Below are 1,153,433 nucleotides of genomic sequence, written 5' to 3'. Positions count from 1 at the left end.
ACAGATCTGGCCACATCCTTGTAAATTTCTTCTGCACTCTTTCCAGTTTAATAACATCCTTCCTATAACAAGGCGATCAAAACTGTACACAATACTCAACGTGCAGTCTCACCAATGTCCTGTATAACTGTAACATAACTTCCCAACTTCTATTCTCAATGCCCCGACTGATGAAGGTCACTTTGCCAAAAGCCTTCCTCACTGCCCTGTCGACCTGTGACTCCACATCCAGAGATCCATGCACCTGAACTCCAAGGTCCCTATCTTCCACTACACTTCTTAAGGCCTGACCATTCACCATGACACTCCTACCTCGATTTGACTTTCCAGAATGCATGACCTCACACTTATCTGTGTTAAACTGCATTTGCCATTTCTTGGCCCACTTCCCCAGCTGATCAAGGCCCAGCTCCAATTTCTGATAACCTTCCTCACTGTCCACAATGCTGCTTATTTTAGTGTTATCTGTAAACTTACTAATCATGCCTTGTACATTCTCATCCAAATCATTGATAAAGATAACAAACAGCAATGGGCCCAGCACCGACCTCTGAGACAATCCACTTGTCACAGGCCTCCAGTCCAACGAGCATCCTTCCACTATTGCCCTCTGCTTCATGCCATCAGGCCAATTTCATATCCAGTTTGCCAGATTGCCCTGGACTCCATGTGATCTAACCTTCCAGAGCAGCCTACCATGTGGAACCTGATCAAAGGCCTTACTGTAATCCCTATGGACTATGTCTACCACCCTACCCTCGTCAACCTTCCTGGTTATTTCATCAAAGAACCCTAACAAATTTGTGAGGCATGATCCGCTGTACACAAAGCCATGCTGACTGCTCCAATTCAAACACTGTCTTTCCAAATGCATATATATCTTATCCCTCAGCATCTTCTAAAGTAACTTACCCCTCACAGATGTTAGGCTTACTTGTTTATAGTTCTCAGGTTTTTTTTTGCAGCCCTTCTCAAATAATGGCACAGCATTCACTACCATCCAGGACTTCACGTGTGGCTAGCGGTGATGGAAAAAATTGCCAGGTCCCCTCAATTTCTTCTCTAGCCTCTTGCACTGTTCTTGGAGATATCTGGTCAGGACCAGGAGATTTATCCACCTTCACATGTTTTAATATATCTAACATCTCATTTACTGTGATATGAACTGCCCCCAACATATCACCACTAACTTGCCCAAGTTCCTAAGTCGTCTTGTCTTTCTCCATGGTAAACACAGAGGAGAAATATTCATTTGAGAACCTTGCATGTCCACTTAGGTCCTTGATGGGTTCTATTCTCTCTCTAGTTATTCTTTTTCCTTTAATATACTGAAAGAACCTCTTTGGATTCACCCTAATCTTCTCAGCCAAGGCTATCTTGTGCCCCCTTTTTGCCCTCCTGATTTCCTTCTTCAATAAACTCGTGTATCCCATATATACCTCCAAGGATTCCCTTGATCCCAGCTGCCTGTACCTGAGTCATACCCCCTCCTTTTTCCTGGTCAAAGCCTCAATATCTCTTGTCAACCAAGGTTCCCTATTCCTGCCAACTTAGCCCTTCACCCTCACAGGAACACACAGCTCTTGAACTCTAGCTGTCTTACTTTTAAAAGCCTCCCAATTGCTGGAGGTCCCTTTACCTACAAACAAACTACTCCAATTAAAGCTGAAAATGTGTTGCTGGAAAAGCGCAGCAGGTCAGGCAGCATCCAAGGAGCAGGAGAATCGATGTTTCGGGCATGAGCCCTTCTTCAGGAATGAGGAAAGTGTGCCAAGCAGGCTAAGATAAAAGGTACGGAGGAGGGACTTGGGGGAGGGGCGTTGGAAATGCGATAAGTGGAAGGAGCTACACTGGCACCACCCCCCCACCTTTTCCTCCGCTACATCGATGACTGTATCGGCGCTGCCTCATGCTCCCACGAGGAGGTTGAGCAGTTCATCTACTTTACCAACATCTTCCACCCCGACCTCAAATTTACCTGGACAGTCTCAGACTCCTCCCTCCCCTCCCTAGACCTCTCCATTTCTATCTCGGGCAACCGAATCAACACAGACATTTCCTATAAACCGACCGACTCCCACTGCTACCTAGACTACACCTCCTCCCACCCTGCCCCCTGTAAAAACGCCATCCCATATTCCCAATTCCTTCGTCTCCGTCGCATCTGCTACCAGGAGGACCAGTTCCAATACCGAACAACCCAGATGACCTCCTTCTTCAAAGACTGCAATTGCCCCCCAGATGTGACTGACGATGCTCTCCACCGCACCTCCTCCATTTCCCGCTCCTCCGCCCTTGAGCCCTGCCCTCCAATCGCCACCAGGACTAAACCCCACTGGTCCTCACCTACCACCCCACCAACCTCCATGTACATCATATCATCCATCGTCATTTCCACCACCTCCAAACGGACCCCACCACCAGGGATATATTTCCCTCCCCCCCCCCCCCCCCCCCAAACCATCAGTGTTCCGAAAAGACCACTCCCTCCGTGACTCCCTTGTCAGGTCCACACCCCCCACCAACTCAACCTCCACTCTCGGCACCTTCCCCTGCAACCGCAAGAAATGGAAAACTTGTGCCCACACCTCCCCCCTCACTTCCCTCCGAGGTCCCAAGGGATCCTTCCATATCCGCCACAAATTCACCTGCACCTCCACACACATCATTTACTGCATCCGCTGCACCCGATGTGGCCTCCTCTATATTGGGGAGACAGGCCACCTACTTGCAGAACTTTTCAGAGAACACCTCTGGGACACCCGGACCAACTAGCCCAACCACCCCGTGGCTCAACACTTCAACTCCCCCTCCCACTCCACCAAGGACATGCAGGTCCTTAGACTCCTCCATCGCCAGACCTTAGCAACACGATGGCTGGAAGAAGAGCACCTCATCTTCTGCCTGGGAACCCTCCAACCACAAGGGATGAACTCAGATTTCTCCAGTTTCCTCATTTCCCCTCCCCCCACCTCAGTCCCAACCCTCAAACACAGCACCACCTTCCTAACCTGCAATCTTCTTCCTGACCTCTCCGCCCCCACCCCCACTCCAGCCTAACACCCTCACCTTAACCTCCTTCCACCTATCGCATTTCCAATGCCCCTCCCCCAAGTCCCCCCTCCTACCTTTTATCTTAGCCTGCTGGACACACTTTCCTCATTCCTGAAGAAGGGCTCATGCCTGAAATGTTGATTCTCCTGCTCCTTGGATGCTGCCTGACCTGCTGCGCTTTTCCAGCAACACATTTTCAGCTCTGATCTCCAGCATCTGCAGTCCTTACTTTCTCCTACTCCAGTTAAACCCTGAAAGCTGCTATCTAATTCCATCAGAATTCGCCTTGTCCCAATTTATAACTTGAACCTGTGGACCAGATTTGTCCCTCTCCATAACTATTTTAATATTAATAGAACTATGGTCACTGGTCCCAAAGTGCTTCCCCACTGTCACCTCCGTCACCTGTCCTGTCCTATTTCCCAAGAGTAGGTCGTATTTTGCCCCTTCCAGAGTAGGACCGTCTATATACTGCTTGAGGAAACATTCCTGAATAGCACTTAACAAATTCTACCCGATCTAAGCCCTTAACACTCTGCAGTCCAGCCTATGTTAGGAAAATTAAAATCTCCTATTAAGACAATCCTAATGCTCCTGCAAGTCTCCCCAATCTCCCCCCTATTTGGGGGTGTATAGTACAACCCCAATTATGTCACCATCCCCTTTTTTATTTCTTAGCGTCAACCACAAATCTCATCTCTTCAAAAACTCAGTCAAGTTTGTAAGCCACAATTTCCCATGCACGAAGCCATGCTGACTATCCATTCTCAGTCCTTGCATTTCCAATTGCATGTAGATCTTGTCTCTCATAATAAAGTCATCGAGTTATCAAATTGTACAGAACAAAATCAGACCGTTTGGCCCAATGCGTCCGCCCTCAATTAATCCAGTTCCATTTGCCAGCATTTGTCCCAAATTGCTCTAAACTGAGAGGGTGGTGAAGGCGAGTTATATTTAAGATGCGTCTAGATGTGCATTTAAAATGCCAGGACATAGTTGGCTATGGACTAAGTACAGCTAAGTGGGGTGGGCTGAAGGACCTATGCTTTATGACTCTTAACCCTTCGTATTCACGAACCCATTCAGATGCCTTGTACACATTGTAATTGTACCAGCCTCCATCTTTTCCTCTGGCAGCTCAATCCATTTATGCACCATCCTCTTCATGAAAAAGTTGCACATTAAGTCCTATTTAAATCTTTCCCCTCTCATCTGAAATGTATACCCTTCAGTTTTGGGCTCCCCTACCCTAGAGAAAATACCTTGTCTATTCGCCCAATCCATGCCCCTCATGATTTTATAAACCTCTATAAGGTCACTCCTCAACCTCTGATGCTCCAGGGAAAATACCCCCAGCCAATCAGCCAGTCCCTGTAGCTCAAACCCTCCAACCCTGGTAACATCCTTGTAAATCTTTTCTGAACTGTTTCAAGTTTAACAACATTTTTCCTATAACAGGACGACCAGAATTGGATGCAGTATTCCAAAGTTGGCCTAACCAATATTCTGTACAGCCGCAACATGACAACCCAACACTTATACTCACCAAATCCCTTCCAACAACTTAAACCCCACTGAGGTCGACTCACTGGTCTGTAGATGCCTGGCTTTTTCTTGCAGCCTTTCTTCAATAACGGCAACACATTAGCCACCCTCTCGTTTTCCTGCACCTTACCTGTGGCTGTGGATGATGCAAATATCTTTGCTAGGGGCCCCCACACTTTCTTCCCTATCTTCCCACATTACCACAATATCCTAAGATACATATAATTAGGTCCCAGGGATTTATCTACCTTTATGTATTTTAAGAACTCCAATACCTCTTCTATAATGTGAATGCTTTGCAGGATATAAGTAATTATTTCCCTGAGTTCTCTCGCTTCCATGTCTTTCTCCACAGTAAATACAGTATTTGTTTAGGATCTCCCCCATATCCTGTGGTTCCACACATAGATAGTCTCATTGATCTTTAAGGAGTCCTTTTCTTTTCCTAGTTTCTCTTTTGCCCTTTATGTAAATGCAGAATCTCTTTGGAATCTCTTTTACCTATCTGCCAAAGCTATCTTATGTCCCCTTTCTGGCCATCCTGATTTCCCCCTTAAGTATACTCATATACCCCCATACCACTCAAGAGATTCACTTGATCCCAGCTGTCTATGCATGGCATATCCCTCCTTTTTCTTGACCAAAGTCTCATTATCTCTCGTCATCTAGTGTTACCTACTCCTACCAGCCTTGCGCTTCACACTAACAGGAACGTATTTTCCCTGAGCTCCTGTTATCTCATTTTGAAAGCCTCCCACTTGCCAGATGTCCCTTTACCTGGGAACAACCTCCCCTCGTCAACTTTTGCAAGTTCCTGCCTAATACCATCAAAATTGGCCTTGCCACAATTTAGGACTTTCACTTGTAGAACAGGCTTATCTTTTCCCCCAGCTATTTTAAAACTAATAGAATTATGGTCATTGGTCCCAAAATGCCCCCCCCCCCAAAAAAAAAACCCCAGAAACTGCTGAAAATATTCTGATTGGGCAGCATGTGCAAAACGAGAAACAGGTCACTTTCAGATCGGTGGCCTTTGTTGGACATGATCTATTTGACAGAAGTCACTAATCTGAAATGTTAATTCTGTTTTACTGTCTCCCCTCATGCTGCCAAAGCAGCTGAACATTTCCAGCATTTTGTGTTTTCATTTTAGTAACTTATAGACCTATCAATCTACCACCTATTGTGGAAAGGTTATTGGAACCTATAGGTAAGGAGGGAGTAGCTGAGCACGCAATGAAAATTTGATCTGATTACAGTAATGCAGCGTGAATTTAAAAAGAAAAGGTCATATCTAACCACTCTATTTGACATTTTTGAGGTAACAACAGAGAAAACTAGACAGTGTTACAAGAGGTGATGCATATTTGGAATGAACTGCCAAACAAATTGGTAGAGGCTGGTAACATTACAACATCTAAAAGGCCTCTGGATGGGTACATGAATAGGAAGGGTTTAGAGGGATATGGGCCAAGTGCTGGCAAATGGGACGATTAATTTAGGATATCTGGTTGGCATGGACGAGTTGCACTGAAGGGTCTCTTTCCGTGATGTGCATCTCTATGACTATATGTAGTATGTGTGGACATCCGTAGGCATTAGCGAGTTTTGAGATTTGTAGGTCAGGTTGAGGTTCTGGATGTAGGTTTGCTCACTGAGTTGGAAGGTCCATGTTCAGATGTTTTGTCACCATCTAGGTAACATCTTCAGTGAGCCTGCAGACGAAGCCAGAGGCATTCTGTCGTGATTGGAACCAGGGCCAGGTGGATCACATTGACTGAGATGCTTGATTGAGATTGTTAACCTGGGCCAAACAGGGAGCCCTGGCTGACAGATATAAACTGGAGATTCACTACTGCAGTTAGGCGGTAATAAAAAAAGAGAGAAAAAAATAAACAAGAGATTCAGAAGGGCTCCCCAGTCTTGGGATTGGCTTTGAGCTGGCTGCACATGTAAATAAAGTGTGACTAGGTGACGGGATGCTGGCCTCTCTGCAGTTATATCACATTCAGTAAAGTTCCATGTAAGTGACTAAGATAAGATTTAAAACTCATGGAATTAAAGGAAATTATTGTTGTGGATTGCAGTTTGTTTAGGTGGTGGTAGATAGGCAAGGGATGGTGGACATGCACTCAAATTGGGGGAACAAAGTAGTTGACTGGTGGTGTCCGACAATGCTTTTTGATGTGGTCAGCTATTTGCTAGATCTATCAGTGTATTTGATAACATAGCCATACATTCAAGTTTGTTGATGATACTGAAATATTGATGGGACCCTAAACCTAAAAAGAAGCAGTGATAGATCATTCAGGCAGATGGCTTCATTGTAGCAAAGTGTGAGAGCATCTATTTTGGATCAAAACAGGATTAATCCAGGTGTTTTCTCAAACTAGGAACTGCAGAGATCCAGAGAGATTTGAATTTCCAAGAACATGGATGATTACAATGCAGCAGTCGGCCATTAAAGTAACCAGATTGGTTCATGGGATGTTAGCCTGTATATATAGAGGACTAGAATAGAAATCTGACAGTGTTTTGCTATAGCGATGCAAAGTCCTGGTTAGACCACATCAACAATTCTGTGGAGGTTTTGTGGTTATATATTGGAATTGGAAAGAGATATGTTACGGATTCATCAGAATGTTACTAGGAAGCTCGGTGTATCAGGAGAAGTTCAGTAATCCAGGTCTGTATTTCATGACAGCTTGTTGGAGGTCGGGATATAGATCAGCCAAAGATCTCTGTTTTACTGCCAACTTGAAGAAACTGTGCCCATGCCTTGATGTGAAGAATGGTAGACAAGCAGGAGGTTAGAAGAACACAGGAAGCCAGGCAGCATCAGGAGGGGGAGACGTCAATGTGTTGGGATGCTGCCTGGCTTGCTGTGTTCGCCCAGCCTCCTGCTTTCCTTCCTTGGATTCGATTCGAGCATCTGCTGTCTTTTTTGTGTCTAACCTTGATATGAAGAATGGCAACTTAGGTACTAGAGAGCTAACGTCTTCTGCAGAGAAATGGAATGGGACTGCAACTGGTAGGAGAAAAAAAATTTCAATTATTTTATTTTAAAATGCAGATACCAAGTAAGCCCAGAGTGAAAAAGAGGAGCAGAAATTTCGAGAATATCAGCTCAACTGCGAGACTGAACAATACAGACTTTCTTAAACAAACAAAACCCAGTTGACGCACTCCAGCATCAAGAGATCTGTGCAGTTATCATGAACTTTGACTGGGAATGGTCCTACAGTTCTATATCAGTGTTTTCCATTTGTATTCTGGATCCTATTACTATTGAGATGAGATGGTCATGTTCCTTTATTTATTATATGTATATTTTTACTTTATATTTGCACAGTAGTGGTAAGTATTGTGTTAGTGTTTTTGTTTCCAACATCCCCAGCAAGTCTTGGTTAAACTATTGATACCCCTTTTCTTGGCACATATCAGTAAATAGCTCGCAAAATGTGAGAATATCATAACAATTCAAGCATCTTGCTTTCCCTTCATTCTAAACACTGGATTAGTGGTTACAGGTATCATTTGCAATAGTATTAAGTTATAAAGACCAGAAAAACCCCGATGTGCCATTGCTCAGTTGGTTGATCTAGCATGGGCAGCAGTTGGCCCACTATAGCTGGTGTCTGTGCCAACAAGTAAGGTAGAGGCAGGTAAAGAATAAGCTAACCTTCCGTTTCCTGCTAGTTGTTATGTAATGTATTAAAAAGTGGAAATGGCTTGAATGATGTCCTTCAACATCAAATTGCTCACTTGCCTTCACTCTTCTGGGACTAAAATGGAGTGCCCATTTGGTAAGATGGACATCACCCATTTGAACCCACACAGCATGCATGGTTTCACACCAGTGCCTGAAGCAGCAGTGATGAAAATATAGATTATTTGACCGTCCTGACTATACAAAGTAAATGATATGCCAGCTATTGATAGTCCTGAACAATTGTTCATCACCCAAGAGAGAAACTTGTAGACGCTTTTCCCAGGTTTCTGCTGTCACATTATATGACATTGCAAGGAAGTTCATGGAATGGAAGCACACCATGCATCCCAGTTGGCCTATGCTCCACAGGAACCTCCTTCCACCTTATTTTATCTCACCCTATGATCAGCCCCTTTTATTCTTCTCTCCCTTATTTAGTTATTGAGATACCCAATGCGCTATCTTAAGTGGCTGCTAACATCATCTTTAGAAACATTTGATTTCCTCCTAATTAATGCTTGATTTGAACTTGCTGCAGTGGTGACCATCTCATGGGCCAAGCTCCTATCACTCTGAGGAATTATGAAAGAAGAAATGAAAGTGTAAAATGGACACAGCTTTAATCACCATTTCCAAAAAGTGGAACTTCTAACCCCCCGTGGTCACTTGGATGTGACTGTGAAATGTTTTGAAAGCCCTGAATGCTATCCCATAGAAAGGATGATATTGCTGTGAAATTCGTTGTCTTGGAAGAGAAATGAAAACAGAACATTTCCCAACAGTTTATCAGTTAGTACCTGCCAAACAATAATGTATTGTCACTGTTGAAATAACCATTGTACTGGTGAAGGGGTTTCACTAGTTAAATCCAAACAACATTTGGTTTTATAGCTGTTTGGGGTGAAATGTGTTTTTAAAGTCTTGTGCAGACCAAATGAAATATTATTATTTCCCTTAACGTATTTCAACGTGTCTTCATTATTATCATCACTGACAATGTTGGGGACCTTTTTATTTTCTCTTCATAAATTATAAAGACATTTCTTTGAGATGAAAAGTTTGAAATGCATTGGTCAATGGTCTGTTACATTGGTTATGAGTGGCCCTCTTCCATGTCTTGTGTATGATAATCTGCTGAGGGTGTTTTCCCTTGCATTGTGAACTGTGACTGTTCATTTGCAGGAATTATGTTGTTGTGGCATTACTCTCTAATCCCTTCCACACTTACAGAAGCGATACCCGCACTCAAGCTCTTGTAATGGACTTATTTCAACTTTGTACACACCCGACTTTATACTTTTTAATATTTGTTTAAAATCATAAAAATGGAGATTTTCAGCTTCTGTTGTTTTGATTAGTTCTTGTTTAGTTCTGTATGTTTCTTTAACACTTGGTTCTGTTAACCTGCTTTTCCCTAAAAACCCTAAGCTAATCCACACCAGTCCAATTTTACCTGCTTCAAAAGATTGCATGTGTTTGACCTCCAGCCCTTTGCCAATTCAAAAGGTTTAAACATGATTATAATTTAGGCTTCTTTCTCTGTGGTTTGTTTGGTTTCCAGTTGAAGTTTGCTTCTGTAGACAGCCACCTTTCAGTCAAAACTTGATTTCATGTTTTAAATGTTTGTCACAGCATTGCTGATTTTAGGCTGCGATAACATACTCTCTGTCCCAATAGAGAACTCACCAACCATTCATATAAAAGAAAGACTAATTTTGCACTCTTACTATCCTCTAGTTCTTATACCAGTTTTTTTTTAACCCATGTTCTCCTTCTTTGCTTGTTACACACAGACACTACTCCTAACACTGTTCCTGTCCAGTGCATTTAAGATCCTGAAAGATCTTGCAGAATGCCATCTAATATCTGTTTCATACTGTTGCTATGCAGTGGTGATGAGTGGTATCTTCCACCAGCAGGATGCTGCTGTTAGTCCTAAGCAATGTTCTGCCTCTCATACAATTCAGCAGTATGGCACAGTGCCAGTGCATTGCCAGGTACATAGGCCATATGTCCCAGTGACTGGCTGTTTAATCAAGCAACGGGTTCCTTCTTTGTTCTTGACTGTACTCAATCACCCTGCATTTGCAAAACTCAAAACAAAATGACTGCTATTAAATGTGATCCCAAAGTTGGGCAGGACCTGCTGAACAGTCCTGAGTGCTTACAGGAAGGGTACAAACATCCATACAGAGGGATCAGTTCTCTTTTGAATAACCCAGTAGCACGGGGCGCTTGTAGAGCCCCAATGCTTTATTCATGGCAATGCCTCAGTCAGAATCAACCTGCCAGTCAACCATCACCTTTTGTTATCTGTTGCATCGTTTGTTATAATCGTTTGAAATTTGGCTCTCTTGCATTTGATCTAATGAGGTGAGAAGCTTCAGCAATGTAAGAACGAAGAACAATACAGCATAGGAACAGGCCCTTCGACCCTCCAAGCCTACACCAACACATTTTGCCTTTCCATATTAAAACTGTCTTCACTTACAGGATCCATATTCCCTTCCTATTCATATTTTGTCCAGGTGCTTCTTGAATGTTGCTCCTGTGTCTGTTTCCACCACTTCCTCAGGAAACACATTCCAGGCACTCGCCACCCTTTGTGTGAAAAACATGCCTCATCCATCTCTTATAAACTTATCTCCCTCACACCTTGAACCTGTGTCCCCTAGTAATTGACACCTCCACCCTGGGGAAAAACCTCATACTTTCCACCCTATCTATGCCATTCCGAATCTTATAAACTTCATTCAGGATGTCCCTGAATGTCCAGCTTTCCAGTGAAAACAAGCCTAGTCTATCCAACCTTTCTTCATCGCTAAAATCCCCCATACCAGGCAACATTCTGGTAAACTTTTTCTCTACCCTCTCCAAAGCATGCACATCCTTCTGGTACTGTGGTGACCAGAACTGTATACAATATTCCGAGTGTGACCTAACTAAAGTTCTGTAAAGCTGCAGCATTACTTGCCTATCTTTACACTCAATGTCCCTTCCAATGAAGGCAAGCATGCCATTGGTTTTCTTATTACCTCGTATACCTGCACTGCCACCTTCAGTGATCTGTGGACCTGGACATGCCCAGATCTCTTCTCATATCAATACTCCACAGGGTTCTGTCATTCAGTATTGTTCAGGGAATCAATGGTTTTAGGAAGATGCAGGAAAGTGGATCTGAGGAATACCAGATCAACCATGGTCCTGTTGAATAGTGGAGCAGGCTTGAGCTACTCCTGTTCCTGTTTCATATGGTCTTAAGGTGTCTTCTTCCTAGTCCTCTCTTTAAGTGGCATCTACTCCCATGACACATGAGCCATGTTCCTCAGTAACTTGAGTTGCCTAGTGCTTTGCCAATATAGTTATGAGGCAACACAAGAACGGTAAAGGCTTGATCCCTATTCTGTGCTGAGTGAGTAGATCTCAAGACAGTGTAAGTACAGGGACCAGTGTTCAGGAGTTCTCCCCTTCCCACCGACAGATTACTTTGATGTGTCCAGCAAATGTATATTTATTAAGCAGATTAACACAAGAAAGCATATGCCTGGATTGTGAGAAAACAAAGGAGCTACGAGCTTGATTACATTCACTGGTGTTTAAGGAGGAGACTGAGGATGGTTTTAGGGAAGGTATTCTTGAGAATATTATAGCAATCAAGTCAGGAGATGGTAAAGGCAGATGCGAAGGTTTCTGCAACAACTGGACTGTGGATGAGATGGAGATGGGCAATGTTAGAAGTCAAAACAGGGGCATATTTTATAATGGAGAGAGTGTCTTCAAGTCCCTTCAGGTTGAACTAACCATTAAGGCTGTATGCAATTTGATTTAGCTGGAGACAGTGGATTGGTAAGACTAAAGGAATCTGTGGTTAAGGTCAATGCTTTTGTGACAGTGTTGAAGATAATGGCTTTATCTCTGTTTCAGTGGAGGAAATTAAGGCTCATCTAAGACTGGATGTTGGACATGCAGCCTGACAGCACAGCGACTATTGGGGGGAGAGGGGGAGGGGGGGGGGGCATCGAGTGAGATGGTGAATGGAAGAGCTAGGCAGCTTTGTTTCTGCTTTATATGGAAGAAAAGGTTTGTTTCTGGATAGGAAAGACCAATTGTATGCTTCATCTCTTGGGAAGTGAGAGACAGGAATGGAATAGAAACCATCATAAACATAGGGGAGAAATTCAGGGCACCAGTCAACCTCAGTGCAATCACTATTAACATTTAAGGGAATATTTTTTAATCTCTCTGTCATACATACTTCTACTGCAGCACCAGATCAATGACAGCACTATTTTACAGTGACATTCTGTAACTATCAACTAATTCTAATGAGCAACTTAATCACTAAAATAGGTGAAAGAACATCAGAGTGCAAGATGGTAAATATGGATTGAGAATTTTCTAAAGAAAATTATTTGATAGTGGCAGTCACATTATTTAAGCAGGCAGCAAGGCTAGATCTCACGGAATACAGGGAGAGCTAGCCATTTGGCTGAAAGGTAGAGGTGGTAGTGGAGGGTTGCTTTTCAGACTGGAGGCCTGTGACCAAGGGTATGCCACAAAGATCGGTGCTGGGTCCACTACTTTTCATCATTTATATAAATTATTTGGATGTGAGCATAAGAGGTACAGTTAGTAAGTTTGCGTGTAATTCTGGTCTCCTTCTTATCGGAAAGATGTTGTGAAACTTGAAAGGGTTCAGAAAAGATTTACAAGGATGTTGCCAGAATTGGAGGATTTGAGCTACAGGGAGAGGCTGAACAGGCTGGGGCTGTTTTCCATGGAGCTTCGGAGGCTGAGGAGCGACCTTATAGAGGTTTACAAAATCATGAGGGGCATGGATAGGGGAAATAGGCAAAGTCTTTTCCCTGGGTTTGGGGAGTCCAGAACTAGAGGGCATAGGTTTAGGGTGAGAGGGGAAAAATATAAAAGAGACCTACGGGGCAACTTTTTCATGCAGAGGGTGGTAATGTATGGAATAAGCTGCCAGAGGAAGTGGTGGAAGTTGGTACAATTGCAACATTTAAAAGGCATTTGGATGGGTATATAAATAGGAAGGCTTTGGAGGGATATGGGCCGGGTGCTGGCAGGTGGGACTAGATTGGGTTGGGATATCTGGTCGGCATGGACAGGTTGGACCGAAGGGTCTGTTTCCGTGCTGTACATCTCTTAAGCCTGAGCAATACGTTTAAAAATTGAATAGATTATGACGGTGTAATAACATTGCAGGAATAATATAAAGATACCCACATGTATCCTGGCGATGATATAAATTCAAATGGTTGTTTCCTTGTGGCAAAGATTAAAATGAAGCTGAAAATAACAAAAAAAAGCTGTGAGACCATTTGGCAGTTTGACCTGTTGAAAGATGTAAACTTCAGAAAGGCTTCTGACAAAGCTGTCACAACAAGAAATAGAAAGCAAACAGGAAAATATAAAAGAGAGTATGCAGGATGCTACAAACCCAATATTGCAGAGATGGAAAGGAAATAATAAGAAGTGCAGCAGCTGAGATACCAGCAATGATATAAATTTAAAACAAACCAGACCTGAGAATGATGGGATTAGACAGGCTAAAGAGAAATGGTCTAATGAGATGTGTGATGAAGTATTGGAGTTGGAAATAAATCTCAGAATGAGAGATATGCACTGGAAGGTGAGTTGGCACAGTTAATAGCTGCATATAAGACAAAGCACGGTAAAATATTGTTTGAAAAAATGCAATAGCAAAAAGACAGATGGAATATATCAATGAATTGTACAATGACAGAAATATATATTGAAGTTAATTTTTTTATAAAAAGTTTCTTTTGGGAAATATGTGCCTTGTCCAATCCACACCAGCAAAGTTACCTGGATGCTGCAAGGTTGGAATTTCTGCATCGAGTTTGTTTTTTTCAATCCTGATATAATACTTCAGTCCAGCAGAGGGCAACATTGCCACACTAACGAGGTAGCTACAATTGACGCAATGTTTTCAATCCTGTCCAAAATTTGTACATGCTGTGCTTCCTGTTCCACTCTTCCATTGCTTTACCCAAATGACTAATCTGTAATTATATGTCTAGACAGTATTGGCAGGCTATTGAATTGTGGTAAATGTCCCAAGGGAGATCCTGTTCTCAGCCCACCTAGGTATGTTTCATAATATGCAGTCACCAAATGGTAATAAAATGAACCCTTTCTGGTTTGACGGTTTTGCACTCCATGATCCGGGAATGCACTGTCTATGAGTTCCAAAAGATGATATATAGTACATATACCGACACCCATTTTAGCTGTCAAACTCTGTATTAGTGTGTAAAGATGCTATCTATGGCATACAATATCCTGAGGAAGGCAGAGCCAATTTACTCTTGAATGAGACGACTTGTTACCTATGTAGTTGTAGGTAAATGTATAGCAAAAGTTCCATCAACAACTAAGAAAAAGCTAATAAATCTTTACATCTACCTAATCCAGCTGATATGCAAGCAGCATTTGGTGTGTTGTGTCTGTGACAATGAAACACTTGACCATCATGTTTGAAGCTTTAATTCATGCCTATGAGAGTCAGGCCTGCAATTGCAGATAGGGCTCTACAACCACCTTTGATAAATGGTAAAAGTGAATTGTTTCCACCTTCAGCTGCTTCATGAGTGACTATCTCTCCATCATAAAGGTCAGAAATGGGGAAATACGCCAATGATTGCACAGCGTTCAGCACCATTCACAACTCCTCAGATATTGATGCAGATGGCACTTGCATGCATCTGGATAGCTTTCAGACTGGGGTCAATAAAACGGTAAGTACTATTTATGCCAGGTAATGAACATCTCCAATGAGAGAGAATCTGACCATATCCTCTTGGCATTCAGCATCATTGCCATCGTTAAATCACCCGTAACCAACACCGAATTGCTGATTTTTGGAAGGACTGTTCAGCTCATTGCCTTCCTGCAACAGTAACCCAGCTAATTTTATTCCCTTGCCCTTTCTACACAATCCTGACAATTTTATTTTCATCAATTTATCCAATTTTCTTTTGAAAACCCTGATTGAATCTATTGTTACCAGACTGTTAAGCAGTGTATCCCACATCTCAAGCACATACTGTGTACAATGTTATCTCCTGTTGCCATTGGTCCTTTTGTCAATCACCATAAGCCCATGTCTTCTGATTCTTGATCCTTCCACCAATGAGAACAGATCATTCTGTCTACTTTGTGTAGAACCCTTATGCTTTTGAGCAGCTTAATCAAATCTCCCTTCAATCTTTTCTCAAAGAAGAACTGTCCTAACTTTGCAAATCTATACATAACTGAGGTCCCTGAACCCTTGTGACTCTTTTCTGCACCCTCTCTCAGCTCCTTGCATCCTTCCTAATGTTTTGCAGGCCATTTGACCTATCATATCTATACTGGCTCCTGAAAGAGAATCTCATTCTCCAGCCCTATCTCCATAGCTGTCTAACTTCACTTTCAAATATACATCCAGCTCCCTTTTGAAATCTCATATCGAATCTGCCTGCACCCAGGCAGCTCATTCCAAATCCTAATAACTTTGAGTAAAGAAGTTTCTTCCTATCTCACTTCGATCTCTCTTGCTGATAAACTTGAAATTGAGACGCCTAGTTCCTGATGTACAGGATAGTGAAAACAGGATATTCTCTTTGCCCTATCAATACTGTTCATAATTTTGAACACCTCAATAATGTCAGTGCTTAATTTTCTCTGCTCCAATGGGAGTCAACCCAATCTCTCTAATCTTTCCTTGGATCTAAACTCCTTCATTTCTGGTATCATTCTAGTAAATCTCCTTTGAACTCTCTCCAAGGTTTTAACATCATTCCTTAAATAAGATGCCTGGAACTGAATACAATACCCTGAATGTGGTCAGACCAATGATTTATTGACATGTTGATTGTCGACCACAATAATGTGATCTGATCAATGGCCATTTATTGGATGAATCAAAGTTTTACAAAGGTTCATCATAAATTGATTACTTTTGTACTTTGTTTGACCCAACTGCCTGTCTACTTCGTGTGGTTATGTCCACACCCAGGTGTCCTTGGGAAGGATGCATGTAGTGTCTATCCGCATGTCTGAGGCCCTTGTGACCATTAGGCACCACAGAGGCTGGAGTGCATTATCTCTGCCAGAATAACAATTTAAATTAACAGGGTTCTCTTGAGTTGGTTTATGTTGCAGTACCTCATTAAAGGACTATTACCTATTTATTTATTAATAAAGGTATTACTTACCTCTAACTTCATTATTTTAGGTGTTACTCATTCTTATTGCCAAAATGTACAAGTTAATATTTTTGTATATTAAATTTCACCTTCCATGTCTTCACTCATTCACCAGCCTATGTCCTCTTGAAGTCTATTAGTGCCTGCCAAGCTTGTGTCATTGCTAATTTTGTAACTGTGTCATGCACACTGAACATATCACAAGAGACGTGGTACCCCTTACACTTATTTTTGGGGAACCCCAATATATACCTGCCTCTAGCCTGATAAAGAACGCTTCACTGCTTAGTTTTATGTTGCTTAGCTGATTCTAATTCCATGCTGACCCTCCCATTCTTGTCCCAGTGAGTCACCCTTAACCAGTAACCTAACATGACAAGCCAGTTAAATGTTGTGTCTATCAGAGTAGGTCTGACGCTGAGAACTCTACACTGAGTAATTCACCTCCTGATTACCCAAAGGCTGTTTTCCATCTACAAGGCACAAGTCAGAAGTATGATGACATATTCTGAACATGTTGGAAGGGGTGCCAATCGAGACCATACATTTCTTCCACCAGTGGCACTCTGTGGATACAGTCTGCACCAGCGGCAACATGCACTGTAGCAATTTTCCAAGTTCTAGGGGAGATGGTTAGATTCTTTACTTGTTGGAGATAGGCAGTGGCTGATACATATATAATGAGAACCAGAACAAATCAGAATGTTGTCCAACTTTTGGTGAGTGCAGACACCAGTGCTTCAGTATCTCCACCTCTGATTTCATATTGTTGGATAGTTCAGTGACACAGTTGAAGATGTCTACACCTTCCTTGAGGAACTCTTAGAGTTTGTACAACAAAAGGCAAGTCGTTGTGTTTGAAGAGGTTCTGAAGAACTGTCATCATGAACGTGAAGCATTAACTTAGTTCTTTTCTCCACAGATGTTGCTAAACCTGCTGAGTTTCTCCAGTCTACTCTTTGTTTTAAGTAATCAGGTTTTACTGGTTATCAAAGCAGATTATTGCTAGCACCTTCCACACGTATGACCTGCACCACTGAGAAGGACAAGGCAACAGTTACATGGGAATATCACCAGCCACAAGTCCCTTCCATGCCACATGCCATTCCTTCACAGTCACTGGGCCAAAATCCAGCCTCTTGTCTTAACAGCACTCTGGGTGGACCGACCGCACGCGCCTTTAACAGTTAAAGAAGGCAGCTCAACAAGACCACCTTCTCAAGACCAATTATTGCTGACTTTACCAGCAATAAAAACACTTCTGTCTTGCAGTGGGCTGGTAGCTACAACATTGTACATGTATGTTATGAGTTAAGGAAAATGAATGGGATTCTTAATAGGAGACTGCATGTATGTTACAATCTCTCATATATTATCTACTTCAATTTCTCTGGTCTCCTTTTTGTGTAAAATCTCTGCTCAGCCTCTTGGTTTTTCTAACTAGTGTTCTGGTTATTGAATCCTTCACACTTGTGTCAATTTTAATCAATTCCTTTTCATGATTTTGGAAATATCTGTTTAACCATTTGGAATTCTCTCCTCAAAATAATTCCCTTTTTTTAACCCTTTACTCGTAACACTCCCAAAACCACCTTTGTTCATCTTCATGTATTGTTGCAATTTGTAACCAGCAGTTCTGAAATTTTAACACTACAGACTAAACTTTGAGGAAATTCATGCCTTAGTCCATGTTACAGCTTTTCTCTGGCTTGAGATCATTCTCCCTTTGGAACTCAATACCCAGCTGCAAACCAACTCTCTATACAAACCGAGGGCCAAGGGCTGAACCTTCTATCTCTTGGTGACCATAGTTGAGACTAGCTTGTGCAGCTACCAAATAAAACGTCCTGTTTAAATTTGGACATTTCTGTGTTTAGTTAATTATTCTGTAGTGCCCAGTGAATTGAAATCGCTTTAATATTGCAAGTATGAATATTTATAAAAGGTGAAGGGACAGCGGTGGGGCAAGTTGGCAATAGTGGGAAATGATTCCCATTACTTCAAGCTAAGGTGAGGAATAAAGTTTGGTTAATACTCCATCTAGTAGTCCAGTCATATAACCATTAAACATTCTCGATAATTTCCAATTTGGCAAGCCAACCCCTCAAGGATCACGTTATGTTGCAACAACCCAATATCAATTAATTTAAAAATTGATTTGCAAACAGTCAAGCACAAATCCCAGAATATAGTCAGTAATGTTCTAGGTATGATTAGATGCCCAGTGCTGCTTGTGAATTCCCCAGATACCCACTGATCAACCCTTTACCCAGGCACCGTACATCTCCAGGTTTATGATCTGTAAGATGCATTGATTCGAATGACAGATGGTTAGGTTGCATCTGTTTGATTTCTTGACAACAGAAGCCTCTGTGTAAGCTGTGACAAATCAAAGACAGGGAAATACTCCCTGCTGAGTTTAATAGAACTTGGATCAGCTCCCATTAATCAGATTCTTGAAATAAACATTCCGATTCCAGCATTGAAGTAATTCGTCAGCCTGACATTGTGAGCCGTTGCACCGAAAACTAAGAGCAAATATAATGCAGCAGAGTTGTTCTGTCCCACTGCAACTAAACAAACTCCTATCTAATGCCTTTGGACATGTACTTATCACAGGTAAAAGGTAATTAAAACATACTTTGGGGAAGGAATTGCACTAGACCCAAGAAAGTCTGAGCTGACTACCACAAGAACTAGTTACCTGGATCAGATCAGCTAAGCCTGATCATCCTCTCACTCAACGCTCACACTTTTGGCCTTGCCATTGATTTTGCTGGGCTCTCCCTGCTCTTTATGTTTACCTAACCCTGGGCGGCTGAAGTAACTGGCATTAATTCCATCCCTGCCTTGGTTTCATGCCCCAACAGCAGGGGAAGCTGGGCAGTAACTGATCTCTGGAGTTCAATTTTACATTAGGACTAGAATTACTGGCAAAATTGTATTGTTCTCATTTCATTTAATCTTCCCTAACTTTGTAAATAGAGAAGTTTGTATCAAGGCATTACCAAAGCTGAAATGAGAAGACAATAAAAACAGCTCCCTGTATGTTTACAGCACGGATATTTATATTAACGGATCCCACTGCCAGGGATTCATACTTTCTTGTATAAACGATCGAAGGCAGACAGTTAGATTCCAGCCTGTAACTCCAGGGGGATACATTGCTCTGTATATTACATCTTTCAGGAGAAATGAATCATTTTGTATACAGTAAGATGATATTTTTTTCTTTGCTCTTTGTTGAGAGGGAGACTGTTGCATTCTGTTTCATCCTCCATATGAATGAATTAATTTACAAATGTAGTCTTACTTACGGTCTGAGTCCAATTGAATTAATTTGAGGAGCTTGTGCATGATAAGCACTTAAAACATCGATGAGCAGTGAGCTTCATCTTTGTTGCCTGAGCTGAATTCATCCATCAAAACCTAAAGCAGACATGAGAACTGTTTAGATTATAAATTAGGCTATTAAAACAGAGTGAGTTCCACCTGCTAACACAAAATCTGTCTCCAAGGAAAGCTCTGAGGGACAGAGCTAAAGCGAACTGGGATTGATAACAGTGTAGTTTCATGACAAAGCTTCAGTTGGTATCACTGTTGCTCAGTCCCGCAAGGCCTCAGTAAGGGAGCAAAGCAATCATTTTCTCCTTCCGTATGTGGTTTTAAAAATTCTCAAACTTTCAGCTTGCTTCATGCACCCCAGGTGATCATGCCTGTCATAGCTTCTGTACTTAGAGGTACATAGCAGCAAGATTTTTTGTCCTCACCTTCCCACCTCCCCACCCCAGCCCCTGCCAACCACAACCAGCTGAGCACCTATACAACTAGATTCCTCCCATACCTCCACGTTTATCAGGTGTCAAGTTCACAGTCCTCTCTGGCATCGTCTCAGTCATGAGGCCATACTCAGTCAGGGCTGTTCTCACTGGTTAGTCCAGCTAGTGGGTCACAGTCATGGCCTGGCAAAGCCAGGGCCTGATGGCCAAATAGCAGAGATTGATCTTCGAATCAAAGGATCCGATGGGAATGGAGCTGATGGGGCTGAGAGGGATAGCCACACAAAAGGGCACAGAATAGGCCTCGTGACCTTCAGGCAGAGCTTGGAACTCAGTGTGGGGGAGCAGGACTGGGAACAGCATCCTGTTTTAAGGAAACCACAATGGAACAACAAGGATAAAGATCAGCTGCCGGGACACACAGTGAGTGGAGTAAGTTTGTTTATTTTTTTCCATGGGGTCAGAGTGCTTCTGAGGGTGACATCAAGCCCTTCAAGGGTATTTAAATTAATCAGCAATCCATAGCTTCAATGGTGACATGTACCAAGCATCAAATGACTCTGCACATCCAGCTCAGTGTGGTGTCCACGAAAGAATATTCGGAATCTCAGTCACAGACCACCATGACCATGTCACTGATTGTGACCAATCAATCAAACTGAGGTTTGTGAAGCAGAACTCATCACAACTCTTCCTCAATTCCAAGAGTCTTAGAGTTGCACAAGGACACGGTATTGTGGACCTGGCCTCCTGACCATGAAAAACTCTGACTATGTTGTGTTGTTGCTTGACCTGTTGGCGTTGGGTGTTGGCAGGAAGAAGTACTGTTCCGACAGCCATATTGTTGACATGTAGTTTTGGGTAACCTTTGTGATTTCTCAGAGGGCCATGTAAAGGCTTTCCATAGCTCTCCTGGGATTCTTCCACATCCTGTTGGATCATGGCCTATGTTAGAGCCTCCTTTGTGTTTAATATGACTGCTCAGGAATCCTATCACTAACAAGCTGCTCTGGTTGCAGTGCTCATTGAATCATCCTGAGTGGATTGAGCAACAGCAGATCCTTACACTGCTGTCTTTGTGTTAATGCAACAGCATCAGCCCATTGAAAAGAATTGACATCATCAATAAAGCCAGGAACTATGGATGCAGAACATGAAGAAGCCACAGCATAAAGTTCTCCAGCCACCCCACCCCACCCCCGGGAGATGTTTTAGAAAACTGAGCATGTGCCAGCCCTTCCTGTCCTTTCGTCAGGGTGAGGGAAACCCTGGGAAGGAGCAGACTGAGCACATCTTGCAGTGTTACCTGCTGCAGTAAGGTGTATGCTGGGAGGGAGCAGGTAGCCACCTGGACCACTGGTCGTCAAGGTGACAGCTGGGCTTAATGTTTAAACAATAGGCTCGTTCCAGGCATCCACTTGTGGGGAATAATCTCCCAGCCCTCAAATCTATCAAAACTTTTACAAATTCAATGTGTGCCACTTCATCTCTTATCCCTGTGATGAGGTCAGTTCTGTAGCCCGAGCAGTGGGATTTACAAACATTACTGACTTCTCCCAAGGTACAGGCTGCTGGAGACTATGTACACTTGTAGCTGAACTCATTCTCAGCAAAGGGATCCACTCAATCAATATCCAATTGAACATCACTGCCACATCTCAGACATCTCAGGTATCCCAGCAGCTGCCATGATGTCTATATTTTGGATAACTCAAGTGTCTGCCTCTTTCGAAGGGCTGAATGCCACACAGTGATGGCTACCCTCTCTAAATATGGCTGATTGCTCCTTTAAGGAACTCCCCCAGGCTGAGGTGGAATGCAGGTACAACACAACTCACCCTTCCACCAGCATGCAGTAGGGACAGAATATGCCACATACTCCTGCTGGATTAGACATACACGGGATGGGGTAGATCCTGAGGAGCTGGGAGAACAGCAACGATCTTCTGAGGAGGAAAATGAGGACGCTGAAAGGGAGAGGCATCCCTTTCACTGTGACAGAGTGGTACAGCAGAACTGCATTGATAACTGCTTTCAAGAGATATGAGATGGCTGAACACATCATTCCCCAAATGCAGACAGTTTGTTATTGCGTATACATCCCGAGGGTGGAATCAAACCTAGTTCCCTGGTGCTGTGAGGCAGCAGTGCTAATCAGTGAGCCACCGTGCCGTCATATAAGTATACAGTCATGGAGCTGTACAGCATGGAAACAGACCTTTCAGTCTAACTCGTGCACATGCTGACCAGATATCCTAACTTAGGTTAGTCCCATTTGCCAGCACTTGGCCCATATCCCTCTAAACCCTTCCTATTCACAAACCTATCCCGTTGCCTTTTAAATGCTGCAATTGTATCTACCTCCATCACTTCCTCTGGCAGCTCATTCCATACACACACCACCATCTGTGTGAACACATTGCCCCTCAGGTTCCTTTTAAATCTTGCCCCTCTCTGCTTAAACCTATGCCCCTCTAGATTTGGACTCTGCTACCCTGGGGAAAAGACCTTGCCTATTTACCCTATCCATGCTTTTCATGACTTTATAAACCTCTATAAGGACACCCCTCAGCCTCCAATGCTCCAGGGAAAACAGTCCCAGCCTATTCAGTCTCTCCCTATAGCTCAAATCTTCCAACCCTGGCAACATCCTTGCAAATCTTTTCTGAATCATTTCAATTTTCACAACATCCTTCCATTAGGAGGGAGACCAGAATTGAGGGCAGTGTTCCAAAAATGGCATAACCAATGTCCTGTACAGCCACAACATGCCTCCCAACTCCTGAGCAATAAAGGAAAGCATACTAAACGACTTCTTCACTATCCCATCTATCTGCGACTCAACCTTTAAGGAAATATGAACCTACACTCCACGGTCTCTTTGTTCAGCAACACTCTCTAGGACCTTACCATTAAGTGTATAAGTCCTGCTAAGATTTGCTTTCCCAAAATGCAGCACCTCACATTTATCTAAATTAAATTCTATCTGCCACTTCTCAGCCCATTGACCCATTTGAGTAAAATCCCGTTGTAATCTGAGGTAACCTTTTTCGCTGTCCACTACACCTCTAATTTTGGTGCCATCTGCAAACTTAATAAGCATGCCTCCTGTGTTCACATTCAAATCATTTATATAACTAACAAAAAGTAGAGGGCCCAGCACTGATCCTTGTGGCACTCCACTGGTCACAGGCCCCAGTCTGAAAAACAACCCTCCACCACCACCCTCTGTCTTCTACCTTTGAGCCAGTTCTGTATCCAAATGGCTAGTTCTCCCTGTATTGCATGAGATCTAACCTTGCTAATCAGTCTCCCATGGGGAACTTTGTCAAACGCCTTACTGAAGTCCATATAGATCATGCCCACTGCTCTGCCCTCGTCAATCTTCTTCGCTACTTCTTCAAAAAACTCAATCAAGTTCGTAACACATGATTTCCCACGCACAAAGCCACGTTGACTATGCCTTTCCAGTCCAGGTAAATCCTGTGCCCCACCATTCCCTCCAACAACTTGCCCACCATTAATGCCTGGCTCACTGATCTATAGTTCCCTGGCTTTTCCTTTCTTAAATAGTGGCACCACATTAACCAACCTCCAGTCTTCAGGCACCTCACCTGTAACCATCGATGATACAAATATCTCAGCAAGGGGCCCAGCAATCACTTCCCTTGCTTCCCACAGAGTTGTAGGGTACACCTGATCAGGTCTTGAAGATTTATCCACGTTTATGCATTTCAGGACATCCTGCATCTCCTCCTCTGTAATTTGGACATTTTTCAAGATGTTGCTATTTATTTCCCCAAGTTCTCTAGCTTCCATAGCCTTCTCCACAGTAAACACTGATGTGAAATACTCATTTAATATCTTTCCCATCTCCTGTGGTTACACACATGGGTTGACTTGTGTTGATGGTCTCGGAGATCCTGATCATTAACATTGACCCAATCTTGGTGAATCTTGGTTGACAAGTTGAGTGTCTCCACATGGGTGCTGACCACAACATCTTTTTGGATTAGACCAGGCACTGTGGGCATTCTGCGGCTCTGGCATCTTTGTTAGTGCCCAGTTGGCTGTGCAATGCTATCTGAGTAGGATCTTTGAGTTCAACAACATTGGACTAGGGCCTCTGCGGTTCAGAGGCTGGTTTGCTGGAGGTGGTGGAACAGATTAGTTGGTGTTCAGTCCAGCAGTTGTCAGCTCTGGCCATGGCACAGATGAACCAGACATCTTTACAGTCCCTCACTTGAATGATGATGCTATCTATTAGATGCCAGTGTTTGGAGGAAGGCCGTGGCTATGAGATTCTGCACTTATCCCTCTCTGGAAGAACACGGTGTTTGTTATGATGCAAGCACATTCTTGGGCACTTCTGCAGGGGGTGGACTCCATTGGAGTCTGGGTCTCCCTTCGCCTTCCTTGCCTTTCCAAAGGATTGTGTCCCTTCTAAACCTGGCAATGAAGTGACTGAGGTGAACCAACTTGTCTTCCTTGGAGATGTGGGACAGTTAAGGATAGTGGAGAATGCCTCTGATGTCTAGGGTTGATGCGTAGACACAAGTGACTATCTCTGGGCCAAGGTGAGCCATCGGGTGTTGAGCTGATCCACCCTGCAGGGGGTCAGGGGCATGGTTGAGTCATCTGGCCAACCTGTTTCTCATGACGAATCCATGGAGATAGCCTCATTCTTCTATTTGTTTTCCAGAAGAAGGTCCAACCACCACCTTGGAATTGTACAGTACAGGAGACCCTTCAGCCCATCAGACCTGTCAAAGCTGCCAAAAATATCCTACTCCCTATATTAGGCCCACTTGCCTACACTAGGGCCATAGCCTTGTTTTTGGTGTTGGCCTTTCTTCTCCCAGTCATGTGTTCCGCAGGGTGGCAATGCCAATGGTGTAGCCCTGAAGTTCCTGGGCTACAATGGCAGAGCACTGCAGCTTTGCCAGTACTTCCTGTGAGGGGATCCTGGAGGAGCAGCTGATGGGCTGAAGGATTGGTTTCTTCAGGTGGAAGGTGCCGACAGAAGAGACGGCAGGGAATGCGTTGTGCCATGGGAAGAAGTGTGGGCATGTTCCTCTACATTCAGACATGGGATTCTCACCATTCACAATGCGAAGTCTCAGGTCTCTCCCTCTAACTGAAATGAGGAGAAGATTGTGACATTTGGCATTCTCTGCCCTACACGGTTGTGGAAGCTGCATCATTGTAATGTATGAGATTAGATCAGTAGATTCTTCATCTATCCAGGGAACTAAAGGATATGGAAATGATTAGGAAGGTGAGGTTGAGTTGGAGGATCAGTCATGACCATAGTGAATGGGGAAGCAGCTGTGTGTCCGACGCTGTTACTAATTCTCATTTTCGAATGTTATATTGCCAACACGATCCTTGCCCCACAGAACGCTTCCTAGTTCCCTCTGCACTGTCTAGATATACACAATTGTCAGGATGGGGCAGATTTGAGTTTATGCCTGTGGCATTGCCATTATTTTTATTAAAGCATCTGACCCACGACACACTGGGTTCTAAAAGTTGTGAAAACTCAGAAATCAGGTACAGTGATTTGGCAATACCGTGCTGGAGTTCAAAAAGCCTACGGTAAGGGAGATCATGGAGCGACATAATCATCAGTTCTGGGGAAGGGAAGTGTTATAACCAGAAACAACGAGCAATCTTAGATTTCAGTGCAGTTACGTAGAAATAGACATCCTGTACATTCATGGGGACAGTATATTAAAGTGGTTGGAGCAGCCTCTATATGACAATGAATAATAGTTAGTTATCATTTCCGAAGATATGATACAGATAAAGATGAACAGCAGCAAAGAATCTAACCATGCATGGATTCTGCTGTTCAGCTTCCTGGCAACAGCATAGCTCAGTTTTAGAAGAGGCAAGTGTACACTTTACCTGGGTTTCAGTTAGACTGCAGCATTTTAATGTCGTCACACCACAGTCATGTGTTCCCCAGTTTGAATAGGTTAACCTCCAAGTAAAGATAACGGCACTACACTGAAAGGTCTCACAAGAGCTTTGTTAATCAGAGTTCTTCCCGAAACAGTGGAGTATCTCTCAAAAGATTGAGTGTGTTTCAGAAGGATCAAGCCATGCCTTGTAGCACAGAGAAGGCAACGCCAGAAATTCGGGTTTGACCATGAACCTCCTAATGAGGCTGATGGAGGCAGGAAGATGAAATGTGAGGAATTTTTCTTTATGTTTGCAATTCAAAATGCTATGCACCTCAGAATCAAAACCGATGGAAGTTTGAAAAGTCAATGAACAAGGTTGTTTTTCAGTCAGCTCTGAGTATGATTTGTCCAGAAACCAATAAAGACCAGATGGGATTTCTGTTTGTGCACTCTACCTCCAGGAGGACACAACAGAATTGCCCCAAATTCAGTCAAATTGACACAGGATCATATAGAGCCAATGCTTCAGAACTGAGAGCAGGACTGAACTTTAACAATTAAACTATAGAGCTTTAAAGTACCGGTAATGTTATCCAGTCAGGACTCTGCCTCTCCAGCTAAGTCTATTTCCCAGTGACTTATCCAGCTTGCTGTGGTCCATCTATCAATGTCCTAGGCTTAGTGATCATCAAGTGTCCTGGAATTCTGCACATCCATCCCATATAGATGTTTATTCCTTACAGAAATATCCAATTTCAGACATTTTCAGAATCAAATCATCACAGATCTTACCACTGTACTGCCTCTGCCATGCAGCTACCCATCCTGCTACCCCCTACCATACTGCCAGTCCCCGAACTGCCCCCACCACACTGCCAGACCCTAAATGCGCCGTACCACACTGCCAGCCCCGTACTGTCCCCCTATCATGCTGCCAGTCCCCGTACTGCCCCTAACAAACTGCCAGACCCGAAATGCACCGTACCACACTGCCAGCCCCGTACTGTCCCCCTATCATGCTGCCAGTCCCCATGCTGTCCCCTATCACACTGCCAGTCCCCATGCTGTCCCCTCTCACACTGCCAGTCCCCATACTGCTCCCATCACACTGCCAGTCCCTGTACTGTCCCCCTATCATGCTGCCAGTCCCCGTGCTGTTCCCCCATCACACTGCCAGACCCAGTACTGTCCCCTATCACACTGCCAGTCCCCATGCTGTCCCTATCACACTGCCAGCCCCGTGCTCTCCCTATCACACTGCCAGTCCCCATGCTGTCCCTATCACACTGCCAGCCCCATGCTCTCCCTATCACACTGCCAGTCCCCATGCTGTCCCTATCACACTGCCAGCCCCATGCTCTCCCTATCACACTGCCAGTCCCCATGCTGTCCCTATCACACTGCCAGCCCCATGCTCCCCCATCACACTGCCAGTCCCCATGCTGTCCATATCACACTGCCAGTCCCCACGCTGACCCAATGACACTGCCAGTCCCTGTACTGTCCCTAACACACTGCCAGTCCCCATGCTGTCCCTATCTCACTGCCAACCCTGTGCTGTCCCGATGTCCCTGCCAGTCCTCGTGCAGTCCCTATGACGCTGTCAGCCCCGTGCTGTCCTTATCACATGCCAGTCCCTGTACTGTCCCTATGACACTGCCAGTCACTGTACTGTCATTAACACACTGCCAATTCCCATGCTGTCCATATCACACTGCCAGTCCCCGCGCTGTCCCTATGACACTGCCTGTCCCCGTACTGTCCCCTATCGCACTGCCAGTCCCCATACTGCTCCCATCACACTGCCAGTCCCCATGCTGTCCATATCACACTGCCTGTCCCCGTACTGCCCCCATCACCCTGCCAGTCCCCGCGCTGTCCCTATGACACTGCCAGTCCCTGTACTGTCATTAACACACTGCCAGTCCCCATGCTGTCCATATCACACTGCCAGTCCTTGTACTGTCCCGATCACACTGCGAGTCCCCGTAATGTCCCCATCACACAGCCAGTCCGCGTGCTGTCCCAATCACACTGCCAGTCCCTGTACTGTCCTATATCATGCTGCCACTCCCCGTGCTGTCCCTGTCACACTGCCAGTCCCTGTGCTGTCCCTATCACATTGCCAATCAATATGCTGTCCCCATCACACTGCCAGACCCCGTACTGTCCCCCTATCATACTGCCAGTCCCCATACTGCCCCCATCACACTGCCAGTCCCCGCGCTGTCCCTATGACACTGCCTGTCCCCGTACTGTCCATATTACCCTCCCAGTGCCCATACTGTCCCTATCACACTGCCAGTCCCCCTGCTGTTCCTATGACGCTGTCAGCCCCATGCTGTCCTTACCACATGCCCATACTGTCCCTATCATACTGCCAGTCCCCGCGCTGTCCCTATCACACAGCCAGTCCGCACGCTGTCCCCAATCATACTGCCAGTCCCCGTACTGTCCCCTATCTCATTGCCAATCCCCGTGCTTTCCCTATAACACTGCCAGTCCCCGTAATGTCCCTATCATACTGCCAGCCCTGTGCTGTTCCTATCTCACTGCTAGACCTGTGCTGTCCCGATTTCACTGCCAGCTCCGTGTTGTTCCGATGTCACTGCCAGTCCCCATACTGTCCCTTACCACACTGCCAGCCCCGTGCTGTCCGTGTGACACTGCCAGTCCCTGTACTGTCCCCCTATCATGCTGCCAGTCCCCGTACTGTCCCCCTATCATGCTGCCAGTCCCCGTGCTGTTCCCCCCATCACACTGCCAGACCCAGTACTGTCCCCTATCACACTGCCAGTCCCCATGCTGTCCCTATCACACTGCCAGTCCCCATGCTGTCCATATCACACTGCCAGTCCCCACGCTGACCCAATGACACTGCCAGTCCCTGTACTGTCCCTAACACACTGCCAGTCCCCATGCTGTCCCTATCTCACTGCCAACCCTGTGCTGTCCCGATGTCCCTGCCAGTCCTCGTGCAGTCCCTATGACGCTGTCAGCCCCGTGCTGTCCTTATCACATGCCAGTCCCTGTACTGTCCCTATGACACTGCCAGTCACTGTACTGTCATTAACACACTGCCAATTCCCATGCTGTCCATATCACACTGCCAGTCCCCGCGCTGTCCCTATGACACTGCCTGTCCCCGTACTGTCCCCTATCGCACTGCCAGTCCCCATACTGCTCCCATCACACTGCCAGTCCCCATGCTGTCCATATCACACTGCCTGTCCCCGTACTGCCCCCATCACCCTGCCAGTCCCCGCGCTGTCCCTATAACACTGCCAGTCCCTGTACTGTCATTAACACACTGCCAGTCCCCATGCTGTCCATATCACACTGCCAGTCCCCATGCTGTCCATATCACACTGCCTGTCCTTGTACTGTCCCGATCACACTGCGAGTCCCCGTAATGTCCCATCACACAGCCAGTCCGCGTGCTGTCCCAATCATACTGCCAGTCCCAGTACTGTCCCCAATCACACTGCCAGTCCCTGTACTGTCCCCTCTCACACTGCCAGTCCCCATACTGTCCCATATCATGCTGCCACTCCCCGTGCTGTCCCTTTCACACTGCCAGTCCCTGTGCTGTCCCTATCACATTGCCAATCAATATGCTGTCCCCATCACACTGCCAGACCCCGTACTGTCCCCCTATCATACTGCCAGTCCCCGTACTGTCCCCATCACACTGCCAGCCCCGCGCTGTCCCGATGTCACTGCCAGTCCCCGTACTGTCCATATTACCCTCCCAGTGCCCATACTGTCCCTATCACATTGCCAGTCCCCCTGCTGTTCCTATCACACTGCCAGTCCCCCTGCTGTTCCTATGACGCTGTCAGCCCCATGCTGTCCTTACCACATGCCAGTACCTGTACTGTCCCTATCACACAGCCAGTCCGCACGCTGTCCCCAATCATACTGCCAGCCCCCGTACTGTCCCCTATCTCATTGCCAATCCCCGTGCTTTCCCTATAACACTGCCAGTCTCCGTAATGTTCCTATCTCACTGCCAGACCTGTGCTGTCCCGATTTCACTGCCAGCTCTGTGTTGTTCCGATGTCACTGCCAGTCCCCATACTGTCCCCTACCATACTGCCAGCCCCGTGCTGTCCGTGTGACACTGCCAGTCCCCATACTGTCCCATATCACACTGCCAGACCCGTGCTCTCCCTATCACACTGCCAGTCCCCATGCTGTCCCTATCACACTGCCTGTCTCCGTACTGCCCCATCACCCTGCCAGTCCCCGGGCTGTCCCTATGACACTGCCAGTCCCTGTACTGTCATTAACACACTGCCAGTCCCCATGCTGTCCATATCACCCTGCCAGTCCCCGAACTGTCCCGATCTCACTGCCAGTCCCCGAACTGTCCCGACCACACTGCCAGTCCCAGTACTGTCCCCTATCACACTGCCAGCCCCGTGCTGTTCCTATCTCACTGCCAGACCTGTGCTGTCCCGATTTCACTGCCAGCTCCGTGCTGTTCCGATGTCACTGCCAGTCCCCGTGCTGTCCCCCTATCATACTGCCAGACCCAGTACTGTCCCCTGTCACACTGCCAGTCCCCGTATGGTCTTTAACATATTGCCGGACCCTGTACTGTCCCGATCTCACTGCCAGTCCCCATGCTGTGCCTATCACACCGCCAGTCTCTGTGCCATCCCGAAGTCACTGCCAGCCCCGTGCTCTCCCTATCACACTGCCAGTCCCCATGCTGTCCATATCACACTGCCTGTCCCCGTACTGCCCCCATCACCCTGTCAGTCTCCGCGCTGTCCATATGACACTGCCAGTCCCTGTACTGTCATTATCACACTGCCAGACCTGTGCCATCCCGATTTCACTGCCAGTCCTCGTACTGTCCCTATCACACTCTGAGTCCCCGTAATGTCCCCATCACATTGCCAGTCCCAGTGCTGTTTCTATCTCACTGCCAGACCTGTGCTGTCCCGATTTCACTGCCAGACCCCATACTGTCCCCTATCACACTGCCAGACCCCGTGCTGTCCCGATGTCACTGCCAGTCCCCATACTGCCCCCGTCACACTGCCAGTCCCCTTAACGGCCCGTATTACACTGACATTTCCCATATTGCCCCTATCACACTGCCAATCCCCCTGCAGCCCCCTATCACACTGCCAGTCCCCGTGCTGTCCCTAACTCACTGCCAATCCCCATGCTGTCCCTCTCACACTGCCAGTCCCGGTGCGGTCCCCTATCACGCTGCTAGTCCCTGTGCTGTCCCTATGACACTGCCAGTCCCCGTTCTGTCCCCTATCACACTGTCAGTCCCCCTGCTGTCCCCATCTCATTGCCGGTCCCCGTGCTATCCATATCACACTGCCAGTCCTCTTGCTGTTCCTATCTCACTGCCAGTCCCTGTTCTGTCCCCGATCACAGTGCCAGTCCCCGTTCTATCCCCTATCACCCTGCCAGTCCCCGTTCTATCCCCTATCACCCTGCCAGTCCCCGTTCTGTCCCCTATCTCACTGCCAGTCCCCATTCTGTTCCCTATCACACTGCCAGTCCCCATGCTGTTCCTATCTCACTGCCAGTCCCAGTACTGTCCCCTATCACACTGCCCGTCCCCGTACTGTCCCTATCACATTGCCAGTCCCATGCTGCCTCTATCACACTGCCAGTGCCCGTACTGTCCCTATCACACTGTCAGTCCCCATGCTGTTCCCTATCACACTGCCAGCTCTGTGCTGTCCCTTTCACACTGCCAGTCCCCTCTACTGTCCCTATCTCACTGCCAGTCACTGTGCTGTCCTGTACCACACTGCTAACCATCCTGCTACGTCTTCTGCTCTCACTTCAAACTCACTCTCTCGGACATTCTGGTGAGATTTTCTGAACATTATGTGTGTCGCCTATTGTAAACCCCTCTCGTGGGTGGAGCGAGGAATTTGTATATACCATTTTTCCTGTAAGTTATTTAAAAAACAAGTTCTGAGTTTGTGCAGCGTATTAGATTCCCTACAGTACGGAAACAGGCCCTTCGGCCCATCAAGTCCACACCAACCTTTCGAGGAATAACCCACCCAGACCCATTCATCTACATTTACCCCGATTAATGTACCTAACACTTCGGGAAATTTTATATGGCCAATTCACCTGACCTGCACAGCTTTTGGATTATCTGGAAATGTTTCTCCTCTTGACTGGTGCTCACCCGTGAGGTTCGTGTTTGTATTCTGGGGATCACTGAGCTTCCAATAGGATGTGGGAAACTCACTGTGGACACACACTGTGGAATGACACCACCTCCTTTTCCATTGTCTGTTATAATGTAGCCTACTGCGTCAGCCTTCACTGACTGCTAATACTCCACAGCATTAGTTATATTGACACATCACATTGGAGAGAACTGAGCACATGATCTCTCCTGAAGCAGGACCGAGTAAGTGTTCACTGCCAGAAGTGCTCCCCTTTGGGTCAGTTGTTAAACCTCAGCCCTCGGTTGGATATGAAGGTCCCATGGCGGTGTTAGGAAAAGAGCAGGAATGATCTCCCCAGTGTCCTCTCCAATATTTCCACATCCCAACCACACCATGAGAGCAGTTTATCTGATCATTATCAGATTGATGCTGATGGGGCACTTTGTGGGTCCCTGTGAACTTGTTGCTGTGTTTCCTGCATTTATTTGTATTTTTCCTTGGGGTGTGAGTGTTGCTGACTGGACCAACATTTATTGCTGATCCCTAGCTGCCCTGGGGAAGATGGCGGTGAGCTGCCATCTTGAACTGCTGCAGTCCTTTTGGTGTAAGAGAACAAAGGTACAATGGGGAAGTACAGCACAGGAACAGGCCCTTCGGCCCTCCAAGGCTGTGCTGATCGACATGCCCTAACTAAACTAAAAAACAAACCCTCTGCCCTTATTCAGTCTGTATCCCTCTATTCCCTCCCTATTCATGTAACCATCCAGGTGCCTCTCCAATATTGCCAATGCCAATGTGCCTTCTTCCCCACCCCTCCCACCTCCCTTTCTGGCAGTGTGTTCCAGACTCCTACCACTCTCTGCATGAAAAATTCCCTCACACCTCTCTCTTATAACTTGTCACCTCTCACCCTGAACATGTGCTCGATTTTTATTGAAACTTCAACCCTGGGGAAAAAGCCTCTGTCTATGCCTCTAATAATTTTGCACACGTCTATCAAGTCTCTTGTCAGTCAATGAAGACAATCCTAGTTGTTTTAACCTTTCCTCAAAGCCATTGCCCTCGAGAGGAGGCAACATCCTGGTGTATCTTCTCTGCCCTCCCCAGAGCTTCTACATCCTTCTGGTGTTGTGGCGACCGAAACTGCACACAATACTCCAGCCTAACAAGGGTTTTATTTAGATGTGGTCCATGGCCCAGCCAATGAAGGCAAGGATATCATCTGCCTTCTTAATCACCTTGGCCATCTGTGTTGCCATTTTTAGAGAACTGTGGATCTGCATGGCCAGATCCATCTGTATGCTAATGTTCATAACAGCTCAACCATTTACAGTATAACTTACACATAAATTTGATCCTCCAAATGCATCACCTTGCATTTGTCTGGATTAAACTCCACCTGCCATTTCTTTACCCAAGGTCACCTATCCTGCTGTATCCTTTCACAATCAACACCATCAGCAACTTCACCAATCTTTGGGTCATCTGCAAACTTACTAAATCAGACCACCCACATTTTCTTCCAGATCATTTATGTCATGCTTCAAACAACAGAGGATCTAAGACTGATCCCTGTGGAACACCACTCGTTCCCAGTCTCCATTCTGAAAAACGGCCTTCCACCCTGCCTTCTGTGACCAAGCCAGTTTTGAATCCATCAAGCCAGCCCACCCCAAAGGCCACGTGATTTTAGATTTTGTACCAATCTGCTATGTGAGACTTTATCAAATGCCTGACTGAAGTCCATACAAACTACATCCACAGCCTGTCCCTCATCAATTATCTTTGTCATGTCTTCAAAGTATGCAGTCAGGTTGGTGAGACCCACAATGCTGTTAGGGAGGGAGTTCCAACAGTGACTACCCATTAAGAAGACTTCACTCGCTGTAAGGCAGCAGGACATCTTCAGGTCATTGAAAGATGCTGTCTAAGAACATGAGGGTCTTTGTGAAGGTGTGGAGGGGATTTATTGGATGGATTCCAGGGATGGAGAGTTTTGGCGACAAGAGGAAGCTGATGTGCTTGGAGCAAATGGAGTTCAAGAGAAATGATTTGAATATGACCAACACAGAAAATCTGCTCCCATATGCTGGTGTGAAAGATATATTTAAGATTTTGGGCAAGAGATATAAGGGGAGGTTTAAGAAAGAACTTTTAGTGCCAAGTGCAGCTCTTTGTTCAGGTGTACGGTAGAAGGAGGGGTAAACATGTTTTAAAAATGAAACTAGATGAATTCGAGTGAAATAAATTTGCAGGGATCCAGGAGAAATGGAGGAATGTAACTGATTGCATTGGTCCACAGAGAGCTGGGATAGACATGACGGACTGAATGGCCTCTTTGCATGCTGTACCTGACTCTTAAATCCAATATAAATAAATCCAAATATTAACAATACCATATATTAAATTTTGTAGTTTCTAATCAATTTTTTGAAAAATATTTCGATGAGTGACACACAGTGAGAGAATGAGTCCCTTTCCAATCTTTTTTTATTAAAAATTAATCTTAATATGCTCCTCATTTCTCAGCTCCTGTCCCACTTGGTGCTAAACTTGTGGGCATGGGCCCAAAGACCTTCATTACTAATTTAGATCCACATCATCCAAGGTTCGTCTCTTTGTGTGACCAGCCTGGATTCTGGACTTCGGAAAAGGGTGGCATTGCTGAATGTGACCCACAGAAGTATAAATCAAATTGTCGGCAGAATTACCATCAGCCGACACAAGGGGGAGTGGGGGGGGGGGGCGGTGTGGAGAGCTCTTGGTTCATTAAAACACAATGTCAATATTACAAATTGCTTTGGCGAGGCTGTCTAATGAGGTGCCAGGAGTTACAGATTGTTACAGTCTGCCTCGCAGTTATTAAAAGACTCAATTTCCATAAATGTAATGAAAAATTCTGAACAGCCTTGTTTTGAAATTGGCTGTCATTATAACAATAAGAGCTGCCTGGTAACACGCCAGACTGTATAGAAGCAGTTGGAGTTTGCTGATGGGCTGTTTAAAGCACGATTGTATCTGGTCATTGTGTCAGAGTGTGCTCGTTCCTGTATTTATTTAATGCAGATGATTTCAGTCAGAACTGATTCTGCATCTCTGGGTTCGACCCCATTTCGGTTGTGTGTCCCAATCTGATTTCGGGGCCCTGACGTGAAGAGGTGCCTTGATTGTGAAATTCTTTCTTCATGAGAAACCCTCTTTGATAGTGACATCATGGCCTGAATAATTAAGTTCGTGTCAGCGTAGAGCACAGACAATAGAATTGACTTTTATATTTCAATATGTCTCATGTACATAATGAAATCAGTTTGAGAAATCACAGTGTCCAGGAATAGTTCAGACAAATTTCTCAAACCCCAGCTTTTTATCAATCAGCCACTAGTTGGTTCCAATCTACATCGCTGGAACACATGAAAGACACTGAGCCTTTTTATATATACTTTTCATCTCTCAGTCCTCCGTCTCTTACGTTCATGGGTATGGGGGAGAGGAGTTGTCACTGATGTTAATTCTTTTTAATAAAGTGTTAAATGTTCAGCAACAAATAATCTGCATAAATATCTGGGCTTTTAAGTACTTCAAGAAGAAATGGGTTAGGTTCTTTACCCAGAGAGTAGTGAGGGCATGGAATTGCCCTGCCTGCATCAGACTCACCAACTTTAAGGGCATTCAAATGGTCATTGGATAGACACATGGATGATAATGGGATAGTGTATGTTAGATGGGCTTTTGATTGGTTTCACAGGGCAGTGCAATATTGAAAGACCTGTACTGTGCTGTAATGTTCTATGTTCTGTGTTGAATACCTGTCTGAAAACCAGCAGATTGATGTCGGATAGTTACCAGAGTAAAACTCTGTTACCGTCAAGGCTGAGGACATAAGCTTTACTTTCTGTTTTGAGTTGGGTTGCCAACTGTCCAAGACTAGCCAGGAATCTCCCAGGATTGAAAATTAACTGACATACACTGCTGTACACATCCCAGCAAGATATTCAGACAGGCAAACAGTGAAAGTGTGTTCTTTACATTTTCATTATATCCTTTAGTTTAGTAATAATAGCAAGTATCGGAGCGAGGGCAAGAGAAAGCTATTTCGTTAACTGATTAAACTGATTAAGGAAATGTCTGTCCTCTTTCTAATGAATGTGTTTGGGTGGTTGGAAGCCAAATGCATGGCACTGCCCACATAGTGTGCCATCTTGAGACAGGGAGACCCCCTTATGTCTCCTGCCGTGGCAATGTATTATCTTGAGATGGGGAGACCCTGGTGTGAGTCCCATGGACAAACCCATGGTGACAGGAGACTTACCTGGCAGACCAGCCAACTAGTATCTTAACCCTTTCAGTACCTACTGGCTGCCCCATTGAGGCCTCATCTGATTATGTTGAAACCTAGCTGCCACCTCAACCTCCACCAACTTTGCAGTTGAATGGTCCTATCCCCCATGGCCTAGCGGTAGTACACTCAGGCCTTGTGACTCCTCCCAACTTCAGCTCTATCCTGATGGGCTAAGGTGTGTGCAGTGCCATCTGACCTGGTGACTGTAAACATTCGATTAGTAAGGAGACCTGGTTGTACCAGACCAGCTCAATCAGCTCCTACAAACTACAGCAATGAGAGTTTGATGGTGAAGATCTCCGCAAGTCAACTGAACTCCTACTCTTCAGGGCATTTATCATGACTACCCCTCCAATATTGTACTGAGACCTGGGGTCTGTATCAGTAACACATAATAACAGTAGAAAAACTGTGTCAGCAATTCCTCTCCTAAATCCTCCAAATTCAATAGGAAGACCATTGTACGTTGTGAAGCCAACACAAGATACATTGGGGTAAACCTCCCAAAATATCAACTTGTCTGGAGGAGCACTGTTTCTGGAGGTGGAGGTCCCTTACAGTAAGAAATAGGGGAAGTTATAATGGTGAACAAAGAGATGACAGATCATATCCATATTTAAATCCATATTTTGGTTCTATCTACACAAAGACCACAGTGGTGAAGAAGGCACATTGGGTACTTGCCTTCATTAGCCAGGGCATAAAATATAGGAGCAAGTTAGTTAGGCCACAGGTGACATACTGCGTGCAGTTCGGGTCACCACACTATTGGAAGGATGTGGTTGCACTGGAGAAAGTTCGGAGCCGATTCACGAGGACATTGCGTGGATGAAAAGTCTGAGTTATGAGGAAAGACTGTATAGGCTGGGTTTGTTTTCCCTGGAGCAGAGGATGGTGGTGGGGGATCTGACTGAGGTATACAAAATTATGGGAGGTATAAACAATGTAGATCATGAGAATCCTTACTCCTTGGAGGTATGTCTAAGACTAGAGGACACAAATTTAAGGGGGAGAGTAAGTGTTATAGAGGACTCTGAGGAAAAATATTTTGACCCCGAAGGTGCTAGAAATATGGAATCTGCTGCTTGAGAGGGTGGTGGAGGCATGTTACATTTCGGAAGCATCTAGATGTGCACTTAACATGGCAGGCACAGTTGACTATAGATCCAGTGCAGGTTAATGGGGTTAGTGTAGTTTGCTGGTCAGTTTGGACATGATGGGCTGAAGGATCTGTTTCTATGCTGTATGACTCTACATTAATCAGTTGGAGGCATGGGCAGAAAAATAGCAGGTGGAAGTTTAAGCTGGACAAATGTGAGGTGATGCATTTTGGAGGGTCAAGTACAGGTGGAAATTATACAGTGAATGGAAGACCCCTTAGGAGTATTGATATGCAGAGGGATCTGGGTGTGCAGGTCAACAGATCACTGAAGGTGGCGGTGCAGGTAGATAACGCACTAACAAAAGCTTATGGCATGCTTGCTTTCATTGGAAGGGACATTGAATATAAGCATCGGCAGTTATTAGAACTTTAGTTAGATCATACTTGGAATATTGCATACAGTTCTGGTCACCACACTACCAGAAGGATGTGCATGCTTTGGAGAGGGTACAGAAAAGGTTTACCAGGATGTTGCCTGGTACAGCGGACTATAGCTATGAAGAAAGGTTGGATAGACTGGGTTTGTTTTCACTGAAATGCAAAACGTTGAGAGGGGACCTAATACAAGTTTAAACAATTGTGAATGGTGTAGATAGGGTGGAAAGTATATGGCTTTTTCCCATGCTGGAGGGGTCACAGGGTCAAGGAGGGAGGCGGGGGGATGTTTAAAAGCGATGTGAAAGGCACATTTTTCACACAAAGGATGGTGAGTGTTGCCAGAGGAGATGGTGGAAGCAGACACAATAGCAGCATTCAAGAAACACCTGGACAAATACATGGATAGGAAGGGAATAGAGGGATATGAATCCTGTAAGTGAAGACAGTTTTAATATGGAAAGGCAAAATGTGTTGGTATAGGCTTGGAGGGTCGAAGGCCCTGTTCCTGTGCTGTATTGTTCATTGTTTGTTCTTTGATTCTAAATCTCCAGGTTCTACTAATTTACATTCCAGTATATAAGGAAGTAACACTAGAAATAGTGAATGGATTGGTGGTTATTTTTTTCAAGATTCTATAGACTCTGGAACAGTTTCCCTGGATTGGGATGTAACCCAATATTTAAAACAGGAGATTGAGCGAAAACAGGGAGTAATGGACTAGTTAGCCTGACAGTGATAGTGGAAAAGAGGCTTGTGTCCGCTATTAAAGATTTAATAGCAAAGCATTCAGAAAGGATTGGACAGAGTCAACCAGGGTTTACGAAAGGGAAATCATGCTTGACAAATCAACTGGAATTATTTGAGGGTGTAGCTAGTAAAGTTGATCAAGGAAGCCAGTGGATAGGATTCACATAGCGTTTCAGATGGTTCTCAATAAGTCCAACACAAGAAATTAACATGTAAAATTAAAGTGCCTGGGATTGGATGTACTGTATTGGCATAGATAGAGAGCTGATTGGCTGATAGGAAACAGAAATGGATCTGTTTCCAAGTGGCAGGGAGTGATTGTTTAGGTACTACCAGGATTAGTGCTGGATTCTAGCTGCTCACAATATATATTATTAATTGAAGTGAGGGAACTAACTGTAATATCAACAGGCTTGCAAACGACAGAAAGCTGGGTGGAAGGTAAGCTGTGAGGAAGATGCAGAGATGGTTCAGTGTGATTTACACAAGTTGATTGAGTGGGCAAATGCATGGCCAATGAAATATAATGTGGATACATGTGAGGTCATCCAGTTTGGTAGGAAAAACAGGAAGGCAGATTATTCTCTGAAGGGTGATAGATTGGGAAAGGAGGAGGTGCAATGAGTCCTGGGTACCCCAGGCACAGAATGTAAATAGGCGGGCAGCAAGAGGTGAAGGAGGTGAATGGTATGTTGGCGATGAGAATCCTCCTGTAGCAAGGCAGTTTGTGTACAGGGACAGGGGTGTCTTGCTGCAGTTGTACAGGGCCTTAGTGAAAATCTGACTGGAGAATAGTGTGCCATTTCAGTCCTGTTATCTGGGGAAGGATGCTTTGCTTTCAAGGGAGTGTTATAAAGGTATGCCAGACTGATCCCTGGGATGGTAGGATTGACATATGAAGAGAAATTGGTTCCTCATCTCAATCTGAACTGGCTTAGCCAAAATCCTGAGACCATAATCATGGTTTTCAAAAGGTTTCTTTCCTTTTTTTACCCTTAGTCATAGAGTTATGCAACACGGAAACAGACCCTTTAGTCCAACCAGTCCAGGTCAAACATAATCCCAAACTAAACTAGTCTCACCTGCCTGCTCTAGCCCATATCCCTCCAAACCTTTCCAATTCATGTATATGACATTTCTACCCTGGAAGGCTCTGACGATCCACCTTGTCCATCCCTCTCATAATTTCCGATACTTCCATTGCCCTCCCACACTAGCAAAAGCAATCCAAGCTTGTCCACACAATCCTTATAGCTCCTACACTCCAATCAGAGAGTGGTAGGGGCATGGAATTCCTTATCTGCTAATGTAGTCAACTCAGCCATATTAGGGAGATTTAAACAATCCTTAGATAAGCACATGGATGATGATGGGATAGTGTAGGGGGACGAGCTGAGAATAGTTCACAGGTCAGTGCAACATTCAGGGCCGAAGGGCCTGTTCTGTGTTGTATTGTTCTATGTTGTAATCCAAGCAACATCCTGATAAACCTCTTTTGCACACTCCCCAAAGTCTCCACATCCTTCTATAGTGACCAGAACTGCACACAATACTACAAATGTGGCCTAACTCAAGTTTTATATAGTTGTAACATGACCCGCCAACATTTATACTCCATGTCCTGATCAATGAAGGCAAGCATATCAAATACCTCCTTTACCATTGTATCCACATACATTGACACTTTCAGGGCGCTGCGGACTTGCACCCCAAATTCCTGAGTCCTGTTAAAATTTTATAGATTTCTATGAGATGTGTCCTCATGCTTCTGAATTCCAGTGATTAAATTGATATTTATCGAGATGTTTGCTGAGAAAAGTCATGAGGAAATGAAACAGGAAATAAACAATGTCACTGCGGCAGTAGAAGGTGCAGTTAGATCAGAAGGCAAATTCAGGCTTTTCCCAGAGTCCGAGAACTTATGCAGTTAAGCTACATAGAAGCCCTAGGTTAAACTGGACTCTGCTGACTTGGCTGTAGGAGTGGTGCAATGCTGGCTTAGGAAAGGTAGAATTGGGTGGGGTTTCTTACCCCTGAATACTGTCCTGTCACCTCCATCACTAGCGTACCTGTGTTCATATCAGGAGGGAACTGACTTAGCTTCTATTGTGATTAATCCCGCGAATAAAATGAGCTGACAGTATTCAGAGGAGTCTTATTAAACAAAATGCGAGCAAACGAATAGGACAGAATTATTTGGTGATAGGTTTGATGAGCATTTCAGAGGTGGATGGAGAAAGAAAGCGGGGAGGGAGAGAAAGGATGGAGAGTGAAGTAAGACCACAGAGGCACGTATCCAATCAGCACGTCAACCTTTGTTTACATGTGCAGAGTTCTTGATACAGATCCAGCTCCCTCAGAGTGAATAGAAACTCTAACACTCCTATCCTTACCTGTCAGCCAGGGCTCCCTGATTGAACCAGATTAACAGCCCCAATCAGGGAGCCCCTATTCTATGCAGTCTACATGACTGACCTTGTTACAGTCACTGCAGAGAGAAATTAAGGGAGAGAACTGGAGGAAAAAGGGGTAAGCAAGAACAAGAGGAGGGAGAGAAAGGAGATGAGATGGAGAGAGGGAAGGAATGAGAGGAGAGAGGATGGGGAGAAGAGGAGAAAGAGGGGAGCAGCTAAGTGGCAAATTTTAAAATTGTAACCTTCCAATTTAAATCTAAAATATTGAGTCGAGTGGGTTCTGATTTGGTTCTATGTTTTTATTGAGATCTTTCTTTTGATTAAACTTATGTTAGGGGCAACTTTTTCACACAGAGGGTGATGCGTGTATGGAATGAGGAAGTGGTGGAGGTACAATTGCAGCATTTAAAAGGCATCTGGATGGGTATATGAATAGGAAGGGTTTAGCAGGAGATGGGCCAAATACTGGCAAATGGGACTAGAGTAATTTAGGATATCTGGTCGGCATGGACGAGTTGGATAGAAGGGTTGTTTCCATCTTGTACAGCTTTATGACTTGCAATGAAAAGCTTTCTGATGTACTAATCTCAATTAATTGACAAATATGCTTTAGGAAAAGGAACCTGCTACTCTCACTGCTTCAGATTAACTCAGTGCCATGCAATTGATATGTGATGTCCTTATTAATACAATGAATGGCAATACACCCCCTGCTTAAATCACCAACATCCTGACCAGGAACAAATACATTTTCTTTTAAACAGGGTAGATCCATTTTATGTTGGGCTCTTCATTTCCCTACTTATAGACTCGATTAGTAAATAAAAGTATGATTTGCTTCAAAACCTCATTATTGGAAAGCATCTTAATTCACACACACACACACGGAGCAATAAGTCAGGGAGGAAAAATGGAGGCAACTCAAGAAAGAGAGGCACATTAAATAGAAAAATGATTTTAAAAGTACTTTGGTAGCAAGAACTCATTCCAAAACAGGCCATGATTAATCTTTTGATTCATTCATCCATACTGAGCATGCTCAGTGTATCAGAGATATAAATGACATGGAGTCTGTGGTTCCCTGATGTGACAGTGAGAGTCACAGGACACTGCTGAAATTATTGATTGCATTCGTTTGAAAGCTTTCATAGCGATCATCAAACCTTTATTTATTCTGATCGTGATTATAATTAGACGTTGATTTCAGTTCAGTTAACAGTTTCCAATATTTGCAGTTCCTCTCCTGCTTCGGGACTATCACTCTTCCTCTGTCTAATCTCTGGAGATAGAGCAACAGCTCATTAAGTTTATGTGATCTATTTACTTCCAAACAATATAACACATCCTAAATTTACTGTTTTGTGATTTATGGCCACTTTAATGCATCCTATTTAGTTTAAATAATCAATTCCTGTTTATAGTAGTCAGGAGTCTACAATAAAGATGGTGCTAATCAGGTATCTGACTTCTGGACAAGACTGATGGATTGATTTTAGAACCAAAAGCAATTTTTTTCTCAGAGTAGAGATTTGTTTATTCTAGCCCTGGACCCATTCATCCGTCCACCCACAATCACACTCCCCCGCCCATTCCTACCATGTTCTTATACATCCTCCTTATCGAACAAGGGTCCTGAAAGCCACCAGCGTAAGGAAAAGGCTTCTCAAAGAAAGTGGAAAAAGCGATCAAAGTCATAAATAGTTTTCCAAAACTGAGGGGAGCAGAGAGGATCTGAAAGGATCTTTAAACTGAGAAAATCAAGTGAAAGTCAGTTGTGTAGTGTTTTGGATCAGCCCTGTTCCTTATATAGTGTCTCTGGATCAAAACCATAACAGGATTATGGGTTACCCCCAGCAAATGGCCTACGTTATTTCAAGAAACAAGTCAATGGGACCTTCTCAAGGATGTGTAATACATGCTGGCTGAGCCAGTGATGCAAACATCCCGTGAATGATCAATGAAAAGCTGGATAGTTCCTGTCTGGCGTAACCCTCCAATTTACTCAAACTTCTTATGCCTATGTTATGGTTATTACATGGAACAAAAGTCCACAATTTATTGCCATTCTCAATGGGATACTCATGTAAGTATGGTCCCGGGTGAGGAGAGATGAACTGGCTCCCCTTCTTAATTCTATATTTCTCTCTGTTGGTCGCAACAAGGTTAATTATAAAAAGGATACCTTCCCACAATGATAGCTTTTCCCAATCTAAATACGAGTATGTTTTAAAAGGAGCCAAATAACCAGGTTTTCCTGAGTTAAATAAAGCTTTAAACAAAGGGCAATAAAGAGTTAAAGAAAGTGCACACAAAAGAAAGTCAGTTCATTAACAATGGATGAGATTAAACTTCATATGGTTGGGAAATCAAACTAGCAAAGGTAGCTACAAGGACCTATGCATTGAATGCATTCAGGACAGTTTCCTAGAATAATATGTTGTGCATCCAACCAGTGATTGGGTGGTTTTAAATCTGGTCATTTATAATGAGGCAAGATTAATAAATGACCTGCTAGTAAAAGATCCCCTCGGAAACAGTGACCATAATGTTGTAAATATAGCATTCCATTTCAGTGTGAGAAACGTGGGTCAGAAACAATTATGCAAAACCTCAGTAAGGTTAATTACCATGGAATGAGGGCAGGGTTGGTTGGACTGGACTGGGAAAGGAGTTTAGCAGGAAGCATGATTAAGGAACATTTGCTGTCATTTAAGAAAATAGTCAATGACTCACAACGATGATATATGCCAGTGAGACAGAAGGATTCTAGAAAGACGATAAATTAACCATGTTAACCAAGGAATTCAAAGACAGTTTCAAATTGAAAGGAAATTCATGTAATGTGACAAAAAATAGTAATAAACCATAGGATTGGGAAAATTTTAAAAGCTATCAAAGATGGCCTGAAATAATCAAGGCTGAAAATAAACTATGAAGGTAAACTAGCAAATAATGTAAAAAATGGACAGAGCTTTTTTTAAGTATATAAAGAGAAAGAAAGAGGCCAAAATGAAGATTGAGAATCAAAGATTTTACTGATCAATCAGTGAGGGAATCAAAAGTTATTGAAAAAAGGCAGGGAAGTAGAATTGAAGATGATCAGATCAGCCATGATCAAATTAAATGGTGGATCAGAATTAATGGGCTGAATGGCCTACTTCTGCTGCTGTGGTCTTAGGAACCAATGGGCGGGTTTATTAGTGACTAAACATGGGAAAAGATAATAAAACATAAGAAAAACACACAGATTGGAAATATGAATTGAGTAAAAATGTACCATTTAGAAAGATATACAGATCAGTCTCTAGGTTCTATGAAGAGTAGATAGTGAAACTTTGCAGCTGTTACATTAGATGATGCTGGTAACACTGACATTGGCAGTGAAGCTGTTGATTTGAAGATTTTTGGCTCTGGTGGTAACGGGTAGGCCTTTGTTCAATTTCCTTCTAACTGCTGACTTGCACTGGTTTATCTGGCTGCCAACCCTCAGATCGAGAGGCAGTATCTCTTTATTGCAGTGTAACAGCATCTAATAGCTGTCCTCAAGCTGTGATCTTCACTGTACACTAGCACAACTGTCCACTAATACTCATAGAGTATGGTTGCTATTGGTTAACCACATGTATATTTCTGGAAGATGAGACAAGCTCATTTGCTGTTTGGAATATAATCCAGAGAAGGTATCTTTGTTCTGAGAGGGGCAGTCAGCTCCTCATTAGCTACACAGAGAGGGGATTGCAGTCCAATTTGTTTTGAATTGCAATTTTCCTTTTGAAGGGTTGCTACTTGTAGTTCATTTGGCACCCTCAGGTGAGATATTCCAGTGTTTCTCTCAGGATTAAGTGTGATGCACAGTCATGTTTGCCAGACAGCCACTGAAGTTATTTCTACTGGCATATTTTGGTTGAAATATGTAAAAAGAAATATTTGTTCTTAAAAATCCAATCTGTCTGGAAGTATGATCCATTGTCATGACACTAGCCCTGGGGTTATATTGCTGCTTCCTTGCATTTCTCTGAAAGAAACATAGGTTGTTTCCTTCCTGTAAAACCCAGAAGGGTGATTATTTTGAGCTATTGTGTTAGAAATCTGATCAAGGCAGTGTATACACAGTGGGTAGGTTATCTTCTCCTGTTTGGTACTACCCTCTGACTCTGATGATTAGAGAGATGTGGCACCTACCTGCTCCCCTATCCAAGCCCTACCTCCTTCCCTATCCTAAGCCCTACCTACTCCAATTCATTGCTGTAAATGGTGAACAGCTCAATGACATGAAACAGAAGACAATCAGCTTCAATTGCCAAGTTCAGCAGTGTGCACTTAGCTTCCTTTGTGAAGTAAAGAAGCCATAAGTGAGATACCAAAGCAAACCACTGAACTTGCTAAAGTCTGAAATTTTTTAAAAAAGCAGAAAATGCTGAAAATATTCAGCAGGTCTGGTAGCAAGAACGGGTGAGAAAGTTACTGTTTCAGGTTGATGCTATTCAGACGAAAGGCAATTGATCTTTCTCTGGTGATCTTAAAGACAATTTCCCTCCCAGTCTTATCCTCTTTAGAGAAAAGAATCCTAGCCTATCTAATCTTCCCTGATAGGTTTAATCTCCCATTTCTGACATCTTCATTTTGTAAAACACAGATCAGAACTGTACACAGTGAACTGATCATAGATTGGTGCTGGTCTAATTCTATCCCTTGAGCGATAATGCCCAGCTGCTCCTTGCTGTTCCTGAGGACCACATCAGCTCTTGCTAATACCTTTGCTGTTTAACTCTCCCTTTCCAGTACTGACTATGCTAATTTCACCAGCATACCAGCTTTCACTGCCTCCCTCTACATGCCCCTCCAAAACATCCCAGAATCTCTCTACAGGATCCATCAGATCATTCTGAATAATTGCATTTACAAAAATCTGGCTGGGGTTTAATTTAATCTTCTAGGAGAAAGTGAGGACTACAGATGCTGGAGATCTGCCCTCTAATTCTATCTTGTACCTTGTTTTATGAAGTACCTTGGGATGTTTCGTTAACTTAAAAAATGTTTTTTAAGAAATTAAATGTCCATTCCCAATTGCCCAGATGGCAATTAGGAGTCAATCACAACACTCTGGATCAAGGATCATGTAGGTCAGACTGGGTAAGGACAGTAGGTTTCCTACCCTAAAGGGACTTAGTGAAATGGATGAATTTTTAAACTGATTAGTAACAGAGTAAACAGTTTCCATGAAGGTATCTTTTAATTCCAGAGCTTTATTGCATTCACCATTTGCTGCTGCAGGATTTGAACTCCAGTTCCCAGAGTCATAGAATCCCTACAACGCAAAAAGGGGCCATTTGGCCCATCTAGTCTGCACCGACCCTCTGAAGAGCATCCCACGCAGGCTCAGCCCCCCCATTAGTTAGCACGGCTCATCCAGCTAACCTGTACACCTTTGGACTGTAGGAGGAAACCAGAGCACCTGAAGGAAACCCACGCAGACAGGGGGAGAATGTGCAAACTCCACACAGTCATTCGCCCAAGGGCAGAATCGAACCTGGCTCCCTGGTGCTGTGAGGGAGCTAACCACTGATTCACCGTGCCGCCTAAACATTACCCCGGGTCTCTACAATACTAGTTCAGTGACACTACTACTGTACCACCACATCTTCCCGTAAGAAAAAGCTTTTTAACCAATTTGTCACACACAATTCCCTTCACATAAATCCATGTTGAGCTGGGCATTTGCGAGCCACATTTATTTGAACTTGCTTGGAGGTGCTAGACTATAACGCTTCAGTTTCAGATGTTTGAGAAGTAGTATATCTAAGTACGCTCTGTATGTACAAGGAGGGTGCAGAAACCTATTTCACCTCCTCACCCTGCTGTCTTTCTGTCCTGTACCAGCTGCTGTTGCTATGCCTGGCCTCCGCTCAGTGCCACTGTGCGTAACCTCATATATGCTGCCCATGATCATACATTCCCTATCACCTGGAGGTTCCTATAAGGTACAGTAACACAGACCTTATCCTCTTCAGGTGAAATCCTCAAAGAATCTGGGAAGTAAATGTTGCCTGTGTGTTGGTAACATTGCAGAAAGATGCCTGAGTTTTGTTTTCAGTAATCCTTTTCACAACTCCAGCAGCAAATGAGCAGTGAAAGGTATCTATCTCTTTAAGAGACTTTTGGCCCCCTGTTACCACCCTTAGCCCCACCCCTAGATAGCTCATACAATTAGAGAAGTGCTCTATGATAAGCATAAGCCACTAAGATATAACACGATTTCCTAAGGGAGTGCTATCAGACAATTTAAACGGCACCCAACTATTTATTGCCTGTCCAGGGGGTGACGTCTCACACTGACTTCAACTCTTTGACCAAGATGTAGTTTGGTGTCAACTGCAGCTAAACTTGCATTTCAGCACAAGACCCATACCAGAGAATCATTAGCATCTGAACATGTTCCTGAAAATCACCTCTGCTGCTTTTTGCTCTTTGTTATAGATTTCTTCTAATTTCCCTTCACCTTCATCTTCCGCGGTTAGTTCACCGACAGAATAGCCTGACTGACATCATCCGTTCTTATCCAGAGTCCGAATACAAATCTATTCTGATCCTATCTCAATCTCCCTGTTTCCCTTTTCTCTGTTGCAATCCCATTCATCTCTAATCAATACAGATATCAATGGTCCTGTTCCTCTCCCTATCCTTTTAATCCTAATCTGTCGCTCTTACTTTTTCTGTAGCTATGTTTCAGTTACCCTGGCTGCATCTGGATCCTCATTAGAAATCATTTCCTCCGGGTAAATCATTTTGTTTTGGATACTGTGCAGATTGTTTGATGTGTTTTTAATTAATTTGCCTCCAGCCATTTAACAGTTATTTTTTATTGTCTATGTGAAAAATAGATGCCCAGCGTGTTTCTTTGTGCACTCCTGCTTCTGAATCCAAAGATTGTAAGCTCATGCCCAGGTCCATAACTTGAGGTCAAAATGGAGGCTGATAGTGTACGGTGCTGTTGTTGTTAAAGATATTATACAGAGCATCCTTTCATTGACATGATTTGGAGACCTCCACAGCCACCTGATGAAGGAGCGATGCTCCGAAAGCTAGTGCTTCCAATTAAACCTGTTGGACTAAAACCTGGTGTTGCGTGATTTTTAACTCCTTTCTTTGTGAGAGATTGCCTGACATTAATTTGAAGATGAGCAGAGAGATCTCCCAGTTTTCTGGTTGATAAATATTGCTCAACTACCATTACTAGAAGAGAATTTCTGGTTATTTTCGCATTACTATTTGTTGTTCCTCATTGAATGTGCCTATTTCCAACATTATGGCAGTGACGACACTTCAGAAACAATATTGCTTTGGCCATGAAGCTCTTTGGTGTGTCCTGAGGTCATGAAGGTGCTATGTCAAGGCAAGCCTTTCCTTTAATCAGACACCAAATTGGAACCTTCTCTCACATGATGCACTGTGAGGTTGCTGCAGATAATTGATTTTCTTACACACAGTAAGGGTCAGCATGACTGAACATTCTCTCCACAAGGATCTGTGTTGAATTATAATTAGAACCAAATGATTTGCACAGTCCACTAACCCCAGCTATTGTACCATTTGAAATGTCAGTATTGATTGGTTAAGTTTAATAAGGTAGTGCACCCACCATCCTGTAGATTGAAAGGCAGGAGCGCTGACATTAGAGTATATTTGTACAATCAATAGTAATGAAATCTCAAGGGAACCTATCTGAGAAGTGAAGCAGTTACTCAGGCTGTTTGCTGATATATCGGGGCATTTACTTTCAATCAGCTCCTTGAATTAGCATATCTTCCATTCTACTTCTCAAATTCTTGATAATGTTCCACACTCTGCTGGACCGTAATCACTTATCAACGTTCCTCGAGCATTTATTGTTAAAAGGTGAGAGACCTTGGAAAGAAAGAAAGAACTTGCACGTATTTATAGGATTTCAGGCCCTGGGGGATCCCTGACCTCCACCATCATTGAATTGTATTGACTGTTGTTAAGCAGCCAGTCTGCAGCCACCAAGGCCCAGTAAAATGCAGTGTGTCATTGACCTATTAGTATTTCACTGTTGCTTCAGGGAATAACATGTGTCAAAGCTTGAGATCATTCTTTCTCCATCCATTGAGTGAGTATTGTATTCTCACCTTTCGACTGATGTCCCTGTATTCCTGGGCTCTTAGATTAGGGTCGGGCGCAGCAACTGGTGAGTGCGTCACTGCCACCTCTCCACAGCTGGTTGGGGGAAAAATGCCCCCTGGTCACTGGCGCTCAGAGGACTGCTGGAGACTGAGCACTTGCTCAGCCCCAGGCAGGAGAAGACCCCATGGTGTCGGCACTTGGGCATTTCATCTGAGGGCAGAAGCAGTGTTGTCAGGGGCACTGGGCAAATGGCAAAGTTGCAGCTCAGCAGTAATGGTGTTGGGATCCTGCTGCCTCTGGGACCGGTGGGCACCTGGTTGGCCATTGTCATGGAGAACCAGGTCGAGCGGGCTCTGGGTCAGCCGGAGAGGCAAACAGACCTGCGCCGTGTTGCGTCAGCCGTGGGCAAGACCACAGCGGGATAAGGCAGAGGTGAAATCACACACAGAAATCTTCTTGCAGAGCATCCCGTCTCCAAGCTGCCCTGCCACCCTCAGACTGAGGAGGCCGCACCCAGCTCAGGGCAAGCTGCACTTAGAATGGCTATCTAGAACCTTTAGACACAAATATCAACCTCTTTGTCTTGTTGACCCTCAATTGGCGACATTCCCTAGCCCCACAGACTTTGCACTTCCCTAGTTCCTGGCCAACCCATCAATCAAAACCCTAATCACCCCACTTCCCACTGCCCCAGCCCCAGCCCCAGCTGCAAATGTATTGAGCAGCAATACCTGATCTAATATCTCATATTACACTGTCTCCACCCTACCCACCCATGATACTGCTACCAATAACCATTCCCTCCTGCATTCCATTTTTCCGTTCCATACTCTACCATCTCCTCCCCTGTTTGATCCATTTAATCCACCTGTTTGAATACATTATGATGCTCCCCTTCACTATAGGAGATCCCCAGCATTCTGACTCTAATCCCCTCAGCCATGTTCCTCACGTTCCATGCCCTGATAGTCCACCCCTAGACTTGAAGCAGATGGAGCCCCAAGGTAATAACTGGGGCCCATCCCCTTGAGTGAGTTAATTGGACAGCCTAGACTAATGGGTTACCAGCCATCTGTACAGCTCTCTGACTGTGCTCCCCCCACTCCTTGGACTGGTTGTAGTTGACCCTGAACTACAGAGAAACAGAACCCCCGACCAGCCCGAACAGCCAACTCAGTGTGCCCAAGCCCCGGCCTGATATCAGAGGCTGTCCTTGACTTACTGCACCAGGACCCCTGGACTGATGAGTATCTCCCTTGACTTGACTGAGATCCACTCCCCTTATACTCTGAGGTATGGCTATTTGCTTACAATGCCTGTGGTACATACATGGCTGGGAGGTGGTTAAAATGTGAAATTGATAAGTATGTAAGTTCACTCGCTGAGCTTGAAGGTTTGTTTTCAGATGTTGTGTCACCATCCTAGCAACATCATCAGTGAGAGTCTCTGGTGAAGTGCTGGTGGTATGTCCCCCCTCTGTATTTATAGATCTTGCTTTCTTAAGGTGAGTGATGTCATTTCTGGTTCTTTATTTCAAGGGACAGGAGATTGGATCTAAGTTAATGTGTTTATTGATGGAGTTCTGCTTAGAATGCCATGCCTCTAAGAATTCTCGTGTGTGTGTCTTTGTTTTGCCTGTCCTAGGATGTGTGTGTTGTCCCAGTCAAAGTAATGTATTTCTTTGTCTGTATGTATGGAAACTAGTGAGAGTGGGTCATGTCTTTTGGTGGCCAGTTGGTGTTCATGTATCCTGATGGCAAGTTTCCTGTTTGTTTGTCTGACATAGTGTTTTTTACAGTTCTTGCATGGTATTTTGTTAATGACGTAAGTTTTGCAGGTGATATCTAATGAATTCTTTTGGTTCATTAGTCGCTGTTTAAGTGTGTTGGTAGGTTTGTGAGCTACCATAATGCCAAGGGGTATGAGTAGTCTGGAAATCATTTCTGATATGTCTTTGATGTAAGGTAAAGTAGTTATAGTTTTTGTGAGATTGATGTTATATGATGCTGCACAACAAGTTCCTTGACTGCTGACAACTGTGAGAAACTGCCTGGCTTTGTGTCTATACTAAATAGCAAGGCAAGGTATACAAACTGTGTGCCTTTAAGATCTGGCTAAGTGGTGAAGGTGTAAAAAGGCAATGGGGTCATACTGTGCTGTAGGTATAAAGTGAGTGAGCACTAAAGGAGCAGACCCACATTGTAGCCTGGTCCGATCTGTGAGCAGAGTGCCTGTCCTGTGTACACAATGTCTTTGAAGTGACATTGCAATGAAAGGTGCTGGTGTGCTCCAAAGTGCAGCATTGATTTGGCACGGTGGCTCAGTGGTTAGCACGCTGCCTCACAGCACCAGGAACTTGGGTTCGATTGCACTCTTGGGCGACTATCTGTGTGGAGTTTGCACATTCTCCCCATGTTGATGTATGCTTCCTCCAGGTGCCCTAGTTTCCTCCCCTAGTCCAAAGATGTGCAGGTGAGATGGATTGGCCAGGCTAAACTGCCCACAAACTCCAGGGATGTGCAGGCTAGGAGGGTTAGCCATGGTAAAAACCCCATGAGGCATGGGAATAGGATGAGAGGTTGGTTCAGGGTGAGATGCTGTTTGGAGGGTCAGTGTAGATTTGATGGGCCAAATAGTGTCTTTCTACACTGTAGAGGCTGTATGATTTTATGAATTGCACAACCATAGTATAAGTGAGTTTGAGACATGTGCTGAGGCTGGGATGTGTATGGTGTCAATGTGCATGGATATGGTGTGCATGCAGTCACAGCCCATGGAGAGTGCCCTGAGATGTTGGTGCCAATAAACGGTTCACACCATTAAGTCACTCATCTTGAAGTGTCGACACATTACACCTCAGAGTGAGACCTCTGGGTAGGGTGTTACCATTAGCAGCAGATGATCATGTCCAGAAGGTAAATGAGAACCATCCAGCACCTACCAAATACAGATGCAGGACACAAAAGAGGACAGATAAAGATGGTAATTGATTGATGCACAGGCATGGAACCAATGCAGCTATGCACCCCACCATGGGAACATGGTCACCCACAGAGGCTCCCAAAGTGTGCTCTGAGCCCAGGCTTTATGAAGTCATGCTACCAAATGGAACAACGCTGAGGAGGAACAGAATACATTTTACACAATAAACATGAAATAACATACCCAGATGATAACAGTGTAATGGAACATCAGGACAATAAAGAATACATTAACGACATGTTTGTGGACTGAGAATAGCCAAGGGAATGTCCACACTTCCAGAAGTTTCCACCATAACAAAATCTTGAGTTGTTGTCAAACTGTGGGACTTATACACAAACTCTTAGACTGTTGGACTTGCAGATGTGAAACCTAGCTAAGCTTGCTGTTAGGCAATTTAATGTGTTTTCAGTTGCAGCACATAAGGCTATCTTTGGGTAAAAAATGATCACTATTTGAATGATGCTCCTATGCTCCTTTAAAAACTTGACCTGCACATGAACTAAATACCATGACCACAACTCACAGACTGTCTGCTGTGTGGCACTGGAGGCAGGAGCTAACCTGCTGCTGTATATATTAATTTAGCTGTAAATAACCTACTAAAGATCTTCAAGTAGTTGAAATTCACATATTGAATTCATGTTATGCTTAGGGAGCACAAATTATTTCAGAAGAAACCTTGCTTTTGCACCTTACCTGAAAAGGAGAAGGCAGATTCGCAAGATGCCTGCACTGGAGAGCATTTTTCTCCTGCTTATTTGCAAGGTCGAGGACTTACAGCTGAAGAATGTTGTAGCTAGGCTAAAGAATTAAACTCCTTCTCTGTAATACTTACAAATCCTAGGCTGTGTGCTTAACTCTAGCAACTGGGTCTGTGGAATTGACTGGAAGAGCAGAAACAATCTTTTCTCTTTCCAGCAGGTTTCTAACAAACATATTCTGACGCAGGTGAATGAAAAGATTTTCTTGAGGAACCCTTTATCTGAGGAAACTGAGTTTCTTTACTTTCTTGATGCTTATTTTTTGACTTCTGTGCCTTCTTTTCATTCTGAGTAACTCCATTTATTGAGAGATGCAGTATTGTCCCCTATATTTGTAAATTTGTTTGTTCAGTTTTCCTTCTTCAGTTAGAAACAATAGCCTAGGTACTAAACAGGCTGTACATATAGAATTATCACAGGCAGGAATTGCTCAAAATAGCCATTTTCAGTAGGAAGCAAACCAGAAAAGCCTGGGTACTAATACACTGCTTGTCATGACCTAATGATGTCCCAAATGCTTTATGAATTGTATTCACCGTTGTAGCTCATGAATGAGCTATCAATTGGGCTGGATAATTAAATAACTGAGAGAAGGAGGAGGAGGAGGAGGCTGCACAAATATTCCCATCCTCGACAATGAAGGATGAGTCCAGCACATCAGTGCACAAGGCAAGGCTGAGGCATTTGTATCCATCTTCAGCCAGAAGAGCTAAGTGAATGATCCATTACTGCCTCCTCCACATGTTCCAAGTATCACAGGTGCCAGTCTTCACCCACTTACATTCACTGCACGTAATATGAAGAAGTGGCTGAAGGTGCTGGATACTGCAAAGGCTATGGGTCTCGGCAACATGCAGGCAATAGTATTGAAGCCTAGTGTTCAGATAAGCCTTGGCCAACTGTTCGGGGGCAGTTCAAGACTGGCATCTACTCAACTAAAATGGCAAGTTACTCAGGTATGTCCTTTGCATTAAAAACAAGACAAGTCCAAGGTGGCTAGTTACTAATCTCAGTGGACTCTCCGTTAGCAACAAAATGATGGAAGGGCTCATTGACAATGCCATCAAGCAACACTTATTTAGCAATAACTTGCTCACTGATGCTCAGGTTGGATTGTGCCAGGGCCCCTCAGCTCTTGACTTTATTACATCATTGATCTACTCACAGAAAAGAAAGATCAATAGAGACTGACAGTGGTAGATATCAAGGCTGCATTTGACTGAGTGGGACATGAAGAAGCCAGAGCAATTTGAGGTCAATGGGAATGACAGGTTGGAATCATATTTGACACAAAGGAAAATGGTTGTAATGGTTGGAGACCAGCTCCAGGTGGTCCTCAGGGTACTGTCTGAGGCCCAGCCATCTTTGGCGACTTCAATGACCTTCTCTCCACCATAAGGTCAGTAATGGGGATGTTTGCCAAAGATTGCACAATGTTCAACATCATTTGCGAGTCCTCAGATAATTAACCTCCCATGTGTAACTGCAATGAGATCTGAACCGATATTCGAATTTGCACTGACTCATCTGCACTGACATTCAACCACATAAGTACCAGGCAATAACCATCTCCAATAAGAGAGAATCTAACCATCTCCCCTGTTACTGAAGGATTGAGAAGAATGGGAGAGACTGGATCTGTAATTGGAGGGACAGCTCCTCACAGCTTGTATGTCACCCAAAATCACTGCTCCTCCAACCAAAAGACCTTCCATTCAATATTTTAAATGTTTTGCCTCCACCTTTGATTTTTTGTGGGACATATTTGTGCTGTGTCAAGGGTGAATTTGCCCAGCACTCTAGTGTATTTTGCATCTGTACATGAACTTCTATTAAAGGGTTGGGAACCTAGAGAGGGGTTTCTTTCTGTTTAGTATACTTTCCGTTTCACATTAGAACAAAGGCAATGGGATACAAATGTATCTTGGTTGGTAGTCCATCAGCTACCTGCCATGTCCCATTGACTCTGATAGAGCTGACTATTAGATGGGTCAGTCAGAGTCAGTGATGTTTGTATACCCAATGACATAGTATTAAATATTAAACCAACATTGCATATAAACTTGGTTGACTGTTTAGAATGAGTTCATAGCTCTAGCAGCTTTTAGAATTCTTAAGCATTATATTATGATGTTCGATCAATTTCTTTCCAATTTAGAGATGAAGAAGTGAAAAGCAACTGGGAAGTTTGTAATGTCACCGGATTATTTGAAGTTAATAAGAATGTCGAGAAGGAGAAGGTCATTTAGCCCCTTGAGCTTCCTCTGCCATTCAATATTTACCTGATGTGGCCTTAGCTTCAATTTCCTGCCAATCTCCCATGACCATTAACTCCCTTGTCAATCAAAAGTCTCTCTAACTCTGCCTTGAATATACTCAATGGTTCAGACTTTGATACTCCTGGGGAGTACACATTACAAATGCAAACAATTATTTGAGAGAAGACATTCTCCTCATCTCCATCTTAAATGGAAGACCCTTCATTTTAAGACTGCTCCTCCTGCCCCTGCAAGACTCGGTGATCCACAAGAGGAAACATCGTTTTGGTATTTACCCTCTCACATCCCCTTACTTATTTCAATAAGCTCATTCTTCTACACTCCCAGCCTGATCTGCCCAATTCCTCCTTATAAGACAACCAGGAATCAGTCAACTGAACCTCCTCTGAACTGCTGTCAATGCAAGGATGTAGCCCCTCAAGTAAGAGAACCAAAACACAACACTCTTGGTGCCATTTTGATATCTGTAGCAAAAGGTCTCAGCTTTTTACTCCAAATTGGTGCCTATAAGCACCAAAACCATGGTAATCCCCAAGGTCAATTTTGTCACCCTTCTTTATAACCCATTGATTGATGGCTGTGTTTTGGATATCTTGCTTTATTTACCCCATTTTTGTCATTACTGACAATTTGTTGGAGTGGTATGTTAGCGGCAATATCTTTTGGATAAGACAGTAATACCCAGCTCTGTGCTCTCAAACGGCCATGAAAAGCCCCAGGATATAATTTTGAAGAAAAGCAGCAAGGTTCTTCCTGGTGTCCTTTGAAACATTTATTCTTCAATTCCTCACAAAAGCAGCCCATCTGCTCAATGTCACATTGGGAATTGTGAGAATTTGCTGTGTGTCATTCGGTTAACACTTTTTTCCACTTTTCATTAATGATTACATTTAAAGCCCACCATTAAGTGGAACACCCTGAAGTTGTGAACGATTCTATATAAATACAGCTATTCTTTCCATTTGATTGGACTTTAGATCCAGTTATTAGAATAGAATCGTTACAGTGTGAAAAGAGGCCTTTCAGCTCAACTAGTCCACACTGACCCCCTGAAGAATATCTCACCCAAACCCATTCGTCTACTTACTACTCTACATTTACCCCTAACCCACACATCCCTGGACACGATGGGCAATTTAGCATGGCCAATCCACCTAACCTGCACATCTTTGGATTGTGGGAGGAAATCAGAGGAAACCCACGCAGACACGGGGAGAACATGCAAACTCCACACAGACAGTCACCCAAGGCTGGAATCAAACCCGGGTCCCCTGGCACTGTGAGGCAGCAGTGCTAACCACTGAGCCACCGTGCCTCCCATTATATTTGTGATGATTCCTATTGTGTAACACCTATGGGATTCACAATGCACCCTTTGCCAATCCAATTCAAACAAGCTCATTCTGCTGCTCCATCAGTGACACACCAATAGGCAGCAATTTCAGTTCATTTTCATTGGAGGGACAGTTTCTCACATTGCATAGAATTTCATGGAATTCCTATAGCATGGAAACAGGCCATCAAGTCCACACCAACCTTCTGAAGAGTATCCCACTCAAACCCATCCCTCATTCCTCTACATTAACCCCTAACCTACACATCCCTGAACACAATGGGCAATTTAGCATGACCAATTCACCTAACCTGCACATCTTTGGTCTGCATGTAAATGCATTTTAATGCGGACAAGGTTGAGCTGGGCAGAATAAGGAAACCAGATACTGTTTGGATAATAAAAACCTCAATGAGATGGAAGAGCAAAGACATTCAGAGATTCAGATACTAAGATTCATATTCTTCAAGTTAGAAGAATAGAATGGAATCCTTACAGGGTAGAAACAGGCCACTTGATCCAACTAGTCCACACTGACCTTTCGAAGAGTAACCCAGCCAGACACATTCCCCTACCACACCACATTTATCCCTGACTAATGCACCTAATCTACGCGTCCCTGAACACTATGGGCAATTTAGCATGGCCAATTCACCTAATCTGCACAAGTTTGGACTGTGGGAGGAAACCGGAGAATCCCACGCAGACACGGGGAGAATGTGCAAACTCCACACAGACAGTCGCCCGAGGCTGTAATCAAACCAGGTCCCTGGTGCAGTGAGGCAGCAGTGCTAACCACTGAGCCATTGTGCCACCCTCACAGATTCTCTGTCAGCCAGGATCACTGCTCATCCAACCAAAAGACCCTTCTTTCAATATTTTAAGTTTTTGCCTCTGCCTTTGATTCTTCACGGGATATATTTGTGTGGTGTCTAACACTCTGGTGGATTTTGCCTCTGTACTGCAACATTTATTGAAGGGGTTGGCAATCGAGAGAGGCCTCCTTTCTGTCTAATAGACTTTCCATCTCACATTAGAACAAACACAATGGGGGTAGAAATAGACCTGGGCTGGCGTTCCTACAGTGGGAGATTGCAGTGATGAGGATAGATTGAAGAGGTTGGGATAGTTCTCCTTGAAGAGGAGAAGGCACAGAGGAGATTTGATGGAGGTTTTCAGAATGATGAGTGGACTGGGCAGAGTTAATGGAGAGAAACTGTTCCCCCTTGTACAAGAAGGAAGACCAAGAGGACCCAGATTTAAAGTGATGTGAAACAAAGTGAGAGAGACATGATAAAAAAACATTTTCACAGAGGGAGTAATTAGGATATGAAATGGAGCCTGGAAATGTGGTGGAAATAGGTTCGATCTAGGAATTCGAGAGGGAAGTGGATAATTATTTGCTTAGAAATGGTATGCAGGGATATGAGGAAATATTGGTATATTGGCACTAGGTAATAGAACCTTTGGATGCTGCCTGACCTGCTGTGCTTTTCCAGCAACACATTTTCAGCTCTGATCTCCAGCATCTGCAGTCCTCACTTTCTCCACTAGGTAATAAACCAGTATATGCATGATGGGCCAATGGACTCATTCTGTGGCATAATAATTCCAAGATTTCTTCGTTCAACTGTCTGTTCAATCCTTCCTATCGAGAAATTAAGAAAATATCTTGTTATTTTGCATGAGAGAGGGAGAAATGAGATTTCAGTTTAGTTTAGTCACAGTCAGACTTGTGAGTTCTTTGCAGAAGGGGAACGCTGCATTGATACGTCAGTTTGGAGCTGGATTGAACTGGCAACCCTTTGCTCCAAAGATGCATCTGAGCCATGGCTGACAACACAAAGGTTTACAATTATCTCCCCCACCTCAACCCTGGGGGCAATGCCATCATCAAAATATTTGAAAACCGAAAAGTTGACACAAGCACAGTAGCTAGACTGCTAGAGAAGGAAATCATTTTTAATAAGTCTAAAATAAAAGTAGATGTCATCAATTTTACTGGGACCTTCTATTTATTTGACAAATGAAAATTATTTATTGATCTTTATGTTTGCTGCAGCTCTGTTCAGAGTCAGAAGGTGTGGGTTCAAGTTCCAAGCAAGAACAAAAAGCTAGGTACATGCTCCAATGTAGTACTAAAGGAGGGCTGCACTGTCAGAGGGTAAGTATCGAGGTAGTGCTGCACTGTCGGAGGGTCAGTACCGAGGATGTGCCACACTGTCGGGGGGTCAGTGCTGACGGAGTGCCAAACTGTCAGAGGGTCAGTACCAAGGATGTGCCACACTGTCAGAGGGTCAGTATCGAGGTAGTGCCTCACTGTCGGAGGGTCAGTGCTGACGGAGTGCCAAACTGTGCGAGGGTCAGTACTAATGGAGTGCCGCACTGTCGGAGGGTCAGTGCTGACGGAGTGCCAAACTGTGCAAGGGTCAGTACTAACGGAGTGCCGCACTGTCAGAGGGTCAGTACCGAGGATGTGCCACACTGTTGGGGGGTCAGTGCTGACGGAGTGCCAAACTGTCGGAGGGTTGGTTGAAGGAGCACCACAATGTTGGAGGGCCAGTGCTGAGGGAGTGCCGCACTGTCAAAAAGTCAGTACCGAGGGAGTGCCGCACTTTTGGAGGGTCGCTACTGAGGGCGTGCCACACTGTTCGAGGGTCACTGCTGAGGTAGTACCACACTATCAGAGGGTCAGTACCAAGGGAGTGCCAAACTGCCAGAAGGTCCATACCGAGGAAGTGCCATACTGTCGGAGGGTTAGTACCAAGTGAGTGCCACACTGTCGACGATCAGTACTGACGGAGTTCGGCATTGTCGTTGGATCCATACCGAGGGAGTGCAGCACTGTCGGAGGGTCACCGCTGAGAGAGTGCCGCACTGTCGGAGGGTCGGTACTGAGGGAGAACTGCACCATTGGAGGGTCAGTGCTGAGGGAGTACCGCACTATCGGAGGGTCAGTACTGAGGGAGTGCTGCATTGGTGGAGGGTTGGTATTGAGGGAGCACGACAATGTCAGAGGGCCATTGCTGAGGGAGAACTGCACTGTCGAAGGGTCAGTACTGAGGGAGTGCCACACTTTCGGAGGATCGGTACTGAGGGAGTGCTACACTGTCAGAGGGCCAGTACCGAGAGAGTTCCACACTGTCAGAGGGTCAGTACTAAGGCAGTGCCATACCGCCGAGGATCAGTACTGTGGGAGCACTGTCATTGGGTCCATGCCGAGAAAATGCCACACTGTTGGAGGGGCAGCGCCGCGAGAGTGCCGCACTGTTGGAGGGTCCATACCAAGGGAGTGTCGCACTGTTGGAAGGTCAGTGCTGAGGGAGCACTGCACTGTTGGAAGGACAGTACTGAGTGAGTGCCACGTTGTTGGAGGGTCAGTGCTGAGGGAGTGCCACACTGTCAGAAGGTCAGTACTGTTGAATGGTCAGTACTGAGGGAATGCTGCACTGTTGGAGAGACAGTACTGAGGGAGTGCCGCACTGTTGGAGGGTCAGTACTGAGGGAATGCCGTAGTGTCGGAGGGTCAGTGCTGAGGGAGCGCTGTAGTTTCGGATGGTCAGTATTGAGACAGCACTGCACTGTTGGAGGATCAGTACTGAGGGAGTGCCACACTGTCAGAAGGTCAGTACTGTTGAATGGTCAGTACTGAGGGAATGCTGCACTGTTGGAGGGTCAGTACTGAGGTAGTGCCCCACTGTCAGAGGGTCAGTGCTGAGGGAGTTCGACACTGTCGTTGGATCCATACTGAGGGAGTGCAGCACTGTCGGAGGGTTGGTACTGAGGGAGTACCACAACGTCAGAGAGCCAGTGCTGAGGGAGTACTGCACTGTCGAAGGGTCATGCCAGAGTCATGCCAGGGTCCATGTCAGAAGGTCAGGGAATGCAGGGAATGCAGGGAATGCTGCATGTCAGAGTCATGCCAGGGTCCATGTCAGAAGGTCAGCGCCGAGAGAGTGCTGCACTGTTGGAGGGTCCATACCAAGAGAGTGTCGCACTGTTGGAGGGTCAGTCCTGAGGGAGCACCGCACAGTTGGAGGGACAGTACTGAGTGAGTGCCACGTTGTTGGAGGGTCAGTGCTGAGGGAGTGCCTCACTGTCAGAAGGTCAGTACTGTTGAATGGTCAGTACTGAGGGAATGCTGCACTGTTGGAGGGTCAGTACTGAGGTAGTGCCCCACTGTCAGAGGGTCAGTGCTGAGGGAGCGCTGTAGTTTTGATGTCAGTACTGAGGCAGCACTGCACTGTTGGAGGATCAGTACTGAGGGAGTTCGACACTGTCGTTGGATCCATACTGAGGGAGTGCAGCACTGTCGGAGGGTCACTGCTGAGAGAGTGCCGCACTGTTGGAGGGTCGGGACTGAGGGAGTACCACAATGTCGGAGAGCCAGTGCTGAGGGAGTACTGCACTGTCGAAGAATCAGTACTGAGGGAGTGCCGCACTTTCGGAGGGTCAGTACCGAGGGAGTGCCGCACTGTTGGAGGTCCATACTAAGGGAGTGTCGCACTGTTGGAGGGTCAGTCCCAAGGGAGCACCGCACTGTTGGAGGGACAGTACTGAGTGAGTGCCACGTTGTTGGAGGGTCAGTGCTGAGGGAGTGCCACACTACAGAAGGTCAGTACTGTTGAATGGTCAGTACTGAGGGAGTGCTGCACTGTTGGATGGTCAGACTGAGGGAATGCCGCAGTGTTGGAGAGTCAGTGCTGAGGGAGCGCTGTAGTTTCGGATGGTCAGTAGTGAGGCAGCACTGCACTGTTGGAGGGTCAGTACTGAGGGAGTGCCGCACTGTTGGAGGGACAGTACTGAGTGTGTGCCACGTTGTTGGAGGGTCAGTGCTGAGGGAGTGCCATACTGTCAGAAGGTCAGTACTGTTGAATGGTCAATGCTGAGGGAGTGCTGCACTGTTGGAGAATCAGTACTGAGGGAGCACCATAATTTCAGATGGTCAGTACTGAGGGAATGCTGCATTGTCAGAGGATCAGTACTGAGGGAGCGCTCATTGTTGGAGGGTCAGTATTGAGGGAGCATTGCACTGTTGGAGGGTCAGTACTGAGGGAGTGCTGTCCTGTTGGATGGTCAGTACTGAGGGAGTGCTGCATTGTCAGAGGATTAGTACTGAGGGAGCGCCTCACTGTTGGAGGGTCAGTACAGAGGGAGCACCATAATGTCGGATGGTCAGTACTGAGGGAATGCTGCATTGTCAGGGGATCAGTACTGAGGGAGCGCCTCACTGTTGGAGGGTCAGTACTGAGGGAGCGCTGCACTGTTGGAGGGTCAGTACTGAGGGAGTGCTGTCCTGTTGGATGGTCAGTACTGAGGGAGTGCTGCATTGTCAGAGGATCAGTACTGAGGGAGCGCCTCACTGTTGGAGGGTCAGTACTGAGGGAGCGCTGCACTGTTGGAGGGTCAGTACTGAGGGAGTGCTGTCCTGTTGGATGGTCAGTACTGAGGGAATGCTGCATTGTCAGAGGATTAGTACTGAGAGAGCGCCTCACTGTTGGAGGGTCAGTATTGAGGGAGTGCCGTCCTGTCAGATGATCAGTACTGAGGGAGTGCTGCATTGTTGAGATGTTGTTTTTCAGTTGAGGCGTCAGTCAGAAGATCTATGTTTGATGTTACATGCTACACATTTCAAGGGGAGTAGGAGTGATTTTTCGGGTGTCCCAGCCAGAATGATTGTTGTATTTCCTCAGTGACAGTAACAGTGACCACGCTGCAAAGCAGCATTGCTGTAATGCTGTTCCCAGCTGTGCAGGCCTCTGTGACCAATGCCATGACTGGCCTGGAGATACCAATGTGTTGAATAACAGAGCAGCTGTGCACGTGCGTAACTTAGAGGGAATGTAACTGCAAAGGTACCTCCCTGGCGGTCAAATATCCAGCTTTGAAATATCCAGTGGTTGTGAAAGGCACTATGTAAATGAAAGTCTTTTTCAGTTCTCCCAATAGCTGTATTATTCTAATAAATGAGACAGACTGGTTCTTTTACTGAAGTACAGGTGAGAGATGTGGGCCTGATTTGATATCTGCTGAACCGGGTCCTGTTGAATACATCAAACTGAGAAATATTCAGCTCCCACTCCACTTCTTAATTAGGAGAAAACAGTAAATAATTGACGACTTGATTTTCAGCAGAGTAACCAAACTATTACCTTCTTCTGAATAGCTACCTTTACAGATATCCTGTTCATACCTAGTGAGAGTACTGGCTTTGAGTTTGCTTTCCTTCACAGCATAAACACATTCCCCATCTTAACACTGTCACTTTTCATTGCCCCAACTCCATTACCCAGTTCATTTGGTATTCCCTCCCTCCAACTGAAGCCTTCCACTACTCACCTCTCCCCACCCCATTTCTTCAGTTGACTCTTTTCTCCTCTTTCCTCCTGACTTATTTTCTTTCAAATCTCCCCCACCTTCCCCCTGCTCCACCGCCCATCTTGTGCCTCTAGCTCATACACGTACCCATTTCCCTTCTGTCTTGCCCTCTGCCTCTCTCCCGTGCTGACTGACCTGTCAACCATTTCAGCTAAAGATTTCGGACTAACTGCTTATGGGTTTAGCTGGAGCGAAGCACAATCTGAACAATTCCTCCTTGTAACCATAGCCGAAGGCCATGTGAAGAATCTCATCTGAGAGCCAGTCAGCTAGCAATACACCGCAGGCTGAGAGGAGTTATAGACAGGGCTGCAATGGCTGCGCATGTCATGCTGATTTAAAAGTGCTCCTTTAATAACATTTCCTATGTTTGCATTTGTTGGAGCTTTCACAGCAGGCACTGTGGAACAAATAGATCTTTAAAGCCAAGATCTTTCTCCGACCCGTTTGCTCAACCATATGTTGTGTAAAAAAAAACTAACATATATATTTCTAGGATTCAATATATTTCTTCATACTTGAGTTGGAGCTTGTATTAAATGTTTTGTAAGTGCAAATGTTGAGGTGCCAAATAGACATCACTTTAATCAACAGAGATTTTGGAATCCCTGTCCACATAATCTCAAGTTCTTGTTTTATAGTTTTAAAGAAATTTATGTAGTGAATATCAAACCACAGGATGTTCCCAAAGCACTTCCAAGCGAAATATTTTTGTGAGTGCAGTGACACTCCGACATCTCACCTGAAAGACAGCATCCCCTAACAGAGGAACTTCCCTCGGGAGTCCTCTGAAGAGCGTTCCCAACAATTCAGACACATGCTATCCACAATTTCCTGAACATTCATTTAAATGACCAATAAATTGGGCGGATTGATTGATTTGTGCTCCTGCTCAAGGAGTTCCAAAGCCAGGAGACCAAATGGCCAAAATCACCCCTTTATTCCCTCTTTCCTACTTCTAATTGAATGACCAATTTGCACTTACTGTAAATCTGATGGATACTATCAATGCAGGTGTATTTTTCAATTCTACTGACAAAGGATAACTCAGGATCTTATTCCAATCATGTTGCATCACTCAAACCTCATTTGTGATTCCACTTTACAAATCAGCCTTTCTAAATTCACCAATGCGCACTCACTCACAGCCCAGATCTCAAAGTCAAGTCATTGGGTGGATTGTTGTTGAAAACTGAATTACATGGTGACATCTTCAAATCCATTTGTAATCCTCGTGCCTCTGGGCCTGACCAGAGAAGAGTCAATTCTCACTCCAGAGACATAAGCTCAAAATCCGATGTAGCACTGAGTTGAATCCAGGCAATCAGAAGTGCTGTCTTTTAGGTGAGAGATTCAACTGAGGGGCTGCCTGCTGTCTAAGGAGGACATAAAAGGTCCAAGGATGCTTTTTAAAGAGGAGCAAGGGAGACATCAGAAGTGTGTTATTCAATAAATATTCCATCAATTAACGCAGTAAAACAAAATATCTGGTTGTTATCATATTGTAGGATTGATTTCGCTGCACTTTGGATGCTGCCTGAATTGCTGTGCCCTTCCAGCACCACTAATCCAGAATCTGGTTTCCAGCATTTGCAGTCATTGTTTTTACCTTTTTATCATATTGTATGAACTTACTATGTGCAAATTGGTTCCCACACTTCCTACATTATAATAAACAGTACACTTCAAAAGTACCTTATGAGCTGTAAAGTATTTTGGGATCTCCTGTAGCGATAAGAGGTGCTCTATAAACCAAAATAAATTCATCAATGAGTTCAACGTACAGGTCTTGCCTGCCAATCTCCAAAGGCACATTCCAAATACTTAGAAGACTTCCCATATCTGGAGACACATGCGGCAGATGAAGCACATACTGATATCTGTTTGCTGTAGTTTGTTTTCCTGAAACAAATACGAACCTGACGTTAGAGCTTTGCCCTCTATATCAAGCATATCTCAGCTGCTGTCTACCATAGACACAATGGACAAAGCTCCACTTGCCAGTTGACCTATTTGGCCACATTTTGAATGCACCTTCTGCAATCAAATTCTGAAGGGTGGCCTGAACCTGGAACATCTGTCTGAGAGTTGGAGATACTAACTGCAACATCAGAAAACCTCCCCCACAATCCATAGATTAATCTAATAACCAATCCAATCCAATAAATGGAGCTATCAAATTCTAATTTCTGCATGGAGGATAGGGTCGAGTTAGATCCTTGTGGATTGACTACATTGAATATCATGAGAATGCAAAAGTTGTGTTTATTTGTAAATAAAGATGATGATCTGAGTTGGAACAAGGTATAGTTATTTTTCCTGATAATGGAAAAAGAAGTATAGGTTCTTAGCCAGGTGGAGGAGCTGAGGGATCTTGGGGTCTATGTTCATAGATCTTTGAAAGTTGCCACTCAGGTGGACAGAGCTTGTAAGAAGGCCTATGGTGTATTAGCGTTCATTAGCAGAGGGATTGAATTCAAGAGTCGTGAGGTGATGTTGCAGCTGTACAGGACCTTGGTAAGGCCATATTTGGAGTACTGTGTGCAGTTCTGGTTGCCTCATTTTAGGAAAGATGTGGAAGCTTTGGATAGAGTGCAGAGGAGATTTACCAGTACGTCGTCTGGAATGGAGAATAGGTCGTACGAGGGTAGGTTGAGAGTGTTAGGCCTTTTCTCATTAGAACGGCGAAGGATGAGGGGTGACTTGATAGAGGTTTATAAGATGTTCAGGGGAATAGATAGAGTAGACAGAGACTTTTACCCCGTACAACAGAGTGTTACAAGGGGATATAAATTTAAGGTGAAAGATGGAAGGTATAGGGGGGATGTCAGGGGTAGGTTCTTTACCCAGAGAGTGGTGGGGGCATGGAATGCACTGTCTGTGGGAGTGGCAGAGTCAGAATCATTGGTGACCTTTAAGCGGCAATTGGATAGGTACATGGATAGGTGCTTAAGCTAGGACAAATGTTCAGCACAACATTGTGGACCGAAGGGCCTGTTCTGTGCTGTATTGTTCTATGTTCTATGTTCTATTGAAATATAGACATAGATTAAGAAAACAATCTAACGATGTTCATTGCAATTGGAAATGACAGAGACTGTAGAAATAGAAAGATATGTTTGAGAAGGGAAACTGGCTGCAATGTGATCTTGGACAATAATTACCTGCGGCAAATGAAATTTCAATGCAAGAATGAACTTTAATGGAAAATAAAATTGGGGCTATGTTTGTGTTGAGGATTGCCAAATGCTGTTAAATATAACTGAGATCATACCGAACTGTGGTTTGAATTCGAACAGAATGCAGGCAATAGATTTGGAGAAATGCATTGATCACTAAAGTTGTGTTCAGAAATGTCATGTGTTCAGTCCACTGTGATAATTAGAATTTGAAATCAAAACTGGAAGAAGTCTCAAAATACAGATTTGAAACAGGAGTGAAAAGACAATTGAAATATGAATGTGGACACTAAAAGATGTTGGAACTCAGCGGTCAATTGAATAATGTGATCTGAATGCAAGAAAGTGTTTGACCTTGCCTGAGGAGTCAGTGGTAAAATGGCATTGAGCCTTGAGTCAAATGCAAAATTGCAGAGGGAGAAGTGTTGGGTTGGGAATGAGCATTGTGGCTTGAAATGAGCAGTTAAAGTTCAACTTCAAATTAATCCTAAATCATTCTTTCAGATCCATTTTGCACTCTGTTATTGATGACAAAGGCAGAGGAGAGGAGAAATGTATTGGTGAGTATGGCCAAGGGATAGAAAAACAGATTGAGTTTTAGTAAATACTGCTCAGTTCAATTGGACAAATAATATGAGGTCTCGTGTTCGCAACAGCAAGCGTTTAGAATGTTAATTTGGACCATTAAACCAATTTGCAAAGAGGTTGGGTTCAACAATATGATATGGTTAAGAAAATTAGATTTGGCATGAGATATTTCCAAGGGGAATAGACAGATTCTGGAATCTAACTGATGAGAAATCCTAAAGTTTACATCAAATTGGAAATTGATACTGTGAGCACAATAACAAAGACCTATACTGTACTAGAGAATTGATTGAAAGCTGTGGTTGATTTAAGAGCACTTTAATGTTAAATTATAGCTGCTAATTCCAATTTGAAGCAAGGACAGGAAAGTAGGTTTTATTTTGTTATGCATTCATGAGATGTGGTCAAACAGGAGTATTTATTGCACATTCCAACTATCCATGAAAGGCAGTGGAGAGCTATCATTTTGTGCCACTGTGGTAAAAGTTGTGAGAAGGGAGTTCCAGGATTTATTTAATGTGTTATGAATGGTATTGACCATTGTGTGATGACCAGCAAATGTCCTCCGTTGTGACCTTATAATGGAGGGAATGTCATTGATGTATCAATTGAAGATGGTTAGGCTCAGGTTGCTACCTTGAGGAACTTCAGCAGTATCCTGGAAGTGAGATGAGCCATTTCCAAAAGGGATCTTCATTTGTACTAGACATGATTAAACATGCTGTAAGTATGCAGCAGGGAGGCAATAGCCTCATGGTATTATCTTTAAACTATTAACCCAGAGACCTAGGCAATGTTCTGAGTACCTGGATTCAATTCCCACCACAGCAGATAGTGGAATTTGAGTTCAATTAAAATCTGGAATTTAAAGACTAATGTTGACTATAGAGGCATTGTTGCCAATTGTTGGGAAAAACCCATCTGGTTCACTAATGTCCTTTAGGGAAGGAAACTGCTGTCCTTACTTGTCTGGTCTATTGGTGACTCCAGACCCACAGCAATGTGGTTGACTCTTAACTGCCCTCTGGGCAATAAGGAACAGGCAATGAATGCTGGTCTAGCCAGTACCATCCACATTGTGAAAATGAATTTAAAAGCTATTAGACCCAGGTCAGTTTTATGGAATCAGTTCAAAATCAAACATGGGAAGCTCTTACCAGCTATCACCTTCCCTCTGCTAACCAACTGACCAATCAGTATTCTCCCTTGGTGAACACCACTTGGAAGAGCACAGGATAGCAAAGGATTCAGAGTGTACTCAGGATTGGGGACTTCAATAAAATAAAGAACTGTTGGTGCTGGAGATCTGAAGCATAAACAGAAATTGCTGGTGAAACTCAGTAGGAGAGAAAGTAAAGTCTGTGGGGAGAAAGTAAAGTCTGTTTCATTACAAAATAATCCCATCATGTTTGGCCTTTCCTAGTAGTTACAAACTCTTAGCTGGTCCCAACTTTGCAAATTTCCCTTTATGGCTTTTTCAGGTCCTCTGTCATTTTTATACGATGGATTCTTAGGGTGTACACAGAACTCTAAATGTGATCTAATCAAGATTCTATACATGACTTGCCTGCTTTTCAATTATCTCCCTTCAGAAATGAACCCCAGTTCTTGCTTGGCTCTTTTTTATGAGCTTATTAATCTTTACTGCTCCTTTTGGTAATTTATGTATCTGAATCTCTGAATGTCTTTGCTCTTCCACCTCATTGAGGTTTTTATTATCCAAACAGTATCTGGTTTCCTTATTCTGCCCAGCTCAACCTTGTCCGCATTAAAATGCATTTACCTGCAGACCAAAGATATGCAGGTTAGGTGAATTGGCCATGATAAATTACCCATAGTGTTCAGGGATGTGTAGGTTAGGTGTATTAATCAGGGGAAATGTGTGGACTTGTTGGGCCAAAAGACCTGTTTGGACACTGCAATGGTTCTATGATTCTATGCACATTCTGCAAGTTTATTAATGCCTTTTATTTTTGCTGCAGCAGTTTTCAGGATTAGAGATACCAAATTTAGCGTCATTGACAAATTTAGAAACTTAGATCTTAAATCCAGATCATTAAGTTATGTAAGTTATGAAAAATAATTGTCATAAAATGAATCACTTTGGAGTGCCACTTCCAACTTTCATCTCTTTACCCTTAGTTTCTCCTCTGTTCTGCAGCCAGTTTGTCATGCATTGTAAATCCACAGACTCTGATTTTAATTATGAATCTCCCATATTATCGGCCTTTCAAAAATTCATTGCTGTTTCCTCATTCCTGATTGCACATGCCACCGGTCATCCATGTTAGCTACTGAGCCATCTAACTCTGAACCCTCCCAGGCAAATCTTATTGGAAAAAGAAATGTGTGTCTGGTAAATCATTAGACAACATATGTTCTTACTTTCTGTGGCGTGTTGAAACCAATTTGGCACCAATTGAGTTGCTAAAATTAGGAAAAGTGATGCTTAGTTGTATTACACGTCAGACAATTGTTTTAGTTAAAGGTTTAAATACAGAGCATGATTATCCGAAAAAGGGAGTTGTTTATTTGAGCCTGTTTTAGAAATTCTGTGGTGATTGTTGGCGAGAGAAAATAGTTCAAGTGTGGCACATTCTGAATTGCCTTCACAGCACGATATTTTTCTAGTCCTGCACATTTCCGATTATCTTCATTGTATTTTTGCACCTTTATTTATTCAAACTGTAAGTCTAATCATTGGACTTTCAATGGCCTTTAAATACTCCCCTACCTTCAGGCCAAATATTTCTTTCACTATATTAAACAGAGCTAAGTCCAGTGTTGTAGTTTTTCCATTTAACTTGTAATGTTCTATTTTAGAAAAGAGCCCTCAATATATTTTAACCAGCTTCGTTGCCATTCTGCTATAAAGCCCCCTCATTATATCACAGTCCCATTATTTCTGCAAACTCCTTAGATTGTTTACCAGCCCTTCAGTCGACTTCTAACACACCGCTCATCACAGGAACCAGAATTGCTGCAGGGCCTTTGTTATTTCTCAATGCAAGCCTCAAATGGCAGAAGATCTCAGCTTTTAGTGCAGCAATTATTGGTTAGCAATGCCATTCCCTTACTTTATGTTTTTTATTCCTTCTGTATTTGTTAAAGTCGGCATGTTTCAGTCCTGAAGCTATGCTTGACTTAAAGCTTGTGGTCTGACCAAGTTAATAGGAGTGAACCGATCCCTTTCCTTGTTCCACTCCACCACTGACCATAACAGACTTTGAATTTAAGAGCAAAGTGATATTGCTAATTATACATTAGACTGTATTTAGATCAATGCCAGAAACAAGCCAACTTTGTGTTCTTTAAAGTTAAACAAATAAGGATTTAGTTCCATTGTTAAAAAAAACTTAAGTAAGGCTGCAAAAATTGTCAACAAAAAATGGAAAATGTGTCCAAATGTTTTTTTTTTAAAAATAACTTGCACATATCCCTCCAACAAAAACAGGAACTGCTGGAAAAGATCAGCAGGTCTGGCAGTGTCTGTGGAGAGAAATGATCGTTAATGCTTCAGTTCTGAGGAAGGATCACTGGACAGATGCTACCAGAACTGCTGAGCTTTTCCAGCAATTTCTGTTTTTGTTTCTGATTTACAGCATCCACAGTTCTTTCAGTTTTCATCACATGTCAATTGGTTTGATTGTCTTCAAACCAATATTCTTTTACTCTTACTCACAATGTCATGTGATCTCTCTCTCAGTGTTTTACCTCTTAGCATCTCAATCCAATCAGTTTGTTGCCCTCTTGTGTTGGGCATTACGGAATGGTTGCTTTAATCAGATACGGGAGGACTTAACCAGTAAAACCTTCCATCTCCTTCCTGAATCTATTTGCTCATGTGGCCATCCTTTGTCCTGGATGGAAGAGTTGGTCATGTACGTGTGTGAAGCAAGGAAACTGGTCCCTGTCTTTCACCATCAGATAGGGTTTCACTTTGGTATTTGATTGCTCGTCTTCCCAAACTTATTCATCTTGAGGTATCAAGTGAAAGGTGAACAGACTATATTAAATTACATTAGACTGAATTTTGCATGGAAACTGTAGCTCTATCCTCTGTTGGGAAAGTTGGGGTGAGTCCTTCTGGGAAGACACAACAGAGTATTGCATTGCTGGCCAAAGATCCTCAGACAGCACTATCCAAGCCTACAACCACTTCCACCTAGAAGGACTAGGGCAGCAGGTACTACCATCAGCAAGTTCCCCTCCAAGCCACTCATCATCCTGAAAAGGAAATATATCAGTGTTCCTTCTTTGTTACTGGGTCAAAATCCTGGAATTCCCTCCCTAATAGCATTGTGGGTCAACTCACAGCAGCTGGGCTGCAGCTGTTCAAGAAGGCAGCTCACCACCAATAGGAACATGCAATAAATGAGGCCCAGCCAGTTATACCCACATCCCACAAAATGAATAAAGAAAAGGGGTGACCTGATGCTTTGGCTGCTGCTTCCATGAGGGAGGATGAACTTCCTCCAGCTCCCGCTGGGCAGGGTTAATCTGGCAATCTTGTGGCATGGGCACTCCATTGGTAAAACAGCACTGACAACAGGAGAAACCCCGAAAGTGGCCACTAATTGGCCCAAGACCTAGTAGGATGCTGAACATATAAACACCAATACGTTGGCTAGTAAAATACTGGTGGAGTGGGTTGATTCATGAGGACACTCCCACCTCCAACGTTCCTCATGATGATAACTCCCCCTTTGCATCTAAGCACCCTCGCCAGGTCACTCCTGGAGAGAAAGTAAAAACATTTGGTCGCAGAGTCTACAGAAACATAGCAGGCCATTTGGCCCAACTGCTGTGTGCTATCATTTACCCACCATACAAGGCCACCAATTCAGCTACATTCTAGTATGTTGAAAAGGTAGAAGATGGGTTTAATCCACCATTGACTGGCCCTGGGTGCACAAGATCACAGACAGGGGAATCATTACTGGCAACTCTTAGATCTTTGGTAACTGAATATGAGAGCTCAGGGCGGCTCTGGTTGACTGACAGCGCCATGGGCTGTGCTCTGGGTCGTGAGAAGGTTTCTGTGATTAGTGTGAATGATGGAATACTGATTGTTATCTGTATCCAAATGGAATCAACAACACTGATGTTATTTGGAGAGATGTTAGAGTCTCATTGGGATCCAAATATCTTACAATGACTAGGCAATTGGTGAACCACCACTGGCCTTTTGAAAGTGCTATCCTTGGACACCACTTCCTGTATTTTGAATTCATCATATTGGTACATATTGAAGAGGGGGTTATTGAATCGTGTAAACTGACAACCTTTTGATGGATGATATCAGATGGAGCAGAAACTACTCTGTCATCACTGATAATAGAACAACAGAAGCTCTTTAATGAGTTCTATTTAAAAATGTGGTAGAGGGGGAGGTGGAGGGTAAGAATTAAATCTTAGTTTTTTACATGGTTCTCAACCTCAGCTCATATTAGAAGCTACAGTGCTCAAAGACAGAAATAGAAATTTATGTGGATTTCACTTCCCGACAGTGGAAATCAAACTCTAATCCATTGCAAATGGCTGAGCTCAGAATTGAAATATACCACAGTGGGATTCTGACTCTTGGTTTGAGGAATCATCCCAGACACAGTGAGGGAAGAATATGAACTTCCGCAAGGATGAATTAAAGCAACATGATGCTTGAAACACACAGAGCATCAGTCAACATTGTAAAAAGAAAGGTAGATTCATGTTTCGACTGTGATTGCTCATTCAAGATGATTGAGTTCCCATAAAGTGTACACTCTGAGCCTGTTAACCCATCCCTTTACAGCTGACTGATGACCTACTCTATATTTCCAAAACTTCTGTTTACCTGGTGTGGAGTAGCCAAAGGGCAAACGAGTCATAAATGTGAGTATAAACATCACTGAAGTTGCATTTGCCACTGAAGAAAGCATTTCTTGTCACACGCCTGTTTACAACTGGAAAGTGCATACACGGAGCACTGCCTGCTGGTTTCCATTGTCCATTTGCCTTTTTAATGAGTGAAAGTAGCTGAGCCCTTTTCTCAATCATTAACCGTGACTGACAGTATGGCAGGTCGCCAGCAACCGTTTTACTTTAAAAGCTCACTCTTTTTCAAAAGCTTATTTTGTTTTGGCGGGTCTTTAACAACATCCATTAGAGCCATTTGCTTGTATGAGTCTGTCTTCAGGTGATTGGCTGAAAGTGCTTCTTCCCCACAATTTGAAGGTTTACTGCTGGTCACTGTTTTTGACATCTCCTGGACTAACCGAGCTTAGAATGCTTTATGCAGAATGATTGATGGCCTTGTTAGATTCATGGACAGAGAAATGCCAGATCTGTTCATTAGATTGTTATCCTTCCACTAACAGCATCAATATTTGGGGGCTGTAAGCAATGAGGAAATTAGATCCCTTAACAATAACCATACATATGTGAGACAGATGCAGCAACTGTCAATGACAAGATAAACTAATGTTAAACATCACCCAAGGTTGGCTCATCATGTGCCTCCTTTAATCCTACTAGTTTTTGACATCAAGGGATGTCAAATGCTCTCTTGATTTCCTCATGATAGATAAATCATAGAATCCCTATAGTGTGGAAACAGGCCATTTGGCCCAACAAGTCCACACCAACTCTCGGAAGAGTAAGCACCCAGACCCCTTCGTCTACCCCATTACTCTACATTTCTCCTGCCTAATGCATCTAACTTGCACATCCCTGAACACTATGGGCAATGTAAAGTGACCAAGCATGGCTTGTGCTCATTTAGTGCCTGCTACAACTTCAGGGTGTCTCAATGCCTCTTGCAGCCAATTGACTATTTTGTTGAAATGTTGTCCCCAACACGGAGGTTGATTTGTGCGTAGCAAGAACCCACAAGCAATACCGTTGTCATTTTCTGTTCAGATGGTGCTTGAGGGATAAATATTGGATAGGACACAAGTGGGTGGGCATGATGGGGGCAGGAGGATGAGGAGTATGGGAGAGTGTACAGCAGAGAGAGGAGGAACCTTCTGTGCTCCTTTTCAAATGATAAGATCATTGCCATGCACTTGAAAGGGCAGGCATGATTGGTTTCATGAGTCATCCAGAGAACAATCCAGTTTTGCAATAATCAATATTGCATTGAGTGTTAGTCCAGATCATCTGAGCAAGTCTCTGCATTGGACTTGAACTCATGACTTTATGATTCAGACTCAAGTTAGCACTGAGCTATAGCTGTAACTTGAATTGTCCTTTCTGAGGTGCACTGGGCAGGGGATACTCAGACACCAGAAAGCCTTCACCCTGATGTGACAATCCTTTGCCTGTGGCTCTAGCCAACTGGCGAACCTGGGAGAGCATCATATCTGAGTATGTTCACCCACACCCATGTCACTGGACACCCAGCAGGATGTCGTTGTTCTTTAAAGATCCCCCCAAGTGGAACAGCATGGTGGGCGGGGATTACTTTGCTGCCTGCTCACTGAGCTGCAGTGAGTAGTTGTTATCGTGTGTTTTACTGCCTTCCCTTTCAGTACCATCCAAATTGTTCCGTTAACTCTCGCTAACCTCACTTGTCAGGTTCTGACTTTTTTTTTGCTCTTGACTTTTGTAGTGCAATTTCGTGCATTACTTCTGTGCTGGAGCACCGTGTGATAACTTGGTGTGTGAAAATAAGCTGAATCTTACAGAAAACATTTGCAGGTGGTTGGAGGCACTTTGAAGGGGGTGTTTCAGACTATGAAAGCTTCCTGGGCCATTACCGACAATCACAGAGAACAACACTATGAACAATTTCTTCAGCATTTTTCTATTCCAATGAATTGTTTAAACGTTCCATTATTATGGATGATATAGTTGTTCTTCAATAAAAACTGTTCAACTGTAGAGTCTGAAAAGTTAGCTTTGGTACTTCTGGAAGTGTTATTTTATGAGACAAAGCGCAGTCAAGACCCTCCAGGCTGTAAAAGCTAATGGTGGGCTGGGTAAGCAATTATTGCACAGAGTCATTAACCTGTTTCATTTTTTGGCTCACATTAGTATGGTTCTGTCGCTCTGAATATCTTCTGCCTTCTCATGTTCTTTGTTTTTAATAATATCCAGCCCCATGTTTTTGGAGCCCATCTGATGTGGATGGATTTCTGGACTTGGAAAATTTACGTGGTGCCCAGAAGTAACGTAGAGGCTGTACCACTTATTATTGATGGCTGCCACTGGCACCTCAGAGCTGGCATTGGTGACGGCTCCTGGATAACTTTCAGTTCTGTGCCAACCTAGCATCAGGCATATGCCCCAAAACTGCAGATCACCAGCCTGTGACTTTAACACCTGTATAAATACACCTGAAGGGGAAACCATAGCCAAGGTACATATCGCATAATGAGCACTCCTGAACATTTGCAATTGTCACCCAAGTGGACCTTAAATCCTGGCTTCAGAAGACCATGCCATCTCACTCAGTAGTTAGGGCCAGCTATGGGCAACAGAAGGTGAGGCTAGAGGGGGGTAAGTGCTTCTTGTGGGACCCAGGAGATGTGGAACAATCCTGCTCCGCAGTCCCATGAGGATTTCTTACACAAGTAACCTCCCAAAAACCGACCTCAGCTTCTTCTAGTCTTCAGCCATTCATCTCCTCCTGCGATTGGCCAGTGGGTTATACACTGTGTGAGCCTGCCCCTGACATTAAGCGTGTCTGGCAGCACTGAAGATATCACCAGGTTGTGGTCCTGTCTTGTCCTGCATATAGCTTTGATCAGGAGATCTGCTGTGGTGTCATATCAGGCCTGTCTGCTTTCTATTATCCTCATACATCCAATGTCACACACCTTCAATGTGCTGAAACATTTGCCACCCAAATACACCAAGGCTGACCCTGCCCTCTGGTACCTGTAGCAGGACATAAAACAGCACTGAAAAGTATGACCTGAAACAGGGATTGGTCTCCTCTAGATCTACTACGGATTCAGATTGGCTCAGGTCAGACCTCCAGGTGGTTTCTTCAGTATTGACTTGTGTAATGTACAAGAGGATCTTGCAGCAGATATCTCTGCCCATGAACCTCTCAGTTCCAACCTCCCAGTACAGTCTGGATCACCTGGCTACTGAGGTCACAGCACACCTCAGAGCTTATCGGCATATTTATTTAACCCTAATTCTACATTAACACCTTTTCTCCAACATTCTCACTGTGAGAGGGCATTCAGTTCAGGACACTGTGTCATTCACAGAATCGGTGTCTCTTGTGGAAGGCAAAATTTTAATGGAATTGGCTCATTTCTGGCATTAATGTACATTCTGAGATATGATGAACTTCCCTGTCCCCATACTCCACTTGATCATGGGTCAGTGTCAGGGACGATGCTGGTAACAGATTGATGACATAGAATCGATGCTTCCTGTACTGCCAACGTGCTCCTCAGCTTGGCACAATAATGCCAGGGGAAGCTGCTAGCATATATGCCCTGGGAAATGTCCTCAACACCACACAGACTGACATCTGCATGGAAGCAATGTTACTTCTTTTAAAAATGGAAAGAGAGTTTCAGTCCTTTTCGAATGCCAACAATAAAACAAGTTCCAGGTCTGGAAAACATAAATTCCAAAAGGGAGAAGTTACATATTAATATATGTCAGCAATGGTTTTACACTAACTTCCTTGGAGTTGTAAATGGATGTTTTTAAAGCGTGGTTTGTTGTTTAATTTACTTGACTAGATCCTAAAGAGGAAAGGTTAATACTTGTTTTAAATGATAAGCTACACCAATAGTGATGGAAGTAATCACATGATGGTGAGACTCTGAAGAGAGGTATAACAATATGGATTTCATTGTACAGGAGAGTTCAAGTAGGTCACACAATAGTGAGTATAGGATTACTTTGAAATAACTATAGACTCCACCCATCTCTCTGAAGTAAAGTGGAGCACCAACCTACTCCGAGACTCAGGCAGCATGGTGACATAGTGGTTAGCACTGCTGCCTTACAGTGCCAGAGACTTAAGTTTGATTCCAGCTTTGGGTGACTGTCTGTGTGGAGTTTGAACATTCTCCTTGTGTGTGTTTGGGTTCCCTCTGGGTGCTCTGGTTTCCTCCCACAGTCCAAAGATGTGCAGGTTAGATGGATTGGCCATACTAAGTTGCCTCATAGTGTCCAGGAATGTGCAGGCTGGGTGGATTAGCCATGGGAAATGCAGGGTGAGTGAGATGTTCTGCAGAGGATCGGTGCAGACTCAGTGGACAAAATGGCCTGTCCTTCTGTACTGTTATTATTGTAAGGACTCCTGACAACAACTCTCCAGGCTCATAGTGATTCTATGTTATTGTCCGAATCCCACAGGGATCATCCCACCCTACTCCCATCGTGACATCACTATAATCCTACTGGGATCCAATTGGCATCTCAAACTACGCTCCTCAACTCAGAGGGATCCCATTCTACTTTCCCAGTCCTACAGAGATTCCAACATACTCTCTCAGTCCACAGAGATTCTACCCGATTGTCTCCATCCCCTGAGGTCAGTTGAAGTAAAACAGCCTGAAATTAGTGAACACAGAGATTCGCCATCCAATTTTCCAGTGGACCAATAGGAAGCCATTATTTACACATGATATCAAGTGGATGTTTTGCGGTAATGGCCTTGAACCTATTGAAGTATTTATTGGAGTTGGAGTCGAACAATCCCAGGACACTGCCTGTTGGCAGAATTGCTCAGTGGGAGTGTTAACCTTCACAATTGCTCAAGGATTTCCAACAGGTTCTGGCAGTGTCTATGGAGAGTGAAACAAAGTCAACGTTTCAAATCTAGAGTGGCTCTTTTTTATAATGTTAATTCGCAGAACTGGCTGAGAGGTATTACTGAGATCAACAGATATGAGAGATTGCCTTTTGACTTTCGACAGTGAAAAATTAAGAGATCAAAGAAAAACACTCGAATTTCCTTCAACTGGTCAAAATCCTGTAATATGATGATTGTTTCAGAAGTCATTTTAAAGTTGGTAGGATTAGAAGGTGATTTCCCAGCTTGCAGTCATGAGGAACAGAACACTAATTGAGGTGGAACCTAACATTTAGGAGAATCCAGTGACAAGAATATTAAATCCATCCAAAAATTATGCTTCTTGGATAGACCATAAAGGATATGACAAATGGATACAAGCAGATTTAATTTATCCAATTTAAGCGTGACATTCTGAGAATGGTCTGGTTAATTAATTGATGTTAGAACTGCATACTTAATGAGCATCACCAAACAGCAGCAATTTAATCTGAGCTTTAATTCAAGTGAAATTATTCAAAGAAAATCAGAAGGTATAGATAAGAAATAAAATTGATGTTAGATGTAACGAAAATTCATATGAATTGCTTCACTTTAAACTTGGTTGAAGCTCCGATGCCTTAAATAAAAGGCATTCACTCAGTTAAGTGCCTTCCCCAAAATAGGTCTGGGTCACATCTCCCTGGTGTTTTGTTGGAGTTTATTCATTTCGAAGATGAATCACAAGGAACAGAAATGTCCTATGCTGAATCCCCAGTCTGTGCTGAAGCTGTTTTCCCTGCGTGAGCTGCATGCTTGATGATTAACTGTGGGGAGGTTCTGAGCTGAGGCCAAACCCCACACATACTGGAATGCTCGCTGATTGCCACATAATTTTCATCACTCTCAAACTGGAAGATGCTGATCTGGCTGCGATTAGACAGATCCTCACAGAACAGAACCCCCAAGGAGGGCTATAAAATGACCAAGTGAGGAAGGGTGATTTAGCTCTCCTCTTTACAAGACCCTCATGGTCACTTTCTGGGCAACAAATACTTGCATTTCTTTTTAGCACGTCGCTGTCACAATTCAATGAAACCATGCAGTTAGCTCGATCAAAATGGATGAACCAATTACAAGGTTTTCTTTAGGGAAAGAAAGAGGAATTTTACAAACTCCAGAAAAAAAAATTAAACACACGCACAATCACTGCTAATAAGCTTTTTTTTAAAAGAAGGAGTATGTCTGACATGGAGAATAAAAGCCACATTGTTTAAAAGTCCTTAGTCCTTGAGATGTTAGATCATTATCCTGAGACCACAGTTGTCTAAAGGTTAACTTGTATCTTCGACTGTAGCTGAATCTGTGGTTATCTTTAAGTTCTTGTTGAATTTTTAAAAAATTTTCTATCTTCTAGGATGATGATAGGAACCAGAGAAAGAGAGGCTTTCAGCTCTTGTTGTTATAAATAAAATTTTTCTTCTTCCTTCTTTGCTGCTCCAAACAGCAACTGAAATATGGTACATTTGTGTATTCCCAAACCTGGCTTCATTATCTCTATAAGCTGACTTAGTGACAAGTGAGACTTTTCATCTCCTAATATGTGAAATTATTAAATATGGGATTTAAAACAGAAGATGCAAATTTCACTTTTGATGCCTTTAGATGAAATGTTAATTTTATTGCAGACAGTTTCATTTAGTCACATAGATCCCCTCATGTGGATAGGTACTGATGGTGGCCATTTTAAAAAAAATCTGTATTTGCATTTTTTAAACCCTTTAGTCCTTAAAAGGTCTTGGGTATGACAATTAGATGTTGGAAGTTAGAATTTGGTGGACCATATTTACCATTATTGTAATGGAAATAGGTGTAAGATAGTTACCAACTATTCTAACAAGGTAAGGAAATTTCTAGCATATGAAGTGATTAAGGCAAATAACATAGCTGTAGTTAAGGAAGCAGGGTAGTAGTGGAGGGAGATTGGAATGGGAAGATAGGTTGGGTGGAGTAAGGAGGAGGAGACTTGTATGGACACATTCCTCAGATCCATTGAGGAAAACAGCCTTTTCCATGCAGGAAATACTATGTTATTTAGTATAATGCTATGTTGTGAATTCAAGCTTATCAAATCTGAAGCAGTGAAGAGAAGATAACGGTGGTGAAATCAAGATTTCAGCAGGCAGGCCTAAGTGAGAGAAGTCAAAAGACACACCAGTTTTGGACAGGAGCAAATGGGAATCAAGGGTTGTACAAGGTCGCACATCCACATTTGATTTGGTCAGTGTTTTCCTCACTTAAAATATGAATGCATGGGGGACATTAAAGTGTTTTGATCGGTTATCAGTGGAAAACCGCCTCCTTGATGGTTCTGTGATAACGACAGAAATATGAGTGATTGTGACTGAAATGCTTGATTAGATTAGATTAGATTCCATTCAGTGTGGAAACAGGCCCTTTGGCCCAACAAGTCTACACAGGCCCTCCAAAGAGCAACCCATTAGGAACCATTCCCCTACATTTACCCCTGACTAATGCACCTAACACTACGGGCAATTTAGCACGGATTTACAGTTACTGTTGGGGTAATATCTCGGCCCAAGTGGCAAAAGCAGTGGGATTGGAAAAGGGAAGACAAGAAAAGACACAATTAGAGGTTTTGATTGCTGTCCAGAGACCTGCTGGTTTAGAAAGTCTGATTTTGTATACTTGGTGTTGACTGGCTCAGTTGGTAACACTGGCATCTGCACGAGAGCCTGGGAATCCTGGCGACTTCATGCCTGGTCACTACTCTTCAACCTCAACCCTGAAGCCAGCCAGTTAGCCCCTTGAAAGCAATCAGGATGAAAGGGAAAGGAAAAGGTTTAGTTAACTGTGTGTTATTTTAAATGCACCGTCAGTACGAAAAGCTTTAGTGCAGAAAAATTGATGATGAGCACAAAGACAGAGACGAAAGGAGGATTTGGCCAATAAACTACCACAAATCACTGCAACTGTGGAGATATTAATATAGTTTCCTTAGAAATTCAGTTTAAATTACGTTGTGTCAATTTTTTTATGTGCCCATGAAAATAATGACTCTTTATTAGTCTCCCTTTCCCGGAATACATTTGTCAAATGCAATACCAGTGTTCCAGCCACTGCCAGAGTCTATGTAATTGATGGCTGATGCACCAGCTTTAATATCTTGTAACGCAGTTCTCTGGTCCCAGAGCAATCTTATAACCCTGTCTGTTTTAAACTGTCTTCCCCTCCCCTTCTCTCCAGCCAGCAGCTTCCTGGCTGTGAAATTGAAATCTTTTGGATGGAAATCTGAGATCAATAATAATGGTCAGTCTGCAAATGGATGTTTGTTTCATTAAAGCTCTTAACACTCTCTGGGCAAAAAAGTCATGGAACCTGCAGCTCTCTACCTACCCTCAAAACTGCTGATGTTAGGTTAATTGATAATTTCAAATTTTAGGTGATAATAGGCTGGGGCTAATTTCCCTGGAGTGTCGGAAGCTGAGGGGTGACCTTATGGAGGTTTATAAAATCATGAGGAACATGGATAGGGTGAATAGACAATGTCTTTTCCCTGGGGTGGGTGAGTCGAAACCTATAGGGCATAGGTATAGGGTGAGAAGGCAAAGCTTTAAAAGGAACCGAAGGGGCAATTTCTTCCACACAGAGGATGGTGTGTGTATGGAATGAGCTGCCAGCGGAAGTGGTGCAGGCTGGTACAATTACAATATTTAAAAGGCATCTGGATGGGTACATGAATAGGAAGGATTTAGAGGGATATGGGCCAAATGCTGGCAAATGGAACTAGCTTAATTTAGGTATCTGGTCAGCATTGACGATTGGACCGAAGGTGAAAGTGAGTGCTGCAGATGCTGGAGATTAGAGTCAAGAGTGTGGTGCTGGAAAAGCACTGCAGTCAGGCAGTATCCATAGAGCAGGAAAATTGAGGTCCTGGGCAAAAACCCTTCCTGTTTCCATTTGGTGCAGCCCTATAACTAAGATATTTGTTACGGGAAAGTATTAATGATGATGAAACAAGATGGGTAATTGGACTTAAGATAAACAACAGCTATGATCTAATTGCATGCTAGAGCTATCTTGAGTGCCCGAATGACCTATTTTAGTTCCGAGATCTGTGAGGTGGAGAAATATGTGGCTCTTTGAGGTTGATATTTATGTGTAGTGCAAATCAGGGGTTGGGTGATGGTTAATTGGATGCACCAACCAGTTTAGAATGGCAGACCCCTGCAGAGCTTATTTGTGTGGAGCTAACTGCAGTAACCCCTCTCCTTATTGGCAGCTTGATGTTTGACTGCAGTACTGGATCTAGCCCCTCACTTACAATGGGACAGGTGCAGCACCTGAAAGGGAAAGGTGCAGGACTGAAGTGAGAGCAACAGGGAAGTTGCTGTAGAAGCTACAGCAGCAAAGTAATTATCGACTCTTGACATGATCCTTGACATCAATACTAGGAAAACCAATGCAGGCCATAACATGGAATAAGGTAAACATACACTAAGAAAGAAATGCGCTCAAACTAGACAGTCAATGTGGCTTTGTCAAGGACAGCTCATGTCTGACTAATTTAATTGAGTACTTTGACAAGGCAATGCAGACAGTGGATAAGGATAATGCTGTAGATGTTGTGTATCTGGCTTTTCCAAAAGCATTTGATACAGTGCCACATGGCAGATTGGTTTACAAATTAGAAATGTTTGGGATTGATGGGTCTTTGGCATCATGGATTAGAAGTTGGCTAAAAGATAGGAAGTAGCAGGTAGGTATAGATGGGCATGTCTCAGATTGGAGATGGGTTGAAAGTAGTGTTCCCCAGGATCGGTGTTGGGACCCTTGCTTTTTCTGAACTATATAAACAAATTGGAGATAGGCGTTGAGGGCAAAATTTCTAAATTTGCAAATGATATTAAGTTTGGGAGAATAGTGTATTGGGAGGAAGACACTGAGTAACTACAAAGGAACATTGACAAGTTAGTCAAAAGGGCAGAGACCAGGCAAATGAATTTCTCTGGCAGAGAAATGTGGGGTCATGCATTTTGGTGGAAGAAACGAGGAGAGACAAAACAAGTTCAATAGTATACTTTGAAGGGGAGCACAGGAGCAAAGGAACCTTAGGGTTGGCATTTGTGATTTTCTGAAGGTGGCCAGGCAATTTGAAACAGTTGTTAAGAAGGCTTATAGGATCCTTGAGTTTATAGAGGCAGAGAGGTTAAAAGCAAGGAAGTGATGCTACACCTCGATAAATCATTGGTCAGACCACATTTGGCCCATATTGTGTTCAGTTCTGGGTACCTTCTTTAAGGAAGGATGCTAAAGCTCGGGAGATTTACTAAATTGATGATAGAAATGAGGGATTTGCGATATGAGGAAAGATTAGAGAGATTGACCTTATTCTCCTTGGAGCAGAGATGATTTTACTGAAGAGGTGATTTTATGAACAATTTTGATGGGGTAAAGAAGGCTATTCTGCTTCCACTAGTTAGTATTATAGTCACTATGGGTCACAATTTCAGGATTGTCAGCAAGCGAGCTAGGAGTGAATTGGTGAGAATTGTCTTTACTCAGAGAGTTTTTCGGATTTAAAATGTGCTGTCTGGAAAAATATTGAAGGTGGGTTCCATGGAACGATTGAAAAGAGAGCTGGATATATATTTGAATGTGATGAATTTAGAGGGTAATGGAGATAGAGAATGGGATGAGCTGGGCAAATCTTTCAGGAGCCAGTACAGGCATGACGGGTTAAATGGTCTCCTTCCTCATCTAGTCTTAACAATGTTAAATTGGAGTGGATTGGTGACAATTAGATGATTTCATTACATCGTGTGTGTCCTGAAGCTTAAAGGCTTCCACTCATAGAATCATAGAACTTTACAGTACAGAGAGAGATCGGAACATGAAAATGTAATAGGGGATGAATTGAAGATTAATCCCACTATAGGAAATCACAGAAAAAGAGGGAAAGAAAAAATTAGATTAAAAGGGGAAAACAATGAGACATAAATAAAATGTTAAAAGAATATCTTTAAAGTTAGTTTTAAGAACTTCAGTTTCCTGGATAGAACATTTGAGTGGAATCTTCCCATCTATGGAAGTGTCAGAACAAGTGGTCAGAAAGACAGATGATGGGATGTGCTGGCATTGGGTACATACCCACCCCTGTACCATACTTCAGCAATTAAGTTCTGGGTGTGAAGGTCTAGAGACAACATTCCCGACCTATCAGTAATTTAGGCCCTTAACTGATCCATTAATACCCACTCAATCCACCATGGTCCTGAGTACCCGCTTTTCCAGCTAATGGGAAAGCTAGCTGTCTTCCTGGCTGGAAACCCGCAGTGACCTGCCTGCTGCAGAGAAGGGAGCTGGGCCATTGATGGAGGGAGGGGTTTGCCACTGAAAGCCTCTCTCTGTGCCTCCCATCCTGCAATCCACCAAAAAGATATTCACCACCTCACTGGTACATACCTTCATTTGTCAGCAAGTTTTCAAGTTCAGTCTGTCTCTTCTTCGTGCTGAAAAACAGTCATACTGGACATTTTTTTTTACTCATTCACAGAATGAGGGTGTTGCTGTCTGGGACAGCATTTATTGCCCATTCCTAATTCGCCTGAAGGACAGTTAATAGTTAACCACATTGCTGTGGGTCTGGAGTCACATGTAGCCCAGACCAGATAAAGATGGCAGTTTCCTTCCCTAAAGGACATTAGTGAATCAGGTGGAAACTGAACAAATTGCTGAAGCTGTACATCAGAAACTGCTGGAAAAGCTCAGCAGGTCTGGCAGCATCTGCGGAGAGAAATCAGAGCTAATATTTCAGATCAAGTGACCCTTCCTCTAGTGAACCAGATGGGTTTTTCCCAACAATAGTTTCATCGTCATCATTAAGCTCTTAATTCCAGATTTTTAAAAAATTGAATTCGACTGCTACTATCTGCCATAGCAGGATTAAGCCCAGGTCCTCAGAACATTATCTGGGTCTCTGGATTAACAGTCCAGCAATAATATCACTAAGGCCTTAGGTCCATTGCCCAATTATCTACTTTAAAACATTAATTGTATTTCTGTCTTTCCACAGAGGCTGCCAGAACTGCTGAGTTCCCCCAACTTTCTCTGCATTTGTTTCAGATTTCTAGCATCTGCAGCATTTTTCTTACATTGAAGAAACCCTGATTATTTTAAGGTGAGAGCTTTGAGAGAGAAGAAACAGGGGTATAAAAGCACAGAGAATGAGGCTTTAGAGGTTACATGGGGATGTGAGAGGTTCATAGATCACCTGGTGGCAATGAAAACCCAGTGTGAGATGCAATATAACTGTTTGGTAATGCCATTGGAATCAAAAGAAATCTCAAAAATGCCTTGAAGCATAAAATGGTCCTGTTGTGAGGTATACTTATATCAAAGTTTCTGATCCAGACTAGGTGTAAGTAATGACTGATACCCTGTCAAAGACAACAGTGGAGCAAGCAGAGAATGAGAATCTTATTATTGTTGGAAAAATGGAGTATTATTCTACAGAAATTACCAACATTTTACCAGCACCCAAGGAAAAATTCAGAGAAAATAATGGACCTCAAAAATCTGAAAGTGAACAAAGGTCAAACAATTCAATCTGCAAGGGTGGTCAAAATATAGATCAGCAGACCAAGAATAGAAAGTGCCATGGACAAAAACACCACTTGATACTAGTGGAAGATGTATTGATGTAGACCGTCATGTGGTTATATCAAAGTGGATGTGAAATGAAACTCTACAGATCCCACGGGGCACAACATTCAGAGGAAGAACACAATGATCAGTGTAGTGGGCAGATATTTTAAAAGAGATACAAGACTACCTTTCATCATGCCAAACGGGTGCCATGCATAACCAGTGGCTCACAGAGCAATGAACATCCTCAAGATTTCCAGGAAAGTCATGGGCAAGACTAGGAATTGGTTTGTTTGATTTCAAAGGGAATCCTATTAGACTATTATTAAAGATGGTTTGATATGGGAAAACTTCATTCACAACTCTGAAAAGGATCTCTGAAATACGTGATTTCCCTGAAGAATTAATATTGCACAATGGACCTTAATTTGTGAACAAGGATTTCTGGGCATTTATGTTAGAAGCAGGCATTAAGCAGGTGACAAGTTCTCTGCTCAGTCCTCAGCTGGATAGAAAGGCAGACAGAATGCCCAAAACCTTAAAGTTTTAGAGTGTAGAATCAGTTATTTAGCAACACTATTGAATAATGAGTGTTCACAAGCAGGATTGTTCATGGAAAGGAGCATAAAACAAATATATCAGGTTCATATTGCAATCTCAGGCCGTGAGAAGGTAAAACAAATGGAGAGCTACCACAGAACAAAACAATAGAGATGACAGAACTCTTGATAAAGGGTAAAAATTGTGTCAGCCCACACCCGGAACTAATGGATAGGAAGTCAGAAGCCACAGTCATCAGAGAAATTGACCAGCGAAGACCTTGCACCACCAGAAAGACTTAAGAGACATTCAGAAGGATCTTACTCAACTCAAGAAGTCAGACTGAGTACTATTATCATAGGATGTGGCTCATACCAGTCCCATTCTGCGTAAGGCAGTGTACTGAATGGTATAACAATTCCAGAGACTGTGCAGCACCATTACTCTAGTGTTGAAATCAAACAAACTGGATTGGAACGTCCAGTCAGAATTCCTGATCACCACAACCTGTGACATTTGGACACTGGGGGATGGGGGAAGATGAATATGATGTTAATGATGCTTTAGCTCATTACCAGGACTGTGTAAATAAGTAAAAGTAAATTACTGGAATAATGTATGCCAAGGAGAATACATTAGGATAACAATATATTCAATGATGATGTGATCCTGACAGCAGTAAGGGAGATCAAGAGAAGACATTACACTTGGAGAAGCCTGTAAAAAGTGAGGTCCTAGACATTGCACGAGAGAGCTGTATTTAGTAACAACACACAGATATAACTGAAAGCATGTTACAGCACATCAGGAAGATAAAAAATGAACAGCACAAGGATAGAGTATATATAGACATCCATTGTTTCAAGATGAGGCTTCACCAGAGCTCATCATGGTATAAGAACTACTTGGTAGATTTACTATTCACCATCCTCTTTCCTGGAAGGGATCCATCGGAGTTGCTTGATCCAGTGTGAAAGAAGAATCCCACCTGGTGATCTTATGACACTCTTAAGCAAGATATAGTTTATTGCACATTAGCAACTAAGTACAACCTACTGACATTGTTGGTGAGACTATGAGGAGTCTTGAGATTGGGTTTTGCTCCTTCAAGTTTTCAAGCTGTTCTGTTGCTCAAATCCATGTGAAGTCATCACATTGGACTGTGCTTAATGCATTCCTCAGCATTATGTCTTTCAGAGAGAACACCCATGGTCAGGAATAAAAAGAAGTATCAAAATGTGCTGGTTCGTATAAGCTTAAAGCACACAACAACACATCATTCATCAGTTTCTGTGTTTGAAATGCATTATGCTGCGGTAGCTGATTAGGTACTTTGCTGAGCATCCTATACAGTTGATATTTCCCTGCAGGGAATCATCACCACAACGGGTAGGCCCCAAGTACTGCCATGATATTCATTCTGCTACCACTGAGAGACAGAATTCGAAATGTCAGTGCTGCAATCAGCAAGTGTAGTGATTGAGATCAGGGTCAAGTGGATCTCATTGACTGAGATTCTTGATTGAGGATGTTAACCTGGGCCAAACAGGGAGCCCTGGCTGACAGATATAAACTGGAGATTCAGAGGGGCTCCTCAGTCTAAGGACTGGTTCTGAGCTGGTTAGTCAAAGGCCATGTACTGTGTGCATGTAAATAAAGGGTGACTTGGTGAGGAGATACCAGCCTCAGTGCAGTTATTTCAGTAAGGCAAACATCTATGAAGATTCATTCCTTTACATTTGTAATTATTTTCTTTACACGTTTATCCCACGTAAGATTATGACACATTTTCTTCACTTGGGCAACCAAGCCAAGTTTGATTTGTTCTCGGGAAGTGAGCATTACTGTTAAAGCCAACATTGATTGCCCATCCTTAAGTATTCATGAGAAGGTTATAGCATGCTGCTGCCTCTTACTGCCATAGGCCATGTACTGTCAGTACACCCTGATGGGAGGGGGGTAACAGCAATGTCACCCAATGGCAGTGAAGGAGTAGTGAGATCATTCCAAGTCAGGGTGATGCATGGAGGGAACATGTAAGTGGTTGAGTTTTAATGTGTAACTAGCTTTGTCTTTCTAGATCAGAATTAACAATGTACAGCTCTGGAGTTGTATGGAGCTTTTTGTGTTCTGCCAGGCAGCTCCTGTCTTACTCCCACAAGGAGGTACTTTTGAAACATTGACTGAGTGGGTTTTCAGACAGTTGTGCTCCTAAAGCAGAAACAAGAAGAAAATTAATCTTGTCAATTGAATGCTTCACCAGGAACGTAATGGATTCCTGAGCATCTCCTGCCATTCACTCACATATACCACATATGGGCAGGCACATTAATCAATAAATGATTGCATGCTCTCCGGTCTTGGATCGGCTGTTTGAAAGGTCACTCTGTAATAGTACACTCTGATTGGTCACTCTGTTTGGAATCTAATTGATCACTATTAATGGATCAGAACTTCCACTGATAGTATTCCCTGGCTAGGATAATCAGAGAGAAGGGGGTTGCATAGAAATCCATAAATTTGTTGTTATGTCTTGTTTATTGTTATTATTGATATAAACATTGGGGCTTTTTAAATATGTTTTGTTTTTGACAAAATGTAAAGAAATGGTTCATCTTGTCATTAAGGTTAGAGATCCTTATTTTAGGTAATTGAAGTCATGGACGTGTGAGATGCTGTTGAAAAAAGTTTTTGTGAGCTGTTGTGCACTGTGTATATGATACAAATTGCTTCACATGTACATGTACATTACACACTAGTGGAATAGTGGAGAGAGTGAAGGTTTAATGGGACGGATGGAGATTTGAATTAGGCTGATTTTTTTCCTGGATGGTATCAAGCTATTGTGAGCTATTAGCGCTATTTTCATTTGGGTGAGTGGACAGTATTCCATCACACTCCTGACACGTGCCATATAGATGGCTTTGAGGAATCAGAGCTCAGTTACTCCCAGCATAACTCTCAGCCTCTGAAATTTTGTTGCAGCAACAGTGTTTATCTGGCTGATCCAGTTCAGTTCCTGGTCAATGGTAACTGCTAGAGGGCTATTTAGTAATGCCATTGAACATCAAGGGGCAATTTACATTCTCTTTAATTGAAAATAGTCATTGCCTGGTGCCTGAATTATTTGACCATAATTCGCCTGAATGTTGCCCAGGTCTTGCGGCATTCAATAACTGTCTGCTTCAATATCCAAGGGGCTGTGAATGGAGCTATAGCATTGTTCTTTTATCAGCAAAGATCCCCACCCTGACATTAGAAGGAAGGTTCTTGATGAAACATATTTTCTTGAGGTGTACCAGTGTTGAAGTGAATGAATGGTAATGGCATGTGTAGGCATTAACAGGATAATCATCACCTCAATAACATTGTACTTGTGTCGCCTTTGGCTCTTTTGCCAATGACTGTAAATCTGAATTGTCTGGTTACCAACTACTCTGCTAAGAGAAACAGTTTCTCCTTATTTTCTCAATCTATAACTCTCAGGAGCCAAGATCATGTAAACACGTACAATAATTTACATTGCATGAGCTCCCTGCTGAAGGTTGTCAAATTCATGCTTGAATATGTTGCGAATATGATGTTTGTTGAGGATATTATCCAGTATCTCATTCACTTTATACTCATCATGTGTCAGTCAGTTTGAGCAGGAGCACGGATTGGGTTTGAGAACTGCAGGAGTCTTATAAAAGAACGAGAAAGATTTAAAATGGATTGTGTGATTTCTGACCCCACTTAAAACAGTTGCAATAGTTTGGCAAATTAACAAGCAAAATGCTGCAGATGGTGGAAATCTGAAATAACAAGAGAATGACTGGAAATATTCAGATGTCCTGCAGCAGCTGCAGAGACAGACAAACTGAGTGCATATTTCAAATTAGTGGTCCTGCTCCATGCTTCAGATGGTGTATTAGCACTTTGAACTGCAAATCCCAACACTGGCTGACCTACCCCTGCTCCCACTCCTGCAACATCCTTGTTTTCAAAGTGTTTTGAGGCCTGGCTGCCTGGCTAATTCTGTGACTTTTCCAGCCCTAACATCCTTAGATCCCCAGCAGTCCTCCGATTCTGGCCACTTCAGCATCTTCAGTTTTAGTCATTTCACTGGCAACGTGGTGGCTCAGTGGTTAGCATTGCTGTCTCTCAGTGCCAGCATTCGATTCACTGTCGGGCCACTGTCTGTGTAGAGTTTGCACATTCTCCCCGTGTCTGTGTGGGTTTCCTCCCACAGTTCAAAGGTGGGCTAGGTGGATTAGTCATGGGAAATGCAGGGATGGGGTAAGCAAAGACATGCCAGAGAATTCCTAGAGACCTGGCACTCCAACCACAACACCATAAACAAACACATAGATCTAGATGCCATCTATCAACCCCTCAGAAAACGAACAGGAATTGACATCACCACTAACCCCAGGAACCCCATCCAGGAGAAAGATATAATAGAAAGCAGGAGACAACAGCTCGCTTCACTTGGAGGTCGCCACTGATGATGTTATCTAGCCAGGTAATGAAATGTCTGGATATCAAACCTACAGCTCAGCGAGCAAACCTACACCCTAAATGGGGTTAGGTCTTGGTGTCTCTTGAGAAGGTTTGTGTGGATTCAATGGGCTGAATGGCCTGCTTCCACACTGTAGGGATTATTTGATTTTACCAACAGTGTTCACACCTCTAATCGTCTAAGCTCTATACTCTGGAATTCCATCCCAGAACATTCCATCTCTCTACCTCTCTCGCTCTCTCTCTCTCTCTCTCTCTTCTTTAAGATACTGCATCAAACCTTCTTTCATCAGGCGTCTAGCTATGTGCTGTGATCCCTCCTAATCTGGCTCAGTGTCGAATTCTGTTTGGTGTGGCTGCTCTCGGAGTGCCTTGCAATGAAGCATTACATTAAAGCTACTCCAAGGTTTGCTGGTGCAAAGTATTTCAATATGAAAAGTGATACTTGTCAGCAGTTCAAAAGCCTTTCAGTTTTCTTTTTTCTGATTTTATTATGCATAGCTCAGCATTCTACCTACAGAAAGATGCCAAATATTTGGAAAACTAACACATTAAGAATGATAACACAATATCCACAAAACTCTCCAGTGCACTTCATCATTATACCATGGGATACGTTCCATGAGATAAATATTTCAACCTCTGTTGTAACAAATGTTGTACTTTCCAAGGTTTCAAAATATCTTTATAACTTAAGATGAAACAGAATCATCTGGAAAGAGGTTGGTGGTCATACTAAGCACCTTTACTTGGAGACAGGGCCACATAATTTGGTGTCCATCGGAGAGAAGCTCAAATCTGTCAGGATTATTGATCTGGTGGTGCTGGTGTTGGACTGGGGTGGACAAAGGCAGAAGTCACATGATGCCATGTTATAGTCCAACTGGTTTGTTTGAAATCACAAACTTTTGTTCACCTGATGAAGGGGCAGTGCTCTGATAGCTTATGATTTCAAATAAACTTGCTGGACTATAACCTGGTATTAGATTAGATTACTTACAGTGTGGAAACAGGCCCTTCGGCCCAACAAGTCCACACCGACCCGCTGAAGCGCACCCACCCAGACCCATTCCCCTACATTTACCCCTGCACCTAACACTACTACGGGCAATTTAGCGTAGCCAATTCACCTAACCTGCACATTTTTGGACTGTGGGAGGAAACTGGAGCACCCGGGGGAAACCCACGCAGACACGGGGAGAATGTGCAAACTCCACACAGTCAGTCGCCTGAGGCGGGAATTGAACTCAGGTCTCTGGCGCTGTGAGGCAGCAGTGCTAACCACTGTGCCACCGTGGTATCATGTGGCTTCTGATAGAGTCATAGAGTTGTAGAGCACAGAAACAGACCTTTCGGTCCAACTTGTCCACACCGACCAGATATTCCAATCTGTCCTAGGCCCATTGCCAGCATTTGGCTCATATCCCTCTAAACCCTTCCTATTCATGTACCCATCCAGATGCCTTTTAAATATTGTAATTGTACCAGCCTCCACCTCTTCCTCTGCCAAAATACCAAGTGACACTTTTCTTAGTCACTCACCTTGAATTATCGTAATGTCAGAAATACATGGACACACACAGACCCACAAACCTGTAGATAATTTATTTTCACTGGTTGGGGATTCTAGATTAGGGGTCATCATTTGAGGATGAGGGTCAGACCGTTCAGGGGAGATGTTAGGAAGCACTTCTGCACCCAAGATGTGATGGATGTTTGGAACTCTCTTTCACAAATGGTAGCGGTGCTGGATCAGTTGTTAATTTTAAATCTGAGATAGATACATAGTTGGTATACAAAGGTTGTTTCCTGTTAATACCTTGAAGATTTTGAACAGGTCACCCCCTTGCCTTCTAAATTCTAGAGCAACCAGGCCTATTTTGTATAATCTCTCCTCATAACTTAACCCTGAAGTCCAAGTATCATTCTTGTAAATCTACATTGTACTCCCTTCAAGAGCAATATATCCCTCCTAAGAATGAAAGGACTTAAGAGGCATTAACCACAGTATTGTGATCAAAATAAGTAAAAGAAAAAAATGGGTTAAGGGAGGGTATATGGAATTAGACCACAGAGTAGCCATGAACTCATTAAATGGTGTAACAGGCTTGAGGGGCTGAATAGCCTACTCCTGTTCATATAGCTCGAATAGAGGAGCCACTGTGATATAATAGCAGGTTACTGGTGCTATTCACTTATATTTGTCATAAATTAAGATTCAATCTTTTCCTTTGATCTTAATGTAACATCAAGATGAGATGGCAATAAATCCCATTGCCAGCAGGTTTTGGTCCATTAATAACCAACAAGACTTGTGAATTTTACATGTGGCTGTTGATTGTCTATACTGTCATGAGGTACTTGATTGGGTTTCAGATCTGTATGGAACTGATATTGTCAAAGCCACATGTTGTGTTGCCAGCTCTCCTAAAAGCTTGCTTGCCCATTTTAAAATGAAAGCTTTCAATTTTTAATATCTTCATGCCTATATTGGGTAATGTGGAAAAGCCCTACACTCCACCTTCATCCTGGGAATGTAAAGAGAGTCTTCTTTTAAACAGGGATTGGATGGGAATGTGGAACTTACAGCCTGAAGGGTGTAATAATAGTAGTTTAAAAAGCAGTTGGAGATGTACTTGAAATAGTACAAGCTACAAAGCTATGGACTAAGAGCTGGAATGTAGGATTAGACTGAGTGGTACATCAACACAGGCATGATGGATTGAATAATCTCCTTCCTTGCTGTAAATTTCAATAATTCTATTACATCAAAAAGGTCCTGGATTTGTGATGTGATTGACTTGAAGTTACCAAGACGATGCCAATGGAACTGCCAACACTGCAGGCTGCATTATGGGTCGAGAGCACAAAGCTGAATGTCACAGCTTAATGAATTACAAATCAAACGTCAAAAACCTAACTGTGTCTTTATAATTGAGCATGGATGTCTGGAGGAAAATGGAGAGCTCATACCATGCTTTAATTGGGAAGGATAGGAAAGCTGAAGCAACATTAGACAATCTTATGAACTGACCCTTGCATTGATTCGTACATGTCATTTCTAGAGGGAGGCTTGAGGGCCATCAAGGCAAAACTGAACAGACCTTAAACTCTGATACCCTCAAAAATATGCAGCTATTCATTAACATGGAAGTTGCTAAATACATTTTGAAAAAATTGGGAGAGAGACTTGATAATGGTGGGATTAATGGTTTATAGAATAAGTGACACCAGTATACACTCGATGACCCCAATGCATGAGAAAATGTATTCTCTTGTTCACAAGTTTAATCTCTGCCCCGTTGTAGTGTCTTTATTTGGAGGGGATGGGTTTGAAAATACATCAGCACATTATCCATTTGAAGAGATACAATTCCAGTTGTTTGAGAACTGGACAGCACTGGACACCAAGGGGCAATTAATTATGCAAACTAGAAAATAGCAACCATTAGTATTAAGGGGCATTACTACAAAGCAATGTTCAAATAACATCAGACTATAATTTCAACAATGCTGAAAAAAAAGCTGATGTTGATAACATTGTGAGGTATCATATTCATTAGAGTCATAGAGTCATAGCGATGTACAGCATGGAAACAGACCCTTCGGTCCAACCCGTCCATGCCCAACCAGATATCCCAACCTAATCTAGTCCCACCTGCCAGCACCTGGCCCATATCCCTCCAAACCCTTCTTATTCATATACCCATCCAAATGCCTTTAAATGTTGCAATTGTACCAGCCTCCACCACCTCCTCTGGCAACTCATTCCATACACGTACCACCCTCTGCATGAAAAAGTGGTCCCTTAGGTCTCTTTTATATCTTTCCCCTCTCACCCTAAACCTATGCCCTCTAGTTCTGGACTCCCCGACCCCAGGGAAAAGACTTTGTCTATTTACCCTACCAATGCCCCTCATAATTTGTAAACCTCTATAAGGTCACTTTTCAGCCTCCGATGCTCCAGGGACAAAAGCCCCAGCCTGTCAGCCTCTCCCTATAGCTCAAATCCTCCAAACCTGGCAACATCCTTGTAAATCTTTTCTGAACCCTTTCAAGTTTCACAACATCTTTCTAATTGGAAGGAGACCAGAATTACACACAATATTCCAACAGTGGCCTAATCAATGTCCCGTATAGTCGCAACATGACCTCCCAACTCCTGTACTCAGTACTCTGACCAATAAAGGATAGCATACTATCCTATCTACCTGTGACTCCACTTTCAAGGAGCTGTGAACCCACAGTCCAAAGTCTCCTTGTTCAGCAACACTCCCTAGGACCTTACCATTAAGTGTATAACCCTGCTAAGATTTGCTTTTCCAAAATTCAGCACCTCACATTTATCTGAATTAAACTCCATCTGCCACTTCTTAGCTCATTGGCCCATCTGGTCCAGATCCTGTTGCAATCTGAGGTAACCCTCTTTACTGTCCACTACACCTCCAAGTTTGGTGTCATGTGCAAACTTACTAACTGTACCTCTTATGCTCGCGTCCAAATCACTTATATAAATGACAAAAAGTAGAGGACCCAGCACCGAACATTGTCGCACTCCACTGGTCACAGGCCCCCAGTCTGAAAAACAACTCTCCACCACCACCCTCTGCCTTCTACCTTTGAGCCAGTTCTGTATCCAAATGGCTAGTTCCCCCTCTATTCCATGATATCTAACCTTGCTAACCAGTCTGCCTTGGGGAACCTTGTCGAATGCCTTACTGAAGTCCATATAGGTCACATCTATCGCTCTGCCCTCATCAATCTTCTTTGTTACTTCCTCAAAAAACTCAATCAAGTTTGTGAGACATTATTTCCCACGCACAAAGCCATGTTGACTATCCCTAATCTGTCCTTGCCTTTCAAATACATGTACATCCTGTCCCTCAGGATTCCCTCCAACAACTTGCCCACCACCGAGGTCAGGCTCACCGGTCTGTAGTTCCCTGGCTTGTTTTTACTGCCCTTCTTAAACAGTGGCACCACGTTTGCCAACCTTCAGTCTTCTGGCACCTCACCTGTGACTATCGATGATACAAATATCTCAGCAAGAGGCCCAGTAATCACTTCTCTAGCTTCCCACAGAGCTCTTGGGTACACCTGATCAGGTCCTGGGGATTTATCCACCTTTATGCATTTCAAGACATCCAGCACTTCCTCCTCTGTAATCTGGACATTTTGCAAGATGTCACCATCTATTTCCCTGCAGTCTCTATCTTCCATATCCTTTTCCACAGTAAATACTGATGCAAAATATTCATTTATATCTCCCCCATTTTCTGCGGCTCCACACAAAGGCTGCCTTGCTGATCTTTGAGGGGCCCTATTCTCTCCCTAGTTACCCTTTGTCATTCTGTTGGAGATTTCCATAAGTAATATTTATAAAACCTTCTGAAGTATTCCTCAAGTTTACAATGCTCAGCATGTCCTACTGTGTGTATCATCCATTCAATATCCCACACTCGAGGGAGTCTGCCAGAACATTGGTGTATAGCACACACTCTGTGGTCTGTATCCCACACCCTGTGATGTATATCACATCCTGTGATCATCGGCGGTCTCTTACAGATAAGGATGACCCTCTTCCGCTCTCCAGGTGAGTCCGTAGGAGGTTGTACAGTCTGGTATGGCTACTGCAGTCTCTGTTACACTTGGGGCAGGTGGTGATCACTGGAAGGGGTTGGGTGGGATGTTGATGTGGCAGTGTGCTCCTTACGCTGTTTTCACTTGGCTTTCATCTTTTCCTGACAGCAAGTCTCAAGGTGCTCCTCCTCCACTTTGGACCGGCTTGGACCAGTGACTCCCAGGTGTCTGTGGGAATTCTACACTTTGCCAGTGAGGCCTTGAGGGAATTCCTGAAGAACTTTCATTGTCCACCTGGGGCCTGCCTGCTGTTTCGAAGCTGGATGTAGAGCACCTGCTTGGGGAATCTTGTGTTGGTCATGTGGATGACGTGCCCAGCCCATCGCAGCCGATCAAGGTTGGGGGGTGGGGTTGGGGTGGGGATCAGTGTGTCAATGCTGAGGATGCTGGCCTGGTTGAGGATGCTGGTGTTGGTGCATCATTCTTCCCAGTGGATTTCCAGGATCTTGCACAGGCAGCGCTGATGGTACTGCTCCTCTGCCATGATCTTATAGTGTGTATGGCACTGTTACATTTCAGGCTGTAGTGACCATACAATTTTTTATAGTGTGTGTATGTTGCTTGCATCCCTACTCAGTGGATTGCAATTGGCATTATTACAATGAGAATATAACCTTTAGTAGTATAAGTTGCAGGGATTAAAATAATTTGTTTGAGGGGTCCTCTTCGGGTTTTGTTGAGAGATAATTTTTAAATTAACAGGAGCTACATTTTTCATCTTCACTAACTCCTTTATTGGATGGAAAACACAGCAGGTCTTCACTTCTGAAGAAGGGTCACTGGATCTGAAATGTTAACTCTGCTTTCTCTCCACAGATGATGTCAGACCTGCTGTGTTTTTCCAGCAATTTCTATTTGTGTGTCTGATTTCCAGCATCAGTTAGCATGAGATAGTAGGATGACAGCAGCAAACCTTTTTTTGAAACTGATGAATCTCTATTCACAAAATGCCATCACCCTATAAACAGGGTCCTTTCTGCAGACCAGCAAGGTCACAGCTCAAGGTCTATGGAGAAAGAAATTAACCAGTTGGAGTTCTTTGAGGAAGTAACATGCTCTGTGGATAAGGGGCAACCTGAGAATGTGCTATACCTGGGTTTCCAGAAGTGATTTGATAAGTAGCATGCCTGTTCCTAACATAGGCACTGCACCTTTTGAGTTGTTATAAAGCAGTGAAGCAAGAGTTAATGCAGCAAAACTGTTCACTATTAACTTATCCAATTGACAGCATTTGTTATAATGGTAATATTCATATAATTGATAGGTTCAAAAATACTCTCTCACTTTTGCAGTCCCCCTCTGCACTTTGCGAGTTGCCTGTCAATTGTTTTGTTCACTGCCAAATAACCCCTATTTTTCTGTAATTTCTATATGGAGAAATTTGAGAAGAATAATGCGCAGGGGAACAAAATTCATTTCGTGAGATAGTTGAAAGATGCTGTGATATCAGATTTAATCTTAACATCTCTTTACTTCTGTAAATAGTTTTATTTGTGAATAGATCTGTTTGTTTTCACATTTGCTGCGACTGCCTGTCTGGGGTGTACCTTCCAACAGATGCAGGTACGTTACCATTGAGGTAGAGGTCTGCCTGTGGTGGGATACTGCCTGTGAGACCTGGTGTGGCTGATAGTGATGGTCTTCTGAAGGGACAAAGAAATATCTTGCAAATCCTATGTATCATTTAGTTATAATGAACTGGCCCATTTCCCTGTTGCTCTTGATTATTTTGCAAATGAAATCTTGCTATAGTCCATAGGCAGTGCCTTTAAGGAAAGAAGTTTTGTGTTAAGGATAATTGAAGAAATCTGAATGGTAACATTGCCAGTCTGTTAAAATTATGTTTCCTGTGTGTGGGCAGTTTCCTGATGATACTTTAGAGTGAATAAGTCAGCCTGGGAATAGATGGCATTCACATAAGGACAATGAAAAATGTACGTAGTACAAAATTGGAAGTTTATTCATGTTCTCATTCCAGACTTATTCCCTCCACCAAAATATTCACAAGTACCTCCCTGTGCTTTCCCGGACATGTAAACAATAAATAAATCATTGATTCGCTTGTTGTCTTCCTTGCAACATATTCTCCAAGATTTGTTTTAAGATTGGACATCACAAATTCAGGCTTAACTTCCAAGTGTTACAGGTGTACTGCACTGTCAGTGATGTTGATCTTTCATGTTAAACCAAGTTAAGGGCAGGATGAACCACATGAATGATTTATATTTATATAGCGCCTCTGCTACAGCAAAATGTATTGTGGCGTACAACAAAATCGTCGTCGAGAAAAATGTTAACACCAAGCCACATAAGGAGGGTCCAAGGCAGATTGATCGAGGAGGCAGGTTTTAATGTGAAGCTGGGAGGGAAAGAGGTGTAGGGAAGGAATTAAAGGGCTTAGGGCCAAAAGAGGGGGAAAGAAATGTGGTCAAAGGTGGACAATTAATATCAAACATGTCCAAGAGGTATGGTTTCGAGGAAAGCAAAGATCTCAACAACAACTTGCATTTCTATGGTAACTGCAAGTCAAATATCCGAAGACACTTCACAACAGTGTTATAGAACAAAAGGTCATGGCAATTCATGTGAGGAGATATTAGACCAGCTGGCCAAGAATGTAATCAAAGAGGTTTTAAGAAGTGTTTTGAAGGAGGTAAGGGAGTCAAAGAGTTGGAGAGTTAAGGACAGGGAATTTTACAACCTTGGGCGTATGCTGCTGGATATTTTGCTCCCCTCAATCGTAAAGCAATTCTAATTGGTGATGTTGAAGAGGGCAGAATTGAGAAAGTACAGAGGGGCTGTAGGAAATTGAAGAATTAGGCAGAGGGAAGGAAGGATTTGAACACAAGGATGAGAATTATAAAATTGGTCTGCAGAACCAGAGCCAGTGTAGATCTGTGTGCATAGTGGAGGAGGGTGAGAGGATCTGATGTGATGTGTGTTAGCACAAAGGCAGGCACAACTTGGAAAACCTATAGTTTGTGGAGGAACGGATGTGCGAGGTCAACCAGGAGAGGGTCAGAATGCCACTCTCTTTATTTTCAATTTCTTGGCTCAAATTTAAAATATCCAGGTGAAAAAGAAAGGAATAAAATACAGCCTTTATGCCAAATATTTCAAATTTAAGAACAAGTTTTGCAAAGTCTGACTTTTACATGTGTTGGATTGAATCTTGGGCAATCAGATATAAGGACCTGATCACTAAACAGTGTAAAATAAAACGGAAATGTAGGTCTTGTTAAAACTCGAAGGTGGCGTTGGTTTCTGTTTTCAACATGAAGCGAGGACTCACTTCTAGGTCGGGTTACAGATTAGAATGCTGCGCTTGTTTGATTGACAGGTCAATTAAGAAGCAGTGATAGTGCAGATCCCAGTTTCTGTTAGAGAGAGGGGACTGAAGCATGCAGCATGCTAATATCACTTTGAGAAGTGTGCCTCAGATCGACATATATAACTAACCTAGTTCTAACAACTGTTTAAAAGTTTAATCATTTGTACATTACATGAAGGCTTGGAGATATTTAGATTTAATTTATTTCCCTGTGGTTTTCTTGAGAAAGTGGGATTCAATGCAGGAAATCAATTATGTGCAAGGTGTGAGCTGATCAGCAATGTAGAATAAATTTGTAGAATGACTTTGAAGTCTTGCATTAAGTGTTGCACTTTAAAACGATAAAACGGTTGCTCTAAAGTCATATTGGAAATGTGTGATAGCAAATTGTATACATGGAGATGCTTAAAATGGACAGATATATCAATATGCAGTCAGTTTCAAAGGAAGGATTTCACTACATCCATCATCATGGTACTTGTAGTAGTTTTCTGTTCAAGGTTTGTATAAAGATTTGTAGCTTGGGTGTCATAGTTATGGGTATGTTCGCCGAGCTGGGGAGTTGATTTGCAGACATTTCGTCCCCTGTCTCGATGACATCTTCAGTACTTTGGACCTCCTGTGAAATGTTGCTGTACTGTGCCTTCTGGAATTTAGTTGGTTCTGTTCCTGCTGCTTCCAGTTGGCTGTTCCGGTTGGTGGTTGTACTGGCTGGTATATTGGGTCTAAGAGTGTGTGTTTGTTGGCGGGAATCCATGGATGAGTGCCATGCTTGTGAAATCCTCTGGCTGTCCTCTGTTTGGCTTGTCTTATGATTGTTGTATTGTCCCAGTTGAATTTGTGGTCTTTGTCATCTGTGTGTATGGCTACTACGGACAGTTGGTTGTGGTATTTAGTGGTTAGTTGGTGTTCGTGGATGCGGATTGCAGGTTGTCTGCCTGTTTGTCTTATGTAGTGTTTTATGCAGTCCTTGCATGAAATCCTATAAATTATTTTGGTCTTGCACATAATGGGTATAGGATCTTTTATCCCCATGAATTGTCTGAGTGTGCCTGTTGGTTTATAGGCTGTGATGAATCCCAGTGGGCGGAGAAGTCTGGCTGTCTGTAAGGTAGCGTGGCTAATGAGTTAGGCCGTGGCATGTTCTTGTTGCGTTGTTTGTCTGTTAGGCATCTGCAGATGAAGTTGTGGGGGTTTTGGTTCTTGGCAAAGATTCTGTTGAGGTGTTCTTCCTCTTCCCTTTGTAGGTCAGGACTGTTACAGTGTGTTGTAGCCCTTTTGAACAGGGTCCTAATGCAGCTTCTCTTGGGTGTTTTTGAGTGGCTGTTGTAATTCAGGACATGGTCTGTGTGTGTGGCTTTCCTATACACTTTTGTGGTGCATTTCACCATTCTGTTTCTTTGTACCATCACATCCAGGAATGGGAGTTGATTATTAGTACGTCTGATCCTTGTGAGCATGGTGTAGATGATCCGGTGTGTGTTCTCGATTTCTGTTCTCTTCATGATAACAAAAGTGTCGTCCATGTAACTGATCCAGAGTTTGGGTTGGATTTGAGATAGGGCTGTTCCAATCATTACATCACTGCTTCTGCTATGAGCCCAGAGATGGCTGAGCCCATAGGTGTTCCTTTGATCTGTTCATATATTTGGTTGTTGAATGTGTAGTGTGTCATCAAGCACAGGTCTAGTCGTTTCAGTATGTAGTCCTTATTGATAGGTTTCCTGTCGTGTTGTCTGTTCTACCTGCCTAGTGGCCATACATGCAGAAGATCATGACCACATATTCCACTGGGACAACACAATAATCATAGAACAAGCTAAACAGAAGACAGCCAGAGAATTCCTAGAAGCATGAAACTCATCCATGGAGTCTATCAACAACACATTGATCGAGTCTCACTATACCGGCCACTATGATGAACGACTGGAACAGGAAACTGGAAGCAGCAGAAATGGAACTAAATAAATTCCAGAAGGCACAGTACAGCTGCGCTTCACAGGAGGTGCCAAAGCACTGAAGATGTCACCGACACAGGAGACGAAACGTCTGCAAATCAACTTCCCAGCTCAGTGGACATACCCACAACCACGATGATTTTCTATTCTTTCTCATATTTCTTTCACTTTCAAAAGGTGCCAATCGTCCTGGAGTCCAGTTTCAGCAGCTCTCAAAATCGGGTGTCACAGTCAGCATCACACTGACCTGAATGTAGACCTCACCTATATGCGCGCGCGCGCACACATACACACGCACGCAGTACATCTTCCAGTCTGCAACAACACAGCATGCATTTGGATTTACACTGCAAGTTGTGCCTACCTTTATTTAGCTAAAGTACAAGAACTGTCTGATATTTCTGATCTTTTACTGGAGGCACTATTATTAAACTGCACTAACTAGCAGCTGTTAACCTGGAGGATTTGGCTGCCTTTGAGATGGTTAAACATACCGCATTCTGAGGAGGCGTAACAAGGTCATTGCTGAGAGATTGTTCCCGCTGGTTGTGGAATCTAAAATGTGGAGGCAAAGTTTTAGCTTAAGGACTAGTTGTTTAGGAATGACAGGATGAGAAATTAATTCACTCCAACAGGTTGTGGCTCTTTGGAATTCTCCACCCTTGAGGGCTTTGGATGCTCCTTCATTGAATTTGGTTGGAGTGGATTGTCTTTCAGACCAAAATTCTTTCAAGGGATTAAGGATAGTGGCCAGGCAAGTAGAGATGAAACTGAAGATCAGCTATGATGATATTAAATGAGAGAGACAGGTTGGTGAGTTGAATGGTCCACTCACCCAATTTCTTGAGTTCTCATAGTGTAAACATTGGAACTTACCCTGCAGTCACTCAAGGCTGTGGTAGTGCCATGGAGATGGGAAACAGGAGTGAAATTGTGTAGAATAATTGAGGGTCTTTCCAGTCAATGGGAGAGCTGGTGAGAGACCCCCACTGTATCTTTCAGGGAAGACCCATTGAAGCGCACTCCAACAGGCAATGGTGAGGTCACCAGTGGGCCTATCCATGAAATCAAGACTCTGGGGCAGGCCAACCAAGAGTTGCTGGCCAATCAGAGGCTGACAGCTCAGCAGCAGTAGGGACCTGCTGTCAGAAGAGCATGCCTGGAATCCCAGAATCATGGAGAAACTAGGAGATGAGTAAGGGAAAGGGGGTAATTGGGGTTTTCAGGTTGGGGGTCATAGGTGTATTAACATAGGATGGCTGAGCCCATAGGAACACCTATGGGCTCAGCCATCTCTGGGCTCATAGCAGAAGCAGTGATGTAGGAACAGGAGTAGGCTATTCATCTCAATGAGTCTGCTCAACTATTCAATGATCATGGCTAATCCTCTATCTAAATACCTTATTTTTACTTCCTCACTGTTTTTATCATGTAATTTGATGTAACACTATGAGCTTGAGTTCAAGGCAGACTGGTCAAGGGGAAGGTAAAGTGAAGAAAAGTTTACAGGCTTAAACTTCAAAGCGAAACTATTCAATATTGCTAATACTGCTGTACTCAGATCATAGATAAACCAGGCTCTGATTTATAGTTAACTGAGGGAAAGACTAATCTATCTTCTTCTTCTGTTTGTGTCCATCTGCTCAAGTGAATCTTCCAGTCACCAGAGTTGCAGTCTGTTGGTGGTCTTCTACCAGACCTTTTCCAGAATGTTCTAACTCCTCCTAGTCTGTCTCAGTGAGAAGGAGCTCTGACATTATAAAGTTACAGATCCTAGTGCCCCTTCAAACATCACATGCACCATGACTTTCAGTATCTAGAAATTGATTTCTTTCCTAAACATATTAAATAATGTTGTCAGAAGTTACATGACATCAAATCATAGTCCATCAGATTTATTTGAAATCACAAGCTTTCAAAACGCTGCTCCTTCATCAGGTGAAGTGAAGAAAAGCACAGAATTGATAGGCAGAGAGATCAATGGGCAGGGAGATCAATGGGCAGAGAGATCAATGGGCAGGGAGGTCAATGGGCAGAGAGACCAATGGGCAGAGAGAGCAATGGCAGAGAGATCAATGGGCAGAGAGAACAATGGGCAGAGAGATCAATGGGCAGGGAGGTCAATGGGCAGAGAGATCAATGGGGAGAGAGATCAATGGGAAGAGAGGTCAATGGCAGAGAGATCAATGGGCAGAGAGATCAATGGGCAGGGTGATCAATGGGCAGGGAGATCAATGGCAGAGAGATCAATGGGCAGAGAGATCAATGGGTAGAGAGATTAATGGGCAGAGAGAGCAATGGCAGAGGGATCAATGGGCATAGAGATCAATGGGCAGAGAGAGCAATGGCAGAGAGATCAATGGGCAGAGAGATCAATGGGCAAAGAGATCAATGGGCAGAGAGATGAATGGTCAGAGAGAGCAATGGGCAGAGAGATCAATGGGCAGAGAGATCAATGGGCAGAGAGGTCAATAGCAGAGAGATCAATGGGCAGAGAGATCAATGGCAGAGAGATCAATGGCAGAGAGATCAATGGGCAGAGAGATGAATGAGCAGACAGATCAATGGGCAGAGAGAGCAATGGCAGAGAGATCAATGGCAGGGAGATCAATGGGCAGAGAGATCAATGGGCAGAGAGATCAATGGGCAGGGAGATCAATGGCAGAGAGATCAATGGGCAGAGAGATGAATGAGCAGACAGATCAATGGGCAGAGAGAGCAATGGCAGAGAGATCAATGGGCAGGGAGGTCAATGGGCAGAGAGATCAAAGGGCAGTGAGATCAATGGCAGAGAGATCAATGGGCAGAGAGATCAATGGGCAGTGAGATCAATGGGCAGAGAGATCAATGGGCAGAGAGAGCAATGGGCAAAGAGATCAATGGGTAGAGAGATCAATGGCAGAGGGATCAATGGGCAGAGAGAGCAATGGCAGAGAGATGAATGGGCAGAGAGATCAATGGGCAAAGAGTTCAATGGGCAGAGAGATGAATGGGCAGAGAGAGCAATGGGCAGAGGGATCAATGGTCAGAGAGATCAATGGGCAGAGAGATCAATGAGCAGAAGGATCAATGGGCAGAGAGAGCAATGGGCAGAGAGAGCAATGGGCAGAGAGATCAATGGGCAGAGAGATGAATGGGCAGAGAGAGCAATGGGCAGAGGGATCAATGGGCAGAGAGAGCAATGGGCAGACAGATCAATGGGTAGAGAGATCAATGGCAGAGGGATCAATGGGCAGAGAGAGCAATGGCAGAGAGATGAATGGGCAGAGAGATCAATGGGCAAAGAGTTCAATGGGCAGAGAGATGAATGGGCAGAGAGAGCAATGGGCAGAGGGATCAATGGTCAGAGAGATCAATGGGCAGAGAGATCAATGAGCAGAAGGATCAATGGGCAGAGAGAGCAATGGGCAGAGAGAGCAATGGGCAGAGAGATCAATGGGCAGAGAGATGAATGGGCAGAGAGAGCAATGGGCAGAGGGATCAATGGGCAGAGAGAGCAATGGGCAGACAGATCAATGGGCAGAGAGATCAATGGGCAGTGAGATCATTGGCAGAGAGACCAATGGGCAGAGAGATCAAAACATCATACAAATGGTGTGAGTGAAGTGTCAACAAGCTGAATTATAGGTCTCTGCGGGTGATCAATAATGTCAGATGGTGTGAGTAAAGTGTTAACAGCTGAACATTAAGTGAATGGGATGACTTAGAGTTATAGAGTCCTTGAGATGTACAGCATGGAAACAGGCCCTTCGGTCCAACCCGTCCATGCCGAACAGATATCCCAACCCAATCTAGTCCCACCTGCCAGCACTCAGCCCATATCCTTCCAAACCCTTCCTATTCAAGTAGCTATCCAAATGCCTTTTAAATGTTGCAATTGTACCAGCCTCCACCACTTCCTCTGACAGCTCATTCCATACACGTAGTTATAATTGAGGCAGAGAGATAATTACAAAATATTAAAAATGGTGGAACTGGAGACAAATCAGACGGCTGGAATAACACAATGGGTATAAGTGTTGCATGTCAAGAGTCTAAACCAAAGTAACAATTAATTCAAAACTGTATAGACTAAGGTGGAGAGATCAAAACAAATTATCAAGGTGATGGTGTTAAAACAGGACAGTAAGAAAGATTTTACAGTGACATACATTGAGAGCAGGTGGGACTTGAAGTGAGGCCATGTGTTTTAGAGGGTGAGAGACGCTATCACGACATGACAAGAGCACACTTCCTCCCCCACTTCGTCCCTCTCACACCCCCATTTCCAGTGTCTGTGACATTGAGGAACAGTGTAAATGGAAGAATCTGAGTGAGTATTTAAACACTTCACCTGGTTCATCTGACCAAATGGATAGGCTGCCAATGAACAGACGACAGCTCGATATATCTGTTAGAGCTGAGAGTGACTCTGAAATCTGACAGTGCAAGTTCACTCTGTGACATATGCAGGTCCTGAGGGTGCCAGTTGGTGTCAGCACCATTCTGAACTTGATCAAGTATCAAGCACTAACTTTAGTTCAAGTCTGGAGACAAAATGCAGACCGGTATCCACTTTGCAGAACACCTATATTCTGCCTGTAAAAATGACCCTGGTGTTCCCTGGCTAACCTCTCTGTCACAGGCCTGCTGCAGTGCTCCATTGAGCTCAGCACATGCTGGAAGAACAGCATCCCATTTTCCACTTGGGGACCCTGCAGCCTTCAGGACTCAATATCGAGTTCAATAATTTTACAGCCTGATCACCTCCTTCCACTCCCACATTCTAGGTCCTGTCATCACATGGGCTACTTTCAGCAACATAACCTGTTCTAACCCACGCATCGTCTCCACTATCAGCTTTTCTCCTTCCCTAGCTACCATTATCCATCCCTTTTTTCCATTGTATCTTTATTTTCATGGAATCCCTGCAGTGTGGGAACAGGCCATTTGGTCCAACAAATCCACACCAACCCTCCAAACAGTATCTCATGCAGACCCATTCTCCTACCCTATTACTCTACATTTACCCCTGACTAAAGCATCAAGCCTACACATTCCTGAGCAATATAGGCAATTTAGCATGGCCAATTCATCTAACCTGCAAATCTTTGGACTGTGGGAGGAAACCGGAGCACCCGGAGAAAACCCATGCAGATATAGGAAGAATGTGCAAACTCCCCACAGACAGTCACTTGAGGCTGGAATCAATCATGGGTCCCTGATGCTGTGAGGCAGTAGTGTTAGCCACTGAGCCACCGTGCCGCGCTATTCAGGGGGTATTCAGATATCTCATCCTTCACAATGGACTCCAGAATCTTACCCACAATCGAGGTTTTCTGGACCCTCCACCTATTTGCTCATTCCTTTCCTCCCTATCCTTGCCATCAAGATAAATACACTTTTTCCTGGATGCTATCAGTTCTGAAGAAGGGTCACTGGACTCAAAGTTAACTCTGATTTCTCCCCTTAGATGCTGCCAGACCTGATGCGTTTTTCCCGCAATTTCTCTTTATGATTTGGTTCAAGCCTTTCTTTACTGGTCGACAAGAAGTTTTCTCCTGGAGGCTGAGTGGGTCATGTAGGATTAGGACTACGCTCAGGTGAGTAAATATTTACAAGCTTTATAGGATAGAGCTACATACAAGAGATGATAAGAGCCAATGGTTGGACTATTCCAGACACAGATTCTAGTTCCAGGTGATCTGACAGCATTATGAAACAGCTTCTTTCATCCCTGTTCAGTCAGTATTCTTATAATAAAGGTCAATCTGCAATAAGGTCCAGATCCTCTGCTGTACTCCATTCACAAATCAACTAATTACCCTTCTGCAAATCTTCAGTGCCTGCCTTCTGTCCGTCATAGAGTCTGAAAGTGATATGACATGGAAACAAACCCTTCGGTCCAACTCATAGAGTCATAGAGATGTATAGCACGGAAACTGACCTTTCTGTCCAACCTGTCCATGCCAACCAGATAGCCCAACCCAATCTAGTCCTACCTGCCAGCACCCAGCCCATATCCCTCCAAACCCTTTGTATATACCCCCGCAAATGCCTTTTAAGGGTTGCAACTGTACCAACCTCCACAGCATCCTCTGGCAGCTTATTCCATACACGAAACAGTTGCCCCTTGGGTCTCTTTTATATCTTTCCCCTCTCACCCTAAACCTATGCCCTCTAGTTCTGGACTCCCCCAACCCAGGGAAAAGACTTTGTCTATTTTACCTATCCATGCCCCTCATGATTTTTGAACCTCTATAAGGTTCATCTCTCAATCTCTGATGCTCCAGGAAATACAGCCCCAGCCTGTTCAGCCTCTCCCTATAGCTCAAATCCTCCAACCCTGGCAACACCCTTGTAAATCTTTTCTGAACCCTTTCAGAATTGCAGTTGGGGAGATCACAGGTGACATTACAGAGTATCTCAGGCATCCCTGACTTTGTACAGTTCCACATTGGTATGTTTACCCACACTCTGAACTGGCAAGCAGGAGCTGGGAATGTTGGCAGGATGGCAATGTTTGGAGAAGCAACACTGTCTTCTTGAGAAGACATGTCATTTTCTTTCTTCATGGCACCACTGCCAGAGGCAGCAACTCTGCAATCCCAGCATGCTGCTGGAACTCAGATTGCGGGACTGCCGTGAGACCTTGCAAACCCCTAGGGCTGCCAGTCTTCTCCAAGTCTGAGCCTGCTTAGAAACCAGCTCAGCTCATGTGTCTTCAGTCTGATTTCCTGCTGCAGCTCCTAGACTTATGCAGCTTCTAGCTGTGCAGCATCGAAGTTGAGAAATTGCCCATCGGGTATTGCAACAAAACTTGTCCACAAGTATAGGAGCTGGCCCACGCCTCCATGCTGAAAAAGATGGTCTCCTCAAAGAGACAGACTCCTCCATTGTCTATGGCATTGACACCAAGTGTTCTGCTAGCTCTGCTAATACCCCGAGTATTGTCATGTCATGTACGACGAGCTGGCTTCTTCCGTCTGTGGCTCCATCGGATTCCTCGCCTGAGTCTTCAGTAACAGAATCCATGTCAGATATGACTCTCCGTGGAGCTGATCTGTGCACTATCCTTTCCTCCTGTCCCTGACTGCACATCAGTCAGGCCCTGTTACTCACTACATGTCTCTCTTTTCCTTGCTAAGGGATGTGTAGTGCCAGTATCTGAATTTATGGCTTTGTGTGTGACTGAGTGGTGGCATTACAATTTCTAGAGGTCTGAAGGCAGAGAGGGTTATGGTGATACATAGAGGGGAAATAGAAATGTATGTTTAGACCATCTGCAGCTTGTAAATTAAAACAGGTTATGAGATGCAGAGTAAATGGAATGAAAATAGTGGATTAGATATACAAGTCTTACCACCTTCTATCAGTGCAGCTCTATGAGCGGTAACAGTCTCAGTCCAATGTTGTTGATCATTGCAATTAGGTTGTGTCTCAGTCAATGTTTAGGTATACCTTTATGAGGCATGCTCATTATGTCATCACTGTATGATGGTGTGTGACCTCAAGGTAAAAAGGTCTCAGTTTCCACCTTATCTCAAGCCACTTGAAACATGTTGTGATGATAGAAACAGGCTACTCTTTATAATGCAAGATCTCGACGTTATAGCCCAGATCCTGATATGTCTGTGAATGTAATATTTGTAACTATTAGAGAGCAGTAATAAACATCTGTTGGATCTTTCAATACTATGTTAGCTACATCCTAGTTTCTTAGATTCTGCAGTGAGACAGAGCATTGCCACATTCAGTAAAGGTAACCTGTCAGAGGCAAAATGCCCACCAATCATCCTCTGTCATAATGATGCAATGGGGAAGCATTCCCTGCCCCCCTGTCAGTTAGCACTTGTTGTCATTGGTTGTAAGCTACCTTGTCCTGTAAGAAGGAAGAAGATAAGTGAGTGAATGCCTCTGTCTTGTGTACAGCCAAACAGCCAAAAAGCCTGATGAAGGGCTTTTGCCCGAAACGTCGAATTTCCTGTTCCTTGGATGCTGCCTGACCTGCTGCGCTTTAACCAGCAACACATTTTCAGCTACAGCCAAACAGCATAAATTTAGCATATTTACACACTATTTATATTGGAAGGAATGGGTGCTGTTAATTGTTCACCATAACTTTTCAGAGCTAATGCAATATTCATGTCTAATTACACTCCTGTCACTCCAATGTGAAATGCCAATGACATGAAGGACCTGTGATAGTGGAAGACTTCATCAAGGATACTTGTAAATCTCACGTGCTTGCAGAAAATTCGATAATCTCAAACAATGGTGTATGTAAATATAATTTGATATTTAAATGTGCATATAATTTTACTGGAATGACCCATGGGAGTAACACTTGATTAACAATATTTTTTAAATAGAATTTGATGCAAATACAGTCTATTGTACACACAATATATTAAAATCTAATTCAGCAAAAATACAATGAAATTAAATGCACAAACTGATTGGAGAAATAAGAAAATTCATTGCATCTTTAACAAAAATAAAATGCTATGGAAATTGGAAAAGAGCAGTAAAGTGCTGCTTTTTCAGAGACTGAACTATTTAAATATTACCTCAAGGAGGAGGGAAGCAAAGTGTTCTGTTTATTTTGTTTATTATTCACTGACTTTCCTCGATGTACCATGTCACAGTGTTCTGATACTGAATCTTTTAGGAATGCAAAGTGTCAGCAATCAAACACTGCACTGGAATGAGGGCTGGTACAGGTCCTGCATCAAGACGGATAACGTATGCTTAGTTAACGACAGAAAAAAACTGCAGATGCTGGAATCCAACATAAATAAGCAGGAGGTTGGAAGAGCACAGCTAACCAGGCAGCACCTTCACCTCCTGATGCTGCCTGGCTTGCGGTGTTCTTCCAGATAATATATGCTGTCAGATTGCTCTTAACAAATTCATGTTTAAAGATACTTGATTAACCACAGAGTTATTATGAAAATTGTTATTGTTTGCTTTCGATGTTGACAATAATATCAAAGTTCTCCTTCCTAATGTTGTGAAACGGATGGTCGTCAACTGATGGGTTGGCACAGTGGCTCAGTGGTTAGCACTGCTGCCTCACAGCGCCACGAACCCAGGTTCGATTCTACCCACCTGGCATTTGTCTGTGTGGAGTTTGCGCATTCTCCCCGTGTCGCCACGGGTTTCCTCTAGGTGCTCCAGTTTCCTCCCACGGCCCAAAGATGTGCACGTCAGGTGAATTGGCCATGTTAAATTGTCCGTAATGTTAGGTGCATTAGTCAGAGGGAAATGGGTCTAGATTGGTTACTCTTTGGAGGGTTGGTGTGGACTTGTGGAGCCAAAGGGCCTGTTTCCACACTGTAGGGAATCTAATCATTACTAACAGCAGAACTAATTCTAGATGAGGACTTGTACTTGCTGAGGACTGCAGTTCCTTTTACTGGAGATTGCTGATCCTCAACAAACATCTCCAGACTCAAAATTGTTCCAGTGCATATGGCTGTGAAAGCCATATTTCACATGGGATACAGTTAAAGGGTAAGTGCAGGTGAAGTCAGGTCTGGCATCACCCTGCTTTATATACATGTGGGGTTGATGGAGTTGTGCACCTAATTTGAAGCCATAAAATCCTGGCCATTGGATATGTGAGAACGTCTGCAGATGTGTGAGAGTGTTCACAAGTGTGTGTGAGTATGTATGATAGTCTGTGGTTTTGCATGTGTGTGCGAGATAGAGAGTATATGAGTGTGTATGTACTCTAATATGAGACTATGTACATCTGTGTGTGAAAGTGTGTCTGTGAGACTGGCTACGTATGTATGTGATTGTGAGTGTCTATGTGTGACTGTACGTTAGGGAGTGTGTGTCTCTCTTCAATGTGTATGAGTGTGTGCATTTGTGTGTGACAGAGGGGTGATAACATTAAGTAAGGACAAACAAGAGTTTATCTTTGATTTTTTCCCACAATAATCAATTCTCCTTTAATTTAGGGTTCCACAGGAGTGTCCAGAATGGGCAGGTATTGCAGATAGCTATATCAGGTCTAGTCTCATGGGGAGTGAATAAATTGATGTTATTGGACATGGCTATTCATCAGGGATGCTAATAGAGGACATTTCTGGAATCTACTGTATCAGCCTGCATTTCCATGTGACCCACCTCACTTTATAATAGTTGCTTAGGATATATTTAACCCTTTACTCCACATCTTCAAGTTCTTCCACAGTGCCTCTTTTAATCATTAAATTGAACCATGATCATTTGACTGTTTACCTCGACCTTCTCCCCCTGTCTGCTATAATCACCCTCTTTGTGAGGCAGTAATCTCTAGTTGGGTTCTCTGCATTTTGGGGGGGAAATGAGTGAAGCCTTCCCTACTACAGGTAATTCTTCTATTATGCATTTTTGTGCAATCCCGTGTTACAGAAAAAAATCATGCTTTAAAAACAGTGCTTAAAGTATTGGATATGCAATTGCGTTACAACCAGTTTGCACTTCAGACACAGTGTCCCCAGTTTGTCGATCATGTGACAGTGAATTCACATTAACAAAATACATGCTATAGCAGAACGACCTGTACTCTTAAAATAGGAATGATACTTCCTCCAGGTCATTGTATCAGTTCCACAGTCACTTTAGAGTTAGCATCCTCCTTCCTCTGCAGGCAAGACCATTCCTGGAACCCCTCCAAAAAAATAGGTTCTGTTTATTCTATCATTATAGTAATTATTAATAATTATCTTTGATAAAGAAATAGACTCTGCACCAAGACCTATAAGAGGTTCATGTGTTGCACTATGGTCTACAGACTGATTGGCAAACTGGAAGGAGTATATGTACAGAGTATGTCACCTGCCTGCTAATCTCTGTGAAATGTTTTCACTGACTATATGCCAAAGATTTAAGATTTGCATTTATTTTCCCATGTGTTTCTAAGCTTTTTTTCAAAAGGTCAACATCATTCTGCAATAAGAGCTTGCTTTTCCATGATTGTGTTCTATAAACGTAAATGAAGATTAATGTTCTCTCTCTGAAGAGATTCTTTTTCAAATATAAGATCATCACTCATTGATTGTAGCAGAACATTTTACTGAGCTAATTATTTACAGTGATCTTGGAGCTCGAAATATTTTCATAAACGAATGACTTTTTCAAGTCATCTCTGAGTTATGTTAATTGTGTGAGAACACAGGTGATCTCTGCACAGCATTTGTGAAAATCTCCAAGCTTTATTTTTGCTGTCTCTGAAGCTACAGTATTTTGTTAAGGTTAAAAGCTGGGCTTTTAGGTTGATAGTCTCTTTGACTCCTGCACCTGTTGTTTTAGTTTGATCAGTTAGGATTCCTTTAGATGCCCAAATTTAACTTGCTTTTAGGCACACTTTGTCTATAGTTAGGTCATAGAGTCATGGGGTCATCCAGCACGGAAACAGACTCTTCGGTCCAACCAGTCTATGCCGAACATAATCCCAAACCAAACTAGTCTCACCTGCCTGCTCCTGATCCATATCCTTCCAAACCTTTCCTTTTTATGTAATTATCTAAGTGTCTTTTAAACATTGTAACTGTACCCACATTCACCACTTCCTTGGGAAGTTCATTCCCTACATGAACCACCCTCTGTCCAAAAGAAATTGACTCTTATGTCTTTTTTCAAGCTCTCTCCTCTCATCTTGAATCTCTACCCCCTTGTCTTGAAATCCCCTTTAAGACACCTTATTAAACCCTATCTATACCCCACATGATTTTATAAACCTCTATAAGATCACCTCTCAACCTCTTATGCTCCAGTTAAAAAAGTCTCAGCCTATTCAGCCTTTCCTTATAACTCAAAACTTCCATACCTGGCAACATCTCTTTTGAACCCTCTCCAGGTTAATTTCCTTCAGGATTTCCTTGGGTTGCCACTAAGACTCCATTGCAGACTCGAGTTGCCACTTATGCAGATTAATTACTTCTGATCATTGAGTATTGGCAATTTATTTTTGCTGGATAGCTTTTTGTGAGCTGTGTGTTGTTGTTGAACTATCAGTTGGTAGGTTGCTTCTGTTGTCTGATGTATTTTTCTAGATCATGTTGCTGTGCCCTGTGCGTGATTGGTATGCTGCATTTTTTTCTTTATTCTTGCATAGGTGGCAAAACTGGCATCTATTGATTTTGAAGCCAAGTAGCTTGCAAAGTCGTTTCAGAAACCAGTTAAGAGTCAACTACACACACACACAATTTGTGGGTAAATTTGTACTTGCAGAGTTACATTGGACTTTGCTCAAAAACTGCATGAATCCATGTAAGACTCTGTTAATTCATTTTTTAGATTAGAATCAGTCTAAACATTATGGCAGAACACAGGGAGCTAACGCCTTCAACATCTTATCTGGGCTGACACCAATTGTTACAGTTAACCTGAGAATGTAACTTTTAAAAAAAGGTTTGTTATTTACATATGAAAGAAGTGAAACTATCATGGTCATTCTAACAGATGAGTGACTTAACAAACAATCAAGGTATTTTTCAATGTATAATTTCAGTTACATCACACTGTAAACTTCTGCTATAAATTCTGTGTTTTACAATTGTGTCCTCCACAATCACCTGAAGAAGGAGCAGCGCTCCGAAAGCTAGTGCAAACCTACATGAGTATCTCCACTTAATAAAGAAGAGTAATGATTGGGAAAGTGGGAAAAGTAATGATTCAAGGTGTCTGTAATTTCTCTACTGTTGTAGTAAAATGTACATTTGGCCCCTGACTCTGAGTTTAATGCTGTCTGTGCCCCAACGTTAAAGGGAAGATGGTTTGAGGATGTTTTGCCTCGACCATGCCATAACAACTGGAGGAATAGATATATTTGATACTGTATTCAATTTCTAATTAATTTTCTTGCTGTTAACCATGGTCTCCCATATCAGAATTTATCTTGTGGGTCTGTGAAATGAAGGAATTGAAATCGTCCTGTGAGCCTACTATATGCCCCTGAGAGGAATTTGGCTTTACTCTTGTGTCCTTCGATGTGTAAACACTTACAGACTGCTGTGGTCCCTTTTCATTTTATTTGCGCTGCTAACACAATTGCAGAATCTTCTCTCCCTTGGAACCCTCTGGAGGGCAGCTGTACCAAGCTCCTGGTGCTAGGGTCCCTTGTTCGTGTTGACTGTATTGTTTCCTTGCTGCTGCTGAACTTTGAGTATTTTTTTTCTTCCTCATGCCCGTAGAAGTCTCTGATTCAAAGTAACATTTTAGTCTGTGATGAACTCGATTTTTCTTTGCAGTTTGCTCAATTCTCTGAAGTGCCCTTTTCTTCTGTGTTTTGTCTGCTTTCCCTCTGTCATTCAGGGTCTAATTGGACCTTGAAGTCCATTGACTGTTTCCTGTCACTGCTGGATTCCTCTATGACTCTTTCTTCCCTATTCCTGAACTGCCTGGTCCTTTACCCAGAATATTGTACTGTAACTAGACCTATCTTCAGGGGCTCCTTGCTACTTGGCATACAATTCCATGGCTCTGGTCATCACTAGTGCCATCTAATGAGATTAGGCCTACACTCAAGTTTTATTAAACATTAGTCATAGCTAAGCGATGGTATGTGAGAAGGCCTACAGACTCTGGCTGCAGTTCTGTGTGATCCTATGTGATAGCTCACTGAGCGCATTCTCAGTTGCTATTCTTTGAATCACGATATAGTTAAGTATTTACTCCACAACTGCAATTGTCTCTGGTGCCAGTCATACTCCAGGAGAGAGGAAGGGAAAAGTGAAGGGAGGAAGTAAAGCAGAAGAGGGACGTATGCACTTCAGGAAGCAATTGATTCCAAGTGCAGGTTCATCTTCATGAAAATCAGTGATACATCTCAACGTCAACTGCATATCCATGTAGATGGATGTTTAACTACGTCAGGTTATTTAATGAACAGTCTCTGGATGTCAGGATAGTCCCAGTTGACATAACCTTTATTGTTGATGACAGAGAAGCTTTTGACTTTAAAGTATTGAAAGCAATTTTTTCCACCAGCCAAGTCTAATTTAAAATATGAAGCCCTTTTCCATTACATACTGTCTGACTTTCATTGCCTCCCACTGCATGTCAGACCAATCAATCATCCACATCCCCTAGCTCTGACTCACAGCCTTCTAGCTGCCTAATTATCTCTCCTACATTTAATGCATAATATTACAGGCAAATATGTGACAAAGGCATCATAATTTAGTGTGCAAAACAGATTCATGCTGAAGGCAGAAGTCACGGACTAATGAAAAAGTTTTAATGGAATAAATTTTTGATTAAGAGGAATGCAAGCAACTGAGCACTTGCTGTAATATTTAAATGTTAACCTTACTCACAATCATACTATTAAATTAAATTCATACATTTTTCAGCTGTCATTCCTGGTTCTGCTGCATGCCAGAATGCTTCATTGTTCTGAACATTGCATGGATTTGTGCCAGTCTGCTGAGAGTGATATTGGGCAGGAAAGATAACCAGCTTGGAGAAGCCTGTCATGAATGTCTCAGTATTATTAACCTGATTCCATGGAACACTGCGATGTGAGGTGTGTGATTTACAAATATCATTTATTTTAGAGTTTGGATTTTGAACTTGTGGCATGTGGGCTTTGCATGAGGGGTGTGAATTATTAACTTAACAGAATTTATGGAGCCATGGTTTTTTTTTTATTTGAAACCAGCATATGGGAGAGAGTTCTGGAATGTTAATGGAAATTTGTTGCATTGGGATGGGTTAATTAGCATACAGAGTAAAGCATTGAAGAGTATTCGTCTGCTTTCAGTTTGAAGAGTCAGGAGTTGATTTTCTTTTGCTGAGGGGAAGCACTCATGAGTTGGAAACGTTGTAGTTTCAGTTTGCTGAAGCCTTGATTGAAATTAAGTACATGAAGCTGTTTCTTCTGAAGAAAGGAGGCTGTTCTGAAATTGTGGAAAATAGGTTACCTCAGTGTAAAGATTATAGTTTGAAAATTCCAGACCAGAAATGTTTAGTTAGATCCCTGAAAAGATTATTTGAATCTGAGAAAGTTTAAGCTCAGTAATGTGAATATTCATGGAAGAGGCTATCAGACTCTTAGCAATTTGAATTGAAATCAATTGTTAAGTCAAATCTATAGATATGATAGAAAATGGAATTCTCTCTCTTGTGTTTGAGTACTGGAATGGAATAGTGTTGGAACAACTATAATATTGTATCATGTATCTTGATATCTTCCAAATTGTACAACATGCAATAGCTTGGTGTATTCTATTGTCTTTTGTGTAATAAACTTCTGTTTTATTGTTAAAACAAGACATGCAGCATTGTGAGCTTGTGAAAGACTGCCATATTTTAAAAAAAAAACAAGATGATTTATCAAAGCAGGTTTCAGTCTGGGAACTGAATTGTGCAGCAATAACTTTAGATGGGATCATAACAAAAATGAGATAGCAGCATGCACAACCTGAGGAAGCATTGGAACCTTGACAACTGACTTGTGCTTTTATTTCCATCACATTGCTCAGTTCAGTGACTACTGGTGCATTAAATGTGAAGGAAAATTGAATAAAATTGCAGAAATGATCTATATCATTAATAAAGTAAAGCACTACAACAGTTTTAACTTAGTCAAGCTATAGGGAACAAACTGGACTTGTTTGATCTGTTGATCTTAATGGTTGGTGGCCTAATTTATTATTGCTGGACTGTTAATCCAGAGACCAAGGTAATGTTCTGGGATCTGGGTTCAAATCCTACCACAGCAAATGGTGGAGTTTGAATTCAATAAATATCTGGAATTAAAGAGTTCAATGATGAATAATCCATTGTTGATTTTTGGAAAAAAATCCTTGTGGCTCACTAATGTCCTTCAGGGGAGGAAACTGCCTTCCTTACCTGGTCTGGCCTACATGTGACTCCAGACCCATAGCAATGTGGTTGACTCTTTACTGCCCTCTGGGCAATTAAGGATGAACAATAAATATTGGCCGAGCCAGCAGTGCCCTCATCCCATGAATGAATAAAAAAAACCCCAGAAATTACTGGAGGTAATGTAGAGACACAACATAATTATTAGTTTGAGTCCAGTGAGCTATCTTCAGAACCTCAGATTTCCAGCATCCACAGTTCTTTTGTTTTATTTTTGTCTTATTTACAGCTCATTCACTTTGACTTTCTATGTATTGATGTCAATGCAATAACATTGGATGGAGTGTGGGATTGGTGTTCCATATTTGAAAAATAGCAGGTTTGGCTCCATTAAACAGGTATTTTGTGTTTTGTCTGTGTGGACACTCATTTACAGGTTAGCATATTAATGTATGGCACACATCATCATAAATACAAAGATATTGGGGTAAAATGAGTTTCATCTTGGGTGATAGAGAAGAGAATGCTTTTATGATTCTTCTGTCATGAGGGAACATTGACAGCTTGACTAAGACCTATATCAATTATAAAATAGTAGAACCTTTCCAATGTACTTTAAAAAGACATTTTTATGATTCATTATTTTGTTCTTAAGTATTCAACCTTTAATTATATTTTGAAGATTGCAAAACTGCTTTATTGTTATATGTTTGCTGGAATTTAGGGTAGTATTAATTTCCAGGTGTTACAATGGGTTCACATTGGAAAATCATTTGGGAAGCACTGTTTGTAGCTTATTAAAACAATATGATGACAAAACATCCTCTATTTATTATACCCATTCCTCAATATGGAGGAGTAGGGGGACACTTTACATGTTTTGGAAAGGTTCAATCATTTAGAAATAAAAACAATTACCAATGTTTTTATTTGGGGGATATTTTCATTTTTCGCATTTTTCTCTTTGTTGGTACTATTGCAATAAAATGCTATTTTCTGTGGCCTGAACTTTGCAAAATGATATCTTACAAAGAATTCACATGTGGAAAGCTCCTGAAGTAATGCTTTCAAATCAGCTGTCATGCAATTCAACAGGACACCAATACAAATGAGGTCCAGGAGTAAACCAACTTTGTCTTACAACTTTTGACATGGCCAGAGTTAGTGCAAACTCTCTTGGGTTAAGGTGAAGTCATGTGGCTTGTGCTGAAAGTTCAGACTCAAGCTTGACTGTGAAATTTGAGCCAAGCAATGTACATCAGACTTTCTGCATTTGTCTGTACTGAATTTATTTAGGCTTTGTTCTGACTTAGAGTCATAGTCATAGAGATGTACAGCATAGAAACAGACCCTTCGGTCCAACTTGTCCACGCCGACCAGATATCCCAACCCAATCTAGTCCCACCTGCCAGCACCCGGCCCATATCCCTCCAAATGCTTCCTATTCATATACCCATCCAAATGCCTCTTAAATGTTGCAATTGTACCAGCCTCCACCACATCCTCTGGCAGCTCATTCCATTCACATACCACCCTCTGTGTGAAAAAGTTGCCCCTTAGGTCTCTTTTATATCTTTCCCCTCTCACCTTAAACCTATGCCCTCTAGTTCTGGATTCCCCGATCCTAGGGAAAAGATTTTCTCTATTTATCCTATCCATGCCTCTCTTGATTTTGTAAACCTCTATACGGTCACCCCTCAGCCTCTGATGCTCCAGGGAAAATAGCCCCAGCCTGTTCAGCCTCTCCCTATAGCTCAAATCCTCCAACCCTGGCAACATCCTTGTAAGTCTGTTCTGAACCCTTTTAAGTTTCACAACATCTTTCCAATAGGAAGGAGACCAGAATTGCATGCAATATTCCAACAGTGGCCTAATCAATGTCCGATACAGCCGCAACATGACCTCCCAACTCCTGTATTCAATACTCTGACCGATAAAGAAAAGCATACCAAACACCTTCTTCACTATCCTATCTACCTGCGACTCCACTTTCAAGGAGCTATGAATCTACACTCCAAGGTCTCTTTGTTCAACAACACTCCCTAGGACCTTACCATTAAGTGTATAAGTCCTTCTAAGATTTGCTTTCCCAAAGTGCAGCACCTCGCATTTATCTGAATTAAACTCCATCTGCCACTTCTCAGCCCATTGGCCCATCTGGTCCAGATCCTGTTGTAATCTGAGGTAACCCTCTTCGCTGTCCACTACACCTTCAATTTTGGTGTCATGTGCAAACTTACTAACTGTATCTCTTATGCTCGCATCCAAATCATTTATGTAAATGACAAAAAAGTAGAGGACCCAGCACCGATCCTTGTGGCACTCCACTGGTCACAGGCCTCCAGTCTGAAAAATAACCCTCCACCACCACCTTTTGTCTTCTACCTTTGAGCCAGTTCTGTATCCAAATGGCTCGTTCTCCCTTTATTCCATGAGATCTAACCTTGCTAATCAGTCTCCCATGGGGAACCTTGTCGAATGCCTCACTGACGTCCATATAGATCACATCTACTGTTCTGCCCTCATCAATCTTCTTTGTTACTTCTTCAAAGAACTCAATCAAGTTTGTGAGACATGATTTCCCACGCACGAAGCCATGTTGACTGTCCCTAATCAGTCCTTGCCTTTCCAAATACATGTACATCCTGTCCCTCAGGATTCCCTCCAACAACTTGGTCAGGCTCACCAGTATATAGTTCCCTGGCTTAACGCCCTTCTTAAACAGTGGCACCACGTTTCCCAACCTCCAGTCTTCTGGCACCTCACCAGTGACTATTGATGATACAAATATCTCAGCAAGAGACCCAACAATCACTTCTCCAGCTTCCCACAGAGTTCTAGGGTACACCTGCTCAGGTCCTGGGGATTTATCCACCTTTACGCATTTCAAGACATCCAGGATTTCCTCCTGTGTTATCTGGGCGTGCAAATAACACATCTTGACCCTTGGCAGCATTACCCCTTCCTCTTCTGTTGTTTGTCTAACTTGCAATTTGTTTCTGAATTGAACTTTTTGTATAACAGAGATGTTAACATTTAGCCTCCTTCCTTTCCAGTTCCCAAATAAGTTTTGTTGAGAATGTACAAGATGAGTTAAAGAATAGCATTTGGAATGGACATTACCGGCCTAACTTTCTCAGAGATTTTCTTTATTTTTTGAACCCTCTGTGAACCCTCTTGGAGCAGCACAGTGGCTCAGTGGTTAGCACTGCAGCCTCCCAGTGCCAAGGTCTCAGGTTCGGTTCCCACCTCAGGCAACTGTCTGTGTGGAGTTTGCACATTCTCCCTGTGTCTGAGTGGGTTTACTCCAGGTGCAACAGTTCTCTCCCACAATCCAAAGATGTACAGGTTAGGTGAATTAGTTATGCTACGTTGCCTGTAGTGTTCGATACATTAGTCAGGGGTCGAGAAATAAGGGAATGGGTCTGGGTGGGTTACTCTTCGGAGGGTCGGTGTGGACTTGCTGAATCGAAAGGCCTGTTTCCACAATGGGGGAAGACAAATTCTAAGATAAACCTTGAAATCCCTGCTTCTTTCTACATCATATTTTGCCTATACTGTTCTGAATATCTCTAAAGAACAAACTTCACTAACCATTATTGCTCTGTACTATAATAAATGGAGTCTTTTACTCAGGGGTCAGCACTAAAGTTACTCTTTAAGAATGCATAATTAGTGTCACTGATCTCCTGAAATGGAGACTTTTCATTTTACAGTAATGAGTTCTCTCATGTGTGAGAAAGCACTGGCTTTAAGAAATGTATTTTGTCCTGGTTTCTTTTATGGGAGAGATTGAACGAGAAGTGACGAGCAGTCTGAGGTAATGTAAACAGCATTTGAGGCTTTGGTTTTTTTTTAAAAGTTGGAACAACAGTAGCAGCCTGAGCGGGTGTGCTCAAGCTCTCACAGATAAAGGATTTTTACTTAGCTTTCAGTTTGAAGAAGTGGAAGCTATTTTTCCCCTCTCTCAATTACAGCTAAAGGTTGCGGGTTCTCTAGGCTGCTGACTTGCATCTGAGACAAAAAAATTGTTGTCTGAATTTGCCTTTTTGCCACAGGATATCTTATGGAACATTTCTGTAATGAAACTGTTAATAAGTATTAGTTACTATATCTATTATTCTGATAAGAGTTGTTATTCTAAGTTCCTGTTTCTTTTGTTGTATTTTAACTATAATGTTTGAAAAAATTGTGTTTTGTTTAATGTCAAATAGTTTGACCGGTCAAACTGCATGTGGAACACAGCACTTTACATCTGGCTTTAAAATTAAAAAAAACGTTAGGGTCACGTCTATCTCCTTTAAAGATTTTGAGAGGGTCTGGTCTGGTCTAAAACACATGGTACTTGAGAGTCATTGTTTACATTGGAAAACAAATTGTATTAAAATAAAAGGAAGTTTAATTAATAACACGTAACTGTCCAGAGTTTCCAAAAAGGTAGAAGAAGCTGTGTTTAGATTAGATTCCCTACAGTATGGAAACAGGCCCTTTGGCTCACCAAATCCATATCGACCTGCTGAAGAGTAACCCACCCAGACCTGTTCCCCTCCCCTTACTAATGCACCTAACACTACGGGCAATTTAGGATGACCAATTCACTTGACCTGCACATCTTTAGACTGTGGGAGGAAACCGGAGCACCCGAAGGAAACCCACGCAGACACGGGGAGAATGTGCAAACTCCACACAGTCAGTCGCCTGAGGCAGGAATTGAACCCGGGTCTCTGGCGCTGTGAGGCAGCAGTGCTAACCACTGAGCCACCCTGCCACCCCCATGTAGTGATGCTACCCCTAAACCTGTAATCCAAAGTTGCTAATATTCTGGGCATGAGGGTTTGATTCCCACCACGGAGGGTTAGGGAAATTTGAACTCAAACGATAAACATTGGCAATAAAATGAAAAGCCAGTCTAATGGCAACCATTGTTGATTGTCGTTAAGATCCCATCTGGTTCACGAATGTCCTTTTAGGGAAGTAAATCTACCATCCTTATCCAATCTGGCCCAGACCCCCATCGATGTGGTTAACTGTTAATCCCTCTGAAATGCTCAAGCAAGCCATTCAGTTCAAGTGCAGCAGAGGAGAGGCAATAAGTGTTGGCTCAGCCATTAAGTCCCACATCCCATGTGAAATAACTCCATGAAGTCTGGTATCCTATCACCAAGTTACCTTTTATTTATACATGCATAGTACACGACACTGACCCAGCTAGCTCAGAGGCAGCCCCTAGAGTGAATCCTAACCTCCTGTCAGCAAGGGCCCCCTGATTGGGGCTGCTAACCTAGTCCAATCATGGAACTCTTATTCTATGAGGTCCACCTGGCTGACCTCATTTCAGTCACTATACTATGAATGAATTAAAAATAGCTCAAATGAAAAAGACATTACAGATGGACCAACCCTTGATACCAATGGTCAAGGGATATTCTCTCTTACGCTCTGAAAGGACTCATGGAGATTGTAAAATCTCTCCCACACAGAGAATGGAAGGAGTGGAGCTTCGGGCTGAGTATGAACAAACATAACAGATACAGCACAGCTTGGATGTAATTTCCATCTGGAAAGTGGCAAAGTATTTTATTACCAGTGTGTGCTACATGAACCATTAAGAAGATGATGAAAGCTATATTCTGCTTATTCATGTGTTTTGTGCAGAATAAACCAGTTTGTTAGTTCATACTTAGCTTGTCTCACCAGAATGACTTACAGGCTGCCGTCCACCAACAGGAGATTACAGCATCTGATAAAGAAATGAGTTAGTGGAATGGCCCTCTATTCATACTATCGTTTCATAAAATATTCGGCAGTGAAAATGTGCTCCTAATTGCAGAGGTCATGAGGTCTGCATATGAGAGCGATTAATATTGCTATACCAGAAAGAAAATCGACTGTAGGCTCAAATAGAATTGTACAGCACAGAATCGGTTTACTTATTCCATTGTATTCTATTGCTCTTATAAAGGGACGACACAATTAGCACCATGCTTGTGCACCACAAGCATTCGGTCAACTCTCCTGCAAAATCAGCTTCAATGGACTGGACGCTGTGTCTAGATGGATGAAAATATTCTCCCCTGCCACGTCCTGATTTGTCACTTTTCAAATGGCTAATGTTCATGGAAGGGCAAAAGAAAATATCTCAAAGAAACTCTAATGTTCTCCTTGAAGTGCAGAAGCATTACTCTTAATGACTGGGAGGGAATTTTTACCAATTGTTCAGGACAGCAATGACTTGTCTATCAAGCTTTGTCAGGTTTTGAGTCAAAGCAGCTTGACAATGAGGCAGAGCAGTGATCCAGAAATGTTACATTGCTGTGTAGTTCGCTACATTGGCTGAACTGCTACTCATGTTGCTGTCACCATCCTCTTTCAATGGAGGAAATGACAGGACCTATTTGTTCTGGTGAGGTAGAGCCCAGTTACTTCTTGGTTGAACTAGAGTAGTTTCTTGTTGTTAACATGATATAGATTTTTGCAATGTCGCAGTTTATCACAGGTTACACCGATATCATGGACAAGGTTATAGAGACAACCAGGAAGATCTGATGTTAGATCTCATTCTTTCGAGTCCTACACTGTTCTTTCCTTATAATATTATCACAGTGAGTGATACTTACAGCACTCTCAGATCCTCTCAGGCATTTGGGTGGAATCTTACCATGCTTTGCACGATATGGGCCATGACAAGGTGAGTGGTAGAATTAGTTGAGATGGTTATCTCGATGTTGGGATCATCTCTCTGCAATTTCCCTAGTTTGCTCATGTGGCGAGTCCCACACTGATGCTTATTATGCCTATTAAACATCTTGATAACAGTCCAATTCACCATGGGAGTTCCCAAACTCGCCATTTAAACTAGCGGACAGGAAAACTTGGCATGGAAGCCTGAGCGGGATCTTGGCAGGTTCAACTTACCATAGAGTCATAGAGATGTACAGCACAGAAACAGGCCCTTCAATCCAACTCATCCATGCTGACCAGATAGCCTAAACTAATCTAATTCTATTTGCCAGCACTTGGCCCATATCCCTCTAAACTCTTCCTATTCATATACCCGTCCTGAAGCCTTTTAAATGTTGCAATTGTACCAGCCTCCACCACTTCCTCTGACAGCTCATTCCACATACACACCACCCTCTGTGTGAAAATGTTGCCCCTTAGTTCCTTTTTAAATTTTTCCCCTCTCACCCTAAACTTATGCCCCCTTGGAGAAGACCTTGTCTATTTACCCTATCCATGCCCCTCATGATTTTATAAACCTCTATAAGGTCACCCCTCAGCCTCCAATGCTCCAGGGAAAACAGCTTCAGCCTACTTAGCCTTTCCCTGTAGCTCAGATCTTCCAACTCTGGCAACATCCTTGTTTTACAAAATCCTCCCAATAGGAAGGAGACCGGATTTGCACTCACTACTCCAAAAATGGCCTAACCAATGTCCTGTACATTTGCAACATGACCTCCTAATGCCCAATGCTCTGTCCAATAAAGGAAAGCATACCAAACACCTTCTTCACTATTCTTTCTACCTGTGACTCCACTTTCAAGGAGCTATGAACCTGCACTCCAAGGTCTCTTTCTTTTGCAACACTCCCCAGGACCTTAGCAATAACTGTATAAGTCCTGCTCTGATTTTTCTTTCCAAAATGCAGTACCTCCACAACCCATTGACCCAACTAATCAAGATCTCGTTATACTCTGAGATAACATTACACCTCCAATTTTGGTGTCATCTGTGAATTTACTAACTATATCTGCTCCTATGTTCACCTCCAAATCATTTATGTAAATGACGAAAAGTAGTGGGCCCAGCACCGATCCTTGTGGCACTCCATTAATCACAGTCCTCCAGTCTGAAAAGCAACCCTCCTCCACCACCCTCTGACTTCTATCTTTAAGTCAGTTCTGTATCCAAATGGCTATTTCTCCCTGTATTCCATTAGATCTAACTTTGCTAACCAGTCTCCCATGGGGAATCTTTTCAAATGCCTTACTGAAGTCCAAATAGATCACATCCACTGCTCTGCCGTCATCAATCCTCTTTGTTACCTCTTCAGAAAACTCAATCACAGTTGTGAGACATGATTTCCCACGCATAAAACCATGTTGACTATCCCTATTCAGTCCTTGCTTTTCTAAATACATGTAAATCCTGTCCCTTAGGATTCCAACAACTTGCCCACCACTGAAGTCAGGCTCTCCGGTTTATAATTCCCTGGCTTTTCCTTTCCATCTTTCTTAAACAGTGGCACCATGTTAGCCAATTTCCAGTCTTCCGGCACCTCACCTGTGACTATTGATGATACAATTATCTCTGCAAGTGGCCTAGCAATCACTTCCCTGGCTTTCCATGGAGTTCTAGAATACATCTGATCAGGGCCCCACTTTTATGAATTTTAAGACAACTCGCACCTCGTCCTCTGTAATATGGACATTTTTCAAGATGTCGCCATCTATTTCCCATCATTCTATATCTTCCATGTCCTTTTCCACAGTAAAGACTGATATAAATCATTTGTTTAATATCTCCCCCATCTCCTGTGGTTGCACACATAGGCTGCCTTGCTGATCTTTGAGGGGCCCTATTCTTTCCCTGGTTACCCTTTTGTCCTTAATGTATTCATAGAATCCCTTTGGATTCTCCTTAATCGTATTTGCCAAAGCTATCTCATGTTCCCTTTTTGCCAACCTGATTTCCCTCTTAAGTATTTTTCTACTGCTAAGGATACTGCTAAGATTTCCCTTCAAAGGATTCACTTGATCTCTACTGTCTATACCTAACATATTCTTCCTCCTTTTTCTTAACCAAAAACTCAATTTCTCTAGTTATCCAGCATTCCCTACATGTATCAGCCTTTCTTTTCACCCTAACAGGAATATACCGTCTTTGCACTCTTATCTCATTTTTGAAGACTTCCCATTTTCCTGTGAACATCTATCCCCCAATCAGCTTTTGAAAGTTCTTGCCTAATACCGTCAAAATTGGCCTTTCTCCAATTCAGAACTTCAACTTTTAGATCTGGTCTATCCTTTTCCAACACTATTTGAAAACTAATAGAATTATAGTTGCTGGCCCCAAAGTGCTCCCCCATTGACACCTCAGTCACCTGCCCTGCCTTATTTCCCAAGAGTTGGTCAAGTTTTGCACCTTCTCTAGTAGGTACATCCACATACTGAATCAGACAATTTTCTTGTACTCACTTAACAAATTCCTCTCCATCTAAACCCTTAGCACTATTGCAGTTCCAGTCTGTGTTTGGAAAGTTAAAATCCCTATCATTACCACTCTATTATTCTTACAGAAAACTGAGATCACCTGATAAATTTGTTTCTCAGTTTCCCTCTGACTATTAGGAAGTCTATAATATATTCCCAATAAGGTGATCATCCCTTTCCTATTTCTCAGTTCCACCCAAATAACATCCCTGGATGTATTCCCAGCAATATCCTCCCTAAGTAATCCGTAATGCTATCTCTTAGCAAAAACGCTATTCCTCCTCCTCTCTTGCCCCCCTTTCTATCCTTCCTATCGCATTTGTATCCTGGAATATTAAGCTGCCAGTCCTGTCCATCCCTGAGCCACATTTCTGTAATTGCTATGATATCCCAGTCCCATGTTCCTAACCATGGCAACTCTCCCTGAACTCTCCCACATCCAACAGGAAGAGCACATCACTCTACCAAAAGCCACCTTTGCTCCTTCATAGACCCAGAAAATAACACTGTCTTATTGCTCTAAAAAAGAAATACTGCTCCAGGCTAACTGAATATTTATGGCTTATCATTTTAAAAATTTAATAAAGAGACAGATCTCAGTAATGAAGAAGAATTCCAAGTTGGACAGGAGGTACCAACATCACAGATATGCTCCAGGGGCATGTACACGCTATCCACAGATAGCATATTTGACATATGCCTTCTCTAAGAACCCTCATGGCGTTTCTCCCATCCACTTATAGGATACGTCTCTGGGCTGCACCAGCAATTATCATTGTAACATTGCTGTGAGAACACTTTGTGTCCAGGGATATGCACCCTGCTCATAGCCTGGGTCAGGCTGTCCTTTGTTTCTTCATTCATTCATGGGACATTGGTATCGCTGGCTGGGCCAGCCTTTATTGCCCATCTCTAGTTGCCCTTGAGAAGGTGGTAGCGAGCTGCTTTCTTGATCCACTGCAATCCGTGTGCTTTTCCCTCGCTGTCATGGTGTTCCTTCACTCTGGGCCTACTTGGCAGCTTGCCGCGCCTCGCCTTGCCTTTTTGTGCTTTACTTTGCTGGAACAAAGATAATTAGCTCGACTTACTACTGCCTTGATGTGTCATTTAGTGCAGGCACAAAGCCAACAAGCTTGTTAGAGTTGGAAGGAGGATGAACTTCACTCAAAGGGCCCTGGCATGGTAAGTCAAGGGCAGCTTCCCAAACCCCTCCAGGGCCTGGTCAAGGCGGTGAGAGGCAGGATTCACTGTTCCTAAAGGCAACTGAATGATATGCAGCATGCCACCAGGTTGACTCTTTCTGCCCTTTTGCCCTATTGTGGGCTGTTTTGCCCCTGCAATGAGTCACAGGCAGGTAGTAGAGAAAATGAAAGATTAGATTAGATTCCCTATAGTGTGGAAACAGGCACTTCAGCCCAACTAGTCCACATCGACCCTCCGAAGAGTAACCCACCCAGACCCATTTCCCTCTGACTAATGCACCTAGCACTATGGGCAATTTAGCATGGCCAATCACCTAACCTGCACATCTTTGTGACTGTGGGAGGAAGCCCACGCAGACATGGGGAGAATATGCAAACTCCAGACAGTCACCCAAGGCAGGAAGTAGGTAGTGCAGCTATTACTGCTTGTGTAGGTAAGAGGTTTGCCAAGTGATTGAGTAGGCTGCGCAGAGGACATGCATGGTGAGTGGGTTTTGAAGTTAGAAGAGTGAGTGGGGCAGATATTGCCGGCATTAGTGAGAGAGGCAGAGCATGGGCGTTTGTGAGAGGCCAGTACAGCAAGTAAGTGAATGAGAGATGTGGCAGAGTGGAGTGAAGAAGGTCATTGGCCCAGATGCCAACCTCTGGCATGGTCAGGTGTTGTGTTCCTGGGAGATGATGATGTCCAGCCTGTGCACCACCCGATCCAGCAGGAACTCCAGGCCACTGCCCACAAAGTGGGGGCGATTTCTCCCAGTCTGCCATGTTTCGGACAAACATCAGGACCAGATCGGGGCAGCTCCGGACCGACAATGCTTGTCTGGGTGCACAGTGGCCTTTTAAAGATAGAGCAGGCACAAGGGATGCAGTGAATTCTGCGGTCTCCAGTGAACATAGAACAAAGAAAATTACAGTACAGGAGCAGGCCATTTGGTCCTCCAAACCTGCACCAATCCAGATTTTCTATCTAAACTTGTCACCTAATTTCTAAGGATCTGTATCCCTCCGCTCCCTGCCCATTCATGTATCTACCAAGATACATCTTAGATGGCTCTATTGTGCCTGCCTCTACCACCTCCACTGGCAATGCATTCCAAACACCCACTACACTCTGCGTAAAGAGCTTTCCATGCATATCTCCCTGAAACTTTGACCTTCTCACCTTGAACTCGTGACCCCTATAATTGAGTCCCCCACTCTGGAATTTCCTGATGAAGGGCTTCTGCCTGAAACATCGATCCTCCTGCTCCTCAGATGCTGCCTGATACTCTCGGCCAGATCTGATCTGGACCTGGGCACTTGTCCACCTTAATGCCTTTTAGAATAGCCAACATTTCTTCCCTCCTTGTGATGACTTGACCTAGATTTATCAAACATCTATCCCTCACCTCAATATCCATCATGCCCCTCTCCTCGGGGAATACCGATGCAAAGTACCCATTTTCTCTGACTCCAGGCATAACTTTCCTCCTTTATCCTTGAGTGGGTCAACCTTTCTCTAGTTACCCGCTTGCTCCTTATATATGAATAAAAGGCTTTGTGGTTTTCCTTAACCCTGTTTGCTAAAGATATTTCATGACCCCTTTTAACCCTCTTAATTTCTCGTTTCAGGTTGGTCCTACATTCTCGATATTTTTCGGAAACTTCCTCTGTCATCAATCGTCTAGACCTTATGGATGCTTCCTTTTTCCTCTTAGTTAGCCCCACAATTTCACCTGTCATCCATCGTTCCCTAATCTTGCCATTTTTATCCCTCATTTTCACAGGAACGTGTCTGTCCTGCGCTCTAATCAACCTCACTTTAAACGTGTCCCACATATCAAATGTGGAATTACCTTCAAACAGCTGCTCCCAATCCACATTCCCCAGCTCCTACCGAATTTTGGTATAGTTGGACTTCCCTCCGATTTAGCACTCTTCCTTTAGGACCACTCTTGTCGTGCATGGTGAGTTTCACTGGGAATGGTCCACAGTAAGATGGGATGCAAACAGAACACAATTGTCATCACAAGAACTCAAAAAGCAATTAACACAACATGTTTGGTAATACACAACGAGAAAGCTTGCTCCACCTCACGGTGAGAGTCGCTCCATCAAACCTGAGCAGACTTGCACTTTTCCAAAATATGGTAAAATTCCACTTGTATATCAAGAAGGAAAGAGAAGGAAACAACTTTGAATCCCCCTACCTTGAGGGACATCTATCCCATGTATCCTAAGATCAGTGAATCAGATTGTTCCATTGTATAAAATCTCAAGGCAGATGCCATTTTCCAGACAAGGAATATTTAACAACAATGCCTTTTTCCCATAATCCTTTAATTACTTCCCTTTTCAAATATTTATCTAATTGTCTTTGAAACTATTGTATCTGCTTCCAATTACTTTCAACTTTCCAATTACTTTAAATATGTGCCATAGAATCATAGAATTCCGAAAATGTGGAAGCAGGCCATTTGGCCCATCGAGCATTTGCTGACTCTCTGAAGGGCATTCCACACAGACCCACCCCTTACCCTAATCCTCTAACCATTCATTTCCCATGGCTAATTCACCTAATCCATCCTCTGACCTTCCAAATTTCTGCCAGTTTCTACAGATTATTTCCATCAAATCCTGATGTAAAATGTATCAAACTGTAAGCCTACGTGCATTGAAAAAAAAAGTAAATTGGAGACATTATTTGGATCAGCTCTTAGAAAAGGGAGCCACTGTAAGCTGACTTAGGTCAAAACACTTATCAAAAGGCATTGTTATCTCAGCGCTATCTCAAACTTAAAAGGATCCCACTTAACTCCCACCATGAAAGTAGATAGTCACGAATTGGTATATTAGGATGTCATCAAAGGAACATTGCTATTGTTAATTGTATGCAGGTAATGCAATGATAGATCATGAGATTCACCAGCTTATAAGAAATTCTCTGGTATAAAATAGAATCAACACCATCAGTGCTCATCTGTGAAAACCTGGTGCTGCATTTTCTTTTCATAGAAAGCTCAAAGGGTGAAGAACACTTTTCTTGAAACTGCATCAATCATCTCTGCAGTGGAAGCAGACACCCAGTTATAGGCAGAGACTTCTGAGGTATTATAGGTGTTGTGGATTTGAGGAGCTAACAGATGGTCCATATGTAGACAAGGATGGGAGAGACTGGAAGCACTATCGTTTCTGGGCAGTAATCCAACAAAGCCACCAAATGGTCGATGCAGTTACTTTATATTTCTAACTGCGAATTGCCATATAAATAAGGGAAAATACTTCAGGAACAACAGCAAGTGAAAAATCACACAACATCAAGTTATAGTCCAACAGGTTGTTTGGGACTATAACCTGGTGCTGTGTGATTTTTAACTTGACCCAGCCCAGTCCAACACTGGCACCTCCACTTCATAACATCAGGTGAAGCAGTCCTTATGGGGTTGGCGCTGTGAATGCTATCAATTGCCACAAAGTTACAACACTGGCATCTACCCGACAATATGGAAAATTGCCCAGGTATGCCCTGTACACAAAAAAAAGGACAAATCCAACCTGATCAATTGCCACCAATCAGTCTACTCTCTATGATCAGTAAAGGTGGTGGAAGGGATCATCAACAGTGCTATCAAGCAGCACCTGCTCAGCAACAACCTGCTCAGTGATGCCCCGTGTGGGTTCTGCCAGGGCCACTGAGCTCCTGACCTCATTACAGCCTTGGTTCAAACATGGACAAAAGAGCTGAATTCCAGAGGGGAGGTAAGAGTGACAGCCCTTGACATCAAGGCTGCAGTCAACTTATTGTGGCATCAGGGAGCCCTGGTAAAAGTGGAATCAATGGGTTTTAGAGGGCAAGCTCTCCAGAGTCTCAAGAGTCATACTGGACACATAGGAAGGTGGTTGTGGTTGTTGGAGGTCAGTCGTCTTAGCTACAGACATCTCTGCAGGAGTCCCTCAGAATAGTGTCCTAAGGCCCAACCATCTTCAGCTGCTTCATTAATGACCCTCCCCCTCCATCATAAGATCAGAAGTAGGAGTGTTTGTTGGTAATTGCACAATATTCAGGACCATTCATCACTCCCCAGATATTGAAACAGTCCGTGTTCAAATGCAACAAGATCTGGACAAATCCAGACTTGGGCTGACAAGTGGCAAGTAACATTCATGCCACACAAATGCCAGGCTATGACCATCACCAGTAAGAGACAATCTAACCACCATCCCTTGATATTACCAGCACTGAATCTCCCACTGTCAACATCCTGGGAGTCAATCGGACTCACCACAGAAATGCAGTGGCTACAAGACCAGGTCAGAGACTAGGAATACCGTGGCGAGTAACTCACTTCCTGATTCCTGAAAGCCTGTCCACTATCTACAAGGCATAAGTCAGGAGTGTGAGGGAATACTCCCCACTTTGGATGATTGCAGCCCCAACAACACTCAAGAAGCTTGACACTATCCAGGACAAAACAATCTGCTTGATTGGCACTGCATCCACAAGCATCCACTCCCTCCACCATCAATGCTCAGTAGCAGCAGTGTGTACTATCGACAAGATGCACTGCAGAAATTCACCAAACATTTTCAGACTGCAACTTCCAAACCCATGACAACTTCTGTCTAGCAGGACAAGTACAGGAGATATATGGGAACATCATCACCTTCAAGTTCCCCTCCAAGCCATTCACCATACTGATTTGGAAGCATATTGGTATTCTTTCACTGTTGGTGGGTTAAAATCCTCGAATTCTGTGCCTAATGGCATTGTGGGTCAACCCACAGCAGATGGACTGCAATGGTTCAAGATGGCAGCTCACCACCACCTTCTCAAGGGCAACTACGGGCTGGCAATAAATGTTGGCCCAGCCAGTGACTCCCACATCCTACAAAATGAATAAATTTTTTTGAAAAAGGTAGTGTTGCCAAGTGCTTCTGAACAATATATCATGAGCTGCAGGTTGACCAGGAACAGAATCTGCCCAGGCATCCTCTGTGATAATGGGTCATTGTCCTAAATAAAAGGCACGGTCAAGGCCTGATTAGGAAATGAATGCAATGATGGTTTGGACAATCATTGAAGAGGAGAGGATTCGAGGATCTTTTACTTATGCATCAGTCTCTGTGAGAGTGTCAACTGAATATTTGGAATTCACTGTTTAGTAAATGTATACATAAAGAAACACAGAAAACAGAATGGCGACTAAATCACTGCTAGGCTGCTTTCAGTACATATTTCAAGGTAAATGATCAGAAGTCCCTCTCCAGTTATAGCTCAACAAGATCTATATTGACTTAATGGTGAATGGCTGGTTTCTGAGTTGCAAAACCCAGTGATTCCTGACACTCAGCCTGGATGATATTAAATGTCTTATCACATTGAAACAGACACCATTTGAATTGCACAGATGTGTTTGTAGGATTTCTCAGAACCTTGCTCCTTCACACTCTGACAGAAGTAAATGAATTGCTCACTGTTGTACAGAATGAGGTCATTTAGAAGAAAACGTTTATATCCAAAGCTGTACCAAAACAAAAGAAAATAGATAATATCTGTCAATGGGAACCAGAGAAAGCTTTCCATTTGTTGGATTCATACTTTGCACAAGAGAAGATGTTTGTGGTTGTTGGAGGCCAGTTATCTCAGTTCACACAGCCAGAGTTTCTTCAGAGTAGCGCCCAAGGTCCAAGCAAGGTTAGTTTTATCAATAACTTTGTAAGGTCAGAAGTGAGAATGTTCGCTGATGAGCACACAGTATTCTTTATCATTCACAACTCCTCTGAGAATGAAACAACGTATAAGATCTGGACAGCATTCCAGCATGAGACAGCTAGTTACAAGTAATGTTCATACTATGTGAGTGCCAATCAATGACTATTTCCCTCAAGAAAATGAAATCCCCTCCTTTTGACATTTAGTAGGATTTCTGAATTCCCTCACTACTCACATCGAGGGTTACCTTTCACCAGAAACTGAAGTGGATCAGCCTTCGAAATATGGGGCTATAAGAACAGTCAGAGCCTGGTAAATTCTGTGGTACATAACCTACCTCCTGATTTATATAGACTGTTCACCATCAACAAGGGACATATCAGGAGCGTGTTAGAATACTCTGCACTTGCCTGGATGGGATGCAGCTGCAACAACACTCAAAGCTCGATACTATCCAGGGCAAAACATACTGTTTGATTGGCATCCTATCCACCATCTTCATTATTCACTTCCTCCGCGAACAGTGCACAATTACAGCAGTAGAAGATACACAGCAGTAACTCACCAAGGCTCCTTCAAAATCATTCGAAGTTGCAGACTTTATTGTCTAGGATAAAAAGGATAGCAGGAGCACACATTCCAAACAACACACAAGCCAGACTTGATGCCGCACAGCTTTTCCGTCACCATTGTTGGTTCAAAAGCCCTGAATATCTCCCTAACAGACGCGTGGATGTATCTACACCACAGGGATTTGGGTATAGATGCCACTACGGTTCAAGAAAACAGCTCTCTGCCATCTACGTGAAGGAAATATATCATAGAATGCCTACAGTGTGGAAGCATGCCATTTGGCCCATCAAATCCACACCAATCCTCCAAAGAGCATCCAATCCAGAACCACCCTGTCCCTGTTTGCCAATGGCATTGCCAATGGATAACCCACCTTGGTTGCAGATCCCTGAACACCAAGGGCAATTTAGCCTGGCCAATCCACTTAACCTGCACATCTTTGGATTGTGGGAGGAAACCGGAGGAAACCCATGCAGACACAGGGAGAAGGTGCAAGCTCCACTCAGAACTTGCCTGAGGTTGTAATCAAACCTGGGTCCCTGGTGCTATGAGGCAGAAATGCTAACCACTGAGCCACTGTACAACATTGATGGCATTAAAACTGACTCTGCCAGTGATCTACACATCCCATACATGTTTTTTATAAAATAGATACAGTGACAGTCACTCAATAACATAGACCTGTCATGAAAACAAAGTGACGACCTTAATATCAGAGTTCAATATCATCATACCTGCAAGTAGCAGGCTCCTAATGAGTGCTGTTAACTGCTTCCCTGGAGGTAGAAGTCTTGAAGATCAGGTTTCTGCTTTGCCAGCATCAATCACCAGGTAAATCCTTAAAGGGAGCTGGGAAGAGGCAGTGACAAGAAAGGAGTCACTGAGAGGAAGGGTGCCAATGGTGAATAGGGGGAAGGTTGGTCAGAGACAGATGTTACAGCAATCAGAAAGAGTGGATGGTCTGAATACACTTACAGGTGTACGTCATCTTGTGTTGTTTCAAACACCAGGCAGGGCTTTCCTGTTTGTCAAAGTAATCTCAAATCTGATTGAGCCTCATTCATATCTGTTCCATCGTAACTCAATACATATTTGATAAAGATTTTTATTCACTCATAAGATGCGGTCATCTTTGGGAGAGAGCATTCATTACTTGTCCCTAGTTGCCCTTGCAAAGGTATTGGTGAGCTGTCTTCTTGAACTACTGCAGTACATGTTCTGTAGGTAGACACACAATACCATAGGGGATTCCAGGATTTTGACCCAGTGACAGTGAAGGAATGCTGATATATTTCCAAGTCAGGATGGTGACTGGCTTGGAGACGAACTTGCAGGTAATAGTGTTCCCATGTATCTGTTGCCTTTGTTCATCTAGATGGACGTGATCATGGGTTAGGAAGGTGTTTGTGGGAGTCAGGGAGTGAGTTACTCACTGCAGTAATCCTGGCTTCTGACCTGCTGTTATAGCCGCTATATTTATATGGTGAGTCCAATTGAGTTTCTGATTAAAGGTAACCTCCAGGTTATTGATGGTAGGGGATTCAGTGATATTAGTACTTAATGTCAAGGAACAATGGCTCAATTGTCTCTTATTGGAGATGGACATTGCCTGGTATTTGTGTAGTGTGTATGTTACTTGCATCTCAACATCTGCAGATTAATTCTCTTTGAAAAGTAATCAAAATTGTGATACAGATAAACATGAAATTGGAAATGACACAAGTAACTTTTGAAGAAATTATTAGAACTCACTTCTTGAAAAAGAATCAATGAGCCCCTTGTTAATACAGAACTATAACTTTCTCTTCTGAGACCATGTTCCTATCTTTCTATGTGTTTTCCAGACAGAGAGGGATAAATAGAAACTGGAAGAATATAAGGCCAAATCAATCTGACTGAGACAGTAAGGTGCTTGAGGATTTGCTGAGCATTGAGACTAGAATTTTCAAGTGAGCAGTGAGGCATTGCCTTGTTATGAAAGCAAGACACCTAATTTTGCAAGTCTTGCCCTTGATCCAGTCTCTGAGGGTAGGGAGGAATGTGTGGGCAGGTTGTAGCTGCACATTTGTGGGTGACGTGGTGGTCAGTGGTTAGCACTGCTGCCTCACAGCGCCAGAGACCTGGGTTTGATTCCAGAATCTATCTTTGTGGATTTGCACATCCTTCCCATGCTCTTGTGAGTTTCCTCTGGGTGCTCCAGTTTCCTCTCCCAGTCTAAAGATGTGCATTTTAGGTGGATTGGCTGTACTAAATTGCCCATAGTGCCCAGGGTTGTACAAAGCCTGAAGAAGGGCTCATGTCCGAAACGTCGATTCTCCTGCTCCTTGGATGCTGCCTGACCTGCTGCGCTTTTCCAGCAACACATTTTCAGGTCTGATCTCCAGCATCTGCAGTCCTCACTTTCTCACAGGGTTGTACGGGTCAGGTTGATTAGCCATGGAAAATGCAAGAATAGTGCAGGAAGTGGATGCTCTTCAAAGGCTTGGTGTGAACATGATTGGTCGAATAGTCTGATTCCACACTGTTGGGATTCTATGACATACAAAGGCAACTACTCATGTTATAGTGCAGCTACCTCAGGCTGATAGATTGTTGCTATTGGACACACTTTAGACTAGATCTGAGATGGTCTAAAGGTACCAGAGTTCTTTAGAGAGGTGGGGGACCCTTTTAGAGAAGTCAGGTGCCCTTTTTAGTTATGGTCTCGGAACACCATTGGGAGAATGTCAGATATCCTTTGGGAGAGGTAAGGCACCCTTCTTACTTGTTAAAGGTACACATGAATGTGCATTAAAAGTGCATAACCTCATGAGAACTGGTAAGTTCATTAAAGCTGTCAGGATGACTGCAGAGAGAACTGTCAAAACATTTAAAACTGCTGCTCTTTAAACACATGAAAAAAAATGTCTGCAATGTTTTAATAAGATTCAGAGCCCTTCCATGGGAAACAATGCCCCTGTGCACACCACACCCTTTACAGCCTCTGTGCCAACTTACTGGCATGAACTGGTATGTTTTGGCATGGAAGTGAACAAAGAGAACAAAGAAAATTTACAGCCCAGGAACAGGTCCTTCGACCTTCCAAGCCTGAGCTGTTCCAAATGTACTGTCTAAACCTGTTGGTCAATTCCTAAGCATTTTTATCCCTCTGCTCCCCACCTACTCATGCATCTGTCCAGATGCAAGTGTGTTGAGGAGAGTGTATAAAGGTGACAGATAGTGAGGAATAAGTGCCATTCTTGTTTTTATTGCTTCTCTTAATTGCTTCAAAGAGTTCTGGTGCACTGAAACCAATCAGGCTCTGTAGCATACAGCCTTCACTGTTTCCGGTGCCACCTGTCATGACTCCCATATTCAACCCCCTTCCTCAACTTGCATTCTGACCTATGATTTAGGCCAATAGAAATATTTCCAATAGCATTACGAAATTATCCATGGATACACCAATGTTCTAAGGGAACTGATGCATCATGAGCTAGTTCCAGACTCCGTCCAAAGGGAATCAGTGTCACCTCATTTCTTAAAGAGCCAGACCATATTTGGGCAATTGACTCAGCCTATCCCCCTCAGTAAAAACTCGAATACCATCACTTGCGTTCTTATTGCTTCGTGCTTTTGATTGATGAATGTTGTCCGAAAAAGAACACCCTACTTTCTGTCATTTTGACACCCTGATGATTACTCGGCACTGAGGGGCCATGCACACAATATCAAGTGCACAGATGCCAAATGAATTTTCAGTTTTTGCAATTTTTTTTTCTTGTTTATACTTTTATTGAGCACAATGGGGACTTTCAAGGCTCCCACATACCTAGTAAATTCACAAAGGCACCACTGAAGGCACAAATGCAGGGCAAACCAAACAATATCAAAATGCTTCATGTGCATCTTCTCAACATTAATCTCACTGTTTTTGCACCTCTAAATTAATTGGCTATTATCCTTTTATGCACACTGTCTGTCTTGGTATGATCCTTACAATGCTCTAGTGCAGCATTACCATCCTGTTCAGCTGTGTTCTACAGTTGCTTCTTTTCAATTAAGTCTCCCAGATTGATTTTGATTGCCAGCGGGGAACAGAAGGGAATTTCCTTGGGCTTTGCTTTCCTTGCTGCCTCTGTGGGTTTCTCCTCAGTTCATCTCTCTGAATTGGCTACAGGGGTGGAGGGTTGTGTAAGGGTCTGAAAGGGTTAATACTGAGGAATGTGTGCAGCATCACTCAATATGATGATGTCATATGGAACAGCCTTGGATCTTGGAGGAGAATGGAATACCTGAGGTTGGTGCCCCTGCCTCTTCCTTTCACTTTATTTCCGTACGTTTGTAATATGCGGTGAGGGTAGCTGTCGCAAGTGCTATGAAACCAATTACTGTCACTAATCATTGGGATAAAGTACTGACCTCAATCCTCTTCGCTATGCTGCATCTCAGGGCTGCTTCTCCATGGCAGAGGATGAGTCATACAAAGAGGAGACACTTCTCTGAACAAGATGGACTTTGTACATTATAACAAGTTACCTTGGCTAGTTAGACATGATAACAAAGATGATCAGCAGACACTGATGACACGTCTGTCTTCAGCAGGATTCAGAGTTAATCTCTTCTTTTCCGTGCCCAAGCCTGGATGGCATAATCGGATTGGGCGGAGATTAATATCATCTCCACTTTAACACTTTTAGAACCATTATGCAATTCCTTCCCTCTCTGCAGCAACCTTGTTTTTCTCCCCTAGTTAATGTTAATTTGGATGTAAAACTACTTTGATATTTACCACTACCTAATCTGTCCCAAGGCTATAACTTGGCAGATACAGGCAGTCTGGAAATTTCACAATTCTTCCAGAGTACATTGTCTGCAGGCTTGCAAGGTTTGTAGGTCTTTGACTTGTGGACTAATGACATTGATTCTGATCTTGACTCTGATTGCACTGTAAATAATTTCTCTACTGGAGGATCCTTTATCTCTCAGATGTCCTTTGCAGAGGATGTTGTTCCATCTAAATCTGATCATTGGTCCATTACTTTATTTGGAGGATCCTTAATCTCCTGAATTTCCTTTGTAGAGGATTCTTCCCTGGTTATTCAGGTAGCTGCCCCATGACATCATCTGGGAACATTCAATCTTGTGAACATTGTTCATGGAATGTCACTATCCTGGATTTCTGAGTCACGTAAATTATAATTTCTTCTCAACTTTGTAGAGAATTGGTAGGCATTGGTTTGGCTCCTATTGAGTCAATTGGAGATCATCTTCATTTTGTGCAAGTAGTATTTCATTCTCGATTTACTGATACATCTATGCTGAAATATGACTTGGAGGTGCCAATGTTAGACTGGGGTGGACAAAGTTAAAACTCACACAATATCAGGTTATAGTCCAACAGGTTTATTTGGAAGCACTAGACAGTTTCACATCCTCAGCCATGTCCCTGGAGGGTGGATGCTTATTAAATCTGTCTCCGCTGCTCACAATTCTTTTTTGGAGGATGAAGCATTGCAATGTTACTCCTAAAATCATTGTTTGACATGAAAATCAAATCTGTTATCAATTTGTTACTGTATTGCTTTGCTATCTGAATTACTTCAGTTAAAGAGTCCTTCGTTAGTTCAAATTAGTCTTACTGTTCATTCTTGTTCTCAGTATTTGCTTCTTCTGGAAAACTTTATGGATTTTTAACTGCTGATCTCTCTTCAGTGATGAGAAAACTGTTTACCAGTCCTGACAATTCTGTCTAATTGCAAATTTCACTATGATTTATAAGATTATCAATCTCTTGTCACCACACTACTGACTGAGGCCTGGATTTACACTTTGAGATGCCGATCTGTTTTTGGTGTATACTTTCCAGAACATCTTCCCTGATTGAGACTAGAATAACTTATCTTCTGTCACACTCATAAAGTAATTTCAAAGTTACATTGGCTAGTTAGACAATCAATTAAGACTATCAGAAGACACTGGTGACACATCTGTTTCCACTAGAATCTCAAGTTAGACACCTCATTTCCCCACCTAAGCCTGTATGACATCATTAGATAGTTTGGCATCAAATGTAGTCTCCAGTGTTATTCCTTTTGACACCATTACCTTATGTAAATCTCTCAACAATGAGACATTGTAAAGCACAAAACACCCTACAGGTTTAGTCTACATCCTGAGTGAAGCTAGTAAGATACCAGTTCTCCTCCACCAAGTGTTTGCTTTAATGCCTTAAAGGTGTGTTCAATCCGAACTCCTTTTCCATTGTATTTTGTTGTGCTTGGACGCAGGGCTTGGCAAGAGGTGTTCTTAGCCCCCAATTATCTTCTAGATGACTTGGAGCTTGAGCAGGGCAAAAGTGAGATCTGCACATGCTGGAAACCAGAGTTTAGATTAGAGTGGTGCTGGAAAAGCACAGCAGGTCAGGCAGCATCTGAGGAGCAGTAACATTGACGTTTCGAGCAAAAGCCCTTCATCAGCAGCCTGCCTTCCGCACAGCTTTGACTTCATGTAGCTCTGACGTTTTGAGTTGCTGAGAAATAAACAAATTGTTTGTGCCACCTGAGAACATGCATTGCTCTTTTGCAGGTATCAAAGACACTTTGAACATAAAAGGGGGGATTTTTAACCCTGCTCAGACAGACAGGCTGTAGGAATTGTCTGTAGTACTCTTCTATTGATTTCTCAACATTGGACACTCTGGAGGCAGGAAACATGTTTCTGCTGATGGGTGAGTCCCAAACCAGAGGACACAGCTTAAAAATAAGGGGTAGGCCATTTAGGACAGAGATGAGGAGAAACTTCTTCACCCAGAGAGTGGTGGCTGTGTGGAATGCTCTGCCCCAGAAGGTAGTGGAGGCCCTGTCTCTGGATTTGTTTAAGAAAGAGTTGGATAGAGCTCTCAAGGATAGTGGAATCAAGGGTTATGGAGATAAGGCAGGAACAGGATACTGATTGAGGATGAGCAGCCATGCACGTAATGAATGGTGGTGCAGGCTCGAAGGGCAGAATGGCCTACTCCTGCACCTATTGTCTATTGTCTGTTGTCTATAATCCTTTTTTCCTCTCTTCAAGTTCCTCCCTCTTGCCAAAGACTGATTGCAATGTTGCACTTACACAGCAGATGGCACAGCTTTGTAACTGTGCCCCTTTGAAGACACAGTCTCCAGAAGCAATCCCCTTCAGTTGGCAGCTAGCCATGTTAGTGTTTGTAAATATAACTGTTGGCATAATAATGGTCAGAACAGAGTGGCTTTGATATCATCTGGCATCGCTGGCAACACTTCTCTGTTTTCGTCGATCTTCCTCAATTCAATCAGGTGACATTGGGTCCATGAGAGCAATATGGTAGTTAGTATTCTCTTAATGGGACTCAGTGTGACTGCAGTTGCTTGCAGTGAGAACCTGCCTCAGCTGCAAAACCCACTTCAAGTGTGCGGTATGAGTGAGCAGAAAGTGTGGTAAATGAAGACTTGTTTCACAGATCTCCCTTTTTAATCAGTAAAGTTGCTGGAACCAATCAATATCTTGTGATGAGTTGACGGTTGAGGTACATGACATTGTCAATGCTTAGATACAAAGTTTGGACCTATTGCTGAACTGCCTGATAATGTGACACTGTTCCTAACAATACTAACCAGAGAGTAAGCTTGTTAAAAGAAGCAAGGATGATGCAGCACAATGTTGTATATAACAGAGGAACCTCGGTTATTTGGCATTCGATTATCTGAATATTGGATTATCCGGCAAGATTGCAATGTCCACACTCTCGGCTAAGCTATGTTATCCGACATTCGATTTTCTGGAATTTGATTAACCAAACGAAATACTCCACACCCGTGTCCTTCAGATAATCGAGGTTGCAAGAGCATCCTGCTAAATTAATTTCAAAAGCAATAGCTCTCCTCCACATTATCAGTTTGTTTTAACTTACTGGGAAAGTTAGGGAACAGTTTATCAACTGTTTGAATATTGGTCTTCTTGTGGAGGAGCTGCAAATGTGTTGCTGGTCAAAGCACAGCAGGCCAGGCAGCATCTCAGGAATAGAGAATTCGACGTTTCGAGCATAAGCCCTTCATCAGGAATCCTTGTGGAGGAAGTATCCTTGAGATCTCTTTGACACTTCCCAACTGGAAAGCTACTGGGTTACTTTAAGGTCAAAACAGTTTACAGTGAAACCATTTAGACAAATTATTGTATAAGCCTGCAGGATATACTTGGATATCTATAAGTACAAATCAAGGAAGATCATTCTTATGTAATGTACAGCAAATACATGGGGGTGGCATGGTTAACATTGCTGCCTCTCAGTGCCAGGGTTCAATTCCAGCCTTGGGTGACTGTCTGTGTGAAGTTTGCACTTTCTCCCTGTGTTTTTGTGGGTTTTTCTGGCGTTGTGGTTTCCTTCCACAGTCGCAAAGATGTACAGGTCAAGTGATTGAACGTGGTAAATTGCCCATAGTGTCCAGGGATGTGTAGATTAGGTGGGTTAGCTGTGGGAAATACAGGGTTACAGGGATAGGCTAGTGGGTGGAATGCTCTTCAGAGGGTCAGTGTAGACCTGATGGGCCAAACGTAGGGATCCTATGAAATCTTAGTTTGTCTATGCATGTGCAACAAGCAGTGGATAACTGTGATGAATTTCCACAGGGATCTTCCTGCTTAATATCTATAACCTAGCCAAAAGCTCAAATGGAAATGCAGGAAGATTGCAATTACTCCTTTTGAAAGATATTTTTAGTAGGCAAAATGTTGTACTTTTGCTACTCTTAACCTGGAGTTGAAGAGTGCGGTGCTGGAAAAGCACAGCTGGTCAGGCAGTATCTGAGGAACAGGACAATCGACTTTTTAGACATAAGCCCTTCGTCAGGATTCTTATCGATTCTCCTGCTCCTCGGATGCTACCTGACCTGCTGTGCTTTTCCACTCTGATCTCCAGCCTCTGCAATCCTCACTTTCTCCTACTCTTAGTTTGGAGTTAATTAATTCAAACTATTGAGAACTGTGATCATGCAAAATACAAATTACATGCTGTTATATTGAACTACTGGCTATTTTGACTTGTTTGAGCTAAAAGGACTTTGAATGACTAACAATGAAGTGTAAAGCACATTATGCAGAACTCTCCTAGATGGCACTGGGCAAACTCTGACCTACTTTCCTCATGATTATTCTGTTGGTTAAAAACCTGTCTGAAAATTGCTACAATGAGCTCCTAATCTATTACACATCTTATGTGAGTGCTGCTGACATTTCAGCACATCCAGAGTTAGAATTAGGACTGGTGTTGCCCTTTAGCAGATGGCGAAGAAATGGCCAGGATTCATGACCAAATCATGGAGAGTGTGCTTAAAAATATTACAAGGAAATGACAGGGTTCATCAGGTCAGAGAATAGTCTAAAATGTGAGAGGAAATTATACACCAAGTATTTACAGCTGGAGCTTTTGATTCACTTGCTTTTTGCCACTGATTGACAGGCATATCATTCAAGCACAGTTGCACATTATCACTGATATTTTCATGTCTCTTCTTGCAGGATAAGGGGGGTGCAAAGTAGATGGGAACAAGACAAAGATTGCTGGAGGTAATGGTGTAGAGGACATGACTGCAAGTTGGTATTGCTAAGACCATCAAGGGTGTAGAATATTACCATCCGATGGTCTTTTTCAGCTGCTTTCTTACAGTCATCTTGCAACTGATCCTGCTGATGACAACAAATGGTAAATGCTGTGACCATGGACCTCTTGCTTTCTTTTAACTGAATCCTCAAGCTCCCCTCACCCCCTCCCCCCACCACCACCGGATACCCATCTCACGACTCCTTTACCCCCCCTCCCTTACACCTATCCATCCCTTCTGATTTTCAGATATCCAGGAGCTGATCAGACACAGCTCACCCAAGAGGTGGAGAGATGCCCATCCCCTGTGCCAATGTAGCCTCACCACCCAGTATGATACTGTCGGCCAGCTGCTGATGAGCTCAGTCTGCCCATCCCCTGGAGGACTGAAGAAAGTTGAGGTCTGCACAGTGAGCTGCAACCAGGACTGGGGGATAAGACAGCTTTTGTGCTCGCTCTCCAAAGAGTGAGGATACACTTGGGTATGGCTGCAGAGGACGCAGGTGTGGACTTTGGTGGAGAGATGCTTTGGGGGAGAATGTCAGGCATTCAGATTGAGATGCTCAACTCATAGACAGGTCTCCTGTACATGTCAAGGAGCACAGAGGAGACTGGCTCCAGTGTGGCACAGGACCACCTTAAAGAGTTTGGAGCCTATTCTTTCCAGTGTGGTAGCACTTGTCATCTCGATGACAGCACTGGTGTCCCTAAGCATAAGGGAACAGTAGGTGGTATTGTCTCGGCTTTCACTGCAGTGTGGCTGGAGCCATATGTAATAGGCAAATCTTGATGAGGTGTCAGGGGTCTTCCCTGTCAGCTAGAGAGCTGGAAAGGGACCTGTGCTGCCATTTTTCAGGAAGACTGCCTGAGCCAGACAGTGACAAGGCCATGGGTGAACCTTCCCTTGGAACTACATTCCTGGGATGGAGGGCAGTAGCTGCTGCAGGAACATCCCCCACTCCCCCCGCATCCCCCATCCCCGTGGTTGTGAATCCAGAGCATGTGCACATGATGTGGTGGGAGGGTCTGGGGTGGTTGGGTGTTGTGCAGTCAGGTAAATGGGCATCTGCAAAGGTAGGAGTTTGTTATCAGTGGGCCCGCTCTCCCCAGTTTCTCAATCAGGCACTTCATGCATTAGTGTGAGGGACACTCCCAGCCCTTAGCACAAGGTGATGACTGGCCTACAGTTTGATCTGTAGTGAAAGCTCAGAGTGAGCGCTGAGAACCATGTTTGCAACATTGGACGACTGCCTGTGTAGAGTTTGCACATTCTCCCCATGTCTGCGTGGGTTTCCTCCGGGTGCTCCGGTTTCCTCCCACAGTCCAAAGATGTGCAGGTCATGTGAATTGGCCATGCTAAATTACCCCATAGTGTTAAGTGCATTAGTCAGAGGGAAATGGATCTGGGTGGGTTACTCTTCGGAGGGTCAGTGTGGATTTGTTGGGCCAAAGGGCCTGTTTCCACACTATAAGGAATCAAATCTAATTTGCATTTTCCATGCAATTATATACATTTTTGTGCTCATTCAGGATCATCTGTGGGTTTTCCAACTTTTTTAAAGCTATTATGTGAGGCAAAGTAGTAATACAGATTATTTCCATTGATATGTAGTTTGAAGGCAAAAGGTAACAATGTCTGCACCTGATACTCTACCCAACACTTCTGGGCAATGGTAAATTAGCATTGATTCCACAGGGATTTGAGGGCAGATGTATGGATGTCTTCATGCAGTTGGTGAGTACTCACTTGAAATACTGTGTACCATTTGGTTTCTTATCTAAGGAAAGGTATAATTACCATAGAGGGAGTATAATGGAGGAATTATCACAATTAGGCAGTAACAACTGACCATGATTCAGATTAATTATTAAATGCAGACTACACTGGCACAGCACAGCAGAGCTTAATTTCCAAGAAGCACTTCTTACAGAAACCAGTATCAGGATCAACAAAAGAAAATTATTAAAAGGCTGAGCTGAAATAAGGATAATGAGGCTCTCCTGGATTTCAAAACACTAAATAATACCATCTCAACTCAGTTATATTCATGGTCCACATGTGATCTCAACCTTTTCCAGTGATACACAAACTTGTTGGAAAATTATAGTTAGCTCTGTAGGAATTGAGTATGGCCACTGTGAGATTACACCCAATCTCACACCTGCCCGAACCATGTGGTAGCCCAGTATCCCAACCTGACACGTCTGTATTTTCTGTTTCACCAGAAGCTATCAAAGTAACTTTCTGTGAGGCTGGACCTTTAAATGAGTGACTGCGATGGAAAAGGGGGCATGGGTTTGTCTCGTCCTGACTGTCCTACACTTTTGGAGATTGGAAACATAACTCTGCTTTTCTGAAGGAGCCCTGATCAGTACCTCCCGACAGAGAAGCAGAACTCCTCCACTGTGCGAAAAAGGAGTGGGGTGTCAATATGAACGTGATTGCCACTCTTCAGAAAACCTGGCCCGGAATGTTTCCTCTGGATAGTAACCCTAGAACCATGGGACATAATCTCAGGATTGGGGCAAACCATTTCAGGCTGCAATGAGAAGGAATTTCTTCAGCCAGAGAATGGTAAACTGTTGGAATTCTCTATCTCCAAGAGCAGAGGATGTTCAATCAAGACAGGAACTGAACATTCCTAGGTACTAATGCCATTAAGGGCTAAGGAGATAATAGTAGAAAATGGCCCTGTGATGATTAGCCATGAACTAGAATGGTGGAGCAGAGCCAATGGGTTGAATGATCTGCTCTTTTACCTGTTTTCTTATTTACACTGCGATTGTCTGGAATTGATATTTGTTCCTATTCTTGGAACGATCCTTGGTTGTAGTGTACAATCCTCAGCAGGCAATACGGAATGGGAATGGGAGGAGCAGCTCAGAGTGTGGGTAGACAGCCTGTAGGCAGTGGCCCTATGTCCCATGCAGAAGATAGAGATACTTAAGACTCATGTTGTCCCCAGGATGTAATTCCACCTGATCTTGGCTGAAGTATCACAGAACACCCTCATTAAACTCAATCAGTTATCTTGATGGCAACAAAGGAATTCCTGCACCTCCTGCTGTACACGACAGACGGTATCCTGTACTGCAGCAACTGGAACGACGAGCTTGGCATATCCATTGGCGATAATCAGAAAATGGGCTGCACTGAACATGTCCAACAATATGGTGATCAGAGCCTCAATCCAGTTTAGAGGCAATGATAACCCCGAAAAAATAACAGGAATGCGAGAGCTCAAAATCCTCAAGGAAGTAGATGATTTTGTACAAAACGAACAAGAGGGCAATGAGGGAGAGGAAAACATCATGGCCATCTTAGCAGAGGATTTGTGCATATGGGGAGACCAAGTGCCAGCCAGAGAAAAAGTAGCAAACCAATACACTGTGTGGAGAGAATGGGAATTCGAAAAGTGGTCTACCCTGATGGGCCAGGGAGTTGGCATCTCATATTTTAAGGGCGACAAAATCTGGTCTCCTCTACATCGGGGAGACAGGACGCCAACTCACGGACCATTTCAGGGAACATCTCTGGGGCACACACACCCAACAATCTCACTGCCTTGTGGCCGAGCATTTCAAGTTACTCTCCCACTCCCTCAAGGACATGCAAGTCTGGGGCCTTCTCAACTGCCAAATTCATGCCACCGACAATAGGAGGAAGAATGCTTCATCTTCGACCTTGGGACCCTACAATCACATGGCATCAACATCGACATGCCCAGTTTCAAAATCCCCCCTCCCCCACCTCCTCCCAGATCCAACCCTCCAACTCGGCACCGCCCTCTTGACCTGTCCCATCCATCCACTTTCCTTCCCACTTGTCCGTTCCACCCTCCTCACCGACCTATCACTATTACCCCTCACTGCATCTACCTATCGCCTTCTCCACCCCCCAGGCCCACTCCCACGCCCCATTTATCTCTCAGTCTCCTGAGCCCCCACATTCCTGATGAAGTGCGTATGCTGGAAACTTCAACTCTCCTGCTCCTCGGAGCCGCCTGACCTGTTGTGCTTTTCCAGCACCACACTTTTTGACTCAATCTATACTCAGTGCCAAATAAGTTCCTTCATCCTTGCCCTTCAATCTTAGCTGCTTGCTAAAGCATGCTTCAGTGAAACAGGGTAGAATTACTTCAACATATTGAACAGGATCAGTCCCAAAGAGGCTTCAGAACCACTATTACCAAGTATAATGCAACATGTACTGTAACACTAACCAAAAAACCTTGTACACTTCCAACAGCTAATGTATATTTATATTCTAGATTATTTATTTATCTATTTATCTGTCTCACAGGAGTGAGGGTGTCAAATACTATTGTTCCTCTTCTGCATCTCGATTTAAATATAGCTTACTTGGTGAAAATCTATGCTGTGTGGTTGAGTTATTGCTGTAATGTGAAGTGAATTTGGGGAAGTGTAATCTCACAGTGACCACACTCAATTCCAAGAGAGCTACCTATAATTTTACAATAAGTGTGTGTATGTATCACTGGAAATGGCTGAGCTAACACATAGATCATAAACATAAAAAACAAAATCACTGTGGATGCTGTGAATCAGAGGCAAAAATAGAAATTGCTGGAAAACTGGTAGCATCTGTGGAAGAAAGCTGAAAATGTGTTGCTGGTTAAAGCACAGCAGGTTAGGCAGCATCCAAGGAACAGGAAATTCGACGTTTCGGGCCAGAGCCCTTCATCAGGAATGAGGAATTTTACTCGAAGATTTTAACCTACTTTGAATCAAGGATGCCTTCCTTGAAGAAGCTCTCTTCCTCTCTCTACCACTTTTTACTCTGTGGAAGAAATCAGAGTTAATGTTTCGGGTAGAGTGCCAGTGTAATTTTAATAATTAATCTAAATCTTGATAAATTGCTTACTGGATATGATGCAGATATCCCAACAGTTGGTAAGAAACAAACATATTCATGACATGAGGCCATGATACAGAATGTCCATGATCATTCTTGTCAGAAAACACAAAATATTCACAACAGGTGGCCATTTTCATACAAGCTAAACCACTCAAGATTTATTTGCAATTAAAACATTTCACAGAAGCAAAATCACAAAAAAAAATGCAACACACTTGGTCTTGTATAATACATGATTTTGGGTAGTAGATTGTGAAAGAGGGATTTTTTTTTGTAGCTTCTACGATCACACTTTCAAAGTGACACTGTCACTCACTGTGATTCCAGAGTCAAAAACGGACATCTGTGGATAAACACAGCAGGTTTGGCAACATCTGAGCAAAAAACACCAAAGTGTTATGGATGCTGGAAATCAAATAAAAGAACAGAAACTGCTACAGAAACACAGCAGGTCTAGCAGCATCCATATGGGGAGAAACAGAGCTAACATTTCACGTCTGGTAACACTTCATCAGAACTCTTCATTATAAACTCTTGCAGTTTTTTTACAAAGCTCTACAGTGAAGCTATGTTTGAACTGCTGAGTAACAAAACCCTCTTCCTTATAAAATTCTTCATCCAAAGGGTTGTGAATCTGTGGAATTCCCTGCCTAATTAAGCAGTTGAGGTCACCTCGTTGAATGTTTTTGAGACAAAGATAGATTTTTGAACAGCAAAGGAACTAAAGGTTATGGTGAGAGCGCGAGTAAGTGGAGCTAAGGCCATGAAAGAATCAGCTATGACCTTATTGAATGGTGGAGCGAGTTCGAGAGGCCAGATGGCTTACTCCTGCTCCTAGTTCTTAGGTTCTTACGTAAAATATTTTCTTTTCTAAAATTGCAATTAAGTTTTGAAGCTGGTATAACTGGGATTACATGAAAACAACAATCATGTTTTGTCCTCTAATTTGGGGTGGCACGGTGGCTCAGTGGTTAGCACTGCTGTCTCACAGCACCAGGGACCCAGGTTCCATTTCAGCCTGGACAGCTGTCTGTGTGGAGTTTGCACATTCTCCCTGTGTCTGCGTGGGTTTCCTCTGTTTTCCTCCCACAGTCCAAAAATGTGCAGGTCAGGTGAAATGGCCATTCTAAATTCCGCATCGTGTTAGGTGCATTAGTCAGAGGGAAATGGTTCTGGGTGGGTTACTCTTCAGAGGGTCAGTATGGACTTGTTGGGCCAAAGGGCCTGTTTCCACACTGTAGGGAATCTCATCTAACAATGTTAATCCCAAATAACAATTTACTGTGAGGTTTGTTGTTTTAAAGTATGCATGATAAGTGGTCAAACACTGGAACTCACCTGCAAAATACTAATATTGAGCTCAGTTGAAATGCCCAGATATTCATGGAAATTAAAATGACAAGGTTAATTTGGCAAATTCATTTGACAGTGAACTCAAATGAATAATGAACATAGGGTTTGTCATCAAACTCACAGTTGTGTGCACCGCAGGCAACTAAAGTCTTTTTTAACCACAACCTTTATTCAAGGGAAAAGATCTTAGAACAAGAGGTCTATTTTCCTGGAGACATGAAATGCACGCTCTTATATCATGCAACTCTGAATTTTCACCCAAAGAGGAAGGACAGAGTTGTGGGGGGAGGTGGTGGAGAGAGAAGAAAGTGAGCAAATGATGGGAAGAAATAAAAACTCATGGCTGTAGAAAGCAAGAGATTCAGAGAATCTTGCATAACTTTCATTCATTGTGTTTATTTTCAGTTGTCCAGTCAGAAAGGTCTGATCACTTCCCTTCCTGTTGAGTGACATGGGATTCCAGTCCAGTCACGGCTTGATTTAAATATTCTTCTTTCTTTTTTCTTTCAAATCCCTCTTTAGTTTTGTAGCCTCCTCCAACCCCACATTCCTCTGAGATATTGCCTCTCTCTAGGTAATTCCAGCCTCTTGTCTACCTTATCAGTGCTTTGATATTAGTCAATAGTTGTCTCGGCTATGGACTCTGAAGTTATACCCACCCCACACCTCTTCACATCCTCAGTACCTCTCTCTCCCACTTAACATCTCCTTCAAACCAACTTCTTTGACTCCTCCTGAATAACCTTTATGTGATTTCATGTCAAGTTTTGCGGCTTGTACACTTGGGAAGCATTTGAAGATGTTTACTACATTAAAGATACTATGTAAATGTAATTTATTGTTGTTATTATCTCTTTGGGAGAGGACTGCCCTGAATATTTAATCATTGAACTATGATTCTATAATAAGTACGCAAGAACAAAGAGACATTGAAGGAGAAAAGGACTATCTTTGTTTGAAGTTATGGAAAGAGTTAGATAGGAATAATTGTACACGAGAGAAATGGAGGTGTGGATACTGCCTGAATAATATCAGCAGAATGGAGAACGAAATGTTTGTCCTTTTAAAATGGAATGGAGGAGAACTACAAATATGAAATAGTTTGTGGAGACTGAATGTGAAAGAAGGAGTGAGAATTATATGGAGAAAGCATTAGCCAAGGATATTAAAAAACGAGAAAAGTAGTTGCCTAAGGAGTTGGCAATCTCGTTCAGTTCCTGGAGAGACAGTCCCAGGAGACAGAGCTGAGAGTCAGCCAAGGACTCATGGCTGCTGCCAGGAATAATGACTGCTTACATAGGAAACATCGGTCATCCAATCAAACTCCATGTCAAGATGGAAAAAACCTAATGTATAACCTCAGGGTAACTCAACCTTTTGCTAACTGATACTGTTAGGGCTGTTGCCTTTGAAAATGTTAGCTTTCATTTGGAGCTGAAGAGTAAAGTGTGATATATTTTATTAAAATAGTGTTCTTGTGATGTTGGTACCAATGGTAGAATAGCTGACAGGGTTCATCCACTTCTGTTCTGCAGGAATCTCCTGAGGGTGCTATGTGTTATCATGGGAACAGTTTCATTGGTTGTGGAAGTTCTCCAGCTTCCTACTTGAATGACCATGTAAAACTGTTCAGTATTTGGGGATAAATGATCTCCTTCTCGTCCCAAGACACAAGCTGCGTTAGGTTATTCTAGGAATTGAGTTTGCCTGAAAAACCCAAGATGCTTATGCACCACCAAGAGGGTCAGTAGGAATGAAACTGGTTGCTAAAAGCTGAAGCTGCACTTGTGAAACAAAACTTTGACTTGGTGACACCTCAATCTCCTGTCGTTATAGTGATTGATCAATGACACACCGATGGGCTCGCCCATCTCTGGACTCATAGCAGAAGCAGTAATGCAAAGATTAGAACAAACAGTCTTACCGCAAATTCAACCCAAACTCTGGGTCAGATATGTGGATGACACCTTTGTAATAATTAAAAACACAGAAATAGAGAACACACACCGGATCATCAACACCACACTCACAGGAATCTGATTCACTAGAGAGGAAGAAAAGGACAACCAACTCCCATTCCTAGAAGTGATGGTGCAGAGAACACCGAACGGAGAATTCACCACAAAGGTATACAGGAAAGCCACACACACAGACCAAGTCCTGAACTACGAAAGCAACCACCCCAACACACACAAAAGAAGTTGCATCAAGACACCATTCAAAAGGGCCACAACACACTGCAGTACACCAGAACTGCAAAAAGAGGAAGAAGAACATCTATACAATGTATTCGCCAAAAACGGATACCCGCGCAATTTCATCAACAGGTGCCTAAGGGAAAGACAACGGAACGTGAACATGCCACAACCCAAAGGACTAGCCACACTACCATACATCAAGAGCATTTCCGAACTGACAGCCAGACTACTGCGACCACTAGGATTCATAACAGCACATAAACCAACAGCCACTCACAGACAACAACTCACCAGGACGAAGGACCCAATACCCAGCATGAGTAAAACCAATGTAGTGTACAAAATCCCATGCAAGGACTGCACAAAACACTATATACGACAAACAGAGAGACAGCTAATGGTCCACATCCATGAACACCAACTAGCCACGAAACGACACGACCAGCTATCCTTAGTAGCCACACACTCAGATGACAAGGAACATGAGTTCGACTGGGACAACACTACTATTATAGGACAAGCCAAACAGAGAACAGTCAGGGAATTCCTAGAGGCATGGCATTCATCCACAGATTCAATCAATAAGCACATCGACCTGGACCCAATATACCGGCCACTGCAGCGGACAGCTGGAACTGACAACCAGAAGTGGCAGATACAAATTACTATAAATGCTGGAGGAAACATCACAGAAATGCTTCACAGGAGGCTCCCAAGCACTGAGGATGTCACCTAGACAGGGGACGAAACGTCTGCAACACAAATCCCCAGCTCGGCGAACAGAACCACAACAACGAGCATCCGAGCTACAAATCTTCTCACAAACTTTGAGTGATTGATAAAGAACTGAAAACCCTCGGTTATGGTCTACATGCATGACTGTTAATGTTAACACAAGGCATACTCCGAGTGGAACAGTACCCTACTGCACTTCATTAGGAGAAAATACTTAGCTTGTTCACCTCCTTCACATCATTATTGAGTATAGAAATTGGGAGTTCATTTTGCTGCTCTACATGACATTGGTTAGGCCACTCTTGGAGTACTGCATGCACTTCTGGTCTCTTTGCTATAGGAAAGACCTTGTTAAACTTGAAAAAGTTCAGAAAAGATTTACAAGGATGTTACTGTGATTGGAAGGTTTGAGCTTTATGGAAGAGCTGAATAGGCTGGGGTTATTTTCCATGGAGCATTGGAGGTTGAGGGGTGACCTTATTGAAGTTTATAAAATCATGAGGGACATGGATAGGGTGAATAGCCTAGAACTTTTTCCCAGGGTAGGGGAGTCCAAAACTAGAGGGCTTAAGTTTAAGTTGGGCTGGGAAAGATTTAAAAGGGACCTAAGGGATAACTTTTTCATGCAGAAGGTAGTATATATATGGAATGAGCTGCCAGAGGAAATGGTGGAAGTGGGTACAATTACAATTTAATAGGCACCGCTGGATACATGAATCGGAAGAGTTTGGGGGATATGAGCCAAATGCTGGCAGATGGGACTTGATTAATTTATGAAATCACGAATGAGTTGGACCGAAGGGTCTGTTTCCGTGCTGTACATCTCTATGATGCTATAATTGAAACATGAGATTTTACTTACTATCATGGATTTTACAGCCTCTGTCCCAAAGACCTCAGAACTGTTGAACTGTGAATCTGCTACTGTACCCTTTCAAGCTTAAAATTGTGATGCACAAAACGCGAGGTGCCTCTTGCAGGAACACCCAGCTTACCAAGCTACTGATAATCTCCTGAATTCGACATGGCCTGATGACAAGCACCTCATCAAAAAAATGATTTATTTCAGATCAGGCAAGCAGACTTTGATAAGTGGTCTCCATTTACTTTGCAGTCTTAAGGTCTTTGTAGAGTATATTTCCATAGGAATAATATCTTGGAAGTGACATCTTGACAACCCAACAAAACAATAGACAGCTGGAACATTCTCAGAGTATTTATTAGGGGAAATTAAAGCTGCCAACCATCTCATGAAGTGAGAAATCCTCAAAGTCATATCATTCAGAATATTACAGCGTTTAGCCTGACAACCCGTTATTATGTAGGACAAAGAGCTGGTTCTCTAACATGTTGTATGTTGGGCCAATGAACGTTTTACACATGATATTAATCATATGCATTATTATTTTGATAGACTTTAAACAATTTCAATATGAACAATTAGCAACAGAGGGTGTTGCTAATATTGGTTTGACTTTCAACAGAACTGGGTTCTGAAGAGGAGAAACTTTCAACGCGACAGCAAAGAGATGAGTTTGGCATTAGTTGAGTTACTTTTATAAAGATGGGCCAAATGGCCTCTTTGTGTACTGGAACCATTAGGTGATTTTCTACAATTATTTGGAACATGAAATGGACCAAGTGGATTGGAAGTTAGGACATATAACACCTGTATCCAGGAAAGGAGAGAGAGTGAAACCAGGAAACCACAGGCCTGATATCATTGTTAGGAAAATCCTTGATTCTATTAATAAAGCCATCTTCATAATGCACTGAAAAAATCATGTATGATTACACAGAGTCAACATGATTTTAGAAAAGTGAAACCATGCTTGACAAATGTATGAAGGCTTTTGGAAGATGTAAGTCAGAGGATAGATAAAAGGACTCTACAAATCATAGAATCCCTACATTGTAGAAGCAGGCCATTCGGCCTATCAAGTCTACACTGATCCTCCAAACAGCATCCCATCCAGACATACACTTTCCCTGTCACCTAGCATTTCCCATGGCTAATCTACCTAGTTTGCAATCTTTGGACACTATGGGTGATTTAGTTTGGCCAATTCACCTAACTGGAACATCTTTGGACTGTGGGAGGAAATTGCAGCAAAATCTACACAGACTCACGGAGAACATGCAAACTCCAAATAGGCAGTTGTTCAAGGCTAGAATCAAACCCAGGTCCCTGGTACCATGAGGCAGCAGTGCTAACCACCGAGCCACTGTGCCACATTATATTCTTGGATATCAAAATTGTTCATTCAGAGTTTGCACAAAAGGCTAACTTACTGGTTCATGGAGTTGAGTGATTGGTTCATGGACTGAAAGCATTTTCAAGTTGGCAAGCTGAAATTAACAGGCTGCTACAAGGGTCCTCAGCTAATGTAGAAAACAGAATTGTGAATAATATATCCAAAAAAGATCGGTGAGAACACAAACTGTAAGGAGAACACTAAGAGACTGCAAAGAGATACAGATGGATTACTTGCTTGGGCACCAAGGTAGCAGATGAGGTAGAATTTTGGAAAATGTGAGCTTATTTAATTTGATAGACTGGAAAAGCTGAATATTCTTAACTTGTAGACATTGATTTCAGAGAGTCTTAAAAGGAACACAAAAAGATGGTATGGAGGTAGAGAAAGAAGTTAGGATGGTATGTTGGCCTTTATTATCTATGAATTGGAGCACCAGAATAAGAAGCTTTGTTCTAATTGTATCGAGTTTAGTTGAGACCATATATGGAATTTCTGTATTCTTACTTAAGGAAGGATATATTTGCTTTGGAGGTAGAACACCAAAGGCTTCTGACATATTTGATTCCTTGAATGAAATCCTGTGTTGAGAGGCTGCATAAACTGGACCTACAATTTCTGCCTTTAGGAAGAATGAGAGTTAATATCATTGAATAAAACAAGTTTCTATATAGACTTGACAGGGTCTATACTGAGGGGTTATTTTCTGATTTGAAGATCCTTGTACAGATAGACAAAGTCTCAGGATGTGGGCCTGCCATAGTCTTAGAATAAGGGCTTGATTGTTTTGGGTAAGAGGTGGAGGCAGTTCCTCACCCAGAGGGTTATGGACACTTGATCATGGATTTTTCTTAAAGACTGTCACAATAACGCTTTGGACACTTGGAAAATGAAATGATAAGGGGACTAGTTGGAAAGTGGAGTTGAAACAGAAGATCAACCACAATCATCGTGAATAATGGTATAGGCTTGATGGGCGATAGTCATGGAGCTGTAGAGCTATACAGCAGGGAAACAATTCAACTCGTCCATGCCGATCAGATAGCCTAAATCAATCTAGTCCCATTTGCCAGCACTTGCCCCATATCCCTCTCAACCCTTCCTATTCATTTGCTCATCTAGACGTCTCTTAAATGTTATAATTGTACCAACTTCCACTACTTCCTCTGGAAGCTCATTCCATCCATGCACCACCCTCTGTGTGAAAAAGTTGCCCATTAGGTCACTGTCAAATTTTTCCACTCTCACCTTTAAACTATGCCCTCTAATTTTTGACCCCCTCACCCCAGGGGAAAAACCTTGTCTATTTACCCTATCCAAGCTCCTCATGACTTTATAAACTTTTGTAAAGTCACCCCTCAGCCTCTGACACTCCAGGGAAAACAGTCCCATCTTATTCAGCCTCTCCCTAAAGCTCAAACCTTCCAACCCTGGAAACATCCTTGTAAATCTTTCCGAATCCTTTCAACTTTCACAACATTCGTCTGATAGGAGGGAGCCCAGGATTGCACACAATATTCCGAAAGTGGCCTAACCAAGATCCTATAAAGCTGCACCATGACCTCCCAACTCCTATATTCAAACCACTGACCAATAAAGGAAAGCTATCCTATCTAACTGCAACTCCACTTTCAAGGAACTATGGACCCACACTCCAAGGTCTCTTTGTTTAGCAACACTCCCTCGGACCTTACCATTAAGTGTAGAAGTCCTGCCCTGATTTGCCTTTCCAAAATGCAGCACTTCACATTTATCTAAATTAAACTCCATCTGCTACTTCTCAGCCCATTGGCCCATCTAACCAAGGTCCTGTTGTAATCTGAGGTAACCTTCTTTGTTGTCCACTACACCTCCAAACTTGGTGGCATCTGCAGACTCACTAATCATACATCCAAATTCACATTCAAATCAATTATATAAATTTATATAAATGACAAAAAGCTGTGGACCTAGCATTGATCCTTATGGCACACTGCTGGTCACAGGCCTTCGGTCTGAAAAGCAACCCTCCACCACACCCACTGTCTCCTACCTTCAAGCCAGTTCTGCATCCAAATGGTTAGTTCTCCCTGTATTCCATGTGACCTGATAAAGAGCTTATGCTTGAAACATCAACGCTCCTGCTCCTCAGATGCTGCCTGACCGGCTGTGCTTTTCCAGTACCACAGCTTTTGACTTCCATCTGATCTAACCTTGCCAACCAGTTTACCATGAGGAACTTATTGAATGCCTTACTGTCCATATAGACAATGTCCTCTGCTCTGCCCTCATCAATCCTCTTTGTTATTTCTTCAAAACACAGGTCTACCCCTGCTCTTATATTTTTAGAATGTTATGCCCTTACAAATTTGGAATGGGGTTGGCCATGGAGAGGAGATATTTTTGCCTGACATTATTTGTCTCTGTCTCATATATGTTGAACTGGCTGGTTGGCCTCATTATTGTACTACACCAGTGATGTGGACACAATTATAATAAGCTTGTTCCAACTCTATCCAAACCATATATCACTGAAGTTTGAATCAATCATCATCTCAGACTCCCTCATCACCAGTAGGTGAACTCTCTAGGTCATGATAACATCATTAATTCTGTCTCTGACTGATTTACATTAATCCCTTACTCTATGCTTACCAGGTAAGACCTATAACTCTCTGGTCCCAGTTTGAGAGAGGCCTGAAGGGAACGCATCTCTGGGAATAGAACTAGTGTGCATGTACTGTATCATGGACACAGCCTCTCTCAAACAAGGAGCACAGAATACTGAATATACCTCAGGCATGCAGGTTCTTGTCATAAATATGTTTGTCCTAGCTTTCAAAATCAAGCAGGTGGACCTATCCACAGAATTGTGGACTGTTGTACAACCCACACAAAGGTATCCTTCATCAAAGAAACGATCCATAAAAATCCACTTGAATTCTTATTCAATGTCTCCCAAACACACACCATCTTGCTTTGATGCTCAGTAAAATGACAATCACCGTTGCAATTATTACTGGGTCAATGCTTGATTAATTCATCCAACATTTTTCTGCCGATTTCTCTAGTCCTTAACATGAGGAAAGTGCTGGGAAAATTCTGAACTGTTAAACTGGTTCACCTCCTAGATTGTGGCTCTTAAGATCGTGGAACAGAAAAACTGAGGGTTCCCAAAGAGTGAACTAAACAGAGGACTCGTCCAAGACTGGTGAATTTTTAATTTTATTCCTTTATTTTTCTAGTTTATATTAAGAAGGACTTAAATGTTAGCTATTACCTTCTTTCTTTATTTTTCTACTTATTATTTGAAGGTAATGCTTAACTTTTTAAAACTTCCTTTATTTTACTACTTTGAAGTACCTTTTGTACCTAAGATGGTGCTGTGTGTGATGACGTTAAACACTTTTCACTGTACTCCTGTACTTGAGGACGAGACAATAAAATCTAAATCTAAATCTAAAATCTTTTTACAGCAACATAATAAGTTGTTGGTGCAGTTCAATTATAATACAGAGTGTCACCACAATGAATGTTTGTCCTGACAGTGCATAAAACAAGTATGTTATCCTCACCACCATCTTAAGCATCCCATATCCTGGATGAACCTCGAGCCAAGGATCCCCAAGGCTGTCTCCCTGTTCCATATGAAGGAATTATCATTCAGTGCGTATAGTCTTCATATCTCAGCATTTTGTTCCAGGCAGTCTATTTCTGAAAAGAATAGATCATGAGGCATAACTTGAGATGAAATATGACAAACAGTATCCAAGGCTACACTGCAATTTATTAGAGACAAGGAAGAGTAGAATCTATATTCCTTGAAGTGTGTAGTTCGGGAAAAGCTGCTTGTGCAACAATTTTGAGTGCTCTTCCAACCATTTGTAATATTTCAGCAGCAACCTTTAACCGGTAATCAAGTATTGGTTGCAACTGGGCTATCAAGGCTGTCACATAACATTTTTAGATAAACACTATCAATGTCAGCTCATTTGCTGTCATCCTCATGTATAACACTGTTGGATAACTTAGAATCATACCAACTTCAGAAATATAAAGTAATTCAGAATCATGAACAGTTCTAAAGAAGTGATTTTTATTGATTATTTAGTCAGTTTTCTTACTATCAGCATATCCTTCCAAGCATGGTAAATTGTTGGCACTGCATCAAATTGCAAGTTTCCCTCCCTAACTGTATGTAGCCTTTACCAATTTCATTCTGCCAGCTACAATGATTTGTCTGAGCAATGGCTTTTGTTTTCTCTAACTCCCACCATCAGGCACTCAAACTGCTGAAGTCTGTAAATAGACTGAGAAATATTGTTGTATTTAGATGTCTTTGAAGTGAGGACAATAGAACTAAGCTGCATTATGGCAGATCTCTTCAAAAACCTGTGCAGTTGTAACATCTCTCAGAGAACTTGTCAGTCTTTGTGGAAATGATGGGCCAAATGGCCTTCTGTAAATTTGTTAATTTTTCGAGAAGATCTTCCCCCTTGGTGCTGGTGCTTGCAGTATACTTGGTGAATTGAACAGGAATGATTATACAGTTCTAAATCAGCCCACATAATTTACTATCCAATTTCAACAGGAGGCTAGAAAATGCTGCAGGGACTGTGGTCTTTCATGGCTGATGTGCGTTCCTTCATGCTTAGTGCCCAAGCACTAAGGAGAAGAATTTGTCTCCGTATCTCAGGGAGTAAATACATGCCTTTGCAAATGAACAATTGAAGGAAAAACATATGAACTCTTATTTGATCAGTTGTGCTAAAAGGCAAATTATATGAGTTAGGGGGTTTAGAGCTGCTGTGAATTAACGTCCCATTAAGCATGAACTGATGTAACATCAGAAAGCCAATATTCGTGTAATTGTCTGGTGCTCCCTCGCAGGCCCAAGCAATCTGACACTAATGGCTGATGACAACTTGGGTGGCTGGAAGCAAACTGTCCTTTTCAGCTTGTGTGTGAGATGTCACTTTGATAGCTTTGTCTCTGGGACTCCTGGTCTGACAGCAAAAGGGAGGTTTTAGATTACAACTACAAATGGCTTCCTTCAGCAACATTAATGTCCTTGTGAGACCTGGGGAGTGTAGTCTGTCCTTTCTAACACAGGGATTAACTACAATAATAATCCACACTCCATTGCTCTGTTAGTGAAAGAGCATCACATTAAGAAAATTCCTGGCGATGTTACTTCTACACATATATTGTTTGCAACAGTGATGCAATAAAATGTTGAATTACGTGTGAGTGTTTGTGTGTGTGTGTGTGTGTGCGCGCGCGCACCTGTGTGTATATGTGTGTCTGTGCATGTGATAGAGTCATAGAGTCATAGAGATATACAGCATGGAAACAGACCCTTCAGTCCAACCCATCCATGCCGACCAGAAATCCCAACCCAATCTAGTCCCACCTGCCAGCATCCAGCCCACATCCCTCCAAACCCTTCCTATTCATATACCCATCCAGATGCCTTTAAAATGTTGCAATTGTACTAGCCACCACCACTTCCTCTGGCAGCTCATTCCATACACGTTTATTATTTGAATTTTTGCCCATGGGGGTATGTTATCTATCCATGTGCTATAAGTTTCTTCTTGCCTTACCTTTCTGGTCAGTACTTTAATCAGACTGCTCGCTTAGACTGCGACATCCAATGACTTCCAAGTTGAATGAGAAGCAGCACAGTCATGTTATGGGGTTGTTAAGGTGCAAATATTTCCTGTGTTTTTCTTAGTACTTTGTGTTTAAAATATCAGCAGACAGTTCTCTGAAAAGATTTTATGGATTTCTCTTTGATCAGTTGAGGATAAATTCTGCGGGATGACTGCAGTATACATTGACCATGTAACTCCTAGAATTGTACATTGCGGAGATGATTTTATGGAGTTATTTCTTTCTGGAATGGATTTTGAAAATGGAATTGAATGAATACTTTGGAAAGGAGACATTTGAGGGGCTATGGGTTAAGGCTTGGGGAATGGGACTGATTGAACAGCATTTTCCGTAAAGACAGCAAGGGTGCGCTGGACCAAATGGCCTCCTTTTATGCAGTAAGATTGCATGGAGATTTTCTGCCATTCTGTTACTCCCAGTGGGAATTGGATGAACGAAGCCTAGGAACTCAGATAATGAGCATTTTCACAATGTTGCCCTTGCACAGATACTGAACTATGATTTCAGTATACTCATAAAATTCATCCTGTGTTATCCACTATTGCATTATTCATTCCTGTTATTCACACTCTTTTTAACTGCGCACATGTCTAACAGGATGTCTGCATTCCTAATGTGAACTTCCATACAATTCCTAGGGCCATATTCTGCTTTCAAGGCACAATATAAATGCAGGCTGTTGGTTGTTTCAGTTTCAGCAAGCCTTCTGTAGTTCTCATAAGCAGTGTTGACATGGTATGGTTCAGATCACCCGAGTAAGACACCAAACAGATTCTCAAAGAGACAGCAATGAGTAGATGTCTTCCCCAGGGATTGTTGACCATGTCTGATAAAAATAGGAATTTTTGCCTTAAAAGATGCAACGCTGGCATCAGCTATTGCTCCAGCTTGCTTTTCCCTGTGAGAATAAATCCAGATCCAATGTAAATAGCTTTCATCACTGTTGAATTGATTATCTGTATGTTGGCAGATACCCTCTAGGGAGTAAAATCATGAACCAGTTCTCTGAAAATGTGCTTACAATTGTATTCTGCATAGGACACCCTCTCCCATTGTGGTGAATATTGACCACAGATCTGAATTTGTTAGACTTTATTCAGATGTAAACCCTTCCAGACTGCGCATTAAAAAAGAAAGAGCGTGTATTTAAACAGCACCCTTCACAACCAAGTACATGTGACCAAAGCATTTTTAAAACCAGTGACACATTTTTGAAGTGTAGTCACTGTTGTAATGTAATAAAACACCAACAATGCTATTAAAGAGGTAAAATCCTGAGGCAGAGAGTTAGTTTAGATGAGGAGGAGCATCTCATTTGATGGAAAGTTGGTGCGTTTTACACAGACTGCCAGAGCTGGGCGAAGTGGGATAGGTTTGGATTCAGGACAGATTTCAAAAGGAAAGTTGCCAAATTGCAGACTAAAGAAAACGTTTCTGGTTAAAGTCAAATTTCTGGTTAGAGAACATCTCTAGTTAAAGTTGTTAAGCTGTCAGTTGGATGAGCTGATGATGGATGTTAGGCTATGAAGATATTTGAAAGAAAAACAGAAATTGCTGGAGAAACTCAACATGTCTGGCAGAATCTGTGGAGAAAATGCAAAGTTAACATTTTTGGGTCCAGTGACTCTTCACCAGAACTCCTGGACTTGTAATGTTTCCTCTGCCTTCTCTGCACAGATGCTACCAGACCTGCTGAGTTTGCCTAACAATTTCTGTTTCATTTTGAATTTCCAACATGTCCAGTTGTTGGTTTTATTTATGATAGGTGAAAGCTTTGGTGACGAAAGATAAATATCCTGGAGTTGCTTCTAAGCTAGTAGAAGGTATTTTCTAGTTTCCTTTTTTTGCATATTGTAAAACGGTGTGATTGTGGCCTAATAAACAGTGCATGCCATTGCATGATATCTCAATGAGGTGGATTTGATTAACCTAAAGCTCTCTCTGGTCCTCTATTTTGTCCATTTTATCAGTTGGAACATTCCAAAGCCTGTGAACAAACTGCTGGAATCACGCAATCATTTTACAGAATCAACACTTGCCTCTGAGTAAGAGCACTGTGAGATCAGGTCCCACTAGAGAGATTTGTTGACAAACGTTCCTTCCAGGACTTTGTCACCTGGGTTTGATTATTCCTGAGGGGAATAAAACATACCTCATTTCTGCCTATTTTACCACATTAACACGACTTCCAATGCACTGAAGTTCTTGATGGTCATATTCCCAGAGGTTTAATCACATCAAATTCAACCTTCCTACTGGTCAGTTGACACGTTGGTCTCACAGTGCATTGCCTTCCCACATCTTTGAGAGCAAATGGTTAAATAAGTTATTATCCTATCCCTAACTGTTAGTTGTGATAAATCAAAGACTCTATAAGATGCTTTTGTCATATAGAAGTATTTGATCAAGTATGGATTTGATTTATTATTTTGACTGTATGGATAGTTTGTAGTGTTACAATCTTGTGAAAGCTGCTGTGATAGAATTTCCTTCTGTTTAATTGTTCTCCTTAATAATTCTGAATTGTACATTTTTAGCTGGACATATTAATCATTCTGGACATCTCCAAAACAGATGTGAATAGAAGTAAACAACCTGTTTGCACCATCCTTTATTGTACATAAAGTTTTCTTTTGGAAATATCACTGCCAGGCTGATTCTTGCCACATGATTCAATTGATTAACTTCAGCATCAGCCCATGACATGTTTTTAGTAGGTTAGTGCATATGATTGCTGTCAAAGCCTGAGCATCACTATGCTACTCATTTAATAAGTCATAACAAAAATTGCAAGACACTTTATAAAAATGAGTCTGAGTGGGGCACACATTTTATGCCTAACTCCCCATATGTTACCTACTTCAGTGATATTGTGCACATAATGTGATGTAACCAACTGCGCACATTCATTAGATCACTTGAGTGGAACTCGTTGACATAGAAGGTCCTTCTGAAACATGCTCACCTTCAGAACTCCTAAATAGAAGGCTAGCCACCTGTGACAGAAGAACTCAGAAAGACAGGTCTCTCCTGCTGTATGAGGCAGTGGTTCTGAAGGATTTGATGTCTGTGCTATGCATGTTGTATAGGTGGCAACAGGGACTTCGACTGCAGCTTTCAGGGAAGCAGTTCCCTAGTGTCCTAGTAATTGTTCCTGACCAACTGTAGTGTATTACTATCATGCAATGAAACGTATTATTATCTCAGAACAGTGTCTCTCATATACACACACTCTACAGTGGTGCATCTTCTAACATCAATCACTAAATAGGCCCAAATCAAAGCAAAAATAAAGGAGGCTCAGTGTTATAAATCACATCAACCACCCCTTACCCAGTGCCTCATACTGGTAGAAGTGGGCAAGATATCAGCTGTGTTCAGCTGGGAAATAACAGAACTCCATTACTCTGCCTTCTTGTGAAATAATTCAGTGTACAGTATTTCCATTTTTCAATGCAGCTTTTCATCTCTTTCGATGTGAATAGGATTGGAAATTATACACCAAACTAGCTGGGAGCAGTGGTCCTGCATCTGCACGTGGAACTCAGAAATGGATGCAACAGGAATTCCCAAAACAATAAAATCCATTATAAGGAAACCAACAGAAACAGACCTGAATCAGAGTCTCAACCATCAATCTTTATCCTTAGTTAATAAACATTGACTGTGATGTAATGGGCCTGATTGAACTGTAATTCCTGCAGGTGGCAGTACACTACAAGTGATCACTTCTTTGAATAACATGGCCATCTAATTAACCTCCATGGTAACAACTAAGTATTCCATATTTCTGTCACTTTGCTGTCATTGCCTGTGGTTTCTCTTGTACCTCCTTCAGTGACTTTATCACTATCCCGATTTTTCTTTTGTTATTTGTAGAAATCAGAAATATCTATTTTTATATTTCTTGAGGATTTAATGTTGTAACACCGTACCTACTGTATGCTTTTCTCTTATATTTCAATTACCTCTTTATCCATTCATGATGTTTCAGTTTTGGCAAGTGCATTTTTCATTTCAAATTATATAGAATATGTAGCATCAGTCCATTTTTGTGCTTCACTTAAGTTGCCCTTGTTTTTAGCAGACTGTATTTCTTTTCAACTCTCCTGATCATCCTTTTTAAATATTTCCCACAGCACTTCAAAATTTTTTACCCATCGAGTGGTTTGGATCCGGAGTGCACCGTCTCAGAGTGCAGGGGGAGATAAATCCCAAATCGTGGCTTGCAAAAGGCTATACACTGAAAGTGCTAAAAAAAAACAGATAGCAATTGTAGGGCTGCTGGGAAAGAATGGGAATGGTTACAGTGAACCGACATGGATCTGGTGGGCTGAATAGCCTTCTGTGCTATAACCATTCTGGGATTCAATGTCCTTATGTTCTAGCCCTTGCTGAGGTTTGACAGTCTGTGCAGCTGGTCACTTGCTCAGTCCTGCACTACATTGCTGTTGTACTTTACCCTCGCTCCCTTGCTCTCTCTTTAAGTGTCACTATTGCTGGTTGTAGCTGTGGTTACTCTCAGGAGAATTTGAAGTCTGGTGAAACCAGTGAGTACAGGATTTCTGGCTCCATAATGACATTCCCAGTCCTCTACATGATATTAGACTAAGGGTCCTTGTCTTGTTGATAAGTCTATAACACTGTAACATGTTATTCCTGATCAGGTTGATGGGTCAAACTCAGTAATTAGCATTGTCTGGCTGACTTTGTCAATTGGCTACTTCTCTTCCCCGAAGCTGGGTTTGCTCTGGTGTTCCAGGCATTCCAGACCTGTCCTTCAAATATTCCTTCTTTGCTTACCTCAATAGTGTTTTGTTCCCTTACTCATCTATCTCTGTCTTAAAAATATTCAAAGGACCGGTTCCAACTCCAACTGGAGTTCCAAAGACTCATGATCCTCTAAGTGAAAAGAATTACCTCATTTCTGTCTTAATTGTGTGATCACTTATTTCCAAATGGCAGAGATGATGGTATCATGGAAGTCACTTGCATAGGATTGAATCACATTAAATGTCAAATGGTGAAATTTGAATTAATCCAGAAAAGAAAAGAAATTCATTTACATAAATGATTTGGATGTGAGCATAAGAGGTACAGTTAGTAAGTTTGCAGATGACACCAAAACTGGAGGTGTAGTGGACAGTGAAGATGGTTACCTCAGATTACAACAGGATCTGGACCAGATGGCAGATGGAGTTTAATTCAGATAAATGTGAGGTGCTGCATTTTGGGAAAACAAATCTTAGCAGGGCTTATACACTTAATGGTAAGGTACTAGGGAGTGTTGCTGAACAAAGAGATCTTGGAGAGCAGGTTCATAGCTCCATGAAAGTGGAGGCGCAGGTAGATAGGATAGTGAAGAAGGCATTTGGTATGTTTTCTTTTATTGGTCAGAGTACTGAGTACAGGAGTTGGGAGGTCATGTTGCAGCTGTACAGGACATTGGTTAGGCCACTGTTGGAATATTACATGCAATTCTGTTCTCCTTCCTATTGGAAAGATGTTGTGAAACTTGAAAGGGTTCAGAAAAGATTTACAAGGATGTTGCCAGGGTTGGAGGATTGATCTATAAGGAGGGGCTAATCAGGCTGAGGCTGTTTTCCCTGGAGCATCAGAGGTTGAGGGGTGACCTTATAGAGGTTTACAAAATTATGAGGGACATGGATAAGATAAATAGACAAAATCTTTTCCCTGGGGTTGGGAGTCCAGAACTAGAGGGCATAGGTTTAGGGTGAGAGGGGAAAGATATAAAAGAGATCTAAGGGACAACCTTTTCACACAGAGGGTGGTACGTGTATGGAATGAGCTGTCGGAGGAAGAGGTGGAGGCTAGTACTATTGCAAAATTTAAGAGGAATTTGGATGGGTATATGAATAGGAAGGGTTTGGAGAGATTTAGGCCAGGTGCTGGCAGGCGGGACTAGATTGGGTTGGGATATCTGATTGGGCATGGACGGGTTGGACTGAAGGGTCTGTTTCCATGCTGTACATCTCTGTGACTCTATGACCTGGAATTATTAAGTTGGTTTAATGCTGACCATATACAGTCCTTTATCTGAAACCCTCGAGTCCTGCTGATTTTTGGAATTCAGACATTTTTGGATTTTGGAATAAGTAACAGTTTAATGTGAAATTTTTTTTAAAAACTTACCAAAACAGTAGACTTACCTGTGAATATTATGGTTCCTGAGACAGAATCGATGCCTGCCAGTGCTGGGCCAGACCCAACCATGTCACATCTGAGTGATGCGGGTCGAGTGGGGTGTGGAGTTGGCTTAACTGTTTGCATGCCAAACAACCTTGTTAATGAGAAAAAACCTTCATGAAAGAAACTTCGAATTTGAGCTTTTTGGATTTCGGGATTTTGGATAAAGAATTGTCTAACTATAAATCACTGTCAATTGTCATTAAAAAAAGTCACTGATTGAATAGTGTCCTTTAGGGAATGAAGTCTGTCTTTATCTGATCTGTCCTAATTAATAAAATGTAAATACTTATTCAAAGATTTTGTTACGTTTCAACAGCAATGCTGAATGAACAAGACTGTTAAATAAAGGAATACATCAGTAAAGACAATATTAAACTTTACAGTAAATTGAAAGCAAGCTGCGTTTGGATTACAGAAGGCAAGTTTATAGATCATCAGATTAAACAATATTGTAATTATACAAATTTAGGTTTCCTGCTAGTCTTGTTTTCTGCATTTCCAATTATAATGGTTTATTTGTCTGGGTTTAACAATAACCCCATGCAGTTACTTTAATGTAAAACAAATACATCTTGTTATGAAAGGTAATTCTCTTCTGTTGATTCCTAGCTGTGGTTCACCTCACCGCAGACTACTGACCAGCTCTTAAACTAGCATAGGAGAGCAGCACTGTACCCCAATACAGCCACTAGTGCTTGATACCCAAGCATCAATGCATAATACAAAAAAAATGCCAGACTTCTGAAACAAATAGAGAAATTGTTGGAAAATCTCAGCAGCAGATCTGCGCCGAGAAATCAGAGTTAATGTTTTGGGTCCAGTGACCCTTCCTCAGAACACAACATGGTATCAGCGGTGGGTACAGGTGGCTAATACCACAGCATCATTTGCTCACAGCTTTGTGTAGGAGACATGTCAGGCCAATGGAAAGCTCAGACATTGGCTGAAAATAATGCCAGTGATTTTAATCAGACCAATCAGAAATCTCAGGCCTGACCCTGGATTTCCAACAATCACAAACTATTTTTATGTTCTTTTCCAGAGATACATTTAATCACAACAGGTATGTTATATCAGGTTTGTGGCGTGACAGCTTAAATTTGTAAAACAATTCAGCCTGTGACTATCATATGAATGACAGACACAAAACACAAAATTAATTAATTGTCAATTTAATCATTGCAAAAAAAGACATGTCAAGTCAAAACATTTTGTCTTGCACCCATCAGGACTGGGACCCAGGAAACAAAACTCTAAAAAGGAGCATGCAATGTATGCAGCATAAGAAGGCAGTATTGATTTGTTGTACTATTGTTGCCATGGAGATACAAAAGGAACCGACAATCTCCCATGACCCTTTCCTCAGTGAAAGAAGATACAATTTATAACAGCCCTGCAGCAGCTCCATGTCAGCCATTTTCCAACCTTTTCTCATGCTGTATAAATTGATATTCCCTTTCAAAGTTTGGCTTTCTAGAGCTGCACTCTCGATGGGTGCAAGATGAAAAGATTTGACTTGGAGTCTCTTTATGGAAATGGTTAAGTTCTAACTCCTGAGCAATTTATCATCAGTTTATTATAATATATGAATGATGCCATTTTAATAAATAAGATTTTGCTCCAACTAATCCAATAAGCCTCTTGAAAGCAATAACTGCATAAAATATATCTCTTTCAGATTAATACAAGAAGGGTACAGTGCAATCACTGAGGAGATGTAAACACAGCAATCTCTAAATAATCCGGGGAGAGTTTGATCACTTTGGAGGGGTATGAGGGGGTTTGAACATTCTGCACATGTACTCTTCACAATGCGGCAACAACAAGGCATGTTGGCAAGAAAGCTTTGACAACGATGCATATTTTAAGGCAAAAGGCTTGGTTAAAGAGCTAGATTTTAAAGAGTGCTTTAAAAGATGAAAGTGAGTCAAGAGCCTTAAAACAGCAGGAAGAGAGAGAGAGAATCATAAAGCAGATGAGAAGGAGGTGAAATCAAGTTTGCTGTAAAATCCTGTTGATTGTAGGAGGGATGACTGAAGATGTTAAAGTGTTTGACAGTTCAGAAGATGAAGGAGTCCGCTCGGGGTACAGTGTGGACTTGGGGACGTGAAAGAGGGTGTAGCTTGAGACTTCAAATTTCCAAATATCTGGAGCGGAGCAGGTGACTTTAACAATAATTAAATAGTGATTCAAGCAGGTTTGTGACAGAGAGTGAGACAGGCTGCTGGTGAGTTGTGCAAACATTCACGAAGACTCTGTGCCTGGAAAACAGCTGTGACAAAGCCAACGGCTGACTCCCACCAATGAAGAATATGATGTGCACTTATTCTTCCACAGCATGTTGTGTCATGTAATGTAGAGGAAAGTGGGATTAGAATGCATGATGTTTGATAACCGGCATTGATAGAATGTGTTGAAGGGGCCTCTTTCTGTGCTGAAAAAAACTGAGAATATATGGAATTGTTCACCATTGGTCAATAATAAAATGACGCCAAATCTTAGAAAGCTACCTCGTTACTGAAAATTTCCCCTGGTATATGTGAAAGGTGTAGACTGAGGGATCAAATCCCTCCCTGAACCAGAAAGTTTGAAGTGTTGGTTTTCTCGGAGTTGTAGAGAGTAGCACATGACAGTAAGGGACAGGAGAGAGTAGCAGGCCTCAGTGTGGGGAACTGGTGAGCTGCAGAGGGCAGCACTGAGCAGCAGTGGAGAGCAGAAGGCAACATGGGACGGGACTAAGACTGCATTACAGAGGAGAAGAGAAAGGGAGAGTAATCTGCTTAACCTTAGCATTGGGCATGGGCTGCGTGCACCAGAGCACTATGGAGAAACAGCCCTGGAGCAGAACACAGGCAGCGAGCCCTGGGCGAAGATAGGGCTGTGGCACAAAGTCCTGGAATTTACCTTGGGACAGCTGAGTGCCGGTACGGAGCGGTATGGGAATTGGAGCAGAGCAGGGACACCTGTTGGACTGGGATCTGGCGTGGCCCTGCGCTGAGCTGCTGTACTGTAATATCTATCTGAAACTTCCTCCCTTACTGTAATGTCCACCCTTGAATGATGTCCTATTTTTAAACTTAATTTTCAACTCTGTAAAGTAATGCAACTACTTTTTCTCATCTGCTGCTTTGAAGAATTGTACCTAGATACTTGCGCCTAGGATGTCGCCATGAGAAGGCAGGCATTATAAAAGCTTTTCACTGTACACTGCACTGGAGTACATATGACAATAAAAAATTTATTCTAATCTACTGAAAATGTTCTGAGAGACAGGATAATTCACAATTAACCAAATCACTATGGATGTATTGAACAAATGCTGTCTGGCTGACAGTTGGAAGTTGAGGATGTAACAACAAGAGTGGATGAGTCATGTTTATTGTAGTAGATATGAATTTTAGGAAGGTTATGATCAGGTTCTACATAACGGTGTGCATTTGCCTTCCACAGAGTGTTGTATCTGCTATCGCAGTGCCCATGTAATCTCTGTAACATAAGAAACTGGACTGGCATTCCACTGCATTAAAGAACACAGTAGTCATTTAATATAACTCACCTGTTATGTACAAACACAAAAATATCCAGGTTTATCTTAAATGACTAAGTTACAAAGAGGTAAAGTGTCATACTTCAATTGATCCAAGGTAAAATGGAGCATGAGACCTTTATAACTTCAGGTCACGCACTCCAATACAGTGATGATATGATATAATCTGTACACTGACACACTGACAGTGAGACAGACCAAAAACAAACGCCTGTGGATCTAACTGGGGACACAGCAAGTTGGATCCAAGATTGACTCCGTGGCGGGAAACAGAAAATTTTATGAATGTTACACTGTTTCCAGGAGAGTTTTGCAGGACTCCGTACTAGATTGACATATATCTCAAACAGCAAGCAATGAGTTAGACTTAAATGCAGGAAATGTGTTCAACAACATTACAGATGATATAAAACAGATTCTCCCCTCTGGTTGGTAGTAAGCAAGAAAGCTGAAAGATTACAGGAAGATATCAATGGACTGGTCGTGTGGCAGAAAAATGAGAAATGGAGTTCAATGTGGAGAAGTGGGAGGTTATGCATTTTGAGAAGGCCAACAAAATCAGAGAATGGAGAGATGCAGAGGATCAGGATACAGTGTATATCCATAAAACACAGAAAGTAGCAGGGCAGATAGGTAAGGTGGTTGAGAAGGCCTAAGAATCCTTCCTTTCATTAGCCGAGGTATAGAATAGGTACATTATAATAGTACACCATGAAGCAGGATTTAGGTGACAACCAACATACTGTATGCAGTACAGGGTGCCACATTACAAACAGGATGTGATTTCAAATGAGAGACTGCAGAGGTGCTTTTGGGGATGTTGTCCTACAGGAAAAATGTAACTGAGGGAAGACTGTGACGTTGGTATTGTTTGGAACAGTGAATGCTGAGGGCTGTTGATTTAATTGAGGCTTAGAGAATGATGAGCATTTAGATGGAGTGGTTAGAAAAGACACATTTCCTTTAGCAGAGAGGCCAAACACTGGGGGACTGAAATAACTGCACAGAAGCTGGTATCCTGTCACCAAGTCACCCTTCATTTTCTTGTACACAGTACACTGGCTATGGCCAGTCAGCTCAGAGTCAATCACCTCAGCTGAGGAGATTCTCATCTCCTGGTTATTTTTATTTTCCTTTTTTTAAAATTAAACTGTACAAAAACACAAACAGTCAACAGTGAACAATAAACAGCAATTTACAGGGGAAAAGGGAGGCAAGGCCAAATCCAAACCCCACTGTACAACCAATTCACAGGAAAATGTGGGTTAACCTCAAATCCCACCTTAAAGTACCGAAATAATAAAATAGACGTAATCTCCTGGTAAAATAATTTTTCTTTTCTTCTTAGTAGTGCTTATTTCTGCCCAGCACCCATGTCATGCGTGTGTAGGTTTAGGACACAGTGAAGAAACATCAAGTGCAGAAATTTTTACTCATATTCCAGCTGAGTGGCCAAGTGACAAGCATTACCCATCTCTTTAGGGGCAATGCTTACGTGATCAAAAAGGTGAGGGGGAGTCACTGGGTTTATTTTTGTGGAACCCCCACACTACTGGCAAAAAGCGGAAGTGCTTATTTCTCCCCAGCACCCATGTTGTATGTGTGTGTAGGTGTGGGACACAATGAAGAAAAAAATGAGCGCAGAAAGCTTTATTCACATTCCACCACCAAGAAGAAAAAAAAACATCCAAGTGATAAAGAGGTGCCCTTCTCTTTAGGGGCAATGGCTACGAGAATGAAAAGGTGAGAGGGATTCTCCTGGTTATATTAGTCAGCCAAGGCTTTCTTGATCGATTGGTGTGACTGACCTGGGACAATGACCTCATAGTCAATGACGTCAACCCAGTTCCAATCACTCCAGGGAAACAGAGCAAAGGGCAGCTGAGAGAAAAGATTTTCATCTGGTTTTGGAATTCAGAGTCGGAAAGATTGGAAAAAGCAGAAATCTTCATCCCCTTGAGAAAGCACTTGGCGATTCACTTGGAATAAAGTAAAGTACTATAGACCAAGAGTTTGGAAGTGGGATCACTGAGCCCTTTCCCAGCTGGCAGACATTTGATGGTTGAAAAGCCTGTTTCTCCACCAAATTGAAGACTGTCGTGACAGGAATGCAAGTTTGTTCACCTCACTATCGAAACCCTTCTCACTATTACCATATCATTCTTTCCCCTGCACAGATAAACTCCCCATGGTGCTGTGGAGTAAGCTCTGACTCTGCTTCCAGCAAGAACAATCACTTGCTCCAGTATTCAGAATTAAACATGAGATCCCAGAATAAAAGGTAGTGTTGCACTGTGTCAAATTGGTTTGGGTGTGCATCAATGCAGAAGGGGAAATATAACTCCGACATCCGGCAAGCACATTCCAAATCCCATCCATTTCATGTCCTTCCCCATTCCAGAAAACGGCTGCATCCAGGAAGCCCTGTCACATTAAAGTTGATGCGCTTTCTTGCACTCTGCGTAGTGGTGCCAGCTCCAAGCACCAAGCACACATGCAGTCAACCATAATCTGAAAATAGAGGTCTTCCTGTCGGCTTCAGTGAACGCTGACAGATTCACTATCGGTCTGCAGCTACCAGCAACAGATTTTCTTTGTCAGGGTCGAATGCCATGAGCACGGTTTGTGTTACAATGTATCACCAGCTTGAGAGTTCAGTATGAATCCATCTTAAATCTATAAACTTTGAGGTGACTGTGTCAGACTTGTTTGGTAACATTGCTCATTTCTGAGTAAGAACACTGTGTGGCTTAGCTTTTATTTTGGAAACTTAAACATATCTTCCCAGTTGAAAAACCACTGCGGTGCTGAGGAAGTCCTCCACGTTCAGAGATGACATTTTAAAACCACATGGAGATGTAAGATTCCACAACACAACTGGAGGAACTGCAGTGTTTATTCCTGCGTACTGCACAATTCTTATTTCTCATACAATGTCAAAAAGAAATGATCTCGTCATTTATTCAATCACGGATTGTGACAACTTGCTGTGAATAGTTTTACTGCTACATTATCACAGCACAATAGTCATCACACTTTGTAAGTGTTTGTTCTGTGATAAAGTACATTCAGTCATAAAGTCACACAGTACGGAAACAGGTCTTTTGTCTAACCAGTCCGTGCTGACCCATAATCCCAAATTTAACTAGCTCCACCTGTATGCTCCTAGCCCATATCCCCCCATCCTTTCCTATTCATGTACACATCCAAATGCCTTTTAAACATTGTAATTGTACCAACATCTACCACTTCCTCAAGTTTATTCTGCATATGAGCCACCCTCCTGTAAAAGGATTTGCACATCATGTTTCTTTTTAATCTTTCTACTCTCACCTTAAAAATGTGCCTCTAGTCTATGGAAAAGACACCCACCACTAACTCTATTGATACTCCTCATTATTTTATAAACTTCTATAACATCAAACTCTGTGAAAAGGTGCTATATAAATGTAAGTCTTTTTGAGCCTTTCTTCTGCCTGTAGGTCCAGTATGGTTTGAAGTCAGGTATTTGATACAAGTGGCCATGTTCTGTTTGAAGGTAAGTCAATTCAAGGAGGATTCATAGCACATCAGTTTACTGGAATCAAACTACTTTATTTGCTAATCCTGTGCACATTTTTCAGCAGTGTGTTTATGATGCTGATAATGAGAGGCATTCAAATCATTAGCATCTCTGAATATCCAATCTGAGCACAGAAACTTAAGTGCATCTGGGTTGTATATGTCACAAGGAAATAGCCAACAATGCCTCTTTACAGCTTAAAATGGGAGGCTAGGTTTCCAGTTACCCTTGGGAATAAAACTGGCGCTATTAAAACAAAGCTGGCACTGAATTAACCACTCTGCTGTAGAACTGCCTGGTTCTCGCACTCATTAAAATACTGCAGAAACAACACACAAGATGTTCATATGAAAATAAGGGCAATTGTAATTTCCATATTATAGTTATAAATGCCTCTCTTGTTCCATTAGTTGGGTGGAAATCATTGTTGGTTACTTGATATTATGTACTTATAGCAAATTATTCTCTGCACCACTTCAATCAGCTTTGGCCAGTTCATCATAAACAAGTTTGTGCCATTATTAAGAGTGCAGAGAGTAGAATTTTATGTGAACACATTTAGCATTTCTACAGTTGCAATGCTGCTGATCATTTCTGTCCCATAATAATGACCCATTCACAAAGGAGGAGGTAGCTGAGTGAGGTACAGCACTTCATCCTTTCTGCTTCTGTTCTATTTTCGTCACAGACTAATATCCATATTCTGCCATGAATTTCTTTTAATGTTGAATGTTTAACAACATGATAGTGACCAAATAATGGGCAGAAACTTAGAGTGACTTGAATGATGTGGGTTACTGTGAGAAATGTGGCAGAATCACAACAGAATCCAGTGAGGCCTAACACATTCCTGAAGAAGAGCTCATGCCCGAAATGTCAATTCTCCTGCTCTTTGGTTGCTGCCTGACCTGTTGCACTTTTCCAGCAACACATTTTCAGGCCTAACACAATACCAGGATCAATTCTCGTTTTGAGAGGTCCTGGGCACCAAGGTGAGATTCTGCCACTTCAACACATTATTGTGTTCTGTGGCCAACATCGGTCTCAGGCTTGTTGCCATGCTCCAGCGAAGCTCAGTACAAGCTGGAAGAACAACATCTGATTTTCCACTTGGGAACCCTACATCCTTCTGAACTCAACCTCAAGTTCAATACTTTTAGGGCCTGAATACCTCCTCCCATGTCCTTACCCAAATACCCCCGCACTCCAAACCTTGATATCACATGGGGTACCACAAAAAACACTGTCAGCTACAAATGGTCCCCATTAGCAGCTATTCAGTCTCACAGGCTGACCTTTAGTCACTCCTTTGTCCACCTAACTCTCTCTCTCTCTCTCTCTCTCTCTCTGGGCTCCATCTGCACCTATCATTTATTCTTTCCCCTCCCCCACCTCTTCTCTAACATATATTCCAACGTTAAAAATCACACAGCATCAGTTTATAGTCCAGCAGATTTATTTGAAATCACTAGCTTTCGAAGCACTGCTTCTTCAGGTGGTTGTGGAGCAGAATCATAAGACACAGAATTTACAGCAACAGGATTGCAGTGACATGGAATGTAATATTAGTCTTTCATCTTTTAGAATTACCATATTACTTTCAGTTCCTGCATATGTAAATCCCAGAACTTTTTAAAGATTCTCAAGATAGCATTTAACAATAGGTATAATCTCAACCCAGATAATGCATGGAAGGTGTGAAGTCAGTCTGAGTCCCAATGGTAGGTCAGACTGATTCTATTTCTAAAGGAGTTACAAAATGCTCCGATGAAGGGTTTATGGACTCCCCTGCTCCTCAGATGCTGTCTGACCTGCTGTGCTTTTCCAGCACTACACTCTTGACTCTGAGTTCCAGCATCTGCAGTCCTCATTTTCTCCTAGTTACAAAATCTTACATGGATTTATGCAATTTTTGAGAGAGAACTTGTGTATGAGAGAGACACTGCAAGACATGTCAGAGGGTCGACACAGATACCACTATTACATGTCATAGAGATGTACAGCATGGAAACAGACCCTTTGTCCATGCCGAGCACATATCCCAACCCAATCTAGTCCCACCTGCCAACACCCGGCCCATATCCCTCCAAACCCTTCCTATTCACATACCAATCCAAATGCCTTTTAAATGTTGCAATTGTACCAGTCTCCACCACTTCCTCTGGCAGCTCATTCCATACATGTACCACCCTCTGCGTGAAAACGTTGCCCCTTAGGTATCTTTTATACCTTTCCCCTCTCACCCCAAACCTATGCCTTCTAGTTCTGGACTCCCCGACCACAGGGAAAAGACTTTATCAATTTACCCTATCCATGCCTATCATAATATTGTAAACCTCTAAGGTCACCCCTCAGTGTCTGACGCTGCAGGGAAAACAGCCCCAGCCTGTTCAGCCTCTCCCTGTAGCTCAGATCCTCCAACCCTGGCAACATCCTTGTAAATGTTTTCTGAACCCTTTCAAGCTTCACAACATATTTCCAATAGGAAGGAGACCAGGATTGCACACAATATTCCAACAGTAGCCTAACCAATGTCCTGTACAGCTGCAAAATGACCTCTCAACTCCTGTTCTCAATACTCTGACCAATAAAGGGAAAGCCTACCAAATGCCTTCTTCATTATCCTATCTACCTGCAACTCCACTTTCAAGGAGCAATGAACCTCCACTCCAAGGTTTCTTTGTTCACCAACACTCCCTAGGATCTTACCATGAAGTGTATAAGTCCTGCTAAGATTTGCTTTCCCAAAATTCAGCACCTTGCATTTATCTGAATTAAACTCCATCTGCCACTTCTCAGCCCATTGGCTCATCTGGTCAAGATCCTGTTGTAATCTGAGGTAACCCTCTTCGCTGTCCACTACACCTCCAATTTTGGTGTCATCTGCAAACTTACTAACTGTACCTCTTATGCTTGCATCCAAATCATTTATGTAATTGACAAAAATTAGAGGACCCAGCACTGATCCTTGTGGCACTCCACTGGTTACAGGCCTCCAGTCTGAAAGACAACCCTCCACCACCACCCTCTGTCTTGTACCTTTGAGCCAGTTCCGTATCCAAATGGCTAGTTCTCCCTGTATTCCATGAGATCTAAACTTGCTAATCAGTCTCCCATGGGGAACCTTGTCGAACACCTTACTGAAGTCCACATAGATCACATCTACTACTCTGCCCTCAATTTTCTTTGTTACTTCCTCAAAGAACTCAATCAAGTTCGAGAGACATGATTTCCCATGCACAAAGCCACGTTGAATATCAGTCCTTGCCTTTCTAAATGCATGTACATCCTGTCCCTCAGGGTTCACTCCAACAACTTGCCCACCACTGAGGTCAGGCTCACAGGTCTATAGTTCCCTGGCTTGTCTTCACCACCCTTCTTAAACTGTGGCACCACATTTCCCAACCTCCAGTCTTCTGCCACCTCACCTGTGACTATCAATGATACAAATATCTCAGCAAGAGGCCCAGCAATCACTTCTCTAGCTTCCCACAGAGTTCTCGGGTACACCTGATCAAGTCCTGGGGATTTATCCACCTTTATGCGTTTCAAGACATCTAACACTTCCTGGACATTTTGCAAGATGTCACCATCTATAGGGACACCACCTACCATATATGCAGAAGGTATTCATGTGACTTGGTCAACATTGTCTGTCTATCTCATACGCAGCAGGCCAGGATGCCCTGAGACATGCTATTTTGGGGTGAATGAGCAGAGGCTGCAGCAACAATGAATGGACACCACACAACAGTCACCAGACAGGAGTGTTCCCTCCCAGTTGAGGAACACTTCAGTGGTCAGGGACTTGCGATCTCAGACCTTTGGGTGACCATCCTTCAAAGGAGGACTTCGTGACAAGCAACAATGCAGAGTGCCAAGCAGAGCTGATAGCCAAGTTTGGTACCCATGTGGATGGCCTCAACAGGGACCTAGGGTTCACGTCACACGATAGATGACACCACACACACACACTCATGCAAATCCTCTCTCCTTCACAATCTCTTTCTCATATGCACACACACCCCACACTCAGCCACACATGCACCCTCTCACAAACCTATACCCTATTATGCTCACACACACCCACATGCACACACTCACTCGGTCTCCCCTGCACACACACACACACACACACACACACACGTTTGTGGGTGAATTTGTACTTGCAGAATTACATTTATTTTGCACAAAAACTGCATAAATCTAAGTAAGATTCGGTCACTTCTACTTTAGAAATGGAATCAGTCTGACCTAACATTGTTACACAGACAGACTTTAACTTCACACCTTCACTACATTATCTGAACTGAGATGACACCCATTGTTAAAAGTTATCTTGAGAATGTAACTTTAAAAAAAGTTCTGGGATTTACTAATGAAGGAACTGAAAGTAACATGGTCATTCTAAAAGATGAAAGACTTGAGCTAAATTTGTTTAATATTACATTCTATGTCACTGCAATCCTGTTGTTATAAGTTCTGTGTCTGATGATTCTGCTCCACAACCACCTGATGAAGGAGCAGTGCTTCGAAAGCTAGTTCCAAATAAACCTGTTGGACTATAACAAGGTGTTGCGTGATTTTTAACTTTGTCCATCCCAGTCCAATCCCGGGACCTCCAGATCATACACTGCAACCTTTTCCTCACAATCAGTTTTGAAGCAAGTTCACTGGATCTGAAATGTTAACTCTGCTTTCTCCCCACAGATGCTGCTAGAACTGTGGAGTTTCTCCAGCAATTTTGGCTTTTGTTTGTGAGATGAGAGTCTCACTAGGCAGTGGCAACTTGCCTATTAAGAGGGATTATTGATCTGTTAACTGCAGATCTCGCTTCTTTAATATGTAGCTTTCTATAGGACCACCCAACATAAGCAAACTTGATGTTGAGGTACATGACGTGGAAGTTAGATTGAGTAGCTAGCCATCTCAGCTCACCCTAAAGAAGCTCTGTGTTGGACACCAGGCACCAACATTTCAGGGCAGGCTCTGTGTAGCTCATGTCCTCAGACTGGTGACAGATATATACCAGCCTCCAAGAACCCTCATGGTCCAGCTTCAACCACTTACAGCATACCACTGTACTCTGATTGTTGCTGCAGGGACACCATGTGCTCAGGGGGACACACCCAGCTCATGGATTGGACCAGGAGAAAGTGAGGACTGCAGATGCTGGAGATCAGAGTAGAGAGTGTGATGCTGGAGGACTGCACCAGGCTGGTCTTCAGACTCTTTGTTCACCGTCATAATGAGCACTCCCTTTAAGAACCTGAATGTTCACAGCATTGCTGCCTCACCTTGCCTTTTTGCAATCTTGCCTCTCAGCCATTCACACCAGGCCATTTAGCGCTGATACAAAGGCAGGAAGTTTGTCATGGTTGTCAGAAGAATGCAGAGATAGCCTCCAGTCTAGGCATAGCAAGTCAAAAGTAACCTCTGATAGTCCACAAAGTGTGGGGGAAGAAGGTGCAGGCAATAGCGAGAGTGGTAGAGGCAGAGCTTTGGTGGGAGCTGGGTGAAATAGCAGAGACAGAGCGTGAGAGTGAGGCATCAGAGAGAAGATGGTGCTATTTACACTGGCGGAATGGAGAAGGTCATTGACATTCTCCCAATGCTGGTGTGCAATCCTGCAGACTGCATTGACTTGTGTGGCAAACTCAGCCCAGGCTGGGACTGTAGCCTCCATTGCTGGGCCTGGGGGAAGAAGACATCCCACATCTGCATCACCTGTGTCCAGCACAACAGGTACCCATATCCTCTGGCTGACATACCTGGGGAAACTGTCAGGGATTGTGCAGGGCAGCTCGGGGACAACAGGGCTGACATCAAGGATGCCGGTCATTTCAGAGATATCCTGGCAGGGTAGGTTGATCTGGGTACGATGAATGATAGAAATCACATGAGGGGTGCCATAGGGCAGGGAAGGTAATTAATAGTGTGCACTTGATAACGTACAGCCAGAAAACTCACTTGGCCCCTTGGAGTGAAATCCTCTGTGACATTTACCAAAACTGACACAGACAAAAATCGTAAGATTCAAACCTAATCTGTTTGTGCAAAATGAATTGAGCAATGGATATTGGCTTAAACACTCAATAACTTGCCCGTTTTTCATCAGCATAATTCCACTGGATCTTTTCACACCCACCTGAAGAGGCAGATGGAACATTAGTTTAACATCTCAGCTGAAAGATGGCACTTCCAACAGTGTGGGGCTCCCTCAGTGCTGCACTGGAGCGCTAACGCTAAAGACCTAGAGTGGAACTCGAACCTAGAACTGGTTTGGAGGCAAAAGTGCTGCCAATTGAACTGTAGCTGACATTGGAGTGTACTAAAAATCTTAACATCCAGAAATTATGTAACTTGCAGAATTCTGTGAAGTTTGGAGGAAAACTCATTTGAAGCGTTTTTAAACCGTTACCGATTTTCAGCTTTAAAATTCTCAAGGAACTGAAGCAATAAACCTCACGCACTTTGCATAAAATGTTATCTGCAAATTGTTTTGGAAAGTCAAAAAAAAAAGAGACTCATTCAGAATGAAGATGCCAACTTGAAATTGATTTCACATCAACTTCAGCGTGACAGTAATTCAAGATTCACCTCTGCTCTGATCAATCTCCTTCAACTCATGAGCAATATTTGAGTGAACTGATATTGATATCAGCTGTGAACGAACCTTACTGGCCATTCATTACATGTCCACTCACATACGCACCTTCCATAGGCTTTAGAACACCCTAACCCTAACTCACAGCTCTGGAGGATGTCTGGGAGCCATGTAACCAATACAAGTGGGTCTCCCCTTAACAGGTACAGTTAAGAGATCTTGCTGAGACACTTAGAGGCTAAACCAGGAAGTGTAAGTTGGAATATTTAATTTAACACCAAATCATGTAAGCGGGAAGGAAATTACTGGGAGGAAAGAATTGAGCAATAGAGAAAGATGAGAAAGAGGAAAATAAAGCCATAAAGACTTACAGTATATCCAACAAAATAAAAATCAGATAAATACGTTTCCATACTTTAACAAGAAATTATTCAGTGGCAGAAAATTTCGTGGAGATTAAGTGCAATTAAAATGTAACTCAGAATTTAATACCCAAAAGTCCTGGCTTTTCTGAGCCATTTAGTGGGGTAAGTTCCATAATGTTAATGATCCTCATGTTTTTTAATATTGAAACTTCCAACAAGGTTTTGCTATTGTGAAGCTTCTGAAGGAGAAGGGAACTCAGGCTAGCAAACTACCCCAGTGTGGCTGCCAGAATTGCTGTGTAACTTACTCTTGAATAATGGTAAGCTCTGTTAGCCTCACTGTTATACCGGCTGTAAACTCCAGGCTATCCCTACCTAATCCCTACAGTATGGAAGCAGGCCATCTGGCCCATCGATTCCACATTGACCTTCTGAAGAGCATCCCACCCAGACCGGCCTCCCTAACTTGCATTTCCCATGGCTAATCCACTTAGCCTGCACATCTTTGGATGGTGGGTGGAGACCAGAGCACTCATAGGAAATCCACGGAGACACGGGAATTGCAAATTCTTCAGACAGTCACCTGAGGGTGGAATCAAACCCAGGTCTGTTACTGTGAAACGGCAGGTGCTAACTACTGAGCCACTGTGCCATCCCACTCTATGGAGGTTTCCAGAATAGTCAGACCACCAAGACCCTTTTATGGTGTTATGAACCAGGTCAGAGCCCCTCAATATATTTCAAGAAGGTAGCCTAGACCCTAATTGTTTTGAGCAGAGGTAGAAAGGCTATTCCAGGAGTGATGTGGCTGGCCCAAGCACTCAGTTTTAAACAAAACAGAGATTAATACACAAAAAAAATTCATAATATTATAATTATTTGAAAACCTAATCGAGGCAAAAGTGAGGACTACAGATACTGGAGATTACAGTCAAGATTGGAGTGGCTCTGGAAAAGCACAGCAGATCAGGCAACATCCGAAGAGCAGGAAAATCGATGTTTTGGGCTGGAGCCCTTCATCAGGAATGAGACTGGAAACCTCAGGGGTGGAGAGATAAATGGGATGGGGTGGGTGGGGGAGAAGGTAGTTGAGAGTGTAATAGGTGGATGGAGGAATGGGTAAAGGTGATAGGTCAGAAAGCAGGGTGGAGTGGATAGTTGGGAAGGACGATTGATTGATGGTGTTGAGCTGGCATTTTGGAACTGGGGTAAGGGGGGGGAAGAGGAGGAGGAGGGGAAATGAGGAAACTGGTAAAGTTTACATTGATGCCATGGGGTTCTGAGGAGGAAGATGAGGTGTTCTTTCTCCAAGCATCAGGTGGTGAGGGAGCAGCGATGGAGGAGGCCCAGGACTTGTATGTCCTCGGCAGAGTGGGAGAGAGTTGAGATGTTCGACCACGGGGTGGTGGGGTTGATTGGTGCGGGTGTCCCGGCAATGTTCCCTGAAATGCTCTGCGAGGAGGTTAAAAAAATATGGAATGCTTCATGAATTTGTGTCTCATTCTTGTGCAGGGGCCATGCTACTCTTCTCTGTATCGTTCCAATTTTAGTATATGTGCTGCCGAAGCAAGCACCTTCTTGCAGAGCGCTTTAGGGAACTTCTCCGGGACACCTGCACCAATCAACCTCACCGCCCCATGGCCGAACATTTCAACTCCCCCTCCCACTCTGCCAATCCTGGGCCTCCTCCACCACCCGAAGCCTGGAGGAAGAACGCCTCATCTTCCACCTCGGAACACTTCAACCCCATGGCATCAATGTCGACTTCACCCGTTTCCTCATTTCCCCTTCCCCCACCTCACCCCAGTTCCAAACTTCCAGTTCAGCACCATCCTCATGACCTGTCCTACCTACCAATCTTCCTTCCCAACGATCCACTCCACCCTCCTGTCTGACCTATCACCTTTACCCCTTCCTCCATCCACTTATTGTACTCTCAGCTACCTTCTCCCCAGTCCCGCCCCCTCCCATTTATCTCTCCACCCCCGTGGCTTTCAGCCTCATTCCTGATAAAGGGCTCCTGCCCAAAACATCAAAAACCCTATCACAACTTAAATGATGCTGTTCCAAATTCCTGCAGCAGTCCCCATAACAACCCCTTGGCAAAAAAAGTTAAAATCAGACATAGGTTCTTACAGGAGAGAGAAGAGAGAGAGCAGAGAGATATAACAGTGAACCTCCCTCCAGTGAAGCTGTTTCTTTGGGTTCCCCAGCAGCTCCTGAACAGCCAGAAACCTGCCAGAACTGGCCACTCCCTTTTCATTGTACAAGTGTTTGTTTTTAAACTTCAAAGCTACTTTAAGCAGATAAACCCAGATATCTCAGAACCCATGACTTTATGACCACTCTGAAAACAAATCAAAGACAACAAAACCTTGTAAAGGAGCAGCATTGGCACAATGTTGAGAGTGCAGTATATTTAACCCAGAACCTAGCTTTCAGTAATCATAGAGCTATGCAGCACAGAAGGAAGCTCCATGTACCATCACATCCTGTCAGATCAGTCTAATTTGTAACCTTACCCAGCTTTCCTCATTACACTCTGCAGCCAATATCTGTGGGTGAATTACTTATTCACTGTGGGATGGGTTGAACCTGGCTAGGTCAGCATTTATTGCCTTCCCGAGAGGACAGGTAAGAGTTAATTACATTGCTACATTGGAGTCACATGTAGTCCAGACCAGGTAAGACTAGCAGATTTGTTTCCCTAAAGGATATTAGTGAATCAGATGGGTTTTTCCAACAATTGTCAATGATTATTATTAGGCTCTTAATTCTACATTTTATCAGATTGATTTCAAATTCCAATCACCTGTTCTGGCAGGATTTGAGCCCAAGTCCCCCCAGAACATCTCTTGGGTCTCTAGATTAACAGTCCAACAATCATGCCACTAGCTTCCCTCCTTTACTCACCGTTTCTGTGAATTAGCTTATCAGTTTACCCGAAACATGAATGATTGAGTGAATATAAATCATTATATGTCCTGGCATATTCTCACAGGAAAGGAGAGATTGCAAATGATTATAATCATTGCTTTTGGGATTCTAAATGGCTGATGCCATTCTAAAATAGCAGATGGGGAGATCATCAGAAGAATGCATTATGTTCACTCATAACACTGATAATTTCCTGGCTTTCAAATGAAAATCCTTGCCTTCTTTTCTTATTAAGACTAGTTGAACTCTTGGGAACTTTATTTAATCAGGCATAGTTCTAATTGCACTTGGCTCTGTGATTATATATCCACTTTAAAAAGTGTCCATGTAAGACCAGAGCTTTACAGAGGAATTCAAGCATCTGTCAAATCTTTTATGTTTTCACAGCCTCCTTCCTTTCAGTCACAGAACTTAATATTGATGACATCACCAGGGGAATTCTGAGCTGCTGCAGTTTGTTGACAGACATAAACCTTTAAGGAATTAAATCACTTCAGACAAAGGATTGGAAAGATTTGGAATGCTTGACTCTGAAGGCAAGAGAAAAGGAATCAATTAGATGTTTAAAAGGAAAATACATTGTTACTGGGGATGTAAGTGTATTAAGGGATATAGAACTATTTTAGTATTGGAATTCTATAGAACCACTGGACCTTACAAAATGGAAGCCTAGATTTGCTCCTCTTAATGGGTGAATCCTGTTGCTAGCTTTCCATTAATTTAGAGGGTTCTGGCTTCATGATAAAGCAAATGGAAAATGTTTGCTTCAATTAGAAAGGAAAATGTATTGCAAGTTGTTTAAAAGTTTATTCCTAGTTAAACAGGAATTGTTTTCAATTCAAATTATTTCATCATTTTCCATGTTTCTGTTTAACGGATACTGTAAGAACATAGAAGCTGACAACCAGATCGACTGAGGCAATGACAGTTTTGGTTTACAGCAAGGAATTACAGAACTTTTGGGAAAGATTGACAGGTGTTAGGAATTGGTGTCTAAGTTCCGAGATGATGTAATGTATACACTTGCATTTAATCCAAAATTGTAGAGCCTGAGCACACTGCCTACACTGCAGAGCTAACTCACAGAAATATACAGCCACATATTAACCATGTAAGCAAATTGCCTTTGAATAGGTTAAATGAGTCCCTTATTTCTGGTCTCCCTGCTATAGGGAAGTTTTTTATTAGATTAGATTAGTTACAGTGTGGAAACAGGCCCTTCCGCCTAACAAGTCCACGCCGAAGCGCAACCCACCCAGACCCATTCTTCTACGTTTACCCCTAACACTAAGGACAATTTTTAGCTTGGCCAATTCAACTAAACTGCACATTTTTAGACTGTGGGAGGAAACTAGAGCACCTAGAGGAAGCGTGAGCAGACACAGGGAGAATGTGCAAATTCCACACAGTCAGTCGCCTATGTTGTTAAATGTTAAAGGATAAGGAAATATTTACAAGGAGGGTTGGAGCTGTAGGGAGAGGCTGAATAGGCTGGGGCTGTTTTCCCTGGAGCATCTGAGATTGAGGGGTGACCTTATAGAATTTTATAAAATCATGAGGGACATGAATAGGGTAAATAGACAAGAGCTATTTCCCAGGTAGGGGAGTCCAGAACTAGAAGCATAGATTTAAGGTGAGAGGGGAAAGATTTAAAAGGACCATAGGGGCAACTCTTTCATGAAGACAATGGTGCGTGTGTGGAAAGAGTTGCTAAATGAAGTGGTTGAGGCTGGTACAATTATAACATTTAAAAGGCATCTGGGTGGGTATATGAATAGGAAGGGTTCAGAGGGATATAGGACAAATACTGGCAATTGAGACTAGATTAGGTTGGGATATCTGGTCGGCATGGACGAGTTGGACTGAAGGGTCTAATTCTGTGCTGTACACCAAAATGACAAAGCAGCACTTCCTTATTGACCTGGATTATCTGCTCCACTCACTGGAATGGAAATACTAAGGCTGAGACAAGGCTTAAAGCTATCGTGATTGGATAGCATACAGATGTAAAACTTTCACCTGCAGTGCCTATACTGCTCTTTTCTTTTACATAATAGATAATATTTTATACTTTTAGTACTGTTCCATTTGTCAACTGTTTGTTCAGTTGCACCACTGAAATCTCCTGAAAAATTGTCTGTTTTCCCAACTGCTCTCCCATAGTTAATATCATTTGCACATTTAACAAGCTGAGAATGGGATTCTAAGTTGTGCTTGCAGATAAGATACACAAAAAGATATTAGCAGTTGTTATTACACTAGTACAATCATCGAGAGGGTGCAGGAACAGAAAGACCTGACTGTAGACATGCACAAATCATTGATTAAGGCAGCCTGTTTTAAGAGATGTTAATCATTTATACAGTATCCTAGGCTTTATTAATAGGGGGATAGTAGAAAGTGAGGACTGCAGATGCTGGAGATCCGAGTTGAGACTGTGGTACTGGAAAAACACAATAGGTCAGGCAGCATCCGAGGAGCAGGAGAATTTACATTTCAGACATCAGCCCTTCATTATAATAGGGGGATATGCTGTAAACCAGGAGATAGTGAGCACTGCAGAAGCTGGAGAAGTCAGAGTCAATAAAGCACAGCAGGTCAGGCAACATCTGAGGAGCAAGCGAGTCAACATTTTGGGAAGGACCCTTCATCAGGACTGGGGAGGGCAAAGTGGGTTGAGAGATAAATAGAGGAAGGGTGTTGGGGCTGGGGGAAAGGTAGGTGGGATGGCGATAGTTGGGTGAAGGTAGGAGGTGATTGTGATAAGTTGGTGGGGTGTGTGGTGTGGATAGGTGGGAAGGAAGATCGACAGGTAGGTCAGGACAAGAGGGCAGAGCCGGGTTGGAAGGTTGGGGCTGAGATGGGGTGGAGGGAGGAGAAATTTGAGAATTGGTGAAATCAATGTTGAGGCTGTGTGGCTGTAAGATGAGGTGTTCCTGCTTCAGTTTGCAGGGGGCCTTGTTTAGGCAGTGGCAGAGGCCCAGAAAGGACATGTCCTCAGGGGAGTTGAAATGGATGGCCACAGGAAGGTGGGGTTGGTTGGTCTGTACTGACCAGGGATTTTCCCTTGAACCACTCTGTGAGGGAGCACTCAGTCTCTTCAATGAGGAGGAGACCACATCGAGAGCAATGGATGCAGCAAATCAGGTTTGAGTGGATGCAAGTAAACCTCTGCTGGATGTGGAGTAATCGTTGGGGCCTTGGATGGAGGTGAGGGGATAGGTGTGGGCACAGGCTTTGCACCCCTTACAGCAGTAGGAGAAGATGCCAGGTGTGGAGAGGGGGTTGGTGGGGAGCATGAAGACTGAAGCAAAGCAGTTATTCGGTTCCTCAGACATTTCCTTGTTCCCACAGCTATCTCTCCAGTGCCCGAAGACCATTTGCCTCTGTTTTGCCTTTTATATGTCTAAAGAAACTATTAAAGTCTTCCTTTATATTATTGCACCCAGCACTATGGGCAATTTAGCATGGCCAATTCACCTGACCTGCACATCTTTGGATTGTGGGAGGAAACTGGAGCACCCTGACGAAGCCCACGCAGACACGGGGAGAATGTGCAAACAACACACAGACAGTCACCTGAGGCTGGAATCAAACCTGCGACCCTGGTGCTGTGAGACAACGGTGCTGTGAGACAACAGTGCTGACAACTGAGCCACAGTGCTGCCCAGTTAATTCCACGCATGAACCACTCTGTGTGTAAAAAACAAACAGTAGCCCCTCATATCCTTTTTAAATCTTCCTGCTCTCACCTTAAAAACATGCCGCCTAGTTTTGAATTCTCCCACCCTACCTTGTCACCTAAAGTGACCCTTATCAGTCACTTTATTAATGGCCTTCATGATTTTATAAACCTTAATAAGATCTTATGCTCCAGTTAAAAAGGTGACAGCCTATCCAGTCTACTTTTATAGCTCAAACCTTCCATTCATGGCAACATTCTGGCACGGGGGATGGGGTTGATTTATTAGTAAGAAATGAAATTAAATCTATAGCATGAAACAAAGTTGGGTCAGATGGCGTTAGAATCTGTGTGGATAGAATTGAGAAACCGCAAAGGTAAAAAAAATTGTTGGATATATGTACAGGCCTCCAAACAGTAGTCAGGAGCTCAGGTGCATGATACACCAGGAGTTGGAAAAGCTGTGTAGGAAAGGCAAAGTTACAGTGATCATGGAGGATTTCAATATGTAGGTGGACTGGGAAAATCAGGCTGGTAGTGGTTCGTAAGAAATGAAAAGTGAATGACAATAGAGTGGTAGAATTCAAAACTATGCGGCCTGTTTTTAAGGTGAGAGGAGAAAGAGTTAAAAAGGACATGAGGGGCTACTGTTTGTTTTTTGCACAGTGTGGTTCGCGTGTGGAATTAACTGCCATAGGAAGTGGTGGATACAGGGACAGTTACAATGTTTAAATACATTTGTTCAGTTACAGAGCAAATTAGAAAACCCAAATTAAAGGAGGAGGTAAGAGTGCAGAATTCAGGAGAAGTTATGAAAATCTCCAGCACAGACACAAATATTCTGGTAAATCTTCTCTGAGCCCTCTTCAGTTTAATAATATTCTTCTTATGGTAAGCTCACCCCAACTGCACCCAGTACTCCAGAAGTGGCCTCACCAACATCCTGTACAACCTTAACTGACATCCTAAGTCCTGTCTTCATTTTTAAGTCAAACTAACCAATACACTTGTATCTACTGCTATCGTGCAACACATTACATTTGTTCAGACAAATGCCTCTTCTGGGTTAGGACTTAGTAGCTATTCATCTTCTATGGCTCTTAGCCAAATAGCTATATCAGCTCGTATGGATAAGAGAATTGATAGCTGCAATCTACTCCACTCGTCTGCTGATAGTGGTGAAAGAAGCATCCAGTGGCTCACCCACCCATGGCTAATTGAGGCCTTAAGGGGACAGCTCAAAGACTGATCCAGCTGCCTGTCATTACTTTAGTTATGAGCAAGGAGCCTTGCTGTCTAGCTTTACTTGTGAAAGAAGTTACTTAGCAAGCTGCTATGAAGCTGTAGGTGTCTATGGGACTGTGTAACATGCGTGGTTATCTTGCATTGTATTGTGACATTGGGCCTGAACACTTTTGAGAGGATGTCATGGCCCACCATTAACAATGGTTGCTTAGAACTACATAAATTGCCTCAGAATCTTTCCATAGTTGGTCACTCTGTCTTGCTGGAATGTCAATGTTTCTGTTGCTAAACTCAATCACCATCTCACACTCAGAACTGAAACAATATTCAAAAGTTGGAACGGGAAGAAATCTCACATATCAGGCAGTTTAATAGGAAAGTAACAGTGACAGAATGAGCTCTTAAAGTAAGTGGATAGCAGTGCTTTACCGGAATAAGATTTGTGAAGATTTGCACTAAAACACTTTACTGAGTGGTGGTTTATTTGTCAGCTTTGATGTTTCATCTACGTCAAGAGAAGAATAGAAACAGAATGGACAGGAGACAAGAGACAGAATCCAAGTTGGACAATTTTTGAGAAAAAATTGGAAATGAAATAAAATAATAACGTTGCCAGTTTTAAAAGGAAATAGAATCAAATCAGTCACTCTTTAAAAGGAGCACTGGTCTACAGGTTACTTAATATTCTAAGATGAAACAGATTCATTTATATTCCTTTTCCAATTACTTTGGCAAGAGCAGTAACCTGTTTAAGACAAATGGACTAATGTCAATTGTTATAAAGACCTGCTTATATCAAACATTGATTTTTAATCAGTTGGCTGGAAATAGAAATTGGACTTTTTAAGAAAACAGATATTTTAAAAACAGACTAAAGTGATTTTTGAGCTAAAGTAAAATGATCGATGCTAATTATACCACCCATATATCCCACAGATGGATTACTGAATTCATTACAATGGAAAATCCTGGGATTGCTATCAGTTCTCTTCCTGTCTGACCAGAGATATCTACTGAAGTCAATGTGGGGAAAGCAAACTATTTGAAAGACTGGTGTAGAAAAACAGGAGGCTGGAAGAAAACAGCAAGTCAGGCAGCATCAGGAGGTGGAGATGGCAATGTTCAGGGTATAAACTTTCTTCAGGTCTCAAGATTGCATTTTACAACAAACCTTTGGCTTTAGAGTTTCCTTAAGATATCTCTCAGAATTAATTCAATCAAGCTACAATTGCAATATGCTGTTATTGTTGAATTACTGGCTGAAGGAGAGGTGAGTTATGTTCCAGTCAAGCTTCTGTGTTTTTCAAACATCCGCAGCATGGTAAAAGAGGGAATTTCTGCACAACTTCCTGTCTCTCCATCTTTCTTCAGCTAAACCTAACCCTTGTTTTGTAATATGACCATGATTCCACTCATCAGTGGATGGAGATTTTAAAGAAAGAGTCCCGATCTATATCTGGGACTCTGGAGGAACAAGCAACTCAGTTGTCTATATTATTTTACAGTGGAAATATCGAGACCATTGAATTCAGCCAGCCCAATTCACCAAACAATGAAGTGTATACACTCTTACTGACTTACTAACATGGAGTTGCCAGTGTCGGACTGGAGTGTACAAGGTCAGAAATCACATGACACCAGGTTATAGTCCAACAGGTTGAACAAGCTTTCAAAACGCTGCTCCTTCATCAGGTGAAATGAAGAAAAGCACAGAATTAATGGGCAGAGAGATCAATGGGCAGAGAGATCAATGGGCAGAGAGGGCAATGGGCAGAGAGGGCAATGGGCAGAGAGGGCAATAGGCAGAGAGATCAAAGTATCACACAAATGGTGTGAGTGCAGTGTTGACAGGCTGAATAATAGGTCTCTGCAGGTGATCAAAAGTGTCAGACAGTGTGACTAAGGTGTCAACAGCTGAACAGTAAGTGAAGGGGAAGACCTATAATCCAATTAATTGAGGCTGTGAGATAATTACAAAAAATTAAAAATAAGGTGGTGCTGGAAAAGCTGGAATAATATGATAGGTATAAGCATGCCCAGGGTCTAACCAAAGTAACAAATATTCCATAACTATACCAATTAATACGGATCATGACAAGTTATCAAGTTAACAAGTTTCCACACTGTAGGGATTCTATGATTCTATGATTCCTTACTGTTCTGTTTTAACAACATCACCTTGATGCACCTAACCTACACACCCCTGAACACTCTCCACAGAAGCTGCTAGACCTGCAGAGCTTTTCCAGCAATTTTTGTTGCTGTTTTTGTTTCTTCCTGTTTTTTTTCAAAATGGTCTGTGACTCTGATTAGAATATCTGGGGTAGCATCATTCTTTGGGTGAAAGGATTTCATGTGTTAAGTTAATTGGCATGAACACCTATTGAGCTAGCTAGAAGTGGGATTAAGTACAATTGAATTAATCTGATTAATCCTTACTTCCCAACTAAAACATTTTTTAACGAATGAAAATCGGCGGAATTCATCTTCTGTGATTTCTGTATCCAGATTTTTAAAAATATGGCATCAGGCAATTGTTGTTTAGCAGAATCCCATGAAGTGAAATTCAGCACAAGACTCAAGGAATTCAATACCAAACCATCACTGAAGAGTGTCACTACCATCATCAGTCAGAAACAAAAACCTGCTGTCAAAATGCCGAGCTGGTTAACCGTGTGTTGGACAGTTGTTTGCAGAGGGAATTGAAAGTTCAAATGCTGACAGATAACGTATTACTAGACCAGAACTGTTAAACTGGATGGTATGGTGGCTCAGCATTAGGGCTGCTGCCTCACAATGCCAGGGACCCAGGTTCAATGTGTGGAGTTTGCACGTTATCTTTGTAGGTTTCTTCTGGGTACTCTCCTTTCCTCCTACATTCTAAGGACATGCAATTTAGGGTGGATTGGCCATGCTATAGCGTCCAGGGATGTGCAGGTGAGGTGAATTAGCCATGGGAAATGCAGGGATAGGGTGGGATGCTGTTTGGAGAGTCAGTGTGGATTTAATGGCCTGAAAGGCCTGCTTCCACACTGTAAAGAAAATCCACAAAATTGTCCTCTGCACACGTGGTAAGTGCAGAATGAGTCTAAACTGTATTGAATGAAGATTTGTTTTTCTCTTCCAGTCAATCTAATCGAACACAGTTAGCATTATCCTTTCAACTTCAGTTGCAAGCCCAAACGACAACGCCATTTTTAAAGTACTGGTAAACAGTTCATTTATCTTCCTGTTGATGAAGGGGTTAGTCACTATGGTTTCCACTCACTCGTAAGCTGGTATGTCATCCATTCATCAATTACAATAAACACAAAACAATCTATAAGCAAGTCTAACTGAGCTGATTTCTCACTTTTTCTGTCCCAGTCGGTAGTGATGTTTCAGGAACATGGAAATTTCTGGATGAAGACCAACCAGATTTAGACTTTAGGCTGTATGAAGGCTCTGAGTATTTATACTTTAACATTCACCTTGAGAAATCCTTTCTTTCTAAATTAACCATTCTTTACAAGTTCGGCATGACTAAATCTAATGTCTTTTTCCACCATGGAATACTAATCTCTATTGCAGCAGCTCACAAACTCTTAAGATCAAATAAGTCGACTCATAAACTTTTCATGATATGTTATTTGCCTGAAGTAAGACGTAAGTGCATGGTGGCTTAGTGGTTAGTACTGATGCCTCACAGTGCCAGGGGCCTAGGTTCGATTCCTGCGTTGGGTGACTGCCTGTGTGGAGTTTGCACATTCTCCCAGTGTCTGTGTGGATTTCCTCCGGGTGCTGCGGTTTCCTCCCACAATCCAAAGATGTGCAGGTTAGGTGAATTGGCCATGCTAAATTGCCCACAGTGTTAAGTGCATTAGTGAGGGTAAATATAGGCTAGGGGAATGGGTCTGGGTGGGTTACTCTTCGGAGAGTTGGTGTGGGCTTGTTGGTCCGAAGGGCCTGTTTCCATACTTTAGAGAATCTAATCTAAACTTTAGGGTACACTTAGAGATTTGTGTTCAAGTTTGGTCACCATTCCATTACAAACACATAGACATGATGGGGAATAAGGACAGAAAATGCTGAAAGCACTCAGCAGGTCAGGGAGCATTTGTGAAATACTATTCCCAGTTCTATGGAACTTTGGGCTGGATTTCCGCGGAGGCATGGAAATTCAGCAGATCTTTAAAAAGATGGCGTGGGAACCTGATCTGGAATCCCACCCCTTTTCTGACAGAAACCATGTAGCGTTGCAGAGGGAGGTCAGGGTGTGGCTCCTACAGGAGGAAACTCAAAACGCACCCACTATCATTCGAACACAGGGTGAATTCAAACAAGGAGAGAGTGAGGACCATAGATGCTGGCGATCAGAGTATAAAAGTGTGGCGCTGGAAAAACACAGCTGGTCAGGCAGCATCTGAGGAGCAGGAGGGTTGACGTTAAGTTTTTCATCAGGGATGTTTGAACTCAAACAAGCCCAATTTTCACTGTAGCAAAGACATTATACTACTGTGTGGGTATCATGAATTCATGAAGAAGATATAAATGCAGGTAAAGGGCCAAAAAGGTATGTAGAATTGGTAACCTGTCAGGATATTTAAGTACCTCACCCTTTAAAATAAAAAAAAACAAATCTATGGAAAATGGAAAATATCCATTTTATTAGTACCAGTTGCTGTTTGCTGAGATTATCCCAGACACTATTTTTATACAATTATTAATGGTTTCTAGCTTTCCAAAATTAGCATTTATCCCAGCATGCATAATTTCATAGTTTGATTGACATTTCAAAGATGTTATTAAAGAATTAGCCATCTTTGGTGTGGGATTATGAATACAAGTCAGTTTGTTTTGATAAGGATTCAATACTTGAGCAGCACTTCTGACTGGCTTTCCAAGAATAGAAGTATTTACTGATTATAGTGAAAGCTGTAATAGATATTTAGGTCCTTGTTATATTTCATTGCAAATGGAGGATGTCAGGGTAAAGGATGGTGGACAGGGAAGCATGAGTTGGAAACAGGTTGGAATGGAGACTATAAGAGGGCATGGAGGTGGCTGAGGGTTTGAGACAGGAATTAGGTGACCTGAAGTACCTGAGGGCTCATCAGAATGTTGGGTGGGAACTATGAGTTGGCATGGAAAGGGCATGAATAGTGGGCAGCAGGTTGCTGAGGGAGGCGAGGACAAGAGAGTGTAGTGTTTAGCTAACACTTCCAGTGCAAGATGGCAGCTCCTATCCTGGAGTTGTTCTGGGCTGACAGCTTTTCTTTTTCTTTTTCTTTCTTTTACCCCTCTCTTTCCTTTTATTTTTACTTTTCATCTTGTCCTGAGCTTGGATAGCATCAGTGGTGGCAAGGGCCCAGGGTGCAGACCTCAGGTGGGCCTACCATGGACCTCGAGCCGGGCCCAGGCCGTGGACGTTGAGTGGGCCCAGTGCAGAGGAGAGTGAGCTCCTACATACTTTTCTGGAACCACCACGGGACCTGGAATTGACGGCTTCTACATCGGTAGAGGTAGGCCCAGCAGCAAAGGATGCCGCCTGAGCGTTGGTGACTTTTTCGTTGGTTGGTTCCAGCAGTGCCAGTGCTAAAGTGATGGTGGAATGACATCATGGCAGCATCTATAAGGTGGGCCCAGTGGTGAGAGAAGTGACTCTGACGTTGGTTTGGTGGTGAGGCAGTGCAGAGGAGTATTGGCCCAGCGGCATAGATGGCACCTGAGGATCAGCGAGTTCAGTGTTGGTTGGGTTCGGTGTGGATGGCAGCAAAGCTGTGGCTAGGGATGGTGAATCAGGTGTTGATAATGGTGATGAGCTGGCTCAGGTCTGCTCAACTCTCTTCACTATTTCTATACAGGTCGTTCTGTTATAACGTGTGTTTCATAAACACAAATTCGCTGTAACGCGATTGACAAATTGGGGACGCTGCTTCTAAAGCTTTGAAACAAATTCTGAAAATGTGCGTTGGCTGTAATGTGATTACATCGCTAACACTTTAAGCGTTGTTTCTAAAATCCGATTTTTCTATAACATGGGGTTGTACAAAGAACACATCACGTTATAGAAGAATTACCTGTACTTTTAAATAATGGTACAGTTCGGTGGTGACAAATGAAAACTTTTCACTTATTGTATTCTTATCGTAAAGTACAAATGACAGTAAAATCACAATCAAACATCAACTGGGCCAGAGATGAGGTGCGCCTTGTAAACAGGGGAAAGGGAGGACTGCAGATGCTGGAGATCAGAGTCGAAGAGTGTGTTGCTGGAAAAGCACAGCCGGGCAGGGAGCATCTGAGAAGCAGGAAAATTGACATTTCAAGAACAAGACTTTCATCATGGCCTTGTAAATAGCCCACCTTGGTACATGAGAGTCTCTGCACCCACCTCTCATCTGCAACAAGCAGACTTGTTTCCATCCTGTATCTGTCCCACTAACACAACAATCCCAGAATGTGGAGCGACGCTTTACAAAGTGGGTGTGCCAATGCTGGAAGCTTCCTCACTCGAGTGATTTCCCACAGGAACAAAAACCCAGCCCATTAATTCAGTTTCTCTCTGCTTAGATGCTGCCTGACCTGCTAAATATTTTAATCTCTGCTTTCCAACATTCATGGTCTTCACATATAGTGGGGGTATGTTTAGAAAAGCAGCAAACCCATTGCAAGTTGAGAGCAAATGAGTCATGAGCAACAGTTATGGAAGTTTTAGCTCTGCAGCCTCGTGAGAAGAAAGCTCCTGTTGTGAATCCCAGGCTGTGCTGAGCTGCCAAAACTTAGACTCAGGTAGCAAAAGTAAAAGATTCCTGTCAAATGTTTTCAGAATCGGTACTTTTGTAAAAAGCAGGGGTGAGTGCTGCTTCTGAAAGATAATCTGGAATATGGCCATCTGTCTTTGTAAACCTCCGGTGAATCTTCATCATGTTTGGATTTGAGGAAGAAATTGTCAAGAAGACTTTAAAGATGTTGCTCCTCAGTTGTGTTCTTTGGATAGTATTTCTATTCTAGGAGAAAGTGAGGACTGCAAATGCTGGAGATCAGAGCTGAAAATGTGTTGCTGGAAAAACGCAGCAGGTCAGGCAGCATCCAAGGAGCAGGAAAGTCGACGTTTCGGGCACGAGCCCTTCTTCAGGAAGGTTCATGCCCGAAACATCGACTCTCCTGCTCCTTGGATGTTGCCTGATCTGCCATGCTTTTCCAGCAACACATTTTCAGCTCTAGTATTTATATTCTGTCAAGTATTTAATTTTGCTTCAGCTGTTGGTCTCGTTGTTTTTTCCATGTCAAAATGATCAGGATTCCAGTCCTAATCCAGGACTCAGTAACACAGTGGTGCAGTGCTGTACAGAGAGAGAGCTGCACTGTGGAAGGTGTTGATAAACATCAGATGAGATGTTAAACCAAGGTCCTCAGGTGCACATAAATAGGCACTAGTTTGAAAAAGAGCATTACATATCACTGGTGTCCATCAACCATTATTGGTAAAATAAAACTGACTATCTGGTCATTATATGGAGTCCGTGTAGGGGAACTTGCTGTATGGAAATTGGCTGCCGAATCTTCCATATGGCAAGCATGTTGTCATCACTAAATGGTGCTATATAAATTCATGTATTTCTCTTTGGCTCAGTTTTTTTACTCACCAGTCCTAGTAACTCTATACGTGATTGAGCGAGCAGAATCCTGGGAGCTGGTAAAAAGATAGACTGAATTGAGCAAGCAGCCAACATTCCTGTGTCTGATGGCAAGTTGAAGATGTTTGTAATGAAGTTCTCAGACACTTAAGGGCAATAGAGCTCTGTGACATCAAGCACCAGAAATCCATTTTGCATCCACTTGCATATCACACTGCTCATTAACAGGCCAGCTCACCAGAATTCAGGTCCTTTTCACAATTAACATCTTTCTGAGTGAGCAATATGTGCCTTCTGAACAGGCTGTATGCAGTGTGAGGTACTGCTCTTTCTGGACTTTGAATTGCTTTGTCTTCCTTGGTCAGAGTTTATCTATGATAGTCGAACTTGCATGGGACATGGAGAATGGCTGAGGGAGGGTGATGGGAGTGAAATGGGTATGGGACAAGGAGGCTGTCTGAGAATAGAAGTCTGTGGGGAGAAGGATAAAAGGCTGGCCCGGAAAGTGGGAGAGCCAGAATGTTCAGCCACAGACACTGGGACTGAGTGATGCTTCACAGGCAATATGGCTGTAGGTCCTTTGACCCTGGAAGTTAATAGTGAGGGTGTGAACTCCCAGCTTGCTCCATCATGGGACTCACCATGTTTGTCAACATCATCATCATCACTGGCAGTCCCTCACAGATGAGGATAACTCTCTTCCACTCTCGGGGTGAGTCTGTAGGTGGCTGTACAGGCCGATTGGCTATTGCAGGCTCTCTTATACTTGGGACAGGTGATGGTCATAGGAAGGGGTAGGTGGGGCATTGGTCTGGCAACGCGCTCCTTATGCTGTTTTCATCTGGCTTCCATTTTCTTCTAACAGCAAGTCTCGAGGTGCTCAATCCCTTCCTGGATGCTCCTTCTCCTCCACTTTGGGCCAGTGACTCTCAGATGCCCGTGGGACTGCTGCACTTTGCCAGTGAGGCATTGTGGGTATCCCTAAAGCACTTCCTCTGTCCACCTGGGGCCTGCCTGCTGTTTCAGAGCTGGGAGTAGAGCACCTGCTTGGGGAGTCTCATGTTGGTCATGTGGATGACGTGTCCAATGCAGCTGATCGAGGTGGGGTCAGTGTCTCGATGCTGGGTATGCTGGTGTTGGTGCATCTTTCTTCCCAGCAGATTTGCAGGATCTTGCACAGGCAGCGCCGATGGTACTGCTCTAGCACTTTGAGATGTCTGCTGTAGGCAGTCCAGGTCTTTGTAAACTGTGATCTTACTGATGAATCCAATGTTGTCCTTGAACACCTTTTTTCCTCAGGTGACCAAAGGCTGCACTAGCACACCGGAGACGGTGCTGGATCCCTTCATCAATAGTTACTTTGGCCATCAGAACAATCCCGGGGTATTAGAAGTGGTCAATAATCCTCTCAGACCTCCCTGTGGACACTGAAGATGGGGCTTCTCTCCACATTGCTGGGTCAGGTTGCTGAAGGACCTTCATTTTGATCTAATGAGCTGACAACTGTGCAGTCACATGACCCACCCCCTGGAAGGGAGTGTTTCCCAAATCCACCTGCTGCCGGTCTGGAAATGAAATATCAAATTTTGCACGATCATGCACCTATGAAAAGCTTCAAGAGACTTTATTACATTAAAAATGTTACATAAATGCTAGAAGGTTTTGTTGGACAAAATAACATTTCCAACACTGCAGCTGAGATGTTCGCCCCTAACAGATCTCATTGTCTATGTTGAAATATATTGTTTATTGTATTGTACACAAATGCAGCAGCCAAATTTGCACATGGGATGGTTCCATAAATAGTAATACTATAGTTCATGATGTTCCTCAATTTAATTTCCTCATCCTCGTGTTTTGATCTTTGACCTCTATGAACGCCACGGAGATCTCTGCATCCCTTCAGCTCCAAATACGGAATATTCTGGATTTTCCTCAACCTATTGTTGGTGACATGCCTTCAGCTCTGGAGTCGCCTCCCTAAACATCGCCATCTCTGAACTTTCCTTTAAGACACTCCTCAAAACCTCTTTGACTGAGCCTTTAGCCATCTGGCTGGTTGTTAGCTTTGGATTTCCTCCAATTATTCTTTGGTCTGATTTCACTCCCATGCAGTTCTTTAGAACACAAAGGAATGCAAGCTGTTGTTGAATTGCTAGTTATTGGTGTGGGGTATAAAAAAAGAGGACGGCTTTGCTGTGAGCCTTACATTGTGCTGAGTTCTCTGATTGCAGTCTCAGTCTCCTCAGCAACAAGAGTAAACAATCAGTGTTCCTGATCATTGATCACTTGAGGGTGAATGCACAATGTGGATTTGTGTTGAGGGCACGATTAAGCTTCATCATCTATTGCTGAATCGCTCTTGGGTCACAAGTGACCATAGATCTGAAGATCTGTATGAGTCGAGCTAAGTAAAGATTAACAAGGAGGAATATCAACAAAGACTCTTGGCAGAATTTATATCTGACTGTGGGTATTATTCATATTGCCATGATTTTACGGCAGGTGGCCTGTCCTGTCATGGTACAGCTAATCATAAATATTGAATAAACGCTCTTTATTAATGTTTATTCCTCTCACGGTTGTAACTTATTTGATATGGCAGGAAGGAGAGACGGGTGTTAATATCAGGACTTGGCATGATTCTACTAAAGTTTTCCTTTTCCAAGCAATGTAGATCATTTGGATCACTGAGCCCAAAGCTGGATATGTTCCCCTTGGGGTCCATTTAAAGTATAGTCCCAGACTATTTATCTACAAGAGATTAACAGAATTACTTGTGCAATCAGCATGTGCAATCTTTTGACTGGATGATGAAGCTAACAGTAGACTGATCATGGGTAATTCACACCAATCCCAGGATAAGTCCAAATAACAATGGTTTGAGTGCTCCCTTCCTTTCATGCTTATTTATTTGACACAGGTATCAATCTGGCAGATTTACTCTGAGTTAGAATGATCTTCCACATAAGGAGAACAGAGAATGCTGGAAAACTGGGCAGTCTCAGGACCCAGAAACTGAGTTAATCTATCTGGTTAATTGCCTTTTGTCAGAACTGGAAAAAGATAGGACTGCGACATCTTTAAAGCAAATACAGATGCTGGGAAATGGGGCTGGAAAAAAGACAGAACAAAAAGAAAGGGCACATCTTTGCAAATGACCTACTTGTTTCGCACACAACTACATTCACCAACCCTATGCCAAAAGTGCCCAACATTCACACACTTGCCTCACACACTTAGTATTTGTTTGAGTCTCACAGCTGTATTTCCCTGCTCGCACACTATGCCAGTGACTCAACTTTAACTTGGCCACAGCACCAAAGATGTTGTGCCGTGCACATTGCCACATTTGTCTCTCTCTAGTAGGCCAAGGTAGATTGTGAATTGGAAGCAGCACAACTCTAACTGATGGGGATAGACAAGGAGGACAGAGATGATCATTCTCAGTGTGATCATGGCTGAGGCAATGACCTTCAGCAAGGAATGGGCAAGGTGGTCCTTCCCACAGCTAAATACATGTTAATAGGATCAATGTCAGCTGGCATTTAAATTGAACTTGTGATCTAAAATTTCTGAATCATTGTTGAGTGCAGAATACTGTAAAGAGCTTAATGAAAGCTACTTTTACTAGAGTTTGCATTGAACTTCATTGTGGCATTGGAGTGTCAGACGCTGAGGACTGAGTGGGAGCGGGAAGGTTGATTAAAATGATGGGCCATTGGAAACTCAGGGACATGTTTCTGAACTGAATGGAAGCTTCATATGAATCAGTCACTGATCTGCATCTAGCTCCCCAGTGCAGAGACCACAATGTGAGCAGTGCATACAATACATTCAGTTGAAAAGCATCATCTGAATGGAAAGAATGTTTCACTAGCTGATCAGTGAGAAGACAGGACCAGGCTGTCCTGGAGGAAGGATCCCTGTGAAATTGTGGAAAGGGAAGTGGGTGAGGACAGTGTTCAGTTGGTGCCTTTATAATGCAGATGGTGAAAGTTACACAGGCTGATCTGTTGAAGGTCCAGACTGGTACGGGGTGGTTGGTGAGGATTTGGGGATCTGGGATAGGGTCATGGTGGTAGGTGCAGAAAGAACGTGATTGGAGATGAAACATTCACAGCCAAGGGTCGTACTGGTCAAAGTGTGGGGAATTCCTTGATTGAGGAGAAAGGACAATGCATTGGAAGTATTGCTGTGGAAGATGGTATCGTCATGAGTCATTGCTAGCTGTGACATAGTCTGAAGAACTGAAAATGCTCCCAGTGTGATTTTTCAAGAACATTTTCTTATTTGACACGATGTAAGTTAGATTAAATGGTGATATATCTCAAGGTTATTTACCTACCATGCACAAACCCACTTGTGTCACAGCAACGCCATTCCCTTTAAGTGAAGTGAAGCTTCTATAGTACTGTATATGTGGAAGGTCCAGTGAATATACGCGAAGCAATCAGCAGAACACCCTTTGCAGCATGTGTGTGACTACCTCTGACTCCCAGTTTTAAGGATTCTTGCCTTCATTCTGGGACCAAATCTTATTGATTTGAGGTCCGTGCAGCAATTCTAAGGCACAAACTAGCTCAATGGTTCCAGCTGGTTCACCAAAAAGAACAGGCGAGATATTACTCTGCTTCTGAGAAGGATGCATTACAGTGCGTTTGTGTCACAATGGTAGTGTCCCTACCTCTAAGCCAGCAGACCCAGCCTGCTCCAGAGGTGTGTAATAGCATCTTTGAACAGATTCATTGGAAAGTGCCTACATATCTCAATATAGATAGTCAGCTTGGCCAGTCTATTACAGGAAAGCCACAAATGCATGAACCATCTTCATTGTTCAGCTGTTCTTCTGTCAGGTAATGTTAACAGGCATAGCTCACCCTATGCCTTGCCGGCTGGGAAAAACCATTTTGAAAATAGTTGGAAATGTAGCTTATCAATTTAAAGAAAATGGTACTAATTCAGAAACATGTGATAATCAAATTTATAAAAAGTAATCCCTGAAATAGACTAAAAAGCTTCTAGTTTGGGTTCCACGCCATCTCCCCCTGCACTGCAAAGGACAAATTGTTGCTGTCCACAGTAATGTTACAGGAGTTATTAAGAAGGGTACGCATTTATGTCATCAACTTGTGAGAAACCTCCAAAGGATTTCATGTGAAATAAGTTGCACTGATGAGGATACCTTCAACAATGAATTTCCAAATTTTTCTGGGAGACAGCATATCAAAGGATTTCATACGTAGCCTAAATGAAAAGTGGGAGGAATATGCTTGGGGTTCAGACTCCCTTCTGGTTAACAGTTCACACTAATGCAAGGACTCAGCAATGGGAAAACTAAGGTTGATCAGTTAGCCCTTCAACCCAGCCACAGTTTCACCAGCCCACCCTCTGTTATACCTCAGTAAGATGATCTGTTTTGAATTTAACATATTTAAAAATCAATTCACTTGTTTCTGCTGTGTAGGCCAAGAAAACAATTCTCCTTCCTGACTCCATCTGAAATTGGGCAAGATATGAAGTCAAACGATGCTTTTGTGTCCAACCAGGATTTACCCACTTGGTAGCCAACTGGAGCATCACTCCTCTCCCACCCACGGCTGATCCCCCTTCACCTATCCATTGCTTTGTCCCTGTCCCATTTACATCCCCCCCCCCACTGTTTCATACCCCTCCCCAATCTGGTTCATAACCCTCCCCTCCCACTCTATCATACCCCTCCCCAATCTAGTTCATACCCATCCTTCTCCCACTGTTTCATACCCCTCCCCAATAACTATTTCATATCCCTCCCCCCCCACTGTTTCATATCCCTCCCCTCCCACTGTTTCATACCCCTTTCCAATCACTGTTTCATACCCCTTCCCTTCCCACTGTTTCATACCCCTTCCCAATCACTGTTTCATACCCCTCCCCTTCCCACTATTTTATACCTCTTGCAAATCATTGTTTCATACCCCTCCCCCCCCACTGTCTCTTATCCCTCCCCAGTCACTGTTTCTTACCCCTCCCCAACCATTGTTTCATACCCCTCCCCAATCGCTGTTTCATACCTCTCCCCTTCCCACTGTTTCATACCCCTCCCCTTCCCACTGTTTCATACCACTCCCTCTCCCACTATTTCATACTCCTCCCCTCCCACAGTTTCATACCCCTCCCCAATCACTGTTTCATACCGCTGCACCTCCCACTGTTTCCTATCCGCCGGTCCTGAAGAAAAAGCAGTAAAACTGGTGAATGACACATTCTGCTTCAACTCATTTTATCTACTTCACAATGGAGCTCCGGTATGGTCAGGACAATCATTTTCAAGTATTACATTTTCTGTTTCGCTGATTTTATCCTCTTGTAGGTACTGGCTACAACTGCTCACTCCTCCCCCATCCACTGTGGGTCTGGGAGCCTCTGTGGACAGAGGAACAGTGTTAATGTGTTGAGTCACATAACCCTTCTTCAGAACAGTTTGGAGAATCGAGTGCATCTCCTGCATCCACGGACTGCTCTGCTGGAACTGGTCAGCTGAGGGTGAGCAGCATTAGATGGGGCCCCTTGTGGTGCCACTAGGCCATTCATTTGTTGGCTGCCAACTGCAGCAGATGAGCACCATTTCTCTCCATAGTGATGGCATTCACTTTGGGTACTGTTACCAACGCAATCTGGGCTAAATCTGTTCCCAAATATATGTGTGTGCGTATGTATGTGTCAGTGTGTATGTGCATGTGCATGTTTGAGTGTGTGTGTATGCATCAGAATCTGTGAATGTCTGTGCATATTTACTTCTTCAGATTTTGAAGAAGAGTCAATAGTCTCAAAACATTAACTCTGCTTCCTCTCCCCAGATGCTGCCAGACCTGTTGATTTTCTCCAGCAATTTCTGTTTTCATTTCAGATCTTCAGCACCTGCTACTCTTCATTTTGTTATTAAAGCTGGTTGACTTCCCTTCATTAAAATTTAACTGAGGGTATGTTTTCCTTAACTGCCACATTAATACTTGCATGCGCCTTGCTCATGTCACTAAAAAAAGACAAAGCAATGATCAAAACCAAAAAAACCTGAAACAACTTTGGCCTCAGATGAATGTGTTCACTAAGAGTAACACACACACGTTCTTCAACTCTGCAGGCACTGCATAAAAATAAACTGTTTGAAAAAAAAAGTTAAGGAAAGTGTGAGGAACTTCATCAATGAGCTGGTAAGTACAGTGAGAATATCATATCACCTCAGATTTACGCTTTCTACTGCAAAGACTCCTTTGATGGTTCTTGGCACTGTTCCAGTTGGACAATATGCTTCTGGCGTAAGGAGCCATTCTGCTTCAGTACAGAAACCTACAAGTGGCTTGAAAAGACCAGAAAAAGTAGGACATATTTAAACAGAGTTGAATGCATAATAAATTATAATTAGCCATGCAAATTAAATTATACTATTTAAACCATTCCCCGGGCTGTAATTATTCTAGTGCTTTAGTACTGGCTGCAACAATCTACTTTTAAATTCTAATGTGTTGATCTTTCTATTTAGAAACAAGGATTTGTAAAGCTACAAAGGATCTCTGTGGGGGAAGGGAACATAAAGATATGGCACACAATCCCATTAATTATGTGATGGCTGTATGCAAATTGCATGCCTCACAGCATTCAGATTAAAGGGACTGGAAATTTGGAGAGTTTCTGAATTGCGTGTGACATTATTACTATCGGTGCAGTGATTGCACCTCTCACGTTCCAAATACTGTTCGGTTGTTTTAGAAGAATGTTTGAAAAGGTCTCACCCCTCCTCAGTTATGTTGTTGATGCTTTTAAAAAGGGGTGGAGAAATAAAAACACATAAACATGGAATAAAGGATGCAAACCACCAAATGTACCAACCTCACTGTCTCTACATCGAAGGATGCAAAGGAGGTGACAGATGTTAAGCAGTCTCGTCTGCTGAAGAGCTCCACTCTGCCGCACTGTATGCTCCTCACAACAAGTGATTTTCACCCCTGATGTGAGGGAGCAGATGGCAGGAAATTTCCACACCTCTGCTTTGGAGAAACCCCTCTCATTTATTGTCTGCTGGGCTGGTAATATAGTCAGGATGTCTACCCCAGAAGCGATGCAGCTTGGACTGGGGTGAGCCGTATGTGATTGGTGCAATTCGGAAGGAGAGTTCCTAGTAAGGTGGGGAGCGGGTGGAGATGCTGCTGATCCTGGGATGAGAAATCAAACAAGGGTCCAGTGAGTACCTGAGGATTAGTGGGAGGCATGGTGGCATAGTGGTCAGCACTGCTGCCTCACTGCGCCAGAGACCTGGGTTCAATTCCCGCCTCAGGCAACTCTCTGTGTGGAGTTTGCACACTCTGGTTTCCTCCCAAAATCCAAACATGTGCAGGTTAGGTGAATTGACCATGTTAAATTGCTCGTAGTGTTAGGTAAAGGGGTAAATGTAGAGGAATGGGTTTGGGTGGGTTGCACTTCAGTGGGTTGGTGTGGACTTGCTGGGCTGAAGGGCCTGTTTCCACTCTGTAAGTAACCTAATCAAAAAAAAAATTAATAATTACCCAACTGGTTGCTGAAACAGGAAGAGGTTCTCCATTATGGGCCATCCACAAGAAACCGTGGACAGTACTGTTGCTTATTCACCTTGCAATGAAGAAGTTAAGGTTAGAAAAGCTTCACAAATTAAAGTCATGGAGATACCATATCAGCAGCTCTCAAAATTCTTATCTTGCCTCCAGTATTGGGATTCCTCCAATGCGAGTGTTGGACTTTACCAATGCACCCTTTCACCTGCCCTCGTCCTGTCGCCCTCTCAGGGGCTGGCCGTGTTGTTGAGCCTTGTCTGTAACCCTTACAGCGTTAAGCTGTGGTGGCAGAGCATAGGACTCTGAGGGAGTAGATCAGCAGGAGTATTTGCATTCAGGAACACACCCTGGAGCTGCAGGGGCACATACCAGATCACTCTGCATTTATCCAGCCCTGCCCATATCTGCTATACATCAAAATCAGGCGGCACCCAGCCCGAGAATCTGGGTTGTGTGTATCGCTGGTACACACTGAGTGTGAGACCGCTCAAAGCTCTAGTGGGCTGTGTTTTCTTTTACTTGTTTACATGAGGCTATGGATAATTACAAACATGGAGGAGGCAGCCATGGAGGTAGTGAGGTTAGCTGCTTGACTGGTTGTTTGGGATTGAGGAAGCCCCTATTCAGGCACTAACAGGCGGGTTGAGGCACTTTAGAACATCGTGGTTATTGTGGAAGTGATCCCTTTTGTTCTCAAAGCAGAGGGGATAGAGTCACAGATGATATACAGCACAGAAACAAATCCTTGCGTCCAACTCATCCTTGCTGACCAGATATCCCAAATTATTCTAGATCCATTTACCAGCACTTGGCCCATATTCATCTAAACCCTTCCTATTCATTTACCCATCCAGATGCCTTTTAAATGTTGTAATTGTACCAGCATCCACCACTTCCTCTGTCAGCTCGTTCCATGCACGCATCACCTTCTGTGTGAAAAAGTTGTCTCTTAGATCTCTTTTAAATCATTCCCCTCTCCCTCTAAATCTATACCTTCTATGTCCCCTACCCTGTACAAAAGATCTTGTCTATTTACCCTATCCATATCCCTCATGATTTTATAGACTTCTATAAGGTCATCCCTCAGCCTCTGACACTCCAGGGAAAACAGCGTCAGCCGATTCAACTTCACCCAATAGCTTAAACCCTCCAAATGTGGCAAAATACTTTTTAATCTTTTCTGAACCCTTTCAAGTTTAACAAGGTCTTTCCTGTGGCGGAAAGACCAGAATTGAATTGAATTGGAATGAAAGGGAGGATGATAACTAGGTTGCATGATAAAGCATAGAACCCAGAAGCGGGAGCAGGCCATTCGGCCCTTTGAGCCTGCTACACCATTCAGAATGATCATGTCTGATCCTCTACCTCAGTGTCATCTTCCCACTTTCTCTGCATACCTCTTGATACCTGTAACATCTAAAAAATTATCCATCTCGAATATACTCAGTGATCCAGCCTCTACAACTTTCTGTGACAGAAAATAGGCTAACTACCCTTTGAGTGAAAAGAAAATTTCCCCATCTCTGTCCTAAACAGTCAACCCCATTTCCTAAGACTGTAGATTCCCTAGCCAGGGGAAACATCCACCCTCCATGTAGTGTCTCCAACCCTGTTAGAATTTAATGTGTTTCAATCCAATCTCTTCTCATTCTTTTAAACTTTAATGAATACAGGTCCAGTAAAACCAATCCCTCTGATGTTCCCAAGAGCACTCAAATTGTGTGCAAGGCAACTGAGTGTATCTGAGTGTGCTCACAAAACATAAAAGGTTAAATTGCAGTGTCTATTTGTGTTTCACACAGGTCTCAGTGACACTTAGTCATGCCCAGGTACCTCATCCCTCAGGTATCAGTAGAAGAAAGAAATGTTTGAGGAGACAGTGCCACATCTGATATTGCCTTTGGTATTGCATCTCAGAGAGGCGTGAAAGTCCATTGCACGGGATGAAGGCCTGGAAGGAATGTTTGAGTCAGAGGGAGCTGTAAGGAGAGTCCCTTGGAGGACAGCCAAGATGATGCTCCAGTGAGCATGGAGTCATCTGATGGGGCACAGTTCTTAGAGCATCTGCTAGAGTTCCCTGAAGGAACGCTAGCTCATGAACGGCACGTGGAGAAGTCTGTGGTGGTGATGACCTCTACCTTGCTTCAGGGTCTTTACTGCATCAGCTCCAACATGAGGGAATGGTCTATTTAATGGAGAGGCACATGCAATATCAACCAGAATGGATGCAAGAGTAGGGTGACACCCTCCATGGGCTCTCTCAGTCTGAGTCTGAGCATGCTTTCCTTGGTTGGGGTGATCACATGGTAGAGTGATTGACGATAATGGAGACTGACACCAGTAGGCAGGAGCCCCTCACCCATCTGAAGGCCAATGTAGGGTGGTGGAGGTTTGTGAGAACAGTCAAGTTACTGAGAGCTTCTGAGCAGCCTAATTTTCTTGGAATTCCCCATCCCCAGTGCCAGGACACCTGCCTGTTCTATTTGTCTCAGTGATATTGGTTGGCTCTTTAGGAATGCAGAGGCTGCAACCTGCAATTAGTCCCCAACAGTTCCCTACGGGTAAAGTCTGGCTGCCTTGCTCCTCAATACCAAATTGATCATTGGTAAGTGTCGAGAGAGTAGTGCTGGAAAAGCACAGCAGGTCAGGCAGCATCCGAGGGGCAGGAGAATCAACGTTTCAGGCATAAGCCTTTCATCAGGAAATATGATGAAATTCTAATGTCCGAAACGTCGATTCTCCTGCTCCTCGGATGCTGCCTGACCTGCTGTGCTTTTCCAGCAGTAAACTCTTGATTCTGATCTCCAGCATCTGCAGTCCTCACTTTCTCCTTCCTGATCAATGAGAAGCTCATATTCCCCTCATCTGAGACAACCTGGTTGTATTTTATAGTTATGTTTGCAAGTGTGGCAGCTGCACTCTCTTGATGACCGATGGGTTCACTGTGGTTTCAGTTCATATCATTTTGTTGAAGGTGAGCTTTAAAATCAGACCTGCCTCCAGCCTCCTCAATTCTGCCTTTAGTTCAGTTAGGCAGGCAATCACCCAAAGAGTTACCGCTTTAAATATTACATTGAGGCTTTGAGTTTAAATGTGGACTGCTGGGCTTCCTGAGCTTCGGATTATTTGACACATTAACACCCAGGTAAGGCCTGTTGGATCTGGTGGCCAGTGCCCTTGAACCTACTCCCTGGATCTAACGTTCCTGGCTGAGTAATCTTTCTGATCACGAAGTCATCCTTAGCTTCACCTCAGGATTCTGATCTCCCTACCAAGTCTTTGATTCCCATCATTCCAAGCCACCAGCATTCAGCCTCCAGCCTCCAGCCTGAGCTCTCAGGGTTCCAATAATTCCCCAAATCTCAGTTAAAACAACACAATGTTTGGGGCAGTCTTGCCTTCTGGATTCATTGTGTTCCACTAATACCACTTTCCACTGGTTTGGTCAGGTTATGTTTCTGTCAATGTTTCATAATCAACTCCAGAGTTTTTGCCTTCAACGCAATAGACCCTTTTTATGTAAAGGACCTCTGACAATATCCTAAAGATGCCTTACAGACAATGTGAATCTGTGCACCTTGGCTGAGGGCAATGGTTTATTGTGAAGTAATGCCGTGGAATTGCCTTTTCAATATTGTTTACAATCTCAGTTCTCTTTTTGAGACTTAGGCTGTGCAGCTCAAGATTCTTCACTCCTATCCCTTCCTCTGATAGATAGACCTTGTGTCTTTTCCCTACTCCACCTCCAAGATTTCAAAGTCTCCTTTGTGCCTAGAACATAGTAATACTGATCAGTACATAGTACTATTCTAGCATGTCATCCCTGGTGTATACTTCGCTTAGCTTTTTGATGGTGGGGTCTGATTGTAGGTGGTGGAAATATCGGAGGACGATGTACTAGATTCAGAGGTTGGTTGTCCTTATCATTGTTGGGGAGATGGAGTTTGAGGGCAGAAGTGCGGGAAATAGAGGTGATACGGTTGAGTGCATCCTTTATTACCGAGGAGGGGAAACTACAGTCCCTAAAGTAGGAGGCTATTTGGGATGTCCTGGAATAGAACACATCATTCTGGGAACAGATGAGGCGGAAGAGTTGTGAGAATGAAATAGTACTTTTATAGGAGATGGAGTGAGAGGAGGCTCGGTCGAGGTAGGTGGGGGAGTCAATGGGTGTGAAATGGCTGTCAATGCTGAGTCAGTTTCTGGAGGTGGAGACAGATAGGTCCAGGAAGGGAAGGGAGGTATTGGAAATGGTCCAGGTAAATTTGAGAGCAGTGAAAGGTGTTGGCAAAGTTAATGAAGTGCTCAAGGTCCTCATGGGAGCATGAGGCAGCGTTGATGCAGTCATCAATATAACAGAGAAAGAATTGAGGTGTGGTGTGGTATGGTTGTGGAAGAGAGGTTGTTCCATGAATCCTTCAAAAGAACAGGCATACCTAGGGCCCGTAAGGATGCCCATGGCCACCCCTTTGGTTTGTAGGAAGGGGGGAGGAATCAAATGAAACTCTATACTCCTTACCAACTTCTCCACCACATCTAGTGCCTTACCCTGCAACATCAAGAGGTGAAACACCTGCTCCAACATATGTCCCCTCACCTCCATCCAAGGCCCCAGTCAATCCTTTCAGATCTGGCAGAGATTCAACTGCACTTCATCTAACCTGACATATTGTATCTGTTGCTTCTGATGTGATCTCCTCTATATTGGGGAGGCCAAACGTGTACTCGGAGACTGGTTCACAGAGCATCTGCACTCTGCACGCAATAATCAATCCGATTTCCAGTTGCCATCCATTTTAATTCCCCCCCCAACTCCCCCAGTGACATGTCTATCCTTGGCATCCTCCACTGTCAGAGTGAGGCCAAACCTCCCATGTCTAACCCTCCCATTCTTCTTCACCTTCCTGACCTGTCCATCTTCCAACTCACATATGCGCCCCACCCTTCCCATTGACCAATCACAATAACCCCACCTGCATCCACCTATCACTATCCCACCTATCCTTCCCCAGCCCCATCCCCCCATTTATTCCAAAGCTCCCTCCCCCTCCCCAGCTGTGATCAAGGGTTTCGGCCTGAAATGTTGATTTTCCCGCTCCTTGGATGCTATCTGACCTGCTGTGCTCTTCCAGCTCCACATCTACTGGCTCAATTTGTCTTGTTAATTGCATCAACATTGTGACTTCTCACATTAGATATTCAGAGGTAGGAAACCTAGGGACAGGTTAGGCTCGGAAAAAAGATGTTAAACTCTGGAGAGAAAAAAAGACACTTGAATACCTACTTCAGATAAGCTGAGGTGTAATGTAAATTTGGAGGACAATGTTTATCACAAAAGCTCAAGAACTATTGGTTAAAAGCCAAAGTCAATAAGTCTGGTGAGAGATAGTGAAAATCCATTCATACAATGTATATATGACTTTGTTAAACAATCTTTTTACATCTGCACGTCGAAACAGGAGCAAGTTTCACCTCCTCCGCCATTTTTGAATCCCCACCCAGGTTCCTCTAGCAGGACCTCACTGAACTTGAATCAGAATTATTCATGGGCACCCCACACTTCTTTCTAATATTGTTGGAGTTGCAACAGAAAATGTTTAGTGTGCATAGTAGGCAGGTTTGCAAAGGGTTGTACTACAGTAAAAAAGGAAAATAATTCTCCATTGCTGGGAGGGTCACTAACCAACGGAGCCAACTTTAAGATGATGAGCAAAAGATGGACAAAGATGAAGAGACATTATTTTACACAAGAGTGTTACACTCAAGGATACATCGCTTGAAAGAGTAATAAAAAAACATTAGTAATTATAAAAAGAGATTGGATATGTACATGTAAAGGAAAAAAAAGACAGGACTATGGAGAAAGTGCAGGCGAGTGGAACAAATTGTATGATTCTTTCAGAGTACATGAACAGGTTTAATGGGCTGAAAGGTGCTCTATTATGCTGTCTGAGTCTTGCACACCTATCTGTATTGTTTCATCTGCCATTGGTCTGCCACTTGAATTCCTCTTGTTTGTCCTTGTCAACATTTTCAGATTAAATTGGCTTTCTGCAAACCTGCACGCTCCTTTCTCATCATGCTTCCCAGGTTATATTGTCAGCATATTGGGAATTGCAAATTATTCTCAATGGAAACATATTAACATTGATTTTAAACTTTCTATTAACTGCACGTTACAAATAAACAAAAATCAATAACAGCCGTGATTTGCATTCCTTGCACTGCTGCAAGTTTGAAGGCAATATTTTATTCAATAGACCAATTGTTTGGGGCAATTAGACATGTAAGCAAAGACAATAGAGATAGATGGGATGTGGCATCTCAGCAGTAAATTATTTCAGAGTCATTGAAAGTATCTAGTTCAAAGGGTAGATGCAGTAAATACAAGTGCAGAGCTGTTCACATTCACTGTACAAATACAAAGGGACTGGAGGAATATTAACATAAACAGACTCTAGATAGAAATTCATAGACGATGAGAGGTGAGAATGATCTTTGAAATTATAATCATTGCCGATACAATTAATTAATTAGTTAAATGAACAATTTCATTATTATTGTAGCAAATTAATTAATTCATTAAATGCAATCCCTATAGATAGAGTAATAGAGTCATAGAGATGAATTGCTTTGGAACAGACCCTTCAGTCCAACTCATCTGCTATCCCAATCTAATCTCAACCCATTTTCCAGCACTTGGCCCATATCCCTCTAAACCCTTCCTATTCAAATACCTATCCAGATGCCTTTTAAATGTTGTAATTGGATCAGGTACCACCATTTCCTCTGGTAGCTCATTCCATACACGCACCACCCTCTGTGTGAAAAGTTGCCTTTTAGATCCCTTTTAAATTTTTCCCCTCTCACCCTAAACCTATGGCCTCTCGTTCTGGACTCCCCCACCTCAGGGAGAAGACCGTGTCTATTTACCCTATCCATGCCCTTCATGATTTTATAAACTTCAAAAGGTCAACCCTCGTCTCTGACACTCCAGGGAAAACAGCCCCAGCCTATTCAGCCTTTCCCTATAGCTCAAATCCTCCAACTCTGGCAACATCCTTGTAAATCTTTTCTCAACCCTTTCAAGTTTCACAACATTCTTCCTATAGGAGGGAGACCAGGATTACACACAGTATTCCAAAAGTGGCCTAACCAGTATCCTGTACAGCAGCATCATGTCTCCCAACATGTGTACAGGCACAGCTATTTATAGAAAGACTATGTGTGGCAAGTAAGTATCAGGAAAACTCATCCCATTGTTGGACCAGGACTACCCCCTCTCTATTTTAGGTACCATCAGCTCTCTCATTAACTGAAAACAACAAATGTTGGAATCACAGTGAGTCAGACAGCATCCATGGAGAGAGCAAGCTAAGAGTTTAAAAGTCTTGTTGACTCTGTCATTAAAATGGCTTGTTGTGATCTTCAGTATCAGGATCTTCATTATCAGAGATGTGGCCTCACCTTTAGATATCAATTTACTCATCACCAAAGCAGTCTGGCACATCTTCAGAATTTTGTCTCTCCACTAACACAATGGTAGATTCCTCGGAGTGACGGTCACCAACAATTTGTGGGCGGCACGGTGGCACAGTGGTTAGCACTGCTGCCTCACAGCGCCTGAGACCCGGGTTCAATTCCCGACTCGGGCGACTGACTGTCTGGAGTTTGCACGTTCTCCCTGTGTCTGCGTGGGTTTCCTCCGGGTGCTCTGGTTTCCTCCCACAGTCCAAAGATGTGCGGGTCAGGTGAATCGGCCATGCTAAATTGCCCATAGTGTTAGGTAAGGGGTAAATGTAGGGGTATGGGTTGGTTGCGCTTTGGCGGGTCGGTGTGGACTTGTTGGGCCGAAGGGCCTGTTTCCACACTGTAAATCTAATCTAATCTAATCTAATTTGTCCTAGTCCACCCATGTTGGTGTGATGGTCAATACCACTTCTACTTCCTCAGGAGTCAAAGAAAATTCGGCACATCCATAAAGACTCTTACCAATTTTTATAGGCGCGCCATTGAAAGCTTTTTATCCAGAGGCACCATGGCAACTATTCTCCCAGGACCTTGGAAAGGCAGCCAACATCATTAACATCCCCTCCCATTTTGGTTATAATCTCTTCCAACCTCTTCTGTTGGGCAGAAAATACAAAAGCTTAAACATACAGACCAATAGGATGCAACAACAGCTTCTTCCCTGCTGTTATTAGACTTCTTAACGGATCTCTCAAACTTTAATTTTAGTGTTGATCTCACTCTTTGTGCACCTTCTCTGCAGCTGAAATATTGTATTCCTGGCTCTGGTCTATTGCCCGAATGCACCTTGTATGGTATGGTCTGCCTGTACTGCACACAAAATAAAACTTTTTACTGTAACTAGGTACACGTGTCAATAATAAATCAAGTCAAATCATGGCATTGTCTAAAAGGTACTATTCAGAAACCGATTTTTTTTGATTGATTGATATGATGTGATTGATGTTAGCAAGAGCAGCAGTTATTATCCATCCAAATTGCCCTTGTAATGATGGTTGTGAACTTGCTTCATAAGCCACTCTGGTCCACGTGCTGTTGGTATTCTGTTAGGAAGGGAGTTCCTGGATTTTGATTTATTGGCTGTGAAGTAAGGGCGATATTGTCCTTATTAGGATGGTGTGTGACATAGAGAGGAATTTACATTCAGGTCAAATAGTTTGTGCTGACAACTTTTATATCATCGCAGTTTTTCAACAACCTTTCTTATTTTTGTTCCTCACTTGTACTTGTCTAGTTTTTTCTCGTAGGTGCCGAAGCCGATATGTTTAGAAAGATGAAACAGAAAACGCAAGTCTATGCCAGCAGGATAATACAAGTGACAGCCAGGCTGAACATAGAAAGTTCAGAGAAGTGAAAGAAGAAAATAAAAAATTCATTCACAGGCAAGGTCAGCATTTGTTATTCAAACATAAATGCTGAGAGGGCAGTTCAGAGTCAGCCACAGAGTGATTGGTCTGGAGTCACATGTAGGCCAGACCAGGTAAAGACAACAGATTTCTTCCCCTAAAGGACATCAGTAAACCAAATTGGGTTTTCTTAATAGTCAACAATAGTTTCATCATTAGACTCTTAATTCCAAATTTTTATTGAATTCCAATTCCAACAGCCACCATATATAGGATTTGAACCTGGGTCTCCAGAACATTGCCCTGGTCTCTGGATTATTAGTTCAGTAACAAGATCATGAGACTACCAAATCTCCAAAGACAAGCTGAAAAACAGAGAAGGGAATGATAGTTAACAAAAATATCTTCTTTAATCATTCAGAAGACCTGGATATAAGTCCCATTCACAACAAACATAGAGTCATAGAGTCATAGAGATATACAGCACAGAAACAGACCCTGCGGTCCAACTCATCCTTGCCAACCGGATATCTTAACCTAATCTAGTCCCATTTGCCAGCACTTGGCTCACATCCCTCTAAACCCTTCCTATTCATATACCTATCCAGATGCCTGTTAAATGCTGTAATTGTACCGGCCTTCACCACTTCCTCAGGCAGCTCATTCCATACACGTACCACCCTCTGTGTGAAAAAAATGCCCCTTTGGTCCCTTTTATATTTTTTCCTAAACCTATGTCCTCTAGTTCTGGACACCCCCACCCAAGGGAAAAGATCTTGTCTATTCACCTTATCCAGCCCCTAATGATTTTATAAACCTCTATAAGGTCACCCTTCAGCCTGCAACACTCCAGGAAAAGCAGCCCTAGCCTATTCAGCCTCCTCCTATAGCTTAAGTCCACCAACCCTGGGAACATCCTTGTAAATCTTTTCTAATCCTTTTCAAGTTTCACAACACCCTTCCAATAGGAAGGAGACCAGAATTGCATGCAATATTCCAATAGTGGCCTAACCAATATCCTGTACAGCCGCAACATGACCTCCCAACTCCTATACTCAATACTCTGACCAATAAAGGAAAGCATACCAAACACTTTCTTCACTAAACTATCTACCTGCGATTTCACTTTCAAGGCGCTATGAACCTGCACTCCAAGGTCTCTTTGTTCAGCAACACTCCTCAGAGGCATTCCATTAAGTGTATAAGTCCTGCTAAGATTTACTTTTCCAAAATTTGGCACCTCATATTTATCTAAATTAAACTTTATCTGCCACTCCTCAGCCCATTTGATCAAGATCCCATTGTACTCTGAGGTAACCTTCTTCGCTGTCCATTATACCTTCAAAGTTGGTGTCATCTGAAAACTTACTAACTATACCTCCTATGAGCACATCCAAATCATTTATATAAATGGTGAAAAGTAATGGACCTTGTGGCACTCCACTGGTCACAGGCCTCCAGTCTGAAAAGCAACCCTCCACCACCACCCTGCTCTGTCTTCTACCTTTGAACCAGTTCTATATCCAAATAGCTAATTCTCCTTTTTTTCCATGAGATCTAACCTTGGTAACCAGTCTGCCATGAGGAACCTTGTTGAATGCTTTACTGAAGTCCATATAGATCATGTCCACAACTCTGCCCTCATCAATCCTCTTTGTTACTTCTTCAAAAAACTCAATCAAGTTTGTGAGACTTGATTTCCCATACGCAAAACCATGTTGACCATCCCTAATCAGTCCTTGCCTTTCCAAATACATGTAAGTCCTGTCTCTCAGGAGTCCTTCCAACAACTTGCCCACCACCAACGTCAGGCTCACTGGTCTATAGTTCCCTGGTTTTCCTTTCCATCTTTACATTAGCCAACCTCCTGTCTTCCAGCATCACACCTTTGACTATCAATGATACAACTATCTCAGCAAGGGGCCCAGCAATCACTTCCCTAGCTTCCCACAGAGTTCTAGAGTTCACCTGATCAGGTTCACCTGATTTATCCACTTTTATGCAGTTCAAGACATCAAGCACCTCCTCTTCTGTAACTTGCACATTTTTCAAGATGTCACCAACTATTTCCCCACATTCCATATTTTCCATGTCCTTCTCCACAGTAAACACTGATGCAAAATATGTATCATAACATGTCCATACAGGTTGATTAGAAATATCCATAAATAGCAATGTGGCCATTCAATGGGTGAGACCAATTCAGGATAAAAAAGAGGATTTACATATGGATGTTGTGGAGATGGATGAAATGTTAAATGAGTAAACAGCATTTACTTTTACCAAAGAAGATGATACCATTGAAACCTTAGTGAGTGAAAAAGTAGCTGAGATACTGGATGGGCTGAGACATTAGAAAGGCTTATTGTGTGTAAAGTTGTAAAATCAGAGGATTGAATGGAATACGTCCGAGGATGCTTAAGGAAGTAAGAGTGGAAATTACAGAGGCCATTATCTTCCAGTCTACCTTAGATATGGGTGTGGTGACCAAGAGCTAGCAAATTGCAATTGCTATGCCTTTATTTAAAAGATGGTGTAAAGTTAAAACCAGGAACTACAGGCCACTTTAATCCTGAGAGTGAGAAAGCAATTACACCTGAACCTGGGCCACATTAATGATCACATGCAAAGGTCGTAGGGTCTTTGGCTCATCAAGTTCGCACCAGTCAAAACCAGCCACTGAGCTATTTTTATCCCAACAAGATTAATTAAGGGAAAGCAACACACATTTATTAAGGGCAAATCAGATTTTAAAAAGTTGATTGAGTCTTTGGATGATGTAATGGGAAGAATTGTTGTGAGTATTGCAGTTCGTATCGTATACATTAACTTGGAAAAGGGATTTAATTGGTTTACCAGCAAAGTCAAAGCCCATGGAGTAAAAGGCACTGTGATAGCATGGAAATAGAGTAGGTGGACTGACAGGGGAGACTGTCATGGTGAACAGTTGTTCTTTCCAGTCTGCGAGAGGCTATATGATGGCATTGTGTGGGAGTCCATACTAGGATCGCTGCCTGTCTCAGTGCACAGATGGTAGACTTATATCCACGCGTCTCTGAAGGGAATTGCAAGAAAAGTTAAAAGCTGTCACCAGGGCAGAGGGCAACATTTTATAGGAATACTCTTGAACTGGGCAGTCACGGATACAGAGTGACTATTGATTTTATTTTTATTCGTTCTTGGAATGTGGAAGTAATTGGCTAGGCCAGTATTTATTGCTCATTCCTAATTACCCAGAGTGCAGCTAAGAGTCAATTATATTTTGTGGGTCTGGAGTCACATGTAGGTCAGACTAGTAAAAGATGGCAGACTTCCTTTCGTTAAGGGCATTAGTGAACCAGATGGATTTTTATGACAATTGACAATAGTTACATGGTCTGCAATAGACTAGCTGTTATTAAATTCAAATTCCAATATCTGTCGTGGTGGGATTTGGTTACGCATCCCCTGAATGTTAGCCTGGGTGGTCTGGATTACTACCCATTACCACTGCCTTCCATTAAATCTTGAAATATTTGGAGGATATTGGTGCTGCACTACCTCTCCTTTGCATTTTAGTTGCTCAAAACCTTCCTGTCATCAAACCACCCATATTGATGTACCAGATGGATCTGAAGGCCATTCTGTTAGAGGGGTAGATGCAAATGATCTTCACTAACACCAGTGCCACATCTTGCTGCAATATGTTGGATTGGTCTTGGATACTTTATTATATATATGATGTTAAATTTTGCCAAAATCATCACCAACTGTCTCAGATTTTCCAGTATAGATCTGAGTGTTTGTCTAACATACATCTTTTTAAAACCAGATTCCTTAGATTGTAAGTTAGAGTTTGACTTCAGCTGTCCACTCTCGGATTCCAGTTTAATCTGTGACTCCAATGGCATTAAATGAAAGATATCATAAATAGGTTGACACCGATAGGCTTAGGGAGAGCAGCTGGTAACTTTGGCCATGAAATTCCTTGCTCAGGAAAGCGGCTTGTGGGATCATGGAGGTGGCGCAAGTGTCTTTCAGCCTGAAATAAACAAACTTTGACTACAGTGAAAACCAGGAGTTTTTCAATGAAATTCTACCATTCATTTTTTCAATCCAGCTTGACTCCCAGGTTGTCTGCTTTCCCCAGCAATTCAACCGGCCTTTAGGCAGCAGCAGGTTTATGAATAAAATCTTCAGGAAAATATTAATTACTAATAAGATAACTGATAAAATTGCAGCCTATGTGCTACAGTGCATCATAACTCAATTCCAGAACTTTGGGACGTGAATGCTTGTTCACCCCACCCCTTCTCGCCTGCAGTGCATGGTGATACTAATAGTTTGTGTGTCTCCGCATCTAATTTCCATCCTTTATGTTTCCCCAGGCCTTCAAAAGGTTGGTTTGTTTATCTGCCTTGTGTTTGGATCCATGTTACATTGACTTTACACAGCCCCAAAGTGTTCGAAACTCACACAAATCATTCCTTAAACAAGATTCTGCCACTTTGCTGAGCCAAACAGCTTTCTTTCTTGGGAGGTTAATGGTAAATGTCACAGCCACACTAATGCAGAACAGTTGTGTATCTCAGCAACCATCTCACAGCAACTCTATTATCTTAACAGACCACAAAATCTGGAGGAGTGATACCAACAATAAGGTATGTATTTAACAGATTGAGTCCAATCTTTGGACTTTGATAATTTATTGTGGTCCAGTATAGAAACTATTCGTTTGGAATATGCAGCAATAAATTCGATCTAATGTTCAAACTGTTGGAAATTTATAGCAATGAAATGAGTCTCAACATTGAGACTGCTGATAATTTTCCATTCAGTTACGCTGTAGTTTTGATGATCAGTTAAGCTTTAACAGTTTTACGGCTATGAGAATAATATAGCACATCCATAAATGTTTATTGCTGGTAAACCGGTACGCTATTTCACTTAATTAGGAGGGAATAGTAGATTCCACTAATAGCATGATGATATTTTAACCTTTATTGTGCCAACAGATCTCAGAATTGATAAAGGCCATGTTTAACTATAATAATGTCCACATGGGGAATATATTGTCGGGGGAAATATATCAAGCCTATGGGTATCTCATTTGGCGTCAACTTGGTTCTTCGAGATAATTTCCGATCTCCACTTACTGAGACATTTTGATATTGTTCACAGCTCTGTACCTTCTTACTCGGAGACAAGTGTATTATTACTAAGCTGATGATTGACTGTGTTGCAAGATAGTGAGTAGAACAAATTATTTTCACCAGGTTGACCAACTAATGGTTATAATTAATGTTGATGAATGTCATTTCTGGATACCTTGGCTGCACTTGTTGGTCTGGAGGCAGCAGGACCTGAATCGTTCATTACACACACGAAACACCTTCTGTGTGAAGAATTTGCCCCTCAGATCTTTGTAAAATCTCTCTTCTCTCACCTTAAAAATATGTCCCTGGTCTTGAAGTCCTCCATCCTAGGGAAAAGTCACCTTTCACATTGGATGGGTGCAGATGTTTATGGTGGAGAAACCATGCCAGATGTTGCTAAGTTGATACCTTAATGATGACCCCTGCCACCCATCTCTGTCTTTTGAGATGGTGCTCAGTGCCTTAGTAGTATTATTAGCTTATTAGTAAGATTTCCAAGCAACATCAATTTTTTAGATTGGAAGAGCTTAATGGAGCAGGATGATTAGAAGAGATAGAAAGATCCTTAGTGCAATCTGTTGTATTCATAGACTCATAGAGTCATAGAGATGTACAGCATGAAAACAGACCCTTCGGTCCAACCCGTCCATGCCAACCAAATATCCCAACCCAATCTAGTCCCACCTGCCAGCACCCAGCCCATATCCCTCAAAACCCTTCCTATTCATATACCCATTGAAATTCCTCTTAACTGTTGCAATTGTACCAGCCTCCACCACTTCCTCTGGCAGCTCATTCCATACACGTACCACCCTCTGTGTGAAAAAGTTGCCCCTTAGGTCTCTTTTATATCTTTCCCCTCCCACCCTAAACCTATGCCCTCTAGTTCTGGACTCCCCGACCCCAGGGAAAAGACTTTGCCTATTTACCCTATCCATGCCCCTCATAATTTTGTAAACCTCTATAAGGTCACTCTTCAGCCTCTGAAGCTCCTGGGAAAACAGCCCCAGCCTGTTCAGCCTCTCCCTATAGCTCAAATCCTCCAACATCCTTGTAAATCTTTTCTGAACCCTTTCAAGTTTCACAACATCTTTCCAATAGGAAGGAGACCAGGATTGCATGCAATATTCCAACAGGGCCTAACCAATGCCCTGTACAGCCACAACATGATCTCCCAACTCTTGTACTCAATACTCTGACCAATAAAGGAAAGCATACCAAATGCCTTCTTCACTATCCTTTCTACCTGACACTCTACTTTCATGGAGCTATGAAACTGTATTCCAAGGTCTCTTTGTTCAGCAACACTCTCTAGTACCTTACCATTAAGTGTATAAGCCCTGCTAAGATTTGCTTTCCCAAAATGCAGTACCTCGCAGTTATCTGAATTAAACTCCATCTGCCACTTCTCAGCCCCTTGGCCCATCTGGTCCAGAACCTGTTGTAATCTGAGGTAACCCTCTTCGCTGCCCACTACACCTCCAATTTTGATGTCATCTGCGAACTTACTAACATGTTATTGTTCTAGTGACACATTTATATATTTTAACAGTGCTTTGATTTATTGGCAATATGTACAGATTTTAGAAATCAAGGGTAAAATTAGTCGAAGATTTGAGAGTGAATAATTCATGTAGCTGCCACTGTGCCGTTAGTAGAGAGATTAAATATTGAAGGCAGTGGATGGGATGCTGATCAAGAAAGCTGCTTTTTCCAAAATAGCATTGAGCTCCTTGGGAGCATTCTATCATTTGCTTGAGCTGTGCCTTACTTTGGGGAGTTGAATGAGTTACCTCAGAATTCCTTAAACATGCTTTTGTAACCACAATCAATACACGAGTTGGTCTATTTAAATGTCTCATCAATGACATTTTTTTTGCAGTGGTAAAATTGTTTGAATGACAAGGGGGAATGTTTTGTGATGATACTATGGTATTATGAAATGTATTTTAACTTTTTTTTTAATGAAGGAAATTTGAGACAGAGATACCAAGTCGTCTGTTTAAAGCCAGTAATGTAAACAATTTGTGAGGTCTTGGGTGTTTTTTAAGTTGAAACAATAGAAGCAGCATGAATGGGTGGAGTGCGGCACCCCCAGAATTAGGGTTTTAGTTTAGCTTTCACTTTGGTGTTTTTGGAAGCTGGTTATGGAAGCTACTACATCTCTCTCTGTTTGTGACAACTAAAAAGCTTGGATTCTCTCTGCCAGAATCGCATGTGAAGCAAACTATTTTACTGGATTTGTCTTCATTAATAGGGGGTTTATGTGATGTTATTATATTCGAACAATTGCTGTTTAGTCATTAAGTAATCTAATATTCTGTTAAATTTTCCAATAGAGTTAATGTTATACCAATTCTTCATTCATTTGTTTGTATTTTAACTGTTGGGTTAAGAATAAAATGTGTTTTGCTTAAATCCAAGTTGTGTAATCAATCAAATTACATCTGGAACATAGCTCTTTATACCTGCCTTTAAATAAGATAAAAATTAGGGTCTAGCTTATCTCCTTGGTGGATTTAAGGGGGGTTTGGTCTGATCCACAACAGATGAGATGCTCTCCACGTTGGAGACGGCTATCGCCTATTGTGTAAATGCCAAGTGCCACTTACTAGCTTGAGCGATGTTCAGGCTCTGCTGCATTTGGGCACAGATGACCTCAGTAGCTGAGGAGTCACATATGGTGCTGGGCAATCTTTGTCTACACTTCTGATGAAGGGAAGACCATTGATGAAGCAGCGGAAGATGAATGAGCCGATCCCTGAGGTACTCTTGAAGCAATGTCGTGGGATAGAGATGATTGGCTTCCAACAACCACAACCACCTTGCATAATCCATTAATGACAACACCACTGAGGAGGCTTCCTTCGAATTCCCATTGACATCTGGAAAGTGTGACCAGAAAAGGAATGCTAGCTCAGGCTGTTGCTGCTCTGCATAATAATGAGCTGGAAACATCATGTAATTGGATTGTATTCTGAAATTGTTTTGCAGTGTTTAAAATGTTAAGTCAATTTGACAACTGCAAGAAGAAATGTGACACAAGCTGATATTGATCGATGGTATCCATGTTTGTCATCTTTCAAAACTGGGAACATTAACTTGTTCCGCTAGCTATGCGTTTTTATGCTTTCAAATCTATTATCTGAATGTTTAATTTACCAAAGAACAGCATTTATATTGAGTAGGTATCTAAAGATTCTGGTACTATCTAGTGATGCACAGATGTCACCATGGGATATGAAATTTACTGGAAGTTTGAGATTTCATTGTGTGTGTGAATACCTATACATTACATGTCTGAGAGATGGATATCATCAATATCCATCAGGATAACAATGTCTTAACAGCTTGTATGGAACAATCTCATTCATCTAATGTTGAAAGGGAAAGGTAAATGTGGATATGGGGTTTGGGAAGCTGTGTGCCATTGAATTATGCCATTGTGATCATTTCATTGTTATTAATGTTCAGACCATTTGAAAGTGAGATCTTATTTTGCTAATCATTCTCATTTAATTATGGAATGTGCTGGCTTGTGACTTAATTAACAAACCTTTGAAGTACATCCTGAGAACCGTAACATTACTTTGGCTTTAGTCCTGTTGCACTTTAGATAAAAAGACGAGCAAATCTTGAGCATCCAGTGGAGATGCTGATTGGTTCATGTGTTGATAGTAATGGCTTGGTTTGAAGAGCGTAAGAGGACGATATAACCATGGTTGCCGAACTATTGCATCTCTCATAGATTCCCTACAGCGTGGAAACAGGCCATTTGACCCAGCAAATCCACACCAACTGTGGAAGGGCATTCCACCCAGACTCACCCCCTAACCTAACCCTGTAATCTTCCATTTCTCATGGCTATTCCACATAGCCTGCACATCCCTGAACTCTATGGACAAATTAGCATGGCCAATCCAGCTAACCTGCACATTTTTGGACTGTGGGCGAAACCGGAGCACCCAGAGGAAATTCACACAAACTCAGAAAGAGTGTCTGAACTTCACACAAGATAGTTGCCTGAGGGTAGATTTGGACCCAAGTCCCTGACGCTGTGAGGCAGCAGTGCTCATATTGAGCCACCATGCTGCCCTTTGTTGTCTCCATGCTATTATTCTGATATTACATTTATATATCTTTGATATCCTGGATATTGTTGCAGAATGCTTTGAATAGAGATCAAAGCTGGAAGCAGTGCAAGAGCTGGAAGTGAACCAACATAGTTCCAATAGAAAATCTGAAATTAAGAGTCCAATGGTGACTATCAATCCATTGTCAACCGTCAGAAAAACCCATCTGGTTCTCTAATATCCTTCAGGGATGGAAACTGCCATCCTTTTCTGGTCTGGCCTATAAGTGACTCCAGATCCACAACAATGTGATTGCCTCTTGATTGCAATTAGAGATGGGTAGTAAATGCTGGCCTAGCCAATGACGTCCTCATCCTGTGAATAAAGTTTAAAAATCTCATGCAGGATTACATAGCTTAATGTTTCTGAGTTCTTTCATGATGAGCTCAACCTGTAGCCATGTTCACATCCTATAATTGTGTAGTATGATGTCACATTAAAGACTAGATCATACAGGGGTATGAGCTCGGGCTATAACCTACTAGTTGAAACCCCAAGTCATTTCTTTGAAGGAAGGTTAACAGAATTGGTGTGTCTGTGGTCTGCCTTCCCTGCCACCAAAGACTCTTGGGGCACAGCTCCCATATAAAACCGCCAACCTAATGGATGCCTGCAGCTATAATAAATGGCAGCACCAACTGCTACTGGTATTGTGTACACACGCACACACTCACACTCACACACCTCCAAACACACTGTACATACGCCCAAATGTACAAACGTCTGCATGTACGCGCGCGCACACACACACATGCACACATACACATATCCCCACGTAGACTCGCACACACACCCACACATATGCGCGCACGTGTGCACACACTTCTCACGCATACACATGAGCATAAATACACGCACAGACAGGAGCACACACATGCGCATGCACACAAGTGCATGCACACAAACGTGTGCACGTGCACACATGCGTGCACACGCACAGGCATGCACGCGTATACACTTGTGCACATACACATGCACGCACACATACACATGCACACACACATGTGCACATACACAGTGCACCTACACAAGCGCACGTGCATATGCACACACACGCACGTGCACACACATTCACATGCACCATGTTGCATCAGGCTACAGGTGAGTGATTGAGGGAAGAGGGTCTCAGGGTGGGTATCACAGGAAAGAGGGGGGCTTGGTGGCACAGGTTGGGATGGGGCAGTGAGATTGCCGTGAGCAGGATCCCATCTCCAGGTTTCAGACTCCTGAACAGGAACTAGGTGCCTTTCAGTGAGGGAGTTCCCTTCTCACCTCCCCCTCACCTCTTTGAAACCTTAAAGCAGCCACATGCAGATTTGTTTTGCATGATCCCGACATGATGAGCCCCCTCCTGATTCCTGGATTAAAGCCAACAGCAAAGGGACGAGGCCTTTGAATGGTTATTAATTGACCAGTTGTGGCACTTACATGGCAATGGGTGAAATAACTTCACAGATTCCTGTATCCCATCCCCAAGCCTCCCTTTATTGGAAAGTCCTTGACACTGGTCCAGTTCTTGCACACCCTGCGCTCAGTCGGAACAAGATGTCTGATGCTCTTTGTCACGCCCTGATTGGACAAGATTAACAGTCTCAATCAGGGAATTCATCTTCTATGAGGCCCACCTGGCTGACCTCATTACAATCACTCCAATGAGAATGGATATCCAACTGTGAGCATTTCCAACGTATTAGGGGTGGAAGGTGAGATGGGACACCCTCACTGCACACTTCACTACCAGGAAAGGGAAAAAAATTCCAACTCTAATGTTTAAAGTTGCACATTTGAAATCGAAACATGAATGGCTGGCCTTCTATATTCTGACACTGAACAAACCGGGCATTCAGTCCTGTAACCCTGTTCCAAAGATAACCAGCTGCCTCCCCAAAATCTGCTGTTGGTTTCTTCAAACCAGTTTGACATCTTATCTCTTGGGTTGTCAGCTTCTTTCAGCTCTGTTTTCACATTTTTAAGCCACAATGTTTGTACATAATTCATATCAGGAAATACATTATATATTAATAAAGAAGAAAACAATAACAAAAACAAGAACTGAATATGGTAATACCTCACTCTCCTTGGGTCTCAGCTCCTTCTACCTTCAAACCTATACTCATACAAAGAGATCACTAGTCCCCACTGTCCATTTCCATTCCTGCTATTCCTCCAAGGTTCCAAAAATTTTGCTTTATACTATTGATGTTTGTCTTTCGTGTGCTTTCCTATCCAGCCCACACTGCTTGATGGTCTCACAAACTATTTCTGAAGGTGGAGTTTGCCTCACTCATCTCAGCAGCCATCACACAGCATCGTCCTTCTAGCCCAGAAACTAGGAATGCCACTAACAGTGAGCAATACAATATTAATAAGAGCCCTGTCTTTGGACTATTTGCAATTCATAGTCATAAAATTGGCTCGATGTGTGAATTGTTGGCAATTTACAGCAATAAAATGGACTTCAAATTTATACTGTTGATATTTTAATGATAAAATGGATCTGAAATTTGTACTGATGGTAATTTGTAGCAGTAAAATGCATCATGATGCTTAGATTGTTGATAATTTTCAGTTACACTGTGGTTTTGGCAATCAGACATGCTTTAACAGTTTTATTTCCTTAAGAATAGTATATTGTTTCATAGAATAAGCACATCCTTAAATGTGTATTGCCAGTGAACTGAAATACTAATTCACTTAATTATGAGGGAATCAATGCCTTTAGCATTATTGAACTGTCTTCTAATGTTTAAACCATTGCATTGCCAGCAGATCTAAAGAATTGACTGCCATGAGGATTATGGTGAACTGTTACATGTGTCACAAGAGGATTGTACATCAGGGTAGGAGGTGACAGAAAGGTATCTCACTGGATGTCAACCCAGTGGAGACCAAACTCAAATTTCAGCTCAATAGAATTGGCTAGAATAGGCATAATCTCCTTTCTGCCCTGGAAGGATGGGGTTTCACTGAATCGGTAGTTCAGTTCCATGTATAACATAATGAGAAAATAAATGATTTATGCTTGAAAAACTTGTCACTCCAAGAAACAATATTAAGAACAAACACGGAATTCTGGAGAAACCTAGCACCCAGTCTGCCAGCACCCGTGGAGAGAGAAACAGAGTTATTGTCTTGAATCTGGCATGTCTTGACTTTGAAGACTCAAAATACTAACTCTGTTTCTCTCCCCACAGATGCTTCCAGACATGGTGAATTTCTCCAGCAATTTTGGTTTCAGATTTCCAGCATCTGCAGTATTTTGCTTTGATAATAAGATTAAAAATCCTGGCAAAATTTAGTTGTTATTTTAAATCGCACATAAATTATGATGTGTTAACTCATATTGTGCTTTCACATAAATCCTGAGCAAGTTGTATCTCTAAAGCGTCCAGCCACATCACAAGGCCTCACCTCTGGTGTGGGCTTCTCTATTTGTTGTCCTGAGACAGTGGGAGGCCATTACTGCATAAAAGCAACCTAATACGAGTGCAATATTGCCAAAGTGTTATCTAATAGTCACAGTGCATTGAACATAAAATGCTGCAAACGTGTAACGTGGTGAATTTTCACCACAGTTAACATATGAAACAGCGAACAGACAATGTAATGAATAGCGGTGGAAATGAGACTGGAATGAATCTCGCTTTCCGAAGTGGTGAGAATGAAGTTGGATCAGAGAGCTGTCATAAAACCGGTGATGTATCAGCAGATTGAATGCAGCTTCTAGCCCCCACCCCCCACTCTGTACGCGGTCAACACTGGGTGAAATGTGAATATTTTGAAGATGTGATTGAGGAACAAAATGACAACAGGATTGACAGGTTGCCAAATTCAGGAGAAGCCTGGGCACACATGAGACTTGACCCTTGACCGCATCCTTCAGTTATTCAGCCCACCCTCTATATGATTTGACAGCACATTCACATAGTCTATTATTGCTTAACTTAAGATGTTTGTTGACACCGTGACCTATTCCATTGTATTTCATTTGGGTAGGCATGTGCATTATGTAGAGCAGTGTGAGTGGGAAACCTGGTAATTCTTCTTGACATAAGTCTGTGATAATGTGGAATAACAAACAAAATGCTTCAAAGTAATAAAAAGCCAAAAGAACTGTGATTGCTGTAAATCAGCAACAGAAACAGAGGTTGCTGGAAAAACTCAGTAGGTTTGGCAGCATCTGTGGAGAAAAATCAAAGTTACTGTTTCGGGTCTGGTGACCCTTCCTCAGAACTGTTAAGCCAAAACTTTAACTTTGATTTCCCTTCACAGATGCTGCCAGACTTATTGAGTCATAGAGATGTACAGCATGGAAACAGACCCTTCGTTTCAACCAGTCCACGCTGTCTAGACATCCCAACCCAATCTAGTCCTACCTGCCAGCATCTGGCCCATATCCCTCCAAATCCTTCCTATTCATATACCCATCCAAATGCCTCTTAAATGTTGCAATTAGATTAGATTAGATTAGATTAGATTACTTACAGTGTGGAAACAGGCCCTTTGGCCCAACAAGTCCACACCGACCCGCCAAAGCGTAACCCACCCATACCCCTACATTTACCCCCTACCTAACACTACGGACAATTTAGCATGGCCAATTCACCTAACCGACACATCTTTGGAATGTGGGAGGAAACCGGAGCACCTGGAGGAAACCCACGCAGACACGGGGAGAACGTGCAAACTCCACACAGTCAGTCGCCTGACTGAATTGAACTTGGGTCTCTGGCGCTGTGAGGCAGCGGTGCTAACCACTGTGCCACCGTGCCACCCACCAATTGTACCAGCCTCCACCACTTCCTCTGACAGCTCATTCCATACACGTACCACCCTCTGAAGTAGAGGAAACAGCACCGATCCTTGTGGCACTCCACTGTTCACAGGCCTCCAGTCTGAAAAACAACCCTCCACCACCACCCTCTGTCTTCTACCTTTGAGCCAGTTCTGTATCCAAAGAGCTAGTTCTTCCTGTATTCCATGAGATCTGAGCTTGCTAATCAGTATCCCATGGGGAACCTTATCGAACGCCTTACTGAAGTCCATATAGATCACATATACTGCTCTGCCTTCATCAATCCTCTTTGTTACTTTTCCAGCAACGTTTGCTTTTGCTTCAAAGTAATAGTCAGAAAGGTGGCGTCTGTTTTGCTGTGGGAGCTAGGGTGGGGGGGATGCTGTAACTGTTAGGGTGGGAGTTACACCCATGCAATTACAGTGACTATGATTAATTTATTCTGTTGTCAACTTTATACCCAGACAATTGTAATAAGGTAAGTACAATAGGTGTTTTAGATTTGGCAAAAGTCAAATGCTCATGAAACAATGATTGCTATTGTGTAGGCATCCTCGCCTTGGGTCTGTGAGAGATCCTATGACAATTGCAATCTCCTTTACTTCCTCTTTGAGTCACAAATGCAGCTGTCACTTAGTTCTGTTGCTCCCAACACTGAAGAATTTGAAGAAAGTTTATGAACATCTATAATTATTATCTGTTCTTCAGCTTATCCTCCTACTTCTCTATCTGCCTTTCAGTTGCTCCTGAAATGCAGTCCATTTTAATGAGCTTTGGCTCACAGGTGGCTTGTGTCAAACTTTGTTTGGTGAAACTTTTTTGAGGTGCTTTGTGATGTTAAAAATCCATTTATTGTTGTTGATGTAGAGTGCATCTGGATATTGTTTATCTGTTTGATTTGTACTTTCTTTGTGAGGTTTGACAGCAATGGCCAAACAAATGTGTATTTCTATCGGCAAATTTTGGATCAAGTGTGATTTGGTTAGCTGTGGCAGGGTACTACTCAGGAACAGTGACAGAGAAGGTTCAGGTTTGACAATTTGGTGATTATTTGTCAATCTGTGGGCTCCAGTGACATGGAAGGTATCCTGTTAGCAATGTGCCAATGTAATGGAACCGAGTCAGATTTATGACCCCAGAAAATTAGAAACTGTAGCTGTTTTCCTTTTAGGCCCCAACGTGCATGGCAAGTCAGAGGTCTTGTTGAAGCAATGATAATGAGGGAAGCATCTTCAGCTGGCTGATTGACTGACACTGTTTTGTTACTAACTGATATAATTATTCTCTTTTGAGAGATGTTATTACCCACTTCTGGAGCAAGTAGGAGTTGAGCCCGACCCTCCTGGTGTAGAGGTTGGGACATCAACACTGCACCATAAAAACCCTAGTCACTGGGTGTATGGCAATGTCAGCAATGTAACAACAAAAAAAATCAGCAGATTTACACAAGTTGTGCAAGTGTAGATGAAACTATTTAAGATATGCACTGCAAACAAGTAGGTGTGTTTGTGCATGTGTAGGGACACGCATGTGTGTTCTTGTGAGTTTGTGAGTCAATGTGTGTGTTTCTGCAAATCGGCACGTGTGTGGCTACATGAACGAGTGTGTATGTACATGCATGTGTGTGTGGGGTGGGGGGTGGGGAGCAGGGAGCTGTGTGTCTGTAAGTATGTGTGTCTCAGTAAGTCTGTGTGTATGTATGCATGTCTAAGTGAGTGTGTAAATATGTTTGTCTTTTTCTCTATTTGTGTTTGTCTGTGCGTGTGTGTCTCTCTCTGAATATGTGTGTCTGTGTCGGTATGTGTGTCTGTCTCTGTTTCTATGTGTTGTTACGACCACCTCCCCCCTTAAGAAAAAATGAACCACCATAATGTAAAGATAGCTTCATTTTTTTCTCTACTTTTTAAACACATTACCCTAACATACAGATAACTTTAATATAAGTCCACTTTAACTTCTTCCCATATACCCGTATATATACAACATTTAACATCAGTTAAAGCTACGATAAAGCATCTGCGACCATATTATTAAGAACTGCAACATGTACGATTTTTATATTAAAAGTCTGTAATATAAGACACCAATGAAATAGTCTCATATTCTTGTCTTTAAAGTGTTGTAAGAATGTAAGCGGATTGTAATCCGTGTACAAAATTGTCTCTGGTATTTTGTTCGTGTCGTATGTATTAAAATGTTGTAAAGCCAGTACCAAACTCGATAGTTCTATTTTGATCGTGGAGTATTTCATTTGGAGGATGTTGATCTTCTTCGAAAAGTAACCAACTGACAGTTCAATCTCACCCTCATCTTCCTGTAGGAGTACAGCTCCAATTCCAATGTCACTAGCATCGATGGCGATTTTGAAAGGTTTTGAAAAATTTGGAGCAGCTAAAACTGGTTTGGTGGTTACTATTGATTTCAAATGGTCGATTATCTCCTGGCATGGTTCTGTCTACCAAAACTTTGTGTTCTTCTTCAGCAAATTGGTTGACAGTGTCACTACATTGCTGAAGTTTGGAACAGACTTCCAATAGAATCCGCTCAATCCTAAGAATCGAAGCACCTCTTTCTTCGAGGTTGATCATGGAAATTCTTCGATGGTCTTCGTCTTTGTGTTCCGTAGGGTCAACTGTCCACGACCAATGTATGTCTCAAGAACATCACCTCTGCTTTCGCAAATTCTGTTTTATTTAAGTTTATCACCAGTTTTTGCTTCTCGTAGTCATTCAGAGAGCTCTGCCAACTGTACCATGTGATCTTTCCAGGACTTATTAAAGATCACTACATCGTCCAAATAGACTGCACAGTTTGTTAACTCAGCCACAACTATACTCATGAGTCTTTGAAATGTGGCGAGTGCATTCTTCATTCCAAAGGGCATCACTTTAAACTGCTATAACCCATTTGGGATTACAAACATGGAAATTACTTTCACCGACTCTGATGTAACTGGCTTGTCCAACTTTCTCAATACAGTCCTCCAATCTAGAAATTAGATATATGTCCGATTTTGTAACGGCGTTGACCTTCCAATAATCCATGCAGAATCATTGAGTCCCGTCTGGTTTGGAAATAAGACGATAGGTGAACTCTGGTCGCTCTGGCTTGGTTTGATGATGTTCTCGTCGAGCATGCCCTCCACCTCCTTCTGGACCTCTCTGGCTTTGAAAGGATTAAGCCGATAGGGGTGTTGTTTTATTGGAGCAGTATTCCCTGCATCTACTTTATGTGTAATAGCATTAGTTCATCCCATCTGATTCTTACATATGTCCTTACACTGCAGAAACAAATCTTTCAGCTGTGTTCTATGCTCCTGAGACAGATAGCTGACTAACCTATCCCACTCCTCAAAGACTTCTTCATTTTTTAATCTAATTTAAGGCACCTCAAAATCCATATCATCTGGATTTGATTCCTCACTCTGCGGGGCAGTAACTAACACCCATTTCTCCAGTTCTTTCTCTCTATATAATAAGATTTCAACATGTTCATATGACATACTCAATACTTTTTTTTCTACCTGGCATCTTTACTAAACAGTTGCCTGACTCAACTTTATCTCAATTTGATAGGGACCACTAAACCTGGCTTTGAAGGGATCTCCTATCACTGGTAACAGTACTAACACTTCACCCCCTCTGGAAAACATCCAAGTCTCAGATCTTTTATCTGCCACCTGTTACATTCCATATTGTGCCCTCTTTACTTGCTGCTTAGCTAACTCACCTACTCAATTTAGTCTCTCCCTCACCTCTGATACATAATTCTAAGTGTGAGATCTCCGAATTTGGTCCTGTCACTTTTTCTTTAATTAATTTCAAAAAGCCTCTCCCTTCATGACTGAATATTAACACAAATGGAGTAAACTGAGTAGATTCAATTGGGACATCTCGAAGGGCAAACATGATGAATGGGATATCTTTATCCCAATCATTCAGGTAATCCTGACAGTCTGCTCTCAACATGGTTGTCAAGGTCTGATGACACCTTTCTAAAGTCCCTGGGATTCAGGATGATATGCACTAGATTTAAAGTGCTATATACCTAAGCTATCCATAACCTCTTTAAACAGCCTAGCAGTAAAATTTGGCAGTTGGTCTGACTGAATCTCTCTGGGTAGCCCATACCGTGTGAAGAAACTCCTCTGCTACCCTTTTTGCTTTGATACTCCGTAATGGAATTGTCTCCGGAAATCTGGTAGACACATCCATTATAGTTAACAAATACTGGTTCCCACTTTTAGCTTCGGGAGACCTACACAATTAATTATAACCCGCATGAAAGTTTCTTCAAATGTAGGAATTGGCGACAAAGATGCTGGTTTTATTACCGCCTGTGGTTACCCACCATTTGGCATGTATGACGTGTATGGCAAAAGTTAACCACATCGTTGTGCATTCCAGACCAATAAAAATGTTTTTGTACCTTTGCCTGAGTCTTTTGAATCCCTGGGTGGCCTCCTACAGCTAGTTCAAGTGCTACCCGTAATACCTCATGTCTGTATGCTACCAGCAACACAATCTGGTGCACTTCAGCCTACATCTTCTCTGCACTAACCTGCTGTGATCTCCATTTCTGCCTTAGGATTCTATCTTTCAGATAATAACCCTCCGGAATATTCTCTGCCTCCTTTTCAGAGTATGCATCCACATATAGATCTTTTATCTTCTTGTCTTGCTGTTGCAAGTTCCTTAGCCTTTCAGGAGTAAACACTTCTGTCTGACCCTCTGCCTGTTCAGGTTTTTCCTTCCCATTACTTCAAACAGAGTATCTGCTAACTAAACCTCAACTCCATCATCTTTCTCTTTACTTTTCACTTCATGCTGTGACGTACGATAGTGGAATCTGGATACTACACAGTCTGGGAAAATACCAGGATATGTCGGTTTTAACTCCTCAGTTTCTTGGTCTTCCTTGGGCTTCTCCACAACAAGGGGTGTCACTCCCATCTTGGATCCTGCCAAATCATTCCCAAGAGCAAACTGAGATGATACTCTGTCAATCACTCCCACTATAACCTCCCCAGTCCTGAGTTGGCACTCCAGCTTTGATTTTACATTGGGAAATGCTAAGTTTCTGTCCATCTATCCTACAAATTACCACACTCTCGGGTAACAGATCAGAAAGCCTGCATATTCACTCATTGCTTACTATCAGTGACTGGTTAGATTCTGTATCTCTCAAAATTATAACTTCTTGTCCTTCTCCACTATTCTTTCTGAGTAAACTTTACCCACAGAGGAGAATTCTTTGGAGAGATCAGGTACTAACTCCATACCCAGCCCCTACCTAGGCTGTGCACTCTCCTGCAGCTCCTCAGCTCTTCTTGAGGTCTCCTTTACTACCCTCACTAGCTTAGCTTCTTTTACCACATTTTTTCCCACAGTGCCTTTCTTTAATGACCAGCACTGTGACTTTATGTGTCCCACCTTCTGGCAGTGAAAACACCTTTTCCCAGTGCCCTTCTGAAATCATCGGCACTGTGACTTTATGTGTCCCAGTCCATTACAGTGAAAACACCTGAGGCCTTTCACCTCCTGTCCACCTTCTCGGGCCTCTTTTTTGTTCTGTGGAAAATTCTTACCAGTGCTCTCTACTCTTTGTTTTGTAGCTTAGGATCTCCCTTTCTCCCATTCTCTATCCTTCACAGGACAGAATTCTGACCAGAAGCTTGTCTTAGGCACCAACATGTACTCATCGGCTAATTCTGCTGTCCTTCTCACTTCCTGAACTTTCTGTTCTTCCACATGAATTCTTACCATCTCTGGAAGTGAGTTTTTAAACTCTTCCAGCTGAATAACCTCTCTTAGAGCCTCAAATATCCTATCTATTTTCAAAGCATGCACCCATCGATCAAAATGGCTATGTTTAACTCTTTCGAACTCAACTTAAGTCTATATGCTTCTGGCACTAATTCATAAGCACTTAAAATAGCCTGTTTAACCTCTTGACAACACAGCAAATATCTCACTAGCTCTGCCTAGCAGTTTAGTCTGAACAATATTACCCATAAATCCTCGGACCACTCCATCTGCCTAGACAATTGTTCAAATGAAATAAAGAAGCTTCAACATCTTTCTCATCAAAATGTGGCAGAGTTTTGACATATTTATATATATCATTATCTTTTCTTTTAATCTCCATCCTGTTAATTTGACTTTGCTGACTAGTTGCAACTTCTCAAGTTCAAATTGTGTCTTTTTTTGTCTCTCCCTTTCTTCTCTCTTTCTCTTCCTCTGTCCCTTTCTTCTCTCTCTTTGTTCAGCTAAGAACCTTCTCTCTCTCTTTTTCCGCACTCTCTCTTCTCTCTCTTTTTCTCTTTCTTTTCTCTCTCTTTCCCTGTCTCTCTCCCTCTCTCTTTCCTCTCTCTCTCTTTGTTTATTTCCTAACTCCATTTTCTTCAACTGTAATTTAAGTTTTTCTACCTCGATTACACTTGTCTGTTTCTTTCCCACACCTAGATGTTTGAGTAACCTCCTTACAATTTCAGCTTTACTTTTGTCCTTGGTAAAATCTAAATCTAATTTCTTTGCTAATTATAAAAGTATGGCCTTGTCCTTTCCGTCTAAACTGCCTTGGCAAATTTGAGAATCATCTTCAAATCCCAAAACCTCGTTAGCAATTTTATGAGCCATTTCTCTCACTTTTAATTTAATCAGCCACAAATCACTGAAAGTAAACAAATTGTCTCACCTATGTTTTATTTAAAGATGTAGAATACTAACTTGCAAGTATTTAAATCTGCTGGGGGTTGGATACCTGCCTCATCAGCCTGGACCAGGAGAAAACCTTTGACAGGACATCACACAGGTATATGAGAGATGTTCTCTTCAAAATGGGCTCTGGGGAGGGAATCTGCAATGGGATCAGACTGCTCTACACCAACATTGTCAGTGCAGTCTCAATCAATGGATGGGGATCAGATAGCTTCCCAATCAGATCTGGAGTCAGGCAGGGCTGCCCTCTCTCTCCTGCCTTGTTTGTGTGCTGTATAGAGCCATTTGCCGAGTCCATCAGGAAGGATGCGAGCCTGAGAGGGGTGACTATTCCTGGCAGCGGGGGCCTGCAGGTTAAGGCCTCCCTGTACATGGATGACATAGCTGTTTTCTGCTCAAATCCACTGTCTGTGCACAGACTCATGTGGATATGTGACCAGCTTGAACAGGCCTCGGGGGCCAAGGAAAACTGAGGCATGAGTGAGGCTATGCTCTTAGGGAACTGGGCTGGGCAATCCTCTATCTCCTTCAATGTCAGGACTGACCACCTGAAGGTGCTGGGTGTTTGGTTCGGATGGGCTAGGGCAAGCGCCAAGTCTTGGGAGGAGCGGGTTAGTAAAGTGAGGCAGAAACTGGGCAGATGGGAGCAACGATCGTTCTCCATCACGTAAAAACCTGGTCATCAGATGTGAGGCACTGTCAGTGTTGTCATATGTGGCACAGGCCTGGTGTATTCCCAGAACCTTGCCGCCACAGTAACCCAGGCCATCTTCCACTTCATGTGGAGATCAAACATGGACTGGGTCCGAAGGGGTATGATGTATAAAGATCTGGGCAACGGGGGGAAATACACCCTCTATGTCACCCTCACCCTGATGGCCACCTTTGTGTGTGGCTGCATCAAGTTGTGCGTGGATCCCTGGTACATAAGCACCAAGTGTCACTACGTACTGAGGTTCTACCTGTCCCTGGTGTTGCGGAGGATTGGCCTGGCCTCGCTGCCACTGAACGCTCCGAGTAGTTGGACTGTTCCGTACCACCTGTCCTTCATGGAGAAGTTTATGAAGAAAAACACCTTTGACCACAAGTCCATCAGGAAGTGGTCAGCACGTAGTGTCCTTGAGACCCTTTGGAAAAGGAGAGGGCGGATCCTATTGATGGTTCCCTGGGCAGACTGTCAAAGTCAAAAATGTGTTGCTGAAGAAGGGCTCATGCCCGAAGCATCGATGCTCCTGCTCCTTGGATGCTGCCTGAACTGCTGCGCTTTTCCAGTAACACATTTTCAGCTCTGATCTCCAGCATCTGCAGTCCTCACTTTCTCCACGAAGACTGTCAAAGTCACTTGGCAGAATGCGTCATTGCCAGAACTTTCCAACAAGCACCAAGACATGGCTTGGCTGGTGGTGAGAAGAGTCTGCCTGTGAGATCCTTTATGCACACCCAGACTCTCTCCCGCACTGCACACTGCCCTCAAAGCGGCTGCGGGGGGGAACGAGACTGTCACACACCTCCTTCTGGAATGTGCCTATGCAAAGGAAGTCTGGAGAGGAATACAGTGGTGTTTATTGAGGTTCATCCTGAGCAGCGCCGTGACGCAGGACTCCGTGCTCTACGGCCTGTTCCCCGGGATGCACACTGAGACGAACATCAACTGTGCCTGGAGGATCATCAACTCGGTCAAAGACGCTCTTTGGTCTGTCCGAAACCTGTTGATCTTCCAGCTGAAGGAATTGACCCCGACTGAGTGTTGCAGACTGGCACATTCCAAGGTCCAGGACTATGTGCTGAGGGAACCTCTGAAGCTTGGAGCAGCTGCCGTCAAGACGCGGCGGGGAAAGACCACCATGTAAGGTCTGCCTGCCAAAAAAGAACAGGGAGCCCACCCAGTAATCGGGCTCCGCTGACGTCTCAGCTAAACACCTGGATGGTCAATGTACAGACTTGTAAATAACAAATGACTCAGTCTGATGTCTGTATGTAAAGCATGCAATGTATACAAATGAATGGTATCACCAATTGTACAAATATTAAATTTTTTTTAATGAATAAAGTATGCTTTTGAAATAAAAAAGAATTGCTGTCACAGTGTTTGCTGACTCTAAGACTATCTGGATACTCTTAGCATCCTGGTCTTGCCTTGTCGTTTTGCAATCCGGCTGTATTGCATTGCCATTTAGCACACAAAGACAGGAAGCCTGTCATGGTTGTCAGCGATCCTCAGTCAAGTCTAGTGGGTTAACCTTTGCTCAGAGGTCCCAGGACAGTAAGTAAATGGCAGCCTCTTTCACCAGTTCAGGGGCTTGAGTACAGTCAGTCACCCATTTGGGATGGGCAAAGTTAGGATGCTCTCCATACAAAGGATGAGGAGATGAATGTCTACCATCTGACAATTCCTTCTGCCCCATTGGGGTGGGCTGCTTGTCTCCTAAAATGAGAGAGAGGGAGCTATCTGGGAAATGACCTGAATGAGTGAATAGGCAGCACACAGGGAATGCAGGGTTCCTGGTGTTGTGGTCAGGTTGTGGATGATGGTGAATCAGGGAAGATATCGCAGGCATCATTGAGAGTGGTAGAGAGCGGGACTTGATGGTAGTTGGGTACAGTAAGAGATACAGGGTGTATGAGGCATCAAAGAGAAGATGGGGACATGCTGGTGGGATGGAGAAGGTCTTATACTCTTGTGCTCTTTGTTTTTCTTTCTGGAATGCTGAATTCTGGGATACCCCCAACAATGTGAGTTGTCCTGGGAATGACGTGTGGCAAGATAGGAAAGGAATCAGACAAGAGAGATGCCATGGGGTGGGATAGGTAGTTAATGAGATGAGTTTGGTAACATGCAGCTAGAAAATACCCCAGACCTTGTGGGAAAACAATCAAAAAATTCAATACAACTGCCACGTTAGCCAAAAAAACACCATAAGAGTCAGGCCATGGTGAGTGGCCCAGGAACAGCAATTCCTAGTACCTACAACTGTTCCTGACATTCAGCATTACTTCAGATGCATCCATTGCTATGCAGCTAATTTCAATACCCACAGTTAGTCCCAGCACCCACTGATATTCTCAATTCATCCACTCTGGTCCTGGCTTTCTCAGGCCTTCAGTCAGACTGCTACTCTTCTACCTATCCTTCCTCTCAAGACTTATTTCAGAATATTTTGTTAATATGAAGGGAGATTCAACAAAGTGTTGAGATCTTTAGTTGAAATTTCTACTTCAGGTAAGATAGTTTGGTTATGTCCCAGTTCTGAATGAAACATTAAAAAAACTCCCTTCGCAGTTTCATCATTTCCTGATGTGAGTGTGAACACTTTGTTCTTTTGTTGCCTATGCTTAGCGATCATAACCATTTATGGGAGACTTGTCTGGGCAGTTTAAGGGATAATATTTTTCTCTATTGATCCAGTAATGAATCCACGGAGGTTTGTAAAATGGTGAAAGTGATGGGGACATGATCCAGCTTTTCTTCTGTTACCACTTTACTGGAAAATGTTAGTGGGGGGCACAGTGGCTCAGTGGTTAGCACTGCTGTCTCACAGCATGAGGGACCTGTTTGATTCCAGCCTCAGGTGACTGCCTGTGTGGGATTTGCACTTTCTCTGTATTGGGTTTCTGTTGAGTGTTCTGGCTTTCCCCCACAGTCCAAAGGTGTGCAGATTAGGCGGATTGTTTAATTGCCCTGTAGTGCCCAGGGATGGGTGAGATGCTTTTTGAGGGTCATGCCAGACTTGATGGGCTGAATGGCCTCTTTCTGCACTGATTCTATGGAAATGTTTGTGAAAACCAGCTTGTCCAGTTGTTGCTGTGGGTCATTCAGCCAAGAGTTCTGCAGTGCTGTGAATAATTTCTCTGAAAGGTAACACCTCTGATAGGCCAGCATTCCCTCGGTAATGCTCTGGAGGCCCAGCCTGGACTTTATGCTGGAATGTCTGGAGTGTGATGGAAACCTGCAACCCATCTGACATATTTGGGGTGGTTGCAAATAACGGCAACACCATGACTAACACAGCAACAGCTTGCACCTAATAGCTGCCTGTACAGGTGATTATCTGTAGGTTTAAAATAACTTCTGCTGAGGTTCAGCTAATTGCTGTGGACAAGAAGTACAATGTTCACTGTTGTACCCAAAGCTACAGGAACACAAAAATCCAAATGTTAAAATAATATTCTATAGTTCAAGAGAATGCAATCAATAACTGACAAATAGTAACTTAATGAGGCAGAAACTCTTTGGAAAGAGCTTTATCATGAATATTTATAATGAAATTGTGTTGGAGCTGGCCGGTGCACACAACATCCTCGGGCTGGTATTGTATGAAAATGTGTTATGAATTGAGAGACCTTTAAAAATGTGATTGCTTTGAGAAGGGATTCAAGGGTGATCAATGATGTAGGGATTAGTAAAATGTGCATAACCAGCAAGAAGCACAAGTATATCCATCATCAGCTTTTTCTCAACTCGCCTGGGTCAGCTAACCGATGTCCTGTGGCATCGTTCATGGGGAGTCTGGCTCTGGAACATGACTGCGATGTTTTGCTATTCCTTTAAGGCCACTATTCAAGTATTCTGAAGGAGTGAAGCAACCAACTGTGATCCACATAAATTACCAAGACAAATTATAGGGTAATATTGCTGAATATACATTTCTGGCTGAGGAAAAAAATCCAGTGTGATTATCTATCACTCTTTTTACAGTGGCAACTTTGGAATATTGTCCTTCCAAAAGACTTCCTCATGTTCGAAGTTCAGTTGAAACCCACACATTTAAAATAAGCTGAATATTGTGCTTCGTGAAGAAACACATATCTGATAGGCATTGCTGGTAAGATTCATGTTTCAAATTCAATAATTCATGGGGTGCGAGTTTTGTTGCTCATCCTTAATTGTCCCGAAGAAAGTTGTAGTGAGCTGCCTTTGGTGTCCTGGTGCAATTCATGTGGAGTAGATCGGGCTGCTGGGGAGGACGTTCCAGTAACAGTAAAGGAGCAGTAAGTCGGGATGATGAAGGGAAACTTGCATCTGCTGCTCTTTGCCTTCTGTGGCAGAGGTTGTAAGTTTGGAAAATTGCTGCAGTTCAGAAGAACTTCATTGGCTATAAAGCGCTTTTTTTATTTTGTTCTTCTGGGACTTCAGCAAGTTTTAAAGACGACTGCGAAAGATCCTATCTTCAATAGTCACATCCTGCCAGCCTGAGATAACTTGGGTTGGTAGAAATTCATCAAACACACTGAGCAGATTGTGGCAAGGTGCCTTGTTCAAAACTAGATTCAATGTCCATTCAGCATCAGCTTGTGTCTAAACAACATTGGCTAAGGAATCTCTCTGGAAGACTGCTCTTCCATCTATGCATCTTTATATTCCTTTTATCTTACTAGAAAGGCTTTGCTTTATGCCATACTTTTGGGAAATAGTTTTGCTTTTTATGCTGCATGTATTGCACATATTTTCCAGCCATGCATTTGTTGCAGTCTTACAATCCATGGCCTGTTGTTGACCAGTTAGATCTGAAGTGACATCTCAACTCCACTTATATTCCTTACAACATTGTTGGTGTTGCTGTTGTCAATGGCTTGCTGTATAAATATCGAATTCCTTTGGTGTTTCTAGATTCCGTTAGTGATTTATTTTTGACATGATCATTTGTTATACTGTGCCGACTATAATTCTGTCTTTAATGAAGTTGTCGATGGGGGACGTATACACATAGGTACCTGCTGTTTTTTTGCAGGTCTCTTACATATTGATCAAAGTTTGTTCTATGTGTTTGAATCCAGCTATTATATATGTCTTTCATACATATTACTCTGAAATGTGAAAGATAAATCAGTTTCTGTTTATGCTCCCCTGTGTGATATGTGAATGTATTATAAACCTTTCTATCACTTTCTCACTTGTCAGAAACATTAAAGCACTGGCTTGAATCAGTTGGATTATTTTGTCCTATAAATTAGAATTCAACAGCAGAAACTTGTATTTGAGCTGAAGTATTTACTCTACTTTCTGTTCTTTATGACATCTGCTTTCAGTCTTGGTGACCTTGAAACTTCCATTCCTATCCCAGATTTCAGCCCTGGCATAGCTTGTCACTTCAGAGTCAGGAGGTTGTAGGTTCATGTCTCTCTCTCTCTCTCTCTCTCTCTCTCTCTGTCTCGAGAGAGAGAGAGCTGAGCCCCAGTTCAGTCTGATATATCAGTGTGGTACCAAATTAAATATTCAATTGTTATCCATGCTTTGAATACTTTGACCAGTTAATGCATTTAAAACATTTTACCCAAGTTGTCTTGGCCATGAGGTTGATAAAGGGACACAGAATTCAGTTTGGAGCTCAACTCAATTTTATTAGCAAAATATTCTTTATTAAAAAGCACCACTTATAAAATTCCCACAATATTTATTCTCTAGCTCTACCTATCTGAGAAAGCACATTGCTCGCAATGATCCCCATGTTTGAGATGGGCCAATGGAATGCTATGTAGGGCTGGTTCACTTCTCTAAAGATGGGTCTTGCAGATCAGGGCAGATCTTCTCTCTCTCCCCCTCTCTTCAAATGGTTAGAGCTCTGCTACTGAGCTTGTTTGAAAATTGGCTGAGTCTTCACTGACACTTCACTGAGGGTGTGGGGTCCAGGGTGTGTGTTCTTATTCCCCCACCCCCACCTCACCCCTGACCTTCAGAATGTTCTGCGGCCTTTGGCGAATAGGGTCATGAGTGGTGTTCAAATCATCCAATGGAAGTGCGCCAATACCCTTCATTGTTGCCATGATGGGAGATGTAAAGTGCACACACTCAGGCAGTCAAGATGCCAGAATGTCTGATTGATACTTCTTTAAAACACAACCCTCAAGCTGTGGGCAACCGGTTCCTCTTAAACCTTTGTAACTTCTTTGACCTTGGTTTCCACTGTTCCCTGGAGCCAATGTTGTAGCTGTATAATTTAGTTTTATCAATTTTCAGTCAGGCTCAATTTCTCTGGCTGTGATTCAGTTTAGAACTGTCTAATTTTAGACCCATGGTCGCTTGACTATAAAACAAGCACCCTGCTTGGGTGGATGTAAAAGATTCTAGCATTGTTTTGAAGAGTTGAGCCAATATTTATCTCTGTGTTCCCTGTCTATGCCATGATGTTTAGATTGATTCTAATCTAAAAAGTGAGATAACAGAGTTTTACATAAATTCATACAGTTTTTGAGTTCAGAGTTCTACATGAATGTGTGCAGTTTTTGAGCAAAGTGCAATGTAACTCTGCAAGTACAAATTCACCCCACAAAATATATGTCTGCATGTGGGTCTTTGTCTGTGTGTGTGTGTCTGTCTGGGGTGGGGGTTGTGAGTGTGAGAATGTGTGTGTGTGTGTGTGTGTGTGTGTGTGTGTGTGTGTGTGTAGTGAGTGCAGAGTGTCTTATGTCTATGAGGGGGTGCATGTGTGAGTGTGGGAGTGTTTGTGTGTCTATAAGGGTGTGTGGGTGTGTGTGGGCACGCGTTGTGTGTACCTGTGTCTGTGTGTATGTGAGAGTGTGTGTGAGTGTGTGTGTAGGAATATCTGTGTGTGTGTGTAGTGCAATGGTGATCACCTGTAATGTCACATGAACCCAAGGTCCCGGTTGAGGCCCTCCCTATGGGTACCGAACTTAACTATCAGCCTCTGCACGGCCACTTTCATTCATGTAGAACTCTGAGCTCAAAAACTGCATGAATTTATGAAAAACTCTGTTATCTCACTTTTTAGATGAGAATCAATCTAAACATCATGGCATAGACAGAGAACACAGGGGGCTAACACCTTCAACATATTGTCTAGCTATCACCATTGTTAACAGCTAACCCGAGAATGCAATTTTAAAAAAACGGTTTTGTGATTTACACATGAAAGAAGTGAAACTATCGCTGTATTCTAACAGATGAAAGGCTTAACAGACAATCAATTTTTCAATGTATAATTTCAGTTACATCACACTGTAAATTTTTGCTATAAATTCTGTGTGTTAGGATTGAGCCCTCCACTATCACCTGATGAAGGAGCGTCGCTCCGAAAGCTAGTGTGCTTCCAATTAAACCTGTTGGACTATAACCTGGTGTTGTGTGATTTTAGACTTGCTGACATTTCTTTAGCATATCCTGTGTTTGCTGAAAATTAGATACTTGCCTCTGTTTCTGGGCCACCAGCACAACTGTATTTTTGGTCAATTTGAAATGGGACCAGGAATTCCAGGTCTTGTTCAGGATGCAGGGCTGGACCACTCTCTCCTGCTTGTCTTGATTTCAAAGCCCACTCCCAAGACAGCCACTTGCCTGAAGTAAAGCAAGCAAGTGAAGGCAGACAAAACTGCACTTCTGGGGAATTCTCTGAGTATGGCCTCAGTACAGTCAGGAGTTACTTTTGGGGCAAAGTGACGTTCCACCTCTACAGATCCTATCCCTACACCAATCCTCTGTCATGAAAGCATCTTGTTGTATCCATGTTTTATTCAGAGCAAACCAGCAACCTATGACACACAATTTAGGGCACTCTCAGTTCCAAGTGTTGCTACATGGCAATGTTCAGTTCTAAGCTGAAAATGTGTTGCTGGAAAAGTGCAGCAGGTCAGGCAGCATCCAAGGAACAGGAAATTCGACGTTTCGGGCATAAGCCCTTCTTCAGGAATGAGGAAAGTGTGTCCAGCAGGCTAAGATAAAAGGTAGGGAGGAGGGACTTGGGGGAGGGGCGTTGGAGATGCGATAGGTGGAAGGAGGTCAAGGTGAGGGTGATAGGCCAGAGTGGGGTGGGGGCGGAGAGGTCAGGAAGAAGATTGCAGGTTAGGAAGGCGGTGCTGAGTTCGAGGGATTCGGCTGAGACAAGGTGGGGAGAGGGGAAATGAGGAAACTGGAGAAATCTGAGTTCATCCCTTGAGGTTGGAGGGTTCCCAGGCGGAAGATGAGGCGCTCTTCCTCCAACCATCAGTTCTACCCAGTAACAAGGGAAGGAGCAGTTGCAAGGTTTTGAATAGTCATTGAAATGCAGTTCAAAGGGACAGAAAGAGATTGAAGGAAGTATGTGAATGTGGTGGTCAGAAACCATGTTAGAACTGCTGAGTTTTCACTGTCCTGCAGCGAAGGCAATGGAACGACATGAGTTCTGAGCTGTTGGAGTGCCCAGGTAACTCCTAGACCAGTTGACAAGCCCTGTGTCACAGGGCGAAGGAAAACCCAGGAGAAAAAGGTGTAATCTTCACATTGGAGTGAGTTATTTGAGCTGCATTACTGAAAAGGCAACTGAGGTTCACCAACAAAGCATTTGGGGTACCAGTGAAAAATCAAGAGCAGATAGTTACTTCTTTGCTGCTACAATCCAAGTCAAATTCTAAGCATTATTAGGCAGCCCAAGGTTGCAGTCAGGGCTTAGGAAAAGCCCTGGAAGTTGTGATGACTCACAAGAAGCTGACTGTCACTAATAGGACAGTAAAGCAAAAAGCAGGAGTGGCAAACCCACAGGCAGTGTCTGCTGGCTGCAGCTCAGCAGGTTGGTTATTCAGGAAAAAGACAGGGACACATCTTGTTTACTGAAACTGGCTGTCTGGGAAAAGCTGAAGTTGTGCTTGTCAATAAATCTCAGAGTGCAGGTTTCAGAGTCAAAAATGAATATAGACCCAGAATTGGAGTGTGATCAATTAGAATAGGATCAGTCATTGAGGCGGTCCATGCTGGAATGGCTCTTGAGAGGGAGGCTTTTAGGAGCACATCAGGAGATGTAAATACAGTATATGGGTTTTAATGAGATTTGGCGACCCACTGTGTCATCTATGTTTGGGGGAATTGCTGAGACACCCATTTGGTTTTATTTGCAATGGGATATATGCTGTGGCGAGTTTAGTTGCATTGTATTACTCATGTTTTCCAAATATCGATTTGTGTTGTTAGAATAAGTTGGATGTGTATCATAGATTGTATTACTGTTCTAACTTGTATAGCAAGGTCTTGTTTGCTCAAAACAGTGGAATCCTGTGTTTTTAAACACTTAATAAATCTTAAACACTCATGTTCTTTAGATTCTTTAGATTACTTTAGATTACTTACAGTGTGGAAACAGGCCCTTCAGCCCAACAAGTCCACACCGACTTGCTAAAGCGCAACCCACCCAGACCCATTCCCCTACATTTACCCCATCACCTAACACTACGGGCAATTTAGCGTAGCCAATTCACCTGACCTGCACATTTTTGGACTGTGGGAGGAAACCGGAGGAAACCCATGCAGACACCGGGAGAATGTGCAAACTCCACACAGTCAGTTGCCTGAGGCGGGAATTGAACCCGGGTCTCTGGCGCTGTGAGGCAGCAGTGCTAACCACAGCTTTAAAAAAGCAGTGCTTTATATCTACTTTAAAAAAAATGCTACTGACCCTTAATGAGATCATAACATAAGTTGATGATCTCATCCTGGATCATAACATCCTGTAAACTCAGGGCAGGTTGCAACCCAGTGTTGATGCAATGCCCCCCTGCCCTTCCTACATCTTTGGTGAAGCTCTCATTTTTATTCAAGCTGTTGTGATACATTTCTAGGGTGGGGGGGATATGAGACTTCCTGGTGAAGCTCTATGTCAGAAAATGCTGTTGGTTTGTGGCCATTCTGTTCAACATCAATCAGAGCCTCTAACCAGTAGATGGCCCCATACAGCTTCAACATTATCTTCCAGTTTCTGGTATATCAAACTGTTTAATTTGCATTTTTGCATCTTGCATTCAATCTGTTGAATGACTTGGTTTAATGGTTGATGGGATGTATATATAACTAAATGTTATATTACTGCTTGGCTGGTTAAATGTTTGTAATTTCCCAACATTAAATGCTCAAATAACCATAACAGCAATGTGGCAATTCCAATGCTTGTTTCAATTTGTGGTCTCTTTTTCTCTCCTTTAGTTTCTTATCATATTACTTGTGTTTTTGCTTCCAGATAGATAGAGGAGCCACAGGAATATAAAAAGCTGCGTGGGTCATTTATTGTTAATAAGCCTGATATACATCGTGCGTACAGGAGCAAAATAGCACCTCTTATTTTGTTTCTCTGCACCCACAGCTCTAGGGTCATGTGAGACATCATTTTCTCCAGTTGTTCACCATTTCAGTGCTACCTCAATCCCTCCTGAAGCTGAGGTACTCAGTTAGGTCCCAGACTAACTGAATAGACCTGTGTAGCTGGGAAAGGCCCAGGAGAAAGAGGTGCAATCTTCACTAGGATTTAGCTGCCGTACTGAAAAGAAAACTGAAGAACACTGACTGTGTAATTGGGGAACCAGTGAAAAATCAAGAGCTGTTGTTTGAAAGCGCTGAAGAGTGTGCAGTGAGGATTTACCAGAATGTTGCCTGGGCTGGAGTGTTTCAGTTATGAAGAGAGATTGGACAGACTGGGGTTATTTTCCTTGTACCAGAGGCAATTGAGAGGGGACTTGATTGAAATGTATCAAATTATGAGGGGTATAGATAGGGCAGACAGGAAAATAAAGCACTTTCCCCTTGATGGGGTGATCAGTGATCAGGAATATAGATTTAAGGTAAGGAGTAGGAAGTTTAAAGGAGATGTGAGAAAAACCTTTTTTACCCAGAAGAGGGTGAGAATTTGGAATTCACTGCCTGTGAGAGTGGTGGAGGCAGAAATGCTCAAAACATTTAAGTAAGTATTTAGATGTGCACTTATGATGTTAAGGCATACAAGGCTATAGACTCAGCTGGAACAGTTTGGTGCTTTTGACCAGGATGGATTTGATGAGCTGTAGATCTCTATAACTTACGGTTGCTTAAAATGATCCCACGACATTTCTGTTCAAGTTCACCTCCCTTCATTTTAACTGCCTTCGCACTGACCTTGAGTTTTCATCTGGTCTGCTTTGGTACCCAAGGCATAGCCCTCTGCACTGGTACCCAAGGCTTTGCTCTCATGGGCGTTCTGATTTTAGGGCTTTCGAGGGGAAAAGTAAAGACTTATTGACATTCTTTCTACATTGTTACATATTTGCTGAGTTGTGACAGTAAAATGTCAAATGGGAAGACTGTGTCACTAAAGGAGTGTCCCTGTGTCAATAACATCCTGGATGGATATGTAGGACTTTCATTTTTTGTTGATTTCTGGCTAGCTTCTGTTAGAATGAATTTGAAGCATTATTTTGACTTTGATCTTTTAATGAGCAATTTACTGTTTTATTTTTATGTAATAACTCTTATCTCTGGGAACTGAGGCACTGGAAACACTTCCAGTGAATTTTTCAGATGTAATTCTACGCCTACCTGAATTAGGTGTTACACATGGCTAATACTTAGATATATTGATCCACAAATCTTCCACATGATGAGACGCCGTTCTTTAAGTTGGGAACAATTCTGTATCCAGTGGAATTTGATCACAGCACATTTGGTCACAGGAGTCTATAAGCTGAATACTCTCGTGTGCACTTATAGATGTGCAGAGGTGGTCATGCCAAACCTGACTGTGTTCAGTGCAGCTCTGCCGTACAATTACCTGCATCCAGTTTGACTGCTCCTTATTCATAGCTGGGCACTGATGCAAGAATTCAAATTTAATTCTGAATCTTGAAGACATCTGAGGTACAGTTATACACGAACAATGGAGAATAAATCCACGATTGTCTGGTCCAGCTGAGGTGTTTGTGTGGAATGCAAACCAACTCAATATCTGATCCAGCCATCTGGCATTTCCAGTTCCCCCCCACCCCCCATTTCCTTACTGTGAACCCCTCACCCTCTGAGTCCCATTTCCCCTGATCTCATTCTCAGCATTGCTCAGGTTCCTCCTGGGTGCAAGGCCTTAGTTTGTGGAGCCACTGTCTCCCTGTGGCAGTGCTGATTGTAGAGAGCTACAACTTTGGATTATCTGCAGGTAGCCATTTAGCCTCTGGGGTCCTTCTTCCTCAGGGAATGCCGCTGTTGGCCTGTCAATTGCCTGAGTGAAACAATCTCATAGAATCATAGAATCCCTACAAGTGTGGAAGCAGGCCGTTCAGCCTTCATGTCTACACTGACCATTCCAGAGCATTCCACTCAGAACTACCCCCTTAACCCATCCCTATAACCCTGCATTTCTCATGGCTAACCCACCTAGCCTGCATACCCCTGGACTCGATGAGTAATTCAGCATGTCCAATCCACCTATCTGCATATCCTTGGACTGTAGGAGGAAACTGTAGCACCTGGAGGAAACCCACACAGACGCAGGGAGAACATGCAAAGTCCACACAGATAGTCACTCAGGTCCCCAGTGCTGTGAGGCACCAGTGCTAAACACTGAGCCAGCGTGCTGGCCCAGAAAGAGCCGACAGTTAGTGAGGTTAACCTGAGGGTAACACAGCTCAGGTGAAAGGCAAGGTTGAGAAGACAGCACATTCAGGGTAAACTCAGCTAGAACAGGAATTGAATGCATACTATTGGCATCAAGCTGCATTGCAAACTAGCCTTCCAGCCAACTGAGTTAACCAACCTCCTTAGGTAAACTATTTCATACATTGAGTCATCTCTGATGTGTCAGTTCTTTGTTTGCCTTATAAAGTTTTGTTGATCATATCGTTATGTCCTCTACATCCCACTATCTCCCCGACGTCCTTCATATCCTCCTTCTTCCCAGTCGAGGTCCTGTATATCCTATTCTTCCTCACTTTGCATCTTCTATGGCTCAATCTTCTTCAGTGTGTCTCCTCCATATAGTACTTCTCTTCATTATGTATTTTCTGTTGTGCTCACATCGAGAAAAATGATTACCATATTCTGTGTCTGATTCTGTCATATATTTCTATTGTAATGATTTTCATGTGTTCTGTACAAAGTTCAAAAATAAAACTTGTGAAGATCAAAAAAAATTAAGATTAAATAAATATGGTAATTATATCCTGCTCATAAGATCAGAGAACATGAATATAAATTTGACAAGCTTCAAGTGAAACTGGAGATTAGAAAACTTTCCTTCCCCGCAGAGCTGTGAATCTGTGGATTGGATTCACATCAAAAGCATTAATTCTGTGTTGATTAACTCCTGTGTAAAGGTTAAGAAAAGGATTTGGGATTATAAGAATAAGTATTTGTGTATTCTTTGGAAGAATATGAATCCAGATATGCTGCCATGATCACAGAGTAATTTGTAGAATTCGACTGAACAAGGTTGAATTCCTGTAGGTTGTACCACATGCTGGCTCTTATATTTTCTGGTCACTTTCTGTAACATCTTAAATGCAACAGTTAGGATGGCACAATCAGCCTCAGTGGGTCTGGGATGAGAAAGGAAGATGATAAGCACTGTTGTGTATAGGCAGCTGAGAATACAATAACCTTCTCACTACAGTATTAAAGAATATAGGACAGGGGGAAATTGGGATTAGCACACTTTTACTGGTAGTTATATGACTCAATGGACCAAAGGGCCTTTGCTACACTGCATGAATCTGTGAATAGTGCCATAGTCAGAAAGAGCAAATCGATTTTGCTCAAATTGGCAATCAGCAATTGCACTTCAACGGGGACTAGAATGAGGGATCTTCTGATGCAGTGCTAGTGTCCCTACCTCTGGGCTAGGAGATCTGGGTACAAGTCGTGCCTACTCCAGGTTCATGTACTAATATCTCTATACAGATGGATTAGCAAAATATCTACAGACAAGGATGAGGTAGTCCATTTCATTTGGAAGAATTAAGACTCCACATAATCCCTGGAAAATAAGACCAAAATGTTGCCCCCTGAAAATGGAAGTCCCTCTGGATGGGATAGAAGTATGAGGTAATCCTGTTTTGTCCAGATGCAGGACCCAGGGACACACCTTCCCGGTGCCAGCTGATGAAGTGGCTGCCTCAGGGCCACTGGCCTCATTAAGGTAAACAGACCACCCCCAGGGCAGCCAGAGAGCCAGCTACTTACCAGCCAGTCTCTACACTGGAAACATTTTTCAGTGAATGTATAGAACAGTCACTCGGACCAATACACTGAAAGGCAACTGCATCCATGTGGTTAACCCATGCTCATCAGAAAGGAGAAGAGAAAGAAATGTAATGAGAGAGTACAGAAACTAAGCAGTATTGTAAAAATGACAGACATCAAAAAAAAGGTAGTAGAATAAAATACTTTCTATACAAATGCATACATGCTGTTACAACAGTTAATGCCATGTACATTTTACCCAGAGACAGGATAATTGCTGTGTTGCATTACTATATCATTAATTACATTATGAATTTTTGACAGCTAACATGTCAAAGGCAAGCTGTGTGCCATCTGGGCAAATTCTGCTAATCGGTTTCTTTCATTTTGATTACTATATCTGAAGCAACGACTGCAGGTTTGCTGTGATGAGATTTATCTTGTGCCTCCATCAGCTTAGAAAAAAAGAACACGTATCATTTATAAAGCACCTTCTCCTGTTTCTTGGAGATCATGTTTTACAGAATGTATTAATTGGAGCAAAGGATTGTGGTCCGACTGGAAAATGTGGCTGCCATTTTACGTATGGTAGAGGGGTGAGTGATCAAATAATAATATTGATTGTGCTGACTGAGTGAAAGATTATTTTTAGGATTCACATCAAATTCCTGCTTTACCTCTAAGGGATACATTTGATCAACTAAAATAAGCATTGCAGGCCTCATTTTACTACCTTTATAATTATTTGAATAACTGAACCTCTGAAAATGAAGGACTGGAGTGAGCCATAACCTTCCAATTCAGACACTGCCATAAGACGATCATCCATTTGTAGGTGTGTGCATGGCTTCAGTCACTTGATATTTCTTAAGTTCTTTTCGTCAGGTGGTTGATTTAGTTCAATTGGCGGGACAGCTGGTTTGCAATGTAAATTGATACCAACAGTATGCGTTCAATTCCTGCATTGCCTGAGGATGCCATTAGGGACCCCCTCCCTGCTTCTCATTGTCTTTCCTTGCCTGAGGTGTGGTGACCCTCAGGCTAAATCACCACTGGTGTTCTCTCATGAGTGAGCAGCCCAATGGTCTGGTGAGACTTTACCTTGCTTATAGTTCTTTTTATCCCTTGCCTCACAGATATACCTGTAATGAAGCCACTTTACATTGAGCAGCTGCAGCACAGAGGTATGCCACTCAATACTGTCACCCATTCTAACATAATATACAGGTATGCCACTCAGTACTATCACTCATTCTACATAATTCCTCAAACTACATTTGCTGCTTTGTGCCCATCAGCCAGTTTCTCAGCAATTCCTTGATTTAAATGCATCTGCACAACATTGTGGTTCATTAAATAATCTTCCATTAAGAACTTTATCAAAGATTTGTACTATCAAAGGCTCCTCAGAGTGTATTTGGGCAGTTATTTCACAGGTATGTCAAAGGGTGCATTAAACAGGATCATTCGGTGGCTCTCACAGCACCAGAGACCTGGGTTCGATTCCAGTCTCGTGTGACTGTGCGGGGTTTGCACATTCTCTGCGTGCCTGCGTGAGTTTCTTTCAGGTCGTCTGGTTTCCTCCAACAGTCCAAGGATGTACAGGTTAGGTGGATTGGCCATGGGAGATGCTAGGTTATGGGGATAGGGTAGGGGTTGGATCTGGGTGAGATGCTCTTCAGAGGGTCAGTTTGGAGTCGATGGTTCGAATGGCCTGCTTCCATACCACAGGGATTCTATGAGTCTCTTCCTATTTCTTGCTGACTACTGTTAGCTAGGGTGTTGATATGTAGACAATCTTGAAATTTGCTAATGGGAGTAAGACTAATGGTTTATAGTTAGTTTTGCTGTTTTGTTACCCATTTTGAATAGGGGAACTGTTTTACCCTTCTACTCTAGTCTTTCATCAGTGACCACAGACTTCTTTATAATAAGCAACAATGACTTACAAAATGCCTCCCTGGTACAAGGGGAATGCAATTTGAATAATTGAAGCAGTCAATGTCCAAATGCGACATGATGTGGAAAATATCTTGGCTTGGACTGACAAGTAACAAGTAACATCTATCCTGGGCAAATATAATGAAATTCCTTGTAGTAAGTAAGATCAAAGTTCCAGATAAACTAATTGGACACAAAAAAAAATCCCTGAGCTGTTATTTTATTCACTCACAGGATTTAGGGATAGGTGGCAAGGCCCATTTTGTGTAGGTAGACCCATAACAACATTAGAGACATGGTTCAAGGAGTTTAACACAGTGACTCTGAAGGAACAGCAATTTATTTACAAGACTAGATGGTGTGTGACATGGAGCTTACTTTGCAGATGTTACTATGTGTCTGCAGCCCCTGCTCTTCGAGATGATAATGGCTGTGGGTTTGAAAGGTGCCGTCTGCACAACCTTGCTGAATTTCTGCCATACCAGGCAATGACCATCTTCAATAAGAGAGAATTAACCATTACTTCTGAACATTCAATAGTATTCTCACCATTCAATAGGATGGGAAGGGAAACTGCAAGGGATGGGAACAATTGAAATGTGGTAGTTGTTCAAGGAACAGCTTCTGTGTGTCTGTGATAAGTATGTACCTGTCAAGAAAGGAGGAGATGGTCAAGCAAGGGAGCTGTGGTTTAATAAAGATGTTGAATCTCCTGTCAAGAGGAAGAAGGAGACTTACATAAAGCTGAGAAGTGAAGGCTCAGTTAGGGTGCTTGAGCATTACACGTTAGCCAGGAAGGATCTTAAGAGAGAGCTAAGAAGAGCCGGGGGGGACATGAGAAGTCTTTGGCAGATAGGATCAAGGAAAACCTTAAAGCTTTTGATCAGGTATGTCAGGGATAAAAGAATGACTAGGGTAAGATTAGGGCCTGTCAAAGCCAGTAGTGGGAAGTTGTACATGGAAGCCTAAGAGATAAGAGAAGGGCTAAATGAATATTTTTCATCAGTATTCACACGGGAAAAAGGCAATGTTATCAAGAAGAATACTGAAGTACAGGTTATTCGAATAGATGGGATTGAGGTTCATAAGAAGGAGGTGCCAGCAATTCTGCAATGTGTGAAAATAGATAAGTCCCCTGGGTCGGATGGGATTTATCCTAGGATTTTCTGGGAAGCTAGGGAGGAGATTGCAGAGCCGTTGACTTTGATCTTTATGTCACAATTGTGTACAGGAGTAGGTCCAGAAGATTGGAGGATAGCAAATGTTATCCCTTTGTTCAAGAAGAAGAGTATAGACAACTCTAGTAATTATAGACCTTCGGTTGTAGACAAAGTTTTGGAAAGGATTATAAGTGAAAGGATTTATAATCATCTAGAAAGGAATAAGTTGGTTAGGGACAGTCAACATGGTTTTGTGAAGGGTAGGTCATGTCTCACAAACCTGACTGAGTTCGTTGAGAAGGTGAACAAGCAGGTGGATGAAGGTAAAGCGCTTGCAGGCCACACAGAAAGCCTGCTGACAGCACCCATGCCTTTCCTTGCCACAATGTGTCATGTATTTTAGCGCACTACACCCAGAGCCAATGACTATCAGTGCTGCAATACTGATGTGCCTTTTGCACAGACACACAGTCTGGCTGTTGTTGAGTAAGAATCTGACCAGGAGTTGGGAGGCGCGAGGTGGATGCCTTGATTAGCAGCAGATTAATCTAGCACACACAGCATGTGCCAGCTGCCTGTATGGCTAACATGCTACGTGTGTATTCAATCAAATGACCACGTCAGTAACTGGATGGGGGCCATTCCTCAGTTCTTACAAAGAGAGTTGCTGTTGGGCAGAGTGTTCCAAAACAGCCAGTCAGGGGCACAGTCTGCACCCGTCCAAGGGCTTGACTATGGTCAGTCAACAGCTTGCGATGTCCCCTGTCAAAGGAACTGTGCAACTGCTGGCAACAATCAATCCTATAGATTCATCATGAGAAGTCAAGGAAATGAGTTATTGTCAGTCAGGGAGCTGCAAACAAGGTATTCTGGAGTCTGCTTAGCTGGCACTACAATTGGTGACCATGGACATTTCAGTGAAGAAATAAGAAATATCCAAATGGATATGGATAGCTTAAGTGAATGGGCCAAAGATTTACAGATGAAGTTCAATGAAGATTATCTATTATCTATTAATGAAGATTAATGAAAGTGATCTATTCTGGTTGGAGAAATGGAAAGGCAAATTATTATTGAAATGGAGAGAATCTTCAAAGTGATCAATGCAGAAAAACATGGGTTTCCTCATGCATGAATTGCAGAAAGCCAGTTTGTACAGCAGATAAGAGAGAAGGCAAACAGAATTTTGCCATTTATTGGTCAAGGGATAGAGTATAAAAGCTGGAAAGTGTTGCTGCAGCTGTCCAAAGCATTAGTAAGACTTTAAATGGAGGAGGGATGCAGTTGTATTGGAGGCAGTTCAGAGGAGGGTCACTAGATTGATTCCAGAGATGTGGGGGGGGGGGGCTTGTCTTATGAAGATAGATTGAGCAGTTTAGGCCTATAGTCTCATGTTTAAAGTGGGAGAAGTTGTAATTGAGTTATATAAGATGCTAAAGGGGGTATGACAAAGTAATCATAGGGAAGATTCTTCCATATATGGGCCATAGATTTAGGATAAGGGATAGCAGATTGAAAGCAGAGATGACGAGAAATTACTTCTTTCAGAGGGTGGTGATTCTGTGTAGTTCACTACCCAGAGTGTGGTGAATGCTGGGATATTGAGTAAATTTAAGAAGAAGATAGACAGATTTTAAATTAGTAACGGGTTATAGGGCTATGGAGAGTGGGCAGCAAAGTAGAGTCAGCCATGCTCAGATTAAATGGCGGAGCAGGCCTGAGGGGCTGAATTGCTTATTCCTGCTCCCAGTTTTTATACGAGTTGTATCGTGGAGCTACTTGTTGAAGACGGTCAGAGATCTGGGGTGAAAGCAGTTCTCAGTGTATCTGTGTAGCAACCAGGGCATCTCTGTCAAAAGGTTTGTGTGAGTGAGGAGAGGGCAATATGGCTCCTTCACCAAGTCGATGACAAGGGCCATGGTGGAGCAGACGGTAGGTGTGGTTCCGCTGCTTGGGGTGGTCAGTGGGATTGGGATCTGGGGTTTGGGAGTGAGTCTGGACATTTAGGGGTGGTGTGGGTTGGTTGGCCTTCAATGTAGTCCAGACAGAGATGCCCTGTCACCCCAGTAGCTGCATTCTGCACAACTAGAGCAGGCAACAAGCCAGTGTGATAGATTCTGAGAGATACAGGGGAATGGAAACAGTCATTCAAGTAAAGGATGAGGACATTGAGCTGAAGGAAGTTCTCCTTTTGCAGAGCTCAGCTGTGTGAGGAACTACAAAGCCGGCAGGACCTGACTGACACCCGCTTCCTGTCGATGAGAGCAGGATACAGAGAGACATCATGGACAGCCAAGGTCATTTAGTTTGTATTGTGAGCATGAACTGCTGCCTATATTCATTTTCTTCACTTTCCTTTCTGTTATCTGTAACTAAATGCTCATGCTTGTACTTGTCCAATAATTTGCCTGTATGTGGTGTTCCCTTACTGAACAGTGACCAGGTATAGGTGACCACTGGGCATTGGGGAAGGAGTATCTGGCACTCAGTGAGGGCCTCAGGACAGGTAACATGTGCGACATGGTAATTAAACAGTGCCTGGGGTGAGAGAATGAGGTTGACGTGCCAGAGAGTGTCAGCCATGCTAGCTTTGTGCCACAGCTTTGTGAGTGCTGTGCCATTAAGCTGTCAGTAAGGGGAAGTGCTTCTCCATGCACAGCAGACTCTCAAAGATGGCATGGGCCCAAGGGCGTTTTGATAGATACCTGCTGGGTGATGAGTTGTTCTGGGAACAGCGTGTGGTACAATGGAATAGAATCGGATGAGTGGAACGCCATAGGATGGGTGGTTGATGAGTTGAGTTTGGTAAGATATGGCAAAAAGAAATCTGCCTGGGCCTCACAGTGAAACGCCTTCCAAAATTGTGACAGATTTTGCAGTCAGCTATGGACTTAGCCCATGTTTCTCTAGGCACACATGATCAGCGATGGCCAAGATCATTACAGTATTTCATTTGTTTTCCCCTGGCTCGTCCCAGGAATCAGCAGGAAATATTTATCAAATCTCACAAGTTGTTACCTACAGGTGCCAAGTGATGGATACCATATTGACCAGGACTGGAAATCATGAGACAGATGAAGCCAGTTAGACTGAGAGAGCCTTCAGATTTGGTCAAATTCTTCTCAATCCAGGGAGTCATTGATTACACTGAGTTAAAAAAAAACACACTGTCAATCATGACACTGACACCTCTGGGCTCGTCTGGATCTGTCTGCCTCTTCCACTGCCATCCAGTCTGACAGATAAAATTCAGTCCCATGTTTCAGTTTGAGTGTAATATTTTCAAAGGCACTTCTGTTAACATTCCTAACAGCCTGCCACTTTACACACAAAAGGCTGAAATACTGAAGCACTTAACAATGAAATGGCAACATTCTGGTACAGTAGGGAATAGACAGCTATGGGCTTGATGCCAGGGCAGAAGGAGAATGAAGATTTTTGTTTTCATCACATAAATAGAACTGCAATACCTCTGTTGCAATAAGCTCCACAATGTGAAGTGATCCACATTTGATTCTCACTGTCTTCCTTGCATACTCTTTCCTGCATGAGTGACATATCAGACATGCTTGAGCTACCTCCAGCTATACCTTCTTTGTAAGAACTGCAGGTTTCCTTTTCCCATTGTCAGGAAAGAGGATCTCGCCCTTGCTGCACCCAGCAATACATCCACCAATGTCACAGTATACCTGGGGCCAGCTTCCCACCTCCTTCCTTCTGTCATTGAGCATGAACTTCTTCCAATGCTGAGAAAAAAAATCAAAGCCCCTTGACCATTACATCCGTGGGCTGGCATTGTGGGTCAACCTACAGCAGGTGGACTTCAGCCTTCAAGAAGGCAGCTCACCACCACCTTCTCAAAGGCTATTAGGGACAGGCAATAAATGCTGGCCCAGCCAGCAACACTCACATCTTGCAAATGAATTGAAATAACATTCGATTCCTATTGTTTAAAATACAGGAACAGTTGGTATGGTTAATAAAAAATAGATATAATATATATGCTAAAAATACAAATGATTGAGTAAATAATTTATGTAGTTAATGAACACACATTATGTTTGGCAGGACAACTGACAGGTCATGGGTGCAGCATGGATGCCATTGTAGTTCAAGGCAAACATGTCTACGGTAAGTGCTCACAGCTCAAACATCATTGGCTAATGGTTTATGAGATGGAAGCCAAACTGCACATCAACACATCAAGTGTGGGATAAGTTGCCCTGGATGTTATGTGGTCACATGCCTTAGGACAGGGCCTTCTGATTTGGTCTGGGAAAGGAGGCTGTGACTGCAAGTGAGGCAGATGATGGGATTCAAAAGGCAGGAGCCTTCGACTTTGCAATTATCCAACAATTTGACTTCATTTCTACCATTTTGTATAAGAGTTAGGGCTGCTGAGTGAATGAGATAACTGACCGTGGCATCGAGGTACAGGAAGTCAGTCAACTCATGAGAGCAGAAAAGAGTGTAGTGATAGGAGGGCTATTAGAATGATAGCTCATTTGTTCTATGCAGCTAAGAATGGGAGTCCAGAGAATATGTTCCTCCCTGGTCTAAAGTCTGGGACATCTACTTATAGCTGGACAGGAACTTGGAGCAGGAACAGGGAATATCCGGTTGTTGTGGTCCATGTAGGTACCAATAACATAAGCAGGACAAGAAACCAACTCCTGCTTAAATAGCATGAGGACCTAGGTACTAAGTTGTAGAGCAGAACATGAATAATGCTATATACTAATTGCTGATGGAACATAAATTTAATGAAATGAATGCATGACCAAAAGAGAGACAAACGGGTCTAGTTCATGCGGCAGTGGCATCACCAGTCTACCCCGAGCTGTGCTGATGCTAGTGTTCTAGGGGACTAGGAAAATAGAGAATGCTTTAAACTGAACAATGTGGGTGAGGGATCAAGCTTGGGCAGATGTAACAAACCAAGGGGTAGAGCCAAAGATGAAGTGCAAAATAATCATGTGGGAAATGAGGGTCAGAGAATGACAAACAGATTAATCTCAGAATGCACAAACAGATAAGGCTGGATGAAACAAAGACAACAAAAAATATAAAATTAATAACTTTAAATCTGAATCTACACAGCAAAAATGAATCATAAATCAATTGATAGTGTACACTGAAGTAAATAAATATAATCTGATAGCAGTTATAGAGGTACACTCGCTTGATGACAAGGATCGATTGACAGTATCTGATGTTCAAGAAGAATAAGAAGTTCAGTAAAGGTGGGAGGAAAGCAATGTTAATCAAATTGCATTGGTGCAATACTTAGAGATGACCTTGGTTCAGAAGGTCATGGGATAAAATCAGAAGGATGGAGGTGAGGGATAGTAGTTGAAAGACTAGGGAATGGCTGATAGACTCAATGTCAAATACCTTCAGAAAATCCAATTATGATATATTTATTTGCTCAATTTTATCCACAAAACATGTTACTTCTTCAAAGAACTCCAATAAATTGGTTCACTAAACCGTGCTGATTTTTCCTGATTACCTTGATTTTTTGAAATGTCAGGCTATAATCACTTCAATGATCAATTAATAAGACAAATGGAATGCTATCCTTTATCATAAGAGGAATTGAACGTAAATGTAATGATGTTATGCTACAGGGCATTGGTGAGACCACATTTTGAATAGTATGTAACTGTTTAGTTCTCTTATTTAAGGAGGATGCCAATGAGATTGATACCTGAATGAGCAGGTTGTCTTATAAGGGTAAATTGGACAAGGTGGGCTTATTTCCACTGGAGTTCAAAAGAGCAAGTGGTGACTTAATTGAAGTGTATAAGATCCTGAATGGAAAGTTGGCATTGAGAGGATTTTTCCTGTTGTGGGTTAGTCCAAAAGTGAGGAGACACTGTTCAAATTTAGAGGTTGCCTTTTTAGGGCAGAAATGAGAACTTCTTCCTCTTCGCTCTGAGATTTATGCAACTTTGGAAGTCTCTGTGTCTTAAGGTGAAGGCAGGGTTATCAAGTACTTTTACAGTGGAAACAGAGATATTCTTTTCAGCAAAGGAATCACAGATTGTCAGCACAAATTGTGGAATTTTAAACACAATCAGAACAGCAAGGATTGTAGTGGATGGTGGGATAGGCTTCAGGGGCTGAATGGCCTCCTTCTTTCTCGAACTTGTAGGTTTAAGTCCATCCCATGATGCATGTTAAAAGCAAAATACTGAGGTTGATGGAAGCCAGGACTCAATACTAAAAAGTCGGCTCTGGCTGCATCAATGGAGCAAAAGTAACCGTTTCTGGTGACCTTTCACCAGACTGAGAAAAGTTAGAAAGGTAATGGTACTTGATTGTTTCTTTTGCATTTATTGTTTTTGTGTCAGATTTCCAGCATCCACAGTATTTTGACATTTTTTTACAGTATTTAATTCACTGCCACCTCTCTGCCAGCTAAGAGGATAGCTTCCAGCAATGATCCCTCTCAAGAGGGTCTGCTCTATTCCTTGAAAGGAATTCATTTGGTCTCTTTGACCTTCTCCACCTTCGCTGTTTTCTCCTTCCCTCCTCACTGCTGCTTCTTTTGGTTTTATGCCATGAAATCCTTTGTCATTTTTCCCTCCCCTCCCCTCCCATCACAAATATTGCCTTTTGTTCATTATTTTAATATAGCTCCCTCCACTATCACCTACCCAAAACCTATTCCCATCTCTGACCTCTCCCACTTTGCTGTTGGGTCACAAACTGAAATGTAAACTCTGTTTCTCTCCTTTTCAGAAGCTCCGAGCCCACGGTGGTATGGTTTTGTCACCCATTACCATTCCGTTTCCCCACTTTGTTCAACTTTAATCAATAATACAAGGGTCAATTATTTATCTGAAAAAGTCAGGCTTAATGTATCCATTATTTCCAGATATCGTTCCTTCATGCTTCTTAGATGCAGGAATTCCTGCAGTATTGATTAAACTTGAACAAAGTGGGAAAACGGAATGGTAATGGGTGACAAAACCATATCACAGTGGGCTCAGAGCTTCTGGAAGGAGAGAAACAGAGTTTACATTTCAGTTTGTGACCCAACAGCAAACTGGGAGAGGTCAGAGATGGTAATAGGTTTAGGGTAGGTGATAGCAGAGGGAGCTATATTAAAATAATGAACAAAAGGAAATATTTGTGATGGGGGCGGGGGAAAGGGAAAATGTTTATTCATTCCTCATCTGTCGGAGATTTCTCGTGTTTACTGAGCCCTGCAAAATGACCGTCAGGACTGCACCCTGGTGAGTAGAAAGATGCTTGGTGAGAAGAGAGGACCGTTTCACAAACTATCTGAAAAACAAGTCTTGTATTCTGAGTTGACAAACCTTCCTTTCTCTCCCACACAGGAAAATAATGATTACTCTAAGTAATGCATGAAACTAATGATGTTTCCTTCAGTCAGTGTCCTATAAATCACACTTTGGTTACTATGCTTCATCTGTTAGCACAAACCTATTACTGAAGCAAAAACCTTGATAAATAATACATGGCTTAAGATTTCTCAATGACATTGTATAATAATATTATAAATATTTATTTGGGCTTGGGAATAAATACCTCTTCGTGCGGAAAGAGCAGACATGATGAAAATCTATTGTAATCTGACCAATATTTACCGTCTCTCTGGCAATGATTTGATAAATGTCGATTAGTTGAGCAAGACCATAATGGAAGATTGTTAGAATTAGCCAAGACCATGCAAATAGTCTGGAATATTTATTTCCTGCTGATTGAAAATGCTCCATTTTCTATTCAGATTTATGCAAATAGGTTGTCATTCTTTTGGCAATGACCCACTTGGAGATTGAATTGGAAGCGAGAAGCAAGAATTTCAAATTGACAAATTCTGGGTTGTGCTGAGTTGGCACATTTCTGCAGCAAGATTGCTGCAATTGGTCTCAGTGTCCCCAGACTATACAAAAAGTACATCTCTGATCATTCTGATCAAGTTGAGAGTTGAATTAAGGCCTCACTGCTGAGCTTAATCTCATTTCATTGTGATGTATGTGCTTTTCAGTTTTCTCAAAACCTAAAGAAATAAAAAAGATACATACAAATCAGGAATTCATTTGGTGCAGTGCTAACATCCCTACCTGTGAGGCAGGTTCAAGTCTTATCAGCTCCAAAGATGTGCTATAATATCTTTGAATAGGTTGATTTAAAAAAAAATGTACGCACATTTCTATGTGAATACATTGAATAAGCATAAAGTATTGTTCAGCTTATATAGGATATGTTCTGATGTGAAAAGCTTGCTCTTTCAAGTCATTAAAGGGTATCAATTTGTTTTAATCAATCTATTCAGTTGGGTTAGGAGGAGGTGGGACCTTCAGGATTAAAGTTGGGCTTATCACTGCTGTGCCACATATATCTGCAAAAGACAGTAATCTGTCCAGAAACAAAAACAGAAAATGCTCCAGGAACTCAGTAGGTCTGGCAGCATCTGTGGAGAGAAAGCAGATTTAATGTTTTGAGTCCAGTGCCCCTCATTTCTTCAGCAATTTCTGTTTCTGTTTCAGGTCTTCAACATCAGCAGTTCTTTAATTTATATTTGTCTGTCCAGGTTCAGCTGGATTGCCCTTAGCAGCGGGCTAGCTACATTGACATCGCCGTGGCTGCAGTGGTAGGATTAAAAAATGATGTCTTCAGACCAGACCATTAAGAACTAATTGCTAATGTTAATTGGACGTGAATATAAACAATTGAAATAAAGTTGTAAAGTACTGGAAAGCAAGCCCAATGTGAAACCAGCCTGTTTTGACTGCTAGGTAATCATGTGGTATGAACTTAGTGAGAACTGTCTTGAACGGCCATCACACGGGGCCACCTGGATTACTTTTGACACATCACATTCAACCCATAAATGTTCATCTTCACAATTTGTCACATGTTGGGAGTCATCATTAAAGGCTCATAATATACGGTGAGGAGGGGTCACTGCAGATTGTGAAAAGGGAAACTCAATTAATTCCTCCTGAGAGGAAAATGTTGTTCCAGGGAAGAGACTTAATGATCAGTTTAGATTGGGTTTTATCAGGAATAGCAGTGTTGGCCTTCCTCGTGCCTCAGAGATTGGCAGAGCTATTAGTCAGAACATTTTTCTGAACTGGTCACCTTTCATTCTCTTCTAAGAGCACTTTATTGCAAGATTGGTTGTGAAGTTATGTTACGTACTGGATGCAGGCCAAGGTAGGTGGACCTGTTAAATCTTTAAATGTGTAAATACAGACTAGGGATTAACTCTGGGACCTGCCTGTTTTCAGAATGTTATACCCGCTCAGTAGCTGATCCAAAGGACCATGTGTGACTTGAGATCATAGCAATGCGATTGAGTCTGAACTGCCCTCTGAAATGACTCAGGAAAAAGGCAGCTTGCCAGCTCCACTTCAAAGGCAATTAGGGACAGACAATAAATAAAGGCCTTGCCAGCAACATTCAAATCCCAAAACTGTGTTCCTTGCTATTTATCAGCTATGCTGAAATCAGAACACACTGAGAAAGTTTGTCCAAATCAGTCCACATTTAGTTTCAGAGTTCATTGAAATGGGGAAACTTGGAAAACAATTGGCGATCAATGAATATGTTGCACTCTCCTACGTTCAGCTTGTCCCACACAACAACCCTGTCTTGTTCATCACAACATATTGACTAATCTCCAACCTCATCCCAGACCGTGTGATCTCCAGGGAGAGGCGAAAAACCAGGGTTAAAAACCCAGGGCCTGTATGGGGAAAAATTGTGTCCCAGTTGGATAGTGTCCAGCCTTGTGTTTAGGTTGTTGGAATGATAAACTAAAGATTCCCTCACGGAAAAGTAGGGTTATCTTTAAACCCAACCAACATGGCCTTCTCTGGTGTGAGGTCAGGGAAGGGTTAACCGGAGCCACCATCTGCTGTAACATTCCATAGTATCCTGGAGATCAGGCAACTTGGAACAACAGGATCTTTGAGCAAAAGAACCAAAGAGAGTGCAGCCTCTGCCTGAACCCAGAATTCCTCCAGCAGATTGGGGATAGTCGATTGATCTGGTAACCAGCACCCCCATGTCCTGAAGAGATTCAGGATGATCTCAGTGTGGACAATCCACTCATAAAGGTGAACTACAGAGCATGGGGATGAGTTATGTGTTCACCCATCACCAAATCTGGCAGCAAGAATGCCACACCCACCATCCATTAAGTATCAATGGAAAGCAGCGTGTTACCTTGGCATAAAGACCTAGGAGGGGTGTCCCCATCATGGTTGCTGATATCCTGGACTGTCATCCTGGACTGTCATAGCACCTGTCTGCAAACACATTGTCTTACCCTGCAACCGAGTCTGAAAGCGGACAATGTCCTATCACACCATTCACATTCTGAAACTGTCCAAAAGCCAAGTGAACACGACCAAGAGCCTATTCAACCTGAATGTGAACTTCCTTCTCACTCCACCCCTTACTCAAAGCAGCTGCTGAAGATCTGCAGGGAAACACTATCTCCCAAGACCCCACCAGATGCAGTAGGACAGAAGAGAGCAAGCTGTGGATTCAATCCAGGCAGAGGGTTAGTCACCCAGAAGGCTTAAGTGGAGAAATCTCAGCATCAGTTAATCCTTTTAGAGAACTATTCCTCACTCATAGTCCCAATGGGATAGGACCATCTTCACGGCCAGAATGGCCATGAATAGGTAGCTCCTCTGAGAATCAAACCAAGCCACATTGTAAGAAATGTGGAGATTAAAACTGCTAATTATAGAGAGAATCCACTCTGTCCCTATTCTCCAAGCCCCAAGCATCCAGGTTCATCCATTTCCAGAGGGAAATACGAGAAATAGCTTAGGCACCCAACTCTGGAGTGACCGATATAGGGAGGAACATTTCTTGGGGAGTTGAGCAGGGTTTCAAAGGTGAATTGCTGTGACCTCCCTTCAGTCCGGGCTTTAATTTGGAACGTCAGGCTTGCTCGATATGAAGGAGACTGCAATCCGGATCCAGTCAGAGAGAGGCTGCTCGAGGTGTAAGGATTGGTGGGTTTAGGGGTGGGCCGGGCGATTTGGACTAGATTAGAAAGGGGGCAGTGTCCACATCTTAGTGACAATTCAGAATTGCCTGAGGGACCTGCTACAGCAGCTCCTCCACTTGCTCGTTTAAACACCACAGCACCAAGGAGTGTCTGCAGAACTTGAAGAATCCCCAAGCTGTGTGTCCAAGTAAGCTGGCAAGATACGCTGCACCGAATTATATAACCTGTTCCTACATCGAGGGCATGGACAACGCTCCCAGCTGGCAGAATGACAGCCAACTGCAAGCTGTGAAATGGAGTGGGCATAGGAACCATGGATACTATCAACTTGGCCAATTCCCAAACTTACCTGTAAGTTGGGAAGAGGAATCCAGTACAGTGATCGATGCTTATGGCCTCTGTAAGACTCAATCCTCCAAGGAAAGGAATATCTGGTAGCCAACCTTTCAGACTCTAGATCACCCTCCCTCAGAATTTGGATGCCCTGTAGTAATTGGGAGCTATTGACTCAAGGTGATTCCATAGTGGTGAGGAGGCAGACACTGATCTGGGTAATGTTAATGGAGAGCTGTGACTGCACTCACCAAATTCAAAACCCCTCTCAATATGGGTGAGCCTGAGTGGGCTCGGGACCCAAGGGTGATGACCCCAAATCTGCTTGAGCCAATAAGAGACACATGTCCTGGGGCTGGGTTGGTATCACCAGAGGGCACCATAGGTCTCTGTGGTGAAGAACTACCAACACTTGGGGAAACCAGCCCAATGCCAGCACCAGTCAGCTCAAACACCTCCGCACCAGCTGATGCCAGGGAAGACACTTCCTCCAGTTTTGAGTCATAGAGAGGTACAGCACAGAAACAGACCCTTCAGTCCAACTTGTCCATGCCAACCAGATATCCTCACCTAATCTAGTCCCATTTGCAGTATTTGGCCAATATCACTCTAAACCCTTCCTATTCATATACCCATCCAAATGCCTTTTAAATGTAATTGTACCAGCCTCCACCACTTCCTCTGACAGCTCATTCCGTACACACATCACCCTCTGCAGAAGAAAGTTGTCCCTTAGGTCCCTTTTGTATATTCACCCTAAACCTATGCCCTCTAGTTCTGGACTCCCCCACCTCTGGGAAAAGACTTTGTCTATCTACCTTATCCATGCCCCTCATAATTTTATAAATCTTCATAAGGTCACCCCTCAGCCTCCAACGCTTCAGGGAAAACAGCTCTCAGTACAAGACACTACTGGGGTTTCACCCAATGGTGTGGAGAGGGATGGTACAGACTGGTTGGCGATTGGCCTTCTTAACCAGTCGGTCCCAACAATCCCATCAAGACAATAACCAGAGATTTCCCCCTTGAGACCTTTCTGTTCAGTTCCAAGGTCAAGTCCCAGCTGATATTGGTCAGGGCTGACTGCATGGACTGGGTCCCAACCAGTGCCAGAGCAGTTAGTCCTGAGCAATATCCAACCAAGTTTAGGGTTGGAGCATTGTTTGTGCTTCAGGTCGTGCAGAGACATGAGGACATGCTGGGAAGTGCTGGTATGTAGGCTAAGATCAGGGCAAGGGTATGGGAGCAAATATCAAAATAGATGCTTCAAACACATGTCAAAGTCAAGGAGGAGCTAGTAGCAATAATCAGGTCAATGGAAAAGGAAGAGAAATAGTCCAAAAGGAAGAGATGGTTTAACACCATCTCAAGTAATTGGACATTTGTCACGGTGGAGTGTTAGCAGGTTTGATACTGACCATTGATAAAGATGACAAATTCAAAGGAGTTGAGCTAACCCTGAGAAATGGATGGGACATCGAGGATGGAATGAGGAGAATTTCAGCATCACTATGCTCTCCTTTGTGGAATAAAGGCTGACATTGAGTTGGTTTTGGTTGGGATGAGCTGTCTCTTGTGTGTTATCTGCTTGTCCTGTGTGATCTCATTACTCACAATTTGATTCTGTAGATAGCTCGGTAAAAAGTGACCTCCTGCTCCTGACACCAACTAGGCCCATCTCCAACAGGAGGAGAAAGAACAGCAAAGAATCATAGGAATATAACGGGTACTTCATGAGGAATATTGTAGCTCCTGAGTACTGTTAAACCAGTGTAATGGCCCTACACTTTTGAGGAAAAAATTCTACTTACTTTGTAATGATCCTTTTAAGAAGCAGCTGAAGAATCTGGCTTCCAGGTATGTATCATAGTAATGTATCCAGTTTGACTGAGAGATGAATACAATGGGAAATGATCAACAAGAGGCTAATTAGATGAGATTGCAAGGCATCTTACTGACATGTGGATATTCCTGGAATAAAACCTGTTTCCCAGTGGACCTGGAGGACACATAATTGACCTCAGGTGGGCCAATCTCATATATCCTCTCTTCCTGATTATCTGTCACTCCCTGACGTGGTCTGCTCTGTCCTCCAGCAAGCAGGCAAAGCAGAGATCTGAGAGTACTAGAAGTGGCTTGTTAGAAAGGGAGAGAGGGAAAGAAATTTGTGTAGGATGTCAATGAGGTATGAATGTAAACCATGGTGCCTGTTGAGCAGTGACTGACATGAGTTGCCTTGAGAGAGAGAGAAAGAGAGAGAGAGGGATGGACAGAGAGAAGAATGAGTGGAGTTGCATGGTGCATTATTCTGAGGAGAGTTGCACAGGACGTGCTGGGAAAGTCTGGGTGTGGAGCTTAGCCACTGGGGGTGTTTGGCCATTCTCTCCTCAGGCACTAAATCCTTTGAGGAACTGTTTCCAATCTGGAGGAACCATACACCTCCTGCTGGTGCCCTTAGTCACTTTCATCGACATCTGCTCAGTTCCTCCCATCGCCTGGGAGAGCTCGCTCAATACAATCCCTCAGGTCCAGCAGCAGAAACTCTGTAAAAAGATGAAGATGAAGCAGTCCTTCCAAAATGTCTTCCATTCCTGTGAGTTTTAAGATGTCTCAGTGCTGGTGTTGGACTGGAATGGATAAGGTCAGAAGTCACACAAAACCAGGCTATAGTCCAACAGGTTTATTAGAAATCACAAGCCTTACAGCACTGCCCCCTCATCAGGTATGGTGTGTAGCTAGGCACCACACTCTGACTTTCCCAGCACTTCACATGACAAAAGAGCAGCTTTTGAAAGCTTATAATTTCAAATAAACCTGTTGGACTATAACCTGGCGTCGCATGACTTCTGACTATGGTTTCAAAATTCCCAGTTGTGTTGAGCAATTGTAACCCAGGATCTCTTTAATGACAAATGCTTTGAGGGACCTGACATATTACTCATCACTGAGTCAAAAAGAACCCAGAGACGGGATGCTGCTGCTATCAGTCATTAAAGAGCCATGGGAAAGTCCACACAAACAGCCAACATGCTCCTGACTTATTACAGGTTCCATTGCTTTTGCTGAGATTTTCACTTGAACATCCTATCCGTTATCTCCTAAAGTGACACAAGGTGGGATTTTGTCAAATAACACTGCTGCAAAGTGCCTTGGCCATGATTACTACAGTAAAGGCAGTGTGTACATGCAAGTTGTTGTTATAGGAACATGCTTGGAAAGTGAGACCAATCCTGAGCTCTTCACAGATTAGACTCTGGTCGCACTGAGTTTGGTGTCATAGGTGCTGTTTGTTTGAGAGTTCACTTTACTTTTCATTTGCTGAAGCAAATATTGCCATCTTAAGGGTTAATTCATTGCTCCCATTGCTGAGATGTTTATGGGAAACAGGGAGTGAGCATTCTGGGAAAACTAGAAATGCAGGGAAATTGGGACCCCTTTTACACTTTACAGCAGTCCCACGTTTTCCAACCATTTCCCGGTGACAGCCAGCTTGTGTAGGTGGTTACTTTACTGAAAGGCTACAGCTGAGAAGCTGTGACGACCAGGGGAGGTAAAGGCCATTGAGACTGGGGTGGGGGATAATCAGAATGTTTGTGGGTGCTGGGGGAAGAGAAGAGATCAGACACCAGGTAGATGGGGAAGTTTGGAAAAACTGGAGAGAAGAGCTGATCATGTTGGGACGATTAGATTGAGGGAGAGTCAGATAGTCGAAGGGGGATTAACACTCTGACTGTCAAAGTTTTGATGGTGGGTGGACAGGGTAAGTTGGTTAGTTTGGTGGGATGGAGACAAAACAGTCCCATTCCTCCTGCCTCATAAACCATTCTGCTGGATACTTGTTGGCTTGATTAAACTGTTCTTACCTCATTTCAACTGTCAGGTTTCACCAGTCCCTAGGGAACGTGACTGGCTGCATCTAATTACATAGAAACTAGAGACTTCCAGCATCATTATCTATTTTAAATTGCAAACTCACCTTTGCAGAGCAGGTTTAATGTCCTGCCCACAAGGTGCCTGTTAGACTCTAGAAAGCCAGTTAATGAAGATTAATTTTGCAGCCAATGTTTATTCAGTCATCCATTAATTCACAGACATGAAAAAATACAAACACTTCTTAACTCAATCACACCACAGTTTCACGAATTATCACTTTATAATCTGTGTTTTAATCAATCTCTTTGGAAATGTTATGATAGTAGGTTGGATTTGAACTGGAGCATGTATCTTTGAGAAAGGGGCACTCCCTTTCTACCACAACACCCTAATTTTTAAGGTTGGTATCATGAAGTGGCCATCTGAGGATGTGGATGTAGGTTTGCTCGCTGAGCTGGAAGGTTCGTTTTCAGATGTTTCATCACCATAATAGATAACATCATCAGTGAGCCTCTGGTGAAGCATTGGTGGTATGGCCTGCTTTTTATTTACGTGTTTAGGTTTCCTTGGGTTGGAGATGCCATTTCCTGTGGTGATGTCATTTCCTGTTCTTTTTCTCAGAGGGTGGTAAATGGGATCCAAGACTGTGTGTTGTTGATAGAGTTCTGGTTGGAGTGCCATGCTTCTAGGAATTCCTCCACATGTCTCTGTTTGGCTTGTCCTCAGATTGTATGACAAGGCCTGCTATAGTGGTTATTTTCATGAACCTGTTCAAACATGCTATGGCACATGTCCGGAGCAGTTGGGAATTGAACTCTAACCCAGGGAAAGGACGCTACCACTTGTGCCAGGACACCCTTGGTACTTTTTTAATGGGCACCAGATATTTCCTCATCAATCTATTCAGAGATGCTATTGCACACCACTGGAGCAGGTAGGACTTGAACCTAGGCCTCCTGGTCCATGTATAGGGATGGTACCATTGCACCACAAAAGTACTGATCCTTTTTGTTAATGGGCTCAAATGAATCCCTAATTAATGTCCTTTACCTACATATAATTAAACACAGTTGATATATAATAAACACCAATTCCATTAAAACAAGAATTGTTTGAGGGCTGATGTGATTAGGTGACTGCAGTTTGAACCTCATCTTTCAAAACACCACTCTCACCCTTGTTCTAGGGAGGTAAAATTTCCATCTTCATGTCGAACAGGTTGTGACAAAAAATTGGGCTAGAGAACGGGTTGTTACGGCCGTAGCTGTAGATTGTGATCCACACACCCTTTAAGCATGGTTTCCTAAGAGAAGCATAGGGATGAGTAAATTTACAATATGCCCCTTCTCACCACCCACTGTTGTGAAAGGGCCAGGCCCTCATCTACTGCACCAATACTACAGCACCATTGACTAATGCACCTCACATAGTCTCCTACTTACTCAAGTACTGCTGCTGCTGGACCTGTTTTTCTCCCAAATCTGCTCATCACACTTTCCCCATTCTGTCACTATTGAACTAAATGGAAGCACCTCTCAAAGACTTGCCGAATTGGACTGAGTGGTGAGATGGTTCCAGTTAGCAAATGAAAATTTACTGGGCAGATGGACCTCTGGATTTGTACTCCACATAGGCCAACCCATGATATGTTCACCTTTAAAATTTCACTGAGTGCTCAGAGACTTTGACATCAATGAAGTTCAAGTTCTTGATACCTTCAGATCGTAAAGAACAATAAATCCCTTGGACAGATGAATTATCCTCAAGGTACTTAAAGAGATAAAAGGTGAAGATTTATGAAGCACTTAAGAATCATTTTGAGGGAGTTGATGATTACAGCAGTGGCTATAACACAGTAAAAACAGCCAAAGATAGACAAAAAGGGTTACCAAGGTTATTTCTGCAATTATAGAACCATTAACCTGACTGCAATAATTAAATAAGTAATTGTATGAATATTCAGAAATAACTTAAAAAGCATTTGTAAGAAAATAAATGACAGGCACCATGGTTTGAGGAAGGTTAGGTGCTTTTTGCTCCAAAATTATGGAATATATTTGTGGTAATGAGAGAAGTATTTCATTTGGTGTAGTTTGAGTTCCAAAATGCTGTATGAGAAACTGCTTTACAAATGTAATTCTAATAGACATCAAGGGAAAGATATGAAAATGCTTTGATAGTTGACAGGAAGACTACAGTGTGAGTTAAATTTGAATAATTAAGTCCTGAGTTGCATCCTTCTTAATATCCTCTTGTCTCTGAACTCTGACATCCAGTACTGATCTAAAATTGACATTTGAGTGCAAAGCAGTTTATATTGTAGATTCTATTAACCTTGAAAAGGCAGATGTGACATCAGAGCAGGCAGACACAGAGGGTTTAATGGAATTTACACCTTGAGTTAATCCATGGTAAAACGTAGGAGAAAGTGAGGACTGCAGATACTGGAGATCAGAGTCGAGAGCGTGATGCTGGAAAAGCGCAGCAGGTCAGGCAGCATCTGAGGAGAAAGAGAATCGATGTTTCAGGCATAAGCCCTTCATCAAGAATCAACCAAGGAATCTGATGAAGGGCTTATGCCTGAAATGTTGATTCTCCTGGTCCTCGGATGCTGCCTGACCTTCTGTGCTTTTCCAGCACCACTCTCCCATGATAAAACATGTTCAATTCATGCGTTTATTCATCCTATGCTTTGATTGCTAATTACTTGCATTGTTAAAACACCCAATCCAAACAATTCTCAAGTATCAGGGATGCTTGTCTGAGCAAGATCCCTGAAGACTGTTGTGTAGCTTAAAGCATCTGCCTATTTACAATCGCAACTATAAAACTAAAGAAATGGGGATGTTTGCAAATAGTTAACTTCAAATACAAAACTGAAGTAGGAACAATTAGAGAGAAGAAAGATAGTCTTTTGGAAAATAGATGCACAGTGCTGAGGAAAGGAGGGCCTTCATTTCAGTGTTTATCTTGAAATATGGACAATGCTGTCATTCTCATAATTAGTTGGCAAATCTTCATCTTGAAGGCACGGAGCTCTTTACAAGAGAGATCTGCTGAATGCAGACTAATGTTCCCCTAGCTGCTGCAAAAGGGCCATTTAGGAATCTTTGTCTGTTAAGCTTGTCCAATCATGTCACTTTCAATTTCCACGAAGAAGGGAAGAGTGAGGATTGGCACTGCTCTCATACAATTACCCAAATTACCCATTTTCAGGAGACAGACAATGTTTATTAACAATGCATGCATGATGATAAAGTTAAAAATCACACACAGCACCAGGATATAGTCCTACAGGTTTATTTGGAAGCACTAGCTTTCGCAGCACCACTCCTTCATCAGGAGGCTTCGGAGCAGGATCATAAGACTCAGAATCCACAGCAAAAGATTACAGTGAAGCAACTGAAAAGACATATTGAACAAACCTAAATTGGTGTTAAGCCTTTCATCTTTTAGAATGTGTTGAAGGTTTTGGTTCATTAATATGTAAATCCCAGAACTTCCCAGTCACATTCTCGAAATAACTTAAAGTTTTCTAAAAAAAGGTGACATCTCAGCTCAGACAATGCATTAAAGGTGTGACATTAGAATCTATCTGTATCTCGATCTTGAGTCAGACTGGTTCTATTTCCAAAGTTGGAATTTATAAAGTATTACATGGATTGACTGCCTGCAGATTCAGCGCTCTTTGAGCAAAATAGAATGTATCTGCAAATATAATTCTGCAAATGCAAATTCATCTCATAAATTAATATTTGTGTGCACGTGCATGAGAGACTGTGTGTGTGTGCGTGTGTGTGCGCGCGCTTGGTGGAGTGTGTGTGTGAGTGTACCTGCTGCGTACGTACCTACTACATGATAATAAGGCAGCAGGGCTCCTTGCTCTGAGCTGCACAGGTTCCAAACTTCTGCAACACTCCTGACAATCGAGGTTCCAGTTAATCAGAATATCTCTCTTCTCTTTTTCCAGCATTATTAACTGAAGGCTGACTCTTAACTGTACTTTCAGCAGCTGAAGTGTAAAGTGTAGGATTGGTAACATCATCCGAAATCTCACAATTCTGTTTGCCTGTCGGCTGCCACATCCTTAAGAAAACCTTATAAATGGTCATTGAGAGGGTGCAATATCTGCTTGACTGGGGGTTAATTGGCTTTATCGTGTTTGTGATCTCTTCTGTTGACAAAGATCATCTGACAATGAAACGCTGCTGAATGTTGAAATTGCATCATTGAGAAAGAGCTGAGGGGTGTCAGCATCCCTCTGTGGTAACAGCATCAAGCCGTTGCTGTGCCATATTGTCAGGTTTAGGAGAAGAGTGAATCATTGGACAGGCTGCAGAGTGTACACTCACCTTTTCAAAACACTCACAATGAATGTGAAATATTGATTAAAAAAACCCATTGCTCCTTGCACTTGACTATCTGCTGTCAGAACTGTTGATACTGTGTCTGTAGTTGCTGCAAAACATTCTGCACAAAAAGACAAAATGAGAGGAATTACAATGCAGAATGCTGACAGTTTGCCAGAACAGCTGAAGATAAAGAATCGTCTGAGCTCTTAGATAAAAGTGGAACATCATTTTTATATCTCAATATCGTTGAAGGACTACCTGCAACTTTGTCTGAAATCTTGCACAGTCTCATGAGGTTCAATCTGACTAGTTGATAATTCACTGTGACTACCTTGTACAGCTGAAATTATTGGATCTCCCGTTACATCTTCATTTAATCATATGTAGTGGTCCATCATTAAGACTGTTAGTCGCATAAACTGAGATTGGAGGAATGAAGATTTCTTATCATTTGACCTGGAACAGTGCTGGAGAAATCTTGATGTACTGCATCAGTGACCAGGTACCACAGGATCTCCTTCCTGAAATGATAAAACTAGTCTTCATTGTGCCTTATTTTCCGATTCACTCCTGGATGGGTCTCTTGGTTAGGAATCTCAGAAGAAATTGACTCATCTTCATCTGGCATGACTGGAGGAGGAGAACCATGAAGCTGAGCAAACTCTTGGAAAAGCAAAGACACCTCTTTACAGATATACACCCAATCTTCTTGATATAAATCTTTGATAAGCTGGAAAAAATGGGGAAATTGCTCACAAAATGTCACTCACTCTTCCTTAGTCAAAAGCTTGAGTTCCTGGAGAAGCTGAGGTGATTCCTCACAAAATGGAATGGAGTTATGGTCTGGCTATGGAGTGTCTGATAGCCACTGTTGAAGACCTAGTAGGACATAAGCTTGTCAACTCAACAAGGATTTCCTCCGATTTTGTAAGCTGTTAATGTGCTCTTGTAAAAACACCTTTTTTGGCAAGTGTTGCTTCAAAATGATCTTGAAGTGAAAGGGTGTGGCCTCCCAGTCATTGGATCTTGGTGTTTGATGGTCAAAGGTGTTCATTGTTGATCCATTTAGAATTGTCAGGTAACACAGCAATAGCTACTCCTCAATTAAGAGAAAAGGTATAGAAATTCTTGGCTTTTAAGGTCACTGACTGAAAATCCTGGACCAGATGATTGTCATCTGCCAGAGGCCAGCAGCATTCACTTGATGAAGAAAATGTGTAACCTTAATTTATTCTTCTTTCTGGATTCAGATGTTGATATATTTAATTTATCTTTAAGAGGTGATCTTGAATTGCAGAATTGCTGATAATGACCAGATCTGCCACAATGAGAAAATTTATCTTGTCTATTTGGAAATCTTATTGTTTGAGTTTCCATATTGCATTAAAATACCAGCACTTCAAATGGCAGATTCTGCCTTTGTTCCAGTTTTTCCAGGTTTCTTGTTGAACAGAGCAGAGATCTTGGTGCCTAGCTCATTGATGAGCTTAGACTGAGCACTAAGGTTGCATCAAATCACAGCCCAGGTTTGTGTCTTGACCTGCCTAATATTCTGGACAGAGTGGTCTAACATTAAGTCGTCTTTACACTTTCAAAACAAAAATTGAGGACTGTGACTACTGTTGTATCTCAAATAAGCTCATCCTTTGACGTGTTATAATCATGCAACTTATCTATATGAATTATTAATGAACACATCTGCCAAGTTTTCCAGTCTGCAAGGGTCACTGGGTGCTCTGGACACATTCAGTCATGAGGCTCCTCTGGCAATTAAAATAAGCATTGAATGGTGCTACAACTAATTCAAATATTGCTGAGGCTGCATCAGCACCTGGCCAGATAAGGACATCATCAGTAATGGGGCCTCTGCGCACAGAGAGGTACTGACCTGGAACCGTTCCTCATTAACTTCAAGACCAGAGGCTATTCTAAAGCCATGTCTTCTACAATTCCTATCAATATGCCAACTATCTGAGTTTGGTGACTTCACTGATTCCACTAAGTTTCATATAAGCTCAGGCCAGATTTATAGAATTCTTGTAACAATGTTTATAAACAGCAGTATCAACCTGATCATAAGCTCCGTGTTCTGAGATACACCAGTTCCATCCCTCACACAGAGTCCTATCTTCTTCCTGCTGAACTCACATCAAAACTTACCTCAGAGGCTCAATGACGTATTCGTTAAACACTATCCCCACAATTGTTTTGTTTGCAGTGAGTATTGTCTGTGCAGAAATGCAGCAATGGAAACCAGCAGCAGGTAATTGTGTGCTGGAGTTCAATTCAGCCCATGTTCATTATCTATCCGTCTATTTTAAAGGATGTTAAATGAGATAGAGTGGATGCGAGACTTGTTGACCTCCCATACATTGTTTGTGAGCCGCTGCTGAAAAATTAATGCCCTTCATCAAGAGCTGGCCCCTGTAAAGTTTGTTTTCAGTCAGACACCAAGAGATCTATACCGAATAGACAGTGTGCATCAGAGGAAAAGGCTGTTCTGGTGGAGGAGTGCTCATTGGCTGTTGATTATGACTATTGCTCCTCTGTGATTCCAGCATCATCAGATAATGTTTGAAGGGAGGAGCCTTTCTCAAAAGCTACTGAACAGGTTATTTTCCTCTTTTTTACCCCTCTAGCACCTACTCCCCTCCTTATTAAGTATCAACCAGACTCACCCACATTACTTCCAGTGAGATTCTAAACGAACTGCCTGATCAGGTGGAATTTATAAATTCTTTTGAACTGAAGTCACTGTTCTTACATAAACCATAAGACATAGGAATGGAAGTAAGGCCAGTTGGCCCATCAAGTCCACTCCGCCATTCAATCATGGCTGATGGGCATTTCACCTCCACTTACCCGCATTCTCCCCGTAGCCCTTAATTCCTCGTGACATCAAGAATTTATCGATCTCTGCCTTGAAGACATTTAGCGGCCCGGCCTCCACTGCACTTTGCAGCAATGAATTCCACAGGCCCATCACTCTCTGGCTGAAGAAAGGTCTCTGCATTTCTGTTCTGAATTGACCCCCTCTAATTCTAAGGCTGTGTCCACAGGTCCTAGTCTCCTCGCCTAACAGAAACAATTTCCTAGCGTCCACCCTTTCCAAGCCATGTATTATCTTATAAGTTTCTATTAAGTCTCCCCTTAATTTTCTCAACTCCAATAAACAAATGCAACCACCTTATCATGCTCAAGAAGATGCCATAAGCAGCAGTCAGAGTAAGGAGTTAGTGTGTCCTCCTGCAACTAACTTTGAGCGGAAGATTGGCCCAATTAATAGGAGATATTTCAGCTTCTTTTCCAAAAGTGCCACAAAATCTTTCACACGTGCCTGACCAATGGGAACAGATGACTAACAGGAACTGACTGAGATCTCCATTTAAAATCTCCAGAGCCATTTTATAAGCTGCTACTGTCAGTACAGTTGGTAATGATTGTGGTTGCAGAATCAAACGTATAATATTTTGACCTTATAATGGGACACCCCTGCAAACAAATGACCTTCCAGTTAACCTGAAGGATGGAGCTGCTGATAATGCATGTTCCCTCACTGGAACATCACTTTGGTTAATGTGTCAACACCAGAGTCATGAACTAGTTCTCTTGCTGTATGTTGACCCTTCCTCTCAGTTGCAAGATGACAGCAAACCAATAATAAGTTCACCCTGAAAAGACCTATCAATTCACTTCAATGTACTGTCACAGTTTGGATATAGCTGGGAAAGGGCAGTTAATTAACTTTGTTCCTGAAGGTGAGAGAGTTCAGTTTTCTTCATCATTTGGATTTTAATTAATCTTGAAAGGTGCAAAATGTGAATGATTGCAAAACTGAATACAACCCCAACCCAGATCAGAATAGTTACTCTTGGCTGTGACATATTGAGCTTTTTGCATAGTTTGTACTCTATGTTGGCAATACTCCATGTTAGATTGTATTCTCCATCTCTGACCCTTGATGTTTAATGGGCGGATAAACATTGAGGATCAGACTAGTCAGTACCATGGTTATAATGCTTCAAAAGGACACTAAAGGTTTCCAGAAAGTGCAACAAAATATTATAAGGATGTTACCAGATCTGAGCAGATGCAACAACTGGTAAAGATTGAGATCAGATCTTGTTAGTGGCATTTAAAATAATGAAAGCATTCGTATGGAGAAAATATTTCCACTGACTGGTGACATTAGAATAGACCACATCTGATATAACTTCAATGTGCAGACTTTCCAGTCAATATCAGAAGCTTGATTGAAAATCCTGATCAGGTAAAAAAGTAGATACTTACCTTTGGAGGAGATGTTCCAACAACTTTCCTGGTCAGGAGCCTTCTCATTCAAAACGGTGTAGATTATTCCAGGAATACAGGAATGGAAAGGGAAATGGAAAGCAGGAAAACCATGCCTCTTTTGCCAGAGGGAATGTATTTTGTGATTTGAAGCTCCTATGATCACTTTGAAAGTTACTGAGAGAGGGTAAGATTGGAGCAGGGTGGCAGATGGATGGGGGAATAAGCGATCGAGTGCCAGGAGAATGACTGTATGTTGGCAAGTGGAAGAGGGAGGTTGGGTGTTAGGGTAGACACTTGGTTAGAGGTAGGATGCTAGGAGGTTGAAGGGTTAGGATGGTGGGTGAGGGCTTAGGGTGGCAGGTAGCAGGGAACATATTGAATTGTTAGGGTGGCTGGTAGCAGAGAATGGGCATGGGGTGGCACAGGTGAGTGAGTGGGTGGAATGCCAGTTGACAGAGGGGTTGGGGGTAAGGTGGCAAGTGGATGAGGATGAGAGGTGCCAGGTGGTTGAGGGGAAGTGTGTCAGGGAAGAACAGGAGTGCCTAGAGTGTGTCATGGGGTCAGGTACAGTGATAGGAGCTGTGTACTGTCAGGACAGGTCATATAGAGGAATAGGAGGCATTGGGTTAGGAGGGAAGGGGATCAAGGAGTCAAGTTGGGTGGTGGGATGTCATTTTGGACAGGGATGGTGAAGGCCTGTGATGAGATTGGTCAGGAACGGTGGAGGCCTGTGATGAGTTTGGGGTATGTCAGGTCAGTTTGGGGCAGTGTTGGTGGGTGGTGTGGTGTAGTGTTGCGTTGGGTAGATGTGTGTGTGTGTGTGTGTGTGTGTGTATGTGTGGTGGGGGTGGAAGGTGATGGGAATGTTGGTTTCAGGGGGCTTTGTCAGATCCACTGAGCATTGATGGTGAGTCAGATTGGGCTTGACCCTTGTCAAAGTTAACTTGATCAGGGCAATGTTGTCAGGTCTGTTAAAACCAGAGAGGTTGTATTGTCAGTTCTATTGGGATTGACTAGGGAATTGGGAGGTAGGGGTGGAGATGCAGGTCAATAGAGTGGTGATGGATCACATGAGTGAGGGTTGAATCTGGTGTGTTGGGCCTGATTGGGTTGGTTGGAAGGAGTATTGTATGAGATTAGTGGGAAGTTGGAGTTGGTAAGTAATGAGTTGTGGAGTTCAGTTTAATAGTTAGCTCGGAGTTAGGGCAGGTTTTTGATCTAACCTTTCATGGGTAACTATTTAAGTCAACTGTAATCCTCTGAAGTCTCTGACTCCAATTCAGAATAGGGGTCTTGATCTGGGAGTTCCAGACCTTGATAATTGCCCTCGTGAAATTTCAACAATACAGCAATTCCCATGGAGTCAGCTGCATCAGACCCTTTGCATTGTCTTGATGCACAACACGATGATCATCCTATTGGAAAATCTAATATCTCTCCACAGTTACTGCCAGACCTGCTGAGCCTATCCAATAGTTTCCATTCTTGTTTCTGAGTTACAGCATCCACAGTTCTTATGGATTTTATCCTTTTTGAAAGTCTGAACAGGGTCATAGGAATGGCAGGAGATCACTTCCTCCCAGGAGCATGATGAGTTCATGGCTGATCTGTGACCTAAATCCACCCACCTAACCCATGCCACTTAATGTCTTTGGATCACAAAGGTTCATCGATCTTAGTTTTAAAATGAACAATCGATCTAGCATTAAATATCATTTATGGAAGACAGTTTGAAGCATTTGTGTGTACAATGATTTCCAATTTCACTCCTGACAAAATTGTTCCTCTCTCTCTCTACGCGATTTGAAATCCTAATATCTTGAAAACGTGGATCAAATTGCTCGTTAAGCTTTTAAATTCCAGGGAATACAACTTTGATTTGTGTGTTCTCTCATTGTGTTTTTCTAATTCTGTCCAGACAAGACATCTTTGTGACAAACCTACAGTGTATTCACTCATGGTCAGAACTGCTCAAAATCAAGGAAGACACAAACATCAAATGAAAAATTCAAAAGCAATTTCTTCATACAGAGTGGTGAAATTGTACAACTCCCTGCCATATGGAGTTTAAAAAATATATATTGGATGTGCCCACCACTGGCTAAGCTAGGATTTATTGCCCATGCAGTCACAGTGGGGACTAATGACAAGAAATGTAGATTGCCTCTTCTTAAGGATATTGGTGAAGCAAATTGATTTTTGCAAGAATCAAGAGTGCTTGGTTGGTAAGAAACTTTCCTTATTGAATTCTACTTTGGTGGGATTCAAGCCCATATCCCCAGCACGTTAGCCTGCGGTGCTGGATTACTATCGTCGTCAAAAAGTGTGGCACTGGAAAAGCACAGCAGTTCAGGCAGTATCCGAGGAGCAGGAGGATTGATGTTTCAGGCATAATCCCTTCATCAGGAATGGGGCAGGAAAGTCAATATTTTGGGCATAAGCCTTTCATCAGATGCTGCCTGACCTGCTATGCTTTTCTAGTACTGTATCTTTCAACTCTATTCTCCAGCATCTGCAGTCCTCGCTTTCTCCTAGTACTGGATTACTAGTTCAGTGACATGACCATCACAAGAGGGAGTGGCTGGGGAGGCATGTTAAATAGATGATGGCGAAAGAAGTCAAAGGAGTCAGGGCCATATTGAAAATAAATAATTGAAGTGAGAGGTCGTTTATGTGAAGTGTGAACACCCAGTAACTGTTGGACCAAATGCCCTTGACATTCTGGACATTAAGAGCCCTTAGAAGGCTGAAGACTGTTGTAATGAGAGCAAAATGCTCTAATCAGAAAGGTAGATGGTGGCAGTTGTTGCTGCAGCTGCTCCTTGGGGCAATATCCCAGACCCTCAAACACTTTCAGTTACAACAAGAGCTGGACAGCATTCAGGCTTAGGTGGCAAATAGCAAGTGGTACCATGCAAGTACCAGACACAAACATCTCCCACAGGAGAGAAGCTAGCCATCTCCTCCTGATATCCAACAACATAACAATCTTCAACATCCTGGGTGGTCATCATTGATCAGAAACCTAAAAAGAACAGCCATACAAATATTGTGGTTATTTATGTATGGCGTGAATAACTCCGTTTCAAATTCCTTAAAGCCTTTCCAGCATTTTGAGGTATCAGGCATGATTATACTGGGAAACTATTCACTTGCTTAGATGAGTGCAACTCCAGAAACCCCCAAGAAATCCACAACAAAGAATCACGCTTGATTGGTACCATCTCTATTACCTCAAACATTCATTCTATTTGTCACCAGTGCAGTGCCAGCAATGTGTACTGTTTAGAAGATGCACTGCTGCAACTCAGCAAGGCCTCTTTGCAAGATCCCAAAACTACAATCTCTACCATCTGGAAGAACAAGGGCAAAATGTGTGTGAAAACACCACAACATCCATATTTCTCTCCAAGCCTCATATTGTCTTGATTTGGTAATATATCTCTGTTCCTATACCACTGATCTTTGGGTGGCACGATGGCTCAGTGTTAGCAGGGACAATGCCTGGGACCTGGGTTTCATGCCTTTACTGGGTGACTGTCTGTGTGCACATTTTCCCTGGGTCTGTGTGGTTTTCCTTTTGGGTGCCCTGGTTTCCTCCCTCTGTCCAAAGATGTCCAGGTTAGGTGGATTGGTCATGCTAAATTGCCCATAGTGTCCAGGGATGTGCAGGTTAGGTGGGTTAGCCATGGGAAATGTAGAGTTAAAGGGATAGGGTCTGGGCAGATGCTCTTCAGATGGTTGGTGTGGACTCAATGGGCTAAATGGCCTGCTTCCACAATGTAGGGATTCTATGAACTCTTTCCATAACATCTCTATGGGCGTCTCTAAACCACAGATGGACCGCAGTGGTTCAGGGAGCTGACTGACCACTACCTTCTCAAGAAAAGCTAAGTGTGGACAATAAATGCTGCCACGCCAGTGAGGCCCACATTCCATGTGTGTATAACAAAAAAAAATCAAATTCATTGTGACGATGATCTTGAATTTAGATTTATTTTTGAGTAGCTCTATAATGAACTGAGTTCAGATTTTGAATTCTCCACTTGTGTCCAGAGCTCATCTCCAATTTTAATATTCATTGGAATTAATTCCAAGCAATGTGCCTTTTTCCAGGAAGATAAAGAAACACCGATGATGACCTGCATTGGAATCTAGAGGGACAGTGGGATAACCTTTAGTCAGTCAGGATTTGGTGGTATAAGTTCGATGCTAACTTTTGGGTTCTAAGGGTTTGATATTTATTTTCTAATGTCCAAAGGAATAACATCAAATTATTAAAAATTTTCATTATCTTTGATTTATTTATTGTCACATGTATCAAAGTACAGTGAAAAGCTTTTTTTACGAGGTGGTCATAGTAAGCAAGGATGTACAGGACAAAAGATTTAGACGGATGCTTACAGTAATATTGCACAGGGCTTACAAGAAAGATCGATATTAGCATGATCAGCATTATTAGAGACTAGAGAGTCCATTCAACAGTCTAATAACAGCTGAGGAGGAGCTGTTCCTCAACCTGCTGATGTGTGTGTTGCTGAAATTAAATTGACAATCTCACTCATATTAGCATAAATTGGTTAATGTGACAGATGGAAAAATATCAGAGTGTGTAGGCATAATCTGCTTTTGTGGGATTGGGTCTGAGGCAAATTGTTGGAGAGGAGTTGAGGGAGTTTTGCACCCCACTAAATTGTGCCAGACATGGGAATGCATCCTGTTGTCAGGTGAAGTGGGTAAACATTCCACCCTCTGTCCTGGATGTATAAAGGTCCAAGTTTGCAGCCAACAGAGCAGGAACTGTACTCTCCATTCACTACCTTGACAGCTGCTCACAGAGTTTTCATAGCCTTTGGAGTTATCAGATAAATGGCCAACTATCTGTCTTACTGATGTGAGTATCTCAGCTGTTGTATGGTTTACTTGAGTCCTATGAAAGGGCAAAATCAGAACGACTCCACGTCTCTGGACATTCATTGACAGACTCTTGCAGAGACATTTGCTGCAAGCTTGGTAGCCCCATGAGGAATGAAAGACAAGAATTAGACCTTGCGAAGTAAAATGTCATAAGCTCGTGTTAGAAAAATGATCATATTTAAGTTGAAACCATGTCCATATGACTCACTAGTGTATGGCATGTCTTTGACTGTTTGGTTCATTGTGCCACCAGGTGATTGGCACTTCCTGGTTCTCCATCTCTGATAACCAGACAAGTCAAAACCCTACAATTCTCCAGTGGCTGCACTTAGCAATTGGAGAATCTTTGGAGAGCTACCTCCATTTCTCTCCCATGTGGCTTGTTCTGTTCTCCTACAAGGAAGAAAGGAAGAAGTGCATAAGATTGTGTGGAATGGTGCATGTTCATTGATACAAGTAGTTCTTGGATAATGTGCATTCAGTTATTCCATTCGCTTATAATGTTGCTGAGGAATTAAGGAATGGTAATTTTGAGAATTCTTATCTCTTTTCACAATAGCGCGTTTCCAGTGGTGATTGTTTCACGTGCTTTGTTTTGCACATGTGCTGATGTCAGTGCTGGTCTTCATGTTGTTCTGTGCATGCATCAATGTCAGGTGCTGACAGAGCAGCTTTCTGTGAGAGGTACTGTACAGAGAGCACCTTTCTGAGAGCCATACATTGAGGTTCCTGTGAAATGTACACTACTCCTAGACTATCCCTTATTTTGAAAAAAATGGAGGGGCATAGTGACAAGAATGTTAGCAAGAAGCATCCTGGTGATAAAACTGTGAACACAAAATGAAGGCTGTAACACTGGAAGAGAAGCTGGATATTACAAAGCATTTTGAGTGTAAGGAGAGAATATGTGATATAGGTTGCTAAACAGGGAGTCCAGCTTATGCATCATGCTGACCCTCTGTTCCTGCATTGACAATATTTTTTAATGCACTGTGTTAAATTTACTTTGGTTTCATTAATAAAAATGATTTAAACCATTCCAGCTGTGTTATACTTTATGTTAGACATTTGGGTGATTTTTGAGTTATTGTGAGTGTCATTTTTTTGCTGGTCTGCGCACTTTTCTCACCGGTCCCGTTATTTCTATTAAACAATTTTCTATTCAGTGAGGTTTAGCTGGAATACAACGTGGCATTATGTAAGAACCAACTGTACCTGAAGTATAATTGTTAAGACTGCACTTTTATTCATTCACAGGGCATCACTGACTAGGCCAGCATTTGTTGCCTGTCTCTAATTGCCCAGAGGGCAGTTTGGAATCAACCACATTGCTGTGGGTCTAGGGTCACATGTTGGACAGATCAGGTAAGGATGGCGGTTTCCTTACATTAGCGAGCCAGATGGGTTTTTTTTTTCCCCAATAACTAACAGTGGTTTCATAGTACCATCAAACTCAATTCCAGACTTGTATAAAATTGAAATTCCACCTTCTGCCTTGGTGGGATTCAAACCCAGGTCTCCAGAACTTTACTGGGAGCTCTGGATTAATAACCTAGTAGATAATACAATGAGACTGTCACTTTCCCTTCTTTGAGCTAGGCTAATGACATTGTACAGGGTGAAGTTGAGTGGGCATAGTAGCTGGTCAGATGGGGATGTGAGAAAATTGGTACAGACAGTGTGAGAAGTGAAATCTTGCAATAAACTACTTCTTCTTCAATGTGTGAGTCTCAGCTCGTTGGACCAACAAGTGGATTTCCTGTACCGCACTAGACTGAACAGGCATTGCAGATCCCTATATACCAAAATGGATAGTCCCAGCAAACCTATGGCATGGTGTGGTACAGTCTGCTGTTTAACTGCACTTTCAACATAACGTGCAGGACAGCTTAAAATACACTCACCTCCCTTCACTGGCTAAGGTCTTAAACTGCTTCCTTAAACTGAATCCAGGAACAAGACACTATGCTATAATGCTGATCTCATCTACACTTCTAGCCCTGGTTTCAGTGTCTGCTTCATTCTAGAGAACAGCATCTCTCAGTTTGTCCTCAGCAGCAGCATGTCGGGAAAGTCAGGGCATATCTCTGCTTCATTGTTAGATTTTCTCTTTGTGCTAATTATGTCTTCTTCAATTTGCACCTTTGAATTGTCCCTTTAGATATTAGAGCTCAGATTCCCTGTGCTGTTTCACATCATGCCTGCTGCCTCTGATTGATTGGGGAACCCAAAGTTAAATAATAATAAGGTGGTTTCCTTACAAGATAATGGTAGTACATTTTCCTACCTCTGGAGTTCTGGGGTTATATTGCATAAGAAAGATCAGGTGTCGAGAGAGAGAGAGAGAGAGACATAGAAAAGGATAAGAAAAAACAAGATGAATTTTATATATTTTTAGAAATTTATACTGAATAAATTCTGAAGAAATGAGATTTCACATTTATAAAATTTAATTTCAGTTTGAGAGAGATTGCTGGCAGAAATGAGGATTAATAATGCCATCAAAAACTGGATACAATCATCCTAACATTGTCTGCCTACGTAATGTGTATATTCAGTAACTTTATGCTTTCACATGTTCAGTTTATCAGTGTGTTCCCATTGTTGCACTGGTCATGAAGAAACAAAGCAACTCCCCTTACAATTTCCAGACCTCCACGTTTAACTCCACATGTGCAGACTCTGAAAGTGACAATAACATTTATAATATATAATGTATAATATACTACACAGGAGAATCTGAGTTCGAACATCTAAAGGGGCAATTCAAAGGTGCAAGTTGGAGAAGACCTAGACAATCTAACAATGAAGCAGAGATATGCCCTGACTCTCCCAAAATTCTGCTGCTGCAGGTTTCGTGGACAAACTGAGAGATGCTGTTCTCTAGAATGAAGCAGACACTGAAACCATGGCTAGAAGTGCTGCAATTAAAGTGCAGGCAAACATTTCAATTTTCAATCCAAAAAGATGATGGCCAGTACACTTCCCAGTTACTAAACTGCATCTTATATTCGTGCCAGTAGTGAGCTTATGATTTATTTTGATGTGATTTAATTAAATGTATTATCCGCGAACAAGCTAGAGAGACTTTTTTCCTAAAGACATTTAAATGAGGTCACTCTTCCAATTACACCTTTGGCACTGTACTGGCCAGTGACGTGTAAGTTTTAATCTTGCTCGATGCATGGATTATTTTAAAATGTGTTACTAATGGATTGGACACCATTTACTACTGACACAAATCATTTTATAAGGGGAAGCATTTTGTAAGATAATTACTTAATTTGGCAGAGGGAACAAAAACTGATTCTTTTTCCTTCCATTTCCCAGGCAATCACAATCATGAATCATACAAATAAAAAAGACATGCATCTATATAGGGTAGATCCCGAGGACATTTCAAAGAGTTTGACAACCTGTGAAGTACCTTTGAAGCATAATGCAGGGAACCTGATAGACAATGTTCGATTAGTGATTGATGTGACTGGAATAGATCAGGTACAAATGGATACCCCCCAACAATGGAACAGGGGCCAGAACGTATGGTTAACCCCCACCCAGTCATCTTCATGCTGCTGAAAATAACCTCCACAGTACTGTGGATGCGGGAAATCAAAAACAAAAGCAGAAATTGCAAGAGAATGCAGAATTAACATTTCAGATCCAGCGATCTTTCTTCAGACCCTTCTCTTCACAGACGCTGAGTTTTTCCAGCAACTTATGATTTTGTGTCTTCATGCTGCTTTCTCATTCTTTCTGTGTGCATCCAGCACTAACTATGTTGTTGATCGAGAGAACATGTCAACAAGGGGCTCAACATCTGTTTAATGTTGGTTACAGCAGTTTCAGAATGAATGTATAGTTGCTGGTATGTTTGAATGCCAATTATGTACAATACTGCATGACTAGGTCTTATAGTGTTGGAGTCATGATCATTTGCCTCTTAACTCTCAGCCATGTGTCCTTCCACATTATAGTTATGAGATGTGCATTAACGCAATCCAACATATGAACCCAACAATATTTCATCTTACCCTCAAGTCTTAATTTTTACATTGATATTTGCATTCACATCTTAATTTCACCTCAAATCTCCAACATCAATGTCAGGCTTCACAATTTTCCTTACTTGTGTTCTTATCAGTCTTGGAAGATGAGTAGCCTCGCAATGAACACCTTTTTCTTCACTTGGATTGCCATCGTATAGATTTACAGTATCAGTGTTTTTTTTAATATAGTAACTTCTGACCCAACATCTGGTTCTTCCAAACGTATGACTGATTATTGTTTTTGATGATAAAAATCGAATTCCTCAGATTCCTATGTAGCATTGTTTTGAAATATGCATTAAATAAAATCTCTGTTGATTATCATCACTCTGAACTATAACTCTTTATTCTCTTTCCATTAAGGTGGGTAGGTACTTGATACAGTTGTGTCATTTACAGCTATAACCTATTGTTTTCAATAGGAATAAACTCGATCTTGAAGTTTTAGCCCTGATAGTATTTTTTGGGGTAAAACAGAAAACGTTTGTTTTATTTGTTCTGGATGTGGGAATTGTTGCTCCTTCCTAATTGCCCTTGAACTGAAAAGTTGTTAGGCTACTTCAGAAGGCAGTCATTAAGAGTATGGGTCTGGCATCACATGTAGGCCTACATGTGAATTTCTATGGTTGTAGGCAGGCTGTTTCATGCCCTTACTATGCTCAGAAGATTTCATCCTTTAAACAATTGACAATGGTTGCATCATTGTTGTTCAGCTAACTTTTTAAGCCCAGATATTTAATGATTTCAAATTTTAATATGAGGTGATTCGAGGTCATGTCTATCGATCATGAACATTAGCCTGGGGTTCAGAAATATTAATCCAGTGACATTATATAAGATAATCAGTGGGTTAGATAGGGTGGACAGCCTTTTTCCTCAAATGATGAAGGTTAACACAAGGAGACATAGCTTTGAATTGAGAGGTGATAGATTTAGGACAGACAACAGAGGTAGTTTCTTTACTCAGAGCATAGTAAGGGCATGAAACAGCCTGCCTACAACCATAGTACACTTGCCAATGTTAATGGCATTTAAATGGGTATTAGACATACATATGGACAATAATGAAACGGTGTAGGTTAGATGGGCATCAGATTAATTTCACAGGTCAGTGTAACATTGAGGGCTGAAGGGCCTGTACTGCGCTGTGACATTCTATGTTCTATGACCACTTCATCACTGGCTACCCATAGGAAACCTCTCCCATCAATAGTGGATGCAAGCTGACATTGCAGTAACTTTGCTGCACAATCAGAAAATCCTTGGTTTTCGACAGTGTTTTAATGGTTTGAATTGCGCCTCATGATACCTGCATTCTGCTGTTGGTTTGGAAAAATCCTGGAGACTTGTGATTATGCACAAACTCACAGCAATCTGCTAAGTATGTAAAGCAAATGATAGATTATTATAGGAGACAGCTTGGTCAGGAGTGCCATTGTTACAAAGGGTTCCTTTACTGTAGATGAGGCATCAACTGCAATTGTTCTCAGTTGTAATGGGTCAAAATGAGGTAAGATATCAGGTAAAAGCAGCAATCTCTTATTCTTTAAAACACCTGCTCCTGATGTGCATCTGAACACCATGCTTAGGCTTTCTCTATTAGCTGTCTTAAATGCTCAGTAACGTGCTAGCTTAAGTAGGAAGTTTTGACAGTGATTAACGATATCAAAGAATCCTTGAGTTCTGGAATGGACATAAGGATTGGAAATTACTAAATGCTCTTTTTTTCTGGGTCCTCCCTTATGTCATTGCTTCTAGCAATGTGCCCTAGGAAAGGAACAGACATTCTTAAGAATTCATACATTTCATTGTCAGACCTCCTTGTAGATAGTTTAAAACTGCTTTAACCCTCAGGTCATGTTCTTCAACACATTCAGCATAGAATAAAATGCCATCTGTGAGACATAATGCTCCTTTGAAACCCTGTTGAATGTTACAACCAATCCTTTGGAAAATCTCTGCTGCTGCTGTTATACAAATGGGAAATTATTAAAACAAATTCTCACAAATAAAGTAATAATGGTTTCTTTTTCAGTAATTTTGACTTCTAATCCAAAGGAAGTTGCTAAAAGCCTCTGTTGACATCCAATTTTGTGGTTGTAGTACTTTTGGGCAGCTTCCCCAAGCTTTTGTCCCATGAGGACATTGGCTAACTTTCCTTTGCTATGCTCTTATTAAGTTTACATAAAAGTGCAGAGGTCCATTAGGTTTAGGAACTATTTTGGAGTAACACTCTATGGCCAAGTGACAAGAGAGATGACTCCCATTTCGGACTCGCATACTATCCAGGTGCATAATGGCCTGGTATGGCAACTGCTTTGCACAGGACTTAAAGTTAGTTGTGTGCACAGCCTAGATCATCAGAGACGCCGATCTTCCATCTATGGACTTCATTTACACGTCTCATTGTTGTGGAAATGCTGCCAACATCATCAAAGACTCTTCTGACCCTGGTAATGCTCTCTCACAACTGCTTCCATCTGGCAGAAGATATAGAATCTCGAACGCACGCACCAACAGGTTCAGGAACAGTTTCTTTCCCTTATTCGACTGATGAATGGACTGTCCAACTTCAAATAATGTTGATCTTGCCTCGTGCATGTCCTGTGTAAGATAATCTATATCCCTCAGTCAAAACATGTGGTGTTGGCAAAGCACAGCTGGTCAGGTAGCATCCGAGGAGTGGGAGAATCGATGATTCAAGCATAAGCTCTTCATCAGGAATGTGCTGGGAGGGGAGGGGGGGAAACACGGGGGCTGAGAGATAAATGGCAGAGGGTGTTGGCCTGGGGGGAATGTAGCTGGGAATATGATAGGTAGATGAAGTTGGGTTTGATGGAGATAGGTTAGGGTGGAGTGGAAGGAAGATGGACAGGTAGAACAGTCCAAGAGGGCAATGCCAAGTTGGAAAGTTAGATCTGGGATAAAGTGGGAGGAGGGGAAATCAACACTGATCCTGTGTGGTTGGAGGGTTCCAAGGAGGAAGATGAGGTGTTCTTCCTCTAGGCGTCGAGTGTCTAGAACTTGGTGGTAGAGGAGCCTAGGACTTGCATGTCCTTAGCAGACTGGGAAGGAAAGTTGAAGTGTTTGGCCACAGGGCAGTGGGGCTGTTTAGTGCATGTGTCTCTGAAACTTTCCACAAGCTGGCGTCCTGTCTCCTCAATATAGAGGAGACCACATTGAGAACAATGGATGCAGTAGATGACATGTGTGGGTGTGCAGGAAAATCTCTGCCAGATGTGGAAGGATCTTTTGGGGCCTTGGCTGAAGGTGAGGGGGGAGATGTGCGCACAGGTTGTACACCTCTTGCAGTGGTAAGGGAAGGTGCCGGCAGTGGAGGGTGTACCTAACAAGGGAGTTGCGGAGGGAATGGCCTCTGCAGAGCACAGATACAGGTAGGGAGGGAAATATATCTTTAGTAATGGGCTCTGACTGTAGGTGGCGGAGGATGATGTGTTGTATCTGATGGTTGGTAGGGTGGAAGGTAAGGACCGGGGGTTCTGTCCTTGTTGTGATTGTTGGGTGGGATTTAAGGGTGGAGGTGTGGGAAGTTGAGGAGATGCCCTGGAGGGCATGTGGGAAGGGAAATTGCAGTCCTTGAAGAAGGAGGCCATCTGGAATGTTCTATGATGGAGTTGGCCCTGCTGGTAGCCGATGTGGTGGAAGTGGAGGAATTGGGAATAAGGGACAGCATTTTTACAGGTGGTGGTGGTGGGGGGGGGGGTGGTGCGGCAGAGGAAGTATAGTCCAGGTAGCTGTGGGAGTCAGTGAATTTTAAGTAGATGTCCATGTTGAGTCAGTCGCCAGAAACAGAGATGGAGACTTCCAGGAAGGGGAGGGAGGTGTCCGAGATGGTCCAGGTGAACTTGAGGTCAGAGTGGAAGGTGTCATTGAAGCTAATGAACTGTTCAACCTCTTCGTGAGAGCATGAGATGGTGCTGATACAGTCATCGATTTCGCGGAGGGAAAGGTAGGGAATGGTGCCGGTGTAGCTGCGGAACATGGACTGCTTCACGTACCCGATGAAGAAGCAGGCATAGCTGGGGCCCATGCAGGTGCCCATGGCTACTCTTTTGGTCTGTGGGAAGTGGGACGATTCAAAGAAGAATTGTTGAGGGTGAGGATCATTTCAGCCAAGTGTGTCGGGGGGAACGGTACTGGTTGGGTCGACAGGAGAGGAAGAAATGGTGGGCTTAGAGGCCTTTGCCATGGTGGCTGGATGTGTATAGGGACTGGATGTCCATGGTGAAGCTGAGGCATTACGGGCCGGGGAATTGTAACTCATGGAGGATGTAGAGGGCGTGGGTGATGTCTCGAATGCATGTGGGGAAATCCTGGACCAAGGGGAAACAGGACGGTGTCAAGGTATGAGGAGATAAGTTTGGCGGGGCAGGAACAGGTGGAGACGATGAGTCGACGAGGGCAGTCAGGTTTGTGAATTTTGGGTAAAAGGCAGAACCGGGTGATGCGGGGTTCCTGGACTATGAGGTTGGAGGCTGTGGATGGGAGATCCATTGAGGTGATGAGGTTGTGAATGGTCTGGGAGATGGTGGCTTAATGATGGGAGGTGAAGTCATGGTCGAGGTGGCAGTAGGAGGAGGTGTCCGCAAGTTGGTGCCTGGCTTCAACGGTGTACTAGTTGGTGCGCCAAAATACCACTGCTCCCCTCACTTGCCTGGTCTAATGGTGTGGTTGTGGTTGGAGTGGAGGGCTGCGTGTTGTGAGGGTGAGAGGTTGGAGTGGGTGAGAGGGGTGGATAGGTTGAGGTGGTCAATGTCACGGCGGCAGTTAGAGATGAAGAGATCGAGGGTGAGTAACAGACAAGCACGGAGTGTTCAAGTGGATGGAGTATGTTGGAAGTGGGAGACGGCACCACCCATTTGATCTGTGCCACTTGTCCATCCCCCTTCCCACCTATCCACTCTGACCTATCACCATCACACCCATCTTCATCCACTATCACATTCCCAGCTATTTTTCCATCAGACCCACCAGCCATTTATCTCTCAGCCCCCTTGACTCCCCTCACATTCCTGATGAAGGGCTTATGCTCCTCGGATGCTGCCCGACTGGCTGTGCTTTTTCAGAACCTTGAGTTTTGACTCTGATCTCTGGCATCTGCAGTTCTCACTTTCTCCTAATCTGTATACCTCACCCTATCCAAATGTTTTTTCACTCTATGATCTGCCTATACTGTTCACAAATAAATCTTTTCACTGTACCTAAGTACACATGACAATAAATCAAATCAATCAACATCTCTGCCAGCCATAGTATTTTTTTTGTTCATGGGATGAGTGAGTCACTGGCAAGACAAGGATTCATTTCCCATCCCTTATTTCCCAGAAAGATTGAGAGTCGACCACATTGTTGTGGGTCTGGAATCACCCATAGGCCAGACCAGGTGAGGATGGCAGATTTCCTTCCCTGAAGGGCATGAGTGAACCAGTTGGGATTTTATCACAATGGTTTCATGGTCATTAGTAAATTCTGAATTCCAGTTTTTTTTTAGGAATTAAATTCAAACTCCAGCATTTGCCACGGTGGCATTTGAACCCAGGTGCCCATAATATTAGCTGAATTTCTGCATTAATAGTCTATTGATAATACCACAAGCCCATTGTCTCCCCCTAGTAAATTGACCAATTCGTACTGTGGTGTCTTCCTAGAAGCACTGAATTTTATAGGTTCAGCATCATTTTCCCAAAGTAATGCAATACATGGTCTTATATTGTTGCTGACCTTTAAATAATTTTGGAAAGTCCTTTCTGAAGTCACACATGGATTCTTGCTGATAAACCTCTTACTTCTTTCATTTTTTTTTAATATGGAGGGTTATAAGGCTCTTTTATTTGAAAGAGATAATTCCTGGTTCTGCCGAACATACAACGTTTCTTGTATCTGTTTTCTATTGTGCTGGAGTATTGTATGTAACTTTCGCTTGACTTATAATTTGATCTGTCTGGACTGTGCCGCTGGGTATCCAGGCAACATGTTGCTAACTATGTTTTATTGGCTGATAAAATGGTTACACTGCCCCAGTATCGAATTTAAAGATAATGAAATCTTTGTTGACATATATCTGCCTTTAATAAAACATATTTCAGGTCATAGGTTTCACAAAGGAAATGCTAGTTAAAATTCTTCAATTTCATTAATAGCCTTACGTATGAAGACATTTTCTTTAAGACATGTGAAAGTAGAGCTTTTAAGTTGGCATGTATCCCTGAAATAGACAATTCTTTAGCAGTGAAACATTCTACAATGTTTGCAGAATACTGCTCATACCTGTAGGTCTTTTTGGTTTCGTAATACTGGCAGGGTTTTATGAAGTCTTGCATTTTCTCAATGTGCACTTTGCTTTATAATGCTTTTTACATTTCTCTGTTTATGTGTCTATATGATCACTGGCAGCTTTCTTAGTCAAAAATTACCTTCACCTCTCAGTATGACCCCATACTGTTTAGGACCTCAATTTGTCTCAAAAGCTGTATCGTTTTTCTAAGGAGGTGTATTCATTAGATTGCAATAAGTCCAATCGGACTTATCAACGATATCGACCCAAATGCGATTCATATTCATTCTGCTGTTAGGTCTCCATACTCTCATTCGTCAACCAGCCTGTAAAGGTCATTAACAAAAACATCTATTAGTTCACATGCATTTTTGGTCCCCTGTGCTAAATTTGACCTTTTCTGTAATCTTATTGCTACTTAGATTGAAACAGTTCTCAATGGTTTTTAACACTTCTTCAGATTCATCAGCGGTTGTATTAATTCTCTGCCTTATGCTATGATCCCTGCTCAGGATAATACTGAACAAGACAAATTCCAAAGTGAGGTCTGGTTTCTAGGACCACAAGGTTTTTTTTCACAATTTTCTGAACACAGAGGGTCAGTTACTGATCATATTCATGAAAGGCTGCCAATGTACTTCTAACAAAAGAACATAAAGGTCTGTTACATGCAAATGAACATATTCAGAATCAGGAAATAAGTACTATATTTCAATTGCATACAGGAAGTGAAATGAAGGGTGACAAATACAGATAGAAGTAAAGAAAAAAGATAAAAGACTGTTTAAAAAGGAACAGATTTTAGTCTTTTTTTAATTCTGTGAATTCTTCTAAAGAAACTCCACATGACTGTATTATGCTGTACAAGAATTATTTGAAGTAGTCTTTTTACAAATCTTGGAAGTAACCTTTTACCTTCAATATACAAACTTATTGCTTTGCCTCATCAGGTAGTGTTCTGGAAATCATGACCTGCTAATATTTGGAGCGATCACAAAAATTAAAGATGTTATCAAACTATCCAAAACTTTTCAAATAACTGTCTTTTTAGATCCCAGTACACATTCCCTTTCTTTTCCATAATTTATCAAAATCTTCTGACTTTTTTATGATGTGCTGGAGTCTTTCTTTTTGTTACCCATCTCCTTTCCCCATGGTCTTCGATGTGTAACTTCATAGCAGCACTGAAGTTTTCTAGGTGTCACCATGATTCATGTTGTGGCTCCATCAACTGTTCTCCTCCAGGTGGCATAATTCTAGCCTCATGGATGGTGACTACAATAGGATCTGGGCATTGATGTCCATATTGCACATCTAAGGCTGCTCTATGTAACTAGATAGTCCTAGTCAGTCTGCTACATGTCTGTCTAAAGATGACTATTGTCTGACTTTTTCTACACACACTAACGTACAAAATAATGATCACAGCTCTCCAATAGAGTGCTCCTGTTCTTCTCCTGAGTCTCAACAGCATGTGACTATCAACGTCAGCATTATGTCATCATTGGTATTAATATCCTCATTTCTATTGTACTAAACACCTTTTGAAGGGCAGATGTATTATGGTTGAGAGGGGTGTTAACAGAATGGTTTGAGTTGAACCTGACTGGAAAAAGACAAAATTATGGCTGAGTGTGGGACAGTTTGAGAATCTGAAGGTATGGGGGATGTCCTATTTGCATACGTCTATCAGAACTTCCCAACTATCCCATTTTGGAGTGGTCTTACTGGAATAGAAATCAAACAGTGTCACCAAAAGCAAATGGTGGAAAGTGACTGGAAATTAATTCTAAATAAACATTCTGAATATCTAGGACAAGTTCTGGAACTAGTTATGACTTCATATGTAGCTGCCATGGAGAAAGATGAACATCCCACCTTGTTCATAACAATAGTCACACTCAGGTAAAGATTATAGACAGTTACAGTGCTGATAGGGGCCATTGCAACACTTTGGGAAATAACCCTGCTCTTCTATATTGGTAGCCACAAGGACTAGTGAAGAAGTCTGAGTGGGGCTGAAAATGTGTTGCTGGTTAAAGCACAGCAGGTTAGGCAGCATCCAATGAACAGGAAATTCGACATTTCGGGCCAGAGCCCTTCATCAGGAATGAAGGTCTGAGTGGGGCAAGTCAAAGCCTGAGCTGTTCATGAGTTGATCAACTTGTCAAATGATCTTTTGTTAGATCTCTAATTTACATATTCAGAAGGCTGTCTCGAGTGCCTATCCAGAACATCCCCTGATATCACAAAAAAAGTTAATGTTCATCATGTCACAAAAATATAGCTTTATCGTAAAACAGATGAATAACTTGAGATGTGTAGGGACAACAATATGAAGTGAAGGGTAACGTATATTGTGAATACCTATATACTTACATCATCTATCCGAGAACATTTTCTTCTTCAGCTTTCTGCCTGATGGTTCAAAAGAGTTAATGTTGAAATTACATTGCCTGACCTGATGTTGTCACACCTTTTTTGGGTGGAGGTAGTTTTACATGAGGTCCTGAACAAAACAGGCAGAACATACCTGGCTCTTAATAGTGGCAATTCTATCTAACTAACAGACTTAAGGCTGCCATATAATTGTTATGAAGTTGAAGGTGTGTCCGGTACCTTTAAGTGAGAGTGAATGCTATTCTGCATAGAGAGCTTACAAGCACCTATCATATGATTTATTAGCAGTCTCAGAATGTAGCAAAAAATTGAAAATATATAATATTTATTATGAAATGGATTACTTGAGTTTTGGTTGCTGTTTTGATAATAATTTGAATTTAACCAATCAGTTTAAATTATGCCATAGGATACTAAAACCCAATCAAATTTCAATTTATTGTTTTTTGCCAACATCAAACCAATGAGATGATCCAATGTTGGGGGTATAAAAAATACAGGCATTTGGAAAGTCAGACAGAGTAACTGCCATCGAGAGAATGTCACAAAGCTGGTCCCTTTTTTCTAAAAGCTGTTCCTTTTCTCAAGGATACTGCGTCCTTAGTTTTTTCAGAGGGGTCATAAACATCTCCCAGTGCTGATTAGACTGGTTTGGTACAGATAGGTCTTTTGAGAGATCTTTTGTTTATCTATAAACAGATGAGACTTTTGGCCAAAGTGGTCATGTTTTAGAAGTGACATGTATAATGAAAGGGGAGTGGTCAGCTCTCTAGCTGAGCAGTCCAGTCCAGAATGGGTTGGGAGTTCAACAGTGAGCTGTGTGAAAACAGGCTGTCTCTTTCTCTCTCTTTCTGCCTTTCTAACTTCAACCTGCAAGCATCTGTTCCATTTTTTACTGTGTTTTGAGAGGGTTTGCTTATTGGGACTGTTGTGTATATCAGAAGAGTATAATTAAGTCTAGTTTGGATAGACTGAGTTCTGTAGGGGTTCTTTATTCTGGTCTTTGCGTTTCATTGTGTAATTTGGTGAATAAATTTCTGTCTGTTTTAAAATCTAGTAGTCAGCCTAGCTCACTTACTCTGTGTAGTTTTCATTGTACACTTACCGAAACAAATTGCAAAGTTATGGTCTGGATTGCCTGTTCAAAGAAGTTTTGAGTGGTCTGGCCTAGTCTATAACAACAATAACTGCCATCGAGAGACACTGCCATTCAAACTACCTTTGAGATTACCTTTCTATCAAAGGTACCTTTTTCATACGAAACATCTTTACAGTAAACGACAGAAGACGATCGAGGGAGATCTTCAGCCGAAAGGAGGATGGCACCGGAGACGACAAGAGAAAGGATGCTTAGAGGTGCAAATAGTTGTTTAGTGTTCACTTTTAGAGTTAAAGAATAAATTGTGTTTTTTTTCTTTAATTAGTGGAATTTGGGAATTCTCTGTCACTCATACTTTAACAGATTACGAGGTGAGGTGAACTTTTCTGGTGTTTGGTTTAGTTAGCAGAAGGGTTCACTGCCAGGTCATAACACAATAAACAACATTTTGTTAAGACTGTATAGTGGCATGTCTTTTACCACTGATAATAAGATAGGCACTTAGACTCAGCAAAGAAAACGGAATCAGTGATAGAAAACTACTCCAGGCATAAGCCATCAATAAGTGATAACCAGAAGATAGAATATTGCTCTCTTGTTCTGAAGAAGCCAAACTTCTTGTTGGAGTGCTTTTCATGAGTGACAGAGGCTCTGTGGTGACTGACCAAGCTTCATGTGCAAGCCTAGATACATCTGTTCAGTATTTCCCTGTTAACTGTCTCATCCTGTTCCAGCTCTAAACCCTCTTCCAGCCTTACACGCTTCACAAATACTATGGTCCCTCCAATTCTGCACTCCTGCACATCCTCCACTTCCTTCACTCCAACATTGTCAACCATGCCTTCAGTTAGCTTAGGTCTAACTACTGAAATTCCTTCTCAAAATCCATCCACATTTATCTATTAAAATCTACCTCTTTGACAAAGCTTGTCATCACCTATTGTAACATCTATTTAGTTGGTTTGGTGCCATAATGCCCTGTGATTGGCCTTGGGATATTTTACTGTGTAAATAGCAATTGTCTTGGTGTAACCACCTTCAGCTGTTCCATCAATTCCCTTCCCACCATAATAAGGTCAGAAATGGGGATGTTCGCCGGTGATTGCACAATATTCAATAACACTTGCGACTCTTCAGATACTAACATAGTCCATGTCCAAATGCAGTAAGATCTGGACAATATCCAGGTTTGGGCTGATGAGTAGCAAGTAACATTTACACTATACAAAGGGCAGGCAATGACCATCCCCAACAAGAGAAAATCTGATCATTGTCACTTGACAATCAATGGCTTTATCATCACTGAATAATGCACTATCAACATTCTAGAAGGACTACCATGACCAGATATTGTTCTGGACTAGTTTGTTAAAAAAAAATCATTCATAGGATGTGGGCATCCCTGCCAAGCAGCCCCAGTGGAAAGTCAAAAATCAAACACATTTCTGTGAGTCTGGAGTCACATGTAGACCAGAGTAAGGAAGGATGGCCAGTTTCCTTCCCTCAAGATATGAGTGAACCAGGTAGGTTTTTCTGACAATTGACATCAGTTTCATGGTCATTATTAGACATTTAATTCCAGATTTTTAAAAAAATGAATCCAAATTCCACCATCTGCTATGGTCAGTATTTGATCTTGGGTACCCAGATCATTACAGGGGTCTCTGGATTGATAGCCTAGCAATAATATCCTCAAGGTCATTACCTCCCCTCATATAAATACTGTATCTAAAAGAGCAGGTCAGAGACTAGGAATCATGCAGCGAGTAACTCATCTCCTGACTCCCTAGAGCCTGTCCACCAACTACAAGGCACAAGTCAGGAGTGTAATGGACCGCTGTCCAGTTGCCTGGATGGGTGCAGCTCCAAAAACACTTAAGAAGCCTCACACCATCCGGGACAAAGTGGACTATTTGTTTGATGCTTTATCCATAAATATCTATTCCCTCCACTACTGACATTCAGTAGCAGCAACGGGTACAAGAGGCACTGCAGAAATTCACCAAGGATCCCTGTATAGTACCTTACAAAACCATGATCACTACTATCAAAATGGTACGAGCAGCAGCTACGTGGGAAAACTGACATGTGCATGTTTCCCTCTAAGCTACTCATTATCCTGGCTTGGAAATATACCACTGTTCCTTCAGTGTTGTTGGGTCGGAATCCTGGAACTGTGTCCCCCTTATGGAATTGTGAATCTTCCAAATGGACTGCAGCGGTTCAAGAAAGCAGCTCACCACCATCTTCTCAAGGGTGACCAGGGACAACAATTATTGCTGACCCAGCCAGTGATGCCCACATCCTATGAACAGGGAAAAAAAAATGGGAGTGATTGTTGTAGCAATGTAGCATGGAAATCATAGTTTGAATACCACCAGCAATCAATTTATACTTGTCCTTGTTTTATTGTGAATTTGGATTCTAGCTCTGTTTAGGCTCTCAAGTAAAGCTACATTAGTTCATAGAACTTCCTGCAAGGACTCTTTATTTTCAGCTTGACCTATACACATTATTTCTCACTGGGTTAAGGCACCTGCACCCTTCCGGATCTTTGTACTTATTCATATGACTCTGATATTATCATTATACATGCTTCCAATGTTAACCCCATTACTCTCCATGTCTTGTCATAAAATAACCACCTGGCTGTTTCCATATATACATTGGAGGCTTAAAAAAGTCTGAAATGTGATGCATGTTCTAAACCTTTTAAATAAATTGATGGATAAATCTCAGTAAAAAACAAAACTGTAAAGATTTATCTTGTGCAGTGCAATAATCAAATATCAGCAAAATAAAATTTATTGAATACAGTTTATGCTTATATGGACAAATACCTAGGTTTGTGCTGTGCATTTAGAAATATAATAATGCTTGCTGTATCAAATTTACAATTGTCCAGAATATAAATCAACAGTTCTGCAAATTCAATTGGATTGTTAAACATTCTACCTTACAAAAATTATATTAGCCACAATGGTTCCAGAATCAATAGCAAGGTCTTTAATTCATTAAGAAGAACAAAAGAAATAAATTACACTGGGATTTGTTCAGGAACAACGTGTACAGTTCTGGTCACTGCATTATAGGAAGGATGTGGAAGCATTTGAAAGGGTATAGCGGAGATTTACTAGGATGTTGCCTGGTATGAAGGCTAAGTCTTATGAGGAAAGGCTGAGGGACTTGAGGTTATTTTTGTTAGAGAGAAGATAACTTAATAGAGACATACAAGATGACCAGAGGATCAGATAGGGTTTACACTGAGAGTCTTTTTCCTCAGATGGTTTTGGCTAACATGAGGGGACATAGCTTTAAATTGAGGAGTGATAGATATAGGACAGATGTCAGAAGTAGGTTTTTTACTCAGAGAGTAGAAAGGGCGTGGATTGCCCTTCCTGCAACAGTAGTAGACTCGCCAACTTTAAGAGCATTTAAATAGTCATTCGATAAATACATGAATGAAAATGGAATAGTGTAGGTTACATGGGTTTCAGATTGGTTTCACAGGTCAGCACAACATTGAGGACCAAAGGGTCTTTTCTGTGCTGTAAATGTTCTATGCTCAATGCTTCTGTTCTGGCACATCATACCAAGCAGTTGTAGGGGTATATCCCCTCCCCAAAAGTATTTTGGATGAATGAGATAAATTTACATTGTACCCCATCAGTCTGAAGTTGTCTGGATTAGCAGATTACTTCTTGCTAACCGGGGAACCAAGAGCGGTGATATCCAATGATTTGGAGCAGCTTTGGCTTTCCGTTTAAAATGCAAATCAGATTACAAATGGATTTAAAATTCAATTTTGTGCTTGGTTTCGAAGAATGTGCTGATGCAAAAAATAACAATACAATCTCCCAACTAGTGTAAAAACCAGCCCACTTTCCTATCAGTACAGAACCAGATAGTGGTCTTGGCATATTTATCAATGGGCCACCTTCTTTGAAAACCAGGCTCAGAAATTGATTCTTGAAAAAGATTTCACATTGTTTTGCTTCCAGTTTGCAACAGATTTCAGTCTTTGTATATGTGTGTATATGAAATATTTTATTCATTTTTAAGATATGAGCAGCATTGGCAAACTTTGCATTTACTGCCCATTCCGAGTTACCCTTGACAAAGTGATAATCTGTTTTGCATCTCTCCTGATTTTTACTACCACTGAAGTTAAAAGGAAAATTAAAATGGACAAGTAATTCACTTGTTTTACAGTGTCATACAAACTCAAAATCTACCCTCCCATGTTTAATTGACATTGTTTCACAGGAGAATTCAGTAATGAAATTAGGTACCAGATGGAACCAGCTAAGGAACAAATATAAACTCCAAATCGTTATTCTTACAGTGCTTGCTGGATCTTAAACATGTTTGTGGGAAAGTTTCTGAAATGGTTCAGAGAAATCAGAATTGTCCATTTAATCCCACTTATTTACAAGAGTTTAATTATGCACCAACAAAGTCATAAATTAAGTATATTAGCATCTCCTGAAACAAATTTGTTTTATCCTAATGCCATATTCATCGTCAGAAGATCTCATTTTCAATTGTTATCCTAAATCTTATTAAACCACAATTTACATTTGAAATGCAAGTTCATTTGAAATCTGAATCCAAATCTTCAGATAATGGACTTACAAATCAAATCACAATCATCACTGGAACTGATCCACTGCAGGTCCTGGGGCACAAACATGTTCAATCTGTGGAGAAAGATCAAAGTGCTGTTTTTCCAGGTTTCCCTTATTCCAAAGGTCGGTCAGGAGATGTGATTGTGTGCCTCTGTCAGCAACTGTATTTGAGAAAGATGGAAGTTGCATTTGTCTTACATTACGTCATATCCCGAAAACGTTCACAACAAATCATTCAATTCAGAGTGTTACTGCTCCCATAAACAGTGAAAGAATGAGAGACCATGTAACTGGTTTTTGATGGCAGTGTTATGTCCAACAGGAAAACAACTTGTTTTTTTAAGAGTCGCAGCACACTTCTCTAAAACTACTTGAATAGACAGGTAAGACTCCACTTTGATGATTCATTTGAAGGTCAGCTATAAATAGGCCCATGATTTTATTTTTGCTGAAAGATCATGCTGCTCTCACAAGAGTCAAAATTGAGAAATTTCTTTCTGGAATTCATTCTTCACTAGACTTGAAGTAGTGAAAATAGGCCCTTCAGCCTAACTTGTCCATGCTGACCAGGTATCTGAAAGTTAACTAGTCCTAGTTACCTGTGTTTGGCCCATGTCCCTCTGAATCTTTCCCATCTATGTATCTGTCTAAATGTCTTTCAAATCTTGCAATTGTACTCACCTCTACCACTTCATCAGACAGCTCGTTATATGCACCATCCTCTATGGGAAAATGTTGTCCCTCAAGTTCCTTTTAAATCTTTCCCCTCTCATCTTAAACGTATGCCCTCTAGTTTTGGATTCCCCCACACAAAGGAAAAGATCTTGGCTATTCACCCTATCCATGCCCCTCATGATTTTGTAAACCTCTATAAGGCCACACCTCAGCCTCCTATGCTCCAAGGAGAAAAGTCCCAGCCTATCCAACCTCTCCTTATGGCTCAAACCCTCCAGATGTGGGAACATCCTTGGAAATCTTTTTTATACCCATCCCAGTTTAAAAACATCCTTCCTATAGCAGGGCAACTAGAATTGTACACAGTATGCCAAATGTGGCCTTACCAATGTCTTGTACAGCCTTAACTTGACATCCTAACTCCTGCACTCAATGCTCTGACTGAGGAGGCAAGTATGCCGTGTGCCTTCTTCACCACCCTGTTGACTGATGCTGCCACTTTCAAAGAACTATGTACCTGCATCCCTAAGTCCATCAGTTCAACAACATTCTCGAGAACCCTCCTATTAACTGTGCAAGTCCTGTCCTGGTTTGTCTTACCAAAATGCAATACCTTGTATTTATCTGAATTAATCTCCATCTGCCATTCCTTGGCCTGCTGGCCCAGTTGATCCCATTGTATTCTTAGATAACCTTCTTCACTGTCCACAATATCTCATATTTTGGTGTCATCTGACTTTTGAATGGACCTCTCAAATGTTAATTTTGATCTCTCTGCACTTTCTCTTCAGTGGGTAACACTGTATTCTGTACTCCGTTCTGCTACCCTAATGTTCTTTTTATGGTAAGACCTGCCTGTAATAGCACACAAAACAACACTTTTCACTATATCTCAGTATATGCGACAGCAATCAATCAATCAGTTAATTAATCCATGTCTCCACTATTCTCAGCCAAATCATTTATATAAATCATGAGGGACAGGAGACTGGCAGCAGTCCTTGTGGCACACTGCAAATCACAGGCTTCCGGTCTGAACAACAACCCTGTACCACCATCCTCTGTCTCCTACCATCAAGCTTATTTTGTATCCAATTGGCCAGCTCTCCCTGGACCCATGTGAGCTAATCTTACTAACCAGTCTACCACATGGAACCTTAAACAAAACCTTGCTAAAGTCTATGTAGACAATGTCTATCACTCTGCTTTAATCTAACTCCTTGGTCACCTCTTTAAAAAACTCAGTCAAATTTGTGAGACATGATTTCCCATGCACAAAGCCATGCTGACTACCCCTAATCAGTTCTCGCCTTTCCAAATATATGTAGATTCTGTCTCTCAGGATCCCCTCCAACAACTTACCCACAATTAATGTAAGGCTCACCAGTCTGTAATTCCCTGGCTTTCCCTTGGAACCTTACTTAAATAATGGCACAGCATTAGCCACTCTCCAGATTTCCAGTAGCTCACCTGCGGCAGTCGATGATACTAGTATCTTTGCTGGGGACCCCCACAATTTCTTTCCAGTTTCCCATGATGCACTTGATCAGGTGCCAGGATTTACTACCTTTATGCGCTTTAAGATCTCCAGTACTTCCTTTTTGGAATGTGGACTCTTTTTAAGACATCACTATTTATTTCCTTGAATTCCCTAGCTTCCATGTCTTTGTTTATGGTAAATATTGATGGGAAATATTTGTTTAGGATCTCACCCACCTGCTGTAATTCCACAGGAACTTTGTAGACTTGTGCTAGGCCTGGGCTCCTCCAACGCCAAATCTTAGCCACCCGACGACTGGAGGAAGGATACTTCATCTTCCACCACGGGACCCTTCAACCACATAGAATCAATGTCGATTTCATCCGTTTCCTCATCTCCCCTCCCCCCACCGTATCCCAGATCCAATTCTCCAAATTGGCTCCACACTCTTGAACTGTCCTGCCTGTCCATCTTTCCTCCCACCTATTGGCTCCACCCTCTGCTCTGACCCATCACCATCACCCACACCTTCAACCACCTATCACATTCCTAGCTACCTTCCCCTCAGCCCCAATCCCCTCCCATTTATCTCTCCGTCCCGTTGGGCCACCCATCCACACACACATTCCTGTTGAAGAGCTTATGCTCAAAACGTCGAGTCTCCTGCTCCTTGGATGCTGCCTGACCCGCTGTGCTTTTCTAGCACTACACTTTTTGACTAAAATATGGTGGACTCCATTTTGTCCTTCATTATCTTATCTAAGTGATTGCCCTTTCATTATGACCTTGGGGAGTGACGGCCAAATCAATCAAGTCTGATTCTAACATCCAGCTCGCCCCAACTCTGTAATTGTATAAATTCAAATAGACTGCAGATTTCAGGTTGTTCTCTTCCGACTCAGAAGACTGGTAGATTTCTGGGTTCAAGACTGTTGCTTTGATTCTATTCCTGACAAGCGACGCCTGAAGGTGTCTTTAAACTTGAGAAGCATTAAACTCTTGCATTTACTTTGCGATAGGTGTCTTTCATCCTGAAAGATGCACTTGCTCCATTAAAGCAAACCCATGTTCAATTCCTACATTGCAGATAGTAGAATTTGAATACAATAAAAATCTGTCATCAAGAGTCTAATATTGACCATGAAACCATTGGTGATTGTCAGAGAAAACAGAGTCTAATATTGACCATGAAACCATTGGTGATTGTCATCTTGTTTAATAATGTCCTTCAGCAAAGCAAATTGTCATCCTTATCTAGTGTGGTTAACATGTGACTCCAGACCCCCAGCCATGTGATTGATTCTTAACTGCCCTCTGGGCAATTAGAGACAGGCAATACATATTGGCCTAGTCAATTATGCCCACATCTTGTGAATGAATTTTTTAAAAGTGTATCAGTTAATCCCTACCATGTGGAAAGAGGCCATTTAGCCCATCAAGTCCTGCACTGACCCTCTGGAGGGCATTCCAGCCCCCCACACTGTCCCTGTAATCCCTCATTTATCATGGCTAGCCCACACATCCTTAGACACTAGAGTGCAATTTAGAATGGCTAATCCACACAGTCTGCACATCTTTGGACTGTGGGAGGGAACCCATTCAGAAACAAGGAAATGTGTAAACTCCACTCAGACAGTCACCTAAGGCTGGACTCAAACCCAGGTGGCGGGTTTTGTGAGGAAGAAGTGCTATCCACTGAGTCACTGTGCTAAGGCTTGTTTAAGGATCAGACTAGTGTAGATAATTAGTCTGCTTAGTTCCAACCTCCCGCCAATGAACAGATGACACCTCCCCCATCCCCTACCCCGCACCCTGAGCTAGCTAATTGTGTTTTGAGGTGAATTTCCCTCATACCTGTTTTTCATACAGACTGTGTTCAAACTCTGACACTGTCCAGCAAGTGATCAGCTTAATCAGTGGAAAATATCACAAGCCTGCCATCTACCATGGCTGGTTTGATTAATTAGGAGAAAGTGAGGACTGCAGATGCTGGAGATCAGAGCTGAACATGTGTTGCTGGAAAAGCGCAGCAGGTCAGGCAGCATCCAAGGAGCAGGAGAATCGACGTTTCGGGCATGAGCCCTTCTTCAGGAATGAGGAAGATGGGCCAAGCAGGCTAAGATAAAAGGTAGGGAGGAGGGACTTGGGGGAGGGGAGTTGGAAATGTGATAGGTGGAAGGAGGTTAATGTGAGGGTGATAGGCCGTAGTGGGGTGGGGGCGGAGAGGTCAGGATAAAGATTGCAGGTGAGGAAGGTAGTGCTGAGTTCGAGGGTTGGGACTGAGACAAGGTGGGGGGAAGGGAAATGAGGAAACTGGAGAAATCTGAGTTCATCCCTTGTGGTTGCAGGGTTCCTAGGCAGAAGATGAGGTGCTCTTCCTCCAGCCGTCATGTTGCTATGGTCTGGCGATGGAGGAGTCCAAGGACCTGCATGTCCTTGGTGGAGTAGGAGGGGGAGTTGAAGTGTTGAGCCACGGGGTGGTTGAGTTGGTTGGTCCAGGTGTCCCAGAGGTGTTCTCTGAAACGTTCTGCAAGTAGGTGGCCTGTCCCCCCAATATAGAGGAGACCACATCGGATGTCCCCACGCCGAACCCACCCCCCGCCCCAATTTCCGTCCCCACCACGATTCCCGCCCCCACGCTTAACTCCGCCCCCACTCCCAGCTCCAGCCCCACACCAGGTCCTAGCTCACAGCCCTGCCGTGTTTTCACCATCCCTCCAGAACTAACCCTCTCTGAGGATGAAAGATCAGTCTTTGGCAGAGGCCTCACCTTCATTCCCCTACACTCTTGGATAAATGAGTTCAATACACGGTGAGACATTAAGCATTTCTTCCGCCGCCTTCGCCTCCGCGCCTACTTCTTCAACCAGGATTCTCGCCCACCCTCTGACGACTCCTTCTCCCGCCTCCAACACACCCCATCCACCTGGATACCCCGTGTTGGCCTCTTACTTGCCCTTGGTCTTTTCATAGCCAACTGCCGCCGCGACATTAACTGCCTCAACCTCTCCACCCCTCTCACCCATGCCAACCTCTCACCCTCGGAACATGCAGCCCTCCATTCCCTCCGTTCCACTTCCTACCTCACTATCAAACCGGCAGACAAGGGAGGCGCGTTAGTAGTTTGGCGCAGCAACTTGTACACCGCTGAGGCTAAATGCCAGCTCGCAGACACCTCCTCCTACTGCCCCCTTGATCATGACCCTTCCTCCCACCACCAAACCATCATCTCCCAGACCATCCATAACCTCATCACCTCAGGGGATCTCCCATCCACCGCCTCCAACCTTGTAGTCCTACAACCCCACACCGTCCGTTTCTACCTCCTGCCCAAAATCCACAAACCTGACTGCCCCGGCCAACCCATTGTCTCAGCCTGCTCCTGCCCCAACGAACTCAACTCTGCATACCTCGACACAGTCCTGTCCCCCTTAGTCCAAGAACTCCCCACCTACGTTCGGGACACCACCCACGCCTTCCACCTCCTCCATGATTTTTGCTTCCCTGGTTCCCAAAGCCTTATCTTCACCATGGACATCCAGTCCCTGTACACCTCCATCCCCCATCACAAAGGACTCAAAGCCTTCTGCTTCTTCCTTTCCCGCTGCACCAACCAGTACCCTTCCACTGACACCCTCCTTCAACTGACTGAACTGGTCCTCTTTCTAAACAACTTCTCTTTCCAATCCTCCCACTTCCTCCAAACCAAAGGAGTAGCCATGGGCACACGCATGGGCCCCAGCTATGCCTGCCTCTTCATAGGATATGTGGAACAGTCCATCTTCCGCAGCTACACTGGCACAACCCCCCATCTTTTCCTCTGCTACATTGATGGCTGTATCAGCACTGCCTCATGCTCCCACGAGGAGGTTGAACAGTTCATCCACTTTACCAACACCTTCCACCCCGACCTCAAATTTACCTGGACAGTCTCAGACTCCTCCCTCCCCTTCCTAGACCTCTCCATTTCTATCTCGGGTGACCGAATCAACATGGACGTTTACTATAAACTGACCGACTCCCTCAGCTACCTAGACTACACCTCCTCCCACCCTGCCCCCTGTAAAAGCGCCATCCCATATTCCCAATCCCTTTGTCTCTGCCGCATCCGCTTCCAGGAGGACCAGTTCCAATACCGAATAACCCAGATGGCCTCCTTCTTCAAAGACTGCAATTTCCACCGCATCTCCTCCACTTCCCGTTCCTCCGCTCTTGAGCCCCGCCCCTCCAATCGCCAACAGGACAGATCTTCAGTAGTCCTCACCTACCACCCCACCAACCTCCATATACATTATATCATCCGTCGTCATTTCCGCCACCTCCAAATGTACCCCACCACCAGGGATATATTTCCCTCCCCTCCCCTATCAGTGTTCCGAAAAGACCACTCCCTCCGTGTCAGGTCCACACCCCCCACCAACTCAACCTCCACTCCCGGCACCTTCCCCTGCAACCACAAGAAATGCAAAACCTGTGCCCACACCTCCCCCCTTACTTCCCTCCAAGGGCCCAAAGGATCCTTCCATATCCACCACAAATTCACCTGCTTCTCCACACACATCATTTACTGCATCCTCTGCACCCTCTATATTGGGGAGACAGGCCGCCTACTTGCGGAATGTTTCAGAGAACATCTCTGGGACACCCGGACCAACCAACCCAACCACCCCATGGCTCAACACTTCAACTTCCCCTCCCATTCCACCAAGGACATGCAGGTCCTTGGACTCCTCCATCGCCAGACCATAGCAACACAACGGCTGGAGGAAGAGCACTTCATTTTCTGCCTAGGAACCCTCCAACCACAAGGGATGAACTCAGATTTCTCCAGTTTCCTCATTTCCCTTCCCCCCACCTTGTCTCAGTCCCAACCCTCGAACTCAGCACCACCCTCCTAACCTGCAATCTTCTTCCTGACCTCTCCACCCCCACCCCACTCCGGCCTATCACCCTCACATTAACCTCCTTCCATCTATCACATTTCCAACTCCCCTCCCCCAAGTCCCTCCTCCCTACCTTTTATCTTAGCCTGCTTGGCCCATCTTCCTCATTCCTGAAGAAAGGATCATGCCCGAAACGTCGATTCTCCTGCTCCTTGGATGCTGCCTGACCTGCTGCGCTTTTCCAGCAACACATTTTCAGCGCTGGTTTGATTCATTGCTCACTGGATTTGTTTGTGTGTCCTTGGAAAAAGTCTTATCGCTTGGTCTGAAGAAACTTTGGCCTCAGGTTTAGCTTGTTCAAGCTCCTCACCATGTCCATCTCATCCAATCAACCATGAGATATTTATACAGCACAATTTCATGACAATCACATATTTAGCTGATAAATAGTCCACATTAATACATCTGATTCATTATGCAAACACTTCAGCTTAGGCCCTCTAGTGGCGCAGTAGTAGTACCCTTACACCTGAGCTGAGGCCCAGGGTCAAGTCCCACTTGTTCCAGAGGTGTATTGGATCATCTTTGAAGAGGTTGACTAGCAAAATAGGTTAAATTTTTAAAAAAACTTCAGGTTTCCCAGAGGTACTGTGATAATTCAATCCATTATTGCTGAGTTACAGCACTCAATCACACATTCCTTCAGTAAAACTTCCAGTGTTTTTGCTTCTTCATTTCAAATGAAGTTCATTTTGGCGAACCCAGCAAGCTTTAGCTTAGTATCTAGATCAGAGGAACATTGGTGCACATGTCCACAGATCCTTGGAGCCAAGAGGACAGGTGGATAAGGGGCTTAAAAAGTACATGGAATACATGTCTTTATTTGTTGAGGCATTGAATCCAAGATCAGAGATGTTATGATGGAGCTGTATCGGATGTTTTAGACCACAGCTGGATTACTGTGTATAGTCCTGCTCACCACATGAAAGGAAGGATGTGATTGCACTGGAGAGGCTGTAGTGGAGATGCATCAGGATGTTGCCTGGGCTGGAGCATTTCACTAAGAAGAGAGTTTAAATAGGGAGGGGGCTGTGTTCCTTAGAGCAGAGAAGACAGAGGGGCGATCTGGTTGAAGTGTACAAAATTATGAGTGGCATTGATAGGGTAGGAGGAAGAAATATTTCCATTCAGTAGAATGATCAGCAGGCAGGAGCTCAGATTTAAGGTAAAGGGAAATAAATTTAGCAGGGACTTCTTTCACTCAGTATCCAGAACTCAGTGACTGAAAGGATGGTAAAGAGCGGAACTGTCACAACATTAAGAGGTATTTAGGTGACTGTTTGAAGTGCCGTTACATACAAGGTTGCCAGCCAAGTGCTGGACTAGAGTGGGTGGGTGCTTGATACCTGGTGCAGGTGTAGTGGGCTGAAAGATCTCAATTCTGTGCTCTAAAACCTGATGGTTTATGACTGTCAAGTGAAAGAAAACAAGCAAATCCAGTCCAACTGCTTTTAATGTGAAGTGAGCATACTGCAGTAATCAATTTGAAACAATCATCTGTCTGAGGGAATAATTAATTCGTAGGCAAGCATATAGTTTCATTAACCTCGAGGGCACTGTCTTCCATTCTCCTGCTGTGGCTTCACCTCATGTTCTTGACCCTGCTTTGCCTGGCATATTGCCTTTTCAACCTGCACTCACACATCTCTCTGTGCGCTGTGTATAATTTTCTCAGCAAGAAACTCTAAATCCTGCAGTAAGGTGGTTAATTATTTCCTAGCCCATCTCAAGCAAACTGAATGAACCGTGCTGCAAACATTCACGGCACGCACCATGAATGAGAGGCCATATATTCATAAACCTTTCTGCCACTGAAAATATTTTCAAAGTCACTCTTTCAGAATGGTGAAGCAGCTTAATTACAAGCAGCGATCTGTTAGTGTCTGACATAGAATATTTTAATTATAGTCTCTCCCATTTTCCTTACCTTCATTTGCATCTCCATCCTTCACAACATCACTGTAACATTTCCTGATATTTGCCATTAGGAAGGCATCAAGCCATTTGCTCAGCAAATCAATTCGTATGTTGATTTTTTATAACAAAGAATCCAGACCAGTGCCACTGAGAGAAAATCTTTTTTATGACAATCTGGGGCATGGAGATGACAGAGCGCTTCTGGACACAAGGGCATAGCTGAAAAATTACAGGCCCATTCCTGAGGTGAATGTTGTATATGATCTCAAAAGGCATCATCACTTCTGAACTCAAAAAGAACATACTTCTTCTGAGCCCAATAAATTTACCTCACATTTTTGGAATTAAGTTTACCAAATGCAGGTAACCTGTTTCACTTTAATTTTAAAAAGTGGAGAAACCTTTATCTGGGATCAAATCCAAGGGTTCAATTTATCTGCCTATTTAGTTCATGGAGACCCAGAGGTAAGTTAAGGATCCAACCTAATCTAGGTGACTTCAACTTGAGTGACATAATATTTAGCACATTCTGCCTCACAGCGCGAGGGACTTGGTTTCAATGCCAGCCTTGGGTGACTGTCTGTGTAGAGTTTGTACATTCACCCTGTGTCTGCATGGGTTTTCTCCAAGTGCTCCCGTTTCCTTCAGTAGTCCAAAGATGTGCAGTTTAGGAGGATTGGCCATGGGAAATGTGGGGTTACAGGGATAGGATGAGGTGTGGATCTGGGTCACATGCTCTTAGGAGGGTTAGTGCAGATTTGATGGGCTGAATGGCCTCTTTCTGCATTGTAGTGTTTCTATGATTCTGACACCTCAGTCTCAGCTTCGTTAGACTGACAAACTGCCCTCCACCCACACTCATTTACCAGTGCACTTTCGGAGACCAATATAAGATGGAGTGGACTGTTCAGAATAAGTTTGCACACTGCTCCTTGTAAGGCCTAATAGTGGAAATCATGCCAATGAGGGTGGCATTGTTCCAATCACAGTAGACCTCAATGCAGGCAAGGCTGGACAACATGGCTGGCAGAGTCAGTGCTCAGTATCACTCCTAGGCCCAGTCATAAATACTTCATATCTCCACCTTTCAATAGCACCTCACACAACATCCCCTTCTTCCATCCCCAACACTTGTGTTCATTATCCCCCTGCCACTACATCCTTGACCACGCAACCACACCACAACTGCTTTCTCTCCCATTCTGGACACATACAACTCTTCCCTTGCTCTTTTCATGCCGATCACTGCCATTCCCTTCTCTCTTGCACATCCATTAACTCATCTTAATACTTCTGCCCCACTTCATATTCTACCCACTTCCCTTTATTTTCATCATCACGACATTCCCATTTTAGCTCGATTCCTTTCCAGCTTTCTGCAGATAAAACTGATTTTCTTTTGAATAGCCACTCAGCATCACACTTCCTGTCTTTCACCCAGCAGCAATCACATAATGTACTGGAGAGGACAAGTCTGGTTGAGAACTCACCAACATCAAATCCCTCACTGAAGCAGAGATAGGAACCCCAGCGATTGTCATCAAAGCAGAACTGTGTTGACGATGGACAGGCAGTGTTTCTGCATTTGTAATTCTTCATTCATTTTAGCGAACAATGCAACAAGCCTCATCATTTCAAGACTGTTACATCAAATATCGAGGTTCCCAGTATTATCCTAACCCTTGTCTTATTTCTTTCTTTTAGATCCTTCTTTGCAGCAAATGTCCTATAAAGACTCCTCAAAGCCTGTTCATCATCTACAAGGCACAAGTCAGGAGTGTGATGGAATACTTGCTATTTATCTGGATATGTGCAGCTCCAACAGCACTTCAGAAACTTGACACTATCCAGGACAGTGTAGTTTGCTCAATTGGCGCCACATCCAAAAGTATCCACTCCCTCCACCACTGACACTTAGTAGCAACAGTGTGTACTCCCTACAAGATGCACTGAAGAAATTCACCAAAGATTCTCAGAAAGTACCTTCCAAATCTATGACCACTTCCATCTAGAAGGTCATGGGAAGCAGATACATGGGCAACACCACCACCTTGAATACCCCTCCAAGCCACTCATCATCCTGACTTGAAAATATATTGCTGTTGCTGCGTCAAAATCTTGGACTTTTCACCCTAAGGCCATTGTGGGTCAGCCCCACAGCTCATGGACTGCAGTGGTTCGAGAAGGCAGCTGATCACCCCCTTCTCAAGGGCAGCTGGGCACAGACAATAAATGCTGCCAGCCAGCAACCCACACATCCCACAAATGAATTTAAAAAGGCAGGCCAGACAAAGACAATCTTCAACCTGCCATCCCCCTGTGGTACCAGTCTGGAAACTGGCACACTGCAGTTTATGCAGGGAGGGATCTGAACCTCATGAAACACTCCAACCCAAGTAAGAAGCAGCAGGTACTTATGGAGCAACTCAGTAGAGACCTTGCCAAGGGTCCCTTCTCCCAGCTGTGCTGAAAAATACAGACACGAGACACCATCCAAGAAAATAAAACTGCTGGTTTCACAGGAACAGTTACATTACAGCTACAGAATCATGGACATATACAGCGTGGAAACAGACCCTTCGGTCCAACTCGTCCATGCCGAACAGATATCCCAACCCAATCGAATCACATTTGCTTGCACTTGGCCCATATCCTTCTAAACCTTTCCTATTCATATACCCATCCAGATGCCTTTAAATGTTGCAATTGTACCAGCCTCCAATACTGCCTCTGGTAGCTCATTCCAACACACACCACACTCTGTCTGAAAACTTTGCTCCTTAGGTCTCTTCTAAAACTTTCCCCTCTCACCCTAACCTTATCCCCTCTAGTTCTGGACTCCCCCATCCCAGGAAAAAGACCTTGTCTATTTACTCTATCCATACCCCTCATGATTTTATAAACCTCTGTAAAGTCACCCCTCAACCTCCAATTCTCTAGGGAAAATAGCCCCAGTCTATTCAGCCTCTCCCTATAGGTCACACCTCCCCACACTCTCACAGACCTCTCCCTCACACCTCCCCACACTCTCACAGACCTCTCCCTCACACCTCCCCACACTCCCACAGACCCCTCCCTTCTTCCCACAGGCCGAGGGTGATTGCCACTCTTGCCAAATGCTAAAGTGGGATGACCAATGGGAAAGGTTCAGGAAGCATTGCAATAGTGTGTGTGGCATACAGCCAGCACTGAATAACGTTAAAAATCCCACAACACCAGTTTATAATCCAACAGATTTATTTGGAAGCATTTCATCAGGTGGACAACCATGGAGCAGATCTGTTGGACCATAACCTGGTGTTGTGTGATTTTTAACTTTGTCCAGCCCAGTCCAGCACCAGCTCCTCCACATCAGCACAGAATAAGAGCACGTTAACTCCACACCACATCAGGGTCTTCCCCTTGTGTTTATCCCTGCGAAAACATTTCCGAGGTTTCGTTTGAAAGGTGGACCCTTTTGACTGCACTATTTCCCCAGTCATACCCTCGTGTGTCAGCCACTGTCCGACCTGTCAGAGGTGCTGCCCTCCAATAAGATCCCAAATGTTTGATCAGGTGGATGTCAACGATCACAAGACTCTCTACAAAGAAAGGTGTGGGAGTTCTCTCCAGTGTTCTGCAAACATCAGTAATCAATATAAATATTCATTAATAAGTTAATTAATACAAACTAACCAACATCACAGTATCAAGCTACCTGGTTATATCCCATTGCTAATTGTGGGACCTTGGTCTGCAAAATTTGCTTCTACTTTCCCAACGGTTTTGTTTTCAAAATTCTGCATTATCTCTTAAGCACTTTGGAGCATTCTGATGTTGGAAAAGGTATAGTATAATGCAAAATCTTTATCTTTATACTTGCTTTGCTGCAGCAGTTCAGGGAGAAATTAGTTAGAGAGGAGGGGTTAATAAATCTTCCTTTAAGGAAAGCACTGTAGATTGATTATCTGGGTGAGAAATGAATAGAAGGCAATTATATGTTTGGCGTTAAATGGATTATCTCATCACATTTAGCACTTTGATCTGGAGTGTGGATTAATAGCAGCTCCCAGTTCTGCATTGTTAGTATGTCACTGAGGTAGTAATTGTTTGATCAATTCTTTGATCGTTAATGCAGGATGAGGGGTTGTGAATTGAAGTATCCTGGACAGAGAGGCAGAGAAGTTCAGTGATTTGGAGGCCAATGTTCGACTGGGGTATACAAAGCTAAAAATCACATAACACCAGGTTATTTGAAAGCACTAGCTTTCAGAGCGCTGCTCCATCATCAGGTGGTTGTTAGTTCAGTGTGTGCCTTCAGGACAGGGGAAGATCCGTAAGCTTGCTACAAAGCCGTTCAATCCTGCACATCTCTTGTTCACCTTTACTTCCTTGTCTTCCCCCGCCTTCCTCATTCAGTGAACACTGCTGCTGCTGCTGTTTCTCCAGCAGTTGCCCTCTCTGATTAGTGAAGTTGTGCTATTTACAGCACTGTACCAGAATGCGAAATTCTTTTTCTGGAGCATATTACCCATCAGCTAATCGAGATAGCAGAACCTAAATCTCTTCCGTTCATGTGCGTCTTTATGTGTCTCAGAAACAACATCAAAAGCAGGGCCGGCAGGGAAAGTGTTAGTTAAAGTCTTGAAAAGAGCAGGTCATCATTTGAGTAAGATGGGCGGATCTGTTTACTGGATCCACCATTTAAATATGAGCCATGGAATCAGGTTTTGTGCCAAGTGCTGTGAATGATTTGAACTCAAGAAAAATGACAGGAGCAATTGTTGTGGTTGCTCATGGGACATCCCCGTTTGGTGTATCATGACTGAGAGAGCACTGTGTGTGTACAGCATGGATGAATCATGGTGTTAAATAGTCTCTTGTGTGGATTTGGCACACATTTTGCTGTTTTGGACTGTGCCGGTCCAATTAAAGCTCCACATTAATCATTCCTAGTTGCATGAGGGAATACCCTCACTAATGTCCCTTACAAAGCTCTTCACCCATATTTGCTGGAGTAGTTCATACCAGAGTTGAGTTCTGCTGCTGAGGCATTTGTAAACCTTTTAGATTTTCATAGGAGTGCTACATCTTGCTAAGGAGATCAGAGACGTTGGTTAAGTCTTTCAGAAGAAAGCTTGTTTCAGTAATGGGTCTACAATTACAGTCCTTCTGTGAAGCTGCTGTCACCCCCTTCTCCCCAGTTTCCAGCCCTAGAGCATTGCCAGTGTCTGCCAGGGTTACCATCCCCCTCAATGTCGATACCAGTGGAACATTGAATCCTACAGTGTGGAAACAGGCCCTTTGGCTCAACAAGTCTACACCATCCCTCTGAACAGTAACCCATACAGACCCATTCCCCTATATTTACCCCTGACTAATGTACTGAACCTAGGCATCCCTGAACACTATGGGCAATTTAGCATGACCAATTCACCTAACTTGCACATCTTTGGACTGTGGGAGGAAACCGGAGCACCCGGAGAAAACCCACACAGACACAGGTGTCATATGTGTAACACCTTCCAGTTTAACCATCACAACATCAGAGGGATTACAGGGGCCCAGTACATAAAGAGACAGGGAGAGTTCATTGGTTTTGTAACCTGCCCAAGGGTGGAAAGGGGTGAAAGGAGGATTTTAAATGGTTCAGGGTGTCTGGGACAACACACATATCTCTGCAAGACCCCCATATCAAATGGAGATGTTCTGTAAGTGTAAGGGTGATCACTTTATCCTAACCAGCTAGTGTGTAATCAGATTTGAGGTGAGTCTCTAATATCCTGATAGCAACCAGGACACCTTTATCCTGCTATAGTTATCTGTGCCCAGTTTCATTGGCTCACCATAACAAACCATCAAAGGATGACTGCTGGATGGTAAGAGATACCCACCTGTTACCAGGTACCCCTCTACGACCTGACACCCCGGGGACGGTGCAGGAATGTTGTGGAGCAACCCCACTGTGTTCTGTGAAAGTAGTCCCAGTGACGAGACCGTTTGGATGGATCCTTACCTTATTCACCCAGGCACGAGCCCAAACTCCCTGCTAGTCTGTTTCATCCTCCACAGCATTATTAACACAAGGGTGCAGGCATTGTAACCAAACACTCAGAGGTCACCATGGGAGGAGGAGGAGGAGTGGATTTGTGTCATTGATCCCAAATCCATACCCTCTGCTAAACTTACTTCAGTCACGATGTTAATTATTGAAATGACATCCAAATAACCCTGGCTGAGAGATCCAACCCTGCAGGAACTAGCTCAAACCTAAAAGACTGGCTCAGTGCAGCAGCCTTTAGACCCCAGCAGCTGTGGTGTCAATAAAAAGGGGCAAACTCAAGAATGGTGGAAATGATTGACAGGACAGGCAGCATCTATGGAAAGAAACAGGACAGGATCGAGGTGACCCTTCATTAGAACTGAAAAAAGATAGAAAAAGTTTTAAATGGGTGGACAGGGAAAGAGGCAAACAGAATAAAAGATCCTGAGAATGTGGAGATTAAATAACAAAAGCTAAAGTTATTAAAGTTTAGTAACATAGGAAACAAAAGGAATGGTAATAGATATAATGCAGAAGACATTGTTGTACCTAAATGCCATGTAAATGGTTACATAGCAACAATCTGAATGCAACTGGAAACAATGAAGAGGAAAGAAGACAAGACTAATCCATCAGATCAAAAAAAACATATCAAACACTTTGAAAGCAGAAGTCGTGATCAAAAGCCTTTGAATGTCAGATCACATTCTGAAGGCTGTACATACTAAGCTGGGAGATAAGGAGCAGAATGTTTCTGAACGACTTAAGCAACAGTGAGACAGCTGGGAAAATGCAGCAAAAATGAAAAAAAGAGATTCTCAAAGTTGAGAAAAACATTGTCATATTTTCCACATAAGGTTTTTAATGTGAGTCAGAAGCCCATGAGTGAACAGCGAGGGGCCAATTTGCATGTATTAACATATTATTAACTAACCTCGCCTCATTTATATGCAGGTTGCTATTTTTCTTGGATGTGGAAAGAAACTAAATTTGACAATTTCTATTTTGAACGGGTACCTGATATCTGTAACTCACACACATCTTTTCTGGGCATCCACCTTAGGCAACAGTCCCAAACATCTCAGGGTGAAAGTGAGGACTGCAGATGCTGGAGATCAGAGTCAAGATTAGAGTGGTGCTGGAAAAGCACAGCAGGTCAGGCAGCATCTGAGGAGAAGGAAAATCGATGTTTCGGACAAAAGCCCTTCATCAGAAATGAGGCAGGGAGCCTCTCGGGTGCAGAGATAAATGGGAAGGGGGTGGGGCTGGGAAGAAAGTAGAGAAGAGTACAATAGGTGGATGGGAGTGGGGATGAAGGTGATAGGTCGGAGAGGAAGGTGAAACAGATAGGTGGGAAGGAGATTGGCAGGTAGGACAGGTAATGAGGATGGTGCTGAGCTGGAAGGTTGGAACTGGGGTAAGATGGGGGAAGGGGAAATGAGGACACTGGTGAAGTCCACATTGATGCCCTGGGGTTGAAGTGTTCCGAGGTGGAAGATGAGGTGTTCTTCCTCCAGGCGTTGGGTGGTGAGGGAGCGGCAGTGGAGGAGGCCCAGGACCTGCATGTCGTCGGCAGAGTGGGAGCGGGAGTTGATATGTTGGGCCATGAGGCGGTGGGGTTGATTGGTGTGGGTGTCCTGGAGATGTTCCCTAAAGCGCTCTGCGAGAAGGCGTCTGGTCTCCCCAATGTGAAGGAGACCATATTGGGAGCAACGGATACAATAAATGACATTTGTGGATGTGTAGGTGAAACCTTGATGGATGTGGAAGGCTCCTTTGGGGCCTTGGATGGAGATGAGGGGGGAGGTGCGGAGCAACTAGGACAGAACCCCCCGGTCCTCACCTTCCACCCTACCAACCTCCACATAAACTGTATCATCTGCTAACATTTCCACCACCTACAAATGGACCCCACCATCAGGGATATATTTCCTTCCCCACCCCTATCCACTTTCTGCAAAGACCATTCCCTCCATGACTGCCTGGTCAGGTCCACGTCCCCAACAACTAACCCTCCCCTTCTGACACATCCCCAGGCATCCCAGGAACTCTAAAACCTGCATCCACACCTCTTCCCTCACCTCCAACCAACGCCCCAAAGGAGCCTTCCACATCCATCAACGTTTTACCTGCACATTCACCAATGTCATTTGTTGTATCCATTGCTTCCAATGCGGTCTCCTCTACACTGGGGAGACCGGACGCCCTCTTGCAGAGCACTTAGGGTACTTTGCCAGGACACCAGCACCAATCAACCACACCGCCCCCTGGCTGAACATTTCATCACCCACTCCCACTCTGCCGAGGACATGCCCCTGGGCCTCCTCCACCACCACTCCCTCACCACCTGAAGCCTGGAGGAAGAACGCCTCATCTTCCGTCTCAGAACACTTCAACCCCAGAGCATTAATGTGGACTTCACCAGTTTCCTCATCTCCCCTCGCCCCACCTTACCTCTATTCCAACCTTCCAGCTCAGCACCATCCTCATGACCTGTCCTACCTGCTAATCTTCCTTCCCACCTAACCGCTCCACCCTCCTCTCTGACCTATCACCTTCCTCCCCACCTCCATCCACTTATTGCACTCTTAGCTACTGTCTCCCCAGCCCCACCCCACTTCCCATTTATCTCTCCACCCCAGAGTCTCCCTGCCTCATTCCTGATGAAGGGCTTTTGCCCAAAACGTTGATTTTCCTGCTCCTCGGATGCTGCCTGACGTGCTGCGCTTTTCCAGCACCACTCTAATCATAGTCCAAGGTGCGGCAACTCAATCCATGAAGGCCAGCATTGGCAAAGCACCAGTCTCACCACTGCATGTTAGCACATCTGTTGCCAAATTTTAATACAGTTCAGCCTTTTGATGCCACATTTGAAGCTCCCTGATACCTCACATTGTAATGCTGCTACCATGCTGCTTTACGGGCAGAGACAGGTACCCATCAGGGCTAGCTTTCTTAGCACCACTCACTTTGCACTTATTGAAGTCTCCCCACATCCCTGCCTTGCCTTTTAGCACTGACCCTGAAAGTCAGGCAACTTGTTGTGGTTTCCAACTGACTAACCAAGGAGTGGGCATGTTGTATCAATGTCACGCCTACAACATCAGCTGGCAAATGATGTGGCAAAAACACTGCCTGAGCTTTAGCCAAATGACCATGTTTGAAAGTTAAGGGGATCAACCTTAGTCCAGTCAAGGCAAACTATGGTCAGATAAGAGGCTGGTTAATTTCACTCAAGATAGATGGTGAGGTGTCCTGAGTGAGTGGGTAGGAGGTACAGAAGGCAGGAAGGCATCATTGTTTGGTGGGGTGGGGTGGTTGAAAGCACATGACTAGATGAAAGCAGCTCCATGGTAAATTCTTAATGAGAAGAACAGCGCAGCATTGTGTGAGAAAAGTTATCAGGTTTCATGCCAGGAAATCCTCCATGAAACTCCCTGAAATTGACACTTAGCCAAAACTTGGGAAATTTAAGCCCCTGGTGTTGCTTCTCAAGCTTGTGTTGATCCTCACTGGAGCACCAGGAGGCTATGGGCAAAAAGTCAGATCACAGCAAATGACTAGGAACTGGAAGCTTGGAGTTATGCTGATGGACTGAATGGAGGTGTTACATCGCGTGTTCACTCAGCCTATACTTGATTTGCCTAATGTAGCTGAGACCTCACTGTGAACAATGAAAATGGGACAATAACTTGAAAGAAGGTCAAGTAAATTGCTTGGAAGATGTGTTTGCATTTTTTTTAGCAATTTGGGATTTAACCTATCAGGTTAGGTGATATCTTCTTTAAAGATGGAGAGACTTTCCAGAATATCTTATCTATAAATTGTTACTCTATCCATTCCTTCTATCAACTCAATTTTTCCCAATATTTTGTCAGCATCCAGCTTCTTCAGTAAAAATTAAAATAACACATTCATTAAATATTCTAGCTTAGCCTGGCATCTTGAGGTATGTATCACCCTCATTGATCATAATGTGTCCCAGCCCCCTCTTGAAACTTGTTTACCATTTCTATGGGCTCCCTTCTATGTTCAATGCCACTGTATTCACATATTCTCTTTCTGTCAGTCTTATTTTGCTCTTCTCTCACCCTATCGTATTTGACCTGGTTTTCACTCCGCCTGACTTATTATATCCTTTGTTTTTGGTTCATCGTGTTCTCTACATCTTGTCAACCAAGGCACTTTGGTTCCCTGAACTTTCGCTATTATTGGAAAGTGTCTAGCGTGCACCTGAGGGTATCATCTTAAAGATCACCCATTGTTTCATTACAGTTTTTCCTGCTGCTCTTTGGTTCCAGTTTACCCTCCCATCCCTTTGAACTTGACCCTCTTCCAATTTAGAAGCTCTATTTTAGATTGTTCCTTACACTTCCCTCACCTATCCCTTTGAATATAATGATCTGGTTCCATGTACTCCCACAGATGTCTGACCTACCTCCTCCCTCCAGCACCAAATCCAGCAGCATCTGCTTCACGGTTTGATTGGGAACATAATTTTTAAGGAAGATTTATCGAGCAAATATTTGCAGTTTGTCTCCTTTTCCTTTAATCTTCCATTATCGGAATCATAGCCCACCAGTATCATCATTATATTTTTTTTCAATGTCTGTAATTGCCCTGCAGATTTGCTCCTCCGTCTCTCTTACTAAAAGGGAGCCAAAGATCTCCTAAAGTATGACCATGTATTGTTTCTCAACTTATGCAAATAAATGCTGTCTTTGCCTCCTTATCTCCGCACTTTCCAACATTGCAATTTATTTCCTAATCAACAGTGCCACCGTGCCTTCCGCTTCTCCTTTGCTATCTTTTGCTGAACACCTTATCATGTGAAATATGAAGTGGATCCGATGAGTGACACCGGCAACAATGGGTGGAATACAAAGGAGAAAGCAGGAAAGCACGGAGCCGATCTGAGCGTCCACAACAGGGGCCCAGTCCATACAGAAAAGCGATGATTGGAAAATACGTGTGGTGGAGCCTGCGTAAGGCAGGTAAAGAAATAAACGGGTGATTTCAGATTATTTGGGAGCAGATTATTTGTCAGACACATATCTCCATTTTTTTTATATCCTAATCTTTTTTTTAAATGATCTGCTATTTTGCTGCAGCTCATTTTCTTTTCTTCCAAAATTAATAAAACCTTCTCTTCGCTAAGTATCGCATTAAACAGTCAACGAACAGCATTTGCTTCATCTCGTTGTAGGAATTTGCGTACATTCATATACTCATGCATATATCACATGCCTGACACACTTCAAAATGTATAGAAAGTCAAACAGTTAACTCTGGCTGATTTTGGAGATGTTGGGTTGAGGTGGGGAAATCCTGTGAATTCCAGCAGGTCCATCTTGTGATATAGAGACAGTCCATTAAGTATGTCTCTCCACGTTAGCAGAGCAACAATAAACGATGGTAAATTATGTGATTCACTATTCCCCTCACTGACCCTCAGGTCAGAATGTCGGTTCTGGAGATGGTGTCTTGTGTCACTGTGACCTGTTGCAATCTGTACTCTTGCGAGGGTTCCAATTGTGCACTACATGTGATTTATAAAAAAACTATAGGCTCTGATTTACGGTGAGCAACACCGCGGGAAATCCACCAGTGTTGAAATAAAACACTTGATGATTGCTGTTTACTGTCAAAAAGTTCTCATCAGAAAGGATCAAAACAGACTGAGGTCCTCTCGCAGTCAGTTCTGGATTGCTCTGTGCTAGTTTTACACAGGCTACAAATCATCATGGGATGTTCCTCTTTCATTTCAGATTTTCTTCCTGAGATATTGGCAGCCTGACTTGAATATTGTATTTTGTTTCATACCTGCAAGTGGAGCCAAGCAGTTCCACATATTTCAAAGCACACCAACGCCTGATAGCTGCTATCTGATGCATAATATTGATTTATCTTTGTACTCAATTTTTAGAGTATGAATATCACTATGATACCACTATGAATATCATCTATTGTGCAGCAAGAAATGCATTGATCCTTATGCCCTTCTCAGTTACTATCCACCCAACTTTTTAATTTAATTGTCTTTACTCGCCCTCCATCATACTGATCTCTGACCGGAGTTTACACATTTTCCCCGTGTCTGCTTGGTTTTCCTCCTGGTGCTCCGGTTTCCTCCCACAGTCCAAAGATGTGCAGGTCAGGTGAATTGGCCATGCTAAATTGTCCATAGAGTTAGGTGCATTAGTCAGGGATAAATATGGGGAATGGGTCTGGGTGGGTTACTCTTCAGAGGGTCAGTGTGGACTAGTTGGGCTGAAGGGCCTGTTTCCACACTGTAGGGAATCTAATCTAATCTAATCTAACCAATCATTCTAATAAACTCTCTTTGATTTTCATAGTTGTCAAGTCTGTTCCACAATAATTGGTTTTATCATTCACACCAAGACTCCTTTGATCAAATCTCTGTCACATTACTGTTACTAATTTGCGATTGTGTTAGCTAAGTTGGCTGAACAGCTGGTTTGCATTGCACCGTGACACCAGCAGTGTGGGTTTGATCCAAGAAGGATTTCCTTGTTAAACCTCCCCCTGCACTTCAGATGTGGTGGGCCTCAGGCTGAATTACCACCAATTGCCTCCCTAATGAGAGAACAGCACTCTGGTGACGTTATTATTCATCAAAGAAGGAATGCCATTTCTGTGTTGAGGAGAGAATCAGGCAAAACAATATTAAACAACATGAAAAACTGTATGCAGAGCTGGCAGAGGCAGTGGAATGATAATGGGGAATCTTTACAGATACATGGCCTTGGAGAGGCTGCGGCCATAAGAGATCATCAAGGTTCACAAATACCCAAGTTCACAAGTGGTTTTTTGAGAAGAATCTGATTAAGTTCAACAGGTAATCAGAAAGGCTATCATGGACATCTGATACACAGCAGGTGGCAATGCTTTAATAAGCCCAGATTGAAGGGATGGATGGTTGGATGAGAGGAGCAACTAGATCTCTACAGCTTGTGAAAACTCTCCTTGGTTCGATTACTTATAAAACTAACTGGCAGGTGAGGCTGATGCTAAGATGAATCCCTTCTCAGATTTGTCTTTTTGTCTGAAATCATTCTGCTTGACTGCCAATTTTTATACCTTTGTTTTTAGTGGCTGATGGATACCACATTTTGATCATTTATTTAACTAAATGGTACTCCATGGCAGACCTTCCTATCCTAACCCTGGGAGACCATTGCTTTGGTTATCTCTCACATGAACACTCTGGTTTTTTCTTGCAATTTGTCTAAACTGGCAGATCATTAGACATTCTCTTATCATTATGTATGAGTCTGTTTCTGCACCCCATCCTTGGTCAACTATTAAGTCTAACAGTCTATCATGACTATTCTGTTTTGTATTGGTTCTGAGGAATTCTCAGCAGAATTCCTCCTTATTGAGAGAAAGAGAAGCCCATTGCTACAAGACCATCATTTCTCACAACCCTATAACAATTATGTTTCACAGGCATGGATTCACCAGAATGATGCCGGATTAAAAGAGTTTGGTACGCATTTTTCTCAAGTTTAGAAGGTTCAAGTGACCAATGTAAGTATTTAAAGTGATTTAATAACTAGGTGGAGAGAATGGGTGACTACAAAAAAAAACTATTTGCTGTGTTTTGAGAGCTAATGGGACATAATCTAGCATGAGAGCTTAGGGATAATGCCAGGAAATAATTCTTCACACAAAGTGTAGTAGGAATCTGGAACTGTCTCCCCAGAAAGCCATTGAGGTTTGTTAGATATGGGCACTTAGAGCTATGGAAACAGATGAATAAATGAAGTTTAAAATATAGGCAGCCACAATCCAACAGAACCCTAGAAAAGGTTGAAGAGGCTGAATTGCCTATCCTGGTTACTACATTCAAAATAGAGAAGCCAACGCCTAGATCATTGAAACTTTAGAGAAAACTTAAGCATTTTGCATTGGTCACTGGGAGCATTGATCTTGGCCATTCAATTGTGTCTAATTCCTTTGCTGAAATTATCTGGAGACATGGTCCTGGTTATGCTCGTGTACTTAAGTTTAATTCTTGAAAGTGCAAAATTATAAAAGGATCCTATTTATTTTGTACTCCAATCTGGTTTTATAGTTCTGTTTGCGCTAAAGTGATTAACCATGGTCTCATGGTTAATTGGTGAATATGGAGTAGTCCCAGGACAGCATTTGAAAGTATGAGTTACTGTCACTGGGTAAACACTGGCATGTAAGGACCAGTACTCATCTTTCACTGCAGTGCACTCATCAAAGGTGATGGGTGAAATGTTACCAGGGTAAATACTCTTCACTGAACGTCAGTGTCGATAGCCCTCACTGAGTCTGGAATCTAGGAAGATGACCCCCAATGCATCCACTATTCCAAGAGACAGTTCCTTACGTATTGTGAGATTTTTATTTAATTATTAAGGTATTTATTCTCATTCTGTTTTCTGTCTGTTAACTGTCTCAATCCATGCCAGTATATTATTTCCAACCCCATCTGCTCCAACTTCGTTTACCAACCTCTTCTTAAAAGTCCTCTGAAAATCTAAATATACCACATCTAACAATTCCCCCTTATCCATTCTTTTGGTTTCATCATCAAAACCTCTGTGACGTGTTTGTCAAACATGATTTAGCTTCCATTAACCCATTTTGAGACTGTTCAATCCCACCATTAATTTATAAACATCCAGTCCTTACATCATTAATGATAGATTCAAGCATTTTTCTTCCTATTGTTCTGATGCATTTCAATGGTGTCCCATTATTTCTCCTCATTTTCTAAATGCTGGGGTTGCATATTCCAACTTCCAATCTTCCAAGACCATTCCAGAGTCTACAGAGTTCTAAATGGTGACAAGAAATGCATCTATCATCTGTACAACCACCTCTTGCAACTCTCTGGGGTGTAGATCAACAGATTCTGAGGTTTTATCTACTTTCAGTCTGAGTAGTTTCACAAGTACTTTTTTTAAAAAAACTATTAATGTCTTGCAGTGGCTTGTTTACACTAGTCCGTGGATTCCCCATTAAATCCAGAAGCATTCAGTATTTTCATAAAGACAGATCTTACACCTTACAATCTTACATTTTATTGGCTAAGTCAGAGATGCAATGGGTTTTTTGGAAGGTTCTTTGGGATGGGGCCTAGCAAGTTCTCTCACAATATTTTATCAAATGTGCCACATCGATCATCTTCGTCTCTAGGATGCCTTTCACATCTTATCTGATGCTGTTCTTAGAACGAGCTGCTGCTGAGCAGTCATCCCAGAATTCATCAGCAACACTTGCACCTACGCCATCTTTAAAAGCCTGTTGTGCACCCAGACAAGCACTGTCCTGAGCTGCCCTGCAGGATTCTTGATATTTGCCCTGACATGGCAGGTAGGAGGTTATTGCCACCCTTATGTGTGGGCAGGGGCCTGGACTTCCTGTTAGACAGAGTACTAAAGAGCACAGGAATCCTTTTCCCCCCAGGACCAGCACTGGAGGCCATGACTCCAGATGCCGCCATTCTGGTCAGAGATTGCCACCCAGTTTAAACAATCTCTGCTCTCTGGAGGAACGCCCATCATTATAGGAAGAAGGTGAATGAGCTTTCCCACTCTGCCAATATAAGTGCCTCCATCTTTTCAGCAATACCTCACTCTATCTCAGCTACTGCTTCCACCTCCCAACCAAGGCTCATGCTCTACCATCTCACTGTCTCCTGCAATGTCCTCTCTCATCTGCCATCACCCACCCCAATCCCCAACACAACCAACTCTGCATGCCGTCTGCACTGCCCACTCACTCAGGACATCTCACTGTTTACACCAGAACTAACAGCCGTGCCAACCACTTTTGTCTCCCTTAATACCCATCTCTTTTCTTTGTCTCTCTCTCTCTCATCCCAGAAGGAAAACAGCCCATGATAAGGTGTTCTGCTTGACATTCAGCTCTCACCCTTCACCTGGAAATGACTTGGAGCACCCTGTGGCTGACTGACATGATGGCATGAGTTACTCCTGACTTCAAGATGGGTCTTGTTGGATTTCTCATCTGAGCCTGCCTCACATCTCACCTTAGCCCACATTGCTCAGACTCGTATAAGGTTCCACATCAAGTATTTGTTCAGCTTATCTGCTCTTCCCTTATTCATAACATAAATTCTTTCAGACTCTGAATGAACCCACATTTGACTTTGCTAAGTTTTCCTTTCTATTTGCCTATACAAATTTGTACTCTCTAATTTAAGTTCCTTGCTTCTTTATTCTAATATTTCTCACTCAGTGTTCAAATGTGCACTTTCCTGATAAGTTATATAATTGTATTCATACTGAAAGCAATCTGACTGAATGCTTTCCTGGTTTTACCAATCACATTGTATTTCTTAAGTGTGCATTGAATAACCATGTATTGAACAAATTAATAGCAGTCTATAAGCTGATGCTAACGCTTTTGTCTTTTTGGTGAATTAAGGGGCTTTGCATATACCAGTTCTTTATGGACATCGCTGGCCTTGTATGACCTCCCTGTGGTATTGAACATGACCAGAAAACTGTGCAGAGGTCACACAGATCAGGACAGGCTGCAAACTGAATGGGTGGCTGTCTGTTGAGCTAACGTCTACATCATCCTTTCTCTACAGTATACCTTTGCCCAGACCTTATTTCTACCTCAAGTCTTCTATTAGGTGCAGTGAAATGAGATGAGCTGCTATTTCCAAATGTGAAAGTGAGTGACAATGTCCTCTCACTTTCTCTTTTTTCTTGGTCTCCCTGCATTGCCTGGGCAGATTCACCTTCATCAGTACCTGAAATGGAGAAGTATGAAGTGTTAGCTTGTGGTGAGGGAAATTTAAGTAAAATATTCATATTTCTGTAATGTAGAAGAGAGTATTAGGATGAGGGAGAAGGGGAATACAAAAAGGAAGATTAATAAATCCCTCATTTTCAACAGCTTCAGTCTCACTGCTGGACAAGCCCTTAGCAACTGCCATTCCTATAATGGTCAGCATCTTCACCTTGGGAGTTAGAAAGTGCAGGAGAAGGCCCCGGCCTGCTGGTTAATTCCTGCTGTATCTCATTATACACCACAGTCCTCTGCAGGAGAGAAAGAAGGCTTGTTAGTGGGTGGCTCAGTGGTTAGCACTGATGTCTCACAGCACCATGGATCTGGGCTCAATTCCACCCTTGGGTGACCGTCTATGTGGAGTTTGCATATTCTGCCCGTGTCTGTGTGGGTTTCCTCCGGGTGCTCGGAATTCCTCCCACAGTCTAAAGATGTGCAGATTAGGTGAATTGGCCATGTTAATTGCCCATAGTGTTCAGGAATGTGTAAACTAATTGCCTTAGCCATGGGGAATGCAGGGTTAAAGGATAGGGAGGTGGGTAGATATGGTTGGGATGCTTTTCAGAGGGTCAGTGTGGACTCAATGGGCTGAACAGCCACCTTCCACACTGTAGGGATTCTATGATTATTCAGTCTGTTTGGATGACATGTCCACCATATTTGAATAGCAAAAACTATGTACAAGCTGTGAGAGACGAGGCTTATTGTTATGCCATAAATAGGACTGTGGTGATTAAGGTTTGGTGAATTGGGCAATGAAAGGCAAGTGGGTACTGTTGGTGTTACGAAGCATTCACTGACCTTGACAACATGAGTGGGATCATTAGCCTTCTCACTGTAGTGCACCATCCTTGGGTTGGAATCCTGGCACCAATATCCTGTGTTATCTTCTGCCATTTCCTTTGGAGTATAGTCTCGAGGAACCCCCACATCCACAGACAGAAAGCATTGCTCATTCCTCCAAACTTTCCCACCAGTTTCTCCAATTGGAGATTAAAAACCATGATACAAATTCTCTCCACTGACCAGCCTTTGGAGATTTTCCCACAGACCCACTGATAGGAAGGACATTGAAGATACAGAATGTGGGGAAATAGATGATGACATCTTGAAAAATGTCCATATTACAAAGGAGGTGCTGGAGGTCTTAAAATGCATAAAGGTGGAAAAATCTCCAGGACCTGATCAGGTGTACCCGAGAACTCTGTGGTAAGCTAGGGAAGTGATTGCTGGGCCCTTTGCTGAGATATTTGTATCATCGATACTGACAGGTGAGGTGCCAGAAGACTGGAGGTGGGCTAACATGGTGTCAATGTTTAAGAAAGATGGTAAGGAAAAGCTGAGGAATTATAGACCAGTGCGCCTGACATCGGTGGTGGGCAAGTCATTGGAAGGAATCCTGAGGGATAGGATTTACATTTGGAAAGGCAAGAATGGATTAGGAATAGTCAACATGGCTTTGTGCATGGAAATCATGTCTTACAAACTTGATTGAGTTTTTTGAAAAAGTAATAAAGAGGATTGATGAGAGCAGAGTGGTGGACGTGATCTATGTGGTCTTCAGTAAGGTGTTCGACAAGGTTCCCCATGGGAGACTGATTAGCAAGGTTAGATCTCATGGAATACAGGGAGAATCTAGCCATTTGGATACAGAACTGGCTCAATGGCAGAAGACAGAGGGTGGTGGTGAGGGTTGCTATTCAGATTGGAGGCCTGTTACCAGTGGAGTGCCATAAGGATCGATGCTGGGTCCATTGCCTTTGATCATTTGTATAAATGATTTTGATGTGAACATAGGAGGTATAGTTAGTAAGTTTGCAGATGAAAATTGGAGGTGTAGTGGACAGCAAAGAAGGTTACCTCAGAGTACAACAGGATCTTGATCAGATGGACCAATGGCCGAAGAAAGACAGATGGATTTAATTCAGATAAATGTGAGGTGCTGCATTTCAGAAAGGCAAATCTTAGCAGGACTTATACACTTAATGGTAAGGTCTGAGGGAGTGTTGCTGAACAAAGAGACCTTGGAGTGCAGGTTCATAATTCCTTGAAACTGGAATCTCAAGTAGATAGGATAGTGAAGAAGGTGTTTGGTATGCTTTTCTTTATTGATCAGAGCATTGAGTACAGGAGTTGGGAGGTCATGTTGCGACTGTACAGGACATTGGTTAGGCCACTTTTGGAATATTGTGTGCAATTCTGGTCTGCTTCCAATGGGAAGGATGTTGTAAAACTTGAAAGGGTTCAGAAAAGATTGACAAGGATGTTGCCAAAGTTGGAGAGTTTGAGCGATAGAGAGAGGCTGAATATGCTGGGGCTGTTCTCCCTGGAATACTGGAGGCTAAGGGGTGACCTTGTAGAGGTTTATAAAATCATGGATAGGGTAAATAGACAAGGGTCTTTTCCCTGGGGTGGAAGAGTCCAGAGCTAGAGGGCATAGGTTTAAGGTGAGAGGGAAAGTATTTAAAAGGGACCTAAGGGGAAACTTTTTCATGCAGAGGGTGGTACGTGTATGGAATGAGCTGCCAGATGAAGTGGAGAAGATTGGTACAATTACACCGTTTGGATGGATATATGAATAGGAAGCGTTTAGAGGGATATGGGCCAAGTGCTGGAAAATGGGACTAGATTAGGTTAGGATATCTGATTGGCACAGACAACTTGGACCAAAGGGTCTGTTTCTAAATAGCACATTTCAATGACTCTATGGCAGATGCAATGCACCTCACTTTTGGCAGCTTAAGCCAATTTTAAGTACGGTGAGGCACAGGCGTTGTTGGGTCCCACACTGATATACACAGCTTGGAGAGAGAGTTGGCAGCACTGGCTGTTTGTAGCAAACATGAAAAGAAGCAAGCTGTATCAAGTGGAGTATTCAAGTCGCAGAATCCCCTTTAACAGGGCTCGGTTAATCTAACCCCTGCTATGTACCCGTTACAAAATCCTGATATGTCAGGATGGGAACACAGTGTGGCTTTGATCTTTCTGTGTATTTTTCACTTTCAAGATTGGATTTGGAATGTACTATACTGATAATTAACTTAAGCAGCGCATAAGCTGTCACAAAGAGTTCTAGCGAATGTCAGAGATTTATTTAATATTTTTCTCAATCAGAAATTCATTTCAAAAGCTGTCAAAAAGACTACAGGCAATATTAAACCCATATTCTTTGATTCCAAGTCATTGAAATACATTTTTTGAGTTTCAGTAAACAGATACACAGACAGAGCTTCAACTGTGTGAAACAAGGAAGATACAAAAAGATGTGCAATGAAAGATGTGAGAATGTGAAGGTGTTGACAAATGTGGAGGTGTAGGAAGGTGTGGAGATGTAGACAGGTGTGGAGATGTAGACAGGTGTGAAGGTGCTGAGAGATGTGGAGATGCAGGCAGATGTGAATGCTCATACAGATGTGGAGATGTACACAGATGAGAAGATGTTGACTGATATGAAGATTCTGGCAGAGTGTGCAAGTACATTTTAGAGCATTTAATACTGAAGTATAATTCTTCCTTTTTACATGGGAACATGTGTATGGGATGTAGATGATGGGAGGCATTCCTGTTCTGACCAGAACACTAGGAAGAGAAGTTAGCAAACAGAATTGCGGCCTGAAGGTGTACAAACAGAATGAGTTAAACCCACAGGGGTTCTTAATTTCCTCGTGACCTCAACACTGTTTGCAATCTCATGGCAGGTGACCTCCAGTTTTCAGGGCCAGTACATTGCTTTACTACGATGTTGAGATGAGCCACAATGCTGGCAGAGGATTGTTCATTTCAATCAAAGTCATTGTAGCCTGAAGATCTTGCCTAGGCTCTGTCTGGATTATGCCAGGGATATCTGTATCCTCAATTGATTATAATCCATTCTGGAAGTAAATAGTAAATATCAAGGCTTTTTGATAAAGCAAATATTTTCAATGTACACATTTAACATAATATGTTACAATAAAATACAGCAATTCATGCGACAAAATGAGAAATGTTGGAGCTTTTAAACAGTAATTTCAATATCTGCAGTGGTCAGCTGTCTTCCTGTATTGTCGTCCAGAAGGTGTCCCCTGTGACTATGTTCTCTCTTCACTAGGAGCAACACATGGAGCCACCAAATTAATGATCTTCAAAACAGAACTGTGAATTGGAATCACACACAGCTTCCTTCAGGCTCAGCTCGTTCCAGGAGGCTGGAACTGTCCAGGAAGCTGAGCTGCCTTGAGCACCTTTTGCAGCAACTCACAACTCCTGCTTTTCCTCATGGTGCTGATAGCATTGTCCAATAGAAAAGTCCTTGGAAAAGAAAGAATGAGTGACCATGCATCTCTCAAGCTTAGATGCCTGAATAACTGTGTCTGACAACCCAGACAAAAGGAGAGGGGCAAAGCTTAGTTTGTAACGGCAGTTATAGGTAGCAGCAGTATGGAGTAACAGGTCAGGCTGCCATGATGAATAATGAGCTGGTGAGTATGACAGAGTTAAGTGGAAAGAGAAATGGAAAGGAAACTACTGTGTGGAGTTTGCACGTTCTCCCCGTGTCTGCGTGGGTTTCCTCCGGGTGCTCTGGTTTCCTCCCACAGTCCAAAGATGTGCGGGTCAGGTGAATTGGCCATGCCAAATTGCCCGTAGTGTTAGGTAAGGGGTAAATGTAGGGGTATGGGTGGGTTGCGCTTCGGCGGGTCGGTGTAGACTTGTTGGGCCGAAGGGCCAGTTTCCACACTGTAAGTAATCTAATCTAATCTAATCTAAACATGATGCTTAGGCTGAACTGTTTAGGAATACAGGAAAAAGGGTAGGCCATTCAGCCCACTGAACTTGCCTGCCATTCAATATGATCATGGCTGAACTAAAACTACAATGAATTTTACTCACCTCACTCCCATAGGCTTGTATACCATTAATAATCAGTAATCAGAAATCTAACAGTCTCTACACACCCAAACACCGAGCTTCCTCTGCCTTCTGAGGTAAAGAATTGTAAAGGTTCACACATTGAGAAAAAGAAAATCTTCTTATCTTAGAATTAAATGGCATCCCCCTTATTTTAAATAGTGACGCCTGATTTGAGATGTCCCAACTACAGGACACACTTTCCTTGCAGCAACCCTGTCTATCCCTTTAAGGATTTTGTGGATTTCAATGAGATCACCTCACATTATTTCGAACTCCAGAGAATACAAGGCCACTTTGTCCAATCTGTCTTCCCACTTGTCCCACTCTCATCATCCTGGGACAAGTCTTCATTGCACTCCCTCTCGGCAACAATCTTTCCTAAGGAGGCCTAAACTGCAGACAGTCCCCTAGCTGAAGTCTAATAAAGCTTCAGTGCAATTGAAGCAAGCTTTCACTACTCCTTACCTCAAACGCTCATGCAATAAAAGCTAATTTTCATTAGCTTTTTGAACTTGCAAGTTAGCCTTCAATGACTTAGCAATGAAGACACCTAGATCCATTTTTATACTGACATTATTCAACCTCTTATCATTTAAGAAATTGAAATTTCTGATGTACAAGCTCTTTGCCTGGAACACAGTCAACTGGTACAACTCGCAGTTGTACCAGTCTGTAATATGATTGGAACTCCTCCATCTAGTTGTTCCTCTCCTGTTGTGTACCAGTGTATTCTGCAGGAAGAGTGGCAGTGGGCTACTATAGTCTCCATTAAAGTGTTTTCAATATATCTGTGGAAACTCAACACAATATACATGATGACAGGAAGATGTAGGGCCTGAGAGAGTGTTGGCAAACAAAGAGACCTTGGGATGCAGGCTCATAGTTCCTTGAAAATGAAGTCACAGGTAGACAGGATAGTGAAGAAGGCACTTGGTACACTTGCCTTTCTTGGTCAATACATTGAGTATTTTGTGGCTGTACACGACATTAGTTAGGCCACTTTTGGAATACTGTGTTCAGTTCTGGTCTTCCTGCTATGAGAAAGACATTGCTGAACTTGAAAGGGTTCAGAAAAGATTTACAAGGATGTTACCGGTGTTGGAGAATTTGAGCTATAGGGAGGGGCTGAATAGGCTGGGACTGTTTTCCCGAGAGCATTGGAGGCTGAGGGGTGACCTTATAGAAATTTATAAAATCATGACAAGCACAGATAGGGTGAATAGCCAAGGTCACTTTTGTAGGTTAGGCAAGTCCAAAACTAGAGGGCATAGGCTTAAATTGAGAAGGAAAAGATTTAAAAGGGACCTAAGGGGCAACTTTTTCACGCAGAGGGTGGTGTGCGTATGGAATGAGTTGCCAGAGGAAGTGGAGGCTGGTACAACTACAGCATTTAAAAGGCATTGGATGGATTATATAAATAGGAAGGGTTTGGAGGGATATGGGCCAATTGGTGGAAAATGGGGCTAGATTAATTTGGATATCCAGTCAGCATGGACGAGTTGGACCAAAGGATTTGTTTCCATGCTCTCTCCAGCTCTGTGACTCTATGACTCTAAGTAGAAACTGTGGCTCAGAGGAAGAAGAAAGAAATTGCACATTTTGAGGGTGTGAGTGGGGGTCAGCAGCAAAGAAATGAAGTAATGTGTCCTGAAGGAAAGCCATTGGAAGTGGGAAGAAAACAACTGAAGGTTGTGGGTATATTCAGAAAATGCAACAAGATGTGGAAGAGGATCACATTTTCTCAGTCCCTGTTGGATCAATGCTTTGTTTTCCTGCATATCAGTCAGGCTTTGGGGACAAAATTGGCAATTGGGAAATTTCTGGAAGGGTCATGCAGGTTAACTGATTTGTTGTGAGTTGTGGTTGCCCACTAAGTGGGAAGAAGATATCCTTGTCACCCAATTGCATCATAGAACTTCATGGCTCTGTTGGAAGTCATCCTGTTGTTCAGGATGCTACATCGTTCCCTTTAATATAGAGGTACATGATCTATCAGGGAGTGCTGCCATGTATTCAGAAGTGGAATTTTTGTGATTTTGTGACCCGACTAAAACATGAACTGAGTTGAGTCATCACATACCAGAAACTAATTTTGGATTATTTTTGGATTCAGTTTCATTGTGAAGCAATGAGCTGTCTAAAATAAATCAGTAGAGAAAAGATAACACACAGTTTATAGCACAAACCTGGGAAGCCAATGTCAGACAAGGACATTTTATATCATACATTTTACATACACAAGAAGCAATAGGCACACTAGATGAAAATTAAAACGCCACATGGAAAATTATATTTCCCAACCTTCAGTTCAGCCAAAGCTGGGACAACTAAGATCAAGATAATGATCTTGGTTGAGGATTGGACTTATGACAGTTGATCACTCTGTGGATATTTGATGGACATTTGACTTCTTGAGATGGACCTATCTATATATCTCCAAGTCTGTTCTATATAATGTCTGAGGGATGTACATTTCTTGTTAAGCATTCTCATAATGCAGCACAGAAATAGCACCTCAAGACATGCATTCAGAGAGCACCTTTCAAAGCCTCAGGCAATTCTGAACTTGTTAATGATAAATTGTCACCTCCTGAGAAAGCTGACCAGATTACAAGCCCATGTGACCTGGTTATCATGGGACAGAGGCTCGGGTCAGAAGGTGCCTGTTTCAACACAATCAGTGAAAGCATTAAACAGCAGACACTGATGAGGATAGATTCCCTGTATGATGGTTAACAGAAATACGGTCCTTTACCTCTCTTTGGCATACTAATACCTGTTTTTGTCCTTCACTGTCGGATTCTCTCTGAGAGCCTGTCAGTCTGTGCACAACAATGCCAGCTGCCTCCTCATTTATATCTAGGTGTTAAAACATGTACTTCATTTTTGACCTTGGCCTCTGTTCCATTACAACCAGGTCACATTGGCTTGAGACTAGGGCATTTCCTAAGAAGTCACATTCTCTTTTCCAAAATACTCCATTTTACCTTGAATGAAAGAAGACAGTTTAATACATAACCATCTTATAAACTTTCACATTTGTAACACAATTAAATAGTTCATAAATATATCCACTGTTATAATGTAGAAAAGGTGACAACAAACATGAACATAACAAGGTCCCACAACACAGCGAGTAAATGACGCAATAATCCACTTCCGTGACATTGATTGAGAGACGGATCATGTCCAGGACAAGAGAGAACCTAAATGTTATTCTCTGAAATAGTGCAATGGATTATTTATGTCCACTTGACTTCCACACACAGCCTCCAACACTGACCCAAGAAAGGAGTGTCTAGCTGGGTCCCTTTGCTCTCATAACAAGGCCAAGGTGTGTTCCAGTAGAGATCTAGAAACATTTTGATAGCATGAATACTGAATGTTTACTCTTGTGGGCAAATCCATAATTAGGGGGTTATCAGTATAAGATAGTCATAGGGTTGCCCAATTCATCTGTGCTGACCAGATATACTAAACTGATCTAGTCCCATTAGTCAGCGCTTGGTGCATATCCCTTTAAACCTTTCCTACTCATATACCTATCCACATGCTTTTTAAATGTCGTAATTGTACCAGCTTCCACCGTCACCTCCTTTGCAGCTCATTCAATATGCACACAACCCTCTGCATGAAAATGTTGTCCCTGAAGTCCTTTTTAAACTTTTGAATGCCCCTACCTAGGAAAAAGGCCTTGTCTATTTACCCTATTCTCACCCCTCATGATTTTATAAGCCTCTATAAGTTCACCCCTCAGCTTCCGATGCTCCAAGAAACAAAGCCTCTCCCTGTATCTCAAAACCCCCCAGTCCCAGCAACATCCTTGTAAATCTTTTCTGAACCTTTTCAAGTTTCACAACATCTTCTCTCTAGCAGGGAAACCAGAATTGAACTCATTATTCCAAAAGTGCTCTAACCAATGTCCTATATAACTGGAACATGAAATCCAAGTCCGACACTCAATGTTCTGACCAATAAAACCAAGCGTACCAAATGCTTCTTCACCACCCTGCCACTCTACTTTCAGGTAACAATACACCTGCACCCCAAATTACTTTGTTTGGTAACACTCCCAAGGTCCTACCTTAACACCTCACATTTATCTAAATTAAACTCGATCTGCGACTCCTCAGCCCCCATTGGCCCATCATCAAGGAAACCAACAGGAAATTCAGAACAAACTTTTCTCCCCAAAGAGTAGTTAAAAATGTCAAACTGACTACCCCAAGGAGTTTCTGAGCTGCATGTCAAATGCACATGATGTTTATTTTTTAGTGCTGTACTGAAATGTCAGCTTTGATCTTGTGGTTAAGATTTCATAGAGGGACTTGAACCAAACTCTAAAGGAGGGAGTGTTGCAATTGAGTCATAGTTGGCACCTCACCCAGATGCAGATAAAGGATCAATTGAATAAGGACCAGAACATTGCAACAATCAAAAAAAACTGATGTACTTGTCTCACAGTCAATATCAGTAATGACTTCAATTCCTCATTGTCTGAGAGATTTTTGAATAGCACAGGTAAGCTTATAACATTTGAAGTTATTTCGTAGACTAAGCAATTCACTCCTCACAGTCATGAATACAGCCATTAAATCCTGCATTGGCGCTTTCCACTCAATCACTGAGGGACTCGTTTATATTGTAACAAAAGGTCAATGTTAATTGAGAATTATACTCAGAGAACAATGTAATCTTTCAATTAATGTAAATGAATGGATCATGACAAAAGAATGTGATTTTATGGAATAATAATGTAGTGTCATGAAAGGAAGGAGATGTTACACATGTCAGAATAATACAAGACCTGAGCAAACACATTTGTGAATGAATAGGAGGTGAAAGTGAAACCATTCATTCTTTGTAAAATGAGAGGAATTGATTGAGCGACTTTTTAAATCAGAGAGAGTAGCAAAAGAAGCTGAAAGAAGCTTATATTTTGAAGGAAGATGAACAAAAGAATAGGGCCAAATGTCCATGTATTATCTATTTATTAGTGGAGCCATGCTTCATTTTAAGTGTATTACGCCATCAGATTTCATGAGAACTCATACATTTTATATATTTCAAAAAGTCAGAATTTTGCCCCAGAATTTTCTTTTTGCCCTCCTTAAAGGGAATAACTCTGGTCACAATTCTGGGCTGGGCTGTGTAATTCCATACAATAAATCAACAATATCTAACAGCTCCATAAGACCATAAGACATAGGAGTGAAATAAAGCCATTCGGCCCATCGAGTCCACTCCGCCATTCAATCATGGCTGATGGGCATTTCAACTCCACTTACGCATTCTCCCCGTAGCCCTTAATTCCTTGTGACATCAAGAATTTATCAATCTCTGCCTTGAAAACATTTAGCGTCCCAGCCTTCACTGTACTCTGCGGCAATGAATTCCACAGGCCCACCACTCTCTAGCTGAAGAAATGTCTCCGCATTTCTGTTCTGAATTGACACCCTCTAATTCTAAGGCTGTGTCCACGGGTCCTAGTCTCCTCGCCTAACGGAAACCATTTCCTAGCGTCCACCCTTTCCAAGCCATGTATTATCTTGTAAATTTCTATTAAATCTCCCTTTAATCTTCTAAACTCCAATGAATACAATCCCAGGATCCTCAGCCGTTCCTCGTATGTTAGACCTATCATTCCAGGGATCATCCGTGTGAATCTCCACTGGACATAGTCCAGTGCCAGTATGTACTTTCTGAGGTGTGGGGACCAAAACTGGACACAGTACTCCATATGGGGCCTAACCAGAGCTTTATAAAGTCTCAGTAGCACAACGATGCTTTTATATTCCAACCCTCTTGAGGTAAATGACAATATTGCATTCGCTTTCTTAATCACGGACTCAACCTGCATGCTTCCCTTTAGAGAATCCTCAACTTGCACTCCCAGATCCCTTTGTACTTTGGCTTTACGAATTTTCTCACCGTTTAGAAAGTAGTCTATGCTTTTATTCTTTTTTCCAAAGTGCATTTCCTGGACCACTCTCCCAAACTTTCTAGATCCTTCACCAGCCTCCCCACTTCCTCAGTACTACCTGCCTGTCCACCTAACTTCGTATCATCAGCAAACTTCGCTAGAATTCCCCCAGTCCCTTCATCCAGATCATTAATATATAATGTGAACAGCTGCGGCCCCAATACTGAACCCTGCGTGACACCGCTTGTCACCGGCTGCCATTCCGAAAAAGAACCTTTTATCCCAACTCTCTGCCTTCTGTCAGACAACCAATCCTCAGTCCATACCAGTAGCTCACCTCGAACACCATGGGCCCTCACCTTGCTCAGTAGCCTCCCGTGTGGCATCTTATCAAAGGCCTTTTGGAAGTCTAGATAGACCACATCCATTGGGTTTCCCTGGTCTAACCTACTTGTCACCTCTTCAAAGAATTCCAACAGGTTTGTCAGACACAACCTCCCCTTACTAAATCCATGTTGACTTGTTCTAATCAGACTCTGCTCTTCAAAGAATTTAGAAACCTCATCCTTAATGATGGATTCTAGAATTTTACCAACAACCGAGATTAGGCTAATTGGCCTATAATTTTCCATCTTTTGTCTTAATCCTTTCTTGAACAAGGGGGTTACAACAGCAATCTTCCAATCATCCGGGATTTTCCCTGACTCCAGTGACTTTTGAAATACCTCAACCAATGCCTCTGCTATTTCCTCAGCCACCTCTCTCAGAACTCTAGGATGTATGCCATCAGGGCCAGGAGATTTATCAATTTTAAGACCTTTTAGCTTTTCTAGCATTTTCTCTTTTGTAATGGCAACCATACTCAACTCAGCCCCCTGACTCCCTTTAATTGTTGGGATATTACTCATGTCTTCCACTGTGAAGACTGACGCAAAATACTTATAAAGTTCTCCTGCTATTTCTTTATCTCCCATGACTAGGCTTCCAGCATCAGTTTGAAGTGGCCCAATGTCTACTTTTGCCTGTCGTTTGTTTCTTATGTATTGAAAGAAACTTCTACTATCATTTCTAATATTACTGGCTAGCCTACCTTCATATTTGATCCTCTCCTTCCTTATTACACTCTTTGTTATCCTCTGTTTGTTTTTGTATCCTTCCCAATCTTCTGATTTCCCACTGCTCTTGGCCACTTTATAGGATCTCTCTTATTCTTTAATACATTTCCTGACTTCCTTTGTCAGCCATGGCTGTCTAATCCCTTTCCGGATAATCTTTCTTTTCTTGGGGATGAACCTCTGTACAGTGTCCTCAATTATACCCACAAACTCCTGCCATTTTTGCTCTACTGTCTTCCCCGCTAGGCTCTGCTTCCAGTCTATTTTTGTCAGTTCCTCTCTCATGCCCTCATAATTACCTTTATTTAACTATACCACCATTACATCCGATTTTGCCTTCTCTCTTTCAAACTGCAGACTGAACTTTACCATATTATGATCGCTGCTTCCTAAGTGTTCCCTTACTTTAAGAATTTTTATAAAGTCTGGTTCATTACATAGCGCTAGGTCCAGAATAGCCTGCTCCCTTGTGGGCTCCATGACAAGCTGTTCTAAAAAGCCATCCTGTAAGCATTCCATGAATTCCCTTTCTTTGGATCCACAGGCAACATTATTTACCCAGTCCACCTGCATATTGAAGTCTCCCATGATCACCGTGACCTTGCCTTTCGGACATGCCTTGTCTATTTCCTGGTACATGTTGCGCCCCTGGTCCTGACCACTGTTAGGAGGTCTATACACAACTCCAATTATGGTTTTTCACCCACACAGACTCCATTCTATTGATGGTAACCACAGTTACAAAGAAGGCTGAGGTTCTGTTTCATTGAATGGGTCTGGGCTATGAAATGTCCCACATGTACAGTGTGTCACCACAGTCTTGCCAGCTGCTCTCTTATTAGAGAGAAAAAACTGATGGTGATTTAACCTGAAGGCCACCAGACCTCAGACAAGGAAAGTCCTTCATGGTAACCTCAAACCAGTGATAGGAATTGAACCCACACTGTTGGTATCATACTGCCCTGTAAACCAACAATCCATCCAAATGAGCTAAACCAATTCCCAGTACAGACCTGAATAACTTGCATGGCTCAGACATTAGCACAGCCTGAGGCTTCCTTGGTCAATAGACAATAGAATAGACAATAGGTGCAGGAGTAGGCCATTCTGCCCTTCGAGCCTGCACCACCATTCATTATGATCATGACTGATCATCCTCAATCAGTATCATGTTCCTGCCTTATCCCTATAACCCTTGATTCCACTATCCTTGAGAGCTCTATTCAACTCTTTCTTAAACGAAACCAGAGACTGGGCCACCACTGCCTTCTGGGGCAGAGCATTCCACACACCCATCACTCTCTGGGTGAAGATGTTTCTCCTCATCTCTGTCCTAAATGGCCTACCCCTAATTTTTAAGCTGTGTCCTCTGGTTTGGGACTCACCCCATCAGCGGAAACATGTTTCCTGCCTCCAGAGTATCCAATCCTTTAATAATCTGATACGTCTCAATCAGATCCCCTCTCAGTCTTCTAAACTCAAGGGTATACAAGCCCAGTCGCTCCAATCTTTCAACATAAGATAGTCCTGCCATTCCAGGAATTGACCTCGTGAACATACGCTGTACTCCTTCAATAGCCAGAATGTCTTTCCTCAAATTTGGAGACCAGAACTGCACACAATATTCCAGGTGTGGTCTCACCAGGGCCTGTACAGCTGCAGAAGAACCTCTTTGCTTCTATACTCAATCCCTCTTGTTATGAAGGCCAGCATGCTATTAGCTTTCTTCACTACCTGCTGTTCCTGCATGCTTACCTTCATTGACTGGTGTACAAGAACACCCAGATCTCTTTGTACTGCCCCTTTACCGAACTTGACTCCATTTAGGTAGTAATCTGCCTTCCTGTTCTTGCCACCAAAGCGGATAACCATACATTTATCCACATTAAATTGCATCTGCCATGCATCTGTCTACTAACCTAACCTGTCCAGGTCACCCTGTAATCTCCTAACATCCTCCTCACATTTCACCATGCCACCCAGCTTTGTATCATCAGCAAATTTGCCAATGTTACTATTAATACCATCTTCTATATCATTAATATATATTGTAAAAAGCTGTGGTCCCAGCAATGAGCCCTGCGGTACCCCACTGGTCACTGCCTGCCATTCCAAAAGGGAGCCATTTATCACTACTCTTTGTTTCCTGTCAGCCACCCAATTTTCGATCCAAGTCAGTACTTTGTCCCCAATACCATGCGCCCTAATTTTGCTCACTAACCTCCTATATGGGACGATATCAAAGGCTTTCTGAAAGTCCAGGTACACTACATCCACTGGATCTCCCTTGTCCATCTTCAGAGTTACATCCTCAAAAAATTCCAGAAGATTAGTCAAGCATGATTTTCCCTTCATAAATCCATGCTGACTCTGACCTATCCTGTTATTGCTATCTAGATCTGTCGTAATTTCATCCTTTATAATTCCAGCATCTTTCCCACCACTGAGGTCAGACTAACTGGTCTATAATTTCTTGATTTCTCTCTCGCTCCTTTCTTAAAAAGTGGTACAACATTAGCCACTCTCCAATCTGCAGGAACTGATCCTGAATCTATTGAACTCTGGAAAATAATCACCAACGCATCCATGATTTCTAGAGCCACCTCCTTCAGTACCCTGGGATGTAGACCATCAGGCCCTGGGGACTTATCAACCTTCAGACCTAACAGTCTCTCCAACACCAATTCCTGGCAAATATAAATTCTCTTCAGTTCAGGTCCTTCAGCCACTGTTACCTCAGGGAGACTGCATGTGTCTTCCCCAGTGAGCGCAGATCTGAAATACCAATTCAACTCTTCTGCCATTTCTTTGATCCCCGTAATATATTCCCCTGTTTCTGTCTTCAAGGGCCAAATTTTAGTCTTAATTTTAGTCCTGGACCTCCTCATCCTGCTCATTATAATTGAGTTGGCCTTGGAGTTTGGGGAAAGGAAATTGGAAAGTGAGACTACTACTAGAGTAAGGTTAAGGTAAGTGAGCTGATGTGATGATGTTTGGGCATTTGGGGAAGGCTACGATAAATGGGTCTGTGAATTTAATTCATCATTACCCAATATAAAGTTTCATGCCGTGATATAGTTCCCCAAGCTGTGATATTATAGAATCTCTACGGTGAAGCAATAGGCCATTCAGCCCACCAAGTCTGCACTGACCCTCCAAAGGGCATCCCAAATAAGTCACTCCCCTCTACCAGCCCTATAACCATGATCCTGCATTTACTATGGATGATCCATCTAGCTTACACATCCCGGAACACTATGGATAATTTAGCATGGACAATCCACCTAACCTGGACATCTTTGGACTGTAAGAGGCAGCCGGAGCACCCTGAGTTAACCCATACAGACAGAGAGAATGTGTCAACTCCATACTGAGAGTTGCCTAGGCTGGAATCGTATCCAGGCCGCTGGTGCTGTGAGGCAGCAGCGCACTGTGCCACCCAATGGTAGTGTGCTGCAGATCTTTCCAATAAACCCCTTTCACAATATTCAGAGCTGCCACCTCAATCTTGCCATAACCAATGGAATCCCTGAATCCACAGTCTTGAGCCCAGAAAGAGCATTGCTGAGGATTCCCAATCTGAACTCCCTTTTATCCTTCTTGTCCCATTTCTTCTGTTTATCTGGCCCTGGGAGAAGAGCTCTTAATGAAACCATTTACAACTGAATTTCAAGGGACTTGGTCTGTGGACTTCCAAAGACTAGGTGGCTTCTGTAACCTTTTCATATGGATTATCTCTGAAATAACTCCACAGAGGCCAGTATCCCATCACCAAATCACCCTTTATTTCACTGATCCAGTTTCCTCAGAGCCAACTCTCAGAATGAGAAGAAGCTCTGAAAGTCCTGTTCATTATTTTTTGACCCTGAAAGTCCAACACAGCTGCGGCCTATTCTTCTCTTAATATTTCTGCTCCAAAAGAGATTGAAATAACTCCACAAAGGCTGCTACCCTGTCCGCAAGTCACTCTTTATGGAGCATTCTTGACACTGATCCGGCTCCCTCAGAGACAACTCTTGGAGTGACCAGAACCATTGACTCTCCTGTTTATGTCTGTCAGCCCGGGATCCCTGATTGGACCAGATTAACAGCCCCAGTCAGGGAACTCATATTCTATGAGGTTCATCTGGCTGACCTTGTTACAATCATGACAGCTTTGTTCCCAGCTAAACATTTATTCTAACCCATTCTCCTTGTTCGTCTTGATGAATCCCCCAGAAACTATTGGAATCACAAGGACAATGGTATTGGTAGCTATATCAGCCTCCAGTCCTGCTAAAACAGGGTACTAGCCCCCGTCAGATCCTAATTCTCTGACAACAGGAAGTAGCTGATCTTCTAGAAATTTAGTCAGCATCATAGGGAATCGCCATAAAGAGTGGAAACCCAGCTTTTCTGCTGCTTCTGATCTGAGAAAATGTTATTAATCTCCAGAAAGACAATGGTCATGGCAATCATATACCTTGCAGATGACAATAACATTTAATATGAATGCCACTTAAATTGGTTTACTCACTGGGAAATGGGTAGATTGCCCTTTCTAAATGAATCCCACTAGCAGGAAAGATTGTCAAATGTTGACTGAAAATGTTTTTAAAGTAAATGCATTTAAAGAGAGAGTCTCCCTGCAATTACACACTGATTAGAAACAAGAGAAAAGATGTCAGACAGAGTTAAAGGAAGTTGTATAATCTCTGAAATGTTAAAAATGGCTATAGGTGTCCGGTAAATGAAAGCAAGCAATTATACAGACTCTGTAATGTAATTAGAAAATGTATCTAATACAGCTTCATTTGTAGAAATGAATTGAAGAGGAATCTGAATATTGAGTTTGGTGGTGCCTTTTCAAGAAAGGTTGGGGTACTATTTCCCTGGAGATTGTTAAAATTTAATTAATAATTATGCACTTCAGTTCATTTTAGACATTTTCCCATTTCACAGTTGATTGATTTTTAATGCAAAAATAAAAAAAAGGTTAAAGTAACATTTGGTTTTTCAGTAGGTTATCCAGATTAGCAATTACTCATCAGTTAGTTCAACTGCTACAGTTCCACATCCATCCTGACGTCCCCTGGTTCACAGTCACGTTGGATTCAATTTATTGAGACACTGATAGATATGAGCTATCTGAACTGTCCCCTCTGCCTCACTCCCATTATGGGTGGGAGAAATTGGGACTGTTAATAATGAAAACAAACAGGCGAAGCCTTAACAAGCCAGCTGACATGGCTGGTTGTAGTTTTCATGTTGTATGAGTGAATGGCCTTAAGAGGCAGACACATTTAAAGCAGCCTCCTATAGTGCAATAAGGAGGAGAGATGTCAATGCTCGAATCTCTTGGGCTCTTGGGGACTGGCAAGAATGCGAGATGGAAATTTAATTTTCTGCTTTAAAGACAGTAGTCATGCAAATGCCAAGCTCAAGAGTTGCAGAAAGTCATGATAATGGATCACAGCCCTGAAGTATGATGCAATTCTTCTGAACGTTTAGTTCTAAAATGTGTCTTTTAAAAAGAGTCTGCTACAGACAAAAAAAGACTGTGGAAGCAAATCTGGTGGTGTCTGGCAAAGTCCTGTGCGGGACCCATGAAATGTCACACCTCTAGGGTATCAGAGACACTTTAAACACAGAAAGAAACATGACATGGGAAATAAAATGAGGAACTGTGGATGCTGGAGATCTGAATCTAGTCCAGTGACCACCTCGCTTTTCTCTCTACTTTCTGTTTTTGAGACGTAGCATGGGGGCTAAGTACCTTCACCCTCTCTGAACAGAAATCCATCTCTTGCAGATAGTTCTATGGATTTGGCCTTCCAGGAATACACACAAATGAGGTTAAACACTGACTGCAACCACAGTCTGTGTCTACTGGAGGAAGTATGATAATTAAGAGGGGAAATTGTACTAGTGAACTGAGTTTGAGCTATGAAGGTCACAGTTAAAAAACTACCCACTAGTCACCTCTGTATGCCAGCTGAAAGGAATCCATACTGTGAGTGTTAGAAGTCAAATAGCCAGCAAGCCAGTCAAAAGGAAACAGTGCTACCAGCTAACTACTAGCTAAAGGAAAACAAAACAAAAACATTTAAATTATTCTATAAAAGTTATTAAGTCCAAAATCAACTGTCAACTTCATGGTCCACCCAGAGAAAATGAGCAGCACATCTTTCAACTTTTATCTGTTTTTGGACTCACTCCTTGTTCACAACTTGTATGTGTGTGACATTATTATTTCAAAACTTCTGTTCACTGTTTTGTTTAAGGTTTTGTTAACAAATGAAAACCTGGTTGAGTTGGCTCCTTTTGCAATCATAAATTCATTTGGTCAGGGAGAAAGGCATTTACAGGTGCGGGTTACCAAGTTAACCTGTTGCAACCAATCAATCGGGCAGGTGACTAAGGAAGGGAAGCCAGTTCACCCCTCCCTACCTTGGAGTTAAGGATTTGGAGTATCTGTGTGGAAATATAATAATTTGGGGAATTTTGCCTGTGATCTGGTCATAGCAGGAGAAAGGACAGGTAAGGGAGCCAAGTGGAAGCTATACCTGATTTGTTATTTGTCTGATTCCCTTGAATGATGTGGGCTATGACACAAGGCAGGAAAATTGGGTGAGATCGCAAGAGAGGCCCTTCTCAATGTTGAGACCAAAGTGTTCCATTTTCCAACCAAGTGTTGGACTTTGAGGCAAGATTCTTACGAGTGAATGATCATCGACCTATTAGCACAAATTGTCACTCAATATTACCCAAACTCATGTCATCATCATGCCCCCTCCCATTCTACCACCTGTTGGATAGAAACTAAATCCCAGGAATTTGTGGAAGTTTGAGTAGGTACCTGGCAACTCCTAATCGCTTCTCGCTCTTCCTGACCTCCATTTTGGACAACAGGCACCAATATCTCAGGGCACATTCCATGGGCAATAACGATATACACTCCATGGACACCGACATGGGTGTCCAGTACTTTCCCAAATTCTTTGCCAGAATGCCTGTTGTTCTGGGGCTCTGAAGATTCTGCTCTGTATGGTAATTAACTGAGAGAGGACAGGAGTGAGGGAGTGAGAGCTCCAGTCTCAGTAGTGGGCAATCTACCATCCAGTAAGTTTGACAGGACTTACTGTCAGCAGCCTTCTGACAATATGAAATCCCGTGAACAATGGAATTGCTCAACACTGAAAGACCAGTGTCCACAGAACTCGAAATCGAGCATTGCTGTACTTGAATGTACTTGCAATGATAGTGGTGTATTTGTCTATTTAAATTCTAAACTGGAATTTCCTAAACAGCACCAAAGCTCAATTGATAAATTCATCTATCTGTGTAACATTGAGTTGTAAAGAGCAGGAATATGCCAGATTAAATTCGTATTGTAAAGAGGATCTAATTGGAGTGGTGGCAACTTAGTGCAGCCTCCATTTCTGCTAGTTTCCCTCTCTAGATTATCTTTCAATGAACACATGTTGGTGCTGTATTGATGTTGAATGAGATTAGGGTTGAGTTGGAAGCGATGCCTCCTTCAGCCCTGCCTTCTGACCTTCCTGCAACAGATGGTCACTCAGGTAAAGCCCTGTTGAGCACCCGAGCCACTTGTCAGGGTCTGACCCCACCACACTGCAGCAACCTCAGGAAAAGGGGGGAAAATTAAAGACAACTATTTTTTTAAATTGTGAATCATCAGATTCTGGAATCTTCTAGGGATTTGTTTCATATAAAAGAGTCAAGTAGATTTTTATGAACCAGTGCTGAGCTTTATGAGTATCAAGATTTCAAGTGTGGGGAATCAGGGCTGTTCCCAGAATCAGCGGATTATTGACATGAAAAGTGCTGTGGCCCTCATTCAAACGACTCCTGCTGCATGGTTGTATAGTCAGGAAAAGAAAGCATGGGTGCAGCTCTGAAAGGGTTGGTTTAGACCCCCCTGTTCAAATATATGTTGGATTACTTTATCATCAGCTGGCATAATGTGAAAATACTCCACTTCAACAGTAAACTCTCTGTCGGTAGACAGCTTCTATCACTCCAGTAATTATGAAACCACTTTGAGCGCAAACTGTGATAACTGTTTTTTTTTAATATGAATCAATTCAGGCAGCTTTTTCTCTGCATGGCTTTTTTTTTTGCGCGGCTGTTATCAGGTAATGACAGGTGATGTGTGTTCAGTATGTGAAGCCAATCCATCTGACTTCAGCCGTGACACTCATTGTAGCCTGTGCCCCTCATCTTCTGAGGTAACATTCACACTGTGCTCCAGTGGAACAATCAATTTACGTCTCAAACGGCTGTCAGAGCTGGATTTGATGTCCCTGTCATTTCTTTTGCATCACCTCGCTCAGCCTCTCCTTCACACAAGCAAACTTTATAATGAGTGGATGTGAATAAAGCACTGCAGTGATTGGGAAAAGAGACAGTCTCCACTCCTTGCTCTTTCACTTTTTCTCACTTCCCGCTCCAAGTTCCCTCTATTGCACCAAAGGGTTTGTCAAGGATGCTTTAAAAGAGAAAAGCAAGCCAGGTGGAATGGCCATGATAAATGCAATGATAAGGTGAGGAGTTGGGTCTGGGTGGGATCTTGTATGGAGGGTCAGTGCAGACTTAAAGGGCCAAATGGCCTTTGTCTGCAAATACCTCTCCCACATGCAACAACTGACTGCACCTAAGAATTCCCTGTAGGACACTACCAATGGCAGTCAGTTGCTCAGCGGCATCAAGGTAATTGTTTGCTCTTTCAGATTGCTTTGGAAGCCTGTCCTGAAGCAGCTTTCATTAGCTTGGATACAGTTCCATAGCCAGCTTCTTCCAAAGTGGACTAGATTCTCTTGTGAGTTTAGCACCTAATATTAAGCCATCCCCTCTTAATGGAGTTTCTTGATATAAGGATTTCACAGCCAGGTTCAATCCATTCTGCACACAATCCAGCAAGGATCACTACAACAAAACAAGGAACTGCGGGTGCTGGAGATCTAAAACACAAACAGAACTTGTTGGAGAAACTCAGTAGGTTAGGGAAGAAAATAGAGTTAATCTGGTGATTCTTCATCAGAACTCAGAAAGAGCAAGATGTTACCACTCGCCTAACCATGTACAAAACCGAATAGCTCTCTGCATTTCCCTTTCAGAGCACCCTGTGATGACTCAGTAATGACAAAGTATCACTGGACCTAAAATATGAACTCTGTTTTCTTCCTGCAGGTACTGTCAGACCTGCTGCATTTCCCTACAATTTTGGTCTTTGTTCTGGAAAGGATCACTATGGGAATGAAGAATAACAGGCTGGTTTGTTTTTACCTGCTTTTGCTGCAGGTAGTAAGGCCAAACACAGCAAGTTGCACAGAATTCATAAGTTGTGGAAAGAGACCATTTGGCCCATTGAGTCTGCACCAATCCTCCAAAGACCATCTCATTCAGACCCACCCCTGTACCTGATTCCTGAACCCTTTGATCCCCATAACTAATCCATTCTGGACACTACAGGCAATTTAACAAAGCCAATCCATCTAACTTGCACATTGTTGGACAAGCACCCAATAGAAACTCACATAGACGCAGGGAGAATGTGCTAACACTCATTTAAGGTTGAAATCAGGAGTCCCTGGCACTGTGAGGCAGCAGTGCTAATCACTGTGTCATCCCTGGAGCTCCAGCAAACAATCTAAATGGCATCATCATTCTGAACCTTTATGCTATATTTTGTGTTCTGTTCCTTCAGTGTCACTGGAACGCCCCCCAACAGCACTGAGTGTACCTACACTACATCGACTGCAGCACTTCAAACAGGCAGCTCACCTCTTACCACCTCTTGGGCGATTGGGGATGGGCGATAAATGCTGCTCTAATTAGTAAAGCCAATTCCATGAATTAATAATGAAAATTACTACTTCAAAGCTAGTATTAATTGCAGCAAAAGTAACTAAGTAACTATCTGGCATCCAGAACATGTAAACCTTGATCCCCTTTAGCACCAAGTGAGCTCATTGTCCTCTCGAACAACAGGTTGTTTGAAATAGAAGCTGTTCACAGGGATTGGCATAGACTATATGTTTGAAACTGATGTACAAGTTGTAGATTTACCTTTATGATCACCTATTTGAAAATAATGCTTTGCCTCTAAAGTATGCAACATAATCTCAGCTTTATATTCCTCTGTCATTAACTTAGTTGTACCAATGCATGTTCCAGTATTTAACACAAATCTTATCGCGCTGTTATATGCAACAATCACTGAGTTAAGGGCTATGCTGTCCTGATAGATGAACACCCATGTTTTATTTTAGAAGTTACAGATTCCTAGTCATATGACAAACAACATTTTAACGTTGCAAACTAGATGTTTTCAATTCAACCTGACCCAAAGTGACAGTAAGAATTCCTCCCCCTTCCCTAATAATTATGTGGCATTAAAGGGTTGTACTCTTGCAACAGTGCAGTAAGTTCTACATTATAGTGGTTATTCATCATAGGCAGGAATACCTTGTGTTAGAAGATAAATATAAAAACTTTATGGGACAAGCCCAACTCCTCCAACTGAAATTCCTCTCCCTTATTTTATGGAGCACATATTAACCTCCTAAAATAAAATGGAGAAAGGGTTTGCAGACAAATATATGAACGTACAAAATAGAGCAGGGAATTATTACTGGCCAGTACACATTACAAGATAGCTGGACTGTTCAATATAGATACTTCTCACTATCTCTCCTGCTCTTTTGGCTCTTTACTGAGCTTTCACAACCTTGTATGTGTACTTTGAAAGTCTTGGAAGTCACCATTAAGTGAGAAAAGCAGCATTATGGAAATAGTCAAACTTGCGGTTCTACCATTGATGCTTTTTTTTGCTAAGGGTAAAATTGCCATTATCCTACTCCCCATAGGGTTGATTCCTCATTAGAGATAAATGACTGATAGTGGCTTAAACTAAGAGTCATCGCACTTCAGGTGAGGGTGAGTGGAGACGTTGAGAAGGACAGACCATCATGGCAACCTCAGCTAGTGCAGAAATTGAACCCACATTGTTGGCAGCACTATATTACAAGCTGCCATCCAGCCAACTATGCTAACCAACAGCCGTCTTTTTCCAGGGTGCAATATTACAATTTCAATATATTATACAAAGTAACAGTCATGTCAAGAGTCTCGTAATAGCATTCAATTCCTTTGCTAATATCACACATTCATTCCTCAATCAAGAGAGCAGAGAGGAAGAAAATAGCAATAAATTAAATGGTGTTGTCCTGTCAAATCCCTTATTGTGACAAAACCATGTTTATGTAAATGTGTGCATTATTTTAAAAGGCAAAGACAGAATTATGTTAGATGTTTATCTTTCATCTTTGAGGTAATTCCAGAGCCTCAAGAGAATAGAGGAGAAGCCTGGTAGAGTCTGGAGTCAAGGCCCTATGTGGACTAGAGAGTAGGTGCTGACACGTACTGGGTTAGAAGGACCGTTGTTCTGAACTTTTTGTGTCTTTACTTTTCTAATTTATTTCTATGATCTGCAATGTTGAACTTCTTATATTTTTATTTTTCTAAGTTTCTTTCCCCTAAGAATTTGTACTTAAGATTCTGTAACTAGGTATCTTTGTACCTCAGATGGTGACCTAAGTGGTGCCTTGTAAACTTTTAACTATACGTTTTGTTTTAGATTAGATTACTTACAGTGTGGAAACAGGCCCTTCGGCCCAACAAGTCCACACCGACCCGCCGAAGCGCAACCCACCCATACCCCTGCATTTTACCTATTACCTAACACTATGGGCAATTTAGCATGGCCAATTCACCTGACCCGCACATCTTTGGACTGTGGGAGGAAACCAGAGCACCCGGAGGAAACCCACGCAGACACGGGGAGAACGTACAAATTCCACACAGTCAGTTGCCTGAGGTGGGCAACTGTACATGTACTCAAGCAAGTACATGCACTCAAACATGTACTTGTTTGAGTACATATGACAATAAAGCTAATTTGAATACTAATTCTAATACAATTCTTCACTGAGTTGACACCAATGAAAAATCTAAAAGGCAGCCTCTGGTCAGTGATGCAATTACAAGATTAGAATCTTTCATGGCATGACTCCACACTTTATTTAATTAGATTCCCTACAGTGTGGATACAAGTCCACACCAACCCTCCAAAGAGTAACCAACCCAGACCCATCTCCCTCTGAATGATGCACCTAACGCTATGGGCAATTTAAGCGTGGCCAATTCACCTAACCGGCACATCTTTGGACTGTGGGAGGAAACCAGAGCAAACCCGGGGAGAATGTGCAAACTCCACACAGACAGACACCCAAGGCTGGAGTAGAACCTGAGACCCTGGTGGTGTGAGGCAGCAGTGCTAACCACTGAGCCACTGTGCTGCCCTTGGTTTATGTTTGACTCTAATTCCTTGCCATTTTTCTCTATCCTTTACCTCTCAGTTCCTGTGTACCTACTTGCACTTTAAGCACATTGCAGTAAAGATCTTCTAGAACAGTTGATTCCCATTTTCACCATCATTTCTGAACTTTTTTTTGTTTCAAATTTAAACAGCCTCGCTTAAATTCTGTCATTTTGCGCGAAAGCATAATATTGTGGATGCTAGAAACTTGAAATGAAAACTGAAAATGTGGGAAGTACTCCCAAGATCAGGCAATCTGAAGAGGGTTTTTGAGAGAAGGAGAGTCAATGGATAGAATCTTCCCAATCCCTGAATGACAAGGACAATGGCGGGAAAAAATGGCAAGATTGGAAACTTGAGATTCTTGACATCAAGAGAAAACAGTACAATTGTCTACATGTGTTTTTAACAATGAGGTGAGAACCCTACAATTGAGCTGTGATAAGCCTGTCTACATTCATTTATATCCCGTTATGATCTAATCTCACCTCAATTATATGCAATTTCCCTGGCAGTGGGGGGATCAGATGCAGCAATAATTCTCAAAATGGAAATCCGAGCAGGTACCTGGTGGTTTCAGCTAGCTTTTGGTCTTATCGTCTGCTTGGTCCTGTGGGCCTCCACCTTGTGTGTAATTAATATAATAACATTTTAGGGTGCATCCCTGGGCAGCAATTATGTACATCCTCTGTCAAAGGAGTTTGGCATCAGGCATACACCAGCCTCATCACAACATCAGAGCACATCCCCAACTCATTTCTAATACATTCACTGCTTCAGTCAGTCCTGCAGTTTGGAGTGTACTGTCATCTTGCACTGCAATGCTGCTGCCAGGCCACTTTGGCATGCCCATCTCATTTGACAGACCTGGGGACATCTGAGGGTCCATAGTGTTCATTCCCCTTGTGCCTAACTTGGATGCTCACAGCACCTTAACCCTTGTCAGGCCTTGCCTTTTTGCACATTGACACCTTATTCAGGACTCGCTGCCTGACAGTAATTGTGTCTTGTCTTGCCTTTTGGTGCAGGCCCAAGGCTAGGCATCTTGTCCTGTTTGCCACAGTGATCAGTTAGGGGAATGAATCAAGGGAAATTTGTTCTTCATTCCCTATCTTCATTATGTGAATACCGCAATCTGATCATTCCAAAACTTACTTATCATCAAGGAACATAACCTAAAATTTTAGGATCTCATTTAAATTGATCCTTTTGGCATTTTAGGAACAATATTCCAACCTGGAAGAAGATACTTAAACATTTCTTTCCTAAAGCATAGCACTCAAAACTGGGTAAATGTTGCAAGTGAAGCTAACCAGTGATCTACAAAGCTGTGGTAAAATTATTGTTGTATTCAGAATCATTTGTGATGAAGTAAAACATCCCATTAACCTTTTCAACCTGTGTACTGGCTTTTAATGACTTGTATAAGGGGAACCCCTAAAACGTTTGTGTGTTTAACCTGACTAGTATATTTGTCTTTCTTGTATTCAGAATATTCTAGCTCATTCTTCATTCTGAAAGTTAGTGAAACAGCAAAATCAGAATATTGGCATCAATCTTCCCATATGCAAGGGATTAATTCAATGCCTTTTTATAAATTTCTGTTTTGTTCTGCAGTTTACCATCATTTGGTGTTGAATATCAGTTGTAAACTTGAGTCATGTATTCCCAGTAGCAGATCACTTATAAATGGAGCGAAAAGTTAAGTGTGCCTTCAGTCGGTGCCCCTGGGAGATTTCACCTCTCATTGGCTGCCAACTCTCTAACATTTAGTTTCCTATAATGAGCTTGATGCATTAGGTTCACTATTTCCAACACATTTGATAAAAATGTTTTCTTGTCAGGAGAGAGAGAATCTAGAGATTTTCATTTTAATTTATTGATTTTGTGGCTGTGATTAAATGAAAACCTCTCCCAGAGAGGAACACTCTCCATAGTATCCGTGCATTCAATGTAATCTCAAACATGGCACCGAGACCTCAACTGGTGACTGAGGTATCTGGAGCTTACAAAATAGCAAGGATTTACAGACAGGAGACTCCAAACAGATATCTGACACCCACTGCTGTCAATGGGATTTGAATGTCCTCACCCTTTGACTGCAGAAGGAAGCTATTTTGTTTTTTTTCAATTGGTGGAAAAGATTTCAGGGTGAGCTTGTACATTGTGGAGGGTAGTAAGCTACTGTGGTGGTGAGAGAGGTCCCCTGGCTTCTGCGATGGTGACGAGAGCAGGCAGCTCGAGGGTGTGGAGAGAGCAGACAGCCTGAGAGTGGAGAGAGCAGGCAGCTGGAGGGAGTGGAGAGAGCAGGCAGCCTGAGAGAGTGGAGAGAGCAGGCAGCTGGAGGAAGTGGAGAGAGCAGGCAGCCTGAGAGAGAGGAGAGAGCAGGCAGCTCGAGGGAGTGGAATGAGGTAGCCTGAGGTCTTCCAACATCTGCTGCACCATCTAGTGTGGGGGATATGGAGCAGTGCAGGGAGAGGGAGCTGATTGCAGCTGAGGAGTCCAGCGTGGAGAAAATCGAGCCCCAAGTGGGGCTGGGAGCCCACCATGATTAAGCACTGAAGAAATACTGCAATGTTGAACTTGAAACTTTATTTTTTTTTCCACTTTGTACCAATGATTTTGTACCTTGGTACCATTGCATGTAAGATGGTGCCCGGAATGGTAACTTTGTACATTTCTCCTTGTTCTCCTGTATCCCTGTACTCGAGTACACACAACCATAAAACCTAATTCCAGTTCTAATTCCCTCTGACTGGTTTCAGCCTGTCCTCTAAGTACGTCATATATTGCCTTGGAAGCTCAGCACAAACAGCAGGTGAACATTGCTGTATTCCACATTCATTTGTACGAAATCCTTTTACTAATTGCTCCTTGCCAGGAATTAACCCAAGTGTCATCTCCAGCCATTAACCTCATTGATACAGCTTGTTTTTCCCAATATAAACACACAGAGATTTATCTTCTTTTTGCTTTAATGGAGCTATGTTTGGGAGGCACTGTTCCTGTTCTGGTACATTCTCATGCTATCTACTATTTCCTGATGAAGCCATCATATAATGTCTGAAAGCTCCAGTTATTGTGTGAGTGCAACTAATGTGAAAATGCCTAAGTGCCAACGTACCAATGGCTGTCATGTCGGGTACATGTATCACGTCAGGATTGTTATTCTGAGCAAAATACCTGTGAGGATCAGTGAAGACATAATTCCAAGTGACAGCTGACAATGAAAGTGTCCTTAAAGCACATTTATTGGATAGAAATGTCAGTCTTGAAGTGGCATTTACGTGAGGTGAAATTATCGTATGATTGTTCTCCTATCTCGGCTGACGAAGCTCAGCAGATTGCTACTGCTCCCAAATAAATGGGGGCAGGTGGACCTTAGTAAACCCCTGATCCCAATCTTCCCCATCTTAAACAAATGACCACTGATCCTGAAGGAGCACTGCATGGGCACATCAGTGAAAACAATGTTGATTGTTGGCTTTCTGCATTCCTTACACAGAATTGTAACCAAATTTCCTTTATTTCCCATTGTATCAGCATATTCAATATTAGCTCAGTGCTTTTATCCCATTGACTGATTGATGCCCAGATCCACACAGTGCTGAATTTGAACCTGGAAAAGCTGCGGTGTGAGTAGGGTGTTCAAAACCATCAGTGCATTTGGAAACTAGGTCCACCGTGCACATATCCACATTTAACTCCAATAAGTTGTTCTGGGTGTCAGTCTGAGAGGAGACTTGGCAATTAACATAGGTTAGTTGCTCAATTACAGTGATACTGAAATGTGGGTCTTCAGGCTCCAGAGAAAGGCCATGAGATTCAATTTCCAGCCAATTAAGTGAGTGACTATGGACTCTATCCAACTAATTGGATCCAGTGCCAAAAGTGATAAGTGACTTCAAATGTTCCATGCTTCAAGTTCCATAATGAAAGTGCAAGGAAAGGTAGGATTACTCGCTGGTAAGAACCTAGGATTGGCATGGAAGTGAAATGTCTTCCCCATCATCAACTTCCATATTTGCATTTGTGCATATCACCAGAATCTTCCTCTGCAACTCACTCAGGTTTCCCATGGGCATGAAGATTGGAAGGACAACCTCTTCAAAGTTTGCTATGTTTATGTCATTCAATCACTCCCTGTCTTGAACGTAGGATCCATGTCTCCCTGTTACTACTGCTGCTGTTCTCCTTGGCAACTATAGCTTCCATCTGATCAGCTGGCTTTTTCCTTCCAATGTGAGGGCAGAGACTTCCAGCTGCAGACCCAGGGAGATAGCAGTGAACAGGGAACAGCTTTTGCCATCTTGAGTGAAATGCAATGTTTCCAGTTCTCTATCACAGCCCATTTCTTCACTTTCTATCTGTGCATGTGACGGATCAGATTGGCACTGTGCTCCTGCTGGTTGGGCGGAAAACTGAAGGGAATATGATAGCTCAGTGTAAAATAAACTCAACAACACACAACATGGTTTTCCACAAATTATCAGATTCCCTCTTCTCACAGCACATATTCAGATTAAAAATTGGCTCAATCTGCCTCTTACTTGACAAATTGGGCTGAATCTTGTGTTTGTCACTGCAAAGTCTAATGATATTTCTAGTCTTATTTTACGCAGCAGGTCAGGCAGCATCCCGAGGAGCAGAAGAGTTGACATTCCAAGGGCTTATGCCTGAAACATCAACTCTCTTTCTCCTCGGATGCTGCCTGACCTGCTGTGCTTTTCCAGTGCCACATTTTTTGACTCTGATCTCCAGCATCTGCAGTCCTCACTTTCTCCCAGATTGCGTTTACTACTGACCACACCCTTATGATATCCCTCATGTCCTATTCTGGACCCAGCTAACCATGCTTTATTCCCAGAATAACTTGCCTCTCAGTAGATATCATGGAATTCACAGACATCTTCTCCACTCCACCAACATAGTTCCACCATCTCTGATACCTTACATTCAGTCTGTCTGTGCTACTGGACCCACCTTCTGTTGAAGCTCATGTTCCACCAACCTCACTATTATCTTCAATATCCTGCCTCATGTACTGTGACCCATCCCAACCCCTAACAGCATGCTGTGTGCCTCTGCATCATGTACCTATTTGCTCAGGCCACCTCACTACCTGCATCAGAAGGAACTGCTGTTGCCCCTTCTTCCAGCTCCTTTAGTATCTACCTTTCCAGGAATAGGGCAGAGAGGTCATGATGGGTGGTGGGCTGTCCGAAATTCAACTCCTCATCTCTTGTAGAGTCATAGAGTCATAGGGATGTACAGCACGGAACAGACCCTTCGGTCCAACACACCCATGCTGACCAGATAACCCAACCCAGTTTAGTCCCACCTGCCAGCACCTGCCCCATATCCCTCCAAACCCTTCCTATTCATATACCCATCCAAATGCCTCTTAAATGTTGTAATTATACCAGCCTCCATCTCTTCCTCTGGCAGCTCATTCCATACATGTACCACTCTCTGTGTGAAAAGTTTCCCCTGGGTCTCTTTTATATCTTTTCCCTCTCATCCTAAACCTATGCCCTCTAGTTCTGGACTGCCCCACCCTATGGAAGATACTTTGTCTATTTATCCGATCCATGCCCCTCATAATTTTGGAAACCTCTATAAGGTCACCCCTCAGCCTCTGATGCTCCAGGGAAAACAGCCCCAGCCTGTTTAGCCTCTCCCTATAGCTCAAATCCTCCAACCCTGGCAACATCCTTGTAAATCTTTTCTGAACCCTTTCAAGTTTCACAACATCTTTCCGATAGGAAGGAGACCAGAATTGCATGCAATATTCCAACAGTGGCCTAACCAATGTCCTGTACACTGCAACATGACCTCCCAACTCCTGTACTCAATACCATGACCGATAAAAGAAAGCATACCAAACACCTTCTTCACTATCCTATCTACCTGCAACTCCACTTTCAAGGAGCTATGAACCTGCACTCCAAGGTCTCTTTGCTCAACAACACTCCCTAGGACCTTACCATTAAGTGTATAAGTCCTGCTTAGATTTGGTTTCTCAAAATGCAGCACTTCACATTTATCTGAATTAAACTCCACCTACCACTTCTCAGCCCATAGGCCCATCTGGCCAAGATCCTGTTGTAATCTGAGGTACCCTTTTTTGCTGTCCATTACACCTCCAATTTTGGTGTCATCTGCAAACTTACTAACTATACCTCTTATGCTCACATCCAAATCATTTATATAAATGCTGAAAAGTAGTTTCAGTACCGATCTTTCTGGCTGTTCAGAACATCCTTACTGTGACTGACCCAAGTGACCCAGGACTGGTATGGCAGGCTGCCCTTAAGGTTCTGTGTTGGGACCTCCCGACCAAAGGCTGTTCCTTTTGATTTGACTGAGGTCTGCGGACAACCAAGCTTCCTGCCTTTGTGCCAGCACTGAATGGTCAAGCAAGACAGAAGTAATATAATCCTAGTATATCTAGAAGCAAAGTGCAAAAAGGCAAGTCAAAGTAATGTAAGGTATGGATTCTGTGAACATCCAGGTAGGCTCACAGTGAGTCAGTGTAAAGAGAGCAAGTGAACAGCCTGGGGATGAAGCCTCACCCAGTCTATCAGCTTAATGTTTGTCTCTGAAAACAGAGTGTCATTGCAGCAGGGTTATAATGATGATTGCCTGGACAATTCAAGATGCATCCTGTAAGTGAATTGGATATGTGCCATCAGGCTTCATAGAGGCTGGTACATGTCAGATGCCAATGTCTGTGGACATGGGTTGCTTGTGGTGAGATGTTGGCACCTCGTGTCTTGCTCTGATTTCCATGTTGGGATTTCTCAATATCTAACTTGTTCGGCAAGTTTGGCCAGATAGAAAGCTGAATACTGTATAACTGAGATGTTTTACAAGGTTTTATCACCATTAATTAGCATCTTGTCAGAGTGAGCATCTTAACACACCGCTTGTGAAAACCATAAAAGTTGAATGACCGTGGGAGAGATGATGGCCTAGTGATATTTCCACTAGGCTGTTCATCTCGGGACCCAAGTTCAAATCCAACAACAGCCAAAATTAATCTGCAGTTAAGAGTCTAATGACCATGAACTGTTGTTGATTGTCAGGAAAAACTTATCTGGTTCATTAATGCCCCTCAGGGAAGGAAACTGCTGTCCTTATCTAATCTAAATGTGACTCCAGACATTTATGGTTGAGTTTTAACTAGCCCCTTGGCAGTAAGGGATGGACAGTATTTGCATCCTGAAAATGAATTTAACAAACATGCTCTTGATGGTAAGTTAAGCCTTGCTGGACTTCCCCTTCCAATTCTGCCATGCACGCCGTCTTGATACACGTCACTATATGATTCTGTTCAGTGATTAGTAATAGTTGGAGATTAACAAGTGTTGTTCACAGTGTCCATTGTGCACAGAGTGTCATGGATAATCAGAAATGTATAGTCTAGGGCTGTTTTTGAACTAGATCAAAATATCCATGAAGCAGGTGATTTTCCAATTTCTTCCCACCTCACTGCATATCAGACAATCCCTGGCTCTAATAGAGGTGTGTTGTGGGATTTTCCTACAGATTCCTGAGGTGTGGCATGGTGGCTCAGTGGTTAGCACTAGAGTCTCACTGCGCCAGGAACCTGGGTTCAATTCCAGCCTTGGGTAACTGTCTGTGTGGAGCTTGCAAGTTCTCCCTGTGTCTGCATGGGTTTTATTCCACAACCCAAAGATGTGCCCATTAGGTGAATTGGCCGTGCTAAATTGCCCATAGTGTTAGGGATATGTAGGTTGGGTGCATTAGTCAGGGCTAAATATAAGGTAGGGGGATAGGTTACTCTTCAGAGGGTCAGTGGGGACTTGTTGGGCCAAACGGCCTGTTTCCACACTCTAGGAATTCTAAGATTGCTTTTTTCAGATTCATTAATGGGGCGAGAGCATCGCTGGTTGCCCATTGCTTGTTACCCTTGGAAGGCAGTGGTGAGCTGCCTTCCTGAACAGCTGCAGTCCATGTGCTTTAGGTAGACCAATTATGCTCTTAGGGAGAGAATTCCAGGATTTTGACCCAGCAACCTGAAGGAAAAGCAATATTTTTCCAAGTTAGGGCGGCGAATAGCTTGATGGAAAACTTGCAAGTGATGACACGCCTATATATCTGCTGCACTTGTCCTTCTAGGTGATAGAGGTTGGGGCTTTGAAGGGGCTGTTTAAGGACCTTTGAAGGGTGAATTTCTGCAATACATTTTGTACATGGTCCACACTGCTATTACTGAGCATCAGTGGTAGAATGAATGAATGTTTATTAATATGGTGCCAATCAAGTTGACCTGGGCAATGTCAAGTATCTTGAGTGTTGTTGGAGGGCACTCATCCAGGCAACTGGGAATTATTCTGTCACACTCCTGACTTGTGCCTTGTAGATGGCGGATAGGTTTTGGGGGCAGGATGTGTATTAACTAGTCTCTTGCCTGTTCTTTTAGACAAAGTATTTAAATGGCTAGTCCAGTTGAATTTATATATTTTTTTTAAGGCAGATCCATTCCACTATTTGGAACAAAGGTTTTCTCTCCATTTTTGCTGTTCAAGAACAGAACCAACAATAGTAACGCTTCAATTGCTGCTTTGCTGGAGTTAACAAAAGGAAAAGTCTTGCCAGGAAGGAGGCTAAATTAAACTTTGGAGGAAACTGTTCTTGATTATTTTCTCAATTATTAAAGTTCTGAGAGCCGAGAAAAAGGTGAGTTCATCTCCAAACATTTGCAATAATTTGAGAGGCCCCATACCATAAATGTGGACTCATAAAATGTGTCCCTTTTTGTATGGTGTGTGTATATGTTATTTGGGGAAGCAGGCTCCAACTAAAAAGCTTTCATAATTCCATATCCTCCCGATGAGGTAGAAGTTACCTGTTCTCTGTTGGGCTCGACCACAAGCTTTTGCAAAACAGATCCATCTCAGGTTCTGAGGGGTAACTTTTTCACGCAGAAGATGGTGTGTGTATGGACCGAGCTGCTAGAGGGAGTGGTGGAGGTGGATACAATTACAACATTTAAGAGGCATGTGGATGGGTACACAGATAAGAAAGGTTTTGATGGATATTGGCCAAGTGCGGGCAAGTGGTCAGATTGGAATGTCTAGTCAGCACAGACAAGTTGGCCCAAAGGGGTCTGTTTCTGTGTTGTAAGACTCTGTGACTCTATTATGTGATGTGGTATCAAACTACAGATAGCCAGGAGGTTGCAGAGTATATTCACAAACTGTGCTACATTGATCTTGGCTTTGATACTTTACTTCCATTCATGAAAGGATTGAGAACAAGACGGCACAGTTTGAATCTGTGACAAAGAAAGCTAAAAAAAATTTTGCTCCTAGATCCCAGTCTATTGTTTCCTGTAGAAAGTTTACCTGCCTGCATAATAATTGAGGAAACTGAAACCTGCAGTCAAAATGTCTCCAGATCTCACTGTCAGATGTCTTGTATGGTACAGTAATTCCTTGTGTATATAGTGCTGCCAAGAGAACTTCACTTTCTTCAGTCAGAAAACCAAGTGTGTTTGCCTCAGAAACATTTGCCATGGGCATTATTATAGTTCAGTGGCTAGTACTGCTGCGTCACAGCCCCAGGAACCTGGGTTCGATTCCACCCTCAGTCGACTGTTTGTATTGTGCGTGTTCTCCCCTTGTCTGTGTGGGTTTCCTCAGGTGCTTGAGTTTCCTCCCCCAGTTCAACAATGTGCAATTTAGGTGGATTGGCCACGCTAAATTGCCCATAATGTCCAGGGATGTGCAGGCTAGGTGGATTAGCCATGGGAACTGCAGGGTTATGGGGAGGTAGGGTGGGTGGGATGCTCTTCAGAGGGTAGTTTGGACTCAATGGACCAAATGGTCTGCTCCCACACCGTAGGGATTGTATGAATAATAATAACTCAGATGAGACAACTTAATGTCTCAGGAGGAAGTATGATATTCAGGAAAGTGTGAAAGAAACTGAACATTTCTAACTCACAAACTTTGGTGCAAATAAAATGATCATTTATTTGAACAACTTAGCATAAATAAGAAACATCCAGGATCGGAGACTGCCCAGACAGCAATAAGGAATTAAAATAAATCAGAAGTGACAAATCTGATTAAGAAAACTTGGAGGCACACTAATAATTGTTTAAAGGCTATTTATTCTGTAATGCGGAAGCACTAAATAATCTGCACACCCCATGGAGGAATGAATTTCTTTTTGAACGGTTTATTGCAAATGTCACAACATGACAGTAGAATTGGACAAGATTGCGTGTGAAAGTTAATGAAATAGGAATGCTGACTAACTTCCTCTCTGACAGTCCTCTGTGTTACATTTAGTAAGTTCTGGACACATCACTGTACATTAATTGCCAATAAATTTGGTCCATTGAGTCCAACCAACCCTCTGAAGAGCATCCCACCCACTCTACCCCCCCATAACCCTACAGTTCCCATGGTTAATCCACCTAGCCTGCACATCCCTGGACATTATGGGCAATTTAGCATGGCCAATCCACCCGATACTCTCCCTGGTCAGTAGAGACCAGAAAATAAGAGGAAGCTAAGCCAATATCATTGGACAAGAATCACTGTTCAAAGTCACAGATTGATCCAATTACCTATTATTGTAAGTCTGGTTCCCAGCAAAACTCTATCTTTGGAAGCTGAATCAACACCACTGAAACATCATTGAAGCCAAAATATATTATTGTGCGTATATTTAGTATAGCAATTCTTAAGACATTGGTTTAATGACTATTTTTTTGTTTGCAAACATTAACAAAGTGATTACTTTTATTTGTTTCCAATAAAATTTCACGAATGAGACATTGAAAAAATTCCAGATTCACAATGACAGCAGTTAGATTTTTAATTTGTCTCCAGATTCAAATTTATTATGTTTTGAATATGACAAGATGGCGGCATAGTAGGATGGTCCAGCCAGAGCTCCTCTTCTTCGTCCATTCTTTTTCTTTTTGTCCTTTTTTTTCTCTTCTTGAGTGTTTTCTTCAAAGTTTTAAGTTTCAAACTTACCTTGATGGGAATGGAGGAGACAACTCCTGGACAAGAGGTCATCGTCGGGAGGGGTGTCCCAGACCAGGCCAGCACAGGGAGGGGTGTCCCAGACCAGGCCAGCACAGGGAAGGGAGTCCCAGACCAGGCCAGCACAAGGAGGGGAATCCCAGACCAGGCCAGCACGAAGAGGGGAGTCCCAGACCAGGCCAGCACAGGGAAGGGAGTCCCAGACCAGGCCAGCACAGGGAGGGGAATCCCAGACCAGGCCAGCACGAAGAGGGGAGTCCCAGATCAGGCCAGCATAGGGAGGGGAGTCCCAGACCAGGCCAGCACGAAGAGGGGAGTCTCAAACCAGGCCAGCATGGGAAAGGGAGTCCCAGACCAGGCCAGCATGGGGAGGGGAGTCCCAGACCAGGCCGACATGGGAAGGGGAGTCCCAGACCAGGCCACCATGGGGAGGGGAGTCCCAGACTAGACCGACCCGGGAAGGGGAGTCCCAGACCAGGCCACCATGGGGAGGGGAGTCCCAGACTAGACCGACATGGGAAGGGGAGTCCCAGACCAGGCCACCATGGGGAGGGGAGTCCCAGACTAGACCGACCCGGGAAGGGGAGTCCCAGACCAGGCCACCATGGGGAGGGGAGTCCCAGACTAGACCGACCCGGGAAGGGGAGTCCCAGACCAGGCCGACATGGGGATGGGATTCCCAGACCAGGCCGACCCGGGAAGGGGAGTCCCAGACCAGGCCGACCCGGGAAGGGGAGTCCCAGACCAGGCTGACATGGGGAGGGGAGTCCCAGACCAGGCCGACACGGGGAGGGGAGTCCCAGACCAGGCCAGTGTGGGGAGGGGAGTCCCAGACTGGACGCTATTGCAGAAAGACAACACTCTTTGTGGACTGGAGGTAAGGCCTCGAGTTTTGAAGCTTGACATGGTCTGGAGACTTGGTGTGGTGTGGTCTGGAGGCTCGATGATGGCATGGTCTGGTGTAAAACAAGTATAAATCAAGTTTTTTATAATTCTTATGATGGAGTTCTATTATTCTTTCAATTTTCTACCAAATACTTAAGCATCTGTACCTCGGTACCTTGTATTTAACAAGGCGCCATAAGCAGCGACATTACAAACTTTCCACTGCACTCATTCAAATGCACATAACAATAAAGCTAATTTTAAACATTTTAAAATTCTATTAGCTGGGATTCAGAGATGGTTATGATAGGAAATAATGCTGATGAGCAGTTAATCACAAGGTAAGGAGATGATGAAATTATGATAACAAGAAGACAAAGTGATGATGGGTAGATGAATTGGATAAGATAATGATTGATTGATGGGAAGACTTTGAAATTGTGATAAGATGAAAACAAAATTTCGTATTTATTGTTACCTTCAGATTTGCTATGAACACCAGTTGAAATTTGATGAGCCAGTTTGGAAATTTTAAGGAAATGGTGATGATAAGGATCAATTGGTTGAATGAAATAATGTTTTGCATTGTTTCAATGTCAGCAATCTGCTCTACCTCACTCGTTTCAAAGTGTTGACAAACTGATAATGATGAGATGATAAATGATAGATGAAGTGGAAATTGATGAGCTGAGAGTTGGGAGATAGTGAAGACGTGAGAACTTGATAACATTCTGGAATTAGGTAACAGAACAACAGGAAGATGATGAGGTGCTGAAATGATGAGGAATTGATGACAAGGTGATAGTGACAAAATGATGGGGATCTTGATCATATGGAAGAATAAAGAAAAGATAGGAGAATTAGGAAACATGAGGAGATACTGAGGTGATAATCAGGTGATAATGAGTGAAGTAAATTCTAAATTTATATTGAAATGTATTTGTCAATGACAAATTCCATCTCGAGCCAAAAAAAAGTACAACTTCTGCTTTTGTTGCAAGTTTTAATTCACTTCATCCATCTTGCACACAAGCTGTACATAAATCATCCATGTTATCTTCTGTAGATAATTCTTGGCACTTAGCATATTCTAACTTGTCAAACTCTCCATATACCTAGAAGCAAGAGTAGGTTATTCTGTCTTTCATTCAATATGAACCTTTATCACAACACCACAAATTGGTTCACATGGGATTCAGACTGAGCTTGCCAATTGGTTACAAAATTGGCAAAAGATAAACGGTGGTGGTGGAGGGCTGTTTTGCAGACTGGAGCCATGTGACCAGAGGTGTTCCACAAGGATTGGTGTTGGGTCCACTTTTGTTTATCATTTATATAAATATTTTGGATGAAAATTTAAGAGACATAGTAGGTTTGTGGGTGACAACAAAATTGGTGGTTTTGTGGCCAGTGAAGAAGGCTATCTAAGACTACAAAGAAATCTTGATCAATTGTGTCAATGGGTTGAGGAGTGGCAAATGGAGTTTAATTTGGATAAATGTGAGGTTTGGCATTTTGGAAAAGCAAACAAGGTCAGGACTTATACAGTTCATGGTAGGGCCCTGGGTGGGGCGATGGAAGAGAGAGACTTTGGCATTCTGATACATAATTCTTTGAAATTTGCATCACATGTCGACTCGGTGGTTAAAAAATAATGTTTAGCATGCTTGCCTTCATTGCTCAATTCTTTGAATATAGGAGTTGGGATCTGAAAATGTGTTGCTAGAAATGCGCAGCAGGTCCAGCAACACATTTTCAGCTCTGATCTCCAGCATCTGCAGTCCTCACTTTCTCCTGTAGGAGTTGGGATGCCATGTTGAGGTTGTACAGGACGTTGGTGAGGCTTTTTCTGGAGTACTGCTTACGGTCCTGGTCTCCTGATTTCAGAAGGGCATTATTAAATTGGAGTGGGTTCAGAAACAATTTACCAAGATGTTGCCAGGAATGGAGAGTTTGAGTTAAAAAGATGGGCTGGGACATTTTTCACTGGAGCGTGGGAGGTTGAGGGATAACCTTATTGAGGTTTATAAAATAATGAGGGGCTTTGATAAGGTGAATTGCAAGGCTCTTTTCCCTGGGGCGTGGGGGTCCAAAACTAGGGGGACATATTTTAACGCTGAAGAGAAAGATTTAAAAAGAACACGAGGGGCAATGCTTTTACACAGAGAGTGTTTCTTATATGGAATGAATTGCCAGAGGAAGTGATGGGTGCAGGTACAGCTACAATATTTAAATGACATTTTTATTGTATAAATATATGGAAATATTTGGAGGGAAATGGGCCAAATGCAGAAAAGTGGGATTAATTTGGTTTGGGAGCATGGTCAGCAAGGACTAGTTGAACTGAAGGGTCTGATTCTATGATTCTATGATTATGGCCATATTCCTGCTATCTCTTTATACCATTTGATATTTTTAATATCTAAAAATGTATCTATCTCTTCCCTGAATACACTCAGTGACTTGGTCTCGACAACTCCCTAAGGAAGTGAATTCTATAGATTAGCCAGACTGTGATTGAAGAAATGTTTTCTTATCTTAGCCCTAAATAGTTATCCCATAGCTTGAGACAGGGACCCTTGGTTCTAGACTCCCTAACCAGGGAAAACATTATCCCTGTATCTATTGTATCCAGCCCGTTAGAATTAAAATTGGGATATTCAAGAGGCCAGACCAAAGGGGTGCAGATATCATGGAAGGTAGGGGGGTTAGGAGGAGATTACAGAGATATGAACTGGGGAGACTTCATAGGGCTTTAGAAATAGGGATAAGAATTTTAAAATTAGGATGTTGTTTAACTTCAAGTTTACCTGCAATGTAAACACCCACATAACCCGCTTGGGTCAATCCAGTTCATTGAATACAGTTCCGCCTTCAACACCACTGTCCCCTCCAGACTGTTTTCAAAACTCCAAGACTTAGGTCTCAGCTCTGTCCTCTACAACTGGATCCTCAGCTTCCTGACCCATAGACCACAATCAGTGAAGATAGACAACTGCACTTCCTCCATGGTAACTATGAAGAACAACACTGAAGACTCCCAAGGATGCGTTCTCAGCCCCACTACTGTACTCCCTGTATACCCATGATTGCGTTGGCAAAATCCAAGCAAATGCCATCTACAAATTTTCTGGCAAGATCACTGTGGTAGGATGGATATCAAACAATGTTGAGTCAGAATACAGAAAGGAGATACAAGCCTTGGTGACATGGTGCAGTGATAATGATATCTCTTAATGTTGGCAAAACTAAAGAACTGATCATTGACTTCAGAGAGAAAGGAGGAGAATGTGCCTCCATCTACATCAATGGAGCGGAGGTTGATAAGATTGAGAGCATCGAGTTCCTTTGAGAGATGATAACTGACAATCTGCCCTGGACTTCCCATGTAGATGCTACAATCAAGAGGCACAACAATGCCTCGTCATCCTCAGATGGCTCAGGCAATTTGCATGGCCATAAGGACCCTCACCAGCATCTACAGAGGCATAACAGCCTGGTATGGCAATTGCTCTGGTCAGGACTGAAAGAAACTACAGAAATGGTGCATAACCCAGACCATCATGGAAGCCATCCATGGACTGCATTTACATGTTTTGTGGAAAGGCTGTCAACATCATCAAAGACCCATCCCACCCCTGTAATAATCTCCTGCAAACACATCTGTCAGACAGACGATGCAGAAGCTTGAACACATACAAGTTCAGGAACAGCTCCTTCCCAGCCATTATTAGACTGATGAATGGATTTTCTAACTTCAAATAATGTCGATCTTGTTAATGTTGATCTTGCCTAGTGCACACCCTCTGCTGTATGTCTTGCTCTGTCCAGGTTTTTTTTCACCCTATGATCTGCATTAGTTTGCTTACTATGATATGCTTGTAATGCTCACAAAGCTTCTCACTGCACTGAGGTACACATGACAATAAATCAATACAACCATCAAAAGGACCTGTTGTTGTATTTTAAGTGCAAATTCAAAAACTGTCAGTAGATTTTCAGGTCTGGCAATGTATTGTTATGGACCAACTCAATCCCTCTCAAAATATATCCATGCGATAGCCTAGATCTTAACTTTTATCTTATTTAAAGGCAAGTGTAAGGTGCTGTGTTCCAGATGTAATTTGATTGGTCTACTACTAGGTTTTAAGCAAACACACTTTATTCTTACAACACAGTTAAAATACTAAGAAAAAAATAGGCATAACTTTAACTGTATCAACATACTGAGCAAAATAATACAGAAGAACATTGATTATCTGGCATTCGATTATTCAAATTTTGGATTATCCAGCAAGATCACAAGTTCCTGTGCTTGGCTAAACTGCGTTATTCGGCATTTGATTATCCAAACATTTAATTATCTGAACAAAACATTCCCCACCCTAGTCATTTGGAGAATTGAGGTTCCTCTGTATATGTTATTTAATGACTAATCATCATCTTGTTCCAATATAGCAGCATCCCATAAACACACCCTTGGCAAAGGCAAATTCAACAGATCATATTTTCTCACATACTGTCTCTAGTAGAGGAGACAGGAGTATCAAAAAAAAACCTAGCCATGGAGAGAGAACTCAAGCTGCAGCAGAGAGAGAAAGCTGTATCTCGCAACTTCAAAACCCCAACTTCAACTGAAAGCAAAACAAAAACGTTGAATCTGCATGAGCCTGACTCTACACACTTCTGTTGCCTAAGTTAAAGAAAAAACATTCAAGGAGCTCAAAGCTTCTGAAAGCAGATATCCAGCTCCAGGTATTAATATCATCTTGCAAAAGAAACAGCATAGAATAAATCCCTCTTAGAGGCACAGTACACTCAATCTACTCAAAAGTCTGAATGCTTGGCTAAACAAAATGGGTAACTTTTGTCTGGGAAATAAAAGTGTTGCTCACAGCATAGTACATTCATAGTTCTCTGTAGTCAAGAATTCCAAAGATTTGTGATAATATCAAACTGCTCCCAATGTGCAAAAATAGTAATGCATATATATTGAAAAGTACATTGACAAGTACAGAGGAATCAACATTTTTAAAGGTGAAACCAGAATTTTATGAGTTTTGTTTCATCCTGTGTTACTGCCACATGGATCACCCTATTCAGCTGTTTCTTTCAAAATGACACTGATACAGATTCAATTGTTAAATTGAGAGGAATCACAATGATTTCTGAATACCCTCCATTTATTTGTTTTAGGATTTTAGAAGGTTAAGGAAACTGAATAGATGTTATTAAATTTAGCTTATGAGTAGGAAAATAATATTTCTTTCTTTGTAGTCTATGACAAGGGGTCATCAATTTAGAATCCTCAATAAAAGTGTTCAAAAAAGATTGGATAAAATTCTTTGGAGAGCTATTGGAGCATGGAATTTATCTTTTATATTGAAGTACCTAAGGCCATCTTTTAAAGAAATAGTGAATAAACATTCGAAGCCAAGGAAGATCCGGGATTATGAGAAGAGAGCAGTACAATAAAATTCATATTGAATTGCTGCTGCGAAAAGCTGACACAGGCACCACTTTTGTAGGAGAAATTTATTAAGGTACACAGAAGCAAGGTGTGTATCAGTCTTTGAAATTAAAATATAGACTAGAATTCTCTAATTGAAGGTGCAGTAGGCCTGAGGGTTTGAATGGCGTATGCCAAATCCTGATACATTTAACATCATCTGATACCATTGCACTTACAGATTTGAATTGTTTAATTCATAAGTTCTTGTTTACTCACAAACTTAATTACCCCCTGGTTTATTATTTATAGATTAATGCCAATTTTATTAACCTTGCATCCAAGTCATTCTTAAAAATGGGAAATAATGGACATCACAAGGATAAAATTTTGCTCTACTCAGTAGTGAAAACAATCAATGCTGGAAATCACAGCGGGTCAGGCAGCATCCATGGAGAGAGAGCAAGCTAATGTTTCAAATCTAGATTACTTTTCGTCAGAGCGCTGGTAGGGTTCTGGTGAAGAGTCATCTAGACTCAAAATGTTAGCTCGTTCTCTCTCTGTGGATGGTGCCAGACCTGCTGTGATTTCCAGCCTGTTTTGTTTTCAGTGCAGATTCTAACATCAGCAGTTATTTGCTCCTTTAGTTGGTAGTATTCCTTTCAACACTAAGTTATTGTCTCCTTTAGAACAGAGTTAAATGTTCATGTACCGCTATCCTCAGCAGTAATTCCTCCGTTTATTTTTTCAAGGTGTCATCATGAAGGCTGATAATTCTGTCACAGTTAAGAACATGTCATCTGTATCCTGCAAGCTGCATTTGAGTGCCTGATGCAGAGCTCAGCAATAAACTGATTTACACCTTCAAGCCAACAACTGCTTTTGATGGTTAATAGATTTATCGGAATGCAAGGATTTTGACCAAGGCATTCTTCCTTGTAGAAAATTAATGTGGTTGAAAATTGCGATGACTTCACAGAGGGATTCATCCTTCTTGCCTTGGGTTAGATGGCTGCAGCCTATCAGATAATGGAATGGAAATGTGCATTAAAAATTCATTGGGATTAAATTGAGTTTATCTCTTTCCCTTACTCTTTGGCCTTTTCTTGTCTAAGCACATTAAATAATACAGAACATGCTTTGTTTGTCCAATTGATGTGTGTACAAGAATTGCTCAAGTTCAGTTAGAGACTAAACTGACAATATAAAGGCCGTTTCTCTGTAAATATTTCAGAGACAATGGAAAGGAAGTAGAGAAAACCTGAAAAGGCTCAGAGCGGAGAACTGTCATTTCAGACAAATTACCCAATTTCTTGCTTTAGATATTAGCTATGATTCTTTATTTTGAAAACATAATGCTACTTTCTCTTATGAAGATCAAAATAGATGAGAGAACCCACTTACCCCATCCAGTTGGTTGCTAGCTACCTTACCAGTAGAGTAGAAGGCCATTCACCCTTCAAACTGCTATGCCATCAGATTCTGCTATGCCATCAGATCATGGTCGTCCTGAGCTCCAATCTACTGTGGTTCCATATCACATGGTAGCCTTTACCTAACAAACACTGTAGATCCCATTCTTGAGAATCATAGAATCCCTACAGTGTGGAAGCAGGCCATTTGACCCACTGAGTCTTCACCAATCCTCTGAAGAGCATCCGGACCAGAACAACCCCACTACCCTATCCTGGTAACTCCACATTTCCCATGACCAATTCACCTAGCCTGAGCATCCTTGGATACTATGGGCAACTTATCTTGGCCAATCAATCTAACTTGCACATCTCTGGATTGTGAGAGGAAACCTGAGCAGACACAGGGAGAATTGCAAACTCCACATAAACAGTCAAGCAAGGCTGGAATCGAAACTGAGTCCCTGCTGCTGAGAGGCAGCAATTGCCTAAGCATTCTCAGACCTTTGGAAGAAAGAATGTTTGATGAACCCTTGTGTGATTTCATTCTTAAGCAAAATTTAAGATTACAACCCCTCATTCTTGATTATCCCCATTAGAAGAAATTGTTTCTTTGCATCTAGTCTAATAAATCCTTTTGATCTACGTTATGATCCCACACAAGATCACCAAATTAATGTCATGATCTTATGAGGGACCAGTAACTCGTTTGTTGAAAGTAGACAAAGTTTGAAATCACAGCAACTTAATAAGAGGACAGTGCTACATAAGGGCCGTTTTAAAGAAATGACATTACCTTTGCTACGCAGAGTTAGGAAAATAAAACAATTTAATGTACTCTGTTAGGAATGGTTCACTGTTTTCTAATCCCACTTCTCCAATTATCACAGCAAATTTTGCAATTAATCAAGTTGCTTATATGGGCAATTATATTGATCTCAGATCCTGCCAGGTTCAGTATTAATAACAAGGTAAAAACAATGACTGTAGATGCTGGAAACCAGATTGTGGATTAGTGGTGCTGGAACAGCACAGCAGTTCAGGCAGCATCCAAAGTGTAGCGAAATCGACGTTTCAGGCAAAAGCCCTTCATCAGGAATAAAGGCAGTGAGCCTGAAGCATGGAGAGATAAGCTAGAGGAGGGTGGGGGTGGGGAGAAATTAGCATAGAGTACAATAGGTGAGTGGGAGAGGGGATGAAGGTGATAAGTCAGGGAGGAGAGGGTGGAGTGTATAGGTGGAAAAGGAGATAGGCAGATAGGACAAGTCCGGACAAGTCATGGGGCCAGTGCTGAGCTGGAAGTTTGGAACTAGGGTGAGATGGGGGAAGGGGAAATGAGGAAACTGTTGAAGTCCACATTGATGCCATGGGGTTGAAGTGTTCCAAGGTGGAAGGTGAGGTGTTCTTCCTCCAGGCGTCTGGTGGTGAGGGAGCGGCAGTGAAGGAGGCCCAGAAACTCTATGTACTCGGCAGAGTGGGAGGGTGAGTTGAAATGTTGGACCACGGGGCGGTGGGATTGATTGGTGCGGGTGTCCCGGAGATGTTCCCTAAAGCACTTTGCTAGGAGGCGCCCAATCTCCCCAATGTAGAGGAGACCGCATCGGGAACAACGGATACAATAAATGATATTAGTGGATGTGCAGGTAAAACTTTGATGGATGTGGAAGACTCCTTTAGGGCCTTGGATAGAGTTGAGGGAGGAGGTGTGGGCACAGGTTTTACAGTTCCTGCGGTGGCAGGGGAAAGTGCCAGGATGGGAGGGTGGGTTGTCGGGAGGCGTGGACCTGACCAGGTAGTCACGGAGGGAACAGTCTTTGCGGAAGGCGGAAAAGGGTGTGGAGGGAAATATATCTCTGGTGGTGGGGTCTTTTTGGAGGTGGTGGAAATGTCGGCGGATGATTTAGTTTATGTGAAGGTTTGTAGGATGGAAGGTGAGCACCAGGGACGTTCTGTCCTTGTTACAGTTGGAGGGGTGGGGTCTGAGGGCGGAGCTGCGGGATGTGGACGAGAAGCGTTGGAGAGTATCTTTAACCACGTGTGAAGGGAAATTGCGGTCTCTAAAGAAGGAGGCCATCTGGTGTGTTCTGTGGTGGAACTGGTCCTCCTGGGAGCAGATACGGCGGAGGCGGAGGAATTGGGAATACGGTATGGCATTTTTGCAAGAGATAGGGTGGGAAGAGGTGTAATCCAAGTAGCTGTGGGAGTCGGTGGGTTTGTAAAAAATGTCAATGTCAAGTTGGTCGTCATTAATGGAGATGGAGAGGTCCAGGAAGGGGAGGAAGGTGTCAGAGATGGTCCAGGTAAATTTAAGATCAGGGTGGAATGTGTTGGTGAAGTTGATGAATTGCTCAACCTCCTCGCGGGAGCACGAGGTGGCGTCAATGCAGTCATCAATGTAGTGGAGAAGAAATGGGGAGTGGTGCCGGTGTAATTATGAAAGATCAATTGTTCTACGTAGCCAACAAAGAGACAGGCATAGCTGGGGCCCATACGTGTGCCCATGGCTACCCCGTTGGCCTGGAGGAAGTGGGAGGATTCAAAGGAGAAATTGTTAAGGGTGAGGACCAGTTTGGCCAAACGAATGAGAGTGTCGGTGGAAGGGTACTGTTGGGGACGTCTGGAGAGGAAAAAATAGAGAGCTTGGAGACCCTGGTCATGGTGGATGGAGGTGTAGAGGTATTGGATATCCATGGTGAAGATGAGGCATTGGGGGCCGGGGAAATTGAAATCTTGGAGGAGTGGAGGGCGTGGGTGGTGTCTCGAACATATGTGGGGAATAGGACAGTGTCGAGGTAGGTAGAGATGAGTTCAGTGGGGCAGGAGCATGCTGAGACAATGGGTCGGCCAGGGTGGTCAGGCTTGTGGATCTTGGGAAGGAGGTAGAACCGGGCAATGCGGGGTTCCCGGACTATGAGGTTGGAAGCTGTGGGTGGGAGATCTCCTGAAGTGATGAGGTTCTGTATGGTCTGGGAGATGATGGTTTGGCGATAGGGGGTGGGGTCATGGTCGAGGAGGCAATAGGAAGGGATGTCCTCGAGTTGGCGTTTAGCTTCAGCGGTGTAGAGGTCAGTGCGCCAGACTACCACTGCACCCCCTTTATCCGCTGGCTTGATGGTGAGGTTGGCATTGGAGCAGAGGGATTGGAGGGCTGCGCATTGTGAGGGTGAGAGGTTGGAGTAACAACTGAGCTAGTTCTCTTTAGTCAGCAACAAATAACTGGTTTATTATCAAGAAAACTTATTCAAACAAATATGCAAAGATTATTGACAACCAGTTTGGATTATGCAAGTATATAAGAAAAACTAGCAAAAATGACCTCTACAGAGTGTTATTCATAAAGTACTTTGGCCAAGTCATAGTGAAACCAATGAAAAATGGATAAGGCATGGGTTATCGCAAATGGTGTTTTGATTCTGAACTTATCTGTATATCCACCAACTACTGGCACTAGGTGCCTTCCTGGAACCAACTGTAGTTGTCTGAATTTCTTTTGTTTGAGACAATGGTGTAAAGTCCAAGAAAATCTTCTACAGGGACTCTCCTTGAAAAATAAAGATGACTTTTGGTAGGTTTTCAGGTCACACACTTTGATACTCCTCAGACAGATTTCAAATTATGTCTCAAAAGTTAAAGAAATGCAAAAGTTTTACTCCAATCATAAACTGGGTATGTGACTTCTCTCTATGAACGTTTTCTGGATATATGACTCTACCCAAGCTACCCTTGCTTCTTGTAGGTAAGACAGAATCTTAGCATTTTTTTGGTCAAGTCTGAGTTGTGTTGAGATTTTTTTTAAGAGGGATTTCCACTGCAAAACTAGCAAGCTTTCTCACCATATTTTACTAAACCTTCCTCGTTGACTGCCTACAAAATTCCCACGGGATCCCTCTTGTCCAATTCTTGTCTAATTTTGCCCCACACTGCTTCTGAAACAACTCAATACTCATTAGATGTCCTAGAATCCTTTGGTATCCCTTGCACCTGTGTCATCCTTAAAAACCGATTATGCACCCAGCCAAACACTGTCCCTGATATTTGCCCAGTAATGGTAATTGGGGGAAGTCAATGTCCTACGATTTGGGCAGGGTCCTGCTAGATGGAGTAGTGCCAACACAGGACTTCGTCCTCCCCACAGACTACCAAGGAATGACACCAGATGATGCCAGATTGCTCCGAGGTTTCCAACCAGTTCAGTACAGTCTCCATGCTTGGAGGGATGCATGGCATTTTAGGAATAGGGTAAATGGCCTTCTGCACTCTGCCAGCACAAGTGTTACTATCTTCTCTCCAATTATTCACACTTGCTCTCTCTGTATTCTAGTACCTAGCTCTCCCTAAAGCTCATGCTCTACTGCTCTCCCTATTGGCTGTAGTGTCTTTTCTTACTCGCTGTCACCCACCCCAACCACTGGCACCACTAACACTGTGTGCCCTCTCCACTGCCTATTCACTGGCTCAGGCCAGCTGCACCAGAAGAAACAACTGTACAGCCCATTTCATCTCCCTTAATATCCATTGGTCTCTCTCTCCCATATTTCAGGGGAATGATGGGCTGCCTTACATTTGACTCCTTATCCCTTATATGGAAAACATCCAAACTCTGATCATTCCTAGTAGCCGACTGAGTGCATTCCAGCTTCTCGACTGGTATCAGAGGCTGCCCTTGACTTACTGTGCCAGGAACCTCTAAGTGAAGGTTAGCTCCATTGACTTGACTGAGTTCTGCTGACAACAATGATAAGCTTCCTGCCTTTGTGTCTGTACTAAATGGTAAGGCAAGACAAACTGGTATAGTTGGCTGATGAGACAGAGCATAATAGGCAAAGCGATGCAAGGCAGGAATGCTGTGATCATCCAGGTAGATACAGAATAGGAACAATGGCAGTGAGTGAAGAGCTCAGAGATGTAGCTTGGTCCAGTCTATGAGCTGGGTATATGATCCTGAGCTTATAATGGCCTGGCTGCAGTGTCACACTGAAAGCTGTTGTGCAGCAATGAAGTGGAGAAGTATTCTCTCAGTGGATCAGAAATACACCATTCGGGTTGTTAGATACTGGCACAATTTGGAAACCAATGACAATGGATGTGGCTGTGTGTGGCCACTGCCCATTCAGTGTGCTCTCAGATGTTGATACCCAATGTCTAAAATAGGGGTTCTTCAGAGCAAGTATTAAGCTGGTATCGTCCATGTGAATTTGTGCTGTACCTTCTCCAGGGCACTGCGGCCTTGCTGAGCATGCCTCTTGATCTATCAGTGCAGTCTATTGCCTTGTTTGCCTTATTTGCTTTCACTGTACTGTGTGCTATGTATGGTGAGGCTTGCACCTCTGCCCATACAACTCTCCAACTACCTGTTAGGTGCTCATAAGAGAGTGACTTGTGGAGACTGATATGATTTCTGATTTCTCAGCATCTATTCAGCATTGTCTGAATTCACAGAAGCTTATCACCATTCTCAGATGGGAATTTGTATCTTTTCAGTTGTTTAAAGCTCAGCTGTAACTATGAGACCTGAGGAGACTTAACTCTTGATTGTGGCAAACATGCATCTGATTCCATTGGCTTAATTGAATGAGGTGCATGTCAATAAAGAGTGAACACTCTGCATCAGGGAATTGAAATCCCCCAATTTGCACATTTCTAGATACTTGACATGGAATCATTTGCCTATGGGGATGGGTATTGCTTAAACCAGACCTGAGAGTCCATGATTCAATTAGACAATTAAAGCTGAGTTATAATTCACAAACTAGCTCAATGAACACTATGAGGTGAACTTCAATAAAACTCATTCTCAATGCACCAAGGGCACGTGCTTATCTCCTATAATGGAATTCAGGTAGGCAAGTGACCAGGTGAGCTGCCTGTGAAGGCTACAAGGACTATGGATGAGGGTTAAGAAAAGTAATCCTGGCCAACTACCAGGCCTTCCCAACACATCACTTCCTGTCTCAGCAGCACAAGCAGGTCCCAGGGCTGCCCCCATCCAGTCTCACAATAACTTGTTCATCCACTGCACATTCCAGTGCTGTCAGTAATGGCTATCAACACCAGGCATTATGTTGGCATATATCATGCCTTCTACCAACATTCTCAGAATCACTGATGTGATTCACTCAAGGGACATGGGTGTCATCTGCCAGTATTTATTGTCCGTCCCTAGCTGCCCTTGATAAGGTGGTATTGAGTTGCCTTTTTGAACTGCTGCAATCTATATGCTACAGGTAAATTCACACTGCCCTTAAGGAGGGAATTCCAGAATTTTGACCTTGTGACAGTAAACAAATAGGGATGTATTTCCAAGTCAGGATGGTGAGTGGCTTGGAAGTATCTTGCTGTTGGTGATGTTCCCAGTAATCTGCTGTCCTTTATCTTCAAGACGGAAGTGGCCGTGGGCTTGGAAGATGCTATCTCAGGATCTTGGGTGGATTTCTACAGTGTCGATGGTCCACACTGCTGCTGCTGAACATTGTTGGTGGAGGAGGTGGATGCTTGTGGATATGGTGCCAATCAAGCAGGCTGCTTTGTCTTCGACAGTATCAAGCTTTTTGAGTGTTGTTGAAATAGTACCTATCCAGGCAAGTGGGGAGTATTCCATCACACTCCTGACTTGTGCCGTGCAGATTTTGGGAAGTCAGGAGGTGAGTTAACCACTTCAGTATTCCTACCCTTAAATCTATCGTTGTAGCCATTTCATTTATATGTGGATTCCAGTTGAGTTTCTGGTCAATGGTGACCCCCAGGATATTATGACAGGGGGGTTCAGTGAAGGTAACATCATTGCAAGTCAAGGGTCGGTAATTAAATTGCCTCTTACTGGTGATGGTCATTACCTGACATTTATGTAGCATTAATGTTACTTCCCACTTTTCAGACCAAGCCTGAATTTTGTACAGCTCTTGTTGCATTTGAACATGGTCTGGCTCAGTATCTGAGGAATCACAAATAGTGCTGAACTTTGTGTTATCTCTTGTGCAATCTCTGATCTTATGATGAGGCAGCTGAAGATGATTGGATCTAGGACAACACTACCCTGAGAAACTTCTGCAGAGACCTCTTAAAGCTGAGATGACTGATCTCCAACAACTACAATCATCCTCTTATCTACCAGATATGATCAACTACTGGAAGGTTTGCCCCATGATTCACATTGAATCTGGTTTAGCTCAGGCTCCTTGATGCCACATTCAGTCGAATGCAGCCTTGATGGCAAGGGCTGTCACTCTTATCTCACCTCTGGAATTCAGCTTTTTCGTCCATGTTTGAAACAAAACTATACTAAGGTCAGGAGCTGAGCGGGCCTGGCAGAACCCAAACTGGGCATCACTGATTAGGTTATCGCTGAGCAGGTGCTGCTTGATAACACTGTTGATGATACCTTCCAACACTTTACTGATGATTGAGAGTAAACTGATAAGGCAATAATTGGCCAGGTTAGATTTGTCCTGTTTTTTACATACAGGACATACTTGGCCAGGTTTCGATATTGTTGGGTAGATTCCAGTGTTGTAACTGTACTGGAACTGCTTGGCTAGGGGTGATGGAGGTTCTGGAGCACAGGCCTTCAGTACTTTTGCTGGAATGTTGTAGACATTGCTGCATCCTGTGTCTCCAACCATTTCTTGATATCCTGTGGAGTGAATTAAATTGACTGAAGACTGGCATCTGTAATGCTGAGGACACTGGAGAAGGCCAAGATGTATTATCAATTTGGCACGTTTGGCTAAAGATTGATGCAAATGCTTCAGACTTATCTTTTGCACTCATGTGTTGAGCTTTTCCATCATTGAAGAGGGGGATATTTGTCAATTTTCCTCCTCCTCCAGTGAGTTATTTAATTGTCCACCACCATTCACAACTGGATGTGGCAACACTGCAGAGGATAGAATTGATCCGTTGGTTGTGGGATCACTTAACTCTATCACTTGCTGCTTATGCTGTTTGGTAAGCAAGTAGCCCTGATTGGTGGCATCACCAGGTTGACACTTCATTCTTTGGTATGCCTAGAGCTGCTCCTGGCAAGCCCTCCTGCACTCTCCATTGAACCATGGGTTGATCCCACGCCATGGATGGTAACAGTTGAATGGGGGATATGCCGGGCCATGAGATTATAAGTTGTGCTGAAGTACAATTCTGTTGCTGCTGATGGACCACAGCGCCTCATGGATGCCCAGTTTGAAGTCTGTCCTATTTAGCGCAGTGATAGTGCCACACAACATGTTGGAGATCATTCTCAATGTGCAGGTTCCAGGTTAGGATTTCATCTCCATAGGATCTGTATGCTCTGACCAATACTGTCACGAACAGATGAGGTCAAGAATGTTTTTCCCTCTTGTCGGTTCCCTCATGCACTTGCTGCAGATCCAGACCAGCAGCTACAACCTTGAGGGCTTGACCAGCTCCATCAGTAGTGTTGCTGCCAAGTCATTCTTGGTGGTGGATATTGAATTCCCCACACCCAGAATAAACCTTGCACCTTTGCCACCCTCAGTGCTTCCTCCAAGGGTTGTTCAAAGTGGAAGAGTACCGTTTCGTCAACCGAGGGAGGACGTTATGTGTTATCAGTAGGAGCTTTCCTTGCCAAGTTATAATGCTGAAGGAGGCCATTGAACTAATTGTGCTTGCACCAGTTTATGAAATGGGCATCATTACTTAGTGCCAATTTCCTGTTTTTTCCACGTACCCTTGCACATTATTTTCACACAAATAATTATCCAAAACCTTCTTTAATGCCTTCACAATTAAACCTACGTCCACCACACTTTCAGGCAGTGCATTCCAGATGCCAACGACTCGCTGCATGAAAAAGGTTTTCCTCACTACACCTTGGTAGAGGTGACCTTATAGATGTTTGTAAAATCATGAGAGGCTAAGGTATATTGCCAAGGTCTTTTTCCCAGGATGGGGAGTCCAAACTAGAAGGCAATGGTTTAAGATGAAAGGAGGAAGATTTAAAAGGGACCTGAAGGGCATCATTTTCACACAGAGGGTGATGCATGTATAGAATGAGCTGCCAATGGAAGTGGTAGAGACGGGTACAATTACAACATTTAAAAGACATTTGGACAGGTACATGGATAGGAAAGGTTGAGAAGGATATGGACCAAATGCAGGCAAATATGACTGGTTCAGATTAGGAAACTTAGTGAGAATGCATGAGTTGGGACTGCATGGTCTGTTTCCATGTCAAATGACTCTGTGACTCTCTGATTCTAAGATCCTACATATGAGAGGCCATACATTCTACTCAGCCAACCTCATTTACCTCAAATTAAACTTGCTACCTTGCTACCTTAATTTACCTCAAATTAAATATTACTTGCTACCTTCTCTAATTTCTGACTCTTAAACATACTTCCATTACCATAACTTTAGTGTTTTTTTCTTATACTCTGAGGTTTACTTAGCTGTTGTGCTTCTCAGTTAATCCATTAATAATAAAGCACTTTTCAAAATTACTGCTATAATATTGTTATTGTTCTTGTAACAAATGGGAACAGTTCTCCCTAACTGTGCATGAACCTTTCAAGGCAATAGAATACATATTTGTGAACTAATTTGCAGAGTTCTGGAGATAAAAGCTGGAACACGGTTTAAACTGTACGGGTCTTTCAAATAGCAGCACATGCAGATGCAATGGTGTTCGAATCGCTTCCTTCCATGGAGCATGATTCTATGACATGTCTCTAATTCTGATTCACCACATCATTGCCTACTCCAATGCAGTCTTTTCCAGGATCTTCACTGAAAATTGGTTTCGACAGATTTTTAAAACTGAAATGCAGTACTATTACATTCCTAATGTTTTTCACTTGGCCCTTCCCTAGGACTTTCAATTCTTGAATTTCTTCAAATTTTGGCTTTTATTCACTGAAATTGCACAAACGAAGAACAAACTTTTGAAGTTCTCATTATGCTGACACTTCTATTCATGTTCCTGGAATGTTACCATATTTCTCAGAGACAGGCCAAGTAATATGATGTCATACTGACATCTTTGATGCCTCACTTTAATGTCTTTGATATGCTGAGTAGGTTTGATTTAACAATTCTGAAAGCCTGTGAATACAAATGCTTTGGGATTACATACCCAATCCTTGTTTGTGTGTGTTTCGTCAATGTGTTTACTGACAGGCAACTCTCGTACAAGAGATGCCAAGTGAAAGAGGCAGACGTGTGTAAGCTGCTAATGTTTGCAATTAAGCCAGCAATATTATTTGTCTATTCCTATGTCCTTGAGAGCAATGAAAATGTAATTGTAGTGTGTGTGCAAATAGCATTGCTATAAGCAAGCTAATTTCTAGCAAGGGCAAAGAGTTCCTCGGGTGTAATTTGATTTAGCTTTTGAAAGCAAAATAGCTGGCATAGACCGTATGTCAATTTGTGAAGGTAAGCAAAATAGAGAGTAAAGAATCAACTTCATTCCCAAAACATAATGAGTAAATTTTGATCAAAAGCTAGTATAAAGAAATACTTGAATTTATATAATGAGTTTCACAACCCTCAGAGTTTTACAATCAAGGAAATATTTTTCAAGAGTAGGCATGGCACTAACGTTAGAAACATAGCAGTCAGTTTGTGTTCATCAAGGTTCCACAGTCAGCAACCAGATCATAAACAGATAACCTACTTTAGTAGATGAGGCATAAATGTTGGCCAGGACAGTTTCATAATAAATGTCTCTTGACTAATATGCAGGCAACTTTAGCTTGAGAATGTATGCACCTGACAAGAAAGATGTGCATATTATTTAAAAACCATTAAAACCATGGATGCTGGATAAAAGAAACAGAAATTGCTGGAAAAGCTCAGCAGGTCTAGCAGCATCTGCAGATGGAAATCAGAGTTAACATTTCAGGACCAGTGGCCCTTCTCCAGAATGCTGCAATATTATCTGTTGTATAATAATTACACAAATATAATAGAAATTATACCCAGCTTGGAACATCCACATTGTAAACAATTCTGACTCAGGGGTCTGGCTGATGCAATAAAAATAAAACATTTAAAGGCTTGGTATTTGAAAATTATCTTGTATTTGGTCTGAGTCTCCAGTCATCATTTCATGCTAATTTTCTCTCTATTTTTAAAAGAATGAAGTTATGGGCTGTTTTCTGTATGCCATTTGATTTTTTTGTGTGTGTGTGTGCACACAGTGAGAGACAAGGTGTACAAATCTTTATTCAATTTCCACCACCAGGAAAAGTAGGAAAACACCCAAGTGGCCTGTGACAAGCAGTGCCCTTCACATCAAAGGGCAATGCTGTGTGAACAAACAGTGAAGGGGAGGGCAAGGACTAAATTAAAATAGCGTTGGAGGGGGAAATGATGCACTCTACTCCCTGCGGCACCCACCTCTCCCTGAACAACTCCAGGGTGTTGGTGGACACCGCGTGCTCCTTCTCCAAGGACACCCTGGCCCTAACGTAACCGCGGAAGAGGGGCAGGCAGTCGGCCCTAATGACCCCCTCCACGGCCCGCTGCCTGGACCTGTTTATGGCCAGTTTGGCCAGGCCCAGGAGCAGACCCACGAGGAGGTCTTCAGACCTGCCCTTGTATGCCATTTGATAAAGAAATGTTCTTCAGTGGGATTGGTTGATTATACAAGGGTTCTCCTCATCTAACATTTTGAATCATACAGCATGGGGGGAGGCCATTCAGCCCACCGTGCCTATGGTTGGTCTCTGGTATGGCTATCACATGCCTGTACTCTTTCTCCTTAATCTTGCAAATGCTAAATTTGCAGTTTATATTCAAATCCCTTTCAAAAGTTACAATTGAATTTGTTTTCATAATCCTTTTAGACAATGCATTCTCAACTGTAACAATTTGCTGCAGGAAATTGAGACTTCTCGCCTCACCCAGGGTTCATTTTAATTTGGAACACCTCCTAGCAAGAATGATAGTTTTAGCAACGGTCTCAGGGTAGATTTCAGATGTTTAGTTGTGGAATGAAGCTACCTCTATTCTAATCCAACCCAAAACTGACAATTAAAAATTTATCATTAATCTCACGTCCCTATTTCCAAAATAAACCATTTTTTTTTGACAAAGACTGGCAATGTTATTCAATCAGAAAGCATCTTGGATGCTTTGGAACATGCTCTCTAAGAACTAAATTGAGAAATTTATATAGTGAAGGTGTTTCTTGATAATTAAAGGGTTACTGTTCAGAGATGTATCAGGTCTACAAGTGGTGTTTTGCTCGATTTGCCACTGCTAGCATCACATGTAATGTGCCACCTCTGCCAGCCTGGTGGAACAGGGTGAGGGCTGTTTGAGGTTGTTTGCAGCCACCAGTATTTCTTTATCTATAATGCCTTTAAAAGCTGTTTAATTATTGCTCGAGAGGTTAGTCTGTTGGTGAGCCTATACAGAAGAGGCCTTAGTGTTAACATGATGACAATAAGTACGTTTTACATTACTGATCAGATTATTACAAAGGACTCTTTGGAGCTGTATAGAATGTGCATGCTCCCTGCAAGGGCCAATAAAGAACTCAGTGCACACCTAAAACAACTCTGTGCAATGTTGTCAGGTTGGGTGGAGGCAATACAGTTTCAACATTAATTCTTTCAGACCATTGTCTAATATAGCAGTAAGAGTATGGTAAGAAGGTGGATAGGAGGAGAGTGCAAAATATAGATCAGGTGTGTTTGCTATGGCAATACCACCAAATGTTCCAGGTAAGTTGGAGAATGGACATCTTACTGTAATGTGGAGGGTTGTCAACTGATCATGTTTAGAAGGTAATTAAAATGTGTTTAAATGACTGAAATTTTACCATATAGTTGGTGTTTCATAAGTAGTGTATGACAGTAACTGGCCTTCAGAGCCCCAAATGCTTCAAATTAGCAGACTGAGAAGCCTTTCGTTCTAAAGAAGAATCATATTGAACTCAGAATGTTAACTCTGTTTCTCTCTCCACAGATGCTGCCAGACCCTCTGAGTTTGTCCAGCTGTTTCTGTTTTTATTTTAGGTAATCCTTCACCATTGTCTCTGTCAGCTATTCTGAAAGGCAACATGCTCAGAGGGGAGAATGGAAACCTTAGTTGACCAGCAGCTAATGGTGCCACTACTAACAAGATGGGTAGGTGGCATGTAAGAGTGGGGGATTTCTGCAAGGCACACAGAGGGGCTAAAGGACTTGATCTTAAGGGAGTACCAAGGAGTAGACTTCAGGGAAGTGGAGGACAAATGTGGTACCAGAATAGAGAAGAAACCATTTGGCAGTCAGCCGATCAGGCCAGTGTTCATGCCAGTCCCCAAGAAGAGGAGGTACAGAGCAGAGGGAGCAAGGACCTTGTGGGTTCATGGCAAGAGCAGCTAGAGGGCCAGCCTCTGGATGGGCATACCATCTTCTGGATGGATATGCCAGAAAAGTGCGCAGAGGAGAGCAGCACGTTGGTGTTCCCTATTGAAAGGAGATAGTCAGTTGGGTAAAGCTAGATGATCTGCAAATGTTCAGGAAGAAGGGTTATACTCAAAATGTTGACTTCTCCACCTCCTGATGCTGCCTGGCTTGCTGCGTTATTCCAGCCTCCTGCTTATCTACCACCATTCGATCATGGCTAATAGGTTTCTCAACCCCATTCTCCTGCTTACTCCCTGAACCCTTGATCCCCTTGACCGTCAAGAACCTATCTATCTCAGTTCTTGAATAGTGTTACAGCTTTGGTCTCCCTATTTAAGGAAGAATGTAAAGCAATAGATTCAGAAGAGGTTGACTGGACTGATATCTGGAATGTGAGGGAAGATTGACTTGTTTTTAACAGAGTTCAGAAGTGAAAATAATGACTTGATTGAAGTTCAGAAGATCCGAAATGCTCTTGACAAGGTGGACATTGAAAGGTTGTTTCCTCTCATGGGTCAATCCAGAATGAGGAGGCATTGTATTAAAGTTAGGGCGTCTCTTTAAAATGGAGATGAGGAGATCTTCTCTCTCTCTCTCTCTCTCTCTCTCTCTCTCTCTCTCTCTCTCAGAGGGTTGTGCAACTTTGAAACTTTCTGCCTCAGAAGGCGATGGAGATGATGTTATTGAATATCTTTAAGGGAAAATGCATGGATTCTTATTAGACAAGGGTATCAAAGCTATGAACAGTATTGAAGTATCAAACAGTGGAGCAGTTTGAAGGACCAAATGACTGCTTCTGCTCCTAATTTGTAGCCTAATATGTAATTGTTTGAGCCCCGTACCTGCAGTCTATTCAGTGGCCAACCATGCATGATGACATTCGGTAGGCCACATTTCACTCCTACTGTGACCAGAAAAGTCCAAGAAAAATTTGGTCCACCAGTACATGAAGATGAACCATTTTCAATATACCACCCAATGGTTCTCCCGATTGGATTTCCAACATGGACAAGTATCTGATTTTCATTTTGGACATCAGTACCAGGCCAATGACAAAATAAGCCGTCTTTCCTACCGGTAAGCCACAAAGATTGAGATGCATAAAAACTTGGAAAAATCATGTATTTCAAGTCTGAACAAAGAGAAATTCTCTGAACATTGGTACCCATCTTGGGTCAGTGATAATGGCTGGGTGAATTTTGACCACAAACCCTGTTGTTTATAAAGTTATTATCTGGCCGATGTGCCACTGCACCCAAGATGGGCAATTTCCTAACCTCTGTTGGCATATCCAAAGTGTGCTGGAATGTAAAGCTGCTGCTATTGGTGTAGTATTCTCCAAGATAAACGTCCAATTTATGGTATGACTACCTCTATCATTATGTGGTACTGGGTATGGGTTGTTTGAGGTAGTTTGGTGCCACCAATCCTCCTTTGTCTTTACTTTGTCTTTACTTAATTTGTGATAAATGACACAGTATTGTAGACTATCAATAGAATAGGCAATATTCTTAGATATGGTTTATTGCTTGATAGCAAAAGTATCTTTGGTCAGGCATAATTACCAGGGCCTTAACAAACTAGTTAAGATACATTTGCTCCCTCCAAAGGCTTAGGTAGAACTCCTTGACTCTGACTACAGACAGTGTAACGATAGTAGATTAATGGAGAAACTGTATCATGAACATTAACCCCTTCAAAACCATCCAATATACAACATATACTAAAAATGGTTTCCAGAGCCAATTGTTATTGAAGCTATGAGACAGAACTGACTTATAACAATCAGCTGCCCCATAACATGACATATAAAAGGAGCAGAAAATGTGTTGCTGGAAAAGCGCAGCAGATCAGGCAGCATCCGAGGAACAGGAAATTCGACGTTTTGGGCATAAGCCCTTCTTCCTGAAGAAGGGTTTATGCCCGAAACGTTGAATCGCCTATTCCTTGGATGCTGCCTGACCTGCTGCGCTTTTCCAGCAACACATTTTCAGCTCTGATCTCCAGCATCTGCAGACCTCACTTTCTCCATATAAAAGGAGCACAAAGCATTGCATTATAACCAAAGAACAACAACAATAATTTATAAGCTCATTTATGAAGTTGCTAGATATTTTGCTGCTATGAAGTGTCATTGCTCTACACTTGGTGATTCGTACTGTATAAGAAGCCTCTATTTGTTGTAGTTTATAGTGCACTAGTCCATCAATTTTAACAAATTGAAATTGAACTCTGTGCTCAGTACTCAATGCTGTGAAAGTGATAAGCGATTTCTGACTTCAGGCAATTCACAGGATTTTCATCATTAAGGTTCAAGTGAAGAAAGAAATAAAGAAGCAGACTACATTTACAATCTCAAAAAAGTTAAAAGAGAAGAAACCAAGACCCGTTAAAGATGTATAGTGGTGCACAACTGTAGTGACTATTGATTTCCCTTCCAAAACATCAGCACCTCAATGTCTTTTCTCTTTAAAACATCCCTTTTTGACCAAGCTCAGGTCTCTAGTCCTAAAGACTCATCAAGTCAACTCTCATGTGAAAGACCCTGAGCCATTTGATTATGTTAAGAATGCAATATAATTTGATTTTGCTTAATGTTACATTTACATATAATCTCAATGATGGTTTATAATTTATGCATGAACAAATTAGAGAAGTAAGCACGTGGCTAAGAGATTGGTGTGGGAAGGAGGGATTCTCTTTCATGGAACATTGGCATCAGTTTTGGAACTGGGGAGATCTGTACCGATAGGATGGTCTCCCTGAATCAATCTGGAACCAATGTTCTGGCAAAAGGGATAAATAGGGTGGTCACTAAGCCTTTAAACTTGTGAGGTGGGGGGAAGGGAAAAGGAAAGCAACAGGGAGAATGGAGTCAAGTGGTAAGATAAGCAGCATGTGTGCAGGATTTAAGTCCAAGGCAGACTATGAATGAAGCAAAAAGGAAGGATAATTTAGGACATGCTACGAGAGGTGATGGAAATCATGAGGATAAGAAAATTAGTATTAAGGTGCTTTACCTGAATGCTCATAGTATTTGTAACAAAGTAGATGAATTAATAGCAGAAATCATCGTGAATGATTATGATGTGGTAGGCATCACAGAGATGTGGTTGCAGGGAGTTCAGGACTGGTTGTAAAACATCCAAGGATTTACAACTTATTGAAAATACACGGGGGTGGGCAGAGTGGGTGGGGTTGCCTTGTTAGTTAAGAATGAAATTAAATCTATGGCACTGAATGTACCAGGAAATAGATGGGGCATGTCAGAAAGGCAGGGTCACAGTGATGGGGGACTTCAATATGGGGGACTGGCTGAATAATGTTGCTGGTGGATCCAAAGAAAGGGAATTCATGGAATGCCTACATGATGGCTTTTTGGCACAGTTTGTGATGGAGCCCACAATGGAGCAATCTATTCAGGACTTAGTGCTATGTAATGAGTCAGACTTTATAATAGATCTTACAGCAAGGGAACACTTAGGAGGCAGCGATCATAATATGGTAGAGTTTAGTCTGCAGTTTGAAAGAGAGAAGGCAAAATTGGATGTAATGGTGTTACAGTTAAATAAAGGTAATTACAAGGGCATGATGAAGATTGGCTGAAAGCATAGCCTAACAGGGAAGATAGTAGAGCAACAATGGCAGGAGTTTCTGGGTGTAATTGAGGACACAGTACAGAGGTTCATCCCAAAGAAAAGAAAGATTATCCGGGGTGGGTGTTGGGGGAGTGGGGGAGGGGGGGGGGCGGGATTAGACAGCCATGGTTGACAAAGGAAGTAAGGAAATGTATCATTGAAAAAGAGAGAGCCTATAAAGTGGCTAAGAGCACTGGGAAACCAGAAGATTGAGAAGACTACAAGAACAAACAGAGGAATACCAAAGAGAGAAAAAAGGAAGGAGAGGACCAAATATGAAGGTAAGCTATCCAGTAATATTAGAAATGATAGTCAAAGTTCCTTTCAATACATAAGAAACAAATGAGAGGCAAAAGTAGAAATTGGGCCACTCCAAATTGATGCAGAAAGTCTAATGATGGGAGATAAGGAAATAGCTGAAGAACTTAATAAATACTTTGTGTCAGTCTTCACAATGGAAAACATGAGTAATATCCCAACAATTAATGAGAGTCGAGGTGCAGAGTTGAGTATGGTAGCCATTTCAAAAGAGAAAGTGCTAGAAATGCTAAAAGATCTAAAAATTGAAAAATCTCCTGGCCCAGATGGGGTACATCATAGAGTTCTGAGGGAGGTGGCTGAAGAAATAGTGGAGATGTTAGTTGTAATATTTCAAAAATCACTGGAGTCAGGAAAGTCCCAGATGATTGGAAAATCACTGTTGTAACCGCCATGTTCAAGAGAAAGTCAAGACAAAAGATGGAAAATTATTGGCTGGTTAGCATTAAGGATGAGATTTCTAAATTCTTGGAAGATCAGGGTCAGATTAGAACAAGTCAACATGGATTTATGTAAGGGGAGGTCATGCCTGACAAACCTGTTAGAATTCTTTGAAGAGGTAACAAGTTGAAACCTGGTGGACGCTATCGACCTAGACCTGCAAAATATCTTTGATAAGGTGCCTCATGGGAGGTTGCTGAGTAAGGTGAGGGCCTATGGTATTTGAGGTGAGCTGCTGGCATGGATTAAGGATTGGTTGTCTGACAGAAGGCAGAGAGTTGGGATAAAAGGAATGGCAGCTAGTGACACATGGTGTCCTGCAGGGTTCAGTGTTGGGGCGCAACTGTTCACTTTATATATTAATGATCTGGATGAAGGGACTGGGGGCATTCTGGTGAAGTTCACCAATGATACGAAGTTAGGTGGACAGATAGGTAGTTCTGAGGAGGTGGCGAGGCTGCAGAAAGATTTAGACAGTTTAGGAGAGTGGTCTAAGAAATGGCTGATGAAATTCAATGTAAGCAAAGATGAGGTCTTGCACTTCAGAAAAAAGAATACAGGGACAGACTATTTTCTAAATGGTGAGAAAATTCCTAAAGCCAAAGTCCAAAGGAATTGGGAGTGCTAGTTCAGGATTCTCTAAAGGTTGACTTGCAGATTGAGTCCATGATTAAGAAAGCAATGTAATGTTGTCATTTATCTCAAGAGGATTGGAATGTAAAAGCTGCGATGTGCAACTGAGAATTTATAAAGCTGTGGTTAGGCCCCATTTGGGCCCCACACCTCAGGAAGGACATACTGGCACTGGAGCGTGTCCAGCGGAGATTCACATGGATGATTCCTAGAATGGTCGACCTAACATACAATGGATAGCTGAGGATCCTGGGATTGTATTCATTCGAGTTTAGAAGGTTGAGGGGAGATCTAATAGAAACTTACAAGATAATGCATGGCTTAGAAAGGGTGGACACTGGGAATTTGTTTCCATCAGGCGGGGATACTAGGACCCGTGGGCACAGCCTTAGAATTAGAGGGGGTCAATTTAAAATGGAAATGAGGAGACATTTCTTCAGCCAGGGAGTGATGGGACTGTGGAATTCATTGCCACAGAGCACAGTAGAGGCTGGGATGTTAAATGTCTTCAAGGCAGAGATTGATAAATTCTTAATCTCGCAAGGAATTAAGGGATGCAGGGGGAGTGCGGGTAAGTGGTGTTGAAATGCTCATCAGCCATGATTGAATGGTAGCGTGGACTTGATGGATCAAATGGCCTTACTTCCAGTCCTATGTCTTATGGTCTTATGGTCTTAACACTGAGTTCTACTCCTTTCTCTCTCTGATTGTCAATTTGAAAGCGTTTTAAGGTTCCAGTATCAGCGTGGAGTAGATCATTTAGGACTGAGATGAGCAAACATTTCTTCACTCAGAGGATAGTCAACTTGTGGAGTTTGCTTCCACAAAAGGCTGTGGAGGTCCAGTCACTGAGTATAATCAAGAAAGAGATTTATCAATTTTATTGATATTAAAGGGTTTTGGAGAAAGAGTGGGAATAAGACATTGAGCTAGACAATCTGCCATGATCATATTGAATGACAGAGCAGATTCGGATGGTGAGATGACCTACTCCTGCTTTTAGTTTCTAATAAAATTGACTGCTCATGAAAATGAACTGCTCAAATTTCTTTCAGCTTCAGGATAAACTCCAGGCCAAGTTTGGGATAAGGTCTTTAAGATTCAGTGTCTAAACTCCACAATCTATCAGAAAAAAGCTCAACTTTCTTCAAATTCCATCATAAATTGGCAGACCCCATGTGCTATTCATTGTCATCAACCGGATATTGTCCATTGCAACGGAAGAAGAGAGGAGCTGGTCTCCATGAATTGTCAAAGTCGGTGAAAGGCGCATATCAGTGAAATAATTCAGAGAGAGGTTTGCAAGAGGATGTCACCAGGGATAGTGAAATGTGTTTCTTTTTGGTTCCAGGGCAATAACCATTTTAATTACTGAGGTATGAAGAATACCTGGTCGAATATTACAATGTATGTAAAAAAAGTTACTGCATGTCGATAATGAGAGTACCACCTTTCTAACTGTGGATTTCTTCAGTTCTGGAGTTAATAGTAAAGATCGAATATTTCTGCAAAAGTGCTTTAGGTTCTTCTTTAGCATTTAAGTCTAAACTCTATTCAGAAGTTTCCACCAAATCTGAATAACAATATATTCCTTCCTGATATGGCTACTGCTTTCAAATCAGTCAAATTAATGTAAACAGAACGAGAGAGTTGTTGTGATCAGAAGGCATTCCAAACGATAAAGACCAAAGCAATTACCCACTCGCCAGTTTTCAGTTCAGCTGTAACTTTCCATTCTGTTGTTTTTTAAAAATATTGTAGGTGCTGAGATTCAGATCTTTTTAAAAAAAATAATTCCTATGGTAATTATCTCTATTTATAATCTAGATGTGACAAATTCCCTCAGTGAGGATTCTGATTTCATGTTGTTCTGCAACATAGCATTGTGCAAACAACCCATGGCTTGACTGAAATGTTCCTTTCCTCAGCAGTTCTCCAATCCTGTCCTTAAAGTCACTGAACTGCTATGAAAATAGAAAGCTCCTCTCTCTCTCTCTCTCATCCTAATTCATGAGATAGTTGTCTTATTTAATTTGTATGGTGCTGAGTTTTGAAATGAGATGTGGCACTTTTAATTAACTGACTTTCTAGATTCCCTTTAGTCAAAATTGATGTTTTTTTCAATAGGATCAGGCTGTGTAGTCGCTGTACTTTTGGGGAAGATGTTTCTCTATGCACTGTTACTGGACATTTCGCCAGACAGAGGTGTATTCAGATAAGGCAGACTGTGCTTTTTTATAATGTAAAACAGTGTCTCTTCAGATAAATTACAGGGACAAGAGGAACAGAGAAAGTTGAAAAGGAACAATCGTAGAAGGGACAAGTTGGACTGTCATGAAGACAAAGATGTAATTGTTTCAGCTACCACTGGGATAAAGTTGATGCATCAATTATAACATGTACTCAGAAGAGCGTTTCCAAATAATTGACTGTCAATTATTCTTTGTTGCCTTATTACAGCTGTGCAGTCAGCTTTATGTAAGTATCTTAGCACCACACCGAACTAGAAGCCTACATCACCCAGCTTTGTCAACATAGGATATTTGATCTCATTGGTGCCAAAGTGATAGGTTAACGTGCAAACAAGTAACACTTGGTTGACATTTAAACACTTTGAGCTGAGGCTTTAATCAATCTAAAATTGACCAAGTTAACACCTCTATTTCAAATGAATGCACAAACCATTCATTCTCTTCAATACCAGCATGGGACGGTGGCTCAGTAGTTAGTGCTGTTGCCACATAGCACCAGACACCCAGATTTGACTCCAGGCTTGGGCAACTGTCTGTGTGGAGTTTGCACACTCTCCCTGTTTCCGTGTGGGTTTCCTCCGGGTGCTCCGGTTTCCTCCTACAGTCCAAAGGTGTGCATTAATTGGATTGGCTTTGCCAAGTTTCTCATAAGTGTGCAGGCTAGGTCGATTAGCCATGGGAAAGAAAGGTTAAGGTGTGTATCTGTGCGGGATGTTCTTTAGAGGGTTGATGTGGACTTGATGGGCTGAATGATCTACTTCTACACTAGGGATTCTATGATTGAACACGATAGGTACAACAGTGATGTTTCATCAGTCTTTGGTGGCAGCTTCCACACTTGCAACCTCTACCTTCAAGAAGGACAAGAGTAGCAGACTCAGGGGAGCATCATTGCCTGCACATTCCCCTCCAAACCACACACCATCCTGACATACAGCTTACTTGCTAATCATTCATTGTTGCTGCGTCAAAAATCTGGAACTTCCTTCCAAACAGCACTATAGGTGTTCAGACACCACATGAATGCAATGGTTCAAGACAATCACTCACTACTACTTTCTCAGGTGGAAAGTAAAACGTCGCTTCAGTAAAAATTCCCAAAGTTAAAAATCACACAACACCAGGTTATAGTCTAATGGATTTATTTGGAAGCACTCATTTTTGAGGCACCCCGAAAGGAGCAGCAATCCGAAAGCTTAGTGCTTCCAAATAAAACTGTTAGACGTTAACCTGTAGTTATGTGATTTTTAACTTTGCCCACCCCAGTCCAACACCGGCACCTCCAGATCATAAAAATTCCCACATCAACTTGGATTGACACAGGGAGAGATTGGTTAAGTAGAACCTCTTTCTGAATCCATCCTGAACTGTTGTTTAGTAGACAATCAATTGGATAAATTACACAATGAGAAAGACTAAAGGGCTAATACCCATTTTGTCACCCTATTTTCAATATGGGCATTAAATTAGTCTGTTTCCAGTTTATCAGTGATGCACCATTATTGAATGACTCCCTCAAATGTATTAACTGACTTGCTGCGGCTGGTTTAAACCTCAGATTGAGGAATAGTGACAGTGGAAGAGGAATTCAATGTTCATACCTATTCTTAGATTCACTCAATCTGACAGGGCATCTGTTTTGTGCAGTTCCATGGGATTCTTGACTTGGAATGTCATTGAAATTGATAAGAATACTGAATATAATTTTACTATTTAAGCAAACTAAACGATATCACTTTGGAAAACAACTTGAGACTTTGCAATTCAAATTTCATGTTTATATCTCAAAAGTAGTTGGAGAAATGATACTTGTGCTGCCTTTATCTCTGATAGCGTCTGTCTGTAGACCTGAGGGAATGAACAGAAAAATATTCATGCAAGTTTATTTTGCTACACTGCACCGCACAGACTTTACATAATTACATCTGAGCAAGTGATGGAAAGGGAGAACATAATGCTGTTGCAAACAGATTAACTTCTGCTGATGCTCAAAATAGGTTGAAGAGTTTTTAGGGTTTGGGGGTGCTCTTCTGAGTGCTATCCCGAGGGACCACTGACTTCCCCCTCAAATTCCCCTACCCCTCCTATCTCTAACGTGGCATTCATGAAGGACCTAATAGACCAAATCTAAACATTTCAACTCTGACTTAATATCCTTGAATAGTGCTGGATGACTGAACAATTAATATACAGAAGATGCCCCAAAAGTATCCCCATCTTCAAAGGCCAGCACATCATTGAAATAAAACACGGCTGAAGCATATGCAACCATCTTCAGCCAGAAATATTGAATGGATGATCCATCTCAGCCTCCTCTTAAGGTCCCAAGGATCACAGATGTTAGTCTTCAGCCAAATTAATTCACTCTATGTAATATCAAGAAAAAGCTGAATGTATTAGATACTGAAAAGCACTGAGGCCCGACATATTCTGATAATAGAGCTGAAGACTGAGACAATTTGTGCCTCTTGCCAAAGCTACAGAGCTAAAACATTGGCATCTATCTAACAATGTGGGAAATTGCCCAGGTATGATATCTCCACAAAAATAGGACAAATCTGACCCAACCAATTATTGCTCTGTCAGTTTGCTTATAATCCTCAGGAAAGCAATAATAGGGGTTGTTAACAGTGCTATCAAGCAGCACTTGCTTGGCAATAACTTCCTCATTGATGCTCAGTTTAGGTTCTGCCAGGGCACGTTCATTCCTGACCTCATTGTGACCTTGTTCCAAACATGGACAATAAAGCTGAACTCAGAAGGTGAGGTGAGAGTGACTGCCTTTGACGCTGAGGCATCATTTGACGGGACATGGCATCAAAGAGTCCTAGCAAAACCAAGGTCAATGGAAATTAGGGTAAAAAAATGTCCAGTGTTAGGAGTTGTACTTGTACAAAAGAAGAGGTTGAAAGCATCTGAAAATCATTGCCTCAAGCCAGAAGTTCCTCAAGATAGTGTTCGAGACCCAACTACCTTCAGCTGCATTACTGACTGCCTTTCAATCATGAGCTTAGAAGTGGAAATTTTCACTGATGGTTACACAATATTCATGACAATTCAGATACTGAAGCAGTTCATGTTTACATGTAACAAGATCTGAGGGACTTTCAGGCTTGGGTTGAGAGGTGGCGAATAACATTTGTGTCACATAAATTCTAAACAATGACCATCTCAAACAAGAGAGAATCTAACCAGCTCACCATGACATTCAATGACATTACCATCACTAAACATTACACAGTCAACATTGAGAGGAGTGGTATTGACCAGAAAGTGAATTGGACCAGCTATATAAATAGTGGAAAAATGTAGCACTGGAAAAGCACAGCAGGTCAGGCAGCATCCAAGGAGCAGGACATTCGATGTTTCAGACATAAGCCCTTCATCAGGAATGCTGTGCTTTTCCAGGCCCACACTTTTTGATTCTGATCTCCAGCATCTGCAGTCCTCACTTTCTCCTAACAGGTGTATAAATATGTAACTAGTCAGAGAGTTGGAGCCCTAAGGTGAGCAACTCATTTTTCTGACCTCCCAAAGCCTGTCCATCATCCACAAGACACAAGCTAGGAGGAATACTCCAACAACACTCAAGTAGCTTGACATTATCCAGGGCAAAACAGCCCAGTTGATTGACTCCTTATTCATCACCTGAAACATTCACTCACTACAACATGGACTCACAGTGCCAACACAAAATGCATTGCATCAATTCATGAACTCCCCTTTGATAGCATCTTCCAAACCTACCACTTGGAAGGGCATGGGCAGCAGATGAATCAGAACACCTGCAGGTTCCCCTCCAAGCCACTCAGCACCTTTAAATGGAATCTGCATCTCCATTCCTTCATTGTCATTGGATCCAAATCCTACAGCTCAAGTCCTACGCCAGTGGATGTAGCCATACCATGTGGACTGCTGTGGTTCATGAAGACATCTCGCGATCACCTTCTCAAGAGCAATTAGTGATCAGCAACAATTGTTGGTCTGGCCATGACAGTATATAAAAGAATTAAAAATAAATTCTAGGATATCAAGGACAGCTATCCCTTTTAAATTATTTATAAGAGTTCATATAAAGTGGTGCAATTCATTTGGCATATTTCCCTTATCAATTCACTAGTTTATAACAGAGCTGAAAATGTGTTGCTGGAAAAGCGTAGCAGGTCAGGCAGCATCCAAGGAACAGGAGATTCGACGATTCAGGCATAAGCTGTTCTTCAGGGCTTGATTTCCTGAAGAAGGGCTTATGACCGAAACATCGAATCTCCTGTTCCTTGGATGCTGCCTGACCTCTGTGCTTTTCCAGCAACACATTTTCAGCTCTGATCTCCAGCATCTGCAGTCCTCACTTTCTCCTACTTTATAACAGAACCAATACAACAAATTAATGTGGGTTTCTAATCATAACATCACCATCCACTGTCTGTCCATCACAAGTTTAATCTTCTTAAATTTAGATTTAAAGTATTCTTTGTGGACAAGCACCAATGATGTTTTCAGTGCAATGATCCCATATCCTGGGATTAAGGGGTTACATTATGGGAAAAAGTTAGGCTGGTTGGCCCAGTAACCATTGGAGTTTAGAACAACATGAGATGCTCTTATTGAAACATATATAATCCTGAAGGGAATTGACAGGATAGATGCTAAAAGATGGTTCCCCCATAACAGATACTAGAATTAGGGGATATGGTTTAAAGATAAGAGATCTTGCGTTAAAGGAGGGGAATTTGCGAATATGTTGATAATGGGAGGGCACAGATTTAATGTAGTTGGCAAAAGAAGCAAAAGCAACGAGAATGAGTTTCATAGAGCAGATTTTTAAAAAAAAATTCATATGGAAAGGGCTCCATGTGCTAGCCCTGCATTTATTGCCTATCACTAATTGCCCAGAGGGCTGTTAAGAGTCGATCACATTGCTGTGGGTCTGAAGTCACATGTAGACCAGACCAGGAAGAATGGCGGGTTCCTTCCCTCAAGGACATTAGTGAACCAGAAGGGTTTTCCCAACAATGACAATGGATTCATGGTCACCATTGGACTGTCAATTCCAGATTTTTATTGAATTCAAATTCCACCATCTTTTGTGGCTCAATTCAAACCCAGGTCCCCAGAACATTTCCTGGGTCTTTGGATTAACAGTTCCACAATAATACCATGAGACTGTTACCTCCCCCATGATCTCAGCGTATTGTCAATCAAGGCCTTCAGTAGGAAATGGGATTGTTATTTCATAATGGATGTGGGGAGAAGCAGGTATTAGAGCTGTCCTTCAGAGAGCTATCAGAGGTAGAATGGGTAGAATGAAGAGCCGTGTGGTAATAATTTGAAAATTTGCACTTAAAGGTATGACACTTGCTCATTGAAGTATGTTTACGAAGATAACCACCCTCCCCTCCAGCCCCCTGACCACATTAAGTGTAGAACATGTCCTGTGGTCCTGGACAAGGTGACTGAATGTGACATATTATCTCGTGACTTTAAAATCCTAAAAGTAGCCATGCTATCTCAATCTCTTTTCCAGTGAGAGCGTTCCTCATTTCCATAATTGGCTTCAGATGGATTGTAGGTTCTGCTTGAACTTTGCTGGGGTTTTGGAGGTTTAACATAAATTAAGTTTTGTTTTCCAAAACTGGTTGTGATGAACTGGGATTGGATGAAGTTATTGGATTGTCAAAGCACTTAAGGCTGATGAGACTTATTATTAATACTAAAGCTCTCAACCAATGTAATTATAGTTCGATTTGACTGACGCACTGAAAGCTTGTCCCAGTTGTTAAAAAAAAGGATAGAACTTAGTTTTATTGAATTTATGCAAATTTAAATATAAAGAAAAATTCTAATTCTCTGAGGAAGTCAACCACAACAGCAGAAAAATATCAGAGAATCCAGTCAAGTAACCTCTGACTTAATCCATTCACTTCATCAAATTATTCCCTGTTCTTTAGTGTTTTCATCTTCTCTTTACTTCCTCTATTCAGAAAACGGGCTGTTCACAACTGAAGTAACTTGTTTCGTGTTAAGAATAATCTGCTAATGGTCTGCCTGTGACTTGTAGAAAATGTCTTTTAAACTTCCATCATTGAAGTAAAAATTCAGGAAACCTTTGATCTGAATATAAATTATTATGCTGATTTTACACAGAAAATGGCATGGTTATGTGTCTCTGACAGTTCTAACAATATATCTGATTTGATTTGATTTATTATAATCAAAGTTACAGTGAAAGGTTTTGTTTTGTGGGCGGTACTGGAAGATCATTACAAAGTGCATTAGGGTAACGGAACAGAAGAGGTTGGAAGAGATTATAACTGGGGTGGGAGGGGTCTTTGATTATGTTGGCTGCCTTCCTGAAGCAGTGAGAAGAATAGATGGAGTCAATAGGTAGAAGGTTGGCTTATGTGATGGATCAGGCTGTGTTCACAACTCTCTGTAGTTTCTATGGCCCTGAGCAGAGCAATTGCCATACCAAACCGAGATGCATCTGGATAGAATGCTTTCTATCGAGTATCTATTAAAATTGGTAAGAGTCTTTATGGACATGCTAAATTTCCTTAACCTCCTGAAGAAGTACAGATGTTCTTGTATTTTCTTGATTGTAGCATCAACATGGGTAGAGCAAGACAGATTATTGATGACCATCATTCCTAGGAACCTGACACTCTTGACTATCTCTACCTTAGCATTATTGATGTAGGGTGTGCCATCCACCTTGCTTCTTGAAGCCAATGACCAACTCTTCCATTTTGCTGACATTGAGGGAGGGAATGTTATCTTTATACAATGCCACCAAGCATTATATATCTCTCCTTTAATCTGTCTCATTATTTGAGATCAATTCGACAATAGGTACATGCACAGTTTGATAGTTCCTTGATCAGTTGGGAAATGAAGTGTTATAGAAAAATGCAGAAAAGTAACGTGTGGAATGTCAGATCAGCCATGATCCTGTTGAAAGATGGAGCATCTCAAATGGCCGACCCCTGTTTCTATTTCCTTTGATTGCAAGATGCAATCAGACATAAAATGAATCTGTTTAAGCTTTTGTGTCTCCCCTCCAATGGAAGAGGTTGGAAGAGATTATAACCAGGGTGGGAGGGGTCTTTGACTATGTTGGCTGCCTTCCTGAAGCAGTGAGAAGGATAGATGGAGGAAGATGTTATCACTTTGAAAATCAATACAGTATGTTTTACAATATTGGTACAGATTCTTTTACCTGAGAATTCAAATGGCCCCACTTACCCAGATCCACAAACATAGGTTCAGGTCACTAAATTACTGTGCACAGGGATACTGCTCAAACCCAGGAGCCTAACAATAAAGAATATCACCTTTCTGCTGTTTAGTTTAGATTACTCTATCTGTTATGATATTGAATTCCATAATCATTTCAAGCCAAGCTGGAAAAATCTTTATTACAATGAGAGGTTTATTATTCCATGTTCCATTAGTATGCGAGCAGATTACCCACTCATCAATAATCTGCTCAATGTACTCAGTGTCAGCTCAGGTATCCAATTAACCAGCTTACCATAGAGAGTTGACTATTCCCAACTTTTCAATACCAAAGAGATTCCAATTCCCTCCCTTTGCAAAGGAACCCATAATATGTGACATAAATGAAATATTTCTTTAAACTGTCCTACACACTTGCTTCAAACTGGCCAGTGGTTAAAAGTGTTTGATAGCTCTAAATATGTTTATCTCTCCGTCCTCTTATCTAGAAATGTCTCACTTGATGAGTTAGATTACAAAAGGCAAAATGGGGAAAGAGAATACATTCAAGAGAATACAACAACCTATCAAAATCCTGGTACATATCTGGTTAGCACGTTGCAATGGTGTTATTAATAAAAAGGGCTAACACTTTAATAATGAATATCTTTACACATCTATTCATAAGGAAGCTCAAAATTAAGGGGTATAAGTACCAATTATTAATAAATTCAACAAGGAGTTCAGGAAAATTATTTTTTACCTACTGAAGGTTTAGAACATGGAACATTTTACCACAGTCTTAGAATTCTAGTTGAGATGAACAGCAAAGCATTGTACATAAGTGCACAACTCCAAGGCATGGAAAAGTAGGCAGAGGACTACCCCTCAGCAGATTATTACTATCATTTAAATGGAAAGCTAGATAATTGTCCAGGGAGAAAAACAAAATCCAAGCATATGCTGAGAGAGGAGATATAGTAGAGTAACAATTCATGTGGGCATCAGCATTATTAGTGGCCAGTTGGACCAAATTAACAGTTCCAAGCTGCAATTTCTATACAAAATGAACCAGAGAGGAAAAGGTTTGTCAGTTTAACTGCCACTGCTGGTTTATATTGATAGCAACAGCATTTTTATTTCTAGTTTTCATCGTTAATTGTGTGATCTTACTTAGTGACCTGCTTCAAGTTCTCTCCGTTGAGACAATGTCCTGGATTTTCTTCATTTCCATGTACACAACATCTTGATTTCTGCCTTCTGATTCATTGACCTCTGGCTGGGATCATCTTCTCCTTCCAACCCTACCCTTCCTAAAGGGAGCTCCTACCTACAAACGATGAAAGCAACGATGCTATCATTTAATTTACTTCATCAGCCAAGACCAGAAGACAAGGAGGTGGAAGTGCAGTCTGCGGAAAGGACAAGCTGTGTGTAAAAGGGAAAGGAAGTGGAGCTGGCTTCTGGAAAGGCTAGTTGTGAACACACAGCCAGACTTCACTTCAGGTAGGATGGCATCCTTGCATCACCATAGCTTCACTACACTCCACTTTCCCATTCATTGTGAAATTCCATTATGTCTCTTTCTTGGCCAAAGTCTTGCAATAAAATTCATCCAACAAAATTTTATGACAACATCTCTGTCAGCAGCATAAGCCAATCACACAAAAGATTGTGATTTGAGTGATGTGCCTGCCCCAGCTGCACTAACTGGGAAGTGTGTGGAAGCCGCAGGATCTGGTGATGATGCTCATGTCATTAGAATCTGAGTTGGAATGTGTGGGTGCCATATATGGTCCTAGGTGTCAGGGTTGGGTGTCAGGTACTGAGGGCTGTGATGTGGTTGGAGCAACATGATGTGGTGTTGTGGTGTCAGCACAGACTGTCCTAGCATCCTGCTGAACACTAAGGTGGTTATCAATGTGGGCCCCATATGGGTTGCAAAAGAAATCAGTGCAGGTTGGTCACAAACCCCTTTGCTCTTTGTAAAAAGTCCAGCTTTATACATGAGAGAACAGCCATGTGGTTTTTACTTTGCAAATAAACTTTAAATAAGCCAGCATGTGATGTTGATACCTTCATTTCAACTAGTTTGACTGCTAACCTGATGACTACAGACTTGGTTGAAGTTGATGTTGGATCAATGTGGCCATCTAAATGCAAATCTGACTGGAGCAATTGAACCAGCCTTCTTTCCTCACTGGGTATGGCAGGCTCATCTTCACCTCAAAGTGCCTCCACTTCAGGCACTAAATGTGAGAAGATCATAGATTTCCTTGTTTGGAAAAATTGAAGGTAAATGCTGAATCTTTTCCATCTCCTTCAGCCCTGCTTTAATCTTTCTAAGTTCTAGACCCTATTCTCTGCAGAATCATAGAATCCGGACAGTGCAAACAGAGGCCACTTGGCCCATTGAGTTTGCACCAACTCTTCAAAGAGAATTCCACCAGATCCACTCTGTCCCATCCCCCGCAGAAACCCACACAGACACAGAGGAATATGTAAACTCCACGCAGACGGGTTAGACCCCCAACCCATGTCCCTGGTGCTGTAAGGCAGCAGTACTAACCACTGCTCCACCATTCCACCCCAGTTTTTAACCTTCATTCTGCACTAACTCCCTTCGCAGAGAGATTTATCCCCACAAACTGTAGTAATAAGATGCTTTAGGAACCCTCTGATCCAAGACAGCTGGCTTTGTTGTGCCCGAGGGAACATAGAACATAGAACAATACAACACAGTACAGGCCCTTCGGCCGAGCATTTATCTTAATCTAAGATCAACCTAATCTACACACCCTGATGAAGGACTTTTGCCCGAAACACCAATTCTCCTTCTCCTCGGATGCTGCCTGACTTGTTGTGCTTTACCAGCACTACTCTAATCTTGACTCTAATCTCCGGTCTCTGCAGTACCTACTTCCGCCTAAGCTACACACCCCTCACACCCCTCAGTCCACGTGCACATCCAGCAGTTGCTTGAATGTCCCTAATGTCTCCTCCTCTACCACCATTGCTGGCATGCAACCATCATTCTCTGCGAAAAGAACCTGCCCCTGGCATCTCCCTTATACCTTCCTCCAATCACCTTAAAAATATGACCCCTTGTGACAGCCATTTCTGCCCTGGGGAAAAGTCTCTGGCTATGTACTCTATCTATGCCTCTCATTACCTTGTATACCTCTATCAAATCACCTCTCTTCCTCGTTCTCTCCAGTGTGAAAAGCCTAGCTCACTCAACCTCTCTTCATAAGACATGCACTCCAATCGAGGCAGCATCCTGGTAAATCTCCTCTGCACTCTCTCCAAAGCATCCACATCCTTCCTATAATAAGGTGACCAGAACTGGATACAATATTCCAAGTGTGGTCTGATCAGGGTTTTATAGACCTGCAGCAAAACCTCACCGCTCTTAAAACTCAATCCCCCTGTTAAAGCCAAAACACCACACACCTTCTTAACAATCCCATCAACTTAGGTGACAATTTTGAGGGATCTATGTACATGGATGCCAAGATCCCGCTGTTCCTCTAAACTGCAAAGAATCCTGCCTTTAACCTGCATTCAAATTTGCCCTTCCAAAATGAATCAGTTTGCATTTATCCAGGTTGAACTCTTTCTGCCACTTCTCAGCCCCACTCTGCATGCTGCCAATGTTTCGTTGTTGCCTGCGATAGCCCTTGACACTATCTGCAACACCATCGAATTTTGTGTCATCGGCAAACTTACTAACCCACCCTCCCACTTCTTCATCCAAGTCATTTATAAAAACTACAAAGACAACATTGGTCACTGACTTCCAGGCAGAATGCTTTCTATCCACTACCACTCGCTGTCTTCTTTCAGCCAGCCAATTCTGTATCCAGACAGCCAAATTTCCCTGTATTCCATACCTCCTAACTTTCTGAATGAGCCTACTGTAAGGAATTTTATCAAATTCCTTACTGAAATCCATATTTACTACATCCACTGCCCGATTTTCATCAACTTGTCTCGTCATGTCCTCAAAGAACTCAATAAGGCTTGTGAGCTATGACATGCCCCTCACAAAACCGTGCTGACTATCTTTAATCAAACTATGTTTTTTCAAATATTCTTAAATCTTATCTCTCAGAATCCTTTCCAGTACCTTGCTTACCACAGATGTAAGACTGACTAGTCTGTAATTCCCAGGGATTTCCCTATTCCCTTTCTTGAACAGATGAACAACATTCATCTCTTTCCAATCATGCAAAGATCATCACCAGAGGCGCAGCAATCTCATTCCTCACTTCTTGTAGTAACCTTGGATATATCTGGTCCATAATGAGAGTTAATGGAGCTTTCTGCAGCAGTGTGTTGTATTCTCATTATAATGTGACCCTTGGTGGACTACAATATTTCATTGTGTAAAGAAGAGTTGTGAATAATAAGTGGAACGTAAAAAGGTCTGGAGTCACAGCCCAATCTGAGGGAGGGAGAGGGACTTTGAAGTTGCCTCATGTCACTAAGCCAAATAAATGTTTGTGAGATCTTTCCAGCGATTGAACCCACTGTTATAGAATTATAAGCAGAGAAGGTTGTAATTCAGCCCATCATCTCGGTGCCAGCACTTAGATTCTGGTATTTGATTCAGGACACTCTGCCACACCCTCGGTGTAGCTCTTCAAATGTTCCCCTTTAAGTGCATATCTTCTTGAAAATTACTTTCGAAAATGCTTCCAATGCTTTTTATGGTAGTTCATCTAGACTACATCAGATAGTGTTTCCTCATGTTCCGTCCAGTTTCTTTACTCGTGACTTTCAACTTACACTGTCAAGTCATTGTTTTCTGTGAGTTTCTTTTAGCAGACATCAACAAGTGTACCTACTGTGACAAAGTTAAAAATCACACAACACCAGGTCATAGTCCAACAGATTTAATTGGAAGCACACTAACTTTCGGAGCGATGCTCAAATCATGACTACTGTGGCTATACTGACTCTGTAAGTGAGATGATCAAAGAATTTCTAATCCTTTTAAGCGAAAGGTGATCTGTGAAGCTATCAATGCAATGATTCTGGTAATGTTCCTGGACCAACAAATCTGACATTCTACTTCTTGTACTGCTGTGACTTTATTTTGTACGTGAGGAGCTATGGAGATTATGAAGTGTGGCAGATCACTCTTTATGATTCTTTGCTAAACGTTTTTCACAATATCTGCCAACAGCACATTATACCACTATAATGTAAAGATGTTGGGTTTCAGGTGACTAGCTGTGAAGAGTAACGATGATAATTCTTGTACTATCTCCCTTCCCTCAATCATTGCAATGGATAATCTTGGAATGTATCTTTGAACAGCCACAGCATGGTGGCTCAGTGTTTAGCACTGCTACCTCACAGCATCAGGGACCCAGGTTGATTCCAGCTTTGGGTAACTGTCTTTGTGATTATTGCACATTCTCCCTAAGTCTGTGCGGGTCCCTTCCGGGTTTCCTTCCACAGTCCAAAGGTTAGGTGGGTTGGCCATGTTAAATTGCCCATGATGTCCGGAATGTGCAGGCGAGGTGAATTAACCATGAGAAATTCAGGGTTACAGAGATGGGGTAAGTCTGGGTGGGATGCTCTTTGCAGGGATTCTATGATCTCACTGATCTGATTATACCTGAGGGTCAGATGTAAATGTCAATATCTATGTCAGAACAGAGGTCAAAGTGTTTTACAAATTCCCCTGTCCAACAATTTTAACAAATGCGAGACAAAAATAGTGAATAATGAGCTCACATTCTGCATTTCTGACCATGCAGATTCTATTGTGTGAGTGGGCATTGCAGAACCCCTGCAATTTTTATCAGGTTAGGCTGGCTGTACAGGAGTTGTGTTGCATGAATCCTCAAAGGAGTTGTGAACCATGGCAAATCGGGAAACAAAATAATATGTCAGGCATTCAACATTTTCTTCAGAAAATAATCTCCTGACGCCATCTCTTAAAACTGGCCAGTCAAATGCAACCAATGTAAGTTCAGTTGAAGAAACCTTTAATACAGTCCAAATAAACATACAGGCATCAAAAAAATCACTTCAAGGAAAGATCATCTTGCCAATACGAAGTAAGAAAACTATCAATCAAATAAACCAAAATGACCCCTTTGCAATGATGTAAACAGCCCCCTCAAGTCTTAATGCATTTATCATCCTTAGTGTGACTGTTTGGAAAAAATGAAGCCCAATCATTTTTCCAGCCTGTTCCTGTTAATATATTCACCAATAGTATTCTCCTGAATGTTTGGCTAATCCCAAGAAAAACTAATGCATCAAACCATGAATAGACAATAAAATGAAATGGAGGATACATGCATGGGAATGGAGGGTGCATGCAGGGAATGTTATGGGTGGTAAGTGAGGGTGAGGGCTAGAAAGCTAACAAGCTTGAATAGAAACCGGGCGGCACGGTGGCACAGTGGTTAGCACTGCTGTCTCATAGAGCCAGAGACCCAAGTTCAAAACCTGCCTTGGGCAATCGTCTGTAGGGAGTTTGCACATTCTCCCTGTTCTGACCCTCAGGTATAATCAGATCAGTGAGATCATAGCATCCCACCCAGACTTAACCCATCTCTGTAAACCTGAATTTCTCATGGTTAATCCACCTTGCCAGCACATTCCTGGACACCATGGGCAATTTAACATGGCCAACCCACCTAACCTCTGGACTGTGGAAGGAAACCCGGAAGGGACCCGCACAGACATGGGGAGAATGTGCAATAATGTGCATGGGTTTCCTCCAGGTGCTCCAGTTTCCTCCCACAGTCTAAAGATATGCAGGTTAGGTGAATTGGCCATGCTAAATTGCCTGTAGTCTTAGGTGAAGGGGTAAATGTACGGGAATGGGTCTGGGTGGGTTGCTCTTCGGAGGGTCGGTGTGGAGTTGTTGGGCCAAAGAGCCTGTTTCCACACTGTAGGGAATCTAATCTACCCAGAACTGAGGAATTGTCCCAGTGCTAAGAGCCAGTTTTTCTAACCTGTCAGCCTCATCATTCACACACAATTTGTGCTGACTTATACCTGCCTTCAGAGGTGACAGGCCTGGTGCCAGCACATGCCTGACTTCCTGACTTGAATATGGAAATTCCCTTGAATAGGACAGAATATCCTGGTCAAGAACACTCCCAACTCTTGATACCCATTGATGGGTTGCAAATCTAGCCCTCAGTTTGGAGTTGATCATTTGGCAACATTGTCATTAACTTAGAAGCTCCACAATTTTTTTTCAATATACTTTACTCATAAAATAATTTGATGGTCTGTACAGTTGGTCATGCCATACGTATGTAAACATTCACATACAGAAATCAGATTTTATCATTTTTATGTACAGGTCTGTACATTTTTCAATCATACGCCCATATATTTAACTGAGGTGTCAGCAGAGCCCAAAATGACTGCATGGGCCCCCTGTTCTTCTTTAGGCAGGCAGATGTTAAACGGTGGTCTTTCTCCACCACGCCTTGGCGGCAGCTGCCCCAAGCTTCAGCGCATCTCTCAACACATAATCTTGGACCTTGGAATGTGCCAGTCTGCAACACTCAGTAGGGGTCAACTCCTTCAGCTGGAAGATCAACAGGTTGCGGACCGCCCAGAGAGCGTCCTTCACCGAGTTGATGATCCTCCAGGCACAGTTGATGTTCGTCTCAGTGTGCGTCCTGGGGAACAGGCCGTTGAGCACGGAGTTCTGTGTCACGGCACTGCTCAGGACGAACCCTCTACAAACACCACTGCATTCCTCTCCAGACTTCCTTTGCATAGACACATTCCAGAAGGAGGTGTGTGACAGTCTCGTCCTCCCTACAGCCGCTTTGAGGGCAGCGTGCGGTGCGGCTGAGAGTCCGGGCGTGCATAAAGGATCTCACAGGCAGAGCCCTTCTCACCACCAACCAAGCCATGTCTTGGTGCTTGTTGGAAAGTTCTGGCATTGAGGCATTCTGCCAAATGGCTTTGACAGTCTGTTCAGGGAACCGCTCGATAGGATCCGCCCTCTCCTTTTCCCGAAGGGTCTCAAGGACACTACGTGTTGACCACTTCCTGATGGACTTGTGGTCAAAGGTGTTTTTCTTCATAAACTTCTCCACGAAGGACAGGTGATACGGAACTGTCCAACTACTCGGAGCGTTTCGCGGCAGCGAGGCCAAGCCCATCCTTCGCAACACCAGGGACAGGTAGAACCTCAGTACGTAGTGACACTTGGTGTTTGCGTACCGGGGATCCACGCACAGCTTGATGCAGCCACACACAAAGGTGGCCATCAGGGTGAGGGTGGCATTGGGTGTATTTTTTCCCCTGTTGCCCAGACCTTGGTACAGCGAGTCCCTTCGGACCCTGTCCATCTTTGAACTCCATATAAACTGGAAGATGGCCTGGGTGACTGCAGCGGCACAGGTTCTGGGAATAGGCCAGACCTGTGCCACGTATAACAGCAATGACAGTGCCTCACACCTGATGACCAGGCTTTTTCCCGCGTTGGACAGTGACCGTAGCTTCCATCTGCCCTTTTTCTGCCTCACTTTGCTAATATGCTCCTCCCAAGACTTGGCGCATGCCCCAGCCCCCCCGAAGCAAATACCCAGCACCTTCAGGTGGTCGGTCCTGATGGTGAAGGGGATCGAGGATTGGTCGGCCCAGTTCCCGAAGAGCATGGCCTCGCTCTTGCCACGGTTTACCTTGGCCCCCGAGGCCCATTTGAACTGGTCACAAATGCACATGAGTCTGCGCACGGACAGCAGATCCGAGCAGAAAATGGCGACATCATCCATGTACAGGGAGGCCTTGACCTGCAGGTCTCTGCTGCGAGGAATAGTCACCCCTCTCAGGCTCGCATCTTTCCTGATGGACTCGGCAAATGGCTCTATGCAGCACACAAACAAGGCAGGAGAGAGAGGGCAGCCCTGCCTGACTCCAGATCTGACTGGGAAGCTATCTGATTCCCACCCATTGGTTGAGACTGCACTGACAATGTTGGTGTAGAGCAGTCTGATCCAATTGCAGATTCCCTCCCCAAAGCCCATTTTGGAGAGAACATCTCTCTTATACCTGTGTGATATCCTGTCAAAGGTTTTCTGCTGGTCCAGGCTGATCAGGCAGGTGTCCAACCCTCTGTCCTGCATGTAGGCGATCGTATCCCTGAGGAGTGCGAGACTCTCAGCAATCTTCCTGCCCAGCACAGCACAGGTTTGGTCAGGGTGAATCACCAACCCCAGAGCAGACCTGACTCGGTTGGCGATTACCTTTGACAGGATATTGTAATCTGCATTCAACAGTGTGATCGGTCTTCAATTTTTGAGTTCCTCCCTCTCCCCCTTCCCCTTGTAGATGAGGATGATGATGCCTTTCCTCATGGATTCACTCATGGTACCTGCCCGAAGCATACTGACATACACCTCCAGCAAGTCCTGGCCAATCAAGTCCCACAGAGCGGAATAGAGCTCGACTGGTAAGCCGTCGCTTCCGGGATTTTTATTCTTTCCGAAGGACTCGAGGGCCTTGGTCAGCTCTTCCAGAGATAGCGGCTGGTCCAGCCTCTCGCGTGGTCTGTCGTCTAAGACCTCCGTGATAGAGGACAGGAATGACTGGTAGGCCGCGCTGTCGGTTGGCTTCGCATCATGCAGACTGGCATAGAAGGATTTACTGATCCTCTTGACATCAGTCTGAGATGACGTTATCGAGCTGTCTTCTTCCTTCAGGCTGCTGAGCACAGAGCTCTCTTTGTGCACCTTCTGGAAGAAGAAACGTGAGCACGTCTCGTCCTGCTCCACGGAGCCGACCCTGGACCGGAAGAGGGCTCCGAGGCAAAGAGCGAGGCTTGCTGGCCCTTCACCTCCTGGAGGTCCTCCGTGACATCGACCCCCAACATCTGCAGCAGGAGCAGGTTCTGCATACTTTCCTGGAATTGGGACAGTTCTCCCCGCCTCTCTCGAGGCTCCACAATTTTTTTTTAATTTCAAAAATATACTTTATTCGTAAAATAATCATAAAATAATTTGATGGTCTGTACATTTGGTCATGCCATACATATGTCAACATTTACATACACAGATCAGAAATTATCATTGTTATATACAGGTCTGTGCATTTCTCACGCAAATGTCCATATATTTAGCTGAGGCGTCAGCAGAGCCCAAACGACTGCATGGGCCCCCTGTTCTTCTTTAGGCAGGCAGATGTTAAACGGTGGTCTTTCCCCACCGTGCCTTGGTGGCAGCTGCTCCAAGTTCAGCACGTCCATCAACACATAGTCCTGGACCTTGGAATGTGCCAGTCTGCAACACTCAGTCGGGGTCAACTCCTTCAGCTGGAAGATCAACAGGTTTTGGACCGCCCAGAGAGCGTCCTTCACCGAGTTGATGATCCTTCAGGCACAGTTGATGTTTGTCTCGGTGTGCGTCCCGGAGAACAGGCCGTAGAGCACGGAGTCCCGCGTCACGGCGCTGCTCGGGACGAACCTCGACAAACACCACTGCATTCCTCTCCAGACTTCCTCTGCAAAGGCACATTCCAGAAGGAGGTGTGTGACAGTCTCTTCCCCCCTGCAGCCGCTTCGAGGGCAGCGTGCGGTGCAGCTGAGAGTCCGGGCGTGCATAAAGGATCTCACAGGCAGAGCCCTTCTCACCACCAGCCAAGCCATGTCTTGGTGCTTGTTGGAAAGTTCTGGCGATGAGGCATTCTGCCAAATAGCAGTCTGTTCAGGGAACCGCTCGATAGGATCCGCCCTCTCCTTTTCCCGAAGGGTCTCAAGGACACTACGTGTTGACCACTTCCTGATGGACTTGTGGTCAAAGGTGTTTTTCTTCATAAACTTCTCCACGAAGGACAGGTGATACGAAACTGTCCAACTACTCGGAGCGTTCCGCGGCAGTGAGGCCAGGCCCATCCTTCGCAACACCGGGGACAGGTAGAACCTCAGTACGTAGTGACACTTGGTGTTTGCGTACCGGGGATCCACGCACAGCTTGATGCAGCCACACACAAAGGTGGCCATCAGGGTGAGGGTGGCATTGGGTGTATTTTTTCCTCTGTTGCCCAGACCTTGGTACAGCGAGTACCTTTGGACCCTGTCCATCTTTGAACTCCATATAAACTCGAAGATGACCCGGGTGACTGCAGCGGCACAGGTTCTGGCACAATTATTTCAACAACAAACGTTTGATGTGGTGAATTGGTGAGAATAATGAAAATGATCCGAAAGATTTGATTGTCTTGGCACTTCAATGTAATGTTAGCCTAGATTTTGTGGTGGATTGTGAAGGGACAGCACATGAATTAGCTTCAAGAAAAACTGTCAACGAAGATTTGATGGCTCTGGAGCATATATTTCCTCTAAATCTAATGTCACTTTAGGTTTGGCACTCTCTGAGCGGGCAGTGTGCTGTCAGACTAATCAATCAGATTAAACGATTCACCTGAATTGTAAAGCAGGAAGAACAAATATGCATGGATCATAATTGACATATATATCCTTGTGCAGAAAGTGATATATAAGTAGGGACATACACATGGAATTAAGGAAAAAAGCTTTCAATCAAGGCAATCTTCAAATATATGAAATATAATATTTACTCTTTTCAAAAAATCAATTTTAAAATATGCTTCTGATGAAATGCTAAATTTTAAAATTAGCTTTTGAGGGAATGCGAGATTTTACAGTAGTAATTGTGATTTCATTCATCTCCAAAATAACAGTTATTCCTAACAGAAGAATGATGAACATTTTCATTTCTTTTCACAAAGAATGGGGAATAGCTGTATTTCACATCAATCAGTGATTCTGTATTGATTCTATCTGGAAGGACTGCATCAGTGTATCCTGTAGAGGAGCAGGAGCTAAGCCCAATTAGCCCTGACGTCATTGTAAAAGTTGAAAGTTTTATGAAAGAATGCAAAATTCCCTAATTACCTGTCTTTTAGATCCAGGTTGAGAAAAAAAAGCACAGACCAAAGTTCTGCACTCAATAAGATATACTATTAATTACAAATGAATCATCTTCAGTTACATGTAAACAGTTATAAACCATCAGTATATAACTCTATTAGTGAAAACACTAATCCACTTATCAAGTTCCCTTACACACAGACACACAGACAGGCACACACGAATGCACAGACACACACACAGCCACACACACACACAGACACGCACACACACACACACACACACACACACACACACAGACAGACAGACACACACACACAAAACAAAAAACGTGAATATTATGGATGGAGGTAAAACTGCCAAAGCACTTCAATGGTCTCTGTTCACAGGATCTGCTGAGGTAGTTCTTCTACAGATCAGAATGCTGCTGCTTGGTCTTCCTTCCCTGAGAGTACACTGATTTGCAGGAGGCGCAGGCTGATGGATTGAGATTTTTGAAAAGTCTCCGACTTATTAATTAAACATTATGGCATGCAGCAATCGCTGGAGAACATATACATTGGTTTTCTTCAGGCTTAAAGTAACTCTTCCTACAGAGAACAGAGAGAGCTCCACAGCTCTGAAGACTTCACACTATCTTATTTATAACCTCAAGTTGTTCAGCTACCTGAGAACTAGAATTATTTATTGGTAGGCAAGAGGCCTTTTTCATCAATAACCGGTCACTAGCCAACAGACCAATTAGCTACTTGTTGCTGAAGAATCTCCAATTGTTTCCATCTCTCAGCTCCTGCTCATTTCCAAAGGACATTTCAGCTACTGCTTGAAGAAGCAGCTGTGTAAACATTGCTTACAATAAGTACTGGGTTACTTGCTTTCTAAACATGCAGTAATTGTTTTGTTTTGAAACAGCTCCTTTTCCACTTCAGGCCACAAATGAAAATACAGAGAAGTCAAATATGTTGCTTTTACATTATATATCACTGCAAGATGTTGCAGTCTCCACTTACAGCTAACTTTAAGAACCAATCAGTATCTCTTATTGGAGTAAATAAAGTGATGGTTTAGCTGTGGAGTAAGGAATGGATTTGTAGCTCATAGTGAATTAAGTATCAAAGCTCCCTGAAATAATTGGACAGAGGCTGATATCCCATCACTAAGTCACTCTTTATTTGTATGTGCACCCTACATGGACTCTGACCAGCTAACTCAAAGTCAATCGCTAGAGTGAAGAGAATCTCTGAATCTCCTGTTTATATTTGCCAGCCAGGACACCCTGATTAACAGCCCCAATCAAGGATCTTATAACCGATGATACCTTTCATTCCAATCACTGCAGTCTATGAGCTGTAAGCTGTGATATTAGGAAAACAAATTGAGTTGACGCTGGAGAGGTCATAGATGCCATGCATGAAGTATCTTCATCACCAAATTTGAACCAGAGGACTGATGTTCTCATCCATATCTTATGTGTAAGTCGGAAGCTGATGGTTAAATCTGAAACTTTATCCAGGATGTGTTCTTCAGTTCTAAGATTGATTTATTTGTAAATGAGGATCACTGAGCTAGCCTCAAAGAGAAGGGCAGTTTAATAATTTCACCATCCTGTCAATGGTGCATTGAAGATATTGTAAAGAATAGTTTCATTGGGGATAATTACTTATCTTCAATGGAATGACAATGCAGTAAATGATCTACTACCAGAGTGTTAGAGTGCAAATTACCCACTTGTCTTATGTTTGTAGCATTGCTAGCAGAGCATTAGCGTGTGTTTAGTGGATGATATAAGGCTACTGTATTTCCCTGATGATCCAGTATCCTTGTTTGCCATTTGGACACTGGATTAATCATAATGAATATAATGGTCAGTACAACAAAGATTTATAGAATCACAGAGCTGCTTTATTGTAGAAAGAGGCCATTCAGCCAACATCAACACTCCAAGGACCCATCCTTCTACCCTACCCCTATAACCCTGCATTTCCCATGGTTAAGCCACCTAGCTTACACAGCCCTGGATAATATGGATAACTTAGCATGGCCACTCCACCTAACCTGCACATTCTTGGACTATGGGAGGAAACCCTCACGGACACAATGAGAATGTGGGTGGAATCAAATCTGGGTCCTTAGAGCTGTGCGGTAGTAGTGATAACCATTGAAGCCACCGTGTCGCCCATGAATTGCCCCAGTGAATCATTAATGCATTGACTGGAAAAGGTGATCTTTTGAAAATATACTTAGTAACTTAGGGGATCGGGAGCATTCCTTTTTAATGACAGATCTCAGTTAGAGGTAATAAAAGTCAAATGTAGCACTGCAACAATTGCATTGGATCAAGGTTGACACCTAGCATTGTCTCCATCTTTAGAATTTTGCTTTTCATTGGATAATTTCTTGAACTATTTAGTTTATTAAGACCCATTAATTGATAGGATCTTTGTGTAATGTACATTTTCACATCTAACTTTAAATTCACTTCATAAGTTACATTGGGGCAGAGCGAGGGAAATGAAGAAGAAGACTTATGAATTCTGCCACTTGCATTACAAGCACATTTTTATTAAAGATTTTTATGATATTAGACACTATTCAAAATAAATATTACTCAAAAAGGCATAACATTTTGCAACACATGCAATCACATTTATCCTAAACTGCAAAGACTCCATGAAAGGTCATGTATAAACATTAATATGTCTTTTATAGCTTTAGCATTTAGCTAGGCAGAAATTTGATTTGAATGTGAATTATTTTTATCCATCTTATTTCATTCACTATTTGATCTTAAAGTCTAGCATGACAGCCATGTACAAGATCAGTTAATGTATGAAATTGAGATTAGATTGAATTAGTCACAGCATTTAACACATTGTTAATTTATATGACTGATCAATGATGGGTAAGGTTAAATACACTGACCATGCAGGTGGGCAGGAGATGGTAAAATGGAGAAGTCAAAATAGGTTCTCTTCTCCTGTCTTTCTTTTAGAAGTTACAAGATCTGCTGTTACTGAATTGAAGATTGCTGCAGCCACCAAAACTCGATATCATTGTCAAGAGCCAAAAAGGGACTGATCTTACTTTCCCTTGGGATTTGGACTGTTGATTCATTTATCAACAGTTGTTACCCTCAACTTTCCTGAAAAACTGTTTGTCTTACCTGTCTTGTCCATTCTATTTATGACTGAGCATTGTGTGTTTGGATTTAAAGGGAGAAGTGTTTAAATTTGCTTAAAAGTAATAAATAATCCATTTTGTCATATGTTAGAGGATATGTTTGCTATCCTAAATAAACGAGTTTGATTTTTATTCATTGATGAAGCCTGGTGTGAGTTTCTTCTTTTTAAATATTTTGATTTGCTTTGATTTATTATTGTCATATTTAACAAAATACAGAGAAAAGTATTGTTTTGCGTGCTAACCAGACAAATCATACCTTACATCAGTATATCAGGGTAATAGAACAGAATGCAGAATATGATGTTACAGCTACAGAGAAGGTGCAGAGAAAGATCAACTCTAATGCATGACAGATCCGTTCAATAATTTGGTAACAGTGGTAAAAAAGCTATTTCATAAATCTGTTGGTGTGTGTTTTCAAACTTTTGTATCTTTTGCCTGATGAAAGAGGGTGGACAGGAATATAACCAGGTAAAAACAATGACTGCAGATGCTGGAAACCAGATTTTGGATTAGTGGTGCTGGAAGAGCACAGCAGTTCAGGCAGCATCCGAGGAGCAGCAAAATTGACGTTTCGGGCAAAAGCCCTTCATCAGGAATAAAGGAATGACCAGCATAGGAGGGATCTTTGATTATATTGGCTGTTTTCCTGATACAGCGGGAAATGTAGATGGAGTCAATTTAACGAAGATTGGTTCTTGTGATGGACTGGACTGCTCTCTGGACTCTCTGTAATTTCTTCCAGTCTTGGGCAGAACGGTTGCCGTAACAAGTTGCAATGCTTCTGAATAGGATGCTTTCTTTGATGCATCTATAAAAATTGCTAAGAGATATAGTGGACATGTCAAATTTCCTTAGCCTTCTAAGGAAGTGGATGTGTTGGTGTGCTTTCTTGACTTTAGCATTAACGTCAATGGTGATATTTACTCCTATGATCCTGTCAATTAAATTGGTCATTTTTCACATTTGCGATGACTCAGGGAATAGTGATTTCCAGCACATGCTTTCCATCAGAATTTTGACATTCTCACTGAATGATCCAAGTTGCACCCACTAATTAAATACAAAGTAAATCCTCTGCTGTATCTAGGTGAAAGAGAAGACTGCAGATGCAGGAGACCAGAGGTGAAAGTATAGTGCTGGAAAGGCACAGCAGGTCAGGCAGCATCCAAGGAGCAGGAGAATCGATGTTTCGGGCATAAGCCCTTCATCAGGAAGGGCTGATTCCTGATGAAGGGCTTTTGCCTGAAACACTGATTCTCTTGATCCTTGGATGCTGCCTGACCTGCTGTACTTTTCCAGCACCACACTCTTGCCTCTGTTGTATCTGTTTGGTGAGGCAGACTGTGGCATAAAAATCCCCAGGAATCACAATCCTGGCCATTAAGACGTACTAGATGAGTTGAGGGTGTGTGTGTTTTCCCTGAGACAGTCCCTGGTGTGATTCTGTCTTGGTGGTGATGACCATCTGCTGAGCATATCAGCCAGGACCAGCTCTCCCAAGAAACTGGTGCCAGGGCAGCACGGTGGCTCAGTAGTTAGCACTGCTACCTCACCATGCCAGGGACCTGGGTTTGATCCCAGCTTCGGGTGACTGTCTGTGTCAAAATAAGAGCGGTCTTGTGAAACATTCAGCCAAAGAGATTTAACCCTCTTTTCAGTCACACAGGCCAATGTTAATATTTATGCTCCAGACAGCTCCCCCCCCCCACCCCCTCCCAGTGGACGTCTTCTAATATCTTCTGTCTGGAGCCTGTGCTCTATACTGCATATTGGGAATGCGAAGAGATATGGAGAGATAGGCAATAACTTTCTCATGTAGAATTTGTTTTGACAATTTAATGAAGAACCAAATTAAGTTGGGGAAAAGGGATAAAGAAAGAGACTTAAGGAAAATCATTAGAGCTGAAGGATATTGACAAATGAGTGAAGGGATTTTTTTTAAACCATTCATTTTGGTCTAAGCCTGGCTAAGTCCTGATACCCTGCTAACAGTTGAGGATTAGATCAAAAACTCCGAAAGCATAAAACGCTGAATGCTTCATGTTACAGGTCCAAACCAGTGAATAACATTGACATGTAATACTGTATATACACATGAACACGCACACAAAAGTGCTGGACACTCACTGGATGCAAAATAAAGGCACAAATAGATGCAAAGATATTCATACCATAGAACAAATACAGAGATATATAGCTGTAGAAATCTATACATTCATAAAGATGCACACAGCTGAGATATTGCTGTAATGTCCCTGTAGGCATTTTTATATAAAGCTAGGCACTAGACGTTATGAGAAAAGCACAAATTATTGATTGATAAAACTCCTTCAAATACTGGGAAGCAAATATTAAACCCTGACTGAAAACCTATAATGTCAACATAAAATATCCAATGTGACAGCTTGCATCTATGATGAAAAATCTAATTTAGTTTTTCAGCTCAAAAAGTGACTGCCAGTGAGCTTGTAAATCTTTTCAGTTGAAGGCTCCTGACCAAGGTAGAAATCTCTTCTCCTGGCGGAAGTGATCTTGCAGGCAGGATGTGTGTGTGTGTGTGTGTGTGTGTTCAGCATTAACTGCTATTAGTAATCCTTTTGTCTGCTTCTCTTTTGTCTGTCTGAGCAGCATTTCTGTTTATTTAATCACACTACCTCACCCCTCCCCAAACCCACGCCTGTCATCAGCATAAATTATACTGTTTCCCAGCTGCTTTTACTTCTGAGAAAGGGTCAGTGGACTCAAAATTTTGACCTGTTTTTCTCTCTGCAGATGCTACCAGACCTGCTGAGTTTCTTCAGCACCCTCTGTTTTTGCTTCACATAAATATTGCCTGTTTATCTTTGGTGGAATGTTTGGATCAAACCTCTGGGTCAGGAGTAAATATAGCAGAGTTGAGTTCAGGAATCTACACAGGTAACAATTACACTGAAACCACATCCCTTTTTGCTGCTGGTCTTGCTGCACCCCATAGTTTTGAGTTCTTAAATCCATTTTACAATGGCTGACAGAAGACAAGCACTGGAGTAAGGCACACAATGATGGAAGGGCATGGTAAGACAGTAGGTGTCGGGTAAAGTTGTACAAATGATTTGAATGTCAATATAGGAGGTATGGTTAGTAAGTTTGCAAATGACACCAAAATTGGAGGTGTAGTGGAAAGTGAAGAAGGTTATCTTGGAGTACAACTGGACATCGATCAGAAGGGTTAATGAGTAAAGTGACAGATTGAATATAAATTAGATAAATGTAAGGTGTTGCATTTTGGTAAGGACTTACACACTTCAATAGGGCCTTGGGGAGTGTTGTCAAACAGAGAACTAGGAGAGCAAGCACATAATTCCTTGAAAGTGGAGTCACAAGTAGACAGGGTAGTGAAAAAGGCATTTGGCACACTTGCCTTCATTGGTCAGTGCATTGAGTATAGGAATTGGGAGATCATGCTGTGGCTGTACAGGACACTGGTGAGGCCATCTTTAGAATACTGCGTTAAAATATGGTGTCCCTGCTGCAGGAAAGATGTTAAATGTGAAAGAATCAGAACTGATTTACAAGAATGATGCTGGGATTGGAGGGTTTGAACTGAATAGGTTGGAACTTTTTTTTCCCTGGAGCATGGGAGGCTGAGGGGTGACCTTATAGAGGTTTATAAAATCATGAAGGGCACAGATAGGATAAATAGACATGGTCTTTTCCCCACTGTTCGGGAGTCCAAAACTAGAGGGCACAAGTGTAGGGTGAGAGGGGAATGATTTACTGTAATAGGAACCTGAGGGATAAGTTTTTCTTTCAGAGGGTGGTGCATATGAAATGAACGGTCAGAGGAGGTAGTGGAGGTGGGTATAATTATAACATTTAAAAGGCACCTGGATGGGTACATGAATAGGAAAGGTTAGAGGGAAGTGGTCCAAATCCTGGCATATGGGACTAGATGAGGTAAGTTGGTGAGGGCTTAGCATAGGTCTCAGATCTGTTTCAACTTGGCAGAACAGATTAATGAGCTAAAAATCAAACTGCTACAAAAACGGTCCTAAGCCACAGTCATTCAGTCTCTAATTTTAATGCAGTTGTTTCATTCATTATCGTGACCAAAACAAATTAACTGCAGTTGGCCTGAAAAAGTTGAGCATTCCTCCCAATGTCATGTATTTTATTTTCTAAGGTGGCCATCCTTTCAGTTAATTTGTCCATATCATGCTTCTTAATGAGCTGTTTTTATCATGTTGGAATGGCAGCAGTAATGTTCAGATTCAAACTTTCACCTTCTCAGTTTGGGTCAGAGTTGATTGGAAAACTCCTCACCTGTGTTCCAATGTGAAACATTGTTAAGGCACGTCCTGCTCACAAATAAACAGGTCAAATCCAATAGCCAATGATCATCCCATTAATCTAATCTCAATCATCAGCAAAGTGATGGAAGAGATCATCAACATTGCTATCAAGTGGCACGTACTCCTCAACAAATTGCTCACAGAAGTTCAGCTTGAGTTCTGCTGAACCACTCTGCTCCAGCTCTCATTACAAACTTGTGCAAATGTGAACAAAGGAGGTGTGCTCAAAAGATTAAGTCAGGGTGACTTCCTTGATTTCAGTGCAGCATTTGGTCATATGAAGCATGTCAGAAACCCTCGCAACACTGAAGTCAATGGGAATTAGGGAGGGAAAACTAAGGAAGATATTTGAGGATGTTGGAGGTCAGTCATCCCAACCACCTGACACCTCTATAGATAATCCTCAAGTTAGTATCTTTGGCCAAATTTATTCAACTGCTCCACCAATGATCTTATCTTTATTGTGAGGTCTGAAATAGGGATGTTAACTAATTGTTACACAGCGTTCAGTAGTATTTACAACTCCTCAGGGAATGCAGTAGTCTGCGTGAACATGTCAGAAGACCTGGACAACAATCAGGTTTGGGCAGACGAGTGGCAGTAACAGATGCCAAACAATGATTATCTCCAATGAGAGAGCATCTACTGACTTCCCCTTTATAAACCATGACAGAATTTTCGTACATGAGGGTTACATTTGAGCAAAGATTTATCTGTACCAGCCTCAAAAAATACAGTGGTTACAAGCACAGGTCAAGATTGGAAATGTTGCAGCAAGTAAATCACTTCCTGACTCCCCATATCTTTCCTCACCCATCAGCCGCAGGTCAGGAGTTTGAAGAAATACTCTCCATTTTTCTGGACTAGATCAGGTAACCTCCAATGACACTCAAGATATTCAGTTCCATGCAAGACAAAACATTTCACTTCATTGGTATCCTAACTTCCATTTTCCACCCTCATACTGCTGATGCACAGTGACAACAATGTGCATCATCTACAAGATGCAATGCAGCAACTCACCAAGGCACATTCATTTCTTCCAAACTGACAATCACTATCAAGGGCAAGGAAAGTGTAAGGAGATACAATCAATTGCAAGTTCATTCTATGTTACACCATTCTGATTGGAACAATATCGCAATGTTCCTTCCAGTGGGTCCTGCATTCCTTGAAAACAGCAACTCACTGCCACCTCCTCAAGGGAATTAGGAATGGGTGACAAATACTGACCTAGCCAGTGACACCTACAGCCTGAAAATGAATAAAGAAATGAAGATTTCAGAGTTGTGAAAGCAGCATTGAAGCTGCATGAACCTGATTCCATGTGTATGGTTTAACAATACTTTATCCAAAAAAACAAAATATTTTTATGAGGAGACAACTTGCCTCTGATGAAATTTTGCCCGTACATATACTTTGCACATTAAAAATAGAATTGCTATTCAGCATCAAAAATTGAAATAACCTCATTGTGGCCGCTTTGAATGCCACTTGCTACTTCCCTGTCACCTTTTTAATTAATTCAAAGATTTTTGTGGTTAATAACCTTCTCCAACGTGTTTAATCATTGCTGCAGAACCTATTTGGCGCACCTGTCTCTCATTCCGTGTTCAAATTTTTTGAACCACTTGTCCAGGAGGTTGTGACATTTGATTGATGGAATCTTTTTCCATTATACACATATTGAGCTCCCTTGCCCTTTTCACAAGATGTTTGATTGCAGAAAATGAATTGTATTTCTCTGAAGACATGCCAGTTTCAAAGTATTGCAATTTTAGTTTAACAGATTCACAAGGCTTAGCCATAGCCTAACTGAGGGATTCAAGCTAAAGGTCTCAATGGAATTCTTAATTTTTTATTATTCTGAGTTACTTACTAAACTACCCTAAAAATTATGAATTTGAAATAGCATTGATTGTGCCAGAATGAAATGCAAAATTCTATTCTTAGCTCCTGCCGTCTATCATTTGCTTCATCCCCCTCCCTGCTTTTTGATACTTTGACTATCTCTTCCTTTTCTTTTTAACATTTGCTATGTGTAACATTCACACATTTCCTCATTGTGACCTCCCAATATTCTTGTACAGTTCTCTTGCTTCTTTCTCCTGGTGTGATCAATCTCCCTTTATTCTCCCATACAGCAAGATGGTAGTCAACATGTACTGGTTGAAAGGGAGGGTGATACATATCATTGAGGCCAGAAACCAATTGTGAATAGTAAGACAGAGATATAATAATAGTGATGAATGGAAGGAAGAAAATGACCAGTTGGAGAAAGACTCTAAAAGTCCTGGAATAAGAAGTAATGGAACTGTTGGAGGAGCTGAAACATAGTAGAACACAAATTACATATTCCTTTAAAATAAAGTTAATGAGTATAACATGATATTACACTCCTGCCCAATACGGAAGTTCTAATTTTGTAAATTTAGGTAACCAAAAATATTTAGTAATTGTTTAAATCACCTAAACAAATATAATTTTCTTTGCCAGTAAAATATGTGAGACCCAATGCTATATTATCTAAAGTAAATTAGGCCTCTTGTTGGTTCAGGGAAAGAATTGATTGGCTGGTCTGATTAGTTTCATTTGATTTTGTGCACAAATTAGAATAAACATGCATCAAGTTTACAAAAATAAAATCTTGAAAAGTGAGGTTTAAATCTATAGTCAATATCTCAACATAAAGGTACTTTTGAAAAAAATGGACACACTACCTAATGCCAGCCTGTTGATCTAGTTTTCTTCTAGTACTCCTTTCTTCCTCATATTTGACTTGCTCCAACCCTAATCTATTCCATATCATTCATTGCACTTCAAAGTTTAGAATATCCAATGTCTCTGTCTTCCTACTCCCAGTTTCCACCAAATGCAGACTTTTTAAGGGTTTTCAACTGGTTAGACTCTGGCCTTGAAGACGAGGTATTAGTTCCACAACCTGTTTGAAATATTGGCTCACAATTGCAATTTCCAATTTTTTGGGTTTTGGCTTGCAATTTATGACCTCCTACTATCTGTTCACATTAAAGTTAGAAGACACAAAGTTTGTGTGGTCACCTCATCTAGCCCAGTGGGCCTTATGCTGTTGTCTTCACCCTTCTGCCTGTTGTCTGCAAATTCTGCAGGAGGCCCAAGTATTACTGTCCACAAACAAGTTGGTGCAGCCAAACTTACCTTCTTAAGGGAAGATTACCAGTCTTAAAGGAAAGCTTCATTGAAGAAAATTGCCACAATTCAAACCACAGAAATTGGCCTCCAGAGCAAATAGAGATGATGGCTGTAGTGGTGAAGAGCTTAATGTTGGGATGGAGAAGGAGAATTGTTCTTCAGTAGCTCAGAGGTGCTCAAGGATTGAGACATTTTAAATTTTACTATCAATTAATAGCTTTTAAAAATCTTGCATCTAATAAATGTATGCCAAACCTCAAATGCTAAAAGTCTTTGATTGGTGAAATATACCTCAACTATTTCTCCTCTTAAGGAATCAAGAACAAAGGGATTAAAATTCGAGCTAGGCCAATCAAGAATGAAACAAAGAAATATTTCTTTTGTGCACAAGGAGGTAGTAATTTAGAATACCTTTCAACCAAAAGGCACTGAATACTGGGCCAAATGGAGGTTCAAGATAGAAACATCTAGACATTTTGTTGATCAAGGATATTAAAGCAATGTGGGGCATATAGAATGGAGGTACAGATCAGGAGGGATCTAATTTAATCTTGTCTCAGGCTCGAGGAACTTAACGATCTACTCCTGTCTCTGTGGGAAGACCACACCACACACTTCAAGGACTAGAAAGTTAGTGACACTAAAACAACCACAGGAAAAAAGGTGTCACCTCCTCTAAACTATTGTGACAAAAAATGTGAGCTGAATGTGTTAAATCTGTGTATGATAGATTCCATGAGGGAATGTTATTCAAATGTAAAATTGCTTTTAAATGTGTACATTTTGGAAGACTGTCTCAGACATCAACTGTTACTTCTGACCTGTTTGGAAAGCTAAGAGCGTTTTTTTGCGATAATTGTCTTTCATTTCCCATTAGATACTAAATGTCAGTCCATTTCTGTGGCATCTGCAGCTTAAAGATTGAAAAGATCTTTTAAAATCAGGCTGAATATTTCTGTCTCACTTGACTTTTCTGTCCATCAATAAGAAACCAACTTTAAATGCCGTTAACATTCTTCCTCTCCAGAGCAGTGACTAAAGTGACTGAATAAACAATCTGTTCAGAAAGGCCATGTCTAGGAGTGCTGGACGAAGAAGGAGCAGACTAGGGGAATAACTTTTACTGACTACATTTACTGACTACTGCTCTGTGGTTTACACTGTGGTACTCAAGTTTGCTTCTCATTCAAACATCATATCCAACATGGCAGATCACTGTGTGTGAGCCACAGCGAGTTTCAGTGAAAGATGCCAACTGACACAACTCATGAAAGAAAATCAACAAGACAGCCAATGTACGTCTCCAAAGGCTGACAACTTCAATAACAAGCAAGAAACTCAGAAGCATCTCTGATTGTAAACTCCAGGCACAGGGTCACTGTTTAAACTTTGTGTTGTAACATGGTATTCCAGGGTTTCTGCTCAAGTTTTGGGATCACAGTCCACTGCAGAGGTCTTCAGCCTCCAGCAAACTCCCCTTGTGCTGGGTGGAAGTGCAATCGGCAGACAGCATGTTCGTTCTGGGCAAAATTGAGGACTGCAGATGCTGGAAACCAGAGTTTGGATTAGAGTGGTGCTGGAAAAGCACAGCAGGTCAGGCAGTATCCGAGGAGCAGGGAAATTGGCGTATTGGGCAAAAGCCTTTCATCAGGAATAGAGCATGTTCGTTCTGAGCTGCCAAGGTTCCACACATGCTGACCGGCGGGATAGGCGTGCCAATACATTGACTTCCAGTTTTGAAAGTCACTACTGTACATGCACTTTGGAGGTCCACGCACCACAAATAAATGTAAGGCAGTATTGATGGAGAGCTTTCCCCTGATTCCCAGTGAGTTTCATTCTGCCTGTGTATTGAAATCACAATCAGTCAAATGCTGCTTTGATGTCAAAAATTGTTATAGTGTCATGGAATTATAGAGTCATGCAGCACAGAAACAAACACTTTGGTCTGACCAATTTATACCAACCATAATCTCAAAATAAACCAGTCCCAATCATTCTCACCTCATCATTGAATGTCTTGTCATTAAATTATTTGAGAGCTTTGACTGAGAGAGAGAGATCTATTGACCTACGACAGTGGATGAATTCCTTGCTATATAAATAGTGAGTAGGGCTCTTTGACTTCCAAATTGTAGGTGACATATTTGAAGGATAGTTCCTTCAAATGTGTCAATTCCAAGATATTCAATTCCAAGAGTTTGGAATGAAACCCTGAACAGCTTGGCTCAGAGGAGAGAATTGCTGATTGGACCAAGCCAATTCCTGATGCTACACATTGCAACAGCTATAGCCTCCTGTTCTCAACTCACACACCATCCCCATCCGGAAGCTGTACCTTACATTATTAAATTTGACTGGAAAAAAGCCTGAAAACTAAGAGAATTTTAGCTGCCAGTGGAGATTGCGTATGGACAATGACTTAAAGCCCAAACATTTGATGCCCAGTCAGGAACACATCCACTTCCAGGCTGAATCTGAGTTTGTTTGCATGCAGTAGGAAAGTCACATTGAGCTGTCCAATAAGTAATTAAAGCTATTACTTTCCCACTTTAATAAGGATTTAACCCAGATTTGTAGTTTTAACAGCCAGTGCATGAGTTTCCAGATCTGTGTGGAACTTGCCTGGGTCCACTCAGCAAAAGAGAAATGAAGAAATCTTGTTCGGTGAAACTGACAGGTTGGCAAGCCTTCCATGAGTGATAGTGAACAGATGAGGGTCTACTCACTTAAGAAGCTGATACTTAAAGCATTTCCTCTGAGTATGTGCTTTCACTGCTTAACAGCTGATTTGCAACTGGTTTGTCTGCCTTAACCTTTACTTACTTCCCTACTGCTGGCCTTTATCACAGCATCAGACCACCTTATTCAGATGTATCTTGGACCTCTGATAAGGAGCAAGAGATATAGAATCAGAAACACCAGTTTTGGCAGGACTATCACCAACATGCTTTGGTGTTTAAGGGGCTTTTAGATAAGCACATGAATATTCAAGGATTGGAGGGATATGGACCAAGGGCAGGCAGGAGGGATTAGTTTAATTTGGTGTTACTTTCGGCGTCAACATTGTGGGTCAAAGGGCCCATTCCTGTTTTGTTCTGTTCAATGTTCAATGCTTTCCCTCAGCCACATGGCCCTCCACAGGTCACAGAGATTCAGTTGAAATCCAGTGTGGAATCTGCAGACATAGAAACAACTCGCTTGATACGTGTGAGATCCTGTGTACTGGGAGGTTCAGCATTCACAGTACATCATTGCTTAAATCTACTGCCTCTTGGAACAAGATCCCCTTCCCAGTTGACTCTGCAGGCATGCATTGGTAATGGCTGGCAAGGTGGATGGCACGGGGAGCAGCCCCTTGCCTCACGTGATTTCTGAGCTCTCTTATCCTGCAGGAAGAAACAGCAGAGTTATGAATATGTGAGTTATGCTGTGTCGTGAGGACAGAAAAACAACATTTGAAGAAAATTACAGGGGGGAAATGGGTGTTAGATACACAATGATGGGGGTAAGTCTGAGGTTGGCTGAGCAGGTGGGAATATGAGGAGGTGCTTGAAGGAAAAGGGATGAATGCAAAATGGGATTTTTTTTATTGATTCAAGAGATGTGAGCATTGCTGGCTAGGATTGGCTGCCCTTGAGAAAGTGGTGGTGAGCTGCCTTCAGGAACCACTGCAGTCCATGTGACCCAATGATATTGAAGGAACAGCAAAATATTGCCAAGTCAAGATGGTGAGTGACTTAGAGGAGAGCCTGCGGACAATGTTGTTCCCATGTATCTGTTGCCTTTATCCTTTTAAATGGTTGAGAATGTGGGTTTTGATGGTACTGTCAAAGGAGCTTTGGTGAGTTGTTGCAGTACATCTTATAGATGGTACACATTGCTGCCCCAGTATGCCAGTAGTGAAAAGAATGTGTGTCTAAGAGGAAGAATTTCATGCCAGTTCAGCAGGCTGCAGTGTGCTGAGCTTCTTGAGTGTTGTTGAAACTACACCCATTCAAGAAAATGGTGAATATTCCATCCATCATCTGACTTATGCTTTGTAGATAGTGGACACATTCTGGGGAGTCAGGAGGTTAGTTACTCATTACTGAATTCCCAGACTCTGCTCTTGCAGTCACAGTATGGGTTATGTATCCTTTAATCACATGCCCAAAAGTTTAAAAGACTTAACAACGGAAGGTCTTTTTGGATGCGGACATGAATGGATCCAAACAGATCTGTAGACATGCTGAATACTGGCCATTTGGAAAAGAAAATGCTTCTGGGTCCATTTTTTTTTCCAAAGGGCCAATGGATCCAAGCAGACCTCTTAAGAATGGAGTCATCTGTTTAACATTGCATAAAATTTTAGATATTAAATTCTGAAGTGGGAGAGGAGATAATGTCGGTAAATAACTAATAATGGAATCCTTTCCTGATCAATTTATATTCTGACATAAATTGCAGTTAGGGATTGGCAGGACAGATGAATCTTTCCAACGTCTACCTATAGTGTTCAATGGTTTAGTTCATCTGCTTGATTATTTCATTTTGCTAACTGATCTACAGTCATTGTATTTGAATCCTTAAACCTGTGAATAGAATAGAGGGCTAAGTAAATGGAGAAGAAAATCCTTTAAATTTTGAGATACTTTCAAGTACTGTAAATAAAGCTCTGGTAGATTTCAGACTGGTTTCATCCCTGTTTTGCTCTGAGAAAATCAGACACCCTATGGTATATAGTAAAGCAGTGAATATTTAATACTAGCTACCCATCAGCAAAGACAACGATGCTACGTCCAGAGAAATCTGCCAAGTATGTTACCTGATAGACACAGGCTGGCCTATTCGTCATAAATCTGATGTTGATCCTTTGAAAGACCTTAAAACTTTTCAGTTTATTCTTTAGGACAATGAATTCATATGTGCAAAAAACTATGCTGGTCTTCAAACGCTTTCAAGACTTCATGATCCACACTAACATAGAACAGCACCATTTTGGCTACCACAGAGCATCCTCTTAACTTTCTTGCTCACAAAAATACATTTCCAAGAAGTCAGGTTGATCAGGAAAATGAATCATCAGTCTAATTCAGAGTTATTGGTTTGGATTCCTACCATTTTACACTCAAACAGCAGGCTAGCAGGGTTCCATAGTATCCCTAAAGTTTGGAAACAAGCCATTCAGCTTAATGAGTTCACACTGACCCTCCAAAGAGCATCCACCCAGACTCATCCCCCTAACCCTGCATTTCCCATGGCTAATGCACCTGACTGACACATCCCTGGACTCTATGGGTAAGTTAGCATGGCCAATCCACCGAACTTGCACATATTTGGACTGTGTGCAGAAACCAGAGCACCTGACAGAAACCCATGCAGACACAGGGAGAACATGCAAACTGCACACATTTACCCAAGGGTGAAATTAAACCCATGTCCCTGGCACTGTGAGGCAGCAGCACTAACCACTGAGGAAACCTGCTACCTAGCTGAAGATCCTCTGAAGAAAATTGAGGTGGTACACGTTTGTGTCAGCAGGACACAGTGTCCTGAGTTTATGTCTTTTTCACACTAATGGGGCAAAAATTGTTTCTTTAATCTTGAAAATTGCAGGGCTCTTTATGTGAATTAATTCTGAGGACATCTATTTTTGTTTTCCTAAGTATGTATTCAAAGGTTAGAATTACTCATATTTTGGCTGTTGTTGTGTTTAAGTTAGTAGTCTGTCTGAAAAATTGTAATGATGGTAGTTGTGGGAAGTACAAATGGTGGAATACATGATGCCCCTTCAAGTTCAAGATGGGTTGTTGAGTAGATTCCAGGAAGTTTCACTTTAGAGGGTCTCCTGCTCTGATGGAACTCCTTGCATACAGTACCCCAGTGCTGAGTTGGATAAATTGGTTCTGTTGTTTGCTTGCCACTTCAGTATAGCTTCCCATGTGTTGGAAGATGAATTATGTGATAGTTTCAGGCAGAAAAACCCCAGGAGTGATGACAGCAGCTCCCGGTGAATTATAATCCTGTGGATCTACTTATCACTGTGGGAGCTGGAATGGTGATTATCTGGGGCTCACTTGGTTAGTACCTCCTTATTTCAGTGTCCCAAGGGAAATTTAGGACAAGTGTCAATCTGGGTTAGAAATGTAATCAATGAAGAGTATAATATGTGCTTTCCTAAATATCAGCTCATTTTAAAAAAAGCAAGCATAATTCCAATGCAAAACCTGGGCTAAGATGGCTCAGCAATTAATGCTACTTGCTTCTGAATTAAACCACATTTCAAATTTCATCACTTGCCAATTGTACCATCAGCTGCCAATGCCCTAAACACTGGATTTCTTTTTTCTTGAGCTGCTCGGTTTCTTGACACCACTGTCTGCATTGAACTGCATCCTCCAGTATAAATGTAGTTTAGACTGCAGTTTGTTTGATGTATACCTGTGAAATGCCTTGGGATGTTTCACTGCATTAAAGTTACAATATAAATGCAAGATATTGTTTCTTCTCATCTCATATGACCTTGATTGTGGAAATGAAATTAAGCACCCAACATCTGATGACAGCAATAGTCCCATAATTAAATATATCCCTCCACATCAAATTAAAACCATGTATTATCTGAACACTATAACCAAGGAGTGTTTTTGGCCTAACCTTGGGGCACAGGTGCCAACAATAAGACGTTTGTGATTCCTTCCTGCAGTTGATGAAGCCATCTGCTCCCTTTTGATTAGATTATACCAGCACAGTCATTTTATTACTCTTTGCTCAATTAATTGCTGTCCAAACTATTCCCTCATACTGCATTGTATTTGAGTTGATAAGATTGTAAGGATGGTTGGTGTGCAAAGTGTTTAAGTACAATAAGCCCAGCTTCAAAGGTGTGACAACAAAGTTTTAATAGTGTTTTTTAAAGACTTTTTAATCACTTCTTACCTCTTTTACAATAGCAAATGTCCACGCATGCTATTGGTCTGCCAGTACAGTATATACATGAGTAACTCCTCATGTGTGAGCCTCACCATCTGTTGGTAGGGGCTATCCCAGTGAATTATGACCTTGTCTTTAGTTGGGATCTGCTTTTCACTGTGGGAATTGGAATAGCGATTATATGGGGCTCGTTTGTTAGTACCTTCGTACTTCAGTGTCCCAAGGGCAATTTAGGATTAGTGTCAATCTGTCTGGATTAGAGATGTAAACAGTGGAGAGTGCATGCTTTCCTCAATAGCTCATAAAATAAAAGGCAGCATTGTACAAGTATAACTCTAATTTGCAACAAATATTATTATCTGATCCTTAAAAACTTCGCTCAAAAATGACACTTGTTTCATTCCTTTCCCAGAGATATCATGTCCCATTGTTACCCATATCCAAACACAGTTTTTTCATTATCCTTTACATTTTTATCATTCATTAATTTGTTAGGGGCAGGAAAATAAGATTATCCCTGATCATATTGATAGATTTCAGAGAGCGATGATGAGGGATGAGTTCTAGCCATATGGATGTGAAGCCAGACACCAATGAGAGAATATTGGAGGGAATTTGAGGAAATTGGAGGAGAGGTCACTGCAGGTGATGAGATGATTACATTTGAATGCTTTGGGCAAAGAGATTTAAGGAGGAGAGTTTGAAAAAGATAGAATTGTTAGCTGCGCGACAGACAATGAAGAGAGTGAGAAAAAGACAGCACTATGTTGTTCATTCTTTCAATTATATTTTGAGTCTAACTCTGCAATCCTGGCCTGGTTGTGATTTTCTGATTTTTGTTGCTCCATGCTTTGGTCTTCATTATTCAAGATCTTAAACTCTGGAAACCTATTCCCTCAACCTGTCCATCTCATCCCTCCTTTACGATAATCCTGAAAACCTACATCTTGGACTAAACATTTGGCTACTTGTCAAATTATCTCTCTATGTAGTATCAGATTTTGTCTGTTAAAACTCCAGTGAAGTGGCTTAGGCTGCTTTACCCCATTGAAGGTATCAAATGGCTTCAATGCAAACTATAGTGATTGTGTTCGACTTTCCACTGGTTTTCTGTAAGTCCTGGAAAGGTTACTTTCTCTTTTAGACACCGAACCTTTGGTTTGCATTCCTCTTCAGAAGATTAATTTCCAAATACTCATCACAACAAAACCTTGCAATTTATGCAAAGCATAGAAGAGTTTGGAGGGTCGTCAAGCTCAGTTCTGTTTGAAGACCTGTAAAAAATAATAGCTGAGTTGTGTTAAAGGTGGATTTTCCACTTGGCAGCTGCTGACACTCTCTGACAGGTGCACCATCATTGGTCATCAACACTGTGATGGTTTCACTGCCAACTGTAGTGAGTGACTTTCCTGTCCACCCACCCTTGCCACTGGCCTGGAGTTGGGAAGCAGAGTGAACGCTGCAGTGTCTGATGGTGTACAAGATAACAGATGGATAAACTGGAACTTACACAGATGGGTTGGGCAGCTGGCAGTGAGTTTCACAGAGAATGATTGACAGGAATGAGTTGGATGCAGGACAATGGGCAGTGGCATTGAATTCACAGAAGTACATTTTAAAGAAAACAATGGGCAAAGGGATGGAAACCACATTCTGCTCATGTAGTCATACATGTTGGTTTGTACATTCTTGATGTTGAGCCTAAGATAACTTGTGTGCATGTGTAATGAAAAGGTAATGACCCCATATGCATTATCAACCCAATGTCTGTGTGTGTCTGCAGTAAGCTGGGTTATCACTGTAGAAAACAGGAGTAAAACAAAAATCGCAAAAGGGATTGATTTAGTGAAGTGGGACTTCAATCTGAAATTTTGTGCATTGGAAAGAAATGTCCTTCTCTAAGGACTATCAGAGATTATTTTAGTGGTGTCCATTGGTTTCCACAACTAATGTTTAAATTCTGTGCTAATTAATTCACTGATGTTTCAAGTATCTAACATTTACTAATCTTGGTGTTCTGGCTTAGTGCTGTTATCTCATTTGCAGGAAAACAACCTGACAGCAGCCTTTTCCAACTGTTCTGAACCATGTGTTTAAAAATTACATTCAACATTCACACCATCCATCATTGACACACAGTAGCAGCAGTGTGTGCCATCTGAAGCAATTTCTCAAGATACACTGAAGCAATTTCTCAAGTCTCCTTCAACAGCACCTTCCAAACTCTCGACCTCTATCATCAAAAAGGTCAAAGGCAGCTAATGCATGGGAACACCATCATATCACACAGCACCCCGACATGGGAACTATTTCACCATTTCTTCACTGCCACATTTTGGGGACAGTATGTTGCCCTAAACTAGCATTGGGGAACGCTAGCACTGTGAAAATTATTATAAAGATTGATCCTATTCTGCTAGGGACATTTCCTGTTACATTTCATATTTGCAAGCAAGCATGCCTCACATTCAGTGGAATAACTTAAGATGTTAGAAAAAGATCACAATGTATTTATCTTCATTCATTGTATAAAGATATGTTGAGTATTTATGTATATCTTTTGAAACTCCTCGATTTTCCCATGGGAGAATTATTCGCTGGGGGGGGATAATATCGTGTTGCACATATTGCACCCATTGAATTAACACAGGGACTGATAAATATACAGGAGCTGTGTGCTTCACAATTATGTATCAGTTTAATGCACATTGGACTGTCATTTACTGTAATTTGCTGAAATCTCTAATTTACCTTCCAAGTTAAATTATGCTAACAATTTTTATCCACCTCTCTTGATCCCCTTGGTAACAGTGATTGTCTTATTTATACCTTGCCTTTAGCTTAAAGCAGCCAACCATTAAATTAGCAAATTGCCAGATTGCACCAGACGCTGGGAGTTGCGTATAATTTTGCTAATTCTGTCCCCTGCTTGCTGTTTTACACTTATACATTCAGAGAATTACAATTGAGGAATGCACAGCGTGACATTCACAATTTAGAATAAAAAAAACAAAGCAATGAAAAGAAACATGGATGACAATTAACTTTCGGTCATAAAAATCATGGAATGACATTAAACAGAAGAAAATCCATTCAGCCCATTTTGTCTGACTTGAAATTAAAATTTTCTATTTAATAGCACTATCCAATTAATTTCTGTCTTTAACCCATAGCCTCATGGATACTTTCCCCTTTCAAGTAATTATTCAGCTCCATTTTGAATACTATAGTTAAATTGTGATGAGACATATTCAGAGAATTTGAAACGGTACTTGTGGCAAAGTTGCCAAAAGTTCCGAGCTGGTGAACCTGCATCAGTCAAACTCCATCATGCTTGTCATATAACCGTGGAAGATCATGAGCAAGTCATTATTAAACATTGCGAACACTCCATGAAAGAATGTTCAAAACTTGTAAGTGTGGCTAAACGTGAGAGAAAGTCAAAGTGAAATGGAGGCAAAGGCATGGGGTCACAAGGAGTTCACCTGAAGTGATGGATGGCTGGACTGATTGAAGGATGGTACTGCAGCATGAGAACATGGAAAACATGCTTAAAAGTGTTGATTGCATGGCAGACTGTATCGTGTATGCCTAAAGACAGCAGAAAAAAGTTATGGAGTTTTTCCAGAACTATCTCCCAATACCTTTCAATGCCTTCTCCTGTATAAAATCAAGCCATTTTAAGATGCGAACAAATTGCAAAATAGACTGTTTTCATCCAATCATACAATACTGAAGAGGCCATTCAGCCCATCGAGTCTTTAGCACCAAAATATATTATTATCTACACTGGTCCCACTTGCCCACACTAGGTCCATAGTCTTGAATAAGCAAAAGTGAGGACTGCAGGTGCTAGAGGTTAGAGTCAAGACTGTTGTGCTGGAAAAGCACAGCAGGTCAGGCAGCATCCAAAGAGCAGGAAAATCGACATTTTAAGGCATAAGCCCTTCATCAGGAAATGTCCTGATGAAGGGCTTTTACCCGAAACATTGATTTTCCTGCTTCTTGGATGCTACTTGACCTGCCGTTCTTTTCTAGCACCACACTCTTTACCATAGTCGTGAATGCTATGACATTTCAAATGTTCATCCAAGTACTTTCTAAAGATTGGCAGGTCTCTTGTCTCAACTACCCTCCCAGGAAGTACATTGCAGACCCCTACTCATTTTTCTTCAAATCCCCTCTAAACGTTATGTCTTTCAGTTTAAAATTATGCCCCCCTTGTTTTTGACCCTTCAGCTTAAGGGAACAATTGCTCTCTATTACCCCTTCCATGACCCTTGTAATCTTATACACCTCTATCAGATTGCCCTTCAACCTTCTCTGCTCCAAAGTAAATTACCTGAGCTTATGCAGCCTCTCTGTATCCCGGTCAATGTGTTGGTAAGTCTCCCTGCAACCCCTCCAGTGCAACCACATTATCTCCTAGAGTATGGTGACCAGCTCTACACACAGTACTCCAGCTGAGGCCTAAGCAAGATTTTCTACACCTCCAACATGACTTCTCTGCTCTTAGTAATGCATGCCATGACTGGTAAAGACAGGCATCCTACATGCCTTCTTAACCACTCTATTAACCTGTCTGTCCACCTTCAGGGATTTATGGACCAGCACCCAAACATGCCGTTGTAAGTCTGAACTTCCTAGTATCTTACAATTCATTTAGTACTCCCTTGTTTTGTTCCTTCTTCCAAATTACATCTCCTCACATTTATCAGGGTTAAATTCCATCTACTATTGTTCTGCATATCTGACCAATCTGTTTATATCTCCCTGTAACCTAGAACCTTTCTCCTCACTGTCAAAAAGCCGGCCAATCTCTGTGGCATCTATAAACTTACTTATCACCTCCACCACATTCTCATCTACATCAGTTATGAATATCACAAACAAATAGGGACCCAGCACTGATTGATCAGGCCTTAACTAGAGTATTTTGCACAGTTCTAGTTGGGATTGATAGCACTGGAGATTAACCAGGATGTTACCTGGTTAACTGGAGACTTCTAGTTATGAAGAAAGATTGGATAGACTGGGATTATATATCACCACACACTGAACTCCAGTCACATAGACAGCCTTCTACCATTACCTTCTGTTGTCAGTCACTGTGATTTCATTTTTGTTTTGACACATGTATGTTTGTCCTCAAATTAGGCTACATGAGGAGCTTTGCTATTTTCAAAGATCTGCTAACATGTGTTTGTGGGAGTTTCCACCCCAGTTCAACTTATTGTGATTTCACTGTACTATTGAACTCGGTTCCTCTCCTTTTCAAGAAATGCATTCCAAACACAACAACTCAGTGTAGAAAAGAAGAAGTTTGCTCGTGTGATGATGAAAAAAGAGCAATTTACATTTAAAACAGAATTCTGTGTGCCTTGAAAGGGTAATTGGAGATAGTGGTGTTCCCATAACCGAAGGCTTAAGCTTCAGTCGCCAATCACTTTAAATCACCAGCTTACATTGGAAATAGTTTCATTTTATTTATTCTGTGTAACATTCATTACTTTGAACATTTCAATTGAATTTCCTATCAATCTTTATTGCTCAAGAGAATGTCTCAAGTTTCTCCATAATATTGAAAACTCTCATCCCTGATACATTTCTCTGCCACCCTGCCCCTCACCCATCCAAGGCCTTGGCATCCTTGTTGAAATGTGGTGGCCAAAGCTGAACACCATAATTCCATGCTCATAGCCACAAGGTTGAGTGCCTCTTAATATCCTGAACCAGATAAAAGTTGCAAATGGTAGATGTGTATGTAAGCAATAGTACTTACAGAGTACTTCACACAATCTAAGAACTGTCTAAGTGAAGATACAAAGGAAAGCAATGTATATGTGTGTAACAGAGACAGTGATGATAACATTCTCTGTCCTCTCCATTGCTTGGGATCATGCTCCCAAAAACGCATCTCTGTTTGGAAACTGATTTGGGTGCACACAATGTAGTGAGTTAATGTTTGCAGCTTTTACCTCTGTGATCTGGAGTTGATTCTCCTTTGCCAATAACACAAGGTGGCTTGCTATTTGTGTTGTTATCTTTTTGAGAGTCTTCAGTAGATGGTGCTTTTCTGAGCTTGATGCAAAGGCACATTGTTGTGAGTTGGTAGACAGACTTACTCTGTGCTTGGTTGCCATTGGCCTGAAGATGACACACAGACTGTTCAGAACAAGGTTGGGTTCTGTTCCCCAATAAGATTCTTTGACAAAGTCGCATTTGTCCAGAGCATCATAAATTTCAAAAAATTCACATACATTAGGAATATAGCATATGAAGCTGTCCAGTGTGATTATGAAGGCAGCTCACACAGAGGCTGAATAAATTGTTGTCAACAATTGTTGAGCATTTGGTTTCTTCTTTTCAAGCACTGCAGCACATTAATGTGTTTATGTTTCTGTCTCTGATAACTCAGCTGCCCAGGGCAGTCTATGCTGTCTCTATCTAAATTATGCTTTCCTTCTACTTGAATGAATGTGCTGTTCTGTATGAGATTGTGATACCTGAGGCAAATTTATGATGTAAACATGACCTCAGTGCATTATGTGACTATCATCCAAGTACAAATTTTGGATCCTGTCCTATTTTGTTTATTTCATTGTTTTAAAAATAGCAGAATTATAGACACCAGGAAACGTTATGAATTATATATTAAAAGCTTCCACCATTGTCTTTCCATCAATTCATTTGACTCATAGCTAGAGAGGCAGAGTTGGTTTTGCTTCAACCTAACCTTCAAGCCACCTGCAACCGAGACTTCACAAAATGTCATGAGCAAAGTGTTTTTTATCATTTGTTCATGGGATATGGACTTCATTGGAATTTATTGCCCATCCTTACTTCTCTTTGAGAAATTGGTGGTGAGCTGCCTTCTTGAAGTACTATGCCTCTGCACTTTAGATACACTCATGGTGGTATTAGAGAAGCAGTTCCAGGAATTTGACTCAGCAACAGTGAAGGAACAGCAATCAAGCTTCAAGTCAGGAAAGTGTGTGGCCTGAATGGGTACTTGAAGCTGTTACTGTTCCCACACTCTTGCAGGTTTGAAGTGAGCTAATGCTGAATTACTGCATTGCATCTTGCTGATAGGACAAACATTGTTGCAACTGTGTTGGAATGAGTGGATGTGGATGGTGGTGAATAGGATGCCAGTCAAGTGGATTACCTTATCCTGGATAGTATCTAGTTTCCTAACTGTTGTTGGAACTTCACCCATCCAGAAAAATGGGAAATATTCCATCACTCTCCTGACTCGAGCTTTGAGATGGTGAACAGCTATCAGGGAGCCAGGAGCTGAGCTGCTCAGTTCAGAATTCCTTTTCTGCTCTTGTAGCCGCTGTATTTATGTGGTTAATCCAGCTCAGTTTCTTTCAAATGACAAACTCTAGAATGTTGATAGTGGGGGATTATAATACCATTGAATGTCTTGTTAAAGATGGTCTTTTAATAACACTTGTGTTGTGTGAATATCCACTGCTGCTTCTCAACCTAAACTTTGTTCAGGTCATGCTGCATGTGGACATTGACCATTTCAGCATCTGTGGAGTTCCAAATGTTGATGAATTTTGCGCAATCATCAATGACAACCACTGCTTCTGATCTTACAATGGAGGGAAGGTTATTGATGAAATAATTAATAGATCTAACTAGGATACTGACATGAGGAACTTTGCAGGGATGTCTAGGGACTGAGATGATTGATCTTCAACGGCTGCAACCAACTTCCTTTGTGTTCAGTATTACTCCTAGCAATGATCTCCATTAATTCTCATTTTTGCCAGGGCTCCTTGATGCTATATTTGGTTGGAGGCTGCAGTAATGCCAAAGGTAGGTATTACAAGCTCCCTGCTGGAAGTCAGCTCGATTACCTGTTTGGACCAAAATTGAAATGAACTCAAAAGCTGAGCAGCCCTGGTGAAACCAGAATTGAGCGTCACTGAGCAAGTTATTGTTGTGCAAATGCCATTAGCCAGAACTGTCAATTGGTCCTCTGGACTTGATGCATTGTATCCCAGGATTTTAAAGAATGTAGCTTCAGAGATAATGGATAGTACCCCTCTAAGAATCCTTAGCTTCTGGAGATAGTGAGGATTGCAGATGCTGTAAAGTCAGAGTCGACGAAGTGTGGAGCTGGAAGAAGCACAGAGGGTCAAGCAGCATCAGAGGAGGAGCACGGGAGTCGATATTTCAGGTTGGAACCTTTCATCAGCCCTGATGCTAGCTGACTTGCTGTGCTTCTTCCAGCTCCATACTTTCTTAATCCTTAGATTCTGAAAAAGCTGCAGAGGATTGGTAAGCTGCCAACATAATATCCTTATAAAAGAAAGAAGAAGACAAAAACAAAAGGTAAATATAGGCCAGTTAGTTTAAATGCGTCATGGGGAAAATGAGATATAATAGCAGACCGTTTTGAAATAAATAATGTAACTGCAGGATCGGCATGCCTTCATGAAAAGGAAACCATGCCTGACAAATTTATGACAGTCTTTGAGGAGGTAACAAGCTGGATATATATATTGGGGAACCAGAAAACTTGATATATTTCGTTTTCCAAAAGGTACCACACATAAGGCTGCTTAGGAAGATAAGAGCACGTCGTGTTGGAGGTAGTGTATATTAGATTAGAGTGGTGCTGGAAAAGCACAGCAGTTTAAGCAGCATCCGAGAAGCAGGAAAATTGACGTTTCGGACAACGGCCCATCATCAGGAATAGAGGCAGGAAGCCTGCAGGGTGGAGAGATAAATGAGAGGAGGGTGAGGGTGGGGAGAAAGTAGCATAGAGTACAATAGGTGAATGGGGGTGGGGATGAAGGTGATAGGTCAGGGAGGAGGGTGGGGAAAGGTAGCAAAGAGTACAATGGGTAAATGGGGGTGGGGATAAGGGTGAAAAGTCAGCTAGGAGGGTGGAGTGGATAGGTGGGAAGGAAGATAGGCAGGTAGGACAGGTCATGGGGACAGTACTGAGCTGGAAGGTTGGAGCTGGGGTGAGGTGGGGGAAGGGGAAATGAGGAAACTGGTGAAGTCCACATTGATACCCTGGGGTTGAAGTGTTCCAAGACAGAAGATGAGGCGTTCTTCCTCCAGGCGTCGGGTGGTGAGGGAGCGGCGGTGAAGAAGGCCCAGGACTTCCATGTCCTCGGCAGAGTGGGAGGGGGATTTGAAATGTTGGGCCTCAGGGTGGTGTGGTTGATTGGTGCGGGTGTCCCAGAGATGTTCCCTAAAGCGCCCAGCTAGGAAGCGTCCAGTCTCCCCAATGTAGAGGAGGCCGCATTGGGAGCAACGGATACAATAAGTGACATTGGTGGATGTGCAGGTAAAACTTTGATGGATGTGGAAGGCTCCTTTAGGGCCTTTGATGGGGGTGAGGGAGAAGGTGTGGGCGCAGGTTTTGCAATTCCTGCGGTGGCAGGGGAAGGTGCCAGGACAGGAGGGTGGGTTGTTGGGGGGGCGTGGACCTGACCAGGTAGTCACGGAGGGAACAGTTTTTGCAGAAGGCGGAAAGGGGTGGGGAGGGAAATATATCCCTGGTGATGGGGTCCGTTTGGAGGTGGCAGAAATGTCTTTGGATGATTTGGTTTATGCGGAGATTGGTAAGGTGGAAGGTAAGCACTGGGGGGTTCTGTCCTTGTTACGGTTGGAAGGGTGGGCTCTGAGGGGGGAGGGGAGGGATGTGGACGAGATGTGTTGGAGGGCATCTTTAACACCGTGGGAAGGGAAACTAACCTGGAGAGAGGATTACCTAACTATAGAAGACAGGGAGTTGATATAAATTATGCATGTTCAAGAGGGCAGTATGTAACCAATGGAATGCCACAGGGATCAGTGTTGGGGCCATTGTTATTTACAATGACTTGGATGACAGAAGCGAATTACTAAAGCCAAGTTTGCTGATGACTCAAAAGAAGTGAAATAAAGATGTGAGGATAACATGAAGAGTCTCAGAGAAATACAGACAGGTTGTGAATAGGCAAAAACTTGGCAGGTAAAATATAACATGGGCAGGAAGAATGGAGGAGCAAAATATCACTTAAATGGAGAAATTCTGCAGAACGCTACAGCACAGAGGGATTTGGGAATCTTCCTGCAAAAATCATAAAAGCTCGCAGATGAGTTCAACGGATAATGGGGAAGACAAACAGACTTTATTTCAAAGGGAATGGAATATAAACGAAGGGGGGTATTGCTAAAACTATTCAAAACACAAGACAGAACACACCTGGAATACTGTGAACAGTTTTGAGTCCCTTATCTAAGGAAAAATATCCTGGCATTGGAAGTAGCCTAGAAAAATTGGATTGATTTTCTTATGAGGTGAGGTTGAACCGGCTGGGTGTGTACTGAATGAGTCTAGAAGAATTAGATGAGACTTTCTGAAACCCTGTAAGATTCATAAGAGAATTGACAGGGTAACATTGAAAACCTGGAAGATAGGAGCAGGAGGTCATTTGACTGCCTGAGCCTGCTCTGCCATTAAATGTGATCATGGCTGATCATCCAGCTGAATACCCTAATTCCATCCTCCCTTTAGCCACAAGAGCTATATCTATGTCCTTCTTGAAAATACATCATACAACCGCTTTCTGTGATAGTGAATTCCATAAGCTCACCACTGCCTGAGAGAAGTAACTTCTCATCTACTAGAAGGCTTATACCTTCTCCTGAAATTATGATCTTGGTTCTGGATCCCTCGACCCCTACCCTTGGGAACATCCTTCCTGCATCCAACATGTCTAGTCGTGTGAGAATTTGATAAGTTAATATGATATCCCCTTTCATTCTTCTCAACGCCAGTGAATACAATCCTAACCGACTTAATCTGTCCTCAAATGTCAGTCCTGTATTTCAAGAATTAACTTGGTAAACCTTCACTGCATTCCCTCTATAACATGCTCATCCTTCCTTAGATAAGGAGACCAAAATTGCACACAACGTTCCAGACGTGGTCTTACCTTGCCTTGTATAACTTGTTCCTGTACTTGAATTCTCTGGCTATGAAGGCCTTCTTTGCTGCCTGTTACACTTGCACAGTTACTTTCAGTAACTGGTGTACAAGGACACTCAGGTCTTGTTGAACATTCGCTTTTTAAAAATTTCAATCATATACCTTTTTTAAAAAATTTTTATATATGCACTAGAGCTATTCAATTCTATACAGAAATTACATATGTAGAATGAGCAAACCCAAAACATTTCTTACTTAGTTAAGATTACTTTTACATATATTTGAGACACCAGGAGGGTCCAATAACTGAATTGATCCCATTGTACTTGGATAGAAAGACATCAGACTGTGGCCTTTCCCCACTGAGCTTTGGTAGCAGCTGTCCTAAGCTTTAGAGTAAGCCTCAACTTGGACCTTGAATGTAGCAGTCTGCAACTCTAGATTGAGGCCAATTCCTTGTTCTGGAAAACCAGACAGTTGCAGGCAGACCAAAGACCATCTTTCACCGAGTTGATGGTCCTCCAGGCATAGTCGATGTTTGTCTTGGTGTGCCTCCTGGGAACAGACCATAGAGTACGGTGTCCTGCGTCACGGAGCTGCTCAGGACAAACCTTGACAAAAAGCATTGCTTGTCTCTCCAGACTTCCTTTGCAAAGGCACATTCCAGAGGAGGTGAGTTTTTCCAGCAATTTCTGTTTTGCTCTTGCTTTTGATTCCCAGCATCCACACTTCTTTCATTTTTTTTGAAAAGAGCACTGGAGGTTGGGAGTGATATATCAGCATGGATAAAGGATTGTTTAAAACACAAGAATCAGAGTGTGGGGATAAATGGGTATTTTCAGCTTGGAAGACTGTGACTAGTAGAGTGCCAGAGGATCAATGCTGGGGTCTCAGCTATTTGCAACATACATTAGTGACTTGGACAAAGAGACAAAGCTGGACTTTTTCAGGTGTCAGAGTTGTCCCTACCTTTTTCTATTAAAGTATGGCGCTGCATTTCTAACTAAAGGTTCTAGACGTGGATCTTTGAAAAATGTGGAGAATGCTTTATAAATTTAAGGGTGCCTTGGTAGAACAGGATAGGCAAAGGAAGTCAATTACACCACCTTTCTCATGGCAGTAATTGGCATATTTTGTGATTTAAATGATCGACAGCCAACTTGACATTTGCTGTGAAAGACAACACTTATAAGGTAAGTATATAAGGTAAGTCTCATGGGCTGTTGTGATGCATTGCTAATTACCCTACCTCTGGGCAAGAGGAGCTGGTTTCATTCCCACCTGCTCCAGAGGTGTGAATATCTGAACAGCTTGGTTAAAAACGTCTGTAATGTAAGACTGTAGGCAAAAGATACATCTTCTAATCCTACTTGTTTGGGTGTGTACTATAACGTGCCTCAACAGGTTCATTTAAAATAAGTATGTAGTAATGTAGCCAAGAAGTTAAGATGATGGTTTGCTGATGCATGCTGATACAACTAGGGTTCTTATGGCATGGTGATGGTATCTCTGTCTCTGTGTTAGAAAAGATCTGTGGGAAGTGTGGTTAGTTGCCTGTGTGGTAAGTTGGGGGTCAGTTTAATGGTTAGCCAGGAATTAGACTAGGTTTTAAAACTAACTTTTCTGGGTAACTATTTACTTTGGTACAATGGAGCCCTGAACCCTCTAATTTTGGTGGATATTTTCAGAGGATTCCAGGCTCAGTTGAATTTCTTGTTGGAATCTTTAAGTTTCTAAACAATACCCTTGGAGTCTGCTTCATTGGGGAATCCCCAGGGTCCTAATGTGCAAGTTACAATCACGCTATAGAAATGGCTTGTGTCTAACTTTACTGAAGATTCAGCACATGCAAACTGAGGCAGGAACGAAGAGGCTGCAAAGAAATATGAGGAGGTTAATTGATTGGATAACAAGATGGCAGGTGGAGTGTATTGTAAGGAAATGTGAAGTTATCCACTTGAATGATAAATATGGAAAAGTAGAATGTTTTTTAAAAGGGTAAAAGTTGTAAATGTTGATGTTGAGGGAATATAATTTACTCATACAAGGAGTACAAAACGTTAACATGTAGGTATAACAAGAAATTTTAGAAAACATAAACTGGCAAGGGGATCAGAGTAAATGTTAATGAAATCTTGTTACAATTATACAAAGTTATGGTGAGACCACACTTAAAATACAATGTACAGATTTGGTCTCCGTGTTTAGAAATCACACTTGCATTGCAGACAGTATAGGAAAGGTTCATTAGATTGATGCTTGGCTTAAGAGAATTGTCCAATGATGAAAATAAACTAGGTCTTTATTCTTCTGTATTCAGAGGAATAAGAGCTGTTCTTGTTGAAATATTCAAAATCATGAAGGAGGTTAAAATGAATAGGCATTGAGGGGTTGCTTCCCCCTTCTGGGGAATTGAAAACATGAGATGCAGTCTCAGGAACGGGCCTGATCATTTAGGAGTGAAATGAAGAGAAATTTCTTCACACAAAGGGTAGCGAATCTTTGGAATTCACTATCCCAGGAGTTGTAGATGTTCCATTATTGAACACATTTAAGGTTTGGATGGACAGAAAGTTTGGTCTCAAAAAAAAAATCAAGGGATATGGGAAATGGACTTAAAAGGAGAATTCAGCCCATGATCAACAATGATTGTATTGAATGGATTATCATGTTTGATAGTTGTTTGGCTTTTTTGCCTGCAGTGGGCAGCAGGGTGGCTCGGTGGTTAGCACTACTGCCCCACAGTGCCACAGCCCCAGGTTCAATTCAAACTTTGGATGACTGTCTGTGTGGAGTTTGCACGTTCTCTCTGTGTCTATGTGGGTTCCCTCTAGGGTGCTCTGGTTTCTTCCCACACTCCAAAGATGTGCCATTTCGGTGGATTGGCCATGCTAAATTGCCTATGGTATGCAGGTTAGTTGAGTTAGCACTGGGAGATGTATGTGGTTGTAGTGAGGGGTCTGGATGGGATGCTCTTTGGAGGGTCAGTGTGGGCTTGATGGATTGAATAGCCTGCTTCCATGCTGTCGGGAATCTATGATGATATTATTTCTTATATTTTATAGAAGTAAGCAGTAAGAGATGATAATAATTAGGAGAGTAATATATTGGTGAGTAAACAACTGATGGGAAAGGCACGGAAGACGCTGTTGAAGCACAGGCATTGTCATTGTTCACTGCACTGATGTTCTTGTTTATCTTTGCTGTAAAACAAAACATACTTTCAAAAAGACAGAAGGTGTGCAATAATGCCTTTTAAATAAAAACCTTTGTGATCTTGAGACACAGTTGCAGACATCATTGGTAACGCTGATTTAGAGGTTATACAGGATTGCAAAGATAGTGCACATGCCAAGTTTTTCTTCATGTGGTGTTGCATTACCAAGTGTTCTGGTCATTGGTGACAGTGATTGAACAGCAATGTGCAGATAGTAACAGTGCTGTAGCAATGTTGACAGAAACATAATGATGTTCCATCTCTTATGACAGCTTCACAACAGAACAAGGAGGAAAATGCAGGAATTTTCTTCACATCAGGAATCTGTCCCCTCATTTCAATAGAAAAATATAGTTCTTCCTGTGGCTCCCTGATCATTGAACCTGCATCACAGCAACTTGCAGTAACAAGCATGAGTAACTTAGAGGATATATCTCATAAATATACAGCGAACGTTAGAAAAAGGCCACAGAGCTCAGTTGTTGCAAGAGGCAGAGAAGGTTGTTTGTTGCTGTTTGAGGTCACACAGGCCGCCTTGCCCTGATGGATTCTTTCAGAATCCCAAAATTTGAAAACCAATTTTGAACAAAAGGTGGAGCAGGAACATGAGCACGAGTGAGAATGGTTACATCATGCACTGGTTTGTCCACAGTGACAGAAATCAGGTATTTCCTAACACTACAGATAGTTTTGAATACAAGACTTTGAACTTAACCAACTCTCATATGTTAATTCATACACACGGTGTCTTTCCTGATTTTATATGGCTGATGTGGAGCCTCACTTACTGGCAATACATTGTTGGGTATGTTTGGGTGAAGGGATCAGTCACATTGGATACATTTAATCATTATTAGCTTTTGTTGTGACTGTTCTGAAAATAAAGGAATTTCTTCATCATGGCAGCAGTCTCCTGATAATCCCATCTAATTTCAGTCGCGGATACTGGAAACTCTATAAGCAGTGGATACATTTTAATATCCACTCCTGGGCTCAGTTTCAGAGGCAGGGGTGTGTGCGATTGGGAAGGGGTGTGTGTGATTGAGCAGGGGTCTGTGTGATTGAGCAGGCGTCTGTGTGATTGAGCAGGGGTGTGTGTGATTGAGCAGGGGTCTGTGTGTGATTGAGACGGGGTCTGTGTGTGATTGAGCAGGGGTCTGTGTGATTGGGCAGGGGTGTGTGTGATCGGGCAGGGGTGTGTGTGATTGAGCAGGGGTCTGTGTGTGATTGAGCAGGAGTCTGTGTGTGATTGGGCAGGGGTGTGTGTGATTGAGCAGGGGTGTGTGTGATTGAGCAGGGGTCTGCGTGTGATTGAGCAGGGGTCTGTGTGTGATTGAGCAGGAGTCTGTGTGTGATTGGGCAGGGGTGTGTGTGATTGAGCAGGGGTGTGTGTGATTGGGCAGGAGTCTGTGTGAAAGGGTACCTTCACATTCCTAGTTTCCTCACCTAAGTTCAAGGCGGTCAGGCATGTGGGTGTCTTTTAAACCTGGAGGCTATAACCTTTCAAAGACCTCATCCCTTGTACTACTCATATACAACCAGTATCATCTGGGAAATCCACTGAAATCCCCACTGAGTCTGTTTGTGTCCTTGAGGGAAGGTAGCGATGTGAACTGGTGGATTTCCTTGTTCTTAGGCTGTCTGTGTTCAGTCGAGAGATCAAACATTGGGAAAGGCAGCCTCATGGGAAGCCAAAGCACCGTGGCCTTGGTTTGGTCCATCATTCACTCCATCTTGGTCAGTGCCTTCTCCCTCAGAACCCTATTTTGCCCTCACTTAACCTGTGTCCAGATGATCTCTGCTCTGCTCTGCTATACCGACAATGATCCCTCTTCCCAGTGACAATGCTGTTCCTACCAAGCTGCCTGCTTTTGAATGCTTGGTAAATCTTGGGTGGAGGATATCTACACCAAACATGGCAGTGCAACAACATAATGATTTGGAGTGAACTGGGAGCCCCACTTTATACTTCCGACTGCCAATTAGGAGCCTTATTCCACCAGATTGGCAAGAGCTTTAGGTAACAGGAATGCTACCATATTCTGGAGCATGTGAGAAATGTCCTGCAGCCCCTATAAAATTCCATCTGATACCTCAAGCCAGCTATGGAATTGAAAGCTGGTGTGATTATTTCTTCTACACCATCTACAACTCACTGTTATCAGATTTATGAATGTTCTTCTCTAATGTTAATGTTGATCTCTCTTTGTACCTTCTCTGCAGCTATAACATTGTATTCTGTTCTGTTACCTTTATGTGGAGGTGCCAGGGTTGGACTGGGATGGACAAAGTCAGTAGTCATATGACACCAAGTTATAGTCCAACAGGTTTATTTGAAATCACAAGCTTTCAGAGCGCTACTCCTTTATCGGGTGGAGTGACTTCACATCTTGAAGAAGCAACACTACACAAGCTTGTGATTTCAAATAAACCTGTTGGACGATAACCTGATGTCATGTGACTTCTGACTCTGTTACCTTGATGCACACGTGCAGTATGATCTGCCAGTAAAGCACATAAAACAATATTTTTCACTGTACCTCGGTACATGTGACAGTAATAAATCAAATCGAATCACATCAAAAGGCAGAACAGGCTTAAAGGGATGAATGATCCATTCCTGCTTCCGTTTCTTGTATTCTAAAGCACTGAGTTTATCAGGCTCCAAGAGACTTGGGACCAATGGTTCCCACAGTAGTCTTCACTGGAGCTTTCTCTTTGCTGCAATTGAGCCTGCCATCGACTGGTTGCTAGAGATCGATTCTGATGAATAGTCAAAAACCTCATCATCATTGATCATATAGGGCGGCACGGTGGCACAGTGGTTAGCACTGCTGCCTCACAGCGCCAGGGACCTGGGTTCAATTCCCGCCTCAGGCGACTGACTGTGTGGAGTTTGCACATTCTCCCCGTGTCTGCGTGGGTTTCCTCCGGGTGCTCCGGTTTCCTCCCATAGTCCAAAGATGTGCGGGTCAGATGAATCGGCCATGCTAAATTGCCCGTAGTGTTAGGTAAGGGGTAAATGTAGGGGTATGGGTGGGTTGCGCTTCGGCGGGTCGGTGTGGACTTGTTGGGCCGAAGGGCCTGTTTCCACACTGTAAGTAATCTAATCTAATATATTGTATGATCAATCCTTACCACTGTATATCGTGTTGTATGAGCTATCTGATAGATGTACTGCCACTATCTTGTTTCTTAGTTGTGATCTCGAGGGCTTACATGGTCTAGTGTGGTGGAGGAAAACCATTTGCACACCTAATGAGAAGACACTCTTGTTTTTAAAGAAAGTGATGGCAGCCACACAGAGTTGATATTTATATGTTCAATATTATTACAGAAACTATGGGAAAGGACCTTCATCCAATAAGATGTTCTCCCATCCAGCCCATAATCATAGTGGGTGGTACTTAATGAACTCCTCAGCAATAATCTTTTCAGACACTACCACCATCAAACAAATCACTTTGGGGCTACGGTTACAAAATAGTCCACTACTGAGGTTTTCCTAGTGCTATGTTTTGGGATGTAGCAGACTAGTTGTTAGAGATTGATAACTACAACTAGTCAAAGCCTCCACCATCCACCGTGTATACAACTATCAGGATGACAGCAGATGAACTAGATTGACTTTCATCTGATTTCATCCACACATTTAAATGTTCACATCATTAACATTCCAACAATCTTTTTGCAAGATTTTTAAACAAAAATTGAGAGCATCTTATTATGATTTCTTACTGATTGTGCTATGTTTGGAGTTAATATTAATATTCGTGTAGGTTACTAAAAAGTAGGTGAACTAGTTAGTGTTTAGGATACCTGATCGGCTTGGAAGAGTTGGACTGAAGTTTCTGTTTCCATGCTGTACAGCTCTATGACTCTAACTAATTCTTTGATCCATTTTTACTTTTTGAAGGTTAAATTTGTGATTCATGATTGAACATTGCACCATTATCTGCAGTCTGAGGCATCTCAACACTTATGTACTTTGATCATTAACGAACACTGATTTATGTCCATTACTTGAATTTTGATTCAATCAAAATCGGCGAAAGATCACTCCGAGACCAACATCCACTTGTGTCATTGGCAGAATGCATTGATTTAGTCAGAAGAGTTAGAACATTTAATTTTCTGAAATATTCATAGCCCCAGCAAGGAAATGCACTCTGCAATGAGGGTAGGGGGAAGATAATTCAAGATTGAGAGCTCGTACTTTTAGAATTTTTATTTTTAATTAGGGGCAAGAAAGAAAACACCTCTCACACTTCTCAATGAATGTGAAATTCAGTGACTGGTGTTCTGTAATGACATCCATTTTGTGCACAGCAATATCCACAAACAGCAAATTTTTGTAGAGTATTCAGTGTTCCATTTGTACAGACTTGGCTAGCTGCCCATGGTGTTAGCTACTGTTCTAGGTCCCCCAGACCAGAATACTGCAATGTGTCAGAAGGGCTAGAAATCATGCCGTCCAATATCGAACATGGTCATGCAAACTCCATATCTACAAAGCCTTGCCAGAAGCCATCAAAATGCAGAAATCAATCAATTATTCTGTGTCAGTCTTTTCCAAGATTGACAGTGATGAATCTGTAAATAGCTGTAAAATAGTTCTATTTTAATGGAGAGCTAGCAGATGGGGATACAAGATGTGGTTTTTGAAGCAGGCATTTTGCAGTGTTGTGGGGGGAACTGAATCGTTCACAGGTATTTTAAATACAATTGGTTTCCATAAAGGTAGACAATTTCACCAGATTATTGGCTGGATGGTAATTCTCACACGGTATAAGCAGTGAGAATAATTGCCTGCTTTTCTGATTACCTCAGTAATGATACACCTCAAATAACACCAACAGCCCACACAATATAGTCAAACCTTTTAAACATCTTGAACATGCTGTGATGGAAGTATATTTTCTCTGTAAAGGTCAACGCAGATTCCAAAGTGATTGTGTGTATTTTGAACATTATTTTCCTGACCTTATTTTCTCTGAATTTCTTGAGAGTGGTCCCCAAACACGTTGAAGAACTGGCAAGACAGACACAAGTCAAGTGCAATCCATTATTGTTAAAATAAATAACCTTTTCCCTCATACCACTCTATTTATTTGTCAGTGTTCAGTGCAAAAAGCCTGCAGAGAAATTCTGATGAAGGCTTATAAAACAGAAAAAAAAATCACTGCAATTCCACACTCCATGGATAAAATTCTAACTTGTTAAATGCTTGCGGAAATTTCTCGGCTTTTTATCCAGAGTAAAATAGCAGTTCACAGGAATTTTTGTTGCACATTTCTAATTATTAAAGCTAAAACTTTGTATCTTTAAAATATTTAATTACAGGTTAGAAACTGGGAATTCAGTGGTGGGTAGCTACCTCCTGAGCAAAAAGGCACATGTCCAGAGTGTGATGGAATGCTCTCCTTTTTCCTGGAAGAAGGCAATTTCAACAACGCTCATGCATTTGACACCACCCAGGATAAAACACCTCACCTGACTGGCAATCCACTATTATGCACACTCACTCTCCCCGTCACTGACAGTCGGTGGTAATAGAGTATACTTGTGGATTTGCATTATATGTTGCAGCAAATTAACAAGCATCTTTTAATAACACCTATCAAAGATACAACTTCTAAGAAGAACAAGGTAGCAAATGCATGGGGAGCACCACCACACACAAGTTCCCCATCAGTCCAGACTTGAAACCATATCTCTGCTCCTTCACTGTTATGTGATCAAAACCCTTGAAATCTATTCCTAACACCATTGCAGATGTACCATTAGGGTGGCATGGCAGCTCAGTAGTTAGCACTGCAGCCTTATAGTGCCAGGCACCCGGATTCAATTCCAGTCTCGGGCAACTGTCTGCATGGAATTTGCACATTCTCCCCATGTCAGCATGGATTTCCTCCGAGTGCTCTGGTTTCCTCCCACAATCTAAAGATGTGCAGGTTAGGTGAATTGGTCATGGGAAATGCAGGATTACAGTGATAAAGGAGTGGGTCTGGGTGGTATGTCCTTCAGAGGGTTGCTATGGAATCTATGGGCTGAATGACCTACTTCCACTCTGTAGGGATTATATGATTATGAACAAGGACAGCTCAAGAATACACTTGGTCATTAGCTTCTCAAAGGCAATTAGGATGGGCCACAAATATAATATATCATGAGAGAAAATATAACTCAGGACCATACATGATACATGGGAAGATGGTCATTTTCCTGCAACTGCACTGACAATGCTCCACCTGACAATGTACAGCAGGACCCGGACGACATCTGGATACATAGTTACCGGTGATAAATTTCTCACCTCAGAGAAAACCTATCTGTCTTCTCCTACCTTCCATGTTATTTCACTTACCAGCTACCAGGAACATTTTTTTAAATTACTTCTGATCAGAAGTTTAATTAGTACAGCCACATTAACACAGAAACTATGAGAAGTGGGTGGATGTTAACCAATAAGTGGCTCAGCTACTAACTCTACAGAACCTCTTCACCATCTACTCGACCAAAGTCAGGAATGAGACAAAATACTTACCATTCACCTGCATGGATGCAGTTACAACATCCATGACTCTATGACTCTAAGACCAAAATCATCCACAGAGAATCAATTCGCTTCTGCCACTGGAGTCAATGAACTGAATGTGTGGTAGTCACAGCAGTTAAAGGTAATTGTGCTTTGTTATAATTGGGTGAAACAGACAGAAACTCTGCAGTGAAATACTGAAATCCAATGTTACTGTCAGTGATTGTCTGCAGGAAGTGCTGGCTCAGTCTTTGTAGATGATAACTGTACAAAAGTCTTTGTCATGGTGTTAACGTGAATTGTTATTCTAACTGTAAAGACTGCTGCGGAAGTTAAACATTATTCAATCAGCAGAAACACATTCTGTAAGAATTTTTAAAATCTCTATTACTACTGAAACATCTCTCTTGCATTAAAAAAAATTTAGAGGCAGAGTCTCTCTCCTTAAAAGGAAGTTTAATATTTTACATTGATATATATATACACACACATATATATGCTTTAAGTGTGTGCTTTACTTTTGATATTTTTTCTTTAATCCTCTGTAGATGTCCTAAGCTTTATTTTACTTTCTGCACAATGTTTTAAATGTAGTTTGTTTTTCTCTGTTTTTTACTTCCTACTTTGCCATCTATTAGAATTCTTCAACCTGATTGGGTGATCAACCTGCCTCCTATCTTTCCTGTTGTTGGGTGCCATATGTCTCCGCTGGAAAGTGCCAAATATAACATGACATTCGAAAAGAGGAAGCTTGTGGGCAGCTTTTGTCAAGGTGAGTGGCAAACACTGTTCTTTTGTCACTGAGTGCAAAATTGGATAATCATCTATAACCCGTTGAGGAAGCTGAAGGTTGCTTCCATAGTGTCTAAGTGGAGAAGAACACCACTGTTCTAAATTCATTCTAAATTCCCCTTCAGGTCACTAACCAAATTTGCTCAACAACACATCACTTTTTCTTCGCCATCATTGGATATCTCTTACATGTCATTTACATTACACATTACCAACGCAAAGACTACAGAAACTGAAGAGAAGTGCCCAGGAGAAGCTACCCATCCATCACTAATACAAAAGCAAAACACAATGGATGAACAGAAACACAAACATTTAGTCATAAGGAATAGAAGCAGGAATAGTTCATTTAGATTCCCTGAGCCTGCTCCACCATTTAATAAAATAATATATGAGCTGGCTGTGAGATCAATTCCATTTTCTTCTATCCCAATAACTATTGGTTACCTTTAGATGAAAAATCTGTAATTCAGTTTTGAATACACTCAATGACCGAGCTTCCACTGCTATTCTAAAATCAATAATCTTCTGAGAATATGAATTCATTCTCATCTCTGACTTAAATGGGAGATCCCTTATTCTGAAACTGCACTTCCTTGAGTTCATGATGGGAAACATTCTTTCAGTTTCCACATAGTCAAACCTCCTCAGAAACATACATGCTTGAATAAATCATTCTCATTCGTCCAAACACCAATGAGTATAGGCTTACCATTATAACTCTTTCCAAATGAAACAACCCCTTCACCCCAAAGCTCAAGCTACTAAACTTTATACTTCCTCAAATACAAGGACTTCTCCCCTTAAATAAGGACACCAAATCTATTTGCAGTAATCTAGATGTAGTTGCACCTACTCACTATACACTGGTAACAAGACTTTGCCAACTTTATACTAAATTTTTGCAATAAATAATGACACTTCACATGTTTTCCTAAGTACTTGCTGTAGCTGCATGCTAATTTTTTGAGATTTATGGAAATCCAAATCTCGCATACCATAGAATTCTGCAGTCTCTCTCCATTTAAATAATATTCTGCTTTTCTAATTTTCCTACTAAAATAGAAAATCTCACATTTTTCTTACATTATACTGCTTTTAACAAATTTTTGCTCATTCACTTAACCAGTTTGTATCCCTTTACAGACACTTTGTGTCCTCCTACAAATGCTTTTTCACCTACTTTTGTATTGTTACTACGTTTGACTGTAATACATTATGTTGCTTCATTAGAGTGTAAAGAGCTGAGGCCCCAGCATTGATTTCTGTAGAATGTCATAGTTGCTGTTAGCCAACCTGAAATGGCTTATTTGTCTCATGTAATAACTTTTGTGTATCAGAATGCATTGATTACATTTGGAAATCCAAATATAATGGATCTATTCATTCACCTTATCTATCTTGGTTGTTATGTGTGCAAAGAACACAAATATATTTGTCAAATCTGATAATTCTCTCTTAAATTATGTTAGCTTTTCCTGGTTGTGTTATGATTCTATAAAAGGTTTAGCTTTTATTATTCCTTAATAAAAGATGCCAACATTTTCCCAATGACAGATGTTGGACTAACTAGCTGATAATTTTCTGCCTTCTGTCATTTCCTTTGATCATAAAGTCATAGAGTTGTACAGCACAAAAACAGACCCTTCTGTCCACCTCATCCATGCCGACCAGATATCCTAAATAAATCTAGTCCCATTTGCCAGCATTTGGCCCAATTCCCTCCAAACTTTTCCTATTCGCATATCATCTAAATGACTTTTGAATATTCTAATTGTACTAGCTACCACCACTTCCTCTGGCAGCATATTCCATTCACATACCACCCTCTGTGTGAAAAAGCTTTCCCTTAGGTCTCTTTTAAATCTTTCCCCTCTCATCTTAAACCTAGGCCCTGTAGTTTTGGCCTCCTCTAGTCTGGGGAAAGGTCCTTGTCTATTTTCCCTACCCATGTTCCTCACGATTTCATGAATCTTTCTATGGTCACACCACAGCCTCTCATGCTCCAGAGAAAATAGTCCCAGCCTATTCAGCCTCTCCCTATAGCTCAAACCCTCCAACCCTGTCAACATCCTTGTAATTTTTTTCTGAATCCTTTTTTGAGTTTCACAACATCCTGCCAATAGGAGGGAGGCCAGAATTGTACGCAGTATTCCAATGTCCTGTACAGCTGCAACATCACTTCTCAACTCCTACATTCAATACACTGCCTAGTTAAGGTGAGCATACCAAACACTTTTTTCACTAACATGTCTACCTGGGATTCCATTTTCTTTTTGATAATTGCAATTTTCCAAATGACTGTGACCTTTCCAGAATCTAGAAAATGTTGAATCACTTTTGTTTGCAGTCACTACTTTTGAGACTGAGAGATGAAGTCATCAGGTTGAGAGTACTTGTTAGCCTTCAGTCCCATTGGTTTTTCTAGCTCTTTTTGTCTAGTGATATTTTGAAGTCATTCCTCAGTGTTAAACAGTATAGGTATCTGAGCTCTAATTCTAAAATGTGGACCGTAACCTGTAGCTTTCAGAATATTGGTACGCCTGGGTGAACAAGTCTGAGTCCTTCCCAACAGGAACCTGACTATCTATCCTATATGTTTGGAGCAGTGCAGGTGCGTTAATTTCACCAAAGTATGAACACATCCAAAAACAGAAATTGCTGTCAAAATTCAGCAGGTCTGGCAGCATCTGTGGCAAGAAAGGGTTAAACGTCTGGTGACACTTCACCATTCAATTGGTGCACATGCTCATAAGACAAAGGACCAATTCTGGACTCCACCTTTGATTACCAGCCTGCAATCAGATTTCATTCTGTAGCTGGTGGTAATGTCTGGTGTCATTTGCGTTTAAGTTCAGAGTGTAGTTACTGAAGGAGGAAACACTCTCCCACCTCTCAAAAAGCTAACTTCAGATGGAAAATAAATGTTAACCTTAACAATAAATCCGTGTCTCAAGAACATATTTCCTTAAAAGGCACAGTATGCTTCCTCACTTTGAATTGAACTCCAAGAAACCTTGTGGTTTCAGATTAAATATGATGAGGAGAAATCTGAATTGCACCAACCATTCTCTTCAGCTGCCGAAGATTCGAATTCAGTCTTATTCTGAGGTGCTCACCATTACCATTGTATAATTTTAAAAAAATATCGGTCCTTATTTTAAAGGACAGCGGAAGTTTTTGGCTATCAAAGATTTGCGAGATCAACTATTTTGCTCTGGTCACTGTCCAGTCATCCTCATAATAGGTTTCTCATGGGGTTTGCATTTCTGTTGTCAATTGCTGAAACAATACTGAACTCTGCAGGATATTTCTTCCAGATTTCTGTCCAACTGTACGTATATACTTGTATCCAGCAAACACACCGTTTTGCCAACAGACTTGACAAAATTTATCATTTTAATGTCTGTCCCTCTTTAGGGTTCTCACAATACCTCTTGGGTTAATTTTAAAGCCATCCATGGCATTTCAATGAGGGTTTGTGACATCCAGTCCATTATATAATTATGTTTCTGAGATATTTGCACAATTCTGCAGGAAATGTGTTTGTTAATACTGCATTAGTCCAACCTTTTCCTTTCAGATAGAAATGTCAAGAGAAATTACCTTCAATTTACAAAAGAGAAACTCAATTTTCTCAGGAGAAATGAAACGTTAAACATAGGTAATTGATGTGGAGTAGCTGTTAATCACATGGTGACCATAGCTAAAGGACAAACTAATCAACTTACTACGTTTCCATTTAGTAATTAGGAGGAAATTAGTGAGTCTTTCAGAACTTGCATTAATAATTTGTTGCAATGTAAATAAATTGTTGTTTGTGATGTACTTAGTGCTGAGGAAGTGAAAGGGCATGATTTACCAAGATATTCTTGTTGTTGTCAGATTTGGTTTGGGAACTGCTGCTTATTAATAGTAATCATTTTAAAAATGTTGTAGCATCGTGCTGAATTGTCCTGTGAACCTTGAGTTACTGGTTACTCTGAGAAAGAGCCAATAAAGGAGTGAATTTATGAAGGGCTTTCAAAATCTCAAGACATTGGAAAGCACTTCTGAAGTGCAGTCAGTGTTGTACTGTGAAATTTTAAGACATGAGAAATTGCTCACAGTGATATTTGTGAATGACAATTTACTGATATCTTGACTTCTACTGGCTATGTTTTAGTGGAGACATCTCATTGTGTATGATTTCACTGCAGTAAATCACCAAGACATTCTGCAGGATTCATTGTTTTCTCTTGCCTTTGTAGCCACATCTAATCCACCTGAACCTTCCCTTTCTGCTCACCTTGTCCATTGCCCTTCCAAACAGTCAGCTCCCACTGGTCACAGATTGTCAATGATTGCCTCCCGATTGGTGGTGTCCATGACTGCCCGCAATAAAATATAAATTATGGGTGTCCTTTTGGTGGAAAATAGACACCCAAAAGACGGTGACCCTGTGGCCACTTCACTGAACAGAAGGTCTTTGTGTATACAGTGGCCATACATCAAATAAAAGCTGTTGAGCTATTGCCGGTGTTGTGGGTTTTAGTAACGACTGAATCTTGATGGAATGAGTTGCTGACCTTGTCTTGCCAAGAGCTGCAAAGGATAAGTCTGAGATATGGTGGGGAGGTGCTGGTGTTGGATTGGGGTGTACAAAGTTAAAAATCACACAACACCAGGTTACAATCCAACAGGTTTATTTGGAGGTGCAAGCTTTCAAGTTGCTGCTCCTTTGTCAGGTAGCTAGCTGACTTCCTGATGAAGGAGCAGCGCTCCGAAAGCTAGTGCTTCCAAATCAACCTGTTGGACTATAACCTGGTGTTGTGTGATTTTTAAGTCTGAGACACTCAAGGTGGAAACTATTGAACATTTTCTCCTGCCGAGTGGATATTGTCCAGATCTGGCAACTATAGAGGATTGTGCTGAAAATGGTGAAATCATAGCTTAGCTATCTCAGTCAGGTTGCTGTTGTTCCACAGTCTCTCACTCAGCTGGGATCAGACCCTGTAGCTTTTGGAATGCATGTGCTTTTGGGATAATGTGATAGATGGCTGGTGATTGTAGAAACTTGAAATGTGAAACTATCAGGAAGCTTCGACATCACGTTATCAATACTGATAGATGAGAGAATGGCAATGACATGATTCTGATTGTCAAGCTAAACTGTTTATTGGCATGAGCAAGTCTGTCCATTTGCTGTTAAAATGGTGCTTGCTTTGGATATTGGTGCAGCATTGTCAGAGTGTAGAGCAACTCTCTGATGAGAACTTGGTGCACATTTGTCATTTGAGCAATAATGGCCAGCTTTCTGTCAATTTCGGTGTGTAAGCAGATATCATCTGTCATGACCTGAAGGTTTGTGAAAGCATGAAAGACAAGAATATTTCAAAGTGTGTCTGTGCCAGAGCACAACTCTGTTTGACCCACTGTGGATCTTAAAGGATTTCAATGCTGCTTGTCATAGCAGACCTACTCAGCATGTTGGCATTGAAGATCACATTAAAAAGTTATGGTGGGGGGTATATCTATGTTTTCTAATCAACATTATTTTGCTAAATCAATAAACCTTGTGCCGTAATTCACCAGCCTCCATCTTAGTATGTTGAGCTGTAATTTTCTCTTTTTCCAGGTTAGGTCAAATTGATCAAATGATTTATGCAGCATCAGTCTCCTCCAATTCAAAAACTTTGCTCATCAGTCTCATTGCTTGAATGCACATCTATGATTTAAAATATTATATCTAATTTGTTTTTCCTGTTATTTAAGAAGTTAAGGAACCTTTAATAGTTGCACAAAATATTTTTTATCTGGGCAAAGGATATTTGTGTTCTCAAAGGTTTGATGCACACAATATGAGGAACTCGTTTTGCCGAGAGCCGGCTACCCTGGTAACGATGCACCAACAGACGATTCAAATTGCTGAATGTCATTGCACTGCTTCGGTGTTTCTCAATCAACATTGTTTTCTCATTCTGCCCACATCATTTTCTTAGTTCTTTCATCTCCCGTAATGTCAGTTCACCCATATCTGGTCAGGAATCTTAAGTAAGTGATGCAAATTCCAGCGGGGTAGTCAGATTCCAGGATCTTTCTAAATCCAGTCTGTGGAATTGTCTGGTTCTCCTCTATGTAGGAACACACATGGTTGAAGTGTTTATTTGTTATTGATTTTACTGCTTTATTGAATCAGGTTCACCTATCTCCATCTGTCATACATCACGACACTCTATCAGTACTGAATTGATGAATTTCTCCACATGAGCTGTCTTATCTATTGCCATATCATCACTTGCCCCTTTCTGGCAATTTTCCTCTTTTTTTAAATCAACCATCATATTCCTGTTTAAGGTATTTTCTGGCCTGTGCTTCAATGACGGATCTTGCAAAAAAAAATCTGCATTCGAATCAAACTCTTGTATGACTAATCTTTATTCTTTATCCTTTGTGATTATGGGGGATAGGGGTAAAATTTGACATGATGTGGAAAATCAAAGAACAGAGCCAAGGCCAGAGAGAAAAGCATTAATAGGGGAAATGATAACAGATTGTGACAGGAAGGGATAGAGAGTGTAAGTTTAAGAGTAAGCCAACAGTTAAGACTAGAACTTACAAGGACAAAACGGAAAGTTCTGTATCCAAATATACAGAATAATTGAAATAAACCAAATGAACTAAGTGTGCAAATAGAAATGAATAAGTATGATCTGGTAGCTGTTACAGAGACATGAATGCAAAATACACAGATTTGGGCCTGGATATTGTAGAGTGCAGGACATTTAGGAATGACAAGAAACTAGGAAATGGTGGAGAAGAGGCTCGGTGATTTAATGATGTACAGTAGAGAGACGTGACCTAAGTTCAGGAAATTAAGATGTGGAAATAATTTGGATAGAAAAGAAAAATGATAAAGGAGAAAAGTCACTTGTGGAAGTGATGTCCAGGCCTCCTAGCAGAAAACATAAAGTTGGCTGGGGCATATAGGAAGAAATAATCAGTACTTTTCAGAAAGACACGGCAAAGCTCATGGGAGACTTGTTTGGAACATATAAACAAATACTGAAACAATGACAAAGCAGCTGTGGAGAGGATGTTTTCTGTTTGTGAAAATCTAGAACTAGGGGTCATCAATTTAAAATCCTTTTTTTCTCCCACAGAATAATGAATCTTTGGAATTTTCTCCTTGGAAAGGTGGTCTAAACAGAATCACTGAATACTTTAAGGCTGAGGTGGATATATGTTTGCCTAAACAAAAAATTGAAGATTATTGAGAGTAGACAGCAGTGTAGGTTGGAGGTTATATCTAAAATTCCAACTCTCTCGCTAACATCCTGCCTCTTTTGTTGGTTGAAACAATCCATCATTTGTCTTAGCATGATCTTTCATAATTTTCCTGAGTCTTAACCCTGCATTCCTTATTCTTTGGGAAATGATGTGAAATTTTCAGATTTAACTTCATTAGCATAATACAACCAACCCAGGCAACATCTTAATAAATGAATCTTGCACCTTACATCTTTGCTCCTTGCTAAAATAGACTGCTCCAAACTCTGCATAATTTCATAACTATGGCCTACAGTCTTGAACAATTACTTCTTTAATTTTGTATTTTATGGCCATGAATGCAAAGTGAAGGCTTTCTGTATTGATTTTACCTACAGGGGCAGCACAGTGGCTCAGTGGTTAGCATTGCTGCCTCACAGCACCAGGGTCTCAGGTTCCATTCCAGCCTTGGGCGACTGTCTGTCTGGAGTTTGCACATTCTCCCCGTGTCTGCATGGGTTTCCTCCGGGTGCTCCGGTTTCCTCCCACAGTCCACAGTCTGGCGAATTAGCCATGCTAAATTACCCATAGTGTTAGCTGCATTAGCCAGAGGGAAATGTGCCTGGATGGGTTGCTCTTCTGGGAGGGTCGGTGTGGACTTGTTGGGCCGAAGGGCCTGTTTCCACACTATAGGGAATCTAATGACCTGTGTATCTGCACACCTCTGATCACCATTTAAAATCTGACATTTCAGGTGCATTTAATTTTCCTGTTCGAGCCTATTCTTGGCTCAGCTTCTGATGATGGCATTTTCTCTGGCATCGAGAAGATCACTACTTCCTTTCCTTTTGTTCAAGGTCTCATGAGCTGTCTTAGCTCCTATCTGTTCCTTAACCACAAAAATATTAGATCCCTCCTATCTATATTGGTACTGTACTTCTAATGTATAATGAGTTATCATCTCTTATTGCATGCTTGTGAACAATTCTCTACATAGTTCCTCTTTACATTTGAGTCCCCACCTCCCAGCAATGTTACCAAGCACTTAATGCAGATTATGATTCTGTCTTTTTCTTTTCATACCCCAAATGACCTTGGAAGCAGCAAAGCCATGGCTTTGATACTCTTTGCTTCAAAACTGTCCAATATTTATTTGTACTCTGTCTTTCTCTCTCCTTTGCATTGGAAATGGAGACTATAAGGCAACACGACAGAAGTGTTTAAAATTATGAATCACCAGGTCAATGGTTTCCGTTGGCGGAGGGGTCAAGGCTAAAGGCACAGAAGTAAAGGATTAAAAGCATGCAATTTAGAATGGAAGTCAAGAGAAACTCGCTCAAGATTAAGTCGTGATGCTTTGGAATTCACTTTCAGAATTTAAAATTCAGGCAGAAATTATGCTATTAAAGAGTAGATTAGATAGCCCTGCTATAAGAAGGTGTTACTAAGATTTACAAGGATTTTACCGGGACTGGAAGGTTTGAGTTATAAGGAGAAGCTAGAAAGGCTGGGACTGTTTTCTCTGGAGCATAGGAGTCTGAGGCGTGACCTTACAGAGACTTATAAAATCATGAGGGACATAAAGAGGGCAAATCGCCAAGGTCTTTCCTGAGGGTTAGGGAGTCCAAAACTAGAGGTTTAAGGTGAGAGGGGAAAAATTGAAAGGGACCTGACAGACAGCTTTTTCACACAGAGGATGGTGCATTTATAGAATGAGCTGCCAGAGAAAGTGGTAAAGGTGGTACTATTACAATGTTTGAAAGACATTCAGATAGGAACATGGATAGGAAATGTTTAGAGTGATACAGACCAAACGCAGAAAAATGGTATTAATTCTGTTTCGGAAACCTGGTCAGCGTGGATGAGTTGGGCCAAAAGGCCTGTTTTCATGCTCTATGACTCTATAAAATCCATGAAAGAAAGACATTGTTAGAATGTGAGAATGGTATTTTAAAAAATAACATCACTCTACTTATGAAAAGTGGAATAAAGTGATGCTGCCACTATATTTAGCATTATCTTTGGAATGTTACCATAGCTGCACAGGAGCAACAAATGCATGGTCAGCAGGAAGTCTGTCTTGAGAAAAGGTCTGAATAAATAATATGATAATAATTATGTTTCAGTCCTCCTTTTAGTGGTGGTATAATTATATGAATTGCCAAAATTAAACCCATCATCAAATAAATATGACACAATGACACAACATTACCTGCATAATACCATGGGTGAGGGGGCATAGCCTCAAAATAATGGGGAGCAGATTTAGGACTGAGTTGAGGAGGAATGTCTTCATCTAAAAGGTTGTGAATCTGAGGAATTTCCTGCTCAGTAAAGCATTTGGGGCTACCTTGTTGAATGCTTTAAGACAAAGATAAATAGATTTTGGAACAGTAAAGGAATTAAAGGTTATGGTGAGTGGGCAGGTGATTGGGTGGGTGAGTGGAGCTGAGTCCATGAAAAGATCAACCATGGGGTGGCTCAATGGTTAGCACTGCTGCCTCACAGCACCAGAGACCTGAGTTTGACTCCAGTTTCAGGTGACTGTCTGTATGGAGTTTTCACATTCTCCCCGTGTCTGTGTGGGTTTCCTCTGGGTGCTCTGGTTGCTTCCCACAGTCCAAAAATGTGCAGGTTAGGTGAATTGGCCGTGCTAAATTGCCTATAGTTTTCAGAGATGTATAGGTTAGGTGCATTAGATAGGGGTAGGGGAATGGGTTACACTTCGGAAGGTTGGTGTGGGCTTTTTGTGGCTTATTTCCAATGGTAGGAATTCTATGATTCTATGATCTTATTGAATGGTGGAGTGATTTCAAATGGTTGAATGGCCTATTCCTGCTCCTATTTCTTATGTTCTTATGATCTAAGGACATGAGTGTGTCTTAAGTACAAATCAAAAATCTCGTATCTGTTCCAAGCTTTTGATTTCAAGCAAATGTGCTATGCTACACCTCACCTTGTCATCCACTTCCAAATCTCCATGACCAATGCTGTATAACTTCAACACTTCCCATAACAGCAGGGAGAAAGTGGAGGATTTGTTGGCAAGTGATATTGCAGCGACAACAACCTTCTCAATGAATTTTCATTTGCAGTGGTATAGAATTATTCCTTAGTTGCCGGCAAGAACCCTATTATCTCTTCTTATGTATTTTTCTATCTCCAAATTGTTGCTCATCAGGCTAGTCCAAATAACTGTAATTTTTAAAAACTAAAATGCAACTATCTTTATAGTCCAACTGCACTTTTAGTGAAGACCAATAACTTCTTGCCTTTCATTCCAAAATTTGTTGGCAGGAGTTGAAACTGTGCCTGCTGTGCAGTGTTGTAAAGGATTTGATAGTATTTAAGAATAGAATTGATCACTAGCAGCTGTGGTGGATGACATCTCTAAACTGCCTTGTCATTTAACCCGTCCTTCTGTACTTCTCATAATTGCAGATGAATAATTTATGTCTAAATGGCCCAATTGGGCTGTAGTTTTCTTTCTGTAATGAACAGAATGGAAAACTCAGAAATGATGCTTCAAGGACATAAATTTATATTATATTCTTAATTGTTGGAAGTCCGATTTTCTTTCCAATAAATTCTTTTATGGGGTTTGAATTATGCAATGTTATTCAATTCTATCTGTTCAGTGAATTGGATAAATAATTAAAGAGAATGAATATTTGCTTCAATTGGTCTTTCTAAATAATGGATTACCAACATTAATGTACAATCATTTACGAATTGGAGGAACATTTAATCCTACTTGCAATATCGGTTTTTGAATCATTGAATCACACCATGCTAAAAGGACCATTGATGTTCATAGATCTATTTGCTCAGGAATGACATGCAATAGCTACAATATTGAATGATTTATAGCAGTGCCCACCTTATGTCATTCTCTTTGAATTCTAGCTGCCTGGACAATGTTAGGCAATGCACTATTAAATAAATAAATACTTCATACCATATCTGATGTATCTATGGCTCATCATATATTGTTAAGTACAATGGCTGCATTTAATTCTTCTGCCACATAACTGAGAAGGAAAAAGATAGATTCACAAAAATAATTGGAAAGTACCTCTAAAAATAAACAAATTAACTGTGATTAGGTGGATTACTGTACAATGCTGAAGATACTTGAAGCTTGAAAATAAGTTGCTCATTTTTTTGATGTCCATTATGAAAATGATCAAACTAATAATGTGCTGAGTGTCATCCAATTTGATTGGGTGGCACAGATCAATCTGAGCTTTACAGCATTGAATTTTGTGTCCAAATGTGATTTGAACATTCCTTGAGGATTCTTAGCTCTCTCCACCCACTGGTCATATGTCCAACAACCTCTGATGTTTCATTACTGGGAAAACACAGGAGAGGTTGATCATCCAATGCAAAGTATTGATTAGTACAGTTGACTGGCAGCTAGTTTACTAGGCAGAATGATGGCAACAGTGTATATTCAACTCCTGAACTGGCTGAGGTTACCGCAAAGGTCCTAGCTTCTCAACCTTGCCCTTTGCCTGAGGAGACCCTCAAATTTGATCACCATCAGTTGTCTCTCTCTAATGAGACAGCAAGACTGTGGTGACTTCACTTTTTATCTTATGATTGTGTTGAATATAAGACAATAAACAAGAAATATTTTTCAAGCTATCAAACTCATTCCTTCTACAAATTATGGACAATCTACCAAACATGGATACGCCTATTTAAACCCAAGGAAAATCTACACTGATGTTCCCTAATCCCTCAATGTTGTAGGAAATGAAGGACCCATCCATGCCAACCTCATATCCCAATCCAATCTAGTCCCACCTGCCAGCACCTGGCCCATATCCCTCCAAACCCTTCCTATTCATAAAGTGGCCTTTTTTTTTACATAATATAGAGTTCTTATGAAATTAGCTGATACAATATTGATTTTTTTTCTCTAGCTAAAGTATTAAACAATTCCAAACAGCAACAGAACAAGTTAGAGTGTGTAGAAAGAGGCAAAGGATTGAACTAAGAATTTCAAGAGAGGGTAGTAACCATCCTGACGTCCTGGGTACCTGTCTTATATAAAATGGATAGAAGAGTTGTTAAAACCAGGTCTGAAAAAAATGGCCACCACACTTTCTAAACCCCTTCTTGGTTGCTTGTAATAAATATTGTGTTCTCTTTTTTAGCATGTAGTTATCACACTTCAACTAAAGTTCGTTAACAAAGTCAAAAATGAAGGTGTGCCAATTCCAAGGTTTTCTTGAACGTTAACAGAAATTGCTGGAGAAACTCAGCAGGTTTGCCAGCATCTGTGGGAAGTTCTGATGAAGATTCACTGTAATCTAAACATTAACTCTGCTTTCTTCCTGCAGATGCTGCCAGACCTGCTGAGTTTCTCCAGCAATTTCTGTCTTTGTGTCAGATATCCAGCATCTGCAGTCCTTTGATATATTCCAAGATTTTCCTGAGGCTCATTACCTACGAAATCTAACGCAATGACATTTTGCAATCAAGAAGGACACCATCTCATAGTAAGGATCAAGGTGCATCTCACGTCTCCTCTCTTGCTTCCTCAATGCTTTCTCACTTTGTGCTTACAGCATCCATTCAGACCTTGTCTTTTTGTGCAATCCCCCTGATCCAGAGCTTAAAGGCTAATAGTATTTTTGCCTTGTTTTGATTTTTGGTGCACTTATAAAGCTAGTCAGTTTGCCATAGTTATGAGGAGTCATTACTCAAGGGAGGACATGTTGAGTTACAGCACCATGCTACGTCTATCTAATGCCTGCATTAAGTGCCAGCTGTGTACCCGCCAAACATATTTAATGTGCTTCATCCAAAAAGCTATGTCTCAAAGGCTTAGGGAAATAGTCCTCAATCAAGTCAATGGAGACACCATTCAGCAAAGGGTCCCGGCACAGTAGTCAAGGTCAGCCTCCGATATCAGTCCAGGGAGTTGGACACGCTCAGTGGACTACTCAGGCCAGTCATGGTCAGGGAGTCCATGCCTCTACTGTCTAGGGGGTGGGTTACAAGTCACCACTGTGGGTCCAGAGCAACTAGGCTGGGCAGTTACAAGAAGACAGTTAAGGGAGCTTTACCGACACCAGTTGGAAGCTGGTTACCCATCATTTGGGTGGTATCCATTTAACTCATTCAAGGGGAAGTCACAGTCAGTCCTGGGGGGTTTGACCACTAGAAGACAAAGGGTGGCATTTGTCAGGGGTCTCTACTGCAGGAGAGAACCTGGGGAACTTCATTGTGGAGATTGGAGGGAGCAGTTTGATAGCAGAGGGCATTACATTTGAGAATTACGATTGGGACAACAGAATCTATAACAGGAGAGACAGTAAAGCATTGAGGGATAAGGGGTATGTGAGATTGGCTCATCAACAATTAGCAGTTTCCATTGGACTGGTGGGGTTGAGAGGGCTTGGGTGCAGGGCACTATTATATCTGACATGTTCGTTCGATATGCCAGAGGCTGGGGTATGGAGGTGGGGTTAAAGCAGGGAGATGAAGATTTAGATAGGTGGGTTGGATGGGAACATGGGGAAGCTCGAAATCTAGGGAGTTGACAGAGAAGGCTACCAAAAAGGGAATGTGTACAGTTGGGTGTTCGCTATGGGCAAGAGGGCAAACCTGGAACCACAGAGTCCATGCACATGCTTCACAGGAACACAGAGCTTTACAGCATGGAAAGTTGCCATTTGCCCCATTGTGTCCATGCTAGTCATGAAACATCAATCCTCTCTAATCCAATTTTCCAAAACTTGGCCTTCAAGTATTCATTTCAAACTTTTTAAATCTTATGAGGGTTCCCACCTCTAATATTACTTCAGGTAGTGTGTTCCAAACATTCTGTACCTGCTGAATGAAAAATATTTACCTTAAATTTCCTCTAAAACTCTTGGCACTTAATCTATGAATTGACTTCTGACCATTGATGTCGCCATCATTAATGTACATGACGAACAACAGCAACATTCAATTAACCACTGATGATCTATACCAGAACTCCAGCTTTAGTTCCATATCCTCAATCTTCAAATCAAACAAACACATTTCAATCTTTGAGAAAGGAATACAATCTGTTCATCCAATATGTTCTGGGAAAATGGCAGGAAAGATTCTTGGGCAGGTTGATGACTTTAGAAAGTATTACCATAACATCCAGAAAAAGAAAGATTTAGCAGCCTACCTTAACATTGTAAGTATCCCTAGTCCTAGTGGATGATATCATTACATTACCAGGCTCAGTACACAGAATGCTAGGGATTAGATAGGAATTCAAATATTTCACGCTAATAGAATTATGCTGCAGATCGCCACAAGGGAGTAGATAATTGTGCATGATATGCAGAAACCCAACAGAAGGCAAGTTGAGCCCTCAATTAGGTAAAGCTCTTGGGGCGATTTGCAAAACTAGTGCCATCAATAGGAGGAAGATTAATCACCTTTGCTTCTGTTGAAGTTGTGCTGTGTATACTGGTATGTTTGTTCGACTTACATTACACTGCAGAGTTTATAATTAATAGTAAAATTTCAGGAAGTTAATACAATCACCTTTATTGAGCCCAATGGTACACAATCAATGCCAAATTGATGAATAAGTTAAAACTCAATAACCTCTCAGTTTTGAAATTGTCAATTGACGTAACCTCTAGCTTTTAGAGGAAGCTCAACAATGTAATGTATTAAAATGTAATGGTGATTCACAGTCAGCTGTTCCTGGAGAGAGCTGAGATGCACTCTCAGTAAATTTACAGCTGCACAGCTGTGCTGGGTTGTAGTTACATGTTGGGCATGCTTACAGAGCCCCTCTCTAGCTTATCTCAAAGTTCCTCTTGGACATGAAATTCCTGTTAGATCCACAACTCCTCTGTAGCCTGTGGTTACCCGAAAGCTTCTCTTCAGGACTGAATATCTGCAGCTAAAGGTATTCATTAATCTTCAATGGCCTGGATGAAGAAACAAAGAGTTTTCAACATATCTGAAGTTCCCAAAGTCCCAACATGTTTTCTGGGTGTCCTCTTTAGTATCTCAGCTGGTGCTTCAAAGGGAACATGAGGGAAAATGTGACAATACATATTGTTAATGTACGAAGAGACTTTTTTTAATGTTAATCTATTCTGAAAACACTGAACATAAACAATTTAAATTATGCACATATATTTTGCCATAATTATATTACCTACAGGTAATGTGTAAAACATCCAGCAAGACTAGCTAATTGATCTCCTGAGTCTTGCTCCTTCCACCCACTATGTAGAACCCATCCCAGAGTAGAGAGGAGGGCAATACTTCTTAATGTAGCAAATTGTCATTATCTACAATGTACTGCTGAAAGGGTGGCAGGGGTAGATTCAATAAAACAACAAAAGGAACCTTGTGAAAAAATAGAAAGGAATCAAAATGATATGAAAATGTCAGATACTAATCAGTATATTCTTTAAAAGTGGTTCCACAGGTGTAATGTGTAGAATAGCCTTCCTCATTGTTCGGGTCTAAGAATACACTCCAACATTGCCTTGAGCTAACATCCAGCATTGCCGTTCAATGGGGAAGTTGCTCCATTCCTTTCACTTCAGCCAAACATGTCAGTACCTAGCACAGTTCAGAGACTACAGCACATTGTTACAGCAGTTATATATTTACAGAAGAACAGGCATGACACACGTCATGACCATCTGTGCTGTTCATGTAGCCTCAAAACACCTCCTTCCTTCTTTGCCTCCCACTATGTCTAAATGTTGTCCTGACGTCAGTAGCTGAGGCCATTTGTTGACTGCAGCATCCGAGTGACTGGGATGAATTTAGTGGGACATTTCTAAAGGCTTCAAGAGCCCATTGTACTGAGAGATTCCGGTGGAAGTGTCAGTCACCTTCTTGAACCGACTTGCAGCAGTTCAGGAGGTGGCTGGTAGAGGGGAGGAGGAGACACAAACCACCTCTGGAATTCCCTGAGAGTTAGCTCTGGTGTAGCCCAGCTAGTGTTCCTCCTCTCTGTGGGTATCCTGCCTCCTTAAGTTGAGGGGCCACCTGGTATGAGGTTGAGGTACCTCATCCCTCCTTCACCTTGTTACTTATGCTATCTGTCACTACAGGGTCTGAGAACAAAACTGACAGTCACATGTGTTCTGTTGGTCCTGGATATGCAAGGCAGCTACTACCCTTTCCATGGAGGCAGCTTATTTATCCACGCTGGAGCTATCACAATGAACAGAACAGGGGCAGCCTCCTCCAACTTTACTCCAGTGAGGGACCTCTGGTATTACAATTTGATGTTTCTTCTGCCTGTCTCTACAAGAGCAAATATTGTTAAAGTCAAATACAGAGGCTCTTTATTTGAATGAAGCTCAGTGGGTATTTAACTTTCAGTATTCCACTGAGTGACAGAAACTCAAATGTTGCTTCCTCCATCAGCTGTGGATGTTTATCAGCAATGTATGTACCAGATGGTGTCCCTGTGCCCATTCTGGTTACTGATGAGTGTCTCTGTGCAGTTGGAGGGTGAGGTAAACACTGAGCACTGGTGCATCCTCTGAGCTGTCAAGAGACATCAGCCTCATTGGTGGGGTTAGTCGTACAGGGGGAGGCTTCAGCACGTTGTGTTTCCTCCTCTTCTGTAAGTGCCTACTCCCTGCAGTGAAGAAATGAAGGAATTGGCTGTGATTATTCACCGACCAATTTATGTATAGACTAATGTCTGACACTGTCTAAACATGTGAGCAGACCTGACTATAAACACCCTCACTAGTTTCGTGTGAAATTCCTGTGTCCCCACCAGCTCCAGACTGATCTATAGCCTGCTGTTTAAAAAGGGCTGAGATGCATCATCTATCCCCTCAGTCTGAGCCCTCTCCCTCCTGTGGTGGGTCATCACAAGGTGCCATCATCCAAGGAGAAGGATTGATTGTATTTGCGATGGATACATGGGCAATGTGTGACCATAGGAGCAACGCGAAATCCTGAGCTCCCCGACCAATATGGGGCTGAGGCTTGTAGGTAATGATTCTGTCTGAAGTCTCTATTCAGTGGCAGAGTTAGACTGAATAATGGCCTGATATGTGTGAGCATGCAGTGAGAAGAAGGTTCCATTGATCTTTGTGGAGCACAGGAGATTGTTCACCCTCTTCCTGAACAGTTTCCGGCTTTTTTTCTGCGGCTCACTGCAACCTCAGCTTTGATCACCCAGGTCAATGGGAGGCCATAGCTGGGAAGTCTGGTCTCTCTTCTTTCTGGGACAGCCTGGAGGAGATGTTCCTGTGAAGCGTCGTTGAAATGGGACACCACCTTCTGGTTACTGTGAGCTATTTCAGGAAAGGGCTGAGTGGCCATAACAAAGGCTTCAGTGGTGCTTGCAGTCTTGCAGTGGGTCCAGCTCGCTTTCCAATTTGTTTAAATAAGGATGTTTGTCCCAAATTAGACTGAGAATGTCCTGCCCACCTGCCCCATTAGATTTGCCATTTACTTTGCAAAACAATGCATTTGCATAAATAATGAAAATCATATGACCACTGGAGAAAATCCATCCCAGTCCTGAATGGAAGAGATGCCTGGTCCCGGATTTTGATTCTATAATGGGTAGTCCTGCTTTTAGTGCTGAACCAGACACCATAATAGCATCTATTCTCAAACGCACCCAATCTCTCCAAACGCAGGTTTGCCTCCCTACTCATGGCAAATTTATTTCACTCTAATTTCTGTCGCCAAACAGGAACTTGTCAACCACAGTGCCCACTGACACATGCTCAGTTTCTCAATCTGCTGATGTTATTGTTTTGTGCACTCTCCTTACTCTCCTCCATTCCCCCCCCCGCACCCCTCCCCCACTTCTCATTCCTCACCGCCTGCTCTTGCACCCCGTGCCACATCCTGAACTCACTTCCCCTTTTACCTACCGCCATTGCTTATTTCCCCACTCTTCCTGCATTTACTGCTCATTCCTTCAGACAATGGTATTGAGCTGCTTTGTTGAACCACTGAAATCTATTTGCTGTAGGCACATCCACAATGTTGCTATGGAGGGAGTTTTGATCCAGTGACACTGAGGAACAGCCATATCGTTTCAATCAGGATGGTGAGTGACTTGGAGGGGAACGTGCAGGTGGTGGCGTTCCTGTGTATTTTCTGCTTCTGTACTTATGGGGAGTTAGTAATAGGACCTTCAATTTATTGTCACTACAGTGCAGAATGAGGCCATTGAACCCATCAAGCCTCCGAACACCATCTCACCTTATCCCTACATTTAGCACGGATAATCCCCAGCCACTATGGGCAATTTAGCATGCTCAATCCACCTAACCTGCACATCTTTGGACTGTGGGAGGAGACCCACACAGACAGTTATTCAAGGCTGGAATCGAACCCAGGCCCCTGGTGCTGTGAGGCAGCAGTGCTAACCACTGAGCCACCCTGAGACCTATATATAGGTGTATATACATAATATAAATATCAATCTTTTAATAGATTTGTTTATTGATTTTGTCTCATTGTGAAACTTCTGAGGAAAAACTGCTCATTTTGAATGAACAAATATAAAGAGAAATCAAACAAAATAAGCATCATTAAGTTAACACTGCAGCTTATAAAAAAAATCTGTGTTATAAACTCAACACTACTTTTTGTTTCCCCATCATGTGCTCACTTTCTGTGTGAAACCATGAAGGTTCGTAACTCTTCTTTAACCACATTTACTTTAATTCTCCTTAATATTCCAGCCTTTTATCATGGTATCAGTTACATAGGGATTATTCCTCCCATTAGCTTCTTAAACAATCCTCTGATTTTCTTCAAAGACCTTGCAAATGAGCAAATGCCATGGGTTTTGTGACCTCCTTCAGCACTGTACTAAGTCTGTGATTCTGTGACTGGGGAGTCTTTCAGTCCTTATCCTCTGAGAGCTAATCAAACAAAGAACGGAACATGCTGGAGATCTGAAACAAACAAAGAAAGACGTTGCTGGAGAAACTCAGCAGGTCTGGAGAAAAAAAGTTAACATAAACTTCTGAGAGTTGTTTGTTATACCAAAAGGCTGATGTGTGCGAGGGAAAGGATGATGCATTTATAACTTCAACTGTGACTTTGATGGCACTCAATGAGATGATCAAAATACACACACACACACACACACACACACACACACACACACACACACACACACACACACACACACACACACACACACACACACACAAAATACTTTGATGGGGGTCATTCTGGGACTACGTATAAATTCCAAATTGAGCTGACCTTGATTCTGTTCTGCTCTGTGATGCTGAGTTTCAGTGAACTGGTCTAATATGTGTGCTACCCTGTCATTCACACACATCAGGCACTGAACATATGATTTAGGCTGCAGCCATGGAAATCCTTTGCCCAATATTAGGGTGTAAATCTTTCAGAAATTGGTTCCTGAAATTCAATCTTGCTCTGGTTTCTCATTCTCATAGGGCAGCAAAGTTCAAACTCTCTGCTCAACTACATGCAGTTGGTCCTTCTGGTGATCTAATTAAGGAAACTGTCATAAAAGCATATCTTTTACTGATACTGATGGGAAATGTGCAAAAACATATGCCACGTGCAATGGTCAAGGCTTTCAAGGCAGGACTGGCATCCTCTCTGATTTCCACAAAAGGATTACTGTCAGAAGGAATGGTGTGAATAAAAATCTAATATAAGTTTGTGAACACACTGAGCAGAAAAAGGGCTGCTTTGTAGCAGGCTGACAATAACTGTGGTGAAGAGGGATGAACAGAGTTTTAGTCAACACCGGGAGTCAATTCCTCTTTGGAAATCTGACAGGCAAAGATGGGAGTTGTTACCTAAAAAGGCTTGGCAAACTGTTACAATGATTAGTATACTGGGGGTGGCTGATGTGGGCTGTTGATCAAACAGAATGCTTAGTCCTGATTTATAGTAACACATTGTGAAGGAAGCCTAGCTGGCAGTGACCACTGTCAGTCAGAATGCAGCTTACTTACAGAAGGCCTTTCTGGCTTGTAAGCTACAAACTGCTCCCAGTTTAAAGCATGCCGAACAGCTGCAGCTTATCTTGGCTTGGGAGCAGAGGATTGAAAAATTCACCACAGAATGTGTATAATCTTCCTGAGGGCAATTCAACACTATTAATTTCACAGAGCTCTGTCATGCTTTTGTTCTTAAAAAGAATTGAGAAATTGTTAGAGAGAAAAAAATTAATTTTTAATCCAAATGACTGCAGTGATGCAGGAAAGTGAAAGGTCCGATCGATTCAGCAGTTTAAAAATACAGTCAACTTATTCAAGGAGAGTTTATTGTCTAGTTGTCAAGTACCTTAGCCAATGAAATCAGCAAATATCTATTTTTAATAGATTTGTTTATTGATTTTGTTTCATTGTGAGGCTTGTTTTTGTGAACAAACATTTTTCTGGATTCATCCAACTGTTAATAATTTGTTTTTCTCTTCAAAACCACTGAAAACCCTTCAGAGAAAGCCTTGGCCCTTATAATCTGGAGATGGAAGAGCTACAGACTTCAAGTGACAATGTTAGTTTGTTGTAAAAGACTTTCAGATATATTCTCTCAGTCACCTTTACTTTCAGACAGTTAGCTTTATGTTCCAGATTAATTACTTGAGTTCAATTTCCACCAGCTTCCATGGTGAAATTCAAAACCATGTACCATTTGTTCTGAAAAAATGTCACTGGACCTGAAATATAAACTCAGCTTCTCTCCTCACTGAGGTACAAGGACCAAGATGGAGGCAGTATAGGACACTCCAGCCAGAGCACCTCTGAGCCACTGATTCTTTTCCTATTGCTCTTTTTAAAATCTTTTTGGCGTGTTGATTTCAAACTTCTTTTTTGTAAATATATTTATTAACAAATTTTTTAAACTTTACAAACATATAAAATTATTGAAAAAAACAATAAAAAATATCATTATAATAAAAAGAAAAAAACCACAAATACAATACAACTACTATCTACTAACTACTAACCTACCCTATAATACAAAGCAAACCCTAACACTGTGCAAAGCAACACCAAAAAAAAAGAAAAGCAAAAAAAAACCCTACAATATACAGAATAGCTATGCTTGGCGCAAAGCTCCCAACAAAGGAATGGGAGTAATGTATATATACCCTTATTAACTTGGGAGACCCCTCCAGGGCCCAGGGCTTGACAAATCTAACCTTCCTGGTTAAACAAATGCCCTAGTTAAGATAACTGCCAAATCTATACCCAAATAACTCAAGTAGGGCTGCCATGTCATATAAAAATGGTCTGTTGTGTGGTGCACCATGTTTGTAAAACAGCCCAAGGGAGTGTTCTCCATAATTAATTTCTGCCATCCCAGCAAGCCCGGCGGGTTCTCAGATACCCAATTCATCAGAATATTCTTCCTTGCGCAGTATGCAAGAATATTAAATAGTTTCTTCCCATGCCCGTCTAAAGATGGCAAATTCAATAGACCTAAGAGGAGAGATATCGGGTCTACTTTGACTTCAGTCCTCAATACCCTCCCTATCTCTCCTGCCACAGTGCTCCAATAAACACGGAGCCTGTGGCATGTCCAGAGCAATGGGTAAGAGTACCTACATTTATTTTACATTTGGGGCCCTTTTTTAAACTTCGCCAGACAGTCTGGTGCCAGTTGAGCCCTGTGCAGAACACTTAACTGCGTAGCGCATGTCAAATTACAGATTGAGATCTTTTGAGTATTCTCCCATGTTTCAGAAGAGATCCCCACTCCCAGCTCTTGCTCCCAGACCTCACATAACCACTTAATATCCTGCCAGGCCCTGCCATCCAGCAGGTGATAGAGGGCACTAACTGAAAGGGTGCTTGTGGAACGTAGCAACAACCTCTCTGTATCGGGCTTATAGGGCTTAGTGAGAAGCATAGTCTTCTTCTGGATAAAATCCCTAACCTGAAAAAAACGGAAAAGATCTCTGCTGGGTAACCCCTATTTGCAGCTCAGTTGCTCAAAAGACATCATAACCTCCCCCTCAACCAAGTCTCACAAACTAGAAACTCCTCTCGCTGCCCATAGTTTGAACCCTGACTCCATCATCCCTGGTCGGAACCCTGGTATGCCAACTATAGGCGTAAGTGGCCAGGTTTTGGATAAACAACCCTCACTCTGATGCATTGCCCTCCGTGCCTTGACTGCACCAATGACAATGGGGTTCCGGCAGTGGTCCATAACTGTCCTCATCTTATCCATGAATAACAGGTTAATAAGAGGGCACATTGCCTGGGAGGCCTCGATATCCAGCCATATTGAGTTTGGATCGTTACCTCCCAATCAAAGACAAAGGACAGCAGGGAACTCAACTGGTACCTCCTGATGTCTGGGAAATCAACTCCTCCCCCTCCATGAGGCAACTGCAATTTAATAAGTTTGATGATGGGCCACCCACAATGCCAGACAAAGGAACCAAACCACCCCATAAGCTTCCGCAGCGTTGACCCGGGAAACATTACAGGGAGCATACACATGGGATAAAGCAAACGAGGAAGAACATTCATCTTAATGAGAGATATTCGGCCCAGCCATGAAATTGGAAGAGCCTCCCATCTCTGGAGATCTCGCCTAATATTGTCGAGCAAGTGAACAAAGTTAGTCTGAAATAACAGATCAAACCTGGGGGTAATAAAAATGCCTAGGTATCAAAACCCTGCCCGTGACCACTTAAAAGGGAACTTAGGGCCACCTTCAACTTCTGGTACATCCATAAGGTTTCCCAAAGGCATAGCTTCTGATTTTGCAAAGTTAATCTTATATCCTGAAAAAGCCCCAAGTGAATTGATACATTGTATGAAATGGGTTACAGAAGTCATTGGGTAAAATAAAAACAGGAGGACATCATTTGCATACAGTGTAATCTTGTGTGGCCTTGATCCCACTTCCGGAGCAGTTATGTGGATGTTCTGACGAATGGCTTCTGCCAGCGGCTCTATCACCAACGTAAACAACAACGGTGAGAGGGGGCAGCCTTGCCGACTACCCCTACCAATCCTAAAATTGCCAGACTTCACCCCATTGGTGATGACCGCGGCCAAAGGGTGGTGTTATAAAACCTCTGCCCACCTAGCAAAGACTCCAGCCAACCCACACTGTTCTAAGACATAAAAAGATACGACCATTCCACTCGGTCAAATGCTTTTTCTGCCTCTAAGGTAATCACCAACCCCTGAATTGATCATTGCTGACAAACTTGGACCACATTCAGCAACCTTCTAATATTATTAGAGGACCCATCACCCCTTATAAAGCCTGTCTGGTCCTCTTTAATAATATGGGGCAACACCCTTTCTAATCTCAGCGCCAGGATCTTGGACAAAATCTTGAATTCTGAATTTAATAGAGAGATGGGCCTGTATGAGGATAATCCTCAGGAACCTTCCCCTTCTTCAGAATTAGGGAAATATTAGCTTCTGTCAAAGATGGTGGTAGGTGTTCTTGCATACAGGAGTGATTGTACATCTCCAACATTTGCCCTGACAGTATCCCTATAAACTCCTTATAAAACTCACCCGGAAGACCATCAGGGCCAGGTGGTTTCCCACTCTGAAGTTGCCTAGCTGCCTTCTGTATTTCCTGAACTGTCACGGGGACATTAAGGAGAGAGGCCTGTTCCGAGGTTACCCCTGGGAGGTCCAGGTTCTTAAAAAAAGTCTCCATTTTAGTCCTCTTGTCCTTGCAACCTTCAGAACAATACAATTCAGAGTAAAAGGTCTGAAATGCCTCATTAATCTTTTTAGCATCGTATGTAAGGACCCCGGCGCTGTCTCTGATTGCAGTAATGGATTGGGGAAGCACACTTTTAGCTAGTCAGGTACACTAAATACTTCCCTGGCCTATCCCCATATTCAAACAGCCTTTGTCTAGCAAAAGCAAGTTCTTTCTTTGTGTTTTGTGTCCATATTGAATTCAAGGCAGCCCGGAGGGCTGTGATCCACTGTAGCTTAGTCACCGAAGGCCGCGCAAAATGTGTCGCCTGGGCGGCTTTCCACAGCGTCTCAAGTAGACGCTGCTGTTTCCCCTCCTGTCGTTTCCGGCTAGCTGAATAGGAAATAGCTAATCCCCTAGCAAAGGCCTTAGCAGTCTCCCATAGCATGGATGGACTACTAGCTGTGCCTGAGTTGATAGTCAAGAATTCCTGAAACTCCTTCAAATGGTATTCCACAAATTTGGAATCCTTAAGGAGAAAAGGGTCCAAACGCCAGTGCCACAAACCTAGCCCTTCACGCTTGGCCTTAACCTTCAAATATACTGCCGTGTGATCAGAGATAGCTATATTCCCAATTTTACAACCCATAATCGAATCCAGAAGAGCCAAGGGAGCCAGAAAGAGGTCAATCCTAATGTGACATTTATGTGGGTTTGAAAAAAAAGTGAAGTCCATGCCGGGTGAAGACATCTCCAAATATCCACCAGCCCCGACTCCTCACATAAGTCAACCATCTGCTTTGCCTGTGAAGAGATAGTTGGGGGCCAAAAGACAATTAAAATCCCCCCCATATTAATGTGCTGTGTTCCAAAAGCACTCAACTTAGAGAAAGCACTAATCAAAAATTTGAGGGGATGAGCCGGAGGACAGTAGACATTTAAAATGCCATATTCCTCCCCATGTATCTGGGCTTTGAGTATCATAAACCATCCCTCGTCGTCTCTCACCTGCTCTAATAATGTGAACGAAAGATTTTTCTGGATAAGTACTGCCACTCCTGTACTTTTAGTAGTAAAGGATGAAAAGAATACCTGGTCATGACCCCTCTGTTGTAATTTCAGGTGTTCCGTATCATCAAGATGGGTTACCTGCAACAAAGTGATATCAACCCTTTCCCTCTTAAGGCTAGAAAGCATTTTTTGCCTTTTAACAGGTGAATGACTTCCCTTAATGTTCTAGGTGCATCATTTAATAAGACACTTAGCCATATCCCCTTTCAGAGACCCTTGAACCGCTCAGAGGGAGAACCCTGCTTACAAAGTGCTGAGTGTAAATAAGTAAAGACTCATAGAGTCGAAGAACTATATATACAAAAACTACTCTACCACAATTATAAACAACTATTACTACCAAAAAACTACAAAAAACCCAACTATAAAACCTTGAATGGAAGACTCTTCCCCCTGCACATAGGGGGCACTCACCCTACCCATCCCCTCCTTCACAGCTCCTTCAAACCTGGACTGTGCCCCAGCCTTAGGCCAGAAAAAAAAGATGATTCTTAAGTCAACAGAAAAAAGACCAAGTCAGGATGAGTACTCCACCCGTCCCTGGCTTCATGTCACCCCTACGTGTGACTAAAAGAGAAACAGAACAGACCAAAAAAAAAGGAGAGACAACAAAGAACATCCACAAACTTTCCCATCAGAAAATCCAGTTATTAAAAAAAAGAACAACCTATTCCAAGGTGTTTTCCTCGTCTTTCCAAAAAGGAAATTATAAGGGAGAAAGAAAGGAATTTTAAAAAAAGGAAGGGAAAACATGGGGAAAGATAGAAAAGAGAACAAACATTAATCATTTTTTCAGGCCAATCAGTCTATTTTTAAGCATCTACAAAGTTTTTAGTTGTATCTGCTGAGCCAAATTTATAAACTGAGTCCTCGTGGCTGAAATGGAGCACTGTGCAGTACCTCATGGAGTACTGGATGCCCAGGTTCCTCAGCCTCTTTTTAACTACATTGAAGGGCTTCCTCTTTCGAATTACAGCTGCAGAGAAATCCTAGAAAAACGTGATATTTGACCCCTTGTACAGCAGTGCCTTCAGATCTTTTCTCAGGGATCTGGAAGCTTCTATGACTTTTTGCTTGTCCTTATATGAATGAAAGTGCACTAGGACTGAGTGGGGTCGCTGCTCTAGCCTTGACCTATGCACTGTTACCCAATAAGCCCTTTCAATATGCAGCCAGCTGGATTCAATGTAAAGGCCCAAAAACTTCGGCAGCCCGTTTTCAAAGAAGCTCATTGGCTGCTCACCTTCCTAACCTTCAGGGAGCCCGACAATTCGGAGGTTTATCCTCCCACCTCGATTTTCAAGGTTGTCGATATGGTCTCGCAAGGCCTGCACATCTCGCTCCAGCACCTGGATCCGACTGGATGAGGACCCCATTGCAGCTTCCGAGGCCTTAGTTCAACCCCTCACCTCCTCCAGCCGCTCCTTGAGGCCCTGGATCGCCAGCTTGTGCTTCTGCAGCATGGATGTGATAAGTTGGACCTGGGCACAAATCTCCCCATGGATCTCCTCAATCGCAGCTGCAACTTTCAAGGTCAGTCTCTCCATCACCGCAGCCTGTCAGGTCTCCAGGGGGTTCAGGAGAGGCTGCTGCTGCTGCTGCAGTCTCTGGTGTTGTAGATGCTGCAGGGGAGTGTCCTACCTACTGCTGTTTGCTTGCTCCTTTACCCTTTGACATCCTTCTCACTCCCAAATATTAACAAATATGTGTTCTGTAAGGTTTTAAACTAATATTTCCACCACATAAGTTGGCCAGGGATGGCAAAAAACACCAGTATGGCTTGGCTGTTAGGCAGAACTGTCCACACCAGTTCCACAGAATCGCCGCCATCTTGCCGAGTCGATTTCAAACTTTTAACTTCTTAAACGTACCTGGAGGAGAATAGCAGAGGTGACTCCCAGACCGGAGGCCATTGCAGACAAGTCCCAGGCCAGGTTGGTGTGGGTGGTGAGTTCCAGGCCAGGCCGGTGTGGGAGGTGACTCCCAGACCAGGTCAGTGTAGGAGGTGAGTCTCAGGCCAGGTCGGTGTGGGAGGTGAGTCCCAGGCCAGGTCAGTGTGATAGGTGATTCCCAGACCAGGCTGGCGTGGGTGGTGACTTTCATTGTGAAGGATGGTGCAAGAAGTGAGTCCCATACCGGTTGCCAAGTGCGGGGAGGCGAGGCCCGTATAGACAGGAGGTGTGGCAATGTGTTTTGAAGACTAGCATGGTCTGGAAACTTGGCCCGGTATGGTCTGGAGGTGCGATGCTGGCATGGACTTGGGAAATAGGAGTGTAATTCAATTACTTTTCAAAAATGGTTTATTCTTAGCTGACTTGTATTTATCATTCTTTCAATTCTGTACCAAATATTTTAACATATGTACTTAGGTACCTTGTACCTAAGATGGGGCCATCAGTAAAGACATTGCAAACTTTTCACTGCACTCATTTGAGTTCACATGACAATAAAGCTCATTCCATTCAATTAAATTCAGGGCCTTGGGATCACTAGCCTAGGCTCAGTACTATGATCATCTCTCACAATGATTGTTCTCTTATCTACCATTCACCTCATTGCTGTTCACAAAACATACTGATGCATGTGACCTGTTTGCTTGCAATTCCACCTTAAAACCAAACCCGCTTTCTTTGTATCTTTCTGTACCCTGAATCAGAATGCATGTGGATAAATCATATCGCAGGACATTAAACTTGTGCAATCGTGAGTTTGTAATCATGTGGTTGCATCAAAGGTTTTTAAGAAGATTGAAGAGCTTGGTGCTTTCTTTGATTATTTATGGCCATTGTAAGCTTGGATTCATTCTAATGAGATTGGGATGATACTTAGTTAGAATTCATTTCAGAAAAATAGGTATGACATTGGAACAATTTTAATTTTAACCTTTGCGTTCTGCAACAAGAAAGTACAGGCCAATCAACTTGCGAAGGCAAGGAATTTTAGTAAGTTTTTACCAGCAGTCAGCATTTATGGATATGGCTATCCATTTTCTGAACTAAAATTAAATATAATTTAGAAATCTATTTTTCATTTATTCACCTTGCGATGAAAATGAGATATAAATGAAAATTATTGAAATACAATCTCAAATCAATCTACAAGAACTTGCAAGTTGAAGCAGAAATTGAGTGTATAGTATTTACCAATTAGTTCTGTTCTGATCACGTAGATATAATTACTATTAATTCAAAATGTGAAACTACAATTTATTGCTTTCAGTAAGACGTCCTGATAATTTCATTGAACTAACAATACTGTCTGTATTTTATTGAGATCAGTCCCTGAGCAGCCATCTCTGGATTGACGCAATGTTTTATCGTTATGGGGAACAGGGACTAGCTGCTGGAAACAGTGAAAGAAATATTTCAGAGAAGAAAACTTGGCCATAAGAGCTTGAAGCTCCAATACATTTCAGCCTTTTCCTAACACTGACTGAAGGTGAAACAAATTTATAAAACTGGCAAGTCATGGTTCTGGAAAGGGTCCAGAGGAGGTTCACAAGCATGATCGGCTTGGCACATGTGGAGTAGTTGAGGACTCTGGGTCTGTGCTCGATGGATGAGGGGTGGGGAATCTCAGTGAAACTTATAGATTACTGAGAGGCCTGGATAAAGTAAATGTGGAGAAGATACTTCCACTAGTAGGAGAGACTAGGACTTGAGGACGCAGCTTCAGAGTGAAGTGACAACCATTTAGAACTGAGTTCAGGAGGAATTTCTTCAGCTAGAGGATGGTAAATCTGTGGAACTCAATGCCTCAGAAGGCTGTGGAGGCAAGTTATTGAATGCATTTAAGGCAGAGATGGATATGTTCTTGATTAGTAAGGGGATCAAAGCTTACAGGGAGAAGGCAGGAGAATGGGATTGAGGAACACATTTGACACGATGGACTGAATGGCCTAATTCTGTTGCTTTATCTTCTGGTCTTACATGGATGCTGAATATTTAAGTATAAATATGAAAGCAGTACTGGAATCAGCAATATTATAATATTTTGGCACTCCTGACAATTCACTCTTTCTAGATTTGAAAAAAAACCATTAAAAATAAATACAGGAAAATTATTGTTTGTACATGTGCAAAAAATTGACAGTCTTTTTTTTAACAAGATCAGATATAAAGAGTGATCAGGTGCATTATTCTGAATTTATTTATGGAGCCATAAAGTCATGCAGAGCAGAAACAGACCTTTCAGTCCAACTCGCCCATGCCAACCAGGTTTCCTGATCTAAATTAGTGCCATTTACCTACATTTGGTCCATAATATTCTTCCTATAGTAGGTTTACCAGAAGTGTTGACAATACTCCAAAAGTGGCCTCACCAGCATCCATTACAGCCTTAATATGATGTCCCAACTCCTATACTCAATCATCTGAACAATGAAGGAAAGTGCGTTAAATGCCTTCTTAGCCAGCCTGTCTACCTGTGGCGCAACTTTCAAAGAACTATGCATCTGAACCCTTAAGTATCTCTGTTAGCACCACTACCAAGGGCACTGCTAATAACTGTATGAGTCCTGCCCTTGTTAGTTTTACTAAAATGCAATTACCCAAATTAAAATCCATCTGCCATTGGTCCAATAGAATATGTACTTTTCTCTTTAAAGTGATTCATCACAAGAATCCAGAGAAAAGAGAGACCCAATAATTCCTAACACGGAGTCAAAGTGAAATAGGTTTACTTTCAATAAAGTGTTTTAGGTTTTGGATATGATGTCTTGTGAAAAGTTCTATAACAACTTTACACCATCAATGGTATAGGGGCCCAATGAGAAATACCGAAAATATGAGCAAAGGGATGACAAAGCTTTGCTTGTACCTGCCTATTGACTGTAATAGAGGCCAATCCATCTCTGTCATAATGGCTCAAATAGAGCTAGTACAACAGAGTGCCACAGAATGAAGGCCCCATGATTGGTGCTAGAATAGCTGGTGTTGACTTGCATGATTCTCTGTCAAATGTCCCACACCAGCTGGCATTGAATGAGTGGAATCCTTTTTGATTTCAAATGGATCAGTGTTGACATCCAGCAGTCACAGAGCAATGTTTATGCTGTCAAAGACATCTGCACCAGGGGAAATTTGTAAGTCGAGTGAAGCAATATGCATTCTCCATCTGATTCTCTCAAGCCAGAGAGAATGAAATGAAATAGCTCTCGATGAACAAAGAGTATCAATCCTTGCCAACATTGGAGATATTGATGTATTTCTAGTTTCAACATGGTAGAAGACAGATGCCTGAAATGTCAGCCATTTTTTTCAGCTACTGGCAATGTTGCCCTGTTGAGGTCAAACCTTCACCTGTAGTAAAAGATTTCATTGAAGACATTATTACTGAAACACACGTGTCTCCAAATTGTTCCCCACTCTGCTTTAGATAGGAGAATTGGTCTCTCAGCACCTTGTGCTGATTTGACCAGCTGAGAATCCTTTTGTCCACCCTTTTTGACAGTTTGTTCTGCCATGTGGGTCTTCATTGTCTAAGAATTGATGTATTCAAAGGGACATGGCTTCCAATGCATCCAAGATCAAGACTAACTAGTTTGTACAAAACCCTTGAAGTAAGCAAAGACTCCCTTAGCACTTGGAGCACCATTCCATATTGACTTTGTGCTTTCTGCTGTTGTTTAAAATTGGTCAAAGAACTTGGAGAATCAGAAGGACACCAGAAAAATCAAGCAACAACCAACCTTTAAGATGATTCCTTAGTGCTGCTGGGAAATTGCTCTTGCATTTTAACACCCATTCAGCCACATCAGCTGATGAGAGGACATTAACTGCAGGGTTGAACTTCTCTTGTAGCATAGCACCATGTGTGAAAGTGCACCATGGCTGCGCACAACTGTTGTGGAAAGTTTGAGACATTGTAATCGACTATAAATCAATCTTCTGGCACTTAACCTCACGCACGTATGGATTCATTTGGTGTCAATTTTCATGAAATAATGTTTAAAGGACATGGCAGGTCAAACCGTTTTATCTTACCAGCTGTATCATATATCATAATATATTATACATGGCATAGTTTAAATCTTCTGTTATTTTTGAAAGCATGTCCTCCATCTTACCATAAAACGTGTCACAGAAGATCCATTAGTAATTAAATCAATAATGCAGTTCAGTGAACTGCTATATAATGGGTCAACTGCCCTGTATAGAATTTCTAAATGTGACAGTAATTGAGAATCACAAAGTGCCTTTTATATATATTTCTTTCAGTTCAATCCACTAGGACCTGGACAAAGGAATTTCAGAAGTACCTTTGCAGCTGCCAATATCTCTTCTTCCAAGTGTGCTTGTTTCTTCTTCATGGACTGTAGGTACCTGGGCAAGATCAGCATTTACTAGGAGCAAGTGGGGACTGCAGATTCTGGAGATCAGGGTCAAAAAGTGTGGTGCTGGAAAAGCACAGTCAGTCAGGCAACATCTGAGGAACAGAAGAGTCAACATTCCGAGCATAAGCTCTTCATCAGGGAAGTTCCTGATGTGCAGACATGATAGGCCGCATGGTCTCTTCCTGCACTGTAGGAATTCTATGATTCTATGAAATATGTCCTTGGATACATCGACTCTCCTACTCCTTGGATGTAGCCTCATTGGCTGTGCTTTTCCAGCATCACACTTTTTGACCAAGATCAGCATTTAGTGCTCATCCCTAATTGTTCTTGAGAAGGTGGTGTTGAGCTGTTTTTTTTTAAATGTTGCAGTTAGCGAGTTTTTGATTTTGCCCCAATGACAGTGAAGGAATGGCAATGCATTTTTCAGTCAGGATGTTGTGTAGCTGGGAGAGGAAATTACAGGTTGTGGTGTTTCATACATCAGTTTTCCTTGTTCTTCTTGCTGTTGGAGGGTTTTGAAAGTGCTGGCCAAGGAGTTTTGATGAGTTGTACAGTGCACCTTGTAGATGGGAAAAGCTGCTGCAACTGTGTGATAGAGGTAGAGAGAGTGAATGTTGAAAATAGTGGATGGGGTGCCATTGAACAGGCTGCTTTGTCTTGGATGATGATGATGATTTCTTCAACAGCAGCCATTCCAGGCAAACAGAGATAATCCATCACATTTCTGACTTATGCCTTGTGGACAATCTTTGATTTGTTAGGATGTGAGTCACTTGCTGCAGAATGTCCAGCATCTATTATAGCAAACTTGTTTATATAGCAGGTCCAATTCAGTTTATGGTGAATGGTAACTCATAGGATATTTCAGGTGGAGCATTCAGCAATGGCAATGCGATTGAATGCCAAGAGCTAGATATAATTTTCACTCTTATTGGAGATGGTCATTACCTGACACTTGAGGCTCAAATGTTATTTGCCACTTTTTAGTCCAAGTTTCAAAGTTCCCCAGGCGTTGCTGCAGTTGGCCTCTGACTGCCTCAGAATCTGAGGAGTAGTGAATTGTACTGAACATTGTGCAATCACCTGCAGACATCCTTAATTTTGACCTCAAGATGAAAGGAAGGTCATTGATGAAGCAACTGCAGATATTTGGGCCTAAACATTATGGCATGGTGTCTCAGTGATTAGAACTGCTGCCTCACAGCACCAGGCACCTGGGTTTGATACCAGCCTTGGACAGCTGTCTGTGTGGAGTTTGCATGTTCTACCCATACCTGTATGGGTTTCCTCTGGGTGCTTTGATTTCTTCCTAAAGTCCAAAGATGTGCGGGTTGGGTAGACTGACCATTCTAAATTGCCCTGTCATGTCCAAGGCTTTGCAGGTTAGGAGAGTTAAACATGGTAAAAAAAAACATAGAACATAGAACATTACAGTGCAGTACAGGCCCTTCGACCCTCAATATTGTGCCGACCTGTCATACCAATCTGAAGCCCATCCCACCTACACTATTCCATGTACATCCATATGCTTGTCCAATGACGACTTAAATGTACTTAACGTTGGCGAATCTACTACCGTTTTAGGCAAAGCATTCCATACCCTTACTACTCTCTGAGTAAAGAAACTACCTCTGACATCTGTCCTATATCTATCACCCCTCAATTTAAAGCTATGCCCCTTGTGCTCACCGTCACCATACTTGGAAAAAGGCTCTCCCTGTCCACCCTATGTAACCCTCTGATTATCTTGTATGTCTCTATTAAGTCTCAACCTTCTTCTCTCTAACGAAAACAGCCTCAAGTCCCTCAGCCTTTCCTCGTAAGATCTTCTTTCCATACCAGGCAATATCCTAGTAAATCTCCTCTGCACCTTTTCCAACACTTCCACATCCTTCTTATAATGCGGTGACCAGATCTGTACACAATACTCCAAGTGCAGCCGCGCTAGAGTTTTGTACAGCTGCAGCATAAACTCATGGTTCCAGAACTCAATCCCTCTATTAATAAAAGCTAAAACACTGTAAGCCTTCTTAACAACCCTGTCAACCTGGGTGGCAACTTTCAAGGATCTGTGTATCTGGACACCGAGATCTCTCCGCTCATCTACACTACCAAGAATCTTACCACTAACCCAGTACTTTGCATTCCAGTTACTCTAACCAAAGTGAATCACCTCACACTTGTCTGCATTAAACTCCATTTTCCACCTCTTAGCCCAGCTCTGCAGCTTATCTATGTCTCTCTATAACCTACAACATCCTTCGTCACTATCCACAACTCAACCGACCTTAGTTTCATCTGCAAATTTACTAACCCACCCTTCTATGCCCTCATCCAGGTCGTTTATAAAAATGATGAACAACAGTAGACCCAACACCGACCCTTGCAGTACACCACTAGTAACTGGACTCCAGGATGAACATTTCCCATCAACCACTACCCTCTGTCTTCTTTCAGCAAGCCAATTACTGATCCAAACTGCTATATCTCCCACAATCCCATTCCTCCGCATTTTGTACAATAGCCTACTGTGGGGAATCTTATCGATCACCTTGCTGAAATCCATATACACTACATCAACAGGTTTACTCTCATCTACCTGTTTGGTCACCTGCTCAAAGAATTCTATAAGGTTTGTGAGGCACAACTTACCCTTCACAAAACTGTGCTGACTATCCCTAATCAAATTATTCTTTTCTAGATGATTATAAATTCTATATAACCTTTTCCAACACTTTATCAACAACTGAAGTAAGGCTCACTGGTCTATAGTTACCAGGGTTGTCTCTACTCCTCTTCTTGAACAGGGGAACCACATTTGCTATCCTCCAGTCTTCTGGCACTATTCCTGTAGACAATGACAATTTAAAGATCAATGCCAAAGGCTCGGCAATCTCCTCCCTGGCTTCCCAGAGGATCCTAGGATAAATCCCATCCGGCCCAGGGGACTTATCAATTTTCACACTCTGCAGGATTTCTAATACGTCTTCCTTGTGAACCTCAATCCCACCTAGTCTAGTAGCCTGTATCTCAGTATTCTCCTCAACAACATTGTTGTTTTCTCGAGTGAATACTGTCGGAAAATATTCATTTAGTGCTTCCCCTATCTCCTCTGACTCCACACACAACTTCCCACGACTATCCTTGATTGACCCTAATCTTACTCTTGTCATTCTTTTATTCCTTAAATACCTATAGAAAGCCTTAGGGTTTACCCTGATCCTATTCGCCAACAACTTCTCATGTCTCCTCCTGGCTCTTCTGAGCTCACTCTTTAGGTCTTTCCTGGCTACCTTGTAACCCTCAAGTGCCCTTACTGAGCCTTCACATCTCATCCTAACATAAGCCTTCTTCTTCCTCTTGACCAGAGATTCCACTTCCTTCGTAAACCACAGCTCCCGTGCTCTAAGTTACCTCCCTACCTGACATACTTATCTAGGATACTCAGGAGCTTTTCCTTGAATAAGCTCCACATTTTTAATGTGCCCATCCCCTGCAGTTTGCTTTCCCATCCTATGCTTCCTAAATCTTGCCTAATCGCATCGTAATTGCCTTTTCCCCAGCTGTAACTCTTGCCCAGTGGTATACACCTATCCCTTTCTATCACTAAAGTAAACATAACAGAATTGTGATCGATATCACCAAAGTGCTCACATACTTCCAAGTCTAACACTTGGCCGGGCTCATTACCCAGTACCAAATCTAATGTGACTTTGCCCCTTGTTGGCCAGTCTACATAATGTGTCACGAAGCCCTCCTGCACACACTGGACAAATACTGACCCATCTATAGTACTCGTACTATATCCCAGTCAATATTTGGAAAGTTGAAGTCCCCCATGACAACTACCCAGTCTCTCTCACTCCTATTGAGAATCACCTTTGCTATCCTTTCCTCTACATCTCTGGAAATATTCAGACGCCTATAGAAAACTCCTAACAAGGTGACCTCTCCTTTCCTGTTTCTAACCTCAGTTGATGAGTCCCCAAATATCCTTCCTGCAACTGTAATACTGTCCTTGACCAACAATGCCACACCTCCCCCTCTTTTACCATCTTCTCTGTTATTACTGAAACATCTAAATCCTGGAGCCTGCAACAACCATTCCTGTCCCTGCTCCATCCATGTCTCTGAAATGGCCACAACATCGAAGTTCCAGGCACCAACCCATGCTGCAAGTTCACCCACCTTATTCCGGATGCTCCTGGCGTTGAAGTAGAAAACGTTGCAGGGTTACATGGATATGATGCTTTTTGGACGTTGTTGCAGATGTGATGGGCCGAATGGTCTCTTCCTGCACTGTAGAGATCTAAGATCCTATGAAATATGTCCTGGGATGGAGGTGAGATGTTTGACCTCTAATAACCACAACCACCTTCCTTTGTGCTAGGTAGGACTCCAATCTGCAGAAGAGTTTCCCTTGATTCATACTGACTCCAGTTGAGTAGGTTGATGTTAAATGTGTTTTTCCTTGCATGGGTTCCCTTACTATCTGCCCTGGCCCAGACTAGTATTAACATCCTTTAGGACTGACCAACTCAGACAGCAGAGGTGCTAATCTTGGTGATGGACACTGAAGGCTCCACCATATGTTTTATGCCCTGTCACCCTTAGCAAGATATGCAAGTGGTTTTAAACATACGGGAGTACTGATTCATCAGCAGATGGGTTGTGATAGATGTTAAAAAACAGGAGGTCACCTTACCTTTGTTTAACCTGGTATTACAAGACTTCATTCGGCCTGGAATTACTGTTGAGGACTGCCAGGTCAATTCCCTTCCTATGTTCACCATTGATGGGTCTGTTCTGTCAGTGAGACAAGATATACCAAAGGAAAGTGATGGTGGTAACTGAGACAGTTTCTATAAGGTATGATTCAATGAGAATAATTATGTCAGGCTGTTGCTTGACTGGGGAGAAGCACTGCTCTTGCAATGTTAGCAGAAGTCCCTAGACGTTATGAGCAGGATTTTACAGGGGTGACAGGACTGTGAGCGGTATCATCATTTTTAGTGCCTTGATCAATGTCAGTGGTCCATTTGATTTCACTTTGACATAACTAAGTGTTAAGTCATTTCAAAGGACAGTTAAGAGTCAGCTAGATTTGGTGTGAGTCTTGCATTGTATGTGGGCCAGGCCAGGTGAAGACAACAGATTTTTCTTTCGTAAAGGGCATTAGGGAACCAGATGTGTTTTTATGATAATTGGCTATGGTTTCATGAACACCATTAGAATAGCTTAATATAAATTGAACTCAGGTTTCACCATTTGCTTTGTGGAATGTGAAATCATGTCCCCATTGCTTTAGTCCTGTAACAATACCATATCTAATCACCTCTTCCCAAACCTCTGTTGAATCATTTGGCAATTAGTTTCCCATTTTACAAAATGATTAATGTCCTCCTGTAATTTATTGCCTTCCTTATGTGTATTGATTACCTTCCTATTGTAGGGTCATTCTCAAAGTTAAAAATTGTGTTTTTGATTCCAATATCTGAATTGTTAATATGAATTGTGAACAGTGTGATCCCAGCCCTGATTCTTATGGAACACCATTTTCCACTATCTACCAATTTCAAAACTTACCCTTTACACCCACATTCTTTCTGTCTTAAAGCCTACCAGCAATCATTCTGCTGCTTGTCCCTAATTAAAAATTCAACATGAAGCAAAAGTTTCCACTTTGAACTCCATGATTACTGTGCACTGTTTTCTCATTTCTAGATGTTCATCGATTCTCTCCTTGAGTAGAGATTCTGTTATTTTTCCCCACGCATCTTCTGTGCCCCTTCTATAATAATGATATTGGTCTTCTGATAAAGTATTAGATTTGTGTATTAGTACCTCTGCTATACCATCCCTAGATTCATATACCAATCCATCAAGATCCAGAAGTTGATCCTCTCCAAGTTTATTTCGTATTTTCAAACATGCCCTTTTATTATTTTAAGAGTGCACTTTTATTATTGTTCAACTCATAATTCAATTTCATTTCAACTTGTTCTTTCTGGCAAATCAGAAGCGAAATAGTTATTTAATATTTTGTCTTTATTGTTACCTGTGGTATTATCCTCTCTGACCTTTAATTACATCACACCCTTCATTTTTAATAAAATAAAAAATATTTTACTTCATTCATGCTCCTTGATAAATTAATTTCATAGTTCCTTCCAATTTTATTCTTCTTCTCCTGATCCCTTTGCATTGTCTCCTAGCCTACGTACCTCTGCTATACATGTACTTATTGTTTGCCTGTTTCTTAACCATAAATTGTTTCCTAAGTCTTTATTCATCCATAGACCAGCATTACTGTTCAGTTTTTTCTAGTTCTTTTCAATAGATATATTTTCCTGTACTCTCTTGAACATCATTTTAAATAGTTTTTATTGTTCATACTACATTGCTGTTTGTTAAAATTGTTTCCCATGTTATTTTTCCAAGCTTTATTCTGGGCTGTCCAAGATCAACCTTTCTACAATCTGTTAACCTTATTTTTATGTCAAACTTGTGTTTTTCTCTATCATCTTAAAATGTGTTATATAATGGTCACTTTTTCCGAATGTTTTCCTACTCATATTTGTAAGTCATTACCCACTTGTGTGTTGGAAATCAATTTAACCAATGGCAAGAAAGAAATATGAATTGTTAACAAACAACTCTGTAACTTAAACTCTATCCCTTTGTAAAACATACAGACAGATAGAAAAAGAGACAATACACAAATATGTTGGATAGGGAAGGAGAAAAAAATGTCAGAGGTGTATGCTTTGGTCACAGTTTGGATCAGTGTTGTCGGTCAGTTCCTTTTGATTCCTTTCATCTGTTTGGTATCAACATGAGGTTATGAGTACACTGATTCCCAGTCTCTCATTCACTGGTTAAGGTTTCACCATTTTAATGTCATTAAATGTGCTTTATCCTCTCTCTCTTTCAACAATGTAGTGTGCAGAGAGTGATTTATGGGGAAATGGTAAGTGGGAACAGCTCTGTTGCTTCCCCACACAGGAGAGGTTGAGGTACTTAGTCTTTGCAGACTGGATACTTTTCCTCTATTGTCTACACACAGGATAGTAGCCACTTGCCCAGGAGCCAATCAAGAAGTTGTCGCTATGCTGAGCCCACAAGCCACCTGCACTGATTTACCAGACAGATAGGTCAACCCTTTCTCATCTCACCTGGAGCTGAATTAATTGCAGCCCAGATAGGATGAGGCCTAACATGGTCATTAATTAACTGGTGGTAGGGTGGGAAGGTTCAATATGGACATTGCTGCTTCAAATTATATTTTTGAATTGGCAGGAAAGTGATGAGTTCTCTGATGTCAACCTCTCTTCCCAGTAGTTTGTCCTGCCACTGTGGATGCCTCCAACATCTGCACACAGCAGCAACTTCTGGAACCAGAAGTCAATGTGTCAGCACACCAGCTGGTGTATGCAAAATATCTGAGTGGATTATTGATACCAAACCACCCAACTATTTGCCTTTGCAACCCCTTTCCATGCTGCTTCTCAGAAGGGGAAGATTCTGCCTTAGATCATGATGATCATTTACATGGGATCTATCCCAAATTATTTTTAGTTTCAGTGAATGTATGATCTATGACCATTATCTGTACTGATCATGGGTGGCATGGTGACTCATTGGTTAGCACTGCTACCTTACAATGCCAGGGTCCTGGGTTTGATTCCTGCCTTGGGTGATTGTGTGGAGTTTGCACATTCGCTCCATGTCTGCGTGGGTTTCCTCCAGGTACTCCAGTTTTCTTCCACAATCCAAAGATGTACAGGCCAGGTGAATTGGCCATGCAGAATTTCCCATAGTGTTAGGTGCGTTAGTCATGGGTAAATAAAGAGTAGGAGAATGGGACTGGGTCGGTTACTCTTTGAAGGGTCAGGGTGGACCTCAGGTTGGGCTGAAGGGCCTGTTTCCATATTGTCAGAAATCTAATCTAAATCATTATCCTTCATTGGACAATTACCTTATATACTCATATAAAAGTTGACCCCTTATTCTTGACCAAAACTTTTTGCATTTTCCACATATCTTGTATAAACGTTGACCCAACTATATCGCATTATTAACCTCTTACAAAGGAATCTGCATTTTCCCATAAACCCACTTAATTAAAATTTGTTCATTCATACCGGAATTCTATTCATCGTTGTTTACTTATTATATTGTGTCTCCATTCATTCATTAATTCATTCATTCATAACTCTACTTAACCCACTTAGTTTACTACAGCATGTTTTGATTCATTTATTCATTCAGACTGGTACTTATCACACTTTGTTCACTATACATCCAAAAGTTAATATCGTTAAAAGTTAATCATTTTAATTGTGCCATTATATCTGAATTAAAGGGAGATATATTAGCTACATATATCTTTAATTCTTTGACAAATTTGTTGATGTTGCTGAGGTTCATGACATATGAGAGTAAATGGGAGGGAAACAGAAGAATTTGGCGGGAAAGTTCAAGATGCGTACATATTCAGAATTTAATAAATGTTTCATTTTAAGTGTGCCATTATACCAGGCCATAGCAATGTTGAACAGTGTGATTTTGCAGGACTCCAACAAATCTCTGACATGTTACATTTTCATACCCGTATGTATAAATAAAATTTCCTACCAGTAATTCATTCTTGTTTCTCTTGTGTTTATCTGGTAATTACTTTTACTGTAATTCATTGTGTTTTTCTTTTTTACCCGCGATTAGTTGAGCAATCAAATCAACTTCTGCTAATAATACAATATTTCGAACTGCAGCATGTATTTCAGCCCCTCAAAACTAGTGCCCATGTAATAGTCAACCCTATAACTTCAACTTTTAAAATCATCTAAAAAATGCAACTTTTATACATGGTATACATTGAGTTTTAAGCCTGGGTCTTTTGACCCTACAACCAATAGAACCATTTTCTTCCTAAATTATCTCCAAAAACCATAGTTTTCTTTGCTCCAGTGAGAACAATCCTAGTTATTTAGTCTCTGTTTACCGGGCGGCACATTGGCTCAATGGTTAGTAATCTTCCTCGCAGTGCCAGGAACGCAGACACAATTCCAGTCTTGTATTTTGCACATTCCCCTTGTATCTGCACGGGTTTCCCCCACACTCCAAAGATGCGCAGGTTAGGTGGATTGGCCTTGATAAATGCAGGGACAGGGTGGGGGCTGGATCCCAGTGGGATGCTCTTTGGAGGGTGCTGAGTGGCCTCTTTCTACACTGTAGGGGTTCTGTGAAAACTGAATTTTCTCACTGAGGCCTAATTTGTGCTTCAGGAAAGTCTTTTACTCTCTGAGTAGAATATTCCCAGGCTTTGAACAAATGGCTTTGGCAAGAAATGTGGGAGTATTGTGTGAGGAGTCATGTGAGGCCTTTTTCAATGTTAACAGTAACAGCTCACATTTTTCAATGGAGTCCTGCATGTGGAGAAGAGATCCTCACTAGTGATGCCTAGATACCTATAAACAGGGTTAATAGGGTTTGCTCGTGATCACCCTCACAAATACCTAATCTTGCATCTACGTCACCTTCCCTCTTTAACATTGCAGATTCCCATCCCAATTCCTGACAGATGGAAACTAAGTTCTACTAATTCCTGATGTAAAAGCAGGAGGGGGTGCTTGATAACTCCAGCTTGCTTCTCCAGGTCACCATCGAAGACCCTTTCACCAATATCTCAGGGCACACTCCAGGGCAAAGGCCACATGCACTTGTCATCCAAGGAGCTGGTATCTGATACATAGTAGCTTCACCATATCATTATGGTACATCTCTCATCCATTTTTCATATATTTCTGCTCTTTAATGATGCACATTGGAGTGTACCAGCACCTTTCATTGAAATGTAACTGCAAGGACACTGTGTGTGCAGGATTAGGCATCCAGCTCATGGATTGGACCAAGCTGCATCTCAGGGATCCTCATCTGCTCTCTTAGCGCTCCCTCATTTAATGCCTCGCGGGATGCTCACAGTATCGCGTCTTGCCTAGCCTTTTTGCACTTTGCCCCCACATCCAGAGCTTAAGGTCTATGGTGTTCCAGTCTTAACTTGCCTTTTAATGCAGGTGCAAAGCCAGGCAGCTGGTCATGATTGTCAGCAGTGATGTGTCATGGAGGTGGACATGTTGCTATTTGGCAATGCGTTATGTTGATTGCACAGCTGCACCAAGTGCCAGCAACTTACACGGCAAACACATATACATTCTTCAATTAAAGTCATGTCTCAAAGTCAAAAGGGAATAGTTCTCAGTCAATTGAAGGGAGAAACATTTCACTCAGGGGGTCCTTGCACAGTCAGTCAAGGAGAGTATGCAGTATCAGACCAGGGGCTCGGTCATGGTCATTCAGTCACTGGACAGTCACAGTACTCGCCTTGTAGTGTGTGAGGTCCAAATATCAGTACCTCACCACACATCTTGGCTCTTTCTCCACTATTGTGGGTCGTGTTCTCCTGGAATTAGAGGAAGGGAGAGATTAAGTGAGGTGAAAGTAGGCAGCAAAGTTTTTAGTGCTGATGCACTCTGTACATATATTCTACCACTACCTCCCCTCATTGTGCACTGCATTTCCAATTGAAGACTATGTTTTTATACTATTTCCTGTCTATTATATATGTAATGCGTTGATTGAAAATAATCTTCACCCTTTTGTGACATATTTTCCCCATTATAAATCCCTGTGTTCACATTAACAATGGAAACATTTCAGGGTAACTTTTCTCTTTAATTACACTCTCCTGCAAACAGTGGTGCAGTAACTCTTCAATTTCATCTGGCCAACTACTCTGTTGCTCACTCTTATTCCCTGTAATACGTTATCTGTCACACATTGGCATCCACACTTCCTTAAAACAGTGTATCATTTGGGAAAAAGTGAGCCACGTCATGGGATCCGTTAGCAAGTCAACTAACACAGAAATATGAATAAACTTGTTGAAAGACAAACAAAGCTTGATCACTTTTGAGATTACTTTGCAGCTTCCCAAAGACGCAAAGTGGCATGATGTGTTGTGCTATTTGTAATGGGTTCAAAAGTTATTTTCCTTCTTCTATATTAATAAAACAATTTAAAATAATTATTATTGTGTCTATTGTTGTGTCACAGATTGTGGATATATCTTGGGTCAGACATGCCAGAAATCAGTCCATTAAGAGGAGGGGGGAGAATGAAGGAAGGCTGATGTGTGATTCAAGGTGCTGCATTGTTTAGTCTCTCTCATAATTATAGTCATGAGTAATTTTCCTCTCCATGTACTATCAGTCGTGTTTGTTGAGTGTAACCTTGACTTTATTCTGTGATTCCTTAACTTTATAATGCTTCCTTCTCATAATTTCTCATAAACTGTAAGCTGGCAATATCTAATAAATTGACTAAACCTCTGTAAAGTGTAGACCTCAGTTTTTTCTCATCTATACTGACACTGTGATGAATATCCAAGATAATAGTTCTCTCATACTAGTTATGCAGAGTGTTACAGATAAATCTCTCTAATTCAGCAGCCTCAGTTTTCCATAATTTATTAAGGTACATGGAGTGGGATTAATTTCCTGCTCACTAGAAATGCGTCAATGAATTTTCCAAAATTAGAATTTTATAATAATCTTTCACAGCAGTAGTTCATGCTTTGGACTCGCTGATATTGTAAATACTCTTTTAAAAACTGGCAGCTCAGGACGAGTACTGAATCTCCCGCAGTTATGGAGAAAGAGGCACATACTGACACCAACAAAATATATTAATGTTCTTATGAATAGAGTATGAAAATGTCACTGAGATTGAAATGCAAACCAGCTTCTTTCCAAGTTATTAAAACAGAATGGAGAAGATTAATTATAAACATGTCTGAGAGTAGTTTTCCCACTTATCTCAATTAGCATTTCAAAATCTTGTATTGCAATTTCCTAATTAACCTGTTCAGAAATGTCATTACACACATTTCAAGCAGGTGGTACTTGAACCCAGGACTCCTGGTTCAAAGGTAGGAACATCACCGTGGTATCACAAGAGCCTCCCAAAGCTGCAAGATACATGAATTACCCATCACAGTACAAATGATAATGTAACAAAGATGGGCAGCCTGTCTTTATCAATGCAGCCTGGATAGAAGTATAATCATTAATCTAGTGGCCACAGTTTGTCACTGCGTAGAATTTTTTCCCCCTACTTGATACTTACACTGATGCATGATGTATAGATGTGGCAAGAACATTAATATTAAGCAACATAGAGACAGAATTCAACATCTGTACACTTATGAAAAGAAGGCCACCCATCAGTTGTTAAATTCTAGGTAATTGATTCCTAAAGTCATAGAGTCATAGAGATATACAGCACGGAAACAGACCCTTCGGTCCAACTTGTCCATGTCGATCACATCTAGTTCAATTTGCCAAACCTTGGCCTATATCCTCTATACCCTTCTAGTCATGTACCTATCCAGATGTGTTTTAAAGGGTGTAATTGTAACAGCCTCCACCACTTCCTCTGGCAGCTCATTCCAAACATGCACTATCCTATGAGTAAAAAAGTTGCTCCTTAGGTCCCTTTTAAATCTTTCCGCTCTCATCCAAAATGTATGCCCTCTAGTTCTGAAGTCCCCCAACCTAAGGAAAAGACCTTGCATATTTATCCTATCTATGCCTCTCATGATTTTATAAGGGGTGACCTCTATAAGGTCACCCCTCAGACTCCAACGCTCCAGGGAAACAGCCCCCGCCTGTTCAGCCTCTCCCTTTAGCTCAAACCCTTCAATGCTGGCAATGTCCTTGTAAATCTTTTCTAAACCCTTTCAAGTCTTTTCTAAACCCTTTCAAGTTTCACAATACAAATGCTACAGGAAGGATAGAGAGAGAGACAAGAGAGGAGGGGGAGTGGCGTTTTTGATAAGGGATAGCATTACATCTGTGCTGAGGGAGGATTTTCCTGAAAATACATCAAGGGAAGTTGTTTGGCTGGAACTGAGAAATAAGAAAGGGATGATCACCTTAGTGGGATTGTATTATAGACTCCCTAACAGTCAGAGGGAAATTGAGAAACAAACTTGTAAGGAGATCTCAGCTATCTGTAAGATTATGGTGGTTATGGTAGGGAATTTTAACTTTCCAAACATAGACTGGGACTGCCATCATGTTAAGGGTTTAGATGGAGAGGAATTTGTGGACGTGTGTACAACAAAATTTTCTGATTCAGTATGTGGATGTACCTACTAGAGAAGGTGCAAAACTTGACCTACTTTTGGGAAATAAGGCAGGGAAGGTGACTGAGGTGACAGTGGGGGAGCACTTTGGGGCCAGTGACCATAATTCTATTTGTTTTAAAATCGTGATGGAAAAGGATAGACCAGATCTAAAAGTTGAAGTTCTAAATTGGAGAAAGGCCAATTTTGATGGGATTAGGCAAGTACTTTTGAAAGCTGATTGGGGGCAGATATTTGCAGGTAAGGGGACGGCTGGAAAATGGGAAACCTTCAGAAATGAGATAATGAGAATCCAGAGAGAGTATATTCCTGTCAGGGTGAAAGGAAAGATTGGTAGGTATAGGGAATGCTGGATGACTAAAGAAATTTGTGGGCGGCACGGTGGCACAGTGGTTAGCACTGCTGCCTCACAGCGCCTGTAGACCCAGGTTCAATTCCCGACTCAGGCGACTGACTGTGTGGAGTTTGCACGTTCTCCCCGTGTCTGCGTGGGTTTCCTCCGGGTGCTCCGGTTTCCTCCCACAGTCCAAAGATGTGCGGGTCAGGTGAATTGGCCAAGCTAAATTGCCCGTAGTGTTAGGTAAGGGGTAAATGTAGGGGTATGGGTGGGTTGCGCTTCGGCGGGTCGGTGTGGACTTGTTGGGCCGAAGGGCCTGTTTCCACACTGTAAGTCTAATCTAAAAAAAAATCTAATCTAAATTGAGATTTTGGTTAAGAAAAAGAGCAAGCATATGTAAGGTATAGACAAGATAGATCAAGTGAATCCTTATAAGACTATAAAGGCAGTAGGAGTATACTTAAGAGGGAAATCAGGAGGGCAAAAAGGGGACATGAGATAGCTTTGGCAAATAGAATTAAGGATAATCCAAGTGGTTTTTACAAATACGTTAAGGACAAAAGGTTAACTAGGTATAAAATAGGGCCCCTCAAAGATCAGCAAGGCGGCCTTTGTGTGAAGCCACAGAAAATGGGGGAGATACTAACCGAGTATTTTGCATCAGCATTTACTGTTGAAAAGGATATGGAAGATTATAGACTGTAGAGAAATAGATGGTGACACCTTGCAAAATGTCCAAATTACAGATGAGGAAGTGTTGGATATCTTGAAAGGCATAAAGGTGGATAAATCCCCAGGACCTGATCAGGTGTACCCTAGAGCTCTGTGGGAAGCTAGGGAAGTGATTGCTGGGCCTCTTGCTGAGATAATTGTATCATCGATAATCACAGGTGGGGTGCCGGAACACTGGAGGTTGTCTAACGGAAGACTGGAGGTTGGCTAACGTGGTGCCACTGTTTAAGAAGGTTTGTAAGTACAAGCCAGGCAACTAAAGACCAGTGAGCCTGATGTTAATGGTGGGCAAGTTGTTGGAAGGAATCCTGAGGGACAGGATGTACATGTATTTGAAAAGGCAGGAACTGATTAGGGATAATCAACATGGCTTTGTGCATGGGCAATCATGTCTCACAAACTTGATTGAGTTTTTTGAAGAAGTAACAAAGAGGATTGATGAGGGCAGAGCAGTAGATATAATCTATATGGACTTCAGTAAGACGTTCGACAAGGTTCCCCATGGGAAACTGATTAGCAAGGTTAGATCTCACAGAATACAGGGAGAACTAGCTATTTGGATACAGAACTGGCTCAAAGGTAGAAGATAGAGGGTGGTGGTGGAGGGTTGTTTTTCAGACTGGAGGCCTGTGACCAGTGGAGTGCCACAAGGATCGGTGCTGCGTCCTCTATTTTTTGTCATTTACATAAATGATTTGGATGCGAGCATAAGAGGTACAGTTACTAAGTTTGCAGTTGACACCAAAATTGGAGGTATGGTGGACAATGAAGAGGGTTACCTCAGATTACAACAGGATCTTGACCAGATGGGCCAATGATCTGAGAAGTGGCAGATGGAGTTTCATTCAGATAAATGCGAGGTGCTGCATTTTGGGAAAGCAAATCTTAGCAGGACTTATACACTTAAAGGTAAGGTCCTAGGGAGTGTTGCTGAACAAAGAGGTTCATAGCTCCTTGAAAGTGGAGTCGCAGGTAGATTGGACAGTGAAAGTGGTGTTATGCTTTCCTTTATTGGTCATAGTATTGAGTACAGGAGTTGGGGGGTCATATTATGGCTGTACAGGACATTGGTTAGGCCACTGTTGGAATACTGCATGCAATTCTGGTCTCCTTCCTATTGCAAAGATGTTGTGAAACTTGAAAGGTTCAGGAAAGATTTACAAGGATGTTGCCAGGGTTGGAGGATCTGAGCTACAAGGAGAGGTTAAACAGGCTGGGGCTGTTTTCGTTGGAGTGTCGGAGGCTGAGAGGTGACCTTACAGAGGTTTATAAAATTATGAGGGACATGGATAGGGTAAATAGACAAAGTCTTTTCCCTGGGGTGGGGGAGTCCAGAACTAGAGGGTATAGGTTTTGGGGTGAGAGGGGAAGGATTTAAAAGAGTCCTAAGGGGCAACGTTTTCACACAGAGGGTGGTACGTGTATGGAACGAGCTGCCAGACAAAGTGGTGGAGGCTGGTACAATTGCAACATTTAAGAGGCATTTGGATGGGTATATGAATAGGAAGGTTTGGAGGGATATGGGCCGGGTGCTGGCAGGTGGGACAAGACTGGGATAGCTAGTCGGCATGGACTGGTTGGACCAAAGGGTCTGTTTCCATGCTGTACATTTCTATGACTCTATAACATTCTTTTTATAGGAGGGAGACCAGAACTGCACACAATATTCCAAAAATAGCCTAACCAATGTCCTGTACAGCCACAACATGACCTCCCAACTCCTGTACTCAATACTCTGACCAATAAAGAAAAGCATACCGAATGCCTTCTTCACTATCCTATCTACCTGCGACTCCACTTTCAATAAACTATGAACCTGCACTCCAAGGTCTCTTTGTTCAACACTCCCCAGGACCTTGCTATTAAGTGTATCTGTCCTGCCCTGAATTGACTTTTAAAAATACAGCACAAAACCTCACATTTGTCTAAATTAAAATCCATCTGCTACCCTTTGGTCCATCTGGTCAAGATCCTGTTATAATCTGAGGTAACCTTCTTCATTGTCCACTACACCTCCAATTTTGGTGTCATCTGCAAACTACTAACCATATCTTCTATGTTCACATCCAAACCATTTATATAAATGATGAAAAGCAATGGACCCAGCACTGATCATTGTGGCTCACCACCGGTCACAGGCCTCCAGTCTGAAAAACAACCCTCCACCACCACCCTCTGTCTTCTACCTTCAAACTAGTTCTGCATCCAAATGGCTAGTTCTCCCTGTATTCCAATGAGATCTAACTTTGCTTACCAGTCTCCCCCCCACAATGGGAATCCTTGTCGAATGCCTTACTGAAGTCCATATAGATCACATCTACTGCTCTGCCCTCATCAATCCTCTTTGTTACTTCTTCAAAAAACTCAATTAAGTTTGTGAGACATGATTTCCTATGCACAATGCCATGTTGACTATCCCAAACTAGTCCTTGCCTTTCCAAATACATGTTAACCCTGTCCCTAATCTGGGATGTTGGTCAAGGACGATATCACGGCTGTGCTCAAGGAGCACACTGTGGAGGTCTTGGGTAGTGAGGCATTATGGGTGGAGCTGAGAAATAAGAAGGGTGCAGTCACACTGTTGGGGCTGTATTACACACCCCCCAACAGTGAGCGTGAGGTAGAAGAACAAATAGGTAAACAGATTATGGAAAGATGTAGAAGCAATAGGGTAGTGGTGATGGGAGATTTTAATTTTCCCAACATTGACTGGGATACACTTAACATCTGAGGTTTGGATGGGTAGAATTTGTAAGAAGTGTCCAAGAGAGTTTTCTAGAGCAGTATGTCAATAGTCTGATGAGGGAAGGGACCATATTGGACCTGGTACTGTGGAATGAGCCAGGACAGGTAGCAAAAGTTGTGCTGGGTGATTTCTTTGGTAACAGTGACCACAATTCTGTAATTTTTAGAAAACTTGTAGATAAAGAAGAGAGTGGTCCTAAGGAAAGAGTACTAAACTGGGCCATGGCCAATTATACCAAAATTAGGCAGGAGCTGGGAAAGTGGATTGGACACAGCTATTTGAAGGGAAGTCCACATTTGAGATGTGGGAGGCTTTCAAAGATAGGTTAAAGATAGTGCAGGATAGGCATGTCCCATTGAAGGAAAAGGATAAGAAGGGCAAGATTCGTGAACCATGGACGACAGGAGAAATTGTACAACTAGCCAAGAGGAAAAAGGGAAGCGTACATAAAGTCTAGGCAGCTAAGAACAGTACAGGCCTTGGAAGAATATCGGAAGAGTAGGACAAGTCTTAAACAATGAATCAAGTGGGCAAAAAGGGGTCATGTAATAGCTTTAGCAAGCAGAATTAAGGAGAATCCCAAAGTATTTTATTCTTATATGAGAAGCAAGTGAGTAACTAGAGAGAGGATTGGTCCACTAAAGGATAACGAAGGAAGGCTGTGTGTCAAACCTGACAGAATGGGTGAGATTCTGAATGATTACTTTGCATCAGTGTTCACTGAGGAGAGGAACATGATGAATCTTGAGACTAGAGGTAGAAGTTTGATTAGTCTGGATCACGTTGGGCATAAGCAGGGAAGGTGTGTTGGGTATGCTAGAGGTTATTAAGGTGGACAAATCCCCAGGACCGGATGGGATCTATCCCAGGTTGCTGAGGGAGGTGAGAGAGGAAATAGCTGGGACCCTGACAGATATCTTTGTGGCATCCTTAAACACAGGTGAGGTGCTGGCGGACTGGAGGGTTGTTCATGTTGTCCCCCTGTACAAGAGGGGTTGTCGGGGTATTCCAGGTAACTACAGACCAGTGAGCCTGATGTCGGTGGTGGGAAAGTTGCTGGAGAAGGTATTGAAGGATAGGATCAATTGATATTTAGAAAAGAATGGGCTTATCATTGATAGACAATATGATTTTGTGCAGGGGAGATTGTGCCTTACCGACTTAATAGAGTTCTTCGAGGAAGTGACGAAGTTGATAGATGAAGGAAGGGCTGTTGATGTCATATACATGGACTTTAGTAAGGCATTTGATAAGGTTCCTCATGGTAAACTAATGGAGAAAGTGAAGTTATATGGTGTGCAGGGTGTTCTAGCTAGGTGTCTAAAGAACTGGTTGAGCAACAGGAGACAGAGAGTAGTAGCTGAAGGAAGTTTCTCGAAATGGAGAAAGGTGACCAGTGATGTTCCACAGGGGTCAGTATTGGGGCCACTATTGTCTTTAATATATATAACTGATCTGGAAGAGGGCACTGTTGGTATGATCAGCAAGTTTGCAGATGACACAAAGATTGGTGGAGTAGCAGAAAGCATAAGGGATTGTCAGAGAATACAGGAGGATATAGATAGACTGGAGAATTGGGCGGAAAAGTGGCAGATGGTTTTCAATCCAGACAAATGTGAGGTGATGCATTTCGGCAAGACTAATTCTAGAGCAAATTATACAATGAATCGAAGAGCCTTGGGAAAAGCTGATGGGCAGAGAGATCTGGGAGTTCAGGTCCATTGTACCCTGAAAGTTGCTGCACAGGTGGATAGAGTGGTCAAGAAGGTATATAGTATGCTTACCTTCATTGGACGGGGTATTGAGTATAAGAGCTGGCAAGTCATGTTAACATTGTACAAGACATCGGTTCAGCAGCATTTAGAATACTGTGTATAGTTCTGGTCGCCACATTACCAAAAGGATGTGGATGTTTTGGAGAGGATGTCGAGAAGGTTTACAAGGATGTTGCCTGGTATGGGAGGTGCTAGCTATGAAGAGAGGTTGAGTAGCTTAGGTTTATTTTCATTAGAAAAAAGGAGATTGAGGGGGGACCTGATTGAGGTTTACAAAATCATGAAGGGTATAGACAGGGTGGATAGAGACAAACTTTTTCCCAGGATGAAGGATTTAATAACAAGAGGTCATGCTTTCAAGGTGAGAGGTGGAAAGTTTAAGGGGGATATACGCAGCAAGTACTTCACACCGAGAGTGGTGGGCATTTGGAACGCGTTGCCAGCAGAGGTGGTAGAGGCAGGTACGGTAGATTCATTTAAGATATGTCTGGATAAATGCATGAGTAAGTGGGGAGTAGAGGGATACAGATGCTTAGGAATTGACCGACAGGTTTAGACAGTACATTTGGATTGGCTCAGGCTTGGAGGGCCGAAGGGCCTTTTCCTGAGCTGTAAATTTTCTTTGTACTTTGTTCTTAAATCAAGTTCAAATGGTATTTCAATGCTTTGAAGCATGTTGTTCTCTGCGTGATGATTTGTGAACTGTGTTTATCAGTGTTCATTGATCCCTTTGTGTCAGTCACTACAAATATTTGGATGTCAAAGAGGGTTGTTTGCATTTTAATATGATTATCATGTTTCACAAGCACTTTATCTCTTGGCTTTCATAGCATTGCTCAGAATTTCAATTTTTCCTCTGCCTTCCTTCGACATTATTCTGCAATTGGGAAGAAATCAAAAGGACTCTACTTCCACAACTTGTTCTCAGTTGTAGTTAAATACATTGCTTTTATCAAGGCACACATAAATCTCTCAACTTCTCCTCCAGCTCTTGGTCAATGGGATGTGACCTGTGTGAAGAGTTAAGTCTAAGTACAGTAAACTCCCTGGTATCTGTCACATGTAGGATTTGGAGGATACATGAATGAGCCATTTGCAACTGGGATGGCTCATAATGCCGTAAATGAGACTTTATCAAAAGTAGGGAGAGGAGTGATCAAACAAACAGTTCCCAGAGCAAGGAAACCTACACCAATTGTATGCTGGTTGCATGAGAATTCCAGATAATGGTGACTTTATTGTAGTTTTTAGATTTACTGACCTTATTGCTGTTGAATGGGGGCCCCTTGCCATTTCTCATTACATGAGAGGCTTTAAGATGGTGGTAAAATGCCTTTGTGCCGGCAAGGTCCCAGGCATTCTACTTTCCATTTTCCCCTTAATATTTACCCCTCCTCCAAACACATTTCCCGGCTCAATCCGAGAGGGAGCCTGGTAAAATTCAGCCAATAGTTATTGCAATTCTACTTTTTTTCTTGTAAGACAAGGTCTCCTACAACATTAGAAAAAGACAATGGCTGACAGAACCTTATCATGATTCCATCACCTCAGTGCCATTCAGCATTGGTCTGCAGGATTGTGGGCATCGCTCTGACAGAGTCTGCAGCACCTGGCATGTTGAGGCAAAGTTGCAAGGTGATAAGTTGCAACGTTTTGCACCTTCTCCAAGCACTCATCATATTCATCTCAAGAGGTGCCATGCCCATGGCCAAATCCCTCATTCTTACATTTCTTCTACTCTTAACACTTTTGCTCTACTCTTCTTTCATTCCTGAAGAAGGGCTTATGCCCGAAACGTCGATGCTCCTGCTCCTTGGATGTTGCCTGACCTGCTGCGCTTTTCCAGCAACACATTTTTCAGCTCTTCTTTCAGGTAGTCAAGAACAGCCCTCTGGTGAGGTGGTGCAATCTCAGGTGGAAGGCTGAGAGGAGAAAGTCACTGGTTCAGATATTGGAACAAAGTTAGAGGCTAGAATAGAATTAGGATCCACATGCGTTAAGATACTGGCCACACGTGGGCTGCAGAAAAGAGGTAGATATGTCAGTACAAATGTGGATTCTCTTGAGGTTCTGCTGCTATGGACTCAGAAGAGGTTTACATTGAGGCAAACTTTAGGAAAATGCTTTCACAAAACTGGGAGGTTGACCCAATAGAAGCAGAAACTGTGCATCTTCAATGCAGTCCCGAGTTTGAAACACAGTCTTTCAATGTGAAAGGAGTGGGCACCTCAATGGCAGCACTGTCAGACCTCCTATGGCAGTCTCTGAAGACCACTGTTGCAGTTTCCACTGTAGAACAAGCTAGATGGATGTTCTCTCTATCCTTTCTTTTCTTTCATCCCCAAGATGTTGAGCTGGAGGAGGTAGTGGCTTGGCTGTCAGAATTGTGATGTTTTGAAGGACACAGCATACCAGCACAAACATGGAAATCCCTGTAGACATCGACCACAAGCAATCAGTGGAATCTTTTCTTCAGAAGACTTGCTCCATGGGTGTTGCAGATGGCTCATGGCTTTCATTGAAGGCCTCGTCTTCCCAGGGTGGATAGCACAAAGGGATCACAAGCTTTCAATGAAAGGATTGTCCTTCTAACTGAGGAGATATCCTTATTATGTCTTCGAGGTGTGAAGATGATTATTATTGCTTACTGTCAGTATGAAAAAAACGCACTGTGACTGCTTCGACGATAGGGAGTATTCATCAAAATGAATCCTTGCTGTGGTGGCACATTGACAGAATAATAACTGTTGCAGTAGTAATCTCACTCACATTTTATGTAGGGGCTAAATAGCAGCTGATAGCATTGGGAAACTTGTTGTCCTAGCATTCCCATGCACACTCATCTTGGTCTTCTGTCCTCAGGAATAAGAGAATCATGTTCCAGCATCCTCTGACACTATCACCTCCCTCATGCTTTTGTTGATGGTGAACTCTGATATATTACTGAGATAGCTAGCTGCTGCTAGGAAGGAAGCAGATATAAAAGTGGAAATGCCATCCTAGTTTGAGCCTCCATGTTGTTGTGAAAAAGATTTCTTAATTTTATTATCTCCTTCATTAAACAAAGGCATTTCTAAAGCATTATTCATCCTTCTATGCAATACTCCCACAGTAATACTCCCAGAATAATCTCATGAGGTAAGGGTTTTGAAGGAGAATCCTCCTTCCACGTCATTGGAGAGATCCTCCTCTGTGCCTTTTCCTTTCCAAATCCTACTCATTTTGTTGGGTAAATAGCACTCCAGCAACTGGGTGCCAGATCATTACTTCCCTTTCCACGGTCAGCAGAAACTACCAAACTCTCAGGCCACTCACTGCAGCTCTGTACAAATCTTGAGTGCAAGCAATTTAAAATTATCCCAGCTGTGACTTTGTGGAGTCGCTGTTTATGAAAGTGCAAAACAGAGCTCACCAAGTTTCTTAAGAAGGATTACTTCAGGAGCTAAGTGAAAGTGAGGACTGCAAATGCTGGAGATTAGAGTTGAGAGTGTGGTGCTGGAAATGCACAGCAGGTCAGGCAGCATCCGAGGAGCAGGGAAATTGATGTTTCAGGCAAAGGCTCTTCATCAGGAATTCCTAATGAAGGGCTTTTGCCTGAAATGTCGATTTTCCTGCTCCTTGTATGCTGCCTGACCTGCTGTGCTTTTCCAGTACCACACTTATTTCAGGAGCTGACCAATTATTGACCAGTTTTGGGTTCCTGAAGGTGTATCATTCCGTTGATGTCAATGATGTCATGATCACATCCATTCAACCAGTAGCCACACCCATGTATGCATTCCCATTAACACACTGCTGTGAACAAAGTTTACTTCTAATCAAACCTTTCTATTGTCAGTAGAAGGACTGTGACCTTGCTAATAGAAGATGTCAAAATTAAAATTTGTTGCATTCTTTGATTGTTCAGTGTTGAATCATGTGATCATTCAAAATACAATATTTTTGAGCTACGTCACCTTGGACACAATATCTTAGATTAGATTCTCTATAGCGTGGAAACAGGCCCTTCAGCCCAACAAGTCTACACTGACCCTCTGAAGAGTAACCCACCCAGACCCATTTCCCTCTGACCAATGCACTTAACACTATGGGTAATTTAGCTTGGCCAATTCACCTAACCTGCACGTCTTTGGATTGTGGGAGGAAACCCACGCAGACACGGGGAGAATGTGCAAACTCCACACAGACAGTTGACCAAAGCTGGAATTGAACCTGGGTCCCTGGCACTGTGAGGCAGCAGTGCTAACCACTGAGCTATGATGCCGCCCCAAATATTTTACGATTTATGAATTAACTTCTAATGATGTGAATTTTCATAGGCTGTGTCCTTAAGCAATAGCTGCTTTCAGTTAAAATATACCCTGGATGGCTCTGAAAAGCAACAAATGAAAAAGGACAATGGCTCAACAGGAGGAAGAGGTTTTCAAAGTCGCTTTCAGACTCAAGATTCGCATCAAAATGGATGCATCTGTGGTGTTAGGCAAATGTCTAAATGTCTATATACTCGAGAACTGAATGTGCCCAGCACTGCCTTCTTGGGTACACCACTTCCAAACTGTCTCCAAGCTGAACATCAAATTAGCCTAATTCCCTTTACACATGGCAGGACGGTAGCAACATGGCAGACACTGCTGATTCACAGTTCTAGGGACCCAGGTTCCCACGTTGGGCGACTGTCTGCGTGGAGTTTGCACATTCTCCATGTGCCTGTATGGGTTTCCTCCCACAATCCAAAGATATGCAGATCAGGTAAACTGGCCATGCCAAATTGCCCATTATGTTAGATGCATTAGTCAGACATAAATACAGGGTAGGGGAATGGGCCTGGGGGTTACTCTTAGGCGGGTTGGTGTGGACTTGTTGGGCCGAAGGGCCAGTTTCCATCCTGTATAGAACCAAATCTGAAAAAAAATGTAAACAACAATTTATGTGGGATTGCCAATTGACTTTTATTTACTTTATTCACCTTGGGACAAGTCATGACTGTGCATTTTTAATTGATACCATTTAAGTAACTGCAGAGCAGATATTTTTGATGCAGTATTGGTGCTTGGAGTACTCAGGCCACTCATTGGTTGGGAATACTGGGACCAGGTTGGTGGGTTTGTAATTTTGGGACAAGGTTTAGGAAGAATGAGGTGGAATAGGAGCACTAACAGAGGGTCGGGATCAAGGAAATCACATCGGGAATATGGGTCATGTCCCCAGGAGATCAGATACACAGGCTGAGGAATGAAGATATTCAAGGTTTTATTGTATTTTTATGTCTCTTTTCCTGAAGACAGTGATTCCTGCTGGGCCAAGGTTTCAAGGACACTATCATGATGTATCAGTCTAATGGGTTGGAAGGCAATTCTACTACAGCAGACATTGTAGATAAGCTGAACCTGGTCCTCAAAATCTACACTGTTTTTAGTAGGCGGCTATAAGAGACAGTATATTGGAAATGAGCCATGAATGACTCTTCTCCCTCTCTATTACCCAAGCCCACTGAGATCAATTAATTCATCTCAGATACCTAATATCACTTGAGAGCAACCTGCCCTGTATGACTCAGTGCTGCAGCAAAGAGTGCGCTTAACAACTAAAGGTATTCTTACGTTGCATTTCACCCCTGTCTATGAATCATAATTATACCTTTGAGCACAACCATTTTTCTCTCTCTTCAGTTTTCTCAGTGCCAGCTGTTTGGAGGTGTAAAACATAGACTCAGTAGTGACTTGTTTGACCAGTGCCTTACTTTGCAAGGTGCCTTGCAGCTGTTTGCTGCCTGCCTTGATAGAATATCATACTGTGTAATATTTCTGTACTGCTCCTACGGGGAGACAGTCTGTTGTAGGATTCTTTGGCGAGATGGAAGAACATGTTGGATTTTAAAATACCCTTAAGCTGAATTCTAAGTATTGCACTTTTACTAGAATTATTTGTTTCCTTATATTGTTTGTTCCACATTCAGAATAGAAACAGGGTAAATGGATGATATGCAATGCAACACATTGGACACCAAGCATATGATTCCATTTCAGGGGTAGGTGGGTTGGCCACGTGGCAGGGCTTTGTTAAGCCATTGCAAGGCCAAGTTGGTGCCAGGCTCCTTTTTAAAGATGGCTGGGGATATTTCAGTAAGAGATCCACTATCCAGATGTCAGTGTGCATCTCCAAGCGAACGGTAAGTTGAATGTTTTTTTTATTCACCCGTGGGATGGGCAGTGCTAATATTTATTGTCTGTTCCTAATTGCCGTTGAGAATGTGGTTATGAGCTGTCTTCTTGAAATGCTGCAGTGCATATGCTGTCGGTAAACCCACAATTCTGTTGGGGAAGGGGAGTTCAGGATTTTGATTCAGCAACACTTGATGAACAGAGATCTATTTCCAACTAAGGATAGTGGGTGGTTTGGAGGTGGTGTTCACTTGTATCTTCTGCCCTTGTCCTTTTTGACAGAAGTGATTATAGGATTGGAAGGTGCTATCTAAGGACCTTTGGTGAATTTCTGCAATGTCATTAGGCAGCATTGTAAAACGGGCTGTGTTAATATGATTCTTTTCCTGAAGCTGAAGGCTAATCTGGCTTAACATCTCCCTAAGTACAGTTTATAACAATAGGGATCTCTCCTTACAATTTTCCTTTTCCTTTGCAAGTTATCTGTCCTTCGAGCAGATTTTCACAAGCTTTGGAAGAGTAGGACAAAAATAGGGAAGTAATTGGAATAATGGAAGTATGAACAATTTCTCAATATATCTATCAGAATGTTCTCTATGCCAAAATAGTAGCATCCAATAACATCAGTCCAACGAGCTGTTGTCCCCAACATCATACATCATATATGTCCACCTCTTCAAGAGACAATTATACCACTATTTCTGAGTTACTGACAATGTGAAGAGTATACAAATACTCTGAATATTTATAAAAACACCATGGATTGTATTTATACAGAAGTGGTGAAAGCTCAGAGTCATGATTTTTGTTCTACTTTCATTGACTTGATTAGTACTTGGGAATGTAAATTCATGCATCATCTCATGTAGTCCACCAGCCTGAATCTTATAGTGACAATTCTTGTTTTGAGCAAGTTTAGGCATTAGGCAATACCTTGAGGCATTTTATGATTATATTTGACAAGTCTCTCTTCCAATATTGCTATAGACAATTTTGATCTTTAGCAATAATCCTATTGCATGTCATGAGAGACATTTTGTCTAAATTTCCCAATGTTGTAGAAATTCTATTTTTCTCTAAATCATTTGAGTTCTCTCACTGGTTGCATGGAGTTTAATTCCACCTTTGCTCACTTTATTGAAGAACATAAAGCTGTCTGAATTAAGGTCCTTGGCACAGTATAATTCATTTGGTCTAGAGTTAATTCTCAATTCATGGGTTTCCCAATTTTTGCATCACGGTGGCACAGTGGTTAGCACTTCTGCCTCACAGCGCCTGTAGACCCGGGTTCAATTCCCGACTCAGGCGACTGACTGTGTGGAGTTTGCATGTTCTCCCCGTGTCTGCGTGGGTTTCCTCCGGGTGCTCCGGTTTCCTCCCACAGTCACAAAGATGTGCGGGTCAGGTGAATTGGCCAAGCTAAATTGCCCGTAGTGTTAGGTAAGGGGTAAATGTAGGAGTATGGGTGGGTTTCGCTTCGGCGGGTCGGTGTGAACTTGTTGGGCCGAAGGGCCTGTTTCCACACTGTAAGTCTAATCTAATCTAAAATCAGGACCAGAACAATTACTTGGAATGGTTTCATCATTGTAATCATCTCAGCTCCAGGACATAGAGTCAGACAGTCATACAACATGGATACAGACCCTTTGGTTCAATCAGTCCAAGCTGAATATAATGCAAAACTAACCTTGTCCCACCTGTCTGTTCCTGGCCATATCCCTCCAAACCTTTCCTATTCATGAACTTATCTAAATGTCTTTCAAACTTTGTAATTGTACCCACATTTACCACTTCCTCAGGACGTTCATTCCACACACAAACCATCCTCTATGTAAGACATTTGCCCCTCACATCTTTTTTAAATCTCTCTCATCTCACCTTAAAACGTGTGCCTCTAGTCTTGAAATCTCCCATCCTAGGGAAAAGGCACCTATGATTAATTCTTCCTATACCTTTCACGATTTTATAAACTTCTATTAGGTCACCTGTCAACCTTCTATGCTCCAATGAAAAATGTCACTGCAGAAGTTCATCAGGATGGTGTCCTAGGCCCAACCATCTTCAGCTGTTTCATCATTGATCTTCCCTCCATTATTAGCTCAGAGGTGGAGATGTTCACCGATGATTGCATAATGTTCAGCATCATTTGCAACTCCTCAGATATAGAAGCAGTGCACAACCAAATGAACAACATTCATGCTTAAGCCAATAAGTGGCAAGTAATATTCACACAACATAAGTGGCAAACAATAACTATTTACCACAAGAGAGTTTCAAAACATTGTCCCTTAACATACAATGGTATTACTATCTCTGACTCCCCCACTATCAACATCCTGGGGGTTACCAATGATCAGAAACTGAACTGGAGTCAGCCACAAAAATATGCTGGCTACAACAGCAGGTTAGAGGCTAAGAAACTTATGGAGTACCTCATCGCCTGTCTCCTCATTGCTTACCCCCACCACTTAATTCTCAAGTCAGGAGTGTGTTGGAATATGCTCTATTTATTTGGATGAGTGTACCTCCAACAAAACTCAAGAAGCTTACCATCCATCTGCTTGACTGACACCCCTTCACAACTTCAAAATTCACTCCCTTCACCACCAATACACATCAGCAGTAATGTGGACCATCTGCAATTTGCATAGCAATAAAGCACCAAGGCACCTTCCAAGCCTGTGAACTCTAACATCTGAAAAGACAAGGGAAACAGCTGCTGTGAGCACTATCACCTGCAAGATCCTCTCTAAGCCACAAAACCTCCTATCTTGGAGATGGATACTTTTCCTTTAGTATTGTTAGGTCATAATCCTGGAACTTCCTGCCTAACAGTGATGTGGGTGCTCCTACATGCAAAGAACTGCAATGGTTCAAGAAGGTAACTCACCACAGCTTCTCCAGGGTAATTAGGGATGGTAACAAAAGCCGGCCTAGCTAGCAACACACACATCTTATGAATGAATAAAAATAAATTTGATTGCCTGAGGTGATGACGGAGAATTATCCAAATTCTTTTCTGTTTATTTGGTCTCAAGTCTTATGTTTTCCAGACTCCTCTGTGGCTTTAGGGTAGAGTTTATTTATTGTCATGTATCCAAGTTAGGCCAAAAGAAACCAAGACTCCTATTATTAAAATTCTTGAATTTGCCCAAGAAACTTGAACTTGGTATCTAAATGCATTCAGCCTTCAGTGTACTGCAATACTACTGTCAGATCTTAGATTACTTGGTCTGTGGCGTAGATATGAGCTATAGATCAGTTAGTGCACTCAGCTTTGAATAACATGATTTTAGGTTCAAGTTCCACAGCGGGATTTGAAAGCAAACATCAAGATTGATGCTCTGATATACTGCTGATGGAGCAGTATTGTCAATTGTCAAAGAGGCTGGCTTTTGGATGAAATGCTAAACCTAGGCTGTACCTGTCCTTTGAGTTGCATGCAAAAGATAGTATGGCACGATTGTACAAGTGAGCTATCCTTCTTATCTTTAATCATTCAATCAACAACACAAAAAAAAATAGTCTATGGGAGCTTGTTGTGTGCAAAGAGCTGTTGTGGTTATGGTATTACAACAATGATGACAATTCAAACTTTGAAGTAGTTGTGGAAAATTGCTATTTATATGAATTTTTTAAACAGACATAGTTAAATATAAGTAAATCCATGAACCCACCTCAAGATATCAAAGTCACTTTGTTCTGAGGAAAGGTCACTGGACCCAGAATGTTAACTGAGTTCTCTTCATAAATGCTAGCAGACCTGCTGAGCTTTTCCAGCAATTTCTGTTTTTGTTTCACTTTGATTAGTGTCAACAAATATCAATATAATAATGAAGATGCTATCTGTCCTTTCCCAAAATGTACACCCTAGGTCTGGAATTTGATAAAAATTTGATGATTTAAGATGAACTAACAATTGAGGCCAAATTTCTAACAATATGTTATAACTGGATCTTCAAGAACTTCAAAAAAATCCATCTTCCTCGAGAATGGATGGGTCTGAGGACAGATTTATCAGGTTAGGTGTAGCTCTCATCATTGACCGTCTGCGGCCTATTTGTATTGATTTGAACTTAATCTCTGAATTGACTTTGGAGTGATCTTTGTTTATATCATGATTCATTTGTAAAATGCAGACACATACTTTCTATGTTCTCACACTTCATTTCCACAAAATGCTGTGAAACTTGAAAACGCACATGTACAATCACAGCAATTTAATTTAAAAAAAACTGAATTGACTTTGTACAAAGACAAAATGAAGTTGTCCTTTTTTTAAAAAACTAAGCATTTTTAACTTAATGCTCATTGAGAGTGGGCTTGACTTTAACACTGTGCTGTATTTGAACTGTCGTCCTTTTACTGACTGTATCTGGATTCCCTCCACTCATTCTCTGCAATACTTGACATCTTATTCATCTTGCAAAACTAAGGGAAAGCTGCCTTTCCAAATTAGTTCTTCATGACTATCAGGCTGTTAGTTGTTGGCCTTCCCCAGTGTATAGCCAGATGAAACTACTCTGAAAAGGCAACTAGATTCACAATGGTCTAGAGCATTTAGTTTGAATATTTACAATGGAGAGAGAAGACTGGAAAGTGGCTAAAGATGAGAAAAATGAAGAGATGACTACAGATTCCATTAGTGATGCTGTTGGACTCATGACTATTTTATTTGTTATAAAAGATGTTGGAATGTTTGATGTGTAAGAAACGTTTGTAAAAATATTCTGATTGGTCTCTTTACATGGATTCAATGGCAAGCTAAACAGACTTTCTTGTAAACAAGAAGTCAGAAAGGTAGGTCTTATTTGAACATTTAAAAATTGTTCCATTAGATGCTGATGGAGGAGAGTTTTTTTAAGGACAGGAGCACTACAAAATATACTGACAGAATAAATTGCTTAATCGTAAAACGTAGCTGTGTCTAAATCTCTGTATTCTCTTTAAGGCCACAAACTTTGAACTTTTCTAGACCAATTATAAATGGACTATTCTTAGGAAAATCTATTAAAAATCATAAGAAAATGATTGGCTTACTTTCTGAGAAATTGCTTCCAGCTGCTTGTAACGTTTCTGTGTTGCTTAATCTGTAAAATAATTTTTAATGGATAACATTGAATTTTGCATATGGGACTGTGAAGTGCAATGGCCTAAGTTAAAACTTCTGTATGAAGACTACTGAGCAGAAATGTTCTGGGTAACCCAATAATGTTATATCCCTTTTTAAAGAGTTAATTCCTCCTGAATAAAACACAACCAGAATCCTAGATTTGTGTTTATTATACACAGACAGTTTGGTAAGTCACAATGTAACAAGCTGATCACATACACCTAATTGGTCCTATTAACAGGATGTCACTGTGTGGAGTATTTACAGATTTGCCCATTGTATAAATAAATAATTTTATATCCTCAGACATGTATTCTCCGTATGTTTGCTTACGTTTACATATAAACAAAAGTTCTGCTTTCATTTAAAAAAATTAAACTTTTATTCATTAATAAAAGTCTAAGCAAAAATCAAAGACTGTAGTGCGTGCTTGAAGAACATGATGCATACAATTTATTTTGCACATAATATTGGATTTTGACTGTACAGATTGAAGAGCCATATTTGGATACTTTGGACAAAAAAAGATTTTTGGATAATGTTCCTTTCTCCTTCCTAATTCTTGAGGAATGCTGGGACTACTTCATTGTAATCATGGTCTTACAACTTCAAATAAAAAGATCCACTCATAATGGTTTCATATTCTATAACAACATCTTTACAAATCTTTGTGTTTTAAATTACACACATACATAATATGTATTAACAATACTTGTAAAACTGTGTGAACCAACATATCTTATGGTTGTTGGTTAAGCACTTAGTGTGTGGCAGCTGAGTGATTGGGGAAACTATAGTTAAAACTCAACCCTGCAGTTTCACTGCTGTTCCCAGAAATTACTTTTTCAAGTTGTAAATGGTCTTAATATATAAGTTAAAAGCAAACTGTAACTTATGAAAATGTTTGCATCTTAAAAGATTAGCTTTAGACATTGAATGATAAGAATATTGTAATCTATTTAAGATGTGGCAATAATACATCTCAGGATTAATTACCAATTGAACATTAATTGTTATTTGAATGCTTTATACGCAGGATAATGAATGCGAAGGATGATCACAAGCTGCTATCTAATTGAACAGTTCTAATAGTTTGTATAAAATCATAATGGATCCTGGTGGTGAATTTCATGCTTATCGTGGTAGAGAATTTTCATGCTTGTTACATTTAGAATACTGAATACAGGCAAATGATTATAGGCTGGTATTTAATTGAGTGGTTCAATTGTTTATGTATGAAGTATTACCTGAGGATGAACTATAGATTTGAATTTTATGCAAGGGATTTGGATGGGTTAGATATTGAATAACAGATACACAAATATGAGGTACAGGCTAGAATCTAATTAAGGGTTGCAGATGAACTCTATATAGAATGATTCTTCATAGAATCATATAATCATTTAGTACAGAAGAGGCCCTTTGATCCATCAAGTCTGTACCACCAAAGATATCTTACCACCTTCACTAGTCCCACTTTCCTGCACGAGGCCCATTGTCTTCAATGTTATGACACTTTAAGTGTTCATCCAAATGCTTTTTAAAGATTGTGAAGTTTCCTATCTTAACTACCTTCCCAGCACCTTCTGGGTGAAAACGCTTTTCCTCTAAACCTCCTGCCCCTCATTTTAAAATTACACCCCCTTGTTATTGACCCTTCAACAGCTCCTTCCTAGTCACTCTGTGCATGCCCCTCTTGGTTTTATACACCTCTATCCCACATGCTTACCATGTAATTGAGTAGCAACTTTGCGACCTTATGCTCTGCACAATCACAATGCCTTATTACACTAAAAGCAACCTACTAACAAAATGCATTGTTATGAAATCAAACTGAATGCTGACAAAAAGTTACTGGATATTAAATGATAGCTTGGTAGTTGTCTTTACAGATGCAACCAGATCTGCTGAATTTCACCAGTGCTTATTGATTTTCTGTCAGATTTTTAGCAGTTCTTTGCTTTTTTTCTACAGAATGATGAATGGGATTGAACTTCAGATTGGAATCTATTGGAGCTGCTTAAATATATAGGAATATAATAATATTAACATACTAACTATATTGGGCAATCCTGATAATTGCACTCAACAAACTTGTTGTGTAACTAGTAAAGGATACCAGATTGTGATTATAAACTGGAAAAATTATGAATCATAGTATGTTTAAATAATTCATGCAAACTGTGCCTCGAATTTCATGTTGAAAGGAGGTTACTAGTCTTGCCATAAAATACTCTTTAAAATTCATGGGGCTGGTTCATTCAGTTTGAGTGTTTTTTTGCAGACAGGAGCATACCCCATTGAGCAATGTCCTAAATGCTTTTAATCTGTAACAATGTATACTACTTGATTAATAATTGTAATGACTGGTGCAAGTTTGGCAGCAATTGACAACAGGGAAGAAATATATTCAACTATAATAGTGGGATATTTATGGCACAACATAATTTGTCACTCATCTTGTGTTGTAAAGTAAGATCTTGAATATTTGTAAGTAACATTATTAAGAAGACTGTTCACTGAAATGCTATGGAGTTAATTTTATAGCCTAGAAATTGGTAGAGTGTAGCAGCACATGAAATTTAGTGAGAATTATCCTGATTAATTTCTCTCTGTTGTGCTATTAACATTTCAGGTGGGGGCTAGTATATGCACTGAAAACATCTCTCCAAAACTGGCAGGTGCTTTATTACTATGTGAAAGTGGGGGTCGTGATAGCTGACAATTTCTTAATGTCCATTATGTTCAGCATTTGATTGAAAAAATATCCAGAATTATTTTGCACTAATGGCATTTAGCAAATCATGTATAGAACAAAGAACTATAGAGCTTTTTTTTTAAAGGAATCTCTGTGTCTGTTGGATCCTTATTTTTCACTGAGCACTTAGGTCTCAGAGTCTTTATGCCAATATTCTGTCTTATTTTTACCACTTACAGCATTGCTGGTATCAATCAGTTTGCCAAATTATATCAGATAACCTTAAAAAACAGGAATACCTCAGAAGGGAACCAGAGTATTCAGGCAGTGCTGTGGACCCACTCGCCAATATCGTTACATTTGCATTTGAAGACAGAAGTGAAATGCTTTGCTTTGGCAGCTGGCTGGTACATATGGAAGCTCCTAATCCCAAAGAAGGTTGAGACAAAATTCTTAATTATAGCAATGAGATATGGGAGTGTCTGATTCAGAAATACAATCACAGATTGGGCTATTTTGATTTAGTGTTTGCCATGGTGACCAGCAGCCATCATAATCTGATCACCATATCTACAAAGATACCTGCAATCACATCTGCAAACTTTGGTATTTCTCAGTTGTCAAGGCAATAGTCTCCATAGGACCAGGATCATTAAATATCAAGATGCAGATCTATGCTTTGCAGCATAGGCTTGGCATAACCCAATAACAATATGGTCAGACTTAGCCTAAAGGTTGGTGCACCTTCCACTGACAATGATACCTTAGTAAATGGCCTTATGAGGTATTATGGTATGTAAAACGCAACTCAAGAATATTTCACCTACTACATTCTGTTACCTTCTGAAATATTTTTTCAAATACTAAGAGTAAATTGATGGTCTAACAAGGCTTCAGCTTTCCATGTCTAATTTGTACCTTACACAGAAAGAGTACAATTTTCTAATATGATTGTGAAAAGTTACAAAATAGGGTTATGCAGAAGATTACTTAGCATTCTTTAAACCTTTTGGGAAGAAATTGTAAATTTTACTTTCCTCCCATTCTTTCAGTTTCTTACATTTGTCAAAAAAGGTTGGATTCCAATTTCACCAGATATCTTCTTCATTTGCACCTTAATTTTATATATTTCAGCATCCTTACAATTACATTGAAAGTTTTTTTAATATTCGTTCATGGGATGAGGGTATTGCTGGCTAGGCAGCATTTATTGCCCATCCCTAATTGTCCAGAGGGCAGTGAAGAGTCAACCACACCGCTGTGTGTCTGGAGTCACAGCAGGTGACCAGGTGAGGATGGCAGTTTCCCTCCCTAAGGGACATTAGTACAGATAGTAAACCTGACTTTGTCCTACAAACCTTTAGGGGACTCTCTTTGGCGTTAATATTTTTGTATCCTTGTTAAAAATTCATGATAAATAAACTGAATGTAAAGAATGCTGTTAATAGTATTGATAAAACTATCACTTCCAAGAGCCAATAAATAGAATTTATAAAGAACACAAACAAATTAGCATACACACAAATGCAAAGATTATTTAAAGCTTGTTTAACTGAGTGCAACTCGGCTACAGGAGTAAGCCTTTAAGCCCCTCAAATCTTTTTTTCCATTCAATTAGATCATTGCTGTTCCATGTCTTAGCTACATTTATCAATGTTTGCTCCAATTCCTTTAATGGGCAGCCCTTTTGAAAACCTACAAAATACAGTTGAAAATGTCAATTAAACTGTATCCACCCTTTTGGTGGAGAAAATTATATATTTCCACCAGTTTTTGTGTTTAAAAATAAGGTCTTGATTTTAAGTTTAGTTTTATGGTAATAAAGCGTGATGCCTCAGGCTAGAACAAGAAACCAAATGATTCACTGCAGAACTGTTTGTATGATCTGAACAGATTCCTGGTTCTAGAGTTTTGGAAACTGCACCATTTGGGGGAAAAATGGATTCAGCAAAGTAGTAAAGCACTAACTCACTGAAAGACCATATTGCTAGTTTGAAGAACAAAAAAAAGAGGAAAGGTCATTATGCATATTGTTATACGAGAAGAGCAACAGCAAAACCAAGACAGGAAGATACATGTTGATTGTATTAAACTGTATTCAGGACAGTAAGACTAGAACCTAACTTTCATGTTACCTGAACAGTTAAAGAGTTGACTCCGAACCCATCCACTGATTTGGTAACTACATAGTGTTGCTTCACTTTTGATTTTTGTTTTGGAAGTTTGTTGGAGAATTACAATTTAGCTTAAATTCTGTAAGTTATCTGGATGGATTTGGGTTTCTAATGCTGCAAGCAGATACAGTGGCTGTAGTCTATACAGGCTATGATATAGGCTAATGAAGCATTGCAAGTCATAGAATGACTGGAAAGAAGAAGGTATGAAATATTTTCAGAATTATAATGGTGTATATCAGTCATTGAATACAGTGAGGATTATGTATGGGATATATTAATTTTCTCCACAGTTGACCAGTGTAACATATCAATAGAGGTACAATGAACAATAATTAAAAGTGAAGCTTGGTTTTAGTCTTTCCATATAACAATGCACAAAATGGTTCTTTGCTTATACTTTTATTGATGTTCAAACTAGCACTGTGATGTTTAAATGATTTAATGCTGGCCATTTTGGTCAATCTACATTTCTTTGACGTGGTGCAGTTTCCAAAACTCTTCAACCAGGAATGCTTACCCTACAGATCACACAAACCATTTCTGCCACTAATGATTTGGGTTTTTGTTCTAGCCTGAGGCATTATGCTTTATTACTGTAAGTAACTGTACACACATTCTAATATATTAGATTAACAAAATAGTTTGTTTTTGGCATAATATAAATTTTTGGTAGGACTGTTTTCTGAGAAGAGGTTGAGCACATTGGATCTGCTTTCATTGGAGATTAGAAGAATAAGGGGCGACTTTATTGGAAAATAGAAGATACTTAGGAGACTTGAAAGGTTAGATGCGGGAATGTTGTTTCCCTTTGTTGCAGATTCCAGGACCAGAGACACAGTCTCAGAATATGATGTTGCCTTTTTAAGTCAGAGATGAGAAGTAATTTATTCTGTTAGATGGTACTGAATTTGTTTAATTCTTCACATAGAGGGCTGTATATTCTGGAATATTAAGTATATTCAGGGCAGAGATAGACAGATTTTTAATCAGTAAGGGAATCAAGGGTTATGGAAGAAAAGCGGGACAGTGGAGTTCAGGATTATCAGATCAGCCATGATCTCTGTAAATAATGGACCAGACTCAATGAGCTGAATGGCCTGTGCCTACTGCTACATCTTATCATCGTGTGAAAGCTTAATCCCACAACTGTATTACTTCTTTAAGACTGGGTGTGTAATGAGTTATGAGGACTCCATGCAGCAACATGCTAGAATGTGTATGTAAGTTGTCTGTAACTACAAATTAGTAATTTGTTAAGGTTTTCAAGTAAATTGAATCTACATTATGTATCTATCAATATGACAATAGTAATTATGTTTTATTGAAAGAATATGACAGCAATTAATTAATTTGATATGACAGTATACATTAAATCAATTAACTGTGTGTTCCAGTTTCCTCCCACAGTCCAAAGATGTGCAGATTAGGTGGATGGGGCACAGTGGTTCAGTGGTTAGCACAGCTGCCTCACAGCACCAGGGACCCAGGTTCAATTCTAGCCTCGAATGACTATCTGTGTGGCGTTTGAACATTCTCCCCGTGTTTGCGTGGGTTTCTTCCGGGTGCTCTGGTTTCCTCCCACACTCCATGCTAAACTGCCCATAGTGTTAGGTGCACTAGTCAGAGGGAAATGGGTCTGGGTGGATTACTCTTTGGTGGGTCAGTGTGGACTTGAGCTGAAGGGCCGTTTCCATACTGTAGTGGAATCTAATCTAAATTACCCACAGTGCTAAATCACTAGCTGGGTTAGACAGGGGAAATGCAGAGTTACAGGTGTAGAGTATGAGGTGGGTCCGGGAGGGCTGCTCTTTGAAGAGTCAGTGTGAACTTGAAGGGCTGAATGGTCTGCTTCTACACTGTAGGGATTCTATAAATATGTGCGGACTATGTTTAACCTTGGCAAATGTCTCACCATAGAGGAAAATGGGAAATTGGATTGTGAGTTTCTACCGGGTTATTTTAAAACACCTCCTGGCATTTTGTCTAGTAGCATGTACGGCTAAAAAAGTAGTACATGTCCTCTCCTCTTGAATGGAGGGGAGAAAGGTTATACTGTTGTAGGAAGGTATGAACTCAATAGAAATTTCAGCTAAGCTTTCTTTTTCACCCTAATCAACATGCATTTTCCAGAAGGGCTAAGGAATAGTGATTGAGAGCAGGAGCATTGGCTAATTTTCCCCACCGCGGGCACCCCTAATTGTAGTAACAGTAAATGTTACTCTTACTAGCCAGAAAGTAAAATGTTGCATCAAGCATACAGAAGATGTTTTTCTCTGTAGACTGGAATTGGATTCACTTCTGCACATATTAGGAATCGGTTCATGAGGAAATAAACTTTCTCTTTCAGTCTCTCATTTCTGTGAAGTTTAACCTCACTGGTTCTCTTGCCACATCCAAGTTCAGTGATCTCCTTTTCCCAAATCACACAATAAAATAATCTAAGAATGTTATGTGAACCTAGAAATTATACTTGGCTTTAAAGAACAACTGTTCAATGTCATTTGTATCAACCATTAATCCATGTGAAACATGTCGATATATGCAAGCATGAAACATTTGTTAATTAATATCAGCAATAGTAATTTCTGGATGTAGATTTCCATTTTAATTTTATTATTTTCCTTACAATTCTAAACTGCAATTCTGCTATCTCAGTTACCAGGGATGAAAATTTCCTTGTGCACTAATTGCAGAAAAATCAGAAATCAATCTTTCATAAACACACTGATGATTTTGCGAGAAATCTTTCCCCATATTCTCAACAATGATTAAGCAAACTACATATTGTGTGCCATTACACAAACTTCGAAATTTTACAATCTCAAGAACAATAAGAACTTGGCATTTGTATTTAATGTAGTGAAACTTCCAAGGTGCTTACAGAGCAGAGAGGCAGACAATTTACAAAAGTTGGTCAAAGGCACAATCAAAAAGGTAGGGTTTCTGGAAGTTTTTAAAGGCAGGGAAGGAAGTCGCAAGGTGGTAATGTATTGAGAATGAATCAGAGAGTGAGGACAAGACCCAAGTGAGGAAAGCTGTGGGTATGTGGAGATGGGTGAACACTGAGGTCCTGAGTCACAACACTGAGTCAAGAGAACACATCTGCAACATTTCAGGTTATTGTATTCTATTTGTCATATTCACAATTTCTGAGGAACAATTATCAGATCAATGATTTTGTTACAAAGCACTTCAATGCATTTTTTTGATATAACGTTGGGATGATTGTCCAAAGACTGAATTGAAATTTGGTCTGGTTTTTAAGAATCAGTGATGAAGTTGAGATGCTTGGACACTGACCTCAAATATACCTGCCCTCAAAGATCTAGTGATTATATTGGTAGGATGGCATTGCCTGACAGCAATTTAAATCTGACACAGACCATCAAAGTGATGTCTTGTCATGTAGCAACAGTTGTATCAGCAGCAGATAAGAAGTCAATTACATCAACATATTCTTGTGCACAGTGGCTGAGTGGTTAGCACTGCTGCCTCACAGCACCGGAGACCTGGGTTTGATTCCACCCTCAGGCGACTACCTGTGTGAAGTTTACATTTTCCAAGAGTCTCCATGGGTTTCCTCCAGGTGCTCCAGTTTCCTCCCACGTCCAAAATGTGCAGGTAAGGGTGGATTGGCCAAGCTAACTTGCCCATTTTGTTCAGGGATGTGCAGGTTAAGTGGATTAGCCATGGGAAATGCAGCATTACAGGGATAGGTTAGGGGTGCGGGTCTGGACAGGATGCTGTTTGGAGGGTTGGTGTAGGCCAATTGGCCTACTTCACACTGTGGGGAATCTGTGAAAATTAAAACTTTTTTCTGTCATTATGATAACGAGATTTGACTTTCCACAAATATAAAATAGCTGTTCAGGCCATGAGTGTGTTTAGAACTAATGATGAAGTTAGCACATCTTTAAAAACCCAATTACATCTCATTCAACAAGGTGTAACTTTTCCCAGGGTATTACAGAGAGACTGTGTCAGAGGAGTCTTTTTTTGGTAGGTTGTGCTTGCGCAGTCTGTATGAACAGTCCTTTGTTACAGTGTAGACTCAGTGAGAATGTGTGAAGTCCTGAATATGCTGACAGGTTAAGTGGAGTAATTCCCACAGCAAAATCCAGTCCATTGTCTTTGACTCTGACATGAGACATGTTTGATACAGGTAACTGACAAGAAGGTGTATATTAACTATTGATGATAAGGCATATAAATTGACAGAATTTTGTGAAAACCTAGAATTACTCTCATTTTTATTAAGTTATCAGAGTAAATAATCTGGATGGTAAATTGGTACTTATTATGTGGAGTATTAAATGATGGGTCAGGAATTTCTATCCATGAGGTGAACAGAAAAATTGTAAGCCAACAAGCATAGAGTCAGAAATTGCTAACTAGTAGATTTTTTGTGCAGTTTATGAAATAACAAATAAACCTATCACGAACCTGTGCAATGCTAACTGAAGATTCACATATACTTCAGACATTATGAGCACTCGTTTACATAATATGGTACACTTAGGGACATAAAGATGCAGCTAGACTTGGTGGAATGTCACAATAACTGAGAGCTTCACTTGTGTTTAATACAGACATTTACATATACTAAACCATAAGCATGAAATAAAACTATCTCACAATTGCATTTCGGGATCCAAATGGTTGCTCACATCAAATTTCAGGAGAGATAGCAATTAGTATGTGCACCTTGGAGAAATCTTACTTTGCCATTAATCCATCAAGTCTTGATTATCCCTTTACAATATATTCCCATTTTGCCCAAACTTTAGTGGATTCGTCAGGAAATTCAACTGACCTACAGCTCACAGTGGTGCTTCCAAGTCCTTTTCCAAGCTGGAAGATTTGTCCAGCACCATAAGCACACAACCCCCAGCCAGCTTGAGCCAAATTGTCCTTCAATTATTTACAATGGCTGATATCATTTGGGGCTTATTTTCTAACAGAGCCTCAGTGAATTGATACAATTCCTTGTTTACCCAAATAAACAGAAAGAATCCTTCCAGAATTCCGAACTTTTTAGACTGCATTGATTATTATTGTTTTATAGATAAAAATTACAGGTTCCCAGTTCCCGCAAATTAACAATTTTTGCATAATGTTTGAAAACAATTGATTCCTACTGTGGTTGATTAAGAAAGCTTGTGTATATGAACATTTCTGCTCCTGCGTTTCCAATAGATTGCACTGTAAGTATGTATATTAAATTAAAATGAATATATAATGCCAAGTTCGTGCTGCCACAGTTCATTGAGAGCTATATAACATTATTTGTTTTCCATAAACAGAGAAACCTATTCATCGCTTTGATTAATGACTTTTATATCAGCTTTGCTCCAATCAGCACTTACTGCAATCCGTTCCATGCACTTGCTTTAACAGCTTCCATCACTGCAATTAAAATGGAACCTAAACTTGAATGGAACAGATGTCATCAAGATACAGAACTGATCATGGACTCAACCAGTGATCACTTTCAAAATGCAATTATTAACACGTTTTTCAGACAGAACTGGGCAAGAAACTATCAGCGTGGTTCAGTGGTCAACTTACTTGATACAAGTTTATCACATCTGTTCTTTCAAATCTAGTAGCTCAAGTTTTGCTTTGCATTCTTTTAGCAATCCATCAGTGTGTATTGCATGTGATTTTCTGCAGACTATTGGAGCCTAAGTTGAAAATAAGTATTTTCATGAATGATACTGTCTCATTTTACTGTCACCTACACAAAGAAATCCCAGCAAATACTCTTTGAATAACAGTGAACAGTATGCCTCTGTGCTATACTAATCATTTCTTATGTCAATATAAGAGATTTTGCCTCCTGTAAACTGTAATTTGTTAATACCATTTGCAGTAGAGTATAATCTTTTCAAAATATTTGATCAGCTGCAAATGCATTATTTTTAATGCAGCCTTATCAGTGGCCAATTGACCACAAGCGTTATGTTATAGTGCTTTTCTGTTCCGCAAATGTCCACACATTTCAGCCTCCTACTGTGGTTCAAACAAAAACTGTACATGAGACAAATTTCTGGTAAATACAAATGCACCAAAGGAAAGTCTGTAGCAGTCTATGCAATCTCCTTTATTCTCTGAATATAGCTGTGTAGTTCTTCTGGGTCTCGGAGGCCCATATCTTGGCAGACCCACTCAATGTCTTCCTCATCGGCTATAGGGATGCAATTGTAGGCCAGGCCAAGTTCCTCTGATGGCAGTGTGGTGAAAGTGGTAAATTTGACTCTCTTACGCTTGGAGGTGGGTGAGTGCAGCGGATCCTCGCTGTGTTCCCTTACTGACCCCCCAGATGAACCATCTGCTCTGCTGTGCACTTGACTTTGTACACTTGTCTGTGAGCTGCCACTACTCTGATGGTCACTATGGCAGCAGGTTTGGATGTTTTCTAATGGGTTTCCTGGACTTTCAGGCTGGGGTGAGAGATCAGCCTGGGTACGAAGGGGTTGACCATTACCTAGGAACACCCAATGATGTGAATGGTCCATGCTTGCTTGGCCCTCTGGGGGAATACGTTTGTGCCTGTACTTGAGAACAAAAACAATGCAGTTTATTAGGAAAACCAAAATGGCAAGACAGAAGACCCCTAATAGTGCATACATTCCAATTTCCAAGTCAGTCAAACCCCTTGGTGTGGGGGCATATTCATCATCAGGATCTGCAAGATCTTTTGGCAGATCTGTAATATCAATATCAACAGGCATGCTGGACACTCTTGTGTTGTCAAAGTGCACTCCACTATCCTGCATGCCATCAATGCCCCTGCCTGATTCCACCCTTGAGTCAGTCCTCTCTTCTACAGATGATTTTACCGTTGTGCCAACCTTCTGTAGAACATTTTCCTCATGGTCACCAGTTGCAGAGGAAGTATCTGGCTTGAAGTCAAATTGCCCTTTCTCTTTTGGTTTATGTCCAAATGGGTTGCCATCAAATCGAACTCCATCAGGCGCGTAATCCTCACCAGTATTTTCTAGGTCTTCTTCTGAATTATCAGACCCAAAGTGAACCTTCACGTTGACCAATGTTACAAACAACACACTCTTGCGATTGGTCTTTTTACACAGTTCACAGATCCCCAATTCCACCTTGATAAATTCACCTGACCCTTCACCCTCTGCTATTATCAGAGACCAAACAGAATCCTGGGTTGAAGAGACTACTTTGTCATTCAGTGAGGTAACTGTCAGGTTGTAGTCCTTAGCATCATAAAGGTTCAGTGGTACAGCTGTATTGTCACTGTAGAAAATCCATGTGCTCAGGATACCTTCCTAATAAAAAAAAAGAAAAAAAAACACATCATGATTAATAATCTGAGTGAACACCACTGGAAGAAGCATTTCAGGTTTCAGATTGCACTGTGGGTTGGGAACTTCAATGTCCATCACATTAAGTAGCTTGGTATTAATGACTAAGTCAGCTGAGATTTAAAGGATATAGCTATCAGACTAAGCCTGCAGCAGGTGGTGATAGAATCACCAGAAAGAAAAAGCCTCCTTGACCTCACCCTCACCAATCTTCTTGTGGCAGCTGCATCTCTCTATGATGGTATTAGAAGGACTTAAAGGAATTAGAAGTTCTTGTGTAGACAAAGTCATATCCTAACACTGAGAATACCCAATCGTATTGTGTAGCACTACTCTTGTGCTAAATGTGATTAATTCTGAACAGATCTAGTAGTTTAAAACTGAGCATCAATGGCTCGCTGTGGGCCATTATCAAAAGCAGCTCTATATTGTACACAATCTGTAACCTTAAAACCTAGCATATACCACACATTGCCACCACTAAACAAGGGACCAATCCTTATTCAAAGAAGAAAGTAGAAAGGCGTGCCAGAGGAAACATCAAATATACCTAAAAATAGGAAGTCAACCTTGTGAAACTACAACACAAGATGATATATGTGTTTAACATCAGGAGCAGTATGCTACAGACTGAGTTCAGTAATCCTGCAACTAACAGATTAGATCAAAGTTCTGCAAGTCTGCTGCACACAGTCATGAATGGCAATGTAAATGGTGAAGAAAGCTCCATGAACAACCTTACCATCAAATATGATATAGGGACCTGTGTATGAATATAAGAATCAAGGGTGAAGTCTTTGAAAACTTCAGAGATATTTTGTTTGAGATCCATCTTAGTCTTCCCTTTCTGCTCGGATAAAAAACAGTCTTCAGCCAAACTGATTTATTCCATGTGACATCATGAAAGATCTAAGCGCACTGGAAATAGCAAAGATGTCAGGTCCTAACAACATTTCAACTCTCAGACTGAACATTTATGCTCCAGATCTAACCATGCCTCTCACCAAGCTGTTTTAGTACAGTTACAATTCTGGCACCTTAACAAGTGAACTGGAAAAATGCCCAGTGTATCCTATTCTCAAAGAGGAAGACTATTCATTTTCACCAGTTACCTCCCCATCATCAGCAAAGTGATTCAAGATGCCCTGAACAATGCTGTCAAGCAGTACATTGTCACCATTTGCCTTCTCAATGATGCACCCTCTGGATTCCACCAGAATCACTCAATTCCTGGCCTCATTATAATCTTGGTCAAAAAAGAGACAACACAGCTGAATTCCAAAGGTTAGAGACAAAAAAAAACTGCAGATGCTGGAATCCAAGGTAGACAAGCAGGAAGAACATCCTTAACTCCACTTTCCTGACTTGTCCCCATAAAACCTCGATTCTCTCACTGATTAAAAATCTCCCATCTCAGCCTTGAATAAACTTGATGACCCAGTCTTGACAGTTCTTCATGGTAAAGAATTCCACAGATTCACGACACTCTGAGAGAAGAAATTCCTCCTCATTTATTTTAAATATATTATTCTGAGGTGATGCCCTCTGGTCCTAGACGTTCCCACGAGGGCAAGAAATTGATTTTTTCAAATCCATCCTGTCATGCCTCCTAAGACTTCTGCATATTTCAAAAAGACCACCTCTTAATCTTCAAAACTCAGTGAACATTCTTTGGACTGCCTCCAATTCCAGTATTTCTTTTCTTGATAAGAGGTCAAAAACTGGTTACAATATTCCAGCTGTGTTCTGACTACTGCTTTGTATAGTTTTAGCAAAATCTTTCTATTTTTGTGCTTCATTTCCTTTGAAACAAAGGCCAATATCCCATTTGCCTTCCATATTTCCTGCTGAACTTGTATGCTAGCTTTTTCTGACTCATGGACAAAGACTCCCAAATACCTCTGTGCTGTTCGATTCTGCAAACTTTCTTCATTTAAATAATCACCAGCTCTCTACACTTTTTAGCTAAAGTGTTTAACTTCATATTTTCCAAAATTACATTGCATTTGCCAAGTTTTTGCCCACTCCCTTGATCTGTCTATAATCCTCCTTGTGTCATCCTTTGTGGGCGGCACGGTGGCACAGTGGTTAGCACTGCTGCCTCACAGCGCCTGAGACCCGGGTTCAGTTCCCGACTCAGGCGACTGACTGTGTGGAGTTTGCACGTTCTCCCTGTGTCTGCGTGGGTTTCCTCCGGGTGCTCCGGTTTCCTCCCACAGTCACAAAGATGTGTGGGTCAGGTGAATTGGCCATGCTAAATTGCCCGTAGTGTTAGGTAAGGGGTAAATGTAGGGGTATGGGTGGGTTGCGCTTCGGCGGGTCGGTGTGGACTTGTTGGGCCGAAGGGCCTGTTTCCACACTGTAAGTAATCTAATCTAATCTAATCCTCAGCACTTACCTTCCCACCCATTTTGGTGTCATCCATTCATTGAAGATTGCAAATTGTTCAGTCCCTTTCACAACATCTCAATAAGCAAGGTAAAATTCATGCCTGGACTGATAAGTGGCAAGTAACACCCAAACCCACACCCATAACTACCAGACAATGACCATATCCAACATAAGAAAATCTAAACACGTCCTCTTGATATTCAGTGGTGGCAAATCCTGTCAATATCCTAATGGGGATTATTAGTGGCCAAACATTTAACTGAACCAGTCATACAAATATGGCATCGACAATAACAGATCAGAGGCTGGGCATTCTGTTGTGAATAACTCAGCTCTTGGCTCCCTCTTTTTGTGTGTTGGAATTGATGAGTTGATCAACATTGAAGAAGTAAAACAGCATCGAGGGCAAAACTGCGTGCTTGATCAGCATGCCTTTTGCATTTTAAACATTGATTACCTCCACCACCAGCTCACAGTGTCTAATGTATCATCCACAAGGCAGAGTCATACAGCACAGAAACAGATCCTTCAGTCCTGCTCATCCATGTCAACCAAAATTCCCAAACTAATTCAGTCCTAATTGCCTGCGTTTGGCCATTCCCTCCAAACCTTTACTATTCATGTATCTGTCCAAATGTCTTTTGAAGGTACTTGCATCTATCACTTCCTCTGGCAGTTCATTCCACGTACGAACCACCCTCTCGTGTTAAAAAGTTGCTCGTCAGGTCCCTTTTAAATCTTTCTCCTCGCATAAAATAATGCCCTCTAGTTTTGAACTCCCCGACTCGAGAGAAAAGACCCTTGCGATTCACCTCATCCATGCCCCTCATGATTTTATAAACCTCTGTGAGGTCACCTCTCAACTTCCTACACTCCAGTGAAAATGTCCCAGCCTATCCAGACTCTCCTTATAATTCAAGGCCAGTACCATCTTTGTAAATCCTTTTTGTACCCTCTCCAATTTAATAATATCCTTCCTATAGCAGGGTGGTCTGAACTATACACAACACTCCGAAAGTTGCCTCATGAATGTCTTGTACAACCACAACATGAAGTCCCAACTACTATATTCAATGGTCTGAGAAATAAAGGCAAGTGTGCCAAAGGCCTTCTTCACCACGTTGTCTGCTTGTTATGCAACTTTCAAAGAATTATGTACCTGAACACCTAGATCTCTCTGTTCACATTCCCCACAGCCTTAACATTAACTGTGTAAGTACTGTTCTTGTTTGTTCTGTTAAACTGCAACACCTCACATTTATCCAAATTAAACTCCATCTGCTACTCGTCGGCCCATTGGCCCAACTGATCAATCTTCTTTGTAATCTTAGATAACCTTCTTCACTGTCCACTATACTATCGACTTTGGTGTTATCTGCAAACTTGTTAATCATAAAAACCAAAAGAACTGCAAATGTTGAAAATCAGAAGCAAAAACAGAAATTGCTGGAAAAGTTCAGCACGTCTGGCAGCATCTGTAGAGAGAAATCAGAGTTTTGGGTCAAGTGACCCTTCCTCAGAAATTACTAACCATGCTTCTGAAATTTTGATCCAAATCATTTACATAAATGACAAACAACAGTGGACCTAACATCGATCCCTGCAGAACACCACTGGGCGCAGGCCTCCAGTCCGACAAGTAACCCTCACCACCATCCTGTCTCCTATTGTCATGCCAATCTTGTATCTAATTGGCAAGCTGCACCTGAGTGCCATTGATCTAATTTTACTAACCAGTCTAACATATGGCACCATGTCAAAAGAGTTTTACTAAAGTTCATGTAGACAACGTCTACCACTTTAGCTTTATCTGTCTTTTTGGTCACATTCTCAAAAAATGTAATCACGTTTGACAGACAGAAGCCTTGTTGACTATCCCTCATCAGCCCTTGCCTCTCCAAATGCATGTAAATCCTGCTTTTCATAATCCCCTCCAACAACTTACCCACCACTGGTGTCAGACTCACTGGTCTATAGTTCCCAAACTTCTTCTTGTAGCCTTCCTTATATAAAGAAAGGCACAATGTTAGCCACCCTCCAGTCTTCCAGCATCTAACCTGTGGCTGTAGATGATACAAGTACCTCTGCTAGGGCCCCACAATTTCTTCCCTACCTTCTCAAAATATCTTGGAATACACTTGATCAGGTCCTGGAGATTTAGCCACCTTTATGTTATCCAGCACCTCCTCTGTGGACTGTTTTCAAAGACTTCAATATTTATTTCCCTGATGCATGGCAGGAACTCACCATGGCTTCTTCAACACTTCATCCACTGCTGAGAAGGACAGGGAAGCAGTCAGGGAGAACACTGCTACCTCCATATTCCTCTCCAAGTCATTCAGTATCTCGACGTGGAAAATATATCTGAGTCAAATTGCATTACTCTTCAACAGCACCATGGCAATACATTCATTATATGTTCTGCAGCAATTCCTTTGGAAAGAATTCTGAGGGATAGGATTTACGACCATTTGGCAAAGCATAGTGCGATTAAAGGCAGTCAGCATGGCTTTGTGTGGGGCAGGTCATGCCTCACAAATTTTATTGAGTTCTTTGAGGAGGTGACAAGACAGGTCAACAAAGGTCGAGCAGTAGATGTGGTGTATATGGACTTCAGCAAAGCATTTGGTAAGGTTCCCCATGGTAGGCTCATTCATAAAGTCAGGAAGTATGGGATAGAGGGAGATTTGGGTATCTGGATTCACAATTGGCTGACTGACAGAAGGTAGAGAGTGGTTGTAGATGGAAAGTATTCTGCCTGGAGGTCAGTGTTGATTGGGGTCCCACAGGGCTCTGTTTTTGGGCCTCTGCTCTTTGTACCTTTTATAAATGACTTGGATGTGGAGGTTGAGGGGTGGGTTAGTAAATTCCAGATAACACACAGGTTGGAGGTGTTGTCGATAGTATTGAGGGCTACTGCAGACTGCAACGCGACATAGACAGGATGCAGAGCTGGGCTGAGAAATGGCTGATGGAATTCACCCTGGATAAATGCGAAGTGACACATTTTGGAAGGTCAAACTCAAATGCTGATTATAGGGGATTAAAGACAGGATTCTTGGCAGTGTGGAGGTATCTGGGTGTGCAAGCACATAAATCCCTCAAAGTTGCCACCCAAGTGGATAGGGTTGTTAAGAAAGCATATGGTGTTTTGGCTTTCATTAACAGGGGGATCAAGTTTAAGAGCCTCAAGGTTTTGCTACAGCTCTACAAGTGCCTGGTGAGACCACACTTGGAATATTGTGCCCAGTTCTGGCCATCCTACTATAGGAAAGATACAGAGGTTTTGGAGAGGGTGCAAAGAAGGTTTACCAGGATGCTGCCTGGACTGGAGGGCTTGCCTTATGAAGAGAGGTTGACCAAGCTCGGACTTCTCTCTCAGGAGAGAAGGAGGAAGAGAGGAGACCTGATCGAGGTATACAAGATAATGAGTGGAACAGATAGAGTCAAAAGCCAGAGACTTTTCCCCAGGGCAGGATTGACTGGTACGAGGAGTCATAGTTTGAAGATGTTAGGAGGAAGGTATAAATGAGACATCTGAGGTAGGTTCTTTATGCAGAGTTAAGAATGCATGGAATGCGTTGCCAGCTATGGTGGTGGAAGCAGAGTCATTTGGGACATTTAAGTGACTGCTGGATATGCACATGGATAGCAGTGAGTTGAGGAGTGTGTAGGTTAAGTTATTATATTTTACATTAGGATTAAACCTTGGCACAACATTGTGGGCCAAAGGGCCTGTTCTGTGCTGTACTTCTGTCTGTTCTATGTTCCAATGTGCCTTACTCCCTCTCAAGCAATTTGGGATGAGCAAGAAATGCTCACTTTGCCAATGAAACCCATATTCTCTAAAAGAATTTTAAAAAGCCACATGACTCAATAGATTCTGACAGTAAGGGCAGAATCTTATCAGACTCTGAGTGAGGTGGGCCATGGCAAGATGAGCAGTAGACTCAGGTGAGATATTCAATGAGGCCCATCTTGACATCAGAATCGTCTTGGTGCAGGTTGTTCACTTTTCTCAAGCAGTACGCTGAGATTTTCACTAGGTAGTAGAAAGTTCCCAATTGAAGCTCATTATTGCTTTTTAAATGCCTTGTTAACACTAACATTTTGGGCATGCTCAATAGGCACTGGACACCTGCTCCCCACATATGCAGACACTGGCATTCAACATATGCTAACCTCTGTGAACCTTCCTGGCACATACACTTACAGGATGCTTCTGGATTTTCAACGATAAATCTTGGGCTACACTGGTAATTATCCCTGGAATACTGCAGCAAAGATGCTGTGTGCCCATGGAAACGCACCCAACTCATAGATTGGACCACAATGTATCATTGGCTCTTCTCTTGCTGTCATAAAGCTTACTCCCTATGTCTCAATACAATTGTCTTACCATGCCATCTGGCACAGTCACTAAGAGAGGAAGCTTGACATGATTGCCAAACTGGCCTGAATTCAGTCTAGAGAAATAGCCTTCCTACAGGGGCTCCCATCACAGTAAGTCTAGGGCAAACTGCAACCTCGGAGACTACAACGGGATGAAGAAGGAGTTGGCTAAGGTAGACTGGGAGTAAAGTCTATATGGTGGGGTGATTGTGAAACAGTGGAGGACTTTCAAAGCGATTTTACACAGCGCTCAGTAGAAGTACATACAAGTGGAAAGAAAGGTCTATAGGAAAAGGGAAATCAGCCATTGATAACTAAGGAAATAAAGAGGGAATCAAATTGAAAGCAAATACATACAGTGTCAAAAATTAGTGGGAAACTCGAGGATTGGGAAATCTTTAAAAGTCAACAGAAAGCCACGAAAAATGTCATTAACTCAGGTAAGATAGATTATGAGAGTAAACTAGCTCATTGCCAGATAGTAAAAGTTTCTGCAAATACATAAAATGAAAAACAATGGCTAAGCTAAACACTGGTCCTTTAAAGGATGAAAAGGGGGAATTAATAATAGGAAATGAAGAAATGGCTGAGGCATTGATCAGTTATTTTGTGTTGGTCTTAATAGCAGAAGACACAAATAACATGCCAATAATTAGTGACAAGGAGGTTATGGCAGGTGAGGACCTAGAAATGATCATTGTCACTAAAGAGATAGTGTTAGGTGAGCTAATGGAGCTAAAGGTACCAGGGTATGAAAAGAGATGGCAGAGGAAGTAGTAGATTTACTTGTGGTGATTTACCAAAATTCGCTGCACCCTGTGGCAGTTCCAACAGACTAGAAAACAGCCACTGTTTAAAGAAGGATGTAGACAAAAGGCAGGTAACTACAGGCCCATTAGCTTAACTTTTGTAGTGGGGAAAATGCTGTCATCAAGGAAGAAATAGCGAGACATCTGGATAGAAATTGTCCCATTGTCCCTGAGTTCATGAAAGGCAGGTCATGTTTAATCAATTTACTGGAATTCTTTGAGGACATTAAGAGCACAGTGGATAGTGGGAAACCAGAGGATGTAGTATATCTGGATTTCCAAAAGGCATTCGACATGGTGCTGCACAAAAGACTGCTGCATAAGACAAAGATGCACAGCGTTATGGATAATGTTTTATCATGGATAGGGGATTGGTTAACTAACAGAAAACAAAAGTGGGGATAAATGGGTATTTTTTTGGTTGACGATCAGTGGCTACTGGTGTGCCTCAAGGATCCGTTTTGGGACAGCAACTGTTTCCAAAAGTCTGTATAGAGATATAAATAGGTTAAGTGAATGAGTAAGCATCTGGCAGATGGAATACATGTTGGTAAACGTGAGGTCATCCATTTTGGTCAGAATAATAGCAATATGGACTATTATTTAAATGGTGAAAAATGCTGTGCAGAGGAACCTGGGTGCCCTTGTAGATGAATGACAAGAAGTTGGTTTGCAGATGTAGCAGGTAATTAAAAAGGCAAATTGTTCTTCATTTCTAGAGGATAGAGCTTAAAAACAGGGAGGGTTATGATGCAGCTGCACAGGGTTCTGGTGAGGCCACACCTGGAGTATTGTGTATGGTTTTGGTCTCCTTAGTTGAGAAAGGATGTACCAGCATTAGAGGGGGTACACAGGAGGTTCACTAGGTTGATTCCGGAGTTGAGAAGGTTGGCTTATGAGGAGAGATTGAGTAGATTGGGATAAACTCATTGGAATTTAGAACAATGAGGGGGGATCTTATAGAAACTTATAGAATTATGAAGAGAATAGATAAGATAGGAGCAGGGAGGATGTTTCCACTGGCAGTTGAAACTAGAACTATGGGGCACAGCCTCACAATAAAAGGGAGCAGATTTAGGACTGAGTTGAGGAGGAACTTCTTCATCCAGTGGGTTGTAAATCTGTGGAATTTCCTGCCCAGTGAAGCAGTTGAGACTACTTGTTAAACTTTTTAAGGCAAAGAAAGATAGATTTTTGAACAGCAAAGGAACTAAGTGTTATGGTCAGCGAGTGGGTCAGTGGAACTGAGTCCACAAAAAGATCAGCCATAATCGTATTGAATGACGGAGCAGGCTCATACGGCCAGATGGCCTACTCCTGCTCCTAGTTCTTATGTTCTTATGTACAGTATCAGTCCAGAGACAGCGTGCGCAGACAGAGTCAAGATTCTCTGCAGATAATGGGTGGGGAGACAAATGATAGGCAACACACTACCCAGCTTGACTCATTCTGCCCTATTATGGGCTGCTTTGGTACTAAGGACAGGCAGATATTGTGGAAGATAAAAGTGGGTGGGACAAATATTACTGTTGGTGCAGTTATGGAGGTTTCCCAAGGGAGTGAGCAAGCCATGCAGAACTGGTGAAGGAATGCATGGTGAGTGGTGCTGAAGGTTGAGGGGGTGAGCTTAAGTGGGTAAGATGTCGCAGACATTAAGAAAAGTGGCAACAAAGAGCCTTGGGGAGAAGTAGGTATAGAAATAGAGATAGAGGAGTGTGAGGTATCAGAGGAAAGTTGAGGGCATACTGGCTAGCAGTGTGGAGAAGGACATGAACTTCTTTCCTATAGTATTGGGCATTCTTCCAGCCAACTGAGATTGTTGTAATCTAGGTGGAAACTTTAGACATGGCCATGCTGATGAATTGTGGATCATGGTGTCCATTGCTGGATACATGCACCATCCCAAACAGCAGGAACTCAAGGGCACTGTTATCTCCCTGTCTGTCTCCAAGGCAAGTATCAGTGACCATGCAGAGCAACTCTGAACTGACAGTGTTTGTCCGGGTGCCCAACAACCTCTAAAATATGGCAGCGATGCCAGGACTGTCAGTCAATTTCAGAATCTCTGGTGAGTTGCAAGTTGCCCTGGAAATGGCATGGGATAAGACTGGGCTGCAATTGGATATGATTCTTGTTTTGAGGGCTCTATTGTCAAACAATGCAATCAATGAGCTTGGAAAGATGCAACAGGGCATGTCACCCAGCCTCATGGTGAAAATCATTCCACTAGACGTGCAGTAAGATTCAGCTCCATGTCTCCATTGCCAGTGATGTCAATATCCAGGGAATGAGTAAAAATGAAAACCCTTGCCATTTCATCTTTGGTCACCTACCTTTTCTGAATGTGGTCATTTTCATTGGAATATATTTCCACAGTTCCTTCTGTTCTCCAAAATCTTTTTTTCAACTGAATTTAAATAGTGAACCTATTCTACCCAGTAGTCAGTGTTGAGGGACCAGAAATTGGGAGTAGCCTTGCATCTAATAATGTCAAATCTGGGCTGACAGTGACCAATAGTATTTTTGTGGTACTGTGACAACTTGATTTATCCTTTTTTTGTACAAATCATTGCTTTAAGTGTTCACACATAAGAAATATATTTGGAGTCTTTTGTCCAATGGATAATTGTAAAGACTGAATTCTTGGGAACATAAAATGACATTAAATACAAGTTTAATAGAAGAAAAGTAAGGCTATTTTACAAATGAAAATGACCACAGGATCAGAATGAATGACCTAATTATTGATTTCAGTAAGTGTTTTTTTTGTATAGTAAAAAGCTTGGATTTCAGAATTTAAACTGCCTATTGTGTTTAGCAATGTAACCAATAAGAACACAAAGATTGGCTATTTAGCTCTGTGCTCTAAATTGAGCTCCCCTTGAATACATATTAAACTCTAAAAATGCTTAGAATATGATGAGGCAGAAAGTTTTCATTTCGTGAATATCGTGACCAGAAAGCTTTATGCCTGTTCTTTATTTGCATTTCCATTATAATATTAAACAGTATGAATAACTTTGCAGAATCCTGTTCTATAAGAAATGAAATAAGAGTAATCTTCAAATGCAACAGGAAAACTGAATTGAGTTAGCAAATGTTTGCCTTGATAAGAGCTGTATGCTTTCTCATTGGAAGCCTTTCTCACACTTTGAATGGAAGTGTCAGTGAAAAAAGTACATCTATTCAGCTTCTATTATTGCAGAATATTTATGAAAATCCTGATTTGTGCCACAACTTGCATTACTGAAAACATACCCTTTTCAACCTCATGACACACAATATGTTAAAAGGTTGGAATTTAACCAATTCCAATTTAAGCTTAGAGCAACATTACAATTTTCTGCAAACCAACAATCAGTTGCTTTTATCAATAGTGATGTTTTTGCTAGAAAGGAGCTGCATCCTACACATAGTGCATTATTCTTCCTGGGTTTATTCCAGCTTTTGATATGTTTGATGACACAACTCTCCATTTGTCTCCTCCATTGTCCAGCTGTGTCATCGACTATTGTCTCATTCAACTCTTACATAGCTTGCCAAAATCAGAGATTCTTCTGTAATTGTTACTCTTCCTATTCATGCATTTTCACTTTCAGAATCATCCCAGAGTTAACCCATAACACTTCCCCATTTCTTATTTCAATGTTATCCCTCAGTGAAACATCTGAAAGTACAGTATCTTGTTCCAAATATACCTGTATGATATCCAGTTAATTACTTAAGTGCCACTTCTCTCAATCTGTCTATTGTTTCCATGTTGTCAAAGTGTATAAAATCTATTCCTAAATGCACTAATTAACCATTGGAAAGCCTGAAAATTTGGCCTACATCAAACAAAAAAAATCCCAAACAATTGGTTGCTTTTCCTTCCTTGGCACCATCTCAGGCTGAACCAGAGTATTCACCCTGAATTCTACTGAACTCCTGAAAGAAGATGGCATCAATGAAAAATATGTAAGAAAAGAAGCAAGATAATTGTCAGGAAATTGAATTTGTAAATTAGTTAGGTCCTCTGAATTTGTTGTCAGTATATATAATTAGCGTGGATTTACAACAAGGTAAAAAAAGAGTCTCAGCAAATGGAAGGCATCATAAACTTATAAAGGTAGTTAGTTTGATGGGAGTGATAGTATGAACCAGCGGAATTTGCTGAAACTTGTTTGGTTTTGTACAGAAAAATTCACAAGTTGTACAAATTAATTGAAGATTTCTATTTGCATTTCTCTATTACTTTGTGGGTTTTTTTTCAAAATGAGTCATTGTGGAATGAAGAATTTGATGGCATGTGAAAGATGCATCATGTGAGACAGGAGAGGTTTGATGCCTATTCACTTTCCTATTTTTTATGTTGAAAGATCTTCTTGATGCATCAGTCCAGTAGCTAAATTAATTATGAGAGGGGTTATTTTGTTTAATATTGTTGGCCTATTACCAAAAGTTTACTTTGAAAAATTGCACACTGCAGTTCAAGGAGAAGGGTGAAAATTAGAACTTCTGCCATGCTTCCAGGATTGGTGAAATCGCTAAATAAATGAAGCTGTTGCCAAAGATGATAAGGTTGGGGATGGGGGGGCATCTGCAACATTATGGCACTAGTAAAAAGCTGAACTGTTTGAAGGTTTAAAATGATTTGAGCAACTGCCCATGAATGTCTTGGTATCATGTAGCTTTCAATTCAGTGCTTTAGGAATCGAGAACAGACATTTACAGCAGTAAGTACCTTTTCCCTGTCCCTCTCATTTCTCCTCACCCCATGATTGCATATTGTTGAAAGCCTCCCAATCATTTCTCTCTTCATGCAAATGCTTGCTAATTATCCAATTACTTTCGCTTTGCTTGTCCTCTCCCTGCACATGCTCAACTGATCCTCCAATTATTTCCCTCTTTCCCCGCAATCCCTGTTCTTTTCTTGCTTTTTCTGTCGCTATAAATATTTTGACTCAGCTGCTCATGACCTCTATTCAGTCAGTTTCAGCTGCCTTCTTCAGTTAGCAATCATTTGCAGAATCTCCTCTTTTCTTGCCAATCCTATGACAAATTCTCTTTCATCCCTCGTCCTTGTGTTTTTTTACCTTGTGTCTTTGACTTTGATACTGTGTCAGGTTTAGCTGCTTGTGGCTATCCTATCCTTCTGCAAGCAATGGCACAATACCACAATTTTCTGCTCTGCAGCCAGTTCAAAGTCAAGAAACAACTCTTGTGACCTGTGGATTGCCACAAGGATCGGTGCTGGGTCCACTACTTTTCATCATTTATATAAATGATTTGGATGTGAGCTTAAGAGATATAGTTAGTAAGTTTGCAGACGACACCAAAATTGGAGGTGTAGTGGACAGCAAAGAGGGTTACCTCAGATTACAACAGGATCTTGATCAGATAGACCAATGGGCTGAGAAGTGACAGATGGAGTTTAATTCAGATAAATGCGAGGTGCTGCATTTTGGGAAAGCAAATCTTAGTAGATCTTATACATTAGGAGAAAGTGAGGACTGCAGTTGCTGGAGATCAGAAATGAAAAATGGGTTGCTGGAAAAGCATGGAAGATTCCTGAAGAATGGCTTATGCCTGAAACGTCGATTCTCCTGTTCCTTGGATACTGCCTGATCTGCTGTGCTTTTCCAGCAATACATTTTTCAGGTCTTATACATTTAATGGTAAGGTCCTAGGGAGTGTTGCTGAATAAAGAGACCTTGGAGTGCAATTCATAGTTCCCTGGAAGTGAAGTCGCAGGTAGATAAGATAGTGAAGAAGGCATTCGGTATGCTTTTCTTTATTGGTTAGAGTAATGAGTACAGAAGTTGGAAGGTCATGTTGCGGCTGTACAGGACATTGGTTAGGCCACTTTTAGAATAGTGCGCACAATTCTGGTCTCCTTTCTATTGGAAGGATATTGTGAAACTTGAAAGGGTTTAGAAAAGCTTTATAAGGATGTTGCCAGGGTTGGAGGATCTGAGCTATAGGGAGAGGTTGAATAGGGTGGGACTATTTTCCCTGCAGCATTGGAGGCTGAGGTGTGAAGTTTACAGAGGTTTATAAAATCATGAGGGGCATGGATAAGATAAATAGACAAAATCTCTTCCCTGGGGTGGGGGAGTCTAGAACTAGAGGGCATAGGTTTAGGGTGAGAGGGGAAAGATATAAAAGAGACCTAAGGAATGTGGTAGAGGCAAGTACAACTACAACATTTAAAAGGCACCTTGATGGGTATATGACTTGGAAGGGTTTGGAGGGATATGGGCTGGGTTCTGGCAAGTGGGATTAGATTGGATTGGGATATCTGGTTGGCATGGACAAGTTGGACCAAAGGGTGTATTTCCGTGCTGTACATCTCTATGACTCTATGACTCATACTGGCTCATAACTGATGAAGGAGCAGTACTAAGAAAGCTAGTGCCAAATAAACCTATTGGACTATAACCTGGTGTTGTGTGATTTTTAACTTGGCTCATAGCTTAACATTGAGCTTGTGAAACATCTGAAGAGAGAAGAAGAAGGAAATGAAAATAACTGTCAGGATCAAGATTTGAAAGGGTGTGCACTTAGCATCACTTTGAACAACGGTGACATAACTACTTGGATAAATGTGATGACTGTGCAACCAATCTTGGTGCAACATGGGTCAGAATAAGTTCAGCAGTTCAATTTCTCCAAAGATTATAATCAAACAGAATTCTCAATAAATCATTATAAGAGGATACTTGTCAAGGGATAATAATTGCAGCATTAGTGGTTAAAGAATGAGCATCTTTATAACACAGAAGAAAATGTGATATATCGAAAAGATATACAGAATGAACTGATGCAGCTCTTATCTAACACTACCAAAGGAAAAACATGAGCATGATCATTCTCTTTGTAGACATAGCTTCAGACTCTGATAAATTGTGAGCCTGTATGTATGAAAGAATATTTCTTGTGACTTTTGCAACTAAAGGAGATAATGATGTTGATTTTGTACTCCATGTCCGTGTTAATAAAGTCTAGGATACTGTTTGCTTTACTAACTTTATTGTCTTCTCTCAATCTGTCCTGCCACCTTTATTGACTCATGTATCTGTTTTAGACATTCCTTTATCATACATCATCTGTCCATGTTCTCCCTACCAAAATGTATCACCTCACATTTCTCTGCATTGAATTTTATCTGCCACCTGTCCATCTACTCCACCAACTTGTCTATTGAAGTTCGACACTAGCCTCACAGTCTACAATGCTTCTAACAGTTGTATGCATGGTGGTTCAATGGTTAGCACTGGGTCCAAATCCAGCTTCAGGTAATGGTCTGTGTGGAGTTTGCACATTCTTCCCCATGTCTGTGTGGGTTTCCTCTGGGTGATGTGGTCTCCTCCCACAATCCAACGATATGCAGTTTAGGTGAACTGGCCATGCTAAATTGCTCATAGTGTTTACGAATATGTAGGTTAGGTGTATTGGGAATGGGTTTGGGTGGGCTACTCTTTGGAGGGTCGGTGTGGACTTACTGGGCTGAAGGGGCTGTTTCCATACTGTAGGGATTCCATGAAAAATATTTTTTGAAATTGTACCATATACACCAAGGGCTAGATCATTCATATATATATCAGACAGGGCTCTAAATGGTTTTTCTTTTTTAAGATTTATTCTTCAGATTTTATTGAGGACTACTTTTTAATTTTCAGAGGTTAGGTTTTTCATCCTCACTAACTCATTTATTAGAAGGTGTTGTTATGTAGTTACAATAAATTCTGTATTTTTTAAGAGACAACATTTTCCTTTTGGATTGTAATCTAAAAAATGGAGCATAGACACTGTTTCATGGTTGTAAAATGCAAAGATAGCTTTTTTTTCTGGCTATATAAGACTACGATACCTTTTGAACCAGTGAAGATGATGTATTTTGCATAGACGGTAGCACCAGGAGCATTTGAGTTTGGCAAAGGCCATCTAGCAACAGCCTTTGGATTGGTTAAGCAGCAGTTTGTTAAAGACTTGTGAGTACAGTGTAGGCAAGAAGAACTAGAAGCCTACAAACAGGGAATATCTCTCTTTCCCTTCTATCTACGTAATTGAAAAGACAAAAACAATCAAGAAATGACCTAGGTTCACCCATCAACTGTTGAAACAAAGATTGACTAATTGTGTCATCATTGCTAAAATCAAAAGAACTGAGAAATAGCTCTCCATCTTTGTGGTCTGGACTTACAGTCTACAGAATGATTTTTGTCTGTCTATATTTTGCCGTCCATGGATTTGTCAGCAACTCCTCCAGCCTCCATTTCTGAATAAGGGTTATAACCGAAATGTTGGACTTTGATTAGATTATCCCTACAGTGTGGAATAGGCCCTTCGGCCCAACAGGACTACACCAACCCTCCGAAGAGTAACCCACCCAAACCCCTTTTACCCTCTGACTAATACACCTAATTGACAATTTAAGCATGGCCAATTCACCTAACCTGCGCATCTTTGGGCTGTGGGAGGAAACCAGAGCACCTGGAGGAAACCCACACAGACATGAGGAGAACGTACGAACTCCACACAGACAGTCACCTGAGGTTGGAATTGAACCTGGGACCCTGGTGCTGTGAGGCAACAGTGCTAACCACTGAGCTTCCTTGCCACCCACCTCCTGATACTGCCCGGCTTGCTGTGCTGTTCCAGCTTCCAGTTTATCGACACTGGATTCCAGCATCTGCAGATTTTTTTGTCTCTAACCCATAGATTTGTGTCAAATTGCTTTGTCCCTCTTCTTTGTGATTGATGTGCATGTTTATGGATTTTAAAAGTGTTTAGTTTAAGTAACACTGGTACATTTTTTTTGCCATTTGTTACAGAGTATATTTGTTTACATTAAATAGTTATCTTCCTATTAATGCTGTAACTTGGTGTGAATTGATTTAGTCCTCATTATCAATACATCAGGAAAAATGATCATTTTAGTGTATTAATTGAACAGTTCCACTTTTGGGATGGCTTGTGGGATAGTGGTGCTATTCGCTTTCCAACTGAGCTAGAGCAATCTTTGTTGACAAATGGAGTATTTGGATTCACTGACATACTGAATTAGAATAATTGACCAATTTCCTCAATAATTATCAGTTCTTCATTAAACTGAAAACCATAACACATAAGGCAAACATTAGTTTCCTGGACACTACAGGTATTTAAATTAGTACAAACTAGCAGACATAGCTAACAGAACCTGTTTTCAAAATAGTTGACATACACTTCTACACATGAAAAGCCATTCTGTAAACACACATTCTGTAGACTGGTGATGTCATTGATACGCATTTCCACTGCATATGCACAAAGTCGGAAGATTTAACCAGATATTTACAAACTTATTTACTGCATCTCAGATCTCAATTTCAAATTTAAATTTAACAATTGAGAGTGTTCATTACAACTCAATCCACTACATTTTTTCTCATGTATTCTGAAATTAAAATGCTCTAAACCAAACATTCCATAAACATTTGAAAGGAATTCATTATTTTAATGATTTTAAGTTTTGTTAGATTTCAGTTAACTGTGCATTCTTGGCTGGTTTAAAACTTTTCTCTCTCCTTTGTAACTTACCGCTCCTCCACAGACTCTGTTGCAGTCTCCTTCTGTGCTCACACTACCTTGCAATCTTTAACTCCCTCCATACTCCCACTGTAACCTACTTCTTCATCCTCACATCGATTGCAGCCTTATTCTTTTGCCATAACCTTCTTGCAATCCTGCTTTCCCATCACAGCCCATTTAGAGCGGCCTTCCTCTGCCTATGCCTACTACCTGGAATCAGCAACCAGAACTTCCAAATTCGGCAAAAGGCTCATGTGCAATCAGAAAAAGGCCCTGCATCCCAGTCAGCGGTGGATCTTGGTGGCATCCCTGCAGTGGCCTTCAGCCTTTCCATTGTCAGGGCTTTCCCCATTCTTACCAACCCAGTTGCTCTAATTTCATGGCCCCAATTCTTGACTCTAGTCCTGCTGCTCTCTCTTGAACATATCCCATGAGTGGAGCTTTCCAGGCAATTTGGAAACTTTAGAGGCCTAAATCACACCCCTACCCTCTTGTCCACCACTGTGTATTTTGAATAATAATATTAGGAAGAGCCAAAGTCCCAGCACTGACACCAGGGATCCCCACTACAAGGCTACTACCAACACAAAAAAATCCAGTAACTATTACGCTGTTTCATGTTGGGCAGCCAATTTTGTATCTAAGTTTAACTGTCCTTTTTGCAGAGCATTGGTTACTTGGAGTTTCCATGATTTCAACTCCATCTGTTTGGAAAGTGCCTGGATAACCTTGTGGTGACACAGGTAGAGGGCTTGCAAAAAATGCAGGACCAGAGGAACATGGTCCAGCAAAGCAGTGGGAAGTGACACTGTGGTTAACAACTACCTGTGATCATTTTTAATGATTGTGAGTTGAATACCATTTTATGGTACACAGTTTTTACAGTTAATTGGTGGGGGAGGGTGGCAGACTGACCACATGCCTACTTATCCCTGGCCCCAAATGTTTCTATTGCTCTCGACCTAAATATGTGATCAAAAGTTGGAAACCTTTGGCTGAGTTGAAGGTTCATTTTCTGAGTAATCATCATGAAACATAAGTCAGTCCATTTGCAGAAGGTGGTATAAATAAAAGATTACAGGCAATCACATTTATATATGTTGTGACTGCCTTTACACAGTGCCTTTGCACTGTGTCTGGCAGAAATCCAAAAACTTTGAACATTCAGCCTTAACGTTACCTGTCCTCACAGAGAATGTTTCCATCCAATTGATTTGACACATTCAGATATTCGACTCGTGAGGAATGACACATTACAGAAGGGTTTGGAAGGATATGGGGCGGGTGCTGGCAGGTGGGACTAGATTGAGTTTGGGATATATGGTCGGCATGGATAGGTTGGACCGAAGGGTCTGTTTCCATGCTGTACATCTCTATGACTCTATGACAGTGAGTAATAGACTGAGGCTCTTTTCTCTTGAAAGGAGAAAATTGTGTGGTGACCTACAAAGTGATCTTTTAAAATTATGAACTTAGGGCTATAAATAGAAAATAGTAAGCTTAAAGATTTAAATTGGAATAGTGAGAATTAAATGTACTAAGAACTTGAGGAGAAACCTTTAAAAAGTGTTTATAATGTGAAACTCACTACCACAAGGGATGGTTCAGGCAAAGAGCACAGTTACACTTAAGAGGTAACTAAGTAAATACATTAGGAATAAAGGAATAGAAAGATGTGTTGACTACTGATATCGATCGCTGATATTGATAGGATGGGATGAGGCATGACTGGAACGTTAAAAAAAAGGCCTGTTTCTGTGTTGTATTCTATGACGTAAGTAGTGGATTTGGGAAGATGTCAATCAAAACAATAATAGTTCATGAACCTATGCAAGTTAAGTCTGCCTGACAGTGATTTGGATTAGACTCCAGAGCATTGACTTCCAGCAATTAAAAAACATTGAAAACTCAGTCACTATAAAGAACCCAAACTGCCTTTAGACTATAAATCACAGTTGGTGATAATAGGAAGGTGAATGTTTCATACTTTCAAATGATATTCTTATTAATAAAAGAAATAATCAATGTTAAATACTATAAAACACACATGAATAATATCATATGAATTTGCTAAATATTTATCTGTTCATATAACCAAGAATGGTTTTTAGCTTATTACTCATTAATGAGGGAAATATGAGCATTTTGCAAAAATTTACCTTCTGATTTCTGAGAGAACAGCCGCATATCCATAGAACAAACTTCACTAGGGGCTCAGTTACAGGTGTCTGCTCTCAATAACAGGTTGTGATAGTTGGCATGCCTGCAGCAGTCATAAGTTACATGAGGCTTTTGTACTCGTGCCAAAATTGGAAATAATTATTAAATTTCTGGAATTCTGAATAATGGATTGGAGAATGCCAGTTGGATGTGTGGCAATACCTTGTGCATTTATTATCTAGATACCATTCCAATTTGCAGCTTTCTGATCTGCAGCCAATCACCCAAGCATATGCCATTATCACAGCTTAAGTTGAAAACAAAAAAGAAATTGCGGAACATGTTTGGCTTAGACTCAAATGAAAAAGTCAGAAGAAATATTTTGGCCACCAACAATTTTCTTTTCTGTGAAAAATATACTCCAAACATTTAATTCTAAAGTGTCTATGATCTCATTACATATTAAAGTGAGAAATTTCTGCTGTACAATATTTCAGAGTTGAAGAGTGTGGTGCTGGAAAAGCACAGCCATCAGGCAGCTTCCGAGGAGCAGGAGAGTCAACGTTTTAAGCATAAGCTCTTCATCAGGAATGCAGGGGTGGCTGAAAGGGGCTGAGAGATAAATGGGAGGGGGTGGGGATTGGGGAAGGTGGTTGGGAATGCGAAGGTGGGGGTGAATGTGGTCGGTTGGAGAGGAGGGTGGAACAGAGAGATGGGAAATAAGATGGACAGGTAGGGCAGTTCAAGAGGACGGTGCTGAGTTGGAAGATTGGATCTGGTATAAGGTGGAGGTAGGGGAAATGGGGAAATTAGTGAAATCCACATTGATCCTGTGTGGTTGGAGAGGCCGAAGGCAGAAGATAAGGTTTTATTCCTCCAGGTGTCGGGGGGCTAGCGTTTGGCGGTGGAGGATGCCTAGCACTTGCATGTCTTTGGAGGAGTGGGTGGGGTAGTAAAAGTGTTTGACCACAGGGCAGTGGGGTTGTTCAGTGTGTGTGTCCCATAGATGTTCTCTGAAACGTTCCGTAAGTTGACGTCCTGTCTCCCCAAGGTAGAGGGAACTACATCGAGAGCAATGGACACAGTAAATGATGTGTGTGGAAGTATAGGTAAATCTCTGTCAGATGTGGAAGGATCCTTTGGGGTCTTGGAGGTGAGGGGGGAGGTCCGGGTGCAGGTTTTGCATGTCTTGCGTTAGCAGAGAAAGGTGCTGGGATTGGAGGGCAGGTTGATGGAGGGCATGGACCTAACAAGGGGGTTGTGGAGGAAATGGTCTCTCCTGAATGCAAATAGTGGTGGGGAGGGAAATATATCCTGGTGGTGGGGTCTCTTTGTAGTTGGCAGAAATGGTAGAGAATGATACGATGCATCCGGACTTTGGTGGTTCTCCTCCTTCCTCTACAAGGATGCCTCATTTTCCACCTTGGGACTCTCCAACCACACGGGATCAATGTGGATTTCACCAGTTTCCCCACTTCCCCTTCCTCCACCTTATCCCAAATTCAACCTTCCAACTTGGCACTGTCCTCTTGATCTGTTCTACTTGTCCATCTTCCTTCCCATCTGTTCCACCCTCCTCTCTGACCTATCTCCTTGATCTACCTATCACATTCCCAGCTACCTTCCCCCTAGCCCCATCCCCTTCCCATTTATCTCTCAGCCCCTTTGGGCTACCCCCTCATTCCTAATGAAGAGTTTATACTCAAAATGTTGATTCTCCTGCTCCTCGGATGCTGTTTGACTGGCTGTGCTTTTCCAACACCATACTCTTCGACTCTGATCTCCAGCTGCGGTCCTCACTTTCTCCTATACAATATTTCACCAGTGTACATTATACGATATAATTACATTATATGAGAAGCCAACTGATTAAGTGCTTACTGACTGGCATTTTGATGAAAGAGAATAAGGAGTTTATTTCTTACTGAGATTGACTACACATTCATTTTACAGGCTGATTAAAACTGGTGATCCCAAGACTGTGTACTGAACTGCAGCTGATTGCATTTTCAGTGGTGCACAGTGGTTAGCACTGCTGCCTCACAGTAGCTGGGGCCCAAGATTGATGAGAAAGTGAGGTCTGCAGATACTGGAGATCAGAGCTGAAAATGTGTTGCTGGAAAAGCGCAGCAGGTCAGGCAGCATCCAAGGAACAGGAAATTCGATGTTTCGGGCATAAGCCCTTCATCAGGAATGAGGGAAGTGTGTCCAGCAGGCTAAGATAAAAGGTAGGGAGGAGGGACTTGGGCGGCGGGCGATGGAGATGTGATAGGTGGAAGGAGGTCAAGGTGAGGGTGATAGGCCGGAGTGGGGTGGGGGCGGAGAGGTCAGGAAGAAGATTGCAGGTTAGGAAGGCGGTGCTGAGTTCGAGGGATTCGACTGAGACAAGGTGGGGGGAGGGGAAATGAGGAAAATGGAGAAATCTGAGTTCATCCCTTGTGGTTGGAGGGTTCCCAGGCAGAAGATGAGGCGCTCTTCCTTCAACCGTCGTGTTGCTATGGTCTGGCGATGGAGGAGTCCAAGGACCTGCATGTCCTTGATGGAGTGGGAGGGGGAGTTAAAGTGTTGAGCCATGGGGTGGTTGGGTTGGTTGGTTTGGGTGTTCCAGAGGTGTTCTCTGAAATGTTCCGCAAATAGGTGGCCTGTCTCCCCAATATAGAGGAGGCCACATCGGGTGCAGCGGATGCAATAGATGATGTGTGTGGAGGTGCAGGTGAATTTGTGGTGGATATGGAAGGATCCCTTGGAGCCTTGGAGAGAAGTAAGGGAGGAGGTGTGGGTGCAAGTTTTGCATTTCTTGCGGTTGCAGGGGAAGGTGCCGGGAGTGGAGGTTGGGTTGGTGGGGGGTGTGGACCTGACGAGGGAGTCACGGAGGTAGTCCAAGAACTCCCCACCTACGTTCGGGACACCACCCACGCCCTCCACCTCCTCCATGATTTTCGCTTCCCCGGTCCCCAACGCCTTATCTTCACGATGGACATCCAGTCCCTGTACACCTCCATCCCCCATCATGAAGGACTCAAAGCCCTCCACTTCTTCCTTTCCCACCGTACCAACCAGTACCCTTCCACTGACACCCTCCTTTGACTGACTGAACTGGTCCTCACCCTGAACAACTTCTCTTTCCAATCCTCCCACTTCCTCCAAACCAAAGGAGTTGCCATGGGCACCCGCATGGGCCCCAGCTATGCCTCTTCATAGGATATGTGGAACAGTCCATCTTCCGCAACTACACTGGCATCACCCCCCCCACCTTTTCCTTCGCTACATCGATGACTGTATCGGCGCTGCCTCGTGCTCCCACGAGGAGCTTGAACAGTTCATCCACTTTACCAACACCTTCCACCCCGACCTCAAATTCACCTGGACCGTCTCAGACTCCTCCCTCCCCTTACTAGACCTCTCCATTTCTATCTCGGGCAACCGAATCAACACAGACATCTACTATAAACCGACTGACTCCCACAGCTACCTAGACTACACCTCCTCCCACCCTGTCCCCTGTAAAAACGCCATCCCATATTCCCAATTCCTTTGTCTCCGCTGCATCTGCTCCCAGGAGGACCAGTTCCAATACCGTACAGCCCAGATGGCCTCCTTCTTCAAGGACCGCAGACTCCCCCCAGATGTGATCGACGATGCCCTGCACCGCATCTCCTCCACTTCCCGCTCCACCGCCCTTGAGCCCTGCCCCTCCAATCGCCACCAGGACAGAACCCCACTGGTTCTCACCTACCACCCCACTAACCTCCAAATACAGCGTATCATCCGCCGTCATTTCCGCCACCTCCAAACGGACCCCACCACCAGGGATATATTTCCCTTCCCTCCCCTCCCCTATCAGCGTTCTGAAAAGACCACTCCCTCTGTGACTCCCTCGTCAGGTCCACACCCCCCACTCCACTCCCGGCACTTTCCCCTGCAACCACAAGAAATGCAAAACTTGCGCCCACACCTCCTCCCTTACTTCTCTCCAAGGCCCCAAGGGATCCTTCCATATCTGCCACAAATTCACCTGCACCTCCACACACATCATCTATTACATCCGCTGCACCCGATGTGGCCTCCTCTATACTGGGGAGACAGGCCACCTACTTGTGGAACGTTTCAGAGAACACCTCTGGGACACCCAGACCAACCAACCCAACCACCCCGTGGCTCAACACTTTAACTCCCCCTCCCACTCCACCAAGGACATGCAGGTCCTCCATCGCCAGACCATGACAACACGACGGTTGGAGGAAGAGCACCTCATCTTCCGCCTGGGAACCCTCCAACCACAAGGGATGAACTCAGATTTCTCCAGTTTCCTCATTTCCCCTCCCCCCACCTTGTCTCAGTCGAATCCCTCGAACTCAGCACCGCCTTCCTAACCTGCAATATTCTTCCTGACCTCTCCGCACCCCACCCCACTCCGGCCTATCGCCCTCACCTTGACCTCCTTCCACCTATCACATCTCCATCGCTCCTCCACCAAGTCCCTCCTCCCTACCTTTTATCTTAGCCTGCTGGACACACTTTCCTCATTCCTGATGAAGGGCTTATGCCCGAAACGTCGAATTTCCTGTTCCTTGGATGCTGCCTGACCTGCTGCGCTTTTTCAGCAACACATTTTCAGCCCAAGATTGATTCCAGCCTCTGGAGACTGTGTGGAGTTTGCACATTCTCCCCACACCTGTGTGGGTTTCCTCCAGGTGCACTGGTTTCCTCCCACAATCTAAAGATATGCAGATTAGGGTGGATTGGCCATGCTAAATTGCCCATAGTGCCCAGAGATGTGCAGACTAGGTGGATCAGCCTGGGAAATGCAGGATTACAGGGATTGGGTACAATCCTTACAGGGATGGTCTTCAGAGTGTCAGTGTGGACTCGATGGGCCGAATGGTCTGCTTCCACACTATAAGGATTCTATGATTCTATGTACTTAATCCAAAGTTAACTACAATCTTCATGAAAGCATGCTCATAGCTGAGGCCTGTAGTTTTATTGGAATTTTACCCTGCACGAGCAGATGGGTTTAGGAGTGGGTCTCAGTGAGAGTTAAAAGAGGGAAACTAAGCTTGTCAGAAAGCCTTTTCGACCCACCAATGTTTGCAATTAACTGCAGCATGTTAGGTTGTCTGAGAAAAAATCCTGTCAGTAGAACAATCAATTTCAATATGCTAATCATTTACTTTGAGCATTATGAACAAGGCTTCTAAATTGTGGATCTTTGCATTTCCTGGACTTTCTAGAATTCACCAGTTAGTGGAAACAAGGCCAGAACACAGTGGTAATTGAGGGGGAGACACAGGGAATAACAGTGCTTTCTTGTATGCTTCCATGAAAGAATTTAATTACAGCAAATGTGCTAAGAGTTCTTACATCTTCAGATATTACTTAGGCAATATGGGAGGTTTATACATTTGATCTCCACATTTGAAAACTGATCTATCAACTCAGCACAGGCAGGGATCATTCTGTTTCACTTTATACTTCAGGCTAGGAGTGGAAGACAAGTGGTATCAACAGAAGCTGCAGGGGCAGGAGCATCAGGAACAGAGTTAATGGGGGCCGCATGAAGAGCATTAACAGGGACAATAGAATTAACAGGAGCAACAGGGAGAGCACTATAAAGAGCAGTGGGAAGAGTATGGATGGGACAGTAGGTGGCACATTAATGGAAGCAACAGAAAGTGCATTAATAGGAGAAGCAAGAAGAGCATTAACAGGAGCAACAGGAAGACCTTTAAAAGGAGCAGCAGGAATAACATTAAAAGGAATAGCAAGAACAGCAGGCAGAGAACTAACAGGAGCGACAGGAAAAGCATTAACAGGAACAGCAGGAAGAACAACTGATATAAGCACCAGAAAGAGGAGGAGGAATAGCATGAACAGAAGAGCAGGAAGGGAACTAAGGAGAGCAGGAAGAGCAGTAACAGAAAAAGCAGGAAGAGCAATAACAAGGGAGCTGGAGGAACACTAGCAGGAATAGCAGGAAAAAACATTACCAGGAGCAGTGATCGGTGCACTAACAGGAGCAGCAGGGAGTGCAGTAATAGGAGCAGCAAACAGAGCAGTAACAGCAGAGGGTGCAGTAACAGGAGCAGCAGAGAGAGCAGTAACAGGAGCTGCAGGGAGTGCAGTAACAGGAGCAGCAGGGAGAGCAGTAATAGAAGGAAGAGCAATAACAAGGGAGCTGGAGGAACACTAGCAGAAACAGCTGGAAAAAACATTACCAGGAGCAGTGATCGGTGCACTAACAGGAGCAGCAGTGAGTGGAGTAACAGGAGCAGCAGACAGAGCAGTAACAGGAGCAGCAGGGAGTGCAGTAACAGAAGCAGCAGGGAGAGCACTAACTGGAGTAGCAGAGAGTGCAGTAACAGAAGCAGCAGGGAGAGCAGTAACAGGAGCAGCAGGGAGAGCACTAATAGGAGCTGCAGAGAGACCAGTAGAGAGCAGTAACAGGACCTGCAAAAAGAGCAGTAACAGGAGCTGCAGGGAGAGCAGTGGCAGGAGCTGCAGAGACAGCAGTAGCAGGAGCAGCATGAACTGGTGTAGCAGAGTGCAGTAACAGAAGCAGCAGGGAGAGCAGTAACAGGAGCAGCAGAGAGAGCAGTAACTGGAGTAGGAGAGAGTGCAGTAACAGAAGCAGCAGGGAGAGCAGTAACAGGAGCAGCACGAACTGGAGTAGCAGAGTGCAGTAACAGAAGCAGCAGGGAGAGCAGTAGCAGGAGCAGCATGAACTGGTGTAGCAGAGTGCAGAACAGAAGCAGCAGGGAGAGCAGTAACAGGAGCAGCAGAGAGAGCAGTAACTGGAGTAGGAGAGAGTGCAGTAACAGAAGCAGCAGGGAGAGCAGTAACAGGAGCAGCACGAACTGGAGTAGCAGAGTGCAGTAACAGAAGCAGCAGGGAGAGCAGTAACAGAAGCAACAGAGAGAGCAGTAACAGGAGCAGCAGGGAGTGCACTAACAGGAGCAGCAGAGATAGCAGTAACAGGAGCAGCAGACAGAGAAGTAACAGGAGCAGCAGGGAGAGCAGTAACAGGAGCAGCAGGGAGTGCAGTAACAGAAGCAGCAGGGAGAGCACTAACTGGAGTAGCAGAGAGTGCAGTAACAGGAGCAGCAGGGAGAGCAGTAACAGGAGCAGCAGAGAGAGCAGTAACAGGAGCAGCAGGGGGTGCAGTAACAGGAGCAGCAGGGAGTGTAGTAACAGAAGCAGCAGAGAGAGCAGTAACAGGAGCAGCAGAGAGAGCAGTAACAGGAGCAGCAGGGGGTGCAGTAACAGGAGCAGCAGGGAGAGCAGTAACAGAAGCAACAGAGAGAGCAGTAACAGGAGCAGCAGGGAGTGCACTAACAGGAGCAGCAGAGATAGCAGTAACAGGAGCAGCAGACAGAGAAGTAACAGGAGCAGCAGAGAGAGCAGTAACAGGAGCAGCAGGGAGAGCAGTAACAGGAGCAGCAGAGAGAGCAGTAACAGGAGCAGCAGGGAGAGCAGTAACAGGAGCAGCAGAGAGAGCAGTAACAGGAGCAGCAGGGGGTGCAGTAACAGGAGCAGCAGGGAGAGCAGTAACAGGAGCAGCAGAGAGAGCAGTAACAGGAGCAGCAGGGAGAGCAGTAACAGGAGCAGCAGGGAGAGCAGTAACAGGAGCAGCAGAGAGAGCAGTAACAGGAGCAGCAGGGGGTGCAGTAACAGGAGCAGCAGGGAGTGCAGTAACAGGAGCAGCAGGGAGAGCAGTAACAGGAGCAGCAGGGAGAGCAGTAACAGGAGCAGCAGAGAGAGCAGTAACAGGAGCAGCAGAGAGAGCAGTAACAGGAGCAGCAGGGAGAGCAGTAACAGGAGCAGCAGGGAGAGCAGTAACAGGAGCAGCAGAGAGAGCAGTAACAGGAGCAGCAGAGAGAGCAGTAACAGGAGCAGCAGGGAGAGCAGTAACAGGAGCAGCAGAGAGAGCAGTAACAGAAGCAGCAGGGGGTGCAGTAACAGGAGCAGCAGGGAGAGCAGTAACAGGAGCAGCAGGGAGAGCACTAACTGGAGTAGCAGAGAGAGCCGTAACAGAGTGTGGGTGGCACAGTGGTTAGCACTGCTGCCTCACAGCGCCAGACACCCGGGTTCAATTCTCGCCTCAGGCGACTGTCTGTGTGGAGTTTGCACATTCTCCCCAGTTTCCTCCTACAGTCCAAAAATGTGCAGGTTAGGTGAATTGGTCATACTAAATTGCCTGTAGTGTTAGGTGAAGGGGTAAATGTAGGGGAATGGGTTTGGGTGGGTTGCGCATTGGTGTGGACTTGTTGGGCCGAAGGGCCTGTTTCCACACTGTAAATAATCGGTGCACTAACAGGAGCAACAGGGAGTGTAGTAACAGACATGGCAAGAAGAGCATTAGCAGGGTTCCAGGATGAACATCAATGGGGATGACAGGAAGAGCATTAAAGAGGTAGTAGGAAGGGCATAAATATTGTCACAGGAGACTGAGTTGCAGCAGTATCAGCAGAAGTAGTGAGTACAGAAATTATCTTTTCCTCAGAATAGCAACTCCACAGATGGAGGTGACATGCAGAGGTTGTACTTCATTAGTGATGATACCACAAAACAGTGTACAGGCTGAGTATCAGTTTCATAGGCATGCTGGAACACCGTGGGATCTCAGGGGACTCTGGGTCCCATGTCAGATGATGATAGACATTTGCTGCTTGATGAAACATGTCCTGCTGTCAAGTGAACCTGACAACTATTGCTGTCAAACTCACCACACCCTCAGCCCTTTCCCCTGTAGATTGTTCTAGTCGCTGCTGATGACATGTGCAGGATCCTTGCAGCACTCAAATGAATCAAACAGATGACTGTTAGCTGATTTGCCAGTTTATGCCAACTTTGCTAGTGATTATGCAAGTGAAAGTGAGTAGATGCTTAAGTCTGTGTTTCTAGCTGTCTTTCAACAGGTGCAGGACATAATTGACTGTTCGTACGATTTATGTAAGGCAGCCCCAGACAACCTACGACTATCCATGAAGTTCAAAGACTTCAACTTGCAGTTGGTGTTGCAGTGCATGATGATCATCAAGCAGATATTCACAAGATTCCTATGTTGATCTCATTTATGATTTCATCTGACACCAGACCAATCTCCCTAATTTCTTCATATCTTAAAGAAGGCTTGGTAGCTATCTGTTCAAAGATAAGGGATACCCACCTAAAACATGGTACATAGCACTGATGAGAAACCTAACCAATGAGGCCAACATGTATTACAGTAAAAGCCATTTAACAGATGTGTCACTGAACAAACTGAACAACCCAGCTACCTTCCTTCCATTGAAGAGTGAGTATCTGAGTTGGTACATGATCTGCATATGTCTTGTGAAGGAACTCTCTGGGAGTGAGTGACCTCCTCTGAGCCAACCATCCCCTGCACAAATTCATGCAGGCTGCTTGAAGACCCTGTGTGAAATTGAAACCCTTCATTAGTTCAGTTAATGTGAGAATGTTTTAATTGGTCATTTGCTCATGATCATTTTTCACTCACTGCTGACGTCAAGATAAGACTGAGTGCTTTATGCTGTGATAGTAATAGTTCATTCTATTTTGGCGTAACTGGGAGGCCTCCAACATCAGCCAGTTGTGACATGGCTCAAGGCACATTTCTAGTTCACAGCTTTTCTCTTTATTCTGTGTTCTCATCACTTTCAAAAAGGGAAAGAATAGGGCTATGAGTAAAAAGGAATATATTGATGGATAAAGACCATTTGTTGAGACAATGACATTGTGTAAAGATGAGGGAATGGCTTGACACCGCATAAAGATGAAGGTGAATATCAGTTGTGGATGTATGGATGGGCATAAGAAGTGCACAGATAGGGGATGTGTCTACCTGCAATTTAAGTTTATGTGCCACAGTTGGGTTGGCAATGATGGACATACCATGATTTAGTTGATTGAGTCACTGTATTTAATCACCTTTTCTTCCCTGATTAGTTCACTAAATTGATACTGACAGTGAATCTACAAATTTGTCACTACACCTATTGCTGACTTTGTATGGCCCTTCCAGCCGTGACTTCTTTGTTTCACTGGAGGGTTTTTCCTCTCCTTGCAGGGAACAGTAGCTCACTTTAAGCCCTTATAGCATCACATATAGACAAGCATCAACAAAATGAGGTGCAACCTTTTAATGTGCAAACTCCATTCTGCTATTTTGTTGTGTCTGCTCTCAACTCCGAATCTATCAAATTTAGTTTTTCAATGTTTCTTTTAAATAGTACTCAGATCATGCAGGCCACCATGCTGCTTGCTCAAATGAATAAGTAAATTAACCTGAAATTAATATATTTATGCAGCATCTAGCTATGTTCCCTCTAACATTTCTTGCCACTACTAATAACAGTCAGTTATTGCAATTTAAGTATAAATGTTACAGCAACTTCACGCAAAGAGCAAATGCATGGTTAAATTACTACAAACACAGAGTTTCATTCCTGAAAGTTTTAATTATTGTTGGAGATTTTAAAAGTATATAATATAAATTGGGACAAAAACAGAAGTTGCTAGAGGAACTCAGCAAGTCTGGCGGCATCTGTGGAAAGAAAGCAGAGTCAACATCACAGGTCCCGTTACCCTTCATCAGAACTCCATTCTGATGAAGGATCACTGGACCCAAAACTTTGACTCTGCTTTTTCTCCACAGATACTGTGAGATCTGCTGAGACTTTCCAACAACTTTTGCTTTTGTTTCAATTCCCAGAATTCTAAAAACGTGGCAGGTGAGACAGCGTCTGAGAGAAACAAAGTTACCATTCTGAGTTCAGTATGGAAGTTTAACTCGTAACTGTCTGCTATTAGATAGACTAACACTTGCACACTTAGACTTTAAACAGTTTTAAATGGCAAGTAGGTGTAAGTTTAGATATAAATTGGACCTTTTATTTGTCAATCTGATTTTTCCTTCTTTCTCAGTTTCTGTACCTGTATGTGATTGAACATTGAATCACACACTTTGATTAACATACATTTAATCTTTCCTCTGTTAACTTTACAATCTTTTAATCTAATTAGTTAGAAAAATATTAAATTTCATCAAGCTGTTCACTCAAGTCCCATGTTCCTATTGGCAGACAGGTATCAACTTGCACTTACACATACTTGAAATTCAAAACTGTTTAAAGTCTAAGTGTGCAAGTGTTAGTCTATCTAATAGCAGGACAGTTACGAGTTAAACATCCATACTGAACTCAGAATGGTGACTTTGTTTCTCTCAGATGCTGCCGCACCTGCCATCTTTTAGAATTCTAAAAGATGAAAGACTTAACAACAATCTAGGTTTGTTCAATATAGTATTTCAATCGCATGACACTGTAATCTTTTGCAATAGTTTCTCTGTCTGATGGTCCTACTCCACAACTATCTGATGAAGGAGCAGCGTTCCGAAGGCTAGTGCTTCCAAATAAACCTGTCGGACTATAACCTGGTGTTGTGTGATTTTTAACTACATTAATGTTGATATTGGTACTGGTGAGTCTGGCAAGAAACTGTGATTGTTGACTGGTTTAAAAATTGTTCAGTCCTTCTTTATTCAGAAATAAGGGAAAGAACACTGGTGGGATCAAGAAGAGACATTGCTGGAATATGAACTATGAAATTAATCATGATTTGGAGATGCCAGTGTTGGACTGGGGTGTACAAAGTTAAAAATCACACAACACCAGGTTATAGTCCAACAGGTTTAATTGGAAGCACACTAGCTTTTAGGAGCTCCGAAAGCTAGTGTGTTTCCAATTAAACCTGTTGGACTATAACCTGGTGTTGTGTGATTTTTAACTATGAAAATAATATCACAGAGGATAAGGAGAGTCTCATTATTTTAGGTCTTTGTTATTGATTAACACACAATACCATATTTAAAAATGAATTACATGAAAAAACATACAAACTGTTTTTGATGAAGAGGTAAGGAGCCCAGTGCTGAGGGATTGGGCAGAATTTTTCCATTTTTAGTGAAAGCTTTAGTCTATGAGATGCATTGTGCCTGGTCAGTCATGCCTCAGTGCTGCTTATTGCATGCAATCTTCTGAATCTCACATCTAGTTATGCAACAAGTTTCTTTGGTGCTCTTTTAATGAAGTTGTGCTACAGTAGAAGCAGGAGTACTTGGATTGTATGGCATTCACACCACTGGTACCATATTTAAAAGTCAGTTCCACATCACTTCAGATATTGAAAGTCAGGAACCTGTTACAACGTGGTGCTAGACCATTATGGAATGGAAGAAAGCTCATACTCCTCTTCATGGACAGGGACCTAGAATACAAGTGGACATGGCAATGGACAGGGGGGGCTGTCATTTTTTCATCTGACTCCAGCAGGAGGCAGTAGACCCAGATAGCTGGATTCAGAAAGCAGACGGGCCAGTGTGATGTCCGAGATGATATAATATACTAAAGTCACTATTTGAAGCACACAAAGGAATTTGCAAACTTTTTCTCAGTGTTGAGATTCTATTTTCTTCATTTTCTCTGTATTCTTTCAACTTTCACCTTTGCTTATGCCACACAACAGAGAACAACTTCCACTCATTATTTCGGGATCTAACCTAGCTATCTGGTCACCACACCTCAAGTATTTCATTTACTGTTAATCACTTTGGGGCATCCTGAGGTTGTGAAGGGTGCAATGTAAATATAACTTTTTGTCCCCTTTCTTAAAAAGTGAACAATTAAAATGACTCACTTTAACAAACAGTTGGGTTTCAATCTCTGACAGTTTGAATTTATTTATATATTGCTATATTTAGCTATAAAAAGCAAAAGTGCACTAAGGACTACGGTGTTATTAAGATTTGACTGCCTCATGTACAAGTATAACATTCTTCTGCCTACAATTTTAGTGGAGGCATTAACCCCTTTATGAAAAAGAAATCTACCTTAATACGGATGTTAAAGTGACAGTACTCAAGTAGCAGGAAAAGGGATTCCATGTGAACATGCAAGACGTTTGCACATTACTATGACAATGTGCAATTTCATCCTATATGTAACTGCTCAAATATTTGCAGTGTTTTCAGCATCTGTACAGACTGGTTAACATTTTGATAATCTTCATGAGTATTTCCAGTAATATATTTTATATATTTAAATAAGTTTTTTTATTGATCTATATTTTGTAAATTTGTGATGTCACACTGCACAAAAAGAATTGAAGCTGAACGGGAACAAACCTTATTAATGTCACTCGTCTCGCTGAACTCTGCTTAAAGTGAGCTACTGGCAGCAATAGGCAGAAACATTTATCGTTACAGTTTGCTGTCCTGTGTTTTCTTTGAGAATTTTTCAATTAACTCAACTGAGCTGATGTTCAATGCTACTGAAGCTTTCAATGAAACGTGTTTACTGCTTTAAAAAATATTTTGAAAGACTTAACAGCTACTGAAGAAGTACGTAATTCAGTATTTTAATCAAGTTGTCTCAAAAGATTCCGGAAACTAAATATCCACTGATCGCAGCATATTCAAGAATTTTATTTTAAACAGCTGAAGTTAGACAGTTGTTTGCAAAGAAATGTGATTGCTTAGACAGGGAGGTTTTTATTTATGTCACTCAGATAAAATTAGCATAACTTATTGAACAAATTAGAATTTTATTTAGATGCACTTTTTAACTTATACGTTGAATTTTCAGTTGCAAAAGACTATTAGCTTAATTAAGACTAATTTTAGATTGTCAATGTTAGAATGTTGTGAAAGTGACAGTTAAAGAACCACCCACTCGTCACCCCTGTAACAGGGAAATGATCAATCTATCTCTTTTAATATCTTAATGCTAGAATTCAGCTATCTAGCAACACAGTGTGAAGGAAACAGAACAACAGGACTCTCACTCAAGTGCTTCTAGCCAACCATCATTAAAAGGAAACAGAACTTTCTTTCTAAAAGCAAAAATTTCAACAAACAGCAAAGATTTCAACGAACAGCAAAGCCAAGAATCCTGAAATTGGCAGTTCAGCTATCGGTGTTTCACTATCTACTTCTTAGGATCAACCCAGAGAGGCTGATCCATATTTCTTTTAATTTTTATCTATTTTTGGTCTTGCTTCTTACTTATAATCTGTGTGTATGTGTGTTGCATTATTTATTATTCTTGTTTGTAGTAACTAATAAGTTCACTCTGTCATTAACCTAAGAAAGCTTGATTAGATTAATTCACTTCAAAGCATAAATTCATTTGGGTTGGGAGAAAGGAATCCACAAGGGATCCTTTTCAAATTAATCTTGCTGCAACCTACTGAAAGTGAGGTGAATAGCCAGTTCATCCCTCCTCCCCAGGAACCTGGTAAGTTGCGGTATCTGGCACCATCACCACTTGGGGAATCTGGCTTGGGTTCTGGTTGTAACAAATGATACAATTTCAAAGTGGATGCAGGAAGAGACTAACATAAGTGGGCACACACACAAATCTCTGAATGGGGCAAGATAAGTTGCAATAACTGTTAAAAATAACTTTCAGTACGTTGGCTTTACAATAAGAGGTATAAATTGCAAAGGCAAGGAGGTTGTACTAAGTATTTATAAATCAATGATTAGGTCCCACCTCAAATGTGTCCAGTTATGGCCACCAAATGTTCGGAAGGATGACAAAGCCAAAAAGAAAGTGCAGAGATTTAATAGAATGGTGTCAGGAAGTGAGACTTCAGACACAAAGGGAGACTAGAAAGGCTAGCATTGTTCTGCATAGGATGGTTAAAGTTCAGTGGAGATTTAATAGAGATGTCCAAAATCATGAAGAGTTAAATCATGTGAGGAGCAACTATTTTCAGTAGCAAGGAATCAGTAGCAAAAGGACACAAATTTAAGCTATTGAAAGAACCAGAGATAAGATGAGGAGAGTTATTTCCCTGTAGTGAGTTATGATCTAGAATGTACTTCCTGAAACGTTTACACTGTGAATTTGTGGAGTCTGGAATGCCCCCTACTAAGTGAAATCTGGAACCATAACTCTAATATTGAGTGAAATTGTTGAACTTGTGAATACACTACAGTTGAACAAAACCAGCTAGCACAGATTTGTAAAAGGCATGTCATGCCAGACCAGCCGTATCAAGTTTTTTTTAACAAATACCATGTGAACCAATTGTGATGAAGAATGTAAAACCTTGCAGGAATACAGTTAAGCTCACAGGGCAGACAGATGAAGGATTCAGTGCAGAAAATAGTGAAGAAATGCTTTTTGGAAGGAAGAGCAAGAAATATAGTAATAAACAGAGAAAAGCCAGCATAGATGGTTCAAATGATAAAGAAGAATAGATTGAAAGACTGAATAGTCTACTTCTGTGCCATAATATTCTGTGGGTGCAATCTTCCCAGTCACTGAACAATGTTAGCATTGACAAGAAAGTTGTGAGAATCATGTGAGATTGGTATCAAGGAGATTCGTACATCAAGAGTAAAAAGACCCATGTTTCAATTAAGTGCTGAATGGCGTAATGAAATTCTCAGTTTTGAGCATCAAGAGGCCCATTTAGAGTCATAGAGTCATAGAGATGTACAGCATGGAAACAGACACTTTGGTCCAACCCGTCCATGCTGACCAGATATCCCAATCCAATCTAGTCTCATCTGCCAGCACCCGGCCCATATCCCTCCAAACCCTTCCTATTCATATACCCATCCAAATGCCTTTTAAATGTTGCAGTTGTACCAGCTTCCACCACATCCTCTGGCAGCTTATTCCATACACGTACTACCCTCTGTGTGAAAAAGTTACCCCCGTAGGTCTCTCTTATATCTTTTCCCTCTCACCCTAAACCTATGCCTTCTAGTTCTGGTCTCCCCGACCCCAGGGAAAAGGCTTTGTCTATTTACCCTATCCATGCCCCTCATAATTTTGTAAACCTCTATAAGGTCACCCCTCAGTCTCTGAAACTCCAGGGAAAACAGCCCTAGCCCATTCAGCCTCTCCCTATAGCTCAAATCCTCCAACCTTGGCAACATCCTTGTAAATCTTTTCTGAACCATTTCAAGTTTCATAACATCTTTCCGATAGGAAGGAGACCAGAATTACACGCAATATTCCAACAGTGGCCTAACCAATGTCCTGTACAGTCGCAACATGACCTCCCAACTCCTGTACTCAATACTCTGACCAATAAAGGAAAGCATACCAAATGCCTTCTTCACTATCCTATCTCCTTGCGCCTCCACTTTCAAGGAGCTATGAACCTGCGCTCCAATTGCATTCTAATCATTATCATCTTGCCTCATTAATATACAGCTTTCCATTCTCTTAATCACTGGATAGAAACAAGACTTCTATTGATTCCAGCTCATTGTTTGCTCCTCTTGCCTTGCATTATAGGCACTAGGCACCATGATTTCAGGGCTTCTCCATGGCCAGAGACTGAATGCAGCCCCTTCAGCAGGATCTTTAGGTCTTCTTTGGCAAAGTAGGGTGCTAATTTCTTTCTGTCTCACCAAAATTGACACTTAGTTGATTTCTGGTAAAAATTCAGCTCCATGTGTCCATTTTATGATTCTGTTCTATGATTTGACTTTGCAGTGGTTCCAATCTGTCAGCACCTGGAAAAAATGGGCAGAATGTGCAGCATTCACATTCTACTAACATGTACCTAAAAGGTGTAAATATGGTCCCCTGATTTGCAGATGTGTGCAGTATCACATTAAGTTTTGAGTTGGCATATTGTGTATCCATATACAGAGTCCCTGAAAACTGCATCAGGTGGGCCTTACACATCCAGCACACAATCAAATACCCCACCTCTAGTTTCCTGCAGATCAAATCAGCAAGTAACAGGTGAAAATTGATCTCTGTTCCACCAGAAAGCGTATGGCATATAATATACACGATCTGTCTGGTGCTAACCGCAGCTGTATTTAACTCATTTATTTATATCAGATCAGCAAATTAGAGTTATTTGTTGTTCACATTTGTACTTCAGTGTATGGGAACTGCTTGCAAATTTCTGCATTTCGTTTAGAAGTTTTGAGTATAAGCCCACACAAGCACTTCTCCACATAATTAGAATATAACAACACAGCACAATCCTGAGAAAATTTTGCATTATTGGCACTGTCTTTTTCTAGTTGTGTAAAATTGAAATCTTTCCTACCTACTTCAGTGACTTAGGAAAGGTCTAATGATATAATTTGAAGAGTACAGTTCTTCCATTAGCCTAGACAATATTTTCCCACAGATAATACGACAAATACAGATTAACTGATTATTTATTGATGCTTCTTCAATTTTGAATTCTTGTGTGCATTCACCGAAGAATGATTTATTTCATATTTAGAGTTTCAGAGGTTTTGAAGGGGAGTTGGTGGTGTAGTATCAATGTCACATGAGGATTAATCCAGAGACTCAGAAGAATGTTTTGGGGACATGAGTTCAAATCCCATCACAGCAAAAGGTGAAATTTGAACATTAGTAAAAATAATGGAACAAAAGACTCACCTAATGGTGAACATGCAACCAATTGTCACAAAACCTCATTTGGTTCACAAATGCCCTCTGGGAAAAGAAATCTGCCATTCTTGCCTATTCTGGTCTACATAGGATTCTATTCTCACAACAATATGATTGACTCTTAGCAGGCTTTGGGCAATTACAGATGGGGAATAAATGCTAACTTGTCCAGTGACACATACATCACATGAATGAATCAAAAGAATTCTGAGTGATATCTTTAACTGTGTTCATGCTTCCTGTGACCATACATTATTTCTTTTATTTCAAGAGTTATTTCTGTATTTTTACTTCAAGATCAATCAAGAAAGTAAGGGAAGAATAGCACTGAAATTGATTTTTTCCATCAAACCATTTGTCAATGGACCATCATCGAGTCTGTCTAATGTATTTCATGTGAAGGCGAAGAACTATAGGCAAATTTCAAAGCTTATGAATTGTTAGTAAAAGTGTCCTTTCCCCACAAAGTGACTAAATCTATAAGTTTCCTTGCAGATAAGTTTAAAAGATCTCATGGTAATGTTTCAGCAACAGCAAAATGTCCTCTTCGATCTCCCGTATCCTAGGTCCTGGCAACAATAAAACACATGAGTTGAGCATTTGCTGTTTGAGAGATCTTACCATTTTCAATAGGCTATCACCTCTCTACGTAACAGTGAATGCATTCCCACCATAATCCACTTTGAAATATCCTGAAGATATTATAAGGCAGTATATGAAAGAAATTCTTTTATCTTATTTACTATGCCTAATTGCGTTTCCTAAATGTGATCTTCATGGTATCAGTAGTGTGTAATTGATCGCGTTTTGAGGTCTGAGTTATTCTCCATGTCTACCTTTAAAACATTCAATCTTGTTTTTAGTCAGATTTGAACTCAGATCCTTTTCAAAATGGTTGATCATTACAAGCCAGAACTATTTTTTATGCAAGTTTAGCATCAAGCACATTGTGAGTGGGATGTTTCATCTCGTTTAAAGGTAAGAATCATATAAATGTCATTGATGACAGCAGTTTTGAATCATGCCAAAGAACCAGTTTATTTAATGTAGAATGACCTTTCACTGGTTCCAGGAAGATTCCCTCTCTGATAATTCATGACACCCAGCTAACCATTTGAATAACCTTTGCTTTGTGAAAGACATGCCACAGGAGACACATACTTAATACAGTTTTAGGCCAATCTATCAAGTGAGACAATAATTTAATCTATTTATATTTGATAAGTGAGTGAGTTCAGCAGAATGACAGAATCTTGTGCAAACTTCAGAAACTCTTCGGAAAGAATTTTTCATATGATCTGAAGAGACTATTTTCTATTGTTGTTACTCTACATTGTGAATCCACAACTAGAGCTTGAACTTTTATGTTCTAGCAAAAAATTGACATTAGAATGGCAGCCTTCCAGCAAATATCATACTAAATAAAGCTCAAAGCAGCTCCTCAGTTCCTATGGCAATGCTTGAAATCTAATGGTAACTATACGCTGAGAAATTAAATCAAGCTCTCAAGCCAGGTGCAGTATACATGCCCTCACTTAATAAGGCCTTCAGCAAATTTGTCCACTTGCATCATGACACAAGATGAAACTCAGTGGCCACAAGTGAGGAGTGTCATTGGTGAAAAAACAAGAGCGGCTGGTTTAGATACTAGCTGATAGTGAAAAATGAATCTGGAAGGAGAACTGGTGGCAGCCAGCAGCAAGCTGAAGTTAGCAGGAGCACTCTTACTCTTCCCGACTCCAGAATGTGCTCTGGTGCTTTTCAAACTTGATATTTTGGTGTGAACTTCCATGAGTTAATTTGCACGTAGTCCTGATAAACCAACTTCTAGGTTTGTGTATTTCCTCAGGTGTACCTCCTCTCACCTACCCTTCCTACCCAAGCTACTTCTAAAACGCTCTTACTATTTTTTTTAATGTAGCACTTTGAAATGCTCAATCCTTTCCTCATTTTGTTTAGAATACAGGTGGTTCTCCTATAATGCCATAGTTGTGTTCTAGCAAATCCTCGCTTAATAAAAATCGCTTAATAGGAATAATGGGACCTAAGGGAAAAGTGGGGTTAGCGTTAGATCAGCAAAAGACATCACTCACAATTGCTCAAAAATCACCCAAAATCTTGATACAAAGTATAGCTTGAATGGATGTTTAAATTGTATTTATTAATGAAACAAAAGCAAATATCCCCGTGTCTGCATGGGTTTCCTCCGGGTGCTCTGGTTTCCTTCCACAGTCCAAAGATGTGCGGGCCAGGTGAATTGGCCATGCTAAATTGTCCATAGTGTTAGGTGCATTACTCAGAGAGATATGGGTCTGGGTGGGTTACTCTTTGGAGGGTCGGTGTGGACTTGTTGGGCCAAACGGCCTGTTTCCACACTGCAGGGAATCTAATCTAATCTAATCTAAACTTCACACATTACATAGAAAAAAATATTGTTAATGCAGGGATAGAAGGTCATCATCCTCACCATCTTCTGGTGCAGTTGTGGTTGTAGAAGTGGATGGCTGTGGTTGATTATCTACTGACTGTTTCTTGGGGGTTGGTTTAAAAAAGACATCCAGTTTTTGTTGCTTTGCCTTTTTTCTTCTATCTTGAAGAAGCTGTTCATAGGGTGCCAAGCGACCCTGCTGCATTCTGTGTTGCAATCGTTATCCTCTAGAGCTGCAACTGCCTTTCAATTTCCCTGAGGATACAAGACAAAAGAGAAGTGGAAAGCTCTTGTGGTGCTGCAAGCTGGACTTCATCTTTTTCATCTCCAGCTTCCATTTCCCTCTCAGTGAAGCTGTTGTAGATCAACTGGAGCGAGGTCGTCATCTTGGGAATCAAGCAGCTCTTCAACATTCTCACTTTCCACTTCTTCAAAGCCAACCTGCTTTTTAAGGGCAACACAATGCTCTTTGATTTTTGGGAGCTCGTCTGATGGATCACATCCTTTAACATCTTGAAAAAAAATTCAGGAGAAGCCACTGCCAAATTGCATGCAGGCAGACCTTACTGGCATTACCCCTGGCCTCCACAATAATGTCAATAGCATTATGGATGTTAAAGATCCTTCAAAATTGAAGAACACCGTCCTTATTGTCACCGTCAGTAGCTGCAATTAGCCTCTTGAATGTGTGTCTTAAATAATAAACTTTAAAAACTGATATTGCACCTTGGTCCATTGGTTGAATGAGAGAAGCTGTGTTTGGAGGTGGAAATAGCACTTTGAAGTATTCAGAAAGCTCACCAATGACGGCAGGATGGCTTGGCGCATTATCCAGGATGAGGAGAATCTTGAAATCCAAATTATTTTGCCTGCAATACTGTCTAAAAATATCTCCCAAAACATCAATAATAAGGTCAGAAAAAAATTTGCACCATCATCCAACCTTTTTATGCTTGACCTGAAGTAAACGTTAGTGTAGAATTAAAGTAATTATTTAAAGCTCATGGATCGGCAGAGTGGTACGCTTAAAGCTTAAGCTTCAAGTTGCCACTGGCATTGGCACCCAACAGCAGCCAGATGATCCTTTGCTATCTTAAAGCCTGGAGCATGTGCTTCATTCTTAGAAATGTAGGTTCTTGCTGGCATTTGCTTCCAGTATGAACTAGTCTCATCCAAATTGAAGATTTGATCTGAGGTGCAGCCTTCTTCGTAATTTTTTTTACTATGAGAAGAAATGCCAGCACACATCGTTTGTCTGCAGAGGCAGATCCACCAAGTAATTTTACATTGTGGAATGCATAACGGTTCTTAAAACCAGCAAATCACCCACTGCTAGCATGACACGCAGGCACATTTGCAGAATTTTGGCCATTTTTCTTTTGATCTTCATAAATGGATAAGGCTTTTTATAGGGTCAGAAAAAAAATTGCATCACCATCCAATCTTTTTTGCTTGACCTAAAGTAAATGTCCTAGAGTAGACTTAAGGTAACTTCTTGAAGGTTCATTGATTGGCAGAGTGGTACACAACCACAAGCTTTTATGGTGAGAAAGGTTGTCCCAGATCGCCTTTTTGTTTGATCTTTTATCCAAACACATGAAACCTCTCCATCTCCTCAAGTTCCTTTGGCCATGACCTCACAGATTTACTGACAGTCAGACTTGCTTCAGCAATGCACCTTGCTTTAATCTCTTCAGCGTTCCTCTAATGGTGTGTAAGGTAGCCTCCCTCAATCCTGTTAGGTGAGCTATATCACACATTCTCTCCTTACGCTCAAAACGCTTTATAACATCTAGCTTCTTTTCCAGTGTTATAGCCTTTCTTTTGCATTCACCACCTGCAATTTTATTACCAGCACGCTTCCTAACATTCTTGTCACTAAGTCCCTCCATGATTTTTTTAAAAAAAGAATAATCTAGCAGTAGTGTGCCTATCACAGGAAGCTGCATAATGTACCTCTCACAGAAAGCTGCTCTGACAGTAGCTGACACAGGAGCTTGTGCAGAACGCCATGAAGAACGGTGCAGAGACCGGTGCATGTGCAGAACAACAAGGAGACTTCGGCACGGTCCTCGGTGCATGTGCAGAATGAAATGTGTGAAACGATCACCGCTCAAATTGGGCTATGGGAAACAGAGGTAAGCATTCTTGAAAATACTGTCCCCTCGTTTCTCAGCAAAGTTATAGCCAAATCACACTGCTGAAAATGTGCATTATCCCAGAATTACCTGCAGAGAATTGTGGCTGTGAAGAGTATGCCTAGAGTCCTTAGTTAAAAGCCTATATTAACCTTTTTCCCAGATGTACCAGTAATATAGTTATCCTAAGATTGTATGTATTTAAATGCCCAGAGTATAGTGAGCAAAATTGGGGAAGGGGAAGCAGAAATTGCTGTTGGGGAATATGGCATTGTAGCATTGACAGAACTGGATAATTAATATCCTGGGTTATAAGCTTTTAGTTTATGGACATCTGCAGGACAAGCAGGGCTGTGATAGTTGGACATAGTAATTACTATTGGGTAGAGTGGGATAAAGGTAGTATATGTTCAGCATGAAAGGTGAGAAATTCCTGCAATGTGTGCAGGAAAACATTTTGGTAAAGTACATTTCCTGTTCTACCAGGGAGGCAGCTGTACTGGATTTGGTCCTACAAAATGAGGTAGACTAAATGGAGATTGTCTGACTAGGGTAGCATTTAGAAAATTGCAATCGTAATGTAAGAAGCTCAATATTAAGTTGGAAAAAGATAAAAAAAATAGTCAATGATTAAGATCCCAAACTGAAAGGGCAGATTTTCAGGGTCTAAACGTTGAACTAGAGCAAGTCAATTAGAAACACGGTTTGGATGAAAAATGGGAGAATTTCAAAAGAGGCGCAAAATAAGGTGCAAAATAAGTACATATCCATAAAAATTAAGTATAGGATATTCAAAGTTAGAATACAATGGATAACTAAGGATATTGATGAGAAAATAAGGAAGACAAAAGAGGTATACATTATACACCAGAATAATAATAGCTGTAGAAATTAGGAAGAATATCTCAAATGCAGATGAGAGGGAAGGTTGGAACATGGAAGACTAAGAGGGAGCAGGACGAAAGGATAGCAGACTGCATTAAAACAAATAATAAAATGTTCTTCCAACATATTAATAGTAAAAGATTAATAAAAGCTAGAGTGGGGCAATAAGGAACGTGCAGGGTAAACTGCTCCATGAAGCAAAAGGTATGGCAGAGCTACTAAATTAGTACTTTATTTCTGTATTTACCAAGTTAGAAAATGGTGGCAATGGCCCAGTTGAAAATGTGGGTATTGAGCACCTGAACAGTATGGTGACAGGTAAAGGAGAGAGGCTAAAAAGGCTGACAGCACTCCAAGCAGAGAAGTTGCCAAGCTTAGATATAAGGCACTGTAGGTTGGTGAGATACAAAAGGGAGCAAATTGTGGAGCTGTCGACAGAAATGATGCAAGCCTTTCTAGACACAGGATTAGTCCCTGTGGACTGGAGAATTGCAAATTTGCTGTTGTTTAAGATAGCGGCAAAGGATGGTCCATGAAATTGCAGACCTGTCAGCTTGACAAAAATAGTAGGAAAACTGATGAAGGCCATTTACGAGACAGGATAAATATACACAGAGAAAAATAAGTTAATACAAGACAGTCAACATGGCTTTGTCAATATCAGGTCATGTCTGACTAATTTAACTGAGTTCTTTGATGAGGTGACACAGGTGTCCCCATGGTAGGCTACAGAAGCATGGGATTGAGGGTGATTTAGTGGTTTGGATCGGAAATTGGCTAGCTGAAAGAAGACAGAGTGTGGTCATTGATGGGAAATATTCATCCTGGAGTTCAGTTAGTAGTGGGCTACTGCAAAGATCTTTTTTGGGTCCAGTTGTTTGTCATTTTTATAAACAACCTGGATGAGGGCAGAGAAGGATGGGTTAGTAAATTTGCAGATGACACTAAAGTCAGATAGTGATGAAGGATGTAGTTTGATAAGCTACAGAGCTGGGCTGAGAGGTGGCGAACATAGTTTAATGTGGAAAAGTGTGAGGTGATTCACTTTGGAAGAAGTAACAGGAATGCAGAATACTGAGCTAATAGTAAGGTTCTTGGTAGTGTAGATGAGCAGAGAGATCTTGGTGTCCAGGTATAAAGATCCTCGAAAGTTGCCACCTAGGTTGATTGGATTGCTAAGAAGGCATAGGGGTGTGTTAGCTTTTATTGATAGAGGGATTGAGGTTTGAAACCATGAGGTCATGTTGCAGCTGTACAAAACTCTAGTGTGGCCGCACTTGGAGTATTGCGTACAGTTCTGGTCACTGCATTATAGGAAGGATGTGGAAGCTTTGGAAAGGGCTTTGAGGAGATTTATTAGGATGTCGCCTGGTATGGAAGGAAGGTTTTATGAGGAAAGGTTGAAGGACTTGAGGCTGTTTTCATTAAAGAGAAGGTGACTTAATTGAGATATATAAGATAATCAGAGGTTTAGATCGATTGGTCAGTGAGAGCCTTTTTCCTCAGATGGAGATGGCTAGTACGAGGATACATAGTTTTAAATTGAGGGGGAATAGATATAAGGCACATGTCAGAGGTAGTTTCTTTACTCAGAGAGTGGTAGAGGTGTGGAATGCACTGCCTGTAACAGTAGTACATTTGCCACCTTTAAGGGCATTTAAATGGTCATTAATTAGACATATGGACGAGGATGGAATAGTGGAGGTTAGATGGGCTTCAGATTGGTTTCACAGGTCAGTATAACATTGACGGCTGAAGGCCCTGTACTACGCTGTAATTAGATTAGATTCGATTATGTACAGTGGGGAAACAGGTCCTTCGGCCCAACAAGTCCACACTGACCCTCTGAAGAGCAACCCACCCCGACCGATTCCCCTACACCTAACATTACGTGCAATTTAGCATGGTCAATTCACCTAACCCACACATCTTTTGGACTGTGGGAGGAAACCGGAGCACCTGAAGGAAATCCACGCAGACACAGGGAGAATATGCAAACTCCACAAAGACAGTCACCCAAAGTGGTAATTGAATCTGTGAGGCAGCAGTCTAACCACTATGCCACTGTGCTGCCCTATGTTCTGTGTTCTACAGGAAATGGATGAGGGTAGTGTCATGGATGTTGTATGGTTGGACTCTCAGAAAGCATTTGATACAGTTCCAAAAGGCAGGTTGGTTAGCAAATTTGAAATTAGAAGAGGATAATTCTAAGAGGTTCTCTAGGAGAAGTTTTAGAATGCGAATATACGATGGCTGAAAGCTATTTTGTTAATAGTAGAGGCAACAGCTAATAGAAAAATTTGAGCAAGGATGTAAGGCTGAAGCATTGAAGGAGATGCACGATCATAGTGGGAAATTATACATTGGAAACAGTGCAGTCTCTCAAACAAGGACATCTCTGTCGTATTGCACACTGAGTATCATGCCACTTGAATCTTCAGGATAATGAACCGTCTGATTAATGCTGATGGATTAACCTTCTAGGCTTCATAAATATTTACCAGAATTTAATATTGCTCCACTTACTGACTAATATCAGTAAAAGCAAATCATTCCCTGCAACATTAATGATGCATGTAAAAACAATTATTTCTAAAAACAGTGCAATAAAATCTGAATTCCCAAGATAATAAAACTATGGATTTAAAAATGTATTCACCCCAGTGTGTGTAACTATACAGAATCCCAAGTCACAAAATGTCCTTTGATTTGTGTCCCATTTAAAGTATTGTAGTGGTTCAGAGATTTTGCCTAAAGCTGTCTAATGAAAATGCCATTAAGATGCAAATCATAGATGTGGCTGAGAAAAAGAGCTCATAGCAATCATGCGCAGAAGTGGTTCCATTTTCATATGTAATTAGGATTTTGGATATCAAAGTAAAACAATGAATTAATTTTAATCCCTTCTGATCTGAAGTAATCAGTTCCAATAGAACTGATAAGAAAAGGATTCCTTAATCCTGTTGAGAAAATAGCAGCAATAGTTCAGTCTGAAGCCAACTTTAAGATCAATGTTGGACGGATGTTTTGGCATTTCTGGGATTAAGGAAAAGCTTGATGCTTAGTATGAGGATCCTCTGCCAGAACTCTATGCTGTCAAAGTTATCTGTATCTTGGTTGGACAGGTTATTTTCTTCTCCCAAGCTTCTGGGCCAATGGTGTTTGAGCCACTTTGCTGATTACTAACTTTGTCCTTGTGTTTCCTCTGCAAATTATGTTCATCTGAACTGTCATAGCAGTTCTATTTCTAGATTTCTTATGGACATATTAAATATTAAATTACAACATATGTTTTTTTAAAAATAAGAAATACAGTAAAAAGATGACTGTGGATGTAAACTCAGTGATTGTCTGCCAAAAGCCCTCATGGAGCTTGGGATATCTCACCTGAAAAGGTGCCAAAGGCACTTCAAACAGCAGCTCTTGAAAGGAAGAGATACAATTCAAAACAAACTGGACTGTGATCTCCTGTAGCTATGGAGGTAATGAGGGGTTAACAATCCTTCTCAGCAGAAGCCATCTCTTGTGGACAATGTCCCAAATTACAGGCATGTTTGAGTTTTACCCTTCTAGGAACATATTTAAAAAAGGGGTTAAGAAACAACTGCAATCCTTTGTTTGAGTATGATTGTTGGCTGATGTGCTAATTGGTCAATTGTGTTATGAAAGTCACAGATTGAGAGTGATCATTAGACATCCGTGTAATGCAGGCAAAGCAAGACTGTAATTTGATGGAAGCCAGGCAAGCCACTGAAGTCTCTGTCAAATAGGAAATCGAATAGAAAGTCTATTGGTTAAATTGCAAAACCAAGAATAATGTCAGCATCACCAGTACCATCTAACTTAACAGCCACAATTTCAACCATTTACTCCTCACAGAATTCAGAGACCGGTTCACATATCTATTTAAGAGCTATACTTTTGATCAATTCACATTTTGAATCAATGCAAGCTGTGATGTCTTATATTTTCTCAGATTTAGTAGCTAATAAACTCACCTACTCTTTAACTGAAACAAGCCTGATTAGTTTGGCTCCTTTTTAATACATAAATACATTTAGATTGGGAAATTCATCCATGAAGGAAAGGACCCATTTTAAAATTAAATTTGTTATATCCAACCGAGACAGGGCTTAAGTTAAGAAGGAGAACCAGTTCATGCTTCCTCTCCCCTGAGTATAATCATTTGATGCATCTTGTCTGGAATTGTAATGAATAGGCGACCCTCAGCTGGGGATAAGTTGTGATAGGACCCATCTTTGTGTCATTCTGTTTTTACATTTTTGCATCACATTGCTGTTCATTGTATCGCACCCAGGCTCCAGGATTACCAATATATTTTGAATTTCTAAAAAATGTTTAGTTTTGGTTTATGCAGTCTCCCTCTCTCTCTCATATTGATCAATACTGTTTAATTACATAAATAATTATTCTTTAGGACTACTTACATATTGTACCAAATATTTATTTGAAGATCTTCTGTAGATATTAATCTACGGTTATATTATTTCAGTACAAATTTTCTGATTTACTCCTGAGTGTTGGTCTTACCAAGCTTTAAAACCTTAGTTTGCGACTTACCTTCTCCCTCTTAAACATAGTATTGAATTCAATTGTATTATGAAATCTGTTACTGTCTCCTTCAAAATGCTGTTCAGTGAGGGCAATTACAAATTTCTATACAGATTTGATGGATTATTGTTAGTTCTGTAATATTGATTTCTAGAACTAAGATGAGTTAATGGAATTGAAATACAGAAAAGCTATGATCTAGCTAAATAATGAAGCAGGTTGGGTAGTGAGGTGGTGCATTGAGTGGTTTGGTGGGGGGAGGGGGGGTTGCTGTGAATAGGGTCCTTCTATTCTAATGGTTCTTTTCTGTCATAATTGACTTTTCCATATATTAGTTTTAGGACTTAATTTAATTTGCATCTGTTGATGTCTATAAGTACTCAATTTTCAACCATTGTTAATTGTCATTGAGATTGAATCACCTTTTCCAATACAATTGAGGTGGGTATTGCAGGAATCTGTATTGGAAACCAGTTATTCACAATTATCTCATGATTTAGATGAGGGAACTAAATGTAATATTTCCAAATTTGCAGATACAACAAAGCTGGATAGAAGGGTAAGTTGTGAAGAGGATGCAGAGATCTTGCAGTTTGATTTGCACAGGCTGAATGATTTGGCAAATGCAGTATAATGTGCATGTGAGGTTATCCACTTTGGTAGCTAAAATAGGAAGCCAGATTATTTTTTTAAATGGTTGTAAATTGGGAGAGAGGCGTATTCAACGAGACCTGCATGTCTTTGTGCACCAGTTACTGAAAGTAAGTGCGTGGGTACAACAGTCAGTGAAGAAGGCAAACTGTATGTTGGACCACATAGCAAGAGGATTCCAGTACAGGAAGAAGTATGCCTTGCTGCAATTATACAAGGCATTAGCAACACCAAATCTGGAATATTGTACACAGGTTTTGTCTTCGTATCTGAGAAAGGATGTTCTTGCTATAGAGGGAGCATAGGTTTACCAAAATGATACCTGGAATAGCAGGATTGAAGTATGAGGAGCGATTGAGTTGGGTAGCATTGTATTCATGGAATTTAGAAGTATGAGGGGGAATCTCAGAGGAATTTTTAAAATTCTAACAGGATTAGACAGGTTAGATGCAGGAAGGATATTCCCGATTGTGGGAAGTATAGAACCAGGGGTTATAGTTTAAGGACAAGGGTATACCTATTAGGATTGAGCTGAGGAAATATTTCTTCACCCAAAGCCAGTGGAAACCACTACCAGGAAAAGTGATTAAGACTAAAACATTATGTGTTTTAAGAAGGAGAGAGGTATAGGTCTAGTGGCTTAAGGGATCCAGGGAAAAGGGGGGAAGTGGAATTAGGGTATTGAGGTTGATGATCAGCTCTGATCATAATAAATGGCAGCGCAGACTTGAGGGGTTGAATGGCCTACTTCTGTTCTGAACTTCTATGTTTCTATTATTGGCTGTGAGAACACTTCAGAAGGCAGTTATGAAACCACCACAGTGTAGTGAGTTTGGAGTCAAATCTGGGACAGACAAGATAAGGGCAGCACATTTTCTTCTAATCAGATGTGCTACTGTACACTTCTGGAGTAAGTGGTTTAAGTAACTTGAAGCTGTCAGTTACCTGATCATCAAGTAGCATTCCAAAAGCTAGTACTTCCAAATGAACCTATTGGACTATAACCTGGTGTTGTGTGATTTTTAACTTTGTCCACATCAGTCCAACACTAGCATCTTCACTTCTTGACAAAAAAATCTCATTGATTCATACATTTCACACAGTCCAAAGATTGTATTTCCACCCGGACACTGGACTTTGAATGATAATTCGGGTTTGTGTCCCAATACTCGGGCATGGAAAGCACTCAGTAAAGGGACCATTCCTGATTGCTATGCTCTGTGAAGAATGAATGAGAAGAAGGTCACTGGTCATTTTACTGTGTTGCTCCTGAAGTACCTGGTGCAATGGTGGCTTTGTTGCTTCTGTTCTTGCCTTTAATCAAAGTTGGAAGGTGTAGCTCCATTATTTGCTTTCTTACTGTGTTGTTGCTTAGCAGCAAGGAACTGCAGTTAAAGGCAAATGCAGTTTTCATCAGCTGGACTGCTTTCCATGAAGCTGGCTATCAAGTGGCAAGTGATAACATTCTCTGAGAGAAGAAATGTTTTGAACAGCAATCTTTCACTTGGCACTAGATAGAGCTCTTCAATTATACTGCTCAATGCCTTTCTGGTCTGTCACTTTCATTGAAGCTCTTCCTGTTTGCACTTGCCTCAGTCACTGTGGGATGTTGTAGACAGATGATCTCTAATTGTACCAAGAGGGAATTCTAATGCTCAAGAAGATTGCTCACAACTACCGTCTCACTCCCCTCATTTGAATGGCATCCTTGGGGTGGCATGGGGACTCAGTGGTTAGCACTGACCTTTTAATTGAACTGAAGTCCAATCTGAACTTTTTCCATTTCATGTGAGAAAACCCAGGGAACTGAGAGAAGTCATCTCATGTTATCCTTTGAGTTTGAATTTTTAGTCCCTTTTTTTAAAAGACGATATCTCTGCAGATTTGCAACTCCCTGCAAATATTATCGTCTTTATGTGAATGTGTTTTGGGATTAAAGTAATATCATTTTGTTCCAGAATGCAGCTTAGTTGTTAGCCAGTTTTGGTGCTTGTTTGAGGAATAAGTTTTGTTTCTGATTAATTTCAATTTTATTAAAGAAACCGAGTGAAAATCTCTTTTAATCTAGATAAGGTTAATCGAGAGGCATAATTTGGCAGATTGTGTGATTGAATTAAAATGTACACAAATGGAGTAGTGGGACTTGATTACCAGCAAATGTGTCTCATAGGGTTTGAGCATACATCTCTCCATTCCTTGATTTATGCTATAATTCTTGAAGAAAGCACAGCCTGCTGGAAACTGTGAATATATCCTGCTTTGGGAGGGTGCTGAGATTCACAATGATACATGGTGGAAGGTAGGGCCAGGCCAGATAGTTGTAAAAGCTAGGGAATCATGGGCTAGACCAATATAATGATTTGTCCATGATTTGCTACAACATAAAATGATGATGGGAAAACTAAAGAGGTTGGCTGAGTAGAGTCTTGAAGTATCAAATTAAGCTAGAGCAAGTGAAGAAATCAGGCCCAGGGAATAGAATTTGAAAGACTAATATTCATGGAGTGCATATAAGTTAGAGCTTAAACCCTAGGAAGAAATGTTAAGGCTGGTATTGACCTTTGAGATAAGTGAATAATGGAGGTACAGCTTAGAACGGATTGATGGTTATATTGAATGAAAAGGTTAGCCATGGAACTAGAGGAACACAGGAAGTCTATGGTATAGTGAATGGAGGCATAAGAATGATGTTTAAACAATGGCTTTGCATGGGAGAAGGTTTGGGGACTGGATAAAGATTAGAACTAGAATGTTGGCTCACAGCTATGGAATAAGAACAGGAAAGCAATAGGCTATGGGGCTGCATTATAAGTGTGGACAGATTGGCTCTACTCGATAAAATAGTGCACAATGTGCAGACATTCAATATAAAATAGGAATGGGAATCAATTAACAAAATATTAATCTTCATTATAGTCAATTTTTATTCCAATTTTTCAATAACACATTTGCAGCGGTTTTCTTGATTTGTGTGTTCACAGGTTACAGCAACAAAATCAGTGAATTGGGAGAAAATTCGGTTTTTGTTTCATCTATGACTAAACTTCAACAAAATAAGCAACAGATTAGGAAAAAACAGACAATAACCATTTATTTTTAAACAGTTTGGACATATCACTTGAAAGAACTTGAATGACCATTCCAATTGTCTGACATTTTCACGATCACAAGATAAGGTCATGTAATTTTAACGATAAAATACTTTTATAGTGCTTGTTAATGGACTGTGTGTGACAAAACATTGATAGCAACGTGTGTTTAAAGTAGCATATCGCCACCAAAGCAAGGTTTTTAAATAGCTGACTGAAATATAAAGTAATTGATGTCAAAGTTTAATCTTGCAGTAAGTGCTCTCAATAGTGGATTGTGATCATTGTTTGTCGTATATCTATTTTGTTCATAACCTAGCTGTCAACATGAACAAATTTCTTCAGTAGAGTACAGATGCACGGCCTGCTGTGCATCTCACTTTCTTTTTATTTTTAAAATTGGGAAACTTTGTTCTTTTCTCAAATTAGGAAAGAAACCAGTATTTACCAATTAATTATTTATAGATAGTTTAGGAGTGTGTTGGCAAGCACTGATTTTGGAGGTCGTTGTTGTTAATGCTATATTATTCACCCGGTTCACCATGCACCAAATGACAGGAAATTATACTTGAAGTTTATGCTTTCACCACTTTCATTGATAAATGAAACATCCTAATGACGGAGTTCTTGTAAGCAAACAACATTCCTTATCAACTAAGACTTGTCCTTTTCATCCTCAGGACTGAATTAGCCCAGCATTATAAATTATTAATAGCCTAAAAGCAATGTTCCACTTTATGTAGTATTTTTGCTTTGGCTTTAAACATGGAATCTAACCAATCTTTATAGCAAAAAATCTACAAATAAAATTGTAATTAAACAATTTATTGAAGAGTTTGTGTGCAGAAATGCAACGCTTTTGAAAACAAGTGACAAGGGGCTATTTCACAGATTTCCCTAATGAGAAATAACCCTCAATTTGAGGAAGTGGTGCAGGAGGGCAGTTGAAGTGGCAATAACTCCATTGAAGAAGGAAATTGGTATCTCATGAAATATGTACAAGACCTTGATGGTAATTACATTCACGCCAGAGGACAGCCCTTCCAAATGAATAATTAGGATAACAACTTAGGTAAATAAGCACAAATGTTATTTAGCAAGTGCACTTCCCCAGGTCCCACGGGAATGTTCAGTCCTCTACCCATTTTCCTCTTCCTCACAAGTGTGAGATCTTTTCAACACTTTGCATTGTGGACTTCATACTGACATGCTCAAATTGATAAAGTCACTCACTACCTGAGGCGTACCATCTTTTCTTAAGGATGCCTTTCCCTTTGAAGATGAAAGCAATTTTTTCTAGATTATCATCAGAAGCCAACTTGACAAACAGACTGTGTACAATTACAAGTTAACACATGACTGCTTCGATCCAAGGGAATCAAATAATTATCATGTTTTGGAAAGCCACATGTTGACATGGAACAATAAAAACATTATTATATTAGCCATCCTCTTGAATTAGTTGACAAAGTTACAGTTTAGATAATTCACTGCATGTTTTGTATAACATGTACATAATCAAATTAGCAAAGTGATGCAGATTATTTATATTGTAGTTGACTGTGTAGATTAGTTATTTACACATAACTATAAAGGAAGTTTTCAAAATATATCTCAAAGTTGTTGTTGGCTGATACCATACCAAACAGACCAGAATTATTGTTTTCTAACAGATGATCAACTTTCTAATAAAAGCTAAATGGAAGGTATCTGATGCTAAAGCATACTTTTCAAAATCTTAGGAGTTCTATTTGATTCTGAGATGAGTTCCTGACCCATTATTGCTCCACTATCAGTATCAATTATTCCCCCTCAATGCCGTCTTCCCTTCTCTGCTTCAGCTCAGCTCAGCTCTGCTGAACTCCTCATTCATGTCTTTGTTATTTCTCAACTATTACACAACATTTCTTGCCAGCCTCCCACATCATACATTCCATAAACATGTGCATCCAAAATTCACACAATTTTGTTCTTTATGTCATAGAGTTATAGAGATGTACAGCATGGAAATAGACCCTTTAGTCCAACTAGTCCATGTCAACCAGATATCCCAGCCTAATCTAGTCCCATTTGCCAGCACTTGGCCCATATCCCTCTAAACCTTCCTATTATATAGCCATCCAGATGCCTTTTAAATGCTGTAATTGTACCAGCCTCCACCACTTCCTCTAGCAGCTCATTAAATACACACACACCACCCTCTGCATGAAAAGGTTGCCCCTTAGATCCCTTTTATATCTTTCCCCTCTCATTCTAAACCTATGCCCTCTAGTTTTGGACTCCCCCACCTCAGGAAAAAGACTTTGCATATTTATCCTATCCATCCTAACTCTCACCAAATCTTGTCCACCTCTAACCTCATAAGCTTGTTGACTTGGCCCATATTCTGGCAAGATCTGAAATTTAAACTTAACAACTTTGCTTACTATTCTATACATTGCCTCATTACTGCATGACTCTGAAACCTCCTCAGATCTACAACTCTGAGATTTCTGTAACTTCTCTAATTCTGGCCTCATGCACATCCCAATTTTCTTTGCTTGACCTTTAGAAGCTGTGCCTGCAGCTGTGAAGATTCTTAAGTTCTTGAAACCTCTCCTTAACTTCTTTGCCTTTGTATGTCTTGCTCCTTTTAAGAATCATCTTTAAACTTACCTCATTGACCAATCTTTTGGTCACCTGTCTTAATGTCTTCCTTTATGATTCAATGTTCAATTTTGTTTGATAATACCCCACATTAAGCTTGGGATATGCTTAAGGTGCTATGTAATTTCAAACTGTTTTTGTTAGTATCCCAAACTTAACAACTGATATCAAAAGAACAGCTATCAGGAATGATTTTGTAAATGAGTGCTCTTCAGCCCATGTGTCTCAGGCATGTTATACAAACATTTTAGGTTATTAATGTTGTAAAATACAGGTAAAGTAAATTGGTTCCTAGTTCAGCAATAGGTCTCTGCCCAAACCTCACCTAAAATAGGTGAGCAGGAAGTAACACTTCATGTAGTTAGTCCCTAACAATCACAACAAAGGAGGAGGCAGGACTCGTTCAGATACAGAAGGGAAGGTCATAGATAAAGATACAGTAAGTAGTCTTATCAATCTCATTCGGGTAGTCATGGTCTCAGTAGTCATCTGCCAGTCTTTTTTATTTAGTTAGAAAAGTAGTTGGGAAAAGGAGCATAATGCTGAAATTTTGGAAACACCACATTCATTGGAGCAATCAAAGATTATTTGTTCACATATCAAAGTCTGTCACTTGTTTATTATGCAGAAAAATAGATTTCAGGTGGAAAGGAAAACAGGTGGATTCAACTGTTGGAAATTAAACAGGAAATATAACTAGCAAGTTCAACATAAAACTCATATCCAGTTGAAAAATATGCTGTCCAATTATATTGCTTTCTGGACCCACATAAAGAACTGGCCAATTATTGTCTTCTGCACTTCTCATATCTGGAATTGTGATCTCATCTTTCTTTACTATGGCTCACTCCAATTCTGAATGAGAATTAGAAATGCAAGTTTGTATGCGAATCCTCATCTTTGAAACAAAGCTGTATGACAGTTAAAGTGGACTCACTTTGGTGCATTTTTGAGATGGAAAACAGAGATGCTAAATTTAGGGAGGCAAACCCCTGCACCTGAATAGCATCAAAGCTAAATCTATCCAAAACCATATTGAATTGGACATTGTAGAGGTATCCTTGGCAATTGGCAATCAGCTAGAATACTGGCCCAGATTTTCCTGTTAGCAGCAAAGCAGATGTGTTTGCCATGCCCGCAATTAAGAATAGGAGCTTGCATTGTTTGCTGGGAGCAATGAAAATTTCAATTTCTTTCAGGGGGACCGATTCATGGTTAGAAAAGAGGGATAATTTGAGACCACTAACTGGTAGATGTGGATCTGGGAAGAGACAGGGGGCTCTCAGGCTTGCTGTACTTACCATGCTTCACTGCCACCAATCCCAATGCCAATCTGTCAATTAACACTGAGTGCCCACTCACTGCAAATTAAAATCAAGGGGCCAGAATTGGAGGAAAAAATAGATTAAAAGTGCAGGATTAGGAAGGGGAAAAACAATGAGGCATTTGAAAAGAGTGTTATGAATTTTGAAGTGGAGGTTTTGCTGAACAGGGAGACACATAAGTAAGCAGGTATAAGTATGATGAGCAAATTGAGCTTAGTAAGATTTAATATTCAGGCACTCGGTCTTGGATGAGTGTACACTGTATAACGAAACTAGTGGAATAGTTAGGTGTGAAGGCAACAAAGTATGAATAAGGGGGTGGAGACAGATGCTGTTACAGAGATTGAAGCACATGAGCTTCCTGCATTTGATCAGATAAGGGTACGAAGCTCACTTCAGGGTCAAGACGATCACCATAATTGCAAGTGCTAAATTAGCCTCAGACAAGGGCAAGAATTAAGTTAATTGGTAGGGAATAGAATTGGTAGTGGGCATTGAAGCCATTGACTATATTGTCAATATTGTCAATATTTAATTGAAAGCTATTTGATCATCTGATACTTGAAGTCGGATAAACAGCATGACATGCAGTGAAGTGGTTGACAGAGCGTCTGGTGATGTCATCCCCTACAGCATCAATTTTAAAATTTATTCATAGAAATGGAGTGTTACTGGTATGAACAAAATTTATTGTCTTTATTGCCCGAGGAAAGATCTTGTGAACCAATGTTGTTCATGTTGTGTAGGAACACCCGCACTGTTGTTAGGAAAGGAGTTCTGGGAATTTGATCTCTGTCTCTAACCATAGGCTGCATAGTGATCCATGGTGTTGCATTCACCATCCTAATTGCTCTTTATGTAATTATAGGTACCACATGTCCAATATCTGAAAACTGTCTAAAAATGGTCATTTTCTCTCTGGACACTAACGAGCATTTACAACATTTATCTAATTTACCCTTTTCTGTTGTATTCATTATTCAGCAGTTGTTCTAGACTCGACTTTTCACTATCCAACTCTTTCATTGATTGAACCTTTCACTAAAAATGTGATTTAAACATAGACCAAGAATTTATTGTGGGGTTTCATGTGTTATGGAAAGGGTAATTCAAAATTCAGGAAAATCTGCATTTGGGTTAAGTTTTTTTTGGTCTGACAGGTACCTGATTTCAGACTAGGACCTGGACTTACATTCATTTGATGTGACTGTCTTAATAATAGAAATTCCCTGAACCCTCTAGGTAGGCAGGTTTGAAATGGATTGCTTTCAAAACATATTGAGAATTGTACATTGATAAGATTTAGCTTTGTTTCCTTTTGCAATATGGTTAGATTTAGTTCAGTTAATATTCACTCTATTTATCACTCAGAAAAGAAGTTGAACAAGATCCTGCTTCAGAGAGAGAGAGAAAGGTTTAAGATGACTAGATGACTAGACTCAGTCTCTGAAGATGATGTTGACCAAGATGGTTCACCTATTCACAGCAATTTTTTTTTATCCTATCAGGATTTAGCAGTCTGGAATGGACCTACCTTGTGCTGAGATTACACCTTTTATCAAGGCAATTCCCAGGAGGAGATCATCTTTTCCGAGGCTCTATTCTCCAAGGACAGGCACCTGGCACCAACGGTTGCCCAAAGAATGCCTGTAAAATCCCAGCCATGAAATCACAGTGAGCCAGACAGTGCTTCAGCCACTAATGGCCAATTTAGGATTATCAGTTGTCCTCATAATGTGGCTCACGTACCCTTGCTAGGAGCTATATATTGACATGCAAAGACCTGTCAATTGCAATATAAATTGTTGCTTCCTTTGAAATTTGATATTCTTGAGTTTGTCCTGATGAGTGCAGACAAAAAAACTTCAACAGTATGTTGCTATTTTAGCAATACTAAAGTTCCGTAGCACCAAGTGATTGAAATTACTACTAAAACAGAAATTGCTGGATAAGTTCAGCAAGTCTGGCAGCATCTGTGGAGAGAAATCAGAGTTAACATTTTAGGTCGAGTGACCTTCTCAGCAATTTCTGTTTTTGTTTCTGATTTACAGCATCTACAGTGCTGTTTAGTTTAATTATCATTTTGATTGAAATTATTGAGTTGCATAGTTAAGGGAAAACCAATGATGCAAAGTATTTGTATTTAAAAGTATATTGCAAAAGGTGCCACACAAGAAGTTATTACACAAATTAGGATTTCTAGGATTGGGGATTTTATTTTAGCCCGGATTAGACATTGGTTAACAACAGAAAACAGGAATATATGATTTATTTTGAAGTTGGCAGTCTGTAACTAGTGGAATAGTGGATCTAAGCTTGGGCTGTAGCTATTTATAATCTATATCAAGGATCTAGATAAGGGATTCAGGTGTAAGTTTGAGAAAAAGTTAGGTGGGAAAGCTGTAAGCAAGACATAAAGATGCCGCAAAAGAATTTGTAATGGTTATCTTAAAGGTTAACCTTAGTTGATGATTTATGTGGATAAATGTGAAGTTGTTCAGCTTGGCAAGAAGAATTAAAAAAATCAGAATATTTTTAAAATGTTGATAGAATAGAAAATGTTGGATGTTCATGGTACTTGTATATGAAATAATGTTTATGTGCAGGAAACAATTAACAATCGAACAGATTGTTGGGTGATACTATGAAGGAAATGGCATGCAAGAGTAAGGAGGTTTGTTATAATTATATACGGTTTATTGAGACCACACTTTGAATACTCTGTGGGTATTAGTCTCCTTATCAAGGGAAAGATGTGCCTTCCTTGGAGGAAGTGCAATCAGGTTCTCAAAACTGACTCATGGGATATGGGAATTGCCCCGAGGAGAGATCAAGTAGACATGACCTATATTCTCCAAGCAAATGTAAGGGATGTTAGAAGAATGAAAGGTGATCTCATTAACACATAAAACTCATAGACAGCTTTGATGACATGTGACCTGGCTGGGAAGGTCATAGTCTCAGAATAAGGGTTGGTAACAAACATAGAAATTGCTGGAGAAACACATCAAGCCTGGCATCATCTGTGGAGAGATAAATAGAGTTAATATTTCCTTTTCAGAGACTCTTCATGCTGGACTTGAAACATTACTTTTGTTACCAGATGCTACCAGACCAGCTGAGTTTCTCCAGCATTTTCCATGTATGTTTCAGAATTCCAACATCTACAGTATTCCCCCTTAATTATAAGGGGTCACCAACTTAGAACTAAGAGAGGAATTACTTCATGAAAAAGAGTTTGAACCTGTGGAAATCTCAACCTCAAAGATCTCTCTATTCATGGCAAAATATGTTCAAGTCAGAAATCCACAGACCTTTGGTAGTAAGGGAAACTAAAGATTTATGGCCAATGGAGCAAGCTTGAGGCATCGACTAGCCAACTCCTGCTCTGACTTCATATGTTCAAATGTAAGATTATTTGATTTGCACATGGTTAAAGATATGTGGAATCTTAATGTACCTTGGGAGCAGAGTGATAGTAAATTACAAGAAATTTGTGTCTGACTAACATTCTGTATTGCAGAAACACAAAAGGGCAAATTTTCCTCTTTGGACACTGGAGAGATGCATTATATTTAATATATTTGAAGTTTGAAGATGTTTTAATACAGTGGATGCTGAAGATTTGCAACAAAAACAAAAATTGCTCGAGATACCCAACAGAACTGGCAGTAATTGTGGAGAGAAAAGACCATTAGTGTTTGAAGTACAATAACCCTTTTAGAACTGATAGCATCTCAGAAAAAGTGATAATTATGACAAGAAAAGGGTGGAATAAAGAATGAACTGATAGGCGAGACAGAGTCCAGTTTTGAAGTTTTTTTGATATTTTCACCCTTCATCCACTTTCGTGCCCATGAACTTCAACCACAAGGCTAAAATTCCATCATACCAACCCTTACTGTGTAGTGCAGCTAAAATACAATGTATTGGCAGAGAATATAACTTGAGTAGCCAGTAAAATGAGGGTGGGAATGCATTGCAGTAACAACATTCAGTCACAATCCATACAGCATCCCCAAAAAGCGTTTTAGCATAAAGAGACATATTATGTCATGCATCGGTGTCCACTTCCTCTACAGAAAAAGAAATTACCCTTTGTGTGTCAAGGACTTTTTTACTAACAAATACTTATCTTTCCAACAATAAGTTTTAGATGGAATATCACCCTAGTACCTGTTTCAGTGTTTGAAGGCGCTGATGAGCTGTTGTCTTGGCGATGAAGGTGTGACTAGTTCCAGGATTTGATTCAAGGCTCAATGACAGACCAGAGACGAGTTCTGCTCTGAGGTCAGTGATAGTGACTTTGTCATCAGCAACAATCAGTGGCACTTCCCCAAGTACAACCTCCATAAGTGGAGAGACTACCTGAAAGAATTAAAAGAATACCAAGTATATAGTGTACATGTATTAAACATTATAGCAGAAGTCAGAGTATGGAAATTCTTCAGGATAAACATGTGCAACTACTATTTATTCAACAATAAATGACCAAGCTTGATAATAAGCCACAAAAAATAGACCTTTTTTGTAAAAATTGCAATTTCAAACCTAATCATAATCATAAGTAGCACATTTAAATGTGTACACACACTTCCAAATGCCGTTTTTGTTGCTCCACACCAACTGATGTTGAACATTATAGAGAAGTGAAGCTCAGATATATTTTTTGGAAAACTTTGAATGTTTACATTAACAATTCTACATTTTGTTAATTTGAAGTTGGCATCCTCCAAAAGCACTCCCAGTTTAGAATGGTATTCTCCACTACACTACCGTCCCATCAACACCTTTCCATCTTACTTCAATAAGGATGAAATGACATTTATAAAAGTCCATATTTTTCAATAACATCAAATATTTTGGGAAATGTGTGGGTGGAGTTCAATAAAAGTGTGGTTCCCAACAGCAGAAGTAGATGTAGGTATGACTTCCGCCAACGAGTAAGTTGCCACAATGCTCGTAATTACAATCCAAATCATAAGAGCTATAAAAGGTCTGCATCTGCAAGCATCTGGTCTCTGCAGAGATAGAACTAGAAGCCAGCTTGCAGCAACATACTTCTCCTGTGTAAAGTCATTCTGTATTTTGCTGTGATTCTGTGTGTCCGATTCATTTGACAGTTTACAGGAAGTAAACCCCAAAACTCCCCTTTTCATTGTCAAATTTATCAGTGTACCAATTAGAATATATGCTAATATTTGACACGGGGACATGTGGTAACAAGGAAGCTAAGTATCTGTTGACTCTACTCTTTCTACTTTGTCATGCAGCTAAAGGAAACTTTTAATGTCACAGAGAGGTGCAAGACCGGATGACAATTAGCCGACCTTAAAGTTCAAGCAACATATGTGCAGGAAGTCATGGATTTTACGGCTGAGCAAGGCAGCCAACCCAGTGCAGGAATTGGCTAGCCAGCAGAATGAGGATGCTTTCAACCTAGTATTAAGATATAGCACATTGGATGCACATCCACCAATATCATTTATTGTATCCGTTGCTCCCGATGCGGTCTCCTCTACATTGGGGAGATAGGACGCCTCTTTGCGGAGCGCTTTAAGGAACATCTCTGGGACACCCGCACCAATCAACCACATCGCCCTGTGGCCCAACATTTCAACTCCCCCTCCCATTCTGCCCAGGACATGGAGGTCCTGGGCCTTCTTCACCGCCGCTCCCTCACCACCCAACGCCTGGAGGAAGAACGCCTCATCTTCCGCCTCGGAACACTTCAACCCTAGGGCATCAATGTGGACTTCAACAGTTTCCTCATTTCCCTTCCCCCACCAAACTTCCAGCTCAGCACTGTCCCCATGACTTGTCCTATCTGCCTATCTTCTTTTCCACCTATCTGCTCCACCCTCCTCCCTGGCCTATCACCTTCATCCCCCACCCCCACCCCACACCTATTGTACTCTATGCTACTTTCTCCCCACCCCCACCCTACTCTCATTTATCTCTCCATTCTTCAGGCACTCTGCCTGTATTCCTGATGAAGGGCTCTTGCCCGAAATGTCTGATTTTACTGCTCCTCGGATGCTGCCTGAACTGCTGTGCTTTTCCAGCACCACTAATCCAGAATATGGCACATTGGAGACTGATATAAAACTGTCATTTCCTGGCAGACTTTGCTTCTCCTGATGTCATAATTTTGTTCCCCACTGCAGGTTTTCGCCATGTGCTGAAGGATTCAAGCCCACATGGAAAATCATATCTCCTCTTCTAATTATGATGACAAAGTACACCCAAAGGATTCACTGTTGTCTGCCTCAGCCAGAGCAGTTATATTCACATAAATCACAGATGGTACATGGATTAGTTCGGGGGCACAGGCTGGTGAACGTGTCATGAACAACTCCCAACAGCTAAGTGGGATTGTCAGCTGAGTTCCTGAAAGTGGAAGGACTGCTTGGAATCAGGCCCTGCTCAACCCTCTACTATTTTCCAAGATGACAATTTCTTGTAGCTTTTAGTATTTGCCACCTTCACCAGTAGATGGTCCTGAGTAAGGATTATTCAAGTAGTTCACTGCCACCAATTCTCCTTTGTCATGGATATATTAATTAAGAAGTTGTGGAGGATAACCTTAAGGAATCTACAGAAGATGTGTATTTTATAGATAACATGATTTCTAGCTGGATCGCAAATGTATAATATCATTTAGTCAGACATAATTACAAGGATCTTAGGGAGCTGGTCAAGGTATATCTGCTCCCTTCAAATATGGCGAGAAATCAGGCAACAATCAAAAAGATCAGATTCTTGACATAAAGAAAATTTCTCCTGTTTAAGTCTTCATGCCTTAGTTGGTGAGTTCAGAATCTCACTGTCAGTGCTTGCATTTTATTAATAGCCTGACTTACTACATTAACGTTGTACTCCAGATATACTTTTTCACAGTTGAGAAACTTGATGGAGCAAAAACTCAACCAGGAAAACAGAGCAGGTGCCTGGCGACTTGCTTCAACTCTGTCAATTGTAGGTCACAGAATGGCTGTGCTGGCCATCCAGCTTTTCTTATATGGTACTACTTCTTCTGCACAAATTGCCTCCAAGATCAATGGGCACTTTCTCCCTGCAACTTTAATCTATACAACCTAGCATTGGCAAAGCACCATCCTCACAAAATCAGCTTGCTTTGTCTTTGCCAATGCAACACGGACTTCAGAATTTCAAACATGCTGTTTTGAACTGATGAAGAGTAGTACTTGCATCTTGTGACAAGTCATTTTCCACTGAGAGCCTAGTTTATTATATATGTCGGCAGATATTGTCTGTGTCTTCATTTACTTCAAAGCGTACAAGGTAAAGGTAGGCAGCCTCTGTGTCTTAGCATGTTTGTTAGCATAGAAGGTCCTTAGAAATGACTTAAGATGCAGACAGACTGTGGTTTGCTTTTAGTATGGAGGGAGAGGCAGACAGCTTACAGTAGCAGGGAACAGTGAAGAGAGACAATGGACATATGCAATACAGCACAGTGCTACATCAACATTAGAGCTGGAGCATACTCTGGCAGTTTTTGTGGCAAACATAATGGATGTGTTTGAAGAAAATGGGGCTAAGAAAGCCAAAGTGGACAACTGTTTAGTGGCTATGGTTAGAGTTTAATTAATGAAGGGGTACTGTCACAGTCAATCATGGGCATGGTCTGATTCCAGTCCAGGTTGTTGGCCGAGACCAGTCAACTGACAGCAGTCCATGGTCATTTGGTAGGTCAGTTGGAGTGCTGTTGAGATCAGTTGAGAGGAAGTGGTTGGATCAAAATTATGGGGACTGTCCGGCCAATTAAGTTTGGGCTTGAGTAGTGGGGATGGTGGTGGCGCCTTGGTCATTCCTGTGGGCTTAGTCGCTAATTCTAAGGCGGCTTCGCAGGCTCAGTGAATGGCTCCTGGGAAACGGTTAGTTCAGTTGTCTAGATGACTAGACTGTGGTGCAAAATAAATCCAACAGTGTGGGTTCAATTGGTGTGCTGACTGTGTGTACTTCATGGAAATTTGACTCTTCACCTGATTCCAATGCTTGTGGAGTCATTACCTTCGAGCTAAGCACAACCAATTCTCTCTTGCTTTTGAAAACAAACTGCTGATGATACTTTGTGGACAATGGCTCCATTCTTTACGATGGAATTCTGGAGAAAGCGGGCAACTCAAATCTGTGATGGCCTTATTTTATGGTATTATTGAGGGAATGGCGTCACTAATAGGCAATTGAAGACAGCAGGGTGGGACTCGATAGTGGATCAGAAGAGACTGAGAGCTCTCAAAGAGGATTTCAAGAAGGTAATCGTTACTCCATGGGGAGGCTGTGGAGTCAACAACGGCACAGAGACCTCTAGAGTCATGGGATCTCTGAGTAAAGCAGGCACATTAATTACAGTATAAAGAAGTTGAATCAAAATATGTGGAAGCTGATGGTAGTGGAATTCTAAGAGTGAAGACAGACAGGGAACAGCAACATGGAAGAGACTGTGAAAAATTGGGGGGGGGGTCTTATTTGTGGGTCACAGGCAAAGCCTGCAGTTCAGTTATGTGAACCTCACATTATTGATCAGAAAATCAATTGTGTGAAAACATCAGAAAATGGCTGAGACTGTATCCAAAGTAGGTAGAGTAAGTTAATCTTTTTCCTAGGAGGCTGAAGTTTACAACATTTTTGAGACACCTCAAGAGACAATGCCACAATCATGGCTCCACTGATTAAGCAATGCTACCTCTTTGTCTTCAATTCTTACTTAATCTGGATGTCAATTATTCTGCAAAGAATGCAGATAACAAATAATGGTTTGAAGTGATTATACACACTCCTTATAAACAATAAATTTTATAAGTCTTATTGTAACAAGGAATTTTAAAGCAGAACCTCCCAGTTGGTCAGCACAATCTATAACAAGTACTTTTTCAGCAAGGAGCATATGTCTAATGAAATTAAGATATTTTAGTCATCCACTGATCATTTGGCAAGGTTAGATACCTTGGAGCTTGTAATTGAAATATGATACTGTCTCCTTGGGAAGCTTCTACACCAGTCTGTATGAGGATTTAACATTCAGCTTTATTGTTAAGGATATGAGGTTCAGGGTGTCCCTTCAATTACACTGATCTTACTTCCTCCACAGGTTACCTTCTAATGGAGATAAAATTGCAGATGCTATGTCTTCCTTTTCTTATGGCTTTGCTCCTATTGGGAATGAACTGGAGGAGACAAAAAGCCAAGACCTTCATCAAATCCAGCAAGAACACCTCAAAAGCCTATGCACAACCTCCAAAGGAAAGCAGCAGGACCAGATCCATCAAAGAGATGAGAGGAATGAAGAGAACTAGGGTTCATAGGCTTCACTGTTGCAATTCTGCAGTAGAGTAAATAAATGATGTCTTGATCCAGCATCTCAGAATAATGCCAGATGCTGGATGAGGACTTGTGATCACAAGGACTGGCTGGTAATCCTATCCATGTAGCATTCCGAGGTAAACTAACCTTAATTCTTATGTTTCTGGCTTGTTTCAGGGACTTCTGTGGCATTTCCCCACTATATACCCACAAATGCAGTCACAGTATTTGAAATTCCATTTTCATCACAGCCTACCTCTTCTTCTCCTCCCTCCACAATGACAATCAAACAGGTTGTATGTTTGCTCACTGAGCTGGTAGATTTGTTTTCATATGTTTTGTTACCATGATAGGTAATGTCCCACTTGCTATTTATGAGTCTTGGTCTGTTGTGGTAGGTGACATCATGTCCGGTTCTTTTTCTGAGAGGTTGGTAAATAGAGTACAAATCGATGTGTTTGTTAATGGAGTTCCAGTTTGAATGCCATGGACCCCTATCTTACTCAGTAGCCTCCTATGCGACACCTAGTCAAAGGCCTTCTTAAAGTCCAGGTAGATAGCATTCATCGGCTCTCCTTGGCCTAACCTGCTCATTACTTCCCCAAAGAATCCTAGCAGATTTGTCAGGCATGACCTCCCCTTGATGAAACCCTGCTGACTTTGCCCTAGTTTACCATACACTTCCAAGTATTCAGTAATCACATCCTTCATAATGGATTCTAGGATCTTATCAACGACCGAGGTTAGGGTAATCGGTATGCAATTTTCTGTCTTTGCCTTACTCCCTTTTTAAACAGGAGTGTCATGGTTCTCCCTGATTCGAGTGATTCCTGAAAGATCACCACTAATGCTTCCGCCATCTCTTCAGCTATCTCCCTTAGAACTCTGGGGTATAGTCATTCAGGTGACTTACCCACCTTCAGGCCATTTAGTTTTGCTAGAACGTTCTCCTTGGTCATGATCACCATACTCAGCTCTGTCCCCTCATTCTCTTTAAATCTTAGGACATTACTCATGTCTTCCACCATGAAGACTGACGCAAAGTAATTATTTCATTCCTCAGCCATTTCCTTGTTCCCCATTGCTATCTCTCCAGTGCCATTTTCCAGCAGCCCATTGTCCACTTTTGCTCTTTATTTACCTGAAGAAACTCCTAGTCTTCTTTTTTATTACTGACTAGTTGACCCTCATATCTCATCTTCTCCCCTCTTATGTCATTTTTGTTGGCCTCTGTTGGTCTTCATGAGTTTTCCAATCCTCTGGTTTCCCACTGCCTTTTGCCACATTATTTGCTTTCTCTTTTGCTTTTATGCTGTCCCTGACTTCTCTAGTCAGCTCTGGTTGCCTCATCCTCCCTGTTCCATGTTTCTTTTTCCTTGGAATGGATCTCTGATGTGTCTCCTGAATTGCTCCCAGAAATCCCTGATATTTTGTGGTTTAAATAGAATGATAAAATAGCTGTATGGACTTAGATTTTGAAGTCTAAGCTGTGCATTGAATATCATGATTTTCAGTCTCAAATTCTGCTTTAACACCTTTTGTGCAATATGTCTAGTCTTTCTACAGGTTGACATTAGCAATTTCAGTAGACTGAGTGGGTGAAACACTTCTAATAGTTACATTACTGCGCACATCTTCAGCATGTAACACTACAGACAGTTCTAACACCTGTTTCCTGCAATATCCTGCACTAATGGAAAATTCAGCAGATCAGCAGAGCCCTGTAGGACAGGTCAAAAATCCAATTTGTGAAACCATATATTCCATCACAAACAGAATGTGAAAAAACAAGTTCATGTTAGACATGCTTGCTCTGCAGAATTAATAGAAGAGTTTAAAACTGGTAAATAAAACTTATGCTAACACTGAAACATGATTCAAATGAATACTTGTGATTAAGTCACAAGTCATGCAGTTGGTTTTCGGATCACCTTGACAAAGGCCAATTACATGTTTAATATAATTTGATGGATTTGTTTTTTACAATCACTGGACTCCAAAATGAAAATGCAATAGTTTTGCCAAAAGTAAAATAAATCCTCCTCCATACAGTGGCTTAGTCTACTAACAGCGATGATACTAAGTAGATACACTTGATCAGAACGGCCTTGTACAACATCACAAAAATGTATTACTATCTTCAATATAGTTGATCATGAGGTTGCAGGAAGTTCTTTATTTTACTGGTATTTATTTATTAATGTATCTTCGTTTATATTTACTGGTGCAAAGCAATTTTGCTGAAAAATGACAGTATACTTAAGACATAAATGTTCTTCATTGAAGTTACCTTTTAAGAAGAATTCCTGACTCAAAGCTTAAATTTCTATTTTGAATCAATATTACTGCTTTCCTCTGCAGATTTCATACAAAATATCGGGGAAGTCCAGATGATCTGATGCTGGCTGTCTTACTCTAATATTTGGAAACCATGTGTAAATTTATTAGAAATTCACATCAGCAAACATTACATTCAATGAAATGATGGCTGTCACTCACTAAGATTAATCAGGTAACCTTTGCAGATACTTTTCATACTTTATTGTGTGCTATGCTATTATTTATACTTATCTGCTTATGAATGCTTGTGGAGGGAAATCAATATTGTCACAGAACATAGTTTGATTCTCTTGGTTTAAAGTAGTTGCTAGTTACTTATTGATCAACGTTGCAGTTAATTTGTCAATGTTACAGTGGATTTCAATAAAGAGTCAATGAGATAGCTAAAGGAGTTACTCGCATTCATATAGCACCTGTAACATCCTCATGGCAACCCAATACATTATCACAGCCAATGAAAGAACTTGAGAACTCGAGTCCATATTTTAAATCTTGATAAATGTGACAGTCATTTTGCAGGCAGAAAAGATCTCCCAAACCGGAATGAGTAAGGGTACAGGTTATTATATTCTCTGCCACTTGTTGACCCTGCATTGTACAGTTCTATATTCTACGATAAATATATTTCAAAACACATTATAAAAGCAATACTAACAGCGTGTAAAAAGGTGCTGAGATTTTACCAGAAATTGGCTAAGTGACAATTTTGGTGAGTTTCAGAGTTTCTGCCCATGTATCCAAGCAAAATTTCTCATGTTATTCCACAAAACACCCCTAATTACCAATGCACCTCAAAGGGGCCTTGGTCACCTTACGTTCCCTTTCAGCGGAGGTGAAAGCACTTGCCACTGCTGCGGTCTTGTTTATGCCAGCTGAGAATCCAGTCAAACATTATCAGCAGGACTTGCCCTTCATATAGTGCATTGTGGTAGGAAGGAAATAATGCTCAAATAATGTTGATCTTCCTAATGTTGATCTTGCTTTGTGCACCTCCTGTGGATTGTATTCTGTGTGCCTCAGCCTTTCTAAGCACCCTTTGATCTGTATGTTCCTGTTTGCTATGAACTGCGTACTGCTTGCAAAACAAAGCTTTTCACTGTACTTAGGTAAATGTGACTATAATAAATCAAATCAAAGGGAACCCAAAACAAATGCTTCTCAGGGCTCTGGCTGACTCATCATTACAAATGCAAGTGATACTTGTACTCCTATCCAAGAACCAAGCTACACAGGTTACCCATCCTTAGTATTATCCCACCTTAGAGCCCTGTCCACAGGGGTGTTACTCTTTCCACAGTGCCCAGTAAAACCAAATATCTTCTCACTGTTCAATGTGGGACTACCACATACTGCAAGGTTTTCAAATGGCTGAAAATCTCCATTTTTATTTCACAATAGGAAAAGCATATGAAAAAAAAAGATTTTATTCTCTTCTGGGAATACCCAGGTACCACTTGCCTCATGAGTATCGGATCCCTGACATATCTCTGTGGCTTTCCATCTGATCTACCATGAATTCCTGACCTGGTTACACTGCACCTGCAGGACTGATTGCTGCCTGCTCTTGAACTGTAGTGATACAGACCCACTGACCCTGACTATCCCAAGTGGCCAATTGACTGTGTCCAAGCTATGGGGTACTATTTTTGACTTATTGTGGCAGAACCCACTAACTGAATGCAAACTTGACTATTTGCTTGACTAGGGAGCACACCCTTAGGCCATCTGGGTAATGCATACACAATGTAGTTGCTGCGTACGTTACTGGCAGCATGTTGTAAATCAACATATCCAACATTTGACTGATCACTGCTGACATCTATACCAAGCTGCTTGGCTGTGTCTGTACTAAATAGCAAGACAAGGTAGAAGGTTTTAAACTGAGGGGTAAAGTATAACCCTGAGATGCACCCTGGTTGAATCCACAAATCCCTGGGTGCAAAGTTTCCTGGCAGCTACGTTCCAGTGACAGGTGTTGTGCACGCTAAAATACAACAATGAAGTGCAGAAATGTGTTGTAAGTGGAATCTGTGATGTGCCATGTGGGCACAGTGAGGCTTATTTGTATCCTATGTCAACTTCAATGATAGGGGATGTGAGCAGTCTCTGGCTATGAAGGGTACCCTGAGAGTTTGGTGACCGTTGTCCAAGATAGAAACCTGGAGGAGCAGGCAGCAATGTAGAGTCACTAAGTACCAACTTTTTTGTCGGGACTTGTCACTTTCTAGTTTCTATCCAATGAACAGAAGAATGGGAAACTGCATTATCAAAGGAAATCATTTAAAAATGAAATGCTAACATATACCAATAGGCTTCTCAATGCTCTGTCTTGCTGTTCAAAACATGGCTGGAGGATATGATTTTTATTTTCTTGATGCTGAGATTCTCATTTCTGCTTTTTTCTCAACATTTTCCTCCCCATGTGATTTGCCAATGTCCAGATCGTTCAGGGGTTGGGAAGATCTACTCATTGCTACTAAGACCATGAAGAGACTTCTAGGTTCTAATACTTCTAGGTTTTTATGGTTCTCCCTGCTGATATCATCATAACATCATCAGTTTGGATGGAGGATAATGCAGTTTCCAATATTAGCATTTTCTAAGTTAATTTTATACAAGAGTATTGGGCTTGAGCATTCCCAGGTCACGTGTTGCTGGAAAAGCGCAGCAGGTCAGGCAGCATCCAAGGAGCAGGAGAATCGACGTTTCGGGCATAAGCCCTTCTGCCCAAAATGTTGATTCTCCTGCTCCTTGGATGCTGCCTGACCTGCTGTGCTTTTCCAGCAACACAATTTTCAGCTCTGATCTCCAGCATCTGCAGTCCTCACTTTCTCCCATTCCCACGTCGTAGAAAGTACGGATGTTTAAACTGCAACCTTTAAAATCTAGGCAGGAATCCTAGAATCAGCACCTGTCATCCATTTTTCAATCCTAGCTGCCTGTATTCTGGATTCAGGCATGACAATCTGGAGCAGCATCTCCGCTGTCTGCTCGACACAATACAGCCTTCCAGCTTCAATCTTGGGTCTAATACCTTTAGATCTGATCCACTGTTCCTATTTGTCAGACAGTAGTTTCTGACAATGAAGGATTGCTGGACCTGACCCTCTGGGCATGAGGATTGGAACATTGATGCACAATTGCACAGGAGTACTGCTTGGTTACTTTAGAGTGAAATAAGAAGTCTCAAGGGGTATGTTTTAAGGAATAATTTAATTTGATTTAAGGGCTAATTTAATTCTAAAGTTTAGTCTATTTTTTAATTTAACAATTAACTAAAGTTTGATTGGGTGCAGTTTAATTGCACCTTTAAATCAGAAAGGTAAAGGCACTCACCAGAATTTAGTTAACCAGTTTCAGAAGCCTTCGAATTAGGGGCCATAAAGAGAATCCTTGTACAGTATTGTTATGTCTGCATTAGAATGTAACTTGAGTTTAGTGAAATAGAGATAAGTGAAAGAGGGAGGAGATGATCAGTCTGTTCTTTTCTCTCGTTGGTGGGTACTGCTGCTTGCTCTCATTAGAGTAAGGTGTTAGGAAGCTTAGGGGAAGAGCAGCCAGTGAGGGAGAAGATTGAGATAAAGAATAAAAAAAAGAAGCCTAAGGTGTACATGCTTACCTGAGAGAAGAGAGAGGAGGAGCATTAGAAGAGCCTCTGCTCTTGATGTTGTCTGACAGATATGAGATGGTAGCTCCCAAATTGAATGAGGAGAAGGATGATGAGCAAACTGACCACTGCTCTATCATACAGATTAGATTAGATTCCCTACAATGTGGAAACAGGCCCTTCGGTCGAACAAGACAACACCAATTCTCTGCAGAGTAACCTACCCAGACCCGTTTCCCTCTGACTAATGCATCTAACACTATGGGCAATTTAGTATGACCAATTCACCTGAAATGTACATCTTTGAACTGTGAAAACTAGAGCACCCAGAGGAAACCCACGCAGATACGGGGAGAATGTGCGAACTCCACACAGACAGTCACCCAAGGTTGGAATCGAACATGGAGCCTTGGTGCTGTGAGGCAGCAGTGCTAACCACTGAGTCATTGTGCTGCCCCAAGGATGCCATTCAAATGGGGGAATGAAAAGAAAAGTGGTAGTAGTAGGGATTCAATAATTAGGGGCACAAATAGCATCTGTTGGTCAGTAGGATTCAGTCCCACAAAGTGTGTGCCTTTACTGGTGCCAAAGTAAAGGATCCAGTTGTTGTGGTCCATGTTGGGGACAAAATATCAAAAAAGTCATATTTGGGGAACATCAGGAAGTGGAAACAAAAATCAAAAATGGCCTCATGGGTTATAATCTCTAGATTAGTACCTGATCCACATGCAGACTAGCATACAGACAAGAAAAATAGGGAAACAAATACATGACTGAAGGAGTGGTGTTAGAAAGAGAGGTTCAGTTTTGTGAGAATTGGCAAAGGAAGAAAATGTACTGTTAAATGGACTCCATCTGAACTGATCTGGGAGTAATGTCCTAGTCGAAAGGCTAAATAGAGTGACCACAAGGACTTTAAACTAGTAAATGGATGGGATGGTTTCAAGGAAGTCAATCCAGTTCCAAGATCGAGTACTAGGATAGAGAGAAAAGTAACAGTTAGGAATCCTACTTCAGATATTAAGTAGTGGTGTACTGGTGAAAGGTGAACAAAGGTGTACTGATGAAACTGGAAGACAGAAATCATAGGTGAATAAAGCATCAGTGTTGAGGGCAGGTTGTAGTGTATGGCCCAAATAAGAGTTTTATGTATGAATTATTGGAGCATAAGGAATAAATTAAATGAGCAGCAAGCACAAGTTCAAATTGGAAATTATGACACAGTAGCCATTACTGAGGCATGGCTGCAGGATGATTGGATTAGCAACTAATAAAGCAGCTTATAAAGTTTGCAGAATGGACAGGGAAAATGACAGAAGAGGTAGGGTAGCCTTACAAGTTAGAAACAAAATTACTTCCCTGATAAGGGAGGATATAACGAGAGGAAGCATTCCGAGGCAATCATATGGGTGGAACTGAGGAATAGGTGAATGATCTAAAACTGTAATAGATATTGTGTAAAGATCACCTTGTAGCAGCTCTTAAATGCTAGATTATATCAATGCAGAAATTGGGCAAGTGTGTAGTAAGGCCAGTGCTGTATTAATGGTGAACTTTGAAATTCTCAGAGATTGGGTGAGGCAGATAAGCACCTGTTAGAAAGAGTGAATCTCCGGAGTCTGCCCAGGATAGTTTCCCACATCAATATGTCCTGGATGCAAGAAAGGGATAAGCAATGTTGGATTTAGTAATGAGGAAGGAGCTGGATTTAATTAGTAACCTAATTGTACATGAATATTTACCCAATAGTGATCATAACATAAGACCATAACTTATGGAAGTGGAAACAAGGCCATTCGGCCCAACAAGTCCACTCCACCATTCAATCATTTCTGATGGGCATTTCAACGCCACTTAACCACACTCTCCCCATATCTCTTAGTTCCTTGCGAGGTTAAGAATTTATCAATCTCTGCCTTGGTGTTCAATGTAGTGTTTGAAAGTAAAAAAGCATGAATCAGCAGGTGGAGGTTTAGATTCAAGTAAGGCTGACTTTAATACAATGAAAGACTATTGTAAACTGGGAAAATCAGCTAATGGGTAAAACAACCGAACAATAGTGGAGAATGTTTAAAGAAACATTTAACACACTACAACCCGGTTTACACCTCTGAGAGGCAAAGGCTCCACTTCGCAACAAAAGAAAAGTCATGGACAATTTAGAGATAAGGGACAACATAAAACTAAAATAAAATGAAAGGGATTACTAAAAATGCAAAAAAAAGCCCTGCACAGATCCTGCTGAATGGTGAAGATACAAAGACTAGCAAAGGACCAACAAAGCAGCTTATAAGAGCTACTGAAAGGATTATGAAAAGAAACTTGCCAGACATCAAAATCAAGAAGAAACTTTATAGTTACATAAATGGAAATAATCTAGTCAAGAGCAATGGTGGCCCACTAAAGCCTGACAATGGAATATTGTCAATGCCAAGGGGGAATTGAGCAAACACAATGAATAATTTCTACTATAAATACTGAGGCAAAGTAAAGGAGGATAGTCTACTAGAAGTCCCAAGGAACTTAATAGTAGACTGGGACTATGGACTGAATAAAACCACTATAAATATAACGTTGGTCAGGGGGAATTAATGGCGTTAAAGAGTGACAAGTTGCCCAGGACGTGACTGGTTTCCATCCAGGATCGTTGAAGGAAATGGGAGCACACTGTAGATGCCCTAACTATAATTTTCCAGTCCCCTAGATACAGGAGTCATCCCTCTGGATTGGAAAATTGTACCTGACACTCTGTTTTGTAAGAAGTGTGAGAGAGGAAAACCAGGGAATTATAGACCAGTTAGTGGGAAAATATTTGCAGTCTACAGTCAAGAATGGGTAACTGAACTTCTTAAATTTTCTGTTAAGTGGGGAGCAGCAGCATTAATGACTGGTAGGTCCTGCCTAAAAAGCATTATTGAATGTCTTGAACAGGTGACTAAAGTAGTGGATGTAGTGTCTATGGATGTTGTGTATATGGACTTTCAGAAGGCATGTAATAAAGTTCCACATCAGAGACTGTGAACTAAACTAGAAGCCCATAGAATTGGGGGCAAATTACTAATGTGTTTGGAAAATTGGTTCAGTGGCAGGTGACAAAGTAGCGATAGTGGTTAGGCACGCAAATTGGCAAGGTATGACCATTGGTGTCTCATAAAGATCTGTGTTAGGGTCTGTTATATGCACTCATTATTAATGACTGAGATAATGGCATTGAGAATCATGTATCCAAATTTGCCGATGACACAAATTAGGTGGCATTGTAAGAGTGGACAAAGTCATGGCAGATGGTGTTTAATGTAAGCAAATGAGATTATCCATTTTGGACTGAAAAGGGATAGAGCAGGCTACTTTCTAGATGGTTTAAAGTTGAGAGACATGGGAAATAAGGTGCATAAATCTTTAAAATGTCATGACCTTGGAGTTCAAGTTCATAGGTCCTTGAAAGTGGAATCTCAGACAGATAGGATAATGAAGAAGGTACCTACAGTGTGGAAACAGGCTTTTCGGCCAACCAGTCCACACCAACCCTCTGAAGACCACCCAGACCCATTTCCCTCTGATTAATGCACCAAGCAGTATGGGCAATTTAGAATGGCCAATTCACCTAACCTGCACTGTGGGAGGAAACAGGAGAGCCTGAAGGAAATCCACGCAGACATGGGGAGAATGTGCAAATTCCACACACAGACAGTCACCCGAGGCTGGAATTGATACCTGGGACTCTGGTGCTGTGAGGCAGCAGTGCTAAACACTGAGCCACCGTGCCGCCCTAACCTTACCTTTACTGCTTACCTTTACTGGTCAGTGCATTGAATATAGGAGTTGGGAGGTCATGTTGCAACTGTACAAGACGTTGGTTAGGCCACTTTCGGAATATTGTGTGCCATTCTGGTCTCCTTCCTATTGGAAGGATGTTCTGAAACTTGAAAGGGTTCAGAAAAAGACTTACAAGGATGGTGACAGGGCTGGAGGGTTTGAGTTACAGGTTTGGGCTTGATAGGTTGGGGCTATTTTTCTGGAGCATTACAGGCTGAGAGGTGATGTTCTAGATGCTTATAAAATCATGAGGAGCATGGATAGGGTGAGTAGCCAAGGTCTTTTCCCCAGGGTGGGTGAGTCCAAAACTAGAGGGCATAGGTTTAAAGTGAGACGAGAAAGATTTAGAAGGGAGCTAAACTCCAACCTTTTCACACAGAGAGTGGTGTGTGTATGGAATGAGCTGCCAGACAAAGTGGTGGAGGCTGGTATGATTACAATATTTAAAAAGCATCTGGGTGGGTATATGAATATGAAGGGTTTAGAGGGATATGGGCTAACTGCTGGCAAATGAGACTAGATTTATTTAGGGTGTCTAGTTAGCATGGACAGGTTGGACCGAAGGGTCTGTTTCCATGCTGTACATCTCTATTGACTCTTAAAAAGTGCAGAAAATAATCAAGAAAGCTAATGGAATGCTCGCCTTTATATCGAGAGGATTGACGACAAGGATGCAGAAGGTATGCTGCAGACATACAAAACCTTAGTTAGATCAGATTTTGACAAATTACCTTTGGAAGCAAATACTGGCCTTGAAGAGAGTACAATGTAGGCTTATATGAATGATGCATCAAATTCATCGTTTAAATCATGAGGAGAGATGAGACAAATTAGGCCTGTTTTCTCTGGAGTTTAGAAGGTTAAGTAGCGATCTGATCAAAGTCTTCAAGGCATTAACAGGAAAATATGAGGTAAAAAGCAAACTATTTCCATGAATTGGGCATTCTAGAACTGGAGTGCATAGCCCAAGAATTAAGGCGAGGCTGTTCAGGAGAGATGTTAGGAAAAATTTTGATCTTCTCTTCACAAATGGCAGTGAATGCTGGATTAGTTGTAGATTTTAAATCTGAAAGTTCCCCCTAATACCTTAATATCTTTGCTTAAAAAAAAAATACGGGCCAAAGGCAGGTATGTAGATTTTGGGACTAATTAGCCTATTCCTGTTCCTAATTGCTCATCCACCTTTTGGAGGTCCCCTACCTTCCTTTTGTCATGTCCTATAGACCTCAGCCTCTTTGTCAAAATTTGCTATGCTTTCCATTCCTCTGTAATTCTGCTCTAACAATGTCCACCTGCTCCAAACTCAAACTTACACTATGCTTGTCTCATTTTGCTTGCAATATCATCACTTTTGTTTAATCACAACTATTTCTCCAATGTCTTCCTTTTTATTTTTATTTCCTAAGCATTATCCACCAGTTCCCTAGGCCTTGACTATCCATGGGTTGACGAAACTGTTCATGTATGATATCTTCCAGTTCCGATGAAAGGACATGAACCTTAAAAAAAAACTATCTCTACAGAGTTAAAAATCACACAACACCAGGTTATAGTCCAACAGGTTTATTTGGAAGCACTAGCTTTTGGAGCACTGCTCCTTCATCAAGTGGTTGTGAAGAATAAGATTGTGTGACACAGAATTTATAGCAAAAGTTTACAGTGATATGTAATTGAAATTATATATTGAAAAAGACCTGGATTGTTCGTTAAGTCGCTCATCTTTTAGAATGACCTTTCATACGTTCTTTCATACGTAAGTCGCAAAACTTTTTTTTAAAAGTTACATTGTCAAGTGAACTTTAACAATTGATGTCATGTCGGCCTGGTTAATGTATTGAAGGTGTGAGCTTCCCTGTGAGGCTGTCTGTGCCGCAATGGTCAGACTGATTCTAATCTAAAAAACAGATTTACAGGATCTTACATGCAGCTTTTGAGTAAAGCAAAATGTAATTTTGCAAGTACAAATTCCCCCCACAAACATATGTGTGTATGTGTGCACGTGTGTGTGTGTGTGTGTGTGTGTGTGTGGGGGGGGAAGGTTTATGCGTGTCTGTGAGCGAGTGTGTGTATGTGAGTCTAAAGGGGTATAAGTCTGAGAGGGGGTGTGTGGGAGTGTATGTGTCAGCATTTGAAAGAGGGTCTGCGTGAGTGTATGCTTCTGGAGGAGAGAGTGTGTACGTGTGTGTGTCTGTGTGTGTGCTTATAGTACAATGGGCTCACCTGTAATGTGACATGAACCCAAGGTCCCAGTCGAGGCCATCCTCACGGGTACTGAACTTGGCTATCAACCTCTTCTCGGCCACCTTTTGTTTTGCCTGTCTGAAGTCTGCCTTGGAGGACAATTACCAGAAAGTCCGAGATCGAACGTCTAGCACTGCTGAAGTGTTCTCCGACTGAGAAGGAACACTTCTGTCTGTTGATTGTTGTGTGGTATCATATACACAGACAGACAGACACACACTCAGACAGACAGACACATGGAACACACACAGACACAGTCACATAGACCCTCTCTCATACGCTCACACATACACTCCCACTCACACCCTCTCACAGACTTATACCTCTTTACACTCGCATATACACACTCTCTCACAGAACACATAAACACTATGCCCCCACACAAACACACCCACATGTACACATACACATATAAGTTTGTGAGGGGGGGCAGATTTGTACTTGCAGAATTACATTTTACATTTTCTCAAAAACTGCATGAATCTATGTAAGATTCTGTAAATCAGTTTTTTAGATTAGAATCAATCTTATCATTGTGGCACAGCCAGTCTCACAGGGAAGCTCACACCTTCAGTACATTAACCAGGCCGACATGACAACAATTGTTAAAGTTCACTTGAGAATGTAACTTTTAAAAAAAAGGTTTTGTGATTTACATATGAAAAAACTGAAACCAACATGGTCATTCTAAAAGATGAGAGACTTAACAAACAATCCAAGTCTTTTTCAACATATAATTTCAGCTACATCACACTGTAAACTTTTGCTGCAAATTCTGAGTCATACAATCTTATTCTCCTCAACCACCTGATGAAGGAGCAGCGCTCCGAAAGCAAGCGTTTCCAAATAAGCCTGTTGGACTCTCACCTGGTGTTGTGTGATTTTTAAATTTGTACACCCGAGTCCAACACTGGCGTCTCCAAATTATTCTCTCTACAGATGCTATTTAAACTATTGTTTCCAATGTTGTCTGCCAGTGTCAGAGTGACTACAGATGAGATGAGTGCCAATACACTGAGGAGTCTGCATTGTTGAAGATTTTGAACTAAGAGTCTGTGTTTTATTGTGTACTTATACTTCAGTTGGGAGGGATGTGCTAATACTGGAATATTATGGAAACATTTTTTTTCAATTGTCTGCGTTTAAGACCAGTTCCATGGGGCAGTGGGAATCCACAAGTGCCAATGCAGCACTCCCCCATGACAGGACTTCTACACCACTGTCTCTCATCAAATGCAATGTATTTGATATCGATCACTCATTGTGTTGCCCATGATGAGTTTTTTATAGAGAAATTGTGGGAAATAATTGGAGCAGAGTGAAGGGACATAATTTACACAACATCTAAAATTATATTCACTATTTTTATAGTTTAGTCCATGTTTACTAAGTTTGTCACTTTGTAATTATAGCCTATCGAGAGCAATCTGTGACAACTCAGCTGTTTCTGTACTTAACAGAGAATGCAATTATAGCATGAGATGTTTAAATAGACAGTTTCCATTATAAATGTGGACATAGAAATTTACAATGAAAAAGTGATGTGAATAGTCTATATTTTTAATATGGATATACATGCTTTATATACCAAAGAAACACAATACTTTGCAATCTTCCAAACTTAAAAAAAGTGATTATTTTTTCACTTGACTGCTTAATTATCTTTTGTCATAAAATTGATCAAAATACTTGTGCAACAGGCTGCCAACATTTTGATTTAGACGTACCAGTTACAGTAAAAATAAAGTCCTGCTTCACTTGAATTTTCAAACTGCTCTCTTTTGACAACCTTTGCTTTGTTGATTCTTTTGCCATTGGTATTTCTCAATGAGATTCACTTGGAAATGTGCACACTTCAATGAAGAAGCAGAAAACAGGGTTGATCAAATGTGTTTCAAAAACAGTTTCTTGTCACTTATTTGAAAACATATTACTAATGATGTTAATGCCTGTTTACTGCTGGATAGTGGGTATAAATAAATCTGCCTCTTTTAATCAATTTTGTTTTAGTTTAATATGTCATGGAATATAAATTTTAAAATACTCAAGCTCTGACAAAACGAGCCTTTATTGGTATGAAAATGATTTTCATAAGATAATGCCAGTGAAAGATAAGCAAACCCATGTCTGCTAAGCAAACCAATAGCCATTTTGAAAGAAAGCTGGTGCATCAACAGTTCTAAGGACAACATTAAGCCAGTCTAAATAATCACATCAATTTGAGCTAAAAGAAGCTACTTGAAGCACAGGTTATTATGGAAATGCATGATTGTGCCAACGCAAAAAACATTACAGCAGCAAGATTGTGTACTGAGTTAGCAGTGACTGATTTAACTTTTTCTTTTATGGGAAGTGGGTATCACAAGTATTTATTGCCCTTGAGAAGGTGACGATGAGCCACCATCTAGAACTGCAGCACTCTGTGCTGTAGGTACAGTTGGAGGAAGAACGCCTCATCTTCCACCTGGGAACCCTCCAACCACAAGGGATGAACTCGGATTTCTCCAGTTTCCTCATTTCCCCTCCCCCCACCTTGTCTCAGTTGGTTCCCTCAACTCAGCACCGCCCTCCTAACCTGCAATCTTCTTCCTAACCTCTCCGCCCCCACCCCACTCCGGCCTATCACCCTCACCTTGACCTCCTTCCACCTATCACATCTCCATCGCACCTCCCCCAAGTCCCTCCTTCCTACCTTTTATCTTAACCTGCCTGCCACCCTCTCCTCATTCCTGATGAAGGGCTTATGCCCGAAACGTCGAATATCCTATTCCTTGGATGCTGCCTGACCTGCTGTGCTTTAACCAGCAACGCATTTTCAACTGTGATCTCCAGCATCTGCAGACCTCATTTTTTATTCCAAGATTTTCATCCAGGCAAGTGATGGAATAACGATATTGTTTCAAATCAGGATTGTGTGTGGACTGGAAGATATTTTTCAGGTGGATGTATTTTTATGTATCAGCTGTTCTTGTCCTTCGAGGTCAAAGATGTGTTTGACGTTCTGTCGAAAGAGCCTGGGTGAATTTCTGCAGTGCATTTTGCAGATGGTACACATCTGCTGCTGTGGCAACTGTGGAGGGCCTGAATGTTGAGTGTTAATGGGTTGCCAGTCAGCAGCTGCTTTGTTCTGGAGTCCTGGAACAGATGAACCACATCTTCCTTTGTGTTAGGTTTGAGTCCAACCAGTGGAGAGTTTTGCTACTGGGTTGGTATAATTTGAATTTTAGAGTGACATAAGTATTACAGTGCAGAAAGAGACCATTCAGTCCATCGCGCTTGTATCAGCTTGTTAAATGAGAATCATTACCCAGAGCAAATTTCCTGCTTTTCTCTATACCTTTGCATATTTTTAACCAAATAATCACCCAATGCCCTCTTGAATGCCATAAATGAACTTGCCTCCATCATGCTTCATTGATGGTCTCTCTAAGTTGGCAAAAGAATCAAAATATAGATGTATAAAACAGAAAATAGCAAGTCTGGAAGCAGTTAAAAATCATGACTGAATTAGAGTTCAGGCTGTGTATAAAACAACAGATATTGAGGATTTGTAAAAACTCAGAATTTAAGCAAAGAATTAAGTGAAAGTATAAATAACTTAAATTGTTTGTCAGATTGAAACCTCTAATGCCCTATTGGATGGGGTTTAAAAAGGTAAATAGATAATGAAAAGAAATAAGGCCTTTCATAAATAAAGGTTATGACATTTAAAGAGCCTGCTAACGTGGGATGATAGCATAGTTCAAATAACAGAAATATTCAATATATATTGTGCAATAGCTTTTAAAAATTGTGACAATGAGATTGCAGCTTCACTCAGTATTACCTTTGCTGCAGATATTTTTTTTAAAGTAGTAATTCTTTTTCCACAATCAGCAGAATGCAAGATAACAGCATGTAGGACTAGACCCTGATGGTACCTAACCTGGATAATGAAAGAACAGAAAATAACTAATGTTTTCAACATTATAGGCCGAAGTTTACCAAAAATTACCTCACCATGTTCTCCAAGCTGTTTTGGAAGCCTGTTTGTGCTATTGCACCAGTGACAGACATAATTGCCACTGCTGTGACCTCCCAGGGTTCCTGGTATCATTTTGAAGTTTTGGGAAGAGTTATCCTCTTTCCTCAACCACTGGAGAAGACCAGAGCACCAGACCCCTGCCAGCTGGTCCTAAGTTGCTATCCAGGTCAATGTGGTTTGCTTGGTCTGGAGGAATGCCTGGTATTGCCACACACTAACACTGACTTTGCTACGGTATTCACTTTTATCCAAAGGCCATGATCTATCACTCTCACTGTTCCATGGAACATCTTTTGTCACTTGGCAAGGTTTATTTAGTCTCCCATTACCGCAATTGTCCTCCCTCCTCAAGATTGTACCTTGCCTGAGGCATGGTGACCTTCAGGTTAAACTCATCACCAGTTGCCTCTTTGTAATGAGACAGCAGCCCTGTGATCCTCTGGGACAATGGTGATTTTACCTTGTTTAATCTTATCTCCTAGGTCTTTCACAACTTCTTCTCTCCTTCTCTCTTGTCTTCTGCAGCCACCAGTGGAATCTGCAGTGTCTCTACTGTGAAGAGACCAAACCATCAATGCACCAGCTCCTCCTCCAAATCTGAGGAAGACGCTACAGATCCCCTCACAGGCAGCACCAGCAGGGCTGGTTCCTGAACCCTCTACCAGCTCAAATACTGACACCTCAGAGGGTACACTACAGTTGGGAGCACTCTTTTGTGCAGCATATCATTTCCACCTCTCTGCAGCTGATCAAAGGAGGAAATACTCCAGGTCTCTGGAATCCTGAAGATTCAGGATACTAGCATCTACTCACTCCCAGGCAGGAGATGACTCACTGGTTGTTGTCCATTAATAAATGCATCCAAATGCACAAGCAGACACAAGAGCTGCAGGTAGGTTTATTAGAGACAAACTGATCTGAATGGTGGACCCAGCCAGAATCACAAACAGTGCCCCCAGAAGTCCCCTCTGAATCCAGAAGTGTCTGGATCTTCTACATCAATCTTGTCTATTACCCTGTGGGATTTCAAACCAAGGAAGATGACTCTGTCTCTGGGCAGGTGTTAAGGCTAAAGATCACAGGAACTGATAAGAGGCTTTACAATGGGCTGCTACATGTGTGGAATTCTGGTCTGCTAAGAGCTAAGATTGCAGGAAATCAGTAACTGCTGTCTATACCAATCCTGAAAGTTTCAGGATTGGTCATTATCACAGAATTCCAATAAGGCAAACACTTGACACCGAGACCTGTGCATAAAGAGTCCAGAAAATCTTTCATTTACAGGAGAGTTTTGAAGATTAACACTGCAGGTGGTATCCTTTATTTGGAGGTGTGGTGAAGACATCAAGAAGAGATTCAGCTTGGTCAGTTTCAAACTCTCTCCTGGGTAATAATTTGTGGAGTTAGTTACAGAACTCAGTGTAGTGAAAGACAGTGAGATATCTCTATTGGTTAAATGCATGTGTTATTTGTTTAAGTATTTAATAAATTAATCAGGTTTTATAAAGCTCTGAGTGTCTCCACTGTATCTTTGCCTATGTATATATTTTTGTCTCTCAGATGGGTAATACAGGTCACACTCAGTATAACCGGGCCCTCTAGTTACAAAGGCCCTAGGCCACCTGACCAAGACCTCAAGGCCACTTTAAAAACTGCACTATAGGTCAGATTTCTTTCATCCTACCTGCAGACACGAGACTGCATCTAATTGTAGTGGGAAGGAAAGGAAGAAGAAAATCTTACTGAGGGTACATTGCTGGCACCAGTGACATTTCATCATAAACAAAGATGGTAGTGTGTGTAGGAAATTAGCTGCCAGGGGAGAAGATGGAGTGAGATACCATCTAGATGGTACATGAATAGAAAGGGTTTAAAGGGACATGGACCAAATACCTGGGAGTAATAGCTAACTTTTCCATTGCACCCATACCAGCATGAAACTTTTTTGTGATTATATAGGGGAGCATTGAATATTGTGAATGCTTCGAAAGTTTCCAACTTTATCTTCTATCAAACAGCATGAACCGCATAGGAACAACAAAGCTTTAGGCTGCATTTGCTTTAACATTACACAGGAGCTGCTAGTCTCATCATCCTCAAAATAGTACAGTAACTGAAAAATGATTTAATGGAACTCTGTTCACATTGAAATCTTTCCTGCATTATTGTGCTGTTCTCACTCAGCACAAAGCTGTGACTTTCATGGATACCCATGGTCTTTCCCCTGGCTTTGGTGTATGCTCTTGTTGGTTGGAGCACAGAATTCAAGGATCAAGTCACAAACTTTTGGCTTAATTGGTATTAGTACAAAGTCCTGGCCATGATCTGGATAGGAACCTACTGTGGAAGACCTGTCCTCTGGCCCTTGGCTCCAGTGGAAGATGATGTGGCATTGCATATGTACTGGGTAGCATCATAAGTGGTCTGACCTCCTCCTCCTCTTGACGGCGAGTAGTATTATGAATCATCTCTGGTCTGCACAGCAGTCCATGGATCACAACAGGGAATTTTGCATTTTTACCCCTATGACTGGAAGCTCTATAGTAGGGATTAGCTCCACAGCTAAGTGTTGAAGCTGGTCTTGCAGATGCATGTGTTACTCATCCAGTCATGTACCAGTCGTGACAGCCAATCATATCTTTTTTGCATGGATCCACTGGTGATGATTCCAGATAGCCTATGTGGCTAATATCAGAAAACAGCTGCTCAGTAATGTGAGCATTCAGCAGTTACAGAACACTCCAATAACATTTGAAACGTGTTATCAAAACACTGGGCATGTCGAAGGGATGCCTCCACATGAATTCGATTACCAACATTGAGGAAACAGGCCATTTGGCCCAACAAGTCCACACTGACCCGCCCCATTCCTCTACCCTATATTTAGCCCTGACTCATGCACCTGACACTATAGGTTATTTAGCATGGCCAATTCACCTGTCCTGTACATATTTGGATTGTGAGAGGAAACCAGAGCACCTGGCGGAAACCCACCCAGACACGGGTAGAATGTGCAAACTCCATACAGACAGTTGCCCGAGGTGGGAATCGAACTCTGATACCTGGTGTTGTGAGGCAGCAGTGCTAACACTGAGCCATTGTGCTGCCCCATGTTGTACATTGGCCTGATTTAGAGACGTGTTGCTTATGTCTTGTGGCATGTATGCAGATTGTATATCTGGTAGCATGAAGAGAAGATTTCCCTTTATCCCCTACCTTCACAGTACCAAAGAAAGTCAATAATACAATTAGAATAATGGTGTGATTATTTTATGGCGCAAGATATGAAGTGAGCAGGTGCTGTACCTTGTGTAGTTTATGGACCTTGGAAGTGGATGGGCAACCATAGCAAATCTATCCAGCTCACAAGATACTGCTTGTGCTTCATAGATACCAGTCAGATTAATTTGTTATCTTGAATGTGATGTTATGTCCTTCACCTGTACTGTGAGTGTCTGTTTAATATTATCATCCTTTGAAGTTCCTCACAATGCACCTCCCTCAGAATGAAACTCATTCTGTCAACTCCATTGCACACTTGCGGTTTAGCTGAGGATTGAAATTCATGGGATGATTCACAAAATCAGCTTCTGTTTGGTGATCCCATGAATCGTCATCCTCCCAGGCAATCCCTCCAGCTTTAAGCTTCCCCACATTCACACCGAACCCATGTATTTAGTTATTCATCTCCTTATGTTGTAACAATACTATGGCTTTTAGATGTATTTGGTCCTGTTGATTATTTTTTAAATGAAGGGCTGAGACAGAGGTACCAAGCAGTTGTGTTCAAAACCGACAAAGTAAACAGCTTGTGAGGCACTGGATTATTTTGTCTAAGTCGGAACAATAGAAGCAGCCTGAATGGGTAGGTGAAGCTCCCACAGAACCTGGATTTTAGTTTTGGTTTTTCCTGTAACAGTTGTTGTTGGGGTCTTGAAGCTGGATGTAGAAGCTGTTTTTCCTCTCCCTGTTCCAGGTAAAACCTGGGGGTTATCTCCCTGCTGCTAGAATTGCATGTGAAACAATCTCTATTTTAATGAATCTGCCTTTGCCAAGGTGCATTTACGGGATGTTACTATATTGGAACAGTTACTGTTTAATAGTTAAATAATCAATTATTCTGTTGTTACCCCAATACTTTTTGCTGTATTTTAATGATAAAGTGTGTTCCGCTTCAAACCTAGTAGTTTGACCAATCAAGTTTCATCTATAATGCAACACTTGGTACTTGGCTTTAAAATAAAAAAAAAGGTTAGTGTCTAGGCTATCTTCTTAATACATTTTGAGGGGATTTGGTTTGGTCCATAACAAACTGAGGGCTCTTGTTGAGATCAAAATCTCAAATTCTAGGTAGGGTTTAGGATTATTGGACTCAAATGTAAAAAAGTGATAAGTGTTGGTGCTCTTTTCAGGTGTTATATCTGGTTGGGTTTTAAATAAGGTGTGATTTGTATAACAATGGCTCTTTCAGCCACTAAGTTTCCTGAGGGTGGAAGGAGCCTGGAAAAATTCCTGGGTATTTTACAGGAAGCAAACAAGGCAAAGCTTTTGGAATTGGCAAAGTAGCTGGAGTTGGGGTTGCCAGTACCTGTGAGGAAATCATTGCAGCAAAAGCTCTGCATTTATGATTGCGGAAATGCCATTGGAAACATTCCTTTGCAAATGAACTAGCTTAAACCTGAAAAGGAAAGAAACAAATTGAATTACAATCAAAATCAGTGGAAAAAGAAATGTAAAGGAAGGTCCAAGCAGAAGAAAGGGAGAAAAAGAGTTTTTGAACTTTATAGGTTAGAACTGAAAACTGAAAGTCAACTAAAAATGCTGGGGATAGAGGTGAAAGGTAGGAGTATTGATGAGGGCAGTGACGGAGAGTAATCCCATCGTATCCAAAGGCCTGGTGGGGATCTGTTTAAATATGTCCAAGCATTGCCAAAGTTCAATGAGGAGGATGCAGAAGCCTTTTCTATTTCATCTGAGAAAGTGGCTAAACAAATGAAATGGCTGGTGACCATCTGGGTATTGTTGATCCAAATGAAGTTGGTGGATGTGGCCAGTGAGATACTTGCATCATTATCACTATCTGGGGTGTATGATGAAGTGAAAAATTCCATCTTAAGTGTACATGATCTCGTACCAGACACCTACAATGTATTAGGAATCTAAGAAGGGAACCTAGTTAAATGTACTTGGCATGGAGTTTGAAAGGATCAAACAAAGTAATTTTGATAGGTAGATAAAGGCATTGAAAATAGATCAAACATATAACACTCTTAGATGGTTATTTTGGAGGAGTTCAAAGATTCATTTCATTAAGTGGTGAGAACTCATGTGAAAGAGCAGAGTTCAAACAGCAAGATTAGCAGCTGAAATGACTGATGATAATGAATTAGTCCATAAATCAAAGTTTGCCTTCCGACATCAACTTCAATCAGTGACGGATAGAAATTGGGGAAAAGAGAAATCCTCAGGTGGTAAGGGTAAAGGAGATCTTATTGAAGATAATAAAGATAGTCTATCGCAGGGTAAAATAGAAACCAATGAAGGGGAAAGAGAAGTGAAAATACCTGAGCATTTTTATTGGAATAAAGTAGACCACAAAAGTTGCAGTGTTGATAGTTTAGAAGAAGCACCTGGAAGATGGATATGGGAAAAAAAGATCAACCAGTGAGTTTATTGAAGTGGTAAAGGAAAGCACAGTAGAAGCTAAAAAGCTACAAAGATTGTATAACCTGGTCAGTGGTTGGTTTAGAAAGAAGTGCCAGATCTCTTCAAAGAATTTAGTTGCACAGGTAAGGTTTACTCATACCAGGAGGAGGAGGTAAACAAATTTAGGATTTTCAGAGATAGTGGAGCAATTCAATCTTTGGTGAGAGATGAAGAGAAATTCAGAAGGAGAATTGCCAGAAAATGTGGTAATATGTGGAATTCATAGTGAGGAGAGCTAATTGTTCCATTGTATAAACGTGAGTTTGGAGAATCTGGTGAAAAGTGGTGGGAAGAGTAATAGAGAAATTCTCTGTTCCAGAAATACAGTTTCTCCTTGGTAACGATACAGCTGAATGACAGTGAGAGTGATGCTAACTGTAGTTGAAAGGCCACTGATGTGTGACAGAAAGTATATCCTGGGATTTTTGCTGACTGTGTGGCAACAAGGTTGTAAAACTACAGGTGGAAACAGCAGGAGAAATTAAAGATTAAAGATAAGGAAGTTGGAGTTTCCGATGTTTAATCAACTGGTTGAGAGAAAAAAAAAACAAGACCGGATACTTTTAGTTCTGAGAAATTAGCTCCAAAGGTTCAACAGAGGACACAACTGTAACCATTGTTTCAAAATGCATACACAGAAGAATCTGAGTGTATCCCAGAATGTTACTATCTTAAAAATGATGTGTAATTAGATTAGACTTACAGTGTGGAAACAGGCCCTTCGGCCCAACAAGTCCACACCGACCCGCCGAAGCGCAACCCACCCATACCCCTACATTTACCCCTTACCTAACACTACGGGCAATTTAGCTTAGCCAATTCACCTGACCCGCACATCTTTGGACTGGGGGAGGAAACCGGAGCACCCGGAGGAAACCCACGCAGACACGGGGAGAACGTGCAAACTCCACACAGTCAGTCGCCTGAGTCGGGAATTGAACCCGGGTCTACAGGCGCTGTGAGGCAGCAGTGCTAACCACTGTGCCACCGTGTTGCCCCGGTGTCTTGATCAGGAAGTGGAGGTCATCACATATTAAGGTGGACGGAAAATGGACAGAAGTTCATCAAGTTGTAGTGGGTTGTAGAAAGGAGGTTTAGCGGACAGCATATGAATTACCGTAGGAGGATATTTGGAAGTAAGAAAAACTTGAGCCAAAATACAAACGTTTTTATTGGCCTGGACTGCATAAGAATGTGGTTGAGTTCTGCCTGACATGTCCCATGTGTCAGGTAATTGGAGAACCTTGGCACTGAAAAATAAAAGAACCTTGTGCCCATTCCCACATTTGAGGAACCTATTTAATTGATGGCGTAGAACCCCTGCCTAAAACAAGAAGTGGGAATCAGTATTTATTGACTACAATGGATACGTCTACTAGATTTCCAGAAGCCATTCCACTACACAGTTTCATGGCTAAAAGGATTACAGAAGAGTTGCTTTTTTTTTGAACAAGATGCAGACTACCCACAAAAATACAATCAGATCAAAGATCAAACTTTACATCAAAATTATTCAAGAGAGTTATGGATAGTATAGGAATAAAACAATTCAAATCCACCACATATGTCATCTAGAAACACAGGGAGAATTAGAATGGTGGGCATCAAACTTTGAATACCATGTTGAGAGTTTATAATCAAGACTGTGGAGTAATGGGATATAAGAATTCTATTTGTACTTTTCACAATAGGGATACACTAATGAATCAACTACGTTCAGTCCATTTGAATTAGGTTTTGGGCATGTGAGGGGACTGCTGAAATTATCAGGAAAAAAAAATGTAAGTCAGAGTTCAGAGACCACCTATTTGGACTATGTCAAATTTTAGGTAAAGATTAAATAGAGTGGATGAGTTAGCTAGATTGCATTTGAAAGTAGCACAGTATGTGATAAAGCAGACAAGAAATCAAAAATTTTCAATTTTGCTAGTGGAGATAGTGTTAGTAATATTCCCAGTGGTAGGTGAACCTTTAAGGGCAAGTTTTGGTAGGCCTTATCAAATTGAAAGGAAATTGAGTGAGGTGAATTATTTAATAAGAATGCTAGATAGGAAGAAATCTGTGTGTCACTTTTGGAATACTATGTGCGATTCTGGTCTCCTTGCCATAGGAAGGATGTTGTGAAACTTGAAAAGATTAAGAAAAGATTTACAAGGATGTTGCCAGGATTGAAGGGTTTGAGCTATAGGGAGAGGCTGAATAGGCTGGTGCATCTCAGGCTGAGGGGTGATCTGACAGAGGTTTACAAAATCATGGGGGCATGGTTAGGGTAAATAGACAAAGTACTTTCCCCAGGGTGGGGGAGTCAAAAACTAGACAGCATAGGTTTAAGGTGAGAGGGAAAAGATTTAAAAGAGATCTGAGGGGCAAACTTTTTATGCAGAGGGTGGTGTGTGTATGGAATGAGTTGCCAGAGGAAGTGGGAGAGACTGGTACAATTAGAACATTTAAAAGGCATCTGGATGGGTGTGTGGATATGAAGGGTTTAGAGGGATATGGGCCCAATTCTGGCAAATGGGACTAGATTAACTTAGGATATCTGGACAACATGGATGAGTTGGACCGAAGGATCTGCTTCCGTGCTGTACATCTCTATGATTCATGGACATGCTCAAAAGGTACTTTGATAGGAAAGAAAAACAAAAGGAGAATGACTGATTACAAAGTCAAAAACTACACGGCACCAGGTTATAATTCAACAGGTTTATTTGAAATCACAAGCTTTCGGAATGACACTCCCTCATCCAGTGCAATGAGAGAAGGCACATCGACCACAGAGTTTATAGGTAGAGAGATCAAACATTATACAGTTGGTGTAAATGGAGTGAGTTCACTCTGTGTTGGTGTGCCCTTCTCTCACTACACCTGATGCTGGACGTCACTCTGAGAGCTCGTGATTTAAATAAACCTAGTGTCATGATTTTTGATTTTGTCCACCCCAGTCCAACACTGGCACCTCCACATCATTATTGGTTACAACCCAGAATGAAGAACCAAGTTCAGCTGATTCTAAATTGGATATTCCTCTAATTAAACTGGACAATGTAGAAGTTCTCAAAAACTTGGATAAATTATTGAGTTATCCTTCCAGCGGAAATGACCTGGAAGTGTTATTATGGGATGTGTGTTGCTGGAATGGTTACTATATTGGAACAGTTACTGTTTAGTAGTAAAATAATCTATTATTCTGTTAAATTATTCCAATTCTTTGTTTTGCTGTATTTTATCTAGACTGTATGAATACAGAATGTTTTGCTTCAAGACTGGTAGTTCGACCAATTGAATTGCATTTGGAACACAATGTATGGCACTTATCTTTTAAAATAAGAAAAAATTAGAGGCTATGGTGTCTTCTTAATATATTTTGAGGAGGTTTGGTTTGATCTGGACCATAACAACCTTATTCCCTGAGCTTATCATTGTCATATAAAACACAATCATATATGGGGCCCATCAAAACAAAGATGGTGAGAATTGTTAATGTCCCCCTTACAGCAGTACCACCTAAGTGAAACTATCTCTCTTGACCTGATTGAAGATTTCCACACTTAGACCTTGAAACATGGCCGTGTGTATGATTCAGATTTAATGTGTTACTGGGTAAGCAGGCACATGGTGAATATGGCATTCATGTCGTATAGTGCAGTAAGCATAATGTCCATTCCCTTATTGGATAGTTGCTGACAAACATGACAAGTTGCCTGGCTTTACCTCTGTGCTAAAAGGAGAGGAAAGACATAAATACTGCGAGCCTCTAAGCTCTGACTGGGGCAGTGTTGTGCAAAAAGGTGAGGCAAAGTAAAGTGGAAACGTTGTGAGCATCAAAGTAAGCACAAAGTGAGTGAGCACTAAGAGCTTGAGATGCACCCTGGTCCAATCCATGAAGTAGGTTCAAGTTCTGTGTGCAGCATGCCCTGGCTGCACCATTACAACAAAAAGTGTCAGTGCACTCCAAAGTACAGTAGTAAAGTGGAGAACTGTATTCCAAGTGAGTCAAAGGTGCATCATCATGATGCGGAAACAGGCCCTTTGGCCAACAAGTCCACATCAACCCTCCGAAGAGTAACCCATTCAGACCCATTCCTCCTATTTACTGCTGACTAACGCACCTAACACTATGGGCAATTTAGCGTGGCCAATTCACCTGACCTGTACATCTTTGATTTGTGAGAGGAAACCGGAGCACCTGGAGGAAACCCGCGCAGACATGGGGAGAATATGCACACTCCACACAGACAGTCGCTTGAGGTGGGAAACAAACCCAGGTCCCTGCCGCTCTAAGGCAGTCGCGCTAACCACTGAGCTACTGTTCTGCCTCACGGTGATGAAATCCTAGAGGAGTGAGCGGTGAGATGGAACTACCAGCTACCTGTGCTGACTTTCATGAAATCAATTGTTGCTTTCTAATTTCTACCTGGAGTATGGTAGAATAGGGAAAATCCAGGTCAGCATAGCAAGATTTGGTGCTAATGGTAATACAAGCAAGTAGGCCTCTCACTGCTCACAAGCAAGATTCTTGTCTCATTGTTAAATACCTGGTTGACAATTACACTTTTTCTCCTTGACTGGAGGTTGGCTAATGTGGTGCCACTGTTTAAGAAAGGTGGTAAGGACAAGCCAGGGAACTATAGACTAGTGAGCCTGACGTCGGTGGTGGACAAGTTGTTGGAGGGAATCCTGAGGGACAGATGTACATGGATTTGGAAAGGCAAGGACTGATTAGGGATAGTCAATATGGCTTTGTGCGTGAGAAATCATCTCTCACAAACTTGATTGAGTTTTTTGAAGAAGTAACAAAGAGGATTGATGAGGGAAGAGTGGTAGATGTGATCTACATGGACTCCAGTAAGGCGTTCAACAAGGTTCACCATGGGAGACTGGGAGAACTCGCCATTTGATACAGAATAGGCGCAAAGGTAGAAGACAGAAGGTGGTGGTAGAGGGTTGTTTTTTCAAATTGGAGGCCTGTGACCAGTGGAGTGCCACAAGGATCGATGCTGGGTCCACTATTTTTTGTCATTTATAGAAATGATTTAGATGTGAGCATAAGAGGTACAGTTAGTAAGTTTGCTGATGACACCAAAATTGGAGCTGTAGTGGACAGTGAAGAGGGTTATGTCAGAGTACAATGGGATCTTGATCAGGTGGGCTAATGAGAAGTGGCAGATGGAGTTAAATTTAGATAAATGTGAGGTGCTGCATTTTGGGAAAGCAAATCTTAGCAGGACTTATACACTTAATGGTAAGGTCCTAGGGACTGTTGTTGAACAAAGAGATCTTAGAGTGCAGGTGCATTACTCCTTGAAAGTGGAGTCGCAGGTAGATAGGATAATGAAGAAAGTGTTTGGTACGCTTTTTTATATCGGTTAGATTACTGAGTACAGGAGTTGGGAGGTCATGTTGCGGCTGTACAGGACATTGGTTAGGCCACTGTTGGAATATGGCGTGCAGTTCTGGTCTCTTTCCTATCAGAAAGATGTTGTGAAACTTGAAAGGGTTCAGAAAAGATTTACAAGGATGTTGCCAGAGTTGGAGGATTTGAGCTAGAGGGAGAAGTTGAATAGGCTTGGGCTGTTTTCCATGGAACGTTGGAGGCTGAGGGGTAACCTTATAGAGGTTTATAAAATCATGAGGGGCACAGGTAGGATAAATAGACAAAGTCTTTTCCCTGGGGTCGGGGGAGTGAAAACTAGAGGGCATAGGTTTAGGGTGAGAGGGGAAAGATACAAAAGAGACCTAAGGGCAACTTTTTCACTCAGAGGGTGGTTCGTGTATAGAATGAGCTGCCAAAGTTTAAAAGGCAACTGGTTGGGTATGTGAATAGGAAGGGTTTGGAGGGATATGGGCTGGGTGTTGGCAGGTGGGACTAAATTGGGTTGGGATACCTGGTCGATATGGATGAGTTGGACTGAAGGGTCTGTTTCCGTGCTGTACATCTCTAAGACTCCTTGATTTCGAGAATCTTATTTTTCCGAATTTTACATATTTTCTCAATTGACTTGGTACTGCCCACATCATTCAACAGCTGGGAAAATTTAGCCTATAGTTTCAATCTTCAAATATGCCTGTGGGTTCAAAAAGTAGCCAATACAACACCTTTGTTCAAGCAGAGGAAGAAGAATAACCTGAACAACTATAGACCCGTTCAACAAATATCAGCTGTCAAGCAAACTCCTGTCCTGAAAACATAAGTACTGTGCAATATATTGTACTTGTTTTCATTATTGATCTTAAATAACTAAAATAATTTTCTATTTTGTTCTTCATCCCATGATGCTTGGACCACGAACTACAAACAGCAGCAGAAAAATATCTATACAATGTTTTCAAGAAAACGGGTATCCAATAAACACAATCTGCCGATTTCTCTGAAACAAACCCAAGCAAGCAGACACAATGCAACCAAAAACTACAGCCACATTACATTACATCAAAGACATATCAGTAATGACTTCCAGACTACTCAGACCCCTTGGCATCATGGTAGCCCACAAATCTACCAACACAGTTAGACAGCGATTAATGAACCCAAAAGATCCATTGGATACTACCAGCAAAACTTATGTAATTTACAAATTATCATGCAAAAACCACCACAATGGACACATAAGCAGGAAACTTGCCACCAGGATACATGAACACCAACTAGCCTCCAAAAGACACGACCCATTATCACAAGTTTCCATACATACAAACAAAAAAGGACACCACTTTGACTGGGACAACACACACCTCCTAGGACAGGCGAATCAAAGACATGCACAAAACCTCTTAAAGGCATGGCATTGTAAACAGAACTCCATCAATAAACACATCAACTTAGATCCCATCTACCTTCCCTTGAAAAAAAGAACTGGAAATGCCATCACCCACCTTGCCCACATTAAGAAACCAAAACCTACATATAGAGAGGCAGGACATACCACCAGCGTTTCACCGACTCTCACTGGTGACAAAACATCTGAAAACAAACCTCCCAGCTCAGCAAGCTAACTTACATACTTAAGTCACTTAGTTTCAAGAACAATGGGTGAGAAGCAAGAAGTATCAGACTTGTTAGTAATGTCCTCATGAAGAGAATAAATAAAAGAGGATGACAAACTATACCAAGTTTCTGTTTAAAGGCTGGATTGACTTCGTCATTTAAAACAAAAATAGAAATTGCTGGATGAACTCAGCAAGTCTGGCAGTGTCTGAGAAGAGAAAATAGTTAATGTTTCGAGTCTAATTACCCTTCATCAGAACTTTAAAAATCTTCTGTTTTTCTACTTATCTACATGCGTATCTTCTAATTACAGTTCTTTATTGTATTTTGAAACATGTCAGAACAATTCAGCTTTCATACTGTGCGTATGGTGTGTTGTACTTTAAAAATATTGAGGCATAGAAAGCCAGTCATTTCCTTTTGATTTCCTGATGATTTTTCAAGAGGGGCCATAATTTAAAAGTACCTACCAACTTCAATAAATTCCTTACCAATAGAAAATACTTGAGAATTGTGGAAGCTATGACAATCAAATATATTAGAACAACATAGTTTGGACTATCACTATACTATGATATTCTCACATCATGCATTCTACAATATTAGATATATTTAAGTTTGCAGTTTTATATATGTCAAATAAGTAAATTCAGCCTCCTCTGGATGCTGCACTATTATCTTAAAAGTATCAAAGAAAATATGCAGGCACACAATTCTGAGGTTAAAAAAACTCACCTTGAACATAGTTGTTCCAGGTTCACGTCCACTCAACACATTTCCCTCCATGATCTGTGCAATTCTTGTATCTGCTACTCTCATGAAGTCACTGACTAGATCAGTGACATCCACTGACCAGTCAGGTCCTAACATAGTGATCACCTGATCAGTGCCCTCTGAGGACGTTGTGTGGAATTGTGTGAACACTCGCACCAACGCATGTTGGTACTGCAAAGTGCAGCCTCGTGTTTTGCTTCGCTCTTCCTCATCATCATCTTCACTGTCACGAGTGGGTCTGAAAAATAGAATACATGTGCATCAAAGCAAATGTTAAATTAACATTTGTATTGAAATTTGCAAAGAATCTTTACTATTATATGAAAGGCCGTTTGGCATCACACCAGCTACTCTGACTATGCAATGTTTGGCTAAGCCAAAAATAAGATATTTCAGCAGCAACAGCCAAACAACTGGGTATGCAAATAGCCAAAATGTTTTGAGACTACAGGCTTTCTCTCAAGATTTCTGCCAAAGTCCTTCTAAAGACAACTGTTGAGAGTCACATGGCTTTATACCTGCAGTGATTTGCAAATCAAAGTTCTAGCTGCTGTGGAGAAGTGCCTAGCCTTTGATCAATGCTTCTCTTCAAAGCCTGCAGAGTCCCTGGAACTCACCATCATGTAGGAATTACAAATCGTGAACTGTATTGCAACATATGATGGTGGTAACATTCCCAAACATTTATGCATATGTATGCCAGCAAATTATAGGCATTTTTCTCCCCTACCTAGTTGCTTGTCTCTAAGGGCTATCGTCCAAAACTGTCATGCAAGTGAATTGAGGAGGCACTACATCAATTTTCTCTCTCTATTTGCAAAAGCCTATTGTCCCTTCTTAGGAACTATATAATTTGTAACTTTGTGGTACAAACAGGGAGATCATATTCTACAGTTAAGGAAACTGAAATACATTTATCTGTAAATGAAAAAAAAATCAAAAAAATAAAAATTTTAAATGAAAGAGGGAGAATTTCACCTGTATGGGAAAGCATTGTGTCCAGAAAACTTACTCTTGAGTTGTGTAACGAGGAGCAACTGTGACAACAAGCACAAGGAAAAGGGGGAAAAGCTGCATTAGCTATTAGCCAGGTGTAGAAGGGTATGTGTTCAAGTTCCACTCCAGAAATTAGGGCCATCTTATACAATACGCAGTGTTACGCCTCACTAGGGTAGTATCCTGGAAATCAAGCCCTGCTATTCCCGGAGTTGCATGAAAAATTAGATTTTTATAAATTCAAAGAGTTCCCCATTTTATCTGTCTTTTAGACTCAGGTTTTCAGACACATCAACAAAGTTTCTGTAGCTAACAAGAATTCATATTTATTATAAATAAATAGATTCTAATTGCAGGGAAACAATTACGATCCATCGACATATAACTCTACTAGTTTAAACTTTAACCCTCTCATAAGCTCCTCCTACACATGCATATAGACAGGTACAGACAAACAAAAACATGGGTGTTATGGGTGGAGGAAAAGTCTGGAAAGGCAGTTCATTGGTCCCTGTCTTCAGAGTTCTCTGAGATGATCTTTTTGGCTTGCCAGGAAACTGTTCCTTCATTTTTCTTTTCCAGTTCTTTTCACTTATTTGTAGGAGGCACAGGGCAACTGGTTCAGATTTACAAAATCTCAGCTTCCAGCAACCGATGAAAGGAAATAAAACCTGACTTTCTTCAGGCTTGAGGGTTTTTTTCCTGCACAGAAAAGGAACAGTTCCTATCCCGTCAAAGATTGATGGCCTCACTCTTAAACTTACATACCTTCAAACATTTCAGCTACCTCAGAGCCAATTATTTTGTCGCTGGCAGACAGAAAAGCTCTGTCATCAAATAACTAGTAATCAGCTAATCATATCACAGCTACTTGTTACCAGCTAAAGATCACTTGTACACATGGCTTGGCTCCAGTTCATTTGTAACTAGACTTTTCCCACTGCTTGAAAAAATGGCTGTGAAAATAGTACCTACAATGAGCGTCAGGTAACTTGCTTTTAAAATCAATCATTTCCATCATCCTTGGTTTTTAAAACAGTCCTTTTCCCATTTCAATCCACAATCAAAACTGGAGAAAATTAAAAGATGTGGTCTTTAAATGAGGGAGTACTGTCATGGGGCAACGAATGTATTTTGGACGGGATGTTAAAATAAGGCTCTATCTGCTCTGTTGACAGTTGAAAATCATTTCTCTCTTTTGAGATGGGTAACATCACTGGATTTCTTCTCTTGACCTCACCTGGATGCTAAACTCTCGTCAGCCCCACATTTAATGGTGACCCACGGCTCCATTCGCTCGAGCACTTAGGCTGCCTCACCAACTTACCCTTCGATAAGATGTTAAAACGAAGCTCCATCTGCCCTGTTGGGTTACTTACATAGGAGAATAGGGGCATATTCCACAGTGTTGTAGCCAACATTTATCCCTCCAGCAACATCATAAAAACAGATTATTTGGTCATTGTCAGGTTGTTTTTTGTGGTAAATTGCTTTGCAAATTAATGTTCAAATTTTTTACATTATCACAATGATTATGCACATAAATAATAATTAACAGTAAAGCATTTTGGGAAAGTCTAAAGCTATGAAAGTTGGTTAATAATAGCAAATATCAATCTGTCAGGTTCCTGTATAAATTTTCCTCGATAGAAGACAGCCACAATTCTATGGATAAAAAAATCCTTTCCTCAAATTCCCACTAACGACCCGCTCCTTAAGACTGTGCCCATGGTTATTGAGCTCCTCTATGAAAGGGAAAAGCTTCCTCCTATCTCTCCTGTACATGCCCCTCATAATTTTGTACACCTCAAACAGATCCACCCTCAATCTTCTCTACTCTAAAGAAAACAACCTCAGCCAATCTCTTCAATAGCTGTGCTTATATAACATAATTCCTAACTTTAATACGTTCTGAAGTGTTTCACAGCTAAGTAGTTGCCTTTGAAGGGTAGTCACTTATGTTTAGGCAAAGCGCAGCAGTTTTCACATATAAAGCATAGTAGATAGCAATGAGATAAATAATTGGTTGGTCTTGTTTTTGGAACAATTCCTGATGAAGAGCTTATGCTTGAAATGTCAACTCTCCTGCTCCTCAGATGCTGCCTGAATGGCTGTGCTTTTCCAGCACCACACTCTTTGACTTCGTTGTTGGAAGTGTTGATTGAGAGATAGTTGTTGGCCAGGAAACCAGGAGAATTCAGGCCACTGTCTAAAGTAAAAATTTCTTACATTTTTAGCAATCAGTTACCATCATGACTATTTTTGTGTCCTTTTTAAAGTTATTTTTAACAAGTTTATTTGTTCCTCAGTTCTATAAGGATAAACAAAGAGCAAGAACATTACAGCTCAGAAACAAGCCCTTCCACCATCCAAGCCTGCACATATCCATATCCTCTATTTTTTAAGGATCTGCATTCCTTTGCTCCCTGGCCGTTCACGTATCTGTGTTGATACATCTTAAATGATGCTATCGTTCCCGCTCCTATCACCTCCGCTAGCAACGCTTTCCAGAGACCCTCTGCGTAAAGAACTTTCCATGTTTATCTCCCTTAAACTTTTCCCCTCTCACTTTGAACTCATGACCCCTAGTAATTGAGTCCTCCACTCTGGGAAAAAGTTTCTTGCTATCTACCCTGTCTACACCTCTCATGATTTTGTAGGCCTCAGTCAGGCTCCCCTCTCAACCGCCTTCTTTCAAATGAAAATAATCTTAATCCACTCAACCTGTCCTCATAACTAGCACTCTCCATACCAGGTAACATCCTGATGAACCTGCTCTGCACCGTCTTCAAAGCATTCACATCCTTTGGTAATGTGGTGATCAGAACTGTATGCAGTATTCTAAATGTGGCTGAAGCAAAGTCTTATACAATTGTAACATGACCTGCCCACTCTTGTATTCAATACCCTGTCTGTATGCCTTCTTGACCACTCTATTGGCCTGCGTTGCCACTTTCAGGGAACAATGGACCTGAACATTCAGATCTCTATGTACTTAATTTTCCTCGGACTTTTCCATTTACTGTATAGTTTGCTCTGGAATTTCCTTTTCCAAACTGCATCACCTCACATTTGTCTGGATTGAATACCATCTGCCATTTCTCTGCCCAATTCTCCAATCTATATTCTGCTGCATTCTCTGTCTGCTACTCCACCAATCTTAGTGTTATCTGTGAAGTTGCTAATGAGGCTACCTACACCTTCCTCTGAACCATTTATGTATATCAAAAACAACAATAGTCCCAGCACAGATCCCTGTGGGACACACTGGTCACAGGTCTGCATTTTGAGAAGCTCCCTTCCACTACTACTCTCTGTCTCCTGTTGTCCAACCAGCTCTCTATCTATCTAGCTAGAACACCCTAGACCCCATGTGACTTCACGTTCTTCATCAGCCTACCATGGAGAAACTTATCAAATGCCTTACTAAAGTCCACGTACATGACACCTGCGTCCCTTCCCTCATCAATCAACTTTGTCACCTCCTCAAAGAATTCTATTAGGTTAATAAGACATGACCTTCCCTGCACAAAACCATGCTGCCTATCACTGAGAAGCCCATTTTCTTCCAAATGGGTATATATCCTATCCCTTAGTATCTTCTCCAGTAGCTTCCTTACTACTAACATCAGGCTGACAGGTCTGTAATTACCTGGATTATTCCTGTTAGACAGATCAAAGATCTATCCATGAGGAAGGGTCATTTGACCTGAAAGTTTAAGTCTGATTTCTGTCCACAGAGGTTGCCAGACCTGCTGAACATTTACAGCAATTTCTCCATTTAATGTAGTGTTGCTCTCAGGACACTTCTGCATTGTAACAAACACCCAACACGTGGATTGGACTAGAATGCACCTCAGGGCTCCTCACTTGCTCTCTTAGTCTTCATTCATTTTGTGCTTATTTCAACACTCAGAGAATCACTGCCTTGCCTTGCTTCACCTTGTGATTTTGTGCATTGTTGCCTCATTCAGAACTTAAAAGCTCACACGAGTTGTGCACTGTATCACTGGTTTGCGCAGACACAAAGCCAGGCAGTTTGCCATATTGTTTTAGTAGTAATCCATTAAGGGGTGGACATGTTGTATTACTATTCAATGTCACACTGTAATGTTCAATGTCATATCTCCAGCATTTGCCAGGAGCTTATGTTTAAACACATGGCGCTTACATTAGCCAAATGGCCCCATCTCAAAGTCTAAGAAGTGCAATTCTCAGTGAAGTCTAGGGGGATTGACAGCAGTCAGGGAGTCCCATCATGGTCAGTCAAAGGCAGCATCCAGTCTCAATCCAGGGGTTGAACACAGTCAATGAAACGTTCATGGCAGTCAGGGTCAGGGAACTGTGTCACTGGAGTTCTTTGGAGGTGGGGGGGGGGGGGTTGTGGACGGGGGGCGGGGGTGCCCACATTCAATCCTGTAGGCAAGTAAGTCAGTCAGGGAATTGCACAGATATCTGGCTGCAGTCTGGTCATGTCATCACATAGACTCATCCATTAAAGTTGCTCAGCTGGGTGGTACATGGTCAAACCCCAAGGTCTGCACAATAAAAGTTAATGCAGGTTTTAAAGGCAACAGTTGTTTTATGGAAGTTGCGAAAGCCAATTGTTGGGGTTGGAGGCAGTATACTAGATGCAGAAGCGGCAATACTCGTAAAGGGTGGTAATTCAACACATAAGGGTGGGAGGTGTTAACGCATTGGAGGACGTGGATTATTGCAGGGGGTTAGAAGAGGGGCCAATGATGGCCACAACCACTCTGGCTTGAGCAGGGAGAGCGTGTAGCACAATGGCTACTTTGGAGTGCTAGTGTTAAGGGAGTAATATTGGAAAATTAATATGCAAATAAAGGAGTTGGGTGAGAAGTTGCGAAAACTCTATATTGATAGGGTCGAGAAGAAGTGCATGGTAGAAAGAAACATGAAGGTTCAGAGTGCCCTTGACAACCAGGCTACACACTCTGCCAAGTGCTTCCTGTGCTGTCTTCCATCCTCTTGCGATTTGCAAATGTGCAAGGGAAATGGAAAATGGAAATGGTCACACCTAGAGTGGGCAGAATAAGTAGGTTTATTTGTTTCAGCAGGTGAGTTCCATTTCAGAGTGATATAAGGCCTGTCAAGGGTCAATTTCCCAATCAGATATTTATGCAGTACAGAATGAAGACTGCTGTAATCATTGCACCTAGCTTGTGAAATATATGCAGGGTCCAACAATGTAGGATACAAATCCTGGTCACAAGCAACTTTGACTATGCCATTAATCAATACTAATAGACCATAGTCATTTCTGTAAGGCAGAAGGAATCACAAATAAACTAAAAATGTCACATACAGGCCACTATTCAGAAAAAAAACACAATCCAAGGTCTCATACGCTGCATACTGACATAGAGCTGATTTCCTCTTACCTTGAACTGTATGTTTTCGCCAACCTGCTCTTACAAACAATGACGCTGTTCTTTGGTGATGTGGAGTTGGTGGAGGTTTACGGGAAAGGGTATCAGTAATCCTCCATGCTTATAATTTCCTACAGTATTTGGGTGACAACATGACTTGTGTTATATCTATCAGAATTATATATGCTTTCACCTTTACATGGAAGATCGATGTAAAGGCCTTCATGTCCCACAGTATGGAGGTCTCTGCTAAACTGTCATTTGTGAGTGATGTGAATATTGACTGCTCACATTACTAAAGCTTGTTCAGTTTCTGAAATTCCCCATACGAGTTCATTTCAGCCACATCAGGAGTTATCTTCACTGCGGCCAATGCAATTTAAGACACAAGGAAATTGACTCGGAACAGATGCACTAGGAAGCCTCGGAGTAGTATCAACCTCCAGTAGCTTCAAGACATCCTCAACCGTAAACGTGTCAAGGCTCTTACCAATGCAGTTTGTGCTAGATCATACTACTTTGCTTCATTACTCCATGGCAAGGGCAGTATTATAGCATGAGCAGTAGGCTTTGCTAACGTAGTTGTCTTAATCCAGGTGCAGGGTGCTATAATCTTTACACATGTTATGCTGAGAGGGTCATATCATAAAGCAGCTAACTTCATCAACAGAAAAGATTTCCATTCCATCAACACACATGTCATTTGTGATAATTAATATCACATTTGACAAATCTGTGTGAGTGTAGAGCTCCAGTAAACTGGCCTATGATTTGATATGGTACTAAAGGAATGGTGGCCTGTGCACTTGATTCTTAAAGCTTCAGTTAAATGACAGTAGATCATGCACGTGATGATATTAATTACCAATATATGCACAAATGTAAACTTGTATTTATAATGAACTGTCATATGTGCCATATTTATATCCTTCGAAGCTTTTCTTTATGGCTTCCCTCTCATTGCACTGTGCACTGAGAAGGGCAGCAGCGCTTGACCTGCTGGATATCTGAGCTTTAAATATCGCACTGGGAATCCCAGGTGATCCAAGTGTGGGTGAATACTTTTAACCATTGCTGAGTGTATAATAGGTCAAGTGGGGTCCCGTGGAAGTGTGGTGCATAAATAATGAGGAGATTTGCAGAGACAAAAACAAAAATTGGTGAAGAAACTCAGCAGGTCTGGCAGCTTCTGGCAGTGGGAAGAAAGCAGTTATTGTTCGAGTCTGATGACTCTTCGTGGGTAGGAAAAAGTGATATTTATGCTGAAACTGAAGTTGAGGTGAGAAGAAAGGAAGAGACAAAGTCCAGAGAGCAAGCGAGATGTGAATGGGGTAGGTAAACAAGGAGATTATGGAAAGCAGACTAGGACAGAAGAAAAGTTTAATAAGTGATAATAAGAGCCAAGTATGAGAAAATGAGTTAGCTGTGCTGAATGTTACCTATATAAAATGATAATGGAGCTAGGCATACAGGAATGGGTGACTGTGCTAAAAGGAACTCATGTCATATGACCACGTGTGGTGTCAGTAAAAAACATGGAGAGATGGAATCAGATTCTGAAGTTATTGAACTCGGTGTTGAGTCCCAGAGGCTGCAGGGTTCCTAAGTGGAAAATGAGATGTTGTTTTTTAAGGTCACTGGAACACTGCAACAGAAATGTTGGCTAGAGAACACAGTGATATGCTGAAATGACAAGCAAATTTCAGGAATTGGGGGTGAGATAATTCACGAGAGCTAACAAAGAAAATGTTCTATGAAACACCCTGAAATAGACACTAGTAATTTTTCATTGAATTACTTTTATGAAAATATCCTTAATACCTCAGTAATAGGTAAAAATCAGATCTAAAACCATTTCCAACAATTCATGTGCACTTATCATTTACTCATTCAATGTAAATGATATTACCTTAACAGAGATATTGAATTCTCATCCTGGAAGTTTCAAAAATGTGTTGCGTACCTGCTGCCCAGCTGAATGCTCATAGTGTAGGATCATTGAAGGATGACAAGTTATACCCCTTTTACAGCATTAGCTACATTTTTCCATTAGTGAAGTGCTTAAATGTCTAAACCCTCAGTGAAATATTATGGAGAGAGGTTAAGTATGAAGATAAATAAAGGTCAGGTGGAGAAGGGTTAGAGTGGTAGGTGAGTCAGAGGGGTTAGGGTGGCATTGGGTGGTGATGTGTTAGGGTGGTGGATGGTTGAGGGATAAGCAGCTAGTTGGAAAACAGGTGTAGAGTCACAGGTGGGTGGGTAGGGGAGGATGTGTGGGTGGAAGAGTGATACTGGATCTTGAGCATTTGGTAGCGAATTAAAGTGGGGCATGTCTGATGTTAAGACTTGTGTGATGAGGTCTGGTCAGGCAGGGACGGGTTTGGGTTGGGTCAGGTTTGTTAAGGTGGATCTTAGAGAAGGAAGATGCTACATCAAGTCAATACAAGGGTTGTTGGGGTTGAATTGATAGTGATTTGGGGTTGGGTGGGTGAATCAGTGGTTTCTCAGGTTTTATAGTTATTCAAGAATTAGTACAAGTGTTAATCCTCTAACTTTTGGAGACTCTGACTCTAACACAAAGTTGAAGACCTTTTTGGTGAGTTCCAGATTCCAGGTAACTACCAGTTTGAAACTAATCCCCCTGGCTAGTTGCTGCAGAGAAGTTGCATCAGGATATCCAAAAGGTCCTATGGTGCATCTTTCAGAATACACTGTTACAAGGACCATCTTCTACTCAGTAGGTTTGAGCCACAGTTTTTTTTAGCCAGTGCATCTGAAACCATATGGGTAGTTAAAGGTCTTCAAAGTTTGGGAGAAGATTTGTAGCTCAGGTGTTCGTTGTTGTGGTTCTGTTCGCCAAGCTGGGAGTTTTTGTTGCAAACGTTTTGTCCTCTTTCTAGGTGACATCCTCAGTGCTTGGGAGCCTCCTGTGAAGCGCTTCTGTCATGTTTCAAACTCCCAGCTCGGCGAACAGAACCACCACAACAGTTAAAGGTCTGTTTTCCCAGGTTTTCAGATTTTTAGATGACGAATAAATGTCAAATCACTAACCCTGACATTGACTTGTAACTTGCCACTTAGCCTCAAAAATATGATAACTATTAATTTTAATAATAACATTTAATTAATTTTAATTAAAACATACAAAATAAATACATTATTTCTTTTTGGGATTAAATTTAGAGTTTCATTTATTTTTGTTATGATTATACTTGAGAGATGGGCTGGGGAAGCTTTTCCCACAAATGGGAGTAGTAATTTAATGGCGATATCCTGTATAATCATAGCATTTCTAAAATTAGAAAACAATTTATAGGCAAAGTTTGAGACATCAAGTGATCACTGCCATTATCAGAAGCAACTTGGGCATTGTTTGATGTCATCAGCAAATTATGCATTGTTAAAACAAATATCCTCTTCCATTGCTTAGAAATAATGAGGCCCATAAATAATCTCTCCAATCTCATCTACTCACAGAGCTAAATCCATTTATTATCATCATTTTCTTTCTCTTCAAAAGTTAGTTTTCAACCTATTCCACTCGTCTGACATTAATCAAACGACAGTTGATCTTTAAAGTCTTATATTCACAACTTTATTCAATGTCTTCTGAAAATCTAAATAAACAGTATCAACTTCATACATTGGCATCAACTAATTTAAATGATTTCTTCCTTTGCATACTACAGTACATTTACTTGATGGTAATTGCAGTTTTAAAGCACTAATAACATGCCATTTAATGTTTTCAACCTTTGACTATTTATGCTTCTAATATCAGACCACGTTACCTATACCTCTTCAAAATTTTTACTTTTTTTAATAGCATTCCAATAAATAGCAACTTACTTGAGAATTTTATACTTTATACCATCTTGTCCCTACAGCACAACATAATTCCTTGACAAAATTCCATACAAATGATTAATTGACCTTTATAAATGAAATAGATTTATCAGATAATTTAAAGCATACAAGAAAGTACTCCAAATTAAAAAAAAACTTTATCAAAACAAGACTTCATGGGCCTATGTATCAATGACTTCAAAAATTATTACAATGAAAATAGCTTTATTCCAGCTCCTGTGGTTTGCTATTACATGTATAAGAACTTCCAAAATCATTTATCAACTTCAATCTTGTGTACCATGAAATATTCTAATGAGATCCTTCACAATGTCATCTGTAGAAAATATCCATTTGTCATCAAAAATTTAAAAACATGGAACTGAATATTTAACCTATTTTGGCAAAGTGCCATTTTTGCTGAGTTTCATGAAAGGTTTCTTTCTACAATGCTTAGTGAACTTTCTTATGCTATCAACTCAAACTTGCCTCACCAACTATTTTGCTTGGCCCTATGGTGCCCCTCCCATTCTGAGCTCGCTGAAGTTTTTCACTCACCATAGCCAGGAGATAAACTCTTTTGGATGGATATCTTAGAAGAACTGGCCTTTTTAAAATGCTACTGTGCACCCAAAAAGAGCTGAAATACGGAAGCTCATGTGCATTGCTGCACATATTCCCTAGGGCATAACAGATAAAAGAAAATTGGTGATCTGATTTGCTAAACAGGGACCTTAACACCCTAATGGTTGGAGTGATGCAGAGGAGAGCTGATCCCTTCTCCCAAGACCATTAGAGAATGCCATGACACCAGACTCTGCCAGCAAGGACGACCTAAGCAGATCAATGTAGTTTCAATTGTCCAGCAGAACACCTAGCAACGCAGGGCAAAGAGTCAATGAGCTTCTTGATTCTGCCAGGCTAAGTGCTACCATCTTCCCTCTGCTATTTCACACTCACTTTTTCTCTGCTACTGCAATCAGTTCCTACCATGTTCACGATGCAACCTTTTCATTTTGGCATGCAGCATCTTACCTCACTCACTTTCACCTAAGCAACCTTCCCCATCCAGTGGACCTTGCTCTGAGTTGCCAGTCATTCATTCAGGTCACCTCACCACCTTTGCCATCAACTGGAACCAGCATTAACACATGTGCCAAGCACTTTAAGCTTATTTAATTGCTCCCTTTCTCTCATTTCAGGAGAAAATAATAAGGCCAAAAGAGCTAAGATAGGTGGTGAGGCATCCAAGATCAATTTCCTCAACCCTTATGAGAAGAGGATCCCGGCGTTCACTGGAGATGATCATGATCACTCTTGCAGAGATGCTGAAGCATTAATGTCTCACCTAACAGGTCAGAAGCCATATTCCTTACAATGGAACTCCCTTTGTAAGTGAAGTGCTTAAATGTCTAAACCCTCAGTGAAATATTATGGAGAGAGGTTAAGTATGACGATAAATAGGGGTCAGGTGGATAAGGGTCAGAGTGGTAGGTGAGTCAGAGGGGATAGGGTGGCAGTTGGGTGGTGGATGGTTGAGGGATAAGCAGCTAGTTGGAAGACAGAGGTAGAGTGACAAGTGGGTGAGTAGGGGAGGATGTGTGGGTGGAAGAGTGATACTGGATCTTGGGCATTTAATGTTGAGCTAAGGTGGGGCATGTCTGATGTTAGACTTGTGTGACGAGGTCTGGTCAGGCAGGGACGGGGTTTTGGGTTCTTCTGGAATACTGTGTGCAGTGCGGGTCGCCCAGTTTTAGGAAAGTTGCTATTAAGTCGGAGAAGGTTCAGAAGAGATCGACCAGGATGTTGCCAGGTATGGAAGGTTTGAATGAAAAAGGAAGGCTGGATAGGCTGGGACTTTTTTCACTGGACTGTAGGAGCTTGAGAGGTAACCAGATAGAAGTTTATAGAAGTATAAAATAATGAAGTGTACAGATAGAGTTAATGGTAGTTGTCTTTTCCCTATGATGATGGATTTCAAGACCAGGGGACATATTTTTAAAGGTGAGAGGAGAGATTAAAAAAAACATTAAGAACAATTTTTTTACACAGAGGGTGGTTCATGTGTGGAATGAATTTCCTGAGGAAGTGATGGATGTGGGTACAATTACAACGTTTGAAAGATATTTGGATAAGTACATGAATAGGAAAGGTTTAGAGGGCTACGGGCAAGGAAAATGCTAACTTAGGTTGGGATTATGATCGGCGTGGATTGGTTGGACCGATGGGTCTGTTTCCATGCTGTATGACACTATAACAATGATGCTATGTTCTACAAAAATTCACCAAGGCTCCTTAGACAGCATACCCTAAACACACAACCACTTCCATCCAGAAGAACCAGGGCAGGAGGTACATGGAACACCACCATCAGGAAGTTCCCTTCCAAATCACTCTCAATTCTGACTTGGAAATATAACATTGTTCTTTCAATGTGACTGGGCCAAAATCCTGGAACTTCCTCACAAATAGTGTGGTGGTATATGGACTGCAGTGGTTCAAGAAGGTAGTTCACCATCACCTTCTCAAGGGGAAGTAGGGAGGGTAATTAATGCTGTCTCAGCTAGTGATGCCCACATCCAATGAGTCAATTTAAAAAAAAGAGGCATGTCCATCGTCTCAGTAGGCAGGTGGGTGTGACTGTCACATATCTCCTCCAGTGCCTCAAAAGAAGTAGTGACAAAAAAACTGCAGATGCTGGAATCCAAAGTAGAGAGGTAAGAGGCTGGGAGAACACAGCAAACCAGGCAGCATCAGGAGGTCGGAAAGTCGATGTTTCAGGTGTAATCCTTTTTCAGGACACAAAAATATTTTGTTTCATTGTGTGGTCAAAGAGCTGGAGGGCTGAGGAGATCACGACGTTGTGGCACTGAGAAAGGGGCTCACTGAGTGCATATCTGAGGGAGGCAGAAACATTCTTCAAAGTGGGCACCCTTTGAAGAGACTTCGCAGTGGAACAAACTTGGCTAGAGACAAAAAAAATGCAAGAATCCAAAGTAGACAGGCAGGAAGCTGGAAGAACACAGCAAGTCAGATAGCATCAGGAGGTGGAGAAGTCAACATTTTGGGTATAATCCTTTTTCAGGACTCAAAGACGTCCTGAAGAAGGGTTACACCCAAAACATCGACTTCTCCACCTCCTGATGCTGCCTAGTTTGCTGTGTTCTTCCAGCCTCCTGCCTGTCTATTCTAAAGATGTAGTGACATATCCCTTAGAGGAAGCACAGGCAAGGCTGCCTCCGTGGTAATAGGGGACTCCATAGTGAGAGGAACTGAACAGGGTTTCTGTGGCAACAGGTGGGATTTAAGGATGGTGTGTTGCCTTCCTGGTGCCAGGATTAAGGACATCACAGACAGAGTGCAGGAAATCCTCAAGGGCGAAAGTGAAGAGCCAGAGGTGGTGGTACATGTCAGCACAAATGATGTCAGGAAGAAGAGGAGAAACATACTACAGCGGCACTTTGGAGAACTAGGAAGAAGGCTGAAAATCAGGACGTCCAGAGTGGTTATCTCCGGTTTGCTTCCAGTTCCTCGGGCTGTAGAGGCCAGGAACAGGGAGATAATGGACTTGAATGTGTGGCTGGGGAACTTGTGCAGGAAGCAAGGATTTAAATTCTTGGATCACTGGGGTATGTTTGGTGGTAAGCATGAATTATACAAAAGAGACGGTTTGCACCTTAATAGATTGGGGACCAGCATTCTGGCAGGCAAGTTTGCTACAGCAACACAGCTGCGTTTAAACTAAATAGCTGGCGGGGGGGAGACAAACTGGAAGTTTAAGAAGGAAATTGAAGGGAAAATTAGAACAAGGGAAGTAAAGAAAGACAACGGTATCAATGAAGCAGAAAAGTCAAAAAGGGATCATGCCGTAAGGTTGAGTGAAATAGGGGTTGATAGGAAGGGTTAGGGCAGTAACAAATTAAAAATACTATATATGAATGCACGAAGTATTAGAAATAAGATGGATGAGCTTGAGGCTCTTTGGAAATTGATAGCTACGATATTGTGGGGATAACTGAGATGTGGCTTCAAGTGGACAGGGCCTGGGAAATGAATATTCAAGGCTATACGTGCTATCGTAAGGACAGACTGACGGGCAGAGGGGGTGGGGTGGCCCTGTTGGCAAGGGATGATATTCAGTCCCTTGCGTGGGGGGATCTAGAATCAGGGGATGTAGAGTCAGTATGCATAGAGCTGAGAAGTTCTAAGAGTAGAAAGACCCTCTTGGGAGTTATCTACATGCCCCCAACAGTAGTATGGGCGTAGGGTGTAAGTTGAATAAGGAGCTGAAATTGGCCTGTCGCAAAGATGTTACTACAGTTGTTATGGGGGATTTCAACATGCAGGTAGACTGGGAGAATCATGATGGTATTGGACCTCAAGAAAGAGACTTTCTGGAGTGCCTCCGAGATGGATTCTTAGAACAGCTGGTGCTGGAGCCTAACAGGGAGAAAGCAATTCTGGATCTGGTATTGTGCAACCTTGAAGTGAAGGAGCCATTGGGAAGTAGTGACCATAATACAATAAGCTTCAATCTGCAATTTGAAAGGGAGAGGGTACAATCGGTAGTGACAATATTTCAGTTGAAGAAAGGAAATTATGGGGCTATGAGGGAACAGCTGGCCAAAGTTCAATGGTGCAATACCTCAGCAGGGATGACAGTGGAGGAACAATGGCAGATATTTCTGGGTATAATGCACAAGATGCAGGATCAATTCTTTCCAAAAAGGAAGAAAGATCCTATGAGGAGGCAGGGGTGGCAGTGGCTGACGAGGGAAGTTAAGAAACATATAAAGTCAAAAGAGGAAAAATACAACATAGCAAAGATGAGGGGGAAAATGGAGGACTGGGAAGCTTTTAAAGAACAACAGAGGATTGCAAAGAAGGAAATATGCAGAGAAAAAATGAGGTACGAAGGTAAACTGGCCAAAAATATAAAGGAGGATAGTATAAGCTTTTTTAGGCATGTGAAAGGGAAAAAAATGATTAAGACTAAAATTGGGCCCTTGAAGACAGAAACACGGGAATATATTACGTGGAACAAAGAAATTGCAGAAGAGTTGAATTGGTACTTCAGGTCTGTGTTCACTGGAGAAGACACAAGCAATCTCCCAGAGGTAACAGTGCCTGAAGGACTTGAACTGAAGGGAATTTATATTTGCCAGGAATTAGTGTTAGAGGGACTGTTAGGTCTGAAGGCTATAAGTCCCCAGGGCCTGATGGTCTACATCCCAGGGTACTGAAGGAGGTGGCTCTAGAAATCATGGATGCGTTGGTGATTATTTTCCAGAGTTCAATAGATTCAGGATCAGTTCCTGCGGATTGGAGGGTGGCTAATGTTGTACCACATTTTAAGAAAGGAGCGAGAGAGAAAGCAGGAAATTATAGACCAGTTAGTCTGACCTCAGTGGGAAAGATGCTGGAGTCAATTATAAAGGATGAAATTACGACACATCTGGATAGCAGCAACAGGATAGGTCAGAGTCAGCATGGACTTATGAAGGGGAAATCATGCTTGACTAATCTTCTGGAATTTTTTGAGGATATAACTCTGAAGATGGACAAGGGAGATCCAATGGATGTAGTGTACCTGGACTTTCAGAAAGCCTTTGATAAAGTCCCACATAGGAATTTAGTGAGCAAAATTAGGGTGCATGGTATTGGGGGCAAAGTACTGACTTGGATTGAAAATTGGTTGGCTGACAGGAAACAAGAGTAGTGATAAATGGCTCCCTTTTGGAATGGCAGGCGGTGACCAGTGGGGTACCGCAGGGATCAGTGCTGGAACCGCAGCTTTTTACAATATATATTAATGATATAGAAGATGGTATTAATAGTAACATTGGCAAATTTGCTGATGATACAAAGCTGGGTGGCATGGTGAAATGTGACGAGGATTTTAGGAGATTACAGGGTGACCTGGACAGGTTAGGTGAGTGGACAGATGCATGGCAGATGCAGTTTAATGTGGATAAATGTATGGTTATCCACTTTGGTGTCAAGAACAGGAAGGCAGATTACTACCTAAATGGAGTCAAGTTCGGTAAAGGGGCAGTACAAAGAGATCTGGGTGCTCTTGTACACCAGTCAATGAAGGCAAGCATGCAGGTACAGTAGGTAGTGAAGAAAGCCAATAGTATGCTGGCCTTCATAACAAGAGGCAAAGAGGTTCTTCTGCAGCTGTACAGGGCCCTGGTGAGACTGCATCTGGAATATTGTGTGCAGTTGTGGTCTCCAAATTTGAGGAAAGATATTCTGCCTATTGAGAGAGTGCAGCGTAGGTTCACAAGGTCAATTCCTGGAATAGCAGGACTATCTTATGTTGAAAGATTGGAGCTACTGAGCTTGTATACCCTTGAGTTTAGAAGACTGAGAGGGGATCTGATTGAGACGTATAAGATTATTAAAGGATTGGACACTCTGGAGGCAGGAAACATGTTTCCACTGATGGGTGAGTCCCGAACCAGAGGACAGAGCTTAAAAATAAGGGATAGGCCACTTAGGACAGAGATGAGGAGAAACTCGTTCATCCAGAGAATGGTGGGTGCGTGGAATGCTCTGCCCCAGAAGGCAGTGGGGGTCCAGTCTCTGGATTTGTTTAAGAAAGAGTTGGATAGAGCTCTCAAGAATAGTGGAATCAAGGGTTATGGAGATAAGATACAATAAGCTTCAATCTGCAATTTGAAAGGGAGAGGGTACAATCGGTAGTGACAATATTTCAGTTGAATAAAGGAAATTATGGAGCTATGAGGGAACAGCTGGCCAAAGTTCAATGGTGCAATACCTCAGCAGGGATGACAGTGGAGGAACAATGGCAGATATTTCTGGGTATAATGCACAAGACGCAGGATCAGTTCTTTCCAAAAAGGAAGAAAGATCCTATGAGGAGGCAGGGGTGGCAGTGGCTGACGAGGGAAGTTAAGAAACATATAAAGTCAAAAGAGGAAAAGTACAACATAGCGAAGATGAGTGGGAAAACGGAGGACTGGGAAGCTTTTAAAGAACAACAGAGGATTACAAAGAAGGAAATATGCAGAGAAAAAAATGAGGTACGAAGGTAAACTGGCCAAAAATATAAAGGAGGATGGTATAAGCTTTTTTTAGGCATGTGAAAGGGAAAAAAATGATTAAGACTAAAATTGGGCCCTTGAAGACAGAAACACGGGAATATATTACGGGTAACAAAGAAATTGCAGAAGAGTTGAATTGGTACTTCAGATCTGTGTTCACTGGAGAAGACACAAGCAATCTCCCAGAGGTAACAGTGCCTGAAGGACCTGAACTGAAGGGAATTTATATTTGCCAGGAATTAGTGTTGCAGGGACTGTTAGGTCTGAAGACTATAAGTCCCCAGGAACAGGATACTGATTGAGGATGATCAGCCATGATCATTATGAATGGTCGTGCAGGCTCGAAGGGCAGAATGGCCTACTCCTGCATCTATTGTCTATTGTCTGTACCTGCTCAGGTACTGACATCTTATTGGGTATTTTAGCTAGATTAGCTGCTGGTTAACACCACATCCATATCTCCACAGCAGGTTTGGGAAGAAATGACTAAGGTAGTTGATGACAGGTTGCAGGATTCTGGACTTCACTCTAGGCACCCTTCCTCACAAGGAAACAGGGTGATGTCAATTGGCACTTAGTCAGAGAAGGAACCATATATATGCCCCTTCAGCCTCCCAAGTCCCAGGTATATCACATGAACATGTCAGCTTTTGTGTGTTCATCACCCCTGCCGGAAGCCATTCATACCATAAATAATTACCCACTCACATGACCAAATAACCTGCCATGCTTCATTGGCTCCCCTATATTGAGTTGCCATCCTCACTGTTGCAATGTCCTCTGCATTCCAGCATCCTACCTCTACTTATTACCATTAAGTTCTTGAGCCACTGTCCCACCATACCAGCCTCTTAATAAATCTCCCTCTCCCATTGAAGTTCAGCTAACCAAATCTCCAAAATGAATGTGGCCATCCCCACAACAGCTCCAAACAATGAATGACCAGATACCTGACTAACATCGGTACAGCTCCTCAGGTGTTTACCTAAACTAGCTGCACTGGACCATAGGGCTAACCATGGCCTTCTCCTTGCACTGAAGAGGTACATGCTCCCTGACTGTGAGCACCCTAACTAGATTCCTAACCCTGCCCAAAACCCTAATCTGATATCAGAAGTTGCCCTGACTGAAGGATGCTACCAGATGTCAAAGATGACTACTCCCCTATGTCTTTGAGACATGATTGTACACTTTGCAGCACATGCAGTTGGCTTGCTTCTTATATGGCTGGCTATAGTGTAGGTATGAAATTGACTTAGCAATGTGCCAGACAGTGACATGTGCATCCCCTTGTCTGCTGACTGCTAACAACTAGGACAAGATTACTGGCTTTGTGACAGTACTAAATAGCAAAGCAATGCAGCAGTATTATGAGCATAGATGGGGTAAAGTACAAACTGCAAATGTGTTGCTGGTCAAAGCACAGCAGGTTAGGCAGCATCTCAGGAATAGAGAATTCGACGTTTCGAGCATAAGCCCTTTGAAGGGCTTATGCTCGAAACGTCGAATTCTCTATTCCTGAGATGCTGCCTAACCTGCTGTGCTTTGACCAGCAACACATTTGCAGCTGTGATCTCCAGCATCTGCAGACCTCATTTTTTACGTAAAGTACAAACTTACAAGCAGGAATATGACAGGCATCTTGGCACTAAGTAAATGGATGATTAGAAAGCAAGTGAACAACTCTGAGATACTCCCTGTGCATAATCTGTGAAATGGGCGCGTGTCCCTGTGCACAATATGTACAAAGTATCCTTGCAGCAGCACTTCAATAATGGTTGCCGATATGTTGCAAACTGTTGGACTCAAGCAGCATTATATAAGTATATTGGCAATATACTATAATGGCATGGGGAGGCTGGCACATTTTGGATTCCATTGTCTGTGGATGTCAGTTGTGTGTCGTTGCTGCCCTGAGACATTGGTACCAGGTGTTCAAGATGACAGTCCAATGATTCAAGCAATGAGTTGAAGTTGCCAGTTACCTGCTCAGATTTCTGTGTCAAGAATTCTCAAGTTCTCTTTCTATCAGTATATTCAGAGGCAGGATTTTCAGTTATGAGAGTGATAACAAACAGTAAACCCCTTTAGTAGACATCCTCAAAGATTCATTACTATAGCCCATGTCCTTCAGAATTCTATAAAATTCTGCCCTCAGAATATAGCCATTAAAAAGAAGAAACGCAAATAACTGAAACAAAAGAGGAACATCTTTTGACTGGATAAGATGTGCAGGCAGTCCCCGCTATCTGAAAGTAGAGTGCTCCCAGGAAACCTTTCGCAAGCTGAAAATGGTGTAAAGCGAAAGTGCATGATTTAAATGGGAAAAAGTATCGCTATTTTTTGTAAAAGCGGAAATCCTCTTCAGATTTGCGAAAACAGTACTAATGTAGCTCTTTTGTAAAAGTGAAATTGCATAAAGTGAACATTTGAAAAGTGGGGGTACCTGTATATATAGGCTATGGTAGTGGTTGGCATCAACGGCAAACAATAAGTGATTACGGACTGAAATATATACAACTACTATATACAGAGAGATAGTGCCATGAAAGTCAGTTTGATAGGCTTGTTGTTGGCATCGGGAATGCTCTTTGTCGACCAAATTAGCTTCTAATACTTCTATGTGCTTGGTTTGGCAGCAAATAAAGCCCCATGCCATCTTGATATGAATCTTTCACTTTGACAAGCAAGTTAAGTCCACAGCAGGTATATCGAGCAGGTTGATCACTAAGTCAATCAACATACAGACGATCTAACATTAGCGTTGCAATTTTGGAGTTCAAGGATCAAGACACCGCCTCCACTTAACCACAAAAGTGAATTGTATTAAATAGCTGGAGAAATCCCCCCACCATTTTTATCTAATGAGATCACCTACAGGTTTTTGCAATTGATTTCTTCTGGTTATTGCCATGATTCTATGAGAGCTTTCTATTGAATTTGAATTTGCAAAAGTCTGCATATGGCAAGTGCTGAAGGAATTCTTGCTAATTGCAAGGTTGCTGCACAAAAAAAGTTGTTACAAGATGAAAATACCTTAATAGCCATCTCTCTTGAAATAAACATAGACAGGACAAAGTGGTGGAAGAGGGAGGAGGAAGAAGAGAGAAAGAAGCATTATTAATAGGAGATTATACCTGTTTAGGATTATACCTGACACCTGACACCCGAATCTGACACCTGTAGCAGCCGCAACTTCAACCTCAGAACAGGGAATAGATTGCATTTTAAATGGCTGTAAGTTGATTCTGGCAGAGAACTTTACTATGTCTGGCACTTTCCAGGCTGACCTTGCAGTTTGCCACCCACAGTTCTGCAGGGAGGTCACTGAGGTACTCTATTCCAAGGAAGCTGGCTGTACTTGATTCTTCCTTCCAAACAGCAACAGGTGGAGGGATGAGGAATGGTACAGGATGCCACTAACTGTTTTACTGTGGTTCAAAGTGCCATTGACTGCATCCATATTGTTTTGCAGGTTTCACATAAACTGATCAGCACCTTAGTGATAAGGAATTCATCTTTTTCAACATCCAGCTGCTGTCCAACCATAGATAGAGAATCAGATAGATTAATGTCTGGAATCTGAGCATTGTTCTGTGACAATCTGCTGAACCAGTTGCTTTGATCCATATGATCAACAAAATAATGGCTGGTGAATACCCGACACACAGGTAAACAGCATGCACACAATGAGGACTATCTGCCACATATAATGCAATGCAGCAGACATTAGCATGCTTATTGGATAGCTCCAGAAGTGCCTTGCAATACATGACAAAGTGGGTTTCAGAAGCTGTGATAGATTACTGAATTGCAACTTTGCCATTCTTAGAGGACATCTTTTTGTCACTATCATGATGGTAAGCAGGAGGAAGAAGAGTGGTGGCAACTTAGACCATTCTTTTCTACTTGGTCCATGAAGACTTTACTTGAGTGTGATTCTGGTAACTTCAGCTCCAACTGATCATTCATTGACTTCATAACCTTCCCATTGTCAGCAATTATTGCAGCAAAATCATGGTTACAATGCAAAATAAACATTTAAAAATAAACTTAAAAATACAGATGACACAGACCATATTATATATAAATGTAAACTAATCATCCATTGAGATTCTCTTACTGCCTGTCGTTTGAATGCCTTTGTTTGTCTTACTGTGCCTGTGCATTAATGGATGCAGCATGGCCCCTGGAAGGCTCACAATTTATAATGATTAAGAATGCACATAGCATTGGAGGGCTTAGAATGCCCAGCTATGAACTACCACATCCTGCCATAGTGATATCAGTCTGGCCTTCCTTCCTGACTTGCACCATCAAGGACTCTGCAAATACTTTTGAACTCTGTAATAGTCTCAAATAGGACATCAGCTGCATGAGTTACAATGCAATTTGCAACACAGGCCATCAGACACTGCATCAAGGTTGGGTGTAAAAGTGTTTAAACAAACTAGCTCACCACTCCCATGTACACATAGTCTTCAGCTTGCAAATGAGAAGATTGCAAGGCGGTGGAAATGGAATGTGAGGAAGAGGATTGGGGTGAATATAAAATTATCCTCAATAGCTTCAGCCCTGCTGCTGTTGATGATTTCAAAATAGCTGTTCCAGTAATGGCCAGAACAGTCTAAACAAATAGGGATTAGGTAGTGCAGGCAAGCCTGACCCCGATAGGTAATGCTTTCTGACTTGTTGAATACTGCCTCATTCTGTAGGTGACAGGAAGTGTGTCAGTGAATGTTAAGCAATCTGAATAATGTTGCTAAAGCGACATAATAACTAGCAGTGTAAGAAAGCTGTGAGAGAAGGTCTGAGGCTTACAGTAGTGTTAACCATGTAAAAGTGAAGAGAAGCTTATGAATATTACACATGAATAATACAGATTACTACAAGGTGAGTTAAGGAAATGTCATTAATTGAATGATTGAGTCAGCACAAAAATGTAGGATACAGCATTTGAAGATGAATTTACCACACTTGATCATTACTGTGAAGTCATTTAACTTCTTGGGGCGTCACATTCAGGTTCTTGGGGCTTGTGGCTACATTAGATCTACATGGTTACATGCTCCCTTTGCTGTTTAACTGTATTTTTGTAGGACATCGTACCTACCACCTTTCACCAGCTACCCCCATATAGAGACAGGAAATTTATTTTCCTTGACACCTCTTTCAATTCTTGTACTGCAACTTCAGAAACATTTGGAGCCCATACACTTACATGCAGTAGCATTATTCTCTGTTTACCATGGCAGATTCACTCTTTGTATGACACGTAGCACCTACTTTGGTCATTATACACAAAGGGGAGAAGATTTGTTTTAAATAGTACATATCAGTTTTAAGCAATGCCAGCAACTATTGATTTTGTTGCCCCTGGCACTTGCATCAATCAAGAGCAATTTACAACAGTTGTATACGGAAATCATTGTAATAAACAGAAAACATGAATTTGACCTGTCAACTGCAATGGAATTAAAGGCACTGGGTTAACTATGCATTGAGATCCTCTTGCTCATTTTCAGAGGGCTAACTAATTTAGCCCTTCATACATCAATAAATAAGGAGTCCTAGCATTTTCAAAGATTTATTATTTTGTCTGCAGAGAGATTACAGCAATATTAATTGCTACAGTTCGAAAACTGATAATGTGTGAAGAAAAGGAGCCTGCCTCAGAAGTATGGGGTACTATTTATTTGACCCTGCAGCATCACTTAATTTCAATGCCAGGCAGGAGCATAAGAAGCACACCAGGCACATTCAAACATTTTACTAATCTGTGAACTATAAATGTCATTTTCAATGCATTTGTGACTAGTTTCTGTCATAGAAAGAAGGACCTGTATTTTCTCTAGCACACCATTTTATCCTTTGAAATCAATGGATTAGTTTTAAAGTGCAGTCACTTATGTAGACTGGCAAAATGTCAATTTTTACACAAAGTTCCACAAACAGAAAACGAATAGCTGACCTGTTTTTCATAATGTTAGTTGAGTGGGGCTTGTTGGCCAGGGTACTAAGATAACTCTCTAAGTAGCATCCAGGCTCCTGTACCCTGGCTTGTCCTCTTCATCCATGTTTTTTTTTCCTTTCTTCCCCTTCTTCTTATCTGTTTTCTTTTCAGTCTTCACTTCTACTTACCTTCTAAAGACAGCTCTTTTGGTGGGACGGCAACATTGGCGGGGTCTGAAGTAGCAGGATCTTCAGGATCTTGAGATTGATACATTCTTGATGTCACAAGGAATTAAGGGCTACGGGGAGAATGCGGGTAAGTGGAGTTGAAATGCCCATCAGCCATGATTGAACGGCGGAGTGGACTCGATGGGCCAAATGGCCTTACTTCCACTCCTATGTCTTATGGTCTTATGGTCTTAGGCAGCGCGGCTGGCCTGTGAAACCCATGGCAGCACTTTTGCTTCTGCATGGCATGGGCTGGTGAAGATCAGAACAGGACACTGGCTGCAGAGCGGAATGGGCTGGTGAAGCCCAGAGCAATACCCTGGCTGCAAAGTGGAATGGGCTGGTGAAGCCCACAGCAGGACTCTGGCTGTGGCATGGCATGGTCTGATGAAGCCCGGAGAGGACTATAGTGGTGGAGAAGGAAAGGTTGGACTCTGTTATCTTTCTTTATTTTTTTATTTTGAGCTAATGAAAATTTTGCCAATACATGGCAACTGTATAAACATTTCACTGAATTTTATATTGTATACATGTGACAATAAATTATTTGAGTGGGAGCAGCAGCTGAGTAAAAGTGAACCCGGGAGACTACAGCTAAGGTAAGACAGTTTGTTTTAAATTTACTTACCTGTAGTGGGCAGCGGTGTTTTTTTTTCTCTCTCTCTTCACAGAAAGAGCGGGAGCAGCAGGGGAAGTGACGGCGAGCAGAGGGGCAGCCGGGAAGGAAAACAGTGAGTATATAACTCAGGAAGGTGGCTAAACCCGAGATTCTACACCAGTAATATCTCCCACCCACCCTCCTCCTCTAACCTTCTTAACTACTCTGGTTTTTTTTTAAAAGGTAAGGATTTTTTATTTCTTTCCTAGTGACTAGTTAAAATATTTACTTCGTTTTTTTTGTGTGTATATATATTATTCCTTTTTTAGGGAAAAACTATAGCAGAGAGGTATCAGAAAGTATTCTAACTCAAACTTGTACAAAGTAACTAAGTAATTAACTAACTAAGCAGAGATGGCTGGGCAGGTGATGTGCTGTAGCTGTATGATGTGGGAGATGGCTGATCCCATTGTGAATGGCAGTGACCACATCTGCAGCAAGTGTTGGTTGCTGGAAGAACTCCGGATCAGAGTTGATGATCTGGAATCTGAGCTTCAAACACTGCGGCACATCCGGGAGCGGGAGAGTTACCTGGACGCTTTGTTTTCAGGAGGCAGTCACACCTGGGAGATTAAGTAATTCACATTCAGCTAGTGATCAGGCACAACAGAGTGTGACTGTAAGTGAGGCAGGTGGGGGGAACCTGAGTTCAAGAGTGGAGGAGCCTCAGCCCTTGACCTTGTCCAACAGGAACAAGATTCTTGCTCCCTGTTCGGATGAGGAAAAGGGCTCTGGACAGGATGCGCCAACTGACCAAGGCACCATGGTGCAGAAGGCCATTCAAGAGGGGGGAGCTAATAGACAAGTAGTGGTTATAGGGGATTCTATAATTAGGGGGACAGATAGTATCCTTTGCAAGCCGGATCAGGAGTCTCGCATGGTGTGATGCCTGCCCGGTGCCAGGGTGCGGGATATCTCCGTACGGCTTGAAAGGATATTGGAGCGGGAGGGGGAGGATCCAGTTGTTGTGGTCCACGTTGGTACTGACAACATAGGCAAGACTAGGGTGGAGGACCTGTTTGGGGATTACAAAGCACTAGGCAGGAAATTGAAGCACAGGTCCTCAAGGGTCATAATCTCCGGATTCCTGCCCGAGCCACGTGCCAATTGGCATAGGGACAAGAAAATTAGGCAAGTAAACACGTGGCTAAGGGATTGGTGTGGGAAAGAGGGATTCCACTTCATGGGGCATTGGCATCAGTTTTGGAACAGGGGGGATCTGTACCGTTGGGATGGTCTCCACCTGAACCGATCAGGTACCAATGTTCTAGCGAAGAGGATAAATAGGGTGGTCAGTAGGACTTTAAACTTCTGAGTTGGGGGGGAAGGGAAAGTGAAAGCGACAGGGAGTATGGCGTTAAATGGAAAGATAAGCAACAGGATAGCAGGTGGATTTAAACTCGAGGCAGACTGGGAATGCAGCAAAAAGGAAGGATAACTTAGGACATCTTATGACTTCCAATATCTCTAATGATAAAGTTAGCATTAAGGCACTTTACCTGAATGCTCGTAGCATTCGTAACAAAGCAGATGAACTAATGGCACAGATCATAGTGAATGATTATGATGTGGTAGGTATCACAGAGACGTGGTTACAGCGGGGTCAGGACTGGCAGTTAAACCTCCAAGGATTTTCAACTTATTGAAAAGACAAGGAGGTGGGCAGAGGGGGTGGGGTTGCCTTGTTAGTTAAGAACAAAATTAAATCAATGGTATTGAATGACATAGCGTCGGATGATGTGGAGTCTGTGTGGGTGGAATTGAGGAACCACAAAGGCAAAAAAACCATAATTGGAGTTGTGTATAGACCTCCTAACAGTAGTCAGGACCAGGGACGCAACATGTACCGGGAAATAGAGAAGGCATGTCAGAAAGGCAAAGTCACATTGATCATGGGAGACTTCAATATGCAGGTGGACTGGGTAAATAATGTTGCTAGTGGATCTAAAGAAAGGGAATTCATGGAATGCTTACAGGATGGCTTTTTGGAACAGCTTGTCATGGAGCCCACAAGGGAGCAGGCTATTCTGGACCTAGTCCTTTGCAATGAACCAGACTCTATAAAAGATCTTAAAGTAAGGGAACCCTTAGGAAGTAGCGATCATAATATGGTAGAGTTCAGTCTGGATTTTGAAAGAGAGAAGGCAAAATCGGATGTAATGGTGTTACAGTTAAATAAAGGTAATTATGAGGGCATGAGAGAGGAACTGACAAAAATAGACTGGAAGCAGAGGCTAACCGGGAAGACAGTAGAGCAAAAATGACAGGAGTTTGTGGGTATAATTGAGGACACTGTACAGAGGTTCATCCCCAAGAAAAGAAAGATTATCCGGGGAGGGATTAGACAACCATGGCTGACAAAGGACGTCAGGAAATGTATTAAAGAAAAAGAGAGATCCTATAAAGTGGCCAAGAACAGTGGGAAATCAGAAGATTGGGAAGGATACAAAAACAAACAGAGGATAACAAAGAGTGTAATAAGAAATGAGAAGATCAAATATGAAGGTAGGCTAGCCAGTAATATTAGAAATGATAGTAAAAGTTTCTTTCAGTACATAAGAAACAAACGACAGGCAAAAGTAGACATTGGGCCACTTCAAACTGATGCAGGAAGCCTAGTGGTGGGAGATAAGGAAATAGCAGGAGAACTTAACAAGTACTTTGCGTCAGTTTTCACAGTGGAAAACATGAGTAATATCCCAAAAATTAAAGGGAGTCACGGGGCTGAGTTGAGGATGGTTGCCGTTACGAAAGAGATAGTGCTAGAAAAGTTAAAAAGTCTTAAAATTGATAAATCTCCTGGCCCCGATGGGATACACCCTAGAGTTCTGAGAGAGGTGGCTGAGGAAATAGCAGAGGCATTGGTTGAGATCTTTCAAGAGTCACTGGAGTCAGGAAAGGTCCCGGATGATTGGAAGATGGCTGTTGTAACCCCCTTGTTCAAGAAAGGATCAAGACAAAAGATGGAAAATTATAGGCCAATCAGCTTAACCTCGGTTGTTGGTAAAATTCTAGAATCGATCATTAAGGATGAGGTTTCTAAATTCTTGGAAGAGCAGAGTCTGATTAGAACAAGTCAACATGGATTTAGTAAGGGGAGGTCATGCCTGACAAACCTGTTGGAATTTTTTGAAGAGGTAACAAGTAGGTTAGACCAGGGAAACCCAGTGGATGTGGTCTATCTAGACTTTCAAAAGGCCTTTGATAAGGTGCCACACGGGAGGCTGCTGAGCAAGGTGAGGGCCCATGGTGTTCGAGGTGAGCTGCTGGGATGGATTGAGGATCGGCTGTTTAATGGAAGGCAGAGAGTTGGGATAAAAGGTTCTTTTTCAGAATGGCAGCCGGTGACGAGCGGTGTCCCGCAGGTTCAATGTTGGGGCCACAGCTATTCGCATTATATATTAATGATTTGGATGAGGGGACTGGGGGCATTCTAGCGAAGTTTGCCGATGATACGAAGTTAGTAGGTAGTACTGAGGAAGTGGGGAGGCTACAGAAGGATCTAGACAGGTTGGGAGAGTGGTCCAGGAAATGGCTGATGGAATTTAACGTGAGCAAGTGCGAGGTCTTGCACTTTGGCAAAAAGAATAAAAGCATAGACTACCTTCTAAATGGTGAGAAAATTAGTAAAGCCAAAGTACAAAGGGATCTGGGAGTGCTAGTCGAGGATTCTCTAAAGGTAAACATGCAGGTTGAGTCCGTGATTAAGAAAGCGAATGCAATGTTGTCTCTTATCTCAAGAGGGTTGGAATATAAAAACAGAGATTGTAGCGGGAAATGATTTGGGAAGCACTTCTATATTGATCTTCCTTTAATATTAGACAAATTCCAAATAGACTAACAGTGTTGGATTTAATATGTCTGAGCAACTTCCTGTAATATTTGTGGTTAGGTGAATATTGCCCTTTAAGGCAGCAATGACATGGAGGCAGGAGCTATATGGGCAGTCTAAGACCAACTGTGGAGCTGACAGGAATCACAATATTCCCTTTTCAAGTTTATGGTCTGTCTACCTCATGATCTATTTAATAGCTTTAGTGAATCACAAATACTACAAGGGTGGAATTTGGCCCATGAACTGTGTGAAAACACCATTTGTTTTTGTCAGGACAAAGAACGTCACCCAGACTTCAAAATTAGTGTTGGATTGTGAAGGTAACATCGAGGGAAGTATTCTTGAGGGAACTTGGGATGCAGCAGATAGCAGAAGAGGGGAGTACTCACACTGGAGCTGACCAAAGTCGTCATAAAGAGCAGTCCCGAGGGGACTCAGGCTATGGTGATGCCAACGAAGAATGGCGTGCTAACGTAGCCACTGAGAGAGAGGCCAATGCGGGAGCATTCACTGATGGGACTCCGGCCACAAACGCTTACTAGACTTGAATTGCAGGAAGAATTCCTGCTGGCAGGAAAGCAAAGTGGCAGGCCAATTTAGAGTGATGGGACAATTTGATGAAGAGACAGAATGCTGGATGCTTTACACCAAACATTTTGATGCATATTCAAAGGCAAATAAGGTGGCTGAAGACATAATGATATCGGTTTTCTTGAGTACCATTGGGAGCAAGACCTTCACAACTCTAATAAGTCTGGTGCAATCAAAGAAATCTGTAGTGAAAACATACCAAAGACTACATGTAGTGTTGGGGAATTATTTCACACCTAAGCCCCTGCTGATTGTGGCATTTTTTTCGATGGGCACAGTACGAAGGGGAATCCATCACCTAATTCAGGGCCACTTCAAAGAGGTTAGTGGAACATTGTGAATTCAGAGTGTTCCTCCAAGATGCCTTGACTCAAAACCATCTGACGTACAGCTACAAACAAGGAGAAACCTGGATTTTAAGGCAACTTTAGAAATTGCTACCTTAATGGAGTTGGAGAGTAGTAAAGTAACACAGTTGAATGGCAATGCCTGGTTGCATATCATAGCAGAAACTCAGTGGAATGCTGTACCAATCATAGAATGCCACTGATGTGGCAAGAGTGGTCACAAGGAGTCATCATGCTGAACGCGAGAAAGCTAATGCCACAGGTATAAGCGAGTGTGCCATAGAGCCTGAAATTGCCAAGTACGACTCAAGGAAGAGAAAGGGTGTTTAAAATTCCTTCACAATTCAGAGGACCAGGTATAAGGTACATGCTACAGGCAAGGGGTCAGCTGGGGTCTGCACAAGAAACAGTCGGACCAGAATCAGCAGTTTCGGGTGAATCTAATCATTTCTGGTTTCTTCCCAAATTAGAGAGTAGGATCGTAAAGAAACAGTGGTATATCTGATTCCTGAATTAATAGAAAGGTTAAGGGCAATGCCATTGGATCTGCCAAGATTACACTGCAGGCATACATGGAACAAGTGGTGTCACTGAAGGGCTATGTACTGGTAAAAGTACAGCCAAGAGACCAGTGTGCTGAATTGCTTCTATATGTAGTGATAGGTGCCTACCCTGCTGAATACCGAAATCATTGTTAAATTGTGGCATGGTTAATAGGCTGGTGAACTCAAAAACGAGTTTGCAAAAGATTTTGGACAGGTATAAGGTTGTCTTCAAGGGAATACTGGGTGAAATGAAAGGAATATAAATTAAACTTTGGTTGAAGCAGGAGGCTCATCCACAGAGTTTGAAGGTACAACCAGTCTCGTATGCTGTCCAGACCAAAAATGGAGGTATAACTGGTATGGCTGGTGAACCTGGGAGCACTGAAGCCAGTAACAGTGAATGGCCATTACAATCATCCTAGCCTTGAAAACAGATGGTGAGGATTTGTGGTGACTTTCAACTCCCAGTCAACCCAATCCTGTGTGCAGATCAATACCCACTCCCACACATTGAGGACTTATTCAGTAGACTGTTTGGAGAAAAGAAATTCTCAAAAATGGATATGTCGCAGGCCTACTTGCAGATGGGGTTCACAATGGAATCTCAGCTGCTGATGATGACATGGCACATAGAGGACTGTTCCACAAGTGGCTGCTGTTTGGCACCATGTCAGTGTCGGCTCTTTTCCAGAGGGCCATGGACCAAATTTTGAGTGGATTGCCAGGTGTCCAGTATTATTTGGACAATATTGGGTATTGTATCCACAAAAGAGGAGTATTTGAAAAACCTAGAAGAACTCTTAAAAAGATTGGAGGAGCACGGTCTACAAGTCCAAAGGGACCTGGGCAATGTAATCAAAGGCAAGGAACTACAAAGGGATGGAGATTATCATGAAGGTTCCTAGTCCAGAGAATATGTCTCAACTGACATTGTTCTTGGGACTTGTAAATTACTATGGTAAGTTCATGTCTGATCTGACAACTGTGATGAAACCCCTGCATTGGTTGCTTGGCAAAGGGTGTCAGAGGAAATGGACGCAGAAATGAGAGGAGGCTTACCAAAAGGTGAAGCAAGCCCTAAAATATTGGAAGTGTTAACTCATTTTGTTTCAAAGTTGCCACTAAGTTAATGTATGACACCTCACCTTTTGGGCTGGTCCTGTACAACCACGTATCTTAACAAAAGGAGAGGAAAGGCCCATTGCATTCACGTTACGGTCATGAACAGATAATACCCAAGTGGAAAAGGAAGGATTGCACATCGTGTTCGGTGTTAATAAGTTCATCCATTTATTTTTTGGCAGGTACTTTGTACTGCTAACAGACCACTAAACTCCATTTTTGGTCCGTTTATGGGGATACCTGCAATGGCAGCAGCATGGCTGCAGAGATGGACACTGGCTCCGTCAGCTTATTGATATGAAATTAGCTACTGACAGTTAGAGAAGCATGGCAGTGCAATGCTCTGTCAAGATTACCAATGCTGGTAAATAAGGATATTCCCGACTGGAACCTGAAAATTATATATCTTTCCAGGAAACAAGTACCAGTATCAGCGAATCAGGACTGGAATATTACTTGAAGTGTCCTGGTCTTTAGCCTGGAGGTGGACTTAGTCCTAGAGGAAGGACTTGTCATAGAAACTGCTCAGAATTACATCTTTACCTGGGAGCTGTCTGTATCAGTTGGATGAAAGAGAGCACTGCAGATGCTGAAGATCAGAATTGAAGACTGCGGTGCTGGAAAAGCACAGCCAGTCAGGCAGCATCCGAGGAGCAGGAGAATCGATGTTTCGAGCATAAGCTCTTCATCAGGAAATCAGGATTTCTGATGAAGAGCTTATGCTTGAAACGTTGATTCTCCTGCTCCCTGGATGCTGCCTGACTGGCTGTGCTTTTTCAGTACCACAGTCTTCAACTCTCTATCTGTTCAATGTTTAACGGGGAATGAGAGTTGCTACCTCTCCCCTATTAATAGGAAAGGTGCTGGGATAAATGCACCAAAGACACCTCAGCACGTTACAAATGAAAGAAATAGAGTAGCTAATTTTGGTAGTAAATGTGGTGTCCCAAATTGAGGAGAAAACGGGATCATGTGAATACTGCGCACAAGTAAAGAAAATGCCACTATTAATGCCCCTTGATTGATGGAAGCGGCCTCAATCACCATGACAGCAGATTCATGTCATATTTTTGCAGGATCAGTAGAGGGTTAGATGTTAGTAATGTTTGTGGATGTCCACTCCAAATGGCCTAAGGTGGTGGTCATGAAGTCGGTAAGAGCAGAAGCAATGATACACTGAACAGAAGAAATATTTTCCAGGTTTGGGAACTCCGAACAAGTCATGAATGACAATTGTCTGCAGTTTGTGGTGCAAGGATTCAAGATGCACCAGGAAAATCAGGGAATGAGACATGGGAGTTCAGATCCGTATCACCCTGCAACAAGAGACACTTGCTTAAATCTTGAAGCATGGCTTAAAGGCCACATAAGAGGACAGTTCATTTGGACAGTGATCCAACAAGTTCCTCAGCATGAACAGGAAGACATCACATGCAACAACCTATTGTTCGCTGGCATCCTTAATGTGCAACCACCAGCTGAGAACCATGTTTGACTTACTGAGGCTGTAAGAGACCAGAGAGGTGGTAGAGCAAAATAAAGAGGGACAGATGACAGAAGAATGGGAAGCCTATGGTCGAGGCATTCCAAAGAATGGAGACTGTGTTGGCCCAGAATTATAAATCAGGGGAAAAATGGATCTCAGCAGTGGTGTTACCTCAAACAGGACCATTGTCATATACAGTGCAGACTAAGAATGAACTGGTCTGGAAGAGACATGTGGACCAGCTCGTCACTGCATCTCACCAACGAGGGGAATGTCCTTCAGAACACTAAGCTGTTCAGGTGCAACCAATGGTCTCAATTGAGTCATGGGTCTCCGAACCAGGGTTGGCAATACAGCAGTGGGGAAGAGACAACAGCAGTGTCACAGGGCAACAATAGCCAATCAGAGAGGGACATATCTACAGAAAACCAGGAATGATATTACACTAGAAAAGGTTTTGAGACGGTCTTTGTGGAATGACCATCCCTCGAAAGACTGATCATGTCAATGTAAACCATGGAAGGGTCATTTTGGTTTCCACGTTTCTTTATTGTACATATTTCAGACAATTTATTTATGCTTGCTATAATGCTTGTATAATTGTCATAATTGTTGGATGTGTACATAATGATAAGGAAAGCATAGAGATGGAGGGAGGGGTGTTATATACATACTTGGATGTGTTTTGCCCCTTTCAGAGAATGGGCAGGTGACTCAGAGATGGGAGTGAGAGGCAGTCTCAGACCGATTATGGAGCTGAGTGGATGCACAATACAGTGTTCCTTGTTCAAATTTACCCTCTGTCTACCTGGTGTTATATTTAATGGTGCTAGTGAATCTACTGAATCGCTTGTCCCCTACCCTGAGGATATGGTCATTTGTACATGCGAGGTGGGACAATGATACCTGCAAGGATGTATCAGCAGCTCCTACAATGATTCAACTATATCTGCACTTCTAAGGTACTGCAGTCCTATAGATTCTGCCACTCATCATTCCATTGTCCTCTTGGTCACAATACAAAAGTAAAACGCAGTCAGTATTTTTCTGAAATTTAGATCAATGTTTAGGTTGGGCTCAGAACTAATTCAAGTCAAATCTCATGAAGACGTCAACAACTAATTCTGTCATAAAAAATATTTGGGGAATAAATTCTGTCATAAAAATATATACAAAACATGAACAAATATATCCAAAATATGTACAAAACATGAAAGCAATACATGCAGCCAACATTATATTATTTTTTGTGATCTGTTTATTTTAATAATTTCCATATGCTGTATGTGTGTTGTTCAATGTGGAGGGAGCACAATGGTCTTTCAGGAAGGACATTTGGCATATTAGGTGCTCTTAAGCAACAGCTGCTCATAATTAAAATAAATGACATATTCACCAACTTAATGTATTTCCAAAAGCACTTCTGTGTGACAGCAAGGAAGATACAGGGGTGGGGAAGATGTGCTCAGTCCCTGTTAAGGGCACAGCTCTATAAATATTTCATCAATAGCTAGTGAAGCAGAGCACGGTTTGTCTCTTTGGAGGAAAGGGGCATCATCCAATCAGGATAATTGTTAAAAATGTCAGAATGGAATGTTAGAATGTGACAATACATTATCCCATGTCAATAGATTGTAAGAGTGGGTGTGGAACAAACTTTTATGCTTACATTTGCCATATGGTCTTCTAATGAATGTCATTTTAGTGCTACTTCATTGAGGGAATATACGAAGTATTGACAGCCTTTCAGTTAATTGGCATATGCATGTCTACATCACTGCAGATCACGTTTGTTGCTGGCAAAGAAATATGTGCTTCTATTGAAGTGTCAGCTTTGGCTCAGTGGTAGGGGTCTTACCTCTGAATAGGCTATTTGTACAGGGTAGAATTTAGAGTGATATGCAGCAAACACTAAGACCAGTACATCATAAGTGGCTCAGTTGTATTGGGATAAGGGGGGGGTGGGATGCTTGGGAGGAATATTAGGAAAGGAATAGTAATAGGCATTCAATAAATAGCGACATCTTGAAAAATGTCCACATTACAGAGGAAGGGGTGTGGAATGTCTTTAAACACGCAAAGGTGGATAAATCCCTGGGACCGGTTTAGGTGTACCCTAAAACTCTATGGGAAGCTAGGGAAGAGATTTCTGGGCCCTTTGCTGAGATATTTGCATCATGATAGCCACAGGTGAAGTGTTGGAACACTGGAGGTTGGCTAATGTGGTGCCACTATTTAAGAAAGGTGGTAAGAAAAAGCCAGGGAACTAAAGACTGGAAAGATAAGGACTGATTAAGGATAGTCAACATGGCTTTGTGTGTGGGAAATTGATTGAGGTTGATTGAGGATTTTGAAGAAGTAATAGGATTGATGAGGGCAGAGTGGTGGACATGATCCATATTGATTTCAGTAAGGCATTCAACAAGGTTCCTCATGGGAGACTGGTTAGCAAGGTTAGTTCATATGGAATACAGGGAGAACCAGCTATTTGGATACTGAACTGGCTCGATGGTAGAAGACAGATGGTGGTGGGGGGTTGTTTTTTAGACTGGAGGTCTTTGATCAGCGGTGTGCCATATGGATTGATGCTGGATCCATTGCTTTTTGTCAGTTACATAAATGATTTGGATGTGATCATAGGAGGTATAGTTACTAAGTTGCACATGACACCAAAATTGGAGATGTAGTGGACAGCGAAGAAGGTTACCTCAGTGCACAATGGGATCTTGATCAGATGGGCCAATGGGCCGAGGAGTGGCAGAAGAAGTTTAATTTAGATAAATGTGAGATTTTGTACTCAATTTTCAAAAGGCAAATCAGGGCAGGACTTTTACACGTAATGGTAAGGTCCTAGGGATTGTTGCTAAACAAAGAAACCTTGGAGTGCAGCTTCATGGTTCCTTGAAAGTGGAATCTCAGGTAGATAGGATAGTGCAGATGGTGTTTGGTAAGCTTTCCATTATTGGTCAGAGGACTGAATATAAAAATTGGGAGGTCATGTTGTGGCTGTACAGGACATTGGTTAGGGTACAATTGGAATGCTGCATTCAATTTTGGTCTTCCTGCTACAAGAAGGATGTTGTGAAACTTGAAAGGGTTCAGAAAAGATTTACAAGGATGTCGATGGGGTTGGACAGTTGGAGCTATAAGGAGAGGCTATTTTTCTTAGAGTCTTGGAGGCTGAGGGGTGACCTTATAGTGGTTTATAAAATCATGAGGGGCATGAATAGCCAAAGTCTTTTCCCCAGGGAGGGTGAGTCCAAAACAAAAGGGTGTAGGTTTAAGGTGAGAAGGGAAAGGTTTAAAAGGGACCTAAGGGGAAACCTTTTCAATTGGAGGGTGGAATGGAATATGGAATTTGCTGCAAGAAGAAGCAGTGGAGGCTTACAACATTTAAAAGGCACCTGGATGGGTATATGAGCAGGAAGGGTTTAGAGGGAATATGGGCCAAATGCTGGCAAATGGGACTAGATTATCTGGTCAGCATGGACAGGTTGGACCGAAGGGTTTGTTTCTGTGCTGTATATCTCTAAGACTGAATAATAGGTAGGGAAACAGAGAGGTGTTTCCATGGTTTTAATGTTGCTCAATGTGTGCTGTAAAGACTATGATGTTACCGAGAGACAAAAGAACATACTTAGCAGGTAGGGTGAACAGTTACAGGTAATGGAGTCATAGAGATGTACAGCACAGAAACAGACTCTTTGGTACCATTCATCCATACCGACCAGATATCTTAACCTAATCCTGTCCCATTTGCCAGCACCTGGCCCATATCCCTTTAAACCTTTCCTGATCATATACCCATCCAGATGTTGTAATTGTACCAGTTTCCATCACTTCCTCTGGCAGCTTACTTCATACAAGCACCACTCTCTGTATGGAAAAAGTTGCCCTTTATGTCCCTTTTAAATTTTTCCCCTTTCACCCTAAACCTATGCCCTCTAGTTCTGGACTCCCTCATCCCAGGGAAAAGACCTTGTCTATTTATCCTATCTATGCCCCTCATGATTTTATAAATCTGTATAAGGTCACCCCTCAGCCACCGATACTCCAGAGAAAAGAACCCTAACCAATTCAGTCTTTTGATATAGCTCAAATTCTCCAACCCTGGCAACATCCTTGTAAATCTTTTCTGAATCCTCTTAAGTTTTACAACACCCTTCTGATAGGAAATTGACCAGAATTGTGTGCAATATTCCAAAAGTGACCTGAACAGCAGCAACATGACCTCCCAACTCCTATACTAATTGCTCTGACCAATAATGGAAAGCATACCAAATGCCTTCTTCACTATCCTATCTATCTGCGACTCTACTTTCAGGAACTTTGAACTTGCACTTTAAGGTCACTTTGTTCAGCAACACTCCCCAGGAATTTCCATTAAATGCATAATACCTGCTAAGGTTTGCATTCCCAAAATGCAGTATCTTGAATTTATCTAAATTAAACTCCACCTGCCACTCCTCAACCCACTGGCCCATCTGATCAAGGTCCCATTGTACTCTGAGGTAACCTTCTTCGCTGTCTACTACACCTCCAATTTTGGTATCAACTACAAACTTACTAACTATACTTACTATGTTCACATCCAAATCATTTATATAAATGATGAAATGCAGTAGACCCAACACCTATCCTTTTAGTATTCCTCTGGTCACAGGCCTCCAGGCTGAACAGCAACCCTCCACCATCTCCCTCTGTCTTCTACCTTTGAGCCAGTTCTATATCCAAATGACTAATTCTCCCTGTATTCCATGAGATCTAACCTTGCTAACCAGTCTGCCATGAGGAACGTTGTTGAACACCATATAGATCATGTCTACTGCTCTGCCCTCATCAATCCTCTTTGTTACTTCTTCAAAAAAAATCAATCAGGTTCGTGAGACATGATTTCCCACTCACAAAGCCATGCTGACTATCCCCTATTAGTCCTTGCCTTTCCAAATACATATAAATCCTGTCCCTCAGGATTCCCTCTAACAACTTGCCCACTACCGACGTCAAGCTCACTGGTATATAGTTCACTGGCTTTTCCTTACTACCTTTCTTAGAGTGGCACCACGTTAGCCAACCTCCAGTCTTCTGGCACCTCACCTGTGACTATCAATGATATAAATATCTCAGCAAGGGGCCCAGCTTCCTTAGCTTCCCACAGAGTTCTCGGGTACACCAGATCAGGTCCTGGGGATTTATCCATTTTTATCGTTTCAAGACATCCAGCACCTCCTCCTGTGTAATATGGACATTTTCCAAGATATCGCCATCTATATCCCGAGTTACCTTTTTGTCCCTAATGTATTGAAAAAGCCACTTGGATTCCACTTAACCCTATTTGCCAAAGCTATCTCATGTCCCCTTTTTGCCCTCCTGATTTCCCTCTTAAGTATGCTCCTACTGTCTTACTCTTCTAAGGAATCACTCGATCTCTGCTTTCTAAACCTGACATACGCTTCCTTCTTTTTCTTAATCAAAACTGCAATTTCTCTAGTCATCTAGCATTCCCTACACATATCATCTTTTCCTTTCACCCTAACAGGAATATACTGTCTCTGGACTCTCATTATTTTATCTTTGATGGCTTCCCATTTTCCAGTCGTCCCTTTACCTGAAAACATCTACCCCTAATCAGCTTTTGAAAGTTCTTGCCTAATACTGTCAAAATTAGCCTTCCTCCAATTTAGATCTTCAACTTTTCGATCTGGTCTGTCCTTTTCCATCACTTTTTTAAAACTAATACAGTTATGGTCATTGGCCCCAAATTGCTCACCCACTGACACCTAAGTCACCTGCCCTGCCTTATTTCCCAATGTTTTACACTTTCTCTAATAGGTACATCCACATACTTGTACACACTTTCAAATCCCTCTCCATCTAAACCCTTAACATGATGGCAGTCCCAGTCTATGTGTGGAAAGTTAAAATCCTTGACCATAACCATCGTATTATTCTTACAGATAACTGAAATCTCCATACAAATTTGTTTCTCAATTTTCTGCTGATTATTAGGGGCTTTATAATACAATCCCAATAAGGTTTTTAATTTCTCAGTACTACCCAAATAATGTCCCTGGATGTATTCCCAGGACCTAAGTTCAGCAGTAGTACTACCACTTACCAAAAACACCACTCCCTGTCCTCTCTTGCCTCCCTTTCTATCCTTCCTATAGCATTTGTACCCTGGAACATTAAGCTGCCAGTCCTGTCCATCTCTGAGTCATGTCTCTTTAATTGCTATGATATCTCAGTTCCATGTCTCAGATTGGTCTCTTTCCTCACTATTTCTCTGGGTCTCACACACCCACCTTACTGGTTTAAATCCTTCAGAGCAACTTCACCAAGTCTCCCTGCCAGTATATTATTCCCCTTCCAATTCAGGTGCAATCCATCCTTCTTGACCAGGTCACTTCTACCACAGCAGTGATTCCAATGATCCAAGAATGTAAACCCTTCTTCCATACAACAGCTCCTCAGACACGCATTCATCTGCTCTACCCTCTTATTCCTACCCTGACTAGCTAGTAGCAATGGGAATAATCCAGATACTACTACCCTTAAGGACCTCCTTTTTAAATTCCTACATAACTTTCTATTTTTTTCCCTTCAGAATCTCATCCTTTTCCTTTTCTATGTTGTTACTTTCAATGTGTATAATGACCTCCAGCTGGTCGCTCTCCCCTTTGGGAACATTCCGCACCCTCTTCGAAACATCCTGGATCCTGGCACCAGGAAGGCAACACACCATTCTGATTTTTTGCTGCTGATCATAGAAACGTCTGTCTGTGCCTCTGACGAGAGAGTACCTTATCACAATCAATCAGTTGGAACCTGATGTAACCCTCATTACGGTAGAGCCAATCTCGATACCAGAGACTTGGCTGTTTGTGCTCCATTCCTTGAGTGTCCATCACCCCCTACATTTTATAAAACAGCATACTTGTTTGAGATGTGAATAGCCACAGAGGACTCCTGCACAGCCTGCTTACCCCTCCTACTTTTCCTGGAGTTAGCCCATCTACCTGACTGTATCTGCAGCTTTTCTCCCTTCCTATGACAGCCATCCATCACACGCCCTCACTCTTGTAAATTCCTCATTGCCTGTAACTAATGCTCCAAACAATTCAAGCGACATGACTGTATTCGCAACCAAAGACAGTTCCTGCAGACATAATCATCAGTAACATGCAAAATTTCCATAAGCTCCCACATCTGACAGGAAGAGCACATCATTCTACTAAAGGTCATAATGCAGTGGTAGTGTCCCTACCTATGAGCTTGGAGACCTGGGTTCAAGTCCCACTTGTTCCAGAGGTATGTAGAAACATCTCTTGAACAGATTACATAGAAAATGCCTCTAAATAAAACTGATAGAAAAAGGGTTGAAGTTCTTCAGGAGGACTTTAGAGAACGAGAGGAAAGGGATTAATAAATGAGATGTCTAAAGTAATAATCTCTAGATGTTTCCAGGTACCAAAACCACTGTGAAGATAGGAATTTTGAACATATAATTGTGTGGTTGGAGCAAGAGTATAGGGGATGCTTTAGGGAAGGTGGGACCTGTATGGGACAGACAGGTTACCCTCAACAGCTTTGGATAACAGCAATGTTCTCAGGAGTAGTTCGTTGGTACTGTGACGGCTTAAACTAACCTGAAAGGGAATTGGTCACCAATTTACTGAATTAGAAGAATTAAACAAAGTGTGAAAAGGACTGAAAGTGACAGACAGTTGTAGACCGTGGAATAATAAGGTATTAGGTGGGGTCAGACGAAGAGGGAATACAATAAAGTTCAAATGGGGTTGCAGTACAATAAATACACAAACGCTGGTCAATGAATTTGTTTGAAAACAATTATATTGGACATGATGTAGTGGCGACAATGAAGACATTGCTCAAAAAACAGTAGAACTGGAAACTAAATAATTCAGGATAAAAATTGTCAGGAAATGCAAATAATCAAAGAGAGGATGAGGAATGACAGAATATATTGGGGAGGCTACTACTGTGAGAAAAATAGAGAGAGAGACCATGTAGTGGAGTGATGAGTACAAAATCTCTTTGGTTTGAGTTACAAAACATTAGAGGTACCATTACACTACTGGGTGTATTCTATAGAATACTAAATATACAAAAAATATATAGGAGCAAAGTTTTGGAGATCATAGTATAATGACAATAGGGAATATCAATTATCCTAATATAGGTTTGGAAAGTAATCGTGTAAAGGGAAAAGATGGTTCAAGTTTTTGAAATGTGCTCAGAAGCATATTCTTGATCAGTATGTTTCTGGCTTGATGATGAAGGTGCCATTTCTGAATCTAGTTCTGGGGACGAAGTGGTCAGGTGGAGCATTTGTAGGTCAGGCACCAAACGGAAACATGATGATACAATGCTAATATTAGCTAGCATAAAAGGGCAGAGGGCAATCTAGAGTAAGAATTCTTAATTGGAGGACTGCCAATTTCATAGAATGAGAACATTACTGTCTGAGTAAACTAGAATCAAAGATTGACAGGCAAAACTGTAAGAAAGCAATGGGCTGCTTTTGAAGAGATAGTTCGACTACATTTAAGATACACTTGCACAAAGATAGTTTGGATACACATGACGTATATTTGCACTTGTAGAAAGTGTAGGGTAACTAAAGCCAGAACTCACTTAAATCATGAAAGTGATTGAGGAGTAATTTAAGGGAGAGAAAGGACCCATAAGACTGATGTCAAGTTGATAAATCCAGGCTACTTTTGAAACTTTCAAGGCAAAGTGATGGTGGGGAGAACAAAGAATATTAGAAGATACTGGCAGCTAACATAACAAGCAATCCAAACCTTCTAATAAGCATCTCCACAGTAAAACAGTAGTAACAGGAGAGATCAACTGAAGAGGGCCATTCAGCAAACAAAAGAAAGACATAGCTGGAGGCAGAGAGTTTGGCAGAGGACTGAATGAGTACTTCCAACTTCACCAATTGCCAATTAAAGAGGAGAAATTAAGGTTCTGAATAGCCTAAAAATTGATAACGGTGAAGAATTTGAAAGGCTGGCTATACTTACAATTAATAACTCACCAAGGGTGAAATTAGATGCATCAAGGTTGCTTTTGAAACTAAGAATAGAAATTGCAAAAGTACTGTCCATAAACTTCTAAACCTCCTAAGGTGCAGTGCAGACACAAAGGACTAAAGAATGACAATTGTTACATCCTCATTCAAAAAGGAGTGTTAGGATATGCTGAACAGCAAGACTCGGATAATGGCAAGAAATGTTTTAGAAGGATTAATCTGGTACAATGAAACAGTCATTTTGAGAAGTACGGATTCATTAAATTAATTCAATTGATGAATTAGAGATAGCTGTACATATTTGACCAAATTGATTCACTTTTTGGATCGGCTAATAGAAAAAGTTAATAGGAGTAATGCATTTGATGTGCTGTATCAGGAATAGTGGCAGCATGGATACAAAGTTGACTAAGTGACAGAGAAAGTGGTGGTGACAGTTGATTTTTTGAATTGGAGGAAGGTGTAAAGGAATGTTCACCTGGGTGTTGGTACTCAGGCTACAGCATTTTCTGGATATATCTTAATGACCTTGTTCTGTGTGTACAGGGCAGAAGTTTGAAGCATACAGATGTCATAAAATTTAGAAGTATTTTGAATTGCAAAAAGTATAATGATTGATTTCAAAAGCACATAAGTGGGACAGTAAAGTATGATGTATGAGAAATGCAAATTACTGCAGAATAATATAAAATTATACATTTTGGGAGGAACAATGTGGAGAGATAATATAAACAAAAAGATATAATTCTCAAAAATGGCAGGAACAAAGAGACTTGGGTTTTTAATGCATAAAATATTTAATTGGTAGGGCAGGTTGAGAAAGTGGTGCAAAAAGCATAGCAGATCCTGTGTTCTATAAACAGAGAAGCAAGAAAATCATGATGAACCTTTTAAAACGTGGTTTGGCCTCATTAGATATTTTGTCCAATTCTAGGAAACACTAAAAGCCATACAAAGGTTTCAGAGAGAATGTTGAAAAGATTCAAGAAAAATGTTTCCAGGAATAAGAAAGTTATGTCGACAAATTGTAGAAGTTAGAATTGTTCTCATTAGAGAAGGGGAAGTTGAGGAGATTTGTTAGAAGTATTCATGAGGGGTCTAGAGACAGTAGATAAAGGGAACCTGTTCCCATTGGTGGCAGAATCAAGAATCAGAAGATACAAATTTGAAATGACTAGCAAAAGGATCAAAGGTGACATGAAGGAAAGCTTTTTACATATTGAGTGGTAAAGAACTATTTGAAAGGATGGTAGAGGCAAATCAAAATGGAATGACAGCTGGGAGAGAGTCCTCCAAAACCTGTAATTAGAGAAACATCCCCAATTGGAAACCCTTGGAAAACAGGAAGCTGACAAAAACAATCTCAAAGAAAACCACAGGCAACAGTAGAAATGAGCAAAAACTGGAATAATATTAGTGACTGAGCAATGAATAATGCAACAAAATAAAGCTACACAGGTGAAAATAACATTCCGTTTTAAGAATAGTATGTTCATTATGCCTGAAGGGATTTTCAAATCAGTGCCAGTTGAGAATGAATGACTCCGGGCATTTCTGGTACTGAGTACTGAGCATGCAAAATGTTGGCAACACTTTCAATCTTTCTGAATATTTTATAAGCCTTAGTCAGGAAATACAAGACGCAAAAAAACATAAACAGGAACAGGCAATTCGGTCCCTCAAGCCTGCTCCATCATTCTAAACGATGATGGCTGATCCAATATTCCTCACATCCACTTTCCTGCTCTTTCCCCATAATCCTTGATCCCCCTACTGATTAAGAAACTATCTATCTTAGTCTTAAATATACACAAAAAGTCTGCTCCCACAGCTATCTGTGGCCAAGAATTCCTAAAACGCACAATCCTCTGAGGGAAGAAAATCCTCCTCAGTCTTAAATTGGCATCTGTTCTTTCTGAGATTCTGCCCTCTGGTTCTAGACTCTTCCGTGAGGGAAAACATCCTTTCAGCATTTGCCTATGAAAAGTACAAAGTCCCTCCGCTGGGCCCTTAACTAGCTGCAGAATTGCGTGCTTCAGAAAACAATCAGACCTATGCCCTGCTCTCTACTCTGATCCAGATGAATCAGATCTACATTTTTAAATATATACAAAGATACAAATTAGTAGACTATTCAGTTCCTCGAGCCTGCTTCACCGTTGAATAAGATCATGGCTGATACAACTGCATTCCAAATTGCACATTTGCATCCATCTCTGGTAACCTAACAACTATCCATCTACCTCTGCCTTAAAAATACCCAATCACCTTACTTCCACTGCTTTCTGACGCAGAAAGTTTAAACTCGCACACCCCTCAAGAGAAAAAAATTCCCTTCATGTCTGGTGTAAAAGGGTGACCCCCAATTTTAAAATGGGTATCCTAATTCTGACTCAACCACAAGAGAAAGCATTCATTCTGCATCCACCTTGACCAGGCAATTCAGGATCTTATAAACTTTAATTAAATCGGTATTCACTTTTCTGAATTTTGGTAACTCACAAAAGCAGGTATCAATCTAATCAACCACCTCAGAACTACGCTCAATGCACTTACATCCTACCTTAAATAAGGAAACTATCTTTTGAGACACGTTCTCACTAATACCCTGTTTAACTGAAAATGATGTTCTTACATTTATGTTCAATTTCTTTCAGAATAAAAGCTCGCATCACATTAATCTTCCTGATTGTGTGCCATACCTGCTGTTAATCTTTTGTGGGACATGCATCAGAACACCTACGTCCCTTTGCACCTCAGAATTCTGCAGTTGCTCTTCAGTTAAGTAATATACTGTGTTTTTCATTTTCCTGTCACAGCAAACAACTTCACATTTCCCACATTATGCTCTCATCCACCAGACCTTTGCCATTCACTTAACCTATCTATATTGATCTGCTTCTTTGTAATGTCATCTTCACAACATACTTTCCTACCTATTTTTCTGTCACCTGCAAATTTAGCCATCATGCCTTCAAATGCTTCATTTAAGTTATAAATTATAAAATGTTGAGGGCCTAGCAAAGAGGGCCCGACAGCACCACACTTTTCCCATCCTGTCAATCTCAAACTACATACTGACGGCTTACTGCTAACCAATCTTCTATCTATGCTCGTATGTTGTCATCAGCTCTGACTTTAATGTGGAACCCTGTCAAGTACTTTCTGGAAATCCAAATTCACTACATCAATAGGCTCCTTTTTATCCAAAACATATTTTGATCCTTTAAAGAATTCCAAAAAGTCAATTAATTAATAAGCCAGTGATCTTTTGTAAGGGTGAACCAGCCACTTAGTGCCTACTGAAAACCAATGGAAGCTTCCATAGAATGAAAATGAGAAGCAGCACAGAAGTATGATCATTACACAAATTATCTCAGCAGATCCTGTGAATAGAGACCACTGAACTGTTTTCCAGTTTTTCCCTTCCCTAAAAATCCACATTTTGTCCTGTCTATGCCTGTCTGTGTGTATTTAAGGGGGAAGTTTACACAAGGCTAGAGTTTTAGCAAGTAGAATTATATGAAGACAGCTCATAATTATTTACTTTTGACTGAGCCTATTTACCTGTTAAAAAATCATTCTTGTTAAGTATAAATACCTGGTCTGTGATTTCTGTCAACTTGAGTTGAAAAGACAGAAAAATTGAAGAAGGTCACTTCTTTTTAAAAGTCTTTAAAGTGGACATGATCTTCAGTAAGCTATCCCAGTGAGGTGTAACAGAGTATGAAAACATTCAAATTGCAACTTTTATCTAGTTGTTTTGCCTTATTCAAAGGAACCTCGATTATCCAGCATTTGATTATCCAAATATTGGATTATGCGGCAAGATTGCAAGGTCCCGATGCTTGGCTAAACAATGTTATCTGGCATTCGATTATCTGGAATTCGATAAACCGAACAAAATGCTTCCCGCCTGTGTCCTTCGGATAATTGAGGTTCCTTTGTAATTTGAACATCAATGTTGCCCCAGTATTGTTAAAACAGTGAATTTTAAACATTCTGAACTGCAAATCTGGTATTTATTTGTCACAGGAGTTCTTACTAAGGGTATATAATCAATAAGATTTTCTCTGGACAATTAAATCATTGAGAGATAACTCTGTGAATTTTACAATAAAATGAAGATTGATTCATGCTTCTCACCTTCTATCAGGGAGGATTGGCACTCTCCATCCTTTCACTTGACTTAATTTGCCATCCGACAATTCAATCTGCAGAGGAAGTTTTGGTACCCAAACTGTCAGCTCCAGTGGGGCACTCAAGTGCTCATAGTTGAAAATAATCCGGGCATTCATTGAGCCTCGAGATTCCTTGCCACTCACAAACACATAATCACAACCTTTGGAGACCTGTGGGAATATCAAAATGTTTGAATTAATTGAATTTCTCAGAACAAAGAGCTTTGGATCTTCACTAAATTACAGTCCTGAAGAATCCAAGAATCAATCATAACATAGAGAACTTAAAATCTCATAACAGTTCACAATTATGTCTGGTCAGATACAACCAATAATTTTAAAACTGATGAGGAAAACATTGATGTAAACCTCCTAAATTCTTACAAATTCTAAATGTTCGAAAGTTTTGTAGAAAGATAAAATTCGAGCAAATCACAGGTCATTCAAACAAGATATGTAACATTTAAACAAATCACACTAAACCTGTCAATACAAGTGATATGCAGCAAGGAATAGGTCATTCAGACAGAGCAGTCTACCCTAGTGAATTGGAGAATTCAAAAACTGTTAAGTCCCACCTTTATTAATTTAGAAAATTAAAATAACCTGAATAATCTAGTGTGTAAGCTTGACTAATTTCACAGTCATATAAGAAAAACAACTTTTATTAGAATGAAAGAACTGCATTTCCCAATATGTCTAACTGAACCAATAGAACATAGCTTCTGCTGTGAAATGCTCCAAATAGTAGCTTGTTTAAGGACAGAAAGAGGATGTTCATTTATAATGCACTAATAGCTATAAGACTTAAAAAGCTACAAACCATTGCAATGTTGCAATATCTATAAGAAAAGTACCTTCAGACTGTTAATGATGTGGAAAGTATAGGAATCCTAAGTCTAAGAAATATTAACATTTGTGTAAAGAGTAATCCATCCAACAATGTATCTTGCTAAAATATGAAGCACGCAAACAGTTTTATATCTAAAATGTAAAACAAACAGTCTGCACCTCTCCTTCCCATACCAACACAACCACCCAGATTTACTAGTTGTTCCATCTGATGTGCAGCAGTTTGAAACAGGTGGAAAAGCTGTGTGAGGCAGTCTCATTGAGAGGTTGAATTTACAACTGGCACTATTCTTGTATGATTGCTTAACACCCTTGTGCCAAATTCCTTTTGGTGGTACTTAATGCTGGGGAGAACCTGCTTGAAATATTTAAGTCAATTAATAATAATGTTGGATTTTGTAATTGCAGAAGAGATAATCTCAGATCTCAAAAATTAAAATCACATTGTGTAGAAGATGGGAACACGGGATCTGCTACAATGAGGGCACCAGGCCTCAATTACATAGGACAAAACCTTGTATCTTCTGAAACACTTGAAGTAACATCGTGAGAGATGTACTGGTAGTAGGATTTAAGCTTTTTATGCTGATTTGCACTTGAAACTGAAAACATGTCAAGTTTCTGTCACATGGGCTTCTGCCTGACTTAACTGTAAAATTTATAAAACAGCAGCATTTGTTGATTGAACAAATACTGGTTCAACTTAGTAGAATGTGAAAGAATTACCAAAAAAGAAAATAAAGTATAGGGAGACCTCCATATCCGCGGATCCAGTTTCCACAGTTTCAGTTCGTGCGGTTTATTGTGGCCTGAACATGTTACAGAGAACCTTCCAGAACCAAGGACGGGGGTGCCAGGAAGATAAATTTCCCATTTAAATGAATGGGTTCACTACTATCCGCAGTTTCCGGCTTCTGTGGTAAGTCTTGGAACATATACCCCGTGGGTACGGGGGGAGCGACTGTACTTCCAACTTCCATTAACCCTGAATGGAGCTATAGCGGCTGAGGGAGGTATTTAAAATTGAATGGGTCAAACAGGCTAGTAATAGAGCGATCAATAGAACAGGTTAAAATGAGTTTTAGAACATAAGATACAGGAGCAGAATTAGGCCATTCGGCCCATCAAATCTGCTCAGCCATTCGATCATGGCTGATGAGTTTCACAACCCCATTCTCTTGCCTTTTCCCATAACCTTTGATTCCCTTACATCTACAGAATATTCAATTTTTTACAATGCAGTTGAAAGGATTCAATATAGATTCATTTCTGCTCCTCACACATATAGCAATTTTATGCCCCTCCCCTGCTTCCAATCTTGTCCAAAGTGATTTCAATTTATGACTTTGCCATGCAGTAACCAATTATGCCTCTCCTTCCATCACTCTCCATGAAATTTTCAGCAGGTCTATGTTTACTAATAAAGATTACCTTCAGGTCAGAAAATCAACATAACAACACTCATAATAATAAGCATCTCAGATGCGAAAGGCACAGAATTACTGTATGTATGTTGGATGTACAAGCAAAACTTGTCAGAAAAAAAGTTAGAGCTTGTCTATTCTAGTACAAGTTTGACAACATGATGTGGCTTAATGACAGTCAAACAATCTGACATTGGAAATCATATTTTATAATTTGGGAGTCTCATTCCATTAGATTTTAAACATTGATGAATATTTAAGTATATGAAAAATTTAATAACTCTATTTTCCCTCTTTATTATTCTTATTATGGTCTTTCCTTACGTTTTTTTTGTACACATTTGACATAGAATTAATTATTCTGACACTACCTGGTTCACATTTGTGTCCTTCAATTGTTCTATCCAATCAGTTAAAGAGACACAAAATAGTTTACCTTGTTCATAAATGTGCTATTAAGGCAGTAGAATTGTTATGGTGAAACGGCATTTTAATCATAACAAATTCTAGTGTAAAATCCCATAGAAGGTCTATGAGCAAGTGTAATTGTAATGAATGGCAGGCACCATATGTTTCACTGCACGATGCAAAGCCCCTCGTTTTACAGAACAGCATATCCTCCAATTTATCATAGGGAAATGTCACATGAGATCTGATGGTTTATCCTGCATTTTATTTACTTAGATAATTTGTTGCTCAATAAAAAATTACAATATCATAAACATACAAAATGTATTTACGTAACAAATGTCACAGCAAATTTACTTTTATAAAATATCATAAATTTATTTACATTGTATTAAGTGCAATATTTTTGAAGCTTTACATATTCAAGTTGGCTTATGAGAAACCTAGTACTTTAGATTTTATGGTTTGCCATATTACCTCACTTTAATTTTTTTTATATTTTGCATTCTCTATGGAACTCTGTTGACTAGTTAACTATAAAGTTAAAATGGGCTATGTTTGTAATTTGCAATTTTTAAGCATTGTGGCTGCATCAGCAAGGTTTGTGATGTGACTCAAACATTTCTGCTGAAGATCTGTACAGCGATGTGCCCTCGGACTTTCTGTGTAAAACCATGTTGAAAGTTCCCCTGAAATCTTGAGGAATAATCATGAGGGGCATGGATAGGGTAAATAGACAAGGTCTTTTCCCCAAGGTGGGGGAGTTGAGAACTAGAGGACATAGGTTTACGGTGAGAGGGGAAAGATTTAAAAAGGGCAACTTGTTCACGAATGAGCTGCATGGAAGTGATGGAGGCTTGTACAATTACAATTACATTTAAAAGGGTATATAAATAGGAACGGTTTAAATGGATATGGGCCAAGTGCTGGAAAATGGGACTAGATTAATTTAGGATATCTAGTTGGTATGGACAAGTTGGATTGAAGGGTTTCTTTCCTTGCATCTGTATGAAGCTATGACTCCAGTACAATATTAAGGGTGCTCTGGAAGGTTGGATCACAGGAATCCTGGGGGAGCTAGCAAATTGGATACACAATTGGCTTGATGGTAGGAAGCAGAGGATAATAGTGGAGTACTTTCGGGGTTGGTGCTGAGTCCATTGCTGTTTGTTGTCTATTCCAATGATTTGGATGAGAATGTCCAAGGCATGATTGGTAAGTTTGCAGGTGACAATAAAATAGGCGATACCGTGGACAAAGAGGAGGGTTTTCAGAAATTGCAGCAGGACCTTTGATTCGTTGGCAAATGGGTTGAGAAATGGCAAATGGAGTTTAATATAGTTAAGTGTGAGGTCTTGCATCTTGTAAAGTCAAATCAAGGTAGGAGTTTCATGGTGAATGGTAGAGCCTGAAGGAGTGTAGTAGAACAGAGGGACATTGGAGTTCAAGTGCATAGTTCTCTGAAAGTGGAGGTAAACAGGGCAGTGAAGAAGGCTTTTGGCACACTGACCTTCATCAGTCAGGGCACTGAGTATAGAAGATGAGAAGTCATGTTGCAGTTGTACAGGACGTTTGCGAGGTCACACTTGTAGTATTGTGATCAGTTTTGGTCACCTTGCTATAGGAACCATGTTATTAAACTGGAAAGAGTGCTAAAGAAATTTACAAGGTTGTTACCAGGATCCAAGGGTCTGATTTACAGGGAGAGGTTGGACAAGGGAGGACCTTTTTCTTTAGAGTGTAGGAGCCTGAGTGGGGACCTTATAGAAGTGTATAAAATCATGAGAGATATGAATGGGGTGAATGCACTCAGTCTTCTTTTGGGGAATCGAGGACTAAAGGATATCAGTTTAAGGTTAGAGGGGAAAGAATAAAAGTGAACCTGAGGGGCACGTTTTTACATAGAGGATGATACGCATGTAGAATGAGCTGCCAGCAGAAGTAGTTGAGGTGGGTACACTGACAAAATTCAAAAGGCATTTGCATAAATACATGGACAGAAAAGGTATAGAAGGATATGGGAAAAGTGCAGGGAAATGGGGTTAGTGTGGACAGACATTTTGGTTGGCATGGACCAGTTCAGGCTGAAGGGCCTGTCTCTGTGCTATAGGACAGTAAGACTCTTAAGTGGTCAGTACTGTTGTCTCACACTGTCAAGGACTTGAGTTCAATTCCAGCCTCGGGTGACTGTCTGTGTGGAGTTTGCAGATTAGATTAGATTAGACTAGATTCTCTACAGTGTGGAAACAGGCCTTCGGCCCAACCGGTCCACACTGAACCTCCGAAGAGAAACACACCCAGGCCCATTTCCCTCTGACTAATGCACTGAACACCACGGGAAATTTAGCATGGCCAATTCACCTGCCTGCACATCTTTGGACTGTGGGAGGAAACCGGAGCACCCAGAGGAAACCCATGCAGACATGGGAAGAATGTGCAAACTCCACACAGACAGTTGCCCGAGTCTGCAATTGAACCTGGGACCTTGTGAGGCAGCAGTGCTAACCACTGAGCCACCGTGCCACCCTGTGTTGACATGGGTTTCCTTCAGGTGCTCTGGTTTACCCCCCACAGTCAACAGACACGCAGGTTAGGTAGATTGGCTATGCTAAATTGTCCATAGTGTCCTGAAATATGCAGGCTAGGTGGATTTGTCATGGGAAATATAGAATTACAGAGATAGGATAGGGGAGGTGGGTCTGGGTGGGATGCTCTTTGGTGGTCCGGTATGGACTCAATGGGCCAAATAGCCTGCTTCCACAATGTAGAGATTCTGATTAAGTTCAGAAAGCCCAAGGCTTGATTTTTGATCCATCCAGAATTAATTGATCTCAACAAAGGCAGAGAATAGGGCAGATACAATTAGTCTTGCATATGCTAAAGGCTCATGAGTTTCAATGAAACTACTAATTTCGATAATTTGACTATGAGGTCTTATATGCAGCTTTTACCCTAAAAGTAATTCAGTGAAAATAAATATTGAAATAGTCTTAGTTAGCTTTCCTGGAGCATTTACCTAATATGTTGGTAATGCTTTATAACCTGAAAAATTAATACCTTCAGAAGAAATGCTGTATCATTTCCCCATGACGATTATACTCGTCTCTTAGAGATCAAATCAGTTTATTAATATATATCAATGAGAGTTGGTCTGGTCCTTTCCCTGCATTAAGAAGAACATTCATATGAGATGTACTTATAGTTATAGAATTACTATTACAGAACAGTTATGGTGCAAAAGGATGCCATTCGGCACATGAAGTTTGCACTGGTTCTATTTGCTAGTTCCAATTTCCTGCCATTTTCCCATATCCAAGGACAGTTCAATCGAAATAATCATCTAATGCTCTCTTGAATGCCTCAATTAAACATGTCTCCACCAAATTTCCAAGCAGTGTATTCTATACCCAAACTACATCATCCTTGCTTCATTTGCACACCACTTTAAATCCATTCCCTCTTGTTCTTTCTTCTTGTAAATGCCGGAACAGCCTCTTTCTATCCACTCTAATCAACCCACACAGTTTTAAAAACCACTATGAAATCTCCATTTGACCATTTGCTATCTAAAGAGAACAGTGACAAGTTTTTCAATCTATCCTTATAACTGAAATTTCTCATTTCTAGAACCATTCTTGTAAAGTAGTAGGGAAATTTCATGATTGACTTTTTTTAGTTAGAATCACACAACAAAGTATATTCATTAATTAATGTAATTAAATTAATTTGTTGTGAAACTACTCATTTGTAATTGACATAGATTAGTACTTGAGGGGTGACCTTAAGAGGTTTACAAAATTATGAGGGGCATGGATAGGATACATAGACAAAGTCTTTTCCCTGGGGTCAGGGAGTCCAGAACTAGAGGGCATAGGTTTAGGGTGAGAGGGGAAAGATATAAAAGAGACCTAAGGGGCAACTATTTCATCCAGAGGGTGGTACATGTATGGAATGAGCTGCTAGAGGTTGTGGTGGAGGCTGGTACAATTGCAACATTTAAGAGGCATTTGGATGGTTATATGAATAGGAAGGATTTGGAGGGATATGGGCCAGGTGCTGACAGGTGGGACTAGATTGGGTTGGGATATCTGGTCGGCATGGATGAGTTGGACCGAAGAGTCTGTTTCCATGCTGTACATCTCTATGACTCTATGACTCTAAATATTGCGGACAGATTCAAAATATAAAATAATGTTTTGAAGATACAGATAGGTTGAAGGGCCCCTGTTAATCCCATTCCCTTTTCATGATAATGAGGTGCAGTGGACCATCTACAGCAGCAGAATCGTAATCGAACAGAATCTGCAACATTATGGCTCATCATACACCTCACACAGGCCACAGGATCAAAGGAAGGTTTAGGACAGCATGCCAGGAGCAGAACCAGGCATACTTAAAAATGAGGGGACAACCAGATGAATCTACCAAATACTGCTACTTGCATGCTAAACAGCATCAGCAGCAAATTATTGACAGAGCTAAGCAATCCCACAACCATCAGATCAGATCTAAGCTCTGCATTCCTGCAACATCCAATCATGAAGGCTGGTGGATAATTTAACAATTCATTGGAAGAGAAGGGTCCAGAAACAACCTCATCCTTAATGTGGCAGAGCCCAACACATCTGTGCAAAAAAAAAATTCGGAAGCATTCACAGCAATCTAAGCTAGACGTGCTGTGTGAATGATCCATTCCAGTCTCCTCCTGTGGTTCCTAGCATTACAGATGACAGATTTCAGCAAGTTCAGTTCATTCTACCTGATATCAAGAAATGGCTGGAGGCACCAGATACTGCAAAGGCTATGGGCCCTGACAATAAATACTCTGGCAACAGTACTGAAGACTTGTGCTCCAGAAAATGCTGCTCCCCTAAATAAATTGTTCCAATTTAATTGGTACGAAATGTGCCTTTAAGATTTGTTCTGCCATGCTTCTTTTGAAAGCAAGTTTTAAACTTGGAGCTGAGTTATGTGCTCTGAGCCCAGCAATGCCGCTAAGCTTTTTTTTTTAAAAAAGCAGGCAAAAAAAGCAGCATGAATGAGTGGGATCAAGCTCCAACAGAACCAGGGTTTAAGATTAGTTTTCAGTAGTTTTTGGGGTTTGGACGCTGTCCTACATCTTTCACAGCCTACAGTAAAGTGCTTACATTCTTTTCCTCTCTCTCTCTCTCTCTCTCTCAGAATTTTCTTTTGAGGCTCTTTCCTCCTGGACCAGAGAACTGCATGTGAGACAATCTATTTCACTGAATTTTCCTTTGCTAAAGGAGTGTTTATGGAATGTTCTACACTGAAACAATTGCTGTTTAGCAGTTAAATAATGTAATATTCTGTTAAATTTTCCAACAGAGTTGTTATTCCAATTTGTCTTTCTTATGTTTGTATTTTAACTATAATGCACAAAAAGTATTCTTTGCTTTAAGCCTAGTAGTTTGACAAATTGAATTGTAAACAGAACATAATGCCTTACATTTGCTCTTAAAAATAAGAAAAGGTTATCTTCTTAATATATGTTGACGGGGTTTGACCTGGTCCAAAACAAAACTCAACACTGGCAACTACCCAACAATGTGGAAAATTGTCCAGCTATGTCCTGTACACAAAAAACAAGATAAATCCAACCCACAACTACTGCCCCATCAGTCTATTCTCAATTATCAGTAATGTTAGGGAAGGTGGCATCAACAGTGCTATCAAATACCACCTGGCCAGCAATAGCCTGCTCACTGACATCAGTTTGGAAAACAGAGGAGAACCACCTATATAACATTTTTACGAAGAACGGATACTCAAAAAATACAGTGCACAGATTCCTCAAGAACAAACCATGACAAGCAGACCAAACACAGCCAGAAACTCTAACCACCTTACCATACATCAAATAAGTTTCAGAAATGACAGCCAGACTACTGAGACCCCTCAGAATCCTAGTAGCACACAAACCCATCAAACTCTCAAACAAAAATTAACAAACTTAAAAGACCCGGTACAATCCGTGGACAAAACCAACTTCATCTACAAAATTCCATGCAAGGACTGCCACAAACACTACGTAGGACAAACAGGAAGAAAGTTAGCCACCAGGATACACGAACACCAGCTAGCCACAAAAAGACACGACCCTCTCTCCCTTGTATCCCTATAAACGGATGAAAAAAAAGCACCATTTCGACTGGGACAACACATCTATCTTGGGACAGGCTAAGCAAAGACATGCCAGAGAATTCCTAGAGGTCTGGCACTCCAACCACAACGCCATAAACAAACACATAGATCTAGATGCCATCTATCAACCCCTCAGAAAACGAATAGGAAATGACATCACCACAAATCCCAGGAACCCCATCCAGGAGAAAGATATAAATAGAAAGCAGGAGACAACAGCTTTGCTTCACTTGGAGGTCGCCACTGATGATGTTACCGAGCCAGGTAATGAAATGTCTGGATATCAAACCTACAGCTCAGCGAGCAAACCTACACCCTAAAGTTTGGTTCCATCAAAGGATCTCAGCTCCTGTACTCATTCGAGCTTTGGTTCAAACATGTGTTATGGTCCAGGCTATAACACCACAATAAATTTCAAGAAATTAGCCCAGACCCTAACATTGCTCATTGTTTCAAGCAGGTGTAACACAGATATTCTGAGGGTTGCAGTTGGTCAAACCATTAAGTTTTAACAAAACAGAATTTACTTACAAGATTACCGAATAAAACACAAACAAAAGAGACCTGAATACTGATTAACTTAATATATCCGAAACCCAACAGAAAACCAACTTAATGATGCTGTACTTGCAACAATCCCCATAAACACCCTTGGCACAAAAGGTAAAACCAAACTCAGGGTTTTATAGGAGAGAAGCCAGACCATCCCACCCTGGCAATGTTTTTCTACAACCTCTACCATCAGGGAGAAGGTACAGAAGTCTGAACACACGCACCAGCCAGTTTCAAAACAATTTCTACCCTACTGTTGTTTTTGTTTTTGCTGCTATTTACCTATTATTCACTTATCTATGCTACTTAGCTCTGTGAGCTGCCTGTATTGCTCACAAGACAAAGCTTTTCACTGTGTCTCGATACACATGACAATAAATTCAATTTAATTCAATTCAATTCAATCAGCCTGGACCTGCTTTATTGGGGTCCAGCAGGTTTTAAAACTCTACTGCTAAAAACCAAACCAAACCAGAGAAAAGCTGAGCTGGAAGAACTGGCCACTGTCCTTTCAGTGTACAAGTATTATTTTAACTTGAAAGCCTTTGCTTGAGGCAGTATCTGTTAGCTATAAACAAATAGGCACTGAAACCCTTCATGCCAAGACTTTTAGGAATCTGTGGCTTTTACAACTTCTCTGAGAAAAAAAAAGCCAAGGACAGTATAACCTTGTTAAATAAGCAGCATCATTACATCTCTTCACTAAAAAAAATCTTCAAAATCCAAAGATGGCTTCATTTTAAAATTGCTGAGGCAGTATCTGTTAGCTATAAACAAATTGGCCCTGAACCCTTCAACTCCAGACTTTTTGAAGTCTATGGCTTTTATGACCTCTCTGGAAAAAAAAGCCAAAGGCAGCATCATCACACCTCACCCCTTAAAAAAAAAGAACCATCAAAATGTAAAGATGGCTTCATTTACAACTCCTTAATCTTAACCTGTTAGTACTCTACAACACACGTATACGTTACATTGACTATAAACATGCAAATATGCACAACTATATCCTGTTTCAGTCTGTTATACTCCTGCCACTGAATGTCTCTGTTCCTCATTCGAATCTTGACAATGCGTCAGCAGTCATGTTTTGTCGTCCTGCCACATGCACAATTCTCAAATTGAATGGCTGTAACAACAAGTTCCATCTATACAGTCTTGCACTTTTGTCCTTAAATTTCTCCACAATCTTCAATGGATTATGATCATTGTTCATGACTGTCTCAGATACGTGACTGATAACATAGAACATAGAAAAGTACAGCACAGAACAGGCCCTTTGGCCCAAGATGCTGTGCTGAGGTTGAATCCTAATGTAAAAAATAATAACTTAACCTACGCAACCCTCAATTCACTGCTCCCCACGTGCAAAAACATTGAAGTGTTGTAATGTCATTGAAGTGTTGTAATGGGAATCATTTATCACAACTCCAAGATTTCTCTGCAGGAACTCCTCAGGGTAGTATCCTCAGCTCAACCACCTTCAGCTGGTTCATCAATGACCTTCTCTCCATCATAAGTTCAGAAGTGGGGATATTGGCAGTTTATTGCACAACATTCAGCACCATTTGAAACATCTCAAATATAGAAGCCATGTTCAAATGCAACAAGATCTGACCAATATCCAGGTTTGGGCTGACAAGTGGCAAGTAACATTCGCAGAATGTTCTTTCATTATGTTCGTTAATTCATTCTGCACAAAAGCCAGGCAATGGCCATCTTTGATAAGAGACAATCTAACCACTGCCCCTGAACATTTAATTTGTTACCATCACTGACTCCTTCACTACCTACAAGATGCATTACAGAAATTCACCAAAGATCCTTAGATAGTACCAACCGAACCTGTGACCAATTCCATTGAGAAGGATAAGGGCGGTAGATAAATGGGACACCATAACATATTTGCTTCCCCCCGAAGCCAGGCACCATCCTTGATGGGTCAAAATCCCGAAATTCCCTCCCTAAGGGCATTTGACGGTCTATATATAGCACATGGACTTGTAGAAGTTCAAGAAGACAGCTCACTACCACCTTCTCAAGGGCAATGAGGGCTGGGCAATAAATACTGGCCATCCCATGAGTGCATAAAAAATAAAAACATGCAGGCTCCAAAGCTAAGTAAGAAAAATGCAAACTCACATATATTAATTGACCCATATCAGAGACAAAGAAAGCAAAAAGGGAGTCACTGAGAAAAAGATCGTAGCTGTGTACTCATTTTCAAGTAATTATATTAGAAGTGAAGTCATTATTTTTAGACAATAGGTACAGGAGTAGGCCAATCGGCCCTTTGAGTCAGCACTACCATTCATTATGACCATGGCTGATCATCACTATAAGTATCCTGTTCCTGCCTTATCCCCATAACCCTTGATTCCACTATCTCCATGGCCTCCACTGCCTTCTGGGACAGAGCATTCCATATATCCACTACTCTCTGGGTGAAGAAGTTTCTCTTCAACTCTATTTTAAATGGCCTACCCCTTATTTTTAAACTGTGTCCTCTGGTTCTGGACTCACCCATCAGCGGAAACATGCTTCCTGCCTCCAGAGTGTCCAATCAATTAATAATTTTATACGTCTCAGTCAGATCCCCTCTCATTCTTCTAAACTCAAGTATATACAAGCCTAGTCGTTTCCACCTACCAACATATGATAGTCCTGCCATTCCAGGAATTGACCTTGTGAACCTTAGCTGCACTCCCTCAATAGCTAGAATGTCCTTCCTCAAATATGGAGACCAAAGGTGCACACAATACTCCAGGTATGGTCTCACCAGGGCCCTATGCAGCTGCAGGAGGACCTCTTTGCTCCTATACTCAATTCCTCTTGTTATGAAGGCCAGCATGCCATTAGTTTTCTTCAATACCTGCTGTACCCGCATGCTTGCTTTCATTGACTGATGTACAAGAACACCTTGATCTTGTTGTACTGCTCCTTTGCCTAACTTGACTCCATCTAGATAGTGGATTCTGGATTAGTGGTGCTGGAAGAGCACAGCAATTCAGGCAGCATCCAAGGAGCAGCGAAATCGACGTTACGGGCAAAAGCCCTTGAAGGGTCGATTTTGCTGCTCCTTGGATGCTGCCTGAACTGCTGTGCTCTTCCAGCACCACTAATCCAGAATCTGGTTTCCAGCATCTGCAGCCATTGTTTTACCTCGTTGATTTTAACCCTACTGTGAATGCTCTTGCAAGGATGCCTGCCTTGAAGAAGTTTTCCTCCTCTTATTCCTGATGAAGGGCTTTTGCCTGAAATGTCGATTTCGCTGCTCCTTGGATGCTGCCTGAACTGCTGTGCTCTTCCAGCACACTAATCCAGAATTTGGTTTCCAGCATCTGCAGTCATTGTTTTTACTTCCATTTAGATAGTAATCTGCCTTCCTGTTCTTGCTACCGAAGTGGATAACCACACATTTATCCACATTAAACTGCATCTGCCATGCATCTGTCTGCTCACCTAGCCTGTCCAAGTCACCCTGTATTTTCATAACATTCACCTCACATTTCACCCTGCCACCCAGGGTGTCATCAGCAAATTTGCTAATATTACTTTTAATGTCTTCATCTATATCATTGGTGTATATTGTAAACAGTTGTGGGCCCAGCACCGAACCTTGTGGACCCCACTGGTCACTACTTGCCATTCTGAAAGGGACCCGTTTATCATTACTCTTTGCTTCCTGTCAGCCAGTCAATTTTCAATTCAAGTCGGTACTTTGCCCCCGATACCATATGCCCGAAATTTGCTCACTAATCTCCTATGTAAGACCTTATCGAAGGTTTTCTGGAAGTCCAGATACATTACATCCAATGGCCCTCCCTTGTCCATCTTCATAGTTACATGCTCAAAATATTCCAGAAGATTAGTCAAGCATTTGTGGCTAAACTTAATTTTTTTGACTAAACATATCCTTTGTATTAGAGTTCACATCGTAACCACATATTTTTAAGTTTGCAATTGGAAGATCATGTAGACTTTCATCATTCAAGACTGTGTATTGAAGAATACAACACTTCATACTCTTTTTATTTACTTTGCATAAGAATTTGTTTAGATTTGTACTAAGCGTTTTGATTGCATTAGTTTTATATAGTATAGATGCAATAAGCAACTTTTTACACTATACCTATTGGTTCTTAAAAAAATTCCAGTCATTCAAACATCATAAAGACAAAGAAACCATTACTAACTGGCTTCTAAGAAAGAATGAAAAGACAGTGATAAGTACCTGATTTTTTTTAGTCCATATAATCCCTCCAGACTGGAAACAGGGCATTCGGCCCAATGAGTCCACACAGACACACCCAAAGTGCATCCCACCAAAATCTATCCCCCTACCATATCCCTGTAACCCTGCATTTCCCATGGCTAATGCACCTAACCTACATAACACTGAACACAATGGGTAATAAGCATGGCCAATCCACATAACCTGCACATCTTTGGGCTGTGGGAGGAAACCGGAGCACTCATCAGAAACCCACGCAGACATGATGACAGCGTGCAAACTTCACATAGACAATTGCTTGGGGATGGAATCCAAACCTAGGTCCCTAGCACTGTGAGGCAGCTGTGCTAACCACTGAGCCACCGTGTTGCCCCTTAACCTGATTGAATTTGTGTTCTTACAAACCCATCTACATTTTCTGTTTCCTCATTTCCCAAACTGTGAGTGAACTCCAGGGTCAAAAACTGGTGTAGCAATGGGAGCTGCGAAACAAATACAACACAACCCAATGGCCGAAGGCTTCTCTGTCATACTCCTTCACCTCCAAACCAATCCCCATACAACCAGAGATTCAGGCAAATGCATAGGAAATCCACTACTTTTAAGTTCCACTCTGATGATGGGAACTTCATTAAGCGAGAATTTTGCCTTGAGCTTAAATGTATCAATCGTTGCATCCTGACTGCATGTACCTCCATTTTCTAAAACAAAGAGCTAACAAACTTTGCAAACTACACCCTTATCTTAGTAAAAAGTCATAAGGAGAGAATAAACAGACCATAATGAAGGGGATGGGCACATAGATAAGAACCAGTCAGGAGACAGTGGGAGGTGACATCAATCACTATCCATTACCTTTAGTAGCTAATTACAGATTGACCATGCATTCCTTTAACAAATTAGCAATAAACTTTGCCTCACCAGAATGTAAAGGTGTAAGTATAGAGTCACAAAATCATACAGCATGGAAACAAACCCTTCTGTCCAACCAGTCCATGCTGACCATGTTCCCAACCTAAACTAGTCCCACCTACCTGTGGTTGGCTCATCTCCCTCCAAACCTTTCCCATTCATAAACTTATCCAAATGTCTTTTAAATGTTATGACTGTACCTGCATTCACCATTTTCTCTGGCAGCTCATTTGACACATGAACTAATCTCTATTTAAAAAATGTTGTCCCTCATGACCTTTTTAAATCTTCCTCCTCTCACCTTAAAAATACGCCACCATGTGGCATTTTGAATCCGGCAGCACGGTGGCACAGTGGTTAGCACTGCTGCCTCACAGCGCCAGGGACCTGGGTTCAATTCCCGCCTCAGGCAACTGACTGTGTGGAGTTTGCACATTCTCCCCGTGTCTGCGTGGGTTTCCTCCGGGTGCTCCGGTTTCCTCCCACAGTCCAAAGATGTGCGGGTCAGGTGAATTGGCCATGCTAAATTGCTGTAGTGTTAGGTAAGGGGTATATGTAGGGGTATGGTTGCGCTTCGGCGGGTCGGTGTGGACTTGTTGAGCCGAAGGGCCAGTTTCCACACTGTAAGTAATCTAATCTAATCTAATCTACACTAGGGAAAAGACTCATGTCATTCACCTTATCAATGCCCCTCAATATTTCAATAAGTCACCCCTCAACTTCCTATGCTCCAGTGAAATGTGCCAGTCTTCATCCTGGCAACATCCTGGTAGATGCTTTCTGAATCCTCTCCAGTTTACTAATATTCTTCCTGTAACAGGGTGACTAGACTGCACACAGTAGTCCAGAAGAGGCCTCACCAATGCCCTGTACAACCTCAGAATGACAGCCTAATTCCTGTTTTCAAAATCAGGGCAATGAAGGCAAGCATGTTAACGTCTTCTGAACCACTATATATATCTGTGACGCAAATTTCAAAGAATTATGTACTTGAACCCTTAGGTCTCTCTGTTCTACAACACTACCCAGGGCTTGACTACTAACTGTGTAAGTCCTGCCCTTGTTTGTATTACCAAAATGCAATACCTCATATTTGTCTGAATTAAACTTCATCTACCACTCCTCTGCCCATTGACTTAATTGATCAAGATCTTTTTGCAATCTTAGACAACCTTCTTCATCAACTACTACACCACTAATCTTGGAATCATCTGCAAACTTACTAATTATTCCATGGCTTGGAAAGTATTAATAACCAGCCACTTTCTAGATCTTACTACAATCTATGCCTACAGCTGATGTCTGATTTGTTGAGTCTTTTCCAAATTTTCTACTGTCATTTCAATAAAGCCACAACAAACAACTGGGATTTAGCCATAAAACTAACAGGAATAAATTAAAGTTGAAGGCTTTCTGGGAGAATTAAACAATTAGCAAAGTGTCTCAAGGTAAATTAGCAATGGAGCAAAGAAAGTGTCGCTTGAAATCAAGGAGACATGAGAGATCACAAAAGGCATGGTGAACATGGCAAGTTTTGAAGCAGATTTTGAAAGTGGTGAGAGAACTAGAAAGCCAAAATAATTGATGAAGGAAACTTCACAGTAGAGTGGCATAATGACTAAAAGCTCTACCACAAATGATACAGGAGAACTTCCTATTGCAGCAAGGTAGATAATCAATAATATAGTATGACGTAAAGCTGAGGTTTTTGTTAAAGCAGAGTAGAGCAAGGCCAGGGATACTTTGAAGAGGACACAGACATTTTTGAACTGAATGAAGAGGAAGATTGAGGGTGTAGAGAAACTTAGAGAGGAGACTTCAATAATTGGGAACTAATTGGGTGAATGCATGCATGCCATTTAAAAGTGGGGTGGAAAAGATGAGTCAGGGTAGGTTTCTCGGGCTAGGAGGGGTTGCTGATAGTTGTAGGGCCATGAAGGAATTTCAAGACTAGGACAAGAATTTTGAGATACTGGAGGAATTGAAGGTAGCATGCATCGAATTTGGTTCTAATTTGTGTTGATTTGTGTCGCTGTGGACGTTTTGGACCAAAAATGGTCTGTTTCCAGACTATAGGGATTTAATGATTTGATCTATGATCTATGAGGAGGCCCACACTGTCAGGGCAGCCTCTGCTATTTTTTTTAAAAGGTGGGTGGCACAGTGGCTAGTACTGCTGTTTCACAGCACCAGGGATCTGGGTTTGATTCCAGCCTCGGGTGACTGTCTGTGTGAAGTTTACACATTTCTCCCCATGTCTGCGTGGGTTTCCACTGGGTGTTCTGGTTTCCTCCCACAATCCAAAGATATGCAGATTAGATGAAATGGCCATGCTAAATTGCACATAATGTTCAGGGATGTGTGGGTTAGGTACATTAGTCAAATAGAGTAATAGGGTAGGGGACTAGGTCTGGATGGGTTAGTCTTTGGAGGGTTGGTGTAGATTTGTTGGGCCAAAGTGGCCTGTTTCCACATTGTAGGGATTATATGATTTGAACTATGATTTTCTAGTTTCAACTCGGCAGAGGCTAAAGTACACAATTGCACTGAATGCCACCTTGATCACTATCTAGTGAACATATTGGAAAGTAGGTTTGAGGTCGAATGGGGACAGGAGTGATCTTGAATAGCATGTCGTCCATATTCAAAAGCCTGTCAGTACTCATTATTCTGGATCAAAGTGAAAGAGGGTCACTTGGACCAGAACTGAGTGTAGAAATAGAGTAGAAATTTATTTGTACTTTTACATGAAAAATACAGTGAAAGGTTGATAAGCTGCAATATCACAATGCTATATTAATGACAGAACCCATACGTAAAAATGAAAAAAAAAGTAAGATTAGATGCAAGATCATTACAGTTCAGTTAACGGCTCTTGGGATTGAGGAAAGCTGGAACACCCAGAACACACAGCTAGGCTGAGACTGCCATTCCTTGATGAGAACACCACGCTGGACCACTTAAATATGAGGCCAGAAGCCTCCAACGAAGAATACTGTCATGCTGGGATGAGACTGCCAATCCTGGACAAGACTGCCACAGTAGGCTATTGGAATACCTGGATGTTAAGGCAAAAGAAGACTTCCACCTGGGACGAGACCTTCTCACCGGAACAAGACTGCCATTTTGGGACATTGCTGGAAGCTACCTCATCACTGGACTAGGAGAAGCCTTTTGCTGAAGCCAGTGAAAGAAAGCAAGATGAATCTTGGTAATAACTATAATAACTCAAGCATTTTTAAAAAATTGTGTATTGGGGTGGTATTGTGGATGTGTGGAGTGATAATCATCAGTGTTTATTGAGTAGTAAAGACATCAGGAATTTAGGGAAGATAGCTGGAACAAAGACCATGGTGAAATCTAAATATTGGGTAAATATTGTACTGCATCATATATTCTGTTACTGAGCTTTGCTTCATGATTGATATAGCAACACGTGAAGAACCAGATGTATTAAAAACCTTGCAGATCGGCCCCAGCTAGTAATGTTATCACAATGCATTAACTGTGATTTATGAATAAGTGTTATGATTCTGACAGAGCAATCATATTGCTTAGTTTCCATGGGAAGCAGGTATTCTCAAGGGCCACTTTCAGCAATTCTGCTGTATATTCACTTTGGCATATGCCAACTGAGTGATCTATTCACAAACAAAGAGAAAAACATTTTAAACAAGACTGAGTTGTATTGGTGGACATAAGAAAACAAAGATTAGCATTTCATAACCACAAGGTATCTCAAAATGCTTTGCAACCAATGAAGTACTTTTGAAGTATAATCACTTTTGTAATGCAGGTAATGTAAAAAAAAACACATGGATGCTGAATGTATTACTGAATTGCCAGAGGCAGACTTTTTCACCTATTCCGGTGCTTATAAGGTTTGCTTTTCAAATGAATTATAAGTATGAAGTTAAAAAAGCTACATGAGCTGGGAACATGATAAGAGATTCATTTTGTTGTTGCATTTGCCTGTAGTAAATGTCATCTGTCATTCCAGATGAAAGAAAAAAATAACGTACTTATTGTGCATAGTACCTTTCCTGATCGCAACATGTCCTTATCCTCTACTGTCATTTCGGTACTTTTTGAATGCAGGTAGATGAACAAATATGATTCCCATTACTGTTGAGAACTGTCAGCAAGGGATAAGGCTTGTAGATTCCATCTGGGGCCCTTGGGTCCATGACTCATTAAAGCCTTAGTTCAAAGATGGACAAAAGGGTAGAATTCAAGAGATGAAGTGAGTGTGACTATCTTTGATATCAAGGCAGCATTTAAAGTATGGCTTAAAGTATTTCTAAAACAAAAGTTAATGGGAAGCAAAGGGAAATGTCTCCATTGGTTAGAGTCATCCTAGTACAAAAGGAAATACTTGTTGCTATGGTTGGAAGCTAATCATCTCAGTCCAGAACCCCATCCTGAGGAGCTCATACTGTAATGTGTTGGGGCTGAAAGTGTGTTGCTGGAAAAGCGCAGCCGGTCAGGCACCATCCAAGGAACAGGAAATTCCACATTTCGGGCATAAGCCCTTCTTCAGGAATGAGGAAAGTGTGTCCAGCAAGCTAAGATAAAAGGTAGGGAGGAGGGACTTGGGGGATGGGCGATGGAGATGCAATAGGTGGAAGGAGGTCAAGGTGAGGGTGATAGGCCGGAGTGGGGTGGGGTGGAGAGGTCAGGAAGAAGATTGCAGGTTAGGAAGGCGGTGCTGAGTTCGAGGGATTTGACTGAGACAAGGTGGGGGGAGGGGAAATGAGGAAACTGGAGAAATCTGAGTTCATCCCTTGTGGTTGGAGGGTTCCCAGGCGGAAGATGAGGCGCTCTTCCTCCAACCGTCGTGTTGTTAAGGTCTGGCGATGGTGGAGTCCAAGGACCTGCATGTCCTTGGTGGAGTGGGAGGGGGAGTTAAAGTGTTGAGCCACGGGGTGATTGGGTTGGTTGGTCCGGGTGTCCCAGAGGTGTTCTCTGAAACGTTCCGCAAGTAGGCGACCTGTCTCCCCAATATAGAGGATGCCACAACGGGTGCAGCGGATGCAATAGATGATGTGTGTGGAGGTGCAGGTGAATTTGTGGCGGAAATGGAAGGATCCCTTAGGGCCTCGGAGAGAAGGGAGGAGGTGTGGGTGCAAGTTTTGCATTTCTTGCGGTTGCAGGGGAAGGTGCCGGGAGTGGAGGTTGGGTTGGTGGGGGGTGTGGACCTGACGAGGGAGTCACGGAGGGAGTGGTCTTTTCGGAAAGCTGATAGGGGAGGGGAGGGAAATATATCTCTAGTGGTAGGGTCCGTTTGGAGGTGGCGGAAATGACGGCGGATGATACGCTGTATATGGAGGTTGGTGGGGTGGTACGTGAGAACCAGTGGGGTTCTGTCCTGGTGGTGGTTGGAGGGGCGGGGCTCAAGGGCAGAGGAGTGGGAAGTGGAGGAGATGTGGTGGAGGGCATCGTCGATCACATCTGGGGGGAATCTCCGCCCCCACCCCACTCTGGCCTATCACCCTCACCTTGACCTCCTTCCATCTATCACATCTCCGTCGCCCATCCCCAAGTCCCTCCTCCCTACCTTTTATCTTAGCCTGTTGGACACACTTTCCTCATTCCTGAAGAAGGGCTTATGCCCGAAACGTCGAATCTTCTGTTCCTTGGATGCTGCCTGACCTGCTGCGCTTTTCCAGCAACACATTTTCAGCTCTGATCTCCAGCATCTGCAGACCTCACTTTCTCCTGTAATGTGTTGGGCTCAACATCTAATTATTTACCACCCAGCATAAAGTCAGAAGTGGAAACATTTGCTGATGATTGCACAATATTTAGTACCATTTGCTACTCCTCATGTTCATATGCAACAGTCATGGTTAAGCATGTTAAGTGGCAAGTAACATTTGTCCTACACAAATATCAAGCAATGGGAGCTTCCAATAATGTACAAGTACCAGACAATGGCCATCTCCAATAAAGAGAATCTAACCATTTTTCTTTGTTATTGAACAAAATGGCAAGTAACTGACCTCCTACTCCCAAAGCTTGTCCACAAGATCCGTGTGTGATGGCATATAGTATATTTGTCTGAATTGCTACAATTCCAATAACAGTCAACAAGGTCTATGTCATCCAGAATAAACCAACTTGCTTGACTGGCATCCCATCCAGTTCTTACACATTCATTTCTTCAACAACAACTAGTAATTTCCTTCAAGACACCCCATCCCCACATGGAACTACATCACTGTTCCTTCACTGTTAATTGGATCAAAAAAAAATTGACCTTCTTTCTCACAGTGCTATGGATGAACCAATATGTGGTTCAAGTTGGTGGTTCACCTTCTCAAAACCCATTAATGATGGACAATAATGCAAACCTTGCCAATCACATTAACATTCCCTGAAGGAATGAAAAGGCACAGGTTGGAAAATTATCGGGCAGTAGCCTGCAATTTGCCATTGTGATTTCCTGACTTTTTATAAGGAATATCTGATCTCTAACCAGCTGTGTGAATTCAAATTGTTCAGAAGATGAGAAATGTCTGCTAAAATGAATAACCTAAATTTGATTGGTAATAACTATTTGCAACTTTTGAGTCAAAGTCTTACAATACCTCTTGCAGCTATGGAAAGGACCCTTGATAGAAATCATTCTTCAGAGTATTTTTCACTTTTTTAAGCAACATCACTTAAGTAGAATTTGTTGTTGAACAGTTAAATTGTGTTAGTCAAAGCAATTTTACAATCAGCAGCTGATTATTATGCAATTATGCCAATCTCTTCAAGGTATAATAAAGGAACTGCAATACAGACAAATTATACTGCTAATAAAGAGATTTATTTTACATTTTGAAATCAAATCGGCTCATGTTCCTTTGCTTGTCCTAATAGCCTGCAACTTCACTTGCTTGTCAATCAAACTGGAAGCAAGGGGCACACTGCTGATTACAGCCAGCGGGAATTAAAAATAATTAAGTAATTTTACTGGCCGAAAGCATCATTGTCCATATCAGTTGAAACAAAATTGAAAATAAGTAGCAATAAATGTGTAGCACTTTTTTTAATCTTCAGTGCTTGAATGCTACAAACACTTGTGAAGCTTTTTAGGTGGGAAAAAAGTAATGCAACTGGACAGGATCACTTTTTCCTTCAAAATCTGGAACTTCCATTTACAATTAAAGGTAAAATGTTGCAAACATTGGCAATGTAGCGAGGACTGGATTATAAATTGAAATTTGATCAAAGATCTGTGGAACTGAAATGCATTGTTTTATGTGTATACCTATAAAATAGATTTTATTTTGCACATGTTGCATATACAGTACTGTATAGAATAAATTCTCCTGTATTCCAAACATGATTTTAAGTGGCATATGGGTTCCCTAGATTCTAGGCATTGGGTTTGATTGCCACTGTGGGTTTTGATGATGGACTTGCATTGACCCGCTATCAAACCTGGGAATTAAGTATTAAATTCTAGACCTTGAATTATGATACCTTGAACTCAGGAGGCTTCTGTTGGTGTGATGAATATGGCAAACTGCTAAAGTGAGTGCTTTCAGAATATTTAATTGGAGAATCTCCCAGCTAAATTTATTCCACTTTCATCTGACCACACACTCACGCTTTCTAAATGAAATCAATAGGTAAAGATCAGAAGCAGAATATATTATAAATATTTCATTGCACAAACATATGGACAAGGAGATATATAACAGTGAAGAAGAAAGATTCCAGTAAGGGGGTAAGCCAACCATGGTTAACCAGGGAAGTTAAGGAAAGCATCGGATTTTAAAAAAAAAACATACAATGAGGCAAAGATTTGTGGTAAGTCAGAGGGATTGGGAAAATTTTAAAAACCAACACAAGACAACCAAAAAAGAAAGGAAAGAGAAAATAAATTTTGAGGGTAAACTGCAAGTAATATCAAGACTGATAGCAAGAGCTTCTTCATAAAAAAGGAAGTAAGAAACCAAAGTCACCTGAGAAAATGAGGCTGGGGAAATAAACTGGTAGGAGACAGTAATAGCATCCCAAAAATGATAAAAGAAGCAACTCACAAAAGGAAACGAGGAAATAAGCACAATGACCAGCGCTAGAGAAAAACTGCTAAATAAACAAATTGGGCTAAAGGTTAAGGGAAGTATTACAGACTTAGTGGATGCACTGGTCATATTTTTCCAGGACGCCTTAGATCTGGACACGTTCCAGAGGATTAGAAAACTGCCAACGTAACAAGGTTATTGTTAAGATAAGAAGACAAAAGCAGTTAGCAATTGGCCAGTTAGCTTAATGTATTTTGTTGGAAAATGTTAGATCTCATAAAAAGGATGTAACAGCAAAGCATATAGAAATGCACAAAATGATGAAGCAAAGTCATATGGGTTCATGAAGAGGAAATCATGCCTGACAGGTTTACTAGAGTTCTTTGAGGGATTAACAAACGATACATACAGAGGAAATGGTGGACATAACATATTTGGATTTTCAGAAGGCATTTGACAAGCTGCTACACATTAAGCTACTTAATAAGAACCAGGTATTAGAAGTACTACTTTAGCATGCATTAAGGATTGGTTAAATAATGGAAGAGAATTGGGAAAAGGGGACATTTGCAGAATGGCAACTGTGACTAGTGGAGTACCATAAGGATTAGTGCTCAGGTCACAATTATTTACAAAATATATTAATGACTTGGATGAAGTAAGTAAAAAACTATAGCCAAGTTGGCAGATGATGCAAAATTGGTGGGAAAGCATGTGGTGAGGATGACACAAAGAATCGATAGAGGTATGTGAAAAAGTTGTGAGTAAGCAAAAAGTTGGCAGATGGAATATAATTTGGGGAATTATGACGTTATGCAATTTGGCAGGAAGAACAGAGAAACTGAATATAATTACATGTAGAAAGACTTCAGAAAGCTACAGAACAGAGGGATTTGGGAGTCCTCATCAATTAATCCCATGAAGCTAACATCAAAGCTTAACAGGTAATAGGGAAGGCAAATATAATATTGGCATTTATTTTAAAGGAAATAGAGTATTAAAAATGGGAAGGTTTTGCTAAAACTATAAAAAGCACTAGTCAGGTGTCAGCTGGAATACTGTGAACAGTTTTGGGCCCCTTACCTAAGGAAAAATAAACTAGTATTGGAGATAGTCAAGAGAAGGTCACCAGGCTGACACAAGGTAAGTAGGGAATCTCTTATGAGGAGAGGTTGAGTAGATTGAGCCTGTACTCATTGGAATATAAAAGAATGAAAAGTGACCTAATGAAACATACAAGATTTTAGAGTGCTTAACTGGGTAGATGTAGAAAGGTTGTCTCCCCAGAACCAGAGGGCGTAATCACAGAGTTAAGGGTCACACAGTTAAGACAGGTGAGGATAAGCTTCTCCTCTCAGAGGATAGTGAATCCATAGAATTCTTTACCATAGAGCACAGGCTATTAGGTTTACTCAAGGCTGAGATGGATAGATTTTTAGTCAGTAAGAAAATCACGGATTATGGGAAAAGGCAGGAAAGTGGATTGTGAATTATTAAATCAGTTATAGTCTCATTGAATGGCTGAGTAGACTTGTTGTGTTGCATAGCCTACTCAGCTCCTAAGATTATAGCTGATCTGATTTTAACCTTAACTCTATAGTCCTGCTTAACCCTGACAATATTTCACCTTCTGGGTAATTAAGAATTACACCTGCCATTTGAGGAAGGGGATCCAAAGACACATAACGCTCTGAGGCAAAATATGTTTTCTCATATGTGTCTTAAACTCTAATCTTTTGTCTTACGTTATATTTGTACACTTTCCTGGAACAATGTACACATTGCACCAAACATAGAAATATGACTGACATTCCTTTTTTTAAGTTTAATCTTAGTGGAATCAAATTTCTGTGAAATATATTCTTATTCTGCTATAGGTTTAAATGACAAAATTAATATATTAATTCAGAGATTGTGTGCAGATACAACATATGGTTGGATGACAATGGAGTGAGAAATGTGACTGGAGGAGATGCCTTTGGCATCAAAAAGCACACAGATGCATGATTCAGGAAGCACAAAGCACTAGGGATACAGATTTATTTTCAAAACTGAAAACAAAATTGCAAAGACTAAATTAGCCTGCAGCTAAAATACAAACTGACACCAAAAGAATATTATTAGTCTGAAATATTGCACAAGAAAGCTCACAAGTTATTCCATCTTTTGTCCCAGAAAAATATCAATATAAAGCTCAAAAATAAACACTGCACTGGTGCCCAGATAAAATAATAAACAGTTGTTTTTGTATTATGTATTACACTAAAAATGTAAATGAGCTTTTTTTTAAAACTTATGAAGTTATACCACAATAAAATGTGGTGCCTATAAGATTATCTTGCATGGCATGCAAATAAAGGAAGGTAAGTTTCATCAGGAAGGGGTAGGTAGGCAGAGAAAACCTGTTCAATGCAGCAATAAGGCAATTAGTGTGAACAAGCTCATTGAAATCTGTTGAGAGCTAGTTTGCTGTTGCTGAGGATACAATGAGTCAGGTAAAAAACAAAAACTGAAATTGCTCTCATGATCTCAACTATGATCTCATTGAAAGGTGGGAGCAGACTCAATGCACTTCATGGCCAGTCTGCTCCTATATCTGATGGTATTGTGGGTGTGCTATTTGATTTGATTCACCAGCCTTGGTCTGTTTGCAGACAATTAACTTGGCAGTTAACTGTCATAATCTGCTGTTTGGTTTCACCGGTGAACAAGTAATAGACTCACAATAATTTTTTTCTGTACTTTTAATGTTACTTATCTCAAATAAAATGTTCTATATTTGAAAAGGAATAAAAATTCTAGGTTTCAGTCTTCATCTAAATGGTGCATTCTCCATGGGAACACCCCTACCAACTAAAGCACACTTGCCAACCAATCAGTGATTTCTTTTGAGACAAAAAGGAAAGATGTTTTCATTTTACATTTGTATTTCTTCCTAGTTTTCTTGAATGCAACATGAAAATAATGCCTTTTTTCAACAACACACTGTTTTGTTTAGATGTTTGAATTGTTCAACCATGTTCAAATGGTACATTACACAGACAGCTCTCTCAGGTGCAAAGGTCTACTTCCACTTTTTACTCTGTCATCTCTAGATCATTAAAAATGCTTCAGCACAAAACTAATTAAAAAGCAATGAAAACTCTCAAACCTATTATTTACGAATTCCTTCAACCCACTCAAGCTGTCAAGTGCAGAATAACCAACTGATTATTTTATAAATCTGTGTCACATTGTTGAAACTTTAAGTCATGCTAATATTTAGGTTGTGGGAAGGGACATCATTCAACTTCTTTTTTGCATGATAGTATCAACTGCTGAAACAATAGCAGTTATAAAATAGGGTTAGATAAGAATATAATCTGCAGTTTGGTTTCACTGTTGAACAAATAACAGAATCACGGTAATTCTTTCTCTGCATCCAAAATCATTTATCTCAAATAAAACGTTCTGTACTACTGTATATTTGAAATGGAAAGGACCCTAGATGGTTAGATTTACACCCCAATATTCCTGATGAGGCAAGAGTGGAGTGGAAATGAGCAGAACCTGGCAATGTAGGGGATCCAGCGGTCAATTGATTTTAACAGTATGGCAATATTTAAATAAAGTCTTGTGTAATCCTACCAAAGACCCAGCTATGTTGCTTAACTGACCAGTGGGCAAGAACAGGGAATCTGTGGCAAGATGCTGCAGTTAGGGCTCTATGGAAGTGGTCTCAGCATTTGAGAAGGGATGAGATATGGTCGATGATTGGTGGGGGTGCAGTGTGGTACAGGAAGTCTTTAAAAGCAATTGCAAGAAACATGAAGAAATGATTGGGGATGGATGTGGTGGTAGTGGGGTTTAGCTATTATCAGGGAATAAGGTGCTCAATGTTTTCCACAAAAAAGTCTAGAATATAACTTTTTGAATGTCCTCTGGCTCAGATTTCAGCTCTGAGCTGGTTTACATGTTGGAAAGATGGGCACTGATATACATGTGAAAACTAACACTGTGTTTGTGGATAATGTCATTAAGAGTCAGAATGTAGATGAGAATCCTTGGAGAAACCAGAGTGGATGTAAGAAATTGGCAACACTTTCAAGGACTTTAGAGAAGAAAAAAAGCTTGGAGATAGAAACATAGCTTGCAAGAATAGTGGTATCAAGCTTTGTTTTTCTGGAGAAAGGTGGCTTTGACAGCAGGTTTAAAGGAAAGAGGGATAATTTAATGGAGAGAAAAATTTATAATTTTGGCTAATATACGGATTTGGAGGAAAAGTTGGGTGATTAGCAATTTACTAGATATATAAGATTGAGGGAATAGGAAGTGGGTCTCATTGTGAAATATGAACGCAGAGAGGATGTGAAGGGACCATGGAAATAAACTAGAGAAAGATACAAGTTCAAATCTCCGGTAGGCAGGAGCATTATAGGATGTTTTACCAGGTCAACTAAAATCACCAAGGTCTGAATCCCTCAAATGCATTATCTACATTTCTTGCAGCACCGAATTAACTCTGGGTGATTCTCCTTGTCTTTCTCAAATTTCCCACAGAATTTGTTAGAACTGACGACACCATCCTACTGTAAGGTGTTTTCTATGCTGTCCAATTCAAGAACCTTTCCTTTAAAATATTTGGAAATGACAGACTGAAAATGACAGTCAGTCACAGCTGCACCAACTTAAGTATTTGCTACAATGTTCGTGCTTGGTTGCCCAAATCATAAAATGGTAAAATCCAGATGTGCCTGTCCATTATCCTGGTCTTTATAATTATTACAATAGGCTTTACTAAAGCTAGCTTGTGTATTCAAAGTGAAACTTAAATCCACACATAACTAAGAGGGCACTAACAACAAAAACATAAATATCATAAAACGTTGAAGTGTAACAGTTTCATTGCATGGTTTCAGGGTTCTTTTTAAGATTCAGCATTTGAACAGTTGCAGACTGATGTTCTTGCTAATCATAATGAAGCCATAAATGAAGAAACAGGGTGGTCAACACAATGCACAAAATAACATTCAGAATCTCAAACAGAACAACCACAAACTGCCAGACCATCTTGTATATGCAACCTAATTAAACTTCTAAATAGCAAAACAAAAGTATAAACAACTGTCTGGCACAGATTCTCGCACTGACAACATATGATTAATATTTGTCACAAAGTGCCAAGACTTAGTATTAACCTCAGATACCCGATTAAATAATATTTTTCTGACATGACTACAAATAATTTGTCTAATTCTAGAAGTAAAATTATACTGTAGCCACTGTATATCAGCCCTCTGTTATTTCTGTTTGAGTCATTCTGAATTCATTGTGCTATGACAATTGTTTTATTTGGCCAATTTAGGTGACTTATATCCTTAATATTCCTATTCATGATTTGTATTTTCTCTCCTCAGTTATAATGCTAAACAGCATCTTCTCAGCTAGATTAACTGGCACTGGAAAAACTTAGTGAGTAGCTGTGACTCTCCAGTTACAATATTCAGTGAATCTAAAAATATTAAATTTGACCTTGGTATTGATTATATGGTAAAATAAGATTCATGCATATCATGAAAACTTCATTGATCACATGATTCTGACATTAGTAAGAGTGAAGAGACCAGCCTAGAATGCACAATGTGAAGAGGCGTACTTGATACCCAATGCACAGAAATAAATAAAGAGCATGACTGTAAATAGCGACTGAAGGGAGAAATTGGCCTGAAGGATAGTATATGTGTGCACACCCACCACTCGAAACAGTGCAGACTGATATTAGCTTAAATATGGAGGCAAAATCCTGATTCCTGATGAATGACTTATGCCCAAAATGTCGAATTTCCTGTTCCTTGGATGCTGCCTGACCTGCTGCGCTTTTCCAGAAACACATTTTCAGCTCTAAATATGGAGGCAGCAAGGGAAAAAAGTCCAGAGTCAGGATCTGAAGTTTAGTGTCCAAAGGACAAACCTGAAAAAGAAAGACTCTGATGACATGACAGGACATCAGAAGACTTTGATAATGTAGCTGATTAAAAAGGAGAAGACTCTGAAGGGAGGGAACTTACCATGGAAGAATTTAAATCTTGGCCACAAACTGGCAACATTCTAGAGATTAAATGCACAGAATAGTAACCATTTGGCATAAGGAGGAAAAACCTAGATGCACACCAAGGTTAGTCACGCATGATGATCTGTAGCTGGTCTGGAGGGTGTCTTGCCATTAACTCAACATTTAATAATTTGGAAGGCCCACAATAATGCCAAAATTGAGAGTTCTGGAAGTGGCAGTTTTAGAACAGCTTTCAGTTTACACACAAATAAACAGTGCCATAAAGTAATTTTTAAAAAATGTTTTTAAATTGAAATGGGAGTTGACACGGGGCATGCTGACACGGGTCACATAGACACAAGATGGCCGCTGAGCCGTAAGTTGGTCACTTAGCACACAAGATGGAGCCATTACAGGGAAAAGTACAGTGAAGCATACACAGATACTGGTTGAAGTCAAAAGGATACCAGCACAATTGACACAGAACATAGATAATTAGTTTAAGGCAGGTGGGGGACAGAATACACATCAGAAACATCTACTGCCCGTTGAAGTGTCCGAGTCCAGCCACCATCTTCAATAGAAATGTTAACTACCTGAGACTGCTGGCATACAAGTGTTAATACCCTAGATTTACAGTAACAGAAAATGATCTTTCTTCTCAGGAAGAATGATCACAACCAAGTACTGGACTAATGGGCTTCTGCATTGCTGCTGAAAATGACAATGACGCTGTAACATTCCTCTGAAACTGACAATGAGTTTGTAATGTTTTCTGTAAACAAACCATGCTGTACAAACAAAGACTCGATATTTGGACCATTACACTATAAAATGTATAAAATATCATGATATGTGCTTGGAGGGTGAGAGGAGATTCACAGCTGACAGCAGTGCTGGCGGACTCTCTCTCCCCGGAGCTCCGGTTTCTTTATACAATCAACTCTGTTGTTGAATCCCGATTCTGACTCCGAGTGGAGATTTTCCCCGCAACAATATAGAATCCAACAGGTGATAATATTCTGGTACTACAAAGTGTGAAGCAAAAAAACAATGATATTATGCATTGATGAAAGCATTTGACATACACTTTAACCCCAACAGAAGTATTTTGAGAAACTGAGTGAGATTTAATCAGCAATCTCAGTGTTCAGAATAATCAATACAAGTTTTTGTAATAGATATATGTCTCCAGCCAGGTATTTTAGGTGTGAAGCTTTGAAAGATAAATTAAGTAGAGTCTATATTGTAGTTGGTTTGAGGGATGAAAAATTGTCAAACTTTCTTCAGTCCAAGAAATATCTAAAACTGGAACAGACAATCCAATTGGCTATGCAGGGAGAAATCAGAGTCCAAAATCAGTCAGCAATGCAAGGAAATACCTGGGATTCTGATAATACAATTGTATGGGTAGATCTCAATCTGGAATTGTCATCCTCCTGAAAGCCCAACAAAATGCCAAAAGGTGGGAATCAATGTCATCAGCCAAATTAGGATGTACAAGATAGAGTCATAAAGTTATACAGCATGGGAACAGAACCTTCCATCCAATTCGCCCATGCTGACTAGGTTTCCCAAACTAAACTAGTCCCATTTGCCTGCATTTGATGTTCTAAACCTTTTCTACTCATGCACCTATCCAAATGCCTTTTATATGTTGTAACTATACCTCCATCTCCCACTTCCTCTGGCAGTTTATTCCACATTGAACCAAGCTCTGTGTAAAAAAGTTGCCGCTTTTGAATCTTTTCCTCTTACCTTAAAGTTATGCCCTCTAGCTTTAAACTCCCTTACCCCAGGGCAAGACCTTATCTATGCTCTTCATTTTTTAAAAATCTCTGTGAGGTCACTCCTCAGCCTTCTATGCTCCAGTTAAAAATGTCCCAGCCTATCCAGCCCCTCTTTCTAACTCAAATCCTCCAATCCTGGTAATATTCTTGTAAATCTTTCAGCACCCTTTCCAATGTAATAATATCTTTCCTATGGCAGGGCAACCAGAACTGTATATGGTATTCTAAATGTGGCCTCATCATCGTGCTGTACAACCATAACATAGCATCCCAATTCCTATACTCAACATTCTGAGCAATGAACGTAAGTGTGCCAAACACCTTCTTGACCAAAACAAAAGCAGAAATTGCTGGAAAATCTCAACAGGTCTGGTAGCATCTGTGGACAGGAATCAGAATTAATGTTTTAGGTCCAGTGACCCTTCCTTAGAATCACCCTTTACCTTCTTTGCCTTTATTACACTCTGTTTATCTGTGATGTGACTTGCAAGGAACTGTCCCTGAATCTTTAGGTCTCTCTGTTTGACACACTTTCCAACTCCCTATCATTAACTGTATACGTCCTAGCCTTGTTGATCTCACCAAAATGCAAAACCTCACATTTATCTAATTTAAACTCCATCTGCTAATCCTCGGCCCATTGGCCCAGTTGATCAAAATCCCTTTTTATTCTGAGATAACCTTCTTCAGTTTCAACATTTTTGGTGTCATCCACAAAATCCAGAAAACTTACTAATCATGCTTCTGATATTCGCATCCAAATTGTTTATATCAATGACCAACAACAGTGGACCAAGCACCAATACCTTTGGAACACACTGGTCACAGACTCCAGTCTGAAAAACAAATTTCCAACACCACTCTCTTTCTCCTACTGACAAGCCAATTTTGTATCTAACTGGCAAAATGTACCTCTGAACAGAATGCTAAATGCAACATATGTCGAGTAGAGGAGATTAGTGCTATAGTGTGATTAGTTGGAACACTTTAGAAAATGCAATAAGTTAAGAGCACTTTCACCATTTCAAAAACAATAAAAATATCCTGCAACAGGAAAGTTTCCAGAGAAATAGACATCATGTATCAAGAAAAAGGTGCCAGAGCTGAAAGATACAGAGCCAAAGTAAAGTACTGATGAGGTGGAAGAGTTAAAACAGATTCTGGACCGTTAATCCTGAACGTACAAGTCTTCGAAATAACATAAGTTAACTTGACACAGGAGAAGCTTTTCCAAAACTGTTAGACAATACGGTTGAAATCTAAAAGAGTCAGACCAGCAAACATAAATACCAACATTGGGGAGGCACAGATCATCAAATGTGTTGGCAAATCATCATGAAGATCAGCCACAAAGTATAAGATCTCATTGAAACATTATATACATGGAGTAATCAGAATGTTTCATTCTTGAGCAGAAATGAATGTATTCATCTCGGCTTCTGAGGGAGTAGAAAAAGTACTTCAGAATTTAGATAAGAGAGAATTTCAAAAACAATTTCCAAAGGTTTTAAAGGTTTATGCAATATGAAGCAGTTTTATCACATTACTCTAAAAGTAAATGCTTTGCTCATCTGTGATTACACAATCAGGAAAATATCTTGATTTTTGATGAGAAAAGTATAATCTTAGCTCGACAGCATTATTGAAAGTTGGCAATATCTCCAGTGACAGACGGATACAGTGGCTCTTAGGGGTAATAACTTATTCCAAGAGAATTGGGAAACTATGACTGTGTGTCAATATCGTTCAGTTAAACATAGCAGTTAGAAGGGAAATCTATCCTAATTCACCTGCCAGTGACTGTTCAGCAAAATTGGCAACAGATTTTTTTTTGTGAAACTGAATTCTAGCAGATATCCTCAGACCAAGAGTCAAAATTATTGAATACATCATTGCATTATTCAGGTGGTATTGTTTCAACCATCTCCCATTTGGAATCTCCTTTGCACCAGAAATTTTCAAAAAGGGATGCACGGAAACCCAGAAGGGAAGCAGGGAACCATTTACCGTATGGATGATGGTTAACAAAAGAACAAATATGACCAGAAGATCAGGGACTTGCTAGAGACTCTACAGGACATAAACCTTACAATAAGCAAGGAATGCCAATTTTACAATGATGATTACACACCTAGGGCACTTTATCCAAAAAGAAGGTTTCATGCTGGATCAAAGGAAGGCAAGTGCTATCACTGAATTTCAAACACTGAAGTGAATAAACGATGTGCAGTCGTATAAAACAAAGACTATGGAACTCTGTTGCTCTGTCTATACATGCTGCTAGACCTGCTGAGTTTCGTCAGCACTTCTGTTTTGTTTCAAATAACGTGCAGTGTTTGTTAGGCATAATAAATCAAGTAGGAAAGTCTATCTCCAACTTATCCAGTCTTACTCAACTCATAAGAGAGCTTTTGAAGAAAAGGCAGCAATAGTACTGGAGCAAAGAACAGCTTTTGAAAGGATTAAAGAGAAACGGTTTTCTAATGTTGTTTGAAGACATTACAGGTGTATTCATCATAATATCTGCAGGTGCATTGCCCACAGAACTAGCTGCAGACCTTGCTCAAGTGCAAACTGGTGGAACACAAAAAAAATCCATTTTATGTCAAGAACTTTGAAAACTTAACAGAACTATTCACTATAGACAAGGAAGCATTTACAATTATATGGGAAAGAAAAGGTCTGTAGACTGCCTAATAGGACTGCATTTCCAGGTTCAACAGACTATAAGTATTTGATAACATTATCAGGATTCAAATAAACCTCAAAAGTACCTCTACACAAAGATTCAGGCGTAGGCTGATGAGGTGCAACAATGATATGGATTGAACAAAAAAACAACATCTTTTTTTCGTAAAATTAGGGTCTTATTCCACAGCTATAACCAACATTTTCCCAGCAACTGAAAGAAAATTCAGACAAATCTGGCAGCGTTGAAGTCTAACAAAACTGTTTGTGAGGGTGGTCAAACCATGGTCCAGTAGACTAAGTGCTGGAAAACTACCATGAACAACAAGAACACTTGGCAATAGTGGGAGATTTATTCACGTATGATCATAGAATTGACATAGCAAAGTTAGGTCTTACATAAATTCCACAGGAGAGAAGTAGATATTTTCAACTGTAGAGCAAAAGCACAACAATCAATGTAGTGGCCAGGCATTTTGCAAGACATACAAAGTTACATAATTTGTGCCAAACGTTTGCCATTCATGTCAAGTGCCTTCATGGTCAATGATTTCATCAACATTTTCAGAAAAGCAGGTGATGGATTTGTTCAGCTTTGGAAAGAAGGGAGATTTAGTCTTAGTTGATTATTATTCAAGATAGATTACGTGCCAAGACTTCACTCAACCATAGGAGACTCAGTGATCAGATACTGAAAAGGATCCCTGTGATACATTGTTTTTCTAAAGAATAGAATCGGGCATTGACCTCATTTTACATCTAGGATTTAAGAAAGTTAATTTTGGAGACAGGTTTCAATCAAATGGCAAGTTCTCCATTTCATCCTCTTTTGAGAACAGAAAGGTAGAAAGAGCCATCAAGATTGTGAAGCTTCTGATGCAAAAAACATCCAGACCGGGAATTAGTTCTCCTCAGTTACAGAGCAACACCACTAAATAATGGGTATTCAATGGCAGAATCATTAATGAGGAAGGAAGGTGAAATCAGACACATCAGTTTTAGTCAGAGCTTTGATCTTCTCAACCTGTGAGATTAGGACTTCAGAGAGGGGTTGTGGAGAGGTGTGACTGTGATCAAAATGGTAATAGTAATAATGATATTAAGGATTGCAAAGACTATGTAAGTACGGAGAAGCAGTCTATAGGAATAATGTAGACCAAGTAGAAAGAAGACGGAGGCACATATGTAGTATAATGAGATTTATGTAAGTCATGAAGTCATAACTGATGACATATCCATGACATCATTAAAGCAGTGAAAAAGGGTCTTAGACACCACTAGATTGTTGTATTTGACAAACTAAGACATAAGATGCAGGAAGAGAAGTATGCCATTCAGTGAGCTGTGCCATTCAATGAGATTATGATTGATCTAATAATTCTCAACTCTACATTCCTGACATTTCCTCATAACCCTTGATTCACTTACTGATTAAAAATCTGACCATCCCCGCCTAGAAATTTACAGCTCTCTGAGAACTTTGTCTCCCTCTTAAATGTGGGGCCCCTTATTCTGGGATTATGCTCTCTGGCCCTTGATGCTCCCACAAGGGCAAACAACCTCTCCACATCTACCCTGTCAATTTCCCTAAAGATCTCATATATTTCAATAAGATTACCTCTCATTCTTCTATATTGCAATAAGTACAGGTCCAATCTATTCAACCTCTCCTCAAAAGACAGTCCCTTTATAACTCGCAATAGTCTTGTGACCCCTCTCTGGACTGCCTCCAATGATAGTATGTCTTTCCTTCGGGGGTTAGAACTGTTCACAGTATTCAGTCTATGGTTTGATGAGTGCCTTGTATGGTTTTAGCACTTTTATACTCCATTTCTTTTGAAATAAAGGTCAATATTCCACTTGCTTTCCTTATTATCCAGGACACCAAAAGTGGGAGTGAAAAGTGTATAACACCACACATGCTGCCATATTAGGTATAAGTACCTAGGTATAGAATCTTAAGAACAAGGTCGAAAGAAAGAACAAAGTTAAAAGTTAAACATTGCCGTAATTATTGTCTAGTGTAAAACAAATGAATTAAGGTTATAAGTGACACATTTTTGTGTTGTCTTCAAATTTGGCTATGGTACATTCACTTTCTACCTAATACATACAAATGTAAATAAATAAGTGCTCCTATACATAGGATACTTTGATCTTTTACTATAAATTCAGTGTCCTACGATCCTGCCCCATGAGCTACCTGAGAAGGAGCAGCACTCTGAAAGCTTGTACTTTCAAATAAACTGTTGGACTATAATCTGATGTTGTGTGATTTACAACTTTTACCATCAGAATGGGAACATTTTAAACGTGAGATAAAAGGACCGTTCAGCACCAGCATGTTCTGTTAGTGTGCAGCTCAATCAATGCTGACAGCATTCGGAAACACTGGCTGTATACTGAGATTCTGGTCAAGGAAAAGGGGGCACATGTCAGGTATAAATTCCTGACATTCAGATTCCTGAAGAAGGGCTTATGCCCGAAACGTCGAATTTCCTGTTCCTTGGATGCTGCCTGACCTGCTGCGCTTTTCCAGCAATACATTTTCAGCTCTGATCTCCAGCATCTGCAGACCTCACTTTCTCCTTCAGGATGACCAATTCCACCTCAGAAAGTCGCAGATGGTCTCCTTCTTCCAAGATTGCAACTTCCTTTCCCCATGGTTGACGATGCCCTCCAACACGTCTCCTCCACCTCATGCCCTACTGCCCTTGAACCTCAGCCCTCCCAACGCAACAAGGACAGAATCCCCCTGGTCCTCACCTTCCACCCCACCGACCTCTGCATACATTACCATTTGCTTCCTAACAACCGACTGAACTTGCAAGTTTACCTTGAGAATATCCTGGACTAGAACTCCCAAGTCTCTTTGTACTTCAGACTTCTGAATTTTCTCTCCATTTAGAAAATAGTTCATGCCTCTATTCTCTCGAGCAAAATGTATGGCCTCACACTTTCTCATGTTGTACTCAACCTGGACACTTCTTTGCCCACTCTCCTAACCTGTCCAAATCCTTCTGCAGCCTCTCTATTTCCTCAATGATATCTGTCCCTCTACTTATCTTTGTATCGTCTACAAACTTAGCCCAGAATGACCTCAGTTCCTTTATCTAGATTGTTAATGTATAAAGTGAAAAGTTGTTGTTCCAACACTGAGCCATGTGGAACACCACTCTTCACCAGCTGCCATCCTGAGGACTCTTTTATCATCACTCTCTGTTTTCTGCTAGATAGCCAAGCTTCAATTCATGCTAGCACCTTGCCTCTAACACCATGGGCCCTTACCTTACTCAGGAGCCTCCTATGCGGAACCTTGTCAAAGGCCTTCTTGAAGCTCAGGTAGATAACTTCCATTGGCTCTCCTTGCTTACTCATTACTTACTCAAAGAATTCCAGCAGATTCATCAGGCATGACCTCCCCTTGATGAAACCATGCTGATTTTGCCCTATTTTACCATACATTTCCAGGTATTCAGAAATGTCATCCTTCACTATGGAATTCCAGGATCTTACTCACAACTGAGGTTAGACTAATTGGCCTGTAATTTTCCATCTTTTGCCTTACTCCCTTTTTAAATAGGGGTGTCATGTTAGCAATTTTTCAGTCCTCTGGACTGCCTCCAATGTTGGAACCCTAGGGTGTAGTCCATTTGGTCCAGGTGATTTATCCACCTTCAGGCCCTTTAGGTTTTTTTTTAGAATTATTGATATAATTCATTCATCATTATAAATTTTGTCTCATCTGCTTAATGATGTGGGAGAGTTGAGGTCTTTAGCTCAGATTTTCCATTCATTTTGTTGCAATACAATGATCCATTAACAAAAGAGCTTGAGTCCAGCGTGATTCTTCAGAACTGTGTGATAGTGAGTGCTGCAGATGCTGGAGATCAGAGTCAGGAGTGTGGTGCTGGAAAAGCACAGCAGATCAGGCAGCATCAGAGAAGCAGGAAAATCGATGTTTTGGGCAAAAGCCCTTCACAGAACAGCTCTTCAAAACTGTGCAAATTCTGCTGGGGCTAGGGCTATCATTACAAGGTTGGTGCTGCATCACTGATTTCAAAAGCTTTCACTGTCACACTTGCACACTTATCAGTTCATAATTTGATGGGCAGTCCCAAGTGGTTAGAAGCTCATTAAAGTGGTATTACGAATTCAAAGTTTTATTTCATTAAGGGATCAAAAAACGTTAAATGCAGTGGAGGTTTTCTGTAATGAATGAGTCTATCGATACCTACACAAGAACTTTATTTAATCTCAGTGTGTGTCCTGAATTCTGCCCATGGTAGATACTGAGTAAGTTGGCATTGTAGATGCACAGACAATAAAAATAAGGAATGCTGGAATGACACATCAGGTCTGGCAGCATTTATGGAGAGAGAAGTTGAGTTAATGTTTCAAGACCAATGTGATGCTTTCTCAGAACTGGGATCAGGAATAGTTGTGCATTTGCTGGATGAACACATTGTGGTTTGAGTATACATGTGCAATTGTTCCGACCACAGTGTGAAATGACTGTTGGAGATGTTAATCCTTATGACTGTATTGATTAGAGAAAAATATAGGAAAATATGGGATATGAGCGATGTGGGCCACAGCAGGATGTGAGGCACATTTAGGTGACAAGTCTAGCAAAGTCTATTTGAAATTCGGAAAAAACTAGCTCCATTTATTAAAAATCTGAAGAACTGTAAATGCTAGAAATCAAAAACAATAGCAGAAATTGCTAGAGAAGCTCAGCAGGTGTGGCCCAATCTGTGGAGAGAAATTAGAGTTAACATTTCAGATCCAGTGACCCTCCCTCAGAACTTATGGAAAGAGGAAATTTTTTTTATGCAGGAGATAGGGTGGTGAGGGGGTAAGGAGTAAACAATAGGTGGAGGTAGAGCCCAAAGAGAGAGAAGGACAATTGGACAGACAAAGGAGTGGATAACAATCAGGCTAGGATGTGAATAGCTATTAACAGGGTCTCTCAGTGGCTAACAATGGAGACAGAAAACAAGAAACTATGGGCAAATTAACCTAATACCTGCCATCAAGTAAACACTGCAATCTATTAGTAAGGAAGCAATAACAGGATTTTTTGAAAATCACAGTAGAATCAAGCAGATCCACATGAAAAGGGAAATCATATTTGACAAATTTACTGGAATTCTTTGAGGATATAAGAAGCAGAGTGAATAAAGGGGAACAAATAGATATAGTGTATTCGGATTTCGAAGAGGCATTCAATAAAATGCCTCCAAGGGACTAAATAACCTACTTCTCTTATTTCTCATGTTTATATTCTCTTAAGGAATGGAAGACGTTTGCTATCTTCACAGCCTCCATTTCATCTCTCTGTTGTACTGTAGACACAAAGTAATTCCCAAAGCTGCCTCAAAGATTTTGCAGCCTTTGTGTACCCAGATCACCCATTCCTTTGCCATCTCCATCATAATATGGCAACATCCTTCAGTAAATACAGCAAAGCTTATTTGAAAACAGTGAAACAATTGCTCAAATTTTACTTACCTGCAATCAAGCTACTGATCCTTTAAACAATATTACTTCAATTGTGCTGTTTCACACTCCATTTTTAAAGAATGCATAATGCAGGTGAAGCTCAAAGTATTGCTCTGCCATTGAATGTTTTGCTGTGTGTCTCTCCTCCTTTCAATCTCCTGTACTAATACCTCCAGTTATGATTAATCAGATCCCACCCATCTCCTTATCTGTTGTTTCATTTATTTTCCTTTGTTTCTCTTCTAGTTTTCCACAGGTAGTTTGAAGTAACTTCAGTAAAATGAGAGTAGATCTCATTTAATAGAACAGACTACCTTTCAGACTTGAAAGAAGTTCCAGCTATGCACACTTCCCGGCCACATTTCCTGCATGTAACCAGTTAACACTGCATTCTGCAATGGGTTGCACACCAAAATAGCCCCCATAGCTGAAAACAAGCCTGGCAAACTATTTTCCACTTAACACTATTCACCTTAGTTGCTTGGTAACTCATCAAAAATGATTTTTCTTTTCCAACTGCTTTTGTAAAGATATATGGAAATTATATCAGTGCAATCCTATTTTGATTTAAAATCTTGAGCCTAGAATTTATTAACATAGATAAACGAGTAACTACTAATAACAGAAAGTAATTTATCGATAGTGATTAATACCCTTAAAGGAATAAAAAAAAAGTTGTAAAGAAGAGACTGTCTCAATCTGACAATATGCTCATACAACTTGCAATATATTACATAACATTAGTGACTCTGACAACCTGTTTCTGATACATCCTTGGTAAAAGCAACGCAGACAATCTGCTGCAGTCAACTGATGTAAACTGTCAGAATAATGGATTCTTTTCGGCTGTCACACTAGGATAATGCTACAGTCCCATGTGGTCAAAAAATCACCAAATCTATCCAGCAGTAGTAGAGGATGAGTGCATCCAACATGTACCTTGTCTAGTAACTCAAAAATTGTTAATAGCATTGAAGCTGTATGTTTGTCAGGGCATGGAATAGCTGCAGCTGGACACTTCTTTTTACAGCACATAGTGAAATCTTCTTTTGTGTACAGAAAATGGAATGTGTCCAGTGAACCACCTTGTTTTAACGAACTGTTGTGAATTTCACAATGCTTGCAACAGAAGGCATCTGACTAGTTCAGAGGAGATTCCTAAATAATACTCTATCTCTTTCTTGCTGAATGCTTTACTACCCTTACTTATTTGAAACAGATCTAAGCAGAGATTCAAGGCTTGGAAATACAAAATACAGAAGCAAAATAATATGTTTGTGCTAGCTAGCTAAGCACACTGTTGGGGCTCATCTTAGATTTGTAGCCAGTCAGCACTAAACTTTGCACTGGGTTTGCACACTGAAATCTGAAAGGTGGTGAGCAGGAGCCTCAGGGATCAATGTCAGAGTGGATAGGCCTGAGGTACACGTAAAATTGGATTCTCAGCCTCAAGCTATTAAGTCAGCAAGCAGATGTACTTTGCACCTTACTGTAGAAGGGGATTTGGAAAGCAAATCATATTCTGCCATCATGTAGGCTTTTAAAGGTTTGGATGGTCAATACAGAAGAAGGCTGATCCTGAGAGATGGTAGAGGTGTCTGGGAAGGAGTGGAGCTTTAATCTTAAAGTACCTATGATTTTTCTGGAGGAATCATAGCAATAAATAGAGAGCACGGATGAGTGGGGTGGATTGGGTCATGGGCAGTTCAGAGAGGAGAGTGATTATGAGGGATGATCTAGAGTGGAATATCTGTGTTCAGGAAGGAAGGTAGTGGTGAACAGACAGAAGAATGATCAGTAGCGAGGATAGTGGTGAATGTGTCAGTGGCCTTGAATGGAGGGATGTGGTACTATTAATTTGAATGATAGCGGTGATTAGGAGTTACTGTAGAGACGGGGGTAAAGATGGCAACAGTATTTGTTTTTAAGCATTTGTTGTGGTATATGAGGAAATTAAGAAGGCAATATAATTGTGTGAGTTTACTTTAGCAATACCTCAGCAGCACAAAATGAGTGCTGTCACACCTTGCTCTTTTTGTTCAAAGAATAAGAAGCATCATAACCTCTAAGAACAGATTTACTATTCCTTCTAGCATTCTTCAAAAGGCATGGGAAGACTCGCCATTAAGATCTGCAGTTTTGCTGCAGGTTTGAGTGAAGCCTTCTTATTGAACACAATGGCCTCTCTAGTACCAACACCTAGTGGAAACATCCATCTCTCGCCCCCACCAAGGTCTCCTGACCGAATGTGGTAATCTGGACTTAATTATCTTTATTACAGGGCAGTATTGATAGTGCTGACCTGGAATAGATGTAATGCCAGGATTGTCACTGTTCCAAGAAGCTCTTCAAGGCATCATATTGTCACTTAGAGGGACAAAACCCCTAAACCAGGCAGTTAATTGCTTATTGCCATAGAATTGGGTTGGACCTCTTGTAAATGGCTGCAGTTAGACCATAAGACCATAAGACATAGGAGCAGAAATTATGTCATTCAGTCCATTGAGTCCGCTCCGCCATTCAATCATGGCTGAGAAGTTTCTCAACCCCATTCTCCTACTTTCTCCTTGTAACCCCTGATAACCAAGGACCTATCTACGTCAGTCTTAAATATACTCAATGACCTGGCTTCCACAGCCTTCTGTGGCAATGAATTCCACAGATTCACCACTCTTTGGCTAAAGAAGTTTCTCCTTATCTCCGTTCCATAAGGTCTTCCCCTTACTCTAAGGCTGTGACCTCGGCTCCTAGTCTCTCCTACCAACGGAAACATCTTCCCAATGTCTACTTTGTCCAGGTCATTCAGTATTCTGTATGCTTCAAATAGATTCCTCTCATCCTTCTAAACCCTACTGAGTATAAACCCAGAGTCTTCAAATGTTCCTCATATGTTAAGCTTTTCATTCCTGGGACCATTCTTGTAAACCTCCTCTGAATACGGTCCAAACCCAGTATATCCTTCCTTGAATATGGGGTGCAAAACTGCGCACAATACTCCAAATGCAGTCTGACCAGAGCCTTCTAGAGCCTCAGAAGTACATCCATGCTTTAATATTCATGTCCTCTCAAAAAAACTGCCATCATTGCATTTGCCTTCCTAACCAATGACTCAACCTGCAAGTTTACTTTGAGAGAATCATGGACTAGAACTCCCAAGTCTCTTTGCTCTTCAGACTTCTGTGTCATCTGCAAACTTAGCCAGAATGCCCTCACTTCCTTCATCTTGATTGTTAATGTATAAAGTGAAATGTTGTGGCCCCAGTGCTGAGCCTTGTGGAACACCACTTGTCACTTGCTGCCATCCTGAGAAGGACCCTTTTATCCCTAATCTCTGCTTTCTGCTAGACAGCCAATCTTCTATCCATGCTAGTACCTTGTCTCTAACACCATGGGCTTAATTTATCTCATTCAGTAGTGTCCCGTGCGGCACCTTGTCAAAGGACTTCTTGAAGTCCAGATTGATAACATCCATTGGTCCTCCTTGGTCTAACTGCTTGTTACTTCATCAAAGAATGTTGGAAGATTTGTCAGGCATGACCTCCCCTTGATGACTTTGCCCTAATTTACCAAACACTTCCAATTATTCAGAAGTCTCATCTTTCACAATGGATTCAAGGATCTTACCCATTGCCGAGGTTAGGCTAATCAGTCTATGAATGTCTGTCTTTTGCCTTACTACCTTTTTAAATGTTAGTGAGTTTCCAGTCCTCTGGGACCCTCCCTGATTCAAGCAATTCCAGAAAGATCACTTCTAATGCCTCCACTATCTCTTCAGCTATCAGTTGTGTTAGCCCCAGATTTTTGACCCTCCAAGGGAGCATTGCCTGCCCTGACAAAATCCATCCCATTAACCTATTTCTTTCTCCATCGATGCTGCAAGAGGTGCACAGTATTTCATGCATTTTCATTCCAAATTTCTAACATCCATTGAATTTTGCTTTTGTATAAACACCTAACACTACCTTACAATAGCTTAAATCCATTGAGATGCAATTCCTTTTTAAAACTTTACGCAACCACTAAACATTTTCTGCAGTAATTTCAACTGTTTTGAAGGCTCAGTTGGCAAAGCGTTCACTTTTTTGTGCCCTATAAATAGATAACAAATATCAATGTTACTTTATTTTGACAAGAGTGTGGAATCAATGAGTAAATGTAACTTGTACACTGTTGAAAATTGAATGTATTTGCAACATAACTGCAACATTAAGGTCACAAATTATGACTTGAACAATAGCAATGAATTGTAATATCTAGGTGCTTTCAACTGATATGACCTTTTTTTATTCAGGATGCTATCAATCCCATTCTTTAGTTATTATGTTAATCTTTATAAAACATGAGGTGTAGAATGGTACCAGACACCATGTTTGCTGACACCTCATTATATAATTGAAATACTGCTACAACATCCATTTTTTAATTGAAATAAATCTGTTAAGGCATGAATGAAACAAATCAATTCAGCTGCTAACATTGGCTAACAAGTTATTCTCTGTTCATTTTTGTCTCACGTGTGAAGTTACCTTAATAATATCTTCATTAGTTGATCTGCACTGAACGGAGGGTGACACATCTGTGATGATTCCATTCATTTCCACAGCAACGACCTTTAAAGGAATGGCCACAGTCCTTCCTGTCAGTATTGCAGTATTGATGATCTCTGTATCCTGGTAAAGAAGGAAAATAGCACACTGTTAGTCTTCGGATAGTTCATTCTTATCACAGGTTTAGCAATTTAGATTGTAAGCCAGGAAACTGTAGATGCAGCATCCAGTCTTTAGTTTACTGTACAAAGTAATTTGGATGAAAGCTGTAAATTGCAGGTCAAGTGAGGATGATTCAGCTTCAATTTTTGATTTGTTTCTTCTCTCACATGTTCGTTGATGAATGATGTGAAATAAATAACTCTTTGAATTCCTTTTACTTTATGTCAAAGTAATGGCTAGTCAATCTGCTTCTGATAACTTGAGTTGAAACTTCATCTCACTGTAGGTACTATTGGCAAATGATTTGCATTTTTAAGATATTTATGTTACCCAAACAACATTAATTTAGATGTTAATTTAGAAAATGGTAAAATAAAGAACTTAATTGCAGACACCAAGAAAGCAAATGAAAAACATGACTGCACCACAAACAATACTCACTTGAAATAACTAAATAAAAACCTCATGAACTACAGATGCTGTAAATCAAAAATCAAAACAGGAATTGCTCGAAAATCTCAACAGGGCTGCCAACATCTGTGAAGAGTAAATGTTTCGTGTCGAGTGACCATTCCTCAGAACTCTGTTCTCAGACCTGCTGAGCTTTTCAAGCAATTTCTGTTTTTGTTTCCCACTTGAAACAGGTCTGTATTACTCAAATATTCTTAAGCATAAGCTGTTTAACTGCATAATGAATGCTGACCATGTAATATCTTAAAATGAAAAGTTTGCTCTCACTTATGGTTTCAACTTATGTGTGCCTCATACTGTAGTAAACAGGAAGAGGTAGTCTCGGAGTTCATATTCTTTCTTTACCAATTATTACACCACAAACCAACATTGAACAACAATGCTGAGGCCATGAAAACACAGACAGAAGACCTAGCATGTGAATATTGTAGAACACACAGCAATCTGACAGATCTTCATATGCAATGTGAATATTTGGTAGCATTGTGTAAGTCTCACAAACCCTGACATACATTAATATAAACCTGACAAAGAAATGAAAGCATCACACTTAACATACATGACTACCTCGATAAAATACATGACGTGCTCAATGACAATTTCAAGCTCATATCTATTGGACCTGCTGCGATAGACTCATTGCCACACTTCAGGACAAATTTCAGAGGTAGTTGTTTTTGGTTTTGAGATATCTGCTAATATATATGATAGGATTTGATTTCATGGCTCACTCCATTCACACATGTGTAGGCTTCCCAAGACACAAAAAAGAATGTCCCTTTATGTCCTGCTTTATCTGTGACTATCACAACACTGAATGACTTGGCCAAATGGTTGACACAGTTGCTGTAACCAGTTTTAAATATAGCACTAATGTTACTGGAGCGAGTAACTTGTGAGCCTCGGGCTGATGTTTTAAGGACATGGGTTTGAATTCTACCACAGCAGAGATGGAAATTTGTATTCACTAAAATCTGGAACTAAAAGCTCACCTGATAGCCACAAAGTAACCATTGTCAATTGTTGTAAAAAATAATCTCATTCACTAATGTCCTTTCAGGAAGGAAACCTGATAATACTTATCTGATCTGGCCTACATGCAATTCCAGAGCCACAGGTTCACGCTTAACTACTTCTGGGCAGTAGGGAGGACAGTAAATGTTGGCCCAAGCAGAAATAAAAATTAGGAAAAAATACTTGCTCAAAGACAAACAAAACCTAAATATCAAGAGCAATATCACGTCCATGTGCTTTTTCAACATGTTAGCCTATTCACCAAAGTGCCAATCAAGGAAACCATTGACAATTACACTAGATTGCTATACCATGGTATAGCAGATGTATACCTAGATGTATTACTAGTGTCTGAATCAGTTTTCTTTGTACTGATGATCCTAGCAATACTTTTTTTTTATTTCAAAAATATACTTTATTCGTAAAATATTCATAAAATAATTTGATCCACTGTACATTAGGTAATGCCATACATATGTCAACATTTACATACACAGCTCCGAATTATCATTATTTCATACAGGTCTGTGCATTTCTCACTCATATGCCCATATATTGAGCTGAGGCGTCAGCAGAGCCCAAATGACTGCACGGGCCCCCTGATCTTCTTTAGACAGGCAGATGTTAAACGGTGGTCTTTCCCCACCGCGCCTTGGCGGCAGCTGCCCCAAGCTTCAGCGTGTCCCTCAACACGTAGTCCTGGACCTTGGAATGTGCCAGTCTGCAACACTCAGTCGGGGTCAACTCCTTCAGCTGGAAGATCAACAGGTTTCGGACCACCCAGAGAGCGTCCTTCACCGAGTTGATGATCCTCCAGGCGCAGTTGATGTTCGTCTCGGTGTGCGTCCCGGGGAACAGGCCATAGAGCATGGAGTCTCGCGTCACGGCGCTGCTCGGGACGAACCTCGACAAATACCACTGCATTCCTCTCCAGACTTCCTCTGCATAGGCACATTCCAGAAGAAGGTGCGTGACAGTCTCGTCCCACATGTAGTTGAGTTCAGTTTTAGTAATACTGTATACACCAATGTTGATAGTTTTGCCATGGGATCCCTTTGATCAAACATCTTTATGATTTACCATTACCATTACTTTGAAGGAATGATACTAACCTATTACTCTTTGCAGACTTTCAATGTGTAAATGACATATTGCAACATTTGAATCCACAGCTACATCAAAGAATTTTTTTACACAGCTGCATAAACTCCGTTGTGTATTTAAATTTACTATTGAAATGGAGCAATCAAATGAAACCCATTTCCTTGAGATGTTGTTTGAGAAGTTTGCTAATGAGTTCTCTACGACTAACAATTGCAAGGCTATGTTCACTGCTCAATATACACTTTGGGATTCCAAACAGTCCACATGGGACAAGATCAATTTCATTGACAACCATATGAAAGGTATGCAGTCTACTTAGGTTACCCTTGAAGTGGAAGTGGAAGTCTAAAATATTCAAGAAACTGGCGAACTTAGCTGTCTCATGCTGCCAATATGCTGCCAGTAAATATGCGAGTGGTATATTTCACTAACATGATGCTGCTGTCAAGTCAAAAAGAAGTTTGTCTGTCACAACAGTAGTGTGGTATATGTGTTTCAGTGGCAATATTATATACCAAGTTAGTGGGTTGTACTTCCCAGTGACTGGCAGACTATAAAAAGCAATGTATCCCATTAATTGTCCTCAGTAGGCAACCTACTGACTGTGTTTAACCAGCCCTTGCTTGCAAACCTCTCAACTCTGCATCTAGTATGATTCTGCTATTTGAAAAATTATACCAGAAACTAATTTAAGATTATCAGTCATGTTTGCAGGCTGATTCATTTGTACATACGGAAAGATACATATATTCACACACAGCACACTTTTTTGTAGGTAAAATAAATTTTTCCATACATTGCACCGTTTTTGTTATGGAGATTGAAAATCTCAGCTGCATTCTTCATGGCAATGCCATGATCAATTGGAGTCAACTTGCCTGGTCTAAGTTTAATCAGAAAACTAAGACTGACAATTAGCAGTTTTTGCCGCATCTCCTGTGAACCATTGGTCTAATAAACCAGCATCCATTTATCACGAATATGAATTTATGAAGTCTTTGTAAGTTTGACTTCTTGTTAATGAGTGGAAGATGAGAAGCATGAAGATCATGAAGTGAATGTACTAAAGCCAAACTTACAGATGACACAGAGATAGGCAGGTTTTGAGAGGGATACAAACTGTTTACATAAAGATATTGATAGGTTAATTAAGTGCGCAAAAAGTTGGCAAATGGTGTGTAACATCGGAAAATGTGAAGTTGTTCATTTTGGAAAGGAGAACACTAGAACAGAATAGTACTTAAAAGAAAAAAAGCTCCAGAAAGCTGAAACACGAAGGGAATTGTGAGTTGTGCATGAAATACACAGAAAAGCTGGCATATAGGTGCAGCTGGTAATCAGGAAGAGTAATGGAATGTTGACTCTGAGGGCTCTTAGACGCAGTGATGATGTCACTACCTCTCAGCAAGAGACCCAGGTTCAAATCCCATCTGCTCTAGAGGTGCTTAACAGCTTCTCTGAACAGTTTAATTTAAAATATCTGGAATCCTGGCCCTTATTTCAAAGGGGTTGAAGTATAAGCGAAGGGAAATCTTACTTCAACTATACATGGTGCTGGTGAGAACACATTTGGATGTTTAAGATGCCAGGGAACAGGTGCAGGGCATTGATTTGGGTTTGTGTGAACAGCCAGAGATCATGGTCCATGTTGGAATCAATGAGATCAGAAGAGAAATGAGGTCCTGTAGCAGACTTCAGAGTTGAATAGAAAATTCAGTATGACCTCAAAGGTTGTATTCTCTGGATCACTAACATTAGAATAGAAGAATACAACATACAAATGTGTGGCTCACAAGATGGTACAGGAGGGATTTTAGATTCTTGAAGGACTAAGACTGTTTGTTTCTGGGGGTGTTGGGAGCTGTACAAGTTGAATTGGTTACATTTGAATAGGAATGGAACCAATGTCCTCAATGAGGAGTTTGCTAATGCTATTGGGGTGGATTTAAACTAAACTGTCAGGGGACTGGATCCCGACAACTAGTTCAGAAGGAAAATAAACTGAGAAGTTAAACAAAAGATGAGTCTAGAAGGCAGAGGAAGGCAAGAAAAGAGAGGAGAAAGCTTTGCCATGCTAAATGAAATATATTTTAATGCAAGAAGCCTAAAGAATAAGATTGATGAGCTGAGGGAAAATATAAAGACATTAATACTTTGCCTATTTTTTTGGAGTATGGTATCATACATAGGACCGAGGTTTGGCTGAAAGCTGGACAAGACTGCCAGCTCAACCTTTCTGATCATAAGCAATTCAGACAAAATATAGAGTAAGATGGGGAGGGTAGGGGCGTCGCAATATTGATCAAGGAATGTTTAAAGCATTGAAGAGGGATGATATCTTGAAAGGATTAACAAATAGACTACATGAGTAGAAGTAAAATCTTCTAAAGGAGCAAATGTATACTGTCGATCCTCAAATACCCAGAGAGAGATTGAAAGAAATGTAAGAATAATTGGCATTAATGGAGGTGATTTTAAATACCCAAATTTTAACTAGGCTGGTTTTAGTGCGCAAGGTAGGAGAGACAAAATTCTTAAATTGCATTAGAGAACTCTGCTTTGTCCTTGACTGTTTGAAGACATCTATCAACATTTCTCTTTTTAATTAGAACAAAGACTAGAACAAAGAGCAATACAGCACATCTTCAGTGCTTTGGTGCCTCATGTGAAATACTGCTGTACTGTGTCTTCTGGAATTTATTTGGTTCTGTTCTTGTTGCTTCTGTTTGCCGGTTCCAGTCGTTCATTGTTTTGGCCGGTATATTGGGTTTAGGTCTATGTTTTTGTTGATGGAGACTGTGGATGAGCGTTATGCTTCTAGAAATTCTCTGGCTGTCCTCTGTTTAGCTTGCCCTATGATCGTTGTGTTGTTCCAGTCAACGGTTTGTGGGTGGCACAGTGGTTAGCACTGCTGCCTCACAGCACCAGAGACCCGGGTTCAATTCCCACCTCAGGCGACTGACTGTGTGGAGATTGCACATTCTCCCTGTGTCTGCGTGGGTTTCCTCCGGTGCTCCGGTTTCCTCTCACAGTCCAAAGATGTGCGGGTCAGGTGAATTGGCCATGCTAAATTGCCCGTAGCGTTAGATAAGGGGTTAATGTAGGGGTATGGGTGGGTTGCGCTTCGGCGGGTCGGTGTGGACTTGTTGGGCCGAAGGGCCTGTTTCCACATGGTAAGTAATCTAATCTAATCTAAGTAATCTAATCTAATCAAATTTGTGGTCCTTTTCATCTGTGTGTACAGGAAGTGTTCGGAAAAGCCACACATACAGACCAGATCCTGAACTACCACCCAAACACACACAAAAGATGCTACATTAGGACCCTGTTCAAAAGGCCTACAACACACTGACCTGTGAAGAAAAGAAGAAGAACACCTCTACAGAGTGTTCACCAAAAATGGATACCCCTGCAACTTCATCTGCAGATGACTAGCAGATAAACAATGCGACAAGAACATGCCAGGATCTAACACACTAGTCACACTACTTTATATAAGAAACATCTTGGAACTGACAGCCAGATTTCTCCGCCCACTGGGATTTATGACAGCCCATAAACCCACAGCCACGCACAAACAACAACTCATCAGAACAAAAGACCCTGCACCCATCATGTGCAAGACTGACGTAATTTACAAGATTCCATGCAAAAACTGCATGTAACACGATATAGGACAAACAGGCAGACAACTGGCAATCCACATCCACGAATAGCAACTAGCCACTAAATGCCATGATGAGCTGTCCCTAGTAGCCATATACACAGATGACCACAAATTCGATGAGGACAACACAACGATCATAGATAAACTAAACAGAGGGCAGCCAGAGAATTTCTAGAAGCATGGTACTCATCCACAGACTCTATCAACAAACACATAGACTGAAATCCAATATACCGGCCACTACAACGAACAACCATAAAAGGCAACCAAAATCAGCAGGAATGTAGCCAAATAAGTTCCAGAAGAGACAGTATTGCAGCGCCTCAAAGGAGGCTCCAAAACACTGAAGATGTCACCTAGACACGCGACTAAATGTCTGCAAATCAACTTCCCAGCTCGGTGAACATACCCACAACCACAGCTAATAGAATTATGGTTGCTGGTCCCAAAGTGTTGCTCCACTGATACCTCAGTCACTTGCCCTGCCTTATTTCCCAAGAGTAGATCAAGATTTGCACCTTCTCTCACTTGTACAGTCACATACTGAAACAGAAAATTTTCTTGTACACACCTAACAACTTCCTCTCCATCTGAATCCTTAACACTATGGCAGTCCCAGTCTATGTGTGGAAAGTTAAAATCCTCTACCATCACAACCCTATTATTCTTACAGATAGCTGACATCTCCTTGCAAATTTGTTTCTGAATTTCACGTTGACTTTGGGTGGGGGGGGGGTGTTTATCATACAATCCCAATAAGATGACCATTCTTTTCTTAACTCTTAGTTCCATCCAAATAACTTCCCTGGATGTATTCCCACGAATGTCCTCCCTCAGTACAGCTGTAATGTTATCCCTCATCAAAAAATCCACCCCCCTCCAACTCCTCTCTTGTTCCCCTCTTTCTATCCTTCCTGTTGCATTTGTATACTGGAACATTAAGCTGCCAAACCTGTCCTTCCCTGAGCCACATCTCTGTAATTGCTATGATATCCTAGCTCCATGTTCCTAATCATGCCCTGAATTCATTACCTTTCCTGTTAGGCCTCTTGCATCGAAATAAATACAGTTTAATTTATCAGTCCAAACTGATTCTCTGCTTTGTTCCTGCCTGCCCTGTTTATTAGTTTGTAGGCATTGCAGGAGTTATGTTGCAGTTAAGGTACCACACTATAGTAATAATATTGTATTGGAGGGTACAGAAGACATTCACCAGAATGTTGCCTGGCCTGGAGCGATTCAGCTATGTAGAGAGACTAGATAGGTTGAGAAAAAAACAGAAATTTCTGCAGAAATTTAGTAGATCTGGCAGCATTTATGGAGATAAAAAAAATAACATTTTAAGTCCAATAACCCTTATTCAGAACTGTTGTGGTTCTGTTCGCCGAGCTGGGAATTTGTGTTGCAAACGTTTTGTCCCCTGTCTAGGTGACATCCTCAGTGCCTGGGAGCCTCCTGTGAAGTGCTTCCGTGATGTTTCCTCCGGCATTTATAGTGATTTGTACCCACCGCTTCCGGTTGTCAGTTCCAGCTGTCCGCTGCAGTGGCCGGTATATTGGGTCCAGGTTGATATGCTTATTGATTGAATCTGTGGATGAGTGCCTTGCCTCTAGGAATTCCCTGGCTGATGACAAGCAACATGAGTTTGACTGGGACAACACTACTATTATAGGACAAGCCAAACAGAGAACAGCCAGAGAATTCCTAAATGCATGGCACTCATCCACAGATTCAATCAATAAGCACATCGACGTGGACCAAATATACCGGCCACTGCAGCGGACAGCTGGAACTGACAACCGGAAGCGGCAGAGACAAGTCACTATAAATGCTGGAGGAAACATCACAGAAGCGCTTCACAGGAGGCTCCCAAGCACTGAGGATGTCACCTAGACAGGGGACGAAATGTCTGCAACACAAATTTCCAGCTCGGTGAACAGGACCACAACAACGAGCACCCGAGCTACAAATCTTCTCCCAAACTTTGAACTTAATCAGACCTGTTCTGAATAATTTGGGTTTGTTTCAGATTTCCAGCATCTATACTTCTTTCTTTAGCTCTAGATAGACTGGGTTTGTTTTCCCTAGAGTAGAGAATCCTGAAGGTGAATCTGATTGAGGAATACGAAGTGTTGAGGGGTAAGGCAGGGTAGGTAGGGAGAAATGTTTCCTTCGAGTAGAGAGATTAATAACCAGGGGACACAGTTTTAAGGTAAGCAGCAGGAGTTTTGAGGAAGAACCTTTTCACCCAGAGGGCTGTGAGTATCTGGAATTCACTGTGTGAAAGGATGATTAAGGCAGGAGCCCTCAAAATACTTATTAAGTATTTAGATGCCTTAGCATACAAGGCCATGGGCCAAGTGCTGGAAATAGAATTATAATAAATAGAGAAATAGGATTCTGGGTAATCCAAGATGGAGGACAGGAAAAAATTTCTGGCTGTAACAGACTGCTTCTTTTTTGAGGTATTTTAGGTATTGGAGGTGATTTCCTCGAATTCCAGGAGCAGCAATTACTGTTTTATATGCTATTGCATTGTTTTGGAACTTTGGAGAAAAAAAAGTCAAAACAACAGCATCTTTAAAAGGAAGGGATAGACGAAGGCAGCACATGGTCAGGTCAGTGCAGGAGAGCGCGAGAGAAAGAAACCCACACTTGCTAACTGACACAGCAGTGACCTGCACAGTTACTGCCTTTGCTGTTGAATTCATGTATCGCCGGACATCGGAATGCGTCTAGGAAAGTTAACAAACAGCAGAGTTCACAACTGATCTTGGATGAGCTGCCAGAGGGTGGGCGGCACGGTGGCACAGTCGTTAGCACTGCTGTCTCACAGCGTCTGAGACCCGGGTTCAATTCCCGACTCAGGCGACTGACTGTGTGGAGTTTGCACGTTCTCCCCGTGTCTGCGTGGGTTTCCTCCGGGTGCTCCGGTTTCCTCCCACAGTCCAAAGATGTGCGGGTCAGGTGAATTGGCTATGCTAAATTGCCCGTAGTGTTAGGTAAGGGGTAAATGTAGGGGTATGGGTGGGTTGCGCTTCAGCGGGTCGGTGTGGACTTGTTGGGCCGAAGGGCCTGTTTCCACACTGTAAGTAATCTAATCTAAAAAAAATACAATTGCAACATTTAAGAGGCATCTGGGTGGGTATATAATATGAAGAGTTTGGAGGGATATGGGCTGGGTGCTGGCAGGTGGGACTAGATTGGGTTGGGATATCTGTTCTGTGTGGACAAGTTAGACCGAAGGGTCTGTTTCTGTGCTGTGCGACTCTATGACTGTCTGACTCATTCCTTTTGATAAACCATCCCAATAACCCTGCTATTTTTACATCTTTCCAAAATCTGTCTGCATATTCTCTCCTCTATCTCCTGCTGGCTGTTGGGAGGCCTGTAGTATACTACCAGCATTCAACTTTCCTATTCCTGAGTTCTACCCATATTGCCAGAAGACTATGTGGCTCCTCGAATAGTAGTTTGTATTGAATCATTTAAAAGTTAGTTAATGCAGTTACAGTCATTTCTGCTATAGCACAACAGTTGTATTCTTGTGCCATGCTGCGCTACGTAAGAATCGTGCAATACAAATAACACTCAAAGTGTTGACGATGTAAACGCACTATAGCCAACACACATTTTAAATGTTCACGCTTTAGAAACAGCGTGCCCTATTTGTCAACTGTTACAGCAAATGTGCGTTATAGCAGAACGACCTGTAGATGAAACATGCGATATAGCAGAACAACCTGTAATTCATGTGGATGGTGTGAAAACAAAAAAAAGGCTTCAAAAGCAAGTTATTTATATCTTAGTCTAACATAGGAATTGCAAACCATTGATTTTTTTTTTACTGTTCAGGCAGCTGACAGAGTTGAAACGACTATTATCAAAATAAATGCTGTGTTCCTACTACTATTCACTTGTTCTATTACTGTTTAATATATCTGCTTGACAATCTAAAATTATGACAGAACTATTGAACTGTTATTCTGCCACATTCCAATATCAAATATCATTTGAAAAGACAGCAGAGAAGCAATTAACTGAAAACTTGCTTTGTAGTTGCTGTTTAAATTTGACTTATATGCCAAAGTGAATATGAGGTGACAAACAGGAAATTGCTGAATGTTTACTGTTGAAAATAAGACTGGACAAATGTGATTTGGCCAACTACAGCATCTACTGGCAATCATTAGCAAACTGATGGAAGCATCTTCAACAGCTCTACCAAGAGGCAAATATTTAGCAATAAACTGCTCAGCCTAGTTTGGCTTCTGACAGGAATACTCAGCCTTAAGCCTTTTTATATCAATAGTCCTAGCATGGATGAAAGTGCAAAATTCTGAGGTAAAATGAGACCGACTGCCCTTGACAAAACAGCAGTATCTGACGAAGCGTGACATTGAGGAACCTCAGTAAAATTGAAGTCAGTGGAATTTGGGGTAACTCCCACTGGTTAAGATTTATATCTAGCATAACAGTAGACAATAATGGTTGTGACAGTAATCTTATCATCTCCAGGACTTTGCACACATGATCCTTCAGACATTATGCTAGGTCCAACCACAAATGTCTTTGAGAGAAGAAAATTGCCATCCTTACCCGGTCTGGCGTACATATGAGTCCAGATCCTCAGTAATGTACAGAGAACATAGAACATTGCAATGCAGTACAGGCCCTTTGGCCCTCGATGATGCACCGGCCTATGAACCAATCTGAAACCCATTTAACTTACAGTATTCAAATCTCATCCAAATGCCTATCCAATGACCATTCAAATGCCAGTAAAGTTGGCGAGTCTACAACTGTTGCAGGCAGTGTGTTCCATGCCCCTACTACTCTCTGAGTAAGGAAACCACCTCTGATATCTGCCCTATATCTATCACCCCTCAATTTGAAGCTATGCCCCCTCGTGCTAGTCATCACCATCCTAGGAAAATGGCTCTCACTGTCCACCCGATGTAACCCTCTGATTATCTTATATGTCTCAATTAACTCACCTCTCAACCTCCTTCTCTCTAATGAAAACAGCCTCAAGTGTCTCACCCTTTCCTCATAAGAGCTTCCCTTCATACCAGGCAACATCCTAGTAAATCTCCCCTGAACCCTTTCCAAAGCTTCTACATCCTTCCTATAATGCGGTGACCAGAAGTGCAGGCAATATTCCAAGTGCGGCCGCACCAGAGTTTTGTACAGCTGCAACATGACCTCATGGTTGCGAAACTTGATCCCTCTACTAATAAAAGCAAACACACTGAATGCCTTCTTAACAGCCCTATCAACCTGGGTGGCAACTTTCAAGGATCTATGTACATGGATACCGAGGTCTCTCTGCTCATCTACACTACCAACCACCTTACCATTAGCCCAGTACTCTGCATTCCCATTACTCCTTCAAAAGTGAATCACCTCACACTTTTCTGCATTAAACTCCATTTGCCCCCTCAGCCCAGCTCTGCAGCTTATCTATATCCCTCTCTGTAACCTACAACATTCTACAGCACTATTCACAACTGTATCGACCTTAGTGTTGTCTGCAAATTTACTAACCCATCCTTCTACGTCCTCATCCAGGTCATTTACAAAACTGACAATCAACAGCGGCTCAAAACACCTCCACTAGTATACCACTAGTAACTGAAGTCCAGGATGAACATTTCCCATCAAGCACCACCCTCTGCCTTTTCTCAGCTAGCCAATTTCTGATCCAAACTGCTAATTCGCCCTTAACCCCATGACTCTACATTTTGTGCAGTCGCCTACCATGGGGAACCTTATCAAATGCCTTACTGAAATCCATATACACCATATCAACTGCTTTATCCTCATCCACCTGTTTGGTCACCTTCTCAATGAACTCAATAAGGTTTGTGATGCATGACTTACTTTTTACAAAACTGTGTTGACTATCCCTAATCAACTTATTCCTCTCTAAATGGTTATAAATCCTATCTCTTATAACCTTTCCCAACACATAACCTACAACCAAAGTAAGGCTCACTGGTCTATAATTACCAAGGTTGTCTCTTCTCACCTTCTTGAACAAGGGAACAATATTTGCTGTCCTCCAGTCTTCTGGTACTATTCCCGTAGACAATGATGACATAAAGGTCAAAGCCAAAGGCTCGGCAATCTCCTCCCTGGCCTCCCAGAGAATCCGAGGATAAATCGCATCTGGCACAGGGGATTTATCTATTTTCACACTTTCCAGAATTTCTAGTACCTCCTCCTTGTGAACCTCAATCCCATCTAGTCTAATTGCCTGTTTTTCTGTACTCTGCTCGACAACATTGTCTTTTTCCAGGGTAAATACTGACAAAAAATATTAATTTAGCAATTCCCTTATCTCCTCTGACTCCACACACAACGTCCCACTCCTGCCCTTGATTGGCCCTAACCTTATCTAGTCATTCTTTTATAGAAAGCTTTCCCTGCTCCTATCTGCGAACAACGTCTCATATTCGCTCCTTGCTCGTCTTAGCTCTCTCTTTCAGTCTTTCTTGGCTACTTTGTAACTCTTAATCGCACGAACTGAGCCTTCACATCTCATCCTAACATAAGCCTTCTTCTTCTTCTTGACAAGAGATTCAACTTCCTTAGTAAACCACGGCTCCCTCACTCGACCACTTCCTCCCTGCCTAACAGGTACATACTTATCAAGGACATGCAGTAGGAGTTCCTTGAATAAGCTCCACATTTCAATTGTGCCATTCCCTTGTAGTTTCCTTGTCCATCCTACGCATCCTAAATCTTACCTAATTGCATCATAATTGCCTTTGCCCCAATTATAACTCTTGCCTTGCGGTACATACCTATCCCTTCCCATCGTTAAAGTAAACATAACTGAATTGTGGTCACTATTACTAAAGTGCTCACCTACCTCCAAATTTACCACCTAGCTGGGTTTATTACCCAGTACCAAATCCAATGTGACCTCACCCCTTGTTGGCCTGTCTACATACTGTGTCAGGAAACTCTGCTGCACACACTGGACAAAAACTGATCCATCTAAAGTACTTGAAACTATAGTATTTCCAGTCAATATTTGGAAAGTTAAGGTGCCCATAGCATCTACCCTGTTACTCTCACTCCTAGCCAGAGTCTTTTTTGCAATCCAATCCTCTACGTCTATGGAAGTGTTCGGAGGCCTATGGAAAACCCCCAACAGGGTGACATCTCCTTCACTGTTTCTAACCTCAGCCCATACTACCTCAGTAGCTGAATCCTCAATCTTTCTGCCAAAGTAATGCTGTCCTTGACTAATAATGCCACACCTCCCCCTCTTTTATCATCTTGTCTGTTCTTACTGAAACATCTAAATCTCAGAACCTGCAACAACCATTCCTGTCCTTGCTCTATCCATGTCTCTGAAATGGCCATGACATCGAAATCCCAGGTAGCAACCCATGCTGCAAGTTCACGCATCTGATTCCGGATGCTCCTGGTGTTGAAATAGACACACTTCAAACCGCTTTGCTTGCCGGTGCCCTCTTGCGACCTCAAAACCTTATTTCAGACCTCCCTTCTCTCACCATCCTCTATACTCAGGCTACAATTTAGGTTCACATCCTCCTGCTGAATTAGTTTAAACCCACCCAAAGAGCATTAGCAAATTTCCCCCAGGAATTTGGTACACCTCTGTTTTTGACTCTTAACTGCCATCAGGGCAATTAGGGATGGGCAATAAATGCTGGCTTAGCCAGTGACACATACATCCTGTGAATGAATTAGGGTGGCATTGTGGCACAGCGGTTAGCACTGCTGCCTCATAGCACTAGGGCCCCTGGTTCAATTCCAGCCTCGGGCGACTGTCTGTGTTGAGTTTGCACATGCTCTGCATGGGTTTCCTCTGGGTGCTCTGGTTTCCTCCCACAATCCAAAGATGTGCAGGTCAGGTCAACTGGCAATGTTAAATTGCCCATAGTGTTAGGTGCATTAGTCAGAGAGGGGTGGGTTGCTCTTCGGAGGGTCAGTGTGGACTTGTTTGGGCCGAAGGACCTGTTTCCACACTGTAGGGAATCTAATCTAATCAAAATCTTCATCACCTTCATCCTACCTTCAAAGACCAACAATAGAAAAGTGCATAAATAATTATGCTGTGATTCACAACTCCTCAGTTAATGAAGCAGGCTATGCCCACAGACAACCAGATTTGGGTTAACATTCTTGCCACATAAGTATTCTGCAATGTACATCCCCAACCTAAGAGAGTCTAACCACGGCCTTTGACATTCAATGGCATTACTATGATCAAATTCACCAACTTGGGTCATCATTAACCAGAAACTTAACTGGACTACATCATTACAAAAGCTACAAGAGTACATCTGAGGTTGGGTATTCTATAGTGATTCACATCCTGACTTCCTGAAAGCAATTCCACAACCTATAACTCGAAAGCCATGAGTTTTAGGGAATACTTACCACTTACATGAGTGAGAACAGCTCCAACAGCATTCAAGACAAAAAAAAGCCTGTTGATCAAAATACTAACCATCACCTTAAAAATGCACTGCCCCCAACAGCAGTTCAGTGTAGTTGAAATGAAAAGCATGTATCAATTTGTATAGCAGTAACTCATCACTGCTTCTTCTGTAGCACTTGAAAACTATCACCAAGAAGGTCAGGATTGGTGATAGAGTTGTGTTAACATACAATGAAACACCCTGTAATTAGGTCACTATTGATGAGGGACACTATCCACTATAACAAATCTTCATTGTGAATGAGATGCAGCCATTTCTGGAAGAGAATTCCCAGCAAGACATTCATTTTAACCAAAGCGAAAATTTCACCAGATTCAAGCCAATTAAGGATTGTTTGACTTTAGTACTGGTGGAAATATAGAAGACTAAGCCTCTGGTTGTATCGCTGCTTGTAGATACACTTGACCGGAGACTTATTGTCACAGTTCGTCATTCTTGTCTGTCTTGGACCATCCTCACACATATCCACTGTGTATTGAAGGCACTTCATATTCATTAATGTTTGCGCATTTGAGTTTGGAAAAATTGTGGTATGTCTAGAGACTTTTATTTCTCCAAAAAGACACATTGGAACTTACTTTTTAACAAGGCACTTCTTGGAAACCACATGGTTCCATATAATTGATGGTCTTGGATTGAATTGAATTGTTTTATGGTTGTTGTGGTGGTTGCAGACTTGGAGTTTGAGTTTGGACTTTTTTAGTTGAGGAAAGAATGCCAGAGAACAAGCTTCTCAGTTTGAGGCTCTTGTTTCTGAAAACCTTTATTGTGAAATCTGGATGAAACTTAATTGTTTCATCTGGAAGAATGATTGAAAGAACTTCTCAGTATTGTATTTCTCCTGAGCAATTGTCTGCTAAGACCCTATATATAACCATGTACACCAGAATACCAGTTTGACAGACTTCAGAACACTCTATGTCCTAACCTTTTTTGCCTTCAAGAAAAATCATGACTGACCAGAAAACATTTTTCTTCTTAAAGTGAATCTTACCAGAATCTTTTTTCCCATTACCTGAAGTTTGTGCGTATCCATGCTATGTGTTATTTAAGGACATAAGTATTTATATTTCATATTACAAGCTGTGTGGGTACTAGTCAATTCTGCATCTTCACTGAATGGGTATGTTTCATATTGAACAGATCATTTTGTATTTGTTAAAGAAACCTGACTAATGAATGCTTTGATTCTAGATATAATACAGAGAAAGTACATGATTGGTCATAATGGGATTTGGGTCAAATATTTTCATGTTATGTTGTGACCAAGGGAGTAATCTGACTAAACAGCACATGCTCCCAACTCAGGTTGTAACAGTGGTAATGCATTAGCAACTACTCTGTAATATCCAATTTGGCATAGGCTCACAAATGCTTGTTCTCATTTTTATTTCTGTTTCTTGAACTGTTTTTAGATGTTCTTTTGTTCCTTCATTCTCGCTTAGAACTGTTCCTATGTGCCTCAACTGTAAAGCATTCTTTACCTCTAATATCATATGGTTTGGTCCATTGCATGCTTCTATATTTTGAAGACTCTTGATTTGAATCATCATACAATTCACATTTGTATTCAGTCCATCTTTATTGCTACTGGAACCTTTTTAAATGTACATATTATCTGCAATTTCTTTCATTCTGTTAAGATACCGCCTTCAGATGCATAACTCTCATTTAGTGATGTATTTCCAGCTCCAATATTTCATCATACACTTCATAAACATTTCTCTTCAGCCTGTCTAAATGCATTCTTTATTTTATTTTCAATCGAATCATACTCAGATCTGTTTTTTTGTCCCTTTCCTCTATATATCATCATTGCTGGTATCTCAGCTGTCTTTTATTCTACCTTTTATTTACCCTATTTGGCAATAATGACCACTGCAGTGATTCCTCTATGTGAAATCCCTTCAAAAATAAAACAACTTTTGGATCAAAGTATTATTACTATGTTCAAAGCTGACTATTTATGTGGAATACTCATCATCAAGGATATTGAAGTTGTAAGAATGTCAGTGATTTTGGGTTTCAGCGATGCTTACAAGATTGTAAAGGTAATTAAAAACATTGCAAATGCTCAGGAGGGAGTAAAACAATTAACCATATATGGTGCACGATATTCCTGAAAGCAGTTATGACTTTTGTGTCTTTTAGTCACAAAGACAAAAGCCATCAAAGGAAGATTTTCTGAAGTTGCTCAAGATAATTTTGAGGAGATGCAGAAATCTTGTAATGAAGTTACAAGGATGTTGCCAGGGTTGGAGGATTTGAGCTATAGGGAGAGGTTGAATAGGCTAGGGCTGTTTTCCCTGGAGCGTCGGAGGCTGAGGGGTGACCATATAGAGGTTTATAAAATCATGAGGGGCATGGATTGGGTAATTAGACAAGGCCTTTTCCCTGGGGTGGATGAGTCCAGAACTAGAAGGCATAGGTTTAGGGTGAGAGGGGAAAGATATAAAAAAGACCTAAGGGATATCAGCTGGAGCATGAGTTGCTAGACTGTCTGAGTGGTAATTTGCCCTATTGAGTGCTGACAATATCCAGGACTCTTTCACGGTTGTATTAGAGTTAGGGTTAGTATTCTAAGGCTGCAAACCACCAACCATAATCATACAAACTCTGTCTGTGACCGTCTCATGTGTAGCAGTGGAAGCTGTGACCACAGTCTGTTGACATTTCATAGCATGGTTGCTTGGTAGTGCTGACAAGGAGGTACATATCCCTTTCATAGTGGAAAAAATGTGCTCCAAACTCTACGTAATGTCATGGCAACGCTGGAACCAGATTGTTCCATTCACCTCGCCATTGAGCGAAAGCCATCTGATAAGCTTAATGTCAATGCATCATGCAAATTGGTGTGCTGATTTATCAGTAAGTTCCTGTTATCTGCCCCAGTGAGATCATTACTTCAGTGTCCTGCAGCTCATCTGCAACCTTGCTCTTTAGGACATTTGTGCACAAACTGAGTCATTCCCTTGTCCTATCTGCAACCCTCTTCTGACCAGTGGGTCACCATTTGAAGACCCTGACTCAAGCCTGAAATTAGTTTCCATACTACGCGCAATGTCGGTATCCAACCAGATGGCCTTAAATGTCATATTATGTTACTGAACTTCACTTGTAAATTATCTACTTTCTCTTGTCCTTGAATTTGCTTCCTTTATAGCTCCTCACTGTCACAAGCACAAAAACGTAAAAGAAAGGAGTAAGGAGCGAGTGGTAGGTGAAAAACAGGAGATCCCTGATCACTCCATCTGCAATTTCTATTTCACTGCACTTTTCTTGATGAAGATTAAGAGTTAGTGGAGAGATTATATGAGACACCAGCTGATTATCATTCAGGATGTTTTTTTCCTATATGGAATACTATTAGCTCTGGAGCATGGTTGCCCAAGAATCAAAAGACAATTTCCTGGAGGATGCTAAAGATATGTAACTTTCCTGATGTTCTGCTGTATTTTCCTTCCATTATACATCAACCTGTTTTGCAAGAGAAAAGAAAGGAATATCATATCAATGTGTCTGAATGAAGTTTTCCACACCCGAATAGCTGAAGGTATGTGGACAGGCAGTGAGAGTTGTCTGTGTAATTCAGATACTTCAAAGGTGGATGAGAAGTTAGGGATAAGCCCAAGTTTCAGAGTGTAGTGCTGGATGTGGTGCATTTAGCTCTTTGAGACTTGGGTAGTATGGATGCTGAGGTGTCACGTACATATAGATCCACTCATCTTCACCCCTCAAATTAGGTTTCAAGTTATGGAGATGTGCATACTGAACATTTACTACCCTTGCCACATGCTTCCACTCCTTTCTCAGGATCAGTCTGGAAGCCTTCTTCACCCATGCCAGCAATATGATCTCCTCTCTGACTTCAAACTTTAGCTTTCGACTGAATGCTACTTAGTGCCCTGGAATTTGCAGTCGATACCCAGACAAGTCAGCATTGCACTGTTGCCCACCACAGTTACCGAAGAGGTGAGTAGATCAATTTCTATCTCACCCATCAATTTCCCAGTGAGCATCAGAAAGCGTGAATGAATTTTGCACTCGATATCTCAGGCCAATATTTGTAAAAAAGTAATAAGTATTCCTGCTTCTGATTTACATGGTGACTTTTCCTGAGCATGTACAGGTGTGTTTATCAGTTGAAGAGAGGAGACTAGGTCCAATCCATCTTCTGCATTTCCGCCCTCACTCCTCTCTTCCCTCCCACAACAGTGATAGGGTCCCCCTTGTCCATATCACTATCCCACTAGCATCCACATCTAGTGGATCATCAACTGCCACTTCTGCCATCTGCCAAGATGGTGCCACCAGACACATTTCCCCTCCCCTCTCTTGTTCACCTTCCACAGGGGCTGCTCCCTCCGGGACACCCTAGTCCACTCTTCCTTCACTCCCAACATCCCTCAGGAGCCTCACTCCACCTTCCTCTGCAACTGCCGAAGGTGCAACAATTTCCCTTTACCTACTCCCTCCTCAGTATCCAAGGGCCCAAACATACCTTCCAGGTGAAGCAGCACTTTACCTGCACTCTGCATTTATCTACACCCTATGTACATGTTTCTTGATCTACACTAGTCTACTGCATTTGCTGCTCACCATGTAGTCTCCTCTACATTGTGGAAACAAAGTGTACACTGAGAGATGACTTTGCAGAAAATTTATGCTCCAGTGAAGTTCAGCGCAAGTTGGAAGAACAACACCTCATTTTCTGCTTGAGGATACTGCAGCCCTCTGGACTCAATATCTAGTTCAATAATTTTAGGGCCTGAACTTCCCCATGTCACAGCCCCCCACCCCACACACCAGGCCTTGTTATCACATAGCCTGCCATTACAAATCACCTATGGTTAGCCACTAATAGTTTCTATTAATAGCCATTCACCCTCCTGGCTAGAACATTGTCAACTTCTTTGACTTTCCAGCTGTTCTTCTGTCTCTTTGGGTTCTACCCCTGCCTATGGTTTACTCCTTAACCCCTCCCCCCCCACCCTATTTTGTGTGTATAAATCAACATTTTCCTAACTATCATCAGTTCTGAGGAAGGGTCACCAGATCCGAAACATTCACTCTGATTACTCTTCACAAATGCTGCCAGACCTGCTGAGCTTTTTCAGCAACTTCTGTTTTTGTTTCTGATTTAGAGCATCCACTGTTCTTTTGGCTTTTAGAAGTTTAATTACAGGGGTGATGCCAACTCCAGAACATCAGGAAAAAATTCTACCTTCAGAAACAGAGAGAAACAGACATTGAATTTATTTTTTAGGCTCTAATCAATTTCCAAAATGAAGGCTATAATTTCAAATAGGGGATGTAAAGAACCTCAGAGAAACTTAGATAATTAACCAATTACAAATTACAAGAATATCTAATTTTAAGTCGTAAATATACTCCTGGAAACTTACAGTGGAGCTACTTAAAATTAAAGCCAGGTTCCCTATTTAAAAGTATATACTATCAGAAGATCTGTTCCCAATGCAAGTTAACAGTAATGATTTTCTCCTGCTTTATCTTTTCTAAGTTTGAAGAATGCTAAAATTGATTATTGCACCTTGTACATTTGCTTTGCTTGGTAAATCTTCCCATACATCTGATGACCTTTTTCGTGTCTCTGCTGACATTTAAGTATCTTTCCAAAAAGGGATCATTATCTTTGAAATGTTCAGAGCTCCTTGTTTTTCAATTTTAGTTACTTGCTTCATGATGTCTTTCCTCTTTATTTTCCCATGATAGAGCTCAAGCACCAGTCAGCAGCTTATTGATTAGTACTTAGAGTCATAGGGATGTACAGCATGGAGACAGACCCTTCAGTCCAACCTGTACATGCCGACCAGATATCCCAACCCAATCTAGTCCAACCTGCCAGCACCCAGCCCGTATCCCTCCAAACCCCTCCTATTCATATACCAATCCAAATGCCTTTTAAATGTTGCAATTGTACCAGCCTCCACCACTTCCTCTGGCAGCTCATTCCATACACGTACCACCCTCTGTGTGAAAAAGTTGTCCCTTTGGTCTCTTTTATATCTTTCCCCTCTCACTCTAAACCTATGCCCTCTAGCTCTGGACTCCCCCACCCCAGGGAAAAGACTTTGTCCATTTATCCTATCATGCCCCTCATAATTTTGTAAACCTCTATAAGGTCACCCCTCAGTCTTCAATGCTCTCGGGAAAACAGCCAGAGCCTGTTCAACCTCTCCCTGTAGCTCAATCCTCCAACCCTAGCAACACCATTGTAAATCTTTTCTGAACCCTTTCAAGTTTCACATCTTTCTGATAGGAAGGAGACCAGAATTGCACACAATATTCCAATAGTGGCCTAACCAATGTCCTGTACAGCTGCAACATGACCTCCAAACTCATGTACTCAATACTCTGACCAATAAAGGAAAGCATACCAAACACCTTCTTCATTATCCTATCTACCTGTAACTTCACTTTCAAGGAGCTATGAACCTGCACTCCAAGGTCTTTTTGTTCAGCAACACTCCCTTGGACCTTACCATTAAGTGTATAAGTCCTGCTAAGATTTGCTTTCCCAAAATGCAGCATCTCACAGTTATCTGAATTAAACACCATCTGCCACTCCTCAGCCCATTGGCCTTTCTGATCAAGATCCTGTTGTAATCTGAGGTAACCTTCTTTGCTGTCCACTACACCTCCAATTTTCATGTCATCTGCAAACTTACTAACTATACTGCTTATGTTTGCATCCAAATCATTTATATAAATGATGAAAAGTAGAGGACCCAGCACTGATCCTTGTGATACTCCACTGGTCACAGGCCTCCAGTCTGAGAAACAACCCTCCACCACCACCCTATGTCTTCTACCTTTGAGTCAGTTCTGTATCCACATGGCTAGTTCTCCCTGTTTCTGTGAGCTCTAACCTTGCTAACCAGTCTCCATGCAGAACCTTGACAAAAGCCTGACTGAAGTCCATATAGATCACATCTACCACTCTGCCCTCATCAATCCTCTTTGTTACTTCTTCAAAAAAAACTCAATGAAGTTTGTGAGACATGATTTCCCACGCATAAAGCCATGTTGATTATCCCTAATCATTCCTTACCTTTCCAAATACATGTACATCCTGTCTCAAGGGATATGGCTTTTTAAAGAGAGTCCTCCTGACTTACCCCTCTCTGCCTCCTTAACTGTTGGCCAGTTTATGTGGAACTGTCTCCTTATTTATGAAACACCATGTAACTCTCTCAGGTTTTCTATGGTGAGCAGAAATTTTCAATTATCTTTAGCAATTCACCACAGGATCTATGCCAACTATACTTTGTTATGAAGATGTGTGTGTGTACTGTACCTTTAAGAGAGTTAAAAGCTAGCAGAACTACCTGACAGCACCAAGTGTTGTGAATAATGTAACAATTAACACTTAGTCAAAAGCTAGATTAGCTGGGTTGCCTGGAGACAACAAAAACAAATTCAAATTTGACCAATCAGTTTAAATTATACCCCCAAAATACCAAACTTTAATCAAGTTTGAATTTAGTATATTGACAATCTTAAAAGCCAATGACACAATCCGATGACTTGGGGGTATAAGACCAGGAAAACCTTAACAGTTGAAGGAGAACTGCCAAGCCACTAGCATCTGCAGACTGCCCGGAGAATAGCACTCTTAAAGGTACCTTTATCGATCTGTGACCTGTGAAACAGAAATCCCTAAGAAGAAGAAAAGAAGATCGAGGGAGAGAAGATTTGACATCTGGCTGGATTTGAAAACTGGAGTTTTTTGTAAATCTTAATCGGGGGGTTTTATCGGACTAGTATTGTAGAAGGGGAAGGTAGAAGATAGGCTTAGTGGAAAGAGTTGTAAATAGTTGCTAGTTAACTATTCTCTGTTGTACCTTAAGAAAGAAAGTTGTTAATTTTTATTTAAATAGTTCTTGGTCTCTCTAATTTTCACAGATTACTGTACAGGATAAATCTTTTCTGTATTGCTAGTATAAATTAAGCAGGAGGGTTTACCGCTCTCGTAACAACTTAAACAAAAAGGACCTCAGCTGTAAATTGCTGATTGGTCCTTAAAATAAACTAAAACAGAGTCCACCTTGTCTAACGACATTTGCTTTTACAGGAGTGAACAAGCTGTTCCCTACACATTTCTTAGACAGCTTTCATATATGCCCCTTCCACCAGCCTAGTGATGTCAACTTCGGAGCACAAGCATGGACATACTTGCATGTACTACTTTAGTGCTACCCGACTTATTTTGCAACAATTGAATTCAAAATTACCCTCATGAAGATGTTAACTCTGCATACCTGATATCTTATTAGTCTGATTCATCAGTACCACACCCTGCTAAATGGGCCAGAGGAAGATTCAATGAATTTTACTTTGAACAGAATAGCTTAAATAAGCAAAAATTTAAATTCTAGAACATATATTTCTCAACAGATCTTTTAACTTCATAAATACTAAAATTTTATGGTCCTTGAAATGAAATCTAAAGGCTTGTCATTTGCTATAGAAGCAAACTGCATTGGTAACCTGTGGCAAATGCTGAGAATGCATTCTGGTTACATGTTTAACTCAGGAGGTTTGCAATAAGACTTATAGTTGCCAATATTATTGCTCACTAGCTTTATATCAAATTCTTTCTCTCTTCTGCTTAACAAAAGAATTAATCAATTTAATTTAAGTAGGCAAACAACACACATAAATAGAACAGTAATTTCAATTACATCTCATTATATAGCATACTTTAATTATTCTCTATACAGGTGCCATGAAGCTTCCGAAATTGAACATGTTCATATTAAGCATTAATATTAAAAAAATGTGAAATCAATGTTTCAGTCATTAAAAAAAAGTATCCCAAGTCAAATAAATGTTATTTTTTTTCAGCTAATTATTGAGCAATAATAAGTTGTTTTAAAATGATTGTGAATTAAATTGGAGATTTATATCAAAATATCCTTTTGCAATATTCAATTCCTCTGAACACAGAAAATGCTTGAGAAATTGTGCAAGTCTGGCAGCATGTGTGGAGAGACAAGATACAGATACACATACCTACTGAGTTTCTCCGACAGCATGTACAATAGTTTGCCTTTGTTACAGGACATCTGAATCTATTTTAGTTTTTTGAACAATTCTAGATTAAAATAAGTGCTTAGACATGATTTCAAATATCCAGTTAGAAATTAGCTCATTATTTGTCACATATATCCTTTTTAAAGGAAACTCAATATCAGGCTGGCTGGCCAACCATACTTTCATTATATTTGGATGTGTAGACTTCTACAGGAGAAGGATAATAATGCTGAAATGCTGGCAATAGAACATTTCAACACTTTTCATTCAATGACAGCCCCAAATCAGTTGGGAGCACTTTGGGTTCTGTAGCGTTTTGGATTCAAGTTCCATGGTAGAGACTTGAGTACATAATCCATTTTGACATGCCGAACTGCTAAACTGACAGAGGTGCTGTCTTTGAATGAAATGTTCAGTTGAGATGCTCTCAGGTGAACTTAAAGTGTCCCAAGATATAGAATCATAGAGTTATATAACCCTTCGGTCAAACTCATTCGCACTGTTCATATATCCTAAACTAATCTAGTTTCATTTCCAGCACTTGGCCAACCCATATGCCTCCAAACACCTTCCTTTTCATATACCCATCCAGATGCTTTTTAAATGTGGTATTTGTTCCCGCCTCTACCACCTCCTCTGGCAACTCGTTTCATAAACGTACCACTCTCTCCATGAAAACGTTATCTCTCAGGTCCCTTTTAAATCTTTTCCCTCTCATCTTAAACTTCTGCCCTCTAGTTTTGGAGTGAAAAAGACTTTGGCTATTCACCCTTTTCATACCTATGACTTTATAAACCTCTATGAGGACACCCTCCAACCTCCAACACGCAGGGAAAAAAGAGGTCTGCCTATTCAGCCTCTCACTATAGCTTAAACCCTTCAACCCTAACAACATCCTTGTAAATCTTTTCTGAACCCTTTCAAGTTTATCAACATCTTTCCTATCAGCAAGGAGATCAGAATTGAATTCTAAAAGTGGCCTCACCAATGTTCTGTACAGCTGCATCATGACACCCCTACTCCTATACCAAGTGCACTGATCAATGAAGGCAAGCATATCAAATGCCTACTTCATCACCCTGTCTACCTGTAACTCCACTTTCAAGGAATTATGCACCTGCACCCCTAGGTCTTTTTGTTCGGCAACACTCCCCAGGGTGCTACCAAGTCCTGCCCTGGTTTGCCTTTCCAAAATGCAACACCTCACATTTATCTAAATCTATAGTCTATCTGCCACTCCTCAGCCCATATAATTTGAAGTGCGGGTAAATTATCCTGGGACCTCCTGTCCTACATAAATGCAAGCATTCCCTTCTTTGACCTGTATCTGTGGCACCACAGCATTCCACTGGGTTTCAAGTTAAATTCCCACAAGAGCAAACTTTGCTATTTTATACAATATTATTTATCTATTATTTGGAATGTGGATAGTCACAGAGCCAGAAGACAAATTGAAATTGCTGGAGAACTCAGCCAGTCTGGCAGCATCTATGGGGATAAAGCATTGAGGAAGGGTCACTGGACTCAAAATATTAACTCTACTTTCCACAGATGCTGCCAGACCTGCTGAGTTTCTCTCACAATTTCTGTTTTGTTTCAGGTCTTCAGCATCCACATTTCTTTGTTTCATCATTGTAGCCTTGTCAGGGCTGGATTGAGTCCTTTAAGTCTGACTTCAAGTTTAAACATCAGCAGACATTCCTTGCCAATGTGGATCATTGTGTGGACTGCAAATAGCTGCAGCACAGATGATCTTACCCACTGATGCTGAATAGCTGCACAGAGGCAAAGGCCACTGTGGAAGCAGTTTAAAAAAAGGCCTACTGTGAGATCAAAGCTCAGCAGTCTGATTTGCAACAAAATAATGGTATACCATAATGTGTGGTGTTAAGGAATGGGTACTGCTAGTGGGTTGTGATAATCATTGAATAAGGATAGGTTTGAGTTGGTATAGACATTTCTAGTAGCTTTTCCATTGTGATAATAACTCACCTAATGCAAGGGAAGAAGGGGGATTTTTGGTGCTAATGAGCACACTGCTAATCAGGTGAGCGCAGTTGCTCAAAGAGGGCATGTTTTTTCGTTGCACATTGATGAATGTAAAATGGGCAGATTGTACCAGATCAGGACACAGAATCCTGCATTTGAGTTTCCGGGAGCAGAGGTGTTTTGAATTTTGGCCTGTGATCCCATGAGATACGAGTCAATTTACTGAGGTTGTTATGGATTTTAATCTGTTGTGCAGTTTTGATGAGGTGCAATCTGTATCTGAGGTTGTATCAAGGCTGGTACTTATATAAACAGGATGTGGATCATATTTCAGTCTCAGTACATCAAAGGTAATGTTTAGTTCTCTTCGCATTAACACTATGTAGGTGAATGTGCTAGAGGCTGTTCTGATTGTCCTCGGTTTTAGGTCTTGCAGTAGATGGCCAGCTTTTATCATCATTTAATGCAGTATTCAGCCCTGGGGAATTCTGAACCTACGCTCCAGCAGATGTTGGTTGTATACACATTTCCAGGGTAGGGTTGTGGGTAGGTCACTGAAGTACAAGTTGAACAGGTTTGAACTAGGACTGACTCCTGGACTAGCTAATTCAACTGTTTCTTCCAGGTGCCAATATTGTCACCCATCTGTCCCTGATACGTCAGTTCCTGAATAGCAGTTCATTGACATCCGCATTCTGTGCAGGACAATATACAAGTTTATCATTTAGGTTTATCATTTCTGCCATTTTTAGACTATTTTGAATTGAATTGCTAATGGCTTTTCTTAACTATACGTTCCCAAACAGGGATCCTGGGTAGACAAAATCTTCGATGTTGTTTAGTAGAATAATTGAATTCAAACAAATTAAGAAACATTTACATTCCAAGTATAGCTTTACTGCAAAGTGGTTTCAAGTAAACATCAACATTAACTTGGTGTGTTATAAAGCAAATTCACCTGACTGATATAAAGCAAAGTGAGATTCTTTTTTCATTAAGTCCACATCACGCCAGTGTCCAGATTGTAAATTTAGGTTCTGTGTGCAGCAGTGAACGCAAAATGGTTTCACTCTGTAGTTGTAAACAAAATGAGCTCTCAACGATCTACTAAATTATTCAATTTACATGAGGGTCTTGATTAGATATTCATTCATTTCAGTTCAAAAATATGATCATAATGTAATGACAATTACAAGAAACCAAACAGTTAATTATATAACATTAGACATTAATTTCCTTTCCAGTTAGTTATTGAGCTCCTGTTCAATTTATCTGTATTGATCACTTCAAATGTTGCTCTATTGATTTCAAAAATATTGTGATCATTTGTTTCACTCTTTGAGAGAAAAAATGTGTCCAAAATGGGATGAAAGTCAGCAGAGCATTTGATCAGTGTTGGTCATAATGAGCGAAATTTGGCATGAGGCCTCAAATAAATAGAAGTGGCCTAGTTCTAGGCTGCAAAGAGGCATCCTGATCTAACTTGTTGGTCATGGGCACGACAAATTCTTGTCAACGTAACAATGACAAGGAGAGCTAAGAGGTTTAATGACAAGGTTAAGGTTGGATCTGAAAAAAAAGTAGTGCTGGGAATTTAGAGGGAGGTTGGTTGGTGAAACACAGAAACGGAGATAGATGATCACATGCATGCAGTTTCCAAGAAAAGATCTAGAGAGATTTGAAAGTCAGAGGAAAAGGTCCAAGTGGAAGAGAATCCTTAAGAAAGATTGACTGTACTGGTTGAAGACTGTACTGGTTGTGGGCAAAGATTAGAGTCTGGAGACAAAAGGTTTAGAAGGAAAGCTCAGGATTGTGCTGAACTCAAAAATCACTGAAGTGGGTTGTTAAAGGAAAAAGGAAGCTTGGACTGATCATTAAGGGTTGGAGGGTGATATGATGGTTGGCAAACATGCAAGTGAAGGAGAAAGATGAAGTATAAGAAGCACTCAGATGGGTGTTGATATTCACTATCAGTGAATCGAGGGTTATGGAAAACAGGTAAAAAAAAAATAGAGTTGAGACCAAGATCAGAAAAACAATGAAACCAGATTATTGGCTATGAGCCAAATGTTGGAAAATGGTATTCGAATAGTTGATGCTTGCTTTGGACTGGTGCAGATACAATGGATCTTTCTTGGTGCTGTCGACCACTATGACTGTATATAGAATATTCCACCTCCTTTTTCTTATATTCCTAATTTTTTAGAAATGGCAAGAAATTAAATGCTAATACAAAGACTAAGACTATACTGTGAATACTGTGAGAACCTGAATGAGTTCCAGGTGTGTTCGCTTTTTTTTATGGAATTCACAAAACACATGGTGTTCCAGTTCTACTTAAAATACTTCTGTCACTTCTTTTTCATAATTGTATTGGTAACAATTCCGATTCTTGCTCAGAACTAGAACATTTCATCAACTTCACTTCAATTTCAGTTTGTGTCTCTGAGTAAAACATGGTTTACTGGAACTGGTTTACTTTATGTCAATGACTACACCTTCTACTGGCCTAGGAAAGCAGATGGGATAGATGTGAGCATTGAATAGGTTTAAACATTAATAAGAAATTGGTTGAGACATTTGACAAACTTGACTGTCACTCAGAAAAATTCATGTCAGTACATATACGTGTTAAATTTGGCATGCTTTTGTACTTGTGCTTGTGTTCTGCCAATTTCAGTTTGAGAAAAAGGAGCGACTTTGTGATGAACTTGACTAATTGTTAACCAATATACAAGAAAATGACAGTATTTATTTTAAGGAACTTCAGTCCGTGTAAAACACATTGGTTCATAGCCTGCTGCACTTGAGCCACATCATATTGGCACTAAGAATCCAAATGCAGTTAGTGGAGTTGTGCTGCAATATACATCTTAGTCATTATCAACATGCAGTTTCCTTGAAAGATTGGGAAAGAAGGGGTCAAAGATAGACCATGCAAAGGCGAAGAAGTTGTTACTAGGCATTGTTTGGTTGCCAGTGATTCACAACTACTGCTCATCAGTAATAAGTAACCTGATGAGTGACCAACAATTGCAACATTTAAGAGACATCTGGATAGGTATTTGAATTGGGGTTTGGAGGGATATGGGCCAGGTGCTGGCGATGGGACTAGATTGGGTTGGGGTATCTGGTTGGCATGAACGAGTTGGATCGAAGGGTCTGTTTCCGTGCTGCACATCTCTATGACTCTATGACCAGTCCAATTTGAGGAAAGCACTGCCCATTGCGGCATGAAAATGTATTGCTTTTGGAAATCAATCCATCTAATGCCTGATAACCTGATGGCAGCCTTACGATTTAGAAGTTACTAAATCAAAGGAACAGCAAATTAATCTCCATATGTATGCTGAAAGGGTCAATGATGCAGTTTATATTCTAATTGCTTGTGCACGTTGGAGTAACTTGATGAATTCAGAATTGGTTTAGTCTCAGATTTTTGCTTTTAATTCACTACCAGTACAGCTTGAGTGCTGTTATTAGTATTCCAGGAATGAAATGCTCAGAGTAGTTTAAAAGTGCGCTATAACCTTATTTCCATATATTTTACATTACAATAAGTCTTTGAATGAAAAATGTTTTGCATTTGTGATATTATAGTTTTTATTTTTAAATTGTTAAAATGCAAATTTGCTTCCTAAGCAATGAAACTTTCAATATCAAATGACGTTGGATACTAAATTAAAACTTGAGTTGATCTCGTCTTGATGACTTATTGCAAGTCTAGCTGTAAACTGACAACATCAATTTTCAACAGAATGCAGTTGAACTCTGGAGGAGTCTTGTGTAAAATTTAAATTAGATCCTAAGGACATAGCTGTTACTAGTTATGTTCCATTTTAAGAAATGAATTAGAAACTAAACAATAAATTTTACGTTTCATGAGAAGTGGGCATTATTGGAAAGGCCACCCATTTATGTACTTCCTGAATGGCTTAAGGGAAGTTGGCGTTGAACTGCTTTTTTAAACTGCTTCAGTCAGTCGTTGAAAGGTGCTCCTCAGAGGCCAGTTAATTCAGTTGGCTGGATAGCTGGTTTGTAAAGCAGAGTGACTCAACAGCACAGGTTCAATTCCTGTAATAGTTGAAGTTGCCATTAAGGTTTGACTTTGTCCCTCACCTGAGGTGTGGTGACCCTCATATCAAACTACCACCAGCTGCCTTTCTCTTATGACAGAGTAGCCAAATGGTCCTCTGGGACTATGGCAACTTTCATCAGAAGGTACTTATACTGAGTGCCCAGAGGGAGAGATGAGATCAAGATATACTGGATTTATTCTGGAATGGCCAAAATACTAGTGTTGCTCTGACATCTGACAGCAGTAGCTTCCATGACTTTTTGGCACAGACACGGATTATTCTGCACTTAAAACCCATACTGCTTTGCTGCAACAGTCATTTGAGTACTATGTTTATTATCTCATTGTCTTTTTTCATTTTTAGATGCTGTTGCTCTTTTATTTTGTCCTTTAAGATTGTAGTGATAAACTTTAAATAAAAACACATCATATTCATTGATTTTCATATCATTATAGTTGTAGAAGTGACAACTCATATTTCCATTCATAGAAAAAGATGGTACCTCACCTGTAGCCAGAGCCATCTTTTTGCAGTCCCAAAATCAAATTCATCTTTCTCATACCTAAGCAGACTGAAGCAAATGTGGGGCAAGGTTTTGTAATGGTGCTCAGCAGGGTTGTAGGGGAAAGACGGCCAGCTGAGACTCAAAAGGAGGATCCCAGTTCCTTTAAGCAACAAGATTGTGTTGTGTGCAGACATGAACTCTGAGCAGGGAGACCTCTCCAGGGAGAGAAATCAACACAAGACAGAGGAGAGAGAAAAAAATACACACTATGAGAGAAAAAGCCACTCGGGAATTTAATTCATTTTGTGTGCAAGCTTTTGAATGTAGTATGGATAGCTCAGTAGCAGGTACTGAAATGACTGCTTCCAGCTTAAAATGTTGCAACGGATGCAAAATAATTGACAAATAATGGAAGCAAAATAATTTCTTAAGTGGAATCACTGGGCCCAAAATGTTGACTCTGTTTTGTCGTCACAGATGCTCTTAGATTTACTGAGTTTTTCCAGCAATTTCTGCTTTTGTTTCTGAATTCCAGCATCCATGGTACTTTTTTTTTGTTTAGTATCTAATTCATAGCCACATCTTTTCCAGGTATTTTTAAAATTCACTCATGGGGTGCGGGCGTCTCTGGCTAGGCCACCATTTATTGCCCATCCCTAATTGAACTGAGTGCAGATGAAGAGTCAATCACATTGCTGTGGGTCTGGAGTCATATGGAGGTTAGGCCAAGTAAGGACTGCAGATTTCATTCCCTAAAGGATACTAGTGAACCAGGTGGGTGCTTCTGACAATCAACAATGATTTTATGGTCATCATTAAATCCTAAATTCCATATTTTTAAAATTAAAGCCCCAGAACAACTTCTAGTCTAGTCATAATACCATTAGGCCACTGCCTCCCCATGCTGAAGAAGTTCTGCTCTTCCTCTGACAGGATTTCCACTTCAATCTTCTTCACTAATATTACTTCACTGTCATTCCGGGTGTTTGAAGAGGTATTTATCAAAACTCATTTTCACGGCCACATCACATTCCACAGTGATGGTCTCTGGCTCACACTCATCCAATGTGGATTCCAACTCAAGTTTTATCCTTCCTACAGTTTGAATCCACCTAGGATCACAGGTATCATTGTGTTAGCTGATGTCATCTCATTCCTCTAGGATGTCCACAGCAGGAGGTGGTGGTGAGAGAAGGTAGCTGGAACATTCCTCTGGGACCTCCACAGTAGCAGGAGGAAACAATGTAGGATAGATAGGCTTCAGATTGGTTCCACAGGTCAAAGCAACATCGAGGACCAAAGGGTATGGACTACTTTGTAATGATCTATGTTATGTCTTCTAAGCTCAGCCAAAGATGGACTTATGTCCAAATGTAATCACATTTTTTCACATTAAACTTAATTTGACACCTCTCAGCCCAGGTCTGCAGCTTATCCATGCCCCTCTGTAATCTGCAACATCCTTCAGCACTATCCACAACTCCATTGACCTTAGTGTCATCTGCAAATTTACTAACCCATCCATCTATACCCTCATCTAGAGCATTTATAAAAATGACAAACAGCAGTGACCCCGAAACAGATCCTTGTGGTATACCACGAGTAACTGAATTCCAGGATGAACATTTCCCATCAACCACCACCCTGTCTTCTTTTAGCGAACCAACTTCTGATCCAAATTGCTACATCACCCTTAATCCCATGCCCCCTCCATATTTTGTGCAATAGCCTACCATGGGGAGCCTTATCATACGCTTTACTGATTTCCATATACACGACATCAACTGTTTTACCCTCATCGACCTGTTTTGTCACCATCTCAAAGAACCCAATAAGGTTTGTGAAGCATGACTTAACCTTCAAAAAACTGTGTTGACTATCCCTAATCAACTTATTCCTCTCTAAATGATTATAAATCCCATCTCTTATAACCTTTTCCAACACTTTACCCACAACTGAAGTAAGGCTCACTGATGTATAATTACCAGAGTTGTCTCTACTCCCCTTCTTGAACAGGGGGACAACATTTGCTATCCTCCAGTCTTCTAGCACTACTCCTGTACACAGTAAAGACACACAGATCAAAGCCAAAGGCTCTATAATCTCCTCCCTGGCTTCCCAGAGAATCCTAGGATAAATCCCATCCAAACCAGGGGACTAATCTATTTTCACACATTCCAGAATTGTTGGCACCTCCTCCTTGTGAACCTCAATCCCATCTAGTCCAGTAGCCTGTATCTAGGTATTCTCCTCAACAACATTGTCTTTATCCAGTGTGAATACTGACAAAAAATATTCACTTAGCGGTTCCCCTATCTCCTCAGACTCCACGCACAACTATACTGTCCCTGCTCTATCCATGTCTCTGAAATGGCTTCAAAATTGAAATTGCTGCAAGTTCACTCATTTTACTCTGAATGCTCCTGACGTTGAAGTAGACACACTTCAAACCACCTTCCTTCTTACCAATGCACTCTTGCGACCTTGAAACCTCATTTCTGACCTCATTGCACTCAACCTCCTGGACACTGGAACGACAATTTAGGTTCCATCCCATTGCTGAATTACTTTAAACCTTCCCGAAGAGCATTAGCAAATTGCTTGTTTTGCTTGAATTCCAAGTTGTGCCAAAAAATGGTTCAGTGAGAAAAGTGTTACAAGTTTTTGCTTAATTTTCCTTCCTCACTTGCATGAATACAGAATAAGAATTAGTCAGTCTGAAGAGGTAACATTTAGGATTGTTGTAAAACATTTCATTAATATGTGACTACTGTTAGATTTGAAATTTTTAAGAAAGCACAATTTTTTTAAACTACAGCTTAAAAAAATCAAATGCATGGTTCCAATAGTTTTAAACAAATTAATGGGTTAACAATTGAAGTTCGAAATTAAATTCTGAACAATTCAACATGTTACTCTTAATATAATGGTATAATTAGTGTTCAGCACTTACAAAAATCCTGAGACTAAGTCAGGACTTCTGTGGAAATTAATTTATTTTTACTTACAAGTAGTAGCTTAAAAGCTGCATTTTGAAATAAACATTTGTTTATTATGAACTCTGTGTTCATAATTCCATCTATCATAATGACTTTGCAGTGCCATGCAACAATTTTGAAAAGTATCTTTATACAATCCAGGAAGAAAAGGGCTCATTGACCAATTAAACTGTACAGTACTCACAACAATATTGAATGCTTTCAGATGAGCAGAGAAAGCATCAGTGAGATAGAAGGAGAAAATAAATGTCTCACCACAGATGTAGGCATATGGGAACAGCAACATCACCACTTTATTCTATGTCATGCATGAATGAGCCATTTTTGATGTGCTGTTGGATCATCTTCCTGTGACTGCCTCCCTAACAGCAGGGCAGATACACCTGCAGCATATGGACAGCTGCAGCTTAAGGTGGCTGCTGCCCACACCTGTCATGGGCAGTTTGGTTTGGATAGTAAATGTTGGTCTTGCCAATCACACCCACATTCCATGAATAAATGAAAGTATGGTAAACAAAAAATAGACCATGCGAAATTGGAGACACACTGTTGGATTGGACAGAAATTGATTAGCAGGAATTATTGCTAGCAAGAGCAAAAGTAAAATATTGCAATGGTTTGACTTCCTAATGATCTGTGTTGGAAAATGTGAGATTAGATGTGATTGAATAAGTTTAGCTGTATTCATAAATTAAAATTAGTCACTTAATCAATTGACTGGAGGATAGTGCCAATGGAATTGAATCCTTTAAAAGACTGAGTCTCCAGCAGTAGAGGATAGAAAGTGGAGAGTATACGTTTGGATGGAGCAAGAACTACACCTACTTTTAATGATGGTGTTAGTTGGTATTACGTTCCAAGAAAAGATTGAAAAACCTGGTAATGCTTGTACTGGCTTAGGATTGGATCCCATAAGAGTGTTGAAGATCTAAAAGTCTGCTAAATAAATTCCAAAAGGAACTAATGTAGTTATAGAATCAACAAGATATTCCTTTAAATTAAGAAGTCGGTGCAGTAAAGAGAGTTTAGATATACGTGGTTTCCTAGAATGCATAAAATGGACTGTTAAAGAAGGCAGTGAGGATACTAACTATACATGATATTGGGAAAAGCTACTTCTAGAATCATGCCATCTTTCTTTTGCATTAACTATATAGTATTTATCCTCCAACCGCCACCAGGACAGAACCCCACTGATTCTCACCTACCACCCCACCAACCTCCATATACATCGTATCATCCATCGTCATTTCCGCCATCTCCAAACGGACCCCACCACCAGGGATATATTTCCCTCCCTCCCCCTATCAGCATTCCGAAAAGACCATTCCCTCCGTGACTCCCTCGTCAGGAACACCTCTGGGACACCTGGACCAACCAACCCTACCACCCCGTGGCTCAACACTTTAACTCTCCCTCCCACTCCACCAAGGACATGCAGGTCCTTGGACTCCTCCATCGCCAGACCATAACAACACGACGGTTGGAAGAAGAGAGCCTCATCTTCCGCCTGGGAACCCTCCAACCACAAGGGATGAACTCAGATTTCTCCAGTTTCCTCATTTCCCCTCCCCCACCTTGTCTCAGTCGAATCCCTCGAACTCAGCACCGCCTTCCTAACCTGCAATCTTCTTCCTGACCTCTCCGCCCCCACCCCACTCCGGCCTATCACCCTCACCTTGACCTCCTTCCACCTATCACATCTCCATCGCCCCTCCCCCAAGTCCCTCCTCCCTACCTTTTATCTTAGCCTGCTGGACACACTTTCCTCATTCCTGATGAAGGGCTTATGCCCGAAACGTCGAATTTCCTGTTCCTTGGATGCTGCCTGACCTGCTGCGCTTTTCCAGCAACATATTTTCAGCAGTATTTATCAATACATGCTATATTGTTTAATCTAACATTATTCATTATGCAATTCACAGACTGCACATTTAAAATTTTTCCATTAATAGTTATGGTCAAGAACTGAAATAAAACTTCAAAAATTATATTCACAATAAACTTGAGTTGTAAACAAAAAAAAACTAAATCATTGGAAATTTAAATTGTTAGTCAGGGAACTAAATCAACTTAAATTGTTGTAGCTTATCAAGTTTCCCTTGTTTGTACATGTCTGTTTTTTTTATATGAAGAATTATGAGGAACAAAGCTCAGTCAAATAACTATCAAACAGATATCTATGATGATTTATCTGATGTCAGGCTGAAAATGAAAATAGGATTAATATGTATAAGTAGTTGATTCCATGCTCAACCTCATCCTTAAATGGCAAGTTGGGAGAGAATGGGTTTTTTATAAGGGCTTTGGCAGGACAGGCTTCAGAATAAAGACAGGCATTCAATGTTGCAGAGGGAACAGTGGCCTATGTCGTAGAAATAGATAGTGTTTGAAGTTCTGAGTGGACCAGGTGATCAAGATTACAAACATTCTAGTTCAGCCTGAGACAAGAGCAGAAGACGATAACTTCAGTCTTCTCAGTATTGAGCTGCAGTAAAATAAGAACTATCTAAATCAGAGTGTTGAACAAGGAGCAATGCAGTATGGAAATAATTGAAGCTGTACAAAGTGGAACATGACGTCCATACAGTATATATGAAAGCTGACATGATCTGGCCAAATTTGCTGAGGGATTGCTGGGCAGGCTGTGTGTCAGTTATGCTTAAGTTTACCACCCTCATGAATGAAGGAAATGAGGGACACTAGCTGTGGTAACAGATTTGTGAGGGATAAGGCCAATAGTTTACTTTGGCAATGCAAAAGAATGAAATAATCAGCATTTGTGGTACTTCGGACACATTGAAGGAGCTATGAAGCTGTCATCCTATCATGTCTCAGAGCCTGCTGACTTATTATTATTTCAGCATGAATATTAGATTAACATGTATTTATTTTTGAAAACATGTATGAAAGCAACTCTAAGTATCAAAGGTAATTCCAATAACCATGAACACGGAACACCGAACAGTACAGGCTCTTTGGCTTTCGATATAGTGGCGACCATTTATCCTACTCTAAGATTAAACTAATCCATGTGCACTAAGGTGTCTTACTCTGCTATCACTGCTGGCAGTGCATTCCATGCACCCACCACTCTCTGTGTAAAGAATTTATCTCTGACATCTCTTCTAAACTTTCCTCCAATCACCTTAAAATTATGCTCCCTCATGATAGCCATTTCCACCCTGGGAAAAGGTCTCATCATCGTGTATACCTCTATGAAGTAACCTCTCATTCTTTTTTGCTCCAATAAGAAAAGCACAAGCTCCCTCAAACATTCTCCATAAGACATGCCCTCCAGTCCAGGCATCATTCCGGTAAATCTCCTCTGTACACTCTCTAAAACTTCCACATTCTTCCTACAATGAGGAGACAGAACGGAACACAATATTCCAAGTCTGGTCCAACCAGGGCTCTATAGAAATGCAGCATAACCTCGCGGCTCATAAACTCAATTCCCCTGCTAATGAAAGCCAACACACCTTATGCCTGCTTAACAACCCTATCAAGTTGGTTGGCAACTTGAAGGATCTATGAATGTGGACCCCAAAATCCTGCTGTTCCTTCACACTGCTGAGAATCCTGCCTCTAACCTTGTAATCTACATTCAGTCAACCTACCAAAATGAATCACTTCAAAATTTTCCAGATGGAACTCTGTCTGCCATTCCTCAGCCCAGCTCTGAATTCTGTCAATGTCCAATTGCAGCCTACAACAGTCCTCCACACTATCCACAACTCCACCAACCTTTGTGTCATTGGCAAGCTTAATAACTGATCCTTCCACTTCTTCATCCAAATCGTTTACAAAAATCACAAAGAGGAGAGGTCCCAGAACAGATCCCTGCAGAAACTACTGGTCACTGAGCTCCAGGCTGAATACTTTCCATCAGCTCCCACCAACTTCTGTCTTCTATGGGTCAGCCAATTCTGTATCCAGACAGCCAAATTTCCCAATATTCCTTACTTTCTGAATGAGCTAACATGGGGACCCTTATCAAATGCCTGCCAAAATCCATGTACACCACATCCACGGCTCTACTTACACCAATATGTTTTCTCACATCCTCAAAGAATTCAATAAGGCTTGTGAGGCATGACCAGCCCCTCACAAAGTGATGCTGACCATCTCTAATCAAGCTATGTTTTTCCAAATAATTATCAATTCTGTCCCTCAGAATCCTCTCCAATAATTTGCCGACCACCGATGTAAGACTGACTGGTCTGTAATTCCCAGGGTTATCCCTATTCCCTTTCTTGAACAAGGGAATAACATTTACCACCCTCCAATCATCTGGGACTACTCCAGTGGGCAGTGAGGAAGCAAAGATCATCTCCAAAAGTGCAGCAATCTCTTCCCTTACTCCCTGTTGGAACCTTGGAAATGTCACATCTGACCCAGGGGACCTGTCTCTCCTTACGTTTTTCACAATTTCTATCTGCCAAGGCTTTTTCATGCCCCTTTCTAGCTCTTCTAAGTCCATTCTTCAGTTCTTTCCCGGTTACCTTGTAACCCTCTAGAGCCCTGTCTGATCCTTGCTTCCTCAATCTTTAAGGAAGCTTCCTTTTTCCTCCTAACTGGATGTTCCACATCTCTCGTAATCAAAGGTTCCTTCACCCTACTATCTCCTCCTTGCCTCAGTGGAACAAATCTATCTAGCATTCGCAGCAAGTGTTTCCTGAACAACCTCCACATTTCTATTCTCCATTTCCCTGAGAATATCTGTTCCCAATTTATGCTCCACAGTTCCTGTCTAACAGCTTTGTAACTCCCCCGCCCCAATTAAATACTTTCCCACACTGTCTGCTCCTATCCCTCTCCACGTCTACAGTAAGGATCAGGGAATTCTGATTACTATCACCGAAACGCTCTTCCGCCAAGATTTCTGACACCTGACCTGGTTCATTGCCAAGCACCAAATCCAATATGGCCTCCCCTCTAATTGGTTTATCTAGATAGCGTCAGGAATCCTTCATTGACACACCTGACAAAATCCGCTCTCTTCAAACTATTTGCACTAAGGAGGTTCCAATCCATCGTAGGGAAGTTGTAGTCCCCCATGACAACAACCCTGTGACGTTTGCACCTTTCCAAAATCTGTCTCCTAATCTGCTCCTTCGCGTCTTTGTTGCGATGGTGGGGGGTCTCTATAGATAACGCCCAATAAAGCGACTGCTCCTTCTCTGTTTCTGACTTCCACCCATATTGACTTTGGAGACAAACCCTCCTCAATGACCTCCCTCTCTGCAGCTGTGGTACAATCTCTGATTAGCAATGCCACTCCTCCAATTCCTTTACCTCCCTCCCTATACCTTTTGAAACATTCAACAACCATTCCTGCCCCTGTGATATCCAAGTCTCTGTAATGGCCACAATGTCATTGCTTCAAGTACTGATCCATGCTCTAGGTTCATCACCCTTATCCCTGATACTTCTTTCATTAAAATAGACACATTTCAACTCATCACACAAACTGCAACTTTGCTCTATTAACTGTCCATCCTTCCTCACAGAATCTCTGCACACTGTATTTGCCTGTTCACCAGTTACCCATCCTCCTATCCATAGCTCCGGTTCCCACCACTACCAAACTAGTTTCAACCTTCCCGAAGACCTCTAGCAAACCTCATGCCCCGGATATTGGTATGCCTCCAGTTCAGGTGGAACCTGTCCTTCTTGTACAGATATATGCTTATGGATATTCAAAGTACTGCACCTTATTTTTGTAATGTAATAAAAAAAAGCCTGTGGATTGAAATGAAAGAACTGTTTTGAAACCAATATCTGAAAGGGTGGCTATACTTTTTGAAAACAAGTAACTCTGTAAACAACTGTTTGAACAAGAGTAACTTGAACTTGAGCTTCAGATGATTTGGAGCCAGGGGATATATAGATACAGCTCTAGTTGGAAAAAAAAAGTAGTTGGTAGGATTATGGACTAGTGACCATTTATAGATGACAGAGACCTTTCTCCTGCTACCAATAGTGGGATTGGTTCTTAGGTAACTAAACAACTTGAAGCTGGGAATAAATCACAGACAGAGGAAAATGTTCAGTTCTACCCCATTTCAGGAGCAGTCTCTCTATTCTCAGCAGAGAATAGCAGAGAAAATCATCTTAGACCTGAAGAAAATGAGTTTATCCTTCCTGCAGCAGTTGTTGTAAGCTGTGACTTTTAACTAATAAGTCAGAGACCTTTTTTATAAGTGAACCAGGCACATTGTGTCTTTTACCAATCAGTGAAAGCACTTGGAGAAAGAGAACTGAAGTAATACTGTCAACCAGCAGAAGAGGCATAAGGATCATTTCAACAATATATGGGAATAAAGATGACTAGACTATCTTTTCAGTTTTCCCCTCTGCCCAGTATTCTGTTTTCCCTGTCTATCTATTTGTCTGTGTGCATTTAAGTGGATGTTTACAAGTGGATTTACATTTTAAGTAGTAATGTTATACTTTGAAGATTGGGGTAGCGCGGTGGCACAGTGGTTAGCACTGCTGCCTCACAGCGCCAAAGACCTGGGTTCAATTCCCACCTCGGGCAACTATCTGTGTGGAGTTTGCGCATTCTCTCCATGTCTGCTTGGGTTTCCTCCCACAGTCCAAAGATGTGTAGGTTAGGTGAATTGGCCATGCTAAATTGCCCTTAGTGTTAGGTGAAGGGGTAAATGTAGGGGAATGGATCTGGGTGGGTTGCTCTTCAGAGGGTCAGTGTGGACTTGTTGGGCCGAAGGGCCTGTTTCCACACTGTAAGTAATCTAAAAAAAACTGTGTATATCTGAGACTAATTACTTATAATAAATCGTAATTCCTGTCAGTACAGAAATCTCATCTGTGCTTCCCATCAACCTTGGTCTGAAAGTCGGATGAGGACCTTTGCATACTTATATAAAGTCTTATATCCTTTGTGATGATACCAGAAATAGTACAGCTTGATTTTCAGTGGGCTACCCCAGTGAGTTATAATAGTATCAGAAGAGTGTAGGAATAAGTTGTATGGAATATAAATTGTGTGATGCTGCTGCTCTTTTAACAAGGTTATTTTGTCCTTTTTTTCAGAGGGGTCATAAAACAGAGGTTCTGTGATGTCTTGTTTGGATGGATCTTAAGGCCAATTTGATTACAGCTAACAGATATTGTCTCAGACAAAGGGTTTTAAAAAAAAACACTTGTACAATGAAAAGGGAGTGGTCAGTTGTCCCAGCTCAGCTTTTATCTGGCCTGTTTTGGTTTAGTTTTTAGCTGTCTGGCTGTTCAGAGCTGCTGATCAGTTATTAGCTGGGAACCCAAAAGAAACAGCTCCATGGAAGGAGGTGTTCCATGATCAATCTCTCTGCTTTCTCTCTCTCTCTCTCCTGTAAGACCCTGTGTTTGATTTTTGTCTTTTTTGCTAAGGTGTGTTTATGGGGATTGTTGCAGAGATTTGGAACAGCATCATTAAATATGGAAGGTCTGTTGGATTTTCAAATAGGTTAAATTATTCTGTATTCTATTCTCTTTTGTTTGTGTTTCATTCCACATCCTGTAAATAAATTCTGCTTCATTTAAAACTGAGGGGTTTTGACCAGCTGCATCACTTCTGGAATATCCATTTTACACCTGCTCGAAACAACTAGAAAAATTAGAGTCTGGACTATCTTTTTGAAATGTCTTGAGGAGGTCTGGCTGAGTCCATAACAATTGGAAGTGCAGAACAAAACAAATGTTACAATCCCAGCTGATATTGCGGCAGGATGAATCAGAAATCTGTCTTGATAGATCATATTCTGTTTTCTTAATTTAATGTAGCAATCTTAAACTAAAACATAGCTTTAAGGGTGCAGATTTGGTTTTAACAATAAAACAGAAATTTATTATACAAAAGAAGTAAAATATAAATCATAACAAAGGAAGCTTTCTAAATATAACTCAATTTGAAGCTTAAAAAATATAAAATAAAATCCCAGCTATTCCCCTAACACCATTACTTTTACATTTCCTATATAAAAAAAGACATTTTCCTTCCCTATCAAACCTGTAGGTTCGACTTAACCTTTTATCCTCCATTCTTTTCCTGTGAGCTACAAGGCCTTTTGTTTGGAACATTCAACCTTCTGCTTTCTTGGACATTTCTAGTCTTTTGATAAGATGCAGAGTTTTAATCAAACATTCCTAGCCTGGATGTTTTTCAATCTTTAGCTTTTTGTCTGTCCAATAAAAATGTTTTAATGTTTTAGCCTATATTTTCCTAATACTTTAGTGATTGGCCATTAAAATTTTGTAAGTCACTTGTAAAATGTCATCAAGCATCTCACAATGAACTACCATTTGTTAAAATTTGAGGTTTCTACATTTCCTCATTAGCACTTTGCCTTTCAAGTAATAACTCACCAAGTATTGGTTCTGACTCAATTGCTGAATATGCTGCTTGAGCTAATTCTTTTCATTCATAATCCATTCATTGCATTTCTATGAAAGAAAATGGGTTAAACCACCTCAAACTCTACTATTTTTAAACTGTATTTTGAAAATTGTACCCAATAACTGATTTTCCAAGTCATTTCTTTTCTTGTACACAGGTCTTCTACCTGTCTAATTCTATGGCCTAGGATCTAGTCATAACACAGTTAATATGGAATCCAGCATGTTCTTCCTGCAGCATGTCAGTTTCATTTTCTTCCACTGGTTATTCCACAACCCTCAGTCAATATTTTTGAACTTGCCAGTTCATTTCCCAAAACAAAATCAATTCTCTATAGGAATTTGTTTCACTATTACTTAACTACAACTCATTGAAGCCAATCTTCACTCAAGTTATGTGTAATGGGGCAGATTCGTAACCTGCATGTATATCTCCAATTGATATTTTTTCCATCAGTAAATCTTCTAGTTGACCTAAAGTATCATCAGTCAACATGCATTTGTTCAAAACAAATCATTTTAAGCAAATTTGATATAGTTTTTTTGATGGGGTAATTGAGAGGGTTGATGAGGGCAATACAATTGATATGACCTATCAGGATTGAAGGGCTTGGTAAAATGTCACATTATAGACTCGTCAGCAAAGTTAAGATGCATGAAAATAAAATAAACTAAAGTGGCTCAGATATGGTTTAGTGAGTGGCTGAGAATAGAGAGTTGTGGCAAACGTTTTTGTCCAAAATTGAGTAAACACCACTGTGTTTTCGCCAAGATGCAAATAAATAGAAACAGACTGGTTAATATGCACTTCATCAACTCTTTTTTTCTGTAATCCATGGAACATCTGTTGCTCTTTCCATATGACTACATCTGTAAGCTTGCAGCAATTTCTTATCCTTCTTTTCTGATAATATGCTTGCTATCTACAGTTCCTAGGAGAAAGTGAGGACTGCAGATGCTGGAGGTCAGAGCTGAAAATGTGTTGCTGGAAAAGCGCAGCAGGTCAGGCAGCATCCAAGGAGCAGGAGAATCGACGTTTCGGGCATGAGCCCTTCTTCAGGAAAGCTCATTCCTGAAAAAGGGCTTATGCCCGAAACATCGATTCTCCTGCTCCTTGGATGCTGTCTGACCTGCTGCGCTATCTACAGTTCCTGTCCATATGCTGGACAACATTTACCTTTGTAATCAGAAGGCCATTCACCTATTTTAATTCATCCATTCTGAAAATATTTTTCCATTATAGTATTTTCTACCTGGTTCTTAAATGAATCCACTATTCTGGCTTCACTCAACCTTCATGAGAGTCCAGTCTCACTGCTCATTACTTTGTATAAAGGAATATTTTGTGATGTGCATTCAAAATATTATCCTGCACAATCTTGACTCTTCGGCTTTCTTGTTGAGCTGCAATGGAATTTATAAATTCATTATTCTGGTTTTTATTTTCTCAGTCCTATCAACTATTTATATATTACTGTATGATTTAGTTTTATCAGTATCTTTGATTTGCGAAATATGCCTTAATCTTACTAAATATTTCAGCTACCTTTCATGGCTATATGACATAGAACATAGAATAATACTGCGCAGAACTGGTCCTTTAACCCTCGATGTTGCGGCAACCTGTGAACTAATCTAAGCCCATCTCCCTACACTATCCCATCATCATCCATGTGTTTATCCAAGGATTGTTTAAATCTCCCTAATGTGGCTGAGTTAACTACATTGGCAGGCAGGGCATTCCACGCCCTTACCACTCTCTGAGTAAAGAACCTGCCTCTGACATCTGTCTTAAATCTATCACCCCTCAATTTATAGCTATACCCCACGTACAAGCTGACGTCATCATCTGAGGAAAACGACTTTCACTGTCTACCTATCTAATCCTCTGATCATCTTGCATGTCTCTATCAAATCCCCTCTTAGGCTTCTTCCTTCCAATGAGAACAGATCCAAGTCTCTCAGCCTTTCCTCATAAGACCTTCCCTCTAGACCAGGCAATATCCTGGTAAATCTCCTTTGCACCTTTTCCAATCCTTCCACATACTTCCTGTAATGGGGCGACCAGAACTGTACACAATATTCCAAGTGTGGCGGAACTAGCATTTTGTATAGTTGCAGCATGAATTACGGCTCCAGACTTCTGTTCCTCTCCCAACAAAGCCTAACACACTGTATGCCTTCTTAACAGCAGTATCAACTTGGGTAGCAACTTTCAGGAATCTGTGTATGTGGACTCTAAGATCCCTCTGCACATCCACACTACCAAGAATCTTTTCATTGACCCAGTATTATGCCTTCCTGTTATTCTTCCCAAAGTGAATCATCTCACATTTATCCGTATTGAACTCCATTTGCCACCTATCACTCCAATTCTCAGATTTATCCCAGTCCCCCTGTAACCTGCAAAATTCTTCCACACTGTCCACTACTCCACCGACTTTAATGTCATCTGCAAACTTACTAACCCATCCATCTGTGCCTACGTCTAAGTCATTTATAAAAATGACAAACAGCAATGGTCCTAAAATAGATCCTTGTGGCACACCACTAGTAACCGGACTCCAGGCTGAATATTTTCCATCATTCACCACTCACTGCCTTCTTACAGAAAGCCAGCTTCTCCTCCAAATTGCTAAGTCACCCTCAATCCCATGCCTCTGCATTTTCTCAAACAGCCTGCCATGTGGGAACTTATCAAAGGCTTTACTGAAGTTCATGTACACCACGTCAGTTGTCCTGCCCTCATCCACATGCTTGGTCACCTTCTCAAACAACTCAATGAGGTTGGTGAGACATTATCTGCCCTTGACGAAACCATGCTGACTATCTGCAATCAAATTGTTGTTTGCTAGATGATTATAAATCCTACCTCTCATAATCCTTTCCAAAACTTTTCCCACATCAGATGTAAGGTTTACTGGTCCATAACTACTTGGGTCATCTCTACTGCCCTTCTTGAACAAGGCCACAACATTTGCAATCCTCCAGTCCTCTGGTACTAAAGTTGTACACAATGATGACTCAAAGATCAAAGCCAAAGGCTCCAACACTTCCTTCCTAGCTTCCCAGAGAATCCTCGGACAAATCCCATTTGGTCCAGGAGACTTGTCTACTTTCATTCCTTCTAGAATTAATAACACCTCTTTCTTACTAACATCGATCCTTTCTAATCTAATATCTCATTCTTCTCCTCTACAATATTCTCCTTTTCCAGAGTGAAAACCCGATGAGAAGTATTCGTTTAGCGGGTCTCTGATTTCCTCAGGGTCCAAAACACAACTTCTCACTTCTGTCTTTGACTGGCCCTATTCCTACCCGAGTCATCCTTTTATTCCTCACATACCTATAAGAAAGCTTTAGGGTTCTCTTTTATTCTACCTGTTAAAGACTGCTCATGTCCTCTCTTTGCTATTCTTAGCTCTCTCTTTAAACCCTTCTTACCTACTCTGTAACTCTCCATTGCCTCATCTGAACTATCTTGTCTCATTGTCATATAAGCCTCCTTGTTCTGCTTAACAAGAGATGCAATTTCTGTAGTAAACCACGGTTCCCTTACCTTATTACTTCCTCCCTGCCTGACATGGACATACCATACATGTAATATCCTTAAACCAGCTCCACATATCAGTTGTCCCCATCCCTTGCATTTTGCTACCCCATTGTATGCATCCTAATCACATTATAATTGCCCTTGCCCCATTGATAACTCTTGCCCTGTGGCAGGTACTTATCCCTTTCCATCGCTAAACTAAACGTAACTCAATTATGGTCACTTTCTCCGAAGTACTCACCTACCACTAGATCAAACATCTGGCCTGGTTCATTATCAAGCACCAGATCCAGTGTGGCCTCCCCTCTTGTCGGCCTTTCGACATACTGTGTCAGGAAACTCTGCTGCACATATTGGACAAAAACTGATCTGTCTGATGTACTAGAGTTATAGCATTTCCAGTCAGAGTCATGAGTCATAGAGATGTACAGCACAGAAACAGACCCTTCGGTCCAACTTGTCCAAGCCGACTAGATATCCCAACCCAATCTAGTCCCACCTGCCAGCACCCAGCCCATGTCCCTCCAAACCCTTCCTATTCATATACCTATCCAGATGCCTTTTAAATGGTGCAATTGTACCAGCCTCCACCACTTCCTCTGGCAGCTCATTCCATATGCATACCACCCTCTGCATGAAAAACCTCCCTCTTAGGTCTCTTTTATATTTTTCCCCTCTCACCCTAAATCTATGCTCTCTAGTTCTGGACTCCCCCACCTCAGGGAAAATACTTTGTCTATTTTTCCTATCCATGCCCCTCATGATTTTCTAAACCTCTATAAACCTCCAACGCTCCACTGAAAACAGCCCTAGCGTGGTCAACCTTTTCCTGTAGCTCAAATCCTCCAACTCTGGCAACATCCTTGTAAATCTTTTCTGAACCCTTTCAAGTTTCACAACATCTATCCGAGAGGAAGGAGACCAAAATTGCACGCAATATTCCAACAGTGGCCTAACCAATGTCCTGTACAGCTGCAACATGAAATCCCAACTCCTTTACTCAATACTCTGACCAACAAAGGAAAGCATACCAGATACCTTCTTCACTATCTTATCTATCTGCGACTCCACTTTCAAGGAGCTATGAACCTGCACACCAAGGTCTCTTTGTTCAGCAATACTCCCGAGGACCAGTCAATGTTGGGCAAGTTAAAGTCCCCCATAATGATCATCCTGTTCCCTTCATTCCTACCCAGAATTGTTTTGCTGATCCTCTCTTCCACATCACTGGAACTGTGCAGCGACCTATAAAAAACTCCCAGCAGTATGACCTCTCCTCTCCTGTTTCTAATCCATACTACCTCAGTAGACGAGTCCTCATCAAAAGTTCTTTCAGCCACCATTATACTGTCCTTGACTAACAAGGACACACATCCCCCTCTCTTACCGCCTTCCCTGCTCTTAATGGAAGATCTAAACCTGGAATCTGAAAAGTCCATTCCTGACCCAGCTCTCTCCTTATCTCCAACATCAAGTCCCAGGTATCTATCCATGCTGCCAGCTCAGCTACCTTCTTTCAGATACTTCTGGCGTTGAGGTAAACACACTTCAAACCAGCTTACTGTCTGCCAGCACATTCCTGTGACTGTGAAATCCTGTCCATGCCCTCCCCACTCTCACCCTCCTGTGCACTGGAACTACACTTCAGGTTCCCATCTGTCTGTTGACATTAATGACAGTGGCTTTATATTTTCATTCATTTATGTGTATAAAAGTGCATATGCTTACATTTTATATTCTCCTAAAATGTATTTAGTCTAATTAATTGATATCCACACATTTGTTGAAGAAAGAAACAAAGCCAAAATAACACAAATGTTTCTTTTTCTAATGGGACATGGAACCTTTTTCAAAATTCAGTAAATTATGCAAACTACATTGACAAAACTAGATGTCTTCAATGTGCACTTTGACATTTTGCTATTAAGAACTGTTAAATTACTTACAGTCGCAGCAAATCAATCAGAAGCTCCAGGTCATTAAACACACAGTTGTTTATTGAGTAATACAACACTGGTGAAGCTGCAGAGATTCATGTAGATTTTAGAATTCCAGGCAGGTTGGAAGTGATTTAGTGGTGCAGAGAATCTGTTTCAGTTGTAGTCTTTGCTTACAGTTATTTGACTCTGACTGCCAAGCTCTGCTGACAGTGGCTCAAACAAGATATCAGTCAGTCGCTGATATCACAGCTGGCAGAACATTCAAACTGATTTACACTCCATTTATAGCATTACTTCAGTATAGGTTCATTTAATAATATTTTTCTCAACTGATTTCCAAGTACACTTCACCAAAAGCAATGCTTATCTTTCACAACAAATCGCTCCATTTCAGTCTGCAACAATACAATAAAGACATATTTATATCTTAGCTTACATCTTTATTCTATCCTGTGAAGGGTTGAACCACAATCTAATTTCAAGGGAATGATTTTATGGCATTTATGTTTGACTATATTAAAAATGCCACATAATACAAGCTGTTGCATTTCCATCATGATTTCATGCTTATTTTTACATATGTAACAACACATTTGTTTGTGCTGTAGATTTTGAACTTAATAACTTTGGTAGCATTTTTAACATAGCAAGATATCTCACAGTGCTTCACAGTAAGAAAATACATTAACTAACAATTAAGAGAATTGAAGAAAGTGAGATAAGGTGGTTAAAGACATGTGACAGAATCTGTGCATTAAGGGCTATGGTGAGATTTATGATAGAACTGGACGGGAAGTCCAGTGAAGTTGATCTCGAGGACAGGTACATCTTGTTCTAGTTTTTCTGTTTTTGTCAGGTGGTGTGGTGTGTCTCTTGGTAGGCAGTTGCAAGTTGCTAGTAAAAGGGTGATAATTGCTATTTAAATGCCTTATTAACCAGACAATGTGCTGCATTAATATTCAGCTTCCTGTCTTGCAAAACATGATGAACAAGAAAACATCAAGAAAACCTGACATGAAAATTGGAGCAGGTACCTGTCAAATTCAGCTCACAACTTGTTCCAAAGGATTTCTGTATTGGAGGACCAAACAACATCTCAGGGCCCAATCCAAAGGAACCAGCTGAGTGTACCGCTCCACATTGGCATCCACAACTATCATAGCACCTCTCTAGGATGCTCAGGAAGCAAAGACTTGCATAACAGGACATTCTGGGAATTAGCATTGAAAGGCTGCACCGGGGACACATTGCATGCAAGGACATGCCTTCAGCTCTAAGACTGGATTAGGCTGTATATCAGGACTGCTCACGTGTTCTCTCAGCACTTGCAGAATTACAGCAACCTTGTCTTGGCTTGCCATGCTGTTTGGGTGGATGCACAGACTGTTTCACAGGGATCCATCTGGTGGCAGGGTGGGGGAACTAGCTTGATGTATGGCACACTGAGACATCAAGCTAATACTTACAGCATATATCAACTGCCTGTACACCAAAAAGATTGAAACAAAGCACAATCAAATTACTGGAAATTGGTAGGGGCTAATCCTCAGTCCAGTTGAGAAGGACAACTGTCAAAGGATTCTGTCAGTCATGGGCACAATTCACACACAGTTCATAGGCTTGGCCATGGTCTGTTGTTTGCTGGGGATGCATGGTCATCACTTTTGCTCAATTACAGACAGTGGATAGTCATCGGATCTGCAGGGCCATCATAAACAGTAAAGGGAACCACAGAATGTTAGTCAGTGAAGTGGGGAGGATGAGGGTGGGGGGGGGCGCAGAATTCATGGCCAAAAGGAATAGTCGAGGTGCAGGATTGGAACACAGAGGCATTTGCAGAGGTGGGGACAAGAACAATGATTGAGTGGGTGATCTCCAGATGTATGGGAAACACCAACAGAGGCCATGTAGGCTTATGGGAAGGTGGGGTTAGTGGCAGTGACCATTAGCATGGCCTTTACAGCAGGAACGTAAAAGAGAAGGGTGGGCATCGTTTATGGTGTAATTCTGGGATCAGGTACAGGGAGGATAGTTTTAGGTGAAATTCAATGTGTTGGGTCTCAATGGTGGACGCAAAGGTGAAATTAGAATATTAGGGCGGTGCAAAGTTAAAGGGAAAATGGAGGCTCTGAGTAGATACCTGGTAATCAGGTGGAGCTTAGTGCTGACCATCCATCACTAGCTGCATTCCTCGCTATCACACTCTAGTCTAGATGCTACTACAGAACTGTTAAAACACCAGCTAGGGAGAGTGAAATCAATGTGTGAAAGCATGGGATCCACATTTGCGGGACACTGGGACAATGAAGGAACAAGCACATGAAGCAGTCATTTGCAAACCCCAGTTATACTTAATTTATAGTCACTTCATTGCCCATTACTCGTTTTCTCTTTCAGAGAATCTGGAACTGGGGCTATTGATTAAAAATAAGGGGTGACCCATTTCAGACAGAAATAAGGAAAAAAATATTTCTGAGAGTTTTGTATTTTTGGAATTCCTTTCCTCAATGGGTGGTGGACGCAGAATCTTTAAATATTTTTCAAGCAAATATATATTCTTGATTACCAAGGGGATGAAAGATTATGGAATGTAAGCTGAGGTTAAAATCAGATCAGATATGATCTAAATGAATGATTCAGCAGACTCAAAGCGTTGAGTGGCCTACTCTTATTTCCTGCTCACATGCTCGTTTATCATGCTTGCAGAATGAAGTAAGTTAGGGGTCAGATTCTGGTCAAAGCAATTTGTACTATGCTATTGGTCCTTGCAAATTGAACACTGGCATCTTAATGATGCTCTTATCTGCTTATAGAGACTGCACAAAATACTATATAGGACACACAGGCAGAAAATTAGCAATCCACATTCATGAACATCAACTAGCCACTAAACGCCACAATCAGCTATCCCTAGTATCTATACACACAGATGATAAGGACCACAAATGCGACTGAGACAACACAACAATAACATGACAAGCTAAGGACAACCAGAGAATTTCTAGAAGCTTGGCATTCAGCTACGAACTCCATCAATGAACACAATGACCTCGACCTAATATACCAACCACTGCAAAGGACAACAGGAACCAGCAACCGAAAGCAGTGGGAATGAAACCAAATAAATTCCAACTAACACAATACAGCAGTGCTTCACTGGAGGCTCTACAGCACTTAGGATGTCACTTAGAATGTAAGAATCTTTTTCACTCCTTGCGTTCCCATTGTAGGTCACTTCCATTGATAGTCTTACTCCCAGTTTTGGATGGCATGTTGGTTGCTGCAGCCATCTTCCTAAGACGGTGAAAACACATGTAAGATGACCACATGTAGGATGGCCTCAGTTTTGAAAAAGGGTCACTGGACCTGAAGCATTAACTCGGATTTCTCTCCACAGATGCTGCCAGAACTGCTGAGATTTTTTGGCAACTTTTGTTCCAGATTTCCAGTTCTTTTGGTTGTTTGTAGTTGGACCACATATAGCAGCCAAAACCAAGTTCAAAGTTCAATGGGAGGTCAGAGTTGCAGGGCTCCTTGAGATGTGTAGGTTCTGCAGGAGGCTGAGTGTTTTGGCTCCAATTCCATTTCCTGGGGATGAAGGAGGTGTAATGCCAATGAAGGCTCTACATGTTCTGAGATACTGATGGAACTATGCTGAATGCTAGAATGGGACTTTGGAGCTGTAGGAGTGTCAGGCCAACTTCTCCCAGTGGCTGTGAAGATGACAGCTGATTTGACATTAGCCAATTCAATTTACTATACATCATATCCAGAAAAGGCTGAAGACAATGGATACTCCAAAGCCTGTTGACCCTGACAACATTCTGATAATCAGACTTACGTTCTAGAACTAATTTTTCTATGAGTCGAACTGCTTCAGTGTAGTTACAACATACTATTGACACAGCAATGGGAGAATCTAACATCGTCAACAACCCTCTCAATCAAAGTGATGGAAGGTTTCACCGACATACTATTGTGCAGCACTTAGTAATAACCTCACTGACATTCTGTTTGGGTTCAGCCAAGCCCACTTAGCTTCAGGCATCATCACAGCCTTGATACAAACATGGACAAAAGAGGTAGACTCATATGTGGAAATAAGGGAATAAGACAGCAGTTTAACTGAATGTGGCATCAATGAACTCTAGCAACAGTACCCAAGGGGAATCAGAGAAAAATACTCTAGGAGTCATACCTAGCACAAAGGAAGATGGTTGTAGTTATAAGAGGTCAATTATCTGAGCCTCGGGGCATGTTCCTTGTCAGCTGCTTCATCAATTACCTTTCCTCCAGTATAAAGTCAGAAATGGGTAGTTCATCAATGATTACACAATGTTCAGCACTATTTGCAACTCCTCAGATACTGAAGTATAGTCCATGACCAAATGTGGGAAATGCAGGTTAATAGTAAAGGCTGGGCTGATGAATGGCAAGTAACACTTACATTCAACATGATCATTGTTGAAATTTATGCTACAAGAGGAAATCCAATCATTGTTCCTTGATATTCAATGCTATTACTATTGCTAAATCCCCTTACTATCAACATCCTGAGGGTGATCAAGAACCAGAAACTGAACTGGACAAGCTATATAAATGCTATGGTTACAAGAGCAAGTTTGGGCTTGGAAGTCTGTGGCAAAAATACATCTCCTGACTCCTCAAGGCCTCTACAATCTATAGGGCAGAAGTCAGGAGTGTGATGAAATACTCTCAGGTTACCAGGATTAGTGCAGCTCCATTAAAACCAAAGCAGTCTGCTTGTTTGACATTCTATTCAGCACCTTAAACAGTCTAATACAGACAAAATACTGCACATGCTGGATATCTGAAACAAACACAGATAATTTGGAGAAACTCAGCAAGTCTGGCAGAATCTGTGAAGGGAGAAAGACAGTTAAAATTTTACGACTGGTAAGACTTTTTCGAACTACATCAGAATATTTAGAATTTTAAACAGTCACTCAAGACAGCATCTTCCAAATTCACAATTCTAACCAGCTAGAAAGACAAGGTTTGCAGCTACTTGGGAACACCAACTCCTGCAAACAGAGTGAACTTTGGGCTATATTCTGCACATTCACCGTCACCAGGTCAAAATCGTGGAAATCACTCCTTAACAGCATTGTGTGTCTATGCATACTCCCATGGCAGCTCACCACCATATTTTCAAGGGTACTTAAGAATGAGCAATAAATGTTGACCTATCTAACTACACCCACATCTCTTGAATGAGTTTTTAAAAACTGCATAATTGATTTACTGCTGACCTTTGGCAAGCAATAGTAGCTAAGTTTTCATAACTCCATCATTGAGGCTGATGATTATACTGTCAAATAAAACTTGAGTAGGTGGGCAATTTAATGTGAAGTAAGGAATGAGCAAGGAGATACAAGAATGGGAGACAACCAAAAGACAAAAGAGGAAAGTAGACTGAAGTGTAAGCAACCTGTAGGTTATGATGTGGAGGTGGACAAAGTCAGAAGTCACACAATACCAGGTTATATTCAACAGGTGTATTTGAAATCACAAGCTTTTTGTCACTTGATGAAGAAGCAGCGCTCTGAAGGCTTGTGATTTCAACAAAACCTTTTGGACTATAACCTTGTGCCATGTGACTTCTGACTTTGTCAACCTGTCGGTTGGAAAGACTCCTAACAACAAATTGCAGCCAGAGCAGCAGATTAAATGGAATATAGGGACAAATTAACGACACTAAATGCTTATGTGATCCTGCTCAGCTGTTCACTACTTCATAATTGAATATTTAATCAATTATTCAAATAGGATTAAATATTCAGTGGATTCTCATGAACTGAGTGGCGTGCCAAGCTATTTCAGAAGGCAGTTAAGAGCCAGCTACATTCTTGACCTTTTGGAATAACATGGGCCAGACCAAATAAAGATAGCAGATTTCCATTTGTGAATCAGATGGATTTGTATGACAATTGGGAATAGTTTGGTGGTGGAATTGAATTTAAATTCCATCAGATATAAAGGTATTTGCATCCCTGTCTCCAGAGTAATAGCCTGAATTTCTAGTCCAGTAACACTACCGTGATACCTGTTTCCCCAGGCTGATTTTAGCTGCATCCTGTGAAGAAATTTAAATATGCTGTCAGCAACAATTATGTGTCCAAGTGACAAATGCAAGAGAAAATGGTAACTTTTAATGGGATTTAGAAAAATTAAGACTGCCTTTCAATGTAAATGCTATGATTCTTTAAGGTTATTGATCAGATTTCATAGAGAAGGATAAAATTCCAGTACAAAAAAAATTTAAACAAGAGTCAACTGCACTGTGTAAAAATCAAGCTTTCTTTGTGAGTAAAATGTAATAGATAGGTCAGTAGTTTGTTTTGATTAGAGAACAAAGAATTTCACACAAATACATTAAGCAAAACAAACACAGCACAGCAAAATAACCACACCAAAAGCATATGCAATGGAATATAGCAAATATACTATCTGCTGCACCATGACCCTTCCCTGACAACAGGTACATTGTTGGAGAAGTGGGATCTTCTCAGCAGCTTGCTCTGTTAACTTGGCCCAAAAGCTCTCTTTTCAAAGTATGACATCTAACTAAGGCCAAACTTCCATACTGAATTTAATTTTGATGATCACATTTATCAATGTCATGAATGAAAATAAAAGTACAAACATTGAACAAAAATTAAAATTTTACAAATTGCAATATAAATCTCCCTAATGTATCTATACAAAAGAAAACATCTGTTTTTTTTCTCTCCTAGGTTTACATCCATCATAAATGTTATGACATTAATTGCTTCAAAACATCAGCAGCATGCATCATAAATTATGCTTATCTCCTTTCTAGAATGCTTTCTTTCTCTTCTCCCAAATAACACCACCACGTATTGATTTTTTTTTAATGCAGGAAAATGAATATTTAAGAGAGAGAATGTTTTCAGATTTTGACATAGATCTTTTTCAAATATTCATTCCAACTTGCAACTATATAATATCACATTGCCAGCTTTGAAATAGCACATGATAGAGGAATTAAAGTTTCATAACTCTCCTTAAATTCTGCCAAGTATCTCTGATGCTGCATGTCTGTCTGAAAAATTGTAAAAACTCATGGAATCATTATTCAACCACATTATTATATCAGTGCAGTGAATGGTAATTGTAATTATACAGATTTAGTCACTATTCCTTTTCTTTACTATTTCAGATGCAAAGATATATTGAGGAAAAAGGTAGAGTTCAGGTAATGTTTTCTTTTCAAAGGCAAAAAGTCAGAAAGCTACTTACTAACTACACACAGCATGCATAGGTGTATACGATCAGCCAGTTGTTGGTGTGGGGGGATGCTGGCAGGTACAGTTGCCATGTAGTGAGGTGGACACGCAGCCAGCTTGGTGTAAACATTTCTCCTGGTGAGTTGGGTGCCAGACCTGTGGCTGAAATCCAATGCTGCTGAAAAGCTGCTGAAGAATGCCCTGAAGCTATGGCTGATGGAGAAATCGCACAAGTTCTTTGTGTGGCAGCATTGCAGAGACTACAGCAAAAGGGACAGCGGCTAATGGGCCTTCTTGTAGGAACTCATTTTATGGTATTTGATTCAACCTCCAAAGGAGGAGCTTATTACATTCTATATCAGGCATCAGAATCCTAAGTTAATTGGGCCATTGCTTGTTTTTTCTCAAGGTTTTTTTTACATACCTTCTGGAGAAAGCTTGGCTTGGAAGCGAAGGCTGGAGCCCAGATAGCTGTCAGTGGTGAAGCGTTGGTTAGCAGTAAAACCTAACAAGACTAGATGGCAGTCAGCAGCAAAGCTTGGTGAGCTCAGATAGCAGGAAGCAATGGCTGGCATGCCCAGCAGAAGACAGTGCAGCACATGTGAAAGTGCAGAGGAGAGCGAGTCCTCATTAGGAAAAATCAGTGTGGAGTGTCTGCAGGCCCATGGCTTAAGATGGGACTATTATGTTGAACTTTCAACTTCATTGATTTCTTCTTCTATTTTATAGTAAGAAGAGCTGCAGTATTGAATTTCATAATTTATTTCTTTATTTTTGTAGCTAAGATTGTGTACCTTTTTGCCTAAGATGGTGCCAGGAATGATGAATTGTACACTTTTCACTGTACTCCTGTACCCCTGTACTTGAGTTTACATGACAATAAAACCTAAATTTAAGAAGCAAAATCTCAGGCTGGATTTTATATCTGTTGCCTGCCCTCCCAACCATGTCCTGCCCCACCTATGTGACATGGGGATGGGATCAGATAAAGTAGGTCAAGTAGTTAACCCACCACTTTTCTGCAAGCAGCACACCCCACTATAGAATTCAGCCCCATGCCTGAATCCTGGAGATCACATTGCCTTTCAACTCCTCCAATTAAGATAGAACGGGAAGGCTCGGCCCAACCAGTTCCACCTGCCCTGACACTCATCTGCGGCGCAGAACTGGTCTTCACTCTTAATAACTTTTCCTTTCAAGCCTCCCACTTCCTACAAACCTGGAGGGTGTCTATGGGTACACGCATGGGTTTGAGCTATGCCTGCCTTTTTGAGGAATACATAGAACATTTTCTCTTCTGCAGCTACACCGGCACCCATCCCCCATCTTTTCCTCCACTATATTGATGGCTGTATCGGCTACTGCCTCATGTTACCATGAGGAGCTTGAACAGTTCATCTACTTCACCCACATCTTCCACCCTGACCTCAAATTCATTTGGACCATCTCTGACACCTCCTTCCCCTTCCTGGACCTCTCCATCTCCAGCTCTGGCAAGCAACTCAGCACCACCATCTATTTCAAACTCACCAACTCCCATAGCTACTTTGACTACACCTCCTCCCACCCTACATTCTGCAAAAATGTGATTCCACAGTCCCAATTCCTCTGCTTCTGCTGTATCTGCTCCCAGGCTGAGCATCCCAGATGGCCTCCTATTTCAAGGACTGTAATTTTCCCTCCCTTGTTATCAACAATGCCCACAACCACATTTTCTCCATTTTCCACAAACCATATCCCACTCCCCCCTCACTGGTTCTCACATTCCACCCCTCTAATCTCCAAATCAAGCGCATAATCCTCCTCCATTTCTGTTATCTGCGGTCTGACCCCATCACCATAATGATATTTCCCTCCCCACGCCTATAGGCAGGGACCGTTCCCTCCATGATTCCCTCATTAGGTCCATACTCCCCACAAACCTCTCCTCCACATCTGGCACCTTTACCTGCAGCAGGAGGAGGTGTGCAAAACCTGCCCTCATACCTCCTCTCTTCCCTCTGTCTAAGGCTCCAAAGTATCATTTCAAGTACAACAGAGATTCACCTGCATTTTGTCTAATCTGATTTATTGCATCCATTGCTCCTGATGTGGTCTCCTGTACATTGGAGAGACCAAGCACAAACTAGGGAACCACTTTCAGGGTTCTATGTTCCATACGCTCCAATCAACCTCACCTTCCCATTGCCAGCCATTTCAATTCCCCCTCCCACTCCCCCGAATGTCTATCCTGGGTCTCCTCCACCGTCAAAACAAGGCCACATGCAAACTGGAGGAAGAACACCTCATCTTCCGCCTTGGGAGCCTACAAGCATAAGGCCTCAATATAGAATTCAACCGCTTTCAAATCTCCCCACCTCCCCATCTCATTCCTAGGTCCAGCCCACCCTCTCCACCCCACCCCCTGACCTGACCTAACCTGTCCATCTTCCTTCTCACTTATCCACTCTACCCTTCCCACTGTCCAATCAGAATCACCTTCTACCTGCATCAACCTATTGCCTTCGCACCTACTTTTCCCCCAGCCCCATCTCCCTCGCTCTATTTATTTCTCAGCCCCCTTCTCCCTCCTCAGTCCTGATGAAAGGTTACAATCTGAAATTACCTGCTCCTCTGATGCTGCTTAACCTGCTGTGCTTCTTACAGCTCGACACTTTATCTACTCTGAATTCCAGCAACTACAGTCCTCACTATCTCCAAGACCAAAGGATAGCCTTTACACAAACAAGTCAACTGAAGCCCTTAAAAGAAGCTATTTGAGGTTCTTATTTCATCACTACTGACATTAAACTATAAAGATGAGAATAGACAGGGTGCCGTTTACTTAAATAGTCTGTGGTGGAAGCAGTTGGAAGACTCCAGCTACTCTAAATTTACTCCTCCCTCTCATCAAAGCCTATTTCATCGGGTCCAGTGAAACTGCCTACTTGGCTTTCATTCTAGGGCTTCATTCCTGTCAGCTTAACCTCCTGCAGGACCATCAGTGGCTTTCACTACTGGTGGAGCCAGTATTGGAGAGCTGCCAGATTCTGATTATCCATTAACTCTTGGATGCAGGAAATGCCTCTTAAAGAGGATATCAACCCAATGTCAACCAGCTCAGTGCTTCATTGGAACTCACTTGAGAGAGGGTGGTACAAAATGGCTGCTGGACTGTTGCCATGGGTGGCCCACCACAAAGATTAAGTTCTGACCAAGATCTTAGACTGCATTGTAATAATTGCAATGAGTTTCTAGCAACTCTGAGGAATTCAGAAGAAACTGGTCTGTCTAGCAGCATCTAATGTGGGCTTAGTATTCCTTGATAGAAGGGGCTTTAGCAAAGTCCAGCTAATGCTTGGGGAACTAAATTGTAAATTGTAAATAAAGTCAGTTACTTAGCAGCCAGAGATGAGGCGGCATAAACTGAAGAAAAATTTGAGAGGATCAAGTCAGACCAGCACCAGCAGTTAGAAGTGCACAATTATAGAATGTTTGAAATTGAACCAATGATTTCAGAAACGTATTAAGTGCCTCCTTCTACCACAAGCTTAATAATTAGGCTATTTACTGATTCCCTAGCATTTAACTCCATTCAAAACTCCATTGATGAAATTCTAGGCTAACACAGCCTACTTGCAGACATGGGCTTCCAAATGAGGTGGACAGATGGTATGAACAATTCATGCTGTGCAAGTCCCTGATAATGAAAACTCCCTTCATCATCAATGACACTACTGTCATTCAACTGCCCTGCCATCAATACTTTGCAAGTTATTATTGATTACTCAACTCCATTCTGCAGCAACATCGATTCAAACTCTCTCAAAGCTGTTCCCCAGTTTCACTTCATCCTTTGCCTCATCTGTCACTTCAACAAAAGATTTTTTTCTCTTTCTTTTGGACAGCAAGGCACACAAGCTCCAGCAATAATGGTGGCATGATGGCTCAGTGGTTAGCATTGCTGCCTTACAGTGCCAGGGACCTGGGTTTGATTCAGGCGCCTATCTGTGTGGAGTTTGCACATTCCCAAGGCTTGTATCTATATAATATCTATATTTTCTCAGATTCAATAGTTTTTTAAACATCATGATGGTACACCCTATCATAACACCTTGACAAACAAAAGGGAGTATCTTTCTTCAGCTGACATAAATTTACCAGACTGAAAATTCAGGCAACATAACAATCTGAAGTAAAATTGATAGCTTTAACAGTAGGACAGATTCACTAGTCTCCAGAGAAAATTGCAGCTATAGAAAATCCACAAGGGCCTTGAGAGAAGGTTATCTCCGTTTATATTTTTTTTCAACATGGTACCATTTATTGTTATCCATTATTTGTCAAGGAATTAAGTTTGCATACAAATTATTGTCTTTTTTTCTAGAATCCCTGTGCAAACAGGCTCTTTGGCCCAATAAGTCCACACTGAAGATTAAACCGCCCAGACCCATTCCCACTACTCTACATTTACCCTTGACTAATACACCGAACATAGGCATTCCGAACACTATGGGCAATTTAGCACAACCAATTCACCTTCCTTGCACATCTTTGGACTGTGGGAGGAAAACCACGCAGACATGGGGAGAATATGCAAACTCCACGTAGACAGTCGCCCGAGGCTGGAATCGATTCCGGGTCCCTGATGCTGTGAGGCAGCAGTGCTAACCACTGAGCCACCATGACACCCCAACAGTCTCTTTCATTAGTGGCTTGTCACTTGATTTAACATCTACTCTCTTCTCCATTTCCATACTGTAACAACAATCCAAAGGATAGACATTTCTTAATGAAGCTATTCAGATGTATTGTGATACACAAACCTAGGTCTTCTGGTTCAGAAGCAAGGATATTAACACCATATCACAAGAGCCTTCAGTCAAAAGTACTACATGTTGGCTTGATTGTACTTCCATCTTCTGAAGCCTATTTAAGCCTGGAAGACATTATCTGCAATTTCAATGGAAAACAATTTTCCTGAGGGGAGGTGGTGCCTAGTGGTATTATTGCTGTACTATTAAGCCAGAGACTCAGGTAATGTTCTGGGGACACAGGTTCAAATCCTGCCTCGGCAGATGGTGGAATTTCAATTCATTAGAAAAGAATCTGGAATGAAGAGTCCAATGATGATCATAATCTGTTGTCGACTGTCGGAAAAACGCAGCTAGTTCATTTAGAGTCATAGAGATGTACAGCACTGAAACAGACCCGTCGATCCAACCCATCCATTCCAACCAGATATCCCAACCCAATCTAGTCCCACCTGCCAGCGCCCGGCCCATATCCCTCCAAACCCTTCTTATTCATATACCCATCCAAATGCCTCTTAAATGGTGCAATTGTACCAGCCTCCACCAGATCCTCTGGCAACTCATTCCATACAAGCACCACCCTCTGCATGAAAACGTTGCCCCTCAGGTCTCTTTTATATCTTTCCCCTCTCACCCTAAACCTATGTCCTCTAGTTCTGGACTCCCCCACCCCAGAGAAAAGACTTTGTCCTGTTTATTCTATCCATGCCCCTCATAATTTTATAAACCTCAAAAAGGTCACTCCTCAGTCTCCGATGCTCCAGGGAAAGTAGCCCCAGCCTGTTCAGCCTCTCCCTGTAGCTCAGATCCTCCAATCCTGGCAACATCCTTGTAAATCTTTTCTGAACCCTTTCATTTTTCACAATATCATTCCGATAGGAAGGAGACCAGAATTGCACGCAATATTCCAACAGTGGCCTAACCAATGTCCTGCATAGCCACAACATGACCTCCCAACTCCTGTACTCAATACTCTGAACAATAAAGGAAAATATACCAAACGCCTTCTTCACTATCCTATCTACCTGTGACTCCACTTTCAAGGAGCTATAAACCTGCATTCCAAGGTCTCTTTGTTCAGCAACACTCCCTAGGACCTTACCATTAAGTGTATAAGTACTGCTAAGATTTGCTTATCCAAAGTGCAGCACTTCACATTTATCTGAATGAAACTCCATCTGCCACTTCTCAGCCCATTGGCCCATCTGGTCAAGATCCTGTTGTAATCTGAGGTAACCCTCTTCGGTGTCAACTACACCTCCAATTTTGGTGTCATCTGCAAACTTACTAACTGCACCTCTTATGCTCATATCCAAATCATTTATGTAAATGACAAAAAGTAGAGGGCCCAGCACCGATCCTTGTGGCACTCCACTGGTCACAGGCCTCCAGTCTGAAAAACAACCCTCCACCACCACCATCTGTCTTCTACCTTTGAGCCAGTTCTGTATCCAAATGGCTAGTTCTCCCTGTATTCCATGACATCTAACCTTGCTAATCAGTCTACCATGGGGAACCTTGTTGAATGCTTTACTGAAGTCCATATAGATCACATCTACTGCTCTTCCCTCATCAATCTTCTTTGTTACTTCTTCAAAAAACTCAATCAAGTTTGTGAGACATGATTTCCCATGCACAAAGCCATGTTGACTATGCCTAATCAGTTCTTGCCTTTCCAAATACATGTACATCCTGTCCCTCAGGATTCCCTCCAACAACTTGCCTACCACCAAGGTCAGGCTCACTGGTCAGGCTCCCTGGCTTGCCCTTACCACCCTTCTTAAACAGTGGCACCACATTTGCTAACCTCCAGTCTTCCGCTACCTCACCTGTGATTATCGATGATACAAATATCTCAGCAAGAGGCCCAGCAATCACTTCTCTAGCTTCCCACAGAGTTCTCGGGTACACCTGATCAGGTTCTAGGGATTTATCCACCTTCAACCATTTCAAGTCATCCAGCACTTCCTCCTCTGTAATCTGGACTTTTTGCAAGATGTCACCATCTATTTCCCTACAGTTCATATCTTCCATATCCTTTTCTACAGTAAATACTGATGCAATATATTCATTTGGGATCTCCCCCATTTTCTCTGGCTCCACACAAAGGCCTCCTTGCTGATCTTTGAGGGGCCCTATTCTCTCCCTAGTTACCCTTTTATCCTTCATATATTTGTAAAACCCCTTTGGATTCTCCTTAATTCTATTTGCCAAAGCTATCTCATTTCCCGGTTTTCCCTCCCAATTTCCCTCTTAAGTATACCCCTACTTTCTTTCTGCTCTTCTAAGGATTCACTTGATCTATCCTGTCTGTACCTGACATATGCCTCCTTCTTTTTCTTAACCAAACCCTCAATTTCTTTAATCATCCAGCATTCCCTTGATCTACCAGCCTTCCCTTTCACCCTGACAGGAATATACTTTCTCTGGATTCTTGTATCTCATTTCTGAAGGTTTCCCATTTTCCAGCTGTCCCTTTACCTGCGAACATCTGCCTCCAATTAGCTTTTGAAAGTTCTTGCCTAATACCGTCAAAATTGGCCTTTCTCCAATTTAGAACTTCAACTTTTAGACCTGGTCTATCCTTTTCCATCACGATTTAAAAACGAATAGAATTATGGTCGCTGGCCCCAAAGTGCTCCCCCACTGGCACCTCAGTCACCTGACTTGCTTTATTTCCCAAGAGTAGGTCAAGTTTTGCACCTTCTCTAGTAGATACATCCACATACTAAATCAGAAAACTGTCTTGTACGCACTTAAGAAATTCCTCTCCATCTAAACCTTTAACATTATGGAAAGTTAAAATCCCCTACCATAACTACCCTATTATTCTTACAGATAGCTGAGATCTCCTTACAAGTTTGTTTCTCAACTTCCCTCTGACTTTTGTGGGGGGGGGGGGGGGGGGGTGTCTATTATACAATGCCAATAAGGTGATCATCCCTTTCTTATTTCTCAGTTCCACCCAACTAACTTCGCTGGATGTATTTCTGGGAATATCCTCCCTTAGCACAGCTGTAATGCTATCCCTTATCAAAAATGCCACTTCCCCTCCTGTCTTGCCTCCCTTTCTATCCTTCCTGTAGCATTTGTATCCTGGAACATTAAGCTGCCAGTCCTGCCCATCCCTGAGCCATGTTTTTGTAATTGGTATGATATTCCAGTCCCATGTTCCTAACCATGCCCTGAGTTCATCTGCCTTCCCTGTTAGGCACCTTGCATTGAAATAAATGCAGTTTAATTTATTAGTCCTACCTTGTCCCTGCCTGCCCTGACTGTTTGTCTCACGTCTGTTCTCACTTGTACCCGTCTCAGATCGATGTCTTTCCTCACTATCTCCCTGCGTCCCACACACCCTCCCTCCACCCACCCCCCACTTTACTAGTTTAAATCCTCCCAAGCAGTTCTAGCAAATTTCCCTGCCAGTATTCTCTTCCAATTTAGGTGCAATCCGTCCTTCTTGTACAGGTCACTTCTACCCCAAAAGAGATTCCATTGATCCAAAAATGTGAATCCTTCTCCCATACACCAGCTCTTCAGCCATGCATTCATCTGCTCTATCCTCCTATTCCTGCCCTCAGTAGCTCATAGCACTGGGAGTAATCCAGATATTACTACCCTTGAGGACCTCCTTTTTAAATTTCTGCCTAACTCTCTGCAATCTCCCTTCAGAGTCTCAAAATTTTCCCTTCCAATGGTGTTGGTTCCAATGTGGACAATGACCTCCTGCTGGCCCCTCTCCCCCGTGAGAACATTCTGCACCCGCTCTGAGACATCCTTGATCCTAGCACCAGGGAAACAACACACCAATCTGCTTTTTCTCTGCTGCCCACAGAAATGTCGGACTACAGAATCCCCTAACACAATTGATCTCTTGGAAGCCGATGTACCCCTCGTTGCATTAGAGCTAGTCTCAATACCAGAAATGTGGCTGTTCGTGCTACATTCCCCTGAGAATCCATCACCCCCTACATTTTCCAAAACTGTATACCTGTTTGAAATGGGTATATCTACAAAAGACTCCTGGTCTAGCTGCCTACCTCTCTTACCCTTTCTGGAGTTAAACCATCTATGTGACTGTATCTGAGACTTTCCCTCCTTTCTATAACTGCCATCCATCACATACTGTTGCTGTTGCAAATTCCTCATCACTTCTATTTGTCTCTCCAACCGATCTGATAAGATTCGCACCCAACAGCATTTATGGCAGATATAATCCACTGTAACCCTTACACTCTGTTTAAACTCCCACATCTGGCAAGAAGTAGATATCACTGCAAAGATCATTTTTGTTCCTTCACAATCTACAGATGCAGAAAATAACACAGTCTTATTCTTCTACAGACACTGCCCCAAGTTAAATTAATAGTTATGGCTTATATTTTAAGTTTAATCAAGAGACCTATGTCCAAAAACATATAATCAAGAAAGAATCCACTGTACCCACTACTGCAGCATTTCCCTTGGACAGACTTAAAACAACAATTAACTTATCTGATTCTGAGCTGTGATCTTCGCCCAACAGTTCCTCCAAGATTATTTGTGAATTTCAGTGTTAATTTTCCCAGATGCGCTCCGACGTCCAGCAATACACGAATTCCAATAGCAAAGGCGGTAGCTATGCAGGTTTTCTCTCTCTTATGTCCTTTAGGAAGGAAACTGCCATCCTTGCCTGGTCTGGCCTACATGTGATTCTAGATCCACAGCAATGTGGTTGACTCTTAACCGCAGTCTGTGAATTTAGGGTTGGGTAATAAATGCTAGCCTAGCCAGTAAATTTCCCATGAATGCAGAAAAAAGACCCCCATCAGGTCAATCCTGACTTGGAAATTGTTAAGCCCCAATTATTTACATCAATTTCATTCATTTTAATGTGGATGACCTGTTATAAAAGGTGGATGGTAAAATAAGTAACATGTTTTAAACATGAAACAGAAATTCAACATCCTGCCAATGGCCAGTAAACAAAGCACGAGCCAACACAATGTATTCACCACAGATCCTTACAAAGTTGAAAAAAGGTAACTTCACATTTCATTAAGATCTTACTAAAAGTGACATCATCATATTCATTTCCCTCATTGTTCTTTATTTTTGGGTACATTCCATTAGTCTGTCTAATGTCAAAATCAAAAGTCTGTAGTTTTTTGGATTATCCTTGTACATTGATATGGGTTAGAATAACAGTTATATTCTAAAATAGTCACTTATTTTGTATTTATTCATACGATACGGTTGTCACTGGTTAGGCCAGCATTCATTGGTCACCCTCATTTGCCTTTGACAAGATGGAGGTAAGTCAGCATCTTGAGCTGCTGCAGGTGATGTAATTACTGTTCATGAAATCTAACCACCATCTCTTGCCAAATATGTGGTCAAAGATGCAGCTAAGATTGGCTCATCAGCCAGGTAAGGGCCCACAGAACTCATTATCAGTAACATGGAATTTCCTGATGAAAGTCAGGATGGTGTCTGGATTAGAAGGTAACTTGCAGGTGGGATGTTTCTATGCATCTGCTGTCCTTGCCCTTTGGGGCATGAGAGGTTTCTTGGCTTGATATATACTGCTGAAAGGACCTTGTTGAATTGCTTTCCAGGCCAAATATTTCACATAACATTATAGCCTGACATCTGTTTTTCCCTTCTTATATTAATACTTTCTTCAAAACAAGGAGCATTTTTCAAATATTCTGTAGTTTTGCAAACAAAAATGCATTGAGAATACACATATGCTTGATAAAATACACACTCTATAGAATCCTTGCATTTATTGGCCTTATTTATATGAGGTGGCTGGAATTCCTTAATTGTTCTGCCACAGCATCACAAGTTCTGATTCTGTCTTTTTCCAAATTATTTCATCATGCAAATGGCATGATTTCAGCTTTCCTAATAGACAGTGCTTCTTGCAATCTAAAAATCTATCTTTATTGCTCTCTTTATACAAAGTTAGCATAGCCTGCAGCAAACAATTAGCCTATTTATAAATAATGCTGTATACTGGGACTTAAATGAGATTACTATTCCCTTATCTATCAATCAGATGGAATAAAATATTAAATATTAGGCCCAACTTATACAAACTGAAACCACTAAAGGAATTTATTAACAATTAAATGATTTACAGAAGCAAATATACAGAAAGACATTAAATACATAAATATGTAATAATTTACATACAAGTTATCAACAGAATTTAATTTTCTTCCATCTCCTGCTGATAAACTCAGGAAATACTCAGCTTATCATTATAACTACAATGAGTTCCCTTTTCAGAAAGAGACTACTCAGCCAATTGGGTTATGCTGCACACAAGCCTTCTTCCATTATATATTGCTCTACCCATATGCCTTTCTGTGCCTCCCTGTATTTAGCTTACTTGCTCTTAAATGCATTAGGTTATATCAGCAACATGTTTATGTAATTTTGCACCTGATTGAACATGGGCAACTACCTGAATCAAAAAAATTCTAAGCTCTGAACTTTAAACATTAGATTTCTTTGATGTAAGGGCAGGATGGTGGCTCAGTGGTCAACATTGCTGTCTTATGGTGCCAGGGACCTTGGTTGATTCCAGCTTTTGGTGATTGTCTTTGTGGAGTTTGCACATTCTCCCTGTGGCTGCGGAGGTTTCTGCTTGGTGCTCCAGTTTCCTCCCACAGTCCAAGGATGTGCAGGTTACGTGGATTTGCCATACTAAATTACCTATAGTGTTCAGAGATGTGTAGGTTAGGTGTATTAGCCATGGGAAATGCAGGGTCACATGAAGAGGTGGGAGGATGGGAATGGGTGGGATGATCTTCAGAGGGTTGGTGTGGACTTGTTGGGTCGAATGGTCTGTTTTTACACTGTGGGGATTCTATTTAAAAAGTGTATTTCCATTGAAGAAGCAAACAAAACAATTTGACAGTCAAATCATTAGCACTTGATGGTTGATGGTCTTTTGAGGTTAAACTATAATATAACATGAAACACTTAGTTCAGGCAGATAAAAAGCAACCTTTTCAAAATAAAACTATTTAACACACAACTATTGACTAACAAAACTTCCTTTCCTTGCAACGTTACTTGTTCCACTCTTCATTCTCAACTTCAGCTTCCTAATGTGTGTTTGCCACTAGATGCCTCTTTCAATTTTGATCTTCATCTGCAGTATTTCCATTTGATCTTGGGTCCTTGGCAACTCCCACTTATCTGCATGCCTTTCAAGACTCCAATTCTCGACCCTAGTCTCTGCTCTCAATTCTGTATTCCTAGTCTCTTCTTCTGCAACCATTCCCACTTACCTACTCATAGCACAATCACTTCTGCTAAACTCTTTGCAGCCTTCCAACCCAGATCCTCAACAACACTGCAGAGGTTTGATTCCTCCTCTTGATCTCATCTCCATATCCTGGATCCTATCATGGGTGCAGCTCCAACACCATTCAAAAAACTTGATGCCACCTAGGACAAAGCAGCCCACTTGATTGGAGAAAGTGAGGACTGCAGATGCTGGAGATCAGAGCTGAAAATGTGTTGCTGGAAAAGCACAGCAGGTCAGGCAGCATCCAAGGAGCAGGAGAGTAGGTGTTTCGGGTCTTTCCTCATTCCTGAAGAAGGACTCATGCCCGAAACGTCGACTCTCCTGCTCCTTGGATGTTGCCTGACCTGCTGCGCTTTTCCAGGAACACATTTTCAGCCCACTTGATTGGCATTACATCCACAAACATTCACTCTTTCCACTACCGATGTTCAACAGCAATGTATACTATCTAGAAGATGCACTGCGAAAATTTTTCAAAGATCCTCAGATAGCACCTTTCAAACCCACGACCACTTTCATCTAGATGAACAAGGGCAGCAAATTCATGGCAGCACCACCATTTGGAAGTCCCCCTCCAAATCTCTTACCACCCTGACTTGGAAATAAACTACAATTCTTTTACTGTTGCTCAGTCAAAATCCTGGAATTCCTTCCCTAAGGGCATTGTGGTCAACCCATTGCAGCTGGATTGTAGTGGTTCAAGATAGGGATAGATAAATTTTTATTAAGCAAGGATATCAAGGAATATGGGCCCACCACCACTGTGCCAAGGGCAACTAGGGACAGGCAATAAATGCTGGCCAGCAAGTGACACCTACATCCCATGAATAGCTGAAAAAAAATTACTCAGCCTCATTTCTTGACCCTGGTCTTGGAACAATTCGAAATTAAGTGTAAAATGCTACTGTATAAATTGCTTGTTCTTCACAGTTGAAGTTAAACATAACATCAACTAGAATATGTTGAGTTATGTTTCATGTACAATGTGGTCAAAGATGACGACTCAGTCCAATTTGAGTACAAAATGATCTGTTGCACGATGGACATTTATTCAGTATTCATACAGAAAAGGTTCTGGATTTGCAGAGTTCACAATTCTTGTAGGCCAATGTGACATTATTCAGAGCAAATAGCACCTCTGAGGGTGAGTCTATGACACCTAGAGGGCTTCTGCACGAGGTCTTCCCATGTCTTGAGATGATAATGAATCATTTTCATGGGACTCGTGAAGTGCTTTTTCAGGCCTCCATGTGAATATTCCCCTTCCTTAAGAGGGAAACCAGGGAATTATAGGCCAGTTAGCTTAATAACTGTGGTAGGGAAACTGTTGGGAGTCTATAATCAAGGATAGGGTAACTGAACACCTTAAAAATTTTTAGTTATATGGGGGAATTAGCATAGATCCATGAAGGGTAAGTCATGCCTGACAAACCTCATCAAGTTTTTGAAGAGGTGACAAGGTGGTGGACTGAGTTAAATCAACAGATGTTATTCAAAGGACTTGATGAAGTCTCACACAAGAGACTGTTAGCTAAGGTGGAAGCCCACAGAATTGAGGGCAAATTACTGACATGGTTGGGAAATTGGTTGAGTGGCAGGAAACAGAGAATTGGAATAATGGGTAAGTAATCAAATTGGAAGGGTGTGATTAGTGGTACCTTGCAGGAATCTATGTTAGGGCCTCAATTATTTATAATATTCATTAACAACTTGGACAGTGGTCTAAAAAGTGCAAGTAAAAAGTGAGGTCTGCAGATGCTGGAGATCAGAGCTGAAAATGTGTTGCTGGTTAAAGCACAGCAGGTTAGGCAGCATCCAAGGAACAGGAAATTCGACGTTTTGGGCCAGAGCCCTCCTGATGAAGGGCTCTGGCCCGAAACGTCGAATTTCCTGTTCCTTGGATGCTGCCTAACCTGCTGTGCTTTAACCAGCAACACATTTTCAGCTCAGTGGTCTAAAAAGTCAATTATTCAGAGTTTTGGCATAAAATTTAGCAGCACTAATGACTGGATTGATGACAATATAAAATCAAAACAGGATATGAGGTGAATGGACAAAGCTGTGCCATTTGGATTTTAACATAAGAAAGTGTGAGGATATCCATTTCGGACTGAAAAAAGCATCGATCAGGGTATTTTTAAGAAGGTACAGTGTTAAATACAGAGAGATATCAAATGAGATTTGGGGGCTCAGGTGCATAGTTCTTTAAAAGGCCACAAACAGGTACAGAAATTAGTTGAGAAACCTAATGGAATGCTGGCATTCATATCTAAAAGGGCTGGAGTATAGGGATGCAAACATAAAGCTGCAGTTATACAAAACCCTAGTTAGACCCCACTTAGAGTACTGTGAGCAGACCTGGGCACCACACCTTAGGAAGGATGTTTTGACACTCGAGGGAGTTCAATGAAGGTTTGCAGGGATGATACTTTTACTTTTGATGAGTGTCTTTTATTTGTAACTTGCCAAAGGCTACTGTGAGCTTACTTATTCTGCTGCTGACCTAATTCTCAATGTAACTGGTCTAGAGAGAATACCGGAAAGGTAGATAAATCTATGGACTGTTGCAAATTTTGACATTGATTATAATAGTCAGCTTGACATACTGCATTTGTGGTATAGCTTGGTATGTAACTTCAAACTTTTCGGCATTAGTGATAAAAAGGATGTTATCACTTGCAGATAAGAGGCAGACAATACAATGTTGCATTTGTTATTCTAAAAATGGTGTTTCTCACCTGGCAGAGTTTGACTTCCCTCACTGCTTTCAGCAAACCAGTCTGGTGGGTCCCAAATATTTTTGAGTGGTAGAGTGCACCAAGTGTCTGGAGGCTATCTAGTCACCCTCTACACCAGGAGAGGTACATTTAAGATCATTTAGCTGGCTATCCATGTCTTCTAAGAAGCTTTGTCTCTCAGTATCCATTTTGTGTTTTGAAATGTTGAAACAATTCTTAACTCTTTTCCCCAGGTGGCATCTTTTTTGGGCTGAATATGAATGGCAAGCTTGGAGAAGCAATGAATCTCTGGGCAGTTCAACAGTCTGATTTGCAATGTCTTTGATTATTCTTACATTCTCTTCCTGCCATTTCTTCTAAATAAAAACAAGATCTTACAGATATGAATCTATGTTTCAGAGTAGAGCCCCAAGCCATTAAGTAACAGGGGTTTTTGCACAAATTAACTAATTAGCTTTGAATTCATGATTCTTTTAACAGAGGAGATCAAGAATATTTGCCTCTTGTAAAGACCACTTTTACTTTTAGAGCAGTAGAGTTCAAAAATGGACTTTAATCCAAAGGTGAGCTGAAGAAAATGTTGCAGTTTTAAAAAGAAGAGTTACTGAAAGTCATTGTGAATTGTACCTACAATGTTACCTTCTTCAAGCAGCAGGGGTGGATACTAGTCACCCCACCTCTGCAGGCGTATTCAGGGCAGTTTTGTCCAGTGATATTGCTTTGTTTTTTTTTACCAGGACCAGTTCAGGTGTACTCAACACAGTAACAACTTATTGGTTAGTTCCTGGGTGGGTGGCTACAGCTTTGTGTTTGGACAATAGTAAAAACATCAAAGAAATAAAGTGGGTGAAATTATATAAAGGCCTGTGCAACATGGCAAGATTTGTTGCAGAAGCAATGAAAAGTCCAGGAATTCAGGAACATCTCACTACATCTTTTGTGCTTTTGCCAAGTGGTGAGGTGGGTCTCTTTCTAGGTAGTAGCAAATTACCCATTCAGATACATTCTCCATAATCAACTGCCTTACTAATGCCCTATCTCACTTTATTAGTATCCAGCTTATCTTACCAAATGTGCCCAACAAGCTAGATGTTGAGAATTCTTGACATGGAAGTCAAAGCAGGTATTTGGTGACTTCAACACACTGATACCTGCAAGCTGTTTCCATATCGCTCAACATCAAATGGCATCTCAGGATACAATCCATGGACAGCAGTTGCACACACCTTTCATCAAAGAACATTAGCCAACCCATCATGACCATCAAGGCATCTCAGCAATCCACTTGTAGCTGCTTTTTAAGCTCTGCCTTGCATTGCAGGGTACTTGAGCAACTAGTACTGAGGGGATACTGCAAGGACATTTTGCATCAGGCTGAACTATGTTGTATCTCAAGGCTACCTATTTACTGTGCAAGTACTTGATCACGCAATGTTACCTGCTTGTTCACCGCACCATGCTTACCTTGCCGAGCAATACTGGGTTTGATAGTCCATTGGTACTTCAACCACAACCAAAGCTATCACTACTGTAGTATTGATGTGCTCTTGCAAAGACCACAAACAGGCTATTTGTGAGGCTTGTTAGTGGGGATCTAGGGTTGGACAGGTGGGGGAGTGGGGAGAACAAGTGGCTGTTTGGGAACAATGAGTCATCAAGCTAATGCTTACAGCTTGTTCCAAGCTATCTGCACGGCAAACACACTGCATGATTATTCAATCAAATCACATATCAGTAACTGGGTGGGGGCTAGTCCTTGGTCTAGTTGAGGGGGTGCCAAAATCTGTTATGGGCACAGTCCACACTCACTCCAGGTTTTTGGTCACAGTTAATTATCCGCTCAGGCCGATGACTGTCAGGGGATATGTCTAACTCCAGGAAGTGAGAAAACTGTGAATCGTACCAGCATTTGTAGTTATGTGAATCATATATCATCAGTCAGGGAGCTGCAAACACACTGGTCAGAGATCTGGTCAGTCAGTTCTATGGGCTGCCTATTGAATTTGGTTAGATGCCTGGGGTGATTACAATTTGTCAATTGTTCAAGAGAGTGCAAGGAAAGCCTAAAACGGCAGAGGGATCACTGCCATAAGGTTATGGAAGCCAATGATGTTTGTGGGAGGTATATGGAGGTGGTGTTTCAGAGGTATTTGTAGAGTTGGGGGTGAGTTGTAAGGGTAGTCTATGGGAGGGGAAGTTATTGGCAGTGATCACCACTATGACCTATGAAGTATAGGGGACCATGGCTGGCATTGCTGGGGCTCAGGGGACAGAGAGCATAGTCACAGGTGAAGGTTAGTGTGCAGGTTTGCACATAAGCGAGATGGGTAGTAACAGATTAATGGAGGAGAGGGAGGTAAAAGTGAATATGGAGGCTCCGGTGTGTACCTGGTGACTAAGCCAAACTGACGAAGGTGATTATAAGCTGCGTTCCCTGCAATTACTTGCTGTTTTGTAGATGCAAAATGCAACTGAAAAATAGCTGAGACATTGCTTGGGATTGGCAGAGTGAGTGTCAGTTTGATGGGCAAAAGCTTATGATCCATGTCTTCTGGATGATAGGGCATTGAAGGGGCAAATATTTAAAGCAGGTGATTTAACTATATTTCACTTAAAATCATTTTACCATCTACTTGTAATGTGTGAAGAGCGAATTTGCTGATCAAAGATGATTTGTGCCAAGAAATTTGTCCTTGCAAATTGAACATTGGCATCTCAGTTATGTGGAAGTTACCAGCAATGAATTTAAAAGGCTGTCAATACTGATCAAAGATGAATATTTACCTGTCAATACTGATAAAAGATAATTGCATACCTTCCAAGGGTACTGTAGGATGTGCAGACCATTGTCTCATAATCTTATTGGCAAGTTGAACACCAGTCTATGTTGAATGCATTTGTAAGGTGAATGATTGATATTAGTCTGGGACGAGAAGGGAGTAGAAGTGCAACAGGTACTTCCTTTTTGATGCAATGCATTGGCCACTCAGCTGGCACAGTATATTCACTATGTTGATGCCAAGATTAGAGTGGTGCTGGAAAAGCACAGCAGGCCAGGCAGCCTCCGAGGAGCAGGAAAAATAAATGTTTTGGGCAAAAGCCCTTCATCAGTAAAGTATTCCAGTGCCACCCATCTCGACTCTTGACTCTCCAGCATCTGCAGTCCTCACTTACTCCCTGGAAGCAGCAAGTCACACAGGAATTCAAAGCAGCTGTAATTTTCACAGCATTGCCTTGCACTCCTGTAGCCTTCCACCTTCTAATGTTTCTTTCAGGGTGTGACAAATGATCATTGAGTTGGGTATCCACAAATACATCAGGACAGGACTGATGCCATTTCTGCAAGATCGTATGGGTTCACTTAATTTCCCAATGACAAGGTCAATGCTGTAGCCCAGGCAGTGGGATTCAAGAACATGTCTGATGTTCAACGGGTGTATGATGTCATTGACTGCTTACACAATTAGCTATGAGAGGGCCATATCACAATGGTGGAGAATTCATCATCAGGAAGAGGTCTATTCAGTTCCTATTTCTTAGAGGTATCTGCCCACTATCCTGGCAGCTGCCATGACTCCAACATCCTGGAGCACTTTGGCATGTTTGGTGCATTTGAAAGTCCAGATGTTTTACAAGGTTGGTTATTGGGCATCAAAGACTACCCACTGTAACAAGGGCACAACACCCTGACGGATGCAGCATGCAAGTACAATGTTAACTTTTTTACTACTTGAAACAAGGTGGAGCAAATGATAAGGCAACTGAAGATATGGGTTTGCTGTTGTACCAGTCTGGGGGAGTGGTGCTCTGGACAGACTGTGCCAAATCATCCTGGTGTGCTGTGCTCTGTACATTGGACCACACAACAAGGTTAATACTGAGCAACTGGGTGTGCAGGAGCAGTCTTCCAAAGAGAACGGTAGTAAATACAGGATGAAGAAGCTCTCGTCAGCTGCATTAGATGCCATAATCCTGACACGACTTGATTTATACTGGTTTCAGTTGAAGAGAGTTGAATGCAACAGACGACTGTGTAATGCTTAATAGTCATTGGACATGGTGCCAACATTTGGTTTGCATTGTGTATGTGCAAACTACAGTCTCTATATGGTCATTTTTGATGGCTGTAAATAAAGCTTAATTTGCAAATTATCTAATTGGTTGTGTAAACATATTTTGTTGCCCTACTGGATAATGACACAATGTCGGTCTAGAGTGGGCACAGGGTCAGAGATGATGATTAGATGGGATGTAGTCACAGTCACACTGACTATATGACCTGGTGGTTTAAAATAGACAAGGGTGAGATAATTTGGTTGTATGTGTGAAGGAGTGTGGGTTATGCCAGCTATGTGCTGAGAGCATCATAACTTTTGTGACTGGTCAGACGTAATGTTACTGATGAAGGACAATGACAGACTGCCAATGCTTGTTTGGGTGCAGAGTTGCCTTTCAAAGATGGCACAGCACAAGGGATGGCACTCTTGGCAGATGTCCCCCATGGTGAGTTGTTCCAAGAATGGTGCATTTTATGATGGGAATAGAATCAAGTGTGAGGGACATAGCGGTGGTTAGGTAATTAATGAGGCGTATTGTTAAGATATGATGAGAAGTCATGCTAGGTCTCACAATAAGAATTCCTCCAAATATTTTGACACAACTTTGACAAGCCAAAAAAGGTAACATTCAGTTCAATGCTTTCTTTTTCTTCTTTGTTGCACATTCTAAAACAACTAATTATTAACAGCTCCCATATCCATCATTCTTTAAATGTGCTTTCTTTTCCATATATAAAAAAATTATAAAGAAATTTTAAAAGTTACTTATTACTCATATTCTTAGAACACATTATTCCATAATCGGATCTCAATGTTCTATGTTCTCAACAAAATACAAGACATCCTTTTTCAAGGACATCAATAATTACCTAGGTTCTTTTCTTTACAAATCAATCTGACAATTGGTGACTTACATCAATCCATTTTACTTTCAAAATATAGTTTCTTTCCAATATCCTTCAAACTAGCAAAATCAATCCTCAATCCTTTCTATTTATTCAATGAAAATTGTCCCAAAGAGAATCATCCACATCCCATTCTGTAGGCAATTATTTGTTACATTTGTCTCTTGTATAAAATTTCATTCGGAATATTAGACAAGTATTTCAGTAGTTTAGGTGCTTTTAACTATCTCTCTTTATTTTCTTGCGTTCCTAGGCAAATAGATATTTAATAGTCTTTTCCACCAAGAATCTGATGAATTCTGCCCTACCTGAATAGCCATAAGACCATAAGACATAGGAGCAGAGATTAATGAAAAAAATTGAAGAAAATTTTGGTTTGTCTGTTTGTAAACTGCTATTTCCAGGTGGCTTGATAACATCAAATTTGAGCAAATTGTGTTTGAATAATTTTGTTCAATAGGTACCTGATCATTTATAAAGTATTTAGTAATTACGCTTTCCAAATATCCACTGCTATTTTTTTCCCTGTACATTGATACCATTTCTTTGTCTTAGGCTGAAATATTAAGTTAAATGTTCCAGAATCAATATGCCAGTGTATCTGTTGACTTGTAACGTGCTAATCAATCATATCAGATGCAAAATATTCATAGGATTGCAAATGTCATTTAGACAGATATAATCATACACCTTACCATGATGAATCATGATACAGTTGAAAATGTTGAGAGTAAATAAAACATTAAATAATTTAAATTCAGAGAAATGTGCATTCAAATTCCAGCCTTGGGGAGTCCAGAAGATATGAAGTTAGTGTATTATAGTAATGTGTCACATACCAGTCTTTCAGAATATAAAAGCTGAGATGTATTTTTGAGCCTATATAAGGCTCTGGTCAGACTACATTTGGAGTAATGTGTGCAGTTTTGGGCCCAATACCATGCAGTCCATTGAGTCTCCTCCGCTATTCACTCATGGCTGTTAAGTTTCTCAACCCCATTCTCCCTCTTTCTCCCCATAACCCTTGGTCCCCTTGATACTCAAGAACCTATCTCTCGCAGTCTTAAATATACTCAATGACCTGGCCTCCACAGCCTTCTGTGGCAATGATTCTGATTGAAGAAGTTTCTCCTTATCGCCATTCCCAAAAGTCTTCCCTTTACTCATAGGGTTGTGCTCACGGGTCCTAGTCTCTCCTACCAATGGAAACATCTTCCCAACATCTACACTATCCAGGTCATTCAGTATTCTGTATGTTTCAACTTGATTCCCCCCTCATCCTTCTAAACTCCATCCAATATAAACCCAGAGTCCTCAAATGTGTCTTATATGTTAAGCTTTTCATTCCGGGGACCATTCTAGTGAACCTCCTCTGAACACGTTCCAGGGCCAGTACATCCTTCCTGAGATATTAGGCCCAAAACTGCACACATTACTCCATATAGAGCCTCAGAAGTACATTCCTGCTTTTATATTCTGAAAGACTGGCATATGACTCATTACTAAAATAGACCAACTTCATATCTTCTGGATTCCCCAAAGCTGGTATATTGATTCTGGGTCATTTAACTTAATATTTCAGCCTAAGACAAAGAAATGGTGTCAATTTACAGGGAAAAAATAGCAGTGGATATTTGGAAAACATCATTACTCAATACTTTATGAATGATCAGGTACCTATTAAACAAAATTAACCAAGCATAATTTGCTCAAATTTGATGTTAACAAGCCACCTGGAAATAGCAGTTTACAAACAGGCAAACCAAAATTTTCACTGACTTTTTGTAAAGCATTAGTGTACTGCAATAAGCACATTTGCAAAGGCCTCACTCTTTATCTTAATTTACTACATTAACTAAGCACATCTGCTTCCTGCAACCAGGGCAAGAAAAGAAAAAAAAGTCACACGGTTCACTGGTCCAAAATTCCCTTCCTCACCTGATAGACTGTGACAGTCATAAGAGCACTGTCGATCACAGGCTCACCAGTGCCATCTGTCCCCTGTAGGAACGAGTTTGTGTGATAAATGAATGCAATTACAGATACAGATCTCTGTTGTTCCATAATTTGTATCTATTAGGCAAAATCTGCATTAATTAAAGTGTACAAACTGATAAGGTAGAACATTTGTGTCTGCTGATTTTGGCAGACTGGAAAATAAACCACAGTCCAACAGTATAATTCTTTGAAGCATACTAGTGTTGAACACACTTTACTTCATAATTATTGATACTACAGAAACCATCATTTGCTCATCTCACAAAGATGGAAACTAAAAAATTGTTGTATGCATCAGCCAAAAATAAATTCATACACAAATAAATGGAAAAAAAATGAATGACATAGGAGTACATATACTGGATTGAATCTTAAATAGGAATCTGTGTAATTTGTAAAATTAAAATAATTCCATTCCAATTTCACTCCAATTCTTTCACATTCCAAAAAATTAACCAAATGGAAGGATGGAAATGGAAAAACATACAATGTACCTATTCTGAGGATTAGCCTTGGCAAATATAATGACAGAAATGCCTAAAACTATATCGTGCAAAATAAATTTGAATTATGTTTTGGGGACAAAAGTAGATTCCTCTGCATTGTTTTTGTAATTTAGCCTATAAGCACATATACCAAACTTATTCCCTCCAAAAATTCATGATGAATTTTGTGGTAGGTGGGTCCTGGCAAAAGTTGTACTTATTCAAAAAAGACTGAATGTCAACTACTTGCAGCATAATAAAGGTAAAACCTGTTAAGTGTAATCATGGTTCAGTTGGTAGCACTTTCAACTTAAAAGTCAGAATGTTGTTGGTTCAAATTAGAATTCCATGACTTGAACACAAAAATCACAGTTGACACTCTAGTCCATTACTGAGGGAGTATCACCTTTCAGCTGGGATGCCAAAGCTGAGGCACTTGTGAAATATCCAGAGGTAAGGATCTTACCTTCAGTATTCTACAATAAATACCATAAAAAGAGATTATCCAAAATTTATTAGATGGCTGTTTGTGGGAGCATATGTGAATAAACCACACATCCTTCTTTACAACAGTGTCTACAATTCAAAACCACTTCACTAGCTGTAAAAAAATTGATTGTGAAAGGTGTTACACAAATTTCTTCTTATTTGTTCATGTGATATTGTTTCACTAGGAAGACTAGAATTTATTGACCATCAGTAACTGCCTTGAGAAGGCGGTCATGAGCTGGCTTCTTAAATTGCTACAGGCCAAATGGTATAGGTACATCCACAATTCTATAAGCAAAAGAATTCCAGGATTTATGGAGAGACAATGGTGTAGTGGCAATGTCATATAGTAGTAATCCAGATCATCATGTTAATTCTCTGAAGATACAGGTTTAAACCCCACCATGGCAGCTGGGGTTTTTATTTTCAATTAATAGTTCTGGAATTAAAAGGTTGCTTAATTATGACCATGAAATCTTTATCGATTGTTCAAAAATTTCACCTGGTTCATTAATACCCTTCAGGGAAGCAACTCTGGAATACTTAATTGGTCTGGTATACATGATATCCCAGACCCACAGCAATATGGTTGACTCTTAAATGCCTTTTGAACTGGTCAAGCAGATCACTCAATTGTATCAAATCACTGTAAAATAGAAAGAAAGGAATGAAATCATAGTTAAGCATTATGTGATGTTACTATAGCTTTAGGAGGTGTATTTTGTCCTGGTGTTTTTTATGCAGACAGGCTGAGACAGAGGTGACAAGTGGTTTGTTCCCAACTGAAAAAGTAAACAACTTGTATGCCTTGGGTTTTCCTTAAAGTTGGAAGAATAGAATTAGCATGAAGGAATAGGTGTCAATCTCCCACAGAATGAGGATTTTTGTCTAATTTTCAGTAGCTTTTTCAGTTTGGGAAGCTGCTATAGACCTTTTCCTATTACAGCAAAATGCTTAATTTCTCTCTCTATGAGTTTTCTCTTCATGTTCTTTCCTCCTGGACTGTAGAATTGCTTTTGAGAGAATCTATTTTACTGAATTTGCCTTTGTCAAGGTGTGTTTATGGGAAATTAATGTACTGGAACAATTGCGTTTCAGTCGTTAAATAATATATTATTCTGTTAAGTTTTCCAATAGAGTTAAGTCATTCCAATTTTTCTTTCTTTTGATTGTACTCCAACTATTGGGTATGAACAAAGTGTGTTATGGTTCAAGCCTGATAGTTTGACCAATCAAATTACATCTGGAACACAATGCCTCACACTTACCTTTAAAAATAATGAAAAGTTGGGGGCTGGAGGTTTTTAGGAGGTTTGGTCTGGTCCATAATGATTATCAACACAATTTCAACTCATAATGATGAAACATGCAGATCATAGTGCTCCCGTGCACATGTTGCTTTTATTTTTCTAGGTGGCAGAGGTGTGGATTTGAAAGTTGCCAGTGAAACAGGTTATAGAGATGTACAGCATGGAAACAGACTCATTGGTCCAACCTGTCCATGCCAACTAGATATCCCACCCCAATCTAGTCCCACCAGCCAGCACCCCACCCATATCCCACCAAACCCTTCCTATTCACATACCCATCCAAATGCCTTTTAAATGTTGCAATTGTACCAGCCTCCACCACTTCCTCTGGCAGCTCATTCCATACACGCACCACCCTCTGCATGAAAAAATTGCCCCTCAGGTCTCTTTTATATCTTTCCCCTTTCACCCTAAACCTATGCCCTCTAGTTCTGGACCCCCCCACCCCAGGGAAAAGACTTTGTCTATTTATCCTATCTATGCCCCTCATAATTTTGTAAACCTCTGTACGGTCACCCCTCAGCCTCCAACGCTCCAGGGAAAACAGCCCCAGCATGTTCAGCCTCTCCCTGTAGCTCAGATCCTCCAACCCTGGCAACATCCTTGTAAGTCTTTTCTGAACCCTTTCAAGTTTCACAACATCTTTCCGATAAGAAAGAAACCAGAATTGAATGCAATATTCCAACAATGGCCTAACCAATGTCCTGTCCAGCCATAACATGACCTCCCAACTCCTGTACTCAATACTCTGAACAATAAAGGAAAGCATACCAAATGCCTTCTTCACTATCCTATCTACCTGCGACTCCACTTTCAAGGAGCTATAAACCTGCACTCCAAGGTCTCTTTGTTCAGCAACACTCCCTAGGACCTTACTATTAAGTGTATAAGTCCTGCTAAGATTTGCTTTCCCAAAATGCAGCACCTCGCATTTATCTGAATTAAACTCCATCTGCCACTTCTCAGCCCATTGGCCCATCTGGTCAAGATCCTGTTGTAATCTGAGGTAACCTTCTTCGCTGTCGACTACACCTCCAATTTTGGTGTCATCTGCAAACTTACTAACTGCATCTCTTATGCTCGCATCCAAATCATTTATGTAAATGACAAAAAGTAGAGGGCCCAGCACCGATCCTTGTGGCACTCCACTGGTCACAGGCCTCTAGTCTGAAAAACAACCCTCCACCACCACCATCTGTCTTCTACCTTTGAGCCAGTTCTGTATCCAAATGGCTAGTTCTCCCTGTATTCCATGACATCTAACCTTGCTAATCAGTCTCTCATGGGGAACCTTTTTGAATGCCTTAGTAAGTCCATATAGATCAATCTACTGCTCTGCCCTCATCAATCCTCTTTGTTACTTCTTCAAAAAACTCAATCAAGTTTGTAAGACATGATTTCCCACGCACAAAGCCATGTTGACTATCCCAAATCAGTCCTTGCCTTTCCAAATACATGTGCATCCTGTCCCTCAGGATTCCCTCCAACAATTTGCCCACCACAGAGTTCCAACCTTCCAGCTCAGCACTGTCCTCATGACCTGTCCTACCTGCCAATCTCCCTTCCCATCTATCCGCTCCACCCTCCTCTCTGACCTATCACCTCTGTCCCCACCCCATTCACCTATTGTACTCTTTGCTACCTTCCCCCACCCTCCTCTCTGACCTATCACCTCCATCACCACCCCCATTCACTTATTGTACTCTTTGCTACCTTCCCCCCCAGCCCCACCGCCACCCTGACTTATCTCTCCACCCTGGAGCCTCCCTGCCTCCATTCCTGATGAAAGGCTTTTGCACGAAATGTCAATTTTCCTGTTCCTTGGATTCTGCCCGACCTGCTGTGCTTTTCCAGCCCCACTCTAATCTAAGCTCCAGTGAAGAAACCCAGCTCAACTAGTCTATTTTATATCTCAAACCCTTCATTCATTACAACATCCTGGAAAATCTTTTCTGAATCGTCCTCTATTTAATAATATCCTTTCTGTAACAGGATGACCAGAACTGCACACAGTACTCCAGAAGTGGCCTTACCAACGTCCTCTACAACCTCAACATGATGTCCCAACACCTAAACTCAAAAATCTGAGCAATGAAGGCAAACCTGCTAAATGCTTTCTTAACCAACCTGTCTCCCCGTGATGCAAATTTCAAAGAATTATGTACCCAAATCCCAGGTCTCTCTGTGCTACAACTCTACCCCATGTCCAACATTAATTGTATAAGTTCTGTCCTTGTTCGTGTTACCAAAATGCAATACCTCACACTTATCCAAATTAAATTCCATCTGCCTCTCCTCAGCCCATTAACCCAATTGATCAAGATCTTTTTGTAATCTTCGATAATCTTCTTCATTATCCACTTTATCACTAATTTTGGTGTCATCTGCGAAATTACTAACCATGCTGCCGATATTCTCATCCAAATAATTTATTCAGTACCAAATCTTGTGGCACTCCAGTGGTCACAGGTCTCCAGTCCAAAAAAAAATCCTCCATCACCACGCTTTGTGTCCTACCATTTTTGGAAAGGAAATATTTGTAGAGCTATGGAGAAGAAACAGAGGATGGGATTAAATTGCTCAAAGATCTGAGAGACGCACTGAGCAAACTGGTCTCCTTCTGTGCCATTAGACCTAATGATTCTGTTTTTATTTGAAGTAAAGCTAATGGCAAAATTGTACATCTAAAAGCACTCCAGCAAAACATTTACTAAAAGACATTAAAGATAAGCCTGATTACTACCAAGATTAATAAACAGTTTCAAAACAAGACATAAAAGAAGAGTTATTTTTCAAAGGATCAAAAGGCAGCCCATTGTTACTGATTTTCCACAAAATAATGATTGCTTCTCACTGCTCAAAGGAAAATTTAAGTTTAAAACTTAGATAACATGAAACAAGGCAATCTAAAAGTCAACTGTTAAAGTTCATACAATCAGAACCACAGAATTGTTACGGTGCAGAAAGAGGCCATTCAACAAAGTGTGTTTGCACTGGCTGTTGACTTAAGACCAATTTCATCTTTTTCCATATGTTTCCATAGCACATAGTTTCTATTTAAATAATTATCTAATGGGTTCTTGAATTTGGCAATTGAACTTGCATCCGCAATTCCAGGCAGGACATTCCAGACTATACTTACTGCTTGAAAAAGATTTTTTCATCTTACATTTCCTTCATTTGAAAAATACATTTCAATTGTTTCCTTTGGTTCGTGATACTTCCACAGATGGGAACAGTTTCTCCCTAACTATGTTGTCCATACATCCAATTTTTAAAACATCCATAAGACCTAGTCTTAGTGTTCTCTTCTCCAAGAAAAACAGCCCCAATCTGTCCAATCTTTTCACAACTGAAATTTTTCAACCCTGAAACCAATTGTATAAACCTCTTCTGTACTCTTCCCAAGTGCTCACATCAGGTTGAATTTTCTGAGCCTCTGAATCATGTGAGCAACGATGAATCTGTTGGGAAGGTATGACAAGATCGGAAAAAAATAGATTCTTTACTACCACTCAAGTTTTGAATGGTGAGATGAGAATCTTGCTAGTAAGTGATGAGCATTCAATTTGTATGTATTAATATTTCATCTCATATCATTCACATGCCTTTTCCTATTCTCCAATGCAGTGGAGAGAAACCAGACTGTGACAATTCCAGATGAAATTCAGAGTAGGAACCTGGCAGTTCCAGCTCACTGCTTTCTCACCAGGCCTCCATCTTGGTTAGCAGTCCGCAAAATCTTGGTGTCTTCTTCGTTTGCAACCATCACCTCCACACTCCATCCACAGAGTTTGGCATTAGAAATGCACCAGTCTCATTACATTATTATGGCATCAGCGTGACTAACATGGAACAGTATTCACATTTCAAGGCTGCACTTCGAGCTGCATAAATGCTTTGCATTGCAATGTTGCTGCCAGGTCTCTTTGTGTGGAAGCACAGGCATTCATCTCGAGTATCTAACCAGGGTGCACTATAGGGCCCTTCACTTTCGCTTTTAGCACTCACTCACTTCACGTCATCTTCGTTGCTCATTGCATATCTGCTCATCTGTTAATGCTTTGCTGCCTCACTCAGAATTTAAAGACTCTCAGAAATCTAGTCTTGCCATGCCATTAGAAGCATTGCTGTCACAGTAATCAGTCAAGGAGATAGATATTTGTTCTATGCACCGTGTTATATTAGTATCAGTAAAGTATGTGCCATTAGATTATATGGCAAACATACAGCATGTATTCAGCCAAATGGTCATGTCTCAAGGTCTGAGGGGAGTAGTCCTTAATTAAGTCAAGGGGACTGTCATCAGTCATGGTGTATTACCACAGTCAGTCAAGGTCAGTGTCTGAACTCAGTTCTCAGGGTTATCACACAAAGAATTCGCAGCTGGAAGTCCCCTCAGAATGAAGAGGAATTATAGGAGACCCAGAAAGAATTGTTCTTCATGCTATTTCTTCCAGTTGAGTGAGGAACATTGCTACTATAGACTAAAGATGTCCTGGGACACTGTCACACACTGTGTCATCTGCTGGAACTGGATGTGCAACCTGAAGTGTGGGCCATCCTATCCCAGTTTCCATCAAGGTGTCAACTAAATTTTTAAGCAACTGACTGCTTCCAAAGATACACTCGGGACTGTGTGGGATCTCTCAATTCCCAAACTATAAACATATCAAGGCTGTTACCAATGATACTTGTGCTAGACCTCACCACTTTATCTCGTTTCTGTGTGATGAGGTCAATGCTATAGCCAACGCAGCTGGCTTCGGCCGGTAATAAACTCTACACAAGTTGTGTTGAAAGGACCATATCATAAAATGGCTAATTTTGTGAACAGAGAAGGAATCCATTCTATCAACATACAATTTTAGGATTCTGGGTAATCCAAGATGGAGGACAGGAAAAATTTCTGGCTGTAAAAGCTGCTCCTTTTTTTGAGGTATTTTAAGTGCTGGAGATGATTTCCTCGAATTCCAGGAGCAGCAATTACTGTTTTATACGCTGTTGCATTGTTTTGGAACTTTGGGAAAAAAAAGTCAAAACAACAGCAGTTTTAAAAGGGAGAAGAGCAAACAAAGGAAGCACATGATGAGGACAGTGCAGGGGGGAGAGAACCTGCACAGTTACTGCCTTTGCTGTTTTTGAATTCGTGTGTTGCTGGACATCGGAGTGCATCTGGGAAAATGAAAAACAGTGAATTTCACAACTAATCTTAGAGGAACCGGTTTGGGTGAAGTTCACAACACAGAATCAGATGACTTAATTGTTGTTTTAAGTCTGTCCAAGAGAAAGGCTGTATTAGTGAGTACAGTGGATTCTTTCTTGATTATATATTTTTGGAGATAAAGTCTCTTGATTAAACTTAAAATATAAGCCATTGCTATTGATTTAACCTGGTGCAGTGTTTTGTAGAGGAATAAGACACTGTTATTTTCTGGGTCTGTAGATTGGGAAGGAGCAAAAATGGCCTTTGCAGTGATATGTACTTCTTGTCAGATGTGGGAATTTAAACAGAGTTTAAGGGTTACTGCGGATTATATATGTTATAAATGCTGTTGGATGCGAATCTTATCAGATTGAGTGGATCGATTGGAGAGACCGATAGAAGCAATGGGGAATTTGCAACACCAATAGTATGCGATGGATGGCAGTTATAGGAAGGGGGGCAAGTCTCAGATACAGTCACATAGATGGGTTAACTCTAGTAAACGTAAGAGAGGTCGGCACCTAGGGCAGGAGTCTTTTATGGATATACCCATTTCAAACAGGTTTGCTGTTTTGGAAAATGTAGGGGGTGATGGATTCTCAGGGGAATGTAGCACAAACAACCAAGTTTCTGGTATTGAGACTAGCTCGAATGCAACGAGGGGTACGTCGGCTTCCAAGAGATCAATTGTGTTAGGGGATTCTGTAGTTCGAGATATAGACAGATGTTTCTGTGGGCAGCAGAGAAAAAGCAGAATGGTGTGTTATTTCCCCGCCAGGATCAAGGATGACTCAAAGAGGGTGCAGAATGTTCTCACGGGGGAGAGGGACCAGCAAGAGGTCATTGTCCACATTGGAACCAACGATATAGGAAGGGAAAAGGTTGAAATTCTGAAGGGAGATTACAGAGAGTTAGGTAGAAATTTAAAAAGTAGGTCTTCAAAGGTAGTAATATCTGGATTACTCCCAGTGCTACGAGCTACTGAGGACAGGAATAGGAGGATAGAGCAGATGAATGAATGGCTGAAGAGCTGATGTATGGGAGAAGGGTTCACATTTTTGGATCATTGAAATCTCTTTTGAGGTAGAAGTGACCTGTACAAGAAGGACGGATTGCACCTAAATTGGAAGGGGACTAATATACTGGCAGGGAAATTTCCTAGAACTGCTTGGGAGGATTTAAACTAGTAAGATGTGGGGGATGGAGGGGGCGGAGGACCCAGGGAGATAGTGAGGAAAGAGATCAATCTGAGACTGGTACAGTTGAGAATTGAAGTGAATCAAACAGTCAGGGCAGGCAGGGACAAGGTAGGACTAATAAATTAAACTGCATTTATTTCAATGCAAGGGGCCTAACAGGGAAGGCAGATGAACTCAGGGCATGGTTAGGAACATGGGACTGGGATGTCATAGTAATTACAGAAACATGGCTCAGGGATGGGCAGGACAGACAGTTTAATATTCCAGGATACAAATGCTACAGGAAGGATAGAAAGGGAGGCAAAAAAGGAGGGGGAGTGGCATTTTTGATAAGGGATAGCATTACAGCTGTGCTGACGGAGGATATTCCCGGAAATACACCCAGAGAAGTTATTTGGGTCGAACTGAGAAATAAGAAAGGGATGATCACCTTGTTGGCATCGTATTATAGACCCCCCCAATAGTAAGAGGGAAATTAAGAAACACACTTGTAAGGAGATTTCAGCTATCTGTAAGAATAATAGAGTAATTATGGTAGGGGATTTTAACTTTCCAAACATTGACTGGGACTGCCATAGTGTTAAAGGTTTAAATGGAAAGGAATTTCTTAAGTGTGTACAAGACAATTTTCTGATTCAGAATGTGGATGTACCTACTAGAGAGGGTGAAAAACTTGACCTACTCTTGGGAAATAAGGCAGGGCAGGTGACTGAGGTGTCAGTGGGGGAGCACTTTGGGGCCAGCGACCATAATTCTATTCGTTTTTAAATCGTGATGGAAAAGGATAGACCAGGTCTAAAAGTTGAAGTTCTAAATTGGAGAAAGGCCAATTTTGACGGTATTAGGCAAGAACTTTCAAAAGCTGATTGGAGGCAGATGTTTGCAGGTAAAGGGACGGCTGGAAAATGGGAAGCCTTCAGAAATGAGATAACAAGAATCCAGAGAAAGTATATTCCTGTTAGGGTGAAAGGGAAGGCTGGTAGGTATAGGGAATGCTGGATGACTAAAGAAATTGAGGGTTTGGTTAAGAAAAAGAAGGATGCATATGTCAGGTATAGACAGGATAGATCGAGTGAATCCTTAGAAAAATATAAAGGAATTAGGAATATACTTAAAAGGGAAATCAGGAGGGCAAAAAGGGGAAATGAGATAGCTTTGGCAAGTAGAATTAAGGAGAATCTAAAGGATTTTTACAAATATATTGAGGACAAAAGGGTAACTAGGGAGAAAATAGGGCCCCTCAAAGATCAGCAAAGCGGCTTTTGCGTGGAGCCACAGAAAATGGGGGAGCTACTAAATGAACTTTTGCATCACTATTTACTGTGGAAAAGGATATGGAAGATATAGACTGTAGGGAAATAGATGGTGACATCTTGCAAAATGCACAGATTACAGAGGAGGAAGTGCTAGATGCCCTGAAACTGTTAAAAGTGGATAAATCCCCAGGACCTGAGCAGGTGAACCCGAGAACTCTGTGGGAAGCTAGAGAAGTGATTGCTGGGCCTCTTGCTGAGATATTTGTATCATCGATAATCACAGGTGAGATGCCAGAAGACTGGAGATTGACAAACATGGTGCCACTGTTTAAGAAGGGCCGTAAAGACAAGCCAGGGAAATATAGAATGGTGAGCCTGACCTCAGTGGTGGACAAGTTGTTGGAGGGAATCCTGAGGGACAGAATGTTCATGTATTTGGAAAGGCAAGGACTGATTAGTGATAGTCAACGTGGTTTTGTGCTTGGGAAATCATGTCTCACAAACTTGATTGAGTTTTTTGAAGAAGTAACAAAGAAGATTGATGAGAGCAGAGCAGTAGATATGATCTACATGGACTTCAGTAAGGCATTCGACAAGGTTTCCCATGGGAGACTGATTAGCAAGGTTAGATGTCATGGAATAAAGGGAGAACTAGCCATTTGGATACAGAACTGGCTCAAAGGTAGAAGACAGAGGGTGTGGTAGAGGGTTGTTTTTCAGACTGGAGGCCTGTGACTAGTGGAGTGTCACAAGGATCGGTGCTGGGTCCTCTACTTTTTGTCATTTACATAAGGGATTTGGATGCAAGCATAAGAGGTACAATTAGTAAGTTTGCAGATGACACCAAAATTGGAGGTGTAGTGGACAGCGAAGAGGGTTTCCTGCTTTGTTTCAAGGGCTGGATGCCTTCCAAGGATGTTACTGGGTGACAAGGTTCTCTGTAACCATGGTTGCTAACCCTGTTATAAATCCCTGACTAACACTATGTGTAGATGCAATGCAGCCCATTCTTCCATCAGGGCCATCATAGAGTAGACGTTAGGCCTCCTGGAAATGAAGATCCAATGCTTGGATTGGTGTGGGGAGTCTTGCAGTACAGTTCAGATAGAGTGTGTTGCATAATCTTTGCATGCTTTGCCTTGCAAAACTGAACAAGAAATGTTGGGATGTGAAGAGCCAGGAGAAAGACTTCCAAGAAGGAAAATGAGGACATTGCACAGGAGGAAGACCACATTAAGCATGATGCAGTGTTGAAATGTAATGCAGAACAAACCAGACAGGACTTCATTGACATTGTATTCCAAAAGATCTGAGAAGCATGAAGGGATCATTCATTGATTGTAAATCTGTTGCTCCAAAGTTAGGAGCTCCTGTTTGTTCCCAGGAGCAAATGCAACATTCTTTTCTTATTTTTGCTATGGTTTAATAAGAATTAATGGTTTCAAGCTTTTCCAACATGTGAGGCTGCCACATTGACAAGATGTTATGCTACACAAGCATTAGCAAAAGAATACACTCCCTGAGACAGGGTCTCATATGGTATATCATGATGGATAGGTAGCTTGTGTAGCTTGGTTCTTGTTGCTGTAATTACAATAAAAATTGATCAGACAGGTGTTGATGTTAAACTGCAATATTTATTAACCTGTGAGGTTCTGTTTGTGGTGAAATGTCACCCGTGCCATCTCAGTGCTCTGAGAAGCTGTACTTTTCCTCCCACTCCCAAGTGCAAAGTGATGCACTTCAAAAGAAGAAACAAGATGAGGGAGTAATAAATGAATGGCAGGACACTAGGTAACTCAGAGGAACATAGGGAACCTTACGGTGATTATTCTCAGATCCCTGAAGTCAGCAGAGCATGTGAATTAAGAAGCATATGGGTCATTTTTATTTTCATCAGATGTGGCACAGAATGTAAGAGCAACGAGGTAATGCTGGAGTTGTACAGATTGCTGGTTAGCACACAGCTGCAGTATTGTGTGCAGTTCTAATCACCTCACTGCAGGAAGAACGTGATAGCACAAGAGGAGGTACAGAGGAGATTTATTAGGATGTTGCCTGGGATGGAGCAATTGAGCTATTAGGAGAGATTAGATAGGCTTGGACTGCTTTCTTTAGAGCAGAGAAGGCTAAGGGGTAGCATAATTGAGGTGTATAAGATTATGAGGGGTAAAGATTCCACGTGTATAGAGCAACTGGTCTAGTTTGAGGGGTCAATTATAAAAGGGCATAGTGTTGGGGGAAGGGGTAGGAGATTCGGAGGAGTTTTGAGAAAAAAAAACTTTTTCATTCAGAGTGATGTGGGAATCTGGAATGGTAGTGGAGGCTGGAAACCTTACAGCCTTTAAAAAATTGGAAAGAGCACATCATAACATTTAAGGATATGGGACAAGAGCAGGAAATTGGGATTAACATGCCTTTAGTCGTAGTTACTGTTAATGCAGATTCGATGGCCCAAAGAACTTTATCTGTGTTGTATGACTCTATGACATTCCGTGTATCATGAATGCAATTTGCAGCTGGTAACGATTGACTGGTACACATCTGGGCTTTAAATATGGTGCTGGTGGCACTAACCATGCATGGTCTTGGCAGGGGCAATATGGCGAATTTTACTAACCCTAACTTCTGCTGCTGGAGAGCACATAATAGCATAAGAAAAACACAATAGAGGTGTGATACATGTATAATGAGGAGAGTAGCTTAAAATTGCAAGAGATTACTCACTCGGGCTCGGAGAGAAATATACCATGCTATTCCCCGAAATTGACATTTAGCTGATTTTTCATAAATTTTGGTCCATCCTTCCTAAAGTGTGACCCCAAAAGTTATACTCAACTCTCCAGCTGAGAAGTTACTATTGACAATATAGTCCCTGAAATTTATGTTGCTGTATTTTCTCTTCTGCAGTCAAAATGCATACTAGTTCTCAAGGATACAGAACCACAAATGTGTTCACTCAAGTGGAAATACTGCCACTTTTTAAAAAAATTGTGTTTAGCTTGTTTATTTGATTGCACGGTACCTTTTGAATTGTTGTACTTGCAAGTGCAGTTTGTTCAAAAGGACATGTTGTGAGCCTTACAAGCTATCCAACCCTTTATTGTGGGGGTTATATGACAATGCTGTGGCTTTAAGAGGTGTAGTTTGTCCCGGTTTCTTTTAGATAGAAATTGGGGGGACAGGTGACGAGCAGTCCATGAGAAGATAAACAACTTGTGAAGCCTTTGGTGTTTTTTCAAAAGTTGGAATAATAGAAGCAGCCTGAATGGGTATGATCAAACTCGCAAAGAACCAGGATTTTTAATTAGTTTTCAGCACTTGTTGCTGGGTTCTCAGCAGCAGTAAATCTTTCCCATCTGCTACATTTTCTCAGACTTCTCTTAATGTTTTTCCTCCTGGGCTACTGGAATTGCATCAGAATCAATCTGTTTTCTGAATTTGTCTTTCATCAAGGGTGTGTTAATAGGATGTTACTATACTGGAACAGTTAATTAGTAATAGTTACTGTATCAATAATTCTGTTAGTTTTCCAATAGAGTTGTTATTTCATTTCCTTTTTAGTGGTGTATTTTAACTATAGTGGATGAATAAAGTGTGTTTTGCTTTAAATTTAGTAGTTTGAACAATCGAATTGCATTTGGAATGCAACATCTTACATTTATCTTTAAAATAAGAGAAATGTTTGGGTCTAGATTATCTTCTGAATATTTGAGGAGGCTTGGTCTGGTCCATAACAGTAATTTGTTCATTTAGTTCAACATTAGTAGCATAATAATTTGTACATATATAGTTCCTTTAACTTAATGACATGTTCAAAATCATTTCTTAGACTTGAAAATAACCAGACAAAGGAGGTGAACAAAAGTAGTAACATGATAGAGATATTTGTGAAGAAGATAAGAAATTGTAAAACAATTGAGTGATTTCTAATTGTCAAAAATAGAATGGTTAGAGTTGGATGAGAACATTAATTCCACTCTTGGGCAATTGTCTGCTTGGAATTTGCACATTCTCCCCGTCTCTGTGTGGGTTTCCTCCAGGTACTCCGGTTTCCTCCCACAGTCTAAAGATGCACAAGTTAGGTGGATTGACCATGGGAAACATAGGGTTATAGGTTTAGGGGGTGGATCTGAGTGGGATGCTCTTCGGAGGGTCAGTGTGGACTCAATGGGCCAAATGGCTTTTTTCCACATTGTAATGACTCTATGAAATTGAAGCCCAACTCAATCAATTTGGAGTTTAATGCTGGATTAATATAGGGCAACCAGCTCCAAGGCAATAAGGTGGTAAATTAAATATTATAATAAGACACACATTTAACTTGCACTTCATGTTTTGCTTTGGCTGTGTTTCTTGGGCTTCAGGAAATCAGCACAATGTAGGTGAGGACTACTGCGGAAGGAGGAGATTTTTTTCAGCACAGTTGGTTTGTCTGGAGGAGGAGAAATATTTTGACTTGGATTATCAACCAAAACCCAACTTCGCCATCAACATCTCTAGACTTTAGATTTTCCATCGAAACATTTGTTTTCTAATATATATATCTAAACCATCTCTATCAATATTGGAGCCAATATGTTGGGAATTAGTAATTGACGAAAGGATTGGAAATTAGGACATGACAAAGTCGCTTGCCTTTGCTCCCAACTCGCCCTATTTCTTGCTACATTTTGCTTTCTACTGCCTATGGAAGAAACAACAATGGTCAGGTGGTAGAATTGAGGAAAGGTTGATTGCATTTGCAGCTGACTCATGTTACTGAGTCATGCATGCCAAATTCAGACACTTTGGGTATTCTGCATTTTCTGCACCTGAGCAAGGAAAAGCAGCCCCAAGAACTTGCGCCAGAGAAAACACATATTTATACATCACTAATTAATGTGTATAATCCATATCTTATGTACATCTAATAATTCATATATAACAGTATTCATACATATAATTTCATTTTGATTTGTTTCAGAGAATACTCATGTGGATAGTCACTAAAATAACATTCATGCTGATAACTTTCCATGTAAGTAGTGAAATATGTAAATAAAGTAGCAGTACAAGTTGAGGTTGTGCTAATGGGTAAAGATCTAAAGAATTGTGAAATAAAACAGTTATTTATTAACTAATTTTCATATGATGTGTTTGTGTGGTCAGATGAACCATGACTTCCGATATTATTACAGAAATTACATTTTTCAGGAGCATGAATAAAAAATTGAAATGTGAAAGCCAAGCCTAGCTATATTCTGCAACTTGCAAACTGCAGAACTGGAACAGAGTATTCATGCAGCCAGGTCTTGGACAATCAACTTCCCATCAAAACCAGACAGGCCTGCAGTTGCCTGGCCAGGTGTAAATGGCCATGTTGTTTCAGAAAGAACTGCTGTTTACATCTCTACTGAACCTGCTCTATTAGAAGTCTGTTACGCAAATGTGATTGGCACTCAGTTCAGTAGGAGGCCTGAGGCACAGTGTGACAAGGACAGCACCAGATAGTTCAAGTTTCAAAACTATGATTTGTGACCTCTAAAATGGAAGCAGTCACCTCATTGGATCTTCCTGCCTCAGCCCAATACTAGTATTGGACACAGACCACAGAATCTTCGAGAAGGGTGCAAACTGAGGGATTAAAGAGGCAACCTGGACCCACATCTCTCTCTGTTTTTGCAACTACTTCAAAGGCATCTCAAAGAGCGCTGAGCTACATAGCACCTCCAGTTCTTTGTACTTTATGGCAAGCATCATTAGACTGACCAGATCCAGAAAACCAGCTCAGTAAATGGTCAAAGATCAGAACAAGTCCCAGACAAAAGGGGAAGCCCAAATCGATGACTGCAGATCCTGAAACATCAGTCAATCTTCAAAGACTGAAGAACAGGATCTCCTAGCCTTATTGAATGGGTATAACCTATCTTTTCAGACAAACATTTTATTACAGCAGTAAGGACCTGTGAATCGGATGTACTGAATCCTTTGACAAGCGGATCAGAAGTTGATAGCTGGTGTAGATTTGAGACTTTTCTTTCAGAAATTTAAGACTGTTTACTGTAATCTCCTGAAAAGAGTTTGAAAGAGTTTAATTGAAGTACAATGGTGGAGTCAGATAAATATTGTTCTCCTTCATAAGGTTTTCAGCAAAATTGTGTTGGACCTTCCTCTGACTCTTGTCTCCTTTGTCTATCTCTCTGTGTAACATGCCTGAGTTAGAAAGGGTCAATGCGAACTGGTCAATTTACCCACTTCTCACTTTACAGCAGTATTAAATTAGGACAAGCAAAATGATATTAGACGTTAGATTCATGATCAACAGAAAATAACAATGTACATGATCCCAATAATTCATTACTAATTGCTAAATAGAGATTGCAAGAGATATTTGAGAAGGTAAATTTCGCCAGTTTGGAATATTATGTGAAAGTAAATGGAAATATGAAGCCATTGGAAGTCAAGAAACAGAAAAAATTCCCAATATACGTTCTTTGAATGAATACTTGAAAAATAAAGGATATAGAACTACTTCTTTGCAGAATATTATCACAATATGAAGTTAAAAGAAGAGAAAATAAACAGGACAGTAATTGCAAAAACAACTTCTTAATCATTTGAAGGAGTCTCCATACTGGTGTATAATCCAATTAGAAACAGATTACTTAAGCGTGTTTGATTAATAGTGGGATGAAAATACGATACCATGTTGAAGACGACAGTTTTGAAGCATTGAGAATAAAGATGCCACATTTGTATACGGAAAATTGTCAAGATCGTAGGAATGGCCGACAACAACATTTATTTTATTCATTATCTGATTATGGAACATACATAGAAATCAATCAATATCTGCACACAATAGATATTGTTTCTTATTGTATACCCAACTCTCTGTGCTACAAATAAATCAGTTAATTGTAAATAAGCTTCTATCCCTCCACCGTAATTTACTCTGCTCGTTAATTTATACTTATATCGTTGAAGAATTAACTGGAAGTTTTGTACATTGCATTCTAACCTATGATCAAATATAGATATCAAAATAGGTAAACAACAAATACTGATGTGAAATGCGGACAATTTTGTAAGTAATGCAATTACTTTTATTCCTCTACTGGATCCAAGAGTTGTACCAAAGTATACCTAAGATCTTGCCATAAGAAGGCAGACATTGTACAAAAACCTTTCACTGTACTCTACAAAAAAGTGCGTGACAATAAAAGGATATTCTGATTCCTAGGATACCCATATTCCACCCTTGACACTTCTTTACTTAAACCTCCAATGTTGGTGAACTGTCTTGCCTGTGATTCAAATTGCATAACTTGAAAATGAAATTCAGCCGCTAACTACGCTGAATAATAACTTGTTAAAGAATTGCAATGTTAACACAGATAATTTTAGGTGTGGTAATTTAGTTTTTTTTATAGGAGACTGTTTTATTGCATTATTTTACTTTCTGTTAGTATAGAATAAGAAAAATCAAGAAAATATGCAAAATTAGAACTTTAGTTCACAACAGTGGGAAAGGATCCTAAGATGGTGGTTCGTCTCATTTACCCATGTAAAATCCAGCCTAATATCTCCATACCTATGAATGTTAACAGTCTTTTTTTTATTATACTGGTAGATAAACTACTTACACTCAAAAATGTAGAATAAACCTCTCCAATATAAAGAACACCAAGATTATATCACTGGACATTGACCAATAAATTTTCAACATTGGGCACAAACTTACCATAGAGAGTGGTACAATAGCACGGATGTCTTTTTGGATCACTGCCAATTCTGTTACCACTTTGTCCAAATCTGGAGGAGGATTTTTCCCACGGTAGTCAACATGCCATTGAATACGTCTTGTCACTGACTGGCTTGTAAAATTTTCCATCTCGAAATTCAACTGAATGATTTCGTTGGGCTGAACACTTTCACTGCTAAGAAATTAGAAGTGAATACAATCAACTTAATGTTATATTCTGAAATTAAACATGTTAAAACAGTTTTAAAAGTATGAATCCTTCAATTTATTTACATATTTTACTTCCACCTGAGCTGAGGAAACTGTACCCCTAATCCTCTTACATGCTCAAGAACCACTCAACAGTAGTGTAATTATTTTCCAGAACTACAAACTGTAGGCCTGAGTTTCATATGGACATTGTTGCCCAAACCTCCACTATCCTCAAAAAGTTAAAGGTGAGCTTATCTCCACTTTGTATAGCAGTTGGGCTTTTCATTGACACAAGGTACAATCATTGCTCCAATCCAGCCTCTGAGAGCTGCCATTCAATTATATGGCCAGGGGCTCTCTAGACCCAGTGATGCCAGAAGAAAGATTGTTCTTTGCAAGTTCTGTAAGGAAAAGCTAACACACTTAACAGAAGGGTTGAGAACCACAGAGCACTAATTTTATGTGAATGGCTAAAAGAACAAACAGCCATTGCAGGTAGTCCCTCCCATTTGGGGCCAGATTTGAAGGTGAATGAGCTTCTTGTCAGGAGCAGGCTGGTAGTACTGGGAAAGGTAAACAGAGAACCGAGTTAGGGAAAGAAGTTTGGGGTGGCACCACCATTGGATACAGGTTGCTCAAGTAATAAGTATCTGTCTACTCCTCAGCTATCTACAATGTCCCCAAGTTCATCACATAGCCTGTGCAACCTTAGTCACTGATAATGTACGAGCAGAGGTGGACAGGCCTTGGGCCTGGAACCACTGCAATGTCACCCAGTTTTATACCTCCCCCACTGTGCCTGCCTTCCATGGAAGTGGAGGTAGGCAGAAATAGTAGGGATAAATTCCATTCACCTTAATTTCCTTTTTCCTACAAGATTTTAAAGTCCAAGCTTAATATTGACTAATTAATAAAATATCCAATTCTGGGGTTCACACATTGAGAATTATGTAAAGGTTTAGAGAGGTTACAGAAAATATTTGTGAGAATGATTTCAGGAAAGGAGCACTTCTGCTCCATTAATAGATTTTAGAAGTGAGTTTCTTCTCCTGAGAGAAGGAGGAGAGGAGATTTAATAGGGATGATCAAAACCATGAGCAGCCTAGACAGAGAACTAAGGAAAAGCTAACACACTTAACAGAGGGTTGAGAACCAAAGAGCATTAATTTTATGTGAATGGCTAAAAGAACAAACAGCAAAATAAACAGAATTTAGTTTAGCCAGCAAGTGGCTGGAATCTATTATGCACTACTTTGGAATGTGATAGAGACAAATTGAATTGTGACTTAACAAAGCTACTAGGTTGAAGGAAAAGGGCCTGCCCAGGACAGAGGTAGTGAGGCTGGACAGTGGAATAGAAAGCAAGACTGGTGAAGCCAGAACCTAGGGTGGCTGGCCAGGGGAAAGGATACCGGGGCTTGGAGTTGTGGAGCAATAAGTTGCAAAGCGTAAAGAGTAGCTGCTAAGAGAAGACAGCGTCTGCATAGGGGAGTGAGGAGTTACACAGGAGACTGGAAAGTACAAAGAGGGTGAAGATGATCAAAGTAGATGGAGTTGGTACAAAGCTGAGAAAGGAACTGGGAAGCATGAGATGGAGAACTGTTAAACCTTTCAACAAAAGTGTAGTGCAAGCCATTATGATGAATATTGTCATTTGGATAACTTAATACTAATTTCATAAGAAGTTGTGTTTATGTTTATCATGTCTCAAAATGTCTCACATTTTGTGAATCAATTAGAGTGACTGTGTTAGAGACAAATGTTTAACCATTTAGCTGTGACATCACAGTACATGTATAACATGTTTATGGGGATGAGATTTTGTGTACAGGTGTGGGTCTTATTTTTTAACAAAAACTTTTGTTGGTAACTTATGCCTGTTGTATTTATGTAGTAAGTGTAGGTTTTGAATATATGGTGTGTGTTATCACCAGACCCAGAGTGAAGTTCCCCAATTATGTCATGGTTCCAAACAGGATACCCAAAACTGAAAAGGTCCCAGGTGAGGCGGGAAGTATTGCTCCTCTTCTTAGATCACCTATCCCTTGATTACTTACCAATACAGGGTAAGCTGCTTTCTGAAACAAAAGATATGGCAAAAGTACTAAATGAACATTTTGCTTCTCTCTTTATCAAATTAGAACATAGTAACAATGGCCTGGTTGAAAACATGGGTGTTGATCACTCTAACAGACAGAATTTTATGCTGTCTGATAGAATGATCAAAACAGTGCCAATATTTCATTCCATTATTTCATTCATACAATGATTCACTATGCCTGTCAATTCCAAAAATTAGCAAAACATTGCCAATTAGCTATTAAAACAGAGGGGTGGATTATATGGAAGAAATGAAGAGAAGCAATGTCTTCCAGACTTGAATGTATGCTTGAAGATAGGCAGGTAGGCAGGACTTAAAAATCTCAAAGTCGTGGGGGTTTTGGAATAGTGTTAGGAGCTAAAGGCTGCACAAAAAGGAGGTTAAGTTGCTAGCTTCATTGCAATGGATCCTATAAAGCAGGTAACTCCTCCTCCTGCCCAACAGTAGCCAATAGTAGCAAAGCTGGCTGCCTAACTTCTAACTTTGCCAGCCATAATGATTAAACAGCAGACACTGAGATTGTGAAGTTACTATTAATTAGTTGCCTGTCACCTAATATGGAGGTGAGGGAAAGGCTGTGTGCTGACTACCCAATTTAAATGTTCCCCTACCTTTCTAATTTTGAAAAAACCTCTGGTTTACACAAAGTTCCCCACAGAATTCAAGCTGATAAATCTCATCATAAATATCGTTCTACTGTTTCATTTGTTAAATCTATCTTATTATAAAGCATCAATCAATGACTTTGTAACACAAAGACCATGGATAAATCTTAACCCCATCTCCTCCATGTTTCATTTGGAGATTATACTCCTTCATTAATTCTTCATGTGTCAATATCTCAACAATAAGTACAATTATTAGATTAAAGATGAAATACACAAGTAGACATCTAAAGTAGCTGGAGCTTTAAAATAGAATGACACTAGATACAAAGTGGTATATACAAGGAAGCTCTTTATACTATCAATCTGATGGTATTTTAATGACACACACACAGAGCAATAATTGCTCTTGAAGCCAATTTGTCTCTGCATCTTCCACAGTTATAGGCTTCTTGCATTAGTGTACCGTCTTCAGGTACTGTTCTATTTTAACTTCCTGCATAAAGAAGAAACGTTTCTTACAATTTCCTGGTTTGCAATTCAGATCCTATACCAAACTAAAAAGTCAGGAAGATTTCTCAGAAAGTTCCTGATTCCAGCCCCAACAACAGGGTGACAGAATACTGTGATCCACATGATTGGTGAGTGGGAAGTGGCTAGAGGGAATTCACATTCCTTAAAATTAGTTCACTTGTGGAATAAATGGAACATGTGATAGATCCTGTGGTTTACTGAAAAATATAACCAGAAGTCATGTATGTATGTATCGTTTTAGGCACACGTTATGAGTATGGTAGCATTTTACTTTCTCAAAAGAAAATTCAGTCACATATCTAGATTGATCTTTATGCAGCCAGTTTTATAAAGGCATATTGCAAATGGTCTCACAGGTAGCAATGACTTTCCATTATTTCATTCATATGATGGTTCACTATGTCTGTCAATTCCAAATATTAGCAAAAGCCCAAACTTTGAAAAAAGAAAACAGATTGAATCATGCTAATGATTCAAAAACAAATTAGAGTAAAAGGCTACAACATATGACAGTTAGCATTTCCCCTATGGTGAAACATAGCAGGAAGAAAAATTAGGTCCAGCAAAAGGAATTTAAGGAGATAGGCAGTAAATTAAAAAGCATGTCCTCTAGAGTTGTAATCTCATGGTTATGCTCCTTGCAACGTGCTAATGAGGCCAGATATAGGAAGATAATACAGCTGAATACGTGGCTGAGGAGCTGGTGTAGGAGGGAGGGATTTGGGTATCTGGATTATTGGGATCTCTTCCAGGGTCAGGTGGGACCTGTACAAAAACGAACGGCTGCACCAGATTGGAGAGGCACCAATATCCATGCTGCGACGTTTCCTCGTGCCACTTGGGAGCTTTTAAACTAATATGGCGGGGAGGTAGAAATTAGGGTGGCAGGTCATGATGTGAGGAGAAGGTAAGAGGCTAGGAGGACAAACAAGCAAGGCCTATAAAAAAAAACACACTAAGTAAGCTGAGAACAAGAAATAATGAAAAGCTGCTGAAAGACAGGGTAGAATGTCCAGCCAAATTAGAGTTTTTTTATACAAATGCATGGAGTATAAGGAAAAAAATTAAATGAGCTGCAGGCAGAGATTCAAATTGGAAACTATGATATAGTAGCCATTGCAAAGGCCTGGTTGCAGAATGGTCAGGATTGGGAACTAAACTAAACTATCAGGTTATAAGGTTTACCAAAGCAACTAGAGAAAATGGCAGAAGGGGTGGAATAACATGACTGATAAGAAACAAACATTCTCACAGATGTAATAAGAGAAAGCATCCAGTGGAGACTTTATGGTTGGAACTAAGGAACTAAAATGAAAATATGCGTCATATGTAAACTTCCTGATAGCAGATCAGAAGTGCTAGACTGTATAAATGTTGAAATTAGGCAATTATGTAGCAAATATACTGTAGTATTAATTGAGATTTTAATCTTAACAGAGATTGGGAGGAACAGATAAGCACTTGCCAGAAAGGTTGGGAATTTCTGGAGTTCCTGCAACTATATGTCTTGGAAATGACAAGGGGACAAACAGTACTGGATCTAATAAAGAGCAATTATAGCAATTTATTAATTAGTGACCTAGTTAATCATGAGCATTTGTCAAATAGTGATCATAACATGTTTGATTTTCATGTAGCGTTTGTAAGAGACAAGCAAAGATTAGATATTAAGAATTTGACTTAAGTAAGGCAGACTGAATTGAAGTGAGGCAGAGACTGTCTGCAGTAAACTGAAAAGCTCAGATAATATGTAAAACAAGCAAGGAATAGTGGAGGGTGTTCAAAGAAACATTTAATGCTATAATGAAGCAGTTTTTATCCATGAGAAGGAAAAGTTACACCTTACCAAAAGAACACAGCCACGGACAGCTAAGGAGGTAAGCAACAGTATAAAATTAGAAGAAAGGGCTTATAAAAATCCAAAGAACAGTAGATACCAGAGAATGGGGCAAATACAAAGATCAGCAAGTGGGCGACAAGCCGCTTAAAAGACAAGTTAAAAGGATTTTGTAAGGAAACTTGCAAGGACACAGAAGTCAATGAGAAGAGATTTTATAGTTATATAAAGGCTGAGGAAAGGGATATTATCAATGACCATGAGGAAATGGAAAACATGCTGAAGGACTATTTTGCTTCATAGCAGAAAAGGAGGAAAGCTTGCTAGAAGTGGGCGGCACGGTGGCACAGTGGTTAGCACTGCTGCCTCACAGTGCCTGAGACCCGGGTTCAATTCCCGACTCAGGCGACTGACTGTGTGGAGTTTGCACATTCTCCCCGTGTCTGCGTGGGTTTCCTCCGGGTGCTCCGGTTTCCTCCCACAGTCCAAAGATGTGCGGGTCAGGTGAATTGGCCATGCTAAATTGCCTGTAGTGTTAGGTAAGGGGTAAATGTAGGGGTATGGGTGGGTTGCGCTTCGGCGGGTCGGTGTGGACTTGTTGGGCCGAAGGGCCTGTTTCCACACTGTAACTAATCTAATCTAAAAAAAAGTCCCAAAATGATCAGGGACAGGGCATAAATAAAATTAGCTTAAGTAAATCCTCAAAAATGTGGAAATCAATGGAACTGAAGAGTGACAAATCCCCAGGACCTGATAGTTTCCATCTACAGGTATTGAAGAAGATAGGAGAGCATGTTGCTGATGCCCTAACCATAATCTTTCAGGATCGGGAGCTGTACGACTGGATTGGAAATTTATTCATGTTATTCCGTTCTTTAAGAAGAATGGGAAACTAGGGAATTACAAGGCCAGTTAGCCTCTCATCCATGGTAGGGAAACTGTTGGATTCTATCATCAAGGAAAGGGTAACTTCATTTCAAAAAATTTCAGTTAATCAGGAAGAGTTGGCATAGACTCATGAAGGTTAGGTCATGCCTGACAAACCTCACAGTTATTTTGAAGAGGAGACGAAGTGGTGGACAGACGACATTGTTTGTATGGACTTCCATAAGGCTTTTGATAAAGTCCCAAAAAAGAGGATGTTAGCTAAAGTGGAAGCCCATGGAACTGAGGGCAAATTACTCTCATAGAAAGAAAACTGGTTCAGAAAACAGCGTTGTAACAATGAGTAAGTACTTAAATTGGTATGATGCGATTAGTGGTGTCATGCAGGAATCTGTGTTGGAGTTTCAATTATTCATGATATTCATTAACAATTTGAATAATGGCAGAAAAAGTTAAATATGCAAAATTGTGCAGCGTTGTAAACAGTGATGACACAGCATAAAATTATAGCAGGATATTGATAGATTGGATAAATGGACAAAGCTGTGGCAGGTGGATTTTAACATAAACAAGTGTGAGGTTATCCATTTTGGACGAGAAAAAGATAGAGCAGGCTTTTTTTTTAGAAGGCACAAAGTTAAATACAATGGATGTCCAACAAGATTTGGAGGCTCAGATGCATAGCTCTTTAAAATACCACACACAGGTGCAGAAAATGGTCAAGTAAAATAATGGAATGCTAGCCTTCAGACATCATGGCTGGAATATAAGAATGCAGATGTTGGGCTTCAGTATACAAAACCCTATTAAACCCCACTTTGAGTAGTGTGAGCGGAATTGGGCACCAAACCTTAGGACGGATGTTTTGGCCCAGAGAGAGTTCAATGTTTTTTACTGGGATGATACTTGGAATTCAGGGGTTAAGTAATGAGAAGAGATTACACAAATTCAGCCTTTGTCGTCCAGAACGTTAGTGTTAAGAGGTGAGCTAATTAAAGTTTTCAGGGTATTAACAGGGTACATATAGATAAGCCATTTCCATTGGTTAAAGATCCTAGAACCAGGGACATAGTCTAAGAATGAGGGCCATCAGGAGAGGTGTTAGAAAGCACTTCTACACACAAAGAGTAATGGAAGTTTGGAATGCTCTTTCTCAAATAGCAGTCCCTGCTAATTTAATCTTTGAATTTAAATCTGACGGAGACAACATTTTTTAATAAGTAAGGGTATCAAGTGATTGGTAGGCCACAGATCAGCCACAATCTTATTGAAGGCAGAGCATGCTCGAAGGGTTGAATGGCCAACTCCTGTTTCTGTGTTCCTATTACCATGTTGTATCTTAGGCTACAATATAATCAATATTCAATCATGGAAAAAAAGACTTTGCCCGAAGAGAAAACAGCCCATTTTATTAGCATTTCACTCACCATCTTAATATTCAGTCATAGAGACGTACAGCATAGAAACAGACCCTTTGGTCCAACTCATCCATGCTGACCAGATATCCTAACCTAATCGAGTCCCATTTGCCAGCATGTGGCACATATCCTTCTAAACCCTTCCTATTCATATATCCATCCAGATGCATTTTAAATGCTGCAATTGTACCAGCCCCCACCATTTCCATACCCGCACCACCCTCTGTGTGAAAACATTGCACCTTAGGTCCCTTATTATCTTTCCCCTTTCCCCTAAACCTAGTTCTGAACTCCCCGACTCCAGGGAAAAGTCTTTGTCTACTTATCCTATCTGTGCCCCTCTTGATTTTATAAACCTCAATAAGGTCACCCTTCAGCCTCCGGCACTCCACGGAAAACAGCCCTAGCTTATTCAACTTCTCCCTATAGCTCAAACCCTCCAACCCTGGCAACATCCTTGTAAATCTTTTCTAAACACTTTAAAGTTTCACTACATCCTTCCGATAGGAACGAGACCAGAACTGCATGCAATATTCCAAAAGTGGCCTAACCAAGGTCCTATACAGCCGCAACATGAACTCCCAACTCCTATACTCATGCTCTGACCAATAAAGGAAAGCATACCAACATCTTCTTCACTATCCTATCTACCGGCGACTCTACTTTCAAGGAACTATGAAAATGCACTCCAAGGTCTTTTTGTTCAGCAACACTCCTGAGGACGTTACCATTAAGCGTGTAAGTCCCGCTCTGATTTGCTTTTCCAAAATGCAGTACCTTGCATTTATCTAAATTAAACTCCATCTGCCACTCCTCAGCCCATTAGCTCATCTGGTCCTTCACTACCACCACACAGCACTTGCAGTGTGTACCATCCACAGTATGCAAAAGTGACCAAGATTATTTCAAGCGCAACTTCCAAATCTGTGACCTCTACCAACTAGAAGAACCAGGAAGTTTTATGGGAATACCATAAATCTGCAAGTTTCCCTGACTGAAAAAAAATCTTGTTAATTTACTGTCAGTGCATCAAAATCCCTGAACTACCCCTCCCTCACAGAATTGTTGATGTATCTATAGCATAAAAACTGTGGTGGTTAAAATGCCAATGTACCTCACATCTTATGAATGGATTTAAAAGAAGCATTATGTACGGTTCTGGTCATTGCAAGTCAGTTGTCTGAGATCCAGTCAGAAGTCACATAACACCAGGTTATAGTCCAACAGGTTTATTTGAAATCAAAAGCTGTCACAGCGCTGCTCCTTTGTCAGGTGAAAATTAACGACAAATCAACAGTCTGACCAAAACCTTTGATCCAGACCTTCAAAATATTCTGTGAACCCTCATCTTGCGTATATCTCGCATAGGTGACTTCTACTGTCTTCCAAAGATACACAAAACCATACACCCAGACATCCCCTTCTATCAGGCAACAGGATTCTGGGTGAGAACCTCTCAGGCTATGGCGTGGGCATCTTGAAATCCATTGTACAAGGGACCCCCAGCTTCTGTCATGACACTACAGACTTCCTACAGAAACTCACCACCCAGGAACATTCCTTGTCACAATGGTCGTTTCGGCACTGTACACCAGGAACTCCTGTAACAACGGCATTGTGCAACAGCCTCAATACTCAACACTGATAACTGCCCATTCCTAGATGCCATCCTACAACTCATCCTCTTCATCCTTGACCACAATGTCTTCACCTTTGACAACCAGCTGTTCATCCAGATACATGGAACAGCCATGGGGACCAACTTTTCACCCCAATATACCCAACATTTTCATGCAGAGTTCAAGCAAGATCTCTTTGCACCACAGGACCTCCAAACGACGTTTTTTATCTGACGAAGGAGTAGCGCTCCAACAGCTTTTGATTTCAAATAAACCTGTTGGACGATAATATGTTGTGTAACTTCTGACTTTGTCCACCCCAGTCCAACACCGGCACATCCACATCATGTCTTAGATCCAGATCTTCTCTGCAAGAGTTCTTAAAGGTAGTGCCATAGACCAATATTTTGACATCTTCACAGAGTCATACAGAAACAGACCCTTTGGTACAACTCTATCAAGTTGACCAGAAATCCCCATCTGACCAGTCCCATTTGCCAGCATTTGGCCCATATCCCTCTAATCTTTTGTATTTTTATACCCATCCTGCTGCCTTTAAATGTTATAAATGTACTTGCCTCCCACTTCTTCTGGCAGCTCATTTTAGACACCCACCATCCTCTGCATGCTAAAGTTACTCCTCGGGTTCTTTCTAAAATTTTTCCTTTCTCACCTTAAACTCATGCCCTCTAGCTTTGGACTCTCCCACCATAGTAAAAAGATCAATGCTATTCACCCTATCCATACCCAACCTGAATGCATAAACCTCAATAAGGTCACACCTCAGTTTCCGACTCTCCAGGGAAAAAAAGCCTCTCCCGATAACTCAAGCCCTCCAGTCCCAGGAACATCCTTGGAAATCTTTTCTGCACGTTCAACAACATCTTTGCTATAGAAGGGCGACCAGCATTGAAATGAAGTATTCCAAAAGTTGCCTAACCAATATCCTGTACACCCTCAACATGACATCCCAACTCCTATATTCAATGTTCTGACCAAAGCACACATCTTACAACTTCAGCTTCTACATCAATGACCTTACCTCCACTATAAGGTCAAAAGTGGTGATGTTCGCTGATAATTGCACAGTATTCAGCACCATTCATGATTCCTCATTTATTGAAGCAGTCTGTGCTCAAATGCAGCAAAGCCCTGGACATTGTCCAGTGTTGGGCTACAACGTGGTGAGTCACTTCAGGCAGACAAAATGCCAGGCAATGACCATCTTCGAGAAGACAGAATCTAACATTGTTCCTTGACATTCAATGTTAACTGTAATAATCATCACAAAATTCCCCGGTGCCAACATTCTTAGGGGTTACTATTGATCAGATAGTTGGCCATAAGAGCAGGTCAAATGCTAGAAACCCTGCAGCAAGTAACTCAGCTCTTGACTTCCCAAAGCTTATGCACTATCCATAGGGAACAATTCAGGAATGTGATGGAATACTCCCTATTTGCCTGGATTAGTGTAGCTCCATCAACACTCACCACGTTCACAAACATCTACTCCACCCATCACTGGTGCTCAGTAGCAGGAGTATGTGCAATCTACAAGATTCATTTCAGAAATTCAGTGAGGGTCCTTACACAGTACTTGCTAAATCACAATCACTTCCATCTAGAAGGAAAAGGGCAGCAGATACATGGGAACACTACCATCCCCTTCAAGCCACTTGTCATTCTAACTTGGAAATATATCAATGTTCTATATATCAAAGTTCTTTCAGTGGTGCTGGGTAAAAATCTGGAACTTCCTCCCAACAGGATTTGTGGGTCCACCAACAATGCATGGACTGCAGCAGTTCTAGAATGCAGGTCACCACTGACTTCTCAATGGCAATTAGGCATAGGCAAAAAATACTAGCCCAACAAGTGACACCACACATTCCATGAATGAATTAATACAATAACTTCCAGGAAGGGTAAGGTGATGACAGATCCCATATTCAAATAAATAAAGACTTGTGGAAAATTAAAATGTAAAATTCTGTCCTGCAATTCTTTGCATTGATCACTGGGAAATTCTAACCTCTGTTAACAGACTTCAGAAGATTGAGAGATGGCTTACTGAAATATGTAAGATCTTGATGGAACTGAACAAGGTGAAAACCTAAAGGTTATTTCATTTTATGGAGGAGATCAAAACTAGAGGACATCGTTTATAAACAAGAAATCTTCCTTTTAAGTTAAAAATTAGGTGATTTTATTTTCTCTCAGGATCATCAGAATGTGGAATTCTCTTCTCTAGAAGCTAGTAGAAGCTAGATCGGAAAGTATTTTCATAAGCATATCCAAGAGCCAAATGGCCTTCCCCTGTTTCTAAATCTTGTGCCCCTACATCAAAATGATTTTGGGAATCATAGCAGCATTGATGGAAGATTGGTTAACCAATAAAAATCAGAGAATACAGATCAAGTGTGGCATTTTCAAGTCACCTAACTTTAACAGTTGCAGTTTCACAAGATCACTGGTGAAGTCTCAGTAATTTACAATCTACACGTCAATAAAGTCAAGATGACTTTTAAGAAATCTTTCTCAAGTGTGGAAAAATTCAGTCTCACATGTTTCTCCAGTCAATCATCAATACCTCTACTAATAACCTTGCTTTATCATTATATGTCCAATTTACAAAACCTTTATCAGTAATTCACCAATGTGACAAAGATGGTTAATAATTTTCTGTTCCCTCACAATAAACTTCAAACTCTCTCTAATGATCTAATTCTTGTTAAGTCTTTCTTATGAGTTTATTCTTCAGTTTATTGACAGCCTTTAAAATATCATTATCTTGAGGGTTTCTGTTTCCAGTTCTGAGCAACAACGCTCTATTGTAGCCTTTATTACATTGTGTGATCTATTTGAACTACCACTTCAAATTAAATATATGCTTACTGTGACAACTACTGAGATCTCTCTCTTTTACCATTGCAACTTCTTTTTTTAGTTTTTGATAGCTTTATGTGGCAGTCACTTCTGGATGCACTTTTATATACTTCAGTTTTTTTTTAAATCTCCACATTTTCATCCATTATGCCAGCCTGTGGACTTCATTTCTCGGCATTCATTCCAAATGTCCAACCATAATTAAACTTACCAGAAGCACTGTGTTCATTTGTCACATTGCCCTATCCCTAGAAAACCTCTGGAATATCTGCCATATAAGTCCCCAGTTTAGGTAATTGGTTGTTCAATGTGATAATTCTAACATATTTCTTAATATTGCTCACATTCCACTATAACTCCATGATCTATCACATTATGTTTCTCAGGACCTTTATCAGAAAGTTTGGATGCTTGAGCTACAAGGTGCCTCACTTAAAAATAAAAATGTTCAATTTTTTGGTGCACAATATTTGTAAGAAAATCCAAAGGTGTGTTGCATAATTAACTTATGCCATCCTGACAAGCCCCGGGGGGGTTCTCATACACTCAGCACATCAGGATTTTCTTCCTCGCACAAAGAGTGAGGATGTTAAAAAGCTTTTTCCCATGTACATCGAAGGAAGGTATGTTCAGCAAGCCCAGGAGAAGAGAGACTGGGTCTATTTTAACTTTGGTCCGAAGATCCTCGCTATTATTCCTGCCACAGCGCACCAATACCCACAGTACTTGTGGCATGACCACAAAAATGAATGAGGGTACCTATGCTTAGTTTACACTTGGGACACATTGGAGATGCTCCTTTTTCAAATTTCGCAAGATGAGCTGGGGCCAAATGAACCTTCAACTGCATGACGTGTGTCCTGTTACAGATCAAGATCTTTCTCGTGTTCTCACAAATGTCCTCCCATGTCTCAGAGGAGATCTCAACTCCCAGCTCTTTCTCCCAGACCTCACATAGTTGCTCAATATCATCCGAGGAACTCTCCCCATAGGTGGTATAGAGTACTAACCGAGAGAGTGCTCTTGGCATGAAGCACCCTCTTCTCTGTATCGGATCTGTTGGGGTTGATCAAAAGCATTGTGCTTTGTTGAATAAAGTCCCTAACCTGGAAAAAACAAAAAAATCTCTGCTGGACAATCCATACTTGCAGCAGCTCATTTGATCAAAAGATATCATGATCTCACCGTCAAACAAGTCATCCAGACAAGAGACTCCCTTAGTTGCCTAAAGTTTAAATCCAGGGTCCATTATCCATGGCTGGAATTACGGCATACCAACTATAGGGGTGAGAAAAGAGGTTTTAGATAAAAAGCCCTCACTCTGTCGCATTGCTCTCCATGCTTTGACACTAATAATAATAATTGGATTCTGACAGTATTCCATAACTTTCTTCATCGTATCCATAAACAGCAGACTAGTCAGAGGACACTTTGCCTGGGAGTCCTCGATATCCAACCATATTGATGTTGAGTTCTCAGAAGCCCAGTGACTCACAAAAGACAAACGGGAGCTTATTTGGTATCTCTTAATATCTGGCAAGTCTACTCCCACCAGCTCTTGGGTTGCAATTTGGCGAGCTTAATGAAGGGGCGCCTGTGATGCCAAATAAAAGAACTAAACTAGCTGGTAAGTCTCCACAATATTTGCCTGGGAAATGTCAAAGAGAGCATTGCATGGGATATAACAAACAAGGAAGGATACCCATTTTAATAAGGGCTATTTGACCTAGCCAGAATATTGGGGAGGCCTCCAATCTTTGACGATCTTGTTTAATCTTATCAAGCAAGTGAACAAAATTAGCCTTAAATAACCGATCAAAGGAGGGAGCAACAAAAATACCTAATTAAAGAAAACCCTCTGCGACCATTCAAAAGGAAATCGTGATTTACCTCCAATGTCAGGTATTCCTTTAAGACCCCTCAGGGGCATAGCCTCCGACTTTGCAAAATTGATCTTTTATCCCAAAAAAGAGCCAAAGAAATTAATACACAGTTTGATAAGAAGAGAACATCATCTGCATATAATGTGATCTTACATACCCTTGATCCCACTTCTGGGGCAGCTATGTTAGGGTTCCTACAGATAGCCTCTGTCAGCGGCTCAATCACTAACGTAAAGAGTAGAGGTGAAAGCGGACAACCTTGCCAACTGTCTCTACCGATACTGAAATTACTCAATATTACACCATTGGTGAGAACTGCAGCCAGAGGATCACCATACGGGATCTCCACCAATCTGACAAAGACTTCACCTAGACCAAACTGTTCTAGGGTGAAAAAAAAGATATATCCACTCCACCCGATCGAATGTCTTGTCTGTGTCTAAAGAGATCACTAATCCCTGAACTGATCACTACTGATACACTTGGACCATATTAATAGGTGCAGTATTCAGTATAATGATGTTCTTGTTTTCACACAAGTTTCCAAACTCATTGCTGCCAAATCATTGTTCAGTATCAGGAGCTTTGTTGGTGTGCTCCCAAATTCACGCCTATTTCTTTTGATTTTGTCTATAATACTCTTTGCTCTTTGCTTTGAATTATGGCAGAAACAATAATTCCAGCTACCAGGATTATATTAAAAAAATCACTGAACTAATAGATTTCAATTAGGTACTCTAACATAAGTTCCAAATCTTCATCAAGATTCAACTGATGGGCTATCATCTTACAAAATAAAGTACTTCAGATCTTACATGTTGTAGGAAGTAACAATGCCAAGGCTATGCTTAAATTTCTTTCTTTAGCCTGTTCATTCAGAGTTCACTCAGTTTTTTCAATATATGGTTCAGACACCATGAACATGGGAGGATAATACTTCCTTGAAAGTTTGCACTTGCTTTCTGTGATTTTCCACAGTGGACACTTGGAATTTAGTTTTATGAATTTGAAATAAAATGTTTCTTTGTTTCCAAGACTCATGTTTTAGGAAACTTTCCTCTGCGAAAATTTTGTTTATTTTTGTAAATCTGGTGGTGAGAAGGTGGTCTTTTGAAAATCTTTACATGTTAGGATTTGATTGCCCTCCCAACAGATTAAATGAAGAAGGCGGCTTGTAAATGCAATGCTTGAAGTTTTGCACTGCCTCCCTGCTGCCCCTAACTTAACTTTTATTTTAAAATGACGTTCCAAGGCAGCAGGCAGCCATTCTTCACCCAGGTTCCCTCCTTTCCAAATCCCTCACCCCAGGTCCTATTGAGGCCCTTAACTAGTCAATTACTGACAGCTTAAGTTTTTCATTCTGCATCTGCTGCTATTGATCCACAGAAGGGGAAGTCCATGTCAGATGAATAGCTCAGTAGCGACTAATGTATGATAGTATATTTTATTATTGCTTGGAGCACTTTGAGTTTGAAGGACTGTGGTTAAAAAAAACCTTATTTCAAATATTGTGGACATACTTGGAGTAGATTCTTGAACAAGGACATTGAAAAAGCATTGTGGATAGTGGAGACCATTTTTAAACAAGGCTCCTCAGAAACTTGCAAATCTTCATATTCCGAAGCAGTTCATGGTCAAATGCAAGAAAACCTGGACATTATTCAGATTTGGGTTGACCAGTGGCAAGTAATATTCATGCCACACAAGTGCCAAGAAATGATAATTTCTGGCAAGACCGAGTTTAACCATTGACCCCACCACTATGGCGTCCATGAGGTGGTTAAAAACTCCCTCTTTGATAGTATACCATGCTCCAAGGGCAATCACTTTGGAGAGTGCATCGGTTAGGAATTTAAGAGGTGTGCTGGGGACAGTATACATTTAGAATGTCATATAGTTCACCAAGAATTAAGGCTTGAAGAACTATGAACCACCCATACTCATCTTTAATATGACCTAATAACTTAAATGAGAGATTCTTCCAAACAAGTATAGTCAAACCCTGCTCTTAGTGTTAAGGATGAAAAGAACACCCGATCAAACCCACCCTGTTGTAACTTTAGGATGTTCCATATCATCAAGGGAGGTTTCCTGCAATAGGGCAATATTAACCCTCTCCTTCCTGAGACTCGAGAGTATTCTTTTTCTCTTGACCGGCGAGTGACTCCCCTTAAGAAGACAATTAGCTGTACCCCTCTATAACAATCTTTGAAACTGAGAAGAAGAACCCTATTTACAGCATGCCGAGTATAAATAAGTAGAGATTCATAGAAATGAGAAAATATACACACCAAAACTACACTAACGAAACTTTCAAAATCTACACCGACTCAAAACCAACAATCTGAAACAAATATGAAATATAAAAAACACTTAACAGTCACTTATTCATGCCGAACAGCTTTCCCAACCTAATCTAGTCCCACTTGCCAGCACCCAGACCATATCCTTCCAAACCCTTCCTATTCATATATCCATCCAGATGCCTTTTAAATGCTGCAATTGTACCAGCCTCTACCACTTCTCCTGGCAGCTCATTCCATACATGTATCACTCTCTGTGTGAAAAAGTTGCCCCTTAGGTCACTTCTAAATCTTTTCCCTCTCACCCTAAACCTGTGCCCTCTAGTTCTAAACTTCCCGACCTCAGGGAAACGACTTTGTCGATTTATCCTATCCGTGCCCTTCATGGTTTGGTAAACCTCTATAAGGTCATCCCTCAGCCTCCGACACACAGGGAAAACAGTCCGAGTTGTTCAACCTCTCCCTACAGCTCAAATCGCCCAATCCTGGCAAAATCTTTGTAAATCTTTGCCGAACCTTTTCAAGTTTCACAACATTCTTCTGATAGGAAGGAGACCAGAACTGCTCGCAATATTCCAAAAGTGGCCTAACCAACATCCCGTACAGTCGCAACATGACCTCCCAACTCCTGTACTGAAAATGTGTTGCTGGAAAAGTGCAGAGGTCAGGCAGCATCCAAGGAGCAGTAGAATCAACGTTTCGGGCATGAGCCCTTCTTCAGGATTCCTGAAGAAGGGGTCATGCCCGAAACTTCGATTCGCCTGCTCCTTGGATGCTGCCTGACCTGCTGCGCTTTTCCAGCAATACATTTTCAGCTCTGATCTCCAGCATCTGCAGTCCTCACTTTCTCCCAACTCCTATACTCAATATTCGGACCAATAAAGGAAAGCATACCGAATGCCTTCTTCTCTATCCTATCTACCTGCGACTCCACTTTCAATGACCTGTGAACCTACACCCCAAGGTCTCTTTGTTCAGCAACATTCCCTCGGACCTTACCATTCAGTGTATAAGTGTTGCTTTGATTTGCTTTTCCACAATTAAACACCTTGCACTGATCTAAATTAAAATCTATCTGCTAATCCACAGCCCATTGGCCCACCTGATCAAGATTCCATAGTAATTGGAGGTAAGTTTTTTCGCTGTCCACTACACCTCCAATTTTGGTGTCATCTGCAAACTTACTAACTATACCTCCTATGTTCACATCCAAATCATTTATATAAATGACAAAAAGCAGTGGACCCAGCACTTATCCTTGTGGCACACCACAGGTCACAGACCTCTAGTCTAAAAACAACACTCCGCTATCACCCTGTCTTTTACCTTTCAACCAGTTCTGCATCCAACTGGCTAATTCTCCCTGTATTCCATGCAATCTATCGTTGCTAACCAGTCTCCCATGGGGGACCTTGCCAAATACCTTACTGAAGTCCATATAGATCACATCCACTGCTCTGCCCTCATCCATCCTCTTTGTTACTTCTTCAAAAAAACTCTATCAAGTTCTTGAGACATAATTTCCCCTTCACAAAGCCATATTGGTTATCCTTAATCAGTACTTGCCTTTCCAAATACATGTAAGTCCTGTCCCTCAGGGCTCTGTCCACCACAAATGTCAGGCTCACCAGTCTATAGTTCCCTGGCTTTTCCTTACCACCTTTCTTAAATAGTGGTACCACATTAGACAACCTCCAGCCTAATGGCATCCCATCTGTGACTATCGATGATACAAATATCTCAGCAAGGGGCTCAGCAATTAATTCTGTAGCTGCCCACAAAGTTCGAGGGTACACCTGACCAGGTCCTGGGGATTTATCCACCTTTATGCGTTTCAAGACATCCAGCACTGCCTCCTCTGTAATACTGATGTTTTTCAAGATGTCACCATCTATATCTGTACATTCTATATCTCCTCATCTTCTGCGGCTCCACACAAAGGCTGTCTTGCTGATCTTTGAAGGGCCCTATTCTCTCCCTAGTTACCCTTTTGTCCTTAGTGTATTTGTAAAAATCCTTTGGATTCTCCTTAATTCTATTTGCCAAAGCTATCTCATGTCCCCTTTCTCCCCTCCTGATTTCACTCTTAATTATACTCCTACTGCCTTTATACTCTTCTAAAGATTCATTCGATCTGTCCTGACATATGCTTCCTTCCTTTTCTTATCCAAATCCTCAATTTCTCTCGTCTTCCGGCATCCCCTACACTACCAGCCTTTCCTTTACCCTGACAGGAATATCCTGTCTCTAGACTCTTGTTATCTCATTTCTGAAGACTTCCCATTTTTCAGCCGTCCCTTCCTCTGCAAACAACTGCCCCCAATCAGCTTTTGAAAGTTCTTGCCCTAATCCCTAATCCCGTCAAAATTAGCCATCCTCCAATTTAGACCTTCAACTTTTAGATCCGGTCTGTCCTTTTCCATCACTATTTTAAAACTAATAAAATTATCTCGCTGGCCCCAAAGTGCTCCCTTCCTGACACCTCGGTCACCTACCCTGCCTTATTTCTCAAGAGTTGATCAAGTTTTGCACCTTCTCTAATAGGTATATCCACATACTGAATCAGAAAGTATTCTTGTACACACTTAACAAATTCCTCGCCATTAAACCCTTAACACTATGGCAGTCCCAGTCTATGTTTGGAAAGTTAAAATCCTCTACCATAACTACCTTATTATTCTTACAAATAACTGAGATCTCCTTACAAATTTGTTTTTCAATTTCCCACTGACTATTAGGAGGTCCATAAAACAATCCCAATAAGGTGATCATTTTTTTCTTATTTCTCAGTTTCATCCAAATAACTTTCCTGGGTGCATTTCTGGGAATATCCTCCCTAAGTACAGCTGTAACACTAACCTTTATCAAAAATGCCACTCCCCCATCTCTCTTGAGTCCTTTCTATCCTTCCTGTAGCACTTGTATCCTGGAACATTAAGTTTCCAGTCCTGCCCATCCCTGAGCCATGATATCCCAGTCCCTAACCATGCCCCGAGTTCATCTGCCTTCCTCATTAGATCTGTTGCAATGAAATAAATACAGTTTAATTTATCAGTCCTACCTTGTTCTCTGCTTTGTCCCTGCCTGCCCTGTCAGTTTGACTCACTTCTTTTCTCAACTATACCAGTCTCAGATTGATCTGTTTCTTCACTATCTCCCTAGGCACCCCACGACCACCTCCAAGAAATCTCCCTGCCAGTACATTAGTCCCCTTCCAATTCAGGTGCAATTCATCCTTCTTGTACAGGTGATATCTGCCCCAGAAGAGATTCTAGTGATCCGAAAATATGCACCCATCTCTCATATACCAGCTCCTCAACCACACGTTCATCAGCTCTATCTTCCTATTCATACCCTCATGAACTCGTAACACCGGGAGTAATACAGATGTTACTACTCTCGAAGACCTCCTTTTTAAATTCCTGCCGAACTTTCTATCTTTTTCCCTTCCTATGTCGTTGGTTCCAATGTGCACAATGACCTCCTGCTGGTCCCTCTCCCCTTTGAGAATGTTCTGCAGCCTCTCTGAGATATTCTTGATCCTGGCACCAGGAAGGCAACACACCATACTGACTTTTCGCTGCTGGCCACAGAAACGTCTGTCTGTGCCTCTGAATAGAGAGTCCCCTAACACAATGGATCGCTTGGAACCCGACATACCCCTCATGACATTAAAGCCTGTCTTGATACCAGAAACTTGGTTGTTCCTGCTACATTCCCTTGAGAATCCATCACCCCCGACATTTTCCAAAGCAGCATACTTGTTTGAAATGGGGATAGCCACAGAAGACTCCTGCACTACCTGCCTACCTTCCCTGGCATTACCCATCTATGTGACTGTATCTGCGGCTTTTCTCCCTTCATATAACTGTCATTCATTACACCCCCTCGCTCTTGTAAATTCCTCATTGCCTCTAACTGTTGCTCCAACTAATCCATTCTATCTGATAGAATTCTCAACCAACGTCATTTGTTGCAGATATAATGCTCAGTAACACGTAAACTATCCCTAAACTCCTACATCTGACAAGAAGAGCATATCACTGTACTAAAGACCATTGTTACATCTTGCAATCTACAGACCCAGAAAATAGCATCAGCTTAATCCTCTACAAAAAAATGCTCCAGGCTAACTTAATACTTATGACTTCAGAGACACATCTCAATAAAGCATATAATCAATAAAGAACCCACTCTAATCACTATTGTAATTTACAGCAAGGCTATATTTAATATTTTTCAATGGTCTGTTTCTGTGCTGTGACCTCTCCCAAACTGGTTCCTCCAAGATCAGTTGTGAATCTTGTTTTCCAAGATGCACTCTGATCTCCAGCGATGCAGGAAATCAATCAGCAAAGGTAGTAACTGCACAGATTCACTGTTGTTAGGTAGCAGTGTGGGTTGGTTTGTTTCTTTATCTCTCCCTCTCTCTCCTGCACTGACCATGTGTTGTCTTTGTCTGTCCTTCTCCCGTGTTAAAAGTGTTGTTGCTATGACTTCTTTCCTCCAAAGTTTGAAAACAATGCACAACATATAAAACAGCAAATATTACTCCTGGAATTCATGGAAATCACCTCCAACACCTAAAATACCTCAAAACAGGAGCAGCCTGTTACAGCCAGAATTTTTTCCTGTCCTCCATCTTGGATTATCCAGAATGCTCTCCCTTGAGGGGGCACTTACACCACTCACATACATCTCCATAGCTCCTTCTAGTTTGACCGGCACCCCAGACTCAGGCAACAGATTAATAATTAGGTATTATGAACAAAGAACTTAAAAGTGTGCACTCCACCCATCCCTAACCATACTTTGACCTCAATTAACACTGAAAAAAATCCAACAACTTTCTGTAACAAAAAAAGAGAAGTACACAAGGTAAAAAAAGGAAAGAAAAATACATTATTGTCCATGTCCTTTGGACAATCCAATCTATTTTAAAGTGTCCAGAATGTTTTTCAATTTTTCTGATGAAACAAATAACTGCACAGACCCCTCATGGTTATCCCGAGCAGTTCATGTTCAAGTGCACCAAGACCTGGATATTATTAACGTTTGAGTTGACCAATGGCAAGTAATATTCATGCCACGTAAGTGTCAAGAAACGATCACTTTTGGCAGGAGAAAATTGAACCATTGACTCTTGACATTCAATGGTACCACTCCTACTGAATTCACTACATGCAGTGGCTCCAAGAAGAAAGAAGTCCTGTAGCAAATAATTTGCCTCCTGGCTCTCCAAAATCTGTCCACCATCTACAAGGTACAAGTCAGCAGTGTTATAGTACACTCCCCACTTAACTGGATAAATGCAACAACACTCAAGAAGCTTGGCACTGTCCAGGACAAAGCAGTCCACTTGATCAGCATCACATCTGCATTCATTCCCTTCATCACTGTTGATCAATAGAAGCAATGTGTATTATCTATAAGATGTACCAAGAAACTCACCAAGGCTCCTTAGACAGCATCTTCAAAATTCATGACCACTGCCATCTGGAAGGACAACAGCAACAGATACATGAACTTTAATTTTCCTTCCAGGCCACTCAACATGTTGATTTGGAAATGTATTGCTCTTCTTTCAATGTCACTAGGTCAAAATCCTAGAATACCCTCCCTAACAGCATTGTGAATTTATCTACACCAAATGGACTGCAGCTATTCAAGAAAGCAGCTCACCATCACTTTCTCAAGGACAAGTAAGGATGGGCAATGAATCACACCCACATCCATTGAATGAACAAACAACAAGATAGTTATTTTCTGGCACTTGTGTTGTATTAATGTTAGAAGGAAGCCTACTTTGAAAACTGTCCAGCTAATCTCAAATTCCTGAAGAGTGAACCTTCTACACTATCAAACATGCCCTTCAATTCAAGGGAGTCCCTAGCTGGTGACCAACCAAAATGAGAAAGTTTATTTGGGATGGTAGTAAAAACATTGAAACATCTCACTACAAGAGGCATAATCCAGATATTGGAAAGGGTGTACATGTCTTCATACAATTAATTTGCCCAACCCTTCAAGCATCATCCACTCCATATGTGGCAGAATCTGAAGATCATGCAATGGGCTGATGAGCTATTTCAGAACCCAGCAAACCAGAGAGAAAGCAAGTTATAACTTGATCTGAGGAATGTCTGAGAAGATAAATCAACAGACATATATTAAAGCTGCGATTTTGTTAGGAAATGCATGCTTGAGATTTGTAACTCTGCAAATACATATGGAAGAGCACAAAGTTTAGCTTCAGTTCTATCTTTCATTAAATGGCTTTCTTGAATAGAACAAGATCGCAGAAGTTAGTTGTATTAAGGTTGGAAGTCAAGAAAAACAAAATCCGACAGAAACAGTTCGAGATAGAGTGAAAAGTAGCAGAAATAGAGGCTACTGTACAGTTTTGCAATAAGACTGGAAGAAAAAGTTTCATGATTTTGAAGTTTTGGTAGCTGCTAATGATCCAATAAGAGACAAATAAAGGAATTAGGTGGTTGAAGGCTGTTTGCAATTAGTTTTACGGTATCAGGTATTGAACAATCGACTTTGTACAAAGTAAAGTCATACTAAAACGATTCTTACAGATAGGACTTAAGGCTAGAGTGATGTTAATTGTTAAGGATTGGTGACATAATTGTTATAGTTGACACTTACATTGCTGGTGTATTAATCTTTTTTTTAAAAAAAGCTTTTCTTGCCATATATTTATGTGTAGGCTGACACTTTTCAGAGAAAATGTGTCTCTGAAATCCCTAAACAAGCATATGTAAAAAGAAAATTGCAGAAAAGAAACAACTGAGTCTTTGGCCTGAATGTAGTATCTTTTGGTGAGATCTTTTTTACAAACAATGCATTGTGTTCAACTAAAAGTGGATTTCATGTTGTTTTACTGGCATCAGTATCTTGAGATGCATATTCTTATGGCATGATCCTGTGGGGTTTGAAATATGAGCTATTGTTAAGAATATGTGGGTATACAATACTTTTAGGAGAGATAAAAGCTAGCAGTGACAGCACCAAGTGCTCTCAATAAAACATATTGTAACATATGGTCCAGCTAGTGGGGTAGCTGGTTGCTTGGAAATGACAAAACAGATTTGAATTAGGCCAATCAGTTTAAATCATACCCCCAAAAATACCAAATTCCAATCCAGTTTGAATTGAGTATATTGATAATCTTAAAAGCCAATTACACAATCTGATGATTTGGGGTATAAGACCAGGGAAAATTGAACAGGTGGGAGAGGAACTGCCAAGTCAACAACATCTGCACACTACCCAGAAAGTAGCTCTCTTAAAAAATATCTTAATCGATCAGTAACCCGTGAAGCAGACTTCTCAAGAAGAAGAAGACAGGAATTCTGAAAGAAAACTGAAAGCGACCTGGTCTTGAGATAAGAAGTGTTGTTTTGTAAATCTTAATTGGAAGTTTTATCAGACTAGTATTATAAATGGTAAGGTAAAAGATAAGTTAGAGGAAGGACTTGTAAATAGTTGTTAGTTAATTATTCTCTGTTATACTTTAAGAAATAAAGTTATTAATTTTTACTTTAGTTCCTGGCCGATTGAATTTTCACAGATTACTGCACAAAATAAATCGTTTCTGTGTTGCTGGTTTTAAATTAATAGGAGAGTTTACACTGTGTCATAACAGCTATTAATAAGATTAGAATAGAATTTAAAATTGATAATGCCGGTTGTATGGTTTTAAATACATTAGTTTCTATATTAAGTAGAATATGTCCACAGTAACTTAAATCAACAATTCTATTTAGAGTTTTACATTATTCCCAGTTAATCATACCATGTCATTACAGAATGATGAGGTTATATCAAAAGAAACAGAGAAATTATGAAGCTTACTTAGTCAGTGGAACTGGTTGTGCTCTCATAAAATCATGCTAGTTTTGATGTAGTGAAGTTCAGTATCACAATTAATCATCTTAAAATAGACAATATTTTAAGAACAAGTAAAATACATAATATTAAATCTGGAAAAATGAGTATTTAAGTTCCCTTGTTGTGGTTCTGTTCGCCGAGCTTGAAGTTTTTGCTGCAAACGTTTCGTTCCCTGGCTAGGGAACATCATCAGTGCTATTGGAGCCTCCTGTGAAGCGCTGCTTTGATGTTTCTTCCGGTATTTATAGTGGTTTGTTCTTGCCGCTTCCGGGTGTCAGTTTCAGCTGTAGTAGTTTGTATGTGGGGTCCAGGTCGATGTGTCTGTTGATGGATGTTCTTGCCGCTTCCGGGTGTCAGTTTCAGCTGTAGTGGTTTGTATATGGGGTCCAGGTCCATGTGTCTGTTAATGGAGTTTGTGGATGAATGCCATGCCTCTAGGAATTCCCTGGCTGTTCTCTGTCTGGCTTGTCCTATGATGGTAGTGTTTTCCCAGTCAAATTCATGTTCCTGGTTGTCTGAGTGTATGGCTACTAGGGATAGCTGGTCGTGTCGTTTTGTGGCTAGCTGATGTTCATGGATGCGGATTGTTAGCTGTCTTCCTGTTTGTCCTATATAGTGTTTTGTGCAGTCCTTGCATGGTATTTTGTAAACTACGTTAGTTTGGCTCGTGCTGGCTATTGGGTCCTTTGTTCTAGTGAGTTGTTGTCTGAGTGTGGAAGTTGGCTTGTGTGCTGTTATGAGTCCTAAGGGTCGCAGTAGTCTGGCTGTCAGTTCTGAGACGCTCCTGACGTATGGTAGTGTGGCTAGTCCTTTTGGTTGTGGCATGTCCTCGTTCCGTGGTCTATCTCTTAGGCATCTGGTGAAAGTTGCGTGGGTATCCGTTTTTGGCGAATATCTTGTATAGGTGTTCCTCTTCCTCTTTTCGCAGTTCTGGTGTACTGCAGTGTGTTGTGGCTCTTTTGAATAGTATCCTGATGCAGCTTCATTTGTGTGTGTTGGGGTGGTTACTTTCATAGTTTAGGACTTGGTCTGTGTGTGTTGGTTTCCTGTATCCCCTTGTGGTGAATTCTCCATTGGGTGTTCTCTCTACTAACACGTCTAGGAATGGGAGTTGGCTATCCTTTTCCTCTTCTCTCGTGAATCGTATTCCTGTGAGTGTGGCGTTGATGATTCGGTGTGTTTTTTCTATTTCTGTGTTTTTGATGATTACAAAGGTGTCATCGACGTATCTGATCCAGAGTTTGGGCTGGATTTGTGGTAGGGCTGTATGTTCTAACCTTTGCATAACTGCCTCTGCTATGAGTCCCGAGATTGGTGATCCCATGGGTGTTCCGTTGATTTGTTCGTATATCTGATTGTTGAATGTAAAGTGTGTGGTGAGGCACAGGTCTAGTAGTTTAAGTATGCCGTCCTTGTTGATAGGTTCGGCCTCCTGTGTTCTGTTTCTCTGGCTAGGGTTTAGTCAATTGATGTGAACAGTGCCGTCACGTCGAATGATACCATGGTTTCTTCTTTGTCTATGTGTGTATTCCTGATGATGTCCAAGAATTCCTGTGTTGATTGTATGGAGTATTTGGATCCGCTGACTAGGTGTTTCAGTTTTTGTTGTAGTTCTTTGGCCAGTTTGTATGCTGGTGTCCCTGGTAGTGATATTATGGGTCTGAGTGGGATGTCTGGTTTGTGTACTTTGGGTAGTCCGTAGAATCTGGGGGTGTTGTTGCTTTCAGGTTTCATTCTTTGCTGGACGGCTTTGGTTATCTGTCCGTTTTTTTGTAGATTCCTTAGTGTGTTGATTATTCTATTGGTGAATTGTGGTGTGGGGTCGGAATCCTTCATTTGGTAGGTGTTGGTGTCTGCGAGTAGTTGCTGTGCTTTATTGATGTAGTCTGATTTATCTAAGATGACCGTCATTCTGCCTTTATCTGCCGGTAGTATGATTATGTTCTTGTCATTTTTCAGTGCTTTCAGTGCTTTCAACAACTCACTAGAACAAAGGACCCAATGGCCAGCACGAGCCAAACTAACGTAGTTTACAAAATACCATGCAAGGACTGCACAAAACACTATATAGGACAAACAGGAAGACAGCTAACAATCCGCATCCATGAACATCAGCTAGCCACAAAACGACACGACCAGCTATCCCTAGTAGCCATACACTCAGACAACCAGGAACATGAATTTGACTGGGAAAACACTACCATCATAGGACAAGCCAGACAGAGAACAGCCAGGGAATTCCTAGAGGCATGACATTCATCCACAAATTCTATTAACAGACACATGGACCTGGACCCCATATACAAACCACTACAGCTGAAACTGACACCCGGAAGCGGCAAGAACATCCATCAACAGACACATCGACCTGGACCCCACATACAAACTACTACAGCTGAAACTGACACCCGGAAGCGGCAAGAACAAACCACTATAAATACCGGAAGAAACATCAAAGCAGCGCTTCACAGGAGGCTCCAATAGCACTGATGATGTTCCCTAGCCAGGGAACGAAACGTTTGCAGCAAAAACTTCCAGCTCGGCGAACAGAACCACAACAACGGACACCCGAGCTACAAATCTTCAACCAGACTTTAAATATTTAAGTTCCCATTTGTAGGTGATTCAAAAAACACAAAATTAGCCATTTTTAAGTGATGCTTTGTATGCTAATCTTCTTAATGGGTCGTCAAATGCAACTGGTTTCATTTCTTATTGATGAAAAATTTTTAAAAAACTGTCAAAAATATTTAAATAAGATTCAGTGCAAGCGGTGCACTGATGACTGAATAGCCATTAAAGGTTAGTTGTTTATTGATAATTGTTCATTGTGATATAATGTACACATCAAGAAGAGTGTGATTGAGATTAAGGATTGATTTTGCTTACTTGAAACAAAGGCTAGTAGAGAAAATGAGTCTGTAAAATTAAATGGGTTAATCAAAACATCACCTATTTCTTCTTTTACGAAAACGAATTGCATGAAGAAACTGTTAGGAGTTTGCATCTCAATGTAATGCTTCATACAGAAAATGGAGATTTTTAATTTAATTTGTGAGAGATTTTGGTTGTGTTTATTAACTGTAATCTTTATTTAAAGAGAAAAAAGAAATTTGTTAATTGCATTTATCTGTGTACAGGAGACAGATATTAATTGGAGAATTACTTTGAGATACTATAAGTTGAGGATGTACTGATTGAGGATGATCAGCCATGATCATAATGAATGGTGGTGCAGGCTCAAAGGGCAGAATGGCCTACTCTTGCACCTACTGTCTATTGTCTATTGTCTATAAAGTGCAATTGTGGCTGTTTGGTCAGAAGATATAGATCCAACTCTTTAGCAAAAATACAAAAATGTATAAGGATTATCTCAAATGCTGTAATTCACCAACTATCTAGAACAATCATGACCAGCTTTAGTTAAAAAGAGACAAAAACAGATTGTGATGAAGGGATTGGAAAGGATGGCGATTTTCCCTAGCTTCTGTTTTCTGTCTAAAATCCCGAGGTAGTAATTGATTTCATTTTATATTTCCCTGAAATAAAGTAATAAGATGAAGTGAATGCATTTCTGTTGTGAAATAAACATTTAACATTTGATTGCTCACCATACAAACCAGAGAAATTTTATATTGTAATTCTAGCCAGTTTAGATTAGATTAGATAAGATTAAATTACTTACAATGTTGGAAACAGGCCCTTCGGCCCATCAAGTCCACACCGACTCTCCAAAGAGCAACCCACCCAGAATCATTCCCCTACATTTACCCCTTATCAATTCTTCCATAATCTGCTGGCATTAAAAATGCCAGTAAAATCAGTTTTATTTTCACACTAGCCTTAAAATAACAATAGTCATACAGCTTGAGCTAGTGTTTTCCATTGCTTTGATCTGTAAACTGTGAATTTCCCATTTATATTAGAGTATCTGGAATCTGGAAAGCGAACAGAATTATGTCTCATAACATTGGTTTAGAAAATAAATGTTGCAAAATGATCCTGAATACTTGTTAGATGAAGAGTCACAAATCACAGAAATATTACAGCGCAGAAGGTGGTCATTCAGCCCATTGTGTCTCACTGTCGCTACAAATGAGCATAATATTTTATTGCCATTCTCCTGCCTTTTCCCCATACCTTTACACATTGTTTCTATTTAAATAATCATCCAATTTCCTCTTGAATGCCTCAATTGAACCTGCCTCAACCACAATTCCAGGCAGTGCATTGCAGATTCAAACCGCTTGATGTGTGAAGAAAGATTTTTTAACCTTAGATTTGCTTCTTTTGTAAATCAAATTAAATTTGTGCCCTGTCATTCTTGATTCTTTTATGAGCGTGCATACTTTTCCCTACTATTACTACACAGGGATAGCAAGGCAAACCAAATCAGCATCACTAGCACTGGATTCATATTGATGTTAAAACATTCAATGATCCTCAAAATTGCCCAACTGTTCTTAACCAGGCTTTATGAATAGATCTTGGAAACCAATTGACAATTTATTATTGATAATGTAACATGGATCAGAAAGACAATTTAATACCTACAATCTAAAGGCAAATCTTCTTTGAATGTAACACCCACTCACATAGTTAAGGTATAAATTAAAAAGGAAAATAAAATTTGCCCAGTTCCCTAAACATTTCAAATGATGGATATCAAGCCTTCAGGAAACCTTTCAAAAGTTAGTTGGTCATAGCTATATAGATCTATATATTTTGCTTGAATTTTCAAGTCACCAGTCAATGCAAACTGATTAGGCAGACTTCAAAAAGGTTAATTTACTTCTTAGAACTGGGATTCTTTTCTCAGAACATTCAATAACTTGATAATAAACTTCAAAGCACACAACATAACAGCAGTCCCCAGAGTTCCCAATAGTCACTCTCCTGCCAAACCTAATCACAACGTTTTTTGTTTTTTTGTAATTAACATTCTCTGTGGCTAGTTAGCACCAGTCCTAACTTCATTAACAATTCAATGTCCAACCAGCTGTCACCCTGCAGTTTAGCAACAGCTGGTTTCTCTACGCTAACTTTAGAACAGTAATTCAAATGCATTATGTTCAAGGTCAGTTCTGAACAGCAAACATCTGACTCTGTTCTCTTTAAAACAAGCTGCTGTTCAAAGTTCAACTCTTAACCTCAACTCACAGTTACAAATCAAAGACCAATGTGGCTACTGGAGGTTCTCGCACACTTGGGGCAGAAGGAGCTCATGGGAAGGGATGGCTGGGGCATTGATGTAGCAACATGCTCCTTTCACTGTTTTCACCTGACTTCTACCTTTCCCTGATCGCGAGTATCCAGGTGCTCAACACCTTCCCGAATGCTCCTCCTCCACTTTGGGTGGTCTTGGACCAGAGATTCCTTGGTTTCTGTAGGAATGCCACACTTCACTAGTGAGGCCTTGAGGATATCACTGAAGCGCTTCCTCTGTGCTCCTTGATCTCGTTTGAAATCACACAACACGAGGTTACAGTCTAACAGATTTATTTGGAAGTACTAGTTTTCAGAGCACTGCTCTCTCATCAGGTATCGAGCAGGGCAAGATTATAAGACACAGAATTTATAGCACAAGATCAGTATCATGCAACTGATACAATATATTGAACAAACCTAGATCGCTGTTAAGTCTTTCATCTTTTTAGAATGGATTGCAGGTTTCAATTCATTAATATGTAAATTCCAGAACTTCTTTCAAGTCACATTCCTGAGATAACGTAAAGTTTGATGAAAAAAAATTACATCTCAGCTCAGACAATACATTAAAGGTGTGAGGTTAGAGTCTGTCTGTATTCCAATTTTAAATCAGACTAGTTCTATTTCCAAAGTAGAAATTTATAAAATGTCACATGGATTGACTGCCTGCATTGATTGCCAGCAGATTGTGCACTTCTTGAGCAAAATAGAATGTATCTGCAAATACTATTCTCCAAATGCAAATTCACCCCATAGACTTATGTGTGTTTGCGTGCATGTGAGAGAGTAGAGAGAGATAATACAGAGAGAGAGATAGAGAGTGTGTGTGCCTGCATGCTTAGAAGATTGTGTGCATGAGTGTGACAGAGTAAAAGCCTGTGTGTGTGTGTGTGTGTGTGTGTGTGTTTGTGTGTGTGTGTTGTGTGTGTGAGAGAGAAAGAGAGTGTGGGGCTGTATGTGCGCGTGTCTGAGGGAAGGTCTGCATGAATGTGTGAGTATGTAAGGATCTGTGCGTATGTGTGCTTTTGTGTGAGTGTGTATGTGAGAGTGTATAGTGTAGTGGTGTCACCTGTATTGTGACATGAACCCTAGGTCCTGGTTGAGGCCACCCTCATAGGTATTGAGCTTGGCTATCAGACTGTGCTCAGCCACTCTGAGTTGTTGCATATACCGAAGTCTGCATTGGAAGACTTTCACCTGAAGATCCAAGGCCACATGTCTCTGATCGCTGGATTTCGACTGCCATTTCAAAGCATGAGTAGAACACCTGCTTGGGGAGTCGCATGTCAATTAAGCGGACTACGTGCCCAACCCATCATAGCTGATCAAAGGTAGTCATTGTCTTGATGCTGGCCTGGTTGAGGATGCAGGTGTTGGTGTGTCTTTCGTCTTAGTGGATTTACAGGATCTTGCAGAGGCAGTGTTGGTAGTACTGCTCCAGCATCGTGAGGTGTCTGTTGTAGACAGTTTACGTCTCAGATCCATACAGGAGGACGGGAACCACCACAGTCCTGTAAACTGTGATCTTGGTTTCAGATCTGATGTTGTCCTCGAATATCCTTTTCCTTAGATGCCCGAAGGCTGCACTAGCATATTGGAGGTGGTGCTGGACCTCTTCATCCTGTTTTCAGGATTCTATATTGACAATGTGCCACCTTACCTGGTGTAGCTTACATGTGAATCCACATTGACAAGAAGTGGCTGGCTATCTTTTGAAATGGCCTAACAAGGCACTCAGATTATGGGTATTTACACATGAGCAATGCTGATTTTGCAACATCCATATCCCACTAAGGAATAAGTAACAGTTTGAGAAGATTCATAAGGTACTTTGTGGCTGTATTGCAAGCATGAATAAAAATTAATGAGAAATTCTTTTTATCAGATCTTATCTGTTCTGAATGGCTTCTGCACATTACCTTTAAAAAGAAGACAGGTATAGAAAGCAGCATATCCTCATGGCTTTCTCCTCCAGTACCATAATGGCAAACACTGAATCAAGTGTGACATGGAACATCTAACATATCACATTATATGTAAATATTAACATGTCAGCCTGAATGAAATGTAACAATAGCTGCTCTTTAATTAACATTGCTCAGAAAGCTAACTGTGATGAAATATAGTTATGTCAGAGTTTTCTTGTAATGTTGTGACAACACAGCTCTTCAGTTAATGGTAAGAGATTTGTAGCATCCACTTTATTGTACACACTACAATATTCTGCTTGACAGTCCCTATTTATTGAGGTTTGTAATAGCTACAATCTTTCTTCTTCATTAGCACTGAAAGCATTTGCAGTGTCTCTGTGACATTAGCAGGGGTAGAATCAAAAGTTATTTTTCTGAATTGTTTCTAAGAAGATTGCAGCTTGTTTGACCATTTTAGCTTTCAGAACTTTTAAATAAAATAAAAATAAACCCATTACTTACCCTTCAGAATTCGTAATTAAAGGCAGATTATTTATATTTAGTAATCTTTTAGAATATAGACTACACCATCATACTGGTAAGTAAGCATTACTTGCTAAGAAATGTGGTCTGAGGCAGCAGAATTTACATTACCTCAATTTTCTACATGAAAATGAATTTGCGCCAATGAACCAATCTACTTCAAAACTAATTAATCCTATCCTTGCACTCAAATTTTAAATTTATATTGCCATATTCATTTTTAATATTAAATTACACATTTTGAAATCTGCATTATTATAAACTATCAAAAATATAATTGGAGAGTGAGGGAATTTGCAGGAGGAAGACATTCATAATGTGCAATTAAGAATTTGAGTCAAAGTGGAAATTCAGGGCAGAGGGGGGAAAAAGATGCTTAATTCAGGTTTACTGCATGAAATGAAGTCCTCAGAGAGAGATGAGTGAGAGAAGAAATAAGGCACAGATCACCAGGCCTCCCTGCACTGAGACCAATGGTAATCTTATATCACAAGTACAGAGAAAGCAGCTGATTAGTGAATAGGTTTGGTCAGTATTTCCAATCTTTAAGTGACAGTTGGGTATTTAGTTTGCGATTAAGTCTCACTTAGAAGGTTCACTCGCATGATCTCGCATGATGGAGGTATTGTCCTATGAACAAAGGTTAAACAGGTCAGGATTGTATTCACTGGAGTTTAGAATGAGGTGATTTCATTGAAACATATATAATTCTTCAGGGTAAACGTTGAGAGGATGTTTTCCCTCATGGGAGAGTTTTAGGGCTAGAGGGTGTAGTTTCAGAATTAAGGGTGACGATTTAAGACTAAGGCGAGGAGAAACTGAAATGAATTGAATTGAATTGAATTTATTGTCACGTGTACCGAGGCACAGTGAAAAGCTTTGTCTTGTGAGCAATACAGGCGGATCACAGAGATAAGTAGCACACGTAAGTAAATATATAGATACAGGCGAATGCTAAGAGTTTCTGAGTCCATTCAGTATTCTAACAACAGTAGGATAGAAACTGTTTTGAAACCGGCTAGTGTGTGCGTGCAAGCTTCTATACCTCATCCCCAATGGTACAGGTTGTAGAAAAACGTTGCCAGGGTGGGTTGCCTTTTCTTGACAGTGGGCCTGGTAGATGGATTCTATGGATGGTTGGTTGGCTTTGTGATTGTCCAGGCCAAGTTCTACTCTCTGTAATTGTGTCCTATCTTGATTGGTACAGTTGCCATACATCTAGACAGAATGCTCTCAATGGCACACCTATAAAAGTTGGCAAGGGTATTCACCATCATGCCAAATTTCCTCAGCTGCCTCAGGAGGAAGAGACGTTGTTGGGCCTTTGTAACCAGTGAGTCCACATGAAGAGCCCAAGAAAGCTTGTTGTGGTTGACCACTCCCAGAAACTTAACATTCAGAATCTTTGGAGTTCTTTGTGACAGAGAGCTGTTAAGGGCAGTGTCCTTATGTATATTTAAGGCTGGGATAGATAAGTCCTTGATCTGTTGGGGCAAAAAAGGGGGAAAATGCAGGGAAAAGTAGATATTAGGACTGTCAGATTAGCTTGATCCTACTGAATGGTGTAGTATACATGAGGCGCTGAATAGCTTATTCTTGTCCCTATTTCTTATAGTCCTAATGACTCTTGAATTTTCTTCTCCATTTTGTTCTGAGAACTAGCTTGTAAAGTTTTCATTGCAAGTGTAATAAATTGTTTTCGAGTATGGGATAGCAGGTCAAGGAGAGTGCAGATTCTGCAGTATATATGAAGTCTTGGACATACAATGTGCCCTAGACAACCATAGCTGCAGAAATGTAATCATCAGCACAAGCTTGAGCTCCAGGTTTTGGAACTTGAGGAGCAGATGCAGTCTCTCCTGCATGAGGCAGAGAACTACGTGGATACAGTGAGGCAGTTACACTTCAGCTTAAAAGCATAAAGGTAAAAGGACAATAGGTGACTATCAGGAAGTTAAGAAAACCAGGTAGTTAATTGCTATTCCAATTTGGAAATGTGTGAGGGCAATAATTCTTTCAGAGACTACAGCCAGAGCGAAGTCTGTGGAACTGTAGGCAACTCAGTTGTACAGGGGAAGAAGAATGGAGCAGCAAATGTTAAGGATTCCATAATAAGGGGATGAGATAGGTGTTTCTGTGGCATGAAACTCCAAGATGGTGTTCCCTCCCTAGTGCCAGGTCAAGGTGGATGCAGAACTTCCTTCTAGGGTAGTTTAGGTCAGCCAGAAGTCCATATTCGTACCAATGATGTAGGTAGGAAGAGTGATGAGGTCTTGAAGGCAGTTTTTAGGGAGTTAGGAAGGAAATTAAAAAGCAAGAACTCAAGAACAGTAATTTCAGGTTTGCTCTCAGCGCCACACGCTAATGAACATAAGAGCAGGAAGATTGATCAAGTTAATATGAGGCTGGAGAACTAGTGTAACAGGGAGGGCATCGGATTTCAGAGGAATTGGGCCCCTCTCTGGGGCAAGTGGGACTAGTACAAGCTGGATGGATTACACACAACATTCTGACAGATATCCTTGCAGCAAGATTTGCTGGTGCTGTTCGGGTGAGTTTAAGCTAGCTTGTCAGGGGGAATGGGAACCCTGAGGTAATACCTATATAAGAAGGAAGTAAAGTTGGTAATGGAAGGTTGAAATGATGTTGGGGAGACTGAAAGACATGGGAAATAGAATCTAGAACTATTCTGAAGAAGGGTCACCGGACTCAAAATGGTAACAGTGCTTTCTCTCCTCAGATATTGCCAGATCTCTGTTTCTCTATCAATTTTTGTTCTCAATCATCAACATCCAGTTCTTTGTTTTATTTTAATTAAGAATTTTTTTTGTGAGAAAAGCTTTTTTTGAATGACTACAATGATAGAATTTTACCTTACGTTTAAAAGTGATGTAGTTTGATTTGAAGGAAGGGTGTTAAATTTGAATAGAAGAATTTATGAATGCATGAGGCAGAAATTAGAGAAAACAGAACTGCAGACCTGTTAGCCTTGCATCCGTGTTAGGGAAAATGCTAGAATATTTTATAAAGGATGAGATAACTAGATACCTGGTTGATAATGATCTACTTTGGCATATTCAACATGGGCTTGCAAATGGAAAATCATGTTTGACAAACTTAACATTTTGGAAGTTTTGCAAAGTTGAAGGCATGTACTGTACCTTTAAGACAGAGTGAATGTTGTTTAGAACTGAGAGCTTACAAGCACCTGTGTGATGTGACTAGATGACAGTCTCTGAGTGTACTGGCAAATTGAAAATATGTAACATTTGGCTGTGAAATGGATACCTGAGTTGGTTGCTGTTTTGAAAACAATTTGAATGTAATCAGTTTAAATTATGCCCCAGGATACTAAAACCCAATCGAACTTGAATTTATTATTTGCCAACATCAAACCAATAAGACAATCCGATGTTAGGGATATAAAAATGCAAGCATTTTGAAGATTGTAGACAGAGGAACTGTCACCAACACTTATCCAAGAAATTAGGAAACACTCTCTATTAAAGATACCTTTTCATATGAAACATATTTGCAGTAAAAAGAAAGATGACCCAGGGAGATCTTCAGCAGGAAGTAGACAGACACCGAAGATGCCAGCAGCTGTGTGGATTTGAAATGAAGTTGATGTAATTTTAATAAGTGTTTTATTGGGACAGTATAATGTTATAGAGTTGGAGGCAGGTAATAAGCAATTAAGAGAAAGGGGAGCTTAGAGTTGTGAAGAGTTGTTGTATAATGTTCACTTTTAGAGTTAAAGAATAAACTGATACCATTTTCTTTAAATAGTAGAATTAGGGAGTTCTCTGTCACTCAGATTTTAACAGATTATGAAGGGAAGTGAGCTTTTCTGGGTGTTTAGTTTATTTAACAGAGGGGTTCACTATTGTGTCGTAACAGGAAGACATTACTAACAAAAGTGATGAGGGAGAGCTAAAAGATGTAGTACATTCAGATTTTCATTAGCTTTAGATAATTTCTTACATAGAAGGCTCATTAGACAATTTAAAGCACATGGGATAGGAGGTAATGCACAGGTAAGGATTAATAATTAACTAACAGACTGAAAATAGAGAGTAGGAATGAATGTGTTATTTTCATGTTGTCAATTTGTGGGTAATGCAGAGACTTGAGCCATGAGTCCGAACTATTAACAATATATGTCAATGATTTGGAGTTGGGAAACAGATGCAATATTTACAATTTTGCAGATGATACAAAGCAAAGTGCGAATGTGTATTGTGAGGAAAATAGCAAGTGGCTTCAGGAGGACTTGGTCAGACAGTGAATAAGCAAGAACTGGCAGATGAAATATAATGTGGAAAAATATAAGGTTATCTACTTTGGTGGGAGAAACAGATGTGCAAGTGGTAAAACGTTGGAACACGTTGATTACAAAGGCACCTGGGTACCTCTGTCGACACATCAATGAAGGCTAACATTCAAGTACCACAAGCTATTAGGAAGGCTAATGGAAACTAACCTTTATTGCAGGATGATTTAAGTCCAGGAACTCCCCCAAAACTGATTATTCATTCACATTTCTAAATATTATTAGTTATACTCAATTAATCTATTCATCACCTAATCCCTAGATCTATTATATCTCATGCATCTGTTGTGGACGAGGAGAGACACCCTCAAAACATTTGAAGAAAGTAGCCCAGACCCCAAGTGTGTTTTAAGCAGCTATAACACAGATATTCCAGGAGGGATACAGATGGTCAAACCACTTGTCTTAAACAAAACAGAATTTATTTACTAAGATTACTGTATGAAACACAAGCAAAATAGAATAGAATAGAGATTAACTTAGCCTGTCCGAAAACCCAACAGACTACCCCCGCTAATGTTCCCAATACTTGCAACAATCCCCATAAACACCCTTTGGCACAGGGTCTTACAGGAGAGATATCAGAGAGAGAGGTTCAGCATTGATCTGATTCTTTGGGTCCAGCAGCTTAACAACTTTGGGCGGCACGGTGGCACAGTGGTTAGCACTGCTGCCTCACAGCGCCTGTAGACCCGGGTTCAATTCCCGACTCAGGCGACTGACTGTGTGGAGTTTGCACGTTCTCCCCGTGTCTGCGTGGGTTTCCTCCGGGTGCTCCGGTTTCCTCCCACAGTCCAAAGATGTGCGGGTCAGGTGAATTGGCCAAGCTAAATTGCCCGTAGTGTTAGGTAAGGGGTAAATGTAGGGGTATGGGTGGGTTGCGCTTCGGCGGGTCGGTGTGGACTTGTTGGGCCGAAGGGCCTGTTTCCACACTGTAAGTCTAATAATAAAAAAAATAAACTGCCTGACTGCTTTCAGTGAATAGACAGACCGCCCAAAAACCAAATCAAACCAGAGAAAAACTGAGCTGGGAGAACTGGCTATTCCTCTTTCATTGTATAAGTGTTTTTTTAAAACTTAAAAGTCTTTTGCCTGAGGCAGTATCTTTTAGTTATAATCAAACTGGTATAAACCCTTCAAGTTTATACTTTTTGGAGTCTGTGTCTCTTAATGACCTCTCTGAAAAAGAAAACAGCTAAGGGCACCATAATGTTGTTAAAGGAGCAGCATCATTACACATCTCTCACAGCCCCTACTGGATGATAATATATTTCCACACTGACAATATATTATTTTTCAGCATCTCTTCTATCAGTGCACATAGATGTTGAGGACCTAGTGTTGGACTGAGGTGGACGAAGTTAAAAATCACACAACACCAGGTTATAGTCCAAAAGGTATATTCGGAGGTACTAGCTTTCAGAGTGCTATTCCTTCATCAGGTAGCTATGGAGCAGGATCATAAATCACAACATTTATAGCAAAAGATTATAGTGTCAGGCAATTGAAATGACGTATTGTACAAAGCTAGATTGCCATTAAGTTTTTTATCTTTTAAAATGGCTTCCAGACTTCAGTTCATTAATATGTAAATCTTAAAACTTCTTTGAAGTCACATTCACGCAATAACTTAAAAGAAAAGGTGACATCTCAGCTCAGACATTGCATTAAAGGTGTGAGGTTAGAGTATGCCTGTATCCTTATTTTGAGTCAAACTGGTTCTATTTCCAAATTAGGAATTTATAAAATATTACATGGATTGATTGTCTGCATTGATTGCCTGAAGATTGAGCATTTTTGAGCAAAATAGAATGTATCTATAAATATAATTCTGCAAATGCCAATCATCCTGTACATTTATTATGTGTATGTATGTGCATGAAAGGCAGGGAGTGTATGTGTGTGTGTATGCGAGAGAATGCCTGTATGAAAGAGGGTCTGCGTGAGTATGTGTGTGTGTGTTTGTATGTGTGCTTGTGTGTGTGCGTGCGTGTATGAGAAAGTGTATAGTGTAGTGGGGTCATCTGTAGCATGACATGAACCCAAGGTTCAGAATGTCCTAATAGGTTCCCAACTTGGCTATCATCCTCTGCTTGGCCACTCTACATTGCTGCATATCCCTAAGTCCATCTTGGAAAATGGTCACCCAAAGATCCGAGACCGAATCTCCCTGACTGCTGAAGTGTTCCCTGACTGGGAGGGAACTCCCCTGTCTGGCGATTGACATGCGGTGTCCATTCATTCGTAGTTGTAGCATGCTTGGTCTCACCAATGTAACATACCTGGGAGCATCCTTGCCTGCAGCATATGAGATCAACAATGCTGGCCGAGTCACAAGAGTGCGTGCCGCATACATAGTGTATGGTATCCCCACATGTAATAGTGATATCCATGTCAACACACTGACACGTCTTGCAGGGGTTGCCATGACAAGGTTGTACGGTGTTGTGGTCCATGTTGTCCTGAAGGCTGGGCAGTTTGATGTGAAAAATGGTCTGTTTACGGTTTGACGGTTGTTTAAAGGCAAGAAGTGGAGGCATAGGGAAGGTCTTGGCGAGATGCTCATCCTAATTGAGAATGTGTTGCAGGCTGCGAAGAACATGGCGCAGTTTCTTCACTCCAGTAAGTACTGGACAATGAAGGGTACCCTTTGATTGCATCCTGTGTCTGTCTCCTGAGAAGATCATTACAGATTCTTGCTGTGGCACCTCGCAACTGGTGATTGATGAGTTGAGCATTGTACACTGTTCTTATGGGGGCATCCTTAAGCACCTTCAAGTGTCCGTCGCATTCGTCCTCATCTGAACAGATCCTGTGTTTGCGCAGAGCTTGTCCGTAGGGATTGCTGTTTTAATATGTTTACGGTGGGAGCTAGAGCATCATGAGATTGTCCGTGGGTTTGTGGTAGAGTGAGGAACTGAGGTGCCTCTCGTTGATGGAGATGCAGGTATCCAAGAATGAAAAAGGTACTAAAGAGTAGTCCATGGAAAGTCTGATGGTGGGATGAAACTTGTTGATATCACTGTGCAGTCATATAGAAACTTGGCATCACCACCAGCAGTAGCCAAGTCCTCCCTGGCACCACAGTTGAAAACGTTATCACTACGGGGAAATCGATCCGTTAACTTATTGGACTACAGCTTTCAACGGGAAGAGATTGAAGGGGTCAATTTCTGCTCCACCACCAAAATGGACCCCATTTATTTTACGGCAGACACAGAGGAATCCATCAGATTAATGAGATTCGGGGAATTCTTCCAAGATTCGGCAGCAATCACAATGAGCCAACTGACGAACTGGAACAGAAGAATCCGTACTGGAGTGACCAAAGATGGAGTCAAGTTGGATCCTTCCGGAGGGCCATTGCCCTAGGCTGGACAGGTATGCTCAAACTGTCAGGAAATGTGTAAATGCCAGATTCATCAGGCGCACCCACAAGATATAGCAAAACGTCACCCAATCACAATGCAACACCATCCATGCTCAAAACCAATCACAATATTATCATCAAAACAGCAGATAAAGGGGGGCCATCATCGTGCAGAAAGAATGTACTACTGCAAGGAAATGTATGGACAAGTGAACAACCAGGAACACTAGAGGCAACTACCAGCCGATCCGACCAAAGATCACACCCATGAAATAAACACATGATCAAGATTTTTGATCCAGTCCTTCAGAGTTCTCTTCACATTCTCATCTCATGTACTTCTCACATTGGGGACGTCTGCTGCTTTGCAAAGATACACAAAGCCATTGCACCTGGACTTCCATCGTATCTGGCAATAGGATTTTGTATGAGAACCTCTCTGGCTATGCCGAGGGCATCTTGAATTCATTATACAGAGGAACCCCAGCTTCTGTCGCAACACTACAGATTTCTTAAAGACTAGACCAGGGACTAGTCGAACTGGGAACATTCGTCATCACAATGGTCGTTTCAACATTCTACACCAACATCCCCCACGATAACGGCATCGCTGCAACAACCTCAGGGCTCAATACCAACGACTGCCAATCTCTGAGCACCATCCTACAACTCGTGCACTTCATCCTTGATCACAACGTTTTCACCTTTGACAACCAGTTCTTCTTCTAGACACACACAACACCATGGGGACCAGATCTGCACCCCAATATGCCAATGTGTTCATGCACAAGTTCAAACAAGACTTCTTTGCTGTACAACCAGCATTATACACCAGATACATTGATTGACATTTTCTTCCTCTGGACCCATAGTGAGGAGTCACTGAAACAACTATACAATGACATCAACAAGTTTCATCCCATTATCAGACTTACGATGGACTACTTTTTACTATCCGTCTCATTCTTGGACATACACATCTCCATCTATGGTAAATATGAATACATGACGACAAAGTAATACATGTCGAGCTGTTACGTAAGTGTAAGGTCTGGGATGTGTGCTTGAGTCAGCCTTGCGTAACTGCAGCCTGTCAGGTGACAAAAAATGAAGAAAGATGACCACGGCACAACATGAGATTCTGCAGCAATCCAGAAGACAATTGTGGCAGAGTCTGATTGGTTAAGGGGATGTAATGTAGGCTTAGTGCAATTGGTTATGCTAATGTAATGGGGATAGGGTGTGGCTTTTAGAACAACATAATTTTAGAGTAGTCTCGTTGTTAGGGGGCTTTCAGAGTTGGCTTCTCTGATGGCCACAGGTTTTATTTGCAAATAAAGGCTTATCATCTTGAGGAATTCTCTGCATCTCCTGGTCATTCCTAAGAAGTGTTATCAACCACAATATGTCAAGGATGGGTACCTCAGTACCTCACTCTACTGCAAACTCATGGATTACTTCGCGATGCTGCACTTCTCTAGCTTCCACCACAAAAATATTCAAACAGCCATCCCCTATAGACAAGCCCTACATATACACAGGATCTGTTCAGATGAGGAGGGACTTGACAGACACCTCAATGTGCTCAAGGATGCCTTCATAAAAACAGGAAATGTTGCTCAACCCATCGATCGCCAGTTCTGACGTGTCACAGCGAGAAACTGTAATGACCTCTTCAGGAGACAGACATGGGATGCAACCAATATGGTACTCTTCATTATCCAGTAGTTCCTGGGAGTGAAAAAAACTACGTTATGTTCTTCACAGCCTGCAACACATTTTTGATGAGGATGAGCACCTCACCAAGACCTTCCCTATGCTTCCACTTCTTGCCTTCAAACAACCGCCAAACCTTAAACAGACCATTGTTCATAGCAAACTGTCCAGCCTTCAGGACAACATGGACCACAACACCGAATAATCCTGTCATGGCAATCTCTGCAAGATATGTCAAAATGTCGGCATGGATACTATCTTTATATGTAGGGACACTGCCCACCATGTACGCAGCAGGTACTCATGTGACTTGGCCAATGTTGTCCATTTCATACACTGCATGCAAAGATGCCCCGAGGCATAGTACATTGGCGAGACCAAGCAGATGCTATAAGAATGGATGGATGGACACTATGCAATAATCGCCAGACAGGGATGTTCCCTCCTAGTCAGGGAACACTTCAACAGAGACATTTGGCCTCAGATCTTTGTGTGACCATCCTCCAAGGTGGACTTCGGGATAGCAACAATGCTGAGTGACTGAGCAGTGGCTGATAGCCAAGTTGGGAACCCATGAGTGAGGATCTGAACCCCTGGGGGTCTCTCAGTTCCATGATTGGTCAATAAACACACCTGTGAACGACTCTTTGTCAATCACACAAGCATAGTTTATTCTTTGATACGGCTGGGGTCGGGAGACTTTGATCAGCCCAGAAGTATGAGTTCTCCGAGACCACCAAAACAATCCCACCACTTACAGAGTTTGCATAGGGCTCATATACATTGTTCATGGGCAGGCATGGAGCATAATCGCTTGGTAACATCTAATAAAATAGCATAAAACCTTCATGCATACTGTCTTAGCCTACCATGATTTCGTGTAAACAACCTGTTCTTAGAATTGTTTTTGATCTGCCTGATGGTTAAGGTTAAACTTCTGCAATTAATCAGATCTACATCAGTCTGCAGTTTCTTGATTCTGTCTGGTTCCGGTGCAGTTTAGCAATGCAGAAGCCATTTTGTGCAGCTCCTTCAGCCATTTTGTCCTACCTCCCAGATGCCTCAACTGGGATCTTGGGTTCATGTTACACGACAGGTGACCCCACTACACTATGCACTCTCTCTCACACACAAATATACAAACACTCACACACTCACGCAGACCCTCTCTCAGACACATGCTCTCTCTCAAACAATCCCCCTCCTCCCCCCAACACTCAAGCCCAAGCATAAACCCTCTCACAGGCTTATTTTCCATCACACTCAAACAAACTTTACCAAGCATGCACACACGCAAACATGTACTCTCTCACGCATACTCACCCTTATAGTCTCTCTCATCCATGCACATACAATAAGTCTATGGAATAAGTTTGCATTTGCAGAATTAGATTTGCAGATACACTCTATTTTGCTCAAGCACTGAATCTGCAGGCAGTCAATATAGGCAGTCAATCCAAGTAATATTTTATAAATTCCTAACTTGGAAATAGAACCAGTTTGACTCAAGATTGTGATACAGGCAGACTTTAACCTCACATCTTTTATGCAATATCTGAACTGACTTGTTACTTTTTCTTATAAAACCTTAAGTTATCTCAAGAATGTGACTTCAAAGAAGTTCTGGGATTTACACATTAATGAACTGAAACCTGCAAGCCATTCTAAAAGATGAGATTCAACAACAATGTAGCTTTGTTCAATATATCATTTCAGTTGCATGACACTAAATTTTTTTGCTATAAATTCTGTTTTATGATCCTGCTCCACAGTTACCCGATGAAGAAGCACCCCTCCGAAAGCTAGTACTTCCAAATCAATCTGTTGGACCTGGTTTTGTGTGGTTTTTAACACAGTGCATATACAGTCAGTGTCACACAGCACAGAAACTAACCCTTCAGTCCAACTCATCCATGCTGACCAGGTTTTCTAAACTGAACTGGTCTGGATTGCCTGCATTTGGCCCAATTCCTTCTAAACCTTTCCTGTGCATGTACCTGTCCAAATGTCTTTTACATGTTGTGATTATACCCACCTCTACCATTTCCTCTGGCAGCTCATTCATTATACAGTTATCCCTCACTTCCCTTTTAAATTTTCTCCCCTCACTGTAAACCTATGCCTTCTTGTTTTGAACTCCTCTACCCTGGGGAAAAGACTTGGCTATTCACCTTATCTATGCTCTCATATAAGGCCACATCTCAACCTCCGAAGCTCCAAGGTGAAAAGTCCCAACCTATCCAGCCTTTCCTTATAACTCAAACTTTCTAATCTTGGTAACATCCTTGTAAATCCTTTTTGCATCCATTCCATTTTAATAACATCCTTCCTATAGCAGGGCAACCACAATTGTACTCAGTACTCCAAATGTAGCCTCACCAAGTCTTCTACAGCCATAACATGACATCCCAACTCCTGTACTCAATGTTCTGAACAATGAAGGCAAGCATGCCAAACGCTTTCTTCACCATCCTGTCTAACTGTGACGCTACTTTCAACTATCTATGTATCTACAACTCTGGGATTCTCTTTTCGACAACACTCCCCAGGGCCCTCCCATTAACTGTATAAATCCGGCCCTGGTTTGTCATATCAAATTGCAACACCTCAGATACAGTCACATAGATGGGTTAACTCCAGAAAAGGTAAGAGAGACAGGCAGCTAGTGCAGGAGTTTCTGTGGCTATACCCATTTCAAACAAGTATGCTGTTTTGGAAAATGTAGGGGGTGATGGATTCTCAGGGGAACGTAGCACGAACAATCAAGTTTCTGGTATTGAGACTGGCTCTAATGTTATGATGGGGAATGTCGAGTTCCAAGAGATCAATTGTGTTAGGGAATTCTCTAGTCCGAGGTACAGACAGACCTTTCTGTGGCCAGAAGCAAAAACTCAGAATGGTGCGTTGCTTCCCTGGTGCCAGGATCAAGGATGTCTCAGAGAGGGTGCAGAATGTTCTCACGGGGGAGAGAGGCCAGCAAGAGGTCATTGCCCACATTGGAACCAATGACATAGAAAGGGGAAAGGTTGAGATTCTGAAGGGAGATTACAGAGAGTTAGGCAGGAATTTAAAAAGGTCCGTGAGAGTAGTAATATTTGGATTACTCCTGGTGCCACGAGTTAGTAGGGCAGGAATAGGACGATAGAGCAGATGAATGCATGGCTTAGGAGCTGGTGTATGGGAGAAGGATTCACATTTTTGGATCATTGGAATCTCTTTTGGGGTAGAAGTGACTTGTACAAGAAGGATGGATTACATCTAAATTGAAGGAGTACTAATATACTGGCAAGGAGATTTGCTAGGGCTACTCGGGAGGATTTAAACTAGGAAGGTGGGGGTGGGGTGGGAGCCAGGGAGATAGTGAGAAATGAGATCAATCTGAGACTGGTACAGTTGAGAACAGACGTGAGTCAAACAGTCAGGGCAGGCAGGGACAAGGTAGGACTAATAAATTAAACTGGATTTATTTCAAATTAACGGGCTTAACAGGGAAGGAAGATGAACTCAGGGCATGGTTAGAAACATGGGACTGGGATATCATAGCAATTACAGAAACATGGCTCAGGGATGGGCAGGACTGGCAGCTTAATATTCCAGGATACAAATGCTACAGGAAGGATAGAAAGGGAGGAAAGAGAGGAGGGGGATAGCATTACAGCTGTGCTGAGGGAGGATATTCCTGGAAATACATCCAGGGAAGTTATTTGGGTGGAACTGAGAAATAAAAAATATTGGGATTGTATTGTAGACCTCCTAATAGTCAGAGGGAAACTGAGAAACAAACTTGTAAGGAGATCTCAGCTATCTGTAAGAATAATAGGGAGGTTATGGTAGGGGATTTTAACTTTCCAAACATACACTGGGACTGCCATAGTGTTAAGGGTTTAGATGGAGAGGAATTTGTTAAGTGTGTACAAGAAAATTTTCTGATTCAGTATGTGGATGTACCTACTGGAAAAGATGCAAAACCTTGGGAAATAAGGCAGGGCATGTGACTGAGGGGTCAGTAGGAGGGCACTTCAGGGCCAGTGACCATAATTCCATTAGATTTAAAATAGTGATGGAAAAGGATTGACCAGATCTAAAAGTCGAAGTTCTAAATTGGAGAAAGGCCAATTTTGACGGTATTAGGCAAGAACTTTCAAAAATTAATTGGGGGCAGATGTTTGCAGGTAAAGGGGTGGCTGGAAAATGGGAATGCCTTCAGAAATGAGATAATGGGAATTCAGAGAAAGTATATTCCTGTTAGGGTGAAAGGAAAGGCTGGTAGGTACAGGGAATTCTGGATGACTAAAGAAATTGAGGATTTGGTTAAGAAAAAGAAGGAAGCATATGTAAAGTCTAGACAGGATAGGTCGAATGAATCGATGGAGAACATAAAGGCAGTAGGAGTATACTTAAGAGGGAAATCAGGAGGGCAAAAAGGGGACATGAGATTGATTTAGCAAGTAGAATTAAGGAGAATCCAAAACGTTTTTACTAATACATTAAGGACAAAAGGGTAATTAGGGTGAGAATAAGGCCCCTCAAAGATCAATAAAGCAGCCTTTGTGTGGAGCTGCAGAAAATGGGGGAGATACTAAACGAGTATTTTGCATCAGCATTTACTGTGGAAAAGGATTTGGAAGATATTGACTGTTGAGGAATAGATGGTGACATCTTGCAAAATGCCCATATTACAGAGGAGGAAGTGCTGAATGTCTTGAAACGCATAAAGGTGGATAAATCCCAGGACCTGATCAGGTGTACCCTAGAACTCTGTGGGAAGTTAGAGAAGTGATTGTTGGGCCTCTTGCTGAGATATTTGTATCATCGATAGTCACAGGTGAAGTGCCGGAAGACTGGAGGTTGGCTAACGTGGTGCCACTATTTAAAAAGGGTGGTAGGACAAGCCAGAGAACTATAGACAAGTGAGCCTGACGTCGGTGGTGGGCAAGTTGTTGGAGGGAATCCTGAGGGAAAGAATGTACACATATTTGGAAAGGCAAGGACTAATTAGGGATAGTCAACATGGCTTTGTGTGTAGGATATCATATCTCAAAAACTTGACGTTTTTGAAAAAATAACAAAGAGGATTGATGAGGGCAGAGCAGTAGATGTGGTCTATATGGACTTACTAAGGCATTCAACAAGGTTCCTCATGCAACACTGGGAAGCAAGGTTAGATCTCATGGAATAAAGGGAGAACTAGCCATTTGGATACAGAACTGGCTCAAAGGTAGAAGACAGAGGGTGGTGGTGGAGGGTTGTTTTTCAGACTGGAGGCCTGTGACAGTGGAGTGCCACAAGGATCGGTGCTGGGTCCTCTACATTTTGTCATTTACATAAATGATTTGGATGCAAGCATAAGAGGTACAGTTAGTAAGTTTGCAGATGACACCAAAATTGGAGGTGTAGTGGACAGCGAAGAGGGTTACCTCAGATTACAACAGGATCTGGACCAGATAGGCCAATGGGCTGAGAAGTGGCAGGTGGAGTTTAATTCAGATAAATGCGAGGTGCTGCATTTTGGGAAAGCAAATCTAAGCAGGACTTATACACTTAATGGTAAGGTCCTAGGGAGTGTTTCTGAACAAAGAGACCTTGGAGTGCAGGTTCATAGCTCCTTGAAAGTGGAGTTGCAGGTAGATAGGATAGTGAAGGCGGCGTTTGGTATGCTTTCTTTTTTTGGTCAGAGTAATGAATACAGGAGTTGGGAGGTCATGTTGCGGCTGTGCAGGACATTGGTTAGGCCACTGTTGGAATATTGCGTGCAATTCTGGTCTCCTTCCTATCAGAAAGATGTTGTGAAACCTGAAAGGGTTCAGAAAAGATTTACAAGGATGTTGCCAGGGTTAGAGGATTTGAGCTATCGGGAGAGGCTGAACAGGCTGGGGCTGTTTTCCTGGAGCTTCGGAGACTGAGGGATGACCTTATAGAAGTTTACAAAATTATGGGGGGCATGGATATGATAAATAGACAAAATCTTTTCCCAGGGGTTGGGGAGCCCAGAACTAGAAGGCATAGGTCTAGAGTGAGAGGAGAAAGATATAAAAGAGACCTAAGGGGCAACTCTTTCACACAGAGGGTGGTACATGTATGGAATGAGCTGCCAGAGGAAGTGGTGGAGGTTGGTACAATTGCACCATTTAAAAGGCATTTGGATAGGTATATGAATAGGAAGGGTTTGGAGGGATATGGGCCAGGTACCGGCAGGTGGGACTAGATTGGGTTGCGATATCTGGTCGGCATGGATACGTTGGACTGAAGGGTCTGTTTCCATGCTGTACATCTCTATGATTCTATGACCTCATATTTATCTACATTAAACTCCATCATCAAGATCCCATTTTACTCCTAGATAACTTTCTTCACTGTTCACTATAACACCAATTTTGGAGTCATCTGCAAATTTACTGACCATGCCTCCTATATTCTCATTCAAATTGTTTATATAAATGACAAACAACAATGGACCAGCTGTGGCACACTGCAGATCACAGGCCTCGAGTCAAAGCAACATTCTCTGTCTCCTTCTGTTAAGCCAATTTTGTATTCAGTTGGCTCGCCCTCCCTGGATCCCATGTGACCTAACCTTACTAACCAACCTAACAACAGCTACCAGCCAGAGCCCAGTGGCTTACGTTCAACAATGCCATTGAGGTAGCTGTGGTTACTGCCATAATAACAATCACTGGACTCTCAGGCTCATGGAAGACCAGAAAAAAAAGGGGATTGGGGTGTTTTCACAGGATGGGAGAAGGGAAGTAAGGTGGTTAGAAAAAAGGAAGGCAGTTGACTCTCATAATTTGCTTTCTAATGTCCAAACATTTGATCACTGATTACATTTGATCTTTCAAAATAAAACTATTTTTTCTAATTAACCAGACCAGAGATGTTGGTACACATCTATGGAGCAGATCGTACTTGAATCCATGCCATCTTGGTCCAGAGATAGAGGCATTACTCCTCTGCACTACAAGATGGTCCCTGATTACCTATGGTTGAGGGATATTCCCAACCCGCCACCTGTTACGCATGCCACATGGTGACAAGCCCAAATATAGCTGGCTTAATTCCAGAGTTGGTGGGATAAGGCCATTAAATGATCAGTAATTGGCCATTTAAGTACCTTCAATAGTTGATAAAGCAGATCAACCATGGCCCATCACTAAACTCATACTGCACCTGGATTTTTTTGGTGAGTTCTAATCTCAACAGCTTTTCGGGCTTTTCTAACCACCAACTCCACCGTCCTATCCAACTGCTCTTGGGTCTTCTCCCTGTGGAACCTACATTGAACCAGTTGCCTTCCTAGGCGTACAGCGTAGCATACCACCGGTCCTTTCCAGAGTTTGAACTGCTCTCTTTAAATGCTTTTGGAGGGACTATTAAAAATAAACTAACAAAAGCTCTATTTCTATGCTAGGCAGAACCAAATGCAACAACCCCTTGGAACTTTCTGTTTCCTGACAATTATAATATTCACAGTGTGCTGCCTGATAGAACAAATTGCACACACCAAAAAATAATTGATTCCATCATATTGCCATAGAATTCAGTGCCCATCAACTTCCATTTCTGCTCATAATAATGGCCAAAAAACTATCCTAATTGTGGGATCTGATGAAAGGATTTCAATGAATCCTCTCAGCTGTTCAGCCACACGATAACTGACAAGTTGCTGAATAAAACAAGTGTCTGCACACTTAGTGACTTAGTTACACATTAGAGACAAAAACACACAATACAAGAACATGAAATAGGAGCAGGAATGGGTTATTTGCATTCACAATTTCTTTTTTCAGAAACCGATCACAAATATATTCGACAAAGCCAGACCAGCCTCGCTAATTTGATTAGTCCAGTCATTTTATTTTCTTGTTTGGGATTTGGGTGTTGCTCATAAAGTAAGCATTTGTGGTCCATCTTCAATTGCTCTTGAACTAAGAGACTTGCTAGGTCATTTCAGAAGACAGTTAAATGTTGACTCCATTGCTGTGGATCTGCAATCACATGTAGGACACAATAAGCAAGGAGACCAGATTTACTTCTCTAAGAGACAGTAGGGAGTCCAATGTGTTTTTACGACAATCAACAATGGTTACGTGATCACCATTAGATTAGGTTTCAAGTCCAGATTTATTGAATTCAAATTTTACCATCTGTCCTGTTGAGATTTTAACTCACGTCCCCAGAGTATTAGCCTTGGCTGTAGATTACTAGTCTAGTGACATTACTATTATCTCAATGCATATCTAAAGCACTATTTTGATCAGAGTGGATTGAAACTAATTTTAAAATATTAAGAATATCAATAAGGAAGCATTATGACAGCAACTTTAAGTAGGACAAAAACATTGTCTTTGATATAATATCCATTTCTACAATGACTTATATTTATATAGTACATATAAAATAGAAAGACTCAACAAGATTTATAGTATTTAAAACATTATGTAACAGAATGACTATTAAGTCGGACACCAAGATATTAACCAGAGAAATAGATTTTAAGGATCATCTTAATACAGAAAAGTCAAGAGCAGAGCAATTTAGGGAGAAAATTTCTGTTGAATGGTGGACTCTAAAAAGGACCTGTTTATTCCAGCTCTCTGCTTCCTGTCTGCCAACCAGTTTTCTATCCAAATCAACACATTACTTCCAATACCATGAGATTTAATTATGCTTACAGATCTCTTGTGTGAGACCTTGTCAAAAGCCTTTTTGAAAGTCCAGAATCACAGTATCCACTGATTCACCTTTGTACACTCTACTGGTCACATCCCGAAAAATTTCCAAAAGATTTGTCAAGCATGATTTCCCCTTAGTGAATCCATGCTGACTAGGTCCAAAACTGTCACTGTTTTCCAATGCTTACTTCTTATATCCTTAGTAATTGACTCCAGCATTTCCCCACCACTGATGTCAAGCTAACCAGCCTATAATTCCCTGTTTTCTCACTCCCTCCTTTTTGAAAAGTGGGGTTACATTAGATACCATCCAGTCCATTGGAACTCTTCTAGAGTCTACCGAATGCTGAAAATGATCACCAATGCATCCACTATTTCTAGGACCACTTCCTTCAGTATTCTGGAATGCACAGCATTAGGTTCTGGGGACTGATCAAGTTTTAATCCCATCAATTTCTCCAATACCAAGTCCTGGCTAAAAAGGATTTTCCCTCAGTTCCTCCTTCATGCTTAACCCTCTGTCCCCTAGCAGTTCAAGAAGGTTATTGTGTCTTCCTTAGTGAAGATAGATCCAAAGTATTTGTTCAATTGGTTTGCCATATCTTTGTTGTCCATTATGAATTCAGCCGAGTCTAACTGTAAGGGTATTATATTAGTCTTCACCAGTTTTCTTTTTACTTCACATATCCATTGAAACTTGTAGAGTCAGTTGTTATGTTTTCTGCAAGCTTACTCTAGTATTCTATTTTCCCCTTCTGAGTTAAACCCGTTGTTGTCTGCTGAATTTTAAATTTCTTCCAGTTGTCAGGTTTGCAGCATTTTCTGGCCAACACAATCCCTGATTTCCCTTGTTAGCCATGGTTGAGCCACCTTCCATAAGACCATAAGACATAGGAGTAACAATTAGGCCATTCAGCCCATTGAGTCTGCCCCACTATTCAATTGTTCCTGCTTTCTCCCAGTTACCTTTGATCAATTACTTGGCCTCTACCACCTTCTATGGAAATAAATTCCATAGATTCACCACTCTCTGGCTAAAGACATGCTTCTTATCTCTGTTCTACAGGTTTTCGTTTTACTCTAAGGCTATGCCTTCAGGTCCTCATCTCTCTTGCCAATGGAAACATCTTCCTAACGTCCACTCTGTCCAGGCCATTCAATATCTGGTAAGTTTCAATCAGATCCCTCCCTCATCCCTCTAAATTCCATTGAGTATAGCCCTAGAGTCATAGAGTCATACCTCAGATGTTCAAATGTTAAGCCTTTCATTCCTGGGATCATTCTCGTGAATCTCTTCCTGAAGTATGGTGCGCAATATTGTTCACTAAATTCTAAATGTGGTCTAACCAGAGCTTTATAAAGCCTCAGAAGTACAGCTCTGCTGTTATATTCAAGTCCTCTCGAGATGAATGACAACATTGTATTTACCTTCCTAACTCCTGACTCAATCTGTAAGATTACCTTAAGAGAAACCTAGAGAAGGACTCCCAAGTTCCTTTATACTTCAAGCTTCTGAACTTTCTCCCCACTCTCTCGGTGGAGCAGGTAACGGCTGTCTGGTGGTGTTTTTTTTAAGTCGCGGTATAGTCCAGTTATTGTTTTTTTACGGCTAAAATTTAAACTTTTTTTTAAGCGCCTAGCGGACCCAGAAGCTGGTGTCGCGCTAGCTTACCTGGGATGGTTTTTTTTCCTTATAAAAACATGCAGGCGAGGAACCCGAGGCACTACAGGGGTAGAGCCTCCTGCCCGCCCTCCTCCTCTAACCTAATAATAAGACCCGTTGTGGTAAGCAGGTAAGTGCTGCATTTTGCTTGTTTGTTTCTTTAGATCTACTTTCCTTTTTAAAGTTTACCTTTTAGAGGGATGGCAGCGAAGGCAGTGCAATGTTCCTCTTGCAAGACGTATGAAGTGAGGGAAGTCATTAGCGTCCCTGCTGATTACACTTGCGGGAAGTGCACCCATCTCCAGCTCCTCCAAGACCGTGTTAGGGAACTGGAGCTGGAGTTGGATGAACTACGGATCATTCGGGAGGCAGAGGTGGTCATAGATCAGAGCTTTAGGGAAGTAGTTACTCCGAAAGTTATAGACAGATGGGTGACAGTGAGGGGGACTGGGAGGAAGCAGCCAGTGCAGGGACCCCCTGCGGTCATTCCCCTCAATAACAAGTGTACCGTTTTGGATACTTGTGGGGGGGGGGACTTACCAGGGGTAAGCAACGAAGTTCAGGCCTCTGGCACGGAACCTGTCCCCGTTGCTCAGAAGGGAAGGGCGGAGAAAGGTAGAGCGATAGTTATTGGGGACTCAATAGTGAGGGGCACAGATTGGCGGTTTTGCGGGGGCGACAGAGACTCACGTTTGGTATGTTGCCTCCCAGGTGCAAGGGTGCGTGATGTCTCTGATTGTGTTTTCCGGGTCCTTAAGGGGGAGGGGGAGCAGCCCGAGGTCGTGGTCCACGTTGGCATCAACGACATAGGTAGGAAGAGGGGTGAGGATGTTAGGCAGGCTTTCAGGGAGCTAGGTTGGAAGATCAGAGCTAGAACGAACAGAGTTGTTGTCTCTGGTTTGTTACCCGTGCCACGTGATAGAGTCGAGGAATAGGGAGAGAGAGCAGTTAAATGCGTGGCTACAGGGATGGTACAGGAGGGAGGGAATCTGGTTTCTGGACAACTGGGGTTCTTTCTGGGGAAGATGGGACCTCTATAAACAGGATGGTCTACACCTGAACCTGAGGGGCATTAGCATGCTTGGTGGGAGGTTTGCTAGTGCTCTTTGGGAGGGTTTAAACTAACTCTGCAGGGGCATGGGAACCTGGACTGTAGCTTTAGGGTACAGGACCTTGAGTGTAGCGAGGTTAGGAACAAGACATCGATCTCGAAGGAGGGTGCCTGTAAACAGAAAGGTGGCTTGAAGTGTGTATACTTCAATGCCAGAAGTATAAGAAATAAGGTAGGTGAACTTGCAGTGTGGGTTGGTACCTGGGACTTCGATGTTGTGGCCATTACAGAGACGTGGGTAGAACAGGGACAGGAATGGCTATTGCAGGTTCCAGGGTTTAAATGTTTTAGTAGGGTCAGAGGTGGGGGTAAAAGAGGGGGAGGTGTGGCATCGCTTGTCAAGGATAGTATTAGTATTACAAGGATAGTATAAAGGACGATGGAGGAAGACTCACCATCTGAGGTAGTTTGGGCTGAGGTTAGAAATAGGAAAGGTGAGGTCACCCTGTTAGGAGGTTTCTGTAGGCCTCCTAATAGTCCGAGAGACATAGAGAAAAGTATTGCAAGGATGATTCAGGAGAAGAGTGAAAGTAGTAGGGTGGTTGTTATGGGGGACTTTAACTTCCCAGATATTGACTGGGAAAGCTATAGCTCGAGTTTGTTAGATGGGTCGGTGTTTGTCCAATGTGTGCAGGAGGGTTTCCTGACACAATATGTAGACAGGCCAACAAGAGGTGAGGCCATACTGGAATTGGTTCTAGGTAATGAACCAGGGCAGGTGTTAGACTTGGAGGTAGGTGAGCACTTCGGGGACAGTGACCACAACTCGGTGACTTTTACTCTAGTGATGGAGAGGGATAAGTGTGCACTGCAGGGCAAGGGTTATAGCTGGTGGCAGGGAAATAATGATGCGGTGAGGCATGACTTAGGATGTGTGGATTAGAAAAATAAGCTTCAAGGGAAGGACACAAATGATATGTGGAGATTGTTCAAGGAGCAGCTATTGGGTGTCCTTGATAAGTATGTACCAGTCAGGCAGGGAGGAAAGGGTCTTGTGAGGGAGCCGTGGTTTAATAAGGAATTGGAATCCCTTGTAAAAGGGAAGAGGGCGGCCTATGTAAAGATGAGGTATGAAGGTTCAGTTGGGGTGATTGAGAGTTATAAGGTAGCCAGGAAGGATCTAAAGAGAGAGCTAAGAGCAGCGAGAAATGGACATGAAAAGTCCTTGGTTGGTAGGATTAGGGAAAACCCAAAGGCTTTCTATAGGAATGTCAGGAATAAAAGGATGACTAGGGTAGTATCGGTCCAGTCAAGGATAGTAGTGGGAAGTTGTGCGTGGAGGCAGAGGAGTTTGGAGAGACACTAAATCAATACTTTTCGTCAGTATTCACTCAGGAACAGGACATTGTTGCTGATGTGAATATTGAGTCACAAGTGATTAGAATGGATGACTTTGAGGTATGTAGGGTAGAGGTCTGGGGAATACTGGAAAGGGTGAAAATAGATAAGTCCCCTGGGCCTGATGGCATTTATCCTAGGATCCTCTGGGAAGCTAGGGAGTAGATAGCGGAGCCATTGGCCTTGATTTTTATGTCGTCGTTGTCTACAGGAATAGTGCCAGAAGACTGGAGGATAGCGAATGTGGTCCCCTTGTTCAAGAAGGGGAGTAGGGACAGCCCTAGTAACTATAGGCCAGTGAGTCTCACTTCTATTGTGGGCAAAGTCTTAGAGAGAATTGTAAGGGATAGGATTTATGAACATCTGGATAGGAATAATGTGATCAAGGATAGTCAGCATGGTTTTGTAAAGGATAGGTCGTACCTCACAAACCTTATTGAGTTCTTTGAGAAGGTGACCAAGGAAGTGGACGAGGGTAAAGCAGTAGATGTGGTGTATATGGATTTTAGCAAGGCATTCGATAAGGTACCCCATGGTAGGTTACTGCAAAAATTACGGAGGTATGGCATTGAGGGTGCATTAGAGATTTGGATTAGGAATTGGCTGGCTGGTAGGAGAGAGAGGGTAGTAGCTGATGGTAAAGGTTCATCTTGGAGTGCAATTACTAGTGGTGTTCCACAAGGATCTGTTTTGGGACCATTGCTGTTTGTCATTTTTATAAATGACCTGGAGGAGGGGCTTGAAGGCTGGGTGAGCAAGTTTGCGGATGATACGAAAGTCGGTGGAGTGGTGGACAGCGAAGAAGGATGTGGCAGGTTACAGCGGGATATAGATAAATTGCAGAGCTGGGCAGAAAGGTGGCAAATGGAGTTCAATGTAGCTAAGTGTGAAGTCATTCACTTTGGTAGTAGTAACAAGAAGATGGATTATTGGGCTAATGGTAGGCTACTTGGTAGTGTGGATGAGCAGAGGGATCTTGGTGTCCATGTACACAGATCTCTGAAAGTTGCCACCCAGGTAAATAGTGCTGTGAGGAAGGCATATGGCGTACTGGGCTTTATTGGTAGAGGAATTGAGTTCCGGAGTCCTGAGGTCATGTTGCAGTTGTATAAGACTCTGGTGCGGCCTTATCTGGAGTATTGTGTGCAGTTTTGGTCGCCATACTATAGGAAGGATGTGGAGGCACTGGAACGGGTGCAGAGGAGGTTTACCAGGATGTTGCCTGGCATGGTAGGAAGATCGTATCAGGAAAGGCTGAGGCACTTGGGGCTATTCTCATTGGAGAAAAGAAGGTTTAGGGAAGATTTGATAGAGGTGTACAAGATGATTAGGGGTTTAGATTGGGTTGACAGTGAGAACCTTTTTCCACGTACGGAGTCAGCTGTTACTAGGGGACACAGCTTTAAATTAAGGGGGGGTTGGTATAGGACAGATGTTAGGGGTAGATTCTTTACTCAGCGGGTTGTGAGTTCATGGAATGCCCTGCCAGTATCAGTGGTGGACTCTCCCTCTTTATGGTCATTCAAGTGGGCATTGGATAAGCATATGGAGGTTATAGGTCTAGTGTAGATTAGGTAGGCTTCGGTCGGTGCAACATCGAGGGCCGAAGGGCCTGTACTGCGCTGTATTTTTCTATTTTCTATGTTCTATTTAGAAAATAATCCATGCATCCATTCTTCCTCTCAAAATGCATGATCTCACACTTTCCCAAGTTGTATTTCATCCGCCACTTCTTTGCCCATTCTCCTAAACTAAATCTTTCTGTGGTCTCCCTGCCTCATCAATACTACTTAGGTGCCCCTCCACTAATCTTTGTATCATTTTCAAACTTAGCCAAAATGCTCTCAGTTCCTTCATCCAGATCATGAGTGTATTAAGTGAAAAGTTGTGTTCCCAAAACTGATCCAAATGGAACACCACTAAACACCAGCTTCTATCCAAAAAAGGACCCTTTTATCTCCAGTCTCTGCCTTCTGCCAGACAGATAACCTTTTATCCATGTTAGTATATTGCCTCTAAAACCAAGGGCCCTTGTCTTACTCAGAAGCCTCCTGTGCAGCACTTTATCACAGGCCTTCTGGAAGTCCATATAGATAACATCCATCGGCTCTCCTCAGTCTAACCTGCTTGTTACCTCCTCAAAGAATTCTAACAGATTTGTCAGTCATGACACCTCCCTTTGATAAAACCATGCTGACTTTGCCCAAGTATTCAGAAATCTCATCTAGCACAATGGACTTCAAAATCTAACCAACTACTGAGGTCAGGCTAATTGGCCTTTTTTTTGTCTTTTGCCTTACTTCCTTCTAAAACAGGGGATTACATTAGCAAATTTTCCATCCTCTGGACCCTCCCTAACTCCAGAGATACCTGAAAGTTCACAACTAAGGCATTCACTATCTCTTCAGCTATCTCCTTCAGAACTCTAGACTGTAGCCCATCTGGTCCAGGTGACTTGTTTCTGGATTTGCTAGTACCTTTTCCTTGGTGATGACCACCATACTCATCTCTGGCCTCAACCCTCTTTTTGAGGAGTAGGGTAAACACCAATGGATGGATGATGGATGGATCAAAGATGGGTGAGGAAAAAATACATAAGGAGACAGAGCAATTAACAGTATCAGCTAACTGAAAACCTAGGAGGGGGAGTTAAGTGATCAACAGTTTGGCCTGAATGGTATTGAGTAAATAGGAGATGCATTATGCAAACAAGATGAGATTAGACAGAGCATTACAGGATATGCGATTGCATCTGTCCAAAAAGATTAGTTCAAGTTTAGCAGCAGGGAATGTTTACTCTAACAACAAGGGGGAAAGGAAAGAGCAGAGGTAGTTGAAAGAATGGTCCCAATTTGGGGGGAAAAGGTCCATTTACTTCTCACATTCCTCTCTGTGTAATGACAGAGGATTAATTAGCAACTTTTGGGGCAAGATCCTTTAGGGAAGAGTGACCGTAATATGGTAGAATTCTTCCATAAGATGGAGAGTGACGTAGTTAAATCTGAAACTAGGGTCCTGAACTTGTAAAAAAGCCAACTTTTTGTTGAAATGACACATGCATTGGCTAGGATAAGCTGGCCAAGGATACTTAAGAGGTTGACAGTGGATTGGCAGGGGCAGACATTTAAAAAACGCATGGATGAACTTCAACAATTTTAAATTCTTGTCTCGTGCAAGAGTATAACATTCATCCCGAGGAAGAATAAACACACTAAAGGGAGAGTGAGGCAACCATAGCTGAACACGGAATTCAGGGACAGCGTTAAAGCAGAAGAGAACAAATATAATGTGGCGAAGGGCAAACACTCTCACCTCATCTCAGGAGTTTAGGTCTTTTGCTTATGTTTGAAACAAAGCTATAATGAGGTCAGGTGCCGAGTCGCCCTGGTGGAACCTAAACTGGGCATCAGTGAGCAGTTATTCCTGAACAAGTGCTTGTTGATAGCATTGTTGATGACATACTCCATCATTTTACTGGTGATTAAGAGTAGACTGTAGTGTGGATGAGGGAGGGAGAGCGTGTAATTAGCCTGAACACATTTCTTCCTGCTTTCTGTGTACAGGAAAAACTTGGTTAATTTTCCACATTGTTGGTAGATACCAATGTTGTAGGTGTAGTGGAATAGCTTGATGAAAGGTATGGAAGACTCTAGAGTGCACTTCTATTGCTGGAATGTTGACAGGGCCAATAGTCTCTTTAATGTGACATTTTGAAACCCACATTACATTTAAGAAGTATTTAGATGTCGACTTTCCATACTAATGCAATGGGACAAATGCTTGAAAATGGTTTTAAAATAGTTAGGTGACTGTTTTTGAATGGTGTGGATCCAAAGGGCCTTTTATGTGCTAAAGATCTGTATGACTCTATGACTGTAGCCATGTTCTAAAACCCCTCTGCCTGGAGAACACCATCTTATTGTCCACTCTATCATGCCCTTCAAACTCTTATATGCTTCAATGAAATCACCTCATTATTTTAAACTCCAGAGAATACAGAATATAGAAACAATTTACTCAGATTCTTACCAGAAAACCTTCCCATTCCAGGAACCAATCAATTGCACCACCTTCAAATCAGTCTTTCTTTTAAGTATAGATACATTTACTCCAGGAGTGATCTCACCAAAGCCCTTTATAACATTAGCTAGAGTTCCTTATTCTTATACTCAACCTCCTGGTAATAAATGCCAACATCTTATCACAAACCTTATTGCTTGCCATAACTACATGCTACATTTTCTTTTCACAAGCCCCCTGAACACCAATATTTACAAGTTTCACACCTTTAAAGCAAAATTCTGCTTTCTTTTCTCATGACTAATGTGAATAAACTCATTTTTCTCCACATTATACAGAATCTGAAACATTATTTTCCATCAGTTAACATGTAGCTGATTGTGACCTCTTTGAATCCTTGATAGGGTGTCACAGAAAATGTTGCTAAACAAAATAGAAGATCATGGTACCAGGATAATATGTTAGCATGGATTGGGGATTAGTTAACATTCAAAAGACAGAGTCAGGATTAATGGGTCTTTTTCAAATTGGAAAGATTTAACTGGTTGATTGCCCCAAGAATCAGCCATAGGACCTCAATTATTTACTATCCATACTAATGACTTGGAAGAATAGCCAGAGTATAATGCTCCAAATTTGTTGATGATACAAAATTAGGTAGGAATGTGTGTTGTAAAGAGGACATAAGGAAGCTGCAATTTGGTTGAGTGCGTGGGCAAAATCTTGGCAGATGGAGTTTGGTATAACTAAGTATGAGGTCATACATTTTGGTAGTATGAATGAAAAGTGAGACTGTTATATCAATTGAAGAGTGGCTCCAAAAATATGCAATACAGAGTGTATGAGTGTTCTTGTACATCAAACAAAAATGAGCACGTAGAGCTAGTAAATAATTAATAAGGCAGTTGGAATTTTGGCTTCTGTTGATAGGTTGGAGTTCAAAGATAGGGAAGCTTTGTTCGAATGTGGAGTACTATGTACAGTTTAGAACATAGAACACAGAACAATACAGCACAGTACAGGCCCTTTGGCCCTCGATGTTGCATTGATCTGTGGAATCAATCGAAAGCCTATCTATCCTACACTATTCCATTTTTCTTCATATGTTTATCCAATGACCATTTAAATGCTCTTAAAGTTGGCAAGTCTACAACTATTGCAGGTAGTGTGTTCCTCTGCTACTTCTAAGTAAAGAAACTACCTCTGACATCTGTCCTACATTTATCACCCCTTGTGCTAGCCAGCACCAAAAAGGCTCTCACTGTCCACCCTATCTGAACCTCTGACTATCTTATATGTCTCAATTAAGTCACCTCTCAACCTTCTTCTTTCTAATGAAAAACAGCCTCAAGTCCTTCTGCCTTTCCTTACAAGACCTTCACACCATACCAGGCAACATTCTAGTAAATCGCCTCTGAATCCTTTCCAAAACTTCCACATCCTTCCTAAAATACGGTGACCAGAACTACACACAATACTCCAAGTGCAGCCACACCAGAATTTTGCACAGCTGCAACATGACCTCATGGCTCCAAAACTCAAACCCTCTACCAATCAAAGCTAACACACTGTATGCCTTCTTAAAAACCTTATCAACCTGGGTGGCAACTTTCAGGCAGCTACGTATATGGACACTGAGATCTCTCTGCTCATCCACACTGCCAAGACTTTTACCATTAGCCCAGTTCTCTTTAATTCTGTTGTTCCTTCCCCAGTGAATCATCTCACACTTTCCACTTTAAACTCCATATGCCACCTCTCAGCTCTGCTCTGCAGCTTATCTATGTCCCTCTGCAACCTGCAACATGCATCAGCGCTATCCACAACTCCACCAACCTTGGTGTCATCCGCAAATTTACTAACCCATCCTCCTATGGCCTCATCTCTGTCATTTATTAAATGGACAAACAGCAGTGGCCCCAAAACAGATTCTTGCAGTACATCACTAGTAACTGAATTCCAGGATGAAACCTTCCTCATCAGCCACCACTTCTTTCAACTAGCCAATTTCTGAACCACTAAATCACCCTCAATCCCATGCCTCCTTATTTTGTGCAATAGCCCACAGTGGTGAATCTTATCACAACCCTTACTGAAATCCATTTACACCACATCAATCACTTTACCCTCATCCACCTGTTTGGTCACCTTCTAAAAGAACTCAATAAGGTTTGTTAGACATGACCTACCCTTAACAAAATCATATTGACTATCCCTAATCAACTTATTCCTTTCAAAACGATTATAAATCCTATTTCTTATAACCTTTTCCAACAGTTTACCCACGACCGAAGTAAGGCTCACTAGTCTATAATTACCAGGGTTGTCTCCCTTCCTTCTCGCACAAGGGGACAACATTTGTTATCCTCCAGTCTTCTGGTACTGTAGATAATGATGACATAAAACTCAAAGGCAAAGGCTCTGCAATCTCCTCCCTGGCTTCCCAGAGAATCCTAGGATAAATCCCATCCGGCCCAAGGGATTTATCTATTTTTACACTTTCTAGAATGCTACTACCTCCTTGTGAACCTCAAACCTGTCTAGTCTAGTAGTCTGTATCTCGACAACATTGTCTTTTTCCAGTGCAAACACCAAGAAAAGTATTCATTTAGCACTTCTCCTAACTCCTCGGACTCCATATACAACTTCCCACTACTGTCCTTGATTGGCCCAAATCTTATTCTAGTCATTCTTTTGTTCTTGATATACCTATAGAAAAATTTAGGGTTTTCCTTGGTCCTATCTACCAACGACTTTTCATGTTCCCTCCTGGTTCTTCTCAGTTCTCTCTTAAGGTCTTTCCTGGCTAGCTTATAACTTTCAAGCGCCCTAACTGAGCCTTCACTTCTCACCCTAACATAAGCCGCCTTCTTACTCTTGACAAGAGATTCAACTTCTTTCGTAAACCATGGTTCCCGCACTCAACCACTTCCTCCCTGCCAGGTACATATTTATTAAGTACACACAGTCGCTGTTCCTTGATTCAGCTCCAACTTCAATTGTGCCCATCCCTGCAGTTTCCTTCCCCATCCTATGCATCCTACATCTTGCCTGATCGCATCGTAATTGTCTTTCCCCCAGCTATAACTCGTGCCCTGCAGTATATATCTATCCTTTTCCATTGCTAAAGTAAACATAACCGAATTGTGGTCACTATTACCAATGTGCTCACCTACCTCCAAATTTAACACCTGGCCAGGTTCATTACCCAGTACCAAATCCAATGTGGCCTCGCCCCTTATTGGCCCGCCTACATACTGTGTCAGTAAGCCCTTCACACATTGGGCAAAAACTGACACATCTAAAGTACTCAAACTATTGTATTTCCAGTCAATATTTGGCAACTTAAAGACCCCATAACAACTACTCTTTTACTCTCACTCCTTTCCAGAATCATCTTTGCTATCCTGTCCTCTACACCTCTGGAACTATTCTGCGGTATGTAGAAAACTCCCAACTGGGAGATCACTCCTTTCCTGTTTCTAACCTTGCCCATACTGTCTCAGTAGACAAGTCCTCAAATGTCTTTTTCGTCACTGTAATACTGTCCTTGACTAACAATGCCACACTTCCCTCTCTTTTAACATCTTCTCTGTTCTTACTGAAACATCTAAACCCCGGAACATACAACAACCATTCCTGTCCCTGTTTCATCCATGTTTCCGAAATGGCCACAACATCGAATTCCCAGATACCAACTCATGCTTCAAGTTCACCCACCTTATTCCAGATGCTCCTGGTGTTGAATTAGACCCACTTCAATCCATCTTCCTACTTGCCGGTGAACTCTGGCGACTTTGAAACCATATTTCTGACCTCACTACTCTCAATCTCCTGGACACTGGAACTACAATTTAGGTTCCCATCCCCCTGCTGAATTAGTTTAAATCCTCCTGAAGAGCATTAGTAAATTTCCCCCCAGGATAATGGTACCGCCCTGGTTCAGGTGTAGATTTTCCTGTTTGTGGAAGTCCCACCTACCCAGAATGAGCCCTAAATCTTCAGGTATCGGAACCCTCCCTGTAGCCACATGCTCAACTCCTCTCTCTCTCTATTCCTCAGCTCACTAGCATGTGGCACAGACATCAAACTAGAGATGACAACTCTGTTTGTCTAGCTCCAAGCTTCCACCATAGCTCCCTGAATTTCTGCCTTAAATCTCTTTTCCTACCTGTGTCGTTAGTACCTATGTGGGCCACAACTTGGGGTTGCTCCTCCTCCCCCTCAAGGATCCCAAAAATACAATCTGAGACATCATAAACCCTGGCACCTGGGAGGCAACACATCTACCATAAGTCTCTCTCGTTTCCACAGAACCTCTTATCTGTCCCCCTAACTATGGAGTCGCCAATGACAAATGCTCTGCTCCTCGCTTCCTTTCTGAGCAAAAGGGACAGACTCTGTGCCAGAGACCTGTACCCCATGGCTTACCCCTGGTAAGTCAACCCCCTCAACAGTATCCAAAACGGTATACTAGTTATTGAGGGAAATGGTCACAGGAGATCCCTGCACTGTCTGCCGGTTCCCTTTCCATCCCCTGATTGTAACCCGTCTGCCTTTTTCTTGTACCTGAAAAGTGACTACCTTCGCCTCCCGAATGATCCAGCTCCTGCTGCAGTTCTTTTATGTGGTTTTCAAAGAACTGGTGTTGGGTGCTCTTTCCACAGATGAAGTCTGCAGGGACACTAGTAGTGACCCTTATCTCCTACATTCTGCAGGAGGAACATTTATCTGCCCAAACCGCCATTCGCACGATTCTGAATTCCCAAAGAGTCTAGTGAAAAATAAAGAATTAAAAAAAAACTAGTTACCTTCCTAATCCGGCACAGAGAACCTTTTCTTTTGGATAGAGGAGGAGGATAGTGGGAGACATTACCCAAGTAGTATTTCGGGTAGTGCAACGGCCTAAATATATTACTTCATTTACTTAACAGTGTCGCGTCTGCTCCTGCTTAGCATGTGCTCTGCCTATTCACGAGGTAAGTTTTTAAAGCAGTGACTTACATTCAAGGCAGCCTCTCTCCTTCTCTTCTCGTCGCTTCTGAAAAATGGAGGTAAATCGAGGTAAGTCCCTTTTAAGTGGGAAACTTACCTCCCATCAGCCTCCTGCATCTCTCTTCTTCTCTCCTTGCCGCTCCTGTAAAATGGAGGCATGTCTCTTTTAGGTGGGAAACTTACCTTCCAGAAGTCCCCGCTCCTCTCTCCCGAAAAATGGTGGCCTGACACTCGAGATAAGGCTGCTTTAGCTGGGAAACTTACCTCCCAGCAGCCCCCCGCTCCTCTCTCCTTCTATTCTCTCCGGTCCCAAAAAATTGAGTCTCCATATTTAAGAAATGATGTAGAGAGAATGGAAGCAGATTCACTAGGCTAATTCCTGGGATGAAGGGGATGGCTTCTCAAGAATGGCGAAACAAGTTAGGCCTTTATTCTTGCGAGTTTAGAAGAATGAGACCTGATCTTACTAATATATATATAGCACGCTGATGGAGCTTGACACGGTAGATGTTGAGGGAGATGTTTCCACTGGTAGGGAATCTCAAACAAGGGAATGTAGTTACAGAATAAGGGAATCATGAAACCTAAGATACAAAGACATTTCTCTGTTCCAGAATGTCTGGAAGTTTCTACTCCAGAGAGCAGTAGAGTCTGGATCAATGAAAGTATTTACAAAGGAGATTGACAGATTTTGAAGTATTGGAAAGTTGATGGCTACGAATAGCTGGCAGAAGAGAGTAATTGAGGCCTGTGGCAGGTCAGTGATGACCTTATTGAATCAATGCAGGTTTGAGGTTCTGAACGACCTACTCCTCCTTTTTCTCATGTTTCTTATGTTCACAGTATACATTCTTATCTCAGTATGTATCATTATTAATATAGAGTATAAATAGCTGAAGTCCCAGCACTGATCCTTGTGACACTTCATTCATCACAACCTACCACTTGAAAACATGCCAGATATCCCTGGTCTTTGCTTCCAGTTTGTTAATCCACACTAATATACTATTGCCAAATCTATGAAACCTTATATTGAATATTAATCTCTTATGTGGCACCTTTTTGAATAAATTTTCAATATCCATGTAGACCACCTCTTATCTACCTACAAGCTACATTCTCAAAACTGTTCAATATATTCATCAAACATGACAATTACTTTGGAAACTATACTGACATCAAGTCTGATCATACCTCAATTTTCTAAGTTCATTGTTAAGATTTATGCATAATTCTGATCAATGATGGCAAGCTAAATGGTCCATTGCTGCCTGTATTTTCACTACTTATTCTTTCTTGTGCAGTGAAGTTATATTTGTCAACTTCTAATCTACAAGGCCCATTCCAGAATCAATGAAATATTGGAAATTTGTAAGCAGAACATCAAACATACTCACTGACTTCAAAGCAGTTTGGTCAACTTTTTTGACATACTGGGTGCTTAAGCCGAAATTCAAGTTTGAATTTTTGAGTGTTACACACGGAAGATCTGAAATTATTTTAATAATTCCATCTTTGATCAATAATTTAAAAGATAGAATGATCCTATCGTTTGTGCATTTGACAGGTTTCAAGCTCATCAGAAAAGACATTTAATAAAGTATGTAACTAATTTGTTACATACCTTATTCCATGTTTAATCTTTTAAAATTTCAATTTGAAGGGTAACAGAAGCTCTTAATTCTGTACCTATTATGTTTGTGATACAAAGCAATCACTGCATTTCATTAAAAATTTAATTAACTACAATATGAAAAATATAAATAACGTTTTCTTAAAATACCTATTGCAACATCCTATGTTCCTTAATTTTATTTAGGTGTTGCTAACTGAGAATTCAAACAATTCTTTTAAGTTCTTGTTTTCAAAGTGGTTTTAAGAGATAGATTCTCAACACTGCTAGCTGTCAGCTTAGCCTGTCAACCAGTGTGTTAGCTTGATATCGATCATGGGGAAATGCTAGAATCTATTAAGAAAACTGTTCAAGAGAATCTAGTAAGAATAAAAGTAATAAGTCCAAGCACACATGGCTTACAAAAGATAGGTTTTACTTCATAAATTGTCTGAAATTGATTGAGAATTGATGAACAAGGAGATGATGGTAAGCCGAACATATCTTTATTTTTAGAAAGCATTTGATAAGGCCCCTCACTGGGCAATTATGGGGAAGTTGTGTTACAAACCAGCGAATATTAGGTTAGTTATCCATTACTGCAGTTTTAGTTGAAAAATATTACCTTCCTTTTGTGTGCTTTGCATCTAAGAAGGTGTTTCAAATATTCCAAATAAGGATGAGAAAACAGTGATAACTGAGGAACGAAAGTCTGATGAGTTTGCCAACAAGCAGAAAATCTACTTTATCAAGCTATGGCAAACTTAAAAATTAATTTCTTACTATCTCACCAGAAAATAAGAGAAGCTGTAGCCTCCTCTAACCATTTCTCTGCTTCTCTCCATCTCAATGTAGCTGTATTTCCATTTTATCTATATGTCACACATATTGTCTTATCAGACTGCTTCATTCATCGTCCTTGACTCATTCTTACTATATCTCAACTTTCTTACATAATCTGGGTTGTATTGTTGGAGGTGCTGCGTCTTGCTTAAGATTTTAAAGTAAGGACACCTTTACAGGTGCGTGCAAAAGATCCTAGTTACTATTTTGAAGTAGGCGACTGTTTTTTTGCTTGATCAACATTACCCTCTCAAATGTTGCGGCCAAAATTGATTCATCTGAATGCTGCTTGCATAATTTGGAATTCCCAAATTGGTTGTCAACATTAACTAACGAAACATCAATAAAAATGCTCCAAAGGTAATTGATTAATTGATTGTGAAATACAGCAAATCCTGATGTCCCAAAAATGTAAATGCTGGATGAACGCAAACATCAAACAACCAGGCAGAAATACAAGGCCTAAACTGATAAAGACTGGGAGTGTTCAATGTTTGGGTGCAGGACAACAAGCATCAACATGGCTTTTGAAAAATATTCTATACAAAAATATTACATTTTTTGGATATGGTGAAGTAATGGTAATTACATTCTTTCCTTTCTTATTAAAACAAATTTCAACTGATTAGTGAGATTTAACACAAATACAAACATCAGACATTTTACTATACCCCACGAGAATCACAGAAATACTCCAGATGCTTTAATTATTAGAAAAGCAAATATTCTAGATGCAGATCTGAAAAAAAGGACAAAAATACTAGAAAATCTCAGTGGATCCGGCAGGGGGATGGGGTGGGGGGGGGGGGGTAATTGAGTAAACGAGAGGTGGATGAAGGTGAGGTAGAAGGTGCTAGGTCAGAGGAGGCAGTGATGTGTGGGTCTGGAGGGTAGTACCAAGTTGGAGGCTTGGGACGGGGATAATGTGGGGGGAGGGGAAATGAGGAAGCTGTTGAAATTCACATTTATCCCATATGGTGGAGAGAAACTCAGGTAATGTTTCATGTTGTTGATCAACATTTTTCCAGTTTTATTTTGTTTTTCCTCTAAGTAATAGGTCACTTTTAGGATCATATAAGATTACATAGCATATGCGGGGCAGAAACAGATTATTCAACTTAACCAGATCGTTCTAGCATTGATGCTCCATTCGAGTCTCCTTGATGTTGCCACATCTAAATTTATTATAAAAACCTCATTATAATTATAAATCTCATCTCACTCATTTGCATATCTAGTTTTCTTTTAAATGTATCTAAACTACTAGCTTCAGTCATTCCCTGTGGTGACAGGTTCCACCTTGTTACCACTGTTTATGTAAAGAAGGGCATCACTCCATGATTGAATCTCATTAGCAGTGCTTGTTATCATGTCAAATTATTGCAAAGAGTTACTAATCTATTAATATAGTATTCATAAGATGTCTCATAAAGTTATTATCTTGGTTAATATAGTGTCATAATTTTGCAGTAATATTGTTATTCATTGTAGAATTAAGAAAATTGAACCTGGTCATTTATTTCATTCCTGTTTGTAGGACCCACTTACGCACAAATTTTATGCTGAATTTGTTACAGTTGCAAATATGTTACAGTAGTAAATATGTGCCAAATGTATTTCATTGATGTGATGTGATTTGTGAGATCTGAAGTTGTGAAAGATGGTCGATAAATCAACTTCATATTACTTATTGAAAGATATCTATATCTTAATCAATTTTCACCTTCAGTTTTGTTTACAACTGCATTTGAGTTGTAGCAAAGAGAAGTCCTCATAATGCGAATTCCTTGAGTTCAAAAATGCCCTGCAATATGGTTAATAAATAAGGATAGACCTAGCTATATCTCAGTGGTTGACAAGAACTATTTTTATCTTATATTCAATATTACTAACACAAACGATGAACGTTCTCCCATTTTAAGTTCAAGTGTTTGGAGTGAGGTTCATGAGATTGTTAAGTTCATGGATATAAGAACTTTGGGGAAATTCTGATGCCGCTATTCAAGGCTTAAGGGAAAAAAACATTAAAACTTTTCTAGCCGTCAAGATTCTGATTAGCCTTCTGTCCATATTTTCCCACCTTTTGCACCATTGCTCAGGGAAGAGAAATTACAACCAGATAGCCTCATCTGGTTACCTGGGTCGAGAGTGTGGTTTTGGAAAAGCACAGCCGGTCAGGCAACATCCAAAGAGCAGGTCAATCGACATTTCAGGCATAAGCCCTTCATCAGGTATGAAGCTTGTGGGCTGGGGCTGAGAGATAAATAGGAGGGGGTGTGGGATGGGGGGAGGTAATTGAGTAAATGATAGGTGGACGAAGGTGAGGGAGAAGGTGCTAGGTCAGAGGGGGCAGTGATGTGTGGGTCTGGAGGACAGTACCAAGTTGGAGGCTTGGGACTGGGATAATGTGGGGGGAGGGGAAATGAGGAATCAAGGTTTGTGCGAAGATTTGTAGCTCGGGTGCTCGTTGTTGTGGTTCTGTTCGCCGAGCTGGAAGTTTTTGTTGCAAACGTTTCGTCCCCTGGCTTGGCGACATCATCAGTGCTTTGGAGCCTCCTGCGAAGCGCTTCTTTGATGTTTCTTCCGGTATTTATAAATACCGGAAGAAACATCAAAGAAGCGCTTCGCAGGAGGCTCCAAAGCACTGATGATGTCGCCTAGCCAGGGGACGAAACGCTTGCAACAAAAACTTCCAGCTCGGCGAACAGAACCACAACAAAACAGGAAATGAGGAAGCTGTTGAAATTCACATTTATCCCATATGGTTGTGCAGGGTCCCAAGGCGGAATGTGAGACATTTCTCCTCCAGGCGACTGGTGGTAACGGTTTGGCGGTGGAGAAGGCCCAGGACTTGCATGTCCTTAACGGAGTGGGAGGGGGAGTTGAAGTGTTCAGCAATGAGGTAGTGGGGTTGGTGGGTGCAGGTGTCCCAGAGATGTTGTCTGAAATGATCCGCAATCTCCCTCACCTTCATTCATCTATCGCTTTGCTAGCTACCTCCCCCCAACTCCATCCCACTGCAATTGATGTCTCAGCCCCGACCCTCAAGTCTCATTCCTGATGAAGGGCGTATGTCCAACACATTGATTTTCCTGCTCCTTGGGTGCTGCCTGACCGACTGTGCTTTTCCAGCAACACACTCTCGACTCTGATCTCCAGCTTTTGCAGTCCTCATTTTCTCCTCATCTGGTTACCTATAAGGAAAATTAATTTAGTTATCCCTGATTTAGAAGAAAAGCTAATATAGAGCTCTGACATCTCCCCAAGACTGATGAAAAAGATAACTTCTACTTTGCTATTATCTGTTCTAGTTTTCACCAATGCAATTTTATGTTCCAAAATTCATCCTAGAAACTGTAGCAGTATCTAAAAAAATTACTCATCTTACTAATAAATACAAAAGGCAACAGACATTTGCAACAATTCTTGATGAGCAAGAGACATCAATGGGCACAGAACTTTTGCTCGTTGACAATACTTAGTAGAAAGCACCCAGGTAGACATCTTACACTTCTACTGGCATAAACCAATTATAAAAAAAGGTCATTTCTGATGGTAGTGATGAGCACATCTTTCTGTATTTCTACAAAGTACACAGGTTGTTATTCTGTCCAAGTTTGTTGGCTTTTCTCCTTTAAGATACCCTTTAAGATCTCTTTGACCAAGTTCTTGATCACCTGCCTAATATCTCCTTAGTTTACTCAGTATCATAATTTGGCTTAAAATGCATCCTTGAAGTAGACTGGAATTTTTTTAAAAAATCATTCATGCAATGTCAGTATCAATGGTTAAATTATGGTCCATCCCTAAATGCCCTTAAGAAGCAGTGATATACCACCTTTTTGAACAGTTGCTGAAGTGACTGAGGAATCTTGAATGGTGTTGAACATTATGCAATCATCAGCGAACATTCCCATTTCCATCCTTAGGATGGAGGGAAGGTCAATGATGAAGCAGCTGCAGATGCATGGAACTGAGACACTACCCTGAGGGATTCCTTCAGTGTTATTCTGGGGCGTAGATGATTGACTTCCACCATCTACAACTAGCTTCCTTTGTTCTAGAAAATGCTCCAACTAAATCTGAGTGTTGTATTGATTCCCATTGATTCTAGGTTTTCTTGGACTCCTTTGTGTCATAGTCATAGAGGCGTAGAGATGCACAGCACGGAAACAGACCCTTCGGACCAACTCATCTATGCCGACCAGATATCTCAACCAAATCTTGTCCCATTTACCAGCAGTGGGCCCATATCCCTCTAAACCCTTCCTATTCATATACCCATTCAGATGCTTTTTAAATGCTGCAATTGTACCAGCCTCCACCACATCCTTTGGCAGCTCATTCCATACATGCACCACCCTCTGCATGAAGAAGTTGCCCCTTAGCTCCCTTTTATATATTTAATCACATGTTGTCTTGATATCAAGGACAGTTAGACTCATGTTACCTGTGAACCGAGATTGTAATGAGGTCAAGAGCTGAGCAACACACCACTGCCTCTCCTTAATAGGCGAGAGGGATTTTATAAATATGCATGTTCATGTTGCTGCTGTCAGAGGAACATGCATTTAAATAGTAACACAGTTATCTTGATGCATTGTATTATATGTTTCTGAATATATGAGGTTATCAATAATTTTTGTGCTTGCTTGCTAATAGTTTGGTCAAAGATAATAATATGTATCCTGATGGCACCTTAATATCCCAAAACATTTCCAGTATTTGCTCTTGTGAATTACATTGCATTGATGCATTTTGTAGCTTCTATTCAGTTGCCTCAGCTGTAAACAATGTACTGGAGAAGAAGGCTCCACAAATATCCCCATGCACAAAATGATGGGAATAGCACATCAGGGCAAAAGATAAGGATTAAGCATTTGCAACAATCTTCAGCTAGAATGTAGCGTGAATGATCTGTCCTGGCCTCCTCCACAGATTCCCCTCATCACAGATATCAGTCTTCAGCTAATTCAATTCATTCTACACGATATCAAGAAATGGCTGGAGGCAGTGGATAGTGCAAGGCAATGAGCCATGACAACTTTTCAGCAATAGGAAAAAAAGATACCCGATCCAAAAGTTGCCACACCTCTAACCAAGCCATTCCAGTATAGCTAAAACATTGGCATCTACCCAACACTGTGGAAAATTACTCAGATATGTTCTATATACAAAAGGTATGCCAAATTCAAACAGGCCAATTACTGCTCCACCAGTATACTCTCGATTATCAATAAACTGTACAATCGAACAGAATTTCTTTAGCAATAACTTGCTCACTGATCCTCAGTTTGGCTTCTGCTAGATTCACTCAGTTCCTGACCTCTTTACAACCTTGGCTCAAAAATTGACGAAGACCTGAATTCATGTGGTGAGGCAAGAGTGACTTTTGACTGTGTATGACATCAAGGAAACTTAGCAAAACTGATGTCTTTGGGAATCAGGGGAGCAGTCTCTGCTTGTTAGAGTCATTCCTAAGACAAAGGAAGATTGTCATGGTTGTTAAATGTCAGTCAACTCAGCTCCAGAATATCTCTGCAGGTGTTCCTCAGGATTATGGCCTGGTCCAACCATCTTCAACTGCTTCAGCAATGATGTTCCCTCCACAATATGATCAGAAGTGGGAATATTCAGCACCATTCACAACTCTATTGATACTGAAGCAGTCCATGCACAAATACAACAAGACCTGGACAATACCCAGACTTGGGCTGACAAATGGCAAGTAACATTCATCCCATGCAAATACCAGGGAATGACCATTTCACACAAGATAAAATATGGTTGTCAGCCATTGACATTCAATAACATTATCATGGTCAAATTCTCCATTATCAGCATTCTGGGGGTTACCATTGATCAGAAACTGAATTAGACTAGACATACAAATATTGCTGTTAGAAGAGCAGATCAGAAGCTAGGAGTTCTGCAGTGAGTAATCCACCTCCTGACTCTCCAAAGTCTATACACCATCTGAAAAAATCAGGAATGTGATGAAAACTTCCCAATTTCCTGAATAATGACAGATCTAACATCACTCAAGGTTAATTTATAAGTACTACTTCTGTTCCAACTATGCAATAATCTAATGAAATACCAAACCAGTTAGAAGGTGCTGTCTGTCGTACTCAGATTTTTTGGCACTCAGACAAATAAATTACTAACCCACTTCCTGCGTTGTATTTGCATGCAGACATAATCAGTTAAATGAAAATGGTTTATCTCAAAAGAAAGTATAAGCTTCGTTCCAATTTGTCTTCTGTTTTATACTTCATATTTGAGATAGATACTGCTTTATAGAATGGTGTAAAAAAAAGAGTCATTGAAAGGTTTGTTGATTCCTATGAGATTGGAACCTTTGAGGATAAGAGGGCTGCAGTTGCACAGATCAAAAATAAGCTTAGCAACCAGAAAGCAATGATGAAGTGTCAATTTTCAGACCGGAGGGAAACAAGCAGTGGTTTTCACATGGGTTTCTTTAATGTACAACAGTGATTTGGACTGTTGGTATATTGGGCTAATGCCTGAAACAATGATTCTCCTGCTCCTCGGATGCTACCTGACCTGCTGTGCTTTTCCAGCACCACATTCTCCACTCTGATCTCCAGCATCTGCAGTTCTCACTTTCTCCTAATTTCAAAGTTTGCAAATGAGATGCAACTCAAAAATCTAGTAAACAGTAAGGTAAGGTAGTAAGATATTTTAGGAATGCATACACTGATGAAAAAGGCAGACATGTGACAGATAAAATCTAACAGAGAACTGTGAATTGATTCATGTTGATAGGAAGAAAGAGGAGGAGTAATGTAATGTTAATGTACAATTTTAAAGGCAGTGCAACATGTATATACGTAAGGTTTTGAAGTAACAGGAAGTTAAGATGACTATTAAAAATGCCACGTAGGATATAGATGTAGATGTAAATGAGGTGTTGTTCCTCTTACTGGTAGCACGGCGAGTATAAGATGTTTCTTTTAGAGTGATGTTGCAGGAAGGTGCTATGACAGAAGATCATCTGTGATTGCCCTGAAAGCTGGAAAAGACTGAAAGAGCTGAATAGCCCACAAATTCTTATTTCTTATGTTCAGCCTTCTGGTCAATGAGAAATCAAAATGTTGGGATGCAATCTACTCACAATATTCATGCTAAACAAAATCTGAGTTGAAACCATTACAGACATACTACAGATTCTGCATTCACTCACCACAAATGTTCAAATAGTATTGAAGAACTCCACTTGTTAATAAAATAATGAATATGTTAAATTACCTGGGCTCTGTGAGTCATCTTTCTAAAATTAAATAGAACAGTCTGTTGCACACAGCACCATAATCCAGAGGAGAAAATCCTCTCCACGCAAACACAGAAACTGTTGGAGAAACTCAGCAGGTCTGGCAACATCTGTGGAAAGAGACATTATATCCTTGACCTGTTACCAGCTAGGCAAACAGCACCTTATTTTCTGCTTAGGCACTTTACAGCCTCTAAAACTCAGTGCTGAATTCCACATTTTCAAAGTATGACACCTGTTCTTCATATTTCTCCATATTTCTTAATTTGTGGAAAGAGAAACAGAGTTAACATTTTGAATCCAGTATGACTCTTCCTCAGAATTTCTCTCTCCACTAATGCTGCCAGATCTGTGAGTTAGTCCAACATTTTCAGTGTTCATTTCAGATTTACAACATTCACAGTATTTTACTATTATTCTCTCCAACCAATTCATCAGCTTTGCAATCTCTTCCTTTTTCTATGTTATTGTGTGGTTGTTCTATGAATCACACTAAATTTAATTATTAACATACAGGAGTCAGCTTAAACTCAAAGCAGTGCTTTGATAAAATGTTTAAACAAAATAACTGGAACCCAATGAAAGGCACATAATTTGGATGAACATGAGATGCTTTAAATAATTGGGGAACATAGGGGATTTAATAAAAATTCCAGGGCAGCTGAAAAAGAAACAACTGATTTTGTTCATTTTTAACAATGTTTAGATTCAGCTTCAACATTTAACCAAACCCCAGAAGTTAATCTCCCACTTCAATTTATTTCTCAGATTCACACAAAACAAGATTAAAACTATGAGATTTGATGGACGTACCTTTCTGTATTCCATTATATAATCAGGATAAGTTTGAGTGGGAACTGAGGATAGCGCTCAAAGGAATTTTTGATAAGATCCCTCAAAGTAGGCTGGTCCAGAAGACTGCGTAGTCTTACCAGACCACAGGGCTGCACTCTCATTAGAGAGTGACGACTGGTGGTAATTTAACTTGAGGGCTACTTTACCTCAGGTGAGGAAATTTAAGTCATATGAGATCCACAGTGAGTTGGTATTTTAGATACAAAATTAACTTGGTCATAGAAGACAAACAGAAGTTGTAGTACAATTTTGTTTTGTGACTGGAGATCTGCAACCAGTGATGTTCCGCACGGATTAGTGCTGGAACCTCTGTTGCATGTTATTACATAAATAATTTGGATGAAAATGTAGGTAGTCTGATTAGTAAGTTTGCAGACAACATAAAAATTTGTGGAATTGTGGATAGTGAGGAAAATTGCCAAAGGATATAAGGATGTCCGTGATACATTTTTGGAGGTCGAATGTAAGAGCAAAGTATATAGTAAATGACAGGTCACTTAGGAGCACTGACATACGGAGGTTATATGTCAATTGGGTGCAAGCCCATAGCTCCCTGAAAGTGGCAACACAAGGTGATAAGGAAGGTATACAGCATGCTTGTCTTCATTGGTCAGCATACTGCGTTCAAAAGTTAGCAAGTCATATTGCAGCTTTTTAAAATTTCTGTTGGGCCACATTTCAAGTGTGTAGAGTTCTGGGTGTCACACTATAGGAAGGATGTGAAAGCTTTGGAGAGGATGCAAAAAGATTCACCAGAGCGGTAAGTGCAATAGCTATAAGGAAGGTTGGACGAAATTGGATAGTTTCTCTAGAGCGTTGAAGGCTGAGGGTCAATCTCATAGCAGTATATAAAATTATGAGAGGCGTTGAGCGGGTGGATAGTCATTTCTTTTTCCCAGAGTAGAAATGTCAAATATTAGGGGTCATATGTTTAAACTGAGAGGAGGGAAGTTTAAACATATACAAGGCATTTTTTTAAAAAGAAGGCGGTAGGTGCTGGGTCACGCTGCCAGGAAAGACGATAGCAGCAGATGCTATCACAACATTTAATAGGCATTTGGACAAACATATGACCAGGCAGGGAATAGAGAAATACGGATCTAATGGAGGCAGATAGGATTAGTTTAGAATGGCATCACAGTCAGCACGGACATGGTGGGCCGAAGGGCCTGTTCCTATGCTGCACTGTTCTACCTACTTTACACAAGCATAATGAACAGGTTTGCAGTTTAAAGAAATGATATTCCATGGGTCAACAGGATGTAACAAAGTAAGTACTTAAATGATACTTTACTTTGGAAATTGTATTACTGCAAGAGAGACAAATGCCATTACTAAAGTGAGTCTGAAAAATATTGTATTTTGTTATGGATTGACAACTTGTAAAAATTCCTTGTTTGTGTAGGAGTTGGACGAGCACATGAAGAGAATAAAATTGTAGAGCTATTGGGAAAAGAAAAGAAAAAAAAAGAATAGCCAAGTAGTTTTGAGAGAAATAACATGGATGCAAAAGACCCAAAGGCTTCCTTCCATATTGGGACAACTTAATGATTCTAAAATAGTTTATAAATCAGGATTATTTGATGATTCCAGGGCAAAAGGTACTTGGGAAAAAAGAGTTAGTTGAACAATAGCATTTTAAAAGTATAGTTCATTCATGCATAAGAAGTCGGCAGCTTGGGGAGTCAGTGGTTAGCGCTGCTGCCTTACAGTGCCAGGGACCCAGGTTCAATTCCAACCTTAGGTGACTGTCTGTGTGGAGTCTATGCACTCTCCCTGTATCTACATGGCTTTCCTCAAGTTACTTAGGTGGTTTGACCATGCTAAATTGCCCATAGTGTCCAGGAAACTGTAGGTTAGGTGGATAAGCCATGGGAAATGCAGGGTTATAGGTTAAGAGGGTGAGTCTGAGTGGTGGCTCTTCAAGGACTTGTTGGGCCGAGTGGCCTGTTTCCCCACTATAGGGATTCAATGAAAAGTGGAAATTGAAATATGTTAGATTTGATGTGTATCTCAATAGTTGGCAAATAAATGATTTGAAAGCATACTCATACGATCATAAAAGCACCTTTTGCTCTGTATGGGGGAGAACTTTTTGATCTCAAACAATAAGAGGAGTGAAGGTTGGAGAGTGAGGTTGAGAATGGTCAATTGGCAGAGCAGACTTGATGGACTGAATGACCTAAATCAACTCCTTTATCACATGGTCTTAAGGTCTTAGAAGGGTGACAAAACATGATTCAAGCTGAGTTTTCTTTCACTCAGCATTGTCTCACTGTTTCCAGAGGGATTGAAGAAATACATCTGGACTTAGTGCCATTCCCTCAGTCACTCTGGTGAGCATAAACATGGATCTGCTACTATCTGAGAAAGAAATGGCTGCGATTGGGAACATTTGCAGGAGGGTTTGAATGGGGAGGAATTTGTTAAGTATGCACAGGAAAACTTTCTTATTCAATATGCGGATGGACCTACTAGAGAAGGAGAAAAGCTTGACTATCCCTTGGGAAATAAGGCAAGGTAAGTGACTGAGGTGTCAGTGGGATACTACTTTGAGGTAAGTAGTTATAATTCTATTAGTTTTAAAATAGTTGTGGAAAAGGATAAAACTGATCAAAAAGTTCTAAACTGGAGTAAGGCCGATTTTGAAGGTATTAGACAGGAACTTTCAAACGTTGATTGAAGGAGACTATTTGCAGGTGAAGAGATGGTTGGGAAGCCTTTAAAAATGAGATAACATGAGACAGTATGTTCTTGTTAGCATGAAGGGCAAGGCTGATAAGTGTAGAGAATGCTGGATGATGAGAGAAATTGAGGCTCTGGTGAAGAAAAAGGAGACATATATCACGTATGGACAAGCTGGAATTGATGAACCCCAAGAGGCGTATAAGTGCCATAGAAGTATACTTATGAGGGAAATCAGGAGGGCAAAAAGAGGACATGAGATATCTTTGGCCAATAGCATTAAGGAGAGTTGAAAGAGATTCTGTAAGAACATTAAGGGCAAAAGAGTACGTAGGAAGAGTATAGTGTCTCTTAAAGATAATCGCTGTTGTCTATGTGTGGAACCACAGAACATGAGTGAGACATTAAACAAATATTCTGCATTAGTATTCAGTGTGGAGAAGTGCATGGAAGTGAGGAAACTTAGGGAAATAAATAGTGATGTCCTGAAAAGTGTTCATATTACAGAAGAGAGGGGCTGAAGGTCTTAAAATGAATAAAGGTAGATTAATGCCCAATAACTGATCAGATGCATCTTAGAACTTTGTGGGAAGGGAAAAAAGGGACCCTTCCTGAGATATCTGTATCAACAACCATGGGTGAGGTACCAGAAGAATGGAGGTCGGTTACTGTGGTGCCATTATTTAAGAAAGGTTGTAGGGAAAAGCCACAGAATTATAGACCAGTGAGCCTTACATCAGTGGTGGGTAAGTTGTTGGAGGAGATTCTGAGGAACAGGACTTACATGTACTTAGAAAGGCAAAGGCTGATTAGAGGTAGTCAACATGACTTTGTGTATGGGAAATCATGTTCACTAACTTGATTGAGTTTTTTTTGAAGAGGTGACAAAGACGATTGATGGAGGCAGAGCAGTAGATGTTGTCTATATGGACTTCTGCAAAGTTTTCAACATGGTTCTGAATGGATTGGTTAGCAAGGTTAGATCACATGGGATTGAGAGTGAGCTAGCCAACTGGATACAAAATTAACTTGAAGGTAGGGAACAGAGGATGGTGGGAGTGAGTTGCTTTTTGGATTAGAAGTCTGTGGCCAGCGATATGCCAGAAGGATTGGTGCTGGATCCACTGCTTTTCGTCATTTATACAAATGATTTGGATGTGAATATACACTATTAAGTTAGTAAATTGCTAAAATACATGGTGTAGTAAACAGTGCATAAGACAATCTCACAGTATGACAGGACTTGATTAGATGGGCTCATGAGCCAATGAGTGGCAGATGGAGTTTTACTTTAGATAAATGTGGGCTGTGTGTTTTGGTAAGGAAAAGCAGGACAGGAAGTATACAGTTAATGGAAGGATCCTGGGGCCTGTTGCTAAATAGAGACCTATGGGTGCAGGTGCGTAGTTCCTTGAAAGTGGAGTTACAGGTAGACAGGATGGTGAAGAAGGCATTTAGCATGCTTACCTTCATTGTTCAAATGCTTTGAGTATAGGAGTTTTATATGGATGTCATGTTTGAGCTGTACAAGACATTGGTAAAGCCATTTTTAGAATACTATATACAATTTGGTCACCCTTTTAAAGGGAGGATGTTGTTAAACATGAGATGATGCAAAAAGATTTACAAGAATGTTGCTGGTATTAACGATTTGAGTTATAGGGAGAGGCTAAATAGAGTTGGAGCATCGGAGGTTGAGGGGTGACCTTACAGACCTTTAAATTCATGAAGGATATGAATAGGGCGAATACCCACGTTCTTTTTCCTAGGATAGGGAAGTCCAAAACTAGTGGGCATAGGTAGGGAGGGGAAAGACTTAAAAAGGACATGAGGGGCAATTATTACAAAATGAGCTGCCAGAAGAGGTGGTGAAGGTGGGTACAATTACAACATTTTAAAGGCATCTGGATGAGTATTCGAATAGGAAGGGTTTAGAGGGATATGCTGGGGGTTATTGCTGGCAAATGGGACAAGGTCAGATTGGAATGTGTGGTACGTGTGAACAGGTCAGCCCGAAGGGTTTGTTTTTGCGCTTTACAATTCTATGCTGATGAAAATAAATAGACAAGCAAGAGAAAGTCTGATAGTAGTGCCAAAGATCATGAGAAAACTTTGCTAAATGACAGAGGAGTGTGCCAAAATTCTGTCTTTCATGAACTAGGTGGTGGCTGGCACGCAGAGCCAGATCCGGCAGAACAATCAGTATCTGCTAGATATGCATGGTCATCTTCTCTCACCTTTTGAGCCATGGATGCATCCATACACTGGTTATACAAGAGAGGACTGTGAGACCTTGAGCTCCCTTCAAGGGATTGTTATGAAGATGTGGGTGTACTTTACCTTTAAGAAAGTTAAAAGCTAGCAGAACTACCTGACAGCACCAAGTATCCTCAACAAGCTAAAATATAGCATGTGGTCCAGCTACTGGGGTAGCTATGTAGCTGGATGCCTGGAGACAAAAACAGATTCAAATTAGGCCAATCAATTTAAATTATACCTCCAAAAAAAACCACCTCCAATCAAGTTTGAATTTAATACATTGACAATATTAAAAGTCAATTACATAATCTGATGCTTTGGGGGCTCATTGTTGGGATTTGAACTGGTTTAGATCAGAATAGATTCCCCATAGTGTGAAAACAGACCATTTGGCTCACCTACCCTCTGAAGAGTAACCCACCCTTCTAACTAATGCAACTAACACTATGGGCAATTTAGCATGAACAATTCACCTGACCTGCACATCTGTGGACTGTGGGAGGAAACTAAAGCACCCAGAAAAAACCCAAGCAGACATGGGGAGAATGTGTAAATTGCACACAGACAGTCACCTGAGGCTGGAATTGAACGCAGGTCCCTAGTGCTGTGAGGCAGCAGTGCTAACCACTGAGCCACCTTGCCACTCCGAGACAAATTTGAATACATTTGAGGGTACGTAAAATCCCAGCAGAATTAAACATTTGCAGGTTAGTGCCCTAGATTTTTAAATAAAACATAGGTGAGACAATTTGTTTAATTTTGGTGAATTGTGACTGATTAAATCAAAAGTGAGAGAAGGGGTTCTTAAAATTCCAAAGACGTTTTTGGATTTGTGGGTGATTCAGAAATCTGCAAAGAAAATATAGAAGGAAAGGCAAAGACCACACTTAGTATTAGCAACGAAGTTAGATTTGGGTTTAACCAAGGACAAAAGTAAAGCTGAAATTGTAAGGGAGTTACTCAATTCTCTGTGTCAGAGAAACAGGCAGGTGCAGTAAAGGTGGAAAAACCTAAATTACAGTTGAGGAAAATGGAGTCAGAAGATAAACAAAGAGAGACAGAGGAAAGAGAACAGGAGAGAGAGAGAGACAGAGAGGAGGAAGAGAGAGGAAAAAAGGAGATAGAGATGGTTCTTAGTTGAGGGTGTGTTACTGGAAAAGCACAGCTTGTCAGGCAGCATCTGGGGAGCAGGAAAATTGATGTTTCGGGCCGGACCCCTTCATCCAGCCCGAAACATCGATTTTCCTGTTCCTCGAATGTTGCCTGGCCTGCTGTGCTTTTTCAGCAACACACTCTCAACTCTGATCTCCAGCATCTGCAGACCTCACTGTCTCCTAGAGAAGGTTCTTAGCTGAGCAAACAAAGAGAAAGAAAGGGAGAGACAAAGAAAGTGAGAATTTGAACTTGAGAATTTGCGACTTAGCAAAGTCAAGTTAACAGAATGGAGATTGAAAGAGAAGGTAGAGATAAGGGCGTGGAATGCCCTGCCTGCCAATGTAGTTAACTCAGCCACATTAGGGACATTTAAACAGTCCTTGGATAAGCATATGGATGATTATGACAGTGTAGGGGGGTGGGCTTAGATTAGTTCAGAGGTCGGCGCAACATCGAGGGCTGAAGGGTCTATTCTGCACTGTATTGTTCCATATTCTACATATACAAATATGTCAAAACTCTGCCACATTTTGATGAGAAAGATGTTGAAGCCTTCTTAATTTCATTTGAAAAATTGGCTAGGCAGATGAAATGGTCCGAGGCTTTATGGGTAATGCTAGTTCAGACTAAATTGGTAGGCAGAGCAAGTGAGGAATTTGCCGCACTGTCAGACGAGGTATCAAGAGATTATGAAGAGGTTAACAGGCTATTTTACGTGCTTATGAATTGGTACCAGAAGCCTATAGACAGCGGTTCAGAAACACAAAGAAGGAACCAGGTCAGACTTCATGTTGAGTTTGAAAGAATTAAACATAGTTGTTTTGATTGATTGCGTGCGTGCTTTGAAAATAGGTAGGACATTTGAGGCATTACAAAAGATTATTCTGCTGGAGGAATTTAAAAACTCGCTTCCAGAGATGGTAAGAATTCATGTGGAAGAACATACAGTTCAGCAAGTGAGGAGGGCAGCAGAATTAGCAGATAATGCATGTTGCTGCATAAGACAAGCTTCCTGTCAGAATTTCGTCCTGAGAGGGATAGAAGTTGGAAGAAGGGGACACCCTACACCATGAAACCAAGAGTAGAGAGCGCTGGTAAGAATTTGCCACAGGATAAAAAAAAAGAAGCCCAAGAGGGTGGAAAGGAGGTGAAAGGCCTCAGGTGTTTCCACTGTGGTAAAGTGAGATACGTAAAGTCACAGTGCTGGTTATTAAAGAAAGGCACTGTGGGAAAAAATGTGGTCAAAGAAGTTAAGCCAGGGGCATTAGTGAAGGTAGTAAAGGAGACACCCAAGAAGAGCTGAAGAGCCACAGGAGAGTGCACAGCCTAGACAGGGGCTGGGTATGGAGTTAGTACCTGATTTCCACAAAGAGTTTGCCTCTGTGGGGAAAGTTTACTCAGAAAGGATAGCAGGAGAAGGACAAGAAGTTATAATTTTGAGAGAAATAAGATCTAACCAGTCACGAATAAGGAATGAGTGAATATACACTCTTTCTGATCTGTTACCTGAGATTATGGTAGATAGATATGGGATAGATGAACAGAAATTTAGTATTCCCCTATGTAAAATCAGGTTGGAGTGCCAACTTAAATCTGGGGAAGTTACAATGGGAATGATTGACAGAGTGTCAGCTCCAGGAATTCAGTTTATTCTTGGGAATGATTTGGCAAGGTCCAAGGTGAGAGAGAAACCCCATGTTGTGGAGAAGCCCAAGGAAGATCAAGAAACTGAGAAATTAAAACAGAAATATCCTGGTATTTTCCCAGGCTGTGTGGGAGCCAGATTCTACTGTCGTAAGTCACAGCACAAAGCAAAAAGTAAAGAGAAAGAGGAAGGAGTTGTAAATAGTTGTTAGTTAATTATCTGCTGTTATACTTTAAGAAATAAAGTTGTTAATTTTTACTTAAATAGTTCTTGGCTTCTCAAATTTTCACAAATTATTGCATGGGATAAAACTTTTCTGTGTTTCTGGTTTAAATTAAGCAGGAGGGTTTACCCGTGTTGTAATAGGATGCATCCCCTCAAGAGGTGATGCAAGTGTGACTGTGTACTGACAGGGAAGAGGAACAACAGTCAGGCACTGAGAGATTGTCACCTCAGGATACTACAGAGGTGCTATGCTGCATTCCTCTACTAGGGAACCAAATGCCTCCAAGAAGTCAGGCTGAGGTGTACACCGATCAAAATCATTTGATGGAAGGCAGCAAAAACAACGAGCAGCTTCCTCAAACTTAGCTATTACTGCTAAAGTGGTTAACAAGTCATAGTGGTAGGAAAAGAAAGATTGAGGAACATTACAGTCATTTTGGGTGCTCAGATGCCAATCTTGTATGCAGTGTTACACTTAAAACAGCACTTAGTACAACTGTCACTCCTGCAGTTTTGTTCAGTTTTTAAGGCTTCTGACTATATTTTCTGTTTACACCCCTTGACAGGTGATGATCACTTGATACTCACATGAATATCTTGCACAGGAATGTAAAGAATGCTGCATTCACTGCTGTTCTCTGGGAAGAACACGACCTCTGGAAATTGTGAACCCTGTGATTTTGTGAGTTAACTAACATTGTTTATGTTAGCCTATAGCTCAGTGAAAGATTAATGCCCACAAATTAGATTTGAGTTACAAAATTGCAGCTCCCATGTAATCCTGCTTAACTCCATTCCGATGTTCTGAAAAGAAGACAGAACATGAAGGTATGGTGAATAGAGAGTGAATTAACTTGAAACTTATGCCAAAGGGTTTAATTCTTTAAAATTATAAAACAAGCATTTCTTTGACAGCAGGAATGACAGTTTTGAGTCGAAGAATGTGGAGATGTAAAAACACAGCTGGTCAGGCAGCATCCAAGGAGCTGGAGAATCGATGTTTAAAGAGCTTACGCTTGAAGCAAACAGTTTTGAGTGTCCATATATGTTATTGCAAAGTGATTTGCCCTCAAATCTAATTGCCAAGAGAATCCTTCAGGTGGGTCTTCTTTATTGCACTACTAGCCTGTGTACTCACTATCCTCATCATCAGCATTATCGCTCTCAAAATTATCATCACCTTCCCCTTCTTCCTTGTCTTAGGAGACAGGTCCAGTTGTTCATCTTCTAAAGTCTCAATGTAATTAAACAATGTTACGCGGGAGACAACAAACAATTACTATTCTGGTGACCCAGTTGAGTGAGTGCTCGAGTTTCCTCCAGAGGGATCTTGGCAATGGAAGCCCCTTGACTCCAGTTTGTCTGCAACCTGAATTTCAATTACAGCTTGTTTCAACAGTTGTATACGTGATTTGTCATGAATATCAGATTACTTGCTTTTCAAAACATGCAGCAATTCTTGCAAAACACCGGTTTTAAAAGCAGTTCTTTATTTCAGTCCATAATTTTAAGAAGTAGAAAAATAAAAACTTTTAAATCTATACATGAACTGCACAATTCAAAAAATCATAAATGAGACCCAGAGAGTTATAATTTTTTTGTTTTAAAATGCTTAAACACATTTTCTCTTTATATAATAAGACTTAGTTCACCATTCAATAAGCTCATGACTGGTCCGAAGAAGACCTCAACTCAACTAATCTGCTGAGTCCCATAAGCCTTGATTCCCTTGTCAAGCAAAAAACTGTCTAATTCAGTCTTATTTATATTAAACCTCCCTTAACTGCTCTCCTTGGAAGAGAATTCCAAAAACTAATGTCTGTCTGAAAGAAGACCATGCTTTCTAGGATTTAGGACTGACCTCAGCTACAATTCAGTAACTTGTATATTTGCTGCTAATATAGAAACGCAACTGAGCAGCAAATAACAATGCCTTGTTGGCTTCACTCTGAAATGTCTATATTTGAATGAAGGAGCATGAAATTTAATGGATGTGTGCCTTTTCATTGGCAAGATAAATTTCAATATGTTCTTGAAGCTGAGCAATAGATCTTTCCTCATTTATACTTAATTTAACTGAAAACTGTCACAGTCACTTAGCACCAGACCTAATTTCAACTTTAAAGACTTGGACAAAAGAGCTCAATTCCAGAGGTGAACAGAAAATGAACTGAGCCAGCCATTGAAATATTGTGGCTGCAAAAACAGGTCAGAGAGTAGGAAACCTGCAGCAAGCAGCTCATCGCTTGTCACCCCAGTGCTAATCCACCATCTAGAAGGCACAAATCAGGAGTGTGATTGAACAGTTGCCACCTACCTGAATGAAGGCAGCTCCAACAACATTCATACAGGACAAAGCTTGACTGATACCCCATCCACCCTCTTAAACCTTCATGCCCTGAACCACTATTGCACAGTGGAATTAGTATGTACCATTAACAAGATGTAGTGCAGTAACACACCAAGGTGCATCCAACAGTAACTTCCAAACCTGTAACCTCTAACAGCTGGAAAGATGACAGCAGTAGATGAATACCATAACCTGCAAGTATCCCTCTAAGCCACACACCATCGCAATTTGGAACCATATTCCTGTCCCTTCACTGTCTCTGGGTCAATATTCTGGAATTCCCTCTCTAACAGTGCTATGGGTATAACTTCACCGAAAGATTGCAGCAGTTCAAAAAAGTTACTTTCTCCAGAGTAATTAGGGATGGGCAATAAATGCTGGTAGGCCAGTAATGCCCATGTTCCCTGAGTGAATAAAATATAAACCAATAAGATTAATATTTCAAATTAATTCACATGCATTTTGCCAATAGTTCAAACATGAAAGGTTTGGAATTTTCAACATTATTACTTTTGAGTCAATTAAGTCAATAATAGGAGGCTTTGTTGAAAGCCTTTGAAGAAGACTCAAATTACTGGCACACAAAAGGCCAAATGAATAAAGGAAGGAAAGGAGAGAGAACCCTTTCAATATATGATTTGTTTATTAGAGCAGATAGGAAAATGCAACTATAAAAGCAAACAATGTTTCTGAATAAAATGGCTAGCAGAGAGGGGAAATTAAAAGAAGGAAAATAGTAAAAATGTCCATTACCCATTCTTAGGGCAGATCATTCAGAGTATGGGATGTAGATGGAGATTGGGGTAAACAGTAATGAAATGGGGGAAAGGGGCAACAATAGAATTAAGGGTATCATTGGAACAAGGTGATAGAAAGAGGAAATAATAACAGGAAAATAAAGATGTAAGAACATCAAGGTTTCAATTGGAATTACTGAGAACTATATTTTCTCACAATTGACACACAAAATGGAGCATTTATACAAATGATTTGGATATAAGCATAAGAGGTATAGTTAGTAAGTTTGAAGATGACACCAAATTGGAGATGTTGTGGACAGCGAAGATTGTTAACTTGGATTACAACGGGATCTTGATCAGATGGGCTGAGGAGTGGCAGATGTAGTTATTTTAGATAAATGCTGTATTTTGGGAAAGCAAATCTTAGCAGGACTTATACACTTAATGGTAAGGTCCTAGGGAGTGTTGCTGAATGAAGAGACCTTGGAGTGCAGGTTCTTAGCTCCTTGAAAGGAGAGTTGCAGGTAGATAGACTATTGAAGAAGGCACTTGGTATGCTTTCCTTCATTGGTCATAGTATTGATTACTGGAGTTGGGAGGTCATGTTGCGGCTGTGCAGGACATTGGTTAGGCCACTTTTGGAATACTGCATGCAATTCTGGTCTCCCTCTTAAGGGAAGGATGTTGCAAAACTTGAAAGGGTTCAGAAAAGATTTACAAGGATGTTGCCAGGGTTGGAGGATTTGAGCTATAGGGTGAGATTGAATAGGCTGGGGCTGTTTTCCCGGGAGTGTCGGAGGCTGAGGGGTGACCTTATAGAGATTTATAAAATCATGAGAGGCATGGAGAAGGTAAATAAACAAGGTATTTTCCCTGGGTTGGAAGAGTCCATAACTAGAGGGCATAGGGTTTAGGGTGAGATGGAAAAGATATAAAAGAGGGGCAACTTTTTCAAACAGAGGGTGGTGCGTGTCTGGAATGGGCTCTCAGAGGAAGTGGTGGAGGCTGGTAAAATTGTAACATTCAAAAGACATCTGGATGGGTATACAAATAGGAAGGGTTTGGAGGGAACTGGGCCGGGTGCTGCAGGTGGGACTAAATTAGGTTGGGATATCTGGTTGGCATGGACGGGTTGGACCTAAGGGTCTGTTTCTGTGCTGTACATCTCTATGACCCTAATATAACAATTAATAACTCCTTTCCTCACCTTGTGACTATTATCTCCTCCTACCTGAAAGTAATGAAAAGACAAAAGCTGAAGCACAGAGTTAAAAGCAAAGAGTTAATGAAAGGGAAACAGTCGATAAACAGGAAGAAATAGACAGGAGCACCATGCAGGAAATCTATATTTATGTGAAGGTTAATGGAAATCTGGAATCCTTTCCAAAATTTGCTGACGGTGGATCATGTGAAAATGTTAAAATCAAGATTGTTAGTTTTTGTGAGATTAAGGAATTAAGTGTTGTGGAACTAAGTTGAGTAAATGAGTGTAATGGACAGATCACACATTAACTAATTCAAAGATGAAATTGCCGAAAAGAGAGTAAATGGCTTAGTCCTGTTCTTAAGGGACAAAGAGAATAGTCAGCAAAAGAAGAAACTGGTAAGTGAGGGACCATATTTCTTCACAGGGACTCGTTTTCATTCTCAGTGAAAGAGATATGAAAACTCTGGAAAATCAACATCAACAGGATTTACAAAGAAACTCTGCAGATCTTTTGTCAAATCTACAATTTGGAACCAGGAGGTGATGTGAAAATTTATCCCCCATGGTTTAGAATGCCACAGTAAATACAATGGCCTTTTAAAAAATTGCTTACCTGCTTAAAACTCCTTGCTTCCTATTCATCTCCACTGTAGCAATGGAATGTTTTCCACCATTCATGATCTCTGATCTCAACTGCCAGGTTTCAGGATTTTTGGGCCACATGTTTTTCAGGTTCACTCCTTTTTTGGCTTTTACTCTGAAAAATGTTGAATAAAACAACAGTCAGATAATTTCAAATAAGTTATCAAATCAAAAAAGTAAAACACTTTGATGCTCTGATTGAATCAGTGCTGCCCATTCATGTTGAGAACTCAGAATAGAGAAGTGCACTGCATAAATCAATTATCTCAATGTCAGGACACATATGCAATAAAAGTGTTCAATACATACCAAAACAATACTAGTTCTGATTTAAAATAATTCTTAACTTCTATTTTTTGCACCTAAGTCATATTAGAGAATAATGTCAGGGTGGAGAACAGGACAAAATTGCAAGTATAGTGTTGGGCAACTTGATTTATGAAGTGTTTAATATCACTGTTTCTGAAATTGGACTTTGAACTGGACATGTGGGGTTTGATCTGTGTCTATGAAGGGGTTTAATAATTAAGTTGTAAGTATATCTGTAACCATGATGATTTCTTTTAAAACAAGTAGGAGAGAGATATTTTCTAGATAATAACGATATTATTTTAGGTGAGCTTTATGAGCAACAAAATAAACAAATATGCATCATGTTTCAGATAGAAGAATCCAGAGTTTTTTTAATCATGTTGGAGGAAACACCCATACTTCAAAGGTTTTAGTATGCAGAAGGGTTGGCTGAAATTACATGTATAAGGCAGTTGCTCTTGTAGAAAGCGATAGCTTAGAGTTCTTCAGAAATAGGTTACCTCAGTGTCAGGAGTTTAGTCTAAAAAGTCCAGACCAGAAGTGTTTTGTTAAAACCCTGGAAGGGTTATTTGAAGCTGAGAAAGCCTAAACTCAGTAATAAGAAAACTGAAGGAATCAGCTTCCAGATTCTCAAAACTGATAATTAAAAGAAAAGTTAAATTAAGCCATATGAACACAATAGAGACAGGACTTCTTTCTGATGTGTGTACTGTAAAGAAATGCTGTTGGGATTAATGGGATTATACATGACCATGTGTTTGAAAATCCTTAAACTTGTGTCATATGTAAATACCAAATTGTTTTCATCTTTTTTGTGTAATATACTTCAGTGTTCTTATTTTTACCAAAAATCTGTTGCATTGCATGCTTGCATTTCAAGAATTACCATCTTATTAAAACTCCTTCCAAGAAACTAAATATGATCTATCAAACCAAATTTCAGTCTTCGGATATGACCTGTTCAGCAATTTACATCAGCTAGGACAATAACAAAAGAACCAAACCCATAGCACCACAAATGGCTCGGCTATTCAAAAAGAAAAGAAGAATAATGGATGAGCAGTAATGATAGGAAATTCCACAGTTAGGATAAACAGACTAGTATTTCTGCAGCCAAAGTTTTTACTCCAGGATAGTACATTATCACCTCGGTGCCTGGATAAAGGATGTCACAGGGCAGCTGCAGGGTATTTTATTAATGGGAGGTTGATCAGCCAAAGGTTATGTCCACATTGGTACCAACAACAGTGTTAGGAAGAGGAATGTAGTCCTGTATTCCAAATTTAGTGAAGTAGTCAGAAGATTAGCAAAGAAAACCTCAGAAGTAAGAATATCCCCATTACTCCCAGTACCATATACGAGTGAGTACAGAATTAGGAAGAGAAGGTGGATGAATACTTTGCTTTTTCTATATTCACTCATGACACATGGGCATCACTGGCTGGCCAGCATTTACTGCTCATTCTTAGTTGCCTTTGAAAAGATCATGGTGAGTTGCCTTCTTGAACCCCTGCAGTCCATGTGCTGTAGGTTGACCTACAATGCTGTCATAAAGCAAATTTGAGGACTTTGACCCAGTAACAATGAAGAAACGATGATATATTTCCAAATTTAGATGGTTAGTGCCTGGGAAGGGAACTTTGTCATCCCACGTATCTGCTGCTCTGGTTCTTCTAGATGGTTCTGATCATGAGTTTGAAAAATTCTTTCTTGGATGTCTTGGTGAATTTTTGCAATGTAATGATTATCTTCAACAGAGACGAGATAAACATTATCCATTGACAATCAATGGCTTTACCATAACTGAAAATCCCACTATCAGCATCCTGGGGATTACCATTGACCATTGGATTGGATACTCTTTGGAGGGTCAGTGTGGACTCGATAGGCCTGATAACCTCTTTCTATACTAAAGGGATTCTAATATTTGTTACAATGGAGGACTCAACATATACTAGGATAATAACTTTAGAAGGTAATGTAAAGGGCAACAAGGGACAAGCATTCCTAGATTCTGTTCAGTAGAATTTTCTGCAGCAGTATGCATATAGCCCGAATAAAAAGGGTGCACTGTTAGACTTGGTTCTTGGAGCTGAGGTGGGTCAAGAAAATCAAGTGAATTTGGAGGACATTTAAGGAACAGTTCAATAAGGCATTCATGAGGTCATTGGATAATTATTTGGATAGAAATAGTATGCAAGGGCATGGGGAAAAAGCAGGAGATTGGCAATAGGTAACAATGCTCATTCAAAAGCTGATGCTGACATGATGAGACACATATCTTTGGTGCCATTACATGTCTGTGATTTTGTCATAAGTGTATCACGAGGTTCAGAATGATGGTGGAAAAGAACAATAAACAATCCAATGTGAGAATAATACACCAGGGGAAAATGACTTCAATGAGGCAAGAATGCAACTATTCTTGGAAAACCTGAGTCATATGTTGGGGAAGAAAAAAACATGGCTGAGCAATGTGTTACCTTTAAAGAAGAGATCATTCTGGTAAGGTATATCTGTCAAAAGGAAAAAGTAGGGCAAAAAATCCAGAGGTATGTGGATGAAAAGGAGAAATAAAGACAAAGAAGAAAAAGCTTATGAGAGGTTTCAGATAGAAAGTTCAATTGAGAAACAGGCTGAATATAAAAGGCTCAGAAAGAAGATGAAAAAGTAGACACATGAAGCAAAGAAAGGTTATAAAAACAGACTAGTCTAATAACATAAAATGAAATCTCAAACCTTCAAGAAGCACATAAGCAGCATAAGGATGATAAAAGGACGAATAAAACCAATTAGGGAACAAAATATGGATTCATACAAGAAATGAGGGTGCAGGGATGAGATATTAAATGAGTACTTTGCTTCTTTATTAGATGCTACCAAGCCATGGTGAAAGAAAAACAAATTGATAACTAGAAGGATACACAATTGATAAGGAGCAAGTATTGGATAGATGGTTTGTACACAAAGATGACAAGACACTGAGTCTGGATAAGATATATCCAAGGATATTGAAGGAAATATGAGTGGAAAATTTGGGGTCAACGTCAAAATCTTTCAGTATTCCTTTGACTCAGGACAGTGTCAAAGAGAATAGTAAACAGGATGCTGTTGTTCACGAAAAGGGTGTAGAGATAAGGGCCAGCAATTACATACTGGTGAGTTTAATTTCATGGTGGGGAAGCTTCCAAAGCTATAATTGTGGATAGAATTAATAGTCACATGGATACATGATTTAGAGAGTCAGCATGATTTTCTGAAAATCATGTTTTGCTAACATTCTGGAGACCTTTTTAAAGATGTAGTAGAGAGGGACAATGAGGTAATGCTAATGTTGTGGTGTACATGAACCTCCAAAATGTTTTTGATAGTGTTGACAAACGTCTGAGCAAAATTAAACCTCATGGAAGAAAAGTGGGCAGTAGCAACGTTAGCAGAGAGAAATAGTCAATTATATTTTTCAGGCTGAAGGAACATTTATAGTGGAGTTCCCCAGCTGATATTCAAAGTCTTGTTCTCTTTATAGAGCCATAGACTAATGCAGCATGGAAACAAGCCCTTTAGGCCAAACTGGTCCATACTGATCATGGTGCCTACTCAGCTAGTTCCAATTGCCCGCATTTCGTCCATATCCCTTGGAATTCCCATCCATGCATCAATCTAAATGTTTTTTAAATGTTGCTATTGCACCTGCCTCAACCACTTTCTCTGGCAGTGCATTCCAAAAACGGACCACTTGCTGTGTGAATAAGTTGCCCCTCAGGTTCTTCTTAAATCTTTCTCCTCACACGTTAAACTTATGCTCTCTAGTTTTCATCCTATCTATGTCCCTCATGATTTTATACACCTCACCCCTCCTCATTCTCCTATGCTCCAAGGAATAAAGTCCTGTCTTGGCCAACCTCTCCCTATAATTAAGGCCTACTAGTCCTGGCAACACCCTCATAAACCGTCTTTGCACTCTTTCCAGTTTAACTATGTCTTTCCTATAACAGGGTGACTAAAACTGTACACAATACTCCAAGTGCAGCCTTATCAACCACTTATACATATGTAACATAACGTTCAAACTCCTATACTCAATGCCTCAACCAATGAATGCCAATATGCTAAATGCCTTCTTCATCACCCTGTCTATCGTGGTACCGCTTTCAAAGAACTATGTACTTATACTCCAAAGTCCCTCTGTTCCACAACACTCCTCAGGACCTTACCATTTACTGTATAAGTCTTACCTTGATTTGAGTTTCCAAAGTGCAATATCATACTTATCTGTATTGAATTGCATTTACCAACCTTCAGTCCACTTCCCCATTTAATTAAGGTGGCTTTCTAATTTTTGATAACCTTCCACGCTCTGCTTCTAACCAACAAGCCAATTTTGAATCCAATTAGCTAGGTCTCTCTGTATCATATGTGACCTAATCTTTATGACTAGCCTGTCATGAGGGTCTTTGTTAAAGGCCTTACTAAAGTCCATATTGACAACATCCACTGCCCTATCTTTATCTATCCTCTTGGTTATCTCTTTGAAAAACTCCAAAAGATTTAGCAGATATGAATTCCCATGCACAATTCCTTGCTGACTATCCCTAATCAGACTTTGACTATCCAAATGTTGGTTGATCCTGTCTCTCAGTATCCTCTCCAACAACTTGCCTACCACTGATGTCTGGCTTATAGTTCCCTGGCTTGTCTTTGCTACCTTTTTTATCACATCCTCTGGCAGCTCATTCCATACATGTACCACCCTCTGTGTGAAAAAGTTGTCCCTTAGGTCCATTTTATATCTTTCCCCTCTCACCCTAAAACTTGCCCAACCTCGTTACCTAAGAGGAGGTTCTGTTATTGAGTTTTGAGAAGATTTGTAGCTCGGGTTGAGGTTCTGGATGCAAGTTTGCTCGCTGAGCTGGAAGGCTTGTTTTCAGATGTTTCATCACCATACGAGGAAACATCTTCAATGAGCCTCCGGTAGAGCACTGGTGGTATGGCCCACTTTTTATTTATGTGTTTAGATTTCCTTGGATTGGCGATCCACATGAAAGACATGACCCATTCTCATGAGTACCCTTACATACAGATGAGGAAGGATACCACTTCGACTGGGCCAACACATCCATCCAAGGACAAGCCAAACAGAGACATGCGCGAGAGTTCCTAGAAGCATGGCATTCCAACTGGAACTCTATCAACAAACACATTGATTTGAATCCCACTTACCACCCCCGAGAAAAAAAGAACAGGAAATGACAACACCAACCTAGGAAACTTCAACACATAAATAAAAAGCCGGCCATACCACCAGTGCTTCACCGGAAGCTTACTGATGATGTTACCTAGTATGGTGACAAAACGTCTAAAAATGAACCTTCCAGATTAGTGAGCAAACTTATGTCCAGGAGGTCTTGTGTTGCGCCCTCCCAAGTAGGGCCCTTTACATATTGATTTAGGAAACGTTTCTCGACATATTTGACAAATTCCACTCAGTCCGGACCTTTTACCCTCTAGGTGGCCCAGTTAATACAAGGGAAATTAAAATCTTCAACCAATACAGGCTATTCTGTTATAATATGTATTTCATTAATACAAATTCACTGTAAAGCAATTGACAATTTGTTTGAAAGGCTTCAATGTTATCTGCCATTTAAATTAATCTCAAATGATTGTCCTTCCTACCACTGTGATTGGCTTACCAGTAGTCCTAAATCATGAAGTTTCACACTCTCATGATTATATTTTCCTCAAATTCTTTGACAGTAGAGTTAGAAGAAATAGTGGAAATTACAGCAGATGATGCTACTAACTTTTGAAAGTACTCTGCTGTCTAAGACTGTTGACATAGAACATATTCATTATAATTCGCTATCTCCCTTGATCACAAAAGTAATAAGTAGTACTGTATTGAAACTTTGAACCAAGTGGGGAATAAGATTGATTCCTAAAGGTTATTAACTACCTTTCCTGAAGTCTGATTTTTATTTCAACAAGTTAGACTATGTTGTATCTCATAAGTGAACAGCAATTTGAATTACAAATGAAACAAAAAATATTTCACAGAAAAGCATGAGGTATTCTGCTCTTAGTGTGATATTATGCATTTTAGGTAACACCAGAATTGGCGATTAAACAAAAGCATTTTCACAAGTATTTGTCATTGTACACAATTATGGGAAATATACAATGCATTAGATCAATAAGACAGCAAGCACAACTTAACAACTAGTAAGGGCTACACAGAATAAACTAACTAATGCATTGCCATCTTCCAGGTTCAGTCACAGCTGGCCTGGAGGCAGGAAACAAACTTAATGACACCGGATGGTAGTAAGCTAGAACCCTGCCATCTATCCTAAAGAGGTTTTGGTGTGAAGGCCAGAGCTGAACCATCTTGAACTGTCACCAATTGAGTCCCTTGATGGTCAACTAATGACCACATAAAGGTCTCATCCTGCCCAGACTACAATTATTTCAGCTCCAGGCAGATCGAGAAAAAGGCCTCTTATCTGAATGGTAAACTGGGCCTCTCATTGACCAGGGTCACCAGGTGGGCAGGACATGCTGATCTGGAGTCTTGCAGAAAGTCCAGTGGCAGTTGAAAAGCTGCCTCAATGATATTAAAACCAACACTTGTCTCACTTTAGTAAGCTGCCACTTTCCCTCCTAGAAACAGGTTCATTTTTGGAATTAGTCTGAAAAATGGAAAATCCTGGCTATGATTTAGATGTCTATGAATGAGATGAGGCTAAAATTTCCTTGGTACTAAATGTTTGCTATTCATCAGACAGAATTTGTAAAATGCCATCTAATACTCTGGTCAATGTTCCATATGGGAGACTGGACACGTTATAATAGACTGGCAAATGAAGTACTTCAAGTCATAGAGATATACACACGGAAACAGACCCTCTGGTTCAACTCGCCCATGCTGACCAGATATCCTAAATTAATTTAGTCCCATTTGCCAGCACTTGGGCCATATTCCTCTAACCCCTTCCTATTCACATACTCATCCAGATGTCTTTTAAATGATGCATTTTACCAGCCTCTGCCACTTCCTTTGACAGCACATTCCATATATGACCACCCTTTCCGTAAAAACGTTGCCCCAAAGGTCCCTTTTAAGTCTTTCCCCTCTCACCTAAAGCTATAGCCTTTAGATTAGATTAGATTAGATTCTCTACAGTGTGGAAACTGACCCTTCAGTCCAACAAGTCCACACCACCCTTCCGAAGTGAAACCCACCCAAACCCATTCCCCTACCCTATATTTACCCTGAGTAACACGCTTAACACTGTGGGCAATTGAGTATAGCCAATTTAACTGACCTGCACATCTTTGGATTGTGGGAGGTAACTGGAGCACCCAGAGGAAACCCACGCAGACATAGGGAGAATGCGTAAGCTCCACACAGACAGGTGTGAATCAAACCCAAGATGCTGGTGCGGTGAGGCAGCAGTGTTAACCACTGAGCCACTGTGCCACCCATGTTATGGAGTCCTCAACTCAGGGGAGAAAAAAAACTTGTCTATTTATCCTACCTATGCCTCTCTTGGTTTTATAAACCTGGAGAAAGTCACCCCTCAGCCTCCGAGGTTCCAGGGAAAACAGCCCCAGCCTATTCAGCCTCTCCCGATAGGTCAAACCATCCAACCCTGGCAATATAAATCAATTCTTGAACCGTTTTTATGTTTTCCAACATCCTTACTATAGGGGGAGACCAGAATTTCACACAATCTTCCAAAAGTGACATAACCAATTCCTGTACAGCCGCAACATGATTTCCCAACTCAATGCTCTGACCAATAAAGGAAAGCATGCTAAATGCCTTCTTCATTATCCTATCCATGGTGAGACTCCACTTTCAAGGAACTATGAACCTGCACTCCAGGGTCTCTTTGTACAGCAACACTCCCGAGGACCTTACCATTAAGTGCATAAGTCCTGCCCTGATTTGCCTTTCCAAAATGCAGCACCTCATATTTATCTAAATTAAACTCTATCTGCCACTTCTCGGCCCTTTTGGCCCATCTCATCAAGATCCCATTGTACTCTGAGGTAACCTTCTTCGTTGACCACTACACCTCCAATTTTGGTGCCATCTGCAAACTTATTAACTATACCTCCTAAGTTTACATCCAAATCGTTTATATAAATGACAAAAAGCAGTGGAGCTAGCACCGATCCTTGTGGCACTCCACTGGTCACAGGCCTCCAATATGAAAAGCAATCCACTGTCACCATCCTCTGTCTTCCACCTTCAAGCCAGTGTAATGTTAAAAGATTAAATGGGGCTATCTCTCTGGACATTAATGTAATATTAAAGGCTTAAACTGCACTGTCTTTGGGTGGGGACAAAAGCCATGAAAGAATGCAGATGACTATCCATTAATAAACTTTAACTGTTTCCTTTGTTCAGAGAGAGTTTTTTGCCACGACCCCATAAGCTCTGCAAGGTGCATGTTAAAGGTTGCTCTGAAAAGCCTGTGTTGCACTGTGTTTAATAAATTTGGTTGCTTGTTCACAGAAGTGGTGTGTTGCAGTTGCATCACGTATGTAAGAACCTCAGGAAAAAATAACCTAACACCAGTTCTGTATCCAAAAGGCTAGTTCTTCTTGTATTCCAAGTGATCTAACCTTGCTAACCAGTCCACCATGAGGAACCTTGTCGAATGCCTTGTTGAAGTCTACACTGATCATGTCCACCATCCTGCTATCATCCATCCACTTTGTTACTTATTCAAAAAACTCAATCAAATTTGTGAGACATGGTTTCCCATGCACAAAGCCATATTGATGAGTCCTAATCATTCCTTGCCTATCCAAATACATGTAAATCTTGTCCCTCTGGACTACCTCCAACAACTTGCCCACCAGCAATATCAGGCTTACCGGTGTATAGTTCCCTGGCATTTCCTTACCACCTTTTTTAAATAGCGGCGCCATGTTAGCCAACCTCCAGTCTTCCAGCACCTCACCTGTGACCTGTGGGCCAAGCAATCACTTCCCTAGCGTCCTATAGAGCTCTAGGTACACCTGATCAGGAGATTTATCCATTTTTATGCCTTTTTTAGATATCCAGCATTTTCTCCTCTGTAATATGGACATTTTTCAAGATGTCACCATGTATTTCCTCACATTCCATGCCCCTCTCCAACACTGATGCAAAGTACTCATTTCGTGTCTTCCCCATCTTCTGTGGTTCCACACATAGGCTGCCTTGCTGATCTTTGAAGGGTCCTATTCTTTCCCTAGTTAACCTTTTGTTTTTAATGTATTTGTAAAAGTCCCTTTGGATTCTTCTTAACCGTATTTGCCAAAGCTATCTCATGTCCTTTTTTGCCCTCCTGATTTCCCTCTTAAGTATACTTCTATGCCTTTATTCTCTTCCAAGTATTCACTGAATCCCTGCAATTATATTATACTAAGCAGCAGTTAGAGGCAGTGAGGAACATACAGAAGCTAGGAGGTGTGATGGATGGCATTTGTGGGAAGGGAGAAAAACTGCAGATACGGTCAGGTAAATGGGTTACTGCCAGGAAAGGTAGGAGAGGGAGGCAGGTAGTACAGGATATCCCCATCTCTGGCTATCCCCATCTCAAACAAGCATGCTGCTTTGGAAAATGCAAGGGGTGATGGAGTCTTAGGAAAATGTAGCTTGAACAACTAAGAATCTCGTACTGAGACTGGCTTTATTGTAATGAGGGATACGCCAGGTTCCAAGTGACCAGTTGTGAAAGGGGATTCTCTAGTCAGAGGCACAAGACGTTTCTGCGGCCAGCAGTGAGAAATCAGAGCGGTGTGCTGCCTCCATGGTGCCAGAACCATGGATATCTCTGAGTGAGTGCAGGATCTTCTCAAAGGGGAGTGGGACCAGAAGGGGATCGTTGTATACATTGGAACTAACAACATAGGAAGGCAAAAGGCTGATATTCAGAAAGGAGAATATAGGAAGTTAGGCAGAAATTTAAAAAGGAGGTCCTCGAGGGTAGTAATATCTGGATTACTCTTGGTGTTATGAGCTAGTGAGGGTAGGAATAGGAGGATACAGCGGATGAATGCATGAATGAGGAGCTGATGCAGGGGAGAAGGGTTCACAATTTTGGATCATTGGAATCTATTCTGGGTAGATGTTACCTATACAAGAAGGATGGATTGCACCTGAATCAACAACATAGGAACGGAAAAGGTTCTGAAGAGACATTACAGAGAGTTAAGCAGGAATTTAAAAAGGAAGTCCTCGAGAATAGTAATATCTGGATTACTCCCGGCGCTACAAGCTAGTGAGGGCAGGAGTAGGAAGATAGAGCAGATGAATGCATGGCTGAGGAGCTGGTGCACGGGAGAAGGATTCACGTTTTTGGATCATTGGAAACTGTTTTGGAGAAGAAGTGACTGATATAAGAAGGATGAATTGACCTGAATTGGAAAGGGACTAATGTATTTGTGGGGATATTTCCGAGAACCACTTGGGAGGAAATGAACTAGAAAGGTTATGTGGGGGGCTGTTTGGTTTGGTGGGACCCAGGGAGATTGTGAGGAAAGAGATCAGTCTGATACTGGTACAATTGGGAAAAGGAGCAAGTCAAACAATCAGGACAGGCAGGAACAAAGCAGAGAATGAGTTAAATTAAACTGCATTTTTTTCAATGCAAAAGGCATAACAAGAAAGGCAGATGAACACAGAGCATAGTTAGGAAATGGGCCTGAGATATCATAGCGATCACAGAGACATGGCTCAGGGATGGACAGGACTGGCAGCCTAATGTTCCAGGATACAAATGCTATAGGAAGGATAGATAGGGGTCAAGAGAGGATGGGGAGTACCGCTTTGATTAGGGATTATGTTACTGCTATACTTCGGGAGGATATTCCTGGGAATACGTCCAGGGAAGGCATTTGGGAGGAACTGAGAAATAAGAAAAGGATTATTACCTCGTTGGGATTGTAATATAGACCCCCCATAGTCAGCAGGAAATTGAGAAACAAATTTGTAAAGAGATCTCAGTTATCTGTAAGAATAATAGGGTGGTTATGGTAGGGGATTTTAACTTTCCAAGCATAGACAAGGACTGCCATATTGTTAAGGGTTTAGATGGAGAGGGATTTGCACAAGAAAATTTTCTGATTCAATCTGTGGCTGTACCTACTCAAAAAAGTGCAAAACGTAATCTACTCTTGGGAAATAAAGCAGGGCAAGTGACTGAGGTGTCCGTGGGAGAGTACTTTGTGGCCAGCAACCATAATTCTACTGGTTTTAATATAGTGATGGAAAAGGATAGACAGGATCTAAATTGGAGGAAAGCCAATTTTGACAGTATTAGACAAGAACTTTCAAAACTTGATTGGGGGCAGATGTTCTTAGGTAAAGGGACTGCTGGAAAATGGAAAGCCTTCAAAAATGAGGTAACGAGAGTCCAGGGACAATATGTTCCTGTCGGGAGACAGGTAAGACTGGTAGATGTAGGGAATGCTGGATGATCAGAGAAATCAAGGTTTTGGTCAAGAAGAAGAAGGAAGCCCTTCATCAGGAGGGGGGTGATGTCAGAGGTGATGGACTCTCAGGGAAATGTAGCACGATTAGCCAAAGTATTGAGACTAAAGGGCCGATGCCTGAAATGTTGATTCTCCTGCTCCTCAGATACTGCTTGACTGGCTGTGCTTTTCCAGCACCACACTCATTGATTCAAGAACTTACTTCATTGCATACTACCCATAGGTCTTATGAACATACAAGTAAGGAGCAGGAGGCGGCCATTCAGCCCGACATGCCTGCTCTGTCATTCAAAAAGAATGTGGCTGATTTGATTATAACCAAAAATCCCTCCTGCTGTTATAATGTTTCACCCCCATGTTCAAAAATATTCAAGGACTTCACCACCTTTTCAAGAGAAGTGCTCATGAGACCCTCGGAAAAATAATTCTCACCATCTGTTTTATCTTGATTCCATTTAAACGGGTGCCCTATGAATTTTTAACAGTGAATCTAAATTCTCCCAAAGAGGGAACATATTCTCCAAACCGACCCTGTCAAAACCCCTTATAATATTTTACATTTCAAACACATCAACACTTACTCTTCTAAATTCCAGCACATAGAAGCTTAACCTGTCTACTTTTCCTCAAATGACAACCCAGAAATATAGATGTCTTTCCTGTATGTCTTTCCTGAAGTGCTTCTGTTGCATTTACATTCCTCCTCAAAAAAGTTGACCAAACATGGAATTCCAGATGTAATATCACTAGTTACCCCTATAATTGAAATATAACCTCCCAACTTTTTTATTCAATTTCTCTTATAATAAATGACAACAATGAATTAGCTTTCCTAGTTACTGCTGTGTCTGTGTTCAAACTTTTCTGCGTCATGCAGTGGGATAGCCACACATGTCTGCACCTCAGAGCTCTGCAATCTCGCACTGTTTAAATAATGCGCTTCCTTATTATTCTTCCTGTTGAAATGAACAAATTCACATTCCCACAAATTGCTCCTTTTGAAAATCTGTGCTCACTCACTTAATCTATTTGTATCACTTGCAGCGCCCTTCTGTCCTCATCACAACTTACTTTTTTTTAATCTATCCTTGTAACATTTTTTTACGTAGCTCCTAGGGGTGTTTTAGCACTGGGTCAGGAACCTCCGACTCTACCTCTGATACAACATGTAACATATAGTAGCTCATCTCTTGTGCTCAAAGCGTCTCGGAAGAAATTAATTCTCTTCTTCAGGCAGCAAAGGCATCAAGGTGGCAATGCCTGTGGTATCTTCAATGCTTGATGGACAGAAAGAACCCATGGGTTCTGGAATTGTCAGAAAAGCTGTCAAAGAGCCAGGCACGTTTTGTTCCCACAACAGTTGCGAGGTTGCAGCTTTCATATGGTCCACGTGTTTATTCAGGACCATCACACCTATCCAAACTTCATATGTCACTGGATTTCACCTGCATTGACCGTGCCCCTTACCCCTGTGAGGCCAGTCCCATGGTTTCAACACTAAACCTTGTTACCTGAAGTAAACTGTCTCTCTCACTTAGTGGAGTCTTGTGTCCGATATTGGCATTCCTGATGACTTTCCACCTCACCACCCAGGTTGGGAAGATCAGATTTTACCTGATGCAGAGTCTTCTCCCCATTAACAATTCTGCTGGAGCTATCCCTGTAGTTGCCTGAGGGGTGGTCCTACACCAAATTAGGAACTGGGATAGTTAGTATCTTGTGAACCTGTAGGCTGTTTCTTGAAGTCTGACTTCAAAGTTTGGACTTCTACTTCTGCCAGACAACTAGACAATGGATAGTATGGGGCTGTTCTAATATGATAAATACCATTTGACTTTCAGAAATATTCAAGTTCCCTGCTGGTAAAAGTTGGCCCATTATCTGTGACCAACTTTTCTAGGAGTCCATGTATGCAGATGTGTGCAGTTTTACTATCATCGTCCTCTGTTTGGTGTATAAACTCTCTGCAGATCCAGCGACTTTGAATGACTAAGAACATTGAGCCCATGAAAGGACCTGCATGGTTGATGTGTAACCAAGTCCAGGGTTTATCTGGTCATTCCCATCAATGTGTGGAAGCTGTTGGGGGTAATTTTTGCCCTTATTGGCACTCGGAGGACTGATCCACCAATGTGACTATGTCTGCATCCAATCCTGGCCATCAGACAGAACATTTTTATTCTTGAAACACCTGGGTGACCCTGGTGGAGTTCAACCAGTAACTTGTGGCAACTTTTGCTAGGGACAGGCGATCTTACACCCCGAAATAGTATGCCATCTTTCTTTGTGATCTGGTCTCTCCGAGTCCAGAAAGATTTCAATTCTGGTTGTGACAGCCCTTTGGTTTCCTCCATCACAACCAGCTCTTTCAGTTTTGCCAAGACTGGATCTTTCTGCGTCTGATGTTTTTGGCTGTGACTGGGAGTGTGTCCAGAAAATTTAAAACCATTACGGGGCTATTCCAATGGTGATACCACTAATGGTGTGTCTGCAAGTAGAAGGTGGCTCAATGCATTCACATTAGTTACTTGGCCTCCCAGATGGTGTTCCAACTTGTAATTATATGCACTTAGTATTAAAGCTCAGCACTGAATTCGGCAAGATTGCATGGACGGCACTGCCTTGTCCTGTTTAAATAGACATAGCTGGAGTTTGTAGTCTGTTATTATGACAAATGTACACCCATGAAGTTATTGGTGGAACTTCCTGACTCCAAATACGTCTGCTAAACTTTCCTTCTCTGTCTGGACATATTTACGCTTTGCATTAACCAAAATTGTGGATGCATACACTATTAGATATTCTTCTCCATTGGCCACCCATGAGATAATACTATCCTGAAGCCATATGTGGAAGGATCAGAATACCAGATCTTACTTGGGCTCACCACCTTAGAGGATGATAGCTGTTTCTTTACTTCCCAGAAAGCTGTGTATAGGCCATGTGACATTTCCAAAGTTGACCCTTTTTTCAGAGTTAATGCAAATATGTCAGAGTGGAAGCCATGTTCTGTGTGAACTTTCTATAATAATTCACCAGCTCAAGGTAAAACCTAAGCTTCAGCGCAGACATGGGAACTGGGGTATCTTTGTTAGCCCCCCCTTCATCTTCCAACAGGTGTAATATGGTATTGTCGACTCCATAGCTCAAGTAGGTTACTTGAGGAGTTGCAAACATACATTTTGCCCTTCTAAGGTGTATGTCCACCTTGAAGAAATGTCTAAGGACTATGTCTAAGCTCTCCAACTGCTCCTTACTGGTTTTCCCTATTATTAGTTTGTCATCTAGATAAATGGTGATTTTGTAAAACGTTGCCCATAATCTGCTGAAAAACTGCACAAGCTGATGTTACCACAAATGACAGTCTCGTATATTACTACAAATCCTTATGGGTATGGATTGTAGCATACTTCTGGAAATTTTCATTTAACCACAACTGCACATTGTATGGCTCATGTCTAGCTTCATGAAGGACAGCACTGTCCCACCTTTGCATATCAATCCTCTATGCAAGAGATTGGGCATTTATCCATTGCTGTTTGTTTAAAATTCCCACAAAGATAAACCATCAGGCTTCACAATTGGTATGATCTGCACTGCCCATTCTGTAAACTGGATTGCTCTGATAGCTCGGAGAAAGTGAGGACTGCAGATGCTGGAGATTAGAGCTGAAAATGCGTTGCTGGAAAAGCGCAGCAGGTCAGGCAGCATCCAACGAGACAGGAGAATCGATGTTTCGGGAGTGCCTGAAACGTCAATTCTCCTGCTCCTTGGATGCTGCCTGACCTGCTCTGATGGCTCCTTTGCTTTCCAACCTTCTGAGTTAACTGTTGCAAATCAGGTGTAGGTGGACTTTCCAGGGTGTGTACTCTCCTGGATACTGCCCAAAGAGTTCTCTTACTCAATTTCGGTCTAGGGGGACTCTTTTGCTATCTTAAATCTTAAGGAGCAATTACAATAGTTTGCCAGACTGGATCCTGAAAAACATTTTAATCTTTTGGCCAGGGCTTGGCTTCATTTTGGGGTTTTGCTCTGGGTCAACCAAGAGTGTCTGTGTTCAGGATACACCGAGTGAGAATATGCAATTGCCTTTGCTCAAGTAGTGTTCCCCAAGCTCAGTTGGACTGTCAAGGGTGTTCACTTCCATTGGAAAAACCTGTAACTCATCTGCTCTGGTTGTAATGTCTGTTGAGTTTCAGCTTCAGCTGGTAGGCCTTTTTGGATGGTTACATCACTCATACCTCTACCAAACAGTCTCTCAGCATGTCATTAAGGGTTTAACCAAAGTCACATGCCTCTGTCAGTGATCTTAATGTGGTCAAAAATCTCGATATGGATTCCCCTGGTTCTTGAATTGCCAAGTAAAACCGATAGCATTTCATAAACAGAGGGGGCTTTGGGTCATAATAGTCATGAACTAAATCCATCAACTCTTGAAAGGTTTTAGTAGCTAGTGTCTCAGGGAAAGTTAGGCTCCTAATAACCGAAAAAGCTGCAATCTACAAGCCGTCAGGAGAATTTTCCTTTTATTTTTCATCTGCCCCAATGTCATTTGCCCAGAAAAAGTAACACATACTGGGCCCATCTTCAATGGCAGGTTCAATTGTGCCAATCTTCCCAAATAATTGCATGATGTTAGAAATGCTCACCTCAACTCAAAACAACTGTTGCTACTGTGTTTCTTCAGCAGTGTACCTTTTTGTTGATGACTAAAATAGCTCCACATAAGCTGATATCCTGTCACTAAGCCAGACTTTATTTACACATGGAGAGTCCTTGACACCGATCAGCTTCCTCAAAGCCAGCTCTCCAGTGAACAGGATGTCTGACACTCCTGTTCTTTCCTGTCAGGCAAGGCACTCTGGTTGGACTAGATTAACAGCCCCAATCAGGGAACTCATGTTCGGTTAGGTCCATCTGGCTGTCCTCATTACAATCACTACAACTTCTTTATTGTGTTTTTTATATTCTGTCCAACTAGTATGAGTAAGGCGGTGGTACTGGAGAAAGTAAAGGGTTGGAGAGTTGACAAATCTATCTGACCCGATGATTTATATCGTAGAGTTGTACATAGTTGATGTATTGGTGGTCATCTTACGGCATTCTGGAATGGAGTCTGCAGATTCTAAGTCTGCAAATGTAACATCATTATTAAAGAAAGGAGGAAGGAGGAGAATATAGAATACAAATCTATTTAACTAATATCAGTAATAAGGAAAAGACTATAATATATTATGAATTCTTTAACAGCTAAATATCTAGAAAATAATTATCTTAATGAGTACAGTCAAAAATCATATTTAACAAATAGGTCAGATTTTCAGGATGCTATTAGCAGATTAGATAAGGAGGAACCACTGGACATGGTGTATTTGGACTTTCAGAAGGTCTTTACACAGGAAGTTTAGTAAACAATATTGAAACACACTGAAGTGTGAGTGATACACTGGCATGGATTGAGGATTGATTAATGGAAAGAAAACTAAGAGTATGAAGGAACCTTCCTTGGACTGCCTCCACTGCCAGGACATCTTCCACTGCCTTTGAAATAAAGTCAAATTTCCACTTGCCTTCCCTGTTACCTGCTGAATCTGGATGCTAGCATTCATGGACAAGAATCCCCAATTCCATCTGTTCTTTAGCTTATTGCTGTCTGTCTCCAATCAAATAATATTTAGCTCCTCTATGTTTTTCCTGCCAAAATGCATAACCTCACATTATATTCCATCTGCCAAGTTTTTTGCCCACTATTTAACCTGCCTCTTTGTGTCATCCTCACCACTTGCCTTTCAACTGTTTTGTAAATCATCTGGCAGCTTGGTTATAGCACATTTACTTTACTCATCCAAGTCATTAATATATATTGTGAATAACTGTGGCTCCAACACTAATACCTGCAGCACACAACTAGGTACAGGTTTCCAGCCTGAAAATACCTCTTTAATGCCAAGTCTCTAAATTATATTAGTTAGACAACCTTTCACTTTGATTAAGGTAAATAAGTAAGTATTTTGCATACCTTGCTACTGTGCAATTTTCCATGCAGCCTAGAGACCACAATGCTATGCAGGTACTTCCTATGGATATTGTTCCAGATATCCACTTCCCTTTTGGTGATAATGCATATCTATATTCTGATAATTTTATGAAAATATTTTGTGTTCAGAGGAACAGCTCCAAGCTGTAGCAAGTGTATAACTGACAAAGAAATTGATATTCCTGTAATAGTAAGGAAGCCCTCATTCCCTCACTCTTCATCCTTCCTTTCATTTACTAAATTTATCTTTGCATCAGTGAATGTCACAAATGCAAATGTGTTGCTGGTCAAAGCACAGCAGGTTAGGCAGCATCTCAGGAATAGAGAATTCGACGTTTCGAGCATAAGCCCTTCATCAGGAATAATCCTGATGAAGGGCTTATGCTCGAAACGTCGAATTCTCTATTCCTGAGATGCTGCCTAACCTGCTGTGCTTTGACCAGCAACACATTTGCAGCTGTGATCTCCAGCATCTGCAGACCTCATTTTTTACTCGAATGTCACAAATGGACAAAGAGAATTTCAGTTCATCATCTTCCTCTTCAAGGAATTGCGAAAGTTTGAGTGCTAGTTGGTTCAGTATGGAGGGCATGAGGAATCATGGATAAGGGTACAAGGTTATAGGATTGCGTGGAAGGTATTGGTTATGAGGAATTAGGAGTCTGTCTATGTCACTTAAGAAAATAAATAACAGATGAGAAACACTTCGTAAGAGATAGGATAAATGTCATGCAGCTTTAATTGAATTGAACTTTATTATCAACTGTAGCCGTAAGACAGAAATTTTCTACTGTAGACAATAAACTGTATGCAAGAAGGAAAATACAAATAATTAATCACATCACACATTCAGCCAACAATCGAATCTTGAAATCTTAAGATCTTAAAAAGATAGCCGATTCAAAAATTCCAAAAGCTTGGTAACGTATATCAATGTGATTGATATTTCACATTATAATTTTTGACAATGTAGAATATAAACAATGGATTTCTCTGATCAGCCTTCTGATTCAAACCTAATCAAATGTTGGCAAAAGAATAGAATAGGATATTAATGTAAATGCATGCTATGCAAACATGCATAAAACAATAATATGGATGAGGCGTTTAAACTTGAAAACAAAGTAAGAGCTGCTAGTTCAATTATAATCTTAACATTCAAAGTGAAGCAGGTAAGGTGACACCAGTTTTCACTGCATAAAGTCAGAGCTGCATGCGTATGCCAATGTTACAATGTCATTCTGTCAAGTGGAGCTAACATTCAATAATTGCAGGGTGACAGTAATGCAACCAAGTTGAATGAACAAATGAGCGATTTTATTGTCACATATAGGAAGTTACAGTGAAAAATGTTTCATCGCCAGAATCTGGTAACATTTCACATTACAAAAAGAAATTACTTAAATGGAGTTCACCTTCTGTTCAAATTGGGGTCTCAAACACGGTTCCAGGGATTCTGCAAAATTTCTGCGAGGTGCTCCAGGCCTCAAGGAGTCCCCACTCCGAGTACAACAAAGATAAAGCTGATGGCCCAGGAAACTCTGTTCCGCTGCCACCGCAGCCTCACTGACACTACCAAGAGTCCCTGCTCCTGGTAGCATCACAGCCAAGAATCCCCACTCCAGGCATAAGAACCACTGCAGCTGATGCCTCGCCACCGCTGCCAAGTGTCCCATCTCTGCCTACCACAGCCAGGAGTTCCTGCTCTGGGAACTGCAACTGCCAAGAGTCCAGGCTCCAGGCCTACCATAGTCAGGAGTGCCTACTCCATTACTACCATCACCAAGAGTCCAGGTTTCCGGGCTTACTGTCGCCAGGAGTCCCGACCTACACGGCCAATGCTTCAACCACTACCCTGCTGACGCCTCTCCAGTCTTGAAGATGAAGAAAGAAAAAAAAGCAAAAAGACAAAAAGGAGAGAGAGAAAATATCCTGCTGATCTAGAGTGTAGGGGTTCAGGAGTCTGAACACTAACTGCTGTGCCAGTGCTTTCATCTTGAAAAGGTTTAGCTATAGCTTATAATTCAATAGTTGAACCTTTTGATGGAAGACCCACTGTATGTTATTCACAAAATAGCCAGTTGGTAAAGAAAGAAATCAACATCAGGGTTTCATAAGTCAAATATTTCATTCATACGTCTTAGCACTTCATTGTTTGGTTATCTAAGTATCTCTCTTCTGTTTTAATTGACCTGATCAAACATGTTAGGAAACATCTCTGGGGTTAGGGACACTACCATCATGCCAGAAATCAAATTGAATCAAATAACAGGATCAACTGCTTAGAAAGCAGGCATGCTTTAATGCACCATCACCACTGTGCGTATGTCTCTCTTTGTACATGCTCAAATAGCTGTCCATGTATTGCCATTCAACTGTTTGTACCTAAATTCAACTGATTAAAATAACAGATTCCCTTCTTTCTCTTTCAGTAAAACTGAATCATTATTACAAACAAAAATTATTTCAAGCCAAATCAAAGAGAAAAAAAATTGTTTATCCAAATTCTGTGCAAAGCCACCCATTATGAGACACCTACTGGCCCATTAACGTCCTTCAGGGTCAGCCCTATGTGTGACTCCAGACCGACAGCAATGTGGTTGACTTTCAACTGCCCTCAGAAATGGTCTAGCAAGCTACTCAATTGTGCCAATTGCTGCAGTCTCACGAAAGAAATTAAACCATACTGATCACCTACCATTGACCTAGGTATTGGAATAGACAACAGCAGAATCAGCTCTGCCGAGTTTGCAAAGTTGACCTTGCTAACATCAGGGGGCTAACGCCAAAACTGGGAGAGCTGTCCCACTGAATAGTCAAGCACCAGCTGGACAAATTATATCCCAGACATCACCATCACTCGATATGTCATGTCTCACTGGCAGCAGATGCCCAGTAGAGGTGGTAGCACAATGGTATACATTCAGGATGGAACTGCATTCAGAGTGCTCAATCCTGATTCTGTACCCCATAAGGCCTCAAGGTTTCAGGTTAAACATGGGCAAGGGAACCTCCTACTGATTATCACTTACCTACTGACCATCCTCCCTTAGCTAATAAACTAGCATTCCTCTATGTTGAAGGTGACAAGGGTGAAAAATGTACTCTAGATAAGGGATGTTAACGGCCATGACCAAGTTGCTCTTTAGCTCTTGCTCTTTAGCAACACTAATTATTGTGCTGGTCAGGCCATAAAGGACATATTGCTCAATTGTGTCTGAGGCAGATGTTGAGGGAACGAACCAGAGGAAAAAACATACAATCTGCTGGATGCAGATGCATCTGGCCATGATTGAATCTGTAAGACTTACTACCGCACAGTCCTTATGGAGACAAAGTCCTCCTTTTACACTGAGAATACTCTCCTTCGTATTGTGTGGCACAATCATCGTGCCAAATAGGACAGACTTTAAACATGAAGTGCTGCAGGCTATCAACTGCAGCAGAATTGTACTCCAGTGCAATTTGCAAAATCATGGCCTGGCAAATTCCTCACTCAACCATTGTCATTAAGCTAGGGGATCAATCATAGCTCAATGGAGACAGCAAGAGGGCACCAGGCATACCTCAAAATGAAGTGTCAACCAGGTGAAGCTACCAAAAGAATTATTTGCATGTCAAAGAGCATATGCAGCGAGTGATCGACAAAGCTAACCAATCCCACAATCAATGGATCAGACCTAGCTTATGTATGCCTCATCCAGTTTGAATGGTGATGGGCAATTAAACAATGTACCAGAGGCTATGGCTCCATAAATATCCCCATTCCTCATGATGGAAGAGCCCAATATGTCAATCAAAACATTAAGCTAAAGCATTCTCAACAACCTTCAGCCAGATGTGCCAAGTGGATGAGTCAAGTGCCAAGTGCCAAGAGTCAGTCTTGGACTCTTTCATTGGTTCCCAGCATCTTCAATATCAGTTTTGGGTCAATTAGATTCATTCCACATGATATCAAGGAATGATCGGAAGCACTGAACACTGAAAAGGCCATTTCAGCAATAGTAATTATGTTCCAGAACTTGCCACTCCGCTAGCCAGGCTCTTCCAGTACAGTTACAACACTGGCATCTACCCAACATTGTGGGAATTTGCCCAGGCATGTCCTGTACACAAAAAGCAGAACAAATCCAAACCAGCCAACTACTGCCCCATCAGTTTACTCTTGGTCATCGATAAAGTGATGGAAGGTGTCATCAACAGTGTTGTTAAGCAACATCTACCCAGCAATAACCTGTTCATAGACACCCAGTTAGGGCTCCACCAGGGCACTCAGCTCCTTACCTCATTCAAGCATCGACAAAAGATGTAAATTCCAGCAGTGAGGTGTCTGACTGTCTTTGCTGCATTCAGTTGAGTGTGGCATCAAGGTGCCCTAACAAACTGGAATCAATAGGTATCAGGGGGCAAACTCTCCACTGGTTGGAGTCACACTTGGCACATAGGAAGCTGGTTGTGGTAGTTGGAAGTCAGTCATCTCAATTCCAAGATATTTCTGCAAGAGCTCATCAGGGTAGCGTCCTAAGCCCAACCATCTTCAACTGCTTCATCAATGACTTTCCCTCCATCATAATATCAAAAGTGAGGATGTTCGCCATTGATTGCACAATATTCAGCACCATTTGGGACTTCTCCAATACTGAAACAGTCCATGTTCAAATGCATCAAGACCCGCACAATATTCAGGCTTGGGTTGACAAGTGGCAAGTAACGTTTGTACCACAAAAATGACAGGCATCAACCATCTCCACTAACAGACACAATCTAATTATCATGCTTTGACATTCAAAAGTGTTATCATGACTAAATCCCCAACAATCAACATCCTGGGGGTTATCATTGACCATAAATGTAACTGAACTGACCACATAACCACAGTAACAACAAGAGCAAGTCAGAGAAACAGAGTTTTACATGGATTCATGCAGTTTTTGAGCAAAGTACAATGTAACTCTGCAAGTACAAATTCACCCCATAAGCGCATATGTGTATGTGTTCATGTGGGTTTTTGTGTACATGTGTGTGTCTGGGGTGGGGGTTGTGAGTGTCTGTTAGAGAGAGTGTATATGTGTGTGTCTGAGTGTAAAGGAGTCTAAGTCTGTGAAAGAATGCATGTGAGAGTGTGGGAGTATGTGTGTCTTAAGGGGGTGTGAGAGTGTGTGTGTGTGTGTGTGTGTGTACGCGCGCATAGGAGTGTCTATGTGTGTGCAGTGCAATGGTGGTCACCTGTAATGTGACATGAACGCAAGGTCCCGGTTGAGGCCCCTCCCTATGGGTATAGTACTTAGCTATCAGCCTCTGCTCGGCCACTTTTCGCTGCTGCCTGTCCCGAAGTCCGCCTTGGAGGAGGGTCACCCGAAGGTCCGAGGTCGAATGTCCTGGACTGCTGAAGTGTTCTCCAACTGGGAGGAAACACTCCTGTCTGTTGATTGTTGTACGGTGCTCATTCATCCATTGCCATAGCCTCTGCTCGGTTTTACCAATGTACCATGCCTCAGGGCATCCTTGCCTACAGCGTATGAGATAGACAACGTTGGCTGAGTCGCATGAATACCTGCCACGTAAATGGTGGGAGGTGTTTCCACACGTAATGGTGGTATCCATGTCCACACTCTGACACATCTTGCATACTTGAGAAAATAACCAAGAACTGTGGATGCTGGCAATGCAAACAAAAACAGAAATTGCTGGGGAAACTCAGCAGGTTTGGTGCATCTGTGGGGAGAAAGCAGAGTTGACATTTTGGGTCTAGTTCAATTTTGAATTTGGGTCACGAGACTCAAAATGTTAACTTTGCTTTGTCTCTACAAATGCTGCCAGATCTGCTGAATTTCATCATCAATTTCAGCTTTTGTTTCTAATTTACACTTGATTTGTGCCATTTTCTAAAATGGTGTAAGATATTGTGTTCTAGGTTATCTTTGTTAACTCACTCACCAGCTCCTTATATTTATTAATACGGGGTTCCTGTTCATTCATTCATCACCCTTTACGAACCCATTGTTTGCTATAACATGGTTGAATTCATTCATAAAACCACGGTTCTGTAGTACAATTTAAATTTCAACCAAGCCTTTCAAACCCATTACTGCATTTTCACCTATCAGTCCTTGCTACAAGCAGTGTTTACGTCTGAATAAGTGTAGCATACAGAACAAAACCCTCCCCGCCATCATGTCTCCACGAAACATTATACTATCAATCGGCCTTTACCAACTATCCCTTGGACTTGAATAGATTCCACAATTAATAAGTTCCTGTTAAATGTCTTTGAACTGGGTCATTATCCCTTTAAGAAATTAACTGACAAAACAACTTCCATGAAATTGCATGAATAAATAGTAAACTAACGTCACAACCCAGCTGCAGTAATCAGTTTAATATCTTTTTTTAATTAGGTACAGTACAATTTTTAACTTACTTAGAGCATATAGGCCTCGTATGTTTACTAACATTTACTAACTTAAAAGACAAAAGGACTGACACCTCTTGAATATAACACCAGACCAGACAGGCACTCTTAATCCCACCAGAAGTAGCAGTCAGCATTTAGCACATTTTAATCCATCTCCTGTCTCCCAGGACAGAAGCCCTTCGAACCTTTGTGTACTATAGAAAAGATAATATAACACAATAGTAAAGAAATTTTAATGCACATAAGAACTGTGTATAATAGTAAGAACTGCATTTCAGGATTCTATCGCCATTTCAAACTTGTGCTGTGCTACTGAATAAAAGAGGTTATTTTCACCACTCACTGATTCCAGTCGTTATTTGAACGCAACGCCATAACGGTCATGAGAATGGCTATTTCTTTTTTGATTTTATTTCTGTCTATTTCCCCTCACACAATTTTTTTTTGCAAAAATTTACTTTATTCCTAAAATATCTTTATACACATACACCATTACTGGACGATTCCTGTTTAGTCTTTGGAGGTGAAGCAAACAAACATTGGAAATTTGGCATTCGCTGCAGTTGTAAGAAAAGAAAGCGGAGGCATTTCTTACTTATACAGGACAATATTTACATAAAGATGGACCTTTATATAAATACACAGTTAGTGAAGCATTCCTGTTCAATCTTTGCAAGTGAAGCAAACAAACCCCAAAGAATTTCTTGCTTATACAGGATATTTACATACATTTGAGGCACCTACAACAGAACAGACTCCTGTTTTACTTTGGCAAAAAGACCTTAGATAGTGATCTTTCCCCATTGCACCTTGGACTTTTTTTTATTTCAAAAGTATACTTTATTCAAAAAATAATTTTGGTGGTCTATACAGTTGGTCATGTCATACATATGTAAACATTTACATACAGAGATCAGAATTTATCATTTGTATACACAGGTCCGTACGTTTATCAATCATATGTCATATATTTAGCTGAGGCATCAGTAGAGCCCAAATGACTGTGTGAGCCCCCTGTTCTTCTTAAGCAGGCAGATGTTACACGGTGGTCTTTCCCCACCGCGCCTTGGCAGCAGCTGCCCCAAGCTTCAGCACATCCCTCAACACGTAGTTCTGGACCTTGGAATGTGCTAGTCTACAACACTCAGTTGGGGTCAACTCCTTCAGCTGGAAGATCAACAGGGTTCAGACTGCCCAGAGAGCATCCTTCACCGAGTTGATGATCCTCCAGGCACAGTTGATGTTCGTCTCAGTGTGCGTCCCGAGGAACTGACCGTAGAGCACGGAGTCCCGCGTCAAGGCGCTGCTCGGGACGAACCTTGACAAACACCACTGCATTCCTCTGCAGACTTCTTCTGTATAGGCACATTCCAGAAGGAGTTGTGTGACAATCTCGTCCCCCCCCTCAGCCGCTTCGAGGGCAGCGTATGGTGCGGCTGAGAGTCCAGGCCATTTATTCTATGCTACCATGTATATATTCCTGATAGTCAGTTGAAACAAGGAACTCTCTATAACCAGAGTAATCTGAGCTGAGAATTGTTATATTCAGAGTGAAATACTACATGTATGTAGCCCCTGAGGTTACCCTATCACGAGCCAGTAGGGGCAGAATTGACTGAGAAAAATGCAGTTCCTGATATCAGGATAGGAAGTGAGCACCACTTCCACTGGGAGAGACCACACAGATAATTATAATGTAAATTTGAAGTGTTGAACCTGCAATCGTGTAGTGGGGGATTGCTCTCAGCTGCATGCCTCCTGCTGCTGCTGCTGCTGCTGCTATGAAGGTTGCAACTAGTTGTACCGTTTGCAAAATAAAACTTGAGAGGCACTGAAGGCATAACAGTGACACAGTTATACACTTAAGGACTAACTTAATGAAATAGGAACATAGATATCACATGTATTTTATTTGCAACCTAATAAAGGTTTATATAATTATGAGGGACATGGACAGAGTGAATAGCTAAGGTCTTTTTCCCAGAGTACAGGAGTCCAAAACTAAACAGCATAGGTTTAAGGTGACAGCAGTAATATTTAAAAGATACCTGAGGGGTAACTTTTTCATTGAGAGATTATGCATGTATGGAATGAGCTGCTATAAGAGGTGGTGGAAGTGGGTACAATTGCAACATTTGAAAGGCATCCAGATAGACATGTGAATAGGAAAGGTTTAGAGGGATATGGGCCAAAAGCTGGCAAATGTAACTAGATCAGTTTAGGTTATCTGGTTGACACATATGAGTTGGATCGAAGGGTCTGCTTCTATGCTGCAAAATCTACAACTCAATGACCATTGTGCATACATTGTGCACTTGTAGAGGTGTCCTTGTTTTGAGAATATATTACAATATCATGCTTCATCTTTTGTAGTTGTTCCTGAATGTAGGATGATCTCAATTCTGTAGACACCAATGTGGTATTTTATTAGAGATCTTTATTTGGAGGATGGTATTGTATGTGTGGTGTGATTTATATTCTTACAATCAAAATGCAACATCTGATCGCCTCCTTATAAATAAAATGCAAAAAGAGATTGGTCAAGGCCACTGATGATTATTAGGCATGATGTGCTACTTGCACAACACTAGTCTTTATATGGGTAATGAACAAGAGATAGTTTGTTTGACATCAGTGCTAGTGAAAATCCAGTGTCCCGAGGGAAGTCATGTCATTTTATTTCACGTGGGAGCAGTTCAGTTCTAGGGAACAAAGGGGATGAATATTGAGGTAGTTCCAGATGGAAATTAGCAGAGGACTCACAATTAGGCAAGCCAAAGGTTTGCAGGTAGGAAAATGACAGTTAAAAAGGTGCATAATGCATTGTCAAAATGCTTGTCAATGAGTTCTCCCTAGATGTACAGGCCTGGTACATCTCTCTATGGTCTTTGGATTAGTGGTGCTGGAAGAGCACAGCAGTTCAGGCAGCATCCGAAGAGCAGTAAAATCGATGTTTCGGGCAAAAGCCCTTCATCAGAAATCCAGACAGAGAGCCTGAAGGGTGGAGAGATAAGTTAGAGGAGGTTGGGGATGGGGAGAAAGTAGGATAGAGTACAATAGGTGAGTGGGGGAGGGGATGAAGGTGATAGGTTGGGGGGGGAGGGGGGAGTGGATAGGTGGAAAAGAAGATAGGCAGGTGGGACAAGTCAAGGGGACATTGCTGAGCTGGACGTTTGGAACTGAGGTGAGGTGGGGGAAGGGGAAATGAGGAAACTGTTGAAGTCCACATTGATGCCCTGGGGTTGAAGTGTTCCGAGGCGGAAGATGAGGCGTTCTTCCTCCAGGCATCTGGTGGTGAGGGAGCGGTGGTGAAGGAGGCCCAGGACCTCCATGTCCTCTGCAGAGTGGGAGGGGGAGTTGAAATGTTGGGGCACAGGGCGGTGTGATTGATTGGTGCGTGTGTCCCGGAAATGTTCCCTAAAGCACTCTGCTAGGAGGCGTCCAGTCTCCCCAATGTAGAGGAGACTGCATCGGGAGCAATGGATACAATAAATGATATTGGTGGATGTGCAGGTAAAACTTTGATGGATGTGGAAGGCTCCTATAGGGCCTTGGTTTCCAGCATCTGCAGTCATTGTTTTTACCCCCTCTATGGTCTTTGGTTAGGCCACTCTTGGAATATTGCGTGCAATTCTGGTCTCCTTCCTATCGGAAAGATGTTGTGAAACTTGAAAGGATTCAGATAAGATTTGTAAGGATGTTGCCAGGGTTGGAGGATTTGAGCTACAGGGAGAGGCTGAAAAGGCTGGGGCTGTTTTCCCTGGAGTGTCGGAGGTGGAGGGGTGACCTCATAAAGGTTCACAAAATTATGAGGGGCATGGATAGGATAAATTGACAAAGTCTTTTCCCTGGGGTCGGGGAGTTCAGAACTAGAGGGCATAGGTTTAGGGTGAGAGGAGAAAGATATAAAAGAGACCTAAGGGACAACTTTTTCATGCAGAAGGTGATACGTGTATGGAATGAGCTGCCAGAGGAAGAGGTGAAAGCTGGTACAATTGCAAAATTTAAGAGGCATTTGGATGGGTATATGAATAGGAAGGGTTTGGAGGGATGTGGGCCAGGTGCTGGCAGGTGGGACTAGGTTGGGTTGGGATATCTGGTCGGCGTGGACAGGTTGACCGAAGGGTCTGTTTCCATGCTGTACATCTCTATGACTCTATAACTGCTGCAGCATCTCTGTCCTCTGCTTCCTCGTTCTAAATGATTATTTATCATCGGGAAAATTTGCTTCTCTTCCGTATCTTCAGTTGGTGATCCTCCTATCCTCAGTGATACCACTTCCAACTACAAATGCAGCTGACTACCCAGAGACCTCGAATTATCATGTGAGTGCAGTGGATTCCAACCTGTGTCTGAAATCCAGGCTGCTGGAGCAGTTGGCTACCAGCATCTGTTAAGAACTTGTTCGATTTGTTGGCCCTTCTGAATATGGTATTAGTTAAGTCCTAATTGTTGAAGTCTAGAAAAAAGTATATATGTCAGCTAGACTCCTGAAATGAGGGTCTGGTATAGAAGTTTAGGTTTGTAGTTACCATCCGGATGACCAGCATGGGGTTCTTTCCAAAGTGACAAGGCTGCAGGCTGTGTTGTAGAAGCATGTACAAGTCAGTAGTTGCATCCTAAGAACATCTTCGTGGTCTCTATCATGGCTACACATTTTCTGTCTAATATCTGAAGTCAGTTAATACATGCTCTGAACGTATATTGACATGTTAATGTTCTTCAGCAATGAACACAGAGTGGTTGTGCTGCTGCTGACCTCCCTTTCACTTGATTGATGTTGACTAAGGCCTTAGAGTCTATGCTGTCACATAAGCAGAACCACGTCTAGTGAATCCTCTTCTCCTTTGACTGAACTTGAAAAAATGTTGCCTATCTGAGACCCATTTCAAATCCCACAGAGTGAACTGTGTGAAGACGAGATGAACAATTGTGTTGACATGGCTTTCATTCAGAAAGCAGGGTATTTTGCTTATGGAAATGCATGTCCCTCATATGGGCTACACCCCGAATCCGTACCTCAAAGTGGCCTCCTCAAACACAACTTGATCCCGGGCAAGATAGAAGTTTCCTCGCAGCACCTGATCTCCAGCAAGGTAGTAAGTTCTTAGCCGACATGTCAATAGACATACATATGAGGCTGAAGGTCTTCCATTTCCACCCTCTCTCCATTAACTTTTGACTTCTTGCATTTCTCTTCCACCCTAACATTTCCTTGCTCCTTCCTCTATCCCTTGTTAAAGACTGGGGATGGGTGTAGGAGGAGATACAGGGTGTGTTGAGGGCAGGGTAGTGATGTGGGGATAGGTGAAGACAGGTAGAAGGTTCGACCTGGATGTTCAATAGAATGAATGAATCCTGTCGGTGGCAGGGAGGAGTGGGAGGGGGATGGGCTAGGAAGGGAGTCAGAGATGGGAAGGGAGGCTATTTAAAATTGGAGAACCCAATTCACTGAATCCTCTGGGCTGTAGGCTGCCCGGGCAGAAGTTGAGGTATTGTTCCTCCAATTTAGGGTGTGGTTTATTGTGGCAATGGTGGAGGCCAAGGATGGTCATATCAGAAAGGGAGTGGGAAGGGAAACTGAAATGGGAGGTGACTGGGAGGTCCAGTCGGCCCATGCGAATCTGGCTGTAATGCTTGGCGAATTGAACTGAATTGAATTTATTGTTACGTGTACCTAGGCACAGTAAAAAGCTTTGTCTTGTGAGCAATACAGGAAGATCACAATACAGGCGAACCATTCCCTAAGTTGACGCTTGGTCTCTCTGGTATGCAGAAGACCACATCAGGAGCACCTGACACAGTAAAGTACTGTGGAAGAGAGACAAGTGAACCTCCGTCTCACCTGGAAGGATTTCTGGGGGGCCTGGATGCAGGTGAGGGGGGGGGTGTCGGCAAGTTTTGCATCTTTTCCGGATGCAGGATAGTGTATTTTCAGGGGTGTTGGTGGGGAGATTGGTGCAAACCAAGGACTGTCGAAAGGAACAGTCCTTTCGGAAGGCAGAGAGAGGTAGGGAGAAGATGTTCTTGGTGGTGGAGTCTAGTTGGAGTTGGCAGAAGTTTACGGACAATGCATTAGATACGGAGACTGGTGGGGTGGTAGGTGAGGATGAGGGGGACTCTGTCTTTATTGCGTTGGAAAGGGGTGGTTTCAAACAGTGGAATGGGGAATGGAGGTGATGCAGTGGAGAGCTTGCTGGATGACAGAGGGATGAAAAGCACGCTGGACATGTGGGATGCTCACGAGTGGAATGTCTCCTCGTCTGAGCAGATGTGGTGAAGGCAGAGGAATTCGGAGAATTGTTGTTCTTGTAGGAACTGAATGGGAGGAGTTGTAGTCCAGGTAGTTATGGGAGTCTGTGGGTTTGCTATAAACGTCCATCTGGAGACTGACACTGGAGATGGAAATGGTGAGGTCAAGAAAGGGGAGGAAAGTGTCCAAGATGGACCAAGTGAATTTGAGGGCAGAGTGGAATTTGTGGGCAAAGTTGATGAACTGCTCCAGTTCAGCCTTAATGCAGGATGCTACACCAATATAGTTATCGAGGTATGGGCAAATGAGTTGGGGCACAGTGACTGTGTAGATGCTGAGGATGGACTATTTGATATAGCCAACAAAGAGGCAGGCATAGCTAGGGCACATCCAGGTGCCCATGGTCAATCCCTTGATTTGGAAGAAATGGGATGAGTTAAAGGAAAAGTTGTTGAGGGTGAGGGAGAGTTGGAGAGGTAGGGTGCATTGGGGGGATGGATGGGTGAGGAGGGAGAGCTAATGTACTGGCTGACTGCAGGTCGGCAGTAGGATACAGAGGTGACCCTGGAAAATGTAGTCCGAGTCTTGGTTCTTCCAGACGCAACCTCTCTCCTTCCTGCAAATGTGCCAGTACCCTGTTGTGCTGAAACTTCAGAACATGAGCATTCACTCCACCCTTTTGTGAGCCCAGCCATTGTCATAATTGAAGCCTCCTGCTTTACACTATCCAACACCACCCCTTTCCATCATTAGACCATTCAACTTCCCCAATCCTGGCTCCCGTGACATTGTTATACAAAATTAAAGCTTACCTCAGATACAAAGATTGAACAATCTCATCTGACACATGCCATTGATTCTGAATCAGTGGTGCTGGAAGAGCACAGCAGTTCAGGCAGCATCCAAAGTGCAGTGAAATCGATGTTTCGGGCAAAAGTCCTTCATCAGGAATAAAGGCAGTGAACCTGAAGCATGGAGAGATAAGCTAGAGGAGGGTGGGGGTGGGGAGAAAGTACCACAGAGTACAATGGGTGAGTGGGGGAGGGGATGAAGGTGATAGGTCAGGGAGGAGAGGATGGAGTGGATAAGTGGAAAAGGAGCTAGGCATGTCGGACAAGTCTGGACAAGTCATTGGGACAGTGCTGAGCTGGAAGTTTGGAACTAGGGTGAGGTGGGGGAAGGGGAAATGAGGAAACTGTTGAAGTCCACACTGATGCCCTGGGGTTGAAGTGTTCCGAGGCAGAAGATGAGGCATTCTTCCTCCAGGCATCTGGTGGTGAGGGAGTGGCGATGAAGGAGGCCCAGGACCTCCATGTCCTCGGCAGAGTGGGACGGGGAGTTGAAATATTGGGCCACGGGGCGGTGTGGTTGATTGGTGTGGGTGTCTCGGAGATGTTCCCTAAAGCACCCAGCTAGGAGGCGCCCAGTCTCCCCAATGTAGAGGAGACCGCATCGGGAGCAACGGACACAATAAATGATTTTAGTGGATGTGCAGGTAAAACTTTGATGGATGTCGAAGGCTCCTTTAGGGCCTTGGATAGAGGTGAGGCAGGAGGTGTGGGCACAGGTTTTACAGTTCCTGCGGTGGCAGGGGAAAGTGCCAGAATGGGAGGGTGGGTTGTAGGGGAACGTGGACCTAACCAGGTAGTCATGGAGGGAACGGTCTTTGCGGAAGGCGGAAAGGGGTGGGGAGGGAAATATATCCCTGGTGGTGGGGTCTTTTTGGCGGTGGCAGAAATGTCGGCGGATGATTTGGTTTATGCGATGGCTTGTAGGGTGGAAGGTGAGCACCAGGGGCGTCCTGTCCTTGTTACGGTTGGAGGGGTGGGGTCTGAGGGCGGAGGTGCGGGATGTGGACAAGATGCGTTGGAGGGCATCTTTAACCACGTGGGAAGGGAAATTGCGGTCTCTAAAGAAGGAGGCCATCTGGTGTGTTCTATGATGGAACTGGTCCTCCTGGGAGCAGATACGGCGGAGGCGGAGGAATTGGGAATACGGGATGGAATTTTTGCAAGAGGTAGGGTGGGAAGAGTTGTAATCCAGGTAGCTGTGGGAGTCGGACCTCGTTGATTTTAACATGCCATTGATAAGCCATTGAGAATCAGAAAGTACAAATGTTCCACGCAGAATTGACTCAATCTTGAATGTCGGACTTAATTTTGTTTGCTTTTCAAATAAGGAACATTCACAGTATGCAAGTGACCAGTAAACATGATCCTGTCAGGCAGCATATTGGCTACTCTGTTGCTGACATGCCACCTACTTTATCTCCCAAATTTAAGTCAACTTCAGGAAAACAAGGTTTCAGCTCCTGGCTAATTAAGTTCCACACCTCAATTCCACACTTGCAGATGCTATTAAATTCCATTCTCAATGTCTCTAACTACTTTTTGTACAAGACCCTATGTAGGTTTGGCATTTTTTTAAAATAGCAGCTATTGTCTAACTGAAAATGTAGTAAACATAAATGTAGAAAACAGGATCCCTCTTGCCCATTGAGCTCACTTGGACTTTTTAACATGATTGTGGCTGACCCATTTATCTCAATGCCATATCCCCACATTCTCCTCATCCTCTAGTTTTGATGGGGTGAAAGGATGGCATTTTGGCTCACGTGCACCATGCGACCAACCTTTAACCTGTCTACATGTTTCACATAACATATATATCACAACAGGACAATTAAGAGTCAGCTATTTTATTATGGATCTGGAGTCACATGCCAATCAGACAGTGTAAGGATGGCGGATTTCCTTCCCTAGAGGACATTGGTGAACCAGATGATTTTTTTTATAACAATACTGTTTCAAGGCCATCATTACTGAGGTTAACTTTTAGAATACAGATATTATGAATTAATTTAAATTCCAGCTGCTGCCATGGTGAGATTTACACCAATATCCCCTGCGTCTCTGAAAAGCTAATTCAGTGACATAAATATTATAAGTATTTCACCATCTTCCTGATATTTTTTGGCTTGAAGAAGTAATCTTTCCAGAAATTGCATGTTTGTTACAATCTGTTTTTCCAGATGTGGTATTTGCAATATGGAATGTCAAACTGTACAATATTGAAGCTTTCAGTTTTGTTCACAATAAAACAATGAATAGTGGTTGAAGATGATATCAATGAATTGCAGCACACATGTTTGTAGTTTTTGGCTTATTAAGAGACAGGTTAATACTGTTTAGTAATGTATTTGGTGGTTAAGATATAAAACTTGGAGACATCATCATTTAAAAATAAACTATTCCTTACAAGAGATGACTGACTGATAGAGGCCAAACAGTTCAATCTCAGGATATCACTGCAGAAGTTCCTCAAGTTATTTTTTTCCTATTAACAGTAATTTTCTAATCAACCCATTCAAAGATGTTATTACACACCCCGGGAGCAGGTGGGACCTGAACTTGGGCCTCTAAAAGTTCCTCAGGTCAGTGTTCTACACCCAATCATCTTCAGCTGCTTCTTCAATGACCTCCCCTCCAAATTAAGGTCTAAAATAGGCATGTTCTCAGATTATTGCACTTTTAAGTACCATTTATAGCTCATCAAATACTGAAACAGTTGTATTTGCATGCAACAAAATTTGGACAATTTGCAGGGCAGGGCTGATAAGTGGATAATAACATGTACACCATACAAACACTAAACAATAAGCATCTCCAACAACAGAGGATCTAACCATCACACCTGGCGTTCAACATTACTATTGCAGAAACCCCTTCCATTGACATCCTGGGTATCAGCATTTATCAGTGAATTCCTTTAGGAAGACCCCTTGTGCAAGACACCTTTTTAACAGGGATGCAAATCATCAACACACATTCGTTGTCAGAAGATAGATCCAGTTCCAGTGGCAAAAAATGTCAACGACTGGTGATCTCCCCACTACTGCAGCCTTCATCCGTTATCACAACCATTGATATCACATTAATACTTTTGCCTGAATCATCATTGAGGATGTGTTTTAGATTAATTGTTTTAAATTATAGTTGAAGGTGATGTCAATGAATTGGAACACTTATGTTTGTAGTTTTGGCACCATTAAGGGATAAGTTCAATATATTCAGTAATGCATTTGCCAGTTAAGATGTGAAACTTGAAGACATCACAGATTTTGTTAAAGAAAACTGCTCCTCACAAGAAATGGCTGACTGGTGGAGGCCAAACATCTCAGTCCCAAGTTCCTGCCCTCTGGCATCACGAGGGGCCTTGCCAGAAGTTGAGGGCTCCTGATGGCATCGCTCCAGGGATCGATGGAACACTCAAGCCTTTCCACTGCAGTGAGGTGGCAACCCATGGAAAAAGACTGATCAGTGTACCAGCTATACAAATATTGTGACTACAAGTGCAGATCAAGGAATGTATATTCTGCAGTAAGAAATACACATCCTAACTCCTCAAAAGATATCCACAATAAACGAGACACAGTTAGGATAAAATACGTTCAACTTGCCTGTTCGAGTAAAGTTCCAATAATGCTTAATTTACAATGTTTAACATAGTACAAATCAAAGCAACTGACTTGATTGGCACTCACTACCTTAGCCATTCACTCCCTCCACCATCAATGCATAATAACAGAAGTGAACAACAATGTATTATTACAATTCACGAAGGCTCCTTCAAGCCACAAGTTCTCCATCTAGAAAAACAAGGATAGCACACATACAGTAACATCATTACTTGCAAGTCCCTTTCCAAGCCACAAATTATCCTAATTTTGAGCTGTATCACCATCCTTTGACCACACAATCAAAATTCTGAACTATCTCTGTAACAGCATTGTATGTACATCCACTCTAGATAGACATCAGTGTCTCAATAAAGCAGGTTGCTACCACTTTCTCAAAACCTGGGTTTTAAATACCAATCTTTCCAGCAATGTTCACATCCCAAGAATGAATAAATATAAACTATTTTTGAATTTAATGTCAATTATTTGAATTATTTGAATTGTCTTCAATGACCAGGCTCTAATCCACATGAATAAGTAGTATAAAATAAAATTTTGCTTGAAAGATGATGGAAAATAGTATATTTAGAATACCTAAAGTTGGTTGTGTATGTTAGATGGAAAACAATGAAGAAATCAGTAAACAATGCCGAAACCTGTTAGATTAATTATTTCTTCAATTTTACTTATTTTACAAGATGAGGCAATATGAATTTCAATGAGCATTAAAAGAGTATAGTTAAATAAACCATGACAACATCAAAACTCAAATTAGTTTCCTGCATGTGATTATCAGAGAATAATTTGGAGTAAAGTATTGAAGATTAGGAAGTCATAATTGGTTCCATTAAACTGACAGGCGAATGGCAGTTCGTTTAGTTTTTTTCTGCTTGAGTTGAAAATACTGACAATGTAAACTTTGTTCTATGACAATTTAATAGAAGGCAGCTGCACACATTTGTAGAATGTGAATGGAAAAGCAGTTTGTAAAATCAAGAAAATATTTTCTCACAGCAGGAGAGAACATACTAGCAGCTACTACAGGGCCAACGGGTCTATTATAAATGTGCTATGTTCAGTATCAGCTGAACATACGGAGCACTTCAGAAGTTTAGTTAAGAAACATTTTTACACTTAATAATAGGCATAAAAATAAACATAACTTCAGCACAGCAAATGAAATATGTCATTGGAATTCAGAAAGTATAATTCACACATTAAATTACTTTCTTTTGAATAGTTATATATGATACGAGAGTCTATTTATCTCATCACAATTCTGATTCTGAATTGCCCATATCCTTCCCCCTCCATGTCAACTGCACCATGGATTCTTATCTGCAACTTGGCACTTGCCTGATTCTGCTTCAATATCAAGCAACATTGTTGATTTTCTCGACGGTGCATGTGGAGTAGAATCACCACAACGGTCCAAACAATTGAACTGTTCCTTAATTGGAACAAGGATTTTCTCCAGAATAATTCTGCTTCTGGAAATACATTTTGTTGGATGCTAGAATTCTTTGGTTCAAAGAAGAACACTATTCAGTAAATGTAAAAGCAAACTTTAAAGAATCAGAATGCTTATACATATATTAAATTCAGTGGAAAACAATGGCAACGTATCAACAATTCTGTCAATTTATTCAATGTCACATTGCCTAAAGTGATAACAAAAGGTTCATGTGATAAACCTCCACAACTACCTGATGAAAGAGCAGCACTCTAAAAGCTAGTGCTTCCAAATAACCTGGTGTTGTGTGACTTTTAACCAAGTGATAAGAGAGAAGTCCTTTAGTGCCTTACGCAGAGTCTCAAAGAAAATTAATGAAAGCCTAAACTTTCATGCAGATTAAAGGTTCGGTATGAAACGTCTGCCACAGCAGGGACATGGGGAGATGTGTATGTGTCTGTGTGTGTGTGTGTCTGTGTCTTGAACCCAGGTCTTTCAGTCCAGGAGTTGAGACACTATCACTGCAGCATAAGAGTGCCCCTAGGTAAGTGTCTGAAACCTGAACTGCAAATTGGAAGCATATTTAACCATACGGACAATTAGGGTTCCTTTGGATATGCACCTGACATGATTGGGAAAAGTCAGTTGTCCCTTCGGAGAAGTAATGCACTTTTTGGAAGAGGTAAAATATCCCTTTGGGATTGTGTGTATGGAAAGTATATAAACTATTTGAAACTATGAAACTTGTCAAAGATAGCTGTAAAAGAATATCAAGATGTCAAAGTACTGTCAATACAGACAAAGAACTGTCAAAGCAGTCAAGGAACATCACAACTCATTGAAAATAACCATGTTCTCAAGGATTTTAGCTCTGGTTCACCATTAAATTTACAGAAAATTTGTGGAGTTTAATATAATCAGTGAATTATATTTCATTTCATTGACATAAGCCTGCAGATATCCATTAAAGAAATATTGTACAATCTAACATTATCAGTGCTCCACGATTATTCAGTTAATTTGACTGATAGCTCCAAATTGTTATATCATAAAAATGCCTGTTATGAGCTATTTTTGAGCTTTTATTTATAAAAGATTAAGTTATAAATAAAATGAACACTTTCATAGGAGATTACTTGAAGGAATTTCAATACATTTTCTTTAAATTCTTTTTTAATTATGGTACCATCATTAGATATATCATTTTATTTTACGTTAGTACTACTCTTGAGGTCTGCCCATTGTGAATACTAGGTGAATTGGCATGGATGGGTATTTGTGGGCATTTAGTTGTCACGGGGCTTTCAAAGACCATGGAAAAGCAGGAGGAAATGCTTGTATGAGGGGTATGGAAAGAGCCAAAGGGTAGTGTATTCAGCATGAGCAAACCATAGCATTTGGGCAGAGGGATACAAGTGGGCATGGAGGGCATAAGGAGTTGTAGGAGTAAATGAGGGATATAATGTGGCATATATTATCATGTTTGGGACATGGGATATGTATGGGAAGTGAGGGGTGAGGGATAGAAGGCTGTTTGTTCTATCAATTATATTCAAAAGAAGCTTCCCCACGGTGCCATTTTCAATAAAGCAGATCACTTGCCAACTCAGTGATTTTGCTCTTGTTCCAGGATCTCCAAGGCAAATTCTAAGGAAACCCCTCTATCTGAGAACAACATCCAACATTTTGATCCGTTTTTCATGGTTTTGGTTGCACAGCTGGGAAATAACCCAATTCTTTGCTCCTAGACTTCAAACTATTATCCTAGAATTACCATTCTAAAGTTGTAAAAAAAACCACATTGTCCTCATCTTCTAATCCAAAGACCTTCATTTTTAACATGTCAATTTCACCTGCCATTATTCCCCCAGACCCTAACCCCCGGTTCACTTACAGTGTTATGTGAGTGAGCACAGGGAGTGGACAAAGTGGAAGGTTTGAGATGAGTACAAACCCTCATTTTCATGTTCACTCCTATAAAAACCAAATGATGTAGGGGTATTATTAATCTGTAAGATTCCGTTCATTCGATAATTAATTCCTTTCAATAGCACTTACGAAATCTGCTCCAGTGACACTTTGTGTTACTCCATGTTCCCAACATGCTTTGTGCAATTTTTTTCTAAGCTGTCTTATTTTCTCTATGAAATCAACTTAAATGCATATCCTCTATTATCATCTTGTTGACAAATGGAAAAAGTCTGAGCAATATTACCTCTTCAGAACCAGAATCTATAAGATCGTTATTATACTCATCCTCAACTTTTTCAGATCTGCTGAAGATCTAATATCTCCAGTTTCTTCATAACTGTTACTCTTCATCCAAAATAACATTCCAGTGGATTTATGCTGCAAGACTACTTTTATAACCTTGCTATAAAGGATGCTTATTTACACTTAATGCTGGCCAGTCAGTGATGCCCATGTCCCACAAGTGAATAAGTTGATTCTATAGCTGCAGCATCACTAGATCTTGTATAAATTTAACACTACTTCTATTCTTTTGTGTACATGTTGCTGCAAAAATGAAGATTTGGCTCCTCTTTAATGATCTTTTCTTCATTCATTAATTGGGCATTACTGGTTAGGATAATATTTATTGCTCTTACTGACCAGAAGGTAGTTAAGTGTCAATCATATTGCTGTGGGTCTGGAAGCACAAATAAACCGGACCAGATAAGGATGACAGATTTCTTTCCAGAAAGCACATTATTAAATTATTTGGAGTCTTCATGACAATGGATAGCAGTTACAATTGGCCATTAGGCTAGCTTTTTCTAATTCAATTAAAATTTTCTACCATTGGTGGGATTTGAACTCATGACATGAGAACATGAGTCTGGGGAACTGGATTCCTAATAGTTATATCACCATTACAGCACTGCCTGCCCCACTACTATCTATTACAATTACCACTGTCGGCCATATGTTTGCACATTAATGTTCCTATGTGAACTAATAAGATTGCTTTGTATAGTTCATTTACATTATTTACTTAAATCCTACACAATGGCTTTGATCAAATTATCTCAATCTTGCACGAGATACTCAGGCAAATTTCTGGTGGGACATTTCCCTCTTGGTTCATTGTAAGTTTAGTAGAAAAACTATAGAAAATCCAGAAAGATGAAGCAGTAGATAATATCAGTGCAAATTCATTTCTATTATTTCTCTGGTAAACTGTGTCTTTTTTTTGTCCCAAGACAAAAGTTATCTGATATTTTCCTCAACAAACAAAATATTTTAATTAACATTTAATAGTGATCTTATTATTCCTTTAACTGCATCTACACAATGACTGAACTCTAGTATTTTTCTGTGGAGATGTTTAAAAAAGCAAACGAGATTGACATTCTTGGTGAAATTTTGAAGGTTTTCTTCTGGAGTCTTGGGATTGTACCAAGCACAGTTTTATTGTTGTGCAAGATATCAGGGGTAATCTATAACTGATCCTCCTAGTTTTCATATTTTAGTTCAATGGTGAGCACAGAAATGGAATATTCTGATAACATTTCTAATTTACATACAATGCTCAGGGTTGTAAGGAAAAGGCTGGATATTGGCAGTAAGTTAAAACGCTTTGAGAGTCAGTACAAATGCAATAGGTTGAATAGTCATCTACTGCACCATAACAATTCTCTGATTTTGTGCCAATGGCATGTAGTAAATATCCGTCAATGAGTGAGTTGATAAGTGATTTGTAGTTTCATGGATCTGGATAATAGAAGTGGTTTTCCAAAAAGTTATCTTCTTTGTAAAGGCAAAATACACTCAGAAATGAGTGTAAACTTCATCTAAGATCCACTTAGATTCTGTAACTTAAGCAAATTTAATTGAATCAAAAGTTGCAAATTACTTCAGTCTGTTGCATGACCTACAAGCAGCTGCTTTGAAATTACCTGCCTGTTTAAGGTTTATTCATTGTAAACTTATTTGATGTTCAGATTTTCCACAAAACAATGAAGAGAATCAAAGAGCTCAATCTCCCAAAATATAGGAAAAACCATAGTCGAATGGAATAAACAGAGACTTTGATCTGCTTTCATAAATTTAAAGCAAGAAGCTCCTGATGATAACCAGGTAAAATCATGAAATATAATCCAAAAACACAAGTAAAAACCTCAATTTGAGAAAATTGAAACAGAACTTGGCTGATTCAGTAACTACAAATTCTGACATGCTAATTTCTTCCAGCTCCGTGATCACAGTCCTTATAAAATAACATGCTTGCATCTAGATTATTGACTTGTCTATTTTAGTTCTGAAACACTGTGTCTAATACACTGAGCAGTTTCTGTCAAATCTATTTAAACTGTTTTTTTCCTGAGATTTCCACCTAGATAGATCTGTCTTCATCTACCTTCTTGTTCTTTTTTTCTATCATCTTTGCTTGTTGTTTTGTCACATTACATTGAAATTAATGTAATAAGGTACCTCTGAGATATCACAGAGAAGAACCTCAGCCCAATAAAGAATTATTGCAATCTTTCATTGTTATCAGTAAACTGAACAGACAAAGCTTCAATTTTATGTTAAAAGCAAATTACAGCGGATGCTGGAATCTGAAACCAAAAGAGAAAATGCTGGAAAATCTCAGCAGGTCTGGCAGCATCTGTAAGGAGAGAAAAGAACTGACGTTTCGAGTCTAACTGATCCTTTGTTGCAGATATTAAGGAACGCAAACTTCAACTTCTCATCCACACCCCTGCCCCACCCTCTACCTTCCAACAGTCCCAATCCCTCGAACCCCATCTCTTCCAGCCCCAGCCCTTGCTGTGTGTTCACCATACCGTCTGACCTTCCCCTTCCTGAGGCTGAGCGTGCTGTTCTCAGCAAAGGACTCAGCTTTGTACTCTTACGTCCCCACCTCAATGAATTCCAGGCTCGACATGATGCTGACCTCTTCTTCCGTCACCTTCGCACTCACTTCTTTGGGCAAGAGTCCTCCCTCCTGCTCCACAGATCCTTTCACATTCCTCCAACATTCCGCCTTCCTAACCTGCAATCTTCTTCCTGACCTCTCCGCCCCCGCCCCCACCCCCACCCCCACCCCGGCCTATCTCCCTCACCTTAACCTCCTTCCACCTATCGCATTTCCAATGCCCCTCCCCCAAGTCCCTCCTCCCTACCTTTTATCTTAGCCTGCTGGACACTTTCCTCATTCCTGAAGAAGGGCTCATGTCCAAAACGTCGACTCTCCTGCTCCTTGGATGCTGCCTGACCTGCTGTGTTTTCCCAGCAACACATTTGGCTTTGTATGTCTTTACATTGCGAGTGCATGTCTGAACACTTCTTAAATATACTACTCTTACAGGCAGCCAGTTCAGATTCTCACCACCCCCCAGATGAAAAAGATTTTCCTCACATCTCCTCTAAAGCTCCTGCCCTCACCTTAAATCTATGTCCACAGTTATCAATCCCTCCATCAAAGGGAGAAGTCTATCCTATCTATGCCCCTCATAATTTTATAGGTCTCAATCATGTCCCTTCTCAATTTTGTTTGCTCTAAGGAAAACAATATTAATCTGTCCAACTTCTGTTTGTAACTGAAATTCTCCGATCCAGGCACCATCTTAAATATCTTCTGCACCCTCTCAAGTGTAATCATATTCTTCCCATAAAGTGGATTCCTAAACTGCAACCGATATTCTAGTTGTGGCCTAACCAATGTTTTGTACAGTTCTGGCATAACCTCCCTGCACTTAAACTCTATGCCTTGGGTAATAAAGGCTTCCCCCCTTCTCTTTCTCCACCTGTCTTGATACCTTACATGTACACCAAGGTCCCTCTGATCCTTGCTGCTTCCCAAGGTCTTACCGTTTATATTATATTCCAGTGTCATGTTTGCCCTGCCCAAGTGTCTCACCTTACATTTATCTGGATTGAATTCCATTTGCTGCTGATCAGGCATCTGGCCAGCCAGTCTGTATATTCCTGTTATCTAAGGCTATACTCCTCCCTAATTACCAACCCACATATTTTTGAATCATCTGCAATCGCACTGTAATTTTTCAAAGTACTTCCTGAAAGTATTTATTCAGAAGTCTCTTGCAAATGATTTCTTTGACCTCAACATTAAAAATTTCTTTAGCAGCATATAATAAAAGTATGTTCGAGGAAACCATCAGATCCATTCCCATCATGCCTTGCAAATTTAAAACAATGTATTATCTAAAGCTGCTGACTCCACATTTGACCATAGGAGACCTTTTTGATCCTTCAGTTGCATTCTTTAATCTGAAGTTAATACGTAGTCAACATGGTGTATTTTGTGAAGTGTTGCAAAAGTCTTCTGCAAGAGCATTTAATATTTTTATCATAATTATATAGAATATAAAAGTAAAGATTTTCCTGCTGGAACAGAAAACATATAGTCTATACATACTTGATGCACATAGTAGCTGCACGTTTACAGCTAAAACTTTGTAAAAATATCCTTAACATCCATAGGCAATCAAGTTCAATATATACAATTTCATAATAGAGAATTAAGACAACTGTTTCACATTTAACCAGACTGTTCTCGAATATCCAATTTAAAAAATTCTCAAGAAATCAGTTCAAGCCAATATTGCCCCAATGAGTATTCATCTGCAGTTGCAGTTAGTGTAAATTATTTTGCTAATTTGCTACTCACCTCAATCCTTCAACTCAGTTTCTGTCCTTCACAAATGTATCATTGGAATTGCTGGGAATGTCACCTGCTTTCCAACATCCAGCAAAGCACATCATTGAGAAGTGCTCTGCTCTTTTCTAGACCCAAGTTTAGCTTCACGTAGTGAGATGGAGGAAATTTGACTTAAAATGAGAATAGAAAGAGGCATACGTATGTCTTAATGCTTGGGGAGAACACTGCACCACACTATAGCCTTTCTAAAGTCTTCATATCCTTCTTTACTCCCTGATTCATCAGCATAAAGCCTGGTATGAGGAAATGTAAATACTAAGACAGGCTAAAAAATAAAAGTTTATTGTTAAAAGAATGCAGTCAATAGCAGTTAATTAGGACAGGTGTAGGTCATTTTGCTTATAATACCTGTGTCACCAGTCAGTACAATCATGGTTCATCTCCAACTTCAACTCCAACCCTAGGATGAAGCGGTTGTCATATCAAGAATGGTCAAATATATTAGATTTTTATTCATGAGAGCATAGAAGATTGAGAGGTGATTTTATTGATATATACGGGATTCTGAGGGAGATTAACAGGTTAAATGTTAAGAAGATGGGGAGAATGGGGGAATCTCAAACTAGGAGACATATTTACAGAATAAGGGAACACTCATTTAAAACAAATGTGAAGGAATTTCTTCTCCCAGAGGGTAATGAACATTTGAAAAACTCTGCCCTAGAGAGATTTGGAGACTAGATCACTGAAAATATTTAAAGAGGAGATTTTTGAAATATCAGCAAGTTGAGGGCGATTAAGAGCTAGCACGAATGAGGTGTTGAGACCCGGGGCAGATCAGCTATGATCTTGTAGACTGGTGCGGCAGGCTTTAGGGGCTGAATGGCCTACTCATATATCTACTTCCCATTTTCCATGCCACATACACCTTGAGCTCCTGAGAACAACATTCCCTCTAACCTGAACTCTAACATTCTGGTTCTGAAAGTTACTGCTGTTCAGGACAGAAAGAAGTTGGAGGGAACACTGCCTGAAAGATCAAAAATCCACCTATCTGAGCCTCAGGTGTATTCAACAATGAGGCGATCAAAATTTACTGCTGTAAAAATTTAAAAATTCATACTGAGAGAAGAAATTCCTCCTCATCTTCGTCCTAAATCATCAGCTCTCATTGCGAGATGATGCTTCATTAGTGTCTACTCTACCAAGATCATTCAGAATCTTGAATCTTTAATGAATAGTTTCATTCGTTTAAACTCCACATTATAGACCCAATGTACATAGCTCTCATCATTTGACAACCCTCTGATCCCAAGAACCAACCAGTCATGTGTTACACAGGAATTGAATTCCTGAACATTTTTAAACTGTTTTGTATATGGTTAGCAGTCAAAATGGGCATTGCATTTTATTGGAGGTAGGCTTGAATGAGAAGTCATAGCTACAATCAGGTCAGCAATGATCAACTGAATGATGGAGCAGACGAGAAGGCCCAATCTTGTTTCTAATTTGTACTTTCAAATGTTCATAGGTTGGTGAGAATTCACTGTAGCATCTGCAATCCAAATTTCTTTTTCCTTAGATATGAAGACTAAAACATGCTCACAGTATTCCAGATGTAGCCTCACCACCTACACAATTATAGAAATACTTCTTATTCTTGCTCTCCAATTCTCTTGCAATAAATTACAGCATGACATTTGTCTTCTTAATTATTTGCTGTTGTATGGTGGTTTTGTGTGCTCATTGTGGAGGTTCCTTTGAAAGTCAATACTTACAAGTTGCACACAGTTCAAAAAAAGTCTACCTTTTCTATTCTTACAGCTAAATACTTCAAAAACTAGCGTTTATTACTATTCTCTGCGACATTATACATTTCTTCCTTTAATATACTAATACTATGTATTATCCTGGTAAGCCAGAGATTAATTTTTCTTGCTTTTCTTTGAAATGAGATGCGTTTTTGTTGAACATTTTAAATTATATCTTAAATTAATTCCTATTGTTGATTAACCACCGTATTTTAAATCTATTTGACCAATTAATTTTTACCAGCTCTCCCCTTGTATCTTTGTAATATTCTGTAAATGACAAAATCATGAAAGGATAGGACATGACAGATGGAGCAGATCAATATCAGTATTTGAAAGGTCACGAATGAGTGACAACAGATAAAAGGTTAAATAGTAGGAATCTAGAGTAGAAGGTAAGACAAATTCTCTCTATGGATGGTTAAAAGAGCATGGAATTCACTTCCAGGATTAGTGTTGGAGACAGAAATGATTAAACATTCAAGAATAGTTTGGGTAGGTGGTTGATGGAAAAGATATTTATGATATAAGGCAACAGGGAGAATTGATATAGTTATAATTCTTTGTCTGCTGAAGGGTAAATGCTAATAAGGACTGTGGGACAAAAAAAAAACTATTGCTTTTTTTTGTGATACACATGCAATTATATGTATGTCTGCTATAAGTCTTTTACTCTTCATACATGGAAGTATGCAGAGCTGCACAAGAGATTGTGGTATTATAACATCATGAACCTTCACAATATTTACAAATTTCAGAAATTATGACATTTTGGTCTTTAAAAGAGAAAAGCATTCTAAAGCTAGTAAATTTTCATCAGAATTAGGATTGATTGTTTGCGATTGATGGGCAAATTTTTTTGTCTGTACACAGTACATAGAACAGGCCCTTTGGCCTTGATATTGCGCCGACCTGTAGAACCAATCTGAAGTTCATCTAACCTACACTATTCCATTTGCATCCATTTGTTTATCCAATGACTATTTAAATGCCCTTAAAGTTGGCGAGTTTACTACTGTTGCAGGCTGGGCATTCCTGCCCTTACTACTCTCTGAGTAAAGAAACAACCTCTGACCTATATCTATCACTTTTCAATTTTAAGCTATGGTTTGTACTGTCATTGAACTGAAATCTATAGTTTAAATTTTTTAGTTCCTCATCTTCAGCAAGGCTTTTTAAAAGACAGTCAGCCGTTGGGCTGAACGAAGGAAGCAGTTCAAGTCAGTTTCTAAACAAATGGATTAGGTAGGTGCTTTGTGTTAGAAGCATATAAAACTAGCTAACTTAGTGCATCTTTTAAGTGTGCCAGAGTTAGGTGGCTAAGGGGAGTGGGAGAGGAAGAGAAAAACGTGCTTCATTCCTTTTTCTTTCACTGAACTTTTCAGGATTGATTCTTACTGGGCTACAGCAGAAAACTACTTATTTGGTGAGTATGTGGTGACTACAGCTGAAAATGTGTTGCTGGAAAAGCGCAGCAGGTCAGGCAACATCCAAGGAGCAGGAGATTCGACATTTCAGGAATAAGCCCTTTCTATTCCTATAGTTCAACACAGTATAACAATTGAAATATATTCCTAAACTACATAAAATATAAGTAAATATATAATTCAATAAAATTATAAATTTGTTAATTAAAACATATTTAGGATAGCAGGATATTTAGGATGTATCGTATTTACCTCATTTGGGTGTTCCTGGATGTCAGTTTGGTCTAGAGCAAACACATCTGAAGTTCCAGTGGCTTCAGCTCTGAGCTCTAGAGATTGAACTACAGATACTACCTTAGAGCAGGGGAGAGTTACATGGGTTGGTCATGCTAGGAGGAATTAAACCTCTTCGGATTGTATGGCTTCATTTGATCCATTGGAACAATTTGACTATTAGTAAGATGAAGAATAATCAATATTGATAGGGAAAAGGTACTCAGCAAACAATTGGGATTGAGGGCAAACAAATCCCCCTGGCCTGATGGCTTATATCATACAGTATTAAAAGTAGCAGCAGTGGAGATAATGGATTCATCAGTTACAATATTCCAAAATTTCCCAGACATGGGATAAGTTATAGTGGATTGGAAAAATGCTAATATAATGCCCTTATTCAAAAAGGGAGGAAGGCAATATGTGGGAAATTACAGAACAATTAGTTTAACATCTGTTGTCGGGAAAGTGTTAGAATCAATTATCAAGGAAGCAATATCAGGCCATTTGAAAAGTTAAAACGCCACCCATCAGAGTCAGCATGATTTTATGAAGGGCAAATCATGTTTGACTGATTTGCTAGAGTTCTTCAAAGATGTAACAAGCAAAGTGGATAATGTGGGTCCTGTAGGCGTAAAGTATCTGGACTTCCAGAAGGTATTTGATGAAGTGCCGCAAAAAAAAGGATAATTCACAAAGTTAGCTCAAATGGAATTAGGGATAATTTATTAGTTTGGATAGGTGACTGGCTGATGACAGAAGACAGAGAGTTAGGATAAATGGTTTTTTCACTGGATGACGAGACATAGCCAGTGGGTTGCCACAAAGGTTCAGTCCTTGGGCTCCAGCTAGCTGTTTTCTCTGGAGCATCAGAGACTGAGGGGTGATCTTATAGAGGTTTCCAAAATAATGAAGGTCATAGATATGGTAAATAGACAAGGTCTGTCCCTGAATCGGGGGAGTTCAGAACTAGAGGACATAGGTTTATGGAAAAAATTTAAAAGGGACCTAAAGGACAACATTTTCATGCAGAGGGTGATGTGTATATGGAATGAGCTGCTAGAGGAAGTGGTGGAGGCTGGTACAACTACAACATTTAAAAGGCATCTCGATGGGGACATAAGTAGGAAGTGTTTAGAGGGATATGGACTACATGGGGTTGGGATATCAGGTCGGCATGGACAAGTTGACTGAAGGATCTGTTTCTGTGCTGTACATCTCTATGACTCTATGACACGGAAGAGTCCTAGAAATCCTAGAATCAGTGGCAAACAATGTAAAACTCACATTTGGTGGCAGTGTTATCTAGCAAAAAACAAGCTAGCTGTAGATGTTGGAAGTTAATCATCTATGCCTCAGAATAACACAGAAGGAGTTCCTCAGGGTAGAGTCTCAGTCCCAAGCATTTTCAACTGCTTCATCTCTGACCTTCCCTCCATCCTAAGAATGGAAATGGGCATGTTCACTGATGATTGCTGGCAAATGGAACTCGATAAGTTTCGAATATCTGATCAGCATGGACAAGATGGACTGAAGGGTCTGTTTCCATACTGTACATCTCTAGGACTCTATTAAGGACTTGGATACAGGGATAGAAGGGTCTGCAGCCAGATTTGCAGATGACACAAAAATAGGCGGGGCAATAACTTACAATGAGGAAATTAAGAACTCTACAAATGGATATAGACAGGTTAGATTGTGCCAAAATGTGGCAGATGGAGTTTAAATGTTGATAAGTTTCGGTCAACACTTTGGTCGGAAAAGTGGGACAACAACCTACTATTTAAATGGGGAGAGACCTTGGGGTGCTACAGTACAGAGGAATACAGGTGTCCTCGTTATTAAGTCACAGAAAATTAGCATGCAGATACAGCAGATAATAAAGAATAGCAATGGAATGTTGGCTTTTACAGCTAAAGAAATAGAATGTAAATGTAAGGTTGTATTGTTGCAACTATGTGAGGCACTGGTGAGACCACACATGGAGTATTGTGCAAGGTTTTGGTGCCCCTATTTGAGGAAAGAATGTAGTGGCATTGGAAGCAGTTCAGAGGATAGTCACTAGATTGATCCCAGAGATGACACATTTGTCGTATGAAGAGAGATTGAACAGTTAAGGCCTATACTCTCTGGAATCTAGAAAAATGAGAGGAGATCAAATTCAGGTAATCAAGATGATGAAAGGTATGGATAAAATAGACATGGAGTGAATGCTTCCTCTTGTGGGCATGCTAGAACAAGAGGTCATAGTCTTAGGATAATGGGTAGAAAATTTAAAACAGAGTAGAAGAGAAACTATTTCTCCCAAAGGACTGTGAATCTGTAGAATTTGCTACCCCAAGTGTGGGGGATGCTGGGACAGTGAGTAAATTTAAGGAGAAGTTGGACACATTTATAATCAGTAATAGGTTGAAGAGTTAGAGGGAGAAGGCAGGAAAGTGGGGGTGACAAGCATATCAGCCATGAACGAATGGTCTGCTTCTCCTTCTATCTTATGAATCTTATGAAAATGCAGGTAAGCGGACCCAGAGGAAGGGGTTTCATGCATTATAATTCTCCAACAAGTCCAAGGTTCTTTCAGTTTATCTGGATGATAGTTGACGCTGCAGAGTGAAAGAGCTAGTTGACCTATGGCATCATAGTACAAGTGGGGAATCAAAGGAGTGCAGTATTAATAGGGGGCAAGTTAATCAGAGGGAAAGGTAGTGTTCTCTGCATCAAAGAGCCTGAGAGCAGATGATTGCTCTGCCTGTCCAGTGTCAAAGTAGAGGATATTTGCTCAGGGCTGGAGAGGAACTTGTAATAGTTTGACAAAGCTTTTCACTGTGCCTCGGTACACGTAACAATAAATTCAATTCAATTCAATTCAATGGGAAGGGGAGAATCCAGTCATTGTGGTCGATGTAGGTATTAATGACAAGGTACGACAAAGTACAGTTTCTACATAATGACTAAGATTTTTTTTATGGTTCAACAGAGTAAAGCAACGGATGGTATGGTTACTAAAATATATAAAAACATAAATGAATTCCCAAATTAATTAAATAAACACATAATAAGAGAAGATATATGCCAAATTAAGAAACAGAACCTCAAAAGCATAATCTGTACATTACTACCTGAGTCATGCGCAAATTGGCACAGGAAAAATCAGATCAGAGAGCTTAGTGTGTGTTCAAAGATTGACAATGGGTGAAGTGGATTCTGATTCATAGGAATTGAGAAAAGTGGGACTTGTACTAACAGGAATGTCTCTCCTTGACTTATGCTGGAGATGATGCTCTTACCAAATGCATAACCACGGACATGAGAGGCTTATAAACCAAATAGAAAGGGGCGAGGGGTTAAATTTGGTAAGGTATGGCAAATCAAGGAGCAGAGACAAAGCTATTAATACAGGATGTACAGACCATGGCAGGAAAGGATAGAAAGTACAAATCTAAGAATAAATCAACAGAAGGACTAGAATTTGTAAAAAAGAATAAAAAGATGAAATTAAAGGCTTTGTATCTGAAGGCATGCAATAATTAAACCTAAACAAACGAACTGAGATGGCAAAAAGGAACAAAGTAGAACAACCTGATAGCTACTACAAAGACAAGGACGCTACATGACATGGATTGGAACCTGAATCATGAGGGGTACAGAACAGAAAGCTAGTAAAGACCAGAAGTTGGTAAAATCTAAAGTGGTGGTTCTGTTAGTTCATGATAACGTTCATATAAGACAGAGGAATAACCAAAATTCAAGAAAGTAGGATGTGCAAACAGTTTGGTTAGAGATAATAAATAATAAAGGTAAGAATTAACTTGCTCCTTAACAGTTACCAAACAATAAGATGAAGCATCAAGAAATTATAATGGTGGCTTGTCAGAAAGGTGCAGGAATAATTACGGGAAATTTTAATCTATGTGCAGACTGGAAAAGTCGGATAGGCAAAGGTAGTCTAGATGGGGAATTCACAGAATGTTTTTGGGATAGTTTCATATATCAGCATATTCTGGAGCCACCCAAAGAGCAGGTTATACCTTGTGTTGCAGTCACGAGATAGGAATAATTAGTGATCTCATAGCCAATGCACCTCTACCGAATAGTCATAATATGACTGAATTTGACATGCAGTTTGAGAAGGAGGTCTGAGACTATTGTTTAATCTTAAATATGGATGGAGCCACAGAAAATGGGGAAGATACTAAGTGAATATTTTGCATCAGTATTTACTGTGGAATAGGATATGGAAGATATAGACTGTAGGGAAATATATGGTGACATCTTGCAAAAAGTCCAGATTACAGAGGAGGAAGTGCTGGATGTCTTGAAATGGTTAAAGATGCATAAATCCCAAGGACCTGATCAGGTGTACCCGAGAACTCTGTGGGAAGCTAGAGAAGTGATTGCTGGGCCTCTTGCTGAGATAGTTGTATCATCGATAGTCACAGGTGAGGTGCCAGAAGACTGGAGGTTGGCATGTGGTGCCATTGTTTAAGAAGGGTGGTAAGGACAAGCCACCCTTCTATAGACCAGTGAGCCTGACCTCGGTGGTGGGCAAGTTGTTGGAGGGAATCCTGAGGGACAGGATGTACATGTATTTGGAAAGGATTAGGGATAGTCAACATGGTTATGTGCGTGGAAAATCACGTCTCACAAACTTGATTGAGTTTTTTGATGAAGTAACAAAGAAGATTGATGAGGGCAGAGCAGTAGATGTGATCCATATGGACTTCAGTAAGGCGTTCGACAAGGTTCCCCATGGGAGACTGATTAGCAAGGTTAGATCTCATGGAATACAGGGAGAACTAGCCATTTGGATACAGAACTGGCTCATAGGTAGAAGACAGAGGGTGGTGGTGGAGGGTTGTTTTTCAGACTGGAGGTCTGTGACCAGTGGAGTGCCACAAGGATCGGTGCTGGGACCTCCACTTTTTGTCATTTACATAAATGATTTGGATGCGAGCATAATAGGTACAGTTAGTAAGTTTGCAGATGACACCAAAATTGGAGGTGTAGTGGACAGTGAAGAGGGTTACCTCAGATTACAATAGGATCTTGACCAGATGGGCCAATGGGCTGAGAAGTGGCAGAAGGAGTTTAATTCAGATAAATGCGAGGTGCTGCATTTTGGGAAAGTAAATCTTTGCTGGACTTATACACTTAATGGTAAGGTTCTAGGGAGTGTTGCTGAACAAAGAGACCTTGGAGTGCAGGTTCATAGCTCCTTGAAAGTGGAGTCGCAGGTAGATAGGATAGTGAAGAAGGCATTTGGTATGCTTTCCTTTATTGGTCAGAGTACTGAGTACAGGAGTTGGGAGGTCATGTTGCGGATGTACAGGACATTGGTTAGGTCACTGTTGGAATATTGCGTGCAATTCTGGTCTCCTTCCAATCGGAAAGATGTTGTGAAACTTGGAAGAGTTCAGAAAAGATTTACAAGGATGTTGCCAGGGTTGGAGGATCTGAGCTACAAGGAGAGGCTGAACAGGCTGGGGCTGTTTACCCTGGAGCGTCGGAGGCTGAGGGGTGACCTGAAAGAGGTTTACAAAATTATGAAGGGCATGGATAGGATAAATAGGCGAAGTCTTTTCCCTGGGGTTGGGGAGCTCAGAACTAGAGGGCATAGGTTTAGGGTGAGAGGAGAAAGATATAAAACAGACTTAAGGGACAACTTTTTCACGCAGAGGGTGGCACGTGTATGGAATGAGCTATTAGAGGATGTGGTGCAGGCTGGTACAATTGCAACATTTAAGAGGCATTTGGATGGGTATATGAATAGGAAGGGTTTGGAGGGATATGGGCCGTGTGCTGGAAGGTGAGATTGGATTGGGTTGGGATATCCGGTCAGCGTGGGCGGGTTGGATTGGGGGGTCTGTTTCCGTGCTGTCCATCTCTATGACTATGACTCTATGGATGATTATGAGGACATGAAAATAAAACTGACTAAACTGCTTCAAAATATAGATCAATTAAGATGCATTTGCACACATCTGAGGGGAAATAAAATAGATACATTCCAAAGAATAAGAAAATTTCTAAATATAGTGTCATACTTAAAGAAAATGCAAATAATTGTACAAATATAGGTCAGTCGGTTGGAGAGAATACGAGGGAAAAAACAAAGACTGACTGTAAAAAAATTGAGGAAAATTTAGAGTACAAGAGAATGCTAGCCAGAAATATGAAAATAATAAATGTTTCTGGAGATATTTAAAGAAGAAAAGAGTTAGCTAACTGAATATTGTTCCTATAGAAAGTGGATATGGTGCATTGCTAATGGTAAATAGGGAGATGGCATAAAGAATACATTAACATCCCTGAAGAAGTGAGAAATCAGGAAATGGAAGGTAGGGAGTTCTTAGAAGAAATAGCTAATGAACAAAAAATGTTATCTATAATTACAAAGAGATCTTGATCAATTGGGTCAATGGGCTGAGGAGTAGCAGATGGAGTTTAATTTGGACAAATGTGAAGTATTGTATTTTGGTAAAACAAACAAGGACAGGACTTATACAGTTAAAAGTATGGCCTTGGGCAGTTTTGTAGAACAGAGAGACCTAGGGGTTCTGGTACATAATTCTGTGAAATTTGCATCACATGTAGATTAGACAGTTAAGGTGGCATTTAACATACTTGCCTTCACTGCATAACCTTGAGTATAGGAGTTGGGATGTCATGTTGTGTTTGTACAAGACATTAGTGAGGCCTCTTCTGGAGTTGTGTCTAGTTCAGTTGCCTTGTTATAAGAAGGATGTTATTAAAGTGGAGAGAGTTCAAAGAAGATTTACCAGGATATTGCTGGGAATGGAATGTTTGAGTTATAGAGAGAGGCTGCACAGCCTGATGCTTTTTTGACTGGAGTGTAGGGTGACTTTAAAAAGTTTATAAAATCATGAAGGATTTGAATAAGGTGAATGGTATGCGTCTTTTCCCAAGGGTGAGGGTTTCAAGACTAGGGCACATATTTTTAAGGTGAGAGGAGAAAGACTAAAGACATGAGGAGCAACTTTTTAACACATGGAGTGGTTCATGTGTGGAAGGAACCTCCAGAGGAAATGGTAGATGCGGGTACAGTTACAACATTTAAAATATATTTGAATAAGTACATGGATTAGAACTATTTGGAGGGATTTGGGTCAAGTGCAGGCAGTTAGGTGTAGTTTTGTTTGGGATTATGGTGGCATGGACTGGTTGAACCGAAGGGTCTGTTTCCATTCTGTATTATTCTATGAGATAGTTGATGCAATCAGTTTTAAATTTCCAGTATTCAGCTGCAGGAAATAATTAGGAAAGCTAATAGAATGCTGTAATTTATCATGAGGGGAATTGAAGACAAAAGTAGGGATAGCATGCTTCTGTTACACAGAGCACTTATGAGACCATATGTGGACTCTTGCGCACAGTACCGGTCAACTTATTTAAGGAAGGATGCAAATGCATTGGAAGCATTACAGATTCAAAGAATGCTTACCAAACTAACACCTGCAATGCGTAGGTTGTCTTATGAAGAAAGGTTGGACAAGCTTCTCTTGTATCTGCTACAGTTGAGAAGACATGATTTAAACATATAAGATCCTGAAGCATCTTCATAGATGTGGAAAGAATATTCCTCTTGGAGGAAAATCAAGAACAAGCAGTCACTGTTTCAAAATCAGGGATTGTCCATTTAATACAGAGATGAAGTGAACATTTTTCTCTGCAAGAGTCATGAATCTAGGAAAATATTACTGAAATGTTGGTGGTGTTGAGTCTTTGAATACTTTCAAGAAAGAAGAGGATAGATTCTTGTTAAGCTGGTAGTCGAAAGGTTATCAGAGGCAGGTGGGAATATAGATTTGACATTACAATCAGATTACCCATGATCTCACTGAATGGCAGGTCAAGCATGAGTGGCTAAATGGGCTACTCCTACAACTTTTCATTGAAACTTTAGAGTACAGGTTCATGAATAAGCCATTAAACTCAAAAATACAAGCAGATCATGGCTGATCCATACCACATCTTAATTTACCGGCATTTGATCAATTTCCTCTAATCCCCACATCTAACGAAAAGTCAAATATCAATCTAATTTCCAAATTTTCGAGTTAAATTTTATTTAAAAAATTGTAGCCTCTTGCTCTTGCACAGAGGAAACAGCTTCTATCTGCCATATCAAACCCCATGACCAATTTAAGTCAATGAGTTATGTAAGCACTCAACCTTCAAAGATGAAGAGCTTACACGCAGGTTGATGCAGCCCATCCTCCTAAGCTAACCCTTCAAGCCCTAGTAATTGCAGGTGGATTTGAGTTGTACCTCTCGAAGGTTAGTACTAGAAATCCTTAGATTTGGTGGTCAAATTGCAGCATTCTAGGTTAGATATGACCAAGATTTATTATAACTGAAGCTTCATCATTTTTTAATTCAAATCCCCTTCAGATTAAGATCAAAATTACATTACATTTTCAATTTCAATATTCAATACATTTAAAAGTAATTTAAGAAAAGACAGTTTGTGGAGGTAAATCTTTGCTTGTACAATTTCCTATCTCATGCAGAAACAATGTGAAAATACAAACAATTTCATTGACAGATAAAAAACTATCATCTTATTAAAATTATAATGTAAATTGTAAGAGAGAGAAATAGTAATACATTTGAAGCACAGATTGCTGAAACTCAAAAGTCTGCATTTAAGTTTGGAGTAGGAACAAGGAGGGAAATTTTAGCCTAACAACAATCTTTGATAAATATCTACAAATAAAAAATATTGCTTAATGTTCATCAGCGACAAGTGTTGTTGATATGTAGCATTGATAGTATAAAGATGTGAGATTCACCAGACTTGGTTGGCTAAATAGCAAGCATCAGTCTTGAAGAGAGTCACTGAAGTGTATATCAAGTAAAGACAAGAGTAAGACAAAGCTGTGTACTGTTGCCAATTTAATTCAATCTGTGCAAGAACAAATATTCAGAGAACTAGATGAACTTGCGCAGTAAACAAATTGGAGCCAAGATGAGAGAATACACTATTAATTGTTAGGGTGCAATTCCCATCCATATCTAAGGAAAATAAAATGCTTTCATACTCAGTAAAGGCTCATAGAATTTACAGAATTAAAAACACTTCAATGGGTTTATTTAAACCATATTATAGTTCCCTTACCACAATGTTTCTATTTCTTCCTCTTTTATATGCATAAACTATATATTTCTTCTGACTAATTACAGCTATGCAGGCGGCACAGTGGCTCAGTAGTTAGCACTACTACCTCACAATGCCAGGGACTTGGATTTGATCCCAACCTCGGGCAACTGTCTGTGTGGAGTTTGCACATTCTCTCTGTGTCTGCTCTGTTTCCTCTGGGTGCTTCGGTTTCCACCCACAATCCAAAGATATGCAGGTTAGGTGAATTGGCCATGCTAAATTAATCATAGCTTTCGGGGATGTGTAGATTAGGTGCATTAATCAGGGTAAATGTAGAGGAATGGGTTTGGGTGGGATACTCTTCGGAGGGTCGGTATGGACTTGTTGGGTTGAAGGGCCTGTTTCCACACTGTAGAGATTCTATCTCATCCATTTTGCAGGTGGGAAATCAGTTAATGGTGTCAAAGGTTGTCAAAAAATAGATGTTCCTCTGATAGTACACTTCACTAACATCAGCTTACATTACATCTAACCATGACACTGACATAATATTGAATAATCTGATAAGTTACAGTGAGTAAAAATAAAATTAACTCACATTCTCATTCCTGGCTATATGTTGAAATGTGCTAGAAATAGCCAACTTTCAGATTTGGAAATATTAGAGCTCTCTATGTGTAACACAGCTTGTCATATTGCCTAGTAAGATGACTGACTAAAGCTTTGTCCTGTTACAACCCATTTGATTTTTCAGTGCAGCCATCAATGTGGCCACAGAACAGTTACACGTAACAACAGATACCCATCTACTCAATTCCTAGCTATTTACGTACACTGCAAGATTATATAACACTGGCACATTAAAACCTAATAATTGCTTGGTAATATAGAATGCAGACATGAAATTGAAGTTTTTTAATCATGTACACAAGAAAATAAACTTTTGAAAGTGAAATACAATGTATACAGCAGAGAAGTTGAGATTCCCTATAGTATGGAAACAGGCCTTTCGGCCCAACAAGTCCACATCAACCCTCCAAAGAGTAACCCACCCCGATCCTATATTTATCCCTGACAAACGCATCTAACACTACAGGTAATTTAACATGGCCAATTCACCTGACCTGCATATCTTTGTGGATTGTGGGAGGAAACCTACGCAGACACAGGGAGAATGTACAAACTCCACACAAACTGTCACCTGAGGTGGGAATTGAACTCGGGTTCCTGGTGCGGTGAGGCAGCAGTGCTAATCATTGAGCTACCATGCTGCCCCAATAAGCATGAGAACAGGTTGCTGATTATTTGAACTGAGTGGCATGGAGATGCAAGAGAAACTGTTAACTGACTTATTTAACTGATTAAATTCAAACCAGACTAGTCAACTATGATATATTTTATCCATTCAAAGAACATGAGCTTGTTGGCTGGGGCTCCATCTATTGCCCATCTCTAGCTGCCATTGAGCACATAGCTGCCTTCTTGAATTGCTGCAGTTGGTTTAGTTTATGCACACATTCAGTGCTAAAAGGGAGAGATTTGTCAGAGTAACACTAAAAAATAGTCATATATTTCTAAGTATGGATTGTCAGTGCCTTGAAGGTGGTGGTGTTCCCATAGTTCTATTAGATGGTGGGTTTGGAAGGTACTCTCTTAAGAGCCTTGGTGAATTTCTGCAGTGTATCTTGTACATTGCTGTTTGTGAGCGGAGTTGACGGACATCCAACAAACAGCTATCTTCCTTTTTGCTAAGTATGACTCCAAACAGAAACCTCTCTGCTGCAATTTTGATTCATTGTTGCCAAACTCCTTTATAAGTGGATCTCAATGTTAAGGGCAGTCACCCTCACCGCACCTTTGGGGTTCTGCTCTGTTATCCATGTTTAATCAAAGGTATAATGATGTCAGAAGCATTCTAGTCATGGCAGATCTCAAACTGAACATCAGTGAATTAAGTTATTTCTAAGCAAGTGCTTATTGAAGCAACTTTGATGACCCTTTCCATAACTTTATTGGTGATGGCAGTGAAAGTTTGTGGATCTGATGTCAATCAAGCCCTGGATGGTGTCAAGCTTCTTGAGTGTGTTTCAGATTGCACGCATTCAGGAAGTGGAGGATATTCCATCACACTTGTGAGTCTTGGAGAGTCAGGAGGTGGGTTATTTGCTGCAAGATTCCAAGCTCTGACCTGCCCTTATAGCCACAGTATTTATTCAGCTACTGAAGATCGGTTTCTGGTGAATAATAACTTCAGGATGTTGATTCAGTGATGGTTATGTGTTGCCAGAAAAGCGCAGCAGGTCAGGCAGCATCCAAGGAGCAGGAGAATCGACGTTTCGGACATGAGCCCTTCTTGCTCATGCCCGAAACGTCGACTCTCCTGCTCCTTGGATGCTGCCTGACCTGCTGCGCTTTTCCAGCAACACATTTTCAGCTCTGATCTTCAGCATCTGCAGTCCTCACTTTCTCCTCAGTGATGGTTATGCAAATAAAACTCAATAGGTGATGATTAGATTTTTTTTTGCTTGAGTTGGTCACTGCCTGCCACTTCTTGATGCAAATGTTGCTTGCCATTTGGCAGCTCAAACCCGAATAGCATCCAAATCTTGCTTCATGTGGAGATTGATGGCTTCAGCATCTGAAGAGTCACAATTGATACTGAATATTATGCAATTATCAGCAAAAAATTGTATGATGAATGAAACATTATTGATAAAGCAGCTGAAGGTAGGTGGGCTCAGATATTACTGTGAAGAACTGCATAAGTTTCCTGGAGTGGAGTTGACCGACCTCCAACAAACAGCTATCTTCCTTTGTGTTAAGTATGACTCTAAACAGAAATCTCCCTGTTATAATTTCCATTCATTGTTGCCACCTCCTTTACAAGTGGATCTCAATGTTAAGGCCAGTCACCCTCACCACACCTTTGTGGTTCTGATCTGTTAGGAGAATTAAGGCAGTAGCAATGCATGATGAACAGTAGGACCCTGGGAACATGGAAGATCCGATGGATCTTGGTATGAATGCACACCAGTCTTATAAGATAACTGGACACGTAGATAAAGTCCTTAAGAAGGAATATGGGATAGTTGCCTTTATTAGCCAAGTCAAGCAGGGAAGTTATGCTGGAACTTTATAAAATGCTGATTAGGCCACAGCTAAAATGTTGTATGCAGTTCAGGAATCCAAGGGCTTATGCCCGAAACGTTGAATCTCCTGTTCCTTGGATGCTGCCTGACCTACTGCGCTTTTCCAGCAACATTTTCAGTTCTCCTCAGTTATCCATGTTTAATCAAAGCTGTAATGATGTCAGCAGCTGAGTAGTCATGGCAGAACTCAAACTAAGCATTAGTGAATTGAGTTATTTCTAAGCAAGTGCTGATTGAAGCAACATTGATGACTCTTTCCAAAACTTTATCGATGATCAAAAGTGGACTGATGGAGATTTAATTAAGTGAGTTGGATTAAAGCCATAACATTATAGTCATAGATTTCTACAGAACAGAAAAAGGTCCTATCAAGTTTGTGCTAGTCAAAACAACCAGCCAACTATTCTAATCCCACGTTCCAGCACTTGGCATGTGGCTTTGTATAACTTAGCATCATGAAAACAAACATAAATACTTCTTTAAAAAGTTATGAGGGATCCTGCTTCTACCATCTTTACAGGCAATAAGTTCCAGATTCCCACCACTTTCTGTGTGAAAAGAATTTTCCTTGCATCCCCTCTAAACTTCCTACGATTACTATATCCATGCCCCCGGTCATTGATTCTTCCTCAATGGAATAAGATCTCATCCTAACTATCTGATTTAATAAACCTCAAAACTTTATACAGCTCAGTTATGTACCCTGCTTCAAGGAAAACAATTACATTCTATCCAATCTCTCTTAAAAACTATCCAGCCCAGGCAATAGCCCTTCTGCAGCCAGTGCAATCGCATCCCTCCTATTATATGGATTCCTGAACTGCATACAACATTTTAGCTGTGGCCTAATCAGCATTTTATAAAGTTCCAGCATAACTTCCCTGCTCTTAAACTCTTTGACTTGGCTAATAAAGGCAACTATCCCATATTCCTTCTTAAGGACTTTATCTATGTGTCCAGTTATCTTATAAGACTGGTGGGCATTCATACCAAGATCCATCGGATCTTCCATGTTCCCAGGGTTCTACTGTTCATCATGCATTGCTACTGCCTTAATTCTCCTGCCCAAGTGCATCACCTTACACTTATCTGGATTGAATTAATTTGCTGCTGATCAGCTCATCTGACCAGCCCGTTTATATCACCCTGTAATCTAAAGTTATCCTTGTCACTGTTTCCCATCCCATCAATTATATCACCTGTGAACATATTGATCAATGCTCCTACATTCAATTCTAAATCATTTACATATACAGGTAGTTCCCCAAAACGCCATAGTTGCGCTGCCTATGCGACGCCATGTTATAGAAAATCATGCTATAGAAATAATGGGCCCTATGGGAAAAACAGGATTGAGGCGAACCACCAAACATATTCATAAAAATTGAAGCAAAAATAGTACTGGTAGATCATCCTTTGTCCAAAATTCCAAAATCTGGAAAGCTCCAAAATCCAAAGGTTTTTTTGTGAAGTTTCTTTCTCATTAACAAGGTTGTTTGGCATGCAAACAGTTAACCCAAGTCGACACACACTCGATGTAAGTCACTCAGATGCAACATTGGGAGGGGCATGGCCCAGCACCCGTAGGCCTGGATTCTCTCTCAAGGCCTGTTTTATTTAGTAAGTCTGCTCCTCTGGTAAGATTTTTAAAAATTTCACCATCAAACTGTCACTTATTCTGAAATTCGAAAAATTCTGAATTTCGAAAAACAGCTGGTCCCGACGATTTCGGATAAAGGATCGCCTACCTGTAGATATCACAGTCTAAGTAAATTTTGACCTGTTGTAACTGATCTGTTGCTTGGTACTCTATAATGCAATTAATCAGAATCTGTAAATTACTCTCATTCTGGCCACTCTTCTGATCCCATACAATGGTAACACTGCACAAGTCAGATCTCAGAATGAAACCTGCCTTAATAGATCAAGGGCTGAATCTTAATTTCTTTTGCTAAGTGTCAGCTTTGTCAAGCTTTTCAAAGTGTTTCACATCATGGGTTATTTTATCACCTTATTTTGCCAAGCCCTGATTTATTACCTTTGGTGACCCTCTCACATGTTCTCACTTAGCAATAAAGCCAAGCTTCAAACTGCTCCTCAACACTGTCTTTTAAAAATTTCACTTTTATCTCAAGTTTTTAAATTAACAGATCATTCCCAGCTTCTTGTCTTCAGGCTGTAGACATTTTTACAATGCTTTTCCAAGTCCACTAGTACTAACATTCCATAAAGCTCTTGATGAGAACGCGCATGAGCTGACTGATCATATTTAGTCACACCGACCCGCCGAAGCGCAACCCACCCATACCCCTACATTTACCTAACACTACGGACAATTTAGCATAGCCAATTCGCCTGACCCGCACATCTTTGGACTGTGGGAGGAAACCGGAGCACCTGGAGGAAACCCACGCAGACACGGGGAGAACGTGCAAACTCCACACAGTCAGTCGCCTGAGGCGGGAATTGAACGCGGGTCTCTGGCGCTGTGAGGCAGCAATGCTAACCACTTGTGCCACCGTGCCGCCCATCATGTGATGCCGAAACAGAGTCCAGCCCTCTGCGCACAGCGACAGCTAGTACTGGGAATGAGAATCACGTAACAGCGTACAGGAGTTCGCTTTGTTAAAAAAAGGTCAGCCATTCATAAATCGCGTTATAGACAAATCATGTTTAATAAACAAGCGTTACAAGAGAACTACCTGTACCACAAACAGCAAGGGCCCCAAGTGATTCTTGCGAGGCCATTTTGAACACAGGCTTACAGTCACAAAAACATCCCTCAACTATCAGCATTTGCTTCCTACCATTCAGCCAATTCTGAATCCGATGTATCAATTTTCATTTGATCCCATGCACTTTGCTATCAGTCTCCTTCTGCCCGAAACATTGATTCTCCTGCTCCGCGGATACTGCCTCACCTGCTTTATCTTTCCAGCACCACACTCTCAAGTCTGCTTTTTGCGTACAGGAAGTACCTGGTCAATTCTCCACATTGTAGGGTAGATATCTGTTGTTGCTTAACTGGAACCACTTGGCTTAAGGTGCAGCTAATTCTGTACCACAAGTCTTTAGCAGTATTGCTGGAATATTGTCAGGACCCATAACTGTTACAAAACCCAGTGAGTTCTTGACATTGTGTGGTGTGTATTGCAAATATAATTACTGAAAAGTCAATAGATAGGTTAAACAGGTGGTGATTGTTTGCTTCACTGTGGGTTCCAAATGCCAAATTTTCTTTAATTTGCCATTTTCTGACCAAATATCCCATCTAAATGTGATCTGGATCCAGACATTGCTTGGGAATATGACATCTAACCAGCTACATAAGCCTACTCCACCATACAATAAGGTGATGGCTGATCTGAGTGTGGCCTCAACTTCACATTGTTGCTAACTCCAATAACCTTTGATCCCCTTTTCAGCGTCATGCGCTTTTCATGAGTCAGAAAAGGGTAGTCAATGCTTTCCCAATGTGCGCTTGCATCAAGAGACAACTTGGGTGTCACCATGAAAACAGGGTAAAAATAATCTACTTACCACTTTTAGCAAAGTGTACAGTGATGAAAGGAAAGACCTGACACCCTGTCTCTTAATCACCATTTTCTTGAAGCACATACTAGTAAGGAAGAACAAGTTACTGATGTGGGAGAGACGATCCATAAATCTTTGTAGCTGAGGTTCAGCCAGAATAAGTTTTCCCCCTCCATGGCATGTTTGATGGAAGGTATGGCAGATGGGAGTGGAAAACATAGAAACCCTGCCACCTACCTACATATATCCTAATTAAACATGGTAGGGAAGCATTGTTGATCCACTCATCCTGGTACTAATTAAGACCCTTAAGGAATGCCATTATTGCCCAAATAATGCATCTAAATTAACCTAGCAGTGGGTGGAGGTTCATCATTCAGGGAACATGAAAAGCATAATCTGGCGTGTTTAATTCTGGGTTCCTGGGATGGGGTCTCAAAGACACCAGTGCCTGACTAAGGAAATTCACGAAGAGTGGGATCCTACCAACATTCCCTCTAAACTACATGATCTCTCCAAATTCCATGCAAAAGGATCATCGTCAGCACCTGATCATGGCATTGACTTCCCGTTCCAGAATCACAGCCATGCGCAGTCCTCATAGGTCCACAGTCAGGAAGAAAATTAAATGTTAGAGCCCATTAAGAGCCACCTACCCTTGTTGCCAAACACCCTAAACGCTATGACTCTCAATGAATGGACTTCCATTGTCAAATACCTGATTGATACAAGATGTATCTTTTGGAAAAAGAGTTGACATTATTGTCTTACTGGGGGCTCTAGACTGTAGTCAAGACCCTTGTTACCACTACACATTTCAGCCCTGATATTCTGCTCATGGCAAAATGAGATAAAGATGTGAAGGGTCAGAAAACACAGTATAAGTGGTGACAGAGGAGATGGAAATAAACATGGTCCCAGGAAAAGACTGAAACTATGAATGGAATTCTGATTTTAGGAGGGACCGCTCTGGTAGGAATAGTTCAGGATGAGATAGGATGATGAGTAGAGTTCGAAGGTGGACTAAATCTTACATTACAATCCACCCAGGGACACTGCTTTTGTGGATGGCACGGTGGCACAGTGGTTAGCACTGCTGCCTCACAGCGCCTGAGACCCGGGTTCAATTCCCAACTCAGGCGACTGACTGTGTGGAGTTTGCACGTTCTCCCTGTGTCTGCATGGGTTTCCTCCGGGTGCTCTGGTTTCCTTCCACAGTCCAAAGATGTGTGGGTCAGGTGAATTGGCCATGCTAAATTGCCCGTAGTGTTAGGTTAGGGGGATGGGTGGGTTGCGCTTCGGCGGGTCGGTGTGGACTTGTTGGGCCGAAGGGCCCGTTTCCACACTGTAAGTAATGTAATCTAATCTAATTATTCTGGCTAAGCCCAAGTTGTATTTTTTGGAAGGCACAACACTACATTAGCCTGGCCAGAGATTTGACACCTGGGCCAGTGTTGCCTCAGACATCTAGAGGAACACATTATAATGTAGGAAGAAGGCCAATGACCTTTTACACTCCGTCAGCATAGGAGCTGTACCATATTTTGTTAGTCTGATATATTACACTTATTCTCTCTCTGCTACTGGTCCCACCCCCTGCCAAGGCCCGTGGTTCACCACACTCACTGACACTAGCAACAGCTTCCCTCACTCAGTATCATCCACCCCCCCCAACCCCTGACAACAATTCTGCATGCACTCAGTGTCACCTAATCACTCGCTCAGAGCACCTCCCATCTGCATGGAATGTATCAGCCTTGTCACCCACTTTTATTTCCCTTAATACCTACCCTGATTCTGGGAGGAGAACAAAGCCAATAAACTGAAAGATTCCAGACAAGTGGTGAGTTGCTCAACACATTTGGCTCTTTATCTTTAAGTGAAAGATATCATGACTTTGACTGCCCAAGTGGCTGATTGACTAATTCAATGAGCGATCACTGGTATCAGAGGCTGGTCTTAACTTACTATACTGCAACCCCTGAGCAAAAGCTATTCCTTTTGACTTGACTGAGGCCTTATGATGAGCATGACAAACTTCCTTCCTTTCGTATTAACCCTAAATGTCAATGCGAGATACAAGTAATATGAGGTGACGATCTCTGACAGAAAGGCAAGGCAATATTATGTAAAGCAGGGATGCTCTGAGCATTCAGGCAGGTTTCAGATTGATTGTGTGCTATGATAGCGAGTAAACCAACAGCAAATACAGCCTGGTTCAGTACATAGGTTGGGTCCATGTCTCTGAGAGCACAGTATCAATGCTGCAGCATTACAATTATAGTTGCCGTTGTGCAATGAGGTACAGCAGCATCTTGTAAATGGATTGGAGATGTGCCATGAGAGGTGTCAAGAGTATACATATGCTTCTGGCAATATCCCTGAACATGGGTGAATGTTGTTAGTGCTCATGGAGTGTGCCATGACGTGTTAGTGCCTGGTGTTCAACACAGTCTTTTGGAGTAAGAGGAAAGCTGAGCTCACCAGATACCTGCTCTAACTTCCATGTTGAGTTTCCTTGGTGTCCAGGCTGTTTGGTAAGATAGAAATTTGAATATTAGGTAGATGAGTTTGGTCATCTACAAGGCATTGAACAAATAATAGTTTTCCTTAATTGGCAGCTCACTTTTGTTTAATGCAATGCCATGCAATGAAGAGTTGGTGGCCTAGTGGTGTTGTCACTGGGCTAATAATCCAAAGGATTAGCCTAATCCTCTGGTGACACTGGTTCAAATCCCAATCTGGTAGATGAAGAAATTTAGATTCAATGAAAATAATCTGAGATTAAAGAGGCCATCTATAAGTGACCACGTAATCACTGTTTGTTATCATAAAAACCCATGTGGTTTACTAATACCTTTCAGGGAAGTACATTTGCCATTCTTGTGTGTTCTGGCCCACATGTATCCACACCTGCAATATGGTTGTGTCTTGGGCAATAAATGTTAGCCTGGACTACAATGCCAACATCAGCAAATATATAAAAAAGCTTTTTTATGAAATACTACTGGAGTGAGATGCTCCTGATGTTGAGATGGGCCTCATTGCACTTGTCATCTGATTTTGACACAAATCTCACCAGAGCCAATGTCACTCAAACTTTTAAAAGATTTTGCCCTCTTGAACTGCTTATGAATACCAGGAAAAGGACAGGTTCTTGTGATAAAGAAGTTTAAGTGGCTAAAATCAAATCAGATATTGATAAAGGATGTTTAACTTTTTTAAAAAATTTCTACTTTATGCTATGAAAGCTGTAATGTTTAACTTTGTTTTTCTGCATTTAAGATAGTGCCGGGAATGGCGACATTGTACACTTTTCACTATACTTGTGCACTTCTGTACTTGAGTACACTTGAAAATAAAATCTAATTCTAACTGGTAGAGAGAGCTGGAAAGTGTACATTGACATACCAGAACGGGGACAACCAGCCTCATCATACAGATGGATATGCTTAGAAAAAGTGCTCCCTAATGGGAGCATATAAGGCTAAAACCAAACTGGCTTGGAGCTTCGAAGAGAAACTTGGTAATCAAGATGTGGTGGTGAATTCCACTATTGCAATAAAATAGCTGTTGAAAGTTATCATAGATTGTTTGGGAACATGTTCCTGGGAATGTAAACTGAAAACTTGTGGACATTGGGACAGCTTGTGATAAAAGGAAAAGAACAGAACAAAAAAACTTTGTTTGCGACAGGATTAGTTAATTGTACACTGATATTTTTGGTTTAAACACACACACAGCTATCATGAGAAGGGCATCGTGTTTAAATAAATAGTAGAAGTTGGCTATTAACGAGGTCAGTGTCTGGGAGCTTGATTTAGTAAGTCTGAAGAATACCTTATGTTCAAGCAACTGGCCATTGTTAAATGAGACCCCAGGAAAGTGCATCTGGTGGAACCAGAATTAAAGTTTTTTTTTGGAACTGTTTTCTAAGAGATTGTTCTGGAGAGACAGCACAAAGATTTGAAAGCTCTTGCCTAATCTGATACACCAGCTTCTGGAAGCCCAAAAAAAGGAAAGCTGAGTTAGATGTATTGCTGCCTTTGCTTGAGGGACCTAAGGTGACCCTGATAGAGGTGAGGAGAGTGGTGTATCAGCAGGTTTTGCATCTTTTCTGGTTGCAGGGGAAGATATTTGGGGGTGTGGTGGTGGGTGGGTGAACCAAGGGCTATTGGATGGAACGGCCCTTGTGGAAGGCAGACAGGGGTGGGGAGGGGAGGGGAAGATTTTCTTGGTGGTGTGGTCTATTTGGAGTTGGCAGAAGTCTTTGAGGATGATGCGTTGGATGCAGAGGCTGGTGGGGTGGTAGGTGAGGACAAGGGGGACTTTGTCTTTATTGCGTGGGGGATTTATAGCAGTGTATTGGGGAATGGAGGTGGTGTGGCGGAGGGCTGTCTGGATGATGGAGGGAGGGAAAGCATGTTGTTCAAAATAGGTGGATGTCTGTGATGCTTGCGAGTGGAATGTCTCCTCATCCAAGCAAATGCAGCAGAGGCAGAGGAATTGGGAGATTGGGATAAAGTTCTATAACAAAGAACAAAAAAAAATTACAGCCCAGGAACAGGCCCTTCGGCCCTTCAAGCCTGAGCTGATCCAAATCTGCTGTCTAAACCTGTCGCCCAATTCCTAAGCATCTGGATCCCTCTGCTCCCCACCTTCCTCATGCATCTGTCCAGACGCATCTCAAATGAATTTACTGTGCGTGCCTCTATCACCTCTGCTGGCAATGCGTTCCAGACACCCACTACCCTCTGTGTAAAGTACTTGCCACGTGTATCCCCCTTAAACTTTTTACCTCTCACTTTGAAAGCATGACCTCTCATTATTGAATCCTTCACCTGGGAAAAAGCTTATCTCTATTGACCCTGTCTATACCCTCCATGAGATTGTGAATTTCAATCAGATCCTCCCTCAATCTCCTTTTTCCTAATGAAAACAAACCTAACCTACTCAACCTCTCTTCATAGCGAGCACCTTCCATACCAGGCAACATCCACGTAAACCTTCTCTGCACCCTCTCCAAAGTTTGTAGTAGACATTTACCTGGAGACTGTTGCTGGAGATGGAAATGGTGAGGTCAAGAAAGGAGAGGGAGGTATCCGAAATGGACGAAATGAATTTGAGAGCAGGGTGGAAGTTGTGGGTGAAGTTGGCGAACTGCTCCAGTTCAGCCTGGGTGCAGGATGCTGCACCAATGCAGTCATCGATGTAACGGTGGAACAGTTGGGGTACGGTGCCTGTGTAGGTACTGAAGAGGGACTGTTTGACATAGCCAACAAAGAGGCAGGCACAGCTTGGGCCCATCTGGGTACCCATGACCACCCCCTCGATTTGGAGGAAATGGGAGAAGTTAAAGGAAAAGTTGTTGACGATGAGGACCAGTTCGGCGAGGTGGATGGGTCTATTGGAAAGGAAGAAACGGAGAGTCTGGAGGCTGTTCTTGTGGAGTATAGATGTGTAGAAGGACTGCACGCCCATAGTGAAGAGAAAGCGTAGGCTGAGGAACTGGAAGTTACTGAAGCTATGGAGGGCATGATTAGTGTCGCAGATGTAGGAGGGAAGTCCCTGAACTAAGGGAGAGTGGATGGAGTCGAGGTAGCACGAGATGAGTTCAGTGGGGCAGGAGCATGGAGAGACAATCGGTTGACCAAGGCAAGTTGGGTTTGTGGATCTTGGGGAGCAGGTAGAACGTGCAGTACGGGACTGAGTGTCTATGAGCTTGGAGGTAGTGGTGGGGAGATCACCAGAAGCAATGAGGGCACTGACAGTGTTGGGTCTGATGGGTTGCGGTGGGGTCATGGGCAGTGGGGCAGGAGCATGCCGAGATAATAGGTCTCAGGGGCTGAAAATAAATGATTTAGGTTTAAAACATAGATATTAATCATCTTAAAGTGCTGTTCAATTTTCTCTCTGCTAATGTATATTTAATAAATCGTTAAATCTTTTGTTTCAGATGTAAAACTGCTGCGTGGAAATGAATTATTCTGAGTCTGGGATTAGTTATTCAAAAGTCTGGTTAGGAACCACTAAAGTGACTACTTGGAGGTCTTCAGTTTATTTTACTGTTGCGAATACAGATGTAGAAAGGCTGATTTGGTTTGGTGGTCTACAAATAACAGTATACTGTACATAGCCATTCATTGGAGCATAGACAGTTTTAAGGGAAAGTAACGATCAGCTTTTGATATGCATCCTGAATGCATTATTATTTGCTTACAAATACAAGGCACTAGACTTCAACTTTAACTATGGGCCTACAGATCATTTGGAGTATCTGTAAAAGCTGGATTTCAGCCTTGCCTTGATGTGAGTTGATGCTCATCAGCTAGATAACCATTTGTCTTTCTAGCACCCAGAGGTACCTGTTTTCTCTTATGAACTGTGATTAATTACTTATTGCCATTCATCTCTTATTACATTCTATTAATTCAAAGCCCACAATATTAACTTCCCTTGCACTCTAAGAATGGATTTCTGCTATGGTCTTCCAAATTCCTGATTATTTCTTAATGATTTAGTTTTTTTCATTAATCATTAAAATTACACAAAGATATATTATTCTATTATAACAAATAAAATTGATATAATATCTATCTAGGCACATTAATGTTTTGTGAGTAGAAGATAAAGACTTTGAAAAATTTCCTACATGTCAAATAGAATCAGAGTCATAGAGATGGATAGCACGGAAATAGACACTTTGGGCCAACTCGTCCATGCCGACCAGATATTCCAATCCAATCTAGTCCCACCTGCCAGCACCTGGCCCATATCACTCCAAACACTTCCTATTCATATGTCCATCCAGAGGCCTTTTCAATGTTGCAATTGTACTAGCCTCCACCACTTCCTCTGGCAGCTCATTCCATACACGTACAACCGTCTACGTTAAAAGGTTGCCCCTTAGGTCTCTTTTATATCTTTCCCCTCTCACCCTCAACTTATGCCCTCTAGTTCAGGACTCCACCCCAGGGAAAAGACTTAGTCTATTTATCCTATCCATTATTCTCACGATCTTATAAATCCCTATCAGGTCACCCCTCAGGCTTCAACACTCCAGTGAAAACAGCCCTAGCCTATTCAACCTCTGCCTGACGCTCAAATCCTCCAACCCTGGCAAATTCCTTGTAAATCTTTTCTGAACCCTTTCAAGTTTCACAACATCTTTCCAATAGGAAGGAGACCGAAATTGCACGCAATAATCCAACAGTGGTTTAACCAATGTCCTGTACAGCCGCAACATGACCTCCCAACACCTGTACTCAATACACTGACCAATAAAGGAAAGCATATCAAACGCCTTCCTCACTATCCTATCTACCTGCAACTCCACTTTCAAGGAGCTATGAATCTGCACTCCAAGGTCTCTTAGTTCAGCAACACTCCCAAGGACCTTACCATTATGTGTATAAGTCCTGCTAAGATTTACTTTCCCAAAATGCAGCACCTCGCATTTATCTAAACTAAACTTCATCTGCCACTTTTCAGCCCATTGGCCCATCTGATCAAGATCCCATTGTAATCTGAAGTAACCTTCTTTGCTGTCCACCACATCTCCAATTTTGGTGTCATCTGCAAACTTACTAACAAATATGAACTTATTTCAAATCACTGACATTTACAGCAGGATAATTTTCTTAAAAAAATGTCAGGGAATATGGTCATTGCTACCAAGCCCAGCATTTATGATTCATCCCTAGTAACCCTTGAAATGGTGTTGAGTCTTCATCTTGAATTTGAGAGGATGGATGTTTAAGCTGGTTGCCCCTCCGTCAACCTGTAATCTCCTGACTGCTAGGAAGCTTCTCGATTGCTGTTATAGATGCTGCTGCAAATGTGTTGCTGGTCAAAGCACAGCAGGCCAGGCAGCATCTCAGGAATAGAGAATTCGACGTTTCGGGCAATAGCCCTTCATCAGGAATAAAGGCAGTGAGCCTGAACCGTGGAGAGATAAGCTAGAGGAGGGTGGGGGTGGGGAGAAAGTAGCATGGAGTACAATGGGTGAGTGGGGGAGGAGATGAAGGTGATAGGTCAGGGAGGAGAGGGTGGAGTGGATAGGTGGAAAAGGAGCTAGGCAGGTCGGACAAGTCCGGACAAGTCATGGGGACAGTAATACACGAATCCCCCGAATGCATTGTCCCCTGTTACATTTCTATCTAACCCTTTTTTTAAAAGCTACCTGTGTCGCTCTGCCATGTTCTGTTCACAAAATCAAATTGCAGCTCTCATCTCCATCCAAATAAGATGCAGGATCTTCAGATAGGTTGGACAATCACAAGGGCTGTGCCCATTGATTCAACCATCTTTTGTTTTTTTTTTCTTTTATGATTAGGATCCCTACAGTGTGGAAACAGGTCCTTCAGCCCAACAAGTCCACATTGACCCTCCGCAGAGTAGCCCACCCAGACCCATTCCCCTACCCTACGCTTACTCCTGACTAATGCACCCAACACAATGGGCAATTTAGCATGGCCAATTTACCTGACCTGCACATCTTTGGACTTTGGGAGGGAACCCGCAGACACGGGGAGAATGTGCAAACACCACACAGGCAGTCGCCCGAGGCTGGAATCCAACCCGGGTCCCTGGCGCTGGGAGGCAGCAGTGCCAACCACTGAGCCACCATGCAACCCAATGTTTATGTTGATAGATTTTTACTTTTCTTAATAATTCTTATGCCTAGATAAATAAGATTTTTTTAAAAAATACATTCGCTGGACATGGGCATCACTTGCTGGGTCAGAATCTACTGCCCGTGAGAAGGTGGGGGTGAGCTGCCTTCTTGAAACACTGCAGTCCATGTGGTGTGGGTTGACCCACAACGCCCTTAGGGAGGGAATACTTGGATTTTTATCCAGCGACAGTGAAGGAACGGTGATATATTTCCAAGTCAGGATGGTGAGTGGCTCGGAGGGGAAACTTGCTGGTATTCGCATGTAAAGAAAACAGAGACTGCCGGCAAAACTCAGCAAGTCTGACAGTATTTGGAGAGAGAATGCAGAATTAATATTCCAGGTCCAGTGGCTCTTCTTCAGTACTTTAACAATTAGAAAAGGGTGGTATATATGCTGAAGATAGGGTTTGGAAGGGTATGTGGTAAATGGAGGAGGAATAGACTAAAGTTGCATGGAAGGAACTGTGTCTGCAGGATGCTGACACAGGAGGGGAGGAGAATATGTGCCTGATGGTGATATGCCACTAGACACCTTGGTCCTCTCCTCCTCCATTCCCAACTCCTCCCCCACAGCCCCATGACATCTTCCTATGCAGTAGCAGAAGGTGTAAAACCTGATTCTTCCTACTTACTGCTGTTATAGATGTCCTAGCACCCTCATGACTTGGGCTTTACAGGCTTTAAAGTATCAGAAGGTCAGCCACTTACCACAGAATATCTGTCCGCTGTCCTGCTGCAATTGCCATGACATATATATGTTTGATATTAAATTTCAGGTCAATGTAGCCCTTAAGAAGCTAATGATGAGAGATTTAACCCTGGTAATACCATTAATGACGATCAAGGGGATGATTGAAAATCTTGCTGGAAACAATAGTCTGGAATCAGGATGTAGAAAGAAAAGTAACTGCCATGCAACAAAGATAGAACTTCCACCTGCATTTCTGTTTCTGGCTATATTTAGTGAGGCAATGAGAATGGATTGTGAAAACCACAAATTGAGATTTGGAAGTTGGAGGAACAATTCTGCAGGAGGCAAATCTGTAAATTGTATAACTTACAATGAATGGCTACATTTGGAAGCTTTCTTAACCTTACTTGCATATTGGAGAATGAACCATGAACTGGAGGAGGGAAAAGTGATTAAAATCACTAAGTCATCAAACATTCAGTTTGCGTGGCGCAAAGAACAATGTATGGCATCTTTTATGGTTTACCATGAAAGTTTTCACCCTTAGTTATACCAATATATATTGAAGTAAGTAATGACAATGCTGTGCATGGAAATGGTATGTGAGTATATATAATGTGGTTACAAATTTCTTATTTCTGATGGGGGGAGGACAAGTTGTTAAGTGAAAGACAGCATTATAAAATTAGACAAGTCTTAAGATGCAAAAGTCTTAAGATTATTAACAAATAAAGCACTATTCTGCAATATGAAATATTGATAGGCGAGTCCAAAACATGAACTCATGGCTAATTGTATAAACTTTTTCCATGGCTGTGATTTATTCTTCACGGATAAACTCAGCCATGCTGTCTTGATAATGATAAAAATATGGTGTATCAAATTTCTGTTACCTAATTTTACTACCTGGAAAATTCATTGTCTGAAATTGTTTCAAAATGAAAAAACATTTGCCTTAAAAATGGTAGAAATAATTACATAATGTCTGAGCCATGTTTCATATAACTATCAATAAATCAGTACCAGGCTGAAAAAATATCAAAAGAGACTGAAATGAGTCAGGCCTAAGACACCTGTATCTCATTTTCAATTTGATGAAAAAAAATTACATGTTGAAGCTAAAGCTAAAATCATCACAATAATCCAACATGGAGATAATGAATTCAAACATGGAACTACATAATGAGCAATATTTCAAGGAACTGCTATGACAGAACAAGGCAGATGGATTTGCGACTGGAACTGGAAAAAGGTTCTCTCTTTTTTTGCTTTTTTTAGGAAGGACAAAGCAAGTTGAAAAAATATCCAAAAATCAAGAACTCAAAAATATTGAAGTGTGCTGTTGATCCAGGGCATCTCTAAGCAATTGTAGTCTCAGATTACAACCGAACATCTTAAAAGAAGTGAAAATACATATCTTCCCACCTTTTTTTTGTATTGGACATTATTGTTTTTTAACTTTGTATATGTCTCAATGTGTATGTATTTCTGATATTGCATGTTTATTGTTTTTCTTGGAGTTAGCAAGTAATAAAATTGCTCTTCCTTTTGTTTGAAAAAATCATGATTGCCTCTCAGTGTTTCTCATGAACTAGTTGGCTATATTTTAATAATGCTGTGGTATAGTTGCTTGCAAATGATAATTTAGTTTATTGCAGCTGACTAAGAAAGGTGAAAAGGTACCAATTCACCCATCTTCACCTAGTCGCAACACATTTGTTTAGCACTGTTAAAGGTGAGACAGATACAGGAAAGGGTAAGGAATTGACAAGTTACAACAAGGGTAGGAGGTTAACAGGGGAAGGTGGCAAAGGAGTGAAAATTATAGAATGGATAAGACAGTGAAGGGATCTTTGCAATGAGCTACAGTATGTCACTAGTGCTATTATAAATGAAGGCAGGTGACTTTGCCGAGTCGGCACTAGCCCACTTTCATCTTCACTTTTCTAATTCCAAGCCAACCCACCCTCCAAGAGATTAAAACCATATTTCTGGGCACTGCCAGGACAGAAGTGAGATGATGATTTCAGGAAAATTCCTGATCCCCACTTCCTATCTCCATAGTGAAAATCTAGCATTTGTTATTTTTCACTTACATTGTACAAAGGTTACCTCCCATTTAACAAGCCACCTTGGATGTTGTCCAGATCTTAGTGCATTTGATATAGCATATTTTATTATCTGAGTAATTGCAAGCACTGTGCTCCACTTTTAAGCTCATTATAGAAGGAAATTAATTGTCGAACAAGTTGAAGGATCTTGGGACAGCGGCTTATATAATTACTCTTCAACCATCCTCCTTGGTATGAATTATGACTCCGCTTGTGATAGCTTTTCTGTAATTCCCATTAACTTTAATTTTACTAGCATCGCTTCATGCTGCCCCAAGTCTAAGACTGTCTTGATCTCAAGGGTACTTGTTTTCATCTCACCTCTAGAAATCAGCTTTTTCTCTACATTTAGACCACAGCTATAATAAAGGCAAGAGTCAAGTGCTCCAAACACAACCCAAACCAAATGTTGATGAATTAGTGGTTGGTAAGTAAACAACACTTGTTACCATTAGTGGTGACTTCCTTTATTACTTTGTAAATGATTCAGGGTAAATGATAATGCAATGGTAATTTATAAAGGAAGGATTGTGCTGTGTTTGTAGAAACGATCTATCCTGAAAATTATCTACTTTGTTTAGTATATGCCAACATTATAGCTGTCTTGGACCAACTTAGCAAAAGGCACAGTGTGATTTGGAGCATAGATGAGAACTTGTACTGATACTGAGGTCAACATTTAAAAATGAAACATTTCAAAAATAGCTTGTTACTTTCAGAAAATATTTCATTCTTTATTAATATAAGTTGTAGGATTAGGATGAAGACTTTATACTTGATATCAACAGATATGAAATATAATAAATATAATGTTCAGATTTATTCCATTATTGAAAATGGAAATCAGTTCCTATAACTGGCAACCTATTCACACCAAATGCTTTTCAGTAATCGGTCATCACTGAAACTCTGTGATGACAAGGCATGAAGATTTGAAAGTTTCCTGCCTAATCTCCCACACCAGCTTCCAGAAACTGAAAGAGTAGAATGCGGAGTTAGGAACATTACTATCTTTACCTGAGTGAACTGAAACGGTGACCTTTATGAATGCTCACAGAAAAGCAACAAGGGAGTTCATATCTATGCTTGTTCTGAAAACTATTTAAGTAATCTGGCAAACTTTTCAATTTTCTTTCATTTATCCCTTAACTGTCTTATGTGTGAATGGTGGTTGAAAACAAATGTTTCAGGTTTAAAGCATAAACATTGATTACCTTGTTTAATATTTTCTCTCTGCTGAAGTTGTTGTATACTTAATAAGTTAAGTCTTCTGGTTAAGACACAAAACCTGTGTCTGGAATTAAATATTTGCAATGTCTGGGACAGATTATTGAAAAGTCTGCCTAGGATCTACTGAAGTAATTATTGAGGATCTTTGACAGTTTCCTCCATGGCATAACAAAGTGAAGCACTCACTTCTGAAATAAAACATGAATTCGAGCTGCACTTTAGGAATTACATTTAGAATTCAGACTGTCATTTCCTTTCTCAATTAAACAAATGTTCTGGAGCCTTGGTGTAAGAGGGCAGCACAATGCCACAGTGGTTAGCACTCTAACTGACTATTTATACCAACAATACCATTTGCTTGATTCATTCAAATTGGAGGTATTTCTCTATCTGATAAAAATCAGACTTATCTCACAATGTTGGGTACATTAAGATGGCCAGAATGAGTCTAACGTCACACTTCTTAATCAGACCAAAAATCTTTGCATCAATTGATGCTGAGAATTACAGATTCTCTGTGCTCCTGAAAATGATATCTAATTACAACATCCTGACATCAGACAAATAGAAAGACCAAAGCCATTGTCTGCCATAATCTCCAAGGTAAGAATTCTCCCGTCCATGCAGCAATCTGGGCAATGGTGAAAAATCAAGAAAATAGGGCAGGAATAAAAATATTGGAATCTCAATGTTAATTTTTTTTCAATTTTCCCCTTAATCTTCAACAGCAATTTTAGAAACTTGCTACTGACAAATGACTACCTTGTTTCTATGCAATTGCTTCTCATTGTTATCCCACTCTCAGCATTTCTTTGCTACATTTAATTTTACTCTTCTTCTCCAAGCAAACAGATGATTAAAATTTCAAACATGAAAGAGAGAGTGAATACCTGGCAGTTACAGCATACAGATTGCTTATAACAACCATTATTCTATTTTGTCTTCAGCAAAATGTTGCATCTACAGCATGCTGCACGGACACCATCCTTCTTCACATTTTGTGCAGGTGAGTCAGCATCAGCAAACCACCAACTTCACCACACCATGCCTGCTATCGGTCCAACTCTCAGAACACTTAATGTATTTATGTCTTCACTTTGGAAATCAGGGACTCCTACAACTAGCATATTCCTGTTAGATGGGTTTGTGCATGTGACACACACACAAAGAGAGGGGATGGTCTGGTGGTATTCTGGTTGAAATGTTAATCCATCGACCCAGGTAATGTTCTGAGGACATGGATTTAAATCCTGCCATAGCAGATCGTGGAATCTGAATTTAATAAAAATCTGGAATTAAGAATCTAATGATGACCACAATCCATTGTCGATTGTTGAAAGAGCCATTTTATTCACTATTGTCCTTTAGGGAAGAAAACTGCCATCCTTACCTAGTATCGCCTCTATGCGACTCCAGACCCACAGCAATGTGGTTGGCTCTTCACTGGGCTCTGGGCAATTAGGGATGGCCTAGCTAGGGATGTCCTCATCCCGTGAATGAATAAAATAACATGCACATCTTATGCACCTACAGAGGATGCATTTTTAAAATTTATTCATGCAATGTGGACTTTGTTAACTGGGCCAAAATTCAATATCCTAGTGCCTTTAATAAGTGGTGAGCTGACTTCTAGAATCATTGCAGTCCATTTGGTGTAGGTACAGCCACAATGCTATTTAGGAGGAAGTTCCTGGACTTTGACCCAGCAACACTGAAAAAATTGTGATACATTTCCAAATCAGGCTAGCATGTGGCCGGGAGGAGATCTTGAAGGTGGTAGTTTTTCAAAATATCTGTTGTACTTGTCCTTCCAGATTGCAGAGGTCATAAGGTTTCAAATGGGTTGCCTGGAATTTCTGTAGTACTACTGTACATCTGTATCATGGGGAGTGAATGTATATGAATGTGATGCTAATCAAGCAGGCTGCTTTTTCCTGGTTGATGTCTAGCTTCTTTACTGTTGTTGGAGTTCCACTCATCCTGGCATGTAAGGATTTCATCACACTGATAACATGTGCCTCGTAGATGATGGTCAGGCTTGGGGAGTCAGGAAATGATTTTCTCACTACAGGAATTTGAACCTCTCACTTGCTCTTGTACTTACATTTGCATTTACATGTTCAGTTAAGTTAGTTTTCTGCTCATCTTATGACTCTTAACACTCACTTTCTGCTTAGCCATCTTTTGGCCTTTATAATGTTAATCCCACAAGGCACCAGCAGTGACAACCACCGTCTCCTATATGTTCTGCTAGATGATTGCATGAGAAAGGTATTCTACAGTCTGGACACATGACTAATGAGGTGAAGAGTGGAAGATTGGATGAGAGCTCTGAGCCATGGCAGACTATGGTCATGAATCTCACTCAACAAAATGTTTAAACTCAAAATGGGAAAATTCAGACCTTTATCTTTATCAACAATTTCATCTGCCTCCTTGGCCATTATCCCAGGTTAAATGAGTTCAAATTTATAACCTTGAGCTGAGCTAATGGCACTAGTCATTGTAAATCAAAAGGACTATGTATATGCAACTATATCAAATTGTATCCTTGCCTCAGCCATCTGCTACTGAATACTTACTTATGCTTTTGCTCATTGTCTAGACCCAACAATTTCAATACTCTCTCCCATTTTCTCCCCTCTGTAAAATTAAGCTCACACAAACTTTGCCAACTTTACTTTATCCCAAACCTCTGCTCAGCTCAGTATCTAGCATTGCTGCCTCACAGTGCCAAGCACCTGGGTTCAATTTCATCCTCAGGCAACTGTGCAAACTCCACACAGACATTCTTTCTATCTCTGCATGGGTTTCCTCCGGGTGTTCCCGTTTCCTTGCAGAGTCCAAGGATGGGCAGGTTGGGTGGATTGGTCATACTAAATTCCCCATAGTGTCCGGGGCTGTGAAGGCTAGGTGAATTAACCATGGGAAATGCAGGATTACAGGGATAGGATATGCAGGTAGGTCTGGGTAGGATGTTCTTCACAGGGTCAGTGTGTACTTGATGGGCCAAATGGCCTACTTCCATATTGCAGGGATTCAAAGAATCATAGAATTTGCAATACAGAAGGCGGCTATTCAATCCATCATGTCTCCACCAGCTCCTGAAAGAACAACCTAGTTAGTCCCATTCTTCAGCCCTGTAAGACCATAAGACATAGGAGTGAAAGTAAGGCCATTTGGCCCATTGAGTCCACTCCGCCATTCAATCATGGCTGATCGCCATTTCAATGCCACATACCCACATTCTCTCCATATCCCTTAATTCCTTGTGAGATTAACAATTTATCAATCTCTGCCTTGAAGACATTTAATGTCCCGGCCTCCATAATTCTCTAAATACAAAATTTTCAAACATTGCTAGCACCTAATGAAGGAGCAGCATTCTGAAAACTAACGTTTTCAAATAAACCCATTGGACTATAACCTGGTGTGTTGTGTAATTTTTGACCTTGTCCTGCCAACCTGCCACATTAAACATTTTCTGAAATATACAACAATTCCAAATATACAACATCCACAGCGCTGCACTCATCTATTGCCTGAGTCACCTTGTCAAAGAACTCAATTCAATTTGTGAGACATGACCTGCCTTGATAAAGCCATGTTGACTATCTGGTATTAACTTTTATTATATTCCATGTTATGACCTCTATCAGTTTTACCACTATTGATGTCAAGCTGACAGCACTGTAGTTTCATGGGCTATCCTTTATCTCCTTCTGAAACAACAGTGGCACATTTGCAATCCTTCGGTCCCCGGGACTAATCCTATATTTAGAGAGGCTTGGAAAACTTCTGTCAATGACTCTGCAATTTGCTCCCTCATTTTTCTTATCAATTTAGGATGCATCGCATCCGGGCTTGGGAACTTCTCTACTTGGACTGCTGTCTCTCTTTTTAGTATCTCTTTTTTTTAATCTATCATCGTACTGTTCAGGTGCTCAATATTCACATTTTCAACTGAGCCATTGTCACCATTTTTTAATTTGGTGAAGACAGAGGCAAAGAACTCATTTTGTACCTCTGTCATACCCTTTCTTGCTTGTTCCTTATGGGCCCCACTTTATCCTTCAATAATTTTTTTTACGAATAGCGTGTTTGAAGAAGGTTTTACGATTTGTTTTAGTGCAGTCTGCAACCCTTTCCTCATGCTCCCTCTTAGCCTTCTTTACTTCTGCCATAGCATTTGGGATACTCACCCTGATTTCTATTGCTATTATTATTCCAGTATGGATCACATGCCTCCTTTTTCTTCACTACTTTATCATCTATATCCTTAGTCATCCAAAGTACTGTAGATTTGGATACCCATTATTTACTTCTGATGGATTTGTACCAGCTTCTACCATATTAATTTCTTCAGAGTTTCTTTTTGAGGAAGTATTAACCATAAAGGAGAATCAGTAGATATGTTGTATTTAGATATCCTGAAGGTGTTTGACAAGGCATTTTACAAAAGGGTTAGTCATAAGAATGACCTGAATTAAAATACCCATCCAAATTGTGTACAAGTTATACTGGAGAGGTTGTTTAACTTAATGATTAAGTCCAGGAGTTACACTGAAATGAAAGCTATGATGCAGCTATTTCCCAATATCCATACTTTTGCAGAAATTGTTGTTTCCTGGCTCCTTTATACACCGGAGGCAGGTATTCTCACAACATTTAAGAAGAATCTAGATGAGCACTTAAAATGTGAAGACATAGTAGGCTATGGACCAATGCAGGCAAATGGGATTAATGTAGTTTGGTGTTTATTGATCAGCATAGGCATGGTGGCCAAACGACCTGTTTCTATGATGTATGATTCTATGGCATCAGGGTGACCTATCTTGAAATATATTGAATATTTCTCATGGTGTTACACATAACATGGGGAGGTTGCTTTACGATGCAGAATGATGTCAATAGCACGGATATAATTTCTGTATCAGGTGAGGTTAACCTGACAACTCTCCTCAATCTCTTCCCTCGCTTGAGGTGTGGTGACCCTCAGGTTAAGCCACCATCAGTTATCTCTCTATAATGATAGAGCAGCACTGTGGTCTGGTACGGATATGGCAACTTTTACATTGGAAGATATATTATTTCATTATCAGGATTATTTACAATGTATTATGCAATGGAGTCACTTTTGGTTTCAGTAGTTGTACCTAAAGCATTATCTGGAAAATCTGATACATCTGTTGCTGTCAATAAGTCATCCCAATCTGATTTTCTTTGCTGTTTACTGTGCAGATGATAACTCAAGGCCACACACTCCAGATGCAAATCTACCCTAAATGATTCATTCTGCTGATACGATGAAACTGATATGAAACCAACTTTTCTCTTTAAGGCCATTAAATCTTAGTGGCATGAATACATGTACTAAAAACCTTAAGAAAGGCTGTCTGAATTTTTTTGTTTGATATAAATGAGTGGAAATTCAGATGAACGAAAGTGATGTGACTCTTCTTGCATAACATTCCTCTACATGCTCTTTCCATGCAATGCTTAATGTCCAGGCAGTAAATGAACAAAAATAAACAGAATCTCATTTCTTAGAGCAAAACTAATTCAAGTATACACAAGTATGTGAAGAGAAAAAGATTAATGAAGATAAATATAGGTCCCTAACAATCAATCAGAAACATGAAAGTTATATTACGATTAAAGAGCGACAAATCCCTGGGGCAAAGTAATACATATCCCAGAATCCTTGAGGAATAGTGGATGCACTGGTGGTCATCTTTAAAGATTCTATTGACTTTGGAAGAGTTCCTATGGATTGGAGTGTGATTTACAAAACCCCATTATTTAAAAATGAAGGAAAAGGAAAAACAGGGAATTGACTCTGTAACTCTATAGATCCGCTAGCCTGAGATCAGTAACGGGCATAATGTTAGAGTCCTATATAGAGGATTGAATAGCAAAGCCCTTGGAAAACAGTAACAGAATAGGACCAAGTCAGCACAAATCTCTGAAAGAGAAATCATGCTTGATAAATCTCCTGAAATGTTTCCAGCAAGTAACAAGTAGCATTGATTAACAGTGGTGTCAATGGATCTGGTTTGCTTGGACATTTAGAAAACTTTGAATAAAGTCTCACAAAAGAGATTAGCATGTAAAATTAAAACACATGGGATTGGGTAGTGTATTGATCAGACAACCGATTTGGCAGATTCCCAGTAGATAGTGAATGGGGTACTGCAGGGATCAGTGCTTGGATCTCAGATATCCACAATCTATATTAATGATATAGATGAGGGAACTAAATGTAATATTTCCATAATATCTGTAGATGATCCAAAGTTGTATGAGAGGTTGACCTGTTAGGAGGCAGCAGAGATACTTCAGTGTGATTTGGACAAGTTCAGTAAATGGGCAAATGCATGGCAGATGAAGTGTAATGTGGACAATTGTAAGATTATTCACTTTGGGAGCATAACATGAATATCTGAATGGCGATAGATTGGAAATGGAGGTGTGAAGCAGCTCCTGAGTGTCCTCGTACACCAGTCGCTGAAAGGAAGCATGCAAGTCCAGCTGGTGATGAAGAGGACAAATGGTTGGCTGGTCTTTATAGCAAAAGCACTCAAGTACAGGAGCATGGATGTCTTGCTGCAATTGTACAGGGCCTCGGTGACAATATGTCTGGGGTATAGGGTTTTGGTTTCCTAATCTAAGAACGGATGTTCTCACTATAGAGAAAATGCAACAAAGGTTTTCCAGAATGATTCTGGGCTGACAGACTGACATATGGAGAGAGACTGGATCAGTTAGGACTATATATACTGGAGATTAGTAGAATGAGGGTGAATCTCATAAGAAGGATGTTCCCAATGACCAGGGATTCCAGAACCAAAGATCACAGTTGAAGGATACAGGTAGGTCATTTAAGACTGAGATAAGAAATGTCTTCATGCAGTATTGAGCCAGTGGAATTCTCTACCACAGGAAGCATTTGAGGCTGAAATATTGAATATTTTCAAAAAAGTATAGTTCTTAAGGCAATAAGGATCAAAAAGTATGGAGAGAAAGAGGGCACAGGGTACAGAGTTTAATGATCAACCATGGTCAGTTTGAATGGTGGAGGCATCTCGAAGGGCCAACAGGCCTACTCTTGCTCCTATTTTCTTTATTTCTGTTGAGTGATGATGATCCACTATTTAATGTTGTTTGTGTAGATATTGCAAACATTGTTTTTCCTAAAGCTTTTCCAAATCAATTGAATTAAATCAATGAACTTTTGCTACTCTCAATTGAAAATGGACATAATGGCAAAGGAACACATATCAAGAAAATTTTGAGCTTGAGATAATTTCTATTCACCCCAAATGTGACTTTAGGGAAATAAACTCTCTGCTGTCATGCTCATCAGTATTAACATTCTTTATAAGAGATGGATAAATATCCAATTAGTAACAAGACTTCAAGTCAAAATGATCTCTTTCAGTCTTAAGATCTCCCATTGTGCTTTATGATTAATTTTGGCATATCGATAAAACAACACTAAAGCAAACAGCTAATCAGCATGCAAATGTCTCTCAAACATCACTGAGATGATGGATACATCACAATACACAATTTTAATTGTAATATAGTGAAATGTAATCCTAAACAGTGGGTTGATTTTTCTGTAAGATCATTAAATTTGTTACAACTTGGAATTGTAACTTGAACACTGGTCACTGAAAAGTTTATGGCTGGTACTATGCAATTTGCAGCTGAGTCACTTTATTTTGATGGGCCTTTTAAAGAGTGTTAAGATTCAAGACTTTATAGACACTACAAACATTTAATAATGTGACCAAACAATGAAAAGAAAGAGTGCATCATCACCACCTGTGCTTCATCTGGAGGCTCACTGATGATGTTACCTAGTATGGTGGCAAAACGTCTGAAACTGAACCTTCCAGCTCAGCAAGCAAAGTTTCATCCAGAACTTCAATCTGAGCTACAAATCTTTTCACAACTCACTAAGCTTCCAGAGTCATTGGTAATTTTGTAGCTGAAGGTTATTTTAAATAGTGCCTGACTGCAACAGAATTTGTGGCAATGTTTGCTATACAAATAACAGGCAATGACCATATCCAACAAAAGAGAATATGTAGATCCATTCCCTTGGCATTCAATGGATTTAGGAGGAGAAAGTGAGGACTGTAGATGCTGAAGATCAGAGTCGAGAGTGTATTGCTGGAAAAGCACAGCCGGTCAGGCAGCATCCAAGGAATAGGAAAATCGATGTTTTGGTCATAAGCCCTTCATCAGGCATCGAAACGTTGATTCTCTTGCTCCTCGGATGTTGCCAGACCAGCTGTGCTTTTCCAGCAGCACATTCTCGATTCAACGCATTTACCTCAATGAATCCTCCAATATCGAATCTTGGAGGGTTACCATTGATCAGAAACTGAAATGAAAAAGCCATACAAATAATGCAGCTACAAAAACAGTTGGAGACTGGGAATTCTGTAGTCGGAACTCACTTTCTGGTTATCCAAAGCCTTTCCATCATCTTCATGGCGTAAGTCAGAAGTGTAAAGGAATATTCTTCATTTCCCTGCAGCTCCAACAACATGCAAAAATGAAACCAGACATACAGACCAGTGAGCAATGACCTAAGCAACAGAGAAAGGTCACAAACTCAGTACTGTTACCATTCCAAAGTCCTCTTTTACTAACATCTTGGGGTTAGTGTCGAAATTGAGAGAGCAATCTCACAGACTAGTCAAGCAAGAGTTTGAAACGGTTATATTCACAAAATCATGTTTTATATCAATGAGCCCAACAAAACTATTATCTTCGGGTATATCTTTCTTTTATATCTTTTCCCTCTCACCCTAAACCTATGCCCTCTAGTTCTGGACTCCCCCACTCTAGTGAAAAGACCTTGTCTATTTATCCTATCCACGCGCCTCATAATTTTATAAAACTCAATAAGGTCACCCCTCAGCCTCTGACATTCCAGGAAAACCAGCCCCAGCCTATTCAGCCTCTCCCTATAGTTCAAGCCCTGCAATGTTGGCAACACCCTTCTTAATCTTTTCTGAACCCTTTCAAGTTTCACGACACCTTTCCGGTAGAAGGGAGACCAGAATTGTACATAATATTCGAAATGTGGTCTAACCAATGTCCTGTACAGCCACAACAAGACCTCCCAACTCCTATATTCAATACTCTGACCAATAAAGGAAAGCATACCAAACGCCTTCTTCACTATCCTATCTGCCTGCAACTCCACTTTCAAGGAACTATGAATCTGTACTCCAAGATCTTTTTGTTCAGCAATTCTTCCCAGGACCTTACTATTAAGTGTATAACTTCTGCCCTGATTTGTCCTTGATTTTTTTTGAAGAGGGATGGTGAAGGCAGAGGAACTGAAGAGTCTAGTTTAGCAATGAAAGGGAATTGGCTAGTCTTCCCAGTTCAGTGTTTTTTTCTAGTTTGTTTTTAGCTGTAGCAGTCACAAAACGAGAATCCAAGAAATACAAGCTTCAGAAAAGGATTCCTCTGACTTTCTCTGATATCTCACTCTGGATGTTGTTCCCTCCTGCCTCCTCTAAAAAATCTGTATTTTTATAGCATGTTTATAGGATGTTGCTGTATTGGAACATTTAATTAATTACTGTAATCGTTTAGTTACTGAAAATAGTTAATGTATTGAGTTGGTTAAGTTTTCCTAAATTCTGCTTTCTTTTGTTTATGTTTCAATTGTAGTGTTTAAATAAATTCTGTTTTGCTTAAAGCTGAGTAGTTCGACCAGTTGTATCATACCTGGAACACCCACTTCACATGTGCGTTTAAAATAAGAAAATGTTAGGGTCTAGGCTACCTTCTTAAAATATTTTGACAGGGTCTGGCCTGGTCCATAACAAACCACATTAGAAATCCTATACAAATGCAAGTTATAAGTATTTGTAGAATAGAATGCTCACTTAACATGCTAGAGATTGTGGGATTGATATCCACACTCTCCAATTGGTTCAGGAGCAGAGAGACTTGAGTCTATATGTGTGTAAAGTCTTTAGAGGCATCAAGACAGGGTTGTTCATATAGCATACAGTATTCTGACCCAACTACCCTATTCATTGAGGATGAGGTTTCTTAAGTCCAATAATCCTATAGGAAACACAACTCCTCCTTATCTCCATCTCAAAAGGGAGATCCTTAATTTTGAAACTGTGGCCCCTAGTTTTAAATTCTCCATGAGGATCTACCCCACTAATCCCCAAAGAATCTTATGTGTTTACGTAAGATCACCTCATTCTTTAAATTCCAATGAGCAGCCACCCAACCCGTTCAAACTTTCCTCATAAAACATATCACCAAGTTGACATTCAACTTCCAACACACCATCTTGGACAAAGTAAACATGAGTATACATAACACTCTCTGATTTCTCACATACTTGTCTATCTTACAATCATAGCTACCATTTAAAATACAGTACCGAGGATATCTAACATAGTTATTCGACTGTGTGTGCAGCAGGTAGTGAGGGAATATCATACTTGATTTCATTTTCACTTATCTGGTGACATCATGTTATATGGAATGAGAAGAGAGTACTAATTGGTTCGGCCATAACTGGGTTGACATATAGCAAGAACAGTTAACTGTCATTCTTAATTCTCAAGTAGATAGATTCTATTTGGTCAGGGCGTTGCCAGGGGATACAGCTGATTTTGGCTATCTTGATGACTCGTTTTTTGAGAAAAGGGCACAATATATGTTCCTTTTGCCTATATTAAACAGGGTCCTGAGTATTATTTATGCAGTATCTATTATACACAAACATATCAGACTGCAAACCTGGCTAATGGTCTTTTCTGTCTCCGGTGCAACTTTTAGCACAGTCTGGATTATTGAATAAGTAATTTCCAATAGCAGAATCACAACTGATGGAGCATAAACCTTTCTTAGGTTTGCAACTATCATATAACGTGCTTATTTTTGTCCGGTGTGTATCGAAAGAAGACTTATGACATTGACTAGATGATTTAAGCCATTATTTGACACAGTAAGTGGTATAACCTGGAACTAACTACTTCTGAAGATGATGGCAGAGGAGGCAATGGAAGATTTCAAAAAAGAAATTGGATGGGCTACTGAGGGAAATAAACTTGCGAGACTTTGGGATACAACAGCAAAATGGGACAGACTGGAATACCCAACAGAGCAGACACAGACAAGATGAGCAGAATGGTCTCCTTCGATTCTCTAATGACTATTATGACAATCAGCAGATAATTTAAAATGAGATTCAAACAGATAGTGGAAGAATTAATCGCACATTTTGGTTCTGTCTTCACAAAAGAGGACTCAAATAGCATTCCAAAAATGTTGGGGAACACAGGGTTTAATGAGAGGAAAGAACTGTAGGAAATTAGTATTAGTCGGGAAATGACGTTGGGGAAATTGATGGGATTAAAGGCCAATAAATCCCCAGAGACCAGAACTCTACCTCCCATAGTATTTAAGGAAGTAGCCCTAGAAATAGTGGGTACATTGCTGGTCTTCTTTCAGGATGTCACAGACTCTGAAACACTTGCTATGCTTGGAGGGTAGCTAGTTTGAACTTGCTGTTTAAAAAAAAGGACATAGAGAAAAAATAGAATAACAGGCCACTTGGCCTGAGATTGATAGTGGGGAAAATGCAGGAGTTCATGATAAAAGATTTAATAACAGAGCACTCGGAAAACAATGACAGTTTTGGTTTGAATCAGAATGGATTTATGAAAGGGATCTCATGGTTGAGAGATCTACTGGAAATTTTTGAAGATATAATTAGTAGAGTTGATAAGAGGGAGCCAGTGCATGTGGTTTACTTGGATTTTCAGAAGGCTTTCAATAAGATCCCACATTAGAGATGAGCACGTAAAAATAAAGTGCATGGGGTAATGTATTGACATGGATAGAGAACTGGGTGGTAGATAGAAAACAAAGAGTAAGAATAAATGTTCCAAGGAGTAGTCACCAGACCTGAAACGTTAACTTTGATTTCTCTCCACAGATGTTGCCAGACCTGCTGAGATCTTCCAGAAACTTTTGTTTTCATTTCTGATCTACAGCATCTGCAGTTCTTTTGGTTTTAAGAATAAGTAGGTCTTTTTCCAAGTAACAGGAATGGTGCTGCAGGGATCATACTTTTTCCAAGTATGGTGCTGCAGAGATCAGTGCTTGGATGTCAGCTATTCACAAAATATATATATTAATGATTAGATGTGGAAACTAAACATAAAAGGTCCAAGTTTGCAGACAACATAAGGCTGTTTAAAATCTGATTGAAGATTTGTAGCTCGGGTATCCGTTGTTGTGGTTCTGCTCGCCGAGTTGGAAGTTTTTGCTGCAAACGTTTCGTTCCCTGGCTAGGGAACATCATCAGTGCTGTTGGAGCCTCGTGTGAAGTGCTGCTTTGATGTTTCTTCCGGTATTTATATTGGTTTGTTCTTGCCGCTTCCGGGTGTCAGTTTCAGCTGCAGTGATTTGTATGTGGGGTCCAGGTCGATGTGTCTGTTGCTGGATGTTCTTGCCATTTCCAGGTGTCAGTTTCAGCTGTAGTGGTTTGTATATGGTGTCCAGGTCAATGTGTCTGTTGATGGAGTTTGGGGATGAATGCCATGCTTCTAGGAATTCTCTGGCTGTTCTCTGTCTGGCTTGTCCTATGATAGTGGTGTTTTCCCAGTCAAATTCATGTTGCTGGTTGTCTGAGTGTATGGCTACTAGAGATAGCTGGTCGTGTCGTTTTGTGGACAAACAGGAAGACAGCTAACAATCCGCATCCATGAACATCAGCTAGCCACAAAACGACACGACCAGCTATCTATAGTAGCCATACACTCAGACAACCAGCAACATGAATTTGACTGGGAAAACACCACTATCATAGGACAAGCCAGACAGAGAACAGCCAGAGAATTCCTAGAAGCATGGCATTCATTCCCAAACTCCATCAACAGACACATTGACCTGGACACCATATACAAACCACTACAGCTGAAACTGACACCTGGAAACGGCAAGAACATCCATCAACAGACACATCGACCTGGACCCCACATACAAATCACTGCAGCTGAAACTGACACCCGGAAGCGGCAAGAACAAACCAATATAAATACCGGAAGAAACATCAAAGCAGCGCTTCACACGAGGCTCCAACAGCACTGATGATGTTCCCTAGCCAGGGAACGAAACGTTTGCAGCAAAAACTTCCAGCTCGGCGAGCAGAACCACAACAACATAAGGCTGGGTAGGAGTGTGAACAGGGAGGTAGATGAAGCAATATTTCAGTGTGATTTGGATAAGAGTGGGCAAATACATGACAGATGAAGTATAATTTGAGGAAATGTGAGCTTATTTACTTTGGCAGCAAAACCAGGAAGCGTTTTTTAAAATAGTGGCAGATTGTGAAAGGGAAAGGTGCAACGAGACATGAGCGTCCTTGTACATTAGTCTGAATGTAAGCATGCAGGTCTAACAAGCAGTGAAGGCAGCAAATGGTATGTTGGCCTACAAAGCAAGACAATTCAAGTACTAGAGCAGGGATATCTTTCTGCAATTGTGCAGGACCTAGGTGAGACCCACTTGGAGTATTGTGTTCAGTTCTGATCTCCTTATTGGAGGAACTGTGTTCTATCTGTGCAGGCAGTGCAACAAACATTTACCAGACTGATTCCTGGGATTAAACAAAGAAGTACACGTGCTGGAAATCTGCAACAAAATAGAAATTGCTATAAAAACTCAGCAAGTCTGGCAACGTCTGTGGAGAGAGAGAAACAGGGTCAAACTCTAACTGATTCTTGTTATGTTAGAACTGACTTATGAAGAAAGCCTAAATCATTTAGGATTTTACACTTGACTTTAGAAAAATGAAGGAGGATCACATGAAATCCTGTAAAATTCTAATAGGACTAGATAGGAAAAGGAAAAAGAGATTTTCCTGATGACTGGAGTCCAGAAGGAGGGGTCACAGTTTAAAGGATATGAGGTAAACCATTAGACTGAGGACTGACCAGCAAGAGTAAGGTAAGGAGAAATTTCTTCACAGAGGTGAGCCTATGGAATTTTCTGCCACAGAAAATGTTTGGTACCAAAACAATGAAGGTTTTCAAGAAATTATTAGATACAGTTCTTAGGGCTAAAAAGCCATCAAAAGGTATGAGGAGAAAGCAAGAGCAGGATACTGAATTGGATGATCGTGTATGATCATATTGAATAGTGAAGCAAGCTCAAAGGGATGAATAGCCTACTCTTACTCCTTTATTTTATGTGTCTATGAGATGTGATTATTCAGTCTTGTGTAAATATTGTTAAGTGAAGTAGCTATTGTTGAGAATAGCTGTTATTATTCAGCTGTAAGCCAAAATAAACAATAGTAATAGCAATTCATGTGCTTATTACATGAGCTTTGCTACATGCTTGCATTTGACCTAGGTCACCTTAATCATATGGTTGTTTCTTAAATCAGCCCTCTAAAAAGGTTCCGTGTTGGAAACACATGGCAATTCTGTCAGAATCCGTAAATAGAAAAGACAGGATGATATTTTCTTTTCTGACAAAAGGTTTGTCTGCAAAAGCATTATTGCATTCTCTTTCTTGACAGGTGTTAATGGACCTGCTGAGCATTTCAGGCATTTTCTAATTTTATATAACTTGAGAGCACTACAAGGCAATTTGTGCCTACTTGTATTTTGCTGTAAATCAGTTATGTGTGAACTATGACGACAAAAACTGCTCAAATCTATTCTAACACAATGTCTCCTCTTTTATGTTCCTGAAATTGTGGGAACTTGACCAAGACTTTTCCAATCAAATTATGAAGCCTATTTGGAATGGTTCAAATTTTTGAAATAATGTTGAATATGTTGTAGCAGTTTTGTTAAGGTTCGGAGTGGTGCAGTATACTGTTATGAGACTTTGTTGTGGTTCATTATCAAGATATTCCAAAATCAACTTACATCTCCTCCTTTGAAGTACTGAGTTACGGTATATTGTACATAATTCAGAGTGGGGTTGTAAATTCTACCCAGCAAAACATGCATTTATTTGGCAAACATTTAGGCAGGTGGTCACGTATAATTACCAAGTTTATTGAGTAAAACCCGCCCTACGAGGATATTAAATAATGCCTGACAAACCTTGTAAGACTTAAGAAAATCCTAATAGTGAAAAAAAACTTATTTCCTTTTTTTGATGGTGTCCAAGTGTATGCAAATGTTTACATCGTTCACTTTTTAAATGAAACATAAAACAGGATCAATTTCTTCTGTGGGTTCCTGGCAAGATCTGTGATATCGACTTTGAAGGTGATATGATATATACACTAATATTTTTGGAAAGATCTTGGATAATGATATGTATCTATGTATTAAAAATATTCAATTACCCTGTCTCCACTGTCTGCTGAGATCAAGAGTTTCACAATGGCACTAATCTCAGAAAAGAAAATCTCCTCATCACTGTCCAAAAAGGCTGACCCCTAATTCTGGACTTCCCACAAGGAAAACACCCTTTGCACTCAAAGCATCTCAAAGGATCTCTTGATTATGTGTTGTACATCCACATTAACCTTCTGTGAACCATACACTAGAATACTCAAGTCCGTCTGCATCTGGTACCAAGTGAGAAAGGATGCTCACATGATGCATTCAGCAGAAGTAGTCTTGATTAAACTGCATTTTTTTATTATGTAACACTTAGTAGCTTGTTACATTATTGTGAGATTCAAAATTGTCACAAGTTATCACTCAACTTACGACTAAATGCACATTGCAACTTTGACTACATGTTGTTTACACAAAGAACATTCACTGAAGCACACTGGAGAAAGTTCTTTATAGACTGATGGGCAGAATTTATCTTGTGATGTCAGTGAACTTTTTCAAGGACAAACTGCCTTGTACAACAGCTTCTCCTCATTGAAAAATGAGGCACATAATGTATTGCAATTATAAGCATAATGAGCCCATTGAAAAGATTCAAAGTCAGAGGTAGAGCACAAAAAAACCTCAAGACTGTATTTCATAGAGCAGGAGAATCGACGTTTCGGGCATGAGCTCTTCTTCAGGAAGGGCTTCTTAATAGGCAGCATTGCCTCAACGTCAATGCAAATCACAGATGTTGCACAAAGTTACACGGCTGCAGAAAATGAAGTTACACATGTAAGGACTTTAATATAGCAATTAACGTTTGAAAAGGCAACAGAGGCATTTACACAGGAAATGGGTAATCCCAACAATCCAGGATTCACAAACCTTGTTTATGTCAATGAACATCCTCAAGGAATATTAGTTTAATATACCAATGCCAAGGCCAGTGTTCTACTGGACTAGTTATCATGGTTGAAGCAGAAGCAGATTGTATGGCATGGGTGGAATAACTGTCATTGCCATAGAATCCTACAAATTACAATGCAACATGAAGAGCATAAGACAGTTGAAATGTGCATGTTGTTCGCAGTCAAACAATTTCACTTTTGATCTTGGAGGGCAGTCTCAATCTCTACTTCAGATGGTTGGAAGAGATTAACAATTGCCCAGAGAATAACTAATCCAGAAGCAAAATGTGTCCATACACTGATTCAGAAACAAACTGTTACTGATCAACCAGTTAAGAAGGTCAACATTCATCTGTATAAGGCAGCCTGACGAGCACTTCATCGAGCATTTTTAATTTCAGACTTTCCAATACTGATGCACTGTGACAGCAATGCTTACCATATTCAAGATCCATAGCAAGGATTCCCCAAAGCTCCTTAAACATCACCCTCCAAACCCACAATCCTTAACCTTTAAAAGTACAGTTAAAGCAGATAATAGGAATACCACTATCTACAAGTTTTCCTCCCAGTCACAGAACATCCCATCCTGGAACTATATTAATATTCCTTCTAAAATCACCGTATAAACCACATGGATTGCAGGAGTTCAAGAATCAGTTAATTACCATTTTCTCAATGATAATTAGGGAGGGTCAATAAATCCTATACTAGTCAGCAACAGTCACATTCTGCAAAATGTATAAAATAAATAAAAACATAAATATAGAGACAGAGAAATAGAGGGAGAGAGAGAGAGAAAGAAAGAGACAGAAAGAAAGAAAGAGAGAAAGAAAGAAAGACAAAGAAAAAAAAAGTTTAAAAAAGGAAAATAAAGAATGCTTTAAAGGACTGAGAAAAAGTGATGTGTAGAAAGCCAAGAGAGGGTCAATTAAATTTAAGAAGAACAAAAGATTGACCAAGGCCCTAGTACTAATCACCAATCCTGCACTGTAGGATGAACAGGACAAAAATCCACCAAGTTGACCTACAACACACTTTTTGTGCACCAATAGCATTTTACAATCAAGGACAATTTGCTAGCATATAACTGAAGACTAGCTATTTCTTTGGGATGATAGCTGAAAATGTGTTGCTGGAAAAGCGCAGCAGGTCAGGCAGCATCCAAGGAGCAGGAGAATCGACATTTCGGGATGAGCCCTTCTTCAGGAATGAGGAAAGTGTGGCAAGCAGGCTAAGATAAAAGGTAGGGAGGAGGGACTTGGGGAGGGGCGTTGGAAATGCGATAGATGGAAGGAGGTTAAGGTGAGGGTGATAGGCCGGAGTGGGGTGGGGTGGTGGTGGAGAGGTCAGGAAGATGAGGCGCTCTTCCTCCAGCCGTCATGTTGCTGTGGTCTGGCAATGCCATCGTCAGACCATAGCAACACGACGGCTGGAGGAAGAGCACCTCATCTTCCGCCTAGGAACCCTCCAACCACAAGGGATGAACTCAGATTTCTCCAGTTTCCTCATTTCCCCTCCCCCCACCTTGTCTCGGTCCCAACCCTTGAACTCAGCACCACCTTCCTAACCTGCAAACTTCTTCCTGACCTCTCCGCTCTCACCCCCACTCCGGCCTATCACCCTCACCTTAACCTCCTTCCACTCTATCGCATTTCCAACGCCCTTTCCCAAGTCCCTCCTCCCTACCTTATATCTTAACCTGCTTGGCACACTTTCCTCATTCCTGAAGAAGGGCTCATGCCCGAAACGTTGATTCTCCTGCTCCTTGGATGCTGCCTGACCTGCTGCACAACACATTTTCAACTCTGATCTCCAGCATCTGCAGTCCTCACTTTCTCCTTTGGGATGATACATTGGAAAGGACAAATCAAGGACACTTAGATATTTCCAGATGCACAGTCAGGGCTCAGTCACTTGCGTGCAAAGTGTACCACAAGGAAAAAATACTGAGAACAAGAATGATCAGTACCAGAGCTATTTTTTTTATTGACTCAGGGGAAATTGATATTGCTAGTTGGCCTAGCATTTATTTCCCCTCTCTGGTTCTCTCTGAGAACATGGTGGTCAGCTAAGCTGCCTTGCTGCCAATTTGATTTAGGTAGACCCACAATGTTGTTATGAAGGGAATTCCAGTATTTTGACCTAGTGATACTTATGGGACAGTGATAGATTTCCAAGTCAGGATGTTAAAGTGATTTTCTGGGTAAAGTGCAGTTCATGATGTTCCCATGCATTTGCTCCCCTTGCCCTTCTAGATGCCTGTCCACCATGTATACAACAGAAGCCAGGAGTATGGTGGAATACTCCTCACTTACCTGGATGAGTGTAGCTCTAACAACATTCAAGAAGCTTCCCATTATCCAGGACGAAGCAGCTCACTTAATTGGCACCACATCCTCAAACAACAATGCTCAGAAGAATGTACCATCTATAAGATGCCCTGCAGAAATTCACCAAGGCTCCTTGGACAACAGTTTCCAAACCCACAATCAGTATCATCCAGAAGGACAAGGGTAACAAATCCATGTAAATGCCATCATCTAAAGGTTCCCCTCCAAGCAACTCACTATCCTGACAAGGAAATAATATTGCAGTTTCTGTCACCAGCAGAACAGAATACAAACTAGGGTTGATGATGGCATCGTCTGGAATATTGTGTTCAATAGGGTTCTGAGAGTATGACTCTATCAGACTGTAAATTGATTAGCCACCAAACGTAAACAAACAAGAATTTACTGGGTTGACAGGGCTCAATTTGCCATTATTCTTTCTGGTACCTTAGTTGTTGCCAACTGGTCAGTCAAGTTTCATTCCTCTTTTGAGACTTTCTCACTTTTGATACAACCAGTAGCTTGTTAGGCCATTTCAGAAAGGAGTTAAGAGACAAGAGATATTGAACAAAGTGCAGTACAGCACAGGAACAGGCCCTATGGCACACCAAGACTAGGCTGACTCAATGCCTTTCTAAACCAAAAATGTTTTCCTCTACACAATCCTTATTCCCCATATTTTCTGCCTGTTACCATATCTGTCTACGTGTCTTTTAAATGTTGTTACTGCATTTGCTTCCATCTATTCGAGCAGCACATTCGAAGCACTTACCACTCTCTGTATAAAAAAACTTGTCTCTCACAGCTCCTTTAAACTTATCCCCTTTCACCTTGAACTTATGTTCCCTAGTAATTGACAATTCTATACTGGGAGAAAGACTCTGACTAACCATGCCCCTCGTAATTTTGTAAACTACTATCAGGTCCCCCTTCATCTTTTGACGCTCAAGTGAAAGCAAACAAAGATTTTTCAATCTCTCTGTCATGCCCCCATTCCTGCCTAAGTCGAAGCAAAACTGTCTGAGATGCAGTATGGCTTTACCTCCTTCATCTTTATTCTGGGCCCTGGAGGGAGAGAGAACGATTGTCCATGTGCACAGAGACACGAGTTCTCGGTCTTCTCTGAAACAGAAGTTTCTTAATGAATTATATAGTCATTTTAAAGGAAGGAGAATCCACATAAGACAACATACATATTGATTGGGTGACTGTTACAATCAGCGAGTGTCAATACTAAAGATTAAACAATCTGCTGTTACATAATGAATGTTCTTAACCTTAACTGGCTTCACATAATGAATATTTTCACCTTGTTAAACTGACCTTATATACTGAATGCTTCCAATATTGTTAAATGGCTCAACATAATGAATGCTTTTCCATGTTGGTTAACCCATTATCCTTGCCTCCAGCACAACATTGTTAACTGCAAGTTCTTATCTGATCTGAGTCATGCTCAGCTGAACCTACACCACCCCATCACCACTGTCCATCTCTGAACTTTAAGCTAATTTTATAACCAATTGGCTAGTGCCCCCTGGATCCCATGTGATCTAACCTCACAAACCAGCCTATCATGCAGAACCTAGTTGAATATTTTTTTCTGAAGTCCATATAGACAATGCCTTTTTCAATCTTCTCTGTCCCTTGTTCAAAAAGCTCAAGTCAGCGAGACAATTTCCTATGCACAAAGCCAAGTTGACTATCCATAATTAAAGCTAAAAATCACACAACACCAGATTATAATCCAACAGGTTTATTTGAAAGTGCAAGGTTTTGGAGCACTGCTCCTTTCTCAGATAGTCAGGTGACTAGCTACCTGATGAAGGAGCGGCACTCCAAAAGCTTGTACTTTCAAATAAACCTGTTGGACCATAACATGGTTAGTGTGATTTTTAACTTTTTCCACCCCAGTCCAACACTGACACCTCCATATTATCCCTAATCAGTTCTTGCCTTTCTAAATGCATATAAATCCTGTCCCTCAGAACCCCTCTAACAATTTGCTCACCACTGTCGTAAGACTCAGTGATGTAAGTTCCCTGGTTTATCCTCACACCCTTTCTTTAATAATGGCACCATATTAGCCAATGTCCGGTATTCTACTTTAACCATTGCAGGGAGCAAATGTATCTGTGTCCAGTGTGTATTAATTGTGAATCTAATAACTAAGCCTGACCAAATGTAATTGTACTTATTGCTCACATGCAATGAGCTTTTTGAATATCCAAGAATAGTGCTACTACTATAGATACTCCACAGATGTGTCTTACTACTATCTATTACTAAATAAATCCAGAACAAAGCAAAGACAAAGGAGAATTGGTTGAAATGAACTATCTAAAACAACCCATACCCGGTATCATATTCCTGTAGATGTCAAATAACACAAGGTGCCAACGGTGCTCATCTGGGAAAACACCACCACATTTGACCAATTCCCAATCCCAGTTAAAATAAACTGCCAGTCAGAAATTCAAAAGAGAAGGGCAGTGTGATTATTGTTGGAAACAATTTATTTTATTGTCACGGACTGTATAAAATCATGGAATGGCTTCCCTGAGGATCAGAATTGAATTTTGAAGTCTATCCTGACGAGTTCATCAGCTGAAAATAGAATGCCTTGCTCACAACCTGAGTTCAACACTAAATCAACTAACGCTATTTTTGTTTCTGGCCAGATGGTGAAAGAAAAGCATGGCAACTGTTACAGAACTAGGAATATATTTGTTTTACTGCACAATTTGTTTGCTGAACTAATAGAAGACTACATAATTGTATCAGATAAATAAAAACAAATGTTGCACAATGATTACAAGTATAGTTGATCACTGATTTTAGCACACAATATTATGCATTTTAAACCTGTACTTAAGTAGCATTTGTGGTTTCTATCTAAAAACCCTTAGTTTACTGATACACTAATCTCACATTACTTTTGAAGTCCTAATAGTTGTGGAAGCAACTTCAATGCTCCTATCAAGGAGTTAATCAGCAAATGCTTTCAAGTCAGATAGTGTAATGGTTATAACTGAAATAGCAACTGGCAAAATCCAGGGTGGCAAATTATGAAAGTGAATACAATAAATCTGATAATTGTGGACTTGCAACTGTAAAAATGACCATGAAAACCATTCCTGATGAAGGGCTTATGCTCGAAATGTCGAATTCCCTATTCCTGAGATGCTGCCTGGCCTGCTGTGCTTTGACCAGCAACACATTTTCAGCTGTGATCTCCAGCATCTGCAGACCTCATTTTTTACATGAAAACCATTCATAAACATCCATTCATGAGATAAACCTGTTACTCATAAGTTCAACACCAGATAGGTCATAGAGTTATAGAGTCATAGAGCTCGACAGCATGGAAACAAATCCTTCCATTCAACTCGTCCATGCAGACCAGATATCCTCAATTAATCAAGTCGCATTTGCCAGCATTTGGCCCATACCCTCTAAACCCTTCCTATTCAAATATCTATCCAGATGCCTTTTAAATGTTATAATTATAGCAAACGTTGCCACTTTGTGTGTCAGCTCATTCCATACACACATCATCTTCTGAGTGAAAAAACTTGGCCCTTCAATCCCTTTTAAATCTTTCCCCTTTCACCTTAAACCCATATCCTTTCGTTTTTGATTAGATTAGATTACCTACGGTGTGGAAACAGGGCCTTCGGCCCAACAAGTCCACACCGACCCGTCGAAGCGCAACCCACCCATACCCCTACACTTACCCCTTCACCTAACACTACGGGCAATTTAGCATGGCCAATTCCCCTGACCTGCACATCTTTGTGACTGTGGGAGGAAACCGGAGCACCCGGAGGAAACCCATGCAGACACGGGGAGAACGTGCAAGCTCCACACAGTCAGTCGCCTGAGGCGGGAATTGAACCCGGGTCTCTGGCGCTGTGAGGCAGCAGTGCTAACCACTGTGCTACCGTGCCACCCACGGACTTCCCTACCCTAGGGAAACGACCTTGGCTATTCATTCTACTCCTGCCCCTCGTGATTTTATAAACCTCGATAAAGTCACCCCCTCAACCTCCAACACTCCAGGGAAATACCCCAACATACTCAGCCTCTCCCTATAGCTCAAACCCTCCAACCCTGCCAACAACCTTGTAAATCTTTTCTGAACACTCTCAAGGTTCACAACATCATTCCTATTTACAGCAGGGAGACCAAAATTGTACAAAGTATTCCAAAAGTGGCCTAAACAATGCCTTGTACAGCTGCAACATGACCAATGCACCAATCAACAAAGGAAAATATATCAAACGCCATATTCATTATCCTATCTACCTGCACTCCAAGGTCTCTTTGTTCAACAACACTCCCCAGGACATTACCGTTAAGTTTATAAGTCCTACTCTGAGTTGCCTTTCCAAAATACAGCACTTTACATTTATTAAACTCCATTTGCCATTCCTTGGCCGATCAGCCCACCTGATCAAGATCCCATTGTACTCAGAGTTAGCCTTCTTCTACTGTTAACTACACCTCCAATTTTGGTGTCATCTGCAAACTTACTGACTATACTGCCTATGTTTACATCAAAATAATTTATATAAATGATGAAAAGCAGTGACCCAGCACTGATCCATGTAGCACACAGCTGGTCACAGGCTTCCAGTCTGCAAAGCAATCCTCCCATCTCACCCTCTGACTTCAATCTTCAAGCTATTTCTGTATCCAAATGGCTAGTTATAGCATCATGGTCATAGAGATGTACAGCATGGAAACAGACCCTTCAGTCCAACCTGTCCATACCAACTAGATATCCTAACCTAATCTAGTATCATTTGCCAACACTTGGCCCATATCTCTATGAACCCTTCTTATTCATATACCCATCCAGATGCCTTTTAAATATTGAAATTGTACCAGCCTCCACCACTTCCTCTGGCAGCTCATTCCATACACACAACACCCTGTGTGTGAAAATGTTGCCCCTCAGGTCTCTTTTAAATTTGTCGCTTCTTACTCTAAACCTATGCCCTCTATTTCATGACTCACCCAGCCCAAGGAAAATACCTTGTATGTTTATCCTTTCCATGCCCTTCATGATTTCATAGACCTCCAAAAGGTCACCCATCAGCTACTGATGCTCCAGGGAACACAGCCCCAACCCCTTCCTATAGCTCAAATCCTCCAGCCCTGGCAACACCCTTGTAAATCTTTTCTGAACCCTTTCAAATTTCACAACATCTTTCCGATAGGAAGGCAGCCAAAATTGTATGCAATATTCCAAAAATGGCCTAACTAACATCCTGTACAGCTACAACATGATCTCCCAACTCCTATATTCAATACTCTGACCAATAAAGGAAAGCATATCAAATGCCTTCTTCACTATCCTATTTACCTGTGACTCCACTTTCAAGGAACTATGAACCTGCTTTGTTCAGCAACACTCTCCAGGACCTTCCCGAAAAGCGCTCTGATTTGCTTTTCCGAAATGTAGTACATCACATTTATATAAACTAAACCCTATCTGCCACTCCTCACCCATTGGCCCACCTGATCAAGCTCCCGTTGCACTCCGAGGTACCCTTTTTCGCTGTCCACTACACCTCCAATTTTGGTGTCATCTGCAAACTTGCTAACTATACCTCCTTTGTTCATCCAATTTATTTATATAAGTGACGAAAAGCAGTGGACCCAGCACCAATCTTTGTGGCACACCACTGGTCACAGGCCTCTAGTCTGAAAAGCAACCCTCCACTACCACCCTCTGTCTTCTATCTTCAAGCCAGTTCTGTATCCAAATGGCTATTCTCCCTGTATTCCATGAGATCTAATCTTGCTAACCAGTTTTCCATGAGGAACCTTGTCAAACGCCTTCTTGCTGTCCAAGTAGATCACATCCAGCGCTCTGCTCTCACCTATCCTCTTCGTTACTTCTTCTAAAAACCCAATCAAGTTCATGAGACATACATAAAGCCATGTTGATTATCCCTAATCAGTGCTCACTTTTCCAAATACATGTAAATCCTGTCCTTTGGAATTCTCTCCAACAACGTTTCCACCACTGTTGTCAGACTCACTGGTCTACAGTTCCATGGGTTTTCTTGATCACCATTCTTAAATAGTGGCACCACATTAGCCAACCTCCAATCTTCCGACACCTCACCTGTGGCTATCGATGATTCAAATATCTCAGCAACTGGCCCAGCACTCACTTTCCTAGCTTTTCACAGAGTTTTCACCTGATCAGCTTCTGGGGATTTATCCACTCACATGTATTTCAAGACATTCAGCACTTCCTCCTGTGTAATATGGACATTTTTCGAGATTTCACCATGCATTTTCCAACATTCTGTATTTTCCATGACCTCTCCACAGCAAACACTGATGCAAAATACGTGTTTTCTATCTCCCCCATCTCCTGCTGTTCCACACACAGGCTGCCTTGTTGATCTTTGAGGGGCCCTATCTTATCCATAGCTACCCTTTTGTCCTTAATGTATTTAGAAAATCTCTTTGGATTCTCTTTAACCCTTTTTGCCAAAGCCATCTCATGTCCCATTTTTGCCCTCCTGATTTCCCATCTTAACTATACTTCTACAGCCTTTATACTCTTCTAAGGAGTCACTCAATCTCTGCTGTCTATACCTGACATATGCTTCCTTCTTTTTCTTAACCAAAAACTCAATTGTTCTAGTCATCCAGCATTCCCTACACCTACCAGACTTTGCTTTCACCCTAATAGGAATATATTGTCTTTGGACTCATGTTATCTTAGTTTTGAATGCTTCCCATTTTCCACCTGTCCCTCTACTTGCGAACATCTGTCCCCAATCAGCTTTTGAAAGTTCTTGCCTAATACCATCAAATTTGGCCTTCCTCCAATTTAGAATTTCAACTTTTAGACCCAGTGTATCCTTTTACATCACTATTTCAAAACAAATAGAATTATAGTCACTGGCCCCAAAGTGCTCCCCTAATCATACCTCAGTCATAGAGTCATAGAGATGTACAGCATGGAAACAGACTCTTTGGTCCAACCCTTCTACCAGTCACCTTACCTTATTTCTCAAGAGTAGATCAAGTTTTGTACCTTATCCAGTACGTACATCCACATACTGAATCAGAAAAGTTTCTTGTAACACTTAACACATTCCTCTCCATCTAAACCCTGAACACTATGGTAGTCCCAGTCTCTGTTTGGGAAGTTAACATCCTTTACCATAACCACCCTATTGTTCTTACAGTTAACTGAAATCTCCTTACAAATTTGTTTCTCAATTTCCCGCTGACTGTCTATAATACAATCCCAATAAGGTGATCATGACTTTCTTATTTCTCAGTTCCACCAAATAGCTTCCCTGGATATATTCCCAGGAATATCCTCCCTAAGTAGAGCAGTAATGCTATCCTTAATCAAAACTGCCACTGCCCTCCTCTCATGCACCGCGCCCCCTCCTTTCTATCCTTCCTAACCCATTTGTATCCTGGAACACTAACTGCCAGTCCTGTCTATTGCTAAACCATGACTCTGTAATTGCTATGATATCCAAGTCCCATGTTCCTAACCATGCCCTGAGTTCATCTGCCTTCCCTGTTAGGCCTCTTGCATTGAAATAAGTGCAGTCTAATTTATCAGTCCAATCTCGTTCTCTGCCTTGTTCCTGTCTGCCCTGAGTGTTTGATTAGCTCTTTTTCTCAAGTGCGCCAATCCCAGTTTGATCTCTTTTTCTCACTATTTGTCACCAGGGAGGCAATACACCATTCCGATTTTTCACTGCTGGCAGCAGAAATGTCTGCCTGTGCCTCTGAAGAGAGAGTACCCTACCTAAGTCCATATAGATCACATCCACCACTCTGTCCTCATCATGACTACCAATATTCTTTGAGGTTTCTGAAAAGCCACATAGATCAATAAACAATTACTACTCAGTAAGTCAGGTTGGTTTTGTGGCTTGTTTATATCTCAGAGCATAGAAATAAATAACATTTTCATATTTAAATTCACGTTTGACCACAGATAGAATCTAGACCTAGATGCGAATCAAATTCACAATCATGAACTTTGCCAGAGAATTCAAATGTGTTTTAAAATAATCCAAAAGAGAAATTGCTTTTTTGTAAAGCTACTGTAATGTTAAACAATGCAAATAATACTATACATACAACTAAGTCAGCCTTGTTCCAGTTTGTAAACTATAATTACATATGAAAAAGATGTGTAATTAAATTCTAATTAGAAATGCATCAATTTAGAAGAATTAATGTTTGTAACATGTGAACGAATTAGTATGCTAATTTTAGTGAATGAAACCTTTTCATTTTCATACGACTAGCAGAAAAATCGACTGCTATGGATAATGTTCAAAACTGTTCTGGCCCAACATCACATTTTCATCTCTAGCTTTTTACATTTCTATGCTAGCGTATCATTCCACACAGGAAGGTGAAATAAATATCTTGACACTACAGATGCTGGGTTACTGCCATATCTACTGCACTTTATTTGTAAGTAAACTGGGATGAGGTTAGTAGAGGGTTATAATCGTAGGAAAAGACCATTTGTGCTTGGTCAGTTCTCAGAAAGAATAAACAATGAGTCTCACTTCTCATAGCATTCTCAAAAGAAAGTGGTCATCTTTGGAGTAATTACACCTTTATTCTAAGAACAGCGATGAAGCATAGTATAAGACACTATGAGCCAGATCTTTCAATAGGAAAATAGTCAGGGGCAGCATTTATTGTGAATGTCATCACCACGTGGCACATAAGCATGGAATGATCTGATATCATGGAAACAACGGAAGTGTGAACCCCCACCTGGCTCCAAGTAGGGCCCAATTGTAAGGTGAACAATGTTGGCCTCGGAGGCTACAAACTCCTACTTCTGGCCTCCTGCTCCCTCTGCTCCCAGCCTACCACCCCCACCCCCAGCCTTCCCTCATTCCTAGCCTCCCCATAATCACACTAGTTCGACTTCCGGTCTCCCCACCACTCCACAACTGCTATTCTCACTCCCAGCCGCGCCAAGAATTTCACCTACTGTCCCTCCGTCTGGCCTTTTTCCTGCTACAACCAGGGCCTAGCATCCTCCTCATCTTGCCAGTGGATGCCCTGATAACGATGTCACTGTGCACAGAACGCCAGGTAGTCATCTGTACATACACAGACACTTCTTGTCCCCTGTTGTTGAGACCATGTAATGCCACTGGCCACATCTGCACATACATGGTAGCCATATTGCACTTTGTATAACTGCTCTGCATTGTCATTGCTTAAGTACAGACTACGTCTAGAGGAACACATGGAGATCCGGATGCAACTGACTCCATAGGAATTGTCTGGGAAGTTGAAACCTCCCATACGTAATTACCTAGCATCTGGAACCCTCCAAAGATGTGCTCAAATCTGAGTTGGAGAATTTGGAGGATTATAACTTAAATTTAGTTAAGGAGTTGAGGAATTAAAAATGCTCTAGCTCCTAGCTGACTATAAAACTAAGAGACCCATTAACTTGACTTACTATTGAGCTCCTCACCCTGACGAAAATGCCCACAACCCAGCCATTGCTCCCATTCCTGCCAGATCCATCACCTTCCGCGCAGGACATATCAGAACCACTCCCTCAAGACTTAAATCCAATTATCCTATGGACACCTAAAACCTCCCTGAACCTGACCCCATGATAACCTTAATTCCCCCTACTTATCATATCCTACCCCCATGAACTCTCCCTTCCCAATGTCACAACCCAACAATTCTCCCTAGTCTGTTCTCATTCTCCAAAGACCTTAACCTCCTTCTAAGCAAGATCACCCACACTCACCCCAATCAAAACCCAAAACATCCCAACTCCTCTTTGAGTATACCACAATTTCCACTCACCCCACCTGACTCCTACATGAACAGAACTGCCCCCAAACATCCCCACAACCTTTTCAGCTCCCAACCTCTACTTAACCCCCAGCAACTGGCCATAAGCTCTCACCCACTTATCTAGCACCTATACCCTTAAACCAACTACCACCCTACATGCTCACATACCTCATATACTTACTTTCTCTAGGTTGCAGTTCTAGTGGCTTTCGGATCTCTAAACCATGGAATGTGCTAGTTACTGCTGGAAAAAGGAGATTTTGGTGCTCATCCACTCCACAACTGCTTGTATGGATTGCAGCACTAAACTGTGCTGCTTTGCTTAGGAAGGCCCTTGGCCTAGAAGTGTGGCTGAAAAAAATCATCTCATGGTAACTGACCAACATATTGCCAGAGCTGGTTTGAGAATAGGGTCTTCAAGAAGTGCAGTGAAAGTAAACTACATTTTTTCAGTATATCCATTAGAAGCATTAGAGGTTTCTGATTTTCCTTTTATTTGAATGAAATTTTTACTAATTACGAGTTAATTGAGTATTGACGAGTTTCAATGGTAGTTTATATTCCTGAATTAATTGTAAAGTTTGAAAAGTTGGAAGTTAAATTGCTCAAGATGCTCCAAAACCATTTTGAACAAAGGATATTTGTGTACCCAAATTCCTCAGTGGACTTGAGCTAAACTAGTCGCATCACGATCAGTTTCTCAACTGATCTTCAATGTAAAGCAGGTGTCATTTTTATTCCAATAATTACATCAATTCAGTTTTCGTACAGTACTTAAAGCTTTGTTCCAATTTCAACATATTTCACATTGTAACAATTCTTAGTAACAACAGACAATAGGTGCAGGAGTAGGCCATTCGGCCCTTTGAGCCAACACCTCCAATCATTATGATCATGGCTGATCATCCACAATCAGTATCCTGTTCCTGCCTTATCCCATAACCCTTGATTCTTTAAGATATCTTTAAGAGCTCTATCCATCTCTTTCTTAAAAGTATCCAGAGACTTGGCCTCCACTGCTTCTGGGGAAGAGCATTCCATATATCCACCTCTCTCTGGATAAAGAAGTTTCTTCTCAACTCTGTTCTAAATGGCCTAACCTTTATTTTTAAACTGTGTCCTCTAGTTCTGGACTTACCCATCAGCAGAAACATGCTTCTTGTTTCCACAGTCTCCAGAGTTTAGTGCTAGTAAACACCATTGTGTTACAAAAATTGCAGTTGCAAACTTCAAAGTTAATAGTTATGGTTGTTTATATTTTGGTCAAATCAAGATACTGGCATCACTTGTTGCCTGAACATTAATGTGCTAATGGACCAAATGCAGAAGTGTGCACACTTCATTAGAACTGGTACAGTTCAGTACTCAGTGCTTGCCTTGTCATAAAGCAATCAATTAACCAGACTTTGTTTTTGTGAACTGAAAGCACATACTGAATTTTTAAAAAATTATAAAAATGCTCGTTAAAGTGAGTTTTTTTCTGAAAACAATTTCTGACTTTGAGATACCAATGTAGCCAGGATTATACTCATGCAGTTCAATTGTCGTCATGATCTGCATGCATTGTAGGTCATACAGACCTTCCACCCTCCCTTCAGAAGTATATCAACATTTGCACATTCATACATAAATACGGTAACTGAACATCCATCCCCTAGACTTACCTAAAGTTTCACATTGGGGCTCTTTGTGATACCACTCCATTCTTGATGCTACATAATACCTTAGTCAACAATAAGCAGACTGATTGAAAAAATTATTATAAGCTTTTGCACTCAAATGTATATCTATTCTACTTCTACAAAATATCCTGCACCTCCTCAGCTATTTCCATTTTACTAATTATTAGTCTCAACAAGCCACAAGTTAAAATGATGTTTTTCTAATTTTTATTTCCAACTGACGTTTATCCATTCAAAATTCAAATCCTTTACACATAGTTTAGCTTGTTTCTGAAGTGATATCACAAAAATGCTGTTGGCTCAAAACTTGATGTTAGTGAAAGATATGCATTTCCCTCCAGAATATTTGTTACATAAAAGCTTATTAAAACAGGTAATTAATGGAAATTATGATGATATCTTTTAGAAATGGAGAAAAGTGTTGTTTTTGCAGATATAGAAAAAGCATACAGAAAAGGGGTACAGCAAGAGAACTATTAACTCTGCAGGTATTTGGGGAAGAGTATCTCTACTTTTCAGCGTATAATTGTGGTCAATTAAATACTAACTTTGGTGTGTAATTATTATAGCAATAGGTTCTTTTTAAAAATTATGTTTTCAGCAAAACACTGAAATAACCGAAATGCTTGGGCAAAACAAAATGATATAAGTTATTGAAATGTCCGAGGATGGAATGTACCAGCAGAATTGATACAAAATGTTAAACCAGATCTTGATGTACTGTCGACAAAATAATGTGTGTGTCAGCACTTACAGAGAGGAAGGTTGCCAACCTGGGGAAGGGAGAAGTAATAAGGATGGGGCACAGCTGGGCAGTGGTCTGGCACAGTAAGAGAGATTGGGTAATTAGGAGTCTGGAGAGATGACCTCACTCAGCTCAAAGAGTATAACTGTACATTAACCTGAGTTCTAATTTGCTCATTTGCTTCTGCATTTGATGCCCTTTCTTGCAAGATCGTAGAATAAATTGTCGTGTTTCCAGTTTTGGTGGTCTTGTCTAAATTTTATTAAATTTATTTCTAACAGATTTGGGGCTCATTCCGGGATCCCAAGTTCTGGTCGCTCGGCATTCTTGGAGAAACGGAGAAGATGCACTTCGCTGATTTCGGCGATCTCTAGTTTCCCCTTGTTGCCACGGCAACTTTGGACGAGCGTGGTCTGGACTGAGACACCCTGGAAACAAGACGGGCAGATGCGGCAGGTTCGGTCGGGTGACTCTTGTGTGCACAAGGCCCGAGTAAGAAAGGTCTTAAAAGATTTATCGGGGCGACTGGGGTAGGCAGCGGTAGTTGCTGCCAGTCTGATATATTCGGGGATCCGGGGAACTGGGGTGCTGGCGACTGGAATATGCGAATCCAGTCAGTCAGAGTGGGTAGTCGTTGATACTGTTGCCAGGTGGATATATCCGGATGGCCAGCAGCAGCAGTTGCTGCTAGTCAGATGTATCTGGGTATCTGGGGAACCGGGTTCTGAGCGACCGGGTTAGGCGGACCTGATTAACCAGTGTAGGTAGCGGTTGTTACCATTGCCAGGTGGATATATCCGTGTGGCTGGCAGCGGTAGTTGCTGCCAGTCGGATATATCTGGGTATCCGGGGAACCGGGGTTCTGGGCGACCGTGTTAGGCAAACCCGATCAACCAGGGTAGGTAGCAGTTGTCACTGTTGCCAGGTGGATATATCCGGGGAATTGCTGCGGGACAGGACGCACAAACACGCGGCGGGAAGTTCGGTCGGGTAAGCGACTGGGATAGACAAAGGTAGTGGTTGCCGGATATTGCCACGGGATAAGGGCGCGCGGTTTCGACCAGGTAACTCTTGTGCACAGACCAAGGTAAGGAAAGGGACCTTTAAGTATTTCCTTTGTGGTCGGGGACGTACGAGAAGTACAGGACGTACGAAAAGTATGGGAAATTGGCAACTTTTAAAATAAAGTGTTTAATTGGCTAGATTAATCTGATGAGTAAGGTGCCTACCTGATTCGATCACCCAGCCTTAGACCGGTTGTTAAGAGGGGAAATCCCCCATGCGAAGGTCAGGACCCTGAAGTGGGTGTGGAAGAAGGTGACACCGGACCTCAGTGAGGTTAATTAAATTACATAAAGAAATGGCCGAGTATTAAAATGGGAAATAAGAATAGTTGTTTAAGTGTAGAAGGGGACATGAGAGGGACATCCGAGAACCACATCCCAACGGACAGTCCTTTAAGAAAAATGTTATGAGAGTGGAAGTACAATCCTTGGACTCCAGGGAAGGATAAAAAACAAATGATAAAATGTCAATAAAAAACAGACTTACAGTCAGGAGGAATCAGATTATGCTTCGTGTCAGAAGGGCTAGTAACTGAAGGGCTATTGTGGGTGCACTTCGTAACTAACTTATGGCCAGACATCCAGAAAAATATTCAAAAGCTAGAGGAGTCATTGCGGGAAACTCAAAGTGTCTGTGAGACATGGTGTCTGTGTGTGTGTTTGAGAGAGAGAGAGAGAGAGAAAAGAGCTGTATAGCTAGTAGAAAGTTTAACCCTTTGTGATTCATGACTGCCTTACTATCAGTTTCTATCTAATCTCTTTTATCCTTACATAAAAGTGATTTATGGAGGACAGTTGAAGTTTTAACTTGAATAGACAAATCCTTTTTAGGCAGCTTTGGTTATTTCACGACCTATAGCATTGTAATTGAGCAATGACTGGTCAGGACTACTTGGGAGGACTAGTTTTGGATTTGAATCGGGGGACTGGAACTGGGTGATTGTGGCGGATTTCAGAGTTGGGAACTGTGCATTTTACATTTCGAATATTAAACACTGAATAAATGAATTCATAATATGTAAATGTATATTTACAAGTAAGATTTCAAAATGTATAGTTCAGAACAGGCTTTAAAGAAAAGCAAGCATAAATTGATAAATTGTATTTGAGATTACAGGGAGCAAGAAATATTGCAATATTTCTTTAAAAAAATCAAGGTCTAAACAAAACATTGGATGATGAGGAATGGCCATGAGGTTGCCCTAAAGCTGTTCAGCTGGTTAAATCGGCTCAGCAATTGACCTGGCAACGTAACATGACAAGCAGAAACAGAAGGCAAAAATAATGATAAGCCACAGTTGATGGGGGTAATAAAGAAAAGGACAAAACTAAAAGGATAAGGAAACCAAAATGGTGGCGGGCAGAATGTTGAAAATAAAGTGAGGAGAAGGGATCGGGGAGGAGATGTTAAGGGGTCTGGTAGACAGGAACAAGGATCAAAGTGTAAATCCCCACAGGCGGGATGTTATTACTGTGGAAAGACAAGTCACTTTAAGAGAGAGTGTCCAAATCCAAAAAAGGAAGTAAAGGCAGTGCCGTTTATGAACCTTGATGAAAAATAGGGGTGTCAGAAGTTCCTGTCCCCGGAGACCCACCAGGAACCGTTGATAAATTTGAAGGTGGGACCTTACAAAGAGGAGGTAGTTTTCCTAGTCGATATGGGGGCAGCAAGGACATCCTTAAATTTTAAGCCCAAGGGAGTGGGAATGAAAAAAAAGTTAATTGGATTATGGCAACAGTTTTGTGATGAGAGGCACGAAGAATCAGTTTTGCGACCATTACAAGATATTGCCACCAAATTGGGGATTGAATTAACTGGCAAAAGGTGATATGGAATCTGTTGAGGTTCCTAAAAATGAATGTGTTCGAGCAAAACAATTACAGAAACAGAATGAGAAGTCACAAGTGACTGGTTAACAAACAGAACTGCGCGATTACAGTTTTTAAAATGTTTTAATCACTTGTTGTGTTTTCACCCTGAACTATATAATATATATAATTAATAATTAATATTTATAATAATTCAATTGTGTTACCCTGAATCAATATTAATTGGCAGGATTCCTTCATACATTCTCAGTGATCTGTCATATTGATTCATGGTTAATTTGAAACATGACTGCATTAATTCATTGTTAATTAAAGAATGGAAAGCTACATTACTGGCCAGAGTGTGTGCAGGCAGTGATAGCAATAGCCTTATTGGTAGAGGAGAGTCGGAAACTTACTTTTAGAGGAATCTTAGTAGTCAGCACCCCACATCAGGTACGGTCAGGAGAAGAAAGGGGCATGGTGAGAAGAGCTGCTCTGATGGAATGGAAGGAAAAAGACATCCGGTGGGTGAGGGAGTGATACTAGCCAAAAATAAATTCCCCAATGTGGACCCACGCTGGAAGGGTATGGATGAACACAATAAAGGAAAAATGTGGGACTTTCAAGAAATGGTCATTTTGGGTATTAAAGAAGCAGCACCTAAATCTTAGAATATTTTAAAAGCCTTTGAAGTAAGACAGGAAAAGGAGGAAGCCCCGTCAGCCTTTTTACAGAGATTAAAAGAAGCCACTAGAAAATATTCGGGAATGAATCCCCATGATCCAGTAGCACAGGGACTTTTAAAGGTCCAATTTGTGACAAAATCATGGCTGGACATACAAAAGAAATTAAAGAAATTAGAAGGGTGGAGTGAAAAACAGATATTAGATCTGTTATATGAGGCACAGAAAGTGTATGTGAAAAGGGAAGTGGAGAAACAAAAACAAAAAGCTAAAATAATGGTTGCAGCAGTTGAAGAAATTGTGACGAGAAAGTTAGAATCAGAGAACAGAGGAGGACAAGAGAGACAGAGAGCAGATGATAGGGGAAGGAAGCAACTGGCAGGATGTTATTACTGCAGAAAAACAGGACATTTTAAAAGCCAATGTCCAAGATTAGGACAACAAAGAGAAGCGGTATCAATGATGATCTCCAATGAAGATTACGGGAGTCAGGGGTTCCCTCCTCCTGAGACCCACTGGGAACCCTTGATAAATTTAAAGATGGGACCTGAAGGAGAGGAAGCAGTGTTTTTAGTGGATACAGGAGCAGCACGATCATCCCTAAGCTTTTGACCTAGCGGTGTTAAATTAACTAACAAAGGTCTCAAGGTTTCTGGAGTAAAAGGCAAAGAATTCTTAAATCTTAATGCAGGACAATGGCCTACAGACTCCAGGGTCTTGAAATATGAGACAATCTTAATAGAACTGGATAACCTTGTGTTAGTCACAGACAGTTGCTTGAATCCAGCTGCATTTCTGTGGTGGGGTGGGGGGGAAGGTGGTGGCCCCTGGCAATCCAGAACATGACTGCCTTGATATTACTGAATATCAGACTAAAGTGCATGTGAGAGCTCGGTTGTTTATCGACGGGTCCTCCCGGAAGATTGAGGAAAAAAGCACAATTAATATACTGTAGTAGATGAGATAGAGGGAAGCATTATCGAGGCTGAAAGACTGCCTAACGGCTGGTCAGAGTTCAATGAGAAGTTTTTAAAGAACTATATTGTGGCGCGCGGCTCTTCTTTGTCTATTCTTAGGAATAAAGGCCTGTTGGTACAGACACCGCCACTCGAATTTGCAGCACACCGTATACAGCCGGGTGACTGGGTCCTGGAAAGATACCAAACTGTGCCCAAGCTGGAAGGGACCATTCCTAACCCTCCTGACAACTGAAACCGATATTCGGACTGCTGAGAAAGGGTGGAGTCATCACACTCGCGTTTAAAGTCCTATGAACGCCCCAAAGGCAGAATGTTACGCTCATCCTACAGACAACCCTCTGAAAGTTAAGCCGAGAAAGAAAGAATGAACTGATACAAAAGACTCTTTTAACGTTTGCTGATAAATATTGTTATTGATTGTAAGGGCTGTGTGGACTCACCTCTCCCTGGCACCTAAAAGATTAAAACAGATAGGCAGGACGGTAGGCAGGGGTTAGACATGGGTGGGTACTAGTATAGTATTGTAACGTTAGTAGTACTAACTATTCAAGGAGACGGGAAAAATTACTTTACTTCACTATGCCAAAATTATGCTGAACAAAAGGGACTTGCCGACTGTTGGGTCTGTGCAGAGGTCCCACACCATGGCAAATCTAGGATCCCCACCTCGGTAATACCACTATAAAGTGGGGATCTGACAGGGGTAAAGATAACTTTGCGGAATGGTTCCCTAGATTAGCCCCGAAAACCCAGGGTGCTATCGATGGACTTAGGTTTTCCCCACCGAAAGGAGCAGTAAATACCACCTGTTTCTGTAATCAGAATGACGCCGCACCCTTCAAATTAGGAAAATATCTTGTGTCTCCACCAGCCAAGCTACTGCCACGACCATTCCCCGAATATTATACAGAACATATTGGGTATGCGGCCTGAAGGCCTATCCATTTGTTCCTGGGAAAAATACATTCGCGTGACTGATTGTATAGGAATGCATGCATGTTATGATGTTGAAAGGCTGGAGTGACTGCTGTTACCTCGCTTATATAGTTCCGCACCTCCGAATAGAAAAGGAGGTCGAAAGGAGACCGTCTGCTGTGGACACTACTCCCAAACTACGGCACTACGAGGGCAGGGGTGGAAATACAGAAACTGGCAGCTGCCCTTGAAAATTTAATTAATGATACCACCGACGCGATGGGAGAAACTCAATCCCAAATATCGGCCATAACCACCGAAATGATTGCCACAAGACTGACAGCTTTACAGAATCGGCTTTAGACTATCTTTTGTCCGAAAAAGGGGGAACCTGTGCTCTGATTTAAAGAATGTTGCACCTTAATCCCAGACACCTCTTCCATAGCGGAAGATAAAGCAGAAATAGTAAGGAAAAAGATAAGCAATATAAGAGAAATTGGGGATGAACTCCGAAAAGATGAAGGATGGGGATGGGGCAACTGGGGACTGACTGGTTGGGGAAAATGGCTAGTTAATTTAGGCATTTATGTATTACTGATAATAGTAGGTCAATTGATAGGATTTAACTGTTAAAGTGGATAATGAGTAAGTTGATAATGTCCTTAGAAGGACATTATCAATGATGGTCATGGTCATGACAAAAGTAAGCGCACAAGAAAGAGAGAGTAATAGATTACTCCTAGAGCTTAAAAAACACAGTCTTAGGAGAGCAGAGACAGCAAGATTGTGAACCTCTACACCTTAGGATGAAAAGATGGCAGAAAATAAAAATTGCAAAAACAACAAATGGTAAAAGAAAACAAATGGGGGAGTTATTAGAAATGGGGAAAAGTGCTGTTTTTGCAGACATAGAAAAAGCATATAGAAAAGGAGTACAGCAAGAGAACTATTAACTCTGCAGGTATTTAGGGAAGAGTATCTCTACTTTTCAGTGTATAATTGTGGTTAATTAAATACTAACTTTGGTGTGTAATTATTATAGCAAATAAGTTCTTTTTAAAAATTATGTTTTCAGCAAAAAGCTGAGATAACCGAAATGCTTGGACTATACAAATGATACAAGTTATTGAAATGTCCGAGGATGGAATGTACCAGCAGAATTGATACAAAATGTTAAACCAGATCTTGATGTACTGTCGACAAAATAATGTGTGTGTCAGCACTTACAGAGAGGAAGGTTGCCAACCTGGGGAAGGGAGAAGTAATAAGGGTGGGGCACAGCTGGGCAGTGGTCTGGCACAGTAAGAGAGATTGGGTAATTAGGAGTCTGGAGAGATGACCTCACTCAGCTCAAAGGGTATAACTGTACACTAACCTGAGTTCTAATTTGCTCATTTGCTTCTCATTTGATGCCCTTTCTTGCAAATTCGTAGAATAAATTGTCTTGTTTCCAATTTTGGTGGTCTCGTCTAAATGTTATTAAATTTATTTCTAACAATATCTCTTATTCACAATTGTGATCATAATTGGTACCCTCTGTGTAATAAAGCTCAAATGTCATCCTGACCTCCAAAACTTCCTCAGCACCTGTCTACGGAACCAACTGAGCCCACACGGACTCCGGACTACGTTCAGACCAACAAATCCGAAGCCTCCAGCAACAGAACTCCCTCCAGAACCTCCACTCTACACTTGCAGCCATGTACCGCTACCTACATTCCCTGCAAAACCCAACCACCACTTCAACTCCCCCTCCCATTCCACCAAGGACATGTAGGTCCTTGGACTCCTCCATCGACAGACCATAGCAACACGACGGCTGGAGGAAGAGCACCTCATTTTCTGCCTAGGAACCCTCCAACCACAAGGGATGAACTCAGATTTCTCCAGTTTCCTCATTTCCCCTCCCTCCACCTTGTCTCAGTCAAATCCCTCGAACTCAGCACCGCTGTCCTAACCTGCAATCTTTTTCCTGACCTCTCCGCCCCCATCCCCACCCCCACTCCGGCTTATCACCCTCACCTTGACCTCCTTCCACCTATCGCATTTCTAATGTCCCTCCCCCAAGTCCCTCCTTCCTACCTTTTATCTTAGCCTGCTGGACACACTTTCCTCATTCCTGAAGAAGGGCTCATGCCCGAAACATAGATTCTCCTGCGCCTTGGATGCTGCCTGACCTGCTGCACTTTTCCAGCAACACATTTTCAGCTCTGATCTCTAGCATCTGCAGTCCTCACTTTCTCCTCCAAATATCACTCCCAATATATCCACAGATTGATGAAAATTCATAGGCTGGTTACAATGATCTATTCTGCACCACTCCATGATGACCTTGTCGATCCACCTTTTGCTTGCCTTCCATCTTTGCATCCTCTCAAGAACAACCTTCCTGAAGATCTATTCGCAGAAGTCCTTTGGATTAAGGAAACAGAAACATGGGAAGTCATGAATAGGTTGCTTGTGACAATTTCCAAATGGCAAGCTTTGAACTATCATAGCAAGAGTAGTCCTTGCTAAACAGGTCCAGGACAGAGTTTCTGCGCAGCCAACCTCCATACTGTAGCCTCAGTATAAACCCACTATGCCCTTGTGCAGAGACAAGAGAACTTTTTGTTGGTCTACAATTTATACCTGCTGGTATTCAAAAGCTAGAAAGATGTTGAAAGTCAACAATGGTGTTCTTGATAGGGTTAACCAAACTACAGCAAAAAATCAATTGCCGAATTGAGGGAATGGAAATGCTTTGGAATTTGCTCGACAGGAGAAAAATATTTTACAATTACAGGAGATGGAAGGTGAATCTACCAGCAGTGAAACAAATTTCACCTATATGACAGAAAGGACTTTAAACATATACAAAAAGTGGAACTGTTACATGTTTGATACAAGTTAAACGTGGTTATGCAGTTTAATGGAAAACATGGTTCAAGTCTTCTGATTCGGGTTATAGAGTCATAGAGATGTACAGCATGGAAACAGACCCTTTGGTCCAAACCATCCATGCTGACCAGATATCCCAACCCAATCTAGTCCCACCTGCCAGTACCCAGCCCACACCCCTCCAAATCCTTCCTATTCATATACCCATCCAAATGCCTCTTAAATGTTGCAATTGCATCATCCTCCACCACTTCCTCTGGCAACTCATTCCATACACGTACCACCCTCTGCATGAAAAAGTTGCCCCTTAGGTCTCTTTTATATCTTTCCCCTCTCACCTTAAACTTATGCCCTCTAGTTCTGGACTCCCTCACCCCAGGGAGAAGATTTTGCCTATTTACCCTATCCATGTCCCTCATAATTTTGTAAACCTCTATAAGGTCACCCCTCAGCCTCTGACGCTCCAAGGAAAACAGCCACAGCCTGTTCAGCCTCTCCCTGTAGCTCAAATCCTCCAACCCTGGCAACATCCTTGGAAATCTTTTCTGAACCCTATCAAGTTTCACAACATTTTTTCAATAGGAAGGAGTCCAGAATTGCACGCAATATTCCAACAGTGGCCTAACCAATGTCCTGTACAGCCGCAACATGACCTCCTAACTCCTGTATTCAATACTCTGACCAATAAAAGAAAGCATACCAAACGCCTTCTTCACTATCCTATCTACCTGCGACTCCACTTTCAAGAAGCTATGAACCTGCACACCGAGGTCTCTTTGTTCAGCAACACTCCCTAGGACCTTACCATTAAGTGTATAAGTCCTGCTAAGATTTGCTTTCCCAAAATGCAGCACCTCGCATTTATCTGAATTAAACTCCATCTGCCACTTCTCTGACCACTGGCCCATCTGGTTCAGATCCTGTTGTAATCTGAGGTAACCATCTTCGCTGTCCACTACACCTCCAATTTTGGTGTCATCTGCAAACTTACTAACTGTACCTCTTATGCTTGCATCCAAATCATTTATGTAAATAACAAAAAGTAGAGGACCCAGCACCGATCCTTGTGGCACTCCACTGGTCACAGGCCTCCAGTCTGAAAAATAACCCTCCACCACACCCTCTGTCTTCTACCTTTGAGCCAGTTCTGTATCCAAATGGCTAGTTCTCCTTGTATTTCATGGTATCTAACCTTCCTAATCAGTCTCCCATGGGGAACCTTGTCGAACGCCTTACTGAAGTCCATATAGATCATATCTACCGCTCTGCCCTCATCAATCCTCCTGAATCCCTATTTCTGACCAGCTCACACCAATGGTTACTTACTTAAGTACCTAACATTTTTCAAGCACATATTCTGGTACAGGATCAATTCCAATGGACACAGTGCAGCAAAAGATGCAAGGAGCATCAGAATGGACTTTCCTTCCAAAACGAGATGAGACATGGGACACTGATTGATGGTTGCACATTGTTCAGCAATATTTTTGACTGCTGATATCTTGAAGCAATCTGTATCCAAATGCAGCAAGTCCCGGTTGACCTACAGCCTTGGGATGAAAAGAAGCAAATAACATTTATGCTAATAGAAAAATGAGGTGAAGACCATCACCACCAAAACAGAATCTTACCATTTCCCTTGTCAATCAATGTCACTACTATTGCTGAAGTCGCCAGTGTCAACACTCCTAAGGGTTATCATTGATGAGAACATGAACTGGACTAACTCTATATATATATATATATATATAAGGCCGGAAATTCAAAGGAAGATGCCTCAATCCTGCCTCCCAAATTCCTGTCACCATCTGCAAGGTACAAATTAGTAGTGTGATGAAATACTCTAAATTTTCCTGGGTGGATCCAACAACACTCATTAAGTTTGATGACATCCAGGACAACCATCCCACTTAATTAGCACACAAGCTGCAGTGGTAGTAATCTAAATCCAAGACCTCTACCACAAGAAGAACAATGGCTGCAAATGCATGGTAACAACATCACGGTAAGTTCCCCTGTAAGAAGCATCCTATCGTAAGTTGGTACCACACCCTGTGGCTGGGTTAAAATCCTAAAAGTGATTTAAGAACAGAGCATATTATCACTCTTTCCATGGCAATAAGTGTTGGTCTGTCCAGAAACACCCTCATCCCATGAATGAAAAAAACCTAACATCCTTTATGAAACTAGCTGTCACTAAGTAAACACAATTTAAGAGTCTCAGAGATGCTTACAGAAGTTGTAGAGAGAAGGCAAGTGTGCAAGTGAGCAATGTGGGTGAGGTGGCAAGCTTCGAAGGCAGAGTGACGTTAAGGGGTTTAGGTATCAACTGAGTGTGAAGGCAATTGGGTGTTGAGGGACTAGGATAGCTAGTGGCTGCGTGCAAATTTAGTGTGTCAGGGTGTAGATGTTGAGGATTGGCATGTTGGTGGTGAGGTCAAACAAGTATCATGTACTGGAGTGTTTCTGGTTAGATGTGAGTCAAGATGTAGTCTTAGGGTCAATGTTAGTGATTGAGGATCAGTAGTATTGTTACCCAGAAGTTAAACTAGGTTATAATTCTTCAATTTTTGCCATAACAATCCATATAAATAAACTGGAATGCTCTGAAGTCTAAGTGTAAGCTAAATTTTAACTTCCCAAGCGATCCCACATAGTCAATGTATTGAGACTTCAAAAGAATTCAAGCATGCATCTGTCAGCTTACATCAGGTTTCTAACTATTAGACAATTAGAAGATCTCAGACTAAGGCATTATGGGGGAAAGATATTACAAATTTTATGCAAGTGTTGCTCAAGTACATATAACTTTGTGTTGTAATATTTCGGATACTGTCATGAAAAATAATCACAGTGGCAATTACGTATCTTTCAGAGACATGCTCATGATGTCACCATCATATCACAGTATGTGACACTGAAGGATAAAGCTCTCAGTCTTCATCTTACTGCACTCTGTCCTCTTGCAGCATGACAAAGGAAGTATGCTTATCTTGAAACCAGATAAGGAAATGTTGTGATTGCAATGTACACATTTAAATAAAAAGCAAGAACTGTAACAAAGATTTATTGAATTTTTCAGTACTATATTTAGGAAGCTGACATCAATATCACAGCATAATAGTTGAAGATTGTCAGCTATCATACAATATTATCACATCAACGGGGCACCCGAATAGAAAGCACAAATAAATACTTCCTAAAAAAATTTCAATGATGAAACGGACCTAGATTGTAAAGCATTAGGATGACCAAAAAGATTATAGAAGTACAGATATCCAAATTATCTAGCCAGAAAACAGACTCACTTCCTTTCTAATTAAAGTCAAAATTTAACAAGCTGGAAGCCCTCTATCACATTTACAAAATAAAATAAAACAAGTTTCAGCGTGTTTCCCAACATAAATGCTAATGTACTGCAATTAAAAGACTTCTATTAAATTTAGAAGCAAAATCTGCAGCTAAAAAATTCTGACAGGCTTACACATAACATTGACAATCTAAGGATTCCGTTGGTTGAACAACATAACCTGTTCAAAACAAAATGCTGCTTTAAGTACTAAAAAGTGATTTTATAAACTAGAGAAACTTGCCTACTGATCAAATGGTTCGTTCATTTTGTTTCTTTCAAATTGGCACCAATGCTTTTTAATGTCATCAATCATAGTTTGGTGCAAAATGCTCCATGTGGCTGCATCCTGCTACTGTAGGCCTTAATGTCAGAATTTTACAATACAAGAAGAGGCCCTTTGGATACGCATATTCATGATGGTCATCAAACACCTATCTGATCTAATCCTATGTTCTAATAATTGGTCTAAAACTTCGTAAACTGTGGCATTTCAATTGTTCATCTAAATACTTTGTTATACATGACCAGAAAAGCACCCTGGAAATCAATCTCCCCTATTTCTGGAGATTTCACACAAGTTCAAGATTTTTAAAACTACACAGAATTTACCAATTAAGATCTCCTTTAGACCCAGGTTGACAGACTTGGTTTCATGTACTTAGCAAGAATTACTATTTATTATAAGTAAACAGTCTCTAGCTACAAATAAATAATTATGAACCATAAGCATTCTAATGCTGCCAGGTAAAACAGTAATTCCATTATAAACTCCTCATTACACACACGCACAGACAGGAAAAAACACTGTCATGGGTGTAGGGAGGGGCTGGGAAGGCAATTCAGTTATTTTTATTCACCGGGTTGCTGCGATAATTGTGCTGGTCAAGATGCTACTTCTCTGTCTTCCTTCTCCAGATGTTTTCACATGTTTGCTAAAGGCAGTGGAGACTGGTCTGCACTTCTAACGTCTCTGACTTATCGGTTAGAAGTCATGGCTTACAATGACTGCTGGAAGAAAAATAAATTGGTTTTCTTCAGGCTTAAAGGAGATTTTACTGTGGGGAACAGAGAGATCTCTCAAGTTGGGGAAGAGGGTTTTCCTGTATCTTGTTCACAGATACAAATTGTTCAGCTACCCAAGAACCAATCATAAAGTTGTTAGCAGGCAAAAAGCCTTTGTAAATTGATAACTGATTGTTAGTCCAAAATCAGCTACTTGTTGCCGACTGAATCTCTGTTTTGATGCATCACTTGACTCCAGCTTGTTTGCAAACTTCACTTCAACAACAATTGTAACCTGCAACTGTGTACACAATGAATATCAGGTTTCTTGCTTTCAAAACATGCAACAATTCTCCAGCAATCCTTGCTTTTAAAACCATTCTTTTATAATTTTAGACCATAACTAAAAATGCTGAAAAACTAAAAGATACAGTCTTTACTTCTTAATGTTGGGAGGCTTATTACTTCTACCACACTTCCTGCAGTGAGTTCTAGATAATTGAATCCTCTTGATGAAAAAAAGCCTCAAATACATTTTAAACTTCCTTGGCCTTACTTTAATATTACGCCCCTAATTATTGTTGACCCCTTTAATAAGAGGAAAAGATTCTTCCCAGCTATCCTTCCTATGCCCCGCATAATCTTACACACCTCAATCAGATTCTGATGCAGCCTTCTCTGCTCTAACAAAAACAATCCAACTAATGTAGTCTCTCTTAACAGCTGAACTGCTCCATCCAAGAAATATCTTGGTGAATCACTATTGTACCGCCTCTAGCACAATCACTTCCTTCCTAAACGTGTGGCAACCAGAACTGGATGCAACCCTCCAGTTATGATCTAAATGATAGTTTGTAAGTTCCATCTTAATCTCCTTGCTTTTGCATTCAAAACCTCATCTAATAAAGGCAAATATCCCATATGTTCTTTTAACTCCCTTATTTATCTGCTTGTTGCCTGCAAGAATTAATGGACATGCACAGCAAGATCCTTTTGATCCTCTGTACTTTTAGGGTTCTACCATTTATTATGTATTTCCTTGCCTTGTTAGATGACCCAAGATACTTTGTATGGTCAGGAAGGAGAGATCACACTCACAGCAAGACACAGCCCGAGTGAGTAGATAGTTTGGAAAATTTGGATGCAACATGGGAATCTGGTGCAGATGGGAAGGGGATGCAGGGCCCAGCACTAAACAGTCACATCACAAATAAGCCGCAAGTTAGTTGGCTGGTGATAGCTGCTAATTTAACTGCCTATTGTGCGTTACACATTTTAGATTAAAGAAATATTTACAGGATACAAACTAAAAGACAACAGTAAGATTTTTACAAATTAAGTTAAGAACTACATAATTAAAATGGAGATGCCAGGAATTCCATTATAGTGGACTCAGTTGTCGATCATAGTGACATCTATAGTAAGCTGTTGGTTGCTGGTTGCTTGAGGAACTCTGGCTCAACGTTTATGAGCTGTAGTCGGAGCCTCAAACACTGCAACACACAGGGAGGGGAAAGTTACCTGGTTGCTTTGATTCAGGAGGCAGTCACACCCCTTAGATTAGCTATCTACAATTTGGTCAGTGGTCAAGGATTGGAGGGTGTGATTACCAATGAGCCAGCTTTGAGATTCTTGCTCTCTGTGTGGATGAGAATGGAGGCTGTAGGGAGGATGAGCAAACTGACTCGAGAACTATGGCACAGGGAGCCATTCAAGAGAGGGAGAGAAGAGAAATGTAATTGGGATTGCATAGTCAGGAGAAGAGACACTATTCTCTGTGGCCAGGATCAAGAGTCCCGAATACTATGTTGCCTGCTTTGTGCCTGTGTTCAGAATATCTCAACTGGCCTGCAGAGGAACTTGGAATGGGAGGGAAAAGATGCAGTCGTCATGATCCACATAAGTATCGACAATATAGGTTGAAAGAAGAATGAAATTCTGCAGAGGAAATATGAGTGACTAGGGGCTAAATCACTACCTGAGACATGAGTAAATTAGCATAGGGTCTATAAGATTCAAAAAGTAATTGTGTGGCTCAAAGATTAGTTCAAATTCATGGGAAATTGACACTAGTACAGGGAAAGAGAGAGCTGTTCTAAGACAGAGAGTATTGAAAGGATCAGGAATCTGCCCAGCAGATAAGGGACAACGCTGAGAAGGGAGGCAGTAAACCTAGCTCTGAAGGTGTTGCACTTAAACGCATACAGTATACAAAATAAGTTAAATGAGCTTGGAGCGCAGATTGAAATTAACAGGTACAATGTTGCGGGTATCATTGATGCATCACTGCAAGGGGATCAGGACTGGGAACTAAATAATCAAGGATAAATGTCCTAGTAAGAGGACTGGAAGATGGGCAGAGGTCTTCTTAAGAAGAAATGAACTTAAATTGAAGAAATGGTATTGAGTTGGATGGTGTTGAATCTTGTGGATAGAGTTAAGGAACCACAAGGGCAAAAAAGATCCTGATTTGAGGTATGTACAGGTCTCCTACCAGTAGTCAGGAGGTGGGAAAGAAAATACATCAGGAGAAAGGCACTATTACAATAATCATGGGGAACCTCAATATGCAGGTTGACTGGGAAAGTCCAGTTGATAGCAAATCTTCAGAAAGGGAATTCATGGAAGATCTACAAGATGATTTTTTGGGAGCAGATTATGGTAGAGCTTATTAGGGAACCGGCAATTTATTGCAGATGCTGGAATCTGTACTGAAAATAACCAATGCTGGAGATCAAACTGGTAATAAAGCAAGTTAGACAAAGGAGAGTCAGTAGACATAATCTATTTTGATTTCCAGAAGGCCTTTGACACATTGCCACATATGAGACTGATAAATAAGATAAGAGCCTGTAGCATTAGGGGCAATGTACTGGCATGGATAGAGGAATGGCTGACTGGCAGAAGGCAACTGGTGACGAGTGGAATTCCACAATTATTCACATTATACGTTAACAATCCGGATGAAGGAACTGAGGGACATTGTTGCTAAGTTTGCAGATGATACAAAGCTTGGTTGAGGGACAGGTAGTTTTGAGGAAGCAAGGAGGCTGCAAAAAGACTAGGACAGGCTGAAGAGTGGGCAAAGAAGTGAGAGATGGAATACAATATGGTGAATTATGAGGTTATGCACTTTGGTAGGAAGAATAGAGGCTAACATGCAAGTTCAGTTGGCAGTTTGAAAGACAAATAAAATGTTAGCATTCATTTCAATAAGGCTAGAATACAAGTCAGAAACGTACTGCTAAGGCTGTATAGTGCTGTAGTCAGACCTCATTGAGAGTGGTTTTGGCCCCTGTATCAAAGGAAGAATGGGTTGGCATCAGAGGAAGTTTACAAGAATGATTCCAGAGAAAAGAACTTATTATATGAGGATAGAATAATGAAAGGCATAGATTTCTTCAGGTTTCTAATGTACCTCAGTGTGGGCATTTGATGCAAAAGATGTTACGATTGAAATATTTGAATGTGCTGCCCTTGTATTTTAAGTCAGTGACAGCTGTCTATTGACAGGTAATTAACAGCAAGTATTCCGTTATTTTAATATGGCAGTTCAACGACCTATGATAACAAATTGAAATAAAGGAATCATGAAAGATACCTGGACTCATTGTTCTGTCTGAAGCCTCTAAAGTTTATCATTTTTACTTGGTGAGAATCAAAAGTAGTACAAGGTTAGGCTTCAGCCAGTCACTTGCTTAAATGGTCTCTGGTGAGCTGAGCATAGATAGGATTGGTTGGGTGAGGGAATGGATCAGTCAAATTGCAACATGATTGAAAGTCTGATGTTCAGTGTTGGGAGAACTTTGCAGGACCAGCTTTAATGTTCCAGTTCCTTCCAGCCAACAGAAACTTGTAAAATATCGGGATCCTCGTTACCATGATTCTGTAGTCAGTTTTAATAGTTAGTACTATTTAAATTAAAACTATACTGCTCTGGAACATGCAATCTTCTTGTACATGAATCTGGTATGCAAAAATGTTAAATCGTGGAAATGCATTCTGAACATAGCTTAACCGTCCTGCAATCTGCTGGCACACGGTGGCACTTAAAATCTAGCTCTTCCATGATCATACGATACAGTAAAATGTATAGTTTTATCTTTTTTCAAAGAGAAATCAAGTGTTATTTCCATTAACTTTTGTCCTCAAAGACTTTACTAATGTCAGTTTGTCAACTGCTTTTATTGTTCATAATTAAGCCACAATATGCGTACCTTTACATACATCTGTTCAAACACTGTGCATGTGGTTGTAGTCCACTTCCATGTTGAGCAAGATTTTGACAATGTTCAGGCTTAAGCTAATAACTGGCAAATTACATTCATGCCACATATGTGCCTGGCATTGATCATCTCCAATAAGAGTCCAAATATCTCCCTTTGACTCTCATTACCATTGCCAAAAGCCTACGATCAATGCCCTGAGAACTACCACTGATGTGAAGTTGAAATGGACGACCACAAAATAACTGGCTACAAGAACAGATCAGAGACTGGAAACTCACTCTCTGATTTCTCATAGCCTGTCCACAATCCACAAAGTACAAATCAGGAGTGTGATGAAATACTTTCCACTTGCCTGAATGAGCGCGCTCCTGCAGCACAAAGTAGCCCATATGATTTGCACCTCTTTGACCATCTTCAACATTTTATCCCATTCAGAATGTATCATACACAAGGGGCACCACAGTAACTCACCAAGGTACCTTTGAAAGCACCTTCTAAACCTAGGACCTCTATCTAGCTATCTATTCAGAAGGACAATAATTATAGATAAATACAAATTTTGCCATCTGCAAGTGCTCTAAACTACATGTTATTCTGTCTTGGAACTATTTAGCAACATAGAAAATAAGAGCAGGAGTAGGCAATTTGGCATTTCCCTGCTATTCAAGTTGATCAAGGCTGATCATTCAACTCAGTTCCCCATTTCCAACTTCTCCTCTACTCTTTGATGCCTTTCACCCTAAGAACTATACCTAACACCTTGTTGAAAACCTTCAATGTTTTGTCCTGAACTATTTTCTGTGGCAATATATCTACAGGGTCACCATTGTCTGGGTGAAAAAATTCTCATCTCAGTCCTAAATGGCCTATGCTGTGTCTTAAACCGTGACCCTTGGTTCTCGACTCCCCAGTCATTGGGAACATCTTACCTATGTTTGCTGTGCCTAGTTCTGTTAGAAAATAGTTTTCTATGAGATCCCCCTCATTCTTCTAAACTCTAGTGAATGTAAAACAAACTGGTCTATTCTCTCTTGCACTGCCATGTCAGGATTCAGTCTGGTAAACCTTTGTTTTAATTCCTCCATAGCCCAAAACACCATTCCTCAAATAAGGAGATAACAACTGCAAAAAATATTCCAGGTGTGATCTCACCAAGGCCCTGTACAGATGCAGCAACACATTCCTGCCCTTGTATTCAAATCCTCTTGATATGAGGTCTAACATAGCATTTGCCTTCTTCATGGCCTGCTGCACTTGCAACAAAAACAAATTGCTGGACAAACTCAGGAGTTCTGGTAACATGTTACCAGAGTCAACATTTTGGGTCCTGTGACAAACTGGGTCATACTGACGCATCTCCACATCTGCCTCATAGTTCTCCCCCCACCTAGCTTTGTGTCATCTGCAAACTTGGAGATATTACATTGAGTTTGGAATGAGGGTAACATCTTGTGCAAAACGTTGAGTAGATTGGCCCTTGTAATATTGAAATCGATAAGGTTGAAAAATGATCTTACTGAGGGGATCTGATAAGGTGGATGCTGACAGCTAGCTTCTTTCAGTGGGGATATCTAGAATCAGAGGGCAAAATTAAAAATTATTAACCTACCATTTAAAATGATGACAGGATGTTTTTCTGTCAATGTTGTTAATATGTGAAATTCACTTCCCCAAAGTACAGCAATGATTGAGTTAATGAATAAATTCCAGCCTGAGCTCAGTAAAGTAATCAAGGGTTTGGGAAGGCAGGCAGGAAAGTAGATATGAGATCAGCCTTCATCCAATTTAATGGTGGAGTAGGTTTGAGGAGCTGAATGTTCGATTCATGCTTCTAATTTGTTATGTTGATGTTCATGTACTCTATTGCATGAATTTTAATAAGAACAAAACACCAAATTTTCAAAAACAAACTTTCAAATTAGTGAACTAGGAATTTTGCCCATTCAAGGAACAGTCAACAAACATCAAAAAACTCGATTTAGTGGGCCGTTCTGTAGTCTATGATTCTCTTCTAATAATCCTACCTTCAAATCTATTTTCATGTTGAAACTTATTGAGTACAGGAGTTGGGAGGTCATGTTGCAGCTGTACTGGACATTGGTTAGACCACTGTAGGAATATTGCATGCAATTCTGGTCTCCTTCCTATCGGAAAGATGTTGTTAAACTTGAAAGGGTTCAGATAAGATTTACAAGGATATTGCCAGCGTTGGAGGATTTGAGCTATAGGGAGAGGCTGAACAGGCTGGGGCTGTTTTCCCTGGAGCATCGGAGGCTGAGGGATGACCTTATAGAGGTTTACAAAATTATGAGGGGCATGGATAGGATAAGTAGACAAAGTCTTTTTCCCTGGGGTTGAGGGAGTCCAGAACTAGAGGGCATAGGTTTAGGGTGAGAGGGGAAAGACATATAAGGGACCTAAGGACAACCTTTTCACACAGAGGATGGTACATGTATGGAATCAGCTGCCAGAGAAAGTGGTGGAGGTTGGTACAATTGCAACATTTAACAGGCATTTAGATGGGTATATGAATAGGAAGGGTTTGGAGGAATTGGGCTGGGTGCTGGCAGGTGAGACTATCTGGTCGGCATGGACAGGTTGGACTGAAGGGTCTGTTTCCATGCTGTACATCTCTATGTCTCTATGACTCCATATCAGATCAGAAATGTAACAGTGAATTCTATTTGATGGATTGGTTATCTTTGACTACTAAGCATAAGTATTGGATTTGTTTTAATATGATTTTATTATTATCATATGCGCTGAGATACAAAGAAAAGTACTGCTTTGTGTAAGGTGTAGGTTTGCTCGCTGAGCTGTAGGTTTGATATTCAGACGTTTCATTACCTGGCTAGGTAACATCATCAATGGCGACCTCCAAGTGAAACGAAACTGTTGTCTCCTGCTTTCTATTTATATCTTTCTCCTGGATGAGGTTTGTGGTGATGTCATTTCCTGTTCGTTTTCTGAGGGGTTGGTAGATGGCATCGAAATCTATGTGCTTGTTTATGGTGTTGTGATTGGAGTGCCAGGCCTCGAGGAATTCTCGGGCATGTCTTTGCTTAGCCTGTCCCAGGATAGATGTGTTGTCCCAGTCGAAATGGTGTTTTTTTCCATCCATGTGTAGGGCTATGAGGGAGAGAGGGTCGTGTCTTTTTGTGGCTAGCTGGTGTTCATGTATCCTGGTGGCTAACTTTCTTCCTGTTTGTCCTACATAGTGCTTGTGGCAGTCCTTGCATGGAATTTTATAGATGTTTCCTTTGCTAGATCGATGTTGATGGAGGTGAACAGTGCTGTTACGTCGAATGAGATCATTGCTTCGTCTTCCTCTATTTTGGTGTTTTTGATTTTTAGGAATTCCTGGGTGGAGTGGATGGAGTGCTGTGACTCTTCTACTGGGTACTTCGGTCTTGCGTGTAGTTCTTTAGCCAGTCTGTAAGTTGGTGTTCCGGGTAGTGAGACTATAGGTCTGAGGGGGGCTCCTGGTTTATGGATTTTTGGTAGTCCGTAGAATCGTGGGGTGTTGGTCCCGTTGGGTTTCATTTTCCGGAATTCCGTCTTGTTTAATTGTCCGGAATTGTGTAATTTTCTTAGGAGATATGTAATTTTGTTTCCTCGTTGTGGGTCGGGTCTAGCACCACCTTTTGGTAGGTGTTGGTGTCTGCGAGTAGTGCGTTGGATTTCTCGATGTAGTCCCTTCTGTTCAGGATGACTGTGAGCCGACCTTTGTCTGCAGATAATATAACGATGTTTTTGTCTTTTTTGAGGTTTTCTAGGGCTTTCTTTTCTTGTGTGTTCAGTTTGTTTCCTTCCCTTTTTCAGCTCAGAGTAGGTGCAACTGTCTGTCTGATAGTTTGTTGTGCTTCTTCTGTGAGAAGGATTCATAGCAGAAGCGGTAAGCAAAGGCTAGAACAAACAGCCCTACCAATCATCAAACCAAAAATCTGGGTTCGCTACGTAGGTGACACCTTTGTCATCACAAAACGAAACAAGATGGAAGAGACATTTAACATCATCAACAACACCCTCACAGGCATAAAGTTCACCAAGGAGAAAGAAACTGACAACAAACTCACAGTTCTGGACGTCACAGTCGAAAGAAATGACAAGGGAGAATTACAAACCTGTGTATACAGAAAACCGACAAACACTGACCAAATACTCAACTACACCAGCAACCATCCCAACGCACACAAACGAAGCTGTATCAGAACACTATTCCAACGAGCCACCACACACTGCAGCACAGACGAACTTCGAAAATCAGAGGAGAACCACCTATACGACATATTCAAGAAGAACGGATACTCAAAAAACACAGTGCGCAGATCCTCAAGAACAAACCACGACAAGCAGACAAAACACAGCCAGAAACCCTAATCACCCTACCATATATCAAAGAAGTTTCAGAATGACAGCCAGACTACTGAGACCCCTCGGAATCCTAGTAGCACACAAACCCACCAACACTCTCAAACAAAAACTAACAAACTTAAAAGATCCAGTACAACCCATGGACAAAACCAACGTCATCTATAAAATTACATGCAAAGACTGCCACAAACACTACGTAGGATAAACAGGAAGAAAGTTAGCCACCAGGATACATGAATACCAGCTAGCCACAAAAAGACACGACCCCTCTCCCTCATAGCCATACACACGGATGGAAAAAAAACACCATTTCGACTGGGACAACACATCTATCCTGGGACAGGCTAAGCAAAGACATGCCAGAGAATTCCTCGAGGCCTGGCACTCCAATCACAACGCCATAAACAAGCACATAGATCTAGATGCCATCAATCAACCCCTCAGAAAACGAACAGGAAATGACATCACCACAAACCCCATCCAGGAGAAAGATATAAATAGAAAGCAGGAGACAACAGTTTCGCTTCACTTGGAGGTCGCCACTGATGATGTTCCCGAGCCAGGTAATGAAACGTCTGAATATCAAACCTACAGCTCAGCGAGCAAACCCACACCCTAAACCTCAACCTGAGCTACAAAGCTGCACAAACATTGCTTTGTGTGTTATCCAGGCAAATCACAGCATACATACGTACATCAGGGTAAAAGAACAGAATGCAGAATACAGTGTTGCAGCTACAGAAAATGTGCAGAGAAAGATCACCTTTAAGAGATGAGAGGTTCATTCAAAAGTCTGATAACAACAGGGTAGAAGTTGTTCTTAAATCTTTTGGCACACGGTTTCAAACTTTTCTCAATTGAGTTCCTTCTCAATTCAATCCCAAATCTGCTCCCCCTAATTTTGCGGCTATGGCCTCTTGAACTAGTTTCACTTACCAGTGGAAACATTCCCTCTACTTCTACCTTGTCTATTCCTTTCCTAACTTTATACGTTTCAAAAAGATCCCCCTTCATCCTTCTAAACTCCAATGAATGTAATCTCAGTCTACTCAGTCCCTCCTCATAAGCCAACCTCCTCAACTCTGGAATCAACCTAGTGAACATCTTCTGCACCCCCTCTCATGCCAGTACATCCTTTCTCAAGTAAGGAGACCAAAACTGCACGCAGTACTCCAGGCCTGGCCTCACCAGCAATATAAACAGCTGCAAAATTACCTCCTTGCTTTTAAACTAAATCCCTTTAGTAATGAAGGACAAAATTTCATTTGCCTTCTTATTTACCTGTTGCACCTGCAGACCAACCTCTGTGATTGATGCATAAGGACATCCAAGTCCCTCTGCACAGCAGCATGCTGCAATTTTTTGTTTAACCGTTCAAGTAATAGTCCTTTTTACTGTTATTCTTATCAAAATTGATGACTTTACATTTATTAACATTGTACTCCACCTGCCAGATTTTTGCCCACTCACTTAAACTATGTCCCTTTGCAAAGTTTCACCGTCCTCTGCACAGTTTGCCCTTAGTATCATCAGATTAGATTACTTACAGTGTGGAAACAGGCCCTTCGGCCCAACAAGTCCACACCGACCTGCCGAAGCGCAACCAACCCAGACCCATTCCCCTACATTTACCCCTTCACATAACACTACGGGCAATTTAGCATGGCCAATTCACCTAACCTGCACATTTTTAGATTGTGGGAGGAAACCGGAGCACCCAGAGGAAACCCATGCAGACATGGGGAGAATGTGCAAACTACACACAGAGAGTCGCCTGAGGCGGGAATTGAACCCGTGTCTCTGGCACCATGAGGCAGCAGTGCCAACCACTGTGCCACCATGCCATCCACAAACCTTGACTTACAACATGTGGTACCCAACTCCAAACCGTCCATGTAAATTGTGAGTAATTGCAGTCCCACCACTGATCCCTGAAGCATATCTTTAGTCACTGATTGCTAACCAGAAAAGCATTCATTTATCCCCACTCTTTTCTTCCTGTTAGTTAACCAATCCTCTATCCGTGCTAATACATTGCCCATAACGCCTCACATCTTTATCTTATACAGGAGCCTTGTTGAATGCCTTTTGGAAATCTAGACCCACCACATCTACTGGGTCCCCATTGTCCACTTGTGCTCGTAGTGTCTTCATAGAATTGCAGTGAATTAGTTATGCATGACCTGCTCTTCGTGAACCCATGCTGTATTTGACCAAAAGTACAATTTCTAACTAGATGCCTTGCTATTTCTTCCTTGATAATAGACTAAAGACTAAAGAAGTTGAGCTAACCAGTGTATAAATGCCCATCTTTTGTCGACCTACTTTTTTAAACAGTGGCATCACACTTGCTGTTTCTCAATCTGCTGGAACTGCACCAGAGTCCAGTGAATTTTGGAAAGTTATAAGTGCATTTGCGTTTTCTCCCGCAGTCACTGTTAGTACCTTGGAGGGCATTCCATCAGGACCAGGAGACCTGTCTATCCTTAGCTCCATTAGCTTGCCCAATACTACCTCTTTTGTGATAATGATTGTTTCCACGTCCTCACCTACCTTTGTCTCTTTGTCAATTACTAGCATGTTATTCATGTCTTCCACTGTGAATACTGACACAAAATACCTGGTCAATGCCTCATCCATTTCCTCATACCTCATTACTAAATCCCCCTTCTTATCCTCTAAAGGATCCAATGTTTACTTTAGCCACTCTTTTTCATTTTACATATTTATAGAAACCTTTGCTATCTATCTTTATATTTTGAGGTAATTTATTCTCATAATCTATCTTACTTTTATTTATACCTATTTTTGTGGCTTTCTGTTGACCTTTAAACCTTTGCCAATCTTCTAGTTTCCTGGTGACCATGGCCACTTTGTATGCCTCCTCTTGCAATTTGAGAGCATTCCTTATTTCCTTAGACACACATGGTAGATTACACCTTTTCCAACAGTCTTCCTTTTGACTGGTATATACTTTTGGGGAGCACTTTGAAAACTTGTTTATTAACTGTCCCACTATAAAGTTTTTGTTTCCAGTCTGCTTTAGCAGCTCCTCCCTTACTCTATTGTAGTCTCCTTTAATTATGCACAGGACCTTGGTATGGGATTTTTATCTTTGCATTTTCCACCTGTATTCTAAATTCAACCATATTGTGATCGTTCCTTCCAAGAGGATTGTTAACTATGACATCATTAATTATTCTTGTCTTATTACACAGGGACCAGTTCTAGGAGAGCTTGCTCCCTCTTCGGTTCCAATACATACTGTTCAAGAAAAATATCGTAGATATATTCAATGAACTCCTCCTCAAGGTGACCCTGACCGACCTGGTTCAACCAAACAACATGGAGATTAAAATCCCCCATGATAATTGCCATACCATTTTTACAGGCATTCGTTATTTCTTTGTTTATTGCTCACCCCAAATTGATACATGCAACGGCGTAAATTAAAGATGAAATTAGAATTGTCCCACCTGGAACAGCAAATATCAGAGTCCAGGAAGAAAGAGGCCTTTAAATGGTCATTAATTGATTAGGGGATTAAGAGATTTTTTAACTTATCACTTAAGGATTGCAAGTGGAAGCAAAACAGGAAATCATCCACAGGCCTTCCCAGCTGGAACTTACATTTACAGAGATAGGATGGCATCAAGTATTGGTCTCAATGACAACCCATCCCAATTTCAAGGTCTTCTCACTTCATCAGACCCAGAAAATTCTACTCTTTATTTCAGAAAAGATTCACAATGGTATTACCAGTGTTGGAGGACTTTTGAGCTGTAGGGAGAGGCTGCACAGGCTGGGGCTGTTTTCCCTGGAACGTCGGAGGCTGAGAGGTGACCTTATAGAGGTTTACAAAATTATGAGGGGCATGGATAGGGTAAATAGACAAAGTCTTTTCCCTAGGGTCAGGGAGTCCAGAAATAGAGGGCATAGGTTTTGGGTGAGAGGGGAAAGATATAAGAGAGACCTAAGGGGCAACTTTTTCACTCAAAGGGTGGTACTTGTATGGAATGAGCTGCCAGAGGAAGTGGTGGAGGCTGGTACAATTGCAACATTTAAAAGGCATTTGGATGGGTATATGAATAGGATGGGTTTGGAGGAATATGGGCCGGGTATTGGCAGGTGGGATGAGATTGGATTGGGATATCTGGTCGGCATGGACAAGTTGGACCAAAGGGTCTGTTTCCATGCTGTACATCTCTATGACTCTATGAGAGACAGAATAGGCTGGGGCTATTTTCCCTAGAACATTGGAGGCTAAGGGGTGACCTTATAGAGGTTTACAAAATTATGAGGGGCATGGATAGGGTGTATAGCCAAGGCGTTTTCCTAGGGTAGGGGAATCTAAAACTATAGGGCATTCAGGAGTTTAATGTGAGAGGAAAAAGATTTAAAAGGGACATAAGGGGCAACTTTTTCACACAGACAGTGGTACGTGTATGGAACAAGCTGCCAGAGTAAGTGGTGGAGGAAGGTACAACATTCACAAAGCAACTGGATGGAGAATTGAATAGGAAGGGTTTAGGGGGATATGGGCCAAATGCTGGCAAATGGGACTTGATTAAATAAGGATGTATTGTCAGTGTGGATAAGTTGTACGAAAGGTTCTGTTTCTGTGCTGCACAAGTTTATGCTTCTATCTCTACACTTGAGCCCACCCAAAATTCTGCCCTCCATACCCTTCCATGCTCATTTCTGTTGCATCTGTTCTGATATTGCCACTTTACATCAGGCTCCTCTGACATGATGTCCTTTTTCCTCAACTCAGGATTCACCCATTTTGGTTGAGTAATTGATTGAATATAGAATGTAGAATGCAGGAAGTAGATGGTAACACCTTGAAAAATGTCCATATCACAGAGGAGGAAGTGCTGGATGTCTTGAAATGCATTAAGGTGGATAAATCCCTAGGACCCGATCAGATGTACCCTAGAACTCTGTGGGAAGCTAGAGAAGTGATTGCTGGGCCTTTTGCTGAGATATTTGTATCATTGATAACCACAGGTGAGGTGCTGGAAGACTGGAGGTTGGCTAACCTGGTGCCACCATTTAAGAAAGGTGGTAAGGACAAGCCAGGGAACTATAGACAAGTGAGCCTGACATCGGTGGTGGGCAAGTTTTTGGAGGAAATCCTGAGGGAAATGATGTACATGTATTGGGAAAGGCAAGGACTAATTAGGGATAGTCAACATGGCTTTGTGCGTGGGAAATCATGTCTCACAAACTTAATTGAGTTTTTTGAAGAAGTAACAAAGAGGATTGATGAGGGCAGAGCAGTAGATGTGATCTATATGGACTTCAGTAAGGCATTCAACAAGGTTCCCCATGGCAGACTGGTTAGCAAGGTTAGATCTCATGGAATACAGGGAGAACTAGCCATTTGGATACAGAACTGGCTCAAAGGTAGAAGACAGAGGGTGGTGGTGGGGGGTTGATTTTCAGACTGCAGGCCTGTGACCAGCGGAGTGCCACAAGGATCGGTGCTGGGTCCTCTACTTTTTGTCATTTACATAAAGGATTTGAATGTGAGCATAAGAGGCATAATTAGTAAGTTTGCAGATGACACCAAAATTGGAGGTGTAGTGGACAGCAAAGATGATTACTTCAGATTACAATAGGATCTTGACCAGATGGGCCAATGGGCTGAGAAGTGGCAGATGGAGTTTCATTCAGATAAATGTGAGGTCCTGCATTTTGGAAAAGCAAATCTTTAGCAGGACTTATACACTTAATGGTAAGGTCCTAGGGAAGGTTCCTGAACAAAGAGATCTTGGAGTGCAGGTTCATAGCTTCTTGAAAGTGGAATCGCATATAGATAGGATAGTGAAGACGGCGTTTGGAATGCTTTCCTTTCTTAGTCAGAGTATTGAGTACACGAGTTGGGAGGTCATGTTGCGGCTGTACTGGACATTGGTTAGGCCATTCGGAATATTGCAGGCAATTCTGGTCTCCTTCCTATCGGAAAAACGTTATGAAACTTGAAAGGTTTCAGAAAAGATTTATAAGGATGTTGCCAGGTTGGAGGATTTGAACTATAGGGAGAGGCTGAGCAGGCTGGGCCTGTTTTCTCTGGAACGTTGGAGACTGACATTGGATTGGGATATCTGGTCAGCATAGACGAGTTGGACTGAATGGTCTACTTCCATGCTGTACATCTCTATGACTCTATTAATGATTTAATTGATTTATTATTATCCCATGTACCGAGATACAGTGAAAATTGTTGTTTTGCATGTTCTACAGGCAAATCTTACCATACAAAGTATATCAGGGTAGCTGAAGAATGCAGAATAGAGTGTTACAGCTGCAGAAAAGGTGCAGAGAGAGACATCAGAATTAATATTTGAGAGACCTTTTCAAAAGTCTGATAACAGTAGGGAAGAAGCTGTTTTTGAATCTGGTTGTGCGTGTTTTCAAATTTTTATGTTCTTTTGCTTGATGGAAGAGGGTGGAAGAGAGTATAATCAGGATGGATGGGGTCTTTGATTATGTTGATTGTTTTCCTTAGGCAGTGAGAAATATAGGTGTAGTCAATGGATACAGGTTAGTTATATCAGCCATATCCAACCAATCCTTGCACTTCTGTTCTCATCCCTTCCCCTCCTTCCCAGAAGAACAGTAAGATTCATTTTGACCTGACTTTCCACCCCTCTAATCAAAGGATCATCCACCACCATTTCAGCCACCTCCTGCTGGATGCCACCCTCAATATATCTTTCTACTCCACTTCAACATTCTGCAGGGAACAATCCCTCCATGATATCTGGTGCTCTCCTCCACCAATGCTAATGCTTCTTCCCCCCCCCGAAACATCCTTGCATGCAATCACAGAAGGACTAACACTTGCCTTCTCCCTCCTCACTGTCCAACACCCTAAACATGTTCCAGTTAAAACAACAATTCCCTTGTACTTCCTTCAACCTAGTTTACTGCATTTGTTGCTCACAATGTGGTTTCCCTTATATTAGCAAGACCAAATCCAGGCTAGGTTACTGCATTACAGAACACCTCCACTCTGTCTGTAGAAATTAGCCTGCTTGTATTTCAGTTAACCACTTGGCTCTCTTGTTAATATTTCTGTCTTGGACCTCCTGCAATTTTTCAACTAAGCACAATGCAAACTTGAGGAATAGCACTTTACAGCCTCAAGGTTTCAAAATCAAATTCAATAACTTCAGAAAATGACTGTATTATTTCTGTCCTCCTTTTTTTACATTCTCTCCCTCCTGCATCTCCTGCATAAAATCAACCCCTCCCGCAAATTCATAACCCCTCCCACAATTGTCTTGTTTAGGTCTGATTTAGTTCGCTCTCAGTAGAGATAACTCATTCTCTTCCTTTTGCACGTTAATTTCCATTCATTTTACATCTTTCTTTACCCCTATCTTCACAATTAACAACACCTTTTTTTTGCACTGAGCCCCTACCTCTGTCGAAAGTATTAAATAATATTTCCCCACATCTTTTAGTTATGAAGAAGCCATACTGGACTTGAAATGTTAACTCAGTTTCTTGTTCCATTGACGCTGACCTGCTGAGATGCTCCAGCATTCTCTGTGTTTGTTGCTTCTCTTCATGTCGTAAAGCAAACTTTATTCATTCATCACATCCCATTTGCTGACCTATATTAGTCCCAAGGAAGCAATGTCTTGATTTTATCTTTGTTTAAAATCTCGCCATGACACCACGCCCTATCTTGTCTATTCCAGATCACCATCTTCCAAGGTGGATTCATCCAGTTCTGGCCTCTTCAGCATCTCTGATTTTAATCATTGTAACACCTGGATTTACTTCAATCTGAAACTCTGGAACAACCTCCTTCTCACCTCACCTTCCTCTTTGACCTTGTGTCATCTAATCTAATATCTCCTAATGTGTCTCGGTATTTTGTTTTAAAATGCTACTTTAAAGTACCTAGCAATGTTTCATTACATTAAAAGTGCTTCAGAAATACAAATTATTGTTGCATCCTTACTACACTTTGTTCAGTTACTGGATTTCAAGGCTTGCAATTGCTTAATATGGCAGTTGTGCATTTTGCAGAAGGAAAGACGTATAAAGAATTTTGGTAACAAAGGTATGAAGAAAGTGGCAACCTACTAACTCTAACATGGAAAACTAGAGATATCATAAAGAATGATATTAATAAAAGTAGCCTGCTACAAGAAGGCACTATTGAATATTAATATTGTTTCGAAAAATTTAGGAAAGCAATGTAGCACAGCAAAACTTAAATGGGCTAATTGTTACAGCACAGCAGCGAACCCTTCTGTTAATTAAACCAAACACCCAAAAAAGCATACCTCGCCTCATAATCTGTTAAAGTATGAGTGACAGAAAACTTCCAAATTCCACTACCTAAAGGAAATAATATCAATTTTTTTTAACTCTAAAAGTGAACATTAAACAACAACTATTCACAATTCTAAGCCCCCTTTCTCTTAACTGCTTACTACGTATCTCCGACTCCATAACAATATACCGTTCCAATAAAACACTTATTAAAATTACATCAATTTCATTTCAAAATTATGCAATGGCTGTCATCGCTGGTGTCTTTCTTCTTCTGGCTGAGATCTCCCTGGGTCATCTTCTTTCTTTTTGCTGTGAAGATGTTTCATATGAAAAGGTACTTTTGATAGAGAACATTCCTAAGTTCTTGGATCTGTCTCGATGGCAGTTATGCTGACTTTCAAATTGCCTGTCTTTTAATACCCTCAACATCGGATCGTCTCATTGTTCTGCCAACATCAAACCAATAAAGTCAAACGCGATTGGGTTTTTAGCATCCTGGAGCTTAACATAAACTGATAGGTTAAATTTGAATTATTGTCAAAACAACCACCAACTCAGGTATCCTTTTCACAGCCAAATGTTAAACATTTTCAATTTTCTAGTACACTCAGAGACTGCTCTGTAAGCTTTCAGTGCAGAACAGCATTCACTCTCACTTAAAGGTACAGTACACGCCTTCAACTTCATAACATAATGAAATGATCAGCAACTTTAACTTTTCAGAAACCTTGTATAGGATTCTCATTACTACCTGATCACAGAGCACTGTTGCCTTAATAGCCATTTCTCTTACAGATTAGCCTAGAATTCTGTCTGTGTACTCTTAGTTATAATATTATTAATTCAGTAATAATTCAGTATGTTCAGTACTTTTGATAAGTGTGAATCTGACAACATTCATGACTTGCATAATGAATGTCAGAAGAGTCACATATTAACTTTAAAAATTACTTGCATTTCTTGGTTATTAGGCAGGTACACAATGTCACTGTCAACATCAATCACAAACTAGCATGCACATCCTGGCAATAATTATGGTCTCTACACACCCAAGTTACATAGTACTGACAAAAGATGAAATCAGAAAGCCCAAACCAGTTTCCCTTTCAATTCCTGAGTGTCCAGTAAATGTGTTTTCTTTTCAGTTTGGAAATGAGGAAAGATTCATAGCATGACTGTCAATAAACGTTTTTTTGTGGTGTTGTTCTGCATAAACCAAGTTCAGATTTTGACACCCACGTTACCTTTTTCTGCTGAGTCAACTGAGATGTACCTTAATGGTCTCCTTATCTAAAATAAATGGATGAATGCCTGCAGTTTGTCTACCTATAGTTTATCGCAACTGCAAATTGTATTGTTTTTTTCCCTTGCAATGGAAAAGAATGCAAATTTTTTTAGACAGTGAATGTTTATTTATTTGACAAGTCTCAGAGCAAATCAGTGTTATGAGATAGAGTTCTGATAGAGAAATTAACTCTTGTAGGCATGTATTTCAATAATTTCAATACTCAACATGAAAGAGAATGCACAAAACATTAATTTGAATGTATTCCTTCACTGGATAATAATCCTTATGATTGTTATCACATTTCTAATTGGACTAAAAAAGTTAAACATTTAAATTAAAGCTCACTTGGTACCATTAGTCAACATTTCTGACCTTGTGATGTAATTGAATACTTCTACCTGCTGGCAAGTAGGTGTGGGACTGCCGGATAGAAAGAAGAGATCTTAGGTATTGAGCAATTGCCAATGACTTCTTAATCACTCCCTTTCCAATTCGCCTTGGATACCACGTCCTCTCCCCATCCACCCAATTGTAATATTAGTATGCAAAAGCTTTTACCCCCCTTCACAAGACCTTGCTGGAGTCAATTGTTAATTTTTCAGTCTATTGAATTTGCCTATTAGCTGTAATGCCCCTTAAATCGTGCAGTTTAATACCTCACAATGATCTCTTCCACAACCAGTTCATCATATCAAAAACCCATTTGATATATGTTGACCCAGCATCTGAACAGAAATATTCCAATATTTTCACCGAAATGATATACCAGATAGAGTACTATAAATGCATTATGCCCACAAATTATCATGATCAAGGCAGGATAATGTTCAGATGCTATACGTTAGAAGGTTCATGCTGCAATAAGTCAACGCAATTAAGAGTTACCTTTCATTAAGTTTCAAAGTTAGATGTGACACATTATAAATCTATATTCAGCAATGCAAACCAAAATCAAATTAAATAAATAAAGTTTGGTGAGACATTTATATTCTTGAAGATCCGTTCCATGTTTCCAAGTGTCAAAAATACTTTTAAATAGCTTCTGCATACTCATGCCAAAATATCATCATACAGCATAGAAAACACTTAGTTTTTTTTAAATCATATATCATATGATTATAAAGGAGACCTAAGGGGCAACGTTTTCACTCAGAGGGTGGTACATATATGGAATGAGCTGCCAGAGGAAATGGTGGAAGCTAGTACAACTGCAACATTTAAAAGACATCTGAATGGGTATATGAATAGGAAAGATTTAGAGGGATATGGGCAAGGTGCTGGCAGGTGGGACTAGATTGGATTGGGATATCAGACTGCTTTGGACGAGTTGGAACGAAAGGCCCTGCAATGTTGGTCCTATGGCCTACAATGTTGGGCCAAACACAATGTGAAAGTAAACTAATCCCTTCTATCTATCCTTGTTCCATATCCTTCTAAACCTTAGATATTTTTGTGCTTTTCAAAATGCCCTTTAAATGATCCTTTCATGTCTGCCCCCACCAGCACATTCCAGACTCCTACCACTCTTTGTATAAAAAACTTGCTCCTCACATCGCCTTTGATCTTGAATCCTTTCAACTTCAATGCATGCTCCCTAGTATTAAATGTTTCAACTCTAGGAAAAAGATTCTGACCACAACTCTATCTGTGCATTTCATAATTTTATAGACTTCAGTCAAGCCTCCCCTCAGCCTCTGCTGCTTCAGAGCACATACAACCCTATTTTTCCCAACCTCTCTTTATAGGTCATACCCTCTAATCCAATTAAAACCTTGCCAAACCTCTTCTGCATCCTCTCCAAAGCTTCCACATCCTTCTTGTAATGTGGCGACCGAAATTGAATATAATACTCTAAGTGTGCCCTAAACTGTCTTATGAGGCTGCAACGTGACATCCTGACTTGTACTCAATTCTTTGACCAATAAAGGAAAGCATGCTATATGCATCGTTTCCAACCTATCTATTTGGAGAGCAATGGACTTGAATTCCAAGATCCCTCTGCACGTCAATGCTATTCTGGATTGTGCCATTGACTGTATATTTTTCTTTAACATTTGATCTTCCAAAGTGCAGCATCTCACACTTACCTGGATTAAATTCCATCTGGGAGAAAGTGAGGACTGCAGATGCTGGAGATCAGAGCTTAAAAATGTGTTGCTGGAAAAGCACAGCAGGTCAGGCAGCATCAAAGGAACAGGAGAATCGGCATTCCGGGCATAAGCCCTTCTTCAGGAATGTGCTCTGAAGAAGGACTTATGCCCAAAAAAGATTCTCCTGTTCCTTTGATGCTGCCTGACCTGCTGCGCTTTTCCAGCAACACATTTTTAAGCTTTATACTCCATCTGCCATTTCTCCATCCATATCTGCAACTGTTCTATATCTTGCAGTACTCTTTTGACAACATTCTACACTATCCACAACTCCACTGATCTTTGTGTCATCTGCCAACCCACACATGTTCATTTGCATCCAAGTCAAGAATTTTACGTTGTAGATTTGCCATACTCCAATTGTTGTCTGGTTCTACACAGACTTAAGAATATCATACTGGGTCAAGGAATTTTCTCACTGTAGGGGAAAGACTAAGGTCTTTCTGCCAAAGTACAGTGTAGGTTTATTTAGCAGTTATCAGTGTCTCAAATGTATGTAAATAATTGTCTGCATAAGTAAGAAATGCCTTGGGTTTTTTGTAACTGTAAGGAATGCAAAATTATAATGTTTATTTGTTCTTAATGTGCAAAGACACTACGGAACTGCTTTCATAATTGTTTAAGTGCATAAAGACCTTTTTTTATGAGTAACGTACATTTTTGCAGTAAAAAGTGCTGTGAAAAAGTGTGCATGGTTTGACTTTCCCTAACTATCTTGCACCACAAGAGACTATTAGATTTAAAATACCCTCAGCATTTCTGAAGAGAGATGCTTGCAATCTACATTTACCAAGGAGAAAGCGAGAGATTGATTCTGTTTGTAGAATATATAGGAGAATGCTGCTTCCATGTAAGCTTAGAACACTGGTTTTGAACAGAAAGTTTGAAGAATAACTTTGCAGGAAAATCATAAGTTCATTGATAAGAAACTGCTCATTGAGAAAGTCTTTAAAAAGTTGTAAATTAGAAAAACATTTTTTTAAAGTAGCAATCACTTGGAGTTACAACTAGGAATAGGGCAAAACATTAAATTAAGGGCTATAGAATAAAGTAATACAAATAACTAAAGAAAAAGAAAGTCACTGTAAGTGAAGTAAAGTTAAGACAGTTAGGTGGAATGATTGCCCTGAAATATGTGGGCAATTGTGGACACAGTAGAATCCTGGACAATTACATATATGGGAAGTGCCAGCTCCAGGTTTTGGTGTTTGAGAGAAGAACTGGATCGGTGGATAATGAGGCAAAATTGGATAGACTGTCACTATTTAAAGTAAACAATAAGGCACCTGGACTGTTGAGGTGCACTCAAGGATACTGAAGAAAGTACAAAGGGCTCTTGTGGCGCATTGGTAGATCCCTACCTCTGAGCAAGGAGACCCGGGCTTGAAATCCAGAAGTGTGTTATATCTTTGTACAGTTTGATGTAAAAAAAAGATATTAAAGGAAGTGAGAATGGAAGTTGGGAGGTACGGACCATAATTTTTTAATCTCCCTAGACTCAGGTGAGGTGTCTGAGGACTGAAGAATTGCAACTATTATACCTTCTTTCAAATATAAAAAATTAAGAAAAACCTCAACAATTATAGACCAGTCATTACAGTATATAGCAGCAATTATTTGGTATAGAATTAATCGTCACAATGAAAAGATGTGGATTGTCTAAGTAGAGGCAGCACGGATTTCTTAAGAGAAAATCATATTCAACCAACTTGGAGTTTTTTTAAAATAAGTGAGATTTGACGAAGGAGCAGAACTTCGAAAGTTTGTGATTTCAAATAAACATATTGGACTACAAACCAGTGTTGTTTGGTTTCCTAGCTTGTCCACCGCAGTCCAACACCGGCACCTCCACATCAAGGATAATGCTGTTGACATGATATCAGTGGAATTCAACACAATATTGCATAATTTGTGAGCAAGGTTGAAACTCAATTTTTGTCTCTAACCAAGTTTATTCCACTGTGAAGTCTCTTCAAAGGATACCCACTTTGAAGAAGTTCTCTGCCTCCCTCAGACATATGCTCACTGAGTTCCTTTCTCACTGTCACAACGCCGTGACTTCCTAAGCCCTCCAGCTCTTTGACTATAAAATGAAAAGATTGGAGGAACAACACCTCATCTTCTGCCTAGGCAGTCTACAACCTGGAGGACTCAATACTGATTTCTCCAATTTTAAATATCCTCCCTTCCCTTCCCCTGACTCCTTTCCCAGCCCCTCCCCCTCCCATTCCCCTCCCTTCCACTCCTTCCAGCCACCTACCAGATTTATTCCTCCCATTGACCAACCAAGTCATTCCCTCTGCCTGTCTTTACCTATCCCCACTTCACCACCCTGCCCCACCACCCCCTTTATCTGTAGTTTCCCCTACACTCAACACCTGTCCTGAAGAAGGGTTACACCCGAAATGTCAACGTCTCCAACTCCTGATGCTGTTTGGCTTGCTAGGTTCTTCCAGCATCCTGCCTGTAACGTATGGAACAGCAGATCACATGAATAGTGAATTCAGAGAACAGCAGTTGTATTGTCAGGTACCAACCACTGGTGGCTTGCAAGGTAGAGTGCTGCCACCTATACCTCCTTTCCACAATTTATCATGGGGCTTATCTAATTAGCAGTGGTAGAGGGTAAATCACTATCAGGCCTTAATGAGAACAGGGACTTATCCTTGCACAGCAAGATATAGTTTATTGTATGATAATTGGTATAATTGACTGTTAAATATAATTACAAGACTATTGAGTACCACAAGTGTCACGTGTGTCTTCCTTCGGACCTCATGCTAGACTGTTCTTCTCCACCCAAAAACTATCACATCATCAGATTTGTTGGGGCTAAACACAGCTTCAACATTAACTCATTAATTTGTACAATAACCTCATCTTCACGAGTTACAAAATGCATTGCCGTTGTTACAAAAAAAGAGTATGTTAAGTTGACCATCGAGATAGCCTATAGCTCTTTGCTTTGCAGGGATGTAGACCACTTGTAAATAACTGGTTTTAGCAAGACTAAGTTGATGTCTCAAAATCTAATACAAGACTACTTCAAACTTAATTTTGAAAGTTTGCTTCACAGATAGAAGTAACAATTTACAAAGATACAAACAAAAAAAAAGTGCTAGAAATACACAGCAGATCAGGTTGCATTTAATGACAGAGAAGTGGACGTTAACTGTGTGTTGCCAGCATTTTCTGATTTATTTTAAATTTTCATGCATACACTTGGTTGTTTTGATGCTAAAACGTTCTTCAAGTAACCATAAAGGTCTGATGTAAGCTGAGAAACATAAGCAGATCATATAAATGGCAAATATTTTGGCCCCAAAACTTTCGTTTTGAATGGTGTAAAAGTAATGCAGCTCTGAATACTAATTTGGGTCATATTTACCATACGAGTAAAAAGTGAGGTCTGCAGATGCTGGAGATCAGAGCTGAAAATGTGTTGCTGTTTAAAGCACAGCAGGTTAGGCAGCATCCAAGGAACAGGAAATTCGACGTTTTGGGCCAGAGCCTGATGAAGGGCTGTGGCCCGAAACGTCGAATTTCCTGTTCCTTGGATGCTGCCTAACCTGCTGTGCTTTAACCAGCAACACATTTTCAGCTCATATTTACCATACAGCAGGTTTATACCCTTTCTAAAATGCATGTTCAAGATGCATCAGGTGTCAAATGGTGCATTTACGCACAGAAATGGTATTGCCACAGAAATTCACTCTTTACATCAGAATTGCACCTGACTTATGTTGTGGCTGTAGAAAAGAGGGATAAATGATCTGCAATAACAGGTGTACTCACAGGCTTTCAGTATCCACAAATCTTGTCTGAAGAATCAGTTTTTTTTAAACAACTACAAATAAATCTCAGCTGAAAATGGGTTGCTGGAAAAGCGCAGCAGGTCCACCACTTTACACATTCAATCCTTCTACCACTGGTAAATTGTAGTAGCGGTGAACCATCAATAAAATGCACTGTATCATTTGGCAAAAGCTTCCAAACCTGTCCTCTTCAACACAGAGAAAGGCAAGCAGCAAATGCATGGGAAGAAAGGCAGAAGATGCATGGTTTAGTAATGTTGTTCAGGGAAGCAAATCTGCTATCCTCACTTGGTCTGGCCTACATATGACTCCCACAGCAATATGTTACTCTTAGTTGTCCTTTGAAATGGTCTAGCAAGCTACACAATTGTACTAATCACTTCAAAGTATCAAAGAAACAAAACTTGACAGACCACCTGGCACCAACCTGGGCATCAGAAAAGACAATGACAGAAACAGCCCTGTTGACTGTGCAAAGTCCTCTTCGATAAATCAGGGCCTAATGCCAAAATTGGCAGAGTTGTCTCACAGACTAATTAAGCAATGGCCTGACATAGCTATACTCACAGAATCATACTTTACAGAAAATGTGCCTGATACCACTATCACCATCCCTGGATATGTCCTGCCCTACTGGTAGGACAGACACAGCAGAGGTTTGACATACAGTTGGGAGGGAGTTGCCCTTGGGTCCTCAACACTGATTGTGGATTCCATAAAGTCTCTTGGCTTCAGGTTAAACATTGGCAAGGAAACCTCCAACTGATAACCACATATCACTCTTCCTTGGTTGATCAATCAGTTCTCCTCAATATTGAGTAACATTGTCAGTAGCAAGAGGTCAATGGAAAACTCTGGGTTGGGGATCGCAATGTCCCCTGCCAAGAGCGGCTTGAAACTTCTGATCAAGCAGTTCAGGTCCTAAAGGACATAACGTCTGAATTGAATTTGCAGCAGGTGGTGAGGGAACAAACAAGAAGGGAAAAACTTAACCTCATCCTTACCAATCCACTGGAATGAAATGCATCTGTCCATGACTGTATCTGTAAGAGTGACCACCATACTGTCCTTGTGGAGACAAAGTCCTACCTTTACAGTTTGAATACCTTCAGTGTGTTGTGTGGGAATCTCACTTTGCTAAATGGGACAGACTTCAAACAGATCGAGCTACACAAGACTTGGCACTCATGAGGTATTATGAGTCATCAACAACAGCAGAATTGCAATCCAGCACAATCTAAAACCACATGGTCTGGCATAACCCATTCAACCATTAGCGTAAAGCCAAGGGATCCCTGTTCACTGGAAAGTGCAGAAGGGCATGCCAGAAGTAGCACCAAGCATACCTAAAAATAAAGTGTCAACCAGTGAAGTTATCAAACAGAACTACTTGCAGGCTTAACAGCATAAGCAGCAAGTGACAATGTGACAATGCTGTCATTTTAAGAGGTTATTTTGTCCTTTTGTTTGAAGACAGTTGCAAGGCAGAGACACCAGGCTGTCTCTAAGAAAGGAAACAGTTTGTGTGGATTTGGGACATATTTTTTTAAAAGTTGGAACAATGGAAGCAGACCGAGTGTGCCCAGCTCTCTCAGAGCAGGCTTTCCAGTTTTTTTGTAGTTTTTAGATCTAGTTTTAAGCAGAAGCCTTTGGGACCTCAAATGAGTTAGAATCTTCAGTAAATGCCCGCTAGCTGCTACTTTCTCTTGATTTATTTTTCCCTCCTGGATTGGAGAACTGTATGGAAGAATGTGTGCCTGAATTTGCCTTTTTGACAAGGGGTTCGTTTATGCAATGTTACTGTATAGGAACAGTTAATTAGTACTAGGTGCTGTATCTATTTCTCAGTTAAGTTTTGCAATAGTTAAGTTATTCCTCTTTCTTTTGTTTGTATTTTAACTATAGTGTTTCAGTAAATTGTGTTTTGCTTAATGTCAAGTAGTTTGACCAGTCACATTGCATCTGAAGCACAGCATTTTACATCCACCTTTAAAATAAGAAAAAGTTAGGGTCGAGGTAATCTTCTTGAAATACATTGAGGGGTTCTGGTCTTGTCCATAACAAATTGGGAACTCTTACTGGGAACAAAATCTACAATTCCAAGTTGGGTTTATCACTATTAGATTCAAAGACAGCAGGTGGTACATGTTAAGCGTCCTTTGTTTCAGGTGTTGAATTAATTTGGTTTAAATAGCATGTGCCTAGTGTTGCAAAGGCTCTTTTGGTTACTCAGATTTTTTGTGGGTGGAGGAAGTGACTTCAGGAGTTTTACAGAAAGTGAGAAAAGCAAAGCTGTTAGAAGTGGCTGGAGTTGGCCTTTGTCTGTGCGAAAAGGCGAGATAGTTGCAGCAATAGCTCGACATGTATAATCGCCCGAAATACCATCAGAATCTTTGGAAATGGCTAAAATTTAATTGCAAGTGGAGCAACTTTAACATGAAAAGGAAATAAAACCATCTGAATAATGATTAAAAGCAGAGGAAGAAGAGATAGGGAAGAAAAAAAGAAAAAGAGAGAATTTGAACTTCCAAACTTGGCAACTAGAAAGGAGATGAGAAAGTGAAGACTGCAGATGCTGGAGATCAGAGCTGAAAATGTGCTGCTGGAAAAGCGCAGCAGGTCAGGCAGCATCCGAGGAACAGGAGAATCGACATTTCGGGCATAAGCCCTTCTTCCTGAAGAAGGGCTTTTGCCCGAAACGTCGATTCTCCTGTTCCTCAGATGCTGCCTGACCTTCTGCGCTTTTCCAGCAACACATTTTCAACTAGAAAGGAGAGTCGATTTAAAAGGGCACTGAAAAAAGATCAAACATTGGAGAGACAATTATTTTGGAGGAGTTCAGAAATTCACTCCCTGAAATAATGAGAACTCGTGAAAGAGCAGAGTGTTAAAACTGAAAGATTAGCAGCTGGAATGGCCGATGGTAATGATGGTAAATCAAAGTTTGGCTTCCAACATCAATTCCAATCTATGAGTGATGGAAATTGGGAAAAAAGAAATTGTCAGGTGGTAAGGGAAAAAGAGATCTCAGTGAAGATAATAAAGATAGTTTACCACCCGAAACAAATGAGGAGAGAGAAGTAAAAAACCTCACGTGTTTTCGCTGCAATAAAGTAGGCCACATGAAGTCAAAGTGTTGGTGGTTTAGAAAAAGTATTGGGAAAACATGATAAGCCAGTGAATGTTGTTGAAATGGTAAAGGAAAGCACAGTGAAAGCTAAAAAGCTACACCAGAACATACAACCTAGTCAGGGGTTAGTTGAGAAGAAAGTGACAGATTTTCTTAAATCATTTATTTGTGAGCGCAAGTTTTATTAGCATATGCTAGGAGGAGCAGGTAAAGAAATTACAATTTTAAGAGGTACGGGAGCATATCAATCTTTGATGTTGAGAGATGAGGAGATATGTAATTCAGAAGGACTCTTGCCAGAAAAAGTGCTAAGAAATGGAATTCGTGATGAGACAAGAAGTGCTCCATGATGTGAAATGAGGTTGGAGTGTCCCAGTGAAAAGTGAAAAAGTGGTGGTAGGAGTACTGGATGAATTCTCGGCTCCTGGAATACAACTTGTCCTTGGTAATGATAGAGCTTGGTCACGGGTGGGAGTTCTGCCTACTGTGGTTGAAAAGCCAGTGGAAAATTAGGCAACTGAGGTATCACAGGAAAAATATCTTGGGATCATAAGGTCACAAAGCCACAGGTTGAAGTAAGAGGAGAAATCAGAGAGAAAAGACAAAGAAGTTGCAGTATAATTTTCAGAGACCATGTTTGATCAAATGGTTGAGAGAAAAAAAAACAGGTGGAGGACAAAGTGGATACTTTTAGCTCAGAAAAATTAACTGAATTGCAGCAGAAAGATAAAAAAAACAAAGCAATTGTATCAAAAAACATTCACAGAAGTTGACTGTATCCCAGAGTGTTACTATCTTAAAAAATGAGGTCTTGATGATGAAATGAGACATTCATACATTCAAGCGATGAGAAATGGGCAGAAGTTCATCAAGTTATATTACTGGTGGGTTACAGAAAGATGATATTATGGGTAGCACATGAATTACCAGTAGGAGGTCATTTGAGAATGAAGAAAACTCAAGCCAAAATACAAAAACAAAGATGCAGTAGAATTTTGCCGGACATGTCATACTCATCAGGCAACTGGAAAACCTCAGGCAGTGATAAAATCAATACCTTCAATTCCCATTCCTGCATTTGAGAAACCTTTTACATGGGTCTTAATTGATTGCTTAGGACCCCTACCTAAAACAAAAAATGGGAATCAGTACTTATTCACAATAATGGATGTGTCCACTAGATTTCCAGAAGCCATTCCATTACGCAATATCACAGCTAAAAGGATTAAGAAGAGTTCCTCAAATTTTTCACTAGATATTTTCAGAGATGAAATTTGAACCTTGATCTGATTGTAAGTCAAAATTATTCTGGAAAGTTACGATAGCTTAGGAACAGTTAATTAGCAATTGGTATTGTATCTATTATTCGGATATGTTCTCCAATAGTGAAGTTATTTGAAATTCCTCTTCCTTTTGTTTATATTTTAAATATAGTTTTTTAATAAATTGCGTTTTGCTTAACGTAGAGTAGTTTGACCATTTGCATTCCATTTGGAATACAGCACTTCAAATCTGCCTTTAAAATAAGAAAATGTTAGGGTGTAGACTACCTTCTTAAAATATATTGTGGGGGTCTGGTCCATAACAATGTACAGAGCTAAGGAATCCACAACCAATGGATCAGACCTAAGCTGCCACATCCGGTTGTGAATGGTCATGCCCAATTAAACAACTCCCTAGAGAAGGAGGCTCCACAAATAGCCTCACCATCAATGATGGATAAGCCTAGCATATCAGTTCAAAAGTTAAGGCAACCTTCAGCCAGAACTGCCAAGTGGATGATACATTGCAGCCTACTTCAGTGGTCCCCAGCAATGACAGCTATCAGTCTTATGCTAATTCGATTCACACCATATATTATCAAGAAATGGCTGCAGACATTGGATACTGCAAAGTCTATGGAGCCTGATAACATGCTGACAATAATATTGAAGACTTATACCAGAACTTGCCAGTCTGCGAGCCAACTGTTTTAGTACAATTACAATGCTGCCATCTCCCCAATAATATGGAAAATTTTCCAGCTATGTCCTGTACATAAAAAACAGGAAAAATCTAACCCAGCCAAATATAGCCCCATTGGTCTACTCTTGATCATTAGTAATAATAGAAAATGTCATCAACACTGATCTCAAGCAACACCTGCTCAGCAATGACCTGCTTAGCGATGCTCAGTTTTAGGTTCTGGCAGAACCACTCAGTTCCTGATCTCATTACAGCCTTCATTCAAACATGGACAAAAACGCCGAATTGCGGAGGTGAGACGAGACTAACAGCACTTGACATCAAATCTACATTTGACGAAGTTAGACATCAAACTGGAATCAATAGGTCTGATGGGACAATCTTTCTGTTTGATGGTGTCATATCTGGCACAAAGGAAGACAGTCACGTCATCTCAGTAGAAATTTCTCAGGGTAGTGTCCTAGGCCCAATCATCTTCAGCTGCTTCATCAATGACCTCTCCTCCATCATAAGGTCAGATGCAAGGATGTCCGCTGATGATTGCACAATGTTCAGAACTATTCACAACTCTTCAGAAACTGAAACAATCCATATTCAAAAGCAACAAGATCTAAACAGTATCCAGGTTTGGGCTGACAAGTGACAAGTAACATTCAAACCACACAAATGCCAAGCAATGCCAATCATCAATAAGAGACAATCTAACCACTGCCCCTAGGAATTAATTGGTGTTCCCAAGGCTGAATCGCCCACTATCAACATTCTTGAGGTTATAATTGACCAGAAACTCAACTGGAACTGCTTCATAAATACAGTGGCTACAAGAGCAGGTCAGAGGCTAGGATCGCAGCAGTAAGTAAGTCACCTCTTGACTCCCTAGACCCTGCCAATCATCTGCAAGGCACAAGCCATCAGTGTGATGGAATAATCCTCATTTGCCTGTATGGCTGCAGCTCCAACAACACTCAGAAGCTTGACACTATCCAAGATAAAGTAGCCCACTTGATTGGCTTCACATCCACAAACATCCACTTCCTCCACAACAGACACTCAATATCAGCAATACTATCTACAAGATGCATTGCAGAAATTCACCAAACATCTTCAGACTGGGAGTGAAGGGTAATTTCAAAAAGAATAAATGAAGTTTGACCAGTCTGGACTGGAAGCAGATATTTTTCGATCAATCTGTATCAAAATACTGAGACACATTCAAGGAAGGAATAGGAAGAGTACAGGGCTAACATCTTCAAATAAAGAAGAGGTGGGACCAACAAATCCTGGATATCAAGGGATATAAAGAACTGGATAATAGGGGAAAAGGAAGGCTATGAAAGATAGTGGGGCCTCAAAATAACAGAAGCCCTAGAGGAGGACAGAACATGCAGGCGGGGCTTAAAAAGGAAATTAGAAGAGCAATAATGGGGCATAAAAAGGTAATGACAAGTGAAATAAAGAAATATGCTAAGTTGTTTTATAAGTGCACGAAGTATAAAAGGTTAACTGGGTAAGTGTAGGCCCTATTAAGGACCACAGTAGCAATTTGTGCATGGTGTTGGAGGACATAGGTACTGTGTTAAATTATTTTGTGCCAATGCTCAAGAGTGAGAAGGACCATGTAGGCACAGAAATCTGGGAGAAGGACTGTGATATAATTAAAGAAGTTAGCATAGACAGAAAGGAGATGGAGTAGTCTGACTGGTTTAACAGTAGATAAATTTCCAGGACTGGAGTACCTCAAGCTACTGGGATAGAAAAAGTAGGAAATAGAGGTGCTGGCACTAATTTTAAATTTCTATCTTGCCACCAGAGAGGTGCCAGAGGATAGCCAATGTGGTACTGTTATTCACAAAGGACTCACTTGATTAAGCCTTTTGAAGAGGTGATCAGGTATGCACATGAGGGCAATCCATTTGACATGGTCCACTTGGACTTCAGCAAGGCTTTTAATAAGGTTCCTTATAGAGAGATAAAAGCCCATGGGATTCAAAGAAATTTGGCTAATTGGATCCAGAATTGGGTGAACAATACAAAGCAGGATGATGGTTGAGGGTGTTTGATGACTGGAAGCCAGTGTTCAGATGGGGTTCTGCAGGGATCAGTGTTGAAATTCTTACTGTTTGTTTTTTTATTCATTCAAAAAATAATGTGTCACTGTTTAGGCTAGCATTTGTTGCCCATTCCTAATTGTTAACAGTGAAGAATAAACCTCATTGCTGTGAATCTGGAGTCAAATGTTGGCCAGACCAGTTAAGGATAGCGGATTTCCTTCTCTAAAGGGCACTCATGAATCGGGTGGGTTTTCCTAACAATGGTTTTATGGTCATCATTAATTCCAGATTTTTATTGGGTTCAATTCCACCATCTGCAAACTCAAACCCAAGCCTCCAGTACATTCCTTGGGTCTCTGGATTAATAGTCCAGTGATAATACCACAAGGCCATCACATCCCCTAGCTATGAAGGTATATATAAAGGATTTAGACTTCAGTGAACGAGAGTTAATCAGTACGCTTGCACAAGAATTGGTGGGGTGGTAAATAGTGAGGAGGGTAGCCTTAGATTGCAGGAAAAAAATGGGCTTATCAGATGAGCTGACCGGTGGCAAATGGAATTCAATTTGGGTAAGTGTGAGGCTATGCACTTCAGCACGACAAAAAAGGCAAGGGAAAGCATAATGCATGATTGGACCCTTGGAACCATCAAGGGTAAGAGGTACCTTCATGTAATTGTATACCAGTCCCTTAAGATAACGGAACTGTTAGATAAAGTAGTTAAAAAGGTATGTGTACTACTTTTTTGTTTAATAGGCAAGGCACAGCATTTAAGAGCAGGGAGGTTATGCTGGAATTGTGTAAAACCTTGGTTAGGCCATATCTAGAGTATTATCTACAAGTCTGGAATCCACACAATAGAAGGAATGTGACTGCAATGGAGAAGGTGGAGAGGAGAAACACAGGATTTTGCCTGAGCAGGAGAATTTTAGTTATAAAGAGAGAGATTGGATAGACCAGGAACTGTTTTCTTTGGAAAAAGCAGACTGAGGAGGTTCATGATCGAGATGTTACCTCTGTGGTGGGATCAATGACTGGGGGCAAAGATTTAACGTAAGGGGCAGGAGATTTAGAGCAGATGTGAGGAAAAATTATTTCACCGAGTAGATAGTGGAAATCTGAAACTCATTGTCTCTAATAGTAGAAGTGACAGAAACCCGTATAACATTTAAGTAGTATTCATTTAGTGTACTTGCAGTTGTGATGCCAAGGCACACAGGTTATCGGCCAAGTATTGAAAAATGGAATCTGCATAGTTAGATGCTTGTTTTTCACCAATGCCAACTTATTGGGCCGAAAGATTGTTTTCTGTGCTGTGGACTTCTACGAATCTATGAGTATCCCTATTAACATCCCTATCATGGAGATATTCAGGATCATTGATGTGTAAATTATAGATGATAAGGGCAAAGAACTGGAGATAACTGGCTGAGGCATACCCTTTCACCAGAGCCACTACAGGGTACTCCCCTTCACTGATATCCAGAAGAGGTATATTTAACAAGACAAATGTCCAATCAGACAGCATTAAAAGAATTGTTTTTACAACAACCGCTCAAATAGAGTGGCTCAGTGGTTAACACTGCTGTCCCACAGCACCAGAAACACAAGTTCGATTCCAGCTTTGGGTGACAGTCTGTGTGGAGTTTGTACATTCTCCCAGTGTCTGTGTGGATTTCAGCCGAGTGTCTGGTTTCCTTCCACTGTCCAAATATGTACAGGTTGTTTCATGATAAGGTTGGTGGTGCTGGTTCTGGGTGGGATGTTCTTTGGATAGTCAGTGCAGACACAATGGGCCAAATAGCCTCTGTAGGGATCCTATGATAAAATATTGCTCCAGTTCCATCAGATCACATCATAAAATATTTTCATTATATTTTGAATTATTTACATCAAGTACTTATTACTGATGTCATATCCCTGTTGCCCCTCTGTGTTTTCATTAACCTACCATAATAACATGCTGTGATATCAGAGACACAGGGATGCCAGTGATGCTTAAGTATTCTATCATTGACCTCTTAAAATGTGAGTTGTCATCTCAGGCTTCTGAGTCCTCTGTATACTGCATTATCTCTATGGATATATAGGCAGTACAATCCTATATCCCAAACATACATGGCCAGGCATCAAAGTGGGCTGACTAGATCTGTCACACGCTACTGCTTCAATACTGGATGCCTCTCTTTTGTAGTCGTTAAATGTATCATGTATGGAACAAACAACAGTTTCACCTTCTCTATGAACATGGCATTCATGCATACTTCACTTTAATTAAAATTTCCTTGAACATCCTTCATCCTGAAGAGCTGATCTTTATTATTAAAATAAAAGCATTAAATGCTCGAAATAGCAGGTTTGAGACCATCTATTTGGCGGACAGGGAGGGCTAGAGATTACGTTATTGTTTCAGGACAATGGGCTTTCCTCAGAATTTGGAAAAATGATAAAATAGGTTTTAAGTAGGTGAAAGGGAAGTAGGTGGAGAAAAGAACAAAAGAAAAGGGTAAGATTTTGCTCTTCAAGGTGTGAATGGCAGGTCAGACTATTTCCCAATGTTGTGTTACTGCTTCCTAATTCAACTGAAATACTCACCAGATTTTCATGCCATGGAAAAGAGTCATGACCTCCACCTTCCAAAGAAAGACCAAGGCTAGGACAGCATTGATTGGGTTAGAAGGGCTTTCTCGGTTCACAGGCAAGTCAGTCCAATTCCCTATGTATGTCCTAGGCATCCTATTCTTAAATCTCACCCAAATCCTCCATGCTTTCTCCATACTGTCATACACAGTTTACCCAGTATCCACTATGGGCAGAAATCATGATCTCTATGCTAGCAATGCTAACTCTTTGAAATGCTCATATAATAGTAAAAATAAGCAAATAGCAATTTAAAAATCTTTGCAAATAATGTTAATCCTTTTTTTCATTCATTCATGGGATGTGGGTGTTACTGGCTGGCCAGCATTTATTGTCCATCCCTAGCTGCCCTTGAAAAGATGGTCATGAGCTACTTTCTTGAACTGTTGCAGTCTACAATCTTAGGTTTACCCGCAAAGCTCTTAGGAAAGAAATTCCTAACAACACTGAAGGAACAGTGATATATTTCCAAGTCAGGATGGTGAGTGGCTTAAAGGGAAATGGACAGATAACCAGGTTTGACCTACAGAGAATGAAAACTGTAAGCAACCCCACCCCCAGATTCTATGGAGTACCTAAAGTGCACAAACATCCCACTCAGACCCATCATATTGCTATCAGGGACACCATCACACAAAATGGCTAAAGAACTACAACAGAAACTGAAACACCTGATCAGTGGATCCAGACACTCTATATAGTCAACACAGGAATTCTTGGACATCATCAGAAATATACACAAAAACAAGGAAAAAACTATGGTCTCATTCGATGTAACGGCACAGTTCACCTCTATTGACAAAACCCTAGCCAGAGAAACAATAGCCAACCTGCTGGACATACAGAACAGACAACAAGACGGGAACCTATCAACAAAGACTGCACACTCAAACTACTGGACCTGTGCCTCACAACACACTTCACATTCAACAACCAAATATATGAACAAATCTACGGCACACCCATGGGCTCACCCATCTCTGGACTCATAGCAGAAGCTGTAATGCAAAGATTAGAACAGTCTTACTGCAAATTCAACCCAAACTCAGGGTCAGATATGTAGATGACACCTTTGTAATCATTAAAAACACAGAAATAGAAAACACACACCGGATCATCAACACCACACTCACAGGAATCAGATTCAGTGGAGAGGAAGAAAAGAACAACCAACTCCCATTCCTAGACGTGATGGTACAGAGAACACCGAACGAAGAATTCATCACAAAGGTATACAGGAAAACCACACACACAGACAAAGTCCTGAACTACGAAAGCAACTACCCCAATACACACAAAAGAAGTTGCATCAAGACACTGTTCAAAAGGGCCACAACACACTGCAGCACACCAGAACTGCAAAAAGAGGAAAACACCTCTACAATGTATTCGCCAAAAACAGATACCCCCGCAATTTCATCAAAAGGCGCCTAAGGGGAAGGACAACGGAATGAGGACATGACACAACCCAAAGGACTAGCCATGTTACCATACATCAAGAACATTTCTGAACTGACAGCCAGACTACTACGACCACTAGGACTCATAACAGCACACAAACCAACAGCCACTCTCAGACAACAACTCACCACGACAAAGGACCCGATACCCAGCATGAGCAAAACCAATGTAGTGTACAAAATCCCATGCAAGGACTGCACAAAACACTACATAGGACAAACAGGAAGGCAGCTAACGATCTGTATCCATGAACACCAACTAGCCACGAAACGACACGACCAGCTATCCTTAGTAGCCACACACGCAGATGACAAGCAACATGAGTTCGACTGGGACACTACTATTTTGGACAAGCCAAGCAGAGAACAACCAGGGAATTCCTAGAGGCATGGCACTCATCCACAGATTCTAACAACAAACACATCGACCTGGACCCAATATACCGGCCACTGCAGCGGACAGCTGGAACTGACAACCGGAAGTGGCAGAGACAAACCACTACAAATGCCGGAGGAAACATCACAGAAGCGCTTCACAAGAGGCTCCCAAGCACTGAGGATGTCACCTAGACAGGGACGAAACATCTGCAACACAAAATCCCAGCTCGGCGAACAGAACCACAACAACGAGCACCCCAGCTACAAATCTTCTCACAAACTTTAAAGGGAAACTTGCAGGTAGTGGTGCTATCATGTATACCTGCTTGTACTTGTACTTCTAGATGAAAATGGTCATGAATTTGGAAGGTGCTGACTAAGGATCTTGTAGCACAGTTGGTCCACACTACTGCTACTGAATATAGGTGGTGAAAGGAGTGGATTTTGTGGATATGGTGCCAAACAAGTGGGCTGCTATGTGTTGGATGGTGTTAAGTTTGAGTGCTGCTGGAGCTGCAACCATCCAGGCAAATGGAGAGTATTCCACCATATTCCTGATTTATGCCTTGTAGATTGTGAACAAGGTTTGGGGAATCAAGATGCGAGTGTCTCACCACAGTATTCCTGGCCCCTGAGTTGCTCTTGTTGCCACTATATTTATGTGGTGGGTCCAGTTGAGTTTCTAATCAATGGTAACCCTTAAGATGTTGATAGTGGGGGATTCAGTCACAGTAATATTACTGAATGCCTTGGGGTGTTGATTAGATTGTTTCTTATAGGTAATGATATAGCCTAGCATTTCTGAACCATGAATATTACTTGCCACTTGTCTGCCCAAGTCTGATATTGTTCAGATTTTGTTGCATTTGAACATGAACTGCTTCAATAACTGAGAAGCTGCGAATGGTGCTGAACATTCTTCAATCATCAGCGAACATCCCCAGTTGATGACTGACCTCCACTAATGACAACCATCTTCCTATGTGGCAGGTGTGACTTGAACCAGCCTCCTGATACCCAGTAATTCAGTTTTACTAGGGCTCCTTGATGCCACGTTCGGTTGAATGCGGCCTTGATGTCAAGGGCTGTCATTCTATTAACTGCTCTTAGAGCCCTTAATTATAAAGAAGCTCAAAGTGCCATTGAAAGCTATAACTCCAATAAAGCCAAATTCATTAATGGGTTTGGAACTCAGCTAAGTATTCATAATGGTATTCTTTCGCACAACTGTACACACAAAATCTTCATGCCTGAATACATTAAACCTTTTGAGCTACTGAAACAAATATCAACTGCTCCACTGTTTCAAAAGGCTGAAGAGATTGCTGAACTCTGAAGCAATGTAAGATTAAAACACAAATCACATCTCAATGCTGTTGCATGAATAATACTTTTTTCATCTTAACACTTCCTCAATGCCATTTAATGTCATTTTTTTTTAAAAGAACAAAGCCCTATCATTTACAGCATTAATATATAATGGAAACACCATTAAATTATAATTAGCAATTTGGGTAAACTTTTCAAACTAATTGTCAAAAGATTCACAAAACAAGCTACTGTACAGCTCATGACCCCTCTTCTGACATGCTTAATACATGTTTCAAAAACCCAACTGCTTTGCTGAAAATTCAAAACTCCAGGTAGTACAAAATTAAGCGAGGCAACAAAAAGGCAGTCCTGCCATCCATCTGCTAGCATTTTAAATTGTGATATGCCACATTTCCTGAACCAGTCAAAAAGTGCTTGGTGGGACTCAGATGATAACATTGAAACTCTGACAGGGTTTTGACCTCCCACCATCAACACCCATTAACTGATTTTTCTATATACAGATGCTTGAAGTACCTTCAGGAAATAGTTACAAGTACTTTCTTTTGCTGGAGATTTCATGACATGGAAAATACAAAGTACGCTCTCCTCCTACTGAGTAACAGGGAACCACACAGCAAAGATCCACGTCCATGTGAGTTGTATGACCTCCTGTATCCTTGAAAGAACTAATGCATACTCTCACAATTTTTAAAAATTAATCAGAAAATGCCTTATTTTCCCCTTTTCCATTATTGGAGAATGGTTAGCATCTTTGTTCATTGCATACATGAGAAGACAGTCAGAAATGGGAAATATATGGGTCTACATTATAAAGAGCATCTGGCAGTGAATTATGGAAGTACGGTTGTCAGGCAGAACATTAGAGAAAAGTAATCCCTTTGTTTTGACATAATAGGTAGAAATTCCAATAAATCAAGTAATTTTCATAAATTTATCTATTATATACAACATAGTGTTTTCCAAATCATACTGCAAGCTAAAGTTTAGTTCATTTTTCAAGTAAAACAACGAAATCTATCGTACCTCAGAGTGAATTGCTCCACTGTTGAATTTGGTGTTAGAAACACAGAGATACTGAGGATTTCCCCAGATTTTAGTGGTCCTTCTGGCAAACGAATGAAAATATTTCCATCAAACCTGTGCTCCTGAATTAATTGTGCTTGGGGAGGCTGGTATAAATTAATGCTCCCTATACGTAGCAGAGGCTGTTGGTGAGATCCATCCTGCCTAATGTTTTTCCCTTTACGATAAGATGCATCACTGCCAGCATTGCATTCCCCATTTCTATCCGGAGGATGCAAGGTGTAGTAGAGTTCAACTTGAAGATTTTCACTGATTGTATCCAAATTATCCATGGATTCCTTTCTTCCCAGAGTTGTGGTGGCAGAACTAAACCAGGCAAAGGGCAATTCAATTTGGACGAGGCAAATGGCTAAAATGCCCCTCAGTCTGCAGGAGCTTTCGATATCCCTGACATCACGGAAAACATGAAGTCTTGCACATGGTAATTTATCCACAACGTCAAAATCATCCCAATCTCGACCTGCCACATAGAATAGTACTTGAATAAGTGGCTGGTTAAAAGGAACTCGCTGTTGGATAATAAAGGCTCTGACCTTCCAATTCATGGTGAATCGGTCCAGTACTTCCAACGTACTGGTGGGCTGAAGTATATCTTTTGGGAGAATGCGATCCATAGAGAAAGGTCCTAAAGTCGCATTCACCACTGGAAGTTCTTTCGTCTGAAATACAACAAAATGTTCCAAGCGTTGGAGTGACTTGGTGCTGTTCCAATGTGTGTTTAATTTGTCTTTATTCAGGAAAAAGGCTAGCTGTACATTTGAAAGCTTGTAGTTCACAGGAAGATAAGCCGGAGATGTGTAGAAGTTCTGCAATCTTTCTGAACTTGTAGGCAATACTTGACTGTGAACTGCAAAAAGAGACAAAAAAGTGTTGAAAAAGTAACTTTGAATGTTCCTCAACTTTAACAATATTTCCTTAATTAATCAGTTAGCTTGGATAATAGAAAAAAGATTTGATAAAAAGCAGCACTTTTTTTGAAGTTACAGAAATCGCAAGTTCATTTTGCAATTAGAGTAAAATTTGTTCTAACTGAAGGAAAGTGATTAATGAATGGTATTATAGAGTTTTTACGAAAAATAGTTACATAACAAAATTACAACATTTTGTTAAGAAATTTCACAGAAAAATAATTTCAACTTTTTTTTCCTAATGCATTTCCAGATTATGTAAACAGTGAGCAGACGAGAGCAATTTGAGACTGGAACAGAAATGGAGCAGAACTTCACCAAAGATCCTCAGAGAACACCTTCCAAACTCATGACTATTTCCATCTAGAAGGACAAGGGCAGCAGATATAAGAGAACATCACTATCTTCAAGTCCCCCTCTGAGTCACTCACCATCCTGATTAAGAAATATATTATCGTTACTTCACTGTCACTGGTTCAAAATCCTGGAACTCCCTCCCTAATGGACTTGATGGTCAACCCATCGCAGGTGGACTGCAGTAGTTCAAGAAGGCAGCTCAATACCACCTTCTCAAGGGCAACTAGGGATGGGTAATAAATGCTTATTAGCCAGTGATGCCCTATATCCCACAAATGACCAAATTTTTAAAATCTGAAACAGTACAAAGAGGGAACCTGAGGACAAATCCATCTTTAGGCACCCTCTGAAGAGGTTTGAAATAGTGGTCACAGCCATGACACCACCCCTATTGAGGAGCCCCTCCAAAATGATGGCTTGTTGCAGCAGTTATGGTCCACTTTAGCGGACTTTATGGTTATGGTCCACTTTATGGTCCATCTGTGGCGATGGGAGCATATTAAGAGGAGGCCTCAAGGGCATCCAAGTCAGCTGTTAGCAAATCACATCCAGGCATCTGCTAGGCTTGGTCCTCAATTTAGGGTTCAATTGCTGCTTAGAAAATGCCATCACTAGCTCCAAATCAATCCATAAATGAACACAATTCTGCAGATTGACTACCCGCATCCAGGAAGACTGTTCAGAGGTGAGAAAGCATTTGACTATTGACAGAATTATTTTTCTGAATTCTTCTGAATTCACAGCCAACCTGATAGGACCAAAAAGATTCTGGCTAGTTCAGAACCACACAAACGTTGGTCTGCCAGTTTCCATTTACTATTGGAATACTGTGGAGACCAGACAAAGCTCCAGCTGAAGATTGATTAGATTAGATTACCTACAGTATGGAAACAGGCCCTTCGGCCCAACAACACCATACCGACCCTCCGAAGAGTAGCCCACCCAGACCCATTCCGCTACCCTATATATACTCCTGACTAATGAACCGAACAGTATGGTCAATTTAGCATGGCCAATTCACCTGACCTACACATCTTTGGATGATTAGATTACTTACAGTGTGGAAACAAGCCCTTCGGCCCAACAAGTCCACACCAACCCTCTGAAGAGCAACCCACCCAGACCAATTCCCCTATTTTTATCCCTTCACCTAACACTATAGGCAATTTAGCATGGCCAATTCGCCTAACCTGCACATTATTTTGACCATGGGAGGAAACCCACGCAGATATGGGGAGAATGTGCAAACTCCACACAGACAGTTGTTAGGCATAGGAAAATAGGAGATCAGTTATTTCAGATATTTGAGTACATAATAAGTTTAGCAAAAAAGGTTAGTAACTTCCTTTGGAAATCTCAATGTCTTTGAGAATCACCAATTAACAGCCAATGGATTTGCTGCCACACAACTGAGAATACTCTCCACATTGCAGATGCAGTAATTGGTGAGCAATTAATTTCAGGAAAAGAGTCTCTATATTTGCATATGCATAGACCTTACACATATTTTAGGCTATGATCTCAATTTTATGAGTAGTAGTAATGGGGAACAAAGAAATAGTGGTGGAACTGAATAGGTACTTTGTATCAGCTTTCATGGTGGAAAACACCAATAACGCACTAGAACTTCAAGACAGTCAGGAGCAAAGATACTAGCCCTCATGAAGGAGAAGGTGCTCGGAAAACAAAGGTCTGAAGGTAGATGAACCACCCAGTCCAGATGGGCAATGCCCCAGAGTTCTGAAGAAGATAGCTGAGAAGATTGTAGTGGCATTGATGATCTTTCAGGAATCACTAGAGTCAGGGAGAGTCCCAGAACATTGCAAATTGACTAATCTAACAACCCTGTTTAAGAAGGGAGGAAAGCAGAGACCAGAATATTAGAGACTGGTTGTTTTGACATGATTTAAATAAGATTTTACAGTCCATTATTAAGGATGAGATTGTAGAGTACTTGGGAGTGCATGGTAAAATAGGACTGAGTGAGCATGGCTTCATCAACAAAGGTCACGCCTGAAAAAATTGTTAGAATTCTTTGACATATCAAGCAGGTTAGACAAAGGAGAGCCAGTGGACTTGATGCATTTGGATTTCTAAAAGGGCTTTGACAAAGTGCCACACAGGAGGCTGCTGAATAAGATTAGCACCCATTGTTTTTAGGGGCAAGTTACTGGCACAGATAGAAGATTTACTGAGTGCCAGAAGGCAGACAGGAGGGACAAAGGGATCTTTTTCATGATAGCAACCAGTGACTAGTGGAGTTTCCCAGGTATCTGTGTTAGGACCACAACTATTCACGTGATACATTATCAATCTGGATAAAGCAACTGAGGGCATTGTTGTTAAGTTTTCAGACGACACATGATTGGTGGAGGGACAAGTACTGTTGAGGAAGCTGCAGAAGGACTTGGATAGGCTAGGAGAATAGGCAAAGAAATGACAGATAGAATACAATGTGGGAAAACCTCCTACGAGGTTTTGCACTTTCGTAGGAAGGATAGAGGCATGCCATATTTTCTAAATGGGGAGCACAAAGCAACTTAGGAGTTCTAATTCAGAATTTGCTTAAGGTTAACAAGTCGGTTTAGTTGGCATTTAGGAAGCAAATGCAATGCTAACATTGATTTCATGAAAGCTAGAATACAAAAGGCAGAGATGAACTGTTGAGTTTGTTTAAGCCTCTGGTCAGAATGTATTTACATAGAACATAGAACATAGAAAAATACAGCGCAGTACAGGCCCTTCGGCCCTCGATGTTGCGCCGACCGAAGCCGACCTAACCTACACTAGCCCAATAACCTCCATGTGCTTATCCAATGCCCGCTTAAATGACCATAAAGAGGGAGAGTCCACCACTGCTCCTGGCAGGGCATTCCATGAACTCACAACCCGCTGAGTAAAGAATCTACCCCTAACATCTGTCCTATACCTACCACCCTTTAATTTAAAGCTGTGTCCCCTAGTAACAGCTGACTCCATTAGCGGAAAAAGGTTCTCACTGTCAACCCTATCTAAACCCCTAATCATCTTGTACACCTCTATCAGATCTCCCCTAAACCTTCTTTTCTCCAATGAGAACAGCCCCAAGTGCCTCAGCCTTTCCTCATATGATCTTCCTACCATGCCAGGCAACATCCTGGTAAACCTCCTCTGCACTCGTTCCAATGACTCCACATCCTTCCTATAGTATGGCGACCAAAACTGCACACAATACTCCAGATGAGGCCGCACCAGAGTCTTATACAACTGCAACATGACCTCAGGACTCCGGAACTCAATTACTCTACCAATAAAGCCCAGTACGCCATATGCCCTCTTCACAGCACTATTTACCTGGGTGGCAACTTTCAGAGATCTGTGTACATGGACACCAAGATCTCTCTGCTCATCCACACTACCAAGTAGCTTACCATTAGCCCAGTAATCCATCTTCTTGTTACTACTACCAAAGTGAATGACTTCACACTTAGCTACATTGAACTCCATTTGCCACCTTTCTGCCCAGCTCTGCAACTTATCTATATCCCGCTGTAACCTGCCACATCCTTCTTCGCTGTCCACAACTCCATCGACTTTTGTGTCATCCGCAAACTTGCTCACCCAGCCTTCAAGCCCCTCCTCTAGGTCATTTATAAAAATGACAAACAGCAATGGTCCCAAAACAGATCCTTGTGGAACACCGCTAGTAACTGCACTCCAAGATGAACCTATACCATCAACTACTACCCTCTGTCTCCTTCCAGCCAGCCAATTCCTAATCCAAACCTCTAATGCACCCTCAATGCCATACCTCCGTAGTTTTTGCATTAGCCTGCCATAGGGTACCTTATCGAACGCCTTGCTAAAATCCATATACACCACATCTACTGCTTTACCCTCGTCCACTTCCTTGGTCACCTTCTCAAAGAACTCAATAAGGTTTGTGAGGCACAACCTGCCCTTCACAAAACCATGCTGACTATCCTTGATCACATTATTCCTATCCAGATGTTCATAAACCCTATCCCTTACAATTCCCTCTAAGACTTTGCCCACAACAGAAGTGAGACTCACTGGCTTATAGTTACTAGGGCTATCACTACTCCCCTTCTTGAGCAAGGGAACCACATTCGCTATCCTCCAGTCTTCTGGCACTATTCCTGTAGACAACGACGACATAAAAATCAAGGCCAATGGCTCCACTATCTCCTCCCTAGCTTCCCAGAGGATCCTAGGATAAATGCCATCAGGCCCAGGGGACTTATCTATTTTCATCCTTTCCAGTATTCCCCAGACCTCTTCCCTACATACCTCAAGGCCATCCATTCTAATCACTTGTGACTCAATATTCACATCAGCAACAGTGTCCTGTTCCTGAGTGAATACTGACGAAAAGTATTGATTTAGTGTCTCTCCAATCTCTTCCGCCTCCACGCACAACTTCCCACTACTATCCTTGACTGGACCGATACCTACCCTAGTCATCCTTTTTTTCCTGACGTACCTATAGAAAGCCTTTGGGTTTTCCCTAAACCTACCAACCAAGGACTTTTCATTTCCCCTTCTTGCTGCTCTTAGCTCTCTCTTTAGATCCTTCCTGACTACCTTATAACTCTCAATTCCCCCCAACTGAACCTTCACGCCTCATCTTTACATAGGCCGCCCTCTTCCCTTTCACAAGGGATTCCAATTCCTTATTAAACCACGGCTCCCTCACAAGACCCTTTACTCCCTGCCTGACTGGTACATACTTATCAAGGACACCCAATAGCTGTTCCTTGAACAATCTCCACATATCATTTGTGTTCTTCCCTTGAAGCCTATTTTTCCAATCCACGCATCCTAAGTCATGCCTCACCGCATCATAATTTCCCTGCCCCCAGCTATAACTCTTGCCCTGCAGTGCACACTTATCCCTCTCCAACATGAGAGTAAAAGTCACCAAGTTGTGGTCACTGTCCCCAAAGTGCTCACCTACCTCCAAGTCTAACACCTGGCCTCGTTCATTACCTAGAACCAAATCCAGTATAGCCATACCTCTTGTTGGCCTATCTACATATTGTGTCAGGAAACCCTCCTGCACACATTGGACAAACACCGACCCATCTAATGAACTCGAGCTATAGCTTTCCCAGTCAACATCTGGGAAGATAAAGTCCCCCATAACAACCACCCTGCTACTTTCACTCTTCTCCTGAATCATCCTCGCAATACTTTCCTCTACTTCTCTCTGACTATTAGGAGGCCTGTAGAAAACTCCTAACAGGGTGACCTCATCTTTCCTATTTCTAACCTCAGCCCAAACTACCTCAGATGGCAAGCCTTCCTCCATCGTCCTTTCCACCGCTGTAATACTATCCTTGACAAGCAATGCCACACCTCCCCCTCTTTTACCCCCATCTCTGACCCTACTAAAACATTTAAACCCTGGAATCTGCAACAGCCATTCCTGTCCCTGTTCTACCCACGTCTCTGTAATGGCCACAACATCGAAGTCCCAGGTACCAACCCACGCTGCAAGTTCACCTACCTTATTTCTTATACTTCTGGCATTGGAGTATACACACTTCAAGCCACCTTCCTGTTTACAGGCAACCTCCTTCGAGATCGATGCCATGTTCCTAACCTCCCTACACTCAAGGTCCTGTACCCTAAAGCTACAGTCCAGGTTCCCATGCCCCTGCAGAGTTCGTTTAAACCCTCCCAAAGAGCACTAGCAAACCTCCCCCCAAGGATACTCGTGCCCCTCAGGTTCAGGTGTAGACCATCCTGTTTATAGAGGTCCCACATTCCCCAGAAAGAACCCCAGTTATCCAGAAACCGGAATCCCTCCCTCCTGCACCTGTAGCCACGCATTTAACTGTTCTCTCTCCCTATTCCTCGACTCACTGTCACGTGGCACGGGTAACAAACCAGAGACAACTCTGCTCGTTCTAGCTCTGAGCTTCCAACCTAGCTCCCTGAAAGCCTGCCTAACATCCTCACCCCTCTTCCTACCTATGTCGTTGGTGCCAACGTGGACCACGATTGGGGCTGCTCCCCCTCCCCCTTAAGGACCTGGAAAACACGATCAGAGACATCACGTACCCTTGCACCTGGGAGGCAACATACCAATCGTGAGTCTCTGTCGCCCCTGCAAAACCGCCTATCTGTGCCCCTCACTATTGAGTCCCCAATAACTATCGCTCTACCTTTCTCCACCCTTCCCTTCTGAGCAACGGGGACAGGCTCCGTGCCAGAGGCCTGAACCTCATTGCTTACCCCTGGTAAGTCATCCCCCCTACAAGTATCCAAAACGTATACTTAATATCTTAAGCAGTTTGGACTCCGTATCTTTGGAGGGGGTGCAGAGGAGGTTTACAAGAACAATACTGGGGATGAAGTATTTATCACATGAGGAGCAGTTGAGGACTCTAGGAGTGTATTCAATGAAGTTTAGAAGGTTGAGGGAGTATCTCATTGAAACTTACAGAATATTGAAAGCTCTGGATAAAGTAAAAATGAATGATTACTAATGAACACATTTCCACCAGTTGGTCAGACTACGACCCAAAGCCACAGCCTCAGAAAAAAAGGACAACCTGTTAGAACTGAAATGAGGAGGAATTTCTTCAGCCTGAGGTTGGTGAATCTGTAGAACTCATTGTCGCAGAAGGTTGTGGAGGCACGGTGGCACAGTGGTTAGCATTGCTGCCTCACAGCGCCTGTAGACCCGGGTTCATTTCCCGACTCAGGCTACTGACTGTGTGGAGTTTGCACGTTCTCCCCGTGTCTGCGTGGGTTTCCTCCGGGTGCTCCGGTTTCCTCCCACAGTCCAAAGATGTGCGGGTCAGGTGAATTGGCCAAGCTAAAAAAAAATTGCCCGTAGTGTTAGGTAAGGGGTAAATGTAGGGGTATGGGTGGGTTGCGCTTCGGCGGGTCGGTGTGGACTTGTTGGGCCGAAGGGCCTGTTTCCACACTGTAAGTCTAATCTAAAAAAAATCATGGAGTGTACTTAAAACAGAGATAGATGTTTTCTTTATTAGTAAGGGAATCAATGGTAACAGGGAGAATGCAGGAGAATAGGATTGAGAAATATAGCCATGATCAAATGATGGAGCTAACTTGGTGAGCCAACTGATGTAATTCTGCTCCTATGGAAATCTTTAATTATATAGTGCGCTGCATATTTCCACACTGCCCAACAGTCGAAAGTGTGCTGCTGGGAAAGAGCCCAGAGATGTTCTCTGAAACAATCCACAAGAAGGCGGGCTGTCTCCCCAATCACTCTGGGTGCAAAAGTTGACATTGGTAGAGATACAGGTAAACATCTGACGGAAGTGGAAGGATTCCTTGGGACCTTGGACGGAGGTGAGGGGAGTGGTGGGGGCGCAGGTTTTGCACTTCCTCCTGTGTCAGGGAAAAGTACCATGAGTGGGCTGTGGGTTGGTGGGGGCGTGGATCTGATGAGGAGTTCACGGTGGGAATGATCTCTCCAGAACGCTGATGGGATAGGGAGGGAAATATATCTTTAGTGGTGGGGTCCGTTTGGAGGTGGCAGAAGTGGCAGAGAAAGATGTGATATATGCAGAGGTTGGTGGGATGGAAAGTGAGGACCGGGGGATTCTGTCCTTGCTGCGTTGGGAGGGATGAGGTTCAAGGGCAGAGGTGCATGAAGTGGAGGAGATATACTAGAGGGCATTGTCAACCACTGGGAAGAGAAGTTGCGATCATGGAACGAGGAGGCCATCTGAGACTTTGAGGTGGTGCCCAACATACTGACTCCTCAGGTGTCTGTATTATGGCTGTAAAGCAGCCATGGTAACAGTCTTGGACAGTCTTTTTAATTTCAATTTATCTTGATGTTCATCTCCTGTTTAAAACATTAGCTAAACAGTGGTTCATTTTGAAAAATTGTTGTTGTACCAGCTGTTTCTTAGCTGCAGATGTCAGAATCTGATTCAGCAATTATACCTATGAATAAGCAAGTACATAATCAAATGAGCATCATCCTCAAACACATCACAAATGCTAAACAGACTGCATCCAGATCCTGAATATCCATTAATTATCACATTACTCATTTGTATGACAAACATTGTCTTTTTGGTTTGACACAGCATCCTGTGAGGGGCAATTACCACTCATGCCTCCATTACACATTAGCAACATGAAATAGCAAGCTGCACCACTGCAAATTTTTGAGCTATCTTATCCCTCCAGGACAATCTGAAGTAGTCTGAGCACACTTCAGATCTAAAAGCAGCAGCGTTCAGCTTGTTCCAGAGTTTACACAATCCGGATATAGGTTTGCTCGTTGAGCTGGAAGGTTCGTTTTTAGACATTTGGTCACCATACTAAGTAACATCTTCAGTGAGCCGCCGAATGAAACACTGGTGGTGTAGCCCACTTTCTATTTATATGCTAGAGTTTTCTAGGGTTGGTGATGTCATTTCCTGTGGTGACATCATGTCCTATGGTGATGTCATCTCCTGTTCTTTTTCTTAAGGGGTGGTAAATGCGAGCCAAGTCAATGTGTTTGTTGATAGACACCTCCCTTCCTTCTTCTCTGCAATGTGAAAATCTCTAGTTCCCTCACCTTCTCTTTATCAGACAAGCGCTCCAATCCAGGCAGCATCCTGGTAAATCTCCTCTGCACACTCTAGAAAGCATCTACATCCTTCCTGTAAGGAGGCGACCAGAACTGGATATAATATTCTAAGTGTAGTCTCACCAGAGTTTCATAGAGCTGCAGCAAAACTCGTGGCTCTTAAACACCATCTCACTATTAATGAAAGCCAAATATCCACACACCTTCTTAACAACCGTATCAACTTGGGTGGCAAATTTGAAGGATCTATGTATGTGGACCCCAAGATCCTGCTGTTTCTCCACACTGCCAAGAATCCTGTCTTTAACCCTGTATTTAGCATTCAAATTCTATATTCCAAAATAAATCACTTCACACTTATCCAAGTTGAACTCCATATGTCACTTCTCAGCCCAGCTCTGCATCCTGTTAATGTCTTGTTGTAGCCTGCAACTGCCCTCAACACTATCTGCAACACCACCAACCTTTCTGTCATCAGCAAACTTATCCTTCCACTTCTTCATTCAAATCATTTATAAAAACTACAAAGAGCAGAGGCCCAAAACAGGTCCTTGTTTGACACCACTGGTCACTGACCTCTTGGCAGAATACTTTCCATTCACTACCACTCACTGTCTTCTTTCGGTCAGCCAATTCTGTATCCAGTCAGACAAATGAAAATAGGACAAAAGATTCTTGCTCACACTGAAAGCTGAAAGAAATCAGAACTATAGAATCTCAACCAAGCTGCAAAGTAAATGTTGTGAAACTGACTATTAACTATCAATGTGTTGCTGGAAAAGCATAGCAGGTCAGGCAGCATCCAAGGAACAGGAAATTCAACGTTTCAGGCATAAGCCCTTCTTCAGGAAGAAGGACTTATGCCCGAAACGTTGAATTTCCTGTTCCTTGGATGCTGCCTGACCTGCTGCGCTTTTCCAGCAACACATTTTCAGCTCTGATCTCCAGCATCTGCAGACCTCACTTTCTCCTCCTATTAACTATCAATGTCAATACTGCTGGTCATCTCCACTGCAATGGTCATGATGTTCAACTATCTGCTTTTTATGAACAATGCAGAAACTAATCTAGATATAATTTTTTACAACTTTATCCTTTTGGCATCACCTCCTAGTTGTAATATATATTGATTCTTCATATGTTTGGTAATTAATTAACACATTCAATGTTATTTCAAGAAAGCCTGATTAAATTGATTCCTTCTAAAGCATAAGTTCATTTGCATCTGGAAAAAAAGGTATCGACAAGAAAAGGGATCTGTTTTTAAATTAGCCTTGTTGCAACCAACTGAAAGGATAGTTGGGTAAAGTCAGGGAGCCAGTTAATCCCTCCTCACCCAGGAACTTAACAATTTGAACGTCTCCCAGGTCTGGCTGTAACAAATGCCTCACATGATGGGTTTACCTGACAAAGGGGCAACACTCTGAAACCTTGCGATTTCAAATAAACCTGTTTGACTATAATCTGGTGTCATCTGACTTCTGACCTTGTCCACCCCAGACCAAAAGGGTTTGATGTTCACTATTTCAGCATCAAGTTTGCACAGTTAGCAGGATCATACCAAATTTATATGGTTGACATATGAGGAAAGGATTGTCAGGGCAAGTCTCTTTCCCATTAGAAAATACATCCTGAGGAATGTGGCCTAATAGAGGACTGGAAAACTATGGAATCATAGAATCATACAGTACTGAAGAATGCCTTTGGCCCGTTGAGTCTGTGCCACCAAAACTGTTCTAAATCTATAGCAGTTCCATAGACTTAAACCTTATGATTAGGTATCCTGCTTATTTGGAAGAAACAAAAATGACATCACAGGAAAACCACAGTAGTCTTACCCTACTGCAGGAATAGAGGGTCATAGAAAGCTGATTAGCAAGAAGTAGGTCAAGTCAGGTCCATATTTGCAACTGTTACCACTTATAGTTTAAAAGATCTTGTTTTTTATAGTTACTAAGAATTCGGTAGTAATGAGGAACAGTAGAGGGCCAGAGAGTAATTGATATTATTTGATATTAAGCATTTTCCAGGTTTCAATTAATGGGATAAATCATGGTAATAGAGCTCAAAATTGTGGTGTGCTCCTTCTGCTCTACGTGGGAAGCTGGGAACATTTCCAGTGTCTCCAGCTACAGCTCCTTGAAGACTTGAGTTTCAAAGCTGCAGAGATATCAGGGGACACTGAGCAGCATCTGTGAAACTGAAAGAATCAAGGATAACATGCATACACAGGTAGTCACAAAGACAGAAAAGGTTTAGGTGACCATCAGACAGAGTAAGAAGACTAGCGTGCAGTGCAGAAATCCTATGTGGTCATTCCCCTAAAAAACAGATACAGGTAGTTCTTCTATGACACAACGGTTGCGTTCTTGTGCGACCTCTGTTATAGAAAAATCTCATCTTTCTTTATAATCTAAGTCATTGTGAGTCCTCTGGGCTGTATCTTCTGCCCAGGCGGAAGAAAAGGTGCTGTTCCTCTAATTTGCAGTCTGACTCATTATGGCAATGGAGGAGGCTGAGGATGGACACGTCGGACGAGAGGCAGGTGAACTGCTGTTTCACCTGGAAGGATTGTTTGGGGCCCTGAATGGAGCTGTCGGAGGTGGTGTGCTGACATGTTTTGCAACTTTTACGCTGTAGGAGAAGCTACTGGGGCATTGCTGGGGAGAGTGGCACAAGTCAAGGAGGGACAATGATAATGGTCCTTGCGAAAGGCAGTGAGAAGTAGGAAGGGGAAGATATTCTTAGTGGTGGGGTCCAGTTGGAGTTGGCAGAAGTGTTTGAGGATGATACGTTGGATGCGGAGACTAGTGGGGTGGAAAGTGAGGACATGGGAGACCCTGTCTTTATTATGTTTGGTGGTGGTGGTGGTGGGAGGTGGGGGAATGGAGGAGTTTTGGTGGAGGAATATCTGGATGACGAATGGGGGAAAAGCACATTGTTTAAAATAGGTGGGCATCTGGGATGCCTGGGAGTGAAACTTCTCCTCGTCAGAGCAGATGCGATAGAGATGGAGGAATTGGCAAAATGGGATGGGCGATGTAGTCCAGGTAGTTATGGGAGTCTGTGGGTTTATAGTAAATGTCAGTCTGTAAATTGTTGCTGGAGATGGAAACAGACATGTCAAGAAAAGTGAAAGTGGTGTCTGAGATTGCCAATAACTTCATCCTGCCTTCATAATCACTTGGTCTATTGGTGAATTGCTCCAGTTCAGCCTGGGTACAGGATGCAGCACTGATGCAGTCATCAATGTAAGGGTGGAAGAGTTGAGGAACAGTACCTATGTGGGTGCCGTTCGACGTAGCCAAGAGGTCGGCGTAATTAGGGGCCATGCGAGTGTCCATGGCCACCCTTGGATTTGGAGGAAATGGGAAGAGCTTAAGCAAAAGTTATTGCGGGTGAGGACTAATTCCGTGAGGTGGAGGAGGGTATTGGTGGAGGGAACTGTTGGAGAGAAAGAAACCAATGGCCTGCAGGCTGTCATTGTGGGAAATGGATGCGTATAAAGGACTGCACATCCACAGTGAAGAAGAAGATGAAGCACAGGGAACTAGAAGTTCCAATGAGGTGAAGACTGTGGTTGTTTACTGGATGTAGGTGGGATATGCCTGGACCAAGGGGGAGAGGATGGAGTTGAGGTAGGAAGAAATTAGTTCAGTGAGCAGGAGCAGGCAGAGAAAATGGGTCAGCTGGGGTAGTTGGGTTTGAGGATTTTGGGGAACAGGTAGAACTGGGCAGTGTGGGGCTGAGGTCTATGAAATTGGGGGCGGTGGAGCGGAGATCACTGGAGGTGATGAGGTCACGGACAGTACAGGTGATAATGGCCTAATGGGCCATGGTGGGGTCTTGGACAAGAGGGAGGTAAGACATGGTATTGGACAACTGGCCAGCCTGACCTCCTGATCACCACTCTTTCAATTCCCTTTCCCATTTCCTCCCTGACATGTGCATCCTCAGCCTCCTCCATTGCCATAGTGAATTAAACCGCAAAGTGGAAGAACAACACTTTTATCTTCTGTCTGGGCAAACTACAGCCCAGAGAACTCAGCATCGAGTTCTCCAACTTCAAATAACCTTACCACCCATCCCCCACCTCGTCCCTTCCATTCTTCCAATCCACCTATCAACTGGATTCATTCCTCCCATTGACCAACTACAGTCATACCCATCACCTGTATTCACCTATCACTACCTGACCACTCCGACTGTTCCTCCCGCCTCCCCCCCCCGCAACCTTTCCCCCATCTCCACCTCCAATCTGAAAAAGGGGTTATACCAGAGATATTGACTTCTCCTCCACCTGATGCTGCCTGGCTTGATGCATTCTTCCAGCCTCCTGCTTGTCTGCTTTGGATTCCAGCATTTGCAGTTGTTTTTGTCTCTAATATGTTGGTTGGATCAGAGATAGCAGTATATATCCGGCAAACACATGGCTAAACAGATGGTGAGAGGGAGGACGGTGTGAGAGGGAGGGTTTCAGGTTCCTGGGGCAGTAGGACTAGTTCTGGGGGAGATAGGACCAGTACAAGTTGGATAGGTTACAACGGGTAGGACCAAGACTGATGCCCTAGGGGTGTATTTAGATTGGTTGGGGAGAGTTTAAACTTAATTAGCAGGGACTTGGGAACCTGTGCAAAGAGGTAGTGGAAGGAGAATCACGGACAAGAGAAAAAGACAGAAAGGAGAATAACAGAAGTCATAGGCAGAGGAATCAAAGGCCAGCATCAAACAAGGCACAGGAAAAAAAGTGGGAATTAGACAAGCCAAATTAAAAAGATTTGAAACAGAGCATTTGAAATAAAGTGGATGAGTTAATCACAAAAACGGGTATGATATAGTTGGTATTACAAAGACATGGCGGTAAAGTGACCAGGGAGGGGAACTGAACATCAGAGGTATTCAGCATCTAGGAAGGATAGACAAAATGGAAAAGTTAGTAGCTGGTTAAAGGTGATATAAATACAATATTGAGGACTGGTATAAGATCACACAATGCAGAATCTATGTGGGTAAAGTTGACAAGTATCAAGGGGAAATAACATTAGTGGGAGTAGTATATAAACTGCTAAATTGTAGTGGTGATGTTGGGAATGGCATTAAACAGGAAATCAGCTGCATGATGACAAGGAATATCTGTAATTATGGGTGACTTTATTCTGCAAATTAGTCATAACAGCAGAGAGGAGGAATTGCAAGAGTGTATACGGAACGATTTTCTGGACAAATACACTGAGGAACTATCAAGGGAACAGGTGATCTTAGACTGGGTAATATGCAATAAGAAAGAAATAATTGGTAATGTAATTGTGAGAAACTCCTTAGGGATAAACAAACATAATGTGATAGAACTTTTCATCAAGATGGAGTGAGCTTGTTGATTCTGAAACTAAGGTCCTGAATCTTAATAAAGGGAACTAAGATGGTATGAGTGATAAGATAGTTATGATGGATTGGAAAAAGTTACTGAAACAAATTACAGTGGATAGGCAATGGCAAACATTCCAATAACAAATGGGTGTACCATAAAAATTGTTTATTCCTGTTTGACATAAAACAGTTGCTAAATAATGACCTGAGGAAAATTAGAGATAGTAGTAGTTGAAAAAAAGAGACATAAAAGTTGGCAAGAAAAAAAACAATAGACCTGAGGATTGAGAACAGTTCGGTGGTCAGCAAAAGAGGACCCAAGAATTGATTAAGAAGGGAGAAGTAGAGGTAGTCAGTCAGCTTGCAGGGAACATAAGAATTGATTTTGAAAGTTTATACAGCTATAGAATGAAAAAAAAATTGGTGAAAATGAATGCAGTTCCCGTACAGTGATAAATGGAAGTTATAATGGGGAACACGAAAATGGCTGATGAACTGAATTCATATTTCACTCTGGCCTTCACAAAGGAGAACAGAAATAATGCACCAGAAATGATGAGAAACACAGAATTTAATGAGAGGGAGTTTTGGTCTCCTAATCTGAGGAAGGATACTTTTATCGAAGGTGAAGGTACACCAAACTGATTCCTGGGAAAAGAAGACCAAAGTATCAAGAGATATTGTGTTAATTAGGATTGTATTCACTCAAAAGAATAAGTTGGGAGTGTGAGGGGGAAGGTGGTTGAGGAAGAATCTCATAGAAACCTACAAATTTCTAAACAAGGCTAGACAGGTTAGATGTTCCCCATGATGGGGGATTCCCAAAACAGGGGTCATCATTTAAGGAAAAGCAGTGAACTATTAGGACTGAGATGAGCAGAAATTTATTCACCCAGAGTGGTGACTCGGGAATTCACTACCACAGAAGGTGGTTGCATCTACAGCATTGTTTCTTCAAGGCAGAGATAGATATAGCTATAGTGGCTAAAGGGAAGCGATAAAAGAATATTTTACATCAGCATTCACACTGGAAAAAGGCAATGTTGTCGAGGTGAATTCTGAGATACAGGCTACTAGATTAGTCAGGATTGATGTTAGCAAGGACGAGGTGTTCGCAATTCTTGAAAGCATGAAAACAGATAAGTCCCCTGAGCCAGATGGAATTTATCCTAGGAATCTCTGGGAAGCCAGGGAGGGGTTTGCCGAGCCTTTGTCTTTGATCTTTATGTCGCCATTGTCTCCAGGAATTGAGCCAAAAGACTGGAGGATAGCAAATGTCGTCCCCTTGTTCAAGAAGGAGAGTAAAGACAACCCTGGCAATTATATACTAGTGAGCTTTCCTTCGATCGTGGATAAAGTGTTGGAAGAAGTTATAAGAGATAGGATTTATAATCATTAGAGAGGAATAAGTTGATTAGGGATAGTCAACATGATTTGTGAAGGGTAGGTCTTGCCTCACAAACTTTAATGAGTTATTTGAGAAGGTGACCAAACAGATGGATGAAGATAAAATGGTTGATGTAAGGTATATGGATTTCAGTAAGGCGTTTGATAAGGTTCCCCATAGTACACTATTGCACAAAATATTGAGGATTGGGATTAATGATAAATTAGCGGTTTGGATCAGAAGTTGGCTAGCTGAAAGAAGACAGAGGGTAGTGATTGACAGGAAATGTTCATCCTGGAGTTCAGTTACTAGTGGTGTACTGCAAGGATCTGTTTTGGGACCACTGCTGTTTGTCATTTTTATGAATAACCTAGATGAGGGCACAGAAGAGTAGGTTAGTAAATTTGTGGACAACACTGAGGTTGATAGAGTTGTGGATAATGCTGAAGGATGTTGTAGGATAGATAAGCTGCAGAGCTGAGCTGAGAGGTGGCAAATTAAGTTTAATGTGGAAAAATATGAGGTGATTCACTTTGGAAGGTGCAACAGGAACAAAGAGTACTGGGCTAATGGTAAGATTCTTGGTAGTTAAATGAGCAGAGATACCTCAGTGTCCATATACATAGACCTCTAAAAGTTGCCACCCACGCTGATAAGATTGTTAATAAAGCATACGGTGTGTTAGCTTTTATTGGTAGACGGATCAAATTTCGAAGCCATGAGGTCATGCTGCAGTTGTACAATACACTGGTGCATCCGGCTTTGGAGTATTGCTTAGTTATGGTAGCTACACTACAGGAAGGATGTGGAAGCTTTGGAAAGGATTCAGAGATGATTTATTAGGATGTTGCCTGGTATGGAGGGAAGGTCTTATGAGGAAAGGTTTTAACACTGTTTTTGTGAGAGAGAAGGCGGCTGAGAGGGGACTTAATTGAGAGATACAAGATAATCAGAGTGTTGGGCAGTGTGGACAGTGAGAGTCTTTATCCTCCGATGGTGTTGGCTAGCACAAGGGTATATAGCTTAAAATTGAGGGGTGATACATAAAGGACAGATTTTAGATGTAGCTTCTTTACTCAGAGTAGTAGGGGGTGAAACGCACTGCCTGCAATAGTAGTAGATTTGCCAACTTTAAGGACATTTAAAAGGTCATTGGATAGGCATATGGATAAAAATGGGATAATTGGGCTTTAGATTGGTTCCACAGGTCATAGAGTCAGAGATGTACAGCATGGAACCAGACCCTTCAGTCCAACTTGTCCATGCCGACCAGATATCCCAACCTAATTAAGTCCAATTTGCCAGCACTTGGTCCATATCCCTCTAAACCATTCCTATTCATAGACCCATCCAGATGCCTTTTAAATAATGCAATCCACCACTTCCTCTGGCAGCTCATTCCATACATGGACCACCCTCTGTATGAAAAAGTTGCCCCTTCGGTCCATTTTATGACTTTCGCCTCTCACCCTAAACCTATGCCCTCTAGTTCTGGACTCCCCCACCCCAGGGAAAAGACTTTGTCTATTTATCATATCCATGTCCCTCATGATTTTATAAACCTCTATGAGGTCACCCCTCAGCCTTCAAAACTGCAGGGAAAACCACCCCAGGCTATTCAGCCTCTCCCTATAGCTCAAATGCTCCTAGCCTTGCAACATCCTCGTAAATCTTTGCTGAACCTTTTCAAGTTTCACAACATCCTTCCAATATGAAGGGGGCCAGAATTGCATGCAATATTTCAAAAGTGGCCTAACCATTGTCCTGTACAGCCGAAACATAACCTCCCAACTCCGGTACGCAATACCTTCAATGGCATCACCGTTTTTAATGAGCCCTCGATCATCCAGGGGTTACAATATTTGAGAAGTGAACTTGACTAGCCATAGAAAGTATGGCTGCATGATCCATTCAGAGGCTGAAAAAAATTGCAGTGGCGTAACTCAAACTCCCCTAAGCCTGGTCACCATCTGCAAGGCACAGGTCATGAGTATGAAAGGACAGTCTCCATTTTATTGAAGAGAGTAACTTCAACAACACACAAGGGAGCTCGACACAATCAGGACAAACAGCTCACTTAACTGGTACTCTATCCACCTCCTTCAAATTTTACTCTCTGTGTGGCAGCAGTGTATACTATCGACAAACTACACTTCAACAACTCACCAAGGTTTCTTTAAGCTTCCAAATATGTGACCTCTACCTCCAAAAAGACAGGGGCAGTAAACACATTGTGACAAAACAACATGTGTCATTCTGACTTAGAACTACATCGCCATTCCTTCACAATCACTCAGTCAAAATCCTGTAACTCTTTTCCGAACAAAATGCGTGTTTACATTACTCACCATGGGTCTACGGAAAGAACTAAATCATCTTAACTTAAGGATTCTTAACTTTTGGAAGAGATAGGCAAAATGTAAATGGGAAAGGAATTGCCTTAAGAATAATGAATGGGAAGAAAGAAGTAGAAAAAAAACAATCTTAGCACAGAAAACCAAGATACGGAATTAGTTCTGGTGGAGGTAAGAAACAACAGGATCAGAGAACATTTGACAGGAATACTCCATACGCACTCTGCCTGTAGTTGAAGAGTCAGCAGAATATAAATCAAGAAACTAAAGATGCATTTAACAAGGTTACTACAGTAATCATGGCAGACTGCAAAACTCAAAGTGCCTGGACAAATCAGGTTTTCAGTAATAACTAGGAGGTTAGTTCATGGAATGCATGCAAAGTGGCTTTTTTAGTTGAGCATTACAATGGATGAAATAGGCATCAGGGTCTTTCCAATTCAGTATGATGAAACAGCTAATTAATTATCTGTAATAAAGGATTATTTGGGAAGAGTGGTCATAAAATAAAAAAAACTTTAACTTGTGTTTGTGAGCGTGATTTAGTTATGTCCAAAAACAAGGTTCTTAAATCGGAACAAAGCAAACTACACTAGTTACGAGGGATGGATTAGCTAAGGTAGACTGGAAACTAGATTCAAAGATGTTATGGTAGACAAGGAACGGCTGAAGGAATAAGAATTAGGAGCAAGAGTTGGCAATTCAGCAAGGCTGGTCCAAAATTTAATATGGTCATCACTGATCTCATTTCAGACTCAAGGGCTCCCTCCTGCCCAGTTTCATAACTCCCCAACCCATTACTCATTAAAGATTTGCCCATCATCTCTTTACATTTAATCAATGACCCAGCAACTACCATACTCTGGGGTAGTGAATGCCACAGACTCATGACCCTCGGAGAGAAATAATTTCTCATCTGATTTAAATCTGCTACCCCTTATTTTAAGACTACAAGCTCTAGATTCTAGATAGCCCCTCAGGAAGAAACAGCCTTTTTACATCAAATTTGTCAATCTCCTTTAGCATTTTATATACCTCGAATACATCTCCTCTTATTCTTTTAAATTCCAAACAGTGTAAACCTAAACTACCCAATCTCTCTTCATAAAACAAACCCCTCATCTCCAGCATCAATTTAGTGAATCTCCTCTGAACCGCTTCTAATGCAACTACATCCCTCTTCAAGTAAAGGTACCAAAATTGAATGCAATACTCCAGGTGCAGTTTCACTAATCCTTTGTACAGTTGAAACAATATTTACCTACCTTTATACACCACTTCTTATGCAATATAATTCTAAAATTTCATTTGCCCTCCTTAATATTTGTTGTACAAAGCAGTTTTCTGCCAATCATGCATGAGGACACCCAGATTCATCTCCACCAAAGGTCTCTGAAGTTCCTCTTCATTTAGACAATAAGATGTCTTTCTATTCCTCTGACCAAAATGGACAACCTCATACTTATCTGCATTAAACTTCACCTGCCAAATCCTGGCCCATTCACCAAACCGATGTCCATTTATAATTTTTTTATTTCTTTGTTGCAACTTATTTTCCCACTTCCATTAGTGTCACTGCAAATTTGGCTATACTACTTTCTATTCCTCCATCCAAGTCATGAACAAGATTGTAAATAGTTGGGTCCTGAGGACTCAACCTCATGAGCTACCCACCTGAAAAAAAACATTTATCCCAATGTAAAGCCTTTTATTGCTTTACCAAGCCTCTATCCAAGCTAATAAACTGTCCATAATTTCACATGTTTTTACCTTGCATATTAAACTTTTGGGTTGCACCACATTAAATGCCTTCTGGAAGTTCAGACATACTACATTTACAGGATCCCCATTACATGCTTTGCTTGTTACAACTTCGAAGAACTCTAGCAAATTTGTCAAGCCCTTCATAAGACAATGCTGATTCTGATAGACTGTATTCTGACATTCTAAATGTTCTGTTATTACTTCCTTTAAAATAGATTCCAACATTTTTTCCAAAGACACGTTAAACTAATTAGTCTATAGTTCTACAAATCCATACTGTTAGAATAAGAATCCTAAACTAACGTAGCACAACTATAATTTACAAGAGAAGTTAATGACGTATTGTTCAAGGGAGAGGTTTGTGACACTGTTGAAAAACTGAAGCCAGATGGAGGATTGGATAAGTTTTAAAATTCTGTGGAAGATCAAGTATGGTAGCAGAATATTCACCATTTGGGTCTCAACTGTTTATAATCTAGATCAATAGTTTGGTCAACTCAGTGTATTTTATCCAGGCTGAGGCACAACAGAAAGATGAATGGGAAAGTAGACAGTGAGAAGGATTCAAGGAGATTGCAAAAGGACTGAGACATATTGTGACAAATGAAATATAATCTGGAGAAACATGAAGTTATCCATGTTGGTAGTGTAGTAACATTTCATATTAAAAAGGTTACAAACAGAAGTAAAATGACATTTTGCAACCTAATACTGTAAGATACATTTTAAGCAGGCATGAACCTTGAATACCACAAGATTCAGTAGAAATGAATGGAGAGGAACACTGTAAGGCCTGTATCAGCCGTGGAAGAAGACTAGAGAGTATGTATAGTTTCCTGTGAAAGGTGTAAGAGAAAGACTTAGGACAGAATATTTCTTTTTTTCTGTACAACAATGAAATATAAGCAACATAAGCATATATAATTGTGGGGTTTTCATTATTGATAATTTTCTGTACATATTGGACACAGACTCGACAAAATAAGACAAAACTGAGCTCAGCTGGACTGGACATCAAACAGAAGTCTGTTCAGCCAGTCAGAATCTCGCTCTCTGAGGTTGTTTGAACAAATATGAAGTTAACTTGCATACTTGAGTCCACCTAGGATCTGCAGAGGAGATTAATCACAACATTAGGAAAAGTAGAAAATCATTTGGCAACATATTCACAAAACATGTGACGAATATGGAAATGTTGGCATTCAGAAGGAACTGGATGCAATTTTATATAAATCACAGAAAAATAACATGTAGGTATAAGCAAGCAGAAAACAAACGCTAAGTTAAGCTTTTATTAAAAAGGAATTAGAACAAAGATGTTTTACCATATTTATGTATAATCTTAGTGAGACCTAACCAAGAATACTTTATGCAGTTCTCATCATTGTACATAAGAAAAATATATTCTTGCTTTTGAGGAAGTGGACTGACTTCTGAAACAAGAGGATTATTCTATGAGGAGAAAGGACTATGCTCTTTGAAGTTTAGGAGAACAAAAATTTAATATCATGAAACAGATAAAATTCTTCACGGGCTTATTCATGTACATGTTGGGAAGACATTTCTTCTGATCAGCAAGTCTACAATACAAGATTACATCTCAGAATAAAAGGTTGGCCTTTTCGGACTGAAGTAATTTCTTCATAAAATATTGCAAATCCTTGGAATTCTGTAGCTCAAAGGACTACGGATGTTCATTCACCAATATTCAAAGCAAAGATTCATTCACTTAGTATCTAAAAATCTACGAAATTGGAGATAGTGAAGAAGGTGGAGTTGAGATAAAAGATCAGCCGTCATCCTTTTGAATAGTGAAATGTGTTCAATGGGACTCACAGCCTTCTTGTGCCTATCATGAACATTCTTTAGTACCTCAGCGTCTAGATTGAATGAAATATAATGGGTATATTGTAGATTTAGAATATTTAGATTTCAGCGAGGTGGATTATAATATAGTTTATTAAAGGCATACACTTATGCGGCATCTTTCATAACTAAGATATGACAAAGATTGTTACAGCAAATAAAGCACTTTTGGAAGTGCGACCACAGTTGTAATGTAGCCAATTTGAGCATAGCAATGTTCCACAAATTGAATTTATACACCAAATTGTTGTTCAAAATTTTGTTAAATTCAAGCCCAAATTTTTATGTGTGAGCTTCATTTCAGTTAGTTACACTTCAGAAAACTCTCATCCCATTGATTACTAGCTCTACATATTTATAAAACCGACTCAAACTCAACTAACTCTTAATTAATATACCCACCACCCAGTTCCCTTATATCTTTAGGTCTAAAGAACTCCTTAAAATTACATTAGATGATAACAGATTCCCCTTCCTTTTTTGATAAAACGATCTACATAAAAAGCAAACAAAAAATGCAAAATAACAACATTTGAATGTCCAAAGATAATATGGGTGTATAAAATCCCAAGTGTTTTTCTCCCTATGTCCAATATTTTCTTAGTACTTTGTGCTTTCTTTTTTAAACAATTATTTCATTGACATAAATAATATGATTTATATCAATCATACATCATACAATTATGACAGCTGCTATCCACCCTTTTCAAATTGAAGATCTTTCCATTCTTCACCACCTGTTTTAACAACTGTAGTGTTGCTCCAGACTCTTTTATCATTCATGCATTTCATTATTATTACTGCAGCATTCAACCAGTATTGCTGCTGAATTCCATTTTAGAATTTCTTCTAAATTTCACAAGGAAAAATGCCATATCTACTGACTCACCAGTGAGAATGCTTTGGTCAGTAAGGTGCTTTGTAAGTAATTTTGAAAGATCTTAGTATCCCAAACAAAAGGGCAACATTCATTAACTTTTCTCACAGAAAAATTATAAACCCTCTTGCACTAGAGAATCAATCACACCCATTTGCATAAGAAGCACCAATTTTTAAAAAATCACGTTCCTAGCATCTCTTCATAATGGAAAAATCAAAAACATGATCTTCTGTTTTAAGTTTTTTAAATGTTTTGTCAGTTCTAATTCTATTTTTCACCTTGGAATACTTCATACCTGTTCTCGGCTGTAATACTTCAAAACTGGCAATTGGTCTTGTTTGAGTGCTCAGCCAATTTAGATTTTGCAATTCCTCTATTTCAGTTTTTGGAAGTTATTGCATCTGTTTTAAGTCTGAGCAATAGGGCTATTTTCCAAATAAGATTGCTGATGCAAATTGACACTTGATTCATACTGCCTGATTTCAAATCCAAAGTATTTAAAAGCCCCAAAAGCCTGACTTCAAATTTTGAGTACTGCTTCAAGCACATTTATGAAAATATTCTCAATTTCACAAATATTCATCTATGTATTCTATCATGACCTGAAAGCTATCTCTTATACCAGCTGAACATGGCAGGGTCTGCTTTCAACTGAAGACAACAATTTTAATAAGACAGACCTGACTAAGAAGGACCAAATTCTGGAGACATCATTCAGGCCACTATTATTTTAATTTGCAGAGTGCCCTCATGGCATTTGGTGTCTTTTTTGGAGGATGAAAAAAGACTTCTCTCTTAAATTGATCTCCCTAGGAAATGCAACTTGTATATCAACTGATCTATACTACCAAGCATTTATATCTGAAAAAGCCAAAATAACAGAAAAATGTTTTTCCTACCATTGGTAAATCTACCCATATCTTTTTTCTTGAAAACTTCACTCCAGTACGGTTTATAAGTTCTATCAGGGAACACCTTTTCGTGTATATCCACATATAGTCATAGAGATGTACAGCATGGAAACAGACCCTTTGGTCCAACCCGTCCATGCCGACCAGATATCCCAACTCAATCTTGTCCCACCTACCAGCACCCGGCCCATATCCCTCCAAACGCTTCCTATTCATATACCTATCCAAGTGCCTCTTAAATGTTGCACTTGTACCAGCCTCCACCACTCCCTCTGGCAGCTCATTCCACACATGTACCACTCTGTGTGAAAAGGTTGCCCCTTTGATCTCTTTTATATCTTTCCCCTCTCACCCTAAATCTATGCCCTCTAGTTCTGGACTCCCCGACTCCAGGAAAAGCCTTTGTCTATTTATCTTATCCATGCCCCTCATGATTTTGTAAACCTCTATAAGGTCACCCCTCAACCTCCGATGCTCCAGGGAAAACAGCCCCAGCCTGTTCAGCCTCTCCCTATAGCTCAGATCCTCCAACCCTGGCAACATCCTTGTAAATCTTTTCTGAACCCTTTCAAGTTTCACAATATCTTTCCAATAGGAAGGAGAACAGAATTGCACACAATATTCCAACAGTGGCCTAACCAAAGTCCTGTACAGCCGCAACATGACCTCCGAACTCCTGTACTCAATACTCTGATCAATAAAGAAAGCATACCAAACGCCGTCTTCACTATCCTATCTACCTGTGACTCCACTTTCACGGAGCTATGAACCTGCACTCCAAGGTCTCTTTGTTCAGCAACACTCTCAAGGACCTTACCATTAAGTGTATAAGTCCTGCTAAGATTTGCTTTCCCAAAATGCAGCACCTCGCATTTATCTGAATTAAACTCCATCTACCACTTCTTAGCCCATTGGCCCATCTGATCCAGATCCTGTTGTAATCTGAGGTAACCTTCTTCGCTGTCCACTACACCTCCAATTTTGGTGTCATCTGCAAACTTACCAACTGTACCTCTTATGCTCACATCTAAATCATTTATGTAAATGACAAAAAGTAGTGAACCCAGCACCGATCCTTGTGGCACTCCACTGGTCACAGGCCTCCAATCGGAAAAACAATCCTCCAACGCCACCCTCTGTCTTCCACTTTGAACCAGTTCTGTATCCAAATAACTAGTTCTCCCTGTATTCCACGAGATCTAATCTTGCTTACCAGTCTCCCATGGGGATCCTTGTTGAACGCCTTACTGAAGTCCATATAGATCACATCTACCGCTTTGCTCTCATCAATCCTCTTTGTTACTTCTTCAAAAAACTCTATCAAGTTTTTGAGACATGAGTTCCCACGCAAAAAGCCATGTTGACTATCCCTAATCAGTCCTTGCCTTTCCAAATAAATGTACATCCTGTCCCTCAGGATTCCCTCCAACAACTTGCCCACCATATATGACAGGACAGGATGCCCACATTTTGACATCTCTGTGTACACACCAAGTTGTCCTCTGTTTAATAATTCTTGTTGTGTGGCATCTTTTATTACATTGTCTTCTAGTTGTACATGGCCATTCAGACTTCCTGATCACATGGGCTTTTGTTCAATGATATTCTTGGATAGTAAGGTAAAATTAAAATTGCCACAGTCCCAGAAGACAAAAGGGCTGCTTTTTCATTAAATAGAGAGACTGATGGTGAATTTAAACTGATAGTCACCAAACATCAGATGAGGGGTGAGTTTGAGAAGATGGGACCTTCATACTGACCTCTCCTGGTACTGGAATTGAACCTGTGCTGTTGACATCACTTTGCATTATAAGGCAGACACTGGCCAACTAAGATCGTACTGCATTTCTCGTTCTTAAATTATGCACTTCATTTTGCCTTCTACTGTTTGACTATCCTTTCCTATTAATAAGATTGCTTTCAACGATTGCAATGTCTTTCTCGGCACATGTTTGCTCCCAGACCCACTGTTGAGCTTATACTGTGATTTCTTGTTTTCCATTTGTGTTCTTCATGCTTCCAAACCATGAGCCCCATCTCCTGTTCCTTATGCTTGACTTTAATCCAGCTTTTATACTTTCCAGTGGTCTTTCCTGTACTAAGAATAGTCACAGTTCTCCATTGACTAGCCCCTTCTGGTAAATATTTGACTTTGGTACCCAATCTTGACAGGTATCCTTTAGAATTAACAGCCTCATGTTGATATCAAAACTGATTTATTTATCATCAGACAAACGGCCAATTGTTGCAGTTTGATCCTCATTGATGTGCAAAGTTTGTGAATGAGAAGTACCTGGCCCCCCTCACTATTTTCTATAACTCCTTTAGAATCTGTAAATTTATAATCCATGCAAAATCATCTTTATGAATGTACCCAAACAGTTTCATTTCCAAGCTACACAATTATAATTTTTACATCATTACCAATAACCTTCCCTCGGCATTTCCATCCTTTACGTCCCTCTCTCTTATAATAAAATATCTCTCAGTGAATGAAATTGGTTTCTGATGGTCTTACCTTACATCTTAAGGTTTGCCATTTTCCGAGACTTCAGTTTTAATGAAAACTTCTCTGCCTGCATACAGTGCATTCATATGTTCGAAAAAACTAAAACTACTTATAGCCCATACCAAACTGGAGGCTAAACACTCAAGGAACATTACAAATCCTGCAAAAATCAACTGGTATGGACTATACCATTCTAACATTTGTTGGTACAGATGATAATTTGCAGTTTGGCTAATCTATATTTGGCTAACATACAAAATTGTATGTATCATTTTGTCTGTTGCTGCAAGGTTCCTTTTACATACACCCTTGCTAAAAAGGTTTGTGCCTACCTTATTGATAGCTGTTATGCTCATATTCACACACGTACCTCGAAATTAGATTTTAGCAAATTCCACCCAATTATTAGTGAGAAATTATGCTTGTGGTTCAAGTCCTTGGTCACGGTTATTTTCTTGTTTTTATTATACGTTGAGTGACAAAATCTGGTTGTAAAATCTACAAAGTGTAAAATCAATAATTTTTTCATCCCCTACTTTAATCAATACCCACTACCTTACTGAAATCTCTTGCTAAGGGCAGACTTACTGAAGACTATGAAGGTGTCCTTTAATATTTCTTACAAATCTCATATCTATTACTTACTTCTTCTAAGTTTATCGTACTTCCCATTCCTTATTCCTCATCCTTCACTGCAAGTTTGAACTCTTAGAAGATGGATGATCAAGTTGCTTATGAAATGTTGAAGTGTTAATATAATTGACTTTTGGCATCTAAATTTCCATTTGCTTATGCCAATAACCTCTCCACTGAGGAAAATAAGCATTATGTTCCATTAAAATGAATTAATTCCAGTTATTTTATGAAATAACCATTCAATTCAAAGACTTTGTATTATCATCTCCAAATCTGAAATACATCAAACTCTCAAATTCCTTAAATTTTTCCTGTATACTTTTCCTCAGTCTAGGCAGCAACTTAGCCTGTCTACTCCACATGCTGTAGACGTGCATCCACTGTCCAATACTACACAATTAAAATACTCTGCCATCAACACATTTACCACTGTGCTGCTTGTGGCCAAGCCAATCTCTTTGATCTGTATCTCTAAATTCATCCTCCGAATCATCCATTTTATATTTAGTTTCAGATTATAGCAAAATGGATGGTTGAGGGTGCAATGGTACTTTTACACCTAAAACTTTGATGTACTATACTCTGTACATTTCTGCATTCATTCACTTATTGTAAATCCCAAATTCTCATTAATTACCTACCTCATTGGTAATAGTTACAGCTCTCCATTAACATTATCATCTGTAGTATTTCAATGGTCACACTAAATGGTTTATGTTGTGACCTCCATTTTCTGTTGAATTGCCAATTTCCATATTTGAATGCTGAGTTGGAGGGACGCTTGCAATCTGGAAACATATCCTCACTCGCATGTGGGCTCTTAATGAGGGCTTATGAATTCTGCTTTCTAAGAATTTTTTTTAGTTTTTCAGTTGTTTGATCTAGGAGTGTATGTTTATCCACAAATTCAAATCTACCAGAAGTAGAATTCTATGTATACTTGATACAGTCCAATAACTTAAATGCCAGCATAGATTGGGGAATTTCTAAATGCAATTTCTGCAGTCTTACATATAAACTATTGAATTCCATGATTCACTCTTCCATATACAGTCCTTGGTCTTTCTGATATTGTCCAAATTTGACAACACCTGATAAGTAGTCAAACATTTTGACAAACGTTATCCACAAAGCCTTATATTTTGTCTCAACCATTCTTTACCATTATTATACTCCCATAGATAACTTTATTTAAATAGTATTCAAGTTCACATTTTCATGTGAGAGCTTTAATTCAGCTAGCTACACTCCATAAAACTCACAACACCGATTACTAGCTACCCATATTTATACAACCAATTCACAACCAATTAACCCTTAATTAATACATCCAATATTGTTCATCATTCTATTAGATTTCAGGCATTCTTTTAAATCATTTTAGATGACAACAATGATTAACAGATTGTCTCATTTAAAGTGATATTGGCTCAGTGATAACTATTTGCTAAGTCTACAAAATAAGTAGTAATTCTTTTTAGGGTACACGGTAAAATTTATTTTTATTCAGCAGTTTTATTTATTATTTGAATAATATAAGTCACTAAAGATAAGCTTTTAAAACTAAAAGTCTGTTTACTGTCTGCAATAGAGCATTTTTTCTGAAGTAGAATGCTCAGATTTTCTCGCTGTAGAGTGGCTGAGTGAAGTGTTGACTAATATGCCACCCCTACCAGCAAAATAACTCACCATATCACCTGGCAATCAGCTCATTAAGAACTCTCAGACAATTGAGGATATGTTTCCAGACTGGGACATTCAGAAGCATCAACAGACATGCAACGATGATTTCTCATTATTAGTCCTTTCCTGCATGCTGGGGAGGTGGTGAGTTGAGGCTCTTAATTGGTCATCATTAACCATTTAAGGGCCTTAATTGTAGCTAGTTCAAAAAAGTCATCCATGGAAGTTTCTCGCCAGCACCTAATTCCAAAAGTGTTGAGAAGGGCTGAAGTATTCCCCAGTGCCAACCTGCATCACTATTTCCCTTCTGGCCTCCTCTCTTGTCAGCTCCAAGGAAGGGAAAACTATGCCCTAAGTTTGTAAGGAAGTGAATAACAATTTAATATTCTGAAATTAATGCTACTGGACAATTTGAGTTAACATCTCATGTACAAGAGAAACACCAAAACTAAATTTTGAAATCAATTGAAACAGCTTAAATTAGCTTTCCCCTTCAAAGTTAGCTCCAATATAGGGACTTCTGTAAGTGATGCTGTGATAGGCACTAAATTCTAATTGCTAAATAATTTGTGGTACTTCAATGTAGTAGAATTCTAATTGCTAAAACCATTACTTGTATTTTTATACTGAGATTAAAAGATTACATGTAGTCGCAGGTACTTTCCACCAAGTGTCTCTTTGGAGCAACATAAACCGAGCATACAGCATTGTCAACCATGTTAGTGAAGGAAAATTTAAAAACTGACAATCGTAAATCAATTGTGTCAATGCCTCCAACATCACCCAGTTACAAGTCATGCTTTTGTTTCCATCTTATGGCTACAACCCTTAAACAGTCCAGAATGTTGAGACCATCAAATACACCCTCCCACAATACCCCATCACTCTAACATCTACCAGCATTACCCTCTACCCTGTCATCAATGTCTAACCAGTCAAGTAATATTTAAAAATGTATGGTGCTACCTCTGGAATTTCTTGTATGAATTCACATTAATAGAATACTGATCCTGGAATATTTAGATCTGGTCCCGAATGGACTGGAAGCCCTTACACAATTAAACCCATTGTAGAATATACGATATTAATTGTCTACTTAACTTTTCGAATGGACTAAAGACAACCGGTTAGCTGCAATGCAAGGTAAACGCCTCATCACCTCCAAAGGTTTCGGTCACAATGACTCCCCATTGGACTGAACCCAAATTTGAATGTGGGATTTTGAAACTGCAGACAGTTTATGTGGTAGCATCAGTCTATACAACATTTACTGAATATTACCCCTAATTCCAGGTACAAAGAATAAAACCATTAGCTTGTAAAAAGCAGTCAAAAACCAGTATTTATGCTGTACAAGTGAAATTTTCTTTCATTAAAACAGCATAGTATAAGTTACACATTAGCAAACTTGCTCAGGAACCTACACAGCTAATCTTCATCTCAACAGTTTGATGCCATCAGTCCACCCTTTGCCAGCCATTCTGCAGGATCCGTGGTCTGATTATCAGTAAAACACCATCCTTTTCTGAGGGGTTACAAAGATTGAAGTAAAGACATCACTGCCGCAATGATCACGTATGTGACATATCTTCTGATGGTTTGCTTGAAGGCGAATAAACAATATTGCATGCTGCAGATCACACCAGACTTGGACCTAGGGTATTTATATTCTATTTGCAGTCTACTAGGCAGAATATGAACCATACCTCGCACTTATAATAAATTGGCCGCTTTGCTGATATCATCAAATAGGTAACATGCTCTGCTGATCAAAATCTAAACCTTTATTTGGTGAATAATTTGATACCTATTTGAATTCTGCTTTTCAGCCCAAAGTAATTCCTTCTTGGAGAACATATCAAGCATGAAAATAAATGTAGGTGTACAGAGTTTAATACAACTTCATTGCACATATTTAAATATATAAAAACACCTTAGATTAAAATAGTGAATGGAAAAATGTCATTGAATACATTAAATTCCCTTCTGCCAATGCCAGGATCATAGGTTCAGTGCAGCAATATAGGCACAAAATTATCAAAAACATTTGCATTTTTACTTTGCAAGTAACACTACTACAATCATCTTTTAAAAACCTAGCATGGATGAGAAAGTGATTTGTGAGAATAGGCACTGATCTGAATTTTGCAATCTCACATTAACCCAATTGAATACTTCTAATCTAGGCTTTTCAATCCATTGTATAAATACTGACTATTAATGTCACTCGAAACCAATGGCATAGAATCTGTTCCAGTTTCTGTATGGCAATAAAAGGATGCCTATGTATTGGCAGAATGTTTTGAAGTTCCTGTACATGAAGTTCTCTAACTAAACTAGTCTCAACAAATTATAGGACATATATAGGAATAAATTGAAAAATATCTTATGTGTAATGTTCTTATGTGACATTAAAAAAAACTCATGGAACCATTTTGCTCTGATAATGTTCTACATTTTCTCTTATTGGCACTGTGCCTTGCTATACCTCTGACATGAGTACCCAATGTGTAAGTGCCTTTCCCTGTTGCCTTTGATGACCAGAGTTTGCATCCTTGGAAGTCTGGGGCCTTCTGGATGTTGACCCACCATCCTACATAGCTCCCACCTACTGGAGGGGCAATTGGTTCAATGGTTGAGTATTAGAAAAGACTGCTTACCCTATATGTGTCTTGAATCAAAGCCAATAGGGCAGCAAACACTGCCTTCTCTATATCAGTGTATAATGCACCTCCGTAAGGAGAAAGGGTACTTAGAGTACAGGTGCTTGCTCCCTTCTAATAAAATCACTGCTGTATGCCATCTATGGCTAGAGTAGTCAAATGCAGGAGGGAGTATCTATGTTTTGTAAATCTTTCCATGGAGGAAATTATGCATTTCTGCCACATGGTAGAAATGGTTGTGGACGGCATGGTGGCACAGTGGTTCGCATTGCTGCCTCACATCGTCAGAGACCCGGGTTTAATTCCCGACTCAGGCAACTGACTGTGTGGAGTTTGCACATTCTCCCTGTGGCTGCGTGGGTTTCCTCCCACAGTCCAAAGATGTGCAGGTCAGGTGAATTGGCCATGCTAAATTGCCCGTAGTGTTAGGTAAAGGGGTAAATGTAGGGGAATGGGTGGGTTGCGCTTCGGCAGGTCAGTGTGGACTTGTTGGGCCAAAGGGCCTGTTTCCACACTGTAAGTAATCTAATCTAATCTAAATCATGGTTGGATTGACTTTTCAGTTATCTACGTAAAGCTGCTCACTATCTTTGACACCTCCAACAATATGTTCTCCTGAATTTTGCTGCATTTCCAGTTTGTGACCATGTCCCCTCATCAGCTGAATGGCAGCAAAATCCTTAGCAGTCAGTGATGTAGAAGAGTTGGTTTGCTCTGCTGATCTGTAGGAAGTTATGCCTCAGGGGTAGGTGGTATGTCTTTATCTTAAAGTGGAATGTGGGAAGTTTCCATTCCCATCCCTTGCCATTCAGGGATGATTTACATCGTCATGTTATTCAAAATCAATAAGAGCACTATAGTTGAAATTCTGACTACACCCTGTAGTTAAAAAAATACAATTCACACCAGATCTAGCCATTAAGGGATGATTTGCATTACACTGTTTCTGAAGGTGAGGTGGTCACTACATTATATCTTGAGTGGCATGTGACTGTGAGGGAGTGACTGGGGGTTGTCTTGTGAGCACTACTACCTGTGATGTAAAGATTTTGTAAAGGTAGGACTGTTTGCTTCATTCAGAGAGAGCTTCCCTGGACACATCTCGCAAGCATGGCAAATAGTGTTCAGGGTTTGTCCAAAGCTTGTATTGTATTGTGCTTAATAAATCTTGCTTGTTCACAGAAGTTTGTATGTTGCAGTTGCATCAAATGGTAAGAATCTCAGGAAAAAAGAATAAGTCTGCAGACGATTAGGGTCTTAACTATCGTAGTCTTTCCTGGCTGACAACTATGTATTTGCTCACTATACTGTCCTCTAGATTCAAAGCCTAGATCTGTTCTGCAACACTTGTGTATGCAACTGTGATGGTGGAATTATAGAAAAGGCAGGTAGTAGTTTTTCCTCTGAGATATGGTGCCTACATCCTAGAGATGAAGTCTTCATGTTCCCATTGTGCCTGTGGCCTGATCTTGGTAATGAGGACCTGTTGTGAAGAGCAAAATTCAGCACAGTTTATGATTGCTTCACATGTCTGTGTGCCATAAGCCAATCAGATTGGTTGCATTGTCACGCATATGCCTAACCATTCCAGATTTAGCATTGTGATCACTTGTCTCCCCTTCTCTCCAAGAATCTACAATGCCTCTACCCCTTCACGGCCAAATAGCTTCAGGCCAAGCATTCTACCTCCACTCATTAACCTCTCCCTTACATCTAAGTCTGCTTCTCATGAATGATAATGTACTGCTTATGTCATATGTCACGTATCACCAAACTACCTTGCCTGTATGCATTTCCATCATATCCATTGATTCGTCACAGGTACTTGAAGCATGTTGAAGCACTCACAAAATCCAAACCTTCACATGCTTTCAGCTGAATTACCAGACAGCATTGTGGGTTATTACACATTCAATTTGACAGCCCACTTACAAGGACATATTATTACTTTACAAGAGACCTTTTGTAAGACACAACCATGCTTCTTATATGAGAATCTTAGCATGTCATTGACCCTTATGCTCCACCGGACCCAGAATCTTTGGACAACACCACCATTGCTCCAATCCTCTGGGATCTCTGTCCTGGCCACTTTGGTCAGCGCAGGGGGGGGTCTTTTGTCACCACCTGTGGGAAAACAAAATACCCCCAGATTTCCTTGAAAGCTTGGAGAAGAGTCTGCAGCAAGGCTAAACAGTGTGTCTAACCTCTAGGATCAGGCAGATGGCAGTTGAAGGGGCCTGGATCTGATTTCCGGGTTTTGCTGTCAATCAGGACATAAAAGAATAAGGAGTAAGGGAATATGGTGAAGTGACGGATGCTAACAATAAATTGAACCAAAGTATTGACAGATTGGAAGTGGACAGAAGTTTCTGGCCATGAAATACAGCTTTGCAGTAAGTCAATCAGCATCTTTTATAGGCCACCCCATTTGCTGCATTGGTCACCTGGTAGCTGGATACACTAATGAGTGCCCATCTCCTTGTATGTTCCATGCCTGCTGCTATCCCCTTTAAATTTAAATTGTAATTATGTGCAAGGTTCCAAAATGCAAGCATAAATAGCATCTACTTCTAATTCTATTGTCAGAATCAACGTTCCTCTTGTCAAATTCTTTGCCTTACTATTTTTCCAAAGCACGGCATTCCCACAAAAGCAATGCAGGTAGTCTGACATAAAGCCAGATTAATACAAGCATATGAATAAGATATTCTTCTTATTGAAAGAATGTAGTACCATTAGTTTAAAAGGAAATAAATCTTCACACAAAGCACTAGAAGATTTAACAAGAATCTTCTAAAGGCGACTGGATAAATAAAATCTCAGAACAATACCTATAGGAGCATGACATTAAGCTGATTATGCTTTGATGATTCTTTGGTGGAACTACTCAGTTAGTGTTCTTTCCCTTCAAGTATTTCTCAGTTCTATTTTGGACAGTATAAATTTATGGAGCATAATGTTTACAAAACTCATATTTTGTCTGTTTAAGTGCCTGAAGTCATTTTCTTCAAAAAGACCAAAGCATAAGTAGGAAAAAGAGTCAGTTTTAGAAACAAACACCCTTTGCTTGACCATTTTGATTCACAAGCCATCTGGCATACAGCAAAGGAGTTACAAAGGCCCAACAATGGCTTTTCTTCCTCAGGGCAGCTGAGGAAATTTGGCATGACGGCAAATACCCTTGCCAAATCGAGAGCATTGTCTGGATGTATGGCAACCATACCATTCAAGATCAGAGATGGTTACAGAGTGGTGAACTCGGCCGGACAATCACAAAGGCTAACCTCCCATCAATAGAATCCATCTATCAGGCCTACTGTCAAGGAAAGGCCACCAGCGTTCTCAAAGCTCCATCCCACCCTGGCAATGTTTTTCTATAACCTCTACCATCAGGGAGAAGGTACAGAAGCCTGAACACACGCACCAGCCGGTTTCAAAACAGTTTCTACCTTACTGTTGTTAGAATACTGAATGGACTCAATATTCGCCCATACCGGTGTTTTAGTTTTTGCCACTGTTTGCTTATTATTTACTTATTTATGCCTGTATTGCTGGCAAGACAAAGATTTGCCTCAGTAAACATGACAATAAATTCAAGTCAGTATGAACAACTCTTTGGACAGTTCCAATAGAGCACTTTATTGACATTTCCGCCAAGGGCTGTGGTCACTATAAATGCACATCTAAGCTTCAAAAGCCATAAAAGCATTATCTCAGCAGAGGGATTAGTTCATACTTTGACTCACAGTTTAAGATGACTATCAAAGGATTAGCTATCTTTGATTCAATTATTGAATTGAATTTTGCTTTTTTTTAAACAACAGACTGGACAGTTGGGAGAATTAAAATCTTGGAATGAGGTTCATAAATATGCTTTTTTTTCCCCAGGAGAGAGCGAGAGCAAGAGAAAGAGAGTGAGAGAGTGACTGTGCGTGTGAGAGAAAGTGAATGAGTGAGAACGTGAATGAGAGAGAGAGAGAGAGAGAGAGACACACACACAGATAGACAGAGAAAGAAAGAGAGAGATTGTGTGTGTGTGCGTTCCATTAGACTGTTACAAGTTCTTTATCCCCCACCTCCACATCACTTCCGAAAGTGGATACAGACATACAGGTTATTCTGCTATAAGGTGCATTTCGTTAATGCGAATGTTGCACAAGAATGCAACCATCGCATTGTAGAAGAACTGCCTGTACTGTCTGGTGTGATGAGCCTTTAAACTAAAGTGGATCTGCCAAATCAGAAAACTTCCTGACTTGAGCTACCTGTTTTGGTAGTAAAGATCCCTGCAAAATGGCTTTGCATTGTTGTATGTCAAAGTTTTAATACTGACAGTTTCAAATCAGTGTGGTTTCATCTTTCAAAGGACCTAGATGACAAATTTTGTTGTTTATAAATTTTCAACACTTTTCATTCCAAGAATCCATAACCTATTGCAAAAGACTAATAAATCATTTCACAAGATTCAAAAGATATATTTTAAAGATATAATCTATTGTGATACTTACTATAATGCAACACAGTCATAGCATTTTCCTTCCTCTGCAATATAAATTGGGCACTCCAACTGCAGTGCCATTGGCATGCAGAATTAGTCTGATGCCTCTGCTCTATTCATGACTCTGGCTGACATATGCAGAATAACTTGTTGTAAAAATCACAAATACTACATAGGTCAGCAGAGCTTTGTTGAGCAGTTTAATTTTGAATATTGATATCTGTACTCTGTTGGGAATGAAATTGACACTGACCAAGACTAAGCAAATAAATTCTGTTTCCAAGGAACTCTATCAGGTAGCAGCCAACTCCTTGACCAGAATAGTGTATAATTAGCCTCTTGAAACTGAAGATTTCTATTCATAGCAATTTTCACAATCTCTGACATCCTAAAGCATTAACAGCCAACTAGGTAATCTTTTGTGTTCTGGTCGCTGCTATAATTTAGGGAACAAAACAGCAATTAGTACATAGTAACATCCTATAACCAACAATGTGATAATAACTAAGCAGTCTGTTTTCATAATAATGATGACTTTGAAAGTGAATGGGAGAAAGATCAAATGATAGCCCCATATTATGTGATAATGTAAAGGATCCCCTAAGGAAAGAAGTTGAATTGTCAGTACTTTTGTGAGAATAGATTCAGTAGTAGGAGATGGGTTTTACTGCTAAGGTAAATTCACAAATGGCTTGAGGGAAAATTAACAAAGAGCCTAGAGGGCAATTCAGCTTGGCTGGGGTGTTTTTGAAGTGGCACAGAGAGCAGTAACTGGTCATATTTTTAGTGCCATCATCTTTGGGCTCCTGAGAATTAGTTCTCAGGAGTAGTTCTAACCTCTCGATGAATTTCTAATGATCATTGTGAGCGGTTGGTTTTGATGTCGTAGAGTGAGATTTTTCAGAGGTCTCTTCAGACATGATCCCGCCACATCTGAAGACATCCAATATTGTACACTCCTTGGAAATGAGGAAGTGAAAGCTGAGACCATGTCATGATGCCTCTGGGAGATATCAGTGCAGTCACCATGACTGTTAGTTTCAATTAATAGCTGCCCCTTGATATAATACAGAGAGAATTGTGGGAGCTGGACTTGATCATATCACCAGTTCGAAAGTGATGTTTTGGACAGAAGGACTCCTAATTGGTAAATAGTGGTCAAGTGATCCTCTTTTCGTCACCTTCAACTTCCTTTAATTCATAAGGTTTTAGAGTGGTGGATTTAGGGCACTGGTAGAGTTGTATGGTGCTGGGATTTAGCATACAACTTAAAACTGTTATTTACAGGATAGTATATTTAGTACTTTTAGTAAAAAGTAACACTAGAGACCATTTAGTTAGCTATAAATTGATTTAATAGAAATTTATTTTTAATTAAATAGTTGCTGGAGTATAAAAATGGCAGTCAGCAGAGTAGTATGCTTCTCTTGCAGTATGTGGGAAATCAGAGACAGCTTGAACATTCCTGAGGACTACATCTACAGGAAATGTGTCCAATTGCAGCTCCAGTCAGATGACATGAATCAGTTGGTCTGGCAGTTGGAACACTTGCAGGAGATAGAATGCGTAACAGATGGGCGTTTTAGAAATGTAGTCACACCCAAAGTTCAGACATAGAGATGGGGTGACCACTAGAAAAGACGGATAGACAGTGCAGGTGTTCCCTGTAGCTATCTTCCTCTCTAACAAGTGTAACATTTTTAATACTGTTGGGGGAGTGGGGGTATTGTCTGTCATGGGATGGCGACAGCAGTAGCCAGAGTAGTGGCACCACCACTGGTTCTGTTTATTAGATTCCCTACAGTATGGAAACAGGCCCTTCGGCCTAACAAGTCCACACCGACTCTCCGAACAGTAACTCACTCAAACCATTCCCCTACTCTATACTTACCCCTGACTAAGGCACCTAACACTGGGCAATTTAGCATGGCCAATTCACCGGACCTGCACATTTTTGGATTGTGGGAGGAAACCGGAGCACCTGGAGGAAACTCACGCAGACACGGGGAGAATGTACAAACTGCACACAGACGGTCGTCCAAGTCAGGAATTGAACCCAGGTGCCTGGTGCTGTTAGGCAGTGATGCAAGCCACTCAGCCACTGCACTGCCCAGTTTTGTACAGCAGGGAGGATTAAAATGCATAGTCAGGGGCACAAACGGACTTTCTTTGACCTCAAAAGAGACTCCATGATGCTGTGTTGCCTTCCTAGTCCCACGGTCAAGGATGTCTCTGAGAGGGTACAGGACATTCTCGAAAGGGAGGGCAAGCAGCCAAAGGTGATGGTAAACTTTGATACTAATGGTAGAGGCAGAAAGAGTGATGAGTGCTGCAAAGTGAGTTCAGAAAGTTAGGTAATAAATTAAAACGCAGGATCTCTGGGGTTGTAATGTCAGAAATATTCCCTGTGCCATGCGCGAGGTTAGGAATGGGAAGCTATTACAGTTAAATATGTAGCTGAAGAGCTAGTTTAGGAAGGAGAGGTTCAGATATGTGGACTAATGGAATTCCTTCCAGGGCAGGTAGGACCTGTACAAGAAGGGTGATTGCTCCTAAACTGAAGGGGTACCAATATTATTGGTAGATTGGCCAGTGTCTCTGAAGAGGGTTTGAACTTGTATAGTGGAGGGGTAGAAACCAGAGCAATATGTCAGCAAGTAAAATGATCGAAGAGGAGTTAGATACTAGGGACAGGAAGGCAAGGGGAAAACAGACAGGGAGAGATTGCTGAACATGGCAATCTGAAATGTATTTAGGAGTATGACAGCAAGGCAGATAAATTTAAGAAGCTGGATTAGTACATGTACGAGATTAGGTTTGGATATCTGATTGGCAGGATGAGTTGGACCAAAGAGCCTGTTTCCATGCTGTACATCTCTCTATAACCTTGATGTTGTAGCTATTACACCAATTGCCTTTGCACCTATTTTTGTATCATCCACAAACTTGGCTATAGTGTGTTAATTTCCCTCTTAAAAGTCATTAATATATATTGGAAACAATTGTGGAACCAGCAGCACACAATTAGTTGTAGATTCCCATCCTGAAAATGCATTCCTTATCCCAACCTCCGTCTTTTACTGGTAAGCCAATCTCTATTCATGCTAACAAACTACCTCCAAAATCATGGGCTCAAATCTTATTAAGTAGTTAATGTGTGGACTTTATAAAACACCTTCTGAAATCCAAATGTATTATCTCCACTGCTTCCACTTTATCTATTCTGTTTGCTACCTCCTCAAAGAATTCGACTAAATTTGTTCAGCATGATTTCCCTGTCAAGAAGCCATGCTGACTCTACTTCATTAAGTTTTGCACATTTACATGTTCTGCTGTTAAATCCTTTAGACAGTGACATTTCCCAATAACAGATGTTAAGCTATTTGGCCTATAGTTAGCTGTGTTTTTGCCTAATTCTTTTAAAATAAAGCTGTTACACTGCAGTATTCCAATCGTCTGGAACTTTTCTAGAATCTAAGGATGCCTGGAAAATTAATATCAGTGCACCAATCACCTCTGTAGCTACTTTCTTAAATATTCTAGGCTGACCCATTATTTTCCCAAACATTTTGTCTCGTGGTAGTTATTGTATTAATTTCCTCGCCTCCTTTTGTCCCATGAATATTTAATAATTTTGGGATGCTGATGCAAAATGTTGATTCAACTCCTCTGCCATTTCTTGGTTCCACATCATTATTTCCCCAGTCTCATTTCCTAAGAAGCCGACGTTTAACTCAATGAACTTTCTCTGGGCTGCCTCCACAGTGCTAGTAATTCTTTCCTTAGATAAGGGGCCCAAAAATGTTCACACAGTATTTCAGCTGTGGCCTAACTAGTGCCTTGCACTGTTTTAACAACACTTCTCTAAGGCACCTTTGGTTCCTGCTTTAATTTTTATATATTTAAAGAAGCTCTCACTGCCCATCTTGATTGTACTAGCAAGTAAGGCCTTAAAGATTTATCTTCTCCCTCTATTATTCTTTTGGATATCTTTTGTTGAATTTAAAGTCTTCCTTATTCTCTGGCTTACCACTAATCTTTGCCACACGGCATGGTTTTTCTTTCAGTCTGATACTATCCTTAACTTAATAACTATAGACCGGTGAGCCTGAGCTCAGTGGTGGGCAAGTTGTTGGAGGGAATTCTGAGGGATGTACACGTATTTGGAAAGACAAGGACTGATGAAGGATCATCAACATGGCTTTGTGCATGGGAAATCATGTCTCACAAACTTGATTGAGTTTTTTGAAGAAGTAACAAAGAAAATTGATGAGGGCAGAGCAGTGGATGTGATCTATATGGACTTCAGTAAGGCGTTCGACAAGATTCCCCACGGGAGACCGATTAGCAAGGTAAGATCTCATGGAATACAGGGAGAACTAGTCATTTGGATACAGAACTGGCTCAAAGGTAGAAGACAGAGGGTGGTGGTGGAGGGTTGTTTTTCAGACTGGAGGACTGTGACCAGTGGAATGTTACAAGGCTCGGTGCTGGGCCCTGTACTTTTTGTCATTTATACAAATGATTTGGATGCGAGCATAAGAGGTACAGTTAGTAAGTTTGCAGATGACACCAAAATTGCAGGTGTAGTGGACAATGAAAAGGGTTACCTCAGATTACAACAAGATCTGGACCAGATGGGCCAATGGGCTGAGAAGTGGCAGATGGAGTTTAATTCAGATAAATGCAAGGTGCTGCATTTTGGGAAAGCAAATCTTAGCAGGACTTATACAGTTAATGGTAAGGTCCTAGGGAGTGTTGCTGAACAAGTGCAGGTTCATATCTCCTTGAAAGTGGAGTCACAGGCAGATAGGATAGTGAAGGCGGCGTTTGGTATGCTTTCTTTTATTGGTCAGAGTATTGAGTACAGGAGTTGGGAGGTCATGTTGTGGCTGTACAGGACTTTGGTTAGGCCACTGTTGGAATATTGTGCAATTCTGGTCTCCTTCCTATCGAAAAAATGTTGTGAAACTTGAAAGGGTTCAGAAAAGATTTACAAGGATATGCCAGGGTTGGAGGATCTGAGCTACAGGGAGAGCTGAACAGGCTGGGGCTGTTTTCCCTGGAGCATCGGAGGCTGAGGGGTGACCTTATAGAGGTTTACAAAATTATGAGGGGCATGGATAGGATAAATAGACAAAGTCTTTTCCCTGGGGTCGAGGAGTCCAGAACTAGAGGGCATAGGTTTAGGCTTAGACGGGAAAGATATAAAAGAGACCTAAGCGGCAACTTTTTCACGCAGAGGATGGTACATGTATGAAATGAGTTGCCAGAGGATGTGATGGACACTGGTACAATTGCAACATATAAGAGGCAATTGGATGGGTATATGAATAGGAAGGGTTTGGAGGGATATGGGCCGGGTGCTGGCAGGTGGGACTAGATTGGGTTAGGATATCTGGTCGGCATGGACGGCTTGGGCTGAAGGGTCTGTTTCCATGCTGTACATCTCTATGACTCTATGACTCAAAGAGCTGAAGAGGCTGGAAATCACAAACAAAAACAGAATTTGTTTGAAAAACTGAGCAGACTGGCAGCATTTGTGGAGACAAGTCAGACTTAATGTTTCGGGTCCAGTTCTGAAAAAGAGTCACTGGACCCAAAATACTCATTCTACTTTGTTTCCACAGATGTTGACAAGCCTGAGTTTTTTTCCAGCAGTTTCTGCTTTTTTTTTCTGCATAGTTTATCCTCTTCCTAGAATCCTTCTTCCTCACTGAAACATACATTTGCCGTGAGCCATGAACTATTTTCTGGGGATATCCTATTGTGTGGCGTACACTGTGTACCTTGAACACTATTGATCCAATCAAATCATTAGGTATCCTTGCTAGCGTTGGCTGAGACACACAAGCAATATAATGTATTCTGGAAAGATTCATCCTAGTTGCCAAAAGAAGGAAGTAACTTCCAAGTTTGCATAGAATGCACTCTGTGTAGGAAATGCTCACTTCGCACCATGGACCATAAAACCTTGTGTAATGCTAAGGCTGACTACACTCTGTACTTTCAATCTGGTAGTTGCAGCTAGACAGACATTCACCCATACAGCTGACGATAAAACTGAACATATATTAATAATTGTGATAATTATAAATAGACATCCTTGCCACATTTGTGCCCTCAAAAGTTCTTCTTTTTTCTTTCCATCTCACTATTTCTCGGTGCATTGCCAGAGTCCACAGCTGGGATGGAAGAATCCAATGCTAATGAGAAGCACGTTGGCCTTGGAATTATGGATTCACATCCCCAAAGGCTTTTGAGTCCAGCAAGCCCAGATGTGCTCGGAGATAAGTGGATCCTCATGAAATCCCATAGCAATGAACGTGGCAGACAGGGCAGAGGCAGAAGGCCCTGTCACCTCTGGAACATCCAGGAACGAGACTTGTAGGAGTCTGTATTTGACCCCTCCTCCAGTTGGGTGACGATAAGCATCACCCAGCCTTCTTGTATGGAAGGTCAAGTTTACTCATGCACTCATGTTATCGATGCTGAGGGAACCAATGAACAGAGTGATGGAGCAGTGCGTATGTCCAGTAGCCTCAGTGCTGGATGACTCTCCATGACAGCTACCAAGCTGACCAAAAAGATAGCCAGATGCTCAGATGCCAAAGCCAATATGGTCCTAAAGACTGTGCTGCAGTCCTGCAACCTTTGTGTCAAATTGTTCAGTTTTACAAAAACATGCCTACTGCACATCTGTCTGCTTGTACATTTTAGTGAAATTGTTAATTGGCGACACCATGAGGCCTTTGCCTACTCCAAGCTAAGCAATTGCCTGGACTGTAGCTACTTTCTGAGTATCAGCAACATGGATTGTTTCTTCCTCAGCCAGGTGTAGGGAGGTTACAGCAATATATTCACTATCATGGAGCTCTTGACTCTAATCTAGCCAAAATCAAGGTGTCAATATCAGAGCTGGTAGAGGATGCAGGAGACAGTCTTTCCAGTTTGTCAGTGTATCACATCTTTCTTCCTCAGAGGCAAAGGAAGAGATTTTTATTGATCCAGCCTCTTGACTACCAAGACCATGTTGATGCCACTCATGTCTATAGGTGACAAAAGAGAGAATGCATCATAAACAAAGGGTAATAGTTCTGGCATGTTAAGAATATATTCACAGTGGTAGTAGTGGAAAAGTAGCACAACAATATACAATACTTCTTACTTGATTGCCTGAACATGGGTATTTTGGCATCTCCACAGGACCAGTCTCAGCCCTTGAAAGTAAGGGCCAGGATCCTCCTTTCATAGGTGATAAATAGCTAAATGTCAGGAATCCCAATATCCCATCTCGACGTTCTCTGCCCTGTTATTGGCTTGGTTTCTCCTGGAATGAAACAAAGGTAGTCTTAAGGTTTTCTTTTGCAGAAGAGTCTAGGACCAGAGGGCATTACCTCAGATTAAGGAGTCGCACATTTAACACAGAGATGAAGAGGGATTTCTTCTCTCAGACAGTAGTGAGTTAGTGGAATTCTTTATTGCAGAAGGCTGTTTAAGCTGTATGGTTAAGTACATTCAAGGCTGGGATAGACAGATTTTTAATCAGTAAGAGAATGAAGAACTAAGAGGAAAATACAGGAAAGTAGAGTTGAGGCTTATCAAACCATGATCTCACTGAGTGGCAAAGCAGACTCAATAGGTTGAATGGCCTTCTTCTGTTCCTATGTCTTTTGGTCCTATTAAAGATTGAGATTTAGTAAGATTAAAATGGGTGACACAACTGTTACTGTTGTTGCATTGGGGGAAAAGATGGTGAGGTAATCCAAGTGAGTAGGTGGTGCAGGGTCTGTAGTTGGAGTGGGGGATGGATTGGTGTGGGTGAGAAAAAAAGATTCTGCATGCAAAATTAGAGTGATAAACCATCAACCTTGCCAGAAAATGGGTGCAGTAGTAAAGATGGACTGAGAAAGAAGTTTGTGGCACTCAGCCACTACACTGCTGGGCATTTCTCTGGAACGCATTGACCACACTGACCCAGCCGGTGACCTCAGACTAGGCTGGACATGTCTACTGGCATGAACTCCTCTACCAGTCCTGGGGTAAGAGAACAAACTTCTTTAGTGGCACCTCTCCATCACTACCTCTAGGTCCTTGCCTGCAAAGTGGGATGCTACCTTCTCTTATCTGCTACGTGTGAGGCAAATGAATGAACTGTGCAGGGTAGTTCTGGACTTAGCACTTGATTAAGTGCTCATTAGCCTTTAAAATATGGCTCCAGTGCCAGAGGTCCCGCTATATCCCATCAGTGAGTTCATCTGTCAATAGCAAATGGAAGAATAGGACGAATAGAGCCCATAGGAATGTAATCCACAGGTAATGAGGTGAGTTTGGGATGATAGTATGAGAAAACCCATGTCCTTACAGAGAGAAACCTTATATGAAACTCACCAAACATAGCACTGAGCTGATCTTTGCTAAGATTTAGTCCGTAGTCTTGTTTTTTTAAGCTGCATGCTCCTCCATGCCTAATTGGAGTCCCTTTGCCCTGCCACATCAGGGTGAATCTTCCATCACGCTTTTAAAAGGTTTAAAGTCTTCTCAAATCATGCACAAATTGACTTCCAATAGTAAAGTTTCCTCTAGTGATTTTTTGGTCTTTCACTTTATACTGGTCTCTTCAAATAGGGAATCCATATTCACAGTGTGCTGTTTGGTGGTTAACTTGATCGCAGTCATGTTTCTTGCTTGACATGTCTTCTCTCACAAAACACTCTTGATGACGACCTCTGAGGGTCTCTGTGCCACAAGAACTGCAATCTCCTCTTTTGGTTCAAGCTGTTAAAGTTTGCACCTTAATAAGTTTGCAGTAAGTTTCTTTGAGGGCCCATATTCCCATGATAATCGGGTTACATGGACTTTTCTCTGGGCAGAAAAATGTGTTGCTGGAAAAGCGCAGCAGGGCAGGCAGCATCCGAGGAGCAGGAGAATCAACATTTCGGGCATAGGCCCTTCTTCAGCCACATTTTTTGACTCTGATCTCCAGCATCTGCAGTCCTCACTTTCTCCTTTTCTCTGGGCAGACTTAACAGGCTGTCACATTGTCAGTAGGAGAAAGAGGACTGCAGATGCTGGAGATCAGAGTAAAAAAATGTGGCATTGGAAAAGCACAGCCAGTCAGGCAGCATCCGGGGGGAGTGTCGAGGCTTCGAGCATCAGCCCTTCAACTGATGAAGAGCTTGTGCTTGAAACATCAACTCTCCTGTACCTTGGATGCTGCCTGACCAGCTGTACTTTTCAGCACCATACTTTTTGACTGTCACATTGCCACTCCAAATAACTCAATTATATCTTGAATTAAGAGGATACAACATAATTACCTTATAACAACACATTTCATAAAAACAGTACTTGGGGAGTGAGTGTTGAGAAATAGCGTTACTATTTGGATATTTTCCACTTAAACCAGGTTAGGATAAGTATCCTGGTGAATCATGGCTCGGACTCTGTGTATGGTTTTAGATTATGAACAGGATGGCAGAGAATTCAGCTGAAGGAAGGTTTAGAAATCAAAAGAGGAAATCTGGATCACAGAACAGTGCAGTTATTTGGGTACAGTCAAGCATGTGTGGTACAGGAAAGAACAGAGGGTATAACAGTAAAACTAGATTAGATTAGATTCCCTACGGTGTGGAAACAGGTCCTTCGGCCCAACAAGTCCACACCAACCCTTCGAAGAGCAACTCATCCAGACCCATTTCCCTCTGGCTAATGCAGCTAACACTATGGGCAATTTAGCATGGCCAATTCACCTGACCTGCACATCTTTGGACTGTGGAAGGAAACCGTAGGATCCAGAGGAAACCCACGCAGACACGTGGAGAATGTGCAAACTCCACACAAACAGTTGCCCAAGGCTGGAGTTGAACCTGGAACACTGGTGCAGTGAGGCAACAGTGCTAACCCCTGAGCCACCGAACTACATTAGCAAATACAGTTCACACTAATGAGTTTTCAAAACATAAAATTAGGGAACGTTTTACCGAAATGCACAAAATATATGTAATGAAATAGGTAAGCTAGCACAAATTGAAATAAATGGGCTTGATCTAGTCACCCCTACACATTGACCAAGGTTGAGAGATAAAAGTTCTCGATAGAAAACCTCTCAAAAAGACAGACAGGATGGAAAAGGTAAGGAGAGAACAAATGACAACATAAACCTAGTACTGAGAAAGGACCTTGGCTCATGAGATCAGGAGAAAGAGTTCAGAAGAATTGAGATTAAAGATAACAAGGTCAGAGAAAGCTGGTGACAGTCATTATAACCATCCAAGAGTAGCTTTACAGATGGAAAGAACATTATGAAGAAATAAATGTGGCTTGTAATGAAGATAAATAAATGTGGGAACAAGTAGGATAGATGGATAAAGAAAAATCAAAACATAAGGACAAGAAATTGGAGGTAATTCTTTCTATTGTCTGTATCAATAAGCATAGCAAAGTTGATTTGAAGGAAGTGTTTATAAAATGCTTTTGTGATAATTTTCTAAAGTAATACATTGTGGAACCAATTAGACATACAGGCAGTTCTTCTATAATGTGACAGTTGCGTTCTTGTGCAACCTTGTGCGATAGAAAAATCACACTTTAGAAACAGTGCATAAACTGGTGGCAATGTAATCGCATTACAGCCAACACACATTTTAAAAGTTTGTGCCTTGGAAACAGTGTTCCCAACTCATCAATCGCATTACAGCGAATATGCATTAATGAAACATGTGTTACAGCTGAACAACCTGTACTGCTATTTTATGTTGTATACTGTGCAACAAGAATAGCATGGAGAGAGGACTGGATAACTAATAGAAGACCGAGAACTGGGATAAAGGGGCATTTTCAGGATAGAAACCTATAACTAATGGACTGCCCAGCATTCAATACTGGGACAATTATTTACAATATATAATAATGACCTGGATGACGGTGGTGGATGTACTACGGCCAAGTTTGAGACTCGACAAAAAAAGGAAGACAAGTGATGAGGATGACACAAAGAATCTGCATAGACATGAGAAATCAAGTGAACATAGAAATTAAGTGAACGGGTAAACTTGACGGATGAATAAAATAAAGGAAAATGTGAGGTTCTGCACTTTATTTTAAAGGGAAAGGATTTTTAAAATTGGGAGGTCTTACTAAAATTATAGAAGGCACTATTTGGACCACAAATGGAAAACCATGAATAGTTTGGGTCTTTTTATCATCAGGAGAGATATGTTGATATGCTAAAACGGTCCAGAGAAGGTTCAATAGGTTGATTCCATGTTTGGAGGAATTCTCTTATGAGGATCAGTCAAATGAGTTCAGCTTATACAGACTGGAGTTTAGAAGAATGAGAGGAGGCCTTATTGAAACACAGGATTCTTTTGTGAGGGCATAATCTTAAAGTAAGGGGATATGGAAGATATGGAAGATTTTCTTTTCTGAGCAAACGAATAAGGAAAAAGAGTAGAACACTTGGCCCTTCAACCTGCTCCACCACTCACTAAGATCATATCAGATCTGATTTTAACCTTAATTCTACATTCCTGCAGACCTCAATAATCTTTCATCCCCTTGATAATCAAGAACATATCTAACTTTGCCTTAAAATATTTAAAGATTCTACATCAACTGCCTTTCGGGGAAGGGAATTCGGCTCACATTCCTTAGAGAAAAAATGTTTCCTCATCTGTCCTAAATGAGCAACACCTTGTTATTAGATTTTGACCCCCTCATTCTAGATTCTCCCACAACAGGAAGCATCTTTCGAAATCCACCTGATAAAGACTCTTCAGGATCTTATGTGCTGCAGTTATTCATCCCTGGTTCTTCAAAACTTCACAGGATTCAGACCTAATCTGTTTAACCTTCCTGCATAAGACAATCCATTCATTCCAGGTATTACTCTAATAAACCTTCACTGAACACCCTTCCATAAGTATGGCGACCAATATTGCAGACCAAAAATCTGTCAGTCTGAAATCCTTCCACCCTCAAAGTGAAACCGCCCAAACTCACCAGTATCCACTGCATTTTCCTTCCTTAATCCTTGTCTGTTCCTTCACTGACTCGTTTATAGTCCATTCTATGGATCCAGTGGAGTTGTCCTTGCTCTTTCACAGATATGGGAGTGGTCAGCAGCACATGAAATGGTCCTTTCCATCTTTGCTCCAACTTTTCCAGTCCCAGTTCTTTATCAGAACAAATTCTCCATGTTCTACAGTAGGGTAGTCCCCCTCAAATGAATCATCACCTTCTTGATTGTCTTGGTGTACCTGTCAATGTGAACTGTAACTTGGATCGTGGTTTGGGCCTGTTCTGATCTTCCCAGTGGAAGTTCACCACTCACCTCAGCTGCAACAGGGAATTCTTGGACCATTTCATATTGTTTGTCTGGATTGTGTCAGCGACACCAGAAGGAACACATTGCTAAAGCATAGCATTAAACACAGATGAGTCACCTTCTCAATTAAAGGCTTGATCACCTGCAAATGTTCCATAACAGGCAACAAAATACTCCCTAGGTTTGGGTCTGCACTCCAGTACTTTACTAATATTTTTAGGTTTTTGTAAGGCTCGTTGTAATGACTGGATTAAGTGGTCCACCTGGGCATTATTGTTCGGGAATCTCTCCTTCAAGTCCTCCTAACTGCAGACTGGTCTTGCACCATCCTGGTCTACCTGTTCATGCCACTTGGTACAAATCCTGAAGAGTGGCATTATACATTTGTATTGCCTTTCAGACATATTGAGCAAATAGGGCTGGTTTCTCCTTGCAGTCAGGAGCTTGGTTCATTATCATTATCATTTCTTGAGGTTTCCAAAGGACACAAACACGAGAGTAGGTGGTTGGTTGGCTTCAGCAGCCCTAGGATTCAGAATTCATAGATGAAACATCGCACTCTGACCCCTCATGATTTACCGGACTCTGTTTCCCGGGACAGCCCTTGATTGAAGATGGTCCAGGTCGCTCGTTCCCACGATGTCAGCTATGAACCCAGCGACTGGGAACGGACCCTTCATCTTCAGAGTAAGGGTGGGGGAGGGAAGTTTAGAATCAGTGGATAAAAGGGGGCTATCAGGAGATGTTCGGGCTCAGTGGGTATCCTAGGATAAAATCTCCATTCCTCATCCCTATCACACCCCTGCCTGTCATAGTGTCGGTGTGCCAGACATAGGATCGGGATCACGAATAGAACTTAGATTCCTTTTACAGTGCTGTTGCTTTAACCCTTTTTAGCTCGCTCAGCCTAAGTGTCCTTACACTATTTCTCCTGTTTCCTTCATCGTCTCCAATCTACCATTCACACTCGGCTTTTAACATCTCCCAGCTTTTGGGAGTTCCATCTGCTGTACATACCTTATCCCCTTATGCAATATTCCACCAACTAGCCAGCAAGGTATCTTTCCATTTACTATCAGCTTTATCCTTCCATTATTTATTTAATCATTTACACTTTTTCTCATAATCTTTCTTTCAAATTAGGTTTACCGCCTCTTCACAAGAGGTCACATCCCAAATCTGTAGTTTCCTGATCTACACAGAGGGTACAGAATCAAGACTTAAATGTCATATACATAATATAATAAAGTGTTTAAATAATAAATTTATAGTTATTAGTAACATTTCTAACACTTCCATATTAAATTTTCTAAATTTTTGAAATAAGTTGATTAACTATTGTTCTGCCCTAAAATTTTCAGTGTACCCATTGCGGAGAAAGTGAGGACTGCAGATGCTGGAGACCAGAGTTGAAAAGTGTGGTGCTGGAAAAGCACAGCAGGCCAGGCAGCATCCGAGGAGCAGGAGAATCGACATTTCGGGCATAAGCCCTTCTTCAGGATTCCTGAAACGTCGATTCTCCTGCTCCTCGGATGCTGCCTGGCCTGCTGCACTTTTCCAGCACCACACTTTTCAACAATGTACCCACTGCATCTGATATTTTGGATGCTGATCTGTTTGTTCACGCCCAATGTTGCAATTTTCCCAAGAGTGGCCTTTCTTTTGCAACTTTTGTTTTAATTCTTCAAATTTTCCTTTTTGCCTTGTCATTTTGAATTTGAACATCCAAAAGAATTCATGCCTCCATACTATCCAAAAACAGCTGTGTATTCAAGATTTACATTAAAAACTCCAACATTTAGATTTTTCATACACTGAAGTAAAATTATAAGACAAAATCAAAATGGCTACAGCACAGAAGGTTATAAAACCTGTTGTTTCAGAGACAGTTCTTTGCATGAGGAAAACAGCAAATCTCACTCTCTGTTAGTGTTTTTTTTCTCTCGCTCTTACACTCTTCTCCCATATTGATTATACTTCTATGGCCAATCGCATGTACAATGCTCAATTTGTTTTAAGGGATGGTGAGGTGAACATTAATCATTACAGCCATTCTTCAAATTAACCACGAGGCAATGACACAGATCACTGACAATTTATAACGGTATTTCAAAAAACTTGCCAATTAATTCTGATTTTGTAACTCAGGACTAATACAAAAGGTTCAGAATGTATTGAATAATATAACCATATTGTTTAATTAGGAGATGGAAACTGAACAAGTGGCTGAGACATTTTACTGTTAATTAATAAGAACAAACAGATATTAATGTCACAAATAAAGATTCAAATCTGCTTAGGGCTGTATACAGAAAATTGTATCAGGATTGTCCTGTTATGTGCTCACTCACTCCAACATTTAGTCTGCATTAAAATAACTCATTCACTCAGCTATTAAATTACACATTTTCTCCAAAATATATTACAGAATTCAAAATTAATCTGAAACACCTCTGCAATACTTCCTATGGATCACTAACACAAGTCTAGTTAGTTAATTAAACTACCTAACATCTCGAATGAAACTGGGCAATGCCATCGCACAAAGCATGGTTGTATCAATTAGAAATCCATTTTATCCCACATCCACAATTTCCTTTTCCACTGCCTTCAAAGAAAAACTAAAAGCAATTTAAAGCATTTTGAACTGCTGTAGGTCTGATTTACATTACTGGCACTCCAATTTAACCCTCATTAATTTCAGGGATTTTAAAAGGCACCAAACCCAGAAATACAAATTAATATGGTCAAGCCCACATAGGAAGTGAATACTTTCATTTCTGTGAGCACAAACCTACCAATTAATAACCTTAGAGATAATTTACATTCTTAAAAACAGGACAAACTCAAAACTGAATAAAATGTCATTTACAGCATAGATTTTATCTCCAATTAGTAAATATTATATTTGCTTGTGAACCTAATTCAAAGAGTCAAGAAGTAATCACTCTCCCTAACTATGTATACTGGCTGAAATGCCTCCATCTTAGTTCCACAGCAGCAGACTATATTTTCTTTCCAGAGAAGGAAGAGTTTTTTTTGTTAAGAATAGCCTGGAGAGCTTTTTATTATGCTAGCAACAGCAGGTGTCCCCATATCTGGAATTAAAGATTAGCTTACCCATTAAAACAGTATTTGGAAATTCACTCTGGCGAGGAAATGACATTCCAAACATGATAAATTCCAATTCCAAGAGATCATTTTTATCAATCTGTATGACCTAATTTTTTTATAAATCAACATTTCCTGCAGAGTTTGCTTTACACTAGTACTGATACTTCCTCAAAAGGACATTACATTAACTATGCATGATCCACATTGATACAGGCACAGACTACACTTTCAAATCACCATGGATTTCCAAAATGTGGACTTAAATCAGAACATTTCCGGATCTCGAATTCCAGCGGACAAAAAAACAAATATTATACAAGACCACATGTAACCACCAAAAAAAAGTACATTCAAAACACAATACAAAGAGTTAACACTTAGTTCAGTGAATGCAACACCAAACACTGGTCTCTCTCTCTCTGTTTCCTTTGCTTTTTAAAATTTTCTCAAAATTTCTGTCAATTGTTTTATGCAATCTCAATCAAATGTGCCATCAGGTGGAAACGGCTTCTCAATTCTTTTGTGTCCATTTCACCTATTCGTTGACAAAGTTATTGTTTTGGAATCAGGCTTGTAATGGACATATATGAATGTTAAAGGTGTTCCCTTCTGAGGATATGCCTCATGTGAGCTGTCTTGCTCCCCATTCTTTCGACAGCAGTCTCTCTCTCTCTCTCTCTCTCTCTCTCTCACACACACACACACACACACACACACACACACACACACACACAATTGTGCAATCATTCAAACTGGACGTCCTTTAATTTGTATATTACAATTTACCAAAAGTCCCAATTCAAACAAAGAATTTCCCAAAATACCTAATTTTTCTGAGGAGCCTCTAATCCTTAGAAACCATTTTTAGACTAGATTAGACTACTTACAGTGTGGAAACAGGCCCTTCGGCCCAACAAGTCCACACCAACCCGCAACCCACCCATTCCCCTACATTTACCCTTTCTCCTAACACTACAGGCAATTTAGCATGGCCAATTCACCTAACCTGCACATTTTTGGATTGTGGGAGAAAACCGGAGCACCCAGAGGAAACCCGCGCAGACACAGAGAGAATGTGCAAACTCTACACAGTCAGTCGCCTGAGGCCAGAATTGAACCCGGGTCTCTGGCACTGTGAGGCAGCAGTGCTAACCACTGTGCCACCGTGCCACTCACAGGCATTCCTGATCAGGTATTCTCTCACACATAGTCCGAAAGGGAGTGTCCTTTCCAACTACAGAAGAAACTCAATTATCTGAATACCAATTATCCAAAAATTGGATTATCCAAAGGAGATCTCGAGGTCCCAATAGAAACAATACATCAAAGAGATGTTTCCAGCAGTGATCGCATCTTTTGTTTACAGTGATTAAACAGGCACCATCTCCAAATGACTGACCTCCCACCCTCTCACTCTCCACATTTTCCCTGGAATTCTACAAGTGGTGTATGCTATCCCCCCCCGCCGGCTTCCCAGGAATAATCTCTCCAACATTGTTGGCAAACATGAAACCTGTCAAGAATTTGAAGTAAAACGTTGTGTGTGTGTGTGTGTGTGCGCGTGCGCGCGCGCAATTTGGAGACTTACCCCACAAAGGCAGCAGTAGCAGTAGTTTTGTTGTTGGTGTCCAGTCCAGACACCGCGGAGAAGGGACGGGGGTGGACGGGCGGGGGCTTCGTGCTGGGGAGTGGGGTTGGACTGGGTTAGGGGCAGGGTTGGACTGGGTCATGGTGCGGGGGCAGGGTTGGACTGGCTTGAGGAGTGGGGGAGCGGGGTTGGAACCGGGGAGTTCTGGTGTAGGACTTGAGGGGGGAAAGAAAAGAGGAACGAGGGGTGTGGCATTGGGGGCGGGCTCTCACGTGCTGTGTGCTGCTAGTCTCCTGAATGGGGAACAGACTTTAAAACTCCAAGCCCCAGAGGAAAGGCATTTAATCGATTTTACGAGTAATCGATTATCCGAACGAAATTGCACCCACCCACTGTATAGAGCAACGTCGATTATCCAAAAATCGGATTATCCCAACATAATCTGAAGATCCCATGAAACGGTTACAACAAAGAGGTGTGATCAACAATGGTGCAATGGTCGAGTCTTTTTTTACAGTATAGTGTAAATGAGGGTTACCTGTACTGAAGATGTGCAAAAGAGGTCGTAGCGTTGAAAGAATTTTAAATAAAAATGACTGACATGCTGAAGGATTTAAAATGCATGACAAAATCAGTGGTCTTAGATTACCTACAGTATGGAAACAGACTCTTCGGCCCAACAAGTCCACACCGACCCCCCCCGAACAGCAATCCATCCAGACCCACTTCATATTTAGGGAAAAACAAGGACTGCAGATGCTGGAGACCAGAGTCTAGATTAGAGTGGTGCTGGAAAAGCACAGCAGGTCAGGCAGTATCCGAGGAAAACTTTCTTCCCACCCCCACTCTCATTTATCTCCCCACTCTGCAGGCACCCTCCCTCTACTCCTGATGAAGGACTTTTGCCTAAAACGTTAATTTTCCTGCTCCTTGGATGCTGCCTGACCTGCTTTGCCAGCACCACTCGAATCCCTGACTAACACACCCGATACTATGGGCAATTCAGCACAGCCAATTCACCTAATCAGCACATCTGTGGATTGTGAGAGGAAAGCAGAGCACTTGGAGAAAACCCACGCAGACACGGGGAGAATGTGCAAACTCCACACAGACAGTTGCCCACAGCGGGACTTGAACCCATGTCCCTAGCACTGTGAGGCAGCAGTGCGAACCACTGAGCCACCGTGCCACCCCGAAGTGGTTGCCTTCATTCCCTCTATGACTTTGTTCTGAGTTCATATCTGGTATAACTGATCAAGTTTGTTGGACGTACTTACCAGGTCTGTGAAGAGAAAGTGAACCTCAGTGACAATTGGACAGAAAAGTGAGATTTTACAGCATCTGGATCATTGTAAAAAGGCATCAAAGATTGCACAGGAGTACAACATTGGAATAGCAACAATGTCCGATGTCAGGAAAGTAAGACAGAAGATTGAGAAATTAATCAGCCAAAGTGACACTTCAAATGCTTTAAAAAAGAATCTCCATGAAACCAGCAAAGAAGAAGCAACTCGACTAAGCTGTATTTTTGTGGTTTTCACAGCATTGTGAAAAGGGGATTCCATACCTGGCCTGATGATGCTAGAAAAAGCTGCCAGTTTCCATGAACGACTCCAAGCTGATGAGTCTGACCACAGTGTACCATTGGGTTGGTTACAGCACTTCAAACATTGTCATGGCATCACGCAATTCAGTGTTTATGGACAACAGAAGTTTGTAGATGACAGCACCATGGAAGGCTACAGACAGAAACTACAATCCATCATTCATGTAGCTGAACCTGAAGTATGAACCTGAACAATTGTGCAATGCTGATGAAAATGGATTGTTTTGGCATGCACTGCCGAATTGAACACTCACATCCACTGTGGAAAATAAAGTGCAAGGATCACACCATGATTTTTCCTTGTGTCAACGCCACCGGCACTCATAAATTACTGCTTACCTGCATTGGACGATATGCTAATCCACGTTGCTTCAAGAACTGTGACAAGAACTTGTTTCCCGTGAAGTACAAAGCACAAAATAAGGCATGGATGACATATCCACTTTTTCTCAACCTGGTTTCATTAAGGTTTTGTACCTGCTGTCAGATTACATTTGGCAAGTGCTGGACTTGAGCATCGTGCCCTTCTGCTTGTTGACAACACGGAGTCACACTCTGTGAAAGGCAGCCAGTTAGAATCAGCAGACGGAGCTATCATGTATTTGTGTCTACCGCCAAATACCACTTCAAGGTTACAGCCACTTGATCAGGGAATCATCACAATGATGAAAACATATTATCGCCTTAACACTTTGCGTGCCGTCCTGGATGAAGACAATGCAGAGAAAGGAATGCAGGTAATTATGAAGGCTTTCATAGTCAAGGTCGCTTTGTATATGATTGCTGAATTTTGGGACTGCATCAAACCATCGACAATTGCAGAGTGTTGGTACAATGCTTGCATGTTGGGAGACGTGCCAGTGAAGTGGACACCTGTCCAGTTCAAAGGTTAACCAATGACATCACTGAAAACTGCAGACAGCTGGGATTAGGAGACTTTGCAGAGGCTGAGATCAATGCTTGGGTGAACTCAGATAAGGTCATCGGAACAGAGACATAGACATTCAGCGATCATCAGATAGTCAACATAGTCACAGAGGAACAGCGAGAAAGTACAGACGCTGTGGGTGGTAAGGAAAATCTGATATCGACATCACCTCCAGTCGCCGTTAATGAAGCTATTGACAGTTTGCGACTTTTCATGGAGTGACACAAAACACAAGACGAAGTCGATGATATTAAGTTGATGAATCTTTGCCAAATGTTACGTTCACGAAAAGAAGAGGCAGCAGCACCTCAAGCAACAGTGGCTGGATATTTTCTTTGAAAATAATAACCAACCTCCACCTCAATGAACTTTATTTACTGTACTGGTGCACAAAAAGTGATTTGATTTGTAAAATGTCAGGAATTTTTAAGCGATGTCCAGTGTTTGTATAAATTTTAGCGATTGAATGAAATAAAAACTCTTAGTATGCTTTTTAACGCAATTATGTGCAGTATGGCTTCCTTTGTTGAAGGTCAAATCAATAATCTGAAGAATCATTTATCTGAATGAAAAACTGCCCACCCATCGACTTCGGATATTCGAGGTTCCTGTAGAGAGACTGTACTATTGTACCTTATGACTCCTTACTATACTATATACTATAAATTTCAACCGGCCATATCAATACTATAGAGTGAGAAATTTACTAAGCCTGCTCTCTTTTTGCTATTATCATATAATTTCAATTGGCCATAAGCGAGGGAAGCAGCTCTCTCAGCCAAATCTGTCAGATAGTGGCAACTACTCCCCTGACTGGGGTGCCCAGTCCGATTCTATCTCAGCAACAATACAGAATAGCCAATGTGACCCACAACAACCTAAAGCAACCTCGCAAATAAAATAAACCTTCTTACCTTATAATCCTGGTACAAGTAGTTCGTTTGATCTCTTCAAAGTACCAGTTTCACTGGGCGAGGGGCAGATAATCTGTCCAAACACAAGAAGTGGTCTGAGGTAAAATACCTCAGAGCGCCCTACTAATCTGTTGTGCTCAATTCAAACTCTCAGTCACTGATTCAGCCCAGAGAAATGTTCCCTTTGCTGGGATCCAAGTCACGGCACCTAAAATGTTGAGTCAAAAAGTCTCGGAACATACAAAAGTTTTAATTTCAACACACTGTTTCAGTTAAGCTAGCGAGAGATCGGAGGTCAATCCCCAGAGTAGCAATCAAGCTATCTTTGGAGGACTATGAACAGATCTCTGATCTCTAGCATAACGCAGTATATTTTATAGTCTTCATGTATATAATTAATTTAATCTTTCTCATTCCCACATGATTTAATGTTATTACCTCTAGCAGAGTTCTCAGAAGTAAACAGTTTCTATGCATAAAGGTGAAGATGGCCACCAGTTCAACTGGGAAAATGCATCCATCCTAGGACAGGCCAGACAAGGACAACCACAGAAGTTCCTGGAAGCCTAGTATTCAAACCAGAACTCCATTAATAAGCACATAAATTTGGACTCCGCTTACCAACCTCTCATAAACAGAACCAGAAATGGTATCACCTACCACAACAAATCAAGACACATAAATAGCAAGTGGGACAGCTGAACCACAGGCTCATTGATAATGTTACCTCGCATGGTGACAAAACATCTGAAAACAAACCCACCAGCTCAGTGAGCAAACTGACAACCTGATTAACTAGCACACACGCAAGCATTTCCCTCAGTGTCAACAAATGCAATCTTTTGAAATCCAAGTGCATAAAATTTACTCCTTGTATTTATACATTACATGTGTAATCACCTCAAAATGTAAATTAAAGTTTATTATCACAAGTAGTTTGCTGTTTTACAATTTTGTAACAAAGGTGGGACTGTTGAAACCAATGCTTTGCTTAACTAGAGACAAATTCAGACAGATTCACTTATGAAAAAGATATGGTCATCAGCAGGCTTAACATAACTGTGAGTCTTGTTCATTCTCTACTTACAATAAATCCTGGACTATTTTGATTAGTAAAGAGGAATAAAAAGCCCATCAAAGATTGTTGCAAGCAAGACTGGATGGATAATGGATAACACAGAAATGCATGTTGTTTGGATGTAAAGTGCTCATTTTCATAGTGAAGTCTATTCCCAAGCCTTTCCGTGCAATGGATGAACAATTCCTGATCTCTCTACTTGTATTTGCCAATTTTCTGCAAAAATTGCATATTGGGCAAAGACATTTGAAGGTAGCACCACAAATAGCAAAACTCTGCAGACAATCAATCAGTTAATTGATTCAGGGATGATTCTTATGCATAATAAAGTCAAAGACTTCAGAATTTCAAATGATCATAATAAAAGCACAATATAATAATGCTTAACATTTGAAGTGTACTCTTTAAAGTTCACCATATCTTACTGAGCACTTACATAAATGGAAGGAAGAATTTTCTTTAACAACTAAAGTAAGGGTGACTGCATTTGCAGTGAACATATTGTTTGGGAGTTATCTGTGATAACGGTAATATGTTTTGACAGCAACTGAACTAAATGTGCTCGTCAAAGGATTCTGTTAGTCAATTAATTGTTGAAAATGACAAGCTGTTCCACAGAGCATTACACAAAATAATGAAACTACAACATTTCTTTTCAGTTTCTTATCAAATAATGGAAAGGACAAATGAGTGACATATAACTAAACATTACTTCAATCCAATACCATGCGGTGATTACAGAACTAAAATGCAGCAATACTGCAAAGAATGCCTTTTTCAATAAATGATGGGTCAAAATACAGCAGTCAACATAAACGGATATGTTACAGGGAGTCCTGAGACAGTTCTATGTACAGTGAATTGCTTACCTCAAGTCAGGAGAGGATGGGCAAGTAGCAAAATTTATTCAGTAGGTGATCAATAACCTTAATTTGTTTTATTTTGTGAAAGCAATGAAGGGCAAAAAAATAGTGAAAGAAAAAATTGCGAAGGAATTCAAATATACAAAAAAAAATTTCATATAGTAGGACAGATAAGCCTTTAAAATAATAGATTTAAATTCACCTACCACATATAGACAGGCACATAAAGACAGACAAGACAGGGTTATAAAGAAGGTGTTTGGTATGCTTGCCTTTTTTAGTCAGTGCATTGAGTATGGGAGTTGGGAGGTTATGTTGTGGCTGTACAGGACATTGATTGGACCACTTTTGGAATACTGCATTCAATTCTGGTCTCCCTGCTGTGGAAGGAATGTTGTTGGGCTTGAAGGTGTTCGGAGGATATTGACAGGGATGTTGCTGGGCCAGGAGGATTGAGCTATGGGGAGGGGCTGAGTAGGCTGGGACTTTTTTCCTTGAACCAGCAGAGGTTGAGGGATGATCTTATAGAGGTTTATAAAATTATAAAGATAGGGTGAATAGCCAAGGTCCTTTTCCAGTGTGGTGGAGTCAAAAAATAGATGGCATAGGTTTAAGGTGAGAGGAGAAAGATTTAAAATGGACCGGGGGGGGCAACTTTTTCATGCAAAGGGAAACGGAATGGCATGTGTGGAGTGAGTGCCAGAGGGGGTGGTGAAGGCTGGTACTATTGCAACATTTGAATGGCATCTGAATGGGTATGTGAAAGGAAGGTTTTTGGAGGGATATGGGCCGGGTGCTGGCAGGTGGGACAAGCTTAATTTGGGATATCTGGTCAGTGTGGACAAGTTGAACCAAAGGGTCTGTTTCAACAAAAGTGCTTTACAACTCTACGACATGGATATTATGGATTTAAAAAAATGGTCAAGGAATCACATAGGAATCAATGATGTAATTCATAGGATTTAGCGTGTTTTCTTTCCCTTCTTTTCAAGTTGTTTTATTTCTTTCCTGCTGGTACAAATTGTTTGCATACCAGTGCTCTCTTTCATACATTGGTTCAAAATTTGTCTTTTCACTGTTTTTGAAATTTTTTGTTCTTCTATAAAGGGAATTTAAAGAGACAAGTAAGTGGAAGACAGTGAGCTGTTACTGAAGGCTTTCTAGTACCTCCACATAAGATACAGAGAAGGATATTATTGATGTTTCCCTTCGCGGGCTGGGTGGTTTTCTCTTGCACTGGCCCCACACAAGCTATGGTCACCTGTCCAGGAGCCAATCAAAATGTTGTCAAGTAACTGTCACTCAGTTTAAAACTTATTGGTTGTGCAGTGTCTGCTTTTGAGCTCATTGTTATAGGAAATATGTAACGTTGTATATGATTTGCAATGTGCTCCAATAAACATGGTTTTTAACACTACAGCTTTTTCTTTGCAAGATCTCCTTGGTTTAAAGCTGTATCTTCCTTTGTTTTCAATTTAGGACACGGTACATAAATAAAGGAAATGAAAAAATGTGGCCTTTACATAACTAAGTGTTAAATAGCAGGATGAGACTCTTACTAGTGAGAGGCATGAGGCCTAATCGTAGGCATTAGCATGCATTATCAATTCATTATTGTTAACTTTGCCCCATATATATATATTTTCCCCTTCCTGTCAAACCTCATGTCAAACTTGGTTAATTTCCGATATGAGAGTCCGAGTGGTTACCTGGTGACTCCAGCACACCACTTGCTCCTCTGAGCTTCCATTTTGGACACCAGTACCCAACATCTGAGACTGCCTTCCATGGAAGTGATCGCCATGTACAGATGTTGGCTTGGATACTTGTCAGCTTCACCCCACACTCACACAACATCTCTGAGCCACTTAAAGTATTGCTCTGTATTTCATGCTGCACTTTGAAGTGTGCTGGCCTTTTCATTGCAATGGTGGCAAGGTGGCTCAGTGGCTAGCACTGCTGCCTCACAGCACCAGGGACCTGGGTTTGATTCCAATCTCAGGTGAGGCATTCAAGCATTAAAAGAAAAACACTTCTACATTGAAAAGAGCAGTGGCCAGTTCTTCCAGCTCTGCTTTTCTTTGGTTTGATTTTGTTTTAGTAGTAGTGTGAAGGCAGGCTGCTGGACCCAAAGGAGCAGTTCCAGGATGGTACTCTGTGACTTCTCTCCTGTAAGACCATACGTTTGATTTTACAGTTTGTGCCAAGGAGTGTTTATGGGATTGTTGCAAGTATTTCGAACAGCATCATTAAGTTGGGATGATCTGTTGGGTTTTCAGAGAAGTTAAGTTATTCAATATTCTGTTTTCTATTGTTTGTACTTCATTCAGTAATCTTGTAAATAAATTCTGTTTTGTTTAAAACTAAGTGTTTGACCAGAAATATTTCTCCTAGAATATCCACTGTACACCTGATTAAAACAATTAGCAAAGTTAGGGTTTGGTCTACTTTCCTGAAATGTTTTTAAGGTTCTGACCTGGTCCATAATACGAGCTAAAAATTAGCCCTGAGAACAACTAGTCACATGTGTTGATTACCAACAATTTTATATCTTTGCGATTTATCAAAAGCTATACTTAAGAGGGAAATGTATGCTTAAGAGGGAAATCAGTAGGGCAAAAAGGGAACATGAGATAACTTTGGCAAATAGAGTTAATAAGAATCCAGAGTTTTAACAAATACATTAACATTTAATTAACATTAATATTTAACAAATACAAAAGGGTAACTACAGAGAGAATAGGGCCCCTCAAAGATCAGAAAGGCAGCCTTTGTGTGAAGCCGCAGGAGATTGGGAGATACTAAATGAATATTTTGCATCAGTGTTTACTGTGGAAAAGTATATGGAGGATATAGAATGTAGGGACATAGATGGTGACATCTCCAAAACTTCCATATTACAGAGGAGTAAGTGCTGGATGTCCTGAAATGCACAAAAGTGGATAAATCTCCATGACCTGATCAAGTGTACACTAGAACTCTGGGGAAGAGAGGGAAGGGATTTCTGGGTCTTTTGCTGAGATATTTGCATCATCAATAATCACGGGTGAGATGCCAGAAGACTGGAGGTTTGGTAACATGTTGCCACTATTTAGGAAAGGTGGTAAGGACAAGCCAGGAAACTATAGAAGTGAGCCTGATATCAGTGGTCGACAAGTTGTTGGAGGGAATCCTGAAGGCCAGGATGTACATGTATTTGGAAAGGCAAAAACTGATTAGGGATAGTCAACATGGCTTTTTGCTAGGGAAATCATGTCTCACAAACTTAATTGAGTTTTTTGAAGAAGTAACAAAGAGGATTGATGAGGGCTGAGCGGTAGATGTGATCTATATGGACTTCAATAAGGCATTCGACAAGATTCCCCATGGGTTAGCAAGGAATACAGGGAGAACTAGCCATTTGGATACAGAACTGGCTCAAAGGTAGAAGACAGAGGGTGGTGGTGGAGGGTTGTTTTTCAGATTGGAGGCCTGTCTGGCATCCTTCCAATCGGAAGGATGTTGTGAAACTTGAAAGGGTTCATAAAAGATTTACAAGGGTTGGAGGATTTGAGCTATAGGGAGAGGTTGAATAGGATAGAGCTGTACTCCCTGGAGCATTGGAGGCTGAAGGGCGACCTTATAGAGGTTTACAAAATCATGACGGGCATGAAAAGGGTAAATAGACAAGGCCTTTTCCATGGAGTGGGGGAGTCCAGAACGAGAGGACATAGGTTTAGGATGAGAGGGGAAAGCTATAAAAGAGACCTAAGAGGCAACTGTTTCATGCAGAGGGTTGTGCGTGTGTGGAATGAGCTGCCAGAGAAAGTGGTGGAGGCTAGTACAATTACAATATTTAAAAGGCATCCGGATGTATATATGTATAGGAAGGGTTTGGAGGGATATGGGCCAGGTGCTGGCAGGTGGGACTAGACTGGGCTGGGATATCTGAATGGCATGGACGAGTTGGACTGAAGAGTCTGTTTTCGTGCTGTACATCTCTATGACTATGATCAGCAAACAGGGCTCTGTTATCTATACACAAACAGGATAACGACTTCGGCTGAGAACAAATGTTAAGCACTGTGCAAAGTGGATTCTTGGTAATCCAAGATGGAGGACGGGAAAAATGTCAGGCTGTAAGAGCTGCTCCTTTTTTTGAGGTACTTTAGGTGTTGGAGGTGATTTCCTCGAATTCCAGGAGCAGCAATTACTGTTTTACATGGTGCAGGAGAGAGAGAGCGCGAGAGAGAGAGAGTGAGAGAGAGAGCGAGAGAGAGAAAGAGGAGAGTGAGAGGACAGTGAGAGAGAAAGGAGAGAGCGAGAGAAGGGAGGAGAGAAGGGAGGAGAGAAGGAGAAGAGAGGGAGGGGAGAGAGAGAGGAGAGTGAGAGAGGAGAGAGAGAGAGAGAGAGAGAGAGAGAGGGGTCGAGAGGACAGAGAGAGAGAGAGAGACGACATAGAGAGAGGCGAGAGAGTGGAGAGAGAGAGAGAGTGGAGAGAGAGAGTGAGAGGAGAGTGAGAGGAGAGGGGGGGGAGTGAGAGAGAGAAGGGAGAGAGAGGGAGAGAAGGGGGAGAGAATGAGAGAGGGAGAGAAAGAGAGAGAGAGAGGACAGACAGAGCGAGAGAGAGAGGGAGAGAGGAGGGAGAGAGGAGAGAGGAAGGAGAGAGGGGGGAGAGAGAGAGAGAGTTGACAGAGAGAGGGGAGAGAGAGAGAGAGAGAGGAGAGGGGGAGAGAGAGAGAGAGACAGAGAGAGACAGAGAGTGAGTGACAGAGAGAGAGAGAACCTGCACAATTACTGCCTTTGCTGTTTGAATTCGTGTATCGCTGGACATCGGAGTGCATCTGGGAAAATTAACAAACAGTGAAATTCACAAGTAATCTTGGAGGTACTGTTGGGCGAAGTTCACAGTACAGAATCAGATAAGTTAATTCTTGTTTTAAGTCTGTCCAAGAGAAAGGCTGCAGGAGTGGGTACAGTGGATTCTTTCTTGATTACATGTTTTTGGAGACAAGTCTCTTGATTAAACTTAAAAAATAGAACATAGAAAAATACAGCGCAGTACAGGCCCTTTGGCCCTCGATGTTGTGCCGATCCAAGCCCACCTAACCTACACTAGCCCACTATCCTCTATATGTCTATCCAAGGCCCGTTTAAATGCCCATAATGTCCACCACTGCTACTGGCAGGGCATTCCATGAACTCACGACTCGCTGAGTAAAGAGGAAATATAAGCCATAGCTATTAATTTAACTTGTGGCATTGTTTGTAGAGGAATAAGATGGTGTTATTTTCTGGGTCTGTAGATTGTGAAGGAGCAAAAACGGCCTTTGCAGTGATATGTACTTCTTGTCAGATGTGGGAGTTCAAAGAAACTTTCAGGGTTACTGCAGATTATACCTGCCATAAATGCTGTTGGATGTGAATCTTATCAGATCGAGTGGATCGGTTGGAGAGACAAATAGAAGCGATGAGGAATTTGCAAAAGCAACTGTGTGATTGATGGCAATTATAGAAAGGGGGGAAGGTCTCAGATTCAGGCACATAGATGGGTTAACTCCGGGAAGGGCAAGAGACGAAAGCAACTAGAGCAGGAATCTTTTGTGGATATACCCATTTCAAACAGGTATGCTGTTTTGGAAAATGTAGGGGGTGATGGATTCTCAGAAAGTAGCACAAACAGCCAAGTTTCTGGTATTGAGACTGGCTCTAATGCAACGAGTGGTATGTCGGCTTTCAAGAGATCAGTTGTGTTCGGGGATTCTGTAGTCAGAGGTACAGACAGACGTTTCTGTGGCCAGCAGAGAAAAAGCAGAATGGTGTGTTGTTTCCTGGTGCCAGGATCAAGGATGTCTCAGAAAGGGTGCAGAATGTTCTCACAGGGGAGAGGGGCCAGCAGGAGGTCATTGTCCACATTGGAACCAACAACATTGGAAGGGAAAAGGTTAAGACTCTGAAGGGAGATTACAGAGAGTTAGGTAGAAATTTAAAAAGGAGGTCCTCAAGGGTAGTAATATCTGGATTACTCCCAGTGCTATGAGCTAGTGAGGGCAGGAATAGGAGGATAGAGCAGATGAATGCATGGCTGAGGAGCTGGTGCATGAGAGAAGGATTCACATTTTTGGATCATTGGAATCTCTTTTGGGGTAGAAGTGACGTGTACAAGAAGGACGGATTGCACCTAAATTGGAAGGGGATTAATATACTGGCAGGGAAATTTGCTTGAACTGCTTGGGAGTATTTAAACTAGTAAGGTGGGGGGGTGGGACCCAGGGAGATAGAGAGGAAAGAGATCGATCTGAGATGGGAACAGCTGAGAACAGACGTGAGTCAAACAGCCAAGGCAGGCAGGGACAAGGTAGGACTAATAAATTAAACTGCATTTATTTCAATGCAAGGGGCCTAACAGGGAAGGCATATGAACTCAGGGCATGGTTAGGAACATGGGACTGGGATATCATCGCAATTACGGAAACATGGCTCAGGGATGGGCAGCACTGGAGGCTGAATGTTCCAGGATACAAATGTTACAGGAAGGATAGAAAGGGAGGCAAAAAAGGAGGGGGAGTAGCATTTTTGATAAGGGATAGCATTACAGCTGTGCTGAGTGAGGATATTCCTGGAAATACATCGAGAGAAGTTATTTGTGTGGAACTGAGAAATAAGAAAGGGATGATCACCTTATTGGGATTGTATTATAGACCCTCCAATAGTCAGGGGGAAATTGAGAAACAAACTTGTAAGGAGATCTCAGCTGTCTGTAAAAATAATATGGTGGTTATTGTAGGGTATTTTAACTTTCCAAACATCGACTGGGACTGCCATAGGGTTAAAGTTTTAGATGGAGAGGAATTTCTTAAGTGTGTACAAGACAATTTTATGATTCAGTATGTGAATGTGCCTGCTAGAGAAGGTGCTCTTGGGAAATAAGGCAGGGAAGGTGACTGAGGTGTCAGTGGGAGAGCACTTTGGGGCCAGCGACCATAATTCTATTCGTTTTAAAATAGTGATGGAAAAGGATAGACCAGATCTAAAAGTTGAAGTTCTAAATTGGAGAAAGGCCAATTTTGACAGTATTAGGCAAGAACTTTTGAAAGCTGATTGGAGGCAGATGTTCGCAAGTAAAGGGATGGCTGGAAAATGGGAAGCCTTCAGAAATGAGACAACAAGAATCCAGAGAAAGTATATTCCTGTCAGGGTGAAAGGGAAGGTTGGTAGGTATAGGGAATGACTAAAGAAATTGAGGGTTTGGTTAAGAAAAAGAAGGAAGCATATGTCAGGTACAGACAGGATAGATCGAATGAATCCTGAGAAGTGCATAAAGGCAGTAGGAGTATACTTAAGAGGGAAATCAGGAGGGCAAAATGGGGACATGAGATAGCTTTGGCAAATAGAATTAAGGAGAATCCAAAGGGTTTTTACAAAGATACTAAGAACAAAAGGGTAACTAGGGAGAGAATAGGTCCTCTCAAAGATCAGCAAGGTGGCCTTTGTGTGGAGCCACAGAAAATGGGGGAGCTACTAAATGAATATTTTGCATCAGTATTTACTGTGGAAAAGGATATGGAAGATATAGATGGAGACATCTTGCAAAATGTCCAGATTACAGAGGAGGAAGTGCTGGATGTCTTGAAACGGTTAAAGATGGATAAATCCCCAGGACCTGATCAGGTGTACCCAAGAAACTCTGTGAGAAGCTAGAGAAGTGATTGCTGGGCCTTTTGCGGAGATATTTGTATCACCGATAGTCACAGGTGAAGTGCCAGAAGACTGGAGGTTGGCAAACGTGGTGCCACTGTTTAAGAAGGGTGGTAAGAACAAGCCAGGGAACTATAGACCAGTGAGCCTGACCTCGGTGCTGGGCAAGTTGTTGGAGGGAATCCTGAGGGACAGGATGTACATGTATTTGGAAAGGCAAGGACTGATTTGGGATAGTCAGCATGGCTTTGTGCGTGGGAAATCATGTCTCACAAACTTGAGTTTTTTGATGAAGTAACAAAGAAGATTGATGAGGGCAGAGCACTAGATTTGATTTATGTGGACTTCATTAAGGCGTTCGACAAGGTTCCCCATGGGAGACTGATTAGCAAGGTTAGATCTCATGGAATACAGGGAGAACTAGCCATTTGGATACAGAACTGGCTCAAAGGTAGAAGACAGAGGGTGGTGGTGGAGGGTTGTTTTTCAGACTGGAGGACTGTGACCAGTGGAGTGCCACAAGGATCGGTGCTGGGCCCTCTATATTTTGTCATTTACATAAATGATTTGGATGTGAGCATAAGAGGTACAGTTAGTAAGTTTGCAGATGACACCAAAATTGGTGGTGTAGTGGGCAGTGAAGAGGGTTACCTCAGATTACAATAGGATCTTGACCAGATGAGCCAATGGGCTGAGAAATGGCATACGGAATTTAATTCAGATAAATGCGAGGTGCTGCATTTTGGGAAAGCAAATCTTAGCAGGACTTATACACTTAATGGTAAGGTCCTAGGGAGTGTTGCTGAACAAAGAGACCTTGGAGTGCAGGTTCATAGCTCCTTGAAAGTGGAGTCGCAGGTAGATAGGATAGTGAAGAAAGTGTTTGATATGCTTTCCTTTATTGGTCAGAGTATTGAATACAGGAGTTCGGAGGTCATGTTGCGGCTGTACAGGACATTGGTTAGTCCACTGTTGGAATATTGCGTGCAATTCTGGTCTCCTTCCTATCGAAAAAATGTTGTGAAACTTGATAGGGTTCAGAAAAGATTGACAAGGATGTTTCCAGGGTTGGAGGTTTTGAGGTATGGGGAGAGGCTGAACAGGCTGGGGCTGTTTTCCCTGGAGCATCGGAGGCTGAGGGGTGACCGTATAGCGGTTTACAAAATTATGAGGGGCATGGATAAGATAAATAGGCAAAGTCTTTTCCCTGGGGTCGGGGAGTCCAGAACTAGAGGGCATAGGTTTAGGGTAAGAGGGGAAATATATAAAAGAGACCTCAGGGGCAACTTTTTCACTCAGAGGGTGGAACGTGTATGGAATTAGCTGCCAGAGGATGTGGTGGAGTCTGGTACAATTGCAACATTTAAGAAGCATTTGGATGGGTATATGAATAGGAAGGGTCTGGAAGAATATGGGCCGGGTGCTTGCAGGTGGGACTAGATTGGGTTGGGATATCTGGTCAGCATGGACGTGTTGGACCGAAGGGTCTGTTTTCATGCTGTATGACTCTATGACTCTAATAAGGGAGTTGCAAGCTAAAATGAGCCATTCTATCATCGGCTTTTCATAAATGGAATGATGCGGTTTGAGTTCCCATTTAAATACATTGAACTGCATAAGGTTTCTGCAGTTATATGACTGTCAATATCAAAATATCTATGTGATTATGTATTGTCAATGATCACAATGTTTATATGGAATGGGCGTGTGTTTTCTTACTCTCAGAGTGATTGTCTTGATTTAATTCCAGCAGCAAGCAATTTTCTTAATTTTAAAATGAAGGTTATTTACGATCATCATTTGTCTCAGATTTTTTAAAACATAATGTTTCACTCAATTGTGTTTGACATGTATGAAAACAAAAAGATCACGATATATTATTGACTTAATCTCTCTGCAATTTCTTAGGTGTGGTAATTATTTAGTTGTAATGAAGATATTTTAAAGCAGAGAATTCTTAGTAAGCTGGAAGCCTCTTTTAGCTAAATTTCCAGGTTGATTCTCAGGTGAACACAAAGCTGTCAAAAGTTAAAGGGAGTCCCTCTACCACTTGCAATATATTCCTATTTATGTACTGTGGTTGCTTGAATAACTTGCAGCTGGTTTAGTGACTTTCTGATGGAAAAGAAACATGCTTCTCTGCAAAAAGATTTCTTGTTGTTACTTTAAAACAGATTTTTAAAATGGCATATGACTTGCATAAGTTCAAAATCTTTTTGTCCAGATTACATTTCCTGCAATACAGTTTGACACCTTGAGATACACCCAGTCTAGTTTGGGTGAGGGAAAGTATTTAATAGGTGTGTGAGATCCATTCACAACAGGTTTTAATATTTCTTTTCCCTTTGTGCAACAGAAAGGTGAACCACCTCGAATGTTGTTATTCATTTGTTGACAATCCATCTTTACACAAAAAGGGAAATGAAATCTCTAGACAGCAGTGAATCATTCAAATAAGCCCAATGTGTTTTCAGGATGTTCTGGGGCTCGAAGATGACATGCTGTACAGCAGCCATTTTAATAGTCTGTGTTCAAAATTTGAAAACCTTGGCTTAAAATTCACAATATAGTGAAACATGACATGGTAATCAGACTAAAATTTGCTATGAAAATTATGGTATGACCCTTGCCATTATCAGGTGAGAAGAGGTGAGTTGGATCCACTTGGTACAACCTTCTTATTTGGTCACAACAAAGGTTTTAAGTTTTTTTTTAAAGCATGAAGCTATATCTCTCTCCAATCGAAATGTAGCAAACTACTTTTACTATAAGCAATAAGAAACCATTCACAAACTTGTCTTGAGTTAAAGAAAGAACAATCTGCAAAATCCAATAAAATATTAATAATAATGCATTGTTAAGCTTACATTCTCACTGGGCCATTATACAATGTGGTAAACCACGTACACCAAACTCACAGAAATACATCAAGAAGATAGCCTAGACTCTAACTTCTATCTTATTTAAAGGGAAGTGTAAGGTGCTGCCTTCCAGATGTGATTCAATTGGTCAAACCTCTAGGCTTTAAGCAAAATTACTTTATTCTTACTTGACTCTATTAAAATACTCAAAATAATATGTTATTTAACCATGAAACATCAACTGCTTCAATTTTGCAGCATCCCATAAACACATCTTTGACAAAAGCAGATTCAAAAGAACACATGATTTTTTCACGTGCCTTCTCCAGTCCAGGAGAAAAGATTAGAGCTAGTTTTATCCATCAGCTTCAAAATCCAACTTAAACTAAAAGTGAACCTAAAATCATGGGTCTGTGTGAGCCTGACTCCATCCTCTCGTGCTTCTTTTATCTAATTAAAAAATGCTCAGGGGGCGCAAAACTGTTCCACATTACTTCTGAAACAAGCATTCTAGCGCTACTGGCAAGATATCATTGCAAAACAGGACATCAAAATCCTTCTTAAAATGCACAGTACCATCACATCTCTACTTCCCCACCCCCCAAACAAACATGAACCATCAATATACAAAAATGGCTTAATTTTCAAAGACTTTAGTCTCACACTATTAGTACTCCTTATTATAATATTACATACGTTATATGTAAGCATGCAAACATTCAATATTATAGTCCATCTCAGTCCATTTCTTCTGCCACCGAACACCTCTATTTTCCTTCATCAAAGTCACAACAATGCATCGGCAATTACATTCCCTCACCCTGCCATGTATGTAATTTTCAAATTGAATGGCTATAACAAAAATTGCCATCTAAACAGATGAGTAATTTTATAATTTTCCAAAAAACATCAAAAGGTTATGTCTATATTTTGTCTCAGATACACTACTGGCAACATAAATGTTGCAACTCCAACACCGAAACTCAAGGTCACTGTCTCAATGGTGGAATATTTCTTTTGATGAATAGTGGGAATAAGTACCCAATAGGTTTCTCTGTACTCTCATCACTTTCCTGTAAGAATACAGAACTGACAGTTGGATAGAATACCTTGAATACCTTTGCGTAGTTAGGTAATGCTAACACCAGAGAAATGCTCAACTCCATTTTAGGCTGTCAAATTCTTTCTAATAGTCCAATGTACACTAAAAGTTTCCACACTACTTTAACAGGTCAGACAGTTAGCAACTACACTGCTAAAATTTGCTATGAATTTTTAATAAAAACCACTCAGTCCCAGGAATCGTAGAACTTCCCTCTTCGTTGATGGTAGGGGAGACTCTCCAATAACCTGTGTTTTCACATCCCATGAGGTCATCGACTCATATCCAATGATATGGCCTAGGAATGTGACTTAGGCTTTTTCAAACTCACTCTTAGCTAGGTTTATCACTAAATCCATCTCCTGAAGTCAATTGAACAACTCTGCTAGATGCCCCAATTATTCCTTCCATATGTGATTATACATCACCAGATTATCTATGTACACCATACAATTTGGTAACCTCAAAATAATCTTAGTCATTCAAATGTGGTTGGCTCATTCTTCATATCAATGGCATGATTTTAAACTGATAAAGTCCACTTGGTTTCTAGATGCCGAAATGCCCTTCACTCTTTTGGATAAAGGCAATTGCCAGTATAGTTCTAGTAAGTCCTGCTTAAAAATAAATGTTTCTTGTCCCACCTTCTCAACAGGTCTTCCATACATGGAAAAGGATACAAATTAGATTTCATAACTGCATTGACTTTGCAACAATCCACACATAACTATTGCTTACCATCTGGTTTAGACACCATCACTATGGGTGAGCTCCATTCACTGAAATTCACGATGATTATATTGTCTGTGAGCATTGGTTCAATCCCTTTCTGAACTTTTGCCAATTTTAGAGGGTTAAGCCAAGAAGCATGTTGCTTAATTAGAACAGCATTTCTTATATTTATATCATGCATAATCAGTTGACTATTTCTCAGCGTATTCCTACATATCTCTCCATGTGATTGTAATAACTGTTTCAGGTCATTTAAGACCATAAGACATAGGAGTGGAAGTAAGGCCATTCGGCCCATCGAGTCCACTCCACCATTCAATCATGGCTGATGGGCATTTCAACTCCACTTACCAGCGTTCTCCCCGTAGCCCTTAATTCCTCGAGACAACAAGAATCTATCAATCTCTGCCTTGAAGACATTTAGCGTCCCGGCCTCCACTGAACTCTGTGGCAATGAATTCCACAGGCCCACCACTCTCTGGCTGAAGAAATGTCTCCGCATTTCTGTTCTGAATTGACCCCCTCTAATTCTAAGCTGTGTCCACTGGTCCTAGTCTCCTCGCCTAATGGAAATAATTTCCTAGCGTCCACCCTTTCCAAGCCATGTATTATCTTGTACGTCTCTATTAAGTCTCCCCTTAATCTTCGAAACTCCAATGAATACAATCCCAGGATCCTCAGCCGTTCCCCATATGTTAGACCTACCATTCCAGGGGTCATCCGTGTGAATCTCCGCTGGACACGTTCCAGTGCCAGTATGTCCTTCCTGAGGTGTGGGGACCAAAACTGGACACAGTACTCCAAATGGGGCCTAACCAAAGCTTTATAAAGTCTCAGTAGCACATCGCTGTTTTTATATTCCAAACCCCTTGAGATAAGTGACAACATTGCATTCGCTTTCTTAATCACGGACTCAACCTGCATGTTTACCTTTAGAGAATCCTCAACTAGCACTCCCAGATCACTTTGTACTTTGGCTTTACTAATTTTCTCACCATTTAGAAAGTAGTCTGTGCTTTTATTCTTTTTGCCATAGTGCAAGACCTCGCATTTTGGTTTTCCTCTTGAAGGTAGCTCAACTTACATCAATTTTCCAGAACTCTCTCATTGTTCAATTTAATTTGAGGAATTTAAATTCAAAATCACCTGGATTTGGTTCCTCACTTCAAGTTACATTAAGTAATGCATTTTCCTTTTGCTTTCCCTTCCTATTTAAAACTGTTCAAACATCTTCACATGACACATTGAGAGTTATCCTTTTATGTAGCATTTCATCAAATAATTACTTCACTCAATTTCCTCAAATTGAAGACCTACTAAACATTGCTACTTGTAGTAACAGTAACACTATCTCCATTCGCTAAATTATGAATTTTTGATCTTTTGCCTGCTTCCTGTTTCATCACATTATGTTACATTTAATTCAGGTCTAAAAAACTTACTGGTCTATTTTATCTCTTCAAAAATTTGACAAATAGTCCAAATATGTAGTCTCTGAAGTTTGATTCACCAATTTCTCCTTAATTAATTTCAATGGTCCTTTCACCTCTTGTCCAAAACCTGATTCAAATGGACTGAATTTAGATGATTCAGTAGGTGCATTCCTAATTACAAAATGTACAAAATGAATTATTTTATCCCAATCTTCTGGGATAGTCTTGATTATAGGCCCTCAACATTGTCTTTAATATTTCATGCCACTGCTCTAATGTTCTCTGTGATTCAGGATGGTTTGCAATTGATTTAAATTCTTTCATTCCTAAGCTACCATAATTCCCTTGAATAACTTTAATATAAAATTTGATCCCTGCCTCTGATTGTATCTCTGTGGATAATCTTTATCTAGTAAAAGAAATTTGAGTAACTCTTCTGCAAATCTTTTAACCATGATATTGCACAATGGAATAACCTCTGGAAATCTAGTCAACACCATTATGGCTAACAAATACTGATGAACACTTTTTGTTTTAGGCAGGGATCCTTCACAATCAATGAAGACTCTTGTGAAAGATTCCCATAATTCTAGAATGAATACTAAGAGTGATGGGTGTTATCGCTGCCTGAGGTTTTCCTGTTACCTGACATGTATGATATGTCCAGCAAAATTCAATCATACCTTTATGCAGTCATTGCCAATAAAAATATTTCTATATTTTGGCTCCAGTTTTCCTTACTTCCAAATGACCTCTTACTGGTAACTCATGTGCTACCTACAACATCTCCTTCTATAACCCACTGGTAATGCAACTTGATGACCTTCTAACCATTTTTCATCTACCTAGATATGTGATGGTTTCCATTTCCCCTTCAAGACTTAATTTTTAAGAAAGCAATATTCTGGAATACACTCAGGAGTCTTCTGTGTATGCGTTTTGATACAACTGTTTTATGTTTTCATCTTTTTGTTCTAATTCAAATATCCATACTGTTCTCCACCTGCTCTTGTTTCTCTTCCACCATTTGATCAAACATCATGTCTGATAACTGAACTTCAACTTCCGTATCTTTATTCCTTGATTTCTCCTCCAGTTTCCACCTGTGGCCTCATTATCCTGTTATCTCACAATTAGGAAAAATGCTAGAATATACTTCCTATAAGAGAATTTCTCTGTTACTATGACTAACACTTCTCATATAGACTCTCTGGCCTCACCTTACATAATGGAACACTACTTTCCTCATCATGAGTTCCACATATTACCATCTTTTCTGGCAATAATTCTTCTGAATTGCATGTCTGCTCATCACTCAAAGACTGACTTGCTCGTATTACTCTTAAAATCTTAATTTCTTTACCTGCTCTTCCTGGCACATCTGAGTAAACACTACCCATGCAAGTAAATTTGCCAAAGAGATCTGGCACTGTCTTACCATCCAATCCCGAACCAGACTGCACACACTTTTGCAGGTTTTTAGCTCCCACTTTGATCTCCTTTACCACTTTAACAAACCCTCTGGCTTATCCTGTTTTCTCACATCCATCTTCACAGTGCTTTTTTTTAAAAACCACCAACACTGACTTCCTGTGCTTCACTTTATTACAATGAAAACATCTGACATTTTACTTTTTTTTCCCCCTCATGGGTCTCCTTTCTTACTGATGATAATCTTTGCTATCTTCAATGAAATCTCCATTTCCTTAATCACCTGAGGACTTCCCATTTCCACAATTTCTATATTCCACACACACAAATAAACTTAAAGGGAATACTGTCCAGTACAAAGATTGGCTTGATTGGCTTTGAAGTATAAGATTTTAACCTGAGACCAATGTCAGTTGGTTTTTGGATGCAGTCAGCAGCAGTGAATGCTGCAAGTAATTTCTTTTCATTCTCAGCTCCCTGATGGTTCTTTTCTATATGTTTTCCAATGACAACTAGATATCAACCTTTTTGAGAGATAGGCACAGAGGTGGAGATAGCAGCTACCATTTCAGTAATCTTCCAAAATTCTCAACGTTCCTTAATATACTGGGCTTAATGCATACCTCCAAGAGGTTCTTTCTGGTAAGTCTGCACATGATAATCAACTGTCAATCACAAGCATTTGCATTGGTTAACATGTTCCTGTGACTGTAATCGATTTCAATGGGTGTCTGAATTGTTAGAAGCCAGTTTTCTTTTTATATCATCTTTACCTTGGTGTGTTTTTGCATTCTGAAGCAGTTTATCCTGTCTCAATACTGTGATCGCATCTGTTGTTACTATGGATATGTCAGGCCCCAGACTGAAAACTGCCTTGATAGATCATATTTTTATTTATTTTGTTTAACACAGTAAAATTATAATCCCATTCATCTCAAAACACTCCTTGATCAATTGTAAAGAACCCCATGATCCCTAGCTTTTGTAAAGGAGCCAAAAAAAACCCACTCATATAATACTCACACCAAAATCCCTGTACTTAACACCTAAATTGGTTTAAGTATTTTTCAATTCTGACTAAAAGTGCAGATAACTTCTTCTGATTATACACCTGAGCTTAAACATTCACAGTTTTAAATAACCTCTTTAGGATTTTATCACAACACTTTGAGTCTGGTACAAATACTAAATTTCACTTTAAAGTAACCTAGTTCATAATATACTCCATTTCTTTTATTGATTCACACAATGTGGTTTCTCTGGCTAGGCCAGCATTTACTGCTTAGCCCTAATTGCACGCAGAACACTTAACAGTCAACCACATTGCTATGGGTTTGGAATCATAAGTAGGCACGATAAGATAAAGATGGCAGGTTTCCTCCTCTAAAAGGACATCGGTCCAACAATTGACAATGGATTCAGGTTCTTTGTTAGACTCTTAATTCTAGAACCTTTTATTGAAATGAACTTCTACCATCTGGTATAGTGGGATTCAAACCCATCTCCCCAGATTTTGCCTAGATCTATGGATTAATAGCCTAGTGATGATAGCACTCGGCCATCACCTGCCCCGTGGGAAAAACTCAGCTGGTCTTCCACCACCTGTAGAGAGAAAGCACAGATAAGGTCTCAAGTTCAGTGACTTCTTCAGGTCAATGAATTTCTACTTTTGTTTCAGATCTTCACCATCCTCAGTGATTTTATCATAACATAGCATTCCTTTCTCAGGAACAGGTGATCTATACAGCCATCTTCATCCAGAGACTACCCCACTCAAAATAAAATTGAAGCCACAAGTCTCCACCTCTAAGCCATGAGTGTTTCCCCCTAAGCTTAAAGAAAATAAACTCCAGAAGTCTCTAACACATCTTGAGGCTTTCACTATTTACCTGGCTGGATCAAAAAATAATCTGAGATAAAAAGAAAAATAAAAAAGTTGCACAAAACCCACTCACAGAAAGCTAAGTCTCAAATAATTGAAAATCTTAATGACTCCAGAACTTCCAAGTTAATTATGGACTTTAGATACATAGAAAATCCAAAGATAACTAACTCAAAACTCCAAATATGGATCAAATGCTGGCAAATGGGACCAGATTAGGTTAGGATCTGGTTGACATGGACGAGTTGAACCAAAGGGTCTGTTTCTGTGCTGTATGACTCTAGGTATATGTTTTCTTACAATCAGAATGTTTGCCCCAGTTAAATAATTACAGCAACATTTTTCCTTTGAGAGTTTTAAAATAAGGATGATCAAGATCATAAGACCAGAAGAAATAGGAATAGGTCCCTCAAGCCTGCCCCACCATTCAATAGGATCATGGCATTCCACAGTTTCCTGTGTTTTTCCTGTAACTCTCGACTCCCCTGGTAATGAAAAATCTAACTCAGACTTAAATATATACAAGGACTCTGCGACCACAGCTTTGTGACAAGGAGTTCCATAGATTCACAATCCTCAGAGAAGAAATTTCTTCTCAAAAAGGTTATTTATTACCACGCAGTTACCACAGATGTTTCAACTCATCTCTCACACAGATTAATTACAGATGCAGGCAAAATAATACAATTACAGTTTATGAGCATCTCAGTCTCTTTTGTGGCAGACCTGATATTTCTAAGATGTGCTGATGACCTAAGTACACTTTTTAAATAGCATGTAATGCCTTAACAGTGGTGAACAACCTCAATAACACTTAAAATTATCTTTTCAGTGGAGGCTCGTAGCTTTTCACCCTTTAATTGTTGGAGATCGCAAAAAAATTCAGAAGTTTCCACCTTCTCAGAATTCTGTCATTCTTTTCTTGTCCTTGATTTCATTTCTTTTAGGAAATAATATAGCTAATTTAATCTACTTCTTCAGATAATGCACTTGCCTTAGTTTATAAATCTATGATTTTTCAATTGGATGACTTAAGGCTACTCAGTCATTTATGCTGCCTGCACAGAGGTGTTGAGCATTTTAGATATTTATATACAGGTAATGTCAGTGCAAAACAACAACTTGGGCTTACATTTCACTTTTTAAAATTAATTCATGGGATGAGTGCACCACTAGCTAGACCAGCATTTATTGCCCATCCTAATTACCTATCATCAATGCTCTCCTTTACTGAGGATCAACCAGGAAGAAAATAGGGATTCTTTACAACAGAAGAAGAGCATCAGCAATGAAAAGTTCATACGGCAGGTATGCATCTGAAAGCAAAAGTCTTCTCCTGAAACAACTCAAAACTCCAAGTTAGTAGAAGAGAAAAGCAGAAGAACTGTACAAAAGAGTTGCATTCAAAATTGTGTGTTTTAAAATTTAAATCAAGAGGTTTTTGAAACTCCTCACAGTAAGACTCTTAGTTAGAGTACAATGTTAAAAATCACACAATACCAGGTTATAGTCCAACACGTTTAATTGGAAGCACACTAGCTTTTGGAGTGTTGCTCCTGCATCAGGTGGTAGTGGAGGGCTCAATCCTAACACATCGAATTTATAGCAAAAATTTACAGTTTGATGTAACTGAAATTATACATTGAAAAATTGATTGTCTGTTAAGCCTTTCATAGTTAGAGTAGGGACAGAAATGCAGCAGATTCAGAGAAAGGTCAGACTAAGTAAAGCAGTTTCAAGGGATTAGTACAAATACCTAATGACCATATGTTGTGTTAAGCAGAATCTATTAAGAGTAATGCACACTTGAGTCCACTATAGTAGCACAGTCCAAGACATCAGCAGCATTACTACAGATCAATAGCCTCTGCAAAAGCAGAAGAGTTTTGTCTCGAGCTACTCTTTCTGTTCCCCTTGATTTTATTTTGTCTTAAAAAAATGCACAGTTCTGAAAGAAATCATTCAGCTCATCAAGCCGGGGCAGTTCTCGCAGAACAATTTCTGTTCCAATCTTCCATCTATTCTAAGCATTTCTGAACATTTTCTCCTTGCAATATACATATCTACTTTCCTTCAGAAATCCACAGTTGAAAATGCCTCCATAACATTTTCCTTGTGCATTCCAGATCATAACCATTCAGTGCATAAAAATGTTTTTCCTCATGTCAACTTTGTTTTCTGCAGATAAAATTAAATCAATGTCCTTGAGATTTCAACCTTCTGTGACTTTAACAATTTCTCTCTTATTCATACAGTTGATTATGCTAAAATGCGGTAGTTCCATTCCCATGTAATCCCATGTTATAAGAAAATCACATAAAGCAGCACCATTTAAACTAATGGGGCCAGAGCGCCTCATCTTCCGCCTGGGAACCCTCCAACCACAAGGTATGAATTCAGATTTCTCCAGCTTCCTCATTTCCCCTCCCCCCACCTTGTCTCAGTCGGTTCCCTCAACTCAGCACCGCCCTCCTAACCTGCAATCCTCTTCCTGACCTCTCCGCCCCCACCCCACTCCGGCCTATCACCCTCACCTTGACCTCCTTCCACCTATCCCACCTCCATCGCCCCTCCCCCTAGGCCCTCCTCCCTACCTTTTATCTCAGCCTGCTTGGCTCTCTCTCTCTTATTCCTGATGAAGGGCTTATGCTCGAAACGTCGAATTCTCTATTCCTGAGATGCTGCCTAACCTGCTGTGCTTTGACCAGCAACACATTTGCAGCTGTGATCTCCAGCATCTGCAGACCTCATTTTTTACTCAGAAATACATTATAGCCAAAGCATGCTTTAAACACTCGTGCTTTAGAAAGCATCCTCAATTCATCAATTGCTTTATAACAAATTCATATTAACATAATGCACATTATTGCTGAACGACCTGTACTGTCCTGAACCCCAAGGATTCTGAGTATCGCAATCAAATCTCCCCCGAACCTTTTCTTCTCCAAGGAGAGAAACCCAGTTTCAGCGAAATAACAGAAGTTTCTCAGTCCTGGAATACTTGTAAATTTTTACTGTATCTTGTCTAAAACTTTCATATCCTTACTAAAGTACACCATAAAACCATAAGACATAGGAGTGGAAGTAAGGCCATTCGGCCCATCGAGTCCACTCCGCCATTCAATCATGATGGGCATTTCAACTCCACTTACCAGCATTCTTCCCATAGCCCTTAATTCCTCGTGACATCAAGAATCTATCAATCTCTGCCTTGAAGACATTTAGCGTCCTGGCCTCCACTGCACTCTGCGGCAAAGAATTCCACAGGCCCACCACTCTCTGGCTGAAGAAATGTCTCCGCATTTCTGTTCTGAATTGACCCCCTCTAATTCTAAGGCTGTGTCCACGGGTCCTAGTCTCCTTGCCTAACGGAAACAATTTCCCAGCGTCCACCCTTTCCAAGCCATGTATTATCTTGTAAGTTTCTATTAACTCTCCCCTCAATCTTCTAAACTCCAATGAATACAATCCCAGGATCCTCAGCCGTTCCTCATATGTTAGGCCAACCAGTCCAGGGATCATCCGTGTGAATCTCCGCTGCACACGTTCCAGTGCCATTATGTCCTTCCTGAGGTGTGGGGACCAAAACTGGACACAGTACTCCAAATGGGGCCGAACCAGAGCTTTATAAAGTCTCAGTAGCACAATGGTGCTTTTATATTCCAACCCTCTTGAGATAAATGACAACATTGCATTCACTTTCTTAATCACAGACTCAACCTGCATGTCTACCTTTAGAGAATCCTCGACTAGCACTCCCAGATCCCTTTGTACTTTGGCTTTACGAATTTTCTCACCGTTTAGAAAGTAGTCTATGCTTTTATTCTTTTTGCCAAAGTGCAAGACCTTGCATTTGCTCACGTTGAATTCCATCAGCCATTTCCTGGACCACTCTCCGAAACTGTCTAGATCCTTCTGCAGCCTCCCCTCTTCCTCAGTACTACCTGCCTGTGCTCCTAACTTCGTATCATCGGCAAACTTCGCTAGAATGCCCCCAGTCCCTTCATCCAGATCATTAATATATAATATAAAGACACTTTCCAGAACTAAACCAAATACTTCAATGTTCTATAAAACTTCAACATAGCTTCTTTGTGTTTGAATTCCACACTTCTACATTTATGAAGACTGTAAACTCAGATGTATTTTAATTGTTTTTGCAACCTAACATGTAACCTTCAACAATATGGGGATATATATTGTTCGAATTTCAGATTAAACTAACCAGTTTTTAATAAGAAAGAAATTAAAACCCCATAATTACTGATAGAATTGATCCATACAGTTCCATAATCTAAACATAGAACATAGAACATAGAAAAATACAGCGCAGTACAGGCCCTTCGGCCCTCGATGTTGCGCCGATCCAAGCCCACCTAACCTACACTAGCCCACTTTCTTCCATATGCCTATCCAATGCCCATTTAAATGCCCATAAAGAGGGAGAGTCCACCACTGTTACTGGCAGGGCATTCCATGAACTCACGACTCGCTGAGTAAAGAATCTACCCCTAACATCTGTCCTGTACCTACCACCCTTTAATTTAAAGCTATGCCCCCTCTTAATATCTGACTCCCTATGTGGAAAAAGGTTCTCATTGTCAACCCTATCTAAACCCCTAATCATCTTGTACACCTCTATCAAGTCACTGCTAAACCTTCTTTTCTCCAATGAAAACAGCCCCAAGTGCCTCAGCCTTTCCTCATACGATCTTCCTACCATACCAGGCAACATCCTGGTAAACCTCCTCTGCACCCGTTCCAGTGCCTCCACATCCTTCCTATAGTATGGCGACCAAAACTGCACACAATACTCCAGATGCGGCCGCACCAGAGTCTTATACAACTGCAACATGACCTCAGGACTCCAGAACTCAATTCCTCTATCAATAAAAGCCAGTACGCCATATGCCCTCTTCACAGCACTATTTAGCTGGGTGGCAACTTTCAGACATCTGTGTACATGGACACCAAGATACCTCTGTTCATCTGCACTATCAAGAATCCGACCATTAGCCCTGTACTCCATCTTCTTGTTACTCTTACCAAAGTGAATCACTTCACACTTAGCTACATTGAACTCCATTTGCCACCTTTCTGCCCAGCTCTGCAGCTTATCTATATCCCGCTGTAACCTGCCACATCCTTCCTCACTGTCAACAACTCCACCGACTTTCGTATCATCCGCAAACTTGCTCACCCAACCTTCTAGCCCCTCTTCCAGGTCATTTATAAAAATGACAAACAGCAATGGTCCCAAAACAGATCCTTGCAGAACACCGCTGGTAACTGCACTCCAAGATGAACCTTTACCGTCAACTACTACCTTCTGTCTTCTTCCAGCCAGCCAATTCCTAATCCAAACCTCCAACTCCCCCTCAATGCCATACCTCTGTATTTAATTGTTTTATTTTTGAAAATCCTACAAAAACCAAACAAAGCAGCCATTAAATACTATAATAGTTAGGCCTCACATCCTAAAACTCAGAATCAAAATAAATTAAATATGAATTAACCAGAAAATTGTTAATTATAAACTATGAATTAAAAGTTAAATAGCAGATAAACAAAGACAAATCTCACAAATTAGTTTGGCAGTCTATCCAGCATATACATCATCAATTTCTGTCACAAAATCTGTCTGAAAACATGATCAGACAAGCGGTGGAAAGGTATAGGTATACACTGCAGGGCAAGAGTTAAAGTTGGGGGAAAGGCTAGAAAGGCAATTAGGCAAGATTTAGGATGAATAGAATGGGGAAGGCAACTGCAGGGGATGGGCACAACTGAAATGTGGAGCTACTGCATGCCCTTGATAAGTATGTACCTGTCAGGCCGGGAAGAAGCAGTCGAGCGAGGGAACTGTGGTTTACTAAAGAAGTTGAATGAGCTGAAAATGTGTTGCTGGAAAAGCGCAGCAGGTCAGGCAGCATCCAAGGAACAGGAAATTCGACATTTCGGGCATAAGCCCTTCATCAGGAATGAGGAAAGTGTGTCCAGCAGGAGCTTATGTAAAGATGAGGCATTAAGGCTCAGCTAGGGCACTTGAGAAATACATGTTAGCCACAGAGGACCTAATGACAGTGCTAAGAAGAGTCAGGAAGGGACATGAGAAGTCCTTGGCAGGTAGGATCAAGGAAAACCCTAAAGCTTTCCATATGTATGTCAGGAGTAAAAGAACGACTACAGAAACATTATGGCCAGTCAAGGACTGTAGTGGGAAGTTGTGCGTGGAGTCCAAAATGATAGGAGAGATGCAAAATGAATATTTTTCGTCAGTATTCACACAGGAAAAAGACAATGTTGTTGAAGACAATACTATGATACAGGCTACAAGACTAGATGGGATTGAGGTTCATAAGGAGGTGACGTTAGCAATTCTGGAAAGTGTGAAAATAGATACGTCCCCCGGGCCAGATGGGATTTATCCTAGGATTCCCTGGGAAGCCAGGGAGGAGATTGTACAGCCTTTGGCTTTGAGCTTTATGTCATCATTGTCTACAGAAATAGTCCAGTAGCCTGGAGGATAGGAAATGTTGTCCCCTTGTTCAAGAAGGGGAATAGAGACAACACTAGTAATTATAGACCAGTAAGCTTTACTTTGGATTGTGGGTAAAGTGTTAGAAAGGATTATTTACAAACATCAAGAATAGAATAATTTGATTAGGGATACTGAACAAAGTTTTGGGAAGGGTAAGCTTCACAAACTTTATTGAGCTCTTTGCAAAGGTGACCAAACAGGTAGATGAGGGTAAAGTGGTTGATGTGGTGTATATGGATTTCGGTAAAACGTTTGATAAGGTTCCCCACTTGCACATGATTGAGGGTGGGAATGAGGGTGAGTCAGTGGTTTGGATCAGAAATTGGCTAGCTGTAAGAAAACAGAGGGTGGTGGCTGATGGGAAACGTTCATCCTGTAGCAGTGTACTGCAAGGATGTGTTTTAGGGCCACTGCTGTTCATAATTTTTTATAAATGACCTGGATGAGGATGTAGAGGATGGGTTAGTAAATTTGCGAATGAGACTGAAGTTGGTGGATTTGTGGATAGTGCAGAAGGATGTTACAATTTTGAGGGACATTGATATGCTACAGAGCTGGGCTGAGAGGTGGCAAATGGAGTTTAATGCTGAAAAGTCTGAGGTGATTCACTTTGGAAGGAGTAACAGGAATTCAAAGTTTGTGTGAAGATTTGTAGCTCGGGTGCTTGTTGTCGTGGTTCTGTTCGCCGAGCTGGAAGTTTTTGTTGCAAACGTTTCGTCCCCTGGCTAGGAGACATCATCAGTGCTGTGGAGCCTCCTGCGAAGCGCTCCTTTGATGTTTCTTCCGGCATTTATAGTGGTCTGTCCTTGCCGCTTCCGGGTGTCAGTTTCAGCTGTCCGCTGTAGTGATTGGTATATTGGGTCCAGGTCGATGTGTCTGTTGATGGAATTTGTGGATGAATGCCATGCCTCTAGGAATTCCCTGGCTGTTCTTATGACAGTAGTGTTTTCCCAGTCGAATTCATGTTGCTTGTTGTCTGAGTGTGTGGCTACTAGGTTGAGTCTTTCATCTGTTTGAATACCATGATAGTTTCACTTCTTTCATGTGTAAATCACAAAACCTTGTTTTAAAAAGTCTCACAGACTTAAGACACTCTGCACTCACCACACACACACACACACTCAACCCCCAACCCAGACAGACACATACACAGACAGACAGACAGACAAAGATCCATATGCGTACATATAGTTTGTGGGGTGAATTTGTACTTGCAGCAAACTTGTACTTTGCTCAAAAACTGCATGAATTCATGTAAAACTCCATTATCTCACTTTTTAGATTAGAATCAATCTAAGCATCATGGCGTAGACAGAGAACACAGGGAGCTAACACCTTCAACATATTGTCTCGCTATCACCATTGTTAACAGCTAACCTGAGAATGCAACTTTTTAAAAAAAGGTTTTGTGATTTACACATAAAAGAAGTGAAACTATCATGGTATTCAAACAGATGAAAGACTTAACAGAATAAATTTTTCAATGTATAATTTCAGTTACATCACACTGTAAATTTTTGCTATAAATTCTGTGTGTTAGTGGAGGGTTCAATCCTATCACCTGATGAAGGAGTGACGTTCCGAAAGCTAGTGTGCTTCCAATTAAACCTGTTGGACTATAACCTGGTGTTGTGTGATTTTTAACTTTGTGCACCCCGGTCCAACACCGGTATCTCCAAATCATCAATAGCCTACTTCACTTTCAAACCTCAATATTATAAAAGTCACAACAACACAGAATACATTTCCTGGAAGACATACTGAAACTGCTGGAAAATATCAGCTGGACTGGCAGCTTCTGTGGCGAGATAAGAGTTAACCAGCAATCCTCCTTGAGAATTGTTCCTCCAGCAATTTCTGATCTTTGTTTGTTTCAGAAATATCCTGTGTTCGCACTTGGGTTTTTATTATCAATTTCCTGGCCTCCCACTGAGTTTTGTTTGACCAAGGTGATCTTTACAAGATTGAAGGTTGTTTTGTGGAGGTTATTGATGTGGCAGGCGGAGTGGCGCGACGTGCTGAAGGAAGATCTTTGTAACTTCAGTCAGGCGATTTTTTTTCAAACGGAGTGATGCAACTCAATTTAAAAGGGCAGTGTGTGAAACCAGCTGCAAGTCCGAGCAGCTGGGTGAGGATGTGTGGATTTTAGGCTGTTGTTAATTCTTGTCATTTGTGCCACACAGCATTTAGCATTCTCGGGCTCACCACAAGTTGGATGTCATAAACTGGGTCAAGTATACAGGGAAAACTAGCCATTTGGATACAGAACTGGCTCAAAGGTAGAAGACAGAGGGTACTGGTGGAAGGCTGTGACCAGTGGAGTGCCATAAGATCAATGCTGGGCCCACTACTTTTCATCATTTATATAAATGATTTGGATGTGAGCACAAGCGGTACAGTTAGTAAGTTTGCAGATGACACCAAAATTGGAGGTGCAGTAGACAGTGAAGAAGGTTACCTCAGATTACAACAGGATCTTGATCGGATGAGCCAATGGGCTGAGAAGTGGCAGATGGAATTTAATTAGATAAATGTGAGGTGCTGCATTTTGGGAAAGCAAATCTTAGCAGGACTTATAAACATAATGGTAAGGTCTGTTGGGATCCATTATTAAGGTTAGGTAGTGTAAGAAACTTTATTGTTAGGTAGTGCTCACGTAAGGTAGTATTAGCAAGTCTGGAACTTGTTAGCTTCACTAGACAACAGTAAGCCATTATGTTACACTAAGAACAGACTGAAAAGCTGATGGCATAGCCTGAAGAGGCCCCAGGGAGGGTGAGAGATAACAGGACATTGGAGCCGTGTCTAAATGCACGTAGCTCAAACTGAGGTAATAGAATGTTATCAGGTGAGAACCAATGACATACTAAAATTCTGCATTTTACCAAATAAGGATGTAACTCTGGAATGTGAGAGAACAAAAGGATAGACAAATTAAAAATATAGTCAGAACGCGCCTTCTCCAGTGAGCTAGACACCTCACTGTACTGTGTACGATTCTCTCTCATTAAACCTGTTTATACTTTTAATCAGACCCGGTGTCTCTCCTCCAAACGAACACGGGGACAGAAGATCTGTCTCAACAGATGGTGACCCCGATGCGAGATAGGAGTAGAGACACGCCTGTTGGCAGGGATTGAGAGCTCGCCGGACAGCCGGCCACTCCTAATCGGGCTCGGAGACGCCCTTTATACAAAAGATCTCCAGTAGGGGTTTGAATACACTAAATTCTTATTTTGTTTGGTGTCTCACAACTCTTTGCCAACCGAAATTCTGGGCTTGTCAGCCCGAGAGAGAATCGAACCGTTTTGTTTTATAGTAACAAAAGTCTCTGGGTCAAGGATTGAAAGTCCTAGAGATGAGTAAGTAGAGTGAACTGGTGATCAAGAGTGGTGAGTCATTTTTGGATGCAGCGCTGCGAAGTTTTGGTGAAGAGATAGTTTTGGGGTAAAGCGGATACTTCCCCTGCGCTTTGGACTGGGTTGGGGTAAAGCGGATACTTCCCCTGTGCTGACGAGTTTGGGTAAAGCGTATGCTTCCCCTTGTGCTGACGAATTTGGGTAAAGCGTATGCTTCCCCCCACGCTGACAAATTTGGGTAAAGCGTATGCTTCCCCCCGCGCTGACAAATTTGGGGTAAAGTGTATACTTCCCCTGACCAGAGGACAGTGTTGACTGGAACAGGCTTTGTCAGGAGTCGAATTACAAGGATTTGAGAACCCGATTTCTGGACCGTATTTCAGTAGCCGGCCCGTCCCGCAATATAATGGAAGTATTTAATAGGGGCTCACGAACCCCGACATACATAAGTTGAATTCCTAGAGTAGGGGGGGCATTGGGCAAGGAGAGAGAGACAAAGACAGAGGACAGGGGACAGAGACAGACACAGAGTTACGGACAGAGCGACTGTGTGTGTGTGTGTGTGTGAGAGGGAGTCTGTTTATGAGAAAGATAGAGTCTCTGGGTTTGTAAAATCTGTGTGTGTATAAGTATTTCTGTGTTTGTAAAAGTCTGTGTGAGAAAAAGAGTTTCTATGTGTGGAAGTCTGTGAAAAAGTCTGTATTGTTGCCCAGAGAGAGAGAGAGACTTGCAAAAGGCTGCTCAACAGGCAGTTTAACACTTTGTGCTCTGGCTTGAATTCATCTGTTTGATAGTGATTGAATGTTTAAGTCTTGTCACCTAGGGCGTAAGTCCCGGGACTGTTTTGGATGTGATTGTTATGGTTGTTTAACATGATTTAGATGCATCTGTTTGTTTGGTGATTGAATTCTTGTTTTTGTTTCTAGAGCTTGAGTTCCGGGACTGCTGTTTAAAGTGATTTCTTTTTATGTGAACTTAACATGATTTTTTTTAAGGCTAATAACTCCTGTTCTTTTATGAGTCATGACTCCCTAACTACTTTTCTTACTAACCTCTTTTATTTTTACATAAAAGCAATATATGAAGGACAGTCGAAGTTTCGTTCGACAGTGGGTAGTTGTAAAAACGAAAATTTCCATGGTTATTATCTGTGACCTCGGATTCGACCATTGTGCATGCGTTAGAAGTTTTTAACTTGAATTGACAAATTGTTGTAAGACAGCTCTGATTATTTTTACGACCTAAAGTATTGTAATTGAGAAATGATTGGTCAGGAGTACATAAGAAAACTAATTTTGGATCTAAATTAGGGTACTAAATCTGGACGATTACAGTGGATTTCAAAATTGGGAACTGTATGCATTTTACATTTTAAATATTAAACACTGAATAAATGGACGTAAATATATAAATATGTTTACAAGTTAGGAACAGGCCTTAAAGTTAGTCAAGCATGAATTGGTAAATTGGTGTTTGAAGTTATGGGAAGCTAGGAACATTGCAATATTTCTTAAAAGAAAGAAAAAGGGAAGAACGTAACGACTTGTCCCCTTCGGGAAGTACCAATAGGGGATAAGGAGATTGGGTTTGTGTGTGACCCCCTCACCAGTGGGGAGGTCGGAACATTTAAAAGGAAATGACCGTCCTGGTTGAGAATCCGATAGGATTGTCAGAACAAATTAATCTATTTTTTGAGGCCCAGTCTGTATATGTGGGCTGAGTTAATGTCTATTTTGAATATACTATTTACTGGGGAAGAGAGGGGACTTATATGGGGATGCTGGACAGGGAAAGATACAGAAGATAGAAGGGTGGAGTGGGAAAAAACCATTAGATGAATTGTTAGGAGGGGCACAGAAAGTGTTTGTAAAGAGAGAGGACGAGAGACAGAAGCAGAAGGCGAAAATGACGGTAGCTGCGGTTGATGAGGTAATTAGGAGAAGAATGGAACCAAGAGTGAGCAACCGGAGCAGCGGGTGACAGCATGTAGGGCAGAGAAGAAAGGGGATAGGGAGAGACAAGGAGGAGCATTTGATAGAGAGTTTGAGCGACAGGGGCAGAGACGAAGGTCTCCACAGGCAGGATGCCATTATTGTGGAAGGACATTTGATACTGAAACAAGATTGGAGGCTCAGGATTTTGAAGGGAGGCGCACACAGGGAGACAGTGTTAGAGGGGCCACGGAAGAAGGGATAACGGATGAACAGGGGACACCACATGGGAATGAACGCGATGTGGGCAACCCGGTCAACCGGGAGGATGCCATTACGCACCTTATTGAGTTACAGGACCGCGCAAGTGCGGCCGAGAAAGGTGAGTGGGAGAGCAAGGGGGCGGTGGCCCAGACGATTTGTGTGGGGACGTCGCAGCATCGACTATGGAGATCGGCAGGCGGAGAGGTAGTGGCGCCCCGGTCCCTGCTCCCTACACTATTTGCTGAACTCCATGGGCCGACGCATGTGGCACTGACTAAGGTCCTCCTGGCAGTGCGGGCTCATTGGTGGGCTCCCAAGCTACGGGAACAATTGGAAAATCTGAGAGCAAAGTGTAAGATTTGCAATGAGCATAACGCTCGCAAAGCTCTTCCTCACCCACTACTTACTTTCCCAACGCCCCTCAGCCCGTGGCAGGAAATCTGCATGGACTTCACTGACATGGGGGCCAAGTGGCGCACGCCAGACCACTACAGGTTCCTCCTGGTGATTATGTACCATTTTTCCCGGTGGGTGGAGGCGACGCCAACAAAGAAGGAGGATGGGGAGGTAGTGGCCAACTGGCTGCGAAATGAGTTGATCCCCAGACATGGGGTGCCCAGACTCATTTGTACCGATAACGGCACCCACTTTAAGAACGAACACCTAGCCCGTGTGGAGGCGGCGCTGGGAATAAGCCGTAGGTTTGGCAGTGTATACCATCCAGAAAGCCAGGGCTTAGTTGAGCGGGCGAATAGGACCCTGAAGGACAAGATAGCGAAGGTCCTGGCGGGGACCTCCATGACTTGGGTACAAGCACTGCCCCTGGCTCTTATGTCCATGCGCCAGAAGTGCGGAGACACCTTCCTTTCCCCTCATGAGATTCTGACCGGTAGACCCATGCCCGGGCCTCGCTTATCACCCCGGTGGGAGGACACCTAGGACTTCATGAACCAGAGCATGACCCAGTACGAGATGGTTAAGCTAGTCAGGCAACAGGTGATCGATGTTCGTGAAAAGGAGGCTGGTTCAACGGCACCGCTCTCGGTGGGGGAGGAAGTTTACCTCCGGCACCCAGGCAGGACATCCTGGAGTGAGCAGAGGTGGCAAGGGCCATTCCGAGTCACCGAAGTGGCTAACAACACCCTGAGGGTGGACAGGGAGGGGGACAATAACTGGCACCACTTTTCACACTGTTCCAGATCTCCAAAAGGACAATCACTGGCGGAGGTCGCTCCCGGAGAGGAGACGGAGAGTGGTGGTGATGATGTCTGAACCAAGGCGGACTGGTCATCTTCTCATAGGGCTGGGTCCGTGCTTTGCGGTACGACTCTCCGTGCAGGACCCTTGTAACTCGAACTATCGACCGAGCCCTTACAGGCAAGGATGACCACCTTTCTTCGCCCCCACCTTATCAAGCTGTGCAGCAGGAGTGCGCAGGCGCTCCCTGTGCGACAGTTGGCATGGCCGAATTTGAGATGGAGGGGGACCTCCCACCCCCATGTTACGACTTTTGAGTGCTTATGTCTGTTATGTATTATTTCACTGCTTCTCGTGCCTTAACGATTGTATGCGAACTGGAGAGGCGCCTAGAGTAGGGATTTTTTGCGACGCGGATTGCTTTGTGAAGTTGTATGCTGCTTAGGGACTCCTATCCCCTATAACTATGTCTCCCTAAAGTCAGACAAGCCGGGTTAAGCTAATTGGTCGGTCTTGCAAAGGAGCGACGGAGGGGCGCTCACCGACCATCCGGGTCCTGACTGCTGCGCGCGAACTGCTGTATTTTGTGTGGCCTCTTTCGAAGCCAAGGGAGGGAGTGTTGGGATCCATTATTAAGGTTAGGTAGTGTAAGAAACTTTATTGTTAGGTAGTGCTCACGTAAGGTAGTATTAGCAAGTCTGGAACTTGTTAGCTTCACTAGACAACAGTAAGCCATTATGTTACACTAAGAACAGACTGAAAAGCTGATGGCATAGCCTGAAGAGGCCCCAGGGAGGGTGAGAGATAACAGGACATTGGAGCCGTGTCTAAATGCACGTAGCTCAAACTGAGGTAATAGAATGTTATCAGGTGAGAACCAATGACATACTAAAATTCTGCATTTTACCAAATAAGGATGTAACTCTGGAATGTGAGAGAACAAAAGGATAGACAAATTAAAATATAGTCAGAACGCGCCTTCTCCAGTGAGCTAGACACCTCACTGTACTGTGTACGATTCTCTCTCATTAAACCTGTTTATACTTTTAATCAGACCCGGTGTCTCTCTCCTCCAAACGAACACGGGGACAGAAGATCTGTCTCAACAGGTCCTAGGGAAGTGTTGCTGAACAAAGACCTTGGAGTGCAGGTTCATAACTCCTTGACAGCGGAGTCGCAGGTAGATAAGATAGTGAAGGCGGCATTTGGCATGCTTTCCTTTATTGGTCAGAGTATTTAGTACACGAGTTGGGAGGTCATGTTGCGGCCGTACAGGACATTGGTTAGGCCACTTTTGGAATATTGTGCACAGTTCTGGTCTCCTTCCTATCAGAAGGATGTTGTGAAATTTGAAAGGATTCAGAAAAGATTTACAAGGATGTTGCCAGGGTTGGAGGATTTGAGCTATAGGAAGAAGTTGAACAGGCTGGGGCTGTTTTCTCTGACGCGTTGGAGGATGAGGTGTGACCTTTTTATAGAGGTTTATAAAATCATGAGGGGCATAGACAAGGTGTTTTCCCTAGGATGAGGGAATCCAGAACTAGAGGGCAAGGTTGAGGGTGAGAGGGAAATGATATAAAAGGACCTAAGGACAGCCTTTTCACATAGAGGATGGTGTATGTGTAGAATGTGCTGCCAGAGGAAGTGATAGAGGCTTGCACAATTGCAACATTTTAAAAGGCATTCGAATGGGTATATGAATAGGAAGTGTTTGGAGGGATATGGACCAGATGCTGGCAGGTGAGGCTCGATCGGGATGGGGTATCTGGTTGGCATGGACAAGTTGGACCGAAAGGGTCTGTTTGCGTGCTGTACATCTCTGACTTGACATCTCAAACAAGTAAACTTGGGAAACTGGTTTGATGTTGACATTAATTGTAGCTAACAAGGTTAATGAACTGTAAAGTAGATGTAAATTAATGCTATTTGATTTTGCTAAGAGAAGGAAATCTTCTTCAAACTGATTTGACTTCTCTCCAAAGGATAATTTTCCAATTGCCTTTACCTGCAACTCTCTAGTACTGCAATCATTTAATGCCAGCAGGTCCAATTGTGTGGACCTTTTTTGTTTGTTTGCCCAGATTTACAGAATCACTGATTTTGGCTCAGAATCAAGACGGGTGTTTTGCTGGAACAGCTAAACAAATTCACAGCTAGTTGCAATGTGAAATGTACCAGTAATTATCAATAGAATTTTGTTTTTGTTCCAATAATTATTTGAATTGGCAGCCTTGTAATTCTTTTAAATTGTTATGCCAAGTCTTTATACAGCAGAATCATGCCAGTGATCATCAATGCCAACCAGGCACTATGATGCCACTATTGGTCTGAATGTTGTCTTGCTTTCTGAAAAATTGCTTATAATTTGTTTTAATTAAACACTAGCACGAGAATAAAATATACTGAATACTTTTGTGGAAAATCTAAAGCAAGAACATTAATCACAAACAAAAGTTTTATTTACAACTGAGAAAGTCTGCTGACACCCATTCAGTACGCATGTCAAGAATGTCTGCTGACATCACAAAACTCTCAGCATGCACGGTCTAAATATGTATGCACAGTAATGCCACCAGAAATGCCACTGACATCGTTCCATCCCAGTATTAATGTTTTAGTCTGTTTAATGCCTAAGCTTAGCACAAATGTTCAATTTATAACAGATCTACAGTTTAACTAATGATTTAATTGTACTTCATGTGATAGACCAGGTTGCTTGTTTGAGTTTAAGCTTACTTGGAGTAATAAGTGACAGTTTGAGTCATACCATTGCTCAGTAAATTCAAATATTCAGCACAACAAAAATTGTGCGTATTCCATACTTGTGTCAACATATCCTTGATCATCTTCTACACCTGCCATCCACTTGCACTGCATCCAACCCATTTCCCCAAATACAAAATTGAGACAATTCTTCTTCTTACATTTAGTGACACTAAAATATGTTCCCAAGGTGAGTAGAGGATTGTTCTTTCAAAGTCAGCTCTCACAGTACAGCAATGTAGTTGAGGGAACAAGAAATGGCTGTCGTAATGCCTGTTCCCTGAGAGTCATAGAATTTTATAGGAGATGCTGACATCATACTCTATTGCACAAATCAGATTATCCAAACAAAGCAACCTGTAGTCTGTTCAGTACAATTTCTTTTACTCAGCATTAACCTTCCTCTATTCCTGATGAAGGGCTTTTGCCAGAAACGTCGATTTTCCTGCTCCATGGATGCTGCCTGACCTGCTGTGCTTTTCCAGCACCACTCGGATCTAAACATTAACCTTCGTTGGTCCTGGCACACAACATAGTTAAGTTGCAACAACTCATTCCTAATATATTCCTTCATCATCTTTCTGCATCCTACCTCAAAGTATTATGTACTTGCATTGAATTCTGATTCTAATCTTTGTTAAAGAACTCTATTCTTGCATTTCGCAGTGTATCTTTTAATGACATTACTTTCACTAACCTTAGCATTACCTCTGCATTGCTATCAGTTTCTTCTTTAAAATAATGGGTTTTCAGATGACGTTTAATCATATTTTGATAATCTCAGATATTTCTTTTCATGGAATTGTCCTGTCCTGGCAAGAAACATTTGTGAAATCTCCAGAAACAGTTTTAGCGTCTTAGAGATGTACAACCTGGAAACAGACCCTTCGGTCCAACCCGTCCATACCGAACAAATATCTAAACCCAATCCAGTCCCACCAGCTAGCACCCGGCCCATAAACCCTTTCTATTCATATATCCATCCAAATGCCTCTTAAATGTTGCAATTGTACCAGCCTCCACCACATCCTCTGGCAGCTCATTCCATACACGTTCCACACTCTGCGTCAAAACGTTGCCCTTTAGATCTCTTTTATATCTTTCCCCTCTCACCCTAAACCTATGCCCTCTAGTTCAGGACTCCCTAACCCCAGAGAAAAGACTTTGCCTATTTATCCTATCCACGTCCCTCATAATTTTGTAAACTTCTATAAGATCACCCCTCAGCCTCCGACGGTCCATTGAAAACAGCCCCAGCCTGTTCAGCCACTCCCTATAGCTCAATTCCTCCAACCCTGGCAACATCCTTGTAAAGCTTTTCTGAACCCTTTCAAGTTTCACAACATCTTTCCGATAGGAAGGAGACCAGAACTGAACGCAATATTCTAACAGTGGCCTAACCAATGTCCTGTACAGCCGCAACATTACCTCCCAATTCCTGTACTCAATACTCTGACCAATAAAGGAAAGCATACCAAACGCCTTCTTCACTATCCTATCTATCTACGACTCCACTTTCAAGGAGCTCTGAACCTGCACTCCAAGGTCTCTTTGTTCAGCAACACTCCCTAGGACCTTACCATTAAGTATAAGTATAAGCATAAGTACTGCTAAGATTTGCTTTCCCAAAATGCAACACCTCATTTATCGGATTTAAACTCCATCTGCCACTTCTCAGCCCATTAGCCCATCTGGTCCAGATCCTGTTGTAATCTGAGGTAACCCCCTTCGCTGTCCACTACACCTCCAATTTTGGTGTCATCTGCAAACTTACTAACTGTACCTCGCATACTCGCATCCAAATCACTTATGTAAATGACAAAAAGTGGAGGTCCCAGCACTGATCATTGTGGCGCTCCACCGGTCACAGGCCTCCAGTCTGAAAAACAACCCTCCACCACCACCCTCTGTCTTCTACCTTTGAGCCAGTTCTGTATCTAATGGCTAGTTCTCCCTTTATTCCATGACATCTAACCTTGCTAATCAGTCTCCCATGGGGAACCTTGTTGAAAATCTTACTGAAGTCCACATAGATCACATCTACTGCTCTGCTCTCATCAATCCTCTTTGTTACTCCTTCAAAAAACTCAATCAAGTTTGTGAGACATGACTTCCCACGCACAAAGCCAGGTTGACTATCCCTAATCAGTCCTTGCCTTTCCAAATACATGTACATCCTGTCCCTCAGGATTCCCTCCAACAACTTGCTCACCACCGAGCTCAGGCTCACCGGTCTATAGTTCCCTAGCTTGTCTTTACCACTCTTCTTAAACAGTGGCACCACATTTGCCAACCTCCAGTCTTCTGGCACCTCACCTGTGACTATCGATGATACAAATATCTCAGCAAGAGGCCCACCTATCACTTCTCTAGCTTCGGGTACATCTGATCAGGTCCTGGGGATTTATCCACCTTCACCCGTTTCATGACATCCAGCACTTCCTCCTCTGTAATATGGACATTTTGCAAGATGTCACCATCTATTTCCCTATAGTCTATATCTTCCATATCCTTTTCCACAGTAAATACTGATGCAAAATATTCATTTAGTATCTCCCCATTTTCTGTGGCTCCATACAAAGGCCGCTTTCCTGATCTTTGAGGGGCCCTATTCTCTCCCTAGTTGCCCTTTTGTCCTTAATATATTTGTAAAAACCCTTTGGATTCTCCTTAATTCTATTTGCCAAAGCTATCTCATGTCCCCTTTTTGCCCTCCTGATTTCCCTCTTAAGTATACTCCTACTTCCTTTATTCTCTTCTAAGGATTCACTTGATCTATCCTGTTTATACCTTACTTATGCTTCCTTCTTTTTCGTAACCAAACCCTCAATTTATTTCGACATCCAGCATTCCCTGTACCTACCAGCCTTTCCTTTCACCTTGACAGGAATATGCTTTCTCTGGATTCTTGTTATCTCATTTCTGAAGGTTTCCCATTTTACAGTCATCCCTTTAACTGCGAACATCTCCCTCCAATCAGCTTTCGAAAGGTCTTGCCTAATACCATCAACATTGGCCTTTCTCCAAACTGGAACTTCAACTTTTAGATCTGGTCTATCCTTTTCCATCACTATTTTAAATCAAATGGAATTTTGGTTGCTGGCCCCAAAGTGCTCTCCCACTGACACTTCAGTCATCTGCCCTGCCTTATTTCCCAAGAGTAGGTCAAGTTTTGCACCTTCTCTAGTAGGTACATCCACATACTGAATCATAAAATTGTCTTGTATGCACTTAAGAAATTCCTCTCCATCTAAACTTTAACACTATGGCAATCCCAGCCGATGTTTGGAAAGTTAAAATCGCCAACCATAACTACCCATATTATTCTTACAGATAGCTGAGATCTCCTTACATTGTTTCTCAATGTCCCTCTGACTATAAGGGGCTTTATAATACAATCCCAATAAGGTGATCATCCCTTTCTTTTTTCTCAGTTCCACTCAAATAACTTCCCTGGATGTATTTCCAGGAATATCCTCCCTCAGCATAGCTGTAATGCTATCCCTTTTCAAAAATGCCACTCCCCCTCCTATTTTGCCTCCCTTTCTATTCTTCCTGTAGCATTTGTATCCTGGAACATTAAGTTGCCAGTCCTGTCCATCCCTGAGCCATGTTTCTGTAATTGGTATGATATCCCAGTCCCATGTTCCTAACCATGCCCTGAGTTCATCTGCCTTCTCTGTTAGGCCCCTTGCATTGAAATAAATGCAGTTTAATTTATTAGCTCTACCTTGTCCCTGTCTGCCCTGACTGTTTGACTCACTCCTGTTCTCAACTGTACCAGTCTCAGATCGATCTCTTTCCTCACTGGGTCCCACCGCCCCTACCTTATTAGTTTAAATCCTCCCAAGCAATTGTAGCAAATTTCCCTGCCAGTATATTAGTCCCCTTCCAATTTAGGTGCAATCCGTCCTTCTTGTACAGGTCACTTCTACCCCAAAAGAGATTCCAAAGATCCAAAAATTTGAATCCTTCTCCTATACACCAGCTCCTCAACAATGCATTCATCTGCTCTATCCTCCTATTCCTGCCCTCACTAGCTTGTAGCACTGGGAGTAATCCAGTTATTACTACCCTTGAGGACCTCCTTTTTAAATTTCTGCCTAACTCTCTGTAATCTCCCTTCAAAGTCTCAACCCTTTCCCTTTCTATATCATTGGTACCAATGTTGACAATGACCTCTTGCTGGCCCCTCTCCCCTGTGAGAACATTCTGCACCCTCTCCGAGTCATTCTTGATCCTGGCACCAAGGAAACAATACACCATTCTGCTTTTTCTCTGCTGGCCACAGAAATGCCTGTCTGTACCTCTGACTACAGAATCCCCGAACACAACTGATCTCTTGAAAGCCAACATACCCCTCGTTGCATTAGAGCCAGTCTCAATACCAGAAACTTGGCTATTTGTGTTACTTTCCCCTGAGAATCCATCACCCCCTACATTTTCCAAAACAGCATACCTGTTTGAAATGGGTATATCCACAAAAGGCTCCTGCCCTAGGTGCCTACCTCTCTTACCCTTTCTGGAGTTAAACCATCTATGTGACTGTATCTGAGACTTTTCCCTCCTTCCTATAACTGCCATCCATCACATACTGTTACTGTTGTAAATTCGTCATCGCTTCTAATTGTCTCTCCAACTGATCCATTCGATCTGCTAAGATTCGCATCCAACAGCATTTATGGCAGATATAATCCACTGTACCCTTAAACTCTCTTTAAACTCCCACATCTGACAAGAAGAACATATCACTGCAAAGGCCTTTTTGCCCCTTCACAATCTACAGACCCAGAAAATAACACCGCCTTATTCCTCTACAAAACACTGCACCTGGTTAAACGAATAGTTATGGCTTATATTTTAAGTTTAACCAAGATTGATAACAAAGGTACTAAATGAATGCAAGGTTTTCTTTCAATTTTCTCTGCAGGTTGTTTTCTTGTGTTGAAGTTTAGTAAAATATGTTGAAGTATTTTATCAAAATAATACACTTTTAAAAGGTTAAAATCAACACATACAAACCTATGTAATAAACAAACTATATATTTAATTCATGGAGTGTTAAATGTCATGCAGATTTTCTGGATGTGATTGAGAGTCAGTTTTCTTTTAAGAAATTCAGATTTGCGACCTGTTTTATGAAATTTAATTTTCACCAGATCCTGAGATACTGTAATATATAGTACCTGGAACCAGCTAACATTTTCAGTTCTTCCTAACTTCTGTGTGTCAATTGGAAACAAAGGAATCAAGATTATTTTCAGTATTAAGAATTTGGGGTTTAATGTGGTGTCCACGTTTTAAAGTGGTTCTTTTGAATTAAGCTACAAAGTGAGTGATCGCCTGCTAGTTCTGCCTCATGGTCAGCAATCTTACCTTGGTACTGTGGGGGACAAATGTATAATAGTGAGGACAGCTGAAGTGTGGGAAATGGTTCCGACTCAGAACTGAAGACCCTGTTCAACAGGGATAGATGGAGGGCTAGGGTAGAGTATTGTATGGAGTGAGAGAGACAGAGAAGAGAGACTGTTTATCCCACCCACTCTGCACCAATTCCATGACATTCTTTACTCTGATACCAGGGAAGCAACATACCATCCTGATTAATCTGCTGCTGTGTTTTCCCTAATTACTATGTCCCTATTACTATTGTTCTGTCACTAAGCCAGCATAGTGCCTTGGAGATATCTTTGTCTGTATTCCTCATTTGAATAATTACATGCACCAATCAGAATAGGATCCTGACTGGAGTATGAGATTTTCTTATTGCAAAGACCAACTTTATTCATAAAATAATTATGCATAAATACATACAGAAAGGTTCTCATTCTATTCTGTGCAATCTTTCCAATGAGGAAAATACAATATAAATAACACATTGGGATCTTACATCCCACAGAGCTCGAGTACAGTTGAAATGTAGAACTGATGATTTGGAGATGCCGGTGTTGAACTGGGGTGTACAAAGTTAAAAAATCTCAATGCCAGGTTATAGTCCAAAAAGTTTAATGGGTAGCACTAGCTTTCAGAGCGCTGCACCTTCATCGGGTGGTTGTCTGGTGACCTGATGAACCATCCGATGAAGGAGCAGCACTCTGAAAGCTAGTACTTCCAATTAAACCTGTTGGACTATAACCTGGTGTTGTATGATTTTTGAAATTTAGAAGGGCACTTTTAATTCAAGCAGAAAGAAAATATTTCCATTTTGAGACAACAAGGGGGTCTGACAATTGAACAGAAATCTAACATACTTTAGCAGAAAGAACTTAGGTGGTGGTTTTTTGCCACTGTGGCTTAGTAGCAGCTGCTCCATGAAGTGTTTTTTAATTAGAAAAATGTACTTTATTCTTTCAAAAGTTTCATGTACATACATAGTCACGAAAGCAGTTCAGAAGTATATGGAGAAAAAAACAACAAAGAAATTTGACTCGATCAAATGAAACAAATCCAAGGCATTTCTTATTTGCGCAAGATTATATCTACATATATTTGAGGCACCAGGCATGTCTGATAACTGAACAGACACCCATTTAACTTCGGCAGGAAGAATTTAGACAGTGGTCTTTCTCTACTGCATCTTGGTAGCAACTGCCCCAAGCTGTAGTGCACTCCTTAGTATATAGTCCTGGACTTTGGAATGTGCCAGTCTGCAGCACTCAGTCCAGGTCAACTCTTTGCTCTGAAAGGCCAACAAGTTACTGGCAGACCAAAGAGAGTGTCTTTTACCAAGTTGATGGTTCTGAATTAAATTCATTTAGCCTTATTGTCACATCTACTTAAATAAGTACTGTGAAAAATCTACAAATTGCCACTTACAATGCCATCTTAAGTACAGATTCTTCAGCACAAGTTCTTAGGAAAGAAAATTATTAGAGAAATAAAAAAATCCAGCATTACAGATCACAGGAGTAAATTAGAAAATAGAGAAATAAAACGTTCAGAACAACAGTCCTTCCAACCCAGTCCATGCTGTCACCTAGCCTCCAGTCCATGTCTGGCCTTGACTTCAGACAGCCCTGGCCTTCACCTCGAGGCTCTCAAGGCTGGGAGACCGCTCTGGAATCACTGAGGCCAGAAGTCCACACGGAGGCCATGCTGGATCAAAATATCACCACGACCACTGAAAGACCACACCAGGCGAAAGACGATCATGCCGGGCAGGAGATTGCCATATGCCACCAAGAGAGAATGCCACCACGAGCTCAATGTTATGACCCAGAGCCCACCCAGAGACCAGGATTTCAGGACGTCACCAAGATGCAAGAAGACATAAAAAAAATACGAAAGAGAAAGAAAAAAAGAGAAAAGAAAGCAAAAGAAACAGATGGAGCAGATCAGTTTCAACTAAAGAGTCCTACTCTGCTATAATGCATCGTGTACAGTCAATGTTCGTCTTTGTGTGCATCCTGGGAAATAAACCAAAGAGCACAGAGTCCTGCAACACGGAGCTGCTTGGGATGAACAATGACTAGAACCACTGCATCTCTTTCCAGACTTCCTATTCAAAGGGACATTCCAGAAGAAGATGTGATGATGCACAGTCCAGGCATACATGAAGAATCACATAGGTAATGCCCTTCTCACCACCAGTCAAATGATGTCTTCATGCTTGTTCGAAAGTTTTGGTCATGAGGCATTCTGCATAATGATTTTGACATTCTGCTGAGGGAACAACCCGGCAGAATCCTTCCTCTCCTTTTCCTGCAGGATCCTGACGATGCTACATGCTGGCCACTTCCAAATGGACTTGTGGTCAAAGGTGTATTTTTTCGCAAGCTTCTCTACGAAGGACAGGTGATATGGAATGTTCCGCAGCAACGAGGCCAGTCCCATCCTTTGTAACACTGGGGACAGTACATAGTGACACTTGGTTTTTGCATACCCAGGGTCAAGGCACAGCTTGATGCAGCCACACAGAAAGTTAGCCATCAGGGTGAGGGTGGCATTCCTGCCCCCCATCCCCTTATCCAGAACTTTGGACATAGTGTCCCTGCAAACACAATCCATGAAATGTACTTGGGGAACTCCTGCACTACCTGTCTGGTCCTTCTAAACTGTCTGACAGTCACCCATGCTGTCTCTGCTTCATATCCTAAAACTGCCAAGTGGACACATCAGAAAATAGTATTGACAAAATTTGCAGATGCATCACTATGGTACCATACTTTGCTTAAATACCAAATCACTAAACTTGAACTGCAGCTGCCAAAGCTTCCTGAAGATATGATTTTCTTTATTTATTCATTCACAGGACATGGGTGTCTCTGGATCCAGCATTTATTGCCCATCTGTAGTTTCTCTTGAGAAAATAGTGGTGAGCTACCTTTTTTGAGTTGTAGTCCACATGCTGTAGATACACCCAAAATGCCCTTAAAAGAGGGAAATCCAGAATTTTGACCCAGCGGCAGTGAAGGAACAGCTATATGTATCCAAGTCAGAATGCTGTGTGCCTTGGAGGAGAACTTGCAGGTGGTGGCATTCCAAGGTATCTGCTGCTCTTATCCTTCCAGGTAAAAGTTATCATTGGTATAGAAGCTGCTGCCTAAGGATCTTGGGTGAATTTCAGGACACAAGAATCCAATAGTTCCTATAAAAGATATTTTAAAAATCTGAGCACTTATCTAGATATTTTCTAGTCAACCTCTGCAAAGCTTCCAGCTGCCTGCCACTTCCACACACCAAGTTCCCTGTCCAACATTCTGTCTCAGGTCTGTTTCAGTGTTCCAGCAAGACTCAAAACAAGTTCATTTTACACTTGAAGACAGTACAGCTTTCAAAACTCAATCACCTCATGCCCAAAAACCAATTTGGTTGGACTGAATCTAGTTGATTCATTAGATGCATCCCTCGTTGCAAAAAATACAAATGCAATTCCTTCACCCCAATCTTTTGGACAGTCATGACTATAAGCTCTCCACATGGAGTTTGATGCCATCATTCTAATGTTCCTTATGATTCTGGATGGTGCACAGTTGATTTAAGCTGTTTTATTTCAAAGCTATCCATAAACTTGAATGGGTAGCTTGAATAATTTGAATAATTTTCATATAAAATTTGAGATAGCCTGATCCTCTCTCTGTGGGCAGTCCATATCTAGAAAAAAATTTGAGTAACCCTGGATGCAGGTTTGCTCACTGAGCTGGAAGGTTCATTTTCAGACATTTCATCACCATATCAGGTAACATCGTAAGGGAGCATTCAAATGAAGATCTTGTGGTATACCTGCTTTCTATTTATGTGTTTAGATTTCCTTGGGTTGGTGATGCCATTTCCTGTGGTGATGTCATTTCCTGTTCTTTTCCTCAGGGGGATGGTAAATAGGATCCAAGTCAAATGTGTTTGTTGATGGAGTTCCGGTTGGAATGCCATGCTTCTAGGAATTCTCGTGTGTGTCTCTGTTTGTTCTAGGATGGATGTGTTGTCGCAGCTGAAGTGGTGTCCTTCCTCATCTGTATATAAGGATATTAGTGAGAGTGGATCATGTCTTGAGCAATGCTTCTACAATCTTTTTTAGCTGTGCTACTGTGTAATGGAATAGCCTCTGAAAATCTGGTAGGCACATCCATTATGGCCAACAATGGGGAGGGAAAAGAGTGGTCCGAAGCAATCAATGAAGACTCTTGTGAAAAGTTCCTCAAATGCTGGAATACATATCAACAGCACTGATTTTATCACTGCCTGAGATTTTCCTGTTACCTGGCAGATATGACATGTCTAGCAAATTCAACCACATCTCTTCACAGTCCAGGCCAATAAAAATGTTTTTGTATTTTAGTTCAAGTTTTCCTTACTCCCAAATGACTGGTAATTCATGTGCTACCCACAACACCACCTTTCTAATCCATAACCCACCGGTAATACAATTTGATGAATGTCTGTCCTTTTTACATCTGCCTGAATATATGATGGTCTTTCCTTTTCAAACTTCATTTTTAAGATAGTAACATTCTGGAATACATTCAGATTCTTTTCGGTATATGCTTTTTGATATAACAGCTTTATTTTCTTTTCATCTTTCTGTTGTAGTTCAGCTAGCTTCTCAGAACTAAAAATATGTATATTCACTTTCACCTCTACTTGTTCTCTTTTCTCATCCGTTTGATCAAACAGTTTCTGCTAATTTAACTTCAAATTCCTTACCTTTACTCCTTGATTTCTCTGCCTGTTTCAACCTGTGACTTAATGATCTTGCTACCACACAGTCAGAAAAAATCCCAGGATATACCTCCTATAACATCTCATTGGTCTGATTTTCCACCAGCTTTTCAACAACAGTAGACATCACCCCCATCTGTGATCCAGCTATATCATTCCAAAGGATAAACCATATCTCTGGAACAGAGAATTTATTTATTCCTTGTCACCAGACTCTCCAACCTCATCTTCTACAATGGAACACTACTGTTCTCATCAGGAATTTCAAATATTACCACTTTTTCTGACAATATTGCTTCTAAAATACATACCTCCTCTTTTCTCAACAAAGATTGACTTGTTTCTGTATCTCTTAAAATTTTACTTTCTGGTACTCCTCTGGTACATGAGTAAACCTTACCTTCACAGATAAATTCTTTGAAGAGATCTGGTACTTTCTTATTAACTAACCTCTGACCAAGGTGTACATTCTTTTGCAGATTTTTAGCTTCCACTGAGCTTTCTTTTACCACTTCAACAAAATTTGCTGACTTGTCCTGTTTTCCCACAGAGGGTCGTAGAGTCAGAGATGTACAGTGCCGAAACAGACCCTTCAGTCCGACTTGTCCATGCCAACCAGATATCCTAACCTAAGCTAGTCCCATATCTCTCCAAACCCTGCCCATTCATATACCCATCCAGATGCCTTTTAAATGCTGTAATTGTACCAGCCTCCACCACTTCCTCTAGCAGTTTGTTCCACACACGCACTGCCCTCTTTGTGAAAACATTGCCCCTTGGGTCCTTTTTATATCTTTCCACTCTCACCCTAAATCTAAGCCCTCTAGTCCTGGGCTCCCCCACCCAGGGAAAAAACTTTGTCTATTTATTCTATCCATGCCCCTCATGGTTTTGTAAACCCTATAAAAGTCACCCCTCAGCCTCTGACGCTCCAGGGAGAACAGTCCACCCAGTTCAGCCTCTCTCTCTCTATACCTCAAATCCTCCAACCCTGGCAACATTCTTGCAAATCCTCTCTGAACCCTTTCAAGTTTCATAACATCCTTTTGATAGGAAGGAACCAGAATTGCACGCAATATTCTAAAAATGGCCTGTACAACCGCAACATGACCTCCCAACTCCTATACTCGATGCTTTGCTCAATAAAAGGAAAGCATACCAAATGCCTTCTTCACTACCCTATCTACCTGCGACTCTACTTTCAAGGAACTACGAACCTGCCCTCCAAGGTCTCTTTGTTCAGCAACACTCCCCAGGACCTTCCCATTAAGTGTTTGAGTCCAGCTCGGATTTGCTTTTCTAAAATGCAGCACCTTGTATTTATCTAAATTAAATTCCGTCTGCCACTCCTGAGCCCATTGGCTGATCTAATCAAGATCCTTAATCCCAGTCGTTTTGCTCAACCAACACTCAACTTTATGTACCCTGCTTTATTATTCTGAAAACATCTTTTTTTAAAATTTCTCTTGCCCCCTCATTTGTTTCCTTTTTATCTTGCTGTAAACTATCTTCAACAAGACTTCTTTTCCTTTACTACCTGAAGATTTCTCTCTTCCCCAATTTCGATCACTCACAGATTAAAATTGATGTCTGAAGGTAAACTTTGATTTACCACCCAACTCATTATTATCTGCTATTTCTGCTGCTGATATTGCAGTCTTCTCTCTTTGTTCCTCAATGAGTCCTCACTATTTCAGGAAGTGAATTCTTTTTATCTCAAAATAATCATCTAGGAGCATCATGTTTGACCTATTTTCAATGCCTTTATCCAACTATCAGAATTACTTTATGATTCTTTCAAACACTATCTACGTTTGACCAGGTTCTCTTCTTCAACTCCGAAAACATTGTCTGTAGGCTTCTGGCACCAGTTCAAATGCACTTAAATATAGTTTTCACATACTCCCCAGATATCTGCTCTGACAGTGATGCAAGTACCTTACTAGCTCTACCTACCAACTTTGCTTGGATCAATAATACCTATATGGTCACCAACCATTTCATTTGCTAAGCCACTTTTTCAAATGAAATCAAAAAAGCTTGTACATCCTTCTCATTGAACTTTGGCAACACTTGGACATATTTAAACAGATCCCTTCCAGGCCTTCGGCTAAAATGGGTTTGCTCTCCATCACTACTCTTACTTTCCACTATACTTCTGCTGTTTTAAGTCAACTTTATGTTTAGTTGCATATCTCTCCAAACCCTGCGCATTCATATACCCACCCAGATGCCTTTTAAATGCTGTAATTGTACCAGCCTCCACCACTTCCTCTAGCAGTTCGTTCCATACACGCAACACCCTCTTTGTGAAAACATTGCCCCTTGGGTCCTTTTTATATCTTTCCCCTCTCACCCTAAATCTAAGCTCTCTAGTTCTGGACTCCCCCACCCCAGGGAAAAAACTTTGTCTATTTATCCTATCCATGCCCCTCATGGTTTTGTAAACCCTATAAAAGTCACCCCTCATCTGAAGCTCTAACACTGTTTTCTTTTGCTTTCAATTGTAATTCGAGCTGTTTCATTGCATTTCCATGTTCAATCTGCTTCATTTGCAACTGAAGTTTTGCCATTTCCAAAGGCTCTGTTTACATTCCTGGCAATTTTAAATTATCTCCCCTCTCCTCACAGAGGCAGGCAACTCCAACTTAAATTGTTTGCTAATTCCAAAACTTTTGTCATGCTCACTTTTTATGAAACTCTCAAAGGGATTGCTCCAGGAAACTCAGTGATTGAAGAGTCAATACTACACAAGGCACAACCTGTTTTAACCAACTATACAAACAGCCAAGAAACAACACACCAACACTCACCATCTTTGAATCCAATAATCCTAAACCCAATCTGGAATTAGAGATTTTGACTGTGATAAGAGCCCCCAGTTTGTTATGGAATGGACCAAGCCCCCTTCAAATATATCGAGGAAATAGTCTAGATCCTTTTTTTTATTTAATGGAAAGTGTAAGGTGCTGTGTTCCAGATGTAATTCAAATTGTTACAATACTCGGCTTTAATCAAAACACACATTTTCTCATCCTTTAGCTAAAGAACTAAAAATAGCTATACAGAGGAACTTCGATTATCCGAAGGCCACAGGCAGGGAGTATTTTGTACAGACTGTCGAATGCCAGATAGCATGGTTTAGCCATGCATCAGAATCTTGCGATCTTGTTCGGATAAACCGAAATTCGGATAATTGAATTCCGGATAACAGACGTTCCTCTGTAATTAAATAGAGCTAAGAGACAAACAAAAAGAAAGAAGAATAGGGCAAACTGTATTGGAAAACCTAATAGAATAATAAAGTATTTAAGGAATAAACAGCAACTGTTCCAATATGGTAACATCCCATAAACACCCCCTTGACAAAGGTAAATCCTGTGCAGCATAGAGAACTCCAGCTTTGTTGTAACAAAGAGAGATAGAGAACCATAACCTACTGAAAGCTACATAAAAACTGTGGCTCTGTGGGAGCCTGACTCCACCCCTTCATGTTGGTTCTATAAGTTGCAAATCAATGTTGAATACTTTCCTCCAAGGTTTTAAGGTATCTATTTTCAAAACACATTTCTTCTATATTATTACAATTAAAAAGATGCAAGAATTTCTGACTGTCACAAGTTTTTTGATGTCTTGTCTTACCAAATGGATCTCAATATTTACACACAAATCTGATCAATGGAGGGTGATAGAGAGCAAACAAAAGTAGGAAGTCTGCCAACTAGTCTTAAGAACTTGGTGTCATTGAGAATCGATCTACTTGACCCCTTTTTACCATTCGAGTTCTCAGTTGGAGAGGGTAATGTTGAACAATAACTTTAAACAAACAAATTAAACTAGAAATTCTAGTCTGGAATGATGTACAGAATTTCAAAAGTAGAATTAAAAACTAAGCCTGGGTTTGCAGATTTTCAATGTCTCATGTAAATCTCTGAAAAAATGCATTCTGGGAATTAATTATGTCTTTCTCAATCTTAGATATGCTGGAGAAACCCCATTAGGTTTGTCTACAGAGGTTCTCTGTATGTTTGCCTGGGAATTCCATCAGCTCATCTTTGACAGGTGCAGTGAGACCTAGCAGAAAAGAGGCATAATTTCTGCTCTGGGCTTTAGGAAGGACTGATTATACTGCAACCTAACTTGTCTGTCTGTTTCCCAATGAGGAATGGGAAAAGCTCTCAAGTCATTTTTGTTTTCCGACAGACTCCAACCTCCTCACAAGGGTGGGTGTTTCTTTTACCCTGCACCTGCTTGGTGCTTGCCCTGAATATTTAATAACCTACTCAAATGATTAAATACAAGAACAACGGGATGATATAACAACGGGGATAAGCTTGGAACATGACATTCCCAACTTTTCAAGAAGCAAAGATCTCCCAATTAAACTAGAGGATTCTGGGTAATCCAAGATGGAGGACAGGAAAAATTTCTGTCTGTAAGAGCTGCTCCTTTTTTTTGAGATATTTTAGGTGTTGGAGGTGATTTCCACGAATTCCAGGAGGACCAATTACTGTTTTATATGCTGTTGCATTGTTTGGAACTTTGGAGAAAAAAAATCAAAACAACAGCAGTTTGAAAGGGAGAAGAGCAGACAAAGGAAGCACATGGTGAGGATAGCGCAGGAGAGAGAGCGAGCGAGAGACAGAGAAAAAAAACACCTGCATAGTTAATGCCTTTGCTGTTTGAATTCGTGTATCGCTGGACATCAGAGTGCATCTGGGAAAATTAACAAACAGTCAAATTCACAACTAATCTTGGCGGAACTGTTGGGCAAGTTCACAGCACAAAATCAGATAAGTTAATTGTTGTTTCAAGTCTGTCCAAGAGAAAGGCTGCAGTAGTGAGTATAGTGGATTCTTTCTTGAATGTGCGTTTTTGGAGACAAGTCTCTTGATTAAACTTAAAATATAAGCCATAGCTATTAATTTAACCTGGGACAGTGTTTGTAGAAGAATAAGACGGTGTTGTTTCTGGGTCTGTAGATTGTGAAGGAGCAAAAATGGCCTTTGCAGTGATATGTACTTCTTGTCAGATGTGGAAGTTTAAAGAAACTTTAAGGGTGACTGCGGTTTATACCTGCCATAAATGCTGTTGGATGTGAATCTTATCAGATCGAGTGGATCGGTTGGAGAGACAATTAGAAGCGATGAGGAATTTGCAACAGTAACAGTATGTGATGGATGGCAGCTACAGGAAGGGGGGAAAGTCTCCAATACAGTCACATAGATGGGTTAACTCCAGGAAGGGTGAGAGAGGTTGGCATCGAGGGCAGAAGCCTTTTGTGGATATACCCATTTCAAACAGGTATGCTGTTTTAGAAAATGTCGTAGGTGATGGATTCTCAGGGGAACGTAGCACATACGGCCAAGTTTCTGGTATTGAGACTGGCTCGAATGCAACGAGGGATACGTCGGCTTCCAAGGTATCAATTGTGTTAGGGGATTCTATAGCCAAGATACAGACAGACATTTCTGTGGCCAGCAGAGAAAAAGCAGAATGGTGTGTTGTTTCCCTGGTGCCAGGATCAAGGATGTCTCAGAGGGTGCAGAGTGTTCTCATTGGGGAGGGGGACCAGCAAGAGGTCATTGTCCACATTGGAACCAACGACATTGGAAAGGAAAAGGTTGAGACTCTGAAGGGAGATTACAGAGAGTTAGGCAGAAATTTAAAAAGGAGGTCCTCAAGCGTAGTACTATCTGGATTATGTAGGTAAAAACAAAGACTGCAGTTGTTGGAAACCAGATTCTGGATTAGTGGTGCTGGAAGAGCACAGCAGTTCAGGCAGCATCTGAGGAACGGTGAAATCGACGTTTTGGGCAAAAGCCCATCATCAGGAATAAAGGCAGAGAGCCTGAAGCGTGGAGAGATAAGCTAGAGGAGGGTGGGAGTGGGGAGAAAGAGTACAATAGGTGAGTGGAGGAGGGGATGAAGGTGAAAGGTCAGGGAGGAGGGTGGAGTGGATAGGTGGAAAAGAAGATAGACAGGTAGGACAAGTCATTGGGACAGTGCTGAGCTGGAAGTTTGAAACTAGGGTGAGGTAGGGGAAGGGAAAATAAGGAAACTGTTGAAGTCCACATTGATGCCCTGGGGTTGAAGTGTTCCGAGATGGAAGATGAGGTGTTCTTCCTCCAGGTGTCTGGAGGTGAGGGAGCAGCGGTGAAGGAAGCCCAGGACCTCCATGTCCTCGGCAGAGTGGGAGGGGGAGTTGAAATGTTGGGCCACAGGACGATGTGGCTGATTGGGGTGGGTGTCCGAGAGATGTTCCCGAACGCGCTCTGCTAGGAGGCATCCAGTCTCCCCAATGTACAAGAGACCGCATCGGGAGCAACAGATACAATAAATGATATTAGTGGACGTGCAGGTAAAACTTTGGATGTGGAAGACTCCTTTAGGGCCTTGGATGGAGGTGAGGTAGGAGGTGTGGGCGCAGATTTTGCAGTTCCTGCGTTGGCAGGGGAAGGCGCCAGGATGGGAGGGTGGGTTGTAGGGGAACGTGGAACTGACCAAGCAGTCACGGAGGGAACGGTCTTTGCAGAAGGCGGAAAGGAGTGGGGAGGGAAATATATCCTTGGTGGTGGGATCTTTTTGGAGGTGGCGGGAATGTCGAAGGTTGGTAGGGTGGAAGGTGAGCACCAGGGGCGTTCTGTCCTTGTTACAATTGGAGGGGTGGGGTCTGAGGGTGGAGGTGCGGGATGTGGACGAAATGCGCTGGAGGGCATCTATAACCACGTGGGAAGGGAAATTGCGGTCTCTAAAGGAGGAGGCCATCTGGTGTGTTCTGTGGTGGAACTGGTCCTCTTGGGAGCAGATACGGGAGAGGCGGAGGAACTGGGAATACGGGATGGCATTTTTGCAAGAGATAAGGTGGGAAGAGGTGTAGTCCAGGTAGCTGTGGGAGTCGGGGGGGTTTGTAAAAGACGTCAGTGTCAAGTTGGTCGTCATTAATGGAGATGGAGAGGTCCAGGAAGGGGAGGGAGGTGTCAGAGATGGTCCAGAAAAATTTAAGGTCAGGGTGGAATGTGTTGGTGAAGTTGATGAATTGCTCAACCTCCTCGCGGGAGCACAAGGTGGCACCAATGCAGTCATCAATGTAACGGAGGAAGAGGTGGGGAGTGGTGCCGGTGTAATTACAAAAGATCGACTGTTCTAAGTAGCCAACAAAGGGACAGGCATAGCTGGGGCTCATACATGTGCCCATAGTCACCCCTTTGGTCTGGAGGAAGTGGGAGGATTCGAAGGAGAAATTGTTACGGGTGAGGACCAGTTTGGCCAAACGAATGAAAGTGTCGGTGGAAGGGTACTGTTGGGGACGTCGGGAGAGGAAAAAACAGAGGGCTTGCAGGCCCTGGTCATGGCAGATGGAGGTGAAGAGGGATTGGATATCCATGGTGAAGATGAGGCATTGGAGGCCGGGGAAACGGAAGCCTTGGAGGAGGTGGAAGGCGTGGGTGGTGTCTCAAACATATGTGGGGAGTTCCTGGACTTGGGGGGTTAGGACAGTGTTAACGTAGGTAGAGATGAGTTCAGTGGGGCAGGAGCATGCTGAGAAATGGGTCGGGCAGGGTGGTCAGGCTTGTGGATCTTGGGAAGGAGGTAGAACTGGGCAGTACGGGGTTCCTGGACTGTGAGGTTGGAAGCTGTGGGTGGGAGATCTCCTGAGGTGATGAGGTTCTGTATGGTCTGGGAGATGATGGTTTGGTGATGGCGGGTGGGGTCATGGGGGTGGGGTCATGGTCGAGGAGGCGGTAGGAAGAGGTGTCCTCGAGTTGGCGTTTGGCTTCAGCGGTGTAGAGGTAAGTGCGCCAGACTACCACTGCGCCCCCTTTATCTGCTGGCTTAATGGTGAGGTTGTGATTGGCGCAGAGGGATTCGAGGGCTGCGCATTGTGAGGGTGAGAGGTTGGAATGGGGGAGGGGGGTAGACAGGTTGAGGCAGTCAATGTCCCGGCGGCAGTTGGAAATGAAGACGTCGAGGGCAGGTAATAGGCCAGTGTGGGGTGTCTAGGTGGAAGCAGTGTACTGGAGGTGGGCGAAGGAGTCCTCGGAGGGTGGGTGGGACTCCTAATTGTGAAAGTAAGCTCGGAGGTGGAGGCAGCGGAAGAAGTGTTCGACGTCACGGTGTGTATTAAATTCATTGATGCATGGATGGAGGGGGATGAAGGTGAGTCCTTTGCTGAGGACTGATCGTTTGTCCTCAGTGAGGGGAAGGTCTGGAGGGATGGTGAAAACTCGGCAGGGCTGGGAGCTGGGATCTGGTGTAGGTGTGGAGCTGGGAGTGGGGGCGGAGCCAGTAACTGGAGTGGGTGTGATGGTGGGAAGAATAGGGATGCAGTCATGAGCAGGGGTGGTGTTCCTCTCAGGATTCTGGAGGCTGGGAATGATAACAGTGGGATCTGTGGGGGGCATGTCAGCAGAATGCAGGTGAGTGGCGTTGATGGGGGCGGAAGTGGTGGCAAACACAGCAGTGGGGTGGGGGACGGAAGTCACTCCCAGTGCTACAAGCTATGTGAGGGCAGAAAAAGGAGGATAGAGCAGATGAATGCATGGCTGAGGAGCTGGTGTATGGGAGAAGGATTCACATTTTTGGATCATTCGAATCTCTTTTGGGGAAGAAGTGACCTGCACAAGAAGGATGGTTTGCACCTAAATTGAAAGAGTACTAATATACAGGTATAAGTAAGGTGGACGGGGGGGGGGGGGTAACCGTGGGACCCAGGGAGATAGTGAAGACAGAGATCGATCTGGGACGGGTACAGCTGAGAACAGATGTGAGTCAAACAGGCAGGGACAAGGTAGGACTAATAAATTAAACTGCATTTATTTCAATGCAAGAGGCCTAACAGGGAAGGCAGATGAACTCAGGGCATGGTTAGGAACATGGGACTGGGATATCATAGCAATTACGGAAACATGGCTCAGGGATGGGCAGGACTGGCAGCTGAATGTTTCAGGATACATATGCTACAGGAAGGATAGAAAGGGAGGCAACGGAGGAGGGGGAGTGGCATTTTTGATAAGGGATAGCATTACAGCTGTGCTGAGGGAGGATATTCCCGGAAATACATCCAGGGAAGTTATTTGAGTGGAACTGAGAAATAAGAAAGGGATGATCACCTTATTGAAATTGTATTTATAGACCCCCCCCCCCCCAATAGTCAGAGGGAAATTGAGAAACAAACTTGTAAGGAGATCTCAGCTATCTGTAAGAATAATAGGGTAGTTATGGTAGGGGATTTTAACGTTCCAAACATAGACTGGGACTGCCATAGGGTTAAAGGTTTAGATGGAGAGGAATTTTTTAAGTGTGTACAAGACAATTTTATGATTCAGTATGTGGATGTACTGACTAGAGAAGGTGCAAAACGTGACCTATTCTTGGGAAATAAGGCAGGGCAGGTGACTGAGGTGTCAGTGGGGGAGCACTTTGGGGCCAGCGACCATTATTCTAGTCGTTTTAAAATAGTGATGGAAAAGGATAGACCAGATCTAAAAGTTGAAGTTCTAACTTGGAGAAAGGCCAATTTTGACGGTATTAGGCAAGAACTTTCGAAAGCTGATTGGAGGCAGATGTTCGCAGGTAAAGGGACGGTTGGAAAATGGGAAACTTTCAAAAATGAGATAACAAGAATCCAGAGAAAGTATATTCCTGTCAGGGTGAAAGGGAAGGCTGGTAGGTATAGGGAATGCTGGATGACTGAAGAAATTGATGGATTGATTCAGAAAAAGAAGGAAGCAAATGTCAGATATAGACAGGATAGATCGAGTGAATCCTGAGAAGATTATAAAGGCAGTAGGAGTATACTTAAGAGGGAAATCAGGAGGGCAAAACGGGTACATGAGATAGCTTTCGCAAACAGAATTAAGAAGAATCCAAAGGGTTTTTACAAATATATTAAGGACAGAAGGGTAAGTAGGGAGAGAATAGGCCCCCTCTAAGATCAGCAAGGCAGCCATTGTGTGGAGCCACAGTAAATGGGGGAGATATTAAATGAATATTTTGCATCAGTATTTACTGTGGAAAAGGATATGGAAGATATAGACTATAGGGAAATAGATGGCGACATCTTGCAAAATGTCCAGATTACAGAGGAGGAAGTGCTGGATGTCTTGAAATGGTTAAAAGTTGATAAATCCCCAGGACCTGATCAGGTGTACCCGAGAACTCTGTAGGAAGCTAGAGAAGTGATAGGTGGGCCTCTTGCTGAGATATTTGTATCATCGATAGTCACAGGTGAGGTGCCAGAAGACTGGAGGTTGGCAAATGTGGTGCCACTGTTTAAGAAGGGCAGCAAAGACAAGCCAGGGAACTATAGACCATTGAGCCTGACCTCGGTGGTGGACAAGTTGTTGGAGGGAATCCTGAGGGACAGGATGTACATGTATTTGGAAAGGCAAGGACTGATTAGGGATAGTCAACATGGCTTTGTGCGTGGGAAATCATGTCTCACAAACTTGATTGAGTTTTTTTGAAGAAGTAACAAAGAAGATTGATGAGGGAAGAGCAGTAGATGTGATCTATGTGGACTTCAGTAAGATGTTCGACAAGTTTCCCCATGGGAGACTGATTAGCAAGGTTAGATGTCATGGAATAAAGGGAGAACTAGCCATTTGGATACAGAACTGGCTCAAAGGTGGTGGTGGAGGGTTATTTTTAAGACTGGAGGCCTGTGACCAGTGGAGTGCCACAAGGATCAGTGCTGGGCCCTCTATTTTTTGTCATTCACATAAATGATTTGGATGCGAGCATAAGAGGTACAGTTAGTAAGTTTGCAGATGACACCAAAATTGGAGGTGTAGTGGACAGCGAAGAGGGTTACCTCAGATTAC

At 41.4% G+C, this 1,153,433-nt stretch overlaps 2 protein-coding genes and 1 non-coding gene across 5 annotated transcripts in view; 1 reads left to right on the top strand and 2 right to left on the bottom strand.

Annotated features, from left to right (window-relative positions):
* hip1 (huntingtin interacting protein 1) overlaps positions 1-9,649 on the top strand; it is a 351,738-nt gene extending 342,089 nt beyond the window's left edge. For all 3 annotated transcript variants that reach the window (XM_060847935.1, XM_060847937.1, XM_060847936.1), the window contains one exon: positions 7,673-9,649. In XM_060847935.1, the coding sequence (XP_060703918.1) occupies positions 7,673-7,683 (11 nt within the window). In that variant the 3' untranslated portion in view covers positions 7,684-9,649. The remainder of the gene's footprint in view (positions 1-7,672) is intronic.
* Positions 9,650-182,359: 172,710 nt separating this feature from the next.
* LOC132830618 (U6 spliceosomal RNA) lies at positions 182,360-182,466 on the bottom strand. The gene has a single exon (XR_009646400.1). It is a non-coding gene; the product is annotated as a U6 spliceosomal RNA (small nuclear RNA).
* Positions 182,467-519,891: 337,425 nt separating this feature from the next.
* Positions 519,892-1,053,683, bottom strand: tmem132e (transmembrane protein 132E). The gene is made up of 10 exons (XM_060847811.1): positions 1,053,620-1,053,683; positions 1,040,446-1,041,352; positions 883,641-883,784; positions 797,096-797,291; positions 702,912-703,055; positions 659,775-659,980; positions 614,460-614,736; positions 579,855-580,046; positions 520,825-521,154; positions 519,892-520,629 (listed from the first exon to the last, which is right to left on the bottom strand). The coding sequence occupies exons 1-10, from the start codon at positions 1,053,681-1,053,683 to the stop codon at positions 519,946-519,948; spliced, it is 3,144 nt and encodes a 1,047-aa protein (XP_060703794.1). The 3' UTR covers positions 519,892-519,945.
* Between the last annotated feature and the right edge of the window lie 99,750 nt (positions 1,053,684-1,153,433).

The sequence above is a fragment of the Hemiscyllium ocellatum genome, chromosome 31 (assembly GCF_020745735.1).
Source record: "Hemiscyllium ocellatum isolate sHemOce1 chromosome 31, sHemOce1.pat.X.cur, whole genome shotgun sequence".
NCBI classification, from domain to species: domain Eukaryota; kingdom Metazoa; phylum Chordata; class Chondrichthyes; order Orectolobiformes; family Hemiscylliidae; genus Hemiscyllium; species Hemiscyllium ocellatum.
This window is presented reverse-complemented; position numbering and strand designations above follow the sequence as displayed.

What these genes read in the sequence shown, in the direction of transcription:
- tmem132e (XM_060847811.1), bottom strand. Translation starts at nt 1,053,683, where the DNA reads ATGGACACTCGCATGGCCCCTAATTACGCCGACCTCTTGGCTACGTCG. An exon ending in AAGCAAGGAGTTTTAAGCAG is followed by an intron (nt 797,292 to 883,640) that starts GTAAGCAATTTT and finishes CTAATTTCTTAG; the next exon opens with CAGTGAAAGTGTTCAGCCCA. An exon ending in CTATTGTACCACTCTCTATG is followed by an intron (nt 703,056 to 797,095) that starts GTAAGTTTGTGC and finishes CTTCTTTACCAG; the next exon opens with GATACAGAGATCATCAATAC.